At 41.2% G+C, this 1153433-nt stretch overlaps 3 protein-coding genes and 2 long non-coding RNA genes across 10 annotated transcripts; 4 read left to right on the top strand and 1 right to left on the bottom strand.

Moving 5' to 3' along the window:
- Nucleotides 1–34391: 34391 nt before the first annotated feature.
- LOC131488567 (uncharacterized) lies at nt 34392–36000 on the top strand. The gene is made up of 3 exons (XR_009250252.1): nt 34392–34685; nt 34835–34968; nt 35801–36000. It is a non-coding gene; the product is annotated as an uncharacterized LOC131488567 (long non-coding RNA).
- A 290432-nt stretch (nt 36001–326432) lies between these two features.
- LOC131488566 (uncharacterized) lies at nt 326433–360360 on the top strand. Of its 2 annotated transcripts, XR_009250250.1 has the most exons (5): nt 326433–326712; nt 327012–327145; nt 358968–359092; nt 359775–359908; nt 360124–360360. It is a non-coding gene; the product is annotated as an uncharacterized LOC131488566 (long non-coding RNA). The 2 variants fall into 2 exon arrangements; XR_009250251.1 differs by lacking the exons at nt 359775–359908; nt 360124–360360 and having other exon boundaries at nt 358968–359181.
- Nucleotides 360361–375476: 15116 nt separating this feature from the next.
- On the top strand, nt 375477–1048429 carry FAT3 (FAT atypical cadherin 3). Of its 5 annotated transcripts, XM_058687502.1 has the most exons (29): nt 375478–375993; nt 523656–526964; nt 684976–685290; nt 858225–858286; nt 916658–916972; nt 919364–919574; nt 920047–920115; nt 928529–928668; nt 942988–943263; nt 945749–945959; nt 950882–954955; nt 958236–958432; nt 959242–959395; nt 961646–961879; nt 982075–982464; nt 984992–985206; nt 986674–986811; nt 988013–988156; nt 991457–991654; nt 994735–995533; nt 1007523–1007657; nt 1009678–1009835; nt 1017468–1017936; nt 1033076–1033229; nt 1035188–1035843; nt 1039325–1039438; nt 1041733–1041792; nt 1042377–1042412; nt 1043044–1048429. In XM_058687502.1, exons 2-29 carry the CDS (start codon nt 523673–523675, stop codon nt 1043664–1043666), a joined length of 13839 nt encoding a protein of 4612 aa, XP_058543485.1. In that variant the 5' UTR covers nt 375478–375993; nt 523656–523672; the 3' UTR covers nt 1043667–1048429. The 5 variants fall into 5 exon arrangements, with proteins under 5 accessions (XP_058543490.1, XP_058543485.1, XP_058543486.1 ...); XM_058687503.1 differs by lacking the exon at nt 920047–920115; XM_058687504.1 differs by lacking the exons at nt 1041733–1041792; nt 1042377–1042412.
- Nucleotides 1048430–1066231: 17802 nt separating this feature from the next.
- On the bottom strand, nt 1066232–1068824 carry LOC131488564 (elongation factor 1-alpha, oocyte form-like). The gene is made up of 7 exons (XM_058690435.1): nt 1068681–1068824; nt 1068325–1068504; nt 1067773–1068069; nt 1067486–1067636; nt 1066909–1067165; nt 1066513–1066747; nt 1066232–1066387 (listed from the first exon to the last, which is right to left on the bottom strand). Exons 1-7 carry the CDS (start codon nt 1068822–1068824, stop codon nt 1066269–1066271), a joined length of 1383 nt encoding a protein of 460 aa, XP_058546418.1. The 3' UTR covers nt 1066232–1066268.
- A 38798-nt stretch (nt 1068825–1107622) lies between these two features.
- MTNR1B (melatonin receptor 1B) lies at nt 1107623–1120712 on the top strand. Its single transcript, XM_058687501.1, has 2 exons — nt 1107623–1107949; nt 1119267–1120712. Exons 1-2 carry the CDS (start codon nt 1107727–1107729, stop codon nt 1120136–1120138), a joined length of 1095 nt encoding a protein of 364 aa, XP_058543484.1. The 5' UTR covers nt 1107623–1107726; the 3' UTR covers nt 1120139–1120712.
- The last annotated feature ends 32721 nt before the right edge of the window (nt 1120713–1153433 follow it).

Raw genomic sequence — 1153433 nt, 5'->3', positions numbered from 1 at the left:
CACCTTTATTACCCCAAATTGCCCTGCAGTGAGATGTCACTGTACTTGATTTGGGTAATGAAATCTTATGACATTGAGGGCACATATTTACAGTACAAATTGTAACTTATGTGCTTACTAGCTAAGAGAGTGATTGGTTGTTTCACCTGGGCATTATCTCGAAAATAACAGGATTTCTCTAAGCATAAACCAAATACCTGGAAAAAGGTGTGCTTATGAAACAAGCTTCATAAAAACAATAAGTAAAATATACTCCTAGCAAGTATATGTGGAGGCTCATTCATTAAAAATGGAAATTTTACCTTTTTGGCAGGTTTCTGTATGCTCAAATTACAATGGATTAAATTATTTAACAATATCAAGTTGCTACGCAGTAATTACAATGCATAAAGAACTTCAGAGTTTACGTGACACTTTTTAGCCATTGTTTCATTTGATATTCACACTATAATAACAATAATAATAATAGCCACACCTACAATAGCTATGTGTGGAACACTATCCTAAAATTTTATATGGATTTTCTCATTTATTACATCAAAATAATCCTGAAGGTTAAGTATTGTTTTATCTAAGAAGAAACAGGGGTAGGAGTTTAGTTAGCTAGTCACACAGCTAATTACTTGCAGAGATTACAATATACTTCCAACACAAGCAATATGTTCTAAATCACAATGCACTGTTGCTTCCAAACACTCTTTTAAGTGCTGGAATTTTTTTCACTGTGATCATTTTTAAGGAAATTAATCTCAGAGCACTCAAATAATATCCAAGATTATTGGATAGTAAGTAAGCCAAGGGTCAAACTTTGGCCTATTTTTTTTTTTTTTTTAACTTGGGCCTTTTGACTAGAGTGATGCCATGTTTTTGCTCTGTCCTTTTCACCTTCCTAGATCAAGGAAGCACATTATGTTTTCAAATTCTTGACTCAAAAAACTCCACACAAATAAATGTCCACAGCACAGCTACAGAGCGCCAAGCAAAATGATCTCTAGGATTTATAGGTAAGGACTCCCTAAAAAACCAGAAGTGCAGAAGTGACTTGGTCAATGAAGCTGGTGCATCAGTGGCTCTCTAGCTTAAAAAGCCTGACTCACTTACTTTCAGGCTTTTGCTCTAACGCTAAAAGCACACTGCTTTGTACATTTGATCCCAAATCATCTCCCAACAACAGACAATTAACATCAAAATATCATTTACATAAGACAGGGAGGGAATGTGCTTATTATTTTGAGTCTGTTCCTCCTGCTGGAAATAGTTCAAAAGGGATGCCACTCTTAGCAAATTTGGAGTCTGAGGACCAATTTACAAAGTAATAGAAAAAAAAAATTCTAACATAATATAAGACCTAGTCTTCCACCTTCTGTCTGTCTCTGAACTCCCTGGTTGACTTCCCAGGTGAATGGGATGGACAGAGACATTGGTGGTCATTATGGCTGCTCAGGCTTTGGAAGGATTCACAGCCTATACACGGCTTACCCACAGATCCTTATTAGACAGCCAAAATAAAAGACTCACAAAAATCAAGGTGGCTAGGAAGTATGTTTCCATTTCCGAAGAGGTATTCCCTCACCGTTCTATGTAATTAAGACAAAAAACTAGGTTGTTCATTGAAAAGTCCACTGTGATACACTTCAATGTTTAATTATGACATTCATCACTATTTGCCTTTGACTGAAATAAATCCTGCCATATTTCCAGAGGCAACGAAATCCCAAGGTTATATTAAACAATGCTTATGGACTAGGTAAAAACAGCATGGACTCTGGCTATGTCTGGTTCATTAAAGAGCTTTTCGCGGAGCTCAACAGCAGGAACCACACACTGTGCTGTTAGCAGCAACAGTGATGCGCGGCCACTGCCTGCACGCAGCTGTGTGTGTACGCGTTATGAAACAGAGAATCCTTTTTCTGCTAAAGCCAGAAAGGAAACAAAAGGGGCTTCCAAATGTAGCACGCTTTCTCAGTTTTTTCCTATATTCATGTCTTCACAGGGGCAAGTGGGAAAGAGACACAAAATAAAATTTCCAAAATATAATAAGTGCCTGAAAATTAACCTGATTTAAAAAGTCTTTGATGACTCACTGGAAGAGAAATAATTCTTTTATTTCAAGTAAGTCCAATATTTGTAATATCATTTTTATCATAGTAGAACTACTGACTCTGAATTCAAAAGTTGCCTTATGCCAACTTCTGTTATTTCATTACTGTACCACTTGTTCTGATTTTAATGAAGAATTTTCACATGGAAGTTAACCCTTTAAATTGTATTTCCCCTCGGGGCACCTGGGCGGCTCAGTCAGTCAAGCATCTGACTTGGGCTCAGATCATGATCTCACAGTTTGTGAATTCCAGCCCCGCATCAAGCTCTGTACTAACAGCTCAGAGCCTGGCGCCTGCTTCAGATTGTGTCTCCCTCTTTTTCTGTCCCTCCCCAACTTGTGCTCTGTCTCTCTCTGTCTCAAAATATAAATGAACATTTAAAAATTTTTAATTGTATTTCCCCACTTAAATTTGAATTTTGAAGCTAATAATATGGTTTTGGGTTTTTTGGTTGCTTGTTGTTGTTGTTGTCATTGTTGTTGTTGTTGTTGTTGTTTTTAGTGTCCTAAAGCACTTGGGGAGCTCCTGTGTTCACGTTAGTTGGATTTACAAACTCTGAGACATACTCTAGTCATTGTTACCTCGATAGTACAATTGCATAAGTACTTTAAGGAGTTTATTTCATTTACTAATGTTTCCCAAAAAGTGTTATGTAGGCACAGACAGCAGTTTTAAGCAAAGATAACTCATCTGTAACATTTCAACCTTAGAAATAAACTGGGTAGTGGTTAGGATCACAGTGTATTTAGTTGTTTTTGTGTAACACTGAGCCAAATACAAGTATATAGTTACATGTTTATTGTGTACGTTTCAATAGTAAGGATGGATTGGTAGCCGGTCTCCTAAAAGTGAAAAGTACATATACACCACAAGGTAAATAATCTTAAATGTAAGTCACATTTGGCAAAAAAAAAAAAAAAAAAAAAAAAATGTTATCAAAAGAAGTTTATTACCCCATCATCAACACTGCTTAAGACCAGAATTTAGGATGGATTTATAAAAACACTGAATGTAAGTCCCATGAGGGCAGAGAACTTTGTCTCTTCTACTTACCGATGCATCAAAAACCTCTAGAACAATCCCTGACATAAAGCTGGCACTCAATTAAACATAAGTTGAATTTAATTGAATTTTTTCCCATTCATTTTCAATCCAGTTACAAACATGCAGGTTTTTATGATCCTGTGTGTGTGTGTGCACACATGCACACACACACATAGACAAAGAGTTGGGACTTTTTCAACTAGAGGGATTCTCTGAACTGCTCTGGACTTGCCCTTCCTGTCATCTACTTTTTTTTTTTTTCTTTATTTTTTAACTGTCTTCACACCCTTCTAATGACACCTTCATGGCTTCAATTAGCCAGAATTGGTATCCGTAGCTTGCATCAAGAACCCCTAATGGAAATATTAGTTTTATCACAAACTATCAGTCTCAAAAGTCTACCCAATAAATGAAATAATCCAGGACATTGCTGAAGAGAGGGATGTGTGCTTGGGGCGGGGGTGGGGGAGGGAGGTTAGGGAAAGTGGTTGCTTTTTGTTTTGAGGTTTAACTTTTTAGTGGTGACCAAATGGGATTAAATTGTTTACAACCACCTGGATGTGAAGTGAGCATTACTGGTTAGACTTAGAGATGTGCCATATGGCTGCTCATTAATTGCTCATAATGAAGCTTTAACTACAAATAATTGAAGTAACCAGGCCTTGGAGCTCTCTTAATTTACTTCCCAATCATTCCAGCCATTCTCCCTGAGTCCTCTCCACACACACCCCACTCCCTCACCCAGCCCATTCTTCCGGGCCAGAATTTCAGCCAGCCAAGGGAGGAAGCAAGCCCAGACAACTTCTATTTTCCTGCTTATCCCTTTGTAAGGTAGCTAGTCATTCCCATCTGAGAGGTCAGTCTCACAGAAGGTCTCTGAAGCCAGAATACTTAAAAGGCCAGCATCCTTTTATGAGCAGAAAGCACATGCAGAATAGCCACACAGGCTAAATCCTATGCTTTGGGATCACTGTGTTCTGCTCAGAAATCATCAAAGGCCTTTTATACCAGAAAAGTAACTAGAGAACCTGCTGTGTGCACACAGGCTGGGTTTTCCTCGAGAAATTGGATATTATTATCAGTATCAGGACTTTTCAACAGTGGGTCATGACCCATTAGTGGGACTTAAAATCAATTTAGTGGATTGAAGCCAGCATTTTGTTAAGCATGACTTAAAGTTTTGGAATTCGATTCTGTTGCTCGGAAAAATGAATCCTTATTTCATTTAAGCTGCACAGAGCAGGCAACACTGAAAACAAGATATATAGATGTTCTGAGCAGGCGACACTCACAGAATGTGCTGTGAAGTCCATTTTGTGACTAATGTTATAGCTCACAGACATGTTAGCAATGCTGTGTGCTGTCCAATGGTGCCTGATTCTTGGAATGATCCTGACTGATGGGGTGATAGACGACTCAGTTGTCCTTCTGTGCTATTGAAAGACTGAGCATGCTGTGCACATGGAAAGCTGTAAAACCAATACTCCATCAATAATCTTTGTATACCACTATTTACAGTTTTAGGCCCTGGGCTAAGTATTGGATTGCCCTTTCTGGGCAAGGAGCTGGAGGTGAGTATTAGGATTATCCTTATTTTACAAATGAGGAAACTGAGCTTCAAGGAGCTAGATAACTTGGCTAACAAGCCGCAGAGCTTAGAGACCTCTCATGGCCACAGTGTTACACTGCTTCTTCACAGAACTTGAAGGGGTCAACCCTGTGACCTTGAAGCACATCACCCTGTCTGGTCAACTGGGCAAATGTGCTCCGTTAGTGCACCCGGAGCAAATGGTCACAGCTCAAGGGCAAAGTGGGGCAAGGGGTATGGATCCCAGACATTTCTTTGCTCAGATTCTCTTCTTCCTGAGCTCATTTTTTTTTTCAACTTCTCCTAAAAGAACTGCCTTGTGTGGAGTAACTATAATTTGATTCAGAAAGTTTTGCTGAAACTCTCTTACCTTTCTTTATTCCTTTGTGTAGTCTTCATAATTTCTAGCTCTATTGAATTTCCCGATATCTTTTGTCTTTTAACTCCTCCATCTAATACAAAACTGTTTCGCTCCCACTTTGAGTCACACTGTTTTCACTTATTAAATCTTCCATTTTTAATTTGCCTACTGAAGGCATTTGTCTGTTACCAAGCTTAAAAATGCCATGAGTTAATGACACCTAATAGATGGAGAAAAAATTAAATCTAAACTATTGAAAACAGTCAGCTTTTTAAAAATATATATCATAAAATCACTCTCCCAGAATGCCCTGGAGAGCAAATTAGATAGATGGCTGGAGTTCAATAAAAACAACTTTGAAATGTATTGGGACTGGGTTATTACATGCTTCTGCTGCTTACAGCCAGCATATTTCCTCTTTACTGTAACTCGTAAGTTCAAGCTACAAATACTTCCTATTGACCTGAACTTAGTTGCACTTCAGGGTCCTTCTGTCTTGACTGCCAGCTGCCTACAATATCTGTTACAGGGATTTGGTAAGGTTTTATGATGACTCTGATTTTTTCCCACATCAGCCATGTTTTACATTGGACAAGTGCATTTCATTTTATTATGTTATTAAGATCCTAGAGTGGTAAGAAAATAGAAGACACAACAGGAGGGTGGCATGACACAGGGATAATCACTTGGGTCAGAAAGGCAAGGAGAGTCAGGTTCAGATTTTTGTTTCTTGCCATAACCATGCTACTGCCTGGCTGGCTACTCCTCCGCCCACCTCAGTGACTCTTGTTCCCTAGTCCCCTTTTCCTTCACCATAGTCCTCTGCCCACTTTTCTTTCTTCCCCAATTTCAGTGCTAAGGTTGAAAGAGTGCTGAATAGTCCAAACAGGGCTAGAAATGAAACATGAAACAGAAGCCCTGAATAACTCTCTCGGGTGCCCATTTCAAGGTAAACATTGATTTGTTATTTAGACCCTCTCACACTGCCAGGCATACTATGCTGTGGTTTAAATTGTGGGACCATCTGTATGACAGGCAAGATGGCATCGGATACAAACGCTCCAGCTTTGGAATCAGATGGCCTGGGCTCAAATCATATTTCCATCATATTACTAACAGTGTGACTTCAGACAGGTTACTTAGCTTCCCTATACCTTATGTATAAAATAAGTTACACAACAGTGAGGACTTCACAGAGTGTGTGAAAATTAACTGAGATTATAGATGTAAAATGTTCAATGAATGGCACATTGTGAAGGCTCAATATATGTTATTTGAATATTATATTACTACTACTACACCAAGCCCAAGCAGAGAAGTCAGAAGAGAGCAAAGTTAGGTAGAGTCGTGGCCACAACAAGAAGTCCACTACTGGGAGGCAAGGCACAGAAGTAGATGTAATTATGCAAAAGGCAGAGAGAGGTGGGGCTCAGAGAGTACGCATGTAAGTGGGCTGCAGGTCAGATGAGGTGGGGAATAGGAGACAGTACTTGCCTGAGAGGCTTAGAGAAAAGAGCCCTGGACTCTTGTACAGGTCACACACTAACTGGTGAGAGGGGTTGTGGCAGGTCACGGGCGCTCGGCCTCTTGCTCAACTCAGAAGATGTACAATGAAACCATTGGCTAACCCCACCTCTGATGCCCCTTTGAGCTGTTGGAGATTACGTCACACACCTGCAAGTGAGTTACAGTTAGTGAAGATGGGGAGAATATACAGGCAGAATCAGAAGGACTGTCACAAGGAGGAAAGAGAAGGGGGAGGGGGATAAATGCATTGGAGGATGGGAAATACGGGAGGTAGAGACAGATCCAGGAGAAAAATAGTAAAATTGAACGCAATTTTCCCCATTACCTTTAATGCCAGTACATTTATAGAAGGAATTATCCCACATCAGTACACTGAGGCTAGTTCCTCAAATATCTGAAAATGTGCACGGAGCTTCCCTCATACTAGCAACTACCCTCATGAAACAAAACAGTTAGATATGGTATCATCCAGTGGCCTTAGGTCAAGGCACACACACACACACACACACACACACACACACACGGAAAATACATTATCCCTAACCCCAATCGACCATCCTTATCTAACACTAGACTTAATTACGTAAATTGAAATTGTTAAAACTTCCAGTTAATTAAAATTTCTATATAAATACAAATAGGATTTAACATGTATCGGCTGGCTGGCTCTAAATAAGAGGCTCCCGAACAGCATTTTAAAATATTATCCCACAAAAATAACCCAGAATAATTCTCTACTCCCATAACATTCTGTTGAAAACTATCTTTCTGGAACAGTCGAATAGCAATATTAAAACAGTAATGTGCTCAACCATTTGTCTTCTTCCCCTTAGACTTGTTCCTCTCACACACACAAATAAAATGGCATGGGGAACACTTTAAAGTTTTCTTTTCTTAGCTTGCCTTGTATTTTCTTATAACTGTATATATGTGTATATAAACATATTATGGGTATGCATGCATGCATGCATCCACTCAACATTCATGCACTTTTCATCTGGTATCAGGTATTTGAAGATATACCCTTCTTGAATTTATAGACAATGGGGGATCGAAACCAAGATCCCCTATTCAAAAAGAAAGAGTTTGTTATTTTTAAGAGATGAACTCTCTCTCTCTCTCTCTCTCTCTGTGTATATACATATACATACACACACACACACACACACACACACACACACACATACACACACACACACCTAGTGCAAATGAAATAAAATGAACACATTAACCTTCATCCATTAAATAAAATTATTTTCGGGGTGCCTCAGTTGGTGAAGCATCGGACTTTGGTTCATGTCATAGTCTCACGGTTCATGGGTTCTAGCCCCACGTTGGGCTATGTGCTGACAGCTAAGTGCCTGGAGCCTGCTTCAGATTCTGTGTCTCCTTCTATCTCTGCCCCAACCCTGCCTATGCCCTGTCTCTCTCTGTCTCTCAAAAATGAATAAAAAGATTAAAATAAGACAAATAAAATAAAATAAAATAAAATAAAATAAAATAAAATAAAATAATTTTCTAGTAGGAAGATACACTGAAATCGGACATTAAATCTGTGTATGCTCATACACATGCAAACACATACACACACTCACACATACAAAGTGGGCTGACTCTAAAGTTGAAAAAGCCCTGTGATAATTTTATTTCAGGCATCAGTGACATTTTATTCTTTCTCACTAAAGCCCTGAAGTGGCCTATTCTTTTTTCAAACTAGCTTTTCAAAGATACTGCTATTTCTCAGCTTTCCATTGACAATTACAGCATTCTGAAATATTCAAAGCATGGCACATCTGGCCCATAAACACCTCAGGTTTCCGGAAACCAAATTTTCAGTTTGCCTTTTTATTCAACAATCACTTTATTTTGCCAGTTGTATTTCCTTTGAAAGAAATAGCTCAGACTTTGTATCTATCCAGTTTTTTTAAACTAAATATTTTTCAGGTGGATCACAGGGCTAGCTAACCTCAGATGAGAAAATTGTTCATTTTGAGGATTATCAAAGGAACAATTTTCATTTACAGATGATTTTCTCTCCAAAATTCAGTGCCTCTCTAAATGACCTCTCTCAGGTGAATAACCCCAGCTGGTATGTCCAAGTATGTCTGTGAGAAAACATGTACATTTATTCAGATTTGTAGATTTGTAGGGGGTCCCAAAGCACCCATCCTTGGCCTTCTTTCTCTTACTCCATGTTTCTTTCTGGATAATTTCATCTATGCTCATGGCTTCAGCTACCACCCAAATGCTGATGATATGCAAATATATTTATCTAGCTCGCTATTATTTTCCAAATTCCATTCTGGAATTTCTGGAGTGTTCCAGAGAATGCAAACCCTTAGCCAGACTCATTAAGCAAAAATACAAAGCACCTTCAAAAAAAAACCCCAAAAAAACAAAATCAAAAACAAAAGAGGAGAAGCCATCAACTGACATCACAGAAACACAAAGGATTATAAGAGAATACTACGAAAAATTATGTGCCAACATATCAGACAACATAAAAGAAATTGATAAATTCCGAGAAACACACAATCTTCCAAAACTGAATCAGAAAGAAATAGAAAATCTGAACGGACCAATTACCAGTAATGAAATTAAATCAGTAATCAAAAAGCTACAAAAAAGGCAACGTGCAGGACCAGATGGCTTTGGTAGAAAGAGGAGTTCTTTCTACCAAACGTTTAAAGAAAAGTTAGTACCTATTTCCTCAAAGTATTCCAAAATAATAGAAAATGAAGGAAAACTTCCAAATACATGAGACCAACATCCTGTATCAGCCACCAGTATCAAAACCAGCATCAGCCACCACAAGACACCACAAAAAAGAAAACCAACGGCCAATATCCCTGATGGACAGAGATGTAAAAATCCTCAACACAATCTTAGCAAACAGCGTATAATATAGTAAGAGGAGCATTCATCAAAATTGAGTGGGATTTTTTTTTAATGTTTATTTTTGAGAGAGAGAGTGAGAGCACAAGCAAGGGAGGGGCAGAGAGAGGGGTACAGAGGATTCGAAGTGGGCTCCATACTGACCATAGAAAGTCCAATGCAGGGCTCAAACTTACGAACCCTGAGATCATGACCTGAGCCAAAGTTGGACTTGTAACCGACTGAGCCACCCAGGTGCCCTTCAAGTGGGATTTACTCCAGGGATGCAAGGTTGGTCCAAAATTCACAAGACTAAATTGCCTCAAAGTGGAACTCATCACCCTTCTAGTAAAACCTCTATGAGTCAGGCAATATATCAGCCTTCTAAGGGTTCCATAACAAAGGACCACAGTCTGTGTGACTTAAATGACAGAAATTGATTTCCTCAGTTATGGAGGCTGGAAGCTGAAAATTAAGGAGTTGACAAGTTTGATTTCTTCAGAGGTCTTCTCCCTGGCCGGTAAATGGCTGTCTTCTGGTTTCTTCATACCATTTTCCCTCTGTGTGTGTCTGCGTCGTAATGAACTTTTCGTATAACGTTACAAGTCACCTTGGTTTTGGGTCCACCCCAATAAGCTCCTCTTGACTTATTAACCTCTTTAAAGACCCTATCTCTACATACAGTCATAGTCTCAGGTATGTGGGGTTAGGACTTCAACATACAAATTTTGAGGGGATGCGGTAAGTCCATAATAGGCAACATAAACGGGAGTTTTTTCCTGAGTCAAATACCTGAGAACAGTGGTAGATCAAGGGCAGGGTTACATAGTGAGAACTATCCATCTCAGGTAGTAAATCATGGGGTGCATTATATAGAGAGAATTTACGCACAATAGTAAACCTGACTAAAAGTTGGTTTATTTTTATCACCATGTGATGACATTTTATCTAAACAATGTCAGTGATAAAACTCTTCCTTCAAAATTTTTTTCTAAATTCTAAATAATTGCCATGATTATTCTTGAGTTTTAATAATATATGTGCAAGTTTCAAACTAGTCTATTTTATGACATGCTATAATAAGCATTTTATTGTTCATGGAAATTAATCTGAGAAATCTTCAGTTATACAGTTAAATCCCAACACATGTGGACACAGCTACACCTGTTTCTGTCAAAAGTAACTCTGGGGGCACCTGGATGGCTTAGTTGGTTGAGCATCTGACTCTTGGTTTTGGCTCAGGTCATGATCCTAGGAGTCGTGGGATTGAGCCCTGCATTGGACTCTATGCTGAGTGTGGAGCTTGCTTCACAATCTCTCTCTCTCTCTCTCTGCTCCTCTCCCTCACTCACGCTCTCTCTCTCTCAAATTAAAAAAAAAAAAAATTAAAGTAACTTTGAATGAAATCATATGGTATTTGTTTTTCTCTGACTGATTTACTTTGCTTATAATATTTCTTAGCCCCATCCACATCATTGCAAATGGCAAGGTTCTTTTTGATGGCTGAGTAGTATTCCACTACATACATCTATATACATATCTGTATCTATATATGTATAAATATAGTATACCACTATACCTATATCTATATATGTATACATATACATACATATATCTATATACACATACCTATATCTACATATGTATACATACACATATACATATAGTGATACACTATATACATATATAGATATAGATGATATAGAGATAGAGATAGATAGATATAGATATAGATATAGATATAGATATAGATATAGATAGAGAGATCACATTTTCTTCATCCATTCATTATTTGATGGACATTTGGGTTCTTTCTATAGTTTGCTATTGTTGAAAAGGTTTAGAAGCATTCAAGCTCACTTTAGGCACAGCACATATTCCCCTTTCCTATGATAATAAGTATCTTTGCATTATAACAATAGGTTAGAAATAACACTAGCACAGTAGTTGACAAAACAAAGCAAGAGAACTTGGGTGCTTCAGTTCTTTCATTAGAATGAAATGACCGCTTGGAGTTTTCATTTGTGTTAAGTTTAAAATATTGAAATAAATGTGAACTGGGAGGTGTTAATGTTTTTGTTTGGAAAACACAAACAACAAATATTTAGTAAAAGTATATAGAACATCTTAATAAATTTGAATAATGGCTTTACAATTTAAATGTATTCTCCTTTTGTGTGTTATTGTTTTCAAAGCACAAATTAAGAAAGTAATGATTTATCAATTATTACATGATTATTACTGAAAATGATTTTGTCATATGAAGAAGGGAGAGTTTAAAATTATCCGCTCCGTGTGGCAAGAATTCTACATATGTAACTATCTGAGAGACATTCATGATCCATCTCTATTCTCCTTCTCCACCATTTAATGAGCTCTACATTTCTTTGGATTTTGCCTTCAAAGTCCATCTGGTTTCTCCCTTCCTCTGTGTCCCCACTCCATTGGTCTTATTTCAAGCCCCTACCATTTTTTGCTCCAACTAATGCAATGTTCTTTTGTTTGGTCTTCTGATCTCAAGCTTCACCATATATAGTCACTGAAGAGAAGTGGCATGATGGCGTTTTGCATCTTAAGGTTAGGCGAGCAACTGTTTGGAGGGCTGCGAGAGTAAATATGAGTAACTATTTAAGAGAAGATAGTAAATAGTACAAGATGACATTGCTTTGGACTGGGGTAACAACAGGAGAGTTGGAGAGATATAGATAATTAAAGAAGTTTGTAGAAGATTATGTTGGTTTTCTAAAGCTTCCATGACAAGGTACCATAGACTGAGTGTCTTAAATGACGTAAATTTATTTCCTCATGTGTCTGGAGGGCAAAAGTCTGAAATTAAGGAATCGGCAGGTTTGGTTTCTTCTGAGGGTCTCCCTCCTTGGCTTGTAGATGGCTATCTTCTCCCTGTGTCTTCACATGGTCTTTCCTCTGTATGTGTCCTAATCTCTTCTTCTTACAAGGACACCTGTTGTATTGGATTAGGGCCCACCATAATGATGTCATTTTTATTTGATTACCTCTTCAAAAACCCTATCTCCAAATACAGTCACATTCTGAGGACCTGGCAGTTAGCATTCCAACATAAAAACTTGGGGGGAGGAAGAATTCAGCCAATGACAGAAATATATATACTTCAGAAGCCTACCACACAAGAAGGACTATAAGCAGCTGTACATGAAATGCACTTGTATATGTCCAGTGTGCAATGGGTGCTCAGGAGACACCAGAATAATGTCATGTGTCTCAGACATAACAAACCTCCTGTTAATTTCAAATCATGCCTTCCTCTCTCATATGTCCAGCCTTCTATTCAGGCTCTTCCTTCTGCCTGTATTGTCCTCTGGCTCCCTTGTCCTCCCCCTCACCTTCAACTCTTTTACTCCTACGTGAGCTCATATTTATCATGTAAGACTCAGTTCAAACATCACTTCCTCCTTGAAAATCTTTCCCTTTTCTCACCATAAAGATTTATCACTCCTTCCTTTACAAATCTTTTGTAGCTGGTATGCATACATGGTGACTAATTTTGTCTTTTGTAGCATTGTGGCAATTAATATAAATGCCTAAATCTCCAGATTCTCAAGGTCGGGCTTGTGTCCTTCTTACCGTCACTGGTCAAAATCTAGCAACGTACCTTGTACACAGTAGTCACTCAGTAAATGTTTGTTAGATGAAAAAACATATACTAATTGCACAAATAAAGCTATCATCTACATAACAGCTTGCACCTTTACAAAGTACTATTACATACACCATCTTCTTTGACTAGCCCAGTAAGGAAGGTACAGAGGCCGAATAGCATAGTGCAGTGGACAGCTAACTATGGCCTGTGAGGCCACATTTATCCCACCATCTGCTTTCTCTATGGCCCCTGATTTTTTTTTTTTTTGCAGGTGGGAAGGACGGAGCTTACATTTTTTCAAAAACATTTAATAAACTTTTTTCTTTAGAATAGTTTTAGATTTACAAAAAAGTTGCAAGCATATCACAAAGGGCTCCCATGTTCCCCACACCCGGTTTACCCAATTATTATCGTTTTACATTACTATGGCATGATTGTCACAACTAATATTGAAACATTATTATTAACTAAAGTCAGTATCTTATTAGGATTTCTTTACTTTTACCCTAATGTTTCTTTTTTTTTTAAACACATGTTTATTTACTTTTGAGAGAGAGAGAGAGAGAGAGACAGAGTGGGAGTGGGGGAGGGGCAGAGAGAGAGAGGGAGACACAGAATCTGAAATAAGCTCCAGGCTCTGAGCTGTCGGCACAGAGACCAATGTAGGGCTCGAACTCACAAACCACGAGATCATGACCTAAATGACAACTTAACTGACTGAGCCACTCAGGAGCCCCCTAGTGTTTATTTCTGTTCCAGAATCCCATCCAAGATACCATATTACATTCAGTCATCATGGCTCTTCAGCTCCTCTTGGCCGTGACTGTTTCTCAGACTCTTCTTGATAATTTTGATGAATACTGGTCTGGTATTTTGTAGAATGTATTTCAATTTGGATCTGGTGTTTTTCTCAGTTAGATTGGGTTTATAGGTTTTGTGGAGGAAGGACATAAATGTAGAGTCCCATTCTCATCACATATCAAGGGTGTTGATATACTAGTTGCACAACTTTTCGCTGATGATCTTAACTTTGATCACCTGGCTGAGGTTGAAGAATGGTTTTTACATTATTGACGTTTAGAAAAATTGAAATATCCATAAATAAATTTTATTGGAACCCAGCCATGTTCATTTATTTGCATGTTGCCTATAGCTTCTTTGACACTACAATGATGGTGTTGATAGTTGCAAAACAGACCAATGGCCCACAAAGCTGAAAGCATCTACAATCTGGCCCCCAGGTAATAGTGGAACTGTAACTGGATTGAATCAGACATACTTGGGTTCAAATCTCAGCTCTAGCATTACTATCCATCTATGTGATGTATGGCCAGTTCCTAAATATCTCTGAAACATGCTTTTCTCATCTGTAAAATGGGAATATTAATGCCTATTCAAGACTGTAATGAGGACTATGGATAATGTTCATAGACACATCAATAGTTAGTATCTATCACTCATCAGATAGATGTTGTTGTCCCCCACTTAACACAGAAAACAGATTCAGAGAAGTAGAGTGATGTGCATACCCCCTGGAAAATGGCACACTGGAGTCCCAATGTGCTTCCTGTTTCTTAAATAGGTGCTGCAGCAGAAGGAATATACATGCTTTAAGCCCAGACACTTCAGTGTGACTGCAGCCTCTGGGTCTTGCTAACTGTGTGTCTCTGGGCAAGTCAGTCTTCCTCCCTGAAGCTGAGTTCCTTTATCTACAAAATGGGACTAGCACATAATATTTAGTACTGAAGCCTGATGTGAAGATTAGCTGAGCTAAGGCATATAAATTCACTGTCACGAAGGATGGAGTCAAGAAACAGGAGTTCAATTTTTCACTACATCAAGCTGCATTTATGGCAATAGAAAGCTATTTGAATAGTGCTTCAAGAAAAATATTAAAAAGAAGGCAAAAACACCAAAGGCAAAAAAAAAATCAATAATCCTCTGATTATCTCTTGTTTTGAATTATCTTGCTTTGTACATTTTTCTGAGCCCAGACATGAGGGCAACTACCAGGTATAAAGCATGATGGACAGAGAAATGAATGTGAGGCAGCCCCTGGCTACAGGAGTTATGAACTTGAGTTGATTGCAGTATAAGACTAACAATGCATACTTCCAGTGAATTAAGGAATCCACGACCAAGATATGATAATAAATACATTTCTTCATGTGAGATGCTCAGCTTCTTTGAAGCACTTCACAATTCCTACTGTCCTCACCTTCTCTGAGCTCACTTCCAAACTATCCTTGTATCGTGATATAATTCACATTTACTCATGCTCTTGCAGACTTTTCTTCCTTATTCCCATAAATGCTTTGGAAAAAGCCTCTTCATGGTTAAGACGCAAATTTTTAGAGTGCATCCAAGAGAAGCTTTTTATTTTCTTTCTGGATCTTTTCTTGGCCTGAGTGTTGCCATCAAGATATTGCGGGGGGCTTCTTTTGGATGGTGCAGGCATTTTTTTAGATGGTCGTCAAATATTAAAAATAATTTGAAAAGAGCAATATCTTACAGCATTATAAGTAGTCCATAAAAAATGCTTATTGTGATCAACAAAATAGGAATTCAATTAACTTTTAACTCTGCCTCACTCAGTGTGCAAAGTGCATACTTCTTTAGGACAAGGACATAATTAGTTTCCATCTGTCTTTCATCCAAGTGCCCAAAACAGCTCTTGAACATAGCAAAGACTCAACAGACATTTACTAAATGATCACCTATACAGCAGCCAGGAGAAAAAGATTTCCAGTGCCCCATGATAACTATATGACTTTATCATAATACAGTCATTTTTTTTCTTTTTATTTTCCTTCTCTGAATCTTTGGAGTTTATATTCTGTGCCATTCCAGATGCTAAGTGCAGGAACACAATGATTAACAAAATAGATACAGGCCTAGCCTGTATAGATATTCCAGCATATGGGAGGAAAAAGACAACTAAAGGTGCATTTACAATGTAACTTGGTAAAGGCTACATTAGGATCTGATGTAGACTCAGAGGTAAAGAAAAGCTTTCCAGAGGATGTGACTTAGCTGAAACATGAAGAATGAGTGGAAGTATAATCTGAACACAAGTTGGAAGCCTATATGGCCCAGTTTCTTCATGGAATCACGGAATTGTACATAGTACAGCCCATCAACAAAAGGTAATTAAAAGTGAATTCCAATCTTTCCTTACATCTCACAAAGAACATTAACATAGTCTAGTTCATTATGCACAGCACATGTATCAAAATACACTATGCATTTCTTCCCAATTCTGAAATCTCTCAGGAACTACAAAGTTATATAAATTAAAAAAAAATAAAATCTCCCTTTGACATAGGGTCTCCACTGCTTCTGTGTGTGTGTGTGTGTGTGTGTGTGTGCGCGCACGCACGTGTGTGTGTGTGTGTCAACATAACTGGAAGTTTCTCAGCAATCTCTACTTCAGCCACCAGCTATGCTGGGTCATTTCAATAGAGCCATGACTAGTGCAGCCTGTAAAATGTTTGTGTTAAACTCCACAAAGTATGGTTCCTCTCTTGCTAAATGAGATTAATTAATTAATTAATTAATTACTATTAATAAAAATAATTTTTTTTAAGTTTCTTTACTTATTTAGAGAGAGAGAGTGCAAGTGAGGAAGAGCAGAGAGAGAGAGAGAGAGAGAGAGAGAGAGAGAGAGAGAGAGAGAGAAACCCAAGCAGACTCAGTGCTGTCAGCGCAGAGCCCGACATGGGGCTCGAACCCACAACCATGACATCATGACCTGAACTGAAACCAAGAGTCATATGCTTAACTGAGCCACCCAGGCACCCTAATAAACATAATTTCTAATTAATAAAGTTCCCAATATCATTATAGGAATTAGTCTTACACAGGAAAGGTGGTAGATATTGGAGGAGTACCCTGAGCAGAGGAATTATTTGGGGTGCATGAAGTACAGCAGTTCAATAACTGTGCAATGCAGAGAGACAAGAGAGGAGATGAGGCACATTACCAGGGTCCCTATCATACAGGCCATATTAACTGTACTAAAGACTGTGCTTTAGCCAATAAACAGAAACTAGAGGAGATTAAGATTATTCAGTTACCTTCAATGGATAGACATTAGCCTCCTTAGTGAATGCTGCCCCTTTATCCTCTAAGTTAATCTTATCTGTGAAAAATTTTAAATACAAGTATGAAAACATTAAAAGTAAAAAAAAATAAAAATCTTTCTTTATCAATCACTGGGAGCAGCAATATCTCAGCAAGTTGTGATCAGCTGTGGCTCACTCTGGTCCCCTCTCTCTGTTGCCTACATTCCTCTCAGTCGCATTCCTTCGACACCAGCTTCTCTATGGCAGAGAACTAAACTTTCCATGTCTGTTCTGAAGTGCCCTCAAGGAACTGTCATGATAGTTCACAAAATGACAGTGGTTTACAAGTAAATGGAGCAAAATGAACCCAAATATAAGCTACATCATTAAATAACTCAAAGATATTCATAAACATGAAAGAGTTCCTTAACAACTTACAGTATACACTCAGAGTTCAATGGTATCAGCTCACGGTATCCCTCTTACACATCCCATACATCATAGGTCTCCCACTTAACCGTCCACTCTGATTTGTGTGTGTGCTTGTGAGTGCTGCAGGTGCACTGAGGCTCAATTTTTACTAAATAGCTAACCCTAGTCAAGTCTCCTAAATTTACTTTCCACACCTGTAAAATGAAGATAACCTCACCTATCTTGGTGGTAAGAGCAGAGCGAAATGATTAGTGTATAATAACTGTAGTATATGAAATACCTGGTACAGAAATTTAACTAATGAATGCTCAGGATATGCTAATTTCCTTCCCTTTCCTTTCTTGGCAGGTGGAAGAAGCAAATTCAACTTTCTGTCTCTGCTTTATTCTTGGGGAAAAGAATATAAATCTGACCTTGACCTTCACCATATGGTATGCCAAGAGGTCTGAATGGATACAGTGCTATGGAAATGCCAACTCTTCCATGGGGCAAACTGTCACCTGTCTGAACAGCTTTAAAAGAATATATTGTCCCAAAATGCCACCTTTCACCTCTGTTGTCAATTCTGAATATTTGTTGCCTTCAGAATGAAAACACACCTGTGAAGGCATTCTCTTCTATCCATTCATCTTATCAGTAATGGATTTGTGAGAGGCAACTGGCTGGAGTTCAGGAAAGGCAAAGTTTCACTTCAGCTCCTAAAAGCCCTGGCAGAAAGTGCAGGAGAGGGGCTCCTATGTGACTCAGTTGGTTAAGTGTCCAACTGGCTGAGGTCAAGATCTTGCAGTTCATGGGTTCAAGCCCCTCATCAGGCTCTGTGGTGACAGCTCAGAGCCTGGAGCCTGCTTTGGATTCTGTGTCTCCCTCTCTCTCTGCCTCTCCCCCCTCCTTGTACTCTATCTCTCTCTCAAAAATAAACAAACATAAAAAAAAAGAAAGTCTAGGAGAGCAGTGGATTCTCTAGTTCTCTCATGTCCTCTGCATTGTGCTATGATTCACATCACTCAGCTCACCCAATGTTGTATATTAGGTACAAACACAAGCCAAGGGACTTCATAGGATTTGATCTGCATGGTAAAACATGGCTGGGACTCTGAGAGCAAATGGCAGGGAAGGACATAAGTAGAGAAGGCACCCTGAGCAAAGACCTAGAGGCAGAAAGAAACAGGGTATATCTTGACACAAGGATTAGCCTGAAGCAGAACATGTGGTACAGGGTAGCAGGAAGTTCATATGTAGGGGAAAAAATAGGACAGGTATTCTGAAAAAGAACAACCAAATTTTAGAAATCAAACCATGACTTTAAGACTTACTATAAAGCTACAATAATTAAATTAGGATAAGACAGTAAAACTTTGCTAATACCAAAGAGATAGACATATAGATCATTGGGATAAAAGTTAGAGTCCAGAAATATAGCCATACAAATATGGCCATTTGAACTTTGACAAAGGTGCAAAGATAATTCAACTGAGAAAGGGTCATCTTTTCAATAAATGGTGTTGGAACAAATGGGCTTCTATATATAAAAAGTGAACTTTGACCTATACCTCACACATTTTATAAATTTATATCAAATCATAATTATAAATTTAAAACATAAAGCTACAGGCCATTTAGAAAAAAAATAGAAAATCTTTGAGACATGGAATAAGGGTAAAGAGTTCGTAAAAATGACACAAAAGTCAGAAAAGAAAAAGAATGATAAAATGAGTTTCACCCAACCTTAAAACTTTGGTCTGCCAAAGATACTTATGAAAGAATGATGAGATACAGACTGGGTGAAAATATTTGCAAATTACACATCCAACAATGGACTTTATCTAGAATATATAACAAATCTTTAAAACTCAGTAATAAAACAACCTAATCAAAAATGGGCAAAGGTCCTGAACTTCACAAAAGAGAACATAAGAATGAGAAACAAGTACTCAAAAAGCTCAACATTATCAGCCATCAGGGCAATGCAAATTAAAAACCACTGTTTTAGCGGCACCTGCGTGGCTCAGTCAGTTAAGCCTCTGACTCTTGACATCAGCTCAGCTCATGATCTCCTGGTTGTGAGATCTAGCCCCATGTCAGGCTCTGAGCTGAGAACATGTTCAGCGTGGAGCCAGCTTGGGATTCTCTCTCCCTCTCTCTCTCTGCCCCTACCCCACTTGTTTGCTCTCTCTCTCATTCTCAAAATAAATAAATAAACATTAAAAAAAATGCAGTGTTAATCTCTATACTATCACTATTAAAATGGCAAAAATAAAAATATTGAAAATACCAAGTGCTGACAAGGATGCAAAACAACTGGAACTTTCATACATTACTGGTGAGAATGCAAAGTAATGCAGCAAAGTGATGAGAGGCTGACTGATGGCAATTTTATGTGTCAACATGGATGGGCCATGGGTGCCCAGATATTTAGTCAAACATTATTCTGGACGTGCCTTCGAGAGTGCTACTGGACAAGATTAATACTTAAATTGATAGGCCTTGAATAAAACAGATTGCTCTCCATAATGTGACAGGCCTCATCCAGTGTGTTGAAGGCCTTTGTAGAACAAAGACTGACTTTCCCAGAGCAAGAAGAAATACTGCCAGCAGATGGCCTTTGGACTCAAACTGCAATTCTTCCCTACAGCTCCAGTCTTCTGGCCTATGACATCAGATTTTGGACTCACCGAGCCTCCGCAATCAAGTGAGATGTGAGCCAATCCTTTAAAATAATCGATAGATGGATAGATAGATATATATAAATACAGACATACACACATGTATGCATCCATGTTTATATACACGTGTGTTCATGTATATATATGTATATATACACAAACACACACATACATATGTGCATGTGCACATGCACATTAAATACCAAAAAATGAGGGATAAGTTTCTGCAAGTTTCCTTAAAGGAGCTGAGTGCTTGAGTCACTCATTTACCCAATCCACAGGTCTGTTTGAGGCGACATGTGGTACATATTCTTACCAGCCGGGGGAAATGAAATGGTCACGGACATCAGCCTACCTTTCTCGAACTCAGAATTTAAAGCCTTAAGCTATGGGAATAAAATACCTAAAAATTATTGACATTTTCACATAAGCTTATACTTGTACTTTTGCTAAGACTTTGATCCTCCACTCTTGTTCTTAAGCACCAAGAGTTAATAGGAGTCCTGCATGGCCATTAGTGAATGGGCTTCCTTATATGAATAATGCAGCAGAAGAGACACTACTATCTTAATCTCACCCTTCCACTAAGCCAGCTGCTGGCTTTAGCTGTCATTTCCAAGGACCACAAGATCAGCGAGGATTATGTACTCAGGACATCCTGACAAACAGCACTGAGAATCAATAAAAAATGATTAGTCATTTAGCATAACACACCTTGGAATAATAGGAAGTTTCCCATTTGGTAACAGCTGGACTATCAAGTTCTTGTTTTTCACACAGCTTGTTGAGATGTATCTCAGGAGCCATCTCTTGGATGACTGGATCTGGCAGGGGTCAGAGAGGCAAGGATTTACTTTAATACTGCAGACACTTGACGATGCTGTGGCGCTGTGATAATGAACAGCTGTTTGCAGCAGCACTGCTCACCGGCCGAAGGAGCCTTCCCCGGCCTTCGGAGCTCGCTGCTGAGTGGGTATTGGCAAACACAGATTTTGAAGGAGAAGTCTTTCACCCGCCTTTAAAACTTCTCAAAAACTCATATTTCTTATCCTCACCTAGGCAGTGGGCTCACAAAAGGGATTTATTTGTGAGCAACGATGATAGAGATGGATAGTCTTGTTTTCCCGACATTCTGTTCCTAGGAGAGACTCACTGTTCCCTGAGTCCACTCAGGCAGATTTTCCCAGTGTCTACTTCATTCCCAGCTGGCATGTATGGGAAGTCCTGAGAGAGACAACGTGTTGAAATCCGGAGAACAAAGGCACTGGAATGAGACAGCCCTGACTGAATTCTGGCTCTGAGACTTACTGACACTGGAATCCTTGGGCAAGTTACTTACCTCCGAGCTCAGCTTCCTCATATAAAGGAGCCATGATGATACTGCCTTATAAGGTAGTTCTGAGCCTACAAAAGGAAAAAACCATGTACATTAAAAGCGCTGTCACATCAAAGGCACTCAACAAGTACAGATTATTATCGTTGTGCTGATGGTCCTAACTTGACGATCCCAGTTTTCACCAGGCACTTCAGGCCTGGGAGTGGTCCCAGGAAACAGGTGAACATTCCTTTGTGTGGAGCATTTTCTTTCTCTTGGACAGCTAGCTGAGGCTACAACAGACTCCGGAAGGGTCATTCCATTTTCTGTAGGTAACCAGTTTAGTGATACGAAATGAGAAAGCACCATGCTTATTGAAGAATTTTTTAAAAATTTTTTTAAGTTTATTTATTTATTTTGAGAGAGACAGTGTGAGCAGGGGAGGGGCAGAGAAAGAGAGAGGGAGAGAGAGAATCCCAAGCAGGCTCTGTACTGCCAGCACAGAGCCAGAAACGGGGTTCAAACTCATGAAACTGAGATCACGACCTGAGCTGAAACCAGGAGTTGGTTGCTTAGCTTACTGAGCCACCCATGTGCCCAAGAATTTTTTTTTAATAGAATATGTGTGTTGTTAGTTTTGTTAATGAGGCTCCACTAAACTTAACAATTAACCATTGAGTGCTATCTTATCTCAGACCCTTGTGTTAATATGTGAACAAGATAGAAATGAGCATCACCCTTATGAATCCTCAGTTTCACAGCGTTTAGATAAAAATTAGCATGCAATTAAAACCTATTGTGAAACATGCTACCATAGAGAATATATAGAATGCTATACAAACAAAAGCTCAGACCTAGGCAGGGGGTGGGGGAATAGTCATATAAGAGATAAATAAGAGTTATTTGTCTGTTGGGGTGGGGGAGCATTATTCCAGAAAGAAGGAACAGCAAAGGTGAGTGGAGTGGCAAGAAAATGAGGAGCATTTTCTCTGAAGATTTGAGCTGTGAGGAGATCCTGTAGGGTCTTCTGACTCAGGAGCATGGACTTTATCCTAAAAACACAGAGAAGCCATCAGAGTGCTTTAGGCAGGGGTGGGCACAATCTGATCTGTGCTCTAGAAACTAGATCCCTGTGAATGCAGGATGGAGAACGGATTCAAGGCAGCAAAGCTGAAGACAACTTGGAGCTGAAGCAAGCCAGGTGAGCGCTGGTGTTGTACTAGACAAGTAGCAAAGGGATCTTGGAATAAACAGGGCTCTCTGGGTAATACCAGTCTCACATTGTACATGAATCTCAGCAAATTTTACCAAACAGTTAAATTAAGTATTTTAATTAATTGCAAACACACTTTGTGAGTTTCGTTCTAGCCAGGAGAGCATGCTCACATGAATAGGCTCCAGCCAGGGGATCATTTATTCAAAAGAATCTGTGAGAACTGGCATACACAAAGCACTGTGGACCCACAAAGCTGAAACTGCCACTGTCACGTAGGTCAACGGTGCCAAACAGGAAAAACAGGATTGGAAAGTAAACGTTTTCCATGCGTTAAGAAAAAGTTCTCCAGTGCTGGTCAAATAAACGAACTGAACAAATGAATCACTGATGTTAGCCTATGTTTGGCCTTAGAGAGTGGAGATGAAGAGGAAGAAATAAAACTGAATGAATATCCACATTGAGTAGACAGTGGGTGAAGATACCAAGGTAAGAAAACAGCGAATGTCAAAGAATTCTGCACAGTTCAGTATGCATTTCCTGCAGAGGCAAGGGCCGGTGTAGTAAAGACTAGCACACAAAAGGCACATCAGAGTTGGCATGCAGAAAGTCTGGAGGATGGAGATTTTGAAATTCTTTTAAAAAGGTGGGAACATTGGAGGATTCTAGGTATGAAAATAAGTAAACCAGAGTCAGACCCACCACCTAATTGGTTAATTTATTCTCTTTTCCTTTTGTTCTCTTTTAAATTTCTTTTAAAGTTTATGTATTTTGAGAGAGAGAAAATGCAGGGGATGGGCAGAGAGAGAGAGAGAGAGGTGGAGAGAGAAAATCCCAAATAGGCTCCCGGCTATCAGCACAGAGCCCGGCGTGGGGCTTGAACTCACAAAACTAAGATCATGACCTGAGCTGATACCAAGAGTCGGACGCTTAACTGACTGAGCCACCCAGGTACCCCTCTCTATTAATTTTTTGTTAATTTTGGGGGCACCTGGGCTCAGTCGGTTAAGCATCCGACTTCAGCTCAGGTCATGATCTTGTGGTTCATGAGTTGGAGCCCCACGTCAGGCTCTGTGCTGACAGCTCAGTGTCTGGACCCTCCTTCAGATTCTGTCTCCCTCTCTCTCTGTCCCTCCCCCACTCATGCTCTGTCTCTCAAAAATAAATAAAAACATGAAAAATTAAAAAAAAAATAAAGTAATATACAAAGGTTCTAGGGATTTGCACATGGACACATTTTTGGGGGCCGCCATTCAACTCACTAGATCACCCCTTAAGAAGAAAATAAATGCCACTTCCTGCATGAAGCCTTCCCAGATAGCCTCTGGCTCAAAGTCATCTTTCCACAACCTGAGAATTCATAGCAGTTTACGTTTACAACTCTTAACACCTTATTATTCCTCAGCCTTTAAAAATAATTATTTTTCTGCAAATCAGATTTGCCCTACCAGACTTCTTAGAGAGCTAGACTAAATAAATTGAAACTTCCTTTCAACCTAAAGAGTATATATTTCTTTTCTTTAAGTTCTTGAACCTTAGGGACCACAATGTTTCAAGTCTATACGCCTATGATGACTACCAAACTCTTCCATGGAGTATATGGAAGTAAATCTTTGTTGCATGAATGGATCACTGGATAGATGGGTGTAAAGATGATTGATGTTTTCCAGCTTTTGAAAACAGTGTTGCTTCAGAAGCATTCAGAAGCAAATATATTTGACCATGATATTTGAAAGAGTAGCTCTGTGAAGATGCAATCAAAAAGAACAGCTTTCTGACATTAGGCTGCACTTTTTGGATTCTGAATACTTTCTCTGCATATCATCCAGGACAGGAGATAATTCACCAAGATAGCATTTTCTCTTCATGTCATATAAAATGGAAAATGCATGTTCTTTTTCTCAGACTGGAGACTCCCTTGTTGGGCAATGCCAATTAACACTCTAGGCATTGGCTTAGAGTTAGGGAGGTCCACGTTGCAGTTGGCAGGACAAATAACTGAACACAGAATCTGCACACTGCCCTGCTAGCTTCTAATTGTCCGTGATCATGTTGAAGCCTGGAGGGCAAATTGTAAAGTATGGTAACAAAGGTGTCCTTGGTTGGACCAACATTTTGTAAAGTGCAAGCAGTGACTGATCTGACAGGCTAAACCACAGGCCATCTGTAGCCTGTCTAAAGGATATGTCCAGCTAGAACATCAGACTCAATCTACTCTCCAACTTGACCTTTTGCCTGAGCAGCTGGAAGGAACACAGGATTATGGTGCTGTGGACCAGCTGCACTTTCACTCACGAGCTCCTCGGGTGAACACTAAATACGCTGATCTACATCTACTGCTACTTACCCAGGTCTCGGTACTTGAAAGACTGTCTGATAACTGCCCAGCCTTTGAATTTGATCTTCTGGTTTTTAGTAAACATTTCAAGAGAGAATGTAGACATATCGGCAAGGGAAAGCTCACTAGAATTATATGGAGGAGCTCCATATAGACTGCTAAGGCTCCAACTCCAGGACTTTCTCTGGGCATGCATGGGCATGCACCTGACTGCCAGGAACAGAGAACCAAACACGGAGCTCAAGCTTTTGTCCCTAGTTCAGTTTATGGCTTTGGATATAATTCCCCAGCTCCTCTTGCTTTGTTTTTCCATTATTGTTTTTTTTTTAATATCTGTTAAGTGGCAGTCAATACTATATTGTATGGCTTTTCATGAAACAAGTTTTTTGAAAGTAGGAGGCATTTAGAAATAGAAATAAATAGGGGCGCCCGGGTGGCTTAGTCGGTTAAGCGGCCGACTTCGGCTCAGGTCATGATCTCGGGGTCCGTGAGTTCGAGCCCCGCGTCGGGCTCTGTGCTGACAGCTCAGAGCCTGGAGCCTGTTTCAGATTCTGTGTCTCCCTCTCTCTCTGACCCTCCCCTGTTCATACTCTGTCTCTCTCTGTCTCAAAAATAAAAATAAACATTAAAAAAAAAAGAAATAGAAATAAAAATAAAAACAAATAGAAATAACACAAACCTACTTTCAAAGATTAAAATGTAGACAAAGGGTATTTTCAAAAGAAGAAAGCCTGCTAGAAAAAGAAATGTTCTTGGTTTAAAAGAGGCAGATCACAGTTCAGCTCTGCCACTAACTCTGGGTCCTTAAGGAGGCCAGTCATTCTCTCCATGACTTATGTCCTCTTCTGCCATTTAACCAACATATTCAAGCATCTGCTGTCTACCAAGAACTGTGCTAGAAAAAAGTCATAGTAGCTAACATTTTCTGAAGATCTCCCTATGCACCAGAAATGTCTTCTATGAGCATTATCTCATTTGATGTCACACCAACTCAGCGAAATCAGTGCTATCATCACCCCATTTTACAGATGGGGAAATTCATATTAAATAGTTTGCATGGTGGTAAGCTATGGAACGATAATTCAAACCAGGGTTTAGGGCTCCAGAACCTTGAGTTAACACAATGGACCACCTTCAAGGAGCCTAAGGCAGACAACTGCAACACTGTCTGGGGCAATATTTAGGAAAAAAACCTGAGGAAAGAAAGCAAAGAATAGGTTTTTGAAAGTGTGTTTTGGTAACTTAGTAGGAAAGATTAGTGAAAAGATACAACAGAAAGGAAGGGGAAATAAAACATGTGAAGATGGTGCTGAGGAAGTCAATTATAAATCCCTTCCTGGGGCGCTGAATGTTTCTCTCCTACGTGTAGTGACTGCACACTTATTACTTAGATCTACGCACAAACTCCTGCAGTACCAGCAGGAAATCTCCTGAAACATTCTTGATTGCCCCACAGCCCGGAAAGACAAACATAGTTACAGGAACACATCCCTAAAAATGTAGTCTGCCCCTCAGAAGAGATGTTTGACCGCTCTTCCTTGACTCTGTGACAGTTCTATATTCAAGGTTTGTGTCAGAATATTTGTACTTTTCATTGGGAACAGATGGACCATCAGTTTAACCATGAAAAGGAACCCAGGCGTAGCAGCCAACAGTATTGTGTGGAAAGAAGGCAAGTCCCCAGGCAGCATAGGAGGTGATGGGCACTCAAGCAAAGGGAAGGTTGCATACATGGAACATATTTTTCTGCCCACCAGTTATTTGCTGAGAATTTAAAGTTATTTTAACACACACAGCAGACGAGTAGTTTCTTTACAAACTATTGCTCATTTAAAGTTTTTTTTCATATTTTCACTCACATTTTTCACATATTTAAAGTTATTTTAACACACAAGGTGGACGAGTACTTTCTTTAAAAACTATTCCTCATTTAAAGGTTTTTGGGTTTTTTTTTCACATTTTTCACTCACATTTTTCACTCTGTCAGTGCAGAGCCGCACATGGGGCTCAATTCCACGAACCATGAGATCATGACCTGAGCAGAAATTAGGAGTCAGACACTAAACTGACTGAGCCACCCAGGCCCTTTTTTTTTTTTTTTTTTTTAATTGAAGTATTACTGACACACAATGTTACTTAGTTTCAGATATAAAACTAGGTCTCATTTAAGGCCCGGTTTGCACATCACCTCCACACTGCTGCCTTCTCTGGTTGAAGAACTGATTAGCCCCACCAGTGCTTTGTAACTTCTATTAAGGCACTTACATCATTTATTATATTTAATTATACATTTACAATCTGCCTCTCCGAATGGATTATGAACCCCTGATACACGCACGCCGTAATAACAAGAATATGGGGGCTAAAGTCAAAAAGAACCATCCAAGTTCAGAATGTGAAAATGGCAGAGCTAAGTTAGTTAACCTTTTGAGCCTTCCTTTTTTCACCTGTCAGTTGGAGATGATAATATCGACTCATTAGAATTCGCGTGAGGAGGAATTAGGAAAATGTGTGGGAAATGTTAGCACACTTCTAGTTGCTCAACAAAGGATAAGCATATTTTCATTATTCTTGTGTCTCTAATGCCAAATGCCACAGAGTATGTGTGCCCCCAAAATGCTGATTATTAACTAAGTAAATACCACTTTCCTATGGCTGCTAATTAATCAATATCATAAAACTATGTAAAAACAAATTGAGGGTTGATGAAATCTGTCCTAAGAGTTTTTCCATGTCTTGATGGGCCAGTTGTGTATGTCAAGGGTACTGAAATAGTACTGAATAGTCCTGAATAGAAATCCCTCTCCCTAGGCATGCAATGCATTCATAATATCCATCTTCTATCCTCACAGCCCTAAATTAAACACTCACTAGAGAGTGCCTCCAGTTCTGGACTGCCCTGGAGCAGCACTGTAACCTTAAGCAAATTATTTGGTTTCCCCATCTTTAAAGGGACAATAATAAATGTGTGTTATAAGAATCTTATAAAGTGTGAAACTGAAAATATGAATAAAGTAACTGCATGAACTAAACCTCTTCTCCCTCCTTCTCACCCTCCCCACCATCCTTCTGATAAACTGTTCTGATAAAAAAAAAAAAAAAGACTAGAATGACCGATTCAGCCACACCAAGGTCAATGACTAATGACTAGTTATTCAAAGTTTTCCCTTTGCTGATCCCCACCTCTTTGGTTTGCCTTTCCCCACAACCGAGACCACTTAATTCCCACATGCATATTCTGACCTGCTCCAGCTCCTGGGAGTGCCCTGCTTTCCTGCCAGAAGGATTTAAACACCTGTCTCCCAATGTGGGGTCAGGGGATGGAAGGAAAATAAATCATTCACAAATCCACCCACCCATCCACTCATGCCATCATTCAGTAAACACTTAAGGGATAGATATCATGTGCCAAGCTCTGAACTAAGTACCAAAGACATGAAGAAACACAATAGCAGCAATAATAATAAGAACAAGAACAACAACAGCATATGGCCCATGCCCTCAAGTTGCTCACCACGTAGGGAGGGAGACAGAAATACAAGCAGGTCACTGCCATGCAGCATGACGACTACAACACAAGAGACAAGCTACTAGGGCGAGATGCTGGATCTGTGTCTGTGTCATACAGAAGGACCGCAGCCCATCAGTCCAGTCTTGTTTCTGAACTCTGCCTCACTCATGTTCTCGGCATCCTGGTGCCCCCAGGACAGGCGTCCTACTTCGCTCTAATCAACCTGTCTCCCAGAGACTCATGTCTAGTCCTGTGATTAGGGTCCACACCAAGTTACTAGGCTACCCTGATGTTTTTACCCCTGCCTGGATTCTGTCACTGCCTCCCCTATCACCCGTCACAGGCTTGCTGGACACATCTGGGTTCTCCAGCTTTGCTAGCATTACCTTAGAATAGCCTGCATGCTCTGTGCCAGGCTAGAATTTCTCTCAGTCACTTTGTCTCCTCCGTCCTCACCCCCACCTCCAATCACGTCCTGACAATGTTTCCATGTACTGACTCATTGAATTCTACTCCTGAAACCAATATTGCACTGTATGTGCAATACAGTGCAATACAGATCCTTCTATACTCTGAAGTCTGAGAGCCCCCTATAAGGAGTTCCCCTAGGCAGGTGTATCAAAGGCTCTTTGGGACTCCTTCCCATGACTCTTGTTTCCCTATCAGGTGTTGGAAAACATTCAAGTTCAGTAATTTCTGAGTATTTGCTATGTACCTGACACTTTGGTAGACACTGGGGAGATAACGGTGAGTGGACTGCAAAGACATGGGACTCCCTGCAGTCACATCTATAACCCTAATCCTAGAAACAGCTCTTCTCAAAGTATTAGCAGCAGTGGATATGGAGAGGACAGTTGGCTCCAGCATTCCATGGCAAAAAAAAGAAAAAAAAGAAAAGAAAAGAAAAGAAAAGAAAAGAAAAGAAAAGAAAAGAAAAGAAAAGAAAAGAAAAGAAAAAGAAAAAGAGCTATTTTTTGCAGAGGTCCCGGTACCTGAAGGTATAAAATTAAATGAGCTTCTTTCTCATCTTTACTCCCTGTTTCTCTCCCATCTTAACTCTCTGCTTCTCACAGCCTCTTAGGAGAGACATATATTAAACGTAATTATACTTTACAAAACTTTCAAGAACAGCTGTGATAAGTGCTAAAAATAAAAAGGTATCTACTATATGCCTGACATCACACTGTATGCAAAGCCCAAAGAAAGGTACATTAGAAACAATTTCTGCCCTAAGTAGCTCATAGTATAGAAAGAAAGTGCAACATAAAAATTACCATAAAATATAAATTATAAAATACACTATCTTCAAGTGACTGATTCTTCTTGAGAGCGGCATGTGGAAGAAGATTTTACATATGCCTAGAACCAACCTGAAAGCACAAGTCCCATATTTTAGATGCCATGGATATGGAGTCATAGACACCTAGTCACCTCTACCTACATATCAGATTAGCAACATTCTGGATGTATCTCAGTGTCAAAGCATTTCTCAAGAAAAATGCATTTCAAGACCTTTGCATGTCTGTTAGAAAAGAGAGAAGTATGCAGCTATATAAAAATAGCTGCCATTTACTGGTGCTAACATTATGCTGGGTTTCGTGCTAAGACACAGGATTGTAAATAATTCTCACAGCTGGCCTTTAATGTTGACATTAGTATTATCCCTGGTTTTCTGATGAAGTTGGGTTTCAGAAACAATCCTTCACTTGCTAGATCAAGTGCCAGGCAGTGACAGAGCTGGGATTTAAAGCCGGGTCGCCCTTACTCCAGAGTCCCAGCTCATTCCTACTATGCTTTGCCACCTTGAATAACTTTCTTCATCTCCTCTGAGCTTTGTCTTTTGTTTAGTTTAGTATTTCTTTGGTAGAATTTTTCTGGGTACTGTATTGAATACTTACTCATGTCAAGTGCTTAGCTGGGGACACTGACAAAAGGCAACACTCTGACTTCTGGAAGAATTTAGTTATTTAAACCAATCCTACCACAGTGTGATTAGAAAACATGGCCCAAATGGTTACTGGGTGCTCCAGAGCCTGTCTTCCATTTGATAACTGAAACCCATCAGGACCACCGACTTACTCCAGGCACTGGAGGCACAGGCTTAATAAGAAATGGCCTCTGGCCAAACTGTGGAAAGAGCCCAAATGCCCACCGACTGATGAATGGACAAAAAAGATGTGGTGTACATACAACAGAATATTACTCAGCCATCAAAAAGAATGAAATCTTGCCATTTGCAATGATGTGGACGGAGCTAGAGTGTATTAAGTGAAATAAGTCAAAGAAAGACAAATACCATATGATTTGACTCATACGTGGAATTTAAGAAACAAAACAGATGAATGTATGGGGAAGGGGGAAAGAGAGAGGGAAACAAACCATGAGACACAGAAGGATAAAGAGCAAACTGAGGGTTGATGGAGGGAGGTGGGTGAGGGATGGGCTAGATGGGTGAGGGGCATTAAGGAGGGCACTTGTTGTGATGAGCACTGGGTGTGGTATGTAAGTGATGACTCATTGAATTCTACTCCTGAAACCAATATTGCACTGTATATTAACTAACTGGAATTTAAATAAAAATTTGAAAATAAAAAATAAAGTAGAAAAGGATAAAAAGAATAAGAAAATGGCCTATGACCTTAAGGGGTTTCCAGTGTAACAGTGGGGAAAACAAGATATTAAGCAAACAATCATTGTTGCAATGGCAGAAATCTGAAAGTGGTGCTATACAAACTCAGGTGATGGGGGATGGGGGGCAGACCAAGAAGGCTTCTTGGAAGAGGCAGCACTTGCATGGAATCCATAAGGGTGAGAAGAAACTAGGTAAAGTTGGGGGTGTGTTGTAAGAACATTCAAGGCAGAAAGACAGCAATGTGTGAAGAAAGTCTCTGTCTGAAACGGGAGAACTGGAGTGCCTGGGTCGATCTGTTGGTTGAACATCCGACTACTGATTTCGGCTCAGGTCATGATCTCACAGTTCATGAGATTGAGCCCCACGTGGGGCTCTGCACTGACAGCATGGAGCCTGCTTGGGGTTCTCTCTCTCCTCTCTCTCTGCCCCTCCTTCATTCATATTCTCTTCTCTCTCTCTCAAAATAAATACACGTTTAAAAAAAAAAAACAGAAAACCACACCTAGATCGATACTGATTTTCTTAACTCATTATACAAGTACTGAGCATAGGGTTAAGAAAACTGGCGTTAGCATTAGGCAGATCTGGTTTCAAAACAAATTAGCACTCTCTGCACCTTGATTCCTGAACCTAAAAAATGGGGATAATACCTATTTTTGAAGAACGAATGAAATCATGCAAAACCACAGAACTTAACGATGGTATGCATTATTCATGTTGTTATTGGCACTTGTATATCACGAGGTGACAGAGTAGACCATTACCATCCGATTAGGGGCTTATATTATACGTTGTTTCAAGTCATAAAATACTATCCAGAATCCCCCTCAGAGTCTCCAAGGGAGGATATGGATCAGCGCTGTTTATGGAACGAGAGCCATAATTCTCCTGTGATCAGGCCAGACACATCTATGAACGAGGCGTGCAGGAGCAAGCAGTAACTGACAACCAGTTTTGCTTTGTTTTCTAAGAACTGTAATGGCCTCAGCCTCCTTCCTTCCTCTCAGTGAGCTTGAGCAGAACAAAACCAGAATTTATTTCACTGTACTGCCAACACTTCATTTCATTTCCCTGGAATAATTCTCTGGGCACATCCTTGGCTGTTTCTTATTTGTCAGCCCTCTCCCAGTGCAGCTTAGGAGATCTTAGAGGAGAGATGCTGAATCAATATTTGAGCTTTTTGTGGGCCCTGGAAAAGCCCTGAATACACAGCTGAGGCCCAAACCTGCCTCGAATGCAGTCCTGTCCCACTGAGTAGGCTTCTGACCTGGAAGTGAGGCTGGGATGCAAAGGCTACTCCCGTGCGGTTTGTCTAGGACCCCAGAAGAGCCTCAGATGCCTGGCTTTCAGAGGTAAAATGGCTGTCTCATATTGACCACCACTACTGCCATTCCCCACCCCCTGACCTCTGGATTTGCCGTCACTCACGAGGTCTGAAGTGGGAGTCACTGGGCCTGAGTTCTCGTCTTAGCTCTGCTTACACCCATCGTTGACTTCTCTGGTCTCAGTTTTCCTTCCTGACAATGGGCTGACTGGGCTATAACAACAATGTACTCACTTAATTAAGTTATTCAGTCATTCCACAAACATTAACTGCATACTTACTCATAGCAGGCACACTGCTGGGGATACCTCTGAAAACAAAATGTGTCATGGTCTTTGCCACTCTTGCTATATTGCAGGAGAGCACAGACATCAACACAAGCACATAACTCCAAATGTTAGGAGTTAATACAAGCAGGAAAGAAGGAAGAGTAACTTCTTTCTACCCTTCTGAAAACAGAGCAGGCTTGGAGGCTTATATGGAGTGTTGAGCACTGTGTACATAGGCTCAGGAAGATGAAACGGGTACGTTTGGAGAGGTCCAACCTGAGGAAGTCACTGAGATTCCAAGGAGATTTGAAACTGGTCACATGAAGAACTACAGATATATAGCCATGGAAAAGAAGACCTGCTAGAGAGGGTGGAAATTTATTTTTAAAAAAAAGTCTTCAAATAATTAAAGTGTTGCCATGTGGAAGAAAGATTAAACTTGTTCTAGGTGGTCTCATGAAGTAAAACTGTGACCAGCGACTGGACATTGGAAGGGAATAGATTTGGTTCAAAATGAGAAGTCCCACAAACTAAAGAGACAACAGAACAGGCTGTTTCAGGAGGTAGTGAATTCCCTGAAAATGTTGAAGCTGAAGCAAGACAGATGACCATATGGGCAGAGCATACTTCACTTTAGTGAATATCTAGACAGAGTCGACAATCCGTCCACAGTGAATCAAGGACTGAAGTAATCAATGCATCAAGGCCCAGCACTTGGCGCTTCTCCAGGAGAACTGAAAGCAATACCTATAAATTCCTCTCATTCTGAGAATCTCAAATTCTATAGATCTATGATTCTGGTAGAAGTTGGCTGGCTGAAGAGGGAAGATTTGGGGAATATCAAGGAAGTCCCCAATCATACCAGATCTTTTTCATCTGCTCTAAATTGCAAAAGCTCTCAATTTCTGAATGGGAACAACAATACTTTTGTCATGAGGTGTGTTTTCTTTGGGTTTATTCATTTTTGAGAGAGAGAGAGACAGAGAGAGACAGAGACAGAGAGAAGCCGTTGGGGAGGGGCAGTTGAGGGGGCAGCACAGAGGATCTGAAGCAGGCTCTATGCTGACAGCAGAGAGACTGATGAGGGACTTGAACTCACAAAATGTGAGAGCATGACCTGAGTTGAAATCAAGAGTCAGACACTTAACCAACTGAGCTACCCAGGCACTGTGTGAATTGTGTCCTTTAAAGGTAGAAGACAAGTACATACTACAGTGGGCTTAAATGAATGAATTCATGCACAGCATTTAAAATAGTGCCCAGTAGATATTTACTGTAGCTTTGGGCATTGGGATTTTGTTCCTTTTACACTCCAGAGACCTCTTTAGGTGAACAGCACAATTAACATGATTATTACACAAATCCTAGGGGAGGGGCACCTGGGTGGCTCAGTCCATTGTGTGTTTGACTCCTGATTTCCACTCAGGTCATGATGTCACAGTTCCTGGGACTGAGCCCCGCATTGGCTCTATGCTCACAGCACAGAGCCTGCTTGGGATTCTCTCTCTCTCTCTGTCTCTCTCTGTCTCTCTCTGTCTCTCTCTCTCTCTCTCTGCCCTACCGATCCTTGTGCACATGGGTGCATTTTCTCTCTCTCTCTCTCAAAATAAATAAATTAAAAAAAAAAAAAAAAACTAGGGGAGAGAGTTGGTTGGGGAAAGAGAAAGAGAAAAACTTGAATTCTTAAACTGATTGAACTTGAGATATCTGAACATTCCCAGACAAAAGAAGTGTCCCTAACATCAGACCAGATGAAAACTACCGGAGCTTGGGACTAGATGAGAAGAAATGGGAAAGAAAAAAATGAAGGTAAGTTACCGAAGCTCCAAATAACCAAAGTTATCTTCAGCGTGTGGACGAAGTAGACTGAGCTAATAAATACATTTGTTGACTGTGCCTTTGAGACGGTCTCTCGAATCTTGTTCTCCTCCCTACTTGTGGATGCTGCTGCCCTGAAGAGAGAAAAAAACACAGGTTAAACCAATGAAGCAGGAACCAGAGAGAGAGCAGGTGGAGTCCAAACTGCAGCGGGGGAAACTGGAACGATTTCCGAGAGGTTAGAGAGTGTGGAGCTGCAGACCGGTGTTGCTAGGTGAGAAAGGAAAAGGGAAAGGTGTTAAGCTGGTTCAAACTACTGTAAAATCTTCCACTTGGTGCCACTTGCCTGCTTTCACCCCTCCTCCACACTGCTTAGTAGAATGGATTTGCAGGAAAATAAAGCTGATTATCTGCTTAAAAAGTCCACCGAACTCACCATGAACGTAAGATATACTTCAGATGCCTCAGCCTGGGCCAGCCCTGGGCTACCTACTGGCTTCATCTCCCTCTTTACCGCATATCACAGCACACTCATGTGAGGCTTCCCATCAGCCCCAGAGCCATCAGACCCTTTCTGGTCTTACTGCCTTTACCTGTTCAATGCTCCCCCCCTGGAGCCATGCTTCTGTCCCACACAAACCCATCCTCTTCTTTATGTTCCTTCCTTAAGATCTCATTTGGGAAGCCATTTGGGAAGCCCTTATCAATACCTCCAGCACCTCAGCCCAACAAAGCCTCAACAGAGTTCATTTTTCTCAGAGTACTTCACATCTCTACAGAGTTTTTAGAGTGAGGTCAAAGTCTCACTGCCCCAGTAGATCGTGGTATCTTCAAAGACAAGAAAGTATATCATTATATACTAGTGCCTGCCTGGCACTTAGTAGGTATACTTATAAATGTTCGTTAAATAAATGGTTGATCAAACATTCACATTGAACTTCTTGGAAGCAAGACTCTTTACAAACAAAATAAGATTGCTATAATTTGTAATGTCTCTTTTATTTGTTCTCCCTCTACCTTTTTATGTTCTTTGTACCATTTGTACATTTATTTCAGCCTCACCAGACACTTATTCAACTCTTTTGATTTAATTTCTCCCTCCATAGATCAACTGTGTATGGACACCTCGGCTACAGAGCCTCTTGTTCGTAAATATCCACTGGATGGTTTTACTGGTCAGATGCCTTCCACATTTTAATGGAAAATACTTAAGAAGGTCTGCTCGATAAGCTGCATCATTTGCTCACACTCAAAAGGGACCGAGATGTGTCCATCAATAACAACTCACATTGCATTAAAATATAGATTAAAACACATAAAAGTAAAATAAACTTCATTTAGACTTAATAAAATTTAATGCCTTTTTCGAGAGTGCCAAATATTTTCAAAGGTGGACACTTTCAGAAAGAGCTTCCCTGACAGGAGAATGTCCCTCTGGAGGTTTGTTATTGGGATTCAGGATTGGTTAGCGGCTTTGTTCTCATCATTGCATGATTTAATGTGCTAAAACTGACAGCTTTATTTCTGGATTTTTCAAATGGGCAGCAGCAGTTCCTCGAAGGAAGGAAAAGGCACAGACACATCCCAGGCCTGAAGGAACAAGTGTGTCCTGAGAACACGGAGCCTTAATTGCAAGCTTATGTTAATGAGAGAAGCAGGGCAGACGGGTGTGGGGTGGAAGAAAGGGGCGCTTGTCCACCATTCAGACCAAACTCACTCTCACCTAATTGAGAAGCGGAGCTGTTTCTGGCTTGCCTTAGCACACAGCCCGGATGAGCCAACATGTGGATTCCCTATTAACTGTTGCTGCCTGTGATTTTTGTGATTTAAGAGAGAAGCTGACTATGTTTTTCACCACATTAATAGCAGGGAAACATATGATGAAGTGCCATGTTCTTTTCTAGAACCAGCTGCACTTCCAGTCAGACTCTGTGGATGGAGAGCCCCATGTGACCTCATGTCACTCAACAGTGTCTCTCCCCCATTGACAGTGAGTGGCACATGGCCAGCAGCTCTCTGCCGGCTTGGGCCCAATCATGGTCATGACCACACTGGTGACTGGGTGGAGAGATAAGTGTAGGCTTCACATGCCAGTGGGTGAGTTTTCCAGGAAGATAGAACTACTGGAATTCCTAGCTTCACTGACTTTTTTTTTTAATGTTAGGCTGCACAGGAAGCTTCTTCAAATCAGTCCTAAGGTTTTAGAAGACTATGATGGCAGTTCTAAGAAGCATCTGAGGCCTGTCATAGCATCTGTCAGTAGTATGCCCAGGCACAGCACCATTAGTGGGAAAAAAAAAAAAAAAAAAGAAAGACACAGAGGAGACTACACATATCCTCAGTGGGTTTCTCATATTTTGTCTTGTTTCTGGTAGACTACAATGCCTTGTGACTCCAGGATATTGCAGGAAGGTTGGAAGGTTGTTTTTTGTTTTTTTGTTGTGTTTTGTTTTGTTTTGCTTAACAATGTGGACATCTGTGAATACTTGACTGTTTATATGAATGTACATGCACATGTACATACATGTACTCATGCACACGTGCATGTCTTGACATCTGAGTCAAGGATCTTTGCAAACAGCTATCTTTTTCTCCCCCAGCACATTTCTGTGGGTCAGAATTACACGGTGGTATCATCTATTTCAGCAGCCACAGCCTGGGCCCAAACATGAGGACCACTCAGATATTTGACATGTGCTAACTGCAGATAACCCCACTGCTTTGTCATACTCATTACTGTAAAACCTGAATAAGGAGGTAGAGACTGAGCCCCCCTCTTTACCTTTCTTGAAATTTGGGTCCCATATAATGTGAAAACTCAGGCTCAAATTTCTAGTGAAAGGCAGGTGTGTTAATCTGCTAGTTAATCTGTTAATCTACTGTAACAAAATATTATAGACCGGGTGGCATAACAACAGAAATTTATTTTCTCACAGTTCTGGAGGCTGGAAGTCCAAGATCAAGGTATTAGTAGGTTCATTCCTCCTGAGGCCTCTCTCTCCACCTTGCAGATGGCCTTTTCTCTGTGTGCACATCCCTGATGTCTCTACCTTTTCTTATAAGGACCAGTCATATGGGATTATAGGGTCCCATTCTAAAGGCCACATTTTACCTTAATCACCTCTTTAAAGGCCTCACCTCCAAATACGGTTACATTCTGGAATCCTGAGTGTTGGGACTTCTGCATATGAAATTTGAGAGGACACAATTCAGCCAGTAACAGCAAGTGACTTCAGTGCTGCAAATATCATCAAAGTTTCATTCCACTTGATGCTGTGGGCTTCTAGAAGCTCCGAATTTTGGAAATGATATGCTTATTTAAATCATCCTAGGGGTGTCTGGGTGGCTCAGTTGGTTAAGCACCCAACTTTGGCTCTGGTCACAATCTTGCGGGTCACGGATTTGAGCCTCTTGTCAACCTCTGTGCTGACAGCTCAGAGCCTGGAGCCTGCTTCAGATTCATTGTCTCCCTCTCTCTCCACTCCTCCCCCACTCATGCTGTCTCTATCTCTCAAAAATAAACAAATGTTAAAAATATTTAAAAATCAATCAATCATCCTATAGGTATTCAGTTTAGAGAAATAGTCACAGTCTCCTGTTCATGGACAAAACAAAAGACCAGATTTGAAGCTTAATTCATTTTCTGTTTTGTAAGGGGACTATGCCAAGTGACATCTTTTTTCATGAGACCATTTGGAAAGCATTGCTTGTGACTAAAATAATAATTTGAGAAGAAATGCAGGCCATCCCTAGTATGAAACTGGAGAGGCTCTCAGAGCTGTATTTTTCTGACTCCTTGAAATCTCTTCATCTGTTATCCTGCCTACTCCTTTCCTCCCTACTCACCTGTGACACTGGAGAAAATAACCTTTTAAAAAACCTGCCATTTTCCCAAGTCTACCTCAGACATTCAAGGTTAGGTATATGCAAGATTCTTAAATAAGTTACAAAAGACTTCTTGGAATACTTAATCACACTGAGATATTTTCCTCCTCTCTGCTGCCTCAATCATAATAACATTAATTATCATATTACACTTTGGTGAGAGCTTTTTATTTCTTAACCCAATTAATTTTCACAACAGCCCTATGAAATATGTACTATCATTATTCCCATTAGGAGGATGGCAACACTCAAGGTCTATTCATGGTTAGATTCTTAACTACTTGTGTTCTCCTTGGCCTCAAATCTGTCCAACTGCTGATGGTCCAGCAAATCAGCTCCTTCCATCCTACCTGATTACATAGTTCTGGTGCTGATCCTCAAAATGGCCTAAGTCACGTTTGCTCAAAATCCCGGACTCCACTAATGCAGTCAAGCCCACCCAAAGTCCAGGTTGGTCCACTGGATTTACATCTTGTTAACCTTCCCCATCTTCCCATGCAGGATGTCTAAAGGCTTGAGGCTTATTAGAATAATTTTTTTAAAAAGTCTTGTACTAAGGGCACCTGGGTGGCTCAGTCAGTTGAGCGTCCAACTTCGGCTCAGGTCATGATCTCGCGGTGTGAGTTCAAGCCCCGCGTCGGGCTCTGTGCTGACAGCTCGGAGCCTGGAGCCTGCTTCGGATTCTGTGTCTCCTTCTCTCTCTGCCCCTCCGCCACTTGTGCTCTGTCTCTGTCTATAAAAAATAAATAAATGTAAAAAAAACATTTAAAAAAAGTCTTGTACTAGCAGACTTCAAAAAGAATTTTGGTAAATCAGGATATATTTTACTATATAGGTTTGGAAAAATCTTGCTATTAAACACATAACAAACAAGAGATGATCAGCTGATTAAATTTAATGTATTTCTTCTTTTCAAAACCATCCAATTGGACCTACACAAATGGAGTGGATTCTCACATGTATGTTCCAATAAAAATAGAACAGAATCTCTTACAGAGGCAGAATGTCATTAATAAAATAAAGCCATTATCTAAAATATTAAGAGGCCACCAAGGCTTTTTCCCCTAAAGCCTTCCCAAAAGGAATTATAGTCGGTGTCTAAACCCTCTACAACTCTGATACTTTCTTTGAGGAGACCACTGCTCCACTGTCCCATCAGGCCAAGACAGCCCTTAGTGTGTACTAAGATCACACACAGGACACCTAGTTGACATTGAACTTCTATTACTTTGTTTGCTTTTTTGTGTCTTATTTTTTCCCCCTTCTAACAGAAATGATGTCATCATTCATTCTGTATCTATCCCCCTTGAATCAGGGATGAAAACTGAGGCTATCTTAATTATTTGAATGTATGCAGAGGAGCTCATCTCTCAGTAAAAATTCCCTGCCTCCTCACACTGTCTGGTCTAAAAAAACTAGCTGAAAATCTGTGGGAACTATTAAGAACATTGAGTAAATTTCAAAGCTGGAAGACTGTGTTTGCTAATTGCCTTTATTCAGGGCCTTCATCTCAGTGTTGACTAAAAGTTCAGGAGGAGAAGAAATAGGAATTGTAAACAGAGGTATTTATTAAAATGGTGGGCAGAGGGAAATAGCATTTCTATCAGATAGGAACACTGCTCAGAGATTACATATAGCAATATGTAAATTTACACAAACTTATAAAAATGACTTAACTGTATGTTATAGAACACGAGGTTGTGTGGCACATGGGAGAATATTCCATATTGCAAATAAATTCATGTGTGTGCCCCCAGTGAGAAAGTAAAAATGCAGACCCCACTATTATTAATAGAATTACTTTATGCCTCACATCAAAATATTTTTTTCACACTATTCCAGAGCTGATAGTGCAACATGCATATTTTGTATCATTTCAATAGATTCTCTTATCATCTCCCACATCTATGAAATGTCCACTAACTCAGAGATTAATTATTAAAGTGTATTTGTCAGTACTCCAGTAGCTATAAATCATTGCTAGGCACCACAAATGGGTATGTTTTTGGTTCAGGGTATGCTGCATGAGTCTTTCTCTGCACATACAGCAGACAGAAGAAAAGAATAGAAGGAAGTAGGTTATACTTCCAGCTGATTAGAAATATTCCACTAGAAAACCAGCACACTTTCTATGTCCCCGACACTTTTCTGGGCGCTTATGTTAATTTAGTCCTTACAACAAACCAATGGGATTGTAGTTATTATTATATGATGGTGCAGATTAAGAAACCAAGGCACACAGAGGATTAGTAATTTATCAAGGTTACCTATAAAGGTAGGTGGAGCTTAGACTGGGCCAGGGCAATCTAGCTTTAGAGCGTGTGCATTCAGCACTCCTGTCCTATAGATAAATGCCTGTGGCATACCCATTGCTCATCTACTTGGAGCTCCATGCTAAGCACAACATGCAAGAACTATTCTTACATCAGAATACCTGAGCCATGTTCCTATCATCAACTCAGCGTAGGACCCTAGAAAATACCTTGTAAACTCCCTGGTGAATAGTGTTATTATGAGAGCACATAGTGTGAAATATATGTGCACAGTTTTAAACAATATGAAGATACAAAGAGTCAGACTTGTTTATAAAAACATGGAGCTATGGGGAATATTTCACTCTACCTTTTCCCAAACTCATTTACTTATACAGTGTTGTCTTACTTTTAATATATATACCTAATATTTTTCTGTAACTTTGTAATATTTACATTTTTTATGTTTATTTATTTTTTGAGAGACAGAGAGAGAGAGAGAGACAGTGAGTGAGCGAGTGAGCTGGGGAGGGGCAAAGACACGGAAGAGGGAGGAAGGGAGGGAGACACAGAATCTGAAGTATGATCCAGACTCTGAGCTGTCAGCACAGAGCCTGACATGGGGCGCCAACTCATAAACTGTGAGATCGTGACCTAAGCCAAAGTCAGACACCCAACCAACTGAGCCACCCAGGCTCCCCTAGTTTGTAATATTTAAATACCTTCTAAAAATCCATCATGAGGGAAAAAAGTCATCTAATTCCCCTTTTTCTTCCCTTCACAAATACTTAATGAGTACAGACCATGTGCCAAGCAACATTCTGGAAAACGAGAGAATTCAAAATAAAGGTTTATTTCATCAAGTTTCCTTCTTACCACAAAAAGAATCAACTAACAAAAGTTAGCATTAAGTATGATGGCAGAGACTCTAAAGAAAGTAAAATGAGGTAAAGAGGCAGAGAAGGAAGTGGGTGTGGAGAGATCTCCATCCTCTCCAGATCCCCTCCGAACCCTTTTCCACATGCTTCTTCCAATTTGGGTTCTGCCAGTGGGCTAGGCTCTGGCAGAACATGGCAGGGTAGAGTTAGAGAGAGTTTGGGGGGGGTCTTTCTTCCACTCCCTCCCTGCAAGGCTGTTGTGTGGGGAAGGGGGCTTCAGGGCTCTCCACTCAGCTCTCTGCATGTTGGTTGCTAGGACCCTGATTGGAAGGGGAATGGGATACTGTTTTAGACAGGGTGGCCACAGAAGTCCTCTTTGAGACACTGACATTTCCCCTTCGAAGCAAAGAACACTGAAAGACTGAAAAGAAGATAAACATAAATTTTCAGTAACCCTTAATCCAAATCAGATTTTTTCTCCCTTCTGGATCCCTTGGATACAAAATTCAGAGAAGAACCATTAGAGAACCAAAGACAGTGAGCTCAGGTCTTCAGATTAAAAGCAAGAAAAGGGACATTGGAGATTGAGAGACGGCAAGAAAAGCAGCTCAAGACAAGGACAGAAAGGGACAGAGCTGCTTCTTAACAGAAGGGCTAAGCCTTCAATGACCACGTCTAAATCCTCCTCTCCCAAGTTTATGAAGACCGAAGACTCCCAGTATCTGGTGATATATAGCCACCTACCATGCTGTTACCTGCACATGAAGCTATATTTTCATTTTAGTTTTCCAAGAAATGCTACTTGACACTAAAAAAAACAATAGCTTAAATATTTTTGAGCTAAATATATTCTCCTTTTAATTCCCTTTGCTTTAGTTTCTCTTTTTCCTCAATTTTTTATGGCTAGAAGAATATAATTAATTCAGCATGGTTGCTTAGGGACATTTTCCAGGTCCTGTTAGGCAAACTGTAGACATTTATTCAAAACTGGGCCTAGGGAATAGAATCCCAAGTCAGTAATTTATTATATTTGATATTAATTTCTCTAGACTGTTTTACTTTTGTGAAAAAATACGCACTAGTACGCTTAGTGTGAAATATTTGTAGCATCTGATATTTCTGGAATATCGTTATCACCCCACAAGTTGTGCTTAGACAGGCACAGATGTGCTCATTTGACAAGGTTTTTTAAGCCTTGTGGACTTTACCCAAAGCATAGCAAATTGAACTTTCTAGGATGAGAGAAAAATATATTTTTCATACTACTGTTATCAGAAACCTGCCTTTTGGGAAGCGCTTTACTCTCAAATTGGTCTTTACTCATTCGACCAATCTTCTGTGGTGAATCTGAAATTTTAAAATGTATATTTTGCTGAATTTTGTATGGCAAGGGCTCTTTATTTTTCTAAATAACCACTTTGAAAGAATGAGCTTGTGATGTAAAAACTAGTACTTATTATTTCCAAGCTTTCTAACATATGACTCACAGGCTGAGGGCTTGCCACTCACGTACTTTTGGCTAGCATGAATAGTACCTCCCGAAAATCTACAGAAATGTTTATACATGCTATGTTCACTGTGGGCTCTTCTGAGGATTGACTGGAAATTAAATAATTTATGCCTTTTTCTTTTTACTTTGGATTCCTATAAATTAAGGCAAAAATAGAAGTTGTATTTTTAGAGTAAATTAGAGTTTATTTTTTTAAAAAATGTGTAACAGCAAAAAAAAAAACTCTTTGCCACATTTCACAATAAATAAAATATTGTTAACAAATGTGCCAGTGTTTCTCTGGGCAGTTTATATTTTATTTGCGACTTTTCATGTAAGTAAGTAATCATAGAAATGTGGCTTTGCTTAGCTCAGCCTCTGGAGCTGTAATGGGCCTTAAAAAACTATTTACATAAACTCTTCATTTTACTGACAAGAATACCCAGAGCTTGAAGAAAGGAGTGAACTGGCCAAGAATGGCTTAATCTCTCCTGAATGTACAGAGAGGCACCCTGCAGCCTCTCTCTTTGCCCTCCTCGAAGCTTTGATGAGGGTAACTGAAGTGGGTCAGGCCAGGGAGAATCACTGGCAGAAACAGTGGAGACCCTCAGTGACCAGTGAAGGGGAAGAAATGATCCAGGGTGACATTCTAAGGAGACAGGACCCAGTAATTAAAGCTGTGCTTTGTCCCACCTAACCTCAATAGGGTCCCAGAGTTCTAGTTACCTCTTACAATGAATGATTCTCTGCCTGGCAGTACAATACAGAAATTAATGTGTGGTTTACCCTCTACAAGGCTTTCTATACAACCGTGCTGAATGGTCACTGCACAAGTGTCCACCCACAGGGGCAGATGGGGGCTGAAGCTTAACATTCCCATCCCCACTCACCAAAGCATGCTTTGTGGCACAGGGACATGTTGAACCACTATGGAAATACCAAGCTATGCACCTCTCCAGAGGGGGAACTCTAATTCACCTACAGGGGTCCTATGAGCTGATAGAGTCCTAGATAGTCTACCATTTGAAATATCTTTTGGAAAATCTACTTTTCGAGTGGGTAGCTTGGCTAAATGACCTTCATTAACACAAACTTTAACTTTTTTTTTTTTTTTTACTCATAGGAGTGAGAAGGAGGGCATCTATCCCTCCTTCTTTATGCCAATTCTTCATAAAATTTCCAAAGGAAAATTTGGCCCGTTGGCAGGATGTACAGGGCCTTCCACGGCCATTATAAACAGTCACGCTTGTATTTATAACTTGTATTTATAGGGGTCATTTTTCATATTCCAATAATGATTATTTCTATGAGATACCTATATGATGGCATTTGCTTAAAGAAAGCACTTTTACAAATCCATGCCCTTGGACAGGTTTTAATGCTTCAGTTGTGTTTTGACATTTTCATGTCTTCATTAAGTGAATTCCTACAAATCTCTTCTCCTTGAAACCACTGCCTGCCCCCACCACTTCTCTCAAAGAGCAATTTGCTCACTGAAGGATTAGGGCAATTTTTATTACTCCCAACAATAAAATAATGTGATGTCTTTCTTTGTATGAACCATGAGGGCATCCATTATTCCTCTGTATCCTCCCATCGTGTTGAGAATCAAGTCAGTTTAATTTAATTCAATCCATTGAATCATAGAATGTTAACCCTGAAGCAGTATTTATAAACTGACAACCACGTAGGCAGGCCATTGTCCCCTCCTCTGTGGCCACCATGTACTTTCCCAATTTTCCCGTCACTCCCATCCACTGAAGACACTCAGCAGATACTTCTAGGATATCTGCTGAATAACAGAATGGATGTATAAAATAATTACTTTTCTCTTCATCAATGGCACTTTCAAGAGTCCCATGGTAAAACTGCTCCATGAGCACTTGGCCCAATAAAACAGAGCAAGGCAACCGGAAAAAAACCCACAAGACTTGCTAGAGCCACATTCAGGTTGATTGAGAACTCCTCAAGCCCACAACTGCCTGCCAACTGTTTCTGCAACTGGACTCAGGGCCCCTAGGGTGGCTGTTATGAATGCTGGCTGCTAATCCTAGGTATCCAAAACTCTCCTTTCTATCTGCCACTCCTCTCCCCTTTCCCCACAGTCTGACATGCCTCATGGGTGATCATTAATACCTGATCTCCACTGTGCTTTCTTCTGTTTTCACCTCTATCGAGGTCTCCAAAACCTTTATATTCCAGGCTCTTTACTACAATATATTAGGAAAAAAAAATACATTCGTAAGTTAAAGCACTGATTTCAACTAGGTGACAAGGATGTTGGGAAACAATGAGGTGGGGGTGGGGGGAGAAAATAATATCAGATTAATTCCAGATTGCTCTCTAGGATCCTTTGGATGAAATGAATATGAGATGCTATAACACTAGAGTTCTGATTCACTATCATAGATCCTAAAGTAGTCTCTCAAGTCACAAATGCTCTGTTGGCCTGAGGGAGCTGGTACAGCTACCACACGTACCTCCAGAAGCCAGGCAGGCTTTCTGACTAACCAACTACCTCAACCAATTTGATTAATGATTATGATGACTACCCATACATACAATTCCCCCCACACACATACATATAAGACTTTTAAGGGCAATGGTGGGGAGAAATTTCCACCATGTTCTTTGGTAAGCTCTTTCTTCTGGACATGTAACCAGTGGAGTCAGGGAGCTTTACCACATGTCTGAGATAAACTCGCCTGCTGCAGGCTCACCCCCTTTCTAGAGCTTCTATCCTGGGTAGAAATAAAGAACACATGTGCCCCTGCACTCTTCCATTTTCTCTCTCCCACATCAACTTAATAATCTCATCTATTACATTTTCATTTTCAAGGGGGTATTGAGGTCTCTGAGCGGGAAATAATAATTAATGACTCTCTACTCTTAAATTCTGAGCAATTTGAGAAATGACTGAAAGATGGTGGTCAAAATATCCTTTTATGACTAATAACAGCTAAGGTAGAGATGTAACGTAGTATGAGAGCTAAATGGGCTTCTTACTACACCTCACAGTAAGTGAGACTTACTCTTCGCAATACCCTCCTCCAAGTCCCAGGCCATGCAAGTGAAACATGCAGAATTGAAGGGCAATGTCCTTGCTCTCTGTGGGCACTTGTTCCCAAGAGGAGTTGGTGAGCTGAGCTCTATTCACATATTTACTAATCAGATTAGGCACTGGCCCTCGCCAGGGTGCTGAGTGAATAAAGGAGTGGAGAGAAGCCAAAAGTATTTAAGGAAAATCCCTCCTAATATAAACCAGAGGTTGGGAAGAGGCAAATTGACCAGTGGCCAACCCTACAGACAGAAACTGAATCTGTTTCTAACTTTACATTCTCATCTAGAGTGACTAGCCTATCATTTTTTTGGTTTACTTAGCTGTTCCAGAAGCAGTTGCTGCCATTTCTGAGATAGGTACAGTCATGGGTAATAGTTTTATTTTCCCTTCAATAATGTTTACTTCTGAACATTCCTGGCTAATTATACCACTTGGTCAACCAAAATAGGCTGGCCAAACTTCCCACAGGAGCCACTGCAGGAACTACCCAGAGACTACTCAGTTCAATAGCCTGAAAGCTGATCTTGAGCCTTAGCTCAGTCTAGCCCCTGTGGTTCAGCAGTGGAACCCTGCTCACACTGAGCAGTTAACTCGTTCAGCACCATGTCACTGCCCAAATTGCTACTGTGGCACTAATTTCACTCCTCAGTTGAAAGAGCCAATGTATGATTTGGCACACTTAACACTTCCATTGTCTTCCAAAAAGCCCAACTGGGTAGATGGCAGGGTCACAGACTTAAGTTCCTGGGAGTAAGGTAGGATGAGGATAAGTTAAACCGACATCCTGAACAACACGACCAGTCTGTATCAGGTTAACACACAGTGACACCTCCAGATGTGTTCTTAGTTCTCATGACTATTTGTGTATTGTACTATCTTGTACATTTCCTTAGGGCACAGAGAGACATTACTTTACTTCACAGTTTCCTTTCGTTGTTTCAAATGCTTCTTATAAGAGAAAGGACACAGTGTGTCCTGGAGGAATGTGGACTTTAGAGCTTAGGGAGTGGGGTTCAGTTCTCTTAGTGGTTTGGGGCACATCCCTCCACCTTCCTGAGCTTCAGCTTTCTTATCTGTAAAATAAACACATAAAATATACCTCATGTTTTTATGGTGAGAATTGAATGAGGTTACTTATGTAAAGCCCTTAGCACACTACTTGAAACGCAGCAGCAAAAAGTTGACTGGACTAGATAATTTTTTTTTAACACTTAATCCATTTCTGAGAGAGATAGAGCGTGAGTGGGGGAGGGGTAGAGACAGAGAGGTAGACACAGAATCCAAAGCAGGCTCCAGGCTCTGAGCTGCCAGCACAGAGCCTGACACAGGGCTCAAACTCGCAGACTGTGAGATCATGACCTGAGCTGAAGTTGGATGCCTAGTCAGATGCCCAGATGCCCCTGGACTAGATAAATTCTTAGGATAATCTACCACAACCAAAAAGGTTGCCTTCAGATTCACACTTTGGGTATCTTCTAAGGCAAAAATTTTGACCATTGAGCTAGCCTTCAAAGAATAGGCTTCATTCTAAACGCCTGAGTTTAGATTCATTCCTTCCCTGTGTTCTCTAGTCTTGAGCCTGTTTTAATTGCACTAGCCTAGAGTGGTGCCATTTTACAATGGAAGCAGAAATAGAAGCCGTGCCAACGTGAGATTTCTAGGAGGAAATAAAAGGGACTAGGATTGCATATTTAAAAACCTACATGAGACCAATGCTCACATTCACTCAGTTAAAAAGTAGCAGAGCTGCAATTTAAGCTCATATCTGTCTGCTTCCAAAGTACTTACTCTCCCCACTGAACCCTTTGCCAGGCTAGTTAGTAGGTGTCTATCAGATAAACAAACATGGTTTCCATGGGGAAATAAACAAACAGGACTCCTAAACTAATGGTAAGTCTAAACTCCTAAACTAATGGCATACTGAATAATAAGCTCTTACTTCCATAATATTTTCTAGGCAGTCATGGAGTCATGGCCAGGGGGAGGGGTGTGGAATATGAGAAAAATGGACAGACTATAAATAAAACTTATTTCTTTCATTTCTGCCTCCCCAATATTTATTCCAACATACTCCTTCTCAACTGACCTCCCAGCCTCCACAACGGTATCTTTCCAATCCATCCAATTTTGACTACTACTGTGTTTGCTATGTAATGAATGCAGAGTTAAGTACCTGGAAGATAAAAATCTCTACCTATTGCTTGTAGCCAGCATATTCTAAATTAAAATCTTGCCTTTACTCTCTCCTTACAACATGTTGATATCTCTTTATTGCCTTTAGGTTGTTGTAACTCAAAGGTGTGACACACTCATCTGTAAGCACACCATATGTTCAAGTCATAGAGAACGATTTGCATATCCCCAAACATGTTCTTTCTCAAGGTCTTTACGCATGCCTGTTCCTGGAATATTCTTCCCACTCCCACATTCTCTTTGCTTCCTATCTGTTATTTTCCCATCCATTTAATACAGAAGGGAACCTTCTCCACACTCTTACAAGAAAATGACAGGCAACTTCTTTTTGCTTTTGTTGTTATTGTTGTTGTTGTGTTTTTGTTTTGTTTTGTTTTTGTTTTTGTTAACCTCTTTGGTAGTATTTATCAACCTCTATACTCTCCTTGTCTACCTATCTCCACTAAGCTACAAGAATTTTGAGAGCAGCTATTCTTTCTGGTATATGCACTTTTGTACTTTGGGCCTATCACTGTATCTAAGCTCAGTAAAAGCCTGTTGAATGAATAGATAAATCCAACAGTCACTGAGCAGGGTCACAGACATGAATATGAAAGTGGTTGGGAGAAATTGGGAGGATACTATATGCGCATCAGAGTCCAATGTCTTGGAGAGGGTTTATCCTGATAGTTCCCCTAAAGTCTTTACCATTTCATACATGTATCTTCTAGGGAACTTTCAGACCATCTTTACAACAAGAATCAAATCAACAAGTAAGGAAATGAAATGTATTTGTTGAATTAAATTTGAATTGAACAAGCAGCAGGTCACAGTCCTTATATTCAATCTTATAGATAATTTTATATCTAAACAATACACTGGTAGAAATTATCTAAGATGTTCATTCAACAAATATTGAGTGCCTACTCTGTGCCAGCAGAGTGCTAGGCAATGAGGTTATAAAGGTGAATAATACTCACTAAATCTCCCTGGGCCTCAGTTTCCTCACCTTCAAATGAGGATTTTAAAAAGTGTACCATCTCATAGAATTACTGGGAGGATGAAAATAGTTTATTTATATAGTTGCTTAGAATAGCTAGCTCATAGTAAGTATTCAGTAAATGTTAGCTGTGGTGAGGTGGTGATGGAGATGGGACAAGGTACTTATGATGACCATGATGATGTCACCACAGGGCACTTACCATCTCGTAGGAATGTCAAACAGGTCTGAATCACTGTTGCATCCTGTGAAGAGCACCATAAAACAGGAATCAAAAAGGGACAAGTAATAAAGAGAGCACTCAGCTCTGCCTGGGGCTGACAAAAAAGATAAAACTGCTCAAAAAAGCCTCACAGAAGAAGAGACACATTTGAGGCTTAAAGAATTCATAGGCTGAGCAACCTAAGTGTCCATCAATGACACATGGATAGAAAGGATGTGGGGTGCATACACATGTAGACACAATGAAATATTACACAGCCATAAAAAGGAGTGGGATTTTGCCATTTACAATGACATGGATGGACCTAGAGGGTCTAAGGCTAAGTGAAGTAAGTCAGACAGAGAAAGACCATATGATTTCACTTATATGTGGAATCTAAGAAACAAAACAAATGAACAAACAAAACAAAATGGAAACAGACTCATAAATAGAGAACTTGTTGTTGCCAGAAGGGAGTGGGTAGAGGGATGGATGGGAAAATTGAAAGGGATTAAGAGGTATGAACTTCCAGTTATAAAGTAAATAAGCTACAGCAATGTAAAGCACAGCATAGGGGAATATAGTCAATAATTCTGTAACTTTGCATGGTGACAAATGATAACTACACTTATCATGGTGAGCATTTCATAATGTATATGAATGTTGAATCACTGTTGTACACCTGAAACTAATAGAATATTGTATGTAAATTATACTTCAGTTTAAAACAAAGGAGTAAGACTTTGCAGGCAGTTGAAAATCTTGTCTTCAGGTTCTTAAGGATCTCAATCCTGTTTTGAAACCCTTCCTATAATAAGAATCTTTGCCACATATGAAGGTCTTAACAGCTGAGCAAGCTCATTGAGAGAAAGGCAAATATAGAGTAACAGAAAATAAGTCTCCTGCCCGCTAAGGTTTATTTGTCTATCCTAATTTTTGGTAAAATAATTTTAAAGTATTCCAATAAAATATGTTAATTAGGTTGAAGTCTGAATATATTTTAAAATTTAATTTTTTTAATGGTTCACCTATCAAAAAAAGGATTAGCTATCTAATTATTTTCATGGCACTTATCACAGGTATCTTCTTGCTTTGACAAAAGCATTCACTTTCAGGCAAAACATATGTGCCAAGAAAATTACAGTGTCTGTCAAGCATGGAAGAATCTGAGGTACACACTTTGCTATGAAAATCATACAATGTAGAGTTTAAGAATGTGGCTGCTGTCCTAAAATGAAATTGTAGGAAAATTTCATGGAAATTTTTTTCAAAGGACTCTTTTAACTTGATAGTCACTGGTATTAAAAAAATCAAATGGGCAACCAAGCCAAAGAGGGCCCCTCACTCCATGTTGTTTGCTGTTTCACTCCTAACGTGAGGATTACACTAACAGTATTCACATCCCAGGAATGAGCCTTTCTGTTGCTACAGCCATAAACTTACTTCATCTTTAACAACTATGGAAAGTGTGATGATCCAAACAGGTCCCTCCTTTCCAGGAGTATGACTGCCTCAGAGCCAGGCTTTTGAAGCTATGTAGGTCTTAATTACCCTCCAGTCTCTTCACCCTTTCATTTGGATGTCCTCACTATCTAAAGTTTGTTCCATTGCTTTCTTTCTTTTTTATTTTTATGATGCAAAGTCATTATAAATCCACAGCAAATAAACTAGCCAGAGATTAATACCAATGGCAACAATATAATAACAGCAGACATAAAAAATACAGCTGGAATCCACCATAAACAGGCGAAACTGAGCTGCAAAGAGTGCTTCACTATTCAGTTCATAAAAGGCTGAGGGCTGTCAGCCCAGCCACAGGAGGACCATCAAACCGGCTTTCCCGGACAGGCACAGCAACTCATTGATCAACTCTGTCACTTCAGACAGAGTTAGCAAAGGGAAATAGATCTCTCTCCTTCCACTCTGGCAGTAGGAAACCAGGGAAGGCAGGGAAAGAGAGGGGAGGAGGGCATGATGTGTAAATGTTAAGGCAAGCAGCCAGGCCTGTGGCAAACCATGGGGAGATCTCAGATGAACCTGCTCTGGGATACCCAGTATAATCCATCACTTACAGCATGGAACTGGGTAGCACCCTCAAAGCCTGTTTCAAAGGTGGCTAAGTGATACAGCTTAGAGAACATGAAAGTGAGGATCACACTTTTAGGTTGACAATCAAATATAAGAGCATATGCTTACAGGAAAATTAGAAAATTTACTACAATAGGACTTTTTCAGAAAATCTAGACACTGTGGTTGGCAAATCCATGAGATACCAAATTTTCCAGACTTATTAGAGTATGTATAAAAATTGCTGATGGTAGATGTCCATTTGTTTCATTTACTGATGTATAACTACATAACTTTATACGCACACAAATATCAACTATGTGCTAAGCCCTTTTGTTAGGTATTAAGATTTAGATTTCACACAAAGCAGAATGAAAGTGGGCCAAATAGATAACCAAGGGGTTTTGAGATTACTTCAGGCAAGAGGCTTGTGGGACTCTTGGAAGACAGGGCATTTAAGCTAGATCTTAAAGCCTAAGTAAGATCTTTGATAGGCAAGGTGAGCGGAAACAGAGTGTTTCGAAGAAACGGCACAAAGGATGACACAATGGAGTGAATGTGCATTCAGGTAGGAGAACACCAGGAAAATTGGAGCATGGGTATGCAGAAGAAGGCAGTGGAAGGTAAAACCAGAAAAGCAGATTATGAGCACCACATTAGAACTTTGAAATCTATCCTCTAGGCAGTGCAAGCAGTTGAGAGTTTGTGCAAGAGCACATGATATGTTTTAGGATGATAGGTATACATCAGTATGAAGGGCCAATGATAGGAGGGCAGTAAGATCCCTTAGGAGGTTCCTGTGATATCACGGAAAGGGATTAAAAGACAAAACAGATGGAACTAGTTATCCATTAGATCTGGAGTTTGAAGGAGAAGAGAGTTTTAGATCTATGCTTCTCAAACTTTGATATGTTTGTGAATCACTGGTCTTATTAAAATGCAGATTCTCAGGGCACTTGGGTGGCTCCATCAGTTAAACATCTGACTCTTGGTCTCGGCTTGGGTCATGGTCCACCATTCATGAGTTTGAGCCCCATGTGGGGCTCTGCGCTAACAGCTGGGAGCCTGCTTTGGATTCCCTCTCTCCCTCTCTCTGCCCCTCCCCCACTGTTTCTCACTGTCTCTCAAAATAAATAAAATTTTAAAAACATGAAGATTCTCATTCAGTAGGTCTGAGTGGGGACTAAGATTCTGTATTTCTAACAAACTGCTTGTTCATGAATCACACTTTGAATAGCAAGATTTGGGACAGCTCCAGGTATATTATTCTTGTGAGGCTGGCTCTATGATGTTTCACTGAATGAGGTATGACACTGGATCAGGTGAAGATTACCATTACTGGACACATTTAGTGTGAGGCACCCCAGCCAAAAATTAGAAATTGGATTGTTGACAGGGTGCCTGGGTGCTCAGTCACTTAGGTGTCTGACTTTGGCTCAGGTCATGATCTCAGAGGTTGTGAGTTCGAGCCCCGCATTGGGCTCTATGCTGACAGCTCAGAGCCTGGAGCCTGTTTTGGATTCTGTGCCTCCCTCTCTCTCTGCCCCTCCCCTGCTTGTGCTCTCTCTCTCTCTCTCTCTCTCTCTCTCAAAAATAAACATTAAAAATTAAAAAAAAAAAGAAATTAGACAGTTATTTTAAAAGTGAAACTAAAGCTTGACTTGAAGAGTTGGAAATCACTGGGGGATGGGGAGAGGAAAAAGACAAACCTGAGTGAATGAGATTGCCCAGGAAGAAAGAATGGTTAAAAAGAATGGAAACAATTGAAACTGTATTAGGGGTGATCTGGAACAAAATGAGCACTTAATAGTTACTCATTGACGGAATGAATGAACGTGCCTATATTTATTTATTTACTTATTTTGAGAGAGAGAGAGAGAGAGAGAGAGAGAGAGAGAGAGGGAGAGAGGGCGCAAGTGACCAGCAGAGAGAGAGAGAGAGGGAGAATCCCATGAGGGGCAAATAGAGAGAGAGATGTGGGGCTCACCTGAAGTGGGGCTTGTGCTCACCCAAAGTGGGGCTCATACTCACAAACCATAAGATCATGACCTTAGCCAGTCAGATACTTAACCGACTGAGCCACCCTGAATGTGCCTCTATTTAAAAAGCAAATGGGAGGAAAAAAAAAAGGATAAAGAGCTAGAAAGGAGATAGAGAAGGAGTGGCCAAGAAGAATGAGACCCCTGACTCACAGAAGGCAAAGGAGGGAAACTGCCTGCTGAATAGGGAAAGCTCAGCCATGCTCAATGTCACAGAGAATTGGCCTGGTCTCACATGAGGCTGTGGTGGATGAGGTCGCAGGCCACCCAGTCCTCTCCAGGACTGAGGCCCTCATTCTCGCAGCTGCTGGTAAAGTTGGCCGTGAGGACGCTCACATGATGAGCACGTGATGATCCTTTTCTGTGAACTGCCTTCCTCCGAAAAGAGCGGCTTCACCCAAGTTTATCCCCCTTCCCTCTAGGTACAGCAACAGGCCCTCAGATCCTTACCTCGAAGCCCAGCTCCCCTGAAGGGACACCCTGCTTAAGAGATGCTCATGCCAATCAGCTGAGGTCCTTGTTGAGCCTCCAGGACAGCCCGGCTCCTCCTTCTGCCCAGTCCTGCTTCCTTTGCTCCCTCGTGGGTGGGATTCTAAAAGCACTCCCCAGTAAAATCTCATCTTGTGGTCTGTTTCCCAGAAACCTGACCTCAGACAGACGTGGAGTTTATTCCTAGAGATTAAATTGTGGAAACCGTCCCAATTTGGGGCTGCATCTTCCTTGGCCCTTTCCTGAACCGCGATCTCACTTCTCCACCTCACTTGCCCTTTGTGTTTCTGCTTTTGAAATTGTACAAGTTCTCACCATATGTGCAGGACAGCCTGGCAAATCTGGGGCACATTCGCTACAATAAGGTCACATTCCCAGCTGTTGTGCCATGTCATCCGCATCTTCTTTCATCCTCCTCCGTCTCCTTATTTTGCAGAGAGCTGTTTACGGCACAAAGCCCCACCTTCCTTGTTTCCATTATCTACCTGCTGTTGCAGACAACTGCCTGTATCTTATGCACTCTTTAAAATGGAAGGACATACAGCCCACTAATTAAATGTGCAGATCAAGCTAAAATGAAAGGCACAGAAAAACCACTAAGGACCAGCAAGTAACATAAAGGAGCTGCAGAGTTTAGAAATATGGGCAGGAAATGACCAAATGAGCCTCAGCATGGAGACCTGAAAGCTAATACAGCTGCAGGAAAGGAACCTGAAACACAGCTATTTAAATTTCCAGGGAGAAACCTGGAAAGCACAAGACCAGCAAGGAAAAAAAAAAAAAAAAAAAGAAAAGAACAGGAAGGTGATATTAGACACTTCAACATAAGCTTACGGTGCAGTGAGTAGAATAAAAAAACAGGTTGCCTTTCTTGGCTGTATTTTAAGTCACTTTACCACACATGGCTGCAAGGTGATCCGTACATGGAGCTGCCATGTGGTAGAATGAGTTTGGCTTTCAGGTGCTTGGGTGACAGAGTGAAGTAGACAAACAGGGGGCATTGGAAGACAGGAACTGAAGCAAGCAATGGATGAGAGTGATTGAATTACAAGAAAAGGAGATGGGCTTGGTGTAGGTAATCTCCTTTAGTGCCAAACGAGAGTAAACATGAAGACGAACATAGGAACAGTATGTGCCCTAATGAGAAGCCTATGCTAGAGCGGGGCTTGCCAAAATGGAACTAAGGCTGGGAGAAGAAAAGGCAGTTTTGAAAAGTTGACGAGGACTTCCAAATGGGCAGCAACCGTGGCACAGTCATCTAAAGGGAGCTGTAAAAGAATTGTCACTGCTGATGTAGACCGAGCTGTGAAAACAGCTTTGAATACATTTTATTTTTTTATTATTATTTTTTAATGTTTATTTATTTTGGAGAGTGTGAACGGGGGAGGGGCAGAGAGAGAGGGAGACACAGAATCCAAAGCAGGAAACGGGCTCCAGGCTCTGAGATGTCAGCACAGAGCCTTGACGTGGGGCTCGAACTCAGGAACCACAAGATCATGACCTGAGCCAAAGTCAGACACTTCACCAACCGAGCCACCCAGGTGCCCCAGGACTGTGAAAACAGACTTTGGAGGCTGTCTGAACTTGAGACTAGTCTCGACATTCTGACAAGCCACAGAGTTAGTTCAGATAACATCTGGTTTCTAATGGATTGAAGAAAAATGGTTGAATGAATAGAATATGCATCTAGAAGTAGAGTTGTTTAATTAGCCTGGAAGCTCATATAGGGCTGGGACCATGTCTTATTCATCTCTGTATCCCAAGTGTTTAGTGCAACAGATATGCTTGTTCAGTCTTTTCTGAATTAGTTAATGATGTAAAACTGGGACTATATATATATATATATATATATATATATACGTATATATATATATATATATATATACGTATATATATATATATATATATATACGTATATATATATATATATATATATATATGTATATATATATATATATATATATATATATATATATGTATATATATATATATATATATATTCTTGCACAGGAGTTCCAGCCCACATTTCTGACAATCCATGGGCTCAACACTTTGGGGGCTCTCTGGGAATTTTCTCCAAAGAGTTTGTATTCAAGAAAGAGATTTGTGCTTTTCTTGCTGTCCTGGGCTCAGAGTGTCCTTTCTTAGGAGTAGGAAACCCCTCAGCATGAGGTTGGGCAGACTCCCATATTTAAAAATTAGACAGCTTATTTCTTTCTAAAGCCCAAATAAGAAATGGAAGAAGTTGATGGGAAGTGTTCATTAATTTATTGAGCAAATGTTAGGACGCTGTATAGTTTAGTAGTTAAGAGCATGAGACTAAGAGCCAGATGGCAAGATTTCAAATTCTGTCTCTGCAACTTCCTAATTGGGTATGTCCTTTGGCAAGTTATCTAACTCCACTGGGTTTCAGTTTCTTCATTTGTAAAACAAGAGTAATAATAGCTTTGATGAATGAGGTTGTTGTAAGGATTAAATTAAATAATCCATGTAAAGCATTTAGAAGACTGTTGATCAGTAAATCTTTCCTCCCTGCGTGTGTGTGTGTGTGTGTGTGTGTTTGCGTGTGCACATGTATTGAGCACTTGCCATGGGGTAGGTACTCCAACACACTCCTACACACTAAGGAGACAAGGTATTAGATTCTTGCTTCTCATTAGAGTCAGACTCCAAGCAAGGAGGTGAATAAAGGCTATAATTTCAAATAGAGATGAGCTCTATTCTTTATTGAAAATACAATGACATGAGGTTCTAGAGAATGACTCAGGTGCCATATTAGAATAGCCAGAGAAATACCCTGAGAAACTCTGATATCTGAGTGACAAGAAGGAGCCAACCATGTGAGGGTCTGAGTCAGAGGAACACCATGTACAGATGCTGCCTTAAGGTGGAACAAGTTTGTCATGCTCGAGAAAGAGTGACAAGGCCTTGTGACAAGACAGAGTATAGGTAGATGAACCCTAGGAGGTAAACAAGGGCCAGAACATGGATAGAGCTTCGTCGACCAAGATAACAACTTCGGATTTGTGTTTTAATGCAATGGGAAGTCCCTGCAGACCTTTGAGCAGAGAATAGCATGATCTCATTTGAATGCTCAAAGGATCACTCTAGCTTCTGTGTAGAGAGTAGACTATATGCCCAAAGGGAAGAAGCAGAAGGACCAGGTAGAGGTGACTGGCTCTTGCAGAATCCAGATTAGAGTGACTACCACTTGATCTAGGGTATAGCACCGGAGATAGAAAGAATGTGATAGGTTTACATCTGTTTTAGAATAGAACTAACTGGACTTTCTCATGGATCAGATACGGTGCGAAGTTGAAAATATAAGAACCTATTAATACCTCCAGTGTCCATCATGTAAGCCCCAAATATATAATTTTCTAAAAAGGCTCAAAACATTCATTATATACAGTGCCTGCCTTTAAGTAGGTTCCAAATTATATTTCTCAGGATCCTGGCAGGAAACAGCATCCCACTCAGACTTTAATAAAAAAATAATCTACAGAGGCATGTGCAAAGTGAAAAGAACCAGTAAGGAGGATGGAGAACCTGGAAACTATCAAAATGAAGAAGCCACCACCACACCACATTTGAAAAAGCAAGGGGAGGAAATACTAGTAACAAGGCCCAATGAAACGTGGAACCATGGAACTGGGACACCATGTGTCCAAGAGCGACGTGTCACTGCCACAACATATGGCCCAGAGCACAAAGAAAGTACAAGTAGGGACTAAATGCTTTGACCTCCCTCCTCTCACACTTTAATCTCCAGTGAGTGCCTCCCATACCCATACCCAAACACAAACCCAAACCCAACTGGGATACAGACAGCAAAGGAGCCTGTGTGATGATCTGAAGTGTCAGCCTCCCTGAGGTACAGAACAGGATAAAGAAAAGCACAGGATGGACCTGGACATGTTGAGAGCATAGGGCAAAAGGAAAATTAAAGCATATAAACACACAAAATTGTTAAAGAATAAAGAAAATATAATCTGGAACCAAGTATAGCCCACCTTCAGGGTTTTTACACAGGCTCAGCTCAGACCCTGTGTCCAATTCAAATTCTTCTACGCCAAAGACCCAAGGATACAACCAGACTTCCCTTCTTCTCAATGTAGCCACTACCTGTTCTGTTCTTTTTTTTTAAGTTTATTTATTTGTCTTGAGAGAGAGAGAGAGAACCAGTGGGGAAAGGGCAGAGAGAGTGGGGGACAAAGAATCCCAAGTGGGCTCTGTGCTAATAGAGAACTTGATGCAGGGCTCAAACTCACAAACATGAGATCATGAGATTAGGACATGAGCTGAAGTCAGACACTTAACCGACTGAGCCACCTAGGTGCCCTTGTCTATTCTTTTTTTTTTTTTTCCCCCTTCAAGGGTGGGGTGGCTGGAACCATAGCTATAGAGGGTCTTTCAATATCCTTGTTGTCTCTGAAGCAAAATGCATAGAGTTTTACTCCCAATGACTATGGAGAAACATACAGGGGATAACACAAAATAACTAGCACAGGGAAGTCATAAAACTCACAGTTCTAACCGCCACGGCCATAGGTCTATGGTGCCTGAATCCCTCTGAGACTGTAAATGAAAGACCAGCTGATATCTGTCTTTTGCTTTTGTTCTATCTCTCCAATTTGACATAAAATTAGCTCAGTAGATGGGACACCTGAGTGGCTCAGTCTAGGTCAAGTGTCTGACTCTTGATTTCCACTCAGGTCATGATCTCACAGTTTGTCAAGCCCCATGTCAGGCTCTGCACTGTCTGCTTGGGATTCTCTCTCTCTCTCTCTCTCTCTCTCTCTCTGCCTCTCCCCTGCTCACACTCTCCTTCTGTCTCTCCAAAAATAAATAAACTAAAAAAAAAGATTTTCTAAAAAAGAAAATTCAGCTCAGTAGCCCCCTCACTTCCAGCCTAGATAACACATAACTCCATGCTTTAATAGGACAATTTGACCAAAAAATACCCACCTCATCTGACCAAAGAGCTGGAAAAACCACTATGTCAGTCTCCCATACAACTGCTTGTGAAAAAATGTTTTCAGGACTCTCTGAGCCCTTTTTCATCTTGTGCGTATCATCATCCTCATCCAAATCCACGTTTCACCCAACTGCCTAATGCTAAGCAGCTGTGCGTGTTCAGATCGCAGTCTCCGAGGAGCTCCTTGTTTTCCCACAGAATGTGTCTTGCTTCATCATTTTACAAGCCTGCCTCCACATTACCTTCTTATCATATCAGAGGCTCAGGACGCCTGTGTGCACAATAAATCAATGGCATTTTAAGCTTTCCCTGTGGCCTCAATTACTATGCGTCTTGATGCAGCTTGCTGTGCTGATCATGTTTATGACTTAACCTAAATTCTTAATGCCCCATCTCAGTGCACAGAAATGGGAATTTTTATGAAAATGTAACTTTTAGCTTAGCCCACCAGACAACTGCCAAATAGGTCATGAAATCCTGTTAGAGTTTACCGCCTAGACTATAAACTCAACGAAGACACAGATCATGTCTGCCTTGAACATTACTGGATTCCCTAGAGCCTATCACCATACCTGGTATACAGTTAGTGCTTAATAAATATCTGTAGAATACCAAATAGCAAATTGTTTTGCAAATGACATTTTCTAGGACCACTCCTGCCTGTGCCATCCCAAATGCACACGCGCGCACGCGCACGCGCACACACACACACACACACACACACTCATTCTTTATTATTCATATATATGTAAGATGTTCTCAATGCTACTTAAAGGCATTAAGAGTGTTACCAATGGAAGAAAGCAGAGAATATTTGTTTAGAAGGGTAAGACAACAAAGCTTTCCCTTGGCAATGGTCCCAGGAATGGTACAACCCCCTCTCTCTCTAGCTCTGTGTCTGCCAGTCCAGGGAATCTGCGTTCTGAGACCCCTTGCCTATTTGCTTCCTATCCACAATTAGAGGGAGGAATTTGGTTCAGTCTCTTCATTCATTGCTACCTTTCCTTCATCAAGTTTTTTTTTAAATTTTTTAACATTTTTATTTCTTATTGAGAGACAGAGAGACACAGAGCATGAGCAGGAGAGGGGTAGAGAGAGGGGGAGACACAGAATCTCAAGTAGGCTCCAGGCTCTGAGCTGTCAGCACAGAGCCCGACACGGGGCTCGAACTCACCAACCATGAGATCGTGACCTGAGCTGAAGTCGGTTGCTTAACCGACTGAGCCACCCAGGCGCCCCTTCATCAAGTTTTTAATAGAGTAGGGCTTTTCCTCTTAAGGAGTTCCACATTTTTTATTGGACATTCCAGAGCAAGCATCAGTATGTCTTTGTTCCAATCTTCCTTCCCCATAAATCCTTTCCTGTATCTCCTCCCTCACCCCCACACCAAGGCCTGTTTTGTATTTCTTCCACCTAGCCCCACCCTGAGCCCTATCCTTACCTGGCACATGGTACATATGGTCCCTGTATAGTGATTACTTTTGCCTTGCTTAACTGCGTATTTGTTTCACAACTAGACTATAAACTCCTTGAGGAAATGCCCTGTCTGTTCATCTTTATATTCCCTCACACATATGCTACCTCCAATCAGAAACACGGACTTCTCTTGGATCCCAAAGCTGCTGTTTCTTTCTAGCTTTGATCTGTCAAAATAAATGTTATTTGGAAGAGGAATCTAAAAATAGAAAAGATAAAACAGTCAGGTTGAGCCCATGAATGTCCAATGCTCCCTGAGAAGTTCACTTGCAGAACACTAGGTTAAATGCTACTTGAATCCTGGAGCTGGAGTTCCTATGGGAGTTCTTCTCTACCTTCCCCTCTCAGTGGCCAGTCTTGGCCCGACACCTCTGGTTTGGCAGAAGCAGAGTGGTCCCTGTCTGGGAGCGGCACAAGCAGGCTAGAGGATGGGCAGAGATGGCAAAAAATATATTAAGAGCACCCTTATGTTGTGGTCCGTGAATACACCATTGAACAGACTGGGTGGTGATATGCCCCGATTCGAAAGACCCCCCGAAAACAAGCCACCAGAGTCCAGAGTCAAAGCCAAGTGGCAAGGGTCGTTTATTGCAGGTTCGAACCCGGTCCTCCGCGCACTCGTTGCTGGTGACGCTAAGAGGCCCCGAGCGAGGATCTTACAGCTTCTTTTATAGACAGGCACAAACAAGTTAGGGATTTTTCGAGGTTACAGAGCTGTTATTGGTTGACATTTAAATTTGAACACTCAGCAGAACTTGATTGGTTCCCGCCTTTAGGTCAGATCACAACCGGGCACGCCTTGGCTGGTTTCGGGAATGGCGGGGATGGGGGGGAGGGGGGGGTCTTTTCTTTGCAGTTGTGAGTACACCTGGTAATTTTTCTCTTAGTCTCTCAGTGGCAAAGAAAGTGTCTGATAATATTTAGAAAGAAAGAAAAAACAGAAAAGACAAACCTTGCTTTTATATGTGTCTTAATATCTAAGAGTACTTCCATTGTTACAGTTGGTGCTCACAATAGCTCTGTGAAGCAGGCTGGTTAGTTATTATCCCCCATTTTATAGATGGAGACACTGAGGATTCATATTTTAATTACTCGCCTAAGGTCACAGAGCTATTAAATGGTGGAGTCAAGTTTCAAACCTAGGCCTCTGACTCCTAGACCTGAAACTACCACACAAGTTTCAAATCTTTAGGGAAGATTTGAGAGAGGAAATGAGATTTCTGTAAAAAATTCTACTTCCTAAGTAATGCAAGTAGGCAAGGAGACTGAATATCATAGAAATGGCCCTCCAGGGGACAGAAGACTAAGAAACTTCTTATTAGGAATTCCAAGGTCAGGCCTCTGAGATCTACGTTTGAGTTTGCGGTGCCACTTAAAGCCAGAAGCATTTCCACCTTATTGCTTCAAATTTTACTTGAACTGGGACTATTCCATAAACAAAAGCTGCCCGAGAACAACAGAAGGCTGCTCACAGCATTAACTAACATGCAGATACCCACAGGAGAGAAGCCCTATCCTCTCCCAGACGTCAGCAGTAGGGGCCAACCAACCACTCTTTTATCTTTAATGCTCTAGTGCCACACCTCATCTGCTTCTACAAAGCAACGGATAATTTATGCAATTTCCTTATAGAAGATCTTAAAGAATGTCCAACGTAAACCTGCACATTTTCAGGCTCTGCTACTTAGGAATGTAAATTATTTACTTGTTTGCCTTTGATATGTTGTTATTAGATCTCATTACCAACAATTGGGATTTCCTGTGAGAGAAAATCGTACATATTTCTTATGAAGATACATTTTAATAAAGCATAAAAATTTTCAACCCTCAATTATTCATGGTTGTGTAGGGAATACTTAAGATTCTATTCCCCAGAAAAAAAAAATCTACACAGAGACATATGCCAGTATTTTGTTGCCCAGGGGAATAGTACATACAGACTTGAGATTTGCATAGCCAGAGAGGTTGCTAGGTCTGAGACTTTATCCCTCTTGTTCCAGTCATCTAAAACTTCGGGCCTTTAAGGATAGTTGTTATGTGTATGGATCTGAGATGAGGATAACAAAAATCCCTCATGGTGTCAGAAGAATGCGATTTGCTAGTACAAAGAACAAAAGAGCTGGAAGTTACTTGGACAGAATTCACATTCATTCAGGTGATAAGCTGTACAAAAGGAATTAGGAAGAGACTTTGAAGAATCAAAAATTATAAAGAAATTGGTAGAGGCTTGAGAGCTCTCCTAGGACACCTCAATTAGTATTTAAACTGATTTCTGAATACAAGCAGGGCCATGAGAGAGAATCTATCATAATTGAAAAGTCAGAGGATACAGAGCAGCCTAGGATTCGAGACAGACCACCTTGCAATTCTTCTGCCTTCACTCATTGAATGGCAAGCAAGTAGGGGATTTTATGGAAAAGAAACAGGATAAAGAAATACTTGGGTCCAGAACAAGCATGCCAAAGGGTAAATTGCTACATTTGGCTGAAACGTTGTGTATCTGGAGCGAGAGATGAGAGTCAAGGCTGGAAAGACAGGTCAGGAATGTCTTAGGAATCCCTAAGCTACCCTCAGTTTCACTGGTTTGCTAGAAGCACTAGCAGGACTCAGAAAGTTGTACTAAGATTTCAGTTTAGTACAACAAAAGGATGCAGATGGAAATCAGCAAATGTTAGCAAGTGAATGGGGCAGAGGCCAGGAAAGACAAGGTGCAAGCTTCCAATTAAGGGGCTCAGTTCTCCTCCACAGCACATGCCCATTGGAGTCCTAGGGACTGCACTTAATTCTGCCAGCAACAACGTGTGACAACAGGTATGGAGTAAGGCCAACCAGGGAAGTTCACTGAAGACCTGACACCCGTGGTCTTTATCGGGGGTTGGTCACATAGGCCTGGGGTACCTTTCTGATGACCTTAGTTATCCAGTTTGCAGCCCCTCCAGAGATCAGACTGATAGAGCATGGCCCAAAGCAACCACCATAAATCACATTGTTAGCATAGACTATCTGTCCAAGGCCCCCAGATATTCAAAAACACTTTTATCAGGCAGGATAATCTAAGAGCTTAGAGGTTATCTTCAAGACACTGTCAAGGGCCAGTCCCTTCTTTAGAATATGCAGGGTTTAAGCACCTCAGACCTGCTTAGTTAACCTTTTACTGCACAGGGGCTAAACCATGGAGGGCTCCATGGGAAGCTTTGAGTGCCAGAGAGGGAATACACAGCTTAATCTAACAGCAGAATTTACAATGATTAAAGGAGAAAAGGTTGGAAACTATAGGACCAATTTCAAAGTTTTGCATGCATCCAAGTAAGATATCCTGAAAAAGTATGAGTACAAAGGAGCATTTTTAAGCAGAGGAATATATGATGACATCTATGTAAAGTTCAGTCAGGCAGCTAGTGTAAGGACTGCACTAAACCATCAAGAACAGGAAAGGTTTGGGAGCTCCTGGGTGGCTCAGTCAGTTAAGTGTCCGATTTCCACTCAGGTCATGATCTCACAGTTTGTGAGTTTGAGCCCCACATCAAGCTCTGTGCTGACATCTCAGAGTCTGGAGGCTGCTTCAGATTCTATGTCTCCCCCTCTCTGCCACTTTCCCACTCGTACTCTCTCTCTCAAGAAATGATTAAACATTAAATTTTTTTAAAGGAACAGGGAAGCTTCAATCCCAACATAAAAACTTCAGGCAAGAAAGCACAGTGAACTCCCACCATAGCCCAGTACTTACATGTAGAGATGATCCCAGCATTTTTCCATAGTTGGTCTCTTGAAATGATTTCCAATTCCATGTGTCTAAAAGACATTTAATAAAATGTCTTTTACTAAAAATAAATGTTGTGGTAATACAGTAACTTTTATTTTATTTTTTATTTTTTATTTTATTTTTTATTTTTTTTAACGTTTATTTATTTTTTTGAGACAGAGAGAAACAGAGCATGAACAGGGGAGGGTGAGAGAGGGAGACACAGAATCTGAAACAGGCTCCAGGCTCTGAGCGGTCAGCACAGAGCCCGACGCGGGGTTGGAACTCACGGACCGTGAGATCATGACCTGAGCCGAAGTCGGCCGCTTACCCGACTGAGCCACCCAGGCGCCCCAATACAGTAACTTTTAAAATAACGAAATATTTTTCCTGATTTCTATTTCTTTTTTTCTGTTTGGCCCTTTTCACCATTCGAGCAGTCAACCTGTTTTCAAGGACTTAGGAAATGGCTATGACAGTCCCAAGAAGAGAGAAGAGGGAGAGGGAGGGGAGGGGGAAGTCTCTCCTTTGATTTTTATGCATTAAAAGCTTAGCTACTTGGAAAGGTACATGTGTGTACACAAACAAAGCAGCCTGGCCTAGCCTTCTCTCTTAAGGATACCCCCCTACTGAAGGGAAAGGAAGGCAGAAATGAAAAGGGCAGTCATGATTTTGGATGTCCCAAAGGGAGGAGCTCAAGAGGAGCTCTGGAGGTATCATGTGCTGTGGAGAACTGAGCCCCTCATCTTGGAAAGATGGAAGGCGCCATGACCCCATGATGTCCAGTCAGGTTCTTATAGACAGGACTTAAGAGAACCTCAGAGATTCACCTATACCCCAAACACGGTCTAGAGGAATGACATGCATGCCTCCAAGAGTGGCTGGAATGTGAGGAAGCTAGTGGCCAGACTTGAAGGGCCATGTAGATGTAAACAGATGTCTCTAGGGAGTCTTTTCATGCCCTAGACCAAGCCCCAGGTGGAACAATAGGAGTCTCAGAGGATGCCTGCATAATTACATGACAAAGAGGACCCAATGGGCCTTTGTCTCCTAATGCTTTGTTATGAAATAAACTCCCTAGGATGTAATGAAATTCAGGGAAAATGTTAAGAGTTTGACCCCCATACTGAAATTAATTTTCTAACCTGCTCCAACAGAGTGGCACATTAAAGAAACTGTCAGATTATAGAAAAACGTTAAACTCTACTTCTACATGTTGTGGATGGAGACCTATACCAATTACATGACTTCCTTACAGCATATAAAGGGTGTCTCAAATGGTTTGAAGTCTGCTCCCCTTGTACCCTGTGCCTACGGCCTCCATTACATTGTACATACAAATTGCCTGTCTCAGTGAGGAAAGGAATTAGGTCTTACATACCTATCTTCCACGGTGCCTAGCACAGCGATTAGGATACCCAGCCTTAGTAAATTTGATAAATGAATAAATGTTGTATTAGAAAAACAAGTATGGGAAACTGAAGTGGGTGAAAACAGACCACAATGCTACCCGTTATGCAAAGTTACCCAATCACGATTCTGCCAAATCACCAGTCGGAATTTTTTAATGTGATTTGACAGATTTGGTCAGCAAATATATGAATCAATGAGTTGTTCTAGATTTGAGTGGACACAGTCTGACAGCCAGTGATAAAGTAAACCTGACAAAGGAGGAATTTTTATTTTTACGATGTGGGAAATACACACTAGGATGAAAAGGCCCTATTTCCACTAAAGTATATGGAAAATAGCCTCTAGGCTGCCAGGACTTTGATTTCTGCGGTGAGAGATTTCCAACTTTCTCTCCTATATATGTTGGCTTCTCATAGGTTCTAGTGTGAAAGACCTCAAACGCGCGCACACACACACACACACACACACACACACACACACACAATTTCAATTTCAACACAGCCAGGTATTCAGATAGAAGCTGTACAAAATTCATAACAGTCAAAGAAGAAACACAGCAGAGGCCAAAAGAAGAAAACAAATTACCCAGATTTATAAAAACAAAGCAGTGTCCAATGTACTTCTGAGGAACAACACTCCCTGGAAAAGGAAATGAGACCATGTTCCTTTACATTTTGCAGACTGCTGAAGGCAAATGTATCCTTCCAAAGTTAAATATCACTCCTTTTTCCCTCTGGGTCTAAATTTAACCTTAATTTCTGATCAAACTAACTGCCTGTAGAATGACAGAAATTCATTATCATGTAGAAAAGCATTTCTCTTGGTGGCATGCACCGAGGAGAGGAAGAAAAATAGAACAGCCGCATGAAAACCACAGGCTCAGTTTCATGGTGAGTTCTCTGTGCACATCACAGAGGGCTGTGATTTATTAATATACCCAAAATTTCTCCGTAATTTGTTAGATGGATATTTAGCTGAAAAATTAAATATTGCCACAGAGTGCTGTTTGAAGAGTGATTGAACCAGTTCCGATGGAGGAAGAATTGATGTGTGCACTTGGCAGAATTTTAAACAAAGCTTAAATTGGCCATTTTCAGTCTTGTCCTTGTGACATAGTTTAAACCCACCCCAAAGCAGCCCTTCCATTCCTGCACACAGAAGTCCCTGTGGGGAGACATGACTTCTGTCATCATTTCCAAAGCCCTCAGGACTACAAACCCTGGTTCTAGAGATGATTTCTCCAGAACAGGAGTAGAAGATATAGTTGTAAAGCCTATCATGACACTATAGCTTTGGAGGTTAAGTGAAAGATAAGTTAGTCCAACCTCCTATATTATACTGAAATCTTTTATTTTTTTAAGTTTTATTTATTTATTTTGAGAGAGAAAGGGACGGTGCATGTGAGGGAAGGGCAGAGAGAGAAGGAGAGAGAGAAAATTCCAAGCAAGACTATCAGCACGAAACCTAATGCAGGGCTCAAACCCACGAAACCGTGAGATCATGACCTGAGCCAAAACCAAGAGTTGGACACTTAACTGACTGAGCCACTCAGGAGTCCCGATACTGAAATCCTTTCTGTATTATTGCCAAGTAATCAGGCAGTTTCGGTGTGGCTGAACAAGTAGTCCATTCCACCTTTCAATAGGGACCACTTTTCTCTAAACTTCCATTTCAAATATAACAGATTGTTATATTTGGGGAAATCGACTTCTGATCATGTTACAACAGCAGCATTAGTATTAGCATTGGTGTTTTCATTGTATTAGGCTCAGTGCCTTTTACAAATCCAAAATTAGGTACAAAGTGAATATTTACCTTACGTTATGAAATATGAGTTTGAATGCAATACAAATTACAATAAATTACAAATTCTGAAAAAAATTACAAGTACCAAAGATATGACAAGATCCAGAAAAGAGAAGATTTTTCTTAAATACCTTCACCACACATCTCTATAGTACATTCATACTTCATATTTTGGATACACTCTCTTTGATCACCTATGTACGTGACAATAATTTTGTAGTATTTTTGATGGTGATGATAGAGTGATTAATTTTGCCATTTCTCTAGCATGGTTGATTAAAATTTGCTTTTATTATTTATAATTTACAAAACCTTTTTTAACAGCTCCCCAACCTGTTAATGGTAATGTCAGCAAAATTTGTATATTTGCTGTCATGCTTGGGAAAACCTGGGTCAAGTTCCTTTCATGCCCAAGCCGTAAGATTCCAGCCTGAACTCCAGGTCCATACATGTAAAACATGGCATCCCCTCTGCCACACACAAAACACAGAATCTTGTATCTATGTTGCTAAAGTCCTTCTCAGAGCCTAGGCAGGAATGCCAGTAAACAAGCTTAATTAGCTTCCCGGTACATTCACACTGCCTGAGAGATAAATACTATAGTTGACAACCCACCCATGTTTCAGATGAGAAAAACAAGGTTTAGCAAAGTTAATTATTTTATAAAGCCAGACATTAATGCTTGCTTGGGGAACCAGGGGAGACTGCATTCTTAACCTCTGAGGTGCCTGGCCCCAAAGAAAACCACTTTGTTTCCTAAAAACTCAATCTTTGCCGCCCTCCTGGCACTATCTTCCCACACATCCTCTTCTTCCCCCACAATTTCATCAACACACACACATAATGCACATACACACTCTCACATACACCCACACAAACTCACAGGTGCACACATGCTCACACACATTCTTTTACCTAGAGAACTCTACTAGTTATTTTTCAAGTCTTAGCCTCAACATTCCTTCCACTCTGAAGATGTTTTTGGGAATGGACAGAGATGCTTTCTCTGCATCTATTGAGATTTCTATAAGATACTTCTCTTTTAGGGACGCCTGGGTGGCTCAGTCAGTTAAACATCCGACTCTTGATTTTGCCTCAAGCCATGATCTTGCAGTTCATGGGATCAAGCCCCACATGGCTCTGTACTGACAGTGTGGAGCCTGCTTAGAATTCTCTCTCCTCTCTCTGCTCCTCCCTCACTTACACTCTCTCTTTCTCTCTCAAAATAAATAAACATTTAAAAGATCTTTATCTTTTATTCTTTTAATATGATGTCTTAAATTGATTCGTTGTTAAATGTCACCAACCTTGCTTTTCTGGAATAAATTCAAGTTAGTCTTCAGGAATCTTCTTTTTACATATGGCTGCATTCAGTCTGCTAAAACTTTAATCGTAATTTTTACAAGTACATTCCTGAGACTGATCAGTAACTTTTCTTTCTCATTATAGCTATGATTTGGGTATTGCTATGATCTGAATGCTTGTATTCTCCCAAAATTCATGTTGAAATCTTAATGCCCAATGTGATATGAGGAAGTGGGGGCCTTTGAGAGATGATTAGGTCATGAGAGTAGAGCCTTTGTCAATGAGATTAATGCTCTTATAGAACAGACTCCAGAGAGCTCCCTCACCTCCTTCAGTCATATGAGGATTAATGAGGTCTGCAACCCACAAGAGGGCCCTCACTCAGCCATGCTGGTAGAGGGATCTCAGAATTCCAGTCTCTAGGCTATGAGAAGTAAATTCTGTTGTTTATAAGCTCCCCAGCCTGTTACTTTGTTACAGTAGCCAGAATGGGCTAAGACAGGTGTCAAGATTATGCCAGCCTGGTAAAACCCATTGGATGTTTCATCTTTACTATTCTCTGGAAAATTATGTGCAAGATTAGCATTATTTTTCCCCTCACTGCTAGAATTAACCAGTAAAACTACTGTGGACATAAAGTATTTTGTGGAAAAGATTTTAATGATACATTCAAGTTCTGTGATAATCACTAGACTATTCAAGTTGTCTGTTTCTTCTTTTATCAGTTTATAAAGTTATGTTTCCCTAGTAATGTGTATATTTTATCTAAATCTTCAAAGATTTTTTGCATAACTTCTTACTTAATAATCTCTTATGATAGAAGTCTATAGATATTTTTCATTCCTGTTATTATTTGGGCCTTTGCTTCATTTCTTTAGGAGTCTTGTCAAAAGTCTGCCAACTTCATTGGTGTTTTCAAAGAATCAAGAGGTTTATTGATCCTCTTTATTATATGTTTGCTTTCTGTTTTATTAATTTTTGCTCTTATTTTCATTTCTGCCATTCTTCTACTTGGTGAATGTGATTTTCCATTCTTTTCCTGAAAATGTTTTATTGAGATGGTATACCCACCTTATTTTTAATTTTCCCACATTAGTTGCTCTGGTTGCTATTTCAATTAGGACTTATTTAATTTTAACAGTATTTTTTAATGTTAAAAATCATTTAACATGATTTTTTGTTGTTGTTGGTTTCTAGCATTCTAAACTTTTTCCTGTTGTGTGTCTTTCATTAAGTTCTTCCAGTGCTGCTCATTGAGTGGTGTATTTTCTCAATTATTTGCATCTGAAAATATCTCTTCATTTTGTTGGTTGTGCATGAAATCCAGACTGACAATTATTTTTCCATCAGCACCATGAAGATATTGTTCCATGATCTTCAAGCATCTATTTTGCTACCAGAGGTCTGTCCTGAGCTTAATTGTCACTGCCTTGCTCTTTAGACTTTTCTTTTTTATTGAAATTTTCAAATGATATTCTCTTTGTTTGGTGTTCTACAGTTTCACTACCTTGTTTTATTTATTCCCTTCAGAATTTGGTATGCTTCTTTAATCTGAAGGATTAATATTTCTGTCATCTATACTGGAAAATTCCAAGATGAAAATTTTCCTCATTCTCTCTATTCTCTCATTCTATGACTCTTAATTCAATTTGCATTAGACATAAACATTCTACACTCTCTCTAACATCCACATCAAACCTGTAGGAAATTTTGGCTCTGCCTCAAAATAAAGAAATCCAGGATCTGGCTATTTATCTTTATTTCTGCTGCTACGTCCCAGTCCAAACCATCATCATATGTTTCCTAAATTTTTGCAAGTTTCCTCATTGACTTATTGCTCCATTATCTCCCTACAGTTTATTCTCAAAACAGTAGCATGAACAGCCCTGGTAAAAATATTTTTCAGATGATATAACACTTAGTCAAAACCATCTAATGGTTTCCCATTTCATTCCAGATAAAAGCAAAAGTCCTCACAGTCCCATAAGGCCTAAAAACATCCTCCCCTCTTCTATCCGTGTCTGCTTCTATGCCTTAGTGTCCTCTGTTCTGCCCTCCAGTCCATTCCAAACCAACTGACTTCCTTCTTGCTCCTCTAACATGCCAAGGATGTGCCCACTCCTTTCCCTTTGCCTAGAAGCCTCTTTCCCAAGGTGTCTGCATCACTGACTTCTCTTTTCAGGTGTCTGCTCCAATGCTGGTTCTCAGTGAAGGTCTTCTTGACTATTGTACTAAAACTACAACACCACACCAGCATTTCATTTGCATATGCTACCATTTATCCTGCCCCATCCCAGGACAAGTACCAATATCTGAAATGCTGTGGATTTTAGTTACCAAAATTCTTTATTATCTCTCATTTTCCCCATAAAATATGCACTCCGATGAGGACAGGTAGGTTTTCGTTTCCCCCTCCGCCTTCAGTAACACTTCCAAGCATACGGAAAAAATGTTATATATGCAGTGGGTGTTCAATTACTAGTGTTTGCAGAATGAACAGATGCATTCTCCATGTCTTTTAAACTCTCTTTCACATTTTTTTTTCCTTTTCTCTTGGTGCTCCATATTGATTAACTTCTTCATATAAATCTTATGTTGTGTTGACTCTCTTTGGTTGTACCTAACATACTGTTCAGACATAATTATTTAATATTCAGCATTGCTTTCCAATTTTGTCTCTCTACATCTTTTAATAATAGCTTCATTGAGAGATACAATTCACATACCATAAAATTCATCTATGTATTTTTATTTGATCAAGTTTTGTCATTTTTTTCTACTCCATTTGGAATCTTTCATAGTAATCTATTTTTTCATTATCATTTGCATTCTTTCATCTCTTTTTAAAATTATTTTAAATGTAAGTTTGTATAGCCCTTCAAATTTTCTTACTATCTGAAATTATTGGTTTGCTAGCCCTCCAGGTCCTGTCTATTGTATAGCATGTGGTTAGTGATTTTTGTTGTGAGCTTATTTTCACTGCAGGGTCTTTCATTGTGTATAGTCCATTTGTCCTGTGTCCTGGGAGCATCCCTAAAATGGACTTGTGTGTCTGCCAAGAGCTCTAAGGCTTTCTCTGGTCAGTACCAGACTTATATTAGTCTCACAAAACCAGTACTGCAAGAATTGTAATCTGCATCCACATATGAGGGAGCTTTGAATTTAGGATTGCTCATGGGTTACTTTTGCTTTTTTCCCCATTCAGAGCCAAAAAGTCACACTTCCAACAGCTTTACTTTGGCTGGTAGAAGGTGTTTTTCTCGTCATCTTTTCATATAAAGGTAGCCTTTCCCGGACCTCAACTCTGCCTATACAAGGCTCCCTCAGGGTCTCTACACTTCCAGCTTTAGCATTTGCCTGGTTTTAAATTCCTTCTTTGTTTCTATCATGTAAGAATTTCCACTTCTTTTGAGCTCAGATACTTTTTTTTTTTTTTTTGGTCACGTTGTCTATACCATTTGTATATATTTGTAGTAGGGGTCTCTCTTGACTCAATCCACCATAATGGAGTTAAAAGATAATTTATTCATAAAATATTAGTACAAATAAGTTCTAAAAGAACTTAAAAACCCAACCCTAGCATATCAAATTAAGAATCAAATATATATGTTCTGGAGATAGTCTATCTGACACTGAATCCCAGCTTTGATTCCACTTGTCTACTCACCTTGAGTAAATTACTTGACTATCTGTGCATCCCTTTCATCAAATTTAAAATAGGCATAATAATAGCACCTACATTTTAGGGTTTCCTGAACATTAAATGATTCTGATATTGTTAGAGAACTTAAAGTAGTGCCAGAAACACACAGTGAATGCTTGGTGAGACTTAGTTGGTATCATCATCCTCTTCATCACTATTGTGTTAAATTCTGCACACGGAGTCCATCCCATATATTTTTCTGAACCATTTACAATCAGATGTCATATTCTTTTTGCCTACAAATATGTCTGGAAAATAATTAATATTCCTAAGATATTTGTTGAGTAAGAGATGTTTAAAAAAAAAAAAACATTTAATCTATTCAAACTGATGGCACATTTTTGAAACGCACATTAGTAAATACCAAGATATTAGGTGTTGTTTATCAGTTGCTCAAGTCAAACTATTACAGTTCCCAGTTTTAATCATAATGAAATAATACCCTCTGGGGCAGCTGGGTGGCTGAGTCCGTTAAGCATCCGACTCTTGGTTTTGGCTCAAGTCATGACCTCACAGTTTATAAGTTCGACCCCCACATTAGGCTCTATGCTGACCATGCAGAGCTTGCTTGGGATTCTCTCTCTCCCCCATCTCTCTGCCCCTCTGCTGCTCACACACACTCTCTCTCACAAAATAAATAAACTTAAAAAATAAATACATAAAATAAAATAATACCTTCCTCAATAAATTACTCAGAGAAGTTCTACATAAAAACCTAAAGAAGTATATAATTTAAGAACAGAGTTTGGGAACAAAGAACTGGTGGTGTTTTAATCAATTAAGTATAACAGGAATATACATTTGATATAAATATGGTTACAAATAGAATATAGATGAAAAATAGAAAGATATATCACATACAAATAATGTATTAGTAATAATCACTGTATCTAAAATCTCATGTTATACATAAAAACAAACTCAAAATGGATTAAAGACCTAAATATAAGACCTGAAACCATAAAACTCCTAAAAGAAAACAATGGCAGTAATCTCTCTGACTTCAGCCTTAGCAACATTTTTCTAGATATGTCTCCTCACACAAGGGAAACAAAAGCAAAAATAAACCATTGGGATTACACCAGTATAAAAGGCTTTTGCAGAGTGAAAGTAACCATCAGAATGAAAAGGTGATCTCCTGATCCAATAATAGATCCAATATGGGGTTATTATCCAAAATATATAAAGAATTTATACAACTCAAACCACAGGAACCACACACATAGTCTGATTAAAAATAGGCAGAGAACCTGAATGGACATTTCTTCAAAGAAAACACACAAATGGCCAACAGACACATGACCAACATCACTAATCATCAGGGAAATGCAAATCAAAACCACAATGAGATATCACCTTACACCTGTCAGGATGGCTAGAATCAAAAAGACAAGAAATACCAAGTGTTGGAGAGAATGTGGAGAAAAATGAATCCTTGAATGTAAATTGGTGCAGCCACTGTGGAGAACCTTATGAATGGTCCTCAAAAAATTAAAAATAGAAATACCATATGATTCAGTAATTCCACCACTGGGTATTACCCAAAGAAAACAAAAACACTAAGTTTTTTTAATATAATTTATTGTGAAATTGGTTTCCATACAATACTCAGTGCTCATCCCAACAGGTGCCCTCCTCAATGCCCATCACCCACTTTCCCCTCTCCCCAGTGTCCCCATCAGCCCTCAGTTGGTTCTCAGTATTTAAGAGTCTCTTATGGTTTGCCTCCTTCCCTCTCCAAAAACACTAACTGAAAAAGATATATACATCCATATATTGATTGCAACATTGCTTACAACAATCAAGATATGGTAACAACCCAAGTGTTCATCTACAGATAAATGGAATATTATTCAGCCATAGAAAAGAATTAGATTTTGCCATTTGCAACAGCATGGATAGGCCTAGAAGATATTATGCTAAGTGAAATGAGTCAGATAAAGATAAATATCATATGATTTCACTTTATATGTAGAATCTAAGAAACAAAACAAAGAAACAAATAAATTAACAAACAGAAACAGTCCCATAAATACAATAAACTGGTAGTTGCCACCAGAGGGGACAGGAGGATGGACAGAATGGGTGAAGAGGGGTGGGAGGTATAGCCTTTCAGATACAGAATGAATAAGTCAAGTGAATAAGTGGTACAGCACAAGGAATATAGTCTATATATATAGTCTCTGTGTGTGTGTGTCTCTCTCTGTCTCTCTCTCTATATTTATATATAAAATCAACACTGTTAGTAAGAAAAATTAGGAAGTGGATAGAGGAATGGTGGCAAGACTAAGACATATCACTCTCCTCATTTTTTTATAGAGAAAAGTTAAATAGACCAGACCAATATTTTTCAAGTTGTTCTGACTTTAATCCATATATCATGCACATTTTTCATTACTCTCCAGCACAAACCTATGCAATTTTCTTATCCAACATCGTGATGTACATATATATTGATTATAAGATAAAATGAGTTTTTAATGTGGACCATGGCTAAAAAGACTTGAAACACACTGCACTAAATTGGTTTTATGTCCCAATGCGTGGGACACACAAAATGTGGCACACATTTTAAAAAGCAGTGACTTTAACCTTGTGTTTTCTTGATCTTGATAATTAAAGTTATGTTGGTTTAAGCATTACTTATAAACACATCTTTGAAGTAGAATTTTTTCTAAGGATGTGTAGGCTATATTTAGTAAAAGATAATAGTGAAGAAGGAAGCATAAATGGAAACCATAAATGAAAATGTAAAAATCAAATAAAACACATTTGTTCAAAATAGATGAAAGTAGGTTAAATGCCCTAAGACAAATAATCTGAAACTAGGTTCAAATGACCTGACCATGTGCTGCTAACAACAATAACAAAAAATCAACAAAAGTTTGTGATTATAAGGTCTAGTAAAGATATACTAAAAAAGAAAGAAAGAAAGAAAAAATATTAATATATCAAAAATCAGCCCTGGTAGAATTTCAGAGAAAATTCAGTTAAAAAGACAAAGGGTATGTTGTATAAATAAAGAATATAATTCACATGAGGAAAAAAAATCTTTATAACATATATGATTTTAAGCTTTTATGACTTTTATATATCATTTATATGAAATGCTTTCATAAATCAATATTGTATTAGTTATCTATTGCTGATTATCATAAACTTAACAGCTAAAGCAACAAGTATTTATTATCTCATGGTTTCTGTGGGTCAGGAATTTAAGAGCAACTTAGCAAAGTGGATTTGGCTCAAGGTCTTTCATGAGGTTGCAGTCAAGATGTTGATTAGGGCTGTAGTCCTTTGAAGGCTTTGTTGGGGCTGAGGACTGACTTACAAGATGGTGCATTCACATGATACTAACAGAAGACCTCAGTGCCTTACCCTGTGAGCCTTTCTGCATGTCTGCTTGAATGTACTCAGAACATGACAGCTGGCTTCACCTAAAGACAGTGATCTTAGAAAGAAGACAAAATTGTTTTATGACCTAGCCTTAGAGATCATATACAACCATTTCTGCCATGTTCTATTAATTGCACAGAAAAATCCTGAAACCATGTAGAAGGACACTATGTAAAGGCATGATATTTGGAAGCAGAGATTATTGGAGCTCACCTTGGAGGCTGAGGGAAAAAAATCCACAAAATGCACAATGGCTGTAAAGTTCAAATCATAAAGTAAAATATACAAAATAAACAAAAAACTCACTAATAATTTTTAAAAGCAAATATTTTAAATAATGTCTGCTAGATGGTAAAAAAAATATGTATGAGAAGCCAAATGTTGGTGAGGTTTAGGAGTGATGGAACTCTTAAATTTCTTGTAGAAGTGTAAGTGATTTCTGCCACAGTAAAATTCAGAATTATCTACTAAAGTTACATTTCTGAGTTTCCTAAGATCTATCAAGACACCAGAGTTCATTCAGCTCTTCTGATTGCTCCATGGAACTTCTTGCTCTATACTAAAGAACTTCTTACACCTGAGGACTTATTCAAGGATATTTTTAGCCACATGATTTGTAATGAAAGAAAGAAAGAAAGAAAGAAAGAAAGAAAGAAAGAAAGAAAGAAAGAAAGAAAGAAAGAAAGAAAAGAAAAAAACCCAAAAAACTAAAAATAAGATCAGTGGTATTTGTTTCTTTAACTTTATGTATTGAATTGTGATTGACTTTAAAATTTTCTTTTTATAGTTATTTCCCAAACTTATTATTATGGAGTTATATTACAAACAAACAAAAATCCAATGCCTAACACAATCACAGTCTAGAAATAACATGAGTAAAAGGAAGACAGAGTTAAAAATAAGGATTTTATATGAATACGTTCTGATACAATGCAGAAAACATTATCCCTTAGTTTTCTGATCACGTGTTGGAATGTAAGAATAAAGATCCTAGTTTAAATCCAAGTTAATAGTGCTCAGGTGGCTACAGTGACCTCGCTTCAGTGTCAGCTCTGGGTATAAAAAGGGCAAAATTGAAATGCAGTTTTGCAATCACCCTAGACCTAATAATGGGGTTGACACTAAATAATGAAACCTTTCCCAGAAGATATAACATTTCCAAACCCAGTAGTTCTCAGGAGCCACTTTGACTCAGAATTCCTGGAATCTAGAATACATACAACCATTATGCCAAAAATAATTTTCAAACACCTCAATGGCTTATAAAGTGTGGTACCTTAAGGCATCACACATCTGTTGCTATGGTTATCAAGTGGCTAGATGGGAAACAGCAGAGTAGGTGAAATGTTTTCAGTGTCCTTCTTCCCTTCTCAGTACCCTCACTTCCCGAGCTTTCTCCTACACTCTCTGCCCAGTTCCACCTTTCCTTGTCAGGGGCTCAAAGGGACTTACGCAGTACAGTCTTCCTACTCTGGCTGGCTTTGGCCTGGTCACCCTTGATGCTCTTGGCATAGACCCAGCAACCCAAGGACTAACATCAGGCCTTGGGCATGGTTTGGTGTTAGAGCACATCAGGCTGGAGCCTCTTTGGTTGCTGCAGGCCACTTTCAAGATACGAAATGCTTCTTCCTTCTGAGGGATGATGGGCCTTCTCTACTACTTGATGAGTTTCTACTTTCCTACAATTTCCCTAAGGACATAAATTCTTGAGTTTGATATATTCTTAAAAATAAATCAGCTTAGAGTCTAACAGTGGGTATGGCTGCACATTGTGCTGATCATTTCAAGTAACAGCTAACACATCCAAAGCACATATTCTAGATACTGTGATAAGAGGCTTATATATATTAGTTCAGTTAGGCTACACAGAAATTCAGCATTTTTTAAGTCGAAAAACTGAAGAATAGAAAGGTCTAACATCTGAGTCTCTGTTCTTACATAGTACCTGATATTGCTATGAGTGCTGTGGAAGCTGAACTCATTCCTGGGTTTCCTTCAGAAGCTATAAGAAGAAAATACAAGCAGCAGAATTTGAACACCACCTTTCCTACTCCATAAAACACACGGATTCAGGGGCACCCGGGTGGCTAAGTCAGTTAAGCATCTGACTTCTGCTCAGGTCATGATCTCACAGTTCATGAGTTCAAGTCTCTCACTGGGCTCTGCACTGACAGTGTGGACCCTGCTTGGGATTCTCTCTCTCTCTCTCTCTCTCTCTCTCTCTCTCTCTCTCTGCCCCTTCCCTGCTTGTTCTCTCTCTCTCTCTCTCTCTCTCTCTCTCTCTTTCTTTCTCAAGACAAATAAATAAATACAAACACACACACACACACCAGGATGCATTCATAAAACACCAGGAATCATTCACCAGGATTCTGACAGACTAGACACAGACCCCTCTGCTGATCTCACTCATGATAAGTTACCACCCCCACAGATGGAATCACAAAGAAAATAATCTTCTCTTAGACAAAAAGGCTATTCTTATAGCACAAAGGTGGATGACCTAGTAGGCCCTCCAAATTAGCCCTCACTGTCCATTTATGGTAAAATGGGGGAGGCAGACTTTAAACAGAAGGATGTCCTACATGGTAACAGTTCAAATACCTCACTCTCAACCAATGCTGTCATTGTGGGACATAGATCTCTTGCCATCTTGCACATATGAGAGTAACAACAACACAACACAGCATCGGCAACAACATCAATAATTATATTCCTCAGTTACTGAGCACTTTCTGTGTGCCAAGTACCAAGAACTTTACATGGATGATATCTATAAATCCTCAGAACATACAATATAGAGGCCTTGGTTATTATAATTTTACAGATGAAGAATCTTAAAGAAGATTCTTAAGAAGATCCTTAAAGAAGAGGATACTTTTTAAAAAATCAGATAGTAAATAGCAGAGCTATGTAAAGAGGTCCATCTCCAAAGCCTGTACTCATTATACAATCCCTCCCTTTTGTCCTTCTACCAACTTGGGCACTCCTTGCTTGAGAATACTGCATCTGGGGGACAGGCCCCCGCTCCAAATAAGCCCATCATTCTTGCTCACATGAGCCCTTTGAGCTTCGTGGCACCAAATCTGATAAACTCAAATCCCAAAGGAAGACACAAATTTACTTTGTGTACATTGACTCCCAAGAACTTCCCAAATAGATGGTCATATGGTTTCACAGCTTTTGGGGGGCTTTTCACATAGAGACTTCCCAGTTTTCCAGAACTAACAAATTGCTCAAACAACTAAATAAGTGATTCAAAGAAAAGGAGTTAGTACACAAACACTGATAAGAAACTGTGTATCATTCCAGACATCTATTAACTAATGGCAGGAACCCTCAGCATTCCTTCTCTTACTCCAGGGCCGCTCTTGGCCTCCAAGCCCATGTGCCATATCCCCACTCACCTCACATAGCAGGATGTTTCTCTCTGCTGTAAGTTTTTCTTGCTGTGCCCTCTAACAGGACTGCCATTCTCCCTTTGTAGATATTTTCTGTCTGTCTGAACCAACCCATTTTTTTAAAAAAAATTCTTAACGTTTATTTATTTTTGAGACAGAGAGAGACAGAGCATGAACAGGGGCGGGTCACAGAGAGAGGGAGACACAGAATCCGAAACAGGCTCCAGGCTCTGAGCTGTCAGCACAGAGCCCAACGCGGGGCTGGAACTCACAGAGATCATGACCTGAGCTGAAGTCAGATGCTCAACCAACCAAGCCACCCAGGCACCACTGAACTAACTCATTTTTAAGGCCCAGTTTGAATTCATCCTTCTCTATGCTGCCAGTCCCAATGCTCCCAATTGGGAAACCATTGCTTTCAACTTCACACAACCACTGCATTTTCTGTAAGCTTCTTTATGAGCCCTGCCACAGTGTGATATGTGTGCTGGTTTAGAGTTTTTTACAAATATGCCTGTTTCTTTTACTAAATTTTAATCTTATATAAATTTCTCAATGTGTGTGTGTGTGTGTGTGTGTGTGTGTGTGATTTTTATCCCAGGACCTTCCTTGTTCACAATTTCTAGCCCATAGCAGAGACTTAAAATAGATTTGCTAAGTAAGCAAAGAGTGAATGAATGAAATTTTCTCCCCAGTGACCTTTATTAAGATTAAGAATATAAATCTTGCCTAAGGAATTGGCTAAAAGACCAAAAATTTCATCTCAAGTACACATTAAAAAAAATACACAGAGAGAGAAAGAGAGGGAGAGGTATAAATATAAGTAGATATATATGCTTTCTTGTCAGGTAACAATAATAATAATTAATACATGATGATCAACATATTCAAGGAACTGTTCTAAATGCTTTATCTATGTTAACTCATTTAATCCTTACAAAAACCCTAAGAGAGAGATACTATTATTATTTGAACTGGGAAGATAAGAAAGATGAGGTACAAAGAGGTTAGTAATTTGTTCAAGATCTAAAAGCTATAAAATGGTAAATTGAGGCCTGCATTACGAGCTCCTCCAGGCTGACTGCCAGTGTTGATCCACAGAACACTGAATGTATAAGCATTTAGTTAATACACTGATGAATAGAAGAAAACCATCATTTATAGTACATTTGATTTCCCATACTTGTCATAGTAGACCAGCTTGAGACTCTTGGCTCTCTTGCTAATCCCTGTCATCCACCATCGCCCAAAACAAAATACTATAAACACTCATTATAATACTATAACAGAGAAAAATAACTGAAGAGTTGATAAGGAAGATACTTCAAGACACCTCTAGGTAAAACAGACTTATGGACAGGCCTTAGACGCTATCATGTATGATTCAGCATCGCTAAAGCATGGTTGAACTTATTCAACTGATAAGGATATTTGCCTTAAAAGTAGTAATTCTCAGGGCACCTGGGTGGCTCAGTTGGTTGAACATCCAATTCTTGATTTAGGCTCAGGTCATGATTCTAAGGTCATGGGATCAAGCCCCATGTCAGGCTCTGCACTGAGCATGGAGACTGCTTAAGATATTCTCTCTCTCTCTCTCTCTCTCTCTCTCTCTACCCCTCTGCCTTTCTCCCCAACTTGCGCTCTATCTCCAAAAATATTTTTAAAAATAATAAAAATATATTTTAAATGAAGTAATTATCTTTTTATCCCTGTTGAAGGGAGCTTTAAAGAAATTATCAACCTTGGGGCACCTGGATGGCTCAGTCAGTTAAGCTTCCAACTTCAGCTCAGGTCATGTTCTCACAGGTCACGAGTTTGAGCCCCATATCAGGCTCTGTGCTGAATGCTTAGAGACTGGAGCCTGCTTCCGATACTCTCTCTCTCTCTCTCTCTCTCTCTCTCTCTCTCTCTCTGCCCTTCCCCTTCTCACACTCTGTCTCAAAAATAAACATTATAAAATATTTAAAAAATTATCAGCCTTTCCTTTTGAATTTTTTTTAATGTTTATTTTTGAGAGAGAGACACACAGACAGTGTGAACAGGGGAGGGGCGGAGAGAGAGAGGGAGACACAGAATCGGAAGCAGACTCCAGGCTCTGAGCTGTCAGCACAGAGCCTGGTGCGGGGCTTGAACACACAAACCGCGATCATGACCTGAAGATCATGATCTTGTGTGTTTGTGAAGAACACACAAACCGCGATCATGATCCTTCATGAAGTTGGACGTGCAACAGACTGAGACACCCAGGTGCCCCCCAAAATTATCAGCCTTTCCTTTTGGATCTTTCAAGAAATGTTGCTTTTCAGGGGTGCCTGGATGGCTCAGTCAGTTAAGCATCCAACTTCAGCTCAGGTCACTATCTCATGGTTCATGGGTTGGAGCCCTGTGTTGGGCTCTGTGCTGACAGATCAGAGCCTAGAGCCTGCTTCAGATCCTGTGCCTCCCTCTCTCTCTGCCCCTCCCCTGCTCACACTCTGTCTCTCTCTGTCTCTCAAAAATGAATAAAAGTTAAAAAAAATTTAATAAAAAGATATGTGGCTTTTCAGGCCAGGAATACCTGATTATTTAGCTCATGACATCAGCTACCCAAAGAGAACTAGAAACTAGAAACTAGTATTAAATACTAAATTCAGAATCAAAGAATTATGAAAGTTCAACTCCATCAATACGTATGAGAAGTGTGTTTTTCCCTCCTGTATTTTTCTTTGAGTCTCTCTTTATCATTGTCATACACAGTAGCTGTCAGACTCCCTTTCAGCCTTTTGAGCTGAGGGACATCCTGTTTTGGGAATAGTCTGAATACACTATACAAGATAGGTTCTCACTTTTCCCAAGTGTGGTAACCTGGGATGACTCCCAATGATCCCTGCCTCATAGCATTCTTACTCTTATGTAGCCCTTTTCCTTCACACTGAGTGGGGCTGACTTTGTACATAATAGGATATCATGGAAATGAGGTAGAATGTGACTTCCAAAGCCAGGGCATAGAAGACATTGTGGCTAACATCTTGTTCTCTTTTGAATCATTTGCTCTGGGAGAAACCAGTTGCCATGTTGTGAGGACACTCAAGCCACCCTATGGGGAGGTCTATGTAGCAAAGAACTGAGGCCTCATGCCAACAGCCATGTGAATGAGCCATCTTGGGACTGGATTTTCTAGCCCCAGTCAAGTCTTCAGACACCTGCAACTCTGGCCAACGTCATAACTTCAACCTCATTACAGACCCAAGCCAAACCACCCAGGTAAGCTATTTCTGAATTCCTGATCTCAATGTTTATTATTTTAAGCCATTAAATTTTGAGATAATTTGTTATATGGCAATAGGTAACCAACATACAATTTTAGAATTAATGATTAATTTTGCCAATGCTTTTTTTCATGCATCATTACATCCTATCCTCTCAAGAACTTAAAAGTACTATTGTAGCAAATTAAGGCAAAAAGCAATGTCACAGCTATGAAGTGCCTCAATTGGCCTTAACCCCCTATCTGTCTGCTTCCAAAGTCTATTTTCTTAAGCATTATACTGAATCATTCAATGACCTATTTTTGTTAAATGACCAAAGTAATTCTGCCAGAATAGATGCTTATCAGTCCAGCTATTGGTCTACAAGGGTCTCTCATACCAGGAAATCTAAACTTCAGGCAGAGTGTTCAGTGTTTCAAAAGATTGCTTATGGTTTTTACTAGCTTATTAACTACTGTGAAAAAAATAAGTACTTAATATAGCCAACATAAAATTCATATGGCCTGTATTACGTAGCGGGTTACTCAATAACCTTCTCTCCCCATAGTCACTATGGGGCTGTTATCTGAGGAAGTCATTATTCCAATACCATACATTAAATTAGACTAGATTTACAAGTTGAGATTTGGCTACCAATAGGAGGGTTCTTTTCATCACTGCATTTTTTTTTAATTTAGGCCAAAAGCATTACCAACTGGTTAATCATCATAAGCAGTGTAACATCATCCTAAGTTAGAGGGAGAATTATCTATCAGATTGGAGAGAATTCCAGAAAGAATAACTTCTAGGGTTTTCATTTCTAGCTGACTACCATTTGTCTACAGAGTTGAGAAGTCCAGAAAGGGCTGGATAACAGAGGAACAATTTGTCCATAACACAGGAGATGAACAAATGTGGCTTTAAAATAATAATGATAATGAGTAACCTTTCTTGCCCTTTTAAGTATATAAAATCTCTTTACATATATTTGCTTTCAGGATACTTAATAATATTTTTTGAGGGGGGGTGCAAGTGAGTAAGGGGCAGAGAGAGAGATAGAATCCCATGAGAAGGGGAGAGAGAGAGAGAGAGAGAGAAAGCAGGGCTCACTCAAAGCAGGGCTCAAGCTCACCCGATAGAGGGCTCAAACTAATGAACTGAAGATCATGACCTGAGCCGAAGTCAGATGCTTAACTGACTGAGCCACCCAGGCACCCCAGGATGCTTAATATTCTATAAGAAATTGTAACAATGTCAAAGATGATTAAAATGTCAACTATCTGTTTCATAGAGGAGAAAATTGAGGCTCGTGGAAATCAAATAAGTCACTCTCAGTCATGAAGCTAATCACAGAACCTGGAACTCAAATCCTGGGCTTGATTTCATACCCAATGCTCTTTCCAGAGCCCTACTTATGTGTCAATCATCTTTGTCCATGTTGCTCAGGTGGCATGCTCCCTTACCAACAGTAGACCCTCAGTGCATTTCAGCATGTCTGAAAATGAGATGTGGCTTATTTTGCAAGTGGAGGAGGAAGGGCAAATGGGTTTTCACTGAGTCAGTTCTAGGCTCGCTTTACGTCCCTTCTTCCTTCTGTGGATATTGAAGAAGCAAACAAAAGATTAAAAAGTAAATGAACTGTCATGAAACTAGATTCCAGAATGACACCCCAAAAAGAGACACATTTTCTCATCTGCTGTATTTCATTTTCCTCCTTGCAAATGGTGTGATGGTTTCGGGGAGAAGAGTATGCATAATAAATGGATCATGTATTATAGGCAGGAGGGTCATCTTGATACCCGTTCCCTGGTCACCTTCCTGCACAATTTCATTTGAATAATCAGAGTGAAAGGTGGGCGATGGCAGCAGGGACATCCCTGGCTGGGTCCTTCCTTGCCGACCACTCTCATTTCCGAGCAGTACAGCTTAGTAATAAACAGCTCACAAAAGGGTTTGCTTTCACTCAAATCAGCTATATCTGAGCCCATTAATTAAAGCCAGATTCCCAGATAATCTCATGATACTTACGTGAGGATTAGGTCAAATTCTATTTTAAGAGGTAGACTGCAATTTAAATGAAGGTGTGGGTTCCTTCTTTTTCTCTCCTCCTCCCGCCCTCCCCCCTCTCCCTCTCTGTCTCCCAGAAGTAGCACAGACATTGTTTAATGCCTCACTGCTAACAGTAAAACCATTTCATTCAGGATGCTTGCTCTGGGCTTTTCCTGACAATTTGTTTACACGGGTAAAGGCTTTCTGAAGAGCTAATAAACACTTTACCTGTGTTCCCTTCGTAGAAGAGTAACATCTGAGCCTAAACACAGGGATGGTCTCATGAGTTGTGTGTATGTGCATGTGTTCCTTTACAAATGCACCAACACATGCATCCATTTTGTTAATAAGGTTACTTATAGAGAGTGTTGTTGTTTCTTTTCATTCTGTCTCACTTTAGAAGGTAATATTTAAATACATGCCCCTTTTTTTTGGGAAGAGCACTGGGTGTTGTATGGAAACCAATTTGACAATAAATTTCATATATTAAAAAGAAAAGAAATAGCACTTTTAACATGGAAAAAAATAAAAATTAAAATAAAAATTAAAATAATAAAATAGAGTTAAAAAAAATAAAAAAAATAAATACACGCCTTTTCTCAAAAAAGGGGAAAAAAGCACGCTGTGAGAGAGACCTTTGATTTACATTACTTTGTGTGGATGGAAACATACACTGATAAAGAAAAAAAGCACATTTCCATGAAAATATAAGCCTAGAAGCTGGTCTGAATTGCCCAGTGTCAGTATTATCTCTTACTGACCAATTTCCTTAAGCTTGCTTGCTTGCTTGCTTTTTCTTTCATAAAGTTACCTTATTCTTGCTAAAACCAAATTATGCTTTTTCTCCAAGGGAATTAGGGTTGTAGGACTATGTGTTCAAACTATTAATATCCTAAGGACTCATGGTGAACTCCACAACAGGCAGTTCTGATATAAATTGTACTCGCCCTGTAAAAATACAGTCTTCAGCTATTAAGCACAACGGATGTGGTTTCTGAGTGCATGTTCAAAATGATTTAAATGCTTCCTAATATATAACTGAATTTAGATGAATACACTTAAAATACTACAAGCACATTCATTAATTAGAGTAACCTTTAGACTTCTATTGTTAACTAGAACCCCATTTTGAAATTTGGACTGAATTTTCCATGGCTTATTATAGTCATTATAGCTTATCACTGAGATGTGATATGCTGGGATTCCATAAGCACATGCAATTCGTACAGCCTTAACTTCCTCAAAGAAGACCAGCCTCCCTCAGCATTTTCATATATTATTATACAGCCATTATGAAAGTAGAGAATTATATCAAATTTGACAAATGGTTATTTTTTAACTATAGAACAAAAACAAGACCATAACAAATGTGTTCTGTTTGTAGACACTAGCCTACATATTCTGCCCTGATGGTAAAAAGAGTCAGATTACTGCTATCAGAGTTAACTGGCATTTGGAATTGCAATCAAATGATGTTATGACTATGGAATATTCCCCCATATTGTTTTTCTGAATTTCCATTGTGTGTCAACAAATGGGTATTTGAAGAGATTCTTATAGAATTAGACTTGATCATGAGAGATAAATAGAAACTGGGACCAGAGCTCATCACAACCAGTGTACTCCTTAATTAATCCTCATTGTTTCACCTACCTCCTCACCCTTCTCCCCTCTAGTGACCATCAGTTTGTTCTCAAGAGTATATTTCTTTGTTTCTCCCTCTTTTTTCCTTTATTCATTTTTTTTTGTTTCTTAAATTCCACATATGAGTGAATTCATATGGTGTTTGTCTTTGACTGACTTACTTCACTTAACATTATACTCACTACCTCCATCCATGTCGTTGCAAATGGCAAGTTTTCATTTTTATAACTAAATAATATTCCTGCGTGTGTGTGTGTATGTGTGTGTGTATCTACTCATACATAAAATGTAACCCATATTTGCCTGATTGAAATATTGGGAGAAATAAATCAAAACTGTGAGAATTTAATGAAATTGAACAATGTATGTTAAGCACTATACCTTGTTTCTATTAAACATAATCATTTGAAATTTAACAAAAAAAAAAAAAAAGGAAAGAAAGAGGGACACCTGGGTGGTTTACTCAGTTAAGCATCTGACTCTTGATTTTGGCTCAGGTCATGATCTCACAGTTCATGAGTTTGAGCTTGGGGTCCTCCTTCTCCCTCTGTTGCTGCCCCTCCCCTGGTCCCTCCCTCCTTCACTCCCTCCCTCTCTCTTTCTCTCTCTCTCTCTCTCAAAATAAATAAATAAATAACTTGTAAAAAATAGAAATAAAAGAAGAAAGAAGAGGAAAGAGAAGAAAAAAGAAGAAAAAGAAAAAGAAAAAATGGGACCAGAATCTGTGGCAGAGTTCCAATATGGCTGGTTCTGTGACTTCACAATTATTCTCACCAAGGAACAGTAAAGGCAAAATTCACAAAGGTAAGTTATTCAGGATTTTGAAAGAATATTTCAAAAGATTAAGGATCATTCATTTGCAATACTTTACTTGAGTTGATTGACTTGAAATCAATACAACAATTTTATAAAATTGTCTTTTCAAATCTTGGCATCACGTTTTTAGAAATAGCAAGACAACTTTTTAACTTTAATAAATTGGGCATCACTCAAACATTGTATGGGGATTTCGTTTACTTAGTTACGAGGCATCTGGGTTTCACAGTTAGCCAGACCTGGTTCACATTTGAACTCTACACAGAAGGCAATAAACCTGGAGCAGCTGTTTATTCTTCCGAAGCCTTCATTTCTTCATCAAATAGGGATACAATAAACTTCATAGACTTGTCTTGAGGCTTAAATGAGTGACAGTATACAAAGGTTCTACATACAGTTCTTGGCACGTAGTAAAATACCAAATAATGCAAATTATTATAATGGCAGTGAGTCTACTTCCAATTTTCAAGTGCCAATCATTAACAAATATTTAAATATGTAAAATTTAATTTTATTTCTTTTTCTCTCCAATTTTTATTTAAATTCTAATTAGTTAACATACAGTGCAATATTGGTTTAAGGAGTAGAATTCAGTGCTTAAGCACTTACATACAACACCCAGTGCTCATCATAACAAGTGCCCTCCTTAATATTGATCACCCATCTAGCCCATCTCCCAACCACCCCCTTCCCTCCATCAATCCTCAGTTTGTTCTATATCCTTTAGAGTCTCTCATGGTTTGTTTCCCTCTCACTCTTCTCCCCACCCCCATATGTTCATCTAACATCACATCAAGTATCACGTGATCTGTCACAGAACTATGAAAAGGTAATATCTGACTCGTAGAGAAGTTATCCAAAATATAAAACTAAGCAACTTCTTTCTTAGAGCAGTGCACACACACACACACACACACACACACACACACACTCCTGCAAATAGTAATTCCTAATTTCCTGTAAGTGCATAGCTATCCTCAAAAGAAAATCTTAAGAGCCTACAATCAGGTCTTCATGAGGGGGCTAACAATTGTAGATTCATGTTTCCTACCTGCAAAAATGTAAATCAGCTGATGCGGCACAACCAGCATTGATTTCTCTTCCACTCTAAAGCTACCTCAGAACTTAAGGTAGTTTGAGGTTATTTTCTATTGTTCTTGAATACGATAGTGTTCAGAGTCCGCTCTGACTTCTAATTTTAGTTTCCACACTAGCTTGATGTGTGACTTGGGCTAGTTATTTAAACCATCAGAAGCTTTGTTTTCTTATTCATAAAATGGTAATAATATTTCAAGGATTTTGTGAAAGTTAAATAAAAAGAAATTCATTTTAAAATATGCCACTGTTCTACACACAGTGAATTATAGTCTTTAAAAAGAAGTAACAGCAAAGACTTTGTGGTGTGTCGACTGACCAAGCTAAACTATGTTCCCAGAATCCCTGTCTAGTATGTTTCCAGATAGGGTATGCTATAAGAGAGATTTTTTCAGGGAAGTCAAAGAATGGAAAGTAGTAGCCACTTTTGTAACATACATACATACATCTTCTCCCAATTATTTAATCAGACTCTAGGTCTGCTGTGAAAATGTTATACTGATGTAATTAAAGACTCTAATCAGTTGTCTTTAAATTAGATTATCTTGGTGGGCCTCACTTAATAACTTGGAAGCCCTTTAAGAGACTGCTTTCCTCTCTGAGAGAGAAATAGACAGACACTCTTACCTGTGGAGAACAAACTCCAGCTTGTGTCCATAGAGTTCCAGTCTATTCACAATCTTCCCTTCCTGACTGTCCTATGGACTTCAAATTTCCCCCAAATTAACTGCATAATATTAATTAGATGATATATAGATAGATAGATAGATAGATAGATAGATATAGATGATTGATAGATAAATAGATGACAGATAGATGATAGAATGATTCACTATATATCTATATACAAAGAGTGATAGGTTGTGTGTGTGTGTGTGTGTGTGTGTGTGTACACACCTACTCTGTTTCTCTAGTTGATCTTCGACTAATACAATACCCAATTTGATGACTATCTTTTTCATTTTATTTGGATACCACCACTGTTCCAGGTATAGAGGTGCAATGCTGAATAAAGGAAGGGAGAGGAAAGGAAAACAGATTTAGATTCCAAATAGGAGAATGTCCCAAGCCAATGCCTTAGCAGTACGCAAATGTCCCAACGTCCCAATGTCTTAGCAGTTTGCAAACATAGCCAATAATTTAATCTCACATATGCAAACGTGAGTGAAATTGTCACCACATTGTCTACTGCCTAATAAAGGCACAGCAAATGTTTTCCCTTTCCTTCTTTCCCTTCGGGTCCAAGATTTAAGAGGAATAAAATGAACTATGGCATGCATTTTATTTTATTAATCTATGGAATACCTTTTTAGAGCTTACTGTGTGCCAAGGACTGTTAAAGTGATTTACAAACATTAACTCATTTAATCTAGATATCAATCCTGTGGAGTAGATATTGTAATCATTTTATAGATGAAGAAAGCTCAGTAGAGGAATTAGGTAACTTGCCTAAGGTCACATAGGTGGTAGATTAAAACCCACGAGGTTTGGCTTCAGAGCCAATGTGTTTGGCCAGTATGCTATATTATGTATGTGAAAACAACATAAAATTGTTGGGAGTATAAATACAATATACACAATATAAATACAAAATAGTACTGTATTCGTTTGCTTGGGCTGCTATAATAAAATACCATAGACTAGGTGGCTTAAACAACAGAAATTTATTTTATCATGGTTTTGGTAGCTAGAAGTCCAGGATCTAGATACCCACAAGTACAGTTTTTCCTGAGGACTCCTTCCTTGGCTTGCCAATGGCCACCTTCTCACTGTGTCCTCACGTGGTCTTTCCTCTGTGCCTGTGTACCCCTGGTGTCTCTCTATGAGTGTCCAAATTTTCTCTTCTTAAAAGGACACCAGTCAGATTGGATTAGGGCCCATGCTAACAGCCTCATTTTAATTTAATTATCTCTTTAAAGGCTACATCTCCAAACACAGTCACATTCTGAAACAGTAAGGGTTAAGGCTTCAACATACGAATTTGGGGGGAACATAATTCAGCCCATAACAATTACTGTTATTACTGCTCTAATAATAACCTGCCTACATTAGGCATTCACTAACAGTACACTGAGAGATTGAGCAAATGAATAGATAAATGTGGAATAGCTCATCTGAGCTGCACGAAGGCCTCTGATAATTCATCTATGATCTGAATTCTGGAAAATTGTAGATCATTTTGTTATTTCCTACATAATCAATATCATATCTTGTTCAGGGAGAATTTAAGAAAGTGGATAACTGGTTATTTATTTATTTGACTTTAAATTCTGCTGCCATTACCAGTCAAAGTGCCTTTTAACCCAGTGAAAATGTGGTCTACATAAATCTACAATTTTCAAAGTTGTCATAAGAGAAATCAGTGCCTTGAGGACCCTGAGAAATTTCTCCTAAGAGAGAAGTGAGGCAAAAAAGCACTAAGAAGAAAGATAGCACCCAGAGGGTTTCTCAAAATGTGTTTGAAGCTGGACTAATAGATAGGAGATAGGCAGGGTTACTTGTGATTTCATCAACTAGAAGACTGTACCATTTGTTACTGCTTTAAAGAAAGGAGGCTCTCCTTCAGGTTGGTGTCCCCAAGCCTCATAGTCAAAGGACAGTACTAGCTAGTTCACCCAATTGTCCCCTGTTTTGTAGGTGAGCAGCACAGGTGTAAGGATTGTCTTCTCCAATATTCTAAGAATTGTTTTGCTTAACATATTGAAGAAAAACCCTGAAAGGTTATATAAGGACCTACATGAAGAAAATGAGAGAAGCTTCCATTTACTGAATACCTACTATGTAGTGATTGAAATAGCTAATATTCACTGCACATTTCATATTATTCAGTCACTCTGTTTTTCACGGATTTGTTCATTTATCATCACAAAGCTTGTAAGGTAGGTACTATTATAATTCTCATATTATGGATGAGGAAAGGAATTTAGGGAAGCCAAATATCTTGACTAGAGTATAACCAGGGTGTGGGCCCATGGAACATAACTCTAGAATACCTCTTCTTAAAGACCTTAGGATAAATGTCACCATTATCTCACTTGATGATCCCACAATACTCTTAACAACAATCATTGCCATCATACCAATGAAGACACCAAACCCAAGAGAGACTGGACAACAATTTGGCTGTGGTCACACATGAAGTATATCACAGAGCTGGAATTCGAGGTATTCGTAACCACAGACTCCTTTTCTAAGAATGCCTTTCTCTATGGTTCTCTCAGGGTGGGTGATAGAAAAAAACAACAGCAACATTAAAGCATCATTTCATTCTTTGGCTAAGAAAGCACTGTATCCTAAATAAAAGGGTATTTCTGACTAGAATATTTATAAAGGTTAATGAGAAACAAAATGAACTGAAAACCAGCAGGGAAATAGTCCCAGCTGCAAATACCAAACTTATACATATCTAACTATAAAAGAAAATATCCCAAGTAGAAAGTCAAGTTTTTTCATCAGATGCAGGTGAGTCAGCTGAACAACATTTTTACCATTTTCTGTCTGCATTTTGGAGTTAAACTGACAGAACATTGGCAACATAACTCTACCTAATCAAACGTTATTATGTTACGATGTAGGTGCTCAAAAGGGGAATTGAGGACTCAACTCCTACGATGAGGAACCTTTTACAAAATCAGGGAAGATAATCTGTGCTTCCTCTCATCTTCTCTATTAAAATTATAAGGGTGTTTTATATTTTTTTATGAGAAGACAAAAAAGGATTAAAAGGAATGAAGTCACTTATACTTTTAAGTGTTTTTTTTTTGTTTTGTTTTGTTTTTTTGAGAGAGAGAAAGAGATAGAGAGAGGCACAGCATGAGCAGAGGAGGGACAAAGAGCGAGAGAGAGAGAATCCCAGGTAGGCTCCTCACTGTCAGCTCAGAGCCTGATATGGGGTCTGAACTCACAAACCATGAGATCATGACCTGAGCCTAAACCAAGAGTCGGATGTTAACTGACTGACCCACCCAGGCAGCCCTACTTGTACCTTTTTTAAATGGAAGTAGGCTTTTGGAAAGCTGACAGCATGCATCTCATAGAAACCTCCTTTTTACCACGTGTATTCATGATTCATAAGCAAAGGCCCTGGTGGCATCTGTGAGCATCAGCTTGGGCAGCCTTGATGATCACAGTAACAGCAAATCTCCAAGTTTGGGGAGGGACCATAGTGACACAACAGCATTGATCCAAAGTGAGTAGAGAATCCAGGGCAAATTCCCTTGGCACATGAGAAATCTCTCAACAGGTTCCACATCACTTCTTACCTGCCGTGGTTGTTGGGTTGCATCCATCTGTTAAGCTTTCTTTTATAAAGCCAGTTTACTCTTCTACTGGCAAGGAAAGTGAAGATCAGAGAGGGTTGGATAATAACCTGCCCTAGGTCACAGAGCTAACAATTAACAGGATTCTTTGTCTATCAGACTAATGGCATCTTCTTTGTTAGCCATATCTGCTCTAATTTATTACAGCTCCCTACTTTGCAGGCCCAAGAGATTTCAGGGTCCTAAACACCTAAAAACACTGACATCCAATGTCACTATCTTTCTCCCCTTGCCACCCTATGGCATTCATCATCCTGCCTTCCCCATTCTTGTTAATGTCACCCACTTTTTTCTAAGCCATGCAGGCTCAAAATCAGAGTCTGGTTCAACTCCCCTCCTTGTCAAGTCCTGCTAATTCTGCTTCCACAATATCTTCAAAAGTAATTTCATTCTAAGCGTCCCAATTGCCAACATTAAATTTAGGATACCATCATCTACCTGCATTTAAACTGTCACAGTGGCTTCCTAATCTCTCCCTTCTCTTCTAGCCACATTGCATTCAAACTCATCCTTCCTCAAATCCATCCTGATACCACATCTAAAGTCCTTCATATGTCAACCCTAACATAACGTATCCTCCCAATATGTCATCATGTCACTCTACTGATCAAAAACCTTTTATCCAAAGTTATTCCAAATAATTTCCAAGATATCCCACCTCATTTTAGAAGCAATTAATCAAATCTTCCCTGAATATATTCCCTGTCATAACACTGGATATGATCCTTTTAAGTTCATTGGTTTTTTTTATCACTTGGAAGTGGCACATGTGATTTCCTTTAATTTTCTTATCTCGCACCCTAATATTGGTAGTTTGATATGAGGCCACATCACATTTTCCAAGCTTTTATGATATTTAATAGTTTCTTTACTCAATAGGTAATCCATAAATATTTATTTCATCTGGGTCCAACTTAATTGAAAAGCCTGGAATTAAAGTGTCAAGGCCTGCCTAGAGCTAAATCCTTAAATTTAACACATAACACATTATAGTACATCTGCTTACTGCTAGGCACCAAGCGAGCTGCTTAGGAAGCAAAGGGAGTAGACACAATATGGGTCTTGCTCTTAACCACATCCATTCGAAGGGGAAATGAGTAAGGATAAAACTACTAAACCAGGTAGAAACAATAAGTCACACTTGAGGAAAGAAAACCAAGATTGGCCGGAAGAGAGAGACATTAATGTCTTGGGAAGTGCAAGCTGACTTTCTTTAAGCTAGCTCCCTGATGACTGCCTGATCTATTATGTTTTAGAGAGCTGGGAACACATAGTACCAGATTTGTGTCTGATATTCACTTTGGAGGAAGTACATGCAGCTTACATCATCTTCCTCTACATGTTTCCTTCATGTGAACAGGGTAAAAATGGCATTCCCCACTATCACACTGGGCAACATGCCCTCATCACGTGGGCCCTAGCCAGGAGAAATCACAGGGGGCAGACCCATTTTCTAATGTAGGGAATCTCACCCTTAACTTAAAATACAGTAAGAGCTCGTGTGAGAGGGATAAGAAAGGGAGCACATGACAAAGGCTACAGTATTGCAAGTAATTCAAATAGTTGTGTTAAAATGGAAATCACATAAATATTAGATGTGTGCTTTTCCGGGTAAGGCTCTGCAGACCAAATTGCCAACAGGAATGAATTTTAATGACTAGTTTATAACCTCTGAGATGCTTGAAAATCTAACACAGTTGTAGTTAAAATGTAATACTATTATAGCATCAGTGCAATTAACAATTCTGCAGGGAGCGTTCCCTGCTGAAAATTTAAGTTTGCCTCACACTGGGAAACTAAGCTCTTTCTGGTCATTTAAGATAGAATGTGTCTAATTTATTGATCTGTAACTGTTACCAAAATATCTGACCCCAAATATTGAATCATATTACCGAACAATTCAGTCTCTCCGTGGGATAAATGTAAATATCAACATAAAAACTGACATTTATGCTGGTTTACAGTTTCCCGTTTTTATGAACGCAGTCATTTCTTTTTAAATCACTTGGGTCTTGAAAGCACAGTTAGGAAAACATTACAGACCCAAAATGCAGGTGCCAATAGAAGCGTTAGGTCACGGAATGGCTGCTTTGCAGCCTGAGTACAGCTTCATTTTCCATGTTCTAACATGAAGTCCCTCAGCAGCACCTCTATTAAAAAGTAGGGCTTTGGTAATGGTTTGCTTATTAGTAGGAGAGCAATTCCTGATATTCTATGGACTTGCAAAGAGGTAGTCATGACCGCTCATAGCTTTCACTAAGATCAAAAACTGTATCTCATAAACCTGTGGATGAGAGGGAGCGAAAAGGAAATGGCATTTAAATCCACACCTCAAAATATTCTTTTTCCTGTTCAAAGAACATAAAATCAATGCTCCATATAAAATCAAAACTAAATTTATCCCTGAGACCTAGGGCTGTCCATGTACAAAGGAAGCAATACAGAATTGTATATATATATTCCTGGAATCTCACATTCCCACTATTCAAGTTATCCTTTAGGTTAAAGCAGCTTGTCTGAAAACGTCTCTCTTAAAATTTTATTTTCTCTGATGAGTCACCCATGTACACCCTTCTATTAACATATTTTAATGCCAATTTGATTTCTCAGTCTTATAAGACAGGAGGGCTTGAAGAGATTGGCTGAAGAATAGGTAAGTCTTGTTTCAGAGCAAAAAGGCAGAAAGCAATGAGCTAGCACATGGCATGGGGGCAGACCAAGAAGAAAGGCAGTTAAAGATCAGGCTAGAACCATTAAGAACACAAGTCCTAAATGTGGGGGACTGCTTAAGGAAAAGTGATTGCCATAGAAATATGGGGTTCATAAACAAAATGTGCCCAGTTTGTTACATTGCGCAGAGGCAACCCTGCTAAATTCTCCATGAAACCTTAAGAAGCCATACGGAGTAAAATATACATAGAATATTAGCTATTTAGTGATCTACCAGTAAAAAATGCTCCAATTAAGGTGTTTGGCATTGGTCCTAGAACCCAATGTTGGGAGAGGCGATCTGCCATGAGCTGGGTATACTAAGAATACAAAACCTGAAAGCTCTTTAGCCAGCATTTCTCAGAGTTGTTTCGCAGTGAGCAAGCAAGAAGCATGAAAAAAAAAAAAAAAATGTCTCCCTCTGGAACTCAGAGTATGCTTGTTTACTTTTAGCCACAAAATGGTGAATTCCCAAAATCTGGTGATTCTTAGCTGCCATGAAATCTGTATATGGGCACAGAATCCATGTGGGCCCTTATCACACTGTCCTGATGGGACTCGAGGGACAGGGAGAGGTCAAGGAGAACTGTTCCACATGCTGATGCTCATGATGCTTGCTGTACCGAGAGCAATAAAAAGTTTTTTGTCTCTTATCTAGCACCCTTGTGTCTTCTCAGCATCCATTAAAACAAACTAACAAGTAGAGTTAAATCCCAGACCTCCACCTAGGAACTACTCACCAAAAGTAGCCATTATTATTTTTAAAAGTATACATTTCAGCAACTCTACCAGGAAAAGATATAATATAGAAGAACTAGAGATACATTCCAAGAGCTGAAATTAAGGATGAAGGTTTTAAAATGCAATCTTTACGGTACAGTATAATAAAATTCAATTAAGCAATCAGTGACTAAGGATTATTTTCTTCCCAGCAGTCTAAAAGAAAAAAATCAAGTCCACCTTTACAGTTAGCTTCATGCATAGCCTTATATAATTCAGGACTCTTTATCTCTCTAAACTTTTGCTTCCTTTATTTTAGCATATATAGGATTTCTTACCATTCTTGGAAATAATAAAAAAACAGGGGCTCCTGTGTGGTTCATTCGGTTGAGCATCCAACTTTGGCTCAGGTCATCATCTCATGGTTCATGAGTTTGAGACCCATGTCAGGCTCTGTGCTGACAGCTTGGAGCCTGGAGCCTGCTTCGGATTCTGTGTCTTCTCTCTCTCTCTGCCCCTCCCCTGCTCATGCACTCACACACACATATTCATTCATTCTCTCTCTCTCTCTCTCTCAATAAATACACATTAAAAATAAAATAAAATAACTACTAATATACCTCCCACTGTTCTAAGTATCTTAAAAGTATTAACAATTCAACTCATACAGCAGCTTTATGAGGTAAATACTATTATTATCCCTATTTTACAGACAAGATAAACAGTGGAGCAAGGAATTGAACTCAGGTAGTCTGGCTCCAAAAACTGTGCTTTTAACTTGTACATTATGAGTCTTTCTAGGAAAAAAAATATGGTTAATTATGGGTTGAAAAAAAGGAAAACTAACATTTTGAACACCTCTTGTTACCAGACATTTTTGTAAGATTATCTCATATAACCTTCTCCTTGCAGGGCAAATATTATCAGCATTTTGATAGGCAAATAAACAGGGGCCCAAAGAAGATATAGAATTCTTCCAAGACCACAGAAATAGGAATTTGAGAAACCAGAATTTGAATTCAGGTTTCACATATACCAAACCTGTGTTCTTTTATTATACAATGGTGCCTTCAAGAAATGGCTATGGATACAAGACAAATTTTTCCAAATGAATAATATGGTAAGTCCTTTTTGACTTAAAAATAAATGGAAACACATGGAAACTGTTCAACTGACAAGGTAATCTTGTCACTATCTGCTTCCCATATTATTTGAAGGTTTATATATATATATATTTTTTTAATATGCCTGACTATGTACAGGGACATTCCATTTCCTGAGTATTTGCCAATCACGTGATTGTTCTTTCATTTTTAACAGGTGTTTTTTCTGTTGTTGTTGTTGTGGTGGTGGTTTTTTTTAACCCCATACTTTAGGGACACCTGCATGGCTCAGTCAGTTAAGTGTCTGACTCTTGATTTTGGCTCAGGTCATGATCTCACAGTTTTGTGAGATCAGATAGAGCCCAGATTTCTCTCTCCCCCTGTTCTGCCCCTCCCCTACTTGTGGGCACACATGTGCATGCTCTATCAAAAAAAAAAAAAAAAAAACAAAACTTAACCCCATACTTTAGTATCACATAATTAGCATTGCATTGGATTCTATGATTGACTCTCTTCCAAGTATCTAAATTGTATTAGCATTTTAACCTGTCTGGGGCTCACTTAAAATGACAGAATAGTGGAGCTTGAGGAGACTCCAGGAGCAATTTAATCTCAGCCAGAGAGGTAGCTGACCTGCCCAAGATCACACAGAAAGTTAAAGGTAGTACTGGGTCCAGATCACGAAAACAGCTGTTCGCTGAGATCTCAAAAGACCTACATTTCTGTACTTCTGAGAACCTGTGACATTATTCACCTCCAAAAGTTTACATCCATGATAAGACCTCTCAAAATGACATCTTATTTCCTCAAAATTTTTTTGTGTACTAAACTAAATCAAAGTATTTTTTGTAAGTATAGTACATTGAACACACCTATCCAGTACCTAGAGCCACTAGCTACTAACATTACATTTGTGCTCAATGCTTCTGCTTTATGTATTTAAATATGAGTGTGTTTGTGTACAGGCATATAATGTGTACATGTATATATGTATACAAATATTTTCTGTGCATGTACAGTCAATTCATGTTACTTGATATAAATACATTTTATAAAGTCACTGAAAACACTCAATAAATGAATATTGAGCCATTGCTCTAAGGGAAAATACAGGATTAGGTTCCTGTGCTCCCCTGGTCATAATATTTTCATCAACCAATCAATATATAACCTTGTTTCATTAATTTTTGTTTAAAGTAACCTTATTTAATATTATTGTAAATTCAGTAACAGTGAACTCAGAGCCAAGAGCACTATAACTCATGTCTGAAGGAAGTTTATCTAACACAGGCATTTTCTCCATGAGGCATATCACAGCTTTGTGCATTCAGGAACAATAGACAGCACGTTAGTACTATGCCAGGGGGCTATTTTAAAGGTGAGCAACAAAAAGCACAAAAAATATATATAAACAATGTGGCACTAAAAAGATGGTGAAAAGGACATGTATTTACAATATGAGAGCTGAAACAAGAAGGCACAGAGCTGCCTCCTTGACCTCAGCCAGGCACAACCAACTTCAGAGATACAAATTTTTCAGCACTTGGCGCCATGTCTGCAAATGACCATGAAAGTCCTGTGAGTATTGGTCTTAGGGTTACAAATAAATTAACCAGTAGGCAAATTTCAAATACAGAATCCATGAATAACGAGGCTCAGCTGTATATATTTAAATTGAACCATTTAAATTAAGTAGCAAACCTCATGACATTTTACACTAAATACGTCAAAGCTGGTAGATTTTGAGTAGTGTTGATCTAAAGCAAAAGTTAAAATCAATACACAAAAATATTCTGGAAATTTGTACAGCCTGAGCATTCACAAATCTCAGTTTTGAGTAACCATAACCATCCTTTATAGGTCTCTCTGGCCCCCCATAAGGCACAGCAGACCATTCTCAAATTCATGACCTTCCTAATAGGTAGGGCCAACTATAGAACATGATCTCAGATATTCCTGGAATGATCAACAGAACAGTTTAGTATCTGAATTATCTCTATGTGCCTGTGGCAGAGTTATCCATCTGCCCATCTACCAATGGGCAATGTTCTTTTTATGTCAATTTTGGATTTCATCCTCATATACACTATTTCCCTGAACCAATAATCCCCAGTGTCCACAGACCTGACATTTTACACAATTGCTCTAAAGCATGTCCCAGACATTGCAGTGAAGCAGGAAGAAACCTTCCTCTGTACCTCAGTCCTGAGCATTGTGTTTCTATTTATGCTGTATTGCCTATGTGACCACATGTCTCAGAAGCTAGAGCCAAAAGCAGGTACAAAGCATGAGTTTTAGTTTCTAATCAAGGCTATCCTTTGGTTTGGCAAGGACTATTGACCATCCCTGGTTTCAGCCCGCTTCTGGATCCTCCCCCAGGCATCATGGTGAAGGAGCGAGGTTGCTGATGACTGTGTGGGAATAAAACCGGGAGATGAAGCATTGGTCTTGATCTAGTAAACCAGGTATTAGTGAGACAGAGAGGACTTTGGGATTTTAGGTTATCCAGATCCACTGTTGATGATAACAAAAGTCTCATGATTCTTATATTCCTTGTGCTTGGTTTAACTGATGTGGAGGAAGTTGCTGAGGGCCACTTGCACCATAAATAAAAACTGTCTTTGGCCAAAGACTTTAACAAGGAAAACTTAAAGCAGTTAGCAGCTGCTCCTCCAGCATCCTCTCGTGCAGTTTCCCCATTACACCCTGAGCCCTTACACAGTCTGTTTTTGCACCTGGAAGTCCTTCGTGTACCTTCTTCAGCTGCCTTTCTCATGACTATTCCTCCAAGTGACTGAACTTTCTCGCCTTTGCTCACCAGTATTCCATGCCCTTGTGCTCCCCTCCGTCACAATATCCTTCACCCTGTGTTGTGATCCTTTGTCTACCTCTCATACTAGAATGTGAACCTTTTGAAACCTGGTAAAGTCTGTGTCTTGTTCATCATTTAATCCTCTGTGGCTAGCACAGTACCTAGTGCAGAAAAGAGGTCAAAGAATATTTGATGCATGAAAGATTGAATAAATGAATGAGTGAATGTGAACTTTCATTTGCTCTAATTAGAACTGCCATATGTCCCTTTGGAATGTGTAACCTCTTATTTTTTTTTTTAATGGGAATTCCTATAATTAATTCATAAACTTGGTTTTCTTTAAATGTGTCCATATTTCCCCTATCTTCTTCGTTTCCCTCAGTTCCCCCGATCAGGAAGGAGGCTAGATATTAACCTAAGCCAGTTTACTTTTAATTATCTGCAAAGTGCAACTTTTCCACATTGCCATAATCCTCCTGTAGGGAAGAGATGCTCCTAACAAGTACAGCCTCTGGGGCACACAGAAAGATGAGGCAAAGAAATGGCCACTAATCAACTCACACACCCTCATCGCTCCTCACAGCTGACTGGGGAGGAGAGTGCTGTATGCTGACTTCTCCTCCTGGGAGGTCATGTAAGTCCTCTCGATCCTCTGAGCATCTGACTGCATGTGTGCCTCTTGGGGGAAGTTGACACAGGTCCTAATGAATCAATTTGAGTGAGCGAGGTCTGGGACCCATCACTTAACTTCAGCCACACTTCATCTTTCATGAATCACAAGTGAGCTGCACCAGGCTTATTTCTTTTTTTCCAAAGGAATGAAATGCCTTTAACCATTCTGAACAAATCAGTCTTGCAAGGCTCTAAAGTGCTCAAACATTCAGCTCATTTCTCATAATCCATAATTAAGCCCCAGACCTACTTGGAATGATAAAGAATTGTATTTGTACATGCTCAGCAACATTAGCATGGGAAGAGTAAACAGGGAAATTGGACTCAGCAAACTCAGCTTCTCAAGGTGAATAAACATATGGAATGATTTTTCTGACCAAGCATTTAGAGCCAAGGGCATTAAAAAAAAAAAAAAAAAAAAAAAAAAAAAAAAATTCTGGTGACATTTGCCTGGTTTTCAGAAACTTTTAGGTGAGAATTAGATGAACTAAATAAAAATCATGTTAAAAAATAAGTAAGTTAGACTCAGCAAATAGCTTCTCTGCCATTGGTTTCTCCATATATATTTTCACAGGATGGATTTCAATAAATAACTGAGGATAGTCATCATCCACTTCAACTAACATGTATTCAGTGACCTCCAAGTGCCGGGTGCTATGCAAGGGAACTGTATAAATGCCATTTCATGTGATCCTTAAAACAACTTTACAAAGCAAGGGTTCTTATTAATTCTCACTTTACAAATGAAGAAACAAGCTCAGAAAGGTAATTGACTTGCCCCTGATTAAAACCATCTGTATTGCTCTGTCATAACCTGCACGTGCTTTGTCAACTTTGGTTATAAATCAATCATCTTATAATTTCTAAGGATGGGAAAAGATTCAGGATAGACAGACACCAAAACAGAGAGATCCCCGGGAGATGTCCACATCTGAATGTATTAATACATAATGAGCTCAACCATTCCCAAGCATCCACCAACACCTATACACTGACCTTGCCACCAGCTACATCTCCAGCTGAGTTCTAACTGCTCATAAAACACCTTTACTTGCATGTTTGCCCATTGCCTGGAGTCTGACATCCTCAGCCAGGTGATCTTCTTAACCTCCTCACCTTGGGGGAATAGGTAATCTGCATATATAAGGATTAACCCATGAGCCAGGGTCAGGTGAAGAAAAATAGAGCACAGGGAAACAAGGGTTTAAAATGTAAGGTCTGCTTTCCCAGGCTGTAGAAGTTCCTTTTCAAACTTCCCGTTTATGCCATGTGTCTTGAAAAAATGGCAAATTACCCATATTTCCATAGTCTGACCTCCAGTGCTTCTGACCCTGGAACTGACTGTTCTTTTATGTATTGTAACCTCATTTCAGTCTGTGGTGTCAGTTCTCATGCTAACATGATGACCTGACCATAGTTCCTGATTGTTCCCTTCCCGAATAGTTTGTTTTAAAGTTCTTAACTTGGACTTCATCCACCTCCAATTAGAACCAACGGAGTATTTCTTCTTTGACGGTTGAGCTAAAATTGTTATATATATTAGAATATTTACATTTTATATAAGATGAAATCAAGATACAAATATGTCGAGTAATTTTCCCACTGTCCCCTAACCTATGTATGAATCCAGAAATTGAACCTACCCACTCATTCTGCTGCTAGGTCTCTTAACTATATACCACAATGCCTCCTATTAAGTAGAAAGACACCAAACCGAACCCCTGAAAACTGTGGGCTATAATAATTATTCTTATGGTGTCTCAGTCCACAATTCCCTGAGAAACTTTTGAATCACATCTCTTGTTCATCCCCTAAAGCCATTTGTCACCCAGTATTATAATTCTTTCATCCCAAATGTCACTTTATTCTTCATTTTCTCTCTAGTCCTCTCTGACCATTATTGTGATTGCCTTCTAACTAGTCTCCCCAGATTTAGTTTTTTTTTTCTTCCTTCTCTAATCTATCTTACATGTTTGCCAATCTAATCCTCTTAAAATATCATTTTTATCAGATTGAAGTCTGAAGATATGTAGCCTTTCAGGAGAAGATTTAAAGCTATAATAGTTATTTTTAATCACGTGAAGGACTGTCAAGTGAAAAAAGGATTAGTTTTATTTTGTGTTTCCAAAGAACAAACTCATCATGATCTACATGGGATGGGAAGGTGAAATTAAAAAGAAAGAAAATTAGTCTTGATATGATGAAGTAATTTTTTTAGTGGTTAAAGCCATTCAACAGTGGAATAATTTGGGTATTACACTATGATTCCCCACTAATGTGTTCATCTAGGCATAAAGTAAATGACCACTTGCCAGAGGTATTGGCATGCCAGAAGGTTGGATCCAATCAGCTCAAATCTCTCTTATAACTTTGTGTGTGTGTGTGTGTGTGCATGTTTTAGTTCTGTAATGTGTCCCTGTTCAAAGGACACCAGTGGCTCTCAAATCTATATTTCACTACCCATTAACCTTGCCTCTCAATACTCACCAGCATGAACCTCCATTTCAGGACAGGAAATTAGTACCCCACACCAAGATTATCACCCAACTCTATGCTTTTGTTTAAACAGGTTGACCCAGTCAGAATCCCTGTCTCCAAACCTTCTACCCCATCAAATCATCTTCTTTTTGTTAATAATGTAATATTCCTCTAGAATTTCACCAAGAATACATATTATGTAATTTTGTGCCTTTTCTCCCTCCCTTCATTCAAGTCCTAATTTATCCATATGGCCTGCCTTGGACAAAGTATTCAATATTGACACATGTTTTATTTAGACATGTATTATTGTATGAGCTCCTAACTTTGGTGTCACCAATAACTTTAGAAGTTTTCCTGAAACTATATTCAAATTTTTATGTATAAATGCTCATGTGCTATTTTCTAGTGGATGTAATTAACCTTACAATTTTTAAGAGTTTATTTATTTTGAGAGACAGAGAGAGAGAGAGAGAGAGAGAGAGCAAGCACACACATGACTGGGGGATGGGGAGAGGGAGAGAAAGAATCTTCAAGCAGGCTCCGTACCATCAGCACAGAGCCTGATGCAGGCTCAATCTCACAAACCATGAGATCATGACCTGAGCCAAAACCAAGAATTAGATGCTTAACTGGCTGAGCCATCCAGGCACCCCTAGTATTTTACTAGAGATTCAAAGAGATCTTTGTACCAAAAAGGTTAAGAAACTTTTTGTCTGAACTTTTAGGCACTCCTCAAAGTATATCATTTAGTTGTTCTCTTTCATATTGTTCCACTTTTATTCTGCCCTCGAGTATAACTCTTTTGAGGATACAGACCTTTTATTTTGCTTGTTAACCATAGGCTGTGAATTCTTTTATAACAGGAGAGTATCATGTCTGCAGCCCAGGTAGCTGGTACCTAAGCAGGTATTTTAGAAATGTTTGTGAATGAAGGCCTGAAAGAAAGAATGGTATATCCCCTACTATAGGAAATTTCATTTACCTCTGGGAGCTCTCAGAATATCCCAGATTGGAGCTGGCGTCTTCAAAATAATCACTAAAAAGTAGGATTCTTAATTCCTAACGTACACCTGAGATATATAAACATCTCGTTGTGTTCTGTCAAATTCATCTGCCACAGATTATCTGTTTGGGACATTTTCATACTGGCACTAACTGCATTCACTTAATTTCCTGCTTAAGTGAAGTACCTTTGATATACTTCTGATAATTACGTCTCCCCCTCTCCTATTCTTCAGCGCAAGATCCTAAATATGGAAATATATGAAGAAAGTCAAAGGGATCTACAGTGATCACCCATCAAGACCACAAAAAGAACATCCTGGAGGCACAGCCCTAGAAAAAAATTCATTTACCACACAATGGCCGATAGGTTCACCCTGGATCTATTCTGCTCTCTCATTTACTGGATTAAAAAAAATAATAATAATGAAATGCAATTTGGTTCTCTATTCTTACAATGGCAAATCAATTACTAGGCTTGCCCTTACAGCTCCTAGGAGACTTCTGGGCACCTATTAGTTTCATTTTTAATATGGATGATGAACTAAGTAGAAACTGGCTCCTTAACATTGTCAATGGAGCTCTGTGCTAAGTACACCATCCAACATTTTAAAGTGTGCTCTCTCTTCACAGAGAACATTTAAGGCAGTGAACTCATTTTTGTAGCAATTCTTTAATAATGGTGTCTGTATGTTAACAAGAAGAGAGAAGGGCTGACTTTGGTCAAAATTTTTCTGTTTACAATAGAATCTGCTCTAAGTAATATTAACATTCACTGAGCACTAACAGCACTAACAGCTAGAAACTATAATGCATATAGACACATTGTCCTTCTCAGTTGCTGTACTATATTGGTCAACAATAGAATTATTAAGTGGCAGACTTGCAAATTGAATTATATAAAAAGGCACAGACCTGGGTAAGCCTGGAAATGGTCTAAAGAAAAAGCAAACTGTCTAGCATCAAAATGTACATGTTTGAGCACTGAACCTATGCCTGGGAACCTCCTGAAATTTTCTTTCTTTTCATCTGATTTTCAGCTTTTAGTACTGACTTTGCAGGTAAGGAACAGATGCTTCAAAGCAATATATACTTATTGGTGACACACTCAAGTGTTGTCTGTTATTTCAGAATGGTGACAAGAATAACTGTCATTACCAGTGGTAAACTTTGCATTATGCTTCCCTATGTATTTCGTTAACTCAAACCTCTCAACTCTGATTTGAGTTAGACTTTGTTACAGATGAGGAATCTGAAGTCCATTAAGAAGTAACGTGCTGGGGATCACCAAATGGCAGAGATGGAAATTTAATTTCAGTCATATGATTCCAAACCTTATCCATTTTCCATCATTTTAAGGACCCTCAGGAAGCACATATTTGTTTTGAGCCCTTGTATGAGCAACTCACCAGTCTTGTTCTTGGGAATGGAAGAGCATAAAATTGGATAATAAATAATGGCTCCTCTCAAGAACCTTAGAATTTAGTAGGAGTAGTAAGAGAAATAAGGCATGACTGTAAATAACTAGGACACAAGGCAATGTGAAATAAATGACACATGAGCTATTTAAACCAGCAGTCATGTGCAATTAGAAGAAGGTAGCATGGGGCAAAGGCTTCCTGGAGAAAGTGATGGATAAACTGAACAAAATACAGGAAATGGGCAAACAAGATGGAATGATAAAACAAATAAAGGAGAAATCTCAGAGTAATGGAAAAATTTTGCCTTCTACTGTGGAGAGATGTAAGAAACACAAAAGCTATAATCCCTGTGCTTAAGAACCTTACAATTAAATTAAGTAGAAAAGAACTTCAAGTTCAAAATAATTGAATAACAATCTAGGGCATCACACATAGAAACTGATTGGTGAATTACATGGCACAGGCAAGAGAATAGTGATGGTGCTCAGAGAACAAGCTTTTCAGATTTTAAGCCAAGTCTGTCCATGAAGACAAAAGGAAGGGAGCAAATATTACCAAAGACAAAGAGAAGAGAACATGAGAATAAGGACAAAAATGCTTCGGGGATTATTTGTTTTAATACTTGTCAGTTTCAGTGTACTTAGTGTGCATAGGGTTATGTGTTCATTCAGAAGTCTCAGAGTCATAAATGTGTGACTGAAAGAAAAATAGCTAAGAAACCTTGGTGACTGCTAAGCCTAGAAAAAGGAACCAACACATTTGAGCTGAATAAGGAAGCCCTAAAGAGGAGACAGAGCTCTTTCACTAGTTGAATGGCCATGAGTAACTCTTAATCTCTGGTTCTCAGTTTTATCATCTATGAAATGGAGCTAATAGTATCTTCCTTGCCTCGATATCAAATGAGAATATCATAAGACTTCTTGATTCCAATGACCAACCACCAAAGAAACTCAAAGCACTGCCTACACTACAAATACAATGCCAGATGCCAGGTGGAAATGCAGAAATACTAAAACACTGCAACCTATGCCCACATAGTCTAACCACACATTCCAATACATCCCATCGCTAATTCAACCAACATATTTCGAGAATCTACTACACATCATGCTTTGTGTGGGGGGATACTAAATCAAAAGAGACAAAGTTAACAGAATACATAGGTATAAATCCTAATGACTTCTTTCTTAGCTATAGTGCCTAAAGTACAAGCATAACATATGATATACAAGTACAAGATAAATAGATAAGGTAGATTTCATCAAAGTAAAAAAACTTGTTTTTCAAAGAACTCTATCATAAAATAATAGACAACCAAAAGAATCGAAGGAAATATTTGGAAATCATATATCCGATAAAGCCTAATATTCAAATATATAGTGAACTATTACAACTTAACAATAAAATGAAAAATAATCCAATTAAAAATGAGAAATGGATTTGAATAGACATTTCTCCATAGAAGATCTATAAATAGACAACAGCATAGAAAGATATTCTCAGCACTATTAATCACAGAAATGGAAGTCAAAATCTGAATGAAATTCATACCACTTCTTGCCCCCTAAGACAATTATTATCAAAAAGATGGACAATAAAAATTATTGGCAAAGGGTGCCTAGGTGGCTCAATTGATTAAGCATCTGGCTTCAGCTTGGGTCATGATCTCACGGTTCATAGTTTTGGACCCACATCAGGCTCTGTGCTGACATCTCAGAGCCTAGAGCCTGCTTCAAATTCTGTCTCTCTTTCTATGCCCCTCCCCTTCTTGTACTTTGTCTCTCTCAAAAAAAAAAATTAAAAAAATTATTGGCAAGAATGTGGAGAAATTGAAACCCTCATAGATTGATGGTGGGAATGTACAGTGATCTAGCCATGTTAGAAAACAGTCTGGAAGTTTCTCCAAAAGTTAAACATAGAATTATCACATGACCCAGAAACGCCATTCCTGGATATATACCCAATAGAAATGAAAACACATATTTACACAAAACATGCACTCAAATGTTCTTATGAGCATTATTTGTGATAGCCAAAAAAGTGGGGGGAGAAAAGGTTCACCAACTGATGAATAAATAAAATGTGGCCATTTTAAATAAATAAATAAATAAAATAAACAATAATTATTAATTTTAATAATTAATAATATTTATTAATTATTAATTATTAATAATAATGGATAATTTTAATAATTAATAATTAATAATTATTATAAATAAATAAATAAATAAATAAACAAATAAATAAAATAAGCCATTAAAAGGAATGAGGTACTTATACATGTTATAATATGGAGGAGGCTTGAAAATATTATGCCGGTGGAAAAAGTCTGTCAAAAAGGGCCACATTTTATATCATTCTGTTTACATGAAACATCCAGAATAGTCAAATCCACAGACACAGATTCTAGATTAGCAGTTGCCAGGGGCTGGAAGGAGGGAAAGTACAAGAGGATTAGGTTTCTTTTGGAGGAGGGAAGGTAGTAAAAATGTTATGGAATTATATAGTAGTGAGGTTTGCATAACTTTGTGAATATATTAAAAGCCACAGAAGTGTATACTTTCAAAGAATTAATTTAATGATATGTGAATTTTATCTCAATTTCTTAAAAGGAGTTTACAACATGGTAGGAAAGATAAACAGCCACAATGCAAAAACCATATTTGTTGTTCAATATAACAAGCTTCAGTGAGTTTGTGTCATACATCTAGAGAGATACAAAAGATTAGTTAATATTTATTGAGCACCTGTTATATGCCAGGTATTGTTCGAAGCATTTCACATGTTACCAAGTAATTTAATCCTCATGACAAACCTCGAGTTACATACTATTATTTCTTCATTTTTCAGATAAGGAAACCAAGGTAAAGAGTTGTCAAGACACTTGCCCCAGGTTATACTACATAAAGATATCAGAGGTATGCCTTGATCCCAAGAAGTCAGGCTATAGCATCCATATTCCTAACCATGAGGCAATGCCACTTTAAAAAAAAATGGAAAAAAATATTATTAACAAGTCTCAATCATGGCCTCATTAAATCTTGAAGTTAAAGTTTACCTAGCACCTCCTCCTAGTTTATGCTTGAAATTCCTATACAACACTCTGCCCAAATGATCGTCGTACCCAGTCTGTATTGTATACTTCCTGAAAGACAAAACTCTAGTACTGACTCAAACAATTTATTCCATCTTTGAGTGGCTCTGGCTATTTTGAAAGTTCTTCCTTATATTAAGATTGTATGCTTCTTAGAAGAAGAAACTCCATTGCTCAGGTTGCCCAGAAACAGAACCTGAGATGGGCATTTAGGTGGACGTGATTTATTGACAGAATGCTCTTAAGGATGAACCTGTGAGAGAGGGAAGAGAAAGGAACAGGAAGTGGAAAGTAGTCCCAGTGCAGCACATTCTTGGCAATAGGCTAAGGCTTTCTGGAGTAGAAACCACAGCACAGGGTTGCCCGCCTTGAAGTGTCAGTCTGTTATGAGCTGCACCACTGGGGAGGGATGAGTAACCCTAGGCATGGCACAGGAGAAGGGGATGGGGTGGCTACAAGCCATGAACAGGTAACACAGCAGCTAGGCCTAGGGAGGGTGCATGGGCCAGTTAAAGGGGATCTACGTGGGTACCCCAGTATCTCCTACCCTCCTCTGGCCTACCAAAGTGGTTCAACACAGTGGTTGGGACACATGATAGAGCCAGTTTTAAAACCTAAATTTACTCTTAAGCCTCTGCTATCTACTGCCTACTAGCTGTGTGACCCAAGCCAAATCACTTGACATCTCTAAACCTGGTTCATTATCTGGAAAATGGGCATAATAATACCAACTTCACAGGAGTGTAATGAGAATCGAGAGAAATGAGAAACAAAATGCCTTTAGCGTTCTGCTTTGCACACAGTCAAAGCCCAAGCAGCTATTACCTTAGCAAGTATATATTAAATACTCGTCGTTAGGAAATTTTGCCCATTTCTTTCCAAAGTGAAGTGAAAGAAGTTGAACTACTTGTTTAACCCAGCAGCAATTTCAAACCTTACAGTTTCCAGCCCCTACAATATAACAGCTTAGTATTTTCTCACCATGGTTTGAATATGCACAGTGAAAATCTGCATTTTGCCCTACAATCCTCTTGCTATTCACTGAAGCCATCACCACCAGAGGAACAGTCTTTCTCTTGGCTTTGTCTTTTTGTCCTATTTGAATTAAGTGCTCATTCTGCACTATCAGAAATCCATCAGTGTCTGAATTTCTCCATTGTGATGTGAATACCAACGTCTGACTGTGAATCCGAATCCCGCTGTAATGATTTCAAATGTATTCTAGGTCCAAGGGTTGTCCCTGTTCAAGGCGTTTTTATAAGAATCTGGTATTTTGCCAGGAAAAGTCCTGCGGTCCAGCTGCCAAAACACATGAGAGCAGCATCTGACAGAAAGCCAGTGATGGATATGCTGTCTGCCAGACTGGCAGTTCTATCAGTGACAGTGGAACTGGACAGATTGGAATGTGACCCGGGCGAGGTGAAAAACTGGTGCTATATCACAACCAATACAGAACACTGAGGAGAAAGCCTTCTCAATCACTAAGGGTAGAAAGACCCATCCCAACAAGGAATCAGCTGTACTATGCACCAGCATTGGGAGTAAATGACCAGCCATGAAGCTCTGCACTCAGTAACTCTGCAGAAGCGAGGTCTAGCAAAGAAAGTCTTTCTGCCAAAACATGTCCTGGGACTCCAAGGCATGTTAGGTAGTAAACTGATGTGCCATTTTACTATCCTACCATCCCCAGAATATTTCCAATCCATACACACCTGCCAAGGCATACATTCTTCACTAGTATTCTTTCTATGGAGGCCAGCCATGTTCTTTTGTTCATGTATTCATTCATTCATGTATTCATTCAATGAATAGTCATTGAGTGCCCAGCAGGTACTAGGGACACCAGGTTGAAGATGGATATAGGATAAAGGTGACCAAAGGTAGGTAACTGAGTTTAACCTCGTACACTACAAACTCTGCCCCACTTCTGGAATATATGACTATTTAAAAGAGAAATTCTGGAGAAAAAGCTCCTTACTTCAAATACTAAATTACTAATGGTGAAAATGCATATAGAGTCAATTTGGGGCCTTCCTGGCCCTTCTCAAGTCATGCCATGTAAACAGCTCGGCATTCAACCCAGAGAAAGGCTAGGCCTGTCTCTGCTTGCACAATATATAAAGCAGCTTGAAATCCCAGTGCCTTGAATGAACCCTTGGCAGTGCCCATCTACATCCAAGTCACCCCGTGGAGCCAGCATCCCGTGACTCCATTTTCCATTTTGTACAATGGGGATGCTGTCACACACAAGGCTGGCAGGCACCTGGGCAAAAGGAAATACTGCTATTTGCATATCTAATGGATTCATTTCAAACTGTGTTTTTCTTGTATGTTTGAAATACCCAGCCAATAATAATGAGATGGGATGTGACAACTAAAACTCTCCAATTTAGGAAGATTCATTTTGCAAAATCATCACAGAGCATTTGAATCACTGCCTAGCAGAGTAGAACAACATCTGGCAAACAAGCGGTGATGTATTATAATGTTTTTAGCACCATATGGCAATATGTCTTCAAAGTCACCTACAGGTTGAAATGAAAACCTACATTACAACTACCTCAGGAAAATAAGGGGACAAGGAATCAAGGGGTGCACTGGAATAATACTATATGGACACCCAAAACGTGCTGCTAAATATTAAAGTAAATGTTGAAAGAGCAACATGTTGTTAAGAAGTTAAAATAACAAGTTGTCTAAAGCCTTTAACTGCTGTAAGGTACAACAAACAAAAGGCTCATCTATTAAACCAGCAGAGAGTATTATCCAGCCCAATTAAAAATGATTAATAGTTTGTGGTCAGCCTTAATTAGGATTCCTGCCCTTTGATACGAGAAATGAAATTAAGAAGTCAGTGTCAAATATGAGCTTAAGTGTTCAGTGAATTGATTTTTTTTTTCTTATTTCTGTTAGAGAAATAGACATAGCAACTCCAACATTTTCTTTCCTTCTGATAAAGAACAGTCTTGCCCACCCTCTGGGGTGGTGAGAACAGTGTGAAGTATTGGAGGAATGTCTCTGCTCCAGCTTCTCTCCTCAACCCATTCTACCGCATGCTACTGTCTTCCTAAGCAAAGTTCTGTTCCTCCTCATCTCAGTGTAACCAATGTTATCCTACATCACACCAGCTTGAGGGGTGGGAGAGGAGGTACAGAGGGTAAAGAGACACAAAACAGTAACTAAATAATAGTTCATGGTCTCCTACCCTAGCTTCCTGAAATTCCTTCTTAGAGTTGTCAAGTCTTCAAAAGGTAGTTCTACATCACTTCAAGTTCTACCCTCAGCAACATACCACCTTCCACCATTTTTCTCCCCTTCTCTTCTGGATCCTTGAAGTGATGCTGCTGTTAGGAGCCACCTATGTCCATGACATTTTCCTTGCTCCAAATGTGGTATGTGTGATCAGTGGCTCTGTCCACTGGGTGACATGTTCAGTAGGCTCCAATGGACTCCATCCTCAAGTGCCCCATCAGTCTGTTCATGGACTACAACCCTGTGCTCCCTTGTGCTCCCCAAACCTCATGAATCCACTCTTTCAATTTTTACCCATTGTATTATTGTCACATCTTTCCCTAGGTCTCAGGCATGACCCTATGGAGTTGTAATTCATAAAACACAACTGACCCTTATCTTTGCACCCTGACCCTGGCCTACTACCCTTAAATCAAGCATAAAAATAATGATAATAATAATACTCATAATTTGTTAAACTTGTGATGGTTTCCAGGCACTCTATTAAGTACTTTACATCCATTATGTCAATCATTGTCTTGATCACTTAGAGACCTTGTATTTAGAACATGTTCTTTTCCAGATAAATCTTTAGGCACTCCTGGAACTATATTTCTGGAATCAAAATACAGCAAGAAATGCATGAATAAATCCTAGGTGAGTAACACAACTTAGTTTCTCAAGCTGAGACCCTCACTGCAGAGGGAATAATGATTTTTATATGTATATTTCCTCTTACTTTACAAAGTTTTACCTCATTGGTTCCTCACACCAGCTCTCAGCTCTGTGAAGAACAAAATAATTATTCAGAACATGCTGAGGGGCTAATATCATGTCAAAATGTTAAAGAAGAACTTGAGTCCAGGTCTTCTGAGTGCGAGCACATAGCTTTTTTTAGGTTCTACATTTGCTTCCCCTATGCCAGTTGGTGGGCAAGTTCATTCAAAACTAGGTTCTCAGACTTTATTTCTATCAGTTCCCTAAATGTATCCTCTGCTACAGCCAGAGGAGACCCTGCTATTCCTTTCACCCCATACCTTCCACCTCTGGGCCTATGCTCCTGTTTAAGCCATGTTCCTAGAATGTTCCCTGCTTCACCACAGATCCCTGAGGCCACCTGTGATGTGTGAAGTCTCTCATTGGCTCTACTATTTGACATTCCGTTCTTCTACTTTTTAGGATTTTGTGTGTACCCCTCAGATGATAATTCTAATTTTAGGGTCATTGTGGGTTATTTCAACACTTGTTTTCTCATTTCCACATTTTAAATTGTAAATTCCCTTAAGAAAAGTACTCAGCCTTATATACTATACCCCTTGCAGTACCTAACAGAGGTCTACATTCCTAGAAAGAACACTTAATAGCCATTTGTTAGGTTAAAATAACCTCAATATGTACTCCTTATTAACAGATTATATTTATGATCAACTACTATACATTCCATTTCCACTTGAGAGTCTCTATATTATCCCCCCAAACAAGGGCACTTTCAAGTTTATTCTGAGCTTTTAATTTAATCTTCCCTTAATGGAGTTTGACTCCAAGTTGGTTCAATATATCCTCTAGAAGTCTGTTCCCTTATGTATTTATTGCCTTGAAAAACTTTCTTTTTCCTACCTTAAAAAATCTCTTGGATTATTTATTGTGGCTGATTCATATCTAGTACATTTATATTGTTTTCTTATCAAAAGAGAATATCCTATTACACTTCAGCCAAAATATCTTCGTTTTCTTCAAGCTCCAAGTGATTTATGATGTATAATGTATATTTGGGAAAATTAAAAGTTTTTCTATAGATCTACCAAATATATTGGGCACGACTATTTCATAAGTCTTGCATATCAGAAATTTTCCTACCCAGTTTTTGCTTTCTGTGCTGTGTTCAGTAGCAGCAGACTATGGTTCACGGCCAGAATGACTAAAGTAGCCAAATGGCAGACACTTGCCCCTGTAGCAATATTTCACCACCAACAGATTCACTGGTTATTCTGTTGAGAGTTCTTTGTTGGCCAATACATACAAAGAATTTAGAGAAGACTGTGCGGGGTGGAGGGGGGTAGGGGGGAGTACCCCCCCCATTTCAAAACCATATGGCCTGAGTTTTTGTTTTTCTTTTTAATACTTTTTGCTTTTATTTACAAGTTAATACATGAGCATGGTAAGTTATTTATACCAAAGGTATACAAAGAGAAATGTGCTTCCCCCACCCCACCACCTAGCTCTCTGTCCCACACTCCAAAGACAACCATTGTTAGTGTTGTTGATACATTCTACACTAGGGATTTTGAAGAGAAAGCAGAGGAATTACAATCAGACACAACAATAGTCAACCAATAGTTATGCGCTGAGCACCTATTAGGCTCCAGGCACAGTGCTAGTGCTGTTAATGGGCCCCACCCTGTTTCATAAGGTTTATAGCTATGGGCAGCACAATAAGAGAGGCCTCAGTACATGGTGGAATCAGTGCCATAATTGTAGGAGTGCCAGGTGCTAAGGGAAATCACAGGCTTCCCAGAGGTGGTAAAATCCTTTATGAGGGCTCCAGTAGGGAGAATTTTGTCAGGCACAGAGAAAGGAAATGGTGATCTCCGAGAATAACCTGTGTGAAGCTAGGAGGCATAAGAATGCACTGCAAGCTTGACAAACAGGAAAAAAAAAAGGTCAATTTGGTTACAACCTGTTTGAAGGAAGATGAGGGGAGAAAAAGAGCCTAGAAAGGAAAAGTAAGCCAGTGGCCATTGACCACTGTCTTTGCTATTGTATTACAGAAAGAGTACTCCACATAAAATAATAAGAAAACCTAATTTTAAATATTGGTTAATTATGTGAGCACCTAAGTTGCCTCATGTATAAAGCAAGAGAAAGAAAAGCCATTTCAGGGGCGCCTGGGTGGCTCAGTCGGTTGAGCGTCCGGCTTCGGCTCAGGTAATGATCTCACAGTCTGTGAGTTCGAGCCCCGCGTCGGGCTCTGGGCTGACAGCTCAGAGCCTGGAGCCTGCTTCTGATTCTGTGTCTCCCTCTCTCTCTGCCCCTCCCCTGCTCATGCTCTGCCTCTCTCTGTCTCAAAAAAAAAAAAAAAAAAAAAAAAAAAAAAAAATTTAAAAAATAAAAAGAAAAAAAAAAGAAAAGCCATTTCACAGGGTGATTGAGAAAATTAAAGTCAATTATATAGTTCATGCAAGGGTGCCTAACATGGTGCCAGGCAAATACTAATGATAAAACCCAACAAATGTTAAAATAAAAAAGAAAAAGAATAAAAAAAATAATTATTCTAAGCCATTGAAATTTCTTCTGGCACATCTTCATCTGGACAAGCCTCAAATGCAAAGTTCTGAACTGTCAGGGCACTAATCAAGAGGGAGAATGGCCCTCTCCATCCCACAGGGTGGGAAATCCCAGAGACCACATTCTCCTATCAGCAGCCTGGTTTCACCTTGAAGACTAGGCCACTTTGAAGAATTTTTAAAGTGTATTGTAAAGTGACACATTGCCTGCCTGATATTGCTTAAGATATTACTAATTGAACAAATAAATACACTTGTGGGGTGGGAAAAAAAGGTATTATTTGGGAATCATACTAAGATCTGAGTCATTTTTATAAATCTGCTTTTCAAGCTACAATTGTAAAACTGGTAAAGGAGTTACTTTTTAAGATTGCTTCCATTCTTGTTTACTGGCATGTTTTTGTAGCCAGGGATAAACAAGGGTCCTAGCAGAAAGGTTATTCTAAAATGCAATACCCTCAGAATGGTAGAGCACTTACATTCTTTAAATGGTGGTACTCAGTTTGGCAACTTTCTGAGAATTTCTATGCAGCAACTGATATTGTGTAGAAAACTGAAGCATCGTGTAGTTGTGTACTTTTTATCCCTAATTACTGCTTAATTTGCACTTTAGTGCTTGCAAAATGGGTGTGAAAAATGAAAACTGAGTAACAATTAGAGGGTAAGAGACACACTTGTGTGATTCTGATATCCAGAACAGAGTTTCGATATTAAGGGCAAATTAGCTATGACAGTTCAGGCATTTAACCCACTTTGGGCCTATGGCTTGAGCACTTGAAATGCCAGGAGCTATAGTTCTCAAAGACTTGAAGAGATTAGACTTGACATCGAAACATACAAACCTATTGTCAAATGTACAGGCTTCCACTGGTAGAATTCTACATAACACCTTCAAAGAATTCTGTAGGCAATATCTCGGCATACAAAAAATAAAAAATGCAGACTTCTAGTAATGTGATATATAATCTCTAGAATGCTTAAAGTCACTTGGTAACCAGTTGTGGCCATGCTACAGATGATAATCCATTCATTCATTCATTCATTCACTCAATTCATTTCTTGGAAACCTATTAAAAAATCAGACAAAATACTAGACTCTACAAATTCAAAGATAAGTAAGACATGGTCCCTAACTTCAAGGAACTCATGGTGTAGTGTACCAAGTACTACACAAAATAATAATCACTACAGAAAAATAATCGTGATATACAGAGCAGGGGAGGGTTAAAAATTTATCTGCTTTAGGGGTCAAATGCTCCAGATATGCTATTGGTAGAGATATAAAAATAAACAAATAATTACAAATGCAAATCACATGATAAAAGTATAGTTAGTATAAGTTTGACTCCTTTAATTAGAAAATCAAGGTTATTTCCTACTCACATTGACCAATAGAAAAGAAAGAGCTGACTGAGGTAAATTATGTATTTAGTAGTTGTTGCAGGTTCAACAGAACCAATCTAAATTAAAGAGGAAAAACGGTATTTATTCTTACAAGATGGGGTTTGGTGTTTAAGATCTACTTTTCAGCTATACAGAATCACTTCATATGCAAAGCTTTTGACCTCTGTGACCCATGGTTGAGTCCTTTATACATATGGTCACTGCTGAGGGAGTATGCTGATTTTTCAAAATCTGAGATTAAAGGAAACGAAGAGCATTTGTCCTGGGTAAACACAGAATTATTAAAATAAATAAATAAATAAAAAGGCCAGTATGATGCAATGCATGTCATTGCTCATTACCCAGACCACCAACCTTTGGCCTTTCTTTGAAACTATAAAAATGTCTCTGACCACCAGTCAAAATTCCCATCTGGTAAAATCTTTTATACTATGCAAACAGCACATTTTCCTTTAGATTAGCAAGAAGAAAAAAAAAAAAACAGTCATATTTTTTCTGATTTATTTTTGCTTAATTTTCTTGGCAAAATTTGGATTCCAAAAATTCCTCTGAAGCTCTTTTAGAGTCTCCTCAAGCTCTTTTTTCCACTTTGAATCAGAATACTTCTTTTCCCAAGATGGAAGGAAATTCCTACTTCAAAAAGAAGGTTTGCAGATTCAAATCTGCCTTTCCTTCTAAAGGAAAGGCCTGGTTAGAAGGATGTATCCATGGTATACATTAACAATACACAACTCAGGAAGCAATCGAGAGATATGAAGTTGCAAAAAATAATTCATTAACCCTTTGTTACACCATATTTTCACACTTAATCTCCCACGGTGATGCTTAGAGTTTACTAAATGTTCATTTTATGTATCTACAGATGTGTAGTTAGTGGCACATGGACAAAAAAGAGACTACAACACAAGATATCCTTTGGATGCAGAAACTACAGTGCAACTGGAAAACTAATATACACAGATGTGACATGTAAAGGAATTAAAGTCATTAGTGGCATATAGCCTTTTAACAGGAAGCTATCTTATAGACTACACAGACCTCTCATTTTAAAAATAAGAAAATTTAAACCAAGGGGGGGGGAAACAACACTTTTCCCAGAGCTACACATTTAGTTCATGGCAGAGCTAAAACTAGAATAAGGTCTTCTGACTCCTTTCCCAGGACACTCTATCCTACACTATATCGTATACTTAAAGAAGAGTGATGGTTTGGGGATGATATATTTCAAAGCAACCTCTAACATGTGATGCTAAAACCACACACTAGCAATGAAGAAATTCAAAGAGAAGATCATTAAATGATGGGTATAAGGAAGCAAGATTATATAAAGAGATTGTCTTTGTGGTTCATCTTAAGGAAACTATAAAGTATGTACTAGTTAAAGGGAGAGAGAAGAATATTCTAGATAGGAACAATTCAATGCCATTCAGCAAACATTTTACTGAGTTCTTCTTATATACCAGGTAATATGCTGTGAGCTGGAAATACATAGTTAATGAAGACAAGATCTTTACCTGCAAATAACCTAGAAAGTAAGTGTATAATGGATCAAAATTCTCTCGAGGAAAAGTGGGATGCAAGACCTATTTCAGGCTATTCTAGAATCAAAAAACAGGAATAAGTAAACCAGACAGACAATCAAAGATGACGCCCTAGAAGTAGTAATATTTGAACAAAGTTTTGAAAGACAAGTGGTATTTTAGCTGGACAAAGATGGTAAGAAGGGAATTCCTAGCAGAGGGGATACAAAGTATGAAGTCACAGAGGCTAGAAAGAGCCACACATCATTGGGAACCTCTGTGCCTGGAGCCACATGTCCATGTGGAGAGATGGCAAGGAGTGAAGTTGGAGAGGAACCACAAATGCGGTGATCCATAAGGGTGGCAAGGAGGAGCTCCAGGAGCAAATGGTCGTTTGTTTGAAAATCGTTACCTATACACTTTTCTCTTTCCTTGGATTCTTAGATGAGTTCAAGTCCTAAAAAGGACCTGTACCCAGTGGGGAGAGGGCTGAGTGGGAACTAGTTCATGAGGAGATGTGTGTGCTACCATGCTACTTTTGAACTCAGTTCTGAAAAGCATGAGTTACTGAAGCATCTGAAGCAGGGAAATGGTATGATCAGATTTGTGTTTTAGAAACATGAGTTTGGCAGGAGAGTGGAAGATATATTGGTAGGGAAACAGACTGGAAACAGGGGCTCTAATCCGTAAACTGCAACAATAATCCAAGTCACCAGAGATTGGGACCCAACGTAAAGCAGCCACAATGCTACAGAGATTCGGGAGACAGAAGGTACAGGACTTGGTGGATAAGGAAATGTGGAATATGAGGGAAAGGACAAGGAAGAGGGAAAAGAATGAAGAATGGCATTGCCATTAACTGTGAAATGAGAAGAACTTAGCAGACAGATGGTGTTAATGCCCCGGAAGTGCCTGTGATCTTCCAAGGACTATTTTGAGGGAGAAGAGAGCTGAGTGGGGTACCCTTCTGGAATTTTAAGAGACAGAGATGCTGTAAGGAGAGGTAAAAAAGGTGTTGAGAGGAAACCAGAAACAAAACAAAGAAATAAAGTCATAAAGGTGGGGAGGAGCAAATTGTGATGTGGAAAGAAATACTGTGAGAATAGTCTAGTCAGAGCAGAGTCCAGGTAAGGGATTTGTAAGCATACCTCATAAAGTGAAATCCAGTTGAGAAAAGGACTTGGAAGCCTGGGGTAGGAGTTTGTGTTTGATACAGAAAGCACTGCTATGCTAGTGAGTCCACTGATTTTTATTAGCGGCCATGATAATAATGTCTTTCTCTTGTGCTTTATACTATTTTGAAGTTCTTTCACATTCATTAATGTTCTCATTTGGTACTCATCATCTCTTTGAGAGAGATAGGGCAGGACTAATTATCTCTCCTTTACAGATAAGGAAACCAACTCCCAGAAAAGGCTGAGTGATTAGACCTTCCTTACATAGCAATTAAAGGCAGAGCTAGGACTGGAATCCTGATTTCTTGTTCCTTCATCAAGGACTCTTTATAATTTGCAATCCTGCCCAACCTCAGGCTTCTGAAGCTCAGAAGAATGCATGGGAGAGTGGTGGGTCCCAAGGAGAGGTACTTTACCTCTGCCATTTTCCTAACTCTTCCATGGTAGTAAGAACTATGTGAAGCCATAACCCCCACTTGGCATCTTGAGAGAAATCTAATAGAATCTCCACCCTAACTCTGTGCTCCCTTCCAGCTGCTCTGGATCCCCTCCAGAAGGGCTGAGTTAGTAGCCACTGCTGCTGGTTTTCACATCCTGCCTTATAAATGGCAAACAGCCACTAAACTAGACGTGTGGTGAGCAGGTCTGTTTTAGAGATCACTTCAGGCCGACTCACAATTCTGCCTAGTCCAATTAACAAGGTGAAAACAAAGCTTAATTCTTCAACACAATCCTGCATGGGCCAGTTATGATAGCTCTGCCCTATGGCTGCACTCTCAAGCCAACCCCTATTTTCTCAAATGCACACCCTTGGTCAGAAATATTGATAGGTGAGGGACTGAGCAAAGGTTGTTATGCACATGGAAATCCACTCCTACCACTTTAAAAAAAAGTGCATAACTTTTTTAAAGTGTCGGGACTGTTGGAAGGAATCCAGAGCTCTCTACTATCAAGCGTTTGAATCTGGAGCTAAAACTCTGAATTGTACCTTCTCTGTGTTGAAACCACAATGAAGTAACTCAAAATCTGGACAAGAACTCTCCAGTATTCCGGTTTATGCTGTGTGCGATTCGGGGGCTAATAAATCTAGAGTACCAAATGGATTGCATTCTTGAGTCTCCAATTAAAACTTTTATTGACTTAAAACTACATCTACCACATCCAACTCAATTTTAAAAAATAACCAATAAAATACAACCACAGCTTTAGCTGCAAAGTAAATGAAAAATATAGAAAAATACTAGCTGGAAATGCAAGCAATCTTAATCTATGTCCCGCCTAACTAGAATTGGCCAGACAAGGAAAAGGTAGAATCTAGAGAGCAGGCTCACTGAAACAGGATGAATACAGATCTATTCTGAGACCCAAGAGCAAGCAGGGGGATGAAATTCAGAGCAACTGATAAGGCCTACTTGCAAGAAGATACAGGGAAGGATCTGATAGGAAAGTGAGGCTCATTCCTGCATGTGCCTTACGGGTCCATTGGAACAGGGTAGCTAACTTCGTTGTCTTTCTCAAAAGTGAGGGTAACTGCTACCTATAGCCTTGGTCCCAGCAGGTCGCTGAACCAAACTTAACTAGAAAAACAGCATTTTAGCAGTGTCAACCCTCCACCCAGGGGTGTCAGAAATTAATCTTGTAGTCATAGACTCACTGCTGTAAATCAGTTTGCCTGAAGGTAAAACCTGAACACAAAATTGCTAACTAATGCTCACAGCATTCACCAGTTACTGCTGGATTTGTTCAGTCTATATAACTGGGCTTCCAATTCAATTTCCTGTTTCTGATTCCAGCTTCTTGTAGAGTAGGGGTATGCAAACTATGGCCTTGGCCCAAATCCTGTTCTTAACCTACTTTTATAAATAAGGTTTTATAGGAACCCAGTCACATCATGTGTTTAGGGGTTGTCTATGGCTGCTTTTGCACTATGATGAGAGTTAAGTAATTGTGAGAAAGACCGTATAGCCTGCAAAATCTAAAATATTTATTATCTGGCACTTTGTGGAAAATTTGCCAGCTCATGCTATAGTGACTAAAACTGTCTCAAACTTGAGAACAGAGCAAATGCCTGAACACACTAGGGATTGCTCTTTGACACACTTTCCACCAGGAGTTGGCTCAACTTTCTATCCCTCTAGCCTCTCTCAAGGTGACAGCACTAAATGGATAGATTGCCAGGGTCAGGTTGCAGATTTATCATTTTTAGAAAGCAAGCCCAGCCCAAATCAAACTGGAATATACAAGGCACAAACTGAGACCTTCCATATCCACCCAAGAAAATTCCCTTGCACTCCAGAATGCTGACTTGTAAGGACCACATCACTGAACTCCTAGTCATCTTTTAGTTAAGTTTGCTTCCCGAGGAGCACCTATAGGAGGAGACCAAAGCAAGAGATGAGCATGAGACAAGGATATGTATTTGCCTGCCTTTATCAGTAGTCCTGGCAGTCAGCTATGTCCCTGAACCAAAGGTCCCAGATTTGGTTAAATAGTCCTCTCCACAAAGCTCTCTGTCTCCAGGATCTGCTAATTGTTCCCTCTCCATACCCCTTCAGGCCTGGACATAGTAATGGCCTCTACTATTACCAGTTCTGTGAACTGCTTTATCCCTCATTTCCCCCAACACTTTATTAGTAGTCCCCCCATATCTTTATTAGTAGTCTCTTTATCAAATTATTCTCAAACTAAATTTTAGGTAATTTACACTAGGGTACTATTTTAGGGTGGAAATTTTAGGGTGTCATTTATTTCCTCTTAGGATCCAACTGGTATAGTAATTGGGATCAGGGTCTCATGAAACAGACCAAAAATATGGTATTTGGGGATTGGGGTGCTTACATAATTCAGGAGAACATCGACAACCTCCAGCTGGAGCAACTGGGACTTGAATAATATACAACATTGGTGGCAAGAAAATTACTCATATTATCTCCAGTGGTGGCATGGGATGAAATGCAAATAGAGGGCAAGGCTTTGGGATATCAACAGGCCCCTAATTTAGTTACTATGGTGATCATAAAAATTATGGAGTCACCCATCTTCTGCTTGTCGCCCTAGACAGCCAAAGGAATAAATAGAGAAAGTAAGAAATTGAAAGCTATACAAATGTAACACGGTGAGGAAGATCATATAGCTTATGGTAGCATAGAAAGATTCTTTCTCCTCCTAAATGTGAACACAAAGGAGCTATGACTAATAATCCAGGGCTTAACTGTAAGAGGTACAAAATAGTATTCCAACTGAGAGCTGAATTCCACCAGATCTTATACTGGTTGGGGAAAAGTAGGATTCCAAGACTGAGAACTCAGGACTCTTAAATATGTTTGAATCATTTTTACTGGCAAAAGAGCCCCCCCCCCCCCAATATACGAAGGAACCTGATTTGCTTACAAAAAAACCTGTTCAATGATGAAAGCTAAGACAGTGACTCACCAACTAATGCCAAATTTTTCTGAAGCCACTCCACACAGCATCCATTACTACCTCTAGGTCCATATTTAACCCCTAATTCCAATAGAGTTCAGACTGAGAAATACATGACTTTCTATGGGATAAGACAGCCATAAACAGAAAGATTTATAGAACCATGACATTCTGTATCACCTTAAGTGTGGAATTTGTGTTATGGTAGTGAATTCTAAGTTCATTAAATGGCAGACAAATTAAAGTCATAACTAGCCCAAATTCACTGAGATGTATCTATTAATCTAACATTGGCTGCTATTCACCTAACCTAACTGCTAGCTGGTCTGCTGTTAATGAGATCAAAACACCAGAACTTTGTTGGCATATTATAGAGGAAAATGACTGTATTAATCATGTTTTTAAATTTTTAATATTTTTTCATGCTTTGGCATCGTAGAGCCTTGCAGACCCAGGGAAAGACTATCCCCTCCCAAAGTTAAGTGATTCCTAGAGAGAGCAAACAAGTTGCTTTTCAAGCATAGCTTTGATAAAGAAGCCAACTAATACATAGGATCTACTCCAGACACCTTCTTTATCAAAATCATACAGCAAGTCACTATTGTCCCTGCCCTAAATCATCTGAGAGCTAGGTACCTGACAACTAGGAACCACCCAGATATCCCAGAGCCCACAGAAAGTATTCAAGCTATCCAAGCGTAAGCTTACTCAGCATACCTCCCCATGTTGCCCATTTCTTCCCTTAAAAAAAAAATGCAGTAAAGGCTCTGTACAATGCTTTTCCTTTACTCCTTCTGCCTCTTGACTGAGCCAGGTCCTTCCTCATGTGGCCCTACATAGCATTGCATGCCCTTCCTCTTGTGAACTGTGAGTAATAAAGTCATCCTTTAATGCCGTTAAAGGATATTTCATGTCTGTCATCTCATATTTGATTAAAACAAAATCCTGGGTCCATTTTAGAACAAAGACCAAATCTTCAGGGAAAAGGGGGGCAACAGAATGAATCAGTTTTGTGCTCATCCTCTCCCTAAACTATATCTCACTGGATGATCCAGAAGATACTTCTTTCCTATTATGAATATTATTGGTGGGAGGAGAGGGGAGTGCCTGGAAGAACTCTATGTAGTTGTGCTCTGAAGACTGGGGAAGATGATAGACAGTCCCTGACTTCAAAGGAAATGATGGGATGCTACAGCAGTAAACCAGATAGTGGCATTTAATTCTCAGAATGAAGGTTAAGTGTAATTACCACAATAAGATGTGGAAAAGTGATAATCAGAGTGTTTTGACCTAAAGGGATCTGTGGCAATGGTTAATTGACCACAGGTGTCCCAGAAACAAAACAGATAAGCAGCCCTCTAAAATACAGCTTGACACATAGAGGTCTGGTGGACAGAAACCTAATTTCAGTATCAGTAGTGAGGATTCATAGTCTATAAAAAAACAACTTCCAGATACAAGCCAGTTCATACACCTAGGTACATCCAAGTCAGGGAAAGCTGGATGCTTTACTCAAGAGGTTATGCCAATTACAGGTGTGTTTTTGAATGTTAAATTTTCATTGAGTAAATCAACACAATCTTTTAAATCTGATACGTAACTTTCAACTTAATGAATGCATTTATCCTCATTCCCATCAGAGTTGTTAAAAATTCAAGTTCCCATCTGATTATTAAAAAAAAATCAGAAACAATTTTCATTCACATGGCAAGAATAACAGTACATGTCCATTATCTTGCCTCAGGGCTCTATCAACTTTCCTGTTTCCTGTCATGTAGGTTGAAGGGAACTTTATTATCTTAATAACCAACAAAACATCAAGCTGGTCAGCCACATCAATAGCATTATACTCATTGGACTCGTGGAAATGACTACATACTTTTTAGAGTGCAACTTGGCCATATATACCAAAAGCTAAAATACTAAAAGGTATTATAATCATAAGTAATCCTAATATTTTATATTCAATTTTACACAAATGCAATAATTGAGTACATGCTATTATATATACAACCAAAAATGTTTATTGTATCACTACTCATAAATGTGAAAAATAGTATTAACCTAAATATGCTAAAACATGAAATCATTTAACTATAATATGGCATATTCATTGTCTGTAAAGCTATATAGGCATGATAAAAGAATAGAGAAAATACATACTTAATGACATGAAGAGGATTTCTCAATATACCAAATGGAAAAGTATGTTATCAAATAGTATCTGTATTATGATACTACTTTGTCATAAAATGCTTATTTTTTTCTAAGTTCATAAAGATATATACCAAAATGTTAACAAAGGTAATCTTCAGGTGGATATGGGGTGATTTTACTTCTTTCCTTCGCATTTTCTGTCTTATGTGATTTTTTTATAATAAATATATTTGACATTTATAATTAAAAAAACAAAACTAATTCCAATTTGGAAAAACTAAAGAGCTACCTTCCATAAGTGGAGTGATATCTGAGAAAGGCTTGCATCAAAGCTGAGCATGCTGAACCCCCAGAAAATCTGACCAAGCTTTATGTAATCTCCCTAGAAAAAGATGTAGGTCAGGTGCCTGGGTGGCTCAGTCGGTTAGGCGTCCGACTTCAGGTCAGGTCATGATCTCATGGTCTGTGAGTTCAAGCCCTCTGTGCTGACAGCTCAGAGCCTGGAGTCTGCTTTGGATTCTGTCTTCCTCTCTCTCTGTCCCTCCCCTGCTCACACTCTGTCTCCCTCAGAAATAAAAGTTAAAAATTAAAAAAAAAAAAGACGTAGGTCAACATCTAGGGGTGGACTGAACTGCAGGTAATGACCCAGGGGATCTGTCAGGGATGACTGGAGGCATGCAGGAGCAAGGATGGAGGAAGGCCATTGTAAGTCCTCCCTTTACAATCCCTAGAGTGTATACTTAGGCCAATGTACCAACAAAGTGAACAGAATCATGAGGAATTGAAAACTGTGGATAAAAATAAGGAGGAAAATAGATGTGTCTCTCTGATTTAATGACTCCTGGTTCCCAAAGAAATGAAATGTAAAGCTATTTGTACACACTTCATTAAGATTAATATGATCGTTCCATGTGACAGGCACCGTACTAGACATCAGGTATAAAAAGAAGGACATGATAGAACTAGTCCTTGGCTCCATAAAGCTTGTAACCTCGTGGAGGAGAGTCTGACAAAAGGGCAATTACATGAAGGGAAAGTCAGATGGCTCTAAGAGGCATAAACAAACAATACTTTATTGGGATGAGTAGTTGAAGAACAATTCCAGGAAGGAGTAACATTTAGCTTGACATCTGAAAAGTAGGTAGGAGTAACGAACTGAAATGAGAAAGGGTGTGGAAGGTGATGTGGGGGAGGAGGAGGAAGTGAGGCTTCTCAGCAGAGGAAATTTACAGTTAACCAATCAAGGTCTCACTCTGCATTATGAATTTTTCTATAAGTACTTATGCTTGAGTATTTTTAGCCATAGGGAATTGCTTCTTCCCAAAGCAGTCAATTCCATTTTGGACAGCTCTACTTGTGCGAAAGTACTTCTTTAAATAGAGTCCCACATTGCCTTTCTATAAATTCCATCTATTGGTCTATTTCTGCACTTAGAAGTTGTGTAGAATGAGTCAAATCACTTTTCCCCATGATATTCCTTTCAGGGTTTGAAGGCCATTATCAAATCCTTTGCTGGCTAATCCTCCAACGGTTCTTTCCTCTTGCTTTTTCACGATTTAATTCCAAATTCCTCAATATCCTAGTCATTCTCATCTAGACGTGCTGTAAGATGCCAAGGTCCTTTGTAAATATTAAAAAATAATAATAGTTCAATAAATATTTATTGATCATGTACTACATGACAGGCATTTTTCTAGGTCCAAGTAAAAGCACAGGGAGTTAAACAGAGTCCCTTGACCTTGTGGAGCTTATATTCTAGTGAGGAAGAGAAAGAGAGATTGAAATATGAATATATATATAATATTATATTGGAATGTGAATTCCAGTATATGTAACATTCTACTGGAATAAGTATAATATCTTAGGGTATATTCCTAAAAGTAAGATTCTCGGGTCAAATGGTAAGCAGGTTTTTAAGCCTTTCAGCACACTTTGCCAAATCACCTTCAAGAATTTTTTTCCAGTTCCAATCCTCACCAGCAATATACAGGATTTCTAATTTGCCACTACCTCAGCCTCCTACTTAATCATTTTAAAGTATTTCAATGTGGTTGATGAGTAATTATATCTCATTTCAATTTACAACTTTTATTACTAGTGAACCTAAATATTTTTTTTCCATTTTGTGAGCTGCTTATGTATATCCTTTGCCCATTATTCTAAAAGTAGTTTCCTTTCGGTCAAATACTTGTAAATACTTTATCATATAATTAAGATACTAACCTCTTCACTATCCTATATGGTAAAAATAGTTTACCATCATTTCATAATTTTCTTATTGGTATATTTTTGTCAGAAATGGTGCTTTTAAGTGTGAGTTGTTTAGTAATCAAATCCATCCATCATTTTCTTTGTGCTTTCTCATTCTGGCTTTGACAGAGTTCTTAGAAAAAGTTTTCCCACTCTGTCACGTAAATCTTCAATTATAATAATTCCGGGTCCAGGGAGCCTGTGTGGCTCACCCGATTAAGCATTGGACTCTTGATTTCGGTTCAGGTCATGATCTCACGGTTCGTGGGATTGAGCTTTACTTCAGGCTCTACGCTGAAAGCATGGAGCCTGCTTGGGAGGCCTCTCTATGCCCCTCCCCTGCTCACACTCAAGCTCTCTCAAAATAAATAAATAAACATTAAAAAAAAATTCCTGGGGCGCCTGGGTGGCTCAGTCGGTTAAACGTCCGACTTCAGCTCAGGTCATGATCTCACGGTCCGTGAGTTCAAGCCCCACATCGGGCTCTGTGCTGACAGCTCAGAGCCTGGAGCCTGTTTCAGATTCTGTGTCTCCCTCTCTCTCTGACCCTCCCCCGTTCATGCTCTGTCTCTGTCTCAAAAATAAATAAACGTTAAAAAAAATTATAAAAAAAAATTCCTGATCCTTCTATGAATTTTAGAAGTTATATTTTTAGAATTATAATTTTAGAAATTATAATTAAGTATAATTTAATTAATAACAATATTTGGGTACCTATCATTATTTTGATGAAAATAAGAAGCTAGGAATCTTTACACTTTTCTCTTAGAAAAATCCAGGCATTTTAATAACATAACCCCATTTGTTTTTAAATGCCACTGATCCTTCTACCTAGCATTCCATATGAACAGATCACATGTAAATCCAAAGGACTGTCCATACTGGGTTCTCATTCCTCTACAGCTGCTCTGAGTAGCTGTTGCTGTGTTAGAGGAAGCACAGCTCTCTAATTTGCCAAGTGCTTCTCTTGCTGTATTCTGGCTCCATGTAAGCATATGAGTTTAGAATTCTGTCCTAGGACATTCTCTTAATTATCGAGTCTTGTAACTCTATTAAGTATCCATTTAGCACTCCCCCTTCCCCCAGTAACACCTGCATTTCCTAAATAGCTCACTGGTATTAGTAAGAGTGCCAACAGCTCTGACAACAGCAGCAGCAACATCTATAAATCTAGGGAAGAGCCCCTCAAGTCTCATGTCATACAGCTTGGTCTCATACAGAAGTGAATGCCCCAATGTTCAGAAGTCTTCTGAACCAAAGGGAGGAGTCCACAGCTTCTGAAATGCCGTGCAGGTGTCTAATTTGGTTTTACAGAACAAAATGGAGAATACCACTAGATAACAATTGCAAGTTGGCATTTTTTCTCCCTTATTTGTTTATGTATTTTCCCTGTGCATGTACCCAGAGGCTGTTGCTGTGATGCATTCTTCATCAGCCCAGTCAGAAAAGTGGCACACTGATGTACGCAAACATTTCCAAGTTATAGAGACCCAGAGAGCCATCAAAGAAAGTTAGATTGTGGCCCACACAATGATAGTCAGCTATCAGTTATGGGGATTGAGGAAATAAACAAGGAAGTAAATGGAAAACTACCCTCTGTCTTCAGGATCAGCAGCCTAGGCACATCACATATTTGCTGAGCTAAGAGTCATGTGAACTTGGCACTGTTCCTTACATACCCACTTTAAGAATAAAATAAATGACACTTTTAGATTACAGATGCTTTAGAAAGATGCCTCCAAACAGCCAACTCTCATAAAATAGAAGCAAAGGCTTCTATTTTTGTACAGTAGATGAGTGGGAAGGAGTTACAGAAAATCCCTTACTCAAAAAACCCTCTTTTAACTTGCCAATAGGTCAACAATTATACTATTTAAATGGATTATCCAAGGGGCGTCTGGGTGGCTCAGTCATTTAAGTGTCGGACTTCAGCTCAGGTCATGATCTCGCAGTTTATGGGTTCAAGCCCTGCATCGGGTTCTGTGCTGACAGCTCAGAGCCTGGAACCTGCTTCCGAATCTGTGTCTCCCTCTCTCTCTGCCCCTCCCCCACTCATTCATTCATTCATACACACACTGTCTCTCAAATAAATAAACATTAAAAATTTTTTAATGAATTATCTAAGAATATCTGGTAAAAGGATACAATGGTTACTATTATGAATCAACTTGGAGGGTGGTTTGGGATGAGATTAACATTTGTATCAGTAAACCTTGAGCAAACAGATTGCTCTTCTTAATGTAGGTGGTCCTCATCCAATCAGTTAAAGGCCTGAATCAAACAAAAAAGACCAGTCTCCCTGAGCAGGAGGAAATTCTCAAGCCAACTGCTTTCAGTCGTCATCTGCACCATTGGCTATCCTGGGTCTGTACCTGCAATCCTTCAGACTGGAAACTGCACCATTCACTCTCCTGGGTCTTTAGGCTGCCAGCCAACACTGCAGGTTTGGACTTTCCAGGCTCCATAATTTCATGAGCCAATTCTTTAGAACAAATCTCTTTATAGAGATTTTAAAATATATTCTATATTTTATATTTAAATACACACACACACACACACACACACACACACACACACGTATACACATCCCTTTGGTTCTATTTCTCTGAAGAACCATGACTAATATGGGCAATTTTTACTAGGAAAAGAAAAAATCCTTTTCATCATATTTCATTACCAAATTAGCTATTCATATCTCTAGGTTATGAAAAAATGGGACACAAGATAAATAAGTTTAATGGAGAAGACCAAAAACACAAACAAAAAATAAAATAAAACTGATTCGCCCTGAGTATAGATTTCTGAGCATCTGAAAGCCATCAAGGAAATGACGGTCATGGCCAACGAAAAGGAAGAGATGGACAAAAACAAGGACTTCAAAGGCAAGCTATTTTATATTATTTTTCCAGGAGCAAAGCCTTAAGGTGGTAAATAGAAAGCTGAAATGCCTCAGAGGTGAGCACTACTAGACTGTGCCCGGCCCAAAGATAAGAGTTGTATGAGTCACAGACCAGAAAATTCATAGATGTTTGGTCTGTGTTAGAGTGAGACCACTGGACAAGAACAGGTTGCCAAAGGAACCAGGGAGAATGCTCAATCTTCGTGAAATCTTGTTTTTTAAAAAACTAGAAAAGAAGAAGGTAGAGAAAAAATCAATGTTGGCCTCTTTGGTGCTCTAAAATGCACTGAAATTATAGTAAAAAGATGGTTCTGTCATTTACCATCCATGTGGCTATGGGCAAAGGACTGCTTTCATCTATATATGATAACAGGAAAATGATTCTTCCTCAGGTAAATAAATACTATAAATTAAATAAATTTATTGAATACTATAGACTCTCAATAAACTTCAGATTCCTTCCTAAGAACAAAGTCATTTTGAGCCTTTCAATAATCAAATGCCTCGCACATTCTGCCCTTCCTGGAGAAAGTAGTCTGGCGTATGCCAACCCACACAAACTCAAAGGTACTAACTCAACTGGCTGGTAGAGATTAGTTTATAAATACAAATCCCTATTATTCTTTCAGTTCCCTAGGTTTAAAAGCCCAAGAAGAGTTGGTAACTGCCCCCACCTGTCATCCATATTTTGTTAGTTACCAAGTTCTACAGATGTTACTTACCTCCACAATGTTGCCCACATCTGTCCCCCTGCCCTCTACCTCATCCCAAACTCATTCAGACTTTCATTACCTTTTGTGCTGAATATGTGTTGACACTTGAGATCCAGATAAACCTTTCTGTAGCATAAATCACATAATGTCATTGTGCTGCTCAATTTCCTCCTCTGCAAGAAGGACATAATATTAGTGCTAGCTCATGGGGTTTTTGTGAGGATTAATTGAGATAATACATATAAGAGTTCTTAAGATATTGCCTACTTAGGACTCATGAACTCTTGGCTCTCATTTTTTTGGTGGTATCACCATCATCATCATTGTCATTATCATCATTATTGCTATTACGAAGTAAACAGTAAAATAGCAAAGCCCTTTATTTAAAAACTTCCAAAAGCTAGTCACAGCTCATCTTCTCACCTGGGAAACCAGAGGCAGGGACCCACACACCCATCTGTAGGAGCAGCATTGATAGAGATGCGAAGAGGAGTTCCAGGTACCCTAGAGACCCATGCAGAACAGTATCAGGTGTCCGGTAGGTCAGAAAGAAGGACACACAAGTGTCAAAATTTCTGCATTCAGAAAGAATCTGATCCCCCTTACCAGTCCAGTGAAATTGGTGTGCTGGTGCTGTTCTGATCATGGCTCCTATCATTAGATAGAAGAGGAGGTGGGGCAGCCTTCTGAGTGCCTGGACCCTTCAACACCATGACATTCTGCCTATTTGTACAAGAAGATAATAAAGGCGGGTACACATAAGTAGCTCTAGAGCCAAACTGCTGGGAGTTGAATCTGATTTCTGTAGCTCATTAGTAGTGTGGCCTTGGACAAATACTTAACCTCCCTATGACTCCATTTTCTCATGTTTACAAGCTGGATAACAACATAAACTAGCTTATAGAATTTTGTGAAAAGTAGATGACTTAGTGTCTGTAAAGGGTATAAAGTAGTATCTGGTACATGGTCAGAGCTCAAAAATATTAGGTATTACTGGGAGGATGATAAATAGCTAGAAGGAAGAGCACTGGATCCAAGAGCATGTGCCATTGCCAAATTGATCCCAGTATTTCTCATTCCCTTTTCAGTACTAAATGACAGCAATTCTTGTAATTTTTGTAAATCTGATAAGAAAAAATGCAACATTGTTTTAGTCACTTGAGCTGGGCATTTTGGCATGTTTACAGATGCCTCCTTTTATGTGTGTGAATTTACTGTTCAAGTTTCTCATTTTTTAATTTATAAAATTTTTTGCTCTCAGTTGTGCCCATTTTCACTACACGAAAGTGGACTCCGTGTTCATGCCCCCTCTTGCACTTTCCCATCACTGCAGCCTGAGGAAAATGAAAGGACACACAGAGCATGCCATCAGACTATTTTCATGCTGGTAGAACAGAGAAGTCCTCTGGCCTATGCCAACTAAGGATTAAAGGCTGAGCTCTAGCCAGTGATGGAGTGTGTGTTTATCAGACCTGTGTGCAAGAATCAAGCAAGGCAGCAAGGCAGTAGTTGGAACCAGACAAGAATTCTAGGTCCTTGCCACCTTTTTCAGAAACACCAGCAACACCCAATAAATGTGTGGCACATGTGCCTAAGCAAATGAGTACTGAAGAAATAGATTGAGTTCATATGTTTATTTGGCCAGTTATCTGTTGATTTATTTCTTGAGCAAGCATTTACCAACTAAATACTGAAATAACAGTATAGTGTTGGGCATCATTCAAGAAATGAGAAAAGTATGCAAATAAATGCTCTCAAAGGAAATTACAATAGCAACCCGGACAGAAACAATCAGCATACAAGTCTCATTGTGACCTCCCATGATGGTAGCCATGACGGATCACAGAGCTTGCATTTTGCTCAACTCCAGGTCATGTGTGACAATCTTACTTTTATGGTATGCTGCCAAGGCCCCTTCAAAGGGCATGAACTCTATGGGCAGCGTTATTCGGAGGAGAATAAAGTAAAAAATAGCACAGATGTTTGGCTCCTAATCAGATGACAATGAAGAGGCAGGCTGGTGAACGTTTTGTGATGCCTTCCTTTCCTCTTAATTCCCTACTAGGGGTATCATCTATCATGTGACATTTCCTCCTGAGTATCTCCAACACGTTTTAGACTAACATGTCCCAAATCAGATCATTACCAGATCCCATCTTGGGATCCCAAGATCCCATTACCAGATCCCCCTGGCTGCCAGCCACTGTTTCCTACCACCTGGGATGACACCACCATCTGGCCAGTCATGATACAAACAAATCAAGAGTCAACTTTGATTCCACTCTCCCTCAGCCCCACATCTACTCCATCATCTAATTCACTTCTGGAATAACGTTTCTCCATCCCTGCCCCCATCACCCTCTGTTTCAAGGCAACTTCCTCTCTTGTCCCTCTGCTTCTCTTATCTTTAGAACATTCTAATTTGTATATCTGCATCCATTCAGGACTTTCTCAGATGTGTCTTCCACAAGAGAGTCAGAATAACCTTTCCAAAAGGCAAATCATTCATACCTATGCTTTCAAGTGTCCAAAGCTTCCCACTGGAAGGCTTAAAACAAAACTTAGGTTGGACTTCCAGCCCCTGCACACCCATGGCTCACACCGACCTCTGAAACCATAATCCCCTTACTTGCCACACTCTAGCCACAGAGGCCTTCTCTTCCTCCATCATGCTCCCTGGGCCCCTCCCTCCACAGGCTCTCTGCACCCATCCTAATTCTCTCTTATGGGCTCTGTGGCTCTTGTGTTTATACTTTTTAATTTGTATGTGTAATTATAGTATTGTGCATATCCCCAAAAAGACTGGAAGCTTCATTAAGGCAGGAACTGACTTTTTCTCCCCAGCCTACTGAGATATAATTGACATATAACATTGTATAAGTTTAAGGTATATAACATGTTGGTTTGATACACTTGTATACTGCAAAATTATTATCACCATAGCATTAGCACCTTCATCACATCACATAATTATCATTTCTTTTTCTGTGGTGAGAATGTTTAAGATGTACTCTCTTAGCAACTTTCAAGTATATAACACAGTATTAATAACTGCAATCACTATGCTGTACATTATATCCCCAAAGAGTACATACTTCTTTGTTCACTGTTGTATACTCAGTGCCTGACCCATAGTGGAACTCAGAAAATAATGCTACCAAAACAGATAAATGAATAAATGAGCAAATTATAAAAAGGAGATAATTCTAAAATGGGCTACACCCTTTCCTATTATTTTTTATTTAGAATATGCTCATATAATTGGAGTCTTTCTCCTTAATGCTTTCCTTAGAAAATATAGAATTTCTTGAACAGTTTTTTTGTTATTATTTTAAACATTTATTCCATGTCGGTACATAAGTAGCATGTACTTTCATTGAAAAGGAAAAAAAGTGAGTATAAAAAATGTAAAAGCCAACTATAATCCAGTACTGAAAGATTATTAGTGGTATTTTGGTATTTTTCTTTTTATATGTGTTTTTAAACAAATGAAGATATTCTGGTAATTTTTGTAACTTACTTGGTTTTTCCAATTAATTTATCAGAAATACCTCTTCACACCAACAAATGGTTTCTACACCATATTTAGTGACTATGTTACATTATTTTACATGGCTTTGTTATAGTTTGCCTTTAGAATATCACAGAATTTTTTCTTTGACAACTCAAAATTCTTTGCTAACAATCCTTGAAGTTAAATCTTTATGTTATGACTTTCTTAGATTAACAATTGTTAAGTGGGCTCCATGGTGCTGGGTGGTGAGCGCTTTTTCAATGAAAGACCGTAGAGAAATTGAAACAGAGAAGATGACCACTCACAGATCCTGAAGGAAGCACATGGCCTTCTCAGTGGCCCCATAAGAAGGCTGAGACAGGCTACAGGAAGAGTGAGAGGCAGGACCTGGGGTACCTGCCTTTATTAGGGTCCATGGGTGAGACCTTGGACTTCCCAGGCTAAGGCTGAATTGGTAAATTCAAACCCAAAAGAGCAAGGTTTTGGTAAGCTCCACAGGGAGCTGACCTAAGCAGAACTCAAGGAGAAGGCCTTGGGAGGTGGGAGAGACTGGTGATGAAAGGGCTCTTGGGGCAGTCTGTGGGGAACTTACATTTGCTCATGGCTCTGTGGGCTGCTACCTAGGGTACAAGCTTGCATATAGGGAGTAGTGTCAGTTGGAACCCCCCAACCCCCACCCTCACTCCACTTGGCCAAACAAAATGGATGCTGAAGCAGCAATAACACAGAGTTATCTCAGCTAAACTCTTGACATCTTATGAGCACAATGTTTTCCTTGAAATGCTGGGTCAAAATATGCACAAATTTTTAAAGCATCTTATATGTACTGCCAAAGCACCCGTTAAAAACTTGTACCAATTAATGTCCCCTCCCAAGACAGCTGCGGATGCCTGCTTCTTGCCCCTTGGCAACACTAGATATCACCTGGTTTTTAAATCTTTGCCAGTTTGACAGATAAATAAATATTGCTTTCATATTTCATTCACATTTCTTAATTACTTGTGGTTAAACATTTTTTTCATTTCTTCATTGGCTATTTGCAGTTCTTTTATGAATTAACTTGATTCTGTGATTCTGTTATTTTTTTATTTTTTAATGTTTATTTGAGAGGGAGAAAGAGAGCACAAGCAGGAGAGGAGCAGACACAAGAAGAGAGAGAAACCCAGGCAGGCTCCGAGCTGTTAGTGCAGAGTCTGGCATGGAGCTCCATCCGACCAACCGAGAGACCATGACTTGCGTCAAAATCAAGAGTTTGACACTTAACTGACTCAGCCACTCAGGCGTCCCTACACTTGTTAGAGTTTTGCCAAACAAACTATAAAACTAACTCTGGGCACCCATTTGGCTGCTCAGAGAACTTCAGGTTCTGCTCCTGGGTGTGGTCTGTGCTACACATAGTGGATATTCCCAGGTAAATTCATCTAAATGACTAAGAAATTGCTGCTTATGCAAATTTTTGTTTTGTTTTGTTTTGTTTTTTTCTTTGCCAATGGGAACTATCTGAGCTCTTAAGCACCACAAAACTCTGGGAAGTTTTGAGTCAACAATTGTTGGGCAACAGGCCCAATTAGAGCCAAGAAGTCCTGGGAATCCCCTGACAGCTTGTCCACCAGAACCATCTGGCCAAACCTGAGAAAATCAAAATAACTCCTCTCTGTCTTCATCATGAGCCCAGATTAGCAAAGAAGAAACAATTTCCTTCTCAGGAGGACTTACCACTAAATTTAGTCACTGACTTTCAGACACCTTCACTGCATAAATAGGCTAAGACAGATTGTTCTGAGAGCTTCCGAAAAAGTCAGATAAACTGTAACGAATTTGAAAACGAGCCAAAATAATTAATAGAAACTGTTTCATTGCTGTCTTGTTTCTCTTCCTAATTAATATTTATATGCACACATTCCAGAGACATTGCTGTTTGTTTAAGAATACACTATTGCAATATTGTTGGCCACAGCTGTTTTTGCAATAAGAATTCATTGAGCAGCCTAAAATTGACAGATTAATACCCTGGTAATTAAATTTCCTAAATGGGCGGAGTCGTTTCTCTCTCCCTAAAAAATAAACGAACCAAGTATAGTGGCAATTATAGGTGGAGAAATACCAAAGATCCTAAAATTGTCAAAGGAGTTTGGGGAATCAGAAAGTATGTTAAGCTGTACCCTTCAAAAAGCTGTCACAGGGTAAGGAATGACCAGACTGTGAGGTCTTGTTCCTAGGAGAAGGTAGGGCAGGTGTCTATGGGAAACTCAAGCCGTTTGCAGGAGGTGGCATTTGTGTTGGTAGTAAATGCTAGATGTCTTTACAATGATTTGTCATGACAGCTCTACACTAGAATCACATCTAGGGCAGCCCCTAATCAGGAAGTTTCATTCATACCAGTGGGTCATGTGAGCTTGTCCCTCAGCAGGCCAGTTTTAATGCAGTGGCAAAGAATCCAGAAGAGTCAGGAGTGCCCCCTGGAGTGCAATACCCCTAAAACTGCACAGGTCAACTGTACCGGACCCCCACCACCACCCAACACCACTCCCGGCCACATATTCGGGGAATCCAGTTGTGGTTTGCAGTGAAGGTCCTAGAGTGACCCCAGATCCTTCTCCAAATGAATAAACTTCCCAGTTTTCTGCTGGCAAGCTAGATTTGGCTGCAATCCTGAACCAAATTCTAGCATTTTTGTTATTTAGCATTTATATAAAACTTACTACTTTCCAAGTGCTTTGCAATCATTGATTAGTTATTAGCCAGCTTGTGATAGATGAGTATGCAGTTCCTAAATTATACTCTGCACCAAATAAAGCAGTGCATATCTCTCTCCTTCCCTCCTCTCTCCCTTCCTGTCTTTCTCTCTCTTTCCCTCTCCCTTACCCTCTCCCTCTCACCCAACCCCCAACCCCGCCCCCCAACCAGTCCACCCTAATCATTCCAGTCGGGACCTCGCTCCTGTGAGAAGGTCTCCATCCTGCCAAAGTGGGAGCTCTGTGACCACCTCCCTTCTGCTGCTCCCTGATGCTACACAGTAAAGTCCCTTCTCATCACCAGGTCTGTCAGTCACACTAAATCCGTAAATCATTTCTCTTGTCTGAGGTTTCAGCTTGGCCTCCCCTGCCCTCCCAGACTGATAGTTGGGAACAAATAGTGCTCTAACCGCCTGTTTATTAATAAAACATTTGCCTCCTCTAACACAAGCAGTAAGTAATTTGAAGTGACATTGCTGTTATGTTCCCAGTTATTTTTCAGTGCTGCTGAGAAATGCATGCATTTCTCTCTGTTTTGGGAAGCTCTAATTTACACCTTCCCTTAAAGGCCCTTGCCTCCCCTTTGTAGTTTGCCTGCCTTTCTCAGCTGCCTGTTTTGGTTTGTGTAAAGTCTATAGGTACCTGTCACTGGGGAGACTTGAGGCAAGCCAGAGAGAAAACACTGGGCATTTTGAGATTCTGCCAAAGGCACTGAGCCATCTTTCACTCCCTGTTCAAACGGGATTCTTAGTCACATAAAGGTGCCAAGTCCTAGTCAAGGCATTATTTTGTTATGTACCCTGAATGATCCTTGATCTAATTTTACTCTTTGTCTAAAAACTGGTTTAGTACCGATTACAGTTGCTCGTAGCAGTATCAAGGGAACCCACTGGCTTCAACCCCGTCCTCTGGGCTCAGAATGATTGGTCTTAGCACCGTGTCAGGTAACCCGCCCTCTCCTTCCTCATCCATCTCCTCCTCCGGGTTTCCTCCCTGCCCCCCGCCCAGCTGGGCCTAATACCAAAATTAATTACTTTTTACTAAATTGTCAGGCTTTAATTTTTCCCCTCCTTTGCTAGATAATGCTACGAGTTTAATTCAGGGAAGCATTCCTGCAGTATTCCCACTGACTCCAATTAACATGCAACCATAAGGGTCTTACTTTCTGGCATCCTGAGTAATTGCTTATACACAGTTTCCACTTGAACCAGGCCAAAGACACAAAACAAAGAATAAAACAGCAACAACCAAAAAAAAAAAAAAAAAAAAAAAAAGCCATATCATAAGGGAAACTTCATCAGTGCTTTCTGTTTGAAGATTTTAGCATATTGAAGCTTCTGAATGCTCTTTTCCCAGGATTCCAGACCAAAGGGAATCCGTTAAAGCAGAGGGCAGTTGCATCCATAATAGTGCCAATAATACGTGCATTAGCAATGCTGCCCACTAATTAGCCAGGACTGTACAGCAAGAGCACATCTTGTCGCTTCAACTGCACACCAAATAAGCATCCCTCCTCCTCTGGGAAAACTGATTAACCTTTATCTCCCAATTTAAGAATCTAGAATGATGTTGCAAACAATTACCTCTTGAATCAATCATTATTAGTCCATTTGTGTGCAGTGCAACAACACCTCCAAATTCTGTTGTTTTTGTATATTTATTAATTTGCTAAAAAACATTTATTGAGTGTTCGCCATATTGAGGAATGGATCAGGTGCTGGAAATAACACAAAGTTCATGAGGCAAAACTATTACATGGCCTAACAATAAGTTTATGGAAACAGAATAAAAACGAGGGGCGTTAAGCAGAATAATGCCCCCCAGATATTTATATCCTAATCCTAGGAACTTGTGAATATGTTATTTTACATGGCAAAAGGGACTCCACACTTCAAAGTTTGAAGTATAGAGTTTATCTTGGGTCCAATCTACTGACATGGGTCCTTAAAAACTGAGAACCTTTCTGAAATGTAGAGAGAAAGAGATGTGATTATGGAATCAGGGGAGGAGAGATGCTGTGTTGTTAGCTCTGAAGATGGTAGAAGGGGGCCACAGGCAAGGAATGCAGGTAGTCTCTAGAGAGTGGAAAAGGAGGGAAACTAATTCTCCGATAAAGCCTCCAGAAAGTTAAGAAGCTCTGTAGATAGCTTGGTTTTTAGCTCAAAGGAGTCCATGTTGCATTCCTGACCTATAGCACTGTGAGATAATAAATTGTGTTATTTTAAGCCACTAAGTTTGTGTTATTTGTTATGACAGCACTGGACGGTAATACAGGAGTTTGTCTGTGGTGAAGTACAACTGTGCTACTCATTAGCTGTGTGACTTGAGCAGATTACTTAACCTTCTTAGTGCCTTAGCTTCTTTATTGGCTTACTGAATATAAAAATGCCTACTTTACAGATTAATGATGAGAAAAAAAGATAAGATGAAGCAGGTAAAGCCTCTGCACCATGCCAGAAGCCAATGGGAATTCAGTAAATAGTTGCTAAATATACTGTGGATACGTAACTCTGAAATTCATCTATACCAAGTCATCAGGGTTTAATGTCACTTGCTGTTGGGTAGACTAAGAACCCCAAAGGGTCAAAGTAGGCAGGAGAGGGGAGGTAATACAGAGGTAGGAGAAGAGAAACCTATGTGAGTCCAACAGAGATTATTATGTCAACATTCTGCCTCATTAATCCTGTTGTTGCTTTTCTCATTTTACTGAAGGTCCTAGGGTGCCCTGGTGCTTGAACTAGGGGTATGACTACCATGGGGGCTCCCAGTCCACATTCAGTGGCATTCCTGAGCACTCAGCATTGTTAAAGCATTTATCAAGCTACACTGTGATTAATGATTTCTTTCCACACACATTAATTCTGAAAACCATAGAGATGTGATTGAGGCAGCATCCCGAACACAGAATCCCATAATAACAAAAGGGCTCTGGATCTCTCAATAGCCCATAACTACCTCCCAATATCACTTCATCTGCTCACATAGCTACAGCAGAGATATGGTGACACCAACGTTTGAGCCTGACTACAGACTACAGACTTCCAAATAACTAGAAAGCTTCTAAGCTGGCACAGATCTTAGAAGTCATGGGGTTGAACTTCTACGAAAAGGGGGAGGGGGTTCATAGTTGTTCAGAAGAAACTGGTGAATCTCTAAAGGGTGCAAGATAGTGGTAAAACTTTACCAGGACCTTCTCTGTGGGTAATTTGAAGGTTAACAGCTTAAACTTCAGAACATTCATAACCTTTAGGTGGCTATGAAAGTTAAATTTTACTAAAGTTGTCCCAGATGGAATATATTACTTACAAGATATCAGAAGTGGAACATTTAAACAGGAGAAACATAAGAGATAATGCAGAAAATATTCCTGAATGGTTAAGGGGATCAGACTAAGATAACTTCCAAAGCTTAAATTTTATATGTATCTTCAGCCATTTCAGCTTCTATACTGAGAAGAGAGCCAATATAAATAAGAGGTTTAACATAGTGAGATATTTCTTTAAGGAACGATATGGAACTTTAACTTATCTTTGTAATTCTCTGATGGTTTAATGTTAAATCCTAGAAGTAAAAGGTGGCTAACATCCGATGCTTTTGCACATTCAAAAGTTCTAACAAAAATGTTTATTTCAAGCTCTGTTGGAAAGAGAGGAAAATAATCAATATTGGCCAAACAAAGCAGTACATACTTGCTGGAGAAATACTATCACATGGGCTGGAAAATAAACTGTTTAAGGGAGAATGAACAAATTTTGCTTTTCATAACTGATATTAATTATGCAGCTCAAATGCTTCAAGCATGTACTTTCTCTTCAGATCAAAAACCTTTGCAAACTGTTTTCTGTGACCTTCACCGAAGTACTGCTCTGGAATTTCCTCTCCCTAAAGTTCCCATGCTCCCTGTATAGAAATAAAAGTCTTATAATTCCATTTCTTCCATCTCTTCCTTTCACTCCAACTTTTTATCCAATTTCCTAATCTGGAAAATCATTTATTTTTCCTAATGGCAAGGTATTACAAATCTTTATAACCTTGCTTAAAATATGTCACTTCCAAGATTAACATAAAAATGCCTATAACTGAATTATTTGAGTTCTTCATTCTTTCCATAAATGTTAAAATGTTCATTCAAAATAGCCTATGAATAAATTATATTTAGCCAATGTATAATTCAAGCTCCAAAACTAAGAGCTTCCACTGCCTTCCTTGCCTGTAATTAGACCCTCGAATATGTGTACAGTTTTGTCAGAGGGATTTCTAGGCCACCATCTTTAGAATAATTTCCCTGTGTTCTTCTGACCCAGATCTCCCCTTCTTGGTGGGCCACCATTGATTACCTTTGTTGCCAACAACCACTGAGGGCTCACCGCTTTGACGTGCCCAGCTGTCCTTGCTGGTTACCATAGCTGCCACTGTAGCCTCAGGACAGATGATGTAGCTATTTCTTTTTATGCTATTCCAATGACAGAACATGACCTTCCCCTTAATCCCTCACAAAATAGGAAAGATCCTCCTGTAACTCTTAATGGTTAATGGATGGTCCAGGAATAATGGAAGAGCAACAAGACACAGAATGGTTTACAACAAACTACATGATTCCAGACAATCCCAGTGTTCCTTAAAGAACCTTATTCCTGCCCCACCATGGCTGCCTCCCTGCAGCCCAGTGCGTTTCCCATCCCCATGGCCAGAAAGGCTCAGGTCATCTCTATGGCTCAATATCTAGACCAAACTATCCCTCAGCTCTCGAGAAGGGAAAAAATCTTTCTCTCTTATTGGCTCTTATGTCTTTATTTCCCATACTAAAATTCACTTCCTTTTAGAATGATTAACAATAGTTTGCTTCTTTGGAACTCAAAAAAAAGTCACAATAATCTCAAACTTGCACATTTACTAAGGTACTTATTAAAATGATTTAAATTATTATTTGTATTATTAGCCTTGGGGCACCTGGATGGCTCAGTCTCTTGAGTGACTGACTCTTGATTTGGGCTCAGGTCATGAACCCAGGATCATGGGATCAAGACCCACATCAGGCTCTGTGATGAGCATGGAGCCTGCTTAAGATTCTCTCTCCCTTTCCCTCTGCCTCTCTCCCCTGCTCTCTCTCTGTCTCTCTCTCTCTCTATATATATATATGTGTGTGTGTACATATATATGTGTGTGTGTACATATATATGTGTGTACATATATACATGTATATATACATATATGTGTGTGTGTATACACACACACACACACACACATATATATACATGTACACATATAAATACACTTGCCATTAGGCAAATATGTGTGTGTGTGTATGTATATATGTATATATATACATACATATATACATATATACATACACACACACATATATTTGCCTAATGGCAAGTGTGTTGCCCTACTATCCACCCATTTCTTTTCAGTCTCTCCTCTGGTCTCTCCACATAATCGATTTAAAAACACTGAACCTCTTGGGAATGCAAGCTGGTGCAGCCACTCTGAAAAACAGTATGGAGGTTCCTCAAAAACTCAAAATAGAACTACCCTATGACCCAGCAATTGCACTAACTAGCCATTTATCCACAGAATACAGGTGTGCTGTTTCAAAGGGACACATGCACCCCCATGTTTATAGCAGCACTATCAACAACGGCCAAAGTATGGAAAGAGCCCAAATGTCCCTCAATGGATGAATGGATAAAGAAGATGTGGTATATATATATATATATATATATATATATATATATATATATATATATATATACAATGGAGTATTACTCGGCAATCAAAAAGAATGAAATCTTGCCATTTGCAACTATGTGGATGCAACTGGAGGGTATTATGCTAAGTGAAATTAGTCAGAGAAAGACAAAAATCATATGACTTCACTAATATGAGGACTTTAAGAGACAAAACAGATGAAGATAAGGAAAGGGAAACAAAAATAATATAAAAACAGGGAGGGGGACAAAACAGAAGAGACTCATAAATATGGAGAACAAACAGGGTTACGAGAGGGGTTGTGGGAAGGGGGATGGGCTAAATGGGTAAGGGGCACTAAGAAATCTACTCCTGAAATCATTGTTATACTATATGCTAACTAATTTGGATGTAAATTTAAAAAAAAAATTAAAAATTTAAAAAAAATTAAAAAATTAAAAAAAAAACATTGAATCTCTAATGTCATGCATATCACACAGGGTCATCTTGGTACATGAGTAAAGATCTAGGTATGACATGGATTATCCCAGGTTTGTGACCAAACTGAGTGTAGAAATCATGTTGGGCTTCATAATGTTGCCAATGAAAGTATTCCCTTTAATAATATTAAGAGAGAGATGTCAAATGGTTTAAAATTATTCTATCTGCACAATTTCAATCACATGTATATTCTCTTTATTTCTGAGAAAACTCTTTAATGTAAAATTGAGATTCAGAAATTTTATGGCTTGTTAGACCAAAACAGGTGACCAAGTTACAAGCTTGTGTTTCAATTATAAGATTGAATAATTTGGGGCACCTGGGTGGCTCAGTCGGTTAAGTGTCCAACTTTGGCTCAGGTCATGATCTCACGGACTGTGAGTTCGAGCCCAACATTGGGCTCTATGCTGACAGCTCAGAGCCTGGAGCCTGCTTCGGATTCTGTGTCTCCCTCTCTCTCTGCCCCTCCCACATTCATACTCTGTCTCTCTTTCTCTCAAAAATAAACACTAAGTAAAAAAAAAAAAAAAAGACTGAATAAGTTGGCTTCTAAAATCCAGTAGATTTTTAAAGTCATTATTCAGCAGCATATATCAGAGTCAAATGGAAAGGGAGTTAATAATTTGATGTCAACCAAAGGTGGACATTTTTATGAAAGCTATCTCATTTAATCATGACAAACAACCTAAAAGGTAAGTGTTGTTATTCCCATTTAATAAGAAAGATGAGACTCATTAAGCATATGCAACCTGAGCACTGTCATGCAGCTAGGAAGTAGAAACTTTGAAATTTTTATTCAGTTCTCTTTTGTTTCAGGGCCTGTGGTCTATCTTTAAAAATGGATTAACAAAAAAATAAAAATAAAATAAAATAAAAATTAAATGGATTAACAAAAACCTAGTAAGACATGAACTTTAAATGATATCTACAGCAGAGGGTAATGAATTTAAACTTTTTGCAAAACTATTTTCTTTTCCTTTGAGAAACATCCATTGTCAGGTGAGGCAAAAATAACTTATGCTCCCATGTGACTTGGTTCATATGGGATAGACTGCTGGCTCCAGGAGCCTAAAGGGTGGTGTGGGCTCTCAAGATGAGATGAATTAATTACAAAAAAAAACTTTAATTGTTTTATAAATTAACTCCAGTGAAAAAAGAACCCACTGCTTGCAGGTTTCCTGACAGTTAAGTGACTAGAATTTATATCAAATTAGAAACACTACACACTTACTAACCACTCCTACTTCGGCCCATAAATCTTGCAAGATACCTACCTATGAGATACATCTAAATGATATTTATGATTTGAATTTTACATGTGATGAAGGTACAGTTCAGAGAGGTTGCACAGCTTCCAAGCAATGAAGCCAAGAATCAAATCAGGTTTATCTGATTCCATGTTCAGTGCACTTTCTACTGTACCTTACAGAATCAGAAATTTTAAGCACCATCTAAAAATTTGATATGACCAGGATATGGCTGAGGATAGGAGCTGTATACATGTATGAGAGAAAAATTTAGTTATACAGTGCTGAGTCAGTGTACCACGAATGGATTTTTTTCTAAGAATGTTTGAAGACAGAAAGGTTTACTGACAGGTTAGTTGGTGGACCCTAGCATCATTTATCTTCTAGAAATGGGGAAGAGGAGGACACCAGGTTGAATAGTATGCTAAGTAATCAGAGGCAAAAGAGTTATATTAAAAATGAGGGGTGCCTGGGTGGCTCAGTCGATTAAACGTCTGACTTCAGCTCAGGTCATGGTCTCGTGGTTTGTGAGTTTGAGCCCCACATCGGGCTCTGTGCTGTCATCTCAGAGCCTGGAGCCTGCTTTGGATTCTGTGTCTCCCTCTCTCTCTGCCCCTGCCCCACTCACACTCTGTCTCTCTCTCTCTCTCTCAAAAAGAAATAAACATTAAAAAAAGAGTTACATTAAAAATGTTTTTAAAAATGCAAATTAGTGGGGCACCTGGGTGGCTCAATCTGTTAAGCGTCTGACTTCGGCTCAGGTCATGATCTCACGGTCCGTGAGTTCAAGCCCCGCGTCAGGCTCTGTGTTGACAGCTCAGAGCCTGGAGCCTGTTTCAGATTCTGTGTCTCCCTCTCTCTGACCCTCCCCCGTTCATGCTGTCTCTCCCTGTCTCAAAAATAAATAAACGTTAAAAAAAAATGCAAATTAGTAATTCATGACTTTTGCTTTTCAATGCTTCCTTGCCCAGAGATTTATGGGCAAAGATACAAAGAACTGGAATATGAAATAATAAATACTACACTCAAAAAGAGCAAAATTTTATGTAAATTATCAAAAGAAACAGACCAAAACGACAAATAGGTATCCTGTGCTATGCCTTGAAAATCAATTGCATAGACTTGCTTGATTTAATATTTAAAAATACACAGACATTTTTCTTTTTTCGGGCACTGCTCTTCAAGATCTGATTTAGAGGCTTAACTAGATGGATCCTTCAAATAACTTGTCAGAAGGAAAAACATTTTACAGTTGATTTAGAAACTGATTCAGAAGCGTTAAAATTTCTTTAGTTATATCCGTTAGATATAAGGAATATAAAGCAAGGAGAAATAGAGCAAATTCTATGCCAGTGTGTTTCCCATGATTGATATTAAAGGTAGATCAAAAGAAAAATAAACACATATAACAAAGAAAAGAATTAAAGGGGAAGAATAGAGGTGAGGAAAGGATCAGTTCATACAGGTTGGAAGTTTAAAGTTTAAAACTAACATTTCTCTTTCTTATTTCTTTCCTTAATCACTCATAATGAGCACAATGAAGTAAGTTTTCCTATGACAGGTGACAAAAATGTAGTGGCCATTTCCTGGCTTGATCCTGAATTGTGTGTGTAAAAAATCTCTGTCATAGAATGAAGACAATTGTATAATGTGGAAATAAAAGAGAAAGGATCTGAATTTGAAAAAAATTCCTATCAACTATGAAAAAATCCATTCCGTTGGTCACAAATACTGTTGAGCACTGACTATGTGCCACAGACTCACATCTTTGCTTTTTACCTTGCTCAAGGCTCACATAAAACAAAGTGGCACATGAAGTGATGTTTATGTGAATTCCTATCATCACAAATAGTACTTACTTGAAGGATTTCCCTTTCCTGCTATGTACCTCCCTGCCATAAACAAACAAAAACTGGACAAAATATATAAGGCTACTGTTTTCAAGCATTGGATAATGGACAACTTAGTACCACGATTCTTGAGAGAAAGGAAACAAAAGAGGTAACCCCATGGTCTACACTGCTCTCTGCCCGGGGAGATACCATTTCCCAGCCATAGCACAGAGAAGCAGAGCCCAAGCACAGCCCAGTGGTTGCTCTACACTGAGGAGCTCAAGACCAGAGTGCAGGGCTTTGGAAGCACCTGGAAGGTCCAGCCCAGATTAGCACAGAGGAAGAAGCTCTGCCGGAGGGGAATACCACAGTTGGGTGAAGGTAGACGGACACAGCATTGCTACAGAGCCCTGGACAATGTTCAGTGTAAGACTCTGTAAGCCTATCAGAGAGTGGCTGCTATAAGCTTGATATGGTATGGAGCTAATTTAGGAGAGTTTGAAACACTGGTCCAGTCAGAGTGGAAACACCACAATGGCCACATTTCAGGAATAAGAGCAACGTTCTAGTGTAAAGCTACCTTAGACCTGTCCTAACAAATACTAAACAGAGCTTCAGTAGGATAAAGGAAACCAGAATTCCAGTAATCAGTTGCCTATCAGAACAAAACTCAATGCTCTTTTAAGGAAGACAACATATCCAAACTCTGGACAATTATCCATGATGTCCAGCATACCATAAAAAAAAAACCAAAAAACTTCCATACATGCACGTAATTAGAGTATATATTCTTTAAAATTTTTTTAATGTTTATTTATTTTTGAGAGAGAAAGACACAGAACGTGAGTGGGAGAAGGGCAGAGAGAGAGGGAGACACAGAATCCGAAACAGGCTCTAGGCTCTGAGCTGTCAGCACAGAGCCCGATGTGGGGCTTGAACTCACAAACCGTAAGATCATGACCTGAGCCAAAGTCTGACGCTTAACCAACTGAGCCACCCAGGCACCCATGGAACTAGGGTATTTCATGCTAAGTGAAATAAGTCCATCAGGGAAAGACAAATATGATTTCACTCACATGTGGAATTTAAGAAACACAACAGATGAACATAGGGAAAGGGAAGGAAAAATAAGATAAAAAATGAAGGAGGAGGCAAATAATAAGAGACTCTTAAATACAGAGAACAAACTGAGAGTTGCTGGAGGGGGAGTTGGTGAAGGAATAGGCTAAATGGGTGATGGACCTTAAGAAGGGCACTTGTCAGGATGAGCACTGGGTGTTATATATACGTAATGAATCACTGGGTTCTACTCCTAAAACCAATACTACATTGTATGCTAACTAACTTGAATTTAAATAAATAAATTTAAATTAAAAATTTTAAAAACCTTATCCATGCAAAAATGAAGGAAGATGTGATCTATAATTAAGAAAAATATCAATCAAAAGATAAAGACTTTGAAATATCCCAGATGTTATAATTAATAGACAATGACTTTAAAGTAGCCATTAAATATGTTGAAGGGTTAAAACAAAAAGAAGGCCTTAATAAAAGACCTGATAGGGAAATCTCAGCCAAGAAATAGAAATTATTTTTGAAAGCTGAATAGAAATACTAATGCTAAAAAATACAGTGTCTGAAATTTTAAAATATTCGCTTCTTGGCATTAATAAATTATTAGACATAGCAGTAGGAAGAGTCAATAAACTTTAAGACATATTCATAGACATTAATCATTCTGATTAAAAACAGAGAAACAGAATAGAAAAAAGAGAGCCTCACTGATCTGTGGAAAGACATCAAGGAGTTTATATATGTGTAATTAGAGTTTCATAATACAAGAAAAGAGAAAATGAGGCAGAAAAAATATTTAAAGGAGTTGTGGTACAATTTTTCCTAAATTTGGTAAAAAAAAAATCAGTGTATAAATTCAAAAAGCTTACCACCTAGCTTCCAGCGATATTCACATCACAGTCATATCACTGAAAATCAAAAATAAAGAGAAAAATCTTAAAAGCACCTAGAGGAAATAGCACACTACATACAAGAGTAAAAAAAAAATAGTAACAATGGACTCCTACTGGAAACAACGCAGGTCAGAAGACAAAGGAATGGTATCTTTAAAGAACTGGAATTTGGGGAAGGGGATAGAGAATGGAGGGAAGGATAGTCCACCCAGAATTATATGTCCAGTGAACATATCCCACAAAAGTGAGAATCAAATAAAGACATTTTCATATGAATGAAAGTTGAGAAAATGTATTGCCAACATATCTGTACCATAAGAAAGACCAAAGGAAGTTTTTTAGGCTGAAAGAAAATGACAGAAGATGGAAACTGATCTACATAAAGAAAAGAAGAACTCAGACAAGAGTAATTTGTGCCTAAATAAATGATCAGCATTTTTATTTTAATTTCTTTTAAAGGCAAATAGCTGTTTGAAATAAAAATAACATTGCATTATGTGTCTATAACGTATGAAGAACTAAAGTATAGGGAAATAATAGCACAAAGGATAGGATAAGTGGAATTAAACTGTTGCAAGATTTATACATTCATGAAATATGATTTTTGAAGAGTGAAGTGTAAAATATTTCAATGTAAATTTCCAAGGAGACTGTGAAAATTTAAGATTTTATATTGTGATCTTTAGAGAAACTAATTAAAAACCTAGAAACAATCCAAACATCCTTTGATAGGTGAATGGATAAACGATGATATATTCATATAATTGAATGCTAGTTCAAAATTAAAAATAAATGAATTTCTGGTACACAAAACAGCATGGATAAACTTAATAAATACTATTCACCCAAAGAAGCCAAACACAAATTATGTAAAGTCTATGGTGATAAAAATCAGATCTATATTTGCTTGGGGCAGAGAGGAACTTTAAAAGAACACAAGTGAATATTCTAGGATGCTGATACAAGTGGCCCTTTCATGGGTATATATGTTTGTCAAAACTGATTGAACTGTGCACCTAAACTCTCTGCACTTCATTATATGTAAACTGTACCTCAATAAAGTTTACTTTTTTTGAGAAACACTTTTTAAATATAGGGGAAACTAAGAGAATCATAGAGGAGAAGGAAAAATTACTCATAATCCCATCACCTACAGGTAATAATTCAAATTCAGACGTATAATATTTTTGTACCCCTTTTTACACAAATTTTCACACTATACATAGCAGTCTGCGGCCTTCTTTTTATTTTAAACTTTAGCAATGGTAAAAGTTTTGTATCAATAAGTGTTCTGTTCTAATAACTTATAAATGATTACAGAGTATAAATTATAGCTGGATTAAAGGTTTATGCAAATGTACAAAAACATTAAATATAGCAATGAGTATCAGAAAGACTTCTATCCCACCACTGCCACCAAAAAAAAAAGACTTCCTTTAGTTTCCATTGCATATCACTTTGTATTGTTCAGTTCTCATTCCCACTGAAGATTAAACATTAAATCTGCGAAGTGCAAGTATTGTTGTCTTCCTGCTTAAAACACTCACTTCAAGGTAATTCCTTTGTCTCTCAGGGTTTCTTCCACCTTTCTGGTGTTCTCCTTCCTAAGATGGTGCCTCAGTGCATTGATGGCATTCTTGTAGCATTACATGAGGGGCATCTGTGTTTCATGATGTCTTTCAGATGCATGCAGTATTCATTCACTAGAGTGAAGCTTAGCCTGACTGGTCACTAGTTGTTCTTCACCTGTATCTGCTTGAGTGTGGCTGATGCCATCTGACCTTTTGGGAATCATGTTATGACCCACTGCCAGTAACTGTAGACCTTGCCCTTAGCTTCACTCTCAACCACATCATTGTGCCTTTCTCGTCCTAAATCTCAAATTCTTAAATTCCATTGGTCTTCTTAGCAAAACTACATCTTGCTTAGAAAGCCTGAGAATTCTCAGCTGTTCATTCTACTTTATGCTAGAGTGTTCATGATACTGTGAGTTTCCTCAGCCCCACATGTCTAGGCACCTCCCATAGTCATTGTTGTTTTATCATTCTGATGGCATGTTGGAAAAGAACTGCAATGAACTGGGAACACCTCTGAGAAGTTTTCATCCTCCCCAGACTATGCCAGAGGATTTAGGATACCAGCCCTGAAATTCTTCAAATTTTTTTTAAATTTGCAAGTGTTTCTTCCTCTACCACAAGGTGTCAACTACAAAGATTTAGAAAAAAAAAAAAAAGCCATAACATTTGCTTCTCTATTTTTCACCTTCTCTATTTTTACTCTTCTTCTCTCTTTTGGCTTTATCCTACCCACCTCCAATTCCAGGAAGCAGGTGGCAGAAGGATGCCTGGGTGGCTCAGTTGGTTAAGCATCTGACTCTTGATTTTGGCTCAGGTCATGATCTCATGGTATGTGAGATCGAGCCCTGCATCAGGCTCTGTGCTCACAGTGTGGAACCTGCTTGGGATTCATTCTCATTCTCATTCTCATTCTCATTCTCTCTCCCTCTCCCTCTCCCTCCCTCTCTAAATGAGTGAATAAACTTTAAAAAAAAATACATGGCAGAAATCTCCTTTATATCGCATCCTCCTCTTAGCTTTTCTTTGAATTTCTTTAGAATCAACCTTATAGGCATTGGTTCTTCATATATAAAATTCTGAGTTGAAAGTCTAGCTAGTATTTTAAAAGAGAATTGTTTGAAACCCAAAGAAATGACTTATGTCTGTTTTAAGGATCCATAAGCTCAACCTGAAGGCAGAGTAGTAATGGAGAAAAGACAGGCAGAAAGAGCCAAGAAGAGAAAATGTATTTGATCATATGTCAAAGAGCTTCTAGCTTGAAGTATTCCATTGTTTCCATGTACCAAAATGTGTTTAACCAATCTCCTATTGTTGGACATGTAAGCTTCTACCCATTTTTTAAATTATTATTTTTAAGCTCAAAAAGGAAATTTTAAGAGGACTAGAAATCAGGGCTTATATAGAAGATACAAAGATACAGGTAGGAGAAAAAGTCTGTGATACTGCTCAGCCTCCTTTCTCTTCCAGATGACTCACTGTCCCTACTATTTGAGCCTTGATCTGCAGCATAATTAAGAATTCAGGGGAGAGAGGCACCTGGGTAACTCAGTTGAGCGTCTGACTTTGGCTCTGGTCATGATCTTGCAGTTCATGAGTTCGAGCCTCAAACCAGGATCGCTGCTATCAGCCTGCCAGTCTGTCAGCACAGAGCCTGCTTCAGTTCCCCTGTCCCCCTCTCTCTGCCCCTCCCCCGCCTACGCTCTTCCCCCCCCCCCCCCCACACACACAAAATAAATATTGGGGTGCCTGGGTGGCTCAGTCAGTTAAGCATCTAACTCGACTTCAGCTCAGGTGATGATCTAACGGCTCATGGGTTTGAGCCCCACATCGAGTTCCACACTGATAGCATGGAGCCTGCTTGGGATTCTCTCTCCTCATCTCTCTGCCCCTTCCCTTCTTGCTATTTCCCTCTTGAAATAAATAAAAATAAACTTTAAAAAAAGAATTCAGGGTATAAATGCATTCTTTCTGGATTCCATCAGAATTTCCTCTAATGTGCTCATGAGTGTTCCTGATATGTGCCCACTTCCTCAAACAATGCCTGAAATATCTTGCAGCTTAAGTCAGCAGTTTCCTATCTAGGAATAAATAAATAAATATGCTATCCATGATGACTTACTATTTTTAATAAACTAAATGTCAGGCATAGAACCAAGAGGTATTTTTTAAAGCATTTCAATCATTTATACCTCTTTTATTGAACATCTAATTCCTACTGAATACACTCTTCCCCTAATCACCACACCTAATCCATCACCAAGTCCTATAAGCTCCACTTTTAAACTCTTCAAATCTTGCCCAGTGCTCTTCATATACAATTGCATTACACTAAGGTCAGCCACATCCATTTTTTTCCTGAACTTCTGCAAAGCCTGATGTCAACTTTTATTCTTACCCTCTCCAACCTTTCACATAGCAGCCAGTCATCTTTTCAAACATAAAGTAGGTGACTCCCCTCTTCTGCTTAAACTTGTTGTACTCTGAATAAAATCCAAATGCCTTATAGTCTGTAAGACAGTAGGTGATCTTCCTCCTGCCCAACTCACTTTATCTTGTATTTCCTTTGCACTTACTATCCTGAAGCCAAATAGGATTCCTTCATGTTTCTTGAACAATCCAGGCTCTTTTCCCTTCTAAGACTCTATACTTGCTTTCCTCTTTTCTACACTCTCATAGTAAATTCCTTCCTATCCACCTACTTAAGATAAGCCTATCCTCACCAATATCTAAAGACTACTCAAGAAGCTATCTTATCACTCTTACGTTGATCACCATTTGAGGTATTCTTGTTGGTTTTATTGTTCTATTTATTTATTGTTTTATTGTTTGTTTATTGTTTTACATCTGTTTCCAACAGAGATTTTTAAGGTCCCTGAGGAAATAAACTTTGACTTATCCCTAATGCCTATCCACAACTCAAAATACAAAGATATTTAAGAAATATGTGTTTAATGAACATATGTATCACTTTGTTGTGAATCTCAAACCACCATGATTCGTACAGCCTGGGAAGGAATATATTAGAAATGTAATTCCTGGGTCGCCTGGGTGGCTTAGTTGGTTGAGTGCCTGACTCTTGGTTTTGGCTCAGGTTATGATCTCATGGTTCGTGAGTTTGAGCTCTACGTCAGGCTTTGCACTGACACCATGGAGCTTGCTTGGGATTCTCTCTGTCCTTCTCTCTCTGCCTCAGTCTCTATTCTCTCTCTCTCTCTCTCTCTCTCTCAAAATAAATAAACTTAAAAGAATGTAATTCCTTTACCCCACCTCACCCAGATCTACTGAATCTGAAATTCTGGTGTGGCCCAGCTATTTGTGTTTTAATAAGCCCTTAGTCACTATTTACTCTATTGTCCCATTTTACAGATAAAGAAATTAATAAAGGTTGTGTAATTTGCCCAAGTTAATAATGATAGATCTAGGTGCTAATTCTAAAGCCTTACACCTTAACCGTTAAATCACACTTCCCCAGAGTCCAGGAAACTAAATAACAAGAAAATGAAGTTTTTGCCTTCAGGTTCAATACAATGAGTCAGAATTGTAGAATTGTATAGAAATAGATCTTATTTGAGTTATGTACAAGGTTCTAAAAGAACACAGGGGCAAGATACTAGGACTCGGCCTGGAGTGGGAGGGAAAGCTTCTACTGCAAGTTGCATTTCAGGTTTCCCTTTCATAATAAGTGAGAATGAGCTAAATAGAAAAGGAGTAGCATGGGTGAATCCAGCTATGAGGGAGTGGGGTTTTGGGTGAATAAGCGAGGGAAAGATGATAAGTTTCAAAACTACAGAAGTAGCTAGATCCCGAATAGTTCCAATTTGTATTAGCCATCTCAGGTGGCTTAAACAAAAAGCAAAGAACAAAAAAAAATTTTTTTCTCAGAAATGGAAGTTAGAAATCTGAGATCAAAGTGTTGGCATATAGGTTTTATTTGGAGCAATCTATGGTGTCTCTTCTTACAAGGACATGAATCTCACTAGATTAAGACTCCCCTTCCACCTTGTGACTTTATTTAATTTTAATAACCTATTAAGGATACTATCTTCAAATACTTTCACACTGGGAGTTAGAGCTTAAATATATGAATTTGGGGAGGATAAAATTCAGTCCATAACACCTCTGTATAGATTTTGTCTCTTATCCTAAAGGAAATAGGGGATTGTTGAAAGATGTTAATAAAAGGGCAATGACCAATGATCCTCTTCTTATTCCCACCAAGGATATAACTTTTGAATATTTTGAAGGAGGGTTCAGTATAATTTCAAAGAAAAAAGGTAAGTCAGCAATGCAGCCAAGGGCATTCTTATCCAACTGGAGGGTGAAGCAAAATTCTCTCCACCTGTCAGCAGCATCTTCAGTCACTTGGATTTTGCTTTGACTCCTCTATAAATTTTTTATGGTGCCCTGCCCCTAATTGGGGTCTGTGTGTTATTTTGGCATTAAGGTTGAATTAAATATCATTTCACACACACACACAAATTGACAACTGATGATAAAGGGAAAGCTACCATTGTAAATTATCTGGCACTTATAAGGTAAGACAGATCCTAGGAGTTGACTTTTCCAACTGGGTTGAGTACAGATTCAGAATTTTTGCCTTGCAGCCATGGAATGATATTGTGAAAGGTACATGCATACAGAATTACATGTTTTTTTGCAAATAATTTGACATATACTTAAGAGCTTGTACACAGAGCAAAACCTTGAAGTGCTTATTCCTATTTCTTAATATTCATTCTATATAAGAAGTTATCTCATCAGCATATGTTTTATGCTCCCTAAATTAAAGAAATATCACATTATCCATAAAATGGCTTGAAAAGAATCCAGAGAAACATTAAACATACAAAGGTTTTTAATATCAGGCATTTCTGTACTCAACATCATCTTCATAGATCACAGATCCCTTTGATGCACTATGATTATGGCTCTGTGCAAGTTGAGAAGAGGAATCATATCATTGGACACTATGAACATCTAATTTATGGATATTTAATTCAGTTGTAGAGAGAAAGCAATGAAAGACATTAATGAGCTCTGATACTCAGGACTGCATTGCAAACTAGAACACAACCATGGAACTACATAAAATTAAAACCAGTTTAACCATGAAACACTGAAAAATGTGTGGTTTATCAAGGGCCATTCTCTTATAAGAAGAAGTTCTTCAGGTTCGTGCTGGGTTTCCATGAAGCATGCTCCCAAACTGAGTAGCATGAAGTTTAAATCAATTTGTGTGCAGACATTCTTAGGAATTTACTGTGAAAAACTGCTAGTCTCTTGCACTGATTTGTTGTGCCAGCTATACAGCTTGGTACATTGAGCACATATACACTTGCTAAAAAAGACTGCGAGGGCAAATTATTGATTTTCAAATAGTTTTCACCTAATTAAGTGGGGATGTACTGAAGAAAATAGGCTTTCGCCCCACTAAAATTAAAATGAATGTAGCATTAGTTTAAAGAAGAAAACAAAAATAATAAACGTGCTGAGACAGGCTTGAAAGACTGACAATGCCCAGGGTAGGAAATAAAGACAGTGCAATTTCAAGAATAAGCAGTCCCGCCTTTACTTTCCTATCAGGGTTTTTCATCAGTCCTGAAGCTTCATTTTCTTTCTTCTATCACCTTGCCTTAACTTTTTTTTTTGTCTCCCTAAGCTTCTAATAATAAGAGCTATAATATTAGTAACATGAGTTAAAATTGAATAAGAACTTGCTATGTGCCAACTCCGTGCTAAACTCATTTAGTCCTTAAAACAATCTGAAGAAGTTGGTGCTAATATTTTGGTATTTAACTGAATCTAAGATGCCATAAATCAATGTACATGCCTCTATGCTGGACCCAGTCATGTTCTTCATCAGCTATGCTGAGTCTCACTGTTGCCCAAGCCTTGGCTGCTTGTCCTGCTTCCAGTCCAGTGACATCTCCAGCGGTGGCCTGGTTATAAAGATGTGACCACCTAAGCCTCGTGGGGTTTGCAGGCAGAAAAGCAAATCCACTCTCCAATGTGCAAACACCCAGGTTCAGCATGGCCTCCATCATGTTCACTGTGATGGGGCCTCCATAGCTCTAGCACTGAAGTCTGATCCACTCAGATAGATCCCTGCAAGCTCTCCTGCCCCCAGTGGAGACACCAGATAACACATCCCAGGCATGGTGGGAATCAAACCAAACTTAGACCAACAAAAAACAGGAGAAAGGAAGGAAATTGTTCACTATTCCCCTCCACATATTGAAATGTGAGATGCAGTGGTTCCATACGGCTTTTCTAGTCACATCCTTTCTGATCTAGAACTTTCTGGGTGTTTTGTGAAGCTCTCCCAGTGTGGTAATGGATTCCCTATTTTTGTTTTTACTTCTTTCCTGACTGACTTTACTTTTTCTCACTCTTTGGGACCGCAAGCTACACGTCTCACCCCCACCCTACACAAAAGAAAATGCATACTTTTGGCCTCACGCTCTGTTTTCTAAGATACTCCAGCTAATAGAACTGATCATGCTATTGATTATGAAGTGCATTCTGAGTTCAGAGATATTAATATACACTGATGCTTACACAGTGCCTGTGAAGCTCTGTTCTGAGCACATTATATATAATTAATTGTTTTACTTCTCACAGTCTCCCACTGAGGTAGTTACCATTATCCCACTTAATAGGTGAAGTATCTGATGCTCAGAGAGTTTATGTAACTTTCCTGAGATCACACAGCCAGTAACTGATGGAGCCAAGGGAAGAACACAGTTCTTTCTGATGCCAAAGCACAGGCCTTTTAGTCACTATACTACATTTTCCACACCTGCCTTTTTCCTCTGCAAAGCTGCATTGGCTTATCCATGGAAGAAAGTGTCAATGTCTGGTCATTGGGGACCTCTCTTGTTTTAAAGATCTATTCCAAAAATGTATGATATTGAGGTCATCTTTCTCTTCTTAAAGTCCCATATCTTTAGCAAAGCTATTTCTCTATTTCATTACACTAAAACCTTTTCCTTCTGAGTAATTTTAACAATTACCACGTACTGTCACATAGTGTCATTTAAAGGAGAGAGGAGAGTTTAGATTTATGGAGTGCTTACTTGGTATAGGGCATTGCATGAGTATATAGACATATTGCAAGAAAAAAATCTTTTTTTTGGCCGACACTATTTTTCCATTTACAGATGAAGACGCTGAATCTTGTAGAGGTTAAATAATTTGCTACGGTCAGAGTGTTTAACAAACAGTAGCAATCCACTGGTGGGCACATCATTTTACCACTCTTTCTTTTTTCTTCCAGGGTATAAAAAATCCAGGTTTTATACTTTTCTATATTCAGCCCAGTGTCTAGTACATCAACATCACTTACGTGAAAGACACCCAACAAATGGAGCAATAAACGAATGCAATGTAAGTGTGCCATAAAACACAGCGAGAAGGGGAAGAAATGTTATTTTACTGCAAAGATGATTCCCCTACCAACATTTTTTGGGTTCTATTGTTTTTTTTTTAATTTTTTTAATGTTTATTTTATTTTTGAGAGAGAGAGAGAGACAGAGGGTGAGACGGAGAGGAGCAGAGAGAGAGGGAAACATGGAACCCAAAGCAGGTTCCAGGCTCTGAGCTGTCAGCACAGAGCCCAATGCAGAGTCAAACCCATGACCTCTGAGATCATGACCTAGCTGAAGATGGACGCTTAACCAACTGAGCCACCCAGGCGCCCCTCTATTGTTTTTTTTAAAAGAACCCTTGAGATAAAGGGAGGCTTAGAGACTTTTTTTTTTTTTAGAGTAAGAGCACATGTGAGAGGGGAGGGGAGGAACAGGAGAGAGAGAATCATAAGCAGGCTCCATGTTCAGTGCAGAGCATAATGTGGGGCTCAATCCCACAACTCTGGGATCATGACCTCAGCTGAAATCAAGAGTCTGATGCTCAAGGGACTGAGCCACCCAGGCGCCCTGTTTCTATTGTTTTTTAAATTATCTAAAACTCAATCTCTGCAGTCACTTTTCTTGAATAAATAGAAATCCTTTAAAAGATTCAGTATATAACTGCTTCATTACTTTTACCCTCCTATGGAAGCTTTGCTCAGAATTCTTACACTTAAATATAGTAGTCAATCCTTTAGCCTTTGGAGAACAATTTCTACACTTATTACTGCACATATATACACTAGAAAGGGCCCAATAAAGAATCATTTATAAGCAATCCATTATCAAAAACAACATGTGGATGTCAGGGTACGCCAGACAAATGAATTACTTGGATCTTTTTAGTCAAATCAGAATTTGCACTTTCAACTTTTTAAATCCAGTCATTAATTCCTTAAGACAGGCAAGAGCACTAGATAAACCATTTAAATGCCCTTTGGTCTTGGCCACGAACACAAAATCCTAAATCTACTTTACCTGTCAACTGGCATTCAGATGTATGTGCAATGCTGGATGGGCTCATGTTGAGTCTTCTATAGAATTTGATCTTTTCTTACCCAGAATGAGGTTATCTCTTCTTATCTAATTAGTAAGGAAATGGAAATGACTTACTTTAGAAAAGATGGATCTGCTTCCTTTTATTTCATTTTCGTTACCTATGAAGCCATTTATACCACATTAAATGCTCTACGTAGCTGCGGAATGAGACGTCCCAGAAATAAAACCCCATGCTCTGTAGACCTGGCTCCCCTGCCAAACTAGCAACATTTCCAACACTATAGAAAAATCCATGGGAGGTGGGCTTCATAAATTAAGGAAAAGGGAATAGCAAGAAAGGAATAATCGTTTTAAAAAAAAAAAAAGATACGAGATTTATGTCTCAAATAACATGGTATTTGACTTAGTCTCCATTGCCAACAATAGCATGAGCTTATTTTGCTTGCCCATTACAAATCCAAATCTAATTTATCATCCACTAGCAAGACTTCAAGGTCTTTTTCACCATTAGTACTTTCCAGGTTTTTCTAATCCATTGAATACCTGTACTGCACATTATTTCACCCCAGATGTATCAAATTGCATTTGCTACAACTGAATCCCATTCTGTTAATTCCTACTCCTGTTACTAACCTTTTTAGGTTCCTTTATAAGACTTTTCCATATAAAGCCCCCACCGCACTTCAGCACAAAGCCCTGTTCTTTTTGAGGCACTGCAATATATTTGATGAACACTGACCACGTATAATAGGAAATATAATAATCATTCAGCCTCCATACACTCAGTAGGTCCCTGGTCACACATCACACATACAGAAATCCATGCCAGGCTATTTCCTTCTGAAGGTATGTATGGGTATGCTCCCTGGAATGAATTCTCTGCCAAACCATGGGGATTATCAGAAATTGCAGCTCTCAATAACAATCATTGACCTTGCAGACACATTTAGCTGAAAAATAAAATGACTTTATTATAAGTTCCCAAATCCTGAAATTAAATATTCTACAAGCCTTCCAATAGTCTCAATTAACACTCAACGTTCTGAGCTTGGGTACAAATAAGCATTGACTGAAATATTTTCTTCCCAACCCAAACCTCGTATTAACTATATAATCCCCATATAAACCAAATGATACACTGACTACAATAATTTGTAAGTGTAATAGAATTATTCAGGTGATCTGACAGACTGGTACTCTGCAAGAGCCCTCAACACAGTAAGTGATGCTGAATCTTCCAATTACAGAAATGTATACGTCCACTGTTAATTTTCTAGTTGCTAATAATTATATTAAGTATAGGACATATTTCATGACTAACAGGCATCTTGACAGATGGAGAAGAGACCATCACTTACATGAAAAAGAATAGTATCAGGGGGCGCCTGCATGCCTCAGTTGGTTAAGTGTCTGACTTTAGCTCAACTCATGATCTCACAGTTGGTGAGTACCAGCCCTGTGTCGGGCTCTGTGCTCACAGATTGGAGCCTGGAGGCTGCTTCGGATTCTGTGTCTCCCTCTCTATGTCCCTCCTCCACTCGTGCTCTGTCCCTGTCTCCCAAAAATGAATAAATGTTTAAAAATATTTAAAAAAAAAAAAAAAGGATAGCATCAGAATTCAGGAAATGTGGGCTATGTTCCCACCCCTAATATGAACTTTCTGTCTTGCTGAGAAGATTAACATTTCTCTGGGCTGCATGTTTATTGCTAACTACAGAGTGGGGCTAGATCATTTTAAAAACAGACAATAGTGTGGCATTCTAAAATGTACTTTGTATCTACTGATTTCCAGAATAACTCAGTAATACTGGATAATTAATTGTTCATGCATACAACCAATGAGAAAAGTAACTTCAGAAATGTAGGTCTATGCCTTTTTTAAAAGGTTTTTTGGGGGCGCTTGGGTGGCTCAGTCAGTTGGGCGTCCGACTTCAGCTCAGGTCATGATCTCGCAGTCCGTGAGTTCGAGCCCCGCGTCGGGCTCTGTGCTGACAGCTCAGAGCCTGTAGCCTGTTTCAGATTCTGTGTTTCCCTCTCTCTCTGACCTTCCCCCATTCATGCTCTGTCTCTCTCTGTCTCAAAATGAATAAACGTTAAAAAAAATTTTTTTAAGTTTTTTGGCTTTTTATAAATGAAATTTATAATGATAAATAATACTAATCTTATAACCACAGGGTAATGAGCCTGTGTTATATAGACATAAACCTTAAAGGTGAAATGTTTCTACTGAAATTTTTCATGTAAAACACTTACTACAGTTGATTCTATGTTCAAGAGTACATACACTGAGTAAATGTATCTGGCTCATTTTAGTTAATGACAACAAAAATACTCTAATTATGCTATCTGTGAATTGAATAAAATGAAATCAATTAACTTATAAGATTCATATTATATTCTAAATCTCTAGTATATTATATTAACAATTACGGCCTACCACATTTTAAATTGAGCCACTATATAGTCCTTTAACAGAATAATACTAAAAGAGACAAAATAATATTTGGTAGAGAGAGATGAAAACATCTTGCTGTTGTTCTGGATCTGCAAAGTGGACTCAATGGAAGCAGATCAACTTGGATGTGATCCATTTGTGTTTCCAGGATGTGTGGACAGACAGGCAAATCTAGTGGTTGATGTGTCGACATTCCATATTGCCAGTGGAGAACAGTGCTGCATCAGGGACAACCCTTTGTAGAGCAAACTCTTGGGGAGATTAGTCATCACCTTCCACGATAGGGGAAGGACAGGATATTCTCTTCCCACGGACTTCCTCCTGGAAAACTCTTCTACATCTGACCTCCGACTGGAGAACAGCATGGAGAATCAGAGCCTGTGCCAGCTGCTCCCCTGTGAAATGACAGGGTTGAATCAAAGGAAGCTGTTGAACTTCTGCCTCATGAGGAGCACGGAGACAAGCCCCGCCTTTCTCTTGTGGAGGTCCTGCTAACTCAGGGTGAAGCTGGTCAGACTGGAGGCAGATGATGGATCCTGGGCACCGGACCCTTCATGTCCACACCATGTCAGCCTGATGCGCCTCCTTCCTTGGAGATCTGGTCATCCAGAAGATTCCTGATGTTTATTTCGGGCCTCTCCCAAATGTGCCATTTGGAACAGCAAGAATGGAAGAATATTTTTCAGTGCCTTTATGTTCTCCTCCAACCACTTTTTGAATGATGTATATATCTTCTTTGGGTATGTCCTCAAATGTTTCTCAACTGATAGCTGTCATCCGAATATCATGATCTTTCCCTCTTGAGGAGTCAGAAGGATTTGATATTAATTACTGAGTTATTCTTCCCAATTTTCCTGAAACAATTTCAAGTGGAATTTTATAAGTGTGCAAGTCTTCACATGAACTTACTGATGTTTCATCTTTTTTGGAAACATCCTCCTTCCCTTTATAGGGTAAATTATCTGTAAATTGAGTATGAGATACATAATTGTTTTTCTGGATTCAGTAGGACTTGGTGTTTTTTCTAGAACTTTTACCTCTCCCTTTCTAACTGGGTGTTTTCTAACTGAAGCCAACATTCTTGGCTTGAAAACTTTTCATATGATGTTTCAGTACATAGATTATTTCAGCTACTCCAGTTAATTTCTTGTGCATTTGGTTACTTTTGTTTTCAAGATGATGTAAATAAATATGTAACTCTACCACATTCAAAAACTCCCTAGATTTAGATGCCTGCAATATATCCAGTTCCACATTCCCATGATTCATGTTGTATTCCCCCAAAATAGCAGCCCAGCTACTCATGTTTCACAAGGTTCACCTAGAAGCTTGATCTGACTTTATCTATTATTAGGAACTTGTTCCTCAGGCAGCGAAGGATTTTATGAAACTTTTTTTCCCCTCTTTAATAAGTTTTCCTGATCTTCCCTTCCATTTTTGAAGTTCTTATGAAAGCACCTTTATGCTTCTCTGAAGATTAGAAATTCCTTCCAAAGCTTCTGTTAGTGCTATCCAAATCACTTTGCCTTTTTCCTGATGGGTTTTAAGGGATATTTTGATTGCAAATACTTGATGTTGGTTTTGCTTTATTGAGTCTTCTGAGGATTGATTCTTACCTGTAATGTCGGTCACCAGCCAAACTTGTAAACATGTAGATTCCTCTTCTTTCCATGCTTTATATTAAGAATTTATTCTAAAACAAAGTAAAAAGGTTTTACTTTTAAGCTCTTTATCCATGATCTCTATGTTTGCTAGACCCGAGACTTGGTTCTCAGGCTAACTTCTAGTATCTGGATTTAATGTCTTCAAATTCTTTTTCAGTGTGGCTAAGCCTATCAAAAAATTGTTGTTTTTCCTTAAGGGCAGGTTCCAGTAGCCGGTTATTTGTCCTTCCTTGTATAGTAATAAAAAGCCTTAAGCACAAAACCTCCACTATGACTATAACAGCCACCATCTTCCAAAGTATTCTTTGCAGACCTGGGCCTGGATTAGGATACCTGGGCAGTGTCACTATCACCTAGCACAGGATCTCCAGGATTAGTATCTTAGCCCTCAGTGGACCTCCTATGGCTTCCAAGGCCAATACTAAGTCATCTCATGTTTCCAGAATCCTGTGGCTAGCAATGACAACAGAGTGCTAAGGAGAATATTCTTCCCAGAGCCTCCCTAGTACCTAACTACCATGATAGATTTCAGTGGAGGTAAGGGGACAAGACAGACAAAAGCAGTACTTATCATGTCTTTTTCTCATCCAAATCCACAAAGACTGTGATCATATCCCATGACACAGGGATATGGACTAGACTCTGTGGGCCAGAGGGGATGGCCTGTGGCTCTGGCCATCTTAGGCCCTTCTTGGCTACCTCAAGAACAGAGGAAGTCAAAGTCTTTATATACCTGTCACCGTACTGGGTCACTGGTTGGGAAGCTCCATGGTGGAGGATTTGCAGGCCTGCAACACTGGCCACTACTCTCTTTCTCTCCAATATACTTTTTACTCTGTGGCCTTGGAGACCTCACCTAGCTCATGAGATCAGAGAAGACTTCTCCTTGGTTTGTGTCTGGCTTGCCTTGAATTTGTTTGGGCAAGAGTATAAGGGACTATAAGGAGCCCTGCATGAAGTTTCAACACACTTCACTAATTTTACCTTCAAAAGAAATAAGGAAGATATAATAAGAATTTTTTAATTTATTGCCTTTTTTCTCTAATAGACTATTTTTTAGAATACTTTCAGGTTTATAGCAATATTGAACAGAAGACACAGAAATTTCCCATAGACTCTCTGCTTCCACACACGCATTGCTTCCCTTGTCAACATCCCCCACCAGAGTAGTACATTTGTTACAGCTGATGAACTGACATTGACACACACCATAATCATTCAAAGTCCACAGTGTACATTAAGGTCCACTCTTAGTATTGTCCATTCTATGTGTTTGGACAAATGTAGAATGACATGTGCCATATAATTACAGAGTAGTTTCATTGCCCTAAAAATCCTCTGTGATCTACAGATTCATTCCTTCCCCTTACTAACCCATGGCTACTACTGATCTTTTCACTGTTGTCATAGTTTTGCTTTTTCTAGAATGTCTCATCATTGGAATCATCTAGTATGTAGCCTTTTCACATTGTTCTTTTGCTTAGTATTATGCATTTAAGTTTCCTCCATCTCTTTTCATGGTTTGATAACTCACTTCTTTTCAGTGAACAGTAATACTCCATTGTCTGAATGTATTACAGTTTGTTTATCCATTCACCTACTGAAGGACATCTTAGTTGCTTCTGAGTTTTGGCAGTTATGAACAAAGCTACTAATAAATATCTACACGCAGGGTTTTATTTGTAGTCTATTGCCTTTTTACAGATGATGAATGGAAGGCTTAGAGAGGGTATGTGGCTTGCCTAAGACCACCTGGGTGATGGGTAACAAGAACAGATTCTGTGTGCACATCTGGCTCCCAGGCCTCTGCTCAGTCAGGTGACTACCCTCTATCAACTGTAATATACTTCAGCTGTGTGATAATGGGGATAGAGCAATTAATGCTTTATAATGTTTACCTGGTTGCTTCTTGCAGGGCTTACTCCAGAACTTAACGAGAGAAGCAAATTCTGAACTGAATTCAAGCTCCAGGTCACAAAATTAGCTCAGAAAGGATGGAACCCAAGCTTAGAAGAAACTGCACTTACTAAAATTTAGAGTCCCTACATCAGAATTCCAGCTCCATCATATACTACTCTAGACCCTTGAACCCCTCAGTTTGCTCACCGATAAAATGGGAATTGAAAGACACCGGGCATGTGATTGAACTAAAACAGCATTTAACTTCATTCCATCATTAATTTTTATCCAGAAAGAGTCAGCACAAGATAAAATTTTATGGGCTAAAATACAGTTTCACAGTAGTTCTCATCCTTGGTCACACATTAGAATCACCAAGGGAGACTTTAAAAATTGCTGATACCCAACACAAGAGATTCATTATTGATCGACTTGGGGCTGTGGCCTGGGCACTGGCATTTTTAGAAGTTCCCCAGACAATTCTAACATGCAGCTCATGTTAAGACTATAGTATGTTAAAAAAAAGAAAGTATTAATGAGCACTTGTAGATGCTAAACACTGTCACATTATGAAGCATTTAATCCTCACAGTGCTACATGGTAAGTGCTATTATTTTACCCATGGAGAACTTGATACTCAAAAAGATAAGTAATTTCTCCAAAGTCATAAAGCTATAAAATGAGAATGTAGAGATTTGAATTTGGGTCTCTACCTTTAAAGACCAAGCTGGCACGAAGGCACAGGATCCACAGTCCAGTCTCATCATACCATATGGCATTTCCACTGCTCTTATGAATTGTTAGCATCACACTCACACTACAATGTCAATGGTCATCCCACATTGTTCCTAAAAGGAGCTAAGCCAGATAAAAGAGATCAAAATCCCAGGTCAGCTAAGAGTTGGAGGTAACAAAATTCTCAGGCGTTTCACTAGCAGACACCCAAACAGACTAGATTTCCTCCTCCTCTTCTCAGACTGTGCTTGCTCATCACCTTTGACCACCACTTCATTCCTCTTTCAACCACACTGCCCAACGGATCACTAAAAAATTATCATTTGGAATCACTCAATGTCATTCCAAATATACTTGGCAGGAGGAAGGGCAAAGGGAAGGGAACTGGCAGCAAATGAGAGGGCATAAGAGTCTCCATGTCAGAGACACTCAGACCCTGGAGGCAACTGATTGATGTCCAACCCTGGCAAGAAGCTGAGGGTAGAAGACACATTGCCTGACAGCATGCAATAGATCCACATTATTTCTATCACCTGTCATTAAGCATCTGAGTCTCCTGCCTGGTGCACTCTAGTTCCTGTTTGTTGTCTAACACAGATTTGGTCAGAGAAAAAAAGGTTAAGGACTCAGCTACATTGAGAAAACTTCTCTTTGAGCTTCGTCTCAGAAGGTTCTCTTTATATTTCTGTGCCTTTACTCCCCATCATAATGCTAAGTTAAAAACTTGCTGAGAGAGAAAGGGCTACACATCAGAAACCTTGGTCACATAGGAGAGGAAGCCCTACGTTACCCTGGCTTCCTGCTCATTAACATTTGTATCCATCAATGGGAGGGAGAAGGAAGACCCTGGTCCATCCAGAGTACTTAATCCACCAGAATACTGGCATTCTTCAGTAACTTTTATTGGGGAAGGGAGTGTAATTTGTGAAATAATCTTTACCTTTGTCATTAGGAAATACTGGTACGCATTCCAGCTATATGTTTAGTTCTATGAGCTTGGACAAGTCACTTAAACTTTCTGGGCCTCAGCTTCCACACATAAATTAAGGATAAAATAACCCTGTGACAGAATTACTGGTTGGAGCAAATAGACTAATGTACATGAAGGTTCATGTAACGCACTTGCCATCATACAGATTAGCTGGCTGTTTTTAACTACCTGCAGTTATATTAAAAATCCCTACTGCTAGTCACCCTGGAGAAAGCAACACAGAGATGCCCAAATGAGAAGCGGCCTCGACAGAAATCAATGCTGACTATTCAAAGCATCTACCCTAGTGACTTTCACTTTGGGGCTCTGTTTGAAAGCACTATATGTTTTCTCATGCATATGCCATGCCTCTCGGGGTCCAAAATCCTATGGGCTCTTCACTGTTTCTCAGTTTCAACCACTCGAGTGAATGACTCTTTGAGTTGTTTCCTGGGACTCCTCCAAAAATAAATCTTGCATGTGCTACTTATCTTTTTAAATTCCTATCATACAATTCTAAACACACTGGCAAAAACTGGCAATAATCCATCTAGCCATTTCTTACATGCTGTGGCAACTGTCAAAGATATAATAAAATTAACTTCCATTATGTAGATATTCACTTAGTTTTAATAAACTTTAATTGATTATCTATTCTGTGTCAGACACTCTGATATGTGCTAGGAATATCACAAGACATAGTTTCCATCTTCGGGTGCTCCTAATATAGTAGGGGACACTTACACAAAAAAGATGATTCCACGCACTGTGATACATTCTGCACTGATACTTACCCGAGATGCTATGGGGACACTTTGGTAGATGGAAAACACGGGGATAGTCAAGGATTCATCCTGGATTAGTAGGTTTTGAGTAACCTAGCTTTGAATTCTAGAGTGAATCTAGGTACATAATATAAATAGTTGGGTACATCTAGATTCTGAGGAAGTCATCTCCTTACAAAATAGCAGTTTTGTTTTGTTTTGTTTTTTGCTATTTAATTCATTCATTTAATAAATAATCCTGAAGACTCACTAGGTGCCAGGCACTGTGCTAAGAATTGAAGATATAAAGAAACATAACACTTTCCTTGCCCTCAAGGGGCTTGCTGTCAAAGGGTAGAGTCTAACGTAGTATAGTAACAAATATGGTGACATAAGTGAAATAATAGAGAAATGTACAAAGTGCACAAGTGGCCCAAATAATTTTAAGATTAGGTCTACTTTAGGTAGTCAGGAAAAGAATCCCTGAGAAACAGACTTTTGACTTGATCTCCAGAGGCCTGGGGTGAAGTAGGGTGGAGGTTGGGGCAGAAAGCATAGAAAACAGCCCAGGCAGGACACAGAAATAAAGTCACAGTGTTTCTGAACTCCAACAAGGGAGCTTTCTTTCCCTCACCTCATTCTTGGGAGCACTTTCCACTTTCCACTCTGAGTGTGTAACAGTAGGTTCTTCTACAAAGCCGAGAAAATCATCACAAGCACTAAAACATGTGAGGTGCCGTCCCTGTTTTAACCCACCCACTTAAGTAGTATACCTAAGTCCCCTTCTGCTAAGTCTTACTGGCTAATGAACAACTTCTAAAGTTTTAAAAAGAATATGATTTTTTGAAATATTGAAAAATGAAACCCAGAGATAACAAAGTTTATAGATAGCTGACAACAGAAAGGCTAGAATCCAAGTCTCCTTACTCTTGAGCCAATAAATTTTTGCCATCCTGAAGTGACCAAGCTGGAGTACAGATATTACGCTGGATATTTTCTGTTCATCCTTGTCCATCCTGTTGTGCTCCACACCCTCCAGGGAGGCTGATCTCTATGAATGGCATTAACCAGGCTGCCCTGATGCCAAGCTTCCAACTGGGTTCAATGGGAGTCACAGAAGTAAGAAGAAATAGGGAAGCGGAGGCCTGGGTATTCACATCCCTGGCTCCTTCCAGTTGGGAATATGCCTCTTCCAAAGGCCACAGCACTTGTCAAGGGGCTCTCTGCTGGGGCTACAGCCAGGCCCACAGTACAGTTCTCCCGAAGTGCTGGTAGCCACTCCCTCCCCTGACAGTCCAGACCTAGTGATGCTCTATCACCACAACAGTGGGTGGCTTAAAACAACAGAAATGTGTCTCCTCACAGTTTCAGAGGCTACAGTCTGAAGTCAAAGGTATCAGCAATTTTACACTCCAGAGGCTCTAGGGGAAAATAGGTTTTTTGCCTTACAGAGCTCTAGTTGACTGTCTACATTCCTTGGCTTACGGCCTCAGCACTCCAAGCTCTGCCTCCATCTTCACACTGCCTCTGCCTCTCCTGTCCAGTGTTATTTACCCCCCACTGCCTCTTTCTTATAAGCACACTTGTGAAGGCCTTTAGGGCCCACCTGAATAATCCTCATCTCAACATCCCTGACATAACCACATATGTTACCTTACAAAGTATTATTCAGTCTTCTCTCTAAGACAATCTTTAGTTACAATAGGATTAGGATACAATATTTGAAGGTACCATTCAACCCACTGTGGTGGGTTTGTTTTCCTTAACTCTGCCTGTCCCGGGTAAAAATAATGCCTTGTAAAAACTGAGAATAAACTGAGGGTTGATGGAGGGTGGGAGGGAGGGGAGCATGGGTGATGGGCATTGAGGAGGGCACCTGTTGGGATGAGCACTGGGTGTTGTATGGAAACCAATTTGACCATAAATTTCGTATTAAAAAAAATAATAATGCCTTCAGGGCTCCTGGGTGGCTCAGTCAGTTGAGCATCCAGCTTCAGCTCAGGTCATGATCTCGCGGTTAGTGAGTTTGAGCACCGCATCAGGCTCACTGTTGTTAGCACGGAGCCCACTTCTGATCCTCTGTCCCCCTCTCTCTGTCCTTCCCCTGCTTGTACTCTCTCAAAAATAAACAAACATTTTTAAAAAATAAAATAATGCCTTCATAAAAATAATAACACCTTTATTGGACTCTCAATGACTCTTCATGTCTCTGCCATCTTTTTGATCCAATCGAATACAAATGTGCTTTGGTAACTTTGCAGCATACATGGGACTATGTGTATAGGAAGCCACGAGACAAAAATAATACATAAATCTTACTTAATAGAAAATAATTTAAGATATAACTTTTCCATTTTAAAAAAGCATAGAAATAATGTGGAGTAGATACAAAATTCACATGCATTTTACAGACAACACATGATCTGGAGGAAGTTTATAAACCACCTTAGGTCATTTTTAGCTTCACTCCCTGATTCTTGTATCCAGTGACTGGGAGTAAGAGTTTTTAACACTAACTATCCTATAATAGCTCACGTTAATTTCTTAATTTGATTCTGTTTTTAGTGATTAGCCTCTAGGCTTGAAGGATATTGTCCGTGGAAAAACCAGAGGTTTTGTGTTGCTTTGACCCTATTCCCTCAGGAACTAGAAAACTCATTTCAGCTCTGTCTCCAGTTTACCATCTGTGCCGTGGTAAGATGATCGGGTAGTGGAATGATGTTATGTTGATCAGGTTAATGCGATTTGCAGTATTGGACCATGCATGCACCTTCATTAGAGACACTCCAAATGCGTACTCATTCTAATATTACAGCCATAGCTCTGGTCCCCATTGATGGCTCTGGGTGATGTGTGAAAGGCAAAAGTGAAGAACCTTCTACTTAGCTGACTACTGACAAACAATGGCATATCTTTGCAAATCCTGACTTCGGATCCACCTCCCTGCCAAGAAAGCATTACAAAAGAATCACAGTGTGTGAGAACACTGCCTCAGAGAAGCTTAATGCCTAATTTTGCTATTCTTGACTCATGTTTTTTTTTTATCATTTGCACAGGAAATTCATTAACAAATCCTGTTTCATCTATTATATACATAACATATATATACACATATATGTATGTATGTATGTGTATATATATACATATATACATATATATGTATATGTATATATGTATATATGTATATATGTATATATGTATATATGTATATATGTATATATATCCAGAATCCAACCCAGCTCCTTCTTACCAACACCTTGAGCTAGAGCCACCTTGGCTGATGGCAGAGCCTCCTAAGAAATCTCTGGCTTCTGCCCTTCCTCACTAGAGCCTATTTTCAACACAAGTATTCTTTTAAAACACGAGTTGGATATAATTCCTCTGATAAAAATCTCCAGTGTCTTTGCATATCACTCCCTACTCAATGTCAAAAACTCTTAAAATAGATTTCAAGACCTTCAGTCAGTGTTTCTCCATGGGGGTGGTAGTGTACTGAAGAGGGCCTTTTATAAAATTCTCCAGGGGAATCTTACTGTTCCCACGAGTGGCACTCTTAACATCTAGTGAGCAGGGCAGCTGCTAGATGTTCCACCATGCATAGCACAGAGAGGAATCTCCCTGCCTCCTGCATGACTTTCTGGCATCCTCTCTGAACGTTATACATCACTTCATTTGGAACTTTATCAAGAATTGTTCTTTTCACAAAGTCATGCCATCAATGACAATGTCACTCATTATACTTGAATTACTCATGATATCCTATTTGTATCAATCTACAATTTTATGTCATGTTTATAGTGATTCTGACTATAGTTAAAGCATTTACTTCATTATATCTTCTGGTGCAATCATACACTAGGGTTTACATATATTTTTAGAATTTTCTCACCTAATTTTACTCTTAGGAAATTACATGAGTCTTTTAGAAATTATACGTATTAGTAGATCCTATTATCTACGGATTTAGCTTCAGAAAAGTACAGAAAGCATTGCAGAACATTTTCTATTGTATGGGACACTGTGTCTGACAGGTTCATTTTACATGATCTGACCTATGTCACTTCTGATGTCCCAAAGCCCCATCATCTCCATCTCTAGGTGTATGTCAGTGTGAGGTGATCTGGTGGCCAGCTCCTTTCTCAACTGGGATGGCTAGAGTTTGCTAGTCTTTTCTCTGTGGCAATACCAGTTTTCCAGGAAAGTGTCCTCTCAATTCTTCCTGAGAAGTATCATCCTGGCTACTAAGCTCTGGAACTGGGTGCTGTGCAACAAGAAGACCTGCACTTAGTCGATCTATTTGCTAGATCAGTCCCAGGTCCCCATTTCTCCAGGCCTGCCATTCCTTCTAGCCTCTCTGGTTCCCTTCCACCACAATCACTAGCTTATTCTATGTCGGGAGTAAACATCCAGGGATCTAAGATCTAGATAGATAAGATCTAGATAGATAAGATCTAGAGATCTAAGATCTCTCCCCTAGAGAAGGAACACAGAATGCGGAGGGAGAGTGATTCTGGGTAACAATGGAGAATTAGGCAGAGACCAGAGAATCTCTCAAACTGAATTAAAAACTTAAGACTTTGATCTAAGAGCAATGGGAAGTCATCTCTCTAACCAAAGAGTAAGTATTTGGTTATGTTTGTTATCTCTGTGTGTATTTAATATTTAAATCTTAATCCATAAGCATTTTTCCATGGGCTTTCAAAAGGAGATACATGTTAATTTCCTTTCAAAATAGCTAATTTCCTAACACAGTGTAATACAGAGTCTGTTCTTTTTGTATTAATTTGTGATGCCTTCTTTATTATATATAAAGTTTTTCTATAAACTGAAGTTGCCTCTGAATTATTTATTCTATTCATTGATCTAACTATTTTTCCACGAATATCTCAAGCTTTAAATTATATCTCTTCATACTGACAAAGCAAGTTCCCCTGAATTAGTCTCCCATACAGCTTTGAATTGAATTAGAAAATCCTGATTTGAAAAAAAAAAAATTACAAATTTCATACTATTGCCACAATACCTTGATCTAAATATAAAGTAAAATTCTATCATAGTCTGTACAATTACAGAAAATGGAGGTACATTATACACTCCAAAGAATCATCTCATTATTAGATAACAGCAGCGATAGCAAATACTCAACATTACCACTGTGCTATGTGTTCTGCATTGCATTAGCTTATGTATCCAGTCCTCTTACTGCTTAGTGATCCTTCATATGGTTCCAGTCCACTCCATCCACAGAGACAAATACTTTAATGATCCCCATTTTGCAGTTGAGGAAATGAAGGCTTAGATAGGTTAATTCATCTACTTAAGATTACTTGGCCAAGAAGAAATAGAGCCAGATGATTTTTCTACTTTACCATTTATCTAATACATAACAACTGTTAATTGTCCTTACTCTATATTCTCAAAGCAATCTGTATAAACTTATGTCACTGCCTTTATAGGACTCTCTTGCAATTTTGTTTGTCCATCTTTCCTGCCATACAAGAGAAGTTGGCCATTTCTTATTTATGTCTATGCCCCGTTGCCTAACATAGTGGCACCATCTTCCATGGAATAAGTAAACATTTGTTCATTAAATTAACTGTTTGCCTTTGCTTAAACTGTACCAGAAAACTAAGAAGATGTGGATGGAAGTCAAGGACAGGCATACTAAACAGCAAGAAAAAAACAAAATTTAAACTTTCTACACAATCTTATCATACTTAAAACTGATTGACCTAATACCAGCAATGTTGACCTCAACCCAACTTCCGCTTTATCTGAAGGAAGTTAAGGAATGAGCATTAGCACAGAGACAAGCTTTTTGGAGCTAATGCAGATGTGCCTCTAAGGACCAAACCCGAGGAGCAAAAGGAGAACTCAAGTGACAGCTCTGCTCTGACCAATACTAAGAATGTTCAGTGATTGGCGGCTGCACACTTGAAGTTTATCTAAGTTTAAATCCTGGGTAACTGTACACCCTTCATGAATTAGCTGGTGCCCTACACAGCTGTGACCCACAATGAAAAAGGAACTTATCTTCAGTTTAGATGTGTCGGTTATATTAGTTTCAGTGGCTTTTTATAAAATTTCCATCGCCTGGCAATCATAGACACTTTATCTTCTCCTCAGGGCCCATAATTGTCCTATTAAAACTAATTATGAGTTTTAATATCTCAGGAAATATCCATCAGCTCAATAAATGTTTAAGAGGAAACTCAGAGCTGACACCATACTTTTTATTTCTAAGGAGTGTCCAGACCAGAAAAACAATCCAACAAGCTGTCCTCTGGAAGAGATCTCAACCTCTCATGCTACAGAGAAATGAATGTGTTCATTTCTTATACAGTAAAGATATACTGAGCACTCACATTGTCCAGTTAATGTGTAGTGCATAATGAGTGATACCTACATAAATAGATAACGCCCCTGCATGTGGGGGCTTATCATCTACAGGAAAATGAAAACACAAAAATACTTAAATTATAATGTGATAAGGGATTTTATAAAAGATTAATCAACTTCTACAAAAGAACAGAGGAAGAACAGATTCATATGCACTTGGTTGGGACGGATGAAGGCTTCACAGAGAAGATACTCTATGAGCTGTGTATCAAGGATGGATAGGGGCGCCTGGGTGGCTCAGTCGGTTAAGTGTCCGACTTCGGCTCAGGTCATGATCTCACGGTCCGTGAGTTTGAGCCCCGTGTCAGGCTCTGTGCTAACAGCTCTGAGCCTGGAGCCTGCTTTGGATTCTGTGTGTCTCTCTCTCTGACCCTCCCCTGTTCATGCTCTGTCTCTCTCTGTCTCAAAAATAAACACTTAAAAAAAAAAATTAAAAAAAAAAAAAAGGATGGATAAAAGTTTGGCCAGCAGACATGAAAAGAAAATGTCTATTGAATATGTTGTGTCCAGACACTATCTTAATAACAGTAATGGCTAATTTTTTGGGAGAGATTCTATGTGCCATACACCGTGCTAAGGGCTTTACATGCATTATTTCATTCAACCTTCAAATCATCCCCTATGAAAAATACTTTGATTCATTTAATAAATGACTTTTGAATACCTTCTAATTATTAATATTATTCTCTGGTCCAAATACCAGAGGTGGTATTTGGACACATGCTCTCCAGTCTGATAGTAGAGTGCTATATAACTTCCCACAGTGTTCTAAAGTCAGGCTGTCCAATATGGTAGACATTAGCCACATGTGGCTACTGAGCACTTGAAGTCTGGCTTGTCAGAATGGAAATGTACCACGAATATAAATACATAGGAGATGTTAACTTAATATTTTTTAAAATATAAAATATATCTCATAATTTTGATATCATTTATATATAAAAATGAAAATTACTTGGGAGTAAGTAAATAATCCGGCTTAAATAATTATGTTATTAAAATTAATTTCATCTGGTTTTCTGATTTTAATGTGGCTACTAGAAAGCTACAAATTACAAATTTGTCTGGCATTAAGTTTTATTGGACTGCTCTGGAGATGACAAAGATGAGTACAAAGATGCTCTCAAGGTGACTGAATTATAGTCTAGTGGGGGAGATGGGACGGTATACACAAAGCAGTATGATGCAAGGCATGTGATAATTGCCAAAGTGGGGGGGGGGGGAGACAAATACTATTATTTAAGAGCTCACAGAAGACAAAAATTTCCTCTAAGATAATTGGGTATATTTACTGGTTTAGTTACAATTGACTTTTTACAAAATTTCAAATCTGAATATTTTCTCTCACCTACAGGCTGTCATGTAAATACAAAGAAGTGCTGAAGCCCAAAAGAAAACCTCTAAGTATGACTTTTGATGGTTCAATCCGCTACATACAAAGTGAGAATAAAAATGGATTAACAAAATCTATGGCAGCTCTGGAACTCAATTAGCTCAGAACTGTTTAATAAGTAGATTTCCTTCATCTAGTAAACATTTCTTAAGTGCCTATATAATGCTGAGATTAAGACAATAGATTCCACTCATAGTTAACCTATTGGATCCCTTTTGCCTTCTCACTCATACATTACAGGAGAAATGGCTAGGAAGAGAATTGACCAACAGGTAGACAATTGGGTGGGTGTGAGTGGGGAAAGCAAGAGTCCTACAACATTCACAAATTAGGAAGTAGCCTCTGAATAAAGAGACTTAATTAGATCAACATAGTAGCTCCACTGGGATTTCACCCGTTTTTCATTTTTGAATAATTTGAAAAATCTCCATCTAATTTATGAACCAGCAGGATGTTGTGAAAGATAAACAAAGCTGTCTGCAATGTGAATTTCTCCTGACTTTGTCCAGCTCCAATTTCACATTTACCTCATTCTCTCAATTGTTATGGACTACTTGCTCTTTGACAACTCAAAGGACCAGATGTGCTTCAAACCAAGAGGCCAAATTCTTCTCCTGAGAATTCTTCTCCATGGGAATTCCTATAAAAAGTGCCATAAAAAGTGAATCTTCCTGGCAGCATTTTGAAGGCGAGCTCTTTGTTCCACATGGCATCATGTTACCTGGAGACCATTCAGCATTTGTAGTTCTGGAGCTGTAACTTTCAAATGCACATGTGATACAAGCAAGACTCCTTGAGACATGAGAACATATTGAGATGTCATTGTAATTACACAGGACGTAGACCTGGCCAGAAAGCCAGAACTATGTGTGTGTAGAGGTAGTTTGCTTCAAGCCAGTTCTTCTCTCTCCTCAACTCCCTGAGGCCCAGCCAAAAATCAAGACAAACCAAAATTATGTGAGCACCTTCCTAGAATTGCAAACACTGACAGCAAACTCTCCAGTTTATGAGCCAATGCTGAGTCTCTACCATACAGTAGGCACACTACTGACTTTATTTCTTACAATGGTGCTAACTAGACATTATTCATTCCCATTTCAAAAATTAGGAAACCGGGGTATTTAGCAACTAGGATCAATGTTTAGCAACAATGATCAAAACCAGAAGAGTTAAGATGCTTTCCCATAGTAGAACAAAGTTTGAAAGACAGGCTTATCTGAAACTACTTCCATGCTCCCAACTACAGGACATAGTTCCTACCACAATATTTCTTATTTTAACAATGTATGAATGCATCCTGCCCATAAGTGTGTGAACTATTTGATATAATTGGGCAAATCAAGACATGACTGTTAGCCATGTTTTCTCATCTGTAAAATGGATTAATGATAAAAGTTCCATCATTACATCTGGCTGTGATGTGGTCGTTTCTGCATATGTTTTATTTTGCCTAACTATTCCCCATTTCATTCAACAAAGTTTTTGAAATGGCTTGACAAATGCTCTAACTGCTCTAGGCCTCTATTTTCCATCTACAAATGGGAATAATAATACCAGCCTTGTGCTGGCACATAGGGTTGATGGAATGAAAGAATCAATCTGAAAACACTTTATTGCTAGGTGCTATACCAATATGATTTGCAGGTGACTACCGAAGCTGAGTAAGAGTTTAAGAATCTAGAGTTTTATTTTATTTCTTCTCTTCATGCATAAGAGAGTAAAGTGAAGGCTAATAAAACACTTCATTTCCTTGTTTCTAACTTTTAGTTACCCACAAACTTGGGATGTGCTTATTTTAATTAATTCATCATGTCCCTAGTGCTCACAGCTTCAAGAGTCCAGAAAAATAAATAAATAAATAAATAAATAAATAAATAAATAAATAAATAAGATAGCAGATTTCATCTGCTGTCAGAATCTGCTACCTGAAAGAAACTTTCTGGACAGATGGGTGAATACTGAGTGGTGTGCTTTGGGGATACTTAATAACAATCCCCAAGGTATCATTTTCTGGACAGCTCCATTCTGTGAATAAGGTCAGAGAGTAAAGTGAAGCCCTCACAGGTAAATATTGAACCAGGTGTTAAAACACCACCAGACACCATACATAAATAGCAGCTGCTGGAAGGAATGTGGAGATCTCATCACCTGGCAACAGCTAAGATTAAGGCTTCCTCGTGAGAGATGTTGGGAGAAGGAGGAAGAAGGAAAATCAAACATCCATGGTGTGTGGCCAGGCCTCCATGTCTGCACACAACAAACTTCCCTCAAAAATGCAAAAGAAATTACTCAGGGACTGTTAGAAAATAGAAAGACCAGGGAAAGGGATTCTTCTGGAACAGGAAGTGGGAATGGAGTCAGTCTAGACTCTTCTGTAACTCTGATCTTCCTATAAATGTTTAATGATCCAGAGATGTCCTATGGGGAACTTGGTGCTGACATGGCCCAGTTTTTTATTCTGCACAGTTTGTGCCAGTCACCCCCATACAGAGAAGAGAAGGAAGCTGGCACTTATTGAGCACCATCCATAGAACCACGTTCTAGGTCATGTGCTGGGTAGTTAGTTCTCATTCTCACTCCATTCTCTCAAGAGCATCACAATTACTCCCAGGTTACAGAGGAGGAAACTGAAGCTCAGAATCATGCTTAAACTATGTAACTAATCATTGATCAAATTAGGATTCAGTTCGGGTATATGTTATTCCAAATCCCATACTTTTTCTGCTTTATCAAGTCCAACACTGTCCCAGCTGTACTTACTCCTACTGGAACTTACCTCATAGTGCTACTCACCCACCATTAAGCACATGGTGCTCCACATGGACTTGGCTAGTTTAAACCTAATTAAGCCATGAACTATGCTCCCTAAAGATTTTCACTGGTGTTGCTCAATTCTCTACTCTATTTTTTTCGTTTGGTACCTAAAGAGAATTTAAAGTAGAATTTCCTATACTTAAGCTTTATTTATTTTTAAAAATTTTTTTTAATGTTTATTTATTTTTGAGAGATAGAGAGACAGAGCAAGCGTCGGGGAGGGGCAGAGAGAGCGGGAAACAAAGAATCTGAAGCAAGCTCCAGGCTCTGAACTGTCAGCACAGAGCCCGATGAAGGGCTCAAACCCACGAGATCATGACCAGAGCTGAAATCGGACACTTAACTGACTGACCCACCAAGGCTCCCCTATACTTAAGTTTTATTTATACACAGATATTAGTGCTTGAAATGGTTACTAAAAGCAAATGGTCCAAGTCCTCTAATTTTACAGATTAGGAAAATGAGTCACTAAAGGGTTAAGAGTATTCGTTTAAAGTCACATAGCAGTGAAGATAATAAGAGTCTAAGCCTATGTCTGTATCAGGATATCTTGAGATTCTGGGTCCTGTAATGTAAGAGTTATAGAAACAAATAGAATAGGGGCGCCTGGGTGGCTCAGGCGGTTGAGCGACCGTCTTCGGCTCAGGTCATGATCTCATGGTTCGTGAGTTCGAGCCCCGCGCCGGGCTTTGTGCTGCCAGCTCAGAGCCTGGAGCCTGCTTCTGATTCTGTGTCTCCCTCTCTCTCTGACCCTCCCCCACTCATGCTCTCTCTCTGCCTCAGAAATAAATAAACATTAAAAAAAATTAAAAAAAAAAATAGAATATATATTCTATATTCTATATACATAGAGAGAGTGTATATATATAGAGAGAGAAAGAGTTCAATTAGACAATGTTATGTTTCCATCTAAAGGGATGACAAAATTAAGCAAACACATATAATAACGTAAAATAACAAGCAAAGGCCTAGAATTTAAAGCCAGATGATCTGGATTTCAATCTTACTTTTGCTTACTTTGTGATCCTGAAAAATATTATTCAACTCCTTCAAACTTTGGTTTCCTTATTTACAAAATGGGAATGTTAATCCCTACCTTAATGATTTTGAGTATTTAATGAAACAACCTAGGCAAAATACCTGGCACAGCCAGGCATATAGTTTCTATGCAATAAGAATCCAATTTTTCCCTTCACTTCTTACAAATTTAAGAAAAAAAACCACAAAAGAGGTAACATCACTGCTGCCATGTTTATTAGCTTATTTTTTCTCCTGCACACTTAAATCCTAGAATTGTGGGTCACGCTTGAAAGAAACAAAAGACTCAAAACAATGTTAGGCGTCTAAACACAATATACAACCTGGTTACTACTCTAGCATAAAAAATTCATATAAAAACACCCACAGTTACCACATTATTTATTCATGTTGTCATCTGCCCATCAGCACTGTGTCCCCCTACGAGTAAAGCTGTTTGCAGTCCTAATTATACTCATCACACACTCACAATATCATGTTTTAATGTGATTCAGTCAACACCACTCTTCCTTTGGCACAGCTTGGCTTCATACTCTTCCTCTTACTTTTTTCTTGGAAAAAATTCCACTTAATCCTATGCCATATTCCCTGACTCCCTAAAACAGTATATATAGTCAGGTGTAGCAAAAGTTAATGTGCATGAATTCAAATGTGGCAGTACATCTCTGAAAGCAACCTGGTACAGGCTATGACCAGACTGCTGTTGAGCTCAGTCTGCTGCTAGGATCCTTGCTCTTCCACTCCCAAATCCTGGAGTCTGTCTGAGTCCTACATACCCAGGCTGGAAGCCAAGAAATGCACCTCTTCCCACTTCCTAAAATGAATAATAATTTTCTGTATGATAAGAAAGTGTTCCAAGACTGAAGTCTTCTCAGGACACATGTTAGGAATTAAGACTTAATATTTATTTATTTATTATTATGTGGATTTTGTCTCCAATTTAACACTGTCCTCTTCAATCAGAATCACAGATTTTGACTCATAGAAAGTGGCAGGCCATTCTTTCCTTTCTAGAATATTAGTTCAAATCTGTCTGCGCTGATAATGACAGGCAATCGTCTCCAACTGTGTATGTTCTGTCTGTTGGTTTTAATTGAGTGTATACTGAGCAAATATTCATTGTCGCTAAACTAATTCTGCTTGGTCTTTCTGGAATTTTCAGCAGGGAGAATGAAGAGGAGAGAGAGAGGAAGGGGGGAGGAGGGAAGGAAAGAAGAAAAGCAGGAAGAGAGAAAGAGGAAGGAAGGAATGAACGAAGGAAGGAAAGGAGAAAGGACAAATGACCTCACATATTAAGACCCACAAAATTCTGGATGTCATCAGAGAAGACAGTAAAGACAAAATGGAAATCATGCTCCCACACTTTATATGGGTGACTATAAGTCACTTTATAGGGACATGGTTTCTTAAGCTCTGCATCACCTGTGCCCACCCTCTTGTGGTCACTGGGTCAATCCTCAACAACTCTAGGCCAGGGAACTCAGCAATAAGGTAGGTCACTATGAACCCTCTAATCTTATCATAGTTCTAATTATGTGGCTTCTTTCTTCTTCCCATGATGAACCTTCCCTCTTGCCTTCCTATCCTAGAATTTAAATTCATATCACTTTCCATAGTTAAATCCCTGCCCTTCCTTGATGACCACCCAATATACCATTTCCTTCTACCATAAAGTTATTATTATGAACTAAACATCATGTAAACCAAACCTTTCATATTTTACTTTAATCCTTACAAAATCCATTCAACACAGGTATAATTATAAACAAGGAAACTGAAGAGAGAGGTAACTCATTAGAGGCACGCAGTGGTAAGGAAAGAATGGAATTTTATATTAGTTTTCCAGAACCTATTCTTTTGAACGAAGCACTAGTAATGTCTCTCTTATTCTTGCCTTGAAGAGACTCATAATCTAGCAGTATATGGAGACAAGAAAATAAGTATCTAGCAGTATATGGAGACAAGAAAATGACACATACTCGTAAACTGTTACATTCGCTGAGGAAGAAACAATCCATTCTTCCTGGGAAGGCTGTGCACAACTTTACTTTTATGATGAACTTAGAAAGACAAATGAGGAGGAAGCATGAGGATGAGCTTTCAAGACATAAGAAATACACAAATGGCCAGTAGTAGTTTATGGTTAGAATTAAGGTGTGTGGTAGGAATGAGAAAACAGAAGAAGCTAAAAGGTTATTGGAGACTAATTAGAGAAGAACGTGAATTCACACTAGTAAGTTAGGACACAGACCTAGAACAATGCTTTCAATAAAAATTACCTTTTCCCATAGCTGGAGAATGAATGAGAGCTGAGAGAAACCAGAGGCAGAAAGGCCATAATTACAGCCCAGATTGAATGATGGAGCCTGATTCAGGTCTGTATGGCAGGTGGAAGAGAACCAATTTGGAGGCGGGATTAAAAGGTCTATAACTGATGGCCAATTCGGTTATGATGCTTGACAGTAAAGGATGAGTTGAAAATTCTAGTTAGGCAATAGTTCCAGAAAGCTCACTAACTGAAAACTAAGAGATACATCTTGAAGCACTAAAAAGTATAATTAAACCAATGTGAGAAAGTACTAAACCATACAGTATGTTTATAAAATGTGTAAGATCATGAGCATGTAGTCTAAAATAGTGCTTCTCAAATTTTAATGTGCATACAATTCACAGGAATTTTATTAAAATGTGGATTCTGGTTGAGTGGGCCTGTTGAGGCCCAAGAACTTGCGTTTCCAACAAGCTCCAGGGATGTTGACATTTATGTTGGTCCACAGACCACACCTTGAATAGCAAGGGTATAAAATGCAAAATGGAGATCTTCAAGATGCTTCCAGGCAGGTGGTGACTATGTAATAGATCAATAAACCAAACTGCCTGTGGAAGATTTGAGGGTGTGTGGGGTGGGGGGAGGGATAGGACGGATATATCTTATCTTTTGTGAGTGCTGAAGGAAAGCCAACCTTACCTTCCACAAAGTGTCCTGAGTGTTGCTTGCAGAGGCCACAGGGACCTGGATGTCTTGGCAGCTGTCCTGGGAGGTCTTTTCAATGTGTGAGATGGAAAGAATGAGGCCCATGAAACTGCCGGGTTACTTCCATCACAGCCAAGAACATTCACCTTCTACAGAGTAAAGGTTCCCCTGGCTTCTTCCTTTGCCAAGACTCAAAGACTTGTCCTGGAGATGGAGATGAAAACATTCTGCAGTCAGCTCCTTACAGAATGCTAAAAACACACACAAGAGATCTTTGTCCAAAAGTAAATAATTATTGGTTGGCAAGTGCTTAAAACAGTGGATGGGACAATACATGCATTCTGTTCTCTCTTAACCAACAAATGCCTGCCAGCTTTTAACCTGCAGGTGTTGTTGTTGCTGGTTCCAGTTTTAATCTAGTTTCATAATGAAGGTATTCAACAAAATTACTTTTTAAGAAATGCATGCTAGCTTCCACCCAGTTAATTTACTGCTGTTTCTATAAAATTAAACTCCAAGAACTTGAAAAGTCAGCTGAGACTGCCAGTGATTCCATGCTGATAGCTAACTAAGTGATCGACTCCCCTCTGCTTGAACGCTTCCAGTGCTGGACAGCTCACCACCATTCCAAGATCTGAGTACACCTGCCAACTCTCCTGCAAAATACTAACTTATGTTATCCCAATCTGGTTTCATGATTCTTTCATTTAGTAGTCCTAGTTCTACTTTGTAGAGTCACAAAGAAAAATGTAACCTCTCTTTCAGATAAGAGTTCTTCAAATGTTGAAGACAACCACCATGGGCCAACACCATCCACAGCTCTCCAGGTCAAAAATCCTTAGTTCTTCTGACTACTCTTCATGTAAAATGAATTTAAAGCTCTATGATTGTCTGTACTCTAAAAGTACTTTAGCTTTCCTCTTAAACTGTAGTGTTCTTAAAGGGAAAAACCCAAATGTGACTTTGAATAGCGTGAATTAAAATGTGCCTAGGGGCACCTGGGTGGCTCAGTCGGTTGAGCGTCCGACTTCGGCTCAGGTCACGATCTCGCGGTCCGTGGGTTCGAGCCCCGCGTCGGGCTCTGGGCTGACGGCTCAGAGCCTGGAGCCTGCTTCAGATTCTGTGTCTCCCTCTCTCTCTGCCCCTCCCCCATTCATGCTCTGTCTCTCTCTGTCTCAAAAATAAATAAACGTTAAAAAAAAAATTTTTTTTAAAATGTGCCTAAAATCCTTTCTTTGTGTTACTTATTTCTTTTCACCTTAGTGTATAATATTAAGATCATACTAACAACAAGGCAGAAACAGAAAAAGACTATGAATATTGTGAATGAAGGATCTGATATCAGTAATCTAGTTCCAACTCTTACTAGCTGTGTGACCAAGTTATTTAACCTAAGTTTAAATTTAAATTTATAAAATAGAAAAAAATCAAACTTAAAATTAAAGATGGACATGATATTTATAGATAAATGTATGCTAAGTTCCTAACAATGCCTGGCACATAGTAGACATTCAATAAACTGTAGTAATTATTATTAATTTTGGCGTTTAGGTGAGACATGTCAATGGTTAATCTACATTCCATTTACAATCACCTTAAAATCCTTAAATCCTTTTATGTATCACATTTCATTAGCACAACTATTTTATGGTAAAACTGGTGACATAAATTTACCTTTACCTATTTAAAACCTTTATTTCTTCAAAACATTTATATGTTATTTCAATCACTTGAATTCTTTATGGATAATAATTCTAGCATCAAATATTTTAACTAATATTTTTCTCAACTTTGAACTGTATAAAATTATGATCATTAACTGAATGGCATGTCATGTTTAAAATGTTTTCAAAGAATGCAAGAACTTGTTTTAAACAACAACAACAACAACATGGCATTGTTTAAAATGTAAAAAACCAAAAAAAAACCCAGAAACTATACAAACACACACTCACATACACAAGGTTGAAGGAAGCGTCCTACGCCTCATAGAAATATCCTTCAGATAAACACTGACTCTTTGAATCTAGCCCTTGTACCTCCCGTCAATCACTCTGTTTATACTAAATCATCCTATGCTATTCACAAAGATATCACAGGAGACTCTGACATCATAATAAAATCAAAACAGGTATCATATTATACCTAACCCACCAAAGAAGGAAATGATTCTACCTTGAATGATTTCTTCTTGGTGAACCCATGAAGTCTAATAAAAACCTCTCCTTCCACTTCTAAATGCTTACAACATTTCTCCTTTCCTTATAAAGATTATATTTGTTTAGAGCAGTTTAGGTTCATAACAGAACTAAGAGGAAAGTACAGAGTTTTCCCACATACCTCCAGCCCTCACACAAGCATAGCCTGCCTTATTATCACTACCCCCCACCAGGGTGGTACACTTATTACAACTATTGTCTGTAACGACTTATAACTGACACATCTTAATAACCCAAAGTCCATAGTTTTTCTCAGGAATCACTCTTGCTGTTGTACATTCCATGGATGTGGACAACTGTATAGTGACATGTAACCACCATTATAGTGTCCTACAGAGTATTTTACTGCACTAAAAATCTTCCATGCTCTACCTGTTCATCCCTTCCCTCTCCCCAGCCCCTGGCAACCACTGACCTTTTTACTGCCTCCACAGTTTTGACATTTTCAGAATGTCATATGGTTGGAATTATACAGTATGTAGCCTTTTCACACTGGTTTCTTTCACTTAGTGATATGAATGTAAGTTTCCTCCAAGTCTTTTCATGACTTGATAGCTCATTTCTTTTTAGCACATAATACCCCATTGTCTGGATGTACCACAGTATTTTTGTCCGTTTACCTACAACATTTCTTCCTAATCATCCCTTTTCAAATCTTGACCAGAATCATTAAAAACAAAAAAAGACAACAACAACAACAACAACAACAACAACAGTCTTTCTATCACTAACACGAAACTAGGATGATAAGAAAAAATTACTTCACATACCCCTTCCACATAATGTCTGGTTAAAATAGAGAAGTATTTTTCAAACATATTTTACAGAGAAAATTATTCCAGGAAGATGCTCCATTAACAGCTTGGGAATGGCTAAAAACATGAGAATGTCTTTGAGATTTTACATTAAAATTTTTTTTAATATTTTTATTTATTTATTTATTTTGAGATAGAGACAAAGCATGAGCAGAGGAGGGGCAGAGAGAGGGGGAGACACAGAATCTGAAGCAGGCTCCAGGCTCTGAGCTGCCAGCACAGAACCCGATGCAGGGCTCAAACTCACATAGTGTGAGATCATGACCTGAGCTGAAGTCGGATGCTCAACAGACTGAATCACCCAGGTGCCCCAAGATTTTACATTATAAAAGCTACTAGGGTGCCTGAATGGTCTAGTTGGATGGGTGTCCAACCCTTGATTTCAGCTCAGGTCATGATCTCACAGTTACTGAGTTTGAGCCCCCTGCGGGACTCTGCACTGACAATGTGGAGTCTGCTTGAGATTCTCTCTCTTTCTCTCTCTCTCTCTGCCTATTCCCTGCTCACTCTGTATCTCTCCAAAAATAGATAAACTTAGGAAAAACTGAGAGCTTTTTCCCTGAGATCAGGAACACGACAGGGATGCCCACTCTCACCGCTGTTGTTTAACATAGTGCTGGAAGTTCTAGCATCAGCAATCAGACAACAAAAGGAAATCAAAGGCATCAAAATTGGCAAAGATGAAGCCAAGCTTTCGCTTTTTGCAGATGACATGATATTATACATGGAAAATCCGATAGACTCCACCAAAAGTCTGCTAGAACTGATACATGAATTCAGCAAAGTTGCAGGATACAAAAATCAATGTACAGAAATAAGTTGCATTCATATACACTAACAATGAAGCAACAGAAAGACAAAGAAACTGATCCCATTCACAATTGCACCAAGAAGCATAAAATACCTAGGAATAAATCTAACCAAAGATGTAAAAGATCTGAATGCTGAAAACTATAGAAAGCTTATGAAGGTAATTGAAGAAGATATACAGAAATGGAAAGACATTCCCTGCTCATGGATTGGAAGAATAAATATTGTCAAAATGTCAATACTACCCAAAGCTATCTACACATTCAATGCAATCCCAATCAAAATTGCACCAGCATTCTTCTTGAAACTAGAACAAGCAATCCTAAAATTCATATGGAACCACAAAAGGCCCCGAATAGCCAAAGAAATTTTGAAGAAGAAGACCAAAGCATGAGGCATCACAATCCCAGACTTTAGCCTCTACTACAAAGATGTCATCATCAAGACAGCATGGTATTGGCACAAAAACAGACACATAGACCAATGGAATAGAATAGAAACCCCAGAACTAGACCCACAAACATATGGCCAACTCATCTTTGACAAAGCAGGAAAGAACATCCAATGGAAAAAAGACAGTCTCTTTAACAAATGGTGCTGGGAGAACTGGACAGCAACATGCAGAAGGTTGAAACTAGACCACTTTCTCACACCATTCACAAAAATAAACTCAAAATGGATAAAGGACCTGAATGTGAGACAGGAAACCATCAAAACCTTAGAGGAGAAAGCAGGAAAAGACCTCTCTGACCTCAGCCGCAGCAATCTCTTACTCGACACATCCCCAAAGGCAAGGGAATTAAAAGCAAAAGTGAATTACTGGGACCTTACGAAGATAAAAAGCTTCTGCACAGCAAAGGAAACAACCAACAAAACTAAAAGGCAACCAACGGAATGGGAAAAGATATTTGCAAATGACATATCGGACAAAGGGCTAGTATCCAAAATCTATAAAGAGCTCACCAAACTCCACACCCGAAAAACAAATAACCAAGTGAAGAAATGGGCAGAAAACATGAATAGACACTTCTCTAAAGAAGACATCCGGATGGCCAACAGGCACATGAAAAGATGTTCAACGTCGCTCCTCATCAGGGAAATACAAATCAAAACCACACTCAGATATCACCTCACGCCAGTCAGAGTGGCCAAAATGAACAAATCAGGAGACTAAAGATGCTGGAGAGGATGTGGAGAAACGGGAACCCTCTTGCACTGTTGGTGGGAATGCAAATTGGTGCAGCCACTCTGGAAAGCAGTGTGGAGGTTCCTCAGAAAATTAAAAACAGACCTACCCTATGACCCAGCAGTAGCACTGCTAGGAATTTACCCAAGGGATACAGGAGTACTGACGCATAGGGGCACTTGTACCCCAATGTTTACAGCAGCACTCTCAACAATAGCCAAATTATGGAAAGAGCCTAAATGTCCATCAACTGATGAATGGATAAAGAAATTGTGGTTTATATACACAATAGAATACTACGTGGCAATGAGAAAGAATGAAATATGGCCCTTTGTAGCAATGTGGATGGAACTGGAGAGTGTGATGCTAAGTGAAATAAGCCATACAGAGAAAGACAGATACCATATGGTTTCACTCTTATGTGGATCCTGAGAAACTTAACAGAAACCCATGGGGGAGGGGAAGGAAAAAAAAAAAAAAAGAGGTTAGAGTGGGAGAGAGCCAAAGCATAAGAGACTGTTAAAAACTGAGAACAAACTGAGGGTTGGTGGGGGGTGGGGGGGTGGGGAGGGTGGGTGATGGGTATTGAGGAGGGCACCTTTTGGGATGAGCACTGGGTGCTGTATGGAAACCAATTTGACAATAAATTTCATATATTAAAAAAAAATAGATAAACTTAAAAAAATAATAATAATAAACCTACTAAATAAGAATTCCTATAGAAAAAAAATCCAATTTGTTGAAATTGAAAGTTCCTCAATATATTTGGTCACAAAATTATTCTCCTTAGACCACACATGGAAACATCCCTTATAAGTTTTTCAAATCTCTTTCTTTAATCAAAGGTATTGAGGAATAAACTTCCCTCATATAACAAGAGATAGCTGTTTTTTATTATAAAGTTTGATTAATTCTTTTTTTAAATTTTTAAATTTTTAATTTTTATTTTAGAAAGAGAGAGCACACAAGAAGGGGAGTGGGGCAGAGGGAGAGAGAGAATCTTAAGCAGGCTCTATGTGCTGAGAGCACAGAGCCCCATGAAGAGCTCAATCCAACAACCCAGGAATCGTCACCTGAGCCAAGGTCAAGAGATGGACACTCAACGAGCGGAGCCACCCAAATGCACTAAAGTTTGATTAGTTCTTACAAATATATACACTCATGTGTAAACACCACCACAATACAGAATATTTGTATCACCTAAAAAATTTGTCTTGTGCCCCTTTATTATCAGTCCCTGAAAGAACTACAACTTTAGGCAACTATTGATTAGATTTCCCTTTTCTATAATTCCATGTAAATGATAACATATGGTATATACATTTTTGTTTCTTGTATCTTTGCTTAGCATAATGTTTTCAAGATTCAGTCATGATTTTACACTTATTGGTGGGTCATTCCTTCCTTTGCGGCTGAATAGTCTTTAGGAATCCATCGTACGGATATATCAGAATTTGTTTATCTGTTCCCCCCTAAATACACATTTGCATTGTCTTCATTTTCAGATTATTATTAATAAACCTGCTATGTATATTCGTGTATAAGATTTTGTGTAGACATATGCTTTCACTTTCTTGAGTAAATACCAGGGAGTAGAATTACTGAGTCATATATTAGGTGTGTTTAACTTCAAAGAAATTGTTGATTTGTTGTCTAAAGTGTGTTGAACCATTTAACACTCCTTTACATTTTACATACATGAGTGTTCTAGTTGCTTCACATATTTACCAATGACTGGTGTTGCCCAGAATATGTGTTCCGTTCTCACTAGGTGGAATGTTCTCTGTCAAGTCCTATTGGTTAATAGTTACAGTTGATATTCTTCCTGAGTGTATCTCTACTTTTAATGTATCAGTTTCTGAGAGGGGATTTTGAAATCTTTAAATGTAATGTTAGCTCTAATTCATTTCTACTTTCACCTCTGTCCATTTTTGCATCATGCATTTTGAAGCTCTATTATTAGGTGCACTGAAATTTGTTAGGTCTGCATGATGATTTAACTTCTCAATCATTAGGAAAATTTCTCTCATTATCTTGAGTAATATTATCTGTTTTGGAGAATATTTTGTCTAATACTAATATGGCTATCCCTACTTTCTTTTGACAGCTTTTATTTACTTTTAAGCCATCTATGCATTCATATTTAAGTGTTATTGCAAATAGTATGTTTTTTTGACAGTCTGATAATCTCTGCTTTTAAATGTTATGTGTACACAACATATAGTTAATATAATTATCAATATGGTTGATTTCAATCTATTGTTATTTGTTTTCCATTTATCCCTTCTATTTTTATTCCTTTTATTCCCTTTCTGTCTTCTTTTGTATGAAGTGAACATTTTTATGATTCTATTTTATCTCTGCTGGTTTATTAGTTATATGTCCTTTTTTAGAGGATGTTGCAGACTTTACATTTATATCCTTAGTTTATCAAATATTATGCCATTTCACATATAATGTTAAAATGGTCATCTCCCCATCCTGCTGTTCTTTGTGTTATTACCATCATATATTTTACTTTTGCTTTTCTTATAAACCCTATATTTGTGGGGTTTTTTGTAGTAAACAATGAATTATCTTTTAAAAAAAGAAGCCCTAATATTTACTATTTCTGTTGTCCTTTTTTTTCTCTACATCTATGGTTCCATATGGTATTATTTTCCATCTGTCTGAAGAACTTCCTTTAATATTTTTTTATAGTGCAGGTCTGCCAACAATGGATTCTCTCAGCTTCAGTTGTCTAAAAAAGTTTTTATTTTGTGCTCATTTTTGAAATATAGTTTCATTGGATATAGATTTCTAGGTTGAAATTGTTTTCCCTTAATAGCTTTAAAAATAGCTTTTTATTATTTTCTGGCTTCCTTTGTTTGGGATAGGAAATATGAACACATTCTTATCTTTTTTTTTCCTTTATGTAATTTTTCATTGGTTTTCTGGTATATATCCTGCTAGAAGTTCAATGAAATTTTTGGATTTGTGTGTTTATAGTTTTCATCAGATATGGAAAACTTTTCAACTGTTTTTTACTAGATTGTTTTCTACACCCTCCTCCTTGAATTTCAATTACACATTGGCAAAGCTAAACCCCTTGGTATTGTCTATCAGATGACTGAGACTCTCTTAAAATTTGTAAATCTGGGGCACCTGGATGGCTCAGTCTGTTGAGTGTCCGATTTGGCTCAGGTCATGATCTCACTGTTGGTGAGTTTGAGCCCCACATGGGGCTCACTACTACCAGCAGAAAGCTACTTCAGATCCTCTGCCCACCCCCCCTCTCTCTGCCCCTCTCTTGTTCATGCTTTCTTTCAAAAATAAATAAACATTTAAAAACAAGTTAAAAAACATTTTTAATTCTTTTTTCTCACTATGCTACCTTTGGGGTTTTTTGTTACTGATTTCCAGTTCAGCAATCTTTTCTACTGTAGAATCTAATCTTTTAGTAAGTCCACCCAGTAAATTTCTCATTTCACAACTCAGCAAGATACCATGCTGTGCCTTACTTCTTTGCCCATGCCATGGCTCTTAAATGGCCTCCAGGCAGAAAACCAAAGCAATCACAGTATATACCTCATGTGTCTCCCTTTTCTTAGGGGTCGCAGCCTGAAAAGCCTCTTTCTTGTCCAATGTCTGAACACAATTGTTTCATGGATTTTGTCCAATGTTCTCATTGTTCACAGTCTCAGATTAGTTTCTCCTTCATGGCCAGCAGCAAAAATCTCATCCTGTGCAATTTTGGGAAATGCTAAACTAGAAAATTTATGTAGATACTTTAGACCTGTTTTTATATTTCTGAGTCATTACTTTCCAATAATTTATTAAGAGAATAATAATTAATTCATAAGAATTTAAAAATGAGAAGTTTCTAACTTAAATTGGTATTTAATAGCCAGAAGACAAATTGCATGCATATCATTTGAGGAAGAAAAAGCTTAAATTAAGTCAGAATATTTTAAGTACAGTGATATAGGACACACAATGAGTTATATCATATTGTGTTTAATTTATCAGAAACTCTTACTTCTATATTAAAGAAATGGTTCTTTCCTAGTTCCCCAATTAAAACACTAAATTCAGGTATCAAAAAGATCATCCAATATTAGAACTAGAAGGAAAGTATGTACCATTCCTTCTACACCTCACATTTTGCAGCTTTGGAATGTAGAGTTAGAGAAGGTAAATAACTTTTTCATTCACCCAAAGCAATGCAGCTTGTTACTGAAAGAGCTGATGATACCTGATTCCCAGTCCCATGTGCCACACAAGCTTTGTTCCCTCCTCCCTCAGAATTTAGAGTATACTGAAACTAATCAGTATAAACAAATAGTCTGTTATCTTTCTAAAAATTAGAATTATTTTTCAATTATCATTATGCTATATTATCATCAAACTTTTTTAATTACGCAAATACTAGATTAAATTCTGCCACATCCTGTATAGACAATTACTGCTTTTATAAAAATCAAGTAGCCACGGTCAGTTAAGCATCCAACTTCAGCTCAGGTTAAGATCTCATGGCCCGTGAGTTCAAGCCCCACGTTGGGCTCTGTGCTGACAGCTCAGAGCCCGGAGCCTGCTTCAGATTCTGTGTCTCCCTCTCTCTCTGACCCTCCCCCGTTCATGCTCTGTCTCTCTCTGTCTCAAAAATAAATAAACATTAAAAAAAATTTTTTTTTAAATCAAGTAGCCAAATTATGGTCTAAAGGAAGTGAGAAAGATATATCTTTCAAAAACCATTTGTTTGCCCTGTACACTCTTTAGCACTACACAGTATTATACGGAGTTGAAGTCTTAGAAGATAGTTATTATTTGAGCCCACGGAGAATTTGCAAAGAATTACATTTTTATCAAGAATCTTAAGTCCTTATAAAATATCTGATCTCCTCAAGAGGTCCCTTAAGGTTTTATTTTTACAATCTTACTTAGCAAGCATTTAAGCAAATAATTCATCTGACTGAGTTGTCTACATAGTTGAATTAAATCTTTGGCAAGCTTGTGTTAGACAGATTAAATAATGACCTGAATGATGTTCAAACAGTTCGGAATTAGCTATCATAAAATAAGTTTATAATTCCCTTCACTTATTACTAACACTATATTACCTCATCTGCTTGAAAAAAAAACGGACACTGAGTTCAAAAAGAGAAGGTGCCACAATAAATGTAAGCTAAAAGGTGACCCACAGCTATTGATCCCCAAACAACTTCCCACTGGTTTTACCAATGCTCCATGTCAGTGTTTTTTTCTGGTCCAGAATTAACAACGACAACAACAAAAACATTATTAAAATGCATCTTTGAGATAAAACATATTAGCTCAAGATTGTTATCAGTTGAAAAAAGCAGAATATTAAACTCAGAGGAAATGATTTTTCAAATGTGCATTTACACATTTTAGTCAGCAGATAATTACTGAGAACCTACTAAATGCCAGACATTGTTTCAAGGAATATATTAATGTACCAGGCATAGTGATGATTAGTAATCTATAGTGTCTTGCCCATTTGTCTATTTGTTTGTTGCCTGTTGCTTCCACTCAGCACTAGCAAACACTGGAATGGAAACTCAATCAACACTCTGCAAATCTTGCTCATTGATGTATCCCTAGCCACGAGATTGGTTCCTGCCATACAGTGGGCACTAAATCAATATTTGTTGATTGATTACATGAGTGGCACTGCCCTGCCCTCATGAGAGTCTGATGTTAGGAGATGGTTGGGAAAGTTGATTACATGAGACAGAGTTCAAGTGAGAAAGTTGCTGGAAATTTTCAGAATGTTTTACTGCAGTCTATCTATATTTTATGATTCTGAATTTTCTGGGTCTTCAGGTAAGTACTAAAGGAGAAGTATTTATTTACATATATTTATCAATTTATATTTCAGTGGCTTCTGTAGATCTCTATTTTATCCTATTCTTCCAGTAATCCATATGCCAGAACAGATACAGAATCTCAGAACCCCCAAATTAGAAGGAATTAGTGCAATCTGGGTTGGAACCCAGACCCCTGGGCAATCTCTGCTCTTAATTACTGGTGCACATTGAGAGCAGACTCACTGGTGTGTTCCTTCTCAATCAAAAGAATTAGTGAATAATGGGGATGTTATGGGCTATTTCTTTGGAAATCAAGAGAAAGTTACATCACGTAGCAAAACGTTATTACCATCACTACTTAATACCTCTTCCCTCTCCCAAGTACATCCTCATTCAAGATCCTCATCTCCCTGACACTGCTCTCCACCCCTCACCCTTGCTCAGTCTCTAGAATATACCCTCTCTATTGTACCAAACCATCCATTTCTCACCCTCAATTTGCATGTCTCACTAAACAAAGCAGAGGTCACCAACAAACACCTGTGTTCCTTGGTCATGCCCTTGGAAGACATCCAAGTCATCCAGCCCACAAGCATACTCTGAGTGCAGGGACAGGTTCAATCTGTTTTTATGCTTCTTCCTCTAAACAACCTTTCACAATAATAGATAGTATGCTTATTTTACACCTAAGGATACTGAGGCTTAGAAAGCACATGCAACTTGACTAAAATGGGATAGCTGGCAAATAGTAGTAGAAATTAAAAACCACATGTGTCTGTCTCCAAATCCTGTGTTACTTACTAGTTTCTATATGCTTAATAATGGCTACTCTTAATTGAACACCTGCCTGTGTGAAGCATTTGTGCTACACATTTCATACAGATCACGGAATTTATTCCTCATTCTGACCCAACTATGGGTGAAGTTATTATCGCCATTTTACAAATGGGAAATCTGAGGCTCAGCAAAGATAGAGCACTTGCCCAAGATCACAGAGCAAGAAAGTAATAGAGGGAAGATACAATCAGATCAATTTGGCTCTTTCATTTGTTACATTCCATCATACCACACTGTTGAAGGGGAACATAGTGATGCCCAGTTCGACATTCTACATCAATATATTAAGTTCCATGCAGGCATTAGTGAATTTCAACTTTCTATGTAAACCTTTGCAGTGAAAAGATGTGCTATAGGTGTGCTCAATGCTGTGAATATAATGGTGAGAACATAGATACAATCTCTTATAGCTTACTGATTTAAGCAGACACTAATAAAATAATTACACAAATTGATACATAACTGCAAAACATGATAAGTTTAAGGAAAATTACAGGAGCTTATGAAGGTGTATTCTAAGGGGATATTAGTCTAATTGGGTTGAAATGGGTGTTTTGGAAGCACTCCCTAAAAGGGGGATATTTAAAGAGTAAGCAGGAATTAACGAGGCAAAGATACTTAAGAAGTAAAGCAAGTCAGTAAGATTTAGTACAGAGAACAGTATACAAGTCACTGTGGCTGGAAGAAGCACTGGGCCTTCCAATAATGACAGGATGGCCAGTGAGGCTGAACCTAAGGATTAACAGAGAGGATCAATGAAGTTAAGGCTGGAGAGGAATATAAGATCCAGTTCACACACGAAAGTCCATACAAACGGCAGTAATAATTTTGATCTTCAGTAGCAATAAGTATATTTAACACAGAGGTCTTAGTTTCAAATTCCATTCTCCAATAAAAGGAACCAGGGCTCCTTGGAGAAAGGATTGGGATAGGAAATATACTGGGTGAATCAGTAGCACAAGGTAGTGCCAGGAAGTAAGGAAATGCTCAAAACACAAACAAACCAACAAAAAATGATGGAGGTATGTCAAAGGGACATAGGAACCCACTGAAAGAGTTTCTAATAGCCAAAAGGGAAACAGTTTCAGCAAAACAATAAAGTGGTATTGGACTATAACTCAAAGAATAAAATAAATATCCATTAATTCATGCTGATATGAATAAATAAATAATAAATAAATAAATAAATAAATAAATAAATAAATAAATAGGAGAGAATAGACACATATCCCTGTGCAGAATTCCAAGAGTGCCTGGGTGTCTCAGTCAGTTAAGTATCTAACTCTTGATTTCTGCTCAGGTCATGATCTCATGGTTAGTAAGTTCAAGCCCTGCATCAGGCTCTGTGCTGTTGGCACAGAGCCTGCCTGAGATTCTCTGTCTCCCCCTTCTCTCTGCCCCTAACCTGATTCCCCCCTCTCTCTCTCTCAAAATAAATGAATAAACTTTAACAAAAAGGATTCCAGATAATTTATACAGATACTCTGCTCTCCCAGAAGTGGAATATAACTTCCATTACTTAAGAGTGAGCTGAGTTATTTCCTTCCAAAGAGTTGAGTGTGGAAACCGGGGCAGGGGGGGAATTTACAGAATAGAAACTTGACAAAAACTACCTCAGGATCAACCATGACACACATAGGACATACTGATAGCATGCACCTTTGATATGATGTGTTGACAATGGCACTTAAATTCTGTCGAATTCATTGCAAAGCCCAAATCCTCACTCTCATAATGAAAAAAAAAAAAAAAAAATCAGACAAATCCCAGTAGTGGGACAGTAGACAAAATACCTGACCAGTAGCCTCCACAAATGTCAGGGTCATTAGAAACAAGGAAAGTCAGAGAAACTCACAGCCAAGAGGAACCTAAGGAAACAGGATGATTAAATGTAATGTATTATCCTGCATAGAATCCTGGAACAGGAAAAAAAAAAAAAAAGACATAAGATATGAGCTAAGAAAATTCGAATAAAGTATGGACTTTAGTTAATAATGATGTATCAAAATCAGATCAGAATTGTGACAAATATATTATGTAATGTAATATAAGATGTAAATTTGACGTGAGTATATGAAAACTCTGCATCATCTTTTAAATTTTTCTGAAAATTTAAAAGTATTCAAAATTAAAACATTTTCAAAAAAACAGAAGAAGGAAGGAGGAAAGGAAGGGAGAGAGGGAGGGAGGGAAGAAAGGAATGAAGCAAAGGAAAAGAAAGCAAATAAAGGAGAAAAAAAAAAGGCCTTTATCTGAAGTCACAGGCTTGGTCTATGGTACAATCAGGACTCTGGTTTAAAAGTGTTTCCACAAGATCACTCTGCAGTAGAAAGAAGATGTCCATTTGTCTCTTTATAATGCCAGCCACCTGAGCAACCTCAGCATCCCTGTAAATGATCCTCTAAAGGCAACCTAGGCTCACAATTCATGAACTTGCTGAACCTCAAAGATCTCCATATCCACGTCATGCCAGCACCCACACATGCCCCCTTCAGACAGGAAATGTCTGCTGTAAATCCCCCCAACATCCTGTTCTATTTCTCCTACTCTCTGAACCCAACCTCTACCATCATAGGAAATTCCTATTTCTTGTCACCTCCCTGTCATTTCACTCTACCAACTCTCTTCTCATACCATGCCTCTCCAGAACTTGGAGTTCCTGCAAATATTCCGCTTTACCCCAGATTCTCTTACACTCTTAGCATTAAGCAACTGTTCCTTCCCTAGGCCCCAGGCAGGTGATCTTCTAGTCCTTCTCCCAGAATGCTCAGGGTTGTTGACAAAATTCAAAGTACTCAGTTGATTGGCTTCAGAATAATAGCCCATCTCTGCTAGACTCCTAATGGGGTCCACTGATCCCTTTTCTTTTCCCTAAATGCTCGTGTACCAAGTCTGTCAACAAGCTTCCTAGACCGTGTCCGTTGGTTTTGAGTCCCTAGCCTACACCCTTCCTCCTTCATTTTCTCAAATAGAATTGCTTCTGGCCTGAGGAGATTGTGGCTATCTGACTCTAACCTCCTCAGTGCCCCTCTCCCTGCCCTAGGAGGAACACCCTCCCTAACTCCCATCCTTGCCACTTCGTCACCCTCATCCTGACAACATGCTTCTCTCTCTCCACCATCTTCTCATTTTTCCCAAAGGATCACCTCTCAGAGATCTTTACTGTGCCACCTCCAACCATTGTATAGAATCCCTCTCATTTCCTGAGGGGTCTTATCTCCTTAAATACCCTTTCTCTCTCTCCTCATGACTTCACTGTCTTCCATGTCCACTTACTCTCCTTGGCCATCAAATATTCCCCCCATCCTATAAACAAGTTTTGCTTAGCTGTATTTGATTGCCAAGCAATGATACTGCATTCATTAATCATTTGTTAATTAATCTGCTTGATAGGCAAGTTGTTTTTTTTTTTTTAATGTGAGCTGAGGAAAAGAAAAAATATAATAAAGTGCATCACTGGCAGTGAAAATATGGTCACTACTAATCAAAATGTTCTCTAGACATCAAGATGGTTTCCATTTTCTATGGCTCTCTAATTCATCTGTCATGTTTCTGTCTTTCTGGAGACTCTGGGAAGGGATTCTAACAAAACCTACTTCATCCTGTCTTCTATTGTACTAGTTTGCTGGCTTGCCTAAAACTTTCTTGTGGGAAGATTTCACATTTTATGTATCTCTAACATAGTGTTTTGTAAATAATCGGTATTAATTTTTAATGCTCTATTCCTGAAAGCATTTGAAGCTGCTGTTTTCATTGTTAAGTATAAAGAAACAAAAATAAGGAACAGAGCCTTAGGACCTAGATGATATGGAAAATGATCTCTGCAATTTATTTGATATAGATTCTACATGCTGCCAAGGTAGGTCCTTGAGAACAAGGTCCCATTTTGATGTATGTTTTGTATAGTGCCTATATCAATGGGAATTGATGGTGAATAAACTGAGGGGGAAAGCAATGTGACTAATGGTGAGGAACTAGAGTCCTATAATCTATTATCAGCTCTAGAATTACATAGATAGCCTTTAGCCTCTAACATAGGGCTTTCAAAGTTAAATTCTTCAGCCTTAGAATCAGAAATAATACTTGTACACCTAGCTGGTTTCAAAAGGGTTTTGCTTAGGGTAATGGCCACAAAAGAACAAAGTATTGCTCCTCACTGAGTAGAATAAATCAATAGCCAGTACTCCAGAGAGGTCTGTATGATTATGACAAAATCACATTCTATCCATTCTCTTAGGTTCTTTCAATCCAAATCATTGCATTTGTACTCCTCCTTAATTAGAGTTGCTGGGATTTCATAGTTGCTTAATTAAATTGAAGGAATAGCAATTCTGTGATGCCTTTAGGAAAGTGATTCCAATTATAGGGCCAATCTGTCAGTAAAAGTTAAGAGGCCAAAACATTTTAATAGCAAAGTTTCAGGGAACAAATGATGAATATAATAAGTAGGAGGTATACTTAGTAATTAGTCTTGCTATTAGCTAAGTTTTATAGAAAATGCTCATAGTCTTTGACTTAAAAACTCTGAATGCAAGGCATAGGCATGTAATTCAGCACTCTCAACTCAAATGGCTTGAGTAGCTGTTTGGCGTCCCTTAGGGACAGTACCATATGAAGGCTCAGCTTCACCTCTGCTGTGACAGGTCAGACATCAAGCACCAGTAGTGTTAGGTGAGCTGTGATGAGAGAGAGCATATTCTCCATCTGTAGCACTCTGACTATCACTGACCCATTGTGCACTTTTGGGTGGCTAAGGACAGAAGCTGGCTGGCATTACCAGGAAGAGTCATCCTATCCACACAGTTTTCAATGTTTCAAGTGATATATGTTCTCTGTATTAGTTATTGATTGCTGTGTAACAAATTATCCCCCAAACTTCGCAATTTAAAACAATATACATTTATTATTTCAGCTTCTGTGAGTTAGGTATTTGGACACTGCTTACATGGGTCCTCTGCAACAAGGTCTCTGCCAGGGCAGGAAGCTCATGTGAAGGCACAAATAGGGAAGGGTATGTCTCCAAGCCCTAGTGGTTGTTGGTAGGACTCAATTCCTTGCAGTAGTCACACAGATGGTCTTGATTCCTTGTTGGCTGTTGGTGAGAGACTGCCTTCAGTTTCTTGCCACATGCTCCCCCCCACTATGGTAGTTTGCTTTATCAAAACCAGCAAGGTAGAGAGAAACTGCTAGTAAGATGGAAGTAATTTTTTTATGTGACATAATCTTTAAGTGACACTGTATCACCTTTGCCACAATATACTAGCTAGATATAGTAGCCAGGCCAGCCCACAGTAAAGAGAAGGGGATTATACAGGACATTGATAACAGGAGACAGATATCACTGGGGCCATCTTAGAATCTGCCTGCACAGGGGCGCCTGGGTGGCTCAGTCGGTTAAGCGGCCGACTTCGGCTCAGGTCATGATCTCACAGTCCGTGAGTTCGAGCCCTGCGTCGGGCTCTGTGCTGACAGCTCAGAGCCTGGAGCCTGTTTCGGATTCTGTGTCTCCCTCTCTCTGACCCTCCCCCATTCATGCTCTGTCTCTCTCTGTCTCAAAAATAAATAAACGTTAAAAATTAAAAAAAAAAAAAAAAGAATCTGCCTGCACAATCTCCAATGGACATTTTCATGAAACACAAAGATCCACACATTTTGTGTCCACTCCTATAGGTCCATGCATTCACCTCTTCCCTAGATCTGCTTGACATGTATCTTCCTCTTTCTAGGCTGCTGACGAACTAGCTGAGTCATTTGCTACTTCCCATGAATACGTTATTATTTCCATACCTTGGACCATCCCTCAACAGAAAGGTGATGGCCAGGTAACTTCAATGCTCTGCCCACTAAGAGAAGTTCCCTTCACCATTGTTTTTCACATCTGAGTGGGTGCAGAGCACTCTGTTTCTCACTCGCATGTTCTCTCTCTCTTTTTTAACAAATTCTCTCTTTTTAATAAATTAAAAAGAACTTTTAAAAGAAGTATACTTATTGCTTTATTCTTGATTCCAAATAATATGTCAATTGTGAAAATAAAATAAGACTAAAATGATGGAAATTAATACTTGTGATATTATAATCTAGAGATAATCATGTCTGTGTATATACATATATACAAATACTTATTACATATATTTGCAAATATGTAGGTACACATACACATTACATATATATATTATTATATATATTATATATTATTATATATCATAACATATATTATATATTATATAATATATTATATTATATTATATTATATTATATTATATTATATTATATTATATATTATATATATTATTGGATCTAGTATTTGATTTGACTTCTGCTGCAGTTTCATAGATATAGGTAGAAGATCTAACTCCCGGGCCACAAACAAGGAAATTTATTACACAAGGCAAGGAATAATGTGTAAAGCCCAGATTGTTTACTTTTCCTTCAGGCCATAGAGAGCCTGACAGGCTGCAAACATAAGCTAAGGGAGAGATGTCAATGCAACAGATGCAGATAGCTATGGATTCTATGCTACCTATTCAAGTAAATCACCACATTTTCCGGACCTGCTTAGGCCTGAGCACTAATTATCACTTGTGTCAGACAATGGACTCTGCCTATCCAAACTCATGATTTGTTCTGACAATATTCTTAACAGGAAACTCCAGCTACACAGTCACTTAACATTCGATGATCAAGTATTTGGTCTCTATTAAGACCCAACAGCACAACAGGAACCACATTTTGAACAGTGATTAGTTCTTGCCATAAATGACATGCTCTTGCTCTAGAACTCATCAGTGTGTGCTATGAATTTCCTCAGGCATTGCCAAAAATTGCACTCAGCCTCCTCATCTGAGGCCAATACCTTTAGTACCATTGGATCTACTAGGTCTTGTGGTCCAAAAGGCAGAACTTCTCTTACCTTGTTGGAAAGCCATCTGTTGCTCTGGATAGGACTCAAAACTGACACTCTTCTGAGTTACTTCATAAATGAGCTGGAACAGTATTTTCAAGTATGACATGGGCTGTTTCTAAAATTCAAAAAATGCTATCAGCTTGACACTTCTGGGGAAGGTGGCAAAGTAGAAGGCCCCTAAGCTCATATTGTTCCATGGATATACTTAGATAACAGCCACATCCATGTAAATAACCCAGAAAATGACCCAAAGACTGGCAGAAGAAACTCTCCACAGCTAAATGCAGACAAGAGGCTACATCCAAAAGAATAGGAAGGGTGGGTACACATCAGGAGCTAAATGGACCACCAGCACTGTTCCTGGGAGGAAGAAACACTGCAGGCATACAGATGGGAGAGAAACACACTCTCACACCAGGAAGCCTACACAGGGAGGATGAATCCTCATAACATTTCACTTTTAAAACCAGAGGGGCCAAGTTTCTTGAGTTCTTGCAATCATCAGGGCTTAAAATCTGACACTTGAAAAATCAGCAGGCTCATGGGAAAGCAGGGAGGGCAAGAGAAAACTGAGTCCCTTCACTTAAAGAGACAGCATAATAAACAGCCTCACAAAAACACAGCATAGAAACAGCAGTTTGAAAAATATCTGGGGAATACAGGAGGGAGATTTGTGTGCTAATCTCAGAGCTCATCTGGAGGGGCAGAGGTCATTGGGAGACTTCTCTAGGAAAAAGGAGCTTGTAGGTACTATTTCCACTCTCCGCCTTCCAAGCCTACATACATGGACACCTGCAGGTACCAACACAGTGCCAAAACCCCCTACCTAACTTGCTAACAGCTCAAACCCACCCCCATGTTCTCCTGTGGACACATCCCCTCCAGTTGAGCCTCAGATCCAGTCCCATTCCATGGCAGACCCTGGTAAATCTTGTTAACATCCAGCCCCTGCATGCTTCTGTGGATCCAACCCTCCAACGTAGCCTACCTTGGTCTCTGCAGCTACAGGTCCCCTCCCTCCACCTCAGACCTTGCTATAGCAGCATGCCTACCCACATATTCTCCTGCAGTTCTGTGATACCACAACTCTGGCAAACACCTGGTCTAACTCAACTTAACCCCAAGGTGGCTCTAGACTGACCTGCTAACAACACAGGAACCTCAAAACAGGTAAAGAGGGCCATTGCAGATGACTGCACTGAAGGAGAAAGTAGCTCAGGCACAACAACTGGACACATGGAACACACATAGACAACTCCCCTGAAGCATCAGGTTTTGATGAATAGAGGACATTGCACTATGGACACTACAGGACCTACTCTTCATAAGGCCACTACTTTCAAGAGCATGAAACATAGCTGACTTTCCTAACAAATAGAAAGGGGTGGGGGGTCCTGGGTGGCTTAGTCAGTTAAGTGTCTGACTCTTGATTTTGGCTCAGGTCATGATCTCATGGTTTTCACAGTTCTGCTTAGGATTTTCTCTCTCCCTCTCTCTCGGCCCCTTCTCCCAATTTCTCTCTCCCTCCGTCCCTCCCTCTTTCTCTCTCTCAAAATAAAATTTAAGACAAAAAAAGAAACTGACACAGAAAGTTAGACAAAGTGAGTACATAGAGAAATATGGCCCACATGAAAGAACAGAACAAAATTACAGCAGGAGAACTAAACAAAACAGAGACAAGTAATATTCCTGACAGAGATTTAAAGTAATGGTCATAGGGCTGTCTGGGTAGTTCAGTTGGTTGAGCATCCAACTCTTGATTTTGGCTCGGGTCATTATCCCAGGATTGTGGAATTGAGCCCCACATTGGGCTCCATATTGAGCATGGAGCCTATTTGAGATTCTCTCTCCCTCCCTCTGCCCATCTCCCCAGCTTGCTCTCTCTCGCTCTCTCTCTCTCTCGCTCTCTCTCCCTCTCTCCCTAAAACAAAAGAAAAAAAAAAGTAATGGTCATATAGATACTCACTGGAATTAAGAAAAGAGTGGAGGACCTCACTGAGACTCTTAACAAAGAGAACACATAAAAATGAACCAGAGATGAAGAAGTCAATAAATGAAATTAAAAATACACTATATGAAATAAATACTAGACTAGAGAAAGCACAAGAACAGATCATTACCTGGGAACAAACTAATGGAAAGCAATCAGTCTGAAGAAGAGAGAGAAAAAATAATAATAAATGAAAATAGACTTAGGGAGCTCAGCAACACCATCGAGCTTAATAACATTTGCATCAAGGAATCACAGAAGAAATAGAGAAAAAAGGCCACAAAATATATTTAAAGACATAACTGAAAATTTCCTGAATCTTGGGAAGGAAACAGAAATCTAGATCCAAGAGGCACAGAGATCCTCTAACAAAATCAACCCAAAGAGGCCCACATTAAGACACAAAGTAATTAAAATTGCAAATGTAATAATAAAGAAAAATTTAAAAGCAGCAAGAGAAAAGAAAAGAGTTGGGGCACCTGGGTGGCTCAGTCAGTTGAGTGTCTGACTTCAGCTCAGGTCATGATCTCATGGTTCGTGAGTTCAAGCCTTGCATCAGGCTCTGTGCTGACAGCTCGGAGCCTGGAGCTGCTTCGGATTCTGTGTGTGTGGGTGTGTGTGCGTGTGTCTGCCCCTCCCTGTTCATGCTCTGCCTCTGTCTCTCAAAAAATAAACAATAAAACATTTTTAAAAAAGAAAAAAGAAAACAGTTACATACAAGGGAAACCTCATATGCCTATAAGCTGATTTTACAAAAGAAACTTTGCAGGCCAAAGGGAGTGGCATGATATATTCAAAGTGCCAAAAGTTAAAAAAAAAAAAAAAAAAAAAAAGTGGAGCCAAGAATAGTATATCAAACAAGGCTATCTGTCAGAATAGATGGAGAGATAAATGGTTTTCCAGGCAAACAATATTTAAAGGAATTCATGACCATTAGGCCAACGCTACAAGAAATGTTAATGGGGACTCTTTGAGTGGAAAGGGAAGATCATAAGTAGGAGTAAGAAAAGTAGGAAACACAAAAGTGTGTATCTATAAAAATCAGTTAAGAGTTTCACAACATAAAAGGATATAAACTATGATAACATATACCTAAAATGTGAGGGGAAGAGGAGTAAAGAATGGGTTCAAACCTAAGCAAACATCAACTTAACATAGACTGTTATATGCAGAAGATATTATATACAAACCTAATGGTAACCACTAATCAAAAACCAGCAATAGGTATGCAAAGAATAAACAGAAAGGAATGCAAGTATATCATTAAAGAAATCCAGCAAACTGTGAGAGAAGAACAAGAAGGTACAGAAAAGAACTATAAAAACAATTATAAAACAAATAACAAAATGTCAATAAGGACATAACTATCAAATGATTACTGTCAATGTAAATGGACAAATCTTTCAATCAAAAGATAGGGTGATGGAAAGAATAAAAAAAAAATAAAGCCAAGAACCATCGATATGCTGCCTACAAGAGACACATTTCATATCAAAAGACACAAGCAGATTGAAAGTAAAGGGATGGGAAAGCATTTATCATGCAAATAGATGTGAAAAGAAAGCCAGGGTAGCAACATTTATACGATATAAAATAGACTTTAAAACAAAGACTGTAATAAGAGATAAAGAAGGACACTATATAATCATAAAGGGAACAATCCAACAATAAGATATAATAATTGCAAATACTCATGCTGCCAACATGGGAGCACCCAAATACATAAAGCAGCTAATAACAAACATAAAGGCATTAATTGATAGTAATTCAATAATATTAGGGGACTTTAACACCCCACTTACATCAATAGATAGATCATCCAAACAGAAAATCAAGTAAGGGAAGAGTGGTTTTGAATGACACATTGAACCAGATGAATTTAACAAATATATTCAGAACATTCCATCTAAAAACAGCACTATACAAATTATCCTCAAGTGCAAATGGAACATTCTCCAGGAAAGACCACATATTAGGCCACAAAACAAGTCTTAATAAATTCAAAAAGATTGAAGTCATCATTTCTTACCACAATTATGTGAAAATAGAAATCAACCACAAGACAGACTCTGGAAAACACACAAACACATGGAGGTTAAATAACATGCTACTAAACAATGAGTGGGTCAACTTAGAAATCAAAGAGGCAATCAAAAAATACATGAGGACATGGGCGCCTGGGTGGCTCAGTTGCTTAAGCAGCCAACTTCGGCTCAGGTCATGATCTCGCAGTCCATGAGTTCAAGCCCCGTGTTGGGCTCTGTGCTGACAGCTCAGAGCCTGGAGCCTGTTTCAGATTCTGTGTCTCCCTCTCTCTCTGACCCTCCCCTGTTCATGCTCTGTCTCTCCCTGTCTCAAAAATAAATAAAACGTTTAAAAAAATTTTTTAAAAATACATGAGGACAAATGGAAATTAAAACATAGTGGTCCAAAACCTTTGAGATGCCACAAAAGTTGTTATAAGAGGGAAGTTTATAGCAATACAGGCCTACCTCAGGAAACAATACTCAAATAACCTAACTTTATGCCTAAGAAGCTAGAAAAAGAACAAACAAAACCCAAAAGCAGAAGAAGAAAGGAAATAATAATTGTGGGAGCAAAAATAAATGATACAGAAACTAAAATAATAGAACAAATCAATGAAACCAGGAACTGTTTCTTTGAAAAGATCACCAAAATTGATAGACATTTATTCAAACTCATCAAAGAGAGACAGAGAGACAGAGAGAGAGAAAGGACTCAATTAAACAATATCAGAAATGAAAGAGGAGAAATAACTAACACCACATAAATGCAAAAGATTCTAACTGAATATTATGAAAAATTATATGCCAACAAATTGGACAACCTAGAAGAAACAGATAAATTTATAAAACTATATAACTTTACAAAACTAAGTTAGGAATAAGTAGAAAATTTGAACAGACTGATTACCAGCAATAAACTGAATCAGTAATCAAAAACTTCCCAACAAACAAAAGTCCAGGACCAGATGGCTTCACAAGTGAATTCTACTAAACTTTTAAAGAAGAATTAATATCTATTCTTCTCAAACTATTCCAAAAATATAAGAGGGATAAAAGCATCAGAAATCATTCTATGAGGATAGCATTACCCTATACCAAAACCAGAAGGACACTCCAACAAAAAGAAACTACAGGTCAGTATGTCTGATTAACACAGATGTAAAAATCCTCAACAAAATATTAGCAAACTAAATCCAACAATACATTAAAAAAAATCATTCACCACAATCAAGTGGGATTTATTACTGGGATGCAAAAGTGGTTCAAAATTCATAAATCAATCAACGTGACACATCGTATCAACAAAAGAAAGGATAAAAACCATATCATCGTTTCAATAGATGCAGAAAAAGCATTTGACAAAGTACGACACCCATTCATGTTAAAAACTCTCAACAAAGTAGGAATACAGGGAACATACATCAACATTTTAGAGGCCATATACAAAAATCTCATGGCTAACATATACTCAATGGTGAAAAACTGAGAGCCTTTCTCCTAAGGTCAGGAACAAGACAAAGATGTTCACTCTCACCAGTTTCCTTTCAACACGGTACTGGAAGTCTTAGCCACAGGAATCAGACAACAAAAAGAAATAAAAGGCATCCAAATTGGTAATAAAGATGTAAAATATTCACTATTTGCAAATGATATGAAACTATATATAGAAAACCCTAAAGAGTCTATGAAAAAACTACTATAACATATCAATGAATTCAGTAATGTCATAAAATACAAAATCAATATACAGAAATCTGTTGCATTTCTATACACTAATAATCAAGCAGCAGAATGAGAAATTAAGAAAACAATTCCATTTATAATAGCACTAAAGATAATAAAATACCTAGGAATTAACTCAACCAAGGAGGTGAAAGACTTATCCTCTGTAAGCTATAGAACATTGATGAGGGGTGCCTGGGTGGCTCAATAGGTTAAGCATCCAACTCTTGGTTTCAGCTCAGGTCATGATCTCACAGATCTCACTGGGCTCCGTGCTGACAGTGCAGAGCCTGCTTGGGATTCTCTCTCTCCCTCTCTCTCTCTCTCTCTCTCTGCCCCTCCTATGCTTGTGCTCTCTCTCTCTCATAATAATAAATAAATTAAAAAATTAAAAATAAAATAAAACATTGGTGAGAGAAATTGAAGGCAACACAAACAAATGTAAAGACATTCCATAGTCATGGATTGAAAAAGCAAATATTGTGAAAATGTCCATACTACTCAAAGCAACCTATAGATTTAATGCAATCCTTATCAAAATAGCAACAACATTCTTCACATAACTAAAACAAACAATCCTAAAATTTGTATGGAACCAAAAAAGACCTTGAAAAGCCAAAGGAATCTTGAGAAAGAAGAACAAAACTGAAGGGATCACACTCCCAGATTTCAAAATATACTACAAAGCTATAGTAAACAAAACAGTATGGAACTAGCACAAAAACAGATGCATAGATCAATGGAAGAGAACATAGACCCAGAAATAGATGCATGATTATATGGTCAATTAATCTCCAACAAAGGAGGCAAAAATATGCAACGGGACTAAGAGAGTCTCTTCAACAAATGGTGCTAGGAAAACTGGACAGGAACATGCAAAAGAATAAAACTGGACCACTTTTTTACACCATACACAAAAACAAACAAACAAACAAATAAATAAATAAAACTCAAATAGATTAAAGCCCTAAATGTGAGACCCAAAACTATAAAAATCCTAGAGGAGAGTACAGGTAGTAATTTCTCTGATATCAGCTATAGCAACATTTTTCTAGATATGTCCCCTGAGGGAAGGGAAACAAAAGCAAAATTAAACTACTTTAACTACATCAAAATAAAAAGCTTCTGTACAGAATGGAAATAACCAGCAAATACAAAAGACAACCAACTGAACGGGAAAGGATGTTTGGAAATGACATATCTGATAAAGGATTAGTATCCAACATACATAAAGAACTTACACACACACACACACACACACACACACGAATAATAAAGAACTTACACAACTCAACACCCCCAAAAATAAACAATGAAATTAAAAATGGGCAGAAGACATGAACAGACATGTCTCCAAAGAAGACATACAGTTGCCAACAGACACATGAAAAGCTGGTCAATGTCACTCATCACCTGGGAAATGCAAATCAAAACTACCATGAGATATCACCTCACACCTATCAGAATGACTAAAATTAAAAAAAAAAAAAAGATAATAAACAACAAGTGTGGTAAGAATGTAGAGAAAAAGAAAAAGGTACCTTTGTGCACTGATGGTGGGAATGCAAATAGAAATAAACTGGTGCAGCCACTGTGGAAAACAGTAGAGATTCCTCAAAAAGTTAAAGATAGAACTACCCTATGATCCAGTAATTTAACTGCTGAGTATTTACCCAAGGAATACAAAAAAGACTAATTTGAAAAGATATATGCACTCCTATGTTTACTGTAGCATTATTTACAATATCCAAATAATAGAAAGAGCCCAAGTGTTCACCAACAGATGAATAGATAAAGAAAACATGGTGTATATATCCGATGGAATACTACACAGCCATAAAAAAGAATGGAATCTTGCCATTTGCAACAATATGGATGGAGCTACAGTGTACAATGCTAAGGGAATAAGTCAGTCAGAGGAAGACAGATACTATGTGACTTCACTCCTATGTGGAATTTAAGAAACAAAACAAGTGAACAAAGAAAGAGAAATCAAAAAACAGACTCTTAACTATAGAGAACTCATGGTTACCAGTGGGGAGGTGGTGGAGGGATGGGTTAAATAGGTGAAAAGGAAAAGGATTAAGAGTACACTTGTCAGGATGAGTACTGTATAATGTATAGAACTGTTGAATCATTATATTGTACACCTGAAACTAATGTAATACTGTATACTGGGATTAAAGGTATAAGCTTTTATACCTCATTCCTAATGGCTGAAGGTAAAGAACAATAAGTTTATCTTTTAAAAGATGTTTTCATTTGTTCTAGACCACTTTATTATTGTACAGGTTTCTAAAAGATTATAAAGTGTACTCTCTACTCTCCAAGTCACGTTGACTTGATGTTCTCAATATAGTAGACCAGCATGATATTGGATGGAATGAACAGTAATGGTAAATGCCATAAGGCACTAGAGATAGTCTCTAGTCCTAAGTCACTTTGATTAGAGAGAAAAGAAATATAAAAATCAAATACCATCAGAAAATTGTATGTTGTACCTATCAACTTCACTGTAGGGGCAAAAAAAATGGAATACAAGTTTAGAGACAGGCAAGAGCATTGTAATTCAGACAGTTACTATATACCAACACATAAAGCCATAATTATACACAGACTAAAAGATAAATGAATGTGTTTATTATTCATGTATACTATGAATACAATCCAAAGAGTTTCCATATCAGCTGGAAGACTTGATACCACACAGCCATTTAGGAATCCAGACAAACAGATGCTTTGTCATCATCAACACATGCTTTCCTAGGTCTCCTCAGACTTTGATAAGCCATTAGGGGAAATTAATGTTTCATGTGTGCAAGTTCTATAAGTCTAAAGTGGCACACATCCCTTTCTCTCATATTGTATTGGCTGGGACTCAGTCACTTGCTATACCTATTATCAAGACTGAGAAATAAATTCTAGCCACAGGACTGATGACATAATTAACAGAACCCTGTTCAAAATGAAAATGGGGAATCCTTGTTTAAGAAGCAGGGAAAAAAGTGCTGTTAAAGAAACTAAAATATGAAGCGTTTACCCTTCTCTTATGGTCTCTGTCTCAATTTGCCATGGTGTTTTTTGTTTGATTTTGAATGTCATTCTAAGTAAAGAATGAAAATTTTCAATTATTGACATGAGTTTTGTCATTCATCCTTGTATTATGCATCTTGTGATGCAAATATGAGTATTTAAAATTCATATGTGAAATCACTAAATGCACTAAATTTAATTTGTTTTTTATAGCTTGTATAATTATATATATTTTGGTCTGAGCAGAACAATGGAAATATTGTGCAAAACAAACTCAACTCCTTTTATTTCACTTCTTGATACATTCTGCCAACACTCTATCTTTAGCTTACTAGTGAGTAAGAAGAATCAAAAGGAAAAGTCATCCTGGGTCACCCTATCTTTCCCTTTCCTTTCACATCATCATTTTCAGTGTAAGTGGTTAGGTAATATAAGGAAGTAACATGAGTAAGAAATGATATGGTAGTGTTTCTTTGCCATGTATGTTTCTTAGAACATCACTGCCTTCTGCTTTCAAAGCAAGTTCAGGTTCAAAGGGTACCCCAAGGTGGTCTCTTAAGGTTGTCAGTGACCCCATCCCTTCGTCATAGATGTAACCCATTTGTCTTGTACTTGCTCTGAGTCTCACTGAATTCCTACACATGGAGGATGCATTGGAATTCTGTGCTCATGAGGCAATGCAAACACTATATGCAAATGGTCAGTAAGGGACAGTGAATGTACATTATTGTGTATAGTTCTCCTGTACATCCTTGCTTTACCGTCCCACTGGACTTCAGCTATAAAACACATGGTCAAGAATAAAATTATTAAGAAATTTTAGGATGATGACAGCAGAGCATTAAACCAAGCACAGGGCCCTCTGAGGATGGTGTCCAATGAAACTGCACAGGTTGCACAGTCCTGAAGCCAGCCTTGTGTTGAGTACCCAGAAAAAAGAAGAATTTCGTTTTCTGAAAGGAAAGTTTTGTGAAAGAATTAATGCTTGAGAAAATCTAGGTCATAAGAAGTATGGTTTCTGTGGTTTATTTGTCATTTACAATTATGGTAGTCATACACCAATATATATGCTAATATATACAATATATATGCCAGAGTTTTGTTTTGTTTTCCTAATCTGTATGAATCAAAGACAACCTCAGTAAACCTTATGGAAATGACCTATGGTCTAATCAAACCTAACTACAGACATGATACATTACTCCTTTCTATCACATCACTATGTGGTTATCTATCCATTGTTTGATTATTCCAAGCAGTGGGGAACTTGTTTATTCTCAAGCAGGCATTTCATTTGCAGAAAGTCCTCAACAAAGCATATCAGCATCAAATCCAGTGTTATAAAAGTGTTAGACTCATATTTTCATGGCATAAAGCACTATTCTGTGATAAAAATTAGACTAAGACATAAAAATATTGTCTTCCATTCATGATTACTGATACACAATTTAATAATTTCCCAATGAGGAGGTATCCTGGCCAGGAGACAGCTGGGGACAGGCGAATGAGCCTGCAAAGCCTGTGGTCTCTGGTATATCACATCTTGCATTTTGATGGGCTGGTGAGAGACAATGTCAGCAAAAGAAAATGAACACTGTAGAGTTTAAAAACATCTAAATTCAAATCTCAGTTACACAGCTTGTTCCAGGCCACTAGCTACATGATGGTAAAGTAGAAACTTAAGCTCTCTGAGTCTCTATTTCCTCATCGGGAAACTAAGAACAATAGCTACTTCACAGGAATGTTAAAAGAATCAGACAAATCAGGTGAGTTGACATAGATCAATGTTCTTTATAAATACAAGGTGTTATACAAATATAAATATCATTATACCTTCCAGTACTTAAAGTACATGAGTGAATATAAAATCAGCTGGAGATGAGAGAGTAATTGACTAAAAGCAGTGCAAGATATACAAAGAATGAAGAAAACAGTGAAACAAACATCATGAGGAGAAAATGTTCTGCCGTCTACATTTATTAAGAGTAATATCTTTATACCCAATTTTATGCTACATGTTGTCAGAATTTAGAAAGTAATAATAAAACAATAGAAAAACTGATCCTAACCTTACCAAGTGCTTCCTATTACAATTTTGAGGCAGGAGACCTGGTGGCCTTATTATTTACGTGACTTGTTCTGTGATTTTGGTTAAGGATATGGCCAATTTGAGCCTCATTTTCCTCCTCTGTAAAATGGGAATGATAAATTTCTATCTTCCCAGACTTTCCGGACTAATGAAAATTAATTGAGGAAGCATCTATGAAAATATACTATGAACATGTGAGCTATTAGGGTGATTCTGTTCACAGATGGGCTGGTACAAATATCGATAGGGTAACAATTCATAGGCTCCATCCACCAGGAGTTGGAAAGCTGTGTTACTACCTATTGATGAATGAGGGAGCAGCAGAGCAATAATCAGGATAAAGTATCTTTGGGAAACCATATTTGTTTCCCTATAGAAATTACAATTTAGGCTTTAGCTCAAGAAGAGAGTCTGAGATCTGATGCCATCAGGCTACATTAGAGAGTTTCAGATCCCCCATAGAAGCTTGGAACTCATCATTTCTATTTGACAAATGCAGCCATAAACCTGAAACAGGAGAGGCAGACATAATTAAAGACTAAATGACTGTTCTTTAATGAGAAACAATTTCTGTTTTGACTCCAACAGCCTTGAATGTTGCCTTGAATGTTAAACTCCTTGAGTCGCCAAGGAGTTTAATTTGAAAATACAATTCAGGTAGAGAAATGGTGATTTCAATAGAAGCATTATCACTCTTTAGGTTCCTTTTAAATCTAATTCTTAAACCTCCCCCCAGTGAATGGGATGATGATAACAGCAAATTCACAGTACATGGACTCTTGGGTTGTTTGTTTGTTTGCTTGTTTACATGTTCATTGTGTTTGTTTGCTGCATAGCATGCTCCCTTTCCCTGGAAACACCACACCTATTTCCTTTAGTAGAATTGCCTCTGTGCAGCCTTGGTGAATCTTATATAAATTATTATTTCTTTCATGAAGGGAAGGGTGGGCAGTTCATGATTCAAGCTTGGCCAATAAGACATTGAGTGTAAAGACAAAGGGTTCTTGAAGATGGCTGGACCTGACTCCTCCTGCAGTGTTGTCTGATGAGACTGTGATTAACTCTTGCTACCTGATTTCCCAAAAGCTCTCGTTTATAAACTCTTCCCACTGTGGTTCCTCAAATGTTCCTTTGGTTCTGTGAGTCAACTCATACATTTTCATTAAACAACCTCTGTTTCAATTAACTAGAATGGGTTTCTGTTGCTGGAAACCAAAACCAAAACAAACACTCAAAAATAAACAAAAACAAAAATGCAATGATATCCCAACCTTGTAGAGCTCAGAGCGAATTATTTCATTCAACTATAAGACTTGTGGGAATAAGCAAGTTGTTCAGATTTCTTTTCCATTGTGCCTTTAACAAAGGAGACAATTTGAAAGTAAATCTACCCACCTTTACAAGGCAGAAACTCCATCTCTTCTCAGTTTCACATAGGAAAAAGCACTCCTTGATGGCATTTAGACCTGCCAAAAACAGAAATTTTGGTGTAGTCCATTTATCTATCTTTTTATTACTGTTTCATTGCTTGTGCTTTTAATGTCATATTGAAGAAATCATTGCTAAATCGACTGATCCAGTGTCATGAAGCTTTCTCTTTTTTCTTCTAAGATTTTTATAGTTTTAAGTCTTACAGTTAGGTCTTTGATTCACTTCAAGTTAGTTTCTGTACAGGATGTAAGGTCACAAACAGAAATTTAAACTTTATTATCCAAGAAATCTTGGCATCACTTGGTGGAAGTTCTAACCAAGGTAGTTTACAGAATCAGAATCTCTGAATGGGAGAGAAGAGTGTAAAGGAATAACTAAAGGCATAATGTAAGGAAAACTATGGGTTTGGTAAAGTGTGCTTTGGGTACCATCCCACTTTGTTTATGGCAACTCTTTCTGCCCATCTAGCACTCAAAGCCAGTCCTCATCCATATCCTTCAAGATACTACTCTTTTCAAACTTCCAACCAAATACCACCAAGGTATATGCTGGGAAAGAGAGCTGGCCTTTGTGGAGTACCTACTGCATGCCAGAAACTACTGTATGATCTCATTTCACAGCATCTGAACAAAGTTTGCTCATGTCTATCCTATATATGGTTCCATCTGCACTCAAATGAGGAATTCAAGACTAAAAACCTTTCAAATCCATTTATTCCTTCACTCATTCATTCATTTAGGCTTGCTTCCTGATAACTATTGAGCACCAACTATGCACCAGGCACCATGCTAAAATTTAGAAATATAGCTATTAACAAGCCCACAAAGAACTCAATACCTAATGTGGAAGGCTGAGATAATGCAAGTGATTCATTTAATAACTTCAAAGAAATCCTTGAGAACAGTAGGTTTGCAAATTGATATCTGGGAGTAAGCAACTCCTTAGCCAAAACACCTTGGGTCTATACCTCATAGGATCTTATTCATGAGGTCATTCCACATTCTTCTTAGGTCACTTATGATACATATAATGCGATTTGAAGCCATAGTGTTTTGAATTTTGATCAGATGAGAGACCAGCTGGTATAAGAACAGACAGGAGAGGGGCGCCTGGGTGGCGCAGTCGGTTGAGCGTCCAACTTCAGCCAGGTCACGATCTCGCGGTCCGTGAGTTCGAGCCCCGCGTCAGGCTCTGGGCTGATGGCTCGGAGCCTGGAGCCTGTTTCCGATTCTGTGTCTCCCTCTCTCTCTGCCCCTCTCCCGTTCATGCTCTGTCTCTCTCTGTCCCAAAAATAAATAAAAAATGTTGAAAAAAATTAAAAAAAAAAAAAGAACAGACAGGAGAAATGATAGCACATTGTCCCCTCTGGTATCTAGCAGCAATTCAATTGTGTCTCATTCTCACCTCCTCTCTCTCATCAAAAGATAACTGTCCATTAAAGTCCAATAAAAACAAATACAAAAGTCCATTTTTTTGCTAACTTCAAACAGGGCCACAGATGTTACTTGCATGAATGCCTAATAAATTGCTGACTTTCCACAATTTTGCCACCCTGACTTTGTCCACACGTTTTCCAGTTGCAATCTCAGGCATTATAAGAACATGTCCTGATTCCCATATTTTAAAGCAATTGTATATTTACGATGTAGGTTGCATATGGTTTCATGAAAATTTTTGCCTGTGGTAGAGGATGAAAATTGCCCTTTATTGAGGTTTTAATTTTTTTTTAATTGAGATTTCTGTTGTTGTTGTTGTTGTTGTTGTTGTTGTTGTTGTTCCTGTTCCTCTGTTTCTTTCTGTTATGGTGAGTTTTTGATTAGGAGATTTGGTTTTGGTTTGCTGAGGGCTTTTCTCAGAAATTTCACAGTCCACCTCCAGGAGGTGGTGTCTTTCAGCATTTCCCATATGTCAATCCTCTGTCAACTTGGGACAAAAAATTAAAATTGAACCAGATGACTCACTTTTATCAGAAAATGAGCTACACTTTAAGCCTAACTTCTGTTAACTCCACTGGGAAGGGGGAGGGAAAAGTCTGTGAAGAAAGGTTTCTTAGAGACAATGAAAGATATCTAAAGTGGATCAACAGGACAAGCACACCCATACCTCGTGTTTTCCGACACGAACAGACACTTTTGCAGCACAATAGCTTATATTCACAAGATGTCGGGCTATTGAAAGATTTCTTCAGACTTTTTGAAATCTCTCTTTAATGAGAAATTAAAGCTAAAAGAGTGATAGTATCAGAGAGATTTTTTTTCCCCTCGTTTCTTTAGCTTGAGAAACAAAATCCCTGAATACTCTTTTGTGATTGGACTTATTGACCATTTCTGGAGGCTCAGGGGAATTTCTTTACATGGCTGTTTAGAAGACTCAATTCAGGTGGGGAAGGTTGAGACCTGTCAGCTAACCCATCCTCCCTCAGGGAGCGTTCAAAAGGAAGAAGAGAGTGAACACTGATACCCAGCACTTAGGAAGTGCTATTCACCTGGGTTCAGAGGTTGCTTTACCTCGACAATACCTATTTTCATTTATTGAGCAACTGCACTCCATGAGGCACCTGATCAAGCACTGACCCAACTGAGATTTCAGCTCCTAAATCATAAAAAGGAGGCAGAAAGCACAAAGGTAGAGATAGATGAGAACATGCAAATGTAATTCACCTAATCATCCAGGAGTCCTAGGTAAGCCATAGGGAGCCCACATTTTGTCTCCTTCTCAAAGATGCAAGTATAAATGACCCACTGTAGAAATTCAGCTTACTTTTCTTCCAAGTAGATAAGCAGGCAACCATGCAGCAGCCTGATTTGTGGAAATCTAACATATTACAACTCAAATTCATGCATGCCCTCAGAATACATTTACAATTCTAAGGCTTCTTGTCTTCGAATCAGTGATATGACCTAGTGTCTGGGGCCTACTGTGTGACCGGCAAAGACCCTGACTGTCTCATTCATCATTATGTCCCCATACCCGGCACTGTGCCTAAAACACAGTAGAGTCTTGATAAGCAGGTGATGAATGAAGAAAAGAAAAAGGGAAAGTAAATTAACCCCAAATTATTAACATTATGTGCTGTATGTCACTTTTTTCTACTTAATCAGGATTCTGTTGGTTTCTGTTTTGACTTACCATTTTGTCTAATATGATAAAATGGAAGTTTGGATGTTAAGGAGTGTTTCTCTGTTTTTATTTTTAGATTAGGGCTGAGGGCAGACATCATAAATGTGGTATTTTTGTCCCTCCCGCTGTTAGCCTCCAGCAGGACTTTCAGCTTCCCTCTATTCCTCTTCTCATGTTATCTCTTCTTTCTGCCCCAACAATGTAAACAGGCCCATTTTTTTCAGAAGGAAAAACCTTATATAAGAACACAGCTATCAGCACCTATTGGGCAAACACCTCCATGGGCCAAAGCAGTAACAGAACACAGGTGATGTTCTGGCCACCTCTCTTCTTCCACTGCTTCGGCACTCTGGGGACTCACCTGTTTATCTCAGGGGAGTAAGGCAACTACCAGAGCCTGCTTCCCCTTTTTCTCATTCCATGTCCCCTACCTTTCCCCTCCCTCCTCTACTTTTTCATGCTCTTTCCTTTCTTTCTCCTTCTTCCTCTTGGCCAGAGTGATTGCATCTGTTCTCAGGCATTCCTCTTCTCCCAGGAGGCTAGGGAGCACAGGCTGGTGCAGCTATCTTTCCTAATCTCTGTTGCTCACCTCCCCTAAGTTGTTTACCTCATTCACATCAAAGCATGAGAGACTTAGGTGGCTATCCTAAAGATGAAATTTAGATTTCCTTAAGCCTCTCCTTCACAAAAATCTCTGCCCATCAAGCTGCCATGATAGCATGCTCTCTTCTTAACTTGCTCAATATTCTATCATTTCTTCCCTGAAGCAACACTGTAGAAGCCGATTATAGAAAGGTCCATGCGATCTGTGATGGAAGGATGGACTGCTTAATAGATTACTTCAGTGTCAACCAATATAGTATACTGGTAAATAGAACAGACTATGGAGTCAGACTGCCTGACTTTTAATCCCAGATCTTTATTTATTAGTATTAATATTTTGAGCACATCCCTCTTTATTTATTAGCATTAAGACTTTGAGCACATTTCTAGGGGTGCCTTGATGGCTCAGTAGGTTAAGTGTCTGACTTCAGCTCAGGTCATGATCTCACAGTTTGTGCGTTTGAGCCCCGAGTCAGGTTCTGTGCTGACAGCTTGGAGCCTGGAGCCTGCTTCAGATTCTATGTCTCCCACTCTCTCTGCCTCTCCCCTGCCCCCACCTCTGAAAAATAAATAAACATTAAAAAAAATTTTAAAAAGGACTTTGAGCATATTTCTCAGGTTCATCATTTGTAAAGGGAAGATAACTATAATACCTATCCTAAAGAGTTGTTGTGATCATTAAATAAGCAGTTAGATAGAAGATAGATAGATAAATAGATACATAGATACACAGATAGATAATAAAGAATAGTCCTTCACATTTGGAAGCTGACTTGGCACTCACAGGTAAGACCTGTTACTGTCCTGTTGGGCATAAAAAATCTCAAAGAATACTAACTTCAGACAAAGTTATTCTGAGACCATGAGAGAGTAAGACAGAGCATAGCCACTTCATAATTTTGTCTAAGAAAAGACAAAAACAAGGTCACTGTGCTGCTCATAAAATGCTAAATATCCCCTACACACACCACCCTTGGCTAAAATGAGTGACTGCTACTTCTTTACCAATGACAGCTTTACTCTGGCTCCAGTCTCCACTCCCCAAAGACAAGATTTAATGAGATACTCGATCATAAAATTGCCCCTGCTTTTTGACAGCATTCAATTTAGCAGAAATTCCAGCTTTCTTAGACCTTCTCCCAAATCTCTCAATTGGATCCTAAATTCTTTAAGTTTTTTCTAACACCCTAGTGTTGAGACATCCTACCGTTCCCTTCTCATGTTCTCGCATGTTCTCCCTTTTTGGCAACTAGTAATAAACTCAACTTGTTCAGCTTCTGGTGTTCCTGTGGTCTTTGGCTGAAGGGCACTGATGATAGATGGATGAGAGGCACAGAGAAGGATAGCGCCTGCTTGGCCTGCTAGCCATATCACACGAAGTGTTTTAAAGTCTTTCCTAGCACTATCATTATCCATACCTTGAGAATATTAAGTACAGGACAGGGAAATCATGTGCAACATAAGAACCAAGAAGGAGATTCGGAAGGTCAGGCCTATCAATCAAATAATAAGAATAAAGCATGTGTCTAGGACAGAAAGTCAGTACCAAGGCAATGAGACAACTGGGTAAGCACCGAAGAGCAGAGAGGCATTTTTGGTCAATAAACAGAGCATACGAGAAGTGGTAACACAATGCCTCGCACATAGAAAGCACACAGAAATGTAGCTATTTTTTTTCATCATTTTCATCAAATGTTCAGGAAACCACTTGGAAATAAGATGATGCTGGCCCTCTGTTTATATGGTAGGAGTCCACAAAGGACAAGAACACTCTTTCTACCCGAAACAGTACATGACTAAGTACCTGGAGGTTCTCCTTTCAGAAAGCTCTTGGCATTTATGTCTGTAACTGGAAAGCACAAATATGTTTTTGCACAGCAACCATATCACTGTCATTTGGCATTCTGTGGTACGGCCCGTGACAGCCATTTGCAGTGTAAATTCGAGTCACATCCCAGCAATTTTGCTATCACTCTTACTGTAAAGTCACCTTGCAGGTTTCCTCTATGAGGCTCTGCTTATTTTTCAACTTTATTGCTAAGCTGATTTGTTTTCCATTTGCTTATTGATGAATTGCACTGTTAACCAGAAATATTTGTTCACTGGCTAGTAGCAAGCCCAGGGAATCTTTGCAGGACAAACCTTACCAGCTGGCAAGAGTAACAGGCAAAACTCATGTGGATCCAGCTCACATTGTTCATTCCACAGCCTGTGTTCCAGGCACTTATCAATTTATTCCACTGATAAGAATGGCAAGCTCACAACAGTCATGGGGAGAGGAAAACAATATATCTCTGTCCATTATTTATTCATGCCCAAGCCACATGGATGAAATATACTAGCCATTAACACCAGAACAGCAATCTTTTATGATAATTGTGCCATTGCTTTCTGTACCATTCATTCCATAGTGTACTGCATACAGCAAAAAACGGTAGTTTGGTAATTAGTTCTCAGCGACTCCTCCAGAGCGTAGGAGTAGAGATCAGAGTTTCTGGCTTCTCATGTCAATATTGTTGGTCTCAAATAAACACATAGGGTAACTCACTTCACATTAGTTGCCAAGATTAACAGGAAAAAAAAATTCTATTGCTTTCGCATCCCTCCAAAAAATACTCACTGTTAATATCTTAATGTATTTTAAATATTTTTAACGTCCATGGTTTGTTTCACACATAAACATTTATATATACATATGTGTGTATATGTACGTGTAGTTGTATTTTCATCATACATACAATTTTAAGAAAAACGTTTTCCCCATCTAATATATATATTCTGGCCATATCTTCCAAGTGTTTGGCTGGAAACTCAGGGAATACCTTCATTCTACCCATATACATATATTTTTTTAATTTTGCTTTTTCTTCATATGCTTATTCCTCTTTTGTATTAAAAATGCAAAAGAGGGGCACCTGGGTGGCTCAATCAGTTAAGCATCCAACTCCAGCTCAGGTCATGATCTCATGGTTCACGGGTTTGAGCCCCACACCAGGCTCTCTGTTGTCAGCACAGAGCCAGCTTTGGATCCTCTCTCCTCCTCTCCCTATCCCTTCCCCACTTGTGAGCCTGTGCATGTTCTCTCTCTCTCTCTCTCTCTCTCTCTCTCTCTCTCTCTCTCTCTCTCAAAAATAAACATTAAAAATATATTTTTTTAAAAACGCAGAATTTTACTCTGCCCCTTTCATAATGTGTTATATCCCCAAAATACATGCGGTTTTGTTTCATTGTTTTTGTTTGTTTGCTTGTTTGTTTGTTTGGTTTGTTAGTAGATCTCATCCTTACATCAGCGATAGCTCCTGTTTCTCAAAAGACATTACTTAACGACATCCCGGAGAAAAATCATTCACATAATTGCCAACACAGCAGTAGCAATTTCAGTACTGAAATCTTGTATTTTTGTGTGTGCCATTGTTTAAAGGAGGATAGTGTTGGCTAAATTTCCACATGGGTAGGCAAGACCTGGAGAGATCCTGTAAGGGACACATGGAGAAACACTTATATCAAATAAGGTAGAGATCACAGTGGGAGATAATGTGCAAAGACTGGAGGGTTGGGGGGGGGGGGATGTGCAAGGAAAAAGGTAGAACTGAAGAATAATTTATCAAAAAGAAATCTAACAACCCAAAGGAACACTGTAGCTTGTTACACAGGTTCCCATGACTGGAAAGGATTAGAAAAGTTCCTGTATAATGAAGGGGCAATTAGAGTGAGTTTAAGGCAGCCTTGTTATTTATGATTGAGCAAGGTCAACGTGATTAAGTCTCTTCCATTATTTATAAGTTTGTATGTAATTACTATAAATTCTAGGTGTTTTGTATATTATAATAAACCTCAAAGTAATGTTATTTTAGATCCTCTTGATGTGTGCATCTGTTCCCCCCAAAATTTCAGTCATTAAACCAAAAATACACACAGTATACTCTGACACTAATCAACAGAAAGAGCAAATAATTTTTGGCAGACTCAAATTTTTTCAAAAGTGTATAGGATAATGAAAAGCATAGTCACTTTCATTCTCTATCCTTTGTTTATGGAAAACAATTTATATATTTATTTTTAGAGACAAAGAAAGAGAAAGTGCAAGTGGGGGATGGGCAGAGGGAGAGACAGAATCTCAAGCAGACTCCATGCCCACTGCAGAGCTAGATGCCGGCTCGAACTCACAACTGTTAGATCATGACCTGAGCCGAAATCAAGAGTCGAAAGTTCAAGCAACTGAGCCACCCAGGCGCCCCTGGAAAACAAATTTAAAAGCAGTTTACATCAAACTCTTGACCTGAATCTTTTTTGGAAATGTCTCTCTTGGTGGCCACTTATAATTTAACACACAACTCTTAAGATTATTGCCAATGTTTGTGACTAAATGAGTCAATTGTTCAATCAGCTACAGCACTGAAATGTAGGCATGAACAATGAAGGAGCGCTCTCCTCCAAATTTGCATGACTAACATTTCCACTTTGATGGGAGAGTTAGCTTATAGCATCTGTTTCAGACACATGAAAATTCAATTAAACTATCAGCTATCAGAACTGCCGTGGAGCAAATATCAACATAGGAAACCATGACCTAATTATATTATGAATTTTAAACCAGAGATTAAAGCTACATTCCAAGTTAAGTCACACTGACTGACTCATTTCCCAGAAAGCTAACAAATATTTTTGAAATAAAATATTCTCTGGAAATATAGGCAAAGGAGAATCTTCTCTAATATATTACTAGTTTTTTTACTAGTTTTTTTACCAGATCCTTCTAAAAATACAATTTATTATTATTTATTACTATTATTATTATTTTGAGAGAGAGAGCGTGCAGGCAGGCATGAATGAGGTTGGGAGGAGGGTGGGGAGGGGCTGTGGAGCAGAGAAAGAAAAAGACTATTTTAAGCAGGCTCCAAGCCCGGCACAGAGCCCAAAGCAGGGTTTGATCCCACAACCCTGGGATCATGACCTGAGCTGAAATCATGAGTTGGACCCTCAAGCGACTGAGCCACCCAGGCACCTCTAAAATACAATTTATTAACAAATTTAAAGCTTTAGTAAAAGAAGCTCAGACATTGGAGCAAGAGACAAGAGGTTAAATTGGAAGACTGAGCAAAAATTTCTACAGTTTTGCCCTAGCTAATAAGAAAGATATTGAATCAAGACTTTGACAGCCTTGAAACTCTATTCACACTAGCTCTGACTACAAAGGAAAGCAGATGTGCTATGTGTGAGATCAGAGAAATGGTAGATCCTAGCATGAGGGAATCTACCCAGGCAGAGCTAAAACTAGACAGTCTTTGTGAAGACATGCCACCATACTAGGAGTTTCTTCCATTGGAACTTAGCTAAGGAGTTCAAAAGAGGTTACCTGTCACTCTTCCTATTTAAATTATACATGTAGTTTGGTCACAGAGGCATTCAGCCAACACCAGGAAGTGGAAGCCTTAGAACAAGATAGAGCACCAGAGGCTGGCCACCATGCTCACTGAATATACCAAGTAGAGTCTTGCCTACCAAGTCTCAGACATGGAGTCCTCTCATCCTCCCTGACCTACAGTACTTATGAATTCTACCTTATTTACTGATTGATGTTCAAAATTGTTTAGTCTCTTCCTAACCTAAAACAAATGACTAAAATAGTTACCTAAGGACAAAAGATTTTATGAAGTGACAAGTCTCAACCAGACAGAGTCTTATTCAGTATTAATCAAGCAATAAGACCACGAGTGTCACTATTGTACATACTCATCTTATGTCCCCAGTGTTCCAGCCACACTGGACATTTTACATTGCTCAAGCACATATGTTTGTCTCCATCCCCAAGCCTTTGCTCATGCTGGCTGCTCGTCCTATGCCAGATATGCCCCTGTGCATCTTGTGTAGCCGGTCAATTCCCAATCTCGCTTTAATATCTAATTAAAATGTCTAACAGCACACTGTTACCTCACAAACTCTCTTATAGCCCCTCGTATACTGTATTTTGACATATATTTGTCCCTGTGCTTTTTTGATTGTGAACTCAGTGACAAAAGAGATCTAAGAAAGATGAATTAATTCATGTGATAAGGTCCTCTACAGAAGAATCTTTAATTGCTCTGGCCCTTAATTAGGGTAGGAGTATCTGGGGGAAGAAAAAGGACTTACTTGTATTTCCTTGCCTAGACCCTTTTCTTAAGAATGAGGAGATCAAGCTCCCATTCCACCAAGGAATAGGAGCAAATACACAGGACAGTCCATTATACAAACTGGATACATGTGAGGGGGAAAGCACAGTTAATACGCACAGAGGTACTCATGTGTTCAGTTTACTTCCAAGGACACAACACCATGGAAATGAAGACTGCAGACTAAATCCAGACTATTCACTCTGGGCAGTTTATCAGAGCTATAACAGACACCGGTTGATACCTATAACAATAACCTAAGGATGAAGTCTGAGCCCTGGGTCAAACAGAATCTTTAAACTTTGTGATCATGGCACACAGAACTGGATAATAAAAGTTTGTGCCTACTTCAGAACTGTTAACAAGAGCTAATGAAAACTTTTAGCATTTTTCCATTCCTGTATCATTCCATATTGTCCCATCTAGTATTTGTAAGTCATTAAAAGAGTTGAACTGACAGAACAAAGCAGTTACCAGATTTCAATGGAAATAGATTAGGGAAAGTGAGAGACCTACCATCTTCATAGAGACACTAATATTTTTTTCTGCCTACATGTTCATGGCAAATCCTATTTGAAATAAGATCCCTGTAGCCAGCAAGCTTGTAGGTGGGTTGTGGGAATCTTAGCAATCATTAAACTCCATATGCTTCCTCACTGCTGCTCATGTACATTGTATTTTTGTTACTAGGCAATTTTTTTTCATTGAAGGAAAAGTGACTCTAGCTCCATGCAATTTTTAATATGTAAAAACCCAGGAAAAAGATCATTAAGAATTTGATAAAAATTCTTGTAAATATATTGATATCCTGGGGCACCTGGTGGCTCAGTTGGTTAAGTGCCCGACTCTTGATTCTGGCTCAGGACATGATCTCAGAGTTCATGAGATCAAGCACTGACAGCACAGAGCCTGCTCGGAATTCTCACTCCCTTTCTCTCTACCCCTCCCCTGCTTGCTCTCTCTCAAAACTAAAATAAATAAACATTTAGAAAAAATGAATGAATAAACATATGATATCCTGGTTTTTTTCTTATATATCTTTGATTACAGAGAGTTCTCTACATTCTCAGTCTATTATCCCTTTCCTCCCAATCTCTCTTAAACCCCACTCTACTCAGGGTTTTGCTCTGTCTTCCTCCATTCTTCTCAAAGTAACCAATGTGACCTCCATGTTTCTATGGAGCTAGTGGGCAATTCTTAGTCTTTATCTTATGGATTTGCCAACAATGTTAGATACAGCTGATCCCTTTCTCCTCCTTGATATACTTCCCTCACCTTGCTTCCCGAATGCCACCCTTCCCTTGTGTTCCTTCTTTTTCTCCTTTGCTAGCTACTTTTCCTCACCAGCCTTTATCATTGGAGTGGTTCAGGTGTTTATCAGCCTTTGCTCCTCTTCCCCTCTCTATTTGCACTCATTCCTTTGGTGATCTTACCTAGTCTCTTGAGTTCTATGTACCCTCTGCATGCCAATGAGTCTCAAACATGCACAAACATTGCAATCATGGCACAAAATTCTTTCCCAAAGTCCAGACTCATTTATCCCCTGCCTATTCAACATCCCCCCTACATGTGTCTAATAAAAACATCATGTTTAACATGTCTGCAGCTAAATCTTTGATCTTCTCCCCCAAATCTATTTTATCTTCAGCCTTCTCTCTCCCTGTTGTTAGCAATGCCATCTGTCCATTTGCTCAGGCCAGAACTTAGAGGCGTCTTTGACTGATTTCTTTCTCTGGCTCCCACATTCAGTTAATCAGCCAATCTTTTTGGCTCTACCTTCAAAATATTAATCCAGAGAAACAATCATTCTAGAAATATCTACAGGGAACAAAAACATTGCTCATGGGACTGAAATATAATTTAAGAATCACTCCATGCCCATGCTTGCATGGATTTCTATGCCATGTAATGAACCCAGTAAACAAACTGCATATGGCACCTGAACCTATTGTTTTTGTTTCTTCTCTGAACATACTAAGCAAAAGAAAATTAAGTTTTGGTTTAATCTCTGCTTTATTTTTTTCTAAATATCTTTCTTCACTGATGCTAATGTACCACAGCTAGTTCATTATTAGAAATTGACTATTTTTTTTCTCCCAGAAGAGCGTAACACTATTCATTTGGAACTCCGGAAAGCCTATTAATACAATTTAAGGTATGTGAGGATAATCAAGGGCATATCATTTTTAGCTTAGTGTGCTTGCCAGGTAATTAGTAAGAAAGAAATCATTCGTTTCCATCTCTTACTACTGATGTATTTCTCCTTTCTCTCTTTCTTGTTTCCTGTTTTCCCTGTATATATAAAACACATTTTTCATCAGATAGGGGTACACAATTAAAAACAGTGGATAGTAACAAATTCACCTCCATGTTCTAATCTATTCAGCTAACATACACGATATGCCAGGCACTTTGCTAGGCACTGGAGATTCAACAGTGGTCAAGGCAGATGTAGCTTTAGTCTCTCAGTACAACTTAGTCTAGGGACAGCTACAGTCAGAGAAATAGTCTATTTACTACAATTGAAGATCTGCTGAGATAGGTGAGGACCAGAGTGTCACAGGAACGCTGACTTGAGCATTTCAGCAATGGCCTCTAAGAGAAAGCAACTTGCAAGGTATGGTCTGAAGGATGAGTAGGAAGAGTCCGTTTGTCAGGGAGGAGAGACTACTGTTTTAAGGAAAAGGAATGTCACATGCAAAGACCCAGAGGTGAAAGAACACTAAAACACACTGGAAGTTCAGAGTGTTCAAAGAAGCGGTAAGGAAAAGAAACAAACTTGGGCCAATTCTAAGAGAAGGCAAAGGGCCTGCACTTGATAGTAAGAACTGCAGAGAAACCATCTCAGTCTGCTCAGGCTGCTGTAACAAAACTACCAGAGACTGGGGGCTTAAAGAACAAACACTTACTTCTCATAGTTCTAGAAGCCAGGAAGTTCAAGATGGACGAACCTACAGATTTGGTGTTTGGTGAGGGCCCATTTCCCATTTCAGAGATGACCATCTTCCCTTTGTACTCTTACGTGGAAGAAGCTTCAGGGGAGCTCTCTCCCTTTTTATAACAGCCCTCATTCTATTCATGTGGGTTCCACCCTCATGGCCTAATCACCTCCCAGAGGCCCTAGCTCCAAATATTACCACGTTGGGGTCAGGATTTCAACATACGAATTTGGGGGACACACAAACACTCAGTCTCTGGAAGAAACCTTAAGCCTGAAAGTGAACAACCCAGTTGTGTTTCAGAAAGATAACTCTCACGTCACTGTGAAGAAGACACAAACAAAGGGGCAAGATTAGAAGTAGGAAAACAGGTAACAGCCAACATAATCTTGGAGAGAAATGATGGTGGTCCGAACAAAATGAATGAGAATACAGATAGAGATAACAAACAAGAGAGACCCCACAAATTTGGATCATTGCCAAATAAAATTGTGGCTATCTAGGGGATTTTAAATTCTAGCACATTCCCTCAGCAGCACTTGTGGAGCACCTATTATCAAAACAGGCGTACCATTATCTGGAAACTAAGACCCAAGGAAATTAATGAAATTAATTAAAGTCACACAGATAATTACTGGTATAATAGAGTCTAGTATAGGTCTTCCAGTCCAGTGATTACAGCTCAATGTTTTATATGTAACAATGCTCAAGCTATCTCAATAAAATGAATTTGTATCTATCCATCCAAAATGATACAAAAGCAAGGTTAGGAACTACAATGTTTAAAGTGAGTTTAATTCTGATCCTTATAATTCGCATTTTAGAAATGTAATTTGGTTGCACACCTTCCCTCAAACAGTTTAAGTCCCTTTGAATTAGGCTGTATGTACAACTGTATCTCCAACCAAGAAGAGCCTAATATTGTTTGCCAGAGACTGCCTCCAGCCATGCCACTCAATTTGGTACAGCCATCAGCAGACAAATTTATCACATACATTAACCTGCTGCCTTGAGTGGAAGGTTACTGAAATAATGACTAGGAGTATCAAAATCATGAATAAAATATGGGAATTGGGATTGCAAGTTATAAAGTTCTCTTATCAAGTCTGCCGACTAAATGTGCTCTCAGAGGTGGTGCTCCCACCTCGGGTGACATAGATGAATGATGACACTTATTTTAAAAAGAGAGAAGAGCAGATTCGCACCTTAGGTTGAATTTTGTTGGCGTTGTTATCAGTTGGATCCAAATAAAATGTGTTAATTTTTCTGTGTTTTCTCAGAGTTCACTTGTGAAAATGGAGATGTCTCATGGAGAAGAAAATAAGAAAAAAGTGAAGATAAAGTAGGTGTTTTCAAGAGACAGAAGCATGGCAAGTAAAAAGGGAGGATATTTGGGCTAAAATCAAATTCTTCTTTGGACCAAGATATAGTCTTAGTTTTCCTAGACAGAGTGAGGCATGGAAAATACAAGGTAATTTGTTGGGATTATAAGTGGTAGGTGGAGAAGAAACTGGAGTATTGCCCTGTACAAAGTGGTGGGGTGGGGGTGGGGGTGGTTAAGTTTAACATATAGAATGTATGTTTAGACTCCTGGGTTGAATTACCTAGATAAGCTTTGACAAAGCTGTTAAGTATTTTTTAACAATTCTGCCAAATCTCTCCAAATTCAGTCATGATTTAAACACTACAGAGAAGCTAGCAATTTCATAGGGCACCAAGTCTTACCGAAAGAGTCCAAAGTAAGCCAAATTTGACTGACCCTTGCCAAGAACCTCACAGAGGTTTTAATCACAAGAAGGTCTACTGGAGATCAGCCCGACTTCCTGAGCAATTCTGTAGTGTTTCACCTGGGAATCGTCTTTTGTTTGCAAGTCAGTGCTGGGTAAATTTCTATTTTGGGGGGGCGGGGGGGGGGAATTCACCAATCCTTACTTATTTTGAAAGTGTGATTATTCATCTTTGAATTTGGATCTTTGTACTTAGTAAAGAAAACAATCAGGCAGGTACAATAATCACGTGCATAAAATGAGAAAAAATGTTTGTATTTCTCTAGGGAACTAAATGCTTGCAAGCACTTTAAAAGCACCCCTTTGTATATTAACATAAGAATGTCAGAGTCAACTCAAAGAGAAATGTCCAGTTTTACTCCACATTACTCAGAACAGACTGTAAAAAGATACTTGCTCCTTCTGATATCTACCTCAAAGTTTATGGATTGAGAAAAAAGGTCCTAGCTCCTGTTTTTAATTCAGGAGGAATTTGTTTCATCCCTTTAACAGTCTTATTATATTTTCATCTATAACTCATCGTTTAATGTTTCATTTAATCCTTATAGAAACACTAAAAAATAGGGATTAACTTATCCTCAGGCTGAAAAACCAGATAGCTTCATCTGGGAATTTATTCATTCAACAACTATTTATTTGTCTGGTTTTTTGGAGGTCATACAATGAATAGATGAAATTGTTGCCAGATCTAGTTTGGAAAGTTTTGGAGTCAGACTGACTTGTGTTAGAGTCTCCCGGGTTTACTAACTTGGTGAATTGAACAAATTTCCTAAATCCTTTGAGTCTCAGTTTAATAATCTATAAAATGGGTTTAATAATAGTACTCACTACCTACCTGGTGACAAAATGTTTATAAATTGTTCTAGTAATGGCCTTCAGGCGCCCTTCAATTCTAGGAGCCCTTCAATTAATTGCACCCCAAGAGGAAAGAGACCCACTGTTGTTAGATCAGTGTTTATAAGATTTTTTTGTTTGTTTGTTTTTGGCATTGAGCCATTGAAAGGAGTCATTGAGCATTAAATGATCCTTGTTCCTAGTTTGACCTCATTTTCTTCTTTATTTCTTCCTTTGGGGAAAATACCCAGGGTTTACTTGTTCTTATTATCATTCTCGCTTTGCCGTCTCTCCCTCTCTCCCACCACCACCACCGCATTCTCCTGAATGCTGCAACAGTGAGGGAATGAGCCTAGGCCAGTTCAGCTCTAGGATCAAGGGATGCCAACTCTCTTGGTTTGTCTCTAGCACCACTTCCCGTGCCTAATTTGTTTTTGGATGTTCTTTCCTCCCACTAGTGAGAAAGATAGAAAGCGCTGGTTTGGGCTTGGGGAAAGTATCAAGAACAAGTCTTGCATTGTTTTCTTTCTGGGCTACTTAATCTTAAGTAGTTTAGGGAAAAAACAGCCCTCTTTATGGTCCAGCTTAACTTATTGGACCAAAGTCCTAAATAATAAAGGGTTAGTGTGCCCTGCTTTGACTTCTTCGTGCATGGACCTCCCTCAAAGACTTCATATCAAGGAAGCAAGGCTGCACCAAAGCTGAAGTCTTGTGATCCTTAGTGTTTAGCCTAAGAACACCATAACCTTCACTATTATTTCAATCCCTGCTACAATTATTAATCAACTATTTGTCTCCTATTCTTAAGTTCTGTGATATGGAGGGAAACTCAGAAATTTAGTTTGTCTACATGTTTTATGATTTTAATGACTACTCTCACTTATAGGAGCAATGTTGTATAAAAACAAATTAATTTTATTCTTTTAAAATTTGTTTTAAGTTTATTTATTTTGAGAGACAGAAAGAGCAGAGGAGGGGCAGAGAGAGAGGTAGAGAGAGAATCCAAAGCAGGCTCTGCACTGTCAGTGCAGAGCCTGATGCGGGGTGCAAACTCACAAACCATGAGATCATGACCTAAGCCGAAACCATGACTTAGACGCTTAACTGACTGAGCCACCCAGGCACCCCAAAACAAATTAATTTTAAATCCCTCTTTCTTATTATCAGATAATTTACAATGTCAAACATATTAAGAAAGACTTTTCTCTGTATAATTATATGTCATTGGAAATAATAATACTGTATTTTTATAATACATATTCAGACTTTTCACTTATTTACATGGGCCTTTCCCTAGTTAATCCTAAATAACATTGTATTGATTCATAGGCTTTTCTTTGACTTATACTCATTCTAATCTCAGCCTCAGTTTTCTTATCCCTAAAATAGGAATAACAGAAGAGTGCTTATTTCCTGGTCACTTGGAACTCACTAAATAAGAAAAAAAAAAATGCTGTGTTTGAATAAGATGCTTTACAGTAAGTTTAACGTGACTGAATGAGGCATGAAGTAACAGCCATACACTTAGACCTTGAGTAAACAAAATAATACAGACATTTCAGTTAAAATTACCTTCTCATTAAAGACACTCTGCTGACATAAGCCGTGTTCCAATTGTGGCAAACTTGATTTTATTTTATTTATTTTTTTTTTTAATTTTTTTTTCAACGTTTTTTATTTATTTTTGGGACAGAGAGAGACAGAGCATGAACGGGGGAGGGGCAGAGAGAGAGGGAGACACAGAATCGGAAACAGGCTCCAGGCTCCGAGCCATCAGCCCAGAGCCTGACGCGGGGCTCGAACTCACGGACCGCGAGATCGTGACCTGGCTGAAGTCGGACGCTTAACCGACTGCGCCACCCAGGCGCCCCGCAAACTTGATTTTATAAGCAAGTATTAGCCTTATGGGTTTTCCCAGCAAGCTATAAGATTTCAGAGTATCACTTCTAGGTGTATAATCAAATGCTATAACCCAAGACAGTCAAGCGATTTTAAAAGGCATTCATAATACAAAGTCTTTCTAAATTGCTGTTTTTAAAAGATAACAGCTCTGAAAATGAAAGAGGCTCAAGAGATAAGATCTAATCTGATGGTGAAGAGATCCAAATGTCTTTCTAAAGATCAAGTCATTGAGGTACCAGGCATATAGCAGTGGTATTCTGAGATTGAGATACCCTTTAATTTAACAAGCATTTATTGAATGCCTAAACACGGCACGCCAGAACTGAACTAGACTCCAGGGATACAAGAACCAACTCACTGTGAGTCCAGGCCTCAAGAACTCCTAGTCTGGTGGACAGGGTTGTGTACAGTACAGTGGGGTAGGGACAACTATTCACTGTCTATGCCTGAGGACGGAGAATAAACTGGGCCTAGTTCAGGAGAAGTTTTATAGCATGAGTCATATATTTCCAAATATGCTTTCCCAGGTAGTAAGAGAACTGATGTAAAATTGAGTGATTTCTTGAGGTGTGGGGAAACAAACATTCATATAATTTATCTCATTTAATTCTCCCAGCAAACCTCAGAGGCAGAATTGTTACCCCTTTCTATAGAGGAAGTGACAGAGATTCTGTGGCTAAAAGACTGTCCCTCACAATGTGCTAATATGTGGCAGGCCCAGGTGCTTACCCAGATACAGCTGATTTCAAAGCTTTGTTCCTTCTGTTGTACCACGTGACTCCTCTGCAAGGGTGTGAATATCAAGCTGTGTCTGAATAGTGTCTGAGCTTCCAGAAAGGAAAACTCTGACTCCTGCTTCAGAGGATAGACCTAGTAAGTTGCTCAAATTGGCTACAGCAGAAAAGACAGTCAAAACCTTAACATAGGACGACACACTAAGAGGTGTATGAAAGAAGTTGGCTGCCAACAGATGGACCATGTGCACTAATTTGCCATCCTTCCTTGTCCAGAGTGTTGTAACACACTGGGGCAACTCTAATTACACAAAGGGGTAGAGCAATGGTGATCACGGTTATGCATAAGATTGTCCATCACATGAGTCACAACAGATGTAAAGGTGATGAAATACTGCATCTCAACTGTTAGCTATGTATATAAGCCCTGGGTCTGTGTCCCATTCACTGGTATAAGCTCAGCACCTATCACAGTGTCTTCATACAATAGAGTTTCAATACTTGTTGGAGGAATTAATGAATGAATGATAGTAGCAGACAAAACTCCATATACCTTAGTGCAAATTATAAGTCAGGTTTTTCTTTCTCAGTCTGATGATCTGAGGCCAGAAGGTGGGCCTCCAAGTAAGCCCTGGACTCTGATTGAGGAGCTCCTATTTACCTCCTGGGAATACCCACAATCTTCCAGGTGAATTCAGTGTCTTCATATAATTTCCCCAGAGCTCAGCTGCAGCACCTGTTCAAAGGGCAGCCTCCATGCCTGCCTCAGAATTTAAATACCTAGTGGCCCTGAGTATGCTCTGTAAGCTCATCTGGTTTTTTTTTTTTTTACAAGGAGTCACTGCTTTCTGTCTATGCAACCTAGTCCGCAGATCAGCATAGGTGAATTAATGATGTAGTGCATTAGTGCAGAGATTCAGAATCTCCATCAGCACATGCTGTCTCTCTGCCTCATCAATTCCTAAAAAATAAATCTGTCATGGTGAAGAAGCAGAGGACTCATCATAGGACCCACCTGATGTAAAAGAGAAGCGGGGTAAGGGAAAGCTGACAGGCAGGGTGCACATGTGTGGGGAGAGGTTTATGTATGCATTAGGAAGTGTGAATCTCCATATATTTAGAAGAGGTAAAAATAAGCATGTCAGTAAGGTAGTGTGTGATGCATGGAGAAGCATGGACCTTGGTGACCAACAGGCTTAAGTTCAAATCTTACCTCTAACATTTACTTTGTCATGTGACCTTGGACAGGTTATTTCACATCTCTGGGCTTGAGTGAAGTTATCTTCACATCTCTGGGCTTAAGTGATCAACTGCATATACCTTCATGGGTTATGGTAAAATTTAATTGAGAGAATTATGTAAATCTAATGACAAAGTGCCTGGCACTTCACAAATACTAGTGACTTTCCTTATTCTCCCTCCTGAAAGGGGAAACATCCCTTACTAGTATGCTCCTTAATTTGGGAACCTTCTCCTCTCCATTCATCCAGAGCCATTTTCACCATTACCTAGTCATTAAGAACCATATTAACAACCCCAACCACCAGAGTGACTTTTCTTGTTCGCTATTAGAGACATCACTCATCCTGTCTTGACTGTATCAGAGATACTGAAAAAGCCTCCACCATAAAGCAATGCCATTATTATTTAGATTGTCAGAGTACTTTCCTATGAGGCTGATCATGAGAGGAGTGGCTTCCATGTATGGAGTTCTGATGAGGGAGGTAGAATTTCACAGTAATTAGGAATGTGGAATTTGGGGTCAGAACCCCTCTAAAATTTCACTCTACCACATTCTAACCATATGACTCTGGAAAATTTATTTGACTTTTTTTTTTAAGACTTTTTATTTATTTAAGTAATCTCTACACCTAATGTGAGGCTCAAACTCACAAAACGCTGAGATCAAGAGTCACACGCTCCACCAACTGAGCCGCCTTCTTTAAGCTTAAGCTTAAGTTTCTTTTAAGCTTCTTTAAGCTTTATAATCTCTATAATATAGGAATAATGATAGTATCTATTTTGCAGAGTTGTTGTGACGATTAAATGAGATATTTATGTAAAATAGCATTAGAGTCATACCCAACCCATGTTCGTTTTTATTGTTACGTAGCTGATGCTCCATGGAGACTTTTCTAATGCAATCCTTTCAGCCCAGGGCAGTTGAGGCAACTGAAACTCAGAGAAGTTAAGGAAGTGTTCCAAATTCTCACACTCTTTTCATTTCTTTATTGATTGCCCCTCCCTCCATAAGGCAATTCTGTCAAAGCTGCCTAGAGCAGGGAGGCTCCTGCAGCGTGGACAGAGAGCAGGTCTAGGAGCTGCAAGAGACCATTTAAGCAGTCGTTACTCCACTTATCAGCTGCACAAGGGGGCAATTCACCTCACCACTCTGTAAATGAGAAGGTTTGACAAGGTGTTTGCTAAGGTCACCCCTGGCTCTGACACACAGATTCCATGTGACAGGTTTGGAGACAAAGAAGCACACTCATCTCATGGGACCTCAGTGGGCCTAACCGATAGTGATGACATTACTGGGATCATCACCCTGCTTCCCTCACTATTCCATTCACCAGGATGGCCCTGTCATCCCTCTTCCCACAGGGAACTAAATGAGGTTCTCATTATAATTCAACTTCCTCATCTGGAAAAGTATATTCCCAAACACCAATCATGTTTCCATATGTACAAAGAATAATTCATTTCCTCTTTTTGCTTCCTTTGATTTGTCATCTTCAGTCTGGGTTGTCACAAGGTAGACTTCCTTGAATATTTTCAGGCCATATCCACTAAAAATGATCACAAGAGTCAGAGGTTGTAAATATTGAAATCATAAATAACATTTTGAATCCTAATTCTAAGGACAGACTTGAATTGCACTGTTTCTGGGAAAGGGTTCCCACATTTATACTGAAATGGCATGCATAAAAATAATATTCGATGGGGGATGGGCTAAATAAGTGAGGGGTTAAGGAGGGCACTTGTGATGAGCACTGGGTGTTGTATGTCAGTGATGAATCACTGAATTCTACTCCCAAAACCAATATTGCACTATATGTTAACTAACTAGAATTTAAATAAAAACTTGAAAAAAATAGCATTCAAGATATTTTGTTTAAATTAAAATGCTGATAATCTCATTACACTGGCACAAATATATCTATTCCTTTGCTATATTTAATATGTATCGATCCCTCACCATGTCAGGCACTGTGCTAAGAACTTCATAGGACCTATCTCATTTAATCCTTAGAGCATCCTGGGGATACTAGAACTATAATTAATTCCATTTTGCAAATAGGGAAACTGAGGCTTCAACTGGTTAAGGGAAAAAAAAATACCCCAGATCACACAGAGATAATGGAGATAATTAGATTCCTAATTCCACGGAGATAACGTGGGCCAAGTTTTGAACCCAGGTGTGTCATATTCTAAAGACCGAGGTCTAAATGATTAAGCTATTCTGCCCCCATCTGTAGTCTTTCATATTTTTATATAGTGTCAATAACAGTGGACATGAGGTTCTTTTCTGGAATCACTTGAATTAGTATTTAAAAATGAAAATAACAATGAACGTCAACATTGCCAGCACCGGGCTAAGTGCTTTACCATCACTCTTATTTGACCTTCAAAATACTGGTGTAAGGTAAAGAACTACGCATGTCTCCATTTTGTAGATAAAGGAACAAGCTCCAAGAGGTTATACACCCGACATGGTCACAGCACTTAGACATGGCAGAGCCACAATTTAAACTCAGATCTGCCTGACTGTAAAGCCCAAGCTCTTAACTCAAGCAATACACTGAATAACATTCTGATAACACTAAAATATTCTCTGCTTTCTAAAAGGTGCAGAGATAGCAAGAAGTAGTGGGACTTCCTCCAGAAGTGGTATTTCTTTCCATTTTCACCTGTCATTATTCAGGGACTCTGAGCTTTCAATAAAGGCCTAGGACCTCTGCAAACCACAGACGAGATTACAAGAAGCTCTGGTGAGAAAGGGGCTTACAATGGAAGCCACGCACAGGACTGCTTCAAATGACAAGGCCACCAAGAACTGTCCACATGGAAGCCCCATGGAACTCAAGAGGAAGGCACAGAAAGTGATTCCCTCAGTTTGGTTCCTCAGTGACATCTTCTACCACTAGGCAAGCCAGAAGCTGCCCCCTGTGGATTTCCATGTGTGCTCTCTATTCATACCAGTTCTCTCCATTGGCAGAGATGGTCTTCCAACTATTTTTTCCAGAAGTTTAGGAGAAGGAAAAATTCAACAAATGCCCACTGATAGAGTCTTGAGCTCCACAGACAATGTTTGTGAAAGAAATGATAAAGAAAGTTGTAGACGTGGGCTTCCATCTCTGTTTTACCACTTTCTAAGCATGTCACTTCACCCTTTGAATAGCAGGTTTGTCATCTATAAATATGGGCAGTAATGTCCCTCTGAAGACCTTGTAGGGAATGAGATAACTGACACAAGACAGTTGGAGCACTCTTTTCCCACCTTAACAAAGAACACAAATTCTGGGCCCTCATGCAATGGCTACCTTTCCTCACGGACACACATCTCTGAAATCAGAAGACATTCTAGTCCGAAAGACCACAAAAGCTGACTCACAGCCATGAAAGCTGCCGAGCTATCCAGTGGTACTATACACTCTACATGATTTTATGGCAAGGAATATAGCCATATTCCTTGTAAAATCATCGGTTTAGAGCCTCCTGTCCAGCCCCTATTAATTTTCCTGCGCAGACGATAAAACGGAAGAGAGCTCGATAGTGCCAAGGCTTCAGACAGCAAAGGCAAACTCCCCCTCAGCTGAATTCACTTACACACAGATTATGCTTAAACACTGGTCATTATGCAGGCCTAGATAAGATTTCCAGATGTGCACATTTGGGAGACCAATCCTGTGTGTTGGAAGACTGAAGTGAACTGTGTTTTCACTGATGATAAATGATCTCTTCACCCATGGAATAACTCTCAGGAAGATAGGGACGAGCATGTCTGGCCACCACAGGGCTAATCCCCAGTTTTTAGGCACATGCGAGGCTCCTTTCTTGGCTAAGGCAAGACCCTCATCCATCAATGGAGGGAAATCTGTGTTTTTCAATACTTGAAGTTACTTCTGAAGCTTGGAATGCAGGATGGTGGGACTGCTAGAATTCTGCATCAGACCCTAGTGTTGCCTCTTGTTATGCAGGCTCTGAATCATTCAAGGAACAAAACACTACCCTTTATCTCCTCTGCTACTTTTTATCCCACTAATAAAACTGGAGTTGTAATAGTGATACCTGTGTCTAATTATAGCAAGGGCTAGGGTTATGGAGCACAGTTCAGCCAGGATGGTAAAAGCATTTTTCAAAATATAGTTCATCCATTCTCTCAACCTTCTTCCACTCTCATAAGCCAATTCCTGAATGCTAAAATTATTTGAACAGGCACAGAGCATGGTGCATTAATAAATGATCAAAGGGTGTGCATTTTCTAATGTCCCTTTGGCCTCAATAAAGAAACTGGCAAATATTCCATTAACCACAACCCATGAAGTCATTTTTTAAACTTGAAATATATTTCCCCAATCTCATGCTGGAGGTGGGTCACCAGGATTGCTTACTTTATGCACTTCAAAAGTGGATCCTTAAAGAAAAAGGTTGAGATGGATTATTTATAAACATGTGTAAATTATGTAGTGACTTCATTGAGATTTCTGGGACTTCTATGAAGTGGAATGTCCCCTGTGGTGGCCACATCTCATTTAAGCCATCCGTTTCATCTTTTCCTCCACTTCAGAGAGTTCTCATATTTTAAGGTTCACTTCGAAACAATAGCTCATTTTGAAATGTAATTTAGAAATATATTTATTATTATGTGTTTCTGTGTAGCATTAAATATTGCTATATATATATATATATATATATATATATATATATATATATATATATAGAATCCCACACAACAGGAACCAGGAAAAATGAAGTCATACCCAAGAGTCACCTTTCATTTACGATAAGATGGGCAGGGGTTGGGGGGTGGGGGGTGGGGATAAGAATATCAAACGAAATCACAATACGGAAAAACAATGAGAAAAATTGGAAAATAATAGCCATGAAAACTATATGTGGCATCATTCTTCTCAATGCTTTAAGGCACTTACTATCTTCTACAAAATCAGAGTATTACTAGTACTATAATACTAGTAAGTACTACTAGTATTACAGAGTATTACCATTTCTACTCATTAGCCATTTCATGAGTAGAACACTGAGGAACATAAACTCACACATCGTACCAATCTTACATAAGTGAATCACTTACAAATCAGCACTAGAGATCTGCAAAAAATAAACGTATTATTTTCATCTCAGCTGCAGAATTGGAAAACAGGAAGTCACTGTGGCCTTTGTCAGTATTCCAAGGGACACAATCCACATAAACAAGAGAACATTCTAAAATCTATTTGTGTGGTTAAACTCCATACTTAATATATGCATATCGGTACCCTATTACACAAATAATATCTACATAGGTAATATATCAAAAATATTGTGTAAAATTAGTCATCACAATTTTTGGAAATGATTTTAATATTTAATAATAAAGGAGTATGTCCATATAATAAAATACCAAGTAGAAAATTAAAAATAGCATTAGAGGCAAATCTTTATTAACATGGAAAAATGTTTTTCTTATATTGCTAAGAGAAAAATAAAACAGGCCTCAAACAGTACTTAAATTGTAGTATTTTTATAAAGAAAAAGCATGGAAAACCCTGACAGATCATACATCAAACTTTAACAGTAGTTACCTTTGGTGGTAGAATTATAGCTGATTTTTGTTTCCTTTGTAAATCTCCATGTTTTATAATATTATCATGTTGAGCTTTACTATAGCTGTAATTAGGGAAAATTTACAAACCACTTTTTAAAAGTAAAAATAAAAATACTTTGTAAAGAGACCACACCCAGTAGTGATTAAATGAATTATACAGATTCTAGGTACTCTCTTCTTGAACCAAATTTTTCACCAAGTTAAATATGCATTTTGATGCCTTGATGGTCAAGTTCAAATTGGGAATATCATCATCTGAAGAAGCCTTTTCCTTAATTTTCAAAATGAACAGGGACTCTAACATGAACATTTAATGAAGGTTTATCTATAGTTCTATAACTCAAAAGAATTGAGATCTGAAACATATGAGGAGGCACAGCATAAGGTTTTGAGGTTGTTATCACTCAATGTCTAAGTTGAATCAACAGTCTAGTTTAATCCAACCAATATTTACTGAATACACAATATATGCCGGGTACTCTGCTATGTGAAAGGAAAACAAACATGAATAAGACATGGTCCTTGAAACTCACAGTCTAGTGTAGAAGGCTGTGTGTGCTACAGGAAAGAAGACAGTATATGAAATCAGAGAACAGGTATCCAAACCATACTAAGGACTGAGAGGCAATGAAGATTCCCTGAAGGACATGGCGTTGAAGTGAAGAATAAATACAAAATGAAGCACATAAAGAAAAAAGGGAAGATCACTCCAGGCATAGAGAACTGCACCAAAAAAAAGGAGAGAGAAAGAGGGAATTAAAAAAAAGACAAATACTTGAGTTATGTTCTAGCAGGACTCGTGATGCAGGTAGTGGTGAGGATAAAGGCTGGACAAGGAGGCACAGGCCAGATCTTATACTTACTTGGTTATGAAGGAGAAGGAAGGGCTTGGGATGGAGGGTGAGATTTATGGTGACTTTCAATTTTTTTTTTAACGTTTATTTATTTTTGAGACAGAGAGAGACAGAGCATGAACAGGGGAGGGTCAGAGAGAGAGAGGGAGACACAGAATCTGAAACAGGCTCAAGGCTCTGAGCTGTCAGCACAGAGCCCGACGCAGGGCTTGAACTCACGAACCGCGAGATCATGACCTGAGCCAAAGTCGGACACTTAACCGACTGAGCCACCCAGGCGCCCCTATGATGACTTTCAATATGTTGGCTTGGATAGGTGGTTCCATGACACCTCTCACTGAGATAAGAATAATAATAGTAATAATAGTGTACACTTCTTGAGATCTAAAAACTTGATAGGACCTGTGCTAAACACGTTCACATATTGGCTCACTGAAACTTCCTAAGAAGCTTATGAGCCAGGGTGATGCTGAGATGCTGGGAGATAGTAAATAGAGGCAGGTGAACAGGCTGGGTGGGAGGAGCAGACATTGAAATCAGGTTTAAACACACTGAGGGGTGCCTGGGTGGCTCAGTCAGTTAAGCATTCAACTCTTGGTTTCAGCTCAGGTCATGATTCCTTGGTTCATGGATTCAAGCCCCACATCAGGCTCTGTGCTGATGGTGCAGAGCCTGCTTGGGATTCTCTCTCTCCCTCTCTCTCTGCTCCTCCCCTGCTCATGCTCTCTTTCTCAAAACAAACAAACTTAAAAAAAAAAAAAAAGAAAGAAATACTATTTTGTCAATTTTGTAGAGAACAGACTGGGGGAAAGCCTAAAATGTAGACAGGTAGACCCCTGTGAGTACCTAATGTAATAATTCAAGGTTGGCTAATGAGGCTTGACCTAAAGAGATGAAGATGACTTAAAGTGAAGGTAAAGATTGGGAGGAATGGACATTTTAACATTATATAAAATTAGCAAAAAAGGAGAGAAATATGGAGTGGGCAACATGGTTCCTAAACATCTGATAATACCATTCATTAAGAGAAAGGAAACAAAATAAAGAGAAGAAGTCAGGGTGGAGTTGGAACAAGAATCGAGTATTAGCTCATATATGATTAGTTTACATGTCTATGGGTCATCTCACTGGAGATTTGCAATGAGAGGTATGCACAACTAGATTTCAGGAGACCATTATGGACAAAAGATGCTGGAAGCTATCAGAGTAATGGTTGATAAATCTACTGCTAGGCCTGTAAATGGTAGAACCGGAATTCAAAGACAGATGGATTTGACTCCAAATGTTCCATTCTTCCTTCCAAACACTCTCGCTCCCAGTCATGCTGTCATGACCAAGAGTAACTCTAAGCCTGATTAAATCATTTAAGAAATCTACACAAATGGGAAAAGAGAAGGCATAAATGAGAATCCCGAAGAACATCAATATTTAAAGCTAAGTGGAGTAAGGAAATACAGAAAAGAAAAGAAGGAAGACCAGAAAATGTGGTTTCACAGCCACAAAGAGCTTAGGGTTTCAACAAGGACTACTGCCATAGAAAGCGGTAACATAAGGACTGATAAGTTTCCATTGGATGGAGTTAAATGAAGGCATTTGTGACCTGGGGATGGCCTTTTCCATGGAGAAAAGGGATGAAAGGCAGATTGCTTCCTGTTGAAGATTAAACATGTGAGGAGAAAAAAGATAGCTTAGAGGTGAAGAGAGGGCAAGAGACAATTAGCAAAATAAGGTAAAGGGAAGATTTTCTTATGATTTTGTTTTATACTCACAGAGGGACATGAGATTTTCACTGAGAGAAAAGGAATGGCAGAAGTTGGAGAAACAGTCCAGAGGAATTAACTGATGAGTTGAGTCTCTCAGGGAAAACAGGTGCCAGAACAAAAATGGTGGGATTAGTTTCCACTTCTTGGAGCCACCTTTCATCTACCAAGATGAGAATGAGACAAAGAAGGGGAAGAGGCAGATAAGACTCTTCCCCCATATACAAGTTAACCACCAATAATGCCACATGAATTATACTACACTCACCAGACCCCATGGGCTTAAAGATTACTTAAAAGAGAAAAAGGAAGAGACCTTAGGCATTATAATTTTCTAAAGCCCGTAACATGCATAAATAAACTTGTTAAATTATTTCCTAACCACAGCATATTATTCTAATTGCTAACAGTCTAAGGAAAGAATCAAGAAATCAACAAGTCAACATATCAACTCTCTCATGAACCCTGCTGATGTTTAAAAAAACAGACATTTTCTGAGGCCAAAACAATAATTAAAATCATAAATATGTATTGCTACATCAAGTCAAACAATTGGAAAAGGCAAACTCATTAAGAACATTTTAATCATCTCATTACTTCTGTGTCATAGTTGTATATAAATAATTTTAATTGTTCTACAGTTTAAGTGAAACATTTCAAAAACACAACTTGTTTTTTGTGTGTCTTTTTTCCCCAAGGCAAAAGCAGAACTTCATTGAAACTGGGGTACTTCCTATGGGATAAACCTTTCACAAGGAAATAGGATACGGAAAGGCATATGGATGAAGTGACATTTTGGTTTAATTATTGAGACCACTGTACAAACAAATGCTGTGAATAACAAAACAAGTCTAATTCCAGGTTGCTATAAACAGAGAAATGAAAATCCCATCCACAGATGATACCTCTAATACATGATGCTGAAAGTGGCCTTGGAGATTCACTTCTCGTTACCTTCACCTCACAGAGTCACAGGCCTCTGAGAAAGGGATGGGAAATATACCCATTCATCCACAGTGCATCAGCAATCAAAGGAATGGATGGAGGCAGCCATACAAGGCATCCATACATCACCCCTCTCTCCATCTCTCTTCTCCCTCCTCATTGCCCCTCTCTAGGCCGGTCATCAGTCTTTGTTCCCGACCTCAGACACAGAAAAAAGGAGTAGTTTTCCAAAATGACAAATAAATATTCACACTGAGATTCAGTCTTTAGCTTTACAATGTACTGCATTATGTTGCACCACTGGCCTCCAGCCCGGTGCGACAAGATGTATTTTCAGAGGTGGTGGGCAGTGGGGATAATGGGAATGAGGCCTTGATTCACATTCACCAGAGAAACAAGCAAGACACTTCTCTTTTGGTGAACCCAAAAGGGTCACTGCCACAAATCAGCAGAACTCTCATCCCATGCAGAGCAAGGCAAGTATTCATAGGAGACGAGTGGTTGATATTCCTCTGTGCACACTGCAAGCCCAGATAAAGGCTTCTTGCTTTCATATATTTTTTTAAAAATTCCAGTCTTCTCAGCAGCCCAAGGACTGTTTAAGAAATATGCAGATTTTAAGTTTTCTTTTTATAGACTTAGAGAATAAATTCTATGTACATTAAAAACATATGTGGCCATCACTTCCCACCCCATCCCACCAACCATGCCTTTACTAATAAGCCAACACAAAGGCTAACCTAACCTATGACCAGACCAGGGAATTATTTTGCATGGAAAAATATGTTCAAGAATTAAAATTCACTGCTTCCTAAGGCAAGAAACCCGAAGGTGACAAAGGAGTTTAGCTTCCGATGGCAAAACAAAACATGCTTGTGCCAGGTGGGGAACAAAGGAACAATTTTTTTATTCGGTAGCCAAAGTTGCTGAAGCGCCCTATGGAAGAGATGGCAGTTCTATTCAAACGTGCTAGTAGGCCCAACTTTGGCAGAAAGCTAGGCCATCCTGACCACCCTCTCAGAGCCATCTCACCCTCACACCTATGATCAGAGGACACTCACCCATTAACCTGAGACGACCTGCCCAGCAAGTGCTCTTCATTCCCCAGACAGGGCAGGGTCACTGTCAGCCCAGAATTGTTTACAACACCTAAGGAAAGCCAGAGGAAACCTGAACAGTGCCTTAACACTTGCTCATTCATTCAATCAGCCAGTTAGCAGACAATTCATCTGAAAACATTTACCAAATACTCATTACGTGCTTGTCACTGTACCAAAAACTGGTGAGAAGAAGAGGCACAACTGCTCCCCCCAAGGCTTACAGCTTAGTGAGATCAACAGGTTCTGATGTAGTAAAATAATTCGGGAGCTCTGCATGCTCAAGGCTGTGGGCTCTGCTTTTACCTGGGATGGAGTGTGGGGGTAGAGTGGTTTGTCAGCAAACATAGCTCTGAAAAAGTTAAATGTGAACTGAGATCTCAAAAAAGGAATAGGAGTGAAGTAGGATGAGTGTCCCAGGCAAACAAAAGAGAGCATGCAAAAGCCCTGAGATAGGAAGGAGCGTGGGATAGGCAAGGAACTGACCCAAGGGACTGGAGAGCAGAAAGGCAGAAAGGAATTCAGAGTGGACACTCAGTAAATGTTTCCAGTGAGCAAATAATGGATGAGAGAACACATGAATGAACAGGTGTCCGGTTACATAAGCATCCAGCATTCCAGCCATTCATTCACATAAGGATACTCAGGCAAATTCCACCTGCTTATTTTCTTTTGACTTCTCCCAGTCTACCTTTCTAAAATTCAAGTTTAACGAAAGTAGAAAAATTAGAGAAAGGAAAAAAGAAGTAAAGCAGAGTCATCCTTTCCAATATCTCCAAACCGAGATCTACCACCATCATACCACAGGAGAGAAGTGTGCCAGGCACCTTGTTAGGGGCTTTTAATGCACATTATATTATTTAATCTCTACAACAACTTCATAAGGTAGCTATTATTCCTCCTATTTTTTAAGATAAAGAACAGAAAGGTTTATCTACCTTGCCAAAGTCCTGAAACATAAGCATATGCTCTAACCTTTAGATCAGTGATTCTCATCCAGGGCCAATTTTGCCCTCAGGGGAATATTTGGCAATGTCTGAAGACACTTTCAGATACCATTGACATCTAGCAAGTAGGGGCCCAAGATGCTAATAAATGTTCTGTAATGCATACGGCACCCCTCACAACAAAGAATTATCAGACCCAAAGTATCAGTATCACTGAAACTGAAAAACTCGGCTTTACACCATTCTGTCTTTGAAAAAAAATATATACTTTTGCATCTCAATTCTTGCACTTACCAGCACACGTGGGGAACTGTAACACCATTAAATGGTGGTTTTATGTCAAACTGTTTACTCTTCCCAAGAGTAAGTACAGTACATGGCACAAAGTAGATGCCTAGTTATCATATGTTCTTATTGCTTTTGAAGTTAGGTAGTTCAAATATGGTAAAGGGAATTAGTGACTTCCACTGGAGAACGGGTATGGGCAATAATTTCAAGGCTGAGTGTCATGCAGTAGCCAAAGGCCTCGTCTCACCCTCTGGCACAGACCTTTCCTCCTTATGATCAGACTGCCTATAAACATTCACGAGAGGGACCTTGCCAAGACAGAAGGAAGAAAGCCAGGATGGTAAGATTTAATATCCTCAAAAGGTAATGGATTTTTCAAAAATACACCTATAGAGACAACATGGTCTCCAGGGCAGAATCAACTTCTTCATCTACACTGGAGATTAAAAAGACATTATGTAAAATGGCACAGACACTTGGAAAAGCAGTTTTTCAGTTGACCCAGTATATACCCAAGAGAATTGAAAAGATATGTCCACACGAAAACCTGTACATAAATTGTCACAGCAGAACTATTCAAATAGCCAAAAAGTGGGGGCGGATATTTTCAACTGATAGATGATTTTTTAATGTGGTATATCCATACAATGATATATTTTTCAGTGAAAATGTACTACATATGCAACAACATTGATGAACCTTGATATCATTATGCAAATTGAAAAAAGCCAGACACAAAAAGACATATATTGGATGATGCCATTTATATGAGATTTCCAGAATAGTAAGCCCACAGAGACAGAAAATAGATTCACAGGTGCTAAGGGCTGGGGCAGAGGAAATGGGGAATGACTATAAATAGATATATGTTTCTTTTGGGGGTAATGAAAAGGTCCTAAAATTAGATAGTGCTAATGGTTGCACAATTTTGTAAATATACCAGAAAACACTGAATTGTACACCTTAAAAGGGTGAATTTTGTGGCATGTGAATTATATCTCAGTAAAGCTATTACTAGCAAAAGGCATTTAAAGTATTTTACTTGCTTCAGTGATAGGATCCACCATTATTCATGTTATTCTTGGCACTGTATCTTAAAAAGTATTATTGTTTACCTTTGAATAGGTAATTGAGTGATTACAAATTCATTTGGAGATTTCGTGACTAAAGGGCACTGCTTCTGAAGGTGACTTTGCCTGCCCACTTAAGAATGCAATGTTCTTCAAGATTTCCCTTTCTGGTATTTACAAAGTTAGGTATTCATTTGCTTTCCTCAAGAGTCCACCTCTTCAGCAATATCACCCATTATAAACTTGGCCTGGAGATGTTACAGGATCAGATTAGACAGAACTGAAAGCTAAAAAGGGGGAACTTTATGTTATTTGATCAAATATCTCTAACATTTCCTTGTAATTTTTTAAACACTTTGCCTACAGTGAGAGTACCTGTTTTATTTTCTTTCTACATCAATGCTCAAATCCTTCAGGATTACCAGGAAAATTGTATTTTGAAAAAAACACATCTACTGTCAATTTCAAACTAATTCTAATCTCCTAATGTTACCATCCTAGTTTTCATTAACCACATCAGTGGGGAGAGCTTTAAAGATTAAAATTTGAAGGACACTAAGATCCTTCCAACCTTCACTCTTTCTCAGGAACCAGAGACTTCCCTTCATCCTCCACCTCACACCCTCATCAGTCAAAACCCTCCAGGGAGGGAACAAAGAAGAAATAGACCATTTGATTTCCTTAAGGTCCTTTTCTGAGCACAAAATGTCCACTTCTTCCATCCATTCAGCAGAAAAAGGAAAGACTAGCACAGAGCAGGTAAGTGGATTCCAACATTCTAATTTACTTCCATAGCCACAATAAGGACTACAGGCAGACACCAGGGCCAATGGATTTTGTGGACCCTTGGGCAGTTCCATGATACCACCTGGAGCTCTAGAGTGCTTATGACATCTATAGGCTCTGTGGTGCTTGAAGATGTAGGAGCTCATGGGGCATCTTTTCACGAAAATACAGAATCTCATAGTTGTGAAAAAACTAAATATGAAGTTTTGAATTTCTCCTTCAAAAGTAATTATCTAGCCCTCATTTGCACTGCACCATTAATGAGAAGCTCATGACATGGAAGATAATAATTTGAACTTCATTCCCTGTTTTGGGATTAATGAAACCAAAATGAAGAGCATATTCTGGTCTAGACTATAATTGTAGTTTTATCTTTTATCGTGTGATTATTATCACTATTATTTTCCCCCGACCGCCTTTCTGTCATTATTCCCATCTTCCCTCTCAGCAAAGCATCATGGATCAGACAAAAAGATAGAAATGCTGTGTTAGACCCTCTTTCCACCTCGAGCCCTGAATTTAAGTGCCCAAACAACAAAGCAGGGCAGCTGGTTAGCAAACACTAAAGAGTGCCACACATCCTTAAGGAAACTAAGCAGAGAGCTTGCTGCCCCCTAACATTTATCCAAGAAACAGAAAGCACCAAGCTACGATTGCCTGATGGTTTGAGTGCCACAACTCAGAAGCCTGAGTGCAATCCAGCCTCTCTCCTTGAGAGAAGGCCTTAAGTAGGTATGGGACAGAACACACATGAGCACATAGAGATGACCCTGAGCTATGGCGCCAATGGATGTTATCGTGTTTCAGGATTTCATTTAGATTTAGGGAGAGGGAGATTATTTAATTATACCTTATATTAAATGGCCCTAAACTGGATGAGTGGAAGGAAAGAAAAATCAATCTCATTTTTACTGAGAAACTACAATATGCCAGCCCTGGTGCGAGACATAGAACCATTCATTCCTCAGAAAAGCAATGACTACACCTAGAGATGGAACTGAAGCCTGGGAATTGAGCCAAAACCCAAGAACCTGCTTAGTTACTGAAGTGCTCTCCAGTGCTCATTGTCCCCAGAGGGAGCAGTCAGACCAACTGGTGTCAGCTGCCCCATGGCTCCCTGGAAGTCTCTTGTTTTAAAGCCCGTTGCAAGTAAAATGACTTATGTAAGCATCCTAAAAAAAGCCCTAATTCTGAGATGAACAAATCCAAGAGGAATTCCTTCTACATGCTTCTAACACCAAAATGAAGCACAGAACCCCAAATTAGCCACTCCTTGAAACCAGTAAATTGAGTACCACATCAAGAGTCACTACTCTATCCCTGGGACAGTCTATGTTCTCTATATCCTTGAGTTAATATTTATTGAGTTTTACCATGTGTCACTCATTGTGATACAAATAGGGCATTTTATAATAGATAAAAATTAGTTTTGTGTCTTTAGGAATGTATACTCTTTTAAGGAGGTACGAACACACAGCCAGCTCTGCAGGTTAAGATGTTGCTGAGGGTTTTAATGGAATGCAAATGGCAACCTAAAGAATGGAAAGATTAATTACTATTTTGAAGCATCCAGAAAAGCTTCCCAGATCTGGACATTATTAAAAGCCCAAGATTTTTTTAAATCTTTTTCTTTTAAGTTTATTTATTCCGAGAAAGGAGAGTGGAAAAGAGAGAATCTCAAGCAGTCTCTGCTCTGTCAGCACAGAGCCTGATGCAGGCAGGGCTCGATCCCATGAACTGTGAGATCGTGACCGGAGTTGAAATCAAGAGTCAGACGTTTAACTGACTGAGCCACCAGGCACCCCAAAAGCCAAATATTTTAAGGCAGTGTAGTACATCCCCTGTAGACAACATAGCATAATAATGGCACAAAAGTATATTGTATGTTTGAAAAAATCATGTGGATGAGTTATTTAGGAAGGGAATGTCATCCTAAAATGTTCAGCCTTGATTTGTGAGGGGACAAAAAGCCAACAAAGCCCTTGAGCAGTGTGTTAACATAATCAACACTATATTCAAAGCTAATGAGCCAGGAGAACAAGGGAGGGCTTAACAGAGGAGGTGACTTTTCAGGTAGGTCTTGAATACTACTTCAGAAAATAAGAATACTGATCAAAAGAAAGGCAAAGACCCTTCCCTCGAAGATGAGTAAAGACACAAAGGCAGCAGAGCCCAGGGCACATTTTAACAACATCCTGGAATCTAGTTTATCCAGGTGTTAGACAGTACACATGACAGGAGAGTTAGAAGCAGATCATGAAACACCTTGAATACAAAAGCAAAGTGTTCAGAATTTTTCAAGAGATGCTGAAAAGCTACCAGTGTTTTTGCTTGGATTTTGTTCATTAAAGTTTTGCTTAATGAGACTGAAACTGACAGCCTGAGATAGAAAAATTTAGAGAAAGACAATGGAAGAGAGGCGATCAAAGGAATGTTGTAATAACAATGGCTAACTTTTATCGAACACATAATTACCTTATGTGCATTATTTCATTCTTCACCTATGGGGGTCAAAGCTTATTTTATCTGAGTTAAGGGAACTAAGCATTTGAGAGACTGAATAACTTTTACTATGGCTCACAGGTAGAAAATAGCAGAGCTGGAACACAATCCCATTCCATCTGAAACTGTATCTCCAGTACTTAGGATAGCTCCTGACATAACGGTAAGTAACAAAAAATGGGTGAACTACTTTTGTTGAACCATCTCAACTCTGAGGCCTAGATCCAATACCATCTATTAAAAAAAATATTTTCAGCTCAAAAACGATATATTTTTCGGCATCCCAACTCTATGGATTATACTAATTTGGGAGTATGTCCCACTCCAAGTTTGGGTAGGTAGGCAAGACATGTACTTCATTTATCCTTGCGGTTCTCACAAGATGTCCACCACACTGTCTACTATAGACAAGAGGCTTGATAAATACAGAATTAATGAAGGGATGGATGAATGAGTGAGTAGCATTTGCTCAGTGGTCTCCTCTCCATTTTAGCACAGGTAAATTTCAATGACGTTTCATGAAACACCCAAGGCATATAATTGACTCAGGATTCTCAATCAGATAATTCCTTCCATTTTCTTTTCTGATGAAAATCTTTATTGGTTGTGACTTAATTTAATCATTGCATTCATATTCTCTTTATAGAAGCCCAGGGGCTCTAAGGTGGTGGGTTCTGTTTAATTAAATTTAATCAAATAATAATGATCTTTAATTTCCTAAAATCAGGATCATTGAGCATATAAGAGGCCTTTATTTAATGCAATTTTATGACGATGTTCTCATTTCTGTGTTAACAGATACATGGATCAACTAGGTGTCCTCACTGTGACATTTAGTGGAACTAGGAAGTCTCTTTATTTAAAAATAACTCTCATACTAGCCCGCTCCACTCACTAAAATTCCAGCACTGATATCTTATTTCTTTGGGTCAGCAAGGGATTCCTTTTAAAATGCAAATGATTCATGTCAGGGAAAGCAAAACCTTAAGTGACCCTTTGCATCTCTTTTATCTTTTCTGTGCAGGGACAAAGCAAACTAGTATTTATAGATGAACATCTACACACCAGGCAGTGTACAAGGCACTTTACAGACATTACTTCATTTAGTATTCACATCTCTGTGAAATATTTCTTCATTTGCAGATGAGAAACCCAAAACTCAAAGGCGATGAGAAATTGGACAAAATCAAACAGAAAACAGTAGAACTGGGATTCTGGATTTGCTATTTCTAATTCAATAGTTCTTTCTTCTTTTTTATGCTGCCTCATCTTTGAGAGAATGAAGTTGTGAAAGGAAAAGGGGGGTATTATGTTGTAATGCAGTAATATGGTAGGGCTATACCAAGAGACTGAACTGCCAGTGGGCAAAAGGAGAGATTAAGGGGATTCTAAGAGAAAGAGGAGTGGTTATAAAACTTATTGGCCATAGAATGCTCTAGGCCAACTGACTATAGAGGATGGCTTATAGGTAACTAATTTCAAAGAAAATACTTGCTGATAAATGTCAGCATTTGTCCAATAAATCATATATTAGAAATATACAAATAAAAAGGTACTATTTTCTTTCCATTTAACCTTTGCTTTTAAACCAATAAATTGAGAGATTTTCCCAAAATGTTAACATTTTTGCACACCATCCATTATGAACTAAGTGTTTATGAGGGGAAAAAAAAACTTTAGAAATCTACAGCGTGGATTATGAAGGCAGAATTGGAAAGTCTCCAGCCATATGAAAAATTCACCAGGCTTTTTATCTGATTCAGAATCACAGACCTCTTAACCTGTTTCTGAATGATATGTGACATTTGGTCTGAGTCTTATGGATCAAACATGCCCCCAAAAAGACTGGCCTGGGTAAAACACACACAATGTTACAGCTATATGTTCAACTTTAATGCCTTTATAGAGATGAATCAAATCAGTGTGCATTTCTGCCAACTGCAGTTTCTTGGCGGCTTTTCACCTTTAATTTTAGAAAAACTCACCTTGAAAAAAACTGTGATTTTTTTAATTTTTCACTGCAAATTAATTCTTCACTCTTAATTTTTATGCTCACTAATAATTGTTGTAGGATTTGGGGGAGGAGAGGGATTGTCAAGAAACTAGTGAAATCAACAAATTTAGAGAGAAAGAAAAACCTAGAATATAATTTCATCCCCGACTTGTATTTTACATCTGGATGAATTGCCTCAACTCAAGTCCTCCTGAAATGTACCCCAATGAGTGGGAGGTGGCTCTATTGAAACACATACATCTTTTTATGGCCAATGTACTGCGAGTTGTTGCTTATAGAGACACCACAGGATCAATATTGCAGGGTACCCCAGTGTACTATATTATTGTTAACATCCTGCTAGATTTCCATTTAATTGTGTTCTTATTTAAAGTGTCTGCTGCACCTGCAGCTGACTTGATCAGTATTAGCTATTTGCCTGGTGTCGTGCACATTCATGAACAATGAAAACTTTAGAAAAAACATCAGGAAAGATACACAGATCATAAATCACAAGATGATAACATCTCACATGAAAAGAAAGTCTCTGAGAAAACAGCTCCAGTGATGTAAATATTGAATTTACCAGCCATGCCATATCCCTATGGAGGCTGGACAATAGGCTGTTTCTTAAATGGCAAAAGGGATGAGCTCTCTCCTTTATCTGTATTCACTTTTCCTTTTATTTCATTCCTGGGAAAGAGAAATGCCAGAGGAGAAGCTTAAAACAGATTAGACTGTGAGTACTGTATATAGGCTATTACATCATAACTGTCTTTGAAAACTCTCAAACAGCTGACCTGTTTATATTACAAGACAGGGTCAATTTCCATTCTAGCGACTCTTTTGAAGTTTGTGAATACTAATGGTCTCCCCAGAATGCTGGCTTTAGAATAACAGCAATTGAACCATTCAGCCTTCTCTGATGCAATCTTTCTGCAGCTAGATAGGATTCTATACATGGATTTCATTGAGCCACACAGCTTGGCATGATCAAAAGCTTTGCTGGAGCCATCAGTAAATGATGCTTCAAATAATAAAGTCACAATGATGCCTACAGTTTCTACTCTAGTCACTGAGGCTGTACGTATGAGCATGGATGTGTGTATGTATGTAACAACAATGCTACAGTTTTGCTTCTGTTGGAATGCAGAATGATTAAACATCAAAATGAAATAACAGGGTCATTTTCATAGTAAATGTCTGAGAAAGAGAGAGCTCCACAGCCACACAGAATGCTAAAGAAACTGGTATAGCTGTGGTGTGAGCAGGACATGGATTTGACTTCCATTGCTACATCTTTCCAACAATGGGAACTCAAGCAATTTATTTGACCTAGGCCTCTGATGCCTTATTTCTAAAATGCAAATGACATCATCAACCTGAAAGGTCATAATGTAGAAGGGATTTATATACAGCAGCAACAACAATAATAGTGATTAACACTCTTTGGGAAATTATCACATGCCAGGCACTAAACCCTTGACATACACCATCTCAAACCAGTCTTCACAAGAGCCTCATGAAGTAGGTACCATATTTATCCCCTTCCACATATGAAGAATATGAGACTTAGAAGTAAGATTTGTAGAGATGAGTAAAAGGCCATTAATACACACCTCTTAAGACAAATCAAATAAGCTATGGTTTTCCACCTAAACAGGTGCAAGTTGGCGCATATTTTTAATGGAAAGGCTGTTCTAATCAACATTTTACCTTTGAATATTAGCAATAGAAGAGACCTTAAATTATGTGCAGTCCAACACTCTAAAGTAGGAATTCAGACATCCGCATCCCTTGTCACCATCCTGGTCACCATCCTGGTCAACACCTTTAGCACCACGAAGCCCAGCCCCACAAACCAGCCTATTCCACTTTTGGACAGCATTCCCTGTTACAAAGAATTTTCATCTACTTCCCTTTATACTCCACCCAATGGCCCTGTAAAGCTAAACACTGACCCTTCAAATATTGAAAAGTAGCTTCTTATTTCCTCTAATCCTTCATCAGGCTGAGCATCCCCAGATTCTCAACTGTTTCTCCTTAATCTCTTCACAATCCTAAACTTCTCTGGTTTGTCAATGCCCCCCTGAAAATATGACAACCAAACTCTTGGTTTGCCACAATCTCCTCTTATTTGCCACAATCTATACCGAAAATCAGATTCCAGATATCCGTCCCTTCATGACTCAGCCTTCTATTGAAGATTTTACCACCACTTCCATTTGCAATAGAGAGGCCTTGCTATTCAGAGGGTGGCAAATTATGAATTATTTAAATTTTATTTAAATACTTTCCGAGTTTAATCTCCTTCAGCCAGCTGGGCACCAAATGCTTGATAGCTTCAGTTTTGTACTGGCAGGTGAATCAGACACAGAGTCTTCCAATGGAAATACTGACTCAAAAGCTTAATCACTGAAATTATAATTTTCTCCCTTTAGGGCAGGAAGGGGACCTGAATTAAAGACATTTCTTCCTGCAAAGTAAGGGATTCATTTTTTTATGGCAATGGTCTCAGGGTTCAAATTGATTAAAATTTTATAGCATTTTTTTCTTTCACTTTGATACAGTGAAATAATGCTCCAGCTCTATTGTTATCTGGCCACATTACTTTGGGCAATTCCTCTACATGTCAAGTCCTCACCTGTGAAATGGGTATAATATTTATCTAGCCAGGTGTGCTCTGATGATTAAATAAGAGAATACAAAGGTGTTAGTATGATTACCACTGAAAGGGAGAAGGGGCCATGGGGGGAAGAAATGGAGCAAGAGGAAGAGGAATAAATTAATACTCAGGAAGGGGAAAGCCTATCCCTTTCTGTGGGAAAAGTCATGAAGTTAATTTTTACTTAACAATGAATTCTATCTGTATGGTTGTTTTGCTTTCACTTACTCCATTCAACCTCAAAACAATCCTATGATGTATATAGGTCAAGATCCATTGTTACCACACTTGACACTTAAGGAAAGAGAGGTTGAGGGAGGGTGAGTACCAAACCTCCAAGATCACGCAACCCAATGAGGCAGAGCTCGACTAGAAAGATTTTCTAACTCCAGAAAGAGCTGTGGAGTAGAAAGAGCATGCACAGTCTGTCTACAGACCTGGTCTGCCACATACCAGCTGCATGTCCTGAGATAAGCTATTTGCTAACCTTGTTTACTTTCATAAACTGCTGATAATTACTACCTTTCCCAGTCAGGCTACTTCAGAGAATCACAGTCAACAGGATAAGAAGATGCAGTGGGTAGGGAGGATACAGATGCACGTGTTCAAAGAATGAAAGATTTATTTTAATGAATAGGCTCATACAACTGTGGGGGCCTGCAAATCCTAAATCCACAAGGGAGCCCAGTGGGCTGAAAAACCAGGTAGAATTTCTATGTCATTCTCTTGGGGCAGAATTCCTTCATCTCCAGGAAATCTCAGTTTTGCTCTTAAAGCATTCAGCTGATTGGATGAAGTCCACTCACATTACTGAGTGCATTCTCCTTTACTTAAAATTAACTGATTGTAGATGCTAAGCACATCTACAAAATAACTTCACAGTAACATCTAGACTGCTATCTGACCAAGCAATTGGGCACCAAATCCTAACCAAGCTGACACATAAAACTGATTATCATGCATCACAGAGTTTTTGTAAGTTTTAAAAGATAAACTACGCATCTCGCTCAAGGTGGTAAGCTCTATAGATCGGCACAGGGTGAATGGGAATCCAGGGGTTGCTTGATTCAGACACAGGATATCGGGACAGAATTCCCATAAGAAGTGAAGCTTCATTAGGTCCATTCACCTCTTCCCAACATCTACTTGGGAATGAATCCAGGTATGTGAGGTTTGAAGCTTCTACAATTTGGATGTCCTTCTTTAATGGCCATAAAAATAGTCACAATCATTACAAATTTAAAGTGTTAAAGCAAGTGAGAAATTATACACAATTTGGCCAACATGGAAGCATATCTTCTTTGTTGTCTTATGTCTACTTATTAAAGAATGGAGAAAATCAAATTAAAAGTTAATGAAATATAAAAGGAAAGCACACAAGATAAGCACTGAAATCAATAGAAACTGGTTTGACATGAAGAAAATTGAAACTGTATTTTTCAGATCATACCCAAGGCAATAATTTATTAAAAGGAAGAGATGAATTTTGAATAGCAACCATAAATAGACTTCTGGGTTGTTTGATAATCCAATTAATGAAAAGGAGTGAATCATATGAAAACATTGGCAAAAGATTTTAATTTCCTGCTGATTTGATACTTAAATAACAAAACTATCATGCTATTTTTTTTTCTGGATTTTGTAATGCTTCAGCTATTTTTCAGCTTTTAGTCATTTGTGTTTAAAACTGTATACACTGCAGGGGCGTCTGGGTGGCTCAGTCGGTTACGTGTCCAACTCTTGATTTTATCTCAGGCCATGATCTCTTGGTTTCGTGGGATAGAGCCCTGCGTCCACCTCTGCACTGGCAGAGAAGCCTGCTTAGGATTCTCTCTCTCTCTCTCTCTCTCTCTCTCTCTCTCTCTCTCTCTCTGCCCCTGCCTCGCTTGTTTGCATGCCCTCCCATTCTCTCAAAATAAATAAACTTTAAAAAATAAAAATTTAAAAAAACTTGTATACGCTGCATTATTAAGAAACTTTCTGATAGTAAAGGACTTCTTTTTTGACCAGGTATCACTGAAAAATCCTCACATGGCTCATGTTTAGAAGGATTTTCCACAGACCACCTCTCAGCTCCACGCATATGAAATCTTGCTTCTTTTCCACTACCCATGTATTTCTAGTGGGTGCTGGGTGTACAGGGTATGCTTTTACCACAAGACCATTTGTAGTTCTGAACTTTGGTTTCATGACACCAGCTGGACCAGCACAGTGGGAAACAGGAGTGTTCCTGGAAACTGTTCCCACACCAGGGTGACTAGTAATTACTTAACTTTACAGAGAATTAACTGTGAGCCACATATATATGACCCACTAAATTGAAACCAAAAGCATCCTCAACTTAGCCTCCTCTTAGCTAGATACCAAAAATGCCATGGCCTCTCCAACATCTCTGGACAAGAGGGGAAGATGGGGGGTAGCTGGAGCAGAAATCCTTTTAGTTAAAATATCTTACCCTTCAAAATTATACTATATATAGTATAGTATATAAAAGATAGAACACCTGTGGAGTCCCAGGTGCTTTAATTAGAAGGCTGACATGACATTTAAGTGTTGCCTTTTTTTTTTCATTTTGTTTAAAACTTTTAAGCCTAACAGTTTTGTTACAAAAATAAAATATTTATTGGGTGCCTACTCATTGCTCAAAACTGATCTAGTTGCAAAGGGTACAGAGTGAGCAGTAACAGTCCCTGACTTCATGAGGTTTATAAAAGGTGTGTTACAACCAGGTGATTGCAACCAGGCCATTGAAAGTAAAGGGCTCTGAAGCTTAAGCTTCATTAGCTTAATGTAAATCAGCCTCTGCCTAGTGCAAAAATAATTTGTTTTTCCCCAAATGGAGAAGATTTTTGAAAAAGTGTGTGACATCTCTGCAACACACATTAGCTGGACTCTTAGTCCCCTGTCCTTGCTTCTTTTCATATACAGGTAGCCCCCCAACCCTCAACTGAGCTCTAGAAACCTCATGAAGTCACGTACTGGTCACTCTGTACCTCTTACAGCTACATCAGTTTTGAGTAAGGAGTAGGCACCCAATAAATATCTTACTAACAACATGACTAGGTTTAAAAGTTTTAAACAAAATGAAAGGAAGGGCAACACTTGAAATGACTGTCATGACAGCCTTCTACTGAAACCTGGGGTTCCACAGATGCTGCAGTTTTTTATAACTGCAAACAAATTACTCTAAAACTCAGCAGCTTAAAATAATAATCATTTATTTTCACTCAAGGTTTCTATGGGCTGGGAATCTGGTGCAGTCAGATGGTTACTGGGGCTGGGTCATCTCAAAGACTTCTCCATTCATGTGTCTGGTACCTGGGCTGGAAGAACCCAACAGCTAGGGCTGACAGCTGCAGCAATTTGGGCATCTCTCTCCATCTCCCTCTCTCCTTCTCTCCACCCCCCTTCCTCTCTCTCCCCTCCCTTCCTTTCCCTCTCCCTCTCTCTCCCGTCCTTCCCTCCATCATTCCCTCTCTCTTTCTCTCCCTGCCTTAGTGTCTTCCCCGCTCTTCCTCACTCCCTCTCCCTCCCTTTCACAGGCAGACTCAAGTACTCACTCGTGCTCTCTGGTTTCTCTGCATAATCTCTCCAAGTAGGCAGCTGCTAGGGAGCTGGACTTAATGTTACCTTATGTTCTCAAGGTGTATGGTCCAAGGAGAAGGGCCAGATGGAAGCTATTTTGCCTTTTATAAGCTTTTCCAAGACTGTGTATGACACAGTCTTGGAAAACATGCAGCCTCACTTCCATTCCATTCTATTGGCTGAGAGGGTTACCAAGATCCCCCCAGTTTTAAGGGGTGGGAACATAGACGCAACCTCCTTACAGAGGCATATTAATCTCAGGCATATTAATTGTAAGTAGATCATCTGGGATAAGATATATACTGGTATGGCTATTTTAGGAAATATAAACTGTCCTATAGGAGATAGAGGTTTCTAAATTTATAAGCATTTTTTAAACAATGGAAAATTTTTGGGCTCTTGCTACTAGCTACCAGCTATTGTTCCTTTGGGGCCAGATCACTGGGTGCCCCTGCTAAGGAAACAAAGCAGTGCACATAAACATTGAAATGGCCTTCCTTTCAGGATGCACACTAGTAGATGATGTTACATCTCAGAGTAGATGAATCATGTGATTTACTCTGGTTTTCGAAGTGCCTTCTAGAGTTCCACACAGCAGCCCTCTCTCTCTCTCTGTTGCCACCGCTATTCAATACAGGGTGGCCAAAGTGAGTAACTAATATTAATACAACACAGCTGCATACTGTATTGTTTGTGTCTCCTCCAAATTCATATGCTGGAATCCAATCTCCTATGTGATTAGGAGGTGTACTAGGAGGTGGGGCTGTTTGAAAGTGAATATGTCATAGGTTGAACCTTCATGAATGGAAATGGCACCCATTTGGAGACCCCAGAACACTCCCTTGACTCTCCTGCCATGTGAGCGCATAACGAGAAGTCAGAAGACTATGAACCAGGAAATAGGCCCTCACCAAATAACAAACCTATCAGACACTTGCTCTTGGACTTCTCAGTATCCAAAATGGTGAAAAATAAGTTTGTGTGGTTTATAAAACGTCCAGGCTGTTGGTGGCAGCTCAAACTAAGACAAGCCCTATATTCTATTTCACCCTCTGAGGATATAATAGGCACATCTTATGGACCTCCTCAGATTCCTGGACTCATCTCCTTTGTTGTCACCTGGCACTGCTGAGGCAAAAACAACTATGCAGATCTGGGAGGTTCTGCCTCCACAAGCTGACGAACCTCATTCCTCTAGTTGCTAACACCTCCCACCACTTCTACTTCAGACTCCAATAAATGGCCACGCAACAGGATATGGGATCTGACTTTGGGAGCAGCTACCAGTTAATGCCTGTGGGACAAACTGTGACCAACTGCAGACAGGATACAGAAGGGAACCAGCAGATAAATTCCCTCTTCTCTCTTCTCACTGATGGTCAGTCTGTAACCACAGTATTATTTGTCTGGAGAAATTCTGCAAGGCCAGACTGGTGCACCTGCCGTAGATCATGCTGTAGTGCCTGGCACAGTACTGCATTCTGTTACATAAATTCTCTTTCTTACCTGCTACACTTCCTTTTTCACTCTCAATGCTCTGGGATGACATCCCCCCCAAAAAACACAGCAACTAATCCTTTACTCAGGCTCTGTATTTTAAAGAACCTAGGCTAAGACTGAAACCATTCTTATTATCATCGTCTTCATTTTAAATACAAGAAAACTAAGACTCATAGAATTTTCTAACATCTTGCTGAGTGAAAAACAGTATTTGTAATAAGCATTTTTCCCCCAACTACAAAGTTCACATTTTATTTCCTTTTCCACCATGCTACTTTTTCAAGAAGTATAGCACATAGGAAAGCTGGAAAACAGGGTTGTAGTCATAACTGCAATGGTGGATCAAATAAACACTGCAAGTAATATAAGAATAATATTAATAATTAGTAAATAATAATAGCTAACAATTGTTAAGTCATTACTAAGTGCCAGACTCTGTTCTACCTAATTTATACATAATTCCTTTAATTATAGAAGTTACTTTATGATTTAAGTAGTATAATCATCACTACTTTATAGATGAAAAAACTGAGACACAGAAGTTTTCTACCAAAGGTTCCACAGGTACTAAGTGATGGAGTCTTTGTATGTCTGTCTGCCTATCTGTTAAATGTAGACATAACTCCTCTCATGCTTACCTCACAGCACTCTCATAAAGATTTGACAATGACATAAAAATGCTTAGAAAAGTACAAATATGAAGCAGCTTTAATATCTTATCTGTCCTTTTGATAAATGGAGTAAAATATCCATGTACATGCAGCATCAGAAAGCAGGTCTTCAGGCATGATCTTCAGCCAACAAAAGGCTCTACCTGGCGTGCCATCTGGCTCAGTCAGTAGTGCATAGGACTCCTGATCTCAGGGTTTTAAGTTCAAGCCCCACGTTGGGTGCAGACATTACTTAAAAATAAAATCGTACGCAAACAGGCTGTATCAAGTAGAACCACGTTCCCCAGTAGGCATTAACCAGGCATCCATACTCCTGTGAGGAAAGGCACTCTCTCTCCTATCTTAAGATCTCAAGTACACACAGGGAGCTTTCTGTTCCTCCTCTGAGTTCAGCATACCCATTTCCTTTTGATTTCTATGTATTCTAAAGATCACATTATATCAATAAAGATCACTTAGAAGGAATCATAAATCATCCTCAATGTCATCACCCTCTCAATACCTAGGAGATTAGGTATTTTCATACGTGTGATTTCCCTTTGTCCTTACGCATGAACATTTTTTACACAGTTGTAACTATAATGCAGGAAAAATAGTTTTATTCTACTTAATATTATAGGATAATTTTTAACCTATCTCTAAAGAATTGTTGTTACCAACATTGAGTAGTTAGTAGAAAAGAATTTCTTCATTAATTAGTCTATTTTCACCATGAATTTGGCAACAGACAAAATCAAGGCAATGGGCAATCTCTTACCAACCCATTTTCTAACTCCACTGACTCTGACCTCACCACTATCTTAATTCCCAACCCTACAAGTGCATCACTGCCTAATCAAACCTCACCCTAATTTCTATGTGGGCAGGGACCATACCTGTGTCATTCATCTGTGCTTTAATAAATCACCTGAAAGTGTTAGACACTCAAAATTTCCCTTCCCTATACTTCAGAAATTGCTCAAAATCCCATTACCACAGCATTTTACATGGAATTTCCCTATCAGCTGCATCACCCAAAAGCACACAGCAGAATGCTCGATTCACATTAGAAGTACACATCATGGGCTGACTATATTTGAAAAGAAATTAACTTTGAGATCACTGTTTAATTATACCTGCAACCTCATGATCTGGCTTAGGTGGCAATCACTATAGTTTCCTTCTAAAAATTGAAAATGTAACATGCAAATAAAATGTAAATTGTTAAGCTCTCTGAGGGCAGAGACTGTTTCTTTGGTCTAAAATCTGATAGTAGTACTGCTCCTGCTTTTCTTTTTTTTCAGCAATGTTTGCATGGTGTAACTTTTCTTTCTTTCTCTTATAACATACCTATGTTATAATACTTGAAGTGAATTTCTTGTAGCCAGTGTATTGTTGGATCATGTGTTTTATCCACTCTGGCAATTTCTGTCTTTTAAATTAATTAACTTTAAACTATTCACATCAATTAGTGATATGGTAGAGTTGAAGTCTGTCAGCCATTTTTTTCCTTGTTGTTTTCTATCTATTTCTTCCATTCTTCATTCCTGTCTTCATTTTCTTCTTTCCTGTGGGTTATTCAAACTTTTTTTTTCAGGATTCCATCTTGACTCATATTTAGTGTTTTTGATATATCCCCTGGTTTAGTTTTCCTCGTGGCAGTTTTAGGTATCACAATATGCATACATAATTTCTCTTGGTCTACTGGTATCCACATTTTACCACTTCAGTGACACAGAAATCTATTTTCAAACTTCCTTCTTGTTAAATATAATTATTTTAAGTATTTCCCCTATATACATTGAGAACCACAACAGATGTTTATAATGTTTGCTTCAATCATTAAACACTATTTAAGAAAATCTCATGAGGATAGTCTATTATATTTTGCTTTATTTGTACCCATGCTGATGGTCTTTTTTTCCTTTCTGAAGCTCCCAGCCGTCTTTTGCTATCATTTTCTTTCTGTTTAGAGAACTCTCTTAACCATTCTTCAAAGACAGATTTTCTAGCAACAAATTCTCTGTTTTCCTTCACCCAAAATTTTCTTTCTTTCCCCTTCTTCCAGAGGACATTTTCACTGAATACAGCACTCACGCATGACTATTCTTTTCTTTCATTACTTGAAGACTGTTGCACTACTTCCTTCTGGCATTCAAGGCTCCAGATGAGTAACATACTGTCATTCTAATTGGTCCTCCCCTATAAGCAATGAATGCATCTTTTCTCTCTGCTGCTTTCATTTTTTCTTTATTTTTTAGAAGTTTAATCATGATGTGCCTTGGCATAGGTTTCTTTGCGTTTATCCTATTTGAGGGTTGCTCACCTTGAATCTATAGGTTTTTGTCTTTTGCCAAACCTGGGAAATTTTCATCCATTATTTATTTAAATTAATACCACTCTTGTCTCTCCTTCTGGAACTCCATAATATAAATGGATATTACACCACAGGTTCCCTGAGACTGTTCTTTTTTATTCAGTCTACTTTCTGCCTTCAGATTGGGTAAATTATATTGACCTGTCTTCAAACTCACTGATTCTGTCCTGTCATCTCCATTCTACTTTCTGATCTCATCCAGTGATTTTTTTTTTTTCTTGGTTATTTCAGTGTTGTATTTTTCAGTTCTCTAATTTCCATTTGGTTCTTTTTTAGAATATTTCTTTCTTTGCTAGGTTTTCTATTTTCTTAATATGCTTCAAAATAATGATTGAGACTTTTTTTTAGTTGAAGTATGGTTGACACACAATGCTACATTATTATTTCCGAATGCACACTATAGTGATTCAACTCTATAAGTTATGTTGAGTTCAGCACACATGTAGTTACCATCTTCCAGCATACACTATTACAGGACCACTGACTATATTCCCTATGCTATACTTTCATCTCCATGACTTATGCATTCCATAACGGGAAACCTGTACTTCCCACTCTCCTTCACTTGTCATACCTATCTCCCCTACAAGGCAACCCCTCTTGGAACCACCAGTTTGTTCTCTGTATTTATGGGTCGTTTCTGCTTTTTGTTTGTTTGTTGAAGCATTTTTTGATGGCTGCTTTAAAATCCCTGTCAGGTAATTCTGACATCTGATTCACATTGGTATTGGTGTCTATTGGTTGTCTTTTCTCATTCATGCTGTGATTTTCCTGGTTCTTGGTATGACAAGTGATTTCCTATTCTGACATATTGGATATTATATTATGGGATTCTGGATTCATTTAATCTTTTGTTTTAGTACTCAGTCCCTCTATTAAGGTGTAGCATGAGGACCAAATGGGCCCCACCATTACCATCTAGCAAAATAGGGGTACTGATTCACAATACCCCATAACAGAACAGTGGAGTGAATATTCAGCTCTCCCTTAGTCTCTGCTGACTCCTTTCCTTTAAAAATGAGGCACTAATAGGGGCGCCTGGGTGGCGCAGTCGGTTAAGCGTCCGACTTCAGCCAGGTCACGATCTCGCGGTCCGTGAGTTCGAGCCCCGCGTCGGGCTCTGGGCTGATGGCTCGGAGCCTGGAGCCTGTTTCCGATTCTGTGTCTCCCTCTCTCTCTGCCCCTCCCCCATTCATGCTCTGTCTCTCTCTGTCCCAAAAATAAATTAAAAAAAAAAATGTTAAAAAAAAAAAAAAATGAGGCACTAATAGTCAACTGCCTTATTGTCTCCAAGTGGAAGTGAAGATTAAGACCCCAATTGGGCCCAGCTTCCATCAAGTAGGAGTAGAGGGCTGACTCACACTTTGTTGCAGCAGAGTGGGGATGAGTCTCAGCTCCCCAGTGTATCCCACTGACATGGGGTGGGGAAAAAGGGAGAATGAAGTCCTTACTACCCTCAATTTGCACCACCATGTTCATTGATGTCATATAGGGGTAGAGACTCAACTCAGCAATAGACCCAATGACACCAACCTGGTGGGAGAGCTAGAGTCCTACCTGGGTCTGCTGGATTGGGGATGGAAGACCAGTTCACCAATACCATCTGGCGCGGGGGGGTGGAGTACTGACACCTGCTCCTTCCAAGTAAGGAATGGAAGAGAAGGTCTCTGCTCCACTCAGCTGATATCAGCCAGTGGGAAATTGGTGCACAATATTTGCTTCCATGGGGAAGGGACTGAGAGGTAGAAAGAAAGATCAGTTCCTCTCTGGCAGGCTGAAACTATGGAGAAGAAATAGTACGGTTTTTCTGCTAGCATTTGACTGGAGTAAGGTTAAGTACTGCCAAAAAGAGTTCCTATTGTTAGGCTACCCTTTTCTTGGTCCTTTAGCTAAGGGAAAGCTAAGGCCTTTCCTGGAGATTTTTGTCTGTGCTTATTGGTGGTTCTGGGATGGAGGTTTCTGCAGCACCCTGTTGAGGATATGTTGGAGGCAATAAGGAAACCCAGGGAACTTATCAAAATTTTGTTCCTCAAGTCCTAATGTCCCAAGGCAGTCCACCTTCTTCTTTCCACTTTGAGAGTCTTCCTGACCTTCTTTGTCATGTTATAGTCAGGGCTTTTAGTTGTAAGAGGGAGTACCTGTGAGGAATAAGCTACTCCACCTTGACAGGACCCAAGAGACTATTTCTTATTCTGCAAGTATCTTTGTATGTTATGAAAGTGCCTGGCACACAGTAGATATTTTGACAAATATTTAGCCTACAATGAAGGAGTCACTAATGCAAAGATGGATATAGTACAATCCTTCCTGATAGTAGTTTAGAGCTGGATTCTCTCGGTTCTAAGTTTATGTTTTACACCTGCCACTTACCAGTTTGGGCAAGGTCGTAAACTCTTTAAGATGTATTACCTCTAAAATGGATATTCTAATAATTTCTGTTGGAAGTAAATGGTTTTCCCCAATTCTTATGTTTCTTTCCATGTCAAAGTGGCTTCATTAACATGTCAGTCCTGGCCTCTCTTCCCAGTTTCTTTCTCTACCCCAAGCAAGTGGGGTGACTGCTTGATTGGTGAGTTTGGAAGGAGAGACTAAAAATATATACTGAACATCTAAATTATTCTAACTTATCTACACAGGCATCAACAGCACTGGTTGGGGGCATGTCTCACAGGGAGGATCAGAGAGGATTGTATGTCTCCACTGGGCATCTCATGTCCAGGGAGACAGAAGGATGCGCTCTGCATACCCAGTGTCATTAAAATGGATTATAAACTTCTGTCTCTCCTAATTCATTGTAAGGTTCTTGAAACTAGCAAGGAATATTCAATAAATACCTCTTAAGCAATGACCAAGGGCCAGAGATTGTGTCGCTAAACAAAGATGAATTATTTAAGGTGCCTGCCTTTGTGTAGCACATTGACTATTTGGGAAACTTAAAATATAAATAGTAACAAGCAAACAACCTCTTAAGTGCTACAACAGAATTATGAAAATATGGTGAATTGAAACAAAAGTGTGGAGAGCAGGTAAGCTTTCACAAATATGGTCTAATTAACCTAGCATCAGAAAAAAAAGAAAAAAACACCTGGGAAGTTAATCATAGTAATAATCACAATAGTAATAGTATTGGGCACTTACCATGATGAAGTGCTGAGTGCTTTACATGGACTATCTCCTTAATATCAAAGTAACCCTTTAAAGGACATACATCCCTACCCTCATTCAGGGAAGAGAAAACTAAAGCATAAAGGGGTGAACAAGCTTTCTTGAGACCACACAGGTAGTTAATGATGAGTCCACTCACCCCAAAGTCTATAATCCTAACCAACAGAAGACATTCTCCACTCTTAAAATGAAGAAATTAAGGCCTAATTTTATTTAGTTTTACATCTCCAGCACTTTACCGCATGCATGGCAAACACCAAGCACTCAATAACTACCAGGGGATAAAAATAAGATAGGAAAGGAGAAAAGAAGGGAGGCTCTTTGACTTAGAAAAAAATCATCCATCAGAAAAACAGAATGATATATTATTGTGGCTCCTGGTAGTGGTACGACTGTTGTCACCAGGAAGCAGTCATTGAAGGACAATATATTTGTAAATATTTTGAGTTCTGATTTATTGTAAAAAGGGCAGGCTGAATATACAGCTGTGTGCACTCCTATATATTTGTTTGGTCTATAAATAATAGCAATGCGGTGACAGTCCAGAGGCTACTCAGAAAAAGCACTCCTGGGTGACTTATCTCACCCTAAACAGTCAGGCTTCTGAGACCAGTCTACATGACAAAGCAAGGGCTTTCCATTCTAGCTGACCTTAGCCAGAGAGTCAGGGCAATACAGACGACACAGGTCAGAGGAATGACTAAAGAGTTGGAAAATAGAAACAGTGGTCAGTATTTGATTACCGTTTTTTGTTTTTGTTTTAAACCATTTTAACTCTCTGGAGTTATATTCTCTATTTCTTCAGAAATATTTCTATTTCTTCTTCTATTCTAAATCTTCTTCTATTTCTTCAAATTCTATAAATTTGAATTGTTAACACCAATTAGAATTAATTCTACCTCTCAGAGAAAATGTAAAAATAGTTTCATTATTTCTCAGGGCATTTCTTCTGCCATGCACTATATAGGTGTATTCTGGCATGTGCCTGTCTGATGTTCTAAATACACACACGTTATAGGTAAAGGCATGTTGTTTTTTAAATTTTATTTATTTCTTCACTCCTAGTTTCTTGCATAATAAAGATATAAAATGACACATGAAAACTCTCAGTAAATGACTGAGAAATTGGTAAGTAGTCATTAAGCATTCCATTTTTCCTCATGCTACCAAATCTAGAGACTATTTTAGTCAGAAGAGAAAATAGGATTTAACCTGTTGGCAGCTTCCTCCCTGCTTCTCTCCTCCCAATCCATCCAATCTTCTCCACCTACTTCCTGTTTATCTTATTAAAAGCACATTGGGGGGGGCGCCTGGGTGGCTCAGTCGGTTAAGCGGCCGACTTCGGCTCAGGTCATGATCTCGCGGTCCGTGAGTTCGAGCCCCGCATCGGGCTCTGTGCTGACAGCTCGGAGCCTGGAGCCTGTTTCAGATTCTGTGTCTCCCTCTCTCTGACCCTCCCCTGTTCATGCTCTGTCTCTCCCTGTCTCAAAAATAAATAAAACGTTAAAAAAAAAAAAATTAAAAAAAAAAAAAAAGCACATTGGGCTGCTTATTTTCTAAAGCTGCACTTTCCCATACAGTAGCCTCTGGTCATGAATGTCTGTTTACATTTAAACCAGTTAACATTAAATTAAAAATTCAACACTTCCTCCCCACTTGCTGCATTTCAGTGGCCAAAAGTCCCAAGGGGCTAGTGGCCACTCTACAGACAACACAGAGAACATTCGCATCTTCCCAGATAGTTCCCTTGGATAACACTGCTTGAAAGACTTCCTTCTGCCCCCAGCTCTTAAGGTAACACCTTTATTAAGAGTCTGACTCCTGCTTCCCCCGGCATACATCTATGTTTTAAAATGCACACACATATCTGCTGTGATTTCTCAGAATAATCTCGAGGCAGGCACAGAGCTGGTAGGAAATATCTAGGGGACTGTTGGTAAAGGGGTTGACTGATGAAAGTGTCTAAAATGTGACTACGCCCCACATGAGAATAGGCTCCCCAGGACTTGTGCTATTTGAGCAATTACATGTCCAGGGTTAGATGATTTGCATTCTGATGGGGTTGAGGGGTCAGGTCAAAAAAACAGTGCATCTCTCAATTCTTCTCCTAGGATGTGAGGGATTGTGTGTGAATCATTTATATGCTCCCCATAAATATTTATAGAAGATAATATATATATATATAGATGTATGTATATATTTACTCTATGCATATGGTTAAAATTCATCTACATTAGACTTGAAAGACCTAATGTTTGCCATACTAGAACAACTGTTATGCAACTAGAAATCATTCTGCAGGAATGAGAGCAGGGAGGATGCCTTTGCCGAGGCAGAGCAGCCAGGGGTGTGCATCTAGTGAACAATATGGCTTTTCTCCAGCCATTTTTTTTTTCCATCCAGCCACTGCTGATGCAGAGATTCATTGCTGTGACACTGTAAGTCTTGCTGTCTACTTCATCAGGGGGATCTCTCTGATTGTCAGGCTGTTCCGTCCTCTCCACTCCCATTGTAGGAATGAACCACACCATTGTTTTATCAACCCACTTAAATACCAGTGTAATGACAAGAAAAAAAATCCTCATTGAAATAGGTTGATTTTCAATGTGCTTTTATCTGCCTGAAATGGAAATCTTGCTTCATTATTATTAATTTATTGAATGCTTACTGTATACGAGACTCACTCTATCCTTTACCTTATCTGATCATGACAATGCCCTACAAGAGCAGCACCAGTAACATATCCATTTTAGAGATGAAGATATTAAAGCTGAACTAACTTAAGCTCTTTTCAAAGATCACACAGCAGATAAGTCTTAAGATTCTGGCTCAATATGAAGCACATCATTCTAAGAAGCTGGGAACGTGGGTGAATTAGGATGGAGGGAAGGGAACCTGATGTTGTACATCTTAGTGATTTATGTTTGCAGCAGAACTGCCACTGTCTTGGGATACTTGTCTATGTGGAAAGGCCATTCGTGCTCTAAACTTGACACTCACTCAGGAGCACACATTCCTGCTCTGTTATTTCCCCACGGACATGTTCATTTCCCAACTAGTCTTCCTTTTTGGCTCCAAAACTAGGATTGCGCACAGTAGCAGGGCTGGACACTAGGTTTTTAGATTGGTGAATTCCCTGTGTGCTTCCCTTAATTTCTTCAGCTTTCATTTTCACACCCTTTGAAAGAGGCACTCACAAATACTCAAACAGAGCAACCAAGAATTGAACCATCTACGGCTTCAGATAAGATTATTCACAAAGACAAAAGCCTGGAACATTTAACAAATGCAAGTGTAAGCAGCCAGTTCAGTCTACGAGGGGCAGAGAAAATAGATTGCAGTGTCAACTTAATCAATGGTTCATCGCTGTACTTTTTCAGTGCTTGAACCTTATTAGGATTGAGGCTGCATTGCTCAGCTGAAAATCAATCTGGAATTTTTCAAACAGCTACAAACTGTAGAAATAAAATTGCAAATAATTTGGTGACTTCTCCCAGTACCTTGGGAAAATCCATGCAGAACTAAGTGGGCGTGGTACATGGATGTGCCTCTGGCTGAGGCTCAAGGGCAGGAAAAGGATGAGGAAGCCAGTGGAATCCATGTTGGGGTTCCAAATCCAGGGCAAATTGACTGAACTCCTGTCTGAGCTCAGTTTTGAAGATGCAGTGACTAAACATAGTGGTATGAATATTAGACTCTCTCAATACAAAAACTGACTTCAGGCTAAGGTCAGAACAACAGAACATACACAAGATCATAGAGTTTCTCTTTGGAACCTGACCTAGCATTTAGAAAGGCTTCAGGGATGATATGGATTGCCAGGACCAAGGGAAAGAAGAGAAGAGACACTGAGAGATGAAAGGTGAGATAGTCTTAGTGAACCTAAGCAGGACACAGTGTATATAGACTTATATGTCTGGCCCCAATTAGCTTGTGGCTGAATATATGATAGAATGATGCTCAATGCAGACATTAGAAAATAATTTCTAAAGTTTTAAGATACAGGGAATCCCAAAATGGCTAATAGGCTCATAAGTATAAAAATAGACATACTTGCATTGTGGCTAAGAAAATGAACCTTCATATAAGTGAAATCTGGATTAAATCCTGCTCCACCATTTAGTATAGGACCTGGCGAGAAGTACTCAACCTCTCTGAGTCTCAATTTCATAGTTAACAATGCTAGCACTTCCCACCTCTAAGGCTTGATAAGAAGATAAAACGAAATCATTAAATGTCTAGGACCATGATTGGCATGTAATGCATGGTTCTAAAGGGTACAAGTTGATGCTATTACTGTGAGGAAAAGAAAAAATACAATTTTAGACTAGGTCATTGTTATGACTTGAATTGTACCCCTCCCCCAAAAAAATATGCTGAAGTCCTAACCCCTCCCTGATATTTGTGAATGTGATCTTAATTCTAAATAGAGTATTTGCAGATATAATCAAGTTAACATGAGATCATTAAGGGAGGCCCTAATCCAGTATAGCTGGAGTCCTTATGAGAAGAAACAGACAGACATGCACAAAGGGAAGATAGAAGAGACACACAGAGAAAATGACCGTGTGAACCCGGAGACAGAGATTGGAATTATGAAGTCCTTGAGGATTCCAGCAGCTGGAAGAGGCAAAGTTTCACCCCACAGAGGTTTCAGAGGGAGCGCAATCCAGCTAACATATTGATTTCAGACACCTGGCCTCTAGAATTATGAAACAGTAAGTTTCTCTTACCTTAAGTTACCTGTTTTGTGGCACTTAAGTTATGGCAGCTACAAGAAACTAATACTGTCATAATTCATACCCAAAGAAAGTCTGTTTAGCGGACATTTAATTAACTCTCAGTCTTAACCAACTAGAGTCACTTTGGTGCAGTAGGAACGCTCACAGAAATACAGAAAGACTGCAAAGTTTTGAATGCTGTAATTTTGAAAAAAATTGTGATTTTTAATATAGTTACAAGTTTAAAAATATGGTACAGTTTATTGCATTAGTTAGCTCAGGCTACCAAAACAAAATACAAAAGATTGGGTGGCTTAAACAACAGAAATTTATTTTCTCACAGTTGTGGAGGCTGGAAGTCTGAGATCAGGGAACCAATAAGGTCAGGTTCTGGTGGAGACTCTTCCTGGCTTATAGATGGCCACCTTCTTCTTCTTTTTTTTTTTTTTTAATTTAAATTCTAGTTAGTTAACATATGGTGTAGTACTGGTTTCAGGAGTCGAATTTAGTTATTCATCACTTACATATAACACCCAGTGCTTGGGGCACATGGGTGGCTCAGTCGGTTAAGCATCCAACTCTCAATTTTGCTCAGGTCATGATCTCACGGTTCATGGGATCAAGCTCCTCATCAGGCTCCTTGCTGAAAGCATGGAGACTGCTTGAGATTCTCTCTCCCCCTCTCTTTCTGCCTCTGCCCTGCTCTTTCTCTCCCTCTCTCAAAATAAACATTAAAAAAAATAATTAACACCCAGTGCTCATTCCAACAAGTGCCTTCTTTAATCCCCATCACCCATTTAGCCCATCCCTCCACCTACTTCCCCTCCAACAACCCCTTCTTGCTGTGTCCTCACATGGCTTTTTCTTGATGCCATGTGAGAGAGGAAGAGCAAGCTCTCTGTTGTTTCTTCTTATAAAGCCATTAATACCATCAGACCAGGGCCTCATCCTCATGACCTTACCTAATCCTAATTGCCTCCTAATGGCCCTATCTCCAAATAAATATCATCACATTAGGACTTAGGGCTTCAACATATGAATTTGGGAAGGGATGCAATTATTTACTTCATAACATAAGTGTTGAACCAGCATGCTATATATTATTCACTTTCTCCCTCAAATATATCATGAGATCAGGTTCACATACCACTTTGGGTGAGAAGGGACAGAATATGCCCAGTGGTTAATAAGACATGGTCTCTGCCCTCAAGCATCTTACAGACTAATGGAAAAGATAGTTTGTTAATAGAACACTACAATCTAATACGGAAGATACAGTGCTGGAGGTGAGCCTGTGGGACAGCAGAAGAGGTTCAGGGAAATGTTCCTGCAGTGGACCCCTAAGTCCAGGGAAGGGGTATGCCTCATTCCTTCTCATCCATTCAGAGCACAGCATATTGCAAGTGATATGACTAGTGTTTAATAAATACTCATTGAAGAATAAAGAATAAATGAAGCATATTGCCATTAACTAGAACACAAAAATTCCTTACCACCAAGGATGGTATGTTAGAATTTCATTATAAATTCTAAAATGTAAGTTGAGTTGTCGTATAGGAAAAAACATAGAACTAGGAATCTAAAGAATAGGTTTTATTCCTCACTGCCTTAAACTAGCCCGGGAACCTTGGATAAGAGACTGGAAAGGATACATCTGAGAACAAAGGGATTCATCCAGCTCCTGTTAGCTCTAAAACTATAATTCTGGGATTCTCTTCTTAGATTTCATCTGAGGAACATTATGAATAACATCAGGATTTCTAAAAGTAACTCATTACTCTCTGTATGGTAAGAAAGGACTCAACGATCCAGATAATAGCCACAGACATCTGCTGAATAACAAACATTCAAATGTTGGTTGAATGTTTGTAAGTAGTATAATGCAGAGGTGCCAATGGATTTTATTCATTCATTTGAAAGTATTTATTCAACTACTACTAAGCATCACTCTAGGTACCAGGTAATGGTATATGAAATATATGTAAGTATATGTATATATTTTATATATATATGTATATATATATATATATATATAAATTTTCAAAAATACTCAAATATATTTCTCCTGAGCAACTTTCTAAAAGGCTTTTTAAACTTTTCAACCTGACTGCTCTGTTGCCACAATCTCACGTTAGCAGTGCTCTGCGGAAAGGAATTTCCTCTAATGCTTTTAGTGTTTGGCTCTTATATCTGAACCATGAGGTTATTGTAGTTGATAAAAGCCAAAAATAGTTTTATAAAATGCAGCCTCTTTATTCCCCTTATAAGTTGAAAATTCTTAATAAAGTTTCATTCATTTCCAGTTTTTTGGGAAGAATATTTTTAAATTCTTCCTGAAGTCAAGTCCATCCCAGTATCAATGAAGGATCGCTTCCCAGCCTTTCCTACACCCTAGAGAGATAATGAAGTTTAAATATACAAAGAAAATGACAGCCCTTGCTCCTCTCTGCCCTTGCCTTAGGTTCCAAAGAATCATAGAATGTTAGTGGTAGAGTGACCAGAGGGCTGATTTAATCTGACTCCTTCATTCTGCAGATAAAGAATACCTAGAGGAATGAATTGATTACCCAAGGTCTTTCAGCTAACTACTTTGTGAGGTTGAGACCATCTCCCAAGTCTCCTTATTTTAAGTTACAGTCGCTCCACTAAACCATGCAGCCCCATTGCCCAGTTTCCTTTTTGTCCTTCACATGGCTTAGCTCATAGATGTGGGCATTCTGACATCTTTGTCATGCATTCAACTGGTTCATATCTGTTTAGATCAAGGGCCAGAAAACTTTTTCTGTAAAAGGCCAGATAGCAAATACTTTAGGCTTTGAAGGCCATATGGTCTCAGTTGACATTCTCAGCTGTCACTGTAGTGCAAAAGCAGCCATAGACAAAATGTTAACAAATAACAGTACCTGTGTTCCAATAAAACTGTATTTATAAAAACAGGCAGTGAGCTGCATTTGGCCAGTGGGCCATAGTTTTCCAAACTCTGGTCTAGATAGATTTGTCTTCCCTACTCCTGATCCTAGAAGGCTACTTGTCAGGATGAGAATGAAAGATACCATCTTTCTTCCCTTATTGTAAAAACAAGATCTTATGAATTTTATACATTAGTTCTACAGAAATCTATTGAATACCTACTTTATGGGAAAAGAACAAGTGGTAAAATACGCTGCGATAATAATAATAAGGTATGACATCTGTTGAGCACTTACTATGTCCCAGCTGCCAGGCAAAGTACTTTATGCACATGCTTCTCATTATCCTTACAAAACCCCATGTTACTGCTAAGGAAAGTGAGGCCTAGCAGGAGTAGGAAACTCATCCACAGGCATACAACTAGAGAGTTGTAGAAGTAGGATTTGGATCCAGATATGCATGGCTCTTATCACTGTCACTGTCTGACTTCCTGAGATGTTGGGGAACCTGGTCTCATGTAACAAAGGAGGCATAGCTCTAACCTGGGGTCCATTACTTAGGAGCAGGAATCCCCTCCCCCATCTATTCGTCCACCTCTGCTCTCGTTTGGCAATAATTTGTGTTCCCAGAGATAGCTGTGAATGGCATGAGTTGTTGAATCAAAAGAACAACAGCAAACTATGGTGATATATTAGTCTAGGTTTCAAAAAAAAAAATGGTTAAAAGCCTAAGTATAGACCTTTTATTTTTTTAAAGGTTTATTTTTCTTCTGAAAGTTTATTTATTTTGAGAGAGAGAGAGCAAGCGAGTGAGCAAGGGAGGGACAGAGAGGGAAAGAAAGAATCCCAAACAAGCTCCATGCTATCAGCGTGGAGCCCAATGTGGGGCTTGAACCCATGAACCAGGAGATCATAACCTGAGCCAAAATCAAAAGTCAGATGCTTAACCAACTGAGCCACCCAGCCAACCCCAAATTATAGACCTTTTATAAATATATATCAATCAGTCTTTCAGTTTCTCCATACGTATGATTTGTCCACTCACTCTGCCGCACACAGTGCTAGGCACGGCTAGTCCCTCACACAAGCAAGACTTTGAAGTCCTAAGGTTTAGCCCTTACTCTTCAGCTATTTAGTCAAGAGAACTTGGTCCAATACCTGTGATCCTTACATTCCCCTTAAGTAAAATGAGGGAGTTTTATTTAACACTGACCAAGGCTCAGATCATCTTCTTACTGAGTCTACAAAGAAGGTAAAGTGCCATACATGCAGCCCTCCGGATTTGACTATTCTTCAAAGAACTATCTCTGCTCCATAAGGTTCATGTGAAGGATGTTTCTAGGGACCAAAATTTAACCAGGAGCACCGACTTAATACAAATGCAACTGCATTTGTGTGAGCACACATATGCATGTGTTTGCCCAACACTGTAATGTGATAGTTAAGAACCGTGGCTTGGGCGTCAAACACCCCTGGTATCATGTCTTGATTTTACTGCTTTTTGACTGCATGGGCCCCTGCAAAGTGAGGGTTAAAGTGGACTGGACAACAGGTCTTCTCTAGCTAAGACATGAGAAGGGAAAGAAATGGAGGTGAGGGCACTGGAAGCTTCACAGCGTAATAAATTGAAACACTGGTGACTATAGGGGAGATGTCAGATCCAGATAAATAAAAAAAGGAAATGAAATGAGTAGGAAGGCGGTGAGCTCTGTGTCCATGGGAGGACTCAAATAGCAGCTGGACAATCACTTTTTGAAAATTATAAAAAAGGAATTGAGTTACCAGATAAGAGTACAGCCCGATAGACTCCAAGATCCCTTCTCTGAAATTCTGTGACACTAGGGTGTATGAAATGGATTTGTTTGCTTATCCTCTGTCAAATATATAAGTAGTCCAAGGATCATTTGGGTTTAGTTTCCATTCTCTTGGAGTATCATGAAGAGCACTCAGCAGACATAGCCTTTCAGCATGCCCAAAGGGCATTTTCTTCCTTCCTTAGAACCCAGATGACCCGTCAAGTTATTTGTCCAGCATGTATGCAGTGACCTTGAATTCACTCTTTTCAGGCAAAACAGACTGACTGAGAGCTGTCTAAGTGGCTCCATGGAGTTCTCAGTTCAATGTTCCCTAACTTCATGGTCACAATTGACAAAAGTTTACATTGCTATTTAGAGCTTTCCAGTCACTAATCAGAACCCTCAGTGGAATGAGCTGCCTCTACAAGGTGTGGGCCCTCCTCACTGCAATGTAGTAGTTGGGTAACTACTCTTTCATTCAATTAACAAATCATACTGTTGCACTTTCTAAATGACAGGCACCATACAAACCACTGGAAATACAGGAGCCACTTGCCATTAGCCCTTTGTACCCCTAGTTCCCAGCATTAGTGCTGTGATTGATAATACCTTGGGTCTGGATCTCTGTGTAGGCAATGCCAGCACTGAACGCAACAGAGAGAAGCATCACTACTGGAGCCAAGTGTGATGTGATGAAATGGGATGCAGTGTCAGCAGTAAAAGTACATGAGATGATGTTCTCTCCAACAGGCGCATCTCTATTTCTGACTTTTTTTTAGCTGCTTTGAGAGGCTTAGCAATAAATTGTCCAAGAACGTATGTGTCCAAGCTTTTGCCATGTCCTTATCAAAGTCTGCCATTTGAGCTCTGTTTTGGAACTTGTCCGTTCCTCCCTACAGATCATCCAACTAAGTAACTCAAAATTCTTGAGGAAGCGTGTGGGGCTCACCTCCAGCTATCGTATCCTCTGACTTCCCTCTCAGATTTCCCTTTACATGATTCCTAACAGAACAGAGCTGGAATAGCAATCATAATAATAGCAACAATAGTAACTGTGGCGTATGTTGCTGACTGATACTCAGTACCATCCCTGCATTTCTCAGTTCTCCCCTCTATTTGCAAGGACCGAAAGCCTAGAACCTGTATTTTTGATATTCTTCTTCCTCCAAGATGTATGCTTAACCAGTAAGGCACTTTCACAAGATCTATAAAACATAAAAAAAGAAATACGGGCATGGACAACACAGCACTTCGCCAAATGCTTTCTAGAAAATCCCTGATAATCACCCATTTCCATGATGCTGGCAGCTGAGATCACAGGTAGTGGCTTCTCTGTGAATCCTGAATATCAGTGTGTTCTGAAACCCAACAGCAGCCGTCCTAATCTTCTTGCCCCAGTTCCTCCAAGTCATGTAAACCTCTCTCTGGACCAAAACTATAGATCCTAGTGGGGCTCATCTAAACTTTGACAAGTCTCAGTCTTGAAGGAACCTAAGTGCCAGAAAGGACAGCATAGCAGGAACTCAAGTATGGGCAATAAGACTGGGATACAGTGACCATTTGAAGTGGTCAGAGTAGAACAATGACTGATAGAAAGTAAGAACCCTCAAAATATGAAATGTGATGGCATGCTCTAGCAGCTTCTTGGCTACCCCTTTTCACACCGTCCTAGAATCACACTGGGATTGTTCTCAGAGACTAGTGAGGAGATAAACTTTGATGTGGGTGTCAGGAGGCCTCAGTTTTAGAATTTGTAAAAGTGAGAAGACAGAATTTAGACAGTTTATCATTACCATGCCATGCTTTATTCTTTTCCCTTATCATTGAGCCATTGTGTTGTACAAAGAACCACAGGCTACAAAAAAAAAATAAGCAATAAAAGCTATAGGGTGTGTTAGGTAGGGTTCCCTAAAAATTTATTCAGGCGATTTATTCAGGATGCATTCTTAGGAGAAGGATTAAAAACTAAGGATTAAGGATCAAGGATTAAGTCCTTTCTGATGTCACAGGGAAGCTCTGGAGAAGAAACTGCACCACATAGTTAGCCCCACCTTAAAGCAAGTGAGATGGCCTCTTAAATGACCATGCCAATGAGACTTCTTCCCCAAAAGAGGGAAGGAGGGATAGCCTCCAAGGTGAAGTGCTCCATGTTAGTCTAAGGTGATTCTTTAAAGAAGGGGATAGCCGTGAACTATTGCCAGCCAACACTCTCAGCAGGTGGGTTATGGGTACCCTTGGTGATTAAAAATATCTGGGCAAGGCCCCAACAGCATCCACTTCAGTTCACTGCTTACAGCACTTCGATCCATTTGTTTCCTACATTAAGTTCACTCCTTCTGAGTATAGATTCTTGAATTCTCGTGTGTCTCAATTTCTTAGAGAACTTACAGGAAGATGGTGAATTGAGATGAACAACATCTGCTGCTGCTGCTGCTAAGGCATAACTGATACTCATTATCTCTCATTTCTGATGTCTGTGTTAGATTTTGCTCCCCTTGGGCCACAGTTCTACTGGTCTAGGTGACTTGTCTGATGCCTTACCATGAATTCTCATCGCTAGGACTCTAAAATCCTGGTTACTATGCTCTGATTAGACAATGGTTGCTCTATTTGTTAATTTGACATTACAAGTGGGCATAAAGTACCAAGAGATGCCTAAGTGGATTAGCTCTATGTTAGGCATATTCCTCCTTGCCTTCATTATGTATAAGGAATCCTACCACCTCATGATAATCAGGGTTAAACACCTCTGCCACTATGGTAGCTCCTTTCTTTGGCTGATGGTCAGCTGGCTTGAGGATCCCAAGGTGACCATGAGGCGGCCATAACTTTAGATTAGGAGTACTCTTACTATGTCTCCTGGTAGAAACAATCCCTTCTGGGACCTAAGACCTTTAAACCCACAGAGACTAAATTTGCAGGAAAAGTTTGCAAAAATTCCACAAATCGTTTACAGGGAGTAAAAATGAATGGTGCCATTTTTTTAAGCTTATTTATTCATTTTGAGAGACACACACACACGGCGGGGGAGGGGGGGACGAAGGGAGAGCACGCACAAGTGGAAGAGGGTCAGAGAGAGAGGAAGAGAATTCCAAGCAGGCGACAGCACAGAGCCTGATGCAGGGCTCAAACCCACAAACTGTGAGATCATGACCTGAGCCGAAACTGAGTCAGATGCTTAACCAACTGAGCCACCCAGGTGCCCCAAGAATGGTGCCATTTCTACTTCAACTCTTTGCTTCTCAGTCCCATGTATTCTACCTATTGGGAACATAATAACATATAATACCATTAAGGTATATACTGATAACACTCCATCTTTGCAGGTGTCTTCTCAAAGCTGATGTTCCAGCTATGACATCGGGAGCTTATTTTCATTGTTCTCCCAAGCTGTAATCTTCTGGATGCTATAGTACAAGGTAGGAGCAGTGGATGCCACAGCCATGGGCTGCTTATGTCCAAGCTTTTGCAAGCCATCCCAGCACTCAAGGTCCTATGCCAAGGTGCTAAGTGCTATGTCACAAGAGAGTGCCCCCAGTACAGATAGACTCTCCTTATCTAGCTTTATATCCTAGTCCCCATGATCTAGCATTGATTCATTCACAGGTATACTCTCCAGTTCCTGCCAATACATGTGAGCCTAGTCCTACAGCTATTTCAGCATACAGTCCTGTCCTGTCTTAGTAGGATGGTTAGGTTATGCTGCAATTTGACTTTAATTATGCATATGGAACCAGAGGAGGTAGGACAGATCCCAAAGTGTCTTATAAGCCTCCTGCTTCCTTTGAAGTCTCTCATAGTCTTCATTCGAGGGGGTTAGGGGGGCAGGATTCCATTTCTAGAAGCTACTTCTGCCAGCCCAGATGGTTCCAAGGAATTTGGTGATTCCAGGTTCTCAAGTGCATCTACCAGCTATCCCCATCCCAAGGCTCAGAGTCTGACTCATTCCCTAAGAGGGCCTTGTCTTTTTCATAAAAGACTTGCCTAGGCTGAGGTTTCAGGCCTCTCTGAAGTTCTGCTCTCTTTTGATAAGTCTTATTCCTGACCCTCAGCTGTGGTTCCCCTCTAGCTGTTGGAGATGAGGGCTTTTTTTGAAAACTTCCAATAACATTCCCTGCCTCTCACTTGGCTTTAAATTGCTGATAACTACATCCAAGACTGTCACTTCTCTCTTGAAAGAACTGATGATGCTAAGAACAACTACCTACTTCCATAGTCTTTGGACTGCTATTTCCCTGCACATCTCAAATGCCTAATATAATGCATCAGCTAAAGCAACTCTTCCAACCCCAGCTCACCTCAGGCAAAGGTGAGCTACCTTTGTCAGAGGTTATCCTAGCTACCTCATGCCAGAGATTATCAAGACCCCACTTACTACCAGTGACAGGAGTCCTCATTGCCATCCAGCCAGTGAGTGATCCAACTCCAGAAGCCCATCCCAGGACCATCTGCAGTGCAAACTGACTCAGGTCTAGAAGCAGAGCCCAAGAACAAAAATTGGAGCGCCCTCAAGAGAAGTGCCAGGGAAGCAGGGTCAGGAATAGGACAATTTCTAAGCAAGAATGTTATCGCATCTAAAGATTAGCATAGATTTGATCCCACAGGCACACTCTGGAACACGAACTGTACCACAGAATCAATCCTATCCTGGGGCAAGTGGACCAGCCTCTTAAGCACCTATGCCAGTCTATCCCTGTCTGCAGTTTGCAGTAGGTGAACAGGGGAGCACAAAGCAATTGCAGCTTACATTTAGCCAATGGTACTTCTCTAGAGGGAGAAGAGCTGTAAACAGTGATCAGCCAACCCTCACAGCAGTTGGGGAATGAGGTAAAGGGGATCTAGGCTGGGCCCAACAGCATCCACTACACAGGAAAGGATCCTGCTCAAGAAAATGTAAAAGCTTCTAACTGAATTAGTTATTAATTTGTTTCTAAATTTTAATAAGCAGTCACCAGTATGGGTTGAATTCCTTATCACTAGAGAGGTATGATCTGAGCTGGCTGGCCATTTGGAACTGGTAAGGAATCAGTCCACTGGGCTCTGAGGTCCCTTCCACATCTGAGATGCTATTATTGCACTTCAGTGGGGAGAAAAGGAGTTGGAAAAATGAATGAGGAAAAAAGGGAGGTTAGAAGAAAAAAAAAGAAAGCAGAATCAAAGCCCTAGAAAAGAGGTCATTTAGCTGGAGCCATTGAGCATGGACAATTTGGGATTGCTTAGGAACCCCTGAATTTGTATGCAAACTTCTGTGTGAATGGGAGTGTGCTTTTTGCTAGGAAAATAGTCTATAGCTTTCATCATATTCTCCAAAGGGTCTGTGCTATAAACAGAATTAAGTGAGAGAGAAAGGGTCCTTCTTAGAGAAGCAGAAATCCCTCACTGGAACTCCCTACATACTCCATGGCTGAGTTTTCCTTGTACTGTTTTGAAAATGCATTAATTGAATTTCTACAAGAGGAGATTGAAATCAAAACACCAGAAAGTAAAGACTGTACCTGATGTTCTGCCGCATAGCTTACAAGTTTTGGACCGACATTTTTTCAGGACTAGTCTTCCAATGCAGAAAAGGAAACCAAAGTAACTAAAGACATTTCATTTGTGCTGAACTAAAACAAGGCCCTTCCTGGTGAGTGTCACAACCCTACCATAACCTGTGCCTTTGCCACATATATTTTGATTCTGACTCTAGTGAGAGAAAGTTCAAGTTTGGGAAGAAAATTACAAGAGGAATAAGGAGGAATCGCCTCAGAGGACAGAAAAGTCCTACTGTAGAGATAACATATTTCTCCGGAATCCAATAAACCTCAGCTCTGTGTCAACAGCTCACAAAACCGGGAAAAGACACGTAGTCCCTGTTACTCAGTGAGCAGCCCCCCCTCATGATTCAGTGGTGAGGATGGGTCTGACCTGCAGGACTTGCCCTGCAGGTTTTTTATTTGAGATTTTTATTATGACAGCATTGATTCGCTCTACTGGATAGACTCATGGAAGGGATTTTATGGTTTATCTCAACGACTTCCTCATTTTACCAATTAACAAGCTGAGGCCCAGAGCAGAGAAGTGTCATGCTTGAGAGTGGCAAAGGTGAACCTAGCCCCAGATTATATTGTACAGAGAAGACAGCTGAGATTCTTTTTTTTTTTTTAATGTTTATTTATTTTTGAGACAGAGAGAGACAGAGCATGAACAGGGGAGGGGCAGAGAGAGAGAGGGAGACACAGAATCTGAAATGGGCTCCAGGCTCTGAGCTGTCAGCACAGAGCCCGACGCGGGGCTCGGACTCACAGACTGTGAGATCATGACCTGAGCCAAAGTCGGAAGCTTAACCGACTGAGCCACCCAGGCGCCCCGACAGCTGAGATTCTTAAACTAAGTTGCCTCAGGCCAAATCCTGACTCTGCTGCTTATTTGCTGACCTGCAGCAAGCCAGGTAACCTCAGTCTACCCGCCTATAAAATGGGGACCAGGTTATTGCAGACGGAACGAATTAGTTCTTGAAATCGCTTAGTACAGATCTGGTATATGGTGAAGGCATAGTTAACATTAGCTCTAGTATTGTCATTTAAACAAAAGTCACCTGACTCTGAATCCAGTTTTCTGTTCAATAAAGAACAACAGGATTCAAATTTGGAATATTTCACCTATTAAATGGGACTTTTTGGACAGGTGACTTAATCTCTCTGTAGACTCATTCCCTTATCTGGAAGGTGACAATGATAACATGCATATTACATGCAACTGTGTGAGGACAAAACAAAATAATGAGTGTAAAGCACTTCACATTTAAGAAACACATCACTTCCCTGAAAGCCTTTGATTTAGGACTTCATATTGTGAGAGAGAAGAGGGTAAATGGTAGAGAACTCAGAGACAATTAATGATTGTATCATTTTTATGCAGTGGGTCTGCTTTTACCTGTATCATCTTCATTACCTTCAATCCAAAACCGTGTCTACTATTAACCCAACTTTACAGATAAGGACAAGAGCGTCAGGAAGCTTAAGGAACTTACTGGTAAGTCTGCAGTGTTAATGTGCACCAGCGTCGGGAGTCCTGCTGAGGTGCCAGGTCGCAGAGTTTGTCCACCCCACTCACCAACGCTGGGGAAATGGGGAGTTACCACCACACCCCCAAGCCCCTTCCATATGCACTGCTCTGTGCTAGGCTCTGAGGGGAATACAGACACAGGAGGAGTGAGAACTACCATTGTCAGGTGCTCCTAGATCCAGGTTTTAACGATGTTATTCCATTTAGGAAGACATGACATCCTGTGAGCCTGGAAACCAGTTCCAAGAGGACAGCACAGTGTCTCACTGTCTTGTGTTTCAATTCAGCACTGTCTGATTTTTTTTTTTAATACTAAGGTAAGCAACAGTGGTGAAGAGGCTCCTGGGTCTGTCCACACAAATGTTGACTCAGTCACCATCCCTCAAACAATTGTATTAAGTAAACTTCGAGGTGAGGAATGAACAGCCAAAATCAATTGGAGTTGCACAGTCCACATAGGTTATCTGCACAAATATTAAAATGCCTTCCATGGATTTGGAATTAACTTCTAATCCTACGAAGAGTGATGTCTGGAATTCATTGGCCACCAGTCCAGAAGCCATGAGCTGGATGTACCAGCACCAACCCGGATCTGGCTGTGGACAAGTTGGGCTTAGAAAATCAGCTTATCTGAGTTGTGAAAGCATTGCTAATTTAGCCATTTCTTGAAGAAACCACAGTTGTTATAACTGTGATGATTAGGCTGATGTGCTCCTAGTGAGCTCCTTTCATATCATTGTCTACGTATTGCCAACACATCATTTTAAAGAGTAAAAAAATAATTATACCCACATCATTGGTGATTATTTTAGCTACACACATCCACATAAATGGCTTATTACCATATTAATAATAATCAGTACATGCATGTTACTTTTCCAAAGGACATTGAAATGTTTTCTTTTATCCTGACAACTCTGGAAATTGCACTTGGGTTGTTATTCCCAATTAACAGATGAGAGTGGAGAGAAATTCAGTGATTTTACCCAATATTGCACAGCTGAAAATTCAGACATACTTAAGGTGGTCCTGAGTGTTTTTACCTAAAAGCTACTGCTATGCTAAGATACCAGATGTTGATGTTCAAATATCAGTTTGCTCATCTGTAAAATGGGGACATAACACTATTAAATCATAATATTGTGAGGATTAAATGAGATCATTCAACTAAATCACTTAGAACAGTGCTGGGAACATTATAAGGACTCAGAAATTCTAAATGCATTATTAACAGTTCGTAGATGTAGCAGTGGACTCAAAAAGCACGAAAGTTCAGGTCCTGACCTAATACTTTATAACTGCATGAGTTGCAGATATACCTAAATATAATATATTAAATAGGATTAGGTTATTCTTGCACTACTAATTTCACAAGGTGTGTGACATAAGTGGAAACGCTTTGAAATTTGCAAGGTCCTATGAAAATATCAGAAGTTATTATATTAGTGCAATAAAAACTCATCAGGCAGCAGAAATAATACTAGTTAACAAATACTGGCTCCTTGCACACATGCGAGACACTGCGCTCAGTGCTTTATAAGCTGACTCCTTTGTCATTCTCACGAAGACCTCAAAGGGCAGATACTAACATCCCCATCCAATGGATGAACATGCCAAGGCTCAAAGCAATTAAGTAATTTGCCCAAAGTCACTCAACAATAAGTGATGGATGGGATAAGACCTAAAATGAAATCCAAATCTTAAGTTTAAGCTCTTAAGCACTATACTATAAAGATGAGCTGGTGAACTTTATAATGGTGAAGAAAGGCTCAACAATAAAAGAATAGCATTCTTTTATAAATGCAAGGATCATTTACAACATACCAGTGAGACTGAGTAGATAGGCTTTGTCTGGCCCTGAATGCATTGTCAGAAAACAATAAATTACATTTAGCTAAATAGCTTTGTCATCTTCACATATGGACATTCTCCCCACTTGGGGGTTCTACTGGGGAATCCCAAACTGATTTCTTTAAAAAACCTACCTAAGTATTTGTACCTCTTTCAACTAGAACCCACCACTTTAAAATGAAAACAAGAAAGTATTTAAACAGTGCCTCTCTCCCTCTCTGACCAGGGTATTCTAGAGAAGGAAATTAAAATGCCATTTCAATGGGGAAAAAATTTGAATATTTAATCTTGGGTATTTCAATCTGTTCTTTTGGAGCTTGGCAGTATTACAAACTTATTGGCATGTTTTTTAAGGAAAATACTGTGGGAGGTCCGATTGGATTTATTTTTACATAGCCATACCCCATCACCCCTATTTAGATGAGGTCATTTTGGAGGAATATTTATCTTTTAAAACTCAAAAACAAATCAGAATATTTTTTCTTTAAAAAAAAAGTTTTCAGTGCATTTTAATAAGGCTCAAACTGTCTCCCTGTGAGTTTCCCTCAAGTTATCCATTTTTAATTGTCTTTAGATCTTGGCATCCTGACGCCATGGATAGGAATTGTGGCTCTGTTCTGCCAGTCTCTCCCACCCCCTTCCTTGTATGCTCACTGAAATAAGCTTAGCAGCCATCTGCATCTCCGCGTGGAGGCAGACTGAATGTCAGCCCTCCCGCAGGCTCCGCACATAAGAGAGCTCCAGAGGACCTGCTGGCCTTGCACCCAAACTGCCGTCCCCTTGCCTCGCTGTCTTTTCCTATGAATATTTCAGCGCTTGGGTTGCCTGGGCTTCGGAAGCCCTTTTGTCTCAGTAGGGAGCAGAAGACAAGCTCCATAGAGGGTCTTTTTCTTGCAGTTTGAGAACTAGTATTTAGATCTGACTAAAGAGCAGGCTCCATTATTGTCTCCTTGTAGGCTAGAGAAACTAGATATTCATGCTAACCTTTAGGAAAAGCAGAGGAGAAAAGTACAGGTTGGGCTGAATGTTAAGTAGAAGAGAAGGATAGAAAAGGGACAGGATGAAGAAGGAGGCTTATGGAGAAACGGTTCAGAAAAAGGGGAGAATCTGAAGGAGGAATGAAAGTAGACAAAAAGAATGTAGGCACTGTGCCTAGTGTTGAGATTGCAGTTGTAGGTATATCTACAGTCAGGAGAAGAGAAGTCTCTGAGAAGAGACATGGAGGAAGGAGAAGAAAAATAAAGATACCTGTAAGGCCTACTATGTACATACCAAGCAGGTGTTTGGGCTTTTATATCCTCTCTCATTTAATCTTTACTGCAGTCCTATCTGGTAGGTATAAAGAAAATTAGGTTCAGAGTAATTTTGAAAGTTGCTTAAATTTTCAAAGCTAATAGCAGAATCCAATCCTTACTGGTCATTATGTCATCAAGCAAATATTTGTTGAGTACCTGATGAAGAGATTCCCTAAGCTGTGACAGTTGTCCAAGAAAGTGATGTACAGTTTCTGCTCTCCAGAACCTCACAACAAATTGTAACAGACTTATCTGACAATAGGATGAAGCCTAGCCTCAGGTTGACTTGGCAGGGCTCACAGTCTGAAGAAGTCCATATAATAGAAACCAGTCTCTGTGTTTCAGAATCAAGTTAGGAGCTTGTTCTAGGTTGGCTAGAATGTCTCTCTTTAGATTGTTGATGGGAGTTGCTTGGATGTAGGGCTCACGTGTTACTCAGTTTTCTCTTAATCTAGAGATATTTTATTGAGGTCAATGTGTCCCACACATACGAGGGCAAACATCAGCAAGATGATGGGCCAGGATGCCCTAATTCTTATCTCCCCTACAAAAACAACAAAAACAATAAATAAACTACAAACTGACAAAAAAAAAAAAAAAGGCTTTGGCAAAGCTCTGGACTATGAAAGAGTAGGAGAAATCCTGCAAAGCTCAAAAACTTAGGATAGCTGCATAGACAACTATGGGAAATGGTCTACCTGAACCACGGCAGCCCTGAGTCCAGAGCAGCTCAGTATCCAGAAGGATGTCCACGGGGAGATTTAACCCCAAAAGGAAAAAGGAAAGCAGGAGAAACACAGCAAACCTCATCGCCACTATGAATGCTTGTAGCCTTTGCTACTGAGGACCTCCATGGTCTTTACCAATGCAGAATCCAACTGATGGAGCCGCCCAGAGTCCCCATCACTGCATTCCCACCCTAAGGCTGGAGTTGTTGTTACAGTGAGACCTGCTCCCAGAGACTCTAGTCGCTGTTGTGAACCACTTGTCAGGTTCGGGACACCACAGCACCTCGCCATCTATAGGACCAGAGTGACCACTGCTTGGCACCCCACCCTTTGAGCCCTAAGTCAAGGCTTTAACCTGCCCAAACTGGGTCCAAGCTGCCATGCTCTGTATCTTGCCCTCTGGCTCCAGACATGAGGCTTCAATGGACCATTGCTAGGGCCATGCTGCTGCTATTCTATGACTGCCTCCTGGGTCCTAAGTCACAGCTTGGACACAACATCACCAAGCTGCACTGCCGCAGTTCAGTGCCCCACCCCCAGAGGTGTAAGTTGCAGCTTTGACCCGTCATCACCAGGGAAAGCTGACATTGCCCTGTGCCCCACCCCCTGGGTGTAGCTTTGACCCTCCAGCTTAAAGACTATGCTGCTTTGCTGGTGCCCTGTCCCCAACTCACTGGGTTTTAAGTTCTGGCACTGACCCACTCTCACTGATCTGTGCTATCCATCTTTGTGTTCATCTTCCTGGGTCCTGAAGTGAAGCTGGGCCTAGCAACAATGGCCTGTGTTGTTGCTGCTCTGAGACCTACTTTCTGAGTCCTGAGCTGGGGCTTTGTCCAGTATCACTAGGGCCATACTGCTGATGCTCTGCACCCTGCCCATAGGCCTAAGCCACCACCACACTCTGTCATTCCAGGGTCCACGCTGCTGCTGCACCTCTCACCCCCAGCCTGAATCACCACAGAAAGCCCCAAAGACCCAGACCCCAGCTCCCAGGAGATGTGCACATGCCTGCAGTTCTGGCACCAGCACCACCACTGCAGCACATGTACATGTACCCCTTCTCCAGACACCATGGTAGTTCCACATGTTCCTGATGCCAGGCCACTGGCTCCACTGCTACCTTGAGTACCAGCACACTAGACCTGGCACCAAGAGAGATGTCCTCATCCAGAACTTCCTCCCATGGACAATAAAAAAGAAGAGGCTAACCCACAAGCCTTTACCACTGAGGACACCGATAGCCTTAAGCTACCACTGCCATTCACAGGACCTCCACAGTCTTGGACACTGAAAAGACCCATCGTCTTTGCCAACACTGACCTAAGCTGACAGAGCTACATGAAGACTCTGATGCTATACTCTCCCCAGAACCAGAAACACTGCACTCCAGCCAGCCAGCACCCTCTCAGCCACTTTCAGGTGAAAATCTTTCCCCACTGAAGCCAGTCCAAAAACACTGCACTCAAATGTGCAGACATCAACACAAAGTCACTAGGAATATAAAAAAAAAGTAAAAAAAAAAAAAAAAAATGACAGCCCCAAAATGCCAAAACAATTTTCCAGTTAATTGACCCCAAAGAAATTGAGGCCTGTGAGTTACCAGAAAAAGAATTCAAAATACTTATGTTATGGAAGCTCAGTGACATTCAAGAGAACACAGACAATTCAATGAACTCAAGAAAATAATGTATTAAAAAATTGAAAATTTCAAAATACAGAGAAATTATAAAGAAGAATTAAACCTATCCTGCACATGAAGAATACAATAAATGAAATTTAAAATGCAATGCAGAGCTTTAATAGTAGGCTCAATCAAGCATTAGAAAAACTCTGCAAACTTGAACACAGGTATCTTGAGATTACCCAGAGGGGGATGGAGAGAAAGAACAATGAAAAAGAGTGAAGAAGGGGAGCCTGGGTGACTCAGTTGGTTAAATATCTGACTTTGGCTCAGGTCATAATCTCACAATTTGTGAGTTCAAGCCCCACATGAGGCTCTGTGCTGACAACTCAGAGCCTGGAGACTGCTTTGGATTCTGTGTCTCCCTCTCTCTCTGCCCCTCCCCTAATCACACTCTGTCTCTCTCTCTCTCTCTCTCTCTCTCAAAAATAAATAAACATTAAAAAAAAAAAAAAAAGGAAAAGAGTGAAGAAAGCCTACATGAGTTATGGGACACCATCAAAAGAAATGATATTTGCATCATGGAAGTCCCCAAAGGAGAAAACAGAGAAGGCAACAGAAAACTTATTTAAAAAAGTAATGGCTGAAAACTTTTCAAAGCTGGGGATAGATATGGCCTTCCAGATACAGGAAGCTTGGAGAATCCCCAAAAACATTCAACCCAAAGAATTTTTCACTGAGACACATCATAATTAAACTCAAAAATCAAAGACTAAGAGATTTTTGAAAGCAGTAAGAGAAAAAAAAAAATATTCATCATGTACTAGAAACCTGAGTAAGACTATCAGCAGACTTCTTAGCAGAAACCTTACAGGCCAGGAGAGAGTAGGATAATATATTCAAAGTGCTCAAAGAAAAAACTGCCAACATAAAATACTTTACCCAGCAAAGCTGTCCTTTAGAATCAAAAGAGAGTTAAAGACTTGCCCAAAGTTGAGGGAATTTATCACTACTAGACCTGCCTTACAAGAAACAGAATTTCTTCAAGCTGAAATGAAGGGACACTAATTAGTAACATAAAAATATATGAGAGTATAAAATTTGCTGGTAAAGGTAATATTCAAAATACTCTGTGATATTCAAAATACTCTGGTACTGCAGTGGTAATGTACAAAACACTTGGAACTCTAGCATAAATTAAATGACAGAATAGTTAAAAATAACTACAACTGCTATATTTTATTCATAGGCACACAATATAAAAAGATGTAAACTGTGACATCAACAACATAAGTGTGGAGAGTGGGGCAAGTAATGTGCAGAACTTCTGGTTGTTTTCCGCTTAAAATATGCTCATGACTATAAGATGTATTATGAAATCCTCATGATAACTACAAAGAAAAAAATCTATGAGACACACAAATGAAAAACAAAAAAGAACAAAAGCATACCACTACAAAAAAAATCATCAATACATAAATACAGCAAAAGAGGAAGAAAGACCCAAAAGACTACAAAACAATCAGAAAACAATAAAATAGTATAGTAAGTCCTTACCTAGCAAAATTACTCTAAATGAAAATTGTTTAATTTCTCCAATTAAAAGATATAGAGTGGCTGGGGTTTTTTTTTTTTTTTTTTTTTTTTTTTAAAGACCCAACTATATGCTGCCTACAAAAGACTTGCTTAAGCTTTAAGGATATTCATAGGCTGAAAGTGAAGAGATGGAAAAATACAGTTTGTTCAAATGGAAACCAAAAGAGAGCATGCATAGCTACAGTTATATCAGATAAAATAGGCTCCAAGTCAAAAGCTGTAACAAGAGACAAACTTCACTATAAAATGACAACGGGGTCAATTCATCAAAAGTATATAACAAAAATATTAATATATACATACCCAATATCACAGCACATAAAGATATTAAACAGATCTGAAGGCAGAAAGAGACAGCAATAAAATAATAGTAGAGGACTTCAATACCACACTCTCAACAATAGGCAGATTGTCCAGACAGAAAATCAATACAGAAACAATGGACTTGAATAACTCCATAGGCCAAACGGACCTCACAGACATACAGAATATTCCAACCAAGAGTAGCAAAATACACACTCTTCTCAAGCATACCCAAAACATTCTCAAGGACATCACAAAATAAGTCTTAACAAATTTATGAAGATTGGAATCAGACCTAGTATCTTTTTCTGACCACCTGCATGGCACTAGAAATCAATAACAGGAAGAAAGCTTAAAAAATCATGGATATGTGGAAATTAAACAACATGGTTCTGAACAACAAATGGGCCAAAAATGATATAAAAACGGACATCAAAAATAACTTGAGGCAGACAAAATTAGAAACACAACATACTAAAATTTATGGAATGCAGCAAAAGATGAGATGAAATTTTATAGTAGTAAATGCCTACATTAAGAAAAAAGAAAGACCTCAAACAATCTAACCTTAAACCTCAAGGAACTAGAAAAAAAGAACTAAGCCCAAAGTTAACAAAAGGGAGGAAAAATAAAGATTAGAGTAGAAGTAAATTAAATGGGTACTAGAAAGACAATAAGAAAGGTCAAGAAAACTAGGAGTTTTTTTAAAAGTTAAACAAGTATGGGGGCGCCTGGGTGGCTTGGTCGGTTAAGCGTCCGACTTCGGCTCAGGTCATGATCTCACGGTCCGTGGGTTCGAGCCCCGCGTCGGGCTCTGTGCTGACAGCTCAGAGCCTGGAGCCTGTTTCGGATTCTGTGTCTCCCTCTCTCTCTGCTCCTCCCCTGTTCATGCTCTGTCTCTCTCTGTCTCAAAAAAAATAAATAAACGTTAAAAAAAAAATTAAAAAAAAGTTAAACAAGTATGATAAACTTTTAGCTAGACTGAGAAAGAGAGATGAGGCAAATTACTAAAATTATAAGCAAAAGTCAAGACAACTGATATCACAGAAATACAAGGGGTCATAAAATACTGCTATAAAAATGATATGCCAAAAAATTAGCTAATTTGTAGAAGTAGATAAATTCCTGGAGGCATAAAACTTAGCAAGACTGAATCATGAAGTAATAGAAAATCTGAAAAGACCAATAACTAGCAAAGAAATTGAATCGGTAATCAAAACTTTCCCAAAAAATAAAAGCCCAGGACCAGATGCCTTCACTGACGAAGTGTACCAAATATTAATATGAAATGAATTGTACCAAAGAATTAATACTAATCCTTCTCAAACTCTCCCAAAAACTTGAAGAGGAAGGAACACTTCCAAACTCCTTTTTAGAGGATCAGCATTACTCTGATACCAAAGCCAGACAAGGGCACTACAAGAAAAGAAAATTATGAGCCAATATCCCTGATGAACACAGATGCAAAAATACTCAACAAAATGCCAAGAAACTAAATGCAAGAACTTCAAGAGCACATTAAAAGGATCATACACCATGATCAAGTGGGATTTATCCCTGGTATGCAAGAGTGGTTTCAATCAATAAATATGATTTACCACATTAACAGAATGAAGGATAAAAATCATATAATCATTTTAATAGATGCAGCATTTGACCAAAACAAATTTAAATTAAAAAAAAAGAAGCATTTGACAAAATTGAACATCCTTTCATGTTAAAAACTCTGAACAAATTAGGTATGGAAGGAATGTACCTCACTCTAATGAAGGCCATACATGACAAGCTCATAGATAACATCATACTCTATGGCAAAAAGATAAAGCCTTTCCTCTAAAATCAGGAAAAGACAGGGATGCCCACTCTTGCCACTTCTATTTAACAGAGTACTGGAAGTTCTAGACACAGAAATTATGCAAGGAAAAGAAATAAAAGATATCCAAAGTAGAAAGAAAGAAAGAAAGAAAGAAAGAAAGAAAGAAAGAAAGAAAGAAAAATTTATCTGCTTGCAGATGACCTGATCCCATATATAGAAAACCCTAATGTCTCCACCAAAAAAAACAAAAAAACACCCATTAGAGTAATTCAGTAGAGTTGCAGATACAAAATTAACATACAAAAATCAGTTGTGTTTCTATACACTAACAATGAACTATCCAAAAGAGAAATTCAGAAAGTAATCACATTTACAATAGCATCGAAAACAATAAAATACTTAAGAATAGATTTAACCATGGAGGTAAAATTGACTTCAAACTGTATTACAAAGCTATAATACCCAAGACAGTATTATACAGGCATAAAAACAGAACCATGGACCTGTAAAACAAAATACACACACCAGAAATTAACCCACTCATATATGGTCAACTAATCTTTCACAAGGGCACCAGGAAAACACAATGGGGAAAGGATAGTCTTATATAAATGGTATTAGGGAAACTGAAAATCCACATGCAAAAAAATAAAGCTGGACTTCTGTCTTACACCATTCACAGAAACTAACTCAAACGGATCAAAAAATTTAAATGTAACACCTAAAGCCATAAAAGTTCTAGAAGAAAACATAGGAGAAAAGCTCCTTGATATTGGTCTTGATAATGATTTCCTAGGTAAAAACACCAAAAGCACAGGCAACAAAGTTAAAGTAGGACTACTTCAAACTGAAGAGCTTCTGGGGCGCCTGGGTGGCTCAGTCGGTTGAGCGTCCGACTTCCGCTCAGGTCATGATCTCGTGGTCCATGGGTTCAAGTCCTGCGTCGGGCTCTGTGCTGACAGCTCAGAGCCTGGAGCCTGTTTCAGATTCTGTGTCTCCCTCTTTCTCTGACCCTCCCCTGTTCATGCTCTCTGTCTCAAAAATAAATAAATGTTAAAAAAAATAATAAAAAATAAAATAAATAAATAAATAAATAAACTAAAGAGCTTCTGTACAGCAAAACCTGAGAAGAGGTTAATGTCCAAAATACATAAAGAATCCATACAACTCTTGAAGGGATACATGCACCCCAACATATGTAGCAGCATTATCAACAATAGCCATAGCCATATTATGGAAACAGCCCAAATGTCCATCAACTGATGAATAAAGATGTGGAATGGAATATTACTCAGTCATCAAAAAAGAATGAAATCTTGCCATTTGCAATGACGTGAATGGAGTTATGGTGTATCATGCTAAGTAAAATAAGTCAGGGAGAGACAAATATCGTATGATTTCGCTCACATGTGGAATTTAAGAAACAAAAGAAATGAATATAGGAGAAATAAAAAAACACGAGACAAACCATGAAAACAGTCTCTTAACCACAGAGAACAAACTGATGGTTATCAGAGGGGAGGTGTGTGGGGGCTGGGTTAAATAGCTGATAAGGATTAAGGAGGGCACATGTTATGATGAGCACCAGGTGTTGTATGTAAGTGATGAATTACTAAATTCTACATCTAAATTCTACACTAAATTCTACAACCAATATCACACTGTATGTTAAATAACTGGAATTAAAGTTAAAACTTAATCAAAAGGGCACCTGGGTGGCTCACTCACTTAAGCATCTGACTCTTGGTATCAGCTCAGGCCATGATCTCAAGCTTCAGGAGTTCAAGGCACGCATCAGGCTCTGCACTGACAGTGTGGAACCTGCTTGGGATTCTTTTTCTTTCTTTCTTTCTTTCTTTCTTTCTTTCTTTCTTTCTTTCTTTCTTTCTTTCTTTCTTTCTTTCTCTCTCTCTCTCTCTCTCTCTCTCTCTCTCTCTCCCCCTCCCACATGCACATACTCTTTCAAAGTAAATGAACTTTTAAAAAAATGTAATTAAAAAAAAGAACTCATACATGTCAATAGCAAAAAAAGCAAATAATTCATTTTTTTAATGGGCAAAGACCCGAATAGACACTTTTCCAAGGACATATAAATGGCCAATAGGTAAATGAAAAGTTGCTCAACATCACTAACCATCAGGTAAATCCAAATCAAAACCATATAAGATACTACCTGTTAGTATGACTAGCATCAAAAATACAAGAGCTAACCAATGTTGACAAAGATGTGGGGAAAGCGGTAGTATTACACGCTATTGCTGGGAATGTAAATTGGTATAGCATTATGGAAAACAATATGACAGTTCTTCCAAAAATTAAAAATAGAACTACCATATGATCCAGCCACCCCACTCCCTGGTATATATCTGAAGGAAATGAAATTGGTATCCAAATGACATCTGCACTCCCATGTTCATTGCAGCATTATTCACAATAGTCAAAATATGGAAACGACCTTAACGCCCTTCGACAGATGAGTGGATAAAGAAAAAAATGGATAAAAGAATAGATAAAATGAAATACTCTTTAGCTACTAGAAAGAAAGAAATTTTGACGCTTGCAACAACATGGGTGAAAGTGGAGGGGATTACACTAGGTGAGATAAGCTGGGCAGAGAAAGACAAACAAATGCATGGTATCACTTATAAGTGGGATCTACCAAAAAAAAAAAGTCAATTTCATAGAGACAGAGAATAGAATGGAAATTGTCAGGGGCTGGGGGGACAGGGAAGTCAGAGATGTGAGCTAAAAGTTATAAACTTACAGTTATAAGAATGAATTCTGAGGCTCTAATGTACAACATGGTGACTATAGTTAATAATATTGTGTTGTATATTTGAAAAACGCTGAGAGAAGATATTTACTGTTCTCACTGTAAAAAAAAAAAAAGTGAACCATGTGAGGTCATGGATGTATTAATTATCTTTTTTTAAAGTGTATTTATTTGTTTTGAGGCAGAGAGAGGGAGCGAGTGGGAAAGGGGCAGAGAGAGGGAGAGAAAGAGAATTCCAAGCAGGCTTCGCACTGTCAGCGCAGAGCCTGATTCAGGGCTCAAACTCACGAACTGCAAGAGATCATGATCTGAGCCAAAACCAGGAGTTAGAGGCTTAACTGACTGAACCACCCAAGAGCCCCAATTATCTTAATCTTGGTAACCATCACAACAGATATGTACGTCAAATCATCATGTTGTACACCTTAAATACATAAAATTATTACTCAAATATGCCCCCATAAAATTGGAAAAACAGAGATTTTAAAAAAGAATAAGAACTGAGTTTAGCTACAAAAAAATAAAGAGATCTATTTCATGCAAAAATGAAGAAAAGAGAGGTACCTGGGTGGCTCAGTCAGTTAAGCAACCAACTCCTGGTTTCAGCTCAGGTCATGATCTCACGGTTCATGGGATCGAGCCCCGTGTCCAGCTCTGTGCAGAACCTGCTTGTGATTATCTCTCTGTTCTTCTCTCTACCCTTCCACTCGTGCTCTCTGTCTCAAAATAAATAAACTAAAAAAAAAAAAAAAGAAGAAGAAAAGCCAAGGGCTTTGGTATGCAGAAAGAAGAGCCACAAGCTCGACACGCTAGCACTTGTCATGTGCTAGCAAAGACAGAGGTCTGCAATGGCTGAATCTAAGAAAAGGGAAGAATCAGAAGGAAAATTATAGTAAGGATTTTAGATTTTTATCCTAAAAAGGAGCCCTGCAGAGTTGTAAACAGGAGAATTATGTGATCTCCTCATTCATATGTGTTCAAAGGATGATCTAGGCAGGTGGGGAGAAGGGTAGACAGAGGAGGCAAGAGACTAGTTAGTTGACCAAGTCAGTAGTCCAGGTGATAAAAGATGACAGCTGGGACTGGTGGTGGCAATGGAGATGAGGAGAAGTTCAGATAAAGAACGTATTGTAGTGGCATAGTTAGTGGGACTGTCTCATCAATTAGATATGGCAGGGTGGGCAGAACAGAGAAATAGATGATTGCTCAGTCTCTGGTTTGAACAATATAGTGGAAAGTGTTGTATTCACTAAGACCGGGAGGAGAGGTAAGAAACACAATTTTTCATTAAGTTATTGGCATGTAGAAACAATAGCTCTTTTTGGGATTTTTTACTTTGAGATACACTAATTAAATACACTAGTGGAGACGGCTAATAGACAGGTGGGTATATAAGTTAAAATTTAATGGAGAAACTGGGGCAAGAAGCACAAGTTTTCAGCACATACAGCAAGAAGCGTAAATAGATGAAAGAAGTCATCCAAGAACTAAGCCATGATGTATTTCAACATATAATAGGCCAAACAGAGAAGAGGGAGCAAGCTCAAAAGTCAGGAAGGAATGACCTATAAGGTAAGAAGAAAATTAGGAGAGTGTGATGTCAGGAAAGCCAAGAAAAGAGAGCGTCTCTATTGGAAGGGTCAGATGAGTGATCTATTGCTGAGAATTTGTGGAAAATGAGATCAAGAGGTAGAGCTATTGAATTTGGCCAGATAGAGGTCACTGGTGATATTGAAAAGAGCAGTTTCCATGGAGTGTTAGGTATAGAGGACTAATTAGAATAGTTTGAGGAAGGAAACAGAGAAGAATGAGAGGCACAACATGACTCTTTTGAGACATTCTGCTTTGAAAGGGGGCAGAGAAATGGGGCAGTTTTTAGAGATGGACCTCAGTCAAGAGTAGGCTTTTCTCCCCCCTCATAATGTGGCAAGTCTGAAGTTAGGTTTCCCTGACATGAGAATTCATGCACAAGGACATTATGAAGGAAGTGTCCCCAAAGATAATAGTAAGGGAGTCAGGGAAACAAAATGGGGAGGAGAGGAGGCCCAGCAAAGGTGGGATCTCTGACACAGTCCTGCTGAGTACAGCTTCAGCCTAAGGCACCAGGGGAGCTGTGTGGTGTAAGGTACCTTCAGAGCTCTACATACCAGAAGCAGGGAATGCTGGACTCTCACAATCATTCCCCACCACCTGCCCCCTCACATTGCTAATAACTTCTAAGTACTTCTGGATTTCTGAGAAGACATTAGAAATGAACGAACAGGGAAGTGAGTAAGGAGCTTACTGAAGAAAAAGGAAAGAAGGGAGGAAGGAAGGAAGGAAGGGAGGGAGGGAGGGAGGGAGGGAGGAAGGGAGGAAAGGAGGAAGGAAGGGAAGGAGAGGAAGGAAGGGAAGGAAAGGAAGGGAAGGAGAGGAAGGAAGGGAAGGAGAGGAAGGAAGGGAAGGAAAGGAAGGAAGGGAAGGAAAGGAAGGAAGGGAGGAAGGGAGGAAGGGAGGGAGGGAGGGAGGGAGGAAGGAAGGGAGGAAGGGAGGAAAGGAGGAAGGAGAGGAAGGAAGGGAAGGAGAGGAAGGAAGGGAAGGGGAGGAAGCAGAGGTGAGAAGTGTACCATCTAAGAGATGGATGTTCTCTCTTGAAAGAAGTTAAGTGGAGACCTGACATAGACTCTGTGGGAACCTGTCTCCATTTTGCAGCATGAAATTTCATTCCAAAGATATTTACTGACCACCTACTTACTACCTGCTTGTCATGAATCCTCAGTGTTGATTTGTAAGCAAGGATGGAGCCTGGGCCTTTCTGCAATAAGCTGTGTGGTTTCCATAACGGACAGAAACTTATTATATACCATCCAAAGACAAAAACCTGTAAGTATTGAAGGGCTTTAATTATGCTTTCAATATCCATTCGACAGTTATTTTTTTCAACCTCATCCCCTGAGTACTTGCCTGGAGTTCACTAGAAAGTAAATTGTTTTCTTCCTGCCTCTGACCGGAAATAAAGATTTTGCAATGCAGACTCTTATGCAGCTTAGTTGTTGGCATGAGCAAGATAATGGATTTCTCTGCTCCCACTGTTCTATTGATGGAAGAAGAATATAGCTAACACTCACAACTTGCAGGAAGAAGACAAAGGCATTACGTAGGCTGATTTCATATACTCCCCAGCTCTAAACACATATTCAGTCCCCAGAATTGTCCATCCTGCTTGGTGCTGAGAATACAGAGATGAATAAGACAGCCCCTACCTTTGGTAGGCTGGACAAAATCCAAAAGTAATACAGAAACATAGAGCACCAGCAAACATCAATCTAAAATTATGTGAATTCATCCCCATTTCTCTTCCATCCTGACAGAATTGCTCAGCCCAGTAAATTAGCATTTACTCTGAGCCATATTGTGACATAAAAATTCCTTAGTGTCAGTTTTTGATACCTTCTTCCCTCTCCATAGCCAGGACTGTTGTTATATTTTAAAATCCCATTTCCTTAAACAGGCCTGTCAAGCTGACAATGCACGAGCAGTAATAAGGCCCAGAACAGTTCGAGCCTACCTTGAGACCCAGCTCCGTAAATATACATGGTTTCTAAGGCACCTAAGATTCAGTGTTTTCTGAGCACGTGCAGATCCCTCTTTCTTTGTCAGTTTCTGGACACAGCCTCAGGCAGCTTTATAGGACCAGACATTTCATCACAGTGATATGTGGACATCATGAGAGGGAAGGACAAGTCCATTGCCTACTTCATAGAACTCTTTCAGTGAAAAACATGGCCCCACATTGGTCAAAGCTGGAACAGGAAGGCTCCTTCATCCCACAAACATCATGGAGTTCTGTTAGTAACACTGTGATGTGCACGCCCTCCCCCCCACTTCAGAACTCAGGTATACACAGTCCCGCTGTCAGAGCACTGGCAACTACAATTGTTTCCCAGGACTCTTGTGACACAGTGTACCACAAACAACAGAATTGCATTGTCTCAGAGCTCTGGAGTTTGGGAGTCCAAAATCAAGATGTGTGTGGATTGGTTCCTTCTGAGGGCTATGAAGGAAAATCTGGTCCTGGCCTCTCCCCCGATTTGCAGATGGCAATCTGGCTGGGTGTTCACATGGCCTTCCCTCTACACCTGTCTGTGTAAAAATGTCCCCCTTTTTATAAGGACATAGTCATACTGGATTATGACCCACCCTAATCATATCTTAACTTGATCATCTTGACCTCTGCAAAGACCGTATTTCCAAATAAGGTCACATTTACAGGTATCAGGGGTTAGGACTTTGACAACTTTTGGAGGGACACAATTCTAACCATAACAGCAACTGAGCACTTGCCACTAAAACACCTCCTGAGATTGCCCTCAGCTAAAGACAGGGACCTCTCCTCCCAAGTCACTCTCCCTTCCCTGCTTCAAGCCCACATCCTATGACTGATCAATGCAGAGCGTAAAAAGGCCTGAATCCCCTGCCCCAATTCAGGGCAACTGCAGGGTCATCCCAGCTCCAAGACTCCCTGTAGTGGTGGCAGAGATCTCTGCCTGGCCCTTCTTCCTTCATTTCTCCTACAGGCAGTAAACTGGAAAATACACCCCACTAAATTTCCTGCATGCAAATAACCAAATCAGTGCCCACTTCCCAGGTCATACCTCTGGTAGCAGGGACTCTCTGAGCCTGCCCTGGGCCAGTGATGCTGGCGAATCAAAGGCAACAAGACAAATCGCCGCCCTCCAAGACTTTCCTCGATGGCAGAAAATGTTATAAGGTACAGAACCAAAGGCTTACCTCAAACACGTCCTGCCTTTGGGACCTCCATTCTCTGTTTTGTGATTTGTCTCCCTTATCTGCTCCTCTCCCAAATCTCAAACAATGGTCACATTCTTCTCTTCATGAACTGTGCTTCTATAAGAAAAAAATAAAGAGGAAAAATAATTGTTAATTAAGTAGGATTCAAAGCTAGGTATTTTGCATATGTGATTCCATTTAACTCTGTCAACAACCCTGCACCTTGACATTACAAATGGAGAAGGTGAGATTCTTGGAGGACCAGTGACGACCAGCTCTTCTGCCTTGTAGAACTAGAAGGAAGGAAATTCAGGGACTTCCAATGTCAAAGCTTGTGCTCTTTCTACCACACTAGTGGTTCCCAAACTTGCATTACACAGGTCAGTAAATTAAAAACAAAAAATTGGCAAACAGAAATAGAGCTGGCAACTTTGGATGATGCCAAAAACATTGATTAAATGTAGAAACTACCGTTTCATAATCAAAGGGACATTCCAACACAGAAACTTTTGCAAAGACTGAATCACAAAATAGAGGATAAGCACTTATAATTAAATGAATTTAGCTTCACAGAAAATACACCACATTGCCCTTCATTTTCATTTCGCTAAAGATTCGTGAAAATTTTCTCAAGAACCAGTACAAATCCTGAACAAAGAAAAAAAGGGATTAGAAATCACTTCTAATAGATTTGGAATTTGTTTACATTGAAGTGAAAATGACTGCTCTGGGTTACTTAGCAAAATATTTTGAGTGTTTCAGAAGATGTATCTAACCTAGCTTTGATGTGATCAAACATAACTAAGGACTACATGGGAATGTTACATTTGAAGAAACAAAGTGAAAGCAAAAGGAAATGATATTTTATAACTTGGCTATTTTTCCCCAGGTCTCAGAGCTCCATCAGAACTCAAGAGCTGGCAAGGGTCCAGTTTTCAATCAGATTTTCTTTCGGCTCTGTCCATTCACATTTGAATGCTGAAGTTACATTCGACAATTTTTATTCTGCCATCAGTTATCTCTGACAGGGAACAATAGTTAAAATTCACATGTTAGTAACTGAAAGCTTGTAACATGACAGCTTGGGTTTGAAATGTATACATTCTATAATGCTTGCTGCACATTCTTTCTAATTATTTGGAGGCAGTGTAATGAGCTAATATATTCAGTAGCAGCAACAAACATGTCGTGTGCAGAAACACCACGGGCTTGCATTCACGAGTGTCCTTCATTCTGGGTGCTCTCGAAGCACCTCATAGATGTCGTAATGATCAGCCTCCCACCAGCAGATGCCTCAAGGGTAAAAACCCTTGTGTCTGAGGTTTTAGCAGCGCAGAGAGCACACTGCAGCATTACAAGGGATGAGGCCCTAATTCCCCAAGTATTACAGATTTAGAACTGACGTGAGGTATTTCGTTTGAAGAACAGAAGTATTTTAAGAAGGCTGAGTGCAATTCTGAAGTGGCAATCATTCCTTACAGGCAGCTTGTCATAGCAGAAAGAATGAAGTCTCACGAGTTCATCAGAACTAAGCATGCATCCCAGCTTCACTCCTTATCCAGCAGAGTGACCCTGAATATAACCTGCTTCCTCTTCGTAAAAGTGGGAGTGATAACGATACCTTCCCACAAACTTGCTGTAAATATCGAATGAAAGACTGCACCCAATACATGATAGTCATTGTATTTTATCTATAAAATGGAGGTATCCTCAATCTCAGATATTGTGAAAATAAAAATAATAAAGAACAGGTAGTGAGGAGGTACAATGTGCTGGGAAATGTGCACAGCGCTTTACACACATTATCTCACTGAATCCTGACGATAAACATATCATTTTAACAGGCAAAAAAAGTGAAATCCCCGAGAGAAAGTGACACATCCAAAGTCACTGTGCAGTGAGGGTCAGGTGGTACCCAAATTTGTATTGTTTAAGTGCATAGATGGACCAAACAAATGGTATTCAGCTGATCTCTTTAGAGAATCTCATCTCATCTCCCTACACCCATTCACGTCTCTGGCAAATTATTCTGAAGGGATTCAAAGTCAAAGTACACACTGCACCCTTAAATTTGCCCTCTCCAGAATAGCTCCAATTCCATACAATGCACCAAATCATCATGGAGCTCGGGCAGAGTGCAAACACTGTTGCAGGCACCACAGGCGTACCAATGTTTTTGAGAAGCGGGTCCAGTGCTGTCTTGTACCAAGGCTATAATCACAGCTAATTAACACACAGGTTAGACTGAGCTAAACATGATAAAAGAAGCATTACCAAAACTTTATGGACTCAAAGGAAAAGCAATTAATTCTGCTTGGGAAGAGAGGGAAATCTACAGAGTGGGAGGAGCATTTCAGCAAGCCTCAGATAGTACCCTCTCTAAGCCATCCCTGATTGCGGGTGAGGAGTTCATTCCTTCAGCTAAGCAGTGCCCTCTTCTAAAATGTAAACGCCTCTTCCTGGAAGAGGAAGGTATTACATCTCTTACACAGGCACTTTTTTTAGATCATTTTCAGCTGTGTCAGCAGGCTCTGGGAATGTCAGCACACAGGGCCCTGAGAGAAAAGGAGCACCAGGGCAGGAAGGAAACAGGAAACCACACACAGGTGAGAGGCACAGTGGGCAACCTTCAGTGAGTTCGCCAACGTGCAGGACTATTAACGTGGAGCAGTGACCGCTGCTTTCTTGGCAGAGGCACAACACCCTTCCCAAAAGTCATAGGCTGGAATATCAGAAGCAGAAGTGTATGTTAGAAATGTGATGGGACATTTCCAAACGGCATCTAAGTTTTCAGTTCCAGAGTCCATTTACAGGAGTTTAACTGGAGTCATCTGATTTCTGCACAGGATGCAAGAAACTGGGGCAATGCCCTGTTCGGGGTCTTCTCAGCTCTCCTTAGCATCTTGTTGCATAAAGGCTGTTCTCTAGGAAATTTACTTCATTTTCAGAGGATAACCAACATATCCAGGGGGAGGGAGGTCGTTTTTTATAAAAAAAATCTGCCTGAAGCTATAATAATGTCATAAAAAATATGAGTTTGGAAGCCAAACAGGTGTGGGAATCTATTTCCTTTCTACAGCTAAACCTTGCAGATTCCTAGCCGTCTGGCCTCTCACAAATTAACTTTTCCAAGCTCCAGTTTCTTATCTGTAAAGTGTGAATTGTACTGTCTACCTAATAAGGCTAAATACAAGATATAAAATAACATGCAACACTAGAATATAAGTCACATGAGGGCAGAGATTCTTTTTTTTTCTTTAGTGCTGCATTCCTGGTGTCTAGAACATTGCCTAACATTTACTAAATGAATGAATCAATAATAACGTCCACTCAAAACCCACTTGTGCTAGGTTTTGTTCTAGTAACTGGATTCTTGTAAACAATAAATGAGATGGTATCTACAAAGCATTCGGTAGGCTAAATAAATGTTGTTTCTCTTTACATCTCGAACAAGAGCAGTGGATAGGGAAGAGAGAATCAACCCAAACTTTATTAGTGCCTGCCCTACACTCTCACTAATGTTCTGAATTGATCTGGAGGAGGTTCTCACCCTGATCCCAACCCTTTGATTCCACCAGCTGCTGTCCCTTTATCAACAACTGAAAATCCTTAGATCCTGATTCGAGCACCGCCCCACTTGCAAATCAAAGTGAGCCTTACTTAAAGCAAATTCTAAACGTCTTTCCCATAAAAGGCTCACCTTGAAATAGAACTGATTTCCTGCCAATGCCTATTTTGAACAGACATATATTTTAAGCTCCTCAGGTATGTCTTTAAGTCTCCAGCATTCAGCAACGCATTTAGCAGTGTTTTGTACACAGAGAGTGCTCAGTGAGTGGATTTTTTCTTAGGAAAGAAAGAGGGGAGGAGGAGGAGCAAAACATGGAGAGTGAGGAGAGATGGGGAGAAAGAAAAGAAGATGAGGGGGAAGGAAAGGCAGGAAGGAAGGATCTTACCCTTGCTTGTGTGACTATCTGTCCATTTACGTTGCTCAGGGCAGTAGTTCTTGAACCTCAGTGTACAGAATCACTCAGGTAACCTGTTGAAAATGCAGATTCCTGCCCCCGCTCCCAAATATTCTAATTCAGCAAGGCAAATCTCCCCAGTCATTTCTGATGCAGGTAGCCTGGGGACATTCTTTTGAGAAGCATTGCCCTAGGAAAGGCATGATAAAGGCTGCTGCAAAGAAAGGAAGTCGTTAAGGAATAGACACCCCATAGACTGAATTCAAAAACCTCAGGGACAAGGAAGGGAGTGGCTATTTTCTTTGAAATTTCACCACTGCAAAGAACAGAGTTAAAACATTGCTATTATTACCATGCTATATTCTTGCTAAACATTACCAAGTGTTCTCCACTGCCAGTAAGATAATTTTAGGAAGACACTCCATAATCTGGGTGCCACTACTTTGCTAGCTGATCCCTTTCCTCATGCATTGTTCATTGCAGGCAGAAGGATTCATGCATTATCCCTAGCATACTACAAACACCCCCTCTACATCTACGGTAGAATATTAAAGAGTTGACAAATAATTTCCACAATTGGGAGTGACTTAACACTTAGAATTTCTTCAAATCCAAGGACTGATGGCACCTCAGACTTTTGGACAGCTCCTGATATCCTGTCTCCTAAGGCCTCTGAGCCAGACTCTCAGGACTTCCCGGCAAGCCTATGAGTCCTAAAAGTCTTCAAATAAATTCTCCTTTGCTCAAGTGATTGAGAGTATTATTGTTGATTTCAATCAAAGAACACTGACTCATACATATTCTTCCCTTTAACCTTTATTTTCTGTACCTTTCACTGGGCACCTTACATATACTGCGTTATCCCATTAATTTTTCATACACCTCTGAATTCTTCTGCAACTAAATGCAAGCTCTTTTGGAACAGAGGCTGTATGTTATAATTCTTTATGTGCCCCCACGAAAGGCCTAGGATAGTGTGTTGAATAAAACATCTGTGGTTTGGTTGGGTAATTGACTACCCCCAGAGGTACAAAGTCACCTTTCTGGCCTCAGCATAAAGTGTCCCTAATATTCTGACATCAAACTAGTTCTGGAATTTTCCAAGTCATTAGTAATCCTTTGCCAAGCCAATCTAAACTGTGATGGACAGGAAGCATTCCTGTCTGTAACATTTCCCTGGTGCTGTTGCTTAATAAAGATTGCAGCCCTGTGAACATCTGCTTAAAAACAAAAACAAAATGCCTCTAGGGTAACTTGATTTCTGATCTTCATCAAGATGTCTTGGATTCCAGCACTCATGGGAGCATTAGCAAACCCCACACTATAATTACAGAATGCTAAGCTACCCTTTTCCCTCTGTTTGGGAGGTAAAGGGTGGGTTTTCAGTGACACGCCCTCTTGGCAGTTCTCCAGGCTCCATTCTCTTGCCCTTTTCTAATTACCCAAAATATGTACTCTTCTGTACCCAGAGTACAGAATGCGTACCAAGGCTGCTTTTCATGAGTGAAAGGACACTGTTAAGTCAAATGGATTTACTGTGAACGTTGCCTTTCTAATTTCCACATGGAAAGCCCACAAAAACACAGTATATAACTAAAATACTGTTAGTTTGCCCTTGGCAATACAGACAGTCCCCAACGTACATTGGTTTCACTTAGAAACTTTTCAACTTTACAATGATGCAAAGTGATACGCATTCAGTAGAAATGGTATTTCTAGTTCTGAATTTTGATCTTTTCTCAGGCTGGCAATATGCTGGGCAGTGGCAGCTAGATCCAGTGCACAGTCAGCCCCATGACCAGGACGGCCAACACCTGATACACTTAGAACCATTCTGCACCCATACAGTTTTTCACTTTCAGTATGGTATTCAATAAATTACATGAGACAGTCAACACTTTATTACAAAGTTGACTTTTTGTTCAATGATTTAAAGTACTGTGAGTGGGGCGCCTGGGTGGCGCAGTCGGTTAAGCGTCCGACTTCAGCCAGGTCATGATCTCGCGGTCCGTGAGTTCGAGCCCCGCGTCAGGCTCTGGGCTGATGGCTCGGAGCCTGGAGCCTGTTTCCGATTCTGTGTCTCCCTCTCTCTCTGCCCCTCCCCCGTTCATGCTCTGTCTCTCTCTGTCCCAAAAATAAATAAAAAATGTTGAAAAAAAATTTAAAAAATAAAAAAATAAAAAAATAAAAAATAAAGTACTGTGAGTGTTTCGAGCACATTTAAGGTAAGCTAGGTGAAGCTGTGCTGTTCGGTAAGTTAGATGTACTAAATGTATGTTCGACTTATAGTATTTTATTGGAGTATAACCCCACCGTAAGTCAAGGAAGATCTGTAATTTCAGGTATTTCTTAATTACCTGAAGAAATTTCAGGCTATTTCTTAAGTAACTTCATGTGTACTTTAAAAGTACCCATTTTGGGGGTGCCTAGGTGGCTCAGTCAGTTAAGCATCTGACTCATAATTTTGGCTCAGGTCATGATCTTGCAGTTTGTGGGACTGAGCCCCATGTCAGGTCTCTGCACTGATAGCATGGAGCCTGCTTGGGATATTCTTTCTTTCTTTCTTTCTTTCTTTCTTTCTTTCTTTCTTTCTTTCTTTCTTTCTTTCTCTCTTTCTTTCTCTCTCTCTCTCTCTCTCTCTCTCTCTCTCTCCCCCTCCCCTGCTTGCACACACACTCTCAAAATAAATATTTTTTTTTAATGTACCCATTCCTTAATATAAACTGATATTTGGGGAGGAAATGGTGAAAAGATTTGGATATAAGCAATTGCTTCGGAATCCTGTTCATACACCCAAATGCTTACACCCTTTCTTTGCAGAGACTCAGGGATATAACAAGCAGATACATAGATATCTTTGCTGTATTCAGTCTTGGAATATACTTTCAAACATTTTTTAGTATTTTTCAGTGTAAGAATAATCCCCTTTCCTCCCACTTCTCGTCATTTTGTCCTTTAATCCCTGGGAACCCAAAAGAAGGGAGTCTATACGCATATACTAATAACTTTCAAGATTGGATTTAATTTTTTGACAAGAAAAAAATGTGCTCAAGCCTGAAGCAATCTCAGGGATATTTTCCACTTTCAGGTGACATTTCTTCTATGATAACCTAAGAGAATTCAGCCTGGGGTTACATTAAGAATAAACAAAATATCTTCTAAAGATCTTAATGCTAAAACTCAGACAGTGAGTGACACAATTTAGACTTCATAAGAAATCTGTCTCTATCAAGAATTCCTTAGACAACCAAGTACTACATTTAGAGCTCTTATTCTCTCAACACAATTGAAAGTGTCACATGCACAAGAAAGCCAAAGTTTTTTAAAATCCTAAGAAAACAATGTGACAATGTCTTGCCTTCTACTTCTCCTCACTGCTTATTACTATTATTATTAATAAGCATTTCTGTTCCACTAAAATATTCACATTACCCCTTACAGTCATTCTACTATAAGCTGCCATTCAACCCCTACATGAGGTGAATTAGTTTTATCCTGATTTTATTAACAATAAAACAAAGACCTCAAGTAAATAAGCTGCTCCTTCTGAAATGCTTTTACTTAGAAGAAATCAAAATTCATAGTTTTATCATATATTAATACTCTAAAAACACGATGTAGATAAAAGCACAAAAAATTCCACTGATAGTGGGATAATGATTTTTCTGCAAATATCCTCAAAGGTAGTCTCATAAATCTAGAGCTTTAATTTCTTTGCAATTGTATTCAAGGAAACAAATATTAACCTTGTATCCAGGCTTAATTTAACCTTCTTCAAGCAATTGTCAGAAACCTCCTTGGAAATGCTGGGGTTTATTTCTAGAAATTATGACAGCTGAAGTCATGTGTGACAGAAACTTTGTTTTACTAAGAACAAGGTAGAATTCTAACTATGAAGTCAACTGTCCCACCAACGTATCACCAAAATACAGCCACTAGCCACAGATGGTAGGTCAGTAATATATGGGGTGCAATTTTCAAACCTGTATATTTATTAATACATATTCCTAATGAAGCCCCTAATGCTAAGAGCAGAGCTACTGGGTTATACCCTCCCCCCTCCCCACCTTTTCAATGTCAGTTCATAATTGAGTGAAATACAAACCTTTGGAGAGGAGCTGGGGAAGAGGGCAGAACAGGAGGACCCAAAGATCAACCCACACCCATGTTAAACTAGATATCACTCATATCTATGAAAAAAACAAAAACAGAGAGCAATCCGAAGACTGACACAATAAATTCCACAACTAAATGTACAGAAGAATCTACATTCTGAGAGGTTAGGAAGGGCAGAGACAGTGGTTAGGAGCTGCCTGGAGGTGGAAAGGAGCTGAAAGCATAGAGAAAGGAAGGAAACGGTCCCTTGTGCCAGGGAGATCACAGAGGGAAGACAAACCCCCGTAACACCTGGCTTTGAAAATCAGAGGGGCTGAATTCCATGAGGAAATGCATAAGGAGCAGGACAAGGAGCTTGGAGCTTTAAAAGTCAGCTGACTCTGCACTGGGTAAGCTAGTAAGGCAAGTGATAGCTAAGTTTCCACCCTTAAAAGGACAGCAAACCACAGAGATGCAACACAGAAGGGATAGTTTGCACGCGTGGGGCAAATGGAAGGAAGATCTATTTATACTGATTTTGGAGCATGTTGGGGGACTTCTCTCAGAACAGAGGAACTAGTTGGCAGGTTTTCCTGCCCCACCCCACAACATAAATACAGAGCCACCAGCAGGAGGCAGCACTACACAGACACTTGCTATCCGAACTGCTCACAGTACACCCAACCCATGCATTCTCCTGGAGACCCTCTCACTCCAAGCCTGCTGGCCTTGGCCCTGGGCTAAGCACAGAATTTGCTAATGCCATGTTTCCAAGCACCTTGCCCAGCCACTGTGCACAGAGACACCACAGGACCCCACCTGCCAATGCTGTGACTCCAGCTTCAATGTTTCCCAGGAACCCAGACTAGGACTAGTAGCTCAATGCAAGTTTTGCTAACACCACTGCCCTACTCCCAAGTCCTCTTGTGGTCACACCCTCTCAGAGCTGACCTGCCTGGATCTCACTAACACCACAGACAAAGCACAGCCCACAACAGGCAGAGAGTCAATGAACACATCTGGACTGAAAGAAATAGTGAATCAGACAACAGCAGGACACAAGCAACACACACTACTCAAGTGCCAGGTTCTGGTGAACAGGGGGTACTACACTGCAAAGCACTACAGGACCTCTTCTTCATAAAGCCACTACTTTCTAAAGCAGAAGATATAGCTGATTTCCCTAACGCACAGACAGACAGAGAGAGACAAAATGAGACAGAGAAACATATCCCAAATGAAAGGACAGGACAAAATCACAGCAGGAGATCTAAGCAAAACCAGTAATAAGTAATATGCCCGGTAGAGATTTTAAAGTAATGAACTTAAAGATACTCGCTGGACATCAGAAAATGGTGGAGCACATCAGTGAGATCCTTACAAAGAGATAAAAAAAAAAAAAAAAAAAAAAAAACAAACAACAACAACAAAAAAACACATCAGAGATGAAAACTCAATAAAAGAAATTAAAAATATAATAGATGGAATAAATGTATGCTACAAGAGGCAGAGGAACATATATGGGACCTGGAAAACAGAGTAATGGAAAGCAATCAAACTGAACAGGTAAGAGATAAACACTATATAATGAGAACAGACTTAGAGAACTGAGCAACACCATCAAGCATAATAACATTCACATTATAGGGATCCCAGAAAGAGAAGAGAAACAGGAACAGAAAATTAAATAATTACAATTAATTAAATTAAAAATACAAAAATAAATTAAATATAAATATAAGATGGCAAAAAAAAATTGTGATAAAGCAAGAATTTTAAAGGTTGCAAGAGAAAAGAAGGCAGTTACATACGAAAGAAACTCTATAAGCCTATCAGCTGCTTTTTCAGCATAAACCTTGCAGGCCAGAAGGCAGTAGTAAGGTATATTCAAAGTACTGAAAAGGAAAAATCCGCAGCCAAGAATAATATATCCAGCAAGGCTACCATTCAGAATAGAAGGACAGCTAAAGAGTTTCCCAGGCAAAAAAAAAAAAAAAAAAGAAAAAAGTTAAAAGAATTCGCGACCACTAAGCCAGCCACATAAGAAAGGGGAACTCAGGAGTGGAAAACAAAAACCATAAGTACGAAAAAGAAAAAAAACATGAAGCAAAAAAGGGGAAAAAGTAAGTATTTCTGTAAAAATCAGCTAAAATAAGCACACAATAAAATGATGTCAAAGATGTTCTCAAATGTTGAGGGGACAGGAGTAAAGAATGGGTTCAAAATCAAGCAACTATCAGCTTTATGTAGGTGGCTACATGCAGAAGATAATATAAATAAACTTTATGGTAACCACAAATTAAAAACCAGTAATAGATACACAAAAAAATAGGGGCACCTGGGTGGTTCAGTCTGTTAAGTGACCAGCTCTTGGTTTCAGCTAGTTTATAAGTTTGAGCCCTACGTCAAGTTCTGTGCTGACAGTGTGGGGCCTGCTTGGAATTCTCTCTCCTCCCCTCTTTTTTTTTTTTGCCCCTCCCCCATCTCTCTCTTCCTCAAAATAAATAAACAACTTCAAAAAATATGTGCAAAAAATAAAGAGTAAGAAATCCAAGTATTTCATTAAATAAAGTCAACTTATGACACAAGAGAACAAGAAAGGAACAGAGATGAAATAAAAAAACAACCATAAAAAAGTAACAAAATGGCAATAAGGACACACATATCAATAATTACTTTGAATGTAAATGGACTAAATGGTGCAATCAAAAGATACAGACAGAATGGATTAAAGAAAAAAAAAAAACAACACCCATCTCTATGTTGCCTACAAACGACTTATTCCGGAACTAAAGATACATGCAGACTGAAACTCAAGGGATGGAGAAATATTTATCATGCAAATGGAAGTGAAAAGAAAGCCAGAGTAGCAATACTTACATTAGACAAAATAGACCTTAAAACAAAGACTATAACAAGGAACAAAAAAGGACACTATACAATCATAAAGGGAACTATCCAACAAGAGAATATAGCAATTGTAAATGTACATGTGCCCAAAATGGGAGCATCCAAATACATAAAGCAGATAATAACAAACAAAAGGGCACTAACTGATAGCAATACAATAATATTAGAGGACTTTAATACCCCATTTAAATCAATGGATAAATTGTGCAAACAGAAAATCAACAAGGAGAGAGTGGCTTTGAATGACATATTGGACTAGGTGGATTTAAAAGATATATTCAGGACATTCCATCCTAAAACAGCAGAATACACATTCTTTTCAAAGGTACATGGAATATTCACCAGAATAGATCATGTATTATGCCACAAAACAAACCTCAACAAATTCAAGAAGATCAAAGTCATACCATGCATTTTTCTGACCACAAAACTATGAAACTAGAAGCTAACCACAAGAAAAAACCTGGAAAGCACACAACTACATGGAGGTTAAATAACATGTTACTAAACAATGAGTGGGTCAACCAAGAAATCAAAGACAAAATCAAAAAATGCATGGAGACCAATGAAAATGAAAACACAGTGGTCCAAAATCTTTGGTTTATAGCAAAAGCTGTTCTAAGATGGAAGTTTATACAGGCCTACCTTATGCAGCAAGAATATTCTCAAATAAACAATCTAAACTTAAATCTAAAGGAAATAGAAAAAGGACAACAAACAAAATCCAAAAGCATTAGAAGGAAAAAAGAAATACTAGAAAGAGAAACCAAAAAACACAAAGAACAAAAAACAACAGAATGGATCAATGAAAACAGAAGCCGGTTCTTTGAAAAGATCAACAAAATTGACAAACCCTTAGCCAGACTCATCAGAAGAAAGAAAGAAAGAAAGAAAGAAAGAAAGAAAGAAAGAAAGAAAGAAAGAAAGAAAGAAAGAAGAGGTCTCATATGAACAAAATCAGAAGTGAAAAGGGAGAAGTAACAACCAACACTACAGAAATACAAAAGATTATAAGAGATTATGAAAAATTATATGCCAACAAATTGGATAACCTAGAAGAAATGGATAAATTCCTAGAAACAAATAACCTCTCAAAACTGAATAGCCTAAACAATCTTGAAAAAGAAAAACATAGAGGAGGTATTACAAATCCAGATTTCAGATTATAAAACAAAGCTATAATAATCAAAGCAGTATGGGACTGACACAAAAATGGGTAGATCAATGGAATAGAATAGAAAGCCCAGAAATAAACTCATGTTTACATAATCAATTAATCTTTGACAAAGGAAGAAAGAATATGCAATGGGAAAAATACAGCCTCTTCAACATATGGGAAAATTGGGCAGCAATATGCAAAAAAATGAAATTGGGCCACTGCTTACACCATACACAAAGATAAATTCAAAATGATTAAGCACCTAAATGTGAAATCTGAAGCCATAAAAATCCTAGAAGAGAACATAGGCAGTAATCTCTCCTACATTGGATGTAGCCACTTTTCTCTAGATAATGTCTCCTAAGGCAAGAGAAACAAAAGCAAAAATAAACTATTAGGACTACATCAAAATAAAAAGCTTCTGCACAGCAAAGGAAACAATGAATAAAACTAAAAGATAGCCTATGGAATGGGAGGCGATATTTGCAAATGACATATCCCGTAAAGGGTTAGTATCCAAACTATATAAAAAACTTAAAACACTCAACACCCAAAAACAAATAATTCACTGAAAAAAATGGACAGAAGACATGAACATATATTTCTCCAAAGAAGAAGTATAGATGGCCACCAGACACATGAAAAGAATGGTCAACATCACTCATCAGAGAGATGCAAACAAAACTACAATGAGATATCGCCTCACAACTGTCAGAATGACTAAAATTGAAAACACAAGAAACAACAGTTGTTGGAAAGGATGTGAAGAAATAGGAACACTCATGCACTGTTGGAAGGAGTGCAAACTGGTGCAGCCACTGTGAAAAACAGTATGTAGTTACCTAAAAAAGTTAAAAGTGAAACTAGCCTATGATTGCAGTAATCACACTACTGGGTATTTATCCAAAAACATACAAAAACACGGATTCAAAGGAATACATGCACCCCGAAGTTTATAGCACCATTATTTACAACAGCCAAGATATGGAAGCAGCCCAATTGTCTATTGACAGATGAATGGATAAAGAAGATGTGGTATATAAATGCAATGGAATATTATTTAGCCACAAACACACACATACACAAAAATTAAATCTTGCCATTTGCATTGACATGGATGAGTTAGAAAATATAATACTAAATAAGTCAGAGTAAGACAAATACCATATGATTTCACTCAAATGTGAAATTTAAGAAACAAAACAAACAAGCAAAGAAAAAAAGAGAGAGACAAACTAAAATACAGATTCTGAACTGTAGAGAGCAAACATGGTTACTGGAGGGCAGGTGGGTGGGGGGACAGGTGAAATAGGTGAAGGGGATTTTTTTTTTAATTTTTTTTTTCAACGTTTATTTATTTTTGGGACAGAGAGAGACAGAGCATGAACGGGGGAGGGACAGAGAGAGAGGGAGACACAGAATCGGAAACAGGCTCCAGGCTCTGAGCCATCAGCCCAGAGCCTGACGCGGGGCTTGAACTCACGGACCGTGAGATCGTGACCTGGCTGAAGTCGGACGCTTAACCGACTGCGCCACCCAGGCGCCCCAGGTGAAGGGGATTAAGAGTCCATGTATCTTGATGGGTACTGAGTAATGTATGTAATATATGGAATTGTTGAATCACTATATTGTACATGTGAAACTAATATAACAGTATACATTAACTATAGTGGAATTAAAATAAAAAACTTAGGCAAAGTAAAAAAGAATAAAATAAAGACAAAACTTTGAGAGAGAAAGAAGTGGTGAAGCAAGCTTTGTTCTGGATATCTCTTGTAGTGATGGTGAGCACTTTCCACTAGCAAGAGGTAATATATTAAGCATTTACACAGTGCATGACTTAAAGAGAGTACTAAATAATTGATAGGTAATTGAAATAAAGTTGAATAGAATCTCAGAAAGTCTACTGTACCAGATTGAGTTATTTAGTCTTTTCTGTTGTCTCTACCTGTTTCATGTCATGTAATCATTATACCAAGTATATTTGCATTTGTGAACAAAGAGAGGAGTCATAGCACCTCTACAGCCCCCATGTATCTAGTCCTATTTCCAGTATAGACGACCAGGGCCACCCCATGGTCACACTGCTCACTGCACAACTCCAGGCAACCCTCCAATGGTCACCAATAGGAGTGGCCCTTCCTGGAGGCTCACCACATGATAACCCTACAAAATTCCTTTCAAGCATGAGGCCCTCAGGACAGATGCAGCTTTGATGACTCCTTCTGGACTAGGGTTCAGAGTCTGTCTGGCTTTTCCTGTCCTGAGGAGAAAAGGAGATGTAGTGTTAGGTCTTTGGGGATCATCTGAATGAACGTAGTGATGAATGTGAATGTCAGTCCCAGGCTGTGACAAGGGCTTAAAGCTTCATAGAGGACTCACTGACCACTTCCTGACTTAACTGGTCCCTTTCCCCGAGGCTATTATGCCTGCCATAGGGGCCTTCCCCTTACTGTTATCTCCTCCAAAACCTAGGGCAAAAGGTTAAGTAGGATCTTACTACTATTAGCTTAACTGCTCAGTCTTAAGAAATACAATAAGCTAATCATCATTTTGGTTAGGTCATGCTGTCCAACATGAACAAATCTGGGGGGGGGGGCGGGCGGGGTGGTGGTGTTCTATTCATCTGAAGTGAAGACACACTATTTGAACCCTAAATACAGTGTTTATGACTTCTGTTACTCTGTTACTAAGGAAAGATCATAAGAATACTGTATGAGAACATTCTCAATATATAGACTGATACTTATATTGCTTTTTCTCATCCTCTAAGTTTAAATTCTTGCAAATAGAATTTTAAAAATATCTTAAAAATTTTTTTTTTTATATAACACCATACAGGAAACATTTGCTCACTCCACAAATAATGAATACTTTCATAAGTGCCAGGGAAATAAAGATGAACAAGACAGACACAGCCACTGCCTCAAGCTGATAATAGTTTGTCTCCAGGATCTTGAAAGGAATAAAAGATTTTTTCAACCTGCATACTTCCTGTAAGGAAAACCATCTCATCCAGTGTTAATCCCATAGTAGGAGCTCAGCAATGATTCATTTATGATAAAGAATAATCAGTCCCTCATGAAACTGATTCAGTACTCCAGAAATGTCACTATTTAAACGTGTCCTCCATTTTTCCATCTCTTCATATCAAAGTGACAATTGGTCTCAGCACCTGCAAGGTGCACACAGGTCACTTACTAAAAGTGTAAACATGCACTGATCAGCATGCCGAAGATCTAGATGCTGACATTTATTTTGTCTCTTCTTTCTGGGTGGCATTAAAGTCCCATAGAGAAGGAAAAGCAAAAGTCTGGGTTGGATTATAGACAAATGGGAGCCTAAAAGTCATGAGCAAGCAATTGATCTCTCATCTACAACATTAATCCTAGCACTTAAGTTACTTAAGTAAAAACTAGGGATGTCTTTTAGGCTTCACTGTGGAGCCCCAGCACTCCAAGATCCCAGATATTTGAGATTCAGAGGTCTGTTATAGCTTAAAATATTTCTCAGTAAAGGGATGCCTGGGTGACTCAGTCAGTTAAGCGTCTGACTCTTGGTTTTGGCTCAGATCATAATCTCATGGTTCATGAGTTCGAGCCCCACTTCAGGCTCTGTGCTGCACTCTGCACTCTCTCTCTTCCTCCCTCCCTCCCTCTCCCCTCCAAAGCATTCTCTTTCTCTCTATCAAAATGAAGAAACTTAAAAAAATAATATTGCTCAGTAAGTTATAACCCCACATATAGGAAATTACCCTAGGCCTTCCAGTAGGACTCCAAGAGTTGAAATTCATTGAGGTCCAACTGTTCTGTTAAACTTAACAAGGGTGGCCTGTTTCTATGGCCAAATACCCTTTGTTCCAATAGGACTTATCTTCTCAATATATCATGCCCTTTTGTAATTCAGGATACATTTGAGGTTTATCAAACCCGATTCCATCACCACCACCATGAATACAAACACATGCACACACACATTTTTCTTCCTATAGGAAATCCTTAATTATCCGTAAGGGCTCAGACCAAATATTCCTTCTGTATCAGTGTCCTACAGGCAGAGCTCCAATATAATGCTGTTCATATTTCCAGTTTGAAATTTAACACATGATATCGTAAGATAAGTATTTACATCCAGGTTCCCCAACTAATCAATGAATTCCTAAGGATAGAGACTGAGACCTATTTATCTTCTTGCCACAAAGCCTAGAACACAGTAAGTGCTTAATAAATACTGAATAAATAAAAACATGCTTGAATGCAACAAACCTACCCTATCCTAGAATATTTCATAGGCCCACCACCACAAGGGTCACCTGTCAGGACAACCATCCTCAAGTGGAGCCAGTTTACTTTGGATCTAAAGTTAATCCTTAAAGGGTCACTCTGGGATCGTCTAACTCTCTATGGGTTTAGGGATATTAGAAGGTGTAATTTTTTTTTTTTTAATTATGATAGATGAAAGATAGATAGATAGATAGATAGATGATAGATATTCCAAGAAGCTCTGGGGCTTTGCAGAGAAATATGTGGATTTAAAGGAAAAGAAATATTCCATCTCCGGCACAACCTCAAGTACCAAGAGTTGATTTTTCTTAATGAAGTGTTAACAAAGTGTCAGCACAGACCAGAACACTGCTGATTTGCATACTCCTTGGTTAATAGTATTAAACTAGGATTGCATGGATGTTAAATCCTGTTTATGTTAAAGAACTAAAATGCCTGTTAAGATTATTGATTCTCGGGGCGCCTGGGTGGCGCAGTCGGTTAAGCGTCCGACTTCAGCCAGGTCATGATCTCGCGGTCTGTGAGTTCGAGCCCCGCGTCAGGCTCTGGGCTGATGGCTCAGAGCCTGGAGCCTGTTTCCGATTCTGTGTCTCCCTCTCTCTCTGCCCCTCCCCCGTTCATGCTCTGTCTCTCTCTGTCCCAAAAATAAATAAAAAACGTTGAAAAAAAAATTTTAAATAAGATTATTGATTCTTTTTGGAGACTCTTCGTACAGAGTAGACTAGTAAATTAAAGGTGGATTCATTTGATTGCTCTGGAATGGTTACAATTCTAATTTTCCTTTTTTTTTTTTAATTTTTTAATGTTTATTCATTTTTGAGAGAAAGAGAAACAGAGTATGAGCGGGGGAGGGGCAGAGAGAGAGGGAGACACAGAATCTGAAGCAGGTTCCAGGCTCTGAGCTGTCAGCACAGAGCCCCACACGGGGCTTGAACTCGTTAACTGCAAGATCATGACCTGAGCCAAAGTCAGACGCTTAACCGACTGAGCCACCCAGGCAGGCGCCCCTGCAATTCTAATTTTCAAATAATATTTCTTCATTGTATCTTCATTGGATACATTTCTTCATTGTATCCAGAAACTAAAAGGTTGACTGGCCTTGAATTTTACAGACAACCTCTTGGTCCTGAAAATTTGAGATTTTGTGTACACCAGAGAAAGAATTAATAAGCACTGGACCCAAAGTCACTGAACCCAGCCATTCACTGTTGACCACAGAAGTACTGGGAGGCATAAGTGCTAATGAACATACTGCATCACTGTTTTTTAAAATACAGTGTAATTACCTTCTGGAACATGCTTTATCAGCAAAGTACCTTAAACAGAAATGCAAATGTACAAACAGTTATATATATTAATTTAATACATATTTACATAATATTATATAAAATCATATTATAATATATTTATTTAACATTGATATCTGACATTTAAATATTTAAACATATTTATATAACTTATAAATAATATATATAAGATATATTAGCTTAATATAAGTATATATTAAATTATATATTGTATATAAATATTTATAATACATATAAATATATAAATACTTGATACATGCATTTAACACAATGTACAATGAGGTTTCAAGCTATACTGATGATAAATACAAATTCATATGTGCATTTTATTTTCCACCTATTAGTATTACACCCATATATTCATCTGGAACTTCAAACTTATCAACTCAACAGCCACAAAAGTTACTTTTCATTTTCTTTTTCCTCCTCCCATAGCCCTCTCCCTGTTCGGATCAATAGCTACCCAGTGAACCTGCAAAAGTCATCCATACTTCTCTATATCCCTCATTTCCCCACATTGCAATGAATTACTAAGTAATTCCAACTTGACTTCTTTAATGTTTCCCAGAAGATACCTTTTGTTCTGTTCCTACAACTACTTCCCTGGTTTAAACCCTCCTCGTATCTCCTGAACATCACTTTCTCTCCAGAATCTGTCCTCCAACCAGTTACCACCATGGTTCATCCAAAATCCTGATGTTTCCTTGGTTTAAAACCCTTCAAGGGGCCCCTGGGTGGCTCAGTCCAGTTAAGCACCCTCCTCTTGGTTTTGGCTCGGATCGTGATCGCCAGGTTGGTGAAATTCAGCCCCTGTCAGGCTCCATCCACACTGAGTGGGGAGCCTGCTTGGGATTCTCTCTCTCCTTCCCGCCCTCCCTCACGCACAGGTGCTCTCTCTAAAATAAAACGAAATAGAGTAAAATAAAATAAAATAAAATAACCACACAGAACCTTCAATGACAGCACATTACTTACATGACAGGTTCAAGCTCCCTAACAAACCAGGAAAGAAGCGTCTCTGCTCACCTTTCAATCTCATCTCCAGGAACCGCATGTCTTGCTCTTTACATTCCAAAACACCTAAGTATTTATACTCCTTTACACAGAGCATGACGGTTTTTGTTTGTTTTACTTTTCTGGATTTTTTTTTTTTTTTTTTTTTAAATTCTGAGCCGTTCCTCGGCGTTCTTTCCTCATCTTGGCCTTGGGGATTTCAAGACGGAACTCAGATGTGTTCTCTATCAAGCCTTCTCTTACCTCTCAGGTTTCCCTTCTAGGTATTCTTTTCCTCTTCGTGCTTGGGTCTGGCGTCGTTCTTCTCCCTTACTGCTTCCTGGCGTGGTGAGGGGGAGGTCAGACCCCGGATCAGGATGAGCCCTCGGAAGCCCCTCTCCCACCCCTCTGCCCTCGGGGTGACCTTTCCGCTCACGTGTCGCGCAGCCGGAGCCATTCTCCAGGAGGCGGCCGGGAGCCTGGAGACAGCAGCTTGCTATTGACACCACCTGGACAGGACACGTGACTCAGCCCCCCTAAGGCCTCCTTATAAGCGTTGAAGACTCTGGAGCGCAGGCGCAGAGGTTTACGCAAGTTGCGTCGGCCCAAGACGAGCCCGCAGGTAAGTTCCCTTAGTAAACCTGCCACGGACCTATCCAGGAGCCGCCTCTTTCCTTAGCGTGTCCTCGCCCTCTGGGTACGGGACCGGTTTGCAAACCAGCAATTGGTGAGCCAGCCGGGGTCGGCGGAAACGAGTCTTGGGGAAGAGGCCTCTGTGGGGGGGAAATCCTGAGCTGGCCACCCACCTCTGTGTGGGGAGGAGTGGCCCGTACGCTAGAAGCTGTGGACCACCCTGGGACACCCCCAAAAACGCGCTTGTCTGAGGAACTGGGCCGAGCCCACTGCCGCAGAGAAGGGAAGCGCGTGGCGGCCACGGTGGGCTGGCCTCTAAGGGGGCAGCTTTGCGGGCTCTAGATGCCCCACTCGGGGCTGGAGCTCACGTTAGAAAGGAGGAAGCGCTGAGGTTGGAGAAGGGCGGGTGCCCCCTACTCCGCTGGCTTTGGGGCCAGAAGACAAGGTGGGAGAGCAAGATAATCATCTGGGCAACTTAGCGTGCAGTTTTGCAAAGCTCGACGGGCCCACGGTGGATTAAAGCCTGTTCATTTGGGACAAAGCCTGATTGAGCGGCCAAGACGAAGATCCCAGGCAAAGTGAAGAGAACCAAAGGAAGGATGTTGTGTTGATTGACAGCGAAAGGGAGGAAGTACCCTGTGCTATCGGACCCCTGCTGCAAAGAAAATGTTTAAATAGGCATTATCCTTGACTTCTGACCGTAGAGAAATATACCCCAAAACTCCTAGAAGACTTGCATTCTTTCTCTGTCCCTTGAAGATATAAATCTTACCAGGTCTTTGAAAGGTAAATACCCCAGGAGATAACTAAAAACACTGCCCACTGTTGCCTGAGACTAGACCATGAGCTTCATGAAAGTAAGAACTATATTTGTTTGTTGATCACATCCCCTAAACCTAACATGTGGCCTGGGAGACACTTGTTGAATGAATGAATGAATGAATGAAGCCATTCTTGTTCACTTCTAACTTCCCTTAAGAATTTTTTTTCAGCTCTTGGGGCACCTGGGTGGCACAGTCTATTAAGCCTCTGACTCTAGATCTTGGCTCAGATGAGGATCTCTCAGTTGGTGAGTTCGAGCCCCGCCTGGGGCTCTGAGCTGAAGGTGCAGAATTGGGAGTCTGTCTCTCCTTCTCTGCCCCTCCCCTGCTTTTGTGTGTACACGCACACTCGCTCGTTCTCACACACTCTGAAAAATAAATATTTTTTAAAAAATATTTTTTTTCAATTCTTAGGCAGGAGTGACCAAAGTTCTCAGAGCTGTTCTTGCCTCATTGTTTTCTACACTATTCATCTACTTCACAAATGCTTCTCTTACACCTTTCCCCTCCCTGCTATTTTATGGTTTTTAAAACTAATTTCAGAAATTAACAACTTCAGGATGGTCTCTATTCCCTCTATTTCATTAGCTCTAAACATGGCTGCACTTAATTTCCTACTGGATAGGTCTGTGCAATCCTAGAATATACTGCTCACCTCTCTCACACGTACATGGTGAAACTACTTGCTTTAATATTCTCTCTCTCTGCTTAGTTGTGGAGGAAAAGGACCAAAAAACATTCTTGGCTTCCTGATCTTTCTGACATGACTTCCAACTTGAGTACATCCTGAGAAACTCCCCCACAAAGCAGAAATAATTACCTCCTCCTTAATTCTTGTATTGCATTATGTGACACAACAATGAACAAGATACAATCCTGCCTTCAAAGGGTATAGATGTGTGAAGAAATAAGACAAGAAACCAGACAACTGCAGCCCAGTTGTGGAAAACATTGTTAACTCTCACCGGGGAGTTACTTTGAGAACTGGAGCCCCAAGGACAGGGAGCTGAGGTGCAGGAGACCTGCCCATCTCCCCCAGAAGTGGAATTCTGCCCCTGCAGTGCTGTTCTCCGCCTTGTGCCCAGCGCAGGGGTGTCTGCAGGTGCTCTGGCAGTGACCAGCATGTGTGTTTCAGCCCTTCAACCACAAAGCAAAATAAGCAAGTTGCAGGCACTGCCTTAACGGGATTGCCAGTTAAGAGGGTGGTTAGTTCTTGGGATAGAATTTTAGGCTACTCAAAAGGGATGCACGTCCTCAAACTCCTAAATGTACTTGTTTGGGAGAGTGTCAAAGTTATCAGACCTTGGTTCAACTCAGTGCCCGGCTCAGAACAATAGCTCTCTTCTCTAAGAATTGTAAAAGCGGTCACAACTGAGCCATGCCTCAGAAAAGAGCAGGCTCACTTTCTTAAGTGTGTTAACCAACTGGTGTTGCAGTTAATAAAACCTTGAAGCTGTTGCTTAGAAGCCTTTGGGAATGGAGAATTTAGTAAACATTTATGTATACCTTTATGTATTCATGCATTCGATAAACACTTATGGAGAAACCACTGTGTGTCAGGAAATGTACTAGGACATAGGGAGACAATCATGAATAAAACATAACCCCTACCACCAAAGGGTTTACCGTTTAGAAATTTGGGTAACCTTCAATTATAATATGCACATGGAACATGTGGGAGGGTTTGAGAGATCCCCAGCTTTGAGAGATCACAGAAAGCTTCCCAGTCAAGTCAGCTTCCACACCCAATCTTGAAGAGATTAAAAAAGGGGCTTAGGACCCAACCTCGAATTTGCTCTCAGTTAACTCAGACTTGTGGGACACACCCCTCTGCCTTAACTCTGTACTGCAGAAGTTCTGGCCATCCTCTCCTGAGATGAATGGAGACGTGTGGTAGAGGCACAGGACAGGGCTGGATTCGTTGGCTCACATGTGTGATAGTCTTGCTAAATGAGTCCCAACTGCAGTGTTTACTGAATATATTCTTCATTGAGACAACAAACCTCTTCTCTAAACTTGAGGCATAAAAGTCTTTGTTTCACCTCTGGAAATCTGCATCTACTTGTGCATGATTGAGTGAACCCAGAACAACAGAGAATAAAAGTACTTATCAATAACCTTACTGATTAGTTCTGAAATGGAGACTATTCTATGTTCTGGAATGAATATACTTCATGTTTTTCTTTAAAAAAATTTTTTTTAATGTTTTTACTTATTTTTGAGAGAGAGACAGAGCAAGGGACAGAGAGTGAGAGGGAGACACAGAATCTGAAGCAGGCTCCAGGCTCTGAGCTGTCAACACAGAGCCCGATGCGGGGCTTGAACTCACAAACTGCAAGATCATGACCTGAGTCACAGTTGGACGCTCAACTGACCAAGCCACCCAGGCGTACCTATGTTTTTCCATAGGAGGGTTTCAGTGTTGTTTTATTTGATCTGTTTCATTGGCTTTAAGTCACAGCTTAAAAACCAGACATGTACATTTAAAAGTACTTCACCAAACAGCTGCCTTCTTTCCCAGCACAAAATCTTTCTGTAACCATTTGAGTCAATACAATTATGGATATATTTTGTTTGTGATGGAACTTTAAATTGTTGAGACTAGAGGAGCCCAGGTGGCTCAGTCGGTTAAGCCTCTGACTTTGGATCAGGTCATGATCTAGAGGTTCCACCCCATGTCCTGCTCTGTGCTGACAGCTCAGCTCCTTTGGGTTTTGTCTCCCTCTATCTCTGCCCCTCCCCCACTGTACCCTGTGTGTCTCTCTCTTAAAAATAAATATTAAATTGTTGAGACTAAACATTAACCAAAATTTTTCAAAACGGATGCCTCACAGGGTGCCTGGGTGGCTCCACTGGTTAAGTGGCCAACTCTTGTCTGCTCAGGTCATGATCTCATGGTGGTGAGATTGAGCCCAACATTGGGCTCTGTGCTGAGAGTGGAGCCTACTTAAGATTCTCGCCCTCTCCCTCCCTCTGTCCCTACCCCACTTGCATGTGCACGCATGCTCTCTCTCTCTCCTTGCTCTCAAAAAAAAAAAAAGGGGGGGGGAGGGGAGATGCCCCACAAAGTGATTACTTGGGTTATCCCCAAGGGAATAGTATTGAGGTAAGGGCGAGCTCTGTTTTTTACTTTGAACATTTCAGAAGTGAGCGTTTCATTTTTGTAATACAAAATACGGTAAAGATGGAGGCTATAACTGCCAAATTTTGATTCTGTGATGAGACCCAGGAGAAAATAATATATTTCTCATGCCTGGGAACATTTCTCTTACAAAAGATATAATGATAAAGATATTCTACATTAACTAAGAGTCCAGGTGCAACATTGGATTAAAAATTAAGCTCATATGTTATTATCATAATCCCCCTTCGCCTTGGGTGTCAGAGGGATAGCACATGGAAGCTGCTACATCGTCAGCAAGACAATATTAAAAATAAGTGAGCAGATATTGTACAAACATCAATTTAATCTCCCAAGCAAATGCCACCTGCACAGACATCACTCCATTTATGAGTCAAATAGGTGAACCTACAAAGTACATTCTGTTCTCCAAATCTTGGAACTATGGGCTCTTAAAAGAAGAACCATAAAAATTCATGGAAATATTTGTAAGAGCAACATAAATCATGTGACATAGGTATTGTTTTTAAATCAAGTCTACTCTCCATGACTGGGCCAAAGTCCTTGAAAACATATATTGATATCAGGGAAACTAGCTGAGTTTGTGGAAACAGACATCCAAAACGGGACTTTGTGACAGCAACAAGATTATTGATAATTTAATCTGTAATGGATTGAACCGGAAGGAATGACAGAAGCAACATGCTGAAATAGAATCATGAGGGGCGCCTGGGTGGCGCAGTCGGTTAAGCGTCCGACTTCAGCCAGGTCACGATCTCGCGGTCCGTGAGTTCGAGCCCCGCGTCAGGCTCTGGGCTGATGGCTCGGAGCCTGGAGCCTGTTTCCGATTCTGTGTCTCCCTCTCTCTCTCTGCCCCTCCCCCGTTCATGCTCTGTCTCTCTCTGTCCCAAAAATAAATAAAAAACGTTGAAAAAAAAATTAAAAAAAAAAAAAAAAAAGAATCATGATTAGGTTGGTTAGGGGCTTAGGCAGTGCATACTACCATAAACAATGCTGGTCCAGGGAATCCAAGAGTGAAAGTTCTAGTAGTGCCTTTGTCGCTAACTACAGACTCAGGAAAGACCCTTCACTCTGTTATAGGAGGATGTGCTTGTCCTTGTTTTTATAAGGCACAGAACTAGAGGGATTCAACCAAGGAGTTCTTGGCAAGCACTTGAGAAAAGTCAGAGCTCTGTTGGAAGGGAAATAGCATCCCAACCTAAAAATACTCCTGCTTCCCAAGCCTCTGCTGAAATGGGTTGGCCCTCTGACTTGGCAAATGTATAAGTGAAGCTCTTTACTTCCGTAACATAATGATGACTCTGCCTCTTTCATGTCTAGTGTCTAAAGCATAAGGGTTTCACATTAGCCAATATCGTGGAATAGTTGTTAGGGAGGTCAATCATGAATGGTCTATGAGCCAGCACCTGCCTGCCGACAGCTGGCTTAAGCCATCTGATATTTGAAAAAGATGGTCTAATGGGTATGCTAAATACCCTTTCTCCTAGATTCTCCAAGCTCGCTGCATTTTAAGTTAGACCACCAAGAAACAATGTGCTTGGACCAAATTATCTCAGTTCTCCATAGAAATGCCTTTGCTGATTGATGATGTAAGATTTTGCCCTGAGCCTTTACAGAGGGTCGATATGAAAACTGTCTCATCAGTATTTCTGTTGTTTTTGTAAAGCTGTAGCCAGGCAATGTCCCCTGTGCTTGCAAATAGCAGTTTTTAAAGGCCCCACAGAAATTCACCTCATTTAACTTAATTCCAAGAAAAGATTTGTTTCTGTCTGTAAATGTGTATGCTTTCATTTGTCTGTAGTGAACATTGGGTAACTAATGAGGTTTCTTTTTAGAGCTACATTCAGACTTACTTTAGAGATTAACTCACCCTAGGTTTATGGCACTATCTATTTTTGGGGGGAGGGCAGGGTTTAGATAGCATTTCTTCTATTGCAGTCACCAACTATCCATTTTACATGATGTTTAACTTGGGAGCTGCTTTCTATCTTTTTCAAATTTTGGAGGCATATAGCTGAGAGGGTAAATACAAAAAGAACCACAATGCGCTGAACACTTACCCTGTGCCGGGTAGTTACATATATAACCTTGGGTGATATTAAGTAACACCATAATCTTTTTTTTTTTTTTTAATTTTTTTTTAATGTTTATTTATTTTTGAGACAGAGAGAGACAGAGCATGAACGGGGGAGGGTCAGAGAGAGGGAGACACAGAATCCGAAACAGGCTCCAGGCTCTGACCGTCAGCACAGAGCCCGACGCGGGGCTTGAACTCACGGACCGCGAGATTGTGACCTAGCCGAAGTCGGCCGCTTAACCGACTGAGCCACCCAGGCGCCCCACCATAATCTTTTTTAAAGATAAAGTTAGGGTATGTCAAATAACATAATCAATGTTAGAAAGCTAGTAAGAGTAGAGCTGATATTTAGACCCAGATCTTTTCTAGGTTTGTTCAAAGTATGTGCTCCTATTGAAGACTCTATATTTATTAAATATAAATTCTTAAAAGAAGCTTATTTTGAGCATGATTATTAAATTAAGTACCTAGTCTCCTTTGCAGTACTGTTGTGAGAGTAAAATAAAATTTAAGTATGAAAGTACTTTGAAAGAATTTTAAAATGGTACACAAATGTGAAATGTTTTATTGTCTGTTACTGCATTATACATATCATTGTAAGATTTGAATTTCTATATTAAAATCTAAGGGTCATGTGTGAGTATGCAACTCTACATCGTGAAGCTCCCCAGTTCATTACAGTTGACCCTTGGACAGCACAGATTTGAATCATGCAGATCATCTTATACATGGATTTTTTTCAATAAATACAGTACCGTAAATGGATTTCTTCTTCTTTATGATTTTTGTAAGGACATTTTCTTTAGCTAACTTTATCGTAAGACTATAGCACATAATATATATGACATACAAAATATGTGTTAACCGATTATTTATGTTATCGGCAAGGCTTCTAGTCGACAGTAAGGTATTAGTAGCTAAGTTTGGGGGGCCAGAAGTTATGTGTGGATTTTCAGCTGCACTGGGATTGGCATTCCTAATTCCCACATTGTTCAAAAGTGAACTTAACATTCAACAATGATTTTTAATCAAGTGGAAAGCCAAAAAGTGCTTTGATAAAAGTCCCTCAGATGTAAAACACTTTACCGAAATTCATTAACAAATGACATTCTAAATTAAACTTGAGCTCATAACATTCCTATCCTAGTATAAGAAATTATTCTTATACCATACATATATAGCACCTTCCTATTAGCTATGTGAAACCATCCATTTGGAGATCCTACAGTGGTCTTGTGGTCTTGTGACCTGCAAACAGGTATTTCAAAGAAGACACATAGAGAAAATAGTTTTTTCCTATGTCTTTTTTATTTATTTATTTTTTAATGTTTATTTATTTTTGAGACAGAGAGAGACATAGCATGAATGGGGGAGGGTCAGAGAGAAAGGGAGACACAGAATCCGAAACAGGCTCCAGGCTCTGAGCGGTCAGTACAGAGCCCGACGTGGGGCTCGAACTCACGGACCGTGAGATCATGACCTGAGCTGAAGTCGGACGCCCAACTGACTGAGCCACCCAGGCACCCAGGTTTTTTCCTATGTCTTAAGAAACAGCCTCAGACTTTATGAAATGATCAACCACCTCCAAACACAGATAAGAACAGTCCCTTCATTCGTTACCCCAGCCTGAATCCTCAGCCAATAAAGTACAGCCTCATCATGCTTGATCCTATTTCATTAATGCCTCTCTCTCCGTCTCTCTCTCTCCTCATTTCAGCACTTTATCCTTCCAGAAAATGACGTTTGCTATTTCAACACTTGATGCTAATTATATTTTTCATGTTGTGTTAGTTCTACTTCCTCTGGCTTGTCAGTGAGAAACTATTTTAAAACATACTGCATTATAAACCATGAATATTTTTCTAAGCATCAACTGCCGGTATAGCACAATGAAAACATCACTATAATGGGAAGAGCCTAGTACTGTTTCATTATTAAGAAGGTAAACAACTCAGGAAGTCGAATGCAGTACTGAGGAATATTTAAGTAAAGCTTAATTCCTTCAGTAGGATGTTTAGCAAACTGCAGACAAATTATCTTCTCTATCTTATTTTTAACTTAATGATTTGCAAGGATATTGTCACCTAACTCTTGCCCATACTTTGTCCTCACTGGTGGTTGGGGTGTTCATCTTACTTTTGTTTGTATTTTTAGAGGTGCTTGGACACCTGCCAGATCAGATATTACATGGTGAGATGTGTCATGGAGGCTTCTGGTGCTCTATAAATTATAAATACAAAGGAAATAATAATAATATGTGACCCTTATATCAGAATAACAAAGGCAGTTCTCTTGCTGACACTCTGTTAAAGTGGTAGAAACAAAGTTGGGGTTGCAGAGATGAGAAGTGCCACCTCTTTCTGAGGAGTATGTCTAATCCAAAAGACCTATTGAGGGACTACCTGTTGAGCAATGTTGGCATATTGGTCTGGGAAACTTTACGATTCCCTTGAAGCCAATGCAAATGCAGAAAAATAGCAAAGAAAAATAAGGGAAAATGTGACTATACCTGACAGTTCTCTTGTCAGGAAGTAGAGACTGAGGCACAGATTTGGATGCAATCTGTAAGTCAGAGAAGGAAGCAGAATGGAAGAGAGAAGCAAGCAAGGACATGGTGTCAAGTGAAGTCTAGCAATGGCCTGATGTGTTAGGGTTAGGCGAGACTCTAGAACAAAACCTGGCAGGATTTTTCAGTAAAGGGCCAGCTAGCCTTTCTTGCAACTACTCAGCTCTGCCATTGTAGCATGAGAGCAGCCACAGACAATAAAACAAATGAGCCTGGCTTTGTTCTAATAAAACTTTACCTACAAAAACAGTCAGTGGGCCAGATTTGGCCCCAGAGACCATAGTTTGATGATTCATTCTCTGAAGTATAAATCACACCACAGAATTGTCTGACCACCCCAGAGGAAGGAGTTTGGCCTTTACTACTCTGTACCCACCGGTCATCAGCTGTGGAGCCAGGGCAGGGGTGCTGCCTCACCCCCCAAGGTGGTTCTCTCAACTAGGATAGTAGTTCCCAAACTTCATTCTGAATCAGAATCACATGCAGTTCTTTAGAAAGCACATTTCTGGGCCTCACACATTAGAGTGATTCAGCAGTTCTGGATGAGAGTCTGAGAATTTGCATTCTGTAGCAAGTTTCCCAGGGAGGTTAATGCTACTTTTTGGGAACCACTGAGATCACCAAGTTCAGACAGTTCTCCAGACAAGGGGCAGTTGTGAGCTGTTTTCAACCAACACTCAAAACAGCTAGAGGCCTGATGCACTGAGAGTAGCACAGTAGGACATCAACAGCATCTGGAACAACACTTTGACAACTTCGCATCAGGAAAGATACAGGCCTTTTAAAATGTACCTCTGATAAGGAAATGTTTATTCATGTCCGTTCTCTTTTTGATGAGGCTGCTCACTCTCAAGCTGCCTTTGCCTAGCCTATTCTGACCCAGTTATTTCTTACTACTAAGTTATATCCGTCTGACTATGTTACTTATTTATGTGTGTTTTCCACCATGTGTTTACTGATGCACTCACTGATATTGGTTGGCATACTGATCTTTGTTAAATTCTAATCTCCTTGAGAGCACAGACCATGTTTTCTCCTAATTTTATAGCTATCAAGGGAAAAGAATTCTATGCACTTCACGACTGCTTTGAATCAATATTTCCCTAGGGAAAATGAAACTCGTAGCACATAGAAAATAAGAATTTCTTTATTTAATTCGTCTCCAAACTTCTTATTCTTAACCTATATTTCTGTTATCATACAATATTTTCCCAGGGGTGCCTGGGTACCTCAGTCAGTTACGTGCCTGACTCTTGATTTCTGCTCAGGTCATGATATCATGGTCGTGAGATTGAGCCCCATGTCAGATTCCATACTGAGCATAGAACCTGCTTAAGATTTTTTCCCTCCTTGTCCCTCCACCCCTCCCCTGCTGGCATGAGCATGCATGCTTACTGGCTCAAAAAATTAAAATTAAAATAAATTAAAATATATTACCAGACAATTTACATGAAGATTATAAACATTGACTCTCTCACTAAATTTGTCCTTATACATAATATGGCCCAAGGACTAATGCCTGCCTGTGAGCACTCTAAGTCTGGCTCATGGTTTCATTGTTAGAAGACCAAAGCTGAAAAAAAACCTCTTAATTTGTGCCTTATGAAGTCAGTTGTCTGAAACACATGATTTTGAGGGCAAAGAATAGATCACTGTGTGGTGAACTGTGTATCTAAATCTCGATTTTATCTTTCTTGCTATCCTTGAAGACAAAGTCGAGAAATGAGGCTTGCAGTTCTGACTAGTTAACTACTTACCCAGTTTCTAGAGTGAAGTTAAGTCTACCTAAAGGATAATGATTGATGGAGTTATTTCAACCTTAAGTGTTCAAATAATAACACACAAACACAGTAGGCCAAGAAGTAAATACTGAGGCAGGATGCTGGCTCATTTGGCCAGAGCAAGAGATGGGGAGTTGAGGGGCTAAATAAAATGTGGAATATTATATACTATCAATCAAAGCAATAAAAACTACAGTAGCAGATCCAAACCAAAATGTTTTGAGAAGCACTGAGGGTCAAATATCAGGCAAATGAACTAAAAACATCAAGTGAGTAAGAGCTAGATCATAAGCCACAGGTGAAGCCAAGATTCAAATAAAAAACCAGTAGAATTAGAACTCAAGAGGTCATAAAGGAAGGCTAGACATAAGTGATGACCAAAAGAAAATAAGTACTCGTGACATGTGCAGCTTTTCTTTAGGTACGAAGGCCTAAATGAAAAGCCAAGCCAAAGGCATTATTTGCAGTGCTGAACATCAGCATATATACTTTACAATCCAGCAATACCACTTACAGATGTATAAGCTAGAGAAACTTACCAAGGTGCACCAACAGGTATGATTAAGAGTGTTCAAAGCAAGGTTATTCGTAAAAATAAATAACTAGAAACAATCTGAATGCCTATTCACGGGAAAATGGATAAATGATGCTACATTCACATAACAGAATATTATACATCAGGGGAAATAAATGAACTGCAGCTACATGCAATAATATAAATGAATCTTAAAAATAAAATGCTGAGTAAAGAAAGCATATAAATCCTGCTTCCACTTAAGCTGTTGTTCCTGTCCTGATGACAATAACAAAAACCAGATAGTATACAAAATCATAACTTTTCTTGAACCCTTCAGGGAGCTGAGGTCACGAGGCAACCACAAGAACTGAATTTCAGAAAGAGACAAGCCCTTCCAAGGAGAAATAAGACATGGAAATTATTTTACCTTTGCCAGAGCACAAGCAAAACACAGAGCTGCTACAAAAAAAGGTAAGAAGAAATTAGCTAAAGTATTAACAAATTTCTAAAGGCCACATATGGGCAGCATATAAGTTTAGAATAAGTAATAATTAAAAGAAAGTAATCTGCTTGGATTAAGGCACAAAGCACCATCCATTTCCCTTGACCTGTCTTTTATAAAAAGTAAAAGCCTGGGACACCTGGATGGCTGAGTTGGTTAAGGGTCCAATTCTTGATTTTGACTCAGGTCACAATCTCAATGGTTTGTGAGATCGAGCCCCATGTTGGGTTGACAGCGTGGTGCCTGCTTGGGATTCTCTCTCTCCCTCTGTCTCTGCCCCTCCCAGTTCATGTTCTCTCTCTCTCTCTCTCTCTCTCTCTCAATAAATAAATAAACATTTTTAAAAAGGTAAAAACTTTAAACCACTTGGGGAAGGGCAGCAAACCCTCTGTTCCTTGGGGTCACAAGGGAAGAGATAGAAGCAAAACCCATCCTTCTTTGAAGGAAGAATATAACACTTCCCTTCCTGCCACCAGAAACCTGCTGGGGGAAGAGGAGAAATAAGTTGTCTTCCCAGGAGAGAAAAAGGAAAATCTTTATGTCCAGGGTCCTGCACCAATATACAGCAGAGGTCTGCTACGCTAGGGAAAGGTCAGGAAACCCTTCTGCCTAAAACCTGCCACAGACACAAGACAGAGTGTAGTTGCCACAAGTGGAATTGGCAGGCACACTATTCACACCCCATCCTCAAGGTCCAGGCACATAGATCCTGGCTAAAGATGAGACTGGCCCAAGAAAACCAAAATATCCCCCAGCCCCACAACAAACCTAGCAACAAGTAACAAGCAATAGCAATCTACCCCTAAGGAAGGGAAAAGAGAGTAGAAAGAGAACTTTGTAATATAAGCATACAGGGACTGCTAAAAGCTGAGAGTAGAGATGAGGCACAGGAAATAACCCTCCAGTACTCCAGGCCACACAGTAAGATGAAGGTAATGGCTGTTCACTGCTGGAGGAACTCAAAGCCTATGGTGTGCTAATAGTAACTATAGCAGCCATGGCACAGAAACCCAATTGAACTAGTGACTAGGTTGACTCAACCCCCAACACTAATAGTCTGAGAAGATCCAAGTCCATTTCCAGGAATAAATGCTATTGACTCCAGTCTCTGCTGTCTACAAATGATGTAGCACATTCAATCAAAAATTATTGGCTGGCTGTGGGTAGAGCATGCGACTACTCTCGATCTTGGGGTTGTGACTTTGAGCCCCACATTGGGTATAGAGATTACTTAAAAAGAAAAAATATATATATTAAAAAAATTATGAGACAGACCAAAACAACAACAAAAAAGAACTATTGTCAAGAGATAAAGTAATAAATAGGATCAGAGAAAATTCAGGTGTGAGAACTCCTAGACAACATCTTTGATTAATATGCTAAAAAATCTAACAGAAAGGTTGAGAACATAGATTTAAAAATGAGGGATTGTAGGGGCACCTGGGTAGCTCAGTCAGTTAGGTGTCTGACTAAGGCTCAGGTCATGGTCTCGCAGTTTGTGAGTTTGAGCCCCACGTCAGGCTCTGTGCTGATAGCTCAGATCCTGGAGTCTGCTTTGGATTCTGTGTCTCCCTCTCTCTCTGCCCCTGCCTCCACACCTTGTGCTCTCTCACTCAAAAATAAATAAATGTTAGAAATAGGGGATTGTATGTACCAGAGAGATGGAAACTATTAAAAATGTCAAATATAAAAGCTATAAATAAAATTTTGATATCAGAGATAATTCTTTCAACAGACATATCAGGACATGGTATATGGCTGAGGGAAGAACCAGTGAACTTGGAGATAGGTCAAGAGAAATTAGCCAAACTTAAGACAAGGATGAGAGGGAGAGAATCAGAGCAGAATATCTAAGAGCACTGGTAGAATATCAAATAGTCTAACATATATGTAGTTGGAGTTCTGAATGACAATTGCAGACTTCTCTTCAGAAATATTGTGACCTAGAGAATATTGAGACCTATGATAGAATATCATAATTAAAGTGCTGAAAGAAAACAGTCTGTCAGCCCAGAATTCTACACTCAGCAAAGTTACCCATCAAAAAGGAAGGTGCCTGGCTGGCTCAGTCAGAAGAGCATGACACTCTTGATCTCAGGGTCATGAGGTCAAGCCCCACATTGGGTTTAGAGATCACTTAAATAAAAACTTTAAAAAAAAGGAAGGCAAAACAAAGACTTTTCCAGAAAACCAAAAGCTAAAATAACGCCAGTAGATTTGGATGGCGGTAATTTTAAACAAAGTTCTTTAGGCAGAAGGAAGATGGTATCAGATGCAAATTTGGATCTGTGTGAAGAAATGTAAAGCATCAGAAATGGTAAAAATGAGAGTAAATATAAAGACTTTTTTCCTTATTTTTAATAACTTTACATATATATATTGTTTAAAGCATGAAAAGTAGCAATATACTGAAGGGTTTGCAGCACATGAGAACTAAAATGTATGACAACAATAGTGCAAAGAGTGGGAGGGAAGAAATTGTTATACGGTTCATACACTCAATGTGAAGTAATATAATATTATGTGAAGATACACTATAATGAGTTAAAGACTTATATTTTAAACCTTACAATTATCACCAAACACATTATAAAGGTGATTTAACTAAAAAAAAGTGGAAGGGAAGTACAATCCAAAAAATGTTTGATTAATCCAAAAGAAGTCAGGAAAACGAATGGATAAAGAAGATGTGGTTTATATATACAATGGAATACTACTTGGCAATGAGAAGGAATGAAATCTGGCCATTCGCAGCAACATGGATGGAACTGGATGGTATTATGCTAAATGAAATAAGCCAGGCAGAGAAAGACAGATACCATATGTTTTCACTCATGTGGATCTTGAGAACCATAACAGAAGACATTGTGGGAGGGGAAGGGGAAAAAAAAAAAGTTACAAAGAGGGAGGGAGGCAAACCATAAGAGACTCTTAAGGACTGAAGACAAACCAAGGGTAGATGGGGGTGGGGGAGAGGGGAAAGTCAGTGATGGGCAGGGAGGAGGGCACTTGTTGGGATGAGGACTGGGTGTTGTATGGAAACCAATTTGACAATAATATTAAAAAAAAAAAAGTGAGGAAAAGCAGAAAAAAAAAAGAACAAAGAACAGATCAGACAAATAGAAAGTAAGATAGTTTATTTAAATCAAACCATACCAATAATTACATAATGTAAATTGAATGCTCTAAGAATAATGTACAAAAATTTAACTATAACATGATAGCATTTTTATAAACCTCAAAAATGAGCCAAACTAAATAATACCATTTCTAAGGATATATTTATATGTATAAGTATTTATTTATTTATTTTAATTTTTTTAACGTTTATTTATTATTGAGACAGAGAGAGACAGAGCATGAACGGGGGAGGGGCAGAGAGAGAGGGAGACAGAATCAGAAGCAGGCTCCAGGCTCTGAGCCATCAGCCCAGAGCCTGACGCGGGGCTCAAACTCACGGACTGCGAGATCGTGACCTGAGCTGAAGTTGGACGCCCAACCGACTGAGCCACCCAGGCACCCTGTATAAGTATTTAAAATATAGGGTCAACTGAGTGGCTCAGTCAGTTAAGCATCCAACTCTTGATTTTGGCACAGGTCATGATCCCACAGGCTTGGGATTAGGCCCATAACCGAGCTCTGTGCTGAGCACAGAGCCTGCTTAAGATATTCTCTCTCTCTCTCTCCCTCTCTCTCTCTCTCTCTCTCTCTCTCTCTCTCTCTCTCTCTCCCCCTCCCTCTCTCCCCCTCCCCCTCCCTCCCTCCCTTCCTACCTCCCTCCTTCTGCCTCTCTCCCCAGCTTATGCTCTCTCTCTCTAAAAAAATAAAATAAAATAAAATAAAATAAAATAAAATAAAATAAAATATGAATAACAAAATTCACAGCAGAGATTACTTACAGAAAGAGACCAAGAACACAGAATTTGAAGGAATAACAGCAGCTTCAGTGTTACGATAAAATTCTGGTTCTTAAATTGGGTGTTGAGTATAGATTACATTATTATGCTTTGATACTCATATGCTTTCTTATATTTTGTAATGTGTATTAAATAAAATATTTTCAAACAGAAGATTGCATAAACAACTAAATATAGGAAGGGACCTCAAAGTAAGGTAGACTGATTTTCAAAAAGTAAAAAAAGAAAACGTTTTTAAAATTTTTTTTTTTTTTTTTAACGTTTATTTATTTTTGAGACAGAGAGAGACAGAGCATGAACGGGGGAGGGTCTGAGAGAGAGGGAGACACAGAATCGGAAACAGGCTCCAGGCTCCGAGCCATCAGCCCAGAGCCTGACGCGGGGCTCGAACTCACGGACCGCGAGATCGTGACCTGGCTGAAGTCGGACGCTTAACCGACTGCGCCACCCAGGCGCCCCAAGAAAGCGTTTTTAAAACTATACTAAAGTGACAGGTCCCATAAGAATTTAGTTCAACAAAAAAATTTTTGAACATATATTCTGTCTGCAGGATGCTGAGCTATGCAGTGGATATAAAATTATGAGTAAGACAGCATTCCCAATTTGGACCGCTTACAGCATAGTGAACAGTTTGTTGTCAAATCTCTATCTGAATATAATACGTGGTTTGAACATACCTTAAAATGCCCCAGTGGTGGGAGCACAAAGAGGGAGTCAGTGAAGATACAGATGAGATAAATTGGCCATGATTTGATAATTTTTGAAACTCTGTAATAGGTATGAGGTGTTAATCTATTTTTCCACATCTATATATGTTTGAAATTTTTCCTAAAAAATGGTTTTATTTTGTTTGTTTTACAAAACTATCTGGTTCCATACTTCTAAACTAAAAATAAGATGAGGAATTGGTGAACTTTTTGATCAACAATGAAAAAACGAGGTGATAGTTTCATGATTCCAAAGTTCTTGACAGGCTAGAACAATAGGCTAAATAAAAAAAGAAGAAACATAATAGAGATGCAAGAAAAAGAAACAAAAGACATACTCATTGGAAAGGAAGACATAAAACTGTCTCTACTTGCAAATGACATGATTATCTATGTAAAAAATCTCAAAGAAGCTTCAAAAAAGCTATTAATTAGAGAGTAGCAAAGTTGAAGAATACAGTGTTAATATAAAATGTAATCATTTCTGCATACTAGCAGTGAATAATCAGAAATTTAAATGTTTTGAATTACCATTTTTAATAGCACCCCAAAAATGAAATATTTATGTACAAATCTTGCAAAATAAGTGCAAGATCTATTTGCTGAAAACTGCAAAAGATTGTTGAAAGAAATCAGAGAAGATCTAAATAAATGGAGAGATACACCAGTTCACAGATTGAAAGATTTGAAATTGTCAATAAGCCAATCCTCCACAATCTGATCTGTAGATTCAAACATAATCCTAGTCAAAATCCCATAATTTTTTTTTTTTTAGAAATTGACAAACTCATTCTAAAACTTATATAGATAGGCAAATAAACTAGAGTACTCAAAAACAGTTTTGAGAAAAGAGAACAAAGTTGGAAGTTTGATGTTACCCGAATTCCAAACTTACTATAAGAGTATATCTTTAGGTTCTGGTACCAATTCCAGTGTGGGTGTCGAGGGTCCCCACACATACAGCTAGCAGTGTTCTAACACCAGCTGAGTAGCCTACAATTTAACCCAACTCTGACAGTCTCTACCCAGAGATAGCATCAGACCCCACAGATTGAGAGGTCAGTCCTACAAGACTGCCCCACACATGCACTTCAGACACCAGTCACAAGCCCAGATTGCTACCTATACTTCTGACCAACTGGCTATAAATAAGAGAGTCTCAAGACCCCCTCCTAAGGTTTGATTAATTTACTGGAATGGTTTACAGAATTCAAAGAAACATTTTTCTTACTAGAAATATCAGAGAGACATTTTACTTATGTCTTACTTTACTAGATCATTAGATCAGATGCATAGGGCAAGGTGTGGAAAGCGTATGGAGCTGGAGGTGTGGCACTATCCCAGCTCCACGTGTTCACCAACTCAGAACATCTCCAAGCCCAGTCCTTTTGGGCTTTTTTGAAGGTTTCATTACAGAGGCATGATTGATTGAATAATTGGCCATTGGCAACTGATTGAACTTCCAGCCTCTCGCCTCCCTGGAGGTGTCTGGGGCGGGACTGAAAATTCTAACTCTCTAAATGATATGATTGGTTTCTGTGGTGACCAGCCTTCATCCTCAGGTGACCTAGGGGCATTCCACAAGCCACCTCATTAACATAACAAAAGACACCTTTATCATTCTCAACACTTAGGAAATTCCAAGGATTTGGGAAGCTGTGAGCCAAGAACTATGGAGGAAAACAAAACATGCATAAGAAATATGTTTTAGTCCTTTAAATGACCAAATATATGTTTTTATAAATCAAAATATCATACTATCAAAGTCAAGAGAGTCTGATGAGAGAGTACAGACATAGTATAAATAAATGGAACAGAAGAGTCCAGAAATAGAAGCACACACATAGTATCAATTTTTTATGAAGGTGTAAAGACAATTCAGTGGAGAAGGGAAAGTTATTTCAACAAATGGTGCTGAGACAATTGGATAATGGGAAAAATTGGATAAAAATGCGTTATGTTTTAAATGAACCTCAATCCATACTTCTCACTCTACATAAAAATTAACTCAAAATGAATCATGACCTAAATGTCAAACCTAAAACTATAAAATTTCTACAGGAACACATAAAGGAAAAGCTTTGCATTCTTGAAGTTAAACATGAATTTCTTAGATATAACACCCCAAGCACAGCTCATAAAAGAAAACATTTGAAAAATTGGAACTTCATCAAAATTAAGAACATTTACTCTTCAAAAGAAAGTATCAGGAGAATGAAAAGATAAGCCACAAAAAGGGAGAAACTGTTTATAAATCACATTTCTAATAAAGAGCATATCCAAATTATGTAAAGAACTTTTAAAATCCAATAATAAATGGAGGAGATATTTGAACAGACACTTCATCAAAGAAGATATAAAGATTTCAAATAAATACATGAAAAGATGCTCAATATCAATAGTCACTAGAGACAAAATAAAAACCACAGTAAGATACAACTATATACCTATTAGAATCAAATTGAATTTTTTAAAAAATCTGAAAATACCAAGTGCCGACATGGATGTAGACTAACAGGAACTCTCATACATTGCAGAGAGGAATGCGAAAGAGTTCAGCCACTTTCTGGAAACATTTTGGCAATTCCTTGCAAATTCAACATACACTTAACAAGTAACATAGAAATCCCACTACAGGATATTTCTCCAAGTGAATGAAAACCTATGTTCAAACAAAAAGAAGGGCAAAAATGGTTATAACAGCTTTATCTGTAATTGCCAAAATCTAGAAATAGCACAAGTGTCTCTCTACTGGGGAATGGATACACTTGATTATAGTATATCTGTATGATGGGATAATAGCAATGAAAAGGAACAAACACTGGGTACATTCAACAAGCTGTAACTGAGTCTCCGATGCATTATACTGAATGAGAGAAGCCATAGTCAAAAGCCTTTATACTAAATGATTTCACTGAAATGACATTCTTGCAAAGGCAAAACTATAGGGGCAGAAAACAGCAGTGGTTGCCAGAGGTGGGAGTGGGAGGCTAGTTGGCTACATAACTGTGGTGGGGAATGTTTTGGAGCAATTAAAGTTTTCTTTATCTAGATTGTGGTAGTGGTTACATGGCTACATAAATTTGTCAAAACGTGCAGAACTGTACCATAAAAACAGCAACCTTTACTATAATGAAATTATGCCTAATTTTTTTTCTGTAAAAAAAATCCCCCTCCCAAAATATAGTAGGGATAACTATAAAATATTTAGATTCACAAAATTCATAAATACAAACATGAAGAAGATATGATTTAATGTACATCCATGTAGAAAAGCACAAGAAATAATTGTAAAATCTATATGGATAAACACCTGGCATGGTTGACCAAGAGTCAGTTAACTCTTAAGAGATACACAGATTTCAAAATAAGGCAGGGACAAGTACCCTATTATTCTGTACTACTGAGACTCATCTGAGGCATTAATCCAAATCTAGGCCCAGGTGGTAGGAGGGATATGAACCAAATACCACTATCTACAATAGAATGGCCTTTTTCCAGCCAGTGTGAATTCACCATCACTGTGTTCAAGTAGAGAACACTGAAATCAATTTCCAAGTGACTTAATAAGCCAGAACTTTAGGAATTGTTTGCTCCCTCCTCCCCAAAAAGTATCAATAAAGCACCTACTGTGGGCCAAGGACTGTATAGTCATGGTAATACGACAGTAAACAGATAGATGTGTTTCCATCTTAGCAAAGACCTAGTTAAAGTTATGAAACTAAGTACTCTTTTCTCCAAACTGCAAAACCTATAGCTAGGAAAGTAGAAATGCAGAGAGCAATGCTTCCTATTTTATTTTAATTATGTCCAGGAAATTCTCAGGTGTTTTCGGTGGGAGGTATAGGAGAACCACTAGGGATAGTGCCAGATACTACTCAGGATTAGTAATTTCAGAGCTGTTACCACTCCTAAGCTCAGAGACAAGGAAAGACAGGATCACCAGGGAGTCCTGCAGAAGACCATCTTAAGAGCAGCAGTGACTTGTGTTTGAGAGGGATAATGAGCCCAAAGAGACTCCTCAGACAGACCTGGGGGAATAAACACCCTGAGCCCACCCTTCTGCCTGCTTCCCATCTCTAACTAGGACTCTCATTGGCCAAACCAACTCAAAGGCCCAGGGAATGGGGAGCAGATGATATTATCTATCTTAGAAAATGGTAAATGGCGGAGAGTTAAGGTAGAGAGCAAAGAAAAGGTAGCCAGCACACCAACTATGATGCTTTTCATTTCTCTTGGTTAACACTGCATGAGCTCTTTCCATCAAAAGACTTGATGCATCTCAGCTCTGGGAAGTTTTATTCTATTTCTTTTATACCTTCCTCCCTTTCTTACTTTTCCCTTTGCTTTCTGAATGCTTTATTTTCTCATTCTGCAGCACTTCACTTGTTGTTATCTTCACCAAACTGTAAACGTCTTGAGGGCAGAATCCACAAATTACTTACCTTTCTGTCTCCTACAGTACCCAGCACAATAGCTTGAACATGAATGATACTGGGAAAATGAGTTCTAAATTAAATTAAGTCTAAGCAATTTTCAGTTTCAGTGTTGGTTGCTGTACAATATTTTATCATGAGACTTTAGAAGAGAAAGGCTTGCAACAGCATTTACTTTTCTCTCTCTTCTGCAGTTTTGCTTTGATATCTGCACTGATACAGGGAAAAAAAAAACGGGGTTTTGTTAGATTTTTAATTAGGATTAGGAATGAATGTATATTCCCTTTATTCACTTAAAATGTACAATACATTAAAACATCTAGCTCTTTAATAAGAAAGTAGTAAACAAACAGTAATGACTAACAATTGAATTTACACCTAATTTTCAATATACTGGAATTTTTTTAAAAGACACTGCTGAGATTCTGTGTTACAATTTTAGGTTATCATGGTGCAATCCATGGGTAGAACCCTTCATCATCATTTTGTTGCTGTTGTTTACAATTTTGAGTTTTTCAATGCCAAGATATATTTAGTCGAGTTATTTCTATCAGAGGAAAATGGAACATGTAAATTCCCATACTGCTTGGAGTCAGAAAGACCAACTCCAACCCAAGCTGTGCATTCTAACTCTACCAACCACCAGCTGATTGAATATAGGCACAATATTACCCACAAACTTTACATTCCTTACCCACAAAATAATACCTTAGATTATTATGACAATTAATTGAGATAATTTTGAAAATACCTTACTAACAGTCACCATGCCAGGAAGACCTATCCTCACATATTTTACAGACTAATGGAGAAGATAGCCAATTAAAAAAGGAATTAAACTAAAAAAAATCTATAGAACATGCTAGATTGGGGAAATCTATGGATGTATGGGAGCAGAAAGTAAGAGAATATTATTTCAATGGAGATAGAATGTATAATAATGAATATAAAAAGTAGCCTAAGTCAGGAAAAGTATATTGGAGGCAGATGGAATCTAATGTGTCTGGCACTTGGTGGGTGCTCAAAAAATGGTAGCAAATATTATTCAAACACTTGATGCAGTACTGGGTGCCAATGCAACCAGTAGATTGGCTAAATGATACTCAGAAGCAATGAAGGAACCCCTGTCCTCCAACTGGGCATTCAAAGCCATTCTGTGGGGGGTTGTTCTTCCCCTGCCCATTAGATGAAATCTAGGCAGTCTCCATAACTTGTTCATTCCCTCTTAAATGATATGTACATACATACATACGTACATACTACATGCACTGGTTACTATAATCTCAAAAAATAGTCTTATTTCAGTAATTAATATGTCTGTTTCACTATAATAAAGTCATCCAAAGTCAAAACTTCTCTCTTCCTCATTCAGAAGGATGGGTGTTGGTTCACAACCTAGGGAGTTCCAGGGTAAAATTGGAAACCAAGCAACCCCTGTGTACTTAGGGCAAGGAAACACCAAAGAAAACCGTAGGCCACTCCAGACTGGTAGGTGGCAGGGTTGGCAATTGGGAGAACTTACTTAAGAGACTTGTCCTGGGTGGCTGCAAGATGAGTAGATGTTCACACCCACCAGCCAGAATCTGAAAAGTTTATATAAAGACCTCAGTGGGGTTCAGTCAGGTATACCATCCAGAGGGTCTCAATAGCACATTGCTCTCTCAAGTCCTTCAAAATGGCTCCAGTGGAATGGTGGGTGGAGCATACATGCCAGGGACATGGGAGGGAGGAGGAGCCTCCAGTTGCCAGGGCCGCTCGAGGGTCTGGCGGTCATGTCCTCTTAATAAGCGACAATGAGGGGAGCACTTTTTACTGCCCTCCCCCCCCCACGCCTTCTACCAACCCTGGGCTGCACATGCTTTTCCAAGTTAGAAGCCAAGGAAGAGAAAAGAGGTAGGGAGTAGGAAAGGTGTTACTTTCTGACATTACTAATCTACTTTTGGTTTGCTCTGGACTTGTTACAAGTCTAAAATTAAGTCTCTTTGGGGTTGGCAGACATTTAGATTGGATTCTTTGCAGACAGTGTCATTGCTGGGATCTTTCACTTCAGTTCTCACAACTGAGGCAACGCTTCATCTGCTTGTTCCCATAAAATCCCCCATCTGCATGATCTATGCCACGCAGACTCTCCCTTTGAGGACACATCACTCTTCCTTCTTCAAGTCATTTCAGAACATCTCTGGGTGGATTTTGTCTCATATTGTCCCACATCTGCTCATCAAGCAGTCATCACGCATCCTTTTGCCAAAGGATCCTTTTGACAAACTGAGAGTTCAGGCTTCCCTAACACAGCTGCCTCTCCTCTGCTGTGAACACAACTAACCAGCTACAACCTCATAACTGTGGGCCTCTCTACGCTTGGCCCAGGGCCTACAGAAGACTCAGGTCAGTTAGTCTGCATGGTTTCCTCAAAGCAATTCTCACTCAACGTGGGGTGAGTGTGTACAGAGTGGGGGTGTCCCAGCCTCGGTGCTCCCATAGCCTTTCTACCTACATTCTCTAATTGCTACCTTGTTATTCTTCTTCTAAAGGTGGGTGTTGATTTAAGGGCTACATAGCTGGAGTTGGAAAACTCTTTTGTGGATCTTGAATAGGTGGCCTGGTACTTCACTCCATTATAGAAATAGAACGCAGCTGTTTGCCTCTGCCAATTTGGGGCCTCAGCCAAAACCAAGGCAGGAATTCTCCTTTGTAAAAGTCCTGCAAACCATAGTAGGGACTCAGTTAAATGATTGTCCACCAGCGGTTTGTGTGGGCAAAATCTTCAGAGCAAGATAAGCAGATACTATGAAATAAAGTGACAAGAAGATAAAAATCTAACAAGCACAGAAAATAAGTATTTCAACAAACCCTACTGGGGAAGATTTGAGATAATAACGGGATGATGAACCTGACCCTAGTAAATAAAATAATAATAGTTACTAGTTATTAAGGGTTTAGTCCTTTCCAAGCATGGTGAAAAATACTTTATAAACAGGATCTCTCTTACTGCTCAAGCAACCCTATATATTAAGTATTATTGTCTTTACAATTCATGTAAGCAAATCAAGGCTGAGTAACCTTTCCAAGGACAAACATCTATGATACTATGTGTAGTTTGTTGTTGACAAGTATGTATTTAAGCTTATGTATTGGATGCCCTCCTGAGGTTCCCATAAAGAATATTTTAAGATATTTTTAGAGGGAAGATTGCATTTGTGAGACCCAAATGGCACTTACAATCCAGGTTCTGGAGCTCAGAGAGCACAGGTCAGGTTAGAGGCACAGTAACCAGAGAGTAACTAAATCAGGTCTATCCATATTTGAGGTGTCCCATTGCAAAAGGACTTTTATTTTTAGAAAAGAAACTGAAAGTTATCTTTACAACTTATTCAGAGGCCTCATAACTCAGATCATCTAAGATATAACTTCAATATAAGCTAAATCACTTATAACCAGGTTTTTCCCCATTTATAACACTATTTAACCCCTAGCCTCATTCATGGTTTAAGCAAAAGCCATTTTTAATAAGTAGGGGGAAAAATCACATACAGGAAACTTATAAGCTTCTAATAATTTTATGCCAATAACTAGCTAGTCCTTGAAGAATTTCATAATGTGGTGTTTCCAATGATTCCTTGTGACTTGTCAGAAACCCTGAATTTTCCTTCTTTCCTCCCTCTAGTACTTTCCAAGTCTCTTTTGATTTTCATGTATCATGGTGCCTATCAGATATATTCTTTAATTTGCTCTCTGAGATTTCAAATTTGCTTTTTATGTTAGTTACCAGAAAATATGCAGAGAGATTCACCTCATCTCACACTTTGAAATACTGAATATGTATAAACAAATTAAAAACAAAAACAGAAACAAAACCCGACATTCTGAAGCCTAGTCCTCCAAGGCCAAGCACCTGCCTGTGAATGCAGGCAATTCACCTCCAGTGAATGCATCCTCTTTGAAGAAGGAAGAGCTCCATCCACCTAATGGTTCAAGTCATTCCATCCACACCAAAGGACACCTCAGATATCTCCACCTACCTCTATCATCACAGAAAACACCCCGGTTCAAACCACCAGCGTCTTCCCAATCCTCAAAGTGATCCCTTCACTTGTGTCCCTGCCCCGTCTAACCCTTTCTGCAAATAACAGCCACACAAGGGCTATTAAAAATATAAATGGCATTCCATGCACCCCTATTTGGAACCTTCAAAGGCTTCTCATTACAATCAGAATAAAATCTAATCTTCTTAAAATTGCCTATAAAATCGTACATGGACCTGCCTCTGCTAATCCCTCCAATCATATGCTGACCATTCCACCCAGCTTTTATCCCAATTTTCAGTGTTTTCTGTGTAATGTTTCTCTCTCCCACTAGACTATGTGTTGCATGAAGGGGGCCCATGATGGTTTTATGCACCACTGATCATTTGACTGTCCCAAAATACCACATATAGGTTCTCCATAACTTTTTGTTAAATAAATAAATAAACTTAAGTAAAAATTGCTATAATCAGTAGGAAGTATTCTATTACATGCAGCCAGTAAAATGGAAATTACAAACACAATAGAGAAATGTTTACAATGATATTATGTGGGGAAAGCAGAATAGGAAACATTATGTAAAATACAGTTGCACATACCATTTACAGTATGACTAACATAATATTTACAACATGTATATGTTGTAGATATGTATCATATTTATAATACAATTGAGCCCATTAGAACATAGAGTACACTTGCATAGTTTTTAAACTAATCCTGCTTTTAAAGAGAGGGAGATCTATTTTTTTTTTTTTTTTTAATTTTTGGGACAGAGAGAGACAGAGCATGAACGGGGGAGGGGCAGAGAGAGAGGGAGACACAGAATCTGAAACAGGCTCCAGGCTCCGAGCCATCAGCCCAGAGCCTGACGCCGGGCTCGAACTCACAGACCGCGAGATCGTTACCTGGCTGAAGTCAGACGCTTAACCGACTGCGCCACCCAGGCGCCCCGAGGGAGATCTATTTAAACAATTATAAGAAGGGTCTGCATTCTGAGGTGGAAACTAGAGTTTATCTTTAGAGCAGATGATTCCTTTTTGGAAGGAAATATTTTGGTGGCCCTTTTGGTTACACTCAATGAGGCAAAAGTCCTCTGAAATAAGGTGTGTGGAATGTAACTGCTCTGCATAATAATGAGTTTGCCTTTGATGTAGGTAGAGGTGTATCTCTGTGGATTGCCTTTCCTTTTTGAAAAACCTCCTGAGCCTACGCTCCCCTCCTCCCCTGTGGGTAGCAGTGAGTGGAGGGGGGCAGTCTTTCGAAGATGCTGGAACATGAAACTGTGTAGAAACACGCCTAGGAAATAGTATGCTAAGGCAGCTCATGACAGCTTCTAAGACCCAGCTGTTTAATTTTCAGGGATTTTGTGAGATCATTGTAAAGTGCAGACATTATTAAAAACTCATTATAAAAGCTTACAATTAAAAAAAATTTACTAACAATGAAGGTAACAAATATTCAAAACCCACCACTTCCTGTTTTATTATATTATACTTATGCTCTTCAAGTTACTTACACCTCTTGTATCAGGAGGGTGGAAATATAGTACAATGTTTGTTTTCGTTGTTTCACTTTTGCTATATTCCTTTATGCAAACCAAAATATCAACCAACATTTATGTCAGGACCACACGTTTTGTCAGTCACAACCATATGTTTTCTATGGGCACAAAAGTTCTGCAAAAAACAGTGAAATCAGGGGCACTTGGGTGTCTCAGCTGGTTGAGCATTCGACTCTTGATTTCAGCTCAGGTCATGATCCCAGGGTCGTGGGATCGAGCCCTGAGTTGGGCTCTGCACTGAGCATGGAGCCTGCTTGGGATTGTCTCCCTCTGCCCCCTCCCCCACTCACACACTCTGTCTCTAAAAATAAAATAAAATAAAATAAATAATAAATCAGTGACATCCTTATGTAAGAATCAATTGCTATTTGGAATTTACTATAAAAACAATTATATATTTCACTATAATGGTAAATTGTATTACACATCCTTTATATCAGTAAATTTAATGATAAACTTGATATATGAGTTTTTATATATACACATCCTTTTTTTTTCCTGGAGAGCCAGTTGTTGAACCAGCTGGGTTGAAGCCACTTCTGTCACAGAATGGAATATGTGAAAGACTAAGTCTTCTTTGGGATACATAGAAACTTTTTAGAAGGGGACCATAACAACACACTGCCCTCCCGACAACAGGGGTGAGAACTCCAACTATTGATATTTGGGGATTAAAGGTGAAATTAAGTCCTGAAGCCTGAGACTATCTGGTTCACTTGTATTACCTATACATAACACGTATGTGCATATAGACAGGGACTAGGCTGTGATTGGAATCATGGCCTATAGCATGGTGGGCTGGTGAGTGATTCTGTCTTATTTGAAAGTTTGTTTAATTATCTTGAAAATATATGAAACACAGTCACATGATTTTCAGAGAATCATTTGTCTCAAAGATTTAAGAGATATGCAAATTAAGATTTGAAGTCTAGCTTCCCACTTATAACTAATATGGGTTAAATAGTTGGCCACACTGCTCCTGTGGCCCATCTCCAAGGAGTAAAATCACAGCCTGGCTCACCAGGTAATTATGGGGAATAAGCAATGCAGTAGCTTCGTACCATAACTTCTTAAAAGAATGACATATGGAGCAAAGAACACTCTACATTATAGAAATAACTAGAGGTAAAGCTAAAGTGTACTTAAATCTATTATGTTTCCTTGCGCTCAGTTGACATTCTTTATCAAACCTGATGCTTTGAAATATCTATGATCTGTCTCTGGACAATCCTTCACTAATTCTCCCAAGTGTCATCTCTGCCATTAACTTTGAAAGTAAGAAATGTATTCTAATGAGAGTGTTAATTATAGAAAGTGCCTTATGTCCTAACGTGGCAACCTTATAAATCAAATGCTTTGTACTCTATGGCAACAAAGCTACAAATCTGCTCATTTCACAAGGCCAAAATTAACAAGCCAAATCTCCAGAAGTGACACCAGGGGATGTGGGTCCTATCACTGCTCTGAGAAATCCGGAAGAGCTCTCCTAGCGTAATGACACTTGATTTCTCATATACAATTTTTACAGAAAATAAATTTGTGGCAATTTTTTTTAAAATAATTGCATTTTCTAGATGAAGATAGTGTCAAATTGACATTCCTATAGGTAAAGGAAGGTTACAACTCACCAGGGAAACTTATTTCTTTTAATAAGTGGCCTTTTACCCTCTCATTATTTTTGTTACCTCTAACTGGTGTCAAAATGAGATCAGTAGCACATCCTTACCTCATAGGACTCTTGTAACTATTAAGTGGTATATGGAGTGCTTAGTATAGGCACACAATACATACTATAGAGATGTTGCTATATTATTATTATTATCATTATTACTATTAGGAGGAGGAGGAGGAGGAGTATACATGTTGGCTATGAAAATTTGATGTCAGCTCTATACTGCCTGATGTTTTCCCAAAGTACATTTTTACTATCCATCTCATAATTTTATGGCAGGCCATCTTCCTTAGCCGTGTTCTCTTGTCTGACTTCTTTCTTTTTTTTTTTTTTAATTTTTTTAATGTTTATTATTTATTTTAGAGAGAGAGAGAGAGAGAGACAGAGAGAGACAGAGTGAGGGTGGGGGAGGGGTAGACAGAGAGGGAGACACAGAATCTGAAGCAGGATCCAGGCTCTGAGCTGTGACCACAGAGCCCGACATGGGGCTCAAACCCATGAACTATGAGATCATGACCTGAGCTGAAATCAGATGCTTAACTGACTGAACCACCCAGGTGCCCTGTCTTCTTTCTTGTTGCTTCATCTAGACTTCTCCAGGATTCACTGGGCACCTCATAGAAATTGGAAATAGATATTGAGGGGCCCCTGGGTGGCTCAGTCAGTTGAGCAGCTGACTCTTGATTTTGGCTCAGGTCATCATCCCAGGGTCATGGGATCAAGCCCCTCATGGGGCTCTGTGCTGAGCATGGTGCCTGCTTGGGATTTCCTCACTCTCTGTCTCTCTCTCCCTCTCTCTCTTTCCACCCTCCCCACCCTTCCTTGTGCTCTCTATTTCTAAATTAAAAAAAAGAGAGAGAGGGGCGCCTGGGTGGCGCAGTCGGTTAAGCGTCCGACTTCAGCCAGGTCACGATCTCGCGGTCCGTGGGTTCGAGCCCCGCGTCAGGCTCTGGGCTGATGGCTCAGAGCCTGGAGCCTGTTTCCGATTCTGTGTCTCCCTCTCTCTCTGCCCCTCCCCCGTTCATGCTCTGTCTCTGTCTGTCCCAAAAATAAATAAAAAACGTTGAAAAAAAAAAAAAAAAAGAGAGAGAGCATTTGAGTTCACTAGTGGTATCCAGGTAGCAGATCTTCCAGGATTTTGTGCAGTTAGATTTTTCTAAAGCTCTATAGTATGCACCTGATTGTTTCTCAGGTTCTTGTGTAATGGCCACCTAGAAAATGTTATTTTTGATAATTTTCTTTCCCTTATTTTGTTTCTTTGTTCATTCTTCTTAACTCTAAATATATATTACTGTTTTTACTTGGTGTAATTTTAGAACAAATGGCAAATTGTTTTAGAATTGTGGAATGAAATGAGAAGAACCTGACACATTGAGATGTCAAGACTCTCACTGTGGCATTGCAAAGCTTCCATTGTGAATCTCTCCCAGCTCTCCACCACTTTATGTCATTTATACTCAAGTAATGGCCACATCTGCATTGTTGCTATTTTTATCTGTCTACTCTTCCCACTTGCAAAGGGTCAAGTGGCATAAGCTGTTGAACTATCCCATCACTCTGGATGCTGTCATGGTCTGAGGGTGGACATGTGACCCAAACAGAGCTGATCTGTGTTCTCTGAAGATTGAAATTGATGCTAAGGGAGATTGTCTTCTTATCTATGGGATCACTAGCAGTGAGAATAGTTCAGGTCTAGAGTCCTCTTCCTCCATGCAAAGAAAGCCTTGCCAGGGAATTCAGTAACTTTTAATTAAATGAAGAAATTATCATTTGTTGTATTGGTAGGATATGCCAGGCACTGTGCCTGGTACTTCAGTCTTATTCAATCTTTGCAGCAATCTTTTGAAATGAATAATATCTTTTCACTGGTAGATGAGATATTCTGGATTCAGAGAAGTTGCTTGCCCCACACCGAATTATGCTTAACTGTCCATCACATCACATGATGATAAACAATCTCCATGAAAGTGAAAATTACCCAGTGGCTGGAGCAGCCTTCTTTCCCCCAGCAAAGAAGATGGGTGTTCCTGCGGTGAGAGCAGCACTGGGAAGAAACCAAGTCTAGCCCTGTTACTGCCTGGAAGAGATGGAGTACTGCCTTGAAATGTGCCCACTCCACAGCTGTGACGAGAGCTGCCACAGTCTAATTGCTAGGCTGTGTCACCAGATATGCTAGTAGGGGGAAGAGAGCCTGAATGTTGCATACAAGGATTTAAAGCAAATCCAGGCCAGCGCATAACCCCTGTATTCTTCAGTCCTCTAGAGCTACCAACACCATGGTCAAGACAGTCCTGTGGATAAAAAAAGCAGTGACGCAAGGAATCTGACAGATGCTGTGAATGAGTTACAATATGCTATGGGTTTCCCATGAAGTTGAAAACTGCCTCCTATTCTGATTTCTGTAATGTCATTCTCTTGGTTTGGGTTTTCCTGAGATAAAATGAGTGAATTCTCTTTTAATGAATTCTTCAAAATATAAAAATAAAACATCTTCCCCTCTAAACATGTACACGTGCTATGTGTGTGTATACACTACGCCCCTACATACACATACCTCTATTTCTCCTTTGTTCCTCTTTCATTGCTTGGTAATTGAAATTCTTCCAGACATTGCTTTGTCTAAGATTCTACTTGTTGTGCTTCCTTGCCTGACTTGGAGCATTGCTGAAGGCACAACTGGAGTAAACCAGTGGAAAACTTTGCCTGTCCCTTTCCTCAGCTCCATGCAAGCCCTGACCATAGAGCATGGCAGTGGTTTACGCTAGATAGTTCTTCCAAAGGGAAGGGTCATTCCTTTTCCCCTGCTCAGAATTCTCCTTTCAAAAGCGCTTTTCGCTGGGAGTTTCTCTAAACATCTCTCACCTACTTCAATTTTGTCCCATTTCAAGAGGACTCATTCTAAAGGTCTCTTCCTTGCCTCTCATTTTCTTCATCTGCTGCCTCCCCGTACTGAAGCCTTCTTTCTATTGCCATTCAAGTTTCAGTGAGGAATATGCAAACAAAATGTATCCTCACTTGCAATGCTGTTAGCAGGCTGCCCATGGTGGCTCTGGAAGAACGCTGCCCCTGAACTAATCTTTCCTAGAAAATCCTTACCTTACAGCATTCATCATAGGCCAGCTGCTGTGCTAAGTACAGCAGGCCAACTAGGGTGAACCTCAAATGATCCTATCTGATAGTTATCATTTGCAGATTAAGGACCCATGGTTATAAAAGAGAAGCATCTTAATCAAGGTCACAGAACAAATGACTTTGTTTGGATCCTAACCTCAGTCTGTCTGATTCCAAAGCCCACATTGGGGTGTATGTGTGTGTGTGTGTGTTTGTGTTTCTTTTATCTCTTTGTTAACCTGGGCATCTTGTGACATCCCAAGGGAAATACTGGAAATTTGATATTGGAAGGCCTGAGTTAAAATCTCTGGTTTGCACTGTGGACTTGGATTTCATTCACCCTTTCTGAGTCACCATTGACCTCCTATACCACCTACAGTTCTCTGAGTCTGCCATGTCCTCTTTGTCTTTGCTCCTTCTCCCTGGAATGCCCTCCCACACATTCCATGCTTAGCTAAGGACTACTGCCCTTCAGCCTTCTGCCCTGATTTCCTCTAGGCTAGATTATCTCCACCTCAAAGAAGCTCTGTATGCCTCTATGCTCACCTCTGTCAGGTGCCCCATCAAAATGCACTGTAAGCCTCTCCTCCCTTGCATCATGTCCACATTTATTTGGTACCAGCATCTTATCAGTGAACCATGTTTTGATGTAGATCAAATGTGTTCTACCAATATATGTACATATATATGTATTGTATTTATATATATGTATTTATAAATCATTTGCAGTATTATCTTTCTGACGTTTAATGCATATTGTAAATTCATACAGAAAATACAAACTTTAATATGAGAAAAATTTTAATGATGTGTTCAATATTTTGGTAATTATGTATTCAGACTACCAATTTGCTAATAGTTTAGGGCACAATTTATACTTGGGGCAAAGTTCATCATTAAGAGAGTGGAAATAAATCAGTATTTCAAATAGTCATCTTGGTATTGTATTTTTATGTGGCTTCTCAACACATCAGAATAGTTTGGCATTATTTTTAGCTCCTAATGTGGCTGACAAGAAAAAATGTCTGGCTTGCCATTTTTTACTCTTTGCTTATGTTTGTGTTATTAGTACTGTCTTCAATCCATTCTTTCTTTGAAGGGATCTTTTTAATCCAGTCATAAATCCACTTGGCAACACCCATTTGACACAGTAAATGGAAGCAATAGTAAATAAGTAAGGAAAGAACCTCTCCTGGCTCCTTACAGGTGTAGAACTACTACTCTTCCCACAGCACACTCCCACCTATCCATGGATCAGACTGAGGGCCCAGGAAGAGTCCACACAGCAACTGGGACAACCTGATGCATGTCCTTCTTTAGACAAAAAATAACAATAAACGGCACCTGGTGGGTCAGTGGGTTAAGTGTCTTGACTTCAGTTTAGGTCATAATCTCATGGTTCATGAGTTCAAGCCTGGCACTGGGTTCTGTGCTGTCAGTGCAGAGCCTGCTTCAGATCCTCTGACCCCTGTCTCTTTTCCCCTTCCCCCCCTCCTCTCTCTCTTTCAAAAATAAATAAACATTAAATAATAATAATAATAATAAGCACCTGCCTCCACCTTCAGAAGACCACTGCTCTGGACAAGGTCCTAGAGGGCAAGAGCTGTGTTTTCTTCAATCAGAGTTATTATTATTATGATAATCATAAATAGCCAAATTCTGTTACCCTTATTAGTTAATCTGTACAAGAAAACTACCACTTGGATATTGTTATGACTCCCAATTTACAGATGAAGAATGTGAGGTATTGAAAAGTTAATTAACTCGGCTAAGGTCACACTGCTAGCAAGTGATAGATTTGGAATTTGAACCCAGTTATGAGGCCTTCCAATCCCCTTTTATTCTTTTTTTTTGTAATGTTTATTTATTTATTTTGAGAGAGTGAGAGTGAACAAGCAGGGCAGGAGCAGAGAGCGAAGGAGAGAGAGAATCCCAAGCAGGCTCCACACCACCAGCACAGAGCCCAGTGTGGGGCTGTATCCCATGAACCATGAGATCATGACCTGAGCTGAAATCAAGAGTTGGACACTTAACTGACTGAGCCACCAAGGCACCCTCGAACCCATTTTATTCTTAATGATTTTATTCTGCGTCATCTGTGTGTGTGTGTTATAATGCCTTACATATATTATATAATGTATATAATGTCTTACATATTATATGTGTGTGTGTGTGTGTGTGTGTATCCATCCATCCAATCTTCCATCCATCTATCCATACATCTACTCATTTATTCACTTATTCAACAAATAATTATTCAGAACCAAGCAGGGACAAGGTGTTGTTATAGGCACCGAGGATACACCAGTGAATAAAGCAGACAAACATTCCTGCCCTTAGTGGGGAGAGACAAACAACACATTTAATAGATAATTAACTATATTATGTTCAAAGGTGACAAATGCTATAGGGGGAAAAATCAGGAAAATAGGGCTTTTGGAATATTATGGAGGTATAATTTTAAGTAAGATAGGTAAGGAAGGCCTTGCAGACAAGGAACATTTGAACAAAGACTAGGAACGAGTTGAGTGAGTGAGTCACAGGATATTTCACAGGAAAGCATTCTGAGTAGAAGGAATAGCCAAAAGTGACGAGGCAGGAGCATGACCAGAATGTCTGAGGAAGAGTAAGAAGTCCACATGGTTGCAGCATGGTGAGTGCGGAAGACAGAATCATGAACCTCTAAAGACGTCCACATTCTAATCCCAGGAACTTGTAAATATGTTAATTTACACAGCAAAAGTGGTTTTGCAGATGTGATTAAGTATTTTGAGATTGGGAAATTATCCTGGATTAGCTGAGTGGGTCCAATGTAATAATAAGCATCCTTGAAAAGGAAAGAGGGAGGCGGGAAAGTCAAGAAGGAGCTGTGGAGGGGCATGATTTAAGATACATGGGCAGCCTCAGAAGCTCAAAAAGGCGAAGAATGGATTCTAGAGCCTCTAGAAGGATGTTGGCTCTGCCCAGAGAGACCTCAGATGCCCAGAACTACAAAATAATTTGTATTGCTGAAGCCACTAAGTTTGTGGTAATTTGCTAGAGCAGCAATAGGAAACTAATACAGTGAAGAAGAGGGAGAACAGTAGATGAGATCAAGGACATCACTAGGGTCAGATCCTGTAGGGCCAGTTGGGCCATTTTAGAAACTTTAAGTTGTATTCCAGGTGAGAAGATGACCATTGGAGGCTTTCCACACAGAAGGTATGTGATCTGAGTTACATTTTAAAGGATTCTTATGCCTGGCTTTGTAAGAAAGTCTAAGGGGAAAAGAGCCTAAGAGACTAAGGGCAGTGAGGGAGGAAGGATGTCTAATTTGGAAGCAGGAAACCAATTGGGAAACCATTGAAATAATCCAGACAACAAATGATGGTAGCTTGTCCCAAGGTGGTAACAATGAAGAGGATGAGAAGTAATCACATATTGGAAATATTTTTAACATAGAGCCCAAAGGATTTGCTAATGCATTGGATATGGAATATGGGATATAAGAAGGAATCAAAGATGATTTTAAGGTTTGGATCGAGCAACTGGAAGGATGGAGTTGCCATAAATAAGCTGAAGAACACCTTAGGTATAGGTTTAGAGTGGGAGTAGGAAGGTGCAGTGAAGATCAGGAATCCATTTTTGTATATAATAAATTTCTCATTTGCAGTAGGCAGGTGGAACATTATACATTTATATTTACGGTGATTCCTGATACGATTGAAACTATTCCTATCATCTTCTGGTTTTGATAATTTTCACTTACTGTATTTTTCCTTTGTTATTCTTGTTGTTTAGCCATTCTGCCTTCCGTTTGAAGTGATACTTTTTCTACATCCTTTTTAAAATTCTCCTGTTGTTATGGATAGTGTAGAAGACTTTTTTTCTTTTTTCTTTTATTAGACTTTTATTGTTTACTGTCTACCCTCAAAATTTTAGCATGTGTTTCTAAATACTTCTAAGAATGTCTTACTATTTCTTTCTCCCAGCCAACTTGGGGACCTCGGTATGTTTTCTGTTTTAACTATATACTGAAGATCTTCTCTCATCTTGGCACTGCTCACCTTTCTTATTGTAGTTATCTAGAGTTTTCATTTCAATGTAAAAAAATTCAGTTATATTATAACTTCTAAATTTCCCAACAGTTTATCAGTCTGTGTTTGTCAGTGTTTCTGGCTTTTCATTTCTTCCTTCTAGTTTCATTTTTCTTCTTTCTGGGATGTCGTTTTGATGAAAGTCTTAGAGTAATAAACCCAGAGTCTTTTTATATTCGGACGTATCTCTTTTTTGCTTTTATTCTGAAGTGGTAGTTTATCTGGGTATATAAATCAGGGTAGATAGTTATTTTCCTTTAGAACTTTGGGTTAATGTTCCATTAGACTTTTGGCAAATAATTTAGCTGATGAAAAGTATTTTTTCAATTTGGTTATTGTTCCTTCTAGGTAATCTGTCTTCTTCTTGGATAGCTTTACAGATATTCTCCTCATCCTTAAAATTGTGCTGACGTGCATATTTTAATTTTTATTCATCCTTGTCGTCATTCAAAGTATACTTCAAATCTGAGGACTCCTGTAATTTTTCTGACACAGGAAATTTCTCCCCATCATCTTTCCAAATATTGCCTGTAAGGCACACCCCCAGGGTCTCCTTTCCTCTCTGGCTCCATTCCATTACACAACAGGAATTGATTACCTGGAGTTACAGAACATAGACAATTTCCTTCCATTCTCTTTAGTCTCTTCTTCTGCAATTTCTATTAGGCATATTTTTGTTAAAGATTTAATTTTTAAGTAATCTCTATACCCTATGTGGGGCTTAAACTCACAACCCTGAGATCGAAAGTCACCTGCTCCTCTGACTGAGCCAGCCACCAACCATTAGACACAGTTTGGAGCTTTGTGATCTATCCTCTATCTTCCTTACATGTTTTCTTTCATTCACTTATTTTTATTATGAATGTCATACATACAAACGAATATTACTATGGTACATAATTTATAATATATTGGTACTCATGTATTAAATAATCTGCTTCAAAATATAAGAAATAGAGGTGCCTGGATGGTTCAGTGGGTTCAGCATCCAACTCTTGATTTTGGCTCAGGTCGTGATCCCAGGGTCATGAGATTGAGTCCTGCGTCAGACTCTGTACTGAGCATGGAGCCTGCTTAACATTCTCTCTTCCCCTGCTCTGCCCCTTTCCCCTGCCTGTACTCTGTCTCTGTCTTTCAAACAAAAATAACTAATTAATTAACTACTTAATTAGTTAAAAAATAAGTCATAAACCTTTAAAACCTTCTATTACGATATTTTCCAGTTTTATTGCATCTCCCACAGGAAGTTAACTCGTATTATGAATTTTGTATGTATAAGTTCTTGGTTTTTCTTTACAATTTTACTGTAGATTTATATATCCCTAAAATAGTTTTGCACATTTCAAAAATGCATACAAATGGTATACCCTGTGTAGTAGTCTTCTGTATCTTGCTTTTTTTTTTTTACTTAATATAATTATTTGTGACATGTATTCACATTGATGAGTGTATCTTTAGTTTATTCATTCTCACTGCTGTATAATATTTCATTATGTAAACATATCACAATTTATTCATTTTCCCATCAATGTACATTTGGTCATATGCTATTGCAAACAGTGCTGCTGTAAGTATTATTGTATAAGCCACCTAGTGAACATGTGCAGGAGTTTTTCTAAGGGGTATACCTTAGAATTGAAGTATCTCTTAGTGTATTAGAATTTCCAGTGATCTATATCCTCACCCACACTTCGTATCATAAGCCATTTTAATTATTACTAATACGATAGGTCTGAAATCACATATTTTTCATTTTCCTGAATTACTGCTAATGTTGACGTCTCTTTGAATACATGTCCCTCCTAGGTTTCTTCTTCTGTGAAGCCTATTATGACTTTTGTTTATGTTCTGTTGATTTGTTGCAGTTTTCTTGTTTATTTGTACAAGTTCCTTTAATAGTGTCAGTTTTAGACCTTTGTGGATTTGTTGCTCATACTTCCTCCCAGTTCATGATTTCTCTTTTCACTTTTTAAATATTGCCTTTGAATTTTAAAAGGAAGCTTTTAATTTCAATATTTGTTTAATCTCATTTCACTGGCTACTCTCTTCAATAAAATATCAAAGAGAATTCATGACAGTGGCACCTTTTTCTATTCCATATGTTTAAAAGAATGCCTATTTTACTATAAAGTATGGTATTTTCTGTAAATTATTTTTTATATCCACTTAGTTTTGTTTTATTTCTACTGTGCTTTAAAAATATCATCCTGGCGGTGCCTGGGTGGCTCAGTCGGTTAAGTGTCCAACTTCAGCTTAGGTCATGATCTCACAGTTCGTGGGTTCGAGACCCGCTTTGGACTCTGTGCTGACAGCTCAGAGCCTGGAGCCTCGTTCAGATTCTGTGTCTCCCTCTCTTTGTCCCTCCCCAGCTTGTGCTCTCTCTCTCTCTCTCCCCCAAATATAAACATTAATTTTTTTAAAAAAAATATCATCCTGATCTTTTCTTCATAATAGGGATTTTTTTTCATTTTCTCCTTTAAAAACCATGAGCACACTTATTATATAATCTTTATTCAAATTCTTTATTCAAATTCTTATTCCTATTTATCCTGTGGTAAATCCCTCCTCCATTTGTAAACTTTTGGATGTCCTTGTTAATTGTTCTGTTTGTTTTAAGTGTATTTTAGATTTGGGGTTGCAGCTTAATCTCAGTAGAGATGTTTCTGTTACTCTCTCTCTCTCTTTCTCCCTCTCATTCTTCTACTCCCTTTCTTGTTCCTTCTCCCTTCTCCTCTTCCTACCCTACCCTGTCAAACCTTTGAGTTTGCTTTCTGCCAACCCTTTGGCAGGACTGGTAGCCAGCTTGACTCCCTTCTTGGTCCTGAGGCTGCGACAATGTCTTCCAGCTTCCATAGCTGTGTAGCTACATATAAACTCCATCTTAGAAGACAGATGACATACTTTTTCAACATTATTTCACCAGTGGCAGAGGCACCTCTGCCACTAGTTTTAAGCAGTGAGCTTGGGGGCACCTGAGCCACTCAGTCAGTTAAGTGGCAGACTCTTGATTTCAGATCAAGTCATGATCTCACAATTTATGAGTTCGAACCCTGCTTTGGGCTCCATGCTGATAGTGGGCGGAGACTTCTTCTAATTCTCTCTCTCCCTATCTCTCTCTCTGCCTCTCCCCCCTCAGGCTGCTTTCTCTCAAAATAAATAAGTAAACTTAAAAAAAAAAAAAAGGCACTGAGCCTGGCTTAGGTCTCCACTTCTCTGAGAAACATTTTCAGTCCAGCTTCCTGCATAAACTGGATTCCTGGCTGACTCTGCCTATTTCTGAACCAGAGGCTGGGAGGCCAACAGGACACCCTCTCCGCTTTACTTTTCATTTATTTTGCTTATTTCATTTGTGGCTATGGGCTTACCTTGTTTTCAAGCACAAAAATCTCTTTAAAAATTTCTCATTATATGTGGGTTGTTTTTGTTTTTATTCCTATCTGGGGGAGAAGGTAGTATTTAAGTAGTATTTAACACTATATTGACATAAGTTCTCTTATCTTTGTCTTCCTAGTAATGAGCACAATTCTCCACAAATGATTGATGCATCAACGCAGACATGCAGGATTCCCTTCAAGGAGAAAATAATGCCTATCTTACAACACTGTCTTGAGGCTTAGAAGTAGTCGGCTCTGACTCTTGCCTTTGGTTTTTGTATTTTTCAGCTAGCTTTATACTATCTGAGTTAGTACTCTGAGGAATGTCTGATTGTTAGACAGGAGTTTGTGGGAGGAAAAAGATTGCACAAAACCTTCCTAATCTGAGCTGGCTTCTGCCTGAGGGCAGATTTTGGGAGAGGAGTCAAGTGACTTCATAATTGGAAGAGAGGCGTGAATACCAGACTTATAAAGGAAGCCTCCTGGCTCTGGAAATGGGAGAAGGCTGTGTGGGAAGGTTAAAGCCAGATCTTCTGGGCTAGAATAAAGTGACATGTACTGTGTAAAAGAATTTGAAAAAGTATAACCCTAACCCTGTAATATGGGGATTAACAATCTGGAGACTTCCCTAACCTCTCTGTGGTCTGGTCTACCCATACTCAAATCAGGGGGAGAAAGTTTGTGCCGTCCACAACCCCATAGCGCATGTTAAAGAGTGGCTGAGAGTACCTGCAAAGCATTCTCAGCTTCCTGGAAGGAAAAAGGGCAGCAGAGGGTATATTAATTTTTAAGTGTTTTTATATTAATATTATTAGTAAAAGGTTCAAAATATTCTTTTTATGAGCCCTCCTGATTTAGAGGTGTTTATTACACGTGCTCTACAATTCGGTTATTTATATTGCTTTTCTCTAATTTTATTTTTCTCATATGTAACTTAAAGAATTTAATAGGAGAACTCGGTTAGGAAAGGCACTAAAACTCACATTCTCTTTTTTACACATAGTAAAACTTAATCCTCCGGGGGTAAATATATTTTAAATATATTTGTATTCACCATAAGGCAAAGCTCTGTATTTGTCTCTACTCCCTCTTTGAGCCTGCGAGGAATCCCCGTCTATGAGGTGTCTTTGGGGTGTTCTGAGCAGAGGCTGACCCAAGGCTGTAAGGACAGCCATGTCGAGCACCTGGCGTACCTGCCAACTTGTTGCTAAACCTATGTTTGGCTGCCAGAACCCTCTTCCAATAAATAAAAATAAATGCATACATGGAGGAACCAGACACTGTGGAAATAATCTTGCTCAGTTTGAAGGGGATTTTCATGAACTGCAATTTTCAAGAACAAGAATTTGCCTCTGAACCGGCTTTAATAATGGAAATTGAAATAGTTCTAAAGACGAGAGGAAGATTAGTGTGTTTGAATACTCACAGAAAGATGTATTTCCTAATGGGAGGTGACAGGTATGAAATGAGGCCACAAAATTGTTGGCATCTATAAATATATTATTTATATTCCTTCCTGAATCCAGGTACCATACTGTGATTTTTATCCAACAGTTAAAAAGCTGTGAACCCTGATAAATTTAACCAAGAGCTATTATACTTCTATCATTACAAAAAGAGACCCCTTTTATTGCTTGAGTTAAGGGTCTGTCCACTGTCATTTTCACCCTGATTTCTGTGAGGTTTTCATCTGTAAAACCATATAAAGGGTTGAACTTGACATATATTCTTCAGAGTTGTAGGCTTTGTACCATTTTTCTTTTCCTGCCCTTTAATCACTTTCATATATTTTACCGTGATTCCCGCAGAATAAGCCAGTATGATCTGAAGATCAGACTGTTCTAACCACTTGCTTGTGTTGCAGGAGAGGCAACATTCCCATTGTGGGTTGAATTGTTAGTTGATTGGGCCTAAAGCAGGGGAGCCGGCTGTTAGGAATGTCTAGCACACAGCACTCTTTCTCAGGTTGTGTGTATCATTTGATCTTTACCACGGCCTTAGGAAATGGGAAGCATCATCTCTGTCTTAATAAATGAGGAACCACAGGCTCAGAGAGGTGAGAGAACTTGCCCAAGGTCGCACAGTAAACAAGTGGTACGAAGGAAATCCCAACCCACATCTTCTCGACTTCAAAGACCACCCCCCCCCCCCCGCCGATATCTTCATTTTCCAGTATGAGGGCTCAGAGTGGGGCAGCTAGAAGGAGGCTTTCAGCTCTCTTTGTTCTTTTCCTTTCAAGTTCCTTGGACTTCCAAAGACAAAGAGCAGATGCTCAGTGTGTGGACTAGACCCAGAAGTGCACTTTAACTCCCATCTTTGCCATGGGGAGAGTTGGACACTGCGAAAGAGCTTAAGTAGCCACTCTATCTCCTCCTGATGGTCCATTTCACCAGCCCTGTGAAATGCTCTCCCCCCACAACAGCAGTGCTCTCTTGCCACCATTCGGGTGTCCCACTGGCCACCCCTCAGTTTTTTATTCTCAAAGAAAAGCCTCATCCTTTAAACCTCTATGGTCAGTCAACAGATACTTACCAAAGGCCTATACCAGCCAGAAACCGTAGCAGAAAAGGAAGATGTAAGGACAGATAAATAATACACAGTTCCTGTCCTCCAGAAGTTTACAGCCTTGGCGGTGGGGGTGGGAGAGAAGTGTCCAAACAGGTAATCAACTACAATGTGACAAATACCTTAGGAGGGCCATGAAACAGGGAAGATGAGAACACGGTACAGTGAGAAATGCACTCTCCCTATGGTATTTGGATCAGGCTTCTCAGAGGAGGCGAGATTTCTATTGAGGTTGGAAGGTTGAATAAGAAGTTAAATCACTGAGGAAGGGAAAGGAGAGAATTCCAAACAGAGGAGTTGTATAAATAAGGGGAGAGAGGAGTAAACGGGCATGGGAGTGGCATGGCTGAGGTAGAGAGTGAGGAGCAGAGCAGAGGGCTGGATTGGTTTCTAATGACCCTTGTAACCGAGCACCAAACACTGGGGCAGCCCATATAGCAGAAATGCACCATCTCACAGCTCTGAAGGCTAGAAGTCTAAAATCGAGGGGTTGCCAGGGCTACACCCTGTATAGTCTCTAGGGAGGATCTCTCCTTGCATCTTCCTAGATTTTGATGGTTGCAGGTAACCTTTGGTGTTCCTTAACTTGTAGTTTCTTCAGCCGGGTGACATGGCCACCTTCCTTGTTGTGTCTTCAGATCGTTTCCCTCTGTGTGCGTCTGTCTCTGTGTCCAAACTCCCCCTTTTTATTAGGACGTCAGTCATACTGGGTTACAATCTACCCTAATGATTTTATTTTAACTTGATCACTATTGCAAAGACACTTTTTCTGAATAAGTTTATGTTCTGAAGTACTAGGGGGTTGGTTAGGACTTCAACATATCTTTTGCGGGGGTATCCAGTTTAACCTATAACATAGATTTAAGACTGGAAAGGGAGGTTGGGAATCATTCATTCAGTAAACATTACCAGTCACAGACCATGTGCTAAATATTTTTCTGGAGAAAAAATAGTTCCTGTAAACAAGATGCTCAAACTTATTTGAGCTATGATACAATGAACTTATAGAAATTCAAAGAGCATTGTGTCACTCAGCTATGTAATTGATCACTCCAAACTTGGCGGTTTAAAATAGGAATCATTAGGGGCACCTGGTTGGCTCATTCGGTTGAGCATCTGACTCTTGATTTCAGCTCAGGTCATGATCTCATGGTTCATGAGTTCAAGCTGACAGCACAGAGCCTGCTTGGAATTCTGTCTCCCCCTCTCTGCCCCTCCCTCACTTGTGCTTTCTTTCTCTTTCTCAAAAATAAATAAATATTTTTTAATTAAAAATAAATAAACATTTTAAAACAAAAACAAAAAATGGAGCTTTCTAAAAAATAAACATAAAATAGGAATCATTAATTATTGATTATGCATCTGGAGCTCTCCTGGGGGTCAGCTGATCTAGTCTGCATTCATTTGGGGAAGCTGTTTCAAGTATCTCCCATCTTCCTTGGATCAGTGGGCCAGTTGGGACTTGCTCTTCTCCTGACAATGGTGTGGAACAAATGGAAATAAGCAGGGGCTTCACTTCTATTCATACGCCATTGGTCTAAGTAAGACTTGTAGCTGAGCTCAAAGCTTAGAGGGGACAACTGTAAAGTCACATGGCAAAGGAAACAAATAGAGAAAAGGTGAAGAATCGGGGGTGATTTACCATATGGACTCTGCAGTCAAATAGACCCGAAGTCATGTTTGATAAATGGAGATTAGGTAGATGGATAGACAGAGAGATAGGTAGGTAGGTGGATAGATATTAAATCCTTATTTTGGTAGCTGGTACATATCCATTTTAACCTCCTTTATACTAGGCAGTAACTTGCTTTTGTAGAGTGTTTGATGTCAAATTCTGTCCTTTCTTTACTCCTTGTCCTCTTAATCTGTTGTTAATTTGTTGTCAAAGAAGTAAAAATATGACATTTAATTTAAATGATAAGGACTGATAATGGTATAATATTTTCCCAGGAGTATGCTGAGGGACTCTGCCTAACCTGGTGGTGGGTATCACTTAATCCATCACAGTGAGGTAATAATGGTGGAATTTCAGGCATGTCTGACAGACTGGGGGCTAGCCATAATCTTCTCACTAACCTAGATAGGCAGTCACCTACTGCTCCTGTATATAAAGCAATTATGATGCTAAGGATACAAAAAACTCTCTGTGCTTATTTCTCCTTATCAATCATCACCCATTGAGGGTGATGCTAAGGGCTGCCAGGATGCCTTACAGAAATGGAGATTAAATCTAGGCTTTGGGGCCATGTCTACCTCTGTGCTCTGACAACAGCTTTATGTATGCTGTTAGGACTCACTCAGTGTTCTTCCCCCATCATAATAGTCATTAATGTCATCCTCCCACCAGGTGAATGTGTGCTCAGCCTCACTGCATGGCACCTCCCACAGACCCAAAGTATGAAGACATCTCTGGGTTTCTATTGGCAATTGAATTACGGCATAAAACATACCAATTCTTGATCTGTGAAAAAGGTGAGGATCTGGATGCCACTGTGCTTCATCAGGCAGAAAAACACTTTTGCTTTTATGGAGAAAAAAATTTAAAAGAAGGAATAAATGACTCTTTGTGCTCACTTCTAATAACTGGCAATTTTTTCCTTTAACTTTAAAAGTAAAGTATGGTCATAGACAATTAGGAAAATTCCAGAAAGATATATAAAAAGAATAAAGACCATCCATAATACCACCACCTGGAGATAATCACAATTAACATGTTAGTGGGTGGGGCACCTGGGTGGCTCAGTCAGTTGAGCATCTGACTTCAGCTCAGGTCATGATCTCACAGCTCATGAGTTCGAACCCCGAGTCCGGCTCTGTGCTGACAGCTCGGAGCCTGGAGCGTGCTTCAGATTCTGTGTCTCCCTCTCTCTCTGACCCGAACCCACTTGCATTCTGTCTCTGTCCCTCTCAAAAATAAATAAACATTAAAAACAAAAACATTTAATGGGTTTTTTTCATGTCACCCTTACATGTACATAAATACACATTTTACATAAAATTAGGTCACAGAGAATAAATGGATTATTTTTATTCATCTTTAATATTGTGGACATGAACCCAGGTCATTTTCATTAAATATTTTTGAAGAATGTGATTTTTAAGTGTGTAGGCTAGTCCAACAAATAAATTGATGCCTTTTCACTTTATATTTCAGGTTATGACATTTGCTATCCATGAGTCAAAACTCAAGGCCTAATTTTAAGGATATTCATTGCTAAGATGTTAAGCTTCCACTTTCAATGTTTGCCATAACCTATGTCCCTCAGGAAGTGGAGCCTGTGGCAGAGGGTATGTGTGCTATTAATTTATTGGGAACACAATTCAAGGAAGCAAGAGTTGGGGGGGGGGCAGGGACGGGGACAAGGAGAGAGAAGCAGAGAAGGAAGGAGAGCCCACACAAATGCATTATCAGGCTGATCCCCACAGTACTGTCCAGGAAGCTGTATAACCAGACCCTCAAGATCATCCGTAGGAAGATGGGAAAGAAGAGACTTTATCCACAGGTACCCATCTCCCGTTGGACAAAGATTCACAAGAGAGTGTTCATTCTCCTGTACGTCGGGGCTGCACCCACATGGACACCAGGTGGAGTGTCTTGTCTCTGGCCTGAGGCAGTCTGCATGAAGCCGAGGGAGCTGGTACAGAGTGGCAGCTGGAAAACACACAGGCAGATCTCAAGTGGTGTAGAAGAGGTGTCTGCCATAATGCCTCATCTACTCTGCACTTGCAAATTTATAACTATTTAACACACAAAACAAGATTTAAAAAAAACAATAAATGTTATTTAAAAGAAATATTTTACCGTTAGTCTTATGATGTTAGGAGACCAAGGGAAGAGGGAAGAAAACCAGAGGAGAGGGTTGGTGTATCATATCCTGGTAGAGCATTTACAGCCACCTGCCATTTCTTTCCTTGAAAATCCTCCCCAAAATAACCTCTCTGGGATGCCTTTCTCTATTTATTCTCCCTGAATGAGCACTGTCTGCTTGGTGCTCCCCTGGCATTTTTGCACTGTCTTCATACCGTAGTCATGACAATATTGTAGGATGGATTCTCAGTTTAACAGGGTAGAAATTCCCAAGGATGACTGTTTAGTCTTTTACATATCTGTGTGCACTTAAAATTGTGAAGTGATCGAAAAACAGAAGTTTAGAGCTAAGGGTACTTCATTTCAGTACGTAAATTGTATCAAATCCCCATCCTGTAAATAGCAACAGTTGGGACAGTTCCGTGGTCATGGAGATAAATTTGATGTGGCAGTAGGGCCGGGAATAAGGTAGCATAGGTATACAAATGTTTTATCCAATAAATGCTGCTTGATCACCTGCTCATTCATGCTAAGCATGAGGAAGGTATACACAAGAATCAGATACAACTCTTTGTTTCAAAGGTTTAACAGTGGAAAAAGTATTCTCTACATTTGTTAAGAACTCAGAGTGCTCTTTAATAGATACTAATTAGATGTTTACAATAATTTTTTTTTTTAATGTTCAGGTATTTTTGAGAAAGAGAGAGAAAGAGAGAAAGTGAGAGGCACACGTAGGGGAGGGGCAGAGAGAGAGGGAGACGCAGAACTCAAAGCAGGCTCCGAGCTGTTAGCACAGAGCCTGAGGTGGGGCTTGAACCCGCGAACCGTGAGACCGTGACCTGAGCCCAAGTTGGGTGCTTAAACAACTGAACCACCCAGGCACCCCAATTAGGTGTTTATAATAAACAACTCTGGGGAATGAAGGCTAAGCCTCAGTGCTCCGGAGTAAGATGTAGCTTCAACTTTGGTTTTTCCAGCAGCGGTAGTGGGGTGGGGGGCATTCCAAGCTTCACTTCACTTACATAAAAAGGAGAATAGTGATAAAATGAACAACATTCACTGGGTTGCTCTGAGGATAAAATAATATATGTAAAGCACTTAGCACATTGCCAAACATATAGTAACTCCATGAATGTTAACTGTTTTTATATTGTTCTGGTTTCCCATTGAATTTAAATGCATTGTTCAGGATCATATGCCACAGCCAAGACTGGAACTCCTGTTTTCTGCTTCCTAGTCTAGTGATATTTCCTCTGATATATAACAGGGAGGAGCATGGATGCTGGCTCCAGACTTTCAGCCCTAACATCTAGCACAGCATTTTGCGTGTAATGGATAGTCAGTAAATACTGGTGAATAATGGACTGGCAGCAGTCTCCAAGTAAAGATTACAGAGTTGCTAATGTATAAATAAAAATAAAATGTATTTCAGTGCTTTGCTTGGCATTGCTTGGGAGCATATTAAAGACACCAAACATAGTTTGTTCTCTTGGTCAGCCATCTGGTGACAAAAAATGTAGGTGCTCAGATCATGAACAATTCCTTCAAGGCCACATTTTGCTTGAGCAGAGTGGACCTGTGCACAGAAGTGTTGAGGACATAATTCTAGTTCTCATCATCTAATCAGGTAGAAAGCATGAGGTGATGGGAGTGGCTAAAGGAAGAAAAGGCTTTTTGCTTTGGGCTAAGGAGAGACCTATGGCTGACTCTGGAGCCCAGGCATCTGGGGAGGAGAAGTGGTTCCTGGATCACCAGGGTCTGACTCATTCAGGCAGGAAAGATGCAAGTTATTGAAGTCCAGCCCAACTGGAACAGAGGGACAGATGCTTCTCTGAGAAAGAGCCAGTGGGATGGAATCCACATCCTGAAAGGTTTACCTGTGCTTATTCTCTGGAAAATAATGGTTCTGGAAAAGCACATTGTTGGAATTTTTTTCTATTTCATAACCTAAGTATGAAATAGAAATATAAGTATAGAATATAAATACCTACAGGGGACTTTCTAGTCACCATTTATTATCTGCTGTATGCCGTGGACTGTATATATATTACCTCATTTAATCCTCAATTCTCGGGGCGCCTGGGTGGCGCAGTCGGTTAAGTGTCCGACTTCAGCCAGGTCACGATCTCGCGGTCCGTGAGTTCGAGCCCCGCGTCAGGCTCTGGGCTGATGGCTCGGAGCCTGGAGCCTGTTTCCGATTCTGTGTCTCCCTCTCTCTCTGCCCCTGCCCCGTTCATGCTTTGTCTCTCTCTGTCCCAAAAATAAATAAAAAACGTTGAAAAAAAATTTTTTAAAAAAATCCTCAATTCTCTTACTTTCTTGGGGCATTGGAGCTCAGGGTAGGGGATTTGTTTGTTTTGCTCACCACTATATCCCTGGTGCCTAAAACAGTGCCTGGAAGAGAAGGTTCTCAACAGTTTTTGCTGAATGTCTGAAAAGAATAGAGAACACCATCCAAACCCAGAGCTCAGAAGGGTTAAGTGACTCGCACGTGCTTGACAGTAGGGGGCGGAGGCTGGAACCCAGATCCACCAGCAAGTCCTGCCCTCTCAGCCACTGCCCAGTGTTGCCCAGCCTTCCCGTTTCAAAGCGGATCACACACCGCCACCATTGGTGCCCTCAACACTACCTTCATCTTGTCACTTCTGAATTAAAAATCCTCAATGTCTCTCAGCTGCCTTAATGTGACATTCAGACTCCCTTGCCTAGCATCTTGCCCAGGACCTTGAAAATCTGGCTATCTGTCACAGAAAAGTAGCCCAATAGTCTCGCTACCCCTGGAACACGGTTTATGCATTTCTTCTCAATCTTACTCCCTTTATATATGTCATTGGACATTACCAATTCCTCCTGCCCACCTCTCTGGATCCCCTCCTGTCCTTCAGGGTTCAGCAAAAATTGAACCTCTTCCATGAAGCTTTTCTGACTATCTCCGTGTGCAGTAATTTCTCATTTCCCAGAAATTAAAAATTGCTCATCATGCGCCCTACTCTCTGGGCAGTTGGATAATGTTCCTTATGATTCTGGTCTTGGTTGTGTTCCTAACTGGTCTTTGTTATACTCGTATGTCACTACAACTCAAGTGTAAGCATACTGAGAGCAAGGAACTTGGCCAGAAGCAAGCAAAGCAAATACTATATCTAACATACAAGAATTATAGGTTGAATGGTTAATGCAACTAAATATTTTAGGTTATGCTAGCTAGATGGCATATGTTTATATATACTTATATATATGTAATATATATGTTATGTATGCTATGATATGTTTCATCATGTTACATGTATGTTATATGTGTGTAAGGTTATTGATTTAGAACAAAAAAGGGCTCTCTTATCCTGATACTGTAAAATATCCCTTCCCTTTCCCGTTCCTTTGCTTCCTCATCCTTTTTGGTTGGGAGGGTCCTTATGGGTCCCTGTTACAAGGCAGAGACTGCCAATGTTGGACGATAGCATGCAGGGTCAGAGACTTTGTGAGACAAATGCAGGTTTGAGGCTGGACTGGAGTTCAAAGATTCTGGCCAAGATTTCAGGCGGGCTCCCTTAAGAACTATGGACATTTGAGTAGCAGATTATGCTGCAAGATTACTGCTGATGCAGTTTCTCAGTGACTTCAACAGGGACATGAAGGAGTGCCATTCAACATGCCAAGCCAAATTAGGGATTGGCACTGTGAAAAGCAAGGGTTAGAAAAGATTGTTATTTCTCAACCCTTGTTAATGCAAAACCACAATGATATGCTTCTTATACTTAAGATGGAAGGATCATTCAGACTAAATACGACTGTTTCTTCCAAGTTAATCAATTGCTAGGCAAATGCTAACAAATCTGACGAAATACATGCTGTGTTAGAGCGGTGGTAGGGAGAAGCCATCTCATTCCTGCACTGGTGCAGGCTGCCACAATATGTAAAAAGCCTGCCCAAGTCTGTTCTCAGAAGGGCCATTTCTAACCCCTTTGGGGTAAGAGAATGATTTGTGCTGAGCAATCGCTCAGCAGCTCTTTCTATTCCCAGAGGAATCCAGTTGCTAGCACCAAGGGAAAACACATACCACGGGGGGAAAAAAAAAACAACCCTGAAGACTGCTCAGGAAGCAGACTGGGGCCCCGACACCCTGAGAGACAGAGACAAACTCCTGAGATCCTAGGCTGTTCTGGAAAGGTCCTTTATTAGTTGTTCACTTAAAAAAAATGGTCCCCCTTTCTCTGAACAACAAAGGCAAGTTAGGGACCTAGAGACTCTCTGACAGGGAAAGCCCCTCTGGAAAGGCAGCAGGGTAAGTATTCGACTACATCAAATTACTGCTGACTTGTGTTCTCCAGCACGGTAGAGGTGACTAGATACAAATAGCGCGGGTGTAGGCTCTTTGAGGCAGGGCTATGTTGCGTTAACCTGTATGCCCTCTGCTTCTGGAACATAATAGGCACTCATGAGTGTTTATGGAATGCATTTATGCTTGCACAAGTCAACAAATGGGCTAATAAATGAACAAAGGTAGTTGTCTTTTTCTATCTTGGATCTTATTGAGTATTAGTCCAAGATTATCAGAATGTTGTTACAAATCCTCTACTGTAGCACTCAAATTTACAGTAATTAAAGACTAATGCTTCCAGAATTCTCTATAGCTTCCAAATATTCTAACCATAATGGACTAAAAGCATACATGTTTACTCAAAGTTTTAGAATAAAACACTGCACTCCCTGCTAAAAAAAAAAAAAAGAAAAGAAAAAAGAAAAAAGAAAAAAAAAAACAACTATGCAATTATGATGTGACCTCTAAGTGTTATTTGTCAATATCGAGACCGGGCCAGCTTCCTTGACTGTGACCACTAATAAAAACACACTGTGTGCTACTACCTTTGGGAGCTGAAGGATGTTCAACAGATTTGCAGGAGATTTTCACACTGCTGTGGCCTCTCTGCTAGCTTCCAGGAGCAGCGCTCCAATACCTTGTAATGCCATTACTGTCACTCCCAAACAAGCTCAGAAATATGTACTGAGAAATGAAATTTTTTTCAGACATTCCTTCACCGAAGCCTTCCAACTCAGAGAGATAGAAGGTTCTATCAGGCGAGTCGATTTTGTCTTAAAGGCAAATAAAAAGTTATTCGCACGAGGTTTCAAATATCACAGGGAAAGTAATACTTGTAGCATGGCTTAAAAAAAAGGTTACTAGTTTGTTTTAGGCGAAACCTGGAGAAAATGAAAATACTTTCTGTGTAACTCCTTAAGCATTCTTTCATTTTTGGAGATGCCTAATCCATGTAAGTAATCTGATTACTTCTTAAAACCCAAAGGATTACTTGTAATCACTTGCCTCAAAATTCCCATCTGAAGGTTTCAGAAATTGTGTGCCCCCGTGACTCCGACGGCAACAATATACGTGAAAGCAACACACTTAAATCGTGCACAACTGCACTTGATGTTGACAGGAAAATCAAAGGTGCTGAGGTGACCTGCCCCACATCCCCTGCTGTGATTCCAACAATGGGGAAAGACACCCAAAGTGGACCCAATGCTGGGCTGGAAAGCACTTCCTTCTCTCACTCACATGCCACGTCATAGTAGCATCAATTGTAGTAATGAGGGTGTAGGAAAGAAACCTGTGAAAGGGCCAAGTAGATGCAGGTACCGATTCTGTTTCCTTCCTGAGTGGTTCATTTCCCCTCCCTGGCAGGTCTCTGGTTGGCTTCAACCTGAGGGGAACAGACTAGAATGCTTTTAGGATACTTTGGATGGTTTTGCCACCAGCTGTGCTTACCTAAGCAAAATGAATTGGTTAATTGAAGCAATTACCTGGCAATTCAAGTCCAAACACCTCCCCATGAGAAGCAAAGGAGGATAATTTGGAGTATTTGCCAAATTAGGCTAACTGAATACATCCTGAGCACCCATTTAAAGGTTGAGTTAAAGAAGTGTGGCATTTCTGTCTTTGGGGACACAAAATCAGGCTTCACATGGGCTTACTCAGAACTGTGAGCACATGTGTATATGTTAAGAGTAATACAGGAATTAAAATTCAAAAACTTTTAAAAAGTACACCTGAAACTAATATAACACTATATGTTCACTATAGTGGAATTAATTTTTTTTAATTAAAAAAACAAAAAAAAGAGGCGCGCCTGGGTGACTCCGTCAGCTGAGGGTCTGACTCTTGATTTCGACTCAGGTCATGATCCCAGGTCGTGGGATTGAGCCCCATGTTGGGCTCTGTGCTGAGCATGGAGTCTGCTTGGGATATTCTCTCTCTCTCTCTCTCTCTCTCTCTCTCTCTCTCTCTCTCTCTCTCTCTCTGTCTCTCTGTCTCTCTGTCTCTCTCTGCCCCCCTCCCTGCCCCTCTCCTCTCCCTCACTCTCACTCTCTCTCTCTCAAATTAAAAAAAATAATGAAATAAAATGTTTTTTGAAAAAAGAAAGAGTGAGGAAGATCTAGGCTAATGGCTCTCAAATTTTAGTGAGCATCAGAGTCACCAGAAGAATTTGTGAAAACTCAAATTGCTGGGCTCCACCTCCAGAATTTCTGATTCACCAGGTCTGGTGTAAGGCCTGGGACTGTGCATTTCTAAAAAGTTCCCAATTGATGCAAATACAGCAGGTTCAGGGACCACATTTTGAGAACCACTGAATTAGGCTTCTCTCTTTCTCTCTCTCTCTCCCCCACTGCTCAATAAGATGAAAGCAATGTGAGCCTTCCTATGGAAATTCCATTCTCTCCCATCTCTTGAAAATCCAAACTACTACTAAGATGTAATTATTCATTCAACAAGTAAGTGTTTTGTTGAACATCCATCCTAGGATGCTTATCTTGGTGATAAAGAATTAAAGACCAGTCTGTATTCTTAAGAGGTTTCCAGTCTGGTGGAGAGAGGGACAACACCAGATGAAGATAAGAATGAAGTAGTGTGAATAGTGATACAGAAGTAAAGACCGGGTACCACTGGGAACACAGAGCTCCACTTGAACTGGAGATCATCTGCCTCTCTGCACATAGTAGGCTTTCAGTGTATGAACGAATTATGTGTCAATTCAGCAATTGTACAAATACTATATAGTGACCCAATCTGCCGAGGGGGAAATGTACTGAAGAAGTAGCTTGTTTCAAATTGACTCCTGAATCAGAGCCAAAAGCAAAGAACTTTTAATCACTGCAAATCTGGTTTGAATTGAGGCTGGTAGATTTTGAAATGAAAAAAAAAAACTGAATCCTATTATCGACTCCTTGAACCTGCTACTTCCTGATAATCAGTATTTTTTTTTCACTTTACTGAAAAGCAACTGTATTTGGTAAGTAGTTGTTTTTGGGTGAACAAAGTTATCAGGTATGAAAATAGATGATGTTCTTCCAGCTTCCTTTGACAAAAGCCCTGGGCAGGAGAGAGGCTGGTTCTCAGTGGCATTTTTGTTATGCAAATAGTCTGATGCAGCTCATTTCTTAAAAACTACACTGACATTCATGGCTAACATTTGGCCTGGTGAAATGGAACAGGCACTAGCTTGCTTAGCTGAAGTATTCAAAAAATAAGGGTAAATAGACCTTTTTGTGAATTCAAAATGAAAAGGGGGGGGGTCTGTGTTCCTTAATTTAAGGCAGTATGCCAATATTTATATTTAATAATACTTAGCTGATTCAATTAAGATCAAGTTAAAAAAAATCAATTGCTACTATTTGTTCATTGGCCTCTTAGAAAGGCTTTTTTCCTTTTCTTTGGTTTTGGGGCTCCTTAGTTTAGGTGGATTTCTTTTTAACTTTCCTTTCTGCATTAGTCAATGAGTAAGTTAGAAGACCATGTATTTCTTCCTTTTAGCATGTAGAGAAAAGTCTCCATGTTGTGCCCAGATGATTTTTTGAAGGTATACTAGGGAAGTAAATAAAGACTGAAATAATAAGGAGCTGTGACATGTAGACAAATTAAAAGACAGTGAGGCAGATAAATTCTACTTTTCTAAGATTTTATGGAACTTACAATAAATGATTACCTCATTTTTATATTACATAACAACTTTCCCTTTTCCTTAAATTAAGACGTAAAGGAATGTCTTAATTTACAAACAAGTAATGTTCCAAATGTCTGTAAGACAGTTGTTTTAAACTTGGAATGCTTTTCCCAACAGAAATATGTTATAAATTGTGGTTAACTTGATTAGCCCACATAAGCATATTTCATTCATAACCTATCTAATGTACTGAAATATAGGGGCAGATAATAAGTACCCATAACTAATAATTTTAAAAGCAGTGATTTGTAAAACATTTTTCAAAATTGTATTTTAGAGAGAGAGAGAGCTTGTGCAGTGAAGAGAGAGAGAGAGAGAGAGAGAGAGAGAGAGAGAGAGAATCATAAGCAGGCTCCACGCTCAGTGCATAGCCAGATGTGGGTCTCGATCTCACAACCATGAGATCATAACCTGAGCAGAAATCAGAAGTCTGAGGGTCAAATGACTAAGCCATCCAGGTGCCCCTAAAAACAGTGATTTTGAATGAAAAACTCTAAAGTTTCCTCAGGATATTTGAGGAAAAGGTTTAATGAGAGGTCAAAAGGATAGATGAAAGGATGTTGAAGTGAGATCCTGAAACTATTAATAGCTTAGTATTTGATGACATTCATTATTTATAGGATTATGTCAAAACATGTATCAGGTGTAGCATTAGATATCCTGTTTACATATTGACCATGGTTAGTGTTGAACTTCAGTTTAGTATAGTTTATAAGTATAGCTTATAGAGAGAGGAATGGGAAGTCCTCCTTTCTGAGGTGGTGGTAATCATTAAACAAACAACTTGAAGGGCGCCATGGTGACTTAGTCCATTAAGCATCCAACTTTGGCTCAGGTCATGATCTTGCAGTTTGTGAGTTTGAGCCCTGCATCGGACTCTGTGCTGACAGCTTGGAGCCTGGAGCCTGCTTCAGATTCTATGCCTCCCTCTCTCTGCCCCTCTCCCGCTCACACTCTGTCTCTCTCTCAAAATAATAATAATAATAAAAACATTAAAAAAATTTAAGCAAACATCTTGAAGCATTCATTTGTAGCCCTGTGTCTGTTACATTTCTTTATATGATCATTTAATAAATGGTGATTCCCATTGGTTTCAAGATCCAAGAGAGCAGATATCTTCTACATTTTTGATAACCAATATATCCCCAGCACATAGCAAAAAGCCAATTACATAGCTATTTGAGAGTATTTTTTGAGTGAATGAATGAATGAATTGAAAAGAAAAAAAACGATTGGCCTAAAGAATATACAATTGTGTTAAAAATATAGATGTGTTGGGGGCGCTAGATGGCTCAGTTGGTTAAGCGTCTGACTTCGGCTCAGGTCATGATCTCGCGGTTCCTGAGACAGCCCTGTGTGGGGCTCTGTACTGAGCATGGAGCCAGCACTGCTTGGGATTCTTTGTCTCTCCCTCATTCTCTGCCTGTTCCTTGCTCACTCGCTCTCTCTCCCTCAAATAAATAAATAAACATTTTAAAAATATAGATGTGTTAAAAGTGAGTGTCTGAAACTACATTTATTATTACTCTCGCTGTTGTCAAAGAGGGGAGAGTCACAGGGCCAAAGATAGGGATATAAAAATAAATTTCCCCAAGGATGAGAACAGTTGGTAAGACAGTTTTATTTGGTGAAAATCAAGTAGTTACGTCTGTCCAATTATGTTTGGTTTTTGTTTTAAAATAAGGGGGATTGGGATGGATCAGCCTTAGGATAGTTCAGGAGCAAAGAAGGCCCCATGCAGCGGTGTGCCTACCAACGGCAGGACAGCAGGAGAATTCTGTATGGTATGCAGGTGATAGGTGGGGTGGAAACATTAACTGTAGAGAATTAAAAGAGAAAATTTAAAGAGAAAAGTCAGTCTGCTTCTTGGTATGACTATATTCCTGCAATTCTAAAAGATGTCCGTGATAAAATATTCCTCTGCAACAAGATATTTTTTTGGTGTAATTACTAAAAAATCCTGCAGTTACTGTTGTTTTAATTTGGTTACTGTTGAGTTTTAGTTTGGAGTCTGTAAGCTCCAAATTAGCACATTTTAATTACTTATCTTTTAATAAGCTTTGTAGTCTAAGTGGAAGTTAATTCAAAGTACTTCTGGTTGTATACTGGGTCCCCCACAAAGGTGGCCTTGCCGGCAAATGCTTGTTTTAACAGTGAGTTCTTAAGAGTTTGGAATTATCCAAGTTCATTTCAGGTACAATTTGTACTCCTAACCCCGGAGGTACTCCATATTCCTTCCTTTAAATAGCAGACTTAAAAAAGCAATGTTAACTCAGTAAGTAAAAACTTGAGGAAACAGAATTTGAGCTCTGGACTAAATTTTTTCATGCACAACATTTTCCTTAATCTGGATTTTATGGAGGGACTTTGGAGGGACTTGAAACCTACTGAAACAGATGCAAAAACGTATGCATATGTGTGTGTGTATTTTTAAAACAAGGTTCCATAAGTTTAATCAAAGAGATCTGTGACTCCCCCCCCCCCCACAATAAGAGCCACTGGGATAAAGGGTATCCAATCTATCTTTTAGATTCTTCCATGTTTTATAAGGAGGAGGAATGAGCATAGTCAAATGAAGAAACATTTTTCTATAAAAGTATTTAAGTTACAATTATGGTTATATATGAAGTATATGGTATATGCTATCTTAATTATATGGTGTAATTTTGAAGGTGAATTTGAAATCTAAGGAGACTTATTTATTAAGGAAGAGCAGAAAAAGGACAAATAAATGTTCCCATCCAGTTAATATACAGATATAATGGATTGCATGAGACTGAATATCTAGAACATCGTTATTTTGCTGTATTTGAATAAAAGTCTGCCCTGCAGCTATGTGGATAAGAAGATGTCATATCACAATCATAAAATTTTAGCATGGAAGGTATAGTGATAGACTCTGAACTTTTTTCTGGCTTCTAGCACTGACTTTAAGCTCAGAAAAAACAAAACAAAACAAAAAACCCAGATGGTTTCTTTGTCTCTAAAAGAATAATAATAGCTAAAATTTGTTGGGTGCTTAGTATATGTTGAGCACATGCTTTTATGAATTATCTCATTTATTCTATTGTTATTTTTTTAATGTTTATTTTATTTTTTTATTTTTTAATGTTTTATTTATTTTTGAGACAGAGAGACAGAGCATGAGCAGGGGAGGGGCAGAGAGAGAGGGAGACATAGAATCCGAAGCAGTCTCCAGGCTCTGAGCTGTCAGCACAGAGCCTGACGCGGGGCCGGAACCCACAAACTGCGAGATCATGACCTGAGCAAAAGTCAGATGCTTAACCAACTGAGCCACCCAGGAGCCCCTTTAATGTTTATTTTTGAGAGAGAGAGAGAGAGAGTGTGTGTGTGTGTGTGGGGGGGGGGCGTAGGGGCAGAGAGAGGGAGACACAGAATCTGAAGCAGGCTCCAGGTTCTGAGCTGTCAGCTCAAAGCCCCACGTGGGGATTGAACCCATAAACTGTGAGATCATGACCTGAGCTGAAGTCAGACCCTTAACTGACTGAGCCACCCAGGCACCCCCTTGTTTATTCTTATAATACTGTTACCGGATAGATACAGTTATAGGTCCTAGATTACATTTAAGGAACTGAAACTTAGGGAAGGTGACTTATCCAAGACAATGCAGGCTGAAGGTGTAAAATGAGAATTCTAACTCAGTCTCCCTCCCTCCAGGGCCTGCTCACTTAATGATCACCCTAAACTGACTCCTTGTTATGATATAACTTGAGTTTATCTGTTTTCAGAAAATTGTATTACCAGAGTTTTTTGACAGAAGCACTCAAGTTGATAAACACCTATCCTTTCACTGAATACTTCCAGGGAAGGAAATTCTACCACTTTCCTCAGTGGACCACTGTGGTAACAAACTCGTCTGTGAAGGAAACCAGTATTGAATGTTTGTAGAAAGTTAACAATAAAGTGGGCATTGCCTCAGATATCCTGCTGGACAATTACTTCCCAGATCATTGATTTTATGAACACAAAAACAAAATGATTGGGATTAATAAGAAGAAATCTGGGCAGAATGTAAGTGATCACCAAGAGGAGCCAGTGTGTGTGTGTGTGTGTGTGTGTGTGTGTGTGTGTGTGTGTGTGTGTGTTTGAGCGCGTTATGGGGCATTTTGAAAAATCATTTGACTATCCCTTGATATAAATATTTCAATTGGTGGCAGATGTTTAGCCTGGGATTGCCAGAAAGTAGAGCCTGCCTGATACAAGGACTTAGTGAACATACTTTCTTGGGGGGGTGTGGTCCCAGGGATGGAACCAGCAAAGGATAAAGAACCGATACAAGGTTGTGTTACCACGCTGGCCACTGCCTTAGGTGACTGGCTGCTTAATTCAGCAAGACCATTTGAGAAGATCTATGTAACACACTTCAGGATCCTTTGTCAGAGGATAAAAGGGGGAGCATTTATCCATGGGCCCCCATCTCCCATTAGTCAAAGATTTACCATAGGGTGTTTAGTCTCTCATGCTTCTTTCTGGATTTTAGTCTACACCAAAGCTTCAATCAAGAAGCCTCTGGGTGGGAGGAGAGATGTAAGAGAGGTCTAGGGCGAGGCACTGTCAGACTGTATTTGTGTGAAGCTGGCTGGAACCCACTTAGAATTGACTGCTTTTGCAGTGCCTAAAATAGACAGGTAGACTCAGAGGATTTGAAATGGTACATACGAGGTGTGATCTAGAAAGTAACATTATTTTTTCAAAGATTCAAAGTTTTTCACTTGCTGGCCTCCTTTCCACATCTGATATGTCATACTCATTGGGCCTAGCAGAAGAGTCTCAAGCTTTCTTTCTGTGTTCATTCTTATAATATTTACTCATGTTGATTGTGTCAGACCTTGTGTAGGAAACTGGCAATAGAAATGTAATTATGATCAAGAGATTCTCTGGTATCGTAAAGCCTACTGTATTCTCAAGTCTGTGCCTACCACAGTACTAGCACCCAGTAGGCATTTTTTAAGGAAATAAAAGAGTCTCCTAATACAATCAGTATTAAATGAGTATTAAGTACTATGGAAGTCTTAAAGGACCGGAGGGATGGCCCACTAGATAAACCACTCTATCATCCTGGTAGGAAATCTCTTACCCACTGGCTATAATGGCTTATGTCTGCCCTGGGAGTAAAGACTGTTTACTTTATTATCAATGTACTGCCTTGGGATAGGGAGGCTGAAATTTAGACAGATTTCTGTAGTTATCTGTAAGGTGCCTCCTAGGCATAAGAGAACATTCTGAGGAGCTGGAATCCGGGAGCATCACCAGCAGCAGCAGCAGAAAGCCGTGGCACCCACACCTACACATACCTGGCAGTGTTCCCAGGCAGAAGGTGGAAGATGTCCTGTCTCGTTGCCAGATCTCCTTCAACATCCCACTGGCCAAAGAACCAGCTGACTCCTACCCAAGATGCCTGGTTTCGGGAGCCAACTTGTCCTCGCATTCCACAGAAGCACTCAGGTGGGAAAGACACCGATTCATTAAAATTTCTGCCACACAGTTAGCTGCATTCTGTGGTCCAGGGGAAAATGCCATGCCAGAGACATATTTGTATGATAATGAAGTTTTCAATGCCTTAGGAAGATGCTGCAATAAAAATAAAATCAGAATAAAATTATTCAAATGATAACATTTGGGAGGGCAGGTAAGTCCTTCTGGCCTTGGAAGTGGTTCCCCTTCACTGCAGACCCATCTTCTGGCCCTCTGTGACAATGAAGCCCGAGGTTACATCATGCCGATTACCTCCGCGAATTAGCTGATGTATGGGGACCTGTCAGTGTTCTTTAGTATTCACATTAAACTCTCAGGGCAGAGTGACCAGAGCATGCCAGTGCTTTATGGAGCAGTCAAGGCAGCGAGGCTGCTGGAGGCTTTCAAGAGGAACTTTCCACCTGTGGGGAGTAGCGGGGCCATTGTGTAGTGGCATCAGGGCAGAGGCCCCAGGCTGGGAGCTGGAAGGAAGGACAGATAAACTCAATTGGCTCTTCAAATGAAAGGGCTCACTCTAGTGACTGAGCACAAAGCGCCCCCCCCCCCCCAACAACCCCTACCTCGCTCCCCAAAGGGAATTTCATGGTTCAAAAGGAGTAAGGATATCTTGTGGAGAATGGATCTGCAGGCCCAGCGCGCCTCTCCCCCAGGTACCAATGGTAGTGGAGTTGAGAAATCGCCTGGGAGAGAGCATCTGAGGCAACTCGCCTGCTGGTGTGCTGCTTTAGGGACAGATGTGCATTGCTGTGGGTGTGGGGGAGTAGGTGGGGAGGGGAGGCTGGTGCTAAGACTGCCTCTCTGCTTTCAGGGGAAGAAAGGCAGAAGTGCGAGGATACACAGAGCGGGAGAGCTTGGGCTCCAGGGCAGCTGCGCGTGGACGTGTGGATGTGGTCTGGGAGTACTAGGAGAGGTGCGGGCGCAGAAGTTACTGGAACAGGCGTACTGGCAGGTTGAGTTGCAACTCAAGCCCCAGATCAATCACTCATTCTCTTCAAAGTACTTTTTCTGTTCGACAAAAATGTTGATAAACGCTTTGGAGTCAGAGAAGGAGGTTAAAGAGTGCTCCTCGTTACCTTTTTAGTCCAATCCTACTCGCTTCTCCACAGGGAATCAGAGGACCCCAGGATTCAAAAAGGTGCAAAGTAGTAAGTAGGAGCCCTGTCTGGGAAGCACATTTGGAATCAAGAGGCACAACCTTTGATGGTTTAATCCTCACGTTACAAACTAACTTTGGGATCTTAGATAAGCCATTGTAACCTCCTTGTGCCTCAGTTTCCCCATCTGCCCTCTGAGTATGGTGAGCTCCATCCCCGCGCCTGGCTGGGCCACTGATCGGGCTGAAAGCGGTGTGTGTGCTCTCCCCGAAGCCGGCACCACGCTCCAGGCGAAGCAGGGAGGCACGTTGGTGTTCTCCTCGAGCCCCGAGAGACTGGTGGGGGAAGACTCGAGCTCTAAAATTAGTCCAGCTTCCAGGCCCTGCGCCGGGAGCGCCCTCCAGCTCGCCGTGCCTCTCCCACAGCCCCCTCCCCGCCCGCCCCCTCTCCCCCCTGCGCGGCGCTCCGAGATCGCGAGTCAGCCCGGACGCCGAGGCTTCTTTCCCCTTCGCCCTTTTCGCTCGCGGTTTGGGAGGAGGAGACAGCTAGAGAAAAGCGAGAGGGGGCGACGAGAGAGGGGCTTGGCTGTGCGTCGGCGTCGGCCGTGATGGGGAGCTGGGAGCAGCGAGGCGGCGAGCAGTAGCGGCGGCGGGGCGGCGGCGGCGGCACGGAGCAGACAGGAGAGCCGGCACTGCTCCCGGCAGGCTGCGCTGTGATCTGGGCTTCGGATTGGGAACTCGCGCCCCGTCCCCCTCCTCCCGCTGCTGCTCTCCTCCTCCCGGCTCCCCTCCTCCGCCAGCGAGCCCCCCGAACGCCTAGCGCCTCTGCCCGCGGCTCCAGTCCCAGAGCGCGCGCGGCGGGCACTGCGGCGGCGGCGGCGGCGGCCGGGTGGCCGGCTCGCTCTGGGCTGGAGCGCTCGGAGCGGAAGACCACGGAGGCAGCGCCTAGTGGAGCCGTGGATCGCCGGCGCAGGCAAGGGTGCGTGGGGATTTTAGTGTGATTATTTGGCTGCCGGGTGCACCGGCTGAAGCGCGCCTCCGGGAGCAAGCTCCAACTACAGGGTGCAAATGGGCTGCGAGGTGGGCTCGGGGAGGCGAGAGCCGGTGGAGCGCGTGGGGGAAACTTTTCACCTTGTAAAGTTCCTGCCTCGGCACGGCTCCGAGCCGCCGCCGCTGCCGCCGCCAGGAGGGAAGAGAGGTTCGGTCCTGCGGCAGTAGCCGGGAGGTTGGCATGGAGAGTTGGCTAAGTTTGGGGGTGAGGATTTGGGGAGGGCCGCGAGGGGGCTTGCGGATCGGTGCACCTATCCCTGAGTCCCCCAAGACCCGGCTGCCGGTTGCAGGTGGATGGATGAGAGGATCCAGGCGGCTAGCCTATTAGTTAGCCGGTAGCTTTCGGGCGCAGTGGGGAGGTTCAGATGCCGATGGATGTACTTGGGCGACCCGGAGGCCAAGTTGGGTCGTTGCTTGGCAAGGTGCAGTGCGGAGCCGGGGGGCGGGGTGTGTGTGTGTGTGCGCTCAGACTCCACTTTCTCCGGGGAGAGGAAGGGGTTTCTTGGACAGTTCACAGGTCGGCTCCACGCTTGACTCCGGCTTGCGGGGGGTAGTGGGCAGGGTGAAATGTTATGAAAGGCAGCGGCTTTCGGACTAGGGCGACAGCTTTTTAACAGAGTGGCTGGGTGGGAGGATTTTTCCTGCTACCTTCACAGGGAGAGGGAAACAGAGCGCCTGGGGAGAGTGCATGCTTTTTGGCGGGCGGGCGGGCGGGCTTGCACGCGTGAAGGTTGCTTGTCTTTGAAAAGAAAGCTGCGCGGGTCTAAGGGTACTGGGGGTGCGTTGCCTCCTTCCCTGGGTCGGCAGGCTGGAACGCGACGGCGCGCCAGCTCCGCGCTGGGGGCCCCTTGCCGGGCTGGTGTGGACGGTCCCCTAAACCAGGACGAGAGTGGGTGAGGGGGCCGGGGTAGGGGCGGAGGGGAGCGGCCGCGAGGCGGCGGAGACGACGGCCGGGACTGTCTTCGCGCGGCGCGCCATGCGCGCCAGGATTCCGCCAGTGGGGGTCGCTGAGCTAAAGTGCATCAGGCCCCCGGGCGTGCGCAGGGCTGCGAGCCCGGGTATTTTTAGCGGGGCCGTGGGCTAGTCCTCCCTCCTCTCTCCCGCTGACTTTTGTCGCGCGTGTTTTCCAAAATGGTTAAACATTGACCTCGATTAGGCTTCGCGGAAAGCAACTTTTATTGTGCAGTTTCCCCTGCTCCGCTGTCGTGGGCGGCGGCGCGCTTGGGGCTGAGATGCGGGGGTGGCGGGAGTTTGTCTGAGAGCTGGGGGAGCCTCTAGGGGAGCCTGCGACAAGAGGAAAGGGGGGCGCCCCGGACGTGTGTGTGTGGTGGTGGTGGCGGCATTCTGCGGCTGCAGCTCCTCGCAATAATGGGGGCCAACTAGGCAGTGGAAGGATTCCCTGAATGGATATGAGGAGAGAGCGAGGCTGCGGTGACCGGGTGAGGTCGCCTTTGGGGGGGCTACGAGAGGCTTCCCGGCGGGAGAGGCGCCTGCGGCCCGGAGCGTGGGCGGTCGGCGGCGGTGGTCGGTAGTGGCGGTGGCGGCCGGCGCCTGGCGAACTCGGCTCGCCTTGGTCCCCAGCCCGGTCTCCCGCCGCCGCGCGCTGACCGGGACTCCGCTTCTGGTTTGGGCGAACCTGCAGCAGCCCCGGCGGGAGGAAGGGAAGCGCGGACCGCGCAAATGATTGAAGACTCTTTTCTCCTCCCCGGCCCTCCTCCGGCTCCTCCCCGCCCCCAGACTCCGGCGCGTTTGTTTTCCAAGTTGGATCCCACTTCCATTTACAAGTGTCAGACGAACCCGCGCGAACCTCCCCCACTCACCCCGGCCCCAGCCAGACGGGAGAAGGGGCGGGGGGCGAGCTGTCTCCTCAGCGCTGGGGGCTGCTCGGTGCTCCCACCGAGGGCTTGACCAGCCCGGGTTCACATCGGAGGGTCCTTGGTTAAGAAAATACACATAAACACGAAACCCAGAACGTTCCTGGCCACTTTGTATTCCGTCGCTTTTCTCTTCCTAGCTTCGGACGTATTAATTTTCTGGCCCCAACGCTTGTTTTTTCAAAGGCGAGTCGCGGGCGGTGGGAGGAAGGGGGCGGGGGAGCAGGCCGACCAGTTCATCACGGTGGATTTGTGCTTCTGGCTTTGTTGCTAGGATTAGATTCTCTGCGCCCAGGCCGAGTTAAAATAGATGCGGAGACTGAGAACCAGCCAGAAAGACTGCAGACGACTTTGCCTGTGATCCAGGCGGCAAGTTCAGGTGGTGGAACGGGGAAGCCCGCCATCTAGGAATTGAGGACTGAGGTGCCCCCTTACCGGTGTCGATCAAAGAGAGCCCAGATTTTGGCCCTACCTTCAGGCACTGAACTTCTCTTAACGTTTACCAAATGCTTAAATGATGTTATGGTTTGTGACGTGAAGATTTGAATCTGAGAAGCGTAGGGAGGGAGGGGCTGGAGGTGAAAGAAAGGGGGAGAAGAGATTGAGAGATGGAGATTCTGCAGAATCCTGGAAATTGCACAGAGCCAACTGCTTCTGCTTGCCTTTCTTTTCCTTTCTTTCTTTCTTTCTTTCTTTCTTTTTTTTTTTCTTTTCTTTTCTTTTCTTTTCTTTTCTTTTCTTTTCTTTTCTTTTCTTTTCTTTTCTTTTCTTTTCTTTTCTTTTCTTTTCTTTTCTTTCTTTCTTTCTTTCTTTCTTTCTTTCTTTCTTTCTTTCTTTCTTTCTTTCTTTCTTTCTTTCTTTCTTTCTCTTTCCTTTTCTCTTATTCCTAAATTGGAGCAGTTAAGCATCGAGAGAATAAAGAACAGCCAAGAAAACCAGGGCGCCAAGAGACAAAGACAAAAAATGCATAATAACTTTAGCTTTGATGTGCCTTCCCCCCCCCCCCCCATAGGATTCCGGTGGGGGAAGGGTTTTTTAACATTTTACAAGGAGAAAAGTTGTCTCTTAGAATTAAACCGAATGCTGATATTTAATCATGAATCCTTGTGGTTGTCTTTTTGTAACTTAGACAATGAATACTGCTGGGGCCAGTTTCTATGCACAGTGCACTGGGATGAGAAAGTTCCCAGAACTGTCCAGTTATAATGTCTTCATATCTTAACCACACAGAGAACTCCACGTGAACGGCAGGCAGCTGGCTCAGAGATTAGAAATCAGTCGCTGCTGGGCTGGGTCCATCTCTTGTAGCTGCAGGATTTTCACAGCCAGTGTTTGTTGACCAGTGACTGGCTGTCAGCCCCCCACCCCGCTTTTTTCTCCCACATTTTATTTATTTTGGTTCTTGGCGGAGTCATTTTGGGAATTCTTTTAAATAGGACCCAGTGTATCTGTTAACTAGCAATTACAGTTATGCTGAGCTCCTCAGAAATGAAATGAGTAGCAATAAGCAGGGTGGATGCCCACTGACCTGTATGCTCTATGGTTATTTTGCCAGCTCACAGCTTTTTGTAAAGCGGCAGCTCTTCAGGCTGCTCACAGAAGAACATTTTGATGTGTCAGGTTATGTTATCCTTGCTTTCTTCATATGCTGCAGAATGACCTGCTGTAATCTGGCTGATGAATTATGTCAAATAGAAAGAAGTAGGCAATTATTGGTGAGGAGAGAAAATTTAGTCATTACCAGCTGGTCCTAGGAGTGCTCCCAGTGGCTCTTGTTGTGTTGTGCTGCTATATTTATAGCTCACAATGCAAATAGGACCATTTGTGGAGTTGGGTGTGGCATTCGATGATACCCCACATCTGTCCGGTTAACTAGTGGGTGGGCTTTACCTCTGGGCCAAGAGGGAAAGGATAGTATTTGGGGTGTTTGATTTCTTCCATTGTGGGTCATTCTTAGGCTCCTTCTTGGGCAGGAGCTTTGAGTGGGGATCATCTGATGGGATCAGGTGGGCTGGGCCATTTGGATTGATTTCCTTTGATTGCTGGGGAAGGGCTATTGATGAATCTTTGTCTTTGCTGATTGTGAGAAACACCAAGGAGGAATAGAAATTTAAAAGAAGGGATGTGACAGACCTAGAAGGAGGGGCTTGTCTCCTGTCCAGTCCTTCCTGCAGAGAAGAGAGCCCCTGATTTCCACTAATGTTAAAAGTGTTAAAGGAAGAAACATGTGTATATTGCTTTGCGTATTGATTAAATTTTCTGAAATAGTTTTCAGTCTCTAAATGTTGAAGATATCATTATGAGCATTTTTCTGCCCAGTTATGGGTGTTGGGTCTTTGTTTTGTGTTTGTCCTTTTGATAGATACTTGCTGCTTAGGTGACTTCCTGGGCAAAGACCTTGAGGGTACATATCTTTTCTAGGTTTGGCCAATTTCATTCTACAAGCTTCTTAAACTCACTGATTTTCAGTCAGTTGAAGAATATCTACTTCTTTAATAAAGCTCTTCTCTTTCTTTGTTTACATTGCCTCCTTTTCCCCAAATTTCTTTCTTTCTTCCTAAAATTTCTAATAATTTTAGGACAGCTTGCCTTTCCTTAAAGGAATAAAAATAAAAAGATTCAGTGTAATGCCACAAGTTGAATTTACTGAGAACATATTTGACACTTGTCTAGTGGCTTCCAGCCAGTTTCTGGTCTACCAAAATAGTCTGTCAGTTACGTGTAACAGTGACAAATGACCATTCTAGTGGCTCTGGATTGGAATGGCACTCCCAGGTTAGTCTTCATTTTAGCTTGTTCTAGGATTGAGATATATTTGTATGAAATAGAAGGGTCGGAATTTGAGAATGGATTTACTGGCATGATGCTGGTCAGAGAAAATAGAGAACACATTTCAAGACGGAATGATCTAACTCCTTGTATAATCAAAGTGTGTTACTTCCCTCACTGGGTGGATGTGTGTGATTTTACAGGCCTGGGAGGAGGCCTGGGGAGGGTTGCGGGATTGTCCTCCCTTAGATTATGTTTTATGAGAGTGTTGCCTTGTCTGGGCAGAAAAGTCTTGCAGGGGACATTGAGAGGGACCTAGAAGAGATTTTGGTATTTCACCTTTTTGAACTTTCAGGCTTCCCAGACTGGATGACAGCCTCTATTTAATAAAGGAAATTTGTTTAATTAACTTTTGCTCTTATATATCTTATATTTTACCCCTTTGTGTTTATTCTGTGAAGTCACATAGAATTTAAAGTCCTTTCCTTTATTTTTCCTTCACTTTTCTTTTTTCTTTTTCCTATTTTCTTTTTCTTTTTTTCTTTTCTCTCTTCAAAAAGTTCATTTCTTTTGCGTCTGAGTCTTGATTTTGGTTCAGGTCATGATCTGAGGATCCTGAAGTTCCTGAGATCAGCCCCATGTTTGTGGGGGCTCGTGCTGACAGTGGGCAGCCTGCTTGGCACTCTCTCTCTCTCTCTCTCTCTCTCCCTCTCTCTTTCTCTTTCTTTGCCCCTCCCCCGCTTGAACTCTGTCTCAAAATAAATAAACATTAAAAAATACATTTGTTTTAACTTTCTTTTCAGTATATTTACTCAATCTACCTCCCTTTACAAGGCAGTGGGCAGGATTCAGATATATCCTTCGTAAAAGTAAAATATAGCCTTTGACTCCAAAGGATAGATACCCATGTATGCAAACTAGAAATCAACACATGGCCATGTTTGTTAATTGACAAAAGAGTGTCACTGAACAGGGTCCTAGAGGACGAGGGAGAGATTAATATGAGCTGAAGTAAACTTTTAGGAGGAATATAAAGTGAATATAATCCAATTTAGTAATTCTTAGTGAAGCCTAATATGGGCAAGATATTACAAAATTAATTCTTTCATTTCTTTAGGACAGGGCTCCTTCTCTGGAAGAGCATACTAACAGAATAGGTCAAATAGGCTGTTGGAATGTTATTCAGTATTTTGGGAAGGTACTGGGAATTTATTCAGGCCCTTTTCTTCATTATTTTGTGGCCCCCCCTCAACTTCAGAGAGGACCCTTAGGTGTTTTAATTGTGTCTGGGAACCTGCCTGCAGGTGCATGGGCATGCCCCCACTTCCTCTTCTGCATATACACACACGGGCTCTCTAGTGGTTGTATCACCAATTCTGGGATTTTTAGTGGACTATTGGCAGTATCTAAAAAGTATCCATGTAAATAAGCTACCTTTTAGGAGACCCTTTAAAGAACCATTCATTTTTGCTGTTTTCATAAAATTTAATGGGTTGTTTATGGCACTACCTATTATTATTCCTAGGTGACTCCTTGAGGCCTCTCACACCACCCAGCGCTCCCCAAAGTAGTCCTAAAGCAGTTCTCAGCCTTGACTGCACTTTAGAATCCCCCAAAAGCTCTGACAACCACTGTGCACAAGCTGCATGCAGGCCATTTAAATCAGAATCTCTAGGGGTAGGGTCCAGGCATCAGTATCTTTTACAGCCTCCCAGCAGATTTCATGGGGTAGCCTCCCTGGAGAAACTCCACTCTAAAGGTTGTGTCTCAGGTATGGAGTTCGACTCTTGGCCAGAGCTCCTGGACCTCAGGGAATTTGAATGAAAACCAAGAACACTTGTGGTCTTCATTCTCCTGCTGGGAATGTAGCCCCTGAGAATCTATGCTGAGCAGAAGTGGAGCAGGCCTGGCCCTGAAGGAAGTAGCTAGAGGTTCAGGGCCTCCACCCTCCACAATGTTTTGGTTCCCAGTTTGCCCGTGGGTAACACTCCTGTTGCTAATGTGGGTTTATCCTCCATTTCACTATGCTTTGTCTCAGTTCCTTCTCCGGATGGTAATCACAGCTGATCCAGGAGCTGATAAATGACATTTCGAAGGCTTCACACATCTCCAGGAATAAAAATTCTTCCTCCTTCCATATTGGACTCTGGCTCTGGGGTCTGCTTTTATGTACTTCTGAATTCAGGGAATGAATTTAATGTAATCCATTGATGTTTGCTCAATTCTCTTTTTATTTGTAGGGATTACAAGAGATGCGTTGCATTAAAATAAAAAAAATGAATCATGTCCTCCAGGAACTTACAGTCTACTTGTGGCTAAAGATGTGTACACCTAAGGAACAAACATTTTTAATGTGGGAGGTTGAAGGAAACCTACCAAGTTTAGCAGGCATGCTCCTGGCACATGCTCGGAAGAAACTTCATTCCTACAGGCTGATGTACTTGGCATATTCTTAGTTCTCTGTTTTCCTCTGAGGCTTTGTTAGGAATCTCAGAGTTAGCTTTGGCACAGAGAACTCTGAGGTGTTCTGTTCTTTAGGAATTCAGCATTCAGCTCTGTTACTCACTTTATAACATTAAAAAAAAAAAAAAAAAAAAAGGTAAATAGTATGCATGCTAATGCTGGCTTCCAGAACGTGAGTGAAAAGGCTAGAGCCTTGGATGTTCAGCATGACTTGCTGATATCTGTACTTCGCAGGGCAGTTGCAGATAATATTTCCGTTATTCTTTATTTCTTTTCTTTTGTTGAGATGTCAGAGATAAGCCCGGCCGTTGAATGAGGCACAGATATGAAAGGTTAACTGGAAGTTTAATTGTAACTTCAGGACTTCAACTAGATGAAATTCCAAATAATCTGATAAAAATTATAGCCTTTCAGGACCGGGGAAGGTTAAAAAGTGAGCACGATGGAGCAGAGATTATGTTTCACATTTTGAAAGAAACCCCAAATTATTAATGCTACTAAATATCGCTGAACATTACTTAACACTTATGAACATCTGAAAGCATGCCAGATAATACAGATTAAATCTAGTGGCAAATGTGCTTAATGACAGTGTAAATATCATTTTTTTCTACCAGATAAACATGGTGTGTGTGTGCCCACGTGTGTGTGTGTGTTGTTCTTCAAAGGCAGAATGAGACTGTATCTTTTTTTTTTTTTTAAGTTTACTTATTTATTTTGAGAGAGACAAAGATAGTGCAAGTTGGAGAAGGGCAGAGAGAGAGAACCCCAAGCAGGCTCTGCACCACCAGCACAGAGCCTGATGTGGGGCTCACACCCATGAAGCCATGAGATGATGACCCCGGCTGAAAACAAGGGTCGGACACTCAACCAACTGAGCCACCTAGGCACCCCAGTAGATTATATCTTGGAAGAAGTGGTAGAGGGGTACGTTGATCTTTTCTGAAACCTAGACCATCTATTACAAATGACATTTTGTTGATTTTTTTAAGTCTCTAAGTGTATGATTAATAGTTTGGACATCTGAAAAAAACTATTTTGGGCATCTGAAATCTGTTTCTAAAGCTGCAGTTTAAAATGTTGTGTTTGGCTCTAAGTGGTGGCCAAATGATGGCAGTTGGTTCTGTGATTGGTTGAGGAGAGTGTTGTGTGATTCATGTGGTTATAGTTCCATGCCAGGCCAGGGTTTATGGCTACGGTTTCATAAGATTAGCCTGGGTGTAGAGACTCTTAGTGGAAAGAAATGTACACAGGAAAGTGAGCCACATACAGATAGATGACCTTAATGTTGCTAGAGTTATGGACACAGTGGGGTGTGCATCGTTTCTACATTTCCAAAAAAAAAAAAGTTTCATAATAACAGTTTCAATCAGATGAATCAGATTTCAGAAGTGTGTAGTAATCTCCTTTGAGAATTTGGTACCTATCTGATAGGACTGTAAAGGCATTTCAGAATGTCAATTAAATGGAAAAATATGCCTGGAATTGAATATAATTAAGAAATGTTGAAGTCTGGTGTCTACATATTCAGACACTGTAGTAGATGGTTTAATTAGTGAACCAGGATTTGGATTTATTGACAGAAGGTCTCTTTCTCATGGCATGTTTCACTCATTAAAAGCTCATAATGTCTTGGATCTTTTTAGCTGTTGGAACTTGATCATTTGCCATTTTGTGCTTCTTGACTTCAGTGATGTGTGCTTTTTTTTGACTTTGCAACTGATTAGGATGATTTCGCTTCTCCCATTGATACCCATCCCCATGGAGTGAGCCCATGATATTTTCTAACATTATGAAGTGTCACCAAAACATCAGGCAGGGCTTTGTACCTATGAAAAACAAGGAATGGGAAGTGAAACTAATAGTGGAATTTTTGCTCTAGCAGTTTAAAAGTAGTGTGTGAGATTAATTTCTTCTTTGTAACTGTTAGTCCTTCATTGTATTTATCTGATTGCAGAGTTTACAACCTACATTTCTCAGTGTGCTTTTCAGTTTTATGGTTGATGGGTTACTGGTAAAATGATCTTTACTCCAGATTGTTGGCATGGAAAAGTTTCTAATCATATAAGAGATTGGGAATTGTTTTTTTTTTTAATTTACTTTTTTATTATGAGAGGGAGAGAGAGTACACACGCAAGCGGGGGAGTGGGGTAGAGAGAGAGAGAGAGAGAGAGAGAGAGACAGAGGGAGAGAGAGTCTCAAACAGGCTCCATGCTCAGGTGGGGCCTGATGTGGGGCTCAATCCCATGATGCTGGGATCATGACCTGAGCCGAAATCAGGAGTAAGACACTCAACTGACTGAGCCACCCTGGTGCCCCATTTCTTTTTAAATATACTTGTAGGATATATTTCTTTTGGAACTGCATTTGATAATTATAAATGCTTGCAAGTATCACAATTAGTAAAGAAATAACTTGGGAATGTTAACAAGGGAAGATGCGAGAAACACAGCTCACCAAATCCTTGAGGATTTGTCACTACCTGTTTACAAGTTTAATTTTAGCTGTCTCTTGTAATGGTCTTAATGTGAACAGCTAGTTTCATAAGATTGCTTAATTCCTTGTCTTCCTAGGTACATTTCTGTAACTAGGAGCTTAAAAATACCCTGTCATTCCATCTTTCTTGTAGATGTAGCAGCGCATTCGTTGTCTGGGTGATCTAAGTACACGTTACGCTGTTAGTCTTTCTGAAGGCCTATGTCAGTTCTTCAAGTCCACACTGTTGTTGGCAAGAATGTATTGAGTGCTCTAATGACCTGGGACTGATTTTGTCTGAAGCATATTTAAAAAAGTGTGGTGCCTGACCCTTGAAAAGTTGGCTTTCTCAACTAGATGATGTTTACCCAGGTAGGCCCAGAAATGGACAGAACACATGGGTGCTCTAAGTCAGAAAGACCACACAGCATCTTTTATTAGGTTGAAGTGACCTCATCTGCTTGGAACAACCTGGATTAACAATGAGACATAATCCCTCATTTACATTCAGAAGGCAACTCCCACAATGAGGAAATTATGCAATGTAGGCAATTGATTGGGGAGTGTAAGATGAAAACATATTATATTGCCGAATCAATTTCCTAGATCTTCCTGAATTATCCAATAATTGGATAATCTTCTTTTCCTTTGGAAGGTGTAGATTTCTGTCTGGGTAATTATTTATGTTCGTCACTTTATAGCCAAGTTTTATTCAGTAGTGCACACAGTCTGTTCAGTTTATACTCTCTATATTTCTGTTAAGTAGGTAGGATTAATAACATATTATACTCCCTCTTCAAAGAGAGAGAGGGAGATACAGGTATTTTATGAGATATGCCATTTTCCTACAGCTCATCAGTGGTTATTATAATAATCAAGGTGAATAAGCCTAGATTGCTCTTATACAATAGATACGTTTTTAAACATGAGTGCAAATCATATTTTTCAAAGCAAATCACATTTTAAATGCATTCAATTAGGGAAAACTCACTATTTAAGCAGATCCTGGGGCACATTATCTTATATGAACATTTTGTTTCTCCTTAATTTGCCTTTTTTTTTACTTTAAATTTTTGTATATCAAATTCCTTGGAGGCAGGAGTGTCCACGTATGAGAAGTATATTTTATTTCAAATATGTGACGGTCTGAAAATTATAGTGTGACCTTTTCCTTCAGCACTACTTTGAGGTGAGGGATCCAATGAGAAGCCAGAGGGACAAGAGAAGAATGGGACAGAGTTAGGATAGAAAAGCCCACCTCATTTATGGAGAGGTTGAGGAAATGGTAAGCTGAAGAGTTCTGGGGCCATTCCTACCCAGTATTACACTTCTGATAGTATCAGCTGTTTCATGAAGATACGAAATAAGGATCACTCCTTGTCCCAGACTTTGCAACGTCCAGAAAAGTATCCCCTTGTTGCTCAGGGCTTGTAACTTTCTACTGTCCGCCTTCTTACCTTGTGCTCTCCTTGGTGCTTGTCGGCCCCTTTATATGTGCCCACCCTGCCCAACCCGTGTAGTCACTAGTCGGAGCCCTGTGAGCCCACTGCCATCTTGCAGATTGGATTAAACCTTACCTCCTGTATTGCTTTTCCACATCTCTGCACTCAGGTCCCCACTACAGTTTGTATTACTGTTGTGGCACCTAATACCGTCTGCCTTGTGATGAAATTACCTGTGGTGGTATCTCTTCCCCACTATATACCATCATTCCCTGGGCTGAGGAGCATAACATAGTCTTTAACCCCCACTCTTATTATTGCTGGATGTTTGAGGTCCATATATGTTTGAGGTCCACATTTTCTACTGAAAAGAAAGATCGTCCAGGCATAGACACCCAGGTTCTTGGTTGGCTGACCTGTCAAAGCTGTGGCTCTTTCCTGTGTCTGTCTCTCTTGTCTCTCTTCCCTTCCCTTCCCTCCTCTTCTTTCCTCTCCTCCCCTCCCCTCTCCTGTCTTTATATTGAGAGAGAGAGAGTGTACACAGCAGTGGCAGAGAGAGAGAGAGGGTGAGAGAGCACTGTGAGCATGGAGACTGATACGGTGCTCGAACCCACAAACTGTGAGATCATTACCTGAGCTGAAACCAAGAATCTGCTGCTCAACTGCCCAAGCCACCCAGGTGCCCCTCTTTCCTGTATGTTTTTAATGAGTGTGGCAAATACACCAAAAAGGCATGTTAGATACATCCAGATACTGGTCACCTTTCAGTAGCACCACTTTGTTTTCAAGGAGGTCTTGATAGAGGAATTTTTACGTAATGATACATACGCATGGAAATTAATGTTCACAAAGGTAAAATACACTGGGAGGTGTGAGCACATTTCAGTTTTGAGCCTTTTCTGTCTTAGAAAAGCATAAAATACATACATATATAAGAATGTTGTTATTACAGGGATCCTTGGAGTCTTTCTAATTTATATTTAAAAAATCAAGTCATTTGCTATATCAAGTCATGTGCTATAAATATTGTGCTAAAAAATCAAGTCATGTGCTATAAATATTGTTATACTAAACTACAGTTAACACACTATTCTGGTGTATACTGAGACATGAAGGTTCCCAAGGGTACTGTTTACTCAGTTCTGACCTTTGTGGGCAAGAGAATCTTGCTTTAAAGCATTGGATTTACAGTGTCAGGCACATAGTGTGTATAAATGAATGTATGAAATTACCTGGCACATAGTAATAAAATAGATTAAAATGCAAGTCTTGTTAAATTTCAAGTACCGGGGCACCTGGGTGTCTCAGTCAGTTGAGCGTCTGACTTTGGCTCAGGTCATGATCTCACAGTTCATGAGTTTGAGCCCCGCATAGGGCTCTGTGCTTACAGCTCAGAGCCTGGAGACTGTTTCAGATTCTGTGTCTCTGTCTCTCTCTGCCCCTCCCCCACTCGTGCTCTGTCTCCCTCTGTCTTAAAAATAAATAAACATTAAAAAAATTACATTAAAATAAATAAATAAATAAATAAATAAATAAATAAATAAATTCCAAATACCTACTTTTTGTTTTTGTTTTTTCCCCCTGTTATATTGCAGTAAAGCATTATTTGAGGGGCAGGCTGGTAAAATCAGCAGGTGAACAGGTGTGTGTTTTGGGATTGTCACATATAAAAAATGCTCAATTACTATTTCTTGAATGAATGGAAATTGGAAAAGGCCGTGTCTGTCTTTTAGACACTTTGTCATTCTGTGAGCTTAACAAACAAAATCTCATTAACGCCAAATCCACGGGAGCATGAGAAGTGTGTAATGCTCTTAATTTCTTATTAAGTGATTTGTGTTTATTGAAAATTGGCTTGAAGGTACACTGAACATAATTCATAATATTGCATATAGGTGGGCCTAGATTCTTGAATCCTTTCCACACTTAGAATGTGCTCTCACAGTTCAGTATTGAAATAGAGGGTGAGAAGAGTGATATCTTATTTCTGGAAGGATTTACTGAAATGAGAAGGTGACGAGTTAGACTTTGGAGACCCTTTTCTTATGCTCCTGTGTCTTTTAGGTTTGTGTGATTATTCCAGGCCTTTATTTCTCCAGGCACACTTTGTACGTACGTGTCTACAAGCAGATGAGAGAGAGCGAGGGCACTTAGGGGCTGGTGGAGGCAAATGTGAATCCCGTTTTTTCCCTATTAACTCATGAGGCCTGCTGGGTAGCAGCAGGCATTACCAGACATTTAATTGTGTGCTAGGTAAGGCTGGCACAACTCCAGCATCATGGTGGAGCAAGAATTACACTAATCAGCTGGGATATACTGCATATATTGATTAGAGTTGGATTTTGTTATGCAAAAAAAAAAAAAAAAAATCCTTACAAATAGTGGGAAAGTAATTGAGAGTAATTAAAAAGGCAGAGAGTTAATTCACAGTTCTTTAGTTGAAAAGGCATTTTGATCCTTTGCTTCCATGCAGATTTCTGGGCAGTCCGGAGCAGTCTGAGCGCTGAGTCTAAATGGTGTGATCGCTGTCACCACTGAACTGGAAAGAGAGTAAATGGGCAGGCTGCAGAGATGAATCACTGGCGACCAGGTTCCAGCAGTTTCTTCGTGGTGGCTCTTTGCTGCTGGAAGCCTTCTTCTTTGTGTGGGTCTGGGGGCTTTTCATTTCTTTTTCTTGGCCTCACTAATAGCTTTTGGTTATTATTAATATCCCTGATGGGAACTGAATTGGGACCCCAGTATCCTTGTGAACACTGGTGAGAACATTAAACTGTGCTGGAATTACCTGGGACACCAGCATGTTTTGTCAGTGGCTTCTGTCCTTCCCCCAGCTGAGAAGGCTTTGTAGCCATTTGCTGTCATGGAAAACGCTTCATCTGTGAAATGATGACCTAGATGGAACGGTATATTTTCACACTCTTTCTTGCCTCCTGGACCCTTGAACTCATGGACAGTGCCTGCCACACAACATTTGCTTCATGAATATTTGCTGAATGGATAAATGAATGAGATGCGTAGATTTTCGATGTTGGACTGATTTAGCATCTTTGGGTGAAGTTCTAGGTGGTGGCTGGTAGAGTTCCAAGAATCATTATGATCTGAGATCCTAAATAACCCATAGGAAAGGGGAAATGTCAGGGGGAGAAGAAAATGGCTAAGATCTAGTAAACATCTACTGCATCAGGCTTTTTGTATATATACTTTTATCCCAGCGTTGACTGTGTCCTAACAGGTGGATGTTAGCATCAATATTTCATAGGCGACAAAGATATGGTTAGGAATTGAACCAAGGTCATGGAGCTTAATTGGCAAGACCGGGATTGGAACCCACAGCTCTTGTCCTCAACCAGGGTTCCTCAAATGTAGCCACACAAATCCTTGTACTAAAAGAGGAGGATGGTCTCCTACTCTCAGAGCTTGGTAGTAGGGTGCAAAGATAGACCATAGATATCAGTCAGATTTCTTTGAGGGCGAGTATTTTTTCTAACAATTTATGTGACTTTTACAGTCTGTTCATAATGTCTTTATTTCAACGTGAAATAATGTTTTAAATCACTTAGTTATCAATATACTTAAATTTTCTACCCCAAATCTTTAATCAAAATTGATATACCTAAAAGTTGCTCCAAGTATATCCTCTGGGACATCCTTAGAATTTCCATGTAGAGAGAACCAGAGGTGGTAAGTGTATTGGAAGAGGGACTGGGGAACCTATTGTGAAGTTTTGTTTCCATAGCAAGTAGAGATTTTACTTCCATTGCATGCTTATTTGCCAGGGCCTAGGCTGTTAGAGATGGGAAGGTGCTAAAACTCCCCGTTTATTCAGGAACTTGAGGACCAGTGATGTAACTGCTCTTAATCCAAGTTTGAGGAGAAGCCCAGAGCCTTATTGCCCTGCATTATTTGGGTAATAATACGGATGACAATGACAAATACTATGCATATGGTTAACTACAAAGGGCTGTTTTATGATCCCAGTTTTACTGTAGGGATAATCAAGTGTATGGGAGAAACTTGAAAAAAGGAAAATGTGGATAAAGAATCCTGAAAAACAGAACACTTCCAGGCTTCCTGGTGGTCAGTAAGCATTGAGTCGATAGAGTATTGAAAAGAAGTTCTTGACAATGTTAGTAACTTACATTTGTTTATTTACAGTTCCTTCATGCGTTTTTGTATTTGTTAATAACTAACATTGAGGAGAGGCTTATGCATATTACCTCATTTATCCCCAACAACTCTATGAGGCAAGAGCCATTATTATTTTTTTAAAAATAAAGTTTACTTATTTATTTTGAGAGGGAGAGAGCAAGTGGGGGAGGGACAGAGAGAGAGAGAGAGAGAGAGAGAGAGCGAGAGCGAGAATCCCAAGCAGGCTCCTCACTGTCTGTGCAGAGCCTGATGCAGGGCTCGAACTCCTGAATCCTGAGCTCATGACAGGACCAAAATCTAGAGTCAGACGCTTAACCAGCTGAGCCACCCAGGCACCCCAAGGCAAGTACTATTATTATCTCTATAGATGAAGAAATTGAGGCACAGAGCTGGTAAGTGACTTGACCAAGGTGACATGGCTTTTACAACATGTGCTCTTTACTCCTCTGCTGACCCGACAGCTGTTTCTCTCCCTGGTGGAACTCTGAGTTCCTGGCCTGTCCCAGCCTTACTCAAAGTTACAGTGACCCCATAGTGATCCTGCTGGAAGCTTGGAGTCTTCTCAAGACTACGCTGCCCCCTGAAAACACCTGCCAGTCCATGGCAAATATGGTTTCATTTTTTAAAAGTTGAGTGTGTACCTAGGTCAGCAGGAAGCAAATTGAATGCATCCAGAGAGTCATGGCAACGATATGGATTCTCCTTCTTAGAAATGACTTTTCCCTTCCAGGCAAGTCTGATAACACAAAAGAAGATGGAAATGTTAACCAATGCTCAGTAAATGTTATTACGATGCTCTGCCTGAGTCATTTGCCACTTGCTGGAACTAACTTCAGAATAGTCGTCGGGATGTCCTAAGTTCTGTTACGTTATTTCTTGGAGTGGGCTGTCAGATTTCCAGTGACTGCCAGTCAGGCGGGTTTCCAGCGCTGTTCTTGAACAGGACAGGTTGGATCAAAAAGCCGGAAATCTGCTCTTTTCTGATTTTGGCTTCTCAGCTGAATGTAAATACAAAGATGGAAGATAAAATGTAGAAAATTGCATTAGCATGATTAGGGGTCTTATTTGCATAAAAGAGTCTTTGAATCACAATTACCCTCTGGCTTTGGACCCTGCTTTTCTCTCCTTTCCTATTATCCCGTCCAAGGTCATTACTAAAAGGCTTCCTATTTCATGGAAGAAGACTCACTGAAATATTAATTTCATTGCCTGAAGTAGATTCATATGGTTTGGTGAACAACTTGAGGTTCTCTTAAAATCACAAAATAAGAGAGTTATCTTTTATGCCTTTGGAAAGGTGGTTCAGGAGTTTGAGTAACAGGCAGCTAAAACTTTATTTTGCCTGTCTTTGTGATAGAAATGAGTAAAAATGTCTATGTTCTTTGGCAATTAATGCAGGGAAACAACCATAACTGGGTAACTTGCATGTTCAAGGCATCAGGGAGGAGGTTTTTTGTTTTATTTTGTTTTTGTTTAATTGCACTGTGACTGGGTTTGAATTTGGTGTGTAGCACTCTGGGAGAGAAATGAACTGGTGACACGTGTCCCCCCCCCCCCCCCCTTTTTAAAAAAAATATAGATAGAGCTTGAGTCTTCAAGATTTTGTTGAATGCCTTTTTCATTTTGTAAATCCTTTAACACAAACGCTTGATTTCAATTCTGTTTCATTGTTTTCTTTGCAGCCTCAGCTGTATGTGTAATTTAATCCAGTATATTAAGAAGTTGCATTCCTTCAATGGTAGAGGGAAAAAGCCCCCAATTTCTCTTAGTGTTAGCTAGCGATAATAATACTTGCAAGCACAATTCCTTAAAACAAAATAAGACAAAACAAAAACAGACCCCAAACTGTAACTGAAGGCTTTTGCATCATTATAGGCAACAGCCTAAGGCTGTTGTAACAGATACACTTTGATGAGAGAGTTTGGCTCATTTTATTGATGTTTTGTCTGTTGTGAGTAGACATGCATTATTCTTGGCCCAAGTAACATCTATCAGTTGACAAAAACCAGCAACCTACTTACCTGGTCTCACTTTGGAAATATCCTTGAAAGTTGTTATTTTACTGTTGTTGTTGTTGTTGTTGTTGTTGTTGTTTTCAGATGGTTTTGTTCCCAGAGTGACTTAGTAGCTCTTTGCACAGCTACTTTCCAGTCTGTTTTATAATCTATACTTGTTCCCCCTTCCCCGCGCCCTCCCCCACGCCTGAATTGCTGGAATCGTTTCTGTTTTACTTTAAAACGCAGTTTGCTTAATGTCACAACAACATAAAGCATGGATTAGAAACAGCATTGCAGTTTCAGACTTAATGCCTTTGTGACATCTCATTGCTATGCAAATGAGATTCAAGGAGGTCATCCCTTTAGCAGTAGCTCTAGCCCTGGTATCTACTTGATATTCGTTGGCCAAACTTACTAAGCATTCATTACAGAACTAGCCTAGGTGTTTAACTCCTTGCTGGCTTTGAACCTGCTATTCTGAGGCCACTGAGCTGAACAGCTCCTCCCTCTGGGTGCGTTTTCATTTCAGGGACCTCCTTGCTTCTCCCCTCTGCACTGTGGGTACCTCAGGAAATCTAGTAACTCATATTTGCAAGATACGCTTGTTTGTATGCCAAGACATGTTGGAAAAGCTCGTTTGTGATGTTTCCCTTGCTGTCTCAAGTATTTTTATCACTGTTAAATGTTGTATTTTTAGTTAGATGTTTTATTCACTTGCATCTGGGACAAGTTCCTGCAGGTATTTCGTAGAAAATGGGGGTCTGTGCTGCTAAGTGTTCATGTAATACTTATTTTAAAATTAATTGTCTGCAATTCAAATTTGATTTCATCTGATTTAACAGCTGTGTTAATAGTAAGTAGTTACTGAAGGTGGAGGAACCTGATTTTAATTCAGTAAGAACCAGCTATCTCTAATGAGTACAGATTATTGCTGGTGTTTCATTTGCTCAGGTAAAAGATTTTTTTTTTTAACTCACTAGTTTGCTAGGTTGTTTTTTTTTTTTAATGTGGTTATAAAAATATCCATTTCTTTTATAATGGCAGTTATGAATGAGCCTTTTGTGGTTTGAGCAACTGGCCATATATATTTTTTAATGTTTATTTATTTATTTTGAGACAGTGAGAGAGCAAGAGAGAGTGCGTGCAAGCCAGGGAGAGGCCGATGGTGGGGGGGGGGGGAGAGAGAGAGAGAGAGAGAGAGAGAGAGAGAGAGAGAGAGAGAGAGAGAGAGAGAGAGGATCCCAAGCAGGTTGTGTGCTGCCAGTTTATGACCCGAGCCAAAATCAAGAGTTGGACGATTAGCTTAATGAGTCACCTAGGCGCCCCACAACTGGCCATATTTAAATGGTTAACTCATTACATAATTATTCTTTTAGTGATTATTTCAGTACAGTGGATTTTCTTTACACACCTGCATATGCAGTGCTCTTTAGACACTGAGTTTGTTCTGAGATTTTGGCTAAAATAACCACTGACTTAAAGAGAAACACGTTACACTTGGGGTAGAGGCTTAGGAACTATGGAGAAGAATATTGATCGTACTCATTAAGGAAGATCTCCTCCACATTAAGAATTGAAACGATGGCATTGCTGGAAGGGATGATTCGAGCAACTTTGTGTTTTGGTACTGAGAATTCTAGAATGAGGTTTGACCCTTTTCAAGGATTAAGAAGGTATCTCTGGATTAAGGTATTGCATCAAATACAGATATTTTTAAAAGATGCTCCTTTGGCCTTTTATAAACCAGCACCTGACTAGAAGTGCCTTATCTGACTGCCTACTGGTGTGAAGGACTGCTCAGACATCTGATAATGACAGGTTATCTTGAATTGTGCTGAGAGAGGCATTACTCCTTATGATTTTGATCAAGGGCAGTAGAAAACTATGAGTGTTAAAATAGTGGAACAGTATTTGCAGGGCCAGTTAAGTGCAACTTCAAAGGGAAGGCTTAGAACCACCCTTTTATGTGGTTTCCCACCTCTTGTCCTTTTCTTTACTGGCTCTTAAGTATTCACGGAGACCCTGTTATCCTGTGACCTCTTGCTGGCTGCTAGGAGGGTCAAGGAGATAAATATAACACTGTTCTTGACCTCAGGGAATTTAAGGTGTGAGGATGAGGTAAGGCCTACTGGCAACCGTTGAGGAGTAGATAGTGATTTTGCTGTAGTGGGTGTGTTCTGCTGGTTTGGGCACAGAAGTGTCCTCTCTGAAGTCAGCAGGGACTTGGTTTGTGACCTGAGTCTTCCAGTAAGCTCCCGGAAAGCAGGACTCGCCGTTCACAGTAGCACATCCCGGTACAGGAGCCGAGGGTGGCTTGTTATCCAGTAATTACTACTTGAAGAGCCAAGGTTCTCAACTTTATGCTTCTGATATATGCTGGCAATTCTTATTTATTCACAGAACAAGTAGTAGAAGGAAATCTTATTGTATTTAGTAGATGTGTTCTGAGAAACAATGTGTGGTTTGTGATGAAGTCTTTTCACTTAAAAAAGCCTTACAGGTTATACTTTTGCAGAGAAGCAAATATAATTTCTGAGTTGTAAATTTGGATTTACTGAAACAATGCTGGAATTTAAAGTCAAGGGTAGTTAGTGGTATTCGATTTGCAGATTATCTTGGTACCTGGCAGCTGCCTTTTTGCTCTTGTCTTCCTTTTTCCACCTCAGCCAGATGTTGAGTGCAGGACTGGTTGAATTGAATTCAACCAGTATTGATTAAAACGAGGAGAGGAGACAGAGGTAGAGTATGTATTAACAAAAATGAGAGAAAGTGTGAATTTCATTTGTCTCTGCTGTCATTGTTTCCATCACCACAGTTGATTCCATGGACTGTGTTCAAGCGTGGGTGAATTATAATAGCAGTAAGTTTTCTTTGGGGGATTTTGGAGAAAGTTTTAAAAATGAGTTTGCTCAGAGTTAGATGGAAATGTTCTCTGATGGAAGTCTTGATATAAAAATGTTCATGCTCTATGTCTTAGGAAATTGTCTTCTTCTTTTTTTTTTTTTTTCTAATTAGTAAGCTGTTAGAATTTTTTTTTTGTTTTTAATTGGTAGGTCAGACATTTTGCATCCTACCCAACTCATTGTTTTAAAAGACTACTTTCTTGTTACAAAGGTTGCTGGTTAATAGAATACTCTACACTCACTTTTGTCATCAGAGTTCACAGACCCAACGTGGAAGAGTTCTTCCTGGAATCTTGGCTGGCTAATGGGGTAAAATACTACCAGATGAGCCTCAGTGCTTTGGTTTGTGGTCTGGACCATGAGCCAAGGACGTTAATTTTAGGTCCAGATTCCAAACCATGAACTTTTCTACTACGTATCGTTTTTTAAAAAATGGACCCAATTTTTATTAAAATACCTTTCAATAGTAAACTTCAACCATGTTACTGCTCAGTGTATATAAAGGTTGATAAAGATCACAGTTTAAAGAAATGAGCATCCATGTATATTTAATGTTTTTCTTATCATTCTATTGTGATTCATATTGCAGACTGTTTCTTATACACACACTAGATTAGAATGTTCCTGTCTGCCATACAACTTTTCCCTCGGTTCCACGCCAGGGTCAGAATCCCCTTTTCTGGGTACTTAGAAGAGGCTTTTGAAGTAGCTCAGCCCCCAAAGACTTTGCAGCTGTTAACTGACATGAGAAGAGGGAGAGAGATTTTTGAAATGTGAGATTTTGAGGTGATCATATTGTTTTTCACTGTGTTTATACCATTGGCTTCCTGAATGAACTCTGCTACCTCTGGGTAAAAACTCCTTCGTGTTCACTATATGGTGTGCATAGCATTGCTAGATTGAATAAATAAATACAGATCTCTAGTTAAATTTGAATTTCAGATAAACAGTGAACAATTCTTTAGTATAAATGTGTCCCAAATATTGCATAATATACATTTTTATCTGGCACCTTGACTCCTGTACAGATCATAGCTTATCCTATAATATAGAGAAAGGGTTTGTTGACTGAACAGGAAGGGGCCTCCAGGTGGAGGTATCAGGTAGTTGAAAATGCTAATTTCGAACACAGTAGAGCTTGCTTCAAGAGTCACCATCTCATGCATGGGTGGTACTTGAAGCCCTGGAGATTGTCCAGTGTCATCATGTGGACCGGTGGTTCTTAAACGGGAGTTCAGCATCAGTCACTTGGAGGGTTTGTAAAACATATATTCCTTTGCCTCCCTCCATTATTTCTCATTTATTAAGCTTCAGGTGGACCTCAAGGACTATATTTCTAACACGTTCCCAGCTAATGTCAGTGCTGCTGGTCTGGGACCACACTTTGGGAGTCCCTATGTAGACTGTCTAGAGAGGTATCGGCAGATGTTTTATGTAAAGGACGGGATGGTACGTATTTGAGGCTGTGGAGGGCATACCGTCTCTGTTACCACTACTCACCTCTGCCTTGGTAGCTTGAAAACAGCCATAGGAGATATGTAAATGAATGGGGTGCAGCTCTGTTTCAACAAAACTTTATAGAAACATGCTACTGGCCCCATTTGGCCCATAAGCCAGCGATGGTTTGCAGTCCCTGCTCTAGGGTGAGAATTGGTGAGAGTTGAGGTCGTTCAATTTTAAGATTGGGGCAGAGGAAAAGGAACCAGAGAAAGAGCAATCTGAGTACTGGTGGGATACCCAGGGGAGGGGAGCCACAAAGCCAAGGAATCCGATTTTCAAGAATGAAAGCACGAGTCACTCTCATCTTCTGTTGCGGGGCAATCGCGGATGCAGCAGTGGCTGGCTGCTGAAAAAGGCCCTTAGATTTGGCAGTTAGGATGTGATGCTGACTGCTGAATGGAGTGGTGGAGGGGGGATGCCTGCCAGATGGCAGTGGGCTGAAGTGAGGGAAGAGGTGGAGGCCACATATTGGGAATACTCTTTCAACAAGTTGTGGCAGTGGAGGAAAGGAAGGAGTTGGAGCTGAATGAAGCCTAAGAAGAAAGTTGGGTCTGGGAAGGTGTGTGTTTTTTTTGTTGTTGTTTTTTTTTTCTTTTTAGTGTGAACATAAGTGGAAAATGAGTACAGTAAAACCTTGGATTGCGGGTAACTTATTCTGCGAGTGTTCTGCAAGATGAACAAACATTTCTAATAAATTTTAACTTGATAGATGAGCAGTATCTTGCAATATGAGTAGTTCGTGATGCTGAATGTCACATGATCACAACTGAGCCCATGGTTCCTCTCTCTCTCTCACTGTGGGATTGTGAGCGATCATCTCCCGTGCTCAGATGCTCAGTCTCAGGCTGCGGTGTTTGACAGAAATCAGTGATTTTTCAGAACGTTGGAAGGTGCCCACAACTGGCACTAGTGTATTTTTTTTTTGTCACTTTAAAGCACCTATGGACAGTCCTTTGCTTTTCCATACAAGGGTAAGCTTAGGAATGCTTTGATTCATTCTAGGTGAGACTGCCTGTAGATATAGACCCTTTCCTCTGCTGCCTTATTGCCAGTTACATTAAAGACAGTATATGACAAGAGTTTATTAATACTGTGCTGCAGTCAACATCTGTGCAGGCATGTACAATGGTCCCCATGCAGAAATAGAGTCCACTGAGCCAAATAGTAGTGGTTCTGTCAATGATAGTCAAAGTCGTCCTACACAATAACCCTTTTCTCTCTGGTCTTCCTCGCAGCAGCTACGAAGGTTTTCAAAGGTAACTGCAGGTTAGTTTGTTTATTTTTCTTTATATTTTATATTTTCTTTATTTGTATTATGCTACAGTGTTATAATCTTTTTCATATGAATATTTTTGGGTTGTGGAACGAATCATGAGAAATTTCCCCATAAATAAATAAGAAATAATGGAATCTTATTATTTCTTATGGGGAAATTTGCTTTGATACACAAATGCTTTGGATTACAAGCATGTTTGCAGAATGAATTATGCTCACAAACCAAGGTTTTGCTGTGTATTTAGAGGTGGAGAGGAAAGAGCCAGTAGAAACAGAAGCCTGGGCACCTGCTGTCTTCTAAGAAAAGGGTGCCCCAGGAGTTGTGCAGGGTGCATTGAAAAGGGAACAGATGAAAATACAGGAGAGTGGGGAGAATTAATGAAGAAAAGTTCTCAAAAGACACAAGATGGGAAGGGATTAAGCCAGCCTTGCAGGGATTGCACCTTGGACTGCAAAAGGGGAAGTTCTTCTAAGACAAGAGAGGGTGAGGATCACTCCATGCAGAGGAAGGAAACTAAGAGCGTTCCCAGAGGACTACCTCTGTTCCTTTGGGGAAGTTGGAAGGCTAGAGTAAAGAGATTATGGGAAAAGTAGGGATCTTAAGGAAATTAGTGAAGTAGACAATGAGGCAGAGTGTGCCAAATCGAAGTATCAAGTTTGCCAGGTAGCATTGAGGGCTCTACTGGGGTTGAAGCTCATTGATCAGTGCACGTACATCACCCTGTTATACAAAACTCTCCTCTGAAGCTCTCCTCTGGTCAGTGGCAGCCTAGGAGGCCGTAGAAAACAAAATGGATGGAGGGGTTATTCAGAATGGCAGGTTGGCTAAAGATATGGGTCAGAATGACATGGAGTGATAGAATTTTAGATGCTCGTGAATGGGAATATTAAGAAAAACTAGGGGTACAAGGGAATGAAAGTAAGAGTGGCTCCTGTGTCACAGGCTGAAGTCCTGATAGAGATGAAGGACAGGTTTAGAGAGAGATGTGAGGGGGTTGGAGAAGATTGGAAATTATGAGAGATGTTGGGATTTCTTACTGGTTTCAGAGATGGGGCATCTCCAAGGAATGACAGAGACCAGGCTGTGGCTGTGGAGTTAGACTTTGAAGGAGAGTTGAAGGCTGTGTTGTTTGGAATTGAGGTGAGTATGTTGGGTAGTTCAGCAGAGTGACCTCGGAATCATGGAAGGTGAAAGTAGGAGAGGAGAAAGCTCTTGCCACAGCAGAGAGACCTACTCCTCCACCTGCCTTAACCTTTGCTACCTAGTTGAGCCTCGAAACCTTATCTTGTATTTTGATTTTTTAAAAAAAATATTTGTAATGTTTATTTTTGAGAGAGAGAGCAAGTGAGGGAGGGACAGAGAGAGGGGGACAGTGGTTCTGAAGTGGGCTCCACACTGACAACAGAGAGCCCGATGCGGGACTCTGATCCACGAACCATGAGATCATGACCTGAGTCAAAGTTGGATGCTTAACTGACTGAGCCACCCAGGCGCCCCTTCTCTTGTGATTGTTATAAGGCCCCTAATTTTTGCACGATTTTGTCTGCTTTCGCCATTGCTTGGTGTGACCTACCTCTTTCTGTGACTACCGAAGCAATTCGCCACACATTTTCACTCTCTCTTCATTGTTTCTACCTGGCAGAAGCATGAAGAAATAGTTAGACATATAGGGGACCCTTCTGTTGGTAACTTGAACTTCTGTGACTGTCCTTTCCAGATCAGAAGGGAGTCATTTTCCAGTCACCGCTATAGAAGAGAGAGTAAGTCTTCCTGTCTACCAACGGTTACTGGTTATTAGGTGTTGCTGAACATTTGCTATCAACTTCGAGTCCGTTATTATAGCTGACTTCTTTGAAGAAGTCTTTCTGTCCTAAAGTATTTGGACTCTTCTGTCTTTATATTCAAGCTTCTGATTTCAGATTACCTTCTAAAAACAAGATGGATCCCATTCCATGAAAAAATTCAAGCTCATGTAGATGACAACTTTAATAAATGTAGTAAGAATAGCATTCAAATGAACATTTAAGAAGAGTTTACAACAAATGGTTAAAATGGTTTCACCCAAGAGGACCCATGCTTCAAAAGAATTGGATTCTCCCCATCGCTCTGGTCCTTTCTTCTTTTCCTCTCTCTCTTACCATACAACCATTTTCTTTTTACCTACAGGAAAGGGGACTAGGTTTTAAATTTGTCTTTGTCTTTGAAGCTTTCCTTTTTTTACAAGAATGGCTTGATTTATATCTCATATGCTGCTGTATCAGTTGGAAAATCACAGAAAACGAATTGGAAGAGTGTATCATTTTTTTGTATTTGAATCAACACATCTCACACTAGATTTCATATCTCATGCAGATGGCATTACCCTCCGCATCTTTTCCTTCCAGTTTGGAATTGCCAAAGGAGAGATGTAAATATGAAAGGTAATGGATGTTGGAGAAAGATTATTAGAGTAGCTGTCAGATGTTATGAATACCCTATCTGTTTTGCTGGAATATATACAAGTTTACCTTTCGACTAAATCTGTGCAGAAAAGTTTACCATGTGCTTGACATCCATCATTATTTTTGAGAGCTAAAACATTAAAAACAAACCTAAACTTAAAGAAGAAAAAGCCCCCAAAACCTCTAGTCAACTTTGTTTTTTAAATTGTCATTGTGGGAACTGATAGATATTGGTAAGAGAGGCACAGCGCATGGGGTAGTACTTGGCAGTCTGATGTAAGATCTCAAACCCTACTGTGTGCAAGGACATTTCCATGTACATTTTGGTAAGGCGTAGAGTTTGGTATTTAAATAACCTGTCATAGATAGTTTCTAAGGGGCAGAATGAATTTCAATAATATAACTACATTAATGATCCTGAAAAGATACAAGAATCATGGAGTGTTAGGGCTGGAAGAAACTTTAGAGTGAATCTGATTAAAGCCCTTGCTTTACAGATGAGCTGAGGTTCAGAAAGGGCAGATGAATCGCCCAGGATCAACATAGCTAACTAGGGACCTAGCGAGGGGCTAGAATTCAATATTCTAAAATCCGAATTCTGTGCTCCATCACCAAATGGCTACCTGGATTTAAACATATCTGGCGTTTTCAGCAGCTAAGGCTGGATTTTAAGGTTGCAGCGGGCATTTTGGAAGACTTGTTTGTGGTTTAAAAGTAAGTTAAAATACTTGCATTTTGCTTGTGAAACATGGAAACATTTTGGCAGCTGCGTCACTTTGGAAACAAACATTATCACCTCGGGTGAACTTGCAGGGAGTAATTTAGATAAAAATGATGAGCTGACGGGGGGAATGGGAGATCGTAACAAGGCAGCCTGTGTGTGTAAGTACAGACACACCACCTGTGACTCAGAAGTGAAAGCGCAGAGGCACATGCAATCTGAAATGTGTCTCTCACTCATCAATCAGTGTTTATCAGAATTGGAGGTCTTAGTAAGTGAACTGAATGCTTTCAATCCAGGCATGTCAGTAATTGCCATCGACCAAGCGTTCTGTCACACCTGCCTGCTTTTCTTTCTTTTTCTCTTTACTTCATTACATATTGATTGACTTCTTGGGTTTTACAAGTTCATAAATCACCTTCTTTTAAGAGGCTTTTTGGCTTTTGTGTGTGTAGACTGAGAGTGCTGGAAAAGATGGATACTCGAATTGCAGTAACAAAGAACTTCATCTTCCCTCCTTCAGATTCATATGCAAGAGTAAAGCATCAAAAGATAGTGTCATTATGATGAAACCGATTTAAAAGCGGTGCAAACACCTTGCAAAAACCTGGGGCACTGGCAGCAGCTCTCCTGTCCTCTTGCCTTGCACGCATGGAAGCCATTGGAGAGGGCTGGAGAGACTTTACAACCAAGAAGAGGTTTTAATATTCATTACATAATGAGAGGCCACCCTTGCTAATAATGGCAGATTATTACCCAATTGCAAATCTATAATCCCGGTACAGAATAGAATAGATTTTCATCTGTTGTGGGGGTTTACGTTTTATATTGCCTGCAAAAGAATAATATGTGAGTTGGTACCTATGATCTCTTTTCCTAAAATTTTCTGAATGCATAAATCCTAGGAAATGAAGTTTTCTTATCATCATTTTCATGAAAAAGTTCATTATTTTCTCTGCTTATAAACATTTTAAATTCCTGGTTCCTGGAACATTCCTTACTTGCTGTTTTGGGATACAAACTGATATACGAATCCTATTTTTAGTATCTAAGTGTTTTTGGTTATAATATAAACCAGTTGTAGGGCATTTTAAATTCTTGTTTTATAGATGAATCCTAAAACATTTGTTTTTTCCTGTTTACAAAGCAGACTTATATATGAACATTGAAGGGATGGTTTTCTATTTTCGACATCTAAGCATTTTTATTATAATATAAACCAGTTATATGAGACTTTTTTCTGGCAAGACCTATGCAGTTATACAATATTAATGCCCATTGTCCTCTTAAATAACAAGGAAGTCAACTTTGTAGGTTGGTAAGTCTAGTATTAGCAACAAAAAAATCATATTCCAGGCAGTTTATAACAGTTGATTTAATTTGGAGATATTCAGTCATTCCTTTCTGAATTAATTTAATTTCTGACAGCCAGTTTAATACATCAAAAGGGAAAAAAGAAAGAAAAACTGCATTTGAGGATGTCTGTAATTAATAGAGCTGACTTCTGAAGAATGCCAGACTGTTAAACCCTTACATGTGAGAAGTGGCTTATTCTGAAGGGAGAGTGCTTTGAAAGAACAAAACAATCGAAGCTTGAGGAGAGGGTCTCTGAACCGATTTCCACTTTGGTGATTCAGAGTCATTGCTTCTATGTTCTCTGTGGGGATGAGGCAGGGAGGAGGCCAGGAGAGGCTCTGAGAATAGCTGTCATTTCTTAACAGAGTTTGCAAACAGAATTTATGGGCATAAGTGTGTCTTTTGCACTAGTTTAGTAGAGTGACATTAACTTTCACAATGTTGCTACATAAAGTCAAATCAAACAAAGTGATGTGATAAAGCTAGCCATATTTACTGTGTATCAGTCAATTTCTACAGTACATGTGGTGTTTTCTTGAGACAGTTTTAGTAAACACACAGATCCAGAGAAATTCCCTTTATTTTATTAAAAAAAAAGTTTTTTTATGTTTATTTTTGAGAGAGAGACACACACACAGAGCGGGAGCAGGGAAGGGGCAGAGAAAGAGGGAGACACAGAATCCGGAGTAGGTTCCAGGCTCCGAGCTGTCAGCACAGAGCCCGATGCGGGGCTCAAACTCACAAACCTTGAGATCATGACCTGAATCGAAGTGGGACGCTCAACCGACTGAGCCACCTAGGCACTCCAGAGAAATTCCCTTTAAAGCACAATCTAAACAAACCCAAATGAAATATATTTCAAATACTTAATTTTAGTTTACTTATTTATTGAGAGAGAACATGAACGGGGAAGGGGCAGAGGGAGAGGGAGAGAGAGAATCCTAAGCAGGCTCCACGCTGATGTGGGGCTCGATCCCACAACCCTGGGATCATGACCTGAGATGATATCAAGAGTCAGATGCTCAATCAACTGAGCTACCCAGGTGCCCATTTTTCCAGTACGTTAGTTAGTAGCAGGCAGCATGAGTGTTTACTGAGCGCCACTACTGTGCTAAGTGCTGCATAGATGGTCTCATGTAAGCTTCCTCACCTCTGGCTTCTGAGGTAGGTACAGACGAGCAACCTGAGCCTCAGGGAGGCTAAGTAACTTGTTGATGGTTGCACACACAATTAGTAATTGAACTCAAGTATGTCAGAGACAATAGCTTTCCTTTACCAACTGTGCTGTATGTCATGTTACACTAATTGAATTCATCCAGGTATTTTTCTTAATTTCTTCAGGAACATTTAGAATGGTACATTTAGACAAAAAAGCAGGTGCTTAGTTCCTACATCAATGAAAGTTAGTTGATGAAATTATTGAACTAAAATGACCTCGTGGTGATCTGATTGTAGATCTTCCACAACCAGGTATTTTTCCTATCCTAGTTACCTTACCTCTTACTTCTCCAGTAACGTGCTGAAGGAATTCATATTTATAGTAGTATTAATTGAAATCTAACTTAACAAAGATAAGTCTGCTGGATTAAGGCCCACAAGTTATATTTAATAATTGCAAATTACTTTTTTCATTAATTTGTTGAATAAATAAGCAAGGAGTGCCTGTTCTGTGTCAGACTTTTTGAAGAAGCAGGAGATACGTGGGAGACAAAGACAGGCAAGGTCCTGCCCTCATGAAACTTATATTTTTTGCAGGGGAAAGATAGCTAATAAACAAGATCTGATTTGCTTTTATCCATTTTTGAATTCTCGATGACCTAGAAAGACCCTATGAACAAACTTAGGCGTCGAAAGTGCTGTTGGTGTACTTGTCCCCACCCATTTTGCTTTAACAAACTTGAAAGTTCCACACAAAGAACTCACTGATCACTTTCAAGGATGTGGCTAGGTTATCTGGGGTTTTATATTATTCCATTTTTAACGTTTATCACCTTATGAAATATGAAGGCTCTCAGGGCCTTGACCTGATCAGAAACGTGTAAAGGGATCAGAAGCCACTTGGCTGGAGGAAGCTTCCAGAGAGGCCCCAAGGAGTCCAGAACCACAGATCTGGGGAGAATGAAGTGCCAGAAGGAAGAATGAAGAAAAACATTTATTGACTTTGCCTAAAACCAGTTTTCATGTGCCATCCTTGGGACCGAGAGCTCGATCTACTACGTTGTATATCTGAGTTGGTGTTGGGTAAGTGAAATGGCATCAGATGGGCCGAAATCCTTTAGGCTCAGCTGCCCTTGTGACCATTTCAACCACATTAGCCAACCGTGTTGTTGCCCCAAAGTGACATCATTAAACAGCAGCAGAGTGAGGACTAGAACTTTATGACCATTTTTCAGGAATCCTGTGCTTGTGGATGTCTCTCCTTTGAGGTGACATCAAGGAGAGAACAGTCTACCTCTAAATCATGTCAGCTGAACACCTCGATGAATTTACTTGGCCGCGAGCACTGCATTGGGACCATGTATCATTTTCTTTCCTTCCTGCTGATGTTTCTGGACTCCATCCACTTTAGTCTCTAGCAGTCTCGTGCTGTGAAAGCCGTTTCCTAAGCCATGGCTCCCAAACCTGGCTGTGCCTTAGGACCAGGGGAGTTTTTATACACAGATTTCTGGATCCTGCTGACTTAGGCCACTCATTTGGCTGAGAAGAAGCAAGTAAGTGCTGATAAACCTTCCTCCAGTAGCTATCTGTAGTAATTTTCTCTGAACTCCCCACCAAGAATCTGCCGGGAACACTTCTCTTCACCAGCCCCCTTCCTCCCCTCCTGTCCTGTAGAACTTTAGGTGGGGAGGAGTAAGTTAACAATATTCCATTGTGCTTTTCTCAGGGACTTGACTGTCACCCAGACATCAGCAGTCAACCCTGAGTATCTCCTGCTCTTTCTGTAATTGTTGCCACACTTTTCTTCTACCACTGCTTTTTTGTCTGGGTCAAGCAGTGGTTTTGCAGGAACCTGGGCTCCTTGTAGACTCTCACCTCTCCCCCATTGCCCAGGGAACAGCCTTGCAGTGTATCTTTTATTCTCTTTAGGCAGTGTGGGGAGGCCCTGAGCAAGACCTTCATAAGTTTGGCCAAGCTTCTCTCTGTAATGCTGAAGCTGGTCCTCCCTGTCCCCTGTTGCTAAGTGATCTGAGTAATGTATACACACTCAGTGGGGAGCACAGTTGGTCCTTCACACAAGTATAGGGCTGTATTCCTTCCTATCCTCTCTCACCCTCTGGACAGCTTCTGCTTCCCTGTCTCCTACTAAAGCACTTCAGATTTGGTCTCTCCTCTTTTTTTCGGTTGGTCTCGTTAGTTGATCTATCTTCTCCTTGGTACATTTAAACATGTCATGCAAAACACTGACTTCACGGTTGACAGCATTGTCCTTCATTCTTATTCATTCTTCCTGCTTATTTCCCTGGTTTCTGCTCTGAGTTTTTCCTCTTTGGAATGGGCCTCATTTGCCAAGGGCACCTAGGACATATTTATTGGCTCTTTGGAAAGGAAACCAACTGGAAAGCTTAAGCATAATTATCAGTACTTGGGATTTATAGAGAGTTATTTCTTCACAGTAACTCACGTTTCTTTTAATGTGAGGTAATTCTGTTCTTAGACACAATTGTAACCATGACTTAGCCATATTTTTTTCCTCCCAGTTCTTGTTTAAGAGGTAAGTCTTAACAATTCCTTTGTGAGGAATTTGTTTACTGCACAGATGTCCAGGTAGTGGTCCAGGCTGACAGCAGATTCACTGAATTATAGAATCTCAAGTTGGAGGAGATTTAGAAAAGATTTCCAGTCTTTAATATCGATGAAGTCTGGACTGAAAAAGATCACACTGCAGATTTCTAGATCGCTCTGAGAGTTAATTCATTTGGGTTTGGATACTTAGACTAATTCAAATCAGGTATTAGTGATTCTCTAACCTTTAAAGCAGTGGCATCTTTTCTTGACATTGAAATCCCCCATGGAAGGTCCAGATTTGAAATAGATAAAAAAATGAAGCTTCTCTGGTTGCAGGGGGAACGGGCTTCGTACCCTGGTGGGCTCTGGGTTAAAGGTTTTTACATTATCTCCTCATCCTTTTATCTGGCATACTGCGCTTCTTTCTGAGAGATAGAAGGTGGGGGAGGCAAAGTAGAAATCCATTGACTCTGCCCTCTCTCTGTCATCTCTTAAAACTATACTGCGTTGTCCACACCCAGGGCCCTATTCTCCACATCCAAATATGGACAATGCAATGAAACAAGATTAAAGAAATGTTAATATCCTGAGAAATCTCACAGAAGGATCCAAGAGCCTGAATTTTATTTTATTTGCCAGACTGTTACGAAGATAAAACATTGTATTAATGCATTTTAGAAAGATTTTAAAGGACAAAGTATAAAAAAAGAAATTTCAAAGAATTAAGTTCCTGTTGGCTGGAAATACTAACCCCTGCCACTGAGCATTTGAGAAAAATAAGGCATTCCTTTATATTAGAAATTTATATATGAAAACTTTTAAATTATTAGGCAAGGAGGAGTCTTAGGTAAACTCCAAGGCAATGTTGGATGCCAGGTTAGAAGATAGCTGTTTAAAATTTGGGGGCCAGGGAAAGCATTTTATGACATGTTACCCTATTAAAATTTTGTAGGAACTTATCTAATTTCTAGACATACAGAGACAGCCAGGGAGAGGTAGAAGGAAGGTTGGCATTTTGAAACTTTATTGGCAGCCATCTTGAATATTAAAAATGCGGGCAGTTGGCTGAACAGTTTCACTGGGCAGGACTTGGGAATCCAAATGTTATAGAAACAAATCCAGTGACCACTTTGTGTTTATAATTTTTTTTCAATGTTTATTTATTTTTTATTTTTGAGAGAAAGAGTGCAAGTGGGGGAGTCACTTTGTGTTTATAGATGCCACGGCTAAAGTTAACCCTGGCTAATAGCCCTGTTAGCAACACCAGAGATCTGTGTTTCCTTGCCCTCCAGATCAGGATGGGTCCCTTGCTGTATCCTTTCACAGGTTCCTTCAAGAGGTTGCAGCACTAATCCTGACTTTATTTAACTAATTATTCATATAATTTAAAATTTTAGGATTTCTTTGGTAAACTTTATTTAATTATGTGGATAATTTTTAATTTTGGATTTTTTAAAGTATATTTGTTTATTTTTGAGACAGAGAGAGGGAGGGAGGGGACAGAAAGAGAGACAGAGGGAGAATCCCAAGCAGGCTCTATACTGTCAACACAAAACCTGATACAGGGCCTGAAACCATGATCCGTGAGATCATGACATGAGCTCAAACCAAGAGTTGGACACTTAACCAACTGAGCCATCCAGGCACCCCAACTTTAGGGTTTTTTATTTTATTTTTTTTTATTTAAAAAAAAATTTTTTTTCAACGTTTTTTATTTATTTTTGGGACAGAGAGAGACAGAGCATGAACGGGGGAGGGGCAGAGAGAGAGGGAGACACAGAATCGGAAACAGGCTCCAGGCTCCGAGCCATCAGCCCAGAGCCTGACGCGGGGCTCGAACTCACAGACCGCGAGATCGTGACCTGGCTGAAGTCGGACGCTTAACCGACTGCGCCACCCAGGCGCCCCTTTAGGGTTTTTTAAATAAAAATTTCTCATTAGCTTATAAACATCTTGTGGGCAGATACAATGTCTTCATGACTGAATTCCTACTACCTAGCACAGTCCTTGCCAATTAAAAAGCATATTGAATGAATGAATGAATGCTGAAACAATCGGATTTTTACATTTTCATTAGTGAAGAGGAGCTATTTTGGGCACTTTGGATATTAAGGAGGAAGTTTAGTGGAGTAATTAAGTATATGCTGCTCTGGGTTGAGTGAGGCTCTGCAACTCCCCGAATCTTAGGAGACTGGGAATTTACTTAACCTTTCTGTGCTTTAATGTCCTTTTCTGTAAAGAGGTGATAATAATAGCACCTACCTTTTAGAATTTAATGATTATGGGGCGCCTGGGTGGCTCAGTCAGTTAAGCGTCCGACTTCGACTTCAGCTCAGGTCATGATCTCACAACTCGTGAGTTCGAGCCCGCTTCGGACTCCATACTGACAGTTCAGAGCCTGGAGCTTGCTTCAGATTCTGTGTCTACCCGCTGTCTCTGTCCCTCCCCCACTCACACTTGGTCTCCATCTCTCAAAAATAAATAAACATTAAAATTTTTTTTTAAATAAAGAAGGAATTTTTTGACTATGAATGAGGGATCTGGCATATAGTGGGTGTTCAACATTTGAGGAGTGGGTTAAGTATGAATGAACCTCCTTTAAAACTAGCTCTTGTCAAACACTGATCTAAAAAAATATAAAAATCTATTATTTTTTTCCTAGATACTGATGTGTGATAATGGATATATTTTTGTTGTTGAGCCTAAATGACACTGAGTATCTTTGGTGGTTTTGTTTTACCTTCTTTCGTCATTCTGCTTTGAAAAGATTTGGCATCTGTTGGTGTAGCAAATAAATCCTTTATGGAGTAGGGTGTGTTGCTTCAGGAGGAATGTGGGTATCTGGTAAAGACTACTCTAGGAAGAGTGTATGTTTAATTCACACTTAGTGTTAAAATGCTCATGGTTTCCCTTAGCTACAGAGGCAATGCCTTAAATATTTGGAATTTATAGTCAGGAAATTTATAAGCGAGCAAGATTATATATGACTCATTTGTAAGCTTTATATAAAGCATTTGGGGTCATAAGATAAAAGATGTCCTCCAAATTTATGGTTGTTAATATTATAAACAAGTGAGGAGATAAATAAAAAAGGAATAGAGAATAAGAAAACTCAGTGTAAAATTAAAAAAAAAAAAACAAAAAACAAAAGTCAAAAAAACAGCAACCTGGGCATCACTTGGCATGTGTGAATTGAGCCTTTTCTAAATATAAGGTACTGTGGCTTTATTAGGTTTAGTAGTAATTTAAGTGCATTTAATACCATTAACATTTACTATGGATTTACTCTGGGCTACAGGATGTTTTGTGCTAAGTATTTTGAAAACAAATTTTTAAAGCTTTTTAAAATTTTTAATTGAAAAACTTTTTAAAGTTTATTTATTTTTACATTAAAAAAAAATCTTTATTTTTGAGAGAGAGAGAGAGAGAGAGAGAGAGAGACAGAGCATGAACAGGGGAGGGTCAGAGAGAGAGGGAGACACAGAATCCGAAGCAGGCTCCAGGCTGTCAACACAGAGCCTGACACGGGGCTCTAACTCACGGACCGCCAGATCATGACCTGAGCCGAAGTCAGACACCCAACTGACGCAGCCACCCAGGCGCCCCTTTTTTAAGTTTATTTATTTATTTTGAGAGAGATAGAGAGCACACAAATGAGGGAGGGGCAGAGACAGAGAGACAGAAGGAGAGAGAATCCCAAGAGGGCTCTGCACTAACAGGAATGTAGGAACTGAACTTGGGAGCCTTGAGATCATGACCTGAGTCGAAGTCAGATGCTTAAACGACTGAGCCACCCAGGCGCCCCGTGCTAAGTATTTTTTGTATGTGTTGTGTCAAGATCATCAGAGTTCTATGAGGTAGGTATTATGATGCCCATTTTATGGTTCAGAAACAGGTTTAGAGACATCACTTAATTTGTCTGAGATTATAAAGCTAATAAGTTGTGGGACCAGAATTGGAACCCAGATCTGCCCTGATTCCAGTGCTGTTCTCTTGACTACAGTTAAGCTCTAATCATACAGTCTCAGACTTTGGGCAATTTGGATTCTTTGTAACACTAGCAATAGGTTACCTAGGTTGCTTATCAAACCTTGCTCTTTTACCTTACTAATTTGTTGAGAATTTTAGAAGTTGGCAGCCTGCTTTTGAGCATTCTGGTGGTGAAGAGAAATTCCAAACGAAAATCTCAGGCCCTAGCTCAGAAGTTGTGACTTCTGAGAACGACGATACCAAAATTCGTGCGTGTTGAGGCTTGCTGGGGAGAACAGCTCTGGCAAGGTTCACTCAGAAATGCATACAAACCTGATGTGCTCTTTTCATTTGTGCCTAGGATTGTTTTACCCCATTGCAAAAAGCAGAGATCCTGGTTTTCATAGCTGTTTGCAATTTCAGCTCAGGTCTTGTTATAAAGTTTACATTTAAAGCTTTACAGTGGTACCAGGTTCAGGCTAAATTTGAAAGTAGCTGTGGAGGAGGCCACTTTAACATTTCCCCAGGGAAGTGGACTGGAAAATTGCTGGAGAGTGAACTGTAGGGAACAGCCTTGAATTGGTCTCTTGGGTTGGTCATAATTACCTAATGGATTTTCCATCTCTCAAAATTTTAGGAAGGAAAAAAATTCCCTTTAAAAAGTAACAACAAGAAAGTGAAACCTACATGCTCATCCATTTCTCCTTAGAACTGTGAACTTCTGCCCTCCTGACTAGCCTTTGAAGAATGGGTGTGTACAGGGATAGACAAGTCAGGAAGGACAGGTGGAAGAGAAATCAGATTGATATGATTGAAAACTCATGAATACGTAGCCCCATTTCCTCCCTCTAAATCATTGTTGAATGCTAAGATTCAGCTCCTTTCAGGCTTGCTTTGGGTGCAGCTGGAACTGTATTTTAATGAACAATATAACCTAATTATGACTGAGCATTTTATTTTTCCATGGTCTCTAAAGGTATCGGTTGAGTGACTTAACTGTTTGCATATCAGGGTTTCCTGGTCAAAGGGGCCTATTATGTAATCAGTTTTCATCCAGAACACTCCCCTTTCTCTACCCCCATCTTGCTTAGAAATTGTATATGGAACCAGGAACAGTGAAGCCAGCCCCCTCCACCTGTCCCGGATATGTCCCAATACCTTTTCTATTTTAGTGTGGTTTTTCTTTTCTATTATTATTCAGACTGCCCCAGGATGACAAAGTATCTCCTCCCTCTTCCGCTTCTCTGACTTTTATTATTATCGGCTCGTGTGTGTATGTCTGTGCTTGGTGCCAGGAATAAATATACTCCTATGGAGGAAGCCAGCCTCTGGGATCCCAGATGCATCCATTGGAATGGTGCATGTGAGTGCTTGCTGTGTGCCTGATGTTTTGTTAAGTCTGAGATGGACCCACAGTGAAACAAACACTGACTCGCTGCTTTCCTGATTGGGGGAAGTAAGTGAGTTAGAGAAGAAATGAAAACACCAGGTATACTATGGTAAGGGCTGTAAGGGATCAAAATGCTATGAAGTTCAGACAAGGGAGATTTCACCCTGGCTTGAAGGGTCTTGGGTGAGATCATTTCAATTAGCTCCGGTCCTGGTTGTGCCAAGAGATGTCCCAGCTGGGCACCACAGCGTGAGCAGAGGCCCAGGACTGGGGAGCACAGAGGTGACTGGCAGGGAGCAGGCATGGTTTCATTCGATTAGACTATTGGTTGCGTGGAGGATGGCATGGGGGAGAAAATTGGAGCCAGATTTTGAAGAGTCCTGGATGTCAGAGAGGGAGCCTGGACTTTATTCATTAGACAGTAGAGCTTCACTGAAAGAATGTGAGCATTTTGGCATCATTATGAGAACCATGATCAGTGTAGAGTTATCTGGAGGTAGTGCGGTGTAAACAGTGTATTTGAGGGACATGGGGGTAGAAGGAAACAGACACAGAAGAGGCAGGTGTGTTTTGATGAGGAGTATAAGGAATGGACCTAGAGCAGGTGGGATGGAGATGGGGATCAGAGTACCAAGGACATTTGGAGGGAGAGTGAACAGTTGAGCCACTGATGAGGTGTAGGGGAGGAAGATTAGAGTTTGGATGTCAAAGAGAACAATGGTGGTGTTAACAGAATTAGGTGAGAAAAGAGGAATGCAGTATGTGGGGGGAGGCGTTGGGCGATGTTGGGCAGGAAAGAACTGTGGCCGTGTGATCTGACTTTCCCTTAGCTGTGTCATCTTGGGCAAGCAGTGTCACCCTTCCTAGCATTCTCCTGCATCTTTAATTCATATGACTCACTATTCCAAATAGTATCTGTTTGAGAAAAGTAGAGAATGGAATTGTTCAAGTAGTTCTCAGAAAGTAAGAAAAGGGAAGAACAGGAAATACAGTATGGAAATCTTCTGAACTTTCTGCTGCTGCGTAAGATTTAGACTCTTGACATTTAAAGCGGAAAAATACAATTTAAATGAATGACAGAAGGGTCTGTTAATTAGTGAAGAGGAAGTTTTCCCCTTTGACACTGAAGATGGCAATAATTGGGGGTAGCACCTATACTGGCCATATTTATAATCAAGGCTAATTGTTCAGTGGGTAATAAATAGAAGATGGGTTGAAATTTCTAAAGAGACCACACCGATGGCCATGTAGTGAACATTACAAACTATAAAAAGAGAACTATAGGTCATGTTCCTGTCTTACCTTTACATATGGTGGATGACACAAGAAGTCTACCTTGCAGTGGTGGAATAGGTGTATTTGGTTCTCAGAACTCGGCACTTCAGGAAGAACCAAAATCTTTCTCTACATCTCATAACTTGCAAATTATCTTACGGTGTCTACATTACTTGAAATTTTGTTGATTTGAAATGAATTGGAAAGGAACCAGACCTATCATTGAAAACTAATGGACTGAGCCTTCCTAAATGCTGGAGGAGACTGGAATGGCCTGCCCAGTCTTTAAAGGAGAAGGTTTTCAGCGTGCTTTCATCTCTTCTTCCTTAGGCTATTTTTCTTTTTTCTTTTCTTTTTGTTCCTTGGGCTATTTTTCGTGTACGGGATGGAGAGCAGAGGATGTGGTCAGGGTGTTTTTAAGGTGGACTTCAGTTTGCCCTCAAGTTTTTCAAGCATAAGACAGTTTTCCTTAACCAGGGATAGGATCTATTACACCCCGAGCTGCTACTATTTTTGAGTCAGGAAAGTGAAGCTGAAGTTGAAGAGGTTTGTACAGCTGTCATGCAGAATTCTAAGCACTCATTTTACAAAACCTGTCAGTGTCACCCAGTTTCTTGGGCAGATGCAGCCTTGGGCTATGGCCTCTTTTCCTGCTACCCCTCTTCCATCAGTTTTGTTTGTTTCCTGTTAGGAATGTTTCAGATTTAGCTTAGAAGCCGTGTGTGTGTGTGTGTGTGTGTGTGTGTGTGTGTGTGTGTGTGTGTGTGTATTTTAAACATATTCATTTATGTGCTTGGACTTTGACTCCTATTTGTCTTCCAGGAGTCAAATACCAAAAAACAAAACAAAACAAAACAAAAAAGATCCAGGGCTCTGGAAATTTTGTCCTACAGGGAAAAGGAAGAGCAGAAATCCTTATCAGCTTTCTTATTTGGTTATAAAAGTGGTAAGGCATGAAATTGGAACAGATGGCATAAAAATAGCTAGACTTCTCTCCTTTAGTTGAGTTTTGCTGACAATTAAAGAAAAAAATCTTTGTAAACTCCCACTTGCAATGGTTCTTTTAAGGGCCTTTAAGGCCCTGTGGGTAAATGCATCAGTGTAAGATGCTCTTATCCAGGTATGTTACAAGAAGAAGGCCATAAACTCCTTCAGGACCCAAGATCTACACTGGAAAGGATTTTTTATGTATCTGTAATAAACAGATGGTAAAGGTAATGTATCACCTGGTCCCTTATCTGTCCCGAAGTTGAGACAGTATAGTTCCCATCTTAGGTTGTACCTGAGGGAGTAGAGGCAATAAATGGCCTATCTTTGATGAGTTAAAGTGGACACTAGAATATCCTTTAACAGAAGAGGAGAGAAGATTTGCGAATTGCAGGCTGAGTGTGCCAGCATATAGGACATCAGATAGACAGCAAAATAACTTAAGTAGTGGGTATCCTATTTGCTTTTTGTCTGCACATATTAAGTAGTATGAATAGCTGGGAAAAATTGTTATATCATTATCTGTGGGTAGTGTGGTGATAGTTTATTATAGGGCTGAGTTACTGAAAGAGAAAGAGCTGTATCATTACTCATATTAAAAAATGCTGTGACAGTGTACTACTTCAGATGAGTGTTGTTTCCATAAATCATTTCAAATCCCCATACTCAGGGGATTTTTGAAAAGATAGTATTTTCAGAGACAAAATTACTTCACTTTCATCATGGGAGGAATTTCAGAATGTAAGGAGGAATTCACCCAAGCAAGAAAGCCATTTAATGAGTTCATATCATTAAATAGGAAAGGTAAGGAGGAATATGTCCTGTTTAAAGATGTCTTAAAGTAACTCTCCCCAACCTGGATCCTCAGACCTCTGAGTAATTGGAATGTGTGACAGACCTGCTTATTTGTAGGCTGAAGGCATAAAAACTGGATTCTTGTCTATTTTTTTTTTTAGTTTATTTTTGAGAGAGAGAGAGAGAGAGAGAGAGAGAGAGAGAGAGAGAGAGAGAGAGAAAGCACGAGTTGAGGAGGGGTAGAGAGAGAGGGAAACACAGAACCCGAAGCAGTCTCCAGGCTCTGAGTTGTCAGCACAGAGCCCAACGTGGGGCTTGAACCCAGGAACTGTAAGATCATGACCTGAGCTGAAGTCAGACACTTAACTGACAGAGCCACCCAGGCACCCCAATATTTTGGCTGTTAAAATGACCTCATACCCACAGGGTTGAGAATTGTTCTCTAAGGTGAGGTATTTTAAGAAGAAAGCTTTTGTTCGTTCTCACTCTGTTTGTCTTTTAATTTGGCTGTTTTCTTATTTGTGGAATTTACCTCCAAGAATCTTACGACGTGACATTCCAGTCCAGCTGAGCATAGCATGGCCAAATTACAGCCACTGATTGGACCCAGTTCAGTGCAACATATAACCTAAGAGCCTTGTAACTTCCAAGTGTTTGTGTTATTCCAACCCCTTGGTGGCTTACACATTAATACTTGATTCCTCAGGATATTTCTTTCTAAAAGTGGAAACGCCACAACTAAGAGTTAAGTGCAGTGTGCTTTGAATCTCCAAACCATTAGCTCTTTGACCTGCTCATGCTGGCTGGATGCCAAGATATCTTAGCCATTCCTTTTATTAAGGATTCTTCAAATTAATGCCTTCTAATTAATATCCTGTTAAATTTATTTTTTCCTTTCCCCCCTGAATCCCAGGTTTTCTTATTCCTATATTGCTTCTTTTTAATGTATATTGACTTTTTTTTCCTTTGCCTTTTTTAAATTAAAAAAAAAAAAACTTTTTAAATGCCTAAGTCTCTGGAAGGCTAAATGGACTCAGGCATTAATTTGCTTCTGTGTAACCGGAAGAAACTTGGACAAAGGCCACCATGTTAGATTAGCTTTTGCTTACCAGAGGCATCTGAAATGATGGAATAGTGATAAGAACCTTCTGAGAAGGAGCATTTAATTGGAAATTCTACTACTGAACAGATTATAAAATAGGAGACCTCTTTAGCTGCCTTCTATAGGTAATAACTGCTCATGGGCGGTTTTAATAGCCTTCAGAATTCCTTGTCTCTCCTTCTCTTGTATTTTTCTGAAAGTAGGCAGTCTAGAAGTAGTTTCAATGGAAGAACAAGTATACACCCACTTTTACCTGAGTTTAGAGACGTCTCTTCACATATCAAGCTCTTTCTATCAGCTGATGAAACCTTAGCTCAGAATTTGGGGAATCAAGCCCTAAATGGTTATGAGATACTTTTAAGGCATTCTTGGTGTGGCCCTTGTCAGAGCTCAGAAAAGGTCATCAGACCCTTTAATGATACATGGAGAATCTCAGGAAATCAAACAAACCTCTTTTTCCATCTAGTGGAATTTTTGCTGGTCCTAAATGAGTAGGGCAGAGCATGATATGTTTGAAATAATTTAAATGTTAAATAATTTAGTGAAATAATTGAAACAAATTTTATTTTTATAATTATTTGGGAATTTAGTACATAACCCTTCTTGAGAAAATTATAGATGATTCCACATGGGACTGTGATAAGACCAGGAATAGAAAACATCCCCATAAAAAGGGTTTGGGTCGTGATATCCGTGTCTCTGAAGCTACAATACCTGGCCAAAAGGCAAATTATGTAAATGCTTCTGAAGGAGGACTGCCAGTTCTGTCCCATAAGCAACAGAATAATAGAGGTATAGAGAAGTAGGGACAGTCACTGTGGTCAGAGTAGCTACTAAAATGCAAGTATTCCTCTTTGAGCCCTTCTACGCCCATAGCAATGTCTTTTATTTTCCTCTTCTTTTCCTTCTTTATTCCTCCTTACTTCGTAGCTGGTTGCTATGCCCCACATTGTCTATTGTAATAAATGGAATATTAGTCACATGCACCTGGGAATCCTTGGTGGCCTTGTTCCCAGTATTCCCAGTGCAGTGCTGAGGGGCTGATCATTTGTGTGGTGGATGGAGCCCCTCTGTGTTAACTCTGCCAGGTTTCCTGTGCTCTACCTTTCCCCAGGTTCTATCCATCATTTTCTTTTTAATTCATTTAACTTGGTCTTTCTCAGGGTTTTGGGGTCATATAAGAGCCTGGAATTTTATATATCTTTATCTATACACATACATACATAGACACACACACTGTGTGTGTGTGTGTGTGTGTGTGTGTGTGTGTGTGTGTGTGTATGTATATATATATACACACATATATATGTATATATATGTATATATATACACACACATATATATATATACATATATATAATTTGTTGAAAAATATTTCATATCACCAATACTGTGGTAGTAGTAACCATATCACTGCATATAAAGCTTTTAAACTGTTTAGCCTTCCTCTAAAATTTCCTTCCTCATGTCTGCACAAGATATGAAGTTTGGATCTGCTAAGTCAAATTCCATTTATTCTAAAATGTTGTGTGATAAGAGTGGTTGGTATTTGAATATAAGTCTATACACATGTTATAATTTTAATTTTTAATTCTAAATGCTTGAAAGTGAACAAATCATGAAACATTTCCCCAGTGTATCACCTATTAGTATTGATCATTTCCTACTTTGTATTGCTTTTAATCTTCTCTCTCTCTTTTTTTTTTTTTTCATCTTGACTTAACTTTTCTAGTGACATTTCTCAAGCTCCCAAGAGCAGGGGTCTGCATTTGATATTAGCTTTTAGAATGAAAGAAAGCTGACATATACTGACTGAACAGCCACTGTCTTCTGGGCATTGTGCTAGGAGGCAGTGTTCAGGGAAGTGCTGCAAGGCTGGTATCATTACCTCCATTTTACAGACAGAGAAGCTGACCAGCAGAGTAATTAAGTACCAGAGACACATAGTTGTGTTTGAGCTACTGACCAGTCACTGCCAAGCCCACAGTCTCATTTTACCATTATGAGATTTTACCATTATGCCACTTTATCTTGTGTGTTCTAGGTGTCATTTTGTTGACTTTAGCTAATTTAATTATACAAATGATAAGTAATAGAACCTTAGGTGTCATTTAATTATACAAATGATAAGTAATAGAAACCAGGGTACTTTGACATTTACCCCTGTCTCATGACAAGCCAAGGGACATTATACTAATGCAGATATTTACTTTAGATTTGAATGTGGAACAACTTGAGACTTGTATTTTGAGCCTTGTTTTCTTTTTTAAAATTGAAGGGTAATTGACATAGAGTATTATGTTAGTTTCAGGTGGGAAACATAGTGGTTTGACATTTACATACCTTATGAAATGACCACTGTAATTTTAGTTACTATTTGTCACTATACAAAGTTAGTACAGTGTTATTTGCCCATATTCCCTGTGCTGTGCATTACATCCATGACTTACTCATTTTATAACTGGAAGTTTACACCTCTTGATCCGCTTCACCCTTTCACCTACCCCCCAATACCTCTCTTCTCTGGCAACTACCAGTCTGTTCTCTGTATCTGTGAGTCTGGTTTTGTTCTGCTGGTTTCTTTTGTTTTTTTAGATTCTACAAAGAAGTGAAATCCACATAGTATTTGCATTTCTCTGTCTGATTTATTTTACTTACCCTCAAGGTCCGTCCATGGTGTCGCAAATAGCAAGATTTCATTCTTTTTTATGGCTGACCAATATTCCATTGCATATATATGCCGCATCCTTATCCAGTCATCTCTTGATGGATACTTAAGTTATTTCCATGTCTGGGGTATTATATATAATGCTACACTGTATGTAAGGATGCATATGTATCTTTTTGCATTAGTGTTTTGTTTTCTTGGGGAGAAAAAAATATCCATAAGTGGAATTTCTGGATTGTATGTGGTTCTGTTTAAGATTTTGAGGAATCGCCATGCTGTTTCACATAATGCTGTACCACTCACTTTACATTCCCACCGAGAGCGCATGAGAGTTTTCTTTTCTCCATGTTCTCGCCAACAGTTATTTCCAAACCTTGTTTTCTTTTTGTACGTGTTCCAGGAATTCCACATATGAATACAACATGAAATATGGTTATTTATAGCATAAGTAAAATGTGTATTGAAATGGTTAAATTGTAGAAACCAATCTTGGGTTGTTTTAAGGACATTAAAGTGCTTTCTGCCCCTTGCCCTATAGAACAAATTGTACCTTTAGAAGGAGCTTAACCAGTAATTCAGCAGACCCTATCACATACCATACACTTACTGTGGGTGAATCCAGGTTGCTATGACAATGGAAATATTTTTCATTTTCTTTTTTTCAGAATATAAACACATGAAACTTGAATATTGCTTAAGTTTGCAATTTTATATTTATCTTTTGTGACTTCGTGTGACAAAGACAAAGAAGTGAGGAAGACACAAGCCATTCATCTTCAGAGTTATGCAATTGTCTCTCCCTCCCACTCCCAGCTCCTAGTGGAGGTCCTGGCACTAAATGTGGCTGTCACTAGGCTACGCTGACATCTTAAGGGCAGTTATGGAGAGAGATCAGATGTCTTTCCTTACTGTTATTATTCAGAGATTAACGTGTGTTTATTTCAACTTGGATCTGAAACCCCATTCTCCTTGAGTAAAGAGGGTTCAGAGTCAGAGATGCTCCATGACCCTTTTAGATTGTTGGGACTTAATTCTGTGAGTATTCTGTGGAGAAGAAAAAGTAGAAGACAGGAGAAACAAAACAATTGCTAAGCCGAGAGTCTAGAAATTACCACCGGCTCCCTGGAGGTTTTGGTCTTGGGATCCCTTCTTGGGGACCCACAATGCTACTGAAGATGACCACTCAGGAGTCAGAGAACTATAGATGGCTCAGCATGTTTTGGGGTGTCCAGGAGCTGAAACCCCATGTTTACCTAAAAGATAGAAAACTTAGTGCCTTCTCCTTCACTAGGCTAACAACAAAAACTGTTAGAGATTTTAAAAAGAAACAATTCTGCCTTGTGCTTTCATGCATCCTCTCCCTCCAGTACACCCTCTCTTCTTTTCCTCCTTCCTTCTCCACCCTCCTGTTTTAACTGAGAGCCAGGCACTGTACTGGGCACCACAGATACAATGGTGAATGGGGTTGGCCTTTTTCTCTGTTTTCATAGGGCCCCAGTCTCATGGGGAAGACACATGAGTAAACAGGAGGTTACAACCTGAGACCGAGATTTGTTGGAGAGGGCAAGGGGTGCACCACCTCTGGGGAACACCTATGGTCCTGAGAAGACTTCCCAAGGGATGGCTAAGGTCTTGGGAAAGGGCAGGAGGCTCCAGTGTCTCTTCCCTCCTTCTTTCCCCTTTCCCTCCATCAATTCTCCCTGTTTGGGGGCATTAACTTTAGCAGTTGTCCCAGCTGAAATTATGGCTTCAATAACTACTTTTTATTATTAAACATAAGACATGGTTTGTAATATTCTCCTCCAAATCTTTAACTTGGAAGGAGATTTATCTCTGGTTCTAAACGTCTCTTTTAAGGAAATACTGACTAGTTTTTCATTAAGAGAAAGGGGTAATAAATAAGGTACATTTCTTTTCAAAATTTATCAAAGTAGCTCCCTGAGCAATTCATGCTGTTTATTTCATTCTCTAGTTTGGGAATCTGGCCTCATAATGAAAAATTATGTCCAAATATCCTTGAAACTGTATTTTCTCTTTAGTATGGGCAGCAGCTAAAGAAGTGTCTTCAGAACCAAAATGCTATTTATTCCCTGTTTGACACGTACAAATCCTCCTTGTTAAAATGTCATTAGGGAGGCATATGGAGCTGTATGGTCTTGGTTGATAGGTACTTTTCAGCTTTTATCACTGTCTCTGTCAGAAAATTAAGTGCAATCGAGGGTGCTTTCATTTCTTTTTAACTCTAGTGGGTATATTTTGTATTAGGGAATATAGTACAACTTTTTGCCGTGGAGAAATGCATGTCCCTTTCCACTCCAACAACTTCAGCTCTCTGGTGGTTGTGGCTGAAAAAGCCTCTTTTGCCCGCCCTCTGGTTGAAAGCAAGAATTGTCTCAAAGACTCACCTCATTTCTGTTGTACAGAGATACTGTATCTTCTATTAGTCGGGTGGTTATTTCCAAGAAGGTTTATGGAAACCCCATTTGAAAATTTGGGGATGCTTTTTGGGTGCCTCTTCCTGATTTCACCCTGATGATTTTCATTCTCTGTGATTCATGCTCATAATTCTCTGTTAATGCTGGCACCCACAGAGCTGTATTCCAATGGCAAATGGCCCATCAGCACGGTCTGTGTGCCGCCCTATGCTGATATAAAGCTGCTGGGAGGAACTTGGACCTTGCCAGTGCCCCAATCTGGTGTGGAAGGGCATGGAAAGGCTGCCTGCCTGACAATGCCATACCTGTCACCCGCCACTGCTCCCTGAATTCCCACCGTGCTGATTCTTTATACGACTCATTTATTGAAAACATCTACTGGAGAGGAGATCTACTTGGCACCTGTGAGTTTATCATAATATTTGTTACTCAAGAAGGAAGAACTGGGACAGAAAACAAATCCTATTTTATTTATTTATTTATTTTTTGTATGTGCCTACACTTCTCAAAGATGAAAATGGTGTAGAGGTTGTTCATTGTAGGGACATTCCTTCAGGTGTGTAAAAAATTTCTAATCACATACCAGAAATCTAAATAGTTAATTAGTTCTAATGAGTTAACCTTAAGTATAAAAAAGAAATGGTAGGTTTCTTTGGACTGGGGACCGGGGAGAGAACACAGAGCTGGAGGTCTCCTTAGCAGCTCAGAACGTGCACAGAGTTTGGGGAGGGTCCTTGGGCTGAGAGTGGCAGCTTGGGAGCCATCATCACTTTGAGGAATGAACAGCCAAAGGGTTTGAATGTAGGGAAGAAAGCAGTGATGGTGATGGGGAGGGAAATGATCCCAAAGAAATAGATGTACCAGTTAGCCCTCTCACTTCCTGCCCGTTTCTTATATCTTCTGATTAAGTGGCTAAAACATAGTTTTACCTAGAACTATATTAAAAGAAAGTAAAAAAGTCATGTACAATTCTGACACTTCTCAACAGAAGCCATTGGTTAACATTACTTATTTGGAGATATTCCTTTTTTAGGCTAGCATCCTGAAATTCGTAAGGAATCTGAGTCTGTGAAAATCCTTTTTGGGACTGCACAAGTGTATGTGCCTTGCAGAATGACACATATGGGCATTTCTTTGTTAGGCTCTGGGGAGCTGGGTCTTCAGATGTTGTGCAGTTGCTTAGATGACTGAAAATTGTGGTCCTTCCCCCTTCCGTGTACATTACCACCGGTAGAGGCTTTTAGACTATAAAGAGAATTTAGTTGTCTGCCCTAAATCCCTCATTTCAAAAAAAAAAAAAAAAAAGAATCAGTTCAGAGAAAGAAAGGGACCAGGAAGAAACCCTGGTAATAAGCTCTGTTCAGGTCGTTAATTTACTTAATCCTAGCCCTGAGGGATACCTGGTATCCCCATTTCACATGTGGGGACACATATTCACAGAGTTAAGGAGCTTGCCTGGGGAGATGCGGAACTAGGCAGAGGAGTGTTTAAGTTTAGATCTTCCTTGGGGTGCCTGGGTGGCTCAGTCAGTTAAGCAGCCAACTGTGGCTCAGGTCATGATCTCATGGTTCCTGGGTTCGAGCCCTGTGTCAAGCTCTGTGCTGACAGCTCGGAGTCTGGAGCCTGCTTCAGATTCTGTGTCTCCCTCTCTCTCTGCCCCTCCCCCACATGCACTGTTTCTTTCTCAAAAACAAATAAACATTAAAAAAAAAAATTCAATTTAGATCTGCCTAGTGCTAATGTTCCTGCTCTTTCCACTACCAAAATTAAGGCCATTCTGCTAATTAGTGATCAAGAGAACGGACTGGAACCCAGGCATCTTAACCCCCTAAGCAGTGATCTTTTCAATACTTTGTAATACTTACTTGTAATACTTGGAAGAGTTTGAACATACATGCCAATTGTCAAAGAGATTCGTATGGAATTCCTTTTCTTAATTTTATAAAAAACAAAAAATAATTTCCTTGAGACTGTTAATTCCACAATTCCCTCTCCTCTTTTTAAAAAAGTTTGGTTCTTTGCATAGAAGCTAATTGAACTTTCAGACGCATCAGGAACTCAATTTTAATCTCTGGTCACTCTTCAGTGTATATTTCTTTTCCGTTCAGATGGTAAGTATGCAATTGCGGTTACCCTGATTAATGTTTTACATATTTCCCCAGGCATTCATAGAGAATTGACTAAAATATAAGTTACCCTTGGCTTCAGAAACTTCTGGCATTTAGAAGCATGCACAAACTATACCCCTTGGTGAACAGTGTTCCAACTTACAATTTTCTTCCTTTTAAGGAAGAGTTGGGGGGCGGAGAAAGAGAAGACATTTTCAGGGGAGATTTTGGTTACAATAAAGAGAGACTGTGGTTTAAAACCATTACTTTTTTTTCCACCTCAGCCTTTTACTCTGTGTGGGAAAAATAAAAACTGGTTGTGTTCAGGTGTTTTTAACATGACGAGCTGGAAGGGGAAGCAGAATCAGCTCTTTTCTCCTCTTCATCTCACAGCAAAAAGATCACCATATCTTAAATTGCCTTGGGTCAGAACACTGTTTGTTGAATTATTCAACAGTTGGAACTGGTAGAATTAGAAGATTCATTAGACTGAAGGTCAGAAGTTAAGTTAAAAACATTTCCTTATCGTTATGATATGACTCGCAATGTTGACAGATTCCAGAAGGGCCGTGGGAGCTGAGAGATGTGTGGTCTTAATGAGCGGGAAATACTCTCTTGCCTGGCCAGTTAGCCCCCATCCATGAGAAGGTGCCCTGAATTCAAATCATTTCAGTCTGTGTTCGGATCTGCAGTCAAGTGTGTGCTGGGTGAGATTCCTCCTGGTTCTTTTCATGGAACATTAGTTAAGAGTGAAAATATCCCATTGATTTATTTTCATTTTCTTGATTTTATCCACATCCCATGAAAACATGAATCTGGGTCATATAATTTGGACAAACAGAGCTTGTTGCTGTTCAGTTAATCTTCAGGTTATTTTTCAGAAGAGCCTATGGCTTGAAGTCATCAGATGGGAATTAGATTGAGTGGGATTTATCCTTAGAAGTAACGGCAGGGTCGCCTGGGTGGCTCAGTTGGTTAAGTGTCTGACTCTTGATTTCGACTCAGGTCATGATCACACAGTTTGTGGGATTGAGCCATGTGTCAGGCTCTGTGCTCATAGCACAGAGCCTGCTTGAGATTCTCTCTTTCCCTCTCTCTCTGCCCTTCTTGTGTGCTCTCTCTCTCTCTCTCAAAATAAATAAACTTAAAAAAAAAGTTCTGGCAAAAGAAAGGATATCAGTTCTGTGCACGTGCAGAGTACCAGGAGCTCTTGGGTAATGAAATATTTACCTACCTTCTTCCTCATTCATGTGTATGTAGTCGGTACTTAGTGTTGAGTATCCTCATATGGGCAATGGAGAAGATGATTTTCAGAAAAGAACACATGCACTCTGCTCTCTTGACTTGTCTATCCGTGGTACCCCACTTTCCCTTCCCATTTGGCAGCCCACCAGGGAGGTTGGGCTTTGGGGGGCATTCTACCCCACAGCCTCTAGTGCCACCCAAGTATTCACTTCTTGTGGTTTGTTGACATCACTTCTTTTTAACATGTTAAATTATTAGTTTGAACGCTTCAGAAATAATTGATGGTGAAGCCATCTGAGGAACAAGATGTTCACTTACCACTTTGGCTGTGGCCACTTTTTTCTCCATTAAGACTCTTTTTCCATAGGTGATTGATGACATCTTGTTGATTCTAAGCTGCCAGAGGGGGTGAGATTTCTCGGCAGCATTTGGTATAGATGACTGCTTCCTTCATCTTAAAACACTTTGATTTCCGGTCTTCACTTACTTTATCCTCCCCTGGTTTTTCTCCTACCTTACTGGCCATTCTGAGAAGGCCTTTATTGAGTTCTTCTTTGACCCTCCTCCCCATCTGTAAATATTGAGAGTATCTCAGGACTTGAACTTGGATCTTGTTCTCTTTTTATCTACATTCTTTTTCTTTACCCTTAGTGATATCATTTATTCCGCTGGTTTTAATACCATCTATAGGTTAATTACTGTTAAGTCAATATATCAAATTGACCTCCCACTTGGATGTCTACATACATGTCTACAGAGAACTAATGTTCTCTCCGTCACCATCCTGAAACCTGCTTTCATCCGTCTTTCCAATCTCCATAAATGGTACCGCTATCCATGCAGTTGTTCAGGCTAAAACCCTAGGAGTCATCCTTGGTTTCTCTCATTTCCTTATTTCCCATATCTAACCCATTAGCAAGTCCTGTAAGTTTTACTTTCAAAATATATCCCAAACCTAACCACTTCTCACTGTCTCTGTTGTAACAACCCTTGTTCAAGCCATCTGTATCTCTCTCCTAGACTATTGCAGTGGCTCCAGTCCAGATGTGCACTACCTGCCTCCAGTCTTGCACTTTTGTAGCCCATCTTCCACCCCGAGCCAGAATGCCTATCAGGCCGCATCACTATCTTGCTTAAAGCGTTTCGGTGGCTTCCTGTTGCTATCAGCCTAAGATTTAAATTGTTACCATAGCCATGAGGTCTCACATGACCCAGTTCCTGTGTGTCTCTCTGATTTCATTTCTCTCCACTGTCCTACTGGTTATTGTGACACACTGGTCTTCTCTCTGTACCTTAAACCTCTGGAATGGCCTGCCCCCTGACCTTTGGCTCTGCTGCTTCTGCTTCCTTTTCCTTAGCATGATCCTATTCCATTTTCTTCATATACATTTCAGTACTTTAAGTGATCATGTTTATGCACTCTACCTTCAGTCTTCCATCACAAGAACTTCCTGTCCTTGGGGGCAGGGAATATGTCTGTTGGATTCACTGCAGTACTCTTAGTGTCTGCAACAGTGCCTGGAAAATAGTTGCTGCTCAATAAACAGTGGCTGACTGTATTTGCCTCTGTAAATTCTGGAACTCTTTTGACTTATCCTTTAAAGAGAGAGGTAACGATTCCTTTGATATGCTGGACTAAGTGAATTGGATTTGCCCCATTCATCTGAATAAACTATCTTCCAGATCCCATTAATCTTTTCAATGTGAGTTGGCTCTTTCTGTCTTCCTCTAGGTACCCATTTTGGAAGTAGATTTACTTTGATGTTGCAAAACTCTTGTCCCATTTTTAACCCTTGAGTGACAACTCTTGGAAGAAGTGTATACTGATTCCTTGCACTTCTTTCTTGGCTTGGGAGTGGTTTGTCATGAGGCTGTGTTTTTTTGTTTGTTTTTGTTTTTGTTTTTTCTTTTTTCATTATATGGCTGTATGAGAACTAAGAACAGCTCTCCCAAGCAATAATTGGTCTCCACCTTACTTCTGCAGGGTTACAGAAGGAAAAATCCGTGGCTTATTCATCAAAGAGAGCCCTCTTTTGATGTTTTTCTAAATTCCTGCCCGTGTCAGATGTGTAGGTAATGATGGGAAGGAATAGTGAAGCCACTGAAACGGCATTAGAGGAGAAATTGGTGGGGCAATTAGTGTTGTACATTGTGCCCTGCGAAGTTTATGCTCCCATAGAAATGAGAGTCTCACCTGGTTGCAGATCACCAGGCAGTGTAGAAATCAAGTAGGTAAGTCTGTGCCAACTTTCTGGTTAAGGATTCTCTGTTCCAGCATAAACTTCGCATTCCCATGGCATGATTAAACTACTTTCCAAGTCCCTAATACGTGTGTGACATTTTGTGAGTTATTGAGTAGTGGTGGAAACAGTGACTGGAAAGATGAATGAGATGTGGATCATGTGCTCAGGGAGCTCTTAATAAATATGAAGATAGCTAGCATAAAAATCAGAATACAGTTTGGGCCAGAAGAAGAAGAAAGAAATGCAGTGGCCACAGTGCAGCGGGTTTTTAAGGTGTGTGTGTGTGTGTGTGTGTGTGTGATCACATGTAGGTTGGAGGGGGATGGGAGAGAATGAAGAAGGAGAGCTGCATGGAAGACGGGTTATTAGAAAAGCACATGTCATATAGGGTTGGATAACCCAGGGAAAATGTGCTCCAGATGACTGAAATGTTAAAGGAAGGGTAATCCCCAGGCCTCCTTCACTTCTGTTCTTGTCCATGACCTTGGACAACCTTGTTAAGGAAAGGATCGCCAAGGAAGCCTGCTTAGACCTTTTGCAGAAGTAAGGTCTGTTGAGCCGAATGAGATATTCATCTGCAAACCTGCTGTCCGACTGCCAGATGGAGATCTGACCCTGTATCTTGTCCAGTGTTGTGTTTATCCCAGGGAAACTGGAGGAAGCCCACCCCGTGGGACCTGGGGGGCTGGTTTCCTGTACATCAGATTTTCACATCTCACTTTCTATCAACATGCCATCGCTTGGATCCCCCTGTACCACAATTATCTCGTACCTATTTTTTAATGTTAATTTATTTTTGAGAGAGAGAGACAGAGAGAGGGAGGGGGAAGAGAGAGGGAGACAGGATCCAAAGTGGGCTCTGGGCTGATAGCAGAGAACCCGATGTGGGGCCTGAACTCACAAATTGTGAGCTCATCACCTGAGCTGAAGTCACACGCTCACCTGAGTGAGCCATCTAGGTGCCCCATCATACGTATTTTTTAAAATGATCCTCTGTTTAACTTAAACAAATCAGTTCCCATCCCAAACAGTAGTATCTGTGAAATCACAAGTCTGATGTCTAGTGTTATGTTTTCCCAAATTATGTACTACCTCTATTTACCTCATGTATTTTATGCTGTTACATTATACTAACGTGTTGTGTTTGTTTATAGAGAACTTGTGTCTTCTGCCTTTTGAAACCATTTCAGTTTTTGGGGAAAAATAAAATTACTTCTTCAACATCTTTGTAGCAATCCTATTAAGACCTTCTCCTTCATCTCCCTCCCAGCTCATCCCCCGCCCCAGCTTCCAGATTCTGTAACATTCTGAGCCTGCAGGGATTGTAGAGGACATAATAAAAAAAGATCTTGGGTATTTTAGGATTTGAAGTGCAATGAAAGGAAATTACCGACACACTGAATCGCCATTTAATGGGAGATGGTGATATCGATCTGGTAATGTTTCTTGCGGTCGTAGTTGTAATAACTGTATAATATCGTAACTTTATCAAAATAATTTAAAAGCCGGCAAATGAAGTTGTTATGGAGCCTCTGTGTAAAATGAAATGCAAGTCAGAGGGTCTAGAAGTTGGTGCAGGAGGAAGAACAGAAAGGCCTAGAGGACAAAATTAGGAGAAGACTAAAGCTCTGTAGCCAGATTATATTTCTGAGGATTCAGTAAATGCTTACGTGGGGCTTGGAGTCAAGGACCCTGTTATTCTACAGAGGGCAAAAAACAATGCCTTCATCCCCTCATTTGTTTTAACCATTATTCTTTTGAGCTGACGGAAGTTAGCACACAAAGTTGCTTGATTTGTAGGATATGATTATGTTTATTAGAACATTTCTGGTATAATAAACTGACTTTATGAGGGGTCTGCTATCAGCAGGTTGCAAGTTAGTGCGTAGCTCGACACATTGGTTTTTATAGCCCATAATGAAATGTCTACTGTTATCAAAATTTTAATGAAAATTATGATGGTATTTCTCAGCTTCCTTATTAAAAAATCAGGTCTCAGTATTTCTAAAACTTTCATTATTACTTTAATCAGTTTGTACTCCCATTATCTTTCTTGGGCACTAAAATTCTTGAAATTTCAAATCTCTTTTAATATCCTTTCTTCACATGCATAATCTAGATCATGATTATAGATAGAGAAATGGTTGGGCATAATTAAAATTTGTCTTTCTTTTTTTGGAAAATTAGCATAAGTTGGAGAAAACACTCTCCCTGTGTTCCTTTACTCGCACATGACTGCCCTGCCACCCTTCACTTTGTTTCTGACACCAGATGTGTGGGTTTTCTGCACACCAAGCAATTCTGACACCAGTTGGGTGGCCTCCAATTCAATTCCTGTAGGTTAAGGGCTCAGTCCCACAAGACAGCCCCCGCTTGCCAATTACAAGTCTCGGATTGTCACCTGTCACCTTGGGTTCAATAATTTGTTAGAATGACTCAAAGAACACAGGGAAATATTTACTTATGTTTGTTTACGGGTTTATTCTATCATAAAGGATACAGATGAACATCCAAATGGGAGAGATGCATGGGCAGGTATGTGGGAAGGGATGTGGAGCTTCCTTGCCCTCTCTGGGTATGCCACCTTCTCAGCACCTCCACATGTTCACCAAGCTGGGGGCTCTCTGCACCCCATACTTGCCGGGGGGGGGTGGTTTAAGGAGGCTTAATAACGTAATCAGTTATTAACTCAGTTTCTAATCCTTCTCTCCTTCCTTGAGTGTGGGAAAGGGGGTTGTGAATTGCAAGCTTCTAATCACGGCTTGGTTTTTCTGGTGACCAGCCAGAAGCTATCCAGGAACCCACCAAGATTTGCCTCATTAGAACAAAAAACACCCCATCACCTAGGAAATTATAAGGGATTTAGGGATTCTGTGTCAGGAACTGGGGCCAAAGACCAGATATTAGAACAAAAGATATTCTTAGTGCTCTTATCACTTAGGAAAATTACAAGGGTTTTAGGGGCTCTGTGCTAGGGACCAGCGACAGAGACCAATATATATATTTTCTATTATTTCACAAAGCAGCTACTCTTGTTATTACTGTAACAATACTGCACAATCTTGATTTGGGACACCTAAGTGGCTCAGTCTGTTGAGCTCCCAACTCCTGATTTCAGCTCAGGTCATAATCCCGGGGTTGTGGGATTGAGCCCAGTGTCAGGCTTCACGCTCAGTGTAGAGCCTGCCTAAGATTCTCTCTCTTTCCCTCTGTCCCTCTCCCTGGCTCACGCTCTCTCTCTCTCTCTCTCTCTCTCTCTCTCTCTCTCTCTCTCAAAGCAAAACAAAACAAAACAAAACAAAAAACCCTTGACAAAACCCTTGATTTGGTTTCCAATTAAAATTTTCTGATAACTTGGAGGTTCACTAATGTTTGATTTTGAATTATTGATACAAAGGGGGGGGGATTTGTCAGAATTGCTTGGTGTGCAGAAAACCCACTTCAAGTTTGTCCACTTCAGGTTTGCTTTCAAATCTTAGCTTTTGTGAATGTGATACATTTGTTACAAAGTATTCTTAAATAATTAAGCTATCGAGGATTTATTCTTCTAGAAAACATTTTGGCCAAAAGTAGACATACATTTTTAAATTTTAAAAAACATTTTACACTTAGTGGAAAGCTTTATGTTATTTCATTAGATCTCTGTACTTTTTTTTCCCCCAGTTTAGGGACAGAGCTATGTAGTATATTGATCTTAATATTACCTTACCAGTCTAATTTTACTCATGTTTTTAAACCCACAGGAAAACAGAATGCTGAGTTCTTGACCTTTCCTGTGACTCTGTCAGTACCCACATTTTTCTAGCCTTTCTTATACATTTATTTTGCTGTGCTATTTGCTTTTATGAATGTTTAATAGAGCTTTTCACAGCTGTTGGAAGCCCTTACCTCGATATGAAAGAACAGCGACTTTGTAATTGGGATTGTTAGGAGACATTTTTCCAACAGGGGCCCATTTGCACACGAACGTGATGGTTACTTGCATATTTTAGTGTGTATGTCAAGTATTTAATGCAATATACATAAACACAGCAACAATAACAGGAAATTGTGCTGCAGTATGGGCCATGATTTCTTTAAAAAAAAATTATTTTGAGACACAGAGAGAAAACGAGCAGGGGAGGGGCAGAGAGGGAATCCATCCTAAGCAGGCTCCACACCATTAGTGCAGAGCCCGATGCGAGGCTCAGTCCCACAAACTGTGAGATCATGACCTGAGCTGAAATCAAGATTCAGACACTTAACTGACTGAGCCACACAGGCGCCCCAGATGGGCCATGATTTCTAAGCCCTTGCTGCTCCAGTCTTCCTTCCGGGTGCCACCCTGCAAACAAGAGCCTCTCCACTCTCCATCTATCCATGCGGTGTGCTGTAATCCGGTACCAGACCCTCTTTCCTTGTCTCATACTGCACTGGGGCCATCACCCTCCCCAAGATTTACCTTCTTTCTTTCTCCCTAGCAATCCTTCCAAGTAACTTTTCAGTTTCAGCCACTTTCAATATTTAACTTTCTCACCATATCAAATTCAAACTTTTGTGTATGGATTTCAAATGATGCCATAATGCTCAATCTCCTTTTCAACCTTTTTTTTTTTTTTTCTAAATACCTACAAGCCTCCCTGTTCATCTCTGGTTCCACTGATTGGCAAACATGCTATGCTTCTTCTTTCCATGCCATTTAGTTATGACTCCCTTTCCCCAGCTTTTCCAGAGTGTGTTTCTTTATTGTTCTTCATTTCATCAAAACCTGTGTATTTTCCAAAGTCTGACTTGATTCCTCTCTTCATCATGTATCCTAAATCACTGCTTTTCCTCACTTTGGAAGACAGCATGTCTGTGCCACTAATTTAACATTTATCTACTAATTGATTACTTTTCGGGAGTACACATGCTGTGTAAAATAACTAATACCTCTGAATGTTCTGAATTTTGATAATAATGATTCTTAAAATTGAGACTTAAGTACATTTATGCTTATGAATCACAGCCTTTTATAAAGTTTCCTAATTCCACTTTTCCAGTAACCTTCCTAACTTGTAAAATGAAGGAGTTGGATTGGGTGCCTCATCTTTAGAATATTTTCATAATTAAAATTTGAACCAAAACGGGGCACCTGGGTGGCTCAGTCGGTTGGGCCTCCAACTTCGGCTCAGGTCATGATCTCATGTCTCATGGGTTCAAGCCCTGCATCAGGCTCTGTGCTGACAGCTCAGAGCCTGGAGTCTGCTTTGAATTCTGTGCCTCCCTCTCTCTCTCTGCCTCTCCTGCTTGCACTTTGCCTCTCTCTCTCTCAAAAATAAATAAACATTAAAATATAAAAAAATGAATCAAATTTAAGAGTGCATTGTTTGTCATATGTTTATGATATCATATGTATAATACCTATAAAATAGCAGTATTTTCAAAAAGAACCCATATGTCATTAAATCAAGTTTTAAATGCTAAAAGAAGGCTACTTTGCTGTCATACTTCTTCTGCTAAATTGTAGTTCTCCGTGCTCAAATCTGCAGGGGCAGTAGTCCTGAGCAAAAATGTTTTCTTTAGCGCAATCTGTTCAACAAAACAATATCTGAAACACTAATCATTTTTATTTCTATTAACATTCTCATAGTCTGCCAATACATTTTTATCAAAGTAGTCACAAAATTGTAATGCCATAGAAAGAGCTGAAAGTGACTTTGAATATCAGTTTTAACCAGAATTTTGACATATTCAAGACCCTAAGTAAGCATTTTGCTTTGGTCTGTGTGGTATAGCAGATTATTGCTGAAAATATTCACTCCCTTCCCTCATCTCCACAGTAGTGTATTTTCTCATTTTGGGATCTTGGAATTGGCCATTTGACTTGCTTTGACCTCAAGGTTGGTGAAGTTGGCTACCTGTCCTTGAGGACTGGTATGGTCATGTGACTCCCTTTGACCAGTGGGACATTAGCATTCATGACACAAGAAAGGGCTTGGATGCTGTCTTATGCTTTGCCGTGGCCATGAGCAGAACTTCCCCTTGGATAGCTAATTCCTCTTGGTGCTTGGGTGCCTGAATATGTATGCGTAGAGCAGACACAGCCCAATCTACAATGAGGAATCAAGCTTAGTTGACCCACAGCTTAAACCAGAGGTGCTCACCTGCGTCGATCAGAGCTGACTTGGGGACTCATGAGCACGAGAATAAGATGTTTATTAAATGTCACTGGATTTGGGTGGTTTGTTATGTAGCATTATTGCAGCCATAATTAATATAGTCTCATAGGACAACCGTATTTGTTATTAAATAATTTCTATTTGTGACAGAAACTTTCTTAACTAACCCACTGAAATTCCTTTCTGGGTTCATAGACACTCCCTTCCCAATATGAAATATTCAGACTGGTGCCCGTGACTCACTGATTGCCTGCAGCTGGTAGCTTACTCTTTGGTGTGCCCACCAGCTGTTAGGTGCTTATAAGAATAGGTTTTGATTGTGCTCAAACTGGCTGATACCATTTGGACTTAAATGTTTTAATTAAATATAATGTAAATTAGTGTACTGCATCTTCATAAAGATAGTTGTTTCTGGGAAACTAAGTGAAATGCTGGGAAAAAGATAGTTTCCAAAATATTTCTGTCAAATTAGACAGGTGAGATAACTGTATGAGAAGGGAAAAGACTGTAACATTTAGAAGTTGCTGTATAAGTTCAATTTACATTAAAGAATGGCTATGGGGTGTCTGGGTGGCTGAGTTGTCTGAACATCTGACTTTTGATTTCAGCTTGGATTATGATCTCACGATTGGTAAGATTGAGCCCCATGTTGGGCTTTGTGCCTGCTTTGGATTCTGTCTCCCTCTCTCTCTGCTCCTCCCCAACTCTCTCTCTCAAAATAAATAAAGAAGCTTAATAAAAAGAAAAAAAGAGAAAAAAAAAGAATGCCTAACTGGGAATCATAAGGAATGACCTATGTGTGTCATTTAACAGCTGAAACAGGTCTTGGTTCTTGTCAAATGATTGGTGAATAGAGATATTTATGTATTTTATGTTAGAATTGTATGTTAAAGACATTATTTTTTACTTTAATCACCTTTTTGGATTAATTGACCAACTATTGGATTAGAGAGCACCTTTGGGATATTCCCTTAGAGTTTCTTCCATGTGAAAAAATGTTGGTACATTCATGAAATGTTTTGACTATATTCCTCATGTTTGTGCTTCACTGTTGTCCTGGTAGGTCTTACAGGTCAACATATATTAGGATGTTCTGCACATTTAGAATTTGCTGATTCTCTTTGGATTTCTCATATTCAGTATTAAGGGTCATATTTTTTTGATTGTCAAATCTAGCAATGCTCATATCATCTGACTAATGGAAACTGTTAGGGTGGACAACTTTATAAATATATTCTCTGTATATTCTTCATGAAGTACATAGTATGTGTATGAATGTATATATGGTATATATATATGTTATGTATATATATGTATATATGTTAACATATATACACTTAAACACATACTATGTACTTCATAAATTTCATTTGTCTATTTATATATACATATGCACATTTTCCCTATATAAGCAAATTATAAGCAATGGTGAAAATAAATGGAAGAATAAAAACAAAATGTGACTCAACTCTTTAGTTTTGAATCCTGCTTGCACAGAGTTAATTTGTAACATGCAATGATTCATGTTAGGTCCATCCACCCCTTCTCCCCCCACCCCCACACCTCACCACAAGTGCCAATTAGAAAAGAGGGGCGCCTGGGTGGCTCAGTTGGTTAAGCGGCCGACTTCGGCTCAGGTCATGATCTCGTGGTCTGTGAGTTCTAGCCCCGCGTCGGGCTCTGTGCTGACAGCTCAGAGCCTGGAGCCTGTTTCAGATTCTGTGTCTCCCTCTCTCTGACCCTCCCCTGTTCATGCTCTGTCTCTCCCTGTCTCAAAAATAAATAAAACGTTAAAAAAAATTAAAAAAAAAAAAAAAGAAAAGATGGAGAGAGTTGCCTGGGTAGCTCAGTCTGTTGAGTGTCTGACTCTTGATTTCGGCTCAGGTCATGATCTTATGGTTCATGAGATCGAGCCCCTCGTCAAGCTCATGCTGACAGCATGGAGACTGCTTGGGATTATTTCTCTCCTTCTCTCTCTGCCCCTCTCCCCCGCAAAAAGATATGGAGATAGAATGAGGGACTTTTTCTGGAGAACAGCCCATCTCAAAAGATAGTCTATCTCAAATATGATAAATATCGTGTTTGTTGATTCAGTGTTCCCTTTTTACTCCTGTGTATTCACACTGTGGATGGCTTCCTGTCCTCTGGTGGGTACTATTGGATGCTAAGAACAACAGGAATGCTTGGAGAAGAGGTCTGAATTCAGAAATGTGCTTACCAGGCAGATGAAATCCTAGCATGAGTGGTGTAGAGGTGGGTCCAAGGAAAAGTAATATCATTTAAAATCATACTACTGGGGCGCCTGGGTGGCTCAGTTGGTTAAACATCTGACTTCGGCTCAGGTCATGATCTCACAGTCTGTGAGTTCGAGCCCTGCGTCGGGCTCTGTGCTGACAGCTCAGAGCCTGGAGCCTGTTTCAGATTCTGTGTCTTCCTCTCTCTCTGACCCTCCCCTGTTCGTGCTCTGTCTCTCTCTGTCTCAAAAATAAATAAACGTTAAAAAAAAATTAAAAAAAATAAAATCATACTACTGTATCCTTTACCTGAGACTTTATAAGCCCTTTATACTGTGGATAAGATGACCTTAGGGCATGCAGGGCCCATCTGCCTGCTGTCCAGGTATGACCCATCCCAGTGTGTGGCTCAGGCTCTCCCTTTACTGACTGCTGGTGAGGCCATCATGGCCTCCATAGGTACAAAGGGAGGATGTACATTCATTCAGAGAAAAATCTTTAAGGTACTGAAGACATTTATTCTGTCAGAAGTAAGTGGGAGCGTTGATAATTGTTGACATTTTTGGAGAGAACCTGAAGAGCATATTTGACATGAAGGACATGTATATTACCCCTATAACTTACATCAATCCATCTCAAATGGAAAGGGTCAATTATACTTCTCCCTGATAGGAGTACTTCACTGTCTTTGAAATCAGTGATCACAGTTTGTACATTCCAACAGTTTAATATCCTTTGTGTGTATCCCTTTTTGTACATTACCATTGCCTTGCTTTGGGCCATTCTTAGTATGCTCCTTGATTATTACAGAAGCTCTCAAGGGCATCTTTTCTGCTTCAGTGTATCCCATCTGTCATTGCCATAAATGTGGCCTCTTTAAATCACAGATATGATCATGTCCTTCTTTTCCTTAAAATATTTCAGTTTCTCGTAACTTACCCCATGATGGAGTCAAATCCCCACAACACTGCCTCCAAGACTATTTATGTTTATGATTTGGTTTTTGTCCATCTCTTGAGCCTCATCTCTGTTCAGCCACTCCCTTACCCTAACGTACACACCTCTTTGATCTACCTTTACTAAATTACTTGACGTTCCTGGAGGCTGTCATGCTGTTTCATGACCATGAATCTTCATACACACTATTCCTTATGCCAACACTGCCCTCCCTTTCCATTACTTTACTTCTTTTGGTTCTTCAAAACTCAAGCCTATTTGAAATAAGCATGTTCTCTTTGACCTAATAACTCCACTTGTACGAGTTTCTTTTAATGAAACAATTTATGTGTAAATATGTTTATTGTAACTAGCAATAATTGTACTAGCAAAAATACTGTATTTGGAGTAACTTAAATTCCAATAGTAGGGCAATGGCTTAGTAAATACTATTCAATATTGCATAGCCATTAGAGTGATACTTCTGTAGATTATTGATAACATAAGAGAAGATCTATAAAATAATATTAAATTAAAAGCATATGAAGCACAAACATGTATATGTATTCTCATTTATATGTTTTAGTATATATTTCATGAGAAAGACAAGAGAGAGATTTTAAAATATCATTGGCAGGAGGGGTGCCTGGCTGGCTCAGTTAGTAGAGCATATGGCTTTTTATCTCACGGTTGTGAGTTCAAGCTCCACATTGGGACTAGAGATTACTTAAAAAAAAAAAAAAAAAGAAAAAGAAAAAAAATCACTGGAAGGAAATACCTTAAAAATGATAGAAGCTCTTCGGGTGGTAGGATTATTTTATTTTGTCTTTATATTATAAGTTTTTTGTATTCTAAGTTTCTATAAGTGTATGTGTAGTTTACAATCAAGAGAACATTTCTGATTAAACACATGCAAGTGGATTCACGGATCCACCCACCTGGGAAGTCTTCCATGAACTACCGATTGGGATGCCTCTCTTCATATTCTGAGGGCAAGGATAAGTCTTAAATGACTTTTTCTCAGTGCCAAGCACAGTAATTGCTTTGTGGTAAGTGTTCAGTCAAAGGTAAATGAATCAATAAACAAGAAATGAAGCCTCTTCTGGAGTTAGGCAGACACCCTAATCACTCACTGGCCCCCTGTGTGATAACAGGAGCCCTGGACAGCACAGAGACCTGTGGAAAGTACTTGCTTGTCTGGATTACTCCTTTTCCTAGAATTTAAACTAGAGTCTTTATATTCAAGGGTCCTACCGTTCTTTTTTTTTTTTTTTTAATTTAAAATGTTTTATTTATTTTAGAGAGAGAGAGAGACAGAGAGACAGAGCACAAGCATGGGGAGGGACAGAGGTGGAGACAGAATCTGAAGCAGGCTCCAGGCTCTGAGCTGTCAGCACAGCCTGATGTGGGACTCGAACCCAGGGACTGTGAGATCATGAGCTGAAGTTGGTTGCCTAACCACACAGGTGCCCCAATGGTCCTACCATTGTAGTCCCTATCCCCCACCCTCTGACCTGTCCAAACTGCCCCTTTTCTCAGGTCTGTTTCAAATGCCGTCAGCTCCTTGAAGTTCTTCCTGATATCTCTCTTCTAGTGAGAGATTTTAAGTCTCTTTGGTTTGTCTCCTACCCTGTATCAGTTGTTTTTGTCTGCACCTTCTATGTCAGAAGTCTGGAAGGATCCTAAGGATAGGAAGCATGCTTTGTTTAGATTTCAGCATTTTGCAGTGCCTAATGATATTTTTGCATACAGCTGATGCTCTGTAAATGATGGTTACCTTGTGTCACCAATTCTGCCTTATGAATTTTTCTCACTTGGGCTTTCCCTGACCAGTCAATGTAAAATTGAACACTTTGCCCTGGAACTGCACATGTCTCAGATCTGGTTTTTATTTTATTTTGCTGTATAGTGATCATCACCATCAGATACACCAAGTAGTTTACTTACCGATTTCTTTGTCACCTCCAATCGATAATAGAGATGAATATTAGTTTTGTTCACACTGTATCCTGAGAGCCTATGATTGTGTCTGGCCCATAGAAGGTATCCAGTAAATATTTGTGGAATGAATAGTTGAAGGATAAATAAGTTCAGTTCCATTAACTTCAACAAGCAGGTACCAAATGCTTACTGTTTTGTAAAGCGCGACAAAAAGAGCTGCGGATAAATCAAAGATGCTTCCGTCCACAGAATTATTTTGCAGTCTCATATGAGAGAAAGTTTCAGAGACATGATACAGCATGAACTTTGATAAGTGCGATGATAAAAATGTTGACGGTGTCCAGGGGGAGTCTGAGGAATAGGAGACCTGATTCCCACTAACTCTATGTATAGAGACTTCTTGAAAGCTGTAAAACACGAGTTGAGTCTTGAAACATGGGTAAGATCTGAAGAGTAGTAGAGAAGATTGTGGACATGTGCATGGCCAGAGTGACAAACAAAAGAAGGAGCTGGCAAAATGAATTCTGAAGACAGTAAAGGGGTCATTTGTCTTCCTTATAAAGAAAGGGATGGCAAAGAAAACAGTTTGAAATTTTACTTAAACTCAGGCACATCCTTGTGGATATTGAGCAAGGCAATGTTGTAAAGCCTTGAGAAAGGTACTCTGTAGTGAGGGAAGAACCAGGGATAGGAAGAAGTACAGAAAGTAGAGATCCCTTGGGAAGCTACTGAAATCCGCCTCATGTTCCTTAGTAAAGGGCTGGATTCCGTGGTGGTGGGTATTGTGTCTGTGAAGCTTGAGAGTTTACGATGTGAAGTGCTGCAAACACACGTTTTAAGGATAGAACCGGTACAACTCAGCTTCTTACTCTGTTTCTTCATTTATAGAACAAGAATAGTAATTCTGTTTGGCTGAGTCTAATGAGGCTGTTTAGAAAATATAAATTAAACCTTGTTCAATATTAACTTTTGCTATGAATGTAGGTAATCTCAGCACTGGACAGGACTTCAATAACCAGCTGTACCTTTTACCCACTGCATTTACCTGAAATTTACAATCCTGTTTAACTTCTACAAGTTAAGCCTTTGAGGTCAACATGCCTATTCTTGTTTTATAGATGAGAAAACTAAGGTATAGAGGTTGAATGATTTCTCCATAGTCACATACCAGTGAAGTTATAGGGCTGGTACTCGAACATGATCTTTGGAAACCTACTCCTGTGCAAATCCCAGCTCAGTGCTCTGTCTGTACAACCCAGACCAATTCTCTGGAAAATCTTGGTGTTATCTCCCCAGAAAATATCACACCGCTCATCATTTTATTTCCATTAAAGCAAAGTCACATCTGAGACCTCCTTATCAGTGGCAAGTTTGCCCCCTGAGTTGGGAGGTGGTCAGGTTTTCTACTTGACTTGTAGTTTGGAGTATTATAAAGTTCATCAGTCAAAAGTTTGGACATGAAACCACCACCTCAAGCATTAAATCTTAAATCATTCTCTAAAGCATCCTCGGTGCTGTGACAGTCAGGGAAGCCTGTTTCTATCAGGACACTGGCTCTGTTAACACCTCCTAGATTCTCCAGTCATTAGTTTTCACGGGTTTGGGTTTCAGAGAGTTTTTAGCTAGCAGTCAGTGAATGCCCCAAAGAATTGAATACAGTTTCTTTTGCGGCTTTTACACTTAATGATGGCCTATTCACTTGAATAAGCTTCTGGTCTCACCTTCAATTCGGGAACAGCTAAGTGATATACTTCTCCTGTCCCTTCTTACTGAGATCGGAATCCTGGTGCTTTCTGGAAGTTTTTGTTGAAATGGGCTTGCATAAAGTGAGAGCCGCTGGGTGAGTTTGATATGTCATTCATTCATCCATGCCTTCATTCCTTTATTTCACGGACTGCTTTTTGGGCTAGTCCTCCTTGAGGGGCAGGAACTAGATACTGACCTTGCCTTAAAGTAGCTTAAAGACCAGAAGGGGTGCTAAGACCTCTTCCTTGAAGCCGTTGCTGACCCATCGAAGCAGATGATATTCTTTCTTTTGTGTCTTGGGACGCAAAAGGGTTTTTGGGACTTTAATAAATCTCTCACCCTATTGTATTGCATTACTCTACTTCCATGTCTCTGTGAGTGTCCTGAGGGCTTGGAGCAAAGTCTATCCATTTATCTCTACCTCCCTAGTATCAGACACAGCACAGGATAGGTTTTTAATAACTGTGTGGTGGATAAATAAATAAATAGGAAGTTTAGGTGCAGAATAACCCTGGGAGGATGGGAAGGAGGTGGCAGTTTGGCTTTCAGGGATAGATATATAGAAAAGGGGCGGGGGGGGGGAAGTCTTCACAGCAATGGGTGCAGTGTATCAACGATATGGAGACGGAGGTTAAGGCCACTGTGATTCCAGAAGTGATTCCTTTCGGATGGACTGTGGGGTTCACAAAAGCGGGGACATGGAAATAATGTTGGAAAAGGAATATCTCATTTGTTTCTATTTCTAGATAGATTTCATTGCAAGGACAAACTATAATTTGTGTATCCACTCACATGACAGTGGACATTATTTGGTTGTTTATAGTTTTTTTTTTTTTTTTCAACATTTATTTTTATTTTTGGGACAGAGAGAGACAGAGCATGAACGGGGGAGGGGCAGAGAGAGAGGGAGACACAGAATCGGAAACAGGCTCCAGGCTCCGAGCCATCAGCCCAGAGCCCGACGCGGGGCTCGAACTCACGGACCGCGAGATCGTGACCCGGCTGAAGTCGGACGCCCAACCGACTGCGCCACCCAGGCGCCCCAATATAGTTTTGACTGTTACAAATAAAGCTGCTATGAACATCAAAAGAAAAAAACATAGGAAATAATGCTGGAGAAGGTGGTTGGGGTCCAATATGGGTTTTGCAGAGGAGGCAATGAATAGCCAATAATGTTACTGCTCACAGGCCTTTGTGCCACTTCTAAAGATTCCATCTCTTGGGTTTTAAGGGAAAGAAAGGTAAGGGGAAGAATGAGAATATCATGTTATGAGGATTCAGGCCTGAAAAAATTTGACGGAGCTCGGGGCTGGGGATGGCTAAGATGGAAAGGTAGCCAGGGCTCTTGGAATGGGCCCATCTTACCCTGGGGTTGTGTGTGTTGTTTTCAGTTGTCAGTCTTTAGGCATGCTATGTTTGGACAAACCTGTATTGGATGTTTTTTAGCTGAACTTTGCAGAGGATGAGTGCTAGGAGGACGTCACTGCTCTACCCCTTATTAGCTCTTTGCACATGCCCCCAGCATAGTACCTCAGCTGTTGTCCCAGGAATGACTGCAGGTCAGTCTTGGTGGCAGACGGCTGCCACTGGCTGATACTTCTTCGTTTTCCCACTTGGAGTGCATTGTTGGCACATGGAAGAGCCTTTACAAATATCCCCTGAGTGGAATTGAACTGCTGAAGTAGAGCCAAAGATAGTTTTACTCACCTCGGGGACATCAGAAACAGGAGATTTGTCTAGACTCGAGTTAAATGCACACGGCTCATGGGTGATAGAATTTTCTGTTAGGAAAATAACATTACAGGTATTATCTTCCTGGTTTCTTTATGCAACGGGAATGGGATGGAGCAGAGATAGGAGGGTAGCGGACTCTCATCAAATTAGTAGTTATCTCTGGGACATGAATTAAGGAGTGTCCAGGAAAGTTGAGGTTGTCTGGTGGAGTCAGAGACTGATGTCTTCCATTTTTAATAGAGTAGGAATGGGAGAGTGCAGAGTATTCAAGTCAGCTCTGTGGGCTCTGCTGGGAATTGCATGTGCACAGCTGAGATTACAACTTCTGAAAACACATGCAGTCTGTTTGTCTTTCCAGTTAGGCACACACTTGTATGCATGCCCAGCTTTTAGGAAGGAGAAGCTGCTATCTATTAACAAGGTGGTATTATTGTTATTGTTATTGTTATTATTATCATTATTATTATTTTGCCAAATGGTTAGGCTTCCTAGAGTGGAAGTAAATTGACTATGCTGCCTGAGCTTTTATGTGTGGTGGGATGTGAAGGGGCTGGGAGACTGGGTAGAAATAGTACACCTTACAGATTGAGAAGAGGTGGCCATGTTCTGTTCAGAGGCTTCGCCCTTTTCTTGCCACTGCACTGCAGCTCATTTGAGGTATCTAGTCAAGTGGCTGATCATCTGTGTGACATCTGGGGACCGGCAGTTAGGTCTCCTCTGTTTTTATGAAATTATCTATCTTAGCCAAATTTGAAATTATTTCCTTTATACTTAGAGGAAAGCAGTCATCTTGGCAGAAGACTCCTATCTGGTTCCGTTGTGCGTGTCAGTGTTTTGTCTCCTAGAGGAGGCATTTGCATAGTTATAATTCAGTGCCAAAATTAAGAAAAAAATCTTTTTAACCAGTTATATATTTTTGTATGTGTGTTTAATTGAGGCAGTTGAGGATGGAAATGGCAGCGTCACTTATTTGGGTGCTTCTATGTTTTGTTTTCTAGAATGTTCCACCTTGCTTCTCCCTGCCCCTTCTCAGAAGATAATGGGTGTGGTGGGTAGGGTGGCAGGCAGTGGGTAAACAGCTTGGCAGCACTCTTGAGTGCCACTGCTAATGCTCTTCCCCGAGATGAGAGTGTTGGCAAAAATTGCTGCTTAACAACAGCGTGGCTCCCCTCTTCTCCCTGGAGACTGACTGCTTCCCTTTGCTGTTGGCTCGGGGCTTTAGATCAGAGACGGTTCCTAATGGGAAACTCTCCCCAGTTTTGGCAGCGGGGATACACATCGCTGGTGATGCTTTGTCATTCTAGCAGCTGATTTATTGTAGAGATTCAGTATGCGGTGCCTGTGGATTGGAAAAATTCAGAGTTCAAGTCTGTTTTATTGACTCCTAGGCAGGCAGTCACTGCCAGTGACAGGATCAGTCCAGGGTTTTTGATTATTCTAAATCTCATGTCGCAGAAGCCTGGATAATCTAGCAGTGAGTAATGGATGTGAGTGCCCAGATCCTGGAAATAGCTTTGAGAAGCCTTCCCTTATACACACGGAAGGAACTTATTACTCCATTTGCTCATGGAGTCCTTTGAGTAATCAGCAAATAGTTACTGGAGTGGAATGGGTCATGTTATTCAAATATAGAATGTGTTTGGGGGTAGCCGTTTTCCTGAATGACCACACTTGAATTAGCGATAGTCTCTGAAAACTAGTTCATTTAGAAAAGCCTCCCTATGCCTTTGTCTTAATAATACATAAAACACTTAGGACACGGTGATGAGCGTTTTAGTATCGTCATAGCATAGAAGAAAAAAATCAGTCACTTTTTGGTTCTGCTCTAAGAGCTCATTTGCCATTTGCTATTAAGGCTTGTGGCATCTGTTAAAGAGAAGAAGCTGCTTCGTGGTTTGGGCTGTACGAGGGATGTCGCCTCAAGTACTCAATGCATCAGACTGTGACTTCCAGTTGCCTTGTTACTCCCTCTTGAGCGAGAGACAATATGTGAAGAATTCTGATTACAGCTCAGATCTTCAGCTTTAAGAAGTTGCCCTTTGAGCTTGCTCAGTAAATACTGATTAGTTGCAAACCTTCAATTTTGGCCCTTCACCACCCAGAATGGTGCCTAGGTAGTGAAGAAAAGTGCTTTTCCCACCGCAGAAGCACTTTAAACAGTAGATTCTTTTGCGGGGAGACGAAAATAGGTTTCCTGTTGTTCAAATGGGTGTTTTAAGTGCTTTGCAGGTGTATCTTAGAGAATGGAGGTATTTATTTTTAATGAGAAGAACTGAAGAATAAAAACAATCACAGCCTTGGAGAATTGCAGATCAAAGCTTTTTTCATTATAAAACAAATGAGGGCCTCCGTCCTAGGAGCTAGTAAATTCATTAATTTTTAATAGAGGAATAGGCTATAAATGGTAATTTAATTCTTGTGGGAGAAGATCATTTAAGTGGTGTTTAAAAATCTACATACTTAGGTGGTTTAGAGTGAAAACCTGCTGTGATATCGAAGGTAGTAAATGTATGGTGCAGCTAAGCAACTTGTTCAGAAACACTAAGGGTCCTTTCTAACTGTTCTCTTCCTACTCTGTGTACAGTATAATATGGTGTACTATAAGTCATATTTAGCTCTTGTTTTGGACCTGGGTTTCCTGTCTTGCTGTTTGAATCAGAAATGCCTCTATCAAGAAGTAGAATTGTGTGCAGAAATAATAAGCAAATCCCAAACCTTCCAAATCTTACACATTTTTTTTTTTTTTGCAATTGGGCGAGATCCCTCCTCACCCTTCCAATACTTGCGCTCCTCTCTGAGTGATCCACATGCATTCTTTCTTTTAATCTTCAACTAACTAACAGCCATGATATTTATATAAGAAGCAAGCCCTGCTCTCCACGAGTGGCCTTGTTGAGTTGAATTCTGTAAGCTGCTTGTTTTTGCGACCATGGACTCACCTCCTTATCTTCGTCAACGTTGTGATGCTGACTTGGAAAGAGTCTGTTGGCTCCGAAGTCCCACATGTGCCAGGGGGCAGTGGAATTTGGGGACAGTTGTTAAAGTGAACTGACTTTGGAGCCATCTGGCAGGCACAGAAAAGTTGCAGAGCAAAGGAGCTGTCTATGATATAGACATGTTCATGGAGGCATGCATTGTAAGACTGAAGGCGCTGCTGGTCTGAGAAAGGACTTTGGGGAGATAAGATGAATTGCGAAGTCATTCCTCTGTCAAGGCAGAGGAAGCCCTGAGATCCTCTGGTTCGGTCCCCTGTTTTGGAGATGAGGAGACTGTGGCTCGGAGTGTGTCAGAGCATCCCTGGAGCCTACGGCTAATCAGTACCCAAGTCTCCTGTCCTTTAGCTCTGCTGCTGGCTTATTTATGCATTTCCTCATCTAAAGTCTTCCCCGGAACAAGGCAGCACATAAAGAAGTGAATGAATTCATACGTTGTGTGTTTTAACATGCTCATCCTTATCAATCTGTTTGTTTATCCGTATTATAGACCTGCACGTATTTGCCTATCCCGTTTGCCTTTCCTTTTCTACCCCTCAGATGTGGAGTTGCAGGAAGACGAGAACCTTGTTTAAACTAAAACAAACTTACAGCATTGGCGATGCCATCATGTGCCCAAGAATTCTCAAAAAGTGTTCCTAGGGGATGAGTCTCATCTGTCAAATATTTGCATGTTTTATTTTCTAGGTTTGCTGGACCACACCGGGCTAGCTCTTTGGTGAGGGGTAGTTGGTGTCCTAGGTTACTGCCTTCTTTTCTGTTCTTGCGAATGTACTGACAACTCCACCTCAGAACCGCTGAAGCCTGAACAATTATCTGCAGTTAGCTTCAGCTGTGCTCGCAGGGCTCAGGAGTCAGAGGGCAAGGTCAGGCCCCAACACAGAGGTGCAGGGTTGTGGAAACGATCATCGATAACCCTTCTGGCATCCATCCGAGAGCCTGTGTTCTCTAAATGATCTCTATGGCCGTTTTAGTCACACATGTTGGATGGCAGTCTGGAAACTTCCACTGTTTGAAGGGTTAATCCTGCAGGTCTGACTCCTAGGTTTGTCCAGGTGGGAGCAGTCAGTTTTCCCTGCCTCTTACCTGTGTTTGGCTCCAGGCTCAGGTTTGGGGGCCCATTTCTGACTCTCTTAAATCTTAGTAGAAACTTCTATTGCACTGTCTCCCTCCTGCATTCTTCTCTGCTTTCTCTTACTTCCTAATGGCATGCACATGTGTTGTAATCCCTCTCATCATTAAAAAACATCCTTCATTTGATTTTACGTCTCCCTGCAGACATTGTACCATTTTATACACCCCTTTTCAGCAAAACTGCTTGAAAGAATTGCTTATCCTTAATTCTTTCACTTCCTTTCCACCCAGTTTCTCCTAGCTCCCAGCCAATCAGATTTGTAGCCTTGTCACTCCACTGGAACTGTCCTTGGCTGTGTCCTCAGTGACCCTCATTGCCATATCCAGTGGTCAGAATGCAGCCCTCTTCATTTGAGCCGTCAGTAGCATTTGGCACAACTGACCATTCCTTCCCTCTTCCACAAGACACATTCTTCATTGGAAGACATACTGGTTTCCTTTTGGACATTCTGTAGGGACCTTCTCGGCCTACTTGGCTGGTGTCTCCTGGTCCCCTTATCATTGACCATTGGAGTGCCCTGGGATCAGTCCTCTAACCCGTTCTCTTCTAAAACAAGACACACTCACATAGTGATCTCTTCCAGTCTCATGTGTTTTTTTTTAAAGACGATTATTATTTTTTAAGTTTATTTATTTATTTTGAGGGGCAGAGACAGCACAAGTGGGGGAGGGGCAGAGAGTGAGGGAGAGGGAGAGAGAATCCCAAGCTGACTCCGAGCTGCCAGTACAGAGCCCGATGTGGGACTCGAACCCACAAAAATGTGAGATCATGACCCGAGTCAAAACCAGGAGTTGGATGCTTAACCCAGGCACCCCAGTCTCATGGCTTTTAATCTCATCTGTGCATCCTAAATGTAGAGCTCCAGCCTGACTCTCTCATGCTCTAGACTCCTGTACTCAGTAGTTTATTCAACATGCAAATAGGATCCCTAAAGAGCATCTGAATCTTCACATACCAGTATGGGTCTCCAGGTCTTTACCCCAAATGCTTGACTTTTTCTGCCACCTTCTTTGTCTCATCTCAACAATGGAAGTGCTAGCTTTCTTCCAACTCAGCGTCTCCATGATATAGACATACTATAATACATTGTAAATTTCTAATCATATAATAGTTAACTGTATACGATTGTAATATATTGCAAATATAATTAACTGGTTTTCTTGCTTCATCACTTCTTTGCTGTGGTCTATTTTTAACACTTCACTCAGTAATATTGCTAAACACTGGTTCGATTGTATCTTCCCTCTGCTCCAAACACTAATGGCTTCCTATCTAACTTCACAAGGCCTCTGCAGAATCTGGTCCCTTGTTTTTCGCAGATTTTACCTTTGCCGTTCTGTAGCTCATTGACTCTCGCCACACTGCCCTTCTTCTTATTCCTTGAGTGCACCAGCCTGTTCCCACTGGAGGGCCGTTTGCTAAATCAGCCTGATGTGTTCTTCCCTCACATGTGTACATGCTCACTCCCTTACCTCCTTCATATATTGATTCCATGTGGCTTTCTCCGTGACGACTTATCTGAATGGCCTGTTGAAAATTGTTACCTGCCCACAGTGCTGCCTATCGCTTTTTACTGCCCTCTTTCCATGCTCCTTATTAGCATATATTTTTGGTTATTATCTTCCTTTTCATTCTCCCTCTACTAGAATGGAAACCCCTTGGGGACAAAGATTATCATCTATTGTTTGTCTGATCCTGTATCACTAGCTCCTTAATGGTGCTTGACCCATAATAAGCCATCAGTATACTGAATAAATGAACCAATACTTTCCAGCAAAATCTGCCTTTTCATGGCCCAAAGGTTCTGTTTTCTGTGGCGTTAGTATTTAATGGAAGATACTCTAAGCTTACCAGCACAAGGAATGGATTTAGTTTATATGGCTTTCTTTAGCTGCACACCAGCCACCTTGGAACACCAATGTGATTTCTCTCGTGCAACTTATCAGAGAATTTTCACATAATTACTGTAGTGACGTTATAAATGCTCACTTGAAAGGCTTGGACTTGCAAAGATGTATGAGAAGCTGAACCCCCTCAGCTGTCTTTTTCAGGGACCCGAGAAAAAATATCTAACATCTACTGAGAATTTACTCTGGGTTATGCTTTGCTAAATGCTTTTTATTATCTCTGTCTGTGTCTGTCTTTCTTTCTGTCTCTGTTTCTGCCTCTCTCTCTCTCTCACACCACACACCTGTGAGGTAGGTGAATATTTTCTCCATTTTGTACATGAAGACCCTGAAGTTCAAAGGTTTAAGTAACTCGTCAAGTTCAAAGGTTAGTAGGTAGCAAAGTCAGGAGGCATCCGAACCACTCTGCTCTGTTGGAGGGATTGAGTTTTCAGGTGTTCACTGAGGGGAGCTTTCCTTTCTTCTCAGGCGTGTGCTTCTGTGTTTTTAGGGAAGCCTGATGCTTGCACTTGGGAAATCAGACCCAGCCAGAAGAGTAGAGAGATGGCAAGGAGAGAATAGTGTGTCCTCAAGTTAAGTTAGAATGGCATCCAATCTGTACCCTCAGTCTTGGGGCCTACCTGTGTGCTTCAGGCTGGGGAGGGGAGGAACATTAGCTAGTTAGAAACCCAGATGGAAAAAGGAACGCAGAGTCTCTGTCTTTCCTGGACAGGGATATAGCGTGTGCAGACTACCTCTGTCTGGACAAAGAAATCTGGTCTAAATGCATATTCTACTCTGATGGCCAAAAATTATTTCTGCGTTCCTGGTCTGAGCCACAGAGAAAACCCCAATGTATTCAGGTCTCCGAAATCACAGGAATTCAGAGCTGACATGCATTTTAGAGATTGCGTAGCACTTCTCTTACCATGAGTGCTCCTGCCATGAAGAAGACATATGAATTCTCTACCACATTGTTCTCTTCCTCTCCCTGGACCTTTGCATGCTCTGCCGTCTCTCCCGTTAAACTTTCCCTCCGTGCTCCATGGCAAAGTCTATTTGCACTCTAAGATTCAGGCCTAGCAGAGGGGCTCCTGGGTGACTCAGTTGGTTAAGCATCTGACTTCGTTTCAGGCTGTGATCTCGCAGTCTGTGGGTTTGAGCCCCATGTAGGGCTCTGTGCTGACAGCTCAGAGCCTGCTGCGTGCTTTGGATTCTGTGACTCCCTCTCTCTGCCCCTCCCCTGCTCATGCTCTCTCTGTCTCTCAAAAATAAATAAACATTAAAAAATTTAAAAAAACAAAACAAAAGAATCAGCCTAGCAGAGAGAATACAATTGAAAATTTGCAGTTATTTTTTTCAAGAGAAAGGAAGGACAGTTAAACATTAGCATGGTTTGGGCTCAGGTCATGATCTTGCGGTTTGTTAGTTCGAGCTCCGTGTCAGGCTCTGTACTGACAGCTCAGAGCCTGCTGCGTGCTTTGGATTCTGTGACTCCCTCTCTCTGCCCCTCCCCTGCTCATGCTCTCTCTGTCTCTCAAAAATAAATAAACATTAAAAAATTTAAAAAAACAAAACAAAAGAATCAGCCTAGCAGAGAGAATACAATTGAAAATTTGCAGTTATTTTTTTCAAGAGAAAGGAAGGACAGTTAAACATTAGCATGGTTTGGGCTCAGGTCATGATCTTGCGGTTTGTTAGTTCGAGCTCCGTGTCAGGCTCTGTACTGACAGCTCGGAGCCTGGAGCCTGCTTAGGATTCTGTGTCTCCCTCTCTCTCTGTCCCTCTCTCACTTGCACTCTGTCTCTCTCTCTCTCAAAAATAAACACTAAAAACAACAACAACAACAAACCAGAAGCATGGTTTGCTTTTATGTTTATGGCTTATTCCCTGAAGCAAAATGTTAATTTATGTAAGTAATAGTTTATGTGGATGCTATCATACAAAAGTTTGGTCCAACTTTTAATCCCTTTTGTTTATTACAAGGCAGAATTTAACCAGGGATGTGAAACCCAAACAAGTGTATTTATGAATAGATATCGATGGCCTGTAATCAAAGCAGAGCCTGTTGGTTAAACATATTTTTAGATTAATAAACAGAATAATAATTGTTAAATATGCTAAGTGTGTATGTTTAGCATAAGTGTGTGACTACATCGTATGGGTTTATCAATATTATCCTTAGGGAGAGAGGGGATTAGGTTATTTTTTAATGAATCCAGATGTCCAGCAGTGTATTTTCCCTCAAATTTTAAACATACCTCCAGTGGTAGGACTAAAGCCAGGGCTGTTGAACATGACCATGGGGATGGTAAGTGAGGTGAAACAGCTGCTTTTGTCTGTGAGGAAACTTAATTTGTGTGACACTTATTTTCTGCCTTCTAGAAAATTAGCATGCATAGTTTTAAAACACAGCGTGGAGATGCTACAGTATTTATTAAGCAAACCTAGTTTATGTCCATGCATATCTGTGTGTATAAAAGATTTTAGACTGTACTACATATGGCAAACATTTATGCACTTGAGATGACACTTTTATTTAAAAGGGACATGTAGGGGCACCTGGGTTGTTCATTCAGTTGAGTGTTCAACTCTTGATATCAGCTCAAGTCATGGTCTCGTGGTTCATGGGATCGAGCCCCTCATCAGGCTCTGTGCTGATAGCAGAGACTGCTTGGGATTCTCTCTCCCTCTCTCTGTGTCTGTCCCCTGCTTGCCCTCACTTTCTCTCTCAAAATAAATAAGTAAACATTTAAAAGGGACCTGTAAGTGGTGGGGAGGTGGTAGGGAGAAGGGCACTGACATCTATGGTATCCATTGTGTACCTGGCAATGGATTAGATGCATGCTTTGTGCACAGGCCAGCATTTCCCACTGTGCTCTGAAATCAGAGGTATTTTAAGAAGGGCACAATGATGGGCCTGGGATGTCCTCAACTCTTCTCAGTTAAATCAGTTTCCAGTGACCTGAACTGATGGAAGAGAGAAACACTTTGGGAACTGTGGCAGGTGATTTCTCAGGACCTTTCTGGTTTTCTGAGATAGGGGATGGAGAGCAGAGATGAAGGGAAGGCCTTGGAGGAGGGATGAGGGCTTCCACTTGCACTGTGGCCCACCCTCCTCTCTGTTCTTGCCTCTGGGAGGTTGCTGGGCAGGATTTCAGCCTTTTCTTTTGGAATGTCAAGAGTCTTTACCCTGTGTGTTTTTTTTTTCTTTCTCTTAATTCGAAAGTAATGCAATTATTTGTTGAAAATTCAGAGTAGATGAAGCAGATTTTAATTATACACATAACCACCTGACCCTCATATCACCACTGTTACCATTTTGAATTGGAGACTGAGATGTTACAGAATTCTTTCCTTATCAAATTTGAAAATACAGTACATACCCTTTTACTTAACGTATTAGCTATCAGTTTTCTTAATTGAGCAATTGAAAAATAATGGCCAGAGAGTGATGTCACCAAAATGGTGAACTACATTGTTCCTGACTTCATTCCCCATCTTACGAACAACTAACAAGAACAACTTACGAACAAGTTCCTGTTCAGGAACAGGATGTCATGGAGAGAATCCTAGGGCATGGGGTCAGGCTGCAGCATCCTCTGCACTACAGAGACCCAGACAGAGTGCATTAGAAGGGTAAGAGAAGCAGCTTCACATTGATCTCTTCCTCCCCAGACCAGTGCAGCACCTTGCAAAGAGATGTCCCCTGAATCTCCAGCTCCTCCAGTAAGAAAAGAGAACCCAGGGGGACAACCAACCCCTGTCCCCCAGTATTGGGTTTGCTTTGTGGGAGCCACTACTCTGATCTAGCACCATGGGGATTGCAGGGGAATCTCTAGGAACCACCACTGGGCGTCTGACTGTGACAGAGAGGTGGGGAGAGGCTTATAACAACCAGCACTTGGATCTTGGCAAACTGAGTTCATGCCTGAAGTACTCAAGTAGGAATTCCAACCAGTGGCTTTGCTCATTTGCAGAACCAAATTGGGGGCTCACTCTGACCAGGGAACTTGGCGGGGTACAGATCTGCCTGATTCTGATCCTTAATAAGATGAGTTTTACAAGCCCTATATCTTGGTGTGTCCACACCCAGACAAGGAACTGAATCACAGCCCTACTCCCTGTAGAGAGTGTCTTCCAGCCCCATCTGACAAGAAGGACTGGTGACAACTTCTTGCAGCTGTGGAGTCTGGCAGTTTTTGAGCCCAGAGAAGGGCAGGCAGAATTGATAACTTGCAAAGCAACCCAGTGACCCTGTTCAGCCCAGGAACTTGGGGTATGGATTGGCTTGACCTTTACTGGCTTCAGAGTGGCTTCTCCCAACTGCACGAGGGCAGGGATTCTAATTCATAGCTCCACTCATTGCTGAACACAGCCTCTCTGACCAGAGAACCTAACCAGAGCACCTGGGACTGCTCATTCATCACCTGATGTACAGTGGCACTTGAACAGAGAGCAAAACTTATGGCTTCCCTCATCTGGAAAGCAAAATCAGTGGCCTCATCTGTACTTAATTCCCTAATTAAGTGCACTCCCTGGCCTGATTTGGGCTCCCAAACAGGCTTTGGGTCCCATCATGTTGCCTGCCAGGGCAGAGAAGCTAATGCACAGGCCTAACTATTACTAAATATAGTACCCAGTTCTGACCATCTAGTAAGCCTGACCAGAGAATCCATCCTACTGTAGAGCCCATCCTACAGCCTCAGTTGGGTAGGGAACCAAGCCAGCATCCAACCAGCTGTTCTCAGCCAGATGTGCACTCCACCATCCCCAACCTCAGAGTTCAAACCGTTGTCTCACCCCAAAATAGACCATAGTGGCATGTCCCAAAGATATTACCAACAGACACACTGAGAAACCCAAACTGAGTTGACTGGTAGAAAATTGTCTCTGCCAAAGCAAACCTACAAAGACTGAAAGAGGAGGCCAATTACTCAAATGTGCATGTATCAATGCAAGGAATCAATGATCACAAAAAAATTAGGTAAATGTGACAGCACCAAAAGAAGCGAATGAAACTCCAATAACCTTTAAGAAATGGAGACCAGACAAAGAATTCAAAATAATCCCCTAAAGGACATTTAAGGAACTATAAGAAAACACAGATAATTAAAAGAAATCAGGAAAACAATGCATGAACAAAACAGGAAGTTTGACAAGGAAATAGCAACCATCCAGCAAACAAACACTAAAAAGGAAATCCTAGAGTTGAAAAATACAATAAATGAACTGAAGAATTCAATAGAGTTTCAAAGGTAGAGTCAACTCTGCAGAAAAAGAATTCGTGACTTGGAGGATAAGACATGAGAAATAACCCTTGGAGGACTCCATACCCTCAGAGAAACAAACAGAGAAAACAACAACAACAAAAAGAGTGAAGAGGGGCTCCTGAGTGGCTCAGTCAGTTAAGGGTCTAGCTCTTGACTTTGGCTCAGGTTGTGATCTCACAGTTCGTGGGTTCAAGCCCCACACTGGGCTCCGTGCTGACAGCACAGAGCCTGATCAGGATTCTCTCTCTCCACCCCCCCCCCCCCCGTCTCTTCCCTGCTTGTGCCCTCTCTCTCTCTCTCTCAGAATAAGTAAACAAACTTAAAAAAAAAAGTGAAGAAAGCCTACAAGAATTATTGGCCACAATAAAAAGAAACAATATTTGTGTTATGGGAATTGCAGAAAGAGAAGAGGAAGAAAAGGGACAGAAATTCTATGTGAAGCATATGGACATGGAAATCCATATCCTTGAGGCCCAAAGGATGCCAAATAGATTGAACCTGAATAAGGCTACACCAAACACATTATAATTCAGTCATGAAAAGTCAAAGACAAAGAGTTTTAAGACCAGGAAGACAAAAGAGGGAAGTTATATATGAGAGAATCCCCATAAGAAATTGGCAGATTTCTCAACAGAAACTTTTCAGGCCAGGAGAAAATGGGATGACATACTCAAAATATTGAAAGAAAATAATTGCAACCAAGAATTCAATTTCTGGCAAAGCTGTCCTTCAGAAATGGAGGGATAAAGACTTTCATAAATGATGGAAGCTGAGGGAGTTTATTACCACAGACTTGCCTTACAAGAAATGCTAAAGCTAATTCTTTGAGTGGAAGTAAAGAGCACCAGCTAACGTCATAAAAATATTTCAAAAAGTAGTGTAAGTCTCATTGGTGATGGTAAATATATAGTCATAGTTAGATTCTGAAATATGTCAGTAGTGGTGCAAAATTTACTTACAAGTCTAGCTTAAAAGTAAAAAAAAAAGCAAAAATAATCATAAATACAATAATCTGTTATTAGATATACAATGTAAAAACATGTAAATTTTAGAAACATGAGGAAGAGGAGAAGTATAAGTATAAAGTATATGAATTCTATTGAAGTTGTTACCAGTTTAAAATAGGGTGTTATAAGTTTAAGATATTTTATGTAAGCCTATTTTATGTAAGATATTTCCCACAAGGGAGAATCCTGTAGTAATCACAGAAAAGAACATGATAAAGAAGTCAGTGCATACTGATACCCAAAGACATCAAAACACACAAAAAAGACAATAGGATAAGAAACAAGGAACAAGGAGTCTACAAAACAACCAGAAAAAAAAATAACAAATGGCAATAGTAAGTGCTTACCTATCAATAATTACTTTAAACATAAACAAATTAGGGACACCTCTGGGTGGCTCAGTTGGTTAGGCATCCACCTTCGGCTCAGGTCATCTCGTGCTTCTTGAGTTCGAGCCCCCTGTCAGGCTGTGTGCTGATAGCTCAGAGCCTGGAGCCTGCTTCAGAACTGTGTCTCCCTCTCTCTCTCTGCCCCTCCCCTGCTTATGCTCTGTCTCTCCCTCTTTCAAAAATAAACAAACATTAAAAAAAATTAAAAAAATAAGCAGATTAAATTATCTAATTAAAAGATGGTTGAATGGATATAAAAATCAAGATCCAACAGTATTCAGCTTACAAGATACTCACTTTAGCCTTAAAGACACGCATTGACTTAGAGTAAAGGGATGGAAAAAAAAAAACATTTCAAACAAATGGTAACTAAAGAAAAGCAGGGGTAGCTATACTTATATCAGACAAAATAGACATTAAAAATGGTGGGAAAAAAAGGGACAACGAAGGTTATTATGTAATGATATAGAAGTCAATACATCAAGAAGATATAATAGTTGTAAATATTTATGCACTCACCACCAGAGCACCTGAATATATAAAGCAGAAACTCTAAAAAGAGAAATAAGCAGTAATACAGTAATAGTTTGGAACTTTAATACCCTGCTCTCAACAGTGGATAGATAATCCAGACAGTGAATTAATAAGAAACAGTGGATTTGAACAACAGTATAGACCAAATGGACCTAATAGACATTTCCAGAACATTCTGTCTAGCAACAGAATATACATTCTTCTCAAATGCACATGGAACATTTTCTAGGATATCATGTTAGGCACAAAATAAGTTTTAGCAAATTCCAGAAAATTGATATCATACGAAGCATCTTCTCTGACTACAGTGGCGTGAAACTAGAAATCAACAAGAGAAAAACTGGAAAATTCACCCATGCATGGAAATTAAACAATATTCTACTGAACAGCCCATAGATCAGAGAAGAAGCTAGCATAGAAATAAAAATGTTTCTTGAAATAAAAATGGAGACACAAGATACCAGAACTTAAGGGATCCAGCAAAAGCAGTTATTAAAGGGATGTTCATAACCTACATTAAGAAGCAAGAAAAGATCCCAATTAAACAGTTTAACTGTATGCTTTAGGAACTAGAGAAAGAACAAACTGAGTAGAAGAAAGGAAATAATACAAAGTAGAGCAGAAATAAATGGACTAGAGAACAAAAAGACGTTAGAACAGTTTAACCAAACTAAGAGTTGATTCTTTGAATTAAAATTTTTTTTTTTAATGTTTATTTTTGAGAGAGGCAGAGAGAGAGTCAGAGTGTGAGGATGGGAGGGGCAGAGAGAGAGGGAGACACAAGAATCTAAAGCAGGCTCAAGGTTCCAAGATGTCAGCACAGAGCCCAGCACGGGGCTCAAACTCATGAGCTGTGAGATCATGACTTGAGCCCAATTTGATGCTTAACCCATTGAACCACCCAGATGCCCCTAGGGTTGATTCTTTGAAATGATAAACAAAATTGACAAACCCTTAGGTAGGCTAGCCACAGAAAAAGGAGAAAGGGCCCAAATTAACAAAATTATAAATGAAAAAGGAGACATTACAACTGATATCACAGATATTCAAAGGATCATAAGAAGCTACTATGAACAACTATATGACAACAAACTAGACAACCTAGAAGAAATGCAAATTCTTTTAGAAATATACAACTACCAAGACTGAATCAGGAACAAATAGAAAATATGATTAGATTGATCACTGGTAAGGAGATTGAGTCAGTAAAAATCTCCCAATAAAGAAAAGCCCGGGACCAGATGGTTTCATTGATAAATTTTACCAAACATTTAAAGAATTAACATCAGTCTTAAATCAAGGAGAAAGGAACATTCCCAAACTCATTTTACAAGGCCAGCATTATCCTGACAGTAAAGTCAGTAAAGGACATTACTAGAAGAGAAAACTACAGGCCAATATTCCTGATGAATATAGATGCAAATTTCTCAATAAAATACTAGGAAACTGAATACAGCACGTTAAAAAGATCACTCACTGTGGTTAAGTAGGATTTATTCTGGGGATGTGAAGATGGTTCAACATACAAAAATCAATCAATATGATATATCACATTAATAGAATGAAAGAAAGGAACCATATGATCATCCTAATAGATATAGAAAAAGCATTTGATAAAATTCAACATCCATTCATGATAAAAACTCAAATTAGGTATTAAAAGAATACATGTCAACATAAAAAAGGCATATGTGACAAGCCCACAGCTAACATCATACTCATTGTTGAAAGGTTGCAAGCTTTTCCTCTACAATCAGGAAGAAAGCATAGGTACGTACCCATTCTCACCACTCCTATTCAACATAGTACTGGAAGTCCTAGCTAGAGCAACCAGGCAAGAACAAAAAATAAAAGGTATCAAAACTGGAAAGGAAGAAATAAAATTGTCTCTATTTGTAGATGGCATGATTTTATATAGAGAAAATCTTAAAGACTCAACCAAAAACTGTTAAATCTATTCAATGAATTGAATCTTTTAGGGTACAAAATTAACATACAAAAATCAGTAGTTTTTCTGTACACTAACAATGAATTTTCTGAAAGAGAAATAAAGAACTTGATCCCATTTACAGTAGCATCAAAAACAACAAAATACTTAGGAATGTATTGAAGTAAGGAAGTGAAAGATCTCTATTCTAAAAACTATAAGACAATGATGAAGGAAAGCAAAGAAGACACATATAAATGAATGATATCTTTTGTTCAGGGATTTGAAGAGTTTATATTGTTTTAATGTCAACACTATGAAAAGCTATGTATAGAATCAATTGTATAGAGATAATCCCTATTAAGATTCCAATGGCAGTTTTTATAGAAGTAGGAAAAACACTCCAAAAATTTATATGGAACCACAAAAGACCCTGAATAGCCAAAGAAATCCTGAGAAAGAAGAACAAGGAAGGAGGCATCATACTCCCTGATTTCAAGCTAGTACTATAAAACTTTAGTCATCAAACAATATGGCACTGGCATAAAAGCAGACACATAGGCCAATGGAACAGAATGTAGAGCCCAGAAATAAACTGAAGCATGTAAGGTCAACTAATTTTGACAAGAGAGATAAGAATAATCAATGGAGAAAAGACAGTCTCTTTATGAATAATGATGGAATAGTTGGATATTCATATGTAAAAGAATGAAACTGGAACAATATCTTATACCACTAACAAAATTAATGCAAAATGGATTAAAGACTTAAATGTAAGACCTGAAACCATGAAGTTTTTAGAAGAAAATGAAGGAATAAAGCTCCTTGACATGGGTCTTAGTAATGATTTTTTGGATATAACCCCTAAAGTCCAAGCAACAAAATAAAAAATTAACCAATGGGATAATTTGACAGCGGGTTAAGATCCAAAACATAGAAAGAGTACATACAATTCAACATCAAAATAAAACAATTAAAAAATGGGCAGGTTGTCTGGCTGGCTCAGTTGGTAGAACATGTGACTCTTAATCTCAGGGTTGTGAGTTCAAGCCCCACATTGGACATGGAGCCTACTTAAAATTAAAAGAAAAGTAAAGAAAAGGAAAAGGAAAAAAAAAAAGGCAAAGGACCTGAACAGACATTTCTCCAAAGTAGATATACGAAAGGCCAATAGGTGCATGAAAAGATGCTGAACATCACTAGTCATTATGGAAATTGAAATTAAAATCATACATATTCTCTAGGATTTCCACTTCTGGGACTATATCCAGAGGAAATGAAACACTGACTTTATTATTTTTTTTCAATATATCAAGTTTATTGTCAAACTGGTTTCCATACAACACCCAGTGCTCATCCCAACAGGTGCCCTCCTCAATACCCATCAGCCACCCTCCCCTCCCTCCCACCCCCCATCAACCCTCAGTTTGTTCTCAGTTTTTAAGAGTCTCTTATGCTTTGGCTCTCTCCCACTCTAACCTCTTTTTTTTTTTCCTTCCCTTCCCCCATGGGTTTCTGTGAAGTTTCTCAGGATCCACATAAGGGTGAAAATATATGGTATCTGTCTTTCTCTCTAGGACTTGTTTCACTTAGCATCACACCCTCCAGTTCCATCCACGTTGCTACAAAGGGCCATATTTCATTCTTTCTGATTGCCACGTAGTATTCCATTGTGTATATAAACCACAATTTCTTTTTTTTTTAAAATTTTTTAAATTTATTTTTGAGACAGAGAGAGACAGAGCATGAACGGGGGAGGGGCAGAGAGAGAGGGAGACACAGAATTGGAAGCAGGCTCCAGGCTCTAAGCCATCAGCCCAGAGCCCGACGCGGGGGTCAAACTCACGGACTGTGATATCGTGACCTGAGCTGAAGTCGGATGCTTAACCGACTGAGCCACCCAGGCACCCCATAAACCACAATTTCTTTATCCATTCATCAGTTGATGGACATTTAGGCTCTTTCCATAGTTGGGCTATTGTTGAAAGTGCTGCTATAAACATTGGGGTACAAGTGCCCCTATGCATCAGCACCCCTGTATCCCTTGGGTAAATTCCTAGCAGTGCTATTGCTGGGTCATAGGGTAGGTCTATTTTTAATTTTTTGAGGAACCTCCACACTGTTTTCCAGAGCGGCTGCACCAATTTGCATTCCCACCAACAGTGCAAGAGGGTTCCCGTTTCTCCACATCCTCCCCAGCATCTATAGTCTCCTGATTTGTTCATTTTGGCCACTCTGACTGGCGTGAGGTGATATCTGAGTGTGGTTTTGATTTGTATTTCCCTGATGAGGTGCTACGTTGAACATCTTTTCATGTGCCTGTTGGCCATCCGGATGTCTTCTTTAGAGAAGTGTCTATTCATGTTTTCTGCCCATTTCTTCACTGGGTTATTTGTTTTTCAGGTGTGGAGTTTGGTGAGCTCTTTATAGATTTTGGATACTAGCCGTTTGTCCGATATGTCATTTGCAAATATCTTTTCCCATTCCGTTGGTTGCCTTTTAGTTTTGTTGGTTGTTTCCTTTGCTGAAACACTGACTTTAAAAAATGTCTGTACCCCCAAGTTCATAGCAGCATTATTTACAGTAGCCAAGACATGAAAACAGCCTAGGTGTCCATCAGTAGATGAATGGATAAAGAAATTGATACACACAAACACACGCGCGCGCGCACACTGGAATGCTATTTAGCCATAAAGAAAGGATTTTGTGACAATATGGATGGACCCCAAAGGCATTATGCTAAGTGAAGTAAGTCAGACAAAGACAAATACTATATGATCTTACTTGTATGTAGAATCTAAAAAAGGAAAGGACCAAACTCATAGACAAAAATAGATCAGACTCTGATTGCTAGAGGTAGAGAGTGGGGAGGAGGGTCAAATGATACAAACTTCCACTTTTACAATAAATAAGTACAAGAGATGTAATGTACAATATGATGACTATAGTTAACAGAGCTATAGGATATATAGGGAAGTTAAGAGAGTAAATACTGTGAGTTCTTATCACATGGAAAAATTTCTTTTTTTCTTCTTAATTTTCTTTTTATTTTATATGTATGAGAATATGGATGTTAGCTGAACCTATTGTGACAATTGGACAATATATGTACATCAAATCTTCATGTTTTGAGGCATCTTTATGCCTTAAATTTATAAAGCGATTTATGTCAACTATTTCTCAAAAATGTGGAAAAATGAAGAACCTTGTTATTAAACATTTATAGTTCTTAGGAAAGAAATAATGGCTATGTGGGTAGAGAGAAGCCTCAAGAAGAGGATTGGGAGCCATTCTAGTGCTCACAGCCACTGGAGACCGAGTATCAGAGCATGTAGGAGAGAACCCCAGCTCTTTTGATAACAATAGTGCCACACAGCCCTGTGTTCATATAGCTGTTTAATCCTTCAGAAAGTCCCTGATTCTTGTAGTGTTACTAACAGTATATAAAGGAGATTCTCTCTTGTCCATGTTAGAGATGAGGAAATGAGGCACTGGACTATAACCACTTATTTTTAAATTTAGTTATTTATTTTGAGGGGGCTCTCAGAGAGGGAGAGAGAGAATCCCAAGCAGACTCCATGCTGTCGGTGCAGAGCTGACTCTGGGCTCGAACTTACAAACCATGAGATCATGACCTGAGCCGAAATCAAGAGTTGGACACTGAACCAACTTAACCACAGCCCCTTAGTTCAAAGTGCCTAGTTGGATAGAGATCCATATTTCTAATGAAGTAGCTTTTCTATGACATTATTACGTTCATCAGTTTCTTGCTGTCTTAGCTTGAGCTGTCATAACAGAATACCATAGACAACAGAAATTAATTCTGTCACATGTCTAGAGAGCTAGAAGTCAAGATAAAGGTTTTGATAAATCGGTTTCTGGTGAGAGCCATTTTCCTTGCTTGCAGATGGTTGTTTCTTCCTTTGTTCTCCCGAGGGCCTTTTCTTGATGAGTGTACATGGAGAGGACAGAAGGGTGAGGGAAGAGAAATCGTGAGTTCTCTGGTGTTTCTTACAAGGACACTAATTCTACTGGACTAGGGCCCCACACTTATGATATCATTTAACCTTATTTACTTACTTATAGACTCCATCTCCAAATATGACCACACTGAGGATTAGGGCTTCAGCATATGAATTTGAGGAAATACAACATTCAGTCCATAACACCTGTTGAACAAACATTATTAGGTATCTACTGCTGTTGTGCTAAGTGGTCTAAGGGACGACACAATATCCACAAGCAATTGCCACATCATGCTATAGTGGAATTAAGTGTGAACCCGCATAGGAGTATATATTAGGTAGAATATCCATTGGGAAGAGATGTGTGAATTACACCTTGAGAGATGAGTATATCTCAGGCAAAAGAGGGTATCGTAATCGAGCGTTGATTCTATGTTGCTGTCTACCGCTAGCACAAAGAAACAGAACTTTGTTTTGTCTTTGCCTCTTTTTTATTTTGTTCTATTTAACATCATTTTGCTGGATTATATGAAATTTTGTGAATCATACAGATGCTCTACATTGTCCCCCCCACCCGTTTTGGAAAGGTGAAATATGAATAAATAAAATGCAGAGCCTGGAGTCCGGTGGTCATGATGATGTTAATTCCAGGCATGTACTCCTGTCTGTATCTCTCTTCTAAATTCAAGTATTTAGTAGAGCTTGCATAATCTCTGTCAATCCCTATTGATCCCTCGTACTTTAGTTTGCTTGCTTTATTCAGGGGCCATAAGCATGGCTTCTTCTCTCAAGGTCTTTCTGATCACCTTGTGAGAGCAAACCTGAAATCTTAGCTTGCTAAGAAAAGAACATCACAGTGCCAGAGATTTTCTGTAAAATGCATTTCTTGGGTCACTGTCTCATTTACTCCTTCAACTCACATTTACTGAGCATTTACTACTTGACATAAACTCTTCTAAGTGGAAATAGTGGGTACAAGGTAGAATGAAATAATTCTTCACTTGGAGATGTGTGTAAGCTAGCACAGGGATGGAAAATACTGTTCAGCTCATACACAAACTTGGTTCTAAGGCTGTTAGGAGTACCTCCATTAAAGGTTTCTACGGCTGCCTTCAGACTTAGCCGGGAGGCTGTACTAGATTAGTGGTGTCACTGTGGGCCAGGGGCAGGAGTTGAGCAATGGACAGTAGTGTTATATGTTTGCCATCCCGGGCTGGGCAGTATCTAAAAACAGTTTTTTCACTGTATTATGGATGCAGCGTCAAGCAAAATGCATCTTCTCAGTTGGAAAAAGCATCTCCCAACATGACCAGTTATTTTAGTCTTCTGAAAAGAAGACTCTTTGTCTCCTTCCTGTTTAAATTTTGGGTTACAGTTGGGAAATTGTTCTCTTCTTGAGAGAGCAATCCATTGTCAGCGGAGATATATATTAATGTGTTCCACAAAAGTAGGAGATGAAGCCAGCTGTTGTGCTGCCTGTGAAAAGAAGGGGCCTCTCAAACCCTTGACTTTGTTTCTTTCAACACAATAATTACCATTCTTGGATGCACAAGAGAATTACTTTAGATATTTTTAAAGACCCAGGTCCCACCCTGGACTGGTAGACTCTCTGAGGCATGAGATTCTAATGGGCAGTCACGATTGAGAGCTACCAACCTACCAGACCAAGTTCAGGTTTGGTTGCTTGGATGTTGGTCTGGTGCAGTTGCTCCTGGCAAATGTGGGGTTAGGAAGGAAGGAGTAGAGGGAGAAGGCCATGTCAGTGGTTCTCCTGGTTCAGTGGTCAGAGGCAGACGCAGAGTATATAGATGTAATCGAGATATTTTTGTTCAGCTCTAGACCCACAGTTTTGACAGTATCTGCTGAGTTAAAAATTCAGAATTGTAGTCTTTGGGAAGTAGCACAGAGCTGTGGTTAAGACCATAGGCTGTGGATTGGAAAGAAGTGAATTCAGATCCTGACTTTTATACTTAGCAGGTGCATGGCCTAAGCAAGCTACTAAATGGTATCCTGGCTTAGTTTCTACCTCTAAGAAATGGTGGAATAAGATATGCATTTAAGGATTGCATAATGGTTACAATGAGACTGTGCCTAAAGCACTTTATCCTGCCAAGTACACAGAGAGGGCTCACTAAACATTGGTTTTTGTGGTAGCTGCATATCTAGTGGAGGGTCAATCAGAGATCTTGGTCCCTGAGTATCTCCACAGCACCAGCAATGCTGGGGTGCACAATCTATCTAATGACCAAGGGACGGGAAGCAAGTTTAAGAACGTGCTATTGGTTGACTGCTATCAGGCCCAACTTGTCATAGCCCATGTATTTCATGGGCCTTTAACAATCAGTGGTGTAAATGGATGAAATAGTTAATAGATGTTTTGAAGCCCAGCATGAAATGGAGGTGATCTCAGTGGTTAGCGTGCTTTCTGTACTTTGTCAGCGACCTCCTTGTTTGTTAGGATGGTGTGCAAAGGGATAGCTCCATTACACATACTGTCCTGAATAATGACAGTCCCAAGGCCATAGGATTCTCCAGGTTCAGAACCTAGAAAGAAGGTTCTGACTTCTTTCTTGGATTTGAATGTGCTTCCTATGCTAAATATTTAGACCACTCAATGATCCAGAGCAGTGCATACTAAGTGGTCCCTCGCTTTTGTTTTAGTAATGGAATATTCTGTATGCATCAAAATTACCCAGACTTCAAATGGGCAACAAAATTGGAGCTTGAATTTTAGTGATCTTGTTTCTGACCTGTTCTCCAGAAACAAGCAACACCAAGTATGAGGAGCAACCAAAGACTGGATGGTCTACAGCACTGGAAGAGTAGTTGACCAAATGTAGTTTACCAGTGGCAAATCCTTCTCCTCCATGAAGCTCTCCTTGAATCCCTGTCCCTTCTTCAGGCAGATGCAACATCTTGTCCCTGAAGTCTCATGATATTTTGCTGATATTTTGATGCCAGTTTTTTCTTTTATTGAAAGTATTTATGTACATATCTCTACAAACGTTTTATAGGAGAGGAGTTGTATTATTTTTGTATCCCCCTTAGCATGTAATACAGAGCCTTTTACATTGTAAGTATTCAGTGTTTATCAACTAAGGTATATGCTTTGGAGGCAATCACAAGAAATGAATTTGTACCATCAAGACTCATCACTATAATCCTGACCATTGAATGACAACTCTCACTTATTCTCTGTCACTTATTCTTCACGTGTGTGTGTTGTGTGTGTTTAAGTAGGCTTCATGCACAGTGTGGAGCCCAGTGCAGGCTTGAACCAATGATCCTGAGATCAAGACCTGAGCTGAGATCAAAAGTCGGACACTTAACCAACTGAGCCACCCAAGTGCCCCTATTCTTCAGATATTTAATGGCATTACTTATGATGAGACATTTTAGCTTCTTAGAGTCTTTGATACTTTACTTTTTAAATGTCCACTCTCTAGACAAAACCTGTGGCTAAGAGCAGTGGAGAGCATCCACCATTATTTTTTTTCCTTCCAAATTCGCAACGGGTATGTAAGCATGCATTTGCAAACATACTGTTTTCTGTGTTCTGCTGGCATTGGAGTGTAGTTATCATTTAGAATTCTCCCACCTGCTTCCAGATGTCAAAGGGGGGAGGTGGATTGCTCTTGAGAGCTCATCAATTCTGCTTCAGTGGACGCTGGAAAGATGCATGATGTAAATTTTCTTTTGAAATCTTAAATTGTTCACAATCTGTGGTAACGCTTGCTTTATTTGAATATGTTGGAACGATGGGATGGCAGTGATTTGAGTTAGAAATTCTGTCCAGCAGAAGCTGGACATAAAAAATGAGCATATGCCTGCCTGGTGGTAAGCTCTTTTTGGAAGAGTAAGCTTGTTTTTGTGTGCACAACAAGGAAATGGGGGTGGTGAAGACATCCAGGATAAGACAAGTGGTGATTGACAGCCCAGCTGGTGGAGATGGGTAATTGGAAATTCATGGCACATAAATCTCCCAACACTTATCTTGAAGCACAGGAAGAGAGGAGATCTGAGCATGGGAACGTTTAACTCTTTCAAAAGGATCTAATAATGTAGCAGATCTTTAAGTTTTTCATTTTAACTTTAATTAAATTATGGTTTTCTGTCTTACAGAGATAAATGAATTCTGCTTAAGGAAATGACTCTGGGTGCAGTAAATGGAAATCTGTAGAAATGTTGGAGAACTTCTTCATTTGTTAGTTTCCCAAGAATATGCAGCCTTGTCCCATGGGTCCCCTTCCTTTAGAGAGCTGTGGCTTCCTCTCTCTTGATGGGTTTCTGATTTCTCTGTGTACAGTGATGTCTTTTTTATGTGTCTTAGCTCTCTGATTTCCAAACTAGTGTTTTATGAAATGAGGTGGTATTAAATCATTGGCAAATAACATGAATTAAAAATAGCATAGTGTAAGGGACCTTTGCTATGCTTGTTGACGTCTCTTGCTTTTTCTGATGATTTAATTTTTGGTTTGACATCTTTGAGCTGGACAACTACTTTTCATTATCTTCCTCATGATAACCCATTAGACTATTAAAGATGGTGATTAAGTTACCTCTTCTAATTTTCTTTTTCAAAGGGAGACAACCCCTTATAGCATACATAATTAAACTTTGTAAATCCAACAAAGTTGAGTGCTTTGGATTTATCAGGATATGACTGAGATTGGCAATCTCAAGAATGTCCAGTTCATATCTGAACTTACTCCTTTCTGTACTTGGGATGGATCTTTTAAACGAATGGATCTATTTTATTGGCTGGGCTTCCACTGTCTCTGCTCCATTTTTGTTAATATAAAGACACTTATCTAATCTCAGTGTCTTGTATGCTTAAAGATGTGTGGCCACATCTGTGTTATTTCTGGCTGCCAAAGTGTTGCATCTGTTGCAATGCCAGAGTTCCTGCTGGTGAACAGAGCTCCTCTGTAGGGGGCTGGCTCTCTAGATGGCTTCCACGCTTCCATGAACATACTGCCCTGACATCTGGCTGAGGCCTGAAAAGGGAGTAAAGATTGGAGAGGTACACTTGGGTACACAAACAGAAATGAAAGTAGTTACAATGGTGAGGTATAGAATGGGTTAATTAATCTGAAGGAATGGATTGAGTTTTAGAAGTGTTGGATACTTGTGTTAGGCATCCTTGGAAATAAGGACGAAGTATGGTAGCCTGATGACCTGAAGCCAGGAAACCCAGGTTATCATCTGAGCGCTTCCAGCAGCAACCTCGTTACCTGGATTGAACTAGGTTTTTAAGATGAGTTGAGAAAAAGTTGGACTAGATAATAAAGTATAGTAGGGACAAAAATGCCATAAACTTTCTTCCCCTATTCAAAGCGACTTTATGATTCTGATGTGTGAAGAATATGTTATCTCACACAATGCTCCTTGCTGTGCACAGAGGAAGAAGACAATAGATACATATGGATTGACTGATTCAATGTGGAAGAGGTAATGGCAGGGGGGTGGGTAACAAGGAATGGGTGAAGACTTATATTTGACAATCACAGCAGGAAACCTTTAGTAGAAGTGATTATCAAGCTTTTAAAACCGTGTTTCATGTCTTAAAAAGCACTGTAATTAATATATGTCTCCTCAGCGAAGGAAACAAAAAGCCACATCTTCATTTAAACAACATCAGCAGCAGCTGTCAGCACTACCAATATAGGCTTTATATGGGAAGGCTTCAGGGTTCAATGGTAGGTTAAGTTCATTTTTGTCATCCTTAAGGTTTGTTGTGAATTGTAAAACCTTTGATGGTCCCCATACCTACAGAAAGAAGTCCAGTTCCATAGCCTTGTCCATTCCAACCTTCACAAACTGTCATTAACCTGTCTGTCTACTCCTCATCCCATTCATTCAACAGATATTAATGGGCTGTATGTGCCAGGCCTTGTACAAGAAGCTCAAGATTCAGATTCAAACAGATTAAGTTTCCTGTTGTCAATGAATGAACGTTCTAACCATGGATGAAAACATGAAACAAATATGTGCAATTAAGTGCTTAGATGTGATGAGAGTAATTTCTGCAGGGTGCAAATGTGAATCATGGATGTGTCAGACATTTTCTTATTCCGTCGCTTATTATATGTCCTGTCCCCAGAACGTTGCTTCCCACACCCAAGTACGAAGGGGACTTTATAGAAATCGTCATGGACTCTTCCCATTGGTGTTTGTGTGGGTGTTTGGGGGTGCCCTTGCTGTGTCACCGTGTCGGTGCTGCCTGCTACACGTGGGAGTTTAAAGGCAGAGGATTTGTGTTGTTGGCTTTTGTGAAGAGTGGGAGCTTAATGAGAGTTTACAGGAATGCGGGCAGGCTGTTATGGCAGACTCTGCAAGTGTCCTGCCCTCTGTCTTGATTCTTCGCAAATCTTTGAATTAATGACTCAGTCTCAGAGAGGCCTCCGACTATGTTATCTAAAACAGAGACTTCTCCTTATCCAAGTGTCTATTTATCACTCTGTCATGTTGGTGCATAGCACACATCACTCTATGAAACCATCTCTTATTTGCTTTTTTTTTTTTTTTTTTTTGCAACTAAACTTCAACTTTCTAAGAGTGGAGATCTTGTTACTCTGGTTCCTCTGCTGGATTATGTGCACCCAGAACAGTGTATGACCCAGAGAAAGGCTTCAGTATGTATTTGTCTAATACATGAAAGACATTTTGTTTCCTTTTTAACCTGGTTTGTGTTTCTGATAAAGCACATGTTTTTATTATTAAAAAATAAGCTGTTTATAGTTTTTCACAGTGTTTTCTTCTCTCTCTGGGCTTGAGTTCTTCTGCTTCCTTAAAGATAACGGTGGCCAGATGACACATTTGGCACGTTCAGCTCTGTGTCGCTCACCTTTCGTGGAGTTTTCCTCAACAGGTGCCACACAAAAATGAGTTCTTTCTGAATCATGGAGTCCCTAACCCTCTCTTCCTGTGCTTTGGGTGTCAGGGCTGGGCTTCTGATTGCCTTTGTCTTTCTTGACTGTTTGTCTCCATCAAGGAAGCTGGCTAACCCTGATATATGAATTATATTTGAGAGGGAAGAGAGTGAGTTTCTTCTTTCCTCAAGAACTGCTGACCATTCCTTAAGGAAAAAGGACTTGGAACTGAAGGGAGTAGATTGGGTAGATGGCAAAGGAGAGAATGCTGTAGTGGATAAGCATGTGACTGAGAAATTCTGAGGTTCTAACCACTTGAGCGTCATGAGTACCAAGGGCCCTGCTCACCTGACTGGAGTTCTCTCCTGACCCCTGTAGAACCTGCTTCTCCTCACATAAGGAGGAAGCAACATAGGAACAGAATGCCCCACTTCTGGGCCTGCAACTCTCTGCCAACCTGTCACCCTGCTTTAATAGAATACATCTAGGGATGGACAGTGGGGTAAGGGTGAAGAACTAGCTTTGCTAGATGCTGAGTCCAGCACCATTCTCAGTGGGGTCAGTTGTACCTACTGTTCTTAGCTTTGGGACTCACAACAAGCAGTTAAGCTATTATTATTTTGTCTCCCTCTGCTGAGTGAGCTTATAGTGTGTTGCACAGTTCTTACACTGGAACAGGAAATCACAATGATTAAAATGTCAGATGTCATGACCGGATCATCTTTTTGGGCCTCATATTATATGTGTGTGTGTGTGTGTGTGTGTGTGTGTGTGTGTGTGTGTGTACGCACGTATTTTAGGTTAACGTGAAAGTACAAGAATACACAAAATCTCCCACCTCTTTCCATAGAGCCCAAAGAAGCGCTGAATCATTCAGTGTACAGCCTAACTCTGTAGAACCTCCTAGAATTCCACTGGCACATCCTAATGAAATGTCAGTGTTAACCTCTCTAGTCTGCTCCTGGGATGGAGATGCATGCAAACACACACACACACACACACACACACACACACACACACACACCTATACCATAATCCCCTTACATAAGAAAATATCTTTGCCTTAGTTTTCACTGGTGATCATTAGCATAAGTGGTACAGACTTCCAGACACAAGATGAAAGTATTTTTCTACAAAGTTTTAAAATACTATTGGATAACATTCAAATCTCCTGGTGGTTTTATGTCACAGAAACTGAAATTCTGAGGAAAAAAAATGGCCCTTGTCTGTAGCATGGCTATATAATGAACTAGAGTAGCATTTAGTTGGCTGAAAAACTCTGGCAGTTTATTGTGCAGATGTAAATTGTAATTATCCACCTAGCCTTTTCCCATGTTAAGCTTGGTATTGAAAAGGTTGTTTTGTTTCCTAAGTTTTTTTTTTTTTTCTTTCAGTCTTGGCACCATTTATGTGTATATTAAGTTTAATTTAGGGAAAAGATGGAAAAAATGGAAAAACCAATTGGTAGAAATCACTCCTTTGTGGAATATTATCTAACCTCTATAGTAGAATAGAAGGTACTGCATTTATAAACAGTCTCTACATTTATGAACATTTTTTTTTATGCTGGCAGGAAAATCCAAACAGAACTCATAGACCTGTTTTGAATGAGAAATAGTCTCAAGTTGGAATTTATTATTATGATCACTGTTTTTATTAATCATTTAACAAATGTATAGTGTTGATTAATTTTCTGGCAGCGTTATGTTAATAAGATTTCAGGGAAGGAAAAGAAGTCATTTCAAGAATGTGGGTTTAGTTTAATTTTATTCACCAAAATGGTATTTACTTAGTAACAACTATGGAAATCAGTACAGACTCGGGCGTTGTTGTCTTCTGTTTTAGTGCAGAGCTAATGAACAGAGCGGGTGCTTGTGGAAAAATAGGTTGGTAGAGCTATCCGGGGTGTGAGTCACAGGGGTGCGTTCCGACCTCATTAGAGTGTTTGCAGTTTGGATCAAAGATGTTTAGTTTCTACCGTAGTGTGATGTGTCCATGGATGCTTGGTCGAAGTGAATTAATGAGGAGGATTGAGAGCCCCTGTATAATTTCAAATTTGTGCTGATTCTTAATGCACAGATGAGGAAACCCCTTCAAGTGGAAATCGGTTTACTGAGGAGTTTCTTTATAAATTTGGAGGTAAACATTTTCTTTAAATTCGGAGTAGTCTGTTGGTACCAGTTTTTAAATTCTGTTGTGTTGTTTTCTCTTCCTGTCTTTACTACATGATGATGGGGATTTTCTTTTACCTGTTGGTAAGAATGCAGATCTAGATATCTTACACCAGCCCTTGGGGTTATGTCTTGTGAGTATCTTGAAATAAATACCATTTGGATATTTAATGCTTTGAGGGCCTAACATAGTCTTGATCACTCTAAGATTTGAAGAATTGAGTCCTACACGTTGACATTGCTTAAGTATTTTGCTCTTGTAGAGTCTAGACAGGCTTTGAAATTCTGGTCATAAAAATGAATTTAAGAATAATAAATTTATTGCTTAGCTCAGAGTTCCAGTAACAGAGCTTAGGTGCTGAACTACCTTTCTAATTACTTTCTTTTATGAAATATTTATAGTTTGGGTTGGATAGTCAGAGGAACAATGGTGTCATATCAGAGAGTGGGTTGGATTCACCTCATCACACAATCATTTCATTTTGGATGTAAGTTTCACACCTGGTGGTGCAAACCTTGAGTAAATGTTGACAGCCCATTGAAGTGTAATTTAGAGGGTTTCAGATTCCAATAATAAATAATACATATAGACTTCTTTTTAGTGATTGTATAGTTAAGTAAAGATTTCAATTGGAAGCCCATGGGATTTGATGTTATACTCTGGTGTTTCAGTGATTTTAAAGACCGTTTGTAGAGTATATACCTGGGAAGTAAGGGAGCTGTGTAATGTGGTTTTCCAGCCACTTTCTGACCTTTTCCTCTGAAGACTTTTTCCTTCCTTAATCCTCTCCAGGTGGTTTTCTGGTCCTCTGAGGCATGCCTGCTTGAGGAGTGCGCCTCAGTACACCTCTCCATCCCATCGGTGCTCAGAAGGGGTCTAGGTAGCTCCTTTGTCAGCCTCCAGTTTTCTTCCCGCGTAATAAATCAGGATTCCTCCTGGGTTGGGATGTCAATGCCAGAGTGATTTCTCTGGGAAGTGATTAACCATTGTTTTGCTTCTTACCCTTTCCAGCAGAGTGTGATATAGGCCCAAACTTCTGCTTAGCACATGCGGGAGAAAGGATTGGTGAGGACTTGTGTACTGGGTGAGAGCATGCCCTGATTTCGGTAACAGCTTGGTCATCTCTTCCTAGAATGAATATCTACCCTTTGCTTTCACAGAATTTCCTCTTGGCTGTTTATCTTTCTTCACGTGGTTTGCATGACTGAAGTTTCCATCTAAAGCTAGTATGTTAGATCAGCTCTGCAGTTGTCTCTGTTGTTTGTAGATGTGAAGGGGCGAAGATGGCTGGTACCTGGCTCCTGTCTGCGATCTGGACACACTACAGTGGGAAAGAGGAGGTCTGTCCTGTTCTAACTGGGAGGACATGATTTGAAGAATGAAAGTTAAGAGGACAGCCTCAGTCTGGGACTAGAGAAATTAGATCTTCCACTGACCTGGAGGGGGTGAGGTGAGGCAGGGCCAGGGCCGAAAAGAAGTAAAGGCACGGAGGAGGTCCAATATAGGTATGGAGGTCCCTGCGCAGGGAGATCTGATTATCAGATACAAGGTGTCAGTGGTGGTTAGCCTGTGGGGCCTTTTGTCAGGCAGTTGCATCATGCTGATCCTTTCAATGGGTCAGACCAACCCGGACATGACAACTAAATGCAGTGTGCATTGCTGAATTCACTTCTGGACCAGAAAAAGACATGAATGGGACAGGTTGGCCAAGTTTGGTTAACAGACATTTGTAAGAAAAGTTACCCATTTGTTTCAAAGTTCTCTCATTATAAACCACAGTTGCTAAAGGGAAACTGATGACATTTCTCTGTGCTGTGTTTTGCTCATGCCCTCTTCTTTACTGCAGTGGAGCTGCTGAAGAATCTTGAAATGCCACCAGAAAGTTGAAAGAGAAAGGATCAGAATTTTCACATCATCAAAAAATTGGTTGGCACAGAGAGGTGCTATTTTATAGATACATCAACTGTGTCGGTTTGGGGGTAATTCAATTTTTATATATTTTTTTTCTTTTATTTAAAAAAAAATTTTTTTTTAATGTTTATTTATTTTTGAGACAGAGAGAGACAGAGCATGAACGGGGGAGGGGCAGAGAGAGAGGGAGACACAGAATCGGAAGCAGGCTCCAGGCTCTGAGCCATCAGCCCAGAGCCCGACGCTGGGCTCGAACCCATGGACCGTGAGATCGTGACCTGAGCTGAAGTCGGACGCTTAACCGACTGAGCCACCCAGGCGCCCCTATTTTTTTTTTTTCTTTTAAAAGTCTCTATTCTAGAAGGGACAGTTCATTCTTACCGTAGTATTCAAATTGATAAATGTAGACAGAATAATGGAAATAGAAAATCACCATTTGGCCAACACCACAGCAGTAATTATCTACAGGCAAGACTCATCAATAGGTATTAAAGGTAGTGGGTGAAAGCATGATGAGAAATTGTATGTGTGCAGAGTCCCAAAGGGTTTCCCCACAAGGAATGTAGAAGTTTAAATGGGAAAATGGTAATTTTACAGCGGAGAAACCTAACAACTGTCACTTTAAATGATCAGCCAATAATAAGACATATCAATATCATATACCTCTTGATATGATGCAGGAGAAAGGGAACATCATTTCTATGACTTTCTTTCCGAAAATACACATCCTGAATTAATCATGAGAAGATATTGATAAACCCAAATTGAGAGCCATTCTACAAAGTAACTCGCTAGTACTCTCCAATAACAAGATCATGAAAGACAAAGGAAGACTGAGGAAATGTCACGGATAACAGGACACTAGGAGACCTGACAAGTAAATGCATTGTGGGTTCCTAAATTGCATTCTGGACCTGTGACCTGTGACAGTTGGCAAAAAAATGAGTAGTCTGTCGATCAAGTAATAGTATAGCATCAATGTTAATTTCCTAGAATTGCTATATGGTCAACATGCTAGATGTCAACATCAGGAAAAACTGAGTGACAAGTATATGCAAACTCTTTGAACTAGTTTTTCTCCTGTTTTGTAAACTTGAAATTATTAAATAAATAAGAAAAAATGCAAAACTGTCCTTTCTTTAAGAGACATTAAGCTTCACTGAATGAATGGATTCATTAACTCCCTCCTATCTTGTCTCTGCACACACCCTCACCTTGCTAAGAAAATAAAAGCCCATGGAGTCTTCCCTTTGATGTTATCATTTTGAATATTCAGACTGTATTTTTCTAGCTGCTCAAAGCACTCTCTCCTCTTATCACCACCAGTAAGAAAAGGTGTAGAAAAAGTGTAGAAAGAAGGAAGTGCCTGCTTTCTCCAGGAGCTGGGTCTTTCCACCCTCGAGGTGCCTATGGAAGAAGGCATTGATAAGAGAGGCATATTTACTGTGAAGTCATTGAAGCTTCAGCTTTACAACCCTTCATTCTCAGGGGCTTCTTCCAAGCTTCCTACTTAGTTTTGACTTCATAATTTCATACCTTTTCTTAAAGAGAGACCTCCAAATGGTATAAGCCTCAGGCCCCACAATACCTGGAATGCTCCTACTTAACGGGAATCTTTTGCCTGGGGCAGCTCCATAGAAGACCACACAGCCCATTTACATCCTGGCAGCAGAGAAGAAAACAACATCAAGCGGAAGCTAATAGAACATTTCAAAAGTTTTCCTTTGTTTGATTTGGCTCACTACCTGGCTAGGCAAAATTACAATCAAGTAAAGCAAAAATACATGCAAATGGAAAGCATCCTCGTAAGCAGGCTGAAGTGGAGCACGTTTCATCAGAAGCTCAGCTGTGCCACAGCTGAGAGATCACTGTGCAGAGCAGTGCACTTTGGGACACTTGGAAACAACATTGCTTAGACCATGACTCGGAGTTGCACCTGTAAACACCCGCTAATACTTGCAAGCTGGCACTCCCCAGTGAGGCCGCCAGTTCACCCCTCTTCATTGCATCTCTCAGATTCTCTAACAGCCCAAGGTTCTTTAGCCTTAGATTTTGAAGTACCAGACCTCACAAGAAGAGTCAAATTATTCATATGCAGAAATCTGTGTTAAATAAAATACAGGATCAAGCCAAGGAGCATGAAATTTGGAGTTGGTGTTGACAGCCCCTCATTCCTATCACTTATTAATTTTATTTCCCTCCTCAGCTTGTGTCATTGCCTATAAATTATTTAAACACAGGTTTTCATAGTCTGTGCTTTAAGTCTTTTAAGACCTTTTGTAACACATGGGAATTAAAGACCTCTTTCTCTATGAACAGTTTAAATTGAGCTTATTCTTATGGAAATGTGATCTTTAGTAATTTTATCAGAAATATATATATATATATTGTTTCTTTCTTTTTTTTTTTTTTTGCTTGGTGTAAATCTAGCTGTTCCAGCCCTGACTTTATCATGGGCATTTTATTTTTCTGGTCACGCACTTCTGAAATCAGAAGGTTGGGAATTACAACACCAGAAACAAGGCACTCATTTTGAAGTTGCCCTCTTGTCTCCTGACTTTCACAGTTTTTTTTTTCTGTGTGTGTGTGTGTGTGTGTGTGTGTGTGTGTGTGTGTATTTTTGGAAAGTTTTACCACCATCTCTTTCTTTCACAGGGTTGGTTAAGTACATTTCCAGAGTAAGCAGAGATAAAAAATTAAACTAGTTGAGCTAGAAGCGAAGCATTGTTTTTTAAAATCTTTTAATGTTTATTTATTTTTGAGAGAGAGAGAGAGAGCGAGCCACAGATTGCGAGTGGAGGAGGGTCAGAGAGAGAGGGAGACACAGAATCCAAAACAGGCTCCGGGCTGCTATCTGCTAGCTATCAGCACAGAGCCCAACGCGGGGCTCAAACTCATAAGCTGTGAGATCATGACCTGAGCCAAAGTGGGACACTTAACTGACTGAACCATCCAGGTGCCCCAGAAATGAATGAAATATTGTTAAAGGAAGAGCTTTGGGGTTGGACGTCCCTCTTGAAAATGGTTTCTTGTTTCTTTCTTTCTTTCTTTCTTTCTTTCTTTCTTTCTTTCTTTCTTTCCATGAAATAATTAAATCCAGCAATGTTGTTTTTGATATTGTTTTATCTCTGGGCTTTGGAAAAAAAACAGTGGTTTGATAACAAAATGAAAGCAGAACTAAAGAGAATGCCATTAAAAAAATTTTTTTAATGTTTATTTATTTTTGAGAGAGAGACAGAGACAGAGACAGAGCGTGAGCAGGGGAGGAACAGAGAGAAAGGGAGACAGAATCTGAAGCAGGTTCCAGGTTCTGAGCTGTCAGCACAGGGCCTGATGCAGGGCTCAAACCCGCAAACCATGAGATCTTGACCCAAGCTGATCGGATGTTTAACCGACTGAGCCACCCAGGTGCCCCAGAGAGAATGCCATTTTTAAGGGAGACTTATGAAAGTTATCAGGGGAAACCAAGTCAGGTTTACAAGACAAGGTTCTCTAAAATGTATGAGTGAATCATTTGCCAGAACATCAGAATTATGTTATGAAGAACCCAGTAGCCATTGGAGTCGCTTGTGAGTTAAAGCTTAGAAAACCTCACAGAAGAAACAGCGTGCAGGCCATCAAAGACTTGAGAAGGATACAGGAGAGATGATTACATTGACTTCAGAATTCTATTATACTTAAGGGTTTTTTTTTTTTCAAGTTTATTTATTTTCAGAGAGAGAGAGAGAGAAAGTGGGGGAGAGGCAGAGAGACAGGGAGAGAGAGAGAATCCCAAGCAGACTCCTCACTGCCAACACAGAGCCCAACACAGGGCTTGAACTCGGGAACGCTGTGATCATGACCTGAGCCGAAGTTCGATGTTTAACTGACTGAGGTGCCCCTATACTTAAGGTTTTAAAATATGTTCAACCGACTCATAGTGCCCGTATCTGTTCTCACTTCATGTCTGAGATGTGTGTGACTGTCTCCACCCCCAGCCTCCCCAGTTTGGCTGTCACTCTACAGAGGAAATAAAAAAGCAGCAGACCCAGTTTCCAGGCTGTTTTATTTTATGGAGATGCTAAAAGGCAGCTTATTTATATTGATCATACCAGGGAGCTAGCCAAGTATGGTGTTAATTGGGTCCTCTGGAATTCTAAACCCCTGGGACCAAAAGCTTTCTAGGAAGGAGAGGAAAAAACCCACTAGCTGTATAAAAATGAAATCCAGGAGCCCACGGTGTCCCAATCGCTGGTGATTTGGCCAGCTCCTTTTGTATCCAGTTGCTTATTTCAATTAGGTTGTTTTGTGTCATGTTTCCCCACACCCCCCTTTCCTGCAAAGCTATGAAGCCTTGTTTTGAAAACTGCTGCCCCAGAGTGCACTGGTTTGGCTGTCCTGTCCTGTCCTCATTGTTCTAATGCTCATTCCATATGTGGGTCACATACTAGTGCTTTCCCCCACCCCCCCACCCCTCCACCTCCCTCAGATCCCTCCAGCCACCTCCTCTTCTGTTTCCCTCCTAGTCCATGCAATAGCTCTCTGGCTCTCCTTCTCCTACTCTCCCCCCACCCCCCCAGTCCTCTCTCTCTCTCTCTCTCTCTCTCTCTCTCTCTCTCTCTCTGTCACACACACACACACACACACACACACACACACACACACAACTTTTCTCCTCTCAAGAGGCAGAGGTACGGGCCAGATCCTTTCAGGAGCTTGCAATCAGAGCCATTCAAACCGAAAAAGCTGGCTGCTGTGCATTTAGTTTACAGCAAACACCACTGTCATGAAAGTAATTATTCTGTTCCTCTCCCTTTTTCCCTCTTCCCACCCCTTGCTCTTTTCCCCTCTCTTTTTCCAGGACAAAGGTTTTTTAAGAAACTAAGATTGCTGCTTCCTTCTGCCCTCTCATGTTACCGTGGTAGCGAGAATCTCAGACAGTGAAGGATGGAGCAGGCAGGCTGGGGTTTTGTGCACAGTTCTTTGGGGGCTGCAAAAGGAGTCCACCGAGAGATGTGCATTGCAAGCATGCCTGCCGAGTTTCTTATGCTGGTTACCTGTCACTTACTCTGACGACTAAAATGTAAGGACTTCTGTAATCTGCTGCCGCAGAGAATTGGTACCTTGTTCTATTTCTAAGGCCTTCAACTAATTGGCTCTAGAGAGATGATTGGAATGAGAGTTTTTGCTTGACTTCTGTAGCTTATCCTATTAGATCTCTCTGATTCTTTGAACATCTGAAGGAAAAATAAGTTTGGCAATCTTATGGTTATTGACGGAATGTCTGTTTACATGTATTTGAGGAAAAAAAAACAACTTTTGATTCTGTGATGTTTCTTTTTTTCATTTAAAACTTTTCATTTGCCAGGGAAGAGATGTGGTATATATGTGGTCAACATTTTCAATGATTTCTGTAAACTTTGGGTGTAGGAGTTATCTCAAACAACATAAGAATATTTTAGTTCAACAGATTGTATTTTTATGAATTAAAAATTATAGTGCATTTGAGTAGTCAGAGTAACGAAAGTCTGAGATTGTTTAAATGAGTAGTAACGTTTACAATGATTGGTCAGTTACTCTGGCATGGATGGATATTAATAAACCTAAATCACCATTGATGCCTCTTTTGTTTTACATATGTTTAGAGGAAATTTTCTTTTTTTTTTTTTAATTTTTTTTTTAACATTTATTTATTTTTGAGACAGACAGAGAGAGAGCATGAACGGGGCGGGGGGTGGGGGGGAGGGTCAGAGAAAGAGGGAGACACAGAATCTGAAACAGGCTCCAGGCTCTGAGCTGTCAGCACAGAGCCCGACGCGGGGCTCGAACCCACGGACCGCGAGATCATGACCTGAGCCAAAGTCGGATGCTTAACCGACTGAGCCACCCAGGTGCCCTGCCCTTAGAGGAAGTTTTCTGAGAATTCAGACTGAACTACAGGCCAAAGAATCTTATGAATAAGAACTATTATAAGAGTGTATAGACCTTAAGTTTATTCTATTAAAGTCACCTACTTAAAGTAGATGAAACTAGAATATCAATTGCCTGTTATCTCTGGGAAAATTTTACCTTTGGTTAAGAAGCATAATTCCAAAAACAGATTATACATCACTATGGAATTTGTACAGTTGGAAACCAGCTGAGCTTTATTGAACGAAATGATTACACCTTATTTTCTTTAGTGGTGGTAATTTATGGAGACTCTTTGGTAGACGTGTAGGATGTATTTTATTGGAGATGGAGATCCCTTTAATGATATTTTCTTTTATGGCTGCTACTCAGGGCATGGGATGTATGTTGCGATCAGGCTCTGTTTATCAGTCTGTCGCATGAGCCATAAATGAAGGAAAGGTATATGTTTGGATACCCAACTTAAGTCAGCTTATTTTATTTATTACTTTATAAAATTTGGGTCGAAGAGCACGTGGGAAATGTTTCCTTCCAAAGGGCATGCTGATGCATCTGCTTAAACCTGGTGATACTAACAAAACAAACTGGATTTTTTTTTTTGTTAGTGATTGATTAGACTTTGAGAAGAGAGAACTAATGTGGATACTGAGGAAAGATGGTGTCTGTGAAGGAGAAAGGTTTTATTTTTTTGACCCTGACTCAGAGGTTCTTACTGGAACTACCAGAGATTGAGGAGGTAGACTAAGGCCTAGATTTTAAAGTTTCTCTCCCACAGATACTCACCCTGATTCCTTATTGTCCAGGGTCTTTGTCAGTAAGTCCCTCTCCTTTGTTTGTGTGTCAGCGGGATGGCTTTACATTCCGTTCAAAATCAATAGACTGTGACTCAGATGAACACATACTCATGGAGACCTTAAAAGTTTTCCTTCTCATGTTTTGTCCGAAATATCTCCTTCTTAATACAAAGAAAGAAAATGAACAAGAGAAAAAACCCACACTAGATACTTCTTCATAGGCAATTTTTCTTCTCTTCCAACTTTTCAAACTTTCTAAAATTCTAACTGGATTTATCCCTTCCATAAAAGGTGATACCTTTTCATGTGTTAAATCAGTGACTATCAACCAGGGGGTGTTCAAAGGACTCACCTGTGAAGTATTTAAATAGTGCAGGCTCTAGTTGCTACCCCCAGGGAGTTTGTTCTGGAAGTCTCTATCCATGCCTGATACATGGTACGTGTTCAGTAATAGTCACTGAATGTTGATTACTGAAATGTTTTCCAGGTAGATTCTAACAGGCCTCATTGGATAAGATACTGCAAAATCTTTCTCTCTTCCTCTTTAGTTGAAATTGGAGAGGAGCACTTTCTAGCTTCTGTGCTTCCTACTGAGAAAAGCAGGCCTCTTCTTTTACAGACGTTTTTGAGACTCTGAAAGTAAATGAATCACCCTTAAAAGGCTAGTAGGGCCCTCTGATCATTTCCCACTACCCAGAAAAAAAGGATTAATGTGTACCCAGTCCCATGACTCTTAGGAATCTCAAAATAATATCATGGAGAGAACCCAACAGATTGAAAACATTGTCTTTACATATGTATGTTTTTGAGTTACATGTATTTTCTTACTTGGACAGTAGGAATGTGCTTCTTGGATGCTAATTATTGTGTGTCTCCTATATAACTCTTAAGGCACCCAGGTTGACAGTGTTCCCCATATCAGATGAGGGACTGGAATTGGTCTGTGTCCTGAGCATTTGATTTTCTAATCAAAGCTTCTCTCTTCCAGTATTTTCCCTTAAACTGAGTCTTGAAAGATTATTAGTCCCTAAGCTATAGGAGCAAGACCTTTAAAAAAAGACAGTTCAACACCCCTATGTTTATTTATAATTTATTTGTAAAGCATTATTTATAATAACCAAGAAACAGAAGCAACCCGAGTGTCCATTGATACATGAATGGATAAAGACAATATGGTATTATATACAATAGAATATTACACAGACATAAAAGAAGGAGATCTTGCCATTTGTGACAACATGAATGGACCTAGAGAATATTATGCTAAATGAAATAAGTCAGATAGTGAAAGACAAATGCCATATGATATTATAAAACACACACACACACACACACACACACACACACACACACACACCAGAAAGAGATTCATAAATACAGAGAACAAACTGGTAGTTGCCAGAAAGAAGTAGAATTGGGGGATGGACAAAATAGGTGAAGGGTGTTAAGAGGTATAAACTTCCAGTTATAAAATAAGTAAGTCACAGGGATGAAGAGTAGAACTTAGGGAGTATAATCAATAATATTATAATAACATTGTATGGTGACAGATGGTAACTATACTTACCATGGTGAGTATTGTGTAATGTATAAATTGATCACTGTATTGTACAAATGAAACTAATATATTGTATGTCAAGTATACTTCATTAATATATATTTAAAAATGATGGATTTTTAAAAGAGAAAGTTCAAACAAGATACTAATATCTTAATATTATATGTAATATCAGGACTTGAATTAGAATAGATGATCCTTAAATCATTCCTAGATTTCTAATCTTTGAATTTTAGTCTTCATTTCTTTTGCAAGTTTAATCAACTCTCGGTAGAGTCAAGTCTGCTATAACACTTGTTTTTAAAATGAGAATTTGTCACAAAGTTAATATATTAGAGAACAAACATAAAGCAAATGGTTTGCTTACGTGACATTTCTTTCTAGAGAAACATTAGATGAATGCAGGAAAGTGCAGCTTGTTGAAACCCACTAAGGACTACCCAAAATGCACAGGTGTGCACATCCCAGTCATCTGTAGCCTTAATTGACCTGTGTATTATGAGCCTCACCACACCCACAGTTGGTGTTACAACTTTCTGTTTGGTATCAGATGATCCTTGTACCATGCTTCAGAGTAACTCACAAGATGCACCCCTTTCTGCACCCAGTTCTTGGTGCAAACTCTAGGTTTTTTAGTGAGGTAAAGTGCCAGTTTGATATGTGTTAGATGGTTAAGAAATACATCAAATACCAAACATTGTAGTTTTGATGTGTTTCTTAACCACTTAACACGTATAAAATAGCTACCATTTTTATTAAGATCCTGTTTTGAAAAAATGTTACCCGTATCCTTTTGGACTGCTTTACCCCTAACCACATGTTCCCCATAAACCTTACAGGCTTTATTGCACAATTTGCATAGCACAGAGATTTTTAGGAACACATATGTTTTGTTGTAGCAGAATTGGCTATAATGGGTTTTGGCATGATACAATTCTTGGAAGCAAGGTGCTGAGGACATTTAGCATATCCTAGCTTTGTTTTCTGTGAATGTGGTCAACTTAACATGCTTTTACCTACTTGGCATTTTTTTTTCCAGTGGCTATAGGATGGCCTCAGAATAAACATTTTTGAAACCTCCAAACCTTAGGGAAAGTTGTATGACATTCTCAAAACTGAAGACCACTGCAAGATGATTAGATATCTGGTCCAACCCTAGAAATAAGAATTTTGTTGTCTTGGCTAATTAGAAATTAAGATCATTGGATCATATCATTTTTCACAGATTCTCAGGTTCAGGTTAAAAATGGAGATGGTGGGGTACCTGGCTGGCTCATTCGGTAGAGCATGTGACTCTTGATCTCGGGGTTGTGACTTCAACCCCCAGGTATGGTGTGGAGTTGACCTAAGAAAAGTAAATTAAAAATTAAAAAAAACAAACAAACATGGAAATGGTATCATACTTTTTTGGTAAAAAACTTTATCGAATGTAATCATTTTTACATTTACCAAAAAAATCACTAACTCTTCATTGTGTGAAACCAGGAAGAACACTGGTGTGGTTTGGTAGAAGGGAAAGGAGATTTTAGCCTTCCGAAGTGAGAGAAAGGGAGTATATACTGCAAGCTTGTTTGTTTGTTTTTAGCGTCTGCTTATTGTGGGCCTGGGAATTGGAGTTTGGGCTTTAGTTTCTGATTCTCCTCAGGGTTCTGACTTTTGGCCAAAGCAGTTACAGCCTGATGCTGTTCTGAGTATTCTCTTGCCACTCTCTGCCTGTTGATGTTTGTTTCCCCCCCTGAATTCGCCCTCCAGCACGCCGCTGAAGTTCTCCAGGGAACTGAACCGGATTGGGGCTGAGCTGTCCTGGGTGCCCTGCTGGTTTCTGGCTGTGTCATCTGTCAGGCCACAAGGCCAGGCTCTTTTGTCCGGAGTTGTAAAATGGAGCTTCTCTCCACCTCCTCTGTGAGAACTTTTTTGTTTCAAGTGCAGCCATTTGAAAGCTTCTGGGCACATCAGGTAGTTAGGGAAGGTCAGAGGATCATGCCCAGAATTTATTCACTTGGCTGGTGTCTTGAGCATTATATACTTAAAACATGTTTATTATTATTATTATTTTTAATGTTTATTCATCTGGAGAGAGAGAGAGTGAGTGTGAGCGGGGGAGAGGCAGAGAGAGAGAGAGGGAGGGAGAAACCCAAGCAGACTCCTCAGTGTCAGAGCAGAGCCCAACACTGAGCTCCATCTCACAAACCAAACTGCGAGATCATAAGCTGAGCCGAAGTCAAGAGTCGGAGGCTTAACTGACTGAGCCACCCAGGAGCCCCATCTCATGTTTATTCTTAAACATACAGTTAGGGGTTGTGTACTCCCCCAATTCATATGTTCAGAAGTTCTGACCCCGGATGTGACTGTTTGTGGAGATAGGGCTTGTGAAGAGATTGGTAAGAGTTAATGAGCTCATAAGGAAGGAGCTCTAATTTGGCCTGGCGGGCGTCCTTTTGAAAAGAGGGAGAGACACCAGAGCTCTCTTTCCCCTCTTGTGAGGACACCATGAAGAGCTGGTTGTGGTCTGCAATCTCAGAGGAGAGTTCTCGCTAGGAATGCCAAGAGCCAGCATTTTGATCTTGAACTTCCCGTCATCCAGAACCATGCGAAATAAATTTCTACTGTTCAAGCCACCCAGCCTGTGGTTTTTTGCTAGCGTAGCCCATGCAGAGTAAGACACATACACATACACAGTTTCATTTGTAACCTTAATGGACTTCCGGTTGAAGAGAGGAAACATACGAAACATTGATGTTGGAAATACAAATATTTGACAAGGAGCATGAAAATGAAAATCCAGCTAATAACCTTGAGATTGTCCTGGGCAGATGGATCCTCAAGCTGAGTGGATCAGGGTTCTTAAGTTGCATATCATATCAGTTGCTAAAAATAGAAAACACAGTGTCTACTCCATCCTTTTGCTCATTTGTTTTGTTTCTTAAAGTCCACATATGAGTGATATCATATGGTATTTGTCTTTCTTTGACCGACTTATTTCACTTAGCATTATACTCTAGCTCCATCCGTGTCATCACTAATGGCAAGATTTCATTATTTTTTTATGGCTGAATCATATTCCACATTTTCTTTATCCATTCATCTATCGATGGACAGTTGGGTTGCTTCCATATGTTGGCTTGGGTATTGTAAATAGTGCTGCTGTAAACATAGAGATACATGTATCCCTTTGAATTGGTATTTTTGTATTCTTGAGTAAATACTCCATAGTGCAATTGCTGGGTTGTAGGGTAGCTCTATTTTAACTTTTTGAAGAAACTCCATACTCTTTCCTAGAGTGACTGCACAAATTTGCATTCCCTCCAACAGAGCACAAGGGTTCCTTCTTGTCCACATCCTCACCAACACCTTTTATTTCTTGTGTTGTTGATTTCAGCCATCTGACAGGTGTGAGGTGACATTTCATTGTAGTTTTCATTTGCATCTCCCTGATGTAAGTGATGGTGAACATCTTTTCATGTGTCTGTTGGCCATCTGGATGTCTTTGGAGAAATGTCCATCTTCTGTCCATTGTTTAATTGCATTATTTGTTTTTTTGGGTGGTGAGATATGTAAGTTCTTTATATATTTTGGATGCTAAACCTTTATCCAATATGTCATTTGCAGATATCTTCTTCCATTCAGTAGGTTGTCTTTTAATTTTGTTGTTGTTTCCCTTGCTGTGCAGAAGCTTTTTATTTTGATGTAGGTCCAATAGTTTGTTTTTGCTTTTGTTTCTCTGTCTCAGGGGACATATGTAGAGAAAAGTTACTGCAGCTGATTTCAAAGAGATTACCGCCTATGCCTTCTTCTAGGATTTATATGGTTTCAGGTCTTATATTTAGGTCTTTAATCCACTTTGAATTTATTTTTGTGTTTGGTGTAAGGAAGTGGTCCAGTTTCTTTCTTTTGTATTTTACTGTCCGCTTTTCCCAACACTATCTGTTAAAGACACGGTTCTTTTCTCCTTGAATACTCTTTCTTGCTTTGTTGAATATTACTTGACTATATATTTGTGGGTTAATTCCTGGGTTTTCTATTCTGCACTGTTGATCTGTGTGTGTATATTCGTGCTAGTACCATACTGTTTTGATTACTACAGCTTTGCAATATATATAATGCCATTTAAATTTAAATTATAAGCATATCATTATTTTTCTTATACACTTAAAGGAAATTAAACCCCATATATTACTTATTAAATGGGGAAAGGTCAAAATTTGTCTTCATATGTAATGAATATTATTAAGATTGTATTAAGTGAACTTTTATGATAAAATCTTTAATGATGTATTGATCTCAGATGAATGCTTGATTTTAAATCCCTTATCATATACCATGCAAAAAGGATAAAATGATTAAAAGATTTCCTAAGGGGGTTCCAGTGATTATACACTATGGTGAAAACACAAAAAGAGTTTCTGAATAAAAAATGAATAGACAATGCTAAACTGAAAGAGTCCCACAGGCCTCTGTAGAGGCTTCAGTTTTCAGATATGCCTTGAACAAAGCAGATTTAGGAATACGAAAATGGAAGAGGAAGAAGAGATTACTTAGGAAGTGTAAACAAGACACTCCACTTGGAGCTCAGTAAGTACAGAAGGTCTCATTCAGCTGAAAAAGAGAGAGGTTTCAGTTCTCAGACACAGTCTGCATCCTAAGATAACAGACTTGTTGGCAGAAGGGTAACTGTTGGATTTTGAAGAACTATGTACAGAATACATATTTATTCGTTGCTTTGATTAAAAACAAAACTAATCTACATGTCTGTTTTTCTATTCACAATGGTCCTCTTAATGTCATGCCAAAAATATGCCCCAGCTAGCCATGCTTAACAAGTTGAATTGGGGATAGTTTACCTCTTGAGTACTTCACAATTAACTGCTTTGGTTAGTCTTGGCAAATTATGTAACCAAATTGTTGATCTGTTTTCTAATGTCTCTACAAAATTATGCTGAAAAAAAGGCATGCAAAGTAAATTGCAGCTGGAATTGCATGATATCCACGTTATCTTTGTGTTGAAGGGGGAATGATTACATCACTGTTTGGAATCATTCTATTTCAGTCAACATTTTGACCATGGGTTTTGGTTAGGGGTTAGTATGTGGGACCTATATGCTGCTGTGTGCTAGGCTGAGTAAACTCTTTATTAGTCTCATTGGAGCTTTCAGGCAATGATTTCCCACATTTTTTTTTTAATTTTTTTTTTCAACGTTTTTTATTTATTTTTGGGACAGAGAGAGACAGAGCATGAACGGGGGAGGGGCAGAGAGAGAGGGAGACACAGAATCGGAAACAGGCTCCAGGCTCCGAGCTGTCAGCACAGAGCCCGACGCGGGGCTCGAACTCACGGACCGCGAGATCGTGACCTGGCTGAAGTCGGCCGCTTAACCGACTGCGCCACCCAGGCGCCCCAATGATTTCCCACATTTAATCTTTCTCCACTGTGGAGCCAGGCTTCTTAGGAAAAGAGATACCCAGGGTTTAATTTGAAGAAAGAAGGAATTAACCAGTCATTGTTCCAAGTAATCCTAGTGATAGGACATATGGAAGGTAGAGCTGTGCTACCAAAAAGATGGCACTTCTTGGTAGGAATTGGAGGAATTGGAACTTTAGGAATGATGATTCTGAAGGTGAGTAGGTGGGTGGGTAGGTAGGTAGGAAGGAATGAAGGAGGGGAGGAGGGAAAAAAGGAGAGAAGGAAGGAAGGAAGGAAGGAAGGAAGGAAGGAAGGAAGGAAGCAAGGAAGGAAGGAAGGAAGGTGGAAGGAGGGAGGAAGGAAGGATTAAGAAAACTAAAAGCATGCAAGTTTAAAATGTTTCCCTCTTCCTCCAAACACAAAGCATAGAGATCCAGGCAAACTCTTCCTCTCCTTTAGTTGTATCTTTTTGTTCTAAGGAATATAATCGTTATTTATTTATTTTTAATGGAAGTTCTTTTCATTTTGGCTGCTATTACTGAGTGACCTTTGGCAATTTTGCTTGAAAAAAACTAAGGGGTTTGGTTGTTTGAAAGGGAGGTTGCCTGGTGTGTGGGCTAAGGTAACCTTGCCTAGAGAGGCTGGGTGGGTGGTGAGGTAAGATACTGTGTGGAATTTCAGAATGCAAGTGAGTGTTTGTTGAGCAACAAATAAATAAAGCCTTGCTCTCAGGTACTGGTGATGATCGAGTTCTCTTTACTGAGGTGGATGAAGTGTGTTGCAAGTGTCTGCGGCTCCTTCATGGTTGTTAGTAGCTGTATGCTCAAGACTGACCAGTGAGGCCTTACACTTTTTTAGGAATCACAACTTTTTCAAATCTTTTCCTGTCCTCAGACTTCAAGAATTACATGATGTATAGGGGATGTGGTGGAATAAAGAGTTCTGGCCCGAGTCAGGAGACTGGCCTTTGGGTGCAATCACTACTCTTAATGGACTGCTCTTGAGTAGCTCCCTTTCCCTACATGACCTCAGCCTCACTAATCTTTAAAATATGGTGCCTTGATTCTAGTAGTCCTTGCTATTCTGTTTGCATTTATGAAGCACAAAAGCTTCTGCCTGTGATGGAAGTTGGCCCGAAGTGACTGGAGTGAAAGAGTTATTCCAAGCCATCTGCCATGGCTGGAGTGGTTTTTCTTTAACAGCAATTGGCTGCCTTTACCTGGAAAATACTTTGCAAACCCCAACTCTTATAACATCCTATAGTATAGAGGAATCACCATATCGGGTGCTGATTTCTAGAAATGGGCAAACCGAGATGGAGAGGGGTAGTGTGGCAGCCTTCACAATGTCCCATCCTGTAGTGCCCTGCTGGTGAAGCAGGAAGCAGTCTCCTCTTTGAGGTTGCCTAAGAGAAGTTAGCATTTCCCTAGGAACTACATGGCCTTTTGTGCCTCCCCTTCTCCTCTCCCTCCTTCTCCCCTCCTCTTTGTCCTTTCACTTAGTCATTTCCAAGCATTCTCCCAATTTTGCAGCTCTAACCTTATGTCCTTAGCCATGGTTGTGTATTTTGAAAATAAAGGACATATGGAGAGAGGAAGACATGGAGAGAGTTTTAACCCAGTGAGATTTGTCTTTTAGGGTGTATATAGTTCTAAGAGAAGAGCCCTCCTTTTTTTTTCAGGTTGTTTATTTTAGCTCTAATTATCTGTTTCCCCTCTGCTCCTCGGACTCCTGGTAGACAGGTTCTTTGAAGAAAAAGTCCAGCTTATGGAGAAACGTTCCTTTGTTCGGAGAATGAACACATTGCAGTTTCTTGGAGTTGAAAGATCCATAAAGTAAAAGCACTATTTTTGCTAGAGGTATTCGACACCAGTGACCAATGCAAAGGTCTTTCCTGAATTAATACAAGCTCTGGGAGGTCTCTGTGGAGCTTCAATGTTTGGGGACACTGTCGGGGGACACTGGTAGTTTTGAATCTTGATTAGCCAGGAAAAGAGGATTGTGCTGAAAGCAGGCCAAGGAGGTACACGCTGGTCCTGTAACCACATCCCCAGCAAGAGCATGTGATCAATGTGGCATTCATTAATTCACTCATCTGTTCCCTGTGGTTCATGGAGTAGTGCCCTGGCACTCTCCTGGAGCTGAGGCTGCTGTGTCAGTAAACAAAAGGAACCCCCACCTCTTCTCCTCTCCTGGGACCTTCATTCTAATGGGGGAACTTTGGTCACTTGCTTGTATGTACACAGACACACAATCTAAAACAGGATGTACTCTAAATGGTTTCTGAAAAGAGCTGGGCAAAGGACACAGGATCTCTGCTCCCACATAATCAGCATGTTTCACAAACAAGGGGTAGACCATCAAAAAAGTCTTCCCCTGGGTAGGTGTTAACGGTCTTCTCTAACTCTAAACTCTTCCTTGATAGGGTATAATTGGTTAATAACCTGGAATGGGTCAGGATGGCAAGTAGTGAAACATACACATTCAACAGGTGACATGCAATAATTGGAAACTTGCCAAGTTGTAGACCTCAAAGAGATTTTTGTTGTCTGAGATTTTAGGCAACAATGAACCGTTTTTGCTTTAACTCATGTTGTTTCAAAATATTTCTTGTAAACTGCTTTAATCCCTTCTTGGGTTCAGTCTGTGTAGTACTGTGAATCTTCATTTGAACAGCTCCAGCAACAAACATGGATTCATTTCATACCCTGTGCAAAGTGTTGCTGATACAAAAATAAATAAGAAATGATCCCCACCTTTAAGGGCTTATAAAAATGAGGATTTGGAAGTATTGTGGAAATCTGCTTCTGAAAGTCATTTTTTTTTTTTGCACAATTCTGCAGGTGTATGTGTAGGAGACAGGGAAACAACTCTGTATATCCAGGGAGCCCTCTTGCAATAAGTTTGTACTATAAACATGTCTGCTGGTGCCACTTACCAAATCTAATCAAGTATATATAAAAATGAGATTCTAAGAATATGAGGGTTATGGAAACACTGGATTTGCTTATATTAGTGTTTTTTGAACTTTATTCAGTGGGAAAATGTTAATAGTTATGGGGGAGGGGGAGAAAGTGGGAAGACCGAAGGATTTTCCATCAGTTGAGTTTGGCAAACATTGGGCTGAAGAAAGGAAGCACTTTTTTTTTTTAATGTGTGATTTTCCCTAACTTTTAATTTGCTGATATGCCTTGCGAATCTCCAATATGTGTGACAGCGGTAGTTTCCAAATCTTGCCTTGTAATCACAAATTCCCAGGCTGCATAGACTCACTGAATCAAAATTTGGGGAGGTGGGACCTGGGGATTTTCATTTAAAACACATTTGGGAGGCTACCTTTAGGTAGGGAATTAGTCTGTTCCTGCAGTGGTCTGAGGTACCTTTGAAGTGCAGAATGCAGTATTATGCCCCAGCTTATTTAATAGAACTGCTTTTATCCAAGAAATACATGTTGACATTTATGAACTAACAGTTTAGAAAATGCTGGCCCATGCATTCTCTTACTAAAGCCTGAAAGAAAAAATGGTCCCTAGAAAATTTATTGGTTTGGGACTTTGCTTGAGTTGTGTATTTTACTTGTAGTGGTTGTTCAGATAACGCTAAAGATCAAGCCCATTTTCTGAACCCACACTGATGTTTTATTTATTATTTTTTAAAGTGATACTTATTTAATTATATTATCCTTAAATTTTTTTTGTTTTTTTACAACAGACATTCCTACAGAGGTTGAATGGAATATGCAGTAAACTTTGTTTTGTTCTCTTACTTTGCTAGGGAATAATACTTAAAGTTTTTTCGCGTTTAAAACCCAAATCCCGAGAGATAGGAAATTTTGTAATTAAGGCGTATTTGCTTAAGTCTGGGCATGAAATAGATGCGTCTTCAAAGAGAGGAGAGAGTGGAGGATCTTATTTAAAAAAATGCTTGATCATTTTTAGGACTGGATTCTAGAGTTTTCATTTATTTTGCCGGGGGATTACAGTGGCATAATTAGTGATAAAAGGAGGCAAATAGAATATAAAAAATACTAGTCCTGAAAAGATAATTTTTCTAGGGAAAAAAAAACTGGGAAAGCCCTCCACAGAGGTTTAATTTTCTCTTCATAAACACCTGCTGCCACATGTGAGAGCACGGCTGTGGAAAGGCCTCAGCTCACTGTAGATGGACATCCCGGTGTGTGTGGACAGCCACCACAGCACAGGGGTGTGGCCGTATCTTGAATGGTGATGATAAACTGTGATGGTAACCCTGGTCACGACAGCCATTAGCATCAGACGAAATCTAAATACAACCTTCTTTTCATTTTGAGTGTTCTTCGGTGTGGGAATGTTTTTAGTAAACCCACATTTGAGTTTCTGCTCACTTCCTTCCAAGAGAGTGGAAACCAGATTACCGCTTTAGTTCAAGTGGCTGGACCTTTGAGATTATAGGTGCATGAAAAGGCTGTGGACATTTTTGTATGGCCATCATCAGAAACCTTAATTGGTAAAGTGCAGATTCAGGCTAAATGTAGGCTTTGTCTTAAGGCCCAAGGAAACCATGTGAATGTTAGATAACAAAGTGCCATAACCATACGTGAATGGTGCCCTGTAACCCATTTTGTGATGATTGTAATGGATCTAAAGATCCTCTGAAGAGAAGATCAGTTATTTCCGACAGTCCTGCAAGCTGGATCTCTCCATAGGTTAGACGGGGGCCCTTACTGAAGACCAGGAAATTCCACCAGGAATTTGAAGATGATTCTTGCAGAGATATTTTAGGAACCAGGGCCTTTAATCTGATGACATTTAAAGCCCATTTCAAGCATGTTAGGTGTATCATGTCAAGGCTCTGGGGAGGTATCTCCGGAATCTAAACAGTCTCTGGGGATTGTTGTTTGACATTTTGGGGCAGGTGGGAGTCCTATACCTTGTGAAGTCATTAAGGTGCAGTTATGACAAGCTTGACTTGATCCTTTGTGATTTGCCTGCCAGCCTTGACAGCCCCAAACAGTTGTAGGGACCTGGAGACACTTCTTCTCTGGCTCCTTGTAACACAAACAGTGGAGATATTCTGCTCCCTGTGGCTCACGCTGCACGAAAGAAATTTTTGCTGAGGAAAGGTAAAAGGCCCTCAGGTTGACAACCGCTGTTAAGTTAGAAACCTTGGCCCTATTATCGATGATTCCCTGGGTGCACAGAATGGGGATAATTCCTTTTCTTCTTCTTCTTCTTCTTCTTCTTCTTCTTCTTCTTCTTCTTCTTCTTCTTCTTCTTTCTTTACTTGTGCTTTAATTGAAGGCAGACATTTTCCTCATGCTGACAGGTCACTCCTTAGCTCCCATTTGACATGTGGCTGCAATGGTGCTTTTGGAAATGCAGGACTATGGCATGTCTGAAGCAGCTTGAGCGACATAGATGAAGGGTCATTCATTATTTGTGGGCATGTGTACATTTCTTTTGTGCATGCCGGAGCCCTTGTAACTTAGGGTCTGGTTCTGAAGCCATATCCATTGTTGGCAAAATAGTTTAAAATGGGCACTGCTTTTTGAATCGGGAGCATAATATTACTATGATCACTGAGCACCAGGGTCATACAGGGTCCATCATAACTAACTATGTGATCCAGAACAAGTCATTCAACTTCTAAACCCCATTTTCCCCAGCTGCCCATCTGAGAAAACTGGCTAATTAAACCTACCCCATAAGGTTAACTTTAGGTGAAATGAGACAGTGATTTAAAACACCAGCCTCAGATACATAATAAGTACTTTATAAATGATACTATAATTGTTGCTTCAAGTTAACGGCACTAACTCACATAAAATATATGCATTTTTTATCTTCTTGGAGAACAGGGGTCTTTTATTGACAGTCTTTGTGATAAATGATATGGATATGAACGTTGGCTAGAATTTCTGAATTAATGCATCTGCTGTCAGGAAATTATCTTATGTTGCTGGCAATGATTGAAAACAATAAAGAGATTGGCACTTGTCAGATAAGCAAGATTTAAATTACTGGAGGGCTCATTTCTTAAGTCTTTGGCTGTTCCTTAATTTCTCTTTTTTACCTTGGTTATTGTTAGAGTTCTTTTCCTCCTTACTTATATATAAATACATTTTATCTAATGCCTCATTTTGTAAGAAGATAGAAAATGTTTTTATTGTTTAGAAATGCATTTGGCAGCCAGTAATAGAAAACCCAACTACAGCATCTTAAACAGATAGAGGGTTATCATTCTAATTTAACAATAGTCCAGAGATGGGTGGTTGCTAGCTTTAGTTCAAGACCTCGACAGTGTTAGGGTGAATGTTTCTTTGATTGTTGTAGATTTCCCTCATTTTTGTCTCCATCTGGTTGCAAAATGGCTGTTGCATTCTAGATATCACATCCCCATTCAAGGCAGGAAAAAAGAAAGCAGAGGGAAGGGTCATGCTTTCTCCCATGTTGTATCTGAAAAACAAAAAATTTCACACCCTCGCCTCCTTCTTCCATATATCTGCTCGTTTCATTGGCCTAAACAACATCATTTCCTAGCTGCAAAGGAGAACAACAGTTATCATCACCTGGGATTGGGAATAGGCTCTCAAAAGATTTATGGTATTATTTAAGCAGTAATAGGATAATGAATATTGGGTAGGCAAAAATAGTAATATTGAGGGGCGCCTGGGTGGCGCAGTCGGTTAAGCGTCCGACTTCAGCCAGGTCACGATCTCGCGGTCCGTGAGTTCGAGCCCCGCGTCAGGCTCTGGGCTGATGGCTCGGAGCCTAGAGCCTGTTTCCGATTCTGTGTCTCCCTCTCTCTCTGCCCCTCCCCCATTCATGCTCTGTCTCTCTCTGTCCCAAAAATAAATAAAAAAGTGTTGAAAAAAAATTAAAAAAAAATAGTAATATTGAGTAATATTGCAGACCCCAGTTTAGTTTTTATGCAAACTGTCTTATGAATTAGAGGAAGTAAACATCAGGGGAAGTGGCTGAGCCCAGTCCTTCCAACCTCCTTCCTGTGAGTTGAACATGCTTAATGTCTGTATTATTTATTTGGTGTGATGGGCAAAGAAGGAAATGTTTGAACCAGCCACTTGCCCGCCCCAGTCTCCATCCTTGGCCTCAGGACAGTTTGTCTTCTCCTTATCACATCTATCAGGATGATTGTAGCTGATCGTAGATATAATGGATGTGATGTTGCGCCATGTTTGATAATGGTTGGGTGATCACCAAAAGGCATCTGAACAAATAAATAAGCATGAAACCTGTTTTCCTGACCCAAACTCTTGGGACCAGGCACAGTCCCTGGTGTGTTCTCCTTGTACCATCTGTAGTCATCAAGCAAGAGCCCACCCATCCCCATCCCTACTCCCTCCCCTCCATCACCACTCCCCTTTCTGCTCCCATCCCCACTCCTTTCCCACCTCCACCCCTCCCTACATTCCACCCCTACCCTTACATCATCAGAAACTGGGACTTTATTTCCTTTTGGCTTATTTACTTCCAAGACTCACTTAGAAATAGGGACTGGGGGACCTGGGTGGTTCAGTCTATTAAGTGCCCAACTTCAGCTCAGGTCATGATCTTGTGGTTCACTAGTTCTAGCCCTGCACTGGGCTATCAGCAAGGAGCCTGCTCTGGATCCTCTGTGCTCCTCTCTCTCTGCCCCTCCCCCGGTTGTATACACACACACACACACACACACACACACACACACACTCTCTCTCTCTCTCTCTCTCTCTCTCTCTCTCTCAAAAAAAAATAAACTTAAAAAAAAAAACAGGGACCTATATTGACTCAATATCTAGATTCATGAATCAAAGTTGAATAATTCTGTAATATTTTTAAGGGCTAAAGCCTTCCTGGAATCAGCATTGAGTAGCCTAGGACAAAGTGGCTGCTTTCTTCGCCTGATACTGCATTTGAAAAGCAAACTTGAAGTTCACTTTCCTTTACTCAGTTATTGTTCAGGGCGAAATAGGCATAACGGAAATTTTCAGATATCCCTTGCGCAGTGCAAATAGCTTTCCAATAATATTTGTGAAAAGATATACAGTTGCTTTTGCTTATCATGCAGCTTGCTAACTGACTTTTTCTTTTCTGCATAGAAAGAAAAAAAATAAGACTTCTGTAGGCTTCCTATTAAAAGGCACCTGAGCTGAATGGAAGATTTCCTCTTATTATTATTTTTTTCTACTTGCAAAGCCAGGAGTCAAAACCATAGAATCAGAGAATTCAAGTTTCTTTATAGTTCAAGCAGACGGAAGCAGAGAATGGACAGAAATAGGTCACATTGTGCTTGCAAGACCAGGACGATGAGGAATTTCTTGGAGTGGTCAGACTCTGATGGGTTCTTCTTTTGGGGAAGAATGTTTCAGAAAATTCAGAAGACAAGATTTATGATGTAGGGCAGCCTGCAAAATACTTAAAAAAAACACCAGTCCGTGGTTTTTGTGCTTTCGTAGTAAAAGGAAATTACTTGGCAATTTTCTTTAATCATTTGTCAAAAAAAAGACAAGTGCCTTTTCCCAAGATTATTAGAAGGTGGATTAAACATGTGTGTGCGGTTGTTTGCAGCCTTTAAGTGGCGTTCAGCCATCACTAACTCTCACACACTTAGGACAGGGAGAGGCAGCAATGACCTTGGCTGAGAGCTGCGCCTCTAGCTGCCAGTTTTGCCACTTGGGGGAAGCCACTTAACCTGAGAAGGTTTTCACCAATAAAACAAATGGGGCTGTTTGGCCTCTTCAACTTCTAAAATCAGGGTGTCGCCCTCACTTTGGGGGGTGCAGTTTCAAGATAATCTCGAATTCTTGGGTTATCGCTCGGGTCCTAAACAGATACAGTTAAACCTTAGTTTGCAAGCAGAATGCATTCCGGAAACATGCTTGTCATCCAAAGCACTCGTATATCAAAGCGAATCTCAAGAACCATTGGCTCAGCTGTGATCATGTGACGTTCAGCATCACGTACTATTCATATTGCAAGACATCACTTGTGTATCAAGTTAAAATGTATTAGAAATGTTTGTTTGTCTTGTGGGACACTTGCAGAACAAGTTCCTCTCAATCCAAGGTTTTATGTAGTAAAAATGAGGAGAGGAGAGGTGGTGGCTTCCATGGGTCCCTGTATCTCCCTGTCTTTCCCACAGGAGGACAGGCTGGTACCCGTGAAGGCTATGCTTCCCAGTCTTTCATGGTCTCAGTGTTCCATGGACTCTCCTTCTGGTTCTTACTCCTCCTCCTCCTGGGATTTAGGGACATTGTCCCCTTTCCCTTCCTTCTCAGTTCTGCCCAGAGATGACATGCTTTGAACTCCTCTAACCACCCGGGCATGCCCTCCTGCTGTAAAATGCCACTCCCTCCCCTGGCAGCTTCTCCACTCCCTGGACACAAAACCAAACTCAGCTAGTTGCCGGATGATCTGATTAAAGTGTTGGACGTTAGGTTGTCAGATGGTGCTGAACTTCAGCAGGGGTTTCTGCCTTTATGAAGAGCATCGTGTCCCCCGTGAAAAGGATCTCCAGTTGGTGGGATATGGGGAGGAGATAAGAACAACACCCTATAGACTCCTGCTAAGTGAAATAAGCCAGTCAGAGAAAGACAAATACCATATAATTTCATTCGTGAGTGGAATTTAAGAAACAAAAGGGGGGTGGGGAAGAGACAAATCAAAAAACAGAGTCTTATGTATAGAGAACAAACTGATGGTTACCAGAGGGGAGGTGGGTGGGGCGTGGGTGAATGGGGGAAGGGGATTAAGAATGTACCTACAGAGATCAGCTCTGAGTGATGTGTAGAGTTGTTGAATCACTATATTGTACACCTGAAACTGATAGAACACTGTATGTTAATTATGCTTGAATTAAAAAAAAAAAAAAGAACACCATATATGATGCTTTGTCCATTGCAAAGGCTTTCATGTTCAAAATCACATTTATCACAGTCAGCCCGTTTTATCTATTCCATTTTAACCATCGAGACTCAGAGAAGCTGAGCTAAAATTTAGTTAAAAGTCATCTGCCTAAAAAGTGAGAAACCTAGAACTTGCACCAAGTCTCCCCACCTAGGGTGCTGGCCTCTGTAAGAGCCAACTCAACACAAGTTCTTCATCCTCCTCTTCCTCTTCTTTGTCCCTGTTGAGTCAAGTGTACTGGCCACGGGACCACTATAAATTTCACAGACTTGCTGACCTTAGAATATGACTCCTGAGTTAGTCGCAGCTCAAGTATGTGTAGGCTCAGCTTTGCAGCCATAAAATATCTGCGACCATGTGCTTTTTTGGCTTTCCCCATCTTTAAAAAGTGGATTCAGTGAAGACAGGTGTTAAACCGTGTGGCGTAGAGAAACGAGGATATCTTATACCGTGACCTGGGCAGTTGTCCACTGGGTGACAGAATGTAACATGACAAAGAAGGACAGTTCAGTGGGGTGATACAGGACCAGCACCTGTTTTCATGCTCTAGAAGACTGTGTTTAAATCACCAGGTAATAAATGACAATTCTTCATTCTTCAAATAGCATTCTTCAAACGATTCTTTATTCTTCAAACGACAGACAATATGAAATACAACGTAAAATATCTCTTTTACCCGATTCTAATCTCTCTCTTGGGTTACTTTGGAGTGCATAATCTTCCAGATCTTTTCCTCTACCATGCCAATGTCTTTATGTGTACATTTTAAATAATAAATCCCAGTTGCTTTAAAAAAATCTTTCTCTTGTGGTAAAAAGAGACTTACTTGATTTCTCTTAATGAGTACCTGATATTCACTGCATAGACTCACCAGAAGGTATTTACTTTTTCTTTACTGGAAAACATTTAGGCTATCTTCAGTTCACCACTATTATAAATGATTCTTGCTAAAAATATCATGAAGGTATTTCTGTGGACTCAAAGAAGTGACATTGCAAGGCCAAAGACTATTTAAAATTTAAATTTTAAAATTTAAAAACTTACTTTATTTTGCTTATTTTTATTTTACTTTATTATTTTTTAAAGTTTTTTTAAATTTATTTTGAGAGAGATAGAGAGCAAGCATGGGAGGGGTAGATAGAGGGAGAAAGCAAGAGAGGATCCCAAGCAGGCTCCATGCTGTCAGCACAGAGCCTGACATGGGGCTCGAACCCACGAACCGTAGAGTTATGACCTGAGCCAAAATCAAGAGTTGGACCCTTAACTGACTAAGCCACCTGGGTGCCCAAGACCATTTAAAATTTTAATAAGATCTGTTCAATTATCTTTCAAAACTATCATCGCAAATTATCCTTCTACTAGCATTGTTTGAGAATCTACTAGAATCTTCTTTTGCCAACACTGAGGAAATTTTATATTCATTTTTGCCAATTTCATGAACAAAATAGGATCTTCTTCTTAAATTTATGTTTTTCTGGTCCTGTGAAGGTTGTACATTTTTTTTTTAATAGTTTTTGTTTCGTTTTTTTAGGTAATTGTTTTCCTCTTAGTGGTAAGTAATGTTCTTTCTGGTCTGCTGTTAGTCTTCATTTAGTTTACAGCATCTTTTGCCGCTCATAGCTTTTTAATTTGCATGTGGTCAAATATATTAGCCTTTTCCTTTATGACTTCTAAGCATTGTGTCGTCTTTAAGGAGGACTTCTCCCTGCCAAGATTATAGAAATATTATAAAATATTTTTTCTAGTACTTTTAGAGTTTTTGTTTTTTAAACTTTTGTTTGTTTGTTAAATTCCTGATTCATATCTGACTCCAGGGAGACATCTAATTTAACTTCGAAGTTCTAAAACTGGACTATTTTAGGGAAGAAAATAAGATACAAAATTCACCAGAAAAGTAAGTAAACTTTCTGGTGGCCCAGGATTGGGAGAACCATTCAGGGTGGAGTTGGGGATCCAAATCACCCACAAAGTGCTGGAGTCCCCTGAAGTCACTTCCCCACTGAGCTCTCCAGTAGCTGTAGACCATCTCCTGCCCCTATTTTAAATTCATCAAAGCATATTTTTGGACTGGTCCACGGGTTTATTGATTAATGAGAGATACCGAGCCAGTCACTGGAGTTGGTTCCTCTGAAGACAGTGTACAAGAACAGCAGCCTTGAGGACCAAGAAGATGCTTGCTAGGGGAAGCACTTTGAGACGAAGGAGAAAGTTGAATGGAGTACAGCAAAGACCCTCATTTCGGCTGGATTGCAGAACGTATATTCCATTTCACGTGGATAAAACCCACCAGTAAGTCGATGTGTTGTTGACGATGCGGAATGGGAAGCCAGCAGAATTCATGGAAGATGTGTACAAGTAAAGTGAGTGCCTGAGTGGCTTAGGGATCATCCATAGATGATTGGCTTAGAGGACTGCTTGTGGAGGTAATGGGGTCAGGAAGAAGTGCATGCGGCGGGAATTTATCCTCAGCAAGTCTTGCTTAAAAAAACAGAAAGCAGCGGTGAAGTTTTGATCTATTTTGAGTCTCCTTCTCCTCGAGTTGCCTTTAGATCCTTGAAAGGAAGCAGAAAAGGATATCAGGATGTGCTAGACGTGGCCATCCCAAAGGTCAGAGGTGAGCAGGGAGGAAACCACGAGTGTCGCCTTCTGTCAGAGTGGAACAGCCATACACAGATGTGCGTTACATCACAAGAAAGGCATTCAAAATTTGTCTTAAGAGAAATTTCCCAAGATTGAATTTTCACTAAAACATAAAATTATGATGTAAACTAAAATCTACTCAAGAGAAAGTAAACTTCTTCATGAATTACTGCGTGTCTTTTCTGTCTTGAAGCATAACAGAGGTTATTTTGTTTGGTGTCTGTAATAATTGGTGGCCATTCTGAGGCAAGATGTTGTGGGATGTTGTGTCTTTGCTTAGGGCTCTATGGGTTCATTGATTTGCCCAGGTCATTTAACCTTCCCTGAGTCTCAGCTTTCCCACCTTAAAATGAGAAATAATGTCAGCTTCTGAAAGAAATAATGTCAGCTGTGGAGAAAAAGCTAGCTAGTACATATAAAAATTAACCTGAATAATTTGGACATCCCTGTGCAGATGGAGAGGTTATAAAACATACTAGAGCTATAAATGGATGTGAACTTTTTTAGGACATCTTTCTGATATAGGTCAAGTTGCTTCTGATAGGAGTAAAATATTTATCTTGACTCATTGTGCCCTGAAGTATTTGACATTATAAATACATTTTATGTTTTTTGAAGTTTATTTATTTGAGAGACAGAGAGAAAATGCAAATGGGGAGGGACAGAAAGACAGAGGGAGAGCGAAAGAATCCCATCCCAAGCAGGCTCTGCACTGCTAGCACAGAACCCCACGCAGGGGCTTGAACCCACAAACCGTGAGATCATGACCTGAGCCGAAGTTGGACGCTCAACCAACTGAGCCACCCAGGCGCCCTATTATAAATACAATTTGAATTGTATTTTCTGTGCTATAAAGGAGGGTGTGGCAAATTAAGCTTTCCAGGACAAAGATCCCATTGTCTCCTTTTGTTTATCCCTCGGTGTTTAAATAACATAGTGCTTGTGTACGTAGAAGACACTAAAGAGAGATTTGGTGATGGTCACAGGTCATCATCACTGAACTATGCTCCAAATTTATTTGCAAGAGGAGAGTTGAGGTATTGGTACCCCTCATAGTGCTGGTTGGAATCTCCTAGTGCTTCTGTATTGCTTCTGCACCAGCTCAAATTAAAATACTTGAATATCAGGGGCTCCTGGGTGGCTCAGTCAGTTAAGTGTCCAGCTTCGGCTCAAGTCATGACCTCATGGCATGTGCCCACGTTGAGCCTGGAGCCTGCTTCAGACTCTGTGTCTCCCTCTATCTCTGCCCCTCCTCCGCTCACACTTTGACTCTCTGTCTCAAAAATAAACATTTTTAAAAAATGCTAGAATTCCAGATGGATTGTCAAAAAGTTTCCCTCCCCCTCTCATTTGGGGAGATGAAGGGCTGTTTAGAGACCCACACTAGAGCATCTATCCAGCTTCTGGTATATTCTCAGTTACCTGCCACAAAGGCCTGCGACTCCTCATTTGTTCCAGAGCTCACATTTCTAAAAACTAGACCTTGGAGAATGGGAAATGGATCTTGACAGGCAATTTCTGAATGAGTACTAGGCTTTTGGCTTTCTGCTTTCATACATCCTTAAGAATTATTTGTGCCTAACACAATCTTGACAGTTAAAACCTCAAGCCATCCGAGTCCTGAGCATGTTGCTGGGGGTGGAATACTGCCTCTGAAAGTTGGGGGCCAACTGAAATTCTTCCTGCTGTGCTTCCGTTGCTGGGCACCTATCTTTCTTTGTTTCCTGTCTGGGATAGTAAACAGAGGGTAATGGTTGCACAAGCATCCAGTCTTTTGTGATAGCCTGGGAGCTTCATGCAAGGAGTTCTGAACAGTTTGCAAAAGGGAAACTATTGTTGAATGTCCAACAACAGCAACAACAAACAACAAAACAAAACCCATGAAAAACAAAAACCTTTCCTGTTCTAGCTTGTTAGTTTTTTCCAAGCCTTTGTGAGTCTTGCCTATCTGTGAGTCAGAACCTTGATAGTTTCTGCAGTCATAAACTGCCAGGTAGTATTGAATCTTACATACTGGGTGATTTTGTAGGAGGTTCTCACCTGTGCTTAATAAACTTCAGCCTCATCTGAACACGTTTCTCGCAGTTGGCAGAAATCAGGCATGTTCTGAAAGTCACACATTGAGGTAGCTTAGTACGTTTAATGTTTTAAAGGAAAGGTTGAAAATTCCCAGCATGAGCAAACTAACAGACTAACCCCAAAGCAGCTGTAGTGTGGAGGAAAGAGAACTGAAGGACAAAGTAGACCTGAATTATTTTCCTAGAGACCATTTATGACCTTCAGCTGCCCCAAATATAGAAAGATTTATGGCATATTTCCTGTCTATAAATCGAAGATTTTTTGGAAATCTCACAAGACTCCATGTATGCTGAAATTAAAATAAGTATATTAAAATCAGCATTTCTAGATCGTATAATTGCAGAATTCTGCATGCACTTATGGAAACCGCTCTCTCCCCTTGTCTGCTTTGTTGATGTCCTAACAGTTGCCGTGTCAGCCTGTAGGGGAATCAAGCACAACTATCTTGGCTCTGTTGCCCTCTGGCTTTTGACACTGGGCAAGACATTTCTCTTATCCTTGGCTTCCTTATCAATATAATGAGAGATAGTCTATGCATTAAATTTTAGGGTGTTTTCAGATACACGATTTCATAATAACTCCATGAGATAGATGAAGAACAGGATCGGGTAGTAGGAAACAAACAATATTTTTTTAAATTGAGGTATGATTGACATATAGCATTATATTAGTTTCAGGTGTACAACATGACTATTTGTATACACTGTGAGATGATCACCACCATATGTCTAGTTACCATCAGTCACTGTACAGTTACAATTTTTTTTTTCTTGTGGTAAGAACTTTGTGGGTTTACGCTTTTGGCAACTTTCAGGTATACACTACAGTGTTTTTGGCTGTAGTCGTCATGCTACTACATCCCATGACTTACTTATTTTATAATTGGAAGTTTGTACCTCTTGATCCCCCTTCCCTGTTTTTCCCAACCCCCATCCTTCCTCTGCTGTAGCAACCACCGTTCTGTTCTCTGTACCTGTGAGTTTTGTTTTAGGTTGCTGTTGATTGGCTTTGTTCTTTAGATTCCACACGTATGGTATTTGACTTTGTCTGACTCCTTTCACTTAATATAATTCCCTCAACTTCCATCTAGGTTGTCACAAATGGCAAGATTTCATTCTTTTTTATGGCTGAGTAATATTCCATAGTATGTGTGTGTATCACATCTTCTTTATCCATTTATTCATCAAGGGACACTTTGTTTCAATATCTTGGCTATTATGATAATGAAGCAGTGAACATAGTGAACATATCTTTTTGAATTAGTGTTGTCATTTTCTTTAGACAAATACCTAGTAGTGGAGTTGCTGGGTTATATGGTAGTACTATTTTAAATTTTTTGAAGAACTGCCTTGCTGTTTTCCATTGTGGCTGTACCAATTTACATTCCCACCAACAGTGCTCTATTCTCCACATCCTCCCCAATCCTTGTTATTTCTTGTGTTGTTGTTGTTGTTGTTGTTGTTGTTGTTGTTGTTGTTTTGATAGCCTTTCTAACAGGTGGTATCTCATTGTGGTTTTGTGTTGCATTTCCTTAGTGATGTTGAACATTTTTTTATGTGCCTGTTGGGCAACTGTAGGTTTGCTTTGGAAAAATGTTTAGTTAGGTCCTCTGCCTGTTTTTTGATCTAATTTTTGTTATTGAGTTTTATGAATTCTTTACATATTTTGGTTATTAACCCCTTATCATATATATGATTTGCAAATGTTTTCTTTTAATCAGTAGGTTGCTTTTTAATTTTGTTGATGGTTTTCTTTGCTGTGCAGAAGCTTTTCAGTTTGATGTAGAAAACATAGGCAATAAACTTGACATTGGTCTTGGTGATGATTTTTTTGGACCTGGCTCCAAAAACAAAGGCAACAAAAGCAAAAATAAACAAACGAGAGTTAAAATGTGTTGTCCAGGGTCACAAGGCGAGCAGGATACAAGTCACATTTACTTTCCAAATTCAGTTTCTTCAGCTCCTGCTTTTCTGAGGTTTATGATAAACTGTAAGGACATGACATTGGGTATTGGACAAAAATATGCAAATAAATGGAATACTTTATTGCTTCATTGTTCTTTATTTCAGTAAATATTCATTTGAATGTTGCTATTATGCCTCCAAAAATGTGTAATTGTTTTATTATTGAGAACATTAGCACTTTTGGAAGAAGGCTTTAAATATCTGATAAACATAGCAAATATTGAATAATGTGAAGTATATTAATGAGTTTCCATTGACTTTAGTTTGCAAATTATTGTAATGTAGTAAAGTAAGGAATTTCTTGTTAGTGGGACTGACAGGAGTGTGTGTGTGTGTGTGTGTGTGTGTGTGTCTCCAACTATATTTACAGCTTCTCAGATGCTGTTATTGAATGCTATACACACTTGTGTAAATAAATGTTAAGAAACTAAAGCCTATAATAAAATACTTTATCGTGTCAGATAAAATGTATACTTAGGAGTGCTATTTGAGATAAGTTTTCAGCTTATCTCTAGATGTAGTAGATCATGAGTAATTTAACATTATTTAGCACTCCTGTTGCCCAGTTAAACATTATCTATGGTTGAATGGATAATGAAATGCAGTGCACATAAGGTATGTTTTCTTTCTTCTCTTTTTTTCTAAATGAGAGTTCCATCGAAACCTCTCTCAGATATTAAAAGTCCTTCTCTGATCTGAATAAATATTTTCTTTTCAGGCAGGTCATATATTCTAGTTTGTTTAACAAAATAAAAGCTTGTGGCAGAGGCATATGAAATGCAGATAATGGTAAAATAGCAGTGGACATTGCCCCCCAGGGCAGGTGCAGAGTGTTATTTTAGCAGTAAACCCCTCCTTATTAAAGTCTCTGTCACAAGGCTTTAGAAGCAGCTGATGTTCTTTTGAACCAAAGTGGCTATAAAAATGGCATCCTCACGTTTTTGCCTTGATCATGGGCTGAAATACTCCAGTAGTGAGATGCCAACCTTCTTGTTTTGGCTTTGTAAAATTAACAATACAGTGAAAACTAAGTGAATAAAAAAGTGAATTTGAACAGCGCCTTAATAAAATGGAGTTTTCTCTCCTGTGTTTCTCAGATTCAGTCATTCCTTAATTTGTTGAACAAAGATAGTATTGAAATATAACAAGGGGGATGGGTGAATGGAAAAATAATACATTAAACAATAATGCATATTTAAAATACTAAAGGTGAGATGAATTAACTTGACGAAAGGCCATTCTGTTTTCTTAAGCTAGTCTGTTCCTAACTTGTTCCTTATCAGACCTCTTTGCCCCTTATCTATCTATTCCCTCAATTATATCCCTCAAGCACTAGCTACAAAGCTATAATTCCTGAAGCGGTTCTTCCATCATGAGTCTTCCATGGTCAAAAAAACAGGGCAGGGAGCGGTTTCCACAATTGCCTGTGAGTTAAAGTTCATGGTCTTTAGGTTGATTTAAGGTTTGGAGACCTGCCTTTGAATATATATATATATATTTTTTTTTTCCTTTCCTCATATATATATTTCTTTCCTCATTATCTCTTCATGATGCCTTCAGCCCTGCTAACCTGGGTCAGTGATTCAGTGGCCACACACTTTCCCACATCTGTGTCATCTGTGTTTTGCTTCTTTCGTTTCGTCTGGAGTTGGAGCCAAAAGATTCCAATCAGTCATTCGAATTTTTTCTGCCTCCTGTGACCCACCTCAGATGAGTGTATAATGCTGTGATGGGTGACAGCCTGGGCATTGAAGTCAGACACACTCAGTTTGGAAATTGTAGCTGTGCCATAAGTGAGAACATGGGCAAGACCCTTGAATTCTTCAAACCTCAGTTACCCCATCTGTAAAATGGACATGGTGATACTTCATGAATTTATTGTAAGAATTAAATAAAACAATATAGGTGAGGCATACATGACCATAATGCCTGGCATTTATTAGGCACTCAGTAAAATATTATTAAACGCCTCCTTGTCCATGATGTTTCTCTGTTTTCCTACACCTGCATGGCAATTAGCAGCCCCTCTGCATCCCCCTAATCCATTTTATCCTTACTCTGTATTACTTGCCATGTTCTGTTCCCTATTTTCCTTGAAGTTGATCTCTGCTAGGTGGTTCACAAATGTTGAATTAAGTTGAGTTGCTGCACCAGTGTACTTAATAACGGTGGGGTTTAAATGATTTCATTATAAAAGAAATGGGAGTTTTAGCTAATTAATGGTTCTTAGGTCATGCCCCAAACTCAAGAGTCATATTTTTATAGTATACTAACTGGAAATTGAGCTGAAAATAAGCAAAATTGAAGGATGGATACTTAAAGTGTAAATAGCTGGGAGGTCTGAAGAGATCCAATAGCTGATGGAAAGTCATTCAACGCAGAAACATGTCAAGGGTGTTTGGACTTCGGCACCACTTGTTGAGCTGCGGCCTTTGTAGAGTTATAAGTTTTACTGTAACAGTGATTTCTCTGCATTTTAGATTCTCATTCAATCATATAAGCAATGTTATGTTTCTATTAATCAGCAGCTGACTTACCTGAATCATTGAAGTTCTATTAAAAGAGTGAAGCCATCCAGTGAGGCAGCAGCTGGCACTGGTGGCCAGTGGCCAGGAGAGAGGGGTAGTGAGTGCTCAGTGTTTGGCTGTCACCTCTATACCTCTCCTCCTCCTCTTTATATGGATGTGTTTTTTCTCCCAATCTCCTTATCTGGTGGGGAGTTTGGAGCCACAAGTCCTGGAACATAGTCAGAATTCTCCAGATTCTCATCTTGGAGTATCAAAGATGAGGGGAACCATGAAAGTTTCTTTCCAACTTTGTGTTCAGATTATCAGCCTCCTTACTTCTACCTCTAAATATATGTCTTAATGTAGCGGTATTTTTTCTCCACTGAGGCACCAGAAAGACATTTTTTGACGACAGGGCAAGATGTCCGGAGTGCTTTCCAGTTAGGTTCTACACACTTGAGCCATAGAGCATTAATAATACTCCTCCTAAAGATCTCGTTTTTAAATTTTTTTCTAATGTTTACTTTTGAGAGAGAGAGAGAGAGAGAGAGAGACAGAGAGAGAGAGAGAGACAGAGAGAGAGAAGGGGAGGGGCAAAGAGAGAGGGAGACAGAGGATCCAAACAGGCTTCGCACTGTCAGCACAGAATCTGATGCTGGGCTCAAACACCACCTGAGCCAGAGTCAGATCCTTAACCGACTGAGTCACCCAGGTGCTGTGTAAAAGATCTCTTTAATCATGACCCTTCCCTTATCCCTTTTCCCCCCCTCAAAAACAGTGAAAAGAGAGAAAAACCTTTTTTTTTAATGTTTATTTATTTTTGAGAGAGAGAGAGAGACAGCATGAGCAGGGTAGGGGCCGAGAGAGAAGGAGACACAGAATCAGAATCAGGCTCCAGCCTCTGACTTGTCAGCACAAAGCCCCACACGGGGCTCGTACCCATGACCGGTGAGATCATAACCTGAGCAGAAGTCAAACACTTAAGTGACTGAACTACTAAGGTGCCCTGAGAAAAACTTTTAATTTTGCCCCCAGTTAATTGGTAAGACATTAAGGTTGAAAGTTGAGTCGCTAAGCCAAGTAGTTGACCAGTATTCCAGTATTTATATATTGCCTTTTCTTCTCATTCAGAGTTACTTCATGAACCCAGGAGAGTAATAACTTAAGGAAGTAACACTGGTATATTTGGTAGATTATGAGAACTGTTTTGCAAATGCCACGTGACTTTGTCGGGACCCACTTTTATCAGGACTCATTTTATACCCCCACTTAAGAGGCTCATCTGTTGCCTATGATTTTCTTTCTTTCTTCATTTTTTAATTTCAGTCATCTGTAGAGGGATTCCAGAGAGTGCTGTTGATAAAGGTGTGATTCTTTCTATGAGTTTGGAGGGCACAGCCTCTGTTCAAATAATACCATTCATATCTAGCTTATAATTCTTTCCCTGGTAGAATATGAAAACACCACCTTGAGGAGAAAAGATAGCTGCTTCAATTATGGGAAGACTTTGAAACAGCCCCAGGCGAGCATTTGTGAAACCTGTTCAGAGCTCTCCTCTTCTGTCAGTGAAGAGCTGACTCAGATAAGAATTGGTCACAATTAAATTAGGCTTATGTGAGGGGATGTCAAGCTGGAGGGACTGCCCTGTATGTTCACCATTGATTAGACCTGGTGGAAATTCTTATCCTGAAGGGACCGTGTGCCAGGATCTTGATGAACTCTGCATATATTAGAAAGGAGAAGTGCTTACCACGTTGGAAGTCTGAGGACAGCACGGCAGGAACATTAGACACAAAGCCATCTCTGTCACCTGCTTACTTTGAATATCCCCGAGAGTTACTCTTAGCCTATTTCCTCCCATCCCGCGTGCTGGATCCATCTTCTGTTGATCTACACGCTTGTTTTTGTTAAAAAAAAAAAGGCAAAAAGTCCCCAGTTGTCTCCTTCCCCGCTCAGACACTGAATGTATGCAAAAATCCCAAACGACTTGAAATTGAAGGTTTTACTCCTTGAACTTTTTATTGAGGTTTCAGTAGTTGATTATGGTTTGCTTGACAAGCAGGGGAGTTTTGAAATTGATCGGATGATGGACAGAAGGTGATGTATTGGAGTTATTGTGTACTTCCTGGGGTTTGAGTAAGGTAATTGTTTGCAGTTGTGTAGTTTACAGTAACTGCTCCTCCCACCCCTCCAAAAAGACTGTGGCTCCGCTGAAAATCCAAGATGTTCTGCATTGTATGGCTGAATGTAAAATCAGATGTAAAAAAAAAAGAAACAACAAAAAACGTAAAAGCCCTGACCTTGAAGAAGACTAATGTTTTATTAAGAAAAATTATTTTAGGGGCGCCTGGGTGGCTCAGTCGGTTGAGCGTCCGACTTCGGCTCAGGTCATGATCTCACAGTCTGTGAGTTCGAGCCCCACGTCGGGCTCTGGGCTGATGGCTCAGAGCCTGGAGCCTGCTTCGGATTCTGTGTCTCCCTCTCTCTCTGACCCTCCCCTGTTCATGCTCTGTCTCTCTCTGTCTCAAAAATAAATAAACATTAAAAAAAATTAAAAAAAAAAGAAAAAAAATATTTTAAATTGTGATAAAAAACATGTAACATAAAATTTACCATCTTACTTAAGTGTAGAGTTCAGTAGCGTTAAGTATATTCCCATTGTTTTCCAGTTGTAGGCTAATGGTTTTGGCATGGTCCTAGTGCACAATCAAGTGGGCACACTGTGCCACCGAAACTGTGACTGTGATGGAGAAAAGTTGTGAGGAACTGAAACTAACGTTGAATCAGTGGAGAAGGAAGAGGTAGCTAAGCAAGGTCATTCTAAAATCTCCAAAATGAGGGGCACCTGGGTGGCTGCAGTCAGTTAAGCATCCGACTTCGGCTCAGGTCATGATCTCAAGGTTTATGAGTTCGAGCCCTGCATCTAGCTTTCTGCTGTCAGCACATAGCCCGCTTCAGATCTTCTGTCTCCCTCTCTCTCTGCCCCTCCCCTGCTCACGCTCTTTCTTAAAAATAGTAAGTAAGCATTAAAGTAAATAAATAAATAAATAAAATCTCCAAAATGAGATAGACCCCTCGTTTCAAAAGAAGATCGATCTGATACAGTACCTATATGGTGTTATGCCTACATGATCTGTACATGAACTGTGAAGGGCAAAATTATACAAATAATTTTTTCATTAGCTTCACATTTACTTAGTGGAGGGATTATGATGATCTATACCAGAGCTGATTTTTTTTTTTGCCGTTTTTAATAAAAACAAACAGTATCTATTCGGTTGTGAAGCCAAATAATCTTAAACTACCAAATAATATTTCCTGACTGCTTCTTAGTTAGCGGCGTTTTGAATCCAAATAAACACTTGAGTGGGAAAGGTAGGGACATAAACCCTATGGCTTACATCTAAGATTCTAGGAGAGTATGATACATAAGCATTCTCTCTGTACTTCTAGAAACTTGTTTTAAATGTTTTTTAATCTTTCTTTCTTTCTTTCTTTCTTTCTTTCTTTCTTTCTTTCTTTCTTTCTTTCTTTCCTTCTTATTTATTTATTTATTTACTTATTTATTTATTGAGAGAAAGGGAGAGACAGAGTGCCAGCAGAGGAGAGGCAGAGAGAGAGGAAAACACAGAATCTGAAGCAGGCTCCAGGCTCTGAGCTGTCAGCACAGAGCTCGATGCAGGGCTCAAACTCACGGACCGTGAGATCATGACCTGGACCAAAGTCGGACACTTAACCCACTGAGCCATCCAGGTGACCCTAAAGACTCATTTTAAAATATAATAGTATTATAACTGTTGATTTTGGTCTGGAGCTTGTGTTCTCATCCTGGCTGTGCTATCAGCTAACCCATGAGATGAGTACTGAATTCTGAGCACCAACATTTCACCCCCCGTAGCAAGGCGGCTGAACTGAACTACTTCTGAAATTCCCTCCTCTTAACGTCCCTAAGTCTGAAAACACCAGCTGTCAACTTATCTTAGATAACACAGCAATGCACAAGGTCTGGCAACGTGGTGCGTACTCATTCTGTGTTGGCTATCATTCCTCCTTCCCAAGTCAGCAAGTATCTATTGAATGCAGATTACATGGGAGGTCTTTTGTTGCCTAACATTTTGGTTAGGGATATTTAATCCAAGTAATTTTTCACTAATCATATTGTTTGTTCTTTCACCTAAAAACACAGAAGAAATAGGAGGATGGTATGGTTACTCTCATGAGGCCGAGAACTAGCATATTTCTTTGTGACGTGGAAGAAGGAAGTTCTTGAGGACAATAGTGTAGCCTAGTGGATTCTTGGCAGCAAGAATTTATTTATTTATTTATTTATTTATTTATTTATTTATTTATTTATAAGTGCTTGGCAGACAGACTTTTCTGTGGCTAAACTCTTTTTTAATAATATTTACTCTTGTCTGTTGGCATTTGCTAATAACACATGGACATTGAAATGGCAAACTTCTGGGCTTACATTTGTAATGGTGAAATGACATTTGCTCATAGTGGTCAAACCACTAGGGCTTCTTTCTTTAGTTAAAAAAAAAGGGGGAGGGGGTAATGGGACAGGCATGTTAAACACAGCGACAGAAATCTGTTCTAAAGGAAAATTCAGATCTGAACCCCTTAGGTGCAATGGTTTGGTAAAGGTTAAACAAACCTTCTCTCACTCATGTGGGACTTTAAAATAAATTTCATCTAAATTCTTGTCAGCTTCCCTGTACAGCTGTCCCTAAACATCTGCTGTGGATGCTCAGAATGGCTGCTTCCCCCTTTCACAGTTTACTTAGGCTTGTGTAAACTCTTTATTTGTAATACATAATTAGTGGCAAAGTATACTTGGTTCTTAACTACATATACTCAGGGGGTGGACTAGAGAGAGCCCTGTTTACGTGGATTGAGAGCATGTGTTTGGTTTAAGGCTTGTTGGGGGGTAACAATCACATTTACTTTCCAGTAGTTTCCAGCTGTTGATATTAAGGGGTGTTCAAGAATCTATTCAGGGTCTTGTAGCTTGGGGTACAACTGTGGGAGGTGTGTTTGGTCTTTCCATTCAGGGCAGGGTTTGATAGCCCTGCCTGTACACTGTGCTGCCGGGTAAAATGGTCCCCCCGCCAAAGCCGTGGAAAAGTGAGGCTGCTCAGATGCTTGGGAGGCTGTGGTCTTAGTAGTCATGCAGAGAAAATTATGTAAACCTCTAGAGAGGTGGCCCTCTATTGACCTGGAAAGATCCATCTTGCAGGGTCTTGATTTTGTTGGCAGAATAAATGCTTCTGTAAAGAGTGAGATCCAAGTCGGGTTGGTGGAAAATTGGAGGACATTAGTCCTTGGGAGCAAACAGGGATTCTAGCTGTCAAGGTGACTGATGGCCTTGCCACACGTGAATACTTCCTGGAGAAATCAGGTCAAATGGTTTCACCACTGAAAAGTGAAGGTTTCTTCATTCTGTGTTGTGGATGGGAGCTCAGAAAGCAGCCAGGTTCATATTGTGGGAATGGAAGCCATCCCAGCCCTAGCAGAGGGGAGCCCAGTTCTCAGCACCAATACCCAGAGCTGATCTCCCCGGGGCTTATCTGGGGATCATCTCAATGGCAGCAGAACAACTCTGTGCAGTGTCTCTGCTGTGAACCATGCTCCTTGGGAAAGGTTTCTTTCTATATACTTGGCTCTACCCTTCTCGATATAGTTGCCCTAGTTCCTATAATCCAGTTGCAACATCAGCGTCATGGGCATTTTATTTTATTTTATTATATTTACTTACTTTGAGAATGAGAGAGAGAGAGAGAGAGAGAGAGAGAGAGAGTGTGTGTGTGCATGTGTGAGAGACAGTGGGGAGAGGCAGCGGGAGGAAAAGAGAGAGAATCCCAAGCAGGCTCCACACTACCAGCATGGAGCCCGATGCGGGGCTCAAACTCACAAACTTTGAGATCAGAACCCGAGCCGAAACCAAGAGTTGGACGCTTAGCCGACTGAGCCACCCAGACACCCCATTATTGGCTTTTTAGACCAGATAATTCTTTGCTTGGGAGGCTCTCTTGTGCCTTGTAGGATGTTTATCAGCATTCCTAGCCTGTAGCCACTAGACAACAAGCAACCTGTCCTTATTGTGACAACAAAACATATCTATTGAGGACAATTGAGAATCACTGCTCTAATTCTACATTTTCTGGGGTTTCCTAAGACATTTATAGTATATCCAATAACAAATATTTATGGGGTACTTATTACATGCCAACCAATACATTTGGTGTGGAGCAACAAGGGTGACCGTAAGAGACAGTCCCTTCCTTCAGATAGTTTATGGTCCATTTGGAATAACAGATATTAATCAAATAGTCTTACTAAAATAATTAAAATGGTAGTGAGTGTAAGAAGGAAATGTTCTGGGTGCTGTGAGGACATACAAGAGGCCATAGCTGATCTTGCGGATCAGAAAGGTGAGTCCTGAAGGGTATTGCAACTGAGATAATTGGGTGCGTGTGTTTCCATGATGGGAACCAAGATGGGAAAAGAGCGGAACTCAGGTGTAACAACGTGAAGAAAACACCTGAGGCAGGAGGTGGGGTGTCAGGAACTGAGGAAAGCCCACTGCGGATGGAAAGGAGAGTGATGAGAGATGATAGAAAAGAACTCAGGGCCAAATATGGCAGAACCTTCTCAAAATGTTGACGGTTTGGTCCTTTGTTATCCTGAAGGAACAGGGAAGATGTTGTAGTGTCTCATCAGGAATAGGACCTACTCAGGTTTTAAGTATGTCACTGGTTGGTTGTACTGGAACACCGTGGAAGGGCAGGAGTGATGTGTCAGGCTGGTCAGGAGGTTGAGGCTGTAGGATTACTGTCCTCTTGTCCCAGACAGCACCTGGACCTTAGTGACACTCTCCTTTTCCTCATGGGCCATGAACTTTGATCTACTCTGCCTCCAAAGCCCTGGATTTGAACTCGCTGAGTTCTTACATATTCATTTTCTTTTTGAACTTAGTACATTTGACTGCTTTCTCATGTCTGGCTTTTAGTTTCAAAAATGATACTGGGATTCCAAGAAGGGGGGTGAGGGAGTGTCTCAGGAAGCCATGTCATTAGCCACACCCACTCCACGGGATCTTAATTCTTTCACAGTTGCAGTGTGTGGTAGCATTTGCAGAGATGCTGAGAGTACTTTAGTAGGTCTTAGCCTGAGCTCACCTGGTCAGCCTTGGCTGTGTGTACGTGCAGGTATTCTCCAAAGATAGGCTCTGCCCGTGGCCTTTGCCTTTCCTTTGTGGCAGCGCCTCTGGAGGGCAGAGTTCTTGTCGGGCCAGCTGTGATGTGCTGAGTAGTCTCCCACTTGATCCACTTGTGGCTTCCTTGGGAGAGCAAGCCTGTCCTGGACCTAGTATATGAGGCTCGGGTTGGCCATGCTGAGAATTACTAACTAGGTCCCCGGAGGTTCTCTGATAACTCCTTCATCTCATACCTACAGAAATGTCTGCAAATATCTTGCCCCTCTAAAGAAATAAGTTTTCTTAAGTGAACCTCAGGACCCCACTGATGCCTGATCCTGTAGCCTTGACTTTTTAGTTGAGATGGAGAATCATTGGTGCTCACTTGTTCTCGTTTGACCTGTTCTAAGGAGTGGACCTGTGTGTCGTCCCCTGTGGGATTGAACCTGTGACCCTGGTCTCATTAGCACAGAGTACTAATCCAGGCCACGTCATCATAAACCATCAGTCAGTAATAAACAGCCTTAATGGGGAGTGCGGGAGAGCTGAAGAGACCAAATTTGCATTTCGCCTCGCTTGCTAAGGCATGGTTGTCGGAGATGGCAACATGAGGAGACGTGACTGACAAGACTTCTGGACTGTCAACAAACTTCCAGACGGCATTTCTTAACCCACACGTGAGCTCTTTGAAATCCCGGCAACGTTTCTTGTTGCCTGGTTCCAGATAATCTTTGCTTCCTCCTATAATGTAATTCCTACCTCTCTCCATAGTGTGTTCCTTTCCCATGTGTCAAGCTGTTTGGTTATCTCTTCTCCCTTTTGAGTTTATCAGGATCGCTGCCTGAGATACCTTTTCCAATTCTCACCCATTTCCTGATATATTGTTTCCTTATTTCCTGCACACGTATTCCTTGTATTCTTTTTCTCCCTCCTTATCTGCCTGTTCCCCAGCTTTTGTGACGTGACACACAGAGTGTTAGCCTGTTGTTCAGAGTTGCGTGTGTATCTCTCTTCTCATTGTGTCCATTTAGCAATTCTATATTGTGTATAATATACATAGAGCTCAGTGCTGCTGCCTTACATTCTGGGGAGCAGAATGTTCTTAAAAAGGTTCTTCCCCTCATGCCAGACACACAGACATTTCCAGAACTGCCCTTTGGAGCCTGTGATGTGCTTTGTCCAGAGTAAGAGCTGGTCCCATGTGTAACCTTGGAAAAATTAGGAATGGAATCATATTCTCCGAAAAGTCATCCACAGTCTTGAGGATGTTTTGTCATTTATCACATCTTTTGGCAGTTCATATGTTTTGGGAAAGGGAAGCCTGAAACCCCCATGACCTTATTTAGGTCCTGACGCTCTGTGTACATCACCCCCGACCACAGCCTTTGCACAGATTCTTTTGCTTCCTTCTTGCCCTAATACTGCCATCACTTATCACAGTAGGAAAGGGGGGTCCTGAGGGAAGCTCTTCCATGTTATGATTTCCTGATTCCTGTTTTTTCCTTGAAGGAGAATAACTTTTAAAGGAGAATGGCAGTTGGGATGGCTAAAAGGATGTTAACTCTTGGAGGCAGGACAGACCACAGGGACTTAGCACAGCAGTAAATGAGGATTGTGTCAGAATGTAGCAAGCTGAGGGCATCTTTTTCCTTCACCTGCATTTTGCCCCCCGTAACTACTGGAATGGACACTGCTTAAAGACATTGTTCCATCTGAAACTATCTGGGTTCTTTTCTCTTTCAGGAAGTTATTCCATAGTAAACGGTGTTATTTGGAAAAGGTGTTTTCCCCCTTGCTTTACTTCTTTTTTTTTTTTTTTAATCTTGAGCATAAGCGAATACTAATGTATTTACCCTTTGCTTTCTGTCAGCAAGGCCCACCAGAGAAAAATTGAAATCGTGCATTTTTCTGGAACATTTTCTCAGACAGCCAAGCATAGGAGCAAATTATATCCTCTCCATACATTTTTTTTCTTTTACCCCATGACGAATTTCTTTCTCCAGAGGGAGAAATGATTTTTTAAAAGGCTTGAACAACATGCTAATCTTTCCTTCTGATAGCCCCTGGTTGAATTACCCCTGAATTTGAAGCATTTACTGATGAAATGATACTTGACATTAACCAGTGTTGTATGGAAATATTTCTCGCACCTGGGGAGAAAATAAAGGAGGGTATTCATAACACTGCCGCTGCGTGGCTGAATCTCCCATTTCCCTCAGAGCCACCTTGAATTACACTTGTTTCATGCTGATTGACTTTTCTCCTGAGACACTTTCAGACAATAGAAAGATTTGCACCACTGGAAAAAATTAGAATTTACGGTATTATAATAATGGAAAAGATTGGGTTTGGGTAATGGTCTGCTTGGCTGGCTGGCAGAACCAACTGGAGGCTTTGGTGTGGGATTTTGTCCTTGTTTAGACTGACAGAAGGTGATGTATCGTGTCCCTGTTCATGTAATACTCTTTCTGCTTGAGGAACTCTGCTTAGACTTAGGACTCAAATAGACAAGCAGGATTTTCCAGGGAGGAGCAAAATATGAACGTGGTTTTAGGTTTTGCATCTCAAGAGTATTTTGGATTTGGCAAACTGCTTTTCAGTGTTGACTTTGGTGACAATAGATAACAAAAACTATGAAGCTATTTGGTTCATTGTATAACGTTAAAAAGGTTCTTCCCCTCATGCCAGTCTTTGTTGTTTATAGGACTTTGAAAATTCTGTGTGTGTGTGTGTGTTTTTTAAAGATTTCATTTTTGAGTAATCCCTGCACACACTGTGGGGCTTGAACTCTCGACCCTGAGATCAAGGGTCCCACGCTCCACTGACTGAGCCAGCCGGGCGGCCCTGGTTTTTTTTGTTTGTTTGTTTGTTTGTTTTTAATGAGAAAAGAAAAGTGCATAGCAAACCACGGAACAGTTGTCTCATTCTTCAGTTGGAACACGGAGATGTGTTTGTATAACAAGTATTGAAACCATTTCTTCAGGGATAACTCCCAGCTTATTTGAAATGAGAATCCATACCCTGTGATATGGTGTGGGAAGAATAATGAACTAGTCTGAAGAATCCCCGGATTGCATCCCACCTCCCAAGCTTTGCAGGCAGCCGTTTGACCTGTCTGGGCTACAGTATCTAGCTTGGACTGTGTCTCCCCAGATGTATTCCAGAAAACACTCTTTTTTCTCCTGCAGGTGGCTATTGTGGGGGTGGGAGGAGGAGATTCATGATGAAATAGATTTTAGAAGTTGTGTATGTTATATCCCTTGCAATCCCAGTTTACATAGTATATTTGTGTGTGCACCATGAATCCTGACCATGTGCCAGGACGCTTTCCTTCTGCTAGTGCAAATAGACAACACACACTATGCTTTCATAAGGAGACAGCAAAGCAGGGGAAGTTATTAGAGGTGACTGAGGATGGGGGACGGGGAACATTTATTTTGGACCTTACAAAAGACTCCAAGGAGTTCTAAATTAACAAATCTGTTTACCTTTGCTCAAAATGCATTTCCTAAACTGTTTTTTTTTAGTTGCACACCTATTCACATGTCATGAAGTAATGTATCATGGGACACAGTTTGGGAAATGGTGGACCAGGTATTCATCCAGGGTCTGTGAGCTTTATAATCATAATTCCTGATTTGTCCAATGCTCATTTTGATCTTCTCCCTGGAGCATGTTGTGAAGTTACAGTGTATGCTGACCAGACACATTTCACTCCACATTGATCTAATTTTTGCCTTTTTCAAAGCATTTTGTTAGACAGATACTGTAAGAAGGAGATGAAATGAGGGAGCTAACTGCCCAGTATGTAATTTAAAGACACACGTAAGTAACTTTAATACAAGGAAGAAAGTGCCATCAGAGAGGTACAGTTAGGTAAAATACAGGCAAAGTTCAGAGCAGTGGTTCTCAGAGTACGGTTGTCCCGGGACCAGCATCTCCAGGGAACTTGCTAGAATTAGAAATTCTTCACCAGCTGGTCCAGAAACTCTGAAGTGGAGCCTAGTCCTACCATGATTCTGATGTTTGCTAAAGTTTAAGAAACACCACTTTAGAACTGGAGCTCACTTTTGAATGGGAATCTCTGGGATTGCTTCATAGAGTAGGCAGCATTTTAGTTTCCTCTAAGAAGATGAGTAAAATGTGTAGACATGAGCAAATAGAGACCTGTATTCTTGGAGGAGGAAGATAGCAGTGAGTCACATTCACGGTAGAGACCTGAGGTCCAATTTAAGCTTTTTTACTGGCAAGCTGTGTGACCCTGTCCAAATCACTTAACCCCTCGCAGTGTGTTTCCTCCACTTTAAAACCAGGGTGTTGGACGAGACAATTTTATGACCCTTTTGACTGTAAAGCTCAGTGAGTTTACATGGCCCTGGTTCCATATATCATGATATAATCTGAATAATGGCATGACATGCATTATTTGTGACCTGAATGCCTAGTATATGCTCTTCTGCACTCTCCAGCCACAATGGTTTGTATTAAGAGAACTACAGAGTAAACATTTTTTCTTCTCTTCAGGCAGCCATTAGCATCAGCCAGAGAGTAAAACTTTATTCCCAAATGTGTCATACAGGCAGTCTATAACTGATTTCAGGAGCAAGGACCCAGAACATCAAGTAGTGCCATGAGGACGGTAATTTGAGCAGTGTCAGAATAGGCTGCTCTGGAAGACAGGGTTTAGCAGTATCTGGCTGTTCTGGGACTCGTCACAGCAAGGAGAAATCCTGCTAGAACTCCTCAGGAATTAAATGCCAGGTCTGAGGAGGAGCTCACTAATGCAGCTGTAGTTTCCTGACTTTTAAAATATACACGCAGGCATTGGATATGTTACAGAGCTGTGGCAACAGCCCTTGACCCGTGCCACCAGGCACAGGCCTTTTCTGGCACTGACTCCAACACAGGGTGGGAGTCTGGGGTCTGTGAAAGGGTGGCTTTCATATGAGGGTTGGGCTACCCCAGGGGTAGTCTCCCTCTTGACCCTTTATCCTTAACCCCGTTTTCATTCGTTTTCTGTTTTGTATCCCTGCTTCTGAACACCTTAATAATTGTAATGTCAGTTAATGTTTATGGAGCATTTACTCTGTCTGAGACATACTTGCAAGCCTGTTACATGACTGTGGGAACTCTTATAATCACTATTTTATTTTATTTTATTTTATTTTATTTTTAATTTAATGTTTATTTATTTTTGAAAGACAGAGACACAGAGCATGAGCAGGGGAGGGGCAGAGAGAGAGGGAGACACAGAATCCAAAGCAGGCTCCAGGCTCTGTGCTGTTAGCACAGAGCCTGCTGTGGGGCTCAAACTCACGAACCGTGAGATCATGACCTGAGCTGAAGTCGGATGCTTAACTGAGTCACCCAGGTGCCCCAATTTTATTTTTTTTAATGTTCATTTATTTTTGAGAGAGAGAGAGAGAGAGAGAGAGTATGAGTGGGGGAGGGCTGAGCGAGAGGGAGACATAGAATCTGAAACAGGCTGCAGGCTCCAGGCTCTGAGCTGTCTGCATGGAGCCCAAAGTGGGGCTCAGACCCACAAACCATGAGATCATGACCTGAGCCGAAGTTGGACACTTAACGACTGAGCCGCCCAGGTGCCGCTATAGTCGATATTTTAAAGGTAAGGAAGCTGAGACTTAAAAAGGTTTAAGTATCACCCCAATGTCCCCCAGCAGTAAGTGACAAAGCCTGGATTCAAGTCCGGTTTCTCTGACCTTTGGGTCTACTATAGCAATCATTTGTTTTTAGTAAAGAAAAGACATCTTTACCTTTGGTGTGGCTTTTTCCTATTGGAAAAGAAAATGTCTGAGGAGATTGTAAACTCCTCCCCATCCCTATCTTGTGACTCACAGATTTTGTCTTTTCTAAAAACCGCCTTAGTTAATGATCTTAATAGCTAACCGTTGTATACTTAACCATGTGACGTGAACTGTTTTTTAGATGCTTTATATTTATTAACTCAAATCTTATTTGGTAGGCACTATCATTCCCATTTTAGGGTAGAAGAAACCGAGGCACAGAGAGGTTAAAGAACTTGCCCAACGTTACACAGCTAGTAAATGGTAGAGCTGGGATTCAAACCCAGGCAGTCAGGTGTCAGAGTGTGTGCTCTGGACTCACCGTGCATACAGCCCTTGTGTGGGTGTCACGGGCTCTAACACAGATCATCTTCATGCAGGACGCAGTGAAGGGGAAGCCCAGCAGATACGGACTTTGCTCTTTGTTTTACAGCCCATCCTAGCACATTTCCTAAGCACTATCTCTGTCTGCCAGTAAAACCCTTTCAAAATATGTAAGATAAGAAGAGATGGAGTGAAAATAGAATGTTTTTGTAAGGTGCCTTTTCTGCTGTTCAGAAATCTCAGCTATTTAAGGAGGCCAGTTTAATGCTGGAGGAAAACAGCCTCACCAGGTGACCAAAGCAATCAGTGGCACGTGCTGAGTCAAGGCACTCCCAGAGGCGTGGCCCTTGTAAGAGCTTTCTTGGCCCTTGGGGTCACTTGCATTTATTCACCCCTGGAAAGAAAAATCTGCATGCCCTTCCGAGTCTCGAGTCTCGAGTCTCGGTGATAAGATCCGTTCTCTCAGAGCTCACTGGGCAGGGGGGGCACATCTGACTGCTCTGAAAAATAAATGTCTCCAAGATTGATGGCCTGATGATTTCTTTGGAGATGATATCAAAAAATATTGATTATGTTACTAAGTTGTACAAAATAGGCTCTGAGGTTGGGAACTAAGTGCTTTGTTTAAAATAATCCAGAAGCAGGATAAATCAATGTGCAGAGCATCTAAAACACCATAACTATCATATTGGCTTTGCAAATAGCTTGGCTTCAGTGTGGAAAGTGTACTATTTTTTTTTTGAAACAGTTTAACAGTTGTCTTAGCATGCTAAAAAAAAAAAAAAAAAAAAAAAAAGCCAGAATCTTATTCTGGTGTTTACTTTGCAGAATTTTACAGAATCCCCCACTATCAGGCTTCATTTATTGTCTAAATCAATGGGTAAAACTGCAGGGTGTTTTTTTTTTTTTAATGTTTATTTATTTTTGAGACAGAGAGCATGAGTGGGGGAGGGGCAAAGAGAGAGGGAGAGAGAGAGAATCCCAAGCAGGCTCCACTCTGTCCGACCAGAGCCAGACACGGGGCTTGATCCCACGAACTGTGAGATTATGACCTGAACTGAAATCAAGAGTTGGATGCTTAATTGACTGAGCCACCCAGGCTCCCCAGAAAACTGCAGGGTTTTTTAAAATTAGTTGGTGCCAGATAGGACTATTTTTTTTTCCCCAAGACTAAAGATCCAAAACCTGATGACCTATTTTGGTTTCAACAACTGAATCTGACAAGCTTAGTCCTGCTCAGGTTTTTGGAGTTCGATACAGACTTATGCACGCAGTGATACTGTTCCACTTCAGTGTGGTTTGTAGTATTTCCTATTCACATTGAAGACCACTGATTCTATTTTATAAGGAAAACATTGCAGCAGTGTATTTTGCTGAAAGAAAAACTTGGTCTGCAAAAGTACCACTTTTCGAATAGTGAAATCGAATGATGTTTTTTTTTCATGTTATGACAGCATTCTGTGCTTTGAAGGATTTACCAGAATGGTTTGTAGAAGTAACTGTCCCCCAGGGCACTTAAAGGTTTATTTACAGTTAACTACTTAGAGGAGGGAGTAGCACCAGGAAAATTAATAAGTGTCAGAAGACAGCCATCGCTGCCATGTGATGATAAACCTCGTCACTAAGATTGTTACATAACTCAAAGAAAAACTAATTCAATTGACACACGTTTCCATTTGGGATGAGTTCTGAACCTGGGAGTCCTGAGACCTGGTATGAGTGAATCTCTTCATCTTTCTGGGTCTTAGTTTCCTCATCTCTTAACTCAGGAGATCAAATCAGATGATCTTTAAGGCTTCTCTGAGTTCATATAATTTCTTGATTCTGTTTCCTGAGGTAAGACGTGCGTATTTTCTGGGATTTGGAAACGGACCATGTTAAAGGCCTCTGGGCCTCTGGGCCTCTGGTTACATCAGTACCTTAGTGCTCTGTTTAGCAAACCAGTATGGTGCCCTCCTGCATGACATGTACTATGCTGGGTGCTGTGAATAGATTGGTGCACAAATGCAGCTCCTCTCTTCAGTCAGGGTTTAAAATGGGGGTGGGGAGTGGACTAAGAAAAGTTGATTTGAGCTCAATTTACCATCAGGGCTGTTTTCTTCCCTGATGACTGTGGAGTCCAGACTCCATGAGCAAAGCATCAGCAAAAGCTGTGCCCTCGGCACAGACCAGCGAGTGAGAGGTGAGGCAGAAACAGAATTTGTATTTCCCTGGACATACTGGGAGTAACCCCAGCTTTCTAGTTTGCGAGACTCTACGTGGCCTTAGATCATTCCCTAGAAGGGCCTTATCTCCTTCTGTTATGTCCCTAGTGAACCTAAAAATACCTCCTCTACTTTGGAGCGTTCTCCAATGATGAAATAGAGAATCTATTGAGTGATATGGGGTATTAATAAAGCTTCTCCTGGTTTGTATCTGTGAGCCCTAAAGAGGGCTCTGTCACCCCAGGTGTCAGATGAGTGTGCTCCACGAAGAGGAAGCTCTAATTGCACTGGTCCCAGGGGGCTCTCCATTTCTCCTGGGTACCACATTTGAGCCTTGTGCATCCAAGCTGCTGCTTCTCACACTTAGCATGTGAACCATTTCCTAAGGACGGACAGCCAAAGCCATTGCATGTGAAATTAACTTCTCTCCTTTTATAAAAAGTTATCTCGTCTTTCTACTTTTCATTTGTACTGTCTGTTCTGCTTATGAAACCCCTACATTAAACTGCACTCTTTCTACTTGCGACTCTATTTCCCGACTTGCTTCAGCAGATGATAGCAGCAAATCATATCTCATTCTCAGTCAGAACCAAGAAAATACATGCCAAGGAATTTGCTTTAGAGTCTTCTGTAAGGCAGGGTTGGAAAAAAAGAGATGAGAAAGCCTTGTGGGGGTCTGGGGAGGGCTTAGGTTCTAATCCAGACTCTGCTACCAGAAGAGTGAAGTCGGATATTCTCATCTACTAAAAGGGTGTTATAACGTGTGCCTTGCCAACCCTGGGTAGGAAAGTGTTCTATAAACTACACAAATAATTTATAATAGTTTAAGATGTTAAATTTCTGTGGGCTATTTTTCAGTCAATAGCCAGCTGGTAATTGTAACTAGTTTAGAAAGGAGATAACCAAATAGAGTCGTTAGATGGGTTTCGTGCTTTTTTATCAATGATGAATGGTGACTAGTTCAACAGATTTAAATTATGTCATTAAGTGCTTCTAGAGGGCCTTAATTCTTGGTTACAGGTTATTTAGAGAGAATGATGATGTGATGGGGAAAAGCGTACATTTTAGGAGTAAGAAAAACCAGCGTTTGGGACCCTGCTCTGCTCCTTACCTGCCGGGAAACATTGATGGAGCCAGTGCTCCCACCGTGCAGGTTAACTTCTCTAACCTGCAGTTTCCTAACACGTAGGTGGGTGAAACCATTTAGGGCTGTTGTAAGGATTAAACACAACAAAGGGGAGATGCCATATACAGTGCCTGAGTGAGAGAGTGGACAGAAGCGTTCGTTTCCCGTCCCCTCTTATCTCCACATTCCCTGCAGAAGAGAATGTGAGGGTCCCACAGTGGCTGTTTCTTGGTGGAAGAACTCCAAATTGGGGCATTCTAGAAACCGGAGCTGTGAGAGTGTCAATAGACTTAGCTGTTCCTTGTTAAATTAGCCCTTTTATCCACCCTCTGTTTTAAATACTGGACAGATTTTATTGGTTAAAATAGGAAAGTGTTTTTATTTCTTAATCTATGTAGTCATGGGGCTGTGGCAACTATGAAAATTTAATAGTGACTGTTGAAATGAATTGGAAGCAATTTTTAAAATTAGTTTTAAGAAATAAATCTCATATAATTTAGATTTTTCTGGCACTGAATCTTTCTTACCTCCTATGTTCTGGGTAGCATGGCCCACACATGGCTATCACTCAGATTATGTACCTCCTTAGGGATTGTCATCTCTGCTTTCTTTATTCAGCCTCATGGTACTGGATTATGCATAAATCTTGATCAGTTTTGAAGTCAGCACAACAAAAGATGATAATGCCTTATAAGAATTCTTTTAAAAGTTCAGTTATAAAGGTAATTGTGTAACCATTGATGACCAACATTAATTGGAAAAATATTAGAAAATACAAAAACCCCTAGCTCCCACAACTCAGTTAGTCCTTTTTATTTTTACTTCTTTAAAGTTTGTTTATTTTGAAAGAGAGAAAGAGCGTGAGCAGGGGAAGGGCAGAGAGAGGGAGAGAGAGAATCCCAAGCAGACTCTGCACTTAGTGTGGAGCCCAATTCGGGGCTCAGTCCCACGACCCTGGGATCATGACCTGAGCTGAGATCAAGAGTTGAATGCTTAGCTGAGTCACCCACGTGTCTCAAGTTCTTTTTAAATGTAAATTTGAAATTGTGCATTTAGATATTTAAGTAATAATAGAATCATAACCACACATACTGATTTTTAAAATGTTTTATTTATTTATTTTGAGAGAGAGAGAGAGAGAGAGAGAGAGAGTGAGAGCAAGGCGGGGGGGCAGAGAGAGAGGGAGAGAGAGAATCCCAGGCAAGCCCCACTCTGCCAGCACAGAGCCTGACAAGGGGTTTTAACTCAAACCACGAGATCGTGACCTGAGCCGAAATCAAGAGTCAGACACTTACTGACTGAGAAGTCCAGATACCCCCACATGTATTGTTTTATATTTTTTTTACACTTAGCATTATATCTTACCATATTTGAAAATATACATTTTAAAAAGAATTATTTTTAGTAGCTGTGTAGTATTTCACTATATGAATGCACTAGAAACTATTTGATAAGCAGTTAGTGTTTTTTCAATCCCTTTGTCTTTTAAACTTTACTGTACTTTTTTTATTGTTTATTTATTTTGAGAGAGACAGGGAGACAGAGAGAGCATGTGCGAGTGGGGAAGGGCAGAGAGAGAGGGAGAGAGAGAATCTCAAGCAGGCTCCATGCTGTCAGCACAGAACGTGACATGGGGCTCAATCCCACGAAACATGAGGTCATGACCTGAGCCGAAACCAAGAGTTGGAGCCACCCGGGCTCCCCTAAACTGTACTTTAAATGTACACTTGTCTATTTCCACTGGATAATTGCCTAGCAGGTAATTCTAAGTGACAGGTAAATGCATTTTTTAAGGCTTCTAGTACATTTCTCAATTGACCTTCGGAATGCAAGAAATCATGTCCCAACGAACAATTGCGGCAGCAGCGTAAAAGTGGGATTTAAAAACCCAAACAACATCAGGTTCAACCCTAGTGACTCTGAATTTCTTGCCGTCTAGTACGATGAGGTTTCTAACTTTTTCTTGTATTGATGTTTTGGTAAAAAAAAAAAAAATTATAATGAAGTTTTTAAAAAGCACTGTTTCTTCACGGTGCATTCCTACACCTTCTCCCACTTTTCTGTAGGTTAATTTATCTTTTCTCTCTCTTTCTCCCCCCCCCCCCCACCCCATTCCAGGATGGAGGTATGATACGATGGATATAACTATGGGATACTGTGTGGGTACACGGCCTCCTCCTTCTTGCCTCATTCTCCTGCTTCTCAAGCTTTTGGCCACAGTCTCCCAGGGGCTTCCGGGGACTGGGCCCCTGGGCTTCCACTTCACACACTCCGTTTACAATGCTACCGTGTATGAGAACTCAGCAGCAAGGACCTACGTCCACAGCCAGGGTAGAATGGGCATCACCTTAATAGATCTGTCCTGGGATGTCAAATACAGAATTGTATCTGGAGACGAGGAAGGCTTCTTCAAAGCAGAGGAAGTCATCATTGCAGACTTCTGTTTCCTCAGAATAAGAACTAAAGGTGGCAATTCGGCCATATTGAATAGGGAAATTCAGGACAATTATTTATTGATAGTAAAAGGTTCTGTCAGAGGAGAGGATCTGGAAGCATGGACCAAAGTGAACATACAGGTTTTAGATATGAACGATCTGCGACCTTTGTTTTCACCCACAACATACTCTGTTACAATCGCAGAAAGCACACCTTTAAGGACTAGCGTTGCCCAGGTGACAGCAACAGATGCCGATATCGGCTCCAATGGAGAATTCTACTACTACTTTAAAAACAAAGTTGATCTCTTTTCAGTTCACCCCACAAGTGGCGTCATCTCTTTAAGCGGGCGGTTAAATTATGACGAAAAGAATAGGTATGACCTGGAAATTTTGGCTGTGGACCGGGGGATGAAGCTCTACGGAAACAACGGAGTGAGCAGTACTGCAAAGCTTTATGTTCACATTGAACGTATAAATGAACACGCCCCAACTATCCACGTGGTCACTCACGTTCCTTCCTCACTGGACAGAGAGCCGACATACGCTGTGGTGACAGTCGATGACCTTGATGAAGGGGCCAATGGAGAGATTGAGTCTGTTTCCATTGTCGCTGGGGATCCTTTAGATCAGTTCTTCCTGGCTAAGGAAGGCAAGTGGATGAATGAGTACAAGATTAAGGAGAGAAAGAAGGTTGACTGGGAGAGCTTTCCTTATGGCTACAATCTCACTCTTCAAGCAAAAGATAAGGGGTCACCTCAGAAATTTTCAGCAGTAAGGATAGTCCACATTGCCAACCCCCAAAGAGACAGTGTCCCAGTTAGATTTGAAAAAGAAATGTATGATGTGAGCATTAGTGAATTTTCCCCTCCTGGTGTTGTGGTTGCTATAGTAAAATTAAGTCCCGAACCGCTAGATGTGGAATACAAATTATCTCCTGGTGAGGATGCACAGTACTTCAAAATTAATCCTCGGTCAGGTCTGATTGTCACAGCACAGCCACTGAATACTGTTAAGAAGGAGGTTTATAAACTGGACGTGACAAACAAGGAAGGAGATTTAAAAGCACAAGTTACCATCGGCATAGAAGATGCGAATGACCACACCCCAGAATTTCAGCAGCCGCTGTATGATGCTTTTGTGAATGAAAGTGTTCCGGTGGGCACAAGCGTTCTGATGGTTTCAGCTTCTGATAAGGATAAAGGGGAAAATGGGTACATCACCTACAGTATTGCCAGTCTTAATCTGTTACCATTTGCCATTAACCAGTTTACAGGTGTTATTAGCACAACTGAAGAATTGGATTTTGAATCCTCTCCAGAAACTTACAGGTTCATCGTAAGAGCCTCTGACTGGGGTTCGCCATACCGCCATGAAAGTGAAGTCAATGTGACTATTCGAATAGGAAATGTCAATGACAACAGCCCTCTTTTTGAAAAAGTGGCTTGCCAGGGAGTTATTTCCTATGACTTCCCAGTTGGGGGTCACATCACAGCTGTCTCAGCAATTGATATTGATGAACTTGAACTTGTAAAGTACAAAATCATCTCCGGAAATGAACTTGGTTTCTTTTATTTAAACCCAGACTCTGGTGTTTTACAGCTTAAAAAGTCACTGATGAATTCTGGCATCAAAAATGGTAATTTTGCCCTCAGGATTACAGCAACCGATGGGGAGAATTTTGCGGACCCCATGTCTGTTAATATTTCAGTCCTGCATGGGAAGGTGTCTTCAAAGAGCTTCAGTTGCCGAGAAACTCGTGTGGCTCAGAAGCTGGCAGAGAAGCTACTCATTAAGGCAAAAGCAAATGGGAAACTGAATCTGGAAGATGGATTTCTCGACTTTTATTCAGTTAATAGGCAAGGGCCACATTTTGACAAGTCATTTCCTTCTGACGTGGCGGTGAAGGAGAATCTGCCCGTTGGTGCTAACATCCTGAAGATCAAAGCCTATGATGCCGACTCTGGCTTTAATGGAAAGGTGCTATTCACAATATCTGATGGGAATACGGATAGTTGTTTTAATATCGATATGGAGACTGGGCAACTTAAAGTCCTTCTGCCTATGGACCGAGAACACACAGACCTCTATCTCCTTAATATCACCATCTACGATTTAGGTAATCCACAAAAATCTTCGTGGAGGTTGCTGACCATCAATGTGGAGGATGCTAATGACAATAGCCCAGTCTTTCTTCAGGACAGCTACTCAGTTAACATTCTTGAAAGTTCAAGTATTGGTACTGAGATTATTCAGGTGGAAGCCAGAGACAAAGACTTGGGTTCTAATGGTGAAGTGACTTATTCAGTCTTGACAGATACTCAGCAGTTTGCTATCAACAGCTCAACTGGAATCATTTATGTAGCCGACCAATTGGACCGGGAATCTAAAGCAAACTACTCCTTAAAAATAGAAGCTAGAGACAAGGCAGAAAGTGGCCAGCAGCTGTTTTCGGTTGTCACTCTTAAGGTTTTTTTGGATGATGTCAATGACTGTTCCCCGGCTTTCATTCCCAGTAGCTATAGTGTGAAGGTTCTTGAAGATCTCCCTGTTGGCACTGTCATTGCTTGGCTGGAGACCCATGATCCAGATCTTGGGCTAGGGGGTCAAGTGCGCTATTCTTTGGTCAATGACTATAATGGGAGATTTGAAATAGATAAAGCCAGTGGTGCCATTCGCTTGAGCAAAGAGCTGGACTATGAAAAGCAGCAGTTCTACAACCTCACGGTTCGGGCCAAAGACAAAGGACGACCGGTCTCTCTGTCATCTGTTTCCTTTGTTGAGGTGGAGGTGGTGGATGTCAACGAAAACCTCCATACTCCCTACTTCCCAGACTTTGCTGTCGTTGGATCTGTAAAAGAAAACTCACGCATTGGAACAAGCGTACTGCAGGTGGCTGCCCAAGATGAGGACTCTGGGAGGGATGGAGAGATCCAGTACTCCATCAGGGATGGCAGTGGTCTTGGAAGGTTCAATATAGATGACGAGAGTGGTAAGTTTAATATTTTGTGCCACAAGTATTGTTTCACCTCTCACGAATTGTAACATTGGAGAAGAGAAGGAATATTCTCACACTGAAATAGAACGACAAATGAGGTTGCATTCGGTGCAGAGATGACACAAGTAAAAGCTTTATCTCAGAATGCATCGGTTTGTGAGAAGACATGTTTATCCAGTGGTGCTAACCATGGTTTTCAATGGGAATCCCTGTGTTTTGTTTCTCTTGTTCTGCACTATTACCAGCTTATCTTTTGATAAGCGTAAGTAATTTTCACCTCTGTTGATTGTACTTCTGACCTTCACTAAATTAAAGGCCCTGATAAAGTAAATTACATTTGAATTGGCTTTAAATTAGAAGTGTGAAATGGATTTTCAGATGGATCTTATACACCAGTCTTTCCCTTTCTAGTAAAGCTTTGCTGGAGTGATATTGCAGTAGTTGCTTTCATGTTTCACAGGCACATCTGGCCTTTGAACGACAGGCATTCACACTGTGGATACTCAATTAATATATGGCAGTATGCTTCCGCCAGTGTTTTCGTGATCGGCTAGAGGGGGCATGTTGTGGATTTTGCTGATAAAAATTGATTTTAAGATTTTATTTATAAGACTTGATTGTTGTATAGAGACATTTTAAAATATGGGACAAATTTACCCCAATATTTTCATTGTCCCCCACCCATTATATTCACACACACACACACACACACACACACACACACACACACATTTTCTGTTCTTATTATTGTCATTATTTATCTTTAAATGTACATGTGCCCGGACATGTGCATATGTGTGTGTGTTTCAAGATTAGCACTGTGCATTTTCTAGTGGTCTTCAGATTGTAGTCATCTCATGACAGGGGTTGTGTCTTCTCTATTCTTGTGTAAATGGTAATATTAGCACTTCACAGCTTTCGGGGTACATTAATATATATTAACACACTGCAACACTCACTGGGTGCTTTGCTCCCAGTAAGGATAATGGTGATTAAAACAGGTAGTGATGATTAAAACAGGTGTTATTATAGTGATAGAAAAAGAATTTGAGGAATTGTATTAAATATTGGATAGAAGTCGCAAAACTGTACCATCACAAATTTAAACTGTAATTTTTATACACATGGGCTGTAATTATGGCCAGTGTAAATTGTAAAATTGGTCTCCGTAGCCAGAATGAAGGTAAATATCAAGAAAATTGTGTTTTGATTTAGCCACACACTCTATTTTATTATATATCACTTTTCATTCCACTGGAATGTATTTTCATTTTTGAAATACAAAATGAGAAGGGAAGGGCAGTATCTTTACCGAGTGTCTACTTTGTAGTAATACTTTGCACTGCTACCAGTGACTTCATGGAACACTGAAGGTGGGCACAACATTTTATGAAGACTTTTATAGTAAGGTCTTATTTAATTCTCCCAACCGCCCCATGAGGTACAACTAATAATCATCAATTCATGAACTGACACGCAGAGAAGATAGATGATTTGGAGCCTCATTTCAAACTCAGCTCTAAGTAACTGCAGTATTCTATGCTGTCTTCCATTTAAAGACATGTATGGACTTCCTCATGTTTCTAGATACACTTGAATTTGGTGTTGATCTAAAATCTATTAGGTAATAAGTGTTACACTGTTTTCAAAGTCCTTACAGCCCTGGGTTCATTGACTGATGGCACTGGCCCTTAGTCACCCTTTCTTTTTCAAAACTCTCAGTCTCATTGTTGGTGGCTCTCCAGTGAGAGAAGCTTATCGTTGGGACTCAGGTGGATGTGTGTAAGGTAGGTCAAACAGGAAGGCGTCAGGTGGAATCATTAACCGCTGCTCCCTAGAAGACTACATCAGCCACGTTGAGTTGTTTGTATTTGGAAGTTTCGTCTTGGTGTAGCTTGAGGCAGGGAAGAGCAGCAGCAATATGGTGAGGGTAGCCTAGATTTTCCCTACTGGTACCATGTTATTTTGTTCTCATCTTGCGTGTGATTTCAGAAAATACATGTATTGTTTCATCTGATGATATAGCTTCCCTTGTAATTCTTGACTCCAAGAGTTTGGTATCCTTTGCCTCTATTTAAAATAAACAAACAGACAACAACAACAATGCACTGCTCTTTGTTCCGTTAGATTCTGGATTGTATAGAATAAATTTTGCCATGGATGATAATGTCGCTACTTATATTTTGACATTGCTTTGTTACTTAAAACGCTCTCACTGGTAAACATTAACTCCTTTGGGTGAAAGACTAGCTAAATGAGTTGTGGGAGGTCACAGACCCGTTAGTAGGATATAGATGGACCTAGAACCCACTTGTCTCCTCTGTCCTAACTCGGTGTTCCTTTCTTTGCATTCCTACACGTTCTGATTTACTTCCCCAGAGAACTTTTAATTTTTAAAACTATTGCAGCAGTTTGTATTTATTTATTAAAAAAATTTTTTTAATGTTTATTTTTGAGAGAGAGAGACAGAGACAGAGCATGAGTGGGGGAGGGGCAGAGAGAGCAAGAGAGACACAGAATCTGAAGCAGGCTCCAGGCTGTCAGCACACAGCCTGACGCGGGGCTTGAACTCACAAACTGTGAGATCATGACCTGAGCCAAAGTCGGACACTTAACCGACTGAGCCACCAAGGTGCCCCTATTGTAGCAGTTTTTTACCCCCTTTACGGATTTTTCCCCCTCTCTTAGAAAGTATAACTATGTTTTTCTTTCTGTTATAGAAAAAAATACATTATGGGACTGGGTGTTGAAATTTTTTTATGAATTTCAGAATTTCCATGTAATAATATCCTTAACCATCTTACTTTCTCCCCTCTCCCCTTCTGTTTATTTTAAAATGCAAGCCCAGAAAACTGACGAGGAGTGATTGCCAGGACGTGCCAGGGGGATGCTGGGGTTGAGGAGAATTTTGGCCAATGTATGTCCAACAGGAGAAGTCATCACCATGGTGCTGTTGGGTTTGCATTACCGTTGAAGCTTCCATCAGCTCTTTGCCTCCAAGTGCTAAAAATCACGGCCTGCACTCCTGGCAGAATGAATGGCTGTTTAGCCCTGCAGCTGTTACTGAGTCTCAAGTCCAGACTCTATTGTCTTCCTTTGGTCCTTTTGGCATGGAGTGGGCTAAACTTGTTTGGGTTTTTGTCTTTCAAGAACCTTTAAGTTAGCTGCCAAAGGTTATTTAATGGCTTGCATTGTCTAGTGGTTCTCAAACTTAGGAGTGCACATGAATCAGCTGGAGAATTTGGTAACAAATACAGATTCCTGGGCCCTTTCCCCCAGGATTCTGATTCAGTAGGTGTGGGGTAGTAGCCCGGGGATCTTCATTTAAGCCCTCCAAGCATTCCTTCTATAGGTGCCTTGGAAACCCTACCCTGGATTTACTTGGACTCCTTAGAGACTGTCTCCCAGATTGTATCTTTTCTGCAAAGTCCTTTTCCGTATTCTTTTGAAAGGCAGGAAATTGAGCTCATATTTTAGATAAATTTCCTTCCTAGTCAAGTTTTACAATCTGAATAAATCTTCTATTATTCATTAGTGGTGATAGTTTTCTGAATGCCTTCCCGATGGATCAAAAATCTATTTCTGTGCTTCGGTAATTGCTGTGCTCCTGTTTTGTGAAACTGCATATGCCGGGATTAGTTGATCCATTTAGTAGTTTTATGTTCTTGACTTTTTTTTTTTTTTTTTTTTTGGTGCTCAGCGAACAAAACCATACCTTTGAAATTTTTTTACCACGCACAGGCATTTAATAAATGTTTAATAATGTTCACAGTAAATGGATTAACTGGGAGGCCCCCAGCTACAGTGGATTTGATCACAATTTAAATTACTAGTCTGGAAGATGCAATTTAATCATTTTTCCTTCACAAAGAATGCATTCTTATTCTTTGACACAACAGGAATTCATATTCTTGACGACTCAGAAGTTTTAGAAGGTTTAGAAAGAACACATTGTATTTTTTTTCAACTGTGCTTTTCTATTAGATTCTTTTGTAAGCTGCAAACTAGAGCAATGATTTCATTGTTTTATTTATCTGAGGTTAAGGAAATATTTTAATTGGGATCAACACTTTCTAGTTCAGCGCATTAGTCATGGATGATTGGGGAGATATTTTTGCCGTCCATTATTGCTCATTATATATATATTTTTTCATTTACCAAGTATCTATTATGTGCCGGCATCATGCTAGGGGCTTTGTGGGTGCTGTTTCTAATTGTCACAGGAATCCAGCAAGGTGGGGGTTCATGAGACTCATTCAGTCAGGGTGACATATCTAGGAGTTTGTCAGAGCTGGGACTGGCAGACTCTAAATCTCTTGTGAGCTTCTCTCTTTGCCACATTAGCATGCTAGAGTAACTTTGTTAAGCATGCGTATTAGTTTTTTTTTTTTTTTTTTTTTTTTATTATTTCTGTGTAACAAACAACCACAGAATCTAATGGTTTCTGGAAACAGACAGCTCTTCTCCTTGCTCCCAAGTCGGACAGAACAGTTGAAGTAGCAACTGTGGATTGAATTCTAGCCTGCCCCACATGCCTGCTGATGCCAGCACCCGGGTGAAGGAGTACCCACATTTTCTGGGATGTGCTGTTTTCCTCAGGGTGGAGGTCAGGGCTCAGGAGGGCTGTTGGAAGCTTGTGGTGCCTCTTCAAGCCACTGCTCAAAACTGACCCACATTCCGTTAGCCGAAGCAGGCCATGGGGCCAGGCTTGACACTGGGGTGGGGCACAGAATGTTTCCTTTACAGAGGGATGGAGAGGAGGGAAGAATTACTACATACCAATGCAGCCTGCATCCTGGCATGAGATACAGCAGTTCTCACCACTGTCTCATAATCTAACATTAATCATGTGCTTACTTATGTGTAAGGACAGGGACAGGCACCTAGTGACACAGAGCTACAAGTGTAAGACTTCGGTCTTCTGTGGTGGGAAGTTTCCCAGGCCGTCTGAGAGGTCAGAATGCAGCTGCAGGTGGTGATGCTGGTGGCCATGGCCGCAGTGGTTGATATTTACTGAGCACCATCTATGAGCCAACTTCTGTGCAGTATGCTTTATGATACTCCTGTCTTGTTCAGCCACGCCACGAGGTAGGCACAGTTGTTTCCTTACTTTCATACATCTGGTGTCTTAGGAGAGGGACTCACATGCACAACACATGTGCATCTATATTTACCTTTCTTTAATTTGAAACTCCAGCCAGCATTTCTCCAACGTATGTGAGCATAGAATGCTCTCTTTATTCCAAATGTTTGCGTAGAATCGGCTGAGGCTTAGGAAACCTAATGTGTGGTTGGATTCAATCGGACACCCAAAAGAGGCTTCTCACACTTCTCGAACACTGTAAAGTTAATTATCATTTATTCCAGCAGTAAGTAAACATAACTTTGTAATTGCCTTCTGTGTCTGTACTAGCTGTCTCCCGTTTACCTCTCCAGACCCATTTTCCACCCTTCTTTCTGCTTTGTGTCCGGGTGCCTCAGTTCCTTGGCCAGTGGGCTCTTTGTTCCCTGACATCTGTTGGTTCTGCCCCTGGGAACATAGAGAAGAAGAGAGTCAGGGCAGGGGATATATCCCTCTGATTCTTTCCACCCCGGCTACTGTGGCCTGGCTGCATCTCTGTTGGGGGTAGACACAGCTCCCTGCTGTTCCTGACCCTAGAGACCGCATCATTGCCCCTAAACCCTGCCCACACCTTGGTAAATAGTCTGTTTACTAAATGCTTCCCAATTACCCTGTTGGAGTGTGTGCCTTCTGTTCTCTGTTAGGACCTGACTGCTGCAATATTTTTTTATGTAAAGATTTCTAAAACAGATTGTATGTTTAAAAATATTTCTGGGGCGCCTGGGTGGCGCAGTCGGTTAAGCGTCCGACTTCAGCCAGGTCACGATCTCGCGGTCCGTGAGTTCGAGCCCCACGTCAGGCTCTGGGCTGATGGCTCGGAGCCTGGAGCCTGTTTCCGCTTCTGTGTCTCCCTCTCTCTCTGCCCCTCCCCCGTTCATGCTCTGTCTCTCTCTGTCCCAAAAATAAATAAAAAACGTTGAAAAAAAAATTTAAAAAAAAAAAAAAAAATATTTCTGAGGCTGGTGTTTTCCAGCGAATCCCGTCCACCCCGGTTTCTGCGGTGCTGTGTGTTGGCACATTCCACCGGAGGCCTGGAGAAACGGTAGAGAGAGAGTAATTACCCACTGCTTTCATTTTGCGAGGAAAGAAAGTGAAACCAGAGGACTTCGGGTCCCCATCTAGTTATGCTTTCCATCTATTGTCTACAATGAGCAGACGGTTTTTGCTTTGCTGAAGACCATCTCCCAACAGACAGAGGAAGAAGGGATATGGCTGGATGGTGTGCTACCAGGATCTTTCAGGCTCTCAAATGTTGTGATGCTTTACCTTGATCTTCTCCAGTGAGAAGGACACATTTCAGCTGGTGCCCCGGGAAGAATAATACAATACAGTAATAGGGCAATACAACTGAGTAGCTTTTGTTTACTTAGTTCAACTGAAGGGTTGTTTGCCAGCACCAGTGCTGAGCCCAGTACTCTTTTATCTGCAGTCTCTAATCATCAGATAGTCCACAGGGGGTGAATGAAAACTGGGAAGGAGAAAATCTGTGTTGTGTGAAAAATGAGGAGCTTTTTGTCACTGAAGAAACCATTAGCCCTAGCCCACATATTTAAAGGGGTGGGTAATTCCCATAGTAGCATGTCTCTTACATAATGTAATAAAATATAAGCTTCCTTTTGCTTACATTCAGAGGTGCCAGAAATCCTATTTCATCTTCTGGATGGCTGTTCATCTTTCCAGCTTCTTTCCCCCAAACTTGCCTGTTAACTCCTCTTTGACAAGCTGAGCAGTAATAAGGATGTTATTTGCTGACTTTGGTGCAATTCCTGATCATTCCAGACCAAATGGCATTCTCCGTGCTCATTCTTTTTTCAAGGCGATATTTTTACCTCCACCCACCCAAATCTAAAGAGATTCCCTGAATTCTGGCCCAAGCTTGCCCTGAAAATTTCCCCTTGGGATCAGAGCAAGCAAAGGAGGGGAATGAAGTTATAATCAGTGACAGCAGAAACTTTTCTTGGCTCTGGAGTTTTAACCTCAGCTCTAGACTTTTGATCATAATTATTTAAGAGAAAAAAAATGTTTCCCGGAGGATCCCTGAAGACTGTGCAACATTCAGATGAACTTAGTAGCTATCATATAAGCCAGGTGGGAGAGAGGATTAGAAGCTTCTGGAAAATAATGAACAGCATGTTTTTATGACTCTTTTCAGCAGGGGCCTTCTTCTTGACCTTTTCTTAACTGTTGCCTGAAGGCAATTTAGGTTTTAATGGAGGATTGTTGGTCCAAATCTGTAATTATGTCTGTGTTGCATATCAAGTTTGAGCTGCTGTTATTCCTGGGCAACTAGTAAATGATAAAAATAATGACCATGATGAAGAGGAAATACAAATAGTGTGGCAAACCAACGACCTGAAAATCTGTGTGGTTCTTTTCTCTGAAATCGGTCTTCCTTTTATATCAATAATGGAAGTTTTCAGTGGCTTACCTGGCCCTTCATGTCAGGGTCCCCGGCGCCAAGTGATGCTGAATTATTTTTATTTCTTTTTTTTTTTTTAATTTTTAAATGTTTATTTATTCTTGAGAGAGAGTGAGACAGAGAGACAGAGCATGAGTAGGGGAGGGGCAGAGCAAGAGAGGAACACAGAATCCAAAGCAGGCTCCAGGTTCTGAGTTGTCAGCACAGAGCCCGATGTGGGGCTCGAACCCACAAACCATGATATCATGACCTGAGTCGAAGTTGGACGCTTAAGCAACTAAGCCATCCAGGTGCCCCTTATTTTTATTTCTTAAATTAACAGAGAGTAAAACTTGAGACGCCTGGTAAGCAGAGGTGACGAAAACTATCAAACGATGACTTCATCTATTAGTGGTTCTGATTTCAGATAGCTTGCCTTTCATATCAGTCTTCTGAAAATGTTTTTTGCAGGTGTTTTGTATGCACGTGAAAGATACTTTCATTTATCATTACATTTGGAAGAATTATAGAGTTTGATAAATATTTATGTGATGCCACTACATTCACAATGTTTCATTGAAAGGAAAATGAAATGAAAACGAAAATGGGCTGTAGTCTGTATTTTTAGCTCGCCAGTTTTTCTGAAAGCATGTCTTATCGACAGACAGAATCTACAAAGAGTTCTGTGTAGGATTCAATTCAATTTATATTAAATTCTGGGCACTGGTATATGACTTACTGAATATAATAGGAGTCTCCAATTTTCTCTTTGGACGTTGGAGGATTTAGTGGCTCCTCTAGGGCCACTCTTTGTGATTAAATTCACATTTTCATTTGCATAACATAGTTAATATTCTAGTTGCTTTTAAAAAGCAGTATGGTGGTGAGAATAATACTGAGCTAAAATAGCATACTGATATGAAATGTCTTGAGTCAGAGTGAATAAAAGTGGGAGCAATTAAGCTAAAAAATTGAGGTGTACAAACACACACGCAAAGATACTATGGTAAAAACATAAAGCCTTTGTGGTTTACCCCCAATATCTATAAAATACAGCTTAAACAACTTTTATAGTTTTTTTTTCTCCACTTGCTTCCTTAAAAATCTGCCTTTTCCCCATTTCCCTTCTTCCTTTTTTCTTGCCACCTGTTTTTTTTTTCCCTCATTCCTACATTTGTAGTTCCCTGGTTCCCTGTGGACACTGGTGCTTTGCACTAGAAAAGGATGCTGAGATGATTAAGTCAAGGGCTAGCTGTACAGACAGAAAAGCATGTAATTGCAAACCGTGTGATGCGTAAGTGACACAAAGTAAGTGAGTGCCTTGTGCTAGCCATCCATCATGTTTATTGTGGCCTCAGCATCACCCTTTGGCATTGTGGGATGATTTTTACAAATTCCAATTGGAGACAAGACAGTATGAGAGATAACCAGAGCATTACAGTGAGAGTTGATGATGATATATAAGCAAGGCTTAATTGTCAAGGAATGCCTGACCCCAGAAACGGATCCAGGTTTTGTAAGGCTTGAAGTGCCTACCTTGTATCATTCGTTGGTTGCCTGCTTTGAGAAAAAGTATAAACATTCATGACTATAAAATTACTGCATTTGGGGGCTCCTGGGTGGCTCAGTCGGTTAAGCGGCCGACTTCGGCTCAGGTCATGATCTCGCGGTCCGTGAGTTCGAGCCCCGTGTCGGGCTCTGTGCTGACAGCTCAGAGCCTGGAGCCTGTTTCAGATTCTCTGTCTCCCTCTCTCTGACCCTCCCCCGTTCATGCTCTGTCTCTCTCTGTCTCAAAAATAAATAAACGTTAAAAAAAAATTTAAAAAAAAATTACTGCATTTGTTTGAACCGAGGAAAGAAGTCACATCAGCTCTTAAGTTTAAAACTCAACAAATACCACAAATGTCACAAAACTCGGAAAAATAATATTATATTTTGTTGATTAAACTCCTGACATACCTCTCTAATACTTCCTTTCCCCTACATTTTTTGGTTGCATGTTTGGCTTGATTGCCTCTTCATGAGCTAACAATTCTGTAATTGTTTCTATAGAAAGTGAAGAAAGATTATTTAGTTTTCCTCCAGTGCTAGTTGATTGAAATTTGTTTTTTCTTGTTGAGAGTTTAGACATGTTACTCTGTGGTCATGACTTGTTACTGGTAATGCTATGTAAATTTTCTACATTGGTGTCAAATTTGAAAAAAAAAATCTCGATCGAGTTTCTTTTTCGTATGAGCTATAACAGACACATTTGCTGTTAATACTGCTACATGTCTGTGCTCGGTAAACAAAGAGTCCAGTAATTTCCATTTCTGGGAATCTAATCAACAAAAGAAAAAGATCATGGTGTGTTTATAATTTGTGTGCTGCATTTCAGGAGAGAATTCTCATTATGACTCTGTAGGCAAGAACCAAATATTCCAGTTACAAGCATACATATCTAATGACTGGGGAATTTTCCACAAGCTAGCTCTGGCTCCATACATTTGAGCTTGGTTTCTCCTCCCCCCACCGGAATTGTAGTCCCAATTCTGTCCACCACAAGATGTGTTCATATAGTGATGCAAGTTCTAGTCCTTCATGTCCATGCTAGACTGCCAGGTCTCTTGGTTCAGTAGGTGGTAGGAGTGTTTTTGGAAGCCATTCCTGCACTGGACGGCTAGCGACAATTTATCTATAGCTGGGACTGATGGGGAACCACATAAACGTATGCCACTGAATGCAAACCTAATGTATCTTTAACTCCATTTTCTCTTATGCCTGCAGCCACTCTCCTTGATGATGCAGAATGTAATAGAGGAGTTGGAGGGGAAAGAGAAAGAAATTTTAAATTGTTGTGGTTAAAATATATTACTTTTGCAAAAAATGAATAAAAATGTATAACCATGTGAATATCGCTAGGGTCCTCCCTGGGGCTTAAGGTTTGCCTCAGATAGCTACATGTTAAATGGGCATCTGTCTAACAATGCTGGTAAATGAACATTTTTCTGAAAGAAGTAAATCTTCAAGGTCAATGGAGGGAGTGACTGAGCTGGACCAGGCTGCAAAGGCTAGTCCTGACTTGAAGATTGGTGCCAGTGACACCCGGGCCAGGTTTAAGGTCTTTATCCCTCTTGGCTATTACTGAAGCAGTAGATAGACCACGCAAAGGATATAAGATCAAGGTTGCATGTGAGTGGATCTGGCTCCCTGGTGTGTCCCAGTATCTCAAGGAAGTGCTCTGGAAGTTCTGTAGCCAAAGCAGCCCTTGAAGAGTAAGAAATCTGCAAGGTCAAGAAGTTTAGAGTCTTGGGCTCACTGCCTTTTTGGAACAGTTGGCTGGCGAGACAATTGCATTGTTCCTTGGGCCTACTCTGTTTCATAACACACGTTTGGGAATTAAATAGTAAGATACATCGGGATCCGGAAACAAATGAAAGGGGCCTTTGAGACCTGTCCTAGTAACTGTTGGAGTTCTTTCATTTAGTCTCATTATCTATACCCTAAAAGCATGACTTGGGGGTTTCCCCTAAATCACGAGGGATTTTGCTGAGCCATAATGTCCACTTCATTATTAAAATTGATTATGGATCATCGAATTTATGACTGTTATAATGTATACATTGGTAGCATATCTCACAAGTGGATAATTTTCATCCCCATGGCCTGCTGACTTTGGTAGTATGCTTCTGATTTCATTGACTAGAACGTTGATAAAGCCCTGCAATTATTTAAAAAAACACGTTGACTTAAGGTCAGTTTTGATAAGGAATTCTATACTTGGGATATCATATCAGACTTGAGGCAGTATGAGGCCCTGAGATCCTGAATGAGTTCATGGAAATGGAACACAGAGTTAAAAGTTTTCTCCTAAAAATCCACCCTTGCCCTCATGCATATCCTACAGCTCTCCCCAGATCTGGGCAGTGTTCATGTATTTCTTTCTCAACCCTTGAGGATATTTCTAAAGGAGTGTTTACCACATGGTTAAACTGAATGAGCTTGGAGGGTTGCCTGGGTGCCTCATTCGGGTGAGCACTTGACTCTTGATTTTGACTCAGGTCATGATCCCAGGGTTGTAGGACTGAGCCCCGTGTCAGAGTCCATACTGAGCATAGATGAGCATGGAGCCTATTTGAGATTCTCTTTTTCTGTCTCTCTCTCAAATAAAAACAAAACAAAACCCATGAAATTGGAAATGAAAACACAGTGATATGTTTTTGGACAACAACTTCATAAAACATTGTTGTAGTTGCTAAAAGTGTAGGTATAGTCTTATTTGTCTGTGGTTTTAGCCTAGAGGGCAAATAATCAGAATTGGAGTGAGTGAGAATTCCATTTATAATGACTAAATTCTTGTGTTTCTTAAGTAGGATGGTGTAGGCACTCAAGGGTGCTAATGCTAAGTCATAATTCTGTATTCCACAGTCATACAGCATGACTGCAAAATGTATAATAATACCTTGCTAATTGAGAACTTCAGAATTTGGTAGGATACACTCAAGAACTAGGATGTAAGCAAAAAAAAAAAATTGCTGTTGGGGACCTTGTAAATAGCCTATTGAATAATAATTTGCACTAACATACCTGAACTCCTGTTTTTTGCCCAGACCTTATTTACTTTTACTTTGCACATAATTCTAATAAGCTAGACTTCCTGATATCTATCCTACTGTATTTTAGAAATTGCAAGGGGGATATTGCTGTAGAAAGGCTTAATAATAACAGTGAGAAGTAACCCTGGTAATCAGACAACAACAGAAATAAGTAGCTAACCCCTATTGTGTGTTTGTTATATGCTAGCCATTAAATAAGTGTTAACTCATTTACTTTTCACAAGGATTCCATGAGGTGGGTACTCTCGCTATCCACATCTTACAGATGAGGAATCAAAAGCTTGATTTTAAATGACTGAGTTTTCCCAGCCCTGGTAGAGCTGGGATTTAAATGAGGCAGGCCAGTACCAGAGTCTGAGCTCTTAATCACTACACTTCAGACACTCTCTGGATAAACAGCCCTAAGTGTCTCCTTAAGGGATGAAACCCAGAGGGAGCCCTTCCCTTCATTACTATGCGGTGTAATAGTTGATCATTACTGAATAGCCCCAGTCATTGTAGAGGCCCTGGTTCCCTAGAAAACAGACCCTGGGGTGAAAGTTACAGTGGAAGCTAATGTTTTATTAAGGGTGTAATCCCAAGGGAACACGGGTGATTGTGGAAAAGGAAGCCAGGTCTGAAGGAAGGGACACCAAATACAAATTGGTACATTATTAAATTGGTTACAGCTTCCCAACAACATCCAGCACGTTTCTCAGTCTCCCCGTGTGTGTCCAGGGAGGCCACACTTTTGCATCTAGAACTTTTGCATCTTGGACCGCTCGGCCTGGGCTCGGAGGGGAGGACAAGCGGTTCTTCTGTTATCTCTTTCCCATTTTTGACCTCTTACGGATCAGCTTCACCACCCTGGGCATTAAGTCCTCAGCTCTTCTGGGTTGTGCTTGGTGTGCCTGGGCAGCTGGGGAGCTGTGTTTGTTGGCAGGTCTCCCTTACCAGTCAGTGCCTTGGGGGAGCTCATTTCTCTGCTGTAGTAGTGGGAGTTCCTGTCAGGAGGCTAGGGAACAAGTGGGGGCCTGGAGGGTGGTAGAGAATCACCACCCGAGCTGAGTGAATCTCGGCACCATGCAAATTGGGCTCAGGCAGCGAAGTTCAGTGCGTTTGGAAGTTTTCATCAAAACAACACGTAAGCAGAACAAAACTCAACCCATAAGATTGTGATGGCTACCTGGGCACATGCTCTTAGAACATGCAACCGCATGGAAGGATACATGTCCCAAAGGCTCTGATTTGTCAAGGCATTACGATTCCCGTTTCTCTGGACCCTGGCGTGCTTAGATCTACAAGGGAAAAGTGCCAGCACTTTGTACTCTTCGATTGATGTGGGCAAAACATCTTTTTAGTATCTCTCCTTTCTTGTGAGCATGTGACAGCTGAGTGCTATTCTATCAAATGTGCCTGCATGAATTCATGGGCTGGAAGTGCAGAGGGAGGCAGAGAGGGAACCAGATGTGGGAGATTTCTGAGTTTTGTCTGCTGAACTGACTGTCCTGTCTTCATTCCTCGTCACAGTGTAATGATCACCTTCTTTATCCTCCTCATCAGCATCACCACCATCATCGAGTCCTTATGGAGAGTCTTTCTGCTAGATAGATACTCTGCAGGCTGTCTCACATACTTGAGCTCACTCAATCCTCACATTAAACTTATGAGGCAGGTACTCTTACTATCGCAGATTTATGGATATGGGAACTGAAGTTTACAGAGGTTGAATAACTTGCCCGATTGCACAGAGCTAGGAAGTAACAGAGCCAAAACTTCAGCTCATGTTGTCTGACTCCACAGCCCTTGTGCTTGTCCTGACACTGCTCCTGTGGTCTGCATGTCTGGGCCCTCCTAGAAAAATGCCACCCTCACCCCGCTCAGTGCATCCCATTTTCTCACGGGCCTTCGTTGCTAGGAGCTTAAAGGGAATATCTGCAATATCCAATCATTTATTGTGATATATGTTGTACATTGTGTGTGTGTGTGTGTGTATATATATATATATATATATATATATATATATATATGATACATTGTATATTATATAACATATAAGGTATATACATATATAAAATATAATGTATATACATATAATACATTGTATATTGTATAACATATAATATAATGAACATGTAATATAGACTAAAGTGTTTTCAGCATAATAAATACATGATATACTATTATAATATAAAGTACATCATGCGAAATAACGTAACATATCATAGTAGTATATATATTCTACATAATTTATGGTATATATTTGATATTATATGATGTCATATGTTATGACATATCATATACAGTAAAATCTTGGATTGTGGGTAACTTGTACTGTGAGTGTTCCATAAGGCAGGCAAACATTTCTAATAAATTTTAATTTGATAAATGAGCGATGCCTTGCAATGTCAGTAGTACATGATGCCAAACATCACGTCACCGCAACTGAGCCAATGGTTCTTGAAATTCGCTTTGATATACAAGTGCTTTGAATTACAAGCCAAGCCTGTTTCCAGAATGAATTATATTCACACACCAAGGTTTTATGTATGTTATATATGTTGAGCACCAACTATATGCCGGGCAGTGTTCAAGGCACTGAGTTAGACCAGTGAGCCAAATGGACAAAATCCTTTTCCTTGAAACATTCTAATGGGGAAGTAGATCATAGTGAAGATAAGTATAATGTGTAATATGTTACATGGGTTTAAGTGCTAAGCAGAAAAATAATGAAAGTAAGGGAGAAAGAAAGTATACAGGTGGTAGTGGATTCCAAAGAATGCATCACCAAGGAGATGACCTCTGGATCACGTCCTGAAGGAATTTTATATTTGTAAGCTGGTTATTTCAACTTGGGGGAAGACAACAAAAATGGTGAGCAAACTTGGTTGATTGCTTCAGACACACTCAGCCAAGTACTCTTAGTGATTAACAAAAAAACTATTGTGAACTACCTGTAGAAGAATACAATATCAAAGCCAGAATTATTATAAATGCAGATTATTGAAACACAGAAGTATCCTGTTTAAAAGTATTTTCCAGTTAGTCAAAAGTCTTAACGTCAATGACGCTGTCTCAAATTCCCTTTCACTCCAGCTCGTCTGCCCCATAAGAGAAGCAAGTTTTTCACTCCCCCCTCTCTTGTTAATTACGCTTATTTCCTGTCTTCCTTCTGGAGTCCCATTTTTCTGAGTACTGTTTTGTAGCAATTATACTTTTGTTATTGTCAGCTGTATTGTCTTTAAACCTATTGGAATGAACTTCTGGTGTGTCAGGTGTGATGTCCCAGCTGCCGAAGCACGGAGACTTCCATCTTCATCAGGAGGGTAAGAAAAGTGCAAGTGTGTCGTCCTATTTAAAAATAAATACACATACACGTACTCTATGTAAATTACTGACTGTCAAGGAATTACAGTAATTTAGTTTGTTTTCTGCTAAGATTATAATTGAACCGGATTCTTTTTTAGAAGTCCAGTTACCTTGGAGTTTATTTAAACTAAGAGGAAAAGGACAATCTTTTCATGCAACACATACTTGATTCTTTAACAGTTGTGACAAATAAGAAAGAATTGTGGAATGCTGCACTTGGGATCCACACAAAACACCAACATTTTGGATTGTACATAGTTTAAAGAAATGTGACAAATACTTTCCGAAATACTGTAATAGCTGATACATGGAGGCATGCCTTAGGTGGCCACATGAATGTAATTTATCAAAGAAAGATAAATATGACACTGAAACTACTTAATTTCTTTAAAATCACTGAGCAAGAAAAGCGACATTGAACTTCCATACTGATTATACATCTCCTATATGATACCTTGACTTAAATTCAAGGGTAAAAGCTATGACTCTCCTCCTCTGTTTTTGGTAAACAACTGCATGGTGTGCTTGGATGACTTTCCCCCTGGATTTTACCTGGGAGGAGCCTTTTCAATTTTTTATTTGAAAGGACTAGGTTTGACACTTTTGTAATGAGACCACGAATGTTCATAATTCTCGGGATCTCAGGAAGATTCATATTCTTTTTTTTAAAGTTTATTTATTTTTGAGAGAGAGTGAGAGAGCGGGAGAGGGGCAGTGAGAGAGGAAAAGAGAGGATCCCAAGCAGACTCCACACTGTCAGCACGGAGCCCGACTTTGGGGGTCGAACTCATGACCATGAGATCATGACCTGAGCTGAAATCAAGAGTTAGACTCTTAACCGACTGAGCCACCCAGGCGCCCCAGGAAGATTCATGTTCTTTACAGCACAGACTGTAGCTCCCGTTAAGCCAGCCTGAGAAAAATGTTGACTAATACAAAATAGGCCAGTGGAAACTGTTACCTCAGATTTCTCCAGTTAATTTTGTGCATCAACTTGTGTAACCATCTTCTTCATGTTGGTTTCCAGTGCCATTACCCCCAGTCACCATTTCTGCAAGAATACTGTGAACCTCGTTTACGTGGAAAATTAAATCCAGGTCATGGACATTTTCAAAAAACTTGTCTAATGTTTCCATAAACACCTTGAGTTCCAGGGACATTATGAAAGGTTTTCAGTAAGTGGGGAGAGATGGGTTTGGGGGTCAGGTCTGGATACACGTGGTTAGGAAATCCATGAATCATGGGCTTCTTGCATGATTGCATTAGATCTAAAATGTCAAGTTCACTCTGAAGAATCTACACAGGAGACAAACTATAATGTTGCATAGTGTCTATCCATCAGTTTGTTGTCTGATCCTCCAATTGACAGTCCTCCTTCTATGAGATCACAAACATGTTCATCTCTCTGAAATATCACATGGAATGTTTCCCTGGAGATTTTCTCTTGCATGTCTTCACTGTAGGGCTGGTAGAACTTGGAGAGCTGTGTTTCCCTTAGTTGTTGAAGGTGAGGATCACCTTGGCCTTGAACTGGATTTTTAAAAACTCTTTGATGATTCTTTAGAGAATGGTTAGCCCAGTGCCCTGCGTTGACAGTTGAGGAAGGTGAGACTTACTGAGATACATGGCTTTTCCATGGTCCATGGCTGGTCAGGGAGCTTTGAACTCAGAACTTGTAAACAGGGGTACTGTTCACTGTTGATGGTTCAGAAGATGTTTTTAATGCCTTCGGTTGTCATCATTAACCATATTTATTACTGAGAGGTATGATTACTGGCTTGGCTCTGAGAAACACCACCTCTTACTAGAATGGCCGATGTCAAAGTTGACTATTTGTGCACCTTATACATGAGAGGTTTTTAGATGATTGTCCTTTATGGTATTTTACAGCTTAATATTTTACATTCTATTGTTTACTGACCTAAAAACATCATATATAACATTTGAAACAAAGATGAAAGCACACTTTTTTTTTTAATCACACATCCTCAGTTTTTATTCACAGAACTATTTAAATTAAATCATTAGCATGTGCAAACACTCCTTTTCCCAAAGTGGTTTTTCTGCTCTGCAATTATTATGTTGTTTTGGGTAAGATAAATAAACCCAACATTAAAACATTAGACACTGAAATGAGAAACAGTAGCATTGTCATTATAAATTATTAGGGAGCCATTAAAAACATGAACGAACACAAACCATCTCCCTGTGGCTCCTGGCAGGGTGTGCTGAGCAAAGCTATGCCCCGTGGTACTTTAGCATCCGCGCGTGAACTCTGGGTGTGAAAAATTCTCTGCTGGGATCAACTGGCCGCCTCTTAGCTTGAGGTGGGTGGGGAAAGAGAGGCTTTTGCTTTCTTTTGTTCTGATCAAAACAATGCACTTTCTCCAGCTGTGAGGTCAAATTTGTAGCCCTTTCATAAAATTAAATTGTCTGCTTTGTCTAATACTATTTCAGGCAGTTCTGTTTTCAGGCAGACAGAGTTGCCTTGGGAAAGCCACCCGTTTGGGGAGCATGCATGTGGGGTTGGCTCTTGGGCAAGTGGTCAGTCATTCTGGGGACCTCAAATGCTAAGTTAACATGCAGAGCTTGCCCACCAGGTTTGAGTAGATGGCTTGTCACTCTCAAGAAGATTCATCTCTGTAGCAGAGGAATATTTCCTAGTCAGCACATGGGATTCTTAATAAAGAGGTCAGAAACATCAGCCTTGCTGTGTTTTGGCTTCTCAACAGAAGGTGAAGGAAGATCAGGAGTTATCTGTCTTTCTCAGATGGATCTTAAAATCTCTCATTTTGGGAAGTGAAGTGCATTTTTGTTTGCTTGGGTGTTCGTTGTTATTGTTTTCTGTCTTTTAGCGTTTCTGAGTTGCTCTGACTTGGCAACTCTTGAATAGACATATGAACCCCAAATAATTGTACTGAGAAATGCAGAAATTATGGAGCAAGAGGCTATTGGATTTCCATAAGTAAGCAAATATATCCTAAGAGCTCATGGGTGAAAATTGCTTTTTATTTAATGAGTCATTTTTATTGGAAGGTAATGATTATGTCCAGGCCATAAATACAGTGTAAATTCCCTTCAGTGGACATTAAAAAGATGACTTTCAATTGGAAGCAGCTCTAAAGGCTTAAGAATATTGAGGCTACAAAATTTCAAACCTATGCCTTCTGCACTGTATGTGTATGAAGAAATGCATGAAACCCAGCAAGAGCTCATGTGCAGGAACAGATGTTTGTGACCGGGCAGCAGCAACTTGAAGAGAACACACAGTGGTGTAATGATGAAGAGTTGTTTTTTTTTAAATTTTTTTAATGTTTATTTATTTTTTAAGAGACAGAGAGACAGAGTGTGAGTGGGGGAGGGGCAGAGAGAGAGGGCAGCGGTTGCGGGGGGGGGGGGGGGTAGGGGGGGAGGGAGGTGGGCGCGGACACAGAATCCGAAGCAGGCTCCAGGCTCTGAGCTGTCAGCACAGAGCCTGATGTGGGGCTCAAACCCATCAGCTGTGAGATCATGACCTGAGCCAAAATTGGACGCCCAACCGACTGAGCCACCCAGGCATCCCAGTGGTGAAGAGTTTTAAAAGGATTATTGCACGTGTCATCTTATTTTGTTATGGGCACCCTGTGAGTGATCTCTCTCTCCCCATTTTCTAAATGAGAAAACTGAGCTACAGGGGGTGGGGGCTAGTGACTTGCCCAAATACCTTCTTGACATGTCATGCTGCCTCTTGTGTTTACGAAGGTGTGAATTTTAGCACTGGCAATTTGAGCAATTTGTCGTTAAAGTCTGAATATATTTTCTCTCAGGAGCATTCATCCAGGCGCAAGAGTTATTGCTGGTGGTTAAACTTACTCATTTGTATAGGATAATTTTTAAAAATTCTGCTGTGTTCCTGCTATACATGGGAAATAAAAAATGTCGTCCGGTTATTTTAGACCCTATTTAGACTATGCATCTGCATATTGTCTGCGTTAAGATTCTGTTCAGCTGCTCAGAGAGCAAATGGTAGAACTTTTCCAGTTGTGTTAGCTGAGTATTTGTCTTATTTCTTCTTGATCGTAAGCTCCTTGAAGGCAGGATTTATTTATCTAAATAAGTACGCACCATTGTGTCTTGTGCCTTTCCCAGTCAGAGCTTGGTGCATGATCACTGCTCAGTGGGTACTTTGTTTTTTGTTTGTTTGTTTGTTTGTTTGTTTGTTTGTTTTTGGTACTTTGTTTTTTTAATGTAAAGGGGAGAAGTCTTTTTTTTTTTTTAAGTTTATTTATTTTGAGAGAGGCAGAGACAGCATGAGTTGGGGAGGGGCAGAGAGAGAGTGAGAGAGAGAAACCTAAGCAGGCTGTGTGCTGGCAGCTCAGAATGCAGGACCGAAACTCACGAAACCGGGAGTTCTTGACCTGAGCTGAAACCAGGAGTTGGAGGCTTAACTGACTGAGCCACTCAGGTGCCTCTTCAGTAGGTACTTTTGAAAGGAGCAAGAGTAGGAAGGGCTGGCTGTGTATATCTAGCTGCCGCTCTTTGTCTCTGTCTCATTCCTTTCCAAAGGTCGGATTAGATGGAGACATGTTTCCCAGCCGTCAGCTTCGCCTCTGAGCATGTGGGGATTTGTTCCATTACCTTCTTTGTTCTTGTGTGGTTCAAAGCTTTGAATAATGTATGTGTAGATAAAGGAAATTGAGACACAGATGATCCAGTCCAATACTGGAGTTTGAGGTTTATTTTTTTCCCAGCCATTTAAGGTAATGACAAAAATAATGATCACAGCTTACATTTAAAAAATATATTTGATTTTCAGTGATTTGCAGTACATCTCATTGAGCCCCTAGTAAGTAACTTATGGCTTCTTCCTTCCTGCCCTAATAGAGCCAACAAAATGTCCTCAGAGCTGCCCCTCACTTTCTTGTAAACTCAGTGATCTCAGATTTCCAGTGCTTTCTGGTCACCTGGCTTGTTCTTCTCTTACAGTGTGTTTAATGTTCTCTTGGCCAGTTCTTAGGCTGACTCTTTATATTTCTATTTTTGGACATACTGTGTCCTCAACATGCTTTTTCTTATTATCTTTCTTCTCTTCTATCTTTCAACCAGTTGCCATAAACCGGTTATTGGTAAGTTCTGCTCATAAGCAGGTCCCCCTTCAGCAGGTGCTACCTCCCAGATCCTGTTTGGAACTTTGGGTTCATTTCAGGCAACAGTTTTTCATATAAGATGTTCCATGCTCTTTTGACTGTGCCAAGGACCTCGAATTTCACTACTCTCTTAAAGATTTTGCGAATATATTCATCTTCAAGTCCTTCATTTTCTATTTTATATGCATTGACCTCTTTTGGTATTTCTTTGCAAAAGTACTTTGGTGTTTTTCCAAGTTAGGTCTTTGGACTTGTCACTTCCCTCCTGCCCTCCCATCCATATGCTGTCTGTGGCCAATGCTTTTCTGACTTCCTTAAAAATATTCTACCTTCTTGGGACACCTGGATGGTTCAGTCAGTTGGGGATCTGTCTTTGGCTCAGGTCATGATCTCACAGTTTGTGAGTTCGAGCCTTGCGTCGGTCTCTGTGCTGACAGCTCAGAGCCTGGAGCCTGCTTCGGATTCTCTCTCTCTCTCTCTCTCTCTCTCTCTCTCTCTCTCTGTCTCTCTCTCTCTCTCAAAAATAAATAAACATTAAAAATTTTTTAAAAATATATTCAGTCTTCTCTTTCATTCAGTCTTCTTGTTCACTAAGAAATATTCTTTCTTCTTGAAAAAGCATAGTGTTTAGCTTATTGCACAACTGGTTAATTTGTACTAAATGAGTTATTTTATATACAGCACAGAGCACAGTGTTTCTATTCCTTGTATATTTATTCCAGGTTTCCTCATTCCAAAAAGAATGTAATGGGCATTACTGATTCTCGCAGCAACTGCCCCAATACCGTCAGACACTCATAAATTTAAACACAAAAGTATTCAGTTATCCAACGTGGCCTCATTTACCAAGCCGTGGCTTCATTTTTCTTCTGGCACGTAGCACACATCACTTCTGATGGAGTTACCCTGTTGGATGGGGTGAGGAACATAGTCCCCATGAGCAAGAAATCATCTCTTTTGTACACATCAGGCAATTCAAAGACTGTTTGGTGGTAATCCAGACCAAGGGGGATTATTCTGTCTTTGCCTTTGTCAAGATCACTTCACTGGACTGTGGATGAGAAAAAAAAGCCTGAAACTTTGGGTTAAGACTGTTCATTTTCTGATCGCTGGGAGACTTTTATGGATAAATAACAGAAAGATTTGCAGGTCAGCTCTTGGCTTTGGTGTCCATATCTATCTGTAGTCAGGGCCAGAATCTTCACAGATGTGACTGGAACTATCCTAAGTACTAACGAAGAAGAATCAAGCTTTTTTCCTTTAGGTTTGAACTTCATGTTTGCTACCATTCCAGAATTGCTAACATGACTAGAATAGGGTCTTTGGAGTGGAAGCATGTAGGCGTCTTCATTCTATCCACATGAGGAAGAAGCTCAACAAAAATCAGACTAGGTTCTAGAAAATTGATGTCCTAGAGTGGGGCTATGAGGTTAGGTGAGGTTGAAGCCCAGCTGGTTAGGTCATTAACTGGAAGAACATTTAGAGGAAGTAACTATGAGTGACAAGATGAATAGTGCTATTGCTTGGTAATGTCGTTGGGTTGGAATGCCATCATGTAATCAGATTCTGTGTGTGTGTGTGTGTGTGTGTGTGTGTGTGTGTGTGTGTGTGTGTGTGTAAGTGTGTATGTTTAAGGAGGCTGGCTACAGGTGAGGTTCTGTTCTCAAGATAATTGGTGTTAAATTTTATACCAGAGATTATGTGTAGGAAACATTAAATTTAAAAACAAAAGTCAGTGCACCTGTCGCATAACAGTGTCTCACCTTCAAAATCCCCATTTGTGGTTAACTTTTGATATTTATGGTGCATCTCACTAATGCCTGGAGCAAACAGTTTGGAGCTGGTATGTGAACATTCCACTTGCTCTGTGGCCCTCGGCATTTTGTGGTCCTTAATGGGTTCTGTATGCCCGTCATCCTCTTCCAGCGAAACTTGGCCGTCTGCTTGATCTGTCAACTGTAGTTTACACAGCTGTTTCTTTACTTGAGCAGCCCAAAGGAAATCATGTTGTGTATGCCCCATCATGTGAGGTGGTGCCCATGTGACCTTCACAGCCACCCTGTGAGGCATAAGTATTCCCACTTCAGAGACAAGGATACACAACAGCATAGTTGAGCTCTCTTCATAGAGCTGAGACCAAACCCAGATCCCTTCACCCTTAGGCTGGCTCTCTTTGGATGGAGAGCCTCTTGGTGGTGCTTCAGTCTTTGGTTTAGTAGCTAGAATTCTTCTGTAGGTTGGAAAAGGTACAGAGTCACATTTTCACGAGTGGATGGTGTAAAACAATCCCACTGCATGCCCTCCTTTCCTAGCTGACTTCTCACTGTCAGTGAGCTGCTGATGAAATGTTGTCCTTAGGGCAACCTTGGGATTTTCCTGCTTTTGCATTTGTTTTTGTTTTGTTTAGGTGAAATTCACATAACATAAAATTAGCCATTTTAAGTTTTATTTATTTATTTATTTATTTTGAGAAGGAGAAGGAAAGAGTGTACGTGCGTGGGGAGAGACAGAGAGGGGGAAGGAAGGAGAGAGAGAGAGAAGCCCAAGCAGGTGCCACACTGCCAGCACAGAGCCCGGTGTGGGGCTCGAACCCACAAACCATGAGATCGTGATCTGAGCTGAAATCAAGAGTCAGATACCCAACCAAATGAGCCACCCAGGCGCCCCTAAAATTAACCATTTTAATGTTCTCAGTTCATTGGCATTTATTACATTAATAATGTTAGACAGCTGCTGCTTCAGTCTAGTTCTGAACTCCCCATTCCCCACTTTCTCCAGCACCTGGCAACCACCCGTGTGTTTTCTATCTTCTGTTTTCGTTTTTTGTAAGCATGGAGTGTAGCCATATTAAAGAACAGGGTGCAACATGATACAATTACCCCAGTGTTAACAGAGAAGGTGGGATCTTAGGGACTGGGATTTCTTTTATGTTATCATAAATCGAGGAGGTGAGTTTGAAGAATAAATCCTCATCTTGATTTATCTTCCCTTTAGTGATAAAAGAAAGATGTTAATTTTCTAAAGCACCTTTGATCTGACTTTTAAAGAAGTAAACCCATATATTTTTGTTCAAGCAGATAGGCAGCTAGCTGAAAGATAATTAATTGATGAACATTTTTTTTTTTCATTTTAAACTGTAAATTTCCTTTGGTGAATCCTAGTGGCAGTCTGGGAAATTTATGGATTGATCTTTCATTTGAAGTACCCTGTTCCATTTTTTTTTTCTTTAAGGGAAATATTTTTGAAATATTGAATATTCATTATGGTAAGATGAAGTTATCAGGTATCAAAAAGAGAAGGAAGGAAACCTGAGCTGTTGTCTTTTTCTCAAAACATAGGAGGTTGTGTCCTTTCAACAGAATTTTTGCTTTATGAGTTTTTGTTGCTTCATTGTAGTATTCGTTACATTCAGAGGCCCTGATCTCATAAGATGCCAGAATATCAAGGAGGAAATTGAACTCTGGCTCAAATCAATTGCAAATTATGTTAGGAGACAGCAGACTTCCCCAAAGTGCCGCATGTAAAGTGGCAGGAGCTGGGTTTTCTCTGATTCCCGATTTTAATAGCAGCTTCCAGTATTTAATAGTAGAAAGAGGTGGCTTCCCACTTAGTTTTAATTTCCTCAAGTTTGAAAGTTGCCCAAGTCTTATCTGGCCCTTACAAGGGGATTTCAGAACTGGTATTTAAAATATAAAAATGACTGAAATTCGTCATGGGGGGTGGTGTCCGCTGGCGTGTCATTTTCTGGAAGAAGCAGTATTTTATCCAGTTTTCATTTGGTAAATCTGGTTGTTACTAAAGTGATCAAGCTCATGTAGTTACCTTTTCAGGTGCTCTTTCCCAGAAGGGCATCTTTCATTTACGGAGGGGAGACCAGTATGAGCACCTCACAACCGGGACCCAGAAAAGTCGAACTGCCAAGTGTTTCCTTTCCACCCAAGTGTCATTTGGCTTTAATCCTTCTGCCACCACCCCCAGAATTGCCACCAATTCTGTCAGCCTCCAGCTTGAATTCATTTCCAGAGCTACTGCTTGTTTTTTTGTTTTTTTCCTTTTCGAAACCATAACAATAACAACAACAGCAGTAGCAGCAAACTGCTTTCTGGTTTCTTTTCTTTCAGGTTTTGCTAATCTTGAGATAGCCATAGTTTGATGGCCTTTTGTGTGTATGTATCCAGAAGGATGTTTGGGGACACACCAGACTACAGGTTGGATCTACTGTTTCAAATGACTGTGCTGGTTCAGTGTTTCTTTGAGTAGTCTGCCATGAGTCAGCAGGTTGGGGGGCGGGGGGCAAGCATTTGCACTGTAAACCAGACGACTCACTTTAAGTCAGATGATCCTGATCTAGGTGATGTGCACACCACACGTTGAGAAACACCATCCTAGCCTATTGAAGTCATTTAGGGCCTCGCTTTGTCATCTGGCATATTTCTTGTCCCTCTCAGTTCTGAGTCATGTGAAAATTTGGTGAGATGTCCATGACCTAATCCCAGTCATTAGGAAAAATGTTGACAGATACAAGACTGAATTCAGAGCCCTGAGGCAAGCCACTGGAGACTTCTCTCCAGGTTGACATTGCCTTGTGTGTACTGAAATTCAATCAGTTTTAAACCCCCTTTTCCCGGCTTGTCATTCAGCCCACATTTTCTCTGTCTTGTCCTCTGGGATCTCATGAGAGATTTTGTCAAATACCTTGCTGACAGCCAGCTAGGCTAGATCTACAGAATTTCCCCCACCCAATCAGTTTACCAAACACATTTTTTTTTAAAAAAAGGAAAGAAGTAAAGAGAAGGGAAAATAATATTTTTAAACAGGAGAAGAAAAATAAGATTAATTTGGCCAGCTATCCCTTTTCCTCTTGATCCAAAGATACAAATTTGAACCAGAACTTTGTTTTGGGTATTTTCCCTGGAACACTCAGTTTATCAGATACTTCCCAGGGGTCACTACAGCCTGACAAAGGAACGCACATGCACTTTACAGAGAGGTTTCCCCTCCCCACAGGAACATGTGCAGACTTAAGTGTGACAAGTCATTAATACCAGCCTCCCTCTTTGTGTGACGGGAAGTGGGGGGTGGACATCTTTAACCCTGCAGCAGTTATTCTGGGGAAGGGTACAGAGGTGGGCATTTTCCAGCAAAAATTTCGGAATGCTTGAAACTGGTCATCCCTCTCTTTCTCTCTTTCTTTCTTTCTTTCTTTCTTTCTTTCTTTCTTTCTTTCTTTCTTTCTTTCTTGTTGTATTATTTATTTTTAAGAGAGAGAGAGCATGCATAATCAGGGGAGGGGCAAAGGGAGAGGGGGACAGGGGATCCAAAGCGGGCTCCATGCTGGCAGCAGAGAGCCCGATGTGGGACTCGAACTCTCAAACCACCAGGTCATCACCAGAGCTGAAGTTGGAGGCTCAACTGACTGAGCCATCCAGGTGGTCCCATCCTCACTTTCTTACCTGAATGCTTCCTCCTTCCATTATTGCTAAGTGGCCCTGATACTTTATCTGTCTCCCTTGTGCATCAGGGAGGAAACAGAGAGTTACTGCCTGAATGAGAAAGGGAAATCCTGTAGCACATTTCAGTGACAAAATTATATTTCTCAAAGAGTTTGTTCCTAGAAAAAGGAAAGAGGGCAGTGGGAATATGTGTGTCTCTGGATTTTGAGCGTGAAATCGCAGAAAAGAACTTTGACTCACGACTGGTTTAAGCTATTCCTCCCCGAGCCCTGACCCCTTGATGTGGTGATTCATTGTGAATATCTGAAGCAAGCTGGATTTAAGCATACACAGAAGCTGGACTCTGAGGCATTGGGGAGATCAGGCACTGCCATCATCCCTCGAACATCGAGAGTTCAAAAGCACTGCCCTTCTGATGTATAGATAAAGAGTGGGGGAAGCAAATTAACGATATTCAAAAGGAATTTAAAGTGGAATTAATCAGCGCATTGGAAGACACCGGGAACTGTTTATGGATGTGCTGATGTAGACAAAGCAGCATTGGCTTTGTCTGGAAGGAGGAGTGGCGGGGGGTGGGGTGGGGGCCTTCTCTAGCTAATTAAAACGGACTTATCTGTAAATTTAGTTATTCATAAAGCTTGCTTCCACAGAGCTGCTGTTTCTCTAATAGGATGGGAAGCCTGGGTTTCTGTCAATGTGGGTCAGCCATGTGATTGAGTGACCCAGATTTCTACACACACCCAGAAGACAGAGCAGAGAGAGGAACCGCGAGCTCCAGGCTGCACAGCACAGCGTGGGGGTGCACCTAGCGCCTACTTCGTGTGCTGGCAGCAGACCTTGAACCTGAATATTCTCACTGAGAAATCATGTAGTTTCCGCCTAAGAAAGCAGCACCGACCACCAGGTCTTCCTGTTTATTCTTGATCACGTTTCCGTCTAAATTCATGAAGGATCTTGTGAGCATTTAAATTATGGTAGCATCTTTATTGGCTGTGGCTGTAGCTGGGATAGCTGGCAGCAGGGGGAGTGAGCTTGTGTCCCCGAGTGTCCAACAGTGGAGAGTCTGGAAGTAGACTCCTGCTGATTGTAGACAGCGCATTGCATTAGCATCTTATTATCTCTCTGCACATTTTCTCTATAATGTAGCAACTGTTTTCACTGCGTAATCAGCCAGATTTTTTTGTTGTTGTTATAAATTAAGTTCAAGATTATGTGGCTCAATGTGGAAAAACTAGAAAACATGAATAAGCAAAAAAAAAAAAAAAAAAAAAAAAAAGGAAAAGTAGAAAGTGAGAAAAGAAAACGCATTCTTACTGCTACCACTCAGAGATAAACATTCTCGTTATTCTGAGGCAATGAGCAAGAAGATGGTTTTGTTTAGTGGTTAAAAGAAGGGGTTCTGCACCAGGTGTTACATGGAAGTGTTGAGTTACTGTATTGTACAGCTGTAACTAATACCACACTGTATGTTAACTAACTGGAGTTTAAATACAAAGTTTTAAAAGGTGTGTGGGGAGGTGCCTCTGGAACCAGCTACCTGGATTTAAATCCTTTTTTGCCGCTTCTCAGCTGTGGGACTTGGGAAAATTAATTGATGTCTCTGTAGCTCAGTTTCTTCTTTGATAAAATAGGGATGCCTTCCTCAAGAAAATGCCTTGATACACTTAAAAGACTTCGAACATAGTGAGCATTGAATACATGTCGCAAAAGACGCTGAATGATTGTTTAGGCAGGATATTTCCCGTGCTGTACGTGGTTGTTTATGTATCTGGTCCCTAGTCGATTGCCTACAGCAACACTGAAAACATAATGCGGCTTGCTGAACCCAGAGCATGCAGAGTAAGTACCATATAAGAATTAGTTATTATTATTGAATGGCACATTATTGGTATTCATTAGATGTTTGTTGAATGAATGGATGCCAGTCACTGCCCTTGGGTAGTTTAAACTTGGGAGAGAAGAAAGTGAAGATTCATGAAGCAATAGTGAGCCACTTGGTATCCAATTGGAGGGGAGAGCTCTTGGGGAGCTGTTCCTTTTGGGAAGTTTCTTTGTTGTGTTCATTGGATTAAACTGTTCCCAGTATATCCGGACTGTTAGATCAGAAACCAGAGCTGGAACAAGATCATTAAATCACAGAGTGGGAAATACGCTATGGTGTTATTCATTTAACCTTTTCATTTTTTTCTCCAGGCGTTTCCTGAGTGCTTATGGAGTGGCAGGAACTGTGTCAGATTGAGCAGATCCAAAGCCATTAGCAAGAGGACACACTTTTGTTAGCGAAACTCGAAGGGGATTTATAATGTGCTGTGAGCCAACAGTGCCCAGGATGTGGGAGCTCATGTGTGTATGTGTGCATGTGCTCACACGCATGTGTGTGTATTGGAGGCAGGGCTATCAGAGCATTTGTCCCTCCCCTCACCCCAGAAGGTCCGGTTGGAGCCAAGTCCGAATAAGGGACTAGGTGTTAGCTTTGCATGGTAGGTGGGGCTCATTATAAACCAAAGACACAAGATTAGCATTTGCAAAGATTGAGGAGAAGAGAAAACTAGGAAGATGAGTTCCCATCCTTAGTTCAGTATGAACAGACATTTAAAGTGAGGAGGGGTATGGGTCTTTAAGTTCAATGCTGACTGGGGTTGGTAGCCATTGAATGATTATTAAGCAGAGTGTGACATGATTAGAGCTGCATTTTAGAAAACTAGCCAAAAACCATGTATGTGTGGAGTAGGGGGATGGGGTGGAGCCAGGAAGACTAATAGGAAATCCAGAAAGAAGGGGCTGGAGTAAGGGTGGGGTGAAGGAACTGATTTGCTAGGTATGACACAACCAATGGATGTGTGTGTGTTGGGAGGGGGAGGGTGGGGGAGGGGTGATTAAAAAGGAACTACTAATGGTTCTCAACCTTTGGCTTGTCCTGATGTGCACAGAATGGTGAGACTTTATTTAGATTAACACTAGAGGAGAAGGGTCAAGGCTAAGGTGGGAAGATAATGTCCCAGTGGATTGTGACAAGCCTCTGACCTACCGGAAGGAGCTTCTGAACACGAATGGCAATAGAGGAGCAGCTAGTGTGGAGGCGGTGCTACAGAGCGAGGATTTCTTCATGCCGATGATCTTCTTTTAGTTGGATCAGTATATTATCTCTTGATTTTTCCTCATTAAGTAGCTTCGGGAGTTACCAGCTTACATTAAGTTCTGTCTTCTTAGAGTAATTGCCCTGTCAATAAAGAACCATGGTACGCTGTCCTTGTTTTAAATACCGTACAAAGATCTTCTCTGGTGAAGGGAATTAATCTGAACAACTAATTTTCATTTTTGGGCTTTTTGCCAGGCTATTTGAGGCAGCTTTGGGAAGCAGAGAGAAATAGATGAGCACTGACTGTAGGTTTTGATGCTTTGGCTCCAAGCTGATAAGGTAATGAAATTTTTATGATTTCAGCGTGGTTTTGCGGACATGTCACAATTATTTATCTATTTTTTTTTTGAAAGTAAAGGAAATACCAGTTCTGAGAGTGAACTGTGCTCTCACCTTGTAGCTGCTGGATCTGGTGCTGCCCTTTAGACCCCAACACTTGGTCAGGTCATTTTAATACACTCTTCAGGGGAGATGCCTCCTGATGTCCTGACCATCACTGAGCGGGTGGAAGGTAATGCTTACTGCCCATTTGTTCTAGACTGCTCAGTGCCTCCGTTCAAGTTATTTCCTGGAAGAGAAATGGTGGGTAAGCAAAATTCAGAAAAATGAAGACGGGACTATAACTTATTTCTTAACTATCACCAAGTTACAGATTTCAGATATGGCAGGATAGAGAATTGAGCTCATGTTTCAAAACAACATTTATTTAGGACTTATTCTTGTGTACCAGCTATCGTGGGAAGTTTCCTGCTGGGGGGATAAGAGGCTGCATATGTAAAATAAGAGGGGTTAGTAGTCCTGGAATGACTGGAAGGATTAATAGGCTGAAGAAGCCTATTAATTTTCTGTGTAAGGTGGGTTTCCAAACAAAAAATGCAAAGCAATGAAAAAGTATTGTAATAGAAGGATATCCAGAATAGTTTGGGGGTTCAGAGCATAACTGCCTGGAAAGTGCTAAGAAATTCTTTTCGGCAGGAATTGGGGCAGTCTCCATGCTCCTTTACCTTGTTTGAACCAGATGGCGAACTTGTTGAAGGTCATGTCCCTTTCCCTGAACTGGACTTCCTTTGTATTTTATCTGTGCTTCTTCAAATGCCTTTGCTGCTTTGGCTTTGTATTGTATTTTTCAGTTAGGTATCTTTTCTCCTACACTCTCCTGGAACCTCTTCAGGGCAAGATTCCTATCTTTCAACTTTCTGTTCCCTGCCATGCCCAGCAAGTGCATACTAACCCAGGAAAGTTTTCATTTTATTCTCCAATTGCCATAGATGTTTTTATTAGTCCCACTTTTATAGATAAGAAAATTAAAATTCAGAGCATTGGAAACTTTTCCCAGGGTGTCTTAGTTTGGGCTCTCATATCAGAATACCGTAGACTGGGTGGCTTAAACAACGGAAATTTATTTTCTCACCATTCTGGAAGCTGGAAATCTGAGATCAAGGCGTCAGTATGATCAGGTCCTGGGGTGAGCCCCATTTCTGGGTTGTCTTCTCTGTATGTTCTCACATGGCAGGGTGAGGAAGGGTGAGAGAGAGGAAGCAAATTTTCTCCCGTCTCTCGTCTAGCACCTGTTCCCATGGGGCTCTGCTCTCCTGACCTAATTATCTCTAAAAGTCCCATCTCCAAATACCATCCCACTGGGGATTAGGGTATCCACATGTGAATTTTGAAAGGACACAGTCAGTCCATAGCACAAAGGTCATGCAGCTAGTTAAGTAAAAGCCAAGACCAAACCCAGAGCTGGCTTTAACTCTTAGACTCTTTTCACTAAACTGTCCCATTCACTAGCATCACCATACTTGGAGGGAGGTATGGGACTATCCTTGTGGAAGCTCTATGAACAGTGGGCCAATACACATAGGAGCCCCTATATTTTAGCTTGCGTTTCCCAGAAGCTGAAGTCAGGGAGGTTATTTGAGGGGAGCAAAGAGTGTTGGTATGGGGAGAGAGGAAGAAATTCAAGAAAGGAAGGCAACCAGTAAAGGACATTACTAGCCGTTGACCACAGTGAAAAAACTAGAGCTCATTCTGAAGGTTACTCTGGGAAATGGTATAAAACACATTTCAGAATTATTCTGTTCAAGGGTGAAGGAGTTGAGGTATTGAGGTGCCATGTTCATTGAGTCATTAGTTAAGGGCTGCTGGGGCATGGGAGAGATTGATTGCCTAGCACATTGAATCTGCTGTGAGGTGGGCACAGTGGCTTAATTAGTTCCGGAAAAAACCCTCAGACCCAGAGACGTAGCGGGAAGTCATCCAAAGAATTCTGAGATGGCCAGGTCACTAGGTTATCAGTGGGGGTACTGACAGTATATCCTAGGCCTGCCACTTTCTTTGTATGGATCCAAGCTCGTAGATGTGTTCTTTAGGCACTTGGTTTTTGCCGTAAGGATGTAACAGTAAAGGCTAATGTTCCCTGGCCTGAAATTGGACTGAAATTATACTACCCCCATGAATGCCCACAACTTCACCAAGCAAGTTATTCCTATTCTTGTTTTACAAATGAGAAAAGAGTGGACCAACTTAAGGTCTAGCTTGGGAGAGAAGGCTTACATTCAGGGAAAGTGAAATAAATACAGATTTAAATAAGAAAGATTCCTGGTATTAGATATACTTCAAGGCAGAACATGCTAAATTGTCAAGTGCATGGTATGTAATAAAAACTAGTATTTAGTGAGTGTTATGCATGTGATAGTCTTGATGAAGCATTTTATAATAATTTAATCCGCACAGTCACAGTTAGAAGTGACTACTATTACCTCTCCCTTTTCCTGATGATGAAATCAGCACAGAGACATTAAATGCCAATGATCACATATTAGTAAGTGTCAGAATAAATGTCAGGACTGTTTGTTTCCAGTACTTAGTCTCCTAAACCCTATGGAATTACAGCAGTGTAACACCCTGAGATATAAAAATTTGGAGTTTTTCTTTTTCTCTCTGTCTAATGTATGGTCTTTCTGACCAGCTGATGGTTTTCACATTGCCATGTGGAAAATTAGGGACATTCTAGGCAGGGAGCAGAGGAAGCAGGAGGCATGTCCATAGAAAAGCAAAGAAAGCAAGGGGGGAAAAAAAGCTGTTTTTTAAATTTTATTTCCAAATAAAATTTAATAGGCTTTTGAAGTCCACATCAAAAATGAGAGTTTTAAAAGAAACATTTTTAACCTTAAAAGCTAACTTTTGTTGGCAGAAGAAAAGACTCCTGAGAATAAAAAATGAAGGTTTCTGAAAAAGCTGGCCCTAAGATTATGCCATGAAAATAGATTGGAAAGGGGCTGGATGGAGGTTTAGGGGCTTTCCTCTCCCCTCTCGGTCCTCCCAAGACTTGTAGAGGAGGAGCATGAGTCAGGACTTGAGCAAGGAGGAGGGGTCTGGAGCCTGCAGTGATGGGGCTGGACCCCCAAAGAAAGACGTGCAGCCAAGTGTAGAGAGTGTGGCAAGCACCAGCCATGGCCATCCCTGGGAACCAAGCCCAAACCTACTCTCTTTCACCTTTGGAATGGGCGCCATATGTCATGTGCGTCAAGGAGCCATGGGGGGCTGCTCACTACTGCTTCTTGGGCCTTCACTAATGGCTTGAATGCATGTTGCTTCTGGGTCCTCCGCTAGAGCCAGTATTTCTTGCCCTATGTCCTGAGAGTCCCCTGAGCCTTGATTTGAACCACCCATTTGGACATTGCCCTTTTCAAGACCCAGGATACTTAACACTTCACAAGAGACACATAGTTCTTACCTGTTTAGCACTGATTATATTTCAAAGGAGAAGTGAACGATATTCTAAGATGGTCCCTGGATGCAGATGGGATCAAAGCAGCACTTTGAAGGATGGATAAGAGCCAGGGGGGACTAGGGGGGAAGAGGGGCTTTTGAGGAGGTGGAACATAGTGAGCAAAGGCATGGCCATGGGAAAGCAGGATTAGTGCTATGGAAGTATTTACGTCCTGTAGTTACAGGTTGGGGCTAGAATCTGGCATGGGGTCTTGAATGTGAGGTTATGGTTTAGATTTTAGCTTCTGGACACTGGGGAGCCATTGAGGCTAGATTTTGCTTATTTGTTGATAATGGCCTGGTGAAATCCTTTATGAAGCATTTTACACAGACCTATATTCAGTTAATATTCAAAAACAACTCCAGAGTCTAAGTAACTGGCCTAAGGCTGCATTTCTAGGAAGAGGTAGAACCCAGATTCGAATTCTGGGTTTGTCTACATGAGACAAAATCTTGTGCCTTTCCAGTTCTACCAAGCGTCCCTCAACCACTCCACCACCCTTGGTAATGCTTGACCCACAAGTAGTCAGACTCCAGACTCTCCTCCAAGGGGACAGATTGCTGAAGATCCCAGTGTGTTCCTGCAGCCTTGCCAATGAATGTAATTCCCAGCACCACCGTGAAGTTGTTTTAGCCTGGTTATTCTCAGGTGGTGTGGACCCTCATTCTCCTCATTTCAGTTTTGACCGAAAAGTGAAATCTGTGTCAGTTATCCATAAGTTTTGGCCCCGAGGCTGTGGGCATATAGTTCTTTATCTTGATATCTTAGTTTCTGGATCTGTGCTTTAAAACAGAACTGAATGTGTTATTTTCTCTTCTCACTTCTTCAGAGTAACTTAGTTCCAATGGAGGACAATTTGTATGCTTAACTGTAAGTTCTTATTATTTATATGTGGTTTAGATCTGTATTCTGTCAGCTCATTAATTTGTCTACTTCCCGTTCAGTTAATGACAAATGTGGACTATGCAAATGTTTGACATTCAAAACAGACAGCTCGGCAGTTTTGTGCTTTTGGATCATTTATTCACTCCATCTTGGAGATTTATCTAAATTAGCATGACAGTGACTGCATTTTCTTTCACTTGTACCTGTCCTTTCTGGAATTTTCCTTGGCACCTCAGAGATAGGAATGGGATCCATGAACATCAACAGGCTTTGCGATCCACAGGACAAGTGTGCTAGTACTCTTCTTCATCGATGAAGAAAAACACAGCACACGGAAGGTACATTGCTGCCTAGTGGAATGGGGGTGCTTGCTTGGAATGCCCAACTGTGTCCATTCCATTGGCATTCGGCATCATGCTCAAGTTGGAAGTAACTCAGACTTCTACCATTAGATAATCCTACTCTTCTCCCTCCTCCCTTCTCCTCTCTCTTATCTCTTCCTTCCTCCCACCTCCCACACACTATATTCCAGTCAAATTGAACCATGTTAATTTTCCAGAATGTTCCGTGTATTGTTTTTACCTCTACACATCTGCACATGTTGCTATTCTTGTTGTTATTAATAATAATAACTATAGTAATGACAATAATGACTATCACATATTGAGTCCTAAGTTCTTTACTCACATTTTCCCACTGAGTGTTATTATTTTCCCATTTAAGAACAAAATTTCTGGCAGACTCTAAAGCTGTTCTCCCTGCCTCCGCTGTATTTCTCCCTAGTCACCTGGGTGATCACAGTTTATCTTTGGGACTCAGTGTGCTGCCTTTCACACACAGTCTTGCCACACACACACACACACACACGGTCTTTACACCAGCCTATACCTTATTGTAGCGTGATGCACACTGTGTCGTGTTGGCCGGCTTATCTCGCTAACTGCTTTACTAGAGTCAGGGTCCGCATCTCTCTTGTTTGGTATTATGCTTCCAGGTTCAGCATAGTGCCAGGTCATCACTGCTCAGTAAAGGTGGAGTGGATGACTGAAAGTGATTCAGCACGTATGGAAGGAGAATGCGCCACAGCTATTTTGAGGTTGTGACTCTTGAAGTTTCCTCCCCTCCTAGCCCATAGAGGGTGATCAATAAATATTTGTTGACCAGCTGAATGAGTCTGATGAAGATGAATCTGAGCAATCTGTGACAGGAGCTTTTGGGACCTGGCAGTGCTAGAGGCTGCCGGGGAGATGCAGGGGGCTCTGATTCCATCTCTCAGTTGCTAACAGGCCATCTTTTCTTTAGCTGTGAGTTCGGTGGGGGGCTGGTGGTGACTTCCTGTTGTCTGAATGGGACCTAAATATCAGAATTATGCCAGCAAAGAACAAAATAGTTCTGCATTTGCTACTCCCTTTCTAGCTGAGTTTATACCATTAGCTGAGTTTAAACCAAGGTAGACATCTGATTTGGTGTGTGCACGTATGCATGTGTAGGCACACTGGCACACACGTGTGTGTACGTTCACGTTCATATGTTTGTCTGTGGGAATCGGCAAGGGCTTCTGTTTTGCCACCAGCCTCTCAGGGAAAGGCATTGCTGTCATCACAGTGAAACATGTGGCATCAAAGCAGCAGCGGCAATTATGCCACCATTTGGATGTCTGTGCTATGGCAGCATCTGCTGATGCTTTGAGACTCTTCCGCCAGGGTTTCGCCTGCCAAACCACCCAAACCATATGTTCTCATCAGCAGTAACACCCCCGTCCCCAAGTCTTTTAAGGGTGAGGCATCATAGATCAATGGCCGACATCTCGGTCGGGATAAGCACAGCTTGTACTTTGCTTGGCTTTGATAACTGAGGGGAGGGGATGGGGTGCCTTGCAATTTTGGCTTCAGAAATAATAGGTAGTAAAAAATAATGTTGAATTTACTTTGGCTCCACAATAATTGATAGTGTAATTTATGGATTAATTAATGCCAAAGACTACAGTATTTTTCCAAGACCCAATCTACTGGCTTGTTGTGGTGAGAAGCATCACTAAAGCAGAATAACATTGAAGGACTTCACTTAGAAGTAGTTGTTTTCCCTATAGGGCAGAAGAGAATTTCTTAACTTCTGGTCGGGGAGGATTCTACTTTCCATGGGCACCTGCACATGAGTTTTATATGCTACTGATTTGTTATCTTGCAGTATTTCAGGAATTGCTCTTGGTTGCTTTCTAGTTGTTTAAGATGTGTATGTTTTATTTTCCACCCCATCTTCCTCCTAAAAAAGTGATAAGCCTGTTAAGGTAAGGACTACATGTTTTCTTCCTTTCCACTCCTAGGAACTCGTACAGAGTTGGGCTGAGGAGGTACCCAGTAAGTCACTCACTCAATGGAAGAATAACATTGACAAATAAAATGCATTTAGGAGGCGATACAGTGGGGTCAGGTCACCAACAGATTATAAACATTTAAGCTTTTATTGAACTACATGTAAAAGGAATTAAAGCAGAAAACTCTTTTATTTAGATTCAGTTAACAATCCTTCCGGAGTTTCTTGGATGATCTGCAATTAGTAGGAAAGTAAGTATTTTGTTTTTGGTTTTTTTTAAATTAAAGTTCTTTAATATATATGCCATGGAGTATTTGTACCTACCTATACTGATGAAGGCTACTGGAATCTTTAAAAGGGGTAAAAAGTTTTTAGTACTTTTCCCCAATTTTTTAAATTAAAACACAATAAATACATCTCTAGAATTCAGCTCTCATCAGGACATGGATGTTGTGTTTTGTTTTTCTGGCACCCTCATTGGCTAGAAGGGTGCTCCCTGACGCATAGTAGGTATTGAGTATTTGCTGGATGAGTGACTGAACCCCGAATCCTTTCTAAAATTAGTTGAGAGTGGTATAAATAACAGTTTTGGTACTTAGTTTAATGCTATTAATCACAATATTTTCAAAAGTACTAAATATTTTTTCTCTATAGTTTCCCTACGTATATACCCTTTATATTCTTTACCAACTTCCTGTTTTGTCTCTCTGTAAAACTAAGACTAAGAGTTTAAGGAGGCATTTGAACCATATATATTGATATATTGGCATTAGCCAGCACTTAGAGTCCCACCTATCACCTTGTGGGTACTCAGTAAATATTTGTTAAAATATCGCAGCCTGTCTGATTGACTGTCACTTCTCTTGTATACATGGACACCTTTTTGTTTATTAGTATTTAGAAAATAAGACTCCACATGTAGGCCCAGGCCTTTGACACTAGCTTTACATCTTACCAATGCTCGCTAAGAGTCCTGGATTCTAGCTTTACCTTATTTCTCACTGTTCTCCAAAGACGCTTTTTTTTTTTTTTCATGCCTTCTCTTTCCTTCCTACTTTGCATCCTTATGGCCCAGATTCAATGTCACCTTCTCTGGTCCTGGGCATCCATGACTCTTTGTTTCTCCTTCAGTGGGAATATTTAACCAACCACACTGTCGTGTATACTCACCTGGGTGTCTCTCCCTTTAGTTGTCGAGCCTGGGCAGCCCAAGGAAACTAGCTTTTTCACCTTTGTATCCATTCCTTTCTCCCTTCCCTGACAGCGGTTGCACACTGACACATAGTCAGTCCCCGGCACATTTGAGACACTGTAAATGTTTATAGAAGGAGGGGGTGACAGCTTCCCTCAGATACAAGGGTAAGTTTAAATCTGGGTTGCATGTAATAAATCCGAGGGGAACGGAGCACATCCATGAGCCAGGTGTTTTACAGTTACCATCTCATTTAATTCTCAAAAACTCTGTGCCATGAATCCACTTTATTTCTGAGGAATTGGAGATGTTGGACTACTGAGTATAGTGTTGGAGTGTGAATGCTTTGTTTACTTACCTAAACCCTTGTCACCCCACAGGTATTTTATATGGGTGAGAGGGCAGAATTTAAGAGCCTGTCTGCATATTCTCATTCATCCTGGCAAGGGGAGATCCAGTTCACATGTAGGGATAGAGCCTGGAGTGGTTTGTTGCCAGTGAGTATTGGGTATTGGGGTGTGGTAGGAGTTGGCCCCCTCTCCTAGCCCAGAATGAACAGCCAGGGGCCCTGTGGAAGTCCTGTGCTTAGATGGAAAGCTGCAGCATGAATAAATCATGCTGGCATATCTCATCTCAACATCCTGTTCTTATAACAGAATAAGTCATTAGGTTTCTCTTTTTTTTTAAGTTTTTATTTTTGAGAAAGAGAAAGGGGGGAGGGGTAGAGGGAGACAGAGGATAAGAAGCAGGCTCTGCGCTAACAGCAGAGAGCCCTGTGTGGGGCTTGAACTCATGTACCGTGAGATCATGACCTGAACCTATCCAACTGAGCCACCCAGACACCCCTCTTTTTTTTAAAGTTTATTTATTTTGAGAGAGAGAGAGCATGCTCACGCGCACGCGCGCGCGCGCGCACACACACACACACACACACACACACACACACACGAGCAGTGGGGGAGGGGCAGAGAGATAGAATCCCAAGCAGGCTTCACACTGTCAGAGCCCGAGGTGGGGCTGTATCTCACACACTGCGAGATCATGACCTGAGCTGAAATCAAGAGTCTGATGCTTAACTGACCGAGCCACCCAGGTGACCCAGGTTTCATTTTGTTGCCCCTTTGACACATTTCTTGGCTACCTACATTTACAAATACCTGAGATTGGGTAATAATACAAGTTTCCTTAGTTAATGATATAATATAACCCTGTATTATAGGAATTTTGTGCCACTTAACTTGTGTCACAATATGCATTACAATAACAAGGCTGAAACTGTTTACAAAGTACTCTTTGATTTGGCCCCTGTAAAAATAAAAAAAAAAAATCAACTGGGATTTTTGGGATTTGGGCATTAAACAATACATTTGCCCAGATGTTAAAAGTTAATTTCTAAGGGATGGGGAGATCTTGTTTACGGTATGTGAAGGAAGCTTAAAGGGAATTAGTTTAATTGTGTAAGAATATTAAGCAATCTTCTGCCGTCTGCTGTCAACAGCGCATGGGTCCCTTAAGGTCTGCTTTTCCATTACTCTGATTTTCTCCCTGTCTGGATGGAGTTCCCAATATCATTAACACGCCTCACATAGTTTCTTTTGAAGCTTGGGCTGGGTTAAATCATCTTACTTATGCAAAGTGGATTGGCTAAAACCTTTTCCCAAATACCTGCCAAAACCAGCTTTTTTTTTGTTTCTCTTGCAAGAGACACATGGCTGGTCTCACACAGTAAATTACCAGATCGTCAGCTTAGTCTATTTAATTGTGCCGCTCTTTTCACCCACCTTTCCAGAAAAGCTCATTTTGTTCAGGAACCGCCCTCCATCCCCCACCCTGCAAACACTCCACCTCTCTTCCCTTTTCCCAGAATATTTCCTTTTGCCTGCTTCCTGTTTTAAGGGGATCGCCGGGCTAGATTTCAATGGCAGTAGATTTGCTTGTGTTATGGAATGCTGTTTTACAGACTTCTTTTGACCACAATCCATGATAGGAATTAAATTTACGTTGTGGCCCAGAATACACACCCACATCCACACCCACACACGCTCCACAGAGGCTTTCATGAAACAGTATTGTATTAGTTTGCTAGGGCCATTGCCACAGTGTACCAAAAACTGTGTGGCTTAAAGTAATAGAAATCTATTGTGTCGAGGTTCTGGAGATCAAGGTTGGCCTGAGCTGTGTTCTGTCTGATGACTCCAGGAGATTCTTGGCTTTGCCCCCACCCAGCTTCTGGTGATCTGTGGCTTGTAGATGCATCAGGCGGGTTGCATGGTGGACTTTTCCCTCTGTGTATTCTCACCGTGTTCCCTCTGGGCTTATCTGTCTCTGTGTCAGATTCCGCCCCCCCCCCTTTTTTTTAGAATGACACCAGTCATATTAGATTAAGACTCATCTTAATAACTTCATTGTTACTTGACTACCTCTGTAGTGACATTAAATCCAAATACGGTCACATTCTGACGTTCTCAGTGGGGGATACCTCCAATTAGGGTGCCCCCATACCACTTTGGGGGGGGTCACAATCTAACTCCTAACAACAGCCAACCTTTAAATAATGCCTCAATGTATATTCCGTTCTCTTATTAAAAAATGTTGGCTGCTGGGGTGCCTGGGTGGCTCAGTCGGTTAAGCATCCGACTTCGGCTCAGGTCATGATCTTACGGTCCGTGAGTTCGAGCCCTGCGTCGGGCTCTGTGCTGTCAGTTCAGAGCCTGGAGCCTGCTATGGATTCTGTGTCTCCTTCTGCCTCTGCCCCTTTCCCACTCACGTTCTGTCTCTATCAAAAAATGAATGAATGTTAAAGAAAATTTTTAAAAAATGGTGGCTGCTTCTCACTAAATTGATTTCATGTCAGTTTGAAGATACCAGTTAGAGTACTTCTGAATTTGAACCATTTCTTCTCTGATTTTCCGTTTTCTCTTTAAAAACTGGAGGTTTAAATCCTTACTTTCCAGGCTTATGGTGAGAATTAAGAAGAATATATGAAAATGTACTGGGTAAGTGAAAGATAGTAAAAACAAAGTAAAAATGAATAGGAAATTGCCAGCAGTACCTTTCAATCTGTTCAGTGAAGCCACATAGAATTTGTCGTATCTAAATGAAATGGACAGAATTCTTGAAAATATATAGGTGACTAAAATTGACCCAAGAAGAAATAGAAAACATGATAAGATAAAAACCAGAAAAAGATTTCTAGCTCGAGCTGTGACATGGGGCAAGAGGCTGGAAGCTGTTACTCCCAACATTATAACAACAACAAAACCCTGGACAGACTGGAAATTGATATTCTTGAGATTTGGTTATCTGGCACAGAAACCACCAGATGACATAACTTGGAGGAAATTTTTAATGGTAATTTTGACAAATTGCTGGAAGCCGAATGCAGACAAGTGGGAGACTGAAAAGCTCCTAGGGAACATGGTCTAAGTGGGTTACTATACTTTGACAAGTATGTCTGGAACCCCACCAGGTGCTCAGGGAAAGGATCCAAGTAAACTTCCCACATGGCGCTGGTCATGAAACCTTCTCAGACTCTTCTCCCTAACAAAGTTCTCATCTCCAGGGGAAGTTACTTCTCCAGAGGGCAATTCTGAAACCTTATTCCAGCCAAAGGAACAGAAAATAGGCCCCACTTCAGCTGCCTCCAGCCTTCCTGTTTTACCTAAGGGAAAAATCAATAATGGAAGTCATGGTCAATAGAGGAGAGAGTTTCAAGGAAGTATATTGGGAATGTTTTAGCCAGGAAAGGGACTGGGGAGGGGGGCAGGATAGAAGTAAAGTTCTGCTCTGGAGAGGAAGAAAATACTGAAAGTCACATCCTGAGACATAGTCATAGTCCACTAAGATGGAGACTTAGAATTTGAGAATACCCCCTCCCCCACACCAGTCCACGACACTAACAAACCTCCAATAATAACAGCACAGTGCAGCTAAAAAAAAACTGCACAACACAGCCTGTCTCTCAGAAGCAGAAAAAAAGGAATCCCCAAAGCCAAGAAGGGAGGAACAAAGAAGCCCAGTATTGGAATTTGAAGCCTCAGGAACCAGTAGCCACAACAGGCATTAACACAGGCCATCTCCCAGCCAGATTAATATAAATTCTCACACTAAAGATGCCTGTTTACTTCAGTTCTTATTATCCTGTACAACATGTCTGGCTTTCAGTGAGAAATTATAAGGCATTCCAAAAGGCAGGTAAAATAATTTCTCTCTCTCTCTCTCTCTCTCTCTCTCTCTCTCACACACACACACACACAGTCTGAAGAGACAAAGCAATCCTCAGAGTCATACCCAGATGTGATACAGATTCTGCAATGAACAGAGAATTTGAAATAATTATGGTTAATATGTTAAAGTTTCTGATGAAAAAGTAGGCAACATGTAAGCTCATGTGTGGAATATAAGCAGAGAGGTATAAACTCTAAGGAAGAATAAAAAAGAAATGATAGGAATAAAAGCAGTAACAGAAATAAAGGATGCCTTTGATAGTCTCAGGTAGATGTAACATAGCCAAAAAAAAAAAAAAAAAGGAATCAGTGAAACTGAAAAGTCAATAAAACTTAAACATAAATAGAAAAAAGAATAATGTCCAAAAACTGTGTGACAGTGTAAAAGATGTAACATATCTTTGAAGAGAAAATGAGAGAACAAGACAGAAATATTTGAAATAATAATGATTGAAAAGTCAAAACTCTTACACTCTCTTCCCACCTACAACCTTGCCTCCTTCATTAACAAGTTGCCATACCCATGTTTTACATGTAAATTTACCTAACTTTCAAGATGTACATGATCCATACACAAACACGCACGCACACACACACACACGTACACGTATTTTAAGTTTATTTATTTATTTTGAGAGGGGGCCAGAGAGAGAGAGAGAGGGACAATATCACAAGCAGGCTCCACATTGTCAGTACAGAGCCTGATGTGAGAATTTATATTAAACTCACAAACCGTGAGATCATGATCTGAGTCGAAGATAGACGCTTAATCGACTGACCACCCAGGCACCCCAGAGCAAGATGTCTTATTACATTGATCTTCTATTTGGGTTTTTGTTTCTTTGTTTTATTTTACCCAGTCTCTAAATTTCCATCCTCATTGTGTTCTTAAATTATTCCATTCCTAGATTCCTCACTGATTAGCTGGGTTTCCCTGAGCCAGTCTTACTCCCTCTTATTCCATAAAAAGGAAGATTGCCCTTTGGAACACAGAGAAGGCTTCCAGAAAAAGCAAGTTAAATACAAAGCATTGCAACATGTGATTGTCATGTGGATATTATAGACCATAAATACAGAGATGAAAGCCAGGGGATAAGGTCTAGGAAATAAAATAAAGGAGTTAGATTTGAACTAGAACTTAAAATTTAGGGTTTCCTTTTGCAGAGGTAGAACTGATTTCTGAGGGTGCTTTAGGTCAGGACCACAGCATTGTTAAAAACGTAGAGGTGGGGATTTGTAGGTCCTGGTCAGTTTGTTCCTGATGCAGGGAAAAATTTGTATTGAGGAGCTGTGTAAAATAAGTGTGTTACGGATTTTATACTCTAAAGAAAAACAAGTAACAGTATTAGAACTTTCATCTATGAATTTATTCATTCATTCCTTTATTCAGCAAATATCAATCATCTCTTCTATGCCAGTCCCTGTGCTACCAGCCAGAATACAAGTATTAAAAGGACATGTTGCTTGTTTTAGGGAGCTTTGCAACTAGAAAGACAGATGCGTCTATAATAATACACACTGTGACAGGTGCTATATGGTGGAATGTATGACTATGTATAGGAGACCCAGAACAAGGAGTGATTAATTCTGTCAGGCAAGAGGAAGAATAACAAAGAGCTGAGAGAATGTAATCCCACATAAACTACCCTGGATAACGGAGTAGATGATCCATCTTTGTTAAATCCCCAGCACTGTTTCTCCTGAGAGCTCAGGGGGCGTAGGAGGTCTTCCATCTGTGTTTGGTCAAAGCCTGACCCCACTGTGTGTGGGTCATGGCCTCAGAAGCCATGGCAGGTGCATGAAGCTGGCTGACTGGCAGTTGCTCCATTTACTGCCTCTTTCTGTTTTGCTTCATGGCCATTTCTCTCCAGGCAGAACTTTCCTGTTTGACAGACAGGTGTAAAGGTTCCTCATGTGTATGTTTGTATCACTCTTATGGTGGGAGCCTTCCTGTTGCCTTCCCATGATGCTCTAGAGAAGCAAAAGGTCGAACATTGTTGAACAGTAACTGCTGTGCTGTGAAGTACACTGAGGCATGGCCTCTCGCAAGACTGTATGCAACCAAAGAGGTTTATTCGTTGGCAAGAACTTGCTCTATAATGTGGTCTCATCAGATACTCTTTTGAGTGGTATCTGAGGATGACATGAGAATGATGTTCCCATTCATACATTAAGATCCACTAATCAGGGGGGTCTGGGTGGCTCAGTTGGTTAAGCCTCTGATCCTTGATTTCAGCTCAGGTCATGATCTCATGGTTGGTGAGTTCGAGCCCCATGCTGGGGCTCTATCAGCACAGAACCTGCTTAGGATTCTCCCTTTCCCTCTCTCTCTCTCTCTCTCTGTCCCTCCCCCACTCATTCACCCCCCCCCCCGCAAATAAATAAACTTTTAAAAAAATATCCACCAACCAATTGGAGAACTCTTAGAAAAACATGTTTGAGGGGTAGTGAAAGTAGGGAAAGGAAGTGGCTAGGAAAGTTTTATCCTTAGGTAATTTGCAGAGATTTAAAATTTTTCTCTGACCAGTGACAGTTTGCTCTTTTTTGTTTTGGACATTCCCTAGTTTCCTAGTTAAACATATTAACATTTTGGAAACTTTGAATATTTCAAGAAATATTCTTGAAATTTGAAATATGCCTTGTTATTGCAAAAGCTAAAAAAAGAAAGGTTCATGACTACCTGATGCTTGATTTATATAATTCTGCTTATATATTCTTCTTAGTCTCTGCTAAGAATTCCATTTTTGGTTTTTAATCTGGCAGCAGTAAAATTATAAAAGGACTCTTAACCGTTTGAGCCATGCATTCTATGACTTTTTCTTAATGTTTCTACAGAGATTGTCTCGTTCCTTGAGAAATAAACTGCTTTAGGAGTTAGTAGTATAGAAAACAGGAACTATTTTATTTCTGGTTCCTTTTGTTACCCCAGTCCCTGAGAAAAGCATATTTGAGTAGCATGTTATACACTTCCTTTCTAATTGTACTTTGAGCACCTAAGGGATCCTTAAAAATTCCTTCATAACTAATTGTTCCCTTTCTCAAATAAGTACCCTAGTGCGTCCAACATTAGAGTAAGCAAGAGAATAGCATCTCATTTCCCCAAACAGTCTGATTTCCTTGCTTCGTGAACCCCATTAGTTTGCTGGCCTGAAAGCTGTACAGGCTGCAGTGGACTTCCAGAATTATTTCCAACGGGAAAGATAACTTACGTGTCATCCTTCCAAGCATACGCTCCTCTGTGTGAGCCTAGCCTGGAGGAGCACTTTGATTTCAGCCCCTTTTCCAAGAACCAGGAACAGCACATCATAGTACATCCCCAGCGTGCAGGTTCCAGAGGCCTCTAGAGTCTAAGCGACTGAGATACCAAGTGTGGTTTACGTAGATGCGTCCATATAGGCGATGACAGACTTCTCCAGGTATGTGCCTTTTACCTGAGTCGCCAAGGAATCCACCCTTCAGAGACTGAAGAGGCCCTGTGGCTTCCTCACGTTATCACGTGACTTTTAAAAGTTTCTTTTAATATCTTAGAAGGCTCGACTCCTGGACAGAGGCAGAGAAAAGGGCTACGGAAGGCTAAACTTTCTGAAGTTGAAAATTCTTCTAGCTGCCAGAGACCAGTCTCATGGGTGCTATCTCTGCTCAGGCTTACACCGGGTGATTTTATTTGATAGAAAAATTACTTGGGAGATGTTGCAAGAGAGCGAGAGAGGCAGATTGTGTGTTTAAGAGAAAGATAGGGAGATAGAGGTTGACTAGTAACACTTAAGGGGTACTTTGTGAGAAAATGCGTTCATCCGTCCCCCTTTGGTGAGGGATCAGATACCAACCACTTGCGGCTGTCGTGCTGGGAGATGGGGGTATAGTGGAGAGAAGAAATAATGCTCACATGTTATTACTTCGTAGGTCTCCAAAACATCTAGAACTCTGCCTAGCACATAGTAGGTATTTAATAAATATTTATTGAGGGAAAGCGTGAATAAATATTGAGAATATATTCCTCTGATGTTGACAGTGTGTTATTTTTTTTTCTCAGTTTTTCAGGGATTTGTACCTTAGCTTTCATTCCTCTGTTTAGTGTCGTTTGCCTGCATAATCCTTGGTTGATTTGAGAGGAAATGCCCTTGATTAGAGGCCTATAATAAGTCAGGACTGATCAGATTGAAATCTAATGTAGGCACCTAATTTAATGAGGAGAGAAAAAATTACCCAAACAAGAGCATGTGTAATTATGCTAAATTTCATGACTTCGGGGTCATAAATGGATTTTTCTTGATGTTCATCTGACACGAATTAATTCCAGTTGTTGCTGACTGTTAAGCAGCGACTTGTAGGGTCCTTTATAATAAGAGGACATTAATTCCTGTTAAATTATGATGAGCCTCCTGTGGAATCATACATTTTATTCACATGGATGCAGCTAATAAGGAGACAACGAAAGACCAGGAGGATCAGAAGGAGGCTGTTGCTGCAGAAATCGAGGGGGAACGAACCTTTTTAACCCATGAGGCAAGGTGGCGGCAAGGGGCTTTAGGATGGTTGTCTTAGTCGGCTTGGGCTGCCAGAACGAAATGTCACAGATTGCAGGGCTTAAGCATCAGACATTTATTTCTCACAGTTCTGGAGGCCAGAAAGTCAAGATCAAGGTTTCAGCAGGATTCAGTTTCTGGGGAGAGCCGTCTTCCTGGTTTGTACATTGTTGCTTAGCCCTCACATGGCCTTTCTTCTAAGCATGGAGAGAGGAAGGCGGGGGGGGGGGGGGGGGCGAGAGAGAGAGAGAGAGAGAGAGAGAGAGAGAGAGAGAAAGAGAGAGAGATAGATATCTCATCTCATTTTAGAAGGATATCAGTACTATTAGATAAGGGTCCCACAGTTACTGACCTCATTTAATCTGAATTATTGCATTAGAGGCCCCATCTCCAAATACAGTCACACTGGCTATTAGGGCTTCAGCATAGGAATTTTGGGGACACAGCTCAGTCCACCGCAGTGGGATAGCTTCAGGTTTTGAACTCCAGTTCTTTTCTGCTTAGCTGTTTGGACTCTGGCCAGTTGCAAAGGCTCTAGGAATCTCGGTTCCTCTACAAATGCCATTGGAGTAATAATCACAGCTTGAGTTGGGAGAATACAGTGAATTAAATAAGTGTGTGGAAGATCTCGCCCAGGGCAGGACCCATAGTGGCCACTTGCCACATGCCAGCCCTCCACATTCTTTTGCCCCATGATGCCCACTCACATGTTGTCCTTCTTTGTCTGGTGAGGCTGGGTTCCAGGTTCACATGCACATTGTGGTGTTGAGGTCCCTCTCGGTGATTGGTGGATCATATTCTGGGAGGGCAGACAAATCTTCAGAAGCTTGGTTTAAATACAGAATGTGTGACTGACTCTCTGTGTAAGTTGTGGTGTTGAGAAAATGGGAGGATTAGCAAGCACATTAACTCCAACGGAAATTATGGAAGGAGTGGCATTACGGAAGGCATTTTTAATGATTTGAGTAAATGAGAGAGTGACCTTAATTCCATTCTTTCAAACTATGGGATTAGGTTAAGGGCTCTCTTTGATGAGAAAATAAAATGGAATAATTTTCAGCAGAATTCCATTTTAAAATTCTGCTCTTTAAATATTTTTCTTTAATAATCCTGTCAACTGTTAATGAATTAAACATTATGTGTAGAAGTGTTGTTTTTATTTCCTTCACTGCAGATAAGTCTCCTGAGAAACGATTCTGCATCTTCTCTGGGCTTTCTTCTTGTGGCATTTCAAATTAAATTCCTGACCAAGTATATAATTCTCCTTATTCAGGATTTGAGGGTGGATGTTCATAAATGTCACTACAGTATATTTCCTTTCTTTATTAACTGGAACTAATGAAGTTTTTGTATATATAATATATATACATCACTTCAGTCTGAACATTGACACTTTTAAAGAGATAAAGCATTTTTTCCCTCCATTTCTTTGTGTTGAAGAAAAGAATTTCATCATGTGTTATTCCAGCTGCCTTCTAATAAATACCTATGTAGATTTCCGTTAACTATGCTGTTTGCGTCCCATGTATTAAGCCCTCTAATGAGCTAATATCAGTTCTCCACAACAGTTTATCTGGGGCATTTCCTCAGCTCAGCAAATGCATCTTCTTTTCTTCATTCAACCTCTGGAGTAGGTTGTCACTTGCTATTTAGTGTGTCAGGAGGGTGGAAAGTAAGCTGTGCTTTAAAGTGCTATCAAATTATTATCTTTTTTTTTTTTTTTTTTGGTCCTGGTTCTTGTATTTGGTATTCAAAAGAAACCCTTTATTTAGGGCACTGAGTACAAAATTAGATCAGTTCCGTAAGATAATGACCATATTTCACAGTTATGAGCCAGTGTGATTGCTGGGTAGTGCTTACGGCATAGAGTCATATTTTTTATTTTCTTCTGTGTTTTGCCAGCCTCAGACAGCATTTTTTTTTTTTTTACTGGCGGTTGGGATAACAGATCTTTTAATTTTCCTGAATAGAGTGTAGTGGAATGGACATAATCTTTCTGACTGCTAAATCATGCTGGAGCATTGGTTCATCTATTCATTTGTGAGAAGAGGTAACAAAGAGCATGCATTATTTGATTCTAGGAAAAGGAAAAGAAAAATGGCACAGAATAAACAAGGGTGAAGAAGTAAGGAGTGATAATTTTAAAAGCTCACTCTTTAGATTTCTCTTACTTAAGGATCTTTTAAAGATTGTGACCATATCTGCTTTGTGGAGAGTGATCAGTGATTTCTTTTTTTAATCATCAGATGTACCACAGGTGTGGGATTCCACAAATCCAGAAATCCTTTGTACGTTTTACTGCCCTGGCTTTCTCACCTGCATGCAGATTGCGTTATGTGGCTGTTTAAAAGTTCACTGTACTTGATTTTTTTTTTTATGGTGTGTGTGTGCGAATAATCACTCTGGGACTTGTCTGTTTGGGGGGGGGGGAGAGTGGAGCACTCACCGTGCTTTTGAGGCACCTGAGGGATTATGATGTCCCAGAGCCGGGCATACGATCTGACACTTACCTTTGCTGAGTCGCCTTGAGTTAACCTGAAGCCCAAGAGGCTTCCCTGTTTTTCTTTTTCATTAGAGGTTTCTTGTTTTTGCTATTGTGTAAATTCTTGTGTCATATTTTGCTTTTAGTTCTTAGCCAATAAGTAAGCTTAGTAGCTGATGGGAGGGAGGGGTGAGTTTGCTGAATAATTTTCCAGATCAGTTTCTGGCCCAGACTTCAGCTGCACCCAGCGTGATTTCAGACATGCCAGGTCCTTATTTGCTCATTGACCTCCCTGGCCTCCCTGCCAGAACCAAGCAAAATAAACAATAAATAAAAAATATGGCTCTTTTCCTGCCATTTTCTTGGAATATAGTCTTGGGGACATAAGCCAAAAGTCTATTCTAATGAGGAAAAATAAACCTTGTGGGAAGGAAGTTTTCATACATCACACTAGATTTTTTTTTCTTCATTTTGAACGTGAGGTACAGTTGGTATATGTGACAATTTCATATGCATAAACCGGCGGGTCTTAAAGCTGTGGAGTCACTTAGGCAAGGAAATAGGATAAAGAAATACATGAGAAATGATAAAGGCAGTGAAGATGTGTAGTCGAGTTAGAATGACCCACTTTTAAAGGAACATGTTAAAGATGGTCTTTCATAAGCCCGCCGTGTTACTGGCATCGTGCTAGGACCGTAGAGACATCAAAGTTGAATCAGACCAAAGTCTAGTAGGAAAGTACATGAAATTCTGAGTTATAGGAACAATGACCAATGGCTTGGGAAGTACAGATGCATTTTTATGAGAAGGAAGAGTAAGGAGCGATTGTGTCGAGGTTGTTTCTTCTACAAATGTGTCTATGGGCCTGCTCCTTGCTGGAAATGCGATTTCCCAGGCCCCACATGAACCTCTTCTGGGCTGGGGCCCAGGAATCTGTATTTTGATAAGCCCTTCAGGACATATCGATGCTCCCTCAGATTTGAGAAATACTGGTTCTATTCCATGTAGAAAGAATAAAGAGGTTGTTGGGGGAGGTGGCATCTACATTGGGCAAGGGAAGCCAAAAGAATATGAATCGGCTTTGCCAGAAGGCGAAGTTTGCACAGTCCTTAAGCTGCCTCCGAGTTTATTGTCTCCAACTCTTAGAATGAAAGATCTATCTTATATGTAATTTAAATTCAGCATGCTTTCCCATCATGCTGTTTCCTGTTTTCATTCTCAGTGGAATAGTGAATCATGGTGATCATATTTTGTGTAATAGTCTTTCCTATATATCAAGGAGAATATTAAGTTCCTCACTGTCTTTTCTTCCTCAGGCTAATTAATCCTCATTCTTCAGCCTTTTTTCTTACCTTTGAACCCTTTTATCATTTTCACTGCTCTTGTCTGGGCTTTCCCCCAATTTTCCATCTTTCTCCAGAGTTACAAAGACCCAAACCAAAGTGGTGCTGTGTTGATGTCTTTGCTTCTGCAGGAGGGTGAATGGATATTTTAGTCCCCACATGTCATTTTCCTTCATGAGAATTTACCTAGAGAAATAGCAGAGTATAGGGTACCATTTTTAAAGTATCGTCCTTGGGCTCGTGGGGGACTGGAGATTGTTCACATGGGATACTTAGATCCACATCAGTACCAGCCATTGTTTGGAGACTCAGTAACTATAATGGTTCCCACATAAATACACTCCTTTTTGTATCTTAATGTACTTTGCTGTAATGGAGACTAGTAAAACTCAAAATGTGTTGTTTCATCTTGTTGGATTTTAATTTTTTTTAATGTTTATTTATTTTTGAGAGAGAGAGATAGATAGAGCATGAGTGGGGGAGGGACAAAGAAAGAAGGAGACACAGAATCTGAAGCAGGCTCCAGGCTCCGAGCTGCCAGCACAGAGCCCTACACGGGCTCAAACCCATGAACCGTGAGATCATGACCTGAGCTGAAGTCGAATGCTTAACCGACTGAGCTACCCAGGCACCCCTGGATTTTCTTAAAAGAGTAAGAGTCCAACTATTCTGATGGGAACCTATGCAATTAAAAAAAAAATGTTTATTTATTTATTTTGAGAGAAAGAGAGGGAGAGTGCACAGGGGTGGGACAGAGAGAGAGGGAGAGAGAGGATTCCAAGTAGGCTCCACACCATCAGCATAGAGGCCAACATGGGGCTTGAACTCATAAGCTGTGAGATCATAGCCTGAGCTGAAATCAGGAGTTGGACACTTAACTGACTGGGCCACCCAGGTGCCCCAGAATCTATGCAATTTTTAATGTCAACAGAGGAGCCTTTGTGTTTGAGAACGCATTTATTGGGGCGGTAGGTCAGACATTGAGCATGGTGGCCTGTCCTCATCTGTACAATAGGGAGAAAAGTATCTGCCTTTCATGATACTGATTGTGATGGTAAAGTGGTTACTGTATGTAAAAGAACACAGTAGGTGTTCAGCAAATGGTAGTTTATTAAGTATGTGTATCGACTGGTCTCAAATGTGACTTTTAATCCACCATGAGTAATTGTTTGGCTAGAGTATGTAGATAGTAACTGTCAAATGGGGCCACATTTTTCTCTAACTACGTGTCTGTGTTCTCATCACATTCTTGTGTTTAGGTTTCTGTGGGCAGGGGATGGAGGAAGGGTTCCTTTCTGAGAGTTTTCTCAGTCTGAGTTGGCCTTCCTCATACTGTATCTTGCCACCAGAGGCCCCTTCATACTCTACTGGATGCCTAGAATTTCTGCTTTTCCTGCTTGAACTAAAAGCAATAAAAGAGATAGTATGAGATGGGTTTGCTGAACAGCACCAAGTTGAAAATTTAAGAGTTTTCTATATAATCATTGGGATTGTTGCCAAGAACATTATTTCCATACATGTTGACAGGCAGTAGAGGAAAATTTCTGACCCAGGAGTCTTCAGTGTGTTGAAGACTAGATAAATAAATGTTCTTAGTAGACGGAGGTGAAGGTGTGGTTCGTCTCAGTAGGGCCTCCTGTGAAGGAGATGCCATTTTCTTGGCCCAATATCCCTGTCACCATGGGATCTGTGAGTACATGCTGGTAACATTGGCATTGGTTGTCTTTTCAGCTGTTGCTGTAGACGCAGATGACGCCACACCTGTCTTCTTGGTTTGCCTTGCATTCTGTGTGAGGAGGTCTGAGAATGCCCTGGCATGTATGCTTCTTTGATGAGTGACTGCTCAGTTAGTGAGGCTCAGCTCTTATGATTTCCCCCACCCCGTTCTGCATGTCGGCATACCATTGTTGATCTTTGCCGTTTCTCTTTGCCTTCTATCCTTAGGCTTTGAGTTAAGTCATTTTGCTTACAACAGAATTCACCTGTCTAAACACAAGCTGGGTGAGAGCACGGTCATTCCCCATGCCCTCGATTCATGAGCAGGGAACGAAAACCTCTTAGGCAACCAATACTGCCCCAGAAAACTAGTGAACAAGTGACAGTCTGGTGTTTGAGAAGAGACTCAGAGAGATGCTCCTTGGTTTGGTGATCCAGCTAATACAGGATACTTGAAGTTGATTAGAAAGTTAGACCTTCTAGGTGATTTTGCTTTTGTCCAGCCCCAGCACTGGTGGTTTTCCATTGCAAAATAAAATGTAGTTACTTTCATAGAATCTTATTCTAACTTTAGCCTGTCTTTTCTAATTTCTCCTTTTTAAAGCATTACATCAGTTTTGTATTTCTCTGCTACCTCTTGGCCCATGAGAAATACAACACATGGGCTTAGATGGTTTTCTTGGAAACGCGCTTGACAGAGCTGCATGTAATAAAAGCACAATTTTCTCCGCAAGAGAACAAAATACACTACCCTCTCGCATCTGGGCTTTAAAAATATCTAAAGAATACACTTACTTAGATAAATTTGGCTTGTGTTTTAATATTTTTGTGGTGACATCTTTGCTTCAGAACATTCCCAATTGAAAAATACAAAACTTTCTTTTCCTGACGCTCTGGGGCAAAAATAGATTCTTCTGCCAGTTTCAGTGTGAATAACTGTGGTGTCTATTTAACTTGTTCTCTTTGTGAGTTACAAGCCTAGAATAATTCTGCCATTTCACATTTTAAAATGCATTCTCATCGGACTTAATTTATTCAGCAAAGAGTGCTGATGGCATTCCATGGACTGGTCAGCCGTTTGGCTGGTTATATGCCTTGAGTCCTGCATTCCTAGATGGTTGTGTGTTCTTGGCATGTCCAAGTCAGAGTGGGTATAGAATCAGAATCTTTAGAGTGGGAACAGATGCCCCATGCTGTTAGCTAATCTGTCCTCTTGCATCATCACCAGGGCAGCAGAATTTCCTTTTATTTATCTCCTGTTGGCCACAGTTTCGCGAGAGTGAAGTCTCACTACACCATATTCTGCCTCCATGCTTCAAATATCAATGGCTGTGGTTTAGGAAGATGCTATCATAGTTGAAAAAAAGACATCTGTAATGTCAGAAAGGAACAAAAGTATCACCGGGAATTAAGTCCATGTACCGGCAGGTGGTTCGAAGCATCTGGAGTCTAGTAGTGACTTTGGGGGTCTCCCTGGTACCATTGGCTTTGCAAGGTCGAAATTGGTCCCTGAACTGTGCTTTGTTTTAGCCTCTACCACCTTGAAGGTGAGAAAGAATGTGAATAACTGTATGGGTAAATGTACTTATCTTCTAGTATAGAGTTTTTGCTTTGTTTTGAATCTTGTTCCTTAAAATTCAGAGCAAACCATCTCTACTCAGACAGGATCCCTTGAAGCTTTATTTTTAAAACTTTCTATGTTAATGTTAATGATAATTTATGCAAATAAATAATTCAATTCGTGTTTCTTATACATTTTTCTCTAATTAGGAAAATGGATAAGCTGTATTTACTTCAGGTTATGTAAGAAGAGCAAGGCCACCTGGATTCGATTATTTCTCAATTTTGTTAGTGCTTTATCCACTGCACAAGACTGCTGGAGATGCAAACAGTTCACATAAACAGTTGTCACCGGTCCCTTGAAGGCAGTTAACATTTTAGCAACCCACCCAGAAATTTTGCCTAATGGGTGAGATTTTAGTGAGGCATGAGGTCGCCTGTGAGATGTGCTTCTTATTAGGTCCCAGTTCAGAGGGCAAACACCCAGAAGATAAGACTCTCTCTTGCCCACTCCTCTAGCACCCTTCGCAGGTGCAGATCTGTCTACATCCTGCTGAGAAAGATTGATGTGTCTGAGCTTCGGTTGGAGCAGAGGATGGGACCAGAACAGATGCTGGAGGTTAGGCAGTGTCCTGGGGAACTTGGCCAAGGCCGCTTGGATGTGTGCCTTGGAAAATACCAGCCATGCAGAACAATCTCGGGGCTAAGCAAAGGAATGGAGGGTAAAAAGATACTGAGGCAATTGTTGGGTTCTGTAGGTTTAGAAATGACTTTTTAGTCATTATTGCTTTTGTCTGACCTACTGTTTTGATAGTTCTTAAGAATGTCATGATTTTTTTGTTGTTGTTCAGTTCCTGCTTTAAAAATGCTAACATATTGGGGCACCTGGATGGCTCCATCGGTTGGGTGGCCAACTTCAGCTCAGGTCATGATCTCACGGTTCCTGAGTTCAAGCTCCGCATTGGGCTCTGTGCTGACAGCTCAGAGCCTGGAGCCTGCTTCAGATTCTGTGTCTCCCTCTCTCTCTGCCCCTCCCCTGCTCACACTTTGTCTCTGTCTCTCTCAAAAATAAGCAAAAATGTTTTTAAAAAATTTAAAAATGCTAATATATTATGAAAGCTATTTCTAAGTCACAGCTGTGGGGAACAGTTCACTGTCAGCTAATGACAGGGTTGTGTTTCTCATTAGATAATTAAACCCATTGTAGGGATTCAATTTTGAATTGTACACACTCAAATTCATCATAAAAAATATTTAAACATCGTGTACCTCTTAGGTATCACACTGATTCTGGAAATACCAAAATGGGAAGAAATGGACTCTGTTCTCCCAGAAGTACCAGGAAGTAGGAAGACAGATAGGTAAACCAACAAGTACACTCCTACAGTAAAATAATACAGTGCAATAAAATACAAAAGCGTGGTGAGCGAGGGTAGCCTCAGAAATGCACAAGGTAAACAATTAGCATGCAAGAGGTCATGGTTGACTTTCCTGAGGGAGTGTGTGAACCAGAGACATCTTCAGAGAGGAACTGATATCTGAAGGGATTTGACAGGTGGACAGGAACTCACCGGAAGGGGAAGAGGAGATACACAAGAGAAAACATGCTGGTCAGACCCACAGCGTGAGCAAAGTTGCATAGATGGGCTCTTCATGTACCCCATTCTTAAATCACTCTTGATGGGGAAGAATGGACTAACAGAATATTTAGAAATAAAATTATAAAAAAAACCAAACTGAAGTGATAGAATGACTTTAGTGATAATGGTGGATTATTTACTGCTCCCTGTGGGTCTTTAAGAGATAGCTGTCCTTAGACTTAGGTGAGAACCATTTTTTTTTTAATTTAGGAGAGAAAACAATAGCAGGTTTAGCAGGTGCACAGTGAATACCTATTGCGTGAGTGCCTGGGGAATTCTGAAGTGGGAATTGTGGCTTTCTGTCAGTCAGTCACTGACTGGGGTCGTAGCCTTAAGCATGTCACTTAGTGGAGTCTTGCCTTTCTCTTGATCAAAATGAGCTGTTTGTATGTATAAGTATCAAATTCTCTTCCAAATCTGATTTCTTCACCTATCAAAACGCCTCCTAATAAATGTTGACACATCAGAGAGAATAATTCATGTGTCTAGAAAATTCCCTCATACTGGATAACTGAGGTATTATTCCATACCACTTAGTAAACTCATCACTTAGTCAATGTGTTGTACATAATGGTAAACTCCTACCCCCAAAAAGCCAGCTTTCTCTAGGCTAGCAGAGACATTGATTTAAAAAATAATAGAAATAATTGCAACAACAACGGCAGCAACAAACTTCCGTGAATGAGTTCAACAACTTCCTCTCCCCCAAAAGGAGAAAGCAAACCTTTCCTTCCTAATAGCACCAGGCATCTCGTAGCCTCTGTGCCTTGCTCCAGTCCTCACTCCCTTTCCAAGCATGATTCTGCACGCCAAGTCATCAGAAGGCGATGAGCATCTTTGGCAAAAACACAACTTAGACCAAGTCAGCCTCCCTGTGCCTGAAGAAGGTGCCCCAGGACCCGTCTGAAGTGCTCATTGACCCCACTGCCCTGGGGAGCTCACCAGCCAAGAGTGCTCATCCCTGCCTGTCCTGACAGGTGCATCATATGGGTTTGCGGAGGGAATTTGTTTGGATTTTGTTTTGAATCCAAGTTCTTTTTCAAATAAACTGTTTTTTTTTGTTTTGTTTTTTTTTAATTTTAATTGACCTAACTTTGCTGAGAAATGCCCTGCTGGTGTGGGTGACTAACAAAGATAGAGCCTCTGCCCTCACAATACTTTTGGTCTGCAGAACACAGACATGCCTGCTATAGTTTTAGGACACCGTTGGGCCTGGAGAGAAGAATGTTTTTATAATATCTGGACCTAATTGGCCAAACATCCATCTAGTTTTTAAAAATTATGAACAAAACAAAGGAGGTTTTAGAAGAGACTTTGGCCTTACTCACCAGACTCCTGATGTATTCACTGAATGAAAGAAAGCCCTTGAATGCAGGCTTCTTGTTCCCCTATCTCCAATTAATATTCGATCTTAATTTTATTAATGTTTATTTAGTTTTGAGAGAGAGACAGATTACGAGCAGGGAGGAGCGGGGAGAGAGGGAGACACAGAATCCGAAGCAGGCTCCAGGCTCTGAGCTGTCAGCACAGAACCCGACGTGGGGCTCAAACTCATGGACAGTGAGATCATAACCTGAGCCGAAGTTGGACACTCAACCGACTGAGCCACCCAGGTGCCCCATATTCTGTCTTAAATTCTTAGTGCTTTCTATGGGAACTCCCTTGGAAATCAGAACCGTTATTGTGACCACTGGATTTTATTTTCCTTATGTACGCATTCTAATTAAAAAACAGCTTTCCTGATAATGTTATCTTTTTAATCCTGTTAAATTTTCTTATGTTTCATGGTGGTGTGCCCAGGTGTTATTTTCATCTCTATGTAGCATTTTTTTGTTTGTTTGTTTTGAGGAGGGAGATCATCTTGTTTTTGTTTTTGTTTTTTTAATGCTTATTTCTTTACTTTTGAGAAAGAGACTGAGAACGTGAGCAGAGGAGAGACAGAGAGAAAGGGGAATAGGGAATCCCAAACAAGTTCCATGCTGTCAGTGCAGAGCTTGATGTGGGACTCAAACTCACAAACCATGAGATCATGTCCTGACCTAAAATCAAGAGTCGGATGCTTAATTGACTGAGCCACCCACGTGCCCCTCCGTGTAGCACTCTTAAAAGGTTAAGGGACTTTCACAAAAGACCCGGCTCCCAGGAAAACCTTGTAATCGGTTGCAGGTGATGGGTATTTATATTGACCCACAAAGATCCAGGAAATTCATAACACCCCAGCTTTTTAAACCCCATTTGTAAGGGTGCCTGAAGGAGAGAGTGTGGGGCTTAAAAACACTGAAGATCCCTATGAAGATTAATTATAAGATATAAAACAGAGATAGGAGAGTATATTATATTTCTTCTGGACTTTGAATTTCTTTAATCCCCAGGAGTGTTGGGATAGTGCTTATCTTCATATTTGGATTAGCCAACCAATGGAGGAATTTTGAATTTCTATTTTCTGCCTTTCAAATAACTCTGTTTATGATTGGTGTTACTGGTGTATATTTGTTTATCTCCAGCTGTGTACCTGTCACTACAGCCAGGGTCCCTGATTTGCCGTAAATGAAGTAAGTGACAATCCGGAGCTAGTGAGTCAATTTTAGTTGTACTCTCTTTAATTTATTTGAAAGACTTCCTGCCATCCCTCTGGCTAAATGACAACATCACATGTAGACCCCAGGAGTACTCACCTCTTCGAGTCTTTAAGGAAGGGGGAAAGAAGCTTGGTTTACATGAAAGATCATTCTGTTTATGGTGGATGAAGCAGGAGAAACACGCAAAGTTCATTTAGATTTTGAGCCCATTCTGATTTCTGTAGTTGATTGTAAGCACAGGGATGAGCAGAGTCTAGTGTGTAGGCTGGCCACCTGATTTTGTAAATAAAGTTGTAATGGGACACAGCTTTTGCCATACAAGCGCAGAGATGAGTAGTTTCCACAGAAACTATGTGAATCATAAAACCTCAAATACTTATTATTTGGGATGCCCGGGTGGCTCAGTCGGTTGAGCATCTGACTTTTGATTTCAGCTCAGGTTGTAGTCTCACGGTTCGTGAGTTTGAGCCCCAGGTCGGGCTCTGCACTGACAGCATGGAGCCTTCTTGGGTTTCTCTCTCTCCTTCTCTCTGTCCCTCCCCCACCCCCCACTCCCAGATAAAGACATAAACTTAAGATAAATACATAATTTTTAAAAATTAAAAATAACAAAATATTTCTTATTTGACCTTTAACAAAGAGGTTGACAAATCCATCGTAGAGCCCCTGCTCTCGTCTCCCACCCAGTTTTATTACCTAGTGGGATTTCACATCCAAGTTCTGGACCTGGAGGATTCAGCAGTTCCATAGGCTGAAGGCTCTGGTGGGCCTTTCCACCCTTGGATGGGGCGTGGGGGCAGAGCGAACTGTTCGTCTTAACTAAATCCTTACTAATAATTTAAATTCTACCAATTCCAGGATTTTGGCAGCCTGATTCAGTAAATCTTTCCTGTCTTTCCTTTTTTTAAACAAGAGGAAAATACACTAACAGATTAAAGTACACTTAGAAACCCAGCTGCCTTGTTTCTATGCTCCCAGAGGAGCACTTGATTTCCAATTACACTATTTTTTCCTTTTGATCAAATTGCTAAGAAACAGTAACTCAATTGATTTAAATGATTTCTATCACACATAGCCTTTAAGACAAGTAATCGGTTTTATTATGCTCAGTCATAACGATGGTATTTTACTTCTATGAATCGTATTTTCAGCAGAGCTCATAAAATACCCAGTTTGACTTCGTTTATTAACTTTCTCATTTTCTATGAACTGATGTTTTCCTGTCTCAGATCATTTTCATGCCTGTTGATATTGCATAACTCAACAGAAATGTGTCTTTCAAAAGAACAAACAAAATCTTCTTTCAGGTTTGGATAACTAATTTTATCTTAGTATATCTTGAAGAATAATTTTTTCAGGTTTTTGTTTGTCAGAGTTCACTTATGTTGTAACTTGAATATCATTTTGAATTTAATTGTATCAATTCCTGTGATTTGCTATTTAATGGTTTCTAACTGCTGAGAGCCTAGACATTTAAAAACATTTTCTATATTTTAGAACAGAAGATATGGTTCAGTTTTCATTCACTTGGCTCTTGTTGTCAACAAAATTAACTAGAAAAAAATGTCTGGTCCTATATTAATTAGTTTCAATTTGATGTATAATTCTCTGTTGAGCCCCTTCCAGTCTGTTGCTGAAGCAGTGTAAGCCTGCATAAGGCATCTGAATTATATATATTTTTTTGCTTCCTCCTGTTTTATTGGCAAGTGACCGTGTGTATGGTAATTGAGCAATTGTGTGCTTACATGGGTTTATGGAATTTGCATCAGCAACTTTTGGAGGTCTTAGATTTTTGTCTCTAAACAGACTTGAAGGGAAAGCTTTCGGGAAACACTGTCTTTTGGTTAAAAATATAGCTTGCATTTTATTGAGTGACAGTCTACCTCAAAACATTGGAGATGCATTTCTCTTTTCTCTTGGCCATATCTTGTGTTTTTGTTCTCTTGAAGCTGAGGCAGCTCGCCATTTATAAGGGGGTGGTGGGTGAAATACAGATGAGAGGGAAAGTGTTAACCCAGTCCCCAGGCGGAGGGCCCACGGCAAGCCAAGCCTGTGCAATCATCATTAGAGCTTCTCTTTTCCCATAGCTGCTGTTTTCTCCTCCCTGTTGGACAAATGAAGATACTGAGTTAAGAGGGTGAATCAACCTTTGTCTGACCCAGCAACAAGTCGCAGCAAGTGCGACAGGTCAGAGTTTTGAAAGCGGATCTAACAGACCTTGCAACTCGAGAGCTGTTCCTATGCTCTTCACCCACCTGTAGCAAATCTTTATGTCACGTTTTCTTTGGGCTCGCTGGTCAAATTGGATTGTGCCATCAGGAAGGCCACCTAGTTCTCCTCCATGGGAGCCTCTTTTCACACTGATATTTCCTCCTTGTGTGAGTACCAGCCCATTCATTCCTGAACTCAACCGTGCTCCTGAACTCCTGCTCCCTGCTTCTTGCCTGTTCCACCTTGACTTTCCTTCACTTTTTCAATAAGAACAACACTTGATGGGAAAGTGCCTGTATCAAACTTGGGCCCCTCTGGCTTGAGCCAAATCTATCCTGAAGCTTTTGGGACCTGTTTGCAATACAAACATGGGATTTGGAGTTTATTCTGTTTGCAGCTGAGAGCTGCAGGGACTTGGCGACAGGGGAAGTCATGTCTTGCCTGTGCCTGGCACAGGCAGACAGGAGATATTTACTTAGTGGCTAGTGATCAGAACTGGACTTTATGGGTCCTCCTGCCAGGGAATTAAATGGGGCAGGAGGAGAGTGAAGTTAGAGGCAGTGCAGCCCAATGGGATGCTGGTATCGCCCATTCTCCCTCTTCTCTGTATGTAGGAAGCTGGAGATGCACTCCCGGAAAACACTCTAGAATTGTATTCCTACATGATGCCTCATGTTTCCTTCATTTACTTTTAGGGGAAACAAAACCAAAGACTGTGTGGAGTACAGACAGAGTAAAATCTCTGATACGCATACTTCCCTCTTTCCTCTCCCTCTCACCAGTGTGCCCTGAGACAGGAATGAACACTGCAAGCCGGTCAGCCCTGCATTCCTCTAAGTCAGTGCTTTCCAAACTGAGTCATGCTCCCATCCATGGATCATGCAGTGAAATTACTGGGTTGCAGAGAGCATTTGAAATGGCACATTATACAATATAAAACAGCCCATGAAGGTCAGTTTTGTTTCGTGATATGAAGTATATTTCTTATTGTGTGTCTCTAAGAAGTTTGAAAAACAGAATTGTAATTGAAAGGAGCTCATTACTTTGGAATACCATAAATCTGTCTTTAACTCTGCTTGTAAAGTGATCGTGTAATTTTTCATCCCAGCCAGGACACATTTCAGAGGGAAAGAGGTGGCTCTTAATTACATGAAACAACAGGTGTAAACCAGGACTGCCTTAAACTACTAAGAAATATGGTTACTCTTCCTGTGTTAGCCAGGGTTCCCTAGAGAAATGGAACCAATGATGTATATACGTAGAGAGATAGAGAGATATCTCCCACTGAGGTAGAGAGAAAGATAATAATTTTAAGGAATTGACTCACATGAATGTAGTGGCTGGCAAGTCTGAAATCCATACTTCAGGCCAGCAGCAGGCTAGAGATGTAGGTTAAGAGTTGGCGCTCCTCTCTGGAATCCACATTCTGCTGCAGGGCAGCAGGCTGGAAACTCAGGCATGGTTTCTATGTTGCAGACTTGAAGAAAATTCCTTCTTGAGGAAACCTCGGTCTTTGCTTAAAAAGCTTTCAACTGATTAAATGAGGGCCACACATATATGGAAGATAATCTGCTTTCCTCAAAGGTTATTGATTTAACTCTTTATCACATATAAAAAATGCCTTCCCAGCAACATTTCGACTGGTGTTTGGCCAAAGAACTGCCCACCATAGCTTGGCCAAATTGTCATATGAAATGAACCATCATACCACTTAAGCAGGACAGGCAATGGATGAACACACATACAAAGCTTTCTTTAGTGTCCAGAGGCTGTGCTGAGGCTGGGCACCTTTCCAGGACTTTTGTTGTGCTATTTACTTTCATTCCTAGTTATTAGCAATGAAACTGTTGGATATTGCCATTGTGACCTTGTGGCTTCCTAAAATGATTAAAAAAAGGTTTCATATCTCACTTGGTCAATTTAGATAGCTTTTTAACTAGATGTGAACTATATGTAAATGCATTTAATTTTTTTAATGTTTACTTTTGAGAGCCAGAGAGAGACAGAGCATGAATGAGGGGGAGGGGGGAAGGGCAGTGAGAGAAGGAGACACAGAATCTGAAGCAGGCTCCAGACTCTGAGCTGTCAGAACAGGGCCCAAAGTGGGGCTTGAACCCATGAACCGTGAGATCATGATCTTAGCCGAAGTCGGGCGCTCAACTGACTGAGCCACCCAGGTGCCCCTATGTAAATGTATTTAAAGTTATTTGAGTATTTCATAAAATGTTTTTATGAAATATTTCATGAAATATTTGGAGAAAAATGTTCCTGAATGGCTTGCCTTCTGGGGACACAGTTTATCCTACAGAAATTGCCACAAGAATACTTTATAAGTAAGAATTCAGCAACTTGCCATTTCTCTTGTTCCACGTTAAACTGTGAAGGGTCTGTGAAGGGTCCAGAGAGTTGTGAAAGCTTTGATTCTTATATAGTGGCAGGAACTAACAATTAGGCATCTTTTCCTTACATTTGACTGCCAACAGAGTAGCTGGTAAACGCTCAGCCGAAATTTGGCCTTGGTAAGATCTTTGAAGAAGGAGAAAGAGTTCCTCAAAGTTCCATAGCAAAAATGTCAAAGCAAAACTCTTGTCCTTTCCTCGTTGCTGACCTGACAGTCAACCTAGGGCTGAATGCCATAAATTTTGCATTTTTTTCTAGTGTTAGAAGGATTGCTTGCCAAGTATAGAAAATTTGGGAGCTATTGAAGAAGTATGAAGACAGAGAAGAAGCTGAAAGTGATAATTCTGATCCTATTGCAGTGTGATCATGCACTTTTGTTTTTTCCCTTCCATCTTTTTTCTGAGAATTTATTTATGATCGCATTGGTATGTGATGGTATACTTCTATGCCTTGTGTTAGTCAGGTGACTTCATAAGGTAACACTTTCCAATGACAATAAGTGCTTTATAAACGTTACGTTTATGGTCTGTATAATACTGTGACATATGGGCATGTCACACTTAAGTTGTGTAGAGTTCTTCCCTGTTGGACCTTCACATTGTTTTCTTTTTTTCTTTTTTATTTTTTTATTTTTTTGAGAGAGTGCGTGAGCAGGGGAGAAGGGCAGAGAGAGAGGATCTTAAGTGGGCTCTATGTTCAGTGCAGAGCCTGACATAGGACTTGATCCCACAGACCTGAATATCATGACCTGAGCCAAAATCAAGAGTCAGATGCTCAGCCCACTGAGCCCCCCAGGTGCCCTCTTCACATTGTTTTCTAAGTATTTCCCATGGTTGTAAATAATGCTGCAGCAAACAGTTTGTGAATGAAGCTTTTCTGTTTTGTTTTGTTTTTTGGGGGGGAGGTGTGGGGGGTTTAAAAGATCTCTTTCTGGTTGCTTTCAAATATTAGGGATATGGCATTACTATGGGGCCCTGCTTGCTTTGGGTCCTGACACTGGCCAGAGAAGGCCCAATCCTCAGCATCCTTGGAGACCTTCAAGGAAGGCTGAGCTACTTGTAAGTGGCAACGAAAAGCTACTTCATAGGGGAAGCCGTTAACTTGGGTTGAGAAGGTTGAACTTCAGAGGATGCTGGTCAGAGGAGAGGCACTATCAGTCTTGGGGTGGCTCCCCTCACAATGGAGTAATGGAGGCTGCTGAGTCCGGAACTCAGAGAACCCATAGTCCAGGAAAGTAAGGTAGAGTGCAGTGGGATTGCCTTACTGGGCTTCTCATGGTCCCCACTGGCAGTGTGTCACAAATGTGATGTTTAACCAGGAGGACGAAGGGGATCTGTAGCTCCCTTAGAATCTCGTGCACATGCATGTTTATATCATCTCTGCTGACAGCCAAAGTACAGTAAGGGCTCATGTCCTATGTGGTTCTTTCTACTCTTTATGAATGAGTGGTGAATGTAATCTTCAGCAGCAGCTAGTCTGAAGGACCCTCAGTTTGCCCTATTTCTATATCATGTGGTCAGGCAAGCTTGTATTACCACTCTAGAAGCCCTTGATCATGATGCAATTTGGAAAGACCTTGAGTAGGATTCAAGGACATGGAATCCTGCCCACCTCTTCCTGCTGCTGCTGCTGCTTTTTCTTGAGGTATAACTGACATATAACATTCTATTAGTTTTAGGTGTGCAACACAATGATTCTATGTTTATATATATTGTGAACGAATTACCACAATAGGTTTAGTTGACGTGAATCCCTCCTGCTTCTGCTTTGTCCCATTCTGGAGACTTTGATGCTGGTTCATAGCACTGGTTCTAGAACCAGATAGATTTCGACTTAAGATCAGTCTCCACTACTGCCTAGCTGTGTAACACAAGCTGCCTGATGCCCTGGGACTCCTCCTCTGTCGCATAGATATGTAACATCTACTTCTCAAAGTTGTTTCAGGGATTGTATAAACATAGTGTACTTCGAGCAGTTCACACATTGCTTGGAATATGCTGAGTATTTGTTAAGTGAAGCTATTTGTATTCTTATTAATGGATGACTCAAATGATTTCTTTCTTTTTTTTTAAGTTTATTTATTTCTGAGAGAGAGAGAGAGGGGTGGGGAAGAATGCAAGCAGGGAAGGGGCAGAGAGAGAGGGAGACAGAGAATCCCAAGCAGGTGCCCTGCTGTCAGCACAGAGCCCTATGTGGGTCTCGATCCCATGAACTGGGAGATCACGACCTGAGCTGAAACCGAGAGTTGGACGGTTAATCGACCGAGCTACCCAGGCGCCACTGGCCCAAATGATTTCTAAATCAGTGCCACAGTGAGTGCTCTTCCCCAGTGTCTGTACTGTGACTGGTACTAACTGACATTAGAATCATAACAGCCAAAGGTGAAAACACAGTTCTTGAGGACTTTATTCTTTAAAATTTTCTCTCCCTTCATATTTTATTTGTATTTTCATGATCTACTCTGTGTTTAGTACTGTGGTACGTGCTGGGGATTTAAAGTTGAATAAAATACCATTGCTGACCTCCTGTCATTTTTGCAGTTCAGTGGTTGCCAGATTACTAACATATAAATGTGTAAATTAAAGCAATCTGATGATGCTCTCCTTCACTTGTGACACACCCTAGCTATTCAGGGTTCTGAAAGGCTCTTTGTCCTCTGTTTAATACTCCAAGTTATCTCAGCTTTGACAAGCATCCCTTCTTGAAGGAGTGGGTTCCCACCTTTCAGAGTTCAGACACTGACTGTCAGCTTCGCATAACTTCAAGGACTTGGCTCTTCAGAGCCCGGTTCCTTGTCACCTGAGTGATTGGACTGGCGTTAGGCACCCACTCTTCTAATGGGCAAAGAGGACCATCTGCTTCTCAGATCCTTGAGCAACGTCCCATCAAGAGAAGCTTCTGGCTTGATGCCCCGAGCCAGCTTTGAGGTCCATCTGTTCCATTTTGGCCTCTGAGTTCCCAATTTCTGACAGTCCCACTTTGATATTCAGGTTCCTGTTCTGTGTTGCTTTGCTTCCTGAGCACAGCAGCCCTCAAATGAAAAAATCACGAGGAGGCATATTTTTGCAATTGCTATGGAAGCCTCTGAAAACTTCAGTCTTGCATGAAAAGTAGTTTTATGACACTAATTCCCCTATGCTATTTTCAGTGCTGTCTTTGCATTTTGGGTTAATATTTATGCTGCCATTGTTGTCATTGGATTGATCATTGAGAAGTAGTAAGAGCAACCGCACTTATCCAGTGTGTTGTTTGTGATTTTTCATCCTGTCTCCAGTGAACTTCGAGAACAAAATCTTATTTACTTAAGTAATGTTCTGAGTAGGCAGCAAATAAACCCTCATCCTTACTTTGAGGGATGCAAAAGGCTTGAACTCAGATGCATGAAATATTTAAAAAAACTCTTAAAATCTCATAGCGTATTAGAGTTGAAAATACGTTCACGGTTATTTAACCTACCTTCACTCATTTTACCAGTGAGAACACTTAAAGCTAAGCTGAAGTTTTGCCTACTTGTGAAGTACATAGTGACTGGGGGCAGAAGGACTGGGTTTGAATCCAGCTCCCCCTCTTATTAACTATGTGACCTTGGGCAAGTTTTTTAACCTCTCCAAGCTTCATATTCCTCATCTGTATGAAAGGGGAAATTATCTCAGTGTAGCTTACAGAGCTGCTTTAAAGTTAAGTGAGATATGCTTGCCCCTGGTTAGTGCACTTTGGTAATCATTAGCTATTATTGTGATGGAATATGGAGAAGGGCAGGCACAAATCCACTCTGAGCCGCAGGGCGAAAAAGGAACACCTTTTCAACAGGTGTTAGTGGTGGGTGATGATATTCCAGGAAGGAAGGACGTACACAGAGGCAGGGAATTGAGGGTCTTAATGGGAACATTGGGAGTAATCCAGCTTGGCTCGGCTGTGTGGGGTCTGAATGCAAGAAAGGAGAGGTAAACTCTGAGAAAATAGTGGAAACCTGATCATGGACGGTCCTGAATGCCAGGACGTGGAATTTAAACTTCAATTATTAGTCTGGGGGAAAGAGGAGGGGTTGCTAGCTGGCTTTAATGGCTGTGTGTGAGACAGACAGACAGAAAGGCAATTAGACTGAGGCTAAGGGTGAGTAATAGGGTGATGATATATGCAGGGGTGCGGGGGCAGGTTCTTTTTAAAAAGTGGAATTATGATTAATCTGGCAGTGTATGTTGAAAACTTAAAAGTTTTTTTAATTGCCTTCCTCTGTCCTGGAAATTCTAGTTTTAGTAAAGTATACAGAAACAATGGTTTAAAATTAATAACCTAATATCCGATAATGGGGATTTGGTTAAATAATGATACATTTATATAATTTAATATTATCTAGCCATTAAAAATGGTATTATTGATCAGCGTCAGTCACTAAGATAATGCTAAAATAATTTGGAAGGTATAAAATATTATGTTATTGTGATCTCATTTTAAAAATATATGTATGTGTGTAAAGGCCTATACTTTCATTCAGGCATCCAGAAAGGGTCTAAACCCAAATGGAAACAGTGGTTATCTCTGCGTGGTTGTGTCATAGTTGATTTTTTTTTTTTTAATTATAGTAAAATGTACGTAACAGGAAGTTTACCATTTAACCATTTTTCTCCAGGTCTTTCTTTTTAATGAAAAAAACTTTTTTTTAATGTTTTTATTTATTTTTGAGACAGAGAGAGACAGAGCACGAGCAAGGGAGGGGCAGAGAGAGAGGGAGACAGAATCCAAAGCAGGCTCCAGGCTCTGAGCTGTCAGCACAGAGCCCGACTCGGGGGCTCGAACCCACGAACTGTGAGATCGTGACCTGAGCCAAAGTCGGACGCTCAACCGACGGAGCCACCCAGGCGCCCCTACCATTTAACCATTTTTCAGTGTGCACCATTGTGGCACTAAGTGCATTCATGTTTCTGTGCCATCGTCTCCATTCTCCATCTCTCGAACATAGGCTGGTTTTTGTTTGTGTTCTTAATATTTTTATGTGTTGTTTGAATTTTTAAATTTTGTAGCCGAAACACAATTTTAGCTTAAAAATACGAACTGAGGACTTGAGACTAGCTAGGATACTATTGCCTTGATGCAGAAATCATATCCTGACTCAAGATTACACAGTTGGAATGTAAAGGAAGTGCAGGAACTGAGAAGGCCAAGTTGTCCTAATGTTTTCATTTATGGTATTTTATCAGCCTAGATTAGATGGTGCTTTTCCCTGAGATAAGTTTGGGCTGCCAAGTTTATGGGGGTAGGGTGAGACCGAGGAGCTAATGGGGTGAGCCAGGAGATTGTAGCACGATGAAAAATGGCTAAACTGCCAGATCCATAACCAAGCTGGTTGGGTGCACAGTTGTACCAACTTCAGGAACCTGAGGGACCCAGACCTGGGTAAGATTACGTCTATGATAGAGACATAGATAGAGGGAGAAGTCCTTGTGTTGGTGTATGGCTGACTGTGGGAGAGCCTTTCTTGGTGTTAGCATCAAGAATCTCACTGTGGATTTCATGCTGTATAATTAGATTCTCTGATGTCTAAATTCCTTCACCGAAGGACCCTTTGTTGCACAAACATATACAAAAAGTCTCAAAGTAACAAAACATAAAACTATTTTATTTTTAGGCTCCATTTCTCCCCAGAAACCCAGTCCTACTCCTTTGTATCTAAATGGAGTCTGCATGATGTGCATGTAGGAGGAGGTAGGAGGAGATATGATCTCTGTCCAGATGCACCAGGAATAAATCCTCCTGCATGCCTTTCTTATCCCCTTTTCTTCTCACACATCCCTAGCACATTATCTCAGACAGAGAACAGTTGGGAATTGGCTGAACCACTGGAGAGTTGTAAAAGTCATGTTATGGAGGAGCATAGACAAGGGTCTCATGTGAGTCTCACTTGGCATCTTGGAATGCAGCAAACACTCATGAGATTCCTATAGGATGCCAGATAGATATTGTATACATGATGTGATTATTTTTAAAAAAGAATAAGCCAATGTATTTCAACTAAGAAAAATTGCCAAAAAACATTTCACTTATTTCTCCCACCCCCTACCTCCTGCTGCTAGCAACCACTGCTCTGTTCTCCATATCTATTAGCTTGGTTATTTTTTTATTTACTTATTTAGTTAGTTAGTTACTTACTTAGTTACTTAGTTAGTTAATTAGTTATATTTTGGTTCCACATTAAGAAAGATCATACAGTATTTGTCTTCCTCTGTCTGACTTATTTCATTTATCATAATGCCCTCCAGGCCCATCTATGTTGTTGCAAGTGGCAAGAGTTCATTCGTTTTTATGACTGAGTAATATTCCATTATATAACTATGCCACAATTCATTAACTCATTCATCCATCATTGGGCACTTACGTTGTTTTTGTACTGTGGCTATTGGAAATAAGGCTGCAGTGAACATGACGGTACATATATCTTTTTGAGTTAGTGTTTTCATTTTTGTTTTTCAAATAAATACCTAGAAGTGGAACTGCTAGATCATGTAGTAGTTCTATTTTTAATTTCTTGAGGAACCTCCATACTGTTTTGCATTATAGCTGCACTAATTTACATTACTGCCAACATTGTACTAGGGTTCCCTTTTCTCTACATCTTCACTAGCCTTTTTTGTTGTCTTTTCAATAATAGCCATTCTAACTGGTGTGAAGTGGTATCTCAATGTGGTTTCGATTTGCATTTCCCTGATGATTAGGAATGTAGAGCATCTTTTCACGTACTTGTCATCTGTATGTCTTCTTTGGAAAAAATGTATATTCAGGTCTTCTGCCCACTTTTAAATTGGTTTATCTTTTTTTGCTATTGAGTTATATGAACTATTTATATATGTTGGATATTAGCTCCTTATCAGAAATATGATTTGCAATATTTTCTCCCACCCATTAAGTTGCCTTTTAACTTTGTTGATGGCTTCTTTTGCTGTGCAGAAGCTTTTGAGGTTGATGTAGTCCCATTTGTTTATTTTTGAGTTTATTGCTTTTGGTTCTGGTGTCAGATTTTTAAAAAATTACCACCAAGACCTCTGTCAGGCAGTTTATTACTGCCTATAGTTTTGTGTAGGAGTTTTACACTTTCAGGTCTTACATTCAAATTTTTAACCTATTTTCAGTTCATTTTTGTGTGTGGTATAAGATAATAGTTCAGTTTCATTCTTTTGCATGTGGCTGTTTAATTTTCCTAATACTATTTATTGAAGAGGCTATCCTTTCATTATTGTATACTCTTGGCTCTTTTCTCTTTTTAATTGACCATATATATGTGTGGGTTTATTTCTGGGCTGTCGATTCTGTTCCAATGATATGTGTGTTGTCTTCTATAAGCCAATATCATGCTCTTTGAATTACTACAGCTTTATGATATAGTTTGAAATCAGGAAGCATGATGCTTCCGGCTTTGTTCTTTCTCAAGATTATTTTGGCTTTTCAGAGTCTTTTATGGTTCCATACAAATTTTAATATTATTTGTTCTATGTCTTTGAAAAGAAGGGAATGTTGAGAAGGGTTGCATTGAATCTTTGGCTACCTTGGGTAGTATGGACATTTTAACAATATTAATTCTTATACTTCATGAATATGGAATTTATTTGTGTCTTCTTCAGTTTATTTCTTTACTATCTTATAGTTTCAATATAGTTTTTTTTATCTCCTTGGTTAAATTTATTCCTAGTAGTTTTATTATTTTTTTATGAAATTGTAAACAAGATTGTTTTCTTCATTTCTTTTTCTGATAGTTCATTATTGGCATATAGAAGTGCAACAGAATTTTGTATGTATTGATTTTGTATCCTGAAACTTTACTAAATTTGTTTATTAGTTCTAACAGCTTTGTGGTGGTGTCTTTAGGGTTTATATATATAATATCAGGTCATCTGCAAATAATGATAGTTTTATTGCTTCCATTCCAATTTGGATGCTATTTATTTCTCTTTCTTGACTAATTGCTCTGGATAGCATTTCTAATACTATGTTTAATACAAGTGGCAAGAGTGGGTATCCTTGTCTTGTCCCTGATCTTGGGGGAACAGTTTTCAACATTTTACCATTGAGTTTGTCATCAGTTATAAGCTTATCATATATGGCCTTTATTATGTCGAGATATGTTCCCTCTATACCTACTCTGTGGAGAGTTTTTATTATAAATGGTGTTGAATTTTGACAAATGCTTTTTATGCATCTATTGAGATGCCTAAAAGATTATATGATTTATATCCTTCATTTTGTTAATGTGGTGTATCACATTTACTGATTTTCAGATGTTGAATCATATTTGCATTGTTGGACTGAATCCCAGTTGACCTTGGTGAATGAGCCTTTTAATGTATTGTTAAATGCAGTTTGCATCCATTTAAGGATTTTTCTAAATTCTATGTTTATCACAGATGGTGGCCTGTAATTTTCTTTTCTGGTAGCATTCTTGTCTGGTTTTGTTATCAGAGTAATGCTGGCATTGTAAAATGAGTTTGGAAGTCTTCCATCTCTTCTATTTTTTGGAAGAGTTTGAGAAGTGTTGGTATTAATAATTGTTTAATATTTTTTAGTGTTTGATAGAATTCACTAGTGAAACTGTCTGTTCTGTGTTGGGAAATTTTTTTATTACTGATTCAATTCCATTACCAGTAATCAGTCTGTTCAGATATTTCTATTGTATCATGATTCAGTCTTGGTAGGTTGTATGTTTCTAGGAATTTATTAATATCTTCTGGGTTGTCCAATTTGTTGGCATAGAATTCTTCATAGTAGTCTTGTATGATCCTTTGTGCTCTCGTGCTATCAATTACAACATCTCTTTTAATTTTAATTTTATTTGAGTCCTCTCTCCTTTTTTCTTGATTGAGTCTAGCTAGAGGTTTATCAATTTTATCTTTCCAAAGAACCAGCTGTTAGTTTCATTCATCTTTTCTGTTATTTTTAGTCTCTATTTCATTTATTTATGCTCTAATGTTTTGATACTTCCTTCCTTCTGTTAACTTTGGGCTTTGTTTGCTCTTCCTTTCCTAGCTCCTTGAAGTGTGAAGTTGGGTTGTTTATTTGAGGCTTTCCTTGTTTCTAGGTATGGATCACTATGAACTTCCCTCTTAGAACTACTTTTGCTGCATCCCATACATTTTGGTATGTTACATTTCCATTTTTATTTTTCTCAAGGTATTTCTTAAATTTCTCTTTTGATATGTTCTTTGACCCATTGGCTGTTCAGTAGCATGTTGTTTAATCTCTATGTATTTGTGAATTTACCAAATTTCTTCTTGTAACTAGTTTCTAGTTTCATATCGTGGTCAGAAAAAAAATGCTCAATATGATTTCAGTCCTCTTAAATATATGATCTGTCTTGGAAAATTTTCCATGTGCACTTGAAGAGTGTGTATTCTCTTGTTTTAGGATAGAATGTTTTGTAAATATCTTTTAAGTCCATTTGGTCTAACATGTCATTTAAGGCCAATGTTTCCTTATTGGTTTTCTGTCTGGATGATCTATCCATTGATGTGAGTATATATGTTTTTAAATTCTTTGTAACAGGCAGGCTCTAGTGCCTCTGATCTAAAACTAAGAGAATGGAGAGCATTTCAGCATTTTTCTTTCATCTACTCTTCCTTATTAGGTGTATTCATTATCATTCCACATTGTGAAAGCCAGGGCTCTCTGTAAGATAAGAAAATAACTCTGTAAGGAAGAATCTTTCAGTAAGAAACACATGGTTTTATTTAGGGATATTTCTTTTTTGGGGGGAATTTTATTTTATTTATTTATTTTTTTGATTTATTTCTTATTTTTTAAAATTTACATCCAAATTAGTTAGTATATAGTAAAGCAATGATTTCAGTAGATTCCTTAATGCCCCTTACCCATTTAGCCCATCCCCCCTCCCACAACCCCTCCAGCAATAGGGATATTTCTAAAGTTCACCTGTGTTAACAGACAGTTAATGAATGCTTACCACATAGAAGTACATTTGCTCTGTTGGAGGTGAGAACAGAGATGACAGGGTGTCTGCCCTCCCAGAGCTCATAATTTAGACCCTGGATTATAGTCAAAGTAAATATGCATGTAAACTTTATATATGAGATGTGCTGGACTGTACTGTTGAGAGGCACACATTTCAATGGTTGGTGCAACTCTTCCTGGGTGATTGCCTAAGGAATATTGGTAGAGGTGAGCCTGGTCTTGAGCCCTGAAGGGTAGGTAACTTTGATAAGGTGGATGTGCATAAAAGGTTTTCTGGATGGAGAGAATGGCCCCAGTCAAAGTGCAGAACTGAAAATGTACAACATGGCATTTAGATAACGTTGTATCTTGGGTTCCCCCAGAAGCTCTGGGAAATAGCTTGCAACAGCCTCAGATTTATCTCACCTGAGGGTCAAGGAACCTGTGTTGACAGCTCTCACTTGTTGAGAATGACTTTCAGGGGCTGGCTCTTCCAGTTTGCCCTGCATAGGTGGAGGGTGCTTCTGTGACTAGAATAAAAATTCTCAGGTGATGTGTGGTGTTTGTAATTATAACCTTTAGCGGGTACATTAGAAAGAGAATAGAATATTGAAGTGCCACCATTACCTTAGTAGTCGATGGTGGAGGTGTCAACCGAAGAAACGGAGGGCAGAGACCAAGTAGAATTCCATTAGTGACTTGGGAGTCAATAATGGGGAGAATTTCAATAAGGAGAGAAAGTCAAAAGAACAGTAATATTTTACCAAAGGATAGTAATAATTGTGCTTTCAGACCCCAAACTATCCAAATATGTGTTAACCTGAGTGGTGTGATGGAACAGGCTTGCTCTGTAGGTTGGTTCCAGTTCTGGCTCTGCTCTTACCAAGCCATGTGATCTAACCCCTTCTGCATCCCAGAGAGGTCCCTTCACCTTTCCGGGTCTCAGGCTCCTGTTGTGTACAGTGAGGTGGTTGTTTCCAATCTCTCCTGGCGCTAAGATGCAATTTGTATGGGTTCAAAGGTGTGGTGTGACTCCTACCTCACTACTTGTCGTTTATTAAGTTCCTAAGTTTATTGCATGTTAAACAGAGAAGTAATCTAATTTCACAGTTAAATAAGAGCTAATTTAAATTACTTTTGAAATTAAAATGTTCATAGAATAAATTTGCTGGGTCTAATAAATGAACTCTCAAGCGTTTCCTCCCCACCCCCACCCATCCTGCCATCCTCCACTTTGTATCTTCTCTCTCGGTCTGCTCCTGTTTTTCTACCTCATTTTGGACTCTAGAACTATTTTTATTTAGTGTTGCTTTACTTTTATCTATGGCTGTTTTGGCAGCGGGAATTATATCCATTTTCCTGACAGAGTTTTACGTGGAACATGTGTTTGAAAGATTAATATAAGCAGTTACTTCTGAAACAATTTAATCTTGCTTTCCATAGTAATGAAAAATGAATAATCAAAAGCAGTAAATTGTGTCTGGAAGATAATAAATACTTCTTCAAGCATTTGAGCAGTGACTGTGAATTATTGCTGACCCCCAGTTCGGGAGGGGTGAGTATGACCAATTGGGACTCCACAGTGGGTGCCAGCCTTTAATATCGGTCTTCAGCTGTTTGATTCATTTCATTGCTCCCCATGAGGAGCCAGGGAATCTGCTGTCTGTCCCACTGATTTAAAACTGAAAGTGGCATCTCATGCCAATTAGGGCCGTCTGTGTTTAAACTGCCATGAATGAAACAGGCTTTGTCTTTTTCTGTCCCTTGACAGAAGTGGACCTGGGTTAGGATTTGAAATATAGATAGTAACAAGCAAATTAATTGTAGATCCAGACACTACAGGCAGGTAAACTCCTCTGCCTGTAGTGGGAAAAACCTCATCAATTTCTGGGGTATGGGTTCAAAACTTGACCAAACTCTAGAAAGATCCCTCAGAAGCTTACTTTACTTATAACTTTCCCATCTTCTGCCTGCACATTCATGACCCGGGGTTACTTTACAAATGAGATGTTTTACAAGTTAGCATACCTCTTTAATTAGGCATTCTGTGAGGTATTGAAGTCCTGGCTTTTTTTTTTTTTTTTTTAATGCAAAACCTAGGAAACATATTTTCACATTGCTATGTGCAATGCATATATTCAGATTGCTATGTGTAATGCTACCCTAAATAATAAATAAATAAAACAAATGCATCTAGATTCTCTCTGTCTTGAAGAAACTTAAAATTTACTTGACAAATAAGGATAATGTACTTCACAGAGCAGCCGTGAGGCAGAGACACCTAGAGTTTCCTGCAAAGCTGATGGCAGAGGAAAACGAGACAAAACCGTGGCCAAGCTTCTTCACTACTGAACCAAAAAGCAGGATGCATCCTCCTTGTCTGAGGAAGCTCGTCAGGCAATGGTCCGTGTCTCGTGTAGTAAAAAGAAACCCAAGTTGCGTCAGGTTCAGTTGTTTCTGAATGCTACCTATTAGTTGAGATACTTGAACTGAGGTGTTTGATCTGAGCCTCAGCAGCCTTTAATATGGAGATAAAACTTCCTTTCTTTTCTGTTTTCAAAAATTATTTCTAATAAATGAAACAGTGTGATATATATAAATGCCTTTTGAAAACTGTATAGTGATAGGCAAGCACAAATAAGGGTCTGTCTCTTGATTGACCTGCCAGAAGTTGATTCCTCTTCTATGTCTGTTTTGGTCTTATTGTAATTGTAAACATTACTACTTAAAAGGTTTAGGCAAAGGGTGCCTGCGTGGCTCAGTTGGTTGGGCGTCCCGAGTCTTGATTCATCAGGCTTTGCTGAGTGTGGAGCCTGCTTGAGATTCTCTCTCTCTCTCTCTCTCTCTCTCTCTCTCTCTCTCTGTCTTTCTCTGTCTTTCTCTCCCCCTTCCTCTGCCCCTAACTTTCTCTCAAAGAATAAAATAAAATAGAAGGTTTAGTCAAGAAATATTTTCATGTCTTGTACATTTGCACGAGTTGGTGTTTCAAACCTACAGATGTAATTCTGAGACCTCCTTCATCAGTGAGAGGCAAATCAAGTTAGCAAACCAGTCTTCTGACAGAGGAGAGGTTCTTCCTAGTTTATTGTTTCTAAAAATAAGCTTTCCTAATTTGGCACAGCTGTTGGGGAGCAGAGATGGGATGTCGGTAGCCGAAAGTCCCCAAGTGCCTGCTATATGCACCGTATTGTCAATTGTTTGCAGAGCTACTGAGAAAATTCCTGGCATATGTGTTTTGTGCTAACAACTTAACACAGCATGCTTTTTTTTTTTTTTATTTTGTTTTTATAGAAATGTTCAGGTTCTCCTGGAGTCTTTTGAACTGTTGCCAGTATATGATTTAAGCCCTTGACTTGGCCCTGAGAACAGAAGTTGAAAACCAAAGATGAATAGCCATGTGGTCTCTTACACATGAGAATTGTCCAGTTAATATTTCAAATCACCAAGGCCAGTCTAGCAGGAAGCACGTATTTTATTTTCATTCTAAAACATTACATTTTGAGATATTTCCTGAAGGGCTTTTGCAAGAAATCAATCCATCGTATGTGGGAAGATGCTATTTCTCAATGAGTTCCTTATTTTTAATCACTTGTTCCGAAGTGTCATACTGATACTGGTCGTATAACAATAAGAAGAAGAAAAAGAAGAAAGAGCAGAAGGAGAAAAAGGAGGAGTTAGGAGTTGCTTATTTTATTATATTTTACAAAGTGATTTTATGTGTTAGTAGCTAATTTAACACTTAAAACATTTCAGTGCGATCATTGATTTCACACATGAGGAAACTTAGCTTTCTTTAAAGACACAGTTTCTGAGGCACCTGGGTGTCTCAGTTGCTTAGGCGTCCAACTTCGGCTCAGGTCGTGATCTCAAGGCTTGTGAGTTTGAGACTTGTGTTAGGCTCTGTGCTCACAGCTCAGAGCCTGGAGCTTGCTTCAGATTCTGTGCTCCCTCTCTCTCTGCCTCTCCCCAGTGCTCGCTCTCTCTCTCTCTCTCTCTCTCTTTCTCTCGAAAATAAATAAATGAACTTTAAAAAAGAAAAAGATAATGCAAAATATAGTTTGTGTTAGTTATTAGAATCACACTGATTTTTAAGAATGTATGACACAGTTTACAGAGGTCAGAGAAGAGTGCTCAGTGTATCTGTGGCAGTCATCAGCAAACAAGCCCTTTCCTTTCTCAAAGATACATCTTCAGGAAATTAGCAGAATGTGTGTAATTGAAATGTAATGACTGCACCCTTTCAATGCTTTCTGTCTTAGGAGGAAAGTGTTCTATCGGTTTAACGTACACAATAAAAATTCTAAAGTCACAGACTGGTATGGGTTGAATTCTGCCCCCCACCCCTGCCCCATTTGTATGCTGAAGTCCTGATCTCTGGTATCTCAGAATATAACTGTATTTGGACATAGGGTCTTTAGAGTGAATTAAATTAAAACGAGACCCTTGGGATGGTCCCTCATGCAAACTGACGGTGTCTTTATAAAAAGGGGAAATTTAGCCTCAGACCCACATAAAGGGAAGATGGTGTGAAGACACAGGGAGGAGATGGCCGTCTGCAAGTCAAGGAGAAAGGCTTCAAAAGAAACCAGCAATGGTCTTGGACTTCCCAGCGTCCAGAACTGTGAGAAAATAAAATGTGCTGTGGAAGCCAGCCTGTGATACTTTGTTGTAGCAGCTCTATGAAGCTAACACACTGTTTTAAGTCAGTAGCTCTCAAATATGGGTGCATTTTAGAATTACTTTCCTCCTTTCAACAAGACTGATGCTCAGGACACCATTTCAGAGAAGTAGGGTCAGCATTATTAGGGATGGGACCCGGATGGCTGTGTTTTTCAAAACTCTGCAGGAGATTCTAATAAAGTTTAAGTTGAGAATCACTGATGTACACTGTCCTTCCAGAAGAGTTTCCAACCGGTTCCTTTCAGGAAAGGAAAACGAATCTTTCGTTGGCTCCTTATTCACAGAGCAAAGGAAGACCCCTCACACAGGTCAGTAATGGTCCAACCTGGCTGATCTTTAGAATCATCTGAGGATCTAGGGTTGATGGGGGGTGAGAGGGAGGGGAGGGGGGTGATGGGCATTGAGGAGGGCACCTGTTGGGATGAGCACTGGGTGTTGTATGGAAACCAATTTGACAATAAATTTCATATTAAAAAATACAGATTCATAGAAATTCTGGTTCATAAGTCTTTGGAGCTCTGGAACAGGGGACAGGAGTTTGTATGTTTGAGATGATTTATATGTGATTTTTCAAATTGAGAATGGCCTAATATTTGTTTTTATGCATGCACACATGATACACACCTAAATGTGTGCATGTATGCACACACTGTCTTCAACAAGGAAAAATTACCTATAATGCCACCAGCAAGGAGCTGGTTCACACTTCTGGTCTATGATTGTTTCCTTTGGTCTTTGTTTTGTTTTGTTTTGTTTTTCATTAGACATTTCAGTGATGAGAGTGTTAAGGACACTGGGAGTGATTTTCACAAGTAGATGTGGAATTTCATGGTTTGGTGTTTTGTAGTAATGACCTCAGGTTAATCAGTATTTTCTCTTTTCAAAACCTGCTGTTAGGGCAAAAGGTCTGATGCTAACAAATTATGTGGTTCACAACTGAAGTGTAAATTGAACTACTAATTCATTTGTTTGCTAATCATTCCTCCTTATGAATATAGTAATCAGCCTCTTTGGGGAATACACCTGTGCAGTCATATGTACGTGCAACAATTCATTGACCTGAAATCACTGATCCCCAGCCAAAGAAGTTAAGATCAGATTGGAAGAAAAAAAAATATGGAAAGTTAAAATAAATGTTAAAATAATAACTGACCCATGGCAGGAATGATACTGAATGCTATTATTCATAATCTCAAAACAACTCTGTGCGATATGCTACTCTCCCCACTTCACAGATGAAGAAACTGAGGCCAGGTCCGAGTGCCTGGGCTGGGAAGTGGCCATCAGTTTGATTCCAGAGCCCATGCTCTTAACAGTTATTCTTCTCTACTGACCCAAACCTTACCCAGCAACTCCTCCCTGGGCCCTTACCTAAATCTTTTTTTATACTCTTTTAGACCTAATTCTAGCAAGCTTGATTTTTAGGTTTCCTAACCAATCTCAGGTTAGAACAAACTTCCTGATCAACATACTAAAGGCCAGCAAGTATGAAATAAATACTTTTAGGGTAATTGGCCCCTTTATACAGTTCTCTTGTCTTCACCTACAAAAAAGTTAATAATTATGATTTCCTGGTATATAGTAGATTTTTTAATAACCTTCTCATGTATTAAATTATAAAGATATCCATATGTCCATAGACTATATCCATAATCTCATCCCGACACAAAAGCTATTTTTCTTTTGCTTACTGTCTTCTAGTCTTTGACTGCTTGGTGTTTTTATCTCACTGCAAATTGGCATATATGTTTTCCATAATCAGTTTTTTATATAGTTCCAAGTAGTTGTAGGTAGCCATCAAAGTAAATATCTTCACATGGTCCCTTGGTATATCTGGATTTATGATCTTATGTCTTAGCATTGGTAATGCTTTCTGTTGCCTAAAATCACCTAGAGTGCAAGCTTTCTGAAGCTGACTACCCTTTGTAAAATTCTTCTGTAAATCTGCAGAACGTGGCATACTGCAAAACAAATTTGGTAGCCAGTAAACATTGAATGTAACCCAATAATTGTCACTAAAATATCCTTCAACCAACTGGAAATGCTACACATATACACACACATGCTTGATATATGTATATGTATAGATGTATACAGGCAGTGGTTTCCAGCACACGTTTCAGAATTATGCTTATTTGGAGGAATAACCTTGTTCCAGTGTTCACTCCCTGAGTCACCGGGGGAAGCGACTTAATTTTGTTGAGTCTCAGTTTTCTTTTCTCTGAAGTGGGGACAAGAATATCTACCTGCAGCTAGAGATTAGATGCAGAATAAACGTAGTGGCAGACTAGCCCACTGGAACACCCAGGAACAGCTGAACAGTGTTACACCGAAAATTTGATTTACCCCAATCTGAAATTGTATGAAGCGAGAATGCATGTTTTTATGGGCGTCTCCCACCGAGAGTGTGACACAGAGAAAAGTTTCTCCGGTCCTACCTGGAAAGTGACAGAGACACACTTCTGGTGAGTCTGGGTGAGGTTTCCCTGTGTAACGTCACCAGAACAAGGGTCTTCATGTATGTGTGTCCACCTGCTGCCGTGAGCCAGGACCACTACTCAGGGCTGTGGAAATGTTTCTGGAGGAAAAGTCGAAAGAAAAACACCAGAATGGTTTCTTTCACCCAAGGCTAATCCCATGAGCAGTAGGAGGGAAGGGTCTTCAGGCCTACCCAGAACAGTTTTAGCTTTGCCTTATAAAACCTTGCAAACACAGTGACCAGAAGGCAGGATTCGGAAATAGGTTCATGTCAACTTGAATCTGTATGAATTCATTCTAGAGCTGAGGGAGGGCTTGTGGAAGGTGGTCAAACAAAGTCATTCTGGGACCACGTGGCCTGGGTTCGACTGGTTTAGCCACTTAGTTATATGACCTTGGACAAGTTTTTGCTTTTCTGTGTCTGATTCCTTGAATTGTAAAGTGGGAATAAGAATAGCACTTACCTTCTCAGGTTGTTGTGAAGATTAAGTAAATTAATTTGAAACTGTTTAGGACAATATATGGCAAAAAAAAAATACATTCAGTAAATGTTAGCTATCACAATCTATCCACCTCTGGAGGGCTGAATGGCCAACAGTTTTTCTTTTCCCCTCTTTTTTTCATGATTGCACCTGGGTTTATGTGCATTTTTATTTGAGAGGTTTCTAATTTCCTGGGGGCAGATAAATATATGACATTATGAATGATAAGTCTTGGACCTGTTCTGTTATTAAATGAGAGTTGTAGGAGGACCTGGGTGGCTCAGTTGGTGAAGTGTCCAACTTCAGCTCAGGTCATGATCTCACTATTCGTGATTTTGAGCCCTCCATCGGTCTCTCTGCTGACAGCTCAGAACCTGCTTCAGATTCTGTGTCTCCCTCTCTCTCTGCCCCTCATCCCCTCTCAAAAATAAACATTAAAAATGAGAGTTATAGGAATAGTTACTTTATATATTAAGAATTGTTGGGGCGCCTGGGTGGCGCAGTCGGTTAAGCGTCCGACTTCAGCCAGGTCACGATCTCGCGGTCTGTGGGTTCGAGCCCCGCGTCAGGCTCTGGGCTGATGGCTCGGAGCCTGGAGCCTGTTTCCGATTCTGTGTCTCCCTCTCTCTCTGCCCCTCCCCCGTTCATGCTCTGTCTCTCTCTGTCCCAAAAATAAGTAAAAAAAAAGTTGAAAAAAAATTTTAAGAATTGTTTATCGTCCTTACTAATCTTTAAGATGCAAAATCTGCACCCTATTGTCATGAGTAGCAACAAACAGATTTGCAGGCAGAATAAAATTGTAAACAGGCACACATTTATGAGATTAGAACGGGAGTTAGTTTTTAGCAAAGGTGTTTGCTCAGGATTCCAATTGCATCTCTCGTTCTCTGTGATAAATTCATCTAACCACAGTTGGGGTTTTGGGTAGGTCTGGACTCCCTCCACCTTCATTAATTTATTGTCCTTGTTGCCTGCTGAAAGTGTGCTGGAGGAACACAACTGTGCTTTCACGCTTCCTTTCTCTCTGCTCTTTTGCATTCTGAGTCTCGGGGATTTGACTTGTCACTAAGCCCAGTTTAGAGCCACTGATCTCTGAATTCTGCTAAGTTTTGCCTGCTGTTACTTGAAAATGTACTACAAGGCGCACAGATGTTGCTACCCAGGTAGTTCCCAGGGGCAGCGTGCCACCCTCTGTCTTGAGTCTGGAGGCGTGTGTGCCTGGCTGGCACTGTGGTGCCAGCCTGCTCCGGTCACCGGTGCAGCGGGGAGTATGAGATTTCATTCAGCCAACATTTAGTGCGGTTTTACGCTGGGTGGGGCTTAATGCTAGGCGGCTTCACGTGCCTCTTCATTTAGCCTTGCAACATCCAGTCCCTATTTTCCAGATTGTTGGGGGTGCTTGAGGGAGATCCACAAAGAGAATCAATCTTCTCAGCCTGAGTTCTGGACAATTTGAGAAGCAAAGCAAAAGAGCAAACATGGAGGCCAAAACATCATCTTTATTGTAGAGACACTACGTTGGCAGGTGTAAGTTAGTGTCAGAGCCAAACGAGCTTGCAAAGGTTGAATCCCAGAATTAGATAGATGTACACACCAGTTACAACATCAGTGGAAGCCTTCTCGCCTCTACCCCTGACCCCAGCCGCACCTGAGCTCTGGGATGGGCAGTTGGAAGGGGCTTCACTGTGGGCAGCTCAGCCCCAAGAGGAAGAGGGGTAGGTCTGGTTGGAGAGCATCTAGTTATTCTCCCCAAATGTGCTAAGCCAGTGAATCACCCCTCCTAGAGATGAATGGAATGAGTCAAGGGTTGGAGAGAGGCCAGGAGTTTATTTACAGAAAATATGTCTTTATGAAAACCAGTGTGGAGTAAAGTTCAGATGCAGGAACTGGGGCACACGGAGACCTGATAACTTGCAAAAATCTTCAACAGCTGTGCGGCTGTGGAGCTGACATTTGAATATGGTTTTTGTACTCTTCCACCTTTGGCGGAGTTAGAGATTTTCTCCAAAGTGAAACATTAGAATTTTGACAGAGGACAGAACTGTGAGTCGTCATTTATTCTCTGGAATCCAAAACAAGATTTTACATAAACTATCCAAGAATGATAGGTGGGGATTTTCTCCCTTAGGTATGCTGAAACCACTGTGCTTTTTGTTAACTCTCTGTTGAAAGTTCTAGTGGCCTTATCTTTCACAGTATAGGCCACTTGCTTCTCAGGAAGATATCCCGACCACTGGACCTTTTCCTCCAGAAATGGACTCCGACCTGGTGGTACACCAAAGCCCATGTCCCGAAAGACTTGTTTTCGGACCCCTGACTGTTTGGAAACCAGCTTCCTCCCCCACGCCTTGTCTTGCCCAGTTATAACTATCTCCTTAGCCCCAGGCAAACGCTGCCCCAATACCAGTGGGCTGGGACAACTGTCTGTGCACGGTGCCCCTGACCCGATGTGCTCAGCATCGGCACATCAGCTGAGGGCATGCTCTCCATCATCAGACCTTATTTTTAAAACAAACTTCTCCTTCACAATGTGATTATCATGATGTTTAGTATTTAAAAATTTTAATGGAATGTTTAAAGTTTTGGAATTGGATGACTGAATGACATTTTCTTTAAGGGTAGCTCTCAGGGCTTCCTGCAGGGTGGGACCCTGCTCTTCAATTGTGTTCATATTAAGAGTTTGGCTTCCTTGTGGCTGTGTGTGTGTGTGTGTGTGTGTGTGTGTTTGGGAGGGTGTGTGTGTGGAGGGATTTATGGGTGCGATTCTGCTAGGAGGCTTCCTGGAATATCATTATGTGTGAGCTACATAGAGGCCCTGAAGGAGACAAACTCTCACAGCCTCTGGATCCCATACAGGTCTTATGAACCATACACGGCTGGAAACAATTAGCGCCTGTGAGATTTGGAAAGTAAGGAGGAAAGAGGTAAATCTTGTACCCAGAGTTAGACACGGGAACTTGGAATTGTGTCTTCTTCCTGTGAATCCAAAGTTATATTCCAGAAGCCATGAATCCCAAAGTCTGCCTACGTCTTAGGTAATGATTTTAGGAACCTAAACTGCCCTTTGCCTTTATGACTATGCTGAATTGGTAATACAAATCTTATAGGTTATATTCTCAAAATACTATTTTTTATTAATTTTTAATTTTTTTTTTAATTTTGTGTAGGCTCCACACCCGGTGTGGGGCTTGAACTCATGACCCTGCGATCAAGAGTCCTATGCTCTACTGGCTGAGCCAGCCAGGCACACCCCCGTTCTCAAAATATTATTAAATAGATAGATTTACATTGTTTAGAAACCAGTCGTTCAGGATGGCCGGCTTTAGTTGCAATATTGAGAATCCTGTAAACCTGGGCTTCCAGACATGTATTCCTCAAGAAGCCAAGAAGTTTTAAAATAGAATCGTGATCCCTGCTGGTCAGTCTCTTGAAATTTGCCCTACAAACAGTTTTCCCAGAAGTTGTCGAACAGCTTTTATTTAAAATTCTACAAAACACTTTCTTTCGTACTTTTTCCTCTTTCCTGTCCTCATGGGTGAAACAGTGGATAAGCAGGATGGTTTAAGTGGTTTTGAAAGAGACTGTAAGCACTTGCCTGTCTGGCAGAAGCTGTGGCTTTGAGGGACTCGGGAAAGAGAGTTGACCTCCCCTAATGTGGTGAAGACATGTTTCCTATTTACGGCCAGGTTCATTGTCCGGTCACTCTGGGGGAGCTTGTCCTAAGCAATTTAATTCAGGTTGTGAAGCTAGTGAATCTTCAGCAGAGCTTCGTGGAAAAGGTTGTAACCAGCCTTCCATAACAAGTCCTGTCTCTGATTCCCTTGAGCTAGCGTTATTCTTTGGACTGTCAAACTAGCACCTTTGGATATTTCTATGACCTTGAAAATTAGAATAATTAAGTTTCCTCTGGCACAGCGGGACTAGATATGCGTAATTAACAGCAGCCAGCAGTCCCTGGAGACCAAATTTATGAACGACATTAAAGAAGGAAGAAGCAAACCTTTTTGAATGAGGGGAAGTGAACGTTAGTTATGTCAGCACGGCAGTATTTGGATGTTACTTCTATGCACGTAGATGTTTCTCTGAAATTTTGTAATGCATTTTTCCCGTTATTCTTCTGGTAGCACATGTCATATGAAACAGAGGGAAAGTGAATAATTGGCAACTGAATTAATGAACAGAGGCAGGAACTGAGAAACTCCTTTATAGAGGAGAAAAAAGTCAGTTGCGGGCTACATTAACTTTTTTTGCAACAAAAACGATTTTTAGACCATGGTAATTGTGTATTTGCATTTTATGTTCCTAACCTGGGACCGTGTTTAGCATGGACTGGTCACAAGTACATGCCTAAAAAATGTGCAACAAATGTGTTTGAGTCTATGTCTTTTTAAAGATTTTTTTCAGACAACTCTGATTCTTTACAGCACTGTTTTCTCTGAAAATTTCTTTGAGGATTCATAGAGAGAGAGAGGGAAGGGGGGAAGGGAAGGAGAGAGAGGCAGGACAACCAATTAAGATACAGTTCTTTTTACCTATTGGTTGCTCTGAGTATGGGTGTTTGCTTTTAGCCAATGGGAGTTGAAAGATTAGATAGTAGCTACACGCTCACCCAGTGAACATTAGCATTCCATCTGTAAATGCTGTCTGCCGATAAGCTCCTGTAATGATGAATTCTTCCTCTGGATTCACTCTAGCCTTTATTTCATGTTAGAACTAATACCAAAACGTATGCAAGTGATAGTGTCTGACTGTTCATGAAGATAAAAAAAAAAAAAAAAAAAAAAAAAAGAGTATCATTGTGACTGGAAAACCATGGATTTTACAGTGACTTCGGACACCTTCAAGGAAATGATCAGGTCTCCAGTAGTAAGACCAACAGGTGATTAGAGATTACTAAAAGTCCTTGGCCATTTGTTGCTCAAGTGCTGCTTTTCATATGTTCACTAATAAAACCGAATGCTCTAAGTTAAATATTGATCATGTACTATTATGTACAGTGTACGATGTCCTCCCTGTTCTTTGGGTCTTTTTTGTTATGCTAGTCACACTCCAAATTCTCTGCTCCTAAAAGGAAGACTCATCTTTTTGTACCTCTCCAGATTCCAAATTAAGAGTAGAGCCATTTCCCAAACTTTTTCTGGGAAAAAAAAAAGAGTTCTACAAGCAGCTCAACTAACTAACTACCCAAATAACTAACTAAATGAAAATAGTATGATCTAATGAGTCTGAGAATCACTGACCGCTAATCTTTGAGAATCAGAATCCACATAAACATAGAGTAGTAGCTCTGTGAAGTCCTGGGTAAAGAAATTTGCTTTATTTAAACTTAAGTTTTGACTAACCGTATTCAATATGATAAAAGCTGTGTATATAAATAGCTAACATTTATTGAGGGAGTTTATTGGCCAAGGAATTATTTTATTGCCTCTCCCTGCTTTTTAATGTAACACCTATTAACCATAAGTAACATGCGAAGCCATCAAATGCCCATTTAAGGAAAACAAATTGCTGTACTCTTGGGCATGACTGTGGACCTCATGGTCTAAATCCACATTACCCAATAGATATATAACTGCATATGTAATTTTAAATTTTCCAGTGAAAAGAGCAAAAGAAAAACCCATGTGAAAATAATTTTAATAATAAAATATATCCAAATTATAAAAGTAGTTTTATACATGCTCTGTAAGAGCATGGGATTCCTATGTGCCTCTGCATCCAGGAATCTGCAACCTTCTGGGATCAGCTGACACTGGGCACAGTTGGAGGGGGATGGCTGTAGACTAACCATTAAAGGAGAATGGGCCCTTTTGGGGGAATATCTCTGAATAATATCCTTGACACCAGGATGGTGTTCAAATGCTTTCTTTTTCTTGTGAATGTGAAGATTATAGCATTTCTATTTTAAAATTGGGAGATAGTTTGAACCTAGTCCTAGAGAGTCAAAATGATTCTCTGAGTGTAGTTTCAGTGTATCCACGCCTTGCAGCTTCAACATGATGACTTTCTCTGTTCCCTGAAATTGTGGCTCTGACAGGCTCCTGCTGCAGTCACTTCATTAATCTGCCTCTAGCAGGACACCTGTTCACTCCTGCGCTGTGTCAGCTGATATCATGCGGTAGTTATGTTGTTAATTCATGGGCTGGTGTCTTCCAGGCTGAAGCAAGTCTTCCTGTAGGTAGTGATCTGGGAAATCAAATCAAGGAGATAGGGAAAACATTGACAATTATCTGCTTCTGCTAGCTTGCTTATATGATACGATTTTGGGGAGGAAAGAATACCGTTTGGTGAATATGGTCTCTTTCACTGGGCCACTACTCAGCAGAAATTTTGTTACTTGAATGGTAGTATAAAATATGAACTCTTTTTTTTTTAACTTTTAATGTTTATTTTGTTGAGAGAGACAGAGAGTGAGCAGGGGCAGAGGGAGAGGGAGACACAAAATCTGAAGCAGGCTCCGAGCTGTCAGCACAGAGCCTGACACAGGGCTCGAACCCACAAATCGTGAGATCATGACCTGGGCCGAAGTCAGACACTTAACTGACTGAGCCACCTAGGTATCGCTAAAATGTGAACTCTTGAGTGAGATTTAACATGACTTAAATCTAGCCCCACTCCTTACTTAGGGATCTTGATGTTACTTAACCTCTCAGAGTCCTTCCCTGTGTGATGGAATAATTATAGAGCAGCGTCATAAGATGTAAACTCTTAACCCAGTACTCAATAAATGTATTCACTGCTCTGACTGTTATTTAGTAAATATGTATCAATGCCTGCTTTTTACTTAAAAATATGGAAAAGCTTCTTGAAGAAAATGGTGTTCTAGTTCAGCTTTGTGTGACAGGAATAATGAAGTAAATACAAATAATATAGAAGGGTGCTCCGGATGGGGGAGAATGCTCCATGTGTGGAGTGGTGTGGTTTGAACCCTAGAGCTCTGAGAATCTGCAAATGAAGATTTTTGGTTTTGAGTTCTTTTTAAAAAAAAATTATTTATCTTGAGAGAGAGAGAGAGATCAGAGGGGCTGGGAGATGGAGAGGGAGAGAATCCCAAGAGGCTTCTCACCTTCAGTGCAGAGCCCAACACAGGGCTTCATCTCATGAACCGTGAGATCATGACCTGAGCTGAAATCAAGATTCAGACACTTAATCGACTGAGCTACAGAGGTGCTCCACTTTTCAGTTCTATGTGATATTGTGATTTCTGAAGGAATTAGACTAGAATCTTGGCTCTAGTACTTCTTAACTGAGCAACTTTGGGCAAATACTTGACCACCTGGCTTCTTCACCTATGAAAGTGCAGATAACAGTAGTATCTGTTTCATCAGTCACTGTGAGGAATAAATAAATATAGCATATCAAGTACCTAAAATGGTACCTGGCTGATGGTAAATACTCAGCACTAATTAGCTACTGTCTATAATAGTCATGTTATTACTTCGGGAATTTATAGTTTCACTGGGGAAGCATACTTTGCACATGAAATAATAAGTAAACTGTGACTTATTGCCACATGTGTGGTGTAACTAGCCCAAACCAGTAATTTCCAACCTTTTCACCTTCAGATATCTTCTCATCATTTTTTCCCCTAATAGCAGTTAAAAAACAAAAACACAAATGCTTTAATTTTTTTCTTATTATTAAAGCAGTAAGGGGCGCCTGGGTGGCTGAAGTTGGTTAAGCGTCTGACTCTTGATTTCAGCTCAGGTCATGATCTCACGAGCCCCGCACTGGGCTCTGTGTTGGTAACATGGAGTCCACTTGGGATTCTCTCTCCCTCTCTCTCTGCCCATCCCCCACTCACATGTGTGCTCTCTCTAAAAATAAATACACATTAAAAAACAATGAAAGAACATTGTAGATAAATTATAAAATATGGATAAGCAAAGTGGGGAAAAATGAGGCCCATAGTGATACCACTCAGAGATAACTGTGGTTACTATCTTGATGTATATAGCTTTTCATATCTTTGTCTTTGTGTATGCATATAAGGATTTTCTAAAAATGGAATTATACTATCCGTATTGTTTGTAACTATTATTTTAGTTCAATTTGTGAATGTTTTATGTGAATACATGTCTCTGAACAACAATTTTTTTAATGACTAAATACTACTCTATTGTATGGATGTTCACTCACCAGTTCCCACTGCTGGATGTGTAGGTGGTTTTGTGTGTGTGTGTGTGTGTGTGTGTGTGTGTGTGTGTGTGTGTGTATTTGTCATGGCAAGCAGCTGTATGATGAGACTATCTTATACCTAAATGGATGCGACTTGTTATAGTGTTTTGCTTGACCTACACTTCTGAAAAAAGACGATGGCCATGGGTCTGTCGTTGGGAGATAAGGCCCAAGATGGAGTTGTCATCCACTTCTTGGGCAGGGGAGGGAGAACTCAGGAGCAAGGCAATCCCAAGCAGCAAATGTAAGAGTGGAGGGCAGGTGGAATATAAAATATATTATAGGAGAGAGCAGGCAGGACAAGCAAAACAGCCTGTAGTTCCTGTAGATGCAGACTAGAAAGAACCTCCATTAGCAGTCAGACCTAGTCTCCAGTGCCAGTTCCCTGAGCCCTTTCCCTTTGGGTCTATGAACACCCTCTGTGAGCTGGGCTATCTAGAGAGCAAGTATTGTGAGTGATAAATACAGATAGGTCAAGAGGAAATGGGAGAGTCCTGGACAGGAGAATAGCATGTATGATCTGCCATGGCTTGGACCCATGAGTTCTGAGAAGCTGATAGTGCATCTTCAAGGTTGCGATCACTCTGAAGAGCTTCTGGTGGCTGCCTGTGAGTTGGTTTGCTAAGAGGACCCTTGCCCACCAAGGTTGCCCAGAGAAATGGGGCAGAAAAGCTGATCAGCAAACATCAGTGGATATCCTTGCCTTAAAAAAAGTTCATCAAAGATTGTCTTATCCAAATCAGTCTAATCTCCTAGAATAAGACTCAATTTAATGTAATTATACATTAAAATGAGCAGCTGAAACATCTTAGGCCATTGGGCCAGAATTAACCCAATAGTCTACCTCTCTCTCACCTGGCTAGTGGCTAAGAAAAAAGTCTCACCTTCTTCTTCAAAACCTCCCACTGATGACTAGAAGAACATCTCTTGTTTTTCCCAACACGGGACCCATTCCTAGGTGGCTTCCATTTTTTTTTCTTCTATCATAAGCAGTGCTATGATGAGCCTGTAGTATTCCAGCTCAGTTGTTTTTAAATATTTTAACTAATGGAATTTTACTGTATTTTTGCCCTGGGGACTTGAAGCACTATGTAGAACCATGCAGGACTAACTGATAAATAATAAATGCCATAATGCCCATTAAGTTATATTTAGAAGCAGTGTTTCCCTTGCTCTTTCCAGGTTCTGACATTTACTTGTACTCTTCGCCTCTGTGTACATTGGTTTATTCAACAGCATTTTCCATGGAAACATTTTCTTTAAATTTCCAGACTCATAACATGTATTTTTCTCTGCCATTTACTCAGTAGGGAAGAATGCTCGCTCAAGAATGAGGTCCTGCTTGTTTTCTGTAATTTGTCATGAAACTTTGAGAAACCCAGTGCTGTTATCTGCACCCCTTATTCCTGCCATCCCCCTTCCCAGCCACAGCAGAGTGACCTTTGTCTTCATTTATGTCCCTTACCTGCTAGGTTTCCAAAGTGGTGTCAGCCATCGTGACTGTCATTTTAAGGATGGATGGCTTTGCATTGGCTTCTCTAAAGATGTTTTATGTGGTAGGCTTTTATAGTGTGTGATATACTAGTGAGAGAAATGACAAGAGGCAACACCGTTTTTGCATGGTCTTGAGCCTGTGAGGCTGAGCTGCACCCAGTCCCATAGAGAACACAGGAATCCTGGCTATGATACCATCAGTGTTTAGCGTGTAGCCTTCATTCAACAAGATTCATCAGGTGACAGTGTATTCGCCTTCCAGAGGTCAAACGCAGGCACTTGACTATGGTTTGCTAAATTTGAATGTGGACAAAATCTACATCTATTTTTGACAATGTGCGAAGACCATGGATTCTGTTTCCCCATATCAAAAAGGCATGCGCAGACAACTTCGAAATGCAGACAGTCCTGTGTTGCAATCCTTTGACCCTTTCTGCAGCCTGGTCTGCTGGCATACGGCCCTTTGGCCGTACAAGGATTGTGTTTGAGCACAGGTGCCTGAATGAGGCAGCCCTGGGGCTTGTGAGCAGGTAGGATGTATATTCAACCTTCAGAGAGCCTGTTGGAGCCGTTTCAGACACCTGGGGAGCTTGGTGCGTCCCCTCACCCTGGAGCATCGCAGGGGGCCAGAGAGCTGCTCTTACAGTGCCCATGGGGCAAAAGAGCATGGAATGATGAAAAGTGAGGAGTGGTTTTCCATGCCTGGCTCAGCTCCTTGCTAGCTTTGCAGCTTGGTTAAATCTGACCATGTCTCGGAGCCTTAGAGTATTCTGGTAGTCTCTTATTACGGTGGCAACGCTCTCTGCTTGCCTGTGTTCCCGGGCTATTGTCAGGTTCCGTTAAGCAAGCTCCTCACGTTCTCCAAAACTTTCTCTGACTTCACCGTCTATGCCTGGAGCAGAGGAGGTGCTCGAAAGCAGTTGACAATTGAATGAATGTAAACTCCTACACGGGTAATTTTGGTCAAACCTCTTCGAATCAGAGCAGATGTAGTCTCATTCACTTCCTGCCCCTTTGAGAGTAGAGCTGTCGCCTCACTTGCTTAATTGGGGGAACAGCCAACAGTGTTTTGATGTCACCATGCCTCTATCTGGCCAAACATCAAACCCACATTTCCCTGGGGATCAAATGGGAATCTAGCTGTTGCAGGACATGACGTGTTTCTGCCATCGCTTCAAATGCTGGTTGATCTTTAACTTTGCGTGCCTCGTCTGCATGCCTGGAGCTCCTTCAAAGTGTGATATTGAGCAAAGAGGGGCTATGGCTAGTGCAAGGCAGAGAAAAAATATGTTTTCCTTTGTTTTGTCTTTAGCCCAGTCTTTTTTGCTGCCAGAGACCTATTTATTAGCCAGCTTTAAAAAGCAGCTGTTCTCGGTTCTTCTTTTTTCCTCCAGTGATGCCTGCTTTGGATAGTTGGGCACAGCTTAATTTTAGCAATGCCCTGTAAAATGAGTTCTGGGAAATAGATTTTGTATCTCTATCAGAGGTTAGAGAAATGGAAGCATAAATATTGAATCCACATATTAAAGAGAGGGCAGATAATTAAGCTCCTGCCTGGTCCCTGGCAGCTTGTTGATGTGTTTTTATTTTCTAGTGAATGAGTGATGTTTTTCAAAGGGAGGTGCCATTTGGGAAATCAGATCTCTGCTGAAGCATAGCAGTGATCCCTGCATTGTCATGTTTCCATACAGGTCCGGCTCTAACCCACAGGCAGGCAGCGGCGAGGCCGGACTAATTACACAGCTGTCAGAATCCCACAAATGAATGGACCCGGAGTACTGCTTCCTTATCTGTGACAGTGTTTGTTGATTTGGATTCACTTTTTTAACCGTGGTATTTTAACAGGCAAGAGAGCATTCACATGCTGTTGAAGATCTTCTGAAAACCGCATTAGGCAGTATATTTGTACCTGCTTGTGGCCCCATGATACAGAGCTTGCGACCAGCCTAAAACCACCATTGCTTGTAAGACAAATAGATGACATTTAGAATCATGCTGAAGGGCAGTGACCTTAATACCCTGCAGAAACGTACTTGTTTCAACACATACACCAACACATACTCAACAACACATACACCCAGTACCTCTATGCTCATTAGATGTATGTTACGGGTGTCATCTGGCTAAAGTACAGTTACGGTGTAGACATATAATGGGAAGCTTTATGATATAAGACGTTTTCTGTGAGTAGGGAAGGGCACTCCTCTCTTGATAAACCATCCTCACTGCCCTGCAGATGTGTTGTGAAGTCATCCAGAAACCTTTTGGTTCTGAGCTGTATGAACCAGAGAATTGTTTGAAGGGCCATCTTTCACTTAGCCATATAGGAGCCTGTGGCTATAGGAAAAACTAGTAATACTGACCCTATCTTTGTTTTTATATATATATTTTTAATATTTATTTATCTTGAGAGAGGGAGCATGTGAGCACAAGTATGGGAGGGGCAGAGAGAGAGACAGAGAGAGACAGAGAGAATCCTCAGCAGGCCCACACTGCCAGTGTAGAGCCTGACGCAGGGCTTCATCTCTTGAACCGTGAGATCGTGACCAAAGCCAAAAGAAGGAGTTGGATGCTTAACTGACTGAGCATCCAGATAGGTGCCCCCGGCCCTATCTTTAGTTAAAATTTGATCTTTTGTTTATCGTGCATTGCAAAAATTTTTAAATATTACATTAGGACATTATCCACCTATGGATGATTGTGCAATTGTGGGTTTTTTGGGGCACCCTCTTCAGTTTAGCACCTGGGACAGATACCTTTCTTGCCTCATGCTTCCTGGCCCCTAGGAGGGCCTCTGCATTTGTCTGTGAGGTAAGAGGACAGAGATAGGAGCTTTACCCACCTGTCCCTGCTGCACACTCTCTTTTGCTCCCCACAAAGCCTGGTCATGTAATGTAACGAAATCACATAGTCCCCACAGTCATGGAGTTAATGGTCTGGAAGTAATGATAGGCAAAATCAGATTAAACATATTTAGAAAATCAGAGTAAACACATTTGTAAGAAATAGTGTAAGCACTTTTATATATATATATATATATATACATATATATATATATACATATACATATATATATATACGTATATATATATACATATACATATATATATATACATATATATATATACATATACATATATATATATACATATATATATATTTTTTTTTTACAAAATGCAAAGCACCATGAAAAAACAAGCACATTATGGTGAAGTGAAAAAGCATGGCAGGTGTAGGGATGGAGAACCCAATTCAGAGGGGTTAGAAAAAGCCTCATGGGGGCGCCTTGGTGGCTTAGTTGGTTGAGCATCTGATTCTTGACTTTGGCTCAGGTCATGATCTCACAGTTTGTGGATTTGAACCCCACATCGGGCTGTGCACTGGCAGTGTGCAGCCTGTTTGGGGTTCTCTCTCTCTCTGCCCCTCCCCTGCTTGTTCTCTCTCTCTCTCTCTCTCTCTCTCTCAAAGTAAATAAATAAACTTTTTAAAAAATAATAAAAAAAGAAACGGCCTCATGAAGAAGCTGACATTTACCTTGATACCTGATGGAAAGACGCCATCACAATACGGGATAAGGGAGAGAACTCCAAGCAAAGGACACTGTATGGTGTCTGGCTGAAGAGCCAAAGTTAGAAAAAACAAAAGGTTGGCTGTTTCAGTGAGCAAATGAGTGGCAAGTGGGACAGGGGTATAGTGAAGGAGGTGGTGCAGGAGAGAGGAGGCAGAGTCAGAGCCAGAGCCAGGGGCCAGGTTATGGAGGTCTCTGAAGGTTAAGATCAGAAGTCTGTCTAGGGGAGTGATGGAGTATGGGAGTCACCTTCTCTGAGCAGCTTTCGCTCGCTCTCTCTCTCTCCCTCTCCCCATCTCAGCTTCTCCTCTTGCGGTACTGATCATTTACAGTAGAATAAATGCTTGTTTATGTGCTGGAATCCCCTTCTAGTTTGAAGAGTCCACAAGGACAAAGAACAGGTCTTGACTCTTCACTTGTGTTTCCTGTGCCTGGCATGGGGGCTCTGTCAATATTGTGACATAAGCTAATCTTTAGTGACGTGTGGTAGGCAGAAACCAACTTGGCTGGAAAAGAAAAAGAAGAAGAAGAAGGGGATGACCTGGTGACACCCTCACCCTTTGGAACTGAGGCAATCTGTCCGAAAAGAGATTTGGGGCTCAGGAAAGCTCCTTGCTGTATCGCCGGGAGTGTTGGGACCAGAATCCCATACCCTGCATAGGGCGTGTTTTTTATACTGTATATGTTTTCTCAGTTAATCTTCTTTGCCCTGGCTTATAAAGAAAATGCCAGCTCATCTCAGCTTTAGGGAGATTTTATCTGGAGTGTTAAGGCAGATTCATCATCCTTCTGTGTTTAGAAATGGCAGAGGAAGGTGAAAGCAAATGAGCAAACACCAAGGGGAAGACAGAACCCAGAGGAAAGTGGAGGGCCACTTAGAGAACTCCCGCACCCTTTTTATTCTCTGAGAAAACCCAGGATGCTTTGGGAACATTTTGCCAGTCACGCCTTTGCTCATGCTGCAGAGTTCAAAATCTAAATTATTCATTAGCTTTCAAGTTTTAACATCCTGACGCAGTGACTGATTCCCCTTGGTTAATGCTTTTCATTAGGAATTGTGTTTTATAGCCAAGACATGGAAACAACCTAAGTGTCTGTGGATTGGAAAAGACCAATGAATAAGAAATTGTGTATGTGTAGATATCTAAAGAAAATACATATATAGAATGGAGTAGTATTCATCCACAAAAAAAGGAAATGCTGCCATTTGCAACAATGTGGGTGGACCTTAGGGCATTCTGCATAAGTGAAATAAGCCAAGCATAGGAAAACAAATATATAGAATCTTATATATAGAATCATCTATGTCAACTCTAAAAAAAAAAAAAACTCATAGAAACAGAGAGGTGATTGGTGGTTGCCAGGGGCTGTGGGGTCAGGGAAATGGGGAGATGTTGGTCAAAGGGTACAAATTTCTAGTTATAAAATCAACAGGTTTTGAGGATGTAATGTACAGCATGGTAGCTCTAGTTAATGATACTGTATTGTATATTTGAAAGTTGCAAAGGGAGTATATCTTAAACTTCTCACCACAGACACACACACACACACACACACACACACACACACACAAAGGTAAATATATGAAGTATGGATGTGTTAACCAACCTTCTTGTGGTGATCATTTCATAATATATAACGCATATCAAATCATCATGTTGTACACCTTAAACTTCCATAATGTTAACTTTGTAATTATATCTCAGCAAAGCTGCAAGAAGAAAGAATTGTGCTTTAGGAATTGGAATTGCGACAGATTATAAAAGGTTAAAAGGGTATTTGTCTCATTCCCTGTCTAACATTTCATGTTCTCTTTTGTCTCAGAAAGAAATACTACTTTCCTGCAGCCAAATCTTTTGTCCACTTGGCACCTTTTGTGCCCATTATTTTTCGTTCCACAAGCACATGTTGGTGTCTTCTGTGGGCTGAGAACTGTGCTAAGCACCGAGATCCACAAATCGCATGGCATTCATGGAGAGGCCCCATCCTTGCTGGTTCATGGGGTGACGGAGGGGGTTTCGATGTGCTTGAATGCATGGTAGAGTGGGAAGTCTGTTTTTCATGAGTATTTTGGGAAGCTTCACAGAGGAGCAAATATCTGTGCCAGCACTTAAAAATCCCTAACAAATGTGTACGACTGGCCAAACTTACGTACTCTTTGCTAATATAGTCTCTGGAATAATGTAGCACAATGGTTAGGAGCCCTAGTTCTGGGGGGAAAAAATGGCCCATGTACAGTTTCCAGCTCTGTTAGCTGACAGCATGGGTAACCTTGTGGAAGATTCTGAAATTCGGATTCAGGTTCCTTCTCTTTAAAATGGAGGTAATGCTAGAAGCTACCTCGTACTGTTCCTGCGAAAAGAAATGAAATGGCCCATGTAAAGCACTTAGGGTAGTAACTGGCAATTAATGTCTTCAATAAATGGTAGTTATCTTTATTAGTGTCAAAAGTGACCTGGGAATTTTGTTAAAATATACCAGCTCTTGGGTCCCACAGAGACTCTCTCCATCAGCCTCTCTAGGTAATTTCTAGAATCTCTGTTTCCAACAAGCACCCCAGGTTCCTCTTACACAGGCACTTGGCACCCAAATCTATACTGGGCCTTGTCAACGCTGGGACTTTACAGTTAGCAGAACAGGGGCTTGAATTGCAGTTCTCAACCCCTTCCTGTTTGTGTGGCTTTGGACAATGGTCTAAATTCTCTGGTCTTCATTTTCTAACTTGTAAAAAAGAAATAATACGTACTGAGGTTTTGGTGAGACAACAGGAATGTCATGACACAATGAATGTCACACACTTAGCACATAGTAAATGTTCAATAAAGCTTGGCTGCTGGTCTCATAAGTGTGTGCCATCCACTGTGTTAGAAGCTGGGGATATGAAGACAATAGTCATCTTCAAGTTTGCCATTACAAGAGCAAAGGATGACTAGTGCTTTAATGAAGAATGGCACCCAATAGTTGGAAAGGTGTAATAATTGGAGGGGCATTTAAAAATCACCTAGTCCTGGGGTACCTGGGTGGCTCAGCTGGTTAAGCATGTGACTCTCTATCTCAGCTCAGGCCTTGATCGCAGGGTCATGAGTTCAGGCCCTACACTGGGCTCTGTGCTGGGCATGAAGTCTACTTTAAAAAAAAACCACGAAAATCACCTAGTCCTATGTGGTGGAAAGATGACTCCTTTAACACTCCCTGCAGATGCTGGTTATCTAAAAGGCACACAGCACTGTCACAGGTGCTCGCTCTTAAAGCAAGTCATAGCCTGCCTCATTGTGTATTGTAATTATTGTTCCTTGTGTATAGATTCCTCTGGGTCCCTATAGAGTGAGTCTCATCTTGGTTGAAGTTGCCATCTTGAAATATCTGAAGAAAGATGTCATATCCCCTTGGATTTTAATTTTCCAAGTCAGTATCCCCAGCTACATCATTTTTCTTTCTCATATAGGATGACTGGGGCTTCCTCCATGCCTACCTTCTTTCATTAGCAGGAAACCCTTTACCCACGAGGGAGGGTCAGGGAACAGCTTTCGTGGCATGGATGCCTCCGCAGAAGTACATGTAGAGCCTCTTAAAAGGCCCACGTGGGAACTGTTCTCACTAGAAATAATACCATGGCATCTGATGATCATGGATCAACCAGTAGTGCTAAAGGGGGTGAATCTGATGATTGTGGAAGAACATTGAAAAGATGAACAGGAAAAATAAGTGCTTCTGAACGGTCCTTAGAATATCCCCAAGACTTAATCTAAGGCTCCGATTTCTGTTTAAAGTTATTTCTTTGGGATGTTGAAATATGTCCGGCATATAAAGCTCGTCTGACTTTGTTCTACTCACAACAAATAAAGAGTGCTCTGGGACCTGTTTGAGAGGACAATGCCATTTAAACCCTGGGAGCTAATGAGAAGGCCAAAGCATGTATTTGATAAGCTTTGTCATCTTTTTGTCTGCAGATCATAGACCTTGCATTTTAATTTACTATACATAATGCTTTCTTAATGAGTTCCAGTGGATGGCCATTGAAACATACCAGAGCAGCTGCCGACGTGATTAAGGGGAGGGAGAGGATGGGGGGGGGGGAGCATTTATTTGATTTACGTGATATGCAGTTAGGGTAACTAATATTTGCAGCCAGGGTACAATAACAGCAGGGGAAAAAAAATCTTCAGTATTACTATGGACAGGAGAAAGGTGCTAAATCAATTTATTTTTCCTATACGTGTGAAAACTACTAATTGCAAGCTAATGGAATTGCATTTTAAATGTTGAGTGTCTTGCTAGAATATGGTTTGCTTTATGCCAGGAAGTTCATAGTAAGCCAATGCAATTATCAGGATTATTTTTAAAGTGAAAATTGAGTTGAAGCATCCTAGTACTGATTTGGGCCATGTTATAAAGCACTGTCTTCAAAAAACAAGCGTGGCTTTGATGGAAGAGTAGAGAAAAGATTGGAGATAATTCCTGAGAGTAAACCATGAGCAAGGTCACAGATGTAATCGCCATGGTCACAAGCACTTGTTATGGGGCTTTAGTTTTAATAAGTGTTGAAAAGCACTTTAATGTGTATCACCTCATTTGATTCTGTTAACAAATCTATACAGTAGATATTATTGTTCTCATCTTCCAGATGAGAAAACTGAGGCTTTACTAGCTTAATTAATATCCAACGTAGGTATCATCAAACGATGATTTGAACTCACTTTCTGAGTCTAAATTTCTTTTTAAGAGATAATAATACCTGTCCTTGGAACATTGTTGTCTCAAAAAAAGAAAGTTATGCTATGAAAGTAGTTGTTAAACTGTAGAGTACTATCTATATGATTATTACTGTCATCAATTACTCGGTTAAGCCAGAAAATAAGAAAGGAAAAGTGGAAAACAAGCAATCAAAAAGCGGAAATTGAGTGGTGTATATAAATAAGAAGAAAATGTTTCTGGATCTTGAGGTTTTAGAGTTTTATCTCTGGGTTTGATGATTCAAATCCATTACTTCTGCCCCTGGCATCTCTCAGCGTCCCTCCCATTGTGCCTGTCCACTTGGCCTGGACAGATTGCCATGTCTTTGACTTCTTCCTTAATATCTTTTGACATGTATAGTCTAATGCATAGTATAACTCTTCTCTTTCACGAACACACACACAGACACGCACACCCATGCACACTGGGGACCCTGTAATTATTATCTTGTTTCTTCCATTAATCCTTCCCTTCCTTGGGTTAAACAGAAAAGTCATGATCCCAGCTTCAGTCCCTACTCTGTGTAAAGATGCAAACTCATGACAGCCCACTCATGCATCCTTAGTGCCCTTATCCCTTCACCTGTAAATAATTTAGTTAAACACGCCTGTTTCATGTGCCCAGAATGAGCCATTCACTTGACGAGTGTTGGTGAGGGCCAACCTTACCACCGTGCCCTCTAGTCTGGAGTCAATGGCATCGCAGTTTTTAACATTTGCCTGGGATCTCACTGTTTCTCCAGCTTTAGGACTGCAGCATTTTCTTTCTCTTCCCCTGTTAAAAGAAAAGAATATACAAATGTTAACATAGGTTCATTGCCCTCTATCAAAATCCTTGGGGTCAAAATTCAGAATACTCCAGAATTTTTAAAAGGCAATATGGAGGGGGCATATACTGTGACATATGCGTGACATCCTTAGCAGGGTCTAGGGCAGCAGTTTGTAATCAAATACTTTAATATTTCAGTGGCAAAACATATGGAGAGCCACTCTGGTGAACTGAGTATAATAGCCTCACATTGGATCAGGTTGGGTTTAATCATTAAATGGTTTCTGGTTGGATCAGGTTTTGCAGTTAAATGAGTTCAGAGCTTTTGGGATTTTAGAACTGTGGCTAGAACAGGGATTGTAGCCCTGTAATGACAGAAGAATCACTATATATAGTAATTGTCCATACCGTTGTGCCTTGTTATAGAAATTTGACCTTCCATTTTCTTTTTCATTTTTTTAAGTGTATTCATTTATTTTGAGAGAGAGAGAGAGAGAGAGAGAGGAAGTGTATGCACAAGTTGGGGAGGGGCAGAGAGAGGGAGAGAGAGAGAATCCCAAGCAGGCTCCACACTGTCAGTGGAGAGCCTGATAAGGGGCTCAGACTCAGGAACTTTGAGATCATGACTTGAACCGAAGCCGGATGCTTAACCGACTGAGCCACCCAGGCATCCCTACCTTCCATTTTCTAATTAGAAAACAGTATATATTTTATTATAATAAAATGTACCAAATTGGAATATGGTTGGCCTAATTTGGTGCTTTATGAACTTGATAGAAGTCCTAGAGAGTTCTGTCTATATACCCTTTCTTATAGAATCTATAATGCACTGGCTCTTGGTAGATTCAAGTAGAGAGGTGTAGCATAATACTCTACCCTTTTCTCTCTGAGAGACTGAGGAAGGGTCAGCACAAAGTCAAAAATGTTGGAGGTTGTGAGGGGTTTTAGACGTTTTGTGCCAATCTTTATAAATCATTTTTCTCCCCTGATCATTTCTTTCTCCTGGATGTGAGGCCATAGCCAAACTACCAAGGTGTCTTATCATTCCAAAGTCATTTTCAAATATATTCCGAGTTTTAAAGCTGAATAGTAATTTCTCAGCATGGTTTCATTGTCTATTAGGGTCATAGCTTAACGGACCAGAGGACCGATCAAGGTCATTGTATATGTTAGTGATGATTAAAAGAGAAAAAGCAGGCATGTGGGATCTTGATTGTTTCATTGAAAAACCCCAAATTGTTCAGGAACTCATAAATTAGCCCCATTTAATGTTTATAAAGATAATTAGGGAAAGATTGCTTCAAAGTAATAACTGTTATAAAAATGAGCCCTTTTTAAAACCCTGATTTATAAAGCACTTATTTGCCTTCAAGAATTTTGGGGGCTGATTTATAAGCTGATTCGCCATCTGTCTCTTCTTGGCAAAACCAGAGAAATGGTTGGATACTATTTTAGGAGCTAGATTAAAATATTAATTGTGTATTCTACATGAGCAAGAAACAGGAGGAGGTAGCATTTTTGCCTTTGACTATGGGTGACTCCTTTTTATAAAGTAGCTTTTAAATTGTCCTACTTTGTGATTGGTTAAGATGAAAAATATATTCTAAATAGAAAAAATAAAGCTTGAAAACAAGTGGTGGTGTTAGTAAGCTAGCAACCAAAGCTTTAGAAGTTTCACTCAGTTTACATACTGTAGCAATTAAATGTCTGGGGCATATTATCTGTTGATGCTCCAGTTCTAAGTGCAGAAGAAACTGCTGTGTTCCCGGGATTAATATTTTCCATTGATTGAGTGCCTCCACCATGCCACACATAAGGGTTATTTTCACGATCACTAAAGGTCTAGTAGCCACGCAGGGTTGATACTGTCCTATATCACCATTCTGATGAGGGGGAAATTGAGGGCAAAGGGGCTGAGGATTGTGCCCAAGACTGCCCTCAGCTCTGTCTGACTATGAAGGATATTCTCTCTTTTCTGTTCCACACTTGACCTTGATTCTTTGAAAATTTTGGATAACTATAAGCAAATATTTTATAAACTAAAAACAGTTATACCAATGATCCAGACCATCAGACTTTGGGATCCGGGTATTTTAAAATTGGTGTTCTCGGGGCACTTGGGTGGCTCAGTTGGTTAAGCGTCTGACTCTTGGTTTCGGCTCAGGTTGTGCTCTCACAGTTCATGAGTTTGAGCCCTGCATCTGGCTCTGTGCTGACTGCAGGGAGTCTGCTTGGGATTCTCTGTCTCTCCCTCTCTCCACCTCTTTCTTCCACCTCCCTCTCTCTCTCCATCTCAAAAATAAACATTTTTTAAAAATTAAGGGGCTCCTGGGTGGCTCAGTCGGTTAAGCGTCCGACTTCAGCTCAGGTCACGATCTCGGGGTCCGTGAGTTCGAGCCCCGCGTCGGGCTCTGGGCTGATGGCTCAGAGCCTGGAGCCTGCTTCCGATTCTGTGTCTCCCTCTCTCTCTGCCCCTCCCCCGTTCATGCTCTGTCTCTCTCTGTCTCAAAAATAAATAAACATTAAAAAAAATTTTTAAAATTAAAAAAAAAATAAAGTTGGTGTTCTCATTCTGAGTTGATGTCTTTTTACCATCAGCCACATAAAATATGTTCATTTTCTAACCCTCAGAATTCAGTTCTAGCTGTATTTTCTGCTCAACTCTGTCTTGACTCTCCTTAAACTGTCCTGAAATGTAAGCATAGACATAGAAACCATATGCCTCCTCCATGACTGGGGTACAAATTGCCTTTCCCATTCCTTGTCTGTTTGTCTTAATTGTCTCATCTGTCTTACTTAGATTGTAAGCCCTTTGGGATACACCGAGGCCTGCTGTATATGGAACCCACAGAACTTCTCGGGTTATTATTTTCCATTAGGTGAGACAGCAGTGATCTGAGGGTGATCATTTTCTGTGGGTTTTGCTGAAATATGTGGCCTGGGGATATGCATCGTGTACACACTGGTCTTATCTGGTGCCTCCACTGTTCCTTGTAATCTGGCACTTTTCAAAATTGTCTCATAGGTTAATTTTCCTCCTGATAGTCTAATTCTGAAAGAATCTCCCTATTATGTTTATGTGCATAGCTCTAAGGTATTTCATATTTGTATAAATGTTAAAGAAAATATAGGAATAAAAAGAAGGAAATATACTTTTACCTATAAACTAACAATAATTTCACTTGCTGTCATATTTTTCCTTGAGAATTTTTGCAACCTGCTTTTTTCATTTTATGTATTTTTAACATTCTTGTATACATTACACATTTTCATATAAATGCTGGTTTTAATATCTGCATAAGCAATGTATGGATACGTCAGTCCCTTGTCTCTGCTGGAGAATTTCATGTTTTTCTTTTTATGGTTATTATTTTAGTATACTGCTTGTAATATTTGTTTTTATAAACAATACTTTGATGAACATCTTTGGAGCCTAAATCTTTTAACATAGCTTTTATTCCTTTCTTAGTTTTAGTGCATTAAGTGTGATTTTTTTGATCAAGGAGTATAAGAGTGGTTTAAAAGCGTTAATACATAGCCCTAATATGTTTTCTATATTTTTTTAAGCAAAGGATCAGGATCAACATGCAAAAAGAATTCTACAAAAAACAGTCCAATGGAAAAATGGACAAATGTCTTGACTAAGCATTTTACAGAACAATAAACCAAAATGGTCTGTAACCATGAAAAGGTGCTCACCTTTAGTAGTAATCAGGGCAACAAATTAAAATTTCGCATCCATAAGGTTGGCAGAAATGAAATTTGGCTCTCACTAAGTGGTTTTGAGGTTATAAAGAAACTCACGCACTACTGGGGAAGGTGTAAATTGTTTCAGCTTTGGAGAACAGTTAACCTAGTATCTCCTGAAGGAGATTAGAAGATGCACTTAGCTAATCAGTGCTGGAGAAAACTCTCCTGGAAGCTCATGCAAGTGTATTACAATGTTGCATCTCATAGCAAAAGGCTAGAAACATCTTATAAGTCCACCTCTGGACGAATGAAGAAGCATAGTGCAGTATATTAGTGCAGTCGAATACTATCTGTGTTTATGTGAAGTGAATAAACCAAAGCTACATTTATCAGTACAAATAAATCTTTTTTTGTTGGTTTGTTTACTTGTTTGTCTATTGATTTATTTTGAGAGAGAGAGACAGAGCAAGCATGAGTGGGGGAGGGGCAGAGAGAGGGAGAGAGAGAGAATCCCAAGCAGGCTCCACACTGTCGGCCCAGAGCCCGCTGCGGGGCTCAAACCCATGAACCCACAACCGTGAGATCATGACCTGAGCCAAAATCAACAGTTGGACGCTTAATTGACTGAGCCACCTAGGCACCCCTCAGTACAAATGAATCTGAAAAAAACGTGTTGTTGAGAGAAAAAGGAGCCTTCAAAAAAGCCTGCTTTTTGTAGTTTATTTATATCATTTAAATAATATTTAAAACATACAGAAATTATTTTGTATTATTTTTGGAGATATTCACATTGGATATATATATCAATATGCGTGCATGAAAATGAGAAATTCGTGGTGGTGATGTATGGAGGGAAATGGTGTGGAACGTCTGCACACGGCTTTCAATTATGTCTGTGAAGTTTTAGCTCTTTCTTAAGCGAAATGAGCAGTACAGAGTGTATGTTATATTACTCCTCTACATTTTTTGGTGTTCTGAAATATAAATGAACAAGTTTACTTCCCCCAGCACTAAAGTGATTCTCCATTCCTCCTACCCTTCCCAGCACCGACCACCCCATTTCTGACAGAAGCTTGGTAACTTGGTCTCCATAGCTTAACTTGGAATATTTTCTACCTGTCTTGACAGGTTTGACCTGATGGATGGATCCACACTCCCTGGTTTAGACTGCCTTATGGTAACCACCAAGCATTTTGAAGATACTGGCAAGAGCCAAGGGTATTTTCTCAGACCATAGAACATATTTTCCACTCTAAAAACTCCCTGGCCCTTGTAGACTCCCTAAGTGTTTCTGGCTAAGGTAATACAAGTCAATGCATGTTGTTGAGTGTCTATCATGGGCAATGTACAGGGCCCTGAAGCCCTTGTGCCACTGAATTTTCTGTGTAAAAACTGAACTGACACCTTTGTAGAGTCTGAATCCACTCTTCAGTGTAAACGGAATGTAACCATCATGACCTCCAGACTGCCTGCCACCTCCGTTTGCTTCCCCTTTATCCTGTGACCGGAGGCATCTTGGTAAAGCTCTTATCCAGGCATGCCACTGCCACAGATAAACCCTTCTAAAGATTCTCGATGATGTTCTGCTACTTAGCTTGGTATTGGAGGCTGTCCCGATCTAAGCCCTCCCTGCACTCCTACCCAGCTCCTGTACTCTGTAGGCCGTATTGTGCAATTTTGAGAAGGCTGCTTCCTCTCCCATTTGCCAATGACTTCCAGTTGGTTCTTATGCACGTTTGAATTTTTTTTTTCTTTTATCTATTTGGCAAACCCCACTTATCCTTCAATATTTAGCTTCAGTATAAATTCCTGGGGAAAGTCTTCCCTGTTGCTCAGTGTTTCTCCCTGGTGTTCCTGAGTCCCTGTGCATATCAACATCTGCACACTTTGCCCCTCACTTGTGACTCTTTGTGTGTGTATCTATCTCGCTAATTAGGATTATGAGCTTCTTAGAGTCACAGACTATGTTCTTCATGTTTGTACACTTAATTGGTGCAGTACTTACCATGGAGCAGGTGCTCAGTAAATGTTTGTTAACTTAATTGGAATTAGCAATAATCTCAGTTGTGTGTGTGTGTGTATGTGAGAGAGAGAGAGAGAGAGAGAGAGAGAGAGAGAGAGAGAGAGAGAGGGAGAAGGAGGATGTGCAAAGGAGGCGGGTGGGTATGGGAGAGACAGAGAAAAGAAAATGAGGAAGAGATGAAATGAGTCAGCATTTCATCTTTTTCCTCTGGGAAAAAGATCTTTCTTAGTTGATGACAATTATTTTCAAGTTCTTTCCACTCATTTGTCCTATTGGAATGTCGCCTACACATTTAATAAATACATCTTTGATTCCTTCGTCTTAGGCATCAATACAGGCAGAAGCAGATTGCATTTTAGGACTTCTTCCCGCATCTCCAAGTGCCTGGGAGACACTTGCTTTCATTGGTTTTGATTGAGGTGAAATACTAACTCCTGTAGCCAGGATCCTAGTCATCATGTATTTTCTGTCCCATGAAGGAGATCGAGAGGGCTTTGGTCAGCAAGCCCTGCCACAGAGCAAACACCATGTGAACATTTTCTGGCAAGAAATTCACATAAGATAGAGAATGTATGCCATTTCTGCTGTCCTAGTCCTGAATGCTGTGAGTTCTTCATGGGCCTCATGTATAGAAAGACTGTTAAAGAGCCCCTCAGGCACCCATAGGATTTTCTGTACCTGCTGTCACTTAAGGACGCTTCTGATGCCAGCATGCTCACGAAGCTGGGAATCCCGAACATGGCACAGATACCATGCTGTTAGGTGATGTTAAATCTAACTGGAGAATATAATAATGTTTGATTGTCAGAAGTGAAAGGAACAGCCTTTTCCTTTGGGCTGAAAGAGGTTCTCCTGGATTACTCCAACGGTCTCTTAAAAACTCTGCCCTGAGGCTCACTAGTGGTTGTTCCCACACAAGTACAGTGTCATTTTGCATCGGGGAGGCTCCTAGCCCAGGAAATAGGCTCCTAGCCCAGGAAATAGCCCAGGAAATAGCCCTCAGCTAAGGAGGAGTGGCTGTGCCAGTGGCATGTTTCTTTATTGGAAATTTATTAACGGGAGGAGACACAGTAGAGGAGATTCACAAACATGATCCCTAAAAAGGGTATGTATAAAATATAAAGAATGATGAAGGATAGATTAACTCCTGTGAAATCCTGGAGTCACTATGGCTGACTCTGGGTCTGAGAGTCGTGCAACGGCACAGATACTACCTGAACTCGGCACAACTCATGAGTGAATGTGTTCTCTGTGCTGGGAACACGGGGCCGGCGGGATGGGCATCGTCGCCCCTGCCCTGCAGGTGCTCAGAGTGTGGCCGAGGCCAGAGGCCTCAGACACGGGATCAAGATATGATGAGCGTCCATCTCAGTGGCAACAGGAGACTCTGGATGTCTAGCACAGCATGGCTGCTATAAGCCAGAGGCCTTCAGAAGGCTTTCTAAGGGAGAAATCAGAAATCAGAGTTAAAACTCCAGGTCTGAGTGGGAGTTGTCAACGGAAAAGGTAGAGAGAAGAGTGTTCCTTTTGAGTTATAGGTAGTGCCAAGGGTACGGCTATCAGATGACTCCTAGGCTGGTGACAAAAGACGGTTAAGAAGCTGAAAGGTGGGTGAAATACCGGACATACCTGAAAATGTGCTTTGCTGTCTTTATTAAGGTGTTATTCCTCACTAGTTCCATTCATTGTTGGTTCTATTTAGAGAAGTACAACTAGTCATGTCATTCCTATGACCTGCACCAGGAGCACTGCCCTTCCTGTGTGCCCACTGGTCTTAAATAACTCTTCCTTTTCCAGCCCCACTTGGAATGGATGGCCGTTTTAGGTCCCATCTTTGTGAGTCTTGCTTGATTCAAAGGCTATTTTTGTATGTGTACGTCTCCCCATTTTCATGGTGCGGTCTTTGAATGTGGGGATTGTTTCTCTCTAGTCTCTGGGATGCTTATGCCTGTCTCTATGGAGATTCTGGGATTCTCTGCATCTTTTCTTATCCTTGTGATGTTTCTAGTGACCCCTCCCAAGTCACTTTGTTCATCTCCTGGCAGAGAACTCCATATCCCAGCAGCACGTTGCTGGCTATTTTGTGTGGGCTGTCTATTTTTTGTCTTTGGGTCACTGATGAACAATGGACATGGACACAGCCTAGGATGCCTCTCTGGACTCTTCTTCTTTGTGGGAAGCCCAAGGTCAGGGCGATGGTGAAAGAGCTCAGAGAAAACCTACATTTATATGAGTGAAAAGCTGGCTATATGCCCCATACAGAGACAAAGCCTTACAGTTTTTAGTTCCTAACTTTACAAAATACTGACATTCTTTGTTACTTTTTCAGCAGTCATTTGTTGACCAGAGGAAGATAAAACAAGAAAACAAAAAACGTTAGCATAACAAAGAATACATGACAATATTCCAATTCTTAAAAGTTTTGATTATTATGAGTTCACTTATTTCTGTCAATGCCTTTGAAGTGTGTTATGTAAAATCTAAAGATATGAGCTAGAATCATCATTGTCAAATACAAAATGAAATTTATTTTTCGGGAGGCATCTCCATAAAATCCTTATAAAAAGGCCTTTATTGAGAGAGCAGGTCATAAAATCAAGTGAAAAGGAAAAAATGAAAGACCAAAGGTTAATGTGAAGCAAAGAAGGAAGGTTAAGTGATTTATGAGACAACTCAAGTGAGAAATCAACTCCCTTTCAAGGTTCACATGTCCAATGGAGACACCAGGCCACCAGGAGCGATTAGTGAGTGTGTGTATACAAATGTGTATGCGTGCACTCTGGGGGAGGGGAGAGGGTTCCAAGATTGGAACAGTGACTGGACTGGGCAGTAAAGAGCTATCTATGGAGTACTGAGCATATGACCTGGAAGACAGGTGAAAAAGAGAAAAAGGTCTTTACCCTCTTTTGTGTAGGCTCCATCACCATTGTTTTTTTGAAGTCACCTGACCAGTTCAGCTGAAAGGAGTTGATCAGATGGAAACGTCAGACTGATGATATCTCTCATTTATGTAAACCCCATTTCATTTTTTTTAAATATAATTTGTTGACCAGTTGGTTTCCATACAACACCCAGTGCTCATCCCAACAAGTGTCCTCCTCAATGCCCATCACCCACTTTCCTCTCTCCCCAACCCGCCATCAACCCTCAGTTTGTTCTCAGTATCCAAGAGTCTCTTATGGTGTCAACCCTGTTTCAAACCCGTTCATCAAAACCATCTGAATACATTTGGGTCGTGAGAAGAATTACATAAAAGTCAAATCTGCCTATGTGCTCCAGGGGCTATCTCTTCCTACACAGGCAGAATGAGGGTTTGGAATTTTACTTGACTTAACAGCAGAGCAGCACATAAACCACACACTGCACCCCTGTAAGCCTGCAGAACGCACAGAATGAGGCAGTACAGGAGATGCTGTAGAAAGTGGGGACGGATGATTCCCTTAGAGTGTATTTAAATGGAAGACATTTAAATACACAGACTCTGTCAAAACACATTGAGTGGGCTGTGTGGTAGGTACACAGCTCTGTGAGAAGGAAAACCTAAGCCCTGCCCTCATGAAGTCCACAGACTTCATAAACTAGGACACCAGAAGAGCATGGGGTCTGGAGAAGGAAGTCACATTTGCTAAAATGTGCCAGGTGTTACGGGTACCCCGCACGGGAAGGTCAAGTTGAAGAAAGTAGTACGGCAGTGCTAAAAACTAATTATGTTTGCTCTGGAAACCCATAGGAATTTGCCCACTTCAAGTATATTTGCTGTGACATTCTCCTCTACTTGTTTATTTCTTCTGCCGCCTGGACCACCACTTGAGGCCTTTTGTGTAACCAGTTACTTCATATTTTTCAGACTGCCAGCAGCTGAAAGTACTAATGTAAAATGTAAATGGCATACTTTAATTGCACTGAAAATTCCTCCATATGCTACCTTTTTTGTTTCCAAATACCTGATGGAAAGTTCATTGATGAACTTTATTAGTGACTCCAAAGGGACCATAATTGGTTTTTCGTTTATTATTTTTAATTGAGACTGTCTGACAGCTTTATTTAAAATACTTTCCCACAGAAGAGCGCCGGGATTTCTGTGGTAACTTGAGACTGTTGGTTCTGTATAGCAGATGACAATGTAGATTTCACCGTTTGGGGGTTTCTGGTGTGAAGTGTGTTTTTGTTCATGCTCGATGTAAGTGGCAAACACGACATTCTAAAAATACAAACCGTCAGACTTTAGGGCATTGAATAAAAAGGTACAAGATGAGATAGGCGACCTAATCCCCAACAGACTGTGGCTCCCCTCTCTTTCCTGGATGATTCTTGTGCCTATCCTTTTGTAACCACTTGCTCTTATAGATACGTCTTTACTTTAAATGTTCTACTTCGGTTTCAATGTTCTTTCCCTAAGCTTATTTATTATCTTGCTGGAATCAACTGCTTCCTCGGTCCTTAAATCTGCATTCCCTGTAGCACTTAATGTGTGTTAGCGTACTTACTTCTTTTCTTGTCGATGTGCAGGCTTGGATGGGAGTTTCCTGAAGGGAGAAAATGTGTTATTCAGCTTTGTAGCTCTTATACTTAACACAGCTGGTGCCAGACCCCAGAGCAGATGCCCAGTGAATGTATAGGTTGAATTTGTTCAAGGTTCACTGAGTTCTTCTCTGTCTGTATTAGAACACGAGGTCAGTTAGACGGCTCAGGGTATGCAGGTCACGATCAGCGTCGCCCTTCGGTAACTTACAAGAGAATGCTCGGGAGGTCCTAATAGCAGCGTGGCATGGGTTTACGAAACCATGTGGCTCATTAGAAGTCAGTGGTACTGTCCCTGGTAATAGCCTTTAGTACAGAAGCTAGAAGGCCTCATATACCTATGAATAATCTAGCCAGGCACATTTCTTTCCTGAAGTGTCCTTGGGGGAAAAATTACCTTATAGAAAAGTTGTTTAAGGCAACTAGCTATAGGTTAAGCACTGGCTATGTGAAGCCAGGCAAACATTTTAAAACTCAAATGCTTTCTTAGGCCTGGAAAATACTATTCAAGATATTTACATATTCAAGATACTTACTTCGAACAGAACATTTTGAGCTGGTGACTGAATTCATCACTTGGGCTCTCTCTTGAAGCAGCTTTACTCTTGACTCTAAAGTTTCTATAGATGATAGCATCATTTTCCCCATTACCCAGACTTGACATACTGGAGTCCTTGTTTTCTCTTTAAAAAAGAAAAAACAAACATTACTAAAATTCTTTATTTAGTCAGGTACCATATTCTGTAGGTTTGAGTTCAGCATGTTGCTTGGTATTTAGCTCTTTCTTCCAATTCCACCATTGTTGTCCTTTAGCTCAGCTGGTCCTAGTTGACTATCTGTTATTGCCTACACCATGAATCCTAACCCTCTTGCTTAGGTTGTAGCCTGTATGCCTGGAGTGTTACCACCTACCAGCTGAGGGTTCATGGGGGTGTCTGTGAACATCTTTGAAACCCAGATTTTTTCCAACAAAAAATGAGATCAATAGTAATATCTAACTTTTGGAAATGTTGGGAGTATTCAATGAGATAATGTTGGAAAAGCAATGGTAACAGGACTGGCTCAAGTTTAGTAATTGGAAGTGATTGGAATTGACTCAACCATGTCATTAAGACTCAAGAGATGGTGATTTGTTAGGACATAGTCAAAAATAGTTATTCATGGGGCACCTGGGTGGCTCAGTCGGTTAAGCGTGCAACTTCAGCTCAGGTCATGACCTCACAGTCTGTGAGCTTGAACCCCACGTCGGGCTCTGTGCTGACAGTTCAGAGCCTGGAGCCTGCTTCGGATTCTGTGTTTCCCTCTCTCTCCCTGCCCCTTCCCTGCTCATGCTCTGTCTCTCTCTGTCTCAAAAATAAATAAAAACATTAAAAAAACAGTTATTCAAAAAAACATATCATTTTTATTTATATACTTCACTGACCTTTAAGTGTATGACATTACGTCTGTAACAATGCTATACAGTTTGGCTCAACCTACCCCTTTTACTGCCCTGAATTGCTAGTTTTCTTTTTTATAGATCTTTTACTTTCTCCCAAGAAGATACAAAGTGCTTGTAGGCAGAAACCGGATGTTCTACTTCCATTCACATGTAGCACATGAACTGGATGAACTTGGTAATATTACGTTGACACTAGACCTCCCAATATGGCAGTTTGGGTGGCTCAACCTAATAATGAAAAACCTGTATAGGCTGGTTGCTTGCTCAATAATTAAATCTGTATGTTTTAAATATTTCCCACTCATTTAATTTCAGTAGGAAGAACTTACCTTGTTTTTGTTATTGTTTTTTTTTTTTAATGCAGAATCTGTTTCTGATGAATCTGGTGATGGGTCTGAGGGGCAGCCTGAGATTTGCACTTATTTTTATCTTATTGTATGATTTTTGTAATGTTTACTTACTTATTTTTGAGAGAGTGTGCACCTAGTGGGGGAGGGGAAGAGAAAGAGAGGGAGAGAGAGAATCTCAAGCAGGCTCTGCACTGTCAGCACAGAACCCCAAACAGGGCTCGGCTCACAAACATTGAGATCATGACCTGAGCCAAAATCAAGAGCCAGATGCTTAACCAACTGAGCTACCCAGGCACCCCTTTTATTTTTAATTTGAGAGAGAGAGAGAGAGAGAGAGAGAGAGAGAAAGAGAGAGAGAAGGAGAGGTGCAAAGGGAAAGACAGAGAGAGAAAGAGAGAGAGAGAGAGGGAGAGAGAGAGAATCTTAAGCAGGCTCCACACTTACCTTTGGAACCCACCAACATGGAGCTCTATTCCATGACCCTTGGATCATGACCTGAGCCAAAATAAAAAATCATTTATTCAACGAACTGAGCCACCCAGGTGCCCTGGGACTTCCCCTGTTAAAAAGGTTTTACCTTATTTGGAGGCAAAAATACCTGCAAACATTTGTAAGAATGTATACATTGTTTAACTCCTATCAGTCCAGTTTGAAAAAATTATGTTAACTTTGCTTCTGGTCAGTATGGGAACCTGCCCACTTTAGTATTCACACACATACACACACAGACACACACACAGAAAAGAACACTGAAGGAAATGCATGAAAGGACCTATACATCTAGAGACTTGAATTTGACTCCAGCTGACTAATGATATAACTTTGGTCAAGTCATTTCTAGGCATCTATTTATTCATCTTATAAACAGAATGTTTAGACCAGATGACTTTCACAGCATCTCTACCAATGAAATTCCTCAATTTGTGTAGGACTCTTAAAAATACTGAGAAATTTTCATGGCAATCTGTATGTATAACAGTTGGGAGAACTGGTTTCTTATGGACTTTTGTGGCTGTGTTAAATTTCTCTTTCATTGGAGAAGAATAGTCATCTGCTAATACTGAAAGTTTCCCTCTTGCTATATGGGTGGTTCATATGGCTGCTATAGCAGAAGCCAGCTCTTGGACAGAGAAAGGTAAAAAGGCATGAGTTCTGCCACCCACAGATCAGGTTTTCCCCCGCCTGGAAGGCTGACACCCCCACAGTTGTGAGGCTTGGCCAGGGGAGACAGACTGAAAGAGGGGGTAGTGGGCTCTTCCCATAATTAAAGGCAGCGGCAGGGGGTGCCTGGGTGGCTCAGTCGGTTAAGCGGCCCACTTTGGCTCAGGTCATGATCTCGTGGTTTGTGAGTTCGAGCCCCGCCTCAGGATTTGTGCTGATAGTTTGGAGGCTGGAGCCTGCTTCGGATTGTGTGTGTGTCTCTCTCTCTCTGACCCGTCCCCTGCTCATGCTCTGTGTGCGTGTGTGTGTGTGTGTGTGTCTCCCAAATATAAATAAACACCAAAAAAAAAATTTTTAAGGTGGAGGCAAAAGTCATCTGATTTTTCAATTGTGTGTAGTGCTTTTAACTTCTGAGTATGCTTTTAGTTGTTATCACATTCTATTCACTTACTCCACTCCCAGACATTTGTTGAGCACTTACGTGTGCCAGGCATTTGGGAAATATACAATAAACTAACAATTTCAGATGAGTTGTAGAAGAAATTTGGGGTGCTCTGGAAGCATGTAAAGACTGGATCTTGGGATGCCTGGGTGACTCAGTCACTTAAGCATCCTGATTTTGGCTTAGGTCATGATCTCATGGTTTTGAGATCAAGCCCCATGTCAGGCTCCATGCTGACAGTGTGGAACCTGCTTGGGATTCTCTCTCCCTCTCTCCCTCTCTCCCTCTCTCTCTTTTACCCTCCTCCACACGTGCATGTGCACTCTCTTTCTCTCGCTCTCTCTCTCTCTCAAAAAATACAACAGTATATCTTAGCTTATGTTATTCTTGTACAAAGGCTGCAAAGCTGCCTATTGAAAGAAGGCCAGTGTGCCTGGAATACGAGGGAGATGGCTACAGGGTGTGACCGGTACTCAGTAGAGGGTCTTTTAGGTCTTTTGATGGAACTGGGATGTTACCCACGTATGTTAGTGATTTTATTCCCTCAGGCAACCTCCTGAGATAAACAGAAAAGATATTACAACTCCAGGGGTGCCTGGGTGGCTCAGTTGGTTGAGCATCAGACTTTGGCTCAGGTCATGATCTCGCAGTTGACGAATTCGAGCCCCGCATCACTCTCTGTGCTGACAGCTCAGAGCCTGGAGCCTACTGCAGATTCTGTCTCCCTCTCTCTCTGCCCCTTCCCTGCTCATGATCTGTCTCTCTCTGCCTTAAAAATAAATAAGCATTAAAAAAATTAGAAGAAAAGATATTACAACTCCCATTTTAGAGGTTTTATAAATAACTGTCGTACAGCTAACATGTTCAGTGTCTTGCTCAAGGTCATGGTATACCCCAAAGATTTAGAATGCTCTCACTCTCAACTCGTTCATTCATTCCCTCTCCTTTAGTAAATATTTATGAGTGCTAAGACCTCTGGCAGAAGGCCTGCGATGAAGGCTGAGTATTATATGCTGCATTCACAGAATCTAGTAAACATGGGAAGGCCTCGAATGGCCTAACTGGAAGTTCCTCTCCTACCTGTTCATGCAGATAAGGTCCCCTGGTCAAACACTCCCCCTCACCCCCCTTATCAGAGGGACCCAGCACAGTTCCTGCTAATCCCGGCGAGCCTACAGAATTGCTCAGATAAGCCAGTCACATTGTACTGTGAGAAACCAGGCATTCCACTCCCCTTGGTACTACAAAGCTTGCCTTCCATTGCTGCTGGTTGTTCCCTGTGTTCTCAAGTACAGCCCCCAGGAGGCTCTGCATGGCATCCAGTATCCTCCTCCCCTGACTCTGAGTTTATGTGACTAATGAAATGTTGTCTATCTTGTCTGTCCACTGTTGAGTGTCATGTACCAGCCACGTCCATGACCCGAAGATAGGAATTCTTCCCTTACCAACACGGTGAATAGGAGGCCATTCAAACAGTGCCAGAAACAGACTTTAAAGCGAGTAAGTTTAAGGAGTTGATACATGTTGGTGTCAGCTGCCTCTGTATACCTGGAATTATGAAGTGAAGTAATAGTAGAAGTTTTGTCTAGAATTAAGGGAAGCGTTTGCCTCAGAGGACTCCCACTACCAAAACTACACTGGCGAGTTGTGTTCTTGGGTGTTATTTGAATGCAGCCCACAAGGTGAAAGGTGACTTTATGTTCTGTGTCTGTGCTCAGTTCACATGAAACAAATTTTCTCGTTTCTTCCAACATTACCAGCAAAAGGTAGCTAATCTGCCGTGCATTCTCTTTCAATAGCATGATATGCTGTAGGTTGGATTTTCTTAGATCAGAAGGGCTCCAGGGTCATGTAAATGGAAGTAAAGCACATTTTATTATGACTCTAAGTGAGTGTAAATGCTTAGTTATAAGCACAAGGGGAGGCAACCAGTTGTTGATTTTGACTGTAATAAATACTTTCATTAACCAATACTTTGTGTAACCAAAACATACAAATAAATAAACCATGTGGAGTGAAATCATTACTTCATAGATGAGGTGCTAAGAGAATATGTTTAAGGAGTTGCTGAAAACATTTGCTGTGGAGTGAAGTTTAGGGAAGCTGCTAAACTATTATACTCAGTCCCTTTTGTTCATCCAGACCAGTGACAAGATGCTAGTATACACGTAGGAGTTTCTTCCTCGAAATGGATGACTGAGAGTGTGTCGTGGATAAGAAACTCAACTGATGATCAGGAAGGAAGACCGGGATTGTCAATGTAATCCTGGCTTCATTGTAACATTTGTTAAATTGATGTCCCATCTGTGAGTATGCACTGCAAAGAAAACACTAAATTATTCCAATCAGTTAAACTGGAGTCCTGCTGTTTTCATCCCTTGCTCATCTAAATAAAGTATCTGGGCACTCATGATATTTAAATTATGTATAGTCATGAAAATTATGTTTGTGTAGACTGTTTGCCTCTTTATATTATATATTGGGATCCCGTGATGTTTTTAGCTTTTCATTATTGCTTTAGAAATCAAATCCCAAGCCTTAAAAAAAAACACAAAAAACAAGCAGAGCATAAGCTATGAGGTTATAGGAAGTTATAAATTCAAGGGAAGGGTGTATTACTTATTTTAGTACATTTGTGCACGAGTCCAGTTTATTTTATTTAAAAAATGTTTTGAAGAGCATTTATAGTTGAAGGTGGATTTTGGTTTATTCATTTGGGATTGTTCTAGGAACACTGAAGAGTAATGTTATCTTGGTTCTGAAAATTTCTCAGGATTTTTAAGTGGCAAATTGACTTATGAATGAATTGAGCCAACATCTAAAATATGTGTCTCATACTTGCAGCTCTTGTGCAGATTACTGTACCTTTTTGATTTCTCTCCTTCGTGAGATTGCAGAGTACGGGAGGCTTTAAGTTGCTGGCCAGGAAGTAGAAAAACACCAGATATTTGATTCTAGCGCCCAGTGGGACATGTAGGAATCGGACTCTTGGGAATAAGACTGTTAAGAAAACCTCAGCATCTCAAAATCTGCGACTTAGAATAATAGTAAAAAAAAATCATTACAAATAATTTGTTAAAACACACAAATATGCAAAGCATAATTTTCACTTTATTTCATTCCACAGAGATAACAACTTTTAATTACTTTGACACTTACATTGTTCAGATTTTTAAAAAATGAATTTTACTTAGAGAAATGGGGTGATACTACTATGAGTATTGTTGAACTTGGTCTTTTTACTTAATTATACATTTGGACATCTGCCATGGCCGTGCACAAAGATAGATCTCATTCATTTAAAAACAGTAAGGATACCATAAGCCCTGCTTTTGTTAGTGAACATTTGGATTGTTTTCCATTTTTCATCATTTTCCACATTATTACAGTAGGTAGTCTTTTCACTTATGCGTGTATCTCTGTGCATTAAAATTCTTATAGTGGAGGGGCATCTGGGTGGCTCAGTTAAGCGTGGGACTTCGGCTCAGGTCATGATCTCATGGTTCGTGAGTTCAAGTCCCGCATTGGCCTCTGTGCTGACAACTCAGAGCCTGGAGCCTGCTTCGGTTTCTGTGTCCCCCTCTCTCTCTGCCCCTCCCCTGCTCACGTTCGGTGTCTCTCTCTCTCTCTCAAAAATAAATAAACATTTAAAAAAATTAAAAACAATTCTTATAGTGGATATTATAAATTTAATAATAACAGCAGTAGCTGTTGGCAACTTTTGGGTCCTTACCAATGCGACAAGGATCCTGCTGGGAATGTATATATAGTATTCCCTTCTAATCCTTATGACATTATTAAGCAAGTTCTTTTTTTTTTAAAGTTTATTTATTTAGTTTGGGGGTGGGGGGGGGAAGGGGCAGAGAGAGAGAGGGAGAGAGAGAATCCCAGCACAGAGTACAAGGTGCGCTCGACCCCACAAACCACGAGATCATGATCTGAGCTGAAATCAAGGGTTGGACGTTTAACTGACTGAGCCACCCAGATGCCCCTTAAGCAGGTTCTTTGAGTTTCCCCATTTTACAGCTGAGGAAACCAAGTCTTAGGGAAATTCAGTAACTCCCCAAAGTTATGTAACAAGTAAGAAACAGAATCGAGACTGAAACCAAGGTCTTTCTGATTTTATAGCCATCGCTGCCCTTCTGGCTCCCATCACCACGTCTGTATCAGTATTTAACTTGTTTTGTACAAATGCATCCTCTTTTCCCAGCTGGGGCTTCTGTTTCACATTCCTCTCTGCTCTGCCATTCTGGCAGCCTGTATAGAAGTCGCCATAAACCTCTTCTTTAGCCCTCCAATCTGGAGACAAGCCAGAGCAGTCAGTTTTCTCTGCTCTTTGCCCCTTCTTCAACTCCGTATCGGGCTCTGTTGCTGAGGCTGCATTCCTGGTAGAAGGCAGAGCCTACCTAGGTCTGAGAGAGGGAGAGGGAGAGGGAGAGTTCCCTGCAGGTTTCTTGGATTTATAATGCCTTTGCTGTGAGCCAACAGATTCCAGCTGACCAGCAATCTCTGAAGCAGTCGCAAAGAGCAGCTGTCATCATAAAACGGGAGGGGGGGAGGAGTAAAGAAAAATTGCTTCATGTACAATATGGAAAGAGTCATAGATACTCTTTGATGATTAGAATTATACTGGTATAACTGGGTGGTGGGGGCAGTCACGTAAATGAATTGGGAGACGCTAGCACGTCATTTGGTAAAATTTATATGGCAGAAATAACCACCATGCTGTGCCGACGTTTGGATGAGCTACGTGCACTACAGTATGCAGAAAATACAGTATTTGAATGACTTCTGGGCATCCTGTGGGAGGAGTGCATTTGTCTGGAAATTTTCTGTGTGTGCATCATGATCCAGCTCCTTCTTGATCTTCCCCGCTTTCCACAGCAAATACTACTTCTACCTTTTATTTTCTTGTATTACTTCTAAACAAACTTGTTTTCTAACATTTATTTTTTTGGCTGACTGTTGGTGAGACTGTGAGGTCTGTGCGGGTGTGAATCCTGTCTCATCCATGTTTTAGCCTCACCTATATTTTCCTCCACAATCTTTGCTTCCTTTCTTCCATTTATACCCGTAGAGGTACAGTGATGCGTGTGGAAGATACATCTGCTTCTCTCACCAACTCATACTCTGATAGAAATTTTTCTTCCAGAAACACCTAGACTCTTGCATATAATCCGACACACGGATAATGTTTATTTATTTGTCAAATGTTTACAGATGAGGTAACGGATGCTTACAGTAGTTCAATAACTGACTTGTCCGCTCAGTCGTAGAACTCAAGTTGCGATCGTCTGTCGCCATGATGCAATTCCCAACTCCTTTGCCGAGTGGAGGCAGGTACTACTATTCCCATATACTAAGATGAGGGGGGGTATGCCACATGTCGTCATCCATGTTAGTGATCCTAGTCATTAGCTAGCGAGACAGATAGGTAGTCAGGGGCATACAGAGTTCTGTCACCTCTTCAACGGGAACAACTGCATCAATTTTCTACAAGATTATCTTTTGTCCCAAGGCATGTCTTCTTGGCATAGAGCCCCCAAGCTGGCCTTATGTCTAGGCTACATGAATTATACAAAGAATTCTTGTTACTTACCAGGCTCCATTGTGATATTTTCTCCCTAAGCAGTTTTATTTTTTCTTTGGTTTTATATTTTATTTCCTTTCTTAGGCTAGAACTGTTATCATAAAGTAGATTCTCAGATTGGGCAACATTTACCCATGTCTAGAACTTTCACTAGTATTTGACCAGTATTGGAAAGAGAGAGGGGTGTCTGGGTGGCTCAATTAAGGTTAAGCGTCAGACTCTCGATTTTGGCTCAGATCATGATCTCACTGTTGGTGGGTTTGAGCACCATGTCGGATTCTGCATTGACAGCACGGAGCCTGCTTGGGCTTTGCTTCCTCTCTTTCTCCCTGCCCCTCCCCCACTTGTGCACTCACATGCACGCGTGCTCTCTCTCTCTCAAAATAAATTTTAAAAACTTGAAAAAAGAAAAAGAAAGAAAGAAAGAAAGAAAGAAAGAAAGAAAGAAAGAAAGAAAGAAAGAAAGAAAGAAAGAAAAAGAAACCTCTGGAAGATACCGCTTAAAAGATGTTGTTGATGAGAGCTCCTGTTAGCACCGGGTGCATAAATACAGGGATTGCGTGCAACTCAAAAGGGAATAGACCTGAAAGAAAAGGAAAATTACTGGGGAACAATGGAATATAGCCTTCATTAGGCATCCTCAGAGAAGGAAAAACAAAGATTTAAAATGTTGGATGATGAAAGCTGATAATAAAAATGCATTCATTTTATCTTATGTAAATTACTGAGCTACAGGAAAAAAAAATCAAATCATTTAATCTAAACCCTACAGCTTATTGGATGTAAATTCTATTAGAAGACTGAGTCATTCTTGCTATCTCTTTGCAGAGCAATAACTGTAAATTTCACCCTATATGTTTGCTTCTACATTGCTTTCCCGGCTAATAACCACCGTTAATAATATTCTGAAATCAGACACCCAGGTTGCTAGACTGTAGTTTGTCTATAGGTGAACAGAATTTATTTGTTCATAAAGAAGTTAATTGGACAAGTAATTTTTGAGAAATGTCTTTGGAAGTATGTGTTCATTGAAAGGGAATGAGCAAGTTTTCACATATATATTTATACAACCTAACAGTTTATCCTGTATGCAATTTTTGGAAAATAAGATATACAGGTCAAAGAATGTGGACGTAAGCTTATACATGAGCTCCTGTAAGGGAAAAAAACCCAAAACTAAAGCAATTCTTCAAATTAAAAAGAATCTTGTAGGTGCCATGTGTAGTCAATAGTGTAATGCAGATGGGGTATTTTAACTCCTTGGAATCCTAGTGTTGGGTTATATGTGGGCTCACTACTTACTCTCTGGAAACTGTGGCATGTAGTAATTTTTTAAATAAATCTTGAGGACTGAAGAAGTTGACTTGTCTCCCCTACACCCCAGCTGCTTATTGGCAGATTTCACTTTGGAAGACATAAGGGAGGTTGGAGCATCCCAAGTGTCCTGAGAAAAGCCCAGAGAAGTCATCTCTGAAGTAATGCTGCTCTAGAGACAGAAAAGGACCACACTACAGTTGTAGTTAGACATTTGAAATAATTGAACCACATATTGACAGACTGGCTTATGTTCATCATCTTAATGGGGACACCAAATCCAATAAACTGCACAAAAAATGAAAGGGCCCAAACACCAAATTAGCATCTTAACAGCTAATTCTATGGTCATGTATATATTATGGGGATGAAAACATTTGTCCCCATCCTGCCACCCCCCACACAGAAGCACACAAATTCATACGTGCTAAACAACCACAGGTCCCGTGGGAATTCTTGTCCGCTGCTGGAGCACATCAGAAAGGCATGGAAATGGTTCTCGGTTATGAAGAATAAAATCGCAGCTTTCATGTACCCTAAGAGGTGTACTGTTTTAAAATAATCATTAATGAGTTGATGAAAGGGCTTCTGATTGCATAACTGGCTAATTGCAACCTTATCAAAACTGTGGATCTTTTCGTAGATTCATACCGGTAGCTCATGAATAATTAATTCTGAACATATTCTGCATTCAGGGAATAGAAGGTAAGGCTCGTAACACTGTAGCTGTTGAACAAAGGGATTTTTAGGTTGACACTATACACTGTAGTAGGTAGGAGATATGGGAAAGATATGGATAATTTCCATGAATTCCTCTAAGGACTCGTATGTGAAATAGAGGAGAGTCTGCTGTTTTTTTGGTAGACTCATCTTTGTTTTGCTTTAATTTGCTCTCGGAATAAAACACTCCAGAATTGTCCTTTGGGGGGCTGTTACTACGGATTGGTTAGTTACTTTATTGACTGTGTATTAACATTCTCTGAACTACGTGTTCTGCCTGTTTCTTTACTAAATTATACTTTCCAACCTAGGCAGATGGCGATGCCTGATTCGGAAGGACATTTTGCTGTGCTTTTGTTTTACACACGAGTCTGCCAGTTTTGGAGGCCATGTCCTTCTCCTGTGTCAATAGTCAGTAATGAGAGATCAAAGTACCAAGTAGAAGAGAAATAATACAGAATTTGGTTTCATTCATTCTTTAGTTTATTCTCTAAGCATTTGGTAAGTGATTTCTTTGTGCCAGATTCTATAATCAAGTGCAATAAAGAAGCCCAGATGTTGTGTCTTTCATCTTTGCCCTCCCCAAATAGCATGACCCAGGACTCTATAACCGATAACTGTAAGCTTGCTGTCCTCTAGAAGTTTCATCCTGTCTTCATCCCTGTTCCCTGAGTCTTTGTTTTGCCTTTGCAAAACTCATTCAAGGGATTTCCCTAGACAAAACAGTTTTCTTTACACAAAGATGAACCCTGACCTTTACCTTTAGGAGCACAGAGACCTGGAGGGGAAGTTAAAATTAGTTTTCCTGTATATTCTACCAAGATCTTGCCCTAGTGTCCAGCTCCCTTCTGATTCCTCCCGGCAGGTGTTCTCTTAAGTGCAGAGCTCTTTCCAAATGTTGGGGGAGTGTGACCTTGATTGGAGAAGAGGAAGGGGACAGGACAGAACAGAGGAGAGAGAAGGGCAGGGAATAAAAGAGTCATTCATTGCCTCTTTCCAGAAGAAGTTTCTTCTCCCCTTCCCCAGTACAGTGATATATGGCCTGTGTCCCCAAGGAGTTTTTAGTCCAGTAAGGAAGATAGAAAATTAAGTGGACAATTACAGTATTGTGTGATAAGTGCCAAAAACCTAAGTTTCCACAGATTAGGATCCCCACTTAATAATTGTTTAGAAACTTCCCTCAGGGTGTTTGTATGGCTCAGTTTAATCTGATACATATATATACATATATACATATATATATATATATATATATACGTATATATACATATATACATATATACATATATATATATATATACGTATACATACATATATATATATATATATATATATATATATATATATATATATATAGGCAAGTATAGTTACTGAGCCCTGGAGGGTATACCAACCATTCAGGAAGTTCCATATGGAAGATGTTTTTCTAGCAAACAAAAGGAGCCTGGTGGTGGCTTATTTCCAGTACCAAAGGAGATTAAAAACACAACAACAATTAAACAGCAAAAAAAGCAACTCATAATTTAGTGTTGCCATTGCTATTCTAGGTAATGGAGAAAAAAATACACCCTTCTCAAGAGCAGGATTTTTTTAATCTATAATATTTGAATTCTTGAATCAGGAGTCATTTATATTATATGGTCTAGTCTCATTTTACAGAAGAAACTGAATCCCACAGATGTTTGTAACAGTAGCCTACATTTACTGAGCACATCCTTTGTGTCAGACATCCAGACATAGTTTACACTGATGATCATTTAACTCTTACAAAACCCTAAATTCTAAGAAGTGGTTTCTATGGGAATGCCGTGATATACGGAAGAAAGCTGAAGCTGGGGCACCTGGGTGGCTCAGTAGGTTAAATGTCCAACTCTTGATTTCAGTTCAGATCATGATCTCATGCTGTCAGCGCAGAGCCTGCTTGGGTTTCTCTCTCTCCCTGTCTCTCTGCCCCTTCTCTCTCTCTCTCTCTCTCTCTCTCTCTCTCTCTCTCTCTCTTTCTCTCTCTCTCTCAAAAGAAATAAATAAAAATTAAAAAAAAAAAAAAAAAAAAGCTGAAGCTGTGTGAGGTTCAATAACTTGCCCGAGGCCACACAATCTAGAAAGTGGCTGAGACTTGAACCTCGATCTTACTGGCTCCAAAGCCTATGCTCATGACCATACTGTTAAACTGCACATGTAAGACAGCTGCTAGAGCTCCTGGTTCTTTTGGTCTTGCCTTCTAAATGTCTCTCAAATCCATAATCTGGACTAGTGGTTCTTTTCTTTTATTTTTTTAATCTTTATTTATTTTTAAGAGAGAGAGACCGAGCATGAGCAGGGGAGAGGCAGAGAGACAGGGGGGCACAGAATCTGAAGCAGGCTCCAGGCTCTGAGCTGTTAGTACAGAGCCCCAGGAAGGGCTCGAACTCACGAACTGTGAGATCATGACCTGAGCTGAAGTCAGACACTTAACTGACTGAGCCACCCAGGTAACCCTGGACTAGTGGTTCTTAAGCTTGAGTATGCTGCACAATTATCTGGAAGACTTGTTAAAACACAGAGTACAGGGTCTGTGTGGACTGACTCTAAGGTGATCCCCCACAGTCCTTGCTTCCTGGTGTTCATATCTTGATATAATCCCCTCCTTTTGTGTAAGGGATCTGTGACTTGCTTCTAGCCAGTAGAATATAGCAAACATGATAGGGTGTCCCTCCCATGATTATGGTACATTATATAAGACTGTTTTGCTAACAGATTTGCTCTGGAGACACTGCAGGCCTGATGAGGTATGCATCCATGTGGAGCAAGCTCATGTGACAAGGAACTGTGGGCAGCCTCTAGGAGCTGCAGGTGGCCTCCAGGACCTGAGAGTAGCCTCCAGATAACAACTAGCAAGAAGTTGGGGCCCTCAGTTCTACAATAACAAGTAAATTAATTCTGCTAACAAACTCAATGAGCTTGGAGGCAGATTTTCCCCACTTGAGCCTCCAGATGAGAACACAGACTGTCCAACACCTTGATTGACACCTTATGAGACCCTGAGCAGAGGACCCACCTGGCAGTGCCTGGGACTCCTGACCCACAGGAATGACAAAATAATAAATATAGGCTGTGTTAAGCTGCTAAGTTTATAGTAATTTTTTACACAGCAGTAGATGACTAATACATCCCCAGAGTTTCTGATTCAGTAGGTTTGGGGTAGGTCCCAAGAATTTGAATTTATAAGAACCTCTGTGGGGTCAGTAATGCTGCTGGTTCAGAGACCACACTTGGAGAGCCATTGGCCTAGACCCTTGACAATTGCACTGTATCCTACTTGTTTTCTCATATACCCTCTGAACCTCTCTGCTCCATTTTCCACACTGCAGCCAGAGGAGTTCTTAAACACAAATCATATTACTGCTACCTAAGAGTCTTTCTGTAACTTCCCACTGCTGTAAGATGAAGACCCAAATGCTCTGATCCTGCAGCCACTCAAGCCCATCTCCCTTCATTCCCTTATTCTCTCCCCAAGCACAGGAGCCTCCTTTCCTTTGTTCACTTTCCCTTCTCTGCCTACAACCCCTCCTTCCCTACAGATGAACTCTGTGCTCCTTTGATGGACTCATACTCACTTCCAGCTCTAGTGTTACCTCCTTAGCAAATCCTTCTCTGGCATCAGTCTGGGTGAGGAGTTTTGGTAATACGTTGACTTGGGGGTTAAAAGTGTGGCCTCTGCACTCCATCTGTCTGGGTTTGGATCTCAGCTCCACCATTTATCATCTCTGGAACTTGGGACAAACCAACCTCTTTCTGTCTCCATTTTCTCAACACTAAAGCATAACACTGTGTGTAGTTACTTCATCAAAGGAGGAAAATTAATACCTTCTACATTAAAATGAAGTTGTGGTAGTAGATTACCTCATTAAGTTAGAAAAATAAAATGGTTTTTTAAATGTTTTTAATGTTTTTTATTTTTAATTTATTTATTTTGAGAGAGAAGAGAGAAATATGAAACAGAACCCCAAGCAGTCTCCACACCACCAGCACAGAGCCCAACTCAGAGCTCAAACTCACGAACTGCAGAATTATGACCTGAGCCAAAAGCAAAAGTCAGACACTTAACCAACTGAGCCACCCAGGTGTCCCTAAAGTTTATTTATTTTGAGAAAGAGAGAGAGAGAGAGAGAGAGCCCCATGCCTGCACGTGGGTGGGGGAGGGGCAGAGAGGGAGAGAGAGAGGATCCCAACCAGGCACTGTAGTGTCAGAGCCCAACGCAGGGTTCGATCCCACAAACTGTGAGATCATGACCCGAGCCGTAATCAAGAGTCAGATGCTCAACTGACTGAGTCACCAGACACCCCAAGAATCAAATAATTTAAATGCATAGAACCTGTCAGGTACCTAGTATACTCTCGGTAGATGGTGATAGTAGCTGCTTTTTGTGTTGTTATTACTGTCGTGATTCTTATAGAACCATATTCCTTTACTTGAAATGTTGCATTTGTTAGTGTGAATTCCATCTCCCCTTGTAGATTATAAACTCCATGAGAGTAGGAACCACTCTTGCTTCTCATTTCAGCCCTGGTGCTTTCTGCAGTATCTGCACAGCATGGACAGTCAGAAGATACAGTGTATATTTGATGAGTGAATGAATAAATGAATGAATGAATGAATGAATGGTAATGGAGTCAGGACCCCATTCCAGGAGGCCTATTCCTGGATAAATGTGTATTTTTTCCACTTGGGTGGAATGTAGTTTGCAATGTATTTCAGTCCCGAATTGTGCCAGTCCTTGAGCCTCACCCTTTGCCCGCTAGGTTGTGGTAAGATCATACAGAGAGTGTATTAGGCTTGTCCTTGAACTTGGGTTCCAGTGGGCTCTGTGCCATCAGATATAATTTGCTTTTATCACGGAGCTTAGAGAAGAGGTAGTCTTGAGTAATTTTACTTAGGTCAAATATGTGAGCATCTTCCCTTCTGGAGATTTTCCTTCTCACTTCAGTGCCTTCCAAAGTAGTAACATGTACTGGATGCTAATAGGACATCATTGCTCTAAACCAAACTATATTAGCATCTCTCTGAGGTCAAGTACTGTGTGTCCCAAGCTCGGCTTCTGTTCATCAGGGCAGGTCGAAGTGCCGGAACATACATTATACCACAGCTCACTTTGCAGTGTGTTGGAGCATAGCTCCTTCTGTTCTTCATTCCAGACAGAGAAATGCATTTTGTAGATTTTTTTTTTACTTTATCCTGAGAGCAACAAAAGAGCTGGCCCAGAAAACCAAAGTCTACAAGGTTCTCTGGAGACTTTCTCCCTCCCTACTTCATTTCATTAACCTTTCTTCTGAAACTACTTTTGCATGTCTGGGTTTAATTAAGAGTTTTTGCATGCAGAGCTGGAAAGAGCCCATCTCTCCCCTTGGTTTATTCCTTCATCTGATTTGGGTTGAATGTACACATTTTTTGAGAATTAATTATAATTGCTTTTGACAAAAGAAATAGCTCTTTTTTATGCCTACAGATCCTTAATGCTGGCTTATATGCAACTAATGATGATAGCCGTCGACATAATCAGTTCTAATGGTCTCTACTGTCTACCTAGTTTTGCATATAGGAATGTAATTCAAATTTCAGAAAGCCTGGGCTGAATGGCTCTTTGTTCTGTGTTTAAAGCATTACTTCAGTGTTCATTGGAAAGGGGTCTGTTATTGCAAACTGGATTTGAGTCTCTACTTTCCAGCTCTGGGAAGATGGGGAGAGTCTTTAGGTCTCTTAGGCTGTCTCTTCGCCTTTTCGGTAACACTGCCCTGAGCAGTGGGGACCACTGAACTATATCATGTGTGTGAGAGGAATTTATAAACTGTGAAGTGTTCTTTACCTGTGATTATTATTCTAATTCATATTGTCCTCACAGGGATTTTCTGAATTTGCTTGAATGCTACATTCAGAAGAGAAAGCTTAATTTTTATTCCTGATTTTTAAAATTCCGATGGTAACACCTTACAACCGTTTAGCTCTTACAATTTACAAAGCATATTCTCACACATTAATCCATTCCTAACCTTTGGGTGGAAGGAGAAAGGGGTTCTTGCTAGGCAGCTTGATGTGTATATCTCACTTAAACCTTATAAGAAAGTCAAAATTAGCTCCGTGAAAGTAGGAACATTGTAGATAAGAAAACTTAAGATCAGGTTATACAGCTTGAACTCGGGTCTTTATAATTAATCATTCTCTTGTCCTTAGGCATAGTTCTCTTCTGTGAAGAAGATTGTAAATAATAAAGTACGAGGCCTTGAGTTTGCCAGAGTGGAGCACTCACTGTACAGATTTTACTTTTTAGATCTTAACCTTCATTTATATTAGCAGAGAAACATGGAACTAGAAAGTACCTTCAAGAATTTGTTGCTCTAGGGGTGCCTGGCTGGCTCAATTGGTAGAGCGTGTGACTTGTGATCTTGGGGTTGTAAGTTTGAGCCCCATGTTGGATATAGAGATTACTTAAAAATAAAAATAAAAATCTTTGAAAAAACAAACAAATAATAATTTATTGCTCTACTTAAGATTTAAGGCTGGGCCACTGTAACCAAGATACAGAACTAGCCCAAGGATAGTCTAGCTCGGTGGTTCTTAACTGGTGATGACTGCCCCTGCCCCTGCTTCAACATTTGACTCTATCTGGAGACAGCTTTTATTGTTGTGACTGGCCAGGTGCTATTGACAGCTAAGTGGCTAGAGAGTAGGGATGTCACCAAACACTACAATATATATAGACTGTCCTACCTTTCACAACAAAGAATTATATGGCCCAAATGTCAATAGTGCCGAGGTTGAGAAAACTTACCGTAGCTGGTGGAGTCGGGGAAGACTTCCTGGAAGAACTGGGGTTTATTTTTTAATTGTTTTTAAAAAAATGTTTGTTTATTTTGAGACAGAGAAGAGAGAGAGAGAGAGAGAGAGAAAGCATGAGCGGGAGAGGGGCAGAGAGAGAGAGAGGGAGAGAGATGACTCCAAGCAGGCTCCATGCTGAAAGCTCCATCTCATGAATCACGAGATCATGACCTGAGCTGAAATCAGAGTCAGACACTGAATAAGAGTCAGACACTTAACCGACTGAACCACGCAGGTGCCCCCAGAACTGGGGGTTAAAAGACAATGAAAAATTCTCCAGGCAGACAAGGGAAGGAAAGGACATTCCAGATAAAGGGCGTGGCATTTGCATAAGGAGGGAGGCCTGAAGTTTACCTCCCAAGTAGGAATTTTTTATCTCTTTGGCATTTTTGTAGCATTTCTGGGAGGAGAAGTAGCAGGATGACACGAAGAGCAATGTGCGAAGATCTTTTTTTTTTTTTTTTTTTCCGACAGTAATTCACATTGGGAGTTGGATTGTAAACTTATCTTGTTCCCCGGAATAATTCTCTCTGCCAGACAGCCTGTGAATATCATCACCAGTTCTTAAGAGGATCATGTGGAGATTACTCTACAGTAATGATACAGACAGATAATCAAGCCCAATGTCAGGTCTTTGAGGACCTGTGCTTGTTTCCCCTCGGTGGGTATCAGTACGAATTGAATGACATGTAGGTGAACACTCGAACACCTGAGCTGAACACTCTTTCCTTGCCCCCATTAGTGTCTCCTGCGTGGTCTAAGTGCCAGAGAAATTTGATGGAGCAGTGTGAGTGTGCAGAAGTGGTACTCAGCGTGTTCTTATGTAGTAATCCAGGGCTGTGGGTCTCTAGCCAGTGCACTTTGCTAGCCTATGTGCCTTTGAACAATATACATATATATATGTATATACACATATCACGGGTGATTTCCCTCCTTTGTATTATACCACAGCTTCAATTCGGGTAAAATAAATTACTTTCAATGTATTGATTAACTCTGTGTGTGTGTGTGTGCATGTGTGTGTGTGTGCGCGCGCGCGTGTACACACACGCGCTGGCAGACCTTGGTTCAAATCCTGGCTTTAGCTTTTCCTTGCTGTGTGACTTCTGGCCAATGCCTTCATCTCTCTGGGCTCCAATTTCCACATCTCTAAAATGGAGATCATAACACTCAGCAAGGTTGTATTCACGATTAGATGGGGTGCAAAGAATCTAAAACAGTGAGAGTAGATATGCTCAATAAATATCAGCTTTATTATTACTGCTGTTGTGGTGGTGACAGTGTCACAGCATTGGAATCTCTGCTGTGGAGGATATGAAGGTTGACAAGATGCATTCCTACCCTTTGGTGCTCATGGTGAAGACACCCCCTCACCAGCCCACCATGACAGTTGTTAATGCATAATCCTGCCATCTCAGTCTGGTAACAACCCTGCAGCAGCAGTGGCTAAGACTGAGCTTTGTGACCGTGGGTAAGTTACTTAACTTCTCTGAGCATCACCTAAGGATTTTCAAGAACTAAATGAAATAAAACATGTAGAATTCTTGGCACACGGTAGACACTGAACAAATGCTGGTTCCCCTCTCCCTCAGGCAGTCATCACCAAGATGTTCTGTGGATTTTACTGCTGGCAAAAACAAAGGAGGTTAAGTAAAAGTCAGGGGTGAAAATAAGGGGAATTACACAGTTTTTGTTTTGTTTGGCTTTGTTTTCTTTAAGTTTTGCAAAATATTCAGAGATCCTTCCGTCCCTTAAGCTTCAGTGATTTCAGATGACTTGTCATTCTCCAAGGTGAAATTTATTTTTCTGCTTTGACCTCTAGACATCTCCAGACATTTCTCAGAGATGGTTTTGACCGTGGATGGAGATGTCTCAGCCCCATCTGCACCAATCCTGATTATGTCCCCTCCAATCCCAGCTTGAGCACTGAGAATTTCTTCTCTGGCTCAGTCACTTCTGCCGTGGCCTGTGGGTGTCTGCTTGCACTAGACCCCCAGAGATGGACAGAATTTTCCTGTTTATGCCCAGAGTTCCTGCCCTTTGGCTCCTGGCCTTATTCCTGAGCACCTTGTACTGCTTACTGTCCCTTGAATATGTGAATGCTCCATTCGTTCTGAGTGGATTACCCTTCCACCCACAAGAATGTCATTTCCAAGCCTCAACCCAGAGAACTTTGCTCCCTCCTCTAATTATAGCATGTGTGATCATTTTTATTGTAATACTCATATTGCATGGTTAGTTTCATGCATGTCCCCAGCAAGGTTTTGAGGTCTTAGGGCATAGGGGCCATGAAAAATGAATCTTCCTTGAATCCACAGCAACTGGTACAATGTAAGTGTGGAGTGGGTGTGTCCTGATGCATCAAATTAAGGAGACTGGGAGTGAAGCAAAAAAGCCACAGAAACATGCTGAAGCATAATGGCAGGAATGGGACTGTGAGAAGATCCCTTAGACTTCATGCTCCTCTCAGTGCCAGTGGGAACTGACCACATAGGAAGTGAAGATACCAGGGATGCCAGGGTTTTCAGAGGCGGAGCCAGAACCCATGGTGGGCTGGGAGAGTGGTCTAGTGGAATGAATAGGAGCCACACAGGCCTGGGGGCAACCTTCATCCCATCACTTAATAGCTCTGTGAACTCGTACAGATGGTTTTCATTCTCTGATGCTAAATTTCAGTTTGGGTAGTGGTGTCATTCGTATCTTCTACTTAGAGATCGTGCATTTGGCTCATAGTAGACACTCCATGAACTTTCATGAATATCCGATGTGGGAGTGACTTCCGGTGTCCCGTGCCTGTATCTGTTGCGTTGTCCCCGTATACTGCATCTACCCTGTTGTTGCCATTAGCGTCAAGCACTGTGGTGAGCACTTTCCATACATTTGCTCGTTTCAGTTTGCCCTCAATAATCTTGTAAGATGAGAGCTTCTGTCATCATACATATACTGAGGAAGAAACTTGGGGATTGGAGGAAGTACACGACTTGCCCAGAATTTCCCATAAGTAATGAAGATTTAAAACCAACTAGTCCTGGGGCACCTGGGTGGCTCAGTCGGTTAAGCATCCGACTCTTGTTTTCCGCCCAGGTCATCATTTTGAGGTTCATGAGTTGGAGCCCTGTGTCAGGACTTACAGTGTGGAGCCTGCTTGGGATTCTCTCTCTCCCTCTCACTCTCAGCCCCTCCCATGCTCATGCTCTCTGTCTCTCTTTCTGTCTCTCAAAATAAATAAATAAACTAAAAAAAAAAAAAAAAAAGCAACTAGTCCTACTGTAGCACCTGTGTTTCTTGCCATTATCCTGTATCTTCTATTCCAGAGTTGTCAGGAAATACCTGTGTGTTTTTGTGAAGCTGTCCAGACTCTGCAAGCCTTCACGGAACATGTGGAAAATACAATTTCTATCTTTAAAAAACTCTGTATTTCAGGTCCCCAAATCTAGTCAGGAATGGACCATAGGGTTTGGTAATTCTAATACATTAATAATCCTAATACATAAATTATTTGCTTAAATGATGAGACATCATTGAGCATAATTTCAGGGCAGCATGAAAACTGGTTTAGGAGATGGATTTTTGATGTTTTTCTTTGAAGTTCTCAGGTTAAAAGAAATCTATGCCATTTTGCAATGTAAAAAAATCAACAATCTAGTGTGTTTTTTTTTTTTTTTTCCTACTGATCCATAACCTCCTCAAGGATAGGTCCGTTCTTCCATTTAATAATAAGTCATTGTATTTGTCTAGCAAATTAGACTTTCCAAAGTGCTTTTGTAAACTCATCTCATTTGCTTCTCCTAGCAACCCAGCCAGGTAGGCAGGGCAGAGGATATTCTTCATGAATAGGTGAAGTGGCTGAGGCTCTTAGTGAGGGGAGCTATCCAAGGTCACAGGAGTAATTGGTGACAGAGCTGGGGACAGAATCCAGGTCTCTTGGCTCAGTGTGCATCTTCTCCCAAATGCCTATTTCAGTAAGATCAGACAGCTGCAACAATTTGTACACAATGAAATCTTCAACAAATGTTGACTGGCTGATTTGGCTCAAAACAATTGAAGAGATTTTTCACCATGATTTCCATTGTTTCTCTAAAGTAGCTTAGGAATGCATTATCTGTAGTTTGCCCGTGTGCAGAAAAGAAGCAGAAAGCAAACCACTGATCAGTCTTGAAAGTTGTTTCCTCAGACATCTGAAAAGTTTTCAGAGCAGGGAAGTTTGTGGTTTCTGTTCAATGGCACTTTCCTCATGCCATTTATATCACAGGCTCTCCTCTCTTCAGTCATCACTGGAGATAATCTCCCTGTAGCCAGTGCAGTGGAGTCCAGCCTCATATTGGAGAGTATGTCCATTCGACCCCAGGGACTTCTGAGACATAATGTCCACTAGAAGGTTCTGAGAGAGTAGGAAAACTAGACATCCAGTACACTATTTTTTTCAGACTCTTGGATAGAGTAATTTATCAGAGTTCTTTGTAGTACGAGCCACATGAACTAGGGATGATTCACTCATTAGTGCTTAGCTATCTGAACCAAATTAGCTGGTTTAAATCAGAGTTCAAGAGACATTTCCAAGTTTTGTTTTTTTTTTTTTTTTGGTTTCTATTTTGGTAATATAAAATCTTCATTAGACATCTATTTTCTCTGGTGTTGCCCCATACACAAGATGAACACTGACAATTTTCAATGCAAAAATTTGGGGATTGTAGATCAATTAAGTCTGTTGTGCAGAGTATTGGTGAAGGTTTGGATTAGGGGCACTCTGCCAACATATAACCATGCTGTCCAGCTGTCCCATCTGGCAAATGGATATTTAATAAAAGCCAATGGATTATACATGTGTAGCCTTTTGCTTAAAGAATATTGAGGCTGAATGAAGATTTTGCTCATGATTCTATCCCCAGTGCCCGGCACACAGTCAATAAATTTTTGTTGCATGAATGTACGTTGTGTTGTCGACCTTTGCCTTCTGCTCCCCCTGCTTCTCCACCTCACTGGTGCTGCCCCGTGCCCAGTTTTTAACCCTGGTTTTCTCCATTACAAACATATCATCCATTCTATTGCTTCTTGGAAAATCTCTTCTCCTGCCACCCATCTCCTACTTGGTGATCTTATTTACCCTATGAACCCAGATCACATGTTCTTCCTCTGTGATACCTTCTGTGACACCTACTCAAGTCAGTTCGTAACGTGCCTCTCTTTGCTAGATGCACACTTCCATGGCCATGGCTATGACTGACTCACCTCATTGTCATATACCTGTGGCAGTGTTACTGGGTGGACTGGGGAGACCTTGCACCCGGTAGCCTCAATTCAGCTCATCCAAAAGATGTTGCCAGAGGCTCTTGGTCTAGTCATGAGAAAGAATTCAAGGACAGACACAATACAGTGGGTAAGTAGCACAAGCAGGAAAGTTTATTAAAGTGAAAGTATACTCTTGAGATATGACGGCAGCTGAGTTCAAGGGAGAGATGTGCCCCTAGGGTTTGGGTTTCTATCTTTAATGGACAGTTGTTAACAAGGGGGTGGAATATTCATTAACTGAGGCAGGGATTTTTTGGAAGTAAGGTTACAAGCTTTCTTTTCCTTATTTGGTCAAGGGTTTCCTGTCAGGGCACACTTGGGGAGATTTTACTATGTTTATATAGTATGATGTAGGAATAATATGAACTTGCATATACTTTGTCAGCCATCTTGGGCCTGTCTGATTTGATCTGGTTTCTTGTGGAGTGCTTCCAGGACAGGCCTCTGTCTTCCTCATAGTTGGCCATGACTTCCTGTTGCTGGCCTTCAGGTCTCTGATTAGAACCCAGCTAACTGTCTACTCTAACAGTGACTGTAAGTTCTGCTAGGCTGTCCCCACAAGTGCAGGACCTCTGTTCTACTCACAGTGGAGTTCTAATTCAGGTAGTGGTGGGCACACAGTAGACACTTGCTAACTCCTGATTGGGTTGAAGGAAGGAAGGAACGTATTAGACTTGCAAACAACTTTATGAATGGAGGAAGGGATTTAGTCTTTTAAATTCTGAGAGTTGAATTTGAAGAGACCCTCCTGGGCCGTTGGGGAGAGTCTTAAGAGAGCACTGAAGGCAACACTCCAGAGCTGGGAGACGGTCAAGATTCGCAGTGATAATCATAAAAATGATTCACATCTATTCCATATTCCATACCCTTCACAGTGATTATGTTAACACTTAGAATGCCACAGCCTGGCCCATGTTCAACTCCTTGCTTGGTTTGAGCATGTTTTACACTGAACCTGACTTTGCTGATAGAATTCAGTAGCATTTGCCTAGACTTGATCTGGAATTCTGTAGCCTAGTTTGGGTCTCTCTCGTGCTTGTTTCCATAGGACCCTGGGCTGCTTCTTCCATAATGAAATAAGTGTGTTTCTAGGGTCACACTTCATTGCACTTTGCCACAGCAGTATGCTAAGTTTCTGCATCCCTCTCCCCAGCCTTCTCACAGCATCAGAGAAGGGACCATGGCAGGCTCTGTGCTGCCTGGCCCCTAAGCCTGAGAGCATTTTTGTTAGATAAATGAATCTGTATCGGGAGGGTTATTTTTACAGAGGGAATGCAAATCAATGCTAATGTCCATGCATTTTAAATACTACCAGGGGGTGCCTAGAGCAGGGCTTTGGCTGGAAAAAAAAAAATTTAGCATGGAAAATTTTACCCAAATAAAAACTAAAGTGGATGCAGCTTTTGCACATACATTTCTGTCTTAACTCCCCTGTGAGGTGGGTGTCGTTCTCACCTCAGTGTTATGAAGGAGAAAACCGAGGAGGCTCTTGAGAAATTTTGTTGTTGGCTGGAGGTCACACAGCTGGTCAATGACAGCGGCAGACCTTGACCCAAGTCTGTCTCCGGATTTTATGATCTGACATCATTTGGTAATTATTGAGGTGACACGGCTTCAATTGGTCAGACACCATGGATCAATAGGACAAGGATGCTCTGTAAAGGAATCCAGGTTGTGGTCATTTTTGAAAGGTCTTACTTAAAAGCAAAAGGTGGACTAAAGGACTTTTTTAAGTTTCTTCTCTCTCTCCTGCTCTGCAATTCGATGCAGCTTTGTGTGACTTGCAATCTTGAATACAGCTAGTGTGCCTACAATGGAGACTCTTCTACAGGTAAAACACACATGAGCACAAGAGAATCTGGTTCTGACATCCCTTTTAATACTTTTAAGTTCATTGCACAGCTGTTTAGGAAGGGCCTTTGTTGTGCGGGGAGCAGTCTGCAATGCCCTTGGGAGCACAGCTGTGCAACAGGAAGGGGCAGACAGACCTGCTTCTGCCCCCAAAGAACTTGCCCTCTAGCATTTTACTTACTATAGCTGGAAAACCTACTGTTAAAAAATAACATTAAACTTCCCATGTTTATAGAGTAGTAGTCATCGGTGCTATTCTTTTTATATTCACTTTGTCTTTTTCTTTTTGTGCTATTTCGGTATCATTTAATTAGGAAACATTTGTTGAAGATCCACTGTCTTCTTGACACACAGAATTGATGGCTACATGACCTGTGGCCTCGAATAGATATGTACAAAGGGAAAGTGGCTGTATAGTCTGTGAGTGCTGTATGAGTGGTTTGCAGAATTTACTTTGGAGGTCTAGCGGATGGAATTACTAAACCTGCTGGGGCGGGGGGTGGAGGGTGAGCAGGGAAGGAGGATAAGAATTGGGAAAGTCCCAAAATGGTGTGAGCCGACCTAGTCATTTTTGGAGTGGTAGCTCCAGACCATATATTTTATCACGTAATATAAAGTGCAAATGTCACTTAACTATTCAGATGTTAATTTTACATGACACCGAATAAAGTTTTGCTAAAGAGTACCCAGCAGAGTATACCTTCAGTATCTGTGGATTTAACATCAATGATTTTGATTAATCAAGAACTATTTTATGGGTTCCTGATAGGAACAGTTCCTAATCTTGCTGGGAATCCATGCATAATTACCTGGCTTTGGAATGCTTCATGGAGGCAAAGGACTTGGGGAGTGAGTGTGTCCAGCTGACTGTGCAGCTGTCACATCTGAACTTGTCTCTGTTGTTCCCCATGTCATCCTGAGTCATCTTGTGCATGAGCAGAGCTGCGATTGCTTTGTTGAAAATGACCATCATTTGAAATATTAAATGCTGAAAAATTTAGAAAGTTAGTTAACTTGTGTTCGAAGAGAATGCACAAGGGATGTCTTTCCTCAGAAGAGTGTTAGCATAGAACTAAAAGAGCCTGTAAAATCATCTGAAACTTGGGGTGTTAATGTAGAGTATCCATTCTTCTTACATTGTGTCAGGGGGCCGATGGACGTAGAAATTTTTGGTGTTAGATTGGGACTGTACTGAAGCATAAGGAATTTGCTGTAATAGAGTAAATAATGTTGTGAAATTCAAAATGCCTTTAAGCTTCCTTGGGCTTTCATATTCCACATTATATCCACAGACTGATACAGTGCCTATAATGTAATAGATGCTCAATATACATTTGTTGTCTGGAATTAAAAAGTCTTATGGACATTAAAATGCTAACACTCATCACACACATTACATATTTATTTTTCATTAAAGGATCAATTCCCAAAGATTTTTGGGGGGCTAGATAGCATGTCTTTAGATTAAATGGTTATTTAATTTAGTTTAGTTTGAGATATCTTATTATTTAGAAGGTATCTGTTTTCTTCCAGGAACATATTTGTGTTGGAGATTAAAAATATCTGTATCTATTAGGACAGCATTGACGGTCTAAAATGCTGGCCACCATGATTAGGCGGATTGTAAAAGAAATTTGGAGGAAAAAAATACAATGAAATGTTTCAAAATAGTGACATCTGTTAACTCACATTCAGTGCCTAATGTACATTTTTCCTTTATGTTTCTCTCTCTCTCTCTTTTCCTGAAAATATCCTTCCCTCAAGTTTCCCCCTTATCAGAACAAAGTAGTAAGAGGTAATTTTTTCAAGCCAAATGTGACAGAACACACATCAGCATTCAGGAATGAGGTTTTTGCACTAGGTAATAGTGTAATCGGTTTTGCCAGCAACAGAATGTACAATCCTATTAGAGATGGGGAAAAGGAAAAGTATCACCTTAATTTACCTCTAGGCAATAGAGCAATAACTTGGGGTGCCTAAGGCTGCCTGTGTAAAGATACTTTAATCATGCAGTAAAAACATTTTTAGTCTGCTGCCTGCTTTAGATTGAGGGAAGACTCTCCTAAGTTAATAAATGAAATTCATTCAGCATACAGTCTGGCAATGATGATATGCTATTCTTAATCTTTGTCAACATTAAATCTGTTAAAGAAATTTAGCAGGCTAGAATGAGATCAGTTTCCCCCACCACATTCCCTTTAAAAATTGGACTGTGGTCTTTGGATTGGGCTGATACTGCACAGGAAGGAATTTCTCCAAAAGGAAGGGAAGCCAGGGTTTCATTCCACAACCTTCAGACAGAAGCTGCTTTCTATTGTCTTGTACCTTTGGGACTGAACTCATTATAGTAACCATCAAAGTAGAAAGTCTTCAGCTGGGGGTATTTCTCATGTTTGCTTTCTGGCTGTATGGGGAATGTGATCTTTAATTAGTTCAGGATATAAAATATTGCAGAGAATTTCCCAGGCACACTCTGCTTTGTCGTCTAGGTCAGCAAATGCAATTCTGTTTTAATTGTGGCTGAGCTATTGTCTTAGACTGGTATTCCTAGAGTGCCTTTTACCAATTAATGGTAATATACTACTGGGAAATCATGTTGCTTTGTGGAAGCTCGTAAATAGCAATACCCTAATAGGCTGTCTATTAATAGTAATACAAAGTCAAGGACCTAATGCCATTAAATGGTGGTATTCATGTGTGAAAGCCTTCTAGCAACTACTTTAAGGAATTTCACCAGTCAATTGTGAGTGTGAGTGTGTGTGTGTGTGTGTGTGTGTGTGTGTATCCATGTGCACATGCGTGTTTTCTTCCTGTCTCTTTCTCTCTTCTTTGTCTGTCTGTGGGGCTCTTTTCTACTATGAATTTCCATTTTCTGTCAACTCCATGATTGATTGGGTTCAGGGAAGCAACACGTGCCAGTTGTTGCCTTTGAACCTGCACTTCAGATGTGTGGCGTTTTATTTCCTCTCCTGCCTCTTGGCTTATCATCAATTCTAGCAGTGGATTTTGACATGTGCAAATTAATAATCATTCAGTCAAAATGAATATGGTGACCTTTGTGCCCACACAGTGTACTAAAAGGAGAAGGATGTGGTGCTCATGAACTCGAGGAGTTTACAATTTAATGAGAAGCAAAAATGGATGCTTTTGTGTGTATCTATATATTTTTCCATCCGTCTCTAATAGTCTGTCAACTTATTATAGTCTAATGTAACCACATGCTTTTTACATTCGCATGTGATATACTCCTGAGAATAATAGTTAATTTTATGGAAGACAGAATTAAGAATTGAAGTGACCTCTCTAGGCTGGAAAGCTGAGCCGAGAGCAAGGCAAGAAAATATTACAGGGATAAAAATAAAACTTTAATTGAGGCTCAAAAATGTGATTATACAAATGCAGGATGGAAAAATGGCCCAGCGGTTCATATGAAAAACACTTGGATATTTTAGTGACCAGAGCCTGGAGATGAAGCAGAGTGTGAGATGGTTTCTTTCCAAGAAGCCTAATGCAGCCTCTGAGGACAGTGATAGACAATTGTGGGTTTTAAATGAACCGGTTTTCCACGGCTCTGTCCAAACAGGCCACATGTGTCAGGGGTATTGCATTAAGGGAGATTTTCAGACTCAGTACCATCTAGGAGAAGATCGATAGTATAGGAAGAAATGGATAACAGCTATCTCACGAGAGTGAAGTTCAAAGACAACTCAGAATGTTGACTCCAAAAGGGAAAAGGTAGAAAGGAAATAAATTCATTTATTGTTTTAGGACTTGTGGAGTAGAAGAGGCTTAGTGCATAAGCTGTGTTGTTTCAAGGAGTGAGAGTGAAGACAGGCAAATATATGAACCCAGTAATCACAACTGCCTATTGGTAGCACGCAAAGCCTTGGGAAGTAGGGAGCTCATGGGTAGTGAGCCTTCAGATGAGACCGAAAGGATACTAAAAGTTCAGTCCTGCCATCAGTGGATGCTTGCATTTGATGATTGTGATACACTTAACTGTGTTAAGGTTCTCAAGACATGCCACACTCAAAAAAGAAATAAACTTAAAAAAAGAAAACCCTCCCCCACTCTCTCGCTCTCAAAAAATAAACTTAAAAAAAAAAAAAGACATGCCAAATGGACATGAGAGCAAAGCCTTATTCTATTGCTTACTAACAACGTGATCATGAAAAAGCTACTTCAACTTCACACCTGTTTCCTCATCTTTAAAATAGATTGCCTTGGGGCGCCTGGGTGGCTCAGCCGGTTAAGCATCCGACTTCAGGTCATGTCATGATCTCGTGGTCTGTGGGTTCAAGCCTTGTGTCGGGCTCTGTGCTGACAGCTCAGTTCCTAGAGCCTGCTTCCGATTCTGTCTCCCTCTCTCTCTCTCTCTCTGCCCCTCCCTTGCTTGGACTCTGTCCCTCTCTCTCAAAAATAAACAACATTAAAAAAAAATAAAATATCCTCTCCAGCATCTATAGTCCCCTGCTTTGTTCATTTTAGCCACTCTGACTGGCGTGAGGTGATATCTCAGTGTGGTTTTGATTTGTATTTCTCTGATGAGGAGTGACGTTGAGCATCTTTTCATGTGCCTGTTGACCATCTGGATGTCTTCTTTAGAGAAGTGTCTATTAATGTTTTCTGCCTATTTCTTTACTGGATTATTTGTTTTTCAGGTGTGGAGTTTGGTGTGTTCTTTATAGACTTTGGATACTAGCCCTTTGTCTGATATGTCATTTGCAAATATCTTTTTCCCATTCTGTCAGTTGCCTTTTAGTTTTGTTGATTGTTTCCTTTGCACTGCAGAAGCTTTTCATGTTCATGAGGTCCCAGTAGCTCATTTTTGCTTTTAATTCCCTTGCCTTGTACCCCGATGTTTATAGCAGCACTTTCAACAATAGCCAAATTATGGAAAGATCCTAAATGTCTATCAGCTGATGGATGGATAAAGAAATTGTGGTTTATATATACAATAGAATACTACTTGGCAACAAGAAAGAATGAAATATGGCCTTTTGTAGCAACGTGGATGAACTGGAGAGTGTTATGCTAAGTGAAATAAGTCATACAGAGAAAGACAGATACAATATGTTTCCACTCGTATGTGGATCCTGAGAAACTTAACAGAAGACCATGGGGGAGGGGAAAGAAAAAACAAAAGTTAGAGAGGGAGAGAGCCAAACCATAAGAGACTCTTAAAAACTGAGAACAAACTGAGGGTTGATTGGAGGTGGGAGGGAGGGGAGGATGGGTGAGGGGCATTGAGGAGGGCACCTGTTGGGATGAGCACTGGGTGTTGTATGGAAACCAGTTTGACAATAAATTTCATATTAACAATAAATAAAATAAAATAAAATAAAATAAAATAAAATAGATTGCCTTAAGTACAGTGTAATAAGCACTCAATAAGAGGTAGCTATTATCGCTCTAACCTTTTGTACCAACTCGTCCTTCTTTACTTTAACCTGAGAAGTCAGCTGAAGATCAGCTGGTGAAATCCTGATGTAGTGCTCAGTTCACATTCCCTTGGTAGTGTTAGCCAGGATTCAATTTGTCAGCTGAATGTCAAGAAGTTTGAATCAGAAAGTGTGGCAACAACAACAAAGTTCCAATCTGCTTTCATTCATTCATTCTACCCACAGGACGTGGAAAGTGATATTGGAATCTTGCAACTTCATGAAAATTCCTGATTATAATACTCACATTGCCTTATAAAACAATAGTAACGATTTTAAAACAATAATGTTAACAGCCGTAATTGCTAACATCTAATGAGTGCTTATTGTGTACCAGGCACTGTGCTAAACCGTTTAAATACTAAACAATTAGTGTTCCCTACTACTTGCATTATAGTAGGTGGGTTAAACATATTATATATATTCTTTAAGACTCACGTACCTTCAGGAGGTGTCATCCCCACTACATAGATAAGGTGGAGAAGTTATTACTTGCACAAGGGGATATCACTAATAAATGTCAGAGATAAAATTAGAATTTTCACCTGTATTTTCACTGTACTTCCTGACTCCAGAATCAGGTCTTTCTAGTCAATTCATCAGCTGTTTTCCACCTGTTTTGGCCATGACCCTCAGTAAGAAATATATTTAAATACGTTTTGTATCACAACACACTATGCTTGCTCCCTCACATTCTGTCACACTTACAAAGCACCGTTCATCCTTTTTACACACGACACATTCCAATGTTTCCTATTCTGTTGCATTTCATTTTAAAAAATACACAAGTCAGACCTATTAAATTGATTTTGCATCTTACTAAGTGATCTTTACTAACTGTAATTTTCAAAATAATGCACATGTGTTCTTTGTCTTCCTGTAGGAATAAAAATTCTCTGCATTGGGTAAATTATAGTACTCATATATGTAAAAGGATTTACTTCTTACTCTTTTAGATGGTCCAATGAAACGGTGTCATTTCTTAACGGCAGAGGTTATGGTGAAGGAGAAGCACATTATATGAATCATGTTGTCCAAATGAATTACTGCTGTCATCTGAATTAAAACAGATACGTTGTTCCAAATCAGAGTTCTAAGTGACTTGAACATTTCCATTGGAGATGGTGAATTATTATGTAATGGAAGCTAAATAGTTGTAGTTTTTCATTTTAAAACACCCATAGCTGTCAGGTTCAGATCACACACAAAAGCCAAGTTGTGCCATGAAAAATACCGTGTGAGGGCCAGAGAGCATACCGATTCTGCCAACGAGCCAGACATCTTGTGAGGTCAGTGCTCAGACACAGGCATGGAGGGAACAAGTTTAACTTACTTTTGTGATTTTTTTCCATTCATCTCTTTTGGATGTTTCCCAGCGACTATGCCTATTTGTTTAAGGGGCATTTGAAACCTTTCTGGTCTCTGCTCGGGGCTCAGCTCTGAGAGCAGAAACAGAAGGAAGGTATTCCAAAGGTCCGTTGGGTGTGAACAACTGTTACTTTGGAGTTTAATATTCATTCTCTGTGGGAAATCAGGCAAATGGCTGATGAGCTCTGCCCAATAAAATAAAGCTTTTTTATAGCTGATGTTAAAATCGTATGTTGGCCGTGTCTTTGAAGCATTCCCTTAACTGGCTAGGAATACATATATTACACTTTTCCCTCTTCTTCCTTGCTCTAATTTCTTTTTGTACAAGGACAGTTATCCTGGTGGGCTCGAAAGTCTTCCTGACAAGATTTACTTGTTAGCATGTTCCCTGGCAGGACATTTCTGTGAATGGCTGCAGTTCAGGAACATTTATTTCCCTTTCATCCAGTACACATTTGCTGAGTGATTACATGTGTCCGAGGCAGAAAGCACAGAAGATGCATAAGACATTGCCCCCCTTTAAGACACTTGCGGAGGGACACCTGGCTGGCTCAGTCGGTGGACCATGCAGCGCTTGATCTTGGGGTTGTGAGTTCAAGCCTCAGGTTGGGTATAGATTATTTAAAAAAAAAAAAAAAAAGACTCACAGAGGTATCCAATTTATAAAGAAAATTGCAAAGTAGTGTGTTAAATGCCATAATAATGGTAGATATAAATATACCGGTGTGAAACAATGGCCATGTCTGTTTGGGAGGTTGATGGCTTCAGGAAGCAGGAAGTGCTCAATTTCTGTCTTAGAGGTGGGGGAGGGTGGTTCTTCCAGGCAGAGGGAACAACATAGAGCAATTGCATGCTCTGTGAGGCAGGGAGAGGAAGGGGACAAGGGTGGAGAGAGGAGTGAAAGCCTCGTGGAAATGGCCGTGGCCGTCCAGTGGAGGTTGTCCACGTTCACTTGCTACCTTGTTTGAATTGGCTCTGGACGCTGGAGCACCCGTCTGATCACTTCCAGGCCAGGTTTTTCTGCAGAGACTGACTCTGGCTGGCGCTCCCTTTTATAGTTGTCCTTGGACTTGCTGAGACTTGCTGTTGGAGACTGAGCAGATGGTACACAGATTCGTGACTTTGGGTGTCCGTTTACATCTCTGGTCCCAGCTCCCGTTTGTGCAGCAGATGCATTTTTGAGGAGCCGAAGCTGAAAGTGCCAGTGTGCTGCTGCTGTGCCGCATTGCCTTCTCTGTGCCGCCTCTGCCGCGAGGCCAGGTTACAGACCCACGACTGCTGCAGCTTTGTATGGCTTATGTGAATACGGTGCCAGTTGGTGACAAGCTTAGATTCTCTCAGCTGGGCCTCATGCTAATTTAATTAAACTTTGCTTTTAGCAGCTCTTCCTGTTTCCACTCTCCTGAGAACTAGGTGTATTTTTTTTTTTTTTTTTTTTTTTTTTTTGGTTTTCAACTCGTTGCCACATGTTGCACACTGTTGATGGATGTAACAAATTATAATAATTCTTGGCTGGGCTCTTCGCGCACAATCATCCAAACTCCATTGGTGATAGAAACGCCATGCACTCATTCAACAAATATTTATTGTTCATGTACTGTGTGCACAAGCTGCCAGGTGCCCTGTAGGTGCTGGAGTCTGTGTTGAGTAAGGCAGGCAGAATCCTCTCTGCGCTGGCGGGGGGCGGGGGGGGTGGGTATTATAGTCCAGTGGGGAGATAGACATTAATCCCATAATCAAGAAAGATCACATGTGATGAAACCCACTCCTCAAGGAATACTTCTATGACTAGAGAACATGCCTAAGTTTTGAGCAGGCAGCTGGTCAGAAGTGGCCCTTAATTCAAGAATTCCTTCATGCAACCTACAATCCGGAGTGATCTCCCAAAACTCCAGGCTACATCTGCAATCTCTTTTAATACCACCTTTCCTGTGTTGTTCCTTTCTGTTGCAATTTTCCATAGGGACCTGGAATTTCATCTCTGTTGGACTCTGAAGAGTTAGATGCACGAAAGAAGGAAGGGTGGCTATAGCAGTGTCCCGTGAGAATCCAGGAGCCATCGTTTTTTGGGCACCTTCCGTCTTTTCTCTTTGATCTTAGTTTATCCGTATTATCTGACCAAGAAGCTATCCTAAGTTTAACCTAGAACTGCTTGGGTTGAATGAGACCCTGTGGATACCAGTCTCAGACATCTTTATTTTAGTGAAGCAACTTTCCTTTAGATATTGGATATTTATCAATAATGTACATACACTGTCTGTACCTAGCCTCAGAACCCTTCATTCGACTATTTGCACACATTTTTAAAAATTTTTGTGTTTTTATTTTATTTTGAAAGAGAGACAGAGTGTGAGCAGGGAAGTGGCAGAGAGAGAGAGGGAGACACAGAATCCGAAGCAGGCTTCAGGCTCTGAGCTGTCGGCACAGAGCCTGACACGGGGCTCGAACTTACGGACTGTGAGATCATGACCTGAGCTGAAGCCGGACGCTCAACCGACTGAGCCACCCAGGTGCCCCTGTTTGCACATATTTTTAAACAGCATGCTAATATAGTATCATACTATAATTTTTATATTATCTTGAATTTCAACAGTAATACAGATACCACATTGTTACTCCCTTTATTTTGGAGTTCCTAAAAGAGTGGTTTCTGATTCTGTGCATATTACTTGCCTCACATTGTGGGCCGTGTCTCAATTAATGTTCTTACCAACAGGAGAAAAATCAACATGATTTTTCATCTCCGTCTTGAGGAAACTGCATAGCAATTTGTTCACAAATCTCAATAATTTGTTCTAAAACTAACATTTACCTGTTTTGCTATTTACACAGCTTGGAATTGCTAAGCACATTTAAACCTAGACATTCAGAAAGAGCTATCCTATCTGCAGCATAAAAGTAGCAACAGACTCATCACACAGTTTTCCCCTCCTCTTTTACTTTCCTAGTGCAAGTCAACATATTTACCCAAAATGCAGGCCTTGTGCATAAGCAACCTTAGCTGAAGGGCTCTAACTACTGGAGGAGTTGTCTTTTGTTTTCTTGGCAAAGCCGGGCTAACAGAGTGAGTTAGTCTTTGCCTGTGTCTTGTCAGTGCCTCTGGTACTGTCCGCAGAGCCAGTGGGCACATTTCGTCTCAATTACAAATAGAAGATGAATGCAGGGTGGTGTGTGTGTGTCAGAGGTTAGAACCATTTAATAGGATGAAATGTGAATGAAAATTGGAAAACAATCCAACATATCTATAGAAGATGAGAAAGGGAGAAACTCAATTAGAGAAAACCATACACTTTCCTCCTTCTGGGCCTGGGTTTCTTTGCACTATTGTAGTTGCTTATTTGGTTTTAAATAGGAAAGCGAAGAGTTTATTGTTTCCATTGTGCAGAAAGGTAAGGTGGTTTCAAGGATTTCATTCATGTGCTCTAATGCTTATGTATAGTCTCTATAACCTAATCAGCCTGACTTAATTACCTACGTATGGCATTGTCTGTGCAATTTTGACAACACTGGCCAAAGGAAAAAGCAATTTTGTGAGATTCAACCTTGAAAGGGTGAAAGAGAACAGAAGTTCTGTGGGGTGCTTTTCCCATGATAAGCTTTTATAAACTTGTCATAATAAAATGCGATTGTGGGTTTTTAGCCCACGAATAGGAAGAACAACAACAATGCTAAACTTAGACCTGGATCCATCTTTGTTTGGTGTGTGTTTCCCTTCCATTACCTAGAATGTGTTTTTGCCAAGGGAATAAATTCAGCTATTTTGGTATCAGATGTGCAGTTATCTGTGCAACCTCAGTAAAAATATTTTCTTGGTAAACATCAAATCAGCTGTGAAAGTCAAGAGTGCATTCACTTGAGAAAAGAATAAGTGAGCTGTATGCTTTCATTATTTTATTAGGAGGTTACTGAAGGCTGTGCTTCTTCTGGGGTAGTAGGAATGAGATTTCTGTCTGGATGGATGGATGCCCCTTACTTACTTTTTATATTCTGATATAGGAGACACAAAAAAAATAATATGAAAGCGTTCTCTCTGACTTGGAGACAGAGATCCCCCAAAAGGAAAATTTCCACAAAGCTTCAGCATGAAAGGAGAGAAATTCCAGTGGATCATACCCATTTTAAAAAGTGGACTTTGGACCAGCCTACATTGCTTACGCATGGTCTTTTGTGGACACGTGAGTGTGCACACAGACTCCAAAGTTTTTACCTTGGTCACCTTGATTTAGGGAATCTTTCTTGGACTCTTACTTTCTTGAAGGTGAAAAGCCTTTTCCAAGCAAAACTCAAATTCCCAGTCCAAATGAAGACTCGTGGTAGCTAGTCTTCTAGAGACCCCAAATGTTCTTTGTGCTGAGTTAGAGTAAATAAGAGTAAATAGAGTAAATAAGTCTAAATATTGGATTAAAGTATGGCTAATATCTGACAGCACATCCACCTGAAAATATTCTTACTTGAGGAGCTAAAGGTTATGTTCTGACACTTCATTGAAAAATCCCACAGCACTTTTCAAGGCTGAAGACTTTGATTTTGTGGACAAATTTTAATTTAATTAAGGTTGTGCCTTATGTACAATCTGTCTTGTCAACAACATTTTCAGCACCATCTCTCTGTCAGCAGTGTTTTGTCTTACCACAAAAACATGGCCTTTTGTTGTTGAGTCAAATCATTAAAATACGATGAGGAATGGTTTAAAGATTTTTATTTACAAGGTCTGCTGCTATCTCCATAGATGATAAACTTGTGTATTGTTTTTTACTTTTTCATTTTCCTCAACAATAATACAGATCTTGTAAAAATTTAGTCAAAGATAGGGATCAGAAACCACCGGTGGGTATATAATTGGTAGAAACTTTGTGGACGGCAGTTGATTCAAACGCTTTAAAAACGTTTATTCGCTTTGACCCACCAACTCTACTTTTAGGAATTTATCCTAAAAGATAATTTAAAAAAAGATGTAGTTACAAGGTTATTCATCTGTACATGAATTATAATAGTGAAAAATAAAATACGACCTAACAAATGACCTAACAACAGGGGCTTCCTTGAGTAAATGATTAGCATCATGCATTTCAGCTCAAGCAATATTGTTTGAGCATCTGGTGTGTACGAGGTATGCCACAGTGCTGTAACGGGGAAAATCCTTGCACACAGACAGCTTACATTTCCTTGTGTTTGTGGGTTAGTGGCAAGTGGGCATCACTACTAAACAGTCATTAAAAGGCAATCTCATGGAACGGTAGCTATTGATGTGGAAGGATGTTCAGTAAGCAATGGTGAACGAGGATCTACAATTACAGAGAAATAATGCTGCTTTAAGGTGACAATAATATAGAACTAAGGCAATGCACTAAGGATATTAACAGTTATTATCTCTAGGCCACAAGTGAATGAGTGCTTTTTTTAAAAAAAAATTATTTATAGTGTATAATTTCTTCTTTAATGGAGTCTTAAACATTTTTAAACACAAAGATTTACCTAATTACCAATGTGAATGCTACAAAACTTCCTGCGGGGCCAAAAATCATTCCTTTGTTCTTTGTTCCTTCTTTCCTTTCTTTGTGACTATCTCTGTTTTCCTTCCTTCTTCCTCCCTTCTTTCCTTCCACGTTTCTGCCTCCCTTCTCTCTCTCTCTCTCATTGATAACTGAAACATGGAAACAGAAAATAAGTTCAGTTTCCCTCAGATAGCTATTCCTTTGTTTGTCTACCATTGCTAAAAGAAAATCTTTCTAGGAGCACCTGGATGGCCCAGTCGGTTAAGTGACTGACTCATGATTTCAGCTCAGGTCATGGTTTGTGGGATCAAGCCCTGCGTTGAGCTCTGTGCTGATAGTGCAGACCCTGCTTGGGATTCTCTTTTTCCCTCTCTCTCTCTCTGCCCCTATCCTACTTGCATGGTCTCTCTCTCTCTCTCTCTCTCTCTCTCTCTCTGAATATAAATATATAAATGTATTTTAAAAAAGAAAATATTTCTAGATATCTAACCCAAATCCTTTGTAGTGAAGGTTGTGCTTATTTCTTCTTCTAAAGAAATAGAATCTAGCTAATTGCTGCCCTTCATGTAAATGTAATAAACCTCCATCTTTTCAGACCCTTAACAAAACCACTTTTCTTGACTTTATTTTTTTATATTGTTTGAGAGCATTTTCCACTGCTTTAGATTTCACCCTTCTATTCTAGTCAGCTGTGAGGATCTCTATCCTTGCGCTGTGTATGGTACTTATGCTAATTAGCACAGACCACAGACAGGGTTTGAGGCTGGGAATAATCTGGGTTACAGGAAAGGAAAAAAAACAACAACAACACTGAATGCAAGCTGATGTATTGCTCACAGTCTGGTATGCTGTCTGCTTCCTGTTTCCAGGCTGTTGGTGCTTGGTGGCCCACTACACAGACTAGAATTACTGTACAGAGAGAATAGGTACGCGTTTTGAGTCTGTTAAAAACTGGTCCCGAAAAGTTCATTTTTTAAAAAAATCAAGTACCAAATATATGTTTCCCAAGCCCCTAGAACTTCCTGGCCAGGGAGGCTATCAGGCATGCAGCTAAGATTTAGAATTCCTGAGTTCCAAACAGACAAGGAGAGCTGTCCATTTTCATTAACTCCAAAGAAAAGCTTGAATTCAGCCCACAGCCCTTTGCCTTAATCATAGGAGCAGCCCTCCAGCTTCCAGTCTTGGGAAATAACATGGAATGAAGGCGGCTTGCATTTCAGTACATAATTGTTCCCAACAACTGGGTTGTGGGTCTTTCTTCTCCTCCTGCAAAGATGAAAGATGTCTAATCAATAAGAGTCGGCGTGAAGAGGAGGGAGCAGAGTAGAACAAAAGTGTCCAGGGTGGATGCCAATCCATGGATGAGAGCCCGCGGAGAGGGAGCGCCTTGCTGATGTTTTATCTGGGAGCCTGAGGCTTTGATTCTGACTGCCTACAGTGTGTACCTGGGAGCAGTGCAGCATTTATGTGCATGATAAAATCAACTGATGTCTTCATCAAGCTTTGTTTTTGCTTCAAGTCTTGGGGATATTACCATGACACCATCTGCATTCCAGGTAGCAAAGGGACAACCCCAAACTAGATGTAGTTTTTAAGAAAAATTTGTCTTTTAAATGGGATAATTCACAGATGGAGCATTGAATTTCAGAGCAAGTTAACTATCAATTCTGCATATACATTCAAGAAGTCTAAAACCAATGACAGACACAACCTATTCCCATTTTATTTTGCCTATGGATCACAAGGTAGCAAAAATCTAGTTGACTTAGGTTTTTGTTGTTGTTGTTTTTGCAATGTAGGTATTTTTCAGCCTGCTTGTCTAGAAAGACTCCAATATCCCAACTTACCCGCCATTTGCCAAACACTATGATGCTATATCCTTCATTTACTTACTCAATGTTTATAGCGTTCCCTAGGAAAAAGGGACAAAAAGAAAGTGCTAAGGAAGAGGCAGAAGAGGTAATTCCCAGCCCTGGCTGTCTGGGTGGCGGGGGTTTCTCGGAACCTGAAACTTCCTTGAAGCATGAGGAAGAGAGAGGTCATTTGTGGAGGCATGGATGGAAAGAGCAGCATGTGCAGGTGTACACAGAAGCAAAGGAGGAGTGGACATTCAAGGAAGACTCGGTCCTCCAGTGCATTCTATCTCAAACCAATCCAACATCTGAGAATCTTCTGAGAAGATCTAAAAAAGAATTCTGAATAACGCATCACAGGAACTTTTGGAAATTGAGGAAAGCAATGAAACTATTGAAGTTCTTATCATCAAAGAGCTGATACCATCCCACTGTGAGGAGCACATGGGCATGGAATTGCCTTCTTTTTTCATGATAATGGACACATGTGGATAGATCAGTGGGCAACTCCTGTAATGAAAAGAGTGTGTGACTCCTTTTCAGTGCTCTAGATTCCAGGGCTGACTTTGCCACTTGATTAGCTGGACGATTCACTGAAAAGCCCCAATTTAAAAAGTGCATTGAAGTGTATGTTTACATATGTTATATGCCAAGTATGTGATGTAGAAGGTATATAATATATATAAGATATATGCATGTATTATATGTCCACACTAAGTGTATTTGAAACGTTTTAAATATCTGAGATTCTCTCCACTCACAATTTCTCTGTTCATCTTGCCTCATCCCATTTCAACTCATTTCAGTTGTGCCGTATATTTCAAACTGGTGGCAATTATAGATACAACCACAGGAGTGCATTGAGTGACCCTGGTTGGGCCTATGAGGATAAAATCCCCATTCTTCCTTAATTGTTACCACCCTCTGCTCAGAACAATGATGCCTGTTAAGGCATTAAGAGCCTTATGCCAGTCCAGGGGTGAATCAGAACAGAAAGAACAATAGTGTCGGTATGATCCTGCTGCAGGCAAGCAAGGGTTGGATAAAAATGGTTATGGATTCCATGAAGAAATCCCATGTGTTCTCAGAAATGAGTCTAGCAAGAGTTTCATTCTGGAAGGAATAATCAGTTTAAAAATGCCCTTAGATGCTAACCATGGGAGTAGCTGGGTAAAGGGTGTGCAGGAACTCCCTGTACATTCCCTTGCACCATCCTGTGATAATCAATCATTATTGCAAAATAAAACAAAAAGTTAACAAAATTTTTAAATGCACTGAGAATTGGAAGTTAGTGTTTTGACTAATCAGAAATGATAATTAAATGTATAGGCACAAATAAACAGACTCTATGAAGGACATCTACAGTGAATACGCCATCGGGTTGTTTTTTTTGTTTTTTTTTTTTTTTTTAAGTTGCTTTCTCTGTTCTTGTTTTTGGGTTTTTGTTTTTTTTTTTTTTGTTTTTTTTTTTTTTTTTTGGTTTGTTCTTTGTTTTTTAACTGTCTCAGAATCTACGTTACTTACCTTGGTAAGGGGTTTTTCATCATGTGATAAGCTCCCCACACCCAAAGCATCCCCTGAACCATTTTTGACAGAACTGTTGGGGGCTTGGGGGTGTGATTTGTTTGGAGCAAGATGTCATGTGAGACCTAGGATGTGGCCTATGGGGATATGGCTGGAAAGTAGATAAGGTGAGTAACCTAGCATGTAATGGTCACCTGATTATGAACAGCTCCATACAATTGTTCTTTCATATCAAATATTTAGAGCTTATTCAATGAGAACAATGTGTATATGTGTGTGTGTGTGTTTGTGTGTGTATATACATACATATATATATGTGTGTATATATATATATTTTTTTTTCGAATATTTTTGAACGAAAAGGAACAATTATAACTAGCATGTGATTCACGCTGGGGTCAACTAATTCCAGTTTAAGCTGTGCATGGTTCTGTAGCAATTAATTAATTACTGTTTGTGTATCTGCTTCTACAACTAAGCAAACTAAATATTAAGATGCCCAAAGAATTCCAGTCCTCCATTGCCCTTATTATACATCAAAGAAAGATGAAATAGGAAGAGAAAAAAATGTATAAACATGAGCATATCTCAAAAATTAAAAAAAATATTTAAAAACCCCAATTTTATTTTTAAAGAATTTTTTAAATGACATTTTCATACGTATCAGCATAAATTCAAGCATCTCCATTGAATCTGCTTTTAGCATTTACGTGGTAGATGCAAATGGGAGGGTAGGATGTATCCCCATCTGGAATATTCCACCTGAGCCCTTGCCACTGAACTGCACTATCTGGAACATGCTAAAAGCTCACTGTGGATGGTTTATCTTTTTTTATTTAAAGTTTATTTATTTTTTTTGAGAGAGAGAGAGAGACAGAGATAACACAAGTGGCAGAGGTGCAGAGAGAGAGGGAGAGAGAGAAAATCCCAAACAGGTTCTACACCACCAGCACAGAACCTGATGTGGGGCTGGAACTCAGGAGCTGTCATGATCATGATCTGAGCAGAAATCAAGGGTTGGATGCTTAGCCAACTGAGCCACCTGGGTGGCCCTGGTTTATCTTTTAAGTAAGATTTATTAACCACCCATTTCTACCCCCCCTTTGGACACACCTGTGAATGGACAGATATTCATGTCCTATTGATTTCAGAGGCAGAGATGGGGAGGCAGAAAGGACTAGAAGCCTACATGGCACATGAGGACAGAACTCATAGATTGGAGAAGAAAAACCCTGGAAAGAGAGGATCATCTTCTGATATTTGAAGACCTATCACAGGTGAATGGTGGTTTGCAGACCTGTTTGGTTTATTTGAGATCTGAGCAGGGGTACAGGTAGAAATAGCATTCAGAACTAGAGAGAGAGAGTGGCCTCAGTTTGAAGAACTTCCTGGTAGCTGAAACTCCCTAGTAAATAATTAGGGCCCTGTCACCAGATTCAGAGCAGAGGCTGGGTGTCCCATCAGAGATGTGGGAAGGATGCTTTCACTAGCGGTCAGTAATACCTACCGGTCTTTGAAGTCCCTTTCAGGTCTGATCAAGTGAGACTGATTTGTCTCATCAGTGAATTAAACTAACCTACTTTTGATTGGATGTCAGGAGCTAAATGCCTTCATGAAAACAGATTTATTGGGGTGCCTGGGTGTCTCAGCTGGTTAAGCTTCCACTCTTGATTTGGGCTCAGGACATGATCTCCTGGTTTGTAAGTTCAAGCCCCGCATCTGGCTCTGCATTTATTTATTTATTTATTTATTTATTTATTTATTTATTTTTTAACGTTTATTTATTTTTGGGACAGAGAGAGACAGAGCATGAATGGGGGAGGGGCAGAGAGAGAGAGGGAGGCACAGAATCGGAAGCAGGCTCCAGGCTCTGAGCCATCAGCCCAGAGCCCGACGCGGGGCTCCAACTCACGGTCCGTGAGATCGTGACCTGAGCTGAAGTCGGACGCTCAGCCGACTGAGCCACCCAGGCGCCCCTGTATTGACAGTACTGACAGTGTGGAGCCTGCGTAAAATTCTCTCTCTCTCCCTCTGCTTCTGCCCCTGTCCCCCTATCTCTCACAATAGATAAACAAATTTAAAAATAAATAAAAAAGAAAAAAAAATTATTGCATGCCTGCTCTATGCCAGGCACCAGATAGAAACTCTCCTTATAGAGCCCATTTTCTGTAATGGGCAGATGAAAGGAGGCTCCTTTGTGGAGATCAATACTGCTATCTGTATTGAGATCAATTAGCTAACAATACTGTGTTAGCTAATGGACTGAGAATATGCTTTTTTTTAATTTTTTTTTTAATTTTTTTTTATTTTTGGGACAGAGAGAGACAGAGCATGAACGGGGGAGGGGCAGAGAGAGAGGGAGACACAGAATCGGAAACAGGATCCAGGCTCCGAGCCATCAGCCCAGAGCCTGACGCGGGGCTCGAACTCACGGACCGCGAGATTGTGACCTGGCTGAAGTCGGACGCTTAACCGACTGCGCCACCCAGGCGCCCCAGAATATGCATTTTTTTATACATCAAAACAAACAGACTCTCTTTGCAGAGAATTGATACTTTTTTAATATTCTATAAGGATAGACCAAGAAGGACCTTTTTAAATAATTTTTTATAGTCAATATGGAGGGAGACCTCAAACAGGAAGGTATAATATTAACTTAATATGGTTTGCTCAATTAATAACTCTGTCAGTGGGAAAAATATCTTTGGACATGAAATTCTATGTGTATTTGATATGTTTATGAATTAAGAAGACAATATAATGTTTTGGTTGACAACTGGTCTCGAATTTGACAGACCAGTTTGAGAACTAGATTTTCTATTTACTGGCTGAGTGATCACTGGCAAGTTTCTTAACCTAAATCTGTTTTCTCATCTGTAATAAGGAAATAGAAATAGTAACTACTTTATGAGTGTTTGGCACTAATGAGTACTCGCTGAATGAATGAACAGCTAAGACATTTTAATGAAGAATGCATTTATTGTACCTTTTATAGTTCCAGGCACACAATGATCAAACAGTGATAGGTACAGAGGTGTTGGTAGTGATGACAGGGGTTGTAAAATTGTTCCTATTTGGGGGTAATATGATCATCTATATAGAAAATGACATGGAATTTGTAACAACTCCTTACAACTAATAAGTGAGTTTAACAAGGCTGCAGGATATAAGATAACATAACAAAAATCAATCATATTTAATATACAAACAACAAACAATTAAAATTAAAATTAAAATAATAACATCATTACAATAGCAATAAAAATATGAAATTCCAGGGGATAAATTTGGCAAAAGATGTACAAGGTCTGTGTACTAGAGCTCTAAAGCATTGTTTAGAGAAATAAAAGAAGACATAAATAAATGGAGAGATACACCATTTTCCTGGATCAATGGACTCAAAGTTGTTAAGATGTCAATTCTTTCCAAAATGATCTATAGAGTTAACACAATCCCAGTTAAAATGCTAATAGGTTTTCTTAAATTTTATATGGACTCTAAAGCTGATTCTACACTCCATATGGAAACACTAAGGATCTGGAATAGCCCAAACAACTTTGTAAGAGATGAGCAAAATTGAAAGAGTTAACACTTCCTAATTTCAAGACTTACTATGAAGCTACATTAATTAAGACAATGTGATACTGATGCAAACATAGCAAAATAGATCAATGGAACAGAATGGAGAGTCCAGAAATAGACTCATATATACATGATCAATTGATTTTTGACAAAGATGCAAAGGCAATTCAGTGGAGGAAAGATCATCTTTTCAATAAATATGGCTGGAACCATGAATATCTACATACATTAAAAGAAAAAAAAGAACTTAGACCCATATATTGCACCATATATAAACATTAACTCAAAATTGAGCATAGATATAAAACCTAGGACTATTAAATTACAGAAGAAAATGTAGGAGAAAATCTTTATGACCTCTTAGATGATTTCTTAGATGCACCAAAAGCATGATCTATAAAAGAAAAAAATTTTTGATTGGATATCATTAAAATTAAAATTTTCTGTGCTTCAAAAGCTATTATTAAGAGAATGAAAAGATAAGCAGCAGCCTGGAGGAAAATATTTGAATATCACATATCTGATAAAACACTTTTAGCCACATATAAAGGACTCTTAAATCTCAGTAATAAGAAAACAAACACCCTAATCTAAAAAATGGATAAACAATCTGAACATTTATCCAAACAAGACATACACATTGAAAATAATCACTTTTAGGGAGGGGTGCCTGGGTGGCTCAGTCGGTTAAGAGTCCAACTTCTGCTCAGGTCATGATCTTGCGGTCCGTGGGTTTGAGCCCAGCGTCAGGCTCTGTGCTGACAGCTCAGAGCTGGAAACCTGCCTCAGATTCTGTGTCCCCCTTCTCACTGCCCCTCCCCCACCCATGCTCTGTCTTTCTCTGTCTCTCAAAAGTAAAATAAATGTTAAAAAAAAAAAAAGAAAAGAAGCACTTTTAAAGATGCTCAATATCAGCAGGAGGATGCAAATTAAAATTACAAGCCACCACTGCATAGCACTGGAATGTCAGAACTTAAGGAAACTTACCATGCAAAATATGCCAAAAGTGAGAATGTATAACAGCTGCTATGTTCCATATTTACTGCTAGTGAAGTACTTGCACATAAAGCTTGCATAGGAATGTTCTTAGCAGTTTTATTTGTAGTATCTAAAAACTGAAAGCAACCGAAATGCCCATCAATAAGTCAATGATTGAAACGAATCTTGGTATACTCATACAATGGAATACTTTATTATTTGTCAGTTATACCTCAGTTTTAATAAATTAATGCATGGTGGTTATCACAAAACTAAGGGCTCATTACATGGTTTTGGTGATCTTTGGGCAATCTCAAAAGTGAGTTTTTGCTTAATAGGAAAGGTCATGTGGGCTTACATTTTTTAGTTCTGACCATGTCATAATTAGCTATGAGAACATAATAGAAAGCAAGAAAATGCTGTCACTGGGCATTTGTTGTATTAGATTAATGTGGAGCCTTGGATGAATCTGAGAATAATGATTAACACATTTCAGGATCATTCTTGTCATTTTTTCCTCAAAATTTTAGAGCATTGGCCTGATCTCTGAACATTTAAGTTCCAAGATACTCATCCCCACTTCTAGTTAGTGACTAAATATAGCTGTAAATATTGTATTTTAATCGGAAAGAATTCTAATTTCTAGAGGATATATCTGATCCTTTATATCTGATCCTTTATTAAAAAAATGAAGTAAAGTTCCACTCATATTTTAATTGGCATTAGTGGATGTCTTTCATCCAAGGACTTATCAAAATCATTTTGTAAAATATTTTTTAATGGTTATTTATTTTTGAGAGAGATAGCATGTTTGAGCAAGGAAGGGGCAGAGAGACAGGGAGAAAGAATCCCAAGCAGGCTCTGGCTGTCAGTGCACAGCCTTCCGTGAGGCTCAGTCACATGAACTGTGAGATCATGACCTGAGCCAAAATCAAGAGTCGCACGCTTAACCAATTGAGCCACCCAGGCGCCCCTCAAAACCATTTAATGTCCAAAGCCTGTGATATACTATCTTCCAGTTTGACAGGTGCTAGAAAAGGGAATTAAGTGACTTCCAGAGATCACAAAGCAGGTCTGTGTGTGTGTGTGTGTGTGTGTGTGTGTGTGTGTGTGCGCGCGCCCGCCCGCGCGCGTGTGCATGTGCTTATACGTGCATGTGAGTGTTTGAGTGCATGCGTGGTAGGTAGTCAGCCAAGATACAAACAAAACTGACCCAACTTCTTTGATTTTGTTGTGTTGTGTTCTCTTTTTAGTGGTCTTATTTTACTATTTCCCAAATAGGCCAGTTATTTTCACAAAAAGGTATGTCATGGGCAAGTCACAAAGACTATGAAAGAATGCCACATGAACAGAGAAGAGAGAAATATCTAAGACAACAGTCCATGCCAGAAGTCTCTCCTCTCAACATTGTCCCTTGCTTTTGAATGTGGTTACTGTTTATAAGGCTTCCAGTACTGCTTTTGATTCACATTTACATAACATATTCTCAGCATCTACTGTGCTACAAGTATTTTGCCGGTTTCTTGACATACATTTAATTACATGATCACTGGTTACATGTAATCATGATTACATGATTAAGCTAGACTTCCTTGGTTTAAACACCTTGTCCATGGCCAAACAGGTAGTACTCTACCAAACAGGTAGATTTACAAAACAGTAAATCCAGGAGTCTGGATTTGAAATTAGAGCATTTGAAACAAACAGACCTGAGTTCTACAATTAGCCCTTCAACCTTGCACAAGTTACCTACTCACACTTGAGACTTCCTGACCCATCCATAGAAGACAATTATAAAGCTCATATTACAGAGAAGCTGTGTTGCAAGCTTCACAGCACATTATAAATGCTCAGTAAATGCTATTTCACTTGCCTCCTACCCTCTTCTGGTGCTAGGTTTTTTGCCCTTCCTAGTATATCAGTCCAAACCAGTACAAAACCAGAGAAGACAGAGTCCTCCTGGCTGTTGGCTGTGCAATTTTCCCCTTAGAGCATATCTCCTCATCAGAGATCTGTCTTCTCAGCAAAATTATGAGTGCTCTGAAGACAGAGATCTTCTCTCAGTTATCACTGTTCTTCCAGTATCCAGCACAGGGTCTGGTAGATGCTTATGAATTGAGTTGACAGATCTCATGCCCAGCTTCTCAGTGCTTCCCATGCTTCCCATGCATCTTTAGAGCATTCTTTGCAACCCATGTCCTGCATCCCAGGTCCTGCCAGCCTACTCTTTGTCTCCATTCCAGAGACTGCTTGCTTTCTTGTCACCTGACCATCCTCTGACTTGAAAAGCTCTAATCCCCCTGGGTGCCAGTGAAACCCACGTCTGCACAGTGTCTCGTGGCTCTGACTGCTGTGAGTGTTCCAGAAAGCTGGCCACGGTGTCTGTGGTAGGCCTGAGCCTTATAGAGGTGCTCATGTCTGACCCAGTCTCCGGCCCTGTAGCCTCTCTGGACCTTAATGTCATGTTGACGTTCTACACTGTCTCAGCCCCTTTTATAAGGCTGCCTGTCACTCATTTAGTCAATGGACACATAGCATTATGTTTATACTCATTGTGTTTTACTCTTCCTGCTTTTCTCCCTACCCTGTTATCTGCTATCTGTCCTCCTAATGCCATACTGGCATTTCTATTTTGACATTGAGATAACACCCATGAATCTATAAGGAACCCATATTGTCTTATATATTTCCATTGAGAATATTTAAGATTATCTAGTACTGGGGTGCCTGGCTGGCTCAGTTGAGAGAGCGTGTAACTCTTGATCTTGGAGTTGTAAATTCGAATTCCATGGTGGATGTAGAGATTACTTAACAATAAAATCTTAAAAAAAAAAAAAAAGATTATCTTTTGTCCTGTTGCATAACAGTATGCAGGGTTCTTAGCTGGATAACTTTGGAGCTGAATCTTCACCATCAGTTAGGTTCTCTCCTTTTGAATAGTTTAGTTATTCTGAGTTTTGGGCAACTTTGAGAATTCCAGCCCCACTGTTTCTGGACAGATTCCCTCCTCTCTTCCAATTGCCGTACTTGGCGTTTTGCTTACGTAGGGTCTGTAGGTCAAACTATGTGCCTAATACACATAGTCTGAACTTTGATGAGAATACAGAGGACAGAGGATTCAGATCTATTAGAGATTAGAGAACGATTTCTTGACTTTTTCCATGGCTTTCTTTTTGGGTATAAGGATTTACATGAATTGCATGCCTTCCACAAGTATCCTGACTGCTGTTAGAGATTTTATAAGCCAAGCCCAAGTTTTCCCACCACAGTGAAAATGCTTAGGCACTCCTCTATTAAGTTTCTGTAGCCTGGTGATTTGAGTGAGGGCTGTGAAGATATTCAAGAGCACTGTGTTTTCTCTCCAGCTTTTCTGGCAGACATCTGATTTCCTGGTTGGCACTTGTTTCCACCATGAAATGGGAAAGGTGAAGGGAGCAGATCGGGCATTTTTCTGCTTCTAATTTAAAATGATTGTCCATGAGTATCTCTCAGAGTAGCTCAGAATTTATTTAGCACCCTCTGTAGAGTTCTTGAGGGGGTAAAGATCATTCAGAAAGTGTGCTCATATGGCTTCTTCTCTCATTCTTTTGGAATAACTGTGACATTTGGTTTTCAGGGAAACCGTGTGAAGGAGGCTTATATCTTTGCATGCAAAATATTTTCCATCCTTACTGGCAAAAGAACATTTGAAAGGTCTTTTTCATTTTTGTGAACGAACAGATAAAATAATTTACCCTGGGAGAGCTTTCCCTTGCATGGAAAATAAACTCAGTATCAGGTCAAATGGAGATACTGACCTGATATTGCCCTGATTTCCCATGCATCACGGGAAGTGTTCTGACCTCTGGCCTCCTCCCTTCCCATTGCCCCCTATTGTCTTCTTTGTGTGTGTCTTTGCATGTGCATTGAGATACATCTATTCCCCCAAATTCAAATAAAGTATTTGTGAATGTAATTAGACTTTTCAAATGGAAGAGGAGCTATTTACTTAATAAGGTTTTGTGGAAACTAATTTTCTTCTGTAAAGAAAACATCTTAATTGAATCTTGTGTTAAGGACTTTTTTTTTTGTATGCCAAGATTACTTACTACCTCCTCCCCCCGCCCCTAAATTTGGGACAGTTTACTTCATCTCTTCCAGTTTACTGTAGCAGTCTTATTCTCTCTACTTTCTTTTAGGAGTCATCTCTACAGCAGACATTCTTGATCGAGAGACAACAGGGTCATACTGGCTGACCGTGTATGCCACAGATCGGGGCGTGGTTCCACTTTATTCCACCATTGAGGTCTACATTGAAATTGAAGATGTGAATGACAATGCCCCACTGACCTCAGAACCTATCTATTATCCTGTTGTCATGGAAAATTCTCCAAAGGATGTATCTGTCATTCAGATCCAAGCTGAGGATCCAGACTCCAGTTCCAACGAGAAACTGACATACAGGATTACAAGTGGGAATCCCCAGAATTTTTTTGCCATCAATACCAAAACAGGTAAGGAAATGCTCATCTGACTTTTTTCTCATTGGTTGTCCAACTTTTAAATCCATCAGCCTGACACTTGCTTATTTATATTATTTTATTTTTCCCCTTAACTTATTTTATTGTGTGGAGAACAACATTCTCTTTTTTTTCTGGAGGTAGTTTCTGAAAAGGTGTGCATTCTACTTGGTATGTTCTGGCTGGTATGTGTTAACTTTAGCTGATACCAAGGAGAAGTGATCTAATGGAAATTAGAGGCTTTCACATAAAGCTTTAGATTTGCTTTACTCATAATAATAAAAAGGAGTTCCCAGGCCACTCAGTAGACCAATTGCCCCCTTTGTCCTTCTTGGGAGATTATGTGGCCCATGCTGGGTTCTGTGGGTAAGCTGGCCTTGTGACACCTCTACTTCTAAGAACTTCTTTTTTGTTGGACCTAGCTTGCTGTAAATTTAAGCCCCAGATTTTTTGCAATTCCTAGACTACTCAAGAGTGAAGTATCAAAGTTTAGAAAAACTTCCAGCGTTTCAATCTTTACATAAAATGTACCACCTTTAAATTTTCAGGTCTTTTGATTTAAAAATTGTACTGACAACTTAGTTTGTTGGCTAAGGCTCAGAAGGGGCAGGTGTGTGCATTCTGAGACAAGTACATATACCGGAAAGGTCTCAGACGTTCCTTGTTTCTCTTGTGATTTGCCTTGTTGAGATCTGAGCGGGAGAGTCAAACACTCGGTGAGAGTTGTGATGGGTAGAGTTTGAGTTAACTGAAACTTAGAAGATTGTAAAGCAGGTGCTATTACTGCCTCATGCTGGGCAAGTGCATTGACAGTGGTCATAAGTTAGGCTAATTGATGTTTGCCGGTGTGGATGGACATACTCAGCGTTCCTAACAAACCACTGATGGAGCTGATGGTTATTTCTCCTGCTTCTGTTCGTTCAAGTAGGAACATACAGCTGACCCCATGCATTTTATAAATGTCAGCTTCCCATGAACATAATTTGGAGAGAATGCCAAGTTTCTTGGAAATAATTGATTTTCTCTAATTATGAGTGGGTCGGTCCTCTCATTAGGCAGAGCCTCGCGTTCTAATGGTGTTGAGTCACTGTTTGACCTGCATTTCATTATTAGACCAAGAGTGGTCATCAGCTATCTGTGTCTGATTGAAGTCCACTGGAACTTGAAAGAGAAGACCCAGAGGCTAGTCCAACCTTTATGAGCCATGTTAAGTAGGGGAAACTGCCTGGGCATCTGAGGGACCCCTGAGCTGTGCTGGGAAGCTTCTCCTGACTCACTTTCTCACTGTAGGTAAGGGCTGTGTGGAGTGTGTTGACAGAGAAGTGAATGCAGATACTTTAGAAGGTCAAGAGAGAGTGAGCACATTGACAAGGTGTGACAGTAAACATGTTGACACAGAAATCTTCACAATTCACAACCCCTGTGGAATCTGAAACACCCCCAGTCACATTCTGTCTTCCCTCTGATTCCATTGCTACTTGAGTCCCTCATGGTGAGTGACCACCCTCTTTTTGATAGGTTAAAAGACACGGTAGAAGGGAGGATTCAACTGTTCTCCTCCACTTACTGCTAAAAATATTCTAGAATAAAGTCACAGGGAAGAATGTGGGTTGGATGTGAAGAACATAGGCCACATTATATATGGAGAAGAGCATATAGACTTATGTAACTAAAGTTGTCTTCTGTGCAGCTTTTAGAAGTTTACATGAATTGTCAGAAACCCCTGTATTATCACAGTTTAACCTATAATGTGTAAGAAGGCCCTTTATCATATTTATAATTTATCTGTCCCTGCCATAGATTAAAAAAAAATTTTGTGCCAGGAATGACATTTTAGACTAACGTCTAATTGTTTAAATCTGTAGCATTACTTTGTAATTCTCAAACACATGATAAGAAAATACTGGATTTTGTTACTTCTTCATCCACCAAACATTTATGGTGTCTTCTAGTCTCCAAATATAGTCTAATAACTAGAGATATAAACTTAGGATATGGTCCAAGCCTTTCCAGGACCCAAAGATGTAAAAAATTGAAAAAATAACAAATATTTACTATATAGTGAAGGAGTACAATAATTGATTATGTTGGAGGAATTTCACTCAACACGGTGTTGGCAAGAGTGATGGTCAGGGAGTGCTTCATGGAGGAGGTAGCATTCGGGAGTAGAAGTCCTGGTTTTTAAATTGTGGTGCTGCATTCGCTAGCTGGGAAACACCATCAACCACAGCAGGGGAAACAAACCAAATCAGACACTCCTGACCTCACCAGCTTTTGTGAACTTGGGAAAATTATGGAACCTCTCTGAACTTCAGTTTTCAGTAAGAAAGGATTGTTACCAGGAATCCTCTGTGAAGTGCTTATCCCAGTGCCTGGAACATTGAAACTCTGCAAAGAAGGTGGTACCCCATCCAGTCCTCCTTAACTCTGATTACAGACGCACTGTTTACTCTCCCTGGATCTCTGGTTCTTATCTGTAAAAGGAAAATGGCATTGCTTACTTCATTTTTTCGCCTTTTTTTTTTTTAAACATTTTTTATTTTATTTTTGAGACAGAGAGAGACAGAGCATGAACAGGGGAGGGTCAGAGAGAGAGGGAGACACAGAATCTGAAACAGGTTCCAGGCTCTGAGCTGTCAGCACAGAGCCCGATGCGGGGCTTGAACTCATGGACCGCGAGATCATGACCTGAGCTGAAGTTGGCTGCTTAACCGACTGAGCCACCCAGGTGCCCTGGCATTGCTTACTTCATAGAGCTTGCTCGTGAAGACTGAAAGTCGTGGTATGTGTGAAGGTTGCTGGTAAACTACCGAGCTCTGTGAGAGTCATGTTGTTACTATCCTTATTTCTATTAAGATTCTCAGAACTGCAAGCCTGGTGAAGCTTCTATGTCTACTGAGCAATCTTTAACCAACTCAACAAACTCGCTACAGAGACATTTTATTCTTTAGCATTTCTTCCTGTCTTTCTAAAGCCATTTGTCAGAGATAGTTATTTCTCCAGTATATTTAGTAAGGATCTTTGCTTTAGATTTTTGCAACTGGATGTAGACTGACCTTTTATTCCTTCCTTTGTGACAGAGCTGAAATTTATATAGAGTTTCATTTTATTTTGTCAATGTGCTACATAATAAATAAGATTTAAATGATTAATGCACACGCAGATACTGTCAATACTTTCGGTCCATAGCTTGCAGTAGATAACAGATGTCCACCCAGGAAGGGAGAGAGATTTCTCTGTTGAACACTGTTCTCTAACCCAAAAAGCCTTTTTTTTCCCCCCTATCATACTAAAACCATGTAAAAATCAGTGGTCTGTGGAACTTCTTCAGTAATTTCTGTGGCTTAAGAGGAGAAACAAAAGCAGTAATACTCTGAGGTCCTTTCTGAGCTGTACAGAAAACCCTTGATTAACTCGAGGCTGAGCAACTGAGTTCAATCTAATGCTGCTTCCTTGTATATGTATGCCTTATCTAGTAGCTGGAGCCCTACCAACATGTTCTGAGCGGGAGACCCACCCATCAGGCTGTTGTTCCCTTGCCTCTTTGGGCAAGTAGGAACTCAAATGCTTCCTTCCAACCCTTGTAAAAAAAAAAAAAAATCCAGGCTGGCCATTGACTAATCTTCCAGGCTCAATTGGGAAACAGGTGTGAGAAGTTCCTCTATGGTTTTACAATGTTTACTTTAGTTGTATCTATAGTATGGAAACCATTCATGCCAGCATTTAGTAGAGCACTCAGTAGATGTTAGTTGTTATTGTTACTGTTAATAATCATCCTGTATTCCCCACTAGAATAAAGTTTGTGTAAGTTGCACACATACTGCTTTACAGCTCCACTGGATTTTGAGGAAGGCATACTTGAAAGGCAGCGGTGTTTTTCCTTACTACGTGGTGTGTAGCACTGGAACCTTCCATTCATGTTTATTAAAGTGTATTATTGTCTACTGCTGCTGCTGTTTTATTTCAGTTTTTTTTTAACGTATTTACTTCCTAATACAAAGTCACTTTTTAAAAAAATTTTAATTTATTTATTTTTGAGAGACAGAGAGAGATAGAACGTCAGTGGGGAGGAGCAGAGAGAGAGGGAGACACAGAATCCAAAACAGGCTCCAGGCTCAGAGCTGTCAGCACAGAGCCCAACATGGGGCTCAAACTCACGGACCGCGAGATCACGACCTGAGCTGAAATCAAATGCTTAACCAACTGAACCACCCAGGCATCCCATTTTTCACAGTTTTTTTTTAAATTTTTTTAACGTTTATTTATTTTTGAGACAGAGAGAGACAGAGCATGAACAGGGGAGGGTCAGAGAGAGAGAGGGAGACACAGAATCTGAAACAGGCTCCAGGCTCTGAGCTGTCAGCACAGAGCCGGATGTGGGGCATGAACTCACGGACCGCGAGATCACGACCTGAGCTGAAGTCGGCTGCTTAACCGACTGAGCCACCCAGGCACCCCCACAGTTTTTTTAATGTTTATTCACTTTTAAAAAAAAATTTTTTTTAACGTTTTATTTATTTTTGAGACAGAGAAAGACAGAGCATGAACGGGGGAGGGGCAGAGAGAGAGGGAGACCCAGAATCGGAAGCAGGCTCCAGGCTCCAAGCCATCAGCCCAGAGCCCGACGCGGGGCTCGAACTCACGGACCACGAGATTGTGACCTGAGCTGACGTCGGACACTTAACCAACTGAGCCACCCAGGCGCCCCAATGTTTATTCACTTTTGAGAGAGAGAGCGAGAGAAAGAGCACGCAAGTGGGGGAGGGGCAGAGAGAGAGGGAGACACAGAATCTAAAGCAGGCTCCAGGCTCTGAGCTGTCAGCACAGAGCCTGATCCAGGGCTTGAACTCATGAACTGTGAGATCATGACCTGAGCTGAAGTCACTTAACCGACTGAGCCACCCAGGCGCCCCTCTATTGACCCTAGGTGTTGCAGGATGGGAGATATAACAGAAGCATAAGATAGTTTCTCAGAGATTTTATTCTTATGGGAAAAACAGGACCGTCACACCTACTATGTACTTTAGCAAGAATATAAGGCAGTTTGTAAGAAATAAAGGGTCAGACTCCGTGGAATATAAGGTGTGAATAGGGTACCATGTCAGAGGGGGCCTGGAGCAAGGACTTCGCAGACCTGAAGTGAGCCCTGAAGAATTGGTCCACCTGCAGAGAGAGAAGCCAGAAAACTACCAAGGGAATATAAACAAGTTAAGCTGACCTTGAGAGCCCATCTGCTGCTTCTTGAGCTGGCTTGAGAGGCATTAAACCATTAGAAAAAGATTTTTGAAAAACTCATAAATGTCTGGAGTGTCTAAGATATTAGAAGTAACAAACACGTGTATCTCTTCTGGTTTTTAGTTTGGTGATACTTGGATTTTTAAAAACCTTGGGTTGTGTATCTTTCCTTTGAGGGACTGACTTAAAATAATACTTTTAGAGGGGAAAAAACATACATAAGAAAGACCCCTTCATTGTCTTCCTTTGCCTCTGTTAAACATGCATCCAGGATTAGGATATGCTGCTGTGAGCCTGTGTCTGAAAATGATCCTTGCTTCCTCCAGATCTTCTGCTGGTTGATTATCCAAGGCATTGGCTTTCTGAATTCCCTCTTGTGCTTGTGATGTCTGTCTCCTTTTGACCCGTGCTTTGATCACTGGCATCGCCACCTGTGTTTCAGTGGTGATGGAGCGGAACTCTGATTTCATTTTGAGCATCTTGGGATAAACCTGACCGAAATGCACTTTATGTGTAGGTACACATACCTACACATAGGTACCAGGGCACCCACCAGGTGGGTGGAGAGGAAGAGCTCCTCTTCAAAAGTGTGTCTGCTATAGGAATACCTCAAATTCTACTTTCATCCATCGGTATCTTTGGATCTAGACATTTTTCTCCTATTAAAATGGGAGGGGTAGCTTATTAAAATACTGGATGTCCTCCGTTTTTTCGTCAACCTCAAATTTATCAGCCTGCCTTTTGGCATATGGTAGTAAGACATGGTGGGTAAGTAAGCAGGAAGGATAATAGAGGGAAAAGTCTAGACCACACTTCGGCTTGATAATAATCATCTGGCAGTCTTGTTAGGCTGCAGATTCCTGAGGTGGAGCCTGATAACTTGCATTTCCAACAAGTTCCCCGGGTGAGGCTGATGTTCATTCCCTGGAGAGCCTGGTTAGCAGGACTCTAGTCTTTAGTATCCCAAAAGAAACAAAAAGAGCGGTAACACAGTGCTGAGACATACAGCTGAGGACAAGGGAGCCCATCTTGTAATTTATCCATACACTCTTGCCTCATAGTGCTGGAGTTTTGAGGTGTGACTATGAATCCAAAGTGCTCTCTTTACGCACCCCCAAAATCAACTCCCATAGCCTTGCTTATCCCTTGTGTTTTATGAAGTGGAGATAAATGAAAATCCAGTCTTTTTAATCATCCATGGGGAAAACATCACTGATTCCTAAGACTTATGGTTAATGAAAATCTGGGTTGTATAATGTCTGGATACACTTGTATTTTTTCCAAATATACAGAATGCAAGCAGCAGTTGTTACTAAGTGGAAGTCAGACCTACTTTAATGAATAAACAAACATTTGATGTTAGTATGTTGTTAGTTCCTAAAATAGTGGTACTCAGAAATAATTTATTGTCTTAAGTAACCCAATCCTTACGTTTATACACAGCCCTGATTGGTGGTAATCTGCTTACAAAGCTACCTTTTCCTGGAAAGCAGGACCCTTGCTTTATGTACAAAACCAGGGACTAAAAAGAAAAATCACAGAAGGTGAGGGACAAGGGTACAAATATTAGTGCCTTTTCTTCAGAGTGAACAGTGTAAAAATCTCTTGTTGCCATCTCTTATTCCTTATTCCTTCCTAATGGAAAACTAAATTCTTCTGAATGGGTAGAAATGGCCTCTAGATGAGGAGCTGATATTCACAAGTACAGGCACAAAGCAGATAATGTAGCGAATGAGTATGTATGAAACTGTAAATCACCCTCGCTCCTTCTTTCAGCCATGAAAGGAGGCCTTGTCCTATAGAACATTAAATTGTGTTCATTTAATCCAACAAGTCCAGTAGAACAAATCGGGCTCATGCAGATTTATCACAGGGGGTTATTTAAATTCAGCGGTGACCTTTGCATCCCTGTGAATGTGCTCCAAATGAACAAGGACAAAGGGAACTTTTCTGCACTGTCATTATGTTCCCTGGGAGGCTGTGGGTTTCCCATTTTGATCAACTCACCACTGTGGGCTGAAGGGTCGGGGTGGGGGTTCTGAGGGTGCAGAGGGCTTGGTCAGGGCTGGCCATCGCACCGGAGAATATGTTCTTTCCTGTTGTGGACTCTGCCTCTCCTTCCTCTGGCTTGATTTTGTTTGCATGCTTGGCTGTGAGTGTAAGTGCTAATTTCAGAGTTTCTCAACCTCAATACTGTCAACATTTTGGACTGGACTAGTCTCTTGTGGTCTGGGCTGCCCTATGCATGACTGAGCAGGACAATAGCTGTGACAGTCAAAATACCTCCTGGCATTGTTGAATGTCTCCTTGGAGTAAAATTGCCCTCTTTGAGAACCACTGAATGAATGCAGAATATTTTGCAGGACTCTTCTCCATGTGACCCTTACCAAAGCATCCTGTACAAAATGAATGACTGGTTAAAAAAATAGTGTGTACATCTATACCTATACCTATATACCTCTATATAGACCTGTATATATATATATACATACCTATATATGTGTATATATATATATACACATACATATATCTCATAAATAGTAAAATGAAGTAATGTAAATATGGGAAAAATCGAAAGCTGCCTCTTACTTGCCTCTGACTCCAGGTTCTTTGTGTCTTAAAGGCTCTGAATATTTGAAATCAACTCCATTAGAAAAAGAAGAACAAAACAATAACAAAACTTCAAACAGAATGAATGTGGATAAAGTTATCCTTTTCTCTCCTCTAAGTCTTTGGAGAGGATTTGACTGAAACAAAATTGTCATCAGAGTCAGTTTTGAACAGCATTCTTCAGAAGACAGCATGAAGAGATTATTTTGAGGGTTCCAGGGTTTATTCCCTTGAAATGCTTAAACAGCTCCAAATCCTGTTTCTGCTTAATGTCAACCTTCAGATGGATAAATATGGGGATAGTTCCTTCCCTGGAATAAAGGTGGATGAAAAAGAAAAGAAAGAAAAAAAAACAAAAACCTTTAGACTTCCGTTGAGGATTCTGTAGTCATGTGTGTAGATTAGGGCTTTTAGAGGTGTCTGGCATCCCTCGTAAGTATGCAGTGTTCATTCACAAGCCCCCCAAAACTGGTACATTTGTGGGGACTCAGACCAGTATCCCAGATCACCATCTTTGGATACATCATAGGATTGGAAAGACTTAGCTAAATAGGAACTGGTGCCCCCATCAGTAATAAAGAAGGAAATCTTTGACCTCCACCTCCCCCCAAATTAAGTCAAGTTTCAATGGACGGTATTGCTACTTGGGCAACAGTATGCATTTTTTCCCACTTAGGACATTCACATCTTTGAGTTAATGCAACTGTTACTTGGGAAAAGGACTTCATAAAACCTAATGACAGTGAGGGATGGGGAAATTTGGTAAAAGGGTGAGAGGCTTGAGCAGGCAGACCTGGAGGGAAGAGGATGATGCCACTGCCTGGTTGGGGACCCACCAGCTGTGTAGGTGGCTCAGAGGTGCCCCCCACCCCCAGGGGGCAGGGTGCTGGTCATTCAGTGTGGCTGGTAGTGTTGCTCAGTCTTCCAGGCTGCTCCCCTGTCCTGCTAACCCACGGAGGAGGGGTGCGGAGGAGGAGTGGGGCAAGGGGCAGGGAGGAGAGGTGGGACTCCTAGATATCCAGCCTGCCCCTGGGGCTCAGCTGTTCGCATAGCTGCACTGAAAATTACAGGGGATTATTTGGGAGGGAGTAAATAAAGCAGATGATAGAGTTGTATATATATGTATTAAAAAAAGAGATTGATTAAGGTCATAAATTTCTCTTTTATTTCTTCTATCTGGGCATTAATTCCACAGCACTAATTTACAGCATTGGTTTATTACTTTCTTCTGTTCTGAGAGAAACAGTGAATTTTAATTGAAACCACTCTTTGCTTCTCTGCATTCTTCCCCACCACTGTGTGGGAGACTCTTGGATACTACTCCTTGGGCATGTGCCTCTCTCTCCCAGGTATGATGGGATGGTGTAGGAAGAGGAACCTTCACCCAGGGCAGAGGTCTGCTCTGTGCCCCCAGACATGCTGTGTTTGTAGCTTCCGCCACAATCCTGGAAAGAAACTGGGGCTCCGGACTCCTGGGCAACTTGCCAGGGTCACCCAGCTGGTCAGCGCACAAGGTTTTGTCTGATTAATGATCCATAATGCTAAAGACAAAGGCTATGTAATTTGAAAAAATGGGAGCAAATTCAAGAAACACTTTAATGACCCTAGAACCTTGGGGGCGAGGGAAGTCTTTCAGATGATTGTACGCACACTGTAAAAACAGGTGTATTACGGGTTGAATTGTGTCCCCACCCCCCCCCCCCCACACACACAAGATGTTGAAATCCTAATTCCCCTGTGTTTATGAATATGATTTTATTTGGAAAGACGGTCTGGGCAGATATAATTAACTTAAAATTTGGTCACACTGAATTAGGGTGGATCCTAATTCAGTACCCAGGATCCTTATTGGGAGAGGAAAATCCGGACACAGAGACACAAACACAGGGAGACATTGTGAAGATGGAGACGTTGGCATCATACTGCCACAAACCAGGTAATGCCAAGGATTGCCAGCAACCGCTGGAACCTAGCAAAAGGCAAGGAAGGATCCCCTGCCCCCAGAGACTTCAGAGGGAGCATGATCCTGCCTGGGCCCTAAGTTTGGACTTCTAGCTTCCACCGCTGTAGCTTGTGGTTCTTTGTTACAGCACCCGTAGCAAACTGCTACAAACTGCTGCAAGGTGCCGTCTTGGGGAACAGATGGGAAGATTGAGCTCTCCTCAGGGGGTGAGGGTGGTGGGCAGAGCCAAGGGTCCCTGATCCCCAGTGCAGCGCCCTGCAGCGCCCTGCTTACTAGACCAGATGTTAACACTATTAGCAATTTTTACACTAGTCAAGCCTGACTTTAGTCAGACAGTCCGTTTTTGGTTTGTTTTGCGGTTGTGATCTAGTTAAGTTTATTTATTTGGTGATTCTAAATGGGATGAGGATTTTTTTTTTTAATGTTTATTTTTGAGACAGAGAGAGACAGAGCTTGAGCGGGGGAGGGAGAGAGAGAGAGAGGGAGACACAGAATCTGAAGCAGGCTCCAGGCTCCGAGCCGTCAGCACAGAGCCCGATGCGGGGCTCAAACTCACGGACTGAGAGATCATGACCTGAGCCGAAGTCGGACGCTTAACCGACTGAGCCACCCAGGCGCCCCAGGATGAGGGTTTTGATGAGGGACTGGTGTGACATCACATCACTCTAAAAACTTCCAGGTCTTCTGGGAGATCATCCTCCGGTGGTGCTGTCATGCTCCTCAGGGCCTGTGAGGCCACCTGGAAGCTACTGTTGACTGGCACCTGGTGTCCCAGTGGTGAGTCAGGAGCTCATCAGTCTTGCTCATTTTGTCATTTCTCAGTCTTCAAAAAAAATGCTTATTTATTTATTTTGAGAGAGAGAGAGTGCATGCACATAGGAGCAGGGGAGGGGCAGAGGGGGAGAAAGAGAGAATCCCAAGCAGGCTCCACACTGTTAGCAAAGAGTCCCACGCGGGGCTCGATCTCACGGCCGTGAGATCATGACCTGAGCTGAAACCAAGAGTTGGACGCTTAGCCGCACTAAGGCATTACCTTAGTCGGACGCGGGGACCCAGCGCCCCGCATTTCTCAGTCTTTTAAAGCAAATTCTCTGGAAGCGCTGTTCTTTCAAAGCGCTGGAAGTTTCTACCCGAAAAGCTAATACAGGACAAAACATAGTTTCACCATTAACCTTGAGAGCCTAAATTCCAGTTCTAGTATTGTTACCACTTTGTATTCTAGTCTTGTCATTTCCTTGTCATCTTTGAATGACTTTGTTCCTAGCTTCTGGACATCCTTACAAAAATGTTGAAGTGTTTCAGAAATCTATACATTTTATTCACATAGAGGTAGATCGTTCTAGGAAAGCACATGGACCTCAAACAAAATTATAAACCCAGCATGTAGTGAATTATTGATCGCAGTCTGATTCTGTTGTGGCAAACTGACAAATGTTTGTTTCGCGCTTTGCTATGCATAGTCGTAGTTAGGGTTCACAAGAATGCAGGGGAGGAGACAAGCCAAACGGAGTCGTGCTCAAGAGCCTGGACACTAGAATCAGATGTCTTTGCATCTGAATGCGAGCTCTACCATTTCTTAGCTGTGTGATGTTGGGCACGTTACATAACCTCTCTGAGCTTCAGTTTCCTCCTCTGTGAAAATGGAATAATTCTAGTAACTAACCAATTGGCTTGCAAGCAAGATTAAATGAGTTAATATATATAAAGTAGTTTAAAAAGTACGCAGCATGTAGTAAGCTCTCAATAAATGTTAAATGACGTCATTTTCACGTATAGAGTTTGTTTTACTGAAGTCGACGTCCACATTGTATGATTAAGGCTTTAGAAAGTTGATGTTTTCAAAGTACAAATAAATGTAACACTTTACCTATGGATTCATTAAATTTCATCTTGTTAGATTGTGTCCTTCTGCCCTGTTAACTTCTGTATATGTGACTGTCTAAGATGTAGCTGAAAAGTGAACTGTGATGGGGCTAAATAGAGAGCACTCTCTTAGGTTTCTAGAAGCCTCTCTCCCTATTTTAGATATGTCTACTTACCAAGAATAAACTAGCAAATGCCTTGGAAAGAGCACAAGTAGCAGTAGTTAGGTTATCCAGATTTATTTTTTTTTAAATGATTATTCATTTTTGAGAGAGAGAGACAGAGTTTGAGTGGGGAAGGAAGGGGCAGAGAGAGAGGGAGACAGAATCCAAAGCAGGCTCCAGGCTCTGAGCTGTCAGCACAGAGCCTGACACAGGGCTCAAACCCATGAACTGTGAGATCATGACCTGAGCCAAAGTCGGATGTTTAACTGACTGACCCACCCAAGCGCCCCTGGGTTATCCAGATTTAAAAATAAATAAATACATTTTTAAAAAATTATTTATTTATTTTGAGAGAGACAGAGACAGCGCAAGTGGGGCAGGGGCAGAGAGAGAGGGAGAGAGAGAGAGAGAGAGAGAGGGAATCCCAAGCAGGCTCTGTAGTGCCAGTTGCAGAGCCGGATGTGGGGCTTAAACCCAGGAACTATGAGATCATGACCTGAGCCGAAACCAAGACTGAGCCACCCAGGCACCCCCCTTGGGCCCAGCCTCTGCCACTAACTCCTTTTATAACAGTGGACAAGTTTACCTCATTCCTATAGGCCTCGGAATCCTCACCTGTAAATCAAAGAATTAGAACAAGAGTCGAAAGTATCAGTACCTGACTCACGTACCGATACTCTGTTTTTTCCTGTCCACAGACATCATTAATTGATTATAACAGCCTTTCATATAATGCTCGCACTTGGCATCCATTTCAACCTAACACCGATGGGAAGCCGGTATGAGGAAGGGTATTTATTTGCTGTTGAGGGCTCTGAGACCCTCTCTACCTCTGAGAGTCCTGGTGTCTATAAAGGACCGGGGCACTGAAGAGAAGGGAAGGGGTGCTGATGCCAGGGACGGAGTAGAAGTAATTACCCAGGACTTGGTGGCTCTGAAAAGAGGTGAACGTGAGAGGTACAGACAGCCTTCACAGAGAGGATACCTTGTTGTAAATAACTTTGGAGATATTTGACCAGCCCATATCATCACCCCTTTTCTCAATTCCCTCAATCCTTCCTTCCCTGACACTGGATCAAGATTCTCTCTTCTGAGAATCTGTTATGGGCATTCAGAGATAATCTCTTGAGGAGCTGTAAACCTGAGAATTACCTGAGGTGCATGTTTGTGCCCCTCCAAAATTCATACGTTGAAACCTGGTGCATGAAGGTGGGGCCTCTGGGAAATAATTAAGTCCTGAGGGTGGAGCCCTCAGGAATAGGCTTAACGCCCTTGTAAAAGGGACTCCAGAGAGATTCCTCTCCCTTTCTGCCCTGTAAGGACACAGCTAGAAGATGCAGTCTTCAAGGAAGCGGGCCTTTACTAGATACCGAACTTCCGGCATCTTGACCTGGACTTCTAGGCTCCAGAGCTATGAGGAATAAATTTCTGTTGTTTATGAGCCAGCCAGCCTATGATATTTTGTTAAAACAGCCTGAATAGACTAATACAGTGGCTGTGTGCAGCAAACAGCTGAGGCACAGACAGGCTCTGATAGGCTTGATCCTGAAGACTTTTTTTTTTTTTTTTAATTTTTTTTAATTTATTTTTGGGACAGAGAGAGACAGAGCATGAACGGGGGAGGAGCAGAGAGAGAGGGAGACACAGAATTGGAAACAGGCTCCAGGCTCCGAGCCATCAGCCCAGAGCCTGACGCGGGGCTCAAACTCACAGACCGCGAGATCGTGACCTGGCTGAAGTCGGACGCTTAACCGACTGCGCCACCCAGGCGCCCCGATCCTGAAGACTTTTTGATGACTGGTTCTAGTGTTGATGAAACTCAGCTCTGCTCTTTGCCGTTAGGTTCTCTAACGTACCTTATAGTAATAGCACAAACTTTACTATCAAAGCTTGAAATGGGTTTCTCTTTATGCAAAGGAAAGGACCACGAGAGACTGTTGCTGTAGAAACCAAGTCAGGAGAGAGGCTCAGAAAAAAGGAATGTTCTCTAATGTTGGTTGCTGCACAAAGTTTAAAAACTGTAAGAGCCCTGTAGTTTTGGTAATTAAGGGTGAGATCAGTGAAAGGTATCTGTCTTTATAAGTCACGTTATTTCTGGGATTTTTCATCTACATTAGTTTGAACATTGACCAGCACTTTTTATCTTTCGTTTATGAAATTCTGTGAGTCAGGACCTAAAATATGTGTGATCTCCAGCATGTGCTTGAATTAAGCCCTGTCTCTATCAATAATTCTTAGATAGATATGTACTGTTTTAAATTGTATCTATAGGATTCCGTAGGAAAAGTAACCAACAATTCTGTTAAAAGTGAATTAGGCTATTTTAGACAACTTTACTTATCCTTAACCTGTCTAGGAATTCACCCTGTGAAATTCTCCCAGTACAGCCATGAGAAGCATAGATTACTTCTCATTTGGAGCCCCTTTCTCACTCACCGACCAGCCATCTGACAGTGGACAAGTTTTTGACTTCTTATGGCTCAGGTTCCCCGTCAGTAAAATGAGATACTAACTGAGTTGTGAGGATTAAATGGGCGCATGTATTTTATAAAAGCATTTAGCTCAGCCTTGTACATATGAAGTGTTCAACAGATACTATTGTAGTTAATATTAAATGCATTCAAAATTCTTGCCGCTCAACAGAATTGGCTCGTAAAGAGTCCTTTCTTGAATTTTGATGAAGAATATATCTGAAGAAATGTGTGAAGGGTCTCAGATATATATTACATGTTTATGTTTCATGAATGCCTTCCGGATACCAGGTACCATGCTAAGCAGGGAGGGTCCAAGGATGGTAACGCAAGGACCCTATCCTGTAAGATCTCATAGTCCAGAGTCGTTTCACCATGAACGGTTATTTATTGCTATTGTCACACAGCTTTAAAATGAAGAGATTAAGTAAATAAGATCAAGGTTCTTTATGGGACTTTTTTCTGGCAATAATAAATGGTGATAATATTTATTGGTTGTTTCAGGAAGGAAAACGTCTGAGAACATGAGCGAGGAGATGTAAAATAAATCCATCACGTTAGAAACAGACTGTTACATGCCGACAGTGCTGAGCCTTTGCCAATGCACCATTTTTAAATATGGTGCCATTGCCGGTTCTTCAGTTAAGCAAGACACATCCCATTTTACCTCCTACCACTTAAGTTAATTTCTCTTCTCAGTAAAATTTCCCATTTTATAAAGACATACTTCATCTTGGCTATGTACATACTAAATTGTTCATTTTTTACTTAGTTAGATTGTTTTCTGTCATAGTGAGAAATGCTTTCCTCTTGAAGAAATGATGTTCATGCCCGGGAAATAGGGGTATTTATTAAAATGGTTTATTACAAACCTAGATTTAGACATATTTCTATAATTTTAGTATTTAAGTGGTTTTAGTGCCCAATGAAATGACTTTCGGTGTACCATGGGCTTTGATAATCAGAGTCTCCAAAGTCTCGCTCCTAGACTTTAATCAAATGTAGTTGGTGGATTTATATTTGCATGCATGTGTTTAGAAATATTAGAGATGTTTTCAGTGGATCTCCATTAATGCATTGCTGGGTTGTAATGACTAGTGGGTGACTTAAATTATCTTGTGCTTCATCTCTCTGATCTAATAAGCTTTTATGGATTTTGGATTCTGCGCATAGGCATGGGAGGGACGTAAGGAAATAGAAAACTTCTGGGACCTAAAAGAACAAACAGGCTTTTTACAAGACAAAAACACTTCAACAAGTCAAAACCTGGGTGGAGGGTGCATCCTGGGCTTGTCACTGAAGTTGAGTGTTGGAATTTTAATGGTATCTGGTAGCTCCTGAGATGGAGGAAATATACATAAATGGTTTTCTCAGATAACTGAAAGTCAACATTTTAAGTGCCAAAACAACAATTTAAGACAGCAACTATATTTCTGTACCACTTTCCAAAGTATAGTAAATGTGTCTTCCACTTTTCCAGAGTAGCATACTGAGCATGATGGTAAAAGCAGGTCTGGCTTCATAGGCCTGATACCTTTGCAAACATAAGAGGACCCGCGTCCAGAAGGGCCACATGCTTGGTTTAATGCTCTGCTGTCATTGTCTGGAAATTTTTAATAATTTTTTGAACAAGGAGGCTGGCATTTTCATTTTTCACTGGGCTCTGCAAATTATGTAGCTTATCATGGATACCGAGTTTCCATTTGGACTGTTAATTACTGTGGGGGGCCATCAAATGCAGGAGTGTTTGGGTCCCTCACTTGAGCTCTCAGCTTCCCAAGCACTCACTTCTGTTATCAGTATGCTTCTCTCTTCCAGGCTCTGCCTTCTAATTTGCTGCTTCTCATCTGCCGAGACATCATATAAATAAGGTATTAGAATAGTAAGTAGGCTGAGAACCACTAGGCTCTGGAAGGTGACCTTGAAGGCTCCTCCTACAAAGAGAAAGTACCACACCATCAGTACCCAGGCTCTGTGGCATTTATTTCAGGGGTCACACGCTATTTTTCTCCTCTCCTGCATTGACCGCATTGGTGAAGAGGCTGTGTCTGTATAAAAACCGGGTGGGACCATACAGTTCTGGTGCATTTCCATGAAAGGAAATGTTGTTATAATAGTTGTTAAGAAACTATTTTAAAAGCCCACTTTTCTTAAATTACTCACAGACAGTAAAAAGGTAAATGAAGTTTCTTTTGATGAGATTCCTGTTATATAACTCATATAAACTATGAAGGCTTTATTGTTGACCATTGGATTCCAGTGGTTTGTGTCCCTTCAAATTGTCCATGTATCTTGAAAGTAGGGCTCTTGCTTGGCATCCCCTTGTCCTGAAATGAACCATGGCGTACCTTTTTGACACAGGTCACAATTGTTAGGTTTTCTCTACAATTACACAATTTCATTTTTCACTGTCTATTTAGACTCCTATTGTCTAAATACGTGGATGTTTTCTCTGCTGTAACTTTTCTGCCTTCCAACATTTAAGCTACCTGCAGCAAAAGGAAGGAAAACCAAATAAATGTTTTCATTTTCAGGCCATTCATGGTATAGGAAATGTGCTGGCAGTTGTATTACAAGAAAATAAGATTCTTCAGAGTGGGGAAAAGGTTGTCACTAACTCATCATCCATTTACTCATATATTTATTAAACATTCAGTGTTGTTTATTGAGCACTTACTGTGTACCAGGCACTATGGCAGGGGAGTAAGACAATTGATACTCATTCCAAAAACAGCGCTTTACATACAGGGATGCTTTAAGGAAATAATGAATGAATGAATGAATGAATGAATGAATACATGCTTTGGAAAATATGTGTCACTTATTAATATTGCGCAGGGATTTCTGAATTCCTTTTGTAACAAAACAGCATGTGCAGCTTTCTAAAATCCAAACATGGCTGAAATTTCCTTGACTAGTTGCTTTGGTTTAAACTCCCATTTGACATTTGAACTGTTTTCAAAATGTCATTCTGGATTTACTTGCCTCTGAGGAATTAAAACAGATTTTACATTGACATAGTCTGCAAGTTGTCAGAATGAACACAGTACTGGAAATTTCCTAAGTGTTCAGATTGGAAAATTAAGGGGTCATTAGTCACTTTTTCAATCAGTTTATCCTAGGTTATGAAAGCACTTTGTGTATTATAGCATCAATTCTGGGCCCAGTCTTACTTAACATTAACCGCAAGGGTTAAAGTTGTGGGCAGGACCACAACAATGTCACCGTGAGCTTCTACTGCCTTGCCACTGTCCTTCTATTATGTTTGATATTAATGTGATTTGATATGTGGGGGAGAAAGCAGGCAATCATTTGGGAAGTGTCTGCTACTTTCATAAACAGGAAAAATATGGGAGTTGGTCTTTGCTAATAGATGTCAGAATAATAATTGCTATCCTAATTGTAATTTACATGATACTTCACAATATTAAAACTCTCACATACTCTATGTGTGATAAGTTTAGAATAACGTCTTCTACAAGATGAAAGTCTGCCTAGGGAACCTACAGAAAATTTCTGTAGAATGAGAATTTTATATCTCAGAATGAAAAGCAACAGACAAATCTAGGTTACTAAACTACCCTACTTAGATCCTTTATTTTCTTTTTTTTTCTTTTTTTTTTTTTTAACGTTTTGTTTATTTTTGAGACAGAGAGAGACAGAGCATGAACGGGGGAGGGGCAGAGAGAGAGGGAGACACAGAATCGGAAGCAGGCTCCAGGCTCTGAGCCATCAGCCCAGAGCCCGACGCGGGGCTCGAACTCACAGACCGCGAGATGGTGACCTGAGCCGAAGTCGGATGCCCAACCGACTGAGCCACCCAGGCGCCCCTAGATCCTTTATTTTCGAGGAAGGCCAGCCATTGTATTGGTAGTTAAAATAAAGAAAGGAGTGGTGGTTTAAGTGGGACCAGATTTCTATAAAGCTTTTGAAGAACCAAATTTTACAGTAGTGGATTGGGGCGCCTAGGTGGCTCAGTCAGTTAAGCGTCTGACTTAGACTCACGTCATGATGTCATCGTTCATGCGTTCGAGCCCTGCATCGAGCTCTGCACTGTCAGCTCAAAGATTCTCTCTCTCTCTCTCTCTCTCTCTCTCTCTCTCTCTCTCTCTCTCTCTGTCTCCCTCTTCCTATGCCCCTCCCCCAATTGTGCATGCACACGCTCTCTTTCTCTCTCTCTCCTTCTCTTTCTCTCTCTCAAAATAAATACATAAACATAAAAAAAAATGTAGTGGATGGTGTGATTAAGAATTCAGTATAATGAACTCATAAATAAATTCAACATGTTCTGGCCTTTAATGAGTTGATGAGAGTGTGCCTTGTCTTTTGTATTAATTATGAATTAATTCAACAAACACATATGAAAAACTCTACATCAGGTACTGTGCTAGGTCCTGGGAATACAGGAGGAGTAGTATGTCATATCTCAAGGTAGGCAGGGTCTGTCTGTCACAGCTCACTTCCTGTGGCCTTTTGGTTCAATTTTTGAGGTACTTCATTTCATTTTTATTGATTCATACTGAACAAATGGCTCCTTACCCTTTATGGCTTTAATTTCCCCTGCATCCTAGGTTCTTTGTTAAGACAAGCATGATTGTAAGTCCACACCGTGATGCACTCGGGGAGCTTCTCTATGTGTGAGCCCCATTAGCCCTTTTGCAGAGAGAGGAATCTCAGATGGGTCTGTTTTGGTGCTCAATTAAAATTTAAAATGTCCTAGGGGCGCCTGGGTGGCGCAGTCGGTTAAGCGTCCGACTTCAGCCAGGTCACGATCTCGCGGTCCATGAGTTCGAGCCCCGCGTCAGGCTCTGGGCTGATGGCTCGGAGCCTGGAGCCTGTTTCCGATTCTGTGTCTCCCTCTCTCTCTGCCCTTCCCCCGTTCATGCTCTGTCTCTCTCTGTCCCAAAAATGAATAAAAAACGTTGAAAAAAAAATTAAAAAAAAATAAATTTAAAATGTCCTCGTTTCTGAAAGACTGTTGGTAGGGAGACCCTGGCTTCTTTTTAAAAAATGCCGAGCCATCAGTCTGTTATAACTGCCAGTCATACATGACAGGGACAGACTGTGCTATCATCATCTGACCCGCCCCTTCCCAACTTAAGAAGTAAATTGCATTGTGAGAGCTGGACTTTGAACAGGCTTGCCCTTAGTAGAGGTGCTCAGCGCCCTGTCCCCAGCCAGGAAAGCTCTCAGGATTGGCAAAGACTCCTGGCATTTCCAGAACACAGAGCCCTCCTCTGAGTGCAAGAGGGACTCCCCAGCTGTGTCAGCCCTCAGGGAGCTCCTGCTAGAGTGTGGGTGGCCATTCACGTGGTTAGGCTCTCCTAACTGGTCTTCAGACAGATACGTGCCAGATGCTGTGCCGAGGTCGTAACAAATCTTCACGGTGTCAGAGGCATGCACTGTAATTCATGTTCGGTGTTCTGCAGATGCTCCAAGAAGTTCAGTCTCACTCTGGCAAAGCCCAGGTTCTTCTCTCAACTGCTGTGGGCGGGTCTGATCTGCCCTCTCTTCGCCCCCTTCACATCTCACTCTTCACTGCCCTCCTTAGGTCACCTGAGCACTGAGGCACATTCTTGGCCGTGGCTCCTGCTGGCTCTGCTGCTTGGAATGCTTTTCTCCTTGATCCCCACATGACTGGAGCGCTAGCTGCCTTCAGGGCCTTCCTTGTATGTTACCCTCTAACACAGCCTTTCTTGGTCACCCCACATGCTATTGCAATTCTCGTTCTTCAGTGCCCCTCCCTTGCTTTATTTCTCTCTTTAGCGCTTACCGCTAGCTAACAAAGTCTGTATGTAATCTCTTTAGTTTGCTTGTTCTTTATTTCTCCCACCAGAATGGAATCTCCACGAAGACAGGGCTTTTGTCTTATTTTGACTGTTGTATATTCTGCCTTGAACAGGGACTGGCAAATAGTAGGAATTTAGTAAATATTTGTTGAATGGATGCATGAATGGATGGATGAACTAGTCAAAGAATAAATTTGCCAGAATTCTCACTCAGAGATTACAAGTAATGAGGTTAAATTTGACTCACTCTGTCTAGAAGCTATGCATTAACCTTCCAAACCAAGAGGACAAGGAATAGATAAGATTTTAAACTGGAACTCAATCTTTTTTTTTTTTCTGTTATTTTTAAAAATTTATTTTCACAGAGAGTGTGCAAGCAGGGGAGGGGCCGAGAGAGAGGGAGGGAGAGAATCCCAAGCAGGCTCTGCACTATCAGTGTAGACCCTGATGCGGGACTAAAAACTCATGAACCATGAGATTATGACATGAGCCGAAATCAAGAGCCGGACGCTTAACCCACTGAGCCACCCAGGCACTCTTGAAACTCAGTCTTTAAAAATGTGTATGGGGCACCTGGGTGGCTCAGTCGGTTAAACATCCGACTTCGGCTCAGGTCATGATCTCACAGCTCGTGAGTTCGAGCCCTGTGTCAGACTCTGTGCTGACAGCTCAGACCCTGGAGCCTGCTTTGGATTCTGTGTCTCCCTGTCTCTCTGCCCCTCTCCTGCTTGCGCTCTGTCTCTCTCAAAAATAAATAAACATCGAAAAAAAATTAAAAATGTGTAGATGTTGGCAAGTTGATCAAGGAGAGAAAATACAAGGTACGTATGAAGGTGTGGAAGAGGCCACCAGGTGCATTCCTTTCTCCACTGTCTTCGATTGGTTTAGGAATTTGCTTTGCCAAGCATCTATTTAAAGACAGCATTTTCCCTGCTCAGTCATGGGTGCTCCATGGCTATATACCCAAGTCATTTCAGAGCCAGCTCTGGACGTGTTGTTGCTTAGAAAATAACCTTTCCATCTTGAGATTATAACTGATAGTTGAATGTGACCAGGCATTTCTAAAATTAAGCATTTGATCCTGGAAACATTCACAACTCTACTTAGAGAAATTGTTACTTTTTTTTTCCACTCCTCCTTCCACGTGCCTGTTAGATTTTTCCATACGTTGTTTATAATAACTTTTCCCTGTGGTTGAAGATAACAGATTTTTGCTTTTAATTCAAGAAATGTCATCTGCTGTAATGTTTTGCAACAAGATACTTTCCAAGTTTCAAAGCGAGAGTGTGTTGTCGGATTGTGTTTTTGCATGTGAAACTCCAGCAGTGGTGAAAATTCCCTGGGACTGCAGTGTGAGGCAGGTCTGCCCTTTCCATCCTTGTCAGTGTGTATAAGTGAATGTAAAGGGTTTTTTTTTTGTCATTTTAATTTAAATTCAGAAGGAGTCTATTTGTATGATAATCATAAGCAAAGGAAAACAGTGTTTCATTCCTCTCTGGGATTTGTTTTCTGACATCTCCACATTCCCTAGTACTTTAACCTGGCAACAGCATATTAACAGCGATTCATTCTCCGTATTTTACCATGTAGAACAGTACCCAGAAGATTAATACATGATGAAGAGAAGGAACTAAGAAGGGATGGTGAGGCCATAATTAATTTTGCTTTCATACACCATATGCTAGTGCTTCCTGATCTAAACCGAAATTAGAGTCACTGTAGAGTTTTCGATATCAAGGAAAAAAGGATCGTACACAGTGAAGCACAAATAACATTGACCTTTTTTTAATGTTTATTTATTTAGTTTGGGGGGGGGGCATGCTCAGACTTGGGCACAAGTGGGGGAGGGGCAAAGAGAGGAGAGCAAGAATCCCGAGCAAGCTCCACGGTGCCAGCGCAAAGCCTGACTCGGGGCTCAATCCCACAAACAGCGAGGTCACGACCTGAGCCAAAATCAAGAGTCAGATGCTCACCTACCTGAGCCACCCGGGTGCCGCGTAACATTGCCCTTCTTTCAGAGATTAAAGTTTCAAAAGGAGGGTGTAAATGATACTCTCATTGTTTGGATTCATTATTTTTCAACAAGGATTTTTCAGGGGGTAATTTTCTTTCTGTGAGCATAATCAGGAAGGAACCCCCCTCACTAACTGCTTGTCTGGCATGCCCTGAACTGAAGGAAGACAGACAATTAACGAGACTTATCTTCCAGTTCAGTTGTTACTGCATGTTCTTGTCTTAAGTGAGAGAGTCCCGAGGACACGGGTTGTATCTTCAGTCACACCGAATGACACTTATTTGTTCACAAAACCAGCTCAATTAGATTAATTTCCATGGATGATCCACTAATACCTAAAGGTTTTCTCAGATCAGGGGGCTGGTGCTCAGATGCCTCCACGGGCAGAGAACTGACGTAAAGGAGTGATATGGATCCTGATCAAAGAGCGGTGTGGAAAACAGGGTATGGGCTCTGCAGTTCTAGTGGAAGCTTTACGTTCAACCACTGAAGGTGGCCAAGTGGACATTCCCTCCCTGTTTGAAAGGAGGCTACTGCTGTTTAATCCCAAAGGGTGACTGAGTCTAGGATGCTGTCCTGGAATGGCCAGATGTCTTCCTTTAAGAGATGCTACAAATTACTGTTTTCATGCAAAATCCCTTGATTGATATAGTGTTACTTCAAACCTAAAAAGAAGTAGTCCTTTGCACCAACCTGATGAATAATGCCTATGGCATTAACATTCACAGGTCTGAGATGGAGAACAAATAGAAGCCACGTACAAGTATAAATAATAAAAAATAAATAAAACTGTTAGTAAAGTATGTTCCATCCTCCACTTTGACAAATATTCAAATCTGAAAGGCAAGATTTGAAACTAGAGTTCTCTAAGTCCTGTAATCACCAGATGAGGCAGCATGGAGAAAGCAGACCCTGCCTACTTTCTCTTCTCTTCTGTCTCCCAGTGCATGTGTGTGGACAACCCAGGCCACATGTCCAAGCTCTGGTCTCCTACCCTCTAACTCTCTAACCTCATATGAATGGCTTTCTCTCTCTCTCTCTCTCTCTTTTTTAAGTGTATTTATTTTGAGAGAGAGACAGAGAGCAAGCATGAGTCGGGGGTGGGGGGGAGGGCAGAGAGGCAGGGAGAGAAAGAGAATCCCAAGCAGGCTCCTCACTGTTAGCACAGAGCCCAATGCAGGGCTTGGTCCCACAAACTATGAGATAATGACCTGAGCCGAAATCAAGAGTCAGTTGCTTAACCAATTCAGCCACTCGGGTGTCCTTAAATGGCTTCCTCTTAACCAGTCCTGGGCACTGAGCAAGTATGGCCTGCCCAACGAGAGTGGACTCAGCAAAGAGAGTCACTCAGGCCCTAGAAACAGGCCAGGTAGTCATCTGGGCAGAGTATTCCAGAACACTTAGAGTTAGTGCTCAGTCTAGGATCTAGACTTTAGAATATGAGTGGATGGCCATGCACAGACACCAGGTGGGCACATCTCCTTGGCTCCTCGGTCTCCTGGTTTTGTGGAGAGAGGCATAACCAGAGGACCAGAGATGCCTTCTGCATTGTGGAGGCAGAGGCTTTGGTGGCTGGGATCAATGGGCAGTGTCTGAGCCCTTGATTTATAGAATATTTGCTCCTGATGAGATCTTAGACATCATCTTATGAGTCCCGAGCTATGAGAGGCAGTACAAATTCCTCTGGAATCCCAGGCTTTTTAGTCAGACATATTAGATATATCTGAATCTAATCCCATTTCCAAACAGTTGCAGGTCAGTGACATGTAACTTAGCCTTGGTTTGTTCCTTAGAAAAATGGAGATGAAGTACATTTTATTCTGGCATATCAAGGGCTTTTCTGATCAATGGTGGTTACTACTTTTGCGTAATGGTTCATCCTAATGCAATATATACCCTGGGGAACATATATTTCATGTAACTCTCTCTCAGCTACAGTTGTTTGCTTATGCTCTTCTGGTTAAATTCAAGGACAAGCTTAGCTTGCCTTTCTACTTCTTGTACTTATCTTTCTTGTACTTTCTACTTATCGTTCACTTTTCCATGAGAAAAAGAATGACAGAGAAAGGAAATTACCAGGACAATGTTGTTAAACATGAAAAATTTCGTGGCTTTTCTCTGAATCTGATGGTGATAACTTCAACTTTTAGAATCTTTATTTTCAGAGCTATGTGTAATTTCTAAAATTAATTTGCTCATAAGACCTGGCACATAGATTCTTGCCTAAGTTTCCCTGCAAACTTGTATGCATGTAACTTTTTTGAATCACTTCAATAAGAGATTTTTTTCAAAGATAGCTTCTTGTTTTTGTTTTAGAAAGGAAGGAGAGAAGAGACGGAGAAAGGATTTCTTTACTAAAAGGAAAATATTTTAAACACAATTTAAACCAAAGGTCTTCATAAATTATAAGACTGGCTATTTCAGTGTGTGGGTTAGAATGTAATTCTGAAGTAAGAGAAGTTGGCCTTCACAGCTTCCATTGGCCATCAGCAATGGCCATTGAGTGTTGGCATCAAGCATATATTCATTTTATGTAGTATATTAAGTCAATTCCTTAAAAAGGAAAGTCTGGCTAATTAGCCTGCCAAGATCGTAATGCTAGCTGTCTGGTTCTAGGGCTGTACACTCCTGAAAACCCCATTATAGAATACTTCTTTTATGTGCAGAATAGTTGTAAATGCCTAAAAATGTCTTAATTGCCTTTTCATCTTGGAAAGGTAATAGATATTATTGGATACCCACTTCCTCATAGACTAATTTACGTTTTTCTTATCTTAGGCATTGTTCCCCTCCGGGACATCTTGATTTTAAGACAAGCAATAACCCATATTTTGGTACAAGCAAGAGATATAGTTGTATGTAAAGATATTTCAAAACAAAAAGCCTGTTAAAAATATTTTTTACTGCTTTAATTGTAGAGGAACCATTTAGTTTTATTATATTAGAGATTAAGATTTTATTTTCATTCACTATCAGCCTGTCATTGAAGTACTTTTCTCTCTTCGTAAGTTGCATGGCTCCAGTGGGTTGGAAGATAGATTATGTAGTGGATCTCAGATAATGGTAGGAGAAGATATATGAGAATGTTATGATTTGGGCATTTCATGAAGGTATAGGTTGATGATGATGATGATGATGATGATGATATGGTAATTTGTTAAATGAGATTTAAAAAAAAATTTTTTAACATTCATTCATTTTTGAGAGAGAGACAGAGCTTGAACGGGGGAGGGTCAGAGAGAGAGGGTGACACAGAATCTGAAGCAGACTCCAGGCTCTGAGCTGTCAGCACAGGGCCTGATGAGTGGCTCGAACTCACGGACTGCGAGATCATGACCTGAGCTGAAGTCGGACGCCTAACCGACTGAGCCACCAAGGCGCCCTATGATGGTATGGTAATTTTTATTCTAGTATATCTTTGCCAAGTATTCTTAACAACAGCTATTTTATACTCTGAATAACACACCAAAGTTTTTGATGTTAGTATTATTGTGCCCAGTCTATCACCAAAGAAAATGATGTTCAGGAATCTAACTTGCCAGAGTCACTGAGTTAGTAAATATCAGCGTCAGGACTCAAGGTCAGATTCACGGACTCCAGAGCCTGTGTTTTTGTCCAGCATACCACGGACAGAAAGATAAGTGACAGCCAACATATTTTAGTAATAGGAACTGCTTTACACATATGCTCTCATTTCATTTCATTCCAACAAGCCAGAGAAGGGTTTTATGATTAGCTGCATTTTATAGATTAGGACACTGAAGCTCAGAGAGTTTTACAAATGTGCCCAAGTCATACAGCTTGTAAATTCAAGAGCTGGGACATACTCCAGAGCCTCTAGATTGCTTTGCCTTTTGACCAGAAAGTAGAAAAACCTTCAAGAATTAAAAGCCAATTTTTGTTTTAAATCACTTTCTATGCTATTTAGCGGATAACACTAGAGAATTAAACCATAAAAGAGATGCCAAAGTGTCTGTATTTGAGCTCACCAAACCAAAATTTCCCAGTGGGTCCTTTTATCTGGTTGTGTGAGCTGTGGTGCGGTGTATTACCACCCAGCTTACATGTATAGACTTCCCGCCAAACAAGAACCATCAGATCGCAAGCTGTGCTTTTCTAAATGTTGAGTGATGAGAGTGGATAATTATTAATATTATTTTGTGATTGATTTTTCAGAGGATCTATCTATCTATCTATCTAAACACACACATACTGTCTGAAAATTCAGGAACTTTTTCAGGGAAATTTTCATAGGTATTCTCTTTCTCAGGTTTCTCTCTTGTGACTTCTCTGCATTAAGCAGTGATGGCCACTGGGAGTGTTGGCCAAATCTGCTTCCCTGCTGACCTGAGTAGCCTCTCTGCAGAGTCCCTGCTAAGACAGAAATTCACAAACAATAGGTGGCCATTGCCAGCAATTTTGAACACAGCAGTCCTGGTCCTTGGCAGCAGTAACCAGCAATTGGCAAGCTATTACCCAAATCCCCTGCCAAGAGAAAGCTAGGACTTTTGAAATTACCTTGTTCCTTTCACCTGGTTGCCACATTTCTCTCTTTTAAAAAAAAATAGGCTTTGTGTGTGCAAGTATGTTACTTTATATCTTTCATGCTCAAACTGTCCTTGGCACAAGTATATTTGGGTCTTTATGGTTGCTTAGAAAAATGAGTGCCCTTCTATTCAGAAATGCAATTCTTTACTTGGGTATGGGATTTGATTTGCAAGTCCTTGCGTTTTGATATTTTATTGGTGCCTTAATTGAAAATTATAAGAAGATAGATTGTATATATGGGTCTGTGCTGTATATCAACATGTTAAGCGGTAAATCATACTTGATTTTTCCTTTTAGTGCAAGCATCGAGTCAAAGGTATTTAGAGCTTATGCAACATAGCCTTTCCATGTTACAGAGAAGAAAACTGAGATATACAAAGTGTAACTGACCCACCAAAAGTCATGAACCTATTTTAATTCATTGGGTGTTCATTGACCCCCTGCTATGTGTGGAAGGGGGTGACACTGAGGTAACAAAAAATTAAAAATATTTTGAATATGGATGGTATACCTATATATGTTCAGTACATAAAAAGTAGCATAACTCTGGGTGTAATTAACAAATAAAATAGTAGAGGTAATAGTTAATTTAGTTGAGCAAAGGAGAGCTCAACATGGTCCAAGACATCATGGAAGATATAGAACCTGAACTCATTCAGTCATTTATTAACTCACCATGGATATACTCATTGTTTACCATGTACCAGGCACTTCCCAGATTTGGAGGATAGTCCAGCAAAAAGGTGCATGTGGTTGCTACCATTATGGAGCTCAAGGTCCAGTGGGGCACACAGGTAGATGGGGAGAAATAGTGATGAGTACTCGGATGAGACAGGCTTTTGTGAAACTACAGAATTGGGGAGCGATGAACCCAGATTCCAAGAGGCTGGGGATGGGTTATGTATAAGCCGATGGAGGTGGGATGAAAGGTATTCTGGGAGGGAGCCAGCATAAAGAGAAAGAAAACATGAAATGTCTGGGGAAGAGCCATGTGTTGGGCACTGTGCTAAATACTTGCTATGTGGTATCTGTTTTAATTCATACAACAGTGTGAAGTGGTGTGTGTATTGTTAACTAAAGTCAACTGACTTGCCCAAGGTTACATAGCCAGCAGATGGAGGAGCAAGATTCTGAGTTAGGTCTGTATGATGTAGGGGTGCACCTTTAAGAAACCACGTACGGAGAGGCACCTGCGTGACTCAGTCACTTAAGCATCCAGTTCTTGATTTTGGCTCAGGTCATGATCTCCAGGTTCCTGAGTTTGAGCCCTGCATGGAGCTCCATACTGACAGTGCAGAGCCTGCTTTGGATTCTCTCTCCCCTACTTTATATGCTCCTATACCTTGTGCCCATGAGCACACTTTCTCTCTCTCTCTCTCTCTCTCTCTCTCAAAATAAATAAATAAACTTAAAAAAAAAACACTTACAGAAAAGGATTTTAGTGAACATATGAAATGAGGCTTTCAACATGGCTTGATGTGATGATGTGTCTAAGACAGTGGACCACTGGAGTATCCAGGACCTTAGATGTTCCAGGAGACAGTCTTTTTGGCCCCAACTGGGAAGTGCCCTTGAGTGCTGGTACAACTTGCTTCCCTCTCTGACCTCTTTCAGGGGCATTCCAACTAAGTCACTTCTGTAGTGCTAAGGTCCCTACCCACCCTCATTTATTGCTTGTCACCTGCTCTATGAGCCAGCACTTGTTTTCTGCTCTTTTCCTCCTGAGCTACCACTTTGATCTGACCGCTGCTCCCTCCCCCTCTGAAAGTTCACCAGCCTCAATCTCCGAACACGGCCTGGACTCCAGATTCTTAAACTCTGTGGCCCAGATGGGGCTGAACATCAGACAAAGTGTGTTTACCTGTCCACCTGTTACCTTCTATGTGTGTCTCCGTCTGATTCGTTGGGGGCAGGGGTCGGCCCCGGTGGTTTCTACAGACCAATTGGAGGCCAGCAAATACCTGCAGCTTCAGCAAATGTCTGGGTTCCGTCTGGGAGTCACCTCTGAAAGAACCTGTCATTGAAATACAAGGTTTAAATCTGTGTGCTTTGAGACTTTCCAAATCTCTCTACTGTAGGAAAACTGTTCTGTTGGTGCCAACCCTTTAAAACGTGAGATCAAATTCTCCCCTGCCATAGTATTTAAAACAGGGAGACCTGTTCCTTTGGTTTCCTCACCCCGATCTGTTTTATTACTGCAACTGGTCTAGGTGATTGTGGTCCCTATCCAGTGGTGTGTGTGTGTGTGTGTGTGTGTGTGTGTGTGTGTGTGTGTGTGTATGTGTTTTCTCAGCAGCAAACTTTTCTTTAACCTCTCTTCTATAATTTGGATAAACATAGTTTTCAAAGCCCTTGCAGTCTAGGCTCCCATATTTTTCCATATTTTACAGTGACTGCTTGATATTGCAGAAACAGAAGGCAGGCAGGGCATTTTTCTTTTACAATTTTGTATTATGTTGGAACACTCAAGGAAGCCATTTCTTAGTGAAACTGCTACACTTGGTCATGTTATTACAGGAAGCGCATTATGGGCTTGTTGTCTTGACAGTGAAGCATCTTTAGACTCAGATTTGAAATTACTCATGCAGGTAGGGTTTGTTGCTGTTCAATAATAGTTCTCAGGTATTGTTTCAAATTTTAGGATTTTTCCTAAGCTCTTACCAAGTCAGAGTAGAATGTGACAAATTTAGGGAGGTGTAAGATACACCAGTTTTCATGTCTCAGGGCAAATCATATTTTGTCTAAGCGCAGCCTTCTTGCCTTGGTATGCTCAAAGATATTAATTTGACTGTTTACGATGTTATTTAATTTTCAATAATTATTCAAGCATATATAACTACAGACATCTATGTAGTAGGCAGATGGATCAGCAATTGTGCATGTAATTAGAAATAACCCTTGAAATGCAAAAGTAGATTTTAATATTCAACATCTAAAGAATTGCTAACATTACAAATTGCCCATACCCTGGGGTTGCAGCCAGTGATGTAAAAATTTAAATGTAAAAATTTAAATGAAAATTTCAGCCTTCTCAGCACTAAACAGTTATTGAATTACAGTGGAAAATCATGGCAAAACCACTTAAAGGGACACTCGTTCTTTAACATAAAAATGTAATGTGTTTGTAACTAATTAAAACAAGTAATTTTAAATAACTTAGATTTGAGTGTCTCTTTTCATAACAAGTCACACACTCAAACGAAAGAAGTCAAATTTAAGACTCATATTAGTAAATATCAGCTTACTTGAAGATTCTTACAGGGAGAAAAACAAAATAATTCTGTTTTCTGTTTTTAAAATGAAGGCTAGTGCTCTGATTTACTATTGCCAATAAATATAAGGAGTGTACTTCATTTCTTGTTGAAAGAGAGAGGGAGACAGAATCATCTGGTGAAATAAGTTCTGGTTTTAGATTAGTGGGTTCTGGATTCAAGTCCATGGTCTTCTGTTTATAAGATGAATAACTTGAAGCAAATCCCTTAATCATAAAGTCTCAGGATTTGTTGGTATTTTTGCCATACTGGCTATTGTTTTCTTTTAATAATATCTAACATGGTACTTAACACCCTCATAAGGTACTAATAAAAATTTAGTGAAGAACGGGAAGAGGAACTAGAAACCTGGAGGGGCATGAAAAAAAGAGACAGAAAGAGAAAGAAATAGAAAAAAAACAAAACAAAAACACCCCAGTCTTCAAGGAATTAATACTACCACTTTATGGCTTTGTTTAATATTGTAGCTAAAAATTAATATTCCAGTTGTATTTTTGCAACTATAAGCATCACCCCTTTATACTTCAGTCAAAGGCTAGATCTTGCTCTTTTACCAGATGTTTTCCACTTTCTCTTCTCGAAGTAGTTTGTGGACTTCCTACTTTGTGCCAAGAGCTTTGTGAATTAACAAAGATGAGACACAAATACTGACTTCAAAGAACTTAGAGTTTGAAGAGGTTGATTCTTCCAGAAAGAAATTCAGAGCAGGAATACTCTGACGTTGGGGTGACCAGGCATCTGTTAAACTTTAGAATGTGGGAAAACCAGAGGTTTATGTGCAATATAATGAATGAAGCTGGGCTTTTTCCACCCTAGGAACAGATCTAAGCCCTAGGGGCACTGATGGAGACATTGAGAGCATAAATTCTAGAATCCACTATTTCTTTATCATTGTGCGAGGCCGGGTATGATTTGTTTCAGGAAAGAAAGAAAATGGAGGACTTCGCAGCATTGTCTTTTTCAAATCCTTAACTAGAAGAGGCAGCGGTACAATGCAAGTAGAAGGAAGCCACCACTGGCTTAGTGGATGATGTCAACGCTTGTAACATCTACAACCTAACTCTAATCTTACCTCCACTAAGCATAACCTGTAAGTCCAGAAGTATGTCCTGCTAGGCCCTGCTTTTGTCCCAGACCTTGTGTTTTCTGTGGCCCTCATGTGCTGGCTACAAGGCAAAGAAGTCCCCTTTCCTTTGGAGGAACCATGTGCTGCCATGTGTCATGGTGTGCTGATGCCAGTCTCTTTGCTGGCTTTGTGCACTTCCATGACCATCACTGGAGAAACATCTCTGTGCCTTCTGATCTGGCGTGTCTCTTGCACAGAGGCTCATAACTTGGGGGAGTGTTACCACTGGAAATTGTAGACCTGGGAACACCGTTTTATTCATTCATCTGTCTATGCTAATGCACCAGTATCTTAGAAAGAGAATATCTAAAATTACAGAGGCATGTTTTCAATCCTGTAGTCATAATAAAAGCTGTGAGACTAAAAAAAACCATCATTTTAAATTTTTCCTATGATACCTAGAACCAGTTGTTTCTTTAGACTGAAAATTTGTAGGGATTCCACCAATCCAGATACATTTTCTCTACCTGGAAAACAAGATGGTTTGGTGAGATACTTTTGAGATTCTGCGATTGTCACTACCTCGATGAAATAGGGGTGGTGTTGCAGCATTAAAGATTTAAGTAGCTGAGAGTGTGATGAAAAAAAATAGGTTTCCTTTGCTTATGGTTAGGAGTAATATTCTTGTGCAACTTTACATTGGAAATAACTTGAGCTGCATGCCATAAAATTAGTTTTAAATGGAAATGGGAAGCTCTGGTTGTTTGAAGACGTTTTCCTTTTTTATTAAGCCAAGTGCCGTCTGGGATAACAGTTTGTGCACCTTTAACTCCTGGGACAAATTTGTTTTTTCTTTAAGGCTTGTATTGCTTTGTTCATTCGGGCATGTCCAGGCCACCTGCTGGTCAGTTCATTCGCAGCTAACACCCACAGCCCAGTGGAGCAGGAAGCTGCTCCCTTATCGCTACCCCTTTGTGCCGTGTGTTCTGAGCAGAAAGGGAGAGCAGTGGCCTGTGTTGACTAATCCTGGCAGCCTCTTGTCCTCCTCAAGGCTAGTCCAGAGCGAGACTCAGCTCAGTCATTGGCGGAGTCAGCAGTATTCACAGATTCATTTGAGAAGTTTATGTCATTTTATGTCTCTAATCAAAAGCTCACAAATACACATAAATTACCTCACTCACCCCAGACCCTACATTTGTAGCCTGTTGGTTAAGAATTTGCACTTTGTGTTGACAACCTGGCTCTGCTACTATGGCTTTGGACCAGGCAAGTTAAACATAAACCCTGAAAGCCTTAGTCTGCTTATTTAAAACTGAGACCAAAAATAGTATTGTCCATGCTGGGTTATGGTGAGGATTAGGTGGGGCAATGCATCATAGTGATTAATTCAGGATATAGTAAGGACTCAACAAATTTTACCTGTGATTATTGTTGTCTTTCTGAGTTTAGCCATAGCCAGCTCAGCCCACTGTAGAGGACTTCACTTTTCTGGAAACCATCTCAAAAGGAGGTTATTCTATTCTGCATAACATGGAGGAAGAGGATTCAAGGTTAACTTGTACTCAGTCTTTTGACCTAAATTACCTCCTTTTTTTTAGTGGTTATCTATCAGTCTCTCAGATGTTTTCTCACAAAGTGTGCTCGCTGTACCTAGCTTATCATCATTTTCTCTATACTTGCCCTCATCATTACTCTCAGGGCCTACATTATTTTCATCAATGATTATCAAAAGTTCATCATTTCAAATGAAACCATTTCTCCACTCTTTAATTCATTTACATGTCAAAGCTAGTGTGTTTTCATCAAGTCCTACCCCTGAAGCTGAATTCTCACAATCCTTCCATTCACATGCCTCCCCAACCCCGGCCCCCACCCACCGCCCCCCCTCCCCTCCCAAAGTATTAAGGTCTTACACAGAGCCTGGCGCTCTCCAAGGTGCTGAAACACAACAAAAAACAATACCATCATTTTATGAACATACTGTTTCCGACATATCAATCCATAACTCTGATTGACTGAAGTCATCAGCTTTGTCTGCTACTTTTAGACTTCCAACCCCATTAGGGGAAGGAAAAGGCCACAGAGTTGGTAATAAGCTCTATTACAGATCATTATTCATAAATGTCCAATGTTTGGCACCATCAGAGCATTCACCTTGCACTGGATTGTAACTTTCTATTTATTTATCTGTCTGCCAACTAAACGCAGAGCTCCATATACTGTTTCATATGTTTCTGTGCCCCTGAGCCAAATTTGCCTTAAAGTAGGGATTTAATTAATATTTGTTGAATTCATGCCAATTAATGCATTTTCCACTTTCAACTTTGTAACTAGTTTCTGACTGCTGCTTAGCAGACTCATTTTTTATATTTTTTAATTTTTATTTTACCCTCTATCGTATTTCTTCTAGTTTTACTTTCAAGCTTTTCCACTGCCCTGCACTCTTCGCCTCTCCATCTCAATTTCTGTGGAAGAATTGGCTCATATTTATCAAGGGTGTTTGTATCACTTATGTGAGTTCCCTCACCCTCTCTTTAAGTTGGTTCTACCTTTACGTCACCCCACTACCACACATTATGAGAGGCACTGATAGGGATCACAGGGTCCCTCTTCCTCCCAGTACTATCCTTCTTCCTGATGCTTCCTGCTGTGCTTAATCAAAGACCTGCCAAATAGCACAGGTGCAAAGAAATTTGTTGCATTTAACTTTTTAATTTCCTTCCCGAGTTGCTGTCCGGAGTACTGACCTTTAAAGCAACTAAAAGTTTGCATTTTGAATCTCTGCATCTTCACTGCCTGGTTTGGGCCTTTTGGACTGTAACCAACCCTCAAGCCAGACATCAGTCCTGATTTCTCTCCTATTTAACCTCAGCTTCCTTATTTCCACAACCCTACACTTGACTTTCCAAGATGGGTTTGGTTCATTCTTGATCAACTTGGTGTTAATGTCAGGCCTACCCTGAACCCAGCTATGGTGTGCTAGCAGTCTGCAGTTCTCTGCCCCAGTCAGACTGCAGGAAGCCTTTATAAATTCTGGAGCAGCAGAAGGGGTGATAAAACTTGTGCTTTGGTAAGGCTGTCCTGTTTTGGAAGGGAAGAAAATAGAATCAGATGATGCCTTGAGAGGTCTTGAAATCTTGGTCTCTGATGTGCTAAGAACCTAGAAGTGTTCTGAACTTAATGCAGAAAAAAAAGCTTATCCTCTGTTCCTGAGCAGTGACTTATTTTGGGGTGAAGATTCACCAGGATTGCCTTTACAAAATGGGAAAGTTTCATTGGCCTGAAGGCTCTTACCACATATTTTATGGGCCTTGTTTTGGAACGGCTTCTTTTATTTGGCCAGAGTATATGTGTCATGCTATCATATCAAGCACTTGCTGCCAGCCTCCGACTTGTGAGAAATTGTTCAAGATATGGAGCATTCCATAAAGTGCTATCATTCTCTAAGACAGGCCTGGGCTTGTCTGGTGTGCAGAAGACTCAGATCTCTGGAAGAGACCAGGGTATTTTCTGTCCTCCTAAAGTACTTGGTGGTCAGCGTGCTTATTCCAGGAAGTAGAATATTCCTAACCACTGGTGGGAATTTATTGTAATAACTCCAGAAAATGTTTGTTTAGGTAAGAGGAAATTTTATTTTCCTGGAAATAAGCTCTTGACTAACCAGCATTAAATTACATTTCAAATGGTCTCTCAGAAGCCAAATTGTGAATGTAGTGTGATGTGTTCATATGTATAAGAGTGTGTGTGTGTGTGTGTGTGTGTGTGTGTGTGTGTGTGTATCTAAGCTGCTGAGTGTTTAAACCTGCTTTTGTATTTTGAGGGTTATTTCTAGTAGGAGATGAGCCTGTCCAATTTATCTCTGGCACTGAACAAGCCCTATTTGTCTCTGGCATGAAACAGGCTTAGCTCATCTGGTGCCGTCTCTGGTTATCACGCTACTCAGCAGGGGTAATTTGTTTTGTTTTATTTCTGTCCCAAAAGGTAATTAATAATACAGGGACAAAATTGTTTGTATGGTGTTTTTATATTTTTGATTACCCAAAGAAGAATTTTTTAGGAGGCTTTCCAAATAGCTGCTTTGCACCTGACTGGAAAACTATTCTCCTCGATGACAAAGAGCTCACTTTTGGAAACCTTCCAGTGTCTATTCCTTCACCTTCACACATTTCTAAGCCCCATTTAATGTGGGTCAAGGAGGATTTCAGAGAGTATTAAAACACATATCAGTGAGTAGTCTTTGGTGCATAGTAACACTGGACCAGAGTCTTCATTTTCCAGCACAGTTTTCTGGCTTCCACCAGTGATTTGAAGAAATCCTTCAGAATGCTATTACCCACTAGGTAATTGTGCCCTATTCTTTCCATACATCTGATTTAATCTTTCTAACAAAACCAGGGAAGTTACTACTGTTATTCTCCATTCCAGAGGTGGGGACAGCTGGATGTTGTAATATAGTGTTTAAAACTGCTTTGGGGGTGCCTGGGTGGCTCAGTTGTTAAGCATCTGACTTTGGCTCAGGTCATGATTTCACGGTTCATGAATTCATCATGTGAGTTCGAGTCCCGCTTCAGGTAAGGAAACATGAGCCCTGCTTCAGGTGAGCCTCACTTCTCTCTGTCTCTGTCTCTGTCTCTCTCTCTCTCTCTCCCTCCCTTCCCCCCCCTGCCGTTCACTCCTTCGTGCCCTCTCTCTCTCTCTCTCTCTCAAAATAAATAAAACCTGCTTTTGCATTTTAAGAGTCTTTTCACCCAATCATAACATCTTAATCACTATTCCAGGAGCAGCAGACTCCACGGTCTGTGGGACCTATAAATTGGGGTTGTAGTTGATTGGAGAGCGTCTACTTCTCTGTTAGGGCGTGCCTGGTGGCTCATTTGGTTAAGTGTCTTACTCTTGGTTTCAGCTCAGGTCATGATCTCGCTGTTGTGAGTTTGAGCCCTGCGTTGGGTTCTTGTTGACAGTGTGGAGCCTGCTTGGGATTCTCTCTCTGCCCCTCCCCCACTCACACTGTCTTTCTCTCTCTCAAATAAATAAAATAAAACTCAAAAAAAAGCTGTTAGTATTCTGTACTTGCTGGTAGTTGCAAGGGAACAGTGTGGACCACTGAAATCAGATAGTTCTGAGTTTTCAATACAAACTGGAAATCAGGTACTCTTCATTATAATTCTATAAGTTTGTTATAATTGTTACTCCCTTTTTTCCAGAAGAGATAAACTGAAGCTTAGAAGGAATAAGGAACTTCCCCAAATATTCAGTCAATAAGTATTATAATGGAGGGCACCTGGGTAGCTCAGTCAGTTGAGTGTTTGACTTTTGATTTCAGCTCAGGTCATGATCCCAAGACGTGGGATCAAGTTCCATGTTGGGCTCCATGATGAGTATGGAGCCTGCTTAACATTCTCTCTCCCTCTGCCCCTCTCCCCACTTGTGTTCTTTCTCTAAAGTAAAATTTAAAAACAAGTATTATAATTGGAATTCAAACCTATGTTTGTCAAGTTCAGAACTCTATTATGTACTTTATTGTATCCATCTCTGTGACGTCATGTATGTTTTCACCCTCACCCACTGGCAACCTCTAGCTTACTTGTTTTTGGATAAAAACTTTATGAAGATATAAATCACAAACCTTACAATTCACCTATTTAAAGTTGTGTAGTCAGCGTGTTTGTATTCACAGTCACACAACAATCACCATGATTTAAGAACATTTCCATCACCTCAAGAAGAAACCCTGTAACTTATAGCTATCACCTTGCTGTCCCTTTGTGCCACCAGCTCTATGCAACAACTAACCTACTTTCTGTCTCTATATATTTGTGTATTGTGGATATTTCATATAAGTTAAATCGTATAATATATGGCCTTTTGTGATGGACTTCTTTCTTGAACATAATGTTTTCAAAGTTCATTAATGTTGTTACATGTACCAGCACTTTCTTTCTTTTTTTGGCTGAATATTCTATGCATGTACCACATGTTGCATATCCATCAGCTGATGAACGTTTCTGTTGATATGGTCATTATGAACAATGCTACTATTGATGTCAACTTTTTGCATGAATATATATTTTCATTCTCTTAAGAACATACCTAGGAGTGGAATTGCCAGATCACATGGGTACTCTATATATAACTCTTTGAAGAATGCCCTCTTCTTTTCCAAAATGGGAAATGCCCTCTTCTCTTCCAAAATGAGCATTTCACATTCCCACCAGCAGTGTATTATGTAAGTTCCAATTTCTCCACATCCTTGTCAGCACTTACTATTATCTGACTTTGTTTTCAGTTATCCAACTGGGTATTATGTGGTGTCTCATTGTGGTTTTGATTTAAATTTGCTTAATGCCTAGTGGCGTTGAGTATTTTCTCATATGCTTCTTGCCTATTTGCATATCTTCTTTAGAGAAATGTTTACTTAAGTCCTTTGCTCGTGGTATTGGTGTCATATCTAAGACAAATTGCCAAATCCAAAGTCACAAGAATGTACTCCTGTGTTTTTTTACTTACTTGTCCTAAAGCATATATTTTGATGGGTATATCCCATGATTCTAGAATACTGAACTATCTTTTAGAGTGCTGTTCTGTTACACGTAAATCATAGAAACTTAGGTCATCCAGTTTTAGCCATGGAGTTTTAAAGGTGTCTTTACTTCCCGTCAGACATCACTTTTGTTCATTAAGTGCGCTGAGTGTCTCTGCTTGGGGCTTTGCTGTTGTTCATTGGGTAAATTTTAAATGAGTTCTACATTTTACCTTCTGTGTTTTATCTAACGTTTATTTTTTTTTAATTTGTTTCTGTGTTTGATATTTCTATTGTTCTCACAGAGTGGCCTTCTAAAAACTTTTGCAGAAATACAGAAGTATTTACTGCAAAAACTTTTCGTGTTTTGAAACTTCTGAAAGAGGCTTTTAGAAAAGGAAGAATACCTATCAATACACTACCTTCTCATAGTATCAACTTTTTTGACAGAATCTTTAAAAGGTGATTTCAGACTGATTAGAAAGCACTTATCAGTAGGAAAGAAAATTTCTCTTTCAGTTACTTAATAGCCAATCTGAGGCATTTGTAAGGAAAAATCTCCTAGTTTCACAGATGTTTTTGCCACTGCAGTACCCTAGAATGTACAGTGTGGCTGACACTTTTGTAGCTATACTCCTTCAGTGTTCACAGTTTTCCCGATCCTTCTACTTTTTGTGTGTATGCATGTGTGTTTCCATCATGATGCTTTTATCTGCTTTATCTGCCTTATGTGTTACTAATGTCCCGAGAGCTCTTTGAAGCAAAGTATGGCATTGACTAGGATAAAGAGTCAACTTTTATTTGTTTAATAGTCATAAAATTTCCACCAAACTCCATGCAGTTCAAAGTATCTTAGAGTGTTGGCCTATATCTTCACATGTAGGACTTTATCCAAACCCATACAAGATCGCCTTTCAGAGTTCCCACAAATTTGTTCTTTTGTTCTCTCAGAGAGGGTAGTAAATTTGTTTCCATTTGGCATCAACCATTGGATAATTTTAAATGTCTCTTGCCCATGAAGAAAGAGTATTTGGGGATGTTGATTTAATTGTGTCTATATTCATTCACTAAGTTGGGTAATTAAATCCCCTGTCCAGGGCAGTCATCACCTTCTATTCCTCTGCCCTGTTATCTGCATGCTTTGACCTCCCCCCAGCAGTATCAACTGAGCCCTACCTGGCTCTGTTTAACTCTGATTCCCACTTTTCAGCCTTTCACCAGCTAACATTAAGCTTTTACAAATACGAGTTAGTCCTTGGATATTTATATTCTTATGTAATGTGTGTATATGACTGCATCCTATACAAGATAAATATTTACTTCTTATTTTAATTAATGTTCTCCCAATTACTCCAGTGCTATCCTGAGTATAAATTGAGAGAATTCCTATGAACAGCTTTGATGCCTTAACTATATTTGGAAAGAGCTGGAGAATGGGGCTTCTGTCTCTTTTTTTTTTTTTTTTTTAATGTTTTTTATTTATTTTTGGGACAGAGAGAGACAGAGCATGAACGGGCGGGAGAGGGGCAGAGAGAGAGGGAGACACAGAATCGGAAACAGGCTCCAGGCTCCGAGCCATCAGCCCAGAGCCTGACGCGGGGCTCGAACTCACGGACCGCGAGATCGTGACCTGGCTGAAGTCAGACGCTTAACCGACTGCGCCACCCAGGCGCCCCTGTCTCTTTTTTTATTGCAGGTTTTGCCTCTGCTGTCTTCCACCCATAGATGCTTCTCCCCCAGTTCCAATGGCATCTGCAGAATAATTGCTCAGGAAATGTCTTCTAATGGGTTTCTGGGAGCTTACTTTATTCTTTGAATATAAAAATAATCCTCTGTACATAATACTGGCTATAGAGACGCAACAGAAAATCTGTGAAATGGAGGGACTGGAGGTAATCATCATGATTTATGAACGTGACAGTCTCCTAACTTTTGATCACGTACTCCTCTCAGTGAAACGTTTTCAAGCAGGCACCCCAGTATTTTGTGATTGGTTGAAAATATCTGTCAACCAACCTCAAAAACTAAAGGGGTAACCAAATACATTGTTTATTATTATTAACAGTAATAGAAGTCCCAGTTTTCTCTAAGTTTCAGCCAAGAGATATGAATAGGGATAGCCATCATGATAAATTACTCATTTGAACTGAGAAACTAAAGAAATTTTTAAGACTAACTTTCCCTCAACCTAACCTACTTTGAAATGCAACTTAAAACTGAGCCTATTCAGTCAATACAAGATATTACTGAGTGTCTGCTTGGCCATTTGTCACTATTCTTAGCACGGAGAATACAGCAAAGAACAAATAAATACAGTATCTGTCCTTAGGCAAATCATCCAGTTAGTACGGGAGCAGCAGAGTGGAGCAAGCAAAATGCATTTTGTAATTTCCAAATATGTGTATTTAACACCCCCAACATCAGAAGAATATAAATTTCACTGATATTTAATATGCAGATTAACATTGGCACCAACTCCAATCCATGAGTTAGGAGGTGATCTGCCAGGAGTTGTATTTACAGTATCCTGAAAGCATCATCAGACACTGAGGAAGTGGACTATTGAGCGATTTTTATATTGTGCATATGCTTCAGAGTGAGCCAAAAATGTATGTGGTGATGCATAGTTGTGGTTAATGCCAGCAATGCAAAGAACAGAAAATGTGTCCCTATCAGGCCCCCATACACAAAACTGTTAGATCCGCAGTTAGATCATTGTGACCAGACTGATTATAATGTGGTCATTAAAACCTTGAGTAGCTGTCTGTTGTTAACAGGATAAAGTCTATACTCCCTGGCCTGGTGTAAAGGAAACTTTGTCCTCTGGCCTTAGCCTGCTTTCTAGTTTGTTAGCTACTTTTTTACACTTGCACATGGCTTAAATGTCATCCTCACGCTGTTTCCTGATGGTTTCCAACTTGTCCTTCAAAACTCTGCTGAAAGATTGTCTCCTCTGTGAAGTGATCCTGGGCATTTCCAGACAGTTACTCACACTGTGCTCTGACCTTCAGTGATATCTCCACCTAGATGCCTGTCAACCTTCCAGTCAGTGTATTTCAGTGATCTTTTCTCTTTTGTGAGCTGGTGGCACCACCCTCTTCACATGAAACAAAAGTAGTTTTGCTTTGGGCGGCATTGTGGATAGAGCCTGACTTTCTCTTTCTTTCTTTCTTTCTTTCTTTCTTTCTTTCTTTCTTTCTTTCTTTTCAAGTTTATTTATTTATTTTGAGAGAGGGAGAGAGCACACAGGTGAGAGTGGAGGAGGGGCAGAGAGAGAATCCCAAGCAGGCCCCTCACCTGGCAGCACAGAGCCCCACGCAGGGGCTCGAACTCACGAACTGTGAGATCATGACCTGAGCCGAAACCAAGAGGTGGATGCTTAAGGCTGAGCCACCCAGACTCCTCTGGATATATCCTGATTTTCAAGAGTTAAAAGGTCTTTTTACCCCAATGTGTCTACCCCACAGCCGTCACTTGGCTGAAATTCACTGAGCAGATATCCAAGCCCTCTGTTTAAAAACAGTGGATAAAGAAGATGTGGTATATATATACAATGGAGTATTACTCGGCAATCAAAAAGAATGAAATCTTGCCATTTGCAACTACATGGATGGAACTGGAGGGTATTATGCTAAGTGAAATTAGTCAGAGAAAGACAAATATCATATGACTTCACTCATATGAGGACTTTAAGAGACAAAACAGGTGAACATAGAGAAGGGAAACAAAAATAATATAAAAAGAGAGAAGGGGACAAAGCATAAGAGACTCATAAATATGGAGAACAAACAGAAGGTCACTGGAGGGGGTGTGGGAGGGGGGATGGGCTAAATGGGTAAGGGGCATTAGGAACCTACTCCTGAAATCATTGTTGCACTGTATGCTAATTTGTATATAAATTAAAAAAATAAAATAAGATAAAAAACAAATAACGTAGAAGCTTCTGATGGATGCGGTGTGACCCAGGCGCTAAGGGAGGGGTGGTGTCAGTCAGCCTGGGAACAATCCTAGCTCTACCCACACCACTCCTTAATTGCTGTGTGCCTCAGTTTCCCTTTCTGTAAAATGAAGATAACAGACACACCTATCATATAGTGTTTTTACGTGGTAGGAGGAATATGATATTAAAGGCAAAGCTCTTAGAACATTCAAGAAATGTAATGACTATTGTATTGTTACAATGCAGAGTCTATGCAAGTGTACCTAAGTATACTTAGCCTTCAGTCACAGTACAAGGGATATGGCATTTATGTCATTATGTTCTTGCTTGTTTTGAATAAGGAGGGAGAGAAGTGTCAACCATAGGAAGAAGAGTAAAGAAATGTGAGACTGGGACACCAAAAACACTATTGCCCCCATTTTCCTGTTGTACCAGTGGGAAGTTTAGCTAAAACACTGCTTTTCATGTAACTTTTGTGGTGACAATTCTTGTTTTATCCTACAGAAGTGGTTCACTTTGCTCTTGTCTTCCTGAGAAATGTAGTGGACACATCCCTGTTCAATTAAAGCCTCCCCCCCCCACTTTTGTTTGATCATTTTGCGTATTTAATAAAACTAGAATGCTTGCTGCTCCATTAGGAGCTTGGTATATGCTGTGGGAATTGTAAGCCTTTACCATCTCAGTGGCTCATCTCAATAATTGGTTGGAAAAGTGATTTCCAACAGCTCATGCTTTCTGGAGCCACGACTGAGCATTTCATCTCACCACAGGCCTCTTCGGCAACCTGTGATGTGTTATTGCTCTCTTTTGTCTGACTATATGAATCCTTTAATGTCGCCAACAAGGTATCTGAAATCCATCATTTCTGTTGGAGATGGGCATTGTGGCTCGTGCGTCCTTAACAGTTGTTTTGGCACCATGTGGTAAAATTGGATATGGACTGTTGAGTAAAGGACAAAGTGAATTTGCAATAGTTGTCTAGAGTTAAAGACTGTAATTGATTTACGTTGAATTCATCTGTATTCAATGGCAGCGCTTTTCAGCTTCTGCCGTGTAATACTAATAATAGATGCACATGTTGTTTCTCTCCTCTAGACTGTAAGCTCCCTGTAGGCAGGCCTGGTCCTTGATCATCCTTATGCTTGAACACAAAACAGTTTCAGCATATATTACTCCTCCATAAATGTCTGATGGTGGACATGAGTGAGAATCTAAGCATGGTGTTGGATGGTAGTTAGTGTTGTTACCTTGGGAAATTTTCATAAAGTTTGATTATGCAAATTGGCAAACATGTACAAAAGGAAAGAGAATGGGTAATGAACTCCTATATACCCATCATCCAGCTTCAGCAGCCATCATTGGCTAATCTTGTTTTATTTGTACCCCTGGCATTCCTTTCTCCCATCAGACTATTTTGCAGAAAACATACAGGAAGGATTTTGACACTTATGTGCAGATAATTTAGTAAATTAAATAAATACACAGCTTATTTTGCATTGTCAGCTTTCCAGAGATATTTCCTAAGAGCAAGCTGTGCGTTGGCATTTTAATGCTGCTGATTCAAAGAGGCACTGTCCCTCTCTATTTGGTCCCTGTTTGACCACACAGAACTAGTCTTTTCTAAGGTTTCTCAAGATTCTCATGGTTGAATAGCTAGCAGAACTAAACTACCAGCAAGGTGTAATTTCAGTGTCAGAGCCTGGAAGCTTGTTCAGTTGTTCATTCCTTCATTCTCTGAGCATGAAATCCCTGTCTTCTATAGAGTGCTTGATAAAGGTTGTTGATTTGTAATTATTCTATGCCCAGGGCTGTCCTGGGTGCTCAGATTAAAAAGCAAACTTCTTAGCTCTTTTTGAAACTCTGTAGCTAGAAGCATTAAGATCTTTTAGATTCTAGCAAGAGAACCTTGAAGGAAAAACTGAAAGGAGGGGAAAGAGATAAAGACGTAGAGCATAGAAAAGGGAACAGGATGAACAAGCTAGGTGTGGTTGAAGGGAGGCTCCCGAAGGATTCCCTCTGCTGTTCCTTAAGGATGAGGCCTCTTCCTCCAGGCCTGTGCTGCTCAGTTCTGGGACACAGGCAGTCATGGCTAAGAAGCACAGGTGGCCAGTGGCTGCTTTGGGGGCTGTGACAGTCTGTGACAAGGGCCAGCCATGGTCCACAGGACCTGTACCCCAATCCTAGCCCACAGCAAGTGCATTTATACTACAGTGGAGCTCAGCTCAGCCTGTGGAGCCTGAACATAAAGGTTGCCCACCGCCCTTCCTTCCTTCCTTCCTTCCTTCCTTCCTTCCTTCCTTCCTCCCTTCCTCCCTTCCTCCCTTCCTCCCTTTCTTCCTTCGAGAGAAAGAGAGCAAGAGTGCAAACGTGAGCGGGTGAGAGGGGCAGAGAGAGAGAGAGAATCTTAAGCAGGCTCTACACTGAGCATGGAGCCCAAAGAGGGGCTCGATCTCCCAACCTTGAGATCATGACCTGAGCCAAAATCAAGAGTCAGCCGATTAACCGACTGAGCCACCCAGGCGCCCCATGGGTTGCCCTTTCATAGAGTGAATGCCACTACCGTTCAGTAGCATCTTGTTTCTCTTTGCAATTTTCACCCTGACTTAAGATAAATTTTGTAAAATGTCACATTTGAAATTTGAATATGTGATACTGTTGCCAACTCACTGTGTCTTTTGCACAAGCCCGGTAAGACGAGCAGGCGGCTGTCACTTTTCCCACCTCCATTTCTCTTTCCTTCTCCTTCGGTATTTAGCTCCTCTTTTCTGGTTCTTGGTTTCCTTTCCCTGACTCTCGCTTTTCTTTTGTTGTTCCTTCCCCGCATTGAACTTGCTCCCATATTGAATTTTGTTCTTTTCTCTTCCTGTCCCTCTTTGTGTTTTCTCCTGGCTTTTTTGTTGGGTGACTCTCTGAAAGCATTACGGGGATGGAGCATTTATGCATGTCTGAAAATGTCTGAGAACTTCAGCATCGCCTGTCATATATTTGCATTGGAGGGAGAGCTTAAATTGTTGCTTGGCTCTTAGGGCCCTAATAGGTACCTGACCATAAATTCCCTTGTTCATTCAGTGTTGGCTGAGTGTTTCCTATGTCCCCAGCACTGGAGATTCATATGGGCGTGAAGGAAACACAGCCCCTACCCTTACAGGGCTCACCACCTACTGTGTCTGATGGTGAAACATAATGCCCCTAAAAGATACCATTCACTGTAAAATTTAAATTGAATGATCATACTAGAGGTATGCAATTTTAAGGATATTATTTACTTAAGTTACTGTATCATTCCATCAACAAGTTTCATGGGTAATTTTTATGGGCCAAAAGCTGATAGATTCTGAAATGAGATTCAGCCTGAAGCCAGTCAGGATGAAATGATAACCCTGAGCATCTGACGATGAAAATAAAATGAAATAAGCACTACAGAGAGTTCAGCATTTTCTCATCCACGCACTAAATGTCAAGGGATATTTTCAGGAATATGGCTGCCTGTGCTACTCGAGCGGAGTATTAATATCTGACCATGGTTTTAAAAAATCTGTCAATACTGCAACCTTAATAATATAGTTAAATGAAAGACAACATGTGGCGGTGCCTCATCATAACCACTGACGTGTCAGGAGAGGTCTAAAAATTAAAGACCTCATAGGAATAAAAGAAATAAAATGACTGTGTACATTGAGGCACTTTTAACTAGTTAACTAGTAATTGAAGTAGCTAATTGCTGAATGGGTGAGTTGTCCTTGTTCAGCCCGTTCTGTTACCATGACAACGGAACCCTTCATCTTCCTTGATATACGTTGAATTCTCAGTACTTATAATGTACGCATTTGATTTTCTTGTGAGTTAACCGATAAGCATGCAGTATCTTGCTAACCTAATTAAGAAACTGATGCCATGTAAAAGTGCCTAGAATACAGTGAAAAAGAAAAGGCAGATTGTTGGAAATCGATTCATGTCAAAATTGAGAAATGCCATGACTTGGTTTTGGCAACCATGCATCGTACAAAATTGAGCTGGTTTTATCTTCTATCTTCTCTTCCAGTTCCTGTAACTTTTCCCCACCTTCCCTGTAGATTAACTGTGTTAATTATTGTGTTCCAGGACCTATGCAGGTAGGAAAGTTACAAAGATGAAAAAGAAGGCCCCTGTTTCTCATAAGTCAACAGACAGTGGGGAAGCGTCAGCTCCATTACTGTCTTGGGTTATTGATGTTTATTTTTTTTTTTAATTTTTTTTTCAACATTTTTTATTCATTTTTGGGACAGAGAGAGACAGAGCATGAACGGGGGAGGGGCAGAGAGAGAGGGAGACACAGAATCGGAAACAGGCTCCAGGCTCCGAGCCATCAGCCCAGAGCCTGACGCGGGGCTCGAACTCACGGACCACGAGATCGTGACCTGGCTGAAGTCGGACGCTTAACCGACTGCGCCACCCAGGCGCCCCAAGAGTTATTGATGTTTAAACACATGTGCCGCATGCGCTGCAGAGCAGCAACCTCTGCCTCTCCTCCCTGGCCCCTAGGAGTGACTATGTTGGTGGTGAATAGAAGTTTCCCAAAGAGATTACATGGTATCCCAGTGGGAAGATTCTCCAGGACTCCTGGAAACATCCCTCTGCTTTCTGTTTTGTTGGAAGGGAAGATGGGCAGCCAGTCATTACCGGTACATGTCCAAGTCCTAACCCCGCTGCCTGTGAATGTGACCGTATTTGGAAATAGAGTCTTTGCAGATAATTGAAGTAAGGACTTTGAGGTGAGATCATTGTGGATGTAGGGTGGCCTCTAAGTCCAATAGAATGTTCTTATGAGACAGAGAAAAAGAGAAAACATAGAAACATCCAGAGAGAAGAAGGTCATGTGAAGACAGAGCCAGAGACTGAAGTTAATGCAGCGCCCAGCCAATGAATGCCAAGGGATGCCATCCGCCGGAGGAAGCCAGGACAGAGGTACAGAACAAATTGCCCCTCACAGCCCCCCACGGAAACCACCCCTGCCGACGTCTTGACTTGGGAATTTAGCCTCGGGATCTGCAAGAGAATACACTTCTGTTGTTTTAAGCCTCCAAGTTTGTGATAATATGTTGCACAGGCCAATTAGAAAAACTAATAAAGAAAATTGAAATCGTCTACAATGGAAGTTCTCCATTTAGCCACGACAGAGAACTGGCACATTCCTCTCCAGGCAATTTTAATAAAAGAGCAAAGGTTTTCGTGAGGCTGACATTCCTTGAACCGTCCCAGGGGCCTTCAGAAGAAAGAGGAATTTAATTTATGTCTCCACGCCCGTTGCAAATAGTGTGGCAATGGGTGAGGCCGGTCATCACACAGCAGTGCCACACTCCTATTTACAAGTGTTATGGTCTCTCAAGACCAAAGATACACAAGTATCTGAGATGACACTGTATTCAGAGAGAAACAGGAAAGACAGATTGTACTCCGAACTCCCCATTCCCACCTCAGACTTGGAAGAGAGTTTGCAGTGTGTTCATGGTGCACGCAAGAGATGACAGAAGTTTCCGCTCCTGTGAGGGTGGGCCCCTGACTCTCTCACTGGACTGACTAAGTGGCTTATGTTGGAAATGAAACGAGTCCTGTGTCCTGCTCGGCCTCTGATTTGCACCTCTGAACCTGGGGTTTAACTCGGCAGGACTTTGTTGCTTTGTCAATAAAATGGGGATAAGAATGCCCACCGCAGGAAATATTGCTCACTGGCCTACTTCACAGGAGGGGAAAGCAGCTGTGTTTCTTTCTTCTCCACGGTTGACTTGTTTTTCTCTAATACGACCTGTAAATCTTGAAGCGGATCTTTTTTCCTCTTACTTTTAATGGGTTTGAGACTGTGCCAAATTGTGGTGAGCTCATAGCAAATGCCCTGGGTCTTTGGCATACCTCTGTATGTCCTGTGCGTCGTGTACTATTTTTAGTGTTGATGGCTAGCATTTGGGGAGCATGGCTTCATTTTAGGCACTATGCTAAGTATTTAATGTTTATTTTTTATTTTCTATCTTACAGCAACCCTGTGGGGAGGGGGGAGTGATGCACTCATTGTCCTCTCTACTTGGCAGAAAAGGAAACAGGCTTTGAGCGGTTCTGTCATTAACTCTACATCCCACCCCCATGAAAGGAATGAAGTTGCTGGCCTGCCCTTGGGCTCAAACCTGCTGGGTGGTTCCAGAGCCCAAGCTTGAGCCACAGAAAACAGATTATTATTATAATGCCTACGACTTACTTTTTTTGTTGTTTTTTTAAATTTTATTTTGAGAAAGAGATAGAGAGCAAGCAGAGGAGGGGCAGAGAGATGGGGAGACGGAATCCCAGGCAGGCTCTGCACTGTCATCACAGAGTCCAGTGTGTGGCTCGAACTCACAAATATAAGACCAAGACCTGAACTGAAGTGGAGAGTCAGATGCTTAACCGACTGAACCACCCAGGCGCCCCTACGACTTGCTTTTTAAAAGTGGCCTATCACTGCTATCTTTTTACCTTGATTTTTCTCCTCTATTAATTATTTCTACTGTGATTTTCCATGTACATCTTTCAGCTCCTTCATGAATTCTGGAGGACAACATGTAAGACTAACACAGGTGATATAAAGATTACTTGAGGATAATATAGAGAAACTCTAACCCAGCATCTGACCCATGAAAGGCACAGAATAAACCCTATCCTTTTGGTTTTCCATTTGGTGCCACCCCCTCCCCCCCACTCCTGTTCAGTTTCTTCTTCATGTCTCAGGCAACATGATAAATTGATTGCAAATAATGTGGCAGAAACAATAATAATAATGATACATTGTGTGTGAGTCTGTAATTAGATGTTCTAAAATGAATCAAATCTACATTTAACACTGTTTCTGTATTTTGTCTCTCCTACAATTTAATTATCTAAATATAAAATATATAGAAGTCCCTTCTAAAGACCTTGCAAAGACTTTTTTTTTTTTTTGGAGGATGGGTGAAGGGGTTTTCTCTTTGGCAATGTTAATGTTTCTCTTCCATCGTTAAGCCTGTTTCCTATCTGTAAAATGGGGTTGATAATAATTACTCCACAGGGTTGTCATTACAGTCTAGCGATAAGAACATATGCTAATAGCTCCATGCTTGGCACTTGTAAACAGTACAGTTTTATAAACAACGTGGATAAATCTTACTTGCCTCTCTCCTCTTCTTCCCTGGGAGGGTCTCCTGCCCTCCTCCTCCTCTTCAACAATTAAATGAGGCAACTAAACAAACAATCAAAAACAATTAATTGGTTTTTAATTCAAATGTGTTCATAAGCAGAAGGAAGAGGCTTTTCTCCAGGACTGTTAGCAGTTTTTTGAGACTAGAAATGAAAAGCTAAAAGTTGGGAAGAAAAGATACGAAAAGAAAGATACTTGTAAGAATCGGAGATCTTGCCTTTTAGGTTGTACTAAAATGTGCCACACTTAGTTTGAGGTTTACATACTAATTACTTAGTCTAATAATTGGTTGTCATAAAATGAATTATTAATTGGGAGTTTAAAAATGTGCGCTGTTCCTAAGTACATCTCTGCCAATGTAGGTAATTGCTTAGACCTGGCATTAGATCCTAAGGCACATGCAAATTATCGGGAGTAGTTTCTAAAGGGAGGACTTGAGGTCCTCAAGTAGTGACTGAGACTGTAGCACCCTTCCCTGGTAGGCAGCTTTGTCACAGAGTTGCAGCCACTTGTCTGTGACTGGGGACTCCTTACAGTTAATTCCTAGCGAATATTTAGTTACCTGGCTAGGATTCAGTTACTTGTTGGTCTCGACCTTAACATAACCTTGCCTGTGTTACTAAATAGCCTCTTGCGGTGAATTTTGGGGGATGGTTCATACAAACAGGTGGATTGTATCACAAGTAAATTTATAAATATTCAGCCTGAGAGTAGAGGTCATATTTCTGTGTCATAGATCATGTGTTCATTCTCTAGAAGGATGTACACACTGTTCTTATTTCAGTAAGTACAGTTTGTGAAACACTTCTATGCCATTGGGATAATCCATTCAAATTCTAGCCTCTGTGATCAAATGCTAAAAATTTGGGCAAACGCAGATTTGGGCAAAGCACCACTCTAAGTTTGCATACTCTGAAGACTGTCTTCTCTGAAAGTTGGCAGCAACTTCAAGGCAAAAGTTCTAATCATTTGAGCCCTTGTCACATGGAGAAGGGAGCAAAATAGGAAGAACTACCCAGTTCCTGCACTTGGTATAAGAACAGCTTTAAAAAAATACCAACATAAAAGCTTTTTTCTACAACTTAGATCTTGCTTTTGATAACCACCAAGAAGTGAAAGAAGGAAGAAACAGGACACTGATTACAATAAAAATTTTTAGCTTTCTCAAGAAAGAGAAGATGCTTTAGAAAAAGACTTAATATTGTGGCACAAAAATTAATGTTCCTGCAGGCAGGCTCGCTCGAGCTCCACAAAAAAATTCATAGGGCATCAGAATGTTGGGAAGTAACCAGCCACTTACGAAGGAAAATGCAGATCTATTTGTGATACACATTTTTTTCTTCTTGCAATATAATTTTTTGATTGTTTCATTTCCTTCAGTTGTGTCTTCTGGGAAAGCTGGGAGAGAAAGGAATTGAGATTTAGAGAGAGAAAAGAATACTGAACTAGAGAACACACTGAAAATTAAATCACTTGCAAGTAATATATATGTGTGCATATATATATGTATATATATATATATATATATACATATATATATATATATATATATAATAAGTCAACAGATACTGATGGTATACCTATAGTATGCACAGCGTGATGGGACACATAGGACATAGGTAGTTTGCAAACTCTAAGCTTTGCATTTAAAAATTATATGCAAGCTAATAAACTGTTGACTCAAACAGATACTGAAATAGTTGCCAGAAAATATCTATTTGAATATTAAATGTCAATGATAAGAAAAAAAGAAAAAAAATGGTAATTTGACCAACACTAACTAGTAGCCATTGTTCACAGGATTATCTCACCAATACTGCCTAATAGTATTCATAGGATTACTTCTCTTTATTAACAGATTTTATCTGTGCTAAGTAATTTTATTTTTTAAATTAATTTATTTATTTGGAGAGAGAGAAAGACACAGCGAGCAGGGGAGGGGCAGAGAGAGAGGGAGAGGGAGAATGCCAAGCAGGCTCCAGGCTGTTAGTGCAGAGCCCAATGTGGGGCTCGATCTCACAAACCATGAGATCATGACCTGAGCCAAGATCAAGAGTCAGATACTTAACCATCTGAGCCACGCAGGTGCCCCTATGTGCTAAGTAATTTTAAATAATTATATAGTGCATTAAAAATTCAAGGGCATCATGGTGGTTTGCTCATTCATAGTGATACCTTCCGTACCCAGTTGGGAAGTGTTGACTTACCCCATGAGTCACATACTGTTATCAAGACTATTTTGCAAAACAAAACCCCAGAGAATATAAGTGATCAAAGTCACACATCTAAGAAGTGGTGAACAGTGTCTTTAGATTACAGACCACATGGGCTTTCCACCAAGCAATGTCGCCTGCAATACAGTTACACAGTAGTTCCTATTTTGATAATGGACTGAAAATTTGAGAAAGTTATTACATAGCACTATCCCCCAGCTGCATTAGGTAACAAACAGCCTGGGATATGTACCCCAATTCTTGCCCCTGTGTTAGCAGTCTGTCAAACCTTAATCATGTTATCTTTAGAGGCCTCACTTTCCCTGTTTATAAAATAAGGAATAATAAAACCTTCCATCTCTCAGGGATGAGTGTAATAAGGATACATTAGATCACTTATGAGAGAAGCTTGATATTCTTTAGAAGAAAAGTACATGGTGAAGTAACATTTTTCACCATAATCATCCAATATGTCATAAAAACCAATGCTGGAGATGTAATTAAGTATGTGGCTTTGACAGAGGAGTTGAAAGGAATGAAAAACTGATGAAAATAAAAATAGTTATCTTGGTGACTGGAATGGTTATTACCTTATAAGGGCATTTCTGAGCCCTTCGTTCACTAAGACAGTTCTTTATTAAAAACCTGATGAGTATCTGTACCTCCATTAATTGCGTTGCAAGCTAAAATCCAGACTAATCTGGGAGTCAGATTTGTAACATAAATATCAGTGCTCTGTTCTTATTAAATTGCTATGTCAGGACCCTACAACAAATGAAATATTTGGAAAAGGTCAGGAATGGATCAGTGAAAATGATTCAAGAACAAGGAGGCAGAAGATTCTTCGGGGAAGGTTGGAAAGAGAGAATAAAATAGAAGACAAGGCTGAAGGATGAGAGAGAGAGATAGGAGAGGAGGATGGTGACGGGAGGACAGAATGAAAAGTAATTGGTTTAAATTATGACCAGAGGATTATAGCTAGTGCCCAGGGGAGACTCTGATGCATGTGAAGGTTGTAAGCTAACTGGAAAGTACTATTGATTGAATTCATGAAATCTCTTTTTTTTCCCCTGGATATATATTTAATAATAGGCCACCTTTCCATCTCAGCAAATTGCTAGAGGCTGTGGATAAGAGGATACATAGTTATGCCCTAAGATAATTAAATTTGGAGACAGCTCTTCAGTATGTGGACTCTGTCACTAGAAGAGCTGTGGTGTTTCAGGACCCCAGTCAAATACTATTTGGCATTAATTAAGGAAAGATGTATGTTCCATTTTCAAGAAAAAAATAACACAGTTACTCTTTCTCATAGCTACAGAATTCTGACTATTTTAGCAATGGCTCCAGACAATTCCACCTATAATAAGCACCATTATAGAAAGATATTGGAAGTTATGGGATTGTTTATATGGTATCACCTTATGAAACAGCTTTGTCCGTCAAATGGCAAAGAGTATTGGATGCCTTCTTTGAAAATCATCAAAAGTTTCTAAAAAGTAGTAATTATATAATCTCTGAATATTTCCATATAATTAATAGGCTTTAAATGCACCAGTAGAGTTAGGGTAAACAAATAATTTGGCATGGACTAGAGTATTACATAAGCATAGTTACTCAGGGTACATTATATGCCTAATAACTGCTTGAATTGCTTAAGGCATGTAAAGCAGCCTTTAATCTTGTTTTTGTCATTTTTGATAAGTTGGCAGGGAAAAAACAGAAGCTTTTTGTTTGTCTGAAGAAAAAGATTAGGTCAGGCTGAATCGTGACTCATATCTCTTAGTGAGGTTTCTGCTTCTCCTCTCACCTCTGGTTTTGTTTTTCCAGCAAGTTCCACAGCATCCTTACTTAGATGCCTTGGTACATTCTGGAAACAGTGTGCTGTTTCATCCACTGACACTACGCTGACTTTTTGATGTCACCTTTGTTTGAAACGCTCTTCCCCCAGCACTAGCTACGTCTATTAAAATCCTACTCTTTAAGATCCAATTCAAAAAACCCATCTCCAGTTTCCTCCTCACCCCCAGCTTGGTTAAGACAGTTTCCTGCCTTGAGTGTATCCACAATGCCTAGCTCATGCCCTCTCCTGGCCTTATCAGAATCTGGCTGTTTATCGTTCTCCATCTTTTGGGTTTTTTAAAGCATTTTTTTAAATGTTTATTTATTTTTGAGAGAGACAGAGCACGAGTGGGGGAGGGGCAGAGAGAGCGAGAGACAGACAGACAGACAGACAGACAGACAGAATCTGAAGCAGGCTCCAAGCTCTGATCTGTCAGCAAAGAGCCTGACATGGGGCTCAAGCTCAAGAACCATGAGATCATGACCTAAGCCAAAGTCAACTGCCTAACCGACTGAACCACCCAGGTGCCCTTGTTGTTCTGTGTTTTATCCTCAGTCTTCCTCCCTTGTTGTTCTGTGTTTTATCCTCAGTCTTCCTCCTTTTGATAAGGAGCATTTTGATGTCTTACTTATATTTGCCTTCTTTGCAAAGCCAGGAACATTATATTGAACATAATTAGGTGCTCACTAAATATCTGTTGAATCTACTTCTCTCCTGTCTCCTCTATACCCACTGTATCTACAGTCCTGTTTTTTTTTTTAACGTTTTATTTTTATTTTTGAGACAGGGAGAGACAGAGCATGAATGGGGGAGGGTCAGAGAGAGAGGAAGACACAGAATCTGAAACAGGCTCCAGGCTCTGAGCTGTCAGCACAGAGCCTGATGCGGGGCTCGAACTCACGGACCGCGAAATCATGACCTGAGGCGAAGTCGGACGCTTAACCGACTGAGCCACCCAGGCGCCCCTACAGTCCTGTTTTTTTATGCCTTTAAACTGGATGTCTTCTGGCTGTTCTCACTTTCATTATGATGGTCTGGGCTTCTTTTGGTGATTCATAGCTCAGTTCCTACCCCAGCTACCTCAGTTGAGCCTGTTTGGATTCCTTGGCAGTCTTGCCCTGCTGCTAAGCTTTGGGAGCCCATCAAAACCCCACAGCTGCAATTTGGTCTCTCAGGGAACTTGTCCAACCATTGCCTTCTCCATTCTATTCCATCTTCCCATGTTTGCTTTGAGGTTCCTAGTTTCTAACTTGTTTCCACATGCTTAGGTTTGGCCTCACCAGCTGATTCCATCACGTCTTTGCTGCTGCTGGACAGCTCTCGGCTTTGTCTTCCATTTCAGTTCTGCCCAGCAGCTGCTCTTGGCTCTACTTTGCTTGCATTTGTTTCAGCCCAAATGCAAGTCACCATCTAGCACTCCCCAGATCCTAGCAGGTCCCAGAAGTTGGCTGTCCTTATAAGAAAGGGGATTATGGCCCCTTGGGACTTAGGAAGTCAGCTTCTACATTGGCATCCAACACCCAGTATAATCTGCCCTCATCCTATCTGGGAAATCTTCTTTGCCACATCCTGTCAAATAGGCCTCTTGTCTCAGCTGGGCTGTTCTTGATGACCCTTGAGGATGGCAGGCTCATTCCCCCTTGGGGCAGCTGCTTACACATCTAGAACACTCTCCTCCTTACTCTCACTTTTTCAGCAGTTCCATTAGGACTCAATTCAAGATCTGTTCTATGATTGTTTTTGTCCAGAAATTCAGGCCATCTGATTTTTCCCCCATTCTCACCCATGCATTGCGTTCATGATTTGGGCCTTGACTGAACTGCCATCCTATGTTTGTTCCAGGAATGGGTATCTTATCTCACCAGCTGGTTTATAAAGTGCAGGAGGAGATGCACTGAACCTCTCGTTTGCCATTGTAGCTTCTTCATGATACTAGATGTTCTACATGCATTATCTAACTTAATCTACACAACTAGGGTTGCCAGATAAGATATACGATACAAATATCAAATTCTGTAATATACTCAGTGACTATCCTAAATATTATTTGGCGTTTATCTGATATTCAAATTTAACTGAGCATCCTGTGTTTTAGTTTGCTAGATCTAGCAACCCTTTACACACATACCTAAAAGATCAGTATTTACCACATCCATTATTTTGTAAATGAGGAACACAAGGCTCAGTGACATTTAGTGATTTGCCCAGAGCTAGATTTCAGGTGAAATTGGTTGGCTACAAAGACATGTGTTCCTTAAGTGTTATTCGTAGCTTAATAAATGGAAAACAATATGATGGAGCATAAAATGACATGACACCCTTCAAGATAACCTAAGTTCCACTTTGTTTTAAAGGAATGAATTATATAAGCTCTGAATCATCTTCAGGTCTTCTGTTGCAAGGATAAAAGGCCTATTCAGTAGCTGGAAAATTCATTTCTCTAAATATTATTTTAACATTGGAATGAACCTCTTCTGAGCATAAAAGCAAAACCTAGGTCCAAAACTTAGCCACAATAGGTGCTGTAGAAAGCAGTGGAGATAAAATATATTGTGTATGACAAGGCACCTTTTAAATACTCTTTAACAATTTTGTGTTTCACTTAATATATTTCCTGTAAATACTGGTTTCCTTATTGGACTGTTATTACAGTGAAATCACATTAGCGCTTTGCAGAATTTTTTTTTTTTTTAAACCACCCATCTCCTACAATTACATTAAATTAAATTTAATTCTGGCTCCCTGTCTAAAAGAAAATACCTTTGCATTTAGTGGATCTAATTAGCATTACATAGACCTTTCCCATTCATGGAGACAACTTGGAATATTCCCTTTGAATAGAGAAACTCTTCTCTATTAATGAAGAACAGGGAAAAAGTCCAGGGAGCTTTACAAGATAGGCTTCTCCTTTCTTTGTCTTTCTTTCTTGCTGGGTGAAGGCAGGTATTGGGTGGAAAGCTTTGCTCCAGGCTGGTCTATGGAAACCAGAGTAAATGCAGGAAAATGGAGATCTGGAGCCTCTCAAACTAAGGTACTAATATGTTAGCTCAGATATGACCAAGCTAAGATAACATTCATCTGACACATAGCCTGCCTTTAGGATCTTTAACAAAACCACAGATTGTAAATGATACATCTTTTCAGCCTTCTTGCCTCTTCGAGTCTTTCCCCCTTTTTGCCCACAGCTCTGATGATGACCTTTGGTTTGGAATGTTACTCAATTTACCCAATCCTATCTCTAAAGCTTCCAAAGGACCTCATGTACTGTTCAAACTCAGACCACGCCCCCACTGTCATTGTCATCAGCCTTATCTGAAGCCAATGTTCTGCCTAATTTGTCCAAAATTTTTTTTATTTTTGTTTTTTTTTTTTAACGTTTTATTTATTTTTGAGACAGGGAGAGACAGAGCATGAACGGGGGAGGGTCAGAGAGAGGGAGACACAGAATCTGAAACAGGCTCCAGGCTCTGAGCTGTCAGCACAGAGCCCGATGTGGGGCTCGAACTCACGGACCGTGAGATCATGACCTGAGCCGAAGTCGGCCGCTTAACCAACTGAGCCACCCAGGCGCCCCCCAAAATTTTTTTTTAAATGTTACTTATTTTTGAGAGAGACAGAGCACAGGACAGGGAGGGGCAGAGAGAAAGAGGGAGACACAGAATCTGAAGCAGGCTCCCGGCTCCAAGCTGTCAGCACAGAGCCCGACATGGGGTTCCAACTCATGAACCACGAGATCATGACCCAAGCTGAAGTTGGACATTTAACTGACTGAGCCACCCAGGTGCTCCAATTTGTCTAAAATTGTAATTAATCCCAGGCAGTTCATCATCTGAAGATTTTCCTTCCTTCCTTTCTTCCTTCCTTCCTTCCTTCCTTCCTTCCCTTCTTCCTTCCTTCCTTCCTTCCTTCCTTCCTTCCTTCCTTCCTTCCTTCCTTCCTTCCCTTCTTCCTTCCTTCCTTCCTTCCTTCCTTCCTTCCTTCCTTCCTTCCTTCCATCCTTCCTTCTTTCCTTCCTTCCTTTCTTCTTTCCTTCTTTCACTAGTTGAAAGGAATTTTAGAACTGAGGTTACCTGACTCTACTTGCCTACAGAATGTGGTTTCAACAGCATACTGAAAATCAGACCATCAGTAGATGAAATATTTTAATTGAGACATTGAGGTTAGACAAAGTTCTTACCGATACTAGGCAAAGAAAAATGCATTTCTTATAAGGATCACCCTCAGATAGAAAAGGGTTTGAATTCCAGCTCTGCTTGGTGCTATCTGGGTGGCCTCAGACAATTTTCATGAACTCTTTCTTTGATTCTCCCTTTCCTTGTCTAAAAAATTGTGATACAATACAGCTGCCTTTCTGTATTTCTGAGACTATTAGAGGAAATTATGTGGCTTGGTTAGTTTTAAATCTCCATAGATAATAGCTATCATTATTGTATTTATTATGTGTGATGCTTGGGATCAGATGTACTGTTGCCTTCAGCAGCCATATGGCTATAGCTTCATCACCTCCCTCCCACGACACAGCCACGTTACTTTCACAACATTGTTCATCATAGTGGTGGTCCTTGGGTGACCCAATCTCTTTATGTTCAATCACTTTTAAAAAATTATTTTAACTGCCGGGCGCCTGGGTGGCTCAGTCGGTTAAGCGTCCGACTCTAAGTTTCAGCTCAGGTTATGGCTCATGGTTCTCAAGCTTGAGCCCTGAGTTAGACTCCAAGCTGACAGCACAGATCCTGCTTGGGATTTTCTCTCCCTCTCTCTCCCTCTCTCTCCCTGTCTCTAAAAATAAATAAATATACTTTTTTAAAAAATTGGTTTAACTGGGATTCGTGGAATTTATTGATGTGGTTTTTATGGTACGGAAAGCTTCTTTTGCCCCTTGACATGTAACTAAGTCAGCTTCTGAAGGCTAAGCAATGCATTTGGGGCAGCTTTTTTGCCTTATCATTTTATCACCTGAATGTGCTTGTCTTAGTCTGCTCGGGCTGCTGTAACAGAACCCCATGAACTGGGTGACTTATAAACAACAGGTATTTATTTATCACAGTTTGGAGAAAAGAAATATGGGAATCCCAGGATCATGGTGCCTGCAGATTCAATGTCTGGTGAGAGCTCACTTCCCCTTAGCCACCTTCTCACCGTAAACTCACAGGGCAAAAGGGCAAGGTGTCTCTCATGTCTGTTCCTGTTAAGTCACTAATCCTCTTCGTGAGACTCTGCCCTCAGAACCTAATCTCCAACCAAAGTAAACATCAGCACGTGGGGGAAGTAGGTTTCAACGTACAGATTTTGCGGGTACACCAACATTGAGTCAGTAGTACCTCCTGTGCCCATTTGTGTGGCAAAGGTGAGAGCGTCTGCTGAGTGAGTATTCCACTCTGTGGCCATGCTGTTGCCATCAATTAATGAAAGTTTTTTCCAGGAATATGAAATAGAGGCTGTCAAACAGGTCTTCAACAGGCTGCTGGCATCATGGTGATGATGGTAAAAAGGGAAATGTTACAAAGGAGTAAGAATGCTTGTATTTTGATTCTTTGATAGTCCCTGATCCTCACAGAGGGGTGTGTGGTAACTATTTATAAATTATAATATGTCTTTAGGGACCACTTTATTTTTTAGGCACGCTGAGGAATAGTTTCAGTAAATTGGGGAGGGAAAAAAGACTGATTGGAAGATTAAGTCATTATCTCAGCTGGAGGACAGTATTTTGCCTTGAGCTGTGTTGTGAACAGTCTGTGGAATTTACTTAGATTATTTAAGCTAGAGATTTGTAATTTAAAATGATACCCCTTTGTATTTATATAGCGGTTTTCATTTTAGGAAAGCTAACTGCTGAAAGAATACCTTATTTCTAGGAAAGAAAATAATGAAAATGATAATAGCAGTCATTGACAATGAAGTTATAAGTAAGAATAATTAATATTTGCAAATCTTTGATAACCAGGAAAGCCTAGCTTTTTGCTAACGGCGTGGACACTCTACAGAAATGAGAGAGAGGTTTGAGAACAAGGAGTTAGGGATGGATAGGATGATGAGTCTCATTCCCAGTGTTTCAAATTCTGGTGACTGTAAATTTAATTTTGCACGATCTTTCTATACTTTCCAGCAGCTGCACTCTTGCCAGGACATCTAAAGGTAGAAAGCTTGGTTGAACTGATTTGTGTCTTAAAATGGTTGTCTCAACGGTGACATCTTTTATAGTTGTGCCTTAAGGAGAGAAATTATGAACTTATATAGATAAGTAATAAAATAGTTAGTGTTCAGTTGTTCTGACAAAGTGCCAGATGCTGTTCTAAATGCTTTACATATATAACATATTAGTCGTGTAAAATAGGTGCATGATTTGTGTTTTAAGGATAAGGGAAAACAGAGGCTCAAAGAGGCAGAGTCAGTTTCCACATTTTTGTAGCTAGTAAGTAGCAGAATCAAGACTCAAACCCAGGAAAGTTGATTCCAAAACCCATACTCTTAGCCATTATTCTCTGCCGTCTCTTTTCTCTTCCTCACCTTCTTCTTTTTTCCTTTCCTACCCGCCACCAATTAAATGCATCTACTGCTACAAATTTTTCCTCCTTCCCTTCCTTCTCCCTTCCTTCCTTCCTTCCTTCCTTCCTTCCTTCCTTCCTTCCTTCCTCCCTCTTTTCCTGCCATCTATTTCAGTGGAAAACAAGCAGGCCTACCTGAAGTGAGGTGACTGGGTGGGACTGGACTAACTCAAGGAAGGTTCCTGATCAAGATACCCCACTTGGATCAGAGAGGGAGGGAGGGAGGAAGGAGCTGAGAAAATCAGTGTCTGGTCAGGTCAGTAGATGAGATTGGCGGCATATAGGGTTATTGAACAAATAAGTAAGTGGATAATGGGAGCCTGTTTTGTCTTGTTTTGTTTTGTGTTTTGGGGGTTGTTTCTGTTTTTGTTTTTGTTTCACTATGAAAGGAGACGAGACGATAGTGCAAATAAGAAAAGTGGAAGGCTACACTGACTCTATGATGTTGGATTGTAACTAGAGGTATCAGTACATTTTCAAGGTATATACTGGCAATAGGCATACCTGAGCCCAATCTGCATCATCAAAAATGATAAGGTCATGGGACACCTGGGTGGCTCAGTTTGTTAACTGTCCAACTTCAGCTCAGGTCATGGTCTCACGGTTCGTGAGTTCGAGCCCCACATCAGGCTCTGTGCTGATTGTGCAGAGCCTGGAGCCTACTTTGGATTCTGTGTCTCCCACTCTCTTTACCCCTCCACTGCTCACTCTCTATCTCTCTCTCTCTTTCAAAAATAAATAAACATTTAAAAAAATGATAAGGTTGTGAAGGTCAAGAAGGACTGAAGAATGTCTTCCTGATTGAAGAAGAGGAAGGCGTTGTGACCACTAACTGCCACATGTGATCCTGGATTGGATCCTTTTACTGTAAAGGAAATCATTAGAACAATTAGTCAAATTTGAATGGGGTCTCTAAGTGAAGTATGTAAGAGAGTTCTTTGCACTCTTGTTGCAGATTTTCTGTAAATTAGAAATTATTTTGAAATAAAAATTGAAAGAAGGAAAGAAAGAATAATGGCCAGGATAATAGTTGTTACTTGCTAGTTCTTTTTGTCAGTAAATTTAAAATTTTGGAACTTAACCAAGTCCCCAGAATCAGATATTATTAAATTCCACTGACTGTGGATTAAAATGAGTTTCTGTTAATTACAAATAATGAGTCTGAAAATAGCAATATTTTTATATCCTTTCTTTTGGGAACATACTTTGATTCAGTGAAATACCATGCTTTTAAGAGATGGGCTGCATTTCAGCAACTTCTTTCCCTGAATTGCTTTTGTAAAACCACGTTTCTTTCTTTTTTTTTTAATTTTATTTTTTAATATATGAAATTTACTGTCAAATTGGTTTCCATACAACACCCAGTGCTCATCCCAAAAGGTGCCCCCCCCAATACCCATCACCCACCCTGCCCTCCCTCCCACCCCCCATCAACCCTCAGTTTGTTCTCAGTTTTTAACAGTCTCTTATGCTTTGGCTCTCTCCCACTCTAACCTCTTTTTTTTTTTTTTTTCCTTCCCCTCCCCCATGGGTTCCTGTTAAGTTTCTCATGTAAAACCACGTTTCTGAATGATACTAACTGGAGAGATTTTTAGAACAGAAGCTCTAGGTAATTAAGGGAAAGGTGTTTTCCTGGTCTTAGAATAATTTCAAATATTAAAGGTATGGCAGAGGTAAATTGTACCAAGCTATACAACTGATTTTCTGTTAGTATATATTTATCTGGATGTAGCCATGAGAATTTCTACAGCTGATTTTCTTTTCATCACTTTCTTCCAGAGATGGGAAAATGCCAATATGATATTTTCTAAGGCTTTTTTAAAAATGTTAAATTGGGCTCACTTTTGCAATCCTCTTAAATTCAAATTAATTCATTAAATTATATTTAGGATCCTCAAGACAGGGACCCTGATCTGCAGAAAGTGGAATATTTAATCACACTAAATTGGTTATTAGTATAATTTTATTACAGCAGATCCCATGTACCTCCTTTTCTGTTGTGTCCAACAGCCAGAGTGATTCTGTTTTTTTGTTTTTTTGTTTTTTTGTGTGTTTTCATTTTTTACTATTATTAAAAAGATGCTGTGGGGTGCCTGGGTGGCTCATTCGATTAAGCATCTGACTTCAGCTCAGGTCATGATCTCCCCATTCCCAAGTTCGAGCCCCATATCGGGCTCTGTGCTGACAGCTCAGGGCCTAGAGCCTGTTTTGGATTCTGTGTCTCCCTGTCTGTCTCTGCCCTCTCCTCCTTGTGCTCTGTCTCTCTCTCAAAAATAAATAAACGTAAAAAGAAAATTAAAACACAAAGATGCTGTGATCATCATCTCTGTAAACAAAACCTCTTTTTATTTTCCCTTTAGAATAAATTCCTAGAGACAGACTTGCAGGTCAAAGAAAAGCACGTTTTTGAGGCTTTTGATAAATAATGAAAATTTATTTGTAGTCACACAAACTAAAATGTCCCCTATTGAGGTTAGCTATTTGTATTATTTTCAATATTAAAAATATTTAAGTGTAGCCTATTTAACTTACCAAAATAAAACCTTGATTTTGAATATTTCGTTGTGTTTTTAGAATGGTGAGTCTGTTGACCCAGACCCCATCATGGTACCTGAGAGCCTAGAACTCCTCATTCGTGGGAAGGCTTCACAGAAGTTGGAGTGCAAACTCTGACCCCTGAAGAGGGCCCTGGAGGGCTAATGTGGGATTTGATTCTCCTTCCTTTAATAACACTTGGCACTTCTTGCCAGTTCTTTACTTATTTGCTCTTTTAGGTATAGGCCTAAAATTAGAGACCAAATCTCCCCCTTTCCATTTTAAGCCTTTACCTAGCTCTATCTAAAGCCCAATCTCAACAAGGAACAAATGTTTATTTTTCCCCAACAGTGGAACTGTAGCAAAGCTGGCCAGGAGCATTGCCTAACAGCCATCCACTTACTCAAAGTCTGGTGTAAAATCCCTCATCACTTCTGAGTTACCTAAAGGCTTCCAGGACTTTGGCAGTCGGCTACCCACTTTGCTTCATCCTCAAGAGGATGACCATTTGGGTGTAAGAATCTCTGTGTTCTGATCTTTTCCAGTAGATTTGTGCCCAAGACTTAGAGAAAAAAATATTTTCAACAGTAGTTGAAAACTATTTACCTTGCGTCCATTTTTCGAACAAGAATGTTTCTAAGGATGGCCTCTGTTGCTAATTTTTTATGTCATTTTAGAACAAGTGTCTTAACCCTTATTAAGACTCACAGATTTTTCATTTGCTTTTTGCAATAAGCTGCTGTTCCAGGACAGAGATGAAATGTTTTCTTTTTCCAGTAACTTGCTAGTGCGGTACATCCATTAAATCCAGTTACACATGTACTATTGTTATTGGCAGTGACCTCATTGATTAATTACAGGCTGACCCTCCTGACAAGTTCCTACTGATTTTACTTCCTGAGTCATTAGTTCCAATGTTTCTTATGCAGTTGGAGTAAAGGAGGCTTACAATAATAGTCCTGCTTTGGAACACTCTGTTCTACCAACATTAATTAACAAAGCACTTCATTGAGGAACATGGGTATGTATTCTGTCACAGATGAAAAGGTTTAAGAGACTGGTTCCAGACCATTCAGCAAGTCACTAGTACCCATCAGAGGGAGGAGAAGGAAATCAGTTATTCTTTTTTAACACATCAGCCAGATGAATTTGAGTGAAGGTAGACAAAGATCTACAGAAGAGCAAATAATATGTGGCACATTTCCCATAAAATATGATCATAGCTTTGTCCCCATTCGGAGGCTAGACAGAAAGGCTAAATGCAGCTACCTTCCTTCCAATAGTTTGAGGGCGATTTATATTAGGGAGTTAATGAGGAATTATATTAGTTAGGATAAAAGTTAAGCTGACATAACAAAGAAACTCTCAGGTACAGTGGCATAATGAAGACAGAGGATTTGTTTCTTTAATGTAACAGGTATGAGGTGACAGCCCAGGTAGATGGGGTGGCTCTATTCCATGTAATAAATCATGCACTAAGAATTTTCCATCCTGTGACCCACTGTCTCCTTGGGAGTATTCTTTAATCCATGTTTGAAGCTAAGTCATAGGCATGTCCATGTTCTAGCTCACAGAAAAAAAGAAAGTCAGGAACTTCAGGGCATATGACTGGGCTTTTACGATGGAGATGACCTGGAATTTGAATTCCATTGGCCTGAACTAGCCATCCCCAGCTGTAAAGGAGGCTAAGAAATGCATGTGTTTTTGGGCTGAGTGGCCGTGATTTTCCATTACTGTGGAGGAGGAGAAGAGATAGTGGAAAAGTGGCAGTCCCCACCATAGGTTCGTTTCCTAGAGCACTTCTCCTGGACTATGGAAAGTTTTGTCAAACGTCATATCACCAGCGCGTGTAAGCACTCAGTGTATTTTCACTGAATGAGTTGATTCAGGTATGAAGACATATGGAAAGTTCTAATCTATAGTTACCAAGCCCTGACCCTCCCTCTATGTGGGAATACACATCATCTAAGTACAACTGTCTTCTCATTTATTTGTGTTGCTTTCTTAAGCCTAAATCTGCTCACTTGCTCAGCAAAGTGGATATATCTTGTTTTCTGTACTCGAGTAAGCTTATCTTTTTGAATGACTTTTGGTGGTCTCTCTGTCTCTCTGTCTCTCTCTCTCTTTTTGGTCACATAAACGGTGTTCCTTCCCCTCAGATCTCGGTAACAGAGATGTGACACGTATAACTGAGGCCTAATTGAGGCTATTCATATTGTGAGGCTGCTGTCTACTTCTATATCAACCACCGTTTGTCATAGAAAGGATGCTTAAATACAGGAAATCAATCTTGTACCATCAGCAAGCACATAGAATACAAGCCCACTACATAAGACCAATATAAATGGATGCCTAGATGCCCCTGCTTCTCCCAAATTCAATTTCAGAAGATTTTCTAAGTGAGAACAAATGTCTCTCCCTATAGAACCTCACCTTTTCCTTTACTGTGTTGTTCTGGTGTCATTTCACATCTCCTAGGAAGTATTCTTCAAGCAGCTGCTGTGATTCATGTGCTATGTATGGTTCAAGTGCTCAGTGCATGAAAGCTGACACACACAGAATTTATTTTTAGTCCAGGGAACTTACTCATAAGTGATATAATTGCCGTATACACAATATGCTTTAGGAGCATGGAGGAGACACAGGTTACTTCAAAGTGAGAAAGTGGCAGAGGCTTCTTGGGAGGAAGAGTTGAACTTGACCTTTAAACCTTAGAGGAGCACATATAGTAGGAAAGTTGTTACTGGTTCAAGAGCCCAGCTACAGAGATGCAGAAAGTTCGGAGAGAGTGTGTGAGCATGTTTGGAGGTGGTGGAGGGTAAGTGAGACAAACTGTATTAAGTAGGTAGAAGCCAAGTCATAAGTGGACACGTGTCTGGAAAGTTATATAACAGAAAGTGGTCGGGTTCATAAAAGTACAATTTCTCATCATAAAATCAAATTCAGATTTTAACTGGCCATCGCTCCTTCTGCAATACCCTAAACACAGCCTATATGTAAAAAGGTTAGACGAAAGAGTGCTCAAAAACTGACGTTTATTTATCCATAGAATAGTCCTCTGTGTTGTGCAGTAATCTTCTAGTTTGGTCAGTGCAAGTGTTTCTTTCTTTCTTTCTTTCTTTCTTTCTTTCTTTCTTTCTTTCTTTGTCTTTTTTTTTTAAGTTTATTTATTTTGATGGGGAGCACGCATGAGGGAGGGGCAGAGAGAGCGAAGGAGAGAGAGAATCCCAAGCAGGCTCCTCACTGACAGCACAGAGCCCAACAGGGGGCTCGAACTCACGAACCTCAATAACATGACCTGAGCCTAAGTTGGACATTTAACCGACTGAGGTACCCAGGTGCCCCTGCAAATGTTTCAAAAGCATTTGCTTATTGAGCATTCACTACAATAGCTTATTTGCATTCAGTGTATGCTGGGCATGGTATGCTGATAATTGAGATAAAAAAACAAGGGGTGCCTAGATGGCTCAATCAGTTGAGTGTCAGACTTCAGCTCAGGTCATGATCTCACGGTTCACGTGTTCAAGCCCTGCGTCAGGCTCTGTGCTGACAGCTCAGAACCTGGAACCTACTTTGGATTCTGTGTCTCCCTCTCTCTCTGCCCTTCCCCCACTCATGCTGGCTCTCTCTCTCTCTCAAAAATAAGCATTAAAAAAAGAGGTTTGTTTGTTTACTTTTTCCCTATGACCTTTCTTTTCCTCTATGTCCTTTCTTTTCCTTAATCTTTTAATAACAATCTTCTTCTCCATCTCTGCTTCTGTGGTCAGAGGAGCTAGGATTTTGACACAGACCTAAGTGTGCTAAGTTCGTTACAAGGGAGAATGGGCTAGAAATCGGAAGAAGTCAACACAACCCATTTCCACTACTAGTAATTCAACCGTAAGCCCAACTGGGTTGACCTCTGTGTGAGTTCTAAATTGAATACAAAAGAGGGGAAGCTAAAGGCCTGGACTTTTTAGGGTGGAGTCTCCAAACTGCTAATTCAAATTCAAGACCTTTTGAAAGAATTCTATTACCAACCAAATGTAAATTTACCTGCCTTAAGAGCAAAACAATAAAACCCACTTAAGTACTTGGGATGGCCTGCTGGCTTTGACAATGTGGTTTTGGTGACCTCAGATCCTCTTAGGCTGAAGTTCAGTATTCCCTCATCTCTGAAATAAGTGCCAGAATAATTTACGTTTCCTAATGGGCCCTCGTGTTTTCACAAATGGCTTCTGCGTAGGGTTGGCTTCCACAGCACAGGCCTTCCATACATGGGGCACTATAATAGAGGAACATTCTGGGAGACGTGATTTTGGAAACATTCAGGAACACCATGGAATCTATTCATGTATTTCTGTCAATCTGAAGAATCCATTAGCTTAACATCAACAACCACATCACAACAACAGAAGCATAGCAGTGAAGACAGTGTGTTATTGACGTCACTCTTAATCTCCTTATTTCACCTATAATGTTATCTTCTCGGAAAGTTTTTTAAATGCCTAATGTAGTTTTGCTGTTGCAGAGGCTAGTAGCGATACCAAGGCAAATTTGGCTGCCCTGTAAGCATACCAGCTGTTTTACAAAGCTCATGACAGGGGCTTAAAATATTCTCACTCCAAGAAAGGTATAGAATTTTATCATTTTAGCTGGAGGCAGAGAAGCGAGCATCTAGCTTCTGACGTGTGAATTGTTACAAAGGAAAATGAACGTTTTCTATTTTTTCTTTGGACTTGTCTTGTTTCAACAGTAGTTCAAAGGAGAGCACACTATCTGGCCGTTTATTCAGCACACTTTCTTAGGCTTTGGGCAGGCAGAGTAAGACAGACATAGTCCCTGCCTTCAAGTCCTTCATAGTCTTGTGGTCAAGGAACATATATAATTTTTAAACTTGTCTAGTCACTAATTCTTTCGTAGACAACAATATTGCCTGGAATAGATCAGGAATCTTATTCGTATTTTTAAAGAGTAGCTATATTTAAAACATTCATTATATTTTTGGGACAGTTGGACATTTGGCTACTGACAGATATTTGATGACATTAAGGAATTATATTTCTTTGGGTATAAAAGAAATTGGTTTTGTTTCTATGGGCTTTATGTTTTTAATTGTGGCAAAATACAGTAACATAAATGTCACCACCTTAACCATTTTTAAGTGTATAGGACAGTAGTGCATTCACATCATTTGGCACAGACATTTAGAACTCTTTCTGTCTTGAAAAATTGAAACTTTATACCTACGAAGCAGCTCTCCATTGCCTTCCCCCACAGGCCCTCAGCAACCAGTATTTTACTTTCTGTGTCTATAAATGTAGCTATTCTAGGTATCCCATGTAAGTGGAATCATACAGTGTTTGCCTTTTTAGGACAGGTTTATTTAACTTAACATTATGTACTCGAAATTTATCCGTGTTGTAACATGTATCAGAATTGCCCTCCTTTTTAAGGCTGTATAATATTCCATCATATGGATATAGGCCATTTTCTTCATCCATTCATAATGTATGCTGACACCTGGGCTGTTTCCACCCTTTGGCCATTATGAATAATGCTGCTCTGAACATAGGTATACAAATGTCTCTTCCAGACCCTCCTGTCAACTATTTACCCAGAAATGGGACTTGTGGATCATAAGGCAATCCTATTTTCAGTTTTTGTGAGGAACTACCATACTGTTTTCTATAGCAAGTTTACCATTTTATATTTCCACTAGCAGTTTTTCCACATCCTTGCCAACTGTTATTATTTTCTAGGTGTTTTTTTTTTTTTTTTTTTTTTTTATAGGAGCCACTCTAATGGGTGTGAGGTGGTCTAATTTGATTTTAATTAGCCATTTAGCAAATGTTTATGGAGTGCCTACTGGATAAAAGAACCCGGGCTAGGTTGTGTGGAGCTCCGAGAATGTTTCCTTTATAGTCAGTTGACTGATTGACCGTTGTCTAGTGGCTTCTGCCAATAGTCAGGTACATTCTGTACCTTCTACATCCTAGAAGGGTAACTAACATAAGGTTAAGGATCTGCAACGCTGACCATGTTGCAAGAACTAGCCCCCTGTCTCAAGACTTGATGAGAAAAGTACAGTATAAAGTATACAGTATAAAGTATACAGTATACTTTTAGTATACAGTATACAGTATATATTTCTCATGTTATATACATGAGAAAAGAGTCCTAAGCTTAGGAGGAGATTATATTTAAAATGTATTTACTTATCTCTTACTGGAACACATGTTCCAGTTATATAACAGTGTATATAACTGTTATATACAGTTCTGTATAGGCCAGAAAAGCCAACTGCCACAAAAAAAATGATGACCAAGTTTGATAGGTTTTCTTATAAAGCACTGTTTCAGCCACATGTGTCTCCACTTGTTGGTCGTGATGTCAGACACACAAGGTCCCTACTCTACACTGCATGCACACTCTTAACAAAAACAGGAGGAATGGGAACGCCTTTCCCTGACGCTCCTTTCACCTCTCTTTAAGCAGTGGGATGTATCACAGTGAGGGATCAGCACTTAGAACCAGAATGGGTGTAGAGGCAGGAGTCAAGGACCTGAGGGTGGGTGCACACTCTGGGAACTTCTAGATGTCAATCATTTAACTTGTATATCTGCATAAGAAAATGATTTAATAGTCTTCCTTGTTCCCTACGTGTTCAGAACGTGAAACCAAGGTCACTTTTCACCTCTGGGTACTAACTCCCCTCATCCCTTAGTCACCCTTCACTTTGTCAGTGAGCCAGGCTTGTACTGAACACATCTCTGCTGACAGTTGGTATGGGTCAGGCACTGTGCTGGGCACGGAAGATACGGTGGTGAAAAAGATAATAGCATCTGAACTCATGGTGGCACTTAGGGTATGCTGGTGTTTATGGATTATTTATAAGGAAGAGCCTCTTAGCTGAACGACAGCCTATACATTTTGCGGTAGTATCCCAGATTGCTTTACCATAAAACTCAGCCCCCCTTTCCCCATCCTTGATATTTGTTGCCAAAATCCACAGTATGCTTCAGAACTCTTTCTATTTTGGTAGTGCTTCTAAATGGGTATGAGGAGAATTGCTAACAGGAAAAAAAAATACATATATACATGTATATACAAATACAGATATATATCTGTATATGATAGGGTCCACTTTCTAATATACCATTAGAAAAATCACGCATATTAAAGTACTCATTCATATATTTATTATTTCTTTGGAGCTAGGAATAAGGATCATCTTGAGGTCCACATATACTCCACATAAACCATGTGGGCTCCTTAATTTCACTCCCCCATTCCCCTGTAAGATGAACGCTTCTCTTCGGTGGGAAGGATGGGACTTGACAGAGATGTGAACCTCTTGGTTGAATCTGATTTTAACAGCGCATGAGCTCAGAAGGGCTCAGAACAGGGTGGTGGAGGCAGAGTCTGCGGTGAAGCAAGTATTGAGGCGCCACTGTCCCCCCTGAGGCTCCTCCGAGAAGCTTCCGCTCCCCAGCCTGTGTGTCCTCTTTGGCTTCACCTTAGATTGAATTTCTGAGAAGGCTGGAATCTGTTGAATTGAGTACAGGGATGTGGGCAACTGAACAAAAAGTGTTTTATTTATTTCCCGACAGACTTTTAACAGGCTGTGGTTATAATGGGAGAGAAATGCATTCTGTCCACAACACAAATTGCTTTTCTTCCCGAACATTATAGTGGTACTTCCTGGCCCAGGATTTCCATGGTTGTCGAATTTGGTCTCTCTTTTGTTGGTTTGTGAACGAAGAAAGAAAAGAACAAGACCTTTGTAACCCAAATAACGAAGTAATAATTAAGTCCTTTATAAAGGCAAGCTTATTCCCACATCTGATTCCAAGGTACAGGACATACTTTCTCATTAGGAGGCATTTTAAGTACTTAGTGTAGTGTATCAGGCATTAGAAAGATTAAATAAGTATGATCTCATTCATAGGAAGCTTCACCCCCGAGACAGACACCTTATGCACATACAAGCATATTCTCAAATGCTGTTAGTGTTAAACAGTAATGGTGCTGGTCAGACCCCTTAGACTAACTGCCCCACCCCCACTATCATGTTCTCGTGTTTGAGATGCACGTTCCCGGGGCCTGGAGAGGGAATTGACACTCACCTTTTATTGATGAACCTAGAAAAAGAGAGAACTTTGAGCAGAGTTTGTGTGTGTGGCCCAGGAAAGATTTGGGGGTCAGGGTGGTGAGGAGCTCATTGGTGTGAGAAGGCTCAGGAGAATGATGTTTCCCAGGTCATCCTTACAGGGTGACCAGTTTTTGATAAGAAATATGCTATATTTTAACTTATATTCCTCCTTAAAACTTCATGGGGCACACCTACCCATGTCAGGTCTCCCCCCACGAATGTTCTGAAAAAGAACCTAACTCCTTCTCCAACCCCACCTCCCACCACCAAATCTCACTTTCTGAGGAACACCAGCAGCAACTCTAGAACTTTGGTATAGGTTGGGTTTGTGAGAGCATTCAGATTGGTAAGGACTCTAGGGACTTGCCTTGGTCCATAGTTTTAGAAGCCAACACAACATTTTATTCAGATGGCAGTACATTCAAGGCGACTCATGAGGCTGATGGAGGTTGTGGGCACCATGCTTTGGTGAAGTGCTCTCCTGAACTGGGTGGCCTGCAGACATCATGCTTTAGCACACCGGGCCAGCGCTTATTTCCTCTCTGACGGGAAAGGTAGCCATCTTGTTTTTGACCCTCTTGTGCAGAGTGCAAGAGAGTGAGCCCTGGGTACAGTAAGAATGAGCTTCTTTCTCTATTCTTTTGAGTCCCATACCATGCTCTTTGGTATCCAGTTATGAGAACAACAAACTTTCTTTCCTCCCAACTTCTAAGCGATCGTGATTATCAAAAAGTTTTGATGAACAACCGACATCAGGCCTCAGTTCTGTCAGACATCTAGCCCTCACAGTACCACTGGCTGCTGGTGCTCTGTTCCCCCAGTCAGGCCATCTGGGTTCTCATGAGTCTGATCACAATTACCGTGTAGTTCTTTCTTTGTGTGCCTATCCTGTATTACTAAGATTTTGTGAATTTCTTTCCCAACACTCCTCCTCTTTGTCACTTGAATGACCAACCTTGACATCTGTGTGAATTTTGTGCCCTTCACTTCTTAGCTTAGTTCTTCTTTTTTTCTCTGTGCCTTTTCTTTACTTTGCTCTGTCCCCTCTGTCACCTCCTAAAACCTCCTCAATATTCTTTCTCCTTATACCTGTCTCATTGCATCTTTTTGGATGTACTGATGGTTTATAGAGTGTTTTCATAAATTAGCTCGATTGCTAAAAATTTGTGTGATGTCACATATAACTGGGTCATTTATGGGTAGTGTTCTGGTTAGAAATAGACTCAAGAGAGGTCTTATAGCTGCTTCAAACTAAAGCTTAACTGACAGACTTTACATGATGATCCATAAGATCTTTTCAAAGTAAACAAACACCCCATTTTTTCTTGTTAACCTTTTATTGAGCACCTACAAGTAACAGACAATTTATAGGATATCATTTTTCCCATTTTATAGCTGATGAAACTGGGACTCAGAGTTTAAATTGTTTCTCTAGACTTATACTACTGGTGAAGGGACAGTGCCAGGATTTAAACTCTGGTCTTTGTGGCTTTAGCCAAGTCCTACCATCTGTGTTATGGAGGCCTGTTCATGGATAGAGAATTCTTGGTTTTTAGAAGCCCATTTGACTATTTCTCAAGCAATCTTCCTTAACTGTGTAGATGCATGAAAAATAGGAGTAAAGAGTTTAAATATCCCTTGCCTCCCTGGGAGATTGCTGAAGATGTTGACTCAAAGTATATTCTGGGAAATGTAGGCTATTCCTCTGAAGTAGTACATGTTATTGATAACGGGTTACAAAACTAAATTACTCAGGGATGCATGACTAGTCTTAAGTTTATAACTAAGTCTAACATGCCAGACCAATATGAATCAAAAGGAGAAAGGCCTTTGGGAAATTGTTTGAATTATTAAAGCAAAAAGGAAAAAAAATGCATCAGTAACCCATGGGAGTAAAAATGGCCTCATTCATTTAAAAGATTTGTATTTTATTTGGGAGTTTCCTAAGAGAACCATCTCTGCAGGAGAACTTTTTCTTAGAAGCTCATGGTTGGAGAACAACTTTGAAAATCCATATTGAAGAATCAGATAGGGGGAAAATAATCAAGCATGTGAACTTGCAGTATAAAGGCTAGATAGCACTTTTCTTTTTAAATGGGTTTCTGCCATTTCAGAGAAGCATGTTTTTTCTATGCCGTGAAGATGTTCACATAGAATTCATCTGCATAATCAAATATGTAGAGCTTACTTTGGTGCACCCTGTGTAAGTTTCCATAGGGATTTGAGGCATTATTTGAGCTTCACAAAACTCTGTGAGGGAGAGAGTGCATATATGTATTTTCACCTAATAGCTGAGAAAACTGAGGCCCAGGAAGTTTATGTGATTTGTAAAACATCCAATTAGAAAGAGGCAGGAACAATAGGAGCCAGGCTTTGTGAGATATCATGGTGCAATGGAGAGGCTGAAGGACTTTGGATTTACACAGTCTGCAGTTGAGGCCTGGCTCCTCTGTTTACTGTTGGCTCACCTTAGATGATGATGATGATAATGATGATGATGATAGAAAAGACCTAATGGAACGATTATTAGGTGAAGAAATGATCAAAAAATACACAGCACAGTTCCTAGCCCAAAATAAATGTCAGCTCTTCCTACAGTGGTTTTGACTTCTAACCCTGTGCTCTATCCTCCATACTATCTTGTACCTGTACTGGCCGGAACAGATGCTTCCAAGAATAAGACATGCCCTCTGGACTACTTCATATCCAGAGACAAGAATAGTCCTCTGCTATTTCTCACCTCTCCGTTTGGTGTTACTATCCAGGAAGTTAATTTCTTTCCCAAGAGAATGGTCTCGATATCCCAAGAAGAAACATTAGTATAACTAAAGTTCACACTTCCCAATCACCAAGCATCACCCCATCACTATCCCAGTAAATATCAGACCAAACTGTTGTCCCTTAGCAACATGACCCAGTGATTGCAGAAATTAAATTACATATCCTAGGCTGGTTTACCAAATAAATAGTACCATCAGTAAAATTACATGTCCAGCCCTGTGCTAAGCATACAGTGTAAGAATGACTTATTTATTTGACCTCATTAGGAAAGAGATGCCTTACCAAAAGAGGGGAAATCTAGACAGCTGAAATCTCTACCTTTAAGCGCATATACCTCAAAGAACTATCTTTGATTGTAACCTTTTCCAGGATATATGATACTTTCCTGGGCCTTTAAAAAAAAAAAACTTAAGGGGCGCCTGGGTGGCGCAGTCGGTTAAGCGTCCGACTTCAGCCAGGTCACGATCTCGCGGTCCGTGAGTTCGAGCCCCGCGTCGGGCTCTGGGCTGATGGCTCGGAGCCTGGAGCCTGTTTCCGATTCTGTGTCTCCCTCTCTCTCTGCCCCTCCCCCGTTCATGCTCTGTCTCTGTCTGTCCCAAAAATAAATAAAAAACATTAAAAAAAAATTTTAAAAAAAAAAAATAAAAAAAAAAAAAAAAAAAAAAAAACTTAAAAAAAAATTTTTTTTTAACATTTATTTATTTTTGAGACAGAGAGAAAGCATGAACATGGGAGGGTCAGAGAAAGAGGGAGACACAGAATCTGAAACAGGCTCCAGGCTCTGAGCTGTCAGCACAGAGCCTGACGCGGGGCTCGGGCCCACGGACCGCGAGATCATGACCTGAGCTGAAGTCGGACGCTTAACCGACTGAGCCACCCAGGCACCCCTCCTGGGCCTTTTAAAACTAATCATGTTCTTGTCAGAATGTGCCAAGTTGCTGGAATTGTTCCTAAAATAAGAGTATGCAGATGCTTAGTGAGGCCCAAGAAGCCTCTCTTCCAAGCTAAGTGCATGAACGTCTGATTCCTCCTGTCTTGCACAGCTTAGAGATGGTCAAGGTTGCTGCTCTCAAGGGATTTAAAAGCCAGCTGGGGAGAAAAGACATATTTCTACAGCTGAAACAGGACAAATATGTTTATATTTTGATAGTAAGTATATTAGGAGTTCAGATTAGCTGAAGCCATTGGAGAAGGCTTCATAGAATGGGGGCTAGCTAAGCTAGACTCCAAAGAACTACCTAGAGTTATATATTCACTCACATGCTCACTCATTCATTCATTCCTTCAGTAACCATGGAGTATCTGTTAGGGGTGAGGCGATGTTGCAGAAGATGTAATAAGGAAGCCAAGCAAGGTTTCTGTTCTCGTGGAATGTGTATGTGAGGATAGAAAGACAATAGACACATAGACAAAAAAGAAACAGGAGCATATCAGAGGGTCATAGTTGCTGGAAACAAATGGGGTAGGCAACTAGGACAGAGAATGATAGACCAGGTGAGGGCATCATGGGCTACACTAGGGAAGGTGGCTGGGAAAGGCCACAGCAGAAGTGAGGTTTTAGCTGAAACTTGAATGGTCAAAGGAGAAGGCTATGGGAAAACAGAGAAACAGAATGCCAGTAAAGGGAACACAAACGCAAAAGATTTGCGCTGGAGTGAAAGCTGCTGAGACAGGAGCCGGGGAGGGGAGGGATCTCCAGAGCACATGGGAGTTTAGATTTTATTGTCAGTGCAACAGGAAGCCAGAAGGTTTTAAGTGGGGAGTGATGCAAACCAACTGCTTTTTTTTTTAATGTTTATTTATTTATTTTGAGAGACAGAGAGTGAGCAGGGAAAGGGCAGAGAGAGAGGGAGAGACAATCCCAAGCAGGCTCGCGCTGTCAGCCCAGAGCCAGATGCAGCACTGGATCTCACAACCGTGAGATTATGACCTGAGCCAAAATCGAGAGTCACACGCTTCACTGACTGGGCCACCCAGGCACCCCAAAAACCAACTGTTTTTTTTAAAGGTTGCCTGGTAGCTATGAGGAGAAGAAGGTGGGGGTGGGGGCAGGAGTGGAGATGTATGTAAAGACCAGCAGAGCCATTCCAAGCAGGCATCTTCAAAGAAAAAAAAAAAAAAAAAAAACAGAGAGAGAAAGAGAGAGAGAGTTGTGGGAGATAGTCTGAGAAGAATGGCAAGGGATATGAAGTTGGAGGGAGGGACATAAATAAGTGTGTAGAATCTTAGAATGGAATCTGGTCCATGTAGAATAAACTTCTGTAGTTTACAGGGCTACATTTCCCTGTTTATCCTTCTGCAAAACAGCTTAGGGTTGGTATTCACACCGTTAGTGCCAAGACTTGATTGCCTCTGAAAGTTCACATAAAAGAAATTACACTGCACCCAGTTTTTCATTCCAAAACAGCCAGCTATTAAACTCTCCTGGCCTGTGAATATCGGGCTTTGGAAGACAAATCTGGGCTGATTCCAACCAGGTATTTAGAACACATTTGATTCTGCTTCTCTCTCAGCAAGAATAATAGCTTACATCTATTGAGTTTATACTGTAAACAAGGCACAGTCCTCCATGCTTATGTGTATTATTTTATTTAATGTTCACATCTCTTTCATCCTGCTTTTGCAGATGAGGAGACGAGACGGACACAGTCGGCTGGTTAGCCTGTTCAAGGTGATAGATAATGAGAGGAGGTGTCAGGAGTTGAACCCAGGGTGCTTGGCTACTGAGTTGGTACTATTCACCACTCTCCCTCCCTCAGGCCTCATTGGCTAATGCCATGTTTCTGTGATAATATTTAGGGATATAAGTGTGGATAAAGCCTGTGGCAAATCAAAGAGATGGACATGAACTGCCACTCAGTGCCCCTGGAAAGGGCTTGCCATTCAGCTCAGCCCCCATCTGCTTATTTTTCTCGTTGTTAAACAGCTACTGTAATCCATTCCGGCCCCAAAGTGGCTACTTCCTTAATAGAAGTATGGCAGATGTTTATTAAAAAAAATAAATAAGGAAAAAAAAAAAGAATATAGAGCAAGCTTTCTCAAACAAAAGACTCATTGGACCCAGTGTCGGGGAATTTTCATCTCATTTATTTGTTGGCACTGACAAGGTATCAGCCAAAAAATAAAAGTAATCATCCTGGCAGCTTCTACATGCTTTTCAACAAAGATTTAATAGCCTTGTGCTATCCGGAAGGTTCATATTGCAAAGACTTCATTACTTTCAGTGTGCACACTGTGAGATGGGGTGATAAATCATTAACCCAAACTTTGCTAATCAGACGAAATGTACAGAAGTCATGTTGCAATGGCTTGTGTTGTCTCAGTAATTCCCAAAGTTAAGGTAAGCTTCACTGGGCTTCCAGGTCATTAGTGAGAATTGCAGGCTCGCTCCAGCTCTCTGCCCCTGCCAGTCTGCCCCTGCGGTGGCTATACGCTCGTCACATGCTGCCCTGGGAAAAGCATTGCCAGGACCACGCAATTCCGTTGTAACTTCTGCTTCCTTCCGGATGACTAGACTGTATGTGAGTGAATTAGGCCAAGAGCCCTCAACTCATCAAACTCGAAATGACAGGAGAATAATGAACTGTGTTTGTTCATCTGCAGTTGTCAAGGTTAATTCCTTGGTCATTTCACTAAAAGGTTTTTCCTTTTTATTAGAGCCCCATGAAAGAAAACTGGGCCTCTATTTCAACAAGGAGTTGGAATTTCAGAAGGGCCGCGTTTCTCATAAAGGTATAAATTGAGGGGGCGCCCGGGTGGCTAAATTGGTTAAGCATCTGATTTTGGCTCAAGCCTTGATCTCACGGTTTGTGAGTTCGAGTCCCGCTTGGGATTCTCTGTCTATCCCTCTCTCTCTCTCTCCCCCCCTCCTCTGCTCGTGCTGTCTGTCTCTCTCTCAAGATAAATAAGCAAACTTAAAAACAAAAAACAGGTATAGATTGAATGTAAATCATTAGACATTTGGTTCGAAAGCTTCTTATTTCTCCCCTCAGAGCCCTCACTGGGATCTGCTACTGTCCCACTGATCTCTCCGTGCACCCAGGTCTTACTTCATCTTTGGGTTGTGACAACAGCTAACACCAAGCTTTGGACGTAGTCCATGTGTACCGCATGTTTGTGAAATTGAACACTTTTGAGCAGCTCGTCAGATTGCACTTCAGTAACTAGCATTGGATGTAGAGTACCAAAGAGAGGCACAGTATGCTTTTAGCATCCATTTTTTCTTCTAGACTTGCAGCTATTTCTAGATCTCTCTTTTCACATGGACTAGATTCTCGCGTTCTGCATCCTGAAAACAATTTTTTTCTCAATGCTTAGTCTCAAGGTACCCTCCCACCCACTGATATTTAAAAGGCCGTGATATGCCTCATATGTGGCATTTAAGAAACAAAACAGATGAACATAAAGTAAGGGAAGGAAAAATAAGATAAACACAGAGAGGGAGGTAAACTGTAAGAGACTCCTAATGATAGAGAGCAAACTGAGGGTTGATGGAGGGGAGGTAGGCGGGGAGATGGGCTAGATGGGTGAGGGGCTTTAAGGAAGGCATGTTTGGGGATGAGCATTGGGTGTTGTCTGTAAGTGAATCACTGAATTCTACTCCTGAAACCAGTACATACTATGTGTTAACTAACTTGAATGTAAATTTTTTAAAAAGGAAAAAAAAAAAAAAAGAAAATGCTGTGATAGGCATCAGAATTCTCTTATGTGGAGGAGCCCAACACGGTTTTCACTGACAATGAAATGGATATCGTATACATATTTCCTTGAGGTCCCCCTCAGTATTTGCATGTGCTCAAGGGTTCTGTTTAGTTCTGTGTGTGTGTGCCCATCCGCTGTCCTGATGAGCTTTCAGTATTCCCAACCAGAATATATCTCCCAGAGGAACACTGCTGAATAGAGAGTAAAATGTTAAAAAAAAAAAAAAAATGCTTTGTTAAAAAGTGAATGGTAGTACATAGCGGCCAATTTGCTGGTTAAGGACTATTTTCTTCCTTTTTATTATGACTTTGTGCTTGAGGAGTACAGGTTAACCTTACAAATTACATTATATTTAATTATACTTTAATATCTTCTGCATCTCCCGTTCTAGGCTGGGAATCATGAAGAAATCCATGCCACAAGAATTGTTCTTTCTGTGGGTGATTAGCTTATAATCCTCCCTGGGTGGCCTCCAGTCCCACAGTCTTTCCCCCAAGTTAAACCATGCTGTACTTCATAACCACATCACTGTTCCCAGAAGGATGTTTCCTTCCATGACTTAAGCTGTATGTGGGGACTTTGGCATTCACTGCCCTGTGGTAACTGGCCCTGTGCGTATACCCATCCTATATCATCTCACCCTGCCCCCAGCAGTGGCATGGGGCTTCAGGAGGACTGATCTCTGCCCCCTTGCACCCCTTACTGGCAAGACACCCCCATTCCTCAGACAAGCTGAGGAAATGCTCAGGTCCCATATGGTTGGAGCGGAGGTCTCATTGGGAGGCAGTCGGGGTTCAAATTTGGGCTCTGTTATTATGAACTGAGTGCCCATGAACAAGCTATTTAAACATTTTGAACTTGGTTTTCCTCATCTGTAAATGCAGTGCTTCCTACAAGATGTTGATGAAGATGGAAAGGAGGTGAGCATGTAAAGTGTCAAACACAGTGCCTGGCCCACAGTACCTGCTTGGCGTGTAAAACTTCCAATTTGTGAAGCTTTCCCCAGTGCCTCCAGCATTGTTAATGCGTTCTCCCACCAACTCCCACTCTCAGATGTGAGTCATGAACTTCCTAACAGGCAGAAGCCTGAATTTTGTCTTCTTTTGAACTCCTGCATGCCACCTAGTCTGATAGACAAGAGGGACCTGACAAATACTTACTGACTCTTATCTAAGTGACAAAAGCAATCCTGCCTCTTCCTGCCGAGGGTATAAATCAGCAGCCTGTGCTTCAAAGGAGGCCATCCGGGAGTACCCATGACCGTGCTTCTTTAACCTCTGGGGTAGGCTCTGCTGTGGCTGGGGTCATGGGGCTTCCTCCCACTGTATTTACCAGGCACTGACTCTTACCAGCTGTGGGCATGGCCCTGCAGAGCAGTGAGGAGCCTAACAGGCGTGACATCTGCCTTCTGACAGGTTAGCATCTGGAGAAAGGGTGCTTTAGTGTATACACATTAGTGTATGTATTGAGGAAAAGGAAGGGGTGCCATGGGAAAGAAAGAGGGCAGAGGGGACTAATATGGTTTGGAAATTCAGAGAAACCCCCCCCTCTGAATGGTTCAGATGGCATACTGATAGTTAAAATGACTTTGAGGTTACTCTGTGTACTCTGAACACATCACAGAAATTAAACCTCATGCAATAAAATTGCTACTATTACCGTTTTGCAAATGAGAAAACTAACACTTCTGGAGAGTAATTCTTACCGAAGGCAACCCCTGTGAAGAGGCCGAGCCTGGGCCTAAGCCTGAGTGACCCCAGCCCCGGGCCCACAGTTCAGGGATCAGTTTGTAATGCTCTTTGCCAAGGCCTGCAAGCACAGGTTTTGGAACAGGTGACCTGCCAGGGAAGCCCGCTGGAGGGGGACACACTGGAAATTCAGTGAGTGCAGAACGTCATCGTTTTAACCAACTACCCCTGTTCTCTCCCTGTTTCCAAGCTGAATGAGTTAGCCACGTGACGAGGCTTCTGCTTTCTCCCCTCATTAGGCTGTCAACCACTGGTGACTGCTTCCCCGTCCTGAGCTCCGTTCCTGTTTACTTACTTCTGTTAAAGTCAAGACAGCATCAGGGTGTTTTCTCGGTTAAACCAGTTGTGCGAGTTCTGTTACTGTGCCTCCTAAGTCCATCCAAGGAGCTTCCTAATGAGGTTTTTTATCTTTAAAAAATTACCAAGCAGAAAAGTCTGTTCTAGTTTGGGATGGATACGCATCATCTCTTCCAGGCTCATCCAGTGTGCCATCATCCCTCCTCCGACCTGGACCGGAGTGCCACCCGTGTGCCTTGCACGAGAATGGAAACGTCTCTAGGTCAGAGACCTGGCACCCCATAGAGCCCAGTAGTTGGGCATCGCCCGGAACTCTGCCAGGCAGAGGTGGTCTGCTCTGGGCTGCTCCTGCCTCCCACCTCTCCCTTCCAGCTCACCAGTGAGCAAATATTTGCTGAAGATGATAATAGCAATAATGAAAGCACGTCCGTTTGTTGAGTGCTTCCTCTGTGTCAGTCATTACATTACCTGCTTTATATGCATGGTCTAATTGAATCCTCGCCACACTTTTCTGAAGTCGCTATTACTAAATCACATTTTAGAGTTGAGGGAACTCAGGGAACTTAGAGTTGAGGGAACTGAGACTCAAGGTGGTCAACCAGTTGGCTCATGACTCAGACCTGGCTCTATCTGAATCCCAAGGCTGGTTCTCAATCAGTTTTTGTGGGCTTTGGAGCAGATGGGAGTGGGAAGGACCCATGCATACCTCACTTTGATTTCTTATCATTTGGTTCACTGTGGGTACCCCTTCCCAAGTGAATGATGCAGCGGGGAGAATGGAGGATATAACAGTGACCCTACCACATTGCTATTACAGAGAATCTCTAGGAGCTTCCTAGGTCTTCATGCTGTCCCCTCCAATCCACCCCACCATTAGCAATGGAGAGGTGGAACCTATAATCACATCCCACTGATGTCCTTCATTTTCACCTGTGTAGTCTTTGGTAATGTTTCGTGTCTCTTGGTTGAAAAGATTTCAGTGAGAGCCCCATTTGTGTTTTTGGTAGAAGTGAATTTTTCTGTGATGTTAAGAGTTTTTGTTGGTGATCAGTGAAAGTACTCACTGAAATTTACCATGCGCTATTTTCCCACAGAAACCCATTATTTCTCTTGTAGTCTCTCCCCTCTTCCTGCTCCACCCTCGTGAGTGGGGCAGGGTGGCTGCTGAAGTGGAGACTCAGAAAGACAGGGAAAATGGCTCTAACTCAGGCAACCAGCTAACTTCATCTGTTACCCGTTTGACCCAAGAAACATGGCAGCAACTCCACTGATTAATTTTAGTATTAAAATTCACTTTTAGAGAAACTTAATATACCATTTGGTTAATAACAGAATATTTTATCTTCTTACGGAGGTTTATCTGTTCCCCCCCACCCCGCACTGTTTCCAAGCCAGCTTTGAAGCAATAGTTTAGGAATTTCTTGCATATATGAAGGGATAATTATTGCTTTGCTGTTCAGTCTTAAAACAAATTAACCAAGCAGAACTGTATTTTAAACATGTATTTAACTGTGAGATAAACAATTCAAATGTCGAGAATCCTTTTGAATACCACGTGATTAAAACTGCCCTCATATTTTATGTAGTATACGTTATTATAATCTTGTCTTCGTACGTGAGTCACATTATTTAATCAAAAAATGATTTACTGGTTTTTCATTTACCTTTAAAATGGAAAAGGCAACAGTTTACTTTTCTTGCTGATTCATTTTTGAGGCAAGTTTTCTGTATACCCATGACTAAACATGAGTATGTGTTTGGTCACCCTTAATATTACTGGTTTCCCTTTTCTGTAGCTCTGTCCAATTTCCTTTATCCTGATAAGACTTGGGACCAACATCTCTCATATCTACCTAAATTTCCTTAGATATGTTGGTCAAGTAAACAGAGTGCCATCCATTTTTGAACGCTTATTTTTTTTTTTTTACCTTGAAATGAAATACCATGACATCTAACATTGTGGTTGAGGTTTTAAGTACTCTCAGGAAATTAAAAGCTGGGATCCCTGCAAGAACCATGAGATAATGATACACGGATGATAAGTATTACAAATTTCCACATATATCTGAAAGAGCTGAATCATCACTGCCTTTTAGCTGTGAACAAATACCAATTCCCTGACCTTAAAATCTTCAAACGTTAAGTGAATGCATTTTATTTCCATTTCCAGTGAGTTGTTTGAGGCAGTATTACACACATGGGTTCTGATGGGTTTTATATTACCAGGATATTGATACTTGCCAACACTCAGTTAATTTACTTTTCATTTTCTACTCCTTACGGAATGATATGCTGTTAGTTGTTACTTTTCAATCTTGTGTTCATGCTTTCATATTGCAATTACTCAGCTTTTAATAGAAAACTAAATGGAAAAATCCTGCCTGGGTGTGAAATATGTGAATTTGCAGGTAACATATTTTCTGCCTGTTTCTTCTTCTTTTATCATACCTCAAAACTTCTCCAGTCTATCTCCTCTCTTCTGACAGCACAAAGACAGCTTTTCGAATGGGCTACTGATTGCATAGTAGTTTTCCTGGGTAATTATGCCTGTAACAGGGGCCCCTCTGTGGCTCAGTCAGTTAAGCATCCGACTTCCGCCCCAGTCATGATCTCACAGTTTGTGAGTTCCAGCCCCGCATCTGGCTTTGTGCTGACAGCTCAGAGCTTGGAGCCTGCTTCGGATTCTGTGTCTTTTTCTCTCTGCCCCTCCCCACTCGTGCTCTGTCTGTGTCTCTCAAAAATGAATGATGTTAAAAAAAAAATTAAAACAAATTGTGCCTGTAACAATCAGAGAATTAAAAAGAACCTTGTAAGGGTGCCTGGTGGCTCAGTTGGTCGAGCGTCCAACTTCGGCTCAGGTCATGATCTTCCAGTATACGGGTTCAGGCCCTGAGTCAGGCTCTGTGCTGACAGTTCAGAGCCTGGAGCCTGCTTCTGATTCTGTGTCTCCCTTTCTCTCTGCCCTTCCGCTGCTCAAGCTCTGTCCCTCTGTCTCTCAAAAATAAATAAGTATTAAAAAAAATAATAAAAGTATAAAAAGAACCTGATAGTGCAATAATGTTCTCCATGAAAATAGAGTCCTGAGTTCTGCAATTAAAAAAGCCTCACAGCCAGGGCACCTGGGTGGTTCAGTCTGTTGAGCACCCGACTCTTGCTTTCAGCTCAGCTCACAATTCATGAGTTTAAGCCCCCTCATCTGTGCTCTGCTCTGACAGCATAGAGCCTGCTTAGATTCTCTCTCTTTCTCTCTGTCTGCCCCTCCCCTGCTGTCTCTCTCTCTCTCTCTCTCTGTCTCAAAATAAATAAATAAACTTAAAAAAAAAAAGTCTCATATCCACCCCGGAAGTGTTTAGTGCAGCAATCAATGCCTAGGATTCGAATAGCATCATGGCCAGGGAGGTGGTAGTAACAGGGAGCCAGCCAGCCAGGGAGTCCTGAGACCCTCCCCTTTGCAAGAGCCTGGTGGAAAGATGGGAAGCAAACTGTTGCCATGGCCCCGGCTTCATGGCACAGAGCAAGGAAGGGAGACTATTAAGATAAATGGGAAAATTTCCCGGAGGTACCTCCTGATTTTTCATTTTTGTGTCTGTGGTTTATGAATGCCACTGTTTATGAACACAGCTGTTTTGTTTTGCATACATTTTGAATGATGTATCCTTGAGCACTGACTGAGCAAAGAGGTCCTTTCTTTCCCACTGATATCTATCCGTGATTGCTGAATAATTAACTGTGGGCCATTCAGCTCCCAGAACTCTAATGCACTGTGTATACCTCTTGCTCCATGGTGTTTCTCTGCTTCTTCCAGAGCAGAACTTTTAATACCTTCATAGTAGCCAAGCACTTACAGGGGCACAAAATGGGGATGGGAGAGTTTCTAGCTAATAATCAGCATAAAAGTAGGTTACAGCTTGCTTGGAACTTGCACATGGCTGCATGTACGTGCTTTTTAGGAGTGAGAGTTGTGTGTATGTTTGCTGTGATGCACATGCGTTTGTAAACTGTTTCAAATGTGTACTTCACAAATCCCTGGTTGAGTCTCAGTTTGGATTTGCTTTATGAATTCATGAAAAACAAGTGCACCAAAAGCTCATTATAGCTCATGTTACTGTCTAAGCTGAAATAAGCAGTGAGCAAAACAATGTATTTTGGTATCAAAGCTTATTTGGGGATTTAAAAAAATAACAACTAGATATCAGATGCACAAGTGAAAAGCAACAATTATCGGGGCTGAAAGTCAAACATTGCTCATCTTGGGAATAAAAGACACACCAGAAAGACACACACACACACACACACACACACACACACACACACACGTGTGTGTGTGTGTGTGCGTGCACATGCGTGGAGAGAGAGAGAGAGACAGTGTGTGTGTGTCTGCAATTTAAGCACATCGTCCCCTAGTGATACCATTTCATTTGCACTGTACAAAAGGGCCCAGAAACTATTTCATTTGTTACCAATTTGTAGCTTCAGACATTGGATAATTGACATTGAACTAGTTAAAACTGGCAGACTAAAGTTATCCCTTCTTGTTAGTAAGTGAAACAAAGGAATATTTGTTAAGTTTGAAACTGTTCATAATTCTAGAAATAAATTCCCATTCAGGCTTTTTTTTTTTCTACTAATGGTGCACAAAGCATTTTTAAGCAGAATCCTTTTGAAATTTTTTTCCTTCATTCAATGTAAACTCTAGCAAGTCAATGTTAAGTGAAAATTTGAGGCAATTTAATTGTGATTGAGCTGACATTTACTGTTGCACTGGTGTGAAGGATTGCTCACTAAATTAAACTATTATACTATGTTAGTAGTAAAAACCGTGTAAGAAGCGGTGTTTCCATCATCCTCTCAAGAAGTGTTTATTGAGCATCTAGTTTATGCACAGTTTTTTGTCAGGCATAGATTCTCTCTAAGGATGTTATCTTTTTAAATTTTGTTTTAGATACTAATGGGATTCTGTAGAGTAATTCTAATGAGTTCTGTCTAGTCTTTAAAATAAGTTGGTGTGATCTCTGATAACATTTATTGATGCTGTAATATATATTTAAAAAACATGCACCTATGCTTTTTAAAAAATATTCTGAAGTTCAATCATTTCTATAATTCAGACCAATATTTAGGCCTAACTTCTCTTTGTTGGTCTATTGAGCATCTTTAAATGTTTTTTTCTTCCTTTTAAGATACAGGCTTCATATCTTCCTCTTTTTTTATTTAAACTTTTTTTTTTTAGTTTATTTATTTTGAGAGAGAGAGAGAGGGAGGGAGAGGGAGGGCAAGCGAGCAGAGGAGGGGAAGAGAGATGGAGAGAGAGAATCCCAAGCAGACTCCACACTGTCTTTGCAGAGCCTGCTTCAGGGCTCGAACCCACGAACCCATAAGATCATGGTCAAAATCAAGAGTTGGACGGTTAATGGACAGAGCTAACCAGGGGCCCCAGATCTTCCTCTTTTTATATGCAAAATCTCAATGTAAGTATCTCACCCTCAGGGAAGTTTTCTTTGGCATCTCAGGTCAGGTTGGGTTTCCCTCTTTATGATCTCACAGCACCCTAGATTTCTTTACAGCACTTACCATACTGGAAATTACATAATTAAAGATGTTTGTTCAGTGCTGTCTCCCCCTCTATCCTAAAAGTTTCATAGGACAAAGACCATGTTTATTTTGCTCACTGACAGTGCCTGGCACATAGTAGGCACTTAATGGATATTTATGGAGGGAATAAGCTCATGAGCAAATGTGCAAAGACCCTAGTGGGCTTCAGTCCTCTGCCTCCTTCACATGAGATGTTCTTGTCTGAACATACTGAATAGGAGAAAATTTCAAAATCCAGATTTAAGAATAGGTTAAGCCAAGTTGACTTTCTTTATTGACTTTAAATCTCCAACGTGTCCTATCCTGATGGCCTTTTTTTTTTTTTCCGCTTCTGATCTTTAATAGGCTTTTTCTTAATTCAAGGAAAAGTTAGTGACCATCCAAACAAGACAAAGTGACTGCTGTCTTTCTGCTATTTGATATATTCCTGTGCGGTAGGAATAATTGGGTGGGGAGAGAGACCACACTTCAATGGTCTCAACAGAGGTTATTCAGAAAATATCATGAGGGGGCCCCAAAAGCCAAACATCAGTACGCCTCCTAACAAGAGTTGAGATTATACCTGAAACTGTGTAAGAAAGACTCACGAGTACATTTGCTCTCTCTGTGTGACCGTCAGCATGTTTCTTAACTTGCTTGTGCCTCAGTTTCCTCATCTCAAAAATGGGGAAAAACGTTAGGACTTACTTAGTACAGTTTAGGTTGTAGTAAGTTGTAAAGATGAAAAGAGAGAATATATTAAAAGTGCTTAATTAACACAATGGAAAATCAGAGAGTTCATTTCAAAATTGCTTTGCTGAGGATGAAAACAGCAGTCCAAAAGTAATGAGGAGTCCAAAAGTAATGAAGTGTGAACAAATGAACTGAGTTTACAAATATTGCAGTTAACTCCTAAGCCAACTTTGGATTGATTTTAAAAGCAATGAGAAAAAAAAGGAAACACCTGTAACTCTTAATCACTATTTTTTATTATTCATTTTTTAAAATCCCATGAACATGCACGTGTATGAGAGCGTGCACACACATACATTTAAGTACGTACCAACTCTTCTCTTTCTTTCCTCCTTGGGGTTACTCTTCAAACCGCATCTTTCAGCCTCTATCTGGGAACTGGCCAACAAAAATGAGGTAGCTGATTCCCTAAGAATTTTCTTCATTGAACGTGTCAGACAACTTGATTAAGAAGCTTATAATTGGTACTCTGGGCATAAAATGAGTGAAGGAGTATGCCTCTTGTTTGTTTTTTTAAATTGTGCAGTTTGATTGTTTTGAGTATATTCACAGAGCTGTGCACCTGTCACCATAATCAGTTTTAAAACATCACCCACAAAAGGAACCTTGTACCCATCATCGGTCACTCCCCATTTCCATCAAATCCCCTCAGTCTTCGGCAACCAGATATCTACTTGCTATCTTTATATTTTTACCTGCTCTGAACATTTCATATAAATGGAATCATACAATATATGGTTTGTTATGACGGCTTTTTTCAGTTAGCATAGTGTTTTTAAGGGTCATCCATGTTGTAGCAGGTATCAGTTCTTAATTTCTTTTTATTGCAGAACAATATTTCATTGTGTGGAATATTGTATTTATCTATTCATCAGTAGATGGACATTTGGATTGTTTCCATGTTTTTGTTAAAATGAGTAGTCCCTGTAAAACTTTTTGTGTGAATGTATATTCTCACATCTCTTAACGTCTATACCTAGGAGTGCATGTGGTCATACGGTTACGCTATGTTTACCCATTTTGAGTAACTGCTAGACTCTTTTCCAAAGGTGCTATGCCATTTTACGTCCCTATAAGAAATATGTGAGGTGAGTTCCAGTTTTCCCACATCCTCACCAACACTTGTCATTATCTGTTTATTTTGATTCTAGCCACACTGAATTTGAAGTGGTATCTCATTGTAGTTTTTATTTGCATTTCCCTAATGGCTAATGCTGTTAAGTATCTTTGCATATGCTCATTGACCATATGTAGTTCTTTCTTGGGGAAATGTCGATTTAGATTCTTTGCCATTTTTAATTGAATTGTCTGTTATTTTATTATTGAGTTGTAAGAGTTCTTTAGGTATTTCAGATACAAGTGTTTTTTTTAATCATATATGACGTGCAAACATTTTCGCCTAATCTATGGGTTATATTTTCACTTCCTTGATTGTGTTCTTTGAAGAACAAAGGTTTAAAATTTTTATGATTTCGAATTTATTTTTTGTTTTGTTTTGTCACATATGTTTTTTTTTTCTTTTTTTTTTTTTTTTCAACGTTTTTTTTTTTTTTTTTAATTTATTTTTGAGACAGAGAGAGACAGAGCATGAACGGGGGAGGGGCAGAGAGAGGGAGACACAGAATCGGAAACAGGCTCCAGGCTCCGAGCCATCAGCCCAGAGCCTGACGCGGGGCTCGAACTCACGGACAGCGAGATCGTGACCTGGCTGAAGTCGGACGCTTAACCGACTGCGCCACCCAGGCGCCCCAGTCACATATGTTTTTGATGTCATATCTAAGAAGTGTTCACCTAATCCAAGGTCACAACGATTGAACCTGTATTTTATTCTAAGATTCCATTTGAGTCTTTTTCTTTTTTAGATAGTCTTAGTAGAGATCTAACTTTATTCATTTGCATGTAGAGATACTTGCCCCAGAACCATTTGTTATATAGATTGTTCTGTTTCCACTACATTATCTTAGTACATTTTCTTTCCTGATATGGAGATTAATTGTATTTACTTATTTATTTTATTTTAAATCTAGTATAGTTAACATACAGTGTTATATTAGTTTCAGGTGTACATCATAGTGACTCAACAATTCTATATATTACTCAGTGCTCATCATAAGTGTACTCTTAATCTCCATCACCAATTTCACTCATGCCCCCACCCACCTCCCCTCTGGTCACCATCAGTTTATTCTCTATAGTTAAGAGTCTCTTTTTTGGGTTGTCTTTTTTCTTGGTTCATTTGTTTTGTTTCTTAAATTCCACGTATGAGTGAAATCATATAGTATGTGTCTGTTTCTGACTGACTTATTTCACTTATCATCATACTTTCTAGATTCATCCGTGTTGTTGCAAATGCCAAGATTCATTCTTTTTTTATGGCCGAGTACTATTCCAGTGTGTGTGTGTGTGTGTGTGTGTGTGTACACATATATACCTTTTTTATCCATTTATCTACCAATGGACAGTTGGGCTGCTTCTATATATTGTCTATTATAAACAATGCTGAATAAACATAGGGGTTTTTGAATTAGTGCTTTTGTATTCTTTGCGTATACCCAGTAGTGGAATTACTGGATCATATGGTAGTTCTATTTTTAAATTTTTGAGGAACCTCCATACGGTCCTCCTCAGTGGCTGCACCAGTTTACATTTCTACCAACAGCACACTAAAATTTCTTTTTTTCCACATTCTCACCAACACCTGTTGTTTCTTGTGTTGTTTTTAGGTATGAAGTGGTATCTCATAGTTTTGATTTGCATTTCCCCGATGATGAGTGATGTTGAACATCTTTTCATGTGTCTTTTGACCATCTGTATGTCTTCTTTGGAAAAATATCTGTTCATGTCTTCTGCCCATTTTTAACCCGATCATTTGTTTTTGGGTGTTGAGTTGTTTAAGTGTTTTATATATTTTAGATACTAACCTTACCAAATATGTTATTTGCAGATATTTTCTCCCATTCACTAAGTTGTCTTTTAGTTTTGTTATCTGTTTGTTTTGCTATGCCAACGCTTTTTATTTTGTAGTCCCAATAGTTTATCTTTGCTATTGTTTCCCTTCCCTCAGGAGACATGTCTAGAAAGATGTTGCTACAGCCAATGTCAGAGAAATTACTGCCTGTGCTTTCTTCTAGGATTTTTATGGTTTCAGATCTCACATTGGGTCTTTAGTTCATTTTGAGTTTATTATTTTTGTGTTTGGTGTTAAAAACTGGTCAGTTTCATTCTTTTGCATGTAGCTTCAACACCATTTGTTGAAGAAATTATCTTTTTCCCATTGCATATTCTTGCCTGCTTTGTCAAAGATTAATTATCCATAGAATTGTGGGTTCATTTCTGAACTCTTTTCTGTTCTATTGATCTAGGCATCTGTTTTTGTGCCAGTACCATACTGTTTTGATTGCTACAACTTTGTAGAGTATCTTGAAATCTGGGATTGTGATATCTCCAGTTTTGTTGTTCTTTTTCAAGATTGCTTTGGCTATTTGAGGTCTTTTGTGGTTCCATACAAATTTTAGGACTGTTTGTTCTAGTTCTGTGAAAAATGTTGTTATTTTGATAGAGATTCCATTAAATATGTAGGTTGTTTTGGGTAGTAGGGATATTTTCACAATGTTTGTTTTTCCAATCCATGACCATGGAATGTCTTTCCACTTGTTTGTGTCATTGTGAATACCTTTAATCAATGTTTTATATTTTACAGAGTATAGGCATTTTAACTCCTTGGTTAAGTTTACTTCTAGGTATTTTATTATTTTTGGTGCAATTGCAAATGGGATTGTTTTCTTAATTTCTTTCTGCTGCTTGACTATTGGTATATAGAAATGGAATAGATTTCTGTGTGTTGATTTTCTATCCTGTGACCTTATCGAATTCATTAATCAGTTCTAGTTGTTTTTTTATTTTTTTGGTGGACTCTTTAGTGTTTTCTATATATAGTATCATGCCATCTGCAAATAGTGAAAGTATTTCTTCTTACTTACCAATTTGGATGCCATTTATTTCTTTTTGTTGTCTGATTGCTGTGGCTATGACTTACAATACTATGTTGAATAAACTAATGAGAGTGGACATCTTTATCTTGTTCCTGACCTTAGGGGAAAGACTCTCAGTTTTTCACCACTGGATATGATGTTAGCTACGGGTTTTTCATATATGGCCTTTATTATGTGCAGGTATGTTCCCTCAAAACCTACTTTGTTCAGAATTTTTATCATGAATGGATGTTGTACTTTGTCAAATGCTTTTTCTGCATCTATTGAAATGTTTTTTATTCTTTCTCTTGTTGATGTAATGTATCATGTTGATTGATTTGTGAATATTGAACAAACTTGCATCTCAGGAATAAATCCCACATGATTGTGGCGAATGATTTTTTTAATGTATTGTTGGATTCAGTTTGCTAATATTTTGTTGAGGATTTTTACATCTATGTTCATCAGAGATATTGGCCTGTAGTTTCCTTTTTATGGAGTGTTGTTTCAGTTTTATGGAATGGTTTCAGTATCAGGGTAGTGCTGATAGGCCTCACAGAATGCATTCTGATGTGTTTATCCCTCTTCTATTTTTTGGACTAGTTTGAGAAAAATAGGTATGAACTGTTCTTTAAATGTTTGACAGAATTCACTTGTGAAGCTGTCTGGTCCTGGACTTTTGTTTGTTGGGAGTTTTTTGATTGATGATTCAGTTTTTTGCTGGCAATAGGTCTATTCAAATTTTCTATTTCTTCCTAATTTAGTTTTGGAAGTTTATATGTTGCTAGAAATTTCTTCTAGATTTTCCAGTTTGTTGGCACAAACTTTTTCATAATATTCTCTTATAATCCTTTGTATTTCTGTGGTGTTGATTATTATTTCTCCTCTTTCATTTCTGATTTTGTTTGAGTCCTCTCTTTTTTTTTCTTCTTTCTCTTTTTGAAGAATTTGGCCAGAGGCTTATCATTTTGTTGATCTTTTCAAAGAACCGGCTCTGTTTCATTGATCTGTTCTAGTGGGGTTTTTGTTTGTTTATTCCATTTGAGACATATTCCTCTCTTTCCTCATTTTGTCTGACTCTCTCTGTTTCTGCGTGTTAGGGTAGTCAGCCACATGGCCTTATGAAAGAGAGGTCCTGTAGTGCCCTGTGGTATGGTGTCCCCTGCTCCCCAGAACCTGGCACTTCGGGGGTGTCTCCTATGTGTGATGCATGCATCTTGCTGTTGTGGCTGGGTCACTTTGCCTTTAGTCCAGTCATCTGCAGTGGCTCTCTTTGCCTGCAGGGGCAGGGTTTGGTCCCTGTACTGTTAGTTGACCAGTCTGAGGTCCCCTGGGGCTTCATTTGAGTAAGAGCAGACGTTTGACAGACATGCCATAACACTGAATGCAAGGTGCTTTTCTTATTTTGTCCCCTGAGAAGCTGTCATTTATGGACAGGACCTGCAGTCAGACCAGTTTCATGTCCCCAGCCCACTGCTGGGACCGCAGTCTGACTGGTATTTGTGGTTATCTTTCCCTCTTCGTGGGGCAGGAGTCACTCTGGCATGAGGCTGCCCCTGTTGGAGCTCCTTGAACACTGCCAGGCTTGTGGTACCACTTTGGATGGGCTCTGGTCAAGAGTGTGTTGGAGGAGATGGGTCAACAGAAGCATGCAGGATGAGGGTGGATCACAGAATGTTAGGAAGGTTGAATCGGTCCTCTGAGGGAGGAGACCTGGAGCTGAGGCCTGGCCAGATCGGACAGGTCCACAGGGGAATGTGAGGGTGTGGCTGTGGTTTAGCAAGTTAGGTAGGGAGTGTCATCAAGGGCCTGTTTGGGCTGGGGGGTTGGGGAAAAGAAATGGTGCTGACAAGGTCCTTTGTTCCTAGAGAAGTCTCTTAAAGATCCCTGCCCCTCTAGCACGTGTTTGAGATTAGTAAACAAATCTCCCTCCTGTATGCTCCAGGCATTTTTCTGAGTGCTGCTTCTATGTTGTATTTCCCAGTAGCTGTTTGTTGTGCTGTCTCTTTAAGTGTGGGGACTCAATTTTCCCTGCCCCTCTTGGCTGTCCCAGAGCCAATTAGCAGGTTTTAAGTTTGTTGGTTGTAAGAACTCATGAAATTCAGCTTCTCTGGTTTTCAAAGCCAAATGTTATGGGGATTTGTCTTTCCTGTGTGGCCTCCCCAGTATATGAAGCTATTTCTCTTCCTCTCTCCTTGCCTGAGGTGTCCCTCCCTGCCCTGGACAGTCCCACAGGTGGAGGTGCTAGTCTCTACCCTTCCTGCCCTCCTCGTTGCTGCCTCTTTTCTACATTTAGCTGTGGAGGGTGTGCTTGATGGTCTTCAGGTATTTTTCTGGATTATTTACACTAATGTGAGTGTCATGTGAGAAGGTGAGGTTAGGATCCTCCTACTCTGCCAGAAGCCCCCTGTCTTGGCACTTTTGCTGCCAATCAGTTGGTCATTAATGTAAGGGTTTATTTCTGGACTCTCAATTCTGTTCCATAGCACTGTAAATCTATCCTAATGCTAGCGAGTTTCAAGGTCAATTTGTTAATTTCTGGGTTTTTTTTTAAATGTACTCTTTTTTTTTTGTTTATTTAGTTTTGAGAGAGAGAGAGAGAGAGACAGACAGACAGACAGACAGACCGTGAGCAGGAGGAGAGGAAGAGAGAGAGGGAGACACAGAATCCCAAGCAGGCTCTAGGCTCTGAGCTGTCAGTACAGAGCCCTACATGGGGCTCGAACCCATGAACTGTGAGATCATGACCTGAGCTAAAGTTGATGCTTAACCAACTGAGCCACCCAGGTGCTCCTCAACTTGTTAATTTCTTAAAAAAAAAAAGAAAAAAAAGGAAAAGAAAAGAAAAAAAGAAAAGAAAAAAGAAAGAAAATAAACCAGCTGGTATGTATTATTTAAATCTTTAGGTAATTTGGGGGAGTATTGGCATCTTAACAATATTTAGTCTTCTGATCTATGAACAATGTATATCTTTCTATGTCTTTAATTTATTTCAACAGTATTTTGTAGTTTTTAGAGTACATGTCTTACACTTATTTGTTAAACTAATTCCTAATTATTTCATTCTTTTTGATGCTACTGTGGCTGGAATTACTTTTTTAATTTCATTGTTGGGTTGTTTAATTGTAGTATATATAGATAATTGATTTTTTTTTTTTTTTGATATATTGATCTTGCACCCTGGAGCCTTGCTGAATTCATTAAACTCATTAGCTCTAATGTTTCTTTGTGGATCCCTTCGGGTTATCTGTATATAAGAATATGTCATTTACAAATAGAGATAGTTTTACTTCTTCTTTTCCAAACTTAATGTCTTTTATTTCTTTTTCTTGCTAATTACTCTGGCTAGGATCTCCAATAAAATGTTGAGTTGAAGTGGCAAGAGCATATGTCCTTATCTTGCTTCTGAACTTAGAGGGAAAGCATCCAGTCTTTCACCATGAATTTTTATGTTAGTTGTGTTTATGTTTTTTATAGATGCCCTTTATCAAGTAGAAGTCTTCTCTTCCTAATTTGTTTAGTATTTTAATTATGAAAGGGTCATTGGATTTTGTCAAACCTTTTCTCTTCTTTTTAGTCTATTGAGATGATCATGTGATTTTTTTTTCTTTAATCTATTGAAATAGGGTATTTTATTGATTGATTATTGGATGTTAAACCAACCTTGTATTCCTGGGATAAATCTCAATTGGACATGTTGCATAATCCCTTTTATACTTTGCTAGATTCAATTTGCTAGCTTATTGTTGAGAACTTTTACATATATATTCATAAAAGATATAATTTTGTAGTTTCTTAATGATGGTTGGTGTCAGGGTAATACTACCCTCATAGAACGAATTGGGAAGTGTTCCCTTCTCCCATAATTTTTGAAAAAATTTGTGAAGAATTGGTATTAAGTCATTTTTAAATGTTCAGTAGAATTCATCAGTGAAGCAATTGGAATTTGGGCTTTTATTTAATGGGAGGTTTTTAAAAAAAGTATTAGTACTATTAATTCAATCTTTATACCTGTAGGTGTATTTGGGTTGCCTCTTTCCTCATCTGTCAGTTTTGGTAGTTTTCTTGAAGGAATTTTTTGTTTATTCTAAGTTATCTATTTTTTGAAATATATTTTTAATTTTGGAAATGCCTTGGAAATCTTTATAATTCTCCATTATAACCCCTTTTGTTTTTGTAAGGTCAATAGCAATGTCCCCTCACCCCACCCCCCACCCCTGCCTTTCATTCCTGAATTTTGTAATTTGAGTCTTCTCTGTTCTTGTTCTTGGTCACTCTAGCTAAAGGTTTGCCCATTTTGTTGATCTTTTCAAAAAACCAGCTTTTGTTTTGTTTTCCTTATTTTATTAATTTACACTATTATCTCTATTGTTTCCTTCCATATGGTTTTAGGTTTAGGTTTTAGGTCTTCTTTTCCAGCTCCTTAAGGTAGCAAGTTTAGGTTTGATCTGAAATTTTTCTTTTTCTTTTTTATTTATTTTTTTTAAAGTGTATTTATTTATTTTGAGAGAGAGAGAAAATGTGAGCTTGAGAGAGAGTGGGGGAGGGGCAGAAAGAGAGGGAGAGAATCGCAAGCAGGCTGTCAGCTCAGTGTCTGTCTCAGGGCCTGATCTCACAAACTATGAGATCGTGACCTGAGCCAAAATCGAGAGCTGGATACTTAACTGACTGAGCTACCTAAGTGCCCCTGAAATTTTTCTTAAAGCACTTTTTAGCTGCATCTCACACATTTAGTCTGTTATACTTTTGTTCTCATTTATCTCAACGTACTTCTAGTCTCTGGTATTTTCCACTTACATAAGGAACTCCAAAATTCCCTTCTATTTTTTTTTTCTAATTTCATTCCTCTTTGGTGAGAGAACATATTTTGCATGATTTTAATATTTGTAAATTTATTGAATGTTGTATGGCCTATCCCAAAGAATGTTCTTTGTGTTGTAGAGAAGATTGTGTAATCTGTTGCTGAGTGTTATGTAGGTGTCTCTTTTTTTTTTAATGTTTATTTATTTATTTTGAGAGATAAACATATAGAGAGCAAGCAGGGGAGGGGCAGAGAGAGACAGAGAGACAGAGAATCCCATGCAGGCTCCAGGATGTCAGTGCAGAGCTCAATGCAGGGCTCAAACTCACAAACTGTGAGATCATGTCCTGAGCTGAAAGCAAGAGTCTGATGCCTAACCGAATGAGCCACCCAGGCACCCCAATTTCTCTGTCAGTCTCCAGCAGTGAACTGTGTGTCAGACCCAGCACCAGGCTCTCATGTGTCTCTTTTTATAAGGGCACTAATCCCATCGTGAGGATTCTACCCTCATAACCTAATAGCCTCCCAAAGACCCCACCCCCAAATATCACATTGGGCATTAGGGTTTCAACATACAAATTGGGGGGGGGGGGGGGGGCTGGGGTAGATACAAACATGCAGTTGATTACAAATACCATCCTAAATCAAGGCTGTATCTTGAAAACTACTCCCTGATATGATCCCAAAATTTCATTCTGCCTTTTATCCCTATCAGAACGCCTCCTTCCCAGTCAACCAGAGAATGCATTTACGTATGTGGTAGGTTCATCTGGGAATCAAGAGTACCCAAAAAAAGAGACATAAAGCAAAAGAATTCTTTGTCTTGTGCAAGAAGTCAGAAGAGAAGAAAAATTAGTGTTAAGATCTTTGGGAAATAATTGTTTTTCCCAAGGGATTAAGTCACCAACTTCATACAAACACTTCTTGTTTGTATTTCATTCCCAAATCCTCCTCCCTGAGATGTGGAAGCTCATTCAGCCAGATCAATTCTTTTGTGGAGGTAGAGAGAATCAAGTGTCCCACAAAGACTTTCGGCAGAAGCTTCACTGTGTGATCTGGCTCACTCCTCCAGATGCCGCTGCAACATCATTAGTTTCCACAGCACATGTAGCTCCTGACCATCTTCTTTCCTTTACCCTTACTGATCAGCATTGTTCCTCTGCTTGTTTTTGTGGGTTTTTGTTTTTGTTTTTTTGGGGGGCTTTTTTGGTTTTGGTTTTGTTTTTTAACTGTGAAGATGTATCCTTCTAATCCATGCTGTTCTGTGAGTGTTGTGATTCCTAAAGTCTGTGCTCTGAGTTGCTCGAGTTCACCTGATAAGAATGGCATGAAATTTGTCGGAGCATATAAGAAAAACCAGCCTGAATGAACATTCAGTGTTGTTTCTCATGGCTTGATCTGCAGAGACATTCTATCAGAAGCCCCTTGGGTGCTTATTTAAAAATCAGATTTTGGGGGCGCCTGGGTGGCTCAGTCGGTTAAGCGTCCAACTTCGGCTCAGGTCACGATCTCACGGTATGTGAGTTTGAGCCCCGCGTCAGGCTCTGTGCTGACTGCTCAGAGCCTGGAGCCTGTTTCAGATTCTGTGTCTCCCTCTCTCTCTGACCCTCCCCCGTTCATGCTCTGTCTCTCTCTGTCTCAAAAATAAATAAACGTTAAAAAAAAAATTTAAAAATAAAAATCAGATTTTGGGGGCACCTGGGTGGCTCAGTCTAAGTGTCCAACTCCAGCTCAGGTCATGATCTCGCATTCCATGGATTCAAGCCCCGCATGGGGCTCTGTGCTGACAGCTCAGAGTCTGGAGCCTCCTTCAGATTCTGTCTGTCTGTCTGTCTGTCTCTCTCTCTCTCGGCCCCTCCCCCACTCACTCTGTTTCTCTCTCTCTCTCAAGAATAAATAAACATTAAAAAAATTAAAAATCAGATTTTGGCACAGTAGCTTTGGGTTGCATGCCACCCACGAATCTGCATTTCAACAACCCACATAATTCCAAGGTATTGAAATTTTATTTTTTTTAAGTTTATTTGATGTATTTTGAGAGAAAGAGAGAGAGCATGCTTCCACAAGTGAGGAAGGAGCAGACAGAGAGAGAATCCCAAGCAGGCTCCACACTCAGTGCAGAGCCTCACACGGGGCTCTATCCTACAAACTGTGACATCATGTCCTGAGCTGAAATCAAGAGTCAGATGTTAACCGACTGAGCCACCCAAATGCCCCAAAGGTATTGAAATTTTAGACCCACAGATTTAGGGGCTTGTTGAATGGGTACTCCGTTGTAAGTAACAATTCAGCCCTTATCATTAGCCCCTGGTTAGTTTTCTCCTAGCACCTTAAAAAATTTGGTAGAACATAAGCATGAAAGAGTTCCTGAAATTGGCCTCTCGTATTAATGCAGTTATCTTTTGGAGTAAATATTATTTATTGGTCATAGACAGTATTCCCAAAACTTTCTTGCCGAGCAGTTCTTTGTAGGCAGTAGAGTGTATATAACGCCAGGTGTTTACACAGGCAGAGAGACGGAGGGTGAGACCATTGTTTGAGTGAGATTTGATTGCGAATCCATCTCGCTGCTTCCTCAGCCTTGACTCCTGGGAGCATTTGAGGTTTTGCTTTGTGATAAGAACCACGCATGCTGTGTGTATTTATATATCAACCTTCAAGTGGAAGCATCAGACATCAGAAGTTACGCGTGACCTGTTTTCGTGAGATTTAGGAAGAGGTAGAGAACAATCAGCTAAAAGAAGAGGAAGGAGGGCTTCTCAAGTGCAGGGTCACGTAGAGTTCTCGTCTGAGTCCTAGTAGTTTCAGAGTGAAGCCACAGAGGTTAATAAAAAGGAGTTTAAATCTTCTGCCTGAAATTATAGTCTTCTTCCCCAGTACTCCCCATAAGAAACTTGGCTGCAAAAGTAGCCTCACGTTTGCCTCTGCTGTGTGAACCAGCTTCCTCCTAAAGACTTAAAGGCCCTGTTCCTGGGTGGTTTCCATGATCTGTGGGACCCTGACCAAGTGCTGATCCCCAGTGGAGTCCCAGCAAGTTTGGATTCAAAGCACCTCCCCTAACAAGATGGTCCCCAGGGATGTCTGGGTTTTTCTCACTACTCGCTCTGGAAAGCCTTGGCGTGCAGCCCTGACATCATCTTCAACATTTAGAAAAGAACCAGAACACAGTCTGTCTCTGTCACGCCGACCCTCCTCAGTTCCATGTAGCAGTCTAATTAAATATCGCAGAGAAGGAAGTATGCTTCCCTCAGTGATCTGTGAGCTTACTGAACAGGGGGATCTTTCTTATTCACTCTCATAATTTTCATCTTCCCCCTACTACCTGCCTTCCTCACCCCCACCCCCTCCAATGCACACCATACCGCAGGACTCGCAGTACATACGTGCTTCTTAGAATTACATGGAGTTGACTTGAACCCGATTGGTCCTAATTAGTCTGAAGTCATATGGATCCACAGAGGATATGTGAACTCATGTTTTTTGTTATGTGTACTGTAAGAGAATGAGAACATGCCACATCTGTGTTGTATGAGGGCAAGATAATCTATCACTTGCTTACTGCTTTCTAAAGCATCCTAAATTGTGGCCGAGGGGAGAAAGATACTGTGATTATTTTTGAACTATAACATTTTGAGTGTTACAGAATTAGTATTGCCTGCTTTTAAATATTACAGCTTTTTAGTGTATGGAACAGATATGTGTGAGGCTCTTACCGTGTGCCCAGCGCTGTCCTAGATACCAAAACAAACAGGGATACATAGATGCACAAGTCACAGCCCTTGCTCCTAAATTGTTCACAAGCAAGACACGATCACAGTGCAGTCTAGTAAGTCTCTTGACAGAGCTGTGCACAGATGCTGTGGGGGCATTTGGAGATAATAACTAAGCCCAACTGGGGTCAGAGAAAGCTTCATAAAGAAGCCCTTGAAAGTGATGACTGCTGCCTGGGGGTGGGCAGTATTTTGCTTGGTGAAGAACAACAGGGAGGGTGTTCTCTGTAGAGAGAGGAACATAAATGAGTGCACGCAGGTAGATGAGCCTGGCAGCCTTAGAAAACCATGTACGGATGGAACCATGGATTTGAGGGAGGGAAAATTACCCAGATGAAAGTCTAGGAGAAGTTGTCCAAATCAGATCCTGAACGGTCTAGCATGCAAGTCTAGGCCAAGCACACTGCCTCGATCCTGATGCCAGGAGGTACACATTGAAGGCTTAGAAACAGGTCTGCATTGTAGAAAGACCACCTGGGCAACAGGGAGAAGTGGAAGATGGAGAGATGCGAGGCCAGCTAACCTGAGGCACGCCTGTGGTGGTGATCCACATGAAAGATGATGTGGTCTGAACCAAAGTCTGACAATGGGGTAGAGAAAAGTGAACAGAGTCTAAAAATCTCTCTTTCTCTCTCTGTTTCTCTCCCCACTCTCACACCCCTACCTCTTGAGAGAGACAAATTGAGAGAGGAAATGCCACTGTCTGGCTTGGTGGGTGTTCTAGTTTTCTAGGGCTGCTGTAAAAAGTACCACAAACTGGACGATTTGAACAGAAATTTATTGTCTGGCAGTTCTTGAGGCTAAAAGTTTAAAAGTCTAAAATCAAGGAGTCAGGAGGATCATGAGGGAAAAAGCCTCTCTGCTTGGTGTGCAGTTGGCCAGCTTCCCTTTTCGTCCCTTCATGTGCTTGTTCCTCTACGTATATCTGTCTCTGTTTCCAAATTTCTTTTTTAAGAACATCAGTCTATGGGGCACCTGGGTGGCTTAGTCGGTTAAGCGTCTGACTTCAGCTCAGGTCATGATCTCACAGCTCATGGGTTTGAGCCCCATGTCGGCTCTGTGCTGACAGCTCAGATCCTGGAGCCTGGTTGGGATTCTGTGTCTCCCTCTGTCTCTGCCCCTCCCCTGTTCTTGTGGTCAATTTCTCTCTCTCTTTTTCTCTCTCTGTCTCAAAAATGAATAAACATTTTAAAATTTTTAAAAAAAGAACATCAATCTTATTGGATGAAGGCCTACCCTACCGACCTCATTTTAACTTGATAACCTCTGCAAAGACCCTCCGTCTCAATAAGATCACATTTTGAGGTACTAGGTGTCAGAACTCCCAACATAGTTGTTTAGGTGGATATAGTTCAGCCCATAACAGTGGATGTGGGGCCATGCACTGAGAACGCAGGAGAAGGAGATTTGATAGATGAAAATCAGTTTCATTCTATGCTGCCCATGCCACATTTTGCTTAAATATATTATAGTATCATAGTCACATAAGCTGCTTGCTTTTATGACTTTTACTTTATGCCTTTGCAGCACCTTCGTTTCTGTGTTTATCTGGCTTTATTGGCTTAGTCTTATTACAGTGCCTGAGGGGGTGGTGCTGTGGAGAAACCATGGGCTGTCCAGCTTACATATGGGCTGTCACATTCTATGGCATCGGAGACATTCTTCTTGGATGACATTAATCCATGTTTCAAGTCCCACCACCACCACCCCCCCCGCCCCAGGATAGTGACTGTCATTGCTGAGAATGACACCTGAGGCCAGCAAAACCAGCTTCTAGAAGCTCTCCACAATCGTATTGTCAGCTGGAGCCCCCAACAAAATGCAGCCCAAGAACCCCGAGAGCAAAGATGTTGCTGTCAAATTTAGCAGCTAAATATACTCAGACACCACATTGATTCTTTAGTTTCCCCAGTTGTCATTGGCTATGGTCATTCGATGCTCTTTGGGGCCAGGTAGGGTGGGTAGATTGTCAGCCCCTAAGTCAGTAAACCAAGTATCTGTCCTTCACCTGTTTTTGTTTTGTTTTGTTTTGTTTTGTTTTGTTTTGTTTTGTTTTGTTTTGTGGTAAAGCCAGATACTCAGTATCCAAACCTGGAGACATACTTAGCTTCACCCCAGGCCTGAGATTCCTCTCCTCTCTCACTTTGAAACATTGGGTCCTGCTGAAAGCAGAGATGAATTGTGACCCAAAGAGAAGAATCACATCGGGTAGAGGGACTGCCTGGCTTTAATTAAAGCCCTGAAATTGATGAACACTGTGAGCGACTTGCCAAATTACCTGACAAAATGATTTCCACAGGAAACTCGTTGTTTTCAGAAAAATGCAAGAAAGTAGTCAGAGCTTTGAAGCGAACCAAACAAATGACATCCTAATGGAGGATTAGCTGGAAGATGCCTGAGGTTTGGAAAACGACCAAGTATTACTCTGGAAAACTCCTTTTATTCTAGCTCCTGGAGCAGCCCCAAGGCCTGAATTGAACTTATCTATGGTAGTTTTTCTCCACAACTGAAAAAAAGTGCTGGAGTTGAATTTGCCTAAATTATTGTTATTGAGAGTTAATTTTAAAGAAATAAAATTGAGATTGTAGTTTCAAAAGTTGGGATTGAACTTGGTAGCCTGATGTGATCGGGGAATTAAAAACAAAAACAAAACAAAACAAATCCTGGGGCTTTTTGGGTTAGAGAGGTGCCAAAACAGAATGTGTGTATATCAGTTTTCTGGTTAAGCAGAAAGATTTTTTAGATCAAGGGAAAGGGAGTTTGTCGTATATCCCAGTTTTTTTGTTCTTCCAAAAAAGAACCTTGTGTTTTCCTTAATGAGTTCATCTGCCAAATGACTCCATGGCTTCTTTTTCCAATACTTGCTTCGATTCTTTATTGGGCTGATTATTACATCCCATAAGACACTAAAGTTTCTCGTACATGGCAGCTTCAGAATGAATGGGAAGTCGTTCAGGAACTTGGTCCTGATGGAGACGACCTAGAATGATGGTGAAGAGGTTTGGATTTTTCTCCCCAGCCCAACAAAGCATTAAGGAGCGTGTGGAGGAAATGAGATTGTGGTCACGGGACTGGCATGGCAGGTCTCCTCCACTCCGTTGGCTCTGCCACCTGTTAAGGTTGCTTATTTTATTTCTCCTGGTCTATGTGCATGGTACGTGTTCTGATATGGAGGGTGCCCCATCAGTAACGCTCTCCATGCCAGTAAGAGTTACTTGATGCAACTACACTTTTAATTCGTCCGGTGACATATACTTAAGAAGAAAATGAGTAAATTTTACTAATGAAGCTGCTGCATTGCTGAGATAGGCATGGACCTCCTCACCCTGTGAATTTTAATCAGTCTGTAAATCCCCATTTATTAGTGATAGGTAATCTACGGATGTCTTACTTTTTAATGGGCCTCCGAGAAAATTGAATGTTGTTGAATCATTGGGGTCTTCTTTGATATGCATGTAACTCATGTTCCCATTAATCACTGCTCGTCACAGATTAATGAGAGAGACCTCTTTATACAAAGATTGGTAAGGAAGACACACACAGTGATTTCAGTGGCCCTCAAAGAGCAAAAAAAGTCAGTGGCTTGAGTCCGAGGGGAAGGTTCTGTTGCATCCAAAAGATAAATACAGCCTGAGAAGTACAACTTTGAGATGGGCTGGGGAGGGGTGGGAAGAGGGAGGTGCCTCCTCTGCAAGTGTCACTATATGGCAGTTAACAGCAGGGAATCCTTTAGGAAACTGTTCCCTGGGATTTAAAACTTTTATCATGTACAGGCATCTGGGTGGCTCAGTTGGTTGAGCATCCAACTTTGGCTCAGGTCATGATCTCCCGGTTCATGAGTTCAAACCCCATGTTGGGCTCTGTGCTGACACTCCAGAGCCTGGGACCCGCTTCAGATTCTGTGTCTCCCTCTCTCTCTGCCCCTGTCCCATTCACACTCCGTCTCTCTCTCTCTCAAAATTGAATAAACATTACAAAATTTTTTTTTAAACTTTGATCATGTAAAATGGCCCTTAAATCTTGAGGAATTTATAGCTGAAAGATGTGAAAAGAGGGGTAAGGAAGAAGGGATAGAGAGCCCACTTACGAAAATAATTTGTCAACAACAAATAACAAAGATTATAGGTCACAGAGGGTGTGGGGTGGGAAGAAGCTGTGGTTTGAGAGCCAGACCAGCATGTGATTCAATTCTCATTTCTGTGGGTGGAATTTACTCTCTTTGGACTTTGGTTTTCCCGGCAATAAAATGACTTACCTGGACAGGTTTTCTTGAAGTCTTCCCTTCCTCTAACAGTCAGTGCTGATAATGTAGAGAACAAAATGCACATGGCATTGATAAATAGGGTGACAGCGTTATGAGGATGAGTTGACATTAATCTTGAAAGGATTATGGGAAGAGGTCCGGTATGAACAGCTTCATAAGTGGACAGACCTGTGCAGGAGGATGACAGAGCCCAGTGAAGAGAGCGAGGGCTTTGGAGTCAGAGAATGGGTCCGAATCAATACTTGCACCTGCTGTGTGTCCTGGGGAGTGTTTTTTGCATAGTCACCATTTCTTCATTTGACCCACAGGACAAATACAGCCTTCCTTATTTGGTTGTTGACCAGGATAGCTCAGATATTGGATGTCCGGGGCACAGCACGGTGTCTGCACATAGTGGGCCATCAGCAGTGGGGCTTTAACTTCTGAGTAATGCATATGTGCCCTGTGTCATTGTCACATTTAGCAAATATTTCCTAAAATTGTTGTTGTTTCTTTTTGAGAGAGAGCTCGCGAGCAGGGCAAAGGGGCAGAGGAAGAGAAGAAGAATCCCAAGCAGACTCCCTGCTCAGCTCAGAGCCCGACACGGGGCTCAATCTCACCGCCCTGGGATCATGACAGAGCCGAAAACCCAGAGTTGGATGCTCAACTGACTGAACCACTCAGGCGCCCCTAAAATCGTTGTTTAAATAACTCTTAGAATGTAAATTTTATCACACGTTCACTAGGGAGCTTACTATTTCAAAGGAATCTAGGGGCGCCTGGGTGGCGCAGTCGGTTAAGCGTCCGACTTCAGCCAGGTCACGATCTCGCGGTCCGTGAGTTCGAGCCCCGCGTCAGGCTCTGGGCTGATGGCTGGGAGCCTGGAGCCCGTTTCCGATTCTGTGTCTCCCTCTCTCTCTGCCCCTCCCCCGTTCATGCTCTGTCTCTCTCTGTCCCAAAAATAAATGAAAAATGTTGAAAAAAAAAAAAAAAAGGAATCTAGCTCGATTCTCTTCATAAGGGGATTTTTATAATGCTAATTACCTATTCATAATTTTATCTGGCTTATTAAGTTTGGCTTCTGTTCTTTGGCATTTTTTTAAGTGGAGCGAGCCTGAAAGCTCACTAATATCTTGCTTCATTCACATTTGCCCTCTATTGTGAGCAGCTGTGATGATATGTGATGACTGACTTCAAGAAAAATGCCTTTGCCCTCCTCTCTTGAAACATTAAACTGGGGGAAGCTTTTCTTCCAGCGATTATTCTCACAGGTTGAATGTTCTTTAAATTGCAATTGACAGAGTGCTTAGCGAAATGCTATATTTAGGAACTATTGTGTACCTATGTCTATTATCTGTGTTTCCATTTCTTTTCCACAAGGCGGGTGTTTCCATGGAAAAAGTGCATTTGTTGCTTAGGAGATTGTCCACTCTTGTCTTCTTGCTTATCTTTCCCATTTAATCCCAGACAGGTTTGTAATATCATTCACAGTTGCTGTGGAGACTATTATGATGTCATGTGTGTGGAGCTATCATTTAAGGTGGTGACTTTGCAGCCAGATCTTCCAAAACAAGAAGGCTGAATGCACGTGCGTGTGTACACACACATACACACACGCACTGCTCTCCGGAAGTCTTCCTTGAAATGATAGTACCGTAGACTTTTTGAAGGGAAAAGTGCATCAGATTTTCTTTTCATACTGTAGTCGAACTTCTATTCTGTTCTCAGACAGCTTGGCTTCTCAATCATTCAGGATTAAAATAGTGACAAGAGAAAGGATGTACAACTTTTCTAACATAAGATACTTCTAAAACTGCAGCACTCTATAGCAGACCCAATTAATTTGTAGCATGCACCCAGATCTTTCCCTACAAGCTGGTCATTCTTTATTAATCAGTTTAACTGGAAATGAATCAAGATGTGGATTCAGTGAGAGAATTCAATTACTCATAACTGTGCTAGAAATTTCATTCTCCTAAAGGGAAAATGAAAGGAGAAAAAAGACTAACATTTTATTGAGTTCTTACTATGTGACAAGTAGTTAACATGCCCAAGATCTTCTGCCTTTTCTCTCCTGACACCATGACCTCCCCTTTAGCTCCCACCTGACACCAGCCTATAAATAAGCTTGAGTGTCTCCCATGCTGATCCCTGCTTTCCACTCCCATCTAAATCAGATTCCTGCCCCATCTCGCTCCTTCTGTTTGTTGCCATGTGTCTTGAGACAATAGTCTGTTCCCAACCAACCTTTACATCAGAGTCACGAGGGGAGCCTGAGAAAGTATGGGTTCCTAGGCTCCCCTTCAGAGGTTTTTGATTCAGAAGATTCAGAGTGTGGCTAAGATATCTGGTTTCTTTTTTAGTAAGTACCCTGGGTAATTCTGCTGGGCTGTCAAGTATTGGAACGCTAATCTTTACTCATTCTCTCTTATTTCCTCTCTTCCTATTCACTCATCAGCCCTCCTCAGTCTGGCTTCCATCACTCTCCTGTCAGTGACAGTGTTTTTGCCAGGGTCACCCTGGTCCTTCCCAGCTGCTGAGTACAATGGCATGTTGGCCCGCTGTAGAGCATTGGACATGGTGGACCACTCCCACTTTGGAACTCTCTCCCCATTTGGTGCTTGTGACACTGTTCTTGCCCAATCATCTCTCCAGCCTCTTTGTTGTCAGTTCCTTCTTGGTATCCTTTGTGGATTCTAATTCTTCATCCTATCTTTAAATGTTGGGTTTCCCCCCGCCACCCCAGGATATTATGCTCAGCCTTCTAATCTTATTTCCCTACAGATGCTGAGCAGTTTCATCTATTCTTATGGCTCAACTACCAGATACGTTGACCCACACGTACCTACAACCCCACCATCTCTTGCCTAAACTTCATAGATACCTTTGTGTCCTAGACACATGTGTTCCAATGCCCTGTAAGCTCCTCACATTCAGCTTGTTCAAACCTGAGCTTATTGTCTTCCTCACTAAACCTTCCACGGCATGTTTTCTCCCAGGAGAGATCCCACTGTCAGTCAAGCCAAAAACTTGAACTCACCCTGCTATAATTTTTCTGACCCCCAACATTAAATATTACCAAATTCTCCCAGTTTTTCTCCAAATATATGTATATGTATATGTATGTATGTATGTACACAAACACACACACACACACACACACACACACACACACACAGTGGTTTCCTCCAGACTTCAGCACTTTATTACCCCTTGCGAGAGTCTTCCTCCAGGTTCTCCCAGATATCTAGTAGGAATTTATGTTCTCGGTACCCTTGTTAGATGGTTAGCTCCATGAAGTTAGAAATATGGTTTCTTCATGCTCTATTCTCAGCATCTAGCTGAATGCCTGGCAGGTGATCAATAGAGTTAGATAAATGAAAGCATGAGCCTTCCAGCACACAGCCTCTTTGGAAATTCTTACTTACAGATCAAACCTATAAAGCAATGAGCTTGAGGGCTAGAGTGTTTAAACCCCAAATTGCCAGCAACCATGTTGGTATTGGTATTAAGTTGAGAATTTTGCAATTTATTTCCCTCCTTCGGGTCCTCAGCACCAAACTAGGTCAGCTGGAAACTTTTCCTCACACTGAAAGAGCCAGCTATTTTGTCTCGAAGTGACAAAGTTCACTTTAGAGAAAGTGTGGATTCATTGCCACGACTCTCATCTTTACAGTGAGTTGCTCAGATTTGTATATTCTCTCCTGATCTATTCAGATTAACAGTGAATTACAGGCATGGTCAGTGTGGCTTGAGTCTTCTCTGTCACAAAGGGTCACTATGGCAGTCTTGTCAGTGAGCCTCTGATTTCCCCGTTGGATCTTTCACAAAGTAGGAATACTTCTGTAATAAAATATCATTAAAAATTAAAACCTGTCATTCCGTTTCCCCCCAGGTACATCACACACAGGCAGAAAGCAGAGCTCAGGACAGTGGGCACTTATCCAATCAGCTGATGACTTGGGAGCACTGAGAACCTCCATTTTCTTTTTTGACATTATGGAAGCCACTCAGCTTCCCTCTGACTCTGTGACACCATTGGTAAACCTGCTGAGTTTTCTGGCCCTTCCCTGGATATCTGCATTATGTATAAAAGCATTTGTAGTTACTTGGAGGAAATATGTCAACCTGAATAAGTGGTGATTAGTATAGCCATGGGTGATAGGTGTGACATTTGAAAGTCTGTGTTTACAGTTACTGTTTTTAGGATTCCATTTGCAGTGTTTTTCTGTGCTTCAGCCACTCCCCGTGAAAGATCATGGACATGGAACATGTGGGAAGACTTGTAGGCTAGTTTGCTGCATAGCCTGCCATGTAGTAAATATAACCATCCTAGCAAGACCTTGACTAGCCATGCTAATGAGGACTAGGCATGGTATGGATAATTTAAACCTACAGATAATGTAAAAATCTCAAGTCACTCGGTCTTATCTATCTTTTCCTGCTGTCAAATCGGCAGTCATTTGAATTTTACATTCTATTCCTTCCCAGTACGCTTTCATGAAAGGCACTAATGAGAGGCAAAATGGCCAAGAGGCAGGCGGGTTACTGGAGAAGGAGCTGTAGCTGGGGGATGAGCTGAGGCAACCACTGGATAATCAGCTCCTGAAAATCAGCTTCAAAAAGCATTATTAAACTCGTCTTGACTGCTCCTGAAAGTTAGACAGTCATTCTGTTCTGCAAGGCATTAACTGAGGCCTCCTCAGAGTCAGGTTCTATTCAGGGGTATGCAGGAAGAGAGAAGTCGAGAAGGTAAACGAGACCTACACAAAAGCGTACATCAATTCCTACAATAGAACACAGCCCCTGCTCAGTGTCATAAGGGAAGTTCCATGTGTTGGGGGCTCAGAGGCAGGATCCTGGCAGAGTAATATTGACGGATTTCACCTCCTGGCCTGTAAATTTATCCTTCCAGATTTCACTATGGATGTGTAATCAGAGGTTAATTCCTATTCTGGGCCTAAGGTCAGAAAGCAAACACCTCTCTTATTCCTCAGTCTTTGGAGAAACACATGTCTTAGAGCACATGGTAGCAGGGGTCCAGTAAGTATGTACAGTTTTTCTTCACTGCCTCTGAAAAAACATGTTTTAATTTTTTTTAATATGTATTCATTTTTGAGAGATGGAGAGGGAGAGAAAGAGAGAGACAGACAGAGACAGAGCACAAGATAGGGAAGGGCAGAGAGAGAGGGAGACAGAATCCAAAGCGGGCTCCAGTCTCTGAGCTGTCAGCACAAAGTCCAATGCAGGGCTTGAACCTACAGACCACAAGATCATGACCTGAGCTGAAGTTGGACGCTTAACGGACTCAGCCACCCAGGTGCCCCAAAACATTTCCTGTTTTAAGGGACATTACCAGCTATGCTTATTCTTTCCACATTTTTCGTAATTTTGCACCTGCTGCCTTCACTGATAGTAATTAACCAAAATCTTTGTTTTACAATTTACTGGGTTTACTTAATAAAGTAAGTAATGTTCCTTACAGTTGTATGTTCCTGGTTATTTTCCTTCCTTGTCTGATACTTTATGACACATTTGTGGGTTGACTAAATGTCACCACCTCTATCCATAAGTAGCTTCACAAACAAAAGGAACTTTTCACTCATAAGGGGATTACAATTGAGGGGGTTTTAGTCTCTTGTGGGTCAGTAGTTTTTAATATAAAAGAGAGAGTTTTCCCAGTTTGGTATAAGAGAGTCCTGGCTCCATATGGTCTTAGACAGCCATTTTTTTGTCTGCTGAAAATTTCTAGATAATAGTTTGATGGTTATATTTTCCAGGCCAAGATAAGCCAAATATGTTTTCAGAGAGTGACTTTAACTGCATTCTTCATTTTCCAGCATTCTAAAAATCAGGATAATGCTCCTATGAACTCTACAAATGTCAGTGATTGAGTGGAGGGTCAAGGTAGCCAATAGAACGATGAATAATTTCACAGGGTATCATTCCTCCTCTCTGTCCTCAAATTCGGGAGACTGACATGGGGAAAGGAGAACAAAAGGTTTAGGCCTAAGGATGAAAGGCAATGAACTCCCCTTTTAAACATGACATTGGTCAGCAAACCATCTTCTATCAGGCTTTTTGTTCATCCTGCTGATGAGCCTTGGAGGTAAAGGAGGAAATACATCACTTGATAAATATGAATTTGATCTGCTGATCTCCTTTCCAGCGATGTTCTTCCAAAGAAATCGTCAATGGGTGAAATTTAAAAAATAGAGTAAAATTGAACATGTCAGGGTTCAGTTAGGTTCATCATCTGCCTGTGGAGGTCACTATTTTTACTCCCAGAAAGAAAGATTGACTTATCTTTGTCTGTATAGATGGGGTACTATGCCAGGTGCTGTGAAATGAACCATTCTTTCTCTCAAGGAGCTTGGACTAAAACAGACGGGTACAAGAGCATGTAATGATCATGGTATACCCATAACTTTTTATCCCTTCTGCCAAGGAATTGAGTCCCTCTGTCCCCTGCTTGCTGGAACATTATGTTGTAAACAGCCATCTTCATGACCATGGGAACCCTGCACAGCCCAGGACAGATTTGGAAATGCACAGATGCTAACAGTAAAGTCTGAAATGTGTAGCATTTCAATACAGCAAAGCCCTAGATAAGGACTGGTGTGACAGACACTGTGTTTCCAACCTACCACTATTTCTTCCTGCCATTTTGGACCCCTGCCTATTTCTTATACCTGCTGAGAGCTCAAGTCCCCCTTTATGATCTGTTTTCCTATCTCATAACCCTCACAGTCAGGCAACAAACTTGTACTGTCAGGAGTCTATCCATTATACCTCATTTAAATCTCTATCAGTGTTGCAGCTTAATCCTGTTTCCTACTGGCTGACCTCCAGTAGCATAGACAATTGCCAGTCAGAATTCTGTGCATTGGTATCTTTTCCTGTGTTGAAGATTATTAATCACCACCATCTTTTATCAGCTATACAGTTCATGTTCCTTTGATTTTTCCTCATAAATTTTATTTTCTAATCCTTGAATTGTGTCCTGCTCATCTACTCCAGTGGGTAGAGTGTAGTGCTGTACAGGGCCTCAGCAAACCACGTGAGATCTTTCCTAGGCCCTCTTCAGCCGGTGCCAGTCATGCACTCTGAGGACCTGGCAGCCCGCACAGAGCGGGAATGGCACAATATGAGCAGTGTCAAGGACTGGATGTTTGTGCCATGCCAAAATCCTAATCGCCAATGTGACAGAATTTGGAGATGGGGCCTCTAAGAAGGTAATTAGGTTAGATGAGGTCATAAGGTAGGGCCCTAACCTGGTAGGATTAATGCCTTATGAGAGGAAACACCAGAGAGGTCACTGTCCACTCATGTGCACTGAGGAAAGACCATGTGAAGACACAGCAAGAAGACAGCCATCCACAAGCCAAAAAAGAGAGTCCTCACTAGAAACCAACCATGCAAGCACCGTAATCTCAGACTTCCAGGCTCCAGAACTGTGAAAAAATAAACTTCTGTTCTCTTTCCTTTTTTTTTTTTTTTTAATTTACATCCAAGTCAGTTAGCATATGGTGCAACAATGATTTCAGGAGTAGATTCCTTAATGCCCGTTACCCATTTAGCCCATCCTGCATCCCACAACCCTTCCAGTAACCCTCTGTTTCTTCTCCATATTTAAGAGTGTTTCATGTTTTGTCCCCCTCCTTGTTTTTATATTATTTTTGCTTCCTTTCCCTTATGTTCATCTGTTCTGTGTCTTAAAGTTCTCATGTGAATGAAGTCATATGATATTTATCTTTCTCTGACTAATTTCACTTAGCATAATACCCTCTAGTTCTATCCACATAGTTGGAAATGGCAAGATTTCATTCTTTTTGATTGCTGAGTAATACTCCATTGTGTGTGTGTGTGTGTGTGTGTGTGTGTGTGTGTGTATATATATATATATATATATATATATATATATATATATACCACATCTTCTTTATCCATTCATCCATCGATGGACATTTGGGCTCTTTCCATACTTTGGCCATTGCTGATAGTGCTGCTATAAACATGGGGGTGCATGTGCCCATTTGAAACAGCACACCTGTATCTCTTGGATAAATGCCTAGTTATGCAATTGCTGGGTCATAGAGTAGTTCTATTTTTAATTTTTTGAGGAACCTCCATACTGTTTTCCAGAGTGGCTGTACCAGCTTGCATTCCTACCAACAATGCAAAAGAGATCCTCTTTCTCCGCATCCTCACCAACATCTGTTGTTGCCTGAGTTGTTCATGTTAGCCGTTCTGAGAGGTGTGAGGTGGTATCTCATTGTGGTTTTGATTTGTATTTCTCTGATGATGAGTGATATTGAGCATTTTTTCATGTGTCGGTTGGCCATCTGGATGTCTTCTTTGGAGAAATATCTATTCATATCTTTTGCCTGTTTCTTCACTGGATTATTTGTCTTTTGGGTGCTGAGTTTGATAAGTTCTTTATAGATTTTGGATACTAACTCTTTATCTGATATGTTGTTTGTAAATATCTTCTCCCATTCTGTCGGTTGCCTTTCAGTTTTGTGGATTGTTTCCTTTGCTGTGCAGAAGCTTTTTGTTTTGATGAGGTCCCGATAGTTCATTTTTGCTTTTGAAAATAAACTTCTGTTCTTTAAGCTACCCAGCCTGCAGCCCTTTTTGGCAGCCTGAGCAGACAAATGTAAGCATTTCTTGGACAGTCTGCACTGCTTCTCTGTGACTCAACCCTTACAGAGTTTGTTCCCGAGCAAGCCTACCATGATGCTTAGATTTCTTCTCCCTATCATTCTGACCTACTTCTCTGGCAGACTGTTTAAGACAAAATTTTCAACAGGACATCTTCTGGTCACTGATATTGAGGAATCCATCATATGCAAGAGTTTGTTGAACCAGGCTTTTACTCTGTGCTGTCATTAGCCTTCCACTGGAGTTGGTTTAATCTGTAGTACCTTTGAATGTATTTCAGAGTAAGCCATATCATGAGGGCATTCTACTTTATTATTAAAATATCAAGAATCACTGTCTGATGAGGTCTTTAGCATTATGTTTTAATTATATATAGAGAAAAAAGAGTCAGGGTGTAATTTAAAAAATGTATTTAAATTGACTTTGAAGCACCTTCCAGCCATTTGTTCAACAGTTAAACTCCCTAGAATGCCTGCTGTTTTTGCTCTAATTTTTGACATTATTATCTTTCTGGAAACAGAGCTGCTATTTAACTCAGCTAGTACTGAACAGAAACTGATTATTCTCTTTTGATGTAACTGGAGTGACTTAAATACTCAGTCTTTTGTGTTAAGGGAAAATTAAAGCAGAGGAGAAAAGTGTTCTGTCTTACAGCTCAAAATAAATATTTCAATATGAAGTGGCTATAATTTCGTTAGGAAAAGTGTATTGGGTCATTGGGTGTTCTGTAACAAAGCCTTAGAGACAGATGTTAAGCAGTTCCTACCAGGCTCTTTGTTCTTCAGAGATGCAAAGGCATACTTTGACTTTGGTCGGGATACATGATGGAGCAGAAGGTGAAGCGAAGTTATACTGAAGACTCTTCTTATAAATCAGAGACTTGTCATTACCTTATCCATAATCCATATTCCTGTCAGAGTTCTTCAGAAATTACAATGCTTTTCAGTCATCACATCTTAAAGTACTTACTATATCAGGGACAACTGTGGCTTCAGAGGTTCAGGTAGAATTCAGACAATTAGATCATCCTGAGTGTTGGGCAGTGAGTTGTAGCCTCTCTCAAGAACATCCTTGGGCGTTTACTAGTTTCTGAGGAGCAAAGATCCAAGAATAAAGATGAAATCAATGAGTTATAAAAAAAAATGATAAAGTCAGCAAGATTCACAGAGCCCCTTGGGCTTTCTCTTGATAGCACAGTTTGGAATTCACTGAAGACTAGGCTTCAGAACTCTTCCTTTTGTTTAGATGAAGGGTGCAAACTGGGTTGCTCATAAGCCTGTTTCATTCAAAAGAACCACAGTGACAGTCCAGCTGTATCCTTTTCATTCTTCAGATGACTTAATGACCATTCCTAATTAAATTGAGTTATGTTGGCTACAAATATCAATATTACCCAGGACTTCGATGCCAGTCCCATCTAGCCTCTCTACTTCGACATCTGGCTGTTGCAGCAAACTCAACACGCACCGAACCATTCATGTTTTCTTCTCAGAGCGATCCCTCCAACCTGGCCATTTCTGTCAGCATTCAAAGGATCTCTCACTCAACTACAGCGAACCTTTACTGAGTACATATTCAGTGTCAGGTATTACATCAGGAGAGTCAGGACCAAAGTGAGAAAAGGGATAGGGCACGAAGATACATGAAAAGGAAAAGACAGGCCCTGATCTGATGAAGCTGACAACCTGTCGAGTAGGTGGTGTGAGGCATGGAATGGATAATTGAACAACCAGTGTTCCACTGAATATTGGTTTATGACAAAATACCAAACTTCTTACACATCCTTTCTTCTTAAAGCCCCATCCAAATATATTGTCTTGTCATCTTAGGATAAAGACATTTGCTTTACTAACAACAAAATAAAGACCATGTACCCTGCCTCCTATCTTGCCGGAAAGATTGTTGCTTTCTCTCACTTTTACAATGAATCATGACAAAGAATAATGATAACTATATGACATCTCTGTCATTAATGGCACTGAAGTCACCGATGCTTTCCTCACAGCAGGCCTTGACAAATAACAACACAATTTTCATTTTCACTGGGTAGCCAAGCAACTTACAGTCTGGCATCAGCATATGTTGTTAAGAGCTGTAAGAGCTGTAGGCATTTTGTGAGTGTTCACCTCCATGTGGTTATGAAAATCTCCCAAGAAAACAAGAGCAAGGTAACTGTGAATAATGGGGTTTATCTTACCTTGCTGAGCTTCTGAATATTTTCTGTACTCTGGAAATAATTCAAACTCTATTATATGTCTGGGTAATGATACCTCCTTATTGTACATGGAGCTTTTGTTTTTAATATAAATGAACTAGCATGTCAGGAATATGAAGCAACTGGAAATAAATGTGACTGTCCGCAACAGCTGTGAGTTGTAAGAATATTCCCTTTTTTACCTTAATATATTGGAAGTTCCTCCTTCAGGTGACAGGTACTATTGAGGTTTGGGAAGCCCATGTCCTTCATGTTATGTTTGGCACATTTAGTGGCATGGATCACAGTCCAGTGAAAATATGAATCTTATCACATGGATTTTATTGACCTCAATTTGCAATAGATGTTACTAAAATGCTTTTCTGAAAAGGCTGAGAGATACTCATTTGATTGGGTAACAGGGTGAGCATTTGCATATTAAATTTAAGCTACATTAAATACTATGGACAACTGGGGCGCCTCGGTGGCTCAGTCGGTTGGGCAGCTGACTTCGGCTCAGGTCATGATCTCGCGGTCTGTGAGTTCGAGCCCCACGTCGGGCTCTGTGCTGACAGCTCAGAGCCTGGAGCCTATTTCAGATTCTGTGTCTCCCTCTCTCTGACCATCCCCTGTTCATGCTCTGTCTCTCTCTGTCTCAAAAATAAATAAACAGTAAAAAAAAATTTTTTTAATAAATAAATACTATGGACAACAAATGGGCATGTGTATGCAAGTATATACATAACCCTGAACTCAGTGCAATAAAGTAGTCAGAGTCCTAACCTAGAACTTTTTTTTTGAGCATTCTTCACTCTTGTTTCCATGTCAGTTTGGCTGTTCTAAGATCTCAAGTGTGTCCCATTGTGACTGTCCATCTTGATAACATCTCTGTGATTCTCCCTTTACCTCTAATCGAATTGAGTAAGTTATGCTGTGTCCTAAGTTTGGATTTCATGAAGTTTGTATTTTATAAGTAGGGAAAGCAATGTTCTGCATTGTGGTGTGTAAATCTAAGTGAACAAGAGTTCTGAAGTCTGGTTTCTTCTACCTCTTTCTACGCATTTGGACCCACCGTTGACTTTGCAGTTGAATTGGAAACTTATTTAGCATGCATCCCATGCTAAATAAGTGTCAGTAACAGTTTTAAGAAGTCATGAAGACATTCTGATGTGAATTTTGCTTTTCTGGACTATACATATGAAGGAGTAAGTGAAACTGGACCAATTGTGTACAGCTTATCTGGTTTCTAATATTCATTAATCCTTCATCCAAATGGTCATCCTGATACAATAAAGCAACTCAATGATCACTGGTCTGGGGGTGACCAGTTTATTTCAGACTATAAGGGCACTCGTTCATTGATTCATTATTAACCTCTTAGAGCCCCTACTAGTAGGATATAAGCCATGTCTAACTAAGAAGGTGCAGATCTCATTCTTCCAAGCACAATCAGCAAATCTTCTTCCCCATGTACCCACATTTCTTCAGATGATCCCATTATAGTTATTATAACATGATAAGTGTATTCATACTAGTAGCCCGAGGCACAGACACAAATGAATGAAGCCAGGCTGCCTTCCAGATAAATCCCCTCTTGTCCTGGAATCAACTCTCTAGCCCTTTCCTAATATGTGAATCAGCATCTGGATGTGAGGGGGAGAAATGGTAACAGCAGTGCCATCACAGGATCCTGAGACTTCAGATTTAATATCTACTACTCTAGAGCAAAATTCCCTGACACTGTCTTTAACATCTCCCCCCTTCTCCTTGTGTTGGGGAACAAATAAACCTAATTGCTCTGATCTAATAAATTATACTTTAAGGATCATGAATACCCACAATACTGGATGCCTCTTCCTTCAGATCAGATAGCATGATAGCATCCTGTAGTTCTCAGCAGATAGCTCTGCAGTGTGGTTGTGGAAAACCCAGTATCACATCTCAGTGTTTGGAAAACTGGACAGCAACATGCAAAAGAAAGAAATCGGACCACTTTATTACACCATACACAAGAAATTCAAAATGGATTAAAGACCTAAATGTGAGACCTGAAACCGTAAGAATCCTAGAAGAGAACACAGGCAGTAACCTCTTTGACATTAGCCATCGAACTTTTTTCTAGATCTGTCTCCTGAGGCAAAGGGAATAAAAGCAAAAATAAACTAGTGGAACTACATCAAAATAAAAAGCTTCTGCATAGCAAAGGAAACAATCAACAAAACTAAAAGGCAACCTACAGAATGGGAGAGGATATTTTCAAATGACATATCTGATAAAGGGTTAGTATTCAAAATATATAAACAGCTTATACACTTCAAGAACCAAAAAACAAATAATCCAATTAAAAATAGACGGAAGACATGAACAGATATTTCTCCAAAGAAGACATACAGATGGCCAACAGACACCTGAGAAGATGCTCAACATCACTCATTATCAGGGAAATGCAAATCCAAACTACAACAAAGTATCACCTCACTCCTGTCAGAATGGCTTAAAAACACAAGAAACAACAAGTATTGGCAAGGATGTGGAGAAAATGGAAGCCTAGTACACTGTTGGTGGGAATGCAAACTTTGTAACCACTGTGGAAACAGAATGGAGGTTCCTCAAAAAGTTAAAGAGAGTTCCAACCTATCATCCAACAATATACTACTCTTTACCCAAAGAATGTAAAAATACTAATTGAAAAAGATATATGCATCCCTATGTTTATAGCAGCATTATTTACAATAGTCAAGATATGGAAGTAACCCAAGTGTCCATCCATTGATGAATGGGTAAAGAAAGATGTGCAATACACACACACACACACACACACACACACATACAGGCACACACACACACACACACACACATAGAATATGCGATATATACAATGGAATATTACTCAGCCATAAAAAAGAATGAAATCCTGCCATGTACAACAACATGGATGAAGTTAGTATAATGCAAAACAAAATAAGTCAGAGATAATTACCATATAATTTCAGTCATATGTAGAATTTAAAAAACAAAATAAACAAGCAAAGGAACAAAAAAAAGAGAGAGGGAGGCAAACCAAGAAACAGACTCTTGTGTGTAAAGAGATAAACAAACTGATGGTTTACCAGAGGGCAGGTAGGGCAGGGAAACGGGTGAAATGGGTGATGGGGATTAAGAAGTGCTCTTGTGAGCACCGGGTGATTTACAGAAGTGTTGAATCACTATATTGTACACCTGAAACTAATATAACACTGTATATTAACTAACTGGAATTTAAAACAAAATATATATATATTTTAAATCAGTATCACTTCCAGGGCACCTGGGTGGCTCAGTCAGTTAAGCATCTGACTCTTGATTTCTGCTCAGGTTGAGATCTCACGGGTTCATAGATTTGAGCCCCTCACAGAGCCTGCTTCCTCTCTCTGCCCCTTCCCTGCTCGTATGTCCTCTCTTCTCTCTCTCTCTCTCTCTCTCTCTCTCTCTCTCTCTCTCTCTCTATCTCTGAAAACAGATAAAACTTTTTAAAAATTAGCATCACTTTTTTCTTTCTCTTTCACCCTCCCCTCCCCCTCCCTCCCCTCCTCCTCCTCCCCCACCCCTCAGGCTGACCCTTCTCTTCCCTCTCTGTCTCCCTCCCTAACCCACCTGTCCTCCCCACTCTGCTGAGAGCCATTTGATATCAGAGCATGGTGCCTGAGGATATACTTGGGTATAGAAATACCTCTGCAACAGAAGTGTCTTAAGAGTTGTGCGAATCTACTTAGCCAGAAAGGAGCATGAGTTTGAGGGCCTCAGACGTAGAAGGTTGGGGGAAACTTCTGCTTCTGAATGTATTTAGTCTTTCGTTCTTTACCAGCCAGTTGTGGTATAGAGGTAGACTCTGTTATTGTTGAGAATTACCATGTTGTCTTATGAGCTACATGGGTTGTATGTACTAACAACCACTTTACAAGTGTGTTTTCTAGAGTGGAAGTTTAATCATCTTTAGGAAAGGGCTTGGCTATCCTCAGACTCATGACCTTGACATTGGAGTCTTTCATAGTCAATACCAGAACACATTCCTCCCACGCCTACACATTCCTCCTTGCAATGCCCATTCTGTCACTCCCCCTGTCCAAACCTTACTCACTTCTTTAATACCTCCCAGTTCCCGGAAGTCTTCATTTTAGTATCATGATTGTTTTTGTCGTTTTCTGTCTTCAAATAAATTAGGGCAGGGAGTTTGGAGAGGCCACATCAGGAGTCCTGTCACCGACTATGAGTACACAGGAGAATTCCACAACAGATTTCAGGTTCTCCCTGCCCCCAGGGCTACTATGTACTTGTTAGGGTCAGGAGCTTGGAGCCTAACAGCTGAGGGGCTGAGGCCAATCACTCCTGTTTATTGTAACAAATGCCAGCTTGGATGAGTCTCTTCATCTCACTGAACATGACATTTGCTTCTGTATCTGAAAAATAGATACAATGATACATTCCTGCGGGGAATTCTATATGGACTTGTTAAATGAGATAGTGCATGTAAATAGTTTCTCCTGGTCCAGAATCATAGTAAATGCTCAGTAATTATTAATTATAAACATTATGGCTTGTTTATTTTTTTGTTATTGATAGAACAGATTAGAAATATATAAGATAGTTTTACTCTAAATTCATATGAATATAAAATAAGGACATGGAATTGCAAAACAGATTATATGAACCGTTACTCTGTGTCCCATCCCACATCTTTTTGTATATTTAAAAAAAATTTTTTTTTAACATTTAATTTTTGAGAGACAGAGACAGAGCGTGAGTGGGGGAAGGGCAGAGAGAGGGAGACACAGAATCCAAAGCAGGCTCCAGGCTCCCAGCTGTCAGCACAGAGCCCGACACAGGGTTCAAACCCACAAACTGTAAGATCATGACCTGAGCCGAAGTCAGACGCTTAACTGACTGAGCCACCCAGGCGCCCCTATCTTTTTGTATATTGAGCATGCTACACCTTTACATTAGAATGTATATTTTATTAATATAGCTAGCTCAAATTCTTTTAGGTAACCTAGGCTAATTTAGTGTTTAATGATTCTTCCTGAATAAAAGATAGCCCTGTCTTATGTCATTCTACTCAATTCGCATGTTAGGGGCCCAGTGTAATTATTTCTTTCCCCCACATAAGCCGCAGTTGTTGAATGCGGTTGATGAATGGGTCACAACCTCTTATTTTTCAGTCCCACTTGGAAGCCAAGAGGATGAAGGAATTTATGTCCCTTGTGATAAACCAACGCATTCACCATGTAACCCACACATTATACTAGACAGACAGATGGATAGATAAAGATAGAGACATAAGTACAGATTAAAAAGGTACATGTTATTAACATACTTGGGGCACCTGGGTGGCTCAGTCAGTTAAGTGTCTGACTTCTGCTCAGGTCATGATCTCGCAATTTGCGAGTTCAAGCCCCGCATCAGGCTCTGTGCTGACAACTCAGAGCTTACAGCCTGCTTCAAATTCTGTGTGTGTCTCTCTCTCTGCCTCTACCCCACTCATGTTCTTTCTCTCTCTCAAAAATAAATAAACATTAAACACACACACACACACACACACACACACACACACACACACACAAACACACTGCATTAGTTTCTTAGGACTGCTGTATTAAATGACTGCATATCTGATGGCTTAAAATACCAGAAATGTATTCTCTCACAGTTTTAGAGGGCAGAGATCTAAACTCGGGGTATGGTAGGACTCTGTTCTCTCTCAAGGCTCTAGGAGAGAATTCTCCCTTGCTTCCTTCAGCTTCTGGTGGTTCTGAGTTCCTTGGATTGTGGCTCATAACTCCAATTTATGCCTCTGTTTCCAGATGGCTTTCCCCTTGGTGTTTCACATCCCCCCTCTGACTTTTTCCTATAAGGACACTTGCCATTGGATTTAGGGTTCAGATAATCCAGGATGATCTCATCTCAAGATCCTTAACTTAATTATATATACAGAGATTCTTTCCCCAAATAAGGTCCCCTGGACAGGTTCTGAAGAGTAGGATATGGACCCATCTTTTGGGGAGCCAGCCTGCTATACACAAATTCTAACCATTCTGCATACCTGTCATAACCACTCTGATATTCTATCATTTATGTTAAGTTTGGAAGTGAAGTGTATTACTATTACTTTTAAGCACAAACAAAATGACAGCTGTTCGGGTGGCTGAAAAGTTGCTTCAACATACTGATTACAACTAAGATGCTTAGATGTAAAACACCTGGGGTTGAAGAAGATCGCAAAGCACATCCTGGGAGTCTTTGGAGGAAGGCTGGATTCTTATGAAAAGCACCGGTCCACCTGGGATCGCATGTCTGTCCTCCCAAAGGCGGACGGCTATAGAAAGTCGTGAGATGCATCTGTCTGCAACAGGGGCTTGTGAATCTTCCTTTGTGATTTGCCCCTGTGAGACCTCAGGAACTGATCTGAGACAGCCCTAGGTGCAGTGGAGAAAAGGTTTCCTGCTAGATCTGCCCTGGCCGTAAGCCTCATCCTCTTTCCCATCTTCACCCGCACCGTCGTTGCCTTTGGGCCTCTGAGTCCCGTGACTCAAAGATGCCCTCACGCAGGGGCAGGGGCAGGGGCAGGGCCAGCCTTTCGTGGTTACCTGCAAATCCCAACAAGTTGACAGGTTGAGTCACCATGAGGACACAGAGCTGATACAATTTGATATTTGAACCTCTGTGCAAAACTGAACTGTCATGTCAATTATTGCCCAGCCCGACACACCAGCTTGACAGGCAGGAAGCCCACTCTGCTAGGCAATGTTAGAAGGTTATGTGGATTTCCTTCTAACCAGAGAATTGAGACTACATTTAAATCAGCAAGAAATGCTTATCATATTGCAGGCCTGGTTGCTATTGTTTTTCCCCTTTCATTTGCGACTTTAGACAAGGGCCCACAGTGACACAGTACTGCCTATTAGAGGATGGGTTGAACATGTCCGTATGGCATGGTGACGTGGCTTCTCCTACCTCACTCTTGGGAGGCAGCAGACTATCTCATGCCTGGCACGTCCTCCTGGATTCCTCCCTGACAATTAGCCAGAATAAGGCTTTCCCTAGATGCCTGGAGTTCTGGAGTTATTCCCATGGGGAAACTCATAAGAACACTCTCCTTCTCCTTTATAGAATAGAACAAAACCCAGCTGGAGAGGGGAACAAAACTAACCCTTACCCTGGGCCAGGCTTTGCACCTGTGTGTTAATCCGTTCCATCCTCATAGTGACCCTGTGAGGAGCTATGAATCAGTAAACGAAGTAGAATACATGATGTCAGCGTCAGGGTGCTTCTGACTTACTACCAATTGTTACATAGCCTCAGGTATGATTACCTGTGAGGGAGCCAAGTCCCAAAGAGGTTAAGTTACCTGGTGAAGCTTTTCTGGGCCAGGCTGAGACTTGAATCTATGCTTGCCAACTCTTTGCTCTTTCTCCTGTATCAGGTTGCAGGTTAATTAATGCAGATACGTTGGTCCTGCCTGGATTCAAATTCCTGAGCTCTGGACCTGCAACGTCAGAAGCAAGAGGGACATTCGAGATGTCAAGCAGCTTCAGTCAGCCAGAATACCCTGTAGCGAGCTGCCTTGGCACCCAAGCTTCTGTTCAGAGACTTTGGCACAAGCCCCTATTAGACAGTGCAGTGTCTGGAAAGTCTGAGTTTGTAGGGTGAAGACCGGGTGTGAGTCCTGCTTAGGCTTCTTACTTGCTGTATGGCTTTGGGCAAGTCCCTCAATGCCTCTGATAAGTGTTGTGCATCTGTAAAATTAGAATAATACACCCATCCCATGCTTCCAACAGGAGGCATGATGGTGGCATAGATACAATGTAAGAATTGCGCTCCATGGGGCGCCTGGGTGGCTCAGTCGGTTAAGCATCCAACTCTTGATCTCAGCTCATGGATCTCAGCTCATCCATGCACAATCTCATGTTCCTGAGTTCGAGCCCCACATGGGGATTCTCTCTCTCTCTCTCTCTCTGCTCCTCCCTCTCTCTTTCTGTCTCAAAATAAATAATAAAAAAAAAATTGTGGTCCAAATGTTCAAGTGCTATTATTACAAGGAGCTGCGTGGACTCATAGACTCTCTTGCATTACAAACCCCCAGCCATGATCACAACTGTGAACGTGTCAGGCAGGCACAGAAGCCCAAGATGCAAAGACTACACCACAGCGGTGCGCACGCCCTCCAGGCCATCAGCACTGCTCTGTGCACTGACTCTGGCCCAGTCTGCATCTTTAATGCCTTTGAACAATGACAACAATGTTTGTAAGGCAGGTGTTTTATTGACACCTGAGCTTGCATAAATCGCCTTCCACGGTGCATAGCACTAAGTCGATGCCTCGGAAATATTTGTTGAATGAATAGAAGAATGAATGCATGCCTCCGAGATTCTTTTCAGTGAGCTGCGAGGTTACAGCTATCATATCACGGAGGCTAATGTGCTGACCTAGCAGCCATCCTTGTCAACGCCTGGGTGCCTGAGCTGCTGCCTGCCAGGTCAGCCCAGGGCGGTCTCCGGGCTGGAGGGCCAAAGTGGCAGTCTTAGAGCCATCCTTCTGTCAGGCGCGCCAGGGGGGGCACCTCTGAAGCCTGCGTTGACATTTAGCCCCCCTCCGTAGTAAAGTGCCTCCCTGGTGCCAAGCACCCACTCAGTGGCCGTCCATCATCTGGATTTTTCCCTCTGTCAACTATTTTTGGATTTTTCCCTCTGGACCAGTAATCATGATGCTACGTTTTGAGATGTCAGCCAGACATTCTGAATATTCCTGACCCTCCTCACTGGGAGCTGTTGCAGGAGAGGTGCTTCCGAATACCTGTCACCATCCATGTTTCGTCCTGTCACGGAAGACACACGTACCCCCTGACAACCTCTAATCCTTGGCCTTGCGCCTGAAATAAAAATGATTGCTTCCTAACACTCCTTCTCACGGACCTTTCGCTGGAGATAGATTTTGATGAATTCTCTATTATGAGTTCACTGGCACACGATTACGTCTCCTGCGCCTTGCAGTACAGAGATGTTGTTACCATGTGACTTGACTGTCCCGAGGCCAAAAATCCAATAAAGAGGGCACGCCAGCCTTGTTACGTGCACTGCTGCTTTCCCACAGCCCGTCGCCAGCCCAGGTATTGCACTTTGGGGGCCGGGTCAGAAGCTAATTGAAATGGCTACCACATTGCACCTTGCAGAAAATCCTTTCTCTAACGTGTGTGACTGGTTATGCCTCCGTGTAGAAGTCCTTCTCTTTTGCTGTGCAAAGCATAAGTGGAAATATAAAGTCTCAGGGGACGGGGACTTTATTCTTGACTGGAGTGAAAATGTGACAGAAACAGGACTCTCACGAAGAGAGTGCGTCAGTGGATGTCAGCACTTTCCTCTAACAGAGTGATCCGTTTTTAAAAAATGTTTTTTGTAATCCTCCTTCACTTTATTTACTTCAGTCCGTGTGAAGAAGTTTTCGGAGTAGATGGCAAAGAACAATTCTTAAAATGTGTGAATACCAAATGTAAGATAAAAAAACATAATTGCAGTTTAGACTTCAGATTTATTTGAAAAGGGGATAATGATAGTAATTACCCAGTTTGAGTTTTGTAGAAGGCTAATTAGATCCCCAAAGCATTTGTATGCACAAGGAAAACCATAAATACAAAAGACCATCTGGTCCTTATCAGCTTACAACACTAACACTGTCTGTAATTATTTTTTCTATATTGTTTTGATGTTGACATTTTATGAAGCAATACATTTTACCCTGGTTAGGGGTAACCTACATTTTTGAAAACCTGGGGGGCTGCCCCCTTTGTCCTAATAAAATTTCAGGACTCCGCAAGAAAAAGAGATACTGTTTTTGAGAAACAGGTAAACATCCTTTCATCACAACCATTGTTCCTGAGACGTGTTGTTTATAAATTTCTCTGGCTTATCTGACTTGTCTTGTTAGTAACTAAGTCTTCCAAATACTTGGATTCAGTTAAGTTCTTCGGCTGTTGTTTTGTTTTAGGTGAAATTGAGAATGACACATTTAGCTGTGTTGTACGAGAACAGAAATGCAACATTCATTAGTCACTTTCTATAGTTAGCACTGTTCCTGGCAATTTGAATATTACAGAAGTAATGTTATTTGTTTTCATATTCATTGTCTGCCCCTCCCACTAGAATGGTAGCTTTAAAAGGGCAGAGACTTTTATCTTGCTCGTCTTATTGTGTCTCTGGCTCCTACATGGTAGGTACTGTGTGGTTATTTGTTGAAGTGCAGGAGTGAATGAAATAGACTACATGATTTCGGCCCCAGGATGATATGATTTGCTATCAGCTGTTATGTAATAAACCACCTCCAAAATTCAGTGGCTTAACAACTAACATTTCATTAGGTCTCAGGATTTTGTTGGCCAGGAATTTGGACACGACTCATCTGGGAATGAGTGTTGATGGAGCTCACTTGGTGGTGTTCAGTTGGCAGGTAAACCGATCTAGAGGGTCTGAGAAAGCTTCATCATATGGCTAGTCCTTGAGAGAGATGGGTAGAAGGTTGGGATCACCTGGGACTGTTGATCAGAGCACCAACCTGACCTCCCCATGTGGCTGAGGCTTCCCACAGCATGGTAACCCTGAGTTCCAAGAGGGCAAGACAGAAGTTGCCAGCTGTGTGAGAGGATGGGCCTGGAATCGGCGTAACATCATTTCCACCATAATTCATTATTTAAGCAAGTCACAAAGGCCAGCTCAGATTCAGTGAGAGGGTAATTTAACCCCTCCTCTCAATGGGGGAAGTAGCAAAAATAACCGCAGCCACCTTTAACGTACCATACCGTCTAACTGATGAGAAAGGCATGCTAACTGAACAACCTTAAAACAATAGTTAGACAAGAATGGGAAGTCCCACATATATAAACTGTCCCGTGGATGCAGAGTAAGAAAATCTGCATGATGAAGGGAGGCTTTGTGGAAGCGACACATGAGTTTTGAACTGAGCCTCGAAGAAACCATGAGATTTCAAACCCTGAAGATAGTAGAGGGGAGGCATTCTCAGAAAAACATGTTTTGCTCAAATCTGGGTGTAGAACCAGGATTGTCAACACTGATGACATTTGTGGTTCTGGCAACTGTCAGTTTGCAGTAGAGATAAAAGCACGTGACCGTCACCATTTATTTTGGAAAGGCACTGTTGGAAGCAGAATATCCAATTTCCCATTGCAGTTCTCTAAAATGCAGGTTACATTTCTCCCTATACAATCCTTTGTTGAGAGTTACCTTTCGGAATCATGCTAAGAATAGATTATTGTTAGATCTGTTCTGCCTCTTCTTTCCGATATGAACTAGGACAATTCCTCTTTTCTTTTGCCTATTGGTTTCTAGGAGGCTTAGACCCCAAATTGAAACTCAGGCAGTTATGTCGAACCATCCATTTGACATTTTTGCAGTATCTCCTTGACTTTGATCCTAATGTTTTAATTCTCCTCCTGCTTTGCTAGTTCATTGTATGAAGTTTTGGCTTTTAATCTGCCTCAAAAATTGCCCACAAAATAAATCCAGCAAACGTTTACTGAGAGCTTATGCTAATCCTTAGAGTTAGAAAAAAATGATATATAAATAATTATGAACAAATGACATAGATCCTTACTTAAAAAGAATTACATAGTTTCACTGGGGATCCATGTAGAGGAGGATGGGAGGAACAGCAGCAGATTTGAGGAATGGACTTCAGATGAGGTCATTTCTTTTTTCTTTTTTTGTTTTTCTTCCAATTTTTATTTAAATTCTGGTTTGTTAACATATAGTGTCATATTGGCTTCAGGGGTAGAATTTAGTGGTTCATCACTTAGAATAGGACACCCGGTGCTCATCACAAGTGCCCTCCTTCATGCCCATCACCCCTTTAGCCAATCCCCTGCCCCCTCCCTCTGTCAACCCTGTTTGTTCTCTATCATTGAGTCCAAATGAGGTCATTTCTTAAAATAAGATGAACAAGGTGAGTTGTGCTCACCTGACTGAGTTCTTTCATGCTAGAATAAAGACTCTTTTCCTAATTGGAAAATTTAAAAAGTCCTGGCATCAATATGATGAAGTATTTCAAGCTCCTACAATGTGCACTTTTTTTCTAAAGAGTTGAATTTTTCATGGATATTCTCTTCTAAATTGTTTCCTCACTTAGAGAGTAGGTCAGAATTCTTATGACATTTTTCAGTTCATCAGCATTGAGGGCCCAACATGAACAGCAACTTCTGCTCGGGGTCTGGGAGGTATCAGGACCAGTAAAATACATTTTGTACTTCCAGCAAGCTTACTGTAGAGTTGGAAAGACAGTTCTTTAGCTTATTAGCAACCAGGAGCTCATCAAACTGTATTTCCCCTATCATATTTCTGCATCTTAATTCCCCTGGCTTTCTGAACAAGGAACACAGGAAATAGTAGACATTCGTCTTATGTTTGATGAGGGAAATAGACTGCTCCAGCATGAGCAGGGCTTCTTAATAAATGTTAAATGTACACAACAGGAAATTACTGAACGAAATGATAATATGCTTATTTCCCATGATATACATTCACCCTGTGAAAAAGTATGCCCAGTGTCATTTCATTGGTACACCTGGATTTCAGTAGGTTACTTTCACCTCCCAGGGATAGAAATGGCCTGAACAGAGATTTCAGTAGAAAATTTGCCTGGCCATGTCTCAGGAAGAGAAAAGTGGTCAAGAGACCAAGGGGGATATTAGAGGTAGAGAAGACATTTCTGTCTTCATTCTGGTGGTTTGGTTGGCCATACTATGTTCTGGTGAGTGGGGGGTAGAGAAATCAGAAAATTCTTTCTGGGTTGTAGAGCAAATAGCAGATGAATCAAGTAGCCATATATTAGTTTGGAGGCATGTTGCTTTCTGCAAAGAAGGTACATGAGGATGGATACTTGAAGGGTAACTATAGTCATTGACACCACTGAAAACCAGACAAGGCACTATAAAAAGCATTGCACATGGGTGACGTCTTTGACTGCTCGGAACTATGGTCTTATAGCTGATGCTACGATGTGCTGTGCAGCCCCCATTTCTTCTGCTTCTGGGAGTGCTGGCAGCTGATGACTCCCTGTTGACTCCAGCCCTAGGAATAGCCTTAGCTAAAGAGAGCCGCCTCATCCTCTCCAGGGACAGTCCACATCCAGGGGTACACAAAGGCCTGCCCCCGCCTCAAGGACAAACAACTCCATAGGGTCATCCTAGCTCCCAAGAGCTCTTTGGATCAGCAGAGGCTTCTGTTGCATTTCTGTTCTCCCACCTGCCTAATCCCGCTCCCGTCACGGCCCCAGGACTGTTTGACCCCACCATGCCCTCCAGTGAACTTCCTACCCACGGATCCTTATCTTGGTCTGCTTCCTGGGGTAGCTGAGTTCAAAACATAGGCCATCTTCCAAACTGTGTCCCATGACCAGGATCCAGCAAACAATGATAAAGTCTATGCTTTTTGCCAGGGAATCACGGCAAGGGTGCAGATACACCTTTCAATAAAGCCTGTGGCTTCAGACTCCACTGTCTGAAGCTCTCAAGAAACAACAGGGATCAGCCAGGAATGCTACAAGCATCTCTGGATTACTTCCTCTGGAAATGAAGGATGGCTCTCCTTTCCTTCTGTTCCCATCCCTTTTCTCCACAGTCCTGTTCTGAGTGTCTCCACCTCTATTTGTCTTTATAACTCAGCTTCATGTACCTGCCCAGTGAGGCAGAAATGATGATATTTGTCTTTTATATCTAGTGTGCGGAAAAGTGTCTGGACACATGATGAAACAGGTCCCACTCTGGGTTGTGACGAGGACCGGCATTTCTCACTAATTATAAGGAATATAGGATCGCTGGATCTATTGATTTCCATTAACTTGTGCAGAGTTATGAATTTCAAAATAGAAATCCACAGCTATAGATACCTTAGGACACTGTTCTGTAGCAAGCAAGACTCTAGAGAGCACCATAAAAATCAGCTTTTGATGCTCGTCGGAGGGTTTATGACTTAAAAAATTGCTTGTGCTCTCTGCAAGTGTTCCCCAGTCGTACTTTGCAATCCTGGGCTGATTGAGGCAGAGGCTACTACTGAGTTTAATGCAGAGCTCTAGAACTCTCCTAAGGTAGGCTACTTTCTTCCTTTACTCCTCTTTTCTTTTAGCTGTTGTTGAGGAATGATCTCCTTGTCATATTGCCAGGAGGTTCCTGTTCTGGACATCCATCACCCATGTTTTGGAAAGATCCTTTCCAAAGCTACACAGCAGGTATTGGCATCTTGGCTGAGTGCTTTGTTTGACCCTCATCTCAGAGGGCTACACAACTTGCCTGTAATGCAAGGAATATCCAAAAGAAAGGAAAATGGGCCTAGAAATGTCCCAATGACACTAGGTTGGTGTGTCTTAGATATGTTTTGATGCCAGAGATCTAGATATTAGATGGCTAGAGATCAAATTACAATCATGGGTTCTTTCTTCATTATCATATCTCATCTAGTCAGAAAGTATTTGTTGAACACTCACTTTGTATCATCATATATATGTGCCTCCTTTCCTTTCCTTTCCTTTCCTTTCCTTTCCTTTCCTTTCCTTTCCTTTCCTTTCCCCTTTTCTTTCTCCCTTTTTGCTTCATTTCCGCAGCAAATAAATGAGGAAGAAGTCAGCCCCATCCAAGGAGACTGCTGGGTTCTTATCTTTGTGCATGGAGAAGGGCAGTTTTATTAGTACACCGAGGAGAGATCAGACATTAGAGACCTAGTGGCAGGTCCACAAGGAGCTGGTAAGAGTCATTCTCTGTCATTACAATTGAGTATATACCTTTCTAATGACCAGAAAGCTGGGGTCTGTCCTTCCAGTCGGGTATGAGAATGCTGCTAGAAAACAGAGAAGGGGCACCGGATGGTCTTGAGAGATATTTGTTCCAGCCTCTGGTGAAAACTAACGACCCATTCCTTGTGCTTTATGAGAACATACCTTTCTGTTGGCTTGGGCCTTCCAGACAGTGTTTGTCTGCTGTGTGCTGACAAAAGTTCATACTCAGTGTTCTTTTTCCTAGGCTCCCCACATACCTCCATCCTTCTGTTTGCACTCATGACACATTGCCCTTCTCATCTCAATGGATAGCTGTCACCAAGTCCATGTACTATCATTTATCGATTAGGAATGTAATAGTGGTTATTAGCACAGACAGTTTAGAATCAGACAGCCGTAGGTAGTTGGCATGGCCACATTTGTGCTACTCAAGTAAAATCACTGAACACAGAGTAGGCGAAAAATGAGAGCAGTTGGTTCTCATGAGCTGGTAGCAGACATCATCGGCCCTCGGACTGAGCCCGGGATCCATCCCTTGCCAACCCTGGGGAACATTACTTATCCTCTCTCTCTCTCAGCTTCCTCATATGTGGCATGGGGTTGATATGAAAATAATTGCCCTAAAGGGTTAGTGTGAGGATTCGATGATAATTCATATATAGAATTTCACTTCGCAGGGGGAACATCCTAACCATTCAGTGAGGGATACTCAGTCACCCAGGCACACTGGGTACCTTATCCGCATCAGTAATCCAGCTTTCTCCCTGGAATAGGCATTCCTTCTGGTGAATTTCCAGTGTAAACCAACCCAGTTCATGATGTTGGTTCCAGATGAGTAAAGGGACTGACCTCCTTTGACTTAGGGGAGACACTTGGCTGTCAGCCTGCTCATGTCCTGTAGCTCCCTCATCCCATTTAGTTATTAGCCAAGAATTGGTTGTTAAATGATTGCTGTTCATAAAAGAGTATGTTGTGCTAGATAATGTGAGGAGAAATACCTGAGCGGGTGTAGACCTTGCTCAAACACTACAGCCTAGTGGAGGGGGGCAGACGTGTACAAGTAGCACAGCATTGGGATGCTGGCTGGGCCGAGGTAAGTCAGGGCAGCCCTGTTTGTGCTACAGGGTGATTCCTCCCAAGAGGGCCCCTGGGCTTGGTCAATGCACCCATCTTCAGAGACAGGCAAAACGTGGAATATTTGCTGGTGTGTGAGCCCTGCCTCAGTGTGGAGTGCAAAAGGCCTACTGCTCTCCTAATTCCTTCCAGAGCTGTCTGTTACTTTAGACTAGGGACTCCATGGTGTCTTTTAATGTGAGTGGAAACTGTTGTTTTTGTTTCAGAATCAAACTGCATGCCCTGACTCCACAGAGTTCCAGCCCAGCTGGTTAGGAGTCGAGAGGTGCACACTAAATCCTTTGAAATGATGCTGACGGTGAGAGCAGATGTATCTGAAGAAAGAGTGGTGGCTCCCTGCCCACTTCTGGGTTTCCCAGGTTCTCCTCTGGTCTGTTCACCTGGTCTGTGTTGTGTGGGGAAGAATATCTAGAAGGCCAGCATTTATCTCCTTAGGCCATGCCAAAGCTGTCCTTGCCAACTTTTTTCTACCCAAACTCTTGAATTTCTTTCTTTTTTAAAAAAGTTTATTTATTTTGAGAGAGAGAGAGAAATTGAGAGCATTGGAGGGGCAGAGAGAGAGGGAGAGAGAGAGAATCCCAAACAGGCTCTACACTGACAGCATAGAGCCCAACACAGGGCTTAATGACCTGAGCTGAAACCAAGAGTCAGATGCTTAACTGACTTAGCCACCGAGGTGCCCCCATACTTTTGAATTCTAGGAGAATAAATACTGTTACCTGACATTCAGGGGAGGCTTTGGTTGAAAGGAATGAAAGTTGATTTTCATCATTTTAATGGTTTGTCTTCCTGTCCAGACTGTAAACACTTTGAGAATAAGGGAAGTCACTCTTGTCTGCCCACCCCTAAGGAGCCATTATTGAGCACAGGGACTCACCATAGCCATTGCAGCAGTCCTGTGAGGGAGGTATTGCTAAGATGCCTCTTCCGTGCCTGCTGAGACACAGGCTCTCTAACCTCGCCGACTCTCCACGGTTCCGGTTCCGTCAGGGCTGAAGCCAGGGTGGCCTGACTGCAAAGCCCTGTTCCCAAGGCCTGTGCTCTGACCCCACCCCCACCCCCACCCCTACCCCGCCGCTGGACAGCAGCCACTGCCTCTGACTGCTCAGATCCAGCCTGAAAGGACCTTGGCTCTCATCAAAGCTATAATCCAATCACAGACATTTGCCTGTCTAGGTAACGAGGTCAGATATTCAAATTAACTTAATTTTAAAATATTTAATTTCACTACGCTTTTAAAGCTATCAAACTGATTTTGCTTTTGAGAATTTACTAAGCCACTTTGAAGAGAGAAAAGTATGCAAAATTCTGGTCCACATTTTCCAATAAAACTCGTCCCGTGTCCCTCAGAGCTACGAACAAGGCTTTGATTAAAACTCAGAAGCAAGTAGCTTACCTGGGATAAAGAATCTCCCAACGCTATAGCTTCTCCTATTCTCTCCTGGTTCCCCAAGAGCCTGTCTTCTTCACATGAATGTTTCCCTTCACTTTAATTGCTCCTCTGAAACAGAAAAGGAAAAATGGGGGTGGGGATCTGAAAGCACTTGGCTGGGAAATGATAGCTCTTCTCTGGTATGTATGTGTATTGGTGTAACAATTTTGCATCTTCCATTGAAATGTTAACGTTGGGAAAAATTCTCCCCGAAGTGCTTGTCCTATCTCTTCTGTCCCTGGCTCCTGCCTCTCATTTCCTCTGCTTATGTCCTGTGTTTGGCTCATAGGCTGCTGAAAATCTCCTTCTCTGTTTGTCATCAAGTGTGGGTTGTGTACATGTCTTTCAGGATCCTATTAATATGTCCTCCTTCATGAAACTTATTCTCATCCCCAAGCCAGAATTTATTCAACCTGCTGCTGTCCCAATGGCCCTGTCTGCCACTTCAGTGGCCCTCATCTGCTATCTTGTGGTATTACCAGTTGGAGGTACTTCCTGAACACCACTCTGAATGGATGGGTAGGCTCCTTGGAGGCTGGAGTCCTAAATCATCTACACAGCTCACCTCCCTACCCATATGATGCTTTTTTGAATATTTTAGTGCTCGGTAAAGCTATCAGATCAGATCTCTGCTTTCCAAAAATGTTTTAAAGTATAAACATGTTGGGGAACATCCAGAACTCCCTCTCCTAAAGCCATTGAGTGCTCTTGCAGTGTTAAGAGACAACAGGGTCTGGTTCACAATAGATCTTAAATCATTACATTGATCAGTGTTTCTGTATATTGTGGTTGGAAAGTCTGGTTCCTTGTTATTCCTTCTTGCTGGGAACAAACCTAACAAATTGCATCTCTTCTTGGCTGCCAAAGTATGGGCCTAATTAGCATTAATTCCTCAGTGAATTTTAAGTATAACCACTTTCTTTTTTTATTTGTCACTAAAATAGATTATTTGTGCTGCCTCTAAAACAGGCCTCTCGTGGCTTTAGAAAAAAGGACTCCTACGCATATTGCCCACCACTACTCAAAGCTTTCCATAAATCTCATGGAGATATTGCAAAATTTCTAAACCTTTTGATATTTTGTCTTAAAACTGCTTATAAATTACTGAATCATTCCACTTTAAGCCATTGTTTCTTTCTTTTCCTGTGGCATATTTTCAGATTAGTTTGAATATCTTTCTTTGCCAGTGATGGCAGAAATCCACTTACTTAAGGAACTTTAGATATTATACCCTCTGCAGCATTCAGGAGATAAATTGATGAGGAATGAACTCATTATACATTTCCTTGGGAATTCCAACCCACTGGAAAGGCAGCAACAGTATCAGTTTTGTTAAGCTACTTATACCCAGCACCTGGAACAATTTCTGGTGCTTTGTAGACACTCAGTAAATATTGGATGAATGAATCAATGAATGAATGAGTGAGCCAGTGATGACTGACGTTATCACTTTGCGCCCATGGATAGATTGCTTACTTCTTTCTTCTACATTTATTTCTTTATCTATGAATGGGGTTGTTGTCAGGACAAGTGTAATAGTTGTGCAAACCTCTTAGCACAATAAGAAATAATAAATGTTTGTTATTTCTGTTGTTATTTCTCTCTGCATTTTTTTCCTCATCATTCCATCTGTCTGCTCCAGTTCATTTATGCTCAGCTGTCATGTTAAATGGGAAATGCCCTCACCTGTCTCTGACTTTCCAGAGTGTTTGCCTTGAACATGGCATTTACCGCTCTCTGCCTTGCATTCAGCTATTCAGCATTCTTTTAGTGCCCACAAGATACTGGGCATTGCTCTGGGTGCAAAGGTATTTAATTTTGTAAGTTATTATTGCTTTGTTTCTGAAGCTTGACTGGAAGCTTCTTGAAACTAGTGCCGATGCAGCATTGTAACCTCACATTGTCCAGCAGGACACCTTGCATTTATTCCTATTTCATATATGTTGAATTAATAGGTGGATGAGTGAATTACCCTAACTGAATCTTAAGGAACTAGATGCACTAAATCTATCCCATTCTGTCCGTCACTGCATTTCTTGGGGCCTCAGGACGGGCTGGGCTGTGAGATGCTTGAAATCTTTGCCTACACAACAGCAAAGGCCTGCACACCTCTGAATTGTGGGTGTATGAACCCCTGGAGTTGAGTTGCTTGACCCCACATTTGATTCAAGCCATTTACTCTGCTCTCCTTGACAAATGTTTCTACTGGAACATGTGATCACTAGATAATCTTAGGTATAGAAACAAAATTATAGTGTTCAATAGTATGAAGATAGAGCTGGGTTGTTCTATTTCCCTTTGTCTCAACTGTAGTATACAGAGAACCCACTGCCGATGATTTCGATCTGTTCCATTAAAGTCCACTCTATTGCTGGTCTCATGACCTGGTGGCTTCAAAGTGGTTCCTTGCCCTGAGCTAGATCCATCAGCCTCCAACATATAGATGTCTTCTTTTTTGCTTTATTCTTTGCACCTTGCAGGCATGCACTTTTTTGCTTCATATTTGTTTTTATATCCCAAGCCACATGCTCATTGGAGATAGCCTATCTTTTTGATGTAATGACACAACCCAACCACCAGATACGGACATAAAACTCCCACTGTGATGGCTTAGACCACCATTAGTTCTGCTATTTTGCCATCCCAATAATGGATTCTCAAGTTTAAATTTACTTTCTAATTCAGAGCAATCATAGTTTTGCTAATTACTTTAAATGGTTTCTGTGTAAGAAATACTTAGCATTAATGGCATTCTTTAGATTTTTAAGAGTGAGTTACAGTCATTAATTAGCCAATTAATACAACGTCCCTGGGTGGGAGACTTTATCAGCCTGGATTCCATTTTATAGATGGAAGAACCGAAACAGATTGACTCAGGCTTGCCCATTGGAGCTCCATCATTTACCATTTATTTCTCTTCCCCTCCTCCACTGCTTATTTTACCACATGTTCCTTCCTCCTAAACACCTGGCTTGCAGATTGTACTGTGTGTGTTTCTGTGTGCATGTGCATGCATGTGTGTGCGTGTGCGCACATAGTGGGGTGGGGCAAAAGGTAGGGAATAGCTATGGCACAAAAGAAAACCTGATGACCACCACCAAGAATTAAGTTAGAAAAGATCATACCCTAGGAGAGAAGATGGGTTGAAATAAGAACTTATATTGCCACAGGGAAGTCACATTGTTAAGCATTTTTCAGATCTCTTTGTATAAGACATGCCTGTTTTCCCGTGGCATTGCCAAAGACCCATTACCACCTCCAGAATGAGATTGGGCTGATCCTCTATTTGGCCATCCCCAAAATACATCTCCTGTAGTGCATCCAGTCATGTGCCTGATAAACAGAGTGAGAAAATTTTGCTGAATGAAGCACGAAAGGGTAAATTTATCCATTTGATGTTTCTTGAGTAATAATTTTGCTGGCAAAAGCTCAGTAGGCAGCATTTGATTATTATTTGCATAGTGGGTACATAGAAAAGGAAATAGTGGGGGAAGCCCTGGACTTAGAGGCTTCTGTTGAGTTTATGGTGAGGGCTGTGCAGTCAACATCTAGAGTATAGAAAAGCCCCTTTAAGGCACCTGGGTGGCTCAGTCCATTGAGCATGCCTTGATATCAGCTCAGGTCATGATCCCGGGGTCACGGGATCAAGCCCTGGGTCAAGCTCTGTGCTCAGCATGGAGCATGCTTAAGATTCTCTCTCTATCCCTCTGCCCCTTTCCCCAGCTCGTGCTCTCTCTCTCTCTCTCTCTCTCTCTCTCTCTCTCTCTAAAATATAAACAAACAAACAAGTCCCTTCAGTGAGACTGTGAGAGGAGATGTCTTCATTACAAATGATGGCAGGAAGTTGGAGTGTGGTGTGGAATTTACACGTCTTCTTTGAAGCCTTCCCAGATGCATTTCATAGCATTTTGTCAATTTTGTCATTCAACCAAATAGTAGAAGACATATTTATCAAACTTTCAGAGGGTACAAAGATAAAAGGGAAAGCAAATACTTTGGAATACTGCATCAGGGTTCAGAGAGACCTTAGACAGCAAAAATAGGCTGATGATATCTAAATTAGTAGAAGCCAGATTCAGATTCAGCTCTTGGCTCCAAAGCATATACCCTGTTAGACCTGAGAAATCCATCACAAAGGACCTGATAGTCCCAGTACATTTTTGGTGGCCAGATAATACCTGAAATTCTATGTCCATTTCTGGAGCATATAGACCAGTGCTGTCAAATGGAAATATAATATGAGCTCACTCTATATATTTTAAAATTTTCTATTAACTACATTAAAAAGGTAAAAATGGGAGTGCCTGGTGGCTCAGTTAGTTAAATGTCTGACTTTGGCTCAGGTCATGACCTCATGGTTTGTGATTTTGAGGCCCACATCAGGCTCTCTGCTATCAGCACAGAGCCTGCTTTGGATCCTCTGTCTCCCTCTCTCTCTCTGCCCTTCCCCCACTAGCACTCGTTCTCTCTCTCTCTCTCTCTCTCTCTCTCTCTCTCTCTCTCTCCCCCCCTCAAAAATAAACAAACATTGAAAGAAGGTAAAAATGAACAGAAAACATTTATTTAATAATAAATTAATAATTAGCAATTTTATTTAGCTTAATGCACAAAACATAATTTTATGTATAATGATTATAAAAGTACTAATGAGATGTTTTATATTCTTTTTCATGCTAAAAATTGTGTCATACATTAAGTTTCTACCCCCAAATGAGGGTACGTACAGTCATTAGTCAAAATTCAGTGTGCATTTTACATTAATGGCACATCTCAATTTCAGTGCTGTTTTCATCAGAAATACTTCATCTGTATTAAGATTTCATAAAATTTATAGTTGAAAAAATGGATTCATGTATCCAAGTTGTTCCAAACATATTTAAAAGTTTTCCCAAAATGGAATCAAATGACAGTTTTTAAATTTATGTTGAAACTATTTAAAACTAAGTAGAATTGAAAAGACCACTGCTGAACCGGCTACACATCGCATGCTTAGTAGCCACGTGTGGACGGTGCCCGGCATAATGGATGCCGAGGGCTGGATTCAGAAGCATTCCCAGCGTGGGTGTTCGACTGAGGCAAGGTCTTAATCAGGAACACAAGGCAGAGCAGAAGGAGTTGGTTGGCATCTGTCAGGGACACAGTGGAAGGAAACTGAACTGAATGACCGCTACCTTGATCTGAGTTCTTCCAGTTTGGCAGAGACCCCATCCGGTGGTCTTGATGTGCTGCCTTCCCAGAGGCCTTTGCCCCAGGGCTAAGTTAATAAAAACAGGGCCTGAACATCTCACTATGCCACTTGTTTTCTCAAATTCTTCTCTAAAAGTAGACATGATTATCACTCCTCAAGGACCCATTCCATTTTCTGAATAGATAAACCCTCTTTTGGAGAGACAGATGGCTAGACCTGTTCCATCCGCTGAGCTTATCTACCTTGTTAAATGAGTTGTGAGTGCCTTACAGGCAAAGTGCTGGAAGCAGTTCTTGCCTTCATTGTCTTGGCCATTGTCCTCATCCTCCTCCTCCTCATCCATGTCTCTATCTTCCCTTTCTCCCTATCAGTCTGTCAGGCCCTCACTATCCAAATGGAACTCCTGTTCTGGGGTAGAGGAAACAGAATTCTCACCTATCTAGCTATGGAGTTTATGGAAAAGGAAAAAGAAACTAAACATACCAGGCATTTTTACCTAACCCTCATGGAGGGAAGGCTGGTAGCTCTCCCTTCCCTCTTTTAGAACAGTCGAGAAAACTGAGATTCACAGAGGTGAAATAGCCCAGGACTGCACGGCAGGGCTCAGATGTAACTCCAGGCGGAGCCTGTCTCCCAAGTCCATGCTATTTCTGCTATACATTTCTATTGGAATATAGCTCTCAGGGAAGGTAATGACACATCATGTCCTCATTGTCATATGATTGTGTCATACATTAAGTTTCTACCCCCAAATGAGGGTACGTACAGTCATTAGACAAAGCAGCTGGTACCAAAAGTACTTTCTTGTTCCTTGGTTATAACGTCATATCCCTGAACATCAAATAAGAATTCTGCCTTCACCTTCTCTTCCTAAGAACGCTCACCAATATTATCTCCTAGTTTTCCTCGTTGTTTCCTCATAATTACCCCTATTTGGCTGATGAAAATTTCAGGAAGTTTCTGAGAGGACGAATAGTCCAGTGTTGGTGTCGGAACATTGGTTTCCTGAGGAATAATAACTCAGGGGGGCTGCTTGCTGCCTGGGTTCAGGCTCCCTGTTGTAAAGTCAAGAGCATAACAGGAAAAAAAAAAAAGTGTGAAGCTGATGGTAAAAGATGGCCTCGTTCCCAAAACGTGAGTGACGAGTGCTGATTGACAGTGATGAAGACACATTGCAGGGAGTAGCCAAGCGGGAGAGATGATGGAGCGCCTGCCAAGTGCACTCAGAAATCTCAGACTGGACCTCCTGTATGTGTGGACACCAACCCTGGGCACATGCTGCTCTTACATAGTAACCGAGGAACTGGGAACGTACGAAGGAAAAAAAATAGAAGCAGCTGCCAAGACTTAGACCAAGAAATGGGGCTTTCATTCAGCCACACATTGAGAGTATGGTTGTAATCTCCAGGTGGCATATCGAAAAAACATGAGAGGAAAATGAAGCAAGACTTAGTGTAACAGTGATATGCACCACTTAAGGATTTCTTTTGGGGGGAGGGGTCTGAAAAACTGTAGGGAGATCCATATGGGTATAGCATATAATAATAAAAACCCAAATAATTCATTGGATTTCTACTGCTGTTTATTTATACAAAGCGTTTTAGCATCTAACCTAAGAGTAAATTGCTGATTTGAAATAGATGAACATTTGTGCTGAGGGGCAGGTTTTATAAAGGTGTCCTTAAATTTTGTTTTTAATTTTATTCATTTATTTTGAAAGAGAAAGTGCACACAAGTGGGGAAGAGGCAGAGAGAGAAGGAGAGAGAGGGAGTCCTAAGCGGCTCCATGCCATCAGCACAGAGCCTGATACAGGGCTCGAACCCATGACCCATGAGATCACGACCAGAGCCAAAACTAAGAATCGGATGCTTAGCCGACGGAGCCACCCAGGCGCCCCTATAAAGGTGTCGTTAAATCATGAAAGAGATGATTTCCTAGATTAATGTTAGACTGGATAAAGATACCAAGAGCATTTAATTTTCTTTGACATCTTACCACGTGGTGGGGGCTGGGGTAGCAGTGGCAGCAGCCGGCAGGGGTGGGTAATGAGATAAGCAGGCCTTATGCTTTTGAGGTTCAGGGCAGAGGTGTGTCCCCTAAGATATCCAAAAGTGATAACCAGTCCTATAGCCAACAGCAGTCATGGTTACCCCAGACTCCATCCCACTTGCTAATAATGGTAGTCACTTTTTGAGAGTGATGGTAATTTTTGTGAGTTCGTGTTATGCCAGAGGAGAAAGGGGAATGAGAAGTTTGGGTCCCTCATGCTGTGATTTAAATTGTGGTCTTAAACTGTGGACTTGGCCCTTCCCTCCTCTGTGTTTCACAGCTTTGAGGCACAGGTAAATAATAAATTCAACTGTCACTGACCTCATGGGGTGAAAGGCTTTCGTCATATAGGTTTCACCCAAAATTTGCTCCGAAACATCATAAAATATATCTTGTTCGAGATTATGTCTTAAACAGCAATAGCTGTCTTCACCGTGGGGCTTCTTTAATATTTAGATCCAGTGACAATAAGAGTAGTATCAACAGACTTAGTAAAAGTTAATCTTTTAAAAAATGTTATTCTTGGGGCGCCTCGGTGGCTCAAGCTGACTTCAGCTTAGGTTAAGATCTCATGGTTCAGGTTCGTGAGTTTGAGCCCCACCTTGTGCTCTGCATTGAGAGCGCGAAGCCTGCTTGGGATCCTCTCTCTCTCCCTCCCTCTCTGCCCCTCCCCCACTCATGCTTTCCCTCTCGGCCCTCAAAGTAAATAAAAGTTAAAAATAAATAAAGCTAACTAATTTGCATGTAAATTTAAAAAAATAAAATTGAAAATAAATAAATACATAAAAATAAAATGTTATTCTACTTTTCTTTCTATGTCCACATATATATTTTAAGCTGGGCACTTCATTATATAAGTACATGATAATGAAGCAGAACTAGTCATGGGATTGAGCTGAAGAAATGTGCTGAGTGATATTGGAAGTGGCTCAGAACCCAAGAGGAGCTGCTTGGAGTTAGGACAGGAGGCAGAGGTGAATAAGGGTAAGGAGAGGTAGGTCTTTAGGGAGGGCCTATGTGGTAAGCTGTTCAGGCACAGATTGTCCAGGTTCACATTCAACACCCAATTACATCTGAGTCAAAAGTATGAAGAAATATTAATGGAATAAATTTGATAAATTGTGGCCGCATGAAGGGGATAGAAAGGTGTGTGGTCTTTTGAACCTTGGTCGTAGTCCATAATGTGTCCAGAACTGCCCCACAGCTCTGAGGGGAGATGTTGTTCCCATATGTGGTGAAGCCTTGAAATGAATCCAATTCCAAGATCCACATCCTGCCTGCAAGGACCCCCTAGAGTCATGAAGACAGTTTCACACATGGATTCCGAGGCATAATGGATAGGCATTAAAAGTGTGTGGTTGGCAATGCTCCTATATTGCACTGGTGGTTTGTGTTGTTTTTTTTTTTTTCCTTTTTCTTTTTTCTGTTAGAGCATGTTGACACATGTCCACTCAAATAAATAAACGTTCCCATCTCCACCGATCTGTTTGGAAGCGTCAAGAAATTCACATGGGGGGGAACTCATTTGTCTTTAGAAATTGAAAAAGCAAATGTTTCAGAAAGAACTGGAGAGACAGGAGGGGCGTTTTACAAATGGTCAATAAATCAGCATCTAATTTTTTACTAAAATAAGTACCGGCTCTTTCTATAGTCCAGTCGGAGATTGTGAGAAAGGAATTATAAGATGGAGAGACACAAAGAATCTTTGTGCTTTGTTTGACAGCCGGGAGATCTTCAAGCAGATGTAAGATGCGTGCCCTACACATCTGTGAATGTGGGTGATTATTATACAGAAAAGTGGCTCTCCTTGTAGCCATGCAGATGATCTGTGTTTCTCTTACCTCTGTACCGATATTATTACTGCTATTACTGTAATTATTAGAATGCCATTAAGAGGACTGACCAATATAAATATGGAAGGAGCTATATTTTATGAGCATAATCCAACGACATATCTATTCATGTTGACCCTCTGCTTCTAAGTTGCTAGTGTCTTGTCAACTAATGTGGTGTGCGGAGGGCATCTGATACCTGGAACCATTATCAGGAGCAGACACAGGTGTGGTATGAGCCTTGCACAAGCAGAAACTAGGCATAAACAGTTGGGGGCATAGAGTGCGTCTTCCTACCTGTTTCCACCTCCCTCACTCTTAGGTGGTGAGAGAATTTACAAAGAAAAAGCTGCCTCTACTCTGAGGTCCACTCCTGTTTAACCTGATCCCTTTAGAATTAGAGGCCGAGTTGTTTTCTGGAAAAGATAGTAAACTATTGACAGCTGAGGTGACAGCCTGAATTTAGCTGTCCGTGGTCAGGGTTGCAAGTGCTTGGGCTTTCATGCAAGGAGCAGTAATCGTTTTTAAAACATTAAATGAGTACACAAACACGAAATCCTCATGATTAAGTTGCCACAGAACACACATTTCCCCTCTTCATGTGCCCTGCACACGGAAGTCTTGATCCTCGAGTGTGGCAGGAGGGGTCGGGACCAGGAGAGAAGCCGGATGAGACCAGAAAAGAAGGAAGGTCTAATCTGTGCAATTTTGTCACTTCACTAAGTCATTTGTCATGTTTCATCACGTCACCCGGAGTTCTCTGTTCCTTACGGGGCCCAAGTGATCAGCCCTGAAGCTTTTAGCTTCCAAGGTGATAGCAAGACTCTGTGTAGCCAGGAGCAGAACACAGGTGTCATATGCTCTAAGCCCAAGGAGAGAGCCATTTCCACTCAGCATGCCTTTATATAGCATGTCCTATAGGGATGGTCCCGCTTCCGATAAACCCCCAGTCCAGCACAGGACTGTGACTTATGAAGACGGCGGTAGGGCAGGCTGGAGAGGGTAACGTGCATCAGAGGCGTGAGCTCCGTGTTCTGGGAACCCAGAGGAGGACGTCGTTTATCACTGAGGGGTGCCATTGGGGGAACACATTAGGCCAAGATGGGATTTGGGATGAGACCTGTAATGGGTCAGATTTCAATCAGCGGAGTGAATGCGGGCAGGAAGGGAATGTTACGCGGAGGAAGTGGCAGCCACTACCTAAGGATGTGTTCAGGAAGCGACGAGTGGTTTACGTGGCTCGAGAATCCAGGTTGAAGGCGCTAGGCTGGAAAGAGGTGGAGACTAGACCACGGTGGCCTTTGAAGGCCTAGATGAGGAGTCTGTGCTGGATTCTCTGGGCGGTGGAGGAGCCAAAGGGGGTTACTGCAAGGAAAGTGACAGACCTGCAGCTTGGGAAGAGAGCAGCTGCTGGTGGACTCCAGACCCACTGCCACCACCACCACCTGCTCTCCTGAGCTGGAGACCTGAATATCTAACTGCCTCTGGAGTAGCTCGATCGGGATTTCCCATGGAAAATCTTGCGTCCACCATATCCCAAAGGTTTTACCACTCTAAACTTAATCCTCCTTTTTGGGAAATAGCACATCTACCCACCCAGTTGGTCAAACTAAAAGAAAAAAAAAAATCTCTTGGGGCACCTGGGTGGGTGGCTCAGTTGGTTAAGCGTCCGACTTCGGCTCAGGTCAGGATCTCACGGTTCGTGGGTTTGAGCCCTGTTTCGGGCTCTGTACTGTCAATGCAGAGCCTGCTCGGATCCTCTGTCTCCCTCTCTCTCTGCCTCTCCCCTGCTCATGCTTTCTCTCAAAAATAAATAAAAACATTTTTTTTTTAATTTTAAAAAAAGAAAAAAAATCTCATCATCCTTCAGTTCCCGTCTCCCACTTCCCACATCAAACCAGTCATCACATCTGTTAGATTCTCACTCCCACTTCATGAATCTGTTTAATTCCTCTTACTTGAGCCCACCCCGTTGCCTCAAAGCGGGCCTGCATCAGCCAATTCAGTTTTGGTTTTTTTGGTTTTTTGTTTTTTGGTTTTTGTCCTCCCCAGTTCAGGCTTCATGAGGCTGCTAGTCTGAAGACAGATAAGCTCATTCACCACTGGCTCTAAAATCACCACTGGCTCTCCATTACCAAAGGATAAAATCCTGCTGTTTAGGGTCTCAAAAACAGCCAATTCAGTTTGACCTCCTCTACCTTTTCTCCTTTCAAGCCTGATACCTCTAATCAACTCACCCGCGACCCACGCGTGCGTGCACGCGCGCGCACACACACGTCTGGCCTTGTGTTTTCCATTTGCACGTGCCTGTTTGTGTCTTCATGCTTTCATATAAAATGCATGCTCAGTATGACATGCCCTTTCCCTGCTTGGCAAACTCTTATGCATCCTTCATAACCCAACTGGATTCTTTCCCTGTTTCCTCTTGTTAGTAGTTCACTGCTGTATGCTCCAGCAGTACATGGTGCACAGAGTGGGTAGGTTAGCATTCTAAAGCTGTTGCATTTTAACAAACTAATTCTTCATGTCTGTCTCTCCCACCAGGCTATGAACTGCTTTAAGGTAGTGATTCAGTCTGAGTGATATTAGTTCTTTTGTCGTCTAACCCACAGGAGACACTAATAAATGTATGTGGAATGAATGAAGGGCGGGGGTGACCACAATCAGAGTCTTGGCGTGTCATTGAATATTGACGTCCCATTTCTTAACTAGGCTCTCAAGTCTCCTATAAGTTTACTTCTTAATTTTTTCTAAAATGAATCAGAGATAAAATATCTAACACATTGCACTTGGTGACTGTGTCATTTCCACCAATACTCACACACACACACACACACACACACACACACACACACACATTTTTAAGAGGTAATTTACATTTCTTTAAAGACTAATAATGACCGGGGGTGCCTGGATGGCTCAGTTGGTTAAGCGTCCAACTTCAGCTCAGGTCGTGATCTCATGGTTCATGAGTACAGGCCCCATGTCAGGCTCTGTGCTGACAGTGCAAAGCCTGCTTAGGATTCTCTCTGTCCCTCTCACTCTTCCCCTCCCTGACCTGTGCTTTCTATCTCTCAAAATAATAAAATAAAATAAAATTAAAATAAGATACAATGTAGCTTACCTATCAGGAAATATGTAATTAATTTGATATATATTTCCATCCCAGAATTTAAGAAAAAAAAAATTTTAATGTTTGTTTATTTTTTGAGAGAGAGAGAGAGCATGAGCAGGGGAGGGGCAGAGAGAGAGGGGGGCACAGAATCTGAAGCAGGCTCCAGGCTCTGAGCTGTCAGCACGGAGCCAGACAGGACTTGAACCCATGGACCATGAGATCATGACCTGAGCCAAAGTCGTATGCTTAACCTACTGAGCCACCCAGGCACCCTTCCATCCCGGAATTTTAAACACTAGGTTGACTTTTGAGCCTTTAAGAAAATATCTTTCTTATACAAAATATTCAAATATTAGAATGTTTACTTATTTGCTTGCCATTTGAAGTGGGTATTTTTATTCATTTCTGTTAGTGCCTTCCCCATGCCTACCCCCCATCACCTACACTCCCAACAAGGGTAGATGGCTTATTTGTTTTGAATCTCTTTTGCAGATTTTGATTTAATGAAGAAGGAACAGTATCAATTCGGTCATATTTTTGGTCTGAAATTTCTACTCTACAGATCCCCACCAAGGAGTCACATTTGCCTCATTTGTCACCCATGACAGTTGCCATGCTGAGTTGTACTCAGACTCCTCCAATACCTCGTTAGGTCATTTTTATCCAATTACGTTCTACAGTGAAAATCACTTTAATGCTGTGACTCAGGAGAGCTTAGAAGAGTCTCTGTTTGCCTCAGAAGTAGATGAAGATCCCCCGAACCTCCCACAAATGTACGCAGGCACTTGTTTTGACTGCCATGGCCCCACCGTACCTGACCTCACGTTATCACTACTGTGCTGTTTCCAGAGAGGAATGGTTGACCAGATGCATCTCACACCATGACGTTGTCAAGTACAAAAGAATGATTCAAGTAAAAATCACAGATGTTTGAAAATTTAACAAGTACCAGCTATAGTTACATTCATCTGGTTCAACTGACAGCAAGGTTTCTCTTTTTAATTAATGAAAAGAGGAAAGAAAATACCCAAAGTAGGAAAGGCTAGTGATAGCAATGGATACATTTCCCAGAGAGCCCCTGAGAGAGTTCTAGGGTTTCTGTCACTTGCCTGAACTGAGTTGTGGCGGAAGTGATATCACCTCAGTTGCTGGTCCCCGAAGCCCTAAAAATTAAGAGAATGACCAGAGATCGGTCAAGTGTGAACTCAGTTGTCCTCACGTCCTGGTGTGAGCTCCAAAGTCCTGGGGGATGGTCTGTATGCACATATCCTCCTTTCTGACTCAGTATGGCCCTCCCTTCTCTGTTCTTCTCCACCATGCCACCCTGAGAACCTCCCATTCGTACTGTTGTGTAGCCCCGATCTCTTGAGGATGCTGGCATTTGCTGTGGTGGGGAGATGCAGGTTGCTGTAACTGGGTCTTTCTTTTCTTCCACTTCAAAATCACTTGTACTCCAAGCTGATCTTTTACCTTTTAGCACTGTATTCTGAAACACCACGTCTGCTTCATTTGATGCGAATTTTATGACTGCCTGTTGGCAGGTTGCTGCTTTAAAAAGAGGCTCAAGAGGGGCGCCTGGGTGGCGCAGTCGGTTAAGCGTCCGACTTCAGCCAGGTCACGATCTCGCGGTCCGTGAGTTCGAGCCCCGCGTCAGGCTCTGGGCTGATGGCTCGGAGCCTGGAGCCTGTTTCTGATTCTGTGTCTCCCTCTCTCTCTGCCCCTCCCCCGTTCATGCTCTGTCTCTCTCTGTCCCAAAAATAAATAAAAAACGTTGGAAAAAAAAAAATTTAAAAAGAGGCTCAAGAATAGTTGAGTTTTAAAAATAGGAAAAATAGTGAACCAGGAACATCAAGGTCGAGAGGAGTCTAGGTAAAACATCCGTGTGTGAAGATGGAATTGATAAGCACATTAATTTGGCAAGATATAGATAATGCTTGGTAGATTGATTTATCCATATTTCGTTTCTAAACAGATAAATCCTAAGGGCATTCAAGATATATCCTTAGGGGGCAGGTGGCTAGTGCAAAATGTTCTGTAAGGTAAGAGATGGCAGTATGACACAGCACTTGGGGGGGAGGTAGGAGTGCTGAGAGGTAGTAGTCCAGCCTTGTCATTGACTGCAGGAAGCCTGCAGAAGGGGCAAGTGCCTGAAGCCGAAGCACAAAGGTTATCCTGGGTCAGCCCGAAAGTGGCCCAGACCCCAACTGCTCACGTTCCGTGGCCACCAAGAACTGCACAGGAAGCTGAGGTGCCTAGCTCAGCTCTGTGCCCAGGAAGAAGAGGGAACCGGCTATGGTGAGCGGCCGGCTATTGCCAATGCAGGACCAGGGGCCAAGACGCATCATCTCTGGGCCTCTGTTCACTCACCTGTAAGACGAAGGGGTCATATCCAAGGTTCTGTTTGTAACTCTGATGTCTGCAATTCCAGCTCAGTGGCAGATCTGATTCTGCTTCGCCATTTGCAGTTCCTTCTTAGAGGAATTTTCCAACACTTACATTTAAAACATCAACTAAAAGCTGCTGAGAAGTGGGCTACAGGGCTTGTGTTCCGTCCGACCTCTTCCCTATTCCGATCACGTGGGATGAGGTGGGCTTTTCTTGCTCTCCCCTCCAACCCCTTTGCCCTTTCCCCTCTTCTACTTAACTCCAGCAGCCTTGTAAACAAACACGACAGAAACAGAAAACCAAGAGAACATCAGCACATCGCCATCACCCCTCCCCTCCAAGGTAGTTTTGAATACGGGCCAACCCCCTTTAGGATGGAGGCCAGTCATTCTGGCAGATCCCTTTGGAATTTTGAAGCCACAGTGCTGACAGTTGAGCCTGTGGTGAATGGGCCTGCAGAGGAGCCAGTGCTGATTAACGACATACACACAAGCTGCCCAAAGAATGTTGGCTCTTGCTGGGGCGGTGATGTCATCCCTAGCAACAGGTGGCAGCCCTCTTTCTCTGAGCGCTCCTTGAGAAGGTCCTAGTGTTCCCAGTCATGAATGAGGAACAATAAGGCGACCACAGGGTTAACTGCCACTTTCACTTGCTCTTTTGTGGAGCTGGGGCCTTTCCCATAGAAATGTCATTGGCTTGAACTGATTTCTTTTTTTTCTGCTGCCCAAATGTCAGACGCTCATATAAAAGTGGATCATGAGCAACTTTCACCACCGAGGCCTTTTCAAAAGCAGCATAGTGATGTGTGTGCTTTCCTTGTGCAAATAGAAGTGAAGCCGCCTCTGGGAAGGGTAGTGGGACGTGAGCCTGCCTCAGGCTCCCCGTTAGAAAAGATCATCAGGGCAGCATGAAACCTGCATTGATTGCTAGGCCGGGATTTTGCCTTTCTGTCTCTTCTGGTTTGGGAGCACAGCATGTCTCCATGACTGGGTGGCAGAACAACAGAGTTAAAAGAATTCCCTTGGAGTTCTTACAGACAGTTGCCAAATGGGGCTTCCTCATAGTAACCTGTGTTAAGATTGAGGTTGGCCAGGGGCGCCTGGGTGGCTCAGTCGGTAAAGCGGCCAACTTCGGCTCAGGTCATGATCTCGCGGTCCGTGAGTTCAAGCCCCGCGTCGTGCTCTGTGCTGACAGCTCAGAGCCTGGAGCCTGTTTCAGATGCTGTGTCTCCCTCTCTCTGACCCTCCCCCGTTCATGCTCTGTCTCTCTGTGTCTCAAAAATAAATAAACGTTAAAAAAAATTAAAAAAAAAAAAAAGATTGAGGTTGGCTGAATGTGACCTAAATTGATAGCTCTCAATCCTTTTACAAATGTGCACATCCCTGGTACCTTCCACATACTCAGGAAGACACAAGGGAGAATGAGACATGATCCTTCCCCACAGAAGATTTCGTATGTCAGGGATTTGGTGTGTAGGCCTGGGAATCTCTGTTTGCAGCGATCTGGGTGGTTCTCCTTCACACTGGCCTCAGAAAGCGGTCTGGGCCTTCTCGGCAGAAACAGAGATTGCAGTCAGGGTGGAAAATAGCATGGGCCTTAGACTCGCACAATGAGGGTTTGAATCTGGATTCTACTGTCTGCAAGCTGTGTGACCTTCTCAAGACATCTGAGTTTCCTGAACATGGCTTTCCATTATCTGTAAACAAGGAAAATAGTTTCCTCCTCAGGGATCATTGTGAGGTTTAGAATAGATGTGTGTCACGCTCCTCGCCTGTGCCTAATGGAGGGTAAATGTCTTAGCAAGTAGGTCTGTCTTTACACGAGGCCTGTTTCTTCAGTGTCTTATCTGTAAAATGTGAGGGTTCGACCACATGACTTCTGGGCACCTTCTAAGCTTTAACATTCCGTGGCGCTACCCTGGCATTGGCGTCGGTTTTCAGAGGGGGTTGTGTCCAACACATTCCCCAGCCTGGGAAGGAGTCCCTTGGCTACACTGAAATGTGGAAGGCATAAACCAAGTAGCGCAATGACGCACCAACACCGAAGGCCGTCTGTGTGCGGACATAACTGTCTTCCGTGACTTTCATTTATAAGATAACCGGGGGTTCTGTAAAACCTCCCTGGATTTCCAAGACACCTTTTACAGTATCAACAACCATGATTTATCTGGATCCTTTTTCAGCTTTTTTATGGTTTCACTCTATTCAGTGCCCTGGGATAAAGAGTCGAAGTTGACTCTTGCCATCTCAAGTAATACTTTCTTTTACTTGTCGTAGGACCCGTTCTTTCCTCTCTCAGAGCTTGAGCTTGGTTTCAAACACACAGATCCCGGCTCCAAAGCTTTCTGGCTTTGTGATCTCACACAGTCACTCAGTAAGCTGAGCCTCTAGAGTGGTGACCACAAAATCTACATTGGGCAATTGCTGTGCAGATTAAATGAAATAACTTGTGTCCTGTGCTCTGCAAGGGAGCTCAACACACGAGAGTCCCCTTCTTAATTTCATGTCCATTGTGAATCTACAGGTTTTGACCACATCCCTTCTTGTGCCTGTTTCTCCCAGACCTAGTCTGTCTTACACAGAATTTACACTTTGGACCCATTGATCACGTTCCTCAGTACTTAGCCTGTCTTTGTTATGGCCCACATGAGCCAATAGCCCATTTGCCCATTCTGGGTTAGGATAAGATGATTAGCCCTCTTAATCAGAGGCTGGGTGGCAGTATGACGATATAAAGAACATGTGCTTTGAAGGCAAGCAACCCTGGCTTCCAAGGTTACTGGCTACCAGCCTTAGGGAAAATCATTTAACTCTGTCCTTGATCCATAACATGGGAACAATCATGCCAGCCTTGCAGTGTGATTGTGGAGATTACATAAGAGCATGTAAATGAATTAGCAAGGCAGCTGGTATTAATGCCATTCAAAACAGGCAGCATGGGCTATAGATGGAAAATAGATCAGAAGTCAAAGACACAATTTAAAAAAATTGTTTCAATGTTTTTATATTTTGAGAGAGAGAGACAGAGAGACAGACAGAGCGTGAGCAGGGGAGGGGCAGAGAGAGGGGGAGACACAGAGTCCGAAGAAGGCTCCAGGCTCAGAGCTGTCAGCACAGAGCCCGACACAGGTCTTAAACCCACAAGTGAGATCATGATCTGAGCCGAAGTCAGAGGCTTAACTGACTAAGCCACCCAGGTGCCCCTCAAAGACTCAGTGTTACCAACATCCGGCCACGTGACTGGAGAAGAACCATTTAACCGTTCTGTATCTGTTTTCTTGGCTGGCAAAAGGCATAATAATTCTTCTCATATGGGTACCATAGTGGGGTTTTCTGGCTAAAAGGAGATAACATAAAAGTGGTGTCAGAATTTTTATTAATGCTCTAATTCTTCTTTTTGGCACTTCCCAGAGGTGGCTTTTCTTCCTAATGACTTAGCATCTGTTTTAGAGACATGCTTTTGAGGCATGGGAGGTCTCCAGTATATCTTCAATGAATATGTTTGTGGTAGGCATTTTGGTTGAAATTACTGCTTTTCATTCTGGAGCATTCCTTCAAAGTAGAGTTCCCATTCACAAATTTCCTTTGACTCGATGTTAATCAGTATGAAAACCAGTTAGACAAAAACACTGTGCAGCCTTTGCTAGATATGGATCTGCAAACGCCTTACATGTTTCTTTATTAATGAAACACAGCAAATCGCATCCTTTTAGAGGATACTCGAATTACCTCTGGGAGGAAGTACTTTGTTAATGAGCTGAACTGCCTTGCTTAGGAGGATGAGTTGTGTTGACATATCAGATATCCTTTTGAGCCAACGTGCCTGAGTGCCTGGTTATTGAGGCCAGACAGTGTTTCATGACACAAGTTTCCTGAATTCCATCGCCTGAAAGTATCTGTAGCAAAGCGGGAACTAGATTATTTACACTGTGATAACATCTGCTGAAGAAATGGCTTGAATTTCAAAAGAGAAAAAGCGTTTTATAAATGGGTCACACCTGTGGCAGGAAAGCGAGACAGGTTGGGGTGGAAAAGTGTCTGGACGCAGAAACACTCTGTGTCTAGTCAGAGCTTACTCATTGGACAACAGGAAGTATCAGGAAGCCTCCAGATCCCATGCTGATAATCAGTCACGTCACTCCCTTCCTCAAAAACCCTTAAGTAGCTTTCCATTGCTGTAAAAATAAATTAAAAATAAAAAAAAAACCCTAAACTCAGCATACAAAGCCCCTGCCTGCCCCTTCAAGCCTCATCCCAACCCATTACTCATTGGCTTGCTCTTCTGAAGCCACACTGGCCGTCTTGAATTTCCACTGATTCAGCAAGCTCTTTCCAACCCCAGCTCGTTACCACACGCTGGTTCCTACCTACGATGTTTTCTCCCCACTCAGTTTGACTAAACTGTGGCCCAGCCTCCAGAACTCACCTGTAAGGCCTCTTACTCAAAGTGGCCTTCGTTGTACACTCCAACTTATATGAGGTCCTCTTTTATTCATTTTAACTCATTCGCTGGTTTTCCTTCCAAGCACTTACTGTACTGTCCAATCCTGTATTTGTGTGCTTATTTGTTTCTGACCAGACTGTATTTTCTGTGAGGGCAGGGATCGTATCTGTTCTGCTCCTCATTATATCCCTTTTTATCTGAGTAAAATGCTTATAGCAGCACTGGCTTATTAGTAACTCTTAGAATGAATTGATGAATGAATGAGATATTTGGCAAACAGGACAAAACATACAGTGGGTGCCCTCTTATCCCCAGACATATCAGCCATCTAATCATGGTTCACTTGACCTGGTATCACCATATTTGAGAGACCCCTTAAGGGTCAGTCATCCTGCCCATTGTTAGATGGAAAGTCTAACAGAAGCATCTTGATAGCAGAAATGGATTTTGCAATGTTTCCAATCATTGGAAACCCTGAAGTAAATAACTGCAAAGACTGCCCTTTGCTTCAAATGGTTGTGGTTTCTGATGGATCAAAAGTCTCGGGCAACCATATTGTTGTTTAGTCCCTAGTAACCTACATAACCTGAAAGAATGAGGGCAGGTCTCAGTACTGAATTAGAATTGCAAACAAACAGGGGTGCCTGGGTGGCTCAGTCGGTTAAGCAACCGACTTCCGCCCAGGTCATGATCTCATGGTTCGTGAGTTCAAGCCCCGTGCCGGGCTCTGTGCTGACAGCTTGGAGCCTGGAGCCTGCTTCAGATTCTGTGTCTCCCTCTCTGTCTCTGCACCTCCCCAGCTCATGCTCACACTCTGTCTCTGTCAAAAATAAATAAAATTAAAAATTAAAAAAAATTTTTCAGACAAAAAATGCCAGTTGTTCCCACATCTTATACAGATTGGAAACCTTGTTAAGAGGAGAATGGCCACAATGGAACATGGTCTGAAATCCTTGAATCAAAGTGAGGAACTGGAACACAAGGATTATTCTTGAAAGACAAAGGAGAAATCTAGTGTTTGCCATTAAGTATTCAAAGAGGTACTGTGTAGAACAGAAGATTTCTCTGTGTTTTGCTGGAGGGACACACTAGGAGGACATTACAGGGATATGCATTTCAATCACTACAAGGAGGAACTGGTGGTCCCTTTTGGGATTCAGAAGTGAAGGATGATCTGTCTTGAAGCTGAGAGAAGAATTCAAGTAGAGGCTGGTTGACCATCTGGTAGGAATATTGCAAAGAATATTCAGGTATTGATTCCGAGATACTCTTTAAAGGTCTTTCCAGCTCTTGGAGTTGGTAATTCTTATTCTGCTTGGGGTTATTGTTAAAAACCATTTGTTAGTTTGATTTGGCTTTTGGATTTAGGTAAATTTAGGACTTGGGATTAGAAGGTCAGGCTAATTTTCTAAATTTAGTTAAAAGGGGACTTAGATTGAAATTAGGGGCACCTGGGTGACTCATTTGGTTGTGCAGTCAACTCTTGATTTTGGCTTCATGATCCCAGGGACATGGGATAGAGCCCCATGTCAGGCTCTGCACGGAGTGTGGAATCTGCTTGGGATTCTCTCTCTCTCTCTCTCTCTCTCTCTCTCTCTCTCTCTTTCTCTCCCTCCCTCCCTCCCTCCCTCCCTCCCTCCCTCCTTCCCTCTGCCCCCTCCCCTATTCATGCTCACTCTTGCTCTCTGTCTCTCTCTCAAATATTTTTTATTTAAAAAGAAAGAAATAAATAAAATGAAATTAGATTATTTCCTCAATTTTACATAAACAACTCATACTCAGTACTCTACAAATAAGTCATAACCTAGAAAGCTTTTTCCAAGTGTTGTTTTTATTTGTATTTTTACTGTTAAGTAGTCAATTATGTTCAGTTAAGCAAACACTGATGAATGCCTACTGTGTGTATTCATCCTACAAATCTTTATTGCATATTGACTCTGGGCCAGACTGTGTTAGACAATGAGAACATAGGCCTTGTCATTAGGAACTCATGGTCAAGTTCTGACAAGTATGTCAGCAGTAATAATTCCTGCAGTAAGCGCTGTGATAGATGTTTGCATATAGCAGTATGTGAGTGCAAAGAACATTATAGAAGTCACCCTGTGTGAGAATATGGGATTAGGAAGCCTTCCCACTATAGGTGAATTTCTAGGAACCCAGATGAAAAGAAGGATGAGACTTTTTTTTCTCTTCCATAAGTTTGCAATTAAATTGGTATTTTGTCCAGATGATGCCTAAATGTTCACAAGGTGTTACGTTAGTTCTTTGTGTTAGACTGTCACCTTATTTTCTTAGCTCTGATGGGATCACTACATATTATCTTTCTACCTAGTCTGGACTCTAGTCCTAGAGCACTCCATAGCTCCCAAGGACTCTAAGTTCCTGACATTTAGGACAAGAAGAGAAAGGAAGAGATTTATTGGTGTGTGCTGTAGTGCATGGGGAAGCATGCATCTTAGTGCAAAAACATTGCAAATATGGGGTCAATATGTGACTACTCTCTTTTCTCCCTTACCCACCCCAGTGTTGCCTCTTGGTTCTGAATTGTGCTACTTTACCTTGTTTCTTAAAGGTACCAAAGGATCTTTAAAAATATATAATCAGGGGCGCCTGGGTGGCGCAGTCGGTTAAGCGTCCGACTTCAGCCAGGTCACGATCTCGCGGTCCGTGAGTTCGAGCCCCGCGTCAGGCTCTGGGCTGATGGCTCGGAGCCTGGAGCCTGTTTCCGATTCTGTGTCTCCCTCTCTCTCTGCCCCTCCCCCGTTCATGCTCTGTCTCTCTCTGTCCCAAAAATAAATAAAAAACGTTGAAAAAAAAAATTAAAAAAAAAAAATATAATCAAGGGTTTTGGAAAGAGCAAGATAAATAAGTTATGTTCATTAAGATGTCTTTATAATTAGCACCTTTTCTGGGAATGAGATCTGCTAGGTTTTATTCCTTTTTCCTCTTCTGAAACTGATCTTCTGACTCAAGTTTTCTTATCATTTTAACGGTGTAAAAATGTTACCCTGACAGTGTAAAGAGGTGACCTGAGAATTTATTTCCTACAACTTGAGTAATTGAGAAATGTAATTCTCAAGCAGGAAGCATGAATGTTACTCTCTTTGTGATCCTTGAGAAACACTTATCTTCCATTTGCTCTACTGAGAAGCCAAACGAGCAGTACGAAAAACCCTTCTCCTTAGGTTCAGAGAGAGTCTCATTCGTTCAATTGGAGAAAGGAAACAGTTCCTAAATGCACAGCTAGGTCATTCAAGAATGTACTCTTTGTGTTTGTATAGTGGTGAACTTCTTGGTACAGAATAATAAGGACCTCAAGTCCATCTCCGCAGAGCACTTAAACTTACAACTCAATGGGTAGCAATTAGGAGAAATTTAAAGCATACCTGGGAGGCTCCAAAAGTAAATATTTCTCTGGGCAGATGTGTTATAGCTGAATTAACTGGGTGTTTGTGCAAAAGCAATGAATCGGAGAGATAACAGTCTTTATTGCCTGTAGATGTAGCCTGTGATTTCAAAATACAAGTGGTGTTAAATGTTCCCAGTAGAGGTTCAAGCAGTTTTCTGAGCAAACCATTGCCAATGCCAGGTTATAATCATACTGCCTTGGGTTATTTGTCCAATTCTAAGTAATGAGGTTCCCATCACCCTCCATTTGAGGTGTGTTTATCTTACAAGAACTTGGGTCAAGTTGAACTTAATTTTCACTTGACCGTTCTCCACCAAGAACCATTCCTAGAGGAGTAAAACAAGATTCATTTCCCTCATATTATTCCTTGTTTAAAGTTTTTGCAGGAGAAAAACAAATGATCTCCCCCTTTAGGTTGATTGGGTAATTTGGGGTCATGCCTTCAGCCTCTTACTGATGAGAAAGCTATAAGCAGGTTGCTGCTGTCTGGATGCTCTGATCTTTTCTGCTTTCATCCGGAGACCACTTGATGGGAGCAGCCTTTTGTGAGATCCCTTTCAGGGTATAGTAACGGGAGAGGGGGGCAATGAGTGTAGAGCTTGAGACTACAGGGGCCAGAGAAAAGAAATAGGGAATGCCTGTAAAGCAGTGAGCAGCAAATGTATGTACTGGTTTCCAAGAACTGCTACCTTTGCCGTAATACAATGCATTTCAGCAAGATAAAGGCTCTATTGTAACTGGAAGCGGTTTAGTTGTGGTCCGACCGAGGCCAGGATAAGGCAGGTATTCACACGGGCTCATCACTGACTATGCTCCAACCCTCATGCTATGTGTGGTCGTGATTGATATTTCTAATAATCCTATAAGGTTGATATTTTAGGAACAGATGAGGAAACACAGTGTGTCCAATGTCACATGGAAAGTAAGTAGCAGACCTTGGGCTGGAATCGTCTCTCTGATTCTGGTCATCTTAATGTAGATATGGCTGAGGTCAACATGATTGCCATGAGGGCATTTCACACTCTGGCACATAAAATAGCAGGCATTATACCCAAAGGGTCACGCATGAAAAATTCCTGATGGTGATGATCCCTGGTGCATAGCCTGGAAGCATTCACTGCATTTTTGTGGAGTGAATCAGTGAATGGGATGAAATTTAAACCAGGTTTTGAAATGGGGAAGGCTGAGAAGTATGTGTTAATCAAATCATGACTATTTCACAGATTGTGAAAAGGTTGGAGAGTTTATCATTACATATCCTTTTTTATTTACATCTCTATACTAAGACCTGAAGTATACGAGACTCTAATCACTATCCTATTCTTGTTAAAGTACTACTTTTTATTTGAAATAGCTCTTTTAAAGTTGTCTTACTTGGATCCTCCCATTTTTATTACTTCTCTCAACTGGTATCTGTGAAAGCACTGTGCCCAGGCACAGTGCACAGGAAAGTCAGGGCTAGTAAAAGGCTGAGCTCTGATCACAAAAGACCCTGAACATCAGATTGAACCGGGGTTTTACTCAGTAGGCTACTAAGTAATGGTGGTAGGACAGTCATGGATGATGATATATGGATGAGCTGTGTGGTTAGATAGTTATTATTATACTGTTACAGATGCAGACATTGAGTCACAGAGTGGTTGTATGACTTACATGAGAGTGTAGAGTATCGACGGGGCAAATTGACATAGAGCCTTGTTCTCTGCACTCTAGAGCTTTCTCCACCGCCTTCAGCTGCCATCTTTCTTACCAAATGCCACAAACACCTTACCGCAAAACAAGGATAGGGCAAAAGAAAAGAGATAGTTGGAAACTTCTGCCTATTGAGTTGCTGCAAAAGACCCTCGTTTATCCAGGTGGAAGAATACAACTGAGTAAAAGGGGTATGGAAGCAAGAGATGCTTGCCCTGAGGAACAGAGAGCTGTTCTAATGATCTCATGTGCAAGAGGTTGAAATGAACTCTGAGATTTGAATTCCATCCTTTAACTCTAATAAGATCAGATTTCTTTTTTTTTTTTTAATTTTTTTTTCAACGTTTTTTATTTATTTTTGGGACAGAGAGAGACAGAGCATGAACGGGGGAGGGGCAGAGAGAGAGGGAGACACAGAATCGGAAACAGGCTCCAGGCTCCGAGCCATCAGCCCAGAGCCCGACGCGGGGCTCGAACTCACGGACTGTGAGATCGTGACCTGGCTGAAGTCGGACGCTTAACCGACTGCGCCACCCAGGCGCCCCAAGATCAGATTTCTTACCCTTCACAGTAACCTCTTTGGTGTGATGGTAGAAGTTACACCCATCTCCCTCAAATTTCCTGCCCAGCAGGGTGCTGACCTCCATGCACTGCTATGCAACCAAACTTCTAACTGACCTTCTCTGTCCTGGTTCCTGGGTTTTTGAAAGAGAATAGAAAATTCTTAGGTTTTCCTGAACTTCCATACATCCCAAGCTCTCTATTTTCGAACTAACAAGTTCATTGCTTAGCAGTTACAGGTAATTAGGTAAAATTCTAAAAGTGAAATATTTTTAATAGCAACATGAGAGAATACTTGGCAGGTGCCTTTGTCCACATCTCATTTCATATTCACAGTGGTCCCATGACACAGATAGGAGCATTCCCATTTTTTGGGCAAAGAAACTGAAGTTCAAGGTGACTTGAGTCACCTGCTCAAGATCATTTAGCTGGAAACTAGGAAGGCTTGGAAACAAACCTGGATATTTCTGGACTTCTGTCCACTGTCCTTCAGACTAGTTCCCAGATGGAAGGCTTCTTTTAGTCATAGACTCAAAACCAATACTTAAAACATTTACTATGAAAATTATAAAAGAACAAACAGCATGCAAAATATTTAAGTGCAAGGACAGGAGGACTTCAGCAATGTATTTTGCACCAAGTCATTCCTTCTTCCATTCAACAGTCATTTATTGAGGACCTACTATGTGCCAGGCGCTTTTCGAGGAACAGCAGGTATGGCAGGGCATAAGACAGGGGCTCCTATTTTTTGTAAGACTGACCTTCCAACAGAAGGAGATAGACAATAGATAAGTGAACAGGGGTGCAAACAGAATAAATTCAGACAGATACTGTCAGAAGAAAATAAAACCAGAGGGGAGAGATTTTTGTCAGGGTGACCAGAGAAGAGAAGTGTTCTCTCGCTGAAGAGGGGATATTTGAACTGAGGTCCATGTGATTGATAAAGAAGATATCAACCATGCAGACATGGGTGTTGGGTACATGGAGAAGGATGCTGCTAAGGAAAGGCCAAGGTTAAAGGCCTAAAGCAGGAATAAGCTTTCCATGCTCAAGGAACAGAAGAAATTGCAGAGTAGCTGGAAGCTGGTGATAAATATCAATACCTTGGTGCATTGAGTTGAATTTGTTAAATATGAAGACTTTATTTTCAAAAGAGTAGCAAGAGGGGAGCTGATGGAGGACCTAACCTAAGGAGAGAAAAACTCAGAGAAGAACTAGAAATCCAAATGGTGAAGGTCTTGGCAGAGTTTTTAGGAGAAGCATGACATTTGGATTCCTTTAGGATCTCCTTCGATTGATGGGGGCCGGGGGCGGGGTGAGGGGGGGGGGCATTGACATTTAATTGGTTTGATCCTACAACAGCAGTTCAGTGGCTTAGGACAAAAACACTGTCCACACATCAAATTTGCATTTTTCTGAAGCACTATTTTAGTGGAAAGGTTGGATGTGGCCCCAGACCCACTGGGAACTAAAAAGCAAGTGTAAACTCTGTATCTGTAGATACTTTTCCAGTAAGTGAAATAATGAATGGGAGATAGAATAAAATATGGAGATGAGAAAAACATTCTGTACTTTTTCAAATATTTTTGTTAAATGACCAAGTAATTTTTAAAATTTTTTAAAAATTTTTAATGTTTATTTATTCTTGAAAGACAGAGAAAGAGTGTGAGCAGGGGAGGGTCAGAGAGAGAGGGAGACGCCAAATCCAAAGCAGGCTCCAGGCTCAGAGCTGTCAGCACAGAGACAAATGTGGGGCTCGAATTCACGAACCACAATATCATGACCTAAGCCAAAGTCAAACGCTCAACCAACTGAGCCACCCAGGCACCCTAATGACGGAGTAATTTTAAATGAAATAGCAGAAGATCAAATCGAATAGGAAGAGGAGTCTCGTATCCTCATAGTTAAGGATAAGGATTCTGGAATCAGATAGCTTGATCAAGTTTCAAATCTTTCTCACTAACTGTGTAACCTCTAGCAGGTTTTCTTGGTTTTGCTAAGACTCAATCTCTTCCATCTGAAAAACGGGGGTGGTAACAGTGTTGAGCAATTTAGTAATGGACATTTAGAATTGTATTATAAGTATTGCCTATAAAGTGTTAAATGTATCCTGGTCACATAGAGAGTAATCAGACAGTGCTATCAGTTGTTAGCTAGATCAGGGAGAAGCTGACAGGAGTTTTTAGAAATGTGTAATTATGTGAGGAAGACAAAAAGAAGTCATAAAGCAGTTTCGAATGTTTTTGACCAGTTATTACCTCGTCAGAGCTAAGCATTGTGGAATCTGATAAGTCGCTGCCCCTCTCTGCACCTTAGTTTCCCCATCTACCAGCTAAAGCAGATGCCAGGGCAAGAGAGCAAATGCTCTCACATGCATCCAGCCTTAACAATCTGTTTGATAAGTTAGTCCCATAGACCTGGCACTCGGGTGTGATCTAAAACTAGGGTGACCAGTCCTCCTGGTTTGCCCAACACTGAGGATTTTTGTGGAATGTAGAACTTGAATTTTTAAGGCTAAAATGGGACAATCTCTGGCAAACTGGGATGGTTGTTCCCTGTACAAAAGTATTGCTTCCAAGAGGAAGCAAAGGGAGTGGTGAGGAAAGACTCTATTTCAGTGGTACATGACTGGCGTTCTCCTAGCATCCCCTACCCATTTCTTTGTTAGACTCAGGTACTGGCTTATAATGTGGTCTTGGCCTCTTTATTGTGAGCCTTACAGGGAAGGAGAGGAGACTTTTGCCATTGGCATCTGCAGTGCTGTTTCATGACATGTAAAAATATAAAACACTTCCATGTTAACAGTTAAGAGAACACCTTGCAGTGCTGACTGAGTGACCATAAGGTATTACTTTCCTTCTGTTCCCAATCATAAGTAACATAAAATTCCAGAGTTTCCCCTAAGGCTTCTTGAAGTAACTCTGGGACATAACTAGGGTCCCTCTTGCCTGTATGTTTTCCCTGTCCCACCAGAATATGGTGAAAGGCTCGCCTATCTTTGTCCACCTGACAAACTTCTCATTCCAACCCAAGAGACCCCATCCTAGGAGGCCTCTCCCTGTACCTCCCAGGTTGAGTTCAAGGCAGACCCCTCTGTGTCCATGTTACCTTTTCTCATAATTCTACCTGAGCCTTCAGTGCCTTGGCTATAATTATGTGTTCGCTGCCTGCTCCCCATGACTCCCAGCCTTCTCTGAACGCGGGTGCCCTGGTGCAAACTCAGCAGTGGGACTAGACTATACGTGCTTCGTGTTATGTTACAAACCCAGAGCCCAGAATGGCTATTGAGACTGTGGAATGCATCCTGCGCTCTTTCCCATCCACCACTTTGGTTTGTTAATGCAAAGCCTTCTAACAATTTTCTTTTCCATGGGAAAAATGAAACCCATTAATATAATTTCAAACCTTAGTCTCTCCAGCTTCCACCCCAGGTTTCCAGGTTTTCTAGTGCCAGGGCACCAATGTGGCTCAAAAGAATTAAAATTGCAGCAAAATTAAATAATCTTGTTGAATGGATGCTAAACCAGGCGCCAGTTCCGTGACATGTAGCATCGAAATGTACAAGTAGTAATTATCCACTAATTACAACCACAGTAGAATTGAGCTCATTTTCACTGAGAAAGGACTGACACGGTGTTGTGAATGGTTTAAAAATCCAATCTCAGACTCTGTCTGCACAGCCATTTGTTCAAAAGATACTGAATTTCTCCGAGTACCAACAAAGAAGATGACATTTTCTTTTCATCTGGGTGGCATGTTTATTTGGCTAGTTGGTCTTTAAATGGGTCCCTCTTGTATACCCACCCATTACAAGCTGTTAGCCCCAAAGGGGGAAGATGTAGAAGAAACATTTGCAACTGTGCTTCTGGCCCCTCTGCTGACTTCATGGGAACGGATAGCAATCAACTTTGGCATGACAAGGAAAGGAGGAAGGAAAGAGAGACAGAGGAGCCTGAACCTAAGTGCCCAGCAGACCCACCAGCAGCGACAGCCCTTAATTTTCAGTTTGCCAGGTCAGGTGCCCCATTTCAGGTCAGCCATCTCTGTTCTCATCCCTGAAATAGGAGGAAAACCTCAATAATCTTTTGCCCCCTGTACTAAGGGAACCTGTAAAAGGAAACCAAGCAAATAATTATGGGATATGCTAGTGAAGGACACAAAATTAGGAGTCACACACAGCTAGCCACTTAGTAATGGAGCTCTCAATAAATGACATATATTTATGTTGGCTTTCTGGATAAATATGGAATAAACAAGCTCTAGGGACAGATTCTGTGACAGTCTTCAAGACCGCCCACCTCCCCCACCTCCCTTCCCCAACCTCCATCGCCCAAGCCATCATTTGCTGCCCTTTGATTTTTCCCCAACCTTACTCTTTCAATGATTCTCTCTTTCTTCTTTTCATTTACTGAACAAGGAGCTAAAATTGCCACCCAAGTCACCCTTTGGATAAGACAGGGCTGAGTTAGCCTCTTAGCACACTCCTTACTAGATTAATGGTTGCATTCTCAAAGAATTAATTCATCAGATTCTAGCTGGGAGTGTGATCCTACAAGAACCTTTGACTTGTCCTCCATTTTGATATTCACTGTGGACCTAGAGAAGTCAGGGTCTGGCTGCTTTTTGCAACCTCCCCCTCTCTGTTTCTCCCTCCCCCCCCCCCCCACACCACACTTTCAATGTTATTTAGGAAGTGAAACATGGGCTGAGCCCTCTCTGACAGACAGGTTAGCAGCCCTACTTATATGTGACAGGTTCTTGGATACATAATATAATTTAGTTAAACAAAAAGTAAAGGCAAAAGAGAAATAAAATACATATTAGAAAGAGTCAAGAAAAACTCATTAGCATTGGCAATCTGCCATTTCCCCCCATTAACCTCAATTAACCGCACAGACTCCAGATGCTGACATATGATACAAAAAAACATGGCTTTATGAACTTGTAACATTTTATGTTAAAAACCCAAAATAATAATTATCACAGCACGTAATTCCATTTTGAATTTATTTTTAAGGTTTCTCCAAAAGACATGGGAGCTTTTACAAGCTATATAATATAAATGCTGAGTGATCATTCCCATGTATATAGACCGTTACCTGCTTGGGGTGGTGTTACATGTGCATACACTCACACGTTCCCATACACATTTTCAGTAGTATGGTTTATTCATCCAATAGACTGATATTGACTGATCACCATCCATATACCAGGCACTGTAGTAAGCATGGAAGATACAAAGATTAGCGTAGGTTCCTATATTCTTTTAATGAACATTAAATGAGTAAACACATAGTTGCTCTGGAAAAGCCACAGTCTACCGAAGGAGACAAACATGTAAACAGAATACAAAGTGATAAAGCTATAATCAATTATTTACAAAGTCCTCTAGAAAAGACCATAAGGAGTATACAAGTCTTCACTGAATAGATATAGCATGTTTCCCAAAGGGTTCTAAAAGATTCTAACCCCTCCTTTATTTCCACTTATATTTATAAAGGAAAAAAATATTGTACATTGCTCCTAGTGAGAAAAAGGCAGTTGCCCACCCCGTTAAGTTTTGCTGTTACAGAGGAAGAAACTGAGGCACACAACATTTTTAAAGACTTGCACAAAGTTGCTGTACTGATAAACGATTACACACAAATTTCAGGATTCTTGTAGGAGTTGGGATTCTTTTAAGTTTGTTTGTTTGTTTGTTTGTTTGTTTGTTTGTTTATGTGAGAGACAGAGCATGAGCCAGGGAAGGGGCAGAGAGAGAGAGGGACAGAGAGTCTCAAGCCCTGAGAGACAGATTCTGTGATGTGCTAACAGCACGGAGCCCAACATAATCTCAGTCTCACCAACTGAGAGATCATGACCTGAGCCAAAACCAAGTCAGATGCTTAACTGACTGAGCCACCCAGGCGCCCCAATTGCAGGAGGTGGTACTTCTTCCCAAAGCACAGGAAAAAAAAAATGAAAGTCCATTAATTCATATTCTCGTTGAGAAGGATTTGAAAATGCAGATTCTAGAATATTTCAGGAAACAAGCATTCACTGTTTGCAAATAAACACATAAGGTTAATGCAACTATTAAAGTGTTGCCAAACAAAAGACCTGGTTGGACAGACTCTAATGAACAGTTACATAGGCTATTTGCAATTAGAACATCAAAATGGTGCCTGTTAAAATTAACTTGCTCTGCAAATGGTTTGTCTCAAATATATTAAATATTCCCCTGGGACCTTTCCACCCTATTAGTTTACCTAGGTAATACAAAGCTAAACTTCAACCAGCCCCAGAACTATTACAAATTTCATATAGGTGGAATGAAAAACAGTGAGGTTTTACAGTGTATTTGTAAATTTAGGACAAAAAGAAAAGATTGAGTTACGTGGAAATTAACTGAAAAATGTGTGATATAAAAAGGGAGGGGGTGTGTCAGTCTTCTGATAACATTCAAAGCTCTCCATGACAAGTGATATTTTTCCCGGATTTTTAAAAATTGGATTTCAAAACATTGCTCCTACCCAAGACCTTGTATAAATCACAGAGCAAAGAGGATCTTAAAGAATGCATGCCTACAAAGCACGTGTGTGTTTTCAAGACTTTGCACATCCTCTGAGTAATTTGCACTTTATCCAACCTTCTGATTTTATCTGTCATGTGAAAACAGATGTGGAAACAAATTATTTGCAGTGAAATCATTTCTAAGGGAAGTGCAGTGGTTGTTTTCACACCTCTAGAGTGAGTAAGAATTAAAGAACTTTATGGTGTTTGTTTGAATAACTGGAAGGGAACTTCAACTTCCATGGACTTGGTTATGAAATTTCTAGACGTTGTCAGAGGTGACCAATCCGAAGATAATAAGGTCTCCCTCTTGAATATAATTATTAATAGCATCCCGGTGCTATGAGGACTTTTAATAAAAATGAGAGATAATTCACTGCTTTTTTATAGAGTTACTTCAGTTTTGTAAACAGCCCGCTAAGTGCAAGGCGCTGTGCCAAGAATTTCATCTGTATTGATTGCTACCCAGACTGTGATGGAGTTAAACCTATCCCCATTTCAGAGACCACAAGACTTAGATCAGAGAAGTTGTATGACTTGTCCTTGGTCACACAGCTGAAAAATAGGAGAGCCAGGATTGAAAACCAGATTTACCTTTTCTGTTAATCTGTTGTCATGCTCCCCTACAGATTTGCTGCTTTAACTTTTTCTCTAGCTTTAGAGTCTTATTCTCCATTTAAGGCTCAATACAAATTCAGCATTCAGTTTCTTCCCTTATCTTTTCCAATCCCACAATTCAGCATTAATCTTTCCTTTTTCAGGGCACCCCGACTTGTCCAGGGTATTAGCTCACACCATGTATCTCGTAGTTATTTATACATGCGTCTCTCGCCCTCACTGGATGCCATGGGGGCCAACATAAAGGCTAATTGCTGTATCCTCTGGTTTCTTCCCAATGTGCCTTCTGTCCAAACATGCTTTTGTGGTGAAGAAGTGGCCTTCCCACAGAGGAAGTGTTTACCTCTGCTACCTGAGGGCCGGATGGAGCTGGGAGAGGTGTAATGCGGCACAAGAAGTTGCCAGAACAAAGAAGTCGAAACTGTAGCTGAGATAAACCATTGTATTGAGGGAAGAGACAAGGCATGCATCCAGTATAAATCAGAATAAACCTGGAAGTCATGTGGTTTATCTTTCACTGGGTGGATTCAGAATAGAACTCGTAGAATTCACTTGAGGACACACAGGAGACTAGGTGTCAGGGGCCCCATTTTATTGGCCTTTAAGTTCTTTTATATTTTAAAATTGAGTATTTTTCATTGTGGGGGAAAACTAGACAATTTAGATAAGCCAAAAAAAAAAATTAATTACCTTAACCCCATCATCCAGCAATAGCAACTACATATACAGTGATCCTCACCCTTGGCTGAATGTTAGAATTGCCTGGAGCTTTCAGAAAATCTCTGTGCTAGACCTCTGCCCATCCTGAATCACTCAGAACCTCTGGATGTGGGACCCTGGCATCTGTGTATCTTCATGCTCCCCGCATGATTCCAGAGCACAGCCGAGTGTGAAAACCGGCAGCAGTCTAGGGCCAGGCTTCTCAAAATGTCGCGTCCGTACAAATCACGTAGGTCTGGGAGGAGCCAGCAGCTTTGCACTTTCAGCCAGCTCCTCCGTGACGCTGATGCTGCTACTCCTTGCCATACTTTGAGCTGCAAGTATATATAATATCTTCTCGATAAAATTTAGTAACGTGTGGATGAAGGATTTCTGATAAGTAAGTTTTTGAACAAGATACGGAAACTGTAAGCATCAGTTTCTTCCATTGTCGGGTGACGGGGTAAGTGGTAGACATTGTACAATTTCTGTTTCCCAAATGTTTAGACACCTTTGAGGAGAAATCTCAAGATGGGAAGGAAGCACAGTTAGACCTTTGAACACATACGAGGCTACGGGCGTTATTTCTGGAGATAATAAGAGTAACATTATTTGGGCATTTAATATGTGCCAGGAACCAAACTAAGCATTTTAAACCAATCGTTTAACTTAATAAGCCTCATTTTACCAATGAGGAAGCTGATATTTAGAGAAGCTAATAAGTAACGTGCTGAATACCGTGGAGTTGACTAGGAGTGGGACTGAGATGCAAAGCCGGAGGGTCTGATGCCAAAGCCTGAGCACTGGTTAGAGTCCTGCTCTGCACCATGATGCTTCCCAGACTGGACAATCCCTAAGACCCATCCAGATAGTGTCATTTAGATTTCCAGCCACTACTTCTTCCATGTTTTGATCATCTAATATTCAGAATTCTTAAAAAAAAAAAAAAACTCTTGGCAGAAAGAGAAAGGGGGAGATGTGCACCATATTGCACATCTGAGCACACACATCAGTGGTATGTTAATGGCACCTAAATATGGCATCATTTTATACAACATCCTTAATATTGGTTCACCATCTGTAGCTTAATTTCTCTGAAGAAATCCAATATGGCATTCAAGGTTTAGCTAAAGCGTCTAGAGACTTCTTCAGGTGCATAAATAACTTCTTCATCTAGGCCAAACCAGAAGGCAGAGCCAGAGGGCTGTGTGAGGTTGGGAGGGAGAGCCTTGAGGACTGGTGATGAGGAGAGACACTGAGGGAAGAACAGATGGGACTGGGAAGTATCCAGGTATCCTGGCAAAGAGTAGACTCCCACACAACGCCTCTGGTCCTGTGTGTGTGTACATGTGTGCATGTGCATATGTGGGTGTGCGTGGCAGAACCACTTGGTACAAGAGAAAATTAGAGAAGATGCCTTTGGAATATTCTCCACCATACAACATCTTCATTATTCCTCCCTTGTTGGCCACTGTCTTATCCTTCGCCCCGATGACAAGTTGCCTTGACCCAGATCCCCTAATCGACCTTGTCTGTAACGAGCGGTACAACAAGGGGACAGGGCTTGCCTGAACCCCAAAACTCTCCCTCTGGGCTATGGGCAACAATATCTGTCAACTAGGCCTGAGGTAAAGGTGCAAGATGTGTGCCCACATCGATACTTTTCCTGCACAAGCTGGATTTTTTCCCCTTTGCTACCTGTAGCTGCTATAGTGTCCTGTATCCAAGGAGGAAGTATTTCTGGCAGAAGATTCCTGCCTGCGATTTCCCTGCTGCTCAGGCAGAATTGAGAAATGCCATCCATTGGCTTACAAAGAAAATGAAACTTACCTGTTAACAGAAAATCAAGAGCTAGGAACCACGTTTGACCCACAGGGCCTTCATACTTGAGATGCACCCTCATTTACACAGTTTAAAAGCTTATGTTGGCATGTCAGAAACCACTATTTATAAAGAAGAGTTCAAGTTGCAGACGAAGGCCCCATCAGTGATTTCCCTGTCAGATTTTCTTAAGAAAATTTAATAGTAGTGCTGTGCGCTCAATCAAGCAACTCCAAATCTTTACACCTCATGAAACCGCTCTTACTTAAGAAGGTTGTCTGATGGAGCCAGTTTCCAGATTATTTTTTTAACCCCCTCATAGCTGATGTTTGAGCTCTTATCTATTCTTCATTGCTGGTGGTTCTTTTTAAAGAAATACTATTTAGTCTAAGAACACATATTATCTAGTTGTCTTTTTTTTTATGTGTGTGTGTGTTCTATATTTTAGAAGGGGGAAAGGCAGAGGGAGAGAGCAAGAGAATCTTAAGCAGGCTCCAAGCATAGCGCCAAGCCCGGTGCAGGTCTCAGTCCTGTGACCGTGAGATCATGACCTGAGTGGAAATCAAGAGTCAACCATTCAACTGACTGAGCCCCCGGGGCGCCCCCTAGTGATCTTTTTAAAACAAACTTAATAGCTGTCTTCACTCCAACTTTAATTTTTCCCATAAAAATTTTTGTGTTTGAATTTGCACTTGCCCTGAAATTTGCACTTATTGTGTGTGCATTTCATTCTCTCCAAATTCAGTGCTTGGCCTTATGTCCATGTGTAAATACTGCAGGCCACATTTTAAGGCTTGCTGATAAGCTGAATTGAACAGTAGAAGTGAAACAGAAGTTTTAGATTTTGGAATCTTATGGAAAAGACAATACACGTGTGGATAACTAAAAGGCTTTTTTTTTTTTCACTTGAAAACATACACTCAGAGTTAACTGCATTTTTATTTTCCTCCCTTTGAGAGATATGTGGATGCTTCAGTGCTGATTTTGGGCAGTGAACAAAAACCATCAACAAAACAAAAAGACAATCTATTGAATGAGAGAAGATATTTGCAAATGCTGTATCCAATAAGGGGATCATTTTCTAAAGATGTAAAGACTTTGTGGATCAATAAAAATCAGAATCTTGCCTGGCTGACTTGTCCATGTCCTGCTCAGCTGGGCTCAGGCCCACCGAGAAGAAAGTGGGGTCAACGAAAGATCAGAAAATGATCTCCTTTTAATGTTTTTGTGTTACAGAGTCCTCATGCTGAAAACAGACTTAGGACATTCCCAGATGAGGAGAACGGGACCTAGAGAAAATATGTGATTGCCAGGAATCTCATATCCAGTAACTGACAGAGCTGAGACTAGGGCCCAGATCCCCTGGTCCCCAGGCAGGTAGCTTTGCCACCACTGCACAGACTGATCTGCTGTGGAGCCAGTGAGAAAGCTTCAGAGTTAGCATCACTGGGTGGGGAATGATGGCTCAGTCATTGACGACCTTGCTCAAATTATTTAACTCCATTTCCTTCTAAGTGAAGTCACAATAGTTCTTGTTTCTTGTAACTGTGAGATTAAATGAGAGCATGTATATGAAGTATTTAGTACAGTGGCTGACACATAGTACTCAACAAATGTGGGATACTGTGATACTATTATTTGTCTATCTCTCTCCATAAACTCGATAGAAGCCAGGATGTGGGAAGACCATGGAAATGGCCACAAAGCCCCTGTGTATAATACTGAAGATTGAAAATCTTTAATCAGCAGCTAAAAAATAAAAAACTAAAAGGCTGTCAGGAATTGTTCTCTAAATACCTCCAACTGTCAGTATGAAAGAGGGTTCCAAATATTGGGAAAACATTGAAATTATTCAAAGAATGAAATAGAGCATTCAGGTAATTTTACCTCCCTTGATTTGGGACCATTATGTCCCTTCTGTATAAAACAGTATTGAGAGTTCTAGATGCATTCAAACAAGTTTTGCTTGGTACCTACAATGTGCTAGCTTCTATGTTAAATACCAAGAACACAAGGCAAATAAAATCTGTTTTTAACCCCTTTACTTGTATTGTGTTAGGAAAAATGGCCTAAGAAATGGAGCTTGGTAGTATTGGGTGCTGTGATAGTAGTATTTCTATGTTGAACAACTGTGATCAGCACTAATCTAGGTTCCTGAGCTCACCTGGTGAACTACCCAAAATCTCTGCCTTCTTGCAACTGTGGTCTAGAGGGGGATCCTGACCACAGATGGGTCACACAAAACACGGGAGAGGAAAAATCAGACAAGGCTTCACCAAGAAGGCGATGTGCAAACTGTCTGGAAGGATGGCGAGGGGTTTATCAGAGAGCTGGGGGTAGACACGGGGAAACGGAAAGCAGAGGAAATGCAGATGAAAAAGACACACTAGGCACTAATTGTGGCTCACGGGGCTGATCATTCTAGTTGTATTTTTAATACGAAACTCAGCTTCCAACAGTCCTGGAAAATTATGCTGAAGCAGCTAAGACCTGCACTGCTTCAAGTAGCACTTAAAGAAAATGTGAATGTCACGGCAATAGATTGCACAGCTGTGACCCAGGACACCCACAGGGAGAGAAAGCCGGGGAAAGATGTCATCTTACAAGTATCACTCCTCTGACCATAACTACTTAGAACACTGTTAGTTCTCTTTGAAACAGGCAGCGATATTTTTGTGCTCAGGCTGTTTCTCAGAGAGCTTGTGAGAGTCCCCTGTCTCCACAACAAAAAAATCAGAACTAGTCATTTTTAAAGTAATTGCATGGTTGCAGCCATATGCTCTCCCCCCTCTTTGGTGAGTATCATTCATTTAGGACTGGCGTAATTCCCCTCCTAAATTGGAGGTTTGCATATGTAATTATATCAAATGATGTGTTTGTTTATATCTCCAAACCACATTCAAAAGCTCGCCTATGATTTATCTTTGAAATTCAATTTCTTCATGTCAGTCCCCAATTTACTGTGCCCAATGGGTCTATAGTTACATGTGTGATGTACACGCCTCTCTCCTGCAGAGATTACACAATGGGGTTGCCTTCCACGGTGATGAATCAGAAGAGCTGAAGAGAGGGGGTGCTCTGTTCTATTTTAAGGCCCAGCTACGTTCAACTACAACCGTTGACCATTTTGATGAATTCCTCTGGACTGTGAGGATGGCTCAGTGCAGTCCTTTCTGACTATGAGAAACAGTGCCGCTAAGGACCATGGCTCATCCAAATGTGTACCTTTAAAGAGAAGAGAGATTTTGCCACTTCTTGCCGTAGGTGGTCCTGTCTTGATAACAGGGGTTATTTCTCAGTACAAGTAACTACCAGTTGTGGCTTTGACCTAAAAGTGTTCTGTTCATTATTGTTATGTTCCTGACTCCCCAGGGTCAAACCTGATTGCTTCATTCATTCCAGCCCCTCTTCATGCCTGATTCCTAAAGTAACTTATCCATCCATCCCTTCATTTTTAAGTGTCTGTCTTCTCCAAACATGAGAGGCTTGTTAAACTCTAAAAGGCAGAGCTTGTGATTTTGAAACAGCTTTACTGACATGTAATTTACATGCAATGACACTTACCCATTTAAAGTATACAAGTCAGTGGTTTTGAGAATACTTTGGGGACTATGCAACCATCACCGTAACCTGTCATGGTAGAGCATTTTCATACCCCCCAGAAGAAACCTCGTACCCTCTAACAGTGTTCCCTGTCCCCCACCCCACCTCATCGGATTTCCTACTGATTTTCACTTTTGACTTAGATTTTCTTTTACCTGCCTCTTACCTTATATTTGTGAGAATGGAGATGAGATAATGGAAACACAGAGCACTAAAGCCTACAGAAGTTTTCCTGCCTTTCTTCCAGGAACAGAAACTGCTTGGCTTTCTCAGAGCTCCAGGTTTACTGTTGTGTATACTTTAGACTTTTCAGGAAGCCCATCTCCTTCTCTGTCAGCTGATAAATAGGTGAAAAACACATCCTCCTGCTGGCAGGCAGATGACAGGAGAGCCACACTGCTCTCTCAGTTCCACACATGCATTGTGCAAATAAGTGGCTTTCCTTAAAAAAAAATCACCCTAAGAATAATCAGGAGAGGAAGCTGACCTCTTCCCCGTGCATAGCACATCACAATGGGCTGTGGCTGAAATGACACAAGTGTCCTCAGGGGAACAGAGGGCAAAGGGCTCCTGGTCTTTTGTGCCTGGAAGAGCAGCAGGCAACCAGCACTGCCAAGGCTGACAGCCCTTTCATCCATTTATAGCCTCCATATAACAAGTGTTTCTCATTCCCATTGTGACCTCTAACAGAGGATGCCCCCTGAGGAGGTAGTGAGGTTCCTGAAAGCCTCCTTTCCCTTTCCGAGAAGACACTTATTTCTCACTTGGAAAGAGCCTTCGTGACATATGACCTTGTCGGATAGGATGGTCTGAAAATGAAGGCATCACATTTGTGTGTTAGACCCCCACTGGTCTGACCACATCGACCCTTAGTCAATACAAATCAGAGAGCCGTGCCCCCTTTATTCCTCCTTTATCACCTCACCCACCAGTGCACTCTCACACCATCTCCGCCTCCCTCTGGTTCACCCCTTACCCCCTGCGCACACTGATTCAGATGCTAAAGCATTTCAGTATATTTCATTTTTGGATGTGGCTTGGCAGAAAAATTAATGTCAATAAAAATTCATAGTGAGATTCAACAAAGGATAGTGAAATTGTGTAGAGCCATCTTTTAGAATTAGAGAATCATCTCAGGCATCATCCCAAGAGACATGGACACGGTAAAGGAGGGATAGAGTGGGGCACAGAATCTGAGTTTTTTAATTGCTCAGGAGGTTCTGATAGGTAGCTAGGGAAGAGAAGTTACTGATTCTCCCATTTAAAACTTTTGATATCAGTCTTCTCTCCATCATCTCGGACAGTAGCTCATCTTTGTATCCCAAGAGTGCCCAGCACTGTGTCATTCACATGGAGGCACTCAGTAAGTGGTTTCAAATGAATACTAAAGGCCTACACCCCCAGTCTACCTACAAATACTCTCCCTACACACAAAATAATACCTTCCTGGGGCACCTGGGTGGCTCAGCTGGTTGAGCGTCCAACTTTGGCTCAAGTCATGATCTCACAGTTCGTGGGTTCAAGCCCCATGTTGGGCTCTGTGCTGACAGCTCAGAGCCTGGAGGCTGCTTCGGATTCTGTGTCTCCCTCTTTCTCTGCCCCTCCACTGCTTGCACTCTGTCTCCTTCTCTCTCTCTCTCTCTCTCTCAAAATAAATAAACATGAAAAAATTAAAAAAACAAAACCAAACAATTCCTTCCTAAACAAACACATTCTGAGTCAGCAGCAAAACTGAAGATTAGTATATAAGTAATCTCTTCCACAGCAACTTTTGTTAACTGAGCATTAATGAAATTCCTATTCTTTGTTTTAGATCAGGGGTAGGTGGGCACCAAGGCTTCAGAATAAAAAGGGAGACCCTTCTCATGAAGGAACTCTGTCCACTTGTCTAGTGGGAAACACACATGCACACACACACACACATGTGAGCAATGGATTATAGCATAGAACAAAGAACAATGATGGAGGAACATACTGGTTGTGTTGGGACATAGCAAATGGGCACCTAACCCTGGAAGACAGGTCATCTCTCTAACATCTGAGCTAAATTGGAAAAAACTAGAGGTGAAGCAGTGGGGTGGGACATGCTCTAGAAAGAATTTATGGAAAGCCCACTCATCAGGGCCGTGCAAACACAGGTTTCCCTCCCATGAGGAGTGTGGACAGATGAGAGTAAAGGGGAGTGGGGCCATTTTGTAAAGAGCCATGCCACCCCCAATGGGATTTTATTTGGAGGGTCCTTTAGCCTACTGTGACCTCTCCTTAGCTTTCTCTAAAATCCACATGCTCCCACCACCACATGTGTTAGAACAAAAGCTGGTGATTACAGCTTTATAGTGGAGACTGAAGTCTAGGATTGTGATGCCTCCTGCTTTGGTTTTCTTCTCCAATATTACTTTGGCTATTTGGGGTCTTTTGTGGTTCCATACAAATTTTAGGATTGTTTGTTCTAGCTTTGAGAAGAATGCCAGTGCAATTTTGATTGGGATTGCATTGAATGTGTAGATTGCTTTGGGTAGTATTGACATTTTAACAATGTTTATTCTTCCAATCCATGAGCATGGAATGCTTTTCCATTTCTTTGTGTCTTCTTCAGTTTCCTTCATAAGCTTTCTATAGTTGTCAGCATACAGATCTTTTACATCTTTGGTTAGGTTTATTCCTAGGTATTCTGTGGTTCTGGGTGCAATTGTAAATGGGATCAGTTTCTTTATTTCTCTTTCTGTTGCTTCATTTTTGATGTATAAAAATGCAACCGATGTCTCTACATTGATTTTGTACCCTGTGACTTTGATGTGGTGTATATATACAATGGAATACTGCTTGGCAATGAGAAAGAATGAAATCTTTCCATTTGCAGCAATGTGGATGGAACTGGAGGGTATTATGCTAAGTGAAATAAGTTAGTCAGAGAAAGACAGATACCATATGTTTTCACTCATATGTGGGTCTTGAGAAACTTAACAGAAGACCATGGGGGAAAGGTAGGGGGAAAAAGTTACAAATAGAGAGCTAGGGAGGAAAACCATAAGAGACTCTTAAACATAGAGAACAAACTGAGGCTTGATGGCGAGGGGGGGGGAGAGGGGGAAATGGGTGATGGGCATTGAGGAGGGCACTTGTTGGGATGAGCACTGGGTATTGTATGGAAGCCAATTTGACAATAAATTATATAAAAATAAATAAATAAAAGTAATAGTAGCAAGGTTAAAAAAAAAAGCTGGAGGTCATGAGCTCCTCGGCAGATCTTGGCAAAATGTCTTTTCCATACTTCACGTACCTCACCAGTGTTGGGAGTGACCTTTTCACGTGATTTTCTCTGCTCTTTTCTGTCCATTGGTTTAGGTCATGAAGCCAGCCCAATCCATAGTCTCTTGTCTTCAGGGACAGTGTAGAGTCAAGAAATGGAATATAAATTTGACCTCCTAATTGCCATTTGACAATAATAATAATAAAACCTGCAAAAGACAAATTGATGCAATAAGCTGGGCAGCCTTGAAGATTCCGTCTTCTCATTGCCTTTTCTTTGTCTTTATACTCAAAGGCCTGATTCATTTATTGGAAACTCCATTTGAAGGAAAGATACAGAGATATTTCCCATGTGGATCTTATTTTGTGTAAAGATTTAAACACATAAAACACAATGATAAAATTACGGTGTGAGGTCTTCCATATATAAGAGTTATTAAATTTGAAATAACTATGTGTACAAGGAGCTATTACGGAAGTAACCTTCTTTGTCAAGTGTAACAAAAAATTATATAAGCATAAAAACGTTAAATAAGAAAGTGCTGTTTCACAGACTGATTCTAATCAGCATCAACAGCCTATTAATGTTCAAGAACTCTGAAATCTTTAATGAGGTTCTTACTGTAGAATTTCAGTCATATGCAAATGAATCATTGAAATTCCTCATTATCAGAAAAACAATGGTTCTTTAGTGAGTTTTTACATCCCCAGAGTGATTACAGTACCTCACTGAGGTAAGCAGAGCCAGAACAAATTTTGCAGGTTTTCTTTGTGAATTTTATTTTGTTTTAAGAATAATTTGGAAACATCTCGATTGTCACTGGGGATTGGAGAGTTACTGTTCCCCATCATTTTTGCTTTTCCTTTAACTGAATTTGCTTCCCATGCTCAGTAAACTACTTGCCCCAGATATTTAAAAGTCAAATATTCTCATTTCTACGCAGGTCTGATTACAACAACTTCAAGGAAATTGGATCGAGAACAGCAGGCAGAACATTTTCTGGAGGTAAGTGTGTAGAGGGAACTGGCATTCATTAAAACTGACTTTCACTAAACTTCTTTAACCTTCAACATAAACTAGAACTTTAATACATTTGAACAGTGGATTCCAAAATGAAGAGGTCTCTGTTGGGCTGATTGGTTTTGAATGTGGAGATTTGGGGTGCATCCCTCTGAACGCACTCGTGAGTGCCAAGCAGGGGTGGCAGACTGGCCTTCTCCTAACTCTGAAAACAAGCAGATGCACCAACATCTCTGCCTTGACTTCAGCCCTTTTGTCAGCCACCAGAAAGGAAAGTTCAGGAGCAAAGCCCCATGAGCCTCCGGGGCCTCGGATGTGAAGAGAGAAAGAGCAAAAGTGCTGTGATCAGAGTGAAGTACATCATTTGTGAAGACGCGAGTTGCTTTGCTCCTCGTTTCTTTTCTGGGGAGAGGGTTGAGGAGGGGAAGTCTGCTAGTTGATTCACTGCCTGAGACTACTCTTTCTGAAACCATAAAATGTACTCCTATAATTCATTAAGACAGAAACAGCAGCAATATAAACTGTAAGAGCGTTATTTCTGGAGGAAAAAAAAAAAAACGCCATAAGGCAAGAGATGAGAAAATAGATATGAAAGCGCTTCATGGAACATTCTTTCTATACGTATCGAGTATTTTTATTGGGAAGCTTGAAGTCTGGGTAGTGTGTGGCACTGTGATTTAGGTGTGACGGTCTGGTACAGAATGGATGACAATGCTTGGAAGTTAGGGGTTTGTTAAGGTTTTAGCACAAATCTGTGCTTCTAAAATGATCTGTTAGTCCCTAAGAATCATTTACTGGAGTCCACAGATCCTACACACACACACACACACACACACACACACACACACACACACCTTTCTCTCCTATTGTCTTCCTTTAAATTAGTTAACCAGCAATGATTTATTCAACAAGTACTGGACTAAGAATCGGTGCCTGTGGATGCTGGAACTGCCTTGCCATGATCATGATTAGCTTGAATGGATAAAAACTGTTTAATTGCGCTGGACCTCAGTTTCCCCTACTGTGAAGTGTGACAATTACTGTTCCGTATACCTCAAAGGATCGCTAGTGGGATCAGTCCTTATGTTTTATGCCAAAGTACTTTTATCTTAAAGCATTACACATAATAAAGGATTATTATGATGATCATCAGCACTGTGATAATCCTTTTAAAACATTGCTATCATCTCATAAAGATGAAAGACTCCGGGCTGCCAAAAAATAATTATTATAATTCTTTTTTCAAAATCATACCGCTGGGCTGCGGTTCGTTTCTGGTCCAGAATTAGAGAACATTTGCCAAAATAATAACACCTTATGTTGTATTTATGCGCTCCTTTTCTTTGCAACAGAGTCCAGGACTCCTGGGGAGGTTGTGTTCTCAGATAGTTGAACCCATTACCTCCCAGCAGGGAAAAGGAGGGCGTCTCATTAGCTGGGGCCTCTGCCCGAGGTCACTTGCTGCCTTGTCCCTGGAAAGGTGGCGTCTTCAGGAAGATGTGGTGCAGAGTGTGACAGGAGGGAAAAGTGCTCTCCAGGCATCTGAATTTACTTCCCAGAAGAATCCTTAACAGTTGTGCATCCTTTACAGACCTGCGTAAATACTGACCAAACATTTCCGTTCTTTAGATTAACACAGATGGATCTGGAACATCATTTCTCAGTACCTGGTATTAATCATCCTAGGGAGGCAGTGCAGCATAGCAGTTGGCAACCTCTTAGGGTCGTTGGGGAAAATAAGCGTATAACATCCCATCTGGTATCTGCGCTAAGAAGGTGCTCAGTAAAGTGGAGCTGTGACCATTGTGGTTTTAGTTATTATCGTATGTTGTCATGACACCTAAACCTCCTGAACATTCTGTTTCATCTCTACACTCCAGGATAGTAGCTCCAAGGCAGCTGACATGCAGAAAAGAACCCCAGACCATAGCTACTTGATTTGGCCCAGGTCTCAGGGTCTGCCCTATGTGCTGGGGATACAGAGTAAACAGGAAGGGACAGGGGGCACATAATAAATGAATAAAGGCTATAATTCCAAATACAAGCTTTCTGAGGCCACTCAAGGAAGGTCCCATGGTAGTGCCTGAAAGTGGGAGTGGGAGGCAACATCCTATAGACTGGTTAGGAGAGCCTCTTGAGTAGGTGACATTTAGTGACAGGAAGCCAAGATTCTGTTCAAGGCCAGTATGAACACCTAGGCCGGTGTGATCAAGAGTTTAAAGATGGAGGTGGGTAAAGGTGATAGGAAATGGAAGTTGCAGAAAGCAAACAGGGCTGTAGGAAGGATTATGCATATTTTCCTGAGCACAGTGGAAACACATTAGCTGGGAGTAATAAGATATGCTTGCCTGCATAGCTACTCAGCTGAACAGAGATGGTCTGGGACAGGGCACAAGTAGCAGGGAGGTTCTGGGGGTGCTTCTGGAGGGATCCACATGAAAGATGATGATGTGTTTGGATGAGGGTTATTAAAAAATAACTAGAGAAGACGGAAACAAACGTAGAAACAAACTTTGACACCTCTCAAAGAAGACTGTGTCCACTCAGGTAACTGCAAAATGGGGTGGAAGGCAGGAAGCTTTTACAAAGTGAAGGATAAAGAACAAGGAGGAGAAAACTTAAAAATAACTGACTAGCAGGGGCCACATGGCCAACCTTGTTTGGGATAAGAAAGAACAAAGAAGTAAGGAGAGAGCCCAGCATTGGCTTGGCTTTTGGGGATCGAGTGGCTGGATATACTTGGATTCTGGTCAAGCAAAGCGTTTACAGGGGGCACACAAGTTATCTAAATTTCAGTTTGCTGATGTGGCACCTCGAACAACAGTGGTTCCATCTTGGGCCCAGAAATTTATTTCAACCAGGGTGAAGGCAGTGGCTCAAAGCAGCAAACTGGCTTGTCTGAAGTTTCAGGGTGGAGATTTGAAAACTGTAGGTCAGCTGAACCATTTCAACTTGCCCTCAAGCACCCACCATTGCTCTGCCCATCACCCAGGATCCTCATCATTTGTGCCTTTTCTTTTAGTCACCCCCCACCCCCGCTGAGGTTTTCAAACACTAGATAATCTGTCTTCCTCTCTCTCCGTCTCTCTCTCTCTCTCTATCTCTCTCTCTCTCTCTCATGTACACTCTCCTGCTCTCACTTTCTAAATTGTACAATTCTTGGTCACAGTATTTTTTATATTACTTTGCTGTGATGGTTTCAGTGACATTCATTTCTTTTTTCTGAATGGATCATGGAAAAGATATTGCTTTAACTCAGTCCTCCAAAAACTGAGTAAAATAACATCATTCAGAGTGCAGAATAGAGTTCTCTGCTGTACACAGATTTTTGTAACTGCTGATCCATTGTGTGAGTTGTAAGTGCTGGGTGTGGGTAATTAACCTCCTGAAGAGCCTTTAATTGCCAAGATAACCCTATGCTCCTCTTAAACTCATATTAACCTTCTGGCTCTATTTCATATCTCTCCTTCCCAATAAAATAAAATTGACTCTTCCTGAAAAGGACCCATTTAGAGGCCGACCTGGCAGGTACACCTCTGAATAGGTAACCGGGAGGACATTAGTGATTTGTTTCTAGTTTGCATTCCCCATGATAGAAGGGACTTTAATTGGATACTGCTGGTACTCTGCCTGTACATTGATTTAAGATTTTAGCTTGTCCATCTATAGGCTGTCAGGGTTTTTTGAGTCTGTAAGCATTCATCTTACATCTCTGACTATAAGAGGACAGTTGCCATGATCAGAATCCAAGGGATTTGCTAAAGAAACAAGACCAGCAAAGAACGGTAGAAAGATTCACAAGTGCAACTTCCTCTTCTTTGGTGAATTCTCCACATTAGATCTTGCCTAATTTCAGGTCTGTTATGTGTAAACATTGGAGTGATCTTCTCTCCTAACCATAAAATATGGAATTTTTACCCCACTTGTTCAAAGGAATATACATTCCTTCATAGCCTTTTATGATTGTAACAGAGGTAGAAGGCTAATTCCAGCAAATAGGTGCAGAAAGTTGATAATGGATGCATAAACTAAACGGCGAATTAATGTTTTAGCTTAGTGGTTATGACTTTAGCCCTGATTACCTCATTATTAGAGAAGGCAGCTGCAAAAAGGAATAAATGCACTAATTTCTCTTACGTTATAATCATTTATATATATGACCTACTAGGTTTAAGCCCTTTGTGGGCGTGACACTTGATTTACCAAGATGGTGAATAGATGTAGTGTGGGAGAGCAGAGATGTTAAATTCAGACAGGCCTGAGATTATAGTTTGGGACTGCTCACAAGGCTTAGACACCTTCACCTCACGAGCAAAGTGGGGATAATAGTCCCTAACACAGGTGTGTGTTAGTCCCTAACTCTTCTTGGTATGAAGAGTTAATAAATGTCGGGTGGAAAGGCTCAGGATGCTGACTGTCAGATAGCAATTGGTCCGTAATTGTCAGTCCCAAGTACCTTACTTACTTCTCTCTGTATTCAGAGTATCTGTCTAGCACCTGGGAAACAGGGAGCACTCAATAAATGCCCTATGAATGAATGATGATTACTCTAAGAGGCCTTTGTTTCACCCTACATGAGGTGATGGACAGCAGTTTAGCACACGATGACGTCCATGGGCTTGGAGACAGAAACAATGGAACATGCTGTGTCTTCCCGTCTGCCTTACCAAGTTAACTTTGATCCCCCGTTTCCTTATCTGTAAAGCGGGGGTCAATGATCCCTACTTCGTCCGATGAACTACACAGAGGGCCTGGCATGCATAGACACTGCTGAACCATTGTCTGTCCCTCCCTCTTTCCCATCCCCTCCCTTCTCGCCTAGTCCTCAACAAACACCTTGTCAATTCCCTTTCTTTTTCAGTCCTGGCCCTAGTATTTTGAATAGCTTCTCACAGTTCAATTATTCTTAAAAGATATATCCACTTAAATAATCCTATAGTCCCGGCTTAATTATGTGTGAATCTTTATCTTGCTTGCTAAAAGAGTATTATTTTCCTCCCTTTTGATCTTAAAATGCTTCTCTGTTCAGGGCTGGATGGTTCTGATAAAAGTCTTCCAAAGAGAACAGAGAGCGTATTTTATTTGCAAATCAAAAAAGATGACAAGGCCCAGTCAGCAGTATAAAGACACAGGATGGGAAATTATGTTGTGTGTGTGCATATAACTTGAAGTAGCCCAGAGAAGGTGGTGAGATTTTAGAGTGCAGTGGGTATTAATAACAAAACACATTACAGACTGATACACTAGATCTATAGGAACGTAAATTATTTAGTACCTGCCCCTGTAGCATACTCATCCGTTGTCCTCTGTGAGGTACACCTCATGTGACCATTTTTTTCTTCCTGTTTGAAATTCTCATCCCTTTTTGTGGCTGTATCTTCTGAGAAAAAAAAAATCATGTTTTTTGCTAAGTTTTTGTAACATTTCCTCTTGCCTTAGGATGCAGATTGATTTTTTTGTCAGTGACTACGCATCCTTACAGGTTTCTTCCTTTGCAAGCTTCTGCTCTGGAGATGATGGCCATTTCTGGTGGTGAAGGATTGCAGGCCTGTTTCAACGCATTAAGCAGTCCGCAGCTGGGTAATTTACCTATGAGAGAAATGGAAGTTTCTCTCAGTAGGTCCTTCTTTCTGCCTCCTTCATGAAACTTTGCAGGATGTACTGGGCGGCCCTTCAAAAGAGGTGGTGTGTCCAACCACGGACACAGCACCTGTAGCACACACTGGCCTCGGAGGGAGGGTTGGTTTCTTCTCGTAGCCACTTCGAAAAGTAATGAAAAGTCACTGGTTTCCTCCTGTCTGGCAAGCTTTATCCCATGCTTGTTCTGGGCCCGGCACTGGGCTGGACACAGCTTCTGTTACTGGACCTCGCATGTTTTGCCGCCTGAGCATTTTTTCTTCACCTTTCACACCGAGGTCACTAGAGTCTAACCTGCCGATTATTCGTGAGCTGCTGGCTTGGAATTAAGGGGCTGTTTTCCATTCGTATCATCCAGACACTTCTCCCGCATTCTACAGATGCAGAAACTGAGACAAAGGACGAGAGATCCAGGATCAAACAATCACTTCATGGTGGCGTCCAGTACATTTCTTCCTCGCTTTGTAGAACAGTGTGGCCCTAAACATCCATCAGCACATTGAAACGTGGCGAATCAAATCATCTTTTCCCACTCTTGTTTTATTTTTTAGAGTTTATCTGTTTATCTTGAGAGAGATAGCGATGGTGTGAGTGGGGGAGGGGCAGAGAGGGGAGTGGGGTGGGAGGGGGGAGAGAGAGAGAGAGAGAGAGAGAGAGAGAGAGAGAGAGAGAGAGAATCCAAGTAGGCTCCGTGCTGCCAGCGCAGAGCCCGATGTGAGGCTCGAACCCATGAACTGTGAGACCATGACCTGAGTTGAAACCAAGAGCCGGTCGTTCAACTGACTGTGCCACCCAGGCATCCCTCCCACTCTTGTTTCACACCAGATTTACCCAGGTGTCGGGTCAGCCCCCCCTCAGGCATCAGCATTTTATGAGCATGAGAAGAGAAGGTTTTCTCTTCTGCTCTTCAGGTATCCATTGGCTCCTCCCTCAGCTGCTCCTCGGTGCCTGCGGAGCTCTGGACAGGGGCTGTCCCTGCGGGGCACTGCCCCAAGCCCCAGGACAAAGTCCGCCTGAGAGGATGCTGTGCCCGCACTGTGCGAACCAGCTTGGACTCCAGCAGAAGAAGAGACCGAGGGTTACAGGCTGAATTGCCTATGTTGAAAGTCATACATTGAAGTCCCAAACCCTGCCACCTCAGAATGTGACTGTATTTGGAGTCTTTAAACAGGAAATTAGTTTAAAATGAGGTCATTAGGGGAGGATCCAGTATGACTGGTGTCCTCATCAGAAGAGGAAATTTGGACACGGGCACATTCAGAGGGGAAATCATGTGAAGACGCAGGGAGAAGACAGCCATCTACAAGCTGAGGAGAGAGGCCTCATAAGAGACCAGCCCTGTCAGCACCTTGACCTCAGATCTCTAGCTTCCAGAACGGTGAGAAAATAAATTTCTGTTGTGTAAGCCGTTCAGCCTGTTGTCATTTGTTACAGCTGCCTGAACACCCTACTACAGCAGGCAGACTCCAGTTAGTGGCCCACTCCTGCCCCTTTCTCCTCATACTGCCCCCTCACAAGCCTACTTGATTTACCGAGGCACTGGGGCAACTACAAACCCAGTATAGGAAGAAAAAACCTCCACCTAACTGTGGTTATCTCCACGTTCCACACTCCGTAACTATGATCACAAAGCAGCCCCAAGTGAAAATTCCTCACAGAAAGCTCCCTCACGGCATACATTGGTTTCTACGTGCTTCCCTGCCCTCAGGTACCTAGCTTTCTGAGTGCCTGCTTCCTCCACCGTCTGCAGTGAGGGTTTCTGGCCCATCTTTCCCAGAAATCCTGTCTCTTAGCTCAGGAACAGACGTGCCCCTTTCGATTTTGCTAAACCACCGTCGTTCTTATGTTTCAAATAATGCCCCAAGAGGGTGTAAGCAGGCTAGTCAGGGGTGGCCTTTGGCACTGCAACTCCAGTTAAATAAGGAGTATTGGTGGCGGCAGTGATGCTGATGGGTGGTAGTGTGCTGGGGGTAGTGGTCCTGGGGCGGTGGCGATGGTGACGTGATGGCGGTCAAGGCGATGGTGATGGTGGTGGTGCGTGTGCACATGTACTTGGTGCGGGAACACGTGCAGTTGAGGTGGGAGCGAGGGTTGCCATTCCAATTCCTGCGGGACAGTCCAGGTCGGTATCAGCCCTGAAGAACGATCTTACGTGAGATCTTCCCGGAAGTGTGAATTGCGTCTATATCAATGTGTTTTCCCAGCTGACCAAAGAGTACATATTGAATGAGACACACACACATTTTTCAAAGCAAATATCAGTGCTCAGAGGTGGTTTGCTCAAAATGGAAATTGCGGGCTAGCCCCACGACTGGTAACTGAGAGGCACAGCATGTATACGGGTGGGGGTGGAGAGGGGAAATGTGGCAGGTCTCGCCTGCCCCTTCTGAAGAGGCTCAGCCGGTGACAAAACAGAAGCAGGCAAGTCCGGTTTCATCAGAAATTCTGATTTTTCCCAAAACAAAACAAAGACCCCCAAATCAGATTTATATGTCAAATCTCCCTATACTAAAGTTGACACCTCCATTTTATTTAACACCGTGTAAGGCAATGAGCTCCTGTTTTACAACATTTGATATAAGGGAGGATTTCTTTTCTTACTGCCTCATAATTTGTAATCCTCTCACAATAGAGTAAATAAGTCACATATATTGTAGAATGCAGTTTGTGTCTTATCCTCTCTTTGCTCCACATTTTTTTTTCACAATGTGCCCTTTTGAACCCATAGAAATACAAGAAATGAGCCCAGGGCTCTGTCTGAAGAGACCCTGTTGAGGTTGGGAATGACAGCATGTGAGGACTTGGTTAGGATCTCAGTGGAGGGCCACCTTCCCACCCTGTCTTCATCCGAACCGGGGAAGGGAAGCATTGCTTTGGCTCCTTGGATTACACAGAGTCGCGAGGGCATCATGCCGGCTTTGTCCGCCGCTGGCAATTTTTTCCTTCTTAGCTTCGTTTGTCTGTGTCCCTGGTTAGCCTCCAAGTTAATAATCTGCAGTCACTTTTGTACGCTAGGAGACTCGTCTGGAATGAGTCCTTGATTCTATAAATAGCCACCTCTAATTTATCTGGTTTTGAAAGCTTGGATTTGTTTTGTTTCTCCTCAAATCTGAACACTAATTGGTCGATCAACAGTAAATGAAACCTGTTCCCCTGGACCTGGGAAGGTCTGTCCATCCAGTGGTCCTGCCTGGAAATGGAAATGAGCCTGCTTTTTGCTCCCAGCTCGCTGGTGGTGCTGGCGGGCAGATAACTGCTCCAGGCGGGTCACAGCTTGTTGTGCTGGGCCCACAGGCCACCGGGAGCTGGGGCTCTGCTTTTGTTTTCCCTTGTGAATGGTTTCTGAGTGTGATGCTATGCTGCTGCTTCCTTCCTGGGCAAGCACTGATTGGGTCCTGGCAGGGGAGGGGGCAGGAAGGGGTGCAGGGGAGGGGTAGGTGAGGGAAGAGGGGTGGCGGAGAACCTCTAGCCCTGCAGATCTGGTGTCACACAGATCCTTATCCCTTCCTCGCACGGCTCTGAACAATCATGATGACTCCCCACGTGAATCACACATCCCAGAAGCCCGGGCTGACTTCTCCCCCTAGTGCAGTGATGATAAATTGACCCTCTGCCCTGTACTTCCAAAGCTCCTTTTCGCTCTTTTTCCCTTGTGTTGCTTTCCTAGTTTGTTTTGTGCAGCACACTCTCTGAGCTACAGAATGATCTGTCCAGTCTGATTTCATTTGGGCCCTTCAGAAATCATCCAAGCTTGTGCCTAACGCCAGATGTGTATGACCCAGTTGGGCACATTAAGTCTGTCTGCGGGAAAATAAAAATATAATGGCGGCAGGTTCAGAACATGAGATTCCAACTCAAGTGCCTCTATTAATAAAACGGAAAAACTACTTTGGCTTGCTGCAGACAGCTTTGTTCAAGTGAGCTGTGGTTTCAGGACCTTCCAAATGACTTGCTTCTGTGACAAACCAGGGGCTACCAATCTCATCTATTGTGTGGCAACATTGTTTTAGCAAAATGCGGAGAGGGCTGTCAGCAGGATGCAGATCACCGTAAGGAAGATAAGTCAGGACAGTCCTGGATGTCAGAACCAAGGAAAATAGGTCGATGTGTTAGGGCAAATACCATCAGTTCTTTTGAAAGTGAGAAAACCTATAATAAATTTGGTTATTTCATCTTCAGGGATGTAGCACTGTATGTATTTTACAATTATTCAACCTGACTTAGAAATAAACCATCTCTTATAAAACAATGCCCTTTGTACTACAAATGTGGATAGAGACAGTTAAAGCATAGGATTTGAAGACAGACCTCACCACTCACTCACCTTTCTTTATCTAGCCTCAGTTTCCTCACCCGTAAAATTGGGAGGACGGTGATGATGATGATGCTAATAATAATAATAATAATAATAATAAAACAGGGGCACCTGGGTGACTCAGCTGGTTAAGCATCCAGTTCTTGATTTTGGCTCAGTTCGTGATCTCATGGTTCATGAAATCAAGACCTACGTCCGTCTCTGTGTTGACAGTGCAGGGCCTACTTGGGATTGTCTCTCTACCTCTCTCTCTGCCCCTCCCCCGAGTCATGCACTCACTCGCTCTTGCTCTCTCTCTCTCTGTCTCTCTCTCCCTCAAAAATAAACTTAAAATTTTTTTAAAAATTTTTTTAACATTTTTATTTATTTTTGAGAGACAGAGAGAGACAGAGCACGAGCAGAGGAGGGCCAGAGAGAGGAAGACACAGAACCCAAAGCAGGCTCCAGGCTCCGAGCTGTCAACACAGAGCCCGATGCGGGGCTCAGATCCACAAATCGTGAGATCATGAGATCATGACCTGAGCCGAAGTCGGACGTCCAACCGACTGAGCCACCCAGGCACCCCTAAACTTAAAATCTTTAAAAATAATAAACAACAACTTCCTAGGATTTTGTGAGGATTGGCATGTTGCATGTATACTGCACTTGTTAAGTGTTTAACGTACAGTAGCTCTTATGATTAGAAGCTTAAAATTTTTCCTGGTGATTCCTGAAACAGTCTTCTTGTGGCAGAATCCCGAACACATGCTACACTATGTGAGGTCTTGTATCTTGAATTTGTCTCATGGTTTTGTTGAATATACTTAAGGTTCTTTAATGAGACGGCCTCTGTAAATGTACCTAGCATAGTTCCTGGTGCATGGTATGCACGTAAAAGAGTATTAACTCCTTCCTTCCTTTTCTGAAGAGGAGCCCAAAGTTTCGGAGCCTTCTGTGTGCCAGTATCCGTTTAACTGGATCAGGACCAAGTAAGTTGGAACAGCTCATTCTCCTAAGATAGGCTGTATGAGCAGTCAACCGTGGGTCTGGCCCAGCTGTGAAGAAGGTCACTGGGCCTCTCGTCTCCAGGAAGGAGAGTCTCGCTGGCTTTCTGAGTCAGAATCTGAGAGGAAATGAAGGCACCCAAGCTGAGAGCTCTAGCGTTCCTGGAATCCAGGGACTCCATAAAGTAGTTATTCTTGAGATTATCTTGGGACAGATAGCTAATTTCTCTGGTTAGCTGTCTCTAGGCCCACCCGGTCTTCCCACTAACTCCCATGCTTTCTGTGGAATTATAATCCTTTTAAGGCTTTAAATTGTGTTTAGTTGTTAAGAGAGTAAGTGTGTGTTTAATGTTGAAACACACACTGAGATTTTTTTTCTGCTTTATTCAGATGTCAACACGTCAGCTGTGAGGAAATCGTAAACCGGTCAAGAGTAGTCAGGAGAATACCCGGTGACAGATACCGTAATTCCAGATTTATTGCCCTTAGGCATTTCAAGCTGTGTCCCTTCTGCAGGCCGTCCTCATCTCTCTTAGCAGGCTGCAGGATGAGCTCCCCAGAGATTCCGCATCATCTACCTGCTTGGCCCTACCTTTGACGAAGGTCCATGGTAGGCTGGAGGGCCAGAGCTGAGGAGAATGCTCTTTGTAGTCCCATCACCTAGAACAATACCCGGGACATCACAGGCACTCTGTGTCTGCATGGTGGTTGAACCTTCAGTTTCGGGCTATAGGTACCCCCCAACCCGGATAATCCACGCCTGCCAGGTTACAGTGATCGGTACTGCCCAGAATGTTCCTCGGTGAGAGGTTTGCAGGCCTCCTGTGGAGCCAGCTGACATGCGGAAAGGGGAAGGGCCTCACCCCAGGGCCACTTGCCAACCCTGGTGTGCTTGGAGCCTAAAAGCAGTTCCTAAATCACATTTACCTCCCTGAAATCTATCATCCTCAGTAGGTCGTAAATATATAATTCAGAAGGAAGATCATAGATTTTTCATAAGGCACCCTGTTATAATTCCTGGCATGCCACTGGACACTTTTAAAGACGCTGATAAATCTTAAAATTGGACGTGGGGCTAAGCTCCGTGTTAATGTATACTTTGCTGTGATGTGATTGAGATACACCCTACTTCTAGGATACTACTTTCCAATAAAATTTTAAAAGTTCAATATTTTAAAAAATGTATGAGTTCTCATTAATAGCCCTCTTAAGAAGCTTTATGAAGACATTCTGAAGTAGGCAGCGAGGACCCACGGAGCAAGGGCCTTCTGACCAATCGAGCCCTGTGTTCTGAAAAAGCAGAATGTCCTCTTTCTCCACATAGACAGGGTCTTAATTTGTTCTTGTCCTGTTTTTCAATTGAATGCGGTGAGAAAAACTTTTGGTATCCCTTAGCTTACCAAATAAATGACTGTATTTTTCTCTCCTCGGTGTGGGGAACAGCCTCTTTGCCATTTGAGAAAAAGTTCGGGGAAGTTTCACCTTTACATATTCCATCATTACCATCCGAAGGCCTTAGATCCGTCATTAGGTGCAAGAGAGGTCAGAAGGTCTACAGGTAAATTTAGGGCAACATGACAGCCTTTCCAGCAGAGGGACAGGGCTGCAGCAGATGCTCTTGTGGAATGCGGGAATTAGAGATGCGCTCATTTGGTTTCAGCTAGAGAAGATGATGGGGTTTTTATGTAGCATTTTTACAACAGGAGATGTTCTGTCTCTATCAGCAGTAGCCAGGACATGCTTGTGCCACGTTGGGATGAAGAATTACAAATCTCTCTGTGCGAGGCCGTGACAGACCCATGATGTGTGCTTTGATACATGCACAAAACCATTTACCCATCTTCAAAAATGATGCTTCCAGGAGCAACTTATTTGAAAGTTCCTGTCATGTCACAAGGACATCAGTATGTAAGGAAGAATGAACTCAGTGTCCAATGGTTTAAAGCACGTGTATGTACAGCTCAGCGAAAGGAAGAAAATTAGGGTCTCTTTTAAAACTCTTCTTTCAGAAGTTACATAGGGCCTGCAATAGAATTATTAAAATATAGGTATTTCTAATTATACATTGATTAGAAACATGTAACTATGATGTGCTAGAAGCATGTAATACATAATACATGTTCACTGTAAACCACAGAGGCAGGGAGAGAGGAAGAGAGAGATACAAGCCAGAAGAAAATTTTAACGCTCATAATTTCCCCATGCAGTGATGATCACTTTTTACATTTTGGGGTGTGAACTTTTAGAACATGTTTTGCATTTATGGATATATAAGACAATACTGCAGAAAATTTGTCAAAAAGATTGAAATAATATTACACATATTATTTGTAACCTTTCTTTTGCATTTTCCAATTTATTATGGGCATTTTTCTTTTTTTATTTATTTTGAGAGAGAGAGAGAGAGAGCAGGGGAGGGGCAGAGAAAGAGAGGGAGAGAGAGAGCGCCTGATGTGGGGCTTCAACTCATGAACCATGAGATCGTGACCTGAGCCAAAATACAGAGTCACATGCTTAACTAACTGAGCCACTCAGGTGCACCTCTTGTGGGCATTTTTCTATATTCCATGTGTTATTATTAATTTCTTTTGTGCTTGTGTAAGATCACATTAAACAGCAGTCTGTGGTTGCTTTCTAGTGACCTTAAGGAAATGGACCACCCATCACTTTTTCTGGAAGACTGCATAGGTACAGCCCAGCCCCTAGCTCCCCTGTTCATACTTCTGTAAGTTGATTTGGTGCCCGCTTACAGACAGGCATTTGCTTACCTCCCTCTGCTTATAGACTAGCTAAAAGAAAAACCCTGTACGTGATCTAATATCATTTAACAGATGTTTTCATACACTTGACCAGACTACACACAAATATGAGCAAAAGTCCTTCCCGTGGCTAGAGTTGTGATATTCTACCTCATAGCATTCACTTATGGAAGGAAAAATTATACAGTGTAAGACAATTTTTACAAAAATATCTCTGAAACACTTGAAGAAAGACTACTGCCTATTAACCCATGCCGTTTAGAAAATTATATCAGAAACCTGATCACAAAACCTAAATATGGAACCTTAGACATCTGAACACCTTACCCATACATGTGATCTGCTTTCCTCTCTTCCACTCTAGATGCATGTTCTACCTTACAATACTTTCTCACTGAAAGCAAAATGGTACCCTGCAAGCAACTTTCCACAAAAGTGCAGTAAATCCCACAGAAGCATGACATTTCAGCATTAAACAGTACCTTGGAAAACATCTAATACACGATGGACTATTTACATGCCAAACTAAAGATCTGGGCAAACATTTGCCAAACGGCGGCACGCAAGCAGCATTCACATTTGGCATAGCTGTCTGCATTCTCTGCTGGTGACAAGTTGTGCCGTAAAAAGAGGGAAAATATCCCAAACAAACTGTAGCCGAGGCTTGACATGTCTCCGAGAGGGCACATATGCCTTCCCACGTGGAAAAGCAAACTCCCATCAGATGTGCACGCAGACCCAGTAGCAAGAAGGGCTGCCTGCTTACACATACCACATCACTTCCAACTTGGAGCTGTTCAGTAAAAGGGACTCTGGAAAGACTCTGGTGCGTATGCCAAGAGTAAGCCATCTCTGTACTTAGAGACACTCCACGTTCAGATACCCCCAAAACGTGGTTGCTGGTAAGAAAGGGCAGGAAAAATAATATGCTTCAATGAAATATCCCATTCCTAGGGTAAGTATGCAAATAAATATGTAACTAATGAATATGCATCTGTTGTGAGACCGTGGATTATAGGGTCCTTAATGACTATTTTTGTTTTCCCCCTGACACTTAGGTTATACTTATTAGACTCACAGTAAGTACTGGCTGGATTGTATTGGAAAAAAATGTTCTTGCCCCTCCTCTTTGTTGTGGTTACACAGAGGAAGGAGAAAATGAATCTCAACTCAGTTACAGTGAGTTCTTATTCAGGAGGAGCTTTAGTGGTTATATAAGGCCTGTGTCTGGCCATTTCCAGCAGTCTAATATGTAACATTAGACATCTGGCAAGTGGCAAGTCTAGTCCAAAAACTGTAGGAGGATGGACCATATATGAGGCTGCCCGCCAGGAAGACAAATGTATCTTGCTCCTCTGTCTATACAGTTCAACTTCATTATGTCATTCACGCTAGTGTCACTTGGCCCCAGAAGGACAGAGGACATTGGACTCTGGTTGCTTCATTAATGATATTATCTGGAGATGCCTACATTTCCAAAGGCCAGACATAGCATACGAGGTTGACATCAGCACTCTGACCCGTTTGCATGTGACCCTGAATGCTGCTTATTTCACACAGGTGTGCAGGAGTAGGGTCTAAGAGCAGATAAGGAAGGCAAGCCAGTGAAAAGTGCAGCTGTGGGCAGGATAAATAGGCCCAGAGATGGACTCCTAGGATCAGGAATAAAAGGTGAATCTTTGAGAAGGGTGCTGCCCTTGACTGCCACAACGGAGGTTTGAAGCAAGAGTTCAAAACCACAAAGAATTTAAGCAGAGGAAAAGCATTGTTCCCACTGCTTTTCTGTTCTCTCCTTGATTGTCATACATTTCAATGGCATCCAGATGTTCCATTATTTTAGCTACCAACTTGGGAAATTACGTTGTAGTTACTTTCAAAGTTGTCAGAACACTAAACTCAACAATGACAGTTTATAACCCATTTTCTCTAAAGTGCTTAATTTTTTTTTCTTATAACCCTGATGGGCTGGCATTTAAATAAAGAAAGTCAGGATTCTGAAATTCAATTAGTTTCTGTATATGCAAAGTTATTCTTTGAGCTCATCCACATGTATATTGGTTCTTGCACACACATTGGGTATATCGTACTTTGACTCTTCCTCCATTTGGGTCTAGATTCGATAAAGATAGGAAATTTGCTTCATGCTTTAACTTCGGCTAGTTATGCTCTTTAATTTTAGACTAAACTATTTAAATTCTTTTGGTATTCAAATGTATGCATTTTTTTTTCAGAAAACTGAAGGCTAGTTAAAAAGCGGTATTATTAATTTTGAAAATGCATATTCCCCATTTGAATGAAAAACATACTAGTATGTATATCATATTTTACAACTGATTTATTTAAGATTTCTCAGAAAACTCCATGTGTAATTTCCAGTTGCAAGGGGGCGAAGTTCTTCAGTTTAGTGCCTGCAGCATTCTTATGGTAATTTTGAAATTGGGAGACTTGGCCACATTCATAAATGGTAACTGTAGAAAATCGGCCACTTTCAAATCAAACAAAAGCATAGAGGACCTTGCGGATACTTTTGAAAAGAGGAGACTATTTCTAACAAGTCTAGTTACACTGTCTATTCCTGAAGCAGATGAATGAGAGTTCTTATAAGAGTATTGCTGTTGCTTTTTTGTATAGACCGCTTGTATTATCCGTCTGCACCGTACTTAGCACCCTGTTGAACTCAATAAATATGCAGTGGTGATAATATTATTGCTCAGAATTCATTTAGCACTTTCACGTCTTTTAAGTGTCACAATGTTCTGCCTACTAGGTGCAGGGAATTTTAATTTAATGCTCATTCTGAGGCTCAAAGCTTGGAAGTGTAATGACCCATGTGACATAATCCTCCGTTCCGGCAGGACAGTTTTGGAGCAAAGCCATTGGGTTGTCCAAGGATTCATTACAAAGCAGAGAAATCTTACTTCCCACACTACAGTTCAGGGGCTCAGTGTACTGGCTTTCCCAATCTCTACCTTCCAAGCCATGCACATTGTAATTCTTCAACAGACACACACAAAAAAGAGAAATCGAGAAAATTTACATATAACTTTGACATTAAATAGCTCTGACCTGGGGCGCCTGGGTGGCTCAGTTGGTTGAGCGTCTGACTTCAGCTCAAGTCATGATCTTGTGGTCTGTGAGTTCGAGCCCCACGTCAGGCTCTGTACTGACAGCTTAGAGCCTGGAGCCTGTTTCAGATTCTGTGTCTCCCTCTTTCTCTCTCCTCCCCTGCTCATGCTCTGTCTCTCTCTTCTCAAAAATAAATAAACGTTAAAAAAAAATTTTTTTAATAGCTCTGACCAGCTTCAATCAAGCTGTGCCCATGGTAGAGGTTGAAATCAAAATCAAATGGAACTAGAATGAGTTTGTTTGTTTTTTATGTGTATTTGTTTATTTTGCAAGAGTATACACATATAGGAGCAGGGGAGGGGCAGAGAGAGAGGGAGAGAGAATCCTAAGCAGGCTCTGCACTGTCAGCACAGAGCCCAACACAGGGCTCAATTCCACAAACCATGAGCCAAAATCAAGAGTCAGACACTTAACCGACTGAACCACCCAGGAGCCCCTGGAATGAGTTTTTTTTTTTTTAATTTTTTTAATGTTTATTTATTTTTCGGAGAGAGAGAGAGAGCATGAGTAGGAGAGGGGCATAGAGAGAGGGAGACATAGAATCCAAAGCAGGGTCCAGGCTCCAAGCTGTCAGCACAGAGCCCAAAGTGGGGCTCAAACTCACAGACCGCAAGATCATGACCTGAGCCAAAGTCGGACGCTCAAGCGACTGCACCACCCAGGCACCCCATGAAATAAGTTTATTTTTTATCAGGACAACCAAGTTTGCCTAATTCAACTGTTCTGAGACTTTTGACAATCTGACAGTTTTCACCTATTTTTTCCAATTAAATTGCATTTCCTTTTGGCATAATACAAACTATCCACAAATAGTTTTGGTACCAATAATGTCCTTGATACCTGACACAGTACTTGGTATCTAATAGGCATCCTGGAACTCTTTAGTTGAATGAATGAATGAATCAATCAATCATCCATACGGGGAAATTCCCAACTGTTCTAGAAACCCTGGTCTTGGTTATTTTATTGCTTCTTTGAAAAGAGAAAACTGTCAGGGTTTCCTGACAAAATCCTTAACTTTTCCTTGTATCTCATTTGAGGCTCATAGGACAACTAGCCTACTTTTTAGAAATCTAATTTAGCAATAAATATAATAAAATTCTCTGAGAATATCTAAGTTGATAATAAATCTATGTATATTATCATTGGTGAAAATACACAAACATTTTGTGTGAGATTTGTTTAACAGCCCACGGTCAATGCAATAAATAAATAACTATGGACACATATGTGTGCCTGTGTACACACACATGTGAGTACTTACAACACATAAAACATAGTAATGACACTCAAGGTTACCCAAAAGCAGTTGGGGACACCAGAATAGCACAGTGAAGCAGTAATTAACTGTAGGGCAATACATAATGAAATTACATGCCTAATTGTGAGAGACAACCTGTATGTCCAATAAGAGTTAAGGGTGGGCTGTATCAGGGAGGATTTATCTGGAAAGACGAGAGACTTGACCTGGGCTTTGGATAAGAGGAGGACCAATGTAAAAGAAGAGAACACGCATGATTCAAGTGCAGACCTAGAGAGAGATTCACATGGCACCCTTGGCCGACTGTGATAGAGCACCCTAACTGCCAAGGGAAGTAAGATCTGGAGAGGAGTGGGGGGCCGGGGGAGACTGAGGTTATAGTTTGGGCTAGAAACATGAAGTGCAGAGAAATGAAAGGTTTTTCAGCAGAGTGTCGACATGATGTAAATCTCCTATACAGAGATCATTTATCTGGTGAAAGAGGTCTTTGGAATAACAAAGAGACTAGGATCAGACCAGCCAACTGGGAGGCAGATCCAGATGTAAGGGAACTTCAGGTACCGGTGTATACAGGTGATACTATCCAGTCACAGGAGGGGGTATCTGTAAGATAAGAGACATGGGAACATGGGCAAAGCTTGGGGACTGGATGGAAGACTTAAGGGAGGAACAAGGGTAGTTATTTTCCACAGATGTCAAAAGCTGGTATTTAGTTGTGGGCGTGTAGAGATACCGTAAGTGTGGTTGGCTTCATCTGGTTTCTTCTCCCTTTAAGTAAGTGATGTGCCATCACGCCAGCCGCTACTTGCTTATTTAGCTGCTTCTCATTCACCATCAGAATATGACCTCAGGGTTGATCTACTCTTGTGCAAAAAAGACTTTCGTAAGCATTATAATTGTCTTCTTTTTTATTGCAAGTTTACACGATTTTAGCTTTACTCATTTCTGTAAGATTCTTGACTCTGCCTGTTGTGACCACTCTGGCAACTGCAGTGTTTCTAGCACAGATGAGTTTGACTTAGGGTCCGTGTGTTATAATTTTCTTCTTCACTGCATGTGTACTTGGGACTTGACCCTGAGGTGGAGACAATTCACTCACCACAGCCACTCTGTCTGATGAACCCATCATCCCAACTGAATCGCAGTCCTGTAGAGATGGAATCTAAAGAGATTCATTGAGGGGAGGGAAGGGAGGGAAGTTTCCCTTTTATAACTCTAGGAGTGGTCTAACAGAGAAGAGAAGCCAGTGGTACATTTGCATAGCTGGAAGAAGCCCTTTGTTCTCAATTGGAAAGAGCCTGGGTGTAAGTTCAGGCTGGCCAGGGTCTGAACCAAGATTCCTCCCATCTATTCGCTGAATGACCTGGAACAAATTCATATTCTATGACAGTTTCTGTATCCTCGGCTGTAAAGTAAGGGATAATAGCAGCCACCTCATCGGCTTGTTGTAAGTGCTATGTAAAAAGCATATGTAGATGGAATAGCAGAATGCCTTGCATATAGGAATATATCAACTATTATTAGTTTCCTTCTTCTTTAAGGCAAAATCCCTGCCTGTTTCATTGTCCCTCACACCTAGCACAGTCCTAGCATAGTCAATAAGCATTTTTGCTCAGCGGATGCAAAAGCAGAAGGGCATTTTGAGAACTACACAGAGCAGCAACATCCGTAGTCAAATACACCTATTTGCCTTCCAATGAGGAAACCCGATGCCACACTTCAGCTAACATGCATCCCTATAATTGTGGGCGTACGCATCGCGCTTCTAAAGGTGAGCCGTCTTATCCCATCTCACAAGTCTGTCAGGACGTTCATGATGACTCACCCTCCTACAGATCTGGGGGCTAATTATGTTATTAGAATGTCAGAATTATCTGCAATGGCTCTGTCACCCACCTAACAAGAGAACTAAGTTGATAGTGCTGTGTTCAAAACGACTATAAAAAATGTGAGTGATGTATGAGATGATGTATGAACATATATGGAAGATTTTTTTCAAAATGTTTTATGACAGACTTTTTTTTTTTCTTTTATCCCTGTGCTTTAGCTATTGCATTGTTCTTCACTTAAAATTGGGTTCAGTTCACTTCTACAATAATTCCTTCAGTGCCAAGGATAGATGGGTTCTGTGCTCTGTGTGATAGGGACAGAAGGTGGATAGGACTTGGCCCATTGGGACTGCTGGCTCTCACTTCTTATACGGTAGAGGAGCCCTTTCTCAGGACACAGTTGGCAATCATAATATTCATCCAAAGGTTTTTTACTTACATTATAATGAAGCGGGTAAACTAGGCAGTGCAAAAATGGATTCAGCCTGATAGTCATGGTGGATTGTAAAAATGGCCACAAATGTTGGCAGTCCCCCTTCATCAAGAGGTGGAGACTTGGCTTGGTGACTTTTGCCGGGACCAAAAGCATCCAGCAGAAGTGATGTGAAGTTTCTGAGCCTAGTCCCAAGAGACTTTGCTTCTGTTCTTACTGTGTTTGTGTATGTTGAGACTGTGCCCTATTTTCATGATGTGATCACTCCTCGAGGCAAGATGGACCTTCCATCCAAACTTTGGTTTGAATGCCAACTCGCGATGCCACGCATGCACCAAGATAGTATGAAAGGGTTTACTACTCGAGTAATGCGCTTTCTGGAGACAGAAGGTTGAACTGCCAAGCTGGTTCAAAAATGGCTTGAGAAAGTGGGGAAAGGAGACTGGTTCGGGGTTATATGGTGGTTGGGCCTGGGGTGAGGTCTTCTGCCCTGGCTAGACAAACAGGATTTGAACTTCTTACATGCACCAAAGGTAGGAGTACCTGAGCTTTCTCATTAGCTTGCCTAGAGGGGAAGACAGTGTGGTGGGGCCTGCAAGCTGTCAGCAGTCAAACTGAAAAATGCAATCAAGTTCTCTATTACTCTTTATTGCAGGTGTCTTCATAGCCCTTCTCACCTGAAGTTATCTTGTTTTATCTTATTTTTATTTATTTGAAGAGAGAGACAAAGCACATGCAAGCAGGGAGAGGCAGATAGAAAGAGAGAGAGTGAGAGAAAGAGAGAATCCCAAGCAGGCTCCCAACTGTGAAGCCCTATGCGGGGCTCAAACTCACAAGCTGTGCAATCATGACATGAGCCGAAATCAAGAGTCAGATGCTTAATTAACCGACTGAGCCACCCAGGAGCCCCTGAAATTATCTTTTCTTTCTAATTTATTTTTGTTATTCATATGTGTACCCTCTACAGAGTATAAACTGAGTAATAGCTGGAACCAAGTCTATATTGTTCTCCACTGAATCTTACAGCCTCTGGATTAGTGCTGGATAACATAGTAGATGCTCATTAAATACTTGTGTCTGAATGAACTTCTATCTGAATGAACTTCTATAAGTGAACATTACTTTCTCTGTATCCAGTCTTGATGCCCAGGGGCTTATTAAAGAACAGTTGCATGGCAGGTGATTCTAATATTCTTAAGTTTGAATGTCCTGCTCTGCATCTCTTGTAAGCTGATACCCCAAACGAATGGTTGAGAAATACTAGCCTTGGGTTCTTCTGTATGCTTTGAGCTATATCCTTATATGGAATCAGATTGCCAGAACACCATATACCTGGATCCGGTTGCTCCAGCTTCCCATGGAACTATGTGTACAGCATTATGTTTTTTGGTTTTTATTGTTGTTATATTACACAGCCATGTCCACCTGTCACTGGATATTTTGTAAAAGTGCCCTCCAAGTTATTTACCATCTCCTAGAAAAGACCCTTGCAGCAGAATCTCACAGATTAGAGTTGGGGCTAAGGGGCTTCTCCTCTATTCCATGAGGAAGTTGGCCTTCTATTATAATGTTTATTTTATTTTTGAGAGAGAGCAAGCATGAGCAGAGGAGGGGCAGAGAGAGGAAGACAGAGGATCCAAAGCAGGCTCTGTGCTGTGAATGCAGAGCCCGATGCAGGGCTCCAACTCACAAACCGTGAGATCATGACCTGAGCCTAAATCAAGAGTTGGCTGCTTAACTGACTGGGCCACACAGGCCCATCTAATGGCCATCCAATATAAAACTCACTGCTATGCTAAGTGGTAATAGCTTCCCTTAACCTAGATGTATGCCTTCATATTATCATCCCTACCACACTCACACCCCCAGCTCTTGTCATTGTACTTTTCTTTCATTATATACACATTATATACATATATACGTATATATATATACACACACATATACGTATACATATACATATATACACATATATATATGTTTGTGTGTGTGTGTGTGTGTATATATATATATATATATATATAATAAATAGATGCTTTCTCCAGAGACATATTGGAAAAAAGTCCAAGGAAGACTTTCCTTTCCTTTGCCCTTCCCCTGTTTAAGGGAAAGCTGGTGTCTGGGGAAAAGCTGAGAACAATGCTGTTAGGTGACTCCATCAGAGAAAGAAGTGTTATTCACCCTTATGTCTCCCGTAGCAAGTTTTCAAGTGGTCAATAAATATTTGTTACATTACTCTCCCTTGAGGTTTTTTCCATACCATAGGGCCTTAATTAATGTCATTTAGGGCCAGAATGTATAGAATTTATGGATCTAGAATTTAAAATACATCCATGTTCCAGAGATATTTCAGCGCTATCTTTTGAGAACAATAGAGGTTGATTTTCTTTTTTGAGTGTTTTTCATTTATTTTTGAGAGAGAGAAAGATAGAGACAGAGAGAGAGAGAGAGAGAGAGAGAGAGAGAGAGACAGCGAGCATGAGTGGGGGAGGGGCAGAGAGAGAGGAAGACAGAGGAGCCTAAGCAGACTTTGTACTGACAGCAGAGAGCCTGATGTGGGGCTTGAACTCAACAAACTGCGAGATCATGACTTGAGCCAAAGTCGGACGCTCAGCCGACTGAGCCACCCAGATACCCCCCCACTTTGTTTTTAATGTTTTTTTTTAAAAGAGAAGTTAATTTTCATCTGTATTCTCTCACTACTTAACATAGTGCCTGACTTTTAGGTCCCTAAAAACTTCTGGAGTCATTATCTGCTGACCTTCAGGAGTACTTTAATATCTCTGAAACTATGGGATTGGTTCTCTTCTTGGTGATACATGGAAAATGACATAAGAACTCACTGCGAATGTAGTTGTTTTAACCTATGATTTAAAATGTGTTAAAATGGAGCACCTCGGTGGCTCAGTCAGTTAAGCATCCAACTTCAACTCAGGTCATGATCTCACGGTTTGTGGGTTCAAGCCCTACTTCAAGGTCTGTGCTGACAGCTCAGAGCCTGGAGCCTGCTTCGGATTTTGTGTCTCCCTCTTTCTCTGCCCCTCCCCTGCTTGCACTGTGTGTGTCCCTCTCTCTCTCTCTCTCTCATAAATAAATAAACCTTAAAAAAAAAAAACTTTAAATGTGTTAAAATGCAATCCAGTTGACCTTTTCTTTAGGAAACAGGTGGGTACCCATACAGTGAGCTATTGAGAGAGCTTCCATAAAATGAATCTATTGGCCTGATTTTTCATTCCATATAGTGGGAGCTATGTTTTCTTTTGAGATGTTGGGACTGTGAAGCATTTACGAAGAAGGACTTGCAGTTTGGCAGGGGTGCAGCCTGGCGTGGGGGGAGCAGAAGTGTTCCCCGACACCTTGAGAATCCGCAGCACATCCCCTGCTCTGCTCCTGTGTCCCGTTTTCTTCATCCCCATTTCTAGAGTCCACACGCCAGCTTCTGGACCTTAACTCCTCTCTACCTGAACAGCAACTTGAAGCGTCTTGATAGCCATCTAAATTTGCTTAACTTTGTTTTGTAGTCAGTAGAAATGAATTATTATTAAACTATACTGGGGCTTCAAATTTGAAATCTGCTAAATAAGCTCTTTTTTGAGAGACAGAAGGAGAGCGTGTCCGGATGCGCAGGGGGAAGGGCAGAGGGAGAGAGGAGTCTTGAGCAGGCTCCACACTCAGAGCAGAGCCCTGCCGGAGGCTCTTTCGTACGACCCTGAGATCATGGCCTGCGCTGAAATCAAGAGTCAGATGCTCAACTCACTGAGACATCCAGGTGCCCCAAAACAAGTTTTCTAAGGCAAATACTGCTTAATCTCAGCATTTGTTATCCTCTTAGGATTTCTGGGTGAGAGTCCAGGATTCTCAATGCCATGGGATTGCTTAGTAACAAGACAGCATGTGTGTTGCAACATGGGCTAATTGGGCTAATGCAGGAAATATGTTATTATCAATGAAATAGGATGTTCAAGTATCTTACCAGGTACTGATGACAGAAAAATAGGAAACAAAAAGCTAAGTCTTTTTGTGGGGGATGAGAATATTCAAAATTAGATTTTGGTGATTGCACAACTCTGTAAATATACTAAAAACCATTTAATTGCACCGTTGAAACAAGGGAACTCAATGGCATACAAATTCTATCTCGATTTCTATCTGTTTTTTTAAAAAACTGTATTCTGCTAAAGGAATACAATAATGCTTTAATTTATATTTACTTATAAAGTCATCAGTGATCCCAATAAACCTTCAGTTGAAACAACTAGTAATTGTATCATTAGAGGTATAAACATCAACCGCCTAAGGAACTTGCTTAAAGTTGTGGCTTGTCTTTGGCTGTGGCCGCATCTCATGACATACAAATACTTCACCCTTGATGTTCATGCCAAAGGCAGGTGTTTACCGAGAGCCATTGTGATAGGAGCCGCTCCTTGTATAAAATGTAAAGCACAATTGCATCAGTTGACCTATTTCCCTGTAACAAAACTTAGTGGCTTAAAACAAGAACCAACTTATTTGGCTCACAATGTTTTGCTTTTTGTTTTGTATTTTTTTTTTCTTTTTCCAATGCTCACCAACGGGGCCACCCAGAGACCCCCTGGCAGTTTTATTTTTAAGATTAACAATGGGAAACAAAAAGCACCCCTATCAAATGTCCTCAGATATTGAAAAATTAAGTTTTTATTAATTAAAAGCAAAATCCCCATATTTCCCAAACAGCATCTATTTTACACACCCCATTCATTATCCAAACTTGACATAAAACATTAAGAAATAGAAAACAAAAACAATGCTTAGAATAGCCCATATTTCTCAGGGCGCCTGGGTGGCTCAGAGAGTTAAGCATAAGACTCTTTTAATTTTTTTTTATTGTTTATTTATTTCTGAGAGAGAGACAGAGCACGAGTAGCAGAGGGGCAGAGAGAGAGCAGGAGACACAGAATCTGAAGCAGGCTCCAGGCTCGGAGCTGTCAGCACAGAGCCCTCTGAGGGGCTCCAACTCGGAAACAGCAAGACAATGACCTAGGCCGAAGTCGGACACTTAACCAACTGAACTACCCAGACACCCTGAACATCAGACTCTTGACTTTGGCTCAGGTCATGATCTCACAGTTTGTGAGTTTGAGCCCCACATCGAGCTCTGTCAGGGCAGAGCCTGCTGGGAATTCTCTCTCCCCTCTCTTTCTGCCTCTACCCCACTCAAGCTCCCTCTCTCTCTCAAAATAAATAAACATAAAACATTTTTATAAAGATGATTTGCCCTTGAGTGTTATTAAAATACAGTCATAATATTACGCATGTATTAAATTTTGGATTAATCACCCCACTGGAAGTGGCAGCAATAACAGCAGCTATTGCTAAAATTGTTTACATATTGCTTTTGAGTTTTGCCACAGATTTATCTAACAAAATTTCTTTGTTCTCCTAAATTGCGCATCATTAAAGGGGAGCCTAAAACTACAGGAGCAGGGCGAACTCAAGATGGGATTACAATTATGCTGTGTTTAGTACCCATTGGGCTATTGAGGATTGACTCCATTATGATTTGTGTTCTGATTACGGTCATTTGCCAGCTAGAACTCTTCTCACAGCAATGGGAAAAGTTAAGGAGTAATTCCAAAGCATTCACATGAATATAACAAGAAACATAAGTCAAGAATGGGAAATAACACCCTAAGCCCTATTGACTCATGTCAGGAAAGAAATTAATAAAATCCACAGTCTTGGGTAAGCTGCCCATCAAAAGGAAAATCAGCAACAGGAAATTGTCAAATATGATCTCACAACCTTTATTAAAGATAGGAAACCATCATCCCACTGCCAATTGTCCCTAAGAGAGGACAGTCTATAGGTTGAGAGCAGAATGCCCAGGTCTAGGCAGAAAAACCACTCAATTCCACAAACATTTGACTTTAGCTACGTCAAAACTAAAGACCTGTGTCCATAGCCATTGACATTTTCTATACTCCAACTCTGAAAATCCTCTTCAGGTTCAAGCTTGAGTCTCAGAAAAATCCATCCTCTAACTGCTTATAGTGTTCAGTTTGATTTCCTGTCCCTAGGCATCCATTTTCGTTAAACACAGTTCCCACTGTGATGGTGTTAAATTAAATGCCTGCTTCCAAGCTCTCTGATAAAGGAAGATAAAAAACAAAAAGTACCTTCTTATTTTAGAAGTGTTTTGTGGGGCAGCGGGGCTGGTGGTGACTAGGTGGCTCAGTTACTTGAGACATGGACCCTAGATTGCCGCTCATCATGACCCAAAGGTTGTGGGATCGAGCCCTGCATCAAGGTCTATGCTGAGCATGGAGTCTGCTTAAGATTCTCTCTCTCTCTCTCTCTCTCTCTCTCTCTCTCTCTCTCTCTTTCTCTCTCCCCCAGTCTGCCCCTCTCCCCCACTAGTGTTCTCTGTCTCTAAAATAAATACGAACAAAGGAAAAAAGAAGTGTTTTCTAAGTGATTCTATAGCTATAGAAGTCTTGTATCTTAAAAAGTATCTTAAAGGCCACTTTCTGTGTGTAATTTTACCTCAGATATAGTTGTGATGTTTCTAATAAAAGCAGTAGGCCAGTTGCTTAGAAGTATGTTAGGTTAGGATTATCAAATGCTTTTATTTTTTCTTCAAAACAGAGATTGCTTTTCTATGCTGTAATCTTCAGGTTAATAGATTTATAGAGAGACTCCGTTTCAACATTTCTGTCTCCTGAGCCATGAGTGCAACAGTGACAAAAGCCTTGCCAGGGTACCACACTGAAGATATGTGCTATCCCTCCATTATCCCACTACAAGCAGACATTTTTTTTTAATTTTAAAAATCTCTATTTAAAAATTTTTAAATTAATTACCAAAATAACTGGTATCTAGAGCTTTCACTCACTTCACCAAATTTACTAAAATGCTCGCTATAAAGTTTACAGAACTTCACATTGGATGGAATTGTTATAACAGCTTTGACAATTTCTAAGAAGTTCTAGTTCAGAGATTTTCTTTTCTGTATCCAGCATTTTAAGGATAATTTACCTTCTCAAAACCTAGAGGTTACAGGCTGTTTGATTTCCTTATCAATGTGCTTAGTCTTCAGAAACATACGCTATAGTCAACAACCACAATTTCAAGGTAACTTCCCATATATTTGTCCTATTTAGGAATTTGCTGAGGAAAGATCCAGAGCAACCATATCAATAGGAAATGGTGACATTTTGATTACCCATTGTTAGAAATGCAAATCTTTAGCTGATTTACCCTTTGAATAATTGGTAAAAGAATAATAAAGTGCCTAATTTGAAATATTTCTAATGACAGAGGAAGGAAGACACTCAGATGCCCAGAACAACCTCTTGACACATGATATGATCAAATTTAACAAGTGAGTTGCCAGAAGCACCAAATTAGGGCCGATAAGTCATTCCGGTTGAGAATATAAGAATCGTTAAACTCTGAAATAATAGAAAATGACATTCAAAAACAACTAAAGAAATCTAGAATGTCTAAAGCCATTTCATCTCAAATGAGAAGCTCATTTGTTATTATCTAGCAACCGGGGTATAAAATAAATGGGATATGTCAACTTGGTAACAGTGGGTAGACAAGATTCAACATGAAAAGTAAAAAGTGCCCAATGCAATAGAAAGGAAATAAGGATGGGATTGCTCAAAATATCAGGACACTATCAAATTTATCTTAATATTAAGTCTATTCAGTAGAAGTCTAAATCACTCTGGTTCTTAACTCTCAGTGAAATGAACATTCACTAAAATGCTGCTCAAGGCAAAATGTTAAAAACAGTCATCTCATCAAATAAACGTTACACACTTATTTATCTAGAGTTGTAATAAGTACTTTTTAAAAAATAAAAAGTGTGGTGTGAAATGAGAGGGTTATTTATAGAAGAGGCCCTCATAACTAGAACTTTTTTTTTTTTTTGAGAGAGAGATAGAGGACGAGTGGGAGAGAGGCAAAGAGACAATCCCAAGCAGGCTCTGTGCTATTGGCGTGGAGCCTGACTTGGGACTCGATCTCATGAACCGTGAGATCATGACCTGAGCCAAAGCCAAGTTGGTCACTTAATCGACTGAGCCCCAGTCACCCCACTAGAACTTTTTATGTTCAATTGGTTTGCAATTGGAAATTCTGTAAAATAGGAAATGAGGTCTCTGCCTGCTGAAACAGACCAGAAGCCAGGAGTCCAGTGTCATCGCCACACCAGGTGTTACAGGTGGCAGGTTGGGCAGGGGCAGGCACAGACCAACGGCCAAGAGGGCACGGACAGAGGACCAAGGGTGGCCTTCTTTAAAGTCTCTAGTGTTCACCTTGTGCAGGAGCCCTTTCTGGTTTTCTCACATGCCTGAGAGATAATCTTTGTCCGTAAAGTGACACCCTAGACATCCCACATGTACCCCATCTGTGGCTCCTAGCTTCTCTCTGCCTGCCACTTGCTGTTCTGTGACCACTTGCCAACCCCCTACCCCTGATCCTATTATCCTACTTCCCTTTTCTTGTCCTCTTGATTTTTATCCCTGTTCTCTGTCACCTGCCACACTTCTTTGGGTTTTCAGCCTTTGAGAAAATTTGCTGGCCAGTCACAACATTGCTATGCCTCTATAGGGGAGGACCAAACCCCTAAAATTCATTAGATATTAGCCTTTGGGTCTCTGATACTTTTAAGGGAGCATCTTCATGTTACTACAGTGTTCTAGAACTTTTATCCCCAGGTAATCTTTTTTAGAAACGTAAGGATTGTCAGAGTGTAGATTTGAGGACACCAACGTTTGACCTTAATTAATACTAGAAGACAGATTATCTGTATTATTAAAAGGCGCCTTGAATATTTAGGGTTTGTTAGGAGAAAAGATAAATGAAAAACCAGAGATAAAATCATGTATACAATGTGAATAAGACATATCTATATCTATATCTATATCTATATCTATATCCATATCTATATATACTCTGTAAATAGCTATGTTAAAAAAAAAACTCCTGATCAAAGTCATCGAGAGGAAAATTATTTTTATTGAATATGGAAATATGTATGAGAAAACTAATTGATGGCTTGCTTTCCAGTTGTTCTCAAGCATAGAACTATTTCCAAAGCATGGCGTAGATCACTGGTTCTCATCCAGGGTCAGTTTTGTCCCCAGGAGACATTTGAGAATGTCTACATTTTTTGGTTGTCATCAGATTAAAGGGTGGGGGGGCTCTGGAGAGGATGGATGTCTAGTGGTTAGAGGCTGAAAATGATGCTTAAACAACCCAAATGCACAGAATAACCCCCTAACAACAAAGAATTATGTGAGCTCAGATGTCAATACTGCCCATGTTAAAAAATGCAGGCATAGGTAAGGATGGCTGGGTGGGTCAGCCGGTTGAGCGTCCGACTCTTGATTTTGGCTCAGGTCATGATCTCACAGTTGTGGGATCAAGCCCTGCATCAGGCTCTTTGTTGAGCATGGAGTCTGCTTAGGATCCTCTCTTTTCTCCCTCTGCCCCACCCACACTGTTGCGCACATGCACTCTCCTTCTGTCAAAATAAAAAAATAAACTTTAAAAAAAAATAGAAAAAATTGCAGGCATAGGTCAACAGCACCCATCTTTCATCTCTATCTTGTAGATATTCCCAGCTTTTTTCTCACTGAGGGGCACAGAGATATGCAGGCTTTACAGCATGTACATTTAAACCAGGAGGTCCAGCATTATTCCAGTGACCCAGTTTCACTCTTACTTCTTGGTAACCTTCACAAGGCAAATGGCTTTTCATATCATCTCAAATCTAGGGTAATGAAAGCAGCTTGCTCTCTCTCTGGTGGCTCAAGGATTTCTATGAACCCTTAGCTTCAATCTTCTGGGAGAAAAAAAAAGGATTACGGACTGTAAGAGGACCCTCAAGGGAACAGTTGGTGTTCCTTCATCTGTATCCTCTTTTTATATCTCTAGCTGAATAGGAGTTTGCTTTTTTATAAATATAATTTAAGGGTGGTATTTTTGTCTCCTCAATAAATTAAATTAGGGCATAATGCCAGTACCTAACATAATGGCCACACATAAAAATCAGGTAATAAATGTTTGTTGAATGAATGACTTTAATTGTATTGTCCAGAGTTTTGTATACAAGATATAGATCATAAATTCCAGTTGCCTGTAGTTTCTTGTCACCTTCCTCAGAATTATTCTGTCATCTGAATTCAATTTTACTTCTCCCATTGTTTTTATCTTTTTCATCTGGGGATCTGTTTTTCACCCAGTTAGTCCATTCATCCATTTACTAATGGATGAATTAGTAATTCATTCTGGTAGCCTTGCCAGAAACATGCAAGAGACCTGTCTTTCAGGAATGTGGAAGTAAGACTTGAGTAAAGCCAATATCTATTTCAAGTATACAGAGAATATGTGGATGTTAGAGGAATCTATTCGTTGAAAGATTGAAAAAGAATTTGAATCATAGAGGAGGAGCTTGTGGAAGTGAAATGGCTCTGGGTACGCTCCTGAAAGTTGGGTGGGGTTGAAACAGGTAATTTTTCGTCCATCATTCACTCATTCAGTCATTCAGTAAGCACATCTTGAGTGTCTTCCATGTGTCTAGAGATACATAGATGAGTAAAAGAGCTCCTGATTTAATGAGGGAAAAAATGGACAGTCAACAAACCTCCCAGGATAGTTTGATAAGTTCCATCCAGAGGATTATAGAGCAGGCTTGCTTAACTGGTGGAGAGGTGAAGGACAGCTTCCCGGAGGAGAAAACCACTGAATTTATTATCTAAAATGATTGGAGTCCATCCCAGGAAGAAACTGAGCAGAGTGTCCCAGCCATAAAAATCAGCAGGTTCGTTGAGGGGGAGGTAGATGAATGGAACCTAGACAAAGGAGAGACATGAGGTCCAGAAAAGGGCAGGGACAGAGGGAACACTAGAGTGGCAAAGAGAGGAGCAAAGCTGTATGTCAACAGGCTTCATGTGCCAATGAGAGAGTTAGATTACAACTGGGAGCCACTGGAAGAAACAGACTGCTTGGTAAACTCTTGGTAGATGAATAAATAATCCTGCGTTCCAAAAAGTTCGGGATGAAGACTCAAGTGAACTTGGTATATTCTGGGGTTATTGCACCAGGCTCATGTTTCGAAGTTCAGGAAACCAATCTGAATAGGTAGCAGAGATACGACTATAATGTAATTTGGTAATCATGGTGGCCTTTTACCTGCAACCGATAGAGCATTTTAGCACCGTGTGTACAGTGTCCTAAATGAGGAACAGACTTGAAGCTTGAACACCAGATATGTGAGTGTTATTTACTTACCAAACCATAGACCAGGTCTAGGGGAGAGCAATAGGCACAAATGAAGGGATGAATAGCAGTCTTCTCTGGAAGCAAGAACCGACAGAATGAAAAGGAGGAGGGAGAACTTACAAGGGGCTGTCAGCTTAGGTGAATGAGAGTGTGGTGGTTCCTGGGTGAAATAAGCAGACGTGGTTTGAGAGAGAGTAGAGTAAGTTGAGTTTGATGCATTATGTGTTGATTCAAGGGAGCCAAACAAGTGGAACTTCCCATTTGGACCTTGGAGGTGTGTAGCAAGATTACATGTAAGACATTGAAGCTGGGGCTACAGATTAGGAATTACCAAAACGTAGATGATTCTTTCAAGAGCAAGTAAATGCTTCCCTGTCTTCTTTATGTCAGTTTTTGAAAGTTTTTTTAGTGTTCAAGAGCTGCTTTAGTCTGACATTTGATTAACAGAGCAGCACTTGTAAGTATCTTTTTTTTTTTAAGTTTATTCATTTTTGAGAGAGAGAAAGAGAATGGGGCAGGGGCAGAGAGAAAGGGAAAGAGAGAGAGTCCCAAGCAGTCTCCATGCTGTCAGCGCAGAGCCCGATGTGGGATTGAACTCACAAACTGTGAGATCGTGACCTGAGCTGAAACCAAGAGTTGGATGCTTAACCGACCGAGCCACCCAAGCACCCATCCTGTTTCACTGGTGCTACTACCTCATAAGCCAGCATGTTCTTAGCCCCATTGTGATAAATTGACACCTTTGGAAGCTGCGTGAAATTTCCTAACCTCCGAAGCCCTCCATGAGTGTCTGATGTTTTCATGCACAGGGGAGCATCAATAGTTTAATTATGGTGGGAGATCTTAATACTGATCCCTGTGTGGGGAATCAACCTGCCTCTTCTGGAGAAAGAACAATCTCTAGTGGGGAGAGAGGAGCAAGCTGAGGTTCAGTATGGTGTCACTTATGTCAGTGAGACCCTCACATATTTGAGAGCCTTACATGTTTTAGACACTGGATTAATCACTGAGGACACAGTGAGTTCTTAAGGGGCCAAGTCAAGCAAGTAATCACATGGGTATGGATAAGGGCTCAAAGAAAGGTCTGTGCCAAAGGCTATAAAAGCACCAGAGGAAGCAGAGGCCAACCTCATCCAGGGAATTAGTGTAGAAAAACCAATCATCTGAACTGAACCCTGAAAGCTGAGTAATATATGCTTCAACAGCTAAATGAGATACTGTCAGTTGGCACCAAGTGTGTATACTGAACATCTAGTCTGTGTCAGGCACTGTTTGGGCACTGAGGGTATAGCAGAGATGAGACCGTCACAGTGCCGGTCCTCATGTAGCTTGGGTTGAAGTGGGATGAGGTGGACAGGATACACGTTGAGAAGTAGAAAAATGTTGTGGAGTGACTGAGGCTGTTGCTTTAGCAAATGTTGTCAGCAAATGGCCCCTTTGAAGAGGTGTATTTGAGGTAAGATCGAAATGAGAAGAAGAGGCCAGGTAGGGGATGAGATTTACAAGTTGAAGCAACAGTAAGTACAAAGGCCCAACCAGGACTGAACTTGGTATGTTTCAGGGAAAGAAAGGTGGCCACTGTGAGTGGCTGGAACCAAGTTAATGGGTAAGATGGCAGCAAGTGATAGAGTTGGGGGAGTGGTAGAGGACTGGCAGTTTATGTAGGGGCCGTACGAGACATAGTTAAGAAAAACTCTGTATGGTACTCCAAATGAAATGGGGAGGTATTAAAGGATTTTACACTCAGAATTGGCACTCTATCAAAAACTCCCAGGCTGGAAGTCGAAAGCTGGGAGTCACTACTCCATGGATAGTTTTTGAAGCCACGAGACAGAGTATGTACACAGAATAGAGAAAAGAGCTAAAAGCTTCGGGTGGTCCAACATCCTAATAAGACTGCAGAGGTGGAGGTAGTGAAGGCAGGGGCAAAACATGCAAGTGATGGTGGGAAGATGGTGTTTCAAAATGGCGGTAGTCAGAGGTGTCAGACCTCTGACTTGAGAAGCCAAGTGAGATGAAGACAGAATGGATCATTGGCTTTGGCTAGTATAGGGCATAGACGACGTTGATAAGGTCTGTGAACATGGACCTGTGGAGGCAAAAGCCCAGTTAAATAGTGGAGGATGAGGTAGAGGAGTTAGGAAGTAGAGATAACAAGTAGCCCAACTCTTTTGAAGGGTTTTGCCATGAAGGAGAGTGAGGAAATGAGGCAGTAACAACAAAGGTTTGAGTTAACAGCCAAAGGTTTGAATTAAGGAAGCTTTTCATTTCTTGTTTTTTTGTTTTTTTGGCTTTTTTTGAGGTAACTACTATGAAGGCATATTTTTGTTTCTAAACGAAGGATCCAGTACTGAAGGAGTTACATTGGTGATCCAGGAGAAACAAGGAAATTGCAGGAGCAAAGCCCTTGAGTGGGTTGGAGGGGAGTCCAAGCTGAGTCGGGAGGGGCTGAATGAGGGGTGTGGCAGGTGGTGAATGTGTGCAGAGAACCAGTGCTTGTGGGCTCATGAGTAATGGGGCTGTTTGAGCAGGAGTACACAGGAGGTTGGCTGGGGTAGGAGATGATAATCACACAGGGTTATGTTTGAAACTGAGATTCAGAAGTGTTGCAGTTATTGGTGACGTCCAATCTTGGTTTTTATGTTATAAATAACATCTAGGCTACATCTACATTTATATCACAAACTTATTCGCCTAACTTGTCATGATTAACAAAATATTCATTCAGCATATAAATGGTAGTTGCATTGCATGCAAATTTCTGAAAATTATAGTAGTTGTAGAGGTTATGGTTCAGGAATGTCAACACTTGGTATAAGAGAGTTCTAAGGACCTTACAAAGGCAGAACCCTTGAGCTGGAAAAAAGAGGAAGTAAACAACAATGAGATACACACTACACACCTATCAGAATGACTAAAATCCGAAACACTGACAATGGTGTTTGTTGGTGAGGATATGGAGCAACAGGAGCTCTCATTCGTTGCTGGTGGGAATACAATATAGAAGAGCCACTTTGGAAGACAGTTTGGAAGTTTCTTACAAAATTAAACATAGGATCCAGCAATCATATTTCTGAGTATTTGCCCAAATGAGGTGAAAACTTATGGCCACATAACAACCTGTACATGGATGTTTATAGTGGCTTCATTCATAATCACCAAAACTTCAAAGCAATCAATATGTCCTTCAATAGACGAACGGATAAACACACTGTAGTACATCCAGACAATGGAATGTTGTTCAGAGATAAAAAGAAATGAGCTATCAAGTCACAAAAAACACAGGGAGGAAACTTGAGAGCACATTGCTAGGTGAAGGAAGCCAATCTGAAGAGGCTATATGCTGTATGCTTCCAACTATATGACATTCTAGAAAAGGCAAAGCTTTGCAGACAGTAAGATGTTCAGTAGTTGCCAAGATCTTGCAGGGAGGGAGAGAGGGATGGGTAGGTAGAGCACAGGGAATTTTTAGGGCAGTGAAACTAATCTATAGAACACTGGAACTGTGGACACATCAATATTCATCTCTCAATCCATGAAATATACAACACAAAGAACTCTAATGTAAACTAGGGACTTTAGTTAACAGCAACATACCAATATCGTTTCATCAATTGTAGCAAAGGCACCACACTAATAAAGGATATAAATAATAGGGGAAACTGGGAAGAGGAGGGAGTATGTGAAAACCGCACTTTTCAAACAACTTTACTGTAAACCTAACATTACTGTGAAAAAATAAAGACTACTATTTAAAAAAGAAGAAGAAGAAGAAGAAGAAGAAGAAGAAGAAGAAGAAGCAACACGCTTGTTTCCTTAGAATATAGTAAGTACTCAGAAATGAAAAAAAAAAAAAAAAAAGAAAAAAAATGACCGGTAGGCAAGGAGAAAAAGAGAATAAAGTGTGTTTATTCCACAAAGAAGGAGTAAGTGATGTGTACAAAAACAGAGAGGAGGAGTGGGCATGGTGTGCAGGTTTGTTGGGCAATCGTGCTGAAAATGTTGGCAAGCAAACGATCATATTTGCCTCACAAAATGCTCCCTGAGCCTGCAGTGAGGAATATGGATTACAGCCAGAGCAAGACCACGTGAAAAGAGACAAGTCAAGAAGCTATTGCCCTGGTCTAGAAGAGAATGAATGGGATCTGAACTAAGGTGGGAAGGGAGAGAGAAGTGGAGGTGCCTTTTAGGTTGGTTTGGATGGTAGAGTTCAAAGAACTTGATGGCTGATTGAATGTGTGAATAAGCAGGCACAGATTCTAGAATGCAGCATTTAGGCACTCCCAGCGGAGTCTGAGCAAATCATGTCTGACTCGGGGCATGCATATGTCACCCCACCTACTGCTGAAGGATGAGCCTGATTTTTCCAGCACCAAAATGCCCTCCTAGATTGTTTGCTTGACACTTTGGGAAGTAGCATTAACACTTTCAGGTCACTAGGGGGCTAATCATAGCCATTTTTATGATTGTAAAATGGAATTGCAGTTCTGAGAGAATCATCCCTGCAGTTCACACAGGGTTCTTTCTTGGAAGAGGATTTTGCTATCTTATAAGGACAAAGCCATTTATGTTAAGACCATTCCATGAGGCCAGTATCATCAAAAACATTATTTTTATGCAGCTTTTGCTCTCAAATTCTGAGCCACCCAGCCCAGAAGTCCTCTGAATACTAAATCCCCTATTCATTGTAGAGGCTATGTGTTAAACTAGTGGCCGTATGAATGAATGATTAGAAAGATTATGGATGGACATAGATAGATAGACAGATAAATAGAGATGGAAAGAAATTAATGATAGCAATTAATGTTCTGTTTCCATAAACATGTTAATAATTTTAAATTTTTTTAATGTTTATTTTTGAGAGAGAGAGAGACAGAGAGTGTGCGAGCATGAGTGGGGGAGGGGCAGAGAGAGAGAGGGAGACACAGAATCCGAAGCAGGTTCCAGTCTCTGAGCTGTCAGCACAGAGCCTGACACAGGGTTTGAACTCACAAGCCTTGAGATCATGACCTGAGCCAAAGTGGGACGCTTAACCAACTGAGCCATGCAGGTGCCCCAAACATGTTAATAATTTTAAAGGAAAATTACAAAAACAATTAATATAATTTAAAAACCACTTTTAAATTATTTTTTAACTGTTAAAGGAAAATGATTCAGTAACAAGCAAACTTAAATTTATTAAACATCAGCTACATGCAGGGTACTGTTTTAGATACTTACGTACACTACAGACTCACAGTTCTTGGCTGTGCCAATTTGCATTCCCACCAACAGCGCACGAGTGTTCCCTTCTCTCCACACCCTTGCCAACAATTGTGACCTCTTGTCTTTTTGATGGTAGCCATTCCAAAACACATGGGGTGATAGCTCATTTTGGCTCTAATTTGTATTTTCCTGATGATTAGGGAACATCTTTTCATGTACCTGTTGGCCATTTGAGGTTCTTCTTTGGAAATAGTATATCATATACTTGGAAGTCGCTGAGAGAGTAAATCTTAAATATTCGCACCACAAAAAAGAAAGGGCAGTTATGTGACATGATGGAGGTGGGGGTTTAAGCTATGGTGGTAGTCACTTTGCATGCCGGGGGGGAAACAAGCTCTCTCCTGGGAGCAGAGCTGGGGGATCTTTTCCCTTTGTATCCCCAGTGCCTACCGGGGAGGTAGTTGGTGCTCTAAAAATGTTTGCTGAATAATTAACACAGTATTTCATTAATTCTAGTAAAATCTCTGTGAGATGATATTGCTCTTCCCATTTCACAGCCATAAATATTGAGGCATAATTTGAATAACTTGCTGAAGGTTAGTGCAGCTCAGAAACAGTGGAAGAACTTGGACTGGAACCCCAGCCTGTGTGATCCAGAAGCATTGTTTTTCTCTCCACCATCATGGAGACAGCTCTTTGAGTGACAGAGTGATCCTACTTAACTTCGGCACAGTTCCCTAGTTGGGGACCAAGTTACTCTTTCAGACCATGGAAAAGTCTCATTATTTTGGCAGCCGACTTCTATGTGCTGGCTCTGACAATTTCATATCTCCATCTGGAGCTGCCATTTGAGAAGAATAAGCAGAGAGCCTGAGCCCAGGTGGCCCCAGCCTACCAGCTTCATGAAATGAACGAGATAGTGATTTTCATGACCCCTGCTTGGCAAGATGCTCACCAAGTCCAGATGTGCACCCTCCGCAGGGCACACTGTAATTCCTCACCCACTGGCCACCAGACTGCGTTCAGATAACCATGAAAATGATTCCCATTGATTCAGTAGAACCCAATTACACTGCGAAAGAGTGAAATGGAGTAGAAGAATGGCATTTGGAGGCAGAATTGTTAAGTAATAGAAAATAAATAATGCCAATTGACCCTTTAGGTGTTTGGTCAGACCCTCATACGACTGCTGAAAGAACGAATTCATTTCAGAGACTTGCACCTTCATCTCTGAATCACTGCCAGAGGTTATTAGCATTGTCCCACCAAGCTCTCCAGGAAGCACCCAGGCTTCATTTAGCTACTGGCACTGTAGAAATTTGGGCTTCATAGAGAAAGTCATAAATATAGCAACACCCTACCCTTTTGAAAGGAAAAGATTCCTACTATTTGAACTATAAAGTCCATTTATTTAAAAGATCTGTCACTCAGATGCAATTTCAGTCACTTTAGGGTGGTCTTTTATGTTTTCCTCCTTTCGTACACGTAGAGAGGAGCTACGACCCTCCCACCCTTACCCATCTCATTGATGCCTTTAGAAAGCTGGAACCAGGCTCTGATTACAGACCTTTGTTGCCATAAAGAGACAACAAAATGTGGTTAAGGAAGAAGAAAGAGCCTTAACTATGAATTCTTTTCCGCTGATGGCTAATTTTTTTTCCTCTTATACCTTTCCAAAAAGGTGGCAAAATGACATCCACTTACAGTGTATTTAATTGCAACTTTCAAAAGACTGAAACAGTACTACCTCACCGACTTCTCAGTCACAATTCAAAATGTTTGGAAAAGCAGAAGATGAAGTGTACTGTCAGCAGAAGGGGAAGACACTGGAATTTTGAGTAATCTGCCAGGTCCACTGATTCTACTCCATCACAAAGAGGATATACCGGCCCTTGATTTTAGCGTCTGATTTCTATTCGGCTGGGGTCCTTTCACTGCAAACAGGATTTCTCTCTGGGTAACCACAGTATTTATGGGCTGAAGAATAGCAAAGAGCATTTTGTTCTTTTATAATGTGGTGATGTCAGACGCAAGTCCTTTGATCCTAATCCCTACGTCCAGAAATCCAAAGGCACATTAAAGGCGTCACCCAAAGCTTCTTCCCAAACCACTGGGTATGTGCAGGTCTACACCACTGTGTGTGCCTGGAAGCATATTCATAAAGGAACACATGGTATAGTCATGTGAATAACAAAAACTGATGACCCAGCCATTAGATGAGAATTTACCTGCTTAGTTTAATTTTTATACAGACTTACTAAAAACGGGCACTCAGAATTCTCAAGTCTATTTCAGGAAGCTTTTTAAAATTCAGCGGAGTAGGGGCGCCTGGGTGGCGCAGTCGGTTAAGCGTCCGACTTCAGCCAGGTCACGATCTCGCGGTCCGTGAGTTCGAGCCCCGCGTCAGGCTCTGGGCTGATGGCTCAGAGCCTGGAGCCTGTTTCCGATTCTGTGTCTCCCTCTCTCTCTGCCCCTCCCCCGTTCATGCTCAGTCTCTCTCTGTCCCAAAAATAAATTAAAAACGTTGAAAAAATAAAAAAATAAAATAAAAATAAAATAAAATAAAATTCAGCGGAGTCAATTACTGAAGTTTGGGAAGCATAAACTCGAAGTCAGAATACGCCTTACTCACATAACTCACATAACTGAAGTCCAGGAGCCATGCCATATTAGGGATAGCTCAGCTGTGTAACAAGGCTGAAAAACCTAGTCTTCTGCCCTGATGTCCTCAGTGTCAGGTCACCCAGAAACTGGCACCCCTCTTGATTCTAAGAAGTGAAAGAGAAACAACTAGAAGTACGTTCACGTCGACCCAGAGATTGGGGGTCAAGGGTGCTGAGAATAAATGGCAAATAAAACTGTTTTCCTATAAACCCATTAAAAAGGTGTGCAAAACCTATGATTTTTTCTTCTATAGCATTTTGTGAGAAATACAGGTCTTAAGGATAAGCAGAACCTTGAGAAATCCTCTGGGCAGCCCTCCAAAATGATACAAATACATCACTCCAGATAGATTTGAAAACATCTCATTTTATGAAGAAGAATTCCATAATCATCCTATAAAAAGAGAAATCAATGATACGTATTCCTTTTCCAAGACTTTGATTTTCTAAAAGTAGAGGGCATTCTTTTTTTTTTTCAATTTTTTAAAATACATTCTTTTTTTTAAATTATTTTTAATGTTTATTTTTGAGAGAGAGAGAGAGACAGAGAACGAGCAGGGGAGGGGCAGACAGAGAGGGAGACCCAGAATGCGAAGCAGGCTCCAGGCTCCGAGCTGTCAGCACAGAGCCCAATGCAGGGCTCAAACCCACGAATTGTGAGATCATGACCTGAGCCAAGTCAGACGTTTAGCCAACTGATCCACCCAGGTGCCCCAAGGGCATTCCTTTAAAATACTTGGATGGCATTTAAAATGACACCATAGCATAGACTGAGTACTTTTGTACACAGCCCACATAGAGAGCTGTCCCCACTTCTGTTATCCCTTCCTTATTTGTCAACGCGCCTATTATCTATCTCTTCTAGGCAGCAAGTTCGTGTAGGGGCTGAGACCATGTTTTCAGTCATGTTCATCTCTCTCTCCCCCACAATGCTTTCACATTGCAGGTCCCCAAGAAATAATTGTTGAATATACAATATGTATTTCAGATTGAGACTAGTGAATTCAAAGTATTCTGATACAAACAATATAATACTTTCATACATGAAGACACGGTACTTCCTCACTGTTCGCTGGTTTTTCCTAGGAGTGTTGATGAATCTGAGCTCGTGCCCTATGAGTCTATGAGGGTGTGGTAGCGTTAGCCTGGATTTCACAAAGTGCTAGCTCTTCTGAGACCACACTGTCACCTACGAGCAGAGTGACTTTAGGGAAAGCTTTTGACCTTGCTGCGTCTTCCATCGGCTGTCAGATGGGATTAATACTGCCTGAACAACTTCCCTCGCCAATTTGTTGGGAGAAGCCAATGAGATCACAGGTATGAAAGTGCTGGGAAGGCGTGGCATGAATAAGGTGATGGTTAGGCTGGTTAGGGGCCCAGGATATGAAGAATCCCTGCCACCCTGTACTTTTCAAAGATAAATCACCTTGATGGCAGACCCACAAACTCAAAAGCACTGAGAAAGGGCATTAAGGCGTGAGCTGGCCTGAGGATCTGAGGGGGCAGTTGTATGAGAGCACACATCATCCACACTCAGCCTGCCCTGACTGCAGTGATGTGTCCTGGGCCCCTGACCATCGGATTTCCAAACTAAAGGAACCCAGATAACAGTCCTACATCATGCCCGGTAGCCTTCAGCTGCTGCCAACACAATCACCTGATGCCTCTTGTGATTTCTTGTTTGTATAATTTCTAGAGATTTCTGGGCAAGGCTGTGAGCCTGTATGTTTTGGTAACGGGCCTATTCATTGGAGCATGGAAACCAATAACTCTTTATGATCAGTAGAAATCCTCATCGCCTTTAAGTCTATTCAAAAATCATTTTTATCGTAAGCTTTCTGCAGAGTTTCTCATTCTAGTAAAAACCTACTCCGTTTGGGAGCTTTATAAACTTGTTCCTATTACTGCCATAGAAGGCTTCCTAGGACATTTTCCATATGTTTTAGTGAATTATTTTTTCTTACATTGGTCGAGTATTGGGATCCCCGACATACTCCTTTGACAAAGCCAAAAGGAAAAGAAAGCTGCTCATTCACAAAGTTACAGGAGAGTTTTTAGAATCGGAGCAAATAACTCAACCTTCCGTGAGTGTGCATTGTAGTGGTAAATCTTGCCAAGTGCCTAGTGATCTCTGCTGCCTCTCACACATTGTGAAACGTGATTTGGGAATATTTCTCCCCAAGAGCTTTTGCCATAAAGTAAAAATAGTCTCAGCTGCCCGCTAAGTAGAATCTTACGAAGAGATATTCATTATTCATGACTCACTTTTCTCTAGTGCTGCCCACCAGGGATCTCTTTCACACATAGGTACTTGTGGACCTGATCTTCTGAGAAGAAAGTTTTGGGAAAAAATAGAAAAAGAAAGAAAGAAAAGAGCTGTCCTCACAATGTTATGCCCTGCTTCATAAAATGATTGGGGAGGGTAGATCTGTTAAGCTACAGGAACGACTCTGGCCTGTGTGAGTGTAGCACATAGTGGGGAGTCATATTTGATCATCATAATAATACTCTGAGAATAAAAATCAAGATAGTAGAGTGACGTCTATAAAAACCACTGTATTATATTTTCACCCAGCAGAGAAATTGAGTGCTTGTGGAAAGTCTTTCATTTCAAAGGACTTTTCAACATTTTTGTCTGGGTGAAATGACTATTTCTAGAGTTTACAAATGCACAACTTGAGTTATACATTTTTAATTGACTCTGGGGGTAGTGTGATGATCATTTATCTTCCACGATTTAACACATTTCATCTGTTTTGCTATTGACATGGGCAGAATGTCCACCAGCCACTGTTTTTACATTACTTAGGCTTGGTGGTAAGGGCTGCCTCTGGGGCATAATGATGAGAATATGCTTGCTTAGCCCTCTGCCTCCAATGTTGAAAAAGAAAAAATGGAGAATCTTTTTAAATAGAATTTAAACCCATGAGTGTTGACTGGGAGCAGAGTGCAAGCTTTAGGCTTTTATTTTTTTTTTAATTATTCTTTCAGGTGATTATTCAATGTCTTAAGTTATTGGATTTCTGGGTCTATTTGATTTCATGGCCAAAAGATAATTTGGCTTTTTTTCTTCCTTATCTCTGGGGGAAGGGACTTAAAACACACACACACACACACACACACACACACACACACACACACATACACACATACACACACACACACTGGGGTGCCTGGGTGGCTCAGTCAGTTGAGTGTCCGACTTTGGCTCAGGTCATGATCTCATGGCTCATGGGTTCTAGCCCCACTGTCAGGCTCTGTGCTGACAGCTCAGAACCTGGAGCCTGCTTCGGATTCTGTGTCTCCCACTCTCTCTGCCCGTCCCCCACTCACAGTCTCTGCCTCTCAAAAAATGCATGAAAACATTTTAAAAATTTAAATACACACACAAATGTAAATACTTAAAAAGAAAATGTTGCATTTTTTTATTTTGTACCAGTCATTCAAATATTCAAGGATTTATAACAAAAGGGGTACTAGACCACCCATACCACTGTTTCTGTTTTTAATTCCTTACCACATTATTAACATTTCCAGGCTTTTCATTCAATGGATAGGATTCATATTTTATATTTGTGGTAGGTTTCCTTTTCTGGACACAGTATGGAATTATGTCATGGCTAATGTTTGTCATATCTGAGTTTTCATATCTGCCAAAGGGTAGTTTACTTGTTCCCTACATTGCTTTCACTTATCCGTTCTAGGTACCGAGAATGAAAAGTTCCTGCCCTCAGGAAACTCACAGACAATCAGTTTTCAAGTGGTTTGATAGAAATGAGCATAAATTCTGAAGACGACTATAGTTTAGACCGGGCACTGGGTATATGCATCTTACACTCTCCTGGAAGGCAAGAACTGGCCTTCTGAAAAATGTGCTGAATACACACACATTATAAATACTTCCTAAATATTGCACATTAACCATTATGCTCATTCTCAAGTTGGTCCTTGTGAATCTATTTAAACCTACTGAACTGATCTTTATTTAAAACATACATATACTCCCTTTTGTCTCGTGAAAGTAATTAAGATACTTTAAGTATCTAAGATGACCCATCTTTCTCTTTTAATAGCCTTTATCCCGAGACGTGTTTCCCCAAGGATTTTAATTTTATTATGTGTAAAGAACAAACCCTACCTGTTGTGTGATTAATATAAGAGTGCACAGGACTTTTAATAGCTCTGTTAATGGGATAATGAATAATGTTTGTTTCTAACCAACAGGATATCTGCCTAATTCATCCTAATTTATTAGCAATCTAAGATCCTTGCTATGACTCAAAATTAAAATAACATGCTGTTAAAAGTAGGAAAACAAAGCAAGATAAGTAATTCCTTTACCAGTTAAGAGCCACATTCCTGATGCCTCTTATGAAAACCTAAAGGAACTGATGTTAGTTAAGCATATATTATGTATCAGGACATCACGCCTGATGCTGCCAATATAGTGACTGATGTGGTATTGTCTTTCCCCCCGGGGAGCTTCCAGGCTAGTTCAATGTGAGAGTGTTAAAGAGGACAAACATAATAATTAGATATGTGATCAGTGAGATGCCAGTATATGAATAAAGTCAGTGAATCATGAAAAGGAGGGATTCTCCCAGAATGTGGTCTCTGCGAAGGTGTCATAAAGGACCAGATATTTGCATCTGGCCTTGGAGGATTTTATAAGATCTATAAGAATAAGGGAATAAAGGGGATCTTGTGCAGTGGGAACCTCAACTGAAGGTGGACAGGCATTGAAGTGCATGTCCCATGTTGGAAGCAAGTAGACCATGAGCTTCCTGAGGGAAGGAGGCCCATCTTGCTCACCACTCTACACCCAGTGTCTAAAACACTGCACAGTGTAAGTGCCAGTATATGTGTGTTGAATTAAGTGATCTGATTGTGTTGTGATTGAAGCTTCAGATATAGAGGCTGAGAGTAGCCCAGTGAACAGGCTGTCTCAATACTAAAGAATCTTGCAGGTTGATACTGAAGAGTGTGGGTTTTATTTTGTAATGAATTCAGCACCTCCCAAAGTATACTCCTTGAAATATCAAATCTGAAGGACGTTAATGAGCATCACTCAACAAAAAGGTGTTGTTGTCAAATCAGCTTGGGAGATACTGGTTTAAACAAAGTGAAATCAGCTTCTTCGCTTTTACTTTACTCTGATCGACATGCAGTGTAAAGCTCCAAGAAAGTTGTATGGTGCCCTTCAGACTCCAAGGATCCTGGACTCTCTCTTTTAAGGCAAGTGCATTGCAGGACTGATGTTCTCCATGACACATTTTATAAAATTTGCTTGCAGCAGTGAGCAACCATTGAAGTCCTCTCAGCAAGGGGCTGACATCATCTAAATTTCATATTAGAAGATTTTCTGGACTTCTGCAATATGGACGGTGATGAGACAAGACCGGAGACAGGGAGACCAGGTTGAAGACCAGGGCAACAGTTTGGGCTGAGGTGCTGAGAGCTTGACCCCAAGAAGAGAGAAGAAAGAGCTAAGAGATACAATTGACGTTTCAGAGGCGGAATTGTCTGGGCTGCTATTAGAACTGGATAGGATGCAGCCTGCTCAGGGACACCTGGCAGAGTAGATCACAGGGCACTGAATGGGGCCCACGGTCTTTGTTACCAAGCTGGGCCTCCAGGCACATCCTGAGGAGGGACACCTATTTCTGATTCACAGCCAGCAGTGTCCCTCATTAATGGCTGATGAGCTATGGGAGGAAAGCAAGAGAAGGGTTCAAGATGATTCATATTTGTTGTTTAGATGATTATAGGGCTAAAGATGCCTTAATTCTTTTGGAAACTTCTCTTTGATTTTTATAAAATGATAGTACCTGAAATCAGAGTACCCGGAGAAAGGAATGAAATATGTGTCACTCTTCTTACTCCGAACGGTCTCTGCCAAGAGCAATGGCTTTACCTGTGCCACACATTGAAATATGCATCCTAGCGTTACAGAGAGATTTTTACCAAGACCTTGAACCAAGGGTTACAAGCTCAAATGTCTGCAGAGCCTACTCTGACATCATAAATGAGTATGGTAGACCAGGCTGGGCTTTTGCATATGAAGCCTACCGGAATCTACTGCACTTACAAAAAGAAATATGGTCTCTTCCATTTGTCTTTGAATACGAACTTCTCCATCTATCTTTTAGAGCCATTTTTAATAAGAATGTGGATTGTGAGGGCGCCTGGGTGGCTCAGTCAGTTAGCCATCCGACTTCGGCTCAGGTCATGATCTCACAGTTTGTGGGTTCGAGCCCCGCATCGGGCTCTGTGCTGACAGCTCAGAGCGTGGAGCCTGCTTCGGATTCTGTGTCTCCCTGTCTCTCTGCCCCTCCCCGGCTTGTGCTGTGTCTCTCTCTGTCTCTCAAAAATGAAAAAATGTAAAACATAAAAATAAAAAAAAAAAAGAATGTGGATTGTGAGAAGTATTTCTCTATTCCAAGAAAAATCTCTGCACAATATTGATGATGAATGACAGCTCACATGTTGAAGCATCAGGAACACAATAAAGAGCGGTGGGCCCGTCCTGATTTTTCAGGAGAAGCTGGGAATTTGAATTTTTATATGAAACCTCTCTCTTTATAAATGTTGGCAGAAATTTCTAAAATACACTGCATGGGCCCCCCAAAAGCCTATCTCTGGGCCGCCAGTTTTCATGATTTTTACCTTGGTCCATATGTGCTCTTGTCCATACACATGGGCCTATTTTTTTTAGGTTGATAGATTTACAATTCATTTTTTTGAGGCAGATAAGGTGCTAAATGAACTGCTAAGTTGCCAGGCAAACCCGTGTTGAATTGCTGAGAGAGGTAACGCCGTTTTCCGGAGCTAGTAATTAGAACAATGTCTTCATTTATTTATTTATTTGCATTAAGTCTTTACTGTGGGAAGAAAGACAAAAAACCTGGTGTCGGGTGGAAGTGTTAGTGCTGAAATTCAAAAAGCATCATCAGTGGAGCTAAAGGTATGAGCGTCCACCACGATAAAAGTGTGAGGTCCGGTGCCAGGAAATAGGGAGGCTACCAATACACCATATTGTAATTCGTACCTGGGGGATTCTTTCACGGAGAGGGGAATGTGGAATCCTATATCGACTAAGGCCTGGATGTCAGGGGAATTACGAAACAGTACAGGGGTATTTAGTCCTGGGGCTCATGTGATGTCACCTCTGAGTTCATAGCAGAACTTTCTTAATGGCCCACATGTGAGCACATAGATTGGACCCATCTGTTTGAAAGGGTGAGTTAGCACATGTGTGGTAATCACCATCATTCTAAAGAAACTTTGAGGAGGTGTTTAGTTCCTGCTGATAGGAAAGATTAGAATCAAGCAAGTTTTATGAATAGAAAATGATGAGCAGATGAGCCTGGAAGGAAATGGAAATGCGATGAGATTAGTAGCTGATGTATACCTCTCTGCAGGCAAAAACGCTTTAAGAGATGTCAGGCTGGGAAATACTTTATTTCCTGAAGTGCAAAGAAGAGATTTGGACAAAGCTATAATCTTAGCAGCCACTACCAAAGTGAATTGGTCAAGGATCTTTCTAAAAAAGCTGCCATTTAGAAATTGCTGGGTCTAAACATGGCAATGAAAAGGTACCTTCGTTGTCTTGAGATGCAAGGGTCACACATGCCTCCAACCAACAAACACTTATTGAGGACCCACTATGTGATAGTGTAGACCAGCCCATGGAGTGGCTCACAGACTTGCGGGAATCCATGCCCTGCAGAAGACAGACCGCGAGTGCTCAGCAGGGATCTCTGGGTGGATCATGGGCAGACTTTGTCCTAAGATTCCCCAATAGTGGCAGCTTGGGCGAAGAGAAGAGATGGCAATAATGAATGACACAGTTCAGTGGCCCCAAGACCTAGGTTCCATGGTTCCATGGATCACAGAGCACCTCTGGTTTGTGTTTTTAACTGTTTAGGACAAACGAACTTTCTGAAAGATAGTTCAGAGTAAACTCTCATCAGATTTATATCATCTGTTCCCCAAAGATTGCTAATTGTAGCATTTAGTGAATAAATTTTCTTGTTTCCATGCCTTTGTAAATGTCCTTCCATACACAGAAGGGAATGCACCCCAATTCTCTTCAAAAAGCTACCCCCCACCCCGTGCCTCCTAGATTCACCTCTTCCCGTGACATTGCCTCCACGCCTGCCTTTCTTTTTTTTTTTTTTAATTTTTTTAATGTTTATTTACTTTTGAGAGAGAGATAGAGTGTAAGTCGGGGAGGGTCAGAGAGAGAGAGAGGGAGACACAGAATCTGCAGCAGGTCCAGACTCTGAGCTGTCAGCACAGATCCGGACGCGGGGCTCAAACTCACGAACCAGGAGATCGTGACTTGAGCCAAAGTCGGATGCTTAACCGACTGAGACACCCAGGTACTGCATTTCCTTGTTTACTATCATTCCTCATCGCTTCCTTTTTGTTATTTCAAATGAAGTATGTAAAATAAGCCAGTCCACAAAGGTATTCAACCCAGTAAGCATACACGTCCTGAAATATCTAACTTCCTGAAACTGGAAATAGCAGAGACATGAATATTCCACCGCCCAGAGAATATGTCCCTCAATTGTACCTAGGGGACAGCAGCGTGGGATGGGGAAGGCAGGATGGTAAGTGACTGGAGGACCTATCCATCTTCAGGTGATTTCTTAATGCCAAATTATGGGTCAAATAAGAGAAATCACATGGAATAAAGCCAAGGGCAGGTGGTTTAAACCTGGCTTTTTATTTCCTTCCCTCCATGGAAAATATGGGTGATAGTACAGGTTAATTTTAGTTCAGTGACTTCACCTTTCAGAAGGTTTATCTTTAAGAGTTGTTCCTCCTTAGAGACCTACCCTTTAATTTACTGTTTGTACGTAGTTTTCTTTCTAGAAATGGCAGAAAGCACTTGCCTTTCCAGCAATGCAGCCGTCTGAGCCCACCAGCAGACAGGTCTGAATTCCAGCCGCCACGTTAATATCAACCCCTGAGTATAACTTTGAGAAGGTCGTTTCTCTATTCTCCACTTGCGGAGAGGAGATAAAGTTGTTTTCAACTTCTCTGCTATCGTGGGAGGATTAAGTATTTAATGTTTGTGAAACATTTTGAAGATAAAAAGTAAACATAAAAACTAAACATAACATCTACTCTAGACACATTTCTTCCTTTTTTAAAGGGTTTAGCGTTCTGAAAAATACCTAAATTAAAACCTGTGCAATATCGAAATCACACAGCTGTGAAGGTATGAACAGTAGGCCTCATTTGAAGCTCAAAAGGCAGCTTGGAATCCTGGGACCAATGTCTTGGAAAGATTAAGGTTATTGCTGGTAATATGATGTTGGTCTAAGAAGCCCATCTGTCTAGACCTGTTTCTTCATCTGTAAAGCAAGTGGAATGAACCAGAATACTATCTAAATTCTCACTTACTCATGAGTTCTCTTCACGTCTAGTGACTATACTTTCCCGATTATAATAGGGGCAAGTTTTCCCTTACTCTGAGGCTCTTTGGTGCATGTGAGAATGTCATAGGGATAAGAAAATATTCAACACTCAGTCCCTTCATCTGTTTGCCTACCTGTGTGGTGACTAAGAATGGAGACATAAAGGGTAAGAACATTGCTACCCATAACTGGTCTTGTAAGAAAATAGTGAAAATAGGTGAGCATCCTCACTGGAATTAATTGTCAACAGCCATAGCATCTAAAATTCTATGCATAGAGGGGCGTCTGGATGGCTCAATCAGTTAAGCATCCAAGTCTTGATTTCAGCTCAGGTCATGATCTCACAGTTCATGAGTTCAAGCCCCACTTTCGGCTCTCGGGTGACAGCACAGAGCCTGCTTGGGATTCTCACTCTGTCCCTCTCTCTCTGCCCCTCCCCTGCTCACATGTGCTCTCTCTCTCTCAAAATAAATAAACTTTCTAAAAATAATAATAATAACATAAAATCCTATGCACAGAGAGTGTGTCCTCTGGATCCAGTGACCTCCCTAGGCATATTGCTTTAAAATACAATCAGATCCAAGAAAGGATAATGTTATTAGTAATTTGTTATGGGGCCTCATAACCTTTATCCCATTATGGTGCACACAGAAAACGATTATATGTGTACAATACTTCTAGGTTAAGAGAAAGGCTAACCCCAGCCAGAAATCACCAGCCGTGGAGGTCCAGCTATATGAGGTCACACTCATCTACCCAAGAGTTAGGAGGTTCAATATCACAGTATATCTGAAACTTATTTGTTACATGTGGTTGGAAGCTCTGCCTTAGTTTAAATGGCTTTACCTTTAGATTTCTTCCTTACACAAATCTATTAGGTAGGCCTTGAGACGTTTGATCATGAGATGGAGGAGGGAAAAATAAATACCTTTGAGCTTTGTCTTCTGCTTGAGAAGAGTATCAGGTGCAAAATAGCTCCTGGAAATCAGGAGACTCAGAAGAAGGAGCGTTGCCAGGATAGGGAGAAAGTATGCAGCAGCCAAGCGTGAATGCCGAAATACACCGCATTTGGGGTGTGATCAACCTAGACAATGGCAGATGGATCTGTAGTAACCGTGCCCCATCTCCGACGTGCTGAGGTCCCACCTGCAACATGAAGAGTAAACTGTTGGTGTCTTGCTAGGATGTGCTGAGAGCATTGATAGGGCATGTTTGAACTGTGTTCAGAGGAAGAAGAATATGGCCACACCCACTAGTTGGGGTAAGCATTTAGGTAAGATGCAGCATAGGGTAATGGTTGGGGGCACAGACTCTGGATCAGGTTGAATCCACTTCCATCACCTTTTTGTGCCTGTTTCTAACCCATAGTATGGAAATAATCACCCCCTCCCTGCTTCCCCCAGGACTCATGTGAGGATAAATGGGTTAGTATCTGTTAAGCACTTAGAAGAGGGCCTGCCCAGAGTTATGACTTGAGCGCCTGATAAGAAGAGATAGCAGGGAAGTGAAAGCCCCCCCACTCCCTCCTGCCTCCCAGCTCCTTTATTAGGGAGAAGGGTAGAGCAGATTTTGAGCGGGGACTAAAGATGTAGAAGTGTAAGAAAATAGCAGAAGACGCAGCTCTACTACATAAGTTTGGGTGTTAAGTCAGAGAGCTGGAAGAAGTCGCAGCTGCCACCCAAGACCTCGTGGCAGTTTTTAAGCAATTGAGGAGAACAGGAAAGGTGCCAAAAGACCAGAGACAGTCAAAGATGGTCCCAGTTTTCAAAGGAGGGAAAAGCTTGACTCTCGAAGCACCGCTACAAGCTTGGTGTTGATCCACAGCCATGTTTGGGGAGGGAATTTTCAACAGATGGTTACCAGATGCTTCTACATAGGCTGTTTAGGTTAGGGAAAAGAGCATGAGCTGTGACGCCAAATTGACTTGGGTGAGAACCTGTGTTTTGTCACTTACTGGCTGAGTGGCCTTGCAAAAAGTTCCTTAACTTCTGAGCTTCACTGTCTCTAGCTGTGGAATAGAAGTGGCAATGTCTGCCAGGTTCCTGTAAAAAAAAAAAAATGTAAATTGCCATGCAAAGGACTGAGCAAAGCAGGCAAAAGAGGCAGCAGAACATAATGTAAGGTTTACAAAAGAGGTCAGCAAGGGGCACTGGGTGGCTCCCCTTGGTTAAGTATCTGACTCTTGATTTCAGCTCAGATCATGATCCCATGGTCCTGAGATCGAGCCCCGCATTGGGCTCTGTGCTGACAGTGTGGAGCCTGTTTGGGATCTACTCTCTCTTTCTCTCTCTCTGCCCCTCCCCTGCTTTCTCTCTCTGTCTCTCTCTCTCAAAATAACTTAACATAAAAAAAAAGAGGTCAGCAAATTTTTTTACATAGAGAGCTGAATAAGAAGTATTTTAGACTTTGTGACTCTGTCACAACCACTCAACTATGCTTTCATAGCAGGAAAGCAACTATAGGTGATATGTTAATGAGTGGGTGTGGCTACATCCCAATAACACTTTATTTACAAAAATGAGTGGCCAGGTTTGACCCATGGGCTATAGTTTGCCCATCCCTGGTTTAGAGAAACAAACTGCCAGGTTTAAAACAAACTCTGCCACTTATGAGCACTGTGACCTAGGACAAATTCATAAATTCAGTTTCTTTATTGAATAGGTTTAATAATAGTACCTATCTCATGAGATTGTTTGAACGATTAAAGGAATTAAAGGAAACAATTAAAGGAGCAAGAGTTGTGCCTCTCTCAGTTGGTCCTTGCTGCTTGGTGAGCTCCTGAATAAATAACTTTTTAATGTTTATTTATTTTTGAGAGAGAGTACAAGCAGGGGAGAGGCAGAGAGAGAAGGGGTAGGGGATCTGAAGCAGGCTCTGAGCTGACAGCAGAGACCCGGATGCGGGCCTCAAACTCACAAACTGTGAAATCATGACCTGAGCCAAAGTCGGACATTCAACCAACTGAGCCACCCAGGCACCCCTCCAGTAAGATGAAATTTAATAGGGACATTTAGAAAACTCTGCTCTTAGCTCCGCCCCAAAACAAACCACACACTTAATAGTTTATTGTTTTTGACAAGAAAAAGACCTAAATGGTTTAATTCGATCATATCACAGAGCTGTGTGCTGCCCCCCACCCCCACAACTACACATGATCACAGACGGAATAAATAGAGGTGAGATTGTCTCTAGTACAGTGGAGGTAGTTTGCACAGGCCTGAGTAAGTGTGGTATGTTGTTGTTTCATTGTTTTGTCCTGGCCATTGTATTTCAAGAAGCAAGCTGATATCTAGGAAAACATACTGAAAGAGGTAACCAGTGTAGTGAATAACAACTCATTATATGCAATGAATGACCTGAGAGATGATTATATAAATTAGAGCTTTTCAGTCTGAAATGAGGATTCTGAAATAGCCCTATGGATTTTATGATTATGGCAGTTTTAAAATGTGCCCCCCCAAATTAGGTAATTATTTAAACCTCCGTGCAGCTAGATGTGAGGTTTATGCCCCCCATCGCCCACCCTGCTTAAATCTGGACTCTGGGACTGTTGGCCAATAGAATGTGGATCAAGTGGGGCACCTGGGTGGTTCAGTAGTTTCAGCATCCAACTTTGGCTCAGGTCATGATCTCATGGTTCATGAATTTGATCCCCACATTGGGCTCCAAGCTGACAGTGCGTAGCCTGCTTGGGATTCTCTCTCCCTCTCTCTGCCCCTCTCCCACTCATGCTTTTTCTCTCTCTCAAAATAAATAAATAAACTTAAAAGAAAAAAAAAGTGGATCAAGTCATGCTGTGCCAGCTTCTGGGCCCAGGCCTTAAGAAACTGGCACTTGCCACTTTCTGTCCTTTAGCCTACTTACTCCTAGAATCCAGCCACCATGCTGCAAGGAAGCACTATTGTCCCAGCCAATGGCTACCATCACCCAACAGAAGTGTCCAGTGACTTCAGGCCCAGTTACCTGCGACTGTGATTGCACGAGCAACTCCAAGTAAGAACTTCCCCACTCAACCCCTGAAATCAGGAGAGATAATAAAAGCATTATGGTTATTTAAGCCACTTGGTTTTGCATTACATAGTAGTAGATAACTGGGAAAATGTGGAAGAGGAATTTGATTTTTCCTGTATAATTTTAAAAAAAGGAAAACTAGTCTATGGGAAGCTGCAAACGGTCTAGGCTAATGATTCAGGTAGATTCAGGTTCGCTATTAAAAAAGAGCTTTGAATAAAGCAAACCTATCAGACAACAAATGAGCTGCTTCCTAAGGCACTGACTTGGTCTTACTGAAAATATCCAAACCGAGGCCAAATGATTGCAGGTATGGAATAGGATCTGGGGCCTGTGGGAAGGGTAAATTTAGTATGAATCCATGTTTTCTGTTGATTGGTTCGTTGGTTGGTTTATCTCCCAATGCACCTTGAAAAGAGTTTTGTAACTAGAAGGCACTGGATGAATATTTCATTTATTTAATAAATATCTGTTGAATACTTACTGTATCTGTTGTGGCAGGCACTAGGAATACATCTCTGAACAAAATAGATGAAAATCTATGCTTTATGGAGCTCATATGCTGATCGAGGAAGACATGCAATAAATAAGAATATGAATTAAATATATATCTGATGATAAAATGTCAAGAATAAATATAAAGTATAGGAAGGGGGATATGTAATCCCTGAAGAGAGGTGTACAACGCTAAGGGTAATGGCCTGGAAATAGCCATTTATGATGAATTAATAGGTAAGGAGAATGCCAGAATTGAAGTCTCCATTTTAGAAATATTAAATATATTTTCAGATACTCTCAATAATCACTGGTGACAAAGCAGTGGACAAGACACAAGGTCTCCACACTCAGGCAGCTTCCATGCTTATATTCTACCATGGGGAGAGAGAGAGAAAATATAAATACATCAAGTAATTTCAGTGAGTAAGAAGCATGGCCTTCCACCAGCTGCCATAACTCCAGAATTCTCAATGTCCATCCATTTTTCGTTTTATAAAGCTTTGCATCTTTCAGAGATAGGCTTATAAACATGTTCCTCTTTATGGTTTTATTGTTATACTCCACTGGGTCCTGTTGATTTCCTCTGGTTCTGCCTGATAGACACAAACCCCAAGGGCATGAGAGAAAAATGAAATGGGCTGTACTGTACTTTTCAGTGGTAGTGAACTATTTGTGATTCCTTTTGTTAGGTGCTAGCCAGAAGCACCTAAAGAAATTAATCTTTCAGGTTTTTGATTAATTGCTGAGCCACTGATTATTGATCAATGGTGAGAACAGAAAATCCACGTTGAGATGACTCAGTATTCCCTGTCAGATTGTGGCAAGAAGGGATAGTTTCAAAACAATAGCTAATTAATGGAAAATGATGCAGAGGAGTAGATGGTGGGGATTTATCTCAGTTAGTTTTGCTTTAATCTCCAGTGCTGTTACTCCTTTTCCATATAGACGAATTCCACCTGGTGGGTTGAGGCCTAAGGCAACATCAAGTATGAAGCCTAAGAGACTGATTGAATCATTAACGATTCCTATTCCAGGTACAAACGTAGCTGGACACATGAGTGGGTCTAGAGAAATAAAAATGGAAATGAAGACTTTGAGGTCAGAAATGACGTAGTTCAGTTCAGCAAGCATTATCAAGAATACACCAGGTTCCAGCAAAGATGAAAAAGACAGACTCCCTGCCTCTGAGTGGCTCACAGCATACTGAAAGAGCCAAATACATGAGTAGATCACTTCAGTAGATTGTAGATAAGTGTTCGCAATGACCAGCACGATTTTGGAAGTGGCTAGAAATCATTATGGGTAATCATGGGATTGGTAGTGTTCTCAGTGATGCAGGTTGGGTATGAACCCCATGGTGCAGGGTTAAAATTGTGTCTAGTTCCACCCGACCTCCATTCACAGACTCAAAGCAAGAAGCACTTAGGAGATCATATGTTATCAGTCTCTTAATTTCCTTCAGATGAAGAAACGGACTCTTCAGTGTCTAAATGTTCTCTCCACTTATTATCTTAGGGACAAGTTTGGGGTAAATTAATTCTTAATTTCATTTAACGATGTTTATTTGGCACTTAGGACTGTACCAGGTGCCAGAACACAACAATGAGTAAGAGTCCCTGACCCAGGGTTGTTCTAGAAGGATTGAATGGAGACCAACAAGAAACAGAGACTTGGAAAATGCAGTTGATAGGGGTGCCTGGGTGGCTCAGTCAGTTGAGCATCTAACTCTAGGTTTCAGCTCAAGTCATAATCTCATGGCTTTGTGGGTTTGAGCTCCACATCAGACTCTACAATGGCAGCATGGAGCCTGCTTGGGATTCTCTCTCTCTCTCTTCTCTCTGTGCCTCCCCAACTCGTGCTGTCTCTGTCTCTCTCAAAATAAATAAGTAAACTTAAAAAAGAAGAAGAGGGAAGAGGAGGAGGGGGAGGAAGAGGAAAGGGGGGGGTGCCTAGGTTGTTCAGTCAATAAGTATCTGACTTTGGCTCAGGTCATGACCTTCTAGTTGGTGAGTTCAAGCCCTGTGACATTCTCTGTACTGACATCTCAGGGCCTGGAGCCTGCTTCAGATTCTGTGTCTCCCTCTATCTCTGCCCTTCCCCCCTCACACTCTGTCTCTCTCATAAATAAGCATTTAAAAAATATTTTTTTAAAGAAAAGAAAATGCAGATGATAATTAGTGTCCTAGAGTTATGCACTCAGTGTTTTGGGAACATGGCGGGAACGCCTCCATCTGTCTGCAGGAAGCAGGAATGACTTCACAGAAGGAGTATTTGAATTGGAGCTTCTAGAATGAGTCAGGTATATTCCCAAGACTGGGCATTACGTGGGACAAACAGCTGTGAGTGGAATAGTGGTGTAGAAACATGACGTCCTCGGAACCTCCCAGGCTCACAGTGTAACTGGGTATAGAGGCTGAAAGGGGTGGATGATACAAGATGTTACTAAGTCTGGCCAGATCCTTGTCCTCAAGGAGCCCCTGAAGGGTGTCATACAAGGTCAGTGGCATGATCAAATTTTTAAGGCAGCAATAACACTTTACAACAAGGATGGAGGCAGGGAACCCCGCAGGCTACTGTGGTGATCCAAACAAGCTGCAGAGGAGGCCTGTCCTGGGGCAGCATGGCCAGGAACGTGCACGTGAGAGATACCTGCTTGCCTCCAAGCTTGGTTGGATGCTGATAGTTAGAGCAGAGACTCTGGGTGGATGCCCAGGGTTCTGGGACAGCCCAGGGTGTGAGCAGGTAGGAATATCATTCACTGAGAATGAAAATAGGAGAAGGGGAAGGTTGAGGGTAATGATTTTAGTCGATGACTTTTGGGGTATTGGAGGTAAGAGGTCCAGAGAACAGATTGCTAGTAAGTAGTTGAACATGTTGGTTTGGTATGGGGAAGGAGACTAGGATACAAGAGTACATACTGGGGAAGGATCAGCTGTAGGCGGTGGAAGAAACTGTGGATAAGGAGATGGGGGAGTCACAGGATGCCTGCATGGGCTGAGGGAGCAAAACAGCTGGGTGCTTGAGGTGAGGCGGGGCCCACAGCTGTGTGGCTACCACCCTTCCAGGCCTGTAAGCAGACACCAGAGGGCCTGGGTTTGCAAATCCAGCTGTCCTCCAAAAGAAAGCGTTTTTACCACAGCAGGATCCTCAAGTGAGTGTGAACACAGCCAAGAAGGTCTCTCTCCTTTCCTGGGCAGCCCCCTGGCCCCAGCATAGCCCCAGAGCCCCTCACAGAGCCTGCTGCAGGGCATTTATGGAAAAACAAGGAGGTGATTTTGTGCACAGTGAAGGCATTGGGAGTTGTCTGGATTTGGAAAGAGGCTGTTCGAGGCGAAAAGAAAAGCAGAGAAGCTGAGCGGCCAAGAAATCAGTGTGTTTTGGTCAACATAACTCACCCGGGAGTATAATATTTTACTTCAGCAGCAACGGCAGAATGTGCCTCTTTAAGAGCTCAGTGTGTCCGGGAAAACCTCAAGAGTCAAAATTCAGCCCTGGCACATATTGGTCCTGACGTGTTTCTTTTGTGAAACATAACAAACCAATTGGGAAAATAACTTTAGAGGGAAACTTGATTGATTTTTCAAAGAAAGCAAGAACTCCTATGAAAATTTATCTTAAGTCTATTAAAGCCGTTCTCCTAGGCGGCTTGTAAGAGAAACTAAACTAGATTGCCGTCCCATTTTGCAAAAAGCCTTTAATTTGTTTCCCCACATTTTTGGCCTTTGTTTCCATTATTCCTGTCAGTTGCTTTATTAGGTGAAAAACTGGATGACCAGGTGCTGTGATTCACTGTTGTTTTTCTCTTATTAGTGCCGAGTACGTCTTTATGTTCCTTCTAGCCTCCCAATACATATTTTGATGTAGTAAGCTGTCTTATTCCAGGTAATGATTTAAAGACGAAATATAGGTTCTTCCAGGTTTGTGGTCACATGGAATATTAAGAATTGCGAAAAATGGAATAATATCTGGCTTGGCACTTAGTAGCAATGGGACATCTATTTACTCATCTGTACAGTGGGAACAAATAAACCTCCACTTCCTGAAGAGGGTGTTTGGGAAAGTGAATGATACAGTGCATGCAAGAGTGCTTTATTAACTGTGTCACCATCTACACATACAATTATTAATATGATAATAACTATGACCACTATGCCGAAAAAGATTATTCACACTAAGACTCAAAGACTTTACATAGGCCATGTAAATTCTTTATATACCTGCTCTTCATTCGTTCCTCTTTCTTGGTCTTCCCAGATACTCATAAGAATAGCATCTCAGAGATGTGGGAAGAAGTGTCCATCCCCCTCGGGTTTCCCAGAGCCAAGAAGAAAAAATTATTTTGCTACTGTTAAAAATATATTGTGACTGTCAAATGCACTTACAATGAGCCATCAAAATTATGAAGCATATAGCTCAGTTTTCTTTTTGTACAGTGCCAATGTAAAACTCACAAATTTTACATGACCATGGAAACGGAAAAAGAAAAGGAAGTGAATACTGAAAGAATTTAGATGGTGATACCATTGTCCAAGAATTAGAAGAAATACCCACTGGTTAACATATAATAATGATTATATATTGCTTTTTGTGTCTCTTAGGGGGGGCATATTTTATGTCCATTAAGCTTATACAAGCGGTACATTTTGTAAAGTCAATCGTATTTTTCCCCCTCTCCACACCACAGCACAATGGGAGCTCTGCCTCCCTCCTGCCCTTTCAGCAATGGTTTCCATTACTTGATGTAGGGCAATCCTTACTTTTACGGATGAACTATGAAAAGTTATGCATTGACCACGAACTACACAGGAATAAGAAAAGTTGAGATGCCCTAAGGCATAGGAGAGACCTTTTGTGGGGTGGGCAGACGGAAGAGTGGCAAGAAAAGTTTTTCTCTGTTCTGATTGCAAACTGCTTTCTCTTTCAAAACTCAGGTGACTGTGACAGATGGCGGTTCCTCTCCAAAACAGTCCACCATTTGGGTGGTGGTTCAGGTTTTGGATGAAAATGATAATAAGCCCCAGTTCCCAGAGAAGGTCTACCAGATCAAGCTGCCAGAACGTGATCGAAAGAAGAGGGGAGAACCCATTTACAGGGCTTTTGCGTTTGATAGAGATGAGGGCCCCAATGCAGAAATCTCCTACAGTATCGTGGATGGGAATGATGATGGAAAGTTTTTTATTGACCCTAAAACTGGCATGGTTTCTTCCAGAAAGCAGTTTACAGCAGGGAGTTATGACATCCTAACGGTAAGATTTTTCTGAACCTCAATAACATGCATGGGGGGTGGGAGTTACTTTCTTATTCATGTATATTCCTTTGAGTAATAAATCTTTAGAGTAATAGTTTAGAGTAACAAGTTTGGAAGGCTGCTTTCTGTCTCAGTGATGTTTTTAAATAATGAGATCATTTCCTTTGGTTGTATCCTGTCAGCAAACCTCCCCCATTCCCAGTACACAGTCTGTACTCAACCACACTTCCTGTAGCCTTACATCATTTTAAGGTACTCAGCATAGATAGAAACTGAGGGTAGAAGAATAGCAGAGTGAAATATCCCATCCACCACTCAACATATCAGTCACTCAATGTGTCCCCAACACTTCCCAAAGAGACAACTCTTGTAATTGTTGACAGTGTGATAGGACATGAATTTAGCTGTGTAAATTGTGAGACACAGACCACAGCTATGCTTGTTCTGCAAAAAAAATGAAAACGCTTAAGTTAAAAAATGACTACATTTTTTACCATTAGAAAATTAAAAGCAAAAACAAAAAACATGAGCACTATCTCAAATAGAGATTTAAATTCCTGTATCTAAAATGCCAGCCTGCTCCCACCACCCCCAACCACTTTAGAAATATATCACCTATGCCAGAAAGGGGACTGGTCATCCTTACAAGTGATGGGCACTTTCCAGGGTCCCAACAAGAGTTGGTCAAGAGTTAGAACCATCTGCTGTCCTTCTCTTAGTTAGTTTACAGCCTTCTCTGCTGTATAAAGTCAGTCCTTGATGATTTTAAAGGATGGTCTGAGTCCCTTGATTTGTCTGTTCATTCTTATGGTGTGGACTTGGTTTTCTTTCCCTACTCAATAACATACTCAGAACAGTGGGCAGAGAAAAGTGGATAATAAAATACTAGCTCTGTGTCTGCCATTAGTAGCTCTGATATAATGTGTGCTACTATAGTTGTGTGAGATTTGACAATGGGAGTCTTTAAGGACTGAATGGACTATAGTAGAAACTGTTGGTGCCTCACACAGATCCCCTTTACCAGGCTGGGGCAGCTATGCCCCAACTGCTGTGCATGCTGGCTGCTAAGGGCTCACAGATGCCCCCTTCTTGAGACGATCATCCTTGGCTAAACTTCTTGTCCCAGGAGATTCTCCACTCCCGCCCCAGCCCAGCAGCCCATTCCCAATGAATAACTGACACAAAAGTCTAGCCCCTTGCCTCCAGATGTCTCCAACACAGCAGTGGGATTGATGATTCAGAACTCCCCATGGGATCAGGCTGAGATTAAATTTCAACTGAGACCACGCCTTTACTTACCATCTTTCTCTGTCCATCTGCTTCATTCAGTCCCTTTCTCCTGAGAACACTTCCCCAACCCGCAAAATGACGTGTACTCAAATCCCTGTCTCAAGCTCTGTTCCCAGGAAACCTGACCTAAGACCTGTATCTTCAAGGGGTCTTCAATCTCACAGGAATTTTCTGGGGCAAAGTGATCATCCATGAACATATAGCATTTGGGTGCTGTGAGTAATTGCTGTTTTAAAGGCTGTAATGATTGGCCATGCACCTATACATGTTATTTTTAATATGTGATATTTAAAAACTCATTTTTAAATTTCCCATCAGTGGTTTTTGCTTGTTGGACTTGAACCCTCATTGAAGTCCAGGACACCATAGCAGTTGACCCTGCACAGCTGGGTGAGGAGACATGCTTTCTTCAGTTCTTAAATAAGATCACAGAGGAGGGTCTTTGGTACCCCTCCTCCCTATCCTGCTGTCTCTGGGAGCCCATGCTTTCACCAAGAGAGTCCTTCACCCCTTCAGAGTTAGTGTAACTCAAAGGCTTCTGAGGCAGTTAGAGCAAGGCTGCTGCCTCTCTCACACCTAGCCCATCACCCTCCTGGGATTCTGAGTGAATAGAGTGCTTCTCCAGAATAAAGCAGAAGGAAGGAGCTGCACAACACAACCACACACACACACACACACACACACACACACACACTCATCATTCACACATAAGGATTCACAGTACACTTTCTTCCCTTTCAAGAATCACCACCGGAGGTATAAGGAATCAAATTAGCTATTCCTGTCTATGTCACTATCATCTGTGCCCATAAAACACTAAAAATGATAAGCGCCGCTTTTGCTTTTCAAGTTGTCCACATCTGTAAAGTTGGCGGTGGTTCAGATCACCTTCTGGTGAATGCGGTGTGGGACCCCCAGGTGACTGAGTTGTCTCCCCCAATTCCTGAGCTCATTCTCCCCAGATCCACTCTCCCTTCCCTTTGCTGACACTGATGAGGATGGATTCTTGGGCCAACAACAGATGTGTGACAGACCTAGATTTCCACAGGGATCTGACTGAGCTCTAAGACCTCTTTCTCTGTTCTCTCCGTGTGAGTAGATAAAGGCAGTGGACAATGGGCGCCCACAGAAATCCTCCACGGCCCGCCTCCACATTGAATGGATTAAGAAACCACCCCCTTCACCTATACCACTGACTTTTGATGAGCCGTTTTATAACTTCACAGTAATGGAAAGCGATAGAGTCACCGAGATTGTGGGGGTGGTGTCTGTGCAGCCAGCTAACACCCCTCTGTGGTTTGACATAGTTGGTAAGTTCGAGTCCCCCAGAGCAGTACTGGCCAACGTAATCATTGACTGGAGTAACTAGCAAAAAAAAAAAAAAAAAAAAATCAGAAACAAAAACAAAAAAAAATACAAAAAATTTAAAAATTAAAAAAAAAAAAAAACCACTAACAATTAGTGCTAAGATGAAAAGATATATAGTGCTGGAATGCAAAAGAGCCAGTAAAATGAATAATCGACCTGTGCTTTCGTTCCAACTCTGTAGCTAAGCTGAACAGAAAGTGCTCTCTGGCTGGATTTTCCATAGTATGTTATTTACTGCAATCTTAATGTCTTTCTGTGTGTCATTTAAATTCTATTGTCACACTTGGCTAATCTCATTTCTAAATGTATTGATGGTACTAGACTTTGCTGTCCTTCATTTCTCTCTTTTTCTTCACCTTTTTTCTGCATTCTGTTCTTTTTTTTTTTTTCTGCTCCCGACTGCCCTGCTTCAAGGTGGCAAGCATGCTCGAGAGATGTTCTATATTCTACAGACAGCTTGTGGGCAGAACTGTTCAACAGAAGGTACCCTTAGTGCAAACACATTTGCTAAAATACAGCTATCCAATCTGCCTTTTACGGTTTTTTTTTTTAAGCAAATTAAATTACATCTTTCATAACTGCCTGTGACAGGCTGAAGTGCAGCCCACAGATTTCATACATGCCTCTAACAACTATTGCATTACTTGTATCCACTGACTCCTTTGTTTGAGGTTTGATGGGGTTTGAAGTTGGGGGGAGGGGTGGTTTCGATTTCTTTAAAAAGATTTTTTTCTCTTTGCTTTTGAGGTATATGGGCTTTTTGTTGTTTTGTTTTGATCATTTTGTAGGTTGGGTTTTTGGGCCTTTTCCGATTGAAAAATAAATTAAAATTTATCCCAACACCTCTGTTTTGCCGCGGTAGTGCCATTCATAGACCAAAAAGCTCCACCAAGAGGGGTCCCTGGCTGCCATCCACAAAAGTAAAGACAGGAAATGGAACCCAGATATATAGCCAGTGAGAGCTTCCTACGAGAACAGAATAGAGAAAGCAGACGGAAGCATGCAGGACAGACCTTGGGAGCCGACCTTTAAATACTTTGAAAGAAAATGAGCAAGCAGGCTGCAAGAGGAGAGGGCAGAACAGCAGCCCTGCCCTCCACACATAGGCAGGGAGAGGTGGTGCAGGGGAAACCCGTGCTGAGGATGGCGAAACAAAACAGCCCCTAGCCTGGAGGACAGAACGGGGAGACTGTGCCAGCCCTGGATCTGACACCGGGTTGAGCTGGGTCTGACTTCCCACGGTTCTTCGTGGGAGGCCGGGAATCCAGAAACCTGGTCTGTGGGAATCATTTCCCTCCATTTGTCATTGCCTGGATCGGATGGGCAGGAACCTACCTCTCTTCCCAGGAATGGCTGAATCTGGAGAAAGCATTTAGAACATTCCACATCTGTTTTCATGAGGCACAGGAAAAAGAATGCCCCGTGGCCTCCAACCAAACCTCAGTAGAAGGTCCTGTGAACTCCCCCAAAACGGGCGTGTTTTCTACATATTTCATCTTACAGAATGCTGGTAGAATGTCTTTACTTTCCTTAGTTGGCATTAGTCACGCCATCCCTGTTCATGACCATCCTCATTCTGAACTTTCAACTCCTTCTTCGTCTCCACTTAATGCATTAGAAGTGGAACCTCTTCTGATCCAGGAAAGATGTCTTAGATTCCGTATCTTCTCACTAGTTTTCAGCCCACAAAGTTATTATCTCATGCAGCTTCTTCTTTCTTGGTGGCACACGTGCCTCACCTGGTTGTCTGCGCTGTCATCCTTCGTGGTTCCTTCACTGCCGCCCCCAGTCGGAGTTGTAGAAAATGCATCTTGGTTTGCACATGTGCCCCCTGATACCAGGCCTCTAGGGGCAGGTGCAATAATGATCGATTTCTTTTCAATGTCCCAGAGACGAGTGCAGTCAACCCTCAACAGGCAACAGGGCTCCTGGTGTGCTGTCCTAAGCTGTGGGAGGGGTTGCTGTCTCTCATCAGCCACCAGCGTACCTCCTTCCTCCCTTGACGTACCAGTTCACAAGCACCTCTACACCCCACAGCACTGCTTCTCTCCCTCCTGTGATCCATGTCTGCAACCTCGTGCCCCACAACACAACCTGCTACCATCTCCACCCACCCAGGAACCCCTTATTTGTACACAGCACAAATCCTACAAATCCTACAAAGCATACCTTTCTCTGACGCTCTGACCCCAGATATCCAAGTCAGTTTGCAATTCCTTAGCATTTCTGTGTGTGTGTGTGTGTGTGTGTGTGTGTGATTGGGTGGAGGTAAGCATGCCTAGTAATGCTGCATGTAACATTACCTGCACGTTTTCATGTTCGCATTGTTAGTGCTATTGTGCATTTTCATTTCTGTTGATCAATGATCATTCTCTTTTTAATGTTTATTTATTTTGAGAGAGAGAGAATGAGTGTGTGTGTGTGTGTGTGTGTGTGTGCATGAGCTGGGAAAAGGGTGCAGAGAGAGTGGGAGAGAGAGAATCCCAAGCAGGCTCTGTGCTGTCAGCTCACAGCCTGATGAGGGGGCTCGAACTCACAAATCATGAGATCACGACCTGAGTCTAAATCAAGAGTCAGCCACTTAACCGACTAAGCCACCCAGGCACCCCAATCCAATCTCATTCTTAACCCTTAGGTCAAGGTCTTTTTCTCCTCATTCCTTCCTCCTGCCAGCGCTTCTGTTGATTGCTTCAGGGTGAGTGGAATAAAACATGGTGATGGAGGAGATGCTCCAGCCAGCCAATGCATTAACCCTACTAATGCCTCTTGAGATGACCCCAGAGTCAGGGTGAACTTCCAGTGTCTTTCCAGCCATAGCAACCATAGCCCCTTGGACAAAATGAGAGCTAGTCCAAGAAGAGAGGGGCAGTTTACAGATGACAGCCCTCCCTGGAGTGAATCTCTTCAGGCTGCTCCAAATACACATCCAGAAATCATTATCAAAAACATAGCAGCAGTTTCCATGTTTCGCCACCTTCGTGCTTCTAAATGCTGTACTCTTCCTAAAGAATCCTCCCCGTATCAGTACATGGAGTAGTTCTCTACATGAAGACCTACAGGGTTGTCCCTCTAGTCTAGATGCTTCCACCACAGAGATTTCACTGTAGATCTGGTATCATCTAGCTGAGCTTCTCTTACAGATTGAGCTTACTGGGCCCAGTGCCCAAACAGAATGTGGTTTTATTTCCATCCCCACATCCAGCCAACAACATCTTGAAACACCAACTCTATGTCACCACCAAAGTTAAATCTTTCCTCCAGATGCTGGGGTTGCTTTCAGTATCAGTATGGTCCCCTTTGCACCAAATCCCCCTTTTGAGAATCCTTTCTAATCTAGCAGAGTCATTTTTTTTTCAATCTGCTGACAGTGTCTTTCCCCTTCTCTAAAAACCTATTGTTTTCTTTATCGTATTCAGATGTTTCCTTCTACTTTCGAGATTTCTTGCTTATTTATCCTGGGCCATCCAGACTCTCCACTCTCTTCCCTTTCTCCTTGCCTAAGCATCTTCCTTGGCCAAGCTAACACAAAGGGAAAAGAGAGGGAATCGTGCTTCCCAATGCTTGAGAAACTTGGCAGTATACTGTGGTTGAGTGTTGACATATACTGTCGGCATGGATCTGAGATGAGATGTCGGGTGTATTTATCGGCCTTGCCCAGGTAAATACTCTGTGACTCTTCCAGTGGAGTAAAGATTTGGTTCCATCATAGACCTAGTGTATTTAGACACCTATACAGACACTCAAGGTTATAGAGCATGCGACGTCCTGGCCTAGCACTTAACAGCTTACAAATGCTATAACGAATGAATTCTCATTAAGTAAGCAGAAAGAGTGTTTCTGCATGCTTTTTCCCCTGAGAGTATTGTCTCCTCATTTCCATATTTCCAGATCTACCTGAGTGTTGTTTAACTTCCTTCATTTTCCTCCCACTGTAATAGGAATTCGCAAAAACTGTAGCAAGCAAGATTTTGTTCCCAAGTCTGGCCCCCCCACCACTGATCTGCCAGTCACTTTTCTGTTCCTCCAAAGAGACCATTGCTTACAGTATTATGTAGCTAGACCCTCCTCAGCTTCCAGAAACAGAAGCTCCACTTGTAACCCAGTTAAGAAAGCTGTAATTAAAAGGAAACATAATAAAGTTCAGCTGTTCCGTGTTTAAACAGCCCAATGCACAGCATGTTCATTCTCTGTGTTAAAAGGGAAAGAAAACGAAGGGAACAAAAATAACCCATAATCCTCTGTGGCTTTGTCACATATCTTCACACTTCTCAGGAGACTATGATTCAACCCAGCGGCTCCTTGGTTTACATTCTTTGTAATGTGCACGCAATCTGGTTCACAGTTCATTCCCCGCATCTTTATCCCGATGGCAAATGTCTGTATGGAACGACCACCGCTATTACATACTTCAAACAATGCCTCTCGACCCACAGTTGATGGAGGACACTGCCACCCATTTTGCTAGCTTTTCACCTGATACTTCGATTAGAAAAATGGTTGTTCTTCTCGAGAGTAAACGTTTAAAATGTCTTTGCTTATTTTATTTGAAAACAACTCTCTGACAGTGCAAGCTAGCACATGGGTCCAACTCTAGCTGAAGTACTTATCTGTGTTGCAGGTATATAAAGATCACCTTGGCTCTTAGTCTGTCATAGGTTCTTTGGGTTCTGGGCTGCTTCTGTCTCCTAAGCTTACACCTGTCCTTCTTGAGCCTTGTCCCCAGTGGAGCCATCCCTTAGGATTGGATCAAGTGGGCAAGTGAACTCTTTAGCAGCAGGCCTGTTCTCTGACTATAGATTGGGTCTTTCTTTATCACAAAACTCTTACCCATCCCTCCTGAGAGAAGCCATGTCTGTCTACCATTTCTAATACACCGGTTTATCCATTCCAGTAGCGTTTACTCAAAATCATTCAATTAACATCAAATACTTCAGTTCTCCTATTCTGCCCTCTGTCCCTAATTTGCTCCCAAATGACCCTCTCTTTTCTCTGTCACAACAATATAGACCATGAAGCACATCTGAAGAGGTTTCAGGGAAATAATAAAAAGCCTAAACAACACTTTGTATATTCATTATTTTAAGAAAATGAATTTTAAACCAGATTCTAGAAGGCATTTTCCTTCCTACCACTGTTTCCTGACCTCCACCCAGCATCTCCTGCCTTCCATGTAAATATCCTTTTCGGCCCTATACTGTGCTTGCTTCATTCCAAGACAGAAAACTATTCATGATCAAACCGTAATCGGTGTTTAGCATTTTTCCTTAAGTTTGCTGTACATGCTGAACTTGAATGAACAGCTTGTGAACTACTCCCTTAATTCATTGACATTCAGCAGCTCAGTGTTTTGGAAGCTTCTCACATAACACTTCCCCCTTGGTGACTACTAGATTTTGGTTGGTGTTTTTATAATTACACACAGAGTGGAATGGAATCATGTGCTAGGGGAGGAGCCTGGAAACGTCTCTAAAGAGGACAGTGGCGTGATACCCACCATTGGATCTCATTATGGAGAGATGGTGGTACTTTGGACCCTTCTTTAAAGAAAGACTTGACCAAATCATGATCCAATGCCCTGCTGCCCAAAATATGCAAGCAGTAGCTGCTGGCTTAAAGTATTTTCACTCTCGTCCCATTTTTGAAGCTTTTTAGGACATTATGACTTGGTGCATTTAACTTTAGAACCCAGTAGAAATCCAACCCTCCTCTTCTGCTCTCTGTTTACTCTGGTACACCCGTCTTTACCAAAAATAGCCACAGAGGAATGTCCCTGACATGAACTATCTGTTATGTGGGCTGTTCACAACCTTGCTTTTAACCATCTCTGCCGCACACCCCTGCAGCAACGCTCAGGCTGTGACTTTTCTACTTTCCCACTTTGTTGAAACTCAGACCAGCTCGGCGGTGTTCTCCCCTGCCCCCACCTTTTGTTTAGCCTAACGCTGCTGCACCAGCATACCCTGGCTTTGCATGTTGTGTTACTGGCTCTGAGGAAGCACATCTTGTTTAAACGGAATGCTGCTAGTGAAAATGGACTCCTACCATTTGATACTCTCACCCCAGATGAATTGGACATGGTTTCCTATGAAATGAAATCACCTTTCAGGCTAAAAGGGAGCCTGAGAAATGAGCCCTGGGGGAGAGATATGGCGTCGTTTATGAAATGGGATGCCTAAGTGGTAGGTTATTAAATTGCGTGAGGGTTGATGGTGAACTGCTGGTCTAGATTCTGTGTCCCTTGTCAGAAATTCATTTTAAAACTCAGGCAAGATTTTGGGAACCTTGTTTCCTGTGATATCTTGGTTTAACTGGGAGCACATGCCCTGGAAGTGACTACCAGAGGCTGCTCGCCATATTGATGGACTGAGAAACACTTCACAGACTCTCTCTCTCTCAAGTTCCCCTTGATATGCTTTCCATTTGTGTACCTCCCTACCCCTTTAGAGCTTTCTGGTCCAGAGCATTTGAAACTGTAGTAGTGGATGAGGGAGACACGCACACACACACACACACACACACACACGTGCGCACATGCACACATGCAGAGGAGTGAGAAGTATAAAAAATTACAACCATAAAACTAGCCAGAAATGCTTTTTGATATAAAAAATGAGTAATAAGAAAACACAATCTACATGTCATATGTAATTTATGTAAATTTTATGCCACTCAGCCCATGAAATGATTATGTCTTTCATCACGAGGCCCTGAGGAAAATGTGAGTCTCAGGCAGTGAGGGAGAGCACATAGGATTTCCCCATTTAAACAGGAACCGAAACTGGAAATCTTTGCTTGGGTGTTCTCTAAATTTTATTTTCATTCATCTTTAAACTGGAGCACACCAACGTTTTATAGTTTGCATAATTTCTACTTTGCCTCTACCTACAAATTTCCACCTTCTAAAATAATTTCCTTATCCTCTATCCTTACCCTGCCCACCCCCCACCCCCCCCACACACAAAAAAATGTGTTCTTCATATTTAAGAAAGCCAACAACCCGGTTAGGAAAACATTCTGAAGATGATTTTAGTCTGATTTAAAATATGAAGTAGTCCCCACCCAAAACAGCACAAAAAGTGGCACTCTACGCTTCCTTCTACACAAGTCTGACATATTTTATGTCGTTTCTTTGAAATTTTCCATGGCAAAGTGTTTTTGTTTTTTTTCCCTCAGAATGTACCAGTTGATAGCAAATTGTTTTCCTTTGCTCATTAGGATGGTTATTCAAAATCTCTGAATCAGCCTTACGCTTTATTTCATGTGGTTATCAACAGGAAGCACTCCCTATGAAAGAGACACGGTGACCTGAGGCTTACTTCCCTGTTCAGCCCAGATTTCCTCCTTTTTCTACTTCTCCTGTTCTTCAAAAGATTTTTTTTTTTTTTGGAGTGCTCCTCAGTAAATCAATTAAAGATATTAATTGGAAGATGAGTCTCTTTTTAGATGAAATTTTTGAAAAATATATCATCTCCAAGCAATTCTGTGGTCCCCTGTATCTCCATAACTTTAATTAAATGTCAAGGGCAATTATGTTCTCTCTAGCAATTAAGTAATCCTAAGTGTATATGACAGCTGCAAGCAATAAGTATTGAAATATATATGACCAGGGTTTTTTTTTTTAGTAAACCAGGTGATTTATTCTGTGTCACTGTATATCAAATTCTACTAATTCAGGTAAAATTCTCCTTTCCCTTAACTCATCCACTCATTTGTAATTGTAATATCATAGATATTGTATACGGTATTGTTCACTGACCAGCAAAATGAAATGTAAAGTATGTTGAATGGAAGAGAACCCAAGATTTCTTTTCTAAAATATGAAATTCAGTAAGTGAATCGCCCCGTGTGCTATGGCTAAATAAAATTACTGTCCAAGAACAAAAGTAATTGACATCATGGAATTTCAGACTAAAATAAATGGAGCTTGTGAACAATAGTGATATTTAATTAAAATCCACCCAACGTTTGTACCATTATCTTCTCTCCTCCTTAAAACAACAACAACAACAACAACAACTTTCATTTGGGGAAAAATCATAAACCACATTTTAGTTCACAGAGATGAAAACAGCTACAGTAATTTTAAAAAGGCCTGTGTTGTCTTAGCACATTATCAGGTATTCCTAGTCCAACAGAGAGGGAAGGAAAGTTTTTTAAACTTTCACACTGATTGTTTCATAAGTTGATGTCACATAAGCCGATGTTTTCTTCTACTTCCTTCCAGATTTCATTTTGTAAATCTCCCATAAACTTTCTACCTTTTGGGGAGAAAAATAATTTGCACTGTCAGGATGGCAAAAGACAATTTTTCTGTAAATATCCCAACTTACAGATATAGAATTTTTATATGAAACTCAATTTTTTGGCTTTTTCTTATTTTCTAGTATTTATAATTTTATTTCTGACATCTAATGGAGGGGATCTGAACTCTACCAACCAGAGTTTACCATCAATCCTAAAATAGATTCAAGAGTGCCTACGTAGTGTTGTTAATAATTGAACTATTTGTTTACTTAGAATTTAATCTACTTTAGAAAAGCAGAAAGGTCTACAAATCCTTAGCATAGAAGCCATAGCCACAGGGGGTTGGAAGGCCTGCAGTTTTCTAAATATTTTACTGACTCAGTTTATGCTTCACTTCTGTAACATTAGTGCTGAGGTTTTTCTTTGCAATACATTCTTTTTTGTGACATTTGTTATGCATTGAAGAGGCTGTGTTTTGTAGTATAAATTAAGTTGGAAATAGAGGTCCCATTTAAGATGTACAAAACTGAGCCAGAGGGATGCCTGTCAAAAAATATTTCTATATAAGAGTTCCCTTTAAAGCTATATGCTTCAATAGACGTAATAACTTCTCAGATATGCTAATTTCATGTTGTTTTTGTGAAATCATCAGGGGGGAATTTTGACAGCTCTTTTGACGCAGAGAAGGGTGTTGGGACCATTGTCATTGCCAAACCTTTGGATGCGGAGCAGAGGTCCATCTATAATATGAGTGTGGAAGTCACCGATGGGACAAATGTTGCTGTCACTCAGGTAAGATGTCAAATTACTAAATGGTGAGAATGCCAAACGATCTGCTAAAGTCAGTGGTGCAAGTGATTAGACAATGTGTTGAAAGTAGTAAATTATGTCCACGGATTTCTACCGTATTTAAAACAGTCGTCTGAGAGAACAACCTAGCAAAAAGATTGTATCAATGGTATTGTATAACTTAGCCATCTCCTTCAAGAGATTGTGACTGTTCATGCATGGAAGAGGGATATGTATTTGCTTCCTGATCATTTACTGTAGATTTCTCTCTTTGACAACAAAGTCAGCTGTCCTTGAATTTACAAGAAAGAGGGCATGTATATTGTCTGAGTCAACACATCATTATATTCTTCACCTTTTCACGTGTCGGTCTCAGAGAGTTAGAGCTAGAGGCACCTAAGAGTCCAAATTCATTTCAAAAACTAAGATGAGTGATATATCCACAGCCTTACTTGAGAACAAGGACTGAGAGTTAGATTCCCTGCCTCCCATCTCTTGTTCTAGCCTCTATGCCATTGGTCCCTTATCCTGGCTGCACAGTAAGGTGCTCTGGTTGTGGGGGCCCCGGGTGTTGAAACCACTGAAGCCTGGGCCGCACCCTCAGAGACCCTGCATGATCCTGCTTGTTAGCAGCTGGGGATGAGGACCATTGCTTGAACTCTGGTATGTGAGTGTTTATGAAAGGGCCTTGAGAGCAAGGAGGAGGAGAACATATGTGGGTGAGACTAACACGATGTTAGATATCAATATGGGGCAGATTTACCCTAAATATGAGAGGATTTTTTTGTTTTCTGTTTTAGCATCAGAGACCTTAGGCCAGTTATGGCAGAGGACTGGCCCACACGCATATCCTAAAATCTTTCCATTCTCCTTACTTCTGTCTCCTGTTCTCATGACCCCAGAGGCCATCACTAGTTAATCAAGGTCCTTTTTCCTGCTCAGCCCAAATGTGCCCTGAGACTCCTCAACACAAAGGTTCAGGAAGTGAAGATGAAATTTTTGCCAACCCTAAAGTAAGCAAATGTTGATTGGTTTGAAACTTGTTGTAAGCTTGGGGTGCCTGGGTGGCTGAGCTGGTTAAATGGACAGCTCTTGATTTCGGCCCAGGTTATGATCACATGGTTCATGGGTTCAAGCCCCCCATCGGGCTCTGCACTGACAGCCTGCTTGGGATGCTCTGTCTCTCTCTCTCTCTCTTTCTCTCCCTCTCTCTCTCTCTGCCCCTCCCCTACTCTCTTGCACACACACTCTCTCTCTCTCTCTCAAAATAAATTTTAAAAAAACGTGGTTTAAGTTCTTGTAACTATGTAATTTTAAAAAGGAGAAAGGAGGATTATTTCATGCACTACCTCTTAGTTTGAATTGGTTTCAAAAATACTATGAGACTTTCTCCTTTGATGCTGTTCATAATCATAAAATGGTGGAATTTTAAAGAAACATGAGAGTTCACCTTTACTTTTTAATTTTTTACTTTACCTTTTCCTTTTCACTCAAATAAACTGAAACCCAGAAAGGGGACATGACATGCACATGACAGGGCAGCCATGTATGGTGACTCCAAATCCTTCAACCTGTGTCTTTCCCTAGGATGACCATAAGACCCTAATTGCCTGAGAGAGACCCACTTACACCTGTTACACTGGTGTAACTCCCATTCACTCTTAAATTGCCTCAGTTGGGACGATAAATTCTACGGCCACCTACTTAAATCTGTACTGCTTCAGAGTATTTTCTTTTTTTTTTTTTTTTAATTTTTGGGGGAGGAGGGGGGAGACAGACACAGAGTGTGAGTGGGGGAAGAGCAGAGAGAGAGGGAGACACAGAATCTGAAGCAGGTTCCAGGCTCTGAGCTGTCAGCACAGAGTCCAACACAGGGCTCGAGCCCATGAACCACGAGATCATGACCTGAGCCAAAGTCAGATGATCAACCTACTGAGCCACCCAGGTGCCCCCAGAGTATTTTCAAGACTAAAATACAGATTCCTGGAAAGGATACCATGGTTGAGATCCTATGGGAATCACACAATCTAAAAGCAAGCCCCAAAGACTGATACAAAACAACCCACTTGCACTATTTCTAAGTCTTTATTGCTAATTCACTTTTTAAATTAGCCATTCCTTAGCAAAGCCAACCTCAACTTCTGCATCATTTAAAAATACAAGACCAAGTTGAGTAAAATACAAAGAAAGCATGGAACCATATTCATTTCCATACTTTTTTCCAGGGTTTTATAACAATTGGATTAAATGGCAATTCAGTGTGCCTAGAATGTTACAGATACACATTAAGTATGTTTAAAATGAGTGAATGGATAGCAGGTGGTAACATATTCAACGGGGCCTACATGGCAGTTATGCTGGATCTTCAAAGCACAGAACTGATTCATGGTAACCAGAAAAACAAAAAAATTATCAGTGAGCCTTTTCTTGTAGAATTTTTTTTAGGACCAGACCAGAAATCATTTAACAGTATGTATTCTGCAAATATTTCTTGGGTTCACACCATGTGCTAGGAGGTGTGCTAGATGCCTGAGGTCACGGTGACTCAGAGTTTTAAAACCAGATGACTGATGTGCACACCCTTTTTAAAAACTAACTTGAAAGCGTACATTATAAGATTCTGAATGTACACATTGTTCAAGTTCTGCTTTGGTTGATTTTCTATCAGCCTAATGTGGGATTAGACCTCTCTCCAGAGCAGTTGGGAAGAGGTGGAGAATCCAGGTGAACTTAGATGTTTCCCTTGGCAAGACCAAACTAAGTAGGTCGACGAAGGGTATCAGGAGATTTTCGTTCAAAAGCTTCGAAGCCACTCTGTCTCCAGGGCCATGACCTTCTCAGTAAGTGAGAACTAACCGTTTCCAAGGTATAAACTTGTGCACGATCAGTATTACCACCAGAAAACCATTACTCTGTCCATAAGGCTGCGTTCAGGCCTAAGTACCAACCCCCCCAGAGCCCCTGTCAATCCAGGCCTCTGCTTCTCTTTGCCACAGCCCCTCCGACAATAGAAAAGAGGTTCTCTCAACTAATCCAAGCCCTCTGTATCAAGGACATGTTTACAAAAAGATTATTTTGGTAAAGAAAAGGCGTTCTAGATCTCTTTTAGAAACCACCAAAGCATGTTCCAACCCATGACCCTAGGCAACTTAATGATTCCACCATCAAACAGATACCCTTCACCATATAACTAAGTAAATGTTTTGTAGCCCCAAAACACCTGTCCAGTTTCCCTTTGGGAACTTTCCTCTACTTTGTTCCTTTGGAATCATAAAACATCTATGACAAGGGCTTCAAATCAGCCAGAAACAACATGTTGAATTTCACTTCACAAATGTCACACAAATCAGAGCCTCGGGGATCTCCGTGTCTACATGAAAACTCTTCCTTCATCTTCAGTTTTGTTCTGTTGTCCCAACTTGTAGGATTCTTGTGCCTCAGAGCTACAATATCTGGTGGCAAATAAACATCCTTTTCCTCACTGAGATCCCCTAGCGTGAGTACAGAATATAAAATATATAAAACGGTCCTGTGGATTTCACGTTGCAAAGATTCAGATGTCCTAAATGAGCCCGTAAGCAGGTGACTTTCTCCAGCTGGAATGGGAAGAGAGGCGGCCAGAGGGGATGTCAGAGATTCCAAATGTGAGATGATTGGAAACATCGTCACTAGTTCAGGTACGGAGGGGGCGGTGTGACAAGGAACACAGGCAGCCTTGAGGTGCTAAGAGGTGCTCCAGCCAACAGCCCACAAGGAAACAGGGACCCCGGGCCTAGAACCTCAGGGAACTAAATTTCATTAACAATCTAAATGAGCCTGGAGCGGATTCACCCCCAGAGTTTCTGGAAAGGAACGCAGCCCTGCTGACCCCTTGATTTTGGCTTTGTGAGACTCTAAGTAGAAAACACAGGTGAGCCACACTGTACTCCCAACTACTGACTTACAGAGCGAGGAGGTAATAAATGCGTGTCATTTTAAGCCAAGTTTGTGGTAATTTGTTATGTTAGAAATAGGAAATAGAAATAGGAAACTATTTTGCGGGGAAGGCAAAGCAGGGTTTTGTAACTCGAGTAGGGCAGAGTTCAGACATAAGTAGTTGGATTCCAGAGCCTGCTTTCTCAACCACTGCCCTGTGCCACCTTCTCAAAGGCAAGGCTAAGTCTTTGCTACCTTTGCTAAATGTTTGCAGGAAGAGAAACTTACCTGGCTCTGCTAATTATGAGGGGAATACTTTTTTTTAAATAGGTTTATTTATCTACCTTTGAGAGAGAGAGAGTGCGTGTATACAAGCGGGGGAGAAGCAGAGAGAGGAGAGAGAGAGAATCCCAAGCGGGATCCATGCTATCGGCACCATTGGCGCCAAGCCCATCACAGGGCTCGATCCCATGAACCGTGAGATCACGACCTGAGCAGAAATCAAGAGGTGGATGCTTAACTGAGTGAGCCACCCAGGTGCCCCTGAGGAGGACACTTCTTAAGATGGCTGCCTGGGGAACATAGTGCCATCTGCGGCCATCAGAATGTGTCAGAGCCAGCCTGCATCCTGGGCATGGAGCAAAATGCCTCAGCCTCCTTACAGCCTCCACTCAAGCGGCTGAGTTTATGGGCCACAGAGGCGCACATCACCAAGGAGGAGAAATTATGGGTCTTCACAACTTTCCCCATACCTCTATCCAACCCATATGAACTACTGCATCTTCACAGCAAATTTACGAAAGTCTAGAGCATGACTCTTCCAAAGGATCAATGGATAGAAATATGTAGTAATATATAATGCCTGCTATTTGCATAAGAAGACTTAACAAGCTTCATTCTTAAGTTTCATTTCCTTGTCTTACTGGGAGTAGTTACATCAAATATTATCATTACACTTATTTTTCTAGTAAAAAACTCACACAGATTGCTTAGGTGGACACCCTTGGTGTACACAGGTAAAGAGGTCGAAACCCACTTTTTCCTTCTCAAGATCAGATATATCTTAGAAACTCCACCTTACACATCTATATATACACAATATACAATTCACTAGAGGAAGCATTTGGTATAAAGGAGGGAATACTGACCTTGAATCAGGTGACCCAAGTTCAAGTCAGCACTTAACCAATTCCTGTCTATGTTACCAAATAGAAGGTAGTTCTCTCCCTGTGAGACTCAATTTTTTCTGTATAATGGGGATACTACCTTACATACTTCATGAGTTGTTGTAAGAATAAAATAAGATCTTTTGAGATATTTTCAGATCTGTGATGTGCTGGACTCATGCAAGTTTTATTATTAGTCTCATCCTCAACTTAAAATGGGAATACTATACCTGATAACTATAAAATATTGTGTATGTGGCTTTCATTGTTATTCATGAAAGACAGCAAAGATATTCATGCCCAAATAATCTAAAAATTACATTGATTTGATTCAGAGACTCATGATATGTGCTTTTGTGATTTTACTATGCTTTTCTTATTCAAGTCCTACTTTGATTTATAAACATATGAAAATCAGCTTGTATTCGTATGCTCCACAGCCAAACCTGAGATTAAAAATCTCTTTCAGATAATCTCCAAAATTCTTAGGCCCCACAAAGGCAGTTAATTGAGTTAATTAGCCACAAAGGCTTTCTGCCAAAGAGAGTATATTCACTGGGGCTAAGAGGTCTGGGACCTGCATTCTTCAGGTTAACCTTGCCAACCTTCACAGCCTTGAGGAGTCCATTCTTCTTTTGTCTTTAAGCCATGTGCTGGGAATTCCTCACTGGCCTTCTTCTTCAAAAAGCAGACTTTATCTTTAAGATTTAGACTGTGTCTTCTCCTTTCCTTCCACCTTTGCACCTGCTTAAAGGCAGGTGAGGGTAAGAACAAATCACTTTTTTTTTTCTCTTAAAATTTTTCGAGAGAGAAGGTGACAGAATGCGAGGGGGGGAGGGGCAGAGAGAGAGGGAGACACAGAATCTGAAGTAGGCTCCAGACTCTGAGCTGTCAGCACAAAGCCCAGCACAGGGCTCGAACCCACGAACCACGAGATCATGACCTGAGCTGAAGTCGTACACTTAACCGACTGAGCCACCCAGGTGTTCCAGAAGAAATCACTTTTGCTAAAGCTGTTCCATGATTCCCTAGTTCAAGGAACTCCCAAGGGACACTTGTTTGTCAGGAGTTTTTATCTTCCTCAGCACCTTCTCCCTCTTAGCAGGTGAAAAAGAAAGCAACCCCAAACTTCCTTCTGTAGTTAGGTTAGGAAAATGCTGGAACTAATACAATTATATAGAGATAAAATAAAGCAGCAAACCAACTCTGAGATAGGATTTCCTATTAAAAAAACAATAATAATGGTAAAACTTCATTGTTGGTAATAGATCCATGCCTAACAATTTGTGAGTGAATCAATTTTTGAAAATGGATTCCAGTTTTAAAGGCAGCAGGGAACTTTCTGCTTAGAATAATGTTCCTGAAATGACAGCGGTCACGTCTGTTGTCTATTGTGTCAGTTAGGATTTCAGTATAACAAGGTACGTGCTATGTACACACGCGTTTGTTCACGTATGTTAGGTGCATTTATAATTAATGTGTATATAATTTCAGTGCACATGGAGATGGCATAATGGAATGAATGTAGAACTTGGCTCCATATGACCTAGTTTGAATTTGGCCTTGCCGTTGTCACTTTGGGCACACCCCTTAACTTCTCTGATCCACATTTTTCCCATCGATAAACTAGAGACGATAAAGGTTAAGAAACAAATATGATACAGGTTTATAAATTGTAAAATAAACATAAACTGACATGATTTTTTTTTTTACTTACACATCCAAAAATAAAACTTGTAAGCTTGGGGAGAATCCAAGGAGCATTACCCTTGAAATCACAACCATAGAATATTTTAAATATGGTTTCAAAATGCCAACAGAGGCGGAACAGACTGTCAATACTTTGGGACTTAATTGATTCTAATGAAAGACCGAGGCCTTCCCCTGTAACTCACCCCAAGGACACTTCATGCCATGAGCCTTTGTAAAGCCAGGCTTGGCACGTACCCAGACTTAGCTTAGATGAGCTTGCAAAACCCGAAGTGTTTGTGGTAGGCACCATTGGATCCAGCGCTGAAGAGACTTCCTACATTCAGGTTTCCTCCTGCTTTGATTCCATTATACTTCTTTAGGCCTTTCAATTACCATTTTGAGCACAACATCTTTGAGAGTTACTTTGCTTTGTTTGTTAGTTCAGGAGCTCACAAATGGCCCCAACTGTGGGAAATAAAAAGCAAACGAGGAGAAGGAAGTCTTTTACAGAGAAACACTTGTTCTGACTGTAGATTAGGCACAAGACAAAGCAAGCAGAAAGAGGCAAGCTTTTCAGGAGCACATCAACTTTGAAACTTCATGAAGGTCAGGGCAGCCTTGCTGGCTGGAAGGGCTTTTTTATCCCGTTAATATAACTGCTTCTGTGCACACAAATATTTTAGCATCTTGACTAAGTTAACTTGAACTTTTTAAAGGAAAGAATTGGCATTCAAAGAATCTAGTATGACCTTCCAAATACAGTGGAGATAAAACAATACCTAAAACTCACAGGCACACTTCTTAGCCCTTTTTTTTAACCATAAACTGCAAGCAAATCTTGTTCCCATGTCAGGCTCACTCACTGGGCAAGTCTTCTGGGCACAGAGGCCGTAGCACTTCCCTTTTCTCTTCCTCAGAAAAGAAAAAGCACATGTGCATCAACGTGAGTGACAATGCAGCCGCTTATAAGAATAGCCGTGGTCTGACCACATTTTAAAAAGTAAATAATTTTCTAGAATGCAGCCAGGTGCCTGCATATGTAAAAGCTTTCCCATTAGTTGGGAATAAGACAGGAATGTCACCGGCTCCAATACTATTTAACTCGTGCTAAAAGTATTAACCAGGGGCGCCTGGGTGGCTCGGTCGGTTGAGTATCTGACTTCGGCTCAGGTCATGATCTCACAGTCTGTGAGTTCGAGCCCCGCGTCGGGCTCTGTGCTGACAGCTCAGAGCCTGGAGCCTGTTTCAGATTCTGTGTCTCCCTCTCTCTCTGCCCCTCCCCTGTTCATGCTCTGTCTCTCTGTCTCAAAACTAAATAAACGTTAAAAATAAAAAAAAATAAAAAAAAATAAAAAAAAAAAAAGTATTAACCAATGCAAATAGGTAAGATAAAGCAAGTTGTGTTATAAAAAGGAAACGGTAGAACAAATGTAATGCTTCAACATGGACTCCTTGGCATTTGCATATTTTGGATATATGCGTTCGGGTGCTTTTGATAATTAAGATGGTCCGCAAATTCAAGAAGACCCAACAAAGATAAAGAAGCTTTTTTAAAGTACTAGAAAAATATAAGGAAACATATGGTCATTGATCTAGTTATTGCTACTATTAACATTACTGCTATGTCCAGTGGTTTTACTGGTGTCATTGTTGTTATTGTTAAATTATGCTCTTAACATTATGATCATCATCTTTATAATCATCATTTTACCTGGATCATGGCCGAAGAGACTAAAATCTGTGGTATCACATATGTCTAAACTCTGTGTACAAAGATACTAAATATTTAACTATGACATTTATTGAGTACCTGCAATTCATTGTGTCCAGCCCTGAGCTAAATGCTGGGTATACCCTGATGATCTCTGATATTTATCTATAATCCCCAAGTCAATATTCTCAGCACCTTTGTGGTCGTTCCTGGACATGCACAGAGCAGCAAAATATTTTCCCTGCTATGGTTGAACAGAGTGATGCTCTGCCTTCCTGTTTCAGCTCTTGTACTCTATACAAGTGTCCTTTTTGCAATCTATTTAGTGCCACATTTTTTGCATTCTTGTGTTCTTTGTCAGCAATCTCACTGTTTAAAAGATCCCTCAGTGTAGGACTGAAATGCAATTCAGTGTTCCCAAGTGCAAGAAGGACATGCTGATGTGCCTTATAGACAAAATATGTGTGTTCCATGAGATTCATTCAGGCCTGAGTTATAGTGCTGTTGGCTATGAGTTAATGTTAATGAATCAACAGTATATATTAAAGTGTATTTAAACAGAAAAAAAAAAAGAAAAAAGTAAAACTATCTCTCCATTTGCATGTAGTATAATTATGCATCTGTAAAGTTCAAAGGAGTACATAGAAAAGCTGCAAATGATAGGAAACTTTAGTAAAATAACAGATTATAAATTCAGCATACAAATCAATAGCGTAAATAGCAAAAAAAATAAAAGGGAAAAGATAAAATAGAAACGAAGACCCCACTTAGGATATAGCACATGCATAAACTTTAAAAAGTGTGTTTTGTTTAATGTTTTATTCATTTTTGCCAGAGAGAGAGAGACAGAGTGTGAGTGGGGCAGGGGCAGAGAGAGAGGAAGACACAGAATCTGAAGCAGGTTCCGGGCTCTATGTTGTCAGCACAGAGCCCAACGCAGGGCTCACACTCACAGACTGTGAGATCATGACCTGAGTCCAAGTCAGATGCTTAACCCACTGAGCCACCCAGGCGCCCCAAAAAGTGTTTAAAATCTATTTGAGGAAAACTAAAACTCCCTGAAAAATAAAATGGTAGGTCTGAACAAATGGAAAAAGAAACTATGTCCTTGGATAGGACGACTCCATCAGAAAGGAATTAGTTCTCATGTAGTTAAACTATACTCTGACCGTAATCCAATCTAAAAGGCTGTCAGTTTTTTGTCAGTTGTTATACAAGCTGATTATAAAGTTCATTTTGAAGAACAGCAAACAAGCGTGGCCTGGAAACTCCTTGAAAAGAACAAAGGGGCTAATTTTTGCAATTAAAACACACTATAAAGCCTTTTTAATTAAAACATTTTTATATTGACGTATGAAAAGACAAAGAAACCAATTGAACAAAATAGAAAATTCAGAAATATATCATGTGCGGATGTAAACTTAGCATACAATAAAGGTGGCCTCTCAAATCAGTGGAATTTGACAGTCTTGTAAAAAGTAGCATTGACGTAAATGGAGAGCCCTGTAGAAAAAAATGAAATTGAATCCATTTCTCACATAATATAGGAAAAATTCCAAATGGAGTAGAGATGTAAATGTAAGAAAAGGGTACGTGTAAATGCTATTTTTAAAAAATGAGTGTATTCACCTATAACCTGAAAAATATAAGTATTCTAAACTATGACCTAGCATCCGGTAACAATAAGGGAAAAGACTGATGTTTTCAATTTCATAAAAATAAAAATAAAAGCTTTTGCATGGAAAAAAATCACCATAGCAAAATAAAGTTAAATAACAAAATTGAAATCATATTTGCAATTTATATCACCATGCTACCAAAAATAAAGAAGGAAAAGGCCATCTAACTCAAAAGGAATGAGCTGATATAAATAATTTTCACATAAAAAGAAACGCAAATGACTCTTAAGCATATGAAAAGATGCCCATCCTCACTCATAATAAGTGAAACACAAATTAAAAGTATACTGAAATGCTATTTCTTATCTATCAGATTGGCAAAAGATTCAAAAGTTAGAGTACATACTTTGTTGGCAAAGCTGTGGAAGACATTCACTCGTATATATTGCTATGGGAATGCAAATTAATAAAATTTTTGGGAAGAGGAATAAGGAAATAACGAACAAAACTACATAAGCACTTATCCTTTGATCCAGCACTCAGAATTCTAGGGACTCAAATATATATGGTAGCAAAAAAATAAAAAGACCTGGACACAAGGCTCTTGATGGCGCATTTTTTCTAAGGGTGAAAATTGGAAACACCTGACATGAACATCGGTAGAGGAATGGTTGACTTAACTGTGATCCATCTACCCATTGGAAGAGTATCTCTATATTGCTGTGGATTGTCTTTGGAATATGATGATTCAGAGTTTCTCAACAGCAACACTGTTGACATTTTGATTCAGATACTTCTTTGTTGCAGGGGACAGTCCTGTGCATTGTAGGGTGTGTAGCATCATCCCTGCCCCCCTACCCACTAGATTCCAGGAACACCCCAACACCCAGTTGTAACAATGAAAAATATCTCCAGATAGTGCCAAATATCCCCTTAGGGACAAAGTTATCCTCAGTTGAGAACCATTGATATGATGTTAAGTTAAAGAGCATGGGGGGGGGGGGGGGGGTTGTATACAATAATGTTTATGTTAACAAAAGAGATGGATAAAATGTAACATTAATCTTTAAAAAATCATTACCTGTAGGAGAAGAAGGGAATAGGGTGAAGGGGAAAGAGAAGCTAAACTACTTTGACTATACCTTTTTTGTAAATTTGACAGTGGTACTCTTACATGTAATATAAAAACAAAATTAAATGTTAAGACAAGTTTTTTTTTTCAATATATGAAATTTATTGTCAAGTTGGTTTCCATACAACACCTAGTGCTCATCCCGAAAGGTGCCCTCCTCAATACCCATCACCCACCCTCCCCTCCCTCCCACCCCCCATCAACCCTCAGTTTGTTCTCAGTTTTTAACAGTCTCTTATGCTTTGGCTCTCTCCCACTCTAACCTCTTTTTTTTTTTTTTCCTTCCCCTCCCCCATGGGTTTCTGTTAAGTTTCTCAGGATCCACATAAGAGTGAAACCATATGGTATCTGTCTTTCTCTGTATGGCTTATTTCACTTAGCATCACACTCTCCAGTTCCATCCACGTTGCTACAAAAGGCCATATTTCATTCTTTCTCATTGCCACGTAGTATTCCATTGTGTATATAAACCACAATTTTGTTAAGACAAGTTTAAAATTTTAAAGTAAATGAAAGCCAATAAACTTAAATGTGTTGGTGGCATATCTACACAGAGAAGAACTCTTCTGTGGCTTTAAACATACTAATTTGACTGTATATCCTAATTTATCCTAGTGGGATAAATCTCAAAATCAAAGGAACTAAAAATAATATTAAGTTGTTTTTGAATGATCATAGTTGTAATAGAATTACAGCACCAAAGTTGTTATTGTTATTCTGAGACTTGTGTGCATGTATTTCATATAAAACTGAGTAATTGTGATGATGTCTTTGAGCATGAGAAATTTCAACATAGGGTCTTAGCCTGGGATACAGATATAAAAAGAATGAGATTAAGTAAAAACCTTGATGCCCTAATTTTGAATTGGATGTGTCAGTATGAACTCATGAAATAATTATCAACAGCAAAAAACTCTCACTGACTCTGTCCATTGAAGCAAACTAAACACAATAGTAAATCCAACAGCAATGATCATTCCTAGCACCACTTCTAACTAAAAAGATATCATTGTTTTTTGGAGAAATAGATATTACAAGACTGGATCAGAAAATGTACAAGGTGACCCTGGAAAAAAATCACCAGTAGCAATTATTAGAAAGCAAAGAAGCTATCAAAGACTACTAGGATTGTGTCAAAAGATCTCATGAGCCAACTTGAAGAGGCTCCCATTGGCCAAGGAAGGACCATTTGTGCATCAATAAGTATAATAACTGCAATGGACAGAAACATCAGCTGTGATTAAATTCATGAGCTCGTACTGACACTCGAGAAAAAATGCTTCGTTGGTCACTTTGGGAAGAGCTGAAGAACAAACTATCATTTTGAGATGATAAATAAAGGGAAAGAATTAAGTATTCATTATGACTTCACTATCTGAATTGTCCTTCAGAGTAACGAAATATTTGGAGAGAAGTTTCTTGTTAGAACTATTCTAGCTAATAAATGAGGAATAAACCATAGAATTCAAACCTTACCATTTTGTATTTTTAATGAATAAATGTCATCTATGTAATGATCATCAGGGGTTGCCAATACCACTTAACAAGAGTGGGAACTAGGTATTGCAGACAGAACTACAATATATACCCAGATGTAAAAAAAAAAAAAAAAAAAAAAAAAGGAAAAGGAAATTGAGCATGAATCTTACCAAATCTCCTAGATCAAACTATCAGTTTATAATAAATACAGGGAACAGAGGCACATGGAGAACAAAACCAAGGGGAAGCAATGAGCAAAATTCAACCTGTGGGAATTAAAGAGAAAATGGTGGAGTTTATTTACCACCACAAGCAATGATATAATATAAAACAATATAATATAAAAATTGCAAGGAAATAAAAGGAGACAGAAGGAGAATCTATACATTAAAAGATAATTAAGGGCACCTGCAGTTAAGTGGATCAATTCTTGATCTCAGCTCAGGTCATAATCTCATGGTTCGTGGGATCAAGCCCCGCATAGGGCTCTACGCTGACGGTGCAGAGCCTATTTGGGATTCTCTGTCTCCCTCTCTCTCTGCCCCTCCCCCCGTGTATGCACTCTCTCTAAATAAATAAATAAATAAATAAACTTAAAGAAAAAAGATAATTACAGGGCATATCAACCAACTGCAGTGTTTGGACCTTATTTGAATAGTCTGATGTTTTAAAATACGTTTCTAAACATACATGACACAGTAAAAAATTATAGAAGCATAAACACCCTGAATATTTAATATTAAGGAATCCTTGTTTTCTCTGTTTAAGGGCAGTGATGGTAGTGTGTGTGTTTATTTTAAGGATCCCTGTCTTTTGGAGTTACATACTGAAATTATGGGATTTGCTTCCCACTAATATGGGGAGCAGATGGAGGTGAACCATTATATATAGGAAACAAGATGAGCCATAAATTGATCACAGTCAAAGCCGAGCTATAGATATGTGAGGGTTCATTAATCTATGACCTAGCTCTTTTATTGCTGTTTCTTACTTATGTCTGCCCGAAATGTTTTATAATGAAATGCCTGACAAAAGAAAACAACCCGGGGACTTCCTGTTTCAGCTGCCATCCGCGCCGTGTTCTTTGCGAGACCCCTCCCGTCTGAAGGAGAGCCACTGTGTGGGGCCCCTGCAGCTGAGGAGTTCTGACTGCTCTGAGGATGCCGCATCTGTGTCCATGCCTCCCCTTCTTCCGCCTCTTTGTTACTCTTCCCACCCTGTCACTGTTTCCACAGTACCTCCACCCGGAGGAGCTCATAACAGATCTTAAGACAACAGGAACTTAACAAACTAAGGTCACCTTGTGATCTCTTACATTGTGCCTCAAATAGGCCTGTGGAATTATCACCCCCAGGGGGCTGTCTCAGCTGCTCAATTAATAGTGAGAATATTGATTAGCTCATAGTTTATGTTCCTGCTAATGTGAACCACTGGTTTATTGTCAACCTCTAATTACAGAGTGTTTTCATACGAGATCTTCCTACATATTGAGAGAGCTGCTAGAAGCTGGGCTCCAAGGACACGGAGGGAGGGGGGTGGGAGGGGGCCTCTTTATTAGCAATGAGTGAATTGGCATTAGTCATCACTCCTGTCTTCTTTTAACTATAGGTATTTATCAAAGTGCTGGATAATAATGATAATGGCCCAGAATTCTCTCAGCCGAATTACGATGTGACAATTTCCGAGGACGTGCTTCCAGATACAGAGATATTGCAGATTGAAGCCACCGATAGAGACGAGAAACACAAGCTGAGCTACACTGTCCACAGCAGCATCGACTCTGTCAGTATGAGAAAATTCCGGATTGACCCCAGCACCGGTGTGCTCTACACGGCCGAGAGGCTGGACCATGAGGCCCAGGACAAGCACATCCTCAACATAATGGTAGGACCAAACTGCTGATTTGCTCTCCTAACAGAGTCGTTGACCGTTCAAGACACATTCCTTGGTCTTCAGGAGTACAGGGCCCTTACGTTTTGTAAGTAGTAGTACATTTGGTCTTTTCACAGCAGGGCTGCGTTCCTTTTTTGCTTTTTTTTTTTTTTTTTCCAGTGAGGAATTGGCTATTGTTACAGAGTGACTCGATACTTTTGCCAAACTGAAATATTAGATGAGTTCTTCAGACAGTGGCTTCCCAGGAAATGCTGCTGACAGGCTGACTTGGGAAGGAAGGAACAGGCCATGTTTCTGTAAATCTCCCAGGCTATGATGTTGGTTCGCATCCAGAAGATTTTTGTGGAAAAGTTTAACAGAAGTTCCTTGAGAAGTTAATCACCAGGGTGATCATTTACTCACCCTATGCAGTGCTCAGTCCTGGGAGGCATGTAGGGAACTGAGTCATTACCTACTGCACAGGCATTGGACCAGTGAATACTGGCACCCAAGAGAGATCTCAAAACACTCCGAAGCCTGCAGAGAGTGTTAGTTAGGTCTGAGGTGGGGCTCATGGGGCCTCCGAATTATGTGGATGGAAGTTGCTTTAATTTTAAAGTGGAGTTGCTCGAGTTCACATAAGTGGGAAGTAGAGATGAAGAGAAACGTCCTTGATTAGCTTATGGCCTAAAATCTGTCCCTTTGACCACCCAAGTGCCTGTGGGCCATTGCATTGCACAGCTACTGCCTAACAGACCCCCTGAATTCCTTAAGACCAGTAGGAAGACACAGACTAAATTTTGTGTACTGACTGGCTTTCAAACACACTAAGACGCTACCAGTGTCCTAGCAGCTGAAGGTGATGTTCCACTGAGTGCTACTCTTACTTCCCAAGTCTGGAAACCCTCTTGGGCAAGACGAAGCTGGAATGCCATGCCCTTGGCTGTGGTTTCCAGCTGTGACACCAGGGGCGGAAGAAGAGGGACTCATAAAGACCATCAGATCCACCCTCATTCATTCAACAGATATTTCTCCAGCACCTACTGTGTACCAAGCCCTGCTCTAGGCACTGAGGATACAAGAGACACATTCCACTGGATGTTCCACTGGAACAGACCTAGATTCCAATAATCTTCATATACAGAGCTCAGCTCTGTCCTTGGGTGTAGGGGGCCGGTCTACGGGCAGGAAAATTGAGCACATTCACTGGGGTGCTTCTGCATGTGTTTTACTCAGGGGCAGAAACCTTACGCCAACGACTAATTCCATTCTCACTAGTCAAGTCATTTCTGTTCATTCTTTCCTTAACAAACTCAAAATTCAGTTTGGTCACCCTGTATCATTTATCATTTCTGTAATTGATTATTTAGAGCAAACATGTCCTTTGTGCTGCCTTTCTCCCAGCGAAGCCATTTTAAGTCATTTTGCTCGTTCCTTCTAGGTACTATTTCTGAAAAGCCCTTTCCCTTTGATGGCTCTCCTCGGTCTATTTTCTAATTTCTTCACATCCCTCTGAAGTTATGGAGTCTATAATTGAACAAATGGAAGGCACACATTTGATTAGTGCTACAGCAAATTATAGCAAAATCATGTGGTTAGGGCTAAAGAATTGATTATTTGCAAGCTCCTGGCATATGCAAAGCAGGGGAAACTTTCAAGCGGTCAGGCAAGTTTCCTTGGTGAAGTCACAAGGGGGGGTCTCACATTTTAGGAAGATTTGGTTCCTCTTCCTGGGAATCAGGACTCCCCCTCGGTCTTGGGCCTTGGCATTGGTTGGCTCTTGCCTGAAATATGTGGTGGCCCACGCCCCCCTTTTACCACTTGTACTTGCTTTTGTTAACCTCTTCCAAGAAGCTGAATGCCTCCTTAACTTCTTCTTACTCCTCACTCCCATTCTGGCACTTACCACCAGGCCTTACACCTGCTTACTTATTTCTATGATCCTGTTAGCTTCTTGAGGGCAAGGACCAAATCTGAATCGCTGCTGAAGTCAGGAGAGAGTGAAGCCAGGACTTGACAGATAATAGGTGACGATAAATGTTTGTTGAATGAATGAATAAATGGCAGTGCCTGCTTTGCATTTGTTAATTCTTTCATTAAACTTTTTTGTTTCCCTCTCAGAAGAGCCCCCGTCTGCCATTCCATTAGCAGCTGTATATACACAAATGAGGGGGTAGTGGCGGTGGGAGGTGGTGCAGAGAAAAGTGCTGTGTCGGTGATGCCCAGGCATCAGCTCCACGCACACACAGACTGAGGATGGACCGTAGGTCAGTCAGAATGCTGGGCGATAAAATGGATGGGGCCCTTACTCTCAATTTGTTCCCAGTTAGTGTCCTCACTTGATATACCATCATTTACTGAGCACCTACTGTGTGCCCGGGATTGCATCAAGCACTTGGTGTGAGTTACCTCCTTTGGTATTTACCACAGATATAGCCATGTGACTTCCTTGCAATTTAAGATTTTAGTCCTGCTGCTTCTTGTATTTTGCCTGAAGGTCAGAGATCAGGAGTTTCCTTATCGAAGAAACTTGGCCCGAGTCATTGTGAATGTGGAAGATGCTAATGATCACAGTCCTTATTTTACCAACCCACTGTATGAAGCATCTGTATTTGAATCGGCTGCTCTGGGATCAGCTGTTCTGCAGGTGACGGCTCTGGACAAAGACAAAGGGGAAAATGCAGAACTCATATATACCATAGAAGCAGGTGAGAGCTGTTGCACAGATTGTAACATAATGCATGGCATTTGCCCCTCCGTAGTGTTGATCACCATGTGAAATTCACATCATTACCACTGGAATGTCTCCCAAAGAATTTCTTGGCCAAGCAACTGCCCGATTTGCGTGATGATGCTGTATAGAGTTCTTGGCATTCCTGTAATATGTTTTCCATCACTGACAGTGAGAAGAGAGTTCCCTCTTATTGTGTTATTCTCGGATTTTTCTGGAATGAAAGGGAGAGAAGAAATGGGTGGTGAACTCAGTGACTTTTACTGATGGGTCGACAAGCCATGGCCTTGGACTAAAATAACCAAAGCTTTCCACCTTTTGAGGGCTGCCAGGCTCTCCTATGAATTGGATCCCACAAGTCTTTGTTTACTTGTCAGTGGGCAAGCGGCGGGCTTCAAAAATACCTACACCCCCACTGTTTGCAAAAATTAACTTCACCCGAGGGGAATCAGAGTAGCGCAGTAGGTGGTAGGCACTGAAATGTCTACTTAACTGGACAGATAAATAAATACAGGCTCAAATTTTGTGAAATTTGAGATTTTTAACGTTTTTTAAAGTTTATTTATTTATTTATTTTGAGAGAGAGCGAGAGAGTGTGCGGGGGAGCAGGGGTGCAGAGAGAGTGAGAATCCCAAGCAGGCTTCGCTCTGTCAAGGCAGAGCCCAACACGGGGCTTGATCTCAAGAACTGTGAAATCATGACCTGAGCCGAAATCAAGAGTTGGATGCTTAACCGGCTCAGCTACCTAGGCGCCCCTTAAATTTGAGATTTTTAAAATCAATTTGACCATCTATAAGGCAAGACCATAGTTAACTGATGGTTTGAAGATGGAGAAAGGAAGAAAACACTTCTGACAGAGGAGAGGAGAATCCAAGCAAGGGATAGGACTATGAACCTAAAAATTACAAATATCTCTTACCTGTTCTATTTTCCTTTCCCCTCTTCTGTCGTTCTTTGAATATTCAAGCCACATATTTCCAAAATGTTCTACAACATTATGTCTGTCGTGCATAAATGCCAAATGCTGTCTCTTTTTATGCCAGCGCTGGAAAAGCTTCTTTCCCGTGATTTAAATGTGGAGCATTTTTGTGAGTGGTTGAATTAAAATATGAATGCTAGGACGACAGTTTGGGGCTAAAAAATATTAGAAAAAGAAAAGCCAACAGTCTTCTTTTTTTAAAAAGCCACTGCATCCAATGCTAATCTAAAACGGTTTCCTGTATTAGGCACCCACATTTTATAGGAGTCTAAGCTAAGCTCTATACAAAAAAAAAAATAAAATGAAGAAATAAAATACACAGGTTCACAACTCCAGGTGCCCCAAGCAACTTCACCAATAGTTTTTCTAGATTTTTATGGAATTTCCTGCTAATGTAAAGCCTGACCAGCACTTTTCTTTTAGATGCTATGGTGCATCTGTTGTTTACCCCAAGAACGTTTAATTATTTGATTATATAATCTTTGTTCTTCTAGTTCCACAAATAATATAGGGCAACTTCTTTTTAAAGACCCAAATATTTAAATAACGTCACAGAAAGTGTCGCCTGATCCAACAACTCTTTAGAGTCTTTCTACGGTTTTTTTTTTCCTAATCTTATTATATAGCTTCCTTTCCCCGGTATTCATCCATGCATATGCATCGTTTCATATCATTGTGATCATTTAGGTATGGAGTCCTACTTCTGTTTTTTTTACTTAACATTTTCTAAGTGTCGTCTATGGTGTCTACTTGCTTTTTGTATTTGTCATTAAGGCTACTACTTATACTGTCTTAGAGAGGCAGATAATTTCTAAACCAAGAGTCATTTCCCATCCGGCTGACAAGACTGCTTTTCTTATCTTTCAGCAGCCACACGCTACAGCCTGGTGCTGTGCATAGACAAGGGATTCCATCATTCCTATAACAGTAGGTTAAAAATAGAGAAGTTATTTCCTTAAAACATCTTTTATAGAGAAAAGTTGAATTTTCCAAAAACCCATAGGAATGATTGGTATCTCAAAAAATGGAATCTCAAACAATGACCCCCGATTGTATGTGTAAGAAGCTGATGAGGATTTCATTGTGTGCACAGTTAAGTCACAAGTGGTGATGGGGCTCCTTCATGGACAGACAGACCTCACTAGCCCTGACTGCTCCCGACCAAGCCAGTCCCTTCCCAGATCATGCTAGGAAAGAGGGAAAACCCAGATGCTTCCAACATTTTGAAGCAAACGACAAAGTGGTTATGGGAAGAGGACATTTTCCTTAAGTTCTCTTACAAACCTCAGATAAGCAAGATTTTACTCTGGTTACTGGTGGGCCATAAACTTCCTATCCCCTGTCTGGCTTCTAAAATAACTACTGAAGCTTTTATTTTGACCCAAAGGACTGAGGTGGACTTTGAGCACAGAACTTCTAATTTAGCTCACGTTTCTATTTGGTGCAACAGTGGCTCATGGGTGGGCTTCGAAACAGGAGAGACAAAGACTAAGAATTGAGTTGTGATGGGGGCATATTGGATCCCAAGATGCATACAGATAGAGAATTAAAAATCTTTTGTAGCTCTACCTGTCCATTCAATCATTTAATACATATTTATTGAACACCTTCTTTGTGCCATGACTGTGCTATATGCTAGATAAATAATGGTAAGTAAGATAAGTTCAGCTTTTGCTCACTTGCCAGAAGTCTACAAGAAACTAACTATAGACTCCAAGAAAACAAGCAGAGGTTAGTTTCCAAGGATTAGAGGATAGCAGGAGAGAATAAGCAGGAAGTGGATTCTAAGAAAATGGGCAGGCAGTATGTTAAAGAGGGTAAGAGACCGAGAGCCCACTTTGGACATGATCAATGAGCACAGCATCCAGGCAGGTGTGACAGGCGGGTCAGTAGCCCTGGGACAGCAGGGCTGTGAAGTTCTACTCGAGACCAGAAGCTAGCTCCCCATCATCCCTGCCATATCTTTCTGGGCATGAAGGAATGTGCTGGGCCTACAGCGAGAGAGGACTTAGCTGGAGACTCCACAGAGGGAGTCCACAATCAAGGAGCACAGAGACATTTGACTCTGTTGCATTCGTCATTTGGGGCTGAGTGTTGGTGACCATTATCTCTACAACCTCTACATCTTCCTCCTCTGAGATGCTGAAGCAAAATGATTCCCGCCTCCTTGCGAGGGTCTATGAATCAAGTGTCGGGCTCACGCTCAATGCCACTATTTACTGAACGTTTGCAAGCCTGCTCATGAGATCCTTGAACTTCATGCCGTCCTCACAAAGTGCTCATGTGGAGGTGACAAGGAAAAAAATCATGCTGACACCAAAGATGACATTGTTAAATACTCACATTTGGGGGGCTGGCATCAAATCCTTTACCTCTTTATTAAATTTCTTCTTTAAAAATAAGCAGATTTTTTATGAACATTACTGTTTTATTCTCAGACACAGAGAAGTTGATTGAATAAGTATGTAGTAAGAAGTACGTATACCACTGTATTTGCTGCATATTTCAGGAGACACATGTAAGTGCCTCCCAATGCAGGAGTCTGTCTTAATAATAATGACATTGAAGCTGTCTCTATGCCTGCCATCCTTCAGTACTTCAAACAGAAAGAAAACTCCAGGTACAACTGAATAACCACGATTTTTAACTTTGTTTTTAAAGAATCTAGACACGCAGGCCTATGTGTTCTTTGAGAAGTATCAGAAAGCCTGATGAGAGAAACAAAAAGCAACTTGGTGAAGGATTCTTTTTTTGTTAATTTTTTTTAATGTTTATTTATTTGTAAGAGAGAGAGCACACGCGGGTGAGGGGCAGAGAGAGAGGGAGACAGGATCCAAAGCGTGCTCTGCACTGACAACAGAGAACCCAACACAGGGCTCAGGCTCACGAACCGTGAGATCGTGACCTGAGCCAAAGCCGGACATTCAACCAACTGAACCACCCAGGCGCCCCTGAAGGATTCTGCTTCCCACTGTCCACTGCTTTTCAGCCAGCTTCTTGACATCCTTCAGTCTTGCGTTCCCCATTCTTTACTCCTCTCGTATCCTCATCCTCGGCAACCTCAGATTTCACACCACTCAATGTTTCAGAGGCAGGGCTCTCAACTTCTGGAGTGTCGTGGGTCGCAGCCTTCCCACTCCAGACACATCAAAGTGGGGTGCCAGTTTCTCAGTTTCAGATGGGTGATGCCTCAGGTTTTCGGTTTTGATGCTGGTGCAGGTGATCAGCAGTTTGCTACTCCTCTGGAAGCCTCTCCAGTAGTTAGGATGGTTACAGATTGGAGGGACTGCCTTAAAATTTATGTCTAGTTTTAAGTCTGTGTGTGCATGTGTGTCTTTTGGGGTGTGTGGGAGTGAACGACAGAAGGGTAGTCAGAAAAAAGTCCTCCCAACTTACAAAGCAAACAGGGACTTAGGAGGAATTCTTCAGGCCTGAACAAAAGACCCCCCCCCCACCACCACCAAAGCAGTGTTTGGAGTGAAGTCGGTTTTGATGGGGTGAAACAATGCCAGTTCCATGTAGCAAAGCCTATCTTTGGGATAATCTGCAATCAAATGCCTGTGCTATACTGTTCTGAAACAACTCTCACAACTATCTTTCTCATTACATAGTACACAGAATATGGCACTGGTTTAGGTAAAAATGCCTTTCTCACAGTGGCATTGTACACAGTATTGTGTTGTTGTTAACCTGGATTAAGAAGCTACCAACCCGAAATTTACAGTTTTACTGAAAAACTTATTTCAGTCGCTTTTGAATTCCCCTAAAAGCAAAGTCTTTCATTCTATCTCAGAATGAGATGGAATGGATAGAAATAATTGCTTTCCCCTTGCCATGTTGCAGTAAAGTAGACTTTAGATGAAAACTAATCTTCAAAACATGACATGTAACCCATTTCCCCATTGATTTCTATATTGTAGGGAACACTGGGAACACATTTAAGATTGAACCAGTCCTGGGCATCATCACCGTTTCCAAAGAACCAGACATGACAACGACGGGCCAGTTTGTACTGTCGGTCAAAGTCACAGATCAGGGTTCCCCACCAATGTCTGCCACTGCAATTGTGCGCATTTCCGTTACCATGTCTGATAATTCTCACCCCAAGTTCACTCACAAAGACTACCAAGCAGAAGTAAATGAAAATGTTGATATTGGAACGTCAGTCATTTTAATCTCTGCCATCAGTCAGTCTACCCTCATTTATGAAGTCAAAGATGGAAACATCGATGGGATCTTTACCATAAATCCGTATTCTGGAGTCATCACCACCCGGAAGGCACTGGATTACGAGCGTACTTCCTCTTATCAGCTCATCATTCAGGCCACTAACATGGCAGGAATGGCTTCCAATGCCACAGTCAATATTCAGATTGTTGATGAAAATGATAATGCCCCAGTGTTTCTCTTTTCTCAATATTCAGGCAGCCTAAGTGAGGCTGCCCCAGTCAATAGCATCGTCAGGAGCTTGGATAACAGCCCACTGGTGATTCGAGCCACCGATGCTGACAGCAACCGGAATGCTCTGCTGGTATATCAAATTGTGGAGTCCACGGCCAAGAAGTTCTTCACAGTGGATTCCAGTACAGGTGCAATCAGAACAATTGCCAACCTGGACCATGAAACTATTGCCCATTTCCATTTTCATGTGCATGTGAGAGACAGTGGCAGCCCCCAGCTGACTGCAGAGAGTCCTGTTGAAGTCAACATAGAGGTGACAGATGTGAACGATAACCCGCCTGTTTTTACTCAGGCTGTGTTTGAGACCATCTTACTTCTACCCACCTATGTTGGAGTAGAGGTTCTGAAAGTTAGTGCCACAGATCCTGACTCCGAGGTGCCCCCTGAACTGACATATAGCCTAATGGAAGGCAGCTTGGATCATTTTCTAATTGACTCCAACAGTGGAGTACTCACCATAAAAAACAACAACCTCTCCAAAGATCACTACATGTTGATAGTTAAAGTATCTGATGGAAAGTTCTACAGTACGGCCGTGGTCACCATCTTGGTTAAAGAAGCCATGGATAGTGGCCTCCACTTTACACAAAGCTTTTACTCGACCTCGATCTCAGAGAACAACACTAACATAACCAAAGTTGCTATTGTCAATGCCATTGGAAATCGCCTTAATGAGCCCTTAAAATATAGCATCCTAAACCCAGGAAATAAGTTCAAGATAAAATCTACCTCAGGGGTCATTCAGACCACCGGAGTCCCCTTTGACCGTGAAGAACAAGAGTTATATGAGCTGGTGGTGGAAGCCAGCCGCGAGCTAGACCATCTGCGTGTGGCTAGAGTGGTGGTGAGGGTTAACATTGAAGACATAAATGATAATTCCCCAGTCTTTGTGGGCCTCCCTTACTATGCTGCTGTGCAAGTTGATGCTGAGCCTGGGACTCTGATTTACCAGGTGACAGCCATTGACAAAGATAAAGGTGCAAATGGAGAAGTGACCTATGTCCTACAGGATGACTATGGCCACTTTGAGATCAACCCTAATTCAGGGAATGTTATTTTAAAAGAAGCATTCAACTCTGACTTGTCTAACATTGAGTATGGAGTCACCATCCTAGCCAAAGATGGTGGAAAACCCTCTTTATCCACATCTGTGGAACTTCCCATCACAATCGTCAACAAAGCAATGCCTGTGTTTGATAAGCCCTTTTATACAGCATCGATCAACGAAGACATCAGAATGGATACCCCCATTCTAAGCATCAATGCCACCAGTCCAGAAGGCCAAGGCATCATATATATCATTATTGATGGGGATCTTTACAAACAGTTTAACATTGACTTTGACACCGGGGTCCTGAAAGTTGTTAGTCCTTTGGATTATGAAATTACATCTGTTTACAGGTTGACGGTAAGAGCCAGTGATGCCCTTACTGGTGCCAGGGCTGAAGTCACCGTTGACTTGCTGGTTAATGATGTAAATGACAACCCCCCTATTTTCGATCAACCCACATATAATACAACATTATCAGAAGCATCTCTCATTGGAACACCTGTTTTGCAAGTTGTCTCTACTGATGCAGACTCGGAAAATAATAAATTGGTACATTATCAGATTGTCCAGGACACTTACAACAGCACAGATTATTTTCACATAGACAGCGCAAGTGGCTTAATCCTGACAGCACGGATGCTGGACCATGAGTTAGTGCAACACTGCACTTTGAAAGTCAGAGCAACAGATAATGGCTTCCCATCACTGAGCAGTGAGGTCCTGGTTCATATCTATATCTCAGACATAAATGACAACCCTCCCGTTTTTAATCAGCTCATTTATGAATCATACGTGAGTGAATTAGCCCCCCGGGGCCATTTTGTAACCTGTGTTCAAGCCTCTGATGCAGACAGCTCTGATTTTGACCGCTTGGAGTATAGCATTTTATCTGGGAATGACCGGACGAGCTTTCTGATGGATGGCAAGAGTGGCGTCATCACACTGTCCAACCACCGGAAACAGAGAATGGAGCCTCTGTACAGTCTCAACGTGTCAGTGTCTGATGGGTTGTTCACTAGCACTGCACAGGTGCATATCAGGGTACTTGGGGCTAACCTGTACAGCCCTGCCTTTTCCCAAAGCACCTACGTAGCTGAAGTGAGAGAGAACGCAGCCGCTGGGACAAAGGTGATTCATGTTCGAGCTACGGACGGGGATCCAGGGACATATGGACAGATCACTTATGCCATCATCAATGACTTTGCTAAGGATCGATTCCTCATAGACAGCAATGGACAAGTCATCACAACAGAAAGGCTTGACCGGGAGAACCCTCTGGAAGGAGACATTAGTATTTTTTTGAGGGCCCTTGATGGTGGAGGGAGAACGACTTTTTGCACTGTGAGAGTGATTGTTGTGGATGAAAATGACAATGCTCCCCAGTTCATGACAGTGGAATACAGAGCCAGCGTCAGGGCAGACGTTGGAAGGGGCCATTTGGTCACTCAGGTTCAAGCCATGGATCCAGATGACGGCGCTAATTCACGGATTACCTATTCTCTATATAGCGAGGCCTCAGTGTCGGTGGCTGACCTCCTAGAAATCGATCCTGACAATGGCTGGATGGTCACTAAGGGCAATTTTAACCAGCTGAAAAACACAGTGCTGTCATTCTTTGTCAAAGCAGTAGATGGGGGCATTCCAGTAAAGCACTCCCTCATTCCTGTCTATATCCACGTCCTGCCCCCTGAAACATTCTTGCCTTCATTCACCCAGTCTCAGTATTCTTTTACTGTTTCAGAAGATACAGCCATTGGGAGCACGGTGGATACGCTGCGAATTTTGCCCAGTCACAGTGTCAGATTCAGCACAGTTAATGGGGAACGGCTAGAAAATAACAAAGGGGGTGTCTTTGTCATAGAGCAGGAAACAGGCACAATCAAGCTTGACAAACGCCTTGATCATGAAGTCAGCCCAGCGTTCCACTTTAAGGTAGCAGCCACCATACCCCTGGACAAGGTAGACATTGTGTTTACTGTAGATGTAGATATCAAGGTACTGGATTTGAATGACAACAAACCAGTCTTTGAAACTTCCAGCTATGAGACGATCATAATGGAAGGGATGCCTGTCGGCACCAAACTCACACAGGTGAGAGCCATCGACATGGATTGGGGAGCCAATGGGCAGGTCACTTACTCCCTGCACTCGGATTCCCAGCCTGAAAAGGTAATGGAAGCCTTCAATATTGACAGCAACACAGGCTGGATCAGTACCTTGAAGGACCTGGATCACGAGACAGATCCCGCCTTCACCTTCTCTGTGGTGGCCTCCGACCTGGGAGAGGCCTTCTCTCTTTCATCCACGGCTTTGGTCTCTGTCAGGGTGACAGATATAAATGACAATGCACCAGTCTTTGCCCACGAGGTGTACCGAGGGAATGTGAAGGAGAGCGACCCTCCTGGAGAGGTGGTAGCCGTGCTCAGCACATGGGACAGAGACACTTCCGACATTAATCGCCAAGTGAGCTACCATATTACAGGTAAGTCAGCCACCTTGGCTTTCACTGGGTGCTCTGCTTTCTAAAGAAAGTAGGAAGAGGCAGAGGATAAGAGTAGGAGAGAAGAAGGAAGATGACGTGGGGGTTGAGAGTAATAAAACCTTTCTGGGGCTGAGTGAAAGATCTCCAAGTAGACTGTTTTTCAGTTTTGGGTTGTTGCTGGCTCAGCCCTAGCTTGGAGTTCATTGGTTGGCCTATGACAGATTACCCAGATTGGTATCCAGTTTTTGCATCCCCTTTTATCATTTAAAAAGGAGTCCAGCCAACTATCTCAGTTAAAAAATGAAAATTACAGCTTTTGGGGGGAGAAGGGAGATATATTTTAACTAAATTCCTACCTTTTGTATTGGTAAGGAAAATAAATCCCAGTAAGCTTCATTTATTTATTTTTTTAAGATGAGATTTATTGTCAAATTGGTCCAGTAAGCTTCATTTACAAGTTCCTCCTGGTAGTGAAAACTCCTACGCACGCACACATACCCACCTATACAAATTAAAGGGCACGGTTTGACCTTTTGCTAAAAATCTTAAGTCGTGATTCCGTAAATCAAAGAGTATTTCTCCAGAGAACTCCATTTTCTCAGATCTCTGTTTTGTCTTTCCAAATAGTAAGTAGCAGGTGGGTGGAAACGCCAAGGTAGACAAATGAGGTCACCCAGAGTGGACAAAAAATGTCACCATTGCTCTGAGGGGCAGAGGATTTCATGTCGGTGTCACTGATCAGGGGTAGCTTTATGGGGGGGGGGGGTGACTGGCGTTAGACTGAAAATGGGAAGGTTGGTGGTATAAGAACAGTCTTCCTAAAAACTATTTAAGGGTTTTAAAGCTAATATTTTGATGTTGTGACATTCAAAGGCAGAACATAAGCAAAGTGCCAAAAGATTTTAAAGAATCCATCAATACTTGTAGTCAGGTGGCTTCCCTTTAGAAAAACTACATTATTCAAAGTGAAAAATGAATTAATTAGAATGCCCTCAGGACACAGAATCTGCTTAAGTACGTTACTGGGAAAGTTAATTAATCACTGCAGAATAAGATCCACAGGAGAGCATATGTGTCAATGCCTGGGATTGCCACTCTTCTCCATCACTCCTCTCCTTTTTCTTTATAGAACTGTTTTCTTGATGGTGTTTTCTGTTTAAACTATTTATGCATTCGTGCTTTATCTGATACCTTCCTTTTTTTTTTCATTAAAATGTACATTTCTGCTGAAAAGACATGAGCGATAGTTGTAAGGAAAGAAAAGTTGAGTAAGGCATCACTTACGTTTATTTGCATTCAGTTGCAGACAAAAAGCTTTTTAGGCATTCTGAGGGCTACTTTTCTATTGGGAAGAATTGCTCAATTTTCAGCTTTAATTATTTATACTTTGTCTCTGGATTGTCAGTGGATGATTTAAAGGGACCATCCCATCAACTTTACCGAAGTAATGAGAACAGAGTAGCTTAAAGCTACTGTTAAGATTAGCAGTGCCAACCACCAACTGATTTTAATTAGGTTTAACTTTTGCTCTTGATGTAACACAACTTGGCTGCGCTGCCGCAGATTAACAAAGGACCATTAATCATTTTATTTAACAAAAGATGTGGGTCCGCACTGAAAGCATTTAATGGAGAGGTGAAATTTGTGCATGCTAAAATAATATTCAACGGAAGCATAATTGAATCGTAGCCGGTGGCAGAGGAAAGTGATATATCCCAGGGAGGACCCTGAGCCTCAGCAGAAACAGGTTTCTCCACCTCAACGCGACTGACATTTGGGGCTGGAGAAGTCTCGTCTTGGCTGTAGGTGGCCGTGCTGTGCATTGTAGGGTGACAGGCAGCATCTCTGGCCTCCACCCAGGAGATTGCAGCAGCACCACCACCACCCTCAACGTGACATTCAAAAATATCTCTCGACACTGACAAATGTCCTGGTGTGGGCGTGGTACACAGTCACTCCCGGCAGAAAACCACTGTCCTCGGGGAATGTGTGGCCCTCACAATTTCTGTGCTTTCTGTTCCCAATATGGTCCCTTTATCCCAGGCTTGTCCCCCACCGCCGAGGCCCCTGGACTGACCCCTCCCCATACTTTGAAAGTGCGTGTCTGGCACTAATATTCCCCTATTTCCCCCTCAGTCCCTCTGGCAGGACCACAGTCTTTGCCCTCCACTCTTTTGAAGATTCACTTTTTCAACAGACCAGCAGCCAGAACGCAGTATGCTCTCCTTAAATAAGGAGATGGGTGTATCGTCGGTCTTCCCCACTGGGACCTGAGCTCCCCTGTGGGGGCAGGGGTTTCTGCCAGTTTTTTCTGCGGCTGTGGCCCCACTGTCCGGAACAGTGCCTGGCCCAGAGCAAGCAACAGATACTTATAGAATGCCCGAACCAACAAAACGGTGATGATCTAACCGGATTCCGGGCTTCTTGCCAGTTGTCTTGTCCAGTCTTCCTCCATGTTTGAAAGTGACAGTGTTTCCCTCTTCAGGACTAGAAGGTCAAGGCAGTTTTCTTCTCTCCTCCTCTTCCTGTCTCCTCCAAGATGCTTTTGTCTCCGTGTAATTTAATGATGTGGGAAAGCAATATTGCCGGGCCACTGTCGATGCTTCGGCCTCATAAAAACTGTTCCCCCTCATCTCTTCTCCTTTCCTTCCGCTATCCCCAGCTTCAGTCTGATAAATTCGACCTAATTGCAGTGCTTATCTTTGAACTGTTCCTGAAATGACCCCTCTTAGGGCTACTTAATACTAATGGGTCTTCCTCTGTCACGCCAACTTTTCTTCCCCAAACTCCGGTCCTTGTAAGATGAGCGCAGCTGTATGATGAAGCCTTCGTTAAAAGATTCCTTAATAGAACTGACTGCCTCTCCTTGATTGCATAATCAACAGCTAATGAAATTGTCTTGGTAACAAGAGCTATAGTGTACTACATCCTCTCTCGAGACCAAATGGGAAGACATTGTATCATCCTGAGAAGAGGATTCATTGTTCACAGTTTGAATTTGATTATCCTTCAGGGGGACTAAACAAGAGATCATCCCCAGTTTCTCTAAGTGCATTTTATTCTCTTGGAAAGTTACTGTTTTACATTCCCCACAAGCCAAGCATATAAATATCTGCTTTTGTTGCAGGAGCATCAAAAGGAAGTAACTGTCAATTTTTTTCCAGTTTTGTAAACGATACAGTTGGAGGGGCAGCTGGATGACCCCACACGGGCCTCTCACTGGAGGTGTAGATCAAAGCTCTTCATTGCACATCTTCAAAAAACACTTTTTTCTCTACAGGAGGGAACCCCCGAGGAAGGTTTGCTCTGGGCCTGGTGCAGAGTGAGTGGAAGGTCTATGTGAAAAGACCTTTAGATAGAGAAGAACAAGACATTTACTTCCTCAATATCACTGCTACCGACGGGCTTTTTGTCACACAGGCCATGGTAGAAGTGACTGTCAGTGATGTGAATGACAATAGCCCAGTGTGCGATCAGGTAAGATCTGTGGATATGTCAGATATATTGCTGCTTTTTACTCTGTTTCTCAAAAATTAAATCAAAGCCCACTTCATTATTCTCCTGAAGGCCAGGTTACTTTCTGCTCTTGTCTCCTTAATTAGTGAGCTCCGATTGGATGCAAGAGGGTAGATGGTAGAGTTTAGGATGAAACATTATAAACAAAAAAAGGCATAGGTAGCAACTTCAGGTACCCAATTTTGCCCAACCCAAAAAAAACACAAAAAGAAAATCATGAGGTTTTTGTTTTGTTTTGTTTTGTTTTGTTTTGTTTTAAGAGAGAGAGAGAGAGAGCTGGGGAGGGGCAAAAGGAGAAGGAGAGAGAGAATCTTAAGCAGGCTCCATGCCCAGCACAGACCCTGACATGGGTCAGTTGGTTCAGTCTCACCACTGTTAGATCATGACCTGAACTAAAATCAAGTGTCAGATGCTTAACTGACTGAGCCACTCAGGGGCCCCGAATTGTATTAATGCATTTTTTTGATTTTTTTTAAATGTTTATTTATTTTTGAGAGAGAGAGAGTGTGAACAGGGGAGGAGCAGAGAGAGAGGGAGACACAGAATCCAAAGCAGGCTCCAGGCTCTGAGCTGTCAGCACAGAGCCCGATGCAGGACTTGAACTCACAAACTGCGAGATCATGACCTGAACCGAAGTCAGATGGTTAACCGACTGAGCCACCCAGGCGCCCCAGTATTAATGCATTTTTAAAAAAATCATTTGTAATGCAAAATGTGGCAATTGCCTCACAAATACCAATGATTCAATTACCTTTCTTTACCTTTGCCAGGTTGCATACACAGCATTATTTCCTGAAGATATTCCATCAAATAAAATCATCCTGAAAGTCCGTGCCAAGGATGCCGATATTGGATCCAATGGAGATATACGATACTCACTCTACGGATCTGGAAACAATGAATTTTTTCTAGATCCAGAAAGTGGTAAGGTGAAATTTATTTTTTTGGGTAAATGCCATTGTTAATCCATGAGGGAAGTTAAACTCTCATATGGCCTCGTCACTAGTGGGTAGTTAGCGTACAAGATCATCGATATGATGCCCTGCTATCTAGGACTCTAAAAAACACTAGCTGCACATGGTGTCTGATGATGGATGCCCTGGAGCGCACAAACTTTCTTTGGCCTACAAGATGTGCCCTGACTTTAGCTACATTCGTTGGCATCAAGTAATCAGATGTGTCTATTTGGTTCTTCTGTTTTTCATATCTGTGAGTTAAGGCACCTGCCCTATAAAGAATACAGAGTTACATCACAAATGCAAGTTGCAAACCAGAGAGCAATGCATAGTAAGGAGAGTTTTTTCTCTCTTGAAGTCCCTTTTGGGTCCCTTCCTGAAGCTTATTAACACACTTTTCTGGTTTTTATTAAAGATTCCCACCTAGTTTCTCCAAAGCTATGAACCCTGAGATTAGTTTATATATTCAGGCAAAATTTATGAGGTCAAAGGTTATGTATGCTAAAGGCAGATGCCCACATTGAAGGCCAGAGCTAATGGAAAAGACATTTTTATGGAGGTAAATTATTTCAGTGTTGTGTACCGGATGGTTCATCCAATGGCAATTTGTAAATGAAGTGTAAAGATTGAATAATTTGCGTATTTCCAGTGTTGTGTTGGTCCTAATGAATAATGACTAACTATTGAGTCTCCAAAGATAATGGCTCCTCCCTTCCCCTCTCCCGTGTCAGCTGCGTCCTACTAGGAAGCACTTGGCTCCATAGAAATATACGACTTGGCGATATAGGTCTAGCAATTACTTATTCAGTAGCTAACATTCATTGAGTAACTAGTAGACATAAAAGAACTTTATGGGATATTAGCGGTGGGCTGCAAGAGGAGTAAAACAAGTCATGCCTGAGGGATATTGAACCCAGTAGGGGGAAAAATTTTTTTTAAATAATAATAAAAGGCAGAATGAAATAAGTGCCCAGGAAGGATATCAGGGGAGTAATATCTGAGCACAGAGGAAAAAGTAGCTAATATTCTGATGAAGGCGAAGAGCTGGTAATTGAACCGAGGCAGGATTCTAGTAGCCGAAGCAGGACACTTCAGGCCCTGGGGTCAACATGAGCAGAGACCATGGCACATTCGAGGAAGGGCATGTACAACACTGTCACTGGTGAGAAGAGCTATAGGATGGCCTACGAGAAAAGCGGTGTGAGAAAGAACTTTAGGCTGATCATGGAAGGTCTTGAATGCCGAACTGAAAAACCACTGGGAGTTTCTGAGAAGGAGAAGGAAATAGTCCAAGCTGTGTTTGAGAACTGGCTTACAGCAAGGAAGCCATAGAAGGAAATGCTTTATAAGTATAGATGGCTTGGTCTGAATAATGTCTACTAATTTTATTTAAGAATAATAGTATTTCATGAGTCATGCTTTTCAGCAAATAGCATTTATTCAGGTCTGTCACTGTGCTTGTTGCCATTGTCTGTTGAAATTTAAACAACTAACTCTCCACAGCGGCTGATACCTAGCACTGTTCCAGTGGTTAAAATAAAGATATATCTTAGCTCCTGACCTTGCTAAATTCCTGCTGATCCAAACCCCTCAAATATCCCCCCACTGGAACCCTCCCCAAGCAACCATAGGCCCTTCCACAGTCCAGCAAGTCGGGTTTACATTGGCACAATAGGATTCCTTCCAGACCTCTTTCTGCTAAAGCCAGCCTCTGTTTTGATTGTTTTCCTCTAAAAGATGGGGTGAAACAATGTTGGAAGCAGCTCTGGAAGCAGCGAAGACTGCTCTTTCTGGGTCTGTGGATTATTGACATGACTGACTACCAGAGAACTAAGGATACTTTTGTCAATTCTCTATGCTTTTTCTGGAGATATAGCAGAAATCCAGAGACACACATAGCTGATGTCCAGAGCAGGTCTTGAGAGGTTTAAAGAGCTACGGAGCTCTCCAGGTAGCCAAAGGAGGGAAATCCTGATACCAGGAGTTTCACAGTGAGATTAATTAATTTGAAAGCCATGCAGTTGATTTGTCGTTGTATCCAGAAATTCCATAGATTTTTCCCTGATGCTTAAAATTGGATTTGCTCTGTTTTTCAAAGTAGGAAGCACTTGAGCCAAATGTCATTGGTCCTTCCCGTATTGGGTATTCTTTATATACGTGATTCTCTGCTCTTCAAAGAAAAGTGGTTTTTGAAATGTGAGGCCTTTTATTTTCACAGGTGAATTAAAAACATTGGCTCTTTTGGACCGGGAAAGGGTCCCCGTGTACAACCTGATTGCCAGGGCCACTGATGGTGGTGGCAGGTTCTGCCAATCTGACATCCACCTGATCCTGGAGGACGTGAACGATAACCCCCCTGTGTTTTCTTCCGAGCACTACAATGCCTGTGTCTATGAGAACACGGCCACCAAGGCTCTCTTGACCAGAGTTCAAGCCGTGGATCCTGATGTTGGTAAGTCAGTTGCACTGATGCGATGCCTCTTTGTTCATGCTCTTGACATATCTTCAGTGGTTACCTCTCCTTTGGTTTTACCAGCCCACCTTGGTTCCTTACCATGAGAACACATGTGTTAAACCAATGACCACATGTCAGCTTTTCCACTGATATGCTTTACATGTATGAGAGAACACTACAGGGTGCCCCCCCCCCACCCCGCTCCTCCTCTTTCTAGGGTTTCAAAAAGCTATACTCTGAATTTCCTTGCCTTCTAACAAAGAGTTTGGGGCTTGTTTGTTCTTTTTTAACCTTTAGAGTAAAAATAATAGCTTGCTTACTTGCCCATTCCTCCTGAACATAGTTAAAATGCTGTGTTGTGTGGCAGGGAGAATTCATTTCCATTTCTATAAAGAATTGCATCACATGCTTCAGCTGAAATATGACAATCTCGATTTATGGTAGTGCCCCACAGTGCAAAGAACAATTACTAAATGTGCTGCCAGTCCTATGTCAATTTTTTTTAACTGCCATTTTCCATAGCCTTTTGGTCACACATATACTGACGTTACTAGGCAGAATGAGGGTGGTGGAAATAAGACGGAATTCGAACTAAAAGTTGCTGCTGATAAAGTTTGTGTTCAGATCCACTTTGCATAATGAGATGGTGAGTTAGAAAAGCCTGGAGTTAATTGCTAGGTAGTCCTTTCAAGAATGCATAAGTTATTGAGGTGACTGTGTGATGGGATGTACGTACAAAAGGGCATATAGACAGCCTCTTGGTTGTGCATTTTAAGAGCTGTAAATCAGAGGACTAGGGAATGATGGGGTGTGTCTGCTATGCTAAACAGGCCTTTATATAATTCAGTGTCTTATTGCTTAATTCTGAATTGAAAGAAAAATTATTGGACTAATGGAAAAGTAAATACATGATAATTAGTCGAAAACAAACGTAGAGCCCAGGGTCTCTGCATATTTCCCCTTCGAGAAATTAGTGGCTACTTTAAATTATTGCTCTTACCTCATTAGCATAATTTTCCAGGCTGAGCACCAACCCTTTAAAAGTCTGCATATTATGTGAAGCTTGGTAAAAAACGGTAAACAGGAAAAGACTCCTTTATTGATTTATAATTATGTAATACCTACGAATGTCCTTTTTTTTTCTTTGTAATTGTATTTCAAGGTTTTTCCAAAACAAGGCCCAGGAACCCCCAGGTTCAAGTATGCCCCTGAGCTTGGTCCACTGCTGTCTTATACAAATACGCTTTTTTAAAGCAGCATTGGAAAACATCCTCTGGACTCTTATTAGCAGGCTTTTGGAGGGGAGAGCAGAAATCATGCAAATGAATCTTTCAATTATTTAAATTTGAGAATGTGTAATGGAGCCATAGGGTGAAACTTAAAAAAAATTTTTTTTTCATGTTTATTTATTTATTTCGAGAGTGGGGAGGGGCAGGTAGAGAGGAAGAGAGAGAATCCTAAGCAGGCTCTGTGATGTCAGTGCAGAGCTCAGCAGGGGGCTCGGTCTCAGGAACCACAAGATCATGACCTGAGCCGAGATCAAGAGTTGGAGCCACCCAGGTGCCCCGAGCCATAGATGAAATTTCATGATTTAATTTTTTGACTTAAATTAAAATCTTAATTTTAAAAAAATGAAATTTTTCTACTCCCTTCCTTCCTGAAGGAATTGGGTATGCTCTAGCTACCAGAGATTGAAGACAGAAAGAGGCTGCCTGGCGCTCATGATGTTGAGGACAGTGGAGGGATGTTACTGGCTCACGGATGTGGCCGTGATGAAGAACATGCAGTTAGTTCCATCCTTCTTTTCACTTCTTCTTTTTTTCTAAATTTTTTTTTTCAACGTTTTTTATTTATTTTTGGGACAGAGAGAGACAGAGCATGAACGGGGGAGGGGCAGAGAGAGAGGGAGACACAGAATCGGAAACAGGCTCCAGGCTCTGAGCCATCAGCCCAGAGCCTGACGCGGGGCTCGAACTCACGGACCGCGAGATCGTGACCTGGCTGAAGTCGGACGCTCAACCGACTGCGCCATCCAGGCGCCCCTCTTTTCACTTCTTCTGAGTCAGCTGTTCGTGTTGGGAGTTGGGGAAGAAAGATGACTAGAATCTGGGCCTTTAGCTGGCAGAGATGAGAAAGCCTTTAAAGGCCCCAAACCAGAATAATGACCCCGTCAGCACCTGCCTCTGCTCATTTGCACTAATTCTCCAAAGGCTTACATTCAGAGCTTCAAGCAGACACAGAGGTAGGCACAGAGTGCGGTGCATATAAAGTGTGTTCACCAGACCATTGTATCCGCCTCAGGAAAGCTCTAGCATAAGATACCAGATCCTGGCTCCTTTTCTCAGTTTCTGTACAACTCATTTAGCTTTTCTTAATTATTATTATTGTTCTGAAAGAGTGAGCAAGAGAGCACGCACATGAGAGCGGGGGAGGGGCAGAGAAAGAGAGAGAATATCTTAAGCAGGCTCCACGCCCAGCATGGAGCCCAACATGGGGCTCAATCCCACAGCCCTGGAATCATGACCTGAACCAAGATCAAGAGTTGGACGTTCGACCAACCGAGCCACCCAGGTGCTCCGCACTTAGCGTGAAAAAATAAAGGAACTCAGATAGCATGTCATTAGACTGAATCTGGCCCTCATATCTTTAGTTTGGCCCATTATATAGTGTTCCAAAAAGGTAGAGTTCATTGTCAATAAAATTCAGGAGATTTTCTTTTCGAATTTTCAGTTCTGGGTGTTTTATAAAAACAGAAGCAGCCCTCAGAAGTCAGCAAATTCAGACACACAGACCCACCATGGTAGGAGCTTAAGACATAGCAGCTGCCTTTATGAGAACAGCCAGAGCTCACGCTTCCTGTTCCCAGCCACTTTTCTTATTTATGTTACTGCCTGACCTCATGAGCCCCTTTGTGACAAGAAAATAGTTGAGTTTTAAAAAAAAATTTTTTTGGAACTGATAATAGATTCCCAGGTAGCCGCAAAAAAATGCGCAGATCACATGCGCCTTTCACTCGACACTTTCCTCCAATGACGACATCTTGTGTTAGCTGTAGTACACTGTCGGATTTGGCGTGCGTCACATGTGCGTGCGTGCGTGCGTGCATGTGTGTGTGTAGTTCTCTACAATTTTCTCACCTGTGCAGCTTCATGTAACCACCATTACAGAGCTCCCTCCTGCTACCCCATCATAACCACACCATCTTGACACTTCCTTCCCAGTCTCTAACCCCTGGCAACCACTAATCCCCATAGCTATAATTTGATTATTTCAAAAAACATTATTTGAAAGGAACTATGTGGTGTATAATTCTTTGAGACTGACTTTTTTCACTAAGCATCCCCTTGAGATCCATCCCACTTGTCCTTTCCCTTGGAGATTCACCTACATTGGTTTTTGATTCTAGTGAAGATCGTTGGCTCCATTTGTGTAGACAGCAGGGTGATTTCATTCATGAAACTTCTTTCGTTAAGCATATTCCTTTACCTGAATTTACAAATTACTTCACCACCATTTTGCTACAGTATAAACAAAGTCACTATAAAATACAGAGAAAAGACCAGGATATATTCATCTGAAATCTGATTCCATAACTTCATGAATTCAAAGCTCTTATAAGGACTCACTGAACTTTCATATCCTGGTTTTCTAATTTTAAAAACTACCATTGCTTTTAGCCAAACACCTCTTTGCTATGCTGAATTCGTTATTCATAATAAAACCAACACTGTTAGAGTAACTGCCTAAGTTAGGAATAAAATCAAAACAGAGGAGGACAAGATAATTTCAACACCCAGTTTATGAGCTCTACAAAATAGCATGGCAACTGCCTAGATTTTAGCATTAAAGTCTCAGTCTTCCTGTAAAATGGAAATGTCCTCAATTCCATAAACTAATGACATGATTTTATGACCTAACATGTATAAAAAATGTAATCCTTTCAGTAAAGATCAGGGGACCTTTTGTTGTTACATTTCGGGGTTAATATCTTCCTAGTTAGTCTACCTCTCATAGGTAGGATTTGTGTCCGGCTTCCTAATTTTGAGGGTCTTCTAAGCTAGCAAAGGAAATATGCAGAGATGAAGATCAGAGCTGAAGTCTGTGACCATTTTAGGCAAAGTTATATGAAAATAAAATGTAAACACGCTCTGCAAAATATGCTGTAGCCCATGATTTATTGAGAGGCCAATTTTGAGATATCTGAGATGCAAAAGGACATATTTTTCCTCTTATGGACCAGGGACACAAGGCAAAAAAATGTTCTAATAAGCAACTCACTTTCTCCTCTCCTATAAAATATTTCCTGCAAGGTATGGAACTTCTTTCAGGGATTTCAGAGAAGCTTGGGGGCTCATAGCACACATTACAATTTTTTTCCATTCAATTTAACAGAAATTTAGTGAGTGGCTAGGTAGAAGGCATAAGAAGGGACCGCAAGATTCTCCAAGATGAGGACTGTGCAGTGACAGGCCTCAGGTCATGTGCAGCAGTGAAGAGCTTGAATCAGTAGCACACATACTTTTCACAAAAGGCGGAGCTCCCGGAATAAATAGGATTTCAACAGGCAGAGGGAGGAAGGTATTCAGGAAGACAGGAACCATGAGGATGAAGTTGTAAAGCTGGGAATGTGTGGCTCCAACTCAGTGATTGGGAGGACATCATGTCATCCAGGATGGAGAGAAGCAAATGAGATGAGAAACGTAGTCTGGGCCTGACTGTGGCGGTTCACAAAAGCCAGGGATTATGTGCTTAAACCAATAAGTAGAAAACAGCCACAGAGCACTTGTGAGAAAAGAAATGATCAGTTCTGGGTTTGGGAAATGCTAATCTGATAGAAGCCTCCAAAATGAGGGTGAGAAAAGGTCCTAGAAGAGTATTGTAAAAGATTACAAGGGCCAAAATTAGAGTGGTGGCTTAGGGACTTTAAAAGAAAGAGCAGGGGCGCCTGGGTGGCTCAGTGGGTTGGGCGTGCAACTTTGGCTCAGGTCATGATCTCGCACTCCATGGGTTCGAGCCTCATGTCGAGCTCTGTGCTAACAGCTCGGAGCCTGGAGCCCACTTCAGATTTGGTGTCTCCCTCTCTCTGCCCCCTCTTCCCCTCTTGCACTCTGTCTTTCTCTCTCTCTCAAAAACAAATAAACATTAAAAAATAAAAAGAAGGAGCAAAACCATGTCTAATACCTGCCCAGAGTGACTCCCATGGAACAGGGGGGTGGAGGGAGGGGGTTGGGGGAAGGAGCCCTGCCCACCAGCACACCAGCAAAAGCCTCAGCTGAGCCTCTCAGCCAGCCACAGCAGTGCGCCCACAATAGTTGTGACCCAGCCACACAGCCCACACAGGAGACAGCCCTGGAGTGCCTGGTCTGGACACCAGTGGGGATTGAGCTTCTGGGCCCTACAGGACCCTCTACATAAGGCCACTCCCTTGAGTCTGGGAGACACAACTGATCTGCCTAATACATAAAAACAAACACGGAGCCAGACAGAATGAGAAAGCATGGGAATATGTTCCAAATGAAAGAATAGAACCTCAGAAACAGAATAAAAGAAACCTCAGAAACAGAATAAAAGAAACAGAGGTAAGCAATCTACCTTATAAAGGGTCCAAAGTAATGGTCATAAAGATCCTCACTGGACTGAAGAGTGGATGAACAGAGGTCGGAACTTCAACAAAGAGATAGATGATATAAAAAAGAACCAATCAGAGTTGAAGAATACAATAACTGAAATGAAAAATACTCTAGAGGGAATCAAGAGCAGACTAGATGATGTAGAGGAATCGATCAGTGATCTATAAGACAGGATAATGGAAAGCACCCAAGCTGAACAGCCAAAAAGAAAAAAGAATTTTAAAAAATGAGGATAGTTTAAGGGACCTCTTGCACATCACCAAGCATGCTAACATTTGCATTATAGCAGACAAAGAAGGAGAAGAGACAGAGAAAGGGGTAGAAAACTTATTAGAAGAAATCATGGCTAAAAACTTCTTTAACCTGGGGAAGGAAACAGATATTCAGGTCCAGGACGCACAGAGAGCCCCAAACAAGATGAACCCCAAGACGTCCACACCGTGACACATAATAATTAAAATGTGCAGGGAATTTTCTTCAAGGGCTAGAGGAAATGTGAGAGGAAGTCACCAAGAAATGAGGAAAAATGCCTCACACATGGAGCGCTCTGTAGGTACTGCGTTACATTAATGAATGGACACAACTGGTAGAATGAATTATGTTAATAGAAAATACAGAGATTCTCTCTAAGACTCTTCCAAGATGATGCCTTCTGCTTTCAAGTGAATAGTTAGGTCCTCACATTAATCGAGAACAGGAAAGAGACAGAGAAGAGTTATCTTGTGGCAGAACTTTCCCATTTCTACCCAAATGTTTGTATTTGCACAGCCCTCAACATTCTTAATTTTGCACTGTCATTCACTGTAATAATGTAAACTTGCTGTCCATGGTCAGGATTCATTTTCTGAGTATTTAATGAGGGAGTTGGTATCATGACCCGTGCTGTCCTCTTATGGAGCAGGACCTGCAGTGAACTTGCTTTTCCAAAGCACTGATCTTGTCAGAGGAAATAAATGGCTGGCCTAGTATTGTGGAGCATTGTTTGTTCTGAGAGGGTAGCTCCTTATGAAGGAGCAGGAGATTATTTATCTGAGAGTCATGTTCATTAAAATAACCCCTGAGGGTTGTTAAACAGAGATCTTTCTGACCAAACCACATTAAATGAGTCTATCCAGTTGTTTGTTATCTCCTTTGACTCATCCTAGGCTTGTGTATGTGTGCCACTTACTGAAAGCCATGAAAAGGGCCTTAGGAAGAAAAGTGAAGACAGGAGATAAGCTCTCAGCAAAGTGCTGTGGATTAGGTGCTGGAACTTTGACAGAGAAGCATGTCAAGAGCTCTGGGTTAGCAGTTTCCTGCATCTTCATGGGACAAACTCTGTGGGAGTGTCAGTCATACCAATCTATAAGGATCTCACTGCCTGCTCACATGGCCTTTCCTTGGTGTGTACAGCAGAGAGAGAGAGAGAGTTCTGTCTGTCTTCCTCTTCTTATAGGCTATGAGTCTTACTAGATTAGGACCCCATCCCTATGATCTCATTTAACTTAATATCTCCTAAAAGCCCCATCTCCAAATAGTCGCATCAGTGTTAGGGCTTCAACATGTGAATTTGGGGCTGGACACAATTTAGTGCTCAATACCCTGGGGAGGAGAGCTATGATATTGTGAGGCAGGCCTGTGAGAGGCCCACGTGGTGAGGGACTGAGTCCTATTAGCAGCTACATGAGTGTGCTTGAAAGTGGACACCCGCCTCCGTTTGAGCCATCAAATGAAACTGCAGCCCTGCTCAACAGGACACCTTGGGCCACAGCCGACCAGCTAAGCCATGCCTGGATTCCCACCCCCACAGAAACCATGAAATACTACATATTTGTTGTTTCATGCTACGTTCTGGAGTAATTTCCCATGCAGCCGTAGAGAACTAGCACATCCATGCAGGTTTATGGGCGTTCTGAATTCTGTCCACGTATCCTTAAGAATCTCATGCCATAGCCGTTATCCACCCACAGACTCCACTGTGTGAGGAAGAAGGGCTGTCATGCAGGTCAGTGGCAATCAAAACAGGGCCCTCCCTGAAGGAGAAATAGTTCAGCTCAATTGGGAACACGCTGCTTTGATGTGGTGGAGTGAGTGCTGATTCAACAGCGTCAGCCGCTCCTTGTTGCTGCTCTTGTGGTTTCCTGAATTCTCCCTGGGGCAGCAGGCCCACTTTGTTGGTGCATCACGGTCCTAGTAGATGTTCGGATGTTACACTGGCAAGTCCCTGAAAAAAATCCAGTCAAAACCTTTCTTTTCCCAAGAAGGAAACGGAGGCCCATAGACAACGAGATGTACCCAAGACAACGTTGTGAGTGGCAGAGCGGGATCTAAAAGGAAGGTACCCTGATATCTCAGTCCAAGGCTCTTTTCTGTATTCTAATAATTTCCACCAGAAGGTGTTTCAAGAAGGATTTGATTCTGATTCAGCCAGCCTGCTCTTAGGTAACATATATTCTTCTCTTTCCTAATGCCTTGGAGCCTCTTGCCTCTAAGCTGCATAGGTCAGCGACTTAATGTGGTTTTTTTTCTCCCCCAAAGCTCTGTTATTCTCTAAAGTATTAAATCTTTAAAGGCAGCTGAGGAACTGTTAAAATGTTCATAAAAATTAAATAATCCCCCTAAAGACTGAGACATGGGCCATTTCCGGAGCATGTTGTGGCTGAAACCCTTTGTCTGTTGTGGATATCAAAAAATACAATCTTAAGAGAACCCCAAACACTTACACAAGTAATCTTGCTGTGGCACAAGAGCTAGTGGTATTCTTGCCTGCAGATGGAGAAACTGAGGTTCAGAGAGCTAGCTTGCTCCCCTCCAGCCATCTGTCAGGTGGTCCTGAGCAAAGGTTTCCGTGGCCCCATAAACCCCTGAATTCTTGACTTGCCACCAGCACCAGGACGCTTTCTGCAGTGCACGCAGTACACGTGACTAAATGGCGGACTGTGGCACCCCATCACCTCCTTGTCACATTTGCCTATCGCTTTGGGAAGCAACAGCATGCAGTGGTTTGGGGGGGAGACCAGATCAAATACCTCTAGTCTAGCCTTTACTAACTGTCTAACCTTAAATAAGTTCCCCAGCCCTTTTCAATTCCACTTCCTGCCTATAAAAATGGAGATATTAATTCCTTGTTTTCCCATTAGACCATGAGCTCCTGGAGGGCTGGGACACCAATCTGTTCATCTCTGTGTCACCAGCACTGGCATGGCACCAGGCACCCAGTACATGTTCCATACATGTCTGCTGAGCTGTCGAGTGGTTGGGACAACGAAGTTAGACATTCCATGTTAACTCCTTGACATCTTGTCTTGTGCATAAATGGGTTCCTTCCGCCAGGGACTTTCACCCTCAGAGCTGGGCTCCCTCGTGTAGGAAGCCTCAGAGGCTAAAAATTCCTTTCTCCAGGCCCATTGGACAGAACGTAAATGCCTTCTGTCACACAGGGCTTAATTTGGGAACATGAAATAATCCTCTATGCCTAAGAAATTAGAACCCCTTCAGTTGATTAGAGCAATACAAACTATCCCCTCACAAATTCCAGGATCCAATAGCAGAGGAAAAATAACGCACAAAAATCAGACAAGCTGGTTATCAGCCCTGGCTGTGCATCAGAATCCCTTTGGGAGCTTTTAAAAATAAACAGACAAAAATAAACACAAACAGGTGAAGGCTCCATCTCCAAAATCTGATTCAGAAAGTCTGGGATAGGGCTCGACATACATTCTTTTCCTCTTTTTGACTGTGATGCCTTGCCTGGTTTAGAAGTGTCTGCGTTTGATACACAGAAGTTATTATCGTTATTATGCCTTTTAAAATCCAATTTCTTCCAAGCAGGGGGTCCAAACAAATGAAATAGCGAGTTCCTTCCAGGAAGGGATGTCTCAGTGAAGAGTTTTAGCACCACCACCCATGAGCAGGGAGTTCTGATTTCTAACTGTTGATGGCAGTGACCCATTCACACACTGCTTCATTCCTGGATGCCACAAGGGTGGTTAACAGGCCTCTGTGCTCCTCCGTGGATCAGTCCTGATCCAACATGCAGCAACGCAGAGGACAGGTTTACAGGATATTATATTGTTTATAACAGCTTTGGTAATTTGCTAGTGGTTCTGAAAATAGACAGCTTTAGCTCCTGCCATTCTACACTTATAATTTAGCAACACTGAACCCCTTACCCTTCCCTGAGCACCCGGTTTCATCATTCTTAACTTCACATGTGTTCATGTCCCCCGAAATGCCCTTTCTTTTTGTCACTTTTCCACTTTGGTACTCCTGACAACTCCTGTCTTTCCTTCATGACTCAATTCAATTGTTTTCTTCCCTGGGAAATGTCCCTTGGCCACCCCTCACCAATAATCCACTATATATATGCTTGTCTCCTGAGACATGGGAGATATTGAGGGGCTGTGATTCTTCTGTGCATCCTCAGTGCCTGCCAAGAGGTGGGAATCCCGTGAAGATTTATTGGATGGAGGTGATTTATTGGATAGATTAATGACTGATCCAATGGCATACATAGTGACCCACTTAGGAGACATATTTAGTATTATTGCCGGGTAGTCCAGTATAGAAGTTCTATACACCAATAAAGATGGAGTTTTAAATACTTTGATGAATTCATTTACTTACACTTGACTCTTCCGGGCTTAGCAAAGTGCCAAGCCGTAGATGGGAGAGTTTATGTCCAGACAAGCTGCAGTCTTTGAGGTTTCGCGAAAGGTGGTTATCACCCACCAGCGGGGCCAACTCTACGGAAGGACAGCCTTTGCAGGTGTGCAGGTCCCTCACTTAGAAGGGCCCCTGTTGGTTTAATACTCTGCTCTGGCTATGTCCAACAGGGGGCCCTGCTTTCTTCTATGGCATAGAACCTCACAATCTAGTTGCCAGTGCTACCCAGCAGAGCTGGTGCCAGCCCAACTGGTGAGTCCCCAGGAAGTCTATGGTATTGCCAGGATCTCCCTGACTCTGTGACTGGGGCTGCCTTGTCTCCTTTTTAACTGTTCAAAAGGCCCCGGGATTCCTGACCCCAGAGTTGGTATTTTGCCCAGGGGAATGTGCCAGGGTTAGTCATCACCCAATGAAAAACTTGTAAGAGGCACTTAAAACAGAAATAATCAGAGAGTCTATTTAAAGTCTAACTTGAAAAGTAATTGCAATTCCATGGACCTCCTAATGGCAACTTTCTTTTATTTTACATCATCTGAAGGCCTATTTTAAAGATAGAAAAAAGTGGTCAGTTTGAGCTCTTTAGCTATAATGGGATTTTACTTGCCTCCCACAGACAATGAGATGAGGCTAACCATTTTCTTCTACAGCTTAATTTAAGGATATCAAATAGCTCAAAACAATTTATCACTTGAAATACCTTTATAATGAGACCTTGACAAAAAAATATTTTTTTAATTTTTTTAATGTTTATTTTCGAGAGAGAGAAAGAGACAGAGCACGAGGGGGAAGGGCAGAGAGAGAGGGAGACAGAATCTGAAGCAGACTTCAGGCACCGAACTGTCAGCACAGAGCCCAGTGTGGGGCTCGAACCCACAAACCGTGAGATGATGACCTGAGCTGAAGTCAGACACTTACTGACTGAGCCACCCAGGCACCCCCCCAAAAAATATTTTCTACGTAAAGTCAGTGTCTTTCTGAGTACACACACACACACATACACACACACACACAAAATGAGGAATGGAAATATCCAGAAAAAGAATGCTAATATAATGCATAAGTATCATTTTCTACAATTATTTCAAATGGTATGTATGTTGAGAATTAAACTGGCCTGGAAAATAACTCAGAAATTTGACTGCTCTCCAAAATTGGTGATAAATTCTCCATTACATGATGTTTGTAATAGTTCTTTTACTTACTAGAAACATGATCTGTGTCCACTGTAGAAAATCTAGAAAGACAGACAAAAGGAGAAACGAGTCAATTCTAACCACTGTTGCTATTTCGATGAAGTCCCTTCCACCATTTTTTTTTCCAGAAATGGACTCATAAACTAGATATTGTTTTGTAACCTGCTTTTTTCACTGGCTCACAAACATATTTCTGTCTCTATGTTCTCTTTTATACTTTTATATGGCAACGTATACAGTATTCTATGATTTGAGTGTCCTATAACTTATTCAGTCAGTTCTCATTCTTGACAAATTGGGTCGTTACCAATTTTATTCACAAATGCAAGCATCCAGTTAGCAATAGTTTTTTATATATGAATGTTTTTATATAGTTTTTATATATTGATGTTTTATGTACACTTTTGATAGTAAAGATTCCTGACTCCTCTGTGTTGCACCCTTTTGGGGTCCTTCATTCTTTAACACATATACTTGTAGTGGCCCTTGGCCACCCCTCACCAATGTGTAGAGTGCTTATCACCTACATTTGTTGTCTTAGTAATACTCTCGTTTTGATCCCCTGGTCACTTCTGCAGTTCAGTGTTCATTACTCTCTGATGTGGGGCCCTGGACTCAGCATTGAACTACAGAAATAATAAGACACAGTCCCTCTGCGTAAAAGATACATTAATCTAGTAGGAGAGAGGCCATAAGTATAACAAATGATAATGTAAAAATAATATTAAGGGAGCACACAGAAAAGAATAACTGGGAAATTAAGGAAGCTGTGGAGAGGAGACCCTTCACAGAATAGGTAGGAATTTCACGAGGGAGGAGGGGAAGAGAACATTCTGAGCGGAAGGAAAAGCACATGCGGAGGACTGGGGAGTAAGTGTGCATGGAGTCTTGAGGAGTAGCTGGAATAGAGAACACACAATGGAAGGAGAGCAGGGGATGACACTGAAAGGGTGACTTGGGACCAGAGGGCAAAGGATTGGAAAGCCATTCTTAGAAGTCTCTACTTCTGACTCTAAGAAGTCAGAAGTCAGAGCCTGTCTTGAGCCACTGAGGCAAAACTGGATCCAGAGCTTTAGAAACCGGCCTCTGGTTAAGTTTGGCCAGGAGAAGAGAGAGTCTAAGGCAGCCTGCAGGTTGGAGTCTCTGGCAACAGTCTAGGTGAGAGAAGATGGGAGCCTCACCTGGTGGTGAGAGCTGGCCATAAGATAGCAAGGAGACATCTCCAAGGCAAAATCTAAAGAACTGATGGTTCTGATTCAGATGGGAGACAGAAATTGAGGGGAGATGTGCAGCAAACTCTGTTCAATTTAAATAATTCCTCATCGGGGCGCCTGGGTGGCTCATTCGTTTGGGCATCTGACTCAGGTCATGATCTCAGAGTTTGTGGGTTTCAGCCCCATGTTGGGCTCTGCACTAACAGCATGGAGCCTGCTTGGGATTGTCTCTCTCCCTCTTTCGCTGCCCCTTCTCCACTCATTCTCTCCCTCTCCCACTCTCTCTCTCTCTCAAAATAAATAAATAAAACTTTTCAAATAATAATAATTCCTCATCAAGTTGTCAAACTCCTAGGTTTGGAGATGGCATCTTTCAGGCTCCACTTTCCCTCAGTGTGGTGCCTAGAGTAGTCAAACAGGTGGCACTTGGCAAGCCCTTATGAAATGGAAGGGTCGTGTCCAGTGTCTCCCGTGAGAAAGACAGAACCCTTCCACTTCTCAGAAGTAACTACTGTCTTTGAAGGATGAGGCCGTAACCAAAGAATGCAATGACATAGTCAAGAACCGAAGCTTCATTGATCATTTTTCTTCAAAGGATAATCCTTATTGCTTAAATAAGAGCGTGCCTTAATCACCAAGCTTGGGTCATAGAAACTGAGATCTAAATATACTTGCGGGATTTCTGGTGCTGATGAATACATATGAATGAAAGCAGGATGAGTATTGGTTCAAAAACAAGTTATTAGGGGCTCCTAGATGGCTCAGTTGGTTAAGCGACAGACTCTTGATTTCGGCTCAGGTCATGATCTCACAGTTTGTGAATTCAAGCCCCATGTCGGGCTCTGTGCTGACAGCTCAAAGCCTGGAGCCTGCTTCAGAGTCTGTGTCTCCCTCTGTCTCTGCCCCTCCCCTGTTCACGTGCGCTCTCTCTCTCACTCTCTCTCTCGCTCTCGCTTTCACTCTCACTCTCTCAAAAATAAATAAATAAACAGTTTTTTAAAAGTTACTAGATTGCCTGGGTGTGGAATCAGGGTATTGACCTAAATGGAAAATGGAACATGAGGAACCTTTAAGCGGTGATTCAAATGTTCTATATGGCAGTGAGGGCCATGGTTCCCCGGGGGTATATGTACGTGTTTAGAATTTATGAGCTGGACACTTAAAATCTGTTCATGTTTTTGTACATAAATTATGACACCTCAGTATACCAATAAAGTTGATTAAAAAAAAATAAGTGAGAAGAACCAAAATTAAAAGGGTTACTAGAGTCTGATTGTTGAAATTGTTTCAGATCATTCCTTCCCCCGGATATCTATTCCATATGACTTCAAATCCCTTTATAAAAGCCAGTTTACAGGAATGTAGCACAGCCCCTATTTTTACTGTGTCACCTACAGACCAGACCTTGTACAGTTGCTGGAGGATATTCGTGTGAATGTCACAGACAAGGCCCTGCCCTGACAGAGTCACAGCAGCTGCTGACATAAAACCCCAAACCCAGCCTAACAGAGCTCTCGCGGGTTCCTTAAGCTCAGAGAGCTCGATGTTAGGAGGAGGGCAGAAAACGTTTTCCAAAGACCACGTTAAAAAAAAATCTCAAGGTACTTCTGTGTTGACTGCTCACGCCATTTGGTTTTGGTGCTGATTCTAACACCTGTAACAATCTCAAACATAAAGCTGAGTTCTTCTGACTCTGGGTTAGATCCCTGGGAATGATCCTAGCAGAGAGCATTATCTCTCACCGAGGTAATAATGCCTTGCTGTAAGCTGTATGTGTGAACTCTGAACACTTAACTGAATGGTATGAATCTGCTGCACTGAGCTTTCTTCCCATCCAGAAGATTCCAAGAGCTGTCAGGATAGGCTTAATTTGGACTTTGGTGTTACAGCCCACTTATGCCCAGGCGTGGCAGCTTAATGAGCATTTTTGAAGGTGGGGAGATGATCCTTTGGAAATATAAATGAAATGAGCTCTATTAGTTTCATTTGGAAATAAAGTACAGTCTGAAAGATCATCTTGGACCTCACCTGATCTGGGTTCTGTCATTTTAAAATTTAAAAAAATTTTTTTACTTTATTTTTTGAGAGAGAGGGAGCAGGGGAAGGGCAGAAAGAGAGGGAGAGGGAGAGAGAACCCCAAGTAAACTCCACACTGTCAGTGCAGAGCTTGATGGCGGAGCTCAAACTCACAAACCATGAGATCATGACCTGAGATGAAATCAAGTGTCAGATGCTTAACCGACAGAGCCACCCAGGTGCCCGGTCATTTTATTTCTTTATTTTTTTAATTTTTTTAATGTTTATTTATTTTTGAGACAGAGAGAGACAGACAGAGAGAGAGACAGAGCACAAGCAAGGGAGGGGCAGAGAGAAATGGAGACACAGAATCTGAAGCAGGCTCTGAGCTGTCAGCACAGAGCCCGATGTGGGGCTCACGAACCGTGAGATCATGACCTGAGCCGAAGTTGAACAATTAACCAACTGAGCCACCCAGGTGCCCAGCCCCCTGTCATTTTAAAATTGAAGAGACCTGAGGCCCAGTGATGAGGTTAAATGACCTATCCAAGCACATGGGTATAGCTTGGGCAAACCATGGGCTAGAGGCAAGGTCTCCTGTCTTCCAGAACTGGACCATATTGCCTTCATTTGAAAGTACTCAAAACTTCAACTGTTATGTGCTATCCGATGTCTAAAAAGTCCATCTCTCTATTTGGCTGACTTGAGAGGAACCTAACCTCCATCTAGAAACCTTCCAAGAAGGGAAATATAGATACCCTTGGCAACCCACCTCAGAGTTTCACTGCCTTCCCATACTGGGAATTTTTCTGTGCTATTTCCTTCCTCCAACCCCACCCTCCAAAATGCCACTACCTATTGCTTCCTTTCAGCAAATAGGGATTTTAATCATTCTCTTTTTACTTGATTTTAATCCTCTGAAGACCTGCCTGCTCCATTTGCCACAATTATAGCATGCAGAAACTTCACATGCAATGAAAGTCATATTTCTCTTGGTAGCCTGTCATTTCAGCATTTTGGGAAGCTAAGTAGCTCCGTCCTCATTAAATTAGGCTCAAATTGGAGAAAAGAATTACATACTTAAAAACACAGACGCAAAATGATAGATTAGTGTTATACCTTAATAGAACACATCGTGGCATGCAGTAAAAGCATTAGACCAATTAGCAAGCAAGTTTTTTACTCAGGTTCATCTTTTTTGCTGGGTATGTAGCAAAGGGATGGTGATTTGAAGGATGGAATTTATCGTATGCCCTTGGGTAGAAAGTTACCACTTTAGTGGCATGACCTGCATTCATTTAACAAAGAGAGCACCCATCACCTGGTAACACAGCAAAGATCCAAGCGCTACACCAAATGTATTGCCTCCAAATTGGCATTTACCCGTCCGGCTTTATTTATTGAAATCCATGGCAATTGGGTCTAAATGGGAATGTTAATACATTCCAAAAATATATTCCGCTCTTTCCTTGAGAGCTACCAAATCATAAGTGATGGCATTTAACAGGGTTGGTGGTTTGAGGTGTTTTTTTTTTTTCTCCCCTCCCCCTTTTCTGGTCTCGCTTCCCTATCAATCTGATTGGTAACAGAAAGGAGAAGGAAACAATAAATCTCCCAGTTCCTCCTGGTGTGAATGCCCAAGATATTGTCAGAAGCAAAATGTATGGGAAGTGGCGGGGGGGGGGGGGGGGGGGGGGGAGTTTGGGTCAGCAACTTGGTGGGGGGAGGGGATGCTTTTCTGCTGTGGTAAAGCAGAAAAACCCTGCCTCCGAATCTAAATTAACAGAATCTGCCCGGAGGGGAGCCGTGGTCTTTGTGTGGCTGATTAATGTCAGCCTTGTAAACGCAGTGCTCAGACAACAGGGCTAGCCCGCTGAGCAGGAAGCTCAGAGAACACAGCATCTCCTGCTCTGGGATGTGAGCAAAGCCGTGTACCTCTGAATAGGGCTGAAAGAGAGAGAGGCAGACCAGGAACATAGGTGATAGTTTTAATTAGATTTCAGCTGTCTGTCCTAGTGAAAGAAACACAGGCAGCCATTAAGGGCACCTTCCCTCCAGGCCTTGTGGCCACAGAGAACAGCAGCGTGCAAATCCGACCCCTGCCTCTCCTAACACTCAGCTCTCAGCCTGAAAGCCACCGCTTTCAGAATAGTCGGAAGTGCTCTTCTTCCCAAATGATCTTTAAGTCTGAAGGGGAAGCGTGTCCAAGAGCACATCTCCAGAAATCCTTAAAGGGAACACAGGAGCTTTTCCCTCATGCTTACCTAAAAACGCTAGTGGCAGCAGGCAAGCCATCAGTCCTTGGTTTATGCATCTGCAAAGTGGGTCTTTTCAGGAGATGCTCAGATGAAGGATCCTGCATGGATCTCCTGCCCCAACTTATTGTTCCTAAGAGTGGTGTTCCCTACGCTGGGGGTGGAAGTCAAATCCACAGGCAATGTGTGTGCTTTGAAAACCTGCATGGTGTATTGATGTCAGTCGCTGATGTATTCCCATAAATCTGTTTCTGTGACTTTGAGCGTTGTCCTGAGAGCCTCTAATCAGTCACTGAAGCTTCTAGGCGCAAGACCAGCTCTGCCCCCTTCCCGTCCCCCCCGCACCCCGCAGGGTTATTGCAACACTATGTATATTCACCCCAGGAGTTGATGTTGAAGAATTTAATCTTGGAGAGCCAGAAGGCATCCTTAAAATGTCTGCTCTGGGGCCTTATTTTAAGGGGCAGCGAGGAAGAGGAGAACCTTCTTGTTTTTAATCCCAGCACCAATAAAATCAGAAGCTGATGTGTATATATCACAGGGTAGTTGTTTTGAAAGAGAAATAAAAGTAAATGATGAAACTCTGGAAAAAATGGACTCTCTGGAATGGAACCAAGAACAAGCTCTCAGTATTGACCTTTTGGTTAAAGCCACATAATGCAATTTATGTCATTCCCTCCAGATAGATGATTTTATTGGTTTGCTGGGAATTTTGGCTTAAGGGAAATTACATACTGGGGGAGCAAAGTGTTTAACTCTTATTACTGCCGAATGTCTGACCCCATGGCGAGGTGTTATAGTAGAAAACAACACAGAGTTAGGCCCTCCCCTCTAAGAGCTTACATTCTAAGTCTGTAATTTGTAAAAGGCATTTTTAGATCGTGGTCATAGCTAAAAACCCTTGATTAATGACTGTCTTCATTAAGGCATTTAGGATCAAAGTAATGCTTTTTCAGCCTACAAAGATGTTATATTTTGCCTCTTAGAAATCTTAACACCTAGTGAATTGGGGGTGCGTAAATCATTTTGAAGTCCTAAGATCCTCTGATGAAAACGGTTCAATCAGTCTTCAGAACCAGAAGTCAATCTGATCATCAACCACTAATTTGTTGGTTGTTGGTGGACGTCTCCTGGCTGGTATGTTTTAGCTTTCATGTATATGAAGGTAAAATGGTGTCTTGATAAATAAATGCGTTTCTTTAAATCACAGAGCTGGAGGCCACCCTCTGAGTAGATCTTCCCCCTTTTTTGATGGAGTGCTCCAGGCTCACTGGCCATTGGATTTCTTTTTCTCTTTGCATTCTCTTATGGCCCCAGCCATCCTCAGGGCTCCGTGTGGCCCTGGAACCGGGAGGCGCTCACATTCATAGCTCCACGTGGACTCTCCTCTGATCTCCAGCCTCCTGCACCGGCTCCCTACCTGAGTATCCACTTACATATCAAATGCCCATCTTGAACTTAATCTGTCTAAAGTGGGGCTCCTAGTCTGTCATCCGAATCCTGGTCCTCCTGCAGTCCTTCATCCCAGCCGACGGCAGCTCCCTCTGAGTCATCCTGGGATCTTCTCTTTCTCTCACGGCAGAAAACAGTCTTTTCTCACCACCTCCAAGTTGACAACACACCCGGGATCGCTCCCTTCTCACCACCTACGTGTTCAGAACAAGCTGACCTCTTCTCACCACTCAGAGGCCACCACCAGTGCAAGCCACCACTGTCACGTGCCTGCATTCCTGCGGGCGTCAGCCAGCGGTCCCTGCTTCCTCGCTTGCCGCCCTTCCTTCTCTTCACAACAGCCTGAGTGATCCTGTTAAAATCTGAGGCACACCCCATGACTGCCTGCCTCAGAGCCCTCGGCTGGCTTCCTGGCTCAGCACTGCAACCCCACGTGGGCTGCTCCCCAACCTGCTGTCACCCTGAAACCATCTTCTCTTTCTTGCTTCCTGACTGTAGTCACACCGGCCTTCTCGACAGTGCCCTCCAACACACCAGAGGGGCGCTCTGCACTTGGGGGTCTCTCCGCCTGCCACGTTCTCTCCCCAGATTATCTGCCCTGTTCTCTGCCTCCCCTCCTTTGGGTTTTTATTCAAAGGCCAAGGCCTTCCCTGAGCACCTTATTTAAAATTACCACCCTCCCCTCCATCTCCCAAACTCTCTCTCCTCCAAGCACTCCTGGTCGCCGCCCCCCCCCCCCCCCCCCGTGGCTTTTTCTTCCTTTTTACCCCCTGACCTGCCATTTGTTTTACGGATTCTTTATTGTTAATTTATTACTTACTCCCACTAAGTGTAATAATTTCCTCAAGAAATGGTTGACTCTTGTCCATTGCTAAAATCTCTAGCACCTAGAGTAGTGACGGATAGATTCCAGATAAACATTTTTTGAAGTAATTAATTTGTATTTCTCTTTTGGTGACACATCTTTACCCCCGTATTTATTGGCACCTTAGAGTTTTTCTTAAAGATGCGTGGGGTTCTCTAATATATGAAGAATACCCAACTATTTATGATATCTGTTGCCAATATTTTATGTTTTTTTATTATTTAAGTTAGTTGTCTATGTTATTTACATACAATTTTTTTTTTTAACGTTTATTTATTTTTGAGACAGAGACAAAGCATGAACGGGGGAGGGTCAGAGACAGAGGGAGACACAGAATCTGAAACAGGCTCCAGGCTCTGAGCAGTCAGCACAGAGCCTAACTCGGGGCTTGAACTCACGGACCGCGAGATCATGACCTGAGCCGAAGTCGGACGCCTAACTGACTGAGCCACCCAGGCGCCCCACATACAATGTTTTCTTGAGAGAAAGAGAGAGGGCGCACACACACATTATGAGGGAGGGGCACAGGGCGAGAGAGAGAGAGAAGATCTTTTTGCTTTTCAGTTTTTAAGGCATTTATTTATTATTAATTTATTTTGAGAGAGAGACAGAGAGAACGAGTTGGGGAGGGGCAGAGAGAGAGGGAGAGAGAGAATCCCAAACAGGCTCTGCACTATCAGCACAGAGCCCAACTCAGGGCTCAAATTCATGAACCGTGAGATTATGACCCTGAGCCAAAATCAAGAGTCGGATGCTTAGCTGACTGAGCCACCCAGGTGTCCCTGTACATTTTTATGTTTTGTAGGACCAAAGCTGTTGGCTTCTGTCATTACTGAGCTTCTTTCTATGAGTAGCCATAATATTCTAGTGCAGACCGTCATCAAACAGCATTCTTCTCGCTAACGTTCTTGCGTCTCCCACAGGCATCAACAGGAAGGTGGTGTATTCCCTGGCCGACTCTGCCGATGGCTTCTTCTCCATCGACAGCTCATCAGGCATCATTATCCTAGAGCAGCCACTGGACCGAGAGCAGCAGCCCTCCTACAACATCAGCGTCCAGGCCACCGACCAGAGCCCCGGCCAGGCTCTCTCCTCTCTTGCCACGGTCACCATCACTGTCCTGGACATTAATGACAACCCCCCTGTGTTTGAAAGGAGGGACTACCTGGTGACGGTGCCTGAGGACACCTCCCCTGGCACCCAAGTGCTTGCTGTTTTTGCCACCAGCAAAGATATTGGCACAAATGCTGAGATTACATATCAAATCCGGTCTGGGAATGAACAAGGGAGATTTAGAATCAACCCAAAGACAGGTGGGTAAACAGCAACCTGCTTAGAATTCACAGCTTCACTTTTCCCCTGCTTCTCCTAACCATCTAACTGCCTTCTGGGTGGCCTCTGCTTCTTCCTCTTCCTCCCTCCCAGTGGAAGCACATCACGCAGACCCCAGGGTGCCTTCTGACACTCTGCCTCTGCGCCTGCCCCCTGCCAAGTTGTAAGCTCCTCGCTGTGGGCTCACTGGGCAAATACGTGACCTCCAGGTGGGCTCCAGGATTTCTCGTAGGAAGCCTTGGGAGCAGTAAGGTGGTTCATAGAGGGGGACAGGAAATAATATTTGCGCATCGAGCATAAGGGTTTGCTTCTTTCCCTCTCTTTTCTGTTTTTGCTTGATTTCATTTTGGTTGTTTTACTTGGATCATGTGTTTATGTGTTTGGAAGTGCTCCTGGAGATGAGCATCCTAGTGCCCCTGCCCACGCTCAGGCTGCCACTCTCTGGTCACCTACCAAAGAAGACATTGCTAAGTGGTGTGCGTGGTGATATGCAGGCCTTCTCAACTGTGCACCCCAGTCAGCTGGAACCGGCTCTGTATGAGTCCTGTCCACAATTCCCAGTCAGGACACTGTCCTTTCTCACCACGCCCTTTTCAAACTCAGGGGCCATGTGGCATCACCTAGGGAAAACACACCTGGAAATAAATCAAGAGAACAAAAGGAGAACCCTAGGCCTTTCTTTCTATTAGGGAGTTAACTATTGGGGGCATTTCGGGTAATAAAGATGGTAATAAAATAAAGATGGTGATTCAAGAAACAAGTTGGGATATTCTTGGGAGAGTAAACATACTCACCCTTTACACTATGTATTTTCCTAGTGTTTGAATTCATATTTTCACAGCACTTTCATGGATAATCTCATTCATTTACCTATTTCCCTATGAGTAGTCATAATCAAAGCCATCCCATTTTTCAGGTGAGAAAGATAAGTCTCTCCCACTTTGCGTCCATTGGACGCAACTCCCTCATCATCACACGAGAAAAATGCACTTGCTGAACAGGAAACTCATAATTAGCAACATCTGTTTAGCAGGTTGAATACGCCAGACTCTTATTAATTCATTGGTTATTTCTCGCATTTTCCATATGAGAAAAACAGAGCTTCGAAGAGGTTAAGTAAGTTCCCCACTGTCCACTGTGAATCAGTAGAGGACCCAGGATTTGAGCTCAGATCTTCCTGATTCTAGAATACGTGCTTTCACCTCTGTAGAGCACTGCTATGCTGGGGTCGGGGGAGGTGCAAAATTAGGAGATACCGTTCCTGCCCTTAGGTGTAGGGAGGTGGAAATAGCGATGGAAGAATTGCATTAGCAGCTTCTCCCAGCAGTACCTCTGTTTATTAAGGTCATTACTTCAAATTAAAATGTATGGGATTTTCCTCATTTAAATACGTGTTAGACTTAGTCTGTCTAGTTATGGCCATTGTATATGAACACCACGGGGAAATGGTTAAGTACTGTTTAAATTTGACACTACATAACGAGGCTGGGATACAAAACAAAGCACTAAGGGTGGTAATTGCTAAGAAAACTTAATTATGGGGAGAAAGAGGCTCTTGTTATAGGTATGACTTCTGTTTCTCACCTTAAATAGAAGGGCAGCTTTAGCAGCTAGAGAAGGTGCCTGTCTGGAGATGTGAATGGATGTGACATACTGACCTTGGGCCTAATGATTGTTTTCCAGCTGGGAGAAATGCCCACGAATGCCCTTGAGATCTGCTCTGCAGGCAGTACAATGACCAGTTACCAAGTGCAGAATGCAGAATTGAGTCACCTCACCAGAAAGGGATAGAATGGGAAGGAAGAGCACTCATAGAGCCCCTCCTAGAGGTGGCACCCCGCCAGGGCCTTTCTACTTGTTCTACTGGCTTAACTTAAATAGCTTTAGGACGTGGACGTTCCCTCTGTTCTGTAGTTGTGGATGTTGAACTCACACTTATTCGTTGGCCACTAATCCCAGGTATTTCCTTTTCATTAGGTCACTGTACCTTGAGATTTCTGAGATCTTTGCCCTCTTTGTGCTGTCATGGTTTTAGATAAGCGCACTGTAACTTGGCAAGGCACGTTCGTGGTTAATTGAATTCAGTGAAGTTTGCAGGTATTCACTTGCTGACCTGGGACGGGACCGTGCAATCACATCCACACATCTCAGCTCATTTTCCATCTGCCTGGGTCCAGTTAAGGGATCATCAGGAGACGCTTATCAGGGATGCCGGTTTCTGGCCCTTCTTCCTAGAGGCATGTGGGTGAATAATGCCGAAGATTTTCAGGCTGCTTGAGGGAAGTTCAGAAAGTATTGTAGAAACATTCAAAGACTTTATTTCTTCAGTGTTGCATCTGATGGATAGCTATGTTTTAACTGACAGCATTAATCAGACTCTGAGATGCTTTCAGCAGGGCATTAAATAAATTCCTGAATGTCTAAAATTCTTGGCTGGAGATGATGTGATAAATATTGTCATGATTAGGGAACCGCTGACACTCTTTTTTTCCTAATCTCTCTTCAAAGGGGGTATTTCTGTCTCTGAAGTGCTGGACTATGAATTATGCAAAAAGTTTTACCTGGTGGTGGAAGCCAAAGATGGGGGCACCCCAGCTCTCAGTGCCGTGACCACCGTCAGCATCAACCTCACGGATGTGAATGACAACCCTCCCAGGTTCAGCCAAGATGTCTACAGTGCCGTCATAAGTGAAGATGCCTTGGTCGGGGACTCTGTCATTTTGGTAGGTGCCAGTGGGAGATCCAGATGTCTGGGACTAATAATTCTACTAAAGAGAGTGAAAAACGTGAGCAAAGTCTGTCTCGGATTCTTGTCACACTCTCTCTTTATGGGTCCTTTTGTCCCCGAGGACTCTAGTCAGTCACCAGTCTTTCAACTGTTCTTTCTCTTTCTGTACATTGGAAGGGTCTGATAAATTCATTTATACCAAAGTTTAAGCGTCTGATAATTACTTTCTTCCTGAAAGTGTATGTTGTTCAAAAAAACAAAACAGACCACAGAATATATTTCTAATGATGGCTTCCATTGGTTTGTGACCTTAGATAAGAAGGTATTAGGTGGCTAAGGATAAAAGAAAGTCTGCCTCCCACCCCGCGCATGCACACACACACACACACACACACACACACACGCATGCATGCACTCATGCACACACACAGAGTAGGACAGCTGCATATGGGAGCAAGATTAAGATTGCTTGGCCACTCTTAGAGAAGCTCTTTCTGGAGGGAATTTTTTCTAATACCAGTAAGAGCAAGCCATGTAAAGAGTACATGGGCTCTCTCAGACTTACAAATTATGTTTTGGAAACAGTGAGTTCCATTCTTACCACCATCACCACCCCTACCGGACAGGTCCCTTCCATCCATCCTTATCTCTGGCTCCTGCAGCACCAGGTGTTGGTGTGCATTCTTTACACACCAGAGGTGGACTTCCCAGGACCACTTTCGCGCATATAAATCCCAGTATCACCAATACGGAGCAGCAGGGCAGTGTGTTTGCCACGTGAGAAAGGGAATTTTCTCAGGCTTCCTTAACACAGAGGCGCATGAATTTAGAGAATGTCTGTCTCAGTGGCAGAGACCACTGTTTGCAGAATTGGGGAAGAATCACCAAACTCCCCCTTATGAGCTTTAGCTCTATCCTCAGTGGCTCTATCAGTGAGCTTTAGCTCTATCCTCAGTGGCTCTATCAGTGAGCTTTAGCTCTATCCTCAGTGGCTCTATCAGTGAGCTTTAGCTCTATCCTCAGTGGCTCTATCAGTGAGCTTTAGCTCTATCCTCAGTGGCTCTATCAGTGAGCTTTAGCTCTATCCTCAGTGGCTCTATCAGTGAGCTTTAGCTCTATCCTCAGTGGCTCTATCAGTGAGCTTTAGCTCTATCCTCAGTGGCTCAAGGCCCAAGGAAAATCATGCCTGACAAGCATCAGGCTGTAGGCAGACAAAAACTACTGGAAAGGAAGTGGCTGCTCCAGTGGTGGTGCCTCCCTCCTCCAGCCAAGCCATCCGTTCTTCTGCCGGGGGCATGATGGCTAGCACGTGAGCATAGAGAGCTCTAAGAAAACTGCCAGAGCTGTGCCCAGTTATAAGACCCGGGACCCTTAGAATAAACCTTTTCTCTGTCTCTCATGTCATGCCTTTTGTTGTTGTTGTTGTTGTTGTTGTTGTTGTTGTGGTTTGTGTCCCATGAAGCTAATAGCAGAAGATGTAGATAGCCCACCCAATGGACAGATTCATTTTTCCATCGTGAACGGAGATCGGGACGATGAATTTGCTGTGGAGCCTGTCCTGGGACTTGTAAAGGTTAAGAAGAAATTAGACCGCGAACGGGTAAGCTAGTTTAGGCCAGCCCCCTCCCACCCATGCCCATCCTTTCACTGGAATCCACTCAGGCTCCATGAGTAAAAGTAGGAAGATTCTGCATTCCAAATAATGAGAGTAAATAGGATAGGCTGAAATGCAGCATGACATATTTGGGTTAGACCTTTGAAAGAATTTTCTGCCAATAGATGCTGGCAGCTTCTTATTTATGGGTGTCTTAAAGAAGAAAGCAAAGATGTATCTTTCTCTTTGTGTAATGTCTATTTTTTAGAGAGAGAGGGAGAGAGCGAGTGGGGGAGAGGCAGAGAGAGGGGACAGAGGACATGAAGTGGGCTCCGTGTTGACTGCAAAGAGCTTGATGTAGGGCTCAAACTCACGAACCTATCAGACCATGACCTGAGCTGAAGTCGGCCACTTAACCGACTGACCCACCCAGACACCCCCAAAGGTGTAATTTTCTGGATGCTTTGAATTTTGGTCCTTCCCAGAGCAAGGAGGCAGGAAAGTACCTTCAGCATTGGGATCCTGTGGTCCTGGTTTCATCCACAGCTTTAGCACTAGGTGAGCAGATATAAAAGGAGCATCTGAAGGTATTTAGGTCAGAAAGAATGATCCAGAAAACTCCTCTGCCAAGTTTAAACAAAGTAAACATTGTGTTTTGTGACCCAAAATATATGTCTTCAAAGTGAAATTACAGGAAGAGATGTCATAGTGGTGGTACTCAAAAGCAGGAAAACCTCTTTAGGTGATATATCCCCATAACTCCTGAAGTTCAGAACTGATAAGGAAGATCAGGGTGACAGCTGTAGTGTTTGAACACAGGATGAGAACTGTAGTTGTAACCAGGGGTTGTTTTGTGCGTCCCCAGCCCCGACTTCACACCCACCGCCCCATCCAGGGGACACTTGGCAATGTTTGGAAACATTTTTGGCTGCCACAAATGGGCAGAAAGTGATACTGGCTTCTAGTGGGTAGAGACCAGGGATGTTGCTAAATATCCTACAAAGGCACAAGTCAGCCCCCGGCAACCAAGAATTACCTTGGCCCCAGATGTCAGGGGTGCCGACGTTGCAAATCCCTGGTCTTGAGGACCAAGAGGGAAGGTGGCTGATCTTCAGCAAAGCACAGCCATTCCCGCAGCTCTTCTGAGTGTGTGCAGACTGAAGGAGATGCTGTCCGTCTTCACTGTCGGCCCTCTGTGCTTTGGCAGGTGTCTGGATACTCCCTGCTCGTCCAGGCAGTAGACAGTGGCATTCCTGCAATGTCATCAACTGCCACCGTCAACATTGATATTTCTGATGTGAACGACAACAGCCCGGTGTTCACCCCTGCTAACTACACTGCTGTGATTCAGGTGAGCCAAATCTTGCCTGCTAGTCACCTGTCCTTGCGTGCCCAGCCTTCTTCCTCTGCGATGGTTTATTTGTCATTTTTGTAAATTAGTCCTTTAAGTTTAATTTATTTTTTGAGAGAGAGAGAGAGAGAGCACAAGCAGGGGAGAGGCAGAGAGAGAGGGAAACAGAATCAAAGCAGGATTTAGGCTCCAAACTATCAGCACAGAGCTTGATGTGGGGCTCAACCCCATAAACCATGAGATCGTGACCTGAACCAAAGTCAGATGTTTGACTGACTGAGCTGCCCAGGCACCTCATTTTACTCACAAATTAAAACAATGGTTTTTGGGTTTTTTTTTTTTTACCTGATATCAATTCATGCCATCATGAGACAGGTATGAAGAGAGCCTGATTCTTCCACAGCCACTGACTAATAAATAGTGATAAGCACTGTTGCCGACGGGGCTCTCTCAAGTGTCGGGTGCTTTACATGAGCCACCTGTCCCCACCACAGCCTCGTGAAGTGGGAGGCTGGGGCAGCCCCCACTTTATGCTGAAGGAGCTAAGGGCCCGAGGGGCTAAGTAGCTCACCCAAGATCCTGCAGCTGCTAAGTGGTAGAATCAGGGTTTGAACTCAGGTCAGTGTTCTGCGAAAACCATCCTCTTCACAAGGACAGGCTGCCTTTCAGCTACTCTGTGCTATTCTGGCAACAGCGGGAGATTGATACAAACCGTCTCATCTCTCCAAAAGAGACTGGGCATCAGGATAGAGCTGCTACTCATTAAAATCAATCTTCCATAAGCAATTTGTTTAGCACTTTAAATCCACCTGCTCCTTAAAATTAGGTTGCAAGATGGAGTAGCTGGCATTCTATTCTCAGGGGGAATGACTCTTCTTCCCATCTATTTTTTTTTTTTCAAAAGATGTTTCGGGGTTGCCTGGGTGGCTCAGTCAGTTAAGTGTCCAACTTTGGCTCAGGTCATGATCTCATGGTCTGTGAGTTAAAGCCCCGCATCAGACTCTGTGCTGACAGCTCAGAGCTTGGAGCCTGCTTCAGATTCTGTGTCTCCCTCTCTCTCTGCCTCTCCCCTGCTCATGCTCTGTTTCTATCAAAAATAAATAAACATTTAAAAAAAAAAAAAAAGATGTTTCATAAACACCATGCTGGGTGCCGAGCTATCTCCTCTTCCTGACCACTGGAGGCTCGGGGAATCCAGTCCAGGAATGTTGTCAGTGTGGAGGACATAGAGGAAACAGCGATTGATACACGTGTTGTGGGGGGCCTCAGAGAGTCCTGAGAACCGGCTCTTGCCTGATCCAGTTTGGCCTCAGAATCACCTCTCACGGGGTCTGAAGGCTTTGAGGGGAGAAGGTGAGATGAGAGTGAGCCAGGTCTTGAGAGACCCCTTTGGAACAACATCAGGACTTAGTCTGGCCGTCACGGCCAGCTCCCCACCTCTGAGATGTCCAGGAGTCAGGCGGAGCGGAGAGGCGCTCGCTCATAAAGCAAGCAGCCCCAGCCTCTTTCCTGCCACCTTGTCAACGAAATCGGATTCCTTCAGCAATGGTATTCAGGTCGTCCTCTCCTCTCTGATGGTCTTTCCAGCGGCTGCGCACTCTTGTCCCCCTCCTGCTTCCGCACAGCTTCACCTAGGGGCTGCCCCTTCCTCCATTTCTGTCTCTCTCAGATGGCCCTTCTCCAGGACCGCCTCCCACGGAGGCACCGTCGGCCTCGCACAGCCGGTGTGCTCGCCCCAAAACAAAATGGGCTTTGCCCACTCAACATTCGGTTTTATGACACACATCGATCAGCTTGACAGCCTGTTTTCACATGCACAACAGGAAGCCAGCAGTGAAAGAAACGAGAATCGCAGCCATGAGCAGTGACCGCGGCTCCTATCTGCAGCGCCGGGGCCTGTCCGTGTTCTCTTTCACCCTTCTTTCTCAGATGGTGACCCCTGGGCCACACATTCTGTCTCTCTCTCTGTGTCTCTCTCCTGTAGAGGAAATGGCCTTTATAAAGTGAGCAAACAAATCAATGACTCTTCTATTTTGTGTGGTGCTGAGTGTGCTGTCACTGTGAAATAGTAAATCTGCATGGGGCTGAGGCGGTGCCATGGCTGATTCCAGAGGGAAACAGGGTCTAGTTCCTGATGACCAAAAGGCCACTTGAGAGAAGGAACAAAGTAAGACGTCTTTTGAGGTCCTTTTCTCTTTCTCCTTCAAAAACTGTTCCTCCCTTTTCCCAAGCCAGGACAATTTCATTTTTCCAACACATGGTTTTCATAAGACTAATTCAGCACAGCAAGCTGAAGCATGCCCGCCCCGTGCACGACTCCGTCCAAACTGCCGTGTATCACGGTCTCCATCTCTGTGACCCAAACTTATTTAATGCTAAATCAGTGTCATCAGAAGGCCTGAACTAATGAAACTGACTTCAGGCCCAAGCTGTGGTAATGCCGAAGTCTAAACAGAATGGGGCAAGAAAACCAATGCCTGGGCTCCAGAGGAATTCAATTTGGCGTTTTTGGAGTGAGGAGAACCTTCAACCCAAGAAGAGCCTTTGTGTTTCTATTTTGGGGAACAGGCAGAAAGGTTCTGCGAAATAATCCTTGAATAAAAACATCAGGGTTTCCAGAAATTCTGATAACTTTAAGGGTTTTCTTTCTCTCCATTCTCAAGTCGAGAAATAGTGTGCTCGCTTTCCCTGTCCTCAAGAAAGACGGGAAAACTGTGTTCGGAGGGGTGAGGTGCAAAGCCCTAGTTCCACCTGGCGTATGCCTTTGTGTGTTTACTGGGAAGTTGCTAAGATGTGCCCCCGCCAAAGTCTGATGTTATGACACTGCGTCACGGTGTTAGGGCTCAGCATGATTGTGTTGTGACAAGTGTGACGAAGTGCCTTCCTGTACCAAAAGGTCGGTGTTTCCTTGGCCCGAGAGGGTTTCCGACCTAGTCACAGAGGCTCGTGGGCACCACATGTTCCCAGAGCTGCTTAGGTGAACCCAGGGCCTTTCCAGCCTACAAAGGACAAGATGGAGGCGACACCTTCCTGGGACCCTATGAACCTGTTCAATGCGAAGTTCTTGTGTTCTCTCCCGCAGCTCATTGTCTCACGGGGTGGTTGTGGGGAGGCAGCCAAGGATGCGGAGCATGACGCTTACAGACTCCAGCATATTTTCAGAAGACAAGATAATATTACAGGGAATCCCTTCTGCTGAAAGCCCTGTTTTCTAGCCGGTAATGACGGGTTTTGTTTTTTTTTTTAAATGTGAAGAGAGGTGTAATTTTATCTTCCTTTTTAATATACTCTTTTATGCAGGAAAACAAGCCAGTAGGCACCAGCATTCTGCAGCTGGTGGTGACAGACAGAGACTCCTTTCACAATGGGCCTCCCTTCTCCTTCTCTATTCTGTCGGGAAATGAAGAGGAGGAGTTCATATTGGACCCACATGGGGTCCTGCGGTCAGCTGTGGTCTTCGGGCACACGGAGTCTCCGGAATATGTGCTGTGTGTCCAGGTACGACCCCATCCTCTGTCCACATCAGGCTGGCTTTCTCTTTTGCTGGTTTCCGTGCCCCGTGGATGGTTTTTCTTTGTTGAGCAAGTCAACATAATTCATTACCATGCAGGAATGTTCCCCTTTTAATCTCAAATTCAATTTCACACCAATAAAAGCGGCCTCTTTGTGTGAAATTGAACAGGAAGGAAGGGAAGCGTCATTGTTCAGAAGGGACTTTCCCATAGGGTGTACCAGGCAGACAGTCACTGGGCCCAAATCTGCATTCTCAAAATTCCTAGGGTTCTAATTGACCCACAAAGACAACTAATTGGTCGAGGCTTGCTGCTTTATACCGAGTAGACTTTGCCACATTACTCTACTTGGCAAAGCTTCCAATCTTTGTCCTAATATGATTGACACATAGCATGGCCTCTGCTTTTGAAGAGACCTTTGCTTGGTAAGTTTTCCCAGTGAGGCAGGAGGGGACCAAGCACTCAGATGGCAGTGGTCTCCCAACATTTTAGCTTCCTCAAGGTCAATGGCCTTGTAAAATGAAATGGGACAAAGGGACAAAAGTGGCAGGTATGCAAAGGGTGTGGATAAGAGCAGGAAATGAGTTCCCAGGAATTAATTTTGCCAGTATCAAGATTTGGGTCCCATTAGTGAAACCAAGTGACTTTTTACTCACTGTTGCCACAGAGGGCAACCTAAAGTCATTATTAATGGTGGCAATAATAACAATAATAACCCTTTATATGTGTGTCACATTCCATTATGTTCATTATTTCTTCTGGTAAGTTATGGCTTACACTGCTCCATGTAACCTTCCAAATTAATGACTGTTGGCTCTGAGCATGCCAATGAATGCTTTGGTTGCCGCTCACTCCTCCAACAATGTTGAGTGAATATTTTTTAATGTTTATTTAGTTCTTTATTTTTGAGACAGAGAGAGAGCACGAACAAGGGAGGGGCAGAGAGAGAGAGGGAGAAAGAGAATCCCAAGCAGGTTCCACACTGTCAGTGCAGAGCGTGATGCAAGGCTCAAACCGTGACATCATGACTTGAGACAAGGTGGACGCTTAACTGACTGAGTCACCCAGGCACCCTCGTAAATAATTTTATATCACAGTATAGGTACCAAGAGCAAGGAGAGACTTTCAGTGCCTTGTCACAGGAGCTGGTATAGTACTTTACCCTCTCTGATTGTTAGAGAATAGATTTCACATCTCACACCTTAGAAACACCGTAGAGAGCTTTCTCCTCCTAGTCCCTAATGTTAAATTACCACCAAGTCCTGAGCTTCTGCCTTCATAAGGTCCCCATATGCGTCAGTTACATGTCCTTTGTCATCGCCCCACTTCATTCACTACCTCCCTGTTCACTCATTGTTGCAGGAGCCTCCTGGGTGACTCCTCTGGCTTCAGCCTCATTCTTTTCTGTTATATCCCTACACCCCTCCCTGAGTAATCATTCCACTTTGGTTATATCAGCCCCCCTGAACCGGGGCTCAACCAACTACAGCCCCAAACACATCATGCCCTTAGCCTGTTTTTATCAATAAAAGTTTATTGGAACATAGGCTTACCTATTCATTTACATATGCTCTGGCTGCTTCACACTAGAACCATAGTTGATTAGTTGATAGAGATCATATAACCCCCAAAGCCTAAAACTATTTCTATCTAGCCCTTTACAGAAAAAATATACCAACTCCTTCCCTAAACTAAAACCATCTGTGGCTCCCTAGCCTGAAGATGTGGGGTCTGCAGGCCGAACTCCGGCCCCATTCTCTCCAATTTTCAGTTTTGACATCCTTCGGCAGACATGGTTTTCCAGTCCTGCTCAGTCCACAGGTCCTCTAATCTATCACCTTCCACCCAGCAGCTCCATGCCTTTCTGTCACCTCTCTGCTCTCTGACATTTAAGTGGGCAACCCCTAGCCTATGAAGTCTATACATATCCCTGTCCTTTGAGGCCCTCCACAGCCTGACTTCAAGTTGAATCTCATTTGCTAACTTATCTCTTCCTACCTGACTTTCCCATGTCAGCATCTCTGGTTCATGTGGTTGATCACATAAAGTATGTGGTGATTTTAATAGTAAAAATAACAATCACATTAACTCTGAGGTACAAAGTACTTCCATGGGTCAGGCCTGTGCTAAGCGCTTTGCCATCACGGTGTCTTTTCATCCCCACCTGTGAAGTAAGTTCTACTATTACAGTCATATTAAAGGTGCAGACATTTAAGTTCAGAAATGTTAAGTAACTTCCACAAGGCCAGACACATAGTGAGTGCCTGAGTCGAGATTTGAACTCAGGTCCACGTGATGCCCAAGTCCCCGCTTTTACATTGCCTTCCACATACGAGGACATATCTCCTCAGATTTCATCTGACCTCCAAGGTCCACCGCATCCCTCCATCCTCAGACACCCTCCCTGGGGACCCCGTCCACAGGAATCTACCCGTGTCTGAAGTTCTGCAGCACTGGCTACCCCCATGCTGCGCACAGGAGGGTTCAGGAAAGATGTGCCATCGGGTGCTTCCTCTGTCAATTCTTATACGTAGAAAGAAGGCAAAGCTTTTCCAGGCTACCTAGCTTTCCCTTCTGCATTCCATTTTTTATTCTGTACCTTAATTTATGCAATTCACACCTCATGTTATTTCTTCACTGTACAGAAAGATGTCCTCTGGCCCAATCCAAAGGAAAGAATTGCAAAGATTGTTCCTTCAAGTAAGAACACCACTTTATGTACGATGTCCCCTGTGGCTTCTGTTCAAAATGAAAACAATGCCAGTGTGTGGTGGGCATGTGGATCTCATAGCAGCCTCCCTTCTCCTTCCCTGTTCACCCCCAACGGCTATACTGTGTGCACATATTTTATCGTCCATAACAGAGTGTGCATGTAAGGACCAAAGCTGATAAATCACTCCTCTTACTTCAATGCACGCTCTCAGCATTTTGCAGAACAGTAACAGGGGACAGAGGAAGAAGCAAACACGGGTAGAGGAATAGACGTCTTCTCTCTGAGTTTTGTTGTTCTTAAAAGTGTTGTGATTTTTCTTAGTTCCTTGCCTTTCTCCCTCTTGGTTGTTTTAGGCAAAAGACTCCGGCAAACCGCAGCAAGTTTCTCACTCCTACATCCGCGTGCGGGTCATCGAAGAAAGTATTCACAAGCCCACAGCCATTCCCCTGGAAATTTTCATTGTCACCATGGAGGATGATTTTCCTGGTGGGGTCATTGGGAAGATCCATGCCACAGATCAAGACATGTATGATGTGCTCACGTTTGCCCTGAAATCGGAGCAGAAAAGCTTGTTCAAAGTGAACAGTCACGATGGGAAGATCATCGCCCTGGGAGGCCTGGACAGCGGCAAGTACGTCCTGAACGTGTCAGTGAGTGACGGCCGCTTCCAGGTGCCCATCGATGTGGTCGTGCACGTGGAGCAGCTGGTGCATGAGATGCTGCAGAACACCGTCACCATCCGCTTCGAGAACGTGTCCCCTGAGGACTTCGTGGGGCTGCACATGCATGGCTTCCGGCGCACCCTGCGAAACGCGGTCCTCACCCAGAAGCAGGACAGCCTGCGCATCATCAGCATCCAGCCCGTGGCGGGGACCAACCAGCTGGACATGCTGTTTGCGGTGGAAATGCACAGCAGTGAGTTCTATAAGCCAGCCTACCTGATCCAAAAGCTGTCCAACGCCAGGAGGCATCTGGAGAACGTCATGCGCATCTCGGCCATCCTGGAGAAAAACTGCTCGGGGCTGGACTGTCAGGAGCAGCACTGTGAGCAAGGTCTGTCCCTGGACTCCCACGCACTCATGACCTACAGCACGGCTCGCATCAGCTTTGTGTGCCCACGTTTCTACAGGAATGTGCGCTGCACCTGCAACGGTGAGTGTGGCTTGCCACTCCCTCCCACCTCCCATGATCTGAGTAGGCTGGCCGCCATTCCTGGTAAGCATGCGTTCGTTCGTTCCCTCATCCAGCATAGTATTTCCTGACCACCTACGATGCATCAGGTCACCGTGAGAGATGCTGGGGCCGGGGGTAAATGGGACGAGCTCAGCCCCTACTTCCGCGGAGCGTACAGCCTACTGAGCTGCACAGGCGAGCAAGCCAGCAGGAGCCCGCGTGTTGAGTGTTGTTAGGGGAAGTACCAAATCCTGCCAGAGAACCCATCCAGAGGGAAGGTTTCCAAATGGGCTGGGATAAAGGAAAAGTAGGAATCAGACAGGTAGAAAGAGGTAGGGGAGGAAGAATATTCCAGGCCGGGATGCAGCTCGTATGAGGAAGGTTCAGGGCAGGAGAGAAGCCCCCAGCCGGGGAGTGGGAGAGAGGTTCTGTCGCTGGAAGGCAGGGCACGATGACAAATGAGACCTGTGAGCAGGCTCAGGGCTCACACAAGAGCCATTAGCCGGGATGAACACTGTAGGAGTTGTCCCAAGGCAGGAGGAGCCATGGGCCGAGATGCAGGGAAGAAGTGACGTGCTCTGCACAAAGAGCACGACGGCTGCAGAGGGGACAGACCAGCTGGGGCCAGGCCAGTGGCAGGGCAACAAATTAGGAAGCTATTGCAGAGGGTGCGGGCAGTTAGATCTGCTTCAGTGAAAAACGGGCGCCACGTAGAGGAGCACAACCAGGGGATGGACTCTGCCGTCAGAGCAGCAGAGACGGAGTGGCTCAAGTTTGCTGATGTAACTAGAGTCCCTGAGCCTTGACCTTTCCTGGGCAGGGGCCATAGCTACAGAGTCACGTGCCCACGGTGGTCAGTGAGAAGTATTGCTCTCTGCCTCTTTTCCTCTTGACATGTGGAGCCATAAATTCACTGCTCTCTTCTAAGAAAATTACACCCGGAATTTTTCTAGCCAGCGTGAACTCGGCCCAAAGGGACTGTGGCCAAAAGAGAGGCCATTTGTAAAACATCCCTTTAGGTAACTGGGGACAGGTAGGGCCCCTGGCCTTTTCTCCTAGAGAAAGTTCTTCATTGCAGTTTGAAAAATAAGCTCATCAGAGGAGGGCCCTGGAGATCACAGCTCCTTCCAAGAGTCATTTTGACAGCTTCCAAGCAGCCCAAAAAGTGCCAGCCACTCACCGGGTGGTACCCAGTGAATTCTGTCTGTGTTTTCATCAGGTAGATGCAGGGACGTCTGACCTGTTGAGTATGTAAATTAGATCCAAAGTAACTCAAAGCATGCATGCTAGATGCAACGTATTTCTGGCAGATGCCATGAACATGCAGGATTTATGAATGCCAGCTGTCCCGGCTTTCCCTAAATTTCCTTTGTAGGCAAACTGATTTATGCACCAAAGCTCTGCTATGGCCTTCATGCAGAGATTCACGGCAGGGTTCAAAAGAGGTTTGAACAGGACAGGGCAGACCCTGCAGGAGAAACTAAACCAGCTAATTAATCCTTGTGCTCTGAGAACTCATTTCAGTCAGCAAAAATCTGTGGCGGCAGCAATGTGCTAGGCACTGAAGATTCAAGGTGGAGGGGTGCCTGGGTGGCTCAGTTGGTTAAGCGTCCTCCTTCAACTCATGTTGTCATCTCACAGCTCGTGAGTTAGAGCCCCATGTCGGGCTCTGTGCAGACAGCTCAGAGCCTGGAGCCTGCTTCGGATTCTGTGTCTCCCTCTCTCTCTCTCTGATACTCTCACTCGCGCGCGGCGGTCTCTCTCTCTCTCAAAAATACGTAAACATTAAAAAAAAAAAAAAAGTTATAAAGATCTAAAGTGGAAAAGACTCAGTCCCTGCCCTTAGGAGCTGACTACTACAAGGGCAGCTTGCAGGGACCTATTTGCAATAATGGTGTCATAATAAATGCTAGGAGGTAGAAAGGACAAAATCCCTGCTATGTATGGCCAGAGAAAAGCTTTCTGTGGACATTTCTGTACCACACACTGTCTATGTCCTGGGTCTTGAGGGATGAGTAGGAGTTAATCAAGAGAAGACAGAGAAGGGCAGACATGGCAGAATTTCTTGAAAGAAGGAATTTAGAGGGGTGATTTTTTTGGAGAGAAGGAGGTTTTTCATGAGACAATAATGTTTTAAATGCAGTAAGTTTTTAAGGTGGTGACCTTGCCCAGAACTCCTATTCTCTGATCCCCACAAACCTTTCCACTCCCGGTAAAGCCAGAGTGCCAAAAGGTTTTGTGATTTAACCCCCAGGCATCCCACGAAGATGCCTTCTTGGTTTGAAAAGTGAGCTTTTCCAGGGCACCTGGGTGGCTCAGTCGGTTGAGCGTTCACTTCGGTTCAGGTCATGATCTCACAGTTCTTGAGTTCAAGCCCCACATCGAGCTCCCTGCTGTCAGGGCTAAGCCTGTTGGGATCCTGTATCTCCCTCTCTCTCTCTACCCCTCCTCTGCTTGCACTCTCAAACATAAACAAAAAACATTTTTAAAAAAGTGAGCATTTCCTCAGAGAGGACAGTACATAGTTTCAGGTTCACCTCAGAGCCTCTCCTTACCTTCAAGTCACTCTTACAATTAAGCTGTAAAATAAAATACTGGATTTTAGTAGTAAAAAGACTTCAAAAGGTCATCCGGTCCAGTCCTATTTTCAGCAGGTGATGGACAATAATCTCCACTTGATAAATGTGGTAGCTCCGTGCCTTGCCCAGGGCCGTAAAGCTGGCGTACTGATACAATAAAGGCTCTTCTTGGACCCCGATTTTATTATCTGCATATTAAGAATAGAAACTCTTCCATTTCTTATGTGAATCATTACCCCAGAGCTATGTGCTCTGTAAGAATACTTGGGGCGCCTGGGTGGCGCAGTCGGTTAAGCGTCCGACTTCAGCCAGGTCACGATCTCACGGTCCGTGAGTTCGAGCCCCGCGTCAGGCTCTGGGCTGATGGCTCGGAGCCTGGAGCCTGTTTCCGATTCTGTGTCTCCCTCTCTCTCTGCCCCTCCCCCGTTCATGCTCTGTCTCTCTCTGTCCCAAAAATAAATAAAAAACGTTGAAAAAAAAAAAAAAATTAAAAAAAGAATACTCAAGTGACCCCATTTTCCCTGGCAGACTGATCACCAGCCTCATGGTGCATCATGAGGGGCATGATACAGGTGCATCGTACAGGACATCAGAGGGGCTCTCAGACACCAGCATGTGTGGGGCTTGCCAGAAATGCCCATTGCTGAGCCCCACACTCAGATGTAACAGTAGGTTTCAGTTGGAGCCTGGCAGTCTATATAGACGTAGCCTGGGTGATTCTAATGCTGGTGGTCAGGAAAGCAAACTTGGAGACATCTCACAGCAAGATAAAAGAGGAAAATTTTCCTGCAGGTTCAGGGGGCAAGCGCTTAGTTAGAAATAGAAATAGCTCTCACTTCTTCTAAAGTGTCCTCTAATAAAAATACAGCGAGAAACTGTTAAGGAAAGCATTAGACATTTGAGGTATTTTCTCATTTATTGGATGGAGAGGTAATTGAATTCAATAAATGCCCGCCTTAAAACACATGCACACACGCATGCACACACACACACACACACACACATGCACAACTAGTATTGACTGTTCATCAGTTTACTCTGGAATCTTGGCAGATACAATAAATGGACTTTTCCACCCCTTGGCGGAATAATTATGATGATAAATAGAGGTAGCTGCCTATTCTGGACTGTGTAGCAATATTTATACAGATCTGGCCTCAATATGCTCCTTCCAACTTCCAACTCATCTTTCTCTCATGCATCTTTTTTGGGGTCCAATTAACAAAATTAGCATCTTGAACCAAAATGCTGAGTTGCTTTAACAAAATGAAAGCAGAGTTGAGGTTTAGTGCCAGAAAGGCTTATTAGATCCCAGCTACCATCTAGCATCACATTTGAACAGGACTTCAAGAGGTATGAAGTCCTGACGTCATGACACGGTTCCTGGTAAACTTTACAAGTTCACTGAACACTAGCACTTCAGCCTGACACCCGTTCAAACGAACAGGGAATGGATGGATGCCCTTGAGCCCCTAGAAGGGAAGCAAGTGGACAGAACACCGGGGACAGTCCACAGGGCTGTGCTGACTGTTTCTTTTTTTTTTTTTTTTTTTTTTTTTTTCCAACGTTTTTTATTTATTTTTGGGACAGAGAGAGACAGAGCATGAACGGGGGAGGGGCAGAGAGAGAGGGAGACGCAGAATCGGAAACAGGCTCCAGGCTCCGAGCCATCGGCCCAGAGCCTGACGCGGGGCTCGAACTCACGGACCGCGAGATCGTGACCTGGCTGAAGTCGGACGCTTAACCGACTGCGCCACCCAGGCGCCCCAATGTGCTGACTGTTTCTTAAAAATTGCATTGACGTTTCAAAAGTCTGATAGAAAAATCTATCAAAAAGGAGACACTTGTCCAGGAGAGTGGATTCCCTAGGAGAGCAGCAGAGTTTAAGAGCGGGGTGTTGATGGGAGTGACAGCCGGAGCTCCAGGTAAAGTGAAGGGAGCGTCGGCCACAGGGGAATCATGGTACCAGTTACACAGAGTGTGTGCAATGGCAGTCCTGCCCTCAGCCATGGGCTATGGCACTATCACAAGAGCTTGCTCGGCCAGGTGAGAGTGACACCGAACACATCATTAACGGTGATGCCCGCTGGGCTAGACCTGAAAGGATGCCTAAAATCAGGTTGGTGTTGGGTAGAGTGCTCCAGGCAGAGGAACACGAGAGCCGAGGCATGGAGGTGACAAACTGCACAACTGAAGGCAGAGACAGGCGCAACAGCTAGCATTTATTGAGCTGTGACCAGTTACCATGCTGTTTTTCAAACATACATAATTGCATTTAACCCTTATGATAAAGGAAGGGTATTATTAACTTTCCTCAAAAGTGAAGGAAACTGGGGCATCTGGCTGGCTCACTTGGTTGAGCATCCGACTTCTTCAGCTCAGGTCATGCTCTCACGGTCTGTGAGTTTGAGCCCCCAACTGGGGCTCACTGCTGTCAACTCAGAGCCCACTTAGGATCCTCTGTCCCCCTTCTCTCTGCCCCTCCCCCACTTGTGTGCGCGCGTTCTGTCTCTCTCTCTCTCTCTCTCTCTCTCTCTCTCTCAAAAATAAGTAAACATTAAAAAAAAGTAAAAAGAAAAGTGGTATCTTGTTTAAAAAAAAAAACTTAAGGAAACTAAAACTTGGGAAGATCAGTTGACTTTCTCAAAGTCACGGAGCTAAGTAAATGGCCATGCCAGGACTCACACCTGGCAGTCTCAAGCCCCGTGCCCTACTACGTCTCCACACTTTTGAAAGGAACTTGAAAGTTCCCAATTCACCCTCCCACCCGTGACAGACATCCTTTTAACTACATTCCTGGCACAGTAATTCAGCCGGCCTCACAAGATGGACCTGAGACAGTCTTTTCCCTTACAATGCACCAGAATCTACCTGCTGGTGATGTCCCCCAGCTTTGTCCATTAGAGCCACACAGAACCTGACCTGTCTGACGCCTCCTATACCAGCTGCCTTCCAGATATTAGAGGGCAGTTGTTATCACCTCCCAAATCCTCTTTTCCTAGACAAAATGCTGAAGTTCCTTTCCTCGCTGAGTGCAAACAAATAGACGCTATAGACAGTTGTAGGGAGTGTAGTTAGGGCCCAGAGGAGGCCCAGATGAGGGAGTCCCCGGTCCTCCTGGAGGAGTCTGTGAAAGGCACTGGAAGCAGTGAAACTTCTCATGTTGAGTCTTTGCCAGGCAAGCGATGCTGTGTAAGCAAAGACAGCAGTGAAGAGAAGGGCCCAGAGATTTGGGGCACCGCCCCCCTTTCATTTGCTCATCATTCAGAGAGCAGTAGATCCTTTGCCAGGCCCTGGGCAGGGTACTGGAGGTATAGTGGTAAGTGAGCCTGGCGTGGTCCCCACCCTCACGGTGCATGGACCCGCAGCCTGCAGGGGACAGACCAGGAGCTCAGCTGGACAGGATGGTGAGGAGTCAGGACAGTCCAGGGGAGGAATGCCTGGTGACAGCCCAAGGAGCCTGTGATAGGCAGTCATAGTAATATGCATCTAATAAGCACAGTAAAATAAAATGACAGAGGCTTCTGTGATGCAATAAGACGCTTAAAACATAGCCTTGAAGAGTTTTTAAAAGGCAGAGGAAAAAATCTGAGACTTGGGCTTACACTTGGGCTGGGGTTTGTCAAGGCTCATTCTCAGAGGAGAAAGCCAGTAGTTCCACCCCAGTGGTTTCAAAGAACTTTCGGTGTAGCCTCTGAATCTTAACCAGGTTCCCCCTGCAAATGGGGAAGTTTCCATTTTCCACTCATAACAGCTGTGTCTCTGCAGAGCCCTCATCTCCAGGACCCTCAAGTTCCAACATGCCAAGAGAGGTTTAGAGGTGTCTACCCTGGTGATGACACCAGCTTCTCCGTGTGTGGATATTCTCTTATATATTCCACCCACATGCAACTGCCCCAGAGAGGATGTCATGAATGAAACTTTGCTCAGCCTTCAAAGAAATCATCCAGAAAACATGGCTGAGCCAAGCAAATGCCATTCCAGATGATTCTGTGCCTGTGGGAGAACCACAAGAGACCACTTTGCATCCAAGACCTCTGGAGAAGGTGTTTTAAAACTTCATGGGGGCCAGTAATTAAGAGGGAAGCTTACTGACTTATGTGGCATTTGCCAAGACATGGCATCTTGGCAAAGTGTGTGAATTCAGGGTGTAGGATGTTTACCATTAATTACTGGACAGTATAATGAGGCAGAGACGTAAATCAAGAGGTTCAATCTGCTCAAAGTGATGGTGATAGAAATCACAGCTAGACACTGATGTATTAGCTAAAGGCAGAGACTTAACCCAGAGGGTTGTGGGAATACTGGGGAGGCAAGGAGAGAAGAGCCATAAATATTTAGCAAGACCCTCCTAAAACCTCAAGAGGGTCACCTCTCTCCTCTGTGCAGGTCCCAAAGCTCTAAAGCTTCTGCTCAGATGAATTGTATGTTGTCAGCTCTGTAGAAAGTGACCTAAATTTGCACCTGAGCAAGACTTCAGAACGTGGAAACCTCCTTTCAAAGAACAGTCACGTTGTGTGCACATTTCTCCTGCTGGAAAGGCTGTATAGAAAAAATACATCTGCCCACAACAACGTGGCCAAGGGGCTGACCCCACAGTAGCCAGGGACACTGATTAGTAAAAAGCTCCAGGCCTTATCTTATACGCTACTATGCACACAGGGTTTCATATCATCTATCAATTTACAAATCATGAATCTGACCCAAAAAAGACAGCAAGGAAAAGATGACACTTGAGTTCAGGTTTCTGGCATGTGGCTGAGTCAAAACAAGCGTCTCCAGTTTTGAGACCTTCTAGTAATTTGTTTTTACTTTAAGTTTTTCCCTTTAAAAATTGTTTTCACAGGGGCACTTGGTTGGCTCAGACGATTGAGCATCTGAGTCTTGTTTTGGTTCAGGTCATGATTTCCTGGTTCATGAGCTAGAGCCCCATGTTGGGCTCTGTGCTGGCAATGCAGAGCCTGCTTGGGATTCTCTGTCTCCTTCTTTCTCTACCCCTCCCCTGCTCCCACACACACACACACACACACACACTCTCTCTCTCTCTCTCTCTCTCTCTCTCTCTCAAAATAAATACACAGTTTTTAAAAAATTGCTTTCACATACATAAGCCCATTGGAATCTCACAATTCTATGAACGAGTATTATCCTCATTTTTCAGAAAAGGAAATCAAGACTCAGAGAAGTCAAGTGACCTGTTCAGAGCCACACAGTAAATAAGTAGAATAACTGGTCAGAGCCAAAATCCAGGTCTCCTGCTTGTCAGCGCAGACCCTTTCCTGTTGCGCTACACCGGCTTCTTGAGGGGACGTGGGAATGAGGAACAGAGTTTTCTCTGCCTGCTTTATGTTCTCTGAGTTGCTGAAAACATCTGATCCTTCTATCCCGCCCTGACAAGCAACACATGGCATCAGTTGGTTTGATAAAGTGTAACCCTTCTCCCTTCGTGCTCACTCTGGCACGAAACTGATGGATGCCTCGAGATGCAGAACATGTGGGTCTACGGCCCCCACCCACCCAAGCTATCACTGATCACAGCACGAGTTAATTAAACCTGGATTATTTAATGATAGTTAATAAGATAAACTTCCTACCAGAGGCCAGTGGGAACTGACACCGTTGTCTCTTAACTATTACTACGATAAGGCACTCTCTGCCACCAGAATGGGGGTCTTTAAGACTCTTAACAATAGTAGGTGTATGTACTTCCATGAAAGGGGGACGTTATAAATGTATTTCTAAAAACAAGTTAACCACTCAGCATCCATCTAAAGTATATAGGATTTTATGTCACTAGAGAATTTAGGGCTTTGTCTGGAAAGAGGGTATTATCCCCAGGAAAGTGTCCCCAGGACCCAAACATACGGGTATACCTGAGGTCAAGGGACACACAACATTGTTCAGAGTTAGCATACAAAGGTCAAGTCCCTCTGACAATATATATGTCAGAAAGGACCTAATTTCTTATCCTTATTGATGGTGAAGAACTACAGTCATTGTACATGGAGAATATTTACTTTGGGGAAACCTCGTTCTCGTAGCTAGAAGTCTGTCTCTGTTTGGAATAGACTGCATTTTGCACACATGCTCACATCTGTCCCTAGCTAAGGAGTACCTTACATTTACACTGACCTCCAGACTCTAATCTGCCTTCCTGCTCTGTGGAGCCACGGGTGAGCAGACGTGCCCTGAGCAGAGGGAACTGACAGCAGCAGCTGGAGCCTACGTGTTTATGGCTGGGACTTGGTGGGGGAGGCCCCCGAGGGTTTTTAATGCATCAGGAGACAGATCACTTGCCAAGAACTGTCCCCTTTGCCTTAAAAAGCCTACGAAAAATAAAAAGGATGAAAAAGAACCTATCGAAGGCAATGGCTGCTCGAATGAATGGAAATATACTTATTGTACATCTAATATTTATTAGTTTGAGAATGCACATATTATAATACTTAAACTAATGTATTTTTTTATATATCCTCCAGCTAGAGTTTTCATAACGGGCACTGGATCTAACATAACCCATTAATTTAGTGGATGCAGTCAGGTGGTTTCTATGGTTATGACACGAGGAAAGAAAAAGAAGCTGTGAGTTTGAACCCCCAGCTGCTGGTCTGAATGGCTTTGTCTTTAACTCAAGATAAGAGATATGGTGACAGAGTAAGAAGCCTGTGCCAGCTACCAGGGCAGGGCTAATAATAGTAAGAGAAAAGGTATAAAAAAAAAAAAAGTGGAAAAGTACTCAAATGCTGTATTTACTCCCAAAATACTGTGTTTAGTTTTTATTATATATGCTTATAGCTGTTTTTTAGAATCTTGGCATAATTCCTGTATTGTCATGGGTCTGAAATTATCTAGCCCTCTTTTGCCCTTTTGAAATAGTGGCTTTTCATCTGGAGTTTTGATAATGCATGGTTTCTTAGCAATGTGGTCATTGCACTAGAGCAGAAAAGATATGAATGTAGCACAAGTAGCTGTACCTCACCAACATAGAAATTTAGAGGAAGGTTACCCTTTGACTGGCTAAAATAGGACACGGAAAAAGACGTGTCCATGGAATGGGAAGCAACCGATTTCTTAAATACCTAGATTACTGTTTCTATGTCTGATTGGAAGGTGATGCCCAGAGTTACATCTATTCGATGGGATGCATTTTATGTTTCATTTATGCACATTGCCACCTTCATGTGGCCAAGGTTAGCATTGGGCTGAGTTTGCATCTTAGAGCATATACGAACTAGTCAATCAACATTTAGGAGAGACCTGGAAGCGTGCAGGCCATCTGCAACTGAAATGAAGCCAGGCATGGAGACAGCAAAGAGTCAGCTGGCAGAGTTGTGAACTTTTCATGAATGAGCCTTAACGCATGCATGCAGTGAGCCACTAACCATGGCTGGCTCATTCCCTTGAAACACAGTCCCTTGTTACTCGAAGGATGTCATCCTTCAAGCCTGAGTTTAAAATGCTCCCTTCTTTTATTTTTCCTTTAAAGTTTATTTATATTTGAGAAAGAGAGAGAGAGAGAGCATGAGCAGAGTAGAGGGAGAGAGAGACACACACACACAAAATCCAAAGCAGGTTCCAGTCTCTGAGCTGTCAGTGCAGAGCTCACGCGGGGCTCAAATCCACAAACTGCAAGATCATGACCTGAGCCGAAGTCGGACGCTTAACAGACTGAGCCACCCAGGCACCCCTAAAATGCTCCCTTCCTTTGTGAGGATTTCTGACATTGTCCTAGGAAACACAATCGTCCCTTCTCTGGTTGCACTCACATGTCACTGTCTAACTGGTTACCTTATGGGATTGTAATCATGTGTTTGCTTGTTGTTTCCTGGAAGGAGGGAGGGGCGGTGTTGTTTCCTTTCATCTTTATATGTGTAGGCTTATCACTTGAATGGCCCTAAAAAATTATTTATTGAATGGATGCACCAAGAATTATAAATTATTTAAAAACTGGTTATCAAAAGCCCTATGAAACAGATCAGAAGGTGATAGGTTGCGTAAATATTGATGCCTATATGGCAGGAGTAAAGATTTCTTGGGACGAAAATAGGACGATGTATTTTGGGGCACTTGTGGCTTTTAGAACCATTTGTAGAGATCATTCCAAATTTTCAGTTAAAAATCCCTTCATCTTCCGAGACTTTGTAAGCTGGCTCGTTGCCACGAGTATGTTTTACGGCTGAGCTCTAAACCAGTGGAAAATAGGATTTATGAATTCTGCATTTGCTGGTGCTACTTTTACTGCTCTTCTGGAAGATTACAGTTTTTAAATGTTTATGTGCAGTTAGCATTAAATTTCTGCTTTCTCCTAGACAAAGATAGGACTCTATAATGGGATAATATGCTTAATGATGAGGAAAGAGTTAGGATGGCAGGGAGTAATGGTAATGGGTCAGATCTTCCCGAGGAAAGAAGCTGCTGATGTCCGAACGTTCTTGGTTCGCAGAGGAGTGCTCCTTTTGGCCACTGCTAACCCAGCTGTGGGTGGGTGTTCATTTGTGTCTCCTTATCTATGGTCCTTTTACCACTTAAACTCTCACCACGTTGAAAGTGGCCTAATGACATTTGAAATATACAAGATTTCTGAAACGTGGATCTTTCAGTGGATCCTTCAGTGGACCTGCACCTGCCATCACCACACTTCTGAAATGACTCACTTGGGTCCTGAATTTTGCCTTAATCAGTTAATCTGCTTTCCAGGATTTTCTTTCTGAGGGATTAACCTTTCATCTCACTGTGCTACGAACATCGAACAGGTAGAAAGCAAGACTCCTTTGCCAAGGATAATGCAACTGTTTTTGATAGGCGGCAGGGCACATTTACAGCTAATCAATACAATAGCAGGTAGCAGAAGGGATTAGGAAACAATGTGAATTGCGCTTGCCCGGTTTGGAATTAGTCCTACTTTTCTTTAGGAAAGTCTTTTTCTTTCTCCTCTGAAAAGAACAACTAACATTTTCTGAAGTCTACCCCCTAAGTTTTTCAGAGCAGGGAAAGGGCGTAGGAGAAGTCTAAACTCAGGTGATGCATTCAAGTGGGCACCAGCGTGCAGGACCCGCTCCAGTCAATACTACCAGAGCCCATGTGGTGTGATCTTTTTTCAGCTAAAGTTGGCCCAATTACAACCTTAGCATATTGTAACCTGAAAGGAGGAGCTCTGTGTATTCTCTGCAGCCAGCCTACTTCAGTCTGCCAGTGTGCTTTTGACAGAGGCAGGGATGTTTGACAGGCACTCACACCAGGAAAAGCCCCTCAGGTGCTCCTGCCTCTGGATGGCCTCTTTGCCTCTCAGCTCAGAGCCTGCAGAGTGCAGCCCTTGAACTTTTTCTGCGCTCCCTGGAATGTAGCGTGAGTCCCCATGTACTGATCATGTGTGTTCCCTTTTGTCACAGGAGGACTGTGCCCGGGGTCCAACGATCCTTGCATGGAGAAGCCATGTCCAGGGGACATGCAGTGTGTCGGTTATGAAGCCAGCAGGAGACCATACCTCTGCCAGTGTCCACCAGGGAAGCTCGGAGAGTGCTCAGGTGCAGAGTGGGGTGGAATGATGAGGGTCTAAATTCATAGTCCTGAAGCACTTGCCCTTGAGTAAATTACACTGCCCTAGCCCTTCCTGAAGACATATCTGTCTGCATGCAACATTTACCTTCAGAATGCACCACAGCTGACATCCACCCTTAAACATACTTGGGATTTATTATAGCTTTGGCCTGTGCTAAGGAAGCATGCAATGACCATGGACTCCTTGCATAACAGGAAGACCACAACATGTGTTTTCAATCATGTCACATGGATATTAAGAGTGTACAGTGGAAGATAGAAGGCTGTTGGTTAGGCAGAGGAGTCAGAGTATCTGTGGCACGGCCTTCGATGTTCAGAGGGCTGCACAACCCATAGCCACAACACAGAGATCCACAGAAGGTACAGTTGAGCCAGTCCAGTAGATCTTCCATAGAGCAAGCCCAGCCTAGAGCACCAAGTAAGCAGACCCTCCACTGGAAATACACATGATCTACTACATGTTCCCAAAAGGAGAGGTGCTTCCCTCTGTGTCCTGAAGGAAAGAAAGAAAGAGGAAGAGAAAGAGAAAAGAGAGAAAGAAAGGAATGAAGGGAGGGAAGGATGGGCGGAAGGAAGGAAGTGGGGAGAAAGGAAGGAAGGAAGGAAGAGAAAGAAAAAAAGAAAGAGGAAGAGAAAGAGGAAAGAGAGAAAGAAAGGAATGAAAGGAGGGAAGGATGGGAGGAAGAAGGAAAGAAGGAAGTGGGGAGAAAGGGAGGGAGGAAGAAATGTATTTTGTTTCTGAATGACCAATAACCCTGTTACCGATTTTCACTCAATTGCAGTACTTTGTTTGATTCACATATTCTCTATCACTTCTAAACTCTATAAAGAACTCTTTTTGGTAGAGGATGTATTTAAAATACAGGCACACTGATACCCTTTTTGGAATCTGAGAAGTATTTATTAACAAACAATTATGCCTACTATGTGCAAAGCACTTTGCTAAGCATTGGGTTTTAGAAATTCATCCTTTGCAAAGAGAAGCACTATTTTCAAAACATGGAAGCCAAAGCTGTTTCACTGTTGATTTCAAGAAAAGAGCTGCCTGTGAATGAAGAGATCACCAGCCTACTTGCCTTTGAGGTCACCTAGGGCTTAGATTTAAAAGATACTTGTGCTGCCCCTCCCCCTGCACCCACCATGTGCACAGAGCAGGTGGGTATGTGGGGTGCCAACAAAGCCAACAAGTGTCCTAGCTTTGGATGTCACTTTCTACCCATCTTCCTTCTCCTTTCTCTGTAGAAAACTTTTGACTGTCCGTGCTTGTCATCCATCTAGTGTATTTTCACACTTTCCACCTTTCACCCCAGCAAGACAGCTTTTCAGCATTACTTTGCTTGTTAGAACATTAAATTGGAGTCGGTAAAATAGAGGGTGACTGCAGAATTGAGTGATGTGGGTAGGACTGAGGATTCTGAGAAGGGAAGCCTTGAAATTAATGGCCAAAAAGTAGAATTTTAACAGCACATGAATAAGACATCAACTCCCTTCTGTCAACATTAGTACAAATTATGTAAGTTGGCTATTTGGCATTAGGGTACTCAGGGAATATGGATATTCTTTGAAAAGAATTCTTTGTCTTTCCTCTGTTTCATGGAGTGGAAAGTTTTTTGGTATCTAAGTGATTGGTGGTGGGAATGAAGGGGTATCTTTTAATGGTGCTCATTTTACAAAGCAGGAATTGGGACATTAAGAAAATTCAGGATATAGAATTTACCAAGTTTCCCTTGGCATGAGACAAGTAAGGTTTAAGGGTTTTTTTTTGTTTGTTTGTTTGTTTTTTTGGTATCTGATGAATTAATATTTTTTTCACATTGGAATTAGAGTGGGGCCTGAAGTGGAGAACCAGTTTTTAATCAAAAAATGCCTTCTCAATGCCTTCATCAACTTCCCATGGTCCTTAATCAACTTGCTTGGTAGTTGTTGGGTGATTTCACGTTTCTGGATGTTAACAGTAGATATGTCTTCTCATAATGGTCTTTTCAGGGCACACTTCTCTCAGCTTTGCTGGAAACAGCTACATCAAATACCGGCTTTCTGAAAATAGCAAAGAAGAGGACTTTCGGCTAGCTCTGAGGCTGCGAACTCTGCAAAGCAACGGGATTATAATGTACACCAGAGCAAATCCCTGCATAATTCTGAAGGTAATTAAAACGGGTTATCTTTTCCTGCAGTGAGTTCTCATGGTAATGTTTTGGCTCTGGGATTGGGGACTGAAATCTTTTTTGTCTTTTAAGTTCAGAAGACCAGAAACTGGCTTGAGGGCAAAGAGGAGCAGCAGCAGGACTGGGAAGTGTGCCAACACCCCATTTCCTTTTCTACACCCGGCTTCAGAATTGGCTCTTCGGATACTGGGGCATCTCTCTCTAGAGTGGGTTCAAGGGCTGCCCTTCTTTGAGCCGTAATCAGGCAATAGTTCGTTAGAATGCACTTCCTAATCAATCCCATGGCAGGGGTGGTTTTTTAAAGAGATCAGCTGTGTCCTTTTCTACCATATGGGCCTATCCCCACTGACCCCTGAAGGTGACTTCTGTTCTTACACAGGGAGGAAGTTGGAGATCTAGGGTCTAGAAGGTTCCATATGTCCTATTGTGGCCCAAGCGGCCCAATTTTTAAATCATTCCCAGCCTCAGAAACTCTCCAACGCAGCCAGATTTCCTTTAGAGCAAGTCTGGCATGTGTATGCAGCTCAGAACTTCTGGGGCCTTCATGAAACCGACGACAAGACTAATACTAACAGTGTTTTGTGCCTCATTTGTTTTGATTACAAAGTTAACATAATAATGTATTATATATGATCTTCCCCATCTGATCAAGGAAAGAACAGAGATTCAGAAAGGCTTGGTTCGTTACCCAAAGTTGTTCGGTTAACGAGCGCCGAGGCCTCGTTAACCGAACAACTTGTGTTGTGGACAACACACACAACTTGTGGACTTGTGTTCCAGTTTCTCTCACCCCGTGCCGTTATTCCGCATGCTCTCTCCAGCTCTCAGTCTTACCGCTCTCATCATTTTATAAAAATCCCACTCTGGGCATCTCTAGATGAGATGGAGCCTTCCAGTATGGGAGGAGGAGGGAGAAGAAGGAGGGAGATGTTTAATCTAACATTGTTTTCACAAGGTCACTTACTAGACCAGCCCCTTGGAAGTACATTCAGAGGCAGATGCAGTCTGACCAGTATGAAGTGCCCATACATGTGGAAATGGCTGGCATTTTTTTCCTTCCGAGGGTTCTACCAGTAGGCTTAATTGGGATCATGGTGGGCCCTTGTAGCTTCCGTCCTTTGTTTGATAGGTCACATCCAAGTTGATTAGGTGACCCAGGCTTTACTCTGGAGGGAGAAAAGTATGTAGGACATTAAATGCCAGTGGCTTCTCCTGTTACATAGTCTTTTACTTACCTGCTTCTGGTATTGCCAGGCGCTACGTGGTGGCCAGAGGGAGTGAGCAGGGAGTTAGAGTTTAAAAGTTGGCTACTTTCATAGGGAATCCCCCATTATCTGTACACATTCAACTGAGAGAATGATTTCAGCTCTGGGAGAAAAAAAAAGCAGTGTTTTTAAAGAAAACAAGAGAAGCAAAGGATGCAGTTTTAGCAAACAGTAAATTCAAATCCGATATTCATGGTGGAAGAAGAAAAATTCAAAGACCTAAGTCCTATCTTTACAACCTTCTGGCCTCTGAAGCAAACTGCCTTGGGTCAGTAGATCACTGTCTTTATTTTATTTTACTTTATTTTATTTTATTTTATTTTATTTTGTTTTGTTTTGTTTTTTATTTTATTTATTATTTTTACTGAGAAAGAGAGGGCACAAGTGAGTGAGGGTGGAGAGAGAGAGAATCCCACAAGGGACAGAGAGAAAGAGAGAGAGAGAGAAACGGGGCTCGAGCTCTCCGGATACAGGATGCAGGGCTCAAGTTCTCCAGATGCGAGACTCAAGCTCACCATATGTGGGGCTCAAGTTCACAGGATATAGAGCTTGAGCTCACCAGGTGCAGAACTCGAACTCATGAATCACCGAAGTCAGATGCTAAACCAACTGAGCCACCCAGACACCCAGTAGATCACTTTCTAAATAGCCCTGAGAGGTGGGGTTTTGTATCATTGCTGGGAAAGTGCTCTGCCCATCCAGAGGTACCAACTACCAGGAGCTCAGCTTAGGTGCCTCTGACCTTCCTGTCCTCCTTCAAGCTCTAACAGGACTCGTGAATTCAGAACATCCTTATGAGGCAAATACTTTCTATTAGCAAATCTCTTATATAGCATTAAATTTGAGAGAGAACAAAAATATTGGGCCTGAATGGCTTGATCCTAAAATGGAGCTTGTCATTTGACACTTCACTGGCAAATGTCTAAAATGTGCAGATCCCTGGGGATGGGAAAGAAGAATAATTAAACCTTTTAGGCAGCTCTAGCTCCTAAGGTATATTGTATTTCATGAAACAAGCGTGTTTCTGAAAGTTGTGTAAATTGAATCTCTGTAAATGGAATTCTAATAAACTATGGACGGTTGCTATTTGAAGGAACCCTTCCATTAATCCCTTTGTGATGTGACTAATCACCCCCAATCTGTCTGTTCAGTAAGTTTGCTTTTCCTATGTCGAGTTTGCCTACAGCAGGACACAGCTGTACTGAACTATCGAAGATACTCTACAGTCGCCAGGAATATCCACTTAGGGGATTTGAATCTGTTTGCTTAACATTTCCAGCCTCATGCAAGATTTAATTTCATTGGCTTTAGGTACAGTATGTGCCTTGTACTTAGGTTCAACGACTACACTGAAAAGCTTTGTTTAAATTGTACCTCTTGGTTGTTTATATTTTCCCAGTTAGAGCACATTCTTTAAAAAGTACTTGAGACAATCAATAGGGGTGAAGGGCATCCCTTGAAGACAGTCAAAGAATTGCATTGGGATCTCAAGAATTGAAAATGTTCATGGACAAGGGGCACCACAGTCTCTTAGCAGCAATAAAGGCGCTCATTCTTCTGTTGACCAGTGATACCCTGTCTTCTTCCAAAAGAGATTCTAGGCTTACCATAAACACCAAAATGCAATAATCTCAGAGCACTATTAAGATGAAAATGAAAGGTTAAGACCCAACCAATGAAGTGAGGAAGAGCAGAATATCATCACTGAAAACTCTAGACCAAGGGTTGCTATATCAGTTGAACACCAATCATGACTCTGAATTTTTTGACAGCCAAATAAAGAATAAAAATGGTGGGACAGGTTCTCTGGCTCTCCTCAAACCTGTGAAAGAAACATGTCAGATCACCAGGAGAGATTTGTAACTTTTTCCATATATCAGTCTTTCGGGTCCCATATTATAGCAAAGCACAAGAATCCTTGCTTGTTAATCTAAAAATGTCATTATTTCATTTTGTGGGGAAGAGATGACACATGGCTTTATTTTGATGGTTCTCAGACATGGCTAGCTTAAAACTCCAGGAATGAAAGGAAGATGGTCAGCTTAAAATTCCAGGAATAAGAGGAAGATAAAAAAGCTCATTTGGTTTGTAAAACAGCCCACTTGGAGTGACCAGATCTTTCCAACATAAAAAAGTAACAAAGAAGTTCCCACAAGATTCTCAAGTTTCAAGGATCTGTGTAACAGTATCACTGAGAAGTGAGTCAAGTTATAATAATTGCAGTATAATGGTAATAAAATACCTAAAAGTTTACCAAGTACTTTACAAAATACATACATATGTTTTCATCCTCACTCTCTTGTGCCTAGATATGAATGCCTACTTTTTTTGCCTGTGAGGAAACAGGTTCAGAGAGAATCAGTGGCCTTGCCGGAACATAGCTGGTCAGCAGTGGATCTGGCCTTCTGAAGAGGCAAGCCACTCAGGAGTATGACAGGTGTTTATTAAAAGAAGAAATTTGGAGGCCTGGGATGATTATTTATTCATCTGAGGTATAAATTTTGAGCTAGATAGCAATTGATGGCTATCAATAGATAGCCTTGAAAATAAGTTTTCAAAAAGTTCCCTTTACAAAGAATATTTAATAACCTTCTTACAAGTTTGGGGATGTTAGTGCATTTGCTAGAGCCACACCAAGGATCTGAAGCAGTAACACTTTGTGCCATTGTTTATACTTTTTTACTCAAAATCCTACTTTCCCACAAGATGACTTCTATTTTTTTTTTTTTTTTAATTTGAGAAAGAGAGAGAGCGTGGAAGCGGGGGAGAAGGGCAGAGGGAGGGAGAGAGAGAGAATCCCAGGCAGAAGGAGGGAGAGAGAGAATCCCAGGCAGAGGGAGGGAGAGAGAATCCCAGGCAGGCTCTATTCTCAGCAGAGCCCAATGCGGGACGCAATCCCATGACCCTGGGATCATGACCTGAGCCAAGATCAAGAGTCAGATGCTCACCCAATTAAGCCACCCAGGCACCCCCCTACAAGATGACTTCTTACAGCTCTGATATCTTGTCTTCTAAGCCCCAACCTCAAGCCACTCAAGATCCAGGTTAAAGCACATCACTGATTTCAGACAAAACTGAGAAGCTAAATATCTTTCCCTGCTCTCTGAATTATGCATTTCATTGAACAAATTGCCCACCTGCCTCCCCCAACTCAGCACATCATTTCAGATCATTTGTGTAGATTTTTTTTTTTACAGTTTCATGCACAGTGCAATTTCTATTAAAATATCTTACTCTCTTCTGCCCTTCTCTTGCTTGCATGTGCACATGCTCTCTCTCGAAAAGAAATAAATGAAAAAAGAAAAAAAAAGCTTGCCCTCTGATTTGAAAAAGCTTTGTCCTCTTAAAAGAGAGATCCTTTCAAACTGGGTAAACCCTATTCTGAAGACAGAGAAAAACTAAATATGATGAGAGCATGAGTTTCCAGTATGAATGGACTCAGACATGAAAGTGTTCTCTTACAAAAAAAAAAAAAAAAAAAAAAAAAAGAAAGTGTTTTCTTCTCTCCCCGGCATAATATGCCTGTGAGATAGGAAAAGATGAACTTTTGCAAGGTAGCCTTTGATTATCAGCACTCTAGTGTGTCGTCTAAACAAGGCTTATAATTCCAAATGCCTAGAATTTTGAGGCTACAAATCGCTTTTGTTTTCAAAAGGCTAAGGATGATGTAGGCACCTGGCTTTCTCTTCATTCAGCAGCTCGCTGCTGTTATTTTTTTTCAACAGAAAAGAAAACTGTACTCAGTTTAGTACAGTTTAACTGTACTGTTAGTATGGGATCGTTTTCTGTTCCTTGGTTAAAGAACTTTGATGTACCTGAGTACATTAGAGCTATAATGCTTCTCCCAGATGAATTTGCAACCTGGTTATTATCCCAAGAGGTAGGGAGTAGGGTTGGGGAGGGGAATGGACTGAGTAACATATTAATTGAAGATATCCTTTTACAATATCTTAGATGAATTGCACCCTCACCACCAGATTTTCCTTGATAGTCTGGGGACACCACTTTGTAGCCACAGAGCATCACGGCAGCTGGACTGTGCCGGAAGAAGGAAGTCCCCAAAGTCGCATTTGATCATTTTATTACTTACATTGAAATAAAAATATGGATATTACCCAGGAGTTGTTACTGAGCAAGTATGCTGGTATGATTTACAATATCCATTCAGTCCATTTTGTTGAACCAAAAAAATGACCAAGGCAACAGCACAGATTACATATGAAAGCTCTCTGAAAAGAAATAAATATCTGTCTCCAGTCTTTTTCCACTTCTTTATCCACTTGTGTTTCTGAGTGGAGTACGTACGTATGTGTAGCTAACCATTCTAGAGTGGACATGGTCTCCTATCGCTGTTCTCCACAGAAGGGGTCCCAGGCCCAGAGAGGCCAGCTGGTTCTCGCCAGGCTACACGCCAAAGCCTGAGTTAGAGTCCTCATTCACAAATACCCAGGGCTCAGGGGATAAATTCACACTGCCCCCTGACTTCCACATACACATGGTTCCGTGGTGTAAACTTTCTATGCAGGAAGAGAGGGTGCCAGAGAGTCCACAGAGGCAGAAAGGAGAGTCCCTTAGAATCAGTTGTCTGTGGAACACAACGAAGCACAGGTAGAGAAATACCCATTTGTGAGAATGAGTGATACCGTGAAAACCCCCATCAGGCTGTCCTAGGTCAAACACACTTTGGAAAGAGTGGGTGAGTCTGTTTCTGTGCATCAGTTTGACACTTATGCCTCCTTAGCTCTTAGAGACCTGGAAGGTCTGTCTTCCCTTCCCTTCCCTTCCCTTCCCCTTCGCTCTCTCTACAAGTTTGTGTTCTCTGCCCGGGTTTTGGGAGAAGACCAATGTCAGCAGATCCTAAATAAAGGCCAGCTGCCTTTGCATGTCTCAGACGCCAGCCTCCACAAGACCTTTTTGCTGGGTCACACACAAAGGCCAGAAAAAGGACTTTTATTTCAGTCTCGGGAGGTGAATCCTTTCAGGGCCCAGTATCGGTTTGTCACGAGGACGGGGGTCTAGCATCATTCCCTGGATCCTCAAGCCACCTTGCATTTCTGAGAAATGCAGATGAGGGTGGACGACGGGGTTCACAGACTGGCCTGTGTCCTCAGCAACAGTGGAACCTGGGTCTCCATGGAGGACCAGTCCCTGGCCAACGGCTCTTCACCAGCCACCATGTTCAATAACCCACACTTCCTCCCTGACTTTGATGTCCCCTTCCAGTTAGTTGGCCTCCCGGAACCGACTTGGATGCCCTCCCTGCACCAGTGCAATCAAAGAAGCAGGCAGGTCTCTGTTGTAGCTGACCCTAGACCAGGGGCTGGGAATAGTTAACCAGAAAATCCTTGTGGAAAGCCAGATGTCATTGAACACATATAGCTATATTCTAAGCAAATGGCCAAACCCTGAGCACTTTGTGAGGTAATCTTAACCTAAATGATGAGCAGCAGTCCTAAAGAACTGTTTTAAGAACAGGCTAGTGTGTAGGGGCTCCTGGGTGGCTCAGTCGGTTGAGTGTCTGACTTCAGCTCAGCTCACGATCTCACAGCCTGTGAGTTCGAGCCCCACGTCGGGCTTTGTGCTGACAGCTTGGAGCCTAGACCCTGCTTCAGATTCTGTGTCTCCCTCTCTCTCTGCCCCTCCCCTGCTCTCTCTCTCTCTCTCTCTCTCAGTAATAAATAAACAATAAAAAATGTTTAAGAAAAAGAGTATGCTAGTATTTAATATAGAAGGGTTTTAAAATCTTAATTATGGATGGAGCTGGGAAGTAGATCTTTAATTTCTACCTGGCCTCTTCCTCTCTCCTATAGCACACTCAGACTTACTTGTGGAATATATACATATTTCTATGCTTATTTGATTTATGGCAATCTGCCCCCTAAAACATAAGCCCCAAGAGGTCAGAGGTAGTAACTCTTTCTGCTCATGGTGGTCTCCAGAGCGCTTAGAATACTGCCTAGCAGATGTTCAATAAACATCTGTAAATAAATGTAGAGTTTACAGAAATCATTCCTGTGGTGGTAATAACTAAGAAGGGTGCAGGGGATAAACAGACCCCTCAACAAGATATTGCTGTGAGATTCCAAAGGGCAGAGGTCCAAAGAATATGAACAGTCTGAAATATAATTGTGGATTTGTGCAGCTGTGCTCATGTTACTAGTTGCAAGATTTGTGACATTTCAGGCATGCATTTGCATGGCATATAATGGGTAGAGATCAGACCATACTAGATTTATGACTGGATCAAAAGCACTGTCCATCCTAGAGCCTTCCTGGGAACAGGGTGTGCGGGAATGTATTGCCAGATGCATACTAAAAAGCGCTCCCGTGCTCGTTCCCCACGCAGATCGTGGACGGCAAGCTGTGGTTCCAGCTGGACTGTGGCAATGGCCCGGGAATCTTGGGCATCTCGGGCCGCGCCGTCAACGATGGGAGCTGGCACTCGGTCTTCCTGGAGCTCAACCGCAACTTCACGAGCCTGTCCCTGGACGACAGCTACGTGGAGCGGCGTAGGGCGCCCCTCTACTTCCAGACGCTGAGCACCGAGAGCACCATCTACTTCGGGGCGCTGGTGCAGGCGGATAACATCCGCAGCCTGACCGACACGCGGGTCACGCAGGTGCTGAGCGGCTTCCAGGGCTGCCTGGACTCGGTGGTGCTGAACAACAACGAGCTGCCGCTGCACAATAAGCGCAGCAGCTTTGCGGAGGTGGTGGGCCTGACGGAGCTAAAGCTGGGCTGCGTGCTCTACCCCGACGCCTGCGAGCGCAGCCCGTGCCAGCACGGGGGCACCTGTACCGGCCTGCCCTCCGGGGGTGAGTGCACTGCACCCAGGCACCTGCCGGGCAGGGGGCGGGGGGGCGGGCAGAGGGGCTGGACGACCCAGGAGGGACTCCCTTTGACAGGCATAACCTACTCCTCAGTGACAGGAGTATTCACCCAAGATGCTGGCCAACCTTCCTACTCCTCTTTCGGAGGGTCCGGGAGCTTGGCAATTATAGGAGCGTGCGGTTTAACACTTTTGCAGCAACCCACAGACACGGGGCGGTGACCTCAGGAGTACAGAGATGCTATCACGGCTGCCCCCTCCCCTGGGCCCTCCACACTCTTCCAGGCCTGGGGAGGACTAGGACCCCCTTTTAAGTATTTGCCCCCTGGAACCAGCTGTGTGTCACTGGAGAATGACTGGCTGCAGTCTGAGTCACTGACATCCCCACACAATCCTTTGTCACTCAACCATACGACTTCACTAGAAGCCAAAGGGAGGGAAGAGTGGAACCCACCACTCCAGAAATGGAAATACAGTGGCGATGTTTTGGAGCATGCCTTTAAAATATGTGTATTGAGGGGCACCTGGGTGGCTCAGTCGGTTAAGCATCTGGCTCTTGGTTTCGTTTCAGGTCATGATCTCACGGTTTCATGGGTTCAAGACCCGCATGGGGCTCTGCGCTGACAGCACAGAGCCAGCTTGGGATTCTCATCTCCTCTCTCTCTCGCTCTCTGCCCCTTCCCCACTCGTGCTGTCTCTCTCTCAAAATAAACTTAAAAAATATATTTTTTAAATAAATTAAAAATGGGGGCGCCTGGGTGGCTCAGTCGGTTAAGCGTCCGACTTCAGCTCAGGTCACGATCTTGCGGTCAGTGAGTTCGAGCCCCACGTCGGGCTCTGGGCTGATGGCTCAGAGCCTGGAGCCTGCTTCAGATTCTGTGTCTCCCTCTCTCTCTGCCCCTCCCCCGTTCATGCTCTGTCTCTCTCTGTCTCAAAAATAAATAAACATTAAAAAAAAATAATTAATTAATTAATTAATTAAAAATGTGTATTAAAAATAAATCTAGTGGCACTTCTATAAAGGGGTAGAAAGGAATAAAGAAAGGGCACTTTACATGAACTCTCAGGGCAGAAAAACAGTCAGTGACACCATGATGATTTACCCCAATAATTTTTCCCCCAAAACATATATCACGGAAAAGAAAGAACAGGGTAGGTCAAGAAGGCGGGGGAAGGGTACTGAATGTTTCTAACATTTCTAATGTTTCTCCAGGCCTGGGAGTCTGAAAATGAAAGCATCCCTGACTTCCCCAGATGTGGTCTCTGTGCTAACATAAACTAGGTCAGGCACTCGGCGAGTCGAAGGCTCGCCTTCCAATAGCCCAGCCACCGATCACACTTCAGCTCCTTTGCAGAGTCTCTCAGCAGTAGTGTGATTAGCAAATTTAAACCTTCCTCACAAATCACTTAGAGATTCTGCTGTGTGCATTACCATCTAATGTTCGTGAAGCCCAACTCCAAATTTAGAGTCCATTTTATTATTAGAATGTTATAAACTGTCCATGAAATGATGCACTGCCGAAATACAGACACCAAAGTTATTTAGACTTGCATATGTTACTGCCACAATGAGGGCCAAGTGCCCTGGGGGGAAATTTCTGCCGTCTCGATTTAAGAAATCTATTTGCTGTTTTTACTGTCTCAGCAGTATATGTAAATAAAGGGTTGTTATGGTGCCATAATTCCCGAATGATGGGCAGTAACTATACTTCAGTGGTTCTATAAACCAGCCCATTATGACAAGTCATGGCCAGTTTTTCACCAGGCAAAACAATTCTGCTAGTATGAGCCATCCACGATATATAAAAGGAGCATATAATTAAATTGGGTTGAAATAGAACACCACTCCATGTCAAATGCTGGGTACATAGCCACAAATTGTAACATACTTTTAACGATGGCAGGACATTGTTTTTGCTGGCAAAGCTATGGGCTTCCACGATAGGTTATCTTTAAAATAATAATAATCACTGTATTAAGGAAAAAGACTAAGGAATCTTGCTCTTCAGCGTGCATTTTAATTGCCTCAAATCGGTGAGCTAAATATTCTGTGCAGGTATGTTACTTAAGTGAGTGTGACTCATACCAGCACAGAAGATTTCCTCTACTTTTTTTTTTAAATGTTTACTTATTTTTGAGAGAGAGAGAGAGAGAGCACATGGGGGAGGGGCCGAGAGAGGGGAACAGAGGATCTGAAGTGGGCTCCTTGCTGACAGGCTGACAGCCACAAGCCCAACGGGAACCCACGAGATCATGACCTGAGCTGGAGTCTGATGTTCAACTGACTGAGCCACCCAGAAACCCCTCTTCTAGTTTTTAATAATCTCTTTTAGTTTAACCAGATTTCAGCACTGAGGACCCACCTGCTGTATACTTTTCACGTGGCCTAAAGAACTTGCTTTCCTCTCCCCAGAGGCCCAACCTGGCCTACAGGTTACATTCTCTCTCATACTCCTCTTTGTCCCCTGCTCCCCACCTGGCCCATGACTGGGGTTGAGATTGCGATTCCACGACAGGTGCTCTTTCTTCCAAGGTGACAGAGCCGTTCAGCAGTGCAAGTCTCCTTTGTACATGGAAGCTCACGTTTTTCTAAAACAGAGAAAGTATCTTTCTTCATCTCCTCATCTAGGCACCTCTTCTCTCAAGCTTACTATACCCGTGGAGTTGTGGAGGCCCAGTGGCTCTTACCTCAGCAACCGCCAGGGCATGGTCCAAATGTGGCCATCCGGGGGGTCTCATGCATAGCAGTACTGAACCTAGGGCCAACAAACTTCTCACCATTCACCGGGAAATCCAAGAAGTGGGTTTTTGTTTCTTCCCTGGGGAATCAAAGGCACAGAATTCCACCTCTGATGTGTGAGGAGGTATTTACCCGCTTCCTGGCTATTAGGATTGAGACCCTGGCTTCTAAGAAAAGAGGAGAGGGAATCCATTTTCTTGCCACCATTATCTGTTCATATCAGAGGAATTTTTGTCTAGGTTCTCGTATCCTCTGCAAATTCCTGAAATTGGTGCCAAATAGTAAGGGGGGATAAAAGCAAGAAAAGAAACAACCAATAATTTGGCCTTTAACTCATCTGTGAATCTGCAGCTAATTATAAGGTTATTTTAAAAAAGGGGGGGGGGAATAATCATCCCAGTTGTGAGTGATGATATAAAAAGAATAAGACTTGAGTCATTAATGAAAGAATATTCATGCCTTGAAGAATTCCCTCTGGCTGCAGGGATATCTAATCACAGAGAGAATCTTGCTTCCCCAGATCAAAGGCTAAGATGCATGCAGTATTCAAAGAGGGAAATAGGGTTACAGAAAGTAGAGTGAGGTGCTTCAGGTATGCCTCTGTGCAAATGCTGATGACACATTTACTTGACTGGAAGTCTTGCTGCTGTTTGAAGCCCGTAGTCTATGTTGCTCTTAAACTCCGGAATGCATAGTTTGTATAATCATCCCCTTGACTATTGAAGAGTGCTAGAGTATTGGTCATTGGCTCTCCTGGTGACAGACTTCGTTCTTCCACTGTGACTCTTCTAGTGCATTGTTCCAGAGCATTCCGAGGTTGTTGGGTTTTTTTTTTTTTTATGTATTTATTTAAGAGAGAGAGAGAGAGAGAACGTGCACCTGAGCAAGGCAGGGGCAGAGACAGGGAGAGAGAGAGAATCCCAAGCAGGCTCCATGCTGTCAGTGCAGAATCTGACGTGCGGCTCAATCTCACGAAGCGTGAGACCATGACCTGAGCCAAAATCAAGAGTCAGACGCTTAACTGAGCCACCCAGGCATGCCCAAGCCTTTAGAGTTTTTAAAGCAGACAACCCACAGCAAGAGGCATTTTCTTTCAGAGAGGCAGGATTCTGTGCTAACCACCCCCAAACCCAACCAAACCCTCGGTATGAAGTGGCAAGGGAGCCGCATCTGCTAGCTTGGAATGACATGGTCGGTGGCTTTGACCAGTGTTATAACTCTAGCTGTCCCAAGAGCAAGCCATGGGAACCACAGGGCACTTAGAGCCCAGAACACTAACTTGTAATAAGAGTGTAAATATGACTCTGTAAATCAACCACAGAGGGAAGGCTCTCTCTTGTTAAAGCCTTAAAATTATATGTATTTCATAAACATGAACTGGAAATAGCAACCGCTGTGGATAAGAAGTGGCCTCGTCCCTCTCTGACCCTGCATTTCCAGACCCAGTGGGTAGGGAGCAACCCACTGAGGACCCACAGTCTGGATGAGGAGTCCTCAGTCCTCCATGCCTTATCCTGTTCAACTCAAGCCCCTTCCTGGAAAAACCTATTTGAAGCTAAGCTATAATTTGGCAAAGCAATGCAGCTAGCCAGGCAGTCACCAGGCCAGGAAGAATCATTCTGTCTGTTTTGCATGAGCTAAGAACGCTAACTCTTAAAGTAAGAAGTTGGTAAAATTTTAAATGGTAAGAGTTACCATTTAATAGACTCTTGCTATGTCTTGGTACTTGCCGACCTTGTAAGTGCTCATGCACTGTGACAATTCTCACAGTGCTCTGGGATCGGTACTGGTCTTCCCTCCTCTTATCCCCATTTTACAAAAACACAGGCCAGAGAAGTTAAGTACCTAGCCCAGCATCACACAGTAAAGTGAGGAAGCCAAGATTTGACCCAGGTTTATGGAACCACCCCTCCCCGCCCCCCGCCAGCCTGTGCTCTTAACCTTTGTTACTTAAAATGTGTTCCAAGAACCAGCAACATTGGCATCACTACAGATGTTAAAAGTATAGCGTCTCTGATCCCAGCCCAAACCCACTGAATCAAAATCTGTATTTTAACAAGATCTCTAGGTGATGTACTGATATCTTTCTCTGTCTCTGAACTGCTCTTTTTTGTTTGCACGTATCATATATAGTCGTCCTCAAACCCTGAGATGCATCTGTATCACCTAAGGACCTTATTAAAATGAAACCTTGTTATAGAAGAGTCTCTTGATTGTTAAGGGAAAAGGAGAATTTCTGTACTTGCCTGCATCATTTGTTGCCCATGTCAGAGGAGCCTTCTGCTAGATCACTGAATCATATTCACAAGTTCCTAAACTTACTACCAGGAAAAGTTTCTCAGTGAAAGTTTTGGGGGGAAAACACACACACACACACACACACACACACACACAAACGCACACACACACACACACAAATCTACAAATCAAAATCTCAGAATCTTCAAGGGTAGAATTCAGACATCTCTGTGTTTAACAAGACTCCAAGGTAATTCTATGCACATCTGAGTTTGAGAACGACTGACATTTGGGAATCCCAATAACTCTGTATTTGCAGGAATGTGAGTTAGTGAATTCCAGAAGAGTTAAGCAGACATTGGATGTTTAGGAATTGAATGTCAGGTACACAGCCTGCATTTGTTATCATTGTTTTAGTGTAAAGATTGAATTTTGCTCCCCAGATAGTCAGGAGTTTGATGTTACCCTGTACTCCCCTTTGAAGAGAAAAGTGATAGTGTCTATCTACTCCCTCTAAAAAAGTTGCAAGCAACAAGTTCTTGGATGTTGCCAAGAGTTGGCCATAGAAGTGTTTTCAGCAGTAAAGCTGCCCAAGATCTTTTGGGTGGTGTCTTACTGAGTGTTTTGTGTCCTTAACTTGTAAGGGTCTAGATAAACTCAGGCCTTCAAACCTTAAGTAAATTCTGGGGTCCCATTGGTCTCTGTGACCAATGGATTCCACTTGTGTGGCCACACAGCTGGCTTAAGGGAATTGAACAGGGTTCCTGGATGTGCTCAACCCACTGGCCCACTGAGCAGAGCGGGACAGACAAGGGAGAAGCCAGACTCCCAGTAAATAGACTGGATAAATCTTTTCTAAAGATTTTATTTTTAAGTAATTTCTGCACCCAATGTGAGGCTCAAACTCACAACCTTGAGAGCAAGAGTCACATGCTCTGGTAACTGAGCCAGCCAGGCACCCCTATTGTGGGCATAATTTGACTGAGCTTTGCAGCTGATGGGCAAAAAAATTTTTTTTCTGGGTGACTGTCTTCTAAATACTGAGGTACCTTTTTTTGGTACTTTGGAAAAAACCTTACAGTAACAACATTAATAATGTAGATACTGATAAAAAGGAAAAAAATACCATCAAAACCCTGAAACAGTCAGGTTATGGGCAAACACAAAAGAACATGCTGGAAGGTGAGAATTTACTGGGTGCCTAATGTTGTTAACACACTGCATGTTTCCAGATCCTCAAAGAAAATGTTAGAGGCTCAGCCCAATATACAGTGTGTGAGAAGTGAGCAAGCTTTCCCGGGAAAAGTTACAGGTCTCCCTTCAAAGGTAATTATGTAGAAGAGAAAGAGAAAAGTCAGGTAACTAGAAGTTGAGATGGCAAAGTCCCGACAGAGGCCATGATCTACAACAGGGCTCACCCTGCTTATGATTAGCATCTCATGTGGTAATGCATCCACCAGTCTTCTCAATACTTCTTGAGATTCACACAGACTAGAAGTTTCAGGATTTCCCAGTATTCAGCCTAAAAGTCAGAGTAAGAAATTCCCATGGCTTTCAGTTTGGTGGATGGGTGACACAGAAATGAAGCTGATTTCAGAATCCAGAGTAATTACAATAATTACAACAATGAAGCACCTAATGTTTGTGTGCTACATTGTGGTTGATGAATCCAAAAGCCTTATCATCCTCTATGAAGTGGGGATTAGTGAGGTTCAATTATCAGATAAAAATAGGGAGGTTCCTGGAGGCCAGGCGGCTCGGCTGTGATCATACCCCGCTGGTGGGTAACAGCCAGAACTTAAAAAGACGCAGGGCCTCACTGCCACCTCACAGCTGCCTCCCCAGATCATGGGAGCTCTTGGAGTTTCTAAATGAAATCCATAATCCAGCAAGCATAGTGGTTGATGCCGACTTCAGTTCACGTTTGTCATTACTTCCACCTTTGTGCACCAGGCAGATGTTTCCTTATCGAGGCAGCCAAACCCGATCAGAATCATGTCACCAACACTGGAGAGGAGGGCTGAAGGTTGAGGCCATTACCTGGATGAATCAGGTTGGAAAACGACTACTAAGTCAAAGGAGTGAGATAGAAATGATCTTGATTATTTGCCTACACAGCCCAAATTTACTCTATAATTGCTTAAACCGTTTCTATTTTTTGCATTTAATAGGTTTTGCAGTGTTCTTTGCGCAAGGGAAGGAGGGGGCATGTTAAGTTTGTCCGGGTGCACATTTCAAAGCCATCTGCATCTGCTGTAGCTAGAAGGATCGTAAACAAGAGCACAGCTTTGAGGCAAAGCTTAAAAATACACTTCTCCTTTTGCCAGGATTGGGGGGAGAGAAGCGATCACATTATCTTTTTTTCTTTTTAACATGCATCTCGATGCTGAGAATATGATTGTCTTTTTTTTAAATCTGGGAACTGGTTTTAAGTGGTGCCTGCCAATTATTGACTATGTAACTTTGAGTAAACCATCTTAGTTCCCTCATTTATAAAATAACTGTAATAATAGTACTTACAGGGTAGGGTTATTATCAAGAATTAAATGACGTAATGCATTGACTGTCCTTAGCATTTTTCCTAGTGCATAATAAGCTATCGTTCTTGCTAATGATTTCCTTATGTGACAATTCTCCCCCGACCCAGAAAAAAAAAGTACTCTTTTTAATAACACTGGGATGTTATCCACTTCATTTTATTTTTCTTTTACATCTACAAAGTGTTACAATATTATTTGTGGTCAGAGAATGCCTGGCTATCTCTTGAAAATCTGTTTCCTTGATTTGTGTTTTATACCAACAGACGGTAATCTTGGGAAGAGCAGTAACTTTATTATGACACTATTTTACTATTTAATGATTATTTGGCTCCCAGAGGGGAGTCTGATGTTGTCCATCATCCGTATCTCCTTAGCTGCCTGGCGAGTTGTGGGGACTAACCCCAAGCCCCTCCTCATTCCTAGCAAGTGATAAGTTCCTGCTCACTGTCAAGCTTCAGTGCCAATACCGTCTTACAGATGTATTTGAGGATCTGAAAGCCTGGACTTAAGCTAAAACTCTATCACTTACCAGCTATATGTACTTGAACAAGCCACTAACCTCTCCAGCACCCTCATGGCGTTGAAATGTTAATGGTGCTGCTTATTTTTCCTTCATAGGGTTATCGTGGCCCTTCATAAAGTGACTGAGAGTGATTTTATTTTATTTATTTTTTTTTTAATTTTTTTTTTCAACGTTTTTTATTTATTTTTGGGACAGAGAGAGACAGAGCATGAACGGGGGAGGGGCAGAGAGAGAGGGAGACACAGAATCGGAAGCAGGCTCCAGGCTCTGAGCCATCAGCCCAGAGCCCGACGCGGGGCTCGAACTCACGGACCGCGAGATCGTGACCCGGCCAAAGTCGGACGCTTAACCGACTGCGCCACCCAGGCGCCCCATGAGAGTGATTTTAAACCACTATCGTATCACTATGGTAGGGTTATTGATATTATAAAATTATTAATAATAAGGCCTAGACAGGATAATGAGATGAGAAATAAAACCTTGTGATAACAGGTTACATTTGATCAACAAGCCTGTTTTGTTGTCTATCTAACAATAGATATCACTTTTCTTTCTTTTTTTTTTTTTTTTAAATGTTTATTTATTTTGAGAGAGAGTGGAAGCAGGGGGAGGGGCAGAGAGAGAGGGAGAGAAAGAGACTCCCAGGCAGACTCTGGGCTGTTGACATAGAGCCCCACACGGGGCTCAATCCCATGAACTGTGAGATCACGACCTGAGCCGAAATCGAGAGTTGGATGCTGAACCAACTGAGCCAGCCAGGCACCCCTCATTCGTCTTTCATTAAAACAAAAATCTGACCACCTTAAAGTAAAGTCCAATTGCTTTTCCCTCTCATCGTGTTAACATAAAAGCTGCAAATTTAAAATTGTAAAAGCAATATTTTTCCAAACGTTCTCTACCTCCTTTGCCCCGGGGGTTTGAGATCGTGAGAGCAGGTACTAGACAGCTTCCCTCTGCTTTTGATAAGCAGAAGATCCCGAGAGAGTGTGTCATGAAGCACAATTGTTAAAAATGCCATTCAGGACGATACTGAACAGCTTAGGTGTGGAGCCAGATCCGTAGTGGCATCGCGACCGCGAATAAGCCGTCAGCTTCTTTGAACCCTAGTTTCCTCATCTCATCAGCTCCTCTGAAGCCCAGTTTCCTCATCTAGAGAACAGGACTAACAATCGCACCTTTGCCGTAAGCTCGTTTTCAGGACGTATGCGTTAATACACAGAGAGTGCCTAGAACTGTCCCTGGCACAGAGGTTCACACGAGCGTTAGCTGCCGCCATCATCACCTTCATCCTCTTCTTCCGAATGGATGGCGAGTTTTCTCAGATGTCACACGGAGCTCCTCAGTCGGGCATGCTTTCCTCCCGCCTAGATCCAGTGTCCCCCCTCTGGGCTCCCCTCACACCCTGTGCCTACTCGCAAGGTAGTTTTGTACTTGTCTCTGTTTATAGATGGTGTAGTTCTGTCTGTGTCTCCTCAGGGACTGCCACGGTCCTTATTCCAGGGTGTGCCGGTAATCAGCTCTCTAAAAATAAAAGCCCTGATTTGCAGTGTCTGTTGATTTCTGTGATGTAAATACTCCCACCACGGCTGATGTCAGGCTACCAGTGGTTTAACGAGTGGCCTGCCAAATTCCCGAATATTTTACGGTCTGTTCTCACATCCCTTTGAGCTGGCTCCGGCACACCACTGCCTATGGCTTAGGCACTCAGTCAGTGAATAGGTTAATCAGTCAGGCTGGCGGCTGCATCCAGTAGCACTAGATATCCCACAAAAGATAATGAAAATGACAAAATGCAGAAGGAAATGTGGGGGAGTAAAATAGTGCACTAGAGGTATTGCCTCATTTTAAATTCTGATTTTCCAAGGCACTGAGACATCAAATCAAAGAAATCAAACCCATGACCTTAGTTAGAATCCAGTTTCCATGATAGTGATTCAAATGTCCCTTATTCCCAGACACTCCCTCTTTGTGCCTCCCCTGCCGCCCGCCAACTGCCTCTGCTATGGCTTTATTTGGGAAATTGTCAGGAGCTTGCCAAATAGAAGCTGGAGAGGTAGGAGTTTTACCTGCACTGACCTACCTTGCCTTAGATTCCCCTTCCTGGCTTCCCTCCCACCTCATCATCGATGTGCTTTCGAGTCCTATCCTGTGGTTGTGTCGCCCCTCCCTTTAGTCAAGGAAGGAATCTAACTCACCCTCACAAGTGCCTCTACCTCTAAGCAGCATGCTGTTCTGGCCAAGGACTAGCCAGGTGACACGAAGAAGCATTTTTCCCAGTTCTCACCGCTTTCATCAAGCTATTCAATTCCATTATGGCGAGCGGCTTCCCAAATTGGAAAGAAAACAGCTTCCAAGTCAGCATAATGTAGCACAATCATACCTCAGACTACTACATCCTGTCCACAGACATCAGGCCGGCTGCCTTTGGACACAATAGTGGTCTTTCCTTAAGAGGTCATTCCCTGATGTTTCACTGCTATAGCATTCAAGAGTATTTGTGTCTCTCTGAGCCTCCATCTCTGGTCCTTTGTGTTTCTTGGTGAGACTACTCAGTCCTCCTCTTGTGAATGGAAAGATTTCTCTCTTGCCTCCTGCACCTGCCTCCTGAAGATGAGTCTTTCTTTCTCTGAACCTGCGAACACCCACACAATCCTAATGTTCTGCTGTACGTGAGACTTCTCTGTAGTGTGGGTTGAGTAAACATAAATGAGCACATACACTCTTTCAATCTTATCGATGTTTGACTGTCTTAAACCAATAGAAATCAATCTATCGGGGCATCTGGCTGGCTCAGTAGGAAGAGCATGTGACTCTTGATCTCCGGGGTCATGAGTTCAAGCCCACGTCGGGTGTAGAGATTACTAAAATAAATAAATAAACTTAAAAAAAGAGAAATCAATCTATAACATCCCAACATCAGTCACTGGGGAGCAGAGACAAGCCCAAGAACCCTTCAAATAAGAGTGAGAATGGTTCTTTACAGCATTTACAAAACATCTTAGCAATGAGGAAAGCCTTATTGATTACTTCCCAGTAATGGTGGCAGCTTGCTGTCACAACACCACTACCGCATGAGTAAAGGCATTTTTTTATTTGCTGTTTATTTATTTTGAGAGAGAGACAGAGCATGAGTGGGGGAGGGACAGAGAGAGAGGGAAACAGAATCCGAAGCAGGTTCCAGGCTCTGAGCTATCAGCACAGAGCCTGACATGGGGCTCAAACTCACAAACTGTGACATAGGGACCTGAGCCGAAGTCGGACACTTAACCAACTGAGCCACCCAGAAGCCCCTGTGTAAAGGCATTTTAATAAGCCATAAGCTGGAGGAGGGAGGGGACCTGAGAAGGAGACAACACCAACACAAGCTTTGAGGGTGAGAGGCAAACAGAGAGGTGGTAAGGAAGAGGGAAGTGAAGCTTTGTTTTCTTTTTTTCAGCATTTATTTATTTTTGAGAGAGAGAGCATGTGTGTGAGTAGGGGAGGGGCAGAGAGAGGGAGACAGAGCATCTGAAGCAGGCTCTGCGCTGTGAGCACAGAGCCTGATGCGGGGCTAGAACTCAGAAACTGTGAGATCATGACCTGAGCCGAAATCAAGAGTCGGCCTCTTAATTGACTGAGCACCCAGGACCCCTAGGAAATGAAGTTCTGAGAAGCTGAAATGCTGACCAATAAAAGGGGATCTGGGAACTGAATCCCCAAAAGGCTCAGGAATTGGAGGCATTAGCCACTTCTAAAAGGGGAAGGGATAGGGAGAAGGGCTTAAAATAAGAATTGTTGAAAAGTGAGTTTAAGAGGCAGTCAGAGCCCCAGATTCCCAATCTCTCTGCATGGCCACAAAACCACTCCCCCCACATCCTGGCAGAGCCCACAGGTGATGGTGAAATGCAGGGGTGAGAAGACGCCGAGCAGCCGGCACTTGGGGGACAGGGAGGTAAAAGTAAATCTGATGTGTTCATTGGATGCTGAGACCCACAATCAGCCCTCCTCTACCACCACCCAGTCCCCTGAATGTGAGAAACCAGGCCTTCACTCTCCCTCTGAGCAGGTGATAAGGGTCATTACTGGCGAAATTCCCCAAACCAATGGTACTAATGCAGTATCACAGTTGACAAACCCCATTCATGTGCTCAGAGCTTCCCATCAGATTTCTGGTTTCCTACCACTCCCCTCTGCAATCTGAGCTGATAAGGAAGGATTGCCAGACAAGGTAGAAAATCCTCTAATTTGGAAGATACGGAATGTATCAAGCTTCTCCAGAAAAACAGAATAGGTAGGATGGATGGATGGATGGATGGATGGATAATAGATAGGTTTTAAGGAATTGACTCATACAATTGTGGGACTGGCAAGTCTGATATTTAAAGGGCAGGCCAGCAGGCTGGAAAATCATGTAAGAGTTGATTTTGCAGTCTTGAATTTGAAATCACAGAGCAGGCCAGCAGGCTGGAAACTCAGGCAAAATTTCTATGCTGCAGTCTTGATGCAGAATTCCTCCTTCTTAAGGTCATCAACTGAATGAGTAAGGGTAATCTGCTTTACTACAGTCAGCTGATTGTGTTAATCACATCCACAAATACCCTCACAGCATCATCATAGATGGTGTTTGCCCAACATTTGGGCACCATAGCCTAGTCAAGTTGACCCATAAAATTTACCATCACAGAGACCAAAACAAAGAAACAGAAAAAAAGAACTGGGAGAAAACTATGCAGGAAGAAAACTTCATAAATATATTAATATCCTCAGAGAGATAAGAGAAGATATTATAACCACAAAACAGAAGCAGGATGCTCTTGTTTAAAAAACAGAAACACACACACAAAACCTCAGTGAATAACAACAACAAAAAAGCCCTTGGAAAACGACAGCATAAATGAAAATCTCAATAGAAGTTGTTTCAGAAGATGAGAATCTCTCAGAAACTACAGCAAAAACCCACAGAGATGTAACATAAGAAAAATAATTAGAGGAAGATTCAGGAGATCTGAGATCCAAACCATAAAACTTCCATAAAGACAGAACAAGGAAAACAAAGGAAAATAAATCATCAGTGAAACGATGAAAGAAATGTCCCCAAAGTTAAAGAACAGGACTTCCCAAAGTGCCCAGTGTTGGTTGAAATAAACCCATACTAAAGTATATCATTGTGCAATCTCAGAAAGCTGGGGGCCAAGGGAAGAACCTCCACGTTGTCGGAGAGGAAAAGAAACCAGGCCATGTACAAACTTCAGGAACCGAAAGGGCCTGGGATTTCTCAAAGGCCACATGGAGGCAATTACTCAGAATTTTGTACGCTACCTACCAGAGAGGGGAAAGAGTGGCGTAGTAATGTAGGGTTCAGCTATGCAGGGTCTCACAACATTGACCTCCTGTAAACCCTTTCTCGGGAAGCTACTGTGGAACGTGTCCTGATGAAATAGAGTCTGCCAAGAAATTAGGAAAACAGGTGATACCACAAACACTAGCTCCAGACCAGCAGAGGGCGTTCCCATGACAGCAGCCCCACAGCAGGACGAGGGGGCACTATTCAGGATGAAGCCAGTCAGACCTTGAGGAAAGACTTCTCCAGGAGATGAAAATATAGAACACCAGTGAAACAGAGATAACACAGAAAGACCTAGTCCATGAAGAGTTTGGTGTTGAATTAACGATAAGTACAGTTGACCATTGAAGAAAATGGGGCGAGGGGCGCCGAACCCCCACACAATTGAAAATCTGGGTATACCTTTTGACTCCCAAAACTTAACTCCTAATAGCCTACTGTTGACCAGAAGCCTTACCGATAACATAAACAGTTGATTAACACGTAATATGTATGTTATATGTATTATATCTTGCATTCTTACAATCAAGTAAGCTAGAGAAAAGAAAATGGTATTAAGTTCCTGAAGAAAATAAATTCACCGTACCGAACTGCAAAAGATTCACACATAAGTGAACCTTCGAAGTTCAAACCCATGTTGTTCAAAGGTCCACTTTTCTGTTCACTGGGATGCGGAGCTGCTGTTGTACAAATAGAACTTGTAGAACTGACTCTTTACTATGTGGATATATAGCTTTAATTTTTTAAAAAAAAAGGAATTTAAAATGTAAGTAGGGAGAAAGAAAGTCCTTACTAATTATTCATCCCTTCTATCTCTGAGAGGTAAATAATGCCATTGCCCTCTTAGAATCTTACCTACTCTGATATTTGATATTCTTTGCAGTAGGGATATTACTATCTCTTTCCTCATGATGGATTCAGGAGTGGAGAAAGTTGGCAAAGATGTGAAAATCGGAATCCAAATATGGGAGCTGGGTAAAGGCTGGGATTCTTCCATCTCCCTGTGCGTATGTCAAACTGAGGCTCAGTTGCTATATATTTAAGTTGCTATATATCCTCATTTTACCTGTGCTCTCCTCGTTTCCTCTCCAGGTGGGGGAGTGGGGTGGATTGCAAGTGCTCAGCCAAGGAGAAAGGGCACGGGGGTGAGAGAGGTCTTCCAGAAACGAACTAGCATTGTACCTATGGTAGACTTCTCCTCCCTGGAAAAATCCTGCCTTTTATGTAGTCGTGTGCTTGGCAAAGCATCTTCGTCCTGTCTTGGTCCCTGCTCTTGAAATCTTGGGTGTCTCTTACCATTTTCGCTAGCATTTAGGTATGTGGTTAATTCGGTGCAATTAACTAGCGGGGGATCCAAACCGTTACTTGGCATTTTTGTGGCAAATGTGTCCCTAGTTCAAAGTAACAATTTGAGGGGTGCCAGGGTGGCTTAGTGGGTTAAGCATCTGACTCTTGATTTCAGCGCAGGTCATGATCTTATAGTTCGTGAGTTCAAGTCTCACATCAGGCTCTGTGCTGACAGCACGAAGCCTGCTTGGGATTCACTGCCTCCCTCTCTCTCAGCCTCTCTCTGTCTCTTCCTCTCAATTTCAAAAATAAATAAACTTTTAAAAAGTAACCAATTTGAAAATCATCTTTGGAACCTGGGCCATGCCAAAGATTTGGTTTAGGAGGAAGTAGGAGGGCGCACCGTGGCCGAGTCCCTGCACTCTGAGCACTGCCAGTGGCATCTGTGGCTCATGAGGTCCTCTGTCTCCCTAGGCTATCAGTGTACCTGTCTCTCACAGTTCACCGGGAGAAACTGTGAGTCTGAGATCACAGCCTGCTTCCCAAACCCCTGCCAGAATGGAGGCTCCTGCGACCCAATAGGGAACGCTTTCATCTGCAATTGCAAAGCTGGGCTCACTGGAGTCACGTAAGTGAGATTGTGCAACAGTCTTTCTCCCTGCCGCTTCTTGTCCCTAAGAAAGCAAAACAGTAAACAACTAACTGGGATAAAAGATTTACCATGAGCAGGCCAGGCAAAGGGTTAATATCTCTACGAAAAGAGTGCTTACAAATGGCTTAAATCTTAACTGGGATTATCTCTGGGTAATGGGGTTACTGGTAATTTACATTTTTTACTTTATACTTACCTATATTTGCAAATTTTTACATAATTGCCGTGTGTTTTCTAATTAGGAAAACAATTCTTTTAAAGGGAATCATCCATGACCCCTAATAATTCCAGTGTCATTCTGAGGCAGACATGCTTACCCGTGTCCCCAGAAGTCATTAACTGGACTCTATTGCCTAACGTTTTATGACCATTCTGAGAAACTAAAACATACCTCTCCTTTGCATACCTTTTTTTTCCCCCAAGAAATGAGGGAAATTAAAGTGTTAGCAAAATGGAAAGGGAATGGTTTAAGCTCTTAGTAAAATGCCACTTCCAACCATCCTTGCTCGTTTGAGAAGTATATATATGTAATCTCAAGCAAGTGATATTCTAATTACAGATCAGTCTTATGTATTCATTAAAGCAAATCTCCCGAGGACTTTACCAGGAAATACTTAGCTGACTTTGAATCGTTGGATGTAATTTAAAGTAATAAAGCTGCATTTATTTTTAAATACTCTGTGATTCTAATTTCCAAATGACCTGGCCTCAATCTGTTCAAATTAGGGACGTTTGACTACATTTTAAAAGGTGGATTACCAAAGATATAAGTGATCGTGCCTTTTAAATGAACACATCAGATCAATTGCTGAAGTAGAGAAAAATGAAGAAGGAGAAAGAAGGTCCATGTTCTCACATAATGTTAACTAAGAAAGAGTAAGACTCAGACGTTTTTGCCTTGTAATTATACTTGAAGTGAGTCGTGGATTGCTTTAAAGAGAATAAAATTGATTTAATTGTTTTTCATTAGAATGTTTTAATCATTCTTTCCTGATAATCTGTATTAGCATTAACCTTTATCGTAAGCACAGAATCTGTAAAATACATAGATATGTAGCCCTGTACCTACCCACCTGCTCCCTATTTTGCCCAAGCCCTCTAATGCACCTGTGTGTGGGTGCACACACACACACACACACACACACACACACACACACAAAGACACACACACAGTTCCCAGAGAGACCAAAAATTACAGTAACTGTTGAAGGAACATGTCAGAACCAAAGATTTCTTCCTCTTGGGAAACTCTACATAAGGTATATAGGTTCACTGCTCTTTCTCTGCAATTCTACAATCCCAAAAGCTCAAAGAAATAAAAGGGTTAAGGATAAATTAGTGGCAAACTAATCTGGTGGCAAAACCAGCCAAAACTGCTCTGAGACTATTTCTAGTCTTTATTTCTCTCACTGAGAATGAATATCCGTATGTTTTATTGTGGAAACACTGGCATATTTGGTTATGGGTCCCGTGCCAGCGCCATGGTTCCAGCAGTGGGGCGGGTATCTGCCAGAGCATGAAAGCCATGTACTGTATGACGTTTCTAAGACTGCAAAAATTTAAATTCTGAAACGCACCTGGCCCCGAGGATTTGAAAACCAGTACCTCTCCAACAGTATCTGTTCTTTCTTTCTGCTCCTTCTCTCCTCTCCCCCACCCCCACCAGTCTTTGCCCTGCTCCCATCTGGCTAGGGTCTGGGAGCCATCCCCTTGGGAGAAATCCCTTAACTTCCCATGACAACTCAGGTCACCCCTCCCCCCCCACACACACACACACAGAGGTGCCCAGCCACCTCCCACGCACTCGCACACCCTCACTCTGTTTTTGTCACGCTCCACGTGCCCTTTGCGCTCTGTGCTTTCTGATAAGGAAGGCGGTTGGGAATGGAGCCGCGCGCCTTGCTGTCTGAGAAGACTCTGTGTTTTCTCCCAAGGTGTGAGGAGGACGTGGACGAGTGCGAGAGGGAGGAGTGTGAGAACGGCGGCGCCTGCGTCAACGTGTTCGGCTCCTTTGTCTGCAACTGCACGCCGGGCTACGTGGGCCAGTACTGCGGGCTGCGCCCCGTGGTCGTGCCCAACATCCAGGCCGGCCACTCGTACGTGGGCAAGGAGGAGCTCATCGGCATCGCGGTGGTCCTCTTCGTCATCTTCATCCTGGTCATCCTCTTCATCGTCTTCCGCAAGAAGGTCTTCCGCAAGAACTACTCGCGCAACAACATCACGCTGGTGCAGGACCCCGCCACGGCCGCCCTGCTCAACAAGAGCAACGGCATCCCGTTCCGCAACCTGCGGGGCGGCGGGGATGGCCGCAACATCTACCAGGAGGTGGGGCCCCCGCAGGTGCCCGTGCGCCCCATGGCCTACACGCCGTGCTTCCAGAGCGACTCCAGGAGCAACCTGGATAAGATCGTGGACGGGCTGGGCGGCGAGCACCAGGAGATGACCACGTTCCACCCTGAGTCGCCGCGCATCCTGACCGCCAGGCGCGGTGTGGTCGTGTGCAGCGTGGCCCCCAACCTCCCCGCCGTGTCGCCCTGCCGCTCCGACTGTGATTCCATCCGCAAGAATGGCTGGGATGCAGGAACCGACAGTGAGTAGGAAGCCATAGTGTGTCTGTTCATCCCTCTAGGGTCACTGGGGAAGCTGTGGTCTGGCACTGTGGAAGGAAAGCAGGGAAAGGAGAGAGAACCCGCCTGCACAGAGCACTCGTTGTGACCTGTCCTGGCACTGACTGTTCAGAAAAACTGATCTGGTTCTTACCACATTTACAGATGGGGAAAATGAGGCTCGGAGAACATGCATAAGGTCCCCAAGGTCACACAGCTAGCAAGAGGCAGCAGAGCGGGTGGGCCAGCCCAGAGCTGTCAGCTCTAAAACCCATGCTCTACTCATAATGGCACACCGTTGTTGGTAATGCAAGCTGTGTAATGACCTAAGTGATAAACAGAAAGCATGTTCCTCCAGGTCAGAAGAAGAGAGTATTTCTCAGCTTAGGGTGAAGACTTGAGAGGAACGGAGGGATATTTGAAATGGACCATGGTACATTAATGGTCCGGGAAAGGTGGAGGGACCCAGACAATGAGAAGACAAGCAAACCGTTCTGTTCGGCTGGAATGCACGGTCCATGAAACAAGAGGGTGAACCACAAGGCAGGAAAAGTCCCCTCCAGATAGTGGTATTTCCCTCTCCTTTAGGCCTCATGCAGCAGTATCGTAGCCAAAGGAAAGAGCCACAGGTGCAAAGCCCCTGTGGTGGGAAAGACCTTGACATGTTGAAGAACAGAGAGGAGATCAAGGTAGTTGGGGATTGGTGAGCAACAAGGGAAAGTGAATGCATTTTAATGGCAACATCAGTGCAGGTCTTTAAGCAGGTGAGTGACATGATCAAACTTACATTTTTAAAAGATGGCTCTGGCTGATCCATGGAGACCAGACTAAGAAGGACCAAAGAGGAAAGAAAACAGAGTCAGTTAGCTAGCTTCTGTGAACATCTAATTGAGCCATGGTGATTGTTTCCCCTGCCCTAACACCGGTCAGGATGAAGCTAACACAAGCTCTGTTGTAACCTATGACTTTTCATCAGGCCAAATGGCCGTATATTTCAGCAGCAGAGATGCCCTGGGAGTAGGAATTTCCAAAGGCTGGGTTTTTAGTACTATGATGCATGTTGGGGTAGAGGGTACAGGGGAGGCTGCTTTCAAATGGAGCTGGAGAGCATATGCAGCCCCAGAGGTAAGGGCATCTTTGTAGAGAAAGGGGGAATTCCTGCTGTGTCTTCAAGCATAAATAAGATTTGGGTAGGAAACTATTGGAGAGGGCCTTCCAGAAGCAGGAAGCAGCTTGATGAGTATAAAGGGCACATGAGGGTTACCTGACAGGTGTCTGGCTGTGTTGTTCAGGAGAAAGGTGAGGCTAGAGATGAAAGTTTAGACATCATCTGCATGCAGGGTGGTTGAATCTCTAGGAGGGGTGAACTCGCTGAGGGAACAAGAACAAAGAAAGGATGGTCAAAATGGGCCTCCAAAAGAATTTGGAGATGCCTACGTGTGGGAGATGACAGAAGCGAGAGGCCAGGAAGGGACAGAAAACAGAGCAGAGGAAGACGACAGGGCAGCTGTGTGGAAGCCAAGACCACCAATAAGGTTAGCAGGGTTGAGTACTGTGAAACCATCAGGAAAGACACAGCCTTGAAAACACAATATATTGTACCTGACACCTGGAAGATTCTTAGACATCAGAAGATATTTCAGCAAGTCATCAGGACAGAATCCAGAATGCAGACGTTAAGGACGAAGAGATTTGTTGAGAAGACAGAGGCAGCCCACGCCACCATCAATGTATATTGGGTCTCCTTAAAGCCTCACACATGCTCACATGGGCACCCAAGGGGAGGAGTGGAGGGGTGAAATGAGCAGCTTGAGGACAAGGAGCTAGTAAAAAGAGGGGTGAGGACTAGGACCTGGCGCATCCGGACACACAGTCTGTGCTCTTACCAACACCGCTCCTGGGAGCTTTAGCAGGAAAGAGGGAGAGAGACTCCTGATGATCGAGGAGGGAGCTTCTGTTCTTTTTAGGGCTGCCCCAACCACACTATCTGCTGATTCTGCCTCTCTGTGAGACACTCCTATATTGTCAGTCACTGCCCTTGGATTTTAGTCATTCCCTGTCAAATGATCTGTAGAGTTAGTCTTTAAGAAAACCTCACCAATCCACCAGCTATTAGAAAGGCTCTTTTTTAATTTAACAATGAAGAAAGAGGAGGTTGAATAAAGGAAGTGGAGAAAGAAGTTGCATACACGGCCTTCACCAGGGTGGATCATTTGTTGTTTCCTTCCTAGTGTCCGGGGTTAAGCTGAAGGGCCTCACTCTGTGCTTTTCTGAGGCACACCTTCATATGTTTTTGCGGTGTGGCTGTTGGGAGGCAGATTCTCTCAGGCGTCTCTCTCCACTCACATCAGCTGTTTATCCACCTCATCGTTCTGCTGTGGCTTCAGCGTCTGACAGCAGGTGTGGAGCCCCAGTGCCCGATACTGACATCACCTTTTGTGGAAGAAACAGTGATTTCTGCACTCACAAAGAGGGACAACTGCTCCCTCAATCACAAGTCACCGTCTCTTCTTCCCATCGTGTTACGCGATGATTTGAAGGTTTTCCTGGTGACCATTTTTCCTCCACTCGCTTCATAACGTGACAGCTTTATTTACAGAATCTACCTCAGGCCAAAACTCACATTTCCCCCCGAAGTATTGTTGTGTTTTTATTGAGTAGATTCCCTTCTTTGTTAAGCAAGGCAGGGTTAGCCAGCGAGACAATCTCTAGGCTACTAATTCATTTTTTACTTGACAACTTCAAAATATGGGTTGTTTTTATTGCTTCCTTTAGTCCATCAAATAAGAAAATAGCCCTGTAGTGTGTGTGTGTGTGTGTGTGTGTGTGTGTGTGTGTGTGTTGTTCAGGCTGTCTTTGCATAGCCAAAAGGAGGAAGTGTGTAGATAAGAGCACGTCCACACTGCTGGCTGCCCCTCTACCACACACAGTGCAGAACCGCCGTCATTCCCAAAACCGATGTGACGCTGCCCTCTAGGAGGCGAAGCTGAGAAAGCCACTTGCTCCCCAGAGATGGAAGTTTGGATGAATGGAATGGCATTCTTGCCTATAAAATATTTATACCCCTATTTTATAAGTAATCTCATTTAACCTGGTGTTGACACCACGTCGGTTCATGTAAATGATTTAAATTAACTCTGAATGGCAAAGAGCAACACAGCCACTTCATCCTGCCTTCAACTCTTCACTTAGTCGCCTCACTTTGAGGAGGGAACAGCCACTTTCAGCTGTCAGCTCTTTGCAAGCTCATTTACCACGGGTTAAGGGTTCCGAATCCATAATGTAAATCACTTGATTGACAGACCTTTGCCCCCAGTGGCACAATCAGTTTTCTATTGTGGAGCTAAATTATTTTCTCGAAGCAAATGAAAGAGCTCTGAGAAGTGAACTCTGGGGGTGGGAAGGCCAGAAATACGCACAAGGTAACCAGTGTCATTTCTGCTTTCTCTCCGGCTGTCCTCAAAGACAAAGGGGTTGATGATCCGGGAGAAGTGACCTGCTTTGCAGGCAGTAATAAAGGCAGCAACTCTGAAGTTCAGTCTCTCAGCTCCTTCCAGTCAGATTCTGGCGACGACAATGGTAAGCAGTCTGTAGATGTGTTCCCCTAGGTGGGTTCTGCCTTCTGTGTGGGCGGTCAGTGGTGACCCGATCATGGACTCGTGAGCGCGTTCATCAGCGTTTTGGTTGACCCCACTGCTAGAGGTCATTGCTGAGGGAGGACCTATTGAGCTACAGCTGTGGGCAGGCCAGGGGTCCATATCAGAGGGTGACAAAATTCCCTGACCTCTGATAATGCATCCTCTGACTTTTATTTTTCATAATGGAGCCACCTCATCCCGGATGACACTCTCTAGAAAACTGTGACTTTTTTTTTTTTTTTTTAATTTTACTACTGGTGATCTCTTCACTCTTCACTGTATATCCAAACTCCCCGTCATGAGAAATTAGTTTAGGAGTAAGACCTCCTTCCCACACACCCTCATTCCATGGAAGTGGCATCCTATTTCACTTGAATTCTCCTCATAATCATCTAGGGTCATGGGTCTTCGGAGTATCTGTGAATACTGTGACTATGGACCAGCTCCTTAGAAAAATGCACATACACCCAATACACCCAATATGTTGCACAAAATTCCATGTGGTGCCTGGACCTCACTGACACTCCAGAGCTGCTACCACTACCTGTTGTGAACTGACATTCACGGAGAGGGTACCACTGGGTTTTCTGAGACGAGGAACCAGCTTTGGAGGATGGCTTGGCCTCTCCGGGCCAGGAGATGAAGCAGAAATGGTCAAAAAGCAGTGAGAGCTCACTATATAGCGGTGAATCAAGAACAATTTCAAATGGTCGTCCTCAGAGTCAGTTAGCATTACCGTAGTCTACACCTCACTTCATTTTCCCATAAATAAGCAATTGGCAAAAATTTAATATTTATTAATTAATGTGATCATACAACCCATAAACCCATGCTGAGTTTCTCTTATGTGCTGCACCCTATGCTGGGTATTTTGTACCCAGAAGTACAAGATGAAAACAACATAGTGTTTACCCACCCTCCCACGCAGGTAAATATAGGAACAGGTGAGCTCCAAGGCTATAGAAGCAATCTTAGAAATAAAATAGTCTACTTCCATCACCCTCATCCCCAAATGTCTTCCACTCTAATACCCGGCACCCCTTAGAGGTGCAGAAGCCTAATGTATGTGACTGCTGGGATAACAAACCATAGAACAGTGGATCTCTTCTGACCATCTTCAGAAAGTCAAGGGCACGCCTCCAGATCTGTTTGCCTTTATGCTTACTCTTTCCCTCATCCCAACCAGAAGATAAGTTATTGCTGGTTTGCATTTTTTAAATGTTTATTTATTTTTGAGAAAGGGACAGAGCATGAGTTGGGGAGGGGCAGAGAGAGAGAGGGAGACACAGAATCCAAAGCAGTCTCCAGGCTCTGATCTGTTGGCACATGAACCGTGAGGTAATGACCTGAGCCAAAATCAGACACTTAACCAAACCCAGGGGCCCCTGGTTTGCATTTTAGAGAGAAGCACCCAAGAACATACAGTTTCCAAACTCCAGGCAGAGCTCCAGCATGATACCTGGTTGACTATGCTCACGGGCTCTGCTACGCGTGCCCTTAAGCTCACACATTGGGCCTTCCTGCTAACATTCTGGGTTGGTCCTGACTAGAGGGTTAGGAATTGTCAACAAGTTAATTTTAAGCAGGATCACCTCTCCACGAGCTGCTGCTGTCAGGTGCTAAATCAACCTGTGCAGATCACAGAATTCCCCTTCCCAGATTCTAACTATTTCAGAGGCCAGATACTGACTTCTGTTCATGCTTCACTGGTAGAAGCTGGGCTCTGGGTTGTTCTAGGCTATCAGTGGCATCATGTACAGTGTGAAGCCTTCAGTCCTGCAAAGGTTGTCCTCCGTCACTGGCATTTGGTTTGGAGCAGCATGGCTAACCAACAAATAATTATCCGTGGGAATAGAGAGGTCTTCCCTGGAGAGCCTTGGGGAGTTATTAATGAGAAATTACCATGAGCTTGACGAGCCACTGCCTTCCTAGATTGATTTCGCCGGGTCATGGGGTGTGAATTTATGATCCAGCAATCCCTGCCGATCATGCCTTTCAAAGGACTAGCCCCGGATTTGCTGCTGTTTCCCTTCTGTTCCAAGTAGCCCCAGGACTCCCAGATAAAAGTGTCCGCTGGAGCACTGCCTAATGGACAGACTGGGGAGCCTTTGGGTGTTTGCATGCCACGTCTTTGTTGTTGCCATTGTTGTGAAGAGAAGTTCACTTGTATCTGAAATACGTGACTAACCTGAAACTGTCCTTCCCTTCCCCCCATCTTCTTTTCCTGGCCACAAGCATCCATTGTGACTGTCATTCAGCTTGTCAACAATGTAGTTGACACTATAGAGAATGAAGGTATTTACTTTTTTCTTCAATGGCATTTCTTTGTGTAGAGTTATCCTTTTGGAAATAGGGCTTCCTTGTTACTTGGATCTAGGGGTGATTTTAATCAGCTGGTAACTGAGGGGACACCGGATGTTTCTTTAGAGATTGGAGTGAATTTTACAATTTTGAAGGAAAAAAAAATCTAGTTCATAAGTTTTTAAATAGTTGGGGTAGTCTTTTTTTTTTTTTTTTTTAATAAAATCCCTTCTAAGAGAAGAGCACCCAATCATCTGGAATCCAGATTGCTACTAAATTCCTTCTTATATTCAACATGTATCCAGTGAGCACCTATTATGAGCTGGAAATACTTAAGGTATCATTCAAAGCTATAATCCTAGGGGGATTGGTTTCAATCAGGTAACTTTTATCAGTGACTTAATACAATTGGGGCCAGGTATAGATGGGATTTATCTTTTTGTTTCCTAAATAACAATGAGGAGAAACAGGAGCATGTTTTGTTTTTTTTTTTTTTTTAAATCATCTAAGATGTTCTGTTTTACCCTCTTCACATGGCTTGGATTACCAGGTTTACCTCTTACTTTGTATTTAAACAGTGTCTGTCATGGATCAAGGACAAAACTACAACCGAGGTGACTCTGCCATGACCCCAGCATCACATTTACTTAATGCCTTTTGAATTGCCGAGTTTGTTCTTACTGTGTCCCTTTGCCTCCGTCTTTCCTGTGTTTCTTTGATCTGAATTTTGCATGTTCCAGGTGTCTTGTGTGCTTGGCATCGGGAGGTGAAAGCCCCTCCAGCATCCCACCCCCAGCCTCCCCACTGCGCGTGTGGTTCATCGATGTGCAATGCATCTCCCTGCCTTCTGTGGACCACAGTATGGCCCATGTACCCCTCTCTCTGGGAGCATGCTGCCAGCCTCGCTCTGCATTTAGCGTGTGGAAAGGAAGAGGGAACAGAGGGAGGGGGTGCTGGAACTATGTTTCCTCAGCATGCCCTGGCTGGCCGTCCCTTCTGGCATGGCTGAGTGTGAGGTCTTGCAAAACCAGGCACCATCTCTTACAGTCGCCATCCCCTCATTGTCCCAGGGCCAGAGCATGGCTGGTCCCTCATAGAACCCTTGTAAGGAGCATGCACTTGACTCCCGGCATCTCAGGGTCTCTTGGATGTCAATTGCATGTCAGGTCCCCCCTCTGCTCCTTTCCGAGCCCTGCCCCGGCTCCAGACTGGAGGAAATTAACTGTCAGCGCTTTTGTCCCACAGCCTACCACTGGGACACCTCTGACTGGATGCCCGGAGCCCGCCTGTCGGACATAGAGGAAGTGCCCAACTATGAGAACCAGGAGGGAGGGTCTGCACACCAGGGCAGCACTCGGGAGTTGGAGAGCGATTACTACCTGGGCGGCTATGACATCGACAGCGAGTATCCACCCCCCCATGAAGAGGAGTTCCTGAATCAGGACCAGCTGCCCCCTCCCCTGCCAGAGGATTTCCCAGACCAGTACGAGGCCCTGCCCCCTTCCCAGCCCGTCTCACTGGCCAGCACCCTGAGCCCGGACTGCAGGAGACGGCCTCAGTTCCACCCCAGCCAGTATCTCCCTCCCCACCCATTCCCCAACGACACGGATTTGGTGGGCCCGCCTGCCGCCTGTGAATTCAGTACTTTTGCCGTGAGCATGAGCCAGGGCGCAGAGACGGCCGGCCCAGCAGACAGCGTGTCTCTATCCTTGCACAATTCCAGAGGCACCTCGTCCTCGGATGTGTCGGCCAGCTGCGGCTTCGACGATTCCGAAGCAGCCATGAGTGACTACGAGAGCGTGGGCGAGCTCAGCCTCGCCAGCCTGCACATTCCTTTTATGGAGACTCAGCACCAGACCCAGGTGTAGACGGCCGCGGGCGCCGTAGCCCTGTCTGTGGCTGAACTGCGGAAGGAGGCTGGCCGGGCTCGCGTCTCCGCGGCCTGCAGCCGGAAAGAAACACGTTGTTTGCCGCTGGGAACTTCTTCACAAGTCCTGCTGTCACGGGCAAGCTCCACTCCAGCTGGGCAGAAAGAAAGGCTCCGATTGTTTCTTGGGGGTGATGGAGAGCCTTGCAGTAGGTACCTGCGTTCACAGCCAAGACCGGGCACCAAGTTTCTACAGGGCGAATCAACTCCACCCGTTGGGTTATACAGCCTATCTTGTATGGCTTTGTGCAGTGTTTGGGACCTGGAAAGGGTTACGGCAGAGCCGGCAGTATTAACGACTGGCAAGCAGAAAGAGGCATTGTTGCATGTAATTTTGAGCCAATGGGGGGTGGGGGGTTAAAACAGTAGTTATGATGGTCAGAAAAGTTAGTCTCTTAGGCAAAAAAAAGAGAAACAAATATTAAATAAATAAAAAAACAGACAAGAAAATGGGCTGAAGCCTTTAAAATCAACTCTATTTTTCTTTAATAAGCTGTCCAATTTTCAGCTATAAAATTAGGTTTGGGTAATATGGTTTGTATGCTTAGTTATTTTTGTTTGTTTGTGTTAAGCATCCAATATAATATAGTTGGGCTTTATGATCTTTGAGAAGGGTATCAGTGGAGGGAAATATGAGGATATGTGGGCTCGCTTTTGTGGGTTGGGGAGAAGGTTAACAGTGTTCACACATTAGAAAGAATGTGATTATCTGTTTTGTGTTTTCCAGAAATATTCCTGGCTCTCGCTACAATTTTAATATTGCTGCAGACATTGGCCTTTGTTCTGAGAATCAGGGAAGAAAAAGAAAAAACGAAAGACAAAACACAAACAAAAGGTGTACTTTAGCGCATTGTTCTCTAGAATGAGAGGTATTCAGAGGTTTAAGCAGAATTCAAATTCAGGAGGAAAAAGGGAAACATCCTTCCAAAGTTTTCAGCTGGATAATCACAATTCTTGCTAATGCAGACAAAAATCTAAGTGTTATCCTAAATTGGTAGCATCCTCACTATAAATGCAATTACGTTTGGAAAAGGAGAAAGTAGATTAGCTCTTGTGTACAAATTATAATAGTGCGTGTGTCTGGGCCTATGTACAAATACGTGCTTGCACTCAATAAGGCTGCTCTTGAAGAAAGCGGACGCGAAGAGTTTAGGATACAGATCGTGTTGAACACCCTGCCAGCAAGGCAGGTCTTTCACTTTCTCCGATCTCTCCAGTGTCAGAGAAACACAAAATGCCATATTTTGCTCCGGTTCAGTTAACTTTATTTTGGTACCGCCATTTATATTAACTTAAAACAAAACTGTGCTTTTTAAAGAATAATATTTTGTTATCGTTTTCCAGAACTAAACTCTTATTTGAAAAATGTGTAATGCTTGATCACACCCTGGGGTTCTCCTCTCTTCTGACACGTGGGCTTGAGCCATATGAGTTTCCAAAATTGACAGGAGAATCATTCCACCAGAAATAGAATAACCCAGTACTCGAAGCTTAAAGTTACCAAGTTGACGGACTTTCCTCTTTCGCTTCAATCGGATTATGGCCACGTGCACAGTGGCCATGGTAAATAAATGCACATTTGCACTAGCTGCTTCATGAGCAAATCTCTGTGTCCACAGTTTCTGGTGACATATGGCATTGGTGTGTCAATTGTACTGTCCTGAATCCGCATATCATCCACTCAGACACATCTTTAGTGGCTTCAGTTGTGTTTAGTAGGAGTCAGTGTTGCTGAAGTTCGTTGTAAAAAAAAAAAAAAAAAAAAAAAAAAAAAAAAATTCCTTTCCATTCCCAAGCTTCCGGAGTACATGAGACACTTCACAGATTCCTCGGCTTTTCTCCTCTTCCCGTCTCTTGGTCAGACCTACTCGTGGAGGCATTATCCGCACTGTGGTCTTGAAATAAATGAATTTCACTGAGGCTGCTTTGGAGAACAAAGTCTTTGGTATTTTTCTTATAGAAGAAGCACATTTGCAAGAATCGCGGAGAAAACGATGAACTAATGGTCTAGAATAGAATCACCGCTACACTGTTAATAACGCAATGACATAAAAACCATCAAAGTAAAACCAACAATTCATTTCTTGCCCCCAGGAAACATTACAGCGACATTAATGCCGACGGCTCACTACTGCTTACCCAGCATCTCCTCCAGGGAGAATGCCTGACTGACACGGTAATGAAGGAGTAAATAGATCTTAATGCAGTCGTGAAGTCACCCAAGAAAATTGTGCCCACTCTTTGCTCTGGCCTATATAAAATACCTCTTTCTTCAGCATATCTTCCCCTGATTCTCTGCAGCTAAAAGTATACCAGACGAGCATGTGTTATGTTGTGATTCATTACCTTTAAACACATGGCATCTTTTCCCTTTGGGGATAACTGGATTTCCCTGTAGGTTACAAAATGGTTTGTAGTTAGGCCAATGTGGAATTAGGTGGGGTGACTGCTGATTCAAAGAGCAGGAAGGGTCCTTAAAATCCCCTTGCCTAAGCCCTTGTTTTATAAAAGAGGAAACATGGCTGGAGAGGCGACGAGACTTGACCGAGCTCACGCAGGAAGTTAAGTAGCTGAACAGGGACTAGAACGCATCATTCTGCCAAGATGCTTTCTATAGAACACTGCTCACCACTAACCTTCCTGGGATATGGTATCTGCCTGCTTCTGTTGACCTCCCACAATCCTGCTTTGGAATACGCTAGAAAAGAGAGTTCATGGAAGCCTTAGGATCTCCTGCTTGCTTGCAGCCCCCCTAGGAAAGATGCAGTTACAGAATTCACACTTTTCTTTGGACATTTATCAAAATGCTGCTTTTACCAAATGAATGTTTTCTAAAGTGAAGCTGGAATGATAATTACAGAATGGAGCTCAGACCAGGCATCAATTATAGTGAAACTTTGATTATAATGTTACCTACTGGATGCATTTTTGTTTTTCTTTTTTCTTCCCCCCTACCAGTCCTGATGTTTGTTCCTGCCCCCTCCACCATGATGAACCACATGGAAAATATGTAAGCCAGGAAATGTCTTTCCCTTTTTTCTAACATGTATGTGCTACCTCCTAGAAGCCATTTTCCATAGCCTGTTGTAGGCACTTTACCTGTATTGCACACATTCTGGTTAGGTTGAAAGCAGCTAATGTCATAGCATTGTCATAGCAGAAGCGATGGGGCTGTAAAAGATGAGTAATGTACGTGTTCATTTGCTTTCTTCTGCAAGTATTTTGCTGCTGAGTTCCAAACCGTGCCAGCTTTCCGTTTACTCACGTCCTGCCCATTCGTGAAATGCCATTGTCGAAGACCCAGAAGTAGCAGTAAGAGCAGGTCAAGTCTATGCATTTGAGGTTTACCCTGTCAGACAATCAGTTTGAAGGCCTGGAAAGGGAATTTATGATGCATTCCTGGAACGTGTCTGGAGCCACCCTTGGGAGTCACCAGCGCAGACTGGGAAAAAGCTAGTAAAAGATCTATACCACTGGCCAACTCTTACTTCTTCCCACCCCCACCCCACCCACTGCCCCTACTAATGCCGTGTCTACGTAATCAAAGTCAGGGGACTTGAGAAAAGAGATCACCACAGTGAATCGCACAAGATACAGAACTCACCTCCCTGGGAACGAATTCAGGAAGATGTAGCGTTCGTTTTGCAGGGGCTGTCCAGGTAATTGTCTGTTTTTTCCCCACTTCTGCCCTCCCAGTGCACGGATACTGCTAACATGGTTAGGCTTTTATGTTTCGTGTTTCTAGTCTCACACCATGAGAAATGGAGGTTCGAAGAGGCCCTACTCCAGAGTCCTCATTTTGTGTGGTCTGTGAGAAGGCGGTTACGTGTTTATGCTGGTTTTTGTCCCGCGACCTTCAACTGCACATTATTCTGGTGGAAATCCACAATGGCTTTAAGCTTCTGGCTGCGTAATTCTAGGGTTTAGAGTCACCATTTGTGGATTTGGCATCAGTTACTATTTAGCCAGCTGGCTAAGAGGTAGGAAAAGAGTAAGATTTTCTTTCCTTATGTAATAATGAAAAGCAATAATTACAAGTATGTAATAATACACAAAGGCCATAATTAGTCTCTTCCAGTGTTGGAGATGCACTGGAGAATCGTACAGTCATTCGAAGCGTGTTGGGACCCATTGGTATGGACCGCAGCACCCTTCCGGCAAACAAATACCTGAATTGCTACTACGTAACAACTCTGAGCCCATACTACTGCATTTGGGGAGGTGACAAACATGTTCAGGAAATGGAAGCAGTTCTTTTTAAGCACTGTATCAGAGAGATTGTCTTGTAAATTTACCTGTTACAAACAGGCTGGTTTGTAAAAGATGTATGTTTTGGTGTTTCAAATGTTTATAAAATTGTATATAATGGTTTCAATTTTCCAGGCTTTTGTAGATACTGTATTTGATGCCTATCAGGATGCTTTAATTTCGGGGGGTCGAATATAATTCTAAGTCACTCATGCTGTTGGTCTGCCACTTTTGAGATAACCACACACACACACACACACACACACACACACAGGATTTTAGATTTGCAAATGATGTTTTTTAATCATTTCAAAATGTACTGTAACCTTTCTTTGGTTCTACTGTTTTCATTTAACTTTCTCTGTTTCCAAGAAGATGTTTGTAATTGACATTTTTTAAAACAAATGTGTTTTGCCCAGTTACTAAATACCTGATTTTTACGTCATTTCAAATTCAGATGAAGTATGTCATTTCTTTACATACACGCACGCGCACTCCCCTGAACTTGCACACACATCACATACCAAACCTTATGCAAAGGGGGAAGCTAGCACTTCAAGTGAATCTTGTCCCTTATGGAAATGGATTATTTCTGCATATATTGCTGTTGGCAGTATTCAGTCTTGTGTTCTTTTTCTAAAAAAAAAATTTAAAAAAAAAAAGAAGAAAGAAAGAAAGAGAAACAAACATCAGCAACAACAAAAAGACGGCCAAAAACAAAAACCACAAAAAAACAACCCAACAGTGTACAGGTTTGTAATTGCCAAAATTTGATGGTTAAAACACGTTTTCAAGTAAAAAAACAAAAAAATGAAACTAGCAATTGTGTTTACCCTTTTTAAGTGCTTCCTTTTATTCGCCTCCAGTTAATTACTCATGTGGAACCTAGTCATATTTTGCAGGGGATGGTGTTTTCTTCAGACACTTCTTATCTCCAGAGAGACTTCCACTGGTTCTGGGGCACATGTGTTGGGATCCTCTGTAGCGACTTACTGGACACATACCCTGTAGGGATTTTCCCTGGTGAGAAAGAACACAGCCCTGGAGGCTTGGAAAACAAGGGCCATTGAGCCCCACCTCTGCAGAAATACCTCCTAAACACCTCCCCACACCTTCTAGACAGCTTCTCCAGTACTTGTCTCCCTAAACAAAAAAGTCAAAAACTTTGGAGCACAATTAGTACTTGAGTTTTCCTCCAAAAAGCTCTTGAAAATTTTCCATACAGAGTAAACATCAAAATATATACAGAAGTTGGGGGATTGGGCAATGAGTTTTTGTTTCTGTTTTGTTTTGTTTTGTTTTTTAGAGCGAGAGACTGGGGGGACAAGAGTGCATGGGCAGGGGGAGGCACAGAGAGAGAGAAAGAGAGGAAGAACGAATCTTAATGAGGCTCCACGCCCAGACCCAGTGCTGAGTCTGTCATGGGGGGCTCAATCTCAAACGTGAGATCATGACCTGAGCCAAAATCAAGTCGGATGCTTAACGGACTAAGCTGCCCAGGTGCCCCTACAAATTGATACTTTGAAGAGGAAGTGACATTACAAGAAGTTAGCTTGTGAGCAGGAAGGACTCCAGAAGGGGAAGGGCACTCTCTGCCTTGCGTTGGTGGGGCAGGGCTGGGGCCTCCTGTCAGAAGGCCCTGGCTGAACCCCAGCAGCAAAAAGTCCCCTTCCCCAGCCCCAGGGGCTCTCGCTAGATGCTAGAGTGGGTCCTGCCTACACCTGCAGCAAAGTGCCCACCCCACCCCTACCAGAATCCTGGAGCCACTCTGCAGGGTGGGTCCCAGCTAGGCATCCAGTGTCTCCTTACTGGAAATCCTTACTGTGCTGGCAGAGTTAGGTGTACTGAGATCCTCTGGTTCTTCGTGCACCCCACAGTGGTGCCCAGGAAATACTGAACCACTAACTGGGTAAAAGAAGGGGTGCGGCAGTTTGGTGCACTGGCCACGTCCTAGTTACAAATGCTCCAATCATGGCTGATTTGAAACTACTAAGGTAATGTGAACAGGCTTACAAATTTCCGGGAGGCTAACCAATAGTGGCTCTCACAAGCCAGTATGAGCCAGTCCCAGTTTTTACCTCCCGCTCCCGGACTAGACCATAAGCTTCTTGAGAGCAGAGTCCTGTCTTCACTCTCTTTGTTTCCCAGGTTCCCGGTACAATACTGGCCTTCGCTATTATGTTCTTGCTTGAGAATTTAATCGATGATGTTCCCAGCTGAATCCCCTTGACCTCATAAATCCTCCCTCATTCTGCTGAATTTAGCAACTGCAGTGAGAAGGATTTCAAGACAGACAAGCGTTGAAAATACTCCAAGTCTCCTGCCTTTCAACCCAACAGCACAGTGATATGATCATGACTTGAGCAACAGGAAAATATTCACCTCCTTGCCTTTCATGTGGCTGCCCTTAGCACATGGAGAATCTGTTTACATCTCCATCCATGCCTCAAATAGGACAGAGCAATCCAGACCTGTCAGTTAAGAAATAGCACTGGTCTGTTGGGGAAACGGGAAAAGAAAGACTTTTCATTACTGTCTTCGTTCTCTGCTGGTTCTTTTTCTGTGGCTGGGTCAGGAGTCCCTAAGACCACTCCCAGTTGTGATGATCCCCAGGACTCAGGACTCAGCATATAGTTGTGCTCACATCTATGAAATATTGCCAACCAGGGGAGCTCATTAGTCTGCCGGCAGTTTTATTGGAGGTTGATGTCACCTGCAGCCTCTGCTGGGATTTGCCAAAATTCCAGACTCCGAGAAGGAATCATACTGAAATAGTGGGGGCCCCGCCCAAAGTTCCAATCCCAGACACCAGCCAAGGGCCAACCTCGTAAGAAGGCCTTTCAGACCATAGCATCAGACCTGCCAGTCCCTGCAGACTCCCTGTGAAATTTCTACCACATGGACACTCCTCTGTGATTTGAGCAAGAGTTATCTTCACCAATCACTAGCTTTGGATAACTGCTAGTTTGGGTCCACAGCAGGGCAGTTTTCCAACCTAGATCTTCATCTTAAAGCATTTGGCCCATTTCTCAAAATTCTTCCATTTATGTCTCCATTCTTTTTTTTTTTTTTTTTTTTTTTTTAAGTAAGCTCCACATGCCCACATGGGGCTAGAACTCATGACCCTAAAATCAAGAGTCACATGCTCTACTGACTAAGCCATCCAGGCACCCCTTGTCTTCATCTTTTTGCTTGTTAAATTCTAATTAATTTTTATCCAATTATGCCTGTTTCATACTGTTTTTAATAAAGAAGATTTGGAACAGCCTAAATATCAAACAATAAATGATAACTTGGAACAAACTGGCATAAAAACTAAAACAGCCTAACAAACCAAGCAGGAACAAGTGGCTTAAAAATAGAAAATTCTAGAACAAATTTTTAGTGTTTCTTTCATTGTTTGCACTGCCCTTCCTTCCTTCATTCCTTCCCTCTTTCCTTCCTTCCTTCCTCTTGCTCCAAACCAGTGCAAGTTCATTACATAAACAAGAAAATGAAGACAGGGAAAGAAGGGCATGAAGAGCCCCTCTAGATGTCCCCAAAAACAATCACTTGTATTTTATCAGAGTATATTCTTTCAGGCCATTTTCGATCTAGATACACATCGACATGCTTTTTTAAAGGGAAATTTTTATAAATACACTTTTGGGAATTTTTTAAAATACTACCCTATGTAATACATGACTACTTGCTCATGAAAAGACAGACACAATCCAAAGGCATCCCAAACAAAGCATGGAAGGTCCCTTTCACTTTGCAACTGACAATCCCACATCTCTTCTACCTTCAAAATACCATTTCTTTAAATATATAGGGGGCATTTTTTAACACTTTATATTCAAATCATTCCCGATTGAGTGCTCTTTTGTGATGCTCCTTGATGATCGCTTTTTTACATTTTATGATCTAGCTGCCCTTCTTTGGCCCTTGGAATTCTATACAGATTCCAACACTCTTCCCTGTCACTTTCTCCGGCTTCAGGAAATCCTGCCCTGTTTGCCAAAGGCACCTGTCATTTAGTGCCCTCAGTACTTGCACAGAATTGGCACGACGTTTCGGGAACCCACAATCAGCTAGAGCCAGAACAGCACAGATATGGACTCCAGGGCTAGGCAGGAAGAGACGTTGCGCTAGAGAATATTTTTACAGGTTTTCAGTTCCTTGGTGAATACTTTCTTAGTGTGAATACTTTCTCTCGCTGCCCAGCCTAACAGTAAAGGGTTCAGATGATGAAGACTCCCTGTATATGTACAAAAACATATATGTAGATGGAGGGAGTTATACAATGGGATCCGATTGCCTGAAACTTGCTGTGTTCTGCTTTACGATCTGTCTTAGACATCTTCACAGGCTAGTGCTGTATTTTCTTAATGGCTACATTGTTCCCATACCGATGTTCATTCCATAATTCATTTAATCATGCCCCTTATGATGGACTATTTTACTGTTCAGGTATTACAGATAATGCTCCCATATACATCCTTATGCCAGTGTACACATGTGTTAGTGTTTCTGAAGGATAGATGTCTGGAAGCAGAATAATTATTTATATTTTTTTTAAGTTTATTTATTTTCTTGAGAGAGAGAGAGACAGAGAGAGCGAGCAGGGGAGGGGCAGAGAGAGACGAGAGAGAATCCCAAGGAGGCTTCACACTGTCAGCACAGAGTCTGATGCAGGGCTCGAACTCACTAACTGTGAGACCATGACGTGAGCTGAAACCAAGAGTCTGATGTTTAACAGACCAAGCCACCCAGGTTCTCCTCTGGAAGCAGAAGTTTGTAGTCAAAGAGTATGTCCATCTTTAAGTCTGAGCATTTCTCCTATTTTAATTGCCTCCAAAGTAGTTTCACCAAATAATAATCCTATCAATAGTTACACATGGTGTGCAGAAAACTATAGAACTCTGTCAAACAAGTCTGTGGAGCTGGCTCAGCATTCCAGAAGCCACGCTGCTACTCCCTAGATTCTCAGGATATCCTAGGTTGGAGACTGCTAGGCAACTTACCACACCACCATGAGAACCAACCCTGGAAGTCTCCACTTCTATAGGTACTGTCACTTGTGCTACCTGTGGACAGGGCTCACACAGGAGGGCTGGACTACCGGCTAAGAGCACCGAGAACTCATTCTTTCTGAGACACTAACCATCCAGCTCTCAGACCCCACGTTAGGACATTTCCTTTTACCAAGGAAAACATAAGCAGTTTCTATAGAGACTGAATGCTGATGTCCTTATAACATCAGGCCATGTCTGAACCATCATTATTCCACAACTTTTAGCTTTGAAAATGTCTAATCTCTGTGCTATAGAAAAGCTCAAAGGAATCCTTAAAAGGTGACTCTCCATATGAGCTTGCATAAGTTGAAAGCAAAGAAGCTTGCATCAGTTGAAAGCAAAGAAAGCACATTCAGAGGAACCATAATGCGTCCCTCTGGAGGCTGTTAGGTCTACCTCCTTGCTCCTCAAATTCCGGTCCACAGACCAGCAGCACCGGTTCTCACCAGTGATCTCACCAGAGATCTCCCCAGCGTGTTAGAATACGGAGTCCCAGACCCATTAATGCACATTAATGTCTGGGAAGCACAGCAAGACTTTTGACTTAGACTCTAATACACTAGCCTAGTGTGAACTTGAGTGAGCTACTTAATCGCTATGTACTTTAGTTGCTACTCTATAAGATAGTAGGTTATAAGAAACAGGAATGCAATTCATGCAAAGAGCTTAGTACAGTGTCTGAAAATAACAAGCACTCAAATGGTAGCCACATATTATTTTTCCTATTTTCATTCAGGTTCCACTGCGCAGAAGGGGCTTTAATCATTTCCGGGGGCCCATCTCATCTGGCTACTAGAGAAACAGTTCAGCTCAGAATGATTAAAACTATTAATAAAAAAGAAAAATCATTTGCGTTCAAGCTCAGGTGTTCTCTGGAGTCATGCTTTCTGAGAACACTCTTCGGCACATTATCAGGCATCTTGTTTAAATAAATGTGTTTTGCACAGATGGGGGCTTTGATGCGGACACCTATCGGTACGGAGTTCTTCATCTTTCCCGTCTGGTCCGGGCATTTCCTAATGAAGTTGAGTCCCTGATCAATCCCGGGTCCTACTTCTTGAGGCAGAGATTTAAGGCTGTATCATTTTTGTGACCCAGAAAGAAATAGCATTTAACTGGGTCGCAAAGGAATTCGGTGACAGGTGACAAGACCTTGGTGTGTGGGAAGACTAACGGTGGGCATGCTAGTTCTAAGTGGTCGGAAATTGGCTCTGAGAGGAATGAGATTAAAATGACCAAAAGGGCAACAACTTTGGGACAAAACTGAAAGGCCATGATAAGATTTACCGTGTAAATAAGTCACCTAACACAGAAAAAAGCTTGGGCTCTCAGCACACAGGGACTTTTTGCAGGTCTCAGAATATAATTAATCAAGAATTCAGGGTACAAGGGAATTAGAGAAACCGTAACCTGGAGGCATGCTGCTGAATTATTCTGATTATTTTTAACAATGAGAAAATTTAATTTTCCATCGTGTAGGCATAGATTTGAAATTTGGGTAATGTGACGAGCAACGTTCCTACAGTGCAGTCAGCAAATTAAACTGTTTCTTTTGATTTGGATTTTCCAGCAAAAATCAGGATCACGTGATCGAATCTGAATCACGGAAATGATTGTCAGAGCTGGAAAATACTTGAGAGAAAAATGTACAGATTACAATTGATTCTTGAGTCTTAACACTAAGCTGCCCTTTGTAATTAGTGTGAGTGTGTGTATGTGTGTGTGTGTGTGTGTGTGTGTGTGTGTGTGTGTGTGAATCTATTGCATTATTTGATGTTATGTACTGGGATCAGGGAGATGAATAAATTATTCCTATATATATAATGGAGGCAAGGTCAAATTACCAACAAATTACATTTTCTTTGACAGAAAGAGGCTGTCAACACTTTTTAGTCTCCAATTAGTACTCATAGAGTTAAAAATGAAGAGCTGAATTCACTTTTTGATGAACCCAGCATTCACAGAAGACAGGCTGCAACCCACTGCTCTTGAATTACCCATTTTTCACATTATTCAGGCATTGCTTATTAATATTTCCAAGTGTACTTTTCATGCTTTTTATTAGCACATCAGTTATTCAATACGCATTTGCAGACCATTACGGTAATTTTCCAAATATCTATTGCCTCATTTTGTACCTGTAATATCCCTACTTTAATTGTGCTCTCAAAATTTCTGAGGGCCTCACCCAAAGCATAGTTTTGGTTTCAGAGAGACTCGGTGTGACTTCCTCTGTTGTGGGTTGAATGTGTTCCCTAAAAAGCTATGTTAAAGTCCTAGCTTTGGGAGCCTGTGAAAGTGACCTTATTTGTAAATAGGCTCATGGCAGATATAAGCAAGTTAAAATGAAGCAATACTGGATTCGGTGGCCCCTATTCCGATATAACAATTGTCTTCATAAGAAGAGGAAAACAGACACAGACACACACACAAGGGAACATGCATCTGAAGGTGGGGAGAGACTGAAGTGCCAGGTCTCAAGCCAAGAAGCCCAAGGATTGTCAGAACGACCAGAAACTAGAAGAGAGGGTCAGAACAGATTTTCCCTCAGAAATTCCAGGACAAGGGGCACCTGGGTGGCTCAGTCAGTTAAGCCTTCGACACTTGATCTCAGCTCAGGTCTTGGTCTCAGGTCGTGAGTTCAAGCCCAGAGTTGGACTCGGTGCTGGGCATGAAGCTTACTAGAAAGAAAGAAGAAAGAAAGAAAGAAAGAAAGAAAGAAAGAAAGAAAGAAAGAAAAAGAAAGAAAGAAACGGAAAAGAAAAGAAAAGAAGAAAAGAAAAGAAAAGAAAAGAATAAAAAAGAAAGAAAAGAAAAGAAAAGAAAAAGAAACTCCAGAAGAAACTAACTCTGCTGACCCTTAGATTTTGAAAACTCATGTTAACAAACCATATCTGCCTTGCAGAACTGGGGCAGTATTTAAATGAGATCCCTCTACTAGGTGCCGATACAAGTGTTGTGCACGCTGATTCTAGCTTCAGTTCAAGGAAGCCTAGACAAGGGCACCTGGGTGACTCAGTCGGTTAAGCATCAGACTTCGGCTCAGGTCATGATCTCACGGTTGGTGGGTTCGAACCCCATGTTGAGCTCTGTGCTGACAGCTCAGAGCCTGGAGCCTGCTTTGGATTCTGTGTCTCCCTCTCTCTCTGCCCCTCCCCTACTGGTGCACATGTGCACACGCGTTCTCTCTCTCTCAAAAATAAATACACATTTAGAAAAAAAGAAAAATTTAAGGAGGCCTAGACGCTAAGAAACAAGCCCAGCAAAGATAAACAACTGTCTTCTTCAGAAAAAAAGATCTCACCTGTTTTTCCATTTTGATTGACATTTTTTTGACTGATAAGCAACAAAAGCAATACTAAGTAAGCTTTTGTTGGGGGAGAGGAGAACTCCCCATACTTCTACAACCCTCGTGATTTCTGTTTTTATTTTCCATTTATTTTCTTTTCCATTATTACTTTACAGTAATACAGTAATTCAGCGATTGATTTGCATAATTTTTTGCAGCTGTAATCACAGTGTTGACATCATTTTTATATTCATATCCTATTCTTTCGTTCTGTGTATTTAGATATTTTTCTTGCTTTTACAAAGTTATCGTATTTAACTTTTCATGATTTGCTTTCTTTTTTATTTTTCTTTTTGACTTGCTTTCTGTATATTTGAGGGCCATTGATGAGTTCAAGGAAGATAGAGCTTCTAAGTTTGGAGACCAAATGGGGGAGGAGATGGGGATCCTTCACCTGCACCCCCTTCCCCTGGACATTCCCAGATGGTGGGCCTGTCCACTAGGGTGGGAGGGTCTTATTTTAGAGAATGAGAGGCCTTGGGAGACCTGGAGACTAGGGCCTAGCCCCTGTTGGTCACAAGGAACGGATGCTTTCCAAATCTACATACCTTTTCTCCAGAAGAATTGGCTCATGTGGCTGTGGAGGTTTGCTGGGTCCAAAGTCTTATGAGGTGGGGTAGGATAGGCCAGGAGCCTGAAGACTCAGGGAAGAGTTGCTGTGCAAGTCCAAATGCAATTGGCTGGCAGAATTCCTTCTTGCTCTGGGGAGGTAAGTCTTTGTTCTATTAAGGCTTTCTACTGGTTAGATGAGACCCACCCATGTTATGGATTGTAATCTACTTTAGTCAAAGTCCACTGATTTAAATGTTAATCTTATCCAAAAACACCTTCAGTAAATAGTATTTGAAGGGTGCCTAGATGGCTCAGTCAGTAGAACATGCAACTCTTGATCTTGGGGTTGTGAGTTCAAGCCCCACATTGAGTGCAGAGATCACTTAAAAACAAAATCTCTAAAGGGGTGCCTGGGTGGTTCAGTCAGTTAAGCATCTGACTCGACTTCAGCTCAGGTCATGATCTCACGGTTCATGGGTTTGAGCACCACATGAGGCTTTGCGCTGGCAGTGTGGAGCCTGCTGGGGATTCTCAATCTCTCTCTCTCTCTCTCTCTCTCTCTCTCTCTCTCTCCTCCTTCCCCCATTTGTGTGCTCTGTCTCTGTCAAAATAAATGAATAAATTAAAAAAATAAAAATAAAATCGGGGCGCCTGGGTGGCTCAGAGCCTGGAGCCTGCTTCTGATTCTGTGTCTCCCTCTCTCTCTACCCCTCCCCTGCTCACACTCTCTCTCTGTCTTTCAAAAATAAATAAATGTAAAAAAATAATAATAATAATAAAAATAAAAATGTAAAAAAATAATAAAATCGTTAAAATAGAAAAGAATATTTTGCCAAAATGTTTGACCAAAAATATTTTTATTTTAAGTAATCTATACATGTTTTAAATCAGAAGATGAAGAAAGCTAAACTCTTTCTTATTCCCAACATAACTTCCCCGATATATAATAATATACAATGATCTCAAATGTAATCGTTTGGTGCATATCCTTCCAGCCTTTTTTCTATAATGAAGTGTAAATATAAATGTGTGAAATTTGTTATACAAATATGGGATCCAACTGTTCTGAAACTTGCCTTTTCTACTTCACGGGAGTCCCTGGATTCCTTCCTGTAATCAATACATTGTTTTAGCAGCTGCGTAATATCCCGCTGTATGGAAGCACCTTAATTTACTCTTATTGATGGTCCTCTTATTGATGGATATGTGGCATAATTTGCAGTTTGGAACTGTCACAAACAACATTGTAGTGTATGTTGCGGAACATATCTTAGCAACCCTGTGCAAGTATATTGTACAATAGAGATCTAATAGTGAAATTATCATATCAAAGCATATACCTATTTTAGATATTGCTGGATATTGTCAAATAGATGCTTAAGAAGTGTTTGTGGGGGCGCCTGGGTGGCTCAGTCAGTTAACCGTCCGACTTCGGCTCAGGTCATGATCTCACGGTCCGTGAGTTCGAGCCCCGCATCGGGCTCTGTGCTGACAGCTCAGAGCCTGGAGCCTGTTTCAGATTCTGTGTCTCCCTCTCTCTCTGCCCCTCCCCTGTTCATGCTCTGTCTCTCTCTGTCTCAAAAATAAATAAACGTTAAAAAAAAAATTAAAAAAAAAAAAAAGAAGTGTTTGTGGAGTTGAAAGACTCAGAGTTCTAAAGCAAAGACAGCAGAGAAGGAAAGGAGAGAGGAAAGGAAGGGGAAGAAAAGAAGAGAGATTAGAAGAGACACAGACAAAGTTTTGATACCGACTACATTTGGCCAAGCTGGTGCTGTAGACAGTACATTGTGTCTATGAGGTAGACTCTAGAAGACAGGGCTCTTTTGTCATTGAGCCAACAGAGCCTGATAAAAAAAAGATGCTGGATAGATAAATATTTGTTGAATAAATGGTACAAAGAAAATCAAGACCCACTGAGTTTAAGTAAAATAAGACATGAAACGTATGTTGTATGTCTTACGCCCTCAGTACATGGTGGCTGCCTCTATAATAGCAGATACTAAATTATGCTGTCACTAAACATTGGAAGAGTAAGTGTTTTTCTAAATATTTTATCTAGTTTTGAAGGAGTGCAAGTGGGGGAGGGGCAGTGAGAAAGGGATACAGAGGATCTAAAGTGGGCTCTGTGCTGACAGCAGCGTGCCCCATGCAGGGCTTGAACTTACGAACCGTGAGATCATGACCTGAGTCAAAGTCAGACATTCAACCGACTGAGCCACCCAGGTGCCCCTACGTATTGGAATGGTGAGTAAACCCCAGTGTGATGCCTGCGGAGCAAGTGACTTCCCATTGCCTCATAGAGGGTGTCCTTGGCTGAGGGACATCATCTAGAAAAAGTAGGATTCGGCCTCTATGCTTGGATTGAAAGTCACACAAGGACAGGCTCAAATACCCAAGAGCAGCCTATTTGGGAGTAAGCAAGGCAAGGGGTCCTCAAAGACTTGAGTGTGGTCTCAGCCCCCATTTTTCACTGAGGCTCTGGTTGCCAGCTTTATGTGGCGTAAAGGGAGGAACACAAATGTTTTCTTGTGTACGATCTCCTCTTACAATGAACACCCCAGTGTTCGTCACAATATGAGAAGAAAGTGGCACAGCCGCTGTGCGGGGTGTGCCCCACACCCAGGAGCTGCGGCAATTACACCATTTCGGATAATTGTCTTGTAATTGCTGCTGTGATTTAAAATCTAACGCTATCCTCCAATTGTTCTGATGTCTTCTCATGAATAATGCAATCGTCTCAGGAGCCCTCCGCCAGTTTCTCATTTAGATTGGCCCTGTGTTTGAGTTATGCACCATTGTCTCACACACCATTGTCTCTCAAAACTAATGTGGCAGAGACAATACAGGGAATAATTAGGACTTGGCTAATTACGGGAAATGGGAATGTAAGTGAGGAAGGTATGAAGTTCTTCCTCTGAAAATATTTTCCACCCCCACTTGGCCTCTGGGTAAATAAGAGGAGGGCAGATTTCTCTTTGAAGGCCTACTGCTATTTCCGAATGCTGGCCATGCTCCTTCTGTCTGATATGGTAAGAGCTTTCTTTTTGGAACGGAAGGAAAACAGATTTCTCCGTAGGGTGACTTCTCTCCGTGGCACTGTGTTGTCATCAAATGCAAACAGCTCTGTAAACATGAGCCGGCACATCTCCCTACAATGCCAAAATACCAATTGTTTCAATGAATGGGCAATGACAGCTTGGATTTCTGTTTCTGGAATCTGGGCCTTGGTTTAATAGAACCAGAAGAAATCAATTGTGTTCAGACAAATGACAATTGGGTCATTTTAGAATTTCAATTTAGCTTCTACCAAGGGAAGGGACCATCTCAGTCTGGTAGAGTCTTGATCACTTATTTCCATGTCAATGACATGATGCCCTCACTATGAGGCCCTCTCAGCCCTAATGAAAGTGGCGGGGTACCTCGACCACCTCCCAGCAAATGGAAGTAATCAGGTCATGTGTAGTCACTGTGGGGCTTCTCATGTTAGGGCCCAACGTGAGTATCTCAGTCAGTTCAAAGCCTGTATTTCTCATTTAGAAGAAAAGCATTCACATGAGCACTTTATGGCTTCTCTCTGCCTTCATCACATCAAGGCCTGCCCACCTTAGCATTCCCAATCTGCACACCGGCATACTGCCCTCCTGCTCCCCTCTGGGCCTTTGTACATGCTGTTTTGTTTTTTCAAGTCAGTACAGTATTTTCAAGAAGGTTTTTTTTTTTTTTTGATTCCCCAATCTCCGTTGCTGCCCTTATGTTCTTCCATAGCCTCCCGAAGTTAGCCATATCATAGATTTCTCGCATCATATTATAGTTTTCTATCTACTTATTCTCCTTGCCAAACTATGACATGTGGGTGGGCAGGACTAAGTGTTCCATCCAGCTCGGCCATGTTTGTCTTCATTGAACATCTGGTAAAAGACAAGATGAGTAAAGAAATACGTGGGCTGGGCTAGGCAGCATGCCCTCCAGGAAAGGGGGTGCCCAAGGACTTCAGAGTGTTCTGATGTGATTTGTGGTCTGTAGGATAGTTTTATTCTACAGAGTAGAGGCGGCTGTTTAATGTCTGAAGGAACCTAATTGGGGCTGCACACGCTAGAAATGGTTATTTAATGTTTGATCAGTACTCCGAAGCCCCCGCGGCAGGTGGAAGTGGTTGGAGGGCAGGGGAAATGGTTCTTACCAGGAGCCTCAGGCAAGTCAGGCTCACCCAGTTAGCACCAGAGTTTGTTGTTTGTCGTAAGGGAGTTTAGTGAAGATTTTTCGGTGGTGAAACCGGTAGAGCTGATGTAGAAGTTGACAGGAGCTATTACCTAGGCACCTTCCTGGATGAACAGGTGAGCCCAACAGCCTCTACCCTTTGAAGTGACAGCCAGGGCCTAGGGACTCTATCCTATATTGAGTCATTTTCGGGGGATTCTGTCCCCCACTAAAAGCCTAGCTGAAGCCTACTGCCTGCGTGCAAGGTGCTTGTCAGGAAAGACAAGGACAGATTGCGGGCGCTTCACTGTAAGGCAGGCACGCATGCCTGTTCGATGTCTGCTAACAGGTGTATGTGCGGGACAATTCCGTGCGAGGCCTGCTCCATTGTACCAACCTGTCTCAAGACCAGGCGGGGGGAAATCCAACAAGGGGAGGCCCCCCATACCTGCCAACAAAGAACCGAATAACTGTGACTGACCAATTATTAGATCCATTTGCAACTTTGTGTTGAGGACTAAATGAGGGGTTCCTAGACCAGGAGGCTTACTCTGCAGGTAAAACGCCGGAGCTCTCACATACTGGTGCACTGCTACAGCCAGGGTCAGGCGCAAAGCCTCAGCCAGCTCTGGCAGTGCTCACAGAAGCGCTCTTGGGGTTTCTAGCGGGACGAGGTTCCCTCTACGACGGGCGGCGTTTCCTGCCACCTCGGTGAGGAATTACTGAGTAGCGAACATAACATAGTACTTGGGAGGGTTCATCATATTTTTAGTTTTCTTTTCAAACTGATTTTTTAAGGCATTCTTGAGAAACAAGCATGATTATTCTTGAGAACTGAGAGTAAATTGGCATCCACAGTCATTCACTTCTTTCAACAGACATGTTGACACTCATTCATTCACTATTCAACAAGTACTTCTTGAGTACGTATCAGGGACCCACACGATGCAAAGTTGCAACTTGAGCTCCCTGATCACTTGAAGCAAAGCTGCGGTTGTGATTCGTAGAATTCTTAATAAGGACTTCGAAGGACAGAAAGGACTGGCCATTTTGCACAGGCAGCAGGAGGGGGTGGGCGATCTGCATTCTATCTCCATAGCAGCTTCTGAACACGTCTGCTTCCCCAAGCCAGGCGGGGTGGTCTTTGATGACACTGACAGGCTTGAGGTGCTCCAAAGCTTGGTCCAGGTCCCATTAAGCAGATTTGTGCTGACAACAGCTGGCATTTGACAAGTTTCTCAGCCTGCAGACAGGTGACTTTCTTGATGCCTGATGCGGTGACAGCTCTGATAGGCCATCCTGTTATTTCCAGGTTTGTGCCGGACCTGGGGTTTCCCTGGGTATTTGCACTTGAGAGGGAACCAACCTGACAGGCATGGACAGGTAATGTTATTGATCGGTGAGAAGAGGCCACTACACTCTTAGTCTAAATCTTGGACATCAAAGTCTCAGGGAAGGGCAGGAAGTAATATTCCCAACCTGGCTTCAGAAAGGGCTCCATAGGAAGAAGTAAAACTTTCACTGTTTGCAGGTGACATGACACTATATATAGAAAACTCTCAAGACTCCACCAAAAACTACTAGAACCGATCGATGAATTCAGTAAGGTCACAGGATACAAAGTTAATACGTGGAAATCTGTTGCGTTTCTATACACTAATAATGAAGCAGCAGAAAGAGAAATCAAGAGAAGAATCCCATTTACAATTGCAACAAAAATAATAAAATACTTAGGAATAAACTTAACCAAAGAGGTGAAAGGCCTGTACTCTGAAAACTATAAAATACTGATGAAAGAAATTGAAGATGACACTAACAAATGGAAAGATATCCCATGCTCATGGATTAGAAGAACAAATATCATTAAAATGTCCATACGACCCAAAGCAATCTACTTATTTAATGCAATCTCTATCAAAACACCAGCAGCATTTTTTTTTTCCCACAGAGCTAGAACAAACAACCCTAAAATGTGTATGGAACAAAAGACTCTAAATAGTCAAAGCAATCTTGAAAAAGAAGAACACTGGAAATATCACAATCCCAGATTTCAAGATATACTCCTCAGCATATGGTGTTGGGAAAACTGGACAGCAACATGCAGAAAAATGAACCCAGACCACTTGCTTACACCACACACAAAAATAAGCTCAAAATGGATTAAAGACCTAAATGTGAGACCTAAAACCATAAAAGTATTAGAAGAGAGCACAGGCAGTAATTTCTCATATCAACCAAAGCAACTTCTTTCCAGAGCTGTCTCCTGAGGAAGGGAAACAAAACCAAAAGTAAACTATTGAGAATAGCTATATGTATAGATGGACATCTCTGGCTTCTGAGCAGCAAAGGAAATAATCAACAACACTAAAAGACAACCTACTGAATGGGAGAAGGGGAGATGTTTGCAAATGACATCTCTGATAAGGAATTAGTATCCAAAATCTATAAAAAACTTCTATAACTCAACACCCAAAAACCACAAACAATGCAATTTAAAAAATGGGCAGAAGACATAGATATTTCATTTCTCTAAAGATGACATCCAGATACATGGCCGACAGACACGTGAAAAGATGCTCAACATCACTCATCTTCAGGGAAATGCAAGTCAAAACCACAATGAGATATCACCTCACACCCATCAGAGTGACTAAAATCAAAAACACAAGAAACAACCGGTATTGGCGAGGATGTGGAGAAAAAGGAACTCTTGTGCACTGTTGGTGGGAATGCAAACTGGTGCAGCCACTGTGGAAGACAGTATAGAGATTCCTCAAAAAGTTAAAAATAGAACTGCCATGCGATCCAGTAATTCTATACTGGGTATTTACTCAAGTATGAAAACACTAATTCAAAAAGATACATGTACCCCTGTTTATAGCAACATCATTTACAATAACCAAGTTATGAAAGCAGCCCAACTATCCATTGATAGATAAATAGATAAAGATGTGGTATTTATATGCAATAGAATACTACTCAGTCATAAAAAAAAAATTAAATCTTGCCACTTGCAGCAACATGGATGGATCTAGAGTTTAATGCTACGTGAGAAAGTCAATCAGAGAAGGTATTAAATGTCACTCATACATGAAATTTAAGAAACAAAATGAACCAAGAAAAGGGGAAAACCTGAGAAACAGCCTGTAAACTATAGAGAACAAACCAATGGCTACCAGAGGGGAGGTAGGTGGGTAGATGGGTGAAACAGGTGAAGGGGATTAAGAACACCCTTACTGAGTACTGAGTACCATCGAGTAATGTATAGAATGGTTGAATCATGACATTGTACACCTGAAATATAACATTGTATGTTAACTGTACTGTAATTTAAGCTGTTAAAAAAAAAAAAAAAGGACTCTACAGTCCTTCCAGGCCCTGACACGTTTTACGAGCACTCTCCACATTTGTAAGACTAATGGTTTTTCCGATAAAGAATTGATTGCAGGGGCGCCTGGGTGGCGCAGTCGGTTAAGCGTCCGATTTCAGCCAGGTCACGATCTCACGCACGGTCCGTGAGTTCGAGCCCCGCGTCAGGCTCTGGGCTGACGGCTCGGAGCCTGGAGCCTGTTTCCGATTCTGTGTCTCCCTCTCTCTCTGTCCCTCCCCCGTTCATGCTCTGTCTCTCTCTGTCCCAAAAAATAAAAAAATAAACGTTGAAAAGAAAAAAAAAAAATTAAAAAAAAAATTGATTGCAATCGCACAGTTGATTATTTCCTTCTAGCAGGCAGGGTCCACATGCCTGTCCTGGAACCTCCAAGTAGATGCTTATGGGCAAGGAGTTGTACTTCCATGTATGGAGGACTCCCCCGACTATCTTAGCCTCTCCCTTCTCTTCACACCAGCATCTTAGCTGCCAATCCACCTCTACTTCTCATAGAAGCTCTACCTTTCTAATCCCTTGGGCCAAAATCCCAGATGTCAACTGACTTACCTTCTGCATACCGTCCACTCAATTTTTAGAAATGCATCAGCTTGTAAGTACTTTTAGAACCTTTACAAAATACTTCCAGAATTTACCACTTAACCCCATGATTACCAGCCTGGTCCAAGTCACCACCTTGTTTGCATTGTTGGAATATAGCCTTTACTGTGTGTCTTTCGTGGTCTACTCCCCAGCTCTACCATTCACCATTTGATAGTTGCCTCTGCCTCTAACTAGGTCAAGTCCATGGGGTGAGAGCAGCATCTCACATACGGGAAGGGCCAGTATTTAATAAATGGATAAAGAACGTACCACTGGCAGACCTTGGGGACCTGACTCCCAGCAAATGTTGAAAGAACACATAATTTAGCTTAAGGTCCATGAGATGTTATCCTGTTGCGTTCATGAAGTTAGGAAGCAAAGACCACAGAACTATATCCCTTCACTCCTTGCCCTCTAGGCATATTAATATTGACCTGACCCAGACTAACGTGTTGGGCAGCAGCTTGAGCCCAAGCTTCCAAGGGAGCAGCTTGGGGGTTTCCACCCCATTCTCGGCCGAGTGATCTTGATGTTTACTCTTCTATCAGGATTCTGGGAAATAAAGCCAGTAGTACCAGGAACCACACAGCAGTGCTGGACTGACCCACTGGCACTGAGATCCTGTCCTATGCCATTGTAAGTGTACTTTTCACATCCCAGAACAATTCAACTTCCCCACAGGGAGAACAGGTCAGAAGCGATTAAGTTTGAGGGAAATGAGAAAGGACAGGATGGAGCCCTGCCTGAGAATGAGGGACAGGACCCTGAATCGTCTTCACAACCCAGGGCGTAAGTGCTTTGAAGCCAGTGGGCACTATCTTTTTTTACTGTTTGAGAGAGAGAGAGAGAGAACAAGTTGGGGAGGGGCAGAGAGGGAGAGAGGATCCCAAGCAGCTGAGAATCCGTGCTTGTCAGCGAGCCCAACACAGGGCTCCGATCTCATGAACTGTGAGCTGAAACAGTCAAACGCTTAACCGACTGAGCCTCTCAGGTGTCCTGGAAGTCAATGGGCTTTAAACTATAGTTCATTCGTGTACCTAGAGCTTCCTTGTTTACCTCCTCAGAAGAAACCAGGAGCCAGGACAGCTACTTCAGTTTTATTAATCTCATTCGGTAAATACATAGAATTTCAGTAGCTTTTATAGTGGAAGATTGCTGAGGAAACCGCATGCCTCACTTCTTGCTGGCCTTTGCTGCTGACTTGGTGACCTTGCCAGCAGATGACTTCTTATCCACAGCCTTAATAACTCCCACAGCCACTGTTTGTCTCATGTCCCGCACGGCAAAACGGCCTGGAAGAGGGATGAAGAATGAGGTTTCTGGAAAGTGATATGTAAGGAAATGCTCTTTAGTCTGTACCCTGCCCACAGGAGATAAAAGCTTTCTTCCTAAGACTCCATAGCAATCCCTGGCTCACCTAGAGGTGGGTACTCCGAGAAGGTCTCCACGCACATAGCCTTGCTGGGGACCATCTGAACAATGGCTGCGTCACCCGACTTCAGGGCCTTGGGGTTGTCCTCGAGCTTCTTGCCTGAGCGCCGGTCAATCTTTTCCTTCAGTTCGGCAAACTTGCAGGAGACGTGAACTGTATGGCAGTCCAGCACTGGGGTATAGCCAGCATGGATCTGCCCGGGGTGATTCAAGATAATCACCTGGCACGAGAGCAGGACAGAATTTGTAAGAAACATGTCACGTGATCTGGGGCCACATCTTCATGAACCTGGGGCCTAAGAAACCAGAGCTGATCCGTAAGGTAAGAAGTATTCCCACCAATGCCAGTGCTCTTAAGGTTCTTGGCGTCCTGGGCGCTCACCTGTGCCACAAAGCTGGCAGCCTCCATGGGGGGGTCATTTTTGCTGTCTCCAGCCACATATCCACGGCGTATGTCCTTTACGGACACATTCTTCACGTTGAAGCCCACGTTGTCACCGGGCAGGGCCTCAGACAGGGCCTCATGATGCATCTCCACAGACTTGACCTCTGTGGTGAGGTTTGTGGGGGCAAAGGTGACCACCATCCCAGGTTTCAGGAAGCCGGTCTCTACACGGCCCACAGGCACAGTGCCAATGCCTATCCAAGGGAAGGGAAATCAGAGCTGTCCCACACACCTCTCCCTGCCTTGAACAGGCTTCTTGGGGGGTCCCTTGGTTCTGCATTCGAGGACAAAGGGCCACCTGTGGAACTAGAATGACACACTGCATGGATCATGAGCTATTTAAACTACCTATCGCATTAGCTGGAAAGGCTGGGTGCCTTTGCACGTTGTCCTAGCTCAGAAGTTGTGGATTAAGTCAGGATTTGAACCCTGGCAGTCAGACATCAGAGCTCATTCCTTAACTTCCTAATTGCAGAGTGAAAGGTCTCCTCTCCGCCCCACCCAGCCCCTTCACCTCCAATCTTGTACACATCCTGCAGAGGGAGCCTCAGGGGCTTGTTGACTGGGCGAGTGGGTGGGAGGATGGCATCCAGAGCTTCCAGCAGAGTCACCCCGGTGGCATTTCCCTCCTTCCGTTCCACCTTCCACCCCTTGAACCAGGGCATCTGCCGAGAGAGGTAGAGCGCACGTGAGTCTGGGGCACAGTCCCAGAGCGCCCCCTCCAGGACCCACTGCACCTTGCTCCGCCCCCCACCCCCACCCCCCCAACCCCCACCCCCACCCCCCCAACCCCGCACTCACGTTGCCGCTGGGCTCCAGCATGTTGTCGCCGTACCAGCCGGAGATGGGCACGAAGGCCACGGTGGCCGGGTTGTAGCCGATCTTCTTGATGTAGGCGCTCACTTCCTTGGTGATCTCCTGGAAGCGTGTGGCGCTGTAGGCGGGCTCGGTGGAGTCCATCTTGTTGACCGCCACGATGAGCTGCTTCACGCCCAGCGTGTAGGCCAGCAGCGCGTGCTCGCGGGTCTGGCCGTTCTTGGAGATGCCAGCTTCAAACTCGCCCACGCCGCCCGCCACGATGAGCACGGCGCAGTCGGCCTGCAGGCGGGACAAGGGGCTGGGGCAGGGGGCCTCAGATGGGGCCGGGAAGCCGGCTGGCGCTCGGCAGGCCCAGATCCCTTTGTAAAGCTTAGGGGCGTGCCCCCAGAAACTTACCAAAAAAGGCCCACAGGTGACTTTCCTGCACCACCCCAGGTCCTGCCTCCCAGTGAAACTCTCATCTACTCCCACAAATGAGCTTTTAGTTCCTCCTTCCAGGAGCCCAAGGAGGCGCCTGAGGGCCTACGGCTTTACCTGGGATGTGCCAGTTATCATGTTCTTGATGAAGTCCCTGTGGCCTGGGGCATCGATGATGGTGATGTAGAACTTGTTAGTCTCAAACTTCCACAGGGAGATGTCGATGGTGATGCCACGCTCTCTCTCCGCCTTCAGCTTGTCCAGCACCCAAGCATATTTGAAGGAGCCCTTGCCCATCTGGGGAAGGGGAGGGGAGGATAGTGCATTAATGGTGAGCAGAACGGTTTATTACAGCCAACTTCAGGGCACCTTAGACCGCGGAGTGCACCCTGCTTTCTGCACTCTGCAACCTAGATGCCCCCCCCCCCACCGCGAAGGGGGACAGCCACTCCTACACACAATAGGCACCTTACCTCAGCTGCCTCTTTCTCGAACTTCTCGATGGTTCTCTTATCGATACCCCCACACTTGTAGATGAGGTGCCCGGTAGTGGTGGACTTGCCAGAGTCCACGTGGCCGATGACAACAATATTGACATGGGTCTTCTCTTTGCCCATGGTGCGGCTTCACTAGTCACTACTGGACAGACCGTGGGAGTGGGTGAGGCCAAGGTATTCCGAGCCTGCCTCCTTCCTTTATTTCCCTCCATTCTGCTTGGGTCCAACACCCCTTTCCACGTCAGTGCCTACTAGTCCAGAGTTTAAGACATGGCAGGCATAAACTGCAAAGTAAAACTAACCTACCCAGGCTCACATGCTGGGACTAGTCCCAGGGCCCTGGTTGGCACTTCCAAGAAGTCCTAGCTCATCCTTCCTCCTCAGTGAGCCTTCCCCAAATGGCCAGGGCTCAACCAACCCCTCCTCCCCAACTCCCTCCTCCATCTGATTCACTTCTAACATAAAAGACCCCGATGCTCTGTAGTTTGCTTGTTCCTTACAAGAACTCACCTCTAAAGAAAAAGAAGCAAACTAGATCCAAAGACCAGCAAGAGCTACAGCAGCTGTGACGATACCCAACGTCTTGCCTCTTGCTTTTATAAAGCTAGCACTGGACCCTCCTCCTTCTGGTTCCCACCAAATCCAAAACCAGAGCCAAGGGTTTAAAAAATGCCACTCCCTAAACTCAGTCCCAATTTAGAAGACTCCTATCTTGATTGATTGGATTTTTGGGTGAAGAGAGGGTAGACCAGGCCCACTAATCCTTTTTTAAGTAGGATTACTGGGCGTGGGGTGTGGGAGAAGGGAAAGACTGGATAAGATATAGAATACATGTGCACGTTACCGGACTTTGTGCAGATGTTCCCTCAAGACTAAGGTACGGAATGGTTGTGGCTCTTCATCCATTCAGCATTTACTGAATACAGCACCCAACACCATAGGGGAGGATGAAGATGCCCAAATTAGGAAATAGTCAAGACCTCTCTTCTGAGAAGCTCTCAGGCCCCTGGAGACATGGCAGTCGCTTCTGGGTCTCCTCCAAGTCAGCCATCTAAGATCTCTTAAAGAGACTGCTGCTTGGACTGAATGGGGACTGACTGTGGCTGTTTGGAGCCTTCTCTGAGGCCAAGTATGTCCTCATCCTTCCCCTAGAAAGTCCTTGGCAGAGCTCAGTCATGCACAGTAAGCGCTCACTCCTTCCCCCAGCTCCTACTTGGGCCCAGGAGAACAGGAAGCCTTTGAGGAGTCTGCCCTTCCAGGGGTCCTGGTCCCACAAGGGCCACGTCCCTGCTTCGCTCATTTTTTAAGTCATTATTTTCCACCTTTACTCCTAAAGAACCAAGAAACTAAAATGTCAGAGAAGTGAGGTCCTTAGGAAACATCAAATTCCTCCCTTTCCCCGTTTTGCAGAATTATCTGAGGTCTCAGGTGACAAAATACTTCTTCAAAAGGTTCAGCAAGTCCTTGTTCCCCACTATCAGTATATTTTCCTCACCCAGTCACCTTCTAGAAGGAACGAGGCAGACCTGTTGAGCCCATTTATCCATTCCACTTACACCTAGGAGTAACCACTGCTTGTCTCTGCCCAGGGAACGATAGATGCAACTAGGAGTAATACAGCCCGTCTTTGAGGGGTTCACACTCCAGTAAGGGAGAGAGACCACAAGAAACTTTCGATGTGAGGATACAGAACTAGGAACGCTATCAGTGGGGCTGGCTCAGGAGAGCCTCAGGCGTGTGGGGAGGTGAGGACTGCTTCATAGAGAAGCTTCATGGGGTCTTAGACAGTGAGCATGTCAGGGTCCACAGGTGATGGGGGGCGGGGGCTTGCCAGGCAGAGGAATCAGCTGAGCACAGTCCTACACTCAACTTGCCAAGAGGTCAGGGAATGGATTAGAGAAAATGGTGGCTAAAGGGATGAAGAGGAAAGATCATTATGCATTAACTCCTCAGCATTTAATTTCCCCCAACTGTAAATCTAATTATGTAATCCCCCGCTTAAATCTCTTGATTACTCTTTATTGCCCTCAGGGGAAAAATTACTCGTTCATTACATGGTGAGAAGCTCTGGAGACTGAGACTGGACGGGGCGGCCCTTAGGAGGCTAATAATGTAGCAGTCGTGGAGGGAGGTGGGGGGGCCCCAGCCAAGCAGTGCAGTTGATGTGCATTTGATGTCAGTGGAAAGGGGATCAAAAGAGAGGGAGGGAGACCATGAGTGCTCATGGGAGCCCTTGGGAACACAACTTGGTCAACATATTCTCCCTCATCCCAAAGACAGACGCCAGCCTTCGAAGGAGCTCCCAAAGGACTATGCCATGAGCTCTGAGGGGTCAGAGTCTGGGCCCCTCCCTGACTCTGCAGCCCGTCCACCAGGTGCAATTGAACTGATCACCGCCTGTGCTGTTTTAACATGCCACCGTAATGACATTTCATTCAGCCTCTTTGAAGAAGCACAGAGGCAAATTAAGCACATAAGACAGTTCCACTGCGGGGTCAGCCTTGAGTCTAAATCCTGCCTTGCCTACTTATACCGCTACGTGAACTAGTCTTTCTGAGCTTCAGTTTCGCCCTCTGTAAAGTGGGGGGGGAATACCTACCTCCTGCGTCTAGTGAGGATAAAATGAGATCATCCTGTACAGGGCCTGGCACGTGGCAAGTCGTAAATAACTGGGACCTCCTAGCCCTACCTTCCTCTCCCTGTCTTGCATTGCCAGACTCATATTACTGAGAGGCGAGGCACCTCCACAGAGACAAAATGATTTGCCCAAGGTCACAGAATACATTAATGAAGAAACAGGACGGTACCTCTCAGTCTCTGGGTTTCCAGGCCTCTTCTGAGCCAGACTGTCTCCTCATTAAGAATTATGGTTACCCTTCTTCCATTTGAGCCATTTACATAGTATCTCTGTGGTCTTGGCTGACTCAGGACTGAAGGAATAATCAGAATTAAGAGGTTTTCTGACATTGAAATAAGCTGAAGGGTAAGTGTTCCTGACAGAATGACTTTTCCTGCCTCGTGTAATTGGCTGTTGCTAGCGAAATATCCCCATTATTTACAAATTTGGAGGGATCTGGCAATTCATTATCAGCTTATTGGAAATAGTATTTACAATTCATAAACATAAAGTCATCAGAGTTTCTGGAATGGGACAGTTAAGGATTAGAAATGAATCTATAATGACGATAATGCAGGCTTCAGACAGGATGAAATAAAATCATTTAGACTGACAAGCACAATGCAGTGAGGAGTTGCTGAGATAAATGAGGTTATATGGTCAAGAGGTGTTTGCCAGGCAACTGTGTAAACACAGGGAGAGGTGACCTTGGAGAACACCACACTGGGAGGCTTCATTAATTCCTAAAAGATTAAAAGAGGTCTCCAATTTTGGGGTATGAAGCAAATACGTTTATCCATTAGTTTATCTATCTACATAACTATTAATCAAAGCCCCTTGGTCTCCATAGGTGGTGAGTAGAGGTAGATGTATTTTTTAAAGTTTACTTATTTTGAGAGAGAGAGAGAGAGAGAGAGAAAGAGAGAGAGAGAACAAGAGTGGGGGAAGGGCAGGGAGAGAGGGAATCTCAACTAGGCTCCACGTTGTCAGCGCAGAACCCAATGTGGGGCTCGATCTCATGAACCGTGAGATCATGAGCTGAGCTGACATTAAGAGCCAGACACCTAACTGGCCGAGCCATCCAGGCACTCCGAACCAGTATATTTTAAAAGGGACAAATGAAACAAACTGGAGTTAGCGATGGGGAACTTTAAAGATAAAAGTTTAACACCTAATATCAACAAATCAGAAGAGCCACCTGCAGTCTGTCTTTGGTAGGCGGTGGAATTAGACCTAATTTGAACAAAGTGGATTTACTGCATCTATCTTCCATGTCCCAGGTAGGTATAAAGCCATTCTCTTTGGGGGGAGTTTAGGTTAGATTATGGGTGTCTTCCACGAGGGGTCAGGCTGAGGCGGGTATTCCTTTTCTGGTTCCTTCTACTGACCCAGCTCCTTGTATTCTAATTTATAAAATGGAATTTTTCCAACTAAACAACTGTTTTGACATAGTTCATCCCAGTTTCAAGTGTGTAAACAAGTAGTAGCTAAAGGAAACTTTTCCCCAGGGTCTGATCACCTGAATAAAGAGATACCCAGTTTGCAGACATGCAGAAATAGGAAATCAAATCCTAAGTAGGAAGGAGTCATTTCTTTGCAGCGAATATTCATAGAACACGTTTTATGTGGCTGTCCTGAAAGAGGAGACAACCTCTGATATCTGCTCCCGCTGAGCCAATAGCCAAAGGAGGAGACAAGGACGGACTCAGCCCCCACCCCACCCAGGAGCTGGAGTCAAAGCCCCAGAGGAAACAAAGGACTTAATGTTGTAGTGACTCTGAATTAGTGACCTTTCTGCTCAAATAACTCTGGCTCTGGTTGGGAACAGAGACAAAAGAAGAAGGTCCTTTCCTTTATGTTCCGGAGCTTGACAACTTTAGGGGAAAATGGCAGTGTGGGATGTTCTGGCCAAACCCCATGAAAATGGAAAGCTTTTCCTGTGAACTATCCAAGCATCATTCATTAAAGAAAAATTTCTTGAGCACTTTGTGTTATTGAACCCCTACCCTGATGCTGTGGATGAGTATTTTTGCCTCACCTACCTTTTAAGGGTCACTCAGAGAAGTAAAACAAATTGTTCAAACCACACATCTAGTATGTAGGTGGGAGTGTGGGGGGTGGGGTGGCATGAAATTTTAACGAAGATGCGTTCCTTTTTAAAAACACCATTCTTACCCCAGCCAGAACATGCTGCCTCTTTAGAAGTTCCCTAGGCATTATTCTAGTACAGCACCTTCATCTGAGATGTGGAAACTGAGGCTCAGGTGTGATTCAATCTGATTTGAGCCCATAAACATTTATGAGCCAGGCACCTTGCAAAAGTGACCTACACTTCCAGGAAATCCTAGGTCAGCTAAAGGGATGCACTCCCACCTACACGTGATAGGCTTTTGCATACAGAGGTCTGTCCACAGGCAGGAGGAGCACAATCCCTCAGGAGCCCCTGCTGGTTCACTTGACTGTAGGTGCCTCTGCTGAGCAAGCATCCATCCACCAATGGAAGCCCCTGGTAAGATTTACATGATTACTTTTCCTCTTCTGGTACTCTAAAGGTAGCTTAACTTCTCTTTCTGCCAGGACTGCAGTTAATTTTAAATCTCCCAATCTCTATTCACTTTGGATCACAGGCCAGATTCAACAGTGAGTGGATTTTGAACTTCAGCCCAGAGGCAGGGTGGGGCACGGGATGGTGACTAAAATTGTCAAGGCTGCCCTCCTCCAGCCTCAGGGCCTGCTCAGAGAAGTGTCTGTCAGGGGAAAAAGTGGGGGGAAGCAGGGGCTCCTTTCCTCTGTGTTTCCAGGGGAGAGAGAAGGGAGTTGGATGAGGTGAGGGTGCTAGTCGAGGTAAGAAGAGGATGCTAAGGACGTAGCTAAAGTTCAATGTCCCAGGGGGTTTCCTTTTGAAAACAGCAAGTGTCGGGGTGCCTGGGTGGCTCGGCCGGTTAAGCGTCCGACTTCGGCTCAGGTCATGATCTCACGGTTCGTGAGTTCGAGCCCCGCATCGGGCTCTGTGCTGACAGCTCAGAGCCTGGAGCCCGTTTCAGATTCTGTGTCTCCCTCTCTCTCTGCCCCTCCCCTGTTCATGTTCTGTCTCTCTCTCAAAAATAAATAAACATTAAAAAAATTAAAAAGAAAAAGAAAACAGCAAGTGTCTGGGAAGTGAGTAGAGGGAAGTCAGCATTATAATTGCCCATTCATTCATTCATTCAATTCATTCATTCATTCATTCATTCAGCAATGGGAAAGTACCTATTTCCAATTCTAACTTTTTTCATTGTGAAACATGTAATGTAGGGAGAATCAGTACGTAGATGTCCCATATCTTTGAGCACCCTTCCTTCCTTTGATTCTGGAAATTTTAGTTGAGTTTCTGCCCCTCGTTTGTCACTGTGTGACTTTCCAGAAGCCACTGATACTCTGGTGGGCTCTTCACCTGTAGAATAGGACTGATAACCATTCCTGCCCTGCCCTCTACCAGTCCTTAGGAGAATCAGATAAGGAGTTGGAAGCAAACCCATGACGGATCCACACACAACTACAGTCAGTGAGTAGAGACCGAGGGCTTAAAATTTAACTCGGCTGTGCTGGCAAGAACAGACATAACACCCAGAGCACTGGAGGAGAAAAGTGATTATGTAAATATGGCCGAGGGCTTCCTTTATTTGATGGATGTTCAGGGATCACGACAGACTTATTCATTGCTGTTTCCAAGATGTCATTCACAGTGATTTGCACCAAGTCCATTAATGAAGGATCAATGAAGTACTCAGGATGTCTATTCAGTGTCCATACATTAGTCAATATTTAAAGCACCTATATATCTTGAACTCATGCTGTTAGCCCGTGAACACATACGTGTGTTGTGAATACTTTGGCTTGCTTTCGAAATAACTTTATTTGGTCTACCGAGAGATAGGAAGACACAGAAAAAAAATTGTAAGATAAAACAAGGTTCTCCTTCCTCTGGGATGCTTCTAAGGCAAGTACACTCTCCACTCCCACCCCATCCCACTCACATATCTATCCTAATCCAGATGTCATTGCTCCAGGGTTGACAGTACATCAGGTGAACAATTAAAATATTATCCCGAGAAATGTCAGATTCCACTGAGTATGTTGATCATTTAGCTGTTATTTAGCATTTATGGATAACACACATACTTGTAAATTGTTTTACAATCATTTTATGGTTGCTCTGTGTGAGGTAATTAAAGCAAAACAACTTTAACTGAAGCGACTCAAAGGGACAAAGTTGTTGTGCCAATAATGTGCTATATAAATGCAAATTATCAGGACTTGTATTATAGTGAAAACAGGCTTCTATCGTTTTTTTCATGGGACCAACATGTAAATACTTTAACAGTTCCCTGATTTATAGATCACTTTTCTCCTTAAAAGATAAGAGTACCTAGCCATGCATTATTTAACAGATCTCCCCAACTCCCAGAGATGAGTAAATCCATTCATTCATTGATCCCTTCAATCAGATCTCACAACAATGCCCAGCTCCTGATAGGTCCTCAGTGTTTAACAACTGAATGAATGAGGTGGCATTTTAACAAGGCCCATAAATGTTTGTAGCCTTTATGCAGAGAGTGAGTGTTGAGAGGGATGGTCGTGAAGTAGAAAAGGTCAAGGTCCCAACATTTGGTGATGCACTGAAAAGTCAGAAGACTTGGCAGGGGCTAAGGTTAGGGAGGTGAGTTAAGGGTACCATCAGCACATGGAGAAAAATCTATTTTTCTAACCCTCAGAAAGGGAAACTGAAAGAGAGGAAGGGATGAGAAAATTCACCAGTAATTGGTGAGGTTAATGTTCTGGAGAAGTAACCCCAACTGAGCAATAATCTGTACATTTTAAGTGCCCGAGAAGCCAATAAAAATGTAATCTTGGGAGAATTGTGTCTTCATTAGTATGGATAGAATAGCGGCCTCATCAGTGGTGTGTAGAGAGCAATCCATGCTTTAGATTCTACAAGAATCTGGTTTTATGCAAAGAAAACCGATCTTGGAGTTCACCACATACATTTGATTGGGGAACCCTTTTTGGAAGCACGCTATTAACCACTTGTGGAATAATGTACTGAGGAATATGCTTTGGAAAATACTGGAGCATAGAAAAAATAGGACAGAACAGCAGTCCCATGGTGGTAATCTCTCTCATAAAGAAATAAATCACACTCCTGTTTATATTTTGGCGCTCAATCACAAGAGATGTCCCCAAACCTTAAATCCCCAGATTTCTGAATACCGCCTATAGCATACCATTTCTTCCATAGCAGGAAGTAAGAATATAACTGGAATATTTATTTATTTATTTTTTTTAATTTTTTTTAACGTTTATTTATTTTTGAGACAGAGAGAGACAGAGCATGAATGGGGGAGGGTCAGAGAGAGGGAGACACAGAATCTGAAACAGGCTCCAGGCTCTGAGCTGTCAGCACAGAGCCCGACACAGGGCTCAAACTCACGGACCACGAGATCATGACCTGAGCCGAAGTTGGCCGCTTAACCAACTGAGCCACCCAGGCGCCCCTATAACTGGAATATTTAAATGACCCCTTTCATCCTTGTTGATTTTATCAACAGGAGAATAAGGTTTTTTTAGTAGAGTTATTGCTGTCAATTTTATTTATTTATTTATTTATTTTTAACTTTACTTATTTATTTTGAGAGAGGAAGAGGGAGTGCAAGCAGGGAAGGGGCAGAGAGACAGGGAGGGAGAGAGAATCCAAAGCAGGCTCCCACACTGCCAGTGCAGAGCCTGATGTGGGACTCAAACCCACAAGCCCTGAGATCATGACCTGAGCCCAAATCAAGAGTCAGACACTTAACCAATTGAGCCACCCAGGCGCAAACACCATTAAAACATGAAACTGCGCCCTTCTCTGTTGGACTCACATGGGCTATGGCTAGGCAGATCTATGAGTCCTACACACAGGCACTACACAGCCTCCTTGGGTTTGGACTGGGAAAATAAAAGACCCACAATTCCCACCGATTGTGATGGTGATTAAACAGAGCAAGACCCTGCAAAGCAAAAGCCTATAAACTGCAAAGATCATCACTATAGTTCCCACCCCAAAGACTTGGTTATCTGTAAAATAACAAGAGTCATTACGAATACGTGCTGATCTTCTGACACAGTTTTGAGCACTTTCCATGTACTGTTTCGTTCTGTCCTCACTATAGCCCTACAAGCTGGGTACGACCATAATCCCTATTTCACAGCTGGAACCACTGAGATACAGGAGTCCCATTGGAATACTGGTTTCCAGATACAGGGCAAGTGCATCTCGTTATCCCCAGGTCTTTAAAGTAGAAGTGGAATTTCTTCTTGGCCTGGGAGAGAACATTGGATAGTTTTGATCTTAGTAAATAGGCCAGGACTCTAAGCAAAAGGAGTTTAAAAGGCCCTTGAGCCTAAAATGAATGTCACCAAGTCAACTTTGGAAACTTTCTCAATAGTCCTCTGCCCTCTAATACCTTTATCAATTTGTGGCACAGACCTGATAAAACAATTTCAAGTTCAAACTCATAACACAAGATGGAGAAAACACCTTGGTGATGGTGGAAAGAAAAAGGAAGTTTTAACTGAATAGCAGTATTTTAAAAACATAAAGGAAAGGAAGGAGGGGACTTAGTACTTTATAATGACGGTGAAAAAATGGTGAGGTACACTTGTGACTGCAAGATTGTGGGGCAGGATTGTTAGAAGTTAGGAGGAGGCTCTGGAGTCAGACCGCCTGGGTCAAGACCTCACTCTACTGGGGCATCTGGGTGTCTCAGTCAGTTGAGCCTCTGGCTCTTGATTTTGCCTCAGGTCATGATCTCAGGGTCATGGCTCTGCACTGAGCACAGAGCCTGCTTAAGTTTTTTCTCTCTCTCTGTCTCTCTCAAGTAAAAAAAAATGAAAACAGAAAACAAAACAAAACAAAGAAAACCCAACCCCCCCAAACGTCACTCTATTACTTCCCAGCTAAATGACTTTGAACCAGTTAAAATTTCATAAGCACCCTGGTGTGAACCACAAAATGGAAATAATACTGTCATCTACCTACCCCCTTACCTTTGCTTTGATGCTTTCATGGGAGAGTCCATAGAATGATGCCTGGTATATATTAAGCTCTCAGCAAATGATAGTCTTATTATGCCTCCCTTCTCAACAAATCCAAGAACAAATATGAGGCCAGGTGTCTGTCCTGAGGAGTAGATCAGATTCAGTCATGGAAACAAACACTAAGAGTGGAAATTCAAAATGTTTCCTGGTGCAGGACAAATGTGACTTGTGAATGATACATGAGAATGTAGGCAATTTCTTTATGGATTTGAAGTTACTCTTCTGAGAACTTTGTGCTGTTTGTATGCCAAAGCCTGGATTTTATTACCTGCTTTGAAATCATTGGGAATATCCCAAGTTTGCAATCTGGTTTATTTCTATCACTCCAGTTTGGAAGCCTGGAAAGGGAGGGTGTCATCCTCTTACGTTTAGCCATTTTCTAACCATTTTTTAAAAAATGTTTATATATATGTATATAGGTAGTTTTATTTATTTTTAATGTTTATTTATTTTGAAAGAGAGAGAGAGAGAGAGAGTGAGCACGGGAGGGGCAGAGAGAGAGGGAGAAAGAGAGTCCCAAGCAGGCTCCGTGCTGTCAGTGCAGAGCCTGATGTGGGACTCAGACTCACAAACTTAGAGATCATGAGTCAGATGCTTAACCCACTGAGCCACCCAGGTGACCCTCCAACCATTTTTGATTTGTTTTTTGTTTTGTTTTGTTTTGTTTCAGCAAACATGTTAAATGTTTACCCATGTGTTAGAAATTTTTACATTATGTCATTTCACTAAATCATCGTTACTAGTAAATGGTAATTGTGTTGAAGGAATAAATGCTTTATCTTGTTTTATTCACGTATCAACCCTGTGAAATATGGATTTGTCAATTTCAAAATGGAAGAGCAGGATGAGAGTGGAAGAGGAAAAGAAAATTGACATTAGTTGAGTGCCAGTTACAGAATTCAAAAGGTGTTTCCCATTTTTTTTCTATTATGAAATATGTTGCAGAGATTAACACTGAAATAAAAACATCTTGCCATGCAAAAATATTCATCTAACTAAACTGTTGAGTAACACAGACACTGTTTGAAACTACTCTGTATTCCTCTAGTGGCTTCTAAATGTCCCGTGGGGGGGGGGGTGTATATCAATCTGACACTGAGCCTGACCTCGATAACGCCCCATTTTCCTCCCACACAGAGGAGACTGTGAACATCTATTGAAAACATGTACTTGGAGATGTGATACCCTAGGAGCTCCTTAGCCTGCAAGTCTGAGCCCCATCCTTCCTCCCTTCTCTTGCCCCCATCCTAGTTCTCACACTCCCCACCCCTGACCTGGCTTAGCCTGGCCCTTGGGGTCCTTGGAGCTGCTGCTGGCAATTCTCTGGCTTGAGAGCAGGAAGGGGATCCTCTTTGGGATTTGAGCTTTCCAAGTGTAACAGTGGAAATCTACCCAGCTGGGACTAGAGCATTTACAGAGAGTCAATATTCTTACTAATGGAAGTTTACACCATGTGAAAAATTCACCTTTAAGGAGCTATGATTTATTTTACCAGCCAAGCCCTTGATGTCATGATTAGCAAGTGAAAATCCAATAACCTTCTTTACCTCGAGATGGTCTTTGTCTTATCTCTGCATTCCTCTAGGCTACAAGAGGAGATAGTGAATGTAGAAATTGGACAGAATGCTTCCTTGTGAGATGAGTCTTCCTACTGACAAAACTCCAAATTTAATTCTTATCATTTCTCACCCATTGCAAAGGTGACTCAGCATTAGGGAGTGTGGCCCTGACACCATAGATCCAGGCTCAGACTCCAAGAGCCCCCAGGGATTAATAACGATGGGGCATAGGAGGGGGCATAGGAGGACCTGGGCTTCTGTACACAACATAACACAACATACTGAGCACAGGCTGCCTGAGAACCTACCACTAGCTTTGCTGCTTACTAGCTGTGTGACCTCAGGCAAGTCCCTTAACTTTTCTGAGTCTCAATTTCCTCATCTGTAAAATGAGGATGATAATTACTTAATTCTTAGGATTTTGAATATTAAATGAATTAATCCACATAAAGGGCTTAACACAGTGCCTGAACATAAGTGCCAAATAAATGTTAGCTCTTGTGTTTACTTATACTCGTGATTGGAAAGAAGCATCCAAGTCAGAGCTTCCCTGAGAAAAACGATCTCACCCTTCATGGACCAATTTTACTTGGCATCTGGGTCCTCACTTTAAGTAAATAAAATGCATTTGCTATTGAGGGGATGGATTTGCATGAACCATCCATGTATTTTTCATCTAGTGACTCCATGCGGTAAATGCTGAGATCCCAGGATAAAATCTGTTCATGCATTCGTTCTTTCGATAAATACTCATTATCAGGCTCTTTATTTTTATCTTTTATTATCAGGCTCTTTACTTTATTTTGTTAAAGTAAAAATAGTGGCCCATATAGCATGTGTCTAAACATTTAACAATTGTAAGTAAAGGTAATAAATCATTATATGAAATGTTTTTTCTTGTTTTGACAAATAGACTTTCTGTTTCTTTTTAAGTTTATTTATTTATTTTGAGAGAGAGAGAGAGAGAGAGAGAGAGAGAGAGAGAGAGAGAGAGAAAACAAGCAGGAAAGAGAGGGAGGGGAAGAGAGAATCCCAAGCAGGTTCCACACCATCAGCGCAGAGTCCAACTCAGGGCTTCATCCCAAAAACCATGAAATCATGACCTAAGCCGAAGTCAGGAGTCCGTCCGTTCATGAGACCCAGGAAAGAAGTGCACGTAGGCAGTGGAAGCGGATTCCGGGCCGTTGGGGTAGATAATTCCAGGGTCCTGGGCATCTGCAAGGAGGACACCGTCCTGGGTGAACAATTCCCTTGGCTCTGTAGACTTCTTACCCTGTGGGAAGAGGCACCCCTGGAGGAGGGCAGGAGCACAAGCCAGGCAGGGGCCTCTTGTTTTTGTCTAAGGACAGTACCACTTAGCAAAGTCCCTGTTGTCTCCACTGTCCCTGACACTGGAGATACCACAGTGAGAAGACAGACACGGCATGAAACAGATAATATGAATAAATGTTAAGCAATTACTTAAATAAATAATGGCTCCAGGTGTGACAAGGCCATAAAAGAGAAATCCAAGGTATTGTGAGCATGTGGAAAGAGAGCTCTGACCTCCTCTGGGGTTTGTGGGAGATTTTCCTGGGAAAGCTCCACGAGCAGGGAGCTGGAGGATGTGGAATATATAGAGGGTATGAGAGAGTCTTCTAGGTGAAAGAAGGATCATGCATGAAGGCCCTGAGGTGGGAAGGAATTGAAGAAGTTAATACATCTGGAGTGCAGAGAAAGACGGAGAAGGAACAGGAAAAGACTGGAGATGTAGGGAGGGCTGAGGTACTTCAGAGTTTGAGGGGATTTTTTTTTTTTTTTTTTTTTTTTTTTGTGAGGACTTATCTAGGAACAACAGGAAGGCATTTAAGGATTTTAAGCAGGGTATGATTTGATGAGAAGGGATGGGGCGGGAGGTGCAGGGGTGCATGTGGTGAGCCATTTGGGAGGCTAGTGCAAACACATTACTAGCTTCAAGAGTATGTGGAGAGAAGTGGACAGCTCCAGGGCCTGGAGCTAAGTGAATGTGGAGGTGAAACAGGGGAAGTATCCAAGATAAATTTCCAAGGGTCTAGTTTAGCAACTGGGTGGGCAGTGCATGTCTAGTGGGGCAAGCCATGTCGAGCTTGAGGCAACTGTGAGAAACCAGTTGGAGACATGGAGAGGGAGCTCAGAGAAGATGCCTGGGTTGGACCTGTCAGTGGATAGAAGGCAGTGGAGCCATAGGAGGAGATGGGGTCACTTAAGTGACATCTCACTCCAGGGCTCTCTACTCAGGGAGAGAGGTCAGGGTTGGCTGAGCCCTGGAAACTTCCACAGTGCCCTGTTGGACTCCATGACTTCTCATCCTTTTACCTAAATCATCCTCGTCCAAGCCACCATCATCCCTCTTCCCCCACAAGACAGTCAGATTGATCCTTTTGGAACACAGCAGATCATGTCTCTCCTTGGCTCAAAATCCCCCATTAGCCCTCAGCTCATTCAGAGGGAAAGCCAAGGTCTTCATGGTGGACCACAGGGCCCTGCACAATTCAGCACACATGCTTCCTCCACCCCATCACTACTCTCACCTGAGGGTCAAATGCTCACCCTCTCGTTCTGCATCAGAGCATTTGCACTGGATATTCCCTCTGTCTGAAATGCTCTTCTCTCAGATGCCTCCATATTAGTTCCATGTCACCTTCTCCGGGAAGCAACTCTGATCACCCTATATAACCCTGACTCACACCTAGCACTCTCCATGTGCCTTCCTCCTCAAGTGTAAGCTTCGTGAGGGCAGAGATTTGTATCTTTTTATTTATTACTGTAATTTCCCAGCACCTAAAAGAGCCTCTGGCACACACTTGGTCCTTAGTAAAATTTATTGAATTAAAAAAATGAATGAAAAAATTAAAAAGTCAAAGGAAGCTGGGGCACCTGGGTGGCTCAGTCGGTTAAGCGTCCGACTTCGGCTCAGGTCATGATCTCACGGTTCGTGGTTCGTGCGTTCCAGCCCCACGTCAGGCTCTGTGCTGACAGCTCAGAGCCTGGAGCCTGTTTCGGATTCTGTGTCTCATTCTCTCTCTGCCCCTCCCCATCTCATGCTGTCTCGCTCTCTCTCTCAAGATTAAATAAACATTAAAAAAAAAGCCAAAGGAAAATGAGATGTATCAGCCATTTGAGAAAAATCATGCCCAGTACATGATTTGAGAAAAATACATGCCCAGTATTTCAAAAGTAAGTGAGTGACCCTGCCTCCACTTGAAGCTGAAATAAAGTGAAGCCTGACATGTGATCTCTACACTCCCTACATGACCAGCTGGTAAACCACATGAAGACAGAGATCTTTGCTATTTGTTTACAGTGTGGTGCCAGTGCCAGGCACCGTGTCTGCGGCACAGTAGATATTTCAGTGCATACCTTGAATTTAGGAATAAATTGACACAGAGGTCACTCGTTGATGACCTTGGTGATGGCCACGTTGACTGTGTAGTGAGGGTGGGAGGCAGACTGAGGGAGTTGTGGGGGATGAGAGGTGAAGACATGGAGTGCCGTGAACTTGAGCAACCCTGGAGACAACTGGCTTCAAGGGGGAAGAGAAGGATTAAGGGAGTAGCTGGAGGGAAGTGTGAGATTCAGGAAGGTTTCCATTGGCTTTTAAGATAGGAGAGACAGAACCATGTGCAAGTGCTGAGTAAAGGGAGAGGGACATGTGCAGTTTCATGAGGGAGCAAGGAAAATCAACATGGAGTACATTCCTAAGGAGGCAGCACGGCATGGCCCCCAGACATGGCGCTGGGAGAGACCCCTCTTCTCCAGGGCCAGACAAGGAGATGGGGGGGTTGGTGCAATGGTAGATATGTCTGTGGAAGTTATGGTGTCTCCAGTCATGGCTTCCATTTTCTCTGCATAGTAAGTAAATGGGAAGTCATGGGCTAGGACACGGCAGCAGGGAGGGCAGGTTGGAGCTTTGCAGTAAAAGAAGACCTTACATTTTGGACACAGAATGGCAGATGTTGGGAGGTGGTGGTGTTAATAGTGGGGAGAGCATGTTCGGTGAGGCCCAAATGAGGAAGTCTCTGTTTACTACATGGAATAGATTAACAAGAGGTCAGGGGCCCAAGTTCTGAATCCATGATCTTTTTCTGCATTTACATTTTGTAACTCTATTGGGCCCGTGCAGGTACCAGAACAATGAGGTTGACTCCCAATAGCATCTTAAGGTAACTGAGAGACTCGTTCAGTTCCAGAGAGAGATTTCATTAGACACAGGGCTTTTGTCTATTCCCCAACCTCTCTAGGAAGCAACAACGCATTATTTTATGAACTGGAAAAAACCAGCCCGAGAGTCTTTGCTGTTTATATTTGGGAATACTGTGTGGGTATTGAGCTCCAGGGGTCACCCCAGGGATTCAAAGCTTCCAGTGGAGGATAAATTACTGTGAAATGCATAGCCCCTGCTCCCAGGAGACCTTGTTGGAGTACAGTGAAAAGATTACTGGATCTGAAGTCAAAATCTGGTTTCAAATCCTAGATCTTCCACTTGGGGAAGAGAAGTCATGCTGATGGAGGGAACCTTCTCTGAGTCTCTGCTTCCCTAACAGAGGAGGACAATAACATGGCCAGCCAACTATACGAGGATACTTACTGGGATCCTTAATATTCTATGAGTCAGTCACTACTGTGAGCATGTCTTATATTAAGTCATTGTATCTTCACAATCCTCTGAGAGCCTGCTATTTTCATCCTTTGACAGATGAGGCAACTGAGACACAAGGATGTTAAATAAGTTGCCCAAGGCCACCTAGCTAGTAAGCACTGAACCAGTCTGAATGCAGAACTGGTGTGTTCACCCACCCACTGCAGAAGCCTCCAGCCACCAGGGAGATTTACCACTTATTGTGTCTTGCCCACCTTACAGACGGATTATACTTAATTATCCCAATAACCTTCAGCATCATTATCACATCTCTTTCTTGCATGAGCCTGTGGATGCTCTCAAAGGCTAAGTCACTTGTTCAAGAGCACAGAGCCACTCGATGGCAGAGCTGGGTGTATGTTGAGGTTCATGGCTCCCAAAGTCCGCTCTCTTCTTTTCACATCAAAGTGCCTGTCAAAATAAAGTAGCACAAGGAAATTCTTGGCAACTTGCAAAACACTCTGCAGACAATGACAATGGTATTACCTTTCTCAGAGGTTCTGGCTCTCTCTCTCTCCAGATCTTGCAGGTTCACAACTGCTTTTACTGGTAAGACAACTGTTTCAGAGCAGTGAGTTAATTTGCCAACATCATGCAGGAAACAGGAGAGCTGGGATTGGAAGCAGTGAGCCCCGCCCCATGGTGGTCACCATGGTCTCTTTGCCCTTCTCACTGGGGACCCTGAGGCTCAGGGGTAATGGCTAAGGTGCTCTGCATAAAGAATGGTGTATCCTTCTACAGAGTTGATTTTATTCAGAGATTTGGGTGAAATACCATTTTTATGTTAAACATAGCAATATTGGTGCACTGGAATGCAACATTCACATAGGTGTTTATAATAAAACGTGAAACTTCAAAATAGTTTTGCCTTTGCTCCCGAAGCTTGGGACCCCAGACCCCCAGGGACGTAGATTAGTCTTCTCAGCCAGTGCGGGTACTCGGGAAGCTCCAGAAGCAACTCCTACATCATGCACCAGAATACTGGGGACAAAATAGAGACAGAGCAGGGACATTGGTATCTTACACTGGTCGGTTTTATACTGGTGGAGGAGCTGATTGCTTAGATGTGACTAAAACTGCTCGGAACATGAGGTGAGATGGAGAGGTGTTTTATCACTGTATACTCTGTGTTGCTTTCGCTTGCTGTACGCTGTGTAAGCGGTGCCTCTGGGACTGGATGAGAGCCTCTTCCTTCCCGCCTCTCAGACCTCCCTGCATGTATTTCCCTTCTCTACCACTGGGGGTCACAAGTACCCACAGTAATTCTCCGTCTCTTTTTTTAAGGAAGCAGAGAAGCTACCTTTTCCCTGAAGCAAGGGAGTCCTGCCTCATGGATAATGGAAGGGGTAAGGGCTGGGGACGATACGGGTTGGGTGGGTGGGGAGGGATTGGGGAAGGGGAAATAAGGAGCAGGCGGAGCTTGAAGCCACCGGGTTGGAGGGCTGGAGCTTGGGTCTCCTCCCGAGGAAGCTGCCTGCTGCTGACCACCTGGGGGTAGTAAAAAAGCAGGTGGAAAGTGGTGGAAAGAACTACAGGATGTTAACCACACCTCCTTCACCTGCAGGCTAAATAGCCTGCCTGTGTGCTGCTAATGGGCAGGCAGGATTAAGAACTGGTTTAGGATGAGGTCATATTTTACAGGCAAATAGACAGGAAAAACATGGAGTAAGAAAAGAAAGCTGAGGAAATCCGTGCGTATGGCCAAAGGGTAAGTGACTGAAGCTTGGGAAACATTTTGTTGGGTCTTTCTCCTCCAAGGGGCTGGAAACTCAGTGTTCTCAGGCTTTGTATTCCCAGCTCCTGGTGTAGCTCACAGGGAGTGCTAGAAAGAAGTAAGGAGGGAGTAGAGGAAGGACAGGAAAAAGAGAGGGAAAAAAGAGTGGAAAGCATGTGTGGTAAGACAGGGTTTGTGGTAGATGGCCCCCAGTGATTTCCATCTTCTGGTGTCCAGGCCTTTGTGTCACCTCCTCCCCTTGAGTGTGGGCTAGTCCCTAGTGACTCACTTCTAATAAACAGAATGTGGAAAAAGTGATGGGGTGGCGCTTCCAAGATTAGGTACCAAGAAGGCCGTACCTTCTGTCTTGAGAGTCCTTTCTTGCCCTCTGGCTCATTTGCTTTGAGGGAAGACCGCATGGCAAGGAACCGCTGTCTCTGGCAACCGCTGAAGAACTGAGTTCTGTCGACAAGCACGCGAGTGAGTTTCGGAGCAGGTCTTCCCCTGTGAGCCTTGACATGACTGCAGCCCCAGCTGACATCCCTGCCGTGGCCTTGTGAGAAACCCCAAGTCAGAGGCACCCCGCCGACCACACTGGACTCCTGACTCACAGAGACTGTGACATAATCAGTGTTTGTTATTTTAAGATGCTGATTTTATGGTGAAATTGTTAGGCAGCAACAGGTCACTACCAGAGATTTCGGTACCTGAACACTGGGGTGTGGCTATAACAAATTCCTAGAAAAGTAGAAGTGTAGGTAGTGGGTGGGGCCTGGAAGGATTTTAGAGAAATCCTAGATTACCTTGAACAGATTTTTGTTTTGTTTTGTTTTTTTTAATTTTTTTTAACGTTTTTTATTTTATTTTTGGGACAGAGAGAGACAGAGCATGAACGGGGGAGGGGCAGAGAGAGAGGGAGACACAGAATCGGAAGCAGGCTCCAGGCTCCGAGCCATCAGCCCAGAGCCTGACGCGGGGCTTGAACTCACGGACCGCGAGATCGTGACCTGAGCTGAAGTCAGACGCTTAACCAACTGAGCCACCCAGGCGCCCCATGAACAGACTTTTTGTAGACATCTGGGCTTTGAAGTCACGGCTCTCAATTGTTACACTTCCACACCTCTCAGGAAATGCAGAGACTGCGCATATATGCAAGAATCATTATGCAAATATTTGTGTTCCTCTTCCGCAACTCTGGAGAAGTTCATTGCTTTTTATGTTTTTAAACATGAGTGTGCTATCATTGCAATTACCCCAAGGATACTTAAGCTCCTTTTATGTGCCTTGCACCATGCCAGACACTGGCAAGACAAAAGTGAATGAAATCATTTTTGTTCTCGAGAACACAGTCTAGTCAGGCGTTTTTATTTTTGTTTTTTGTTTTTAAAACTGGATCCCAGGTTGAGAAGTCCTTGCATCTGAGAGCTATATGTATTCATTTTATTGATAGCAGTGATCATCCCAAAGACTGTGTGCCATTTGAGATGTGATAGACTCGAGTCAAGTGCACACATAGAAGCTCTTTTCTTAGTAACCATCTTCTCTTTACAGCTGTAATATAATGTCAACATGATCAGCTCCAAGCGATATGTTGAAGGCGTGTTGTTGAGACAGGCTCACTGAAAAGTGCCTGATGAGCTTCTGTGGACCCCATTCGACTCAAGGGCAGCTTACTAACCATGCACACCCTGCAGGAAAGAGAACTGGGCTGAGAGCCAGAAGTAGGGGGTTAAGTCTTGTCATTGCCTTTGACTGAGTGATGTCGGGCTAATCACTTGGATTTTCTGTACTTCACAGAATCACTATTAATGGAAACACACACCTACAGAATTCTCGTGAATATTACATGCAACCGTGTATGTGAAAATGCCTTGAAAAATGTTGTGTTCCTCACGTGTATGGGGATAATCTTGCAATATGATGGAAATTAAATGACAATTTCCCTTCTCTTTTTTTTTTTTTAACCTGGTAACAGTTTTCTAGGTTCTGACAACCTTTCCACAAGTATTTCAGAGAAAAGTACCATTAGCCAGAGAAAGATTTTAGATTTAGCATTAACCATATACAATTTATGAAAGCAAGTAAAATACGTCTTGTCCCTTTTTCCTTGGGGGACCCAGCCAGGCATATTTTCATTTCCTTCACATGCCACCTTCTTTTCTTCTTTTTGCACCTTCCCTCTGTCTGTCTTTCCTTCCTTTCCCTGAAAAATGGGGGGGGGGGGGGCTAAGATACATTTGGCCAAATAAGACATATAAATAGTATTTAGGGTTAGCAAGGCAATAGAGAACAAGACACTTTCATACCCTGCTGTTGGAATTACAAATCGGTATAGTCTTTTAAGAGGACCAGGTGGCTATATTTCAAAATCTTTAAAGTATGTGCCCTTTGACCCTATAAAGTCCACTTCCAGGAGTTATTTCTCTAAGAATTACTGGCATACATGTGTATTTTATGTAGAGAGAGGTGATCATAACAATGCTGTTTAAAATATGAAAAATTGGAAAGAATACAAATCCCGTAGGGTGTTGATTATGGTACACTGATACCATGGACTGCTATGCAGCCATTGAAAAGAATCGGATAGATCTATGTATGTGCTGGCATGGAAAGATCTCTAAGACATTATAAGCAAGAAAACCAATGTACTGATGCATTTTAGTTCTAGAACGAATATTTACTGAGCACTTAATATATCAAACACTGATATTGATGCAAGAAATACAGCAGGGAGCAATTCAGGCAAAGTTCCTGCCCTCATGGGGTTCGCCTTGTAGCTGAAGATTAATGTTTAAAATGTGACCCCATTTAGGTTAGAAAGAACCATGTAGGGATATGTTTCTTTTTTCTTTCTTTCTTTTTTTAATGTTTATTTATTTTTGAAGGAGAGAGAGACAGAGTGTGAGTGGGGAAGGGGCAGAGGGAGAGGGAGACACAGAATCCGAAGCAGGCTCCAGGCTCTGAGCTGTCAGCACAGAGCCCCACGCGGGGCTCGAACCCACAAACTGCGAGATCATGACCTGAGCCAAAGTCGGACGCTCGACCGACTGAGCCACCCAGGCACCCCCAGATATGTTTCTAAATGGGTAGAAAATGACACGAAAGATGTAAAGATGAATCTAACTTCGTCTCTACTCTTGTGCCTTTCAGTGAGTAGGAAGCACGTTCTTAACTCAGAAACGGGGACACAGGGACTGGATGGGCACAAGCCCGTGTGTCTGAGTCACAGGGACAGAAGGAAGAAGTGTGTTCAGGCAGTACTGGACTGGCAGAAAGAGGACTAGATGATTATTTTTCTCTTTCACACATGCATTTTACAAACAGACAATATACAATCACCGAATGGTATACTACTATACTCTCAGCAACCCAAAGAGTTCTGCAAACCCACGCTCCATGATAATTCAGCAGTTCTATGCATGACTCAGCGCTCATCACGATAAGTGTACTCCTTAATCCCCCTCACCTATTTCACCCATTCTCCCACCCACTTATCCTCTGGTAACTATCAATTTGTTTTCTATAGTTAAGAGTCTATGTTTTGGTTTGTCTCTCTCTTTTTTCCTTTGTTTTGTTTCTTAAATTCTACATATGAATGAAATCATGTGGTATATGGCCTTCTCTGAAGGACTTATTTTGCATAGCATTATTACTCTCTAGATCCATCCATATTGTTGCAAAAGGTGAGATCTCATTCTTTTTTATGGCTGAATAACATTCCATATATATATGTGTGTGTGTGTGTGTGTGTGTGTGTGTATGTATATATATATACCACTTCTTTTCCATTCATCTATCAATGGACACTTGGGCTGCTTCCATGGTTTGGCTATTATAAATAATGCTGCAATAAATATAGAGGTGCATGTATCGTTTTGAATTATGTTTTGAATTACATTTTGAATTGTTTTTGTATTCTTTGGGTAAATATCTAGTAGTGCAACTGCTGGACCATAGGGTAGTTCTATTTTCAATTTTTGAGGAAACTCCATACTGTTTTCCACAGTGGCTGCACCAGTTTGTATCCCCACCAACGGGGCATGGGGCACAAGGGTTCCTTTTTTTCTGCATCCTCGCCCACACCCTTTGTTTTTTGTGTTTTTGATTTTAGCCATTCTGATGGGTGTGAGGTGATATCTCATTGTGGTTTTGATTTGCATTTCCCTGATGAAGGGTGAGGTTGAGCATCTTTTCATGTGCTGTTTACCATCTGGGTATCTTCTTTAGAGAAATGTCTGTTCATGCTTCTGTCCATTTTTTAAATTGCATTATTTTCTGGGGTGTTGAGTTTTATAAGTTCCTTATGTATTTTGGAAACTATCTCCTTATCAGATATGTCACTGCAAATACCTTCTCCCATTCAGTAGGTTGTCTTTTAGTTATGTTGATTGTTTCCTTTGTTGTGCAGAAGTTTTTGTTTTGTTTTTTTTTTTAATTTAATGTAGTCCCAATAGTTGATTTTTGCTTTAATTTCCCTTGCCCCAGGAGACATCTAGAAAGAAGTTGCTACAGTTGATGTCAGAGAAATTACTACCTATGATCTCTTCTATGGTTTTTATGGTTTCAAGGCCTCACATTTAGGTCTCTAATCTATTTTGAATTTATTTTTGTGTATAGTGTAAGAAAGTGGTCCAGTTTCATTCTTTTGCATTTTGCTGTTAGTTTTGGACATTTTGTTGTCCATTTCTTGAGGAGGCTGTGTTTTCCCATTATATATTCTTGTCTCCTTTGTCGAAAATTAATTGACCATATAAGTGTGGGCTTATTTCTGGACTCTCTATTCTGTTCAGTTGATGCACGTGTCTATTTTTGTGTTACACGTACCATACTGGTTTGATTACTACAGCTTTATAGCATATCTTTAAATGTGGGATTGTGATATCTCCAGTTTTGTTCTTTTTCAAGATTGCTTTAGCTATTCAGGATCTTTTGTGGTTTCATACACATTTTAGGAATATTAGTTCTAGTTCTGTGAAAAGTGCTGTTGGTGTTTTGATAGGGATTGCATTAAATCTTTAGATTGTTTTCTTCCCATTAACTCTTTATTCTGTAGAGCATGGAATTCTTGTCAAAGCTGTCACTTACTAGCTATTTAACTTCTGGTTTTTGAGTCTCAGTTTCTTCATCTGTAAAATGAAGAGAAAAATTTCTGCCCCCAAAGGCCATGAAGATTAAATCAAATGACATAGATGAGAGAGATTTGCCATCTAGAAGACATTGTGAAAATATAAAATAAGCTTATTATTAATAAGAGGCCAGGTTGAGGAACCAGGGAAAGCTTTCAAGCAGATTTTCAACATGCTTTATTTAAAAAAATTTTTTTAAATAAATGTGATTCATTTATTTACTTATTTTGAGAAAGAGAGTGCAAGAGAGAGAGAGCGAGAGAGAGCAGGGGAGGGGCAGAGGGAGAGAGAGAATCCCAAGCAGGCTCTGTGCTGTCAGAAGCAGAGCCCAATACAGGATTTGATTCCATGAACTGTGAGATTGTGACCTGAGCCAAAATCAAGAGTGGGATGCTTAACTGATGAAGCTACCCGGGCGGCCCTCAACATGCTTTAGAAAGAGCTCTCTGGTAGCACATAAAACATGCCCGAGAAAGGGAACGCTGGGATAGAGAGACCGATGTGGTTTGTTGGATCAGTGGAGGTGAATGGTCACGAAGGACATTGGCACTGGCTATGGACCAAAGGATTCTCCATGTGAGAGAGTGTGGAGAAGAAGGCAGAAATGGTGACCCTGAAATTGTAGTCTGAGTGGCTGGGAAGACAAGGATGACATTAACCACAGCGGGTAATTTGTGTATTTGTTTGTCAGTGTTTATTGAGTGCACGTTTCTTTGCAGGCATTGGTCTCAGGGCCTGGGGTATATCCATGAACACTGCACCAGCGTTCCCTGTTCTCATGGGCGTACATTCTGGAGGGGTGTCGTGGATCTTTGCCAGCTGCTAAAATGAGGTATCCATAGCCCAATCCAAGGATGAGCTTGAGTCAACATGATCTGAAATGCAGACTGTGTGTCTGTCTATATGAAAGAGGCTTCATGTCTAGGAAAGGTCTCTGAAACTGTAAGAAATTTTTTTCTTTCTTACTTTTCATTACAGGACATTTCAAACATTGGCCCTGGGGATTAGTATAATGAACTCTCATGTACCTATCATTCAGGTTTAATAATTATCAACCTACAGCCAATTCATCAACTCTCATGCAATTTCCTTCCCCCGTTGCTCTGCCCCGATTTATTTTAAAGTAATTTTCAGATATTGTTTCTTTTTATTCATAAATATTAAGTATTCTAATACGTATCTCCAAAAGATTAGGATTTTAAAGGGGCACCTGGGTGGCTCGGTTGATTGAGTGGCCGACTTTGGCTCAGGTCATGATCTCGTGGTCCATGGCTTCAAGCCCCGCATCAGGCTCTGCGCTGACAGCTCAGAGCCTGCTTCAGACTCTGTGTCTCCCTCTCTGTCTGCCCTTCCCCTGCTCACAGTGTGTCTGTCTCTCTCTCTCTCTCTCTCAAAAATAAACATTAAAGAAATTTTTTTAGGAAAACTTTAGATACATAATCACCATACCATTGTTATACCAAAAAAATGAATAATAATTCTTCAGTGTGCTAAGATGAACTACTCTGAGGTTGCTGATGTGAATATTTAGAGGAAAGAGTTTGTGTAATCGACTATACCTTTTAGGAGTCCTCCCACCAAAAGCAAGGATCAACTCAAAACAATGTAGCTGGAACCCTGTGTGCTGTTTATATCTTGCTGCAGGGAAGAGGCTGATCAACAAGTAAAGGAATAAGTGGGTAGATCATTGCAGTTACTAGTAAGTGCCAGGAGGAAAATGAAGCAGGGTGGTGTGGTGGTGCTCGCGGGAAGGGGTGTGCTCCTCTCCTAGGAATGTGGCATCCATTGATTCAGGGAGAAGGACCGGTGAGAGCAAAGACCCTGCCGATGAGAGGGCTGGTGAGGCTGGAATGTGGGAAGAGATGGGGATACTGGTAGGAAATGTGAGGTCAGATCACGCAGTCATGGGAAGGAGCGTGGGGTTTTTATCCTGGGTGGGAAAGACCCTGAGGGCTCTGAGTGGGAGAATTAGCTGATTTGTTAAGAAAATCTAGCCCAGGCCGTTGTATGGAAAACGGATTGGAAGCAGGCCATGGGGGCTGCCAGGTGGAAAAACGATGGCAGCAGGGAGACAAATCAAAGGCACCTGCAGCTGTCATCCTATATCTTGTAGGGTAGTAGAAACAAAGGGAAGAATTGGATGAATATGGGAGAGATTCTTAGAAGGAGATGAAAGAGAACCAGCAGGTTTGGAGATGGCAAAGCTCATTTTTAAAGCACTCAGGATAAGGTGCCGATGCACTGGTTTGAGATATGGTGTGAAGATATTTGAGGGCACCCATCAGAATGGCTGGGTTCACCCTGCACAGTTGCACTCAGGGACCTGGCCTCCAGCCAGCCTTTCCGGTGAGCTCACACACACAGCACAATGTGCCAGGCAGTAATGATGCAGTGAGGCCCGTCCATCCCCCACCCCCTTCATAGAAAAAAAAAAAAAGAAAGAAAGAAAGAAAAAACTTCCTTCATGAAAAAAAAAAATCTGACCCAACTACTGCCTCAAGGAAGGTCTTCCTCCTCGATTTGGGGGGAAGTTTTTATGCATCTTGTAGATTTTGGATAAAATGAGCAGAAATAAAAGTGGGGAACACTGGAGGCAGGTTTGGTTCTAGTTTATTCCTTCCAATGTCCCCATCCTACCCAGAGTCTCCCTCGGTGTTGAGGAGGGGGCAGTGAGGGATGGCGATGAGACGAGAAGGGGAGCGTGATGGTAGCTGTTTCAGTATTTCACTGTAGTTAGTCATTTCCATTATGAGGTCAAATCATTGTCCTGGGTTCCATTTTTGTTCCCGCTGCCTCAGTTCTACTTGGTCTCAATTCCCTCTTCCTATCATTTGTTTATCTCCTAAAACACTAAAACGATTTTTTTTCTAATCTCTAATTTCTCATTTCTGTGTTGTATAACACTTGTGCTTTTTAGAGTCGATATTCAACATTTTTCTTGACTTTGGTTCTGTATTCCTTGAAACAACTGTTAGTGTCAGGTGTTTTCGTTTAGAATATCCTAAAGCTGTACACTTAGACAAAAGATTGCATCTATATCTACCATTCCAACTCTTTGCTCTATTAACAGTGACTAAGTGCAAAGCTGTATTGTGTTTTAGGAAAAAAAGATCCTCATAACTTCATCTTTAGGTTTCCTCACGTTTGAGGTAAACACACAGTAGATCATTTGTATATACCAGTTTCTTGAAGAACACAAAACATTTGTTTCCCCCCTAGGGAAACCATTTAAGAGCCAATTAAATTATGAAACAGTTATTTTTTTAATGTAATTATATATTCTTAAGCAAATGTAAACTGATGTAGCTGTTGCACGCGCAATGTAATTTAATGATAAACAGTGCTAATTAGCACAGAGCCTGATGCGGGTCTCAAACCCACAAACCGGGAGATCATGACCCGAGCAGAAACCAAGAGTGGACGGACACTCAACCGAGTGAGCCACCCAGGCACGTTCAAGGAGCAATTTAAACACTTACTGTATGTTCCATTCTAGTTAAGACACTAAAGGGGCTAAAAGAGGAAGAAGAAGGTACAGTCCATTATCAAACTGTTTCAGTCTAACAGAGGGAGAAAGTATGTATTTATTAGAAACTAATATGGAGCCAAAAAAGGTATAAAAGAAAGGTGGAGTGGAGTATAGAGAGAGGTAGATGTAAATGAGAAAGAAAGTCAGCCCCCTGTAAGGACACTTGAGGAGTAGTCCCTTACTCCCCCAGCCCTAACATCTCACCTTCACCTTAGCCACAGGATTCTGTCTTTTTCAGGAAGCATCCGTTTTATTGGGAAAGGAGCGGTATAGTTTTAGCCACCATATTTCCTAAAGCAAAGAATCTGGACAGATGGTGTGACAATGAATGTTTTCTCCTGAATCCTCAAAAGTATTCATACAAAGGGGCGCCTGGGTGGCTCAGTCGGTTGTGTCCAGCTTCAGCTCAGGTCATGATCTCGTGGTCTGTGAGTTCAAGCCCTGCGTCGGTCTCTGTGCTGACAGCTCAGAGCCCGGAGCCTGTTTCGGATTCTGTGTCTCCCTCTCTCTCTGACCCTCCCCCGTTCAAGCTCTGTCTCTCTCTGTCTCAAAAATAATTAAACGTTTAAAAAAATTTTTTTTAAAGTATTCATATGAAAAGATTTACAAAGCCATAACAATTAGATCACATTTGATTATCCAATTAACAAATTTTCTTTACTGACAAAAGATATAATTAGGTGTACTGGAAAATCTGGGACAGATGTTTTCTCATATATTTGCTGCATCCCTAATCCTAGGCCTTGGCAAGACTGGCAAAATTTGGCCTGTTCTCTTGAGAAAGGGGACCTAAACTGAGTCCCCTAAAAATTATCATTGGGGGTGCCTGGGTGGCTCAGTCCTCAGCCGTTTAAGCGTCCGACTCCTGATTTAGGCTCAAGTCATGGTCTCATGGTTTGTGAATTCGAGCCCCACATCAGGCTGTGCACTGATGGTGGAGAGCCTGTTTGGGATTCTCTCTCTCCCTCCCTCTCTGCCCCTGCCCGGCTGGCATGCTCTCTCAAAATAAGTAAACATAAACACTTAATTTTTTTTTTAATTTGAAAATTATAAATGAGTTTCTGGACTAAATCGGCTGATTCACAGAACTGTGGGCTGTTCGTTTCTAACGTAGACTTGGCTTAGAACAACCTGTAATTGGGAACTCTCTGCCATGGTTTACTGATACAGACCTACTAAGGTATTTTTGAAATATTTCCTCTACTTTCATGGCCATTGGTATTTCAGAAGATTGAGGACCAGCCAGGGCCCCAGGAGGCCCTCCAGGATTTGTCCAGGCCTTGGGGAGGGGTTACTTTGCCTGGACAATAGCAGGGAATGGGGAGGGAAAGAGCATTAGAATGGACTTTAAACAGCGAGGCTTCCTATAGGATTTATTCCATTCATTCCAGTCCATCGGAATGAGGGGACACCTGCCCCACTTTGGCACCAGTGCCACCAGGAGCTAAGAAAGAAGAACTCAGTGAAGTGGGCTCCCAGATGCAAATGATTACGGGGAGCAGGCAGATAAGACCCAGAATTCGTGGACAGGTGCAAGGAGCACATGACATCCTGTCTCTTTTACCTACCTTCGTTTGGGTGTTTAATTAATTAATTAATTAATTAATTTCTGTTTTAAGGTTTATTTATTTTTGAGAGAAGCCGGGGGGAGGGTCAGAGAGAGAGGGAGACACAGAATCGGAAGCAGGCTCCAGGCTCAGAGCCGTCAGCACAGAGCCTGATGCGGGACTCAAACTCATGGACCGTGAGATCGTGACCTGAGCCCAAGTTGGACACTTAACCCACTGAGCCACCCAGGCGCCCCTAATTTTATATTTATTATAAGGAAACAGTAACGAGAAGAGTTGCCGATGACACTTAGTTTACTTTGGTATCAAGAACACAAAAGACAGTGGTGATCCCCTGCAGAGAGCAGGCCTGATGTGAGGTACAACCAGGGTGGCGCCCCAATAAGCTCTCACCAGAGTCAGGCCAGGCAAAGACGACTCTCCATTTTTTCAAGAGAAGTCGGACGTCAATATTTTTATTCATATTTCCAACTTCGGGCATTCCATTAAAATATTTAGAAAATACCTTCTGAGCCATAATTCTGCAGTCAGTTAAAACCGGTTTCATTCCGGGGCGCCTGGGTGGCTCAGTTGGCGAAGCGTGGGACTGTAGCTCAGGTCATCATCTTGCAGTTTGTGGGTTTGAGCCCTGTGTCGCATTCTGTACTGACAGCATGGAGCCTGCTTTGGATTCTCTGTCTCCCCCTCTCTCCTCTCTCTCTCATTAATAATAATAATAATAATAATAATAATAATAATAATAATAAATACATTTAAAAAACCTGGTTTTGGGGTGCCTGGGTGGCTCAATCAGTTAAGTGTCTGACCTCGGCTCAGGTTGTGATCTCGCAGCTTGTGAGTTTGAGCCCCACATCAGGCTCTGTGCTGACAGCTCAGAACCTGGAGCCTGCTTCAGATTCTGTGTCTTTCTCTCTTTGTCCCTTCCCAGCTCACACTCTGTCTCTCTCTCTCTAAAAAACAAATAAACATTAAAAAAATTAAAAAACAAAACAAACCTGGGTTCATTCCCTGAAGAAATGGACCCTACCTCTTAGTAAGCTGCCATATTCCTGGATGGATAAAACACACACTAACTTGAGCATGAAATGAGAATATCTGTGGTATATAAAGGGTATTTAATATGTGTCCAACCCCTTCCTCTCCTTCCCATTATAAAACAATATTTGTGTGGTAGGAAAAAAAAAACCCATGATAGGGTTTCCATCTCTTTCTTACTCCTTTCTGAGAAGGGTGAATCCCTTCCTCCAGTTGGAGAACAGGCAAGAAAAAAAAAAAAAACACTTGAGTCTTTGCTGATGAGGGGGATGGGAGGGAAGTGAGCAGAGGCCTACATTTCTGTGCTCCAGAATGGACTCACAGACAGAAGAGTCTGGAGAAGAAGAGAAAGGTTGGAGCAAAGGGGAAAGGAAGACTATAGAGAGAGATTCAGGGCATTTGCTTAAGGGAAAGCAACTTTAGGAAAAGAGAAGGGAAGAATTTAAAGGAACCTTAAAATATTCCACCATGTAGTATATATATAACCCTCTGCTCTGTACACACGAGACCTAAAACAAAGACAAAAACATAAGTCAGAACCAAGAGTGCCCCTCAACGTATTTGTAGTCAGATCTGTGTTTGCTCTGAGAAGAGAATGAGGCAGTCAGGTTGGGTCACCTTAGGCTGTGCCACAAAGAACAGTCATGACTAAAGGTGACAAAGGTGTGCTGACCTCATTTTACCAACCGAGGACAGGAGGTCTGACAACGGGATAAGGTATTTTGACCATAAAGGAATGTCATGGAAAATCCAGGTCTTAAGACTGGCTATTATGGCAAGAAAAGAAGGCTCACTGAAAAGTGGGGAGGTGAGGGCAGAGGCGGTGGCCAGTGGTGGGGGAGGAGGTAAGGGTGCATGGTGCCTCCAGGCCCAGGCCAGCAGGTGCATGGTGGGGGGGTCAGCAGAGGCTTTATGCCGTGAATATATCTTCTTTTCAAGTTAGAAGTGGGACCTGGGTTGTCATTAGCCGTAATTTATCTTTAGAGCTACTCGAGGCTACAAGCTTTTCCTTCACTCTTAGTGTGTCAAAGCAGGTAAGACCCTGAACATCACGTCCAACATAGTCGCTCCAAGGTTTGGAATTTAGAAGCATTTTTATGTGTGCAGTGGGCAGCATTTTTATGTGTACCAGTGAATTTGTAACTTCACTGGTTATCCTTTTTCGTGCTTGTAGAATGTGGGTCTGGACATTCAATGCAGGAGCTAGCCTGCTCTGCTGAGTCTGTTATCTTGTGAGCTTGGCTCATCCCAAACTCACAAGGTTGGATCCTGAGGAGATGTTTTTGAACGCGGGGTGGGTCACCTATCTCAGTGTGCTCATAAAGGTGAGAAAGGGAAGGAAGAGCGGAGGGCTCTGGAAATCTGGTTTTGCCCCTGGTGTCCCCACTGGCTCTCAATTCCTAATCTCCAGGGCAGGTCAACTAATCTTCAGGGACCTCAGTGTCAAATGAGAATGTTCCTGTCTTTGCATCTGAGGATAGGATGAGATATAGATGTAAAAGCCCTCGAAAATGTCATAATACCCCCAATTTACTTAGTGCTAACTTACGAGCCAGGCACTATATTGCTTCATTTCATCCTCTGATGGAAGCAATATTAGCCCTATTTTACACATGAGGAAACTGAGTAACAGGGAGATTAAGCAGCTTGCCCAGGGCCACACATCTGATAGTCTGACTTCAGAGTTAACTACCTCATGGTAGATCTCAGAGATATTATCCACAGGCAGACGGTCATGGTCAGGAGGAATCAGACTAACCTGGTTCTTAGCTCTCTGGCCTTGGCAAAGTTAGTTAATGTCTCTGTGCCTCAGTTTCCTCATCTGTAAAATATGGATAATGAATTTCTCCACCTTAGAGGACTGTTTTTAGGTAATGCATAGGAAGTCATCACACATTATCCAGATATGTCCAACAAATAACTGTTATTAGATGAAGCCCTAGCCAGGGAACATGGATGCAGAGGGAAAAAGAAGAGGTGTGGTAGAGGGTCACCATGGGAGGTCTGGGGACCCCACAAAAGCACCAAACTTGTTTTGATTTCTCCTAATGCCGAAGGTAGGTGCTGGGTGCCAGAAGGATCCTGTGTAAAGGAATGGAGTCCGGGACTGATGGGCCACAGGCATGTGTTAGATGAAAGAGCAGGCAATGAATTCTCAGGAACTTCAGCCAAGTGCTCATGTACTTCTCTGATGCCTGGGCCCTGGACGGAGAGTCCAGTCTCCTCTGAGGATAGACCATTTTGCACATCTAGCCGTCCATGCCCTCAGTGATGGAGTCTGAGGGAGTCAACTAATTGACTGGTGAGTGGCAGTCCTCTGTCTCCTGCTTTTGATGGAACAGGTGATGACAGGCCCTTACAAACAAGCTGGATATCCATGTTCAATCTGTATCTTCAGTGACTCACAAAGCTTGGCTGGGATGGGTGGCTTTGGGGCCAAAGATATAGACGTTCTCATAGGGCACTATTGAGAACTTCTTCTCCAAGCATAGAAACCGACTCTAATCCACAATAAAGAAGCTTCAGCATGGCTGTGGACATTAATTTAGGGACCAGGCCAAGCCAGGCCCTGGCAAATTAACTTGGGAGGAAAAAAAAAAAAACAAAAAAACCCTCAATTCTAGTTAAACGACCATAAGAAGAACCTAGAATGGATCACTCATATTTAAAATTCTGCCCTAGGCTGAGATTACTACTCACTGGCATTGGAGACAAAAGTACAACATTACTGGCTGAGGCCCTTGTGGGCTGATAGCAGCCAGTCTCTGGGGAAGAGGCCTGGGCTGATAACATCATCTCTGCAGGGCAGAATATTCTTTGGTAATGAAAGTGCTCCCAAGACACAGGAGGCCGGTTACACATCCCAGCCAGCTGAGGCTCCAGGACCATCTGGTAGCACCTTTTCCCTGAGAGACAGAGTTGGCATTGGTCCCCGGGCCCTATTGTTCTTTCCAGTGTCCCCCTTCCCAAATAGCTTGTCTTTGGACTGATTTCCCTATGACTAGGTCCCCTTGTCCCCAGCTTTTAAGAACAAGCATGAAGATCCCCAAATAAATTTCCTTCTGTAACAGTTAAAACCATCAACATTGGTGTAGCTCTTCCCCTTGAAGCTTTCTGCTTATGATTTGTAGCTTATAGTTATTTATCTTTTCTAGGAAAGTAATACTGTTCTGGTAAACATTAATCCATAAACAAAGAACTTCTAATAGAGCCAAAAATTAAACAACTTTAACTCTATGTATTTTTCCCCATAAATAACCTATTCTGGACAGTGTACGATAATAGAAAGGCACTGACCTGGTGTTCAGCAGACTCTGAGGGAAGGGTCAGCCCCTTCTGCTTGAACATTGATTTTTGTTTTTTTTGTTTTTTTTTTTTCAACGTTTTTTATTTATTTTTGGGACAGAGAGAGACAGAGCATGAAAGGGGGAGGTGCAGAGAGAGGGAGACACAGAATCGGAAACAGGCTCCAGGCTCCGAGCCATCAGCCCAGAGCCTGACGCGGGGCTCGAACTCACGGACCGCGAGATCGTGACCTGGCTGAAGTCGGTCGCTTAACCGACTGCGCCACCCAGGCGCCCCCTTTCTGCTTGAACATTGAGCTGTTAGGTTAGATTCAAGTCTGAAATGACCAGGGCAATAACTCTCGCTCTGAGGTTTGCCCTGAAGGGAACAGAAAAGTCAGAAAAGGTAAAGATCATGCAACCATCAGTGGAGACAGAGCATTTGCATCTTTGACCCTGCCCTGCCCCACTAGGTCATTGGATCCCCCTACTGGTCTCTGCCGTGGGGGTGTGCTGGCTACCAGGAGGAAGACTGGCTGGAAGGTGGGGTTTTTTGTTGTTCGTTTTTACTCTTTTGTGGTACAATATCTCTCTTTCCAGACTAGTCTTCACTTCAGGAAAAGAGTAGGACATCTTCCCATTGCTAGGCAGCGGTATATATATCTTGTAAGTGATCTATATAAAACGCATCTTTTTTAAAACTGACAGAACCATTTTCTCCCAGAGTTCACCCTGCATGACATCATCAAGCTTTCCCATCCTTCTCTTGAGGTGGAGAAGGATTCAGAGGTTGTAATACTCCCTATGCCAGAGCAAGACCACCCGCACCAGGTGTTGGAATAAGCCTAGATTCTAATTTTAGCTCTGAGATTCACTAGCTGGGCAACATCAGGCAGATTTCTTAACCTCTCTGGATCTCAGTTCCTTCACCATGCACAGTAATAGTATCCATCTCATAGAGATGTGAGGGTTCAATGAAAAGTCCATATGTCTCATGTGTCTAGCACACAATAAACACTCACTTTTGGCTGTGGCTGCTGTTCTTGTTTACAGTAATATTAAAAGGGCAAGTGGCTGTTTCAGCCATGTTGCAAACTGATTACCTACAGAAAATTTTGATTATGTTCTTTGTATATTTCATACTGTGGGAGCAAAAACCGTTATGCATTCAATAAAAGAAATGGATTCTGTTAGACAGCTGGTTTACAGACTCATCTTGGCCACTCATCAGCCACCAACCTTGGCAAGTGACTTATCTCTGAGAGCCCGTTCCTGTCTTTTCCAGCTGGACCAATCATACCTGCCTCCCGGGCCTCACGGAGCTTTACAAAGGGGACATGAGATGGTGTTTGTAAAGTGGTTTGGAAAAGGTTTCAAGTACTATCCAGATTGAAAGGTATTATTGTTGGGATGTGAGATGCTGAGCTCCTGTGAGCATATTTTGATTTGCATTTGGACTTGGGAGCAAGTGTAGGGAACACCAGTCCTGCTCATTTTTGTCACACTAGGACTCTCGGTAGGTGTCAACATGTTGATTTATTTTGTTGAGAAACCAGCTAGGAATCTTGAACCTCTCTCCTTTGTTTCTCTCCCCTTCCTCCTCCAGGGTTTGATTTTTCTTCCCATATAGTTTCATTTCACTGTTGGCAGCCACTGTTGGTTTCACCTATTGTGAATCGAATCCTCTCACATTAAGAGGCCATCAGCGGGGCGCCTGGGTGGCTCAGTCGGTTAAGTGTCTGACTTCAGCTCAGGTCACGATCTCACGGTCCGTGAGTTCGAGCCCCGCGTCGGGCTCTGGGCTGATGGCCCAGAGCCTGGAGCCTGCTTCCGGTTCTGTGTCTCCCTCTCTCTCTGCCCCTCCCCTGTTCATGCTCTGTCTCTCTCTGTCTCAAAAATAAATAAACGTTAAAAAAAAAATTAAAAAAAAAAAAAAGAGGCCATCAGCTTGGAACACCGAAGCCATCTCTTCTATGCTTGAAACAGTCAGCGTGGGAACTGCTTTCTGTGGCAGACATCCTCTCTGTATTAGAAGGGAAGCCTGCAAAGTAGGGCAGGGTGCAGATGTCCGACAAGCCCCTCCATGGATTTCACCACATGGGGACAAGTCCAGAGTCCTCAAGGTGGCTTTGAGGCCTACCTAGACCAGTTCCTGCCCACTTCTCTGGCCCAGCCTAGCCTCCCAGCCCTGAGTTCACTCCTTCTGGGATGTCTTCTTAGTTTCTGGAATGTAATAACCCTCTCTCTCTTTTTTTTTTTTTTTATTAATTTTTTTTAAGTTTATTTATTTTTGAGAGAGACAGCACTAGCAGGGGAGGGGAAGAGAGAGAGAAGGAGAGAGACGTAGAATCTGAAACAGGCTCCAGCCTCTGAGCTGTCAGCACAGAGCCTGACGTGGGGCTTGAACTCATGAGCTGTGAGATCATGACCTGAGCTGAGGTCAGAGATTTAACCGACTGAGCCACCCAGGTGCCCATAACCCTCTCTCTTAAATCAGGGACCCCACTCCATCCCTTGGGCGTCCTAGCTTCAACCTCTGCACCATCATGACCTCTCTCTCTAAATTTGCTGTAGTCTGTCTTGTTGATAGTGGGGTGGATTCTGTTTTGGCTGAGGATGTGTGAGTCCTGGGGCATTTTTACCCTCCCTGGCAACAACCCTCCTTCTTCCCTTTCCCTCCCCTTTTAAGTAGACTATTTTTAATTTTTATTTATTTATTTATTTATTATTTTAGAAGGTGGGGAAGAGGAGCAGAGGGAGAGAGAGAGAGAATCCTAAGCAGAATCTTCTTAGGGAAAATCCTTAGAGAATCCTAAGCAGAATCTTCTTAGGGAAAATCCTTAGAGAATCCTAAGCCCCAACAAGGGGCTCCATCCAACAACCCTGGGAACATGACCTGAGCAGAAATCAAGAGTCAGACACTCAGCTGACTGAGCCACCCAGGCACCTCATAAGTAGACTATTTTTTAGACCAGTTTAAGTTTCACAGCAAAATTCAGGGGAAAGTACAAAGAGTTCCCATACATCTCCTGCGCATACATAGCCTCCCCCCTTACCAATATCCCCTGCCCCCCAAAAGTGGTACATTTGTTGCAGTTGATGAACCGACATTGATACCTGATTATCACTCAAAGTCCATGCTTTACATTAGGGTTCACTCTTGGTGTTGTATGCGTTTGAGCAAAAGTGCAATGACACCAATGCACCACTGTAGTATCATACAGAATAGATTCACTGCCCTAAACATCATTTGTGCTCTGCCTATTCTCTCTATCTCCCCGAATCCCTGGCAACCACTGATCTTTTTACTATTGCCATAGTTTTGCATTTTGCAGACTATAGAATATTCTATATTATATGGTTGGAATCAAATAGTATGTAACCTTGTTAGATTGACTTCTTTCACTTAGGAATATGCATTGAAGGTTCTTCCATGTCTTTTTGTGGCTTGATAACTCTTTTCTTTTTAGTGAGGAATAATATTCCATTGTCCCTATGTAACGAAGTATATCCATTAAGCTACTGAAGGATACCTGGTTGCTTTCAATTTCTGAAATTATGAATAAAGCTGCTATAAATATCCATGCACAGGTTTTAGTATAGAGATAACTTTTCAACTCCTTTGGGTAAATACCTAACAGTGTGATCGCTGTATTGTATGGCAATAACGTGCTTAGTTTTGTAAGAAACCATCAAACTGTCTTCCGAAGTAGCAGTACCTTCCCCTGCTTTCTAAGTACCAGCCTGGTCAGCTGTGCCAGGATATAATACTGACTTCTTAAGCAGAGAGCACCCCAATTCCTGGTGCCCAAAGATCTCTGATACACTGTTGTGGATATGTGCATAATCACATCCCAGGGCAGTCCAGGGTCATTTCCCGTTTCAGACTCAATTAACCAAATGTGTGTTATTGATGTGCTGAACTGGGGCAGTTTATCTTGTATTCAACTCATCTATTGTCGTGAGGGCTGCTCAAAGCTGAAGTGCCACGTTATGTTTGCTCCCTATGCGTCTGTAAGAACAAGGAGAGCTTGGTTATCCTCTCTTTGGAAATGGCTGGTGACATTCACACCATCCTGCTGTCTCTTCTTTTTCCTCTTTCCCGCAGCTCTCTTGCCCACTGGTCGTTCCTCTTCATTCACTGGGATTTGCTCCCTGACTCAGTTTCCCTTTTCTCTCACTGCCACAATACCCACCCTTGACCTTGCCATTTCCAGTGAACTTTCCCTCGCATTCTTCCAGCCACCAACTCCAATCATCACACTCGGAGCCCTCACTTCAAACAGAATCTGTACTCTTAAGAAATCTCAAGCAAGTGTCAGTCAAGTCCAACACCACAAGCTGTTTTCTTTTTCAGATTCACCTACAATTCTTTGAATTCCCTCCACTTCCTTGATCCCCTCTTTCTCAGCCTCCTCCTGTTTTCTCAGCATCTCTCATTTAATGTAGATCCTAGGCTTTGTCTTCCTGTCATGACTTGAACTTCCTTCAGTTATTTACTCTGGCTGGCCAACCCCAATCCCTGCTGAAATTCCCCCTGCCCCTTCCTTGCCTGTCCCCAGCAGATCCAGGTTGCTGATGGACAATCTACCCCACGAGGCTGACTGGCTTCATTTAAAGCCATGATCTTAAGCTGCACAGGAGTTTACTCTCTCTCCTGACACATTTGCCATGCTCCTAGTTAGTGTACCTATTTTCTGAAATGACATTTCATACCTTCTCCTGTCTTCAAACCTCTCATATTCTCCCCGCCCTCCCCCAGTCCTGCCTAATGAGGTAGCCTCAAACTCCTTGAGATTAGAGCAGCCAGAGTGCAACTCCCTCACTTGCTCACAGCAGTCTAGAAACACTTGGGAACTTACCCCTGGCTTCTGCTTCCTTTCTACCACAGGGGAGGGGCCTCTCCATGCTAGCAAGAATATTCATTCATTCCTTGGGCTCTGGCTCTTCTCCAACTATCACATCCTTCTCCTGAATCATCATACCAGCACTGCCTCCCTCTTCACTGAATTCTCCCTTTTGTTTTTGGTTCTTGGGGGTCGGGACAGGATGGAAGTGGGAGAGTATGATTTACAGAAAATAACACATTTTTTTAAATTAATGTTTTTTATTTATTTTTGGGACAGAGAGAGACAGACTGTGAGGAGGGGAAGGGCAGAGAGAGAGGGAGACACAGAATCCGAAGCAGGCTCCAGGCTCCGAGCTGACAGCACAGAGCCCGATGCGGGGCTCGAACCCATGAACCATGAGATCATGGCCTGAGCCGAAGTCGATGCTTAACCGACTGAGCCACCCAGGCGCCCCACAGAAAATAACACATATTGTATTCACATGAAATACCATGCACATGACATCCCAGAAATTTATTCTACGCTCTGTCCCAGTCGATCCTCACCCCCCCCCCGCCCCCCCCGCCATAGGCAACCATTGCTCTAATTTCTATCACCATAGATTAATGTTTCCCATATTTTGACTTCATATAAATGAATTGTAGAGTGTGTACTCCTTTGTGTCTGGCTTCTTTTGCTTCATAGAGTATTTCTGAGGTTAATCCATGTTGTGTATATCCGTAGTTTTTATTGCGGAGTGGTAGGCTATGTATGAATATACAATGTGTTGACCCATTCACGGGCATTTGGGCTGTTTCCAGGTTTGGGCTACTATAAATAAGGCTGCTCTGGACATTCTGGCACAAGTCTTTTTTGCGGACATATGTTTTATTCTCATTTCGTTTCTGGTCAGAGGATGGATTACGTCTAACTCCATAAGGAGCCACCAAACAGCTCTTCCAAGTGGCTGTACCATTTTTTATTCTCGTGGAAGCAGTGTGTCCAGGCACATCGCCTCCTCCTCATATTTAAAATTCTCATTTTGGTTTTAATGATTCTGATGATGTGAAAAGTACTTAGGACAGCACTTGGCATAAAATGTACCCTCAGAGAGGGTACCGTTTCACTACTGTTATTATCAGAGTAAGTGCTCAAACGTTTTAAATAAAGAGCATCTAAGTTCCTTGTTTCCAGGAGTCACCTTTCACTCTATGTTGTCGTTGTTATTCTAAACCCTCCCAAACCACATAATAATAACCTCCAGTATTGACCATACATCCGTGTAAGTATTGTCATAATTAAATAAATGTTCATACATCAACAGATGTCTTGGTTTATAAAAAGGACAGGGCAGAGACATCATCAATATCTCCCAGGATAAACAACAAGTGCTCAATAAATAGCACAGGTTTGTTTTTCTCCTGTAGCTGCCTGGAGCAACCCTCTACCCTACTCTGTCCTGGGATCTGTCCCCATACGCTGGGGAGGGACTATGTTCTCTTTGGAGCTGCACAGCCCCATGGGGACTGCAAACCTTGCCCTTCTGACAACAGGTGGGCAGGTCCCCACCACCAGCACCTTCTCCAGTCCGCAAACCTAGGTGTCCCTTCCTGGGCACAGCTTCTCTTGGGGGTTGAGGGAGGAAGGAATCTGGGATCTGGGCGTGGAGGTGCACTCAGGGACCGAGACCTGGGCTGGGCCAGGCACAGTTGGGCTCTGGGTCTCAGCTGCTCCGGAGCCAGCCACCGAGGAAGGCGCTCCTTTGGGCAAGCCTGCACCCCAAGTCGTCCTCCAGTTCCTACATTCTCCCCGCCCCCTGCCCACGCTTAATGATTTCCTCTGGGTCCCTCCCTAACAGGCCTCCTCCCTCGCCCACGCAGCCTGGACACAGAGGGGAGGGAGAGAACTGCAGGCGCGGCACCGCGCTCCCTGAGGCGACGGCGGGTGGCGCGGAGGCTGGCGCGCGCGGCGCGGGAGGGTCCAGGATGCCTGAGAACATCTCCTCAGCCAACTGCTGCGAGGCGGGCGAGCTGGCCATGCGCCCGGACTGGCCGGGGACGGGCCGCGCGCGGCCCTCGGGGACCGCCCGTCCTCTCTGGGAGGCGCCCGCGCTGTCTACCGTGCTCATCGTCACTACCGCGGTGGACGTTGTGGGCAACCTCCTGGTCATCCTCTCCGTGCTCAGGAATCGCAGGCTCCGGAACGCAGGTGAGCGCCACGCCCGCTGCTGGGGCTGGCGTCTGGTCTCGACCCTGACCCCGCCATCCGCCTCTTTGCGCGTCCTCAGTCCCGGGCGCCCCGTTCCCTATTCTCTAACCTAGTCCCCAAGTTTGCTCCTCGGCTCAAAAGTTAGGGTGAGTTCCTGCCCTTCCCCGACGCGAGGCGCTGGCGTCCGCCTCTCGCAGCTGCCGGAGGGCACTTGGCGGACCTGTGCCAGCGTGAATTGCACAAAGTTTTTCTGGCGCACTTGTTGGCACGGCGCCGGCGCTGTGGGAACGCACGTGTCTGGAGGCTGCTGTCATCCGGGGTGCTCCAATTTGTGCGGCTCCAGATGGTGCCCCTATCTGGCCACAGAAATCTCAGGATCTTTGACACCTCTCTCCCTCCCCTGCCGAGCACAGGGGTTCACAAAGCAGGTGCCAAGAAGATGAATGAATTCAGGGAAGCGCTCGGGTGAGCTTTGGGTTAGAAACTTCTCTCCAGTTCGCCGAAGACCCATTTCCAGCCAAGAGAGTGCAGATGTAGAAATCTGCAGGGTCTGCTTGGGTGGGAACTACATTGCTTTGAGATAATGGGGTCCTTTCTGAAGACAGAGAATTCGTGGGATTCGGTGAAGATTAAAACGATGATTTGGCAAAATAGGGTTGCAGTCCTGAAAGTATTTTTCCCTTCTGCCCACTCTCATTTCAGTGTTTCCACGCCGGGGCTCTACAAGGGCTGGGGTGAGGGAGGGAGTCTCTGAACTCTGATCCTGAGAGATCATTGGGGCATGCCGAGCACCTCAGCCTGCGAAGAAGTTCAAAGCCCTGTTTGTCAATTTGTAACTTCCTAGTTTGGGCTTAAGGGCCCTTCAAATATTAGACTAAATTAAAATTAAAAAGCAACAGCAAGAAAGCCAAGTATGTAGTTTAACTGTGCTTTTCTAAGGAGCCAGACCATTCAGAAAGGCCAGTTGTAAATGGGTATATATATTTTGTGCGGATCTGTGATTCCAGTGTTTTTACCTAAAGAACAAACAAAAATAAAATTAGGAGCTACTGTTCATAATATGGGAAACAACACTGTTAAGTAGAAACACGCTTTCTAACGCCATCATTTCAGTACTGGTGGTTAGTATTATCTGGAATACCTTTTTCAAGACATTATTACATGCTCTGAGTAAAAGCTATATATTATGAAAGGGCAGGTTGTGGTTAGAAAGTGGTATTTGAAATTTTTTTATCACATTGTCCCTTTGCGGGAACCACAAACATGCTTCCCCAGCACAGAGGGGCAGGAGGGAGGTGGGGCTGGATCCTCCAGGTTCTGACACAGGCGATTTCTCTCCCTGACTAACCAGGTGTTTAGAGATAGCCTGGAGGGCTGTGCTTCCCTGGTGAATAATCTGCAGAAGCCCACTGAGGAAAAGGAGACTTGGGGGGGAGCGGGGGAACTGCTTTTTTTCTTAACCTGAAGCAGACAGGCATCTTCTCCCCTCCTCCATCCCGAGGGGCAGGGGTGGGGAGGGTGGGGGGGTGGGAGGGGGCGCTCCCGGAAGCCTTACTGATTTGGGAGTGTGGCCGGGGTGTGTAATGAGCTTGTGACTTGCTGGCACATCCCCTGTTCCTACTTCCTGTTGAGTTCACTACAGCCCAGCACCAGGAACAAATTTTGACACTATAGCTAAATGACGTTAATTCCTGACACATTGGTGGCTGCTCTAGTCATGCAATTCAACCAGCTTTGATTTGACCATTGCATTTATTGACGAGGGTCATGAAAAAGCATACCATTGACTTCAGTTAAACCCTAGCAGGGTGAGATCTGAAAAGGTGCTTAAAAACTGTCAGCACTTGGGGCGCCTGGGTGGCTCAGTCGGTTGAGCATCCGACTTCGGCTCAGGTCATGATCTCACAGTTTGTGGGTTCAAGCCCCGCATCAGGCTCTGTGCTGACTGCTTGCTCAAAGCCTGGAGCCTGCTTCAGATTCTGTCTCCTTCTCTCTCTGCCCCTCCCCCGCTCACGCTTTGTCTCACTCTGTTTCTCAAAAATAAATAAAATGTAAAAAAAAAAAAAATCTTAAAAAAAACTGTCAGCACTTGGAATTTGCACTCATTCCACTAGGAATCAAGTCTCCTCTACTGAGAGTTTGGAGTGACCTTACGAAACACTCATGTCAGACCTTTCTGTAATTAAGTTTGGTTCCTTAATTCACGGGTGTTGAGAAGATAGGACTGTGGCAATGAGAACACTCAGAGGTCCCATAACCAAGGCACACAGCCCATATTAAGATCATAGAACCTTTCTTAGCAGACAGACGCCAGTATCCTTTACTTGACTATTACAGATGCAGTTCCTCTTTCCATTCCTTTTGTAAAAAATGTTTATTTATTTATTTTTGAGAGAGCCAGAGAGAGAGCCTGAGTGGGGGAGGAGCAGAGAGAGGGGGACAGAGAATCCCAAGCAGACTTTGCACCATCAGCATCAGCGCAGAGCTGGGTTGTGGGGCTTGAACTCAGGAGTTACGAGATCATGACCTGAGCTGAAACCATGAGTCGGATGCTTAACCGACTCAGCCACTCAGGTGCCCCAGTTCCTCTTGTCATTCCCAACAGGGATGATCCTGGTGGCAGGTAAGTGGTTAGATTAATTGTCCTTTTTTCCTGGAACTACCCTATCTGTGGCTTCTGTTGCTGCATGCATTGGGTCGATCTTTTCAGAGACAGCAGTAAAGAGAGGGAGGGATGGAGGGAAGATGGGAGACAGATGTGGGGCATAGACCCACCTTGGAAGGGAAGATCAGGTGTTTGGTTCACTCTTTTTTTTTTTTTTTTTTTTTTTTACATGGCACTGGGTTGGCGGTTGACAATTCTCAGTGTGTGCTTCCTGGGGACCTACCATATTTGGGGCTTTCCTGACAGCATCTGAGGACATGTTCTGTGCCTGCCACGGCCATGCTTGCCCTGGTCTAGACTTAGCCAACAATAATCTCTGCCTTTTTGATTTTTATCTCTTCCTTTCCCTGCTTTTCTGGAACCTTCCCCCATCAAGTTCTTTCTCTCTTATTTGTGTTTTCAATGTCTATCATAGACATACACACACACACACACACACACACACACACAGTCACACAGGTATACACACAAATAGGCACACATACCCAAGGGTCTCTGGTGTTTAAAAAAAAGCGGCTCCTGGGTGACTCAGTCAGTGAAGCATCTGACTCTTGATCTCGGCTCAGGTCATGATTTCACCGTTCATGAGATCAAGCCCCGTGTCCAGCTCTACACTGACAGTGTAGAGCCTGCTTGGGATTCTCTCTCTCTCTCTCTCTCTCTCTCCCCCTCTGTCAAAATAAATAAATAAAATAATAAGATAAAACAGAATTTCCAAAAAAAGAAAAAGAAAAGAATCTTCCCTTGATTGTATGTCTGCTTCTAAGTTCATTGCTATTCTCTGTCCCGTCACAACCAGACATCAATTTCCACCCGCTGACTACCTCACTGCTCCCCATCTCCTCCTCAGTGTTCTGCAGCCTGGCCTCAGAAATGCCCCTCTGTGCAAATATCTGTCATCGAGGCCTACTCCCTCCTTGAAAACCTTCTTTCCTTGGCTTACCAGATGCCAGTGTTTGGACCTCCTTCTTCTCTCCTCCCAGACACCTGATCCCTGGGAGTCATTCTTTCATCCCCCAAGTCCCCATGAGTTTTGCCTTATAATATCTCTCAATATTCCCCTTTCCTGCCCTCCCTACTCCTACTGCCCTACCTTACACACTCACCATCGCTTGAGGAAACTATATCCATAGGGTCCAGTCAGCCTTCCCTGCTCAGTCCTGCAGTGGCTCTTGCCACCAGTGGAGTCACTGCCATCCGTTACTGCCTTGGGTCTACACCACAGGTGACTCGGGAGTGCGGCTCACACAGCCCTTCTCCAGGGGCTAGCCCCCGCTAATGCAACAGCCTCTTCTCTCCTCTCATCCCACTTGTGAACTACAACCATTCCCACACAGTCCACGCGTGCTATGCACTGCCTCATCTCAGGGAGCTCCCTGCCTCTTTCTGCTAGTGAATGTCCCGGTGCGGTTGTTGACGTTGCTTATTAATAGCAAGAAAGGCGTGGGGAGCAGACTCTGGACAAGGACCTGTGTGTTCGGCAACCAAGTCCTCCATGGAGAGGGAGTGGGGACTCTGTCTCCCTCTTCGGGCTTCCACGGGCCCTCCCCAGACAGCTCCTGCCTCGCTGTCCTGTTGTTGGTCTTTTTCTCTCCCTGTGGGACTATGAGTTTGTTGAAGGCTGAGACTTTTAGTCCATTTCTGTCCACAGAGCTGAGGGCATACTAAGGACTGAATACGGGTGTTGAAACAAGTTGAAAATGGACACGGCAACAGAAGGCAATGGGTCGGAAGGAATTAATCGTGCTTCACGAGGTGGGGCAGGCTCATTACGGCATTCAGAACTGCACATGCAATCAGTGGAATTCTTACGGAACTGAATTCTTTTGAACACTAAAAGGGTACAGTACACCTCACTCTTGCCCTTGAAAGCTGAGTGGCACCTCTACACAAAGGTGTGCCTGCTCCACTTGCTCCTGTGTGGCCGGCCGCCTCCAGCCATACCTGGGCTGCCCCAAACTGTGCCTCAGTGGCTCCTTAGGGAGTTTGCCCCTTGCTGGTCTGGACTGCCTGTAGAATGTGAGCCTCCTGCTGTTACCTTCACTGTCCAGTCGGCCACACGGAAGAGAGCTGAGAGACTCATGTCCTTAGTGTCATGTTGAGATGATCTCCATTAAGAGAGGTGAAAGCACGACAAGCATCAGTTACTCCTGGCCCGTAGGCACAGTAGCTGATTTCCCAGGTGACGGTCAGCAGCCGTGGGCTGACAATGGATTCTTGTGCTGCGTCTGAGTTAGAGGCTGTTGGGGAAGACAGTTTGGTGATATGTAAGGAGAAAGGATGTGAAATGTTTGACGTTGGGATTGCCCAGGAAAACATGGAGGACTTGGTTGCCGAACACACAGGTCCTTGTCCAGAGTCTGCTCTGTCCTCCAGGCACCCAGTGATGCTCAGCCTGTACCATCTTTTTCCAGGGACAGAGACCGCATTGCAGGCTTCCTGATGGGAATTTCCAGCCCGGCAGGGGTTTTGCATGCCCAGTTAGACGGGAGCAGAGCCTGCCTTCTCCTCCCACTTGTTGACTGAGGGTGTAAATGATGAATGAATAGATAGGCTGGCTTCACGCAAAGGCTCTTGGGAGGCTTGGAGGAAATGCTTAGTAGACCCACAGTCCCTGTGCACTCCGGGTGTTATAGGTGAGGTGGATTCCACTCGGTCCAGGCATCATCCTACCACCACCAACCACTCATGGAGACGCACCACTTGGTGACAGGTGTCCTTTGACCTGCTCAGCCCGAGGGGTTTGCAGTGCTTATCAGCTGAAGACCAAACTGGGCTAGTTTGGACTCTCTCCCTGATGTTGCCTGAGCTCTCCAACTTCACGTTTCTGCTCTGAATACTTTCTTATCTCTTCACCAAGCAAAGACAAACACATTTTAAATCCCATAATTATGTCTTTAGCTGAACAATCAAGAAAGCTCATAATCCTCTTTAATTCCCTCTCTGTAGCTCTCAGTAGCCCAGAGGCATGGAGACTTCTGTGTTCGACTGACTTTTTATTTTTTTCCCCGTAAGTTGGGTTCTGTGTTTAGCATGATATATCACAAAATTCTGAAGATACCAGTGCCACTATTAGGTCTTACAATTTAAAATACTTATTGCTGAAAGAGTAGAATTTGGGGAGTTGAGAAGTAGAGTCCCCAGTGCTGAGGGAGTTTTCATCCTGGGATCAGTGTCCTACCTTCTATGCTGTCCTTCCTGAGCTGTGACTTCTCATATCTTATCTCCAGGAATTATAGTCCAAGATTGTAGTTGAGAGTCTCTTTCTTGTTTTTTTCTATGCAACTAATAATAATATAAAAACAACAGTAATAAATTAGAGCTAATATTACTGTGTGCTTATTATGTGCCAGATAAAAGTCTCTCCCATTTAAAAGAGACAGAAAAGGAAAAAGACTCTGTACATCCCCCCATCAAGGGGATATCCCTTGGCAAGGACCCTTCCATTTCTTTCCTTGTCTTGAAGCCAGAGCTGATTGGGAGAGCCAGCTACAGTGCAAAAGTTTATTCTCCAACATTTGACAGAATTTGCCCTTGCTAATGTCACCTCCTAATGGCCAGGTTAAATGGGCACACTTTCCTGTTCTTTCTCACCTTGGTGGATGACCAAGAAACTACACCATTGCCCTTGACATTTCTTTTTCCTGATTCCCTCCAGTGCCCCTTCTTTGTCACTCTTTCTCTGTTAGGGCTATTGGCAGTTCACGTAATCTTAGTGTCAGTTTCTTGAAATGGAAACCATGCTGTCAACTTTAAAGGATTCTTGTGATAGACAATTCAGCCAATTTATGTAAAGGCACATTATAAACTCCAAGGTGCTATACAAATTTTTGCTTTGTTGTTAGTATTAAGTGTAAGTGAAGTAATAAAATGGTACCATAAGAGTCTCCAGATATCTCTATTGATGATTATGGAAGAATATTTTGTAACAAGAATCTCATTTTTTAAAAAATAGGTGTTTATGCTCTTGGCATAAGAAGAAAAGGAAAAAGAATACGTTTTCTTCTTTTAAGTGGTTGAAGTACCCCCATCATGTTTTTGTTTACACTATTAGCTTGCCTAACAGTCCTTTTCTTTTTTAATTAAACCAAAGTTACATTTCAACTTAGCCCTTAGACGCATCCACACTCTCTAAGATTTTCGTAAATAATGTCATTTTAGTGGAAAACAATCTCTGCCACCAAAGAATTTGGGAACCAAATTAGGAGCTTACATTAATGTAAAAGCCATTTGTTTTAGTGTTTGTAAGGAAATCAAGTTTTTTTTTTTTTTAAGATTTTATTTTTAAGTAATCTCTACACCCAATGAAGGGCATAAACCCACAACTCCTAGAGCAAGAGTCACATGCTTTACTGACTGAGCCAGCCAGGTGCCCGAGGAAATCAAGTTTTTGATAAATGATCTGCTCAGTGATTTCAGATGCTTATCCCCAGAAAGGAACTGATAAAAATAGTTCAGTTTGGTTTAGAGATGATTATTATTTCCTCTGCCCTTTCCCATACAAATCCCATTGGAAGAAAACAGCCATTCTAGGAAGGAGGCAGGCCTGTTGCAAGGGTCTTTGTAATTTTATTCAACTCCTTGGTGAACTTTCCTTTCTGACCAGCCCCATCTCCTGCCACTACCCCCACCCCGCACCCCCCCCCCCCCCATCCTCAGGCTACCTGAGTACTTCCTCACTGCTCCCTTAGCCTGGCCTCCCTCCCAGCTCTCACCACACTGATTGGCTGCTGTTTTTGTGTCTGTTTCCCCAATAGCCCTGTTGGCCTCTCAACAGCAGGGGCCATGTCTTTGACCCACACACGGTAGTACTCAATAGACATATTGTATGTTTGAATAGGTAAGGGATAGAAGATGACCCCGAGGCACAAAAGTTTAACCCTGTTAGAAATGATAGACGATCTGTTTATTTCCCTATTTTAACCTTTCTACGTCTTGGTTATTTATTTATTTAATTGGCTTCTCTGAGACCATGAGCTTTGTGTGGGGAGGGAATGTGTCTCTCTTGTTCACCATGCCTCCCTCGGCCCTGGCAAAGGCAGAGCTGGTGCCTGGTAGATACTCAGAAATATTTACTGAGAAAATGATTCCATGACTATTTGTTTCTACATTGGCTTTTAGCTCAATGACCGAGGACAATTTAAATCCAACAAACTCTTTTTTCGGGCATGCAGGGTGGGCACAGGGAGGAGGGATGCAGGGGGCGCGGGCGCACAGGAGGAGGGGCAAGGGATGGAGATAGCTTTACCTTCTGGAATTTTCCTATCTGATGAAGACTAGATAGCTCGACGAGGTCTGCTGGTTTTCTTTCTCCCCCCTGGATTACCAGATCCTTGTTAAGTAGATTTCCCAGAAAAAAGGACAGAGGAAGCGAGGAGGGGAGGGGATTGTGGTGGTTGTGTGTGAGGGATGTGCTCTGTGTATGAATATGAAAAGGGAATCCCGTATTAGTGAGCAAAGCCCTGTTGTTGAAGGCTGTCTCCACTAATACACCCTGTCTGATGGAGCCAGATGGAAATAAATCACGCCAGGACTTGTGATGTAAATATTCATTAGAAGCCCGTGCACTGGGGGATGAGCAGTGTTGTGTGCACCCTGATTGATTTCTCACCTGTCTAGGGGAAGAAATGGATAGAGAACTAGATCTCCCTTGAGTATCCTCCAGAGAGGACCTGGCTTCCTACAGATGGGAGACAAAACAAGAATTTCATTTGCCTAATTTGGAATTGTGTCAAGAAATCTGGGAGATAGTCTGATGTCTGGGCAGATGAACCTACAGCGGGAACTGGTTGATTTCAGCCTTTTAGGAACAGCCGGAGCAATAGGGGAGAGTAATTGAATCACTGTCTACGTGGAGTTGAATGTGTTCTTCCCACTATTTACAAGCTGTTTGCCAGCCTCTGGGGCATTATTAGGGGATGAGCCACATTAACACGGCAGAGCTTCACTGGTTTTCGGGGAAAACAGCTGGCTGAGCTGGCACCAGCTCCCAGCAGCCCTTGACTTTCTCCGCACGTGCTTGCAAGTGCCAAAAGCTTGTTTGCTGCTCAATCAGGAGCCCAGAGGGCCCTGCAGAGACCAATATTCCTATGTTGGAAAGAAGTGATTTTCTTCACAGAAACAGCCAAGTGGAATGCATGGGAAGAGTAGGAAGGAGGGCCTTAGAAGAAAAGGAGACAACCCATGAAGGAACAGTCACGGAGAGAGAAATTCAGTAACTTGCCCAACCTCAAAGCGACAGAGCTGAAATTACCCATGTCATTCCGGCTTCCAGCACCACCTCCAAGTGTCAAAAAGACACTTAAAATTCTGGGAAGAGACAAGGGCTCCTGATTCAGCTGAGAACAAGAACTTTGAGAGAAGAAATACCTCGCCATCTTGGAGCCAGGTGAGGTCTGAGCAGGAGAGCCAGAAACTGAAATCCACCAGTGGAGACAGCAAACATGACTGGGAATTGAATGGAAAAGCAGGAGACCCATTCCACACCCCAAGCAGGTCCTCAGATGTGCATTTCCTGCCTGGCCATACCCAGCAGGAAGAATGTGACGGGGTTTTATCCCAATTTTATCCCATTAAGATGCCTAATTGTCCAAACGATGTTACATCAGTTACATCCTATCTCCCTTGGGCCCTCACATAGCTCTGACTCAGGAGTGGTTAGGTCCTGACTAGTCCCAGGAAGCTAACAGGCTTCTTTTCTATTCGTTCTGAGTGAGGTTGACTATATGCCTCTAAGGCCAGAATAGGCACTCAAGAAGACTGCCTGGGGGCACCTGGGTGACTCAGGGATCTGACTTCGGCTCAGGTCAAGATCTCACCATTCCTGAGTTTGAGCCCAGCGTCAGGCTCTGTGCTGACAGCTCAGAGCCTGGAGCCTGTTTCAGATTCTGTCTCCCTCTCTCTCTGCCCCTCCCCCACTCGTGTTCTCTCTCTCTCTCTCTCTCTCTCTGTCTCTGTCTCTCTCTCTCTCAAAAATAAATAAACGTTAAAAAAATTAAAAAAAAAAAAAGAAGGCTGCCTGGGGGTCTTCTGTGTTCCCACCCCCATCTGGAGCGCATCCTGTGGAAACTTCTTTGAGACGTGGTAAATGTGCATGGGGAACGGGCTGGAAACAGCCCTTTCTCTACCTTGGGGGTTTGTAACTGTAATTGTGGAGTCTACCTTACCTGAGTGTCTGACTCAGAAGGATCCCCAGCCAGATGACTCTGAGCCTCCCTTTTTCTGTACCCCCTTGAAGCCAGACCACAGCCAGACCTTTCTCTGATGGCTGCACCTTTTGGACCCTGCCTGATGCTTTGGACCCCTGAGGTGGTCACATCAGCCTCTGCCACATACAGAACACATTCATGGTGGCACCGGAGCCAGTGTCCTTGCCTCCTTGGGGAGTCCTCCTGCACACGTATTCCATCTGCCCTCTGTGTTCAGCTGCTCTAGGGCCGGCAGCTTGCACTCCACCATGTGGTAAGAGGCTAGAAGGCTTGAAAGATGACGTCTAGTGCCCACTGCATTCCCAAGGGTCTCTATGGCTGGAGAGGATATCATCTTCTGAGCATGTAGTTGGTGCTCCAACAGTGCACTCGGTGAATGAAACAAGTGGCATCAGGGATCGAGCCTCTCATGTTCTGAGCTTCATGTTGGCCCAACTTTCAGATTCTTGGTGCTTTATTCGCGAGTCAGTGTTTGTTTTAGAATGCAAATGTTGTAGCCATAGAAATGAGTTCTTTTGGATGTAGCCCCATCTCTTCCCTAGGATTCTGGCCCAGAACACGTCCAAAGCATATTAATCAATGGCTGCTGTAGTTTCCAGAGGTTCTCTCTGGCTACGGAGCTTGGTGACGCCAGAGAACACTCCATTCAGCAAAGGGAGGCGGCTCAGGCTACTTTCTAAGCGTCTTTAATTCAGTTTTCTAAATGTGAACTGCATTTGGCAGGTGGGATAGAAGAAAGGTTGCAAGAGGAAGAACCATGTACTCTGGTATTCCCCTGTGTTGCCTCGCCTGGGGCCTACGCTCCCAGCCACGTGGCCATGTCGGCAGACGCCCGGCCTGGTGGCATGGAGTCCAGTCCTTTCTTTTTTGCATATAAAAGCCAGGGAAGTGGATTCACTACCACCCCTCCCTGCCCACACGCCACCTTCCTATAAATCTCTCTGATAGTCTCCTTTTGCGCCTTCTCCCGACTGGTCAACAGGCTACTCTCTAAATGTCGTTAATTCAATTTTCCTGATGTTTGGATCCTCGTCCCTGGGAATCCTTGTTGGAGTTTAAACGATGCCAAGCCCCCGAGCATCTGTGCCTCTCATGAAAATTGTCATCGTTTGTGAGCACCCACTGTGTCCCCAAGCACTTGGCACCATTATTTAATTCTACAGCTATAGTGGAAAGTAGGTATCATTATTCCCATTCCGCGAATGAGAAAGATGAGGCCTGGAGCACCGGCGTAACTTGCCTCAGTCACACAGTGAGCAGCAGAGATGCTGTGTGAGCCCTGAACGCCGTGCCTCCAAAAGCCACTGTTCCATCCCCAGTACTAATAGTTAGCTCAGTAGCTTTTAAGTAACTGTTTAAGGTAACTGGATAAAGGGTAGGATATTCGACAGAAGAGAAATTGTGGGGTCTCTTGCTGACTCTTGCTCCCTATTTCCTGTTCCAGGTAATCTGTTCTTGGTGAGCCTGGCATCAGCTGACCTGGTGGTGGCCTTGTACCCCTACCCGCTAATCCTCGTGGCCATCTTCCATGACGGCTGGGCCCTGGGGGAGGTGCACTGCAAGGCCAGTGGCTTCGTGCTGGGCCTGAGTGTCATTGGCTCTGTCTTCAACATCACTGCCATCGCCATTAACCGCTACTGCTACATCTGTCACAGCATGGCTTACCACCGGATCTACCGGCACTGGCACACCGCCGTCTACATCTGCCTCACCTGGCTGCTCACTCTGGTGGCCTTGGTGCCCAACTTTTTCGTGGGGTCCCTGGAGTACGACCCACGCATCTACTCCTGCACCTTCATCCAGACGGCCAGCACACAGTACACAGTGGCAGTGGTAGTCATTCACTTCCTCCTCCCCATTGCTGTTGTGTCCTTCTGCTACCTGCGCATCTGGGTGCTGGTGCTCCAGTCCCACAGGAAGGCCAAGCTGGAGACCAAGCTGCGCCTGAGGCCCAGCGATGTCCGGAGCTTCCTAACCATGTTCGTGGTGTTTGTGATCTTCGCTATCTGCTGGGCCCCGCTGAACTGCATTGGCCTTGCTGTGGCCATCGACCCAGAAGGAATAGCTCCCCAGGTCCCGGAGGGGCTCTTTGTCACCAGCTACTACCTGGCTTACTTCAACAGCTGCCTTAATGCCATAGTCTACGGGCTCCTGAACCAGAACTTCCGTAGGGAATACAAGAAGATTGTCTCAGCCCTCTGGAACCCTGGGCGCTGCTTCCGGGATGCTTCCAAGGGCAGCCAGTCCACAGGACCTCAGAGCCAAACTCTACCTGTCGTTAATGCCCAGCATCCTGTCCAGGTAGACACTCTCTAGACTGGATCACTGACCGGGCGACAGGTTCATTAAATGGTGGGGGTGGATCTGCTCCGTGGGTGAGATCAGGCAGCCTGCTGGGCTATGCCGTCCTGTTCACGTGACAGCACATGGCTTGTGGAACTTCATCCTGCGGACAAGAAGACCATCGGCACCCTTGGTTCGGGCTAGTCAGAGGATGCTTATAGGCACTGGGGGCCACATCCAAGTGAGCTCGGCATCGGCCCTGGCAGACACTCTCACTGCACCGGAGGCTTGAGGCACACATCAACCAAGGAAGGGACAGAATGAGGACGGGCTTGGGACAGAAGAAGCCAATTGCTTCCTATGAGCTGTCCTCTTCTCCCACTTTGGCCTCCTTTCTGGTTTCTCTCTGTTCCCCAAAGGGCAGTAAGAATGGATACCTTCTTGTTGGCATTGAGGAGGGCACCTGTCGGGATGAGCACTGGGTGTTGTGTGGAAACCAGTTTGACAATAAATTATATATATATGTATGTGTATATATATATATATATACACACACACACACATATATATGTGACATATATACTGATATATATACACACACAAACACACACACACACATATGGGAACATACCTCAACATAATAAAGGCCATCTATGAGCCCCCTTCCCCCCCCCCCCCACCAATAAAAAAGAAAAGAAAAAGCTCTGTAGTGCTAGGAGCTAGGTAGCTCTGCAGGGCTGCAGGGGGCTGGCGCGTCCAGAGGGCAAGTGTTCTGCACGCTCCCCCACTGACTCCCTGCGCATACGTGCACGTGCACACACACATACACACCACCGTGTATACACCGCACGCACCACCACCTCAGCCACACTATGCACATACCTCAAGCACACACACACCCCCTCCTCAGGCATCTGGAGCATGTAGCCGGCCTGGCTTCCTTTCCCGGTTCCACCGGGCTCAAGTTGTGTGACTTGGGGCAAGCTCCTGACCTCTGTATTCCTCGGTTTATTAACCGGACAATGGAGATCGTGCCAGTACCTGTCTCCCAGGGCTGTTGTGAGGGTTCTTTGGGATAATACAGCCAAAGAGCTGAAGACAGTGCCTGACGCATGGCGATCATTCAGTAAACACTAACTATTATTATTATTATTACTACTACTACTACCTGAAATGAAAGATAATCTTGAAGGAGAGGAGAGGAGACAAAGACCGGAAGTGGAGGCAAGTGAGTGGGGGAGGCGTGAATGGAGGTGGGGGAAGGGCGCCTCACTTCCTGTTTTAGCATGTCTGCCTACAGGCTTTGTATTTGCAGACACTTCAGGTCTTAGCACCAATTTGGCTTCCTTCCTTTGAATTTGGCCTCCTTCTTCGGTTCCACAAACATGACCGACTACTCTGGGGCCAGGTCCAGCAGGAGAAAAAAAAGGCGTGTTGCCTGCCCTCTTGGAGGTCACAGTCTGCTAATGAACAGTATCAGCTGGCACTTAGCAGGTGCTTGCTTTGTATCAGGCACTATATGCACTCTCTCACTGAATCCTTAGAAAATTCTTTGAGGACATATCATTATCTATATTTAGTAAGCGACTAAAACTCAAAGAAGTGAAATGATTTCCTGAGTTTCCTTGGACAGAGTCCAAGTCTGTCTGACAGCAGTATCCCGTTTCCTTCCCCACCCCTGCCCATACCTTAGAAGGTGTGGCAGGAAAAAGTGGGGTAAGTACCCCAAGGACATAAGTTGCGCAGGGGGGTTCCAAGGAGAGAGAAAAGTTACCTCAACCAGCTGGCAGCTTGGCAGACCAAAGAGCCCAGAATGCTGACGTCTCAGCATTATTCTGGATGCTTTGCCTTCCCTTGTCATGTGAGGAATCAGTTTGGGTGCTGTGGCTAGTCATCTAGTTACCTGGGAGCTTGTGAAACATTCAAGTGCTCTTAGCTCCACCAAAACCATTTTGAGTGTGGGGTGTGGGGAAGAGCCCCGTAATCTGATTCGGACCCCGGAGGTCCTCTACCAAACTGTTAGGAATGCAGGTGTTTCAGCCCCGGTTGCCTACCTATTGGGATCCCGTTGCTGGGTGCGGAGAGTCCTGTCCAGGGAGGCCTCCCTGTTCAGACCTCAGTCTGAGAGTGAAACACAAGGGACCTACGGCTTCTCGCTGAGCTGCAGCCACTCTTCTTGGTTCTGTGCAGAGCCTGAGCTCATCAGACCAGGCATGTGTTCTGTTCTCTCTGCCTCCTCTCCCCAGGCATCAACTATAGGGATTTGCCCTTCGCTCTTGACTTAGAGGCAATGGGTGTCCCCCACTGCTCCTCTTATTTCTATCTTTTAACTCTGAGCTGAATGCATGGTAAAGTCTCAATAAATACGGATTGAGGAAACAAAAGTTCTCTTCAGTTTTCTGGGCCCACAGATGTTACCTGATTTGCCGGTTCTGACAGTTTGCTAACTGGGACCTTTTCTTGTTTCCATAGGTTTTGGTGATGATCCAGGAACCAAGAGAATGAAAGGGTATAGAGAAAACCCAGGATACTGGGGCCATCTGTGTGCTCATGTGGAATGGCTTCAAGCTACACACCCTGATCTTAAATAAAGACAATTTTGCTGCAAAAGTGTGGGAACTCTATCCATCCTCCACCACCTTGCTGTAAATGTCTATTTAGGAACTTGGATTTATTTTTTAAAAAATCTTTCCATAAAGATAACTATTGGCCCACGTAATTTAACTTGTGAATTTTATCAAATATTTAATAAAGAAATAATACTAACCTTACATATACTCAGAAAATAGAGGAAGAAAAAACATTTCTCAGTGTATTTTGTGAAATCAGCATAACTCTTCCTTATAGCATTGCAATTTCATTTAAACAAAAGAAAAATTACATACAAGAAAAGAAAAATTGTGTCCCTCCTGAACAGAGATGCAAAAATCCGTAACGATATATTAGCAAATTGGTTCCAAAAATATACAAGAAGGATTCTGCATCATGACCAAGGTGGTCCCCCAAGAATATAAGGTTAATTTTACATTTGAAAGTCAATGTAATTTGTAATTTTAACAGAATAAGAGAGAAAATTATGTCAATACATGCAAAAAAATCATTTTACACAATTGAACATTCATTCATGACAAAAAAATTTTTTTTGGAAAACCAGGAATAGGAGTAAATTTCCTCAAGCTGGTAAAGAGTATCTTTGAAAAAACTACAAATGATAACATATTTAATAGTGAAATCATTAATGTTTTTTCCCTGAATTGAAACAAAGATGTATGCTCCCACCATTTCTTTCAATATTTTACTGGAAGCCCTAGCTTTAAAATTTTTTTTTTCAACGTTTTTTATTTATTTTTGGGACAGAGAGAGACAAAGCATGAACGGGGCAGGGGCAGAGAGAGAGGGAGACACAGAATCGGAAACAGGCTCCAGGCTCCGAGCCATCAGCCCAGAGCCTGACGCGGGGCTCGAACTCACTGACCGCGAGATCGTGACCTGGCTGAAGTCGGACGCTTAACCGACTGCGCCACCCAGGCGCCCCTAGCCCTAGCTTTATAATAAGTTAGAAAAAGAAACAAAGGACACACATGTTATTAAGAAAAAATAAAAAGTAAAACTCTCATTCTCAGATTACATGATCCTATATGTAGAAAACCGTATAAAATCTTTAAAACAAACAAACAAACAAGGGACACCTGGGTAACTCAGTAGATTAAGCAGCTGACTCTTGATTTCAGCTCAGGTCACGATCTCACGGTTCATGAGATCAAGCCCTCTGTCGGGCCCTGCACTGACCGTGCAGAACCTGCTTAGGATTCCCTCTCTCCCACTTTGCCCCTTCCCCACTCATGCTTTCTGTCTCTCTGTCTCTCTCAAAATAAAGTTAAAAAAAATAAAACAAAATAAAGCTACCAGAATTGGTAAGCGAATTTAGTAAGGTCACAGGATGCAGGGTAAATTTTTAAAAAACTATAGCTGTTCTTAAAGTGAAAAAAATAAAAACAATAACAATACCACAAAAATGATCAAATATAGAATTAACCAAAAGATGTACAAAGTCCCTATGCTGAAAACTCCAAAAGACTGCAGAGAGAAAGTAGAGAAGACCAAAATCAATGGAGAGATATACCATATTCGTGGATTTGAAAAATATTAAAATATCTACTTTCCTAAATTCATCTATGGAGTCAATGAAATCCTAATCAAAATTCTAGCAAGATTTTTCTTTTAAAAAATTTTTATTACATTTATTTATCTTTGAGAGACAGAGTGAGACAGAGCCCAAGTGGGGGAGGGCAGAGAGAGAAGAAACAGAATCCAAAGCAGGCTCCAGGCTCTGAGCAAGCATTCAGCACAGAACCCAACATGGGGCTCGAACCCACACCACCAACTGTGAGATCATGACCTGAGCCAAAGTCAGACACCTAACTGACTGAGCCACTCAGGCAAGATTTTTTGAAGATTTTGGCAATCTGATTATAGAAAACCTATATAAATGCAAGTGATGTGGAATAACCAAAATAATCTTGAAGAGAACAGATTTGGAGAACTAACAAGATCTGATTTCAAGATGTATTCTAAAGCTACATTATAAGAAGCAGTGTGGTTTTGGCGTAAGGATAAGCAAATAAATCAATACGACAGAATAGAGTCAAGAAATAAATCCATACATATATGGAAAACTGATTTTTAACCAAATCACCAAGCCAACTCAATAGGAAAGTAGACTAGTTTTAACAAATGGTGCTGGAAAAACTGGATATCAAAAGGAGGGAGGCAAAAAACCTCTTCAATCCCTCCCTTAGTTCATACACATAAATAATTCAAAATAGATTATAGCCTTAAATATAGAAGACATAATGATAAATATTCTAGAAGACTACACAGGAGAATGTCTTCATGCCCTTGTAGTAAGCAAAGATTTCTTAGCTGAGATATAAAAGCACTAACAAGGGGTGCCTGGGTAGCTCAGTTGGTTAAGTGTCTGAGTCTTGATTTTGGCTCATGGTCGTGAGATCAAGCCCTGCAATGGACTGTATGCTGGGCATAGAGCCTGCTTGAGATTCTCTTCCTCTCCCTTTGCCCCTCCCATGCTTGTACTCTCTCTCTCTCAAAAATAAAATAAAATGACATAAAATTAAATTAAATTAAATTAAATTTAATTTAATTTAATTTAATTTTTTTATGGTAAAGGGAAGATTTTGTTTGGTTGATTAAGTCTTGCAGTAGATAGGATTCAAACCTCTTGGAAAAGTCAAATGTCTCCATGAAAATGTAATCAACAATCTCCTACATCAAGTGTCCGGATATGATGTATAGGATGTTTTAACTTACTAATATTCACAGATAGGACATAACAGTAGAAAGAAAGATTTTTTTCATAAAGGCATTTTAAGAGTAAATGTGTAAATAAAAGGCTGATCACTAGACTATACAGTATATGAATTTTTGGAAGGTTTCACAGACATACATCATGATTTGATTTGTGGCTTGGATTGCATAATTTAATTTAATTTAATTTAATAATTTAAAAAGGAACCATAGTCTTCATCATGGTACATAAGACCTTACTGAAATTAAATTTTTCTGTTCATCAAAAGATACTGTTAAAAAAAATAAATAGCTTGGGATATATATCCACAATACATTTACCTGACAGAGGAGTTGTATCCAGGATACATAAAGAATAGATACAATTCAACAACAAAAAGATGATCAACTCAAAAAAAATGGACAAAATAATGAATCTTGACTTGAACCTCATTACTTACACAAAAATTAAGTCAAAATTGATGACAGATTTAAATATAAAATGTAAAACTATTTTTGGAAAACAATAGAAAATATTTGAGATGTAGAGCTAAGTAACAAGTTCTTAGACTTGACAACAAAAGCACAATCCACAAAAGAAAAAAAATGGATAAATTGGACCCATCAACATGAAAAAGGTTTGCTCTGTAACAGATCTTGTTAAGAGGATAAAAAGATAAGCTACGGACTGGGACAAAATATTTGCAAACCACACACCTGACAAAGGATTAGTATCGAGAACATATAGGAAGAACTTTCAAAACTCAAGAGCAAAAGACTAAACATTTCAATTGAAACATAGAAAAAAAACAGAAAATTCACTGAAGAGGATATACAGATGGCATATAAGCACCTGAAAAAAAAAAGTTCAACATCATTAGCCATCAGAGCAATGAAACTGAAGCCACAATTATATATCAGCACATACCTATCAGAATAGTAACTAGTGAACACCCAATGTCGGTGCATGTGCAGAGAAACTGGATCCCTTATAAACTGCTAGTGGGAATGTAAAATGATACCACCACTCTGGAAAACAGATAACATTTCCTTAGAAACAAGCCATGCAATTACCATATGACCCAGAAAAAAACCTATACGAGAATGATCATTTAGCTTTAGTCATAATAATGAAAAATGGTAAACAACCCAGATGCCTTTCAGCAGGTAAACTGTTAAACAAACTATGGTACATCCACACCATGGAATACCACTTATTTAAAAAAAAGAAGAAGAAACAAACTATTGATACAAGCAACAACTTAGATGACTCTCCAGGGAATTATGAGTGAAAAAAATCATCCCAAAAGATTATGGACTCTATAATTCCATTTCTACAATATTTTTCAAATGACAAGGTTTATAAATGGAGATAGGTTAGCGGTTGCAGAGTTTAGGGATGGGTGGATATGGTTATGAAAGAGCCACACGAGGGCTCCTTGTGATGACAGAACTGTTCCGGATCTTGACTGATGGTGAACACGGAAATACGGTGTATACGTGTTATAAAATCATGTATAACTAATACATATGCACAAATGAGTATATGGACAAAGGGGTAAATCTGAATGTGATGACGGTAGCAATGGTGGTAACTGGCTGTGATATTGTACTACGGTTTTAATTTTTTTTTTCATGTTTATTTATTTTTGAGAAAGACAGAGACTGAATGTGAGTGGGTTAGGGGCGGAGAGAGAGGGAGACACAGAATCCAAAGCAGGCTCCAGGCTCTGAGCTGTCGGTGCAGAGCCCGACGTGGGGCTCAAACCCACGAGCTATGAGATCATGACCTGAGCTGAAGTTGGACACTCAACCGACTGAGCCACCCAGGCGCCCCATGTACTACAGTTTTACAAGGTGTTACCCGTTGGGGTACACTAGGTGAAAGGTACACAGAATGTCTGTATTATTTCTTACAACTGCATGTGAGTCTACAATTATCTCAAAATAAAAAGTTTACCTAAAAAAATGGGTGAAAGATTTGAATAGTCACTTTGCAATCGAAGATATGTGAATGGCCTATAAAAACAAGAAAAAATGGGGATGCCTGGGTGGCTCAGTTGGTTAAGTGTCCAACTCTTGATCTCAGCTCAGTTCATGATCTCACAGTCATGGGATTGAGCCCTGCCATCAGGCTCTGTGCTGAGCCTGGAGCCTGCTTAGGATTCTCTCTCTCTCCCTCTCTCTCTGCCCCTCCCCCACTTGTGCTGTCTCTCTCCTGTTCTCTCTCTCTGAAAATAAATCAAAGCATTTTAAAAAAACAAGAAAAAAATGGTCAGTATTAATCATGATGGCAATGTAAATTTAAGCCATAATTACGTCAATGTTTATACTTTTGAGAGTGGCTAAAATCCAAAAGCCTGGAAGTGTCTAAAGTCGATAAGGAAGTAGAGCTCCTGAAACTCTCATATATTATAGGATGGAGTGTGAAATTAAATATTGGAGGACATGTTGACAGTTTCTTGCAAGCATACATTATTATACATAGCTTTCATTACAAACATTTTTTTAAATGTCTATTTAATATTGAGAGACAGAGAGAGCGTGAGCAGGAAACACAGAATCCGAAGCAGGCTCCAGGCTCTGAGCTGTCAGCACAGAGCCAGACATGGGGCTCGAGCCCACGAACCATGAGATCGTGACCCAAGCCGAAGTCAGATGCTTAACCGACTGAGCCACCCAGGTGCCCCCTTTCATTTTTTATTATAAATAGTCTTATGACTCAGCTATTCTCCTAGGTATTTATGCAAAATAAATGAAAGCTTACATCTGTACAAAGACTTGCGCATAAATGTCTACAGCAGCTTTATTTACAATTACCAAAAACATAGCAGCCCAAAAGTTCATTGATAGAAGATGAATGAGCAAGTGACAAGTTTTATATTTTTCTAAATGGTCTCCTAAGAAGGTACATGTTTATTCTAATAAGAATGGTTCAAAACAATTCGGGAGTTGCTTTGGGAAACTGTGGCACTTTGTTTTTTCTTTCTTTTGGTGAGTGTTTTCAAAGTTGTTACATTTCTGTCTTTTGATGATCGATTGAAATTTTGGAAGCAGTGAAAAAAAAATCATTCAAAGAGAAATAGGGTGTGTCTGTTTGTTAAAAGAAAAGGTGTAATTTTCAATCCTTGCTGCACATTAGCATCACCCGAGAAGTTAGAAAAACTTGTGAATGCCCAGCTATGCTGATGTAATTGCCTTATGGTGAACTAGGCATTGGTTTGGGTTTTTAAGCTCCCCAGCGAATCTAAAGTGCAGACAGAGTTGAAAACTAAGGCTGGAATTGAAGTTGATTTTGTTATAAACTTACAGCCTGACTTCTAATGATAGATCCCAAAGAAGAATTTGCACACATCCCTGAGACCACAGGCTTGTAGGAGCAAGTATACAGTATCTCCAGAGCACCATTGTGAAGAATAACGCACATTTGAATGTCTACGTTTTAGTAGTTTCCTAACAAATGAAGACATGGCAGAGGGACAGTAAATGTGAAAGATGTATCGACTTGCCAATTACCTTAGCAATAAGTTCAGATGGTTAAATATAAAACTTTCAAGAATGCATTTCCGTTCTAGAACAGATTAAGGATTACAATTCTTTATCTTTCCAGTTTGGGACACTGAAAAAGCCTATAACTATAATACAGTTCTCTGCTTCTCTTTGGAAAATCTTACGGTGACAAGTTATAATCTGAAATCTGAAAAATGATCTGAAATATACTCATAGAGCATCAGTGCACTTTCTTTTATAGCAGTAAGGTATAAGCTTGGTGATCAGCAAGCCACTTGAAATGCTCTTGGAGGAGACCAAACTGTACATGATGGCTGACCCCACCCTGAAGCTAGGTCAACGAAGAGTCTGGCTAAACAAAGCGGTCTGCCAATGACCTACTTCAGGTGGCCAGTGTGCACGGCCAAGGCACAGGCCGGGCCAGAGAGAGGGACGGTGGCATTGATTTGCCACATGCCAAGTCAGCTACACTCAGAGATTTTTTCACAGACTGCTTTACCTTTTTTTGAAGAAGGAGGTACAGATGGGAGTCACACGTGGTCCCTGCCCTCTGAGAAGCTCAAGGTCCTGGGGAAGAGACATCAAAACAAGGAAAAAACTCTTCTAGGTTTGCCTGCTAAACCCCTAATAACTTGGTTTCTAACACATCTGTGGTAGAGAGAGTCAGTGATGGTGAGGGAGAGGAGGAAGAAGACCACAGCAATAGATGCAAAGTCAATTATCATTGTTTGAGTTCCGGCTGAAGGGTAGATCCTATGGGAGGGCTTTAAACTCATCATCACCTTTATTATTTCCATGGGTTAGGGGTTGTTATTGCCATTTTATGGATGCAGAAACAGAAGCTCAAGTTCAGTAACTTGCTTAAATGTCTACATGAATCCAGGCTAACTGAGTTCATGTGGGAGAATCTGGGACTCTCTCCAAGTCTCAGTTTCCCCATCTATGAAACAAGAACAATTACATCTGCCCAATACCACGGGAGCTGGTGTAAGACTAGACTCATTAGCCATCAATCCATTAAGAGGTAGCAGGTGACTCCTGAAAATAAACTCTGTATCGTGGGAAGCCCCACTGTGTAAATGTTTCCTAATATACCTATTTGTTTGACAGGTACACCAATACTGGTATTCATTTAGATTGCCTCCATGCAAGCATTTTTTCCTTCAAAATATTCTTAACTTTGCTTTATTATCAAATCAGAGTATCTCTATGGGAGCTCTTTCTTCCCAGGAACCCCCAATCAGGGACTAATTGCTTTTCAATAGCACAGTAACACATTTTTCTAATTGCATATGGAAGCTTAAAAACAGAAACTTCTTTTTGGAGAGAGAGGGGGGAACAGAGAGAGAAGAAGAGGGGCAGAGTGGGAGGAAAAGAGAGAATCCCAAGCAGGCTCCATGCTTAGTGCAGAGCTGGATGCAGGGCCCAATCCCAAGACCCTAAGATCATGACCTGAGCCGAAACCAAAAGTCGGACGCCCAACCAAGTGAGCCACCAGGTGCCCCCAAAAGCAGAACCTTCTTAATGTTTGCCCAAACTGCAATTTCCAAATCAAGTTCTGTATCTCCATTGCCCCACAGGCTGAGCCTGCACACTGCTGTTGATGAATACATTCTAAGGAAGGCTTTACTTCAGTAGGGAAATCCATCTTGACATGGGGCAAGAAAATTCCCATGTTTCTTTGGCTATTTCTCTTCCTTAGGATGGATTGCAAATCACATCATTTTCTTCTTTACTTGCAAAAAGAAACTATAGCTTACTCCAGGGCTGGCATGACCCACTAGGTATGGCGATAGCAATTCAGCATACACAGCCAGCATCACTCATATGAACCAAGCCCCAGTGGGCCAGGAGAAGAAAATAAGTGAGTTTTACTTTCAGGTCTCAAAGATGCCTGCCTGCCAAGGCTCTTTCCCCCTCCCCTCCCCTCCCTTCCCCTCCCTTCCCCTCCCTTCCCCTCCCCTCCCTTCCCCTCCCTTCCCCTCCCTTCCCCTCCCCTCCCCTCCCCTCCCTTCCCCTCCCCTCCCCTCCCCTCCCCTCCCCTCCCTTCCCCTCCCTTCCCCTCCCTTCCCCTCCCCTCCCCTCCCCTCCCCTCCCCTCCCCTCCCTTCCCCTCCCTTCCCCTCCCTTCCCCTCCCCTCCCCTCCCCTCCCCTCCCCTCCCTTCCCCTCCCCTCCCCTCCCCTCCCCTACCCTCCCTTCCCTTCCCTTCCCCTCCCCTCCCCTCCCCTTTCCTTCCTTTTCTTTTCTTAAGTAGGTTCCGTGCCCAGCACAGAGCCCAGTGTGGGGCATGTACTCAGGGCCACGAGAGATTGTGACCCTGAGGTCAAGAGACAGATGCACACAGGCACTCCCGGGACAAGGCTTTCTGAGAGCAGCCCTGGTTTGCAGGCTCAGTAAGTCTTACCACCTTGCAAAACACATGCTCTTTCTCCTTAGCTGCGATGGCCAGTTTCAGTAGGATGACCATGTATTTTTGGCGATGAAAGAAGGAACTGTTAAGGATTGTGTAAAGATTATGTCCAAATCAGACTATCCAAGGCAAAGTGGGCCTTCCCTAGGTTTAGGGAAGACCTGCTGATAGGAGGAAAGGCAGCAAGAAAATGAGATGACAGGTCTGTCAGAACCAGAAACGGTCACATTAGCTTCTGTGTACAGGAAGTCCAATGCTTGTAAGAGAAATGGAAGAGTTCAGCCCATTGATGGTTTAAACTGAAGTACTTCTCTAAATGCCTACCACAACCCCCCACACACCCGGCGAGGCTTGCTGTGAACCTTCAATGCAGTAATGTTTGTCGAGTGCTTAGTTGAGCCTGACCCAGAGAAAGTGTTCATCATGGTGGCCAAAGGCAGTGGAAGAGAAAGGACAGCCTGAGTAGCTGCGGGAGTGGTAGGACGGTGGTGTTGCTGTGCCGTGTGGGAGGAGGTGTGAATGCAAGGCCTCTCCAAGGGTCTAGAAGGTCAGCATGAGCAACCTGGTCCCCTGAGGAAGGAGCAGGAACAAAAGGATGGGGGCGAGTTGCTATGGAGTAAGGTGGAGGTACATGGGACCCTCTGCGGTTTGGGTTTGCAAATTTAGCTCCCCATGGGCAGCATGGGATGTGGATCAAACACACCTGAAATTAAATACTGACCTGCTGCTTCCTAGCTGTGAGAACTTAGCATCATTATCTAAATTTTCTGACACCATGACTGCCCCCCCCCCTCCAGGGGCTCCTTATTTGTGACACGCAGAGGATAAAAGCCACCTCTAATGGTCCCGGGGAGGACTGAATGACTGCATGTGGTTAAGTGGCTGGCACAAAGTACTTGCTCAGCAAAGTAGTTGTCGCAACCCCAGGATTTCACATATAATGAGGGGGAAACTGCAGTAGGCAAGATTGAAAGAAAACACACATGCTTCATACTCTTTCTTGAAACCAGGTTGTAGTTGGTTTGTTTTTTAATGTTTATTTTTGAGAGAGAGAGAGAGCACACAAGCTGGGGAGGGGCAGAGAGAGTGGGGGGCAGGGCACAGAGGATCTGAAGCAGGCTCTGTGCTGACAGCAGCGAGTACCCACAAACTGTGAGATCATGACCTAAGCAGAGGTCTGATGCTTGACCAACCGAGCCACCGGGCACTGCTGTTGTTTTCAATACATTGAGCACAATGCTTAGAAAGCCACTTGTAAAGAAAACAACATCGAAAGTACACTAAACCCTAAGCATCATGCATTGATCTCTATTTTAGACTTATTCACACAGAGTGTGCCTTTGTAACTTACACCCTTCAACTTGAAGGCCAGGCCCTGTCCATGGTGTCCTCGAGCTCTGCAGTTTCACTACATGTGAAGGCCTGTGGCCAAACCCCAGGGTGACGTCCGAAGGCATGATGGGTCCTCGTGGACACACAGGACAGTGCAGGAGCTGGAAGTGTGGAGAGGGTCAGGCCTTAGCAGAGGTTACTTCCTGGAGTCCAACAGTTGTGTGATGGTGGTGGGGGGGGGTGATGTGACCCAAGTTATATTTTGACAAGATTACTCTGGATGCAGCAGGTAGGAAGCGTGGCAGGGAGAGCCCAGAGGATGGGGATCATTTAAAGACTTTAATTCCAGGGTGGCTGGAATTCTACGTGGGTGGCTCAGTCGGTTGAGTGTCGGACTTTGGCTCAGGTCGTGATCTTGAGGTTTGTGCAGAACCTGCTTTGGATCCTCTGTCCCCCTCTCACAGCCCCTCCCCCACTCGTGCTCTCCACCCCCCCAAAAATATGAAAATAAAAAGACTTTAATTTCAGGAAAAATACAGAGAAAACTCTACTTGCAGTGGTAGCAGTATAAATAGAAAGCAGGTGGTCAAAGCCAGCAACATGGCAGTGATAAAAGCTACAGATTTCAAATAGGTTATATCAACTTAATAGTTCATTCTCCCACCTGGCTGTGTCACCATGGCTCGGGACAACCCACCTTCAGGCTTCAGGTCCCGTTATCTTCCACCCCGTCCCAAGTGCCAACCGGGAAAACTGCTGTACCTGCCTCCTTTTGGCTTCCCTGTAGAACAGTGAACTGAGACCACCCACGTCTACACAGCCTCATCGTTTGTTCTGTGAAAATGTTTGCCCAGGAAGACAAGGGCTTACGTCAATATCTCATTTCACTGTGTGCCTCAGGAAATCCCAATCAACTGATAAAATGGTTGGTCTTATCTAGGCAAACGGCTCCGCTGTGGGAACAATACGCTTTGCTCATCTGCCCGGACAGCTACTCCGTAGACAAGTTTCCTTCTCAGGAATTGCTCATTCCTATAACGTCACAAAATTTGTCACCCCAAATTAGTTACCCATCATCAAAGCCTACCCTAAACCACTTAAAACCAGACCCCCAAACCTTGCAGATGCTCTCCCTGACCTCCCCCTTCTGAGTTACTTCCAAGACTGTCAATAGGAACTCTCCCTTCCGGCGGCCAGCCTAATGAACCTAACTTGGGCCAAGAGGCTTTGTGGGAAACTTCTGCAGCACCGTGGGGCATCAAGCCAAACCCAGCAACTTGGGGGCCACAACCACACACCATTCCTCCTGTTTTGGCTGCACTGCCCGCTTGAACCCCGCCATTTTCAGAGGCGGTGGTCACGCATGTTCATATATGTTTCCCTCGAGCTGTGAGACTTCTCCCTTCTCCGAACACCCCCTCCCCCCTGCCCCACACACATGCTCTTCGTGTTACTTACTTTCCTCTTTCTCAATTTTGAGCTGTTTGTGCATTTTTTTTTCTGTTTGTTTGTGGTACCATCTGTATTTCAGGTGAGGATGCCAATACTGTGCCTTGCACGTGACTGGGACACAACAAGCTCATTCTAAAACTGTTTTTAAAGATTCCCAAAGCACTTAAGGTGAACAAGTCAAAGGAAATGTAAAATCTAAATTTTTCCCCCTTAAAGCAAAATTCAAAGAGTAAGATCTCTCTTATAATTTAGAGTTGTATTTGACCTTACAAAACAGGCTCCTTCTAGTTCTTTTCAGCGTGCTTGACGATTATGTTTTGGTCTCTTTCGTGCTGTTCACACACACAGTCTCGCGCGCACACACCCTCACATCAAAGCGTGTCAGCTGCCGTGCACCGGGATTGTCCTTTCTTGTTGTGACAACCGTCTTCTTTCTCTCTTGTCTTCTGTACCTTCTATTGGGTGTTTTGAGATATTTATCTGCTTCTTTCCCTTATCATAAATCCTACTAGAAACATGTCCCAGGCACTGTGCTGGGTCCTCTATGCATGTAGTGGGGATCCTGCCCGAGGGGAGCCCAGGTCTGGACGTGCTGCTGAGGGAGAACAGGTTTCGGCACACCACCAGTATCTAGACAGATTCCTTATTTTGCACAAGCACCCTGTTTGTCATTACAGCTTAGTTATAAACAGATGAAGACTGATTGATCGGTTCGTGATGGAAGCAAGATAGCATTACGGGACGACAAACCTGGAGAGAAAAGTCATCAAAAGGAAGTACAATGAGTCAGACACGGTGGGACAGACTCAGCAAGAGTGCCTGTGTGCCGATGACAGGGAGGAGGGGAACCAACCCTAGATATCTTTGGCCTCGTGGTGGCAGCCGGCTATGTACGTCTTAAGACCTGAGCAAGATAAATACGAACAAACATGCCCAAAGCTCTCTTACCTTGCCACATTTCACTCTAGTGACAAGGTTCCCCTCTTCCACATTGTCACCATAACAACCACATCCTATAACAAGTGACAGAACCATCATCAGGAAAGACAGAAGAACCAAATGCACCCAATGACTCCCATTCAATTTAGCCTCGAATTTCCTGTGTCATTCTGTTTCTGTGAGCGTTAGTATCCTGAGATACATGATAACCTGCCTGTGAATCACTGACAACTTTCCAGCTGAATATGAGCTTTATTCTACATGTTACCACAAGATCAGGGGAGTTTCTTTGACGCTCTGCAAATATTAACTGATCAACTTGATATTAAGTGAATATAAAATATAAATTTGGATGAAGACAAAGTGAAAATTTCTAAGACAATAGGAAATGCAGAGGGACAGTGGGTATATCCCAGGGGAAATAGGGATGAACGCTTTCTTTCTCTCTCTCTCTTTTTTAATGTTCATTTATTTTTGAGAGAGAGAGAGAGAGAGAGAGAGTGCATGAGCTGGGGAGGGGCAGAGAGAGAGAAGGGGACAGAGGATCCGGTGGAGGCTCTGCATTGATAGCAGCAAGCCTGATGCGGGGCTCGAACTCACGAACTGTGAGATCATGACCTGAGATGAAGTTGGAGGCTCAACCAACTGAGCCACCCAGGCACCCCAGTAAGAACTCTTTCCAAGCATCTTGGCTTCCAGACTTCTGCTGTAGGGAACACCCTCTACCCCAGTCTAATTGGAAACCCTTTACAAGAGTACTTGAAGAATACTGTTGACCTGACCAGTTACCCTCATACCACAATTAGAGTCATTGCTTGGAACTGGTTGGACCTAAAATTATGTTTTGGATCTCAACAGGGTGGATGGCCCCTCTCAAAATTTTAGTCGGGAGAACATTAAGTTGGAGTCTTGATTTTGACTCAGGTCACAATCCCAGGGTCGAGGGATCTAGCCCCACATCGGGCTCCACACTTAGCATGGAGCCGGCTCGGGATTCTCCCTCTCTCTCTCGCTCTGTCTCTCCCCCTCTGTCCCTCTCCCCCTCTTACTCTATCTCTCAAATAAAAAATAAAAAATAAAAACAAATGAAATGTAACCCAAGATTAAGTCTCCCTTATCTTAATGACTCAAAAAATATTCTTTAGAAATTTATTTGTAAGCAACTTTTACTGCCCAATGTTCTGTTTATGCACATATTGTTGCCTGGTCCACCCCATTATCAATAAAAATCTCTTAATAGGCTGCCAGTGCATGTGTGGGTTAATTATTTTGCCTTTTTAAAATAATGAATCATTATTAATGTGACTTGAAGGGACAACAACATGGCTATTTAACCCATTACATGACCTGCAAACACCTCGTTCTCAATCTATCTACAGATAAATGTATAGATTCACTGTATACATAGATACATCACTTTATACATAGATATATCACTACATATATCTACCCATCTCACAATAGCCCGGATGTTGCAACAACCTCTCGAATGTCTCCGTGATTCTCCCCTCGTTCTCTTTTTCTCTGTTTTTCATACTCCAACCAAAGTGATTTTCTGAAAATGTAAAAACGGTAATTTCATCTTCCTGTGAAAATCATTCTTGTGACTCTTTATTGATGAAGTTCAAGACAGCTTCCTGATTTTTTTGTTTTCTTGTCTCTCCAACGGGCATCATCTGCTGCTCCGTCTCCCTCTTCCTCTCTCCCCCAGCCCGTGGGAGTCCTCGCCGTTGCCTCAGTGCTCCAGGCTGACTCATGGCCTGCACCCATGTCCGTGCTGGCTGTGCTGGACCACCTGGCCTGCCGTCTGCTACCTGGTGAGCTCCTGTCCACCCTTTAGAACCCATTCTGTGCCCCTAATGAGGCTGTAAATTGTTTGGGGACAGCGTGTGCGTCTAGTTTTATCTTTCTTGTGCTTAGTACAGTATACATGGTATATAATAATTGTGCAATATATGTAAACTGATGAGTGAATGAGTGGAACTCTTGAGGATCTTTTAATAGACTATAGGGAACCTGGAGAACAAACCCTTTAGGTTGTCCTCAAATTTTAGATTCACGTAATTTCTTTTCCTTATGAACTCCTAAAGCTAATGTAGAACCCAAAGGACCAGTGTTAAAGAAAGCCACTTCCAAAGCCTCTTTTAAAAATTTTTGTCGAGCACTAAACTTGTATTCATTAGTATGAAGCAAATATAAATTAAGAGCAACCATTCTCTCTTAATAGAGTGTGAGCCATTTAATCTTGGGTTCACATAAAGCTCACTGCAGTCATATGTAAGTAGATCAATGGACCAGAAACAAGTCCAAGGACAGAGGCATATATATTTATGAATATTTAGAATTTAGAATACAAAATCTCTTATTACAAGTAAGGAAACAACAATATATTTAGTAAATTGTAAGTAAGTAAGATTTCTCACTCATACCATGTACAAATATGAATTACAGAACTAAACATACAACAAAACTATACCTAGAGGAAATGAACATTTTTTATAATTTGGGATGGGGAAGGCTTTTCTAAGAATAACATGAAATCCAGAAGCCTTAGAGGAAAATATTGACAGATTTAACTACATAAAAATTTAAAACCATTGTTTGGTTAAAATGTATTACGAATAAAGTTTAAAAAGCAAACAACAGATTGGGAGAAAATATTTGCAACACATTTAAAAAAAGAATAATATCTAAATTATGGTTTATAAGAAAGTTACAATATAAAAATGTAAAAAAAAAAAGGTCAAATAGACAATGCACAGAGGAAGAAATAGAAATGACTGTTAAGCATTTGGAAAAATATTCAGTCAAAAGTTAAAAAAAAAATACCAATTAATGAGATACCATTTTCACTCACTAAATTGGTGAACTGATAAAGGTAGAAAGTACTCAATATTGGCAAGGATATGGACATTGTCATTCATTATTGTAAAATGCAAGTTTTTATAAAATATTTGTGAAATAATTTTTTTACTGCTTATTAAAATTTTATACATGTATGCCTAATGATTTAACTTGTGGAAGTATCTGTAGCATTTGATGTAATAATGTATACTACCTTCTTATTTGGAGTGCTGGAAAATTGGATTCAGGTTTAGCATATATCAACAGAATCATGGTAACATAGAAAACTGTACCTACAAAGTATGGGATACTGTGTTGGCATTCAAAAGCATAGATAGATCTATATACTAATGTGGATTGTTACATAGAATGAAGTGAAAACAACAGCCTGAAGATCCCCCCCATATTATATCTTCTATGTACATATGTATGTTCATCTATTTATAATGTGTATATACATAATACAAAGTCTAAAGATACATTTACCCAATTTTTACCTTTGCGGAAAGGGATGGATTGTAATTGTGGGGAGATTCTTCATGTTTGACTTTATCTACTTCTTTATTATTTTTTTTCTTTCCAACGTGAACATGTCTTATTTGCAAGAATAACAGTTAAAGATAAAAAACTTTTGTAAGTGTACCACTAGCTAGGACTCTTGTGATCTATCATGATATCACTGAACAAAGATGGCTTAACCACAGCGAAAGAAGGCGGACAGAACAGGGTCTGGATGAACTCTTCAAGGCTACTGGTGCTCACGGGAGGGCAGGGCGAGGCAGACTTTGTTGCATCAATAAGACTGGGAAGAAGTACACTCAATACCTAGAACCAAGTATTCAGGGACAATGGTGAGAGGAATAGGTCATGGCTAAGAGCCAGTGTCCACAATCCCAGAGGTTTACAGGATAGCCTCACCCCAGGTGGCAGACTAGGACAGGAAACTCGAATGTGGTTGGCAGTAGGAATCAGAGGACCAGGCAAAGGCCTCGAGTGCAGGGGATGGACCTCAGCCCCTAGGCTGGACCACGGGAAATAGCAAGAACAAAAGAGAACCTCCAGAGCACTCATCAACCTGAGTCAGAGGGCATGACAAGGCCACAGCTACAGACCCATCAAGAGAAAGGCAGGGGCGCCTGGGTTGTTCAGTCGGTTAAGCCTCTGACTTCAGCTCAGGTCATCATCTCATGGTTCATGGCTTTGAGCCCCATGTCTGGCTCTGTGCTGACAGCTCGGAGCCTGGAGCCTGCTTCAGATTCTGTATCTCCATCTCTCTCTGCCCCTCCCACACTCACGCTCTGTCTCTATCTCTCAAAAATGAATAAACGTTAAAAAATTAAAAAAAAAAAGAAAGAAAGAAAGGCAGGCCCCAGTTTTAGAACAGTGGTAATTTTACATTTTAGAACAGTATCCATTTTACATAATAAATCGTGACCACTGACCAGTGTGTGGGGCAGGCATAGCCAGGCCTACATCTGAGTGTCACATGTTCTGAACTCTGGGAAAGAAGGCTGTGGAGAGGGCACACAGGCAAGTGTTGGTGCCATTCAGGGTAACTGAGAAAGTGCTGCAGACCTTGGCCTCTCAGGTGGCTCTCTTAAGTTGTACAGTCAGTCAGAATGTGTTGGTCTAGATTGTGGATCAAACACAGGACTCTGCAACACGACCTGAAGAAATATGAGAAATAGTGCTGACTCAAACTGAGGGTTTCTAGAATTCCTGATAAATATTCCTCAGAAAAGTCTTCTTATTTTGTGGGCCGTTAGGACTTGAGAGATGGGTCACACATCTCCACTTGAGGTCTAAGCCCGTCGAACTTGACGGTTCTCTCTCCTGAACTTTCTGGAAGCCAGTATTTACCTGTAATTGATGGAGTAGCAAGCAAAAGGAAGAGACATCAGTGCTGTCTTAGATTTATGACCTCTTTTTTCACTCAAGGTAAGGACTCCAGAATTCAGAATACTATATTCTCATCTGATGCACAGGACTAGATTAAATGTTGAACTACATGATCGATGAAGCTGAATTAATTAACGTCAGCCCTCAAATAAATTGCTTATGATGAGAAACAATGAAATTTAGGGAAGTAGATGTGATACATCATTATTCCTCTTCATTTAACCCAGCTGAGAGGTGGGCCAGAGGAAGACGCATCACATCAATGAGAAAAATGGGCAGACCTGGTGATTCATTTACCTTCATTTCCTTCTCAGAGTTGTGAGAAATTGTTCTCATGAACCTAAAGTTCATATTTAGTGTACAAACAATCTCCATGCTTTCATTTAAAGGCAATCTGGCTTGTTCTGTCTGGCGATAATATACCCTTCATTTTAGCAACACAAATTTGCATGGAAAATTGGGGAAAGTTTTCAATGGCTGGAATGTTAAAGCTTTAACATATATCTGGTTAAGTCCTGGATGAGATAAGCTCCCCTGAAACCTGGAACACATGACAGCACGGGATTCAGTTTTCTTCCAACTTGGCTCACGTGCATTCAGAAGTCAAAGCCAGACCATCCCCAGGAAGCACAGAGTCTTGTCTGATGATCAAGTCCTCGGTTCTTTCCTAGTCACCATCTCCCTGTTCTCTGCGAGGAACGGGTGCTCAGTGGCCAAGCAGAGAAACATCCTGACTTAGAGAGATTCCAGGGTGCAAGGCATCACCCAGGTATGTCAGAGAGGAGAAATTCCTTCAGAATGCAAAATTGTAGTTTGCTGATCCTGTCACCAACTGATATGCAACCAAAATATTTTTTAAATTCATTAAACGAATACACATGTGCTAGGTTGGGTGTTGAGGACACCATAGTGAGTAAGTCAGGATTCCAGTCCTGGAGAGATTAATGGTCAGGACGGTAGACACCTGAACAAATAATGGAGAAGGTACAATAACAGAGAAAAATCAAAGTGCTGTGGGAACATTTCATATGCTTGTGGGAGGTGGAGATGTCCTCCCAGAAAGAATGCCTTCAGGCAGTGCTCAGATTAGATAGGTCACTGGTCAGAGGGAGAAGGGTGTGTGAGACAGACGGAAATGCAAAGGAAAGCCATAGAAGCCTGGAATATATAGGCTGATTCTAGGCCTATCAGATTGTCAATGATTAAAAAATGTATATGATACTGTGTGGGCAACAGTGTTGGAAACAAGCCCCTTCACGTTTGCTGGTACAAGCCCTATTGAGGGCAAGTGGGCAGATCGCTCACGACCACGAATGCACCTATGAGTAATTTAGCAATTTCTCCTTTAGGAAATTGTCCTAGGGATACACTCATGCAAACTGTAACAGGTCAATCACTGTAGCATAGTTTGTGATAGCAAACTATGGGAAACAGTTTAAGTGTATGTCACAGGGAACCGGGGAAATAAACTTCGGCATAGTTTCACAATGCTACACTACGGTGTCATAAAAGAATGAGAAGGCTCTTGGGGTTCCTGAGTGGTTCAGTTGGTTAAGCAAATGACTCGATCTCAGCTCAGGTCATGATGTCATGATTTGTGAGACGGAGCCCCGTGTCGGGCTCTGTGCTGACAATGCAGAGTCTGCTTGGGATCCTCTCTCTCCCTCTATCTCAGCCCCTCCCCCATTTGTGCATGCTCTCTCTCTCTCAATAAAAATAAATAAACATCAAAAAAATAAAAATTAATAAAAATTAAAGAGAAGGCTCTTTATAATTTGTGTTGGAATGATCTCTAAGACATATTACTAAGGAAAAGCACAAACTATAGAACAGCAGGTATGGAAGACTACTATTTATATAAATAAAGTGGACAAAATAAATAATAAATATAAACATTCAGTAATGTATGCATATAATATTTCTGAAAAGGCATAGGAAACTTATAAATGTGTTGCCTCAGAGAGAAACTGGGAGGAATGCTCCTCTCCCTCCCCCTTCTCCCTCTCCTTCTCCTTCTTTGTGTGTGTGGTGAGAACACTTAAGATCTATCCTCTTAGCAAATTTCATGTGTGTAAAACAGGATTGTTAATTATAGTCACATTTATGTATGAGAGATTTCCAGAAGTATTCATTGTGCATAATTGAAGCTCTGTACCCTATGACCAACATGTCCCCATTTCCTCCTCCCCTTAACCACCATCCTACTCTCTATTTCAATGAGTTTGATTATTTTAGGTTCCATATAAAAGTGAGATTGTGCAATATTTGTCTCCCTGTGTCTGGTTTACTACACCTAGATTCATCATTGTTATCCCAAATGGTAAGGTTTCCTTCTTTTTTTTTAGGCCAAATAATATCCTGTTGTGTATGTATACCATATTTTCCTTATCTATTAATCCATCAACAGACATTTACATTGTTTCGATATCTTGACTGGTATGAGTAGGCTGCTGTGAATGTGAGAATACAGCTATATCCTTGATGCCCTGATTTCATTTTCTTGATATATATATATATATATATATATATATATATATATCCTTCCATGGCTTTAAAGTGTATGGTTTATTTAGCAAGTAGTCTACTGCAGGTGGGGCTGTGGGAGATGAGCCCAAAAAGGTTGGAAGTAAAGGGCTTGTTACCCCAACTTAAGAAGAGAAGCCTACTGGAGCGGCGTGTAGTGTTCAGGACATTGGCCTTGGTGGCAGACAGACCTAGCTTTAGAATCCCACCCAGCACTTCCTGGCTGCCTGTGGAACAGCACCTGGCCCAGTTCTGGCCACAGTAGGCTCTCGATAAATCCCTCTCTTCCCTTCCTTTTCCTTTCTTCTTTCTACTACGTCCTGGTTTAGCTGGATAGTAGGGTGTTCACTGAGGCCGATTTGAAGAGGGGGGCATTTACCTCTATGGCGCCCAGTGCTTTTCCAAGCCCTTTTTCTATATTAGAAGAGGCAGTTAAAAAACGAGAACTGTTGTTTTAATTATTTGTTCACCAGGGGACACATTACCACAGTTTCATGCATCTCAGAGGGAGGTCTCATGAATCAATATGGCACAGAGAAAACAAAGTGAAAATGGAATTAAATGTGAGAGGGTAATTCTGAACACAGAAGTGCACTCAGATTAGCTCAGGCAATTCCATTTCCCACGGCCCTCACCATCAGGAAAATATCATTACTCTGTACTTGACTTCCTTCCCGGAATGACTAAGTGGATGAACAAGGCTCAGGTTGTCATGCAAGCAGTTTATCATCATGGTAGAAAAGAGGACAATTTGGTTCAGAATAGTGTGCTTTCTAAGGGACAAGGAGACCGGAGCCAGGTGTCAGGAGCCAAAGCCCTTGGTGGCAGGACCTGAGGACAACAGGAACAGAAGCCCCTAACACCACCCTGAGAGGGGAATGACAAGGGGTGAGAGTCCCCAGGATTTACTCATTTATTCTGGCAGGAAGTAATAGTTTGGTGTCTATATTTTTATAAATTAGAAAGTGCCTCTCTACTTCTCTGATTTTCTTTCCCTTTTGGTTTGTTCTTTCATTTACACAACATATATTCATTAAATGCCTATTATTTGTTCAACATTGTGTAAGGCAATCAGAAGACATAGAAAAATAAGACAGTTCCCATCCTCAAGGGACACTTGAGAGTCCAGAATATCTCTCAGTATCAGCACCAAATATGCACACACAAGCAGACACACACACATAGCTGTTGTTGCCAGGAGCTTGCTAGTGTAAAAATACAATAAAACCTTCAGTTTTTCTCTGGAGAAATCATCCCAGGCCTTGACATGTGATAATAGTGAATCCAAGACTTGGTATGTATATCAGACTACCTGAACTAAGTGGCCAAACTTAGCATGACCGATGACAGAACAAACTGACAGAATGCACCTCTTGGTACAATTCAATGGGAAATACACATTATCTGCATCTAGTTAGAAGGAAACAGCCGGACAAACCCAGAACGTGGGCATCCCACAAGACAACTGGCCTGGTCTTTCCAAAAACGGCAATGTCAAATGTGGTAGCTAGCTTCCAAGATGGCCCCCAATAATCCTAGCCTCCTTGTGCTCATGCTCTTGTGTAGTTCCCTCCCACATTGGACAGAGTATTGCAGAATTAACTGTGCATGGCTTCTGAGGGTAGGTCATAAAAGACACTGTGGCTTCTGATTTATACCTTCCTAGATCAGTTGCTCTGGAGGAAGCTAATCATCATGACCTGAGAAGAATGCGTAGATATTCCTATGGAGAGGTCTTTTGGCAAGGAACTGTCCTACCAGCCATTAGAACCATCTTGTCCGCCATGTGAGTAAGCCATCTTGGAAGTGATTCCCCAGCCTCAAACAAACCTTCAGATAATTGAATTCTCAAGTGAAATATTGACCACCACATGTCAGACCCCAAATCCAAAGTGTACAACTAAGTCATTTTCAAAACCCCAATCCATAGCAACTACAAGATAACAAATGTTTGGAGTTGTTTTCAACCACTAAGTTTTGTGGTTATATAGCAATTTATTTTTTTATTATACATTAATAGATGACTAATACAGCACGAAAGAAAATAAAAGGCAAAGAATTAAAGGAGACTAAAGGAATAAGACAACCAAAGATAAGACATAGCTTTTCACTGAATCCTGGAAAGGTGGCGGGGTACAGCTAGCAAGATATTTGGAGGATGATTGGAGAAATTTGGATAACATTGAATCAATGTTAAAGTTTTGGGGTGTGATAATCACATTGTGGTTAAGCAGGTTAATGATTTTGTTCTTAGGAAATGTAAGCTAGAATAGTTAGGTGAATTGTCATGACCTTCGTAGTATTCAATACTTTCCAATAGAAATTTATAGAAAGCGGGACGCCTGGGTGGCTCACTCAGTTGAGCGTCCAACTTCGGCTCAGGTCAGGATCTTGCCATTTGTGAGTTTGAGCCCTGTGTCGGGCTCTGTGCTGACAGCTCAGCGCCTGATCTGTGTCTCCCTCTCTCTGCCCCTTCCCTGCTCATGCTCCATCTCTCTCTGTCTCTCGAAAATGAATAAACATTAAAAAAATAAAAAAAAAAAAGAAATGTATAGAAAGGGATAAAGCAAATGTGATGAAATGAATTTTGGTGAAGGTTATGTATTTATTGTTCTATATCTTTGATTTTTTAATACATTTTAATATGTTCAAGATAAAAATTTGGGAGGAGATGTACATACAACTTAAGCCAGTATTTACCTTCCAAGAAATCATCCTAGTGATGTAACTAGGGATAAGCACAAAGATGTAACTGTAAGAATTTTTATTATCTTCTTTATAGTAGTCAAAATGTAATTTTCACATGCATATTTTTGTGCTATTCTTTACATGTTTAGCTCTACTTTAAATATGCCCCCCCCAAATTAAGAAATCCATTTATCAATTCTCTAAATATTCACCAATAGAAGACTCATTAAGTTACATCAATAGTATGGAATACTATCTCACCATCAAAAATGATGTTGGAAATTAACATTATCAACATTTTTTAAGAACCCGGTCAAGTGAATAAAAAGCACAATAAATCAGCAGGAGTAGCATGATCTTATTTTTAGAAAATGTGTGTGTTGAAAAATATGTAGAAGGATAATTCCACAAGAAATTCCACCAGGGGGCTATTTCTGGGTCATGCAATAGTGCATATTTTTTCCTTCTTCTACTTGTCTGCATTTCCTAATTTTCTTCAACATGCACTGACTTTGTTATAAGGCAAAAAAAAAAAAAAGAAAAAAAAGAATTATTGTTGTTTTGAAAAGATGGAAGTTCTGTTTCATTTTGGTGTCCTATCCTTGTACACAAACTGGCTGCTACTCTCACAAGAAAGAAGGTTTACTTCTTTCATGTCAAGGACGCAAAGCGTAGACCTAAAGGGAACCTTGATGAAGTTAAAAAGAAAAGTCCAGTTTCCCCAACAAATTGACATACACGTGAGTCCACCAACCCTAATGAGTAGAGTTTCTTCTCCATAGTTAAGCTGGACAGTTCAATCCAAGGGTGACCCTGTGCCCTTGCTCCAGACACTGCTGTCTCAAGGGTCCCCTTTTTGGGATTCCTAGTGAGGTCACTACATTTATCCTACTTTCACCCCCTCTGTAGCTCCTCCTGGAAGGCCCTCATCCTGGCGACCCCTCTCCAGGTCCGCTGTAATTCCTGGCTCCTCCTCAATTGTACACTGTCCTTGTCAGTGCCATTGGCTTTCACTGCTGCTACTGCCCTCTCCTGAAGACTACAGGGTCCTCTCTCCCCCTTTCTCAGAAAGGAAAAAAAAATCACTGTCCCCAAGGCTCAGAGTCAGACCTCATTCACACCAGCTATTTCCCAGCTACTTCTCAGCCCAGGAGCTGAGACAAGAAGGGCTCTGAATCACTGAGACCCCCAGGCCTCGTGCTGAGATACATCCGTAGCAGGTTGCAAAGGCTGCAAAACTGACAATGCCCCTCACTTTGCCCAGTCCATGGGGAACTTGCCTCTCAATTCTAAGTTGTGGTCCAAGTTTCCAGCCACTGGAGGCACACGCAGATTCCCTGGGGTTAACATCCCTGACCTCCTGTGTGTAGTTCAGGTCTGAGAGCTTTGGAGTTGTCAAAATGCCTTCACATACACTGTCACATTTGGTCATCACAACTACTATGAGATCAGGTACTCCCATTTGAGAGAGGAGGCACTCTGGGCTCAGCAAGTGATGGTAATGAGACCCTCCTTGAAGGAGCCTGCAGGTACAGAAGGAGTATGGACTTTTCAGGTGGACCTGGGTGCGAATCCTGACTTTGACATCTATTCACCACTGGGCACTGGGTAAGCTGTTTCATCATCTAAGTCTCAGAGTTTCCCGAGCAGTCAAATGAAGAGAAAAGTATTTGGCTAACAGGGTTGTGATGAAGATTACTGGAAAAGGGTAGGTGCTCAGTAACTTTTAGCTTTCACCCTGCAGGTCAGAGTTCTGGCTACACCATACAGTTTCTCTTAACAGAAACATTCCAGCCCCTTCCAGCCCAGGGAATACCACTCTCATTTTTTATGAGATATGTTAATGACAGAACAGTTCATTGCTGGGAAATGCAGTCACAGTTTGAATTCCTATGAACGGCTCCTCAATTCTAGCACAAGCATATGCTGCTGCGGCTTGTTCGCAGCAGAAGTCACCTGGAAGCCGGGGGCCCAGCTGTGTGGACCATTAGTTAGCCGAGCTGCCAAGCTGTGGGATGTCAAGAGCAGAGGCAAGGCTGACTTTGAAGCGGGCAGGCGCAGGCTTGTCATCCATCAGAGAGCAGCTGAAGGAAGACAAGCAGGGCTCCAACAGGTTCTCTGTCTCACTCAGGTCCTGGAATACTGCTCATGCCACCATTAAATTACTGTGCATTTGCATAGGTTATTTCCCAAGGGGAATTCAGAGAGACCACCTACTCTGCACTTGGGGGTCCTGGGAGGTCTGTGAGGAGGCCTTCTGCGGGATGGGCAGGTGATGGGAGGGCCTTGCAAGTGGACACATCCCCCAAGGTTTGCTCCTCGTCCCTTCCTGGTGGGGAGGGGGAGGGGGAGGCTGCTGGCTGGGCCTGCAATGACCCAGGTCTGGGTTCAACTGGCCTGTAGAACAGCATGTGGGGTGGAGAGGCAACCAGTAGATGCAACCTTCTGCAGGCTTCCGGGTCAGAGCCCAGTTGCAGTCTGAGCCTAATCTATAAATCAGATGAGAATGGATAAGGGGTTAAAAAGCAAGCAGGTGGGGAATTTCAGAGAGCTGATGTGTGATGGCTCAGTGGATAGAGGGAAGAGGAGCTTGGAGAAATTGAGCCAGAATTCAGAGATGAGCTGTAACTTTTTAAGGGTCAAGACTGAGCCATGACCAGTTAAGGAATCCAAAAGAAAGAGCATTATTTATTTTTATGATTCCAGTGTGGTTCCTGATACATGGTCGCTACTCACCAAATTCTGTTAAATGAATGGATTCGTTTAGTGAAGCCAAAGAAGAAACATTATGTTTCTCCTGAGACCTGGTGAAAGGAGCTGCTGTGGGAAACTCTCGTCCCTCCTAGCCTCTGCAGGTATAAAGAAAGAAAGTCAAGAGGTTATTTTTAGTCTTTTCTCTACACATTGGGGGCTGTCGTTAATCTTCCCAGATAAAAGAATAATCTAAAATATCTCTAGTCCTCACCAAAGATAAGTTCTCACTTCTTTAAAGTAGCGCCAGAATTCTCCTAAGATACGCTCCAAGCAGTGAAGAACTGGATTTAGGAAAAACAGAATACTTCCCACTTGCTGCCTGGGGGCTGTAAATTACTGTGTAGGATCATGGGCTCTGCCACAGGAACGTTGCCATGCAACCGCTGCTAGAGGAGAAAAACCACCAGTTCATGTTGTTGGGGCGGTGTAAGGTCATACGGGGGATTTTGCTTTTGACCAAAACCTCCCAGTTTCCTCATGGGATCTGCTTTGGCTAAAAAGGTGTGCACAAAGTCAACCGTCAAAGTCCGGCACAGACAGATTTGTAGAGAAAGCTATTCCCAAGGCTTTTCCTCCCTGAATTTTTGCAGTTGATTTTTGTTTATTTGTTATTTGTTTTAACCAAGTTCAAAATCAAAAAATAAAACCACATCATGTTATTGTATTAGATCTGACTCATCTCCAGCCTGCCTAATCTTTTGTGATCCAAAGTATGCAATAAAATATGCAACATTTATTGAGTGTCTACTCCATGCCAGGTGCTTTGTGGATTGGCTTTAATTTCATACCAAGCCTGAAAGTGAGTGTTCTTAACATCTTCATTTTACAGGTTATGAAAGCAAGGCTCATCAATGGCTCGCCCAAGATAACATGCTAGTACGTGGGTGGAGAGAGGGAGTTTGACACCAGTATATTTCACTCCCAGCCCATGCCTTGTCCAGATTATAACATACCGCATTAGCCACTTTGATGTAGATGCCTTTGAGGTCTTCACTGAAGCCCCTAAGGGAGATGCTGAGCCTGGGGCCAGGGCCTGGGACTGAGCACAGCCCTGCCACTCTGAAATTTTCTCTGGGTCACCGTCTTGGCCTAAGGCACAGTCTGAATGTCCCTGGTGCTTTGCTATTAGTACAGATTTCTCCATGCTGACTCCAAAGGGTATCATGGCACTTCATGTAGGGTCTTGCCCAAACGGAGGTCCCTATGCCACCTACCTTCCTTATCCATTGATTCAAATATAGATTTGTTCACCATGACTTGTTACTTAAAGAAACCCTGCTAAAACCTATCATCAGGTTTCCTCTTCCAGGTTTATATCCCCTGCTTCTCTCTCTCTTCCTTATCTTGTTTCACTAAGGATTTGAGGTGTCTTATAGGGAAAACCAATAACATAACAGTAAAGCACAAATAAACACTGTTAAGCAGGACCATGGAGTTTTAAATCAGAATGGGAAGACCTACAGGGGTAGAAAATACAATCCAATTATGCAGACTGTAAAGGTTTTCATACTTGATCTGGTTGAGCCTGAAGCTATTTGAGACAGGCCATGACAAAATTCTTATCACAGTGGGAAAAAAAGGGTCTTTCTGGGTACTCAGGAGGGAAAAAAGCTTTGTTTAGTATTTAGTTTTACAAGCAAATGTTCACACTCTTGTTTTGTTCAGAGTACTAAAAGCAAATATGCTTTCATTCGACTCTTTCCAGAATCTCGCTTGGAATTGACCTCATCCTTACCTGTTGGAGGCTTGCATAATCTATTTTCTTCCTCTTTATAAAAAAAAATGGAATTAATTCATCTGGTGTCTAGTGCTTTAAACAACTTCTCCAAGTCTGCAAAGAGGCTTCCGGTGCTCCTTAAAATCAAGGGGGACATTTCCTATAAAAGAAAAGACATTGGTTCTTCTTACTGAAAAGGATTGTATGCGTGGGTTATACATGCATTCTACAAATCTGAGCACCTACTATGTGTGGAATTAAAGGATAAGCACAAACTTTGTATTAGTCTTTGAAAATACTGAAGGAAATTATGTGACCTTCATATTTTATAGAGGAAATAATTTATTGCTTAGATTGGAAACACGGCAAACTCTGCTTCTCTTTCAGTTGTGAAATGTAACACATGTGACAGAGTGCATAAAGTATACAGGCAGGACTGAGTTATAATTATGAGGCAAATATCCATGTAACTACTACTCTAGTCAAGAAAAAAAATCTTGGGGCACCGGGGTGGCTCAGTCAGCTGAGTGTTCAGCTCTTGATTTCGGCTCAGGTCATGGTCTTAAAATTCATGAGTTTAAGACCCCGCATCTGGCTCTGCGTTGACAGCAGGGAGCCTGCTTGGGGTTCTCCCTCTCCCACTCTCTCTCTGCTCCTTCCTTGCTCATGCATGCACGAGCTCTCTCTCCCTCCCTCCCTCTCTCTCTCTCAAAATAAATTTAACGTTTTTAAAAAAGGAAAAAAAAATTTGTCAACACTCCAGAAGCTCCCCGCGTGCCCATTCTCCATCACAGATATCTCCACCCAAAAAGTTAACTACTACATTAGATTGTGTAATAATTATTTCCTTGCTTTTATCATTTTTTGGCCAATGTTTATAACCTAAATAACATTACTCAGCTTTGCCTCTTTGAATCTACTATAAAGGAATCATGCTGTGTGTCTTCTTTCATGCCATGATCATCCGTACATCCTGGTGCCCAAGTGTGCATATTTTGCTAGAGTTTATGGCCAGGAGCAGAGCTGTGGGGTCTTAGGTTGTGTGCATCTTCAAATTTGCTGAATAGTATCCAGTTGTTTTCAAAGAAGTGATGCCAGTTTTTACTTCCTCGCCTGGCCACCGTTCGGTAGTGGGAGATATTTTAATTTTGTCAGTCAGGAAGATAGGCAATGTTATCTCCTTAATTTGCATTTCCCTAATAACTAACATGTTGAGTGCTTTTTTTTTTTTTTAACGTTTATTTATTTTTGAGACAGAGAGAGACAGAGCATGAACGGGGGAGGGTCAGAGAGAGAGGGAGACACAGAATCTGAAACAGGCTCCAGGCTCTGAGTGGTCAGCACAGAGCCTGACGCGGGGCTCGAACTCACGGACTGCGAGATCATGACCAGAGCCAAAGTCGGACGCTTAACCGACTGAACCACCCAGGCACCCCTGTTGAGTGTTTTTTTATATGCTTATTATGCATTTGGATCTTCTCTTTTGTAAACTACCTTTGGAGGATTTTTATCTAGTCTTTTCTCTTTTCTTATTGATTTGTAGGAGTTTGCCATATATTCTGCATGCTAGTATGTTATTGGTTTTATGTGATAAGAATATCTTTTTCCTCTCTTTGGTTTACCTTTTTATTCTCTTTATGTTGTGTCGTGTTTTTGGCTTTTTTTTTTTTTTTCCTGTTTATTGTTGTTCTTGTGGTGGTGGTGGTTTGTTGTGTTTGCCTTTGGAGGAATAGAAGTTCTTCATTTGATGTGGTTCAATTTTTCAAACTTTTCCTTTATTATTACTTTTTTCACCTCTTGAAAGAATCATCCTATATTCTTTAGAATCTTGCTTTCCCTGTGGAATCAACTTTGCGCAGGGTATAAGGAAGGAGTGCAACCCCATTTTTATTCATATCAATATCTTGCTGTCTCAGCAGCATTTATCTTACAGACTGACCTTGCCCTTTGAACCTTCAGTGCCTCTTCTGTGGTGTCAATGTTGCTCTGCCCACATATTAATAGATTTATTTCAGAGCTCTGTACTCTGTTTTACTGTTCGATTTATCTATCGCTGCACTAAACCACATTTTCTTAAATATTGTAGCTTTAAAATTAGCCTTGATTTCTGGTAGATCAAATTCTCTACACTATTCTGACCATTTTGGGCTCTCAGCAGTTTCCATAAAAATCTTAGAATCATCTTGTTGAATCCTACAAAAATCTTGTTAGGACTTTGGAATAACAAAAATCTCTAGACAAATTTATGGAAAAATTTACATGGTAGCAATACTGAGTCTTTGAATGTATGATTATTCAATGTACTTAGGTGTATTTTCTTTCAGTAACATTCATTCTTTCCTCTGTAAGCTCTTGAACATAATTTATTAGCTGTTTTTATTTTTTCAAGACATTTCATTTTTCTGAATAAGGAAACCCAGAAAGTTCTGCTCCATGTGTCCTTTGTACCTGGGACAGACACACATGAGCTGGGCCACCCACCAGACTTACTTACATGAGATTTCAATTTATTTATTTATTTATTTTTAGTTTTTTAAGGTTTATTTATTTTTGAGAGAGACAGAGACAGAGACAGAGTGAGAGCAGGGGAGGGGCAGAGAGAGAAGGAGACACAGAATCTGAATCAGACTCCAGGCTCTGAGCTGTCAGCACAGAGCCCGGTGCTGGGCTCAGACTCAAGAACTGTGAGATCATGGTCTGAGCCAAAGTCAGATGCTTAACCAGCTGAGCCACCCAGGCACCCCACAGTATCATTAACTACAGTCACCATGCTATACATTATATCCTTATGATTTATTTATTTTATAACTGGAAGTTTGTGCTTTTTTGCCCCCATTTAGGCATTTCACCCACTCCCATCCCCTGCTTCCGGCAACCACCAATCTATTCTTCCTATCTATGAGTTTGGTTTGGTTGATTGGTTTGTTTTTTGATTTCCCATATCAGTGAAGATCATATGCTATTTGCCTTTTTCTGTCTGACTTACTTCACTTAGTACAATACCTCACTGTCTATCCATATTGTTGCAAATGGCAAGATTTCCTTCTTTTGTATCTTCTCTCTTTTTTACTTTATGAATCTTGTTAAGAATTTGTTGGTTCTATTAGTTTACAAAAAATCTTTCTGTTATATGTGTGTTTTCTATTTTATTAGAATTTTTGCTGTCTCCTTTTAAAATTTCTTTCGGTTTATCTTGCTGTTTTTTATTTATTTGTTTTTAATGTTTATTTACTTTTGAGAGAGAGCAGGGAGGGGCAGAGAGAGAGGGAGACCCAGAATCTGAAGCAGGATTCGTGCTGATGGCAGAGAGCTCGATGCGGGGCTCAAACTCACAAACCACACGATCATGACCTGAGTCGAAGTCAGACACTTAACCAACTGAGTCACCCAGGTGCTCCTATTTTGCTGTTTGAACACTTAGATCTTTAATTTTTCATCTTCCCTTCTCTTCTGAAATTCACACAAAAAGGATAAGTTTTCCTTTGAGTCTCTTGTTAGCTGCATCTCAAGTTTGATTTGTTGTATTCTGTTAATTTTCAGTGTAAAATATTTTCTAATTTTTGTTATGATTTCTTCTTTGACTCATGAGTTATATGAAGTATTTACAATTAGAAGGAATGTTGGCCCACAAAATCTTTTGTCCATATTATATTCCCTTTTTTAATGCCTTCTGATATCCAACAAGTATTGGTTATCTCTCTCTTGATAAAGGATCTTTCTCAGTCTCACCAATAGTCCCAGGGTGTTGAAAAGGAAATTGTTGGTTCTCCAAGATATTTAGTTATTTAACTACAAAAATTTCATTTACTTTCATAGGACTGCAAAACTTAACCATGTATTTGTTATAACTACAAAACTTGTTTAGTATTTATTTTAGGTAACATTATTTGTTTACTTAGATTGTTGAATATATTTGTTAAGAAAATTGATTGGGGGGTGTGGCGACTGGGTGGCT

The sequence above is a fragment of the Neofelis nebulosa genome, chromosome 10 (genome assembly GCF_028018385.1).
Source record: "Neofelis nebulosa isolate mNeoNeb1 chromosome 10, mNeoNeb1.pri, whole genome shotgun sequence".
Classification (NCBI taxonomy): Eukaryota; Metazoa; Chordata; class Mammalia; order Carnivora; family Felidae; genus Neofelis; species Neofelis nebulosa.
This window is presented reverse-complemented; position numbering and strand designations above follow the sequence as displayed.

What these genes read in the sequence shown, in the direction of transcription:
- FAT3 (XM_058687502.1), top strand. Translation starts at nt 523,673, where the DNA reads ATGGATATAACTATGGGATACTGTGTGGGTACACGGCCTCCTCCTTCT. An exon ending in CAATATAGATGACGAGAGTG is followed by an intron (nt 526,965 to 684,975) that starts GTAAGTTTAATA and finishes ACTTTCTTTTAG; the next exon opens with GAGTCATCTCTACAGCAGAC. An exon ending in AGGCAGAACATTTTCTGGAG is followed by an intron (nt 858,287 to 916,657) that starts GTAAGTGTGTAG and finishes TTCAAAACTCAG; the next exon opens with GTGACTGTGACAGATGGCGG.
- LOC131488564 (XM_058690435.1), bottom strand. Translation starts at nt 1,068,824, where the DNA reads ATGGGCAAAGAGAAGACCCATGTCAATATTGTTGTCATCGGCCACGTG. An exon ending in TGATAACTGGCACATCCCAG is followed by an intron (nt 1,068,070 to 1,068,324) that starts GTAAAGCCGTAG and finishes TCCCGCCTGCAG; the next exon opens with GCCGACTGCGCCGTGCTCAT. An exon ending in GGATGTGTACAAGATTGGAG is followed by an intron (nt 1,067,166 to 1,067,485) that starts GTGAAGGGGCTG and finishes TCCCTTGGATAG; the next exon opens with GCATTGGCACTGTGCCTGTG.
- MTNR1B (XM_058687501.1), top strand. Translation starts at nt 1,107,727, where the DNA reads ATGCCTGAGAACATCTCCTCAGCCAACTGCTGCGAGGCGGGCGAGCTG. An exon ending in TCGCAGGCTCCGGAACGCAG is followed by an intron (nt 1,107,950 to 1,119,266) that starts GTGAGCGCCACG and finishes TTCCTGTTCCAG; the next exon opens with GTAATCTGTTCTTGGTGAGC.